This window comes from Ambystoma mexicanum, chromosome 6q (genome assembly GCF_040938575.1).
Source record: "Ambystoma mexicanum isolate Mex_15411 chromosome 6q, UKY_AmexF1_1, whole genome shotgun sequence".
Lineage (NCBI taxonomy): Eukaryota > Metazoa > Chordata > Amphibia > Caudata > Ambystomatidae > Ambystoma > Ambystoma mexicanum.
Genome location: NC_090937.1, coordinates 1,367,824,848 through 1,368,978,280, shown reverse-complemented (window position 1 = coordinate 1,368,978,280; position 1,153,433 = coordinate 1,367,824,848). Strand labels below are relative to the sequence as shown.

The 1,153,433-nt window shown below is 47.2% G+C and overlaps 1 protein-coding gene across 4 annotated transcripts; it reads right to left on the bottom strand.

Annotated features, from left to right (window-relative positions):
- Positions 1–263,370: 263,370 nt before the first annotated feature.
- Positions 263,371–1,076,960, bottom strand: KIAA0232 (KIAA0232 ortholog). Of its 4 annotated transcripts, XM_069631995.1 has the most exons (10): positions 1,076,804–1,076,960; positions 1,056,844–1,056,923; positions 976,053–976,544; positions 906,844–906,981; positions 806,932–806,998; positions 763,788–763,863; positions 643,239–646,503; positions 446,405–446,513; positions 393,184–393,266; positions 263,371–265,983 (listed from the first exon to the last, which is right to left on the bottom strand). In XM_069631995.1, the coding sequence occupies exons 3-10, from the start codon at positions 976,275–976,277 to the stop codon at positions 265,810–265,812; spliced, it is 4,137 nt and encodes a 1,378-aa protein (XP_069488096.1). In that variant the 5' UTR covers positions 976,278–976,544; positions 1,056,844–1,056,923; positions 1,076,804–1,076,960; the 3' UTR covers positions 263,371–265,809. The 4 variants fall into 4 exon arrangements, with proteins under 4 accessions (XP_069488096.1, XP_069488095.1, XP_069488098.1 ...); XM_069631994.1 differs by lacking the exon at positions 1,056,844–1,056,923; XM_069631997.1 differs by lacking the exons at positions 976,053–976,544; positions 1,056,844–1,056,923.
- Positions 1,076,961–1,153,433: the final 76,473 nt, after the last annotated feature.

The following is a 1,153,433-nucleotide window of genomic DNA, read 5'->3' as shown; positions in this document are numbered from 1 at the left end:
AGGTGGCCTTCTTGCTCTTCCTCCGTCGTGTCTTAGGCCGCGCCTTCGGCTCGGGTACCTGATTCACAGCCAGACCCGGTGTCACCTGTGACCTAGTGACTGCAGCAGCAGTCATGAGAAGACCATCCGTGATCAATCCCAACTCGACTAGATCGTTACCTAACCGAATGTTAGCAGGGACGTTGTCCTGAACCAGGACAGGAAGCTTTGCTGTCTTGTCTCCAATTATGAGTGTGACTCGGGCTACAGGCGATAATTTGGGAGGCCCACCAGCTAACCTGGTGGTTCTCAGAGGAGCATCTACATAGTCCTCTGACTTGAGCAGGGTCCTGTCCACCACTGTCATGCTTGCCCCAGTGTCTCTCAAACCAGTAGAAGGCTGGCCATTCAGGAGGACACTTCTCAAAAATCTACGGGTGTTCTGTGGGATAGTCGCCAGTACTTCCGCATACTGGTCCCAGGCCCCAAGGGACACTAAGGAAATCTGTACGGGAGCACCAAAAGTGATCCCTGTAGAGGAGGGTAGGGCCGTGTCCTCCACCTCAGACATGGGGTAAGGGTAGGTCAGGCTGACAGCCTGTACTCCGAGTGCCTTACCTTTACACTTGGAGTCACCCCTTTTGTGATCCAGAGCCCCACAGTCCCAACAAGTGCCGGGAGTGCGGGGTACGGTACTGGAACCACCGGGAGCCTGCTTCGCAGCAGGTGGACCACTACTCTTATTCCCACCCACAGATGACTTATCCCCACTAGATTTTTTGGTCTTAGGAGAGGAGGGTTTACGTTTATTCGACTGTGACTGCTTTTGGGACTCCTCAGCTTTCTGAGAGGCCCCCTTTTCTTTGTCCTTGTCCTTCCCACTGGAGTCCTTAGGGGACACCCGTGGGAGACCCACTTGTCAGCCAACCTAGCCAGCTTAAAGGGATCAAAAATGTTCTGGTCAGCAACATACTGACGCAGCTCCGGTGAACAGGCTTCAGAGAAATGCTCAAAAAACAACAGGTGGGACAATTCAACAAAAGTTTTCACCTTGTAACCGTCAATCCACCCCATTATATTCATGTGCGCAGCACTCACCCAGTCGACCCAAGACACATTCTCTCTTTTCTTAAAATCCCTGAACCTTTTAAGGTATTGGGTAGGTGTCTTGCCAAACTTGGCAATCAAAGCAGATTTCATACACTCATACTGACCCCTTTCTTCCACACTTAGCTTCAGAATACAGTCATATCCAGTTTGAGGCACTCTGCCTAGCAAACACTTAGCCCAATCTCTTTTGTCAACATCATGAATTGCACAAGCCATTTCAAACGCTTCAATCCATTGGAGGATATAAGAACCCTCCGAAAACACACCAACCAAATCCTTCATAAATTTAGTGGCTGGGGACCTGACACACTCATTGGGTTTCGCTGAAGTCTCCACTCGAGCTTTCTCTAGCTGAATTCTCTGACATTCAGTGTCCTTGTCTTTGAGTTCAAGATCCCTATTCTTGAGTTCCACTTGTTGCGCCAGCTCCTCTTTCTTAAGCTCAGCATCTATTTCCAACTTGCGATATTCAAAGGCCAATTTCATCCTTAATAACTCAAGTTCCAAGGTATTGCTGGGGTTCGGAACAGAGGCAGCAGGAATGGCGGCATTCCCAGAAACAGATTCAGTAGATACCCCAGGGGCAGAGTCCTCATTGGTTGCATTCCCCCCTCATCAAGAGTTTCACCATCGGTCTGGTAGTCCACCAGGGCAGCTATCAGCTCAGCCCTAGACTTATCCACAAAGTCTAACTCCCTGGCTTCACAAGCACTCTGGAGGGCCTCTAAATTCATCCGAGTCAATTTACCATTCGCAATAGACTCCATTGCTTGTAATGCAGTTATTTTGTACACACCCAAACCTTAATCGAATAAAGTGCAGATATTTTGTAAGTGGCACGGTTATACACTGATTCTTAAAACCATAAGCATCCCACCGCTGCCACCAGTGTAAAGACTGGTAGGGGGTGTCTGTACTTCCGCTCTCTATATGGTAGAGGAGAGGCACAGAGGACCCCAGCCAAGATTCTCTATCATTGGTAACGTAGTCGAGCAATCAAGGCCTAGCTTCTCAGGAGGTGATGCAGGCTGGTTCTTAAGTACAGTGTAGTCCCCGAACCCCCACAAAGGAATGTCCACACACTGTATTACTGAAAACACAGTCTTTATATAATTAATATTCAAAGGTATGTACACGATCACAATAACGCACTTTGTACTCGGAAGTCAATAATGATAAATATATACAATTCTAAAGTGGTACCACTAATGTTATCAAATCTCATTAAAGTGCATCAACTGTACGGTTAAAATGTCACACATATTAATAACGAGGAAACCAGCAATAGAGATAGGAATGAATGTAAGAAGGTTGAAACAATAGGCAGAATTCTGACCCCTACCCTTGGGCACAGTTCTGTGTGGAGATCCTCCCACCTGGGCAACCTGTAAATAAAGATAAATCGCACAAGCCCAGTCCATATGTTCAATAGTCTCACTTCTTCCCATTAAGGTTTTTACCCCCCCAATGTACCTGGTGGAGTAGAGTTCTCCGACGATGCGCCGACCGATCCTTCTTGAGTGCCTCCCTTTCAGGCGGGAGCCACAGATCGTCGTGAGGTGTCGGGGAACTTTGCGTTCGGTGTCAGGGAATCGACGGCCCTTCTTGAGTGCCCTCCCTTTAAGGCGGGAGTCACGGGTCGTCGAACGTCCGACAGTGAACAGGGTGAACTACGGCGGGGAAGTGGCAGCTTCGTTCCTAGTGGTGCTCATCGACGACGGAGCGTTGGCGTCCTGCAAGGAAGAGGCGTGCGGGGCACCTCTGTGACGATAGTTCTGGACCACAAAGAGATGATGAAGAACTGTGGCCCAGCAAGGGCGTCGAGTCATCAGCGTCTCTGCGGTCTGTAGGTGGCGGGAAACCCACCGGTGGCTGCTCCTCGGCGCGTCGACGGTCGGGCCTTCTCCAGCGGGAGACAAGCGGATGCCGATGCAGACGAGAGTGTCCGATGATCAATTGAGGTTCTTAGGCAAACAGGAGCACAGCGGCGTCGACAGTGGCGGACAACATCCGGGGGCTTCTCCTTGGTGTTCCGCAGCAGTCCCCGTATCGGGTCGGCAGCCTGTCGAAGGTCTGTCTACCAGGGAGGATTGTGAAGGAGAGCAACAGCAATTCTTCTTATCCAGCAGGGCTTCAAGGTCAAGCGTCAGTTAATCCAGTTACTCGTCGTAGTGGACTTCAGCTTCTTAACACGATTCCTAGCAGTGAGAGGACCCCAGATATACTGTTGATCTCCCATTCATTCCGCTGGGTCACACTCAAGCATCCAATCACGACTACGGGCATTCATGCAGGCAGGCAGCCAATCAGGCACACAAGGTATTCAGGCCATTCACTTCTCTCCAGACACTCACAACAAGTTATGTGTATTGGGACAAGTACCGAGCCATTCAACACTCCAAGCTGCATTCATACCGGTTTCAGGCAGGGTTGTCTCAGTCATTGTGTCAACCACCAGATACTAGACACCCACAACACAGAATGCATATTCGTCACACACTCTATTCACCCAGGTCCCACCCACAGGAGGTACCCACAACATACATCACCGGGAAGGCTCCAGCTAGTCTGACCGGGCCTTCACAACAACACCATATATGGCACTTCCACCCAACAGCCAGTCAGGGGGAAGGGACAGAGTCAGGGCTTCCCAGGACTTTGGGGAAACAAGGTAATGGGTAATAGAAAGCAAGAGGCCACCAGGGCCATCTTGTTTTCCATCAGGAATCAACTGATCCCAATGGCAGGACCGGGGTTTCCCAAAATGGAGGATACTCCGCGCACCTGTCAAATTCAGCATGGAGCTGCCACCAGCCCATACCCTGCTCTGTGGGCCACCCACAGGTGCCCAAAAACATACACTCGGGGCACAGGGTTGTACCCCCACCCATGGGTGCCATAAGGGTATCCCACAGGTCCGTTCACCAAACCAAAAGAAAGAGAGCTGCACCGCCAGGAGTCCCACATGAACTCCTGCGCGGAAAACACGACAGAACACACGATGAAAAGCAGTAAAGGACAAGGATTCGGAGGCCCTGTCCCGCCGATGCATTTCCAGCATCACAGCAGTGTCAGTGAGCACGAGTGCTGGAAGGACTCCATAACACTCCTACTCCTCTTGGCCCACACGGGTTACAAGGTTGATAAGGCTAAATTATGGTACTGCATCCAGGGGGTACTCTACTTGGGTCAATTGATCTCTGTGAATGGCAAAAGAATAATTCCTGATCGCACTGCGTCTGTGTGCGCCACCCTGCAGCCCAAGACAGTGAAGGAAATGCAAAAATTCTTGGGGCTATGCAATAACTGTAGGGCATGGGTCCTTGATTATGCAGCGTACACATGGCCACTTTTATAAGGCTTCAAGGAAGCACAGAAAAATGACAACAAAATAGTATGAATGGAGGACATGCTCACAACTTTCAATGACCTCAAGAAGGTCATATCCATAGCACCAGTGCTTGCAACCCCAAACTACACACAAGAGTTGTATTTATTCTCCCACTCCAACAGGCAACTGATATCTGCGGTGCTGACACAAAAGAGCACCATGGGCCAAAAGTCACTGGCCTATTACAGTGGTATGCTAGACTCAGTAATGCAGGGCCAATGTGCATGTGTACAGGCACTTGCTGCTGTGGAGTGTGCCATTGAAAAAGGTTCCACCATCGTTATGGGATGCTCCGTAACATTGTACTTTATGCATGCAGTTTTTGCCTTTTTAGAGTGTTCAAAATCTACACTGACCACGCAGCGAGCATCTGGGTACAAAGTTATGCGATGAAGCCCAAACATTGACATTGTGCGATGCAAAACCGTCACCCTGCTACCTTTTTGACAGCAACGTGTTCTGGCGAAGACTTGGCCAACCATGACTGTGACTTTTGAGGGAGAAGATAATATTCCAAAGGCCCATGATAAACGACTTAAGGGGTTAGGAGGGTTCTCTTCATTGACAGGTCAGCAACAATTGACCAGGACACTGGCCTGCAGCACACTGGTGCGGCAGTGGTTCGAATGGTGGATGGGGAGTATGAGGTGGTAAGAGATTACCGATTCATTTTTCACTCAAGCAGCTGAACTCATAGCGCTTATTGAAGCACTACAAATGTCCCATGGGTGCCACGTGACCATTTATTCTGACTCAGCATAAGTCACCACCACAGTGCATGCAGGCCTTGCACAGTGGAAAAGGAGAGGATTCAAAAGAGCTGACAGATCTCTAGTTCAACATGCTGCATTATTGGACAGGCTCATTCATGCACTAACAGCTGTAGTGGCAGACGTGAAATGCACCGCGCACACTAATGACACAGGCAAGGTCTCACTCGGTAAAATACCAATTTTAGAGGCTCAATGTCTGGTTCATCTAGCACTGTATAGGCTGCAAAACAGCTTCCAGGCATGAAGGGTGCGATTCGAAGTTATGGACCCTGCCCAGCTGCAATGTACTCAAAATCCTAAAAGCATCTAGTGTCTGTGGAGGCCATACCTGAAATTGTAAAGAGTATAATATGTGGTGAGCAAGTGGATAGAAACATCAATGAGCTGCACAGTAGGAGGACTACTGGGGTTCAGAGAAGTGTTGGCCCAAGTGAATAAAGCATGTGCACCATTCTGGAATGAGAATATCGCAAAGCTGATGCAAAACCAGTAAAAGTACAGCAAGAGACTTACAAATTATCTTTTTATAACGAAGGGACTGTTTTCATAGGGTCCATCCAAAGATGCAATAAAACATTGTTCATTCCAACCCCAAAAAGGCACCACTGCAGTAATGGACTACTGGATGTGCGGACAGCACACATTTTTGCACCTCCCACAAACATCATGGAGGAGCTTCTGCTCACTGGCCACGTTGCACTCAGCGCTTCTCGCGATCCCTGAAGATCACCTCACAGTGGGGGTGAAGAGCCTGCTTGCCTCAACCCCAGGTCCAACAGTAGGGGGGCCCACCAGAAGCCTGTTGCAGCCCTCCATCTTCCGTATCGTACCTGAAAAAGAAAAGAACAAGTTGCGCAGGAAGAATAGGTAGAATTATTGGTCTCAAGGTTCCTCTGAATTGCTCAAAGAAATACACAATGAATATAGACTATTGAGCAAAGAAAAAACCTGTTTTGCATCTGTACTACTGCCTGTGGTTCAGACAGCTGCAAACGCCAAGGGGCTCCAAATTGTGCGTTGGGAGGTCATACAGCTGGCGAATGACACAGAACAAGGCCTCAACGCAATCAAGCTTGAGATGCGTGCCATAAGATGGATGACCTTCCAGAACCGATATGTGCTCCACCTGCCAGTGAAGTGACTAGGCAGCAATGAGCCCGCATCAATCAACGCGCCCCTGCGCTGAAAGCAGGACAGAGAGCACACTTTCCAAGAAAATAAGGTGAGCTGTGGATCAAAGGGAAGGGTTGGACCCCGGGGAAGAAGGGGTTCAAGCACACAGAGACAATAGGGAGTTAAAATCTACCAATCCTGTGTTTCAGGCCCAGTCTCCAGACGAGTAGACTCCAGGGAAGGGCTGAGTGACGTCCCCGTGGAAACCAGGTGAGCGTTACAGAACTCAAAGAGTCACATCAAAATCCACCTGGGCATCATGGAAACGTCAGAAACCGACCAGTTAGCCCACATGTTGGGGCAGCTACGTTCCGAAGTACATGCAGCCAGGCAGGAGACCAACACCCTGAGGAGAGAGCTGATAGTAGCCAAAGAACGCACTGATGATTTAAACCGGCAACTTCTCCAGTCACAAGCAGGGCATGCACCATTGCCGGGAAGCGTGCCCTCGATGCCAGCACCATCAGCCAATCCCGTTCAGATAACCCTTCCTGGGGCAGTTCCCTTGGCCCCGCCAAACGATTTACGGGGGATCCCAAGAGGTTTGCAACATTCATGAACCAGTGCCGCCTGCACTTCCTTTGTAGACCACGGGCCTTTCCGGATGACCATTCACGGGTTGCTTTTGTGCTATCCTATCTGAGTGGTAGCGCCGCGGACTGGTCTCTGCATGACTTCAGGGGCTTTAAGCAGGAGATGGAAAAGCTGTTCACCCGTCGTACTCATGGGCAGGCATTGAACAACAAATTTCTGTCCCTACGCTAAGGGAATCAAGACCTATTAACATACATAGCCACGTTCAATAGACTTGTAGTTGAAGCAGAATGGCCAGTGGAGACGAGAACCACGTTATTTCATTGGGGGTTGCGGGGGGAGCTCAAGGATGTTCGCGCACAAGTAGTGAACCCCTCGAAAGACTTCTCAGAATTCATTGACCTTGTTGTTCAACTGGATCATAGGTTACAGGACCGAAGAGCAGATCGAACCAGACCGGACCCTCGCCCTATGTATGTGCGTTCAAAGGACAATATTGCCCGCACAACGGAAGGTTCAGGAGAACCAATGCAAATCGGGGGGGTCAGATCCCCCTTGACTAAAGCGGAAAGGGATAAAAGGAGACAGCAGCAGTTATGTCTGTACTGTGGAAGGTCAGGTCATTTCCTTAAAGAGTGCCCTGTGAAGCCACCGAGGCGGACGGTAGGTGCCACGGACAAGGAAAATACCATCAAGGAATCGGAAAAACTCCCCAGCCCGGCAAGTGTAGGGATCCACTTGTCGAGCGAAGAAAGTGAACTACAGACCTCCCATTTTGCACTATCTGTGTTCTTGATCAATCACCAAGAACCATCTCGGATGCACGCAGTAAGAACGTACATAGACAGTGCACCCGTTGGGAATTACATCGACCAGGATCTTGTGGCAAAGATGGGGCTTCCGTTACGCCCTAAATCAACCGCCGACACTGTTACTACTGTCGACGGCACGGAAATAGCTTCTGGTCCAGTATCCCAATGCACTGCAGCTTTAACCCTTCTGTGCCAGGATGGACACCAAGAATCTATTGTTTTAGACCTCATTAAGGCACCACAGTTCCGGTGTATTTTGGGAATGCCATGGTTGGTAGCTCACAATCCTCGAATCGATTGGCGAGCAAAAGAATTGGCCTTTTCCGAGACTTGCGCCCACACATGTTATCGCCAAGAGAAACAACAAATAGACACCAGAACCTCCGCGCTTGCGATTGTGGCAATCGGCACCCTACCAAGTGAATACCAGGACTTTCAAGATGTCTTTCAGAAAGAACAGGCTAATACCTGCCACCGCATAAACCATACGATTGCCAAATCGACCTGATACCCGACGCACAAATCCCTTGTGGGCGAATTTACACACTCACAGAACCAGAAAACCAGCACCTGAAGGCCTATCTTGACCAATACCTGGCCAACGGGTTCATCCGTCCCTTGAAGTCTCCAGCAGCCAGTCCTCTATTCTTCGTACCAAAAAAGGAGGGGGACTTGAGAACGTGCATTGACTATCGCGCACTGAACCAGATTACCGTAAAAAATTGCTACCCCTTGCCACTTATCCCTGAATTGCTTGATCAAGTCAAAGATGCCCAAATCTACACAAAACGAGACCTGAGGGGGGCATATCACCATGTTTGCGTAAAACAGGGGGACAAATGGAAAACCGCTTTTCGCACCAAATACGGCTTGTACGAATATCAACTAATGCCCTTTGGCCTTTGCAACGCGCCTGCTGCATTTCAATACTTCATGAACAATGTCCTACGGGAATTGATTGATGTCTGTGCTCTAGTGTACATCGATGATATCCTAATATATTCCGCATCAAAGCAGGACCACGTTAAACACGACCGATCCATATTGGAGAAACTCCGTCAACACCAGCTCTACGCCAAGCTCAAAAACTGCTCATTCCACGTCTCCGAGATGGAATTCCTGGGCTTTATTCTCAGCCCGAATGGAATCCGAATAGATGAACACAAGGTAGATGCTATCCTGAATTGGCCATCCCCAAATTCATTCAAGGGGGTTCAAAGTATGCTGGGTTTTGCAAACTTCTACCGCCGGTTCATCCCAGGATTTTCGCAAATCAAGCATCCCATCACGTCATTACTAAGGAAAAGCAACAAAAAGTTCCAGTGGACAACAGAAGCCGAGAAGGTTTTCCAGGAACTCAAAGCAAGATTCACATCTGCCCCAATATTACGCCACCCTCGCCCTGGCCATTAAGTAAGCCTTTAAGGCATGGCGGCACTACCTCTTGAGCGCCAGACACACAATCACCGTAATAACTGACCACCGGAATCTACAGCACCTAAAAACAGCAAAGGCCCAATCCTCACGACAACTACGTTGGGCTCTTTTTTTTGCTGAATATGACTACGTGATTACATTTTGATCAGGGGTGGAAAACGGGAAGGCTGATGCCCTTTCCCGTATGGGGGTGGAAGAGCAAGGGTATCAGACCCCTGACCCAGTAGCAATCATGCCGAGTGACAAGCTCCTAGGAATCACAGCAACCATAACTCAGAAAGAATTACATGAAGAAATCCAAAACCTGATGAGTCCTGAACAATTACAAGCGTGGAGTGCACAAGGAGAACATTATATGATAAAAGATCAGTTGCCTTACTTCAGGAATCGCTTATTCCTACCAAACCAAGAACTACGAGAACAAGTCATGTCCGGTTATCATGATTCCTTGATCGAGGGCCACCCCGGAATCGCTAAAACCCTAGCCACGGTAAAACAAAATTATTGTTGGCCCACGTGGCGTAAAGACATTATCCAATTCATCGTATCATGTGGCGTGTGTGCTCAAAACAAGTCATCCAAGCAGAAACCGTCTGGGCTATTACAACCATTGGAAATCCCACCAGCACCCTGGCTGTCCCTCCATTTTATTACCTACTTACCACCCAGTCAAGGGTTTAACACTATTCTTGTGGTCGTGGACCTATTTTCAAAAATGGCACATTTCATTCCTCTTAAGGGACTTCCAGATGCTTCCACTCTGGCAAAGGTATTTCTTGAAGGCATCGTACAGCTCCATGGGTTTCCTTCAGTTTTGGTCTCAAACCGAGGTACTCAATTCGTATCTAACTTCTGGAGAAAATGATGCTCTATGGCCCAGATCGACATTCGGCTATCCACCAGTCACCATCCCCAAACGGATGGTCAAACTGAGAGGACAAATCAGACGCTCAAGCAGTATCTGCGTTGCATGTTACACCAAGCTGAAGGAAGCTGGTTCAACCTATTATGGATAGCTGAATATGCTTATAATAATTCCCTACACACCAGCACTGGGCAGACACACTTTTATACCATGTATGGCAGGCACCCACGTACTTCTGAGTTGGACGTTCCTACAACCCTGGAAATGCCAGCAGTCAAAACCTTGCACACAACCATTTTTGAAACCTTTAAAAGGGCAGCTGAACACCTACTTCAAGCTAAGAATCGCCAAAAGAAGTTTGCTGATCAACACCGAGCAAAGGTCCCCAACTACCAAGTGGGAGACAAAGTCTGTCTGGCGTCTAAACACGTGTCCATTAAAGGAGCCTGAACTTTCCGTCCAAGACACCTGGGTCCATTCACCGTCACCTCCGTGATAAATCCTGTGGCGGTCAGACTAGCTTTGCCGTCAAACATGCAGATTCATCCTGTGTTCCACGTGTCTCTCCTTAAACCTGCTTAACCTGGGACCCGGGTGGCAATGCCACTGCAGCCAGTAGTAGTCGCTGGGGAGCCAGAATTCGAAGTCAAGAACATCTTAGATTCAAAGTATGTCAGATCCAAGTTATACTACTTAGTAGACTGGAAGGGGTATGGTCACAAGACAGGACATGGGAGCCTTGTGAGTACATCCATGCACCTCGCTTGCTTAGACGATTTCATCAAAACCATCCAACCAAACCAGGACCAGACAGAAGAGCCACCTTGAGAGGGGCCTTGGGGGGGAGTGCTGTCATGATTCCTGCCCCTCATGTACCAAGCCCTCCAAGATGTCAGGCTGGAGCCAGGCCACGATCACCTACATGGCCCTCAAGGGCCTCTCCATCCCTCCAAAGACCCACTTAGAGTCAGACTTGGCGCTTGTGGCACCAGACTCACTCACTCCAATAGGATAACATTGGGGATTGGACTTCTAGTGCATAGATGAGGACAAGATGGATGCCCCCACATATTTTGGTTCCCAGAACTGCATGTGCGGTCTTGTCTTTTGGGTGTGGTTCAGCCCAGAGGCACCTGGGATACTCAGAGACTATTTAAGCCACACCCAGGCTGAGAAACATGCTTTGCGTTTTCTGCATCTGCAGCGTGACACTCACCGTGTTCGGATCGGTCTCCAGTAGGCCTGTATCTTTCTTCTGCGCTCAGCTCCTGCAAGAACAAGAACACTGTTATGAACAGCCTTACCTTGCGGCTCTTCTGCCCATCAGTCATCGCTCCTTCTGTTCTGCGGGCATCTTCGGCGGTGTCATTCCCATCCCGGCACGCAGCTTCCTAAGGAAAAGGGAAAAGAACAGAAAAAAGGCATTAGTAAGCATTCTGCAAATCTTTGCTTAATTTTAAATACTGTACGAGCTTCAAACGCTTACCTGAATCCCAGCCGCTCTGGGGGATCTCTGTCTCTGGAACTTCTCATCCATCTGCAAGAGGGAAAAGACACTCCAGGTTAGCGTGGAAACATCCAGAGGCGCTGCATAACGCGCTTACCCACCGCATTTGTTCTTCATAACCGGCATCCACGCTGAAAACGTTGCGGCACCTAAAAGACACAGAAAAATAACTCAGTTCAATGCAAATACAAAAGGGGTGCATCGCGCATCGTGCTCTCACTCACCTTCAGCGCTACTCATCTCAGCAGCACGCTGCCATCCCCGGATGCAAGCCATCATCTAAGGAAGGAAAGAAGGAAATTAGAGAACTGTTCAAAAGACTCATTATACTTACCTGTCGGACTTTTGCCAGTGAAGTAACTAGGCAGCAACGAGCCCGCATCAATCAACACGCCTCTGCACTGAAGGCAGGACGGAGAGCACACTATCCAAGAAAACAAGGTGAACTGTGGATCAAAGGGAAAGGTTGGACCCGGGGAAGAAGGGGTTCAAGCACACAGAGACAATAGGGAGTTATACTCTACCAATCCTGTGTTTTAAGCCCAGTCTCCAGTCGAATAGCCTCCAGGCAAGGGGCAGGAGTACTGGAAACAACAAATCAATGTCACCCAAGGTGAACACTGAGGATTGCAAAACGGATTCCATCTCTTTATAGAACCCTGTCGGATTTTTCCTAATATCAGGAATAGACTGTCTAATGGTGTTCACTTGTCGTGAAAACGGGACGTGAACAAACTGTGATACATAATGTGCGGGAATGTCCACAGCGACTATACCTCGTGCAATATCGGCCGCAACCTCAACCTTTGGCACAAATGTCGGAGGAACCTCTCTCATAGGCAACTGAGATGTAGGCAACTCCGAACGCTTACTAAGAAACAGAGCCAAATCGAGCGCTAAAGCAGTTGAAGAAGTGTCATACGAAAAAGCTCTCTTATAAATATTCAATAACTCTGTGGGACAACTAATCTTCCTCTTTACACATTCATCTTGCAGGTATTCTATCATTACCTGTATCACTTTTCTCTGCATTTCCAACGTATATTGACTATATGTGTCATATACCTCAACTGGAGTTATCGATATGTCTGAAATCCATCTAATCGCATCTTTCTTACAAATTCGCATTTCCTCCAATATCGCTTTACGACACGGAAGGTACCGTTTCTGTACATACATACTTTCCTCTTCATCATCCTCATTCCGTATCCTTTCTAACTCCTTTCTATATTCAAATACCCTTTCGACATGCTCATTTACTTTCTCCACAGTATTTCTGGAAAGTGCTAAAGTATTTAGATCCCATAACCCTTGCGGAACATCCGTATTATTTAATCTTCCCCACATTATACATAACTGAATCCCCAAACCTTCAATAAAAACATTTTTTCAGTAAAATGATCCGTATTAGAAAGTGTGGAAAAAACACTAGCCTGATCGTCCTTCTCCATACAATATTTCGCCCATGTAATTAACTCACGTTTCTTCTTCGGTGGTACAGTACTTCGAGTGACAACCTTCGAGCCTGCACCATGATCGATTACAAGCGGCCCAAGACCACTTTGAAGAGAGGGGACAGGCAATTTCGATGGAGGAGCTATAACTGGTGCGACAGGAAGAGGCAGAGGCGCAGGCGGAGGAACAACAGTCAAAGGAATAGGAACAACAGGTTGAGCAGGAAGAGTAGGAATAACAACAGGAAAAGGTACCGCAGCAGGAAGAGGAACATACAGAGGTGGCGCAGAGGCACCAGGCCTTCGTTCATTTAATATGTTCTCCAAAAAATCATCAGAATCATGGAGATCTTTGGAAGGATAGATTTTCTGAATACCAAGTGAAAAAGCCCTTTCCATATTTTTAGCCGACTTAGCCTGTTTATCCTGATCATATAATAATGCTTTTTCGGCAACCGTTTTATGGCTGCGCGCATGTTTTTCTCTACTCTTGAGCTGTTGTAACGCCTCTTTTTTCCAATTCTGTAAAACATCAAATGCTGCAAGTCTAGCCTTTTTCTTTAACAATACTGACTCCAAATATTCAATGCGAGGGATCTCAAAACTACCATTGATTGGCCACTGAAGTTCAGAGGTATGTCTGGTTTGTCTGTGCCAAATATCATTAAATACTATACTTCCAATGCCATGCTTACAGTACATAGTACATGCCGGCGACCCCTCCTGTGGTGCCGGACGGCTAAATTCCAAAGATTGTCTATCACTGCGGAATAATGCCCTAAAGCAGGTAGACAATTTCCCAGGCATATCTCAAATTCTTGGTGTTACCTGGTCAATAATTGTGTCTGCAGATACAATGCACCAAAATTCAAATTGCCAGGGTTAAATTAAGAATCGGGTCACGACTCACCTGGCCAAACCTAAGGAGGACCGATCGGTACTTCTAAGAATCTTACCTAACTAATCTTACCTCGTGTATGGTGATTTCGGCAAATCTGCCCGCCTCGATAAGTGGACCCTCGTCAAGATGCCATCTCAGACCACAGGCTAGTCGTCCAGGGATTGGATCGTGCAGCGCTGCTGAAGTGGCGCGTCTCATCCAGGGGCCCCTTACTTTTGTCCACCGTCCGATCCCGGTCCGATAGCAAGTGCCAACCTTCAACAATCCGGCATCAATCTTGAAGGTCCCTATTCGGGTGCCAACTGTGAAAATAGAAACAAAATATCGAGTCTGAGTACCCCAAAAGGAAATACACCAAACACAGGTTTCAAAGGAACATACAAAGTACTTTATTCTCTATCGAATACAATTACAAAACAGTGCAAAGTCAGATAGCTATCGGCCCTCAGTACAACACAACGAACTCCAGCGTGTTCAGTGTGTTCAGTGAGAGACTGTACATTAGAATATATTTGCTTTTTATACATTTTGTGAATGCTATGGCCAACCCCTCTTCGGGTTAATATTCTACTTTATATGTTACCAATTCTAGGGTTTGTTGCCGAGTCTCAAATAACCGCATCAAACTGGTTCGTTCTTTATTACATGTAACAATAAGCGTATGCATTAACTGTGTATTCTAAGTTTCGTATTGCAGGTCTTCTTAAACATTGATACAATATAGTAAAACAGATGGACTTTGTCCAATACATTATCATAATACATACTCGTGGATTGGTTTACTTGCACGAGTAATCCTTTTACACATAGGTCAACGTAGGACGAGGTCTCAGTTCATGACCTCAACAAGTAGCCTGCAGGCAGATTACACATTAGCGATGTACAGAGGTCAAGACGGCCATGTTGTATTTTGCAATGACATCGTCCACCATTTTAGCTCACAGGGTGACTTTTCCACATAAATCGTAAAATGGCGGTTTGACCTAAAATGGCGGCCTACATAGATTAAAGGTCAGGACCTTGTAACACAGATCTCGCAAATGACTTTCGAGCAGCTTGGCGTAGGCCAATATTATTATATTTATTACAATAGGAGGCACGATATACTTTTTATTCCGACACTAGTTAACAACTTACCAGCTACTGTACCGCTGCAGCTTCATTCCTCATTCCCTCCGGCTGTCACCCCAAGCTCCGCAGCTTCTGCCGGGCCGGCAACATCACCTGCAAGGGAAGAAAGCAAAAGAGCGAACATCAAACGTGGAACGGACAGCAATACAAGACAACAAACTTTACAATACAACAAAAACAGACGGGGAAATACAAAGGTAAACAGGAACACTTACCTGAAGTATAGTGGCTTTGTCGCAGCAGGTCTGGAATACCATGTGCAAGGGACCAGTGAAGGAACTCGGTCCAGATCATACAAGTGCCCCTACCAGAAGCAGCAGGACGGAGTGCTCGCCAAAACTAATCAACAGGTGAGCTTTCCAGGGACAGCGCATCCCCAGGGTACCAAGGTTTGGGTGAGGGGTACTGGAAGGGGATCAGGTGCACAAGCTGGCATACTCACGCCGCCCTATTCTCCACACAGCAGCAGTCCCGAGCAGCATCACTTATTACCACCAGTCACCACATAAGTGCAGAGGGCGAAGTTGGACCAGAGCGACCTCACCCCCGGGAGGGCTGCAACCGTGCCCCAACGCCTCCGCAAAGACCAGGTGAGCATAACTACTAAGTTATACCACCCAAATGCCCCAGCCTTAGGACCCCAGAATTCCAAGGTACCAACCGGCCCCAGACCACCGATCATAAACCTGTTAGAACCCCGATCGATCAGAAAGATCAGAGAGCAGGGTTTTCCTGCCTTCACTTCTGGGCCACCTGATTTGTGTTGGGAGGGATGAAATTATAGTCCAGAATGAGGGTGGGAGACCTTGGAAAGATGCCGGCCTATGAAGTGAATGTAACGCTCACATGATATCCACTGGAATGCCACTCAGCCTGGTTGGACCACTCGTACTCTCGAACCACTCCCTGGGAATTGGTTCAGCTGAGGATTGGGCCTGCATTACAGGAATATCAGATTCAAGACTTAACTGTCTCTTGTTGATTGGCTCCCGCCTCCCTTGAGAACCAAACCTTCCCTTAGACATTCTCCTCACCTTGCTTTTTTGTACGATGCACTCTCCGTCCTACTTCTCAGTGCAGGGGCGCGTAGCTGGTGTGGGCGCGTTGCAACCTAGTTGCTTCACTGGGGCGGGCCCTGTTCGAGTCCAGACCTGCTGTGACTCCAGCTCGTTAAGGTAGGTTTTGCTGTTTTACAGTCTTGATATTCTGTCCCTTCTTTCTCTCTCTTGTCCCTTGTGTTTTTCAGTTTAATAATGTCTCTGCTTCTTCCTCTAGGTGTGGGAAGAGATTGTTGGTGTTGTCATGCTAATTGGAGTTGAGCACGAGGCGGTGAATAAATGCGCAATGCACTACACTATTTTGTCTTTTCTTGTGCTGACCTGTGTCTGCCCTCTTTCTTGTAGGTCGCTGTGATGTTCCAGAATGGATGCTGACCGAGAGAGCACGAAGCGGTGAGTGAATGCGCAGTACGGATGGTCAAACTGAGAGGAAAAATCAGACACTCAAGCAGTATCTGCGTTGCATGTTACACCAAGCTGAAGGAAGCTGGTTCAACCTATTATGGATAGCTGAATATACTTATAATAATTCCCTACACACCAGCACTGGGCAGACACACTTTTATACCATGTATGGCAGGCACCCACGTACTTCTGAGTTGGACGTTCCTACAACCCTGGAAATGCCAGCAGTCAAAACCTTGCACACAACCATTTTTGAAACCTTTAAAAGGGCAGCTGAACACCTACTTCAAGCTAAGAATCGCCAAAAGAAGTTTGCTGATCAACACCGAGCAAAGGTCCCCAACTACCAAGTGGGAGACAAAGTCTGTCTGGCGTCTAAACACGTGTCCATTAAAGGAGCCCGAACTTTCCGTCCAAGACACCTGGGTCCATTCACCGTCACCTCCGTGATAAATCCTGTGGCGGTCAGACTAGCTTTGCCGTCAAACATGCAGATTCATCCTGTGTTCCACGTGTCTCTCCTTAAACCTGTTTAACCTGGGACTCGGGTGGCAATGCCACTGCAGCCAGTAGTAGTCGCTGGGGAGCCAGAATTCGAAGTCAAGAACATCTTAGATTCAAAGTATGTCAGATCCAAGTTATACTACTTAGTAGACTGGAAGGGGTATGGTCACAAGACAGGACATGGGAGCCTTGTGAGTACATCCATGCACCTCGCTTGCTTAGACGATTTCATCAAAACCATCCAACCAAACCAGGACCAGACAGAAGAGCCACCTTGAGAGGGGCCTTGAGGGGGGAGTGCTGTCATGATTCCTGCCCCTCATGTACCAAGCCCTCCAAGATGTCAGGCTGGAGCCAGGCCACGATCACCTACATGGCCCTCAAGGGCCTCTCCATCCCTCCAAAGACCCACTTAGAGTCAGACTTGGCGCTTGTGGCACCAGACTCACTCACTCCAATAGGATAACATTGGGGATTGGACTTGTAGTGCATAGATGAGGACAAGATGGATACCCCCACATATTTTGGTTCCCAGAACTGCATGTGCGGTCTTGTCTTTTGGGTGTGGTTCAGCCCAGAGGCACATGGGATACTCAGAGACTATTTAAGCCACACCCAGGCTGAGAAACATGCTTTGCGTTTTCTGCATCTGCAGCGTGACACTCACCGTGTTCGGATCGGTCTCCAGTAGGCCTGTATCTTTCTTCTGCGCTCAGCTCCTGCAAGAACAAGAACACTGTTACGAACAGCCTTACCTTGCGGCTCTTCTGCCCATCAGTCATCGCTCCTTCTGTTCTGCGGGCATCTTCGGCGGTGTCATTCCCATCCCGGCACGCAGCTTCCTAAGGAAAAGGGAAAAGAACAGAAAAAAGGCATTAGTAAGCATTCTGCAAATCTTTGCTTAATTTTAAATACTGTACGAGCTTCAAACGCTTACCTGAATCCCAGCCGCTCTGGGGGAACTCTGTCTCTGGAACTTCTCATCCATCTGCAAGAGGGAAAAGACACTCCAGGTTAGCGTGGAAACATCCAGAGGTGCTGCATAACGCGCTTACCCACCGCATTTGTTCTTCATAACCGGCATCCACGCTGAAAAAGTTGCGGCACCTAAAAGACACAGAAAAATAACTCAGTTCAATGCAAATACAAAAGGGGTGCATCGCGCATCGTGCTCTCACTCACCTTCAGCGCTACACATCTCAGCAGCACGCTGCCATCCCCGGATGCAAGCCATCATCTAAGGAAGGAAAGGAAGGAAATTAGAGAACTGTTCAAAAGACTCATTATACTTACCTGTCGGACTTTTGCCAGTGAAGTAACTAGGCAGCAACGAGCCCGCATCAATCAACACGCCTCTGCACTGAAGGCAGGACGGAGAGCACACTATCCAAGAAAACAAGGTGAGCTGTGGATCAAAGGGAAAGGTTGGACCCCGGGGAAGAAGGGGTTCAAGCACACAGAGACAATAGGGAGTTATACTCTACCAATCCTGTGTTTTACGCCCAGTCGCCAGTCGAATAGCCTCCAGGGAAGGGGCAGGAGTACTGGAAACAACAAATCAATGTCACCCAAGGTGAACACTGAGGATTGCAAAACGGATTCCATCTCTTTATAAAACCCTGTCGGATTTTTCCTAATATCAGGAATAGACTGTCTAATGGTGTTCACTTGTCGTGAAAACGGGACGTGAACAAACTGTGATACATAATGTTCGGGAATGTCCACAGCGACTATACCTCGTGCAACATCGGCCGCAACCTCAACCTTTGGCACAAATGTCGGAGGAACCTCTCTCATAGGCAACTGAGATGTAGGCAACTCCGAACGCTTACTAAGCAACAGAGCCAAATCGAGCGCTAAAGCAGTTGAAGAAGTGTCAAACGAAAAAGCTCTCTTATAAATATTCAATAACTCTGTGGGACAACTAATCTTCCTCTTTACACATTCATCTTGCAGGTACTCTATCATTACCTGTATCACTTTTCTCTGCATTTCCAACGTATATTGACTATATGTGTCATATACCTCAACTGGAGTTATCGACATGTCTGAAATCCATCTAATCGCATCTTTCTTACAAATTCGCATTTCCTCCAATATCGGTTTACGACACGGAAGGTACCGTTTCTGTACATACATACTTTCCTCTTCATCATCCTCATTCCGTCTCCTTTCTAACTCCTTTCTATATTCAAATAGCCTTTCGACATGCTCATTTACTTTCTCCACAGTATTTCTGGAAAGTGCTAAAGTATTTAGATCCCATAACCCTTGCGGAACATCCGTATTATTTAATCTTCCCCACATTATACATAACTGAATCCCCAAACCTTCAATAAAAACATTTTTTCAGTAAAATGATCCGTATTAGAAAGTGTGGAAAAAACACTAGCCTGATCGTTCTTCTCCATACAATGTTTCGCCCATGCAATTAACTCACGTTTCTTCTTCGGTGGTACAGTACTTCGAGTGACAACATTCGAGCCTGCACCATGATCGATTACAAGCGGCCCAAGACCACTTTGAAGAGAGGGGACAGGCAATTTCGATGGAGGAGCTATAACTGGTGCGACAGGAAGAGGCAGAGGCGCAGGCGGAGGAACAACAGTCAAAGGAATAGGAACAACAGGTTGAGCAGGAAGCGTAGGAATAACAACAGGAAAAGGTACCGCAGCAGGAAGAGGAACATACAGAGGTGGCGCAGAGGCACCAGGCCTTCGTTCATTTAATATTTTCTCCAAAAAATCATCAGAATCATGGAGATCTTTGGAAGGATAGATTTTCTGAATACCAAGTGAAAAAGCCCTTTCCATATTTTTAGCCGACTTAGCCTGTTTATCCTGATCATATAATAATGCTTTTTCGGCAACCGTTTTATGACGGCGCGCATGTTTTTCTCTACTCTTGAGCTGTTGTAACGCCTCTTTTTTCCAATTCTGTAAAACATCAAATGCTGCAGGTCTAGCCTTTTTCTTTAACAATACTGACTCCAAATATTCAATGCGAGGGATCTCAAAACTACCATTGATTGGCCACTGAAGTTCAGAGGTATGTCTGGTTTGTCTGTGCCAAATATCATTAAATACTATACTTCCAATGCCATGCTTACAGTACATAGTACATGCCGGCGACCCCTCCTGTGGTGCCAGATGGCTAAATTCCAAAGATTGTCTATCACTGCGGAATAATGCCCTAAAGCAGGTAGACAATTTCCCAGGCATATCTCAAATTCTTGGTGTTACCTGGTCAATAATTGTGTCTGCAGATACAATGCACCAAAATTCAAATTGCCACGGTTAAATTAAGAATCAGGTCACGACTCACCTGGCCAAACCTAAGGAGGACCGATCGGTACTTCTAAGAATCTTACCTAACTAATCTTACCTCGTGTATGGTGATTTCGGCAAATCTGCCCGCCTCGATAAGTGGACCCTCGTCAAGATGCCATCTCAGACCACAGGCTAGTCGTCCAGGGATCGGATCGTGCAGCGCTGCTGAAGTGGCGCGTCTCATCCAGGGGCCCCTTACTTTTGTTCACCGTCCGATCCCGGTCCGATAGCAAGTGTCAACCTTCAACAATCCGGCATCAATCTTGAAGGTCCCTATTCGGACGCCAACTGTGAAAATAGAAACAAAATATCGAGGCTGAGTACCCCAAAAGGAAATACACCAAACACAGGTTTCAAAGGAACATACAAAGTACTTTATTCTCTATCGAATACAATTACAAAACAGTGCAAAGTCAGATAGCTATCGGCCCTCGGTACAACACAACGAACTCCAGCGTGGTTCAGTGTGTTCAGTGAGAGACTGTACATTAGAATATATTTGCTTTTTATACATTTTGTGAACGCTATGGCCAACCCCTTTTCGGGTTAATATTCTACTTTATATGTTACCAATCCTAGGGTTTGTTGCCGAGTCTCAAATAACCGCATCAAACTGGTTCGTTCTTTATTACATGTAACAATAAGCGTATGCATTAACTGTGTATTCTAAGTTTCGTATTGCAGGTCTTCTTAAACATTGATACAATATAGTAAAACAGATGTTCTTTGTCCAATACATTATCATAATACATACTCGTGGATTGTGACATGGTCTCTGCTTCCAAAAGGTCAGGGTTTTCCCAACTCCCTTGGAAGCAGATCCATAACCCAGGTTCCGAGTGCCAACCAGTCCCAATTGGGACCTTTTGGACCCAGTCCTGGCGCCAGTGGCACCAGGCTCATAAATATGCCCAGTCCCAGCGCTGGAAGCGCCGGGCTCATAATGCTTGGGTGGACTTACCTTCAGCAGACTATGCTGCTTACTTGCCTGCCAGTTGAGCCTCTGATCCTCTTCTGTTTGGAACTACTTTTCCTGTTGGGTGGGGCTGGAGCCACTCCCTAGATTCAGAACACTGGAACTCTTCTGGAAGGCAGGAACTCTTTTCTTACCAGGAACTCTTTTCTTACTTAGGCGTGGCTGTGGAAGGAGACACCTAAGCACTACAGGAGGCTATTTAAACCACACCCGGTGGATGAATCTTGCTTTGCGTTATTCTGCAACCTCTGCAGCAGAACGCTCATCGTGTCTTCTGCATCCGGTCCTGGGCCTAAGGAAAAAGGCTTACCATCCTGAATCCAGTCTTCAGCAACACCTATAAAGACAAGAAAGAACAGGTTAGCATTCCGGCATCTGAAAGGCAAAGGCTTACCATCCTGAATCCAGTCTTCAGCAACACCTATAAAGACAAGAAAGAACAGGTTAGCATTCCGGCATCTGAAAGGCAAAGGCTTACCTACTCTTGTGCGCTCCGGAGGTCTTCACACTGCATTCCGGAATCTGAAAGACAAAAGTTTACCAACTCTTCGCCCGCTCCGGAGGCCTTCGGCGCTGCATCCCGCATCTGAAAGACAAAACAAGGTGCGTTTAAAGACATTGGGGAACTTTAATACTCACGTGCCATTACTCCTTTCCACATCTAATCCAGTGGGTATTCCGGCACCCTGCAGCCGCTCCGAACTCGTACCTGCAAAATAAAAAGACAGTTAGAGCGCATAGTGAAGCAGGCAACAAGCGCTTACTTACGTGCTTCCAGGCGCTTCTATTCATCACACGGGCTCCATCTTCAACTCACTTCAGCCCGTCATCCGCCATCGCCGGAACCCTGCAAAACAAGAGACATCATTACTTAAGACTTTAAAGACATTTGAATGACTCGAAACTTACAGTTCGTGCAGTAAACAACGGACAGCAGTCCTCTGAAGTCAAGAGGCCTGCGCTACCTATCCAGTGAAGAAACTGGTTACAGCACCCTGCCCCGAGGCAGATGGAGAGCTCGGCATTCACTTACCTAAGGTGAGAGCGTTAACCTTTGGGGGTCTACAGGAGAGGAGAAGAGGAAAGAGCTAGGGACACCCCAATAACCCCAGTTCATTAACCCCATATTTTCTATCTGCAGACATCTTACTCTACACGTCAGGCATACAGTGCACAGAGGTCCAGCCCAAAGAGCCAACCGGGTGCTACACATCACCTTTGAAGATACGGTAGTCGCCCAGTCAAGACCGGCGCCTCTGCGAGAATCAGGTGAGCGTTACAGATTGGTTTACTTGCACGAGTAATACTTTTACACATAGGTCAACGTAGGACAAGGTCTCAGTTCATGACCTCAACAAGTAGCCTGCAGGCAGATTACACATTAGCGATGTACAGAGGTCAAGACGGCCATGTTGTATTTTGCAATGACATCGTCCACCATTGTAGCTCACAGGGTGACTTTTCCACATAAATCGTAAAATGGCGGTTTGACCTAAAATGGCGGCCTACATAGATTAAAGGTCAGGACCTTGTAACACAGATCTCGCAAATGACTTTTGAGCAGCTTGGCGTAGGCCAATATTATTATATTTATTACAATAGGAGGCACGATATACTTTTTATTCCGACACTAGTTAACAACTTACCAGCTACTGTACCGCTGCAGCTTCATTCCTCATTCCCTCCGGCTGTCACCCCAAGCTCCGCAGCTTCTGCCGGGCCGGCAACATCACCTGCAAGGGAAGAAAGCAAAAGAGCGAACATCAAACGTGGAACGGACAGCAATACAAGACAACAAACTTTACAATACAACAAAAACAGATGGGGAAATACAAAGGTAAACAGGAACACTTACCTGAAGTATAGTGGCTTTGTCGCAGCAGATCTGGACTACCATGTGCAAGGGACCAGTGAAGGAACTCGGTCCAGATCATACAAGTGCCCCTGCCAGAAGCAGCAGGACGGCGTGCTCGCCAAAACTAATCAACAGGTGAGCTTTCCAGGGACAGCGCATCCCAAGGGTACCAAGGTTTGGGTGAGGGGTTCTGGAAGGGGATCAGGTGCACAAGCTGGCATACTCACGCCGCCCTATTCTCCACACAGCAGCAGTCCCGAGCAGCATCACCTATTACCACCAGTCACCACATAAGTGCAGAGGGCGAAGTTTGACCAGAGCGACCTCACCCCCGGGAGGGCTGCAACCGTGCCCCAACGCCTCCGCAAAGACCAGGTGAGCATAACTACTAAGTTATACCACCCAAATGCCCCAGCCTTAGGACCCCAGAATTCCAAGGTACCAACCGGCCCCGGACCACCGATCATAAACCTGTTAGAACCCCGATCGATCAGAAAGATCAGAGAGCAGGGTTTTCCTGCCTTCACTTCTGGGCCACTTGATTTGTGTTGGGAGGGATGAAATTATAGTCCAGAATGAGGGTGGGAGACCTTGGAAAGATGCCGGCCTATGAAGTGAATGTAACGCTCACATGATATCCACTGGAATGCCACTCAGCCTGGTTGGACCACTCGCACTCTCGAACCACTCCCTGGGAATTGGTTCAGCTGACGATTGGGCCTGCATTACAGGAATATCAGATTCAAGACTTAACTGTCTCTTGTTGATTGGCTCCCGCCTCCCTTGAGAACCAAACCTTCCCTTAGACATTCTCCTCACCTTGCTTTTTTGTACGATGCACTCTCCGTCCTGCTTCTCAGTGCAGGGGCGCGTAGCTGGTGTGGGCGCGTTGCAACCTAGTTGCTTCACTGGGGCGGGCCCTGTTCGAGTCCAGACCTGCTGTGACTCCAGCTCGTTAAGGTAGGTTTTGCTGTTTTACAGTCTTGATATTCTGTCCCTTCTTTCTCTCTCTTGTCCCTTGTGTTTTTCTGTTTAATAATGTCTCTGCTTCTTCCTCTAGGTGTGGGAAGAGATTGTGGGTGTTGTCATGCTAATTGGAGTTGAGCACGAGGCGGTGAATAAATGCGCAATGCACTACACTATTTTGTCTTTTCTTGTGCTGACCTGTGTCTGCCCTCTTTCTTGTAGGTCGCTGTGATGTTCCAGAATGGATGCTGACCGAGAGAGCACGAAGCGGTGAGTGAATGCGCAGTACGCAGCACTTTCTTGTCTTTTCATGTGCTAACATGTGTCTCCGCTCTTTTGTAGGTCTCTGTGATGTTCCAGAATGGATGCTGACCGAAAGTGACTCGAATCAGGTAAGCGTCTTATGGTTTTTGCTGTTCTTGGATTGAAATATGTAAACGCTTACTAATGCTGTTTTCGCTTTCTTCTTTCCAAGTTGCGGTGTTCCGGAGACGGATGCGGCGCCAAGATGCTGGTGTTCTCTGGACCGGGTGAGCGATGGATCAAAGACTAGATACTACTCATAGGTAAGTGTAGTATTAATGATGTTCTTGTTCTTTCAGATACGCGGCTCCGGGATAAGGCAGGCAAGGAACTCAGGAGACCAAACTGAGCATGGTGAGCGCCACGCTGCTAACCGCAGACTAATGCGAAGCGTGCCCCTTTTGCCTGGGTGTGGCTTATATAGCCCCAGGTATTCCAAGGCCCGACCACACCCAAAACACTAGACCGCATAGCACAGTTCTTGGAACTGAGCTACGTGGGAGCCTCCATGTTGCACAAAAGCTCATTAAGAAGTCCAGGTCCCATGTTATCTTCATATTGCGTATGAGCCTGGCACCAAAGGTGCCAGGACTGACTCCAGGAGAGTCTTTGATGAGATGGCAAGGCCTTTAAGGCCCTAGTGGGGGATCGTAGCCTGGCTCCAGTGATTTGCCTATGTGGGCTAGGGGTAGGTTATCATGACAGCACTCCCCCCAAGGCCCCTCTCACGGTAGTTCTTCTGCCCGGCCCTGGTTTGGTTGGATGATTCTGATGGAACCATTTTATCAAGCATGGCGATGGATGTAATCACATGGTTCCCACGTTCTGTCCTGCAGGCCATACCCTTTCCAATCTACTAAATAGTATAGCTTAAATCTGGTGTACTTTGAATCCAGGATGTCTTTAACCTCAAACTCTGTTTTTCTGTTGGCCCCTACTGGTTTTGGTGTTGTTGTAACACGGGTTCCAGGTTGGACAGGTTTCAGAAGAGATATGTGTAACACAGGATGAATCTGCATATTTGATGGTAAGGCTAGGTTAACAGCTACTGGATTTATTACAGATTTGATGGTGAAAGGTCCTAGATATTGTGGGCAAAAGGTTTGGATTCCTTTTATGGGCACATGTTTTGATGCTAACCAGACTTTGTCCCCAACTTGGTAATCAGGGTGCCTTTCTACGATGCTGGTCGAAGAATTTCTTTTGTCTGTTCTTAGCTTGGAGTAAATGTTCAACTGCCTTTTTGAAGGTTTGAGAAATGATTGTGTGTAAGGTTTTAATTGCTGGCATTTCCAGGGTAGTTGGAACATCTAGTTCAGAAGTGCGTGGATGTCTATCATATATGGTATAGAAAGGAGTCTGCCCAGTACTGGTCTGTAAATAATTATTATAGGCATATTCTGCTATCCATAACTAGTCCTTCCAACTTCCTTCCACTTGATGTAGCATACAGCGTAGGTATTGCTCGTGTGTCTGGTTTGTTCTTTCTGTTTGGCCATCCGTTTGGGGATGGTGACTTGTGGATAATCGAATCTCGATTTGGGCCATAGAACAGCACTTCCTCCAGAATTAGACACAAATTGACTACCTCGGTCAGAGATCAGGACCAAAGGAAACCCATGTAGCCATACGATATGTTCAAGAAATACCTTTACCAGGCTAGATGCATTCGGGAGACCTTTAAAAGGAACGAAATGTGCCATTTTTGAAAATAAGTCCACAACCACTAGAATGGTGTTGAATCCTTGACTGAGAGGTAAATCAGTGATGAAGTCAAGAGACAACGTATGCCAGGGTGCCGGTGGAATTTCCAATGGTTGAAGGAGACCAGCTGGTTTTTGCTTTGGCAATTTATTTCATGCACACACACAGCAGGATAGGATAAATTGAATAATGTCTTTGCACCAAGTGGGCCACCAGTAGTTTCATTTTACTTTGGCTAGTGTTTTAGCAATCCCAGGATCACCCTCAATTAAGGAGTCTTGATAGCCAGAGATGACTTGTACTAGTAATTCTTTACTTGGCAGGTATAAACGGTTCCTGAAATGTGGTAGTTGATCTTTAATTGTATGATGTTCTCCTTGTATACTCCATTATTGTAATAGCTCGGGACTCATCAGGAGTTGAATCTCATCCTGGAGTTCACTCTGAGTCAATGTTGCTGTAAGGCCCAGGAGTTTGTCACTCAGAATAATGGCCACTGGGTCTGGGGTCGTGTATACCTTCTCATCAATACCCATGCGGGAAAGGGCATCAGTCTTTCCATTTCTGACTCCTGGTCGAAACATGATCACACAGTCGTAATCTGTGTAGAAGAGGGCCCAGCGTAGTTGACGAGAAGATTGAGCCTTTGCTGTTTTTAAATATTGTAGATTTCGATGGTCAGTTATTACGGTGATTGTATGTCTGGCACCTAGGAGATAATGTCGCCAGGCCTTAAAGGCTGATTTAATGGCTAGAAGTTCTTTGTCCGAGATAGCGTAGTTGAGTTCAGGAGGTGAGAACTTACGTGACCAGAAGGCTACAGAATGCAACGGACCAGTTTCGGGGTCCCTTTGCGAGAGAACAGCCCCCATTGCCATGCTTGAGGCATCAATTTCCACCACGTAAGGGAGATCTGGGCGATGATGTTGTAGAATCGGGTCGGAAGTGAGCCTCTTCTTGAGTTCCTGAAAGGCCTTTTCTGCCTCTTCTGTCCATTGGAATTTCTTATTGTTTTTTTCTTAATAATGATGTGATCGAGTGCCCTATCTGAGAAAAACCTGGGATGAATCGGCATTAAAAGTTTGCAAAACCCACACATGCACTGTCATGACCCCTGCCCCTGGCCTTGTCAGACAGGCCATCTGGGCTGCACCACGGTCTTCCATCATGGCCTCAAGGGCCCCATCATGTCCCCCAAGACTCTCTTGGAGTCAGTCCACGCACCTTGGCACCAGGCTCATATGGGAAGTCAGAGAACTGGGACTTACAATAGCCTTTACACAACATGGATGCCCCCGCATAGTTCAGTTCCAGAACTGAGCTACGCGGTTTAGCATTTTAGGTGTGGTCAGGCCTGGGGGCACCTGGGATACCTGTAAGCTATATAAGCCACGCCCAAGCTGGGGAACACGCTTCGCGTTCCTCTGCTGGTTGCAGCGTGACGCTCACCACGGTCTGTCGGAATCCTCATCTGCATTCCTGACCCGATTACCTGCAAGAACAAGAACACTGTTAGTATTCACTTACCTGCGAGTGAGCCCTGCTTCTGTCCTCTGCTCCTGAATCCCGAACATCCAGCATCTCGGCGTACGCTCTCTCTATCTTGAAATCCGCAACCTGGGAAGAAAGAGAACGGAAAAGCAGCATTAGTAAGTGTTTATTCTTCAACATTGAAAACAACCAAAAAGGCGCACGCTTACCTGGACTTGACTTGCCCTTGGTCCACGTCCATTCCGGACCATTTAACGACCTGCAAGAAGAAAGAAAAGGCCGATTAACACGCAGAAGTTCTAGAAGGCGGCACGTGCAATGCTTTACTCACCGCTCTCCATCTTCTCGGCAGCATACATTCCTGGACATCGTGGCAGCCTGCAAGAAAGGGAAAACAAACAGGTCAGCACAAGAAAAGCAAATAGCGCTGTGCTTCGCACTTTCGCTTACCATCTCGTGCACAGCCCCAGGCAGCACGGCATCACCAGAACTCCTTTCGCACCTAAGAAAGAGGAAAGACATTAACAGGGGCAATTGCAAAATAAAGGACAAACTGCCAAAACAGCAGACTTACCTGATGAACGGAGTTGCAGCAGGCCTGGACTCTGAGGAGCCCGCACCAGTGAAGCAACTAGGTTACGACGCGGCCATCCACAACGCGCCCCTGCACAGAACAGCAGGACGGAGAGCGCACCATACCAAAAAGCAAGGTGAGGAGAGCACTAAGGGGGTCGTTGGACCACAAGAGAGGTGGGCTCTGGGCTAGAAGAGACAATAAAGCTAAACCCAAACTCCTGTGTTTTCAGACTTGGTCCTCAGCTGAACAAGAGTCCAAGGGAGTGGGTCCAAGGTCGGAAGCAGTCCAGCCAGACCAGGTGACGTCCCCGTGGATATCAGGTGAGCGTTACAGCTCTGGATTCCTTTGAGAGAAGTTGGCGACGGCCAATTAGGAATGGCATCTACCTTGTGTAAATCCATTCGAATTCCTTTTGGCGTGAGAACGAAACCGAGGAACTCAACTTTGGTGACATGAAATGAACATTTTTCAAGTTTGGCATATAGTTGATGTTGGCGGAGTTTTGCAAAAAACAGAGCGAACATGCTTGACGTGGTCTTGTTTTGAAGCAGAATATACTTAGATATCATCAATGTAGACCAGAGCACAAATGTTGATTAATTCCCTTAAGACATCATTCATGAAGTATTGGAATGCAGCGGGAGCATTGCAAAGTCCAAAGGGCATTACCTGGTATTTGTACAGGCCATATTTGGTGCGAAAGGTGGTTTTCCATTCGTCCCCATTTTTTACTTGAACGAGATGGTACGCTCCTCTAAGGTCCAATTTAGTATAGATTTGGTCTTCTTTGACTTGATCTAACAGTTCCGGAATAAGAGGCAGTGGGTAGCGATTCTTTACGGTGATTTGGTTTAATGCGCGGTAGTCGATGCAAGTCCTCAAATATCCTTCCTTCTTTGGTACCAAGAATAGAGTAGAGGCTGCCAGTGATTTAGACAGGCGGATAAAACCATTTGCCAGGTATTGATATAAATAAGATTTTAAATGGTGGTTTTCTGGTTCAGTGAGTGCATATTTTCGACCACAAGGGATTTGTGCACCGGGTACAAGGTCGATCTGACAGTCATATGGCCTATGCGGGGGTAAGGTATTAGCTTGTTCTTTCTGAAACACATCTCGAAAGTCTTGGTATTCACTTGGCAGGGTACCCCTTCCACCCAGAATTATCGCTGCTGTTCCTTCAGCAGGTGTACTTGTATCTGTTTGCTGCTTTTCTCTGTGATAGCAAGTGAGAGCACAACTGTCGGAAAAGGTCAACTTCTTTGCACGCCAATCAATTTGAGGATTGTGAGCTACCAACCACGGCATCCCTAGGATTAACTGAAACTGAGGCGCCTTGATGAGGTCGAAAGCAATAGATTCCCAGTGTCCATCCTGGCACAGAAGGGTTAATACAGCTGTACATTGGGTTACTGGACCGGAAGCTATTTCCGTACCATCAACGGTGGTGACCTTTTCAGTAGTCGACTTTAGGCATAAGGGAAGCTCCATCTTTGCTGCGAGATCTTGGTCCATATAGTTCCCAACTGCTCTGCTGTCTATGTATGCTTCTTCGGCATGCATCTGAGACGGTTGTTGGTGATTGATCGAGATCACTGGCAACGCAAAGTGGGAGTTCTGTAGTTCACCTTCTTCGCTTGACAAACAGACCCCTACACTTGTCGGGCTTGGTAGTTTTCCGACTCCTTGTTATTATCTTCTTTCTCTGTGGCCCCAACGGTTCTCCTTGGTGATTTCACTGGACACTCTAAGCAAATGGCCTGATTTTCCGCAGTATAAACATAGCTGCTGTTGCCTTCTCTTGTCTCTTTCAGCCTTAGTTAAAGCGGTCCTTACACGTCCAATTTCCATTGGTTCCACCATATTTTCTGTTGAACGTGGGACATTGTCCTTTGATCGAACATACATAGCGAGGGTGTCTAGTCTAATCCGATCTGCTCTTCGGTCTTGCAACCTTTGATCTAGCTGAACAACAAGATTAATAAACTCTGCAGTCTTTTGGTGGATCAACCACTTGAGCAAGAATGTCCTTTAGCTCCCCCCCATAGACCCCGATGGAATAACGTGGCTCTTTTCTCTTCAGGCCACCCTGCTTCAACCACAAGCCTGTTGAAGGTTGCTATATATGTTAACAAGTCTTGATTTCCTTGACTAAGGGACAAAAGTTTGTTGTCCAATGTTTGCCCATGGGTACGGCGAGCAAAGAGTTTCTCCATCTCTTGTTGAAAACCCCTGAAGTCATGTAGCAGAGGATCATCCTCTGACAAATGGTACAGACCAGTCCGTAGCAATGCCACTCAAATAAGATAGAACAAACGCAACCCATGACTGGTCGTTAGGAAAGTCCCCAGGCCTACAAAGGAAATGAAGGTGACACTGGTTCATGAACGTTGCATACTTCTTTGGATCTCCCGTAAATCATTCAGGTGGGGCTAAAAGAACTGCCCCAGGAAGGGTTATCTGTACAGGACTGGCTGATGGTGTTGGCACTGATGAAACGCTACCAGGCAGCGGGGCCTGTCCCGCCTGTGAATGGAGTAGTTGTCTGCTCAATTTGTTGGTACGTTCTTTAGTAACTATCAATTCCCTCCTCAGGGCGTTGGTCTCCTGCCTGGCTGAATGTACTTCGGCACGTAAATGCACCAGCATCTGAGCTAATTGGTTGGTTTCTGATGTTTCCATGACGTCCAGGTGGATAGTGGTATGAAGGCTTTGCGTTCTGTAACGCTCACCTGATATCCATGGGGACCCCACTCAGCCTTGGTTGGACCATTCGCACTCTCGAACCACTCCCTGGGAATTGGTTCAGCTGAGGATTGGGTGTCATAAATCAACCACGTATCTTACCCAGTACAGGATACAGGTATGACTATAAATGATACAATTGGTAGGGTTCTTCCGGATCCTTGAGGAGGTAAACGGCTTGAAGATAGTGAAGTCAAATTAGACCTTCCAAATGATGCCACTCTCTGACTAATAAAACAGTCAGAGGGAGGAATCACTGGAAAGGGCATGGGAAAAAAAATTGAAAGTCAGCCTAGGATAAAATAAGGCATAATGAAGATGTGTCCCAACAAATAGGACAACACTAACCTGTAGATGCTGATAACGGGAGAAGGCTCTGACAATTCTCTGAAGCAATCCAATATAGAAACAATGAAAAATGAGGGAAGGTTTGTAAGGGAAGCTTATCTCGAATGGCACGAGGGTCATGCTAGATACCGGGTTGGTGCACCACAGGATATCGTCCAAAGTACAGTGCACAAACACCTTCTTAATTAGTAGTTGTTGGCAGTACTTCCTTTCCCATGTAGAACAGAAGATAATGAGTAACAAAGTATAAGTTAGAAATCTACCTGTTGTTTCATCACACGCGACAGTACTCAAATAGAGAATAACACAAAAACCGCGTGTGGAACATGTGCCAATATTACACGCAGCTAGGAAAGCCGCACGTTAGTCATTTTACACACGACTGCAAGAGTTTCAGGAAACCGCGTATGCACTTTACACGCGGCAAATGTACACGCAGCTGGGACTGCAAGAGTTTGCGGGTACAAGAAAAGCCGCACGTTGGTCTTCGTGGACGCTGCTACAGGAATTAGCGTGTGGAATCTACATGCAGCAAGAAAAGCCGCACGTGATCTTCTTGGACGCGGCTACAGGAGTTTGCGTGTAGAATAAATATACGCAGCAAGGAAAAGCTGCACGTTGGTATTCTTGGAACGTGGCTACAAGAGTTAGCATGTGTAAAATTACACGTAGCAAGGAAAGCTGCACGTTTCTTCTTGGACGCGGCTACAGGAGTTCACGTGTACAATAATACACGCAGCAAGGAAAAGCCGCACGTTGTTCTTCTGGGACGCGGCTACAGGCGTCAGTGTGTGGAATTTACACGCTGCAAGAAGTGCCAAAACATTGTTGAAGAGATGCGAGGACGCAGATCAAAGGTCCAGCTACAAGACTCCATGTTTGTTCAATCGAGCAACGTCCAAACGCTGCTAATATACATAGAATGGAACACACGTGACAATTTCAAATCACGTGATACTTACGACGTGTATAATGCAAACGCCGTTTTCCGGGCAAGGTATCAAACAGCCTCCATCTAGAATAGAAAGGCTTTGCAGTTCTATGGGCATAACAATGTCTGTGAGAATGAGTTACTTCCAGATGTAATCTGACTGCCATGCATGACATTGGGCCTGCAATACAGGAATATCAGATTCAAGAAGTAACTGTCTCTTGTTGATTGGCTCCCGCCTCCCTTGCAAACCAAACCTTCCCTTAGACCTTCTCCTCAACTTGCTTTTTTGTACGATGCGCTCTCCGTCCTGCTTCTCGGTAAAGGGGCGCCTAGCTTTTGTGGGCACATTGCGACCTAGTTGCTTCACTGGTGCAGGCCCTGTTCGAGTCCAGACCTGCTGTGACTCCAGCTTGTTAAGGTAGGTTTTGCTGTTTTACAGTCCTGATATTCTGTCCCTTCTTTCTCTCTCTTGTCCCTTTTTTTTCTGTTTAAAAATGTCTCTGCTTCTTCCCCTAGGTGTGGGAAGAGATTGTTGGTTTTGTCGTGCTATTTAAAGTTGAGCACGAGGCAGTGAGTGAATGCGCAATGCGCAGCGCTTTTTTGTCTTTTCTTGTGTGGACCTGTGTCCGCCCTCTTTCTTGTAGGTCGCTGTGATGTTCCAGAATGGATGCTGACCGAGAGAGCATGAAGCGGTGAGTGAATGCGCAGTATGCAGCGCTTTCTTGTCTTTTCATGTGCTAACCTGTGTCTCCCCTCTTTTGTAGGTCGCTGTGATGTTCCGGAATGGATGCTGACCGAGAGTGACTCGAATCAGGTAAGCCTCTTATGGTTTTTGCTGTTCTTGAATTGAAATATGTAACGCTTACTAATGCTGTTTTCTCACTCTTCTTTCCAGGTTGCGGTGTTCTGGAGAAGGATGCAGCGCCAAGATGCTGGTGTTCTCTGGACCGGGTGAGCGATGGATCGAAGACTGGATACTACTCATAGGTAAGTGTCGTATTAATGATGTTCTTGTTCTTTCAGGTACGCGGCTCCAGGGTAAAGCAGGCAAGGAACTCAGGAGACCGAACTGAGCACGGTGAGCGTCACGCTGCTAACCGCAGAGTAACGCAAAGCGTGTTCCTCTGCCTGGGCGTGGCGTATATAGCCCCAGGTATTCCAAGGCTCGACCACGTCCAAAACACTAGACCGCATAGCACAGTTCTTGGAACTGAGCGATGTGGGAGCCTTCATGTTGCACAAAAGCTCATTAAGAAGTCCAGGTCCCATGTTATCTTCACATTGAGTAGGAGCCTGGCGCCAAAGGCACTAGGACTGACTCCAGGAGAGTCTTTGATGAGATGGCAAGGCCTTTAAGGCCCTAGTGGGGATCATAGCCTGGCTCCAGTGATTTGCCTATGAGGGCTAGGGGTAGGGATCATGACATTGAAGTTGTGAGTTAGTGTGACCTTGTCTTTTCCTCAGGCCCCTGTCTGCTTGTACCAGGTGCACTGCTACATAGAGATGTATGGTTTATTTCTTTCACATAATTGCCAATTAGCTGCCACCTCATGACCGATGACTGCAGCATCACCCCGTGGAAGAAGATGGACAGAAGGGGCTGGGACCAATGACCTGGCATCTCCTATGGAGCAGGCAGCCTATGTATGGGGTCTCAACAACCAGCCGTGCAGGTTTTTACTGTATGTAATGATGTCACTGATGACGCAATGTACCTTCTTAAAGTGCTTGAAAGCATATTTTGCCAGAATATTCAGCAGCAGCAGAGTTCTTTGCTGATACACTCCTATTTTTTAGGAACAAAATACTTGTTATCCTTGCAAGAGGTGTCTTGGCCCTTTTTTCCCTAGTGGGTTGTATTTATTTCTGGTGCGAGCCTTGTGGGGCTTTCCTACACAACCCTATTAGTGAATCTACACATTGAGGTTTTATTTAAGTGTGTTGAGCATCAAATGGCAGTCTTGCATATTGTATCCAGTAGTATATTGCCGATGTCCCATTTCCTGGGGCCAAATGCAACCAAAAGGAGAGGGACAGACTACAAAACACAACTGTTTATTCTTTATTGTTAGTGGGTAACCAAATATTCCCATCCTGACTGCAGGGAATGTTCAAATCATGTGAATCCATGAAAGATCCAATGCTGGAGAAAGGGAAGGGTCGCCCTAGTAGAGTGCGCTCTTGGTTTGGTGGGTAGTTCGTTATGACCGAAAGCAACATAATTCTTGATTGCATTGTTCTATCCTTATTGTAATTCCCACCTTACTGATTGGGTAACCCTCATTATCTATGCCAAGGCCACAAAGAATTGGCTGGTTTTTACTAAAAACATGTTTTCTGTAGATACCAAATGATATCCCAGATATGTATGTTACTCTTCTCTGGAAAGTGAATCTTTATAAAAGCGGACAGCTCAATGGGAATGCTTTATGTGGCACTTTGAGATGAACTTAAGTGAAAACCTAGGATGATGTCAAAAAACCTTGTTCCTGTGTTCATTGCTACAATAAGGGTCTTAAACTGATTGGGCATGTTTTAAAGTAATGATGGTGCAAACATTCACTCCCTTTCTAGGCAGGTTTTTAATACTCATTCAGGTTTTCCTTTTCGCTGGCAACAAAGATGCACTGTTGTGCTTGCCCAACAGTTATTCATATATAGTGAAGGAGTTATGATCTTCGTTATTCATGCGTGAAGGATGACAATAGTGTTTCCTGTTATATTTGTGTATGTTTTTATTGTAAATCAGAACTTTGTCACATTCAATTTTGACATTCTTATGCAGTTATTGATTATTTCACCATTTACAATTGCAAAAGACTTGAAAGCTCCACACGTGTTTCACTACTTAGCATGTGGATCATCAGGAGGTTAGTGCTATTTAAATCAGAATTGGTGTTCTTAACAGTGTTTTTTTTGCTTAATATTTTGACGCTTGTTATCCTTAATTCAGATTTTTATTTTGGCTGGTTGTATTCCCATTTGCTTGAAGGTTGATTTTATGAAGAGCCAGGGAGAATCATTCCTTCTCTCGGAAGTTAATGCTACTAAGAAAGTGATCTTGTGATTTAAATGTCATAGGGCCTCATTATACGGATGGCGTTAAATTCCCTTGCCGATTATGACCCGGCCAACCCCTATTAGCGGCACCGCTAAGAACGGTGCCACTAATAGCGGCTAGTCCGCGGGCACGCGACCCCTCATCCCGTAAATAGCAGCATGGCGCTATTTGCATGCGGATGTGCTAATAGCGGCATGGATCAGCCCCCAAATAACCACCCGTTAAGAGAACAGAGCATTGTTCACACCTGCCACAGGTGGACACAATCAGCACAGGTGGAGGCAATGGAGACTGTGGCAGCACAAAAGGAGCACACAATACCCCTTCACACACCCCTTCCCACACCAAGATGGTTCCAATACTAGCAGCATTACATGGGCTGGAGAACATGATTGCATTGCAGCACCAACAACAACAGGCAGCACAGAGGAGACGCAGGAGGAGGAGGAGGAGGGCGAGACAGGTGCAGCAAGCACCACCAGGGCACCTAGTAATACCACAGAGGCAGCCACCAATCCCCAGGATCCGAGCCAGTCCATTCAACCTAACCCCTGAGCAGATACACACCCTGTACCGTCTGGACCTGGATACCATCACCAGCATCGTGGACATGATACACAACGACATTGTGAGCCTCATAGACATCCGAACTGCCATCCCCCCTCTACTGAAGGTGGTGACTGTGCTCCACTTCCTGGCCACAGGCACCTACCAGCATACAGTAGGGCAGATGCATGACATCTCACAACCAGTATTCTCACGCAGGCTGATCCAGGTGCTCGATGCCCTCCTGAAGCACGCAAGTGAACACATATCCATGCCACGGACTGCCCAGGAGATCGCAAACACCAAAGCTGGCTTCTATTCACTGGCAGGCATCCCAAGTTGCATTGGGGCCATCGACTGTACCCATGTGGAATTGGTGGTCCCACATCACAATGAAGTAGTCTACCGAAATAGAAAGCAATTCCGCTCGATGAACCCATGACTCAATGGTCCTGCGGAACCCAACCATACCACGCTAGATGGAGCGACAAGCCGGACAACGTTCGTGGCTACTTGGTGAGCAGGGCAAGCAAATGGCAGTGTGATGTGGGGTGTGATTTGGGGGGGAGAGATGCATACTCCAACTGGGTGTGATTGGGGGGGTGCATACTCCAACTGGGTGTGATTGGGGGGGAGAGATGCATACTCCAACTGGGTGTGATTGGGGGGGGGGAGAGATGCATAATCCAACTGAGTGTGATTGGGGGGAGAGATGCATACTCCAACTGGGTGTGCTTGGGGGGAGATGCATACTCCAACTGGGTGTGATGGGGGGGGGAGATGCATACTCCAACTGAGTGTGATTGGGGGGGAGAGATGCATACTCCAACTGGGTGTGATTGGGGGGGGGGATGCATACTCCAACTGGGTGTGATGGGGGGAGAGATGCATACTCCAACTGGGTGTGGACTGTCGTCTGTAGAACAAATGGACATACAGATGTACGCCAATGTCCATCGAGGAAGGCCACAATTTACTGGAAAAGAACCCACATGCAATTTGAAGCTGCACAACATTGAAAACAATCCAAGATGCCAAACATGACACATCCATCCACATGCACATTGCACATCATGCCACACCACATATGACACAAATCAGCAACATGGCGTCAATATAGTAATAGAAAATTAGCGCTGCACAACATCAATACAGCAATGCGCCCTTGAGTGCATGCAAAGGGATCACCTCTAGCCATGCACTGAACCACACCCCTACACCACCACTGAAGTGATGCTTCACAGCATGGCAACATCAATGTCAGAATGGCAGTACACTAGCAGTGTGGTACCAAATTTGCCTGGGCCCAGGGACACCTAAAACCAGTCCTCACTCAGGACATGTCATTGACTGTCGGAGGCATGCATGGGGCATGTCCACTTGCAGGGACAAGCTCACCTTCGCACATTGCAGTTACACAGGTCATCTGCATGCATGCTGGGATTCGTGGATGCCAATCACAATGCAAAGTCGTTTAGGGTGATATGAACAGGTTGCACTTGAGGTGAACAGTAACAAGTCCCCATTCTTCCACCCATGCAGGTGATGCAGGCTATCCCCTGAAGAGGTGGCTCCTTACCCCTGTACGGAACCCACAGAACAGGCACGAAGAGGACTACAATCGTGCACATACCCATACCCGCGTCGTGATTGAGCAGACATTTGGCCTTTTGAAGACACGGTTCCGGTGCCTAAGCAGGTCGGGTGGGGCTCTCCTGTACGGCCATGAGAAGGTGGCCAAGATCACCATGGCATGTGTCAAGCTGCACAATATGTGTATCAGACGGAATGTGCCACTGCCCCCTGATGTTGAAATGCAACCACCTGATGAGGATGATGATGAGGATGAGGACGGAGTGGACGGAACTGCAGGTCATGCAAGAGGCGATGCCCAGGAGGGACGCGATGTGCGTCAGCATCTGATCAACCAAATATTCTGAGACACATGGTTCAACTCTGTTGGCTGGATATGGGTATTAGTGCACTGGTGTTTGTGGTGAAGCGCACAATGGGCCTGTCCCCAATAAAGTCCACATACACAATGATGAAGTCCAAGCCTGTGTTTTAACTAGTCACCAGTGTATTGAACATATCATGAGATGAAAAAGTGCATGTCCCCAACTATGCCACCACCCTTTCCCCCCTGCCCCCACAATACTCCCAAAACACCCTTTCCACCCTCCCCCACAACACTTCCAAAACACCCTTTCGCCCCTCCCCCACAACACTCCCAAAACACCCTTTCACCCCTCCCCCCACAACACTCCCAAAACACCCTTTCCCCCCACCCCCCACAACACTCCCAAAACACCCTTTCCCCCCTCCCCCTACAACAACCCCATGTGTGGCTTGCACAACGTTGGTGTCCTGCTGCACATGTGCCAGCTAGACCCTGCTGTCCCTAATTCCCATTCCCACCACCCCCATTAGGAGGTTGGGTGGGTGTGCGCCTCATGGTGCGCAAGGAGCGGCGGCGGGGGCTTGTCTGCCTTGAACTTGCAGAGGAGGAGGTGCCTGTTTGTCCCTGTGGTGGTGGGTACTGTCGGTCCTGGGGGGCCGGGGGTGTGCATTTGCATGGGGAACTCACTAGGGTCCTCCATGTCAGACAGCGGCGCAGTGGCTGCTGCCTCACCAGTCGAACTGGTGGCAGCAGAGAGTGGGCCACTCCGTGGGTGTGTCCTGTGTTGGGGGGATCACAGCAGTGGGTGCGGCAATTGTTGCAGCCGTGGATTCAGGTCTTGGTGCAGTGGCACTCTTGCTATGTTTGCCCCTCTGCAGGTGCTCACTCCTCCCTGTGCCCCTTGATGTGGTGGCGGTGTTCCCTGTCTCCTGTGCCCTGGCTTGTTTTTTGGCAGGGGGAGCCTGAGTCGGTGTGTCCTGTTCTTCGCTGTCGGTCTGTGAGCCTGTGGGGGACAAAGAGGGGGATGGCATTGGTGATGGTTCAACGTGCTTCATGCAGATTCTGTTCATCACATTTGGGGGGTGCCTCACCATTCACAGTGCATTGTTTCATGTGTACACTCACCTCCATCTGATGTTGTGGCCGCACCACACTCCATGTCCCCGACTCCCTCGATGGATTCTATGCCAATCGTGCTGGCGCAGGTCTCCTCCCACTCCCTGAGTTTGATGGGAGAATCAGCGCCACCTCCTGTGGCCATGGCCATCTTACGGTTAGCAGACAGTATGCTGCGGACCCAGAGGCGGAGATCGTCCCACCGCTTCCTGCACTCTTTAACGGTGCGGGTGGTGGTGCCCACCGCACTGATTTACAGGGCCACCTCTGCCCAGATGGCCTTTTTTTTAATCAGGGTCTCCTGCCACATGTCAGTGGCAAAGACAACATCAGTGTTTGCTGCAAGGGTCTCGGTCAGCATTATCAGCTCCTCATTCGTAAATTTCTCTTTGCGCAGGCGGTCTGCGCTTTTCTTGATTGCCTTTGGCATTGTGAGGGGATCCTTGAGGCTTTGGGATGGCACTGGTGTGGAAACAGGTCCTGGGGGCAGAGGATGGCAATGGATTGTGTTTTTAAAGATGGCCGCCGTGCTCTTACCCGTTCCTGTGCGATGACGCTATAGCGGTAACCGCTATTAGCATGTTGCAGGAGGTCAGAAGTGCTATCAGCGCTTTCGTCGGTGCCGCGAAGGGTCTTTTTGGGGTCTTTAGCGGCATGGCGGTAGGATCATTACCGGCATGGCGCTGTGCTGTGTCCGCGTACTCGTAATGGCATGCAATTAACGGCCTCTTCCCAAGGCGGACACGTTATTAGCGCCATGCCGGTAAAGGCCAGAATTTAGCGCATAAAATGTAATGAGACCCATAGTAGGTTATTTAGTAAACCGCTCACTCACAGGAGGCCTCCTGCTGCCGAAAACAACCATTGAAAGACTAAAAGCACAGTCACAGTCTCCCTCCCTCCCTCTCTCTCTCTCTCTCTCTCTCTCTCTCTCTCTCTCTCTCTCTCTCTCTCTCTCTCTCCCTCTCTCTCTCTCTCTCTCTCTCTCTCTCTCTCTCTCTGTCTCTCTCTCTCTCTCTGTACCTCCTTCTCTCCCTCTCTCCCTCTCCCCCCCCTTCCTGGGGAACTCATAAATCCAAGATGTGCCTCAATCCTCCGTCCTTCTTTGGAATTAGAAAATAAGGGGAGTACCAACACTTGTTCCTCTCCACTACAGGTACTGGTTCTATAGCACCTTTCTCCAGCAGGGTTAATTTCTCCTGCACAAGGAGCGGATCCGGCACCTTCGAAGAGTTGCTTCCCGTTGGATGACTCTTAGGTTTTTGCAGGAAAGGTAGGAAGTAACCTTGGGCAACTGTTTACAATGCTAGAAACTAACTGGCCTATTTCGAATATGGTTGATGTCTTAAGGTAATTAGTGGGGTACAGGGGAGAATAACAACCGTGACACTGGGTTTTAAGAGACAATGTGAGAACAGCAATATAATTTTTGTTTATAGTAACACAAAAATGTTTTTGAAAAATTATGTTCAAATATGTTAAATCGTATGTTTTGAACTACCTTGTGTCATAACTTTTTTTGATGCTTAGGTCATCATTACATACATTTATATTTTAAACGCACAACAACAATAGGGTGTGCAGGGGATGGGAGTGATCCACAAAACTGTGGACATCTGCTGTTCTCACATCAACTGTTTACAATGCCCAAGCATCTGATGTAATAGCCTGCCATTCTGTCAGATGCTGTGACAAACTGTCTCCTACTACAGTTTTGGGATCAAAGACCTCAGAGAGGTTTTGGAGCGGCTGACGCAGTGGCTGAAGTTAAGGCAGCCCCTGCTTTTGTGGTCTTAGTACCTCTACCCCGTCCACTACGGGGGAATTGTCTTTGACCTCCTTGTGCTGGCTGTCCTCTGCCTTTTCCGAATGTGTAATAATAGCGAATGTACCTACCCCTCCAGGGCGCACCAGTGGGGCGGTTTGGAGTTTGCCTTATTGCAGTTCCAAGGGATTTGGCCGCCGCCTTAGAAGTTTGCAGGTTCTCCAAACTTTCATCAGCTTTATTCACAAATAGATGTGTGCCATCAAATGGCATGTTGAAAAGCCTGGACTGAACATATGGAGCAAATCCTGACTTCTGCAACCAAGCAAATCTGTGAATTACCGTACTAGCCACCATGGCTCTGCTGATGCTGTAAACAGAGTCGAGACCAGTCTGGAGGGATTCGCACATGGTGTCCTTCCCATCCTTGACAATGTTCAAGAAACCATCTTGTTCCTTCCCTTCGGGGATGTGGTCAGCCGCCATCGAAATACAGTCCCAAAGGGTGTGTGTAAATCTCGCCAACGTGCATGTGGAATTAGCAGATTTTAACACCATACTAACGGCCAAGAAAACCTTCTTGGCCATGAGGTCGACACTCGTGGCATCGATGGCTTCTCACTCGAGTAAGGCGCAGAGGGTGACAATGACGCACCTTTCGGGCTTGCCGTATGGGTTTCTTTCGGTATCAATGGCAACAATCTTTTGTGTTTCATGGACTCTTGACTCGACGGATTGGATCGCTCTCGAGGAGTTTCCACAGCCAGGTTCGAGGACTCCCAGCTTCTGTGCTTCCCAGGTGTTTTGTCTGGGGTATCGTCTCTAGGTGTTTGAGGGGGGCAAGGCTGCATGCACGAACACCTTCATCATGCTCACTTTGAATTCATCAAATTGAGTCAGGGTACTGTGTTTTGAAGGACAAACAACCCTTTCGGGTGAACTAGATGAGGAAGTGGACGGCGATCTATGGCCATGCCTTGAAGACTAGGAATGATGTGACCCACTTCGCGAACGGGACCGGAAGCGTTTAGTTTTTTTTAACGAGGAAACAAATGCCCCAACTCATCAGATGATTTACATTTGGACGGGGTAATAGATTTTTTTAGGTCTACCTCGCCCCAACTTCCCTCTGTGCTCCCTCAAGGCCTTGGCCGTCATCGACATGCATTCATCACACTCCGAGCACGGATGTTCTTCCCTAGACACCACAGGCAGATCCTGTGCAGGTCCGTCATGGACATTTTAGCACCGCAGTCGCAGCATTTTTTTTAAACATAACCAAGGAGTCGACGGAGCCGACGAGGAAGCCATCTCGTCGAAAATTTGAAGAATTTTCTCAGGAAACTCTAAGAAAATCGAAGGATCACACAGAACCAAGCGTTACGTTACCGAAGCTGTGAAGCGTGGAAAAACGGAACTGAGCAACGGGCACTGCGCAAGCTACTTATGCCTGTGATGACGTTGACGTCAAGACGGAGGCCTCGAGGGACATCGACTCGACCAGTCATCGATGCACACCGCCCTCTACTGAAAAAAAGAAATTCTGAAGCTGCAGGTTTTGATATTAGCAAATATCAAAGATAAGGAATACGTGGGAGGACACAATCCATTTGAAAATAGGAGATGGAAAGTCAGGAGATTATTTGGTTAGATTCAACCCTGGGGCAATAAGAAATGTTTGTGGTCAAAAAAGATGATGGGGAGAGGGTATGGACGGTCTTGGGACAAGAAGCCGAACCAGCAAGGGAAAATGAATGGGAAGATCAAGGTGGTAGAAATAATGAAGAGGCATGACAAGAAGGAGATCAAGGAGAGGAGGCAGCGACAAACCCATCTCTGCCAGAAGAGGTGGTGAGAAGGGATAGACCAAGAAATAGACCAGACTTAATGGTTGTCAGAAAAATAAAAAAAAGAGATTGAAAACAAAATAGACATGCAGATGCCTCTTATACATAAAGGAGTAGAGATAACGCAGCATGCGCTATGGCATCAAATGGACAAAAGTAATTTGATTAAAGCTCCCCCCAGCTTAATGCCGCAGCCAGTAAATGGTATGAATTTGAGGAAAAAACAGCAGGGGTAGCTTTAGCACTAGGAGACCTTAAGAGTTTACAGATCGTCATAGTTGCGGACCAGGCTTGGGACATATGGGCAAGGTCTGGGTACCCTGGGATAGGTCTTGCAAATAACAAACATGATGGAGCAGCCTTTAATGAAGTAAGGCCAAGGGTATGGGATGCCCTACGAAAGATGTACCCAGAAACCCCTGACTTACATTGTTTTTTTTTTTAAACAATTTTTATTTTATAACAACACACCAAACATTACAATACTTAGGACTTCCATATTCAAGTTTAACAGCATAATATTACAAAATGTGTTATTCAGTCCCGCTAAACTTGAGGCAGTATGTCCATGTCATCAGCCTGTGCTTCTTCAGGCGGGTTTATCGTTATCTTGTTGTCTGTATCAGCATCACTCTGATCGGACTGGGGGAGGGCCCCCATAGTAGCCACCAGCTGCCTCCATTCAATTAGGGGTCCTACCTCCTCCTCCCCTCCCCTACAAACCGCGTCAAACCAAGCAGCCGTTTCTGCCTCTGCCCATTTCAGGAGGTCCGTCCACCACAACTCTATCCTTGGCCTTTGGGCTGCCTTCCAGCACATTGCTATCCTTCGTTTGGCCAGGATGTATGCTAGGTCTTTCATTTTGCTAATGTGCCTTAAGTTGCGTGGCCTAGGGAAACCCCCTAACATGTATGCCCAGGCCCACTCCACCTCCAGCATAATACTGTTTCCTGCTAAGCGTGTCTTCAGTTCTGACCAAAATCTTCCCACCTCCGGGCAGGCCCAGAACATGTGTAGCATGTTGGAGCCTTGCGTTCCGGGACACTTTTTTTAGGATCTCTTTGGGCTATATCCCAGAGCCCATCCGACTTGGGCTCTCCCACCTCTTCTTCCCAAAGTTGTCTCAATTGGGACAATTCCCGCCCCACCTTAGATCCCAACACCTCATATATACGGGATATCTCATGCCCACCCTTTGAAATGTCATATATCCATGGTGGCATCCGGTTGCTCCGTGAGCACCGCTGCCGGCCACTTCTCTCGTACTCTTTTAACAATTCTGGTGTAGGTTATATACTGTCCCTTATGCACCCTGGTGTCTTCTATCAGTCTCTGGAACTCCAATGCCTCCCCTTCTTGCCATATGTCTCCCAGGGTGGCCAGGCCCATTGGTTCCCAGTACCTACGGACCCCTTTTATCAGTTGGGGATCTTCTCCACATAGTGCTGCTAGCGGCACCTGCATAGAGAACGGAGCCGGGTATCCCGCCATCTGCCACGCCCTATGCCACATCTCCCAGCCAAGTACCAACAGCCTCGCCATCGTTAGAACCTTTGGTTTGGACAGCCACACCACTTCTCTGAGGAAGAAGGGAGCCGGTTCCCTGCACAGCAGCCTGGTTTCTGCCGTCTCCTCCTTGGACAGCCATCTCGCCACATACTGCAGCTGTCCTGACAAATAATATAGCTCAAAATTCGACAGGTTTTTTCCTCCCGTTACACGAGTTCTGTAATTTTCAACGGGCCACCCTGTTCCTGGAGTTGTTCCAAATAAAGCCCCTGCACAAACTGTGGAGACTAGCGAAAAAGCGCCTCAGGATCACGTGCAGGATATTTACAAAGAAATGCAACAGTCTGGGCAAGACTACCATCTTAAGCAGAGCAGCTCTCCCCATCATAGCCAGGGGTAGCCTGGCCCAAAATCCCATGCTATTTTTAATTCCTTCTACTGCCGTTACCGTATTGTGTGTATGTTCTTCTCCTGCTGTATGGTATATGTCAATTCCGAGATATTGGAACGACTTGGTGCGTCAGAGTATTGGTAATATCGGCAAGCCCCTGGGTAGGACAAATCTGTATCTCCCCAGGGGGAACATGCTAGACTTCTTGGGGTTAACCGCTATGCCGGAAAGGGCAGCAAATTGCTCCATCACATCCAGAATGTATTGCATGTTCTCTTCTGGCTAGCGCAGATACAACAGTATGTCGTCAGCATATAAAGAAACAAGATGCAGACCACCCGCAGTACGGATACCTATCTCCTCGTATTGCTGTCTTAGACAGACGGCCAATGGTTCCAACGCTAGTATATATAACATGGGCGTCCACGGGCAGCCCTGTCTAGTGCCCCTGCTTAGTTGCCATTTATCTGATATGACAGCACCCGTTTTAACCCTAGCAATTGGAGAGCTGTATAACATTTTTACCCACCTGAGGTACCCCAGCCCCATTCCATAGCCTTCCAAAGTCGCAATCAGCCAGGGCCATCTTACTGAATTGAAGGCCTTCACCGCGTCTAGTGAAACTATTGCCAATTCACCTGGGTCCTCCTTTGTTTGATCAATAACATGATGCAATCTCCTGTGATTATCAGTTATATTCCTACCAGGGACGTAGCCTGTTTGATCGGTATGTATCAGTTTACCAATGACTGTCTTAAGCCTATTTGCCAGCACAGCAGTAAGGATTTTGCTGTCCTGGTTAAGCATCGATAGGGGTCTATATGACCCACAGTCCGTGCTAGGCTTACCCGGCTTCAAAAGCGGAATAATCACTGCCTCTCGTAGGGACTCTGGTAGCCTGCCATGCTCGTACTCCTCGTTTAGCATAGCCATCAGCGGGGGAAGCAGCTCCTGCTTATAAGTTTTGTAGAATTCACTCGGAAGCCCATCTGACCCAGGGGCCTTACAGCTGGGCAGGTGCTGAACCACTAGCTCAAGTTCTTCGATTTTAATAGGGGCATCCAGGTCTGCCCGTTCTAAATCATCTAGGGTGGGCAGGCCTATATCCTCCAGCGTTTCCTGGATTTCATGGTCCCTTGATCCGCCTGGGTCCTCATAGAGATGTTTATAGTATCTCAGGAACTCTTCTTTCACCCCCTCCTGGGTATTCAGGGTCCAACCTCCCTCCCCTTTAATTTCGCTGATCACTGGTCGTGGTGCCTCGCTCTTGTATAGCCAGGCATGCAACCTGCCTGGCTTATCTCCCCCTGCATGCTGTCTCTCCACATACTTCTTGTAGCTTATTTTACATAACCTGTCCCAGAGTTCACCACTAGCTTGTTTTAGCTGCCTCATCCTGACTCTATCTTCATTAGAGGTGCCTCCCCTCTCATCTCCTCCAACTCCTCCTCAATTCCCCTCAACTCCTGCTCTATGCCCCCCTGGAGCCCCTTAGATTTTGATATGGCAACCCCACGCAAACCCACTTTAAATGCCTCCCACACGGTTGACTTACATTCTTTAATGCGGTGCATGAAGGGTGATGATGAGAACCTAGTTAGGTTTTTTCTCAAGTTACAGGAAATGTGGAGAATTGAGACAGGAGGGCAATGGGACCACTCAGGACCATTTTTCAATTTTTATCGTAAAGAGGGGATTACCAAAAGAGGTCCAGAAGGCACTAGATAAAATTGTGGGAGTTGGAGCCAAAGGGTGGGCGGAGCTGCAAAGTATAATAGTGCACCATTGTAAGAGAATCAAGGAGCGGGACAGAGAGACTGCCCAGAAGCGGCAACAGAAGAGGCAAAACTAGTGGAAAAGAAACTAAATAAGGTTGTTGTCCAAGCACCGGTGACTGCACCGGCTCAGGGGGAAAGGACAGGAAATACTCAAATTGTAATAGCCACAATTGTGGCACTATAGGCCGAAGAAGGACAGGGGCCATGGAGTGGGGGGGGCAGTACACCGACCCACAGTGGCAGTATGAAGGAGCACCAAAGGGAAGAGGAGGAGTTTGAGGAGCAGGAGGCTTTGGGGGGATAGGGGAGGAGGATTGCGAACAGCAGAGTGCTGGTATTACTGAAGATGGGGGAATTTTGCAAGGGAATGCAGGAACAGGCCTGGGATGGGATTTAATTGTAGGGCATCACCTCCAGGGCAAGGATTCCAAGGACCACAAGTAATGTGACACCCGCACTTTGGGCAGGGGGGTCAAAATCAGTTCCCTTATTGGGCTGACAGGCAAGGGCAATGTGGGCAACAACCGCAGCAGAGTTCAACAGGTTGGCAGGGGGAAGGTGCACCATGTTCCAAGGCGTTACGATGGCAGGGGGTGGCACTTTTTCATTCCCCGGGACGAATACATATTCTAATTAGGACAGCACACACAGAGCACTCGTGAGTCCAATCCTACTGACAACCGCACACCCTGAAGAGGAGCCCTTGGTGGAGCCAGAAATGGAAAACAAGCAATTTATATTTATGGTAGATTCAGGTGCAACTAAACCATGAATTATGGAGAGGAACTTTCCACTATCGGGTAAACCTCTTGACATGCAGGGATTCTCTGGGACTATTTCTATGGTTCCATACACTGAGGAGCTGGATATAAAAGATGGAGGGAAGGTAGTACGAGCCCCCTTGTTATATTCAGAGAGTTCCCCTGTTAATTTGTTGGGTAGGAATCTGCTCAGTAAACTAAATGCAACTAGATCATTTACAGATCAAGGGGGTAGTGTGTTTCACTCCAGGGATGTGTGTAACTCGAGCAATGTTAATAATCAATGCAATTGCAAGGGAGTCAGTAGTCCGTGGAGTTCTAGTGGTCCTTGACATATCTGTCTATGGCATCAAGGTACTAGCAAAAGCAGTGCCTCAAATTGCGACAAAATATTGGCGAGTGCCCACACTAGTAGTATCAGACAAAAGAGTAGTCCTGATTGGAACAGACCAGGACGGGTGCGAGTGGCGCACGGTACTATGTGTTCACCCAACAGTACAATTGAAGAAAATAACTGATGAGGAGTTATTTGAGGACAGTGAGAAAAATGGGGAGATCATTTTGGAAATCTGCATCCTTGTGATATCATGGTGCAGTATAGAAAGGTACAGTGACACCTGATGACAGTGGTGACCCAGTCTTTATTTTTTGAGGACATGAGATAAGTGCCAGCACAATTATGGACTGTTAATCCACATGATGTTGGGTTACTGAGAGATGTGACCCCAGTACAGATTACATTGAAGTCAGGAGCAGTACTCCCGAGGGTGCAGCAATACCCATTTGTCAAGAGAAGCAGAGAAAGGGATAAAAGGCACCATTCAGGCTCTATTGGAGCAAGGTATTGTTGTGCCATCCACATCCCTGTGTAATACAGCCATATTCCCAGTCAAGAAAGCAAGAGCGTGCAGTTGGAGGATGGTCCAGGATCTGCGTCCTCTTAATGACGTGGTACAGAAGGAGTTTCCGTAGTCCCAAATCCAGCGACGATCCTATGCAGCATTCCCAAGACAGCGACATACTTCACAGTGGTGGATCTGCTCATATTCACCAAACCCCCCACTTGGCCTCATCAACTGCAGCCATTGGCTTCTCCTTTCTACTTGAAGACCCAATTGCACGGCGGCTGGCATGAGCCGGCCTCTCTCCAAAGCCGTCGATCTAAGGCTGCCTTCCTGTCACAGCCTGTCTTTGCCTGTATTCTTCCATCTGCCAGGAACCCTGCTCAAGGACTACCGCTCCAGAAACACCTTCAGGTACTGCAACTTCCTAGCAAAGTGCCAAAGACCATCTGCGTAATATTCTTTCAATGTCCCAATACCATGCGCTGCCCGCATGCTGCACACCCTCTACCTGCCTTTTTTCTGAAGCCTTAGCATTACGCATTCAGGCACCAGTGACTGGGTCACCTAACTTTACAACCCGCACAGTCAACCCGCATCTTTAGATCATATCCGCTGATCCTTATACTGCGAGGCGGTTTTGATCTGTACTCTGCATATGATTATCCATCAACCTATTGCCCAATTTGCACTTGACTGATTATTTACCATGGCAAATGACTATGCCCATGCCCACTGATTAATCGACCACCTATTGATTTTGCCTATGTGTGCAAACTATGTGTTCTTTTGCCAATGATCAATCCTGCTATTGCACTTGGTTGTGTGTGCTGACTGCACTATTGCCTTTGATTAATCCTCTGCCTATTGGACTTATTTATATGTGTTAACTACACTATTGACTATGATACCCGTCTGACCACTAGTCCTGGTGATTTATTACTGCCGGTTTGTTCCTTAACCTATTGCCTCTACTTCATTTTAAAGTGCTACATTGATTTTTGCCCACACCTACACATATATTGACGCCCAACAGGCTTAACTGTGAGCTATCTATCGTTGCCGCTAGGCATGCCCTATAGCCACTTGACCCTGTCTAGGTATGCTCACATGATTTTAGGAAATGTACCTTTTCAGCTACACTCATGTTTAGGAGGTCACCTGCCTTAGTACGTTACTCTCATATCACATATAGTAGATGTGCTATTTGAACTCATTTCTACTATGCCTACTTAGTACCAAGAGTACTGACCTATACCGTGCTAGTCATACCCTAACTTTGAACTAGAGCTGAACTAGCCTCTCCTTTACTAACTTCCCGCAGAGGAACTTAACACTTATAGCACATAATGCATGTCATTCCTCTTCAGTTAATTGCTCTCTAGACTACATTGACCTTTACTCTTAATCCACTCTACTATACTACAACAACACAAATTATGGCTGTTAACTCTAGGATCCCCATGCTAGGTGAGGACTACACTTCATGTGAGCGAACCAACTAACCACACCCTCAATCCACTAAGAACCAACATCCCCTGCAACTTTAAGCAGAGAAACATTAGACTTTGCTCGCGTTTATCCAAACTATCTGAACCATGTGCTAGCCTCAGCACCTTCACCAACCAGCAAAGACCTTCACTAACAAACAAGACACCTTACCCAAAAAAAAGAATCATATCAATCTAAGTGCCACCACCAAACCTAATCCAAATATACCTAAACAGATCAAATCTCCAGCATACACTGTTAATCGCAGCAACAAGGCCCCTGCTATACCACTGATAGTGACACCTGCCCTTGTCCTCAAAGGAGCGCTCTTTAAATGTAAGGTTCCTAGTTGCCCACACCATATAAATTACTGACTTAATACTAACAGAAAACTACGATTTCTTAGCCATTACTGAATCTTGGCTACATCAGGCAGCAGGCCTAGCCCTAATGTTGGCAGTGCCTCCAAACTATATGATTCTTAGAGTAGACAGAGCCGCTACCTGTGGACGAGGCTTAGCTATTATAACCAAAGCTAATCTAGCAATGAGAATAGTGACCCCTCTGCACGTCAACTCTTGTGAATCCCTCACGGCCAAGTTTCCCATTTCAAGTTCCCAAACGATCACATTCCACCAAGATATAGACCTCTAGGCCCTATTGGCTTTTTCGAGAAGGACCTATCCACGATCCTTTCGGATAATCTAAAAAATACATCACAGGCCCTCCTAATGGGAGACATGAATCTGGGTTTCAACGATCCCAAAGACTTGCAAGCAACATCTATCACCAATGTCCTCTCTTCTAAGCTTGGCTTCATACAGAAAGTGACACAGCCAACCCATGAAACGGGCAGAACACTGGACTGGGTAGCTGACTATAATTGTGACACCACTATCACAGCTATCAGTCCCCAGATATGGACGGACCACTCACTCATAGCTTGTACATTAGAAGCCAAATCTAATACCACCCTAAATAACCCCATAGCACCTCCCACCCTAACAAGAAACAAAAAAAAAACATAACTACTGACAAACTCCTACCTCTGATACTCCCTACCATAAACGCACTACCAGATACACTAGATCCATCAATCCTAGTTAATGAATTTAACAAAGTCATGACAGAAGCACTCGACACTATTGCCCCCTTGAAAATAGGAATAGCAAGCCGAGGGCACATTTAAATGCCTGGTTTACCCCATATCTGAAAACACTAAGGAAAGAAAAACATAAAAGCAAATCCACATGGAGGCTAGAACCATCCGAGTTAAATAAAGCCAATCTCATCACTATCTCTACTAAGTACAAAACTGAAATACGACACTCCAAAAAGGAAAGTTACGACAATAGAATCTTGCAAACAAATTCAAGTACCAAGGAATTGTTTGTCATCCTAAAAGAACTTGAGAGCCTAATCCCGGTACCAGATAACTGTGTTAAAGACAAGACATGGTGTTCCGGTATACAAAAGGCCCTAACGGACAAAATCGCTACTCTCCAAATCAAAATCTCCAATAAAAAACAAAGCATACCTTCCACAACATCTCAAATCAGCACACCAACCATTCTACCTAAACCTACTCATCGTTTCAACTTCTCTAAAGTGTCTATACTAGAGGTTGAAAAAAATAATTATCTCGCTCAAACCATCCAATTGTCGCGGAGACAAATGCCCTGCCCAAATCATAAAAGACACAGCTAGAGATTTTGCACCCTTCATTTCTAAGCTTATTAACGCCTCATTTACCTCTGGCACTATACCAAACAACCTTAAGGAATCTTGGGTCCTCCCACTTCTTAAGAAACAATCACTTGACCCTTCCATACCCACGAATTATAGGCCCATCACAACGGTACCATTCCTCCTAAAGATCTTAGATAGGGTGGCTTACCTACAATTTCAAACATTCATGGGGCAGAATCAACTGCTAGGCACCCGGCAATCAGGTTTCAGGCCACAGCATGGCACCAAAACCATGCTTATCGACCTCAAAGCACGAGTCGATGAGCTAAGAGATAAAGGCAAATCTGCACTACTACTACTTCTGGACCTCTCTGCAGCGTTTGAGTTGGTGGACCATAAGGTTCTCTGTAATCACCTAGAGTCAGCAGCGCATTTCTCTCAACAAGCCATAGCTCGGATCCAATCTTTCTTAAGTAGTAGGACTATGAGAGTCTTCTCTGCCACAGCAGCAGAAGACCCTATCCCCATCACCTGCGGTGTTCCACAGGGATCCTGCGTGACTCCCACCATGTATAATATATTTACCAAGCCCCTTTTTGATGATCTGGACTGTCTCAGTGTCACCTACACTAACTATGCAGATGACACCCAGATTCTCATTCCACTTACAGGGGATTACAACAAGGATTTGGCCTTGGTGAATAGAATATACCTCATCATCCAGGCATGGATGGCACTCCACGGTCTATGCCTGAATGATGACAAAACAGAACTCATCATTCTAGGGACTACGGTGAACATTAACAAGCTTGTCCACAAATACACCTCCTTTGATATAGATGGCAACACGATCAAGGTAGCCAAGGAGGTAAAAACCCTAGGTTTTTATCTAGATTCCAGCCTCACTGTGGCTAAACAAGTGAATGCTTTAGCATCGTCCACAGCCTAAACAAGTAAATTGATTAGGTCGGCCAAACCGTTCCTTTCAACAAGTAGCTGCACCACACTGGCAAGAGCACTTGTGCTGTCCAAACTGGACTACTGCAATGCCCTTTACATCGGCTCCAACAAATACATCACTAGGAAATTTCAAACACTCCAAAATAACACCTTAAGAGCAGCGTTAGGAATAACTAAAAGAGAACATATCTCAGCGGCCAGGAGACAGGCCCATTAGCTCTCCACTATTGACAAAATCAGACTAAAAATGAACTGCCTCACAAACATTCAACGGTCTCAACAACGCAGCATCCCGCTATCTGACAGATAGAAACAAAAGAAAACCTACAATCCGGCCCACCAGAGTAGCCTACACTCACTGCCTGACAGTCCTTTCCTTCAAAATGACAGAAATTGGCGGTAATAGCTTCCCTGTTAAAGCTGCCCAACTTTGGAACTCCCTCCCCCCACTCATAAGAGCGCTCCAAACATACTCAAATTTCAGTAAAACATTATTAATTAGTTCAATGAAAATTATCTCTAACCACAGCACTACATCCCTCCCCTTCACTGCCTGGTCTCCACCCTATTATTGCACTGTTTTGAACTACCACCATCTCCTACTTGTTATTGTATTGTTTTAGTCACTAATGTGCTTCACTTGATTAGAGCTGCATCTATATCTCTATTGTCTCTGTACACCCTTGAATTATCTCTTTCTCCTTACCACATGCTTGTAATCTATTTTGTGCTTCTACTGTATTTTGTAACATTGTAAGCTGAACATATACTTGTACTCGCGCCCCGATACCTTCGGGTCTGGTACGCACTATAAATAATAAAACAAACAAACATCCGTCAGGGGTTCCTAAGGTTTTAGTTCCACATCCAGTCCCAATTATAGAGGCACAATGCCTGGTACATCTTGCAATATGTAGGATAAAGGACACATTCCAGACACACAGCTTGAAGTTGAGGAGCATTGATCTACACCCAGCGCTATGAAATACAGCAAATGTCTTCAGATACCATATTTTGCCTTGGGAGGTCACTCGGCTGTCAATGACAAATGGCAGGGCACTACCGTGACGTGCTCGGCAGATGGACTGATCGAGTACAGGAAAGAAACAATGGCCCCAGTAGAGACTATGTGTGCGCAAATATGGTCCCAATACATCACAAGGCTGACATGGATTGCAACAATGGAGAAGCCAGTGCGACATGGACTATGAACTTTATTTTAGCAATGAAGGAACAGTTACTGTTGGCGCAAACACACAGTACAATCACACTCTTGCGATCCCTGATATGACAAAGGTACGGCAGCTTTGATGGATTACTACTGGGTTTGTGGTCAACAAGCCTTCTTGCACCTCCCACCATCCTGGAGGGGCAAGTGTTCACTGGCCACCCTGCACTCAGTTCTACTAGTAATCCTGGAAGACCATCTGAAGGGAAAAGAAATGCCTGTCAAGGTGCCAACTGCCACTCCAGCACCTAAAGAAGCAGAAAGAGACTTGCAGATCACACAAGATTTTCGTATGGTACCAGAAAAAGAATGATTTCAACAGCTGAGAAGAAAGAAGAGAACAAATGATATATCAAAAGACTCTTTCGCACTGCTCAGAGGAATACCTGACAAGTATCGACTTTTAAGCTCAGCAGAGACTTTTTCATCTTTTTTGGCTCCTGGGGTACAAACAGCTGCTAACACCAAGTAGGTTCAGATCATCCGATGGGAGCTAGACCAGCTGGCCAATGACACAGAGAATGGGTTAAAAGCCATCAAAGTAGAGCTCCGTGCATTAAGACTCATGGCGATGCAAAACCGCTGCATGCTGGATCTGTTAGCCATAGGAGGAGTGTGTAAAAAGTTGAGAAGCAGCTGCTGCACTTTTATACCCCCAGAGGATGCTGAGAATGGGTCACTATCCCACATCATGGAGGCGGTGCACAGTCTAAGTGTTCAAATGAAGGAAGACTGTGGAGTTCAGAACACGGATTGGCTATTGCTTGCCTTTGATTGGGTCCAGTCAGGGCCGGGGGCAGCAGAAAGAAATACTGGTGACTTATCGTATTCTTCTTGGTCCTCTTCTGCAAGTGTAAATTGGGTCTCCGATGTTGCGTCAATATAGTACCTAGTAGTGCAAAGAGGATGGTATCAATTGGGGGGTTCTAAAACACATTGCCATACAATAAAAAGCGAAACTCTGATATTTTTTGGGTTGTAGAGGTGTCAAGTGGGGATGAGTTTGTCACTGTAAAAGTAACAAATTGGGGGGATGTTGGGAAGGAACCAGGGCCCTCCCGAACCCCCAAGTGCTTTAGAGTTAGGCAAGACTTCTTTTAGGCACTATAATGGACTGGGGGGAGGAGGGGCATTGGAAAGGCTCTCTCATGCAAATATAATCACATACACAGACATGGGCAGGCACTGAAGAGGCAGTTATTGTTTAAATATAAAGCACAAATTAACTATTAGTTGGATAGATTTGTAATGTCAGATCCTAGTATAGAGGAGTCAAGCTCCTTCCCAGAAAGAATGCAGCCTGTTGGATTCTAAAAATGGAGCACAGAGAGTGTGAGGTGTTCGTCACTAAGGCTAGCACTGGCAGCACACAAACTGACTCAACAGCTGTCTACTGTCAGTCAAGGGTCTATGTAGGCTAAAAACGGGATTTACATGTTCTTTGCGACAAAATGCAGAATGGGAAAGATTATGAACATAAGGTGTGAATGAGACTACAGGGCCCAGATAACATTAGCAGGAGGAGTGAAATATGGATACGATGAATAAAAATTGTTTTCCCCTTGGGCTTGGTCTCAAGGTTTGTAAAAGTCTGCAGAGCTGCAGGTTTTTTTTATTGAGCTAGCAAAATGTAGAATAGCATGCTCTGACAAAACGGCTGACAACGAAGAAAAGAAGGCTTTGGAGCATCCCTATTATGGAAGGACGGATGGACTGTGATGAAGCCGTGGTCCATATCCAGTGACGCCACAACAGCAAGCCAGGCCTATATAAACCCCTGCCTGGCACCCCTTTGGCAGGAAGCAACAGAAGAGGGACAGGAGAATACTGTTCAGACAGCAGAGTCCTTTGCTACCATCCTCATTTTTGTAAGATTAAACTTGTTATCCTTACAGGATCAGCTCTTTGCCTTACTTCCCTAGAGGGGTGTATTTATTCTGGTGTGAGCGTTATTGGGGACACCCTTACATCAATAAGGGAAGATCGTACAAAGAAATATAAAATGAAAAAAGCAGATTGGATAGCCACATTTATATGTGGGATTAGAGTTAGAATCTTATGAACTATGAGCCCCAAGGTTTTAACAGATGTGGAAGTGCCCATTACCAACAGCCATGAAGTATCACTCTGGATGTTGGCTGAGCCTCCATTCACCAATACGTCTGTAATGTCCAAGTAGAGCTGCAACACATTTAGAGCCATCCTCTTAGCTGGACTGTGGGGTTGCCCTATCGGCACAGTCTTAGTTGTAACAGAATCTAGGTGTAGATATAGAATCTGAAGTTGTGCAAGTGGATGAGTATCATAGTTACTCACTGTAGTGACTAGGGTACTCCTAGTGCCCTTTCCTCCAACCTTGTGGTCATCCCCCAACATAGGGACAGTACCAGAAACTTTGGCAGTGAAAAATTGAGCTTGCTCTTTATATTTAGTATAGAGCATGTGGGGCACAGACTCAGGCATGGGATGCCCTGCCGAGGCCCCGCCCTCTGCACCTCACCTGAGTCCCCTATGAACACATCAGATGCTTATATACCTGGTTACACTTATAAATATCAGCCCTTGGCATACAGCGGGGGGAGGTGGATTGGATGTATTGAGGAAAGGGGAGTATGAGTACTCTAGTCACTATGGTGAGTAACTTTAATGACTCATACGTCCCATCCCCTTTCCTCCATCCTTGTGGGTGATTCCACCGAACAAGAAACGTAGGGTAGAGCTGTTATAACCTGTCTCGTATCTAGGACTGAGCAAAAAAAAAATCCTGACCAAACTCTGCATCGCATCTGGAGCTGGTGTCCAGTGAGTAGTGCTTACAGAAGGCCGATGGAGTGGCCCATGTAGCACCCTTGCTGATGACATCGTAAAAAGCATGTCTCTGAAACGTGACAGCTGTGGCCTTGGCTCTGACCGCCTGGGCATGAATCCCCCCAGGAACAGGTCTGCCCATGATCGTGTATGCCGCCGAAATAACCTGAACCATCCAGTGGGCGGTGGACGCATGAGAGCCTGGGGAGGAGCCCCCATAGGCCACGAAAAAGGCCTCAGACCTCCTGAAGGATTTCGTCCAAGAGAGATAAAACTTGAGGACCAAGCAATGCAGGGCCCTCGCTGCCTGATTGCGGGTTCGGGAAGAACACCGGCAGGCAGATCTCTTGATTAAGATGAAATGGAAATAAAAGGAGAAACCACCTTGGTAAAGAAGTTCGGGTGTGTGCGCAAGAAGACCTTGTTGTGAAACGTGGTGAAGGGCTCGCACAGAGATGTTAAGCGACTTCAATTCAACACTCCAACTGAGTCAATGCCTAGTCTGGGATGCCCAAGGGACGCCCTTATTTATATATTTTTATGACAAGTTCATAGATCTGGATGATAAACCCTTGTATAACGCCCTTCTCTTTGAATCCCCCTGACCTCACTGAGCCAAGAAGTAGGTTTGTTTTGCAAATTAAAAGATTTATTGAAAATTTAAACAAGATATATATCACACTTTTATAAATAAATTAATATATGATAGCACACTTATGACAGTGATCAACAATGGATAGTATTACACTGGCACACCTTTTTTAATTTTACTTAGGAGTTGGTATAGAAAGGATAAGGTAGCTGAGAATGCTTTTATGGTTTCAAGGAAAAACAATGATGGAAAGAATGCAGCACAGAAATAAACTGATATGGTTTCAACAAGAGAGAATATAATCACTTTTCTCCTTGTGGCAATTCACTCCCTCCCTATGCAGTATAAAGAGATGGACGGAGAGCACACAATTTTCAGGAATACCATCAAATGTAATATCAATTCAGTTCCCCCCTAGCCAGTTTAGAGCACTGGGATGATTTTAAAACACAGGCAATAAATACTTTAAATGTGATTTGCAAAGAAGTGAAAATATACCAAAAATGATTTTAATTCCCTATAGGAGATTCAGCGTAGGTGACAGCTACTTTCAATTGGTTCAGGTCAACACTATCAGTGATTCATGAGGGATTGTCAGGTTGAAAACGAATTTCAGCAATGGAAGCAAAAGCAGCTATTTTTTTACAAGTGGTGAAATGAGCTAGTTGCAATTCGCGGCACTTTTTTTCCGAATGCGTCGAGCGCGATTATAATGAGTAGAAAGTCTGAGAATCTTAGCTTTAAGAATAAAGTTAAATCTCGTTCCTAGAACACGTGGTTCAAAAGATACAGACGATTTTGTGGAGGTAGATTTCCAGAAATGAAATAATGATTCAGAATGACAAATGACACTTTCACAGCTTTAAAGTCACAGAATGAACACACGATTTCTAATGCAGTTCTAGGCAAGTGAATTGGATGGGATAAGCTTATTTTAAACTAATAGATGACTATGCACAGTTCTGGCTGGGTACTCGCACTATAAATTTGAAATAGGCCGTCAAGATCTGGTCAACAGGTTTAGCTGCGGTTCTCTCTGCTCTGCTGGTCTGGATCTCTGGTTCTGGCAAAAGTTCTTGCACTGCACAGCGGTCTGGTCTGGGTCTGGTCTTCTATCTGCACTGCACGGCGGTCTGGAGGATACAGCTCTGCCTTCTGGGTTCTGGCACAGGGTTCTAGCCAGAATCAAACAGCTCACCCGGCTGTTGAATAGTTTGGTTAGGTGGCTGGATTCTGAGGCCTGCTGAGAAGGATTCAGCTTTTGGACCAGGCCTCTCTGCTGCAAATTCTGAAGTCTGGATTCTAAGTTCTGGAGTCTTCTGGATACTGTATGGTCCGGCAAAATGCTTCGCAAGAAATCAGTTTGAAGTGGAAAGTGTATGTCCCTTCCTGGGTCTCAATGACTCCTTTTATGTCTTTTGAAAATGGGTATGTGCGTGGGCATAACTAAGCCTGCCCCTTACAACTTATCATTGGCCAAGTTCTCCTCTCTCCCTTGATTGGGGGAAGGAATGGAGTGTCATCAGGCATCAATTTTGTGGCATACAGAAAGAACACTCCTCTTGTCACTTTTCACACAAATCTATCTTTGATCCAAATTCAGATTTATCTATGTACAATTTTTCTAATATTATATGTCCAGTTAACATATTTTCTGTAGCACCAAACCATCCGATCCCTTTCTTTGTAAGATGTCGTGTCCACTTCTGACAGAATTCTGCCCTTTTCATCCAGAACACAACCTCTAAACGTTTCCAGAATGTACACAAGTGTGCGCAAGGAATATGGGAATCAAATGATGAAGTGTCATATTTTTAACATACAGACGTTTGGAGTAATACCTTATTTTCCGCTACTACCCCCCAGAACATACCACAGAGTCCTAACACCTCTTAAAATGTGCACAGAAAAATCACAGGAATAATTATATTATTGATATCATTTTGACAGTTATGTACTATGAATTATTCATCTTTTTAAAATTATGCTCTGGCCCAGATGGGTGTGGTTTAGGTTCCAAAGCACATGGGGGAATTTCTGTCTGTCCCGCCTCCAGCTCTGCTTCCCTTGTTCTGTTTCCCTTGCAGTCCCAGGTGCCCCTCCTCTGATTCAATCAGAGAGGTGTGATCTCCTTTTGGTGGTGCAGCAGAAGGGAGGCCAGGCCTGGGAATGCAGTTGCTGGGCAAGTTTCCACTCCTGTCGGGGGTAATTGTCTGGCAGAATTCAATCTCCTTAAGCCAGGCTTCAGCTAAATGTCACTTTTGTTCCCAGTTTTTCTTCATTCAAATCAAACTTACAATTTTTACACATGCAGCTAGAACGCTGATTCTGAGTTCAAAACCATGACATTTAAGCAGTTGCAACCTATGTGACACTCAAAGTAGGTCACTCATTTATTTTAAACATTTCAATTTTAGTGGCTTTAAATCCCATTTCACTTAAGCTGCTGACATCCACAGCCCAGCCCGTTTTGTTATGAACATTATTTTAGGCTCTTCATCTTTCCAGATTTGGTATGCACACAAGACTTCATTCTACCAGACGTCTGCTGGTGTTCAGTACGATTTTTGAATATCTTGCAATGTTTGAAATAGGCATTTTAAGCTTGCATTTCAGAGAAACAAAGGTGATTTCAAAGCGATTTTTGAGCTAACAGGCACTGTTGTTTTTCCTTTGGCACCACGTTTCACTCATGGCGCTTCTGGCACATTACGCTCGCACTGGTGGGTGGCAGGTCAAGTGACCATTTTCGTGTGCGCACAACTGCACGGTTTTCCTGGATTCTGGCGCAAATGTGGGCTTTTTGGCCATCTTGGATTTTCTAAGCCCACAGCAGCAAATGTTGTAGCATAATAGTTCAAACGTGGTTCAAGACACCTGACATGCCCCCCGCCCGACTGCACTTTGATTTCGAGTCGAGGGGGAGTCGGGTGCAAAGGATGTTTTGATCCATGCGCTGGGATGTCCGCATCATCTTCTTCTGATTTTGCAGATGGCACAGTTCAGCATCTTTTCCTCCATCAGGGTGGATCGGTCGGTTCTCCTCGCCGGTCCTGATGGTAGTTTCGGGCAGTACCCCGGGCCCCTCGGATCTTTGCTCTCGATCCCTGGGTCGTCCTCCTTGGTCAGTCTCAATGGTTTCATCTCTCCTAGGATGACAAAGCAAAGCGGCAGAAACATATTCGTAGACATTTCCCCACCACTATTAATGGTGGGGCGAACATATACATTTTATACATCAGGAAACATTTGCATTCAATTTTATAGGCTATATGTGGAATATTTTAGGGTTGGAACTGTATTACTCTGGAGCGGCCCCCTCTGGGATTGCAGTGGACTCCTCCAGTTGCTGTAGAGTGTGCCTAGGATGGCAACACTTTAGCTGATTTATATGGACCCACTTGTCTTCACCTTCTGCCAAACGACCTTTGGGGATGCAGATCTTGTAGGCGACTGGGGAGATCTTGTCTACAATTTCAAAAGGTCCCTTCCATGTAGGCAGACATTTTCACTGTTTGGCCTGGTTCCTTTGGAAATTGTATAGATAGACCCAGTCTCCCACATTGTATTCTTTCCTATTATTCTTCAAATCATAGTGAGTTTTCATACTCTCGGCTGATCTTTCTAGGTTTCGCTGAGCATAGGCAAAAGCATGTTGAAGGTGTTTCCTTAAATTCTCAATATATTCATGAGTAGTGGAAGCATTGATTGATGTCTGCTCTTGGGTCCTGTAGAGCAAATGCTGGGGAAGCACCATCTTGCGTCCAGTCATCAGCTCAAACTGTGACATTTTAGTTGCAGATGAAGGGGCAGATCTGATGGCCATTAGTACCAGAGGTAATCGGATATCCCAACTTGGCCCAGAATCTGCCACAAACTTTTTTAAGATGCTCACAATGATTCTGTTGTATCTCTCCACTGCACCAGAAGAGGCTGGCCGGTAAGCAATATGTAGCTTCCTTTTAACCCCCAGTGTCTCCAACATCTTTGTCATTACTCCGCTGGTAAAATGGCTACCTCTGTCTGACTCAATCCTTTGGGGTAGACCAAAAGGGCGAAAAGATGTGGATGATCATCAGGGCAGCTGCTGTTTCTGCCTTGCAGTTTGGGGCCGGGAGACATTCCACCCATTTAGAAAATAAGCATGTCACCGTCAACATGTACTTATTTCGCCTAGAGGAGTGAATCACGGGGCCTATGAAGTCGACTTGCAAATCTGACAATGGCAGTGTCATCCCCCTCTTTTGGAGAGGCGCACAGTGTGTGAGGGATATTGGCTGAAATTGTGCACACACAAGACACCCCTTCAAGTATTGGTCGAGGTCCTGGCCCATGTGTGGCCAGTATGCAACCTCTCTTAAGATCTCAAGTGTTATATGAAAACCCCTATGACCGGCGGTGGCCACATCATGGGCGTGACTTAACATCAGGCTTCGGAATGAGGTAGGGACCACTCACTGATCATGGCCAGCTTGGGATTTCCTTACCAACAAACCGTCTTGGATTCGAAACATTTTTGGACATTTCATCAACACTCTAAGGCACTCTTTCCCAATGCAATCGGTATCCGTCAGGGGAAAGTTCTCAGGGTCCTCAATGTGTTGGTAAAACGTACCAATTATTGGATCCCCTTTCTGAGCTGTAATCAAATCAGCATCTGGGGTCTCCTTACTCCATTGTGCAGTTGAAAGATCATTGTGAGCATTTGTCTGGGACCTAGTGATAGCAGTGACCTGGATTTCCCCCAACAGGGACTCAATCTCTATTAGATCCCCTTGGATGGCCCTGGTTTTGGACAGCTGATCAGCTAAGTCATTTCCAGTTTTGTCTGGTCCCTCTACTTTGGAATGACCCTTGATCTTCTTCCAGTAGATGGTCATCCCATTCACGGTGACCAGATCATCAATGTTTTGAATTAACTTCCCATGTTTCAAGGGTTTGTTATTAGCACATAACATGCCTCTGGTTTTCCAATTAACCAGGTGCTCCACGAACCAGTTCCGTACATAATCCGAATCTGTGATTATGACCAGTTCGTGGAGTTGATGTTGGACAGCAGTGAGGATGGCCTGATACACAGCCATCAACTCTGCCACCTGACTACTTCGGGGACCTGTATCCAGCGGAGGGTTCTGGGGACTCATTCACCCATTCATTCCATACGCCGGCCACAAGTTCTTTTTCCCCGTTGTTGTCAACATGGTAAGAGCATCCATCCACATAGACAGTGGGCATTCCCTCACACTTGTCTTCTTCAAAGACTTTGTGTGGGGAATTAAGGTATGCCTCCATGTTGTCCTTGATTTTTAGACTTTGGTCCTCGAGACAGTTTTCTCTGGCACAATCATGCAAGTCAGCCAGACCTTGCGCGAGGGGACTCTTCTTGTTTTGGCCATATCTGACCTCCACAGGAAAGCCTTACATTGACAGAATCCAGGAAATAATTCGGGAATTACTCCCATTTCCGGCCCTGATTCTGTCACTTTGGAGATATTGCAGAGGCTGGTGTGGAGTGTCCACTATGATGTGTTCCCCCTGGATAAACGGGCGGTAATTCTTCAATGCCCACACCGTTGCCAGGAGTGCCTTCTCACAGTCGTTGAATTTTTCCTCCACAGAGGATAAAGTTTTTCTCGCATAGGAGATTACTTTATTGACCTTGTCATGCTTTTGATATAATACTGCAGTCAAGCATGTATTAGAGAACCCTGTCTCCAAGAAAAACTCCTTGTTTCTGACAGAGTAAGCTAGGCAAGGCGCTTGTGAGAGGCTTCTTTTAAACTGTCCTACTGCCTCGGATTGTTCTGGACCCCATTCCCACTTGCCCCCCCCTTCAAGAGATGAATCAGGGGTCTGGTGATCTCTGCGTAGCCCTCAATGAACTTTCTGCTGTAATTAGTCAGTCCAAGGAGGCTCCTTAGTTCCCGCAGAGTTGTGGGGTCTTTCAGTTTCTGAAGTGCTTCCACTTTCTTTTCCTGGGGACAGAGACCCTGTGGAGTAATCTCATGCCCCAAGAAATTAACACGGGTCCTACACCACTGTGCTTTCTGAAAGGAAAGTTTCACTCCGGCGGCCCTCAACTGTGTCAGAACATAACGGATCTCTGCTATGTGTTCCTCCACAGATGAACTTTTGATGAGGACGTCATCTACATAAGCCAGGTTACCCCTTGCACCCAGGTCGGGCATGGCTTTATGTAGGAAAATGTTGAATTAATTGCCGGAGTTGAGGTATCTGAAGGGAGTCCGGGTCCATGTGTACTGCTGGCCCCCAAAGGTAAAAGCCAGCTTGTATTGGTCCTCCCTACTGACAGGCACAGTCCAGTATCCATTGGTCAGGTCTATTGCAGTGAATACCTGTGACCTCTGGATCTGGGCTAGCCCTTGGTCAATGTAGGGAAGAGGCCATCGGGAAGTATGGACCTGTTTGTTGAGCTCCCTAAGGTCGGCGCAGAGTCTCCACTGGCCGTTTGGCTTCAATATTCTCAGCACCGGATTATTGAAGGTGCTGTGGACTGGACGGATTATTCCCCGGGACTCAAGGTTCTTAATTATTTCAGTAAGGGACTCCATGGATGCGAGAGGCAAGCAATATTGCTTCACAAACACTGGAGTCATGCCAGGGTCCGTGGGAATTGTTGTTGTGTGGATGTCGGTGCGACCACAGTCATATGAGTCCACCGCGAAGAGATCTTGGAAATCCAAGAAAACTTGTTTCAACTTTTGCTTCTGTTCCAGAGTCACACAGGCATCAGCTAGGGTGACTCTCTGTTCCACCATCTGCCTGAAGCCTGGAAAGACTTCTGGTTTTGCTATCTCAGCGGCCTCCTCCAGCTGGTCAGAGTGCTGATTTGGACTGGAGGCTTCAGGTGGGAAAGGCAGCCATTATGGACCTGGAAAATCACCTCATCCCTTCTGAAGTCACAAGTCACATCTTCCTTACCATAAGGGCAGGAAGTGTACACCAGAAAGTTCCTCCATGCCGGGTAAAGATCCTGTCTGGTGTTGTATTGTCATCACTGTCACTGTCAAAACAGTCCTTGGGGATTGGTCCTAACAGTTCCTTTCCTAAATCAATGGAGAAATGTCGGTCATACACCGCCATTCCAATAATGGTGCCTGCGGCTAGAGTAATACTCTTTAAGTCGCTGTTATCCACCTCTATTGGAATGGTGTCATGTTCTATGTTGACTAATGGTATTGGGTTTACCCCCAAACCTTGCTGTTGGAGAGAAGCATTTAGATAAATATAAGCATCAGGGTTTTTCAATTTTTGTCCTCTTTTAACTTTCACTTCCAGGGAGAATTGTCGGGTCCTTTCTGGGATGGTGACTTCCTCTTTAATCTGAATTTCAACTGCATAAGGTAGCAATTGAGCTGACCTAAATGCTTTTTCTGGATCATCAAAGCCCATGGGATTATCCGCTAATCGGGACCAAGCTTTGAAGTTTATTAGGTCCAAACTAATGGCAAAGCGATTGAGAATGTCACTGCCTAAGTAAAAGGCGGCAGTGACGTCTCGCACAACCCAACAATTATGGACTATGCTCTTGTTGCCAATGAAGATTTTGAGCATACACCTGCTTGGCAGGAGATGTTTGGAATTGGGTGTTTCCAGATCCATTTCCCATTTGTCTATCAGTTTGAATGTGGGAATGGCTGGATCTTTTGGGAGTTGGCGGAACATGGCTTCGCTGATGAAGCTCTTACCGTTGTTCACACACACTCGGGCGAGAACAGAGTCCTTCCCATCATTTAACTGAACAGGGATGAACAACTGCTCTCCAATTTGCTGAATATCAGCCAGGCTCTGAGCTGATTTCACATCTTTCTGGACTATTGGAGTGGGAATGTCTGATTGTGGATTAGTAAAGAATTTCAGAGTGTTTCCTTCCAGTGTGGAATACCACCTTAAACTGGAAGGAAGGTTGATTTTCAGAAATAGAGAGGACCCCCCCATCACCAGTCTGTTGTCCTACTGCTATTACTGTCACGTCTGGAATTTGGTTGTTCTGGAAGTGAAATTCTACTTGGTCAGATTTTTGTTCAACCATGTGGCAGGTTACGTTTAAACTAACATGGTTGACGCTCTGTTTTAATTTTATTGGTCGGCTAGTCTGGGTCCAGAGGACCTTGTTTACGCAAGCTATTAGGGGTGACAACCTTCTTAGGAGGTCATTGCCTAGTAAACAAGGGGTGCCCTCTGGAGTCACTACTATGACCGGGTGTTTCACCTTGTGTCGCCCAATTTTGATGTCCAAATCTGCAGTCCCCTCGACGGGAGTTTACCTTCCCATCAAAGTTCTGAAGTTGTCCAGGAAGAGAGGTGAGAGGAATTTGGTATTTCTGCCCCCTACCTGAATTTAGTTCATCAAAGGCCTTTTTTTTGGATAAAAGAGTAGCTTGGGATCCAGTGTCCACCAGTGCCAAAATTGTGCCCTGCCCCTGTACTTGTACCGGGGCATTGTATCTTCCCTCCTTCTCCTCAAGGGGGCACAGATAATGCACATTTTTGTACAACTGGTTTTGGACATTGAGAGAGAAGAGATTTGGGCAGAGTTCGTCAGGGAGTTTGGGAATCTGAAAGAAAAAGTTGGCAATTGGATACTGATGCGGTTTTGGGTTCCCCTCATTCCAGGATGGGTTTGGAGGCAGTCACCAGGATGGGTTTGAACCAGGGGTTTTCGGTAATGTTGGTTCTGGGATAGAATGATGGGCGGCGACAGCTCAATCCCCACATCTACCCAGTCTGGGTTGGAATCCCTTGGGATCCATTTTTCCTTGGGGGTGTTCCCCCCCATCTCTGAAGGAGAAGATCCTGTTCCCAGGATCCTCTGAGGATCCCTCTCCCTCAAATTGGAAGGCCTGTACCTCCTCCACAAAATGGGTCTGTTTGGGTCCTTTGTTTCTCCTACATCCTCTGTGCTCCTTGGGTGGCAGACTTTCAGGGGTAGGAGATTTTGTTTCCGGTTCCTGGGTTTCCAGGGGCTGTTTACAAGTGGGGAAGAAAGCTTCCTCCAAGGCTTTACACTCCCCTGTGCCTCATCCCTGGGAACCAGTGGGTTATCGGGGTGCTGCCCCCGTCATTGTCCTAGAGCACCAGGCCCAGAGTTTGGGGCATTCTGCGGTGGCATGCTCATCTGAGGGTTCTGTTGAGCCCTCAGTATGTGACCCAGATCCCGTTACATATTTTGGACCTGGCGCTCTAACTGTGAAACCCGCTCAGGCTGATACAGGGTTCTATTTTCTCCCCTAGGCTGATCCCGGGAAGGGTAGCTATCCCTTCTCTGGTAGTACCCCGGGTTGGGAAGATTTGGGTATCCCTCCACCCTTGGCCTCCCCTCTCCTGGATTAGGTGGTCTGGGCTCAGGGAATTGGGGAAAGAAGGATGGATGATTTTGGGGCTGGAAATTGGGTGGATACCTGGGGAAAAAGTTCTGCCCAGTGTTTGGTGAATTTCTGCCCTCCTGTGGGAAGTTAGGAGGGAAGTTCCCTGGATTGGGTGCCTGGTTGGATCCGCCCCTTGAGCTGGAGGAGTCCACACATAGCCCAGGATGGGTCAGTTTGCCTTGTAGCAGGGACTTACATAGTCAGGGGAGCGAGGGACCCCATTTGTGGGACTACATCCTTGACTCCCTGTCTGTGACTGACCCGAGTGCCTTCTGGGCAGAGAATTATTCGGTGCAGGCAGGTTTTTAGGCCCCCCCCATCTCCAAATCTAAAATGGGGGCAACCTTTACTTCTGCCACCTTGGCGGCAGCAGGGGTGCTGGTCGGTTTGGGACTTTTCTGGGCGTTATTTTTATTTTCTATGGGCTTCTGCACCTCATAGATTCGGGTGGCCTGTTCAATGACCCAGTCTAGTGACCTTTTCTCATGAAAATCTCTCACTAGCTGGGTCATTATGTATTTGGGTAAGGCATGGAAAAACGTATTTACAAACTCTTTACTGTCTGTGCGCACCCTTTTGGTAGTCTGCGCAAAGGCACGCTTCAATTACTGCACAAATTCTTGTGGGGCCTGATCCTGCCCACATTGCAAATTGTAGGCTGCCTTGCGAGCTTCTTGGGGATTCCAGTGAACAGAAAAATGTTTCAAGATGGCCGCCCTATATGTGGACCATCTTGAATGGTTTTGGTCCTCCAGCTCCGCAAAGAAACTGGAGTATTCTGGGGAGAATGTCCATTTTACATACTGAATGCAGCTACTGCTGTCCTTCAAATGGAAAGTCTCCATCATTTGCTCGTAAAGCTCCAACTGTTCCCAAACGGAATACTTGGCGTTCTTGTGATAAGGGGTGATGACACTCCTTATTGCCTTAATCTGTTTTGAGGGGTCCTTAAGCAAGGCCCTTTTTGCCATATTGGACTTCTTGGTTCGGGTAACCCTAGTCCATTCATCCTCTGACTCAGAGGCACTGCACCCAGAGGTTCCCGTCTGATCTTCCAGGTTTTCCCGAATTCTGCGAGCCTGGGAATGGCCGGCAGAATGTGGGGACCTAGTCTCTTGTGTCCTGGGGCGCGCAGAGGAGTCTTCAGATTCCTCCTTGCTGCCCGGATTTGATGGGTACCCCCCCCACTGACCTAACTGGGCAGAGGTTTTCAGAATGCCCGTAGAGGGCCTACTCTCCCAGGGTTCCCCACTAAATTGTACAGTACTGAGGTGCCCATACCCGGATACCCGCCCATCCATTCCTGGGTGGTACTGGCCTATGAGCCCCATACTTTTGGCTGGATAGTAATCTGCCATCCCTGTGGCCCTGTGCTCATGTGCGCCAGGGGACATGGGGGTGGCAGAGTCCAGGGACTGGGAGAGGTGAAGACCTCTGGTACTAGGGCTCCTGAGGTTATGCTCAGGTGTTTCCCTCTCCCAGCGAACCTCATCTCTATCAGACCCTGCTCCCTGTTGCCATGCAAGAGCCTGTGCTTTCAGTTCCTCAGTCAAGGCTTTACTAGACTCTATCAGTCTCTCCTGCATGGCTACCTGTTGCTGGAGTCTATCATTGTGCTGACAGAGAGCCTCGTTTTCTCTCTGTGTCTCCTGGTTGGTCCTTGAATACTGGGCCAGTCTTTGCTGCAGGAGGGTTACCTCCTGAGTCCCATCCCTAGTGGCCTGTTCCTTTGTTGCCAGAGCATCTTCCACCCTCCTGGTGTGCTCTAACAAGTTCTGATGCTCTTTTTGGAGGTCACCCAGTCCCTGGAGGGCCAAGTGATTTTCTTCAATTTTTCCTTTTAATTGGCAGACTTCCTGGCCTAAGGTGTCCCTTTCCTGACTAAGAGCCTGAATCTGTGCCGCCAGGTCGTCGTCCCTCTGCCTTTTAAGGGCACCAGCTTTCTGGCGCTCTTCCTCAAATTCTGTCTGGGTATCCAGGTCTTTCAGAATCAGTTTGTTGCCCTCTGCGTTCTCCCTATCTAGGTGGCTTTTCAGGGTGACTACCTGCTCTGCGCATGCCCTATTGAAGTCCAGTTGTTGCTCCAGCTTTTTCTGGCTCTGCAGTAGGGCGTCCAAACCTTCTTGGTACTCCTTCTGCAAGGCCTGAAATCTGGTATCCTGGTCAGACTTTTCCTGTTGCAGGATACCCATATCCTCTTTTATTTTAATGATATACTGCCTGCAATCATTTTCTGACTCCTGGCTCCCCTGCAGCCTCTGCTCAGAAGAGACCAGGTAAAATTGGGCCTTCTCTAATGCCATCAGTTGATATATTTGCGAGATCTTGGCCTTCAGCACATTTGTCCTGTATGGCTCCCATATATAAATATAAATATGCTGCTACACTGGCAATCTTGTTGTGCTCATCCTTGGCCTTAGGGGCCATATATAGTTCACTCAGGGACACATGTAAGGGACCCTGATCTCTCCATCTATCCGACCCAGTTACAGTGACCTGTTGCGCGATTGCCTGCAACCACAAAGTCTGGTCTTCTTACGTCCATTCGCCTCTCACAAATAGCTTATGTAAGAGGTGCTCTCTGGCTATTTCGATATCTACCAAGGTCGTCATTCTGGAAATTGATTTCCTTCCTAACTTACAGAAGTTAGTATTTTGTTTTGCAAAACAGACCGTCTCCTTAGAGCGTCCTTCTTTTGAGGGGTGTTTTTACAGTGTAACACAGCGTGCTGATCCAACAGGACTTATGTATCCTGTCAGTTAGCACACTGTATTAAGCCGCACAAGTGTTAGATCTAATCCAGATGTCCCGGACGAGCCCCCACTCTGTTAAGCAACTTCAATTCAGCACTCCAACTGAGTCAATGCCTTGTCTGGGATGCCCAAGGGAAGCCCTTATTTATATATTTTTATGCCAAGTTCATAGATCTGGATGATAAACCCTTGTATAACGCCCCTCTCTTTGAATCCCCCTGACCTCACTGAGCCAAGAAGTAGGTTTGTTTTGCAAATTAAAAGATTTATTGAAAAATTAAACAAGATAAATATCACACTTTTATAAATAAATTAATATTTGATAGCACACTTATGACAGTGATCAACAATGGATAGTATTACACTGGCACACCTTTTTTAATTTTACTTAGGAGTTGGTATAGAAAGGATAAGGTAGCTGAGAATGCTTTTATGTTTGCAAGGAAAAACAATGATGGAAAGAATGCAGCACAGAAATAAACTGATATGGTTTCAGCAAGAGAGAATATAATCACGTTTCCCCTTGTGGCAATTCACTCCCCCCCTATGCAGTATAAAGAGATGGAAGGAGAGCACACAATTTTCAGGAATACCATCAAATGTAATACCAATTCAGCTCCCACCTAGCAAGCTTAGAGCACAGGGATGATTTTAAAACACAAAAATACTTTAAATGTGATTTGCAAAGAAGTGAAAATATGCTAAACATGATTTTAATTCCCTATATGAGATTCAGGGTAGGTGACAGCTACTTTGAATTGGTTCCGGTCAACACTATCAGTGATTCATGAGGGATTGTCAGGTTGAAAAACGAATTTCAGCAATGGAAGCAAAAGTAGCTATTTTTTTTTACAAGTGGTGAAATGAGCTAGTTGCAATTCGCGGCACTTTTTCCAAATGTGTCGAGCGCGATTACGGAAAAACTATAATGAGTAGAAAGTCGGTTTGAGGCTTGGATTAACATTGTCGACACATTAATTGGTGTTTCTGGTTCGGTAGGTTGATGGCAAAGGGCAGTGGCTGGATGAAATGGAGCAGCGCTGCAAAGTTTTACCGAACTGTCTTCAGGACATCAAGTCATGGTCAGACTTGGTTAAGTAAGATGGGCGTCATCCATGTGCAAGTAAGTTGACGCCATGGCGGTGGTCTTGTTTTCCCAGCTGTTGATATTTCCGGCTGGGGTGGGCAGTCTGCGCAAGTCAGATGCACGAATCTGTGCCGAACTGAGAAGGAGCTGTGTCACTGCAGGCTGTTGTGACACAGCTCCTTTTCAGTTCGGAACCAGAAACACCAATTAATGTGTCGACAATGTTAATGTATTGTGAATGTAAACAATACATGGAATAGTTTGTCACTATTTATTACTAAACCACCGATATACAGACTATAAATGTACTTCAGTATGCATATATTATGTGCCACAGCACATAAAGAATTCTGTAAATATGTCTTCTTGTTAAAATAAACCTTCCTGTTTTTTGTACCTTACGGTGATCTCTTTTTCGAGCTAGTACCCTCCTAGCTCTCCTGCAAGGAGTATTGTGACCCCCTGTCACGCCTTTGGCCTGGGTAGCCATTGGCTCTACTCCCCTTTATGACTACTGATAGGATCCAGGGTTTGCTAAAAAAAGACACTTCCAGGTGTCCTAGAAAAGAGCCAAATGGGCCCACGCAGCTGTGCTCCCCAACCTTGACATTACCGTTTCTTGGTGTCAGAGGCAGAGGAGGGGGAGCAGAAAAACCCATGTGAAGTCCTCTGCTGCTTCCTCCTGTTGTCGTTGGACGACCTGTCACGCCTCTGTGTACTGTGGTCCCGAAACCCCTTGAACCTGAAGAAAGTGCAGGGTTTGAACTCAGTGCTACCTTAGAACAGAGGGAAGTATTTCTGCACCGGTTTAGTCAGGATGGCCAAGGACTTGGCGGTTTGAGTGGAGGTTTTCTTATTTGTCAACTCATCATTGGTTGATCCAGGATCCGCTTCTGCACGTCAGGTGAAAACTTAGTGGAGTATATCCACGCCGTCCTTGTCATCTTGACCCCAAGGTACAACCCTCCTCTGGCAATGTCGATGGGGGAGGCCGAAGACTCCACAAGGTTCTGTGCAATGGCCCAGGCAACTGCCAGACCGGCCTTGAAGGAGGCTTGCTTGTCTGAAGGGAAGTCGGGGCAGAAATTCTGAGCTCCTGCCACAGCTTCTGGTTAGCCACAGCCTAGAGGGCGTCTGTGTTGGCTTGCAGCAGATGCAGTCCTGAGATGGAATGACAGCGCTTTCCCAAAGACTTGAGGACCGTATCCTCCATGGAGAAACAACTGGAGGTGGCTCCGGTGGCGGAAGACGATGGTTTAAAATATAATGAGGCCGCAGCCACCACTGAAGAATGCAGCTGCAGGTGGGAGGCCAGGAGGAGGGGCTCCCCGTCGGTCAGCTGGAACCTGCTGTCCAGCAACTTTGCGTTGACCCTGGGCTTTTCCCAGACCTTTTGGGCCACCTGCAGGACATCCTTCTGGAGAGGGCTACTAGACCAGATTGTGGTGTCCTTATCCACAACCTCTGCTAGCACTCCCGACTCCTGGAGGTAGGGGGGGCATTCCCGGGCAGAGGGACCCCCAAAAACTCTCCAAGACTCTGAAGGCAGCCATGAAAGGCCTTAACGGATGCTTAGGGTTCATCATCCGGGGCGTCATTGTCCTCATCGTCTACTTTTTTACAGACTGAGGGGAGTCCAGGCCCTAGGACACAGGTGCTGATGGGGTCATGCCTAAGTCGGCGCCAAAAACAGGTCCAATCACTGTTGAGGGGAAGGTGTTGGTTGTATACGAGAATGTGGAGGGGTCTGAACAACCGGTAGGGCCTGGACTAGGGGAGGAACTGGCAGCGCTGGAGGAACGGGAGTACCCCCCAGAAGAAGGGTGCAGGGAGGCGCTACCAGCAGGATATCCTCCTTCACAATTTTCTTTCAGGATGGCATGAAAAAGCGGACTTCGCTACCCGCCGGGTCCTTCGGGTTCCAACCCTCCAGGGCACGAGGCCTATACTGTGCAATCTGCTGCCGCTTCCAGAGGGAAGGGGACTGGGATCGTCTCGCAAAGCCCATTCAATGGGCGAAAGCACAGGAGGTCCCCGAGTTGGATCCAAGATGGCCATTGGTGGCGGCTCCGTCACGTGCCCCTCCACCATTTGGAAGCCTTGCGCCACTGCCTGGGCAGGAGGGCGTGACTACCCTGAGCCATGAGAGCCCTCAGACACAGGAGGATAGAGTTTGGGTCTTGTAGCCGAAGTGGAAGCGTTCACCTCAGTTCACTCTGGTAGGTGCTGAGCCATCGGTCGGTTGGCCGGTAGTTGTAACGCCCTGACTCACGAGCTAAGAGCGAGCTCCAGTAGGCTGGACGCTGTTAAGGATTTTAATCAGGCAACACACACCTTGGTATCGGCCTAGTATGTAGCACACAACTGAGATGCTTTTCTCCTTATCCTATGCAGATTCAATTTGAGATGGTACACAACTCGTATCACACCCCCTTTTCAAATATTCCAGGTCACAATGGACCATGAACCAGGCTGGTTGGTAAAATGCAATATTTATTTATTTATTTGTTTTAGAATTCAAAAGAAATCATACCTTTTTAATATGGGGCAGCAATCATCAAAGGGGTGATAATTACAATGAGGATGTAAGCAATACAATTGGTTTAACCCTCTAGTGGAACATATACAAAACACCCGGAAATAGCAGCACATTTTGATTTAGGAAAGATGGCACCCGAGTTAGGATTTCCCCCTGAAATGTTCCCTCAACCCACAAATATCCATTTTGAATAGATAGAAAGACACAGCAGGTAATCCTGAATAAGAGGCATAAAACGGAATCAAAATCTGACCTTCCCTCACCAAATAAGAGTGGGAAACAGATTTTAAACCCCTTGCAATGACCCTGTGCAACCCTTTCACTTTCTTTGTTTTCTGATCCATTTAGATTTCGGCTTACCCATCTTTTGGACCGACCTGCTGCACATTGAACCTTCTATATTTCCTTTCCATGTGTGGGCATATTATTTCCCTGATCTTGAAATTTACTCATATCAACCCTGTGCACCCACCTTATATTATTATTCTTTACTTGCTACTTTGCCCACCCACCTACTTGACCTCGCTTGGGCCTTCACAAGGGCTTACTCACCATTTTTTTCACGACCCACGGCAAACAACGTTGTTTGTTCACCATGACATCATTCGCTCCTGCATATGACGACATCACACCGCTTACGTCACTTCCGTAACGTACGCGGAATTGAATTTAACATACTAAACCGGTGCATTCTAACATTCCTTGTGTTCTCATTTTGCTTGATCTCTCTTCTGCCTTTGATACTGTCAACCATACCATCCTGCTCAACCGTCTCCGTGATAACCTGGGAATCACTGGTCAGGCTCTGGCATGGCTGACCTCTTTCCTCTCTAATCGACCCTACCAGGTCCAACTGGGGTCTTTCCTTTCTGACATCTTTTTCTCTACCTGTGGTGTCCCCCAGGGTTCTAACCTCTCCCCCTGGCTTTTTAACCAGTATCTGGCACTTCTCGCCCACCACATCGCCGCTGTCTGCCCCTACTTTCAGTGCTATGCGGATGATACCCAGCTCATTTTCAGGCTACCCTCGGCCTCCTCTTCTCCTTCCCTCATCTCTGACTGTCTTTCTGCTATCCAGGACTGGTGTGCCGCCAATGACCACTGCCTTAATGCCAGTAAGACTGAGATCCTACTCATCGGCACACCCACTCCCTCCTTCCCTGCAGCTCTCTGGTCGGCCTCTCTTGGCCCTCTTCCTGCTCCTACCTGCAAGGCAAAAAACCTCAGGGTCATCTTCGATTCCACACTCTCCTTCTCTCCTCACATATCTGACGTCTCTAAGAAGTCACACTACCAGCTACACCTCCTCAGAGGTATCCTTCCCTTCCTCTCCTTCCCCCAGAAGCTCACTGTCTCTAGAGCCCTGGTTCTCTCAAAGCTGGACTTCTGTAACAGCCTCTATCTAAATCTTCCTGCCTCTACTCTCCGCCCTTTGCAACACATCCAGAACAGAACTGCGAGACTTGTCCTTGGCCTCAAACCCATGGACCGTATCTCTCCAGGACTGAAATCACTACACTGGCTCCCAGTGGCTGCGAGGATCAAGTTAAAAACCCTCTGCATTGTCCACAAGGCCTTCTGGGGCCTTGGGCCAAAATACCTTCAACTCCCTCTTCCTAAATATCTTCCTTCTCGAGCTCTTCGCTCATCCGCCCTCAACTCCCTCATGGTCAGCCGCTTTTCCAAACAACGAGTTGGTGGCAGATCTCTCTCTGCTGCAGGGGCCTCCCTCTGGAACAGCCTTCCTGCCCCCCTGAAACTTGAGGAGATCCATCTCCGGTTCCGGAAGCACCTCAAAACCTTCCTCTTCGCCTCCGCTTTCTCTCCCCTTCTCCCCTGCTAAAGTTACTAAACTGCACCGAATCTGCAACTGGGCCACTCACCTTCTCGGTCCTTGGCCCAGCCACTCTCCCCTGCACTGCCTCCCTGGCACCCCCTGCACTACGGGACTGTGTCTGTATCCCTACAGCCCCTCCTTCCCAGCACTTATCTGCACTTACTCGCACTGCCACTAGCTGGCCCTTGTTACTTTCCTGTATGCTATTACCCTGTACTGCACTTTCCCCTCTCCCTTTCCCCTTGCACTTCTCCCTTTCCCCTCCTCCCTTGCACTTGCGCGATCTGAATGACACCTGGTCTAGTAGGATCGTTGTATGTCTCCCCTTGTTTTTCCCCCCCCTGCCTCATCGCGCCTTGAAACACTTGTGTATAGGCGCATTATAAATACCATATCATATCATATCATATCATTCGCCTGAAATATAGCAAGGGATTTGCCCTGTTTGATTTGGACTCTCGATTGACAGAGTAAGTGTTCATTTAGAGTTGCTCCTTATTATTATTACTGTTTAGATTTCGGACCCGCTTTCTTACCGTGCTAATATTGACGAGCCAGGCCGTATTTAATTTGATCTTTATTGTCACTCTTTGGATGTACTTTTTACCTTCTATTGCTAATTATAGACACTCGATTATTACATTCTATGATTAACAGCTTAATTTGCTCTCATATGACTAGTTCTGACTTTCATTCACGCCATTTGGCCGCACTTTGCCTAATTTTGTGGCTCAAGTGCTCTCCAAATAGTTATCTATTTAGTACAATATTCTAGTCAATACAACTTTTCAAATGCCTTGATCTCTCTTTTTCTCTCAAATCTTTGCAGGTATCATTTGGTTACTAGGCATTACGGCAAGATTTTGGGCCTCATTACGAGTCCGGCAGTAACCGCGGCGGTAAAACCGCCTGGTTACCGCCGGACTCGTATTGCCATTCCGCCTCCGTGATTCCCGGAATTACCGGGGCATTACAACCCCGGTTTACCGGGAATCACGGAGGCAGAATGGTGATAATCCCCATTCCCATTGAGTCCTATGGGACTCGATGGGAATGGGGATCATGGAAACACCGGCAGCATCTCGTAATGCTGCCGGTGTTTCCTCGGCCGCCTGCAGGTGGGCGGTGTTAAACCCGCCAGGTCAGGAACATCACCTCCCGCATGCAGGAGTCGGGATCAGGCGGTCCGGAAACAACTGTGGCGGCGGGTTTACCGCCACCGTTATTTCCGGACTGCCTGAGTTATAATGAGGCCCTTTGTCTATCTCTTGACCACATTATACATCCATCCTCTGAGGTGTCCCCAGTCCACACCTGACTAATTCTCAGGTATGTAGTACACCTCATATGGATTTACCATAGCCCTGCACATGGGTTCTTTCTCGATCTCATTTTCCCCGTTTTCTTCTCATTCCATTCATTAACATAAGATTACGAAGTAGGGGATTTCTAAAGCATCCAGTGGTAAACTCTGTTTTGTCTCCTTGCACGCTCCTTTCTTTGTCCTCCTTATAAACAGTACTTGGCTCTCAGTGCTGCATGCATACACATTTTTTGCAAGAGATTTCACAATTTACTGCATGCATGATCTCCTACTATATAGCCCTTTGGAGCAAGGCCTAGTCCACTCAGATCTTGACACAAGAACTCATTTGGGTTAGGATTCAGTACTGGTGGTATGTGATACTTTAGGGATTAACTGCCAAATTTCTGGTTTCACCCCACTATTTTGATTATTCACCATTGCTTATTGAGACTTTTTCTCACTAGGAATTACTTGGGGGTTACTATTCCCCCTTCTCAAATGTTGAATGAGACTAACCATTTTAGTTGATTGATCTCAATCTTATTTTCTTTGACATTGGTGATCATCATTGAACGCAATTCCTACCCTCATCCCTTACCTGAACTGTGGTATGATATTCACATATAATTAATTTCTGATTTGTTGACTTTCCTTTGTTTGACTACCTTGCATACATGAATATTGTATGTAACTTATCATGTGCTTGTACATGTGGTTTTGGCTAATGTCACTCACATTCTGTGATGTTATTTCTGTTCCACTAATGTTTTTTGATGTTTTATTTCATTTATGTTAAACATTTTTCATGATTTGTGTAACTTTTCAGCCTTGAAAACGGCCAGCGTGTCGCACCTCTGGATGCAGTTAGTGGGCAAGCAGTTAGTGGGCAGCAAGCCAGGCTGATTAAGGATGCTTCCCAAAAGAATACCACAGTTTTTCCCTTTGGTTATTTGGGATTTTAGTGGGATTTCAGTATTGAGGCCTTGCTGGGATAGGATCAGCAATGCTCAGGACTTGTAATTGGGATCTGGATTCTGCAGGATTAATGGAACAGGAATGCCGGCGCAGGATACTCAGGAAGAGTGTGTTGTTGTGGAATATTTTTACCCATTCCGATATGCCCTACTGCATCACTTTACAAATGGGGAAAGAAACAGCCAAAAATTGATGTGCTAACACCTGTGCGTGTAAGAATCTGCAAAACTGCGTGTGGGTCACAATCACAAAAGGCTGCACACCCCTGCCACACACAGTCAAAGTGGGAGTGAAAACAGAATTCTCACTGCAGGAGCATGCAAGTGGGTGCTGTTCCATTTAACATGAAGCAAGGCCGCAGAATTGGGCTAAAAACTGAAAAGGCCTTTTAAAATGCAGCTTTGCAACCTTCAAAGTGCTGTTTTGGCACTAGATCCATTTTATTTTCCAGTGAACCATTGACATTAAAAGGGTACTGAAATTACAGATCATACAGGTGGCTCAGTGGAGCCAGGCCTCAGTGACTGACAGCAGCTAAGAAATGTATCTCATGAAAAACCAGCCCAGCAACATTTGTTTTCAGTTCCACAGGAAACATGTGGCTAAAAATAGTAATATGTAACAATTTCAGCTGTGCAGAGAGAACTCCAAGCAAAGGCTAGATACATACAACTGCAACAAATCCCAGCACTCAAGGGAAGAACTGGTGCTGAATCAAATGTATGTGCTGCAGAGGAAAATCTGATGTAAAGGACTCCGTTGTATGTGCTTTTCCAGGAACGAAGTGAAAAATTGCCTGTTTAAAAGCATGTTTTTGTCGAAAGGCCTAAATCTTTAAATGTCAAAATCTACCTGTAAACTGTGTTCATTTATATGTTTCAATGAAAGATGTAGGAAAGATGTAGGTAACTTAAAGTCAAAACCCAGTCGAGTTAATTAAATATTTAATTCTGAGCTGACAGCCTCAGCCTGGGAATGGGTAACACCTCACTACTGGCAGGAAAGGACAAATTGCTGCTGGGAGGTTTTCGCATAATCATGACAAAGGACTCATCAGACTTTGGTCTGGGACTTAGCTAAAGACAATGGCAGGCTTGAACACTCATCCCTACAGGAGAGGGGCAGGAAACTTCCCTCTCAAGGAAGAGGACCCCCCCACCCTGATCAGAGGAATTTTACAGCTGTTGCCAGTTGAAAGAAAAGTACAAAAAAACGGATAAGGATTTTTGGTGGGTAAATGCCTATTTGTAATTAAGCTTTAAAAATCTGTAACTTTGCCACATGAAGGAGGACACATCTAAAAGTTGGTAGTTGTAAATCTAATGTTATGCTCTTTCTTTGAAGAAGTGATTGAACCCTGTACTACATAAGGAACAAAAATTATACCGTATCTAGTATTGTATACTCATGTTCTAGGGGTGATTGCACAGATATGTACCAAATTAGGAATTGTTAGGCCAAATCTTTATGATTATAATTGCCAAAATTCCACAGAAAGACAAAGCCAGCTCTCACTGATGTGGGCATTGGATGTAAAGGTAACCCACAAAATATGTACTGTATGGGTTGGATTTTATTAGAGGGCATAATTATAGAAATGTGTATTTGTGGGACGTTTAAATTGTGGTCCAAATCACTGTGGGAGTTCCCAAGTCACATCATAAAATATGGCAGCTCTTTCTGGCTTCCAACCAGAAAAAGGCAAGTGTCTTTGACCTATCACAGCCTTGTGGGTGTGGATTGTAATTCTGCCCCTACCATAAACTGAGTGATGTCACTTGGCAGGAAAAATAAGGGAACTTCACCACACACAGGCACATCCTGATTCCTGACTCCCATCTTGATTTCCGCGTGATGCTCTGTTCCAGAATTCTTCACCTTGTCGTGTTCCAGGCTACTTTGCAAAACTAAGGCATCAGCATCTGCTGAACTCTTTTCAGCTAGGCCCAAATCTTGAAACCATCCCAAAAAACTTCAAGGAAATAATTCTGATCCAGTTTGGCTTGCTACCATTCATGCTTGCCTGCTGAAACTCGCCATCCCACTAATCTACAGTGTCCAGTGACCAGAAGGGCCAATCCAATCCAATCTGAGGTGTAGTACAATTGACCAGAACCGCCTAGCTGACCATCCCCCCAGAAGTGCCCTGCTGCCTGTAGACCTGATTCATGATGACCAGAACCTGACAGTCCAATCTTAATTTACAGTGGACTGTAAGTATAAACAGGAATCGTAGTAACCCATAGTAGATTTGCCTTGTCCTATCCCCATCTCTCAACCCATCCTCTCCTTAACTTAATAACCTGTAATAGATAATTTCTTTAAAATCCTTTTGTCTTGTGAAATCCCAAACCCTTAAAATCATCCCACGGGTAATCCGACTGAGTCCTCCAAGGTGTACACGGAGGTGCTGGGGTTGGTTTCCGCAGACCACTCTGGAGCTTACTGTGTTTCAAACTGGTAACCAGCCTGAATACGCTAGTTTAGAGCATAATTGTCATTGTAAAAACTAATTTGTTTATATTTTCACGCATTTATTTTCAAAAACGCCTCTCATTCAAACGTGCATAACTTCTTAAATTTTATAGCTAGAGATTTAATTTCAACTCCGAGTTAAACCTAAGACCACAACCAAAAACCGCACCACGAAACAGTGTATTTGACCCGTTTTTATTAAAAAATTGTTTTGTCCTCGTTACAGTTGCCTAACCAGACCCAGTCTAAATTGCTGGGCATCGATCGGCCTCCTGTCTACTCTTATCCCCCTATCCCGTGTGCCGGCAGGCGGAAGCCGGCCCACGTCAGCCGTACATGCTGTCAGCCAGACCCCCTGTCCGGGCTGCCTTCACCGTCTCTATCCATGTAATGAAGGTAATTTCTCTAGCCTGATATAGCCTTTGCTCTGTTCCCCAACACTCTGCCTAAGTGGCTATCTGTTAACTTCCATTGTACATTGCCATTGGCTCACTGTCGAACTTACTCACCAACTTTAAGACTCTCTTTAAATACCACAAAGTCTCCCATTGCCACATGCACTTTATGACATCTCGCCACAGCATATTGCAATGACCGCATCTGCCGCTTCCTACCAATAGCTAAATGTATACTTTACAAATCAGAATGTACCATACTGCAAAGACACTTTGCAGCTGTATTTCTGCTTGCACGCTGTTTGTGCAACATTAAGCAATTTGCCTCCCCCCCACTGTATCTTACATAACTTCGCCATTCCATAACAAATGACGCCACTCCTGGCCGTTCAGCGCTAGTATACCTATGCGAGTCAGTACAATGATCAACACCTTTGTGTACCCGAACCTCTCTACAGCACCACCCTGCATATTATCCTGCATCCTGGGCCCAAGTGTCTCTCGCCGCTAACCATTTGTTTTCATTTGCCTCTCAATTTGTCCATACTGCTTGCCCTTCTTGATCTAATCATACTGCCCCCTGATTCGGTTCACTGTGCCGTCCTCCCACATGATTGTGCACATATTCCCTGTGCCATTTATATGGGTGCATTGTTCCTAGTCACAACCTGGTTGTATTTACATGGCCCGTACTATTTAAACTGGCACATTGCTCCTACCTGCTCCCCGTTTGTATTCACACTGCCCATGTCATTCGAGTTGCTGCATTGCTCTTATCTGCATCCTGATTGATCATGTTCACACTGCCCGTTTTATTTGAATTGGTGTATTGTTCTTACCTGCATCCCGACTGTGTTCACATTGCCCGTGTTATTTCAATTGGTGTATTGTTCTTACCTGCATCCCGACTGTGTTCACATTGCCCGTGTTATTTGAATTGGTATATTGTTCTCATCAGTATGCTGATTGTGTTCACACTTCCAATGTTATTTGAATTGGTGCATTACTCTTACCTGCATCCTGTTTGATTGAGTTCACACTGCCAGTGTTATGTGAATTGGTGTATTGTTCTTACCTGCATTCCGACTGTGCTTACAATGCCAGTGTCATATGAATTGGTGTATTAGTCAGAATTGACACCTAATTGAGTTACACTGCCGATGCCATTTGAGTTTGCTCATCGCGCTCAATTGCCATTCTGAATCTGCTCAGGGCTTTCATCCGCCACATAGGTTTAGACCTAGCCTACCATTTGCTAACATGCTGAACCTACACATAAATTACAGCATAGCCATTGCCACTATACGCCTCACAACTTACATCTCATAATACTGTGACTGGCTGCCCCCTCAATCTGAGGTTGCTCAAATCCCACGTATCTTGACTGAAATGGCAGTTAATAACTTTAGTACTGTCCTACCTAATTACCCTATGGTAATAGGCTCAGGATCCTATGCAATTCACCAATGCACGACTAACGACAGAAACCTCAAACTCTGTGCTAGACTTACCAAATTATACGAACCACTCACAAGATCACTTCCACCGATAAATAAGAAAACCAACTTACCCAGTGGTGAGAAGCCTAATAAGTCTAACCGGGCAACTTCCTCACCTCCTTCTCGTGCCAACACTAACCAATATCCTCATAGAACTAGGCCTGTCACAAAAAATCAACAAACTTACCCACAACAAAGGGAGAACCTTAGACTGGGTAGTTGACTATAATTGCAATGCCACTATCACCTCTATCATGTCACAACTGTGGACAGACCATTCCCTTGTTTCTTTCACATTATCAACCACCAGACCACTCCCGATGGCCATACATACGGCCCCACCATGCCCAACAAGGCACAAAAAAAATATTACAGCAGACAAAGTGATCCCGGCTATTCTCCCCACCTTAAATTCACTGGCTGATAATTTAGACCCTGGTACATTGGTCCATGAATATAACAAAATAATGCTCACCACACTCGACAAAATTGCCCCACTCAAACTTAGACCCAGCAAACCTAAAGCACATCTAAACAAGTGGTTTACCCTCCAGCTAAAGGGCCTACATCACCTAAAAAGGAAATGTGACACCACTTGGAGACTATGCCCTTTCGATGATAATAAAGCCATGCTAACCAAAATCTCTCTTCAATACAAAAAAATGAAATTTGCCTGGCAAAACAAAATTCCTGCAACAAACGCATTGCCAATGCCAATTCTAGTATGAAGGAATTATTCACCATACTAAAAGAACTAGAATCCCCGATCTCTACACCAGACATTTGCATCAAAAACAAGACTTGGTGTGCAGATATTCAATACGCACTATCCAATAAAATCACCTCTCTCCAAAATAAAATAAACAAAAAAAAGATACATTGCAGTTACCACCTCAATCTAACAACTCCCCACTTCCTAGTGAAATATCCATTAACCAGACTGCTAGATTCCACTTTACTAAAACCTCTATACTAGAGGTAGAGAAGGTCATCCTATCTCTCAAACCATCCAATTGTAATGGCGATCTTTGCCCAGCTCAGATTATAAAAGATGCAGCGAGAGATCTCGCACCAGATCTCGCACCTTTTATATCTAAACTGACTCATTTGAAACAACCGTGGGTACTCCCTCTCCTAAAAAAGCAAACTTTAGACCCTCTTATTCCCACTAACTACCGTCCCATCACAACGGTACCTTCCTTACTCAAAATACTTGATAAGGTCGCATACACCCAGATTAAAAAATATCTCGAATCACATAAGCTCCTGGGAGCAAGACAATCTGGCTTTCGTCCACTACATGGGACAGAAACTGCCCTCATCGACCTAACAACACAGGTCGATGAGTTAAGTGATAAAGGTAAAACAGCCCTCCTCCTACTGCTAGATCTCTCAGCCACATTCGACCTAGTGGACCACAAGGTACTATGTAGGCATCTGGACTCAGCAGCCCACTTTTCAGCAGAGGCCATCAAATGGATAGAATCATTCTTGAGTGATAGAACCATGAGGGTTTTCTCCCCATCGGCAGCAGCAGACCCTGCCCCTATCACATGTGGTGTACCCTAGGGCTCGGGTGTCTCCCCCACACTATACAGTATATTCACCAAGCCATTGTTCGATGATCTGGACCTTCAGGGTATCACCTACACTAACTATGCAGACGATACTCAGATTCTCCTCCCACTTTCTGGGGATCATGGCAATGATCTAGCCCTGGTGAATAGAGTGTATCTCATCATCCAGGCATGGATGGCCACACACGGTCATGCCTGAATAATGACAAGACAGAGCTGATCATCTTGGGTACCCACTTTAACCTCAAAAAACTAGGCCATGAATACTCATCATTCACTATACATGGAAACATCATCAGGGTAGCTAAGGAGGTAAAAACCCTTCGCTTCTACCTTGATTTGACTATGTTCTTTGACAAACAGGTGAAATCCCTAGCCTCCACCACAGCGTATACCTGTAAGCTCTTTAGGGCAGGCAAACCATTTATTTCAAATGATAGCTGTATGATCTTGGCCAGAGCACTAATACTCTCTAGGCTAGATTACTGTAACACTCTATATAGTGGTGCTAATAAAGCCACCATCCAGAGGCTACAAACACTCCAAAATAATGCCTTAAGAGCTGCACTAGGTATGAATAAATGAGAACATATCTCTTCCATCAGACGCCAATACAAATGGCTATCTACTCATAGCAAACTTCTTCTAAAAATGGTCTCCCTGACCCATAAAGCACTAAACAATGCTGCCCCTAGCTACCTCGTAGACAGACTAAATAGACGAACGTCCATCAGAGCCACGAGAGCTGGCAACGCAAACTGCCTTGTGGTTCAGAGATACCAATTTACCAAGATTGGCGGCAATAGCTTTCCTGTGAAGGCATACAAACTCTGGAACTCCCTACCACACTGGCTCAGAGTAGATCAACCGTACTTACGCTTTAGTAATAATTATAACAACTTGCTCAACTCTACCGACCATTAATTTGGCCTGCTGTATTATATTCACCTGGCTGCTTCAGCCCATCCCTCTATTTTACTTTAACATTTGCTCCAGTGTCTATTTTTCCTTCCCTTGCATTTCCTGCTACTACTTGTCCAATTGTATATATGTCTCTACTGTAACTATATCCTTCCCGATGTAACCATACTTGTAACTATGTAAGCTTTGCATCTTCTTACTGCTGCGCACTGTTACCTTTGGGTTACGTGCGCATTAGAAATAAATAAACAAATATAAAAATCGCATAATGAAATTTAGGCAGGAATTTGAAATTTTGCAAAGGTCTTAGTTACTTACCTGTAACTGTATTTCTCCAGCATCGGTATCTTTCATAGATTCACATGCTTCAATATTCCCCGTCTTCAGACTCGGAATCCTCAGTGATAAAAATTAATTATGAATTTTTTTTAATATACATCCCTTCTCCCCTAGAGAATGCATCTAGATACTCCATTTTGGCTTATGAGCCACTCAATTGTGTAGTCCCTCCACCTCACTTTGGTCCTTTATGGCCCCAACCAATGAGGTGGCAGGGCTTAAGCTCCGCCCCAGGCAGCCATCTTCAGATATTGAACCGTAGGAACTACAGTATGATGGGTGCTGAGCATAGGAGCAGCCTCTCAAGGGAGGCGGGTGGGCGCATGTGAATCTATGAAAGATACCAATGCTGGAGAAGAACAAGTTACTTAACAACAAGTTAACGTTCTTTCGATGGGATGTTCCTCTGACGTATTCCTTATCTTGGTAGATCATCTCCAGCTTGCTGGCCTCGGAATTTTTTTTTCAGTAGAGGGCGCTGCGCGTCACCTTCCCTCGAGCTGATGTTCCTCGACAGCCTCCGTATCGGCGCCAACGTCATCATGCGTATAAATAGACTTGCGCAGCGTCCGTTGCCCAGTTCTGTATTGACATTTAACAGTTGCTTTACATGAATTGGTTATTGACCCTGAAGGAGCGTAAGCTGTAACCACAAGGGAAGTTTTACTGAGTGGATGGATGGGAGGGTCGATAAGGAATACGTCGGAGGAACATCCCATCAAAAGAACGTTACCAGGTAAGAAGTAACTTGTTCTTCGAAGGGATTGTGTCCTCCGACCTATTCCTTATCTTGATAGACTCCCATAGCAGTGGTGTGTAACTGGAGGTGGGAGTAAAATTGCCATGTTTCCCTTCAAGAATGAACAGAATGCAGCACAGCTTTGCCAAATCTACTCTCTTGGCTAGAGGAGGAATCCAGGTTGTAAAATGTTGTGAAGGTATGTGCAGACGACCATGTGGCAGCCGCACATATGTCTCAAATCGGTACCCCTCTTTGAAGGACCGAAGAGGCTGCGATACCCCTGGTTGAATGAGCCCTAAGATTTTGAGGAGGCTCTTTCCCTGCCAGTATATAACATTCCAGAATGGCCAAAATAATCCATCTGGAAATGGTCTGTTTTGTTATCGGTAATCCCAATTTGTGCCCTGAGTAACCTACGAACAGTTGGTCTGCTTGCCTAATCCTAGCAAATCTGCTGATGTAAAAGCTCAAAGCCCGCCTTGGGTCCAGCCTATGAAGCCTTTCTTCCTCTTTCCCCGGATGGGGAGGGGGATAGAATGAAGGTAAGGTAATCTTCTGAGTGATGTGGAATTCAGAAACCACCTTTGGGTGGAAATTAGGCTTCACTTGTAGGACAACTTTGTCTTTATGAAAAATTTTATGAGGGGGTTTGCAAGATAAAGCTTGTAATTCGCCCTCCTAGCAGATGTCAATGCCACTAATAAGACAGTTTTAAGGGTGAGAAATCTTAGCGAACAAGAGTGGAGTGGTTCAAAAGGAGTACCCATCAGGAAATTTAAGACTACATTGAAGTCCCATAAGGGAACTTGGAATGGTCTTGGAGGATAGACATTGGTTAATCCCTTCAGAAATTGTATTACTAAGGGTAACTTGAAATACGATGGTTCCTCTGCAGTGCGCTTGAAGATCGATAGCGCTGCGAGATAGCCCTTGATAGTGCCAACCTGAAGGCCACAATTTGCCAAGTAGAGTAGAAAAGATAACACTGTTGGTGTACCACATGAAAAGGGATCGATATTCTTTTCTCTACACCAGCTGCAAAATTTGTTCCAACAGCAGCGGTATAAAGTCTTTGTTGCTGGCCTTCTGGCTGAAAGCAACACCTCCATGACGTCATCTGGGAGGTCCCAATCCTTGTATCTCAACCTTTCAGATACCAAGCGTGAAGGTTGAGGGTTCTGATGTCTGGATGGATAACCTGACCTCCCTTCTGCAAGAGAAGATTCTCCTTGAGTGCAAGACGAATTGGAGGGCAGATGGACATGTCCAGAGGGTCCGGGTACCATGTTCTCCTGGCCCAGTTCGGGGCAATTAGGATCATGGCTTTCCGGAACCTTCTCAACCACCTGATCATTTGAGGAATGACGGGGACTGGAGGAAACGCGTACAGAAGTGGAAACGCCCAGTCCACTACGAACGTGTCCCCTAGAGCTCCTCTCTGGGGAAATTCCCTTGAACAAAACTGATCGCACTTTCTGTTGATGCTGGTGGCGAACAGATCCACTTGAGGGGTTCCCCAAAGGGTGAAGATCTGTTGAAGGACTTCCTGAGCTAGTTCCCACTCGTGGGAGACTGTGTTCTGCCTGCTCAGAGCGTCCGCCGTCAAATTTTTCTCTCCGGCTAAGTGAACTGCCGATAGAGAGATTTCTTCTTGGATTGCCCAAAACCAAAGCTGCATCGCCTCTCTGCACAGAGGCAGTGATCCTACGCCTCCTCTTTTGTTGAGGTAGTGCATGGCCACTGTGTTGTCCGTCATTATCAGGACATTTTTCCCCTGTACAGATGGCAGAAAAGCCTTCAGCGCTAGTCTGATTGCTCTCAGCTCTAACAGGTTGATATGTAACTCTGGACTCCGATGGAGACCAACGACTGCTGATGGTCAAGTCGTTGGCATGGGCTCCCCACCCTGTGAGTGAGGCATCTGTGACTACTGTCTCCGGCGATGGTTGCCAAAACAGTTCTCCTTTCAAAATGTTCTCCTCACAGGCCCACCATTGAAGGTCTCGAGCCACCTTGTCCGGAACCTGAAGGAGATCTGTCATTCTCCCTGAGAATTGCGACCACTGAGTTCTTAGTGCCCACTGAAGAGATCTCATTCTCAGGCGAGCCTCTGGCACAAGGAAGATGCAGGATGCCTTGAGGCCTAGCAACCTCAAAAAGTCGAAGGCTGGGAGACGTTGGGCATTTTGAAACTTGGTGACCATCTGCAGAATATCTTGAGCCCTCACCTCTGGTGGCGAGGCTTTTCCCAGAGAAGTGTCCAGGACTGCTCCAATGAACTGGAGTCTCTGTGATGGTATCATCTGTGACTTCTTTAAATTGAGGGAGAAGCCCAGTTTGTGAAGGAAGTGGCAGACATAATCTAGCTGGATCTGAGCTTGTTCCGGAGATACAGCTCTGATCAGACAATCTTCCAGGTAGGGGTAGACGTGAATCCCTTCTCTTCTTAGACTTGCAGCCACTACCAACATTAGCTTGGTGAAGACCCTCGGGCGGAGGTCAGCCCAAATGGCAGAACTCGAAATTGATAATGAGAGCCGCCAATTGCGAACCTCAGGTATTTCCTGTGTTTGAGATGGATTGGCACATGGAAATAAGCATCCTGAAGGTCCAGAGATACCAGCCAGTCCTGGAGCTGGAGGGCCTGAAGGATCTGAGAGAGAGTTACCATCTTGAACTTGTCCTTCCTGAGGAACTTGTTCAATTCTCGTAAGTCCAAGCTAGGTCTCAGTCCTCCGTCCTTCTTCGGTATTAGGAAGTAGGGGGGAGTACCAGCCCTTGTTCCTCTCCGCTACAGGTACCGGTTCTATGGCACCTTTCTCCAGCAGGTCTACAATTTCCTGCTAGAGGAGCGGATCTGGAACTTTCAGAGAGCTGTTCCCCAGTGGATGATTCTGAGGAATGCGTAGAAAAGGCAGGCAGTCACCTCGGCAACTGTCTCCAGTGCCCAAGCATCTGACGTAATAGCCTGCCATTCCGTCAGATGTTGAGTTAGCCTGCCCCCTACTGGTGTCTTGTGAGGAGAGTCCTCAGAGTGATTTAGAGGCGGCTGATGCAGATGGCGAGGGTAAAGAAGCACCTGCTGCTGCGGCTTTTGTATTTTTACCCCGTCCACCACGGGTGAATCTTTTTTGACCTCTTTGAACCGACTGTCCTCTGCCTTAGTTCTCTGCAACCCGAAGGGTCTTTCTCCCCTTCTTCATAAATTGAAGACAAAGGTCTGAAATGATCAGACCTTGGAAATGGCTTAAATCCCATTTCCAGAGCAGAAGGGGCCAAATTTGTCATAATTGTTTGAGAAAACGTTGATGTCGTTGATGCAGACGTTAAAGGCTTCGAAAACACCGAACAAGGCGTCGAGAAGATGGGAAGAGGCCTCGAAGAGCTCGAGAGGATCGGAATCCTACTCGAGGTTGTCGATGACATTCTCGAAGTTGTGTTAGAGGCCCTGGGTATGACCACTGGCTGTGAGGTAGTGACGGCCGTGGGTTTGTTCTTTTTCGGCATCGAAGACGGCGTCGATTCAATCGACCTATGCGTCGATGAGCCCTTCGATAATGGTGTCGATGACACAGATTTATGCATCGAAGGGACTTTCGACGATGGCGTCGATGGCACAGTGCCTTTGCTCGAGGGTTTGTGACACTCTCTAGTAGTTTCTTTCGCCGGGTGCAACGACTTGCAGCGTTTTGATTTTTTGGGTCTTTCACTCAGGGTATCACCCTCAGCTGTCTTCGAGGGGGTCGAGGCCGCTTTCTCGAAGACGCTAAGCATCCTTTTACGGAATCCTTCCCACTCAGCCTGAGAGCTATGTTTTGTGGGGCAGGTGACTCTTTCCGGGGAAACAGAAGAAGACGACGAGGAAGGGGATCTTCGACGTCTCTTACTTGAATGCTTGGATCTCGAAGAGTGGTGGGAACTGCTTCGAGACCTAGAACGAGAATGTTCCCTGTGTTGGCGAGGAGACGGATGTCTCGACTCTGCCGAGGAAACTTTCGAAGGATTTTTAACTGTCTTACCTCTCTCAAGCTTCCCCTTACGCTCCTTCAAGGCTTTCGCCGTCATGGACATGCAGTCCTCGCACTCCGAACATTGGTGCTCCGATCCCAGGCACCACAAACAAATCCTGTGAGGATCTGTCAACGACATTTTCTTTCCACAGTCTCGACATTTTTTGAAGCCGGACCGTGGAGTTGTCGGTTCGGATGAGGAAGCCATCGAGTAAGAGTTGGTATTCTCGAGGAATAATGAAGAATATATCTGACTAACGAACTGAGCAACGTGATTCTGAGGCCCTCGAAGCGCGGAAAAACGGAACTGAGCAACGGACGCTGCGCAAGTCTATTCATTCGCATGATGACGTCGGCGCCGATACAGAGGCTGTCGAGGGACATCGGCTCGAGGGACGTCGACGCGCAGCGCCCTCTACTGAAAAAACATTTCCGAGGCCAGCAAGCTGGAGATGATCTATCAAGATAAGGAATACGTCGGTGCACACAATCCCTTCGAAATACAGTTACAGGTAAGTAACTAAGACTTCTCCAGCATTGGATCTTTCATAGATTCAGATGCTTGAATAGAATACCAAGCAGTTAAAGTATACCACCATAATATATATATATATATATATGTATATATATATATATATATATATATATATATATATATATATATATATATATATATAAGCATAGATGCAGAAAAAACAATATTTCTGACAAACCTTTACCATGCAGCAACACCAAGGTTACATACTCAGGGAAAGGTGGGAAAATAGGCTGGTCCTACCTTATGCAAAGAGGTGGCGGAGTACTGCCTGTCCAACTGCAGATTCTTTGTTGGCATCTTCAACTAGGCAGCAGTGCTTAGCGAACGTGTGCAGAGTGCTCCAGGTAGCAGCTCTGCAGATGTCCTTCAAGGGAACCCCTGTGTGACACACTACTGATGCTGCTCTTCCTCTGGTGGAGTGTGCTGAAGGCGGTATGGAGAGGGGGTTGCCCTTCAATTGATGACAATGGATAATGCATAACAAAACCCATCTTGCCAGACTTTGTTTGGAGATATGTTGTCCTTTTGTGCAGCCCGCAAAGGCAATGAACAGTCTGTTAGATAAGCAGAACTCCTTAGTTCTCTGCAAGTAGAATTGCAAAACCCTAGTCACATCTAGGGAATGTAAAGCCCTTTCCGCCTCCGAGGTATGGTTCCGGAAGAAAGATGGTAGAACAATGTGCTCTGTGAGTGTCATTTCCGATAAGACCATGGGCAGAAATTTGGGGTGTGTCCTCAAAATGAGGCAGTCTTGCCGAAACAAAGTAAATGGAGGTTGTGAGGACAAGGCTTGTAATTCACTAATCCTCCTGGCCGAGGTCATGGCTATGAGAAAAGGCATTTTCAAGATAAGAATTTTATTTCACATCTGTGAATGGGTCCGAAAGGGGGTTCCAGGAGAGCCGTTAGCACAGTATTCAGGCTCCAGGAAGGAACTAAAGAGGGCGTCGGAGGATAAGTACGCATCAACCCTTTGAGGAAGATCTTGATGGCCGGAAGAGAGAATAATGACTGCGCTTATGGAGTCGTCGTGTATGCTGATATGGCTATGGCCGACAGTTGAACCTTGATGGAGGATAGGGAGAGACCTGCCTTAACCAAATGTAATAAGTAAGGTAGTATTTGTTCTACCGAAGTTGTAAGTGGGTTCATCGTCGATGTTTCACACCACTTGGAGAAGTGGGTCCATTTCCGCACGTAGGTGATCCTTGTTGATGGGGCTCTAGATGCCCTGATTATGTCCCAGCAGTCCGCCGGAAGGTTAAAGTTCATGAGTTTGTGCTGTTCAGGAACCAGGCTTTGAGGGAGAGGCTTGCAGGGTCGTGGTGGAGGACTTTGTGGTTCTGCTGAGTCAAGAGGTATTGATGAGTCTGGACGTGAATTAGAGGCCACGGAATAGATGTTGCAGAGTCGGGAACCAGAACTGTCGCGCCCAGTCCGGCGCTATTAGGATCATGGAGCAATCCTGTTCCTTCATTCTGCGCAGAAATCTGGATATGAGTGGAATGGGGGGGAAAGGCATAAAGGAACTTCCCTGTCCAGTCCACCGAGAATGCATCTCCTGCTGATTGATGTTCCAGGTACCTTGTGGTGAATGCTTGACATTTTCTGTTGACCCTGGTGGCAAAAAGATCGATCTGTGGTTCACCCCATACAGAGAAAATCAGTTGAACTTCCTTTTCGTCTGGCTCCCATTCGTGGGATGATGTGTATTTCCTGCTCAGTTTGTCTGCTCAGACATTATCTACTCCCGGAAGATGTTCTGCCCTGAGCTGGACTTTCTGGTGCAAGGCCCATGACCATACTAGTTGAGTTTCCTGAGATAAGATCTCTGACTTTGTGCCTCCTTGCTTGTTTGTGTAGTGCATGGAGGTTGTATTGTCTGTCTGGATGTTTAAGACTTGACCCGCCAGTACTGGAAGGAAAGCTTTTAGAGCCCATCGTATCGCCCTGAGCTCTAGGACATTGACGTGGAGCTGTGATTCTTGGTCTGACCGAATCCCTTTTGTCTGAAGGTCCGCCAAATGTGCTCCCTATCCTGAAAGGGACGCGTCTGTCCTTAAAGGAAGAGTGGATGTTGGTGCCTGGAATGGCATCCCTTGGAGCAGGTTCCGTGGAGTGTTCCACCATCAAAGTGCCTTGTCCACTGCTGTCAGTATCTGTACCAAATCTACCCATGAACCCGTGGCTTTTTTCCATTGGTGGTCCAGGGCCTCCTGGATTGGTCTCATGCGAAGTCTGCAATTTGGTATGAGAAATATACATGAGGACATCATGCCCATGAGGGATTTGAAAGAGCGTACCGTGGTCGTCTCTTTTTCTAGGAACAATGATGTTGAGCGGAGGATGGCTGTTACTCTGTCTGCCGATGGTCTTACCCTGGGAATGGTGGTGTCAAACTCGGCCCCCAGAAAAAGAACCGTCTTGCTGGGTACTGGGCAGGATTTTATGTTGTTTATCGAAAAACCTAACCCTTTTAGGAGTTTTATTGTTTTCGACACTGCCAATTGAGCTTGACTGAGGGAGCTTGCCTTTAACAACCAGTTGTCCAAATATGGAAAGATCTCCATTCCCAACCTTCTGGGGTTCGCTGCTACAGGCGCCAGACATTTGGTAAATACCCTTGGTGCTGATTTTAGCTCGAACGGGAGTACCCGTAACTAGAAATGTAGGTCTCCTATAGCGAACCTGAGGAACTGTCTGTGGGCAGGATTAATTGGAATGTGGAAGTATGCGTCTTCTAAGTCCAGCGTGGCTAGGAAGTCTTGTCTCTTCAGCCACGGTAAGACGCCTTGCAGGGATATCATTTTGAATTTGATAAGTTTGATGTATTTGTTGAGTGCCCTTAGGTCCAATATCGGCCTCCATTGACCATTTTTCTTTTTGATTAAAAAGAAGCGGGAGTAGAAACTTTTTTTTACTTTCTGGGAATATGGAACTGGCTCTATAGCTGCTTTGTGCAGTAGCTTTTGAACTTCTGCCATGACGTTCCGCAGCATGTGAACTTTGCGAGGGGTGGGGGCAAGGGATGGAGGATGGTCTAGGAATTCTTTGGTGTGTCCCCTGTGGACCAGCTGTAATACCCACTTGTCCGATGTTATCGAATTCCAGCGTTGAAAAAATTAGTTTACCCTTCCCCCTACAGGTGTTCGGCATAGAGGGGGAAAAATCGAATGGTCAATTCTGTTTGTTCTGGTCTTCACCTTCTTCTCTGGGAATACTTGTTGGCGGATTGATATCTGTTGCCTTGGAATGTGTTACCTTGTGACTTTTGACCATAGGAGGAACGTGTATATCCTCTGTCTTTTGACGCTGCACCTCGAAAGGGCTGAAAGGACCTGCAGTCTTTATATTTATCCTTCAAGGAACTGATGGCTCAAACTGTATCCATGTCGGTTATAATTCCGTTAAGGTGATCATCTATCTTTTTGCCAAATAAGTCTTGACTGTCGAAGTGCATGTCCAAAATTTGTGCCTGTACCTCAGGCCTGAAATTCATGCCCTTCATCCATACCTGTCTTCTTAACACCGGGCCGTGGGCAATTTGTCTGAAACCTGATTCAGACACATCGACAGCCACGTCGATCATGTGGTCTGAAGTGGCTTCTCCGTCCGCAATGATGGACCTGGTTTCTTCCTGTAAATCTGCTGGTATATGTTTGGTCAGCTTGGACATGCAAAGCCAAAGCTTGCGGTCAAACCTGGTTGTCATGGCTAATGCGTTGCCCGCTCTGATCGTGAGAGAGTCTGAGGATGACACCTTTCTACCCATGGCTTCCAGTTTACGACCTTCCTTGTCTGGCGGTGCTGACAGTGGTGATGATGGGTTGGCGAATTTCTTTCTAGCCGCTACTGTGATGACTGAGTCTGGCTTTGCATGACCCCTTAAACAAAGTGGCGCAGTCAGGTGCCTTGTACTTCTTTGCAGGTCTTGAAACTAAAGCAGGTGTGGATAAGGCTCCCATATGGTGTCGAGAAGAGGAATGGTGGTGACCGTTCTTCTGCGTTTGTCCCTGTGCTCATAATGCAGGGACTTCTTCTCTTTCCGAAGAAACTTGTATTTTGAAAAAGTCTGCAGATTTACCAATTATAGTATGAAACGATACCAAATCGTCTGAGGGTGACAAACCACCTGGTGAGTCCTTCTTCCTGGGTTTCGCGACGATATAATCATCCCATTCTCTGGGAGCATCCGGTTCCTGTGTAGTCTCTTCTTCCCCAGATCCGAAAAAATCCCTGAACGGGTCCTCTTGCCAATCAGATACTGACACAGATGAAGGAACCGTAGTTGGATCTCGAACTGGTGATCGAGGTCTATGAGGTGATGCTGGAGAGGGGACTCTTGTCAGTGAAGCACTGAGTGTTCTGCTCCTGGAACTACGTGGAGGCTCAGGTGATTGTGCTCTTTTCTGCAGCCTACTCCTGGAAGGGGAGTGTATGGGTGTGCTGTGCCAAGGTGAAGTATCCCTCAGGGGGGTCTTTGGCTCCTTAGGTACAGAAGACCTATTCTGTAGCTCTTGGAGCCTGTTAAACTACTCAATGATTCTTTGCATCGATGCCAAGAACACCGGGTCAGAAGGATCAGCCATGTCCTCTGAATTAGGTTGCCATTGAGGGCTTTCTTTAGGAATGAGGAAAGGTTGCTCACCAGGCATTTCCATATCCGAGAACTCCCCCTGAAGAATGACGTCCGGGAGTTATGTCATCTCTTTTAAAGGGGACAGTTGTGCTCCAACTGGCTCAGGCGTGTCTGGAATTCGAGACGCTGGTCCCAAAGACTTGTGAAGACTGCTCACATTGGATGCATTATCTGTGATGTCAGCGAATGGTGTTGTGGGTTCTATTTCTTCAGAAGACACTGAATGTTTTGGAATCGTCAACTGAACTTTCGTCGACGGTGGTTTCGCTGACAATGGTTTCAGCGACGGTGGTTTTGTTGACGGTGGTTCCATGGATGAAGACTTTGAAGATGGTTGCTTCATGGACGAGAGCTTTGTGGATGAGAGCTTTGACGAGTGACGTGCTTCCTTCGACGATGACTGCTTCCAGGACGATGACTTCGACGACGAGGATTTTGTCATGGACGATGAGGTTTGGCGCGTTGTCGTCGTTGACGGTGGTTTCATCGACGGCTTGGTCGATGGTGCGTCCCTGAATTTTCTGCGGCTCATGGACGGTTTCTCCGTGGATGGCTGCCCCCTCCCGCTCCGGTTTTTTGAAAACGCCTGATTACCTCTGGAGGTGGTTACTTTCTTCAGAATTACATGTTTTGTGGTGTCCTGGGTCCAAGGAAGGCATAGAAGAAGTGGCTTCCATCTTTCTTTTAGCCTTATGAGAGGAACTCCTTTCCACTGAAGAGGCCCTTCTCTTAGATGTTTGTCTCCCAGATGGATAAGTAGATGATACAGGAGCTGTTTTGGCATACTCCTCGCCCGAGGACAGACCCTTGGCTTCTAGGTCTGATCTGCAGAGTTTTGGGTGAGAAAGTCCTGCAAATGTCACATTTGTTGATGTCATGTGGATGTAAGCAGTAAATACAGTGGTCATGCAGATCCTTCATGTAGACCAGTTTCTTTCTGCACCTCGTGCAGTCCCTGAACAGGGAAGGCTTCTTGGCAGGCTGAAGCTCAGCCATGCTGAGGAGAACTTTCACTCGACGAAAAAGTACCAACAAAAACATTTCTCAGAGTCCAAAGACTCAGAATACCAAGCCCCTAAGGAGGGGAAAACAGTAGAATATATTAGAAAAATATATACTACACACAAAAAGTGAAACGAATTTTGAAAGCTCAGAGAGCTGGAGGATTTCTTCAGTCTGATCGACTGCAGTGAAAAATTTTAAGATGGCTGCATGGGGCGGAGCTTTAGCCCTGCCACCTCATTGGTTGGAGCCATAAAGGACCAAAGTGAGGTGTAGGGACTACACAATGGAGTGTCTCATAAGCCACAATGGAGTATCTACATGCATTATCTAGGGGAGAAGGGATGTACATTAAAAAGTTTTAATAATTAATTTTTATCACCGAGGATTCCCAGTCTGACGACAGGGAATATTCAAGCATCTGAATCTATGAAAGATCCAATGCTGGAGAAGTTTTACATGTGGGTTTTCCCATTCAAAGTATTTTCAAACTCACATTCTGATTTAAAGTGTGTTCTGTTGCTCATATTGTAGCTTATGTTTGTTAGGACCTGTTCAGTATTGCTCCCATAGGAATTTACATCAATTTAAGGATTTTTGCACACTTTTCATTGTTTTGCACAACCATTTTCAACTGTCATTTTAAAAAGTGTAAAATTTCCCAAACGCTTTGCTCTCTTTTTGGGGAGGGAAGATTGCATTCCAACTCTATACACTTCTAAATTCCTGAATACCTGCTGTTTACTTACATCTGTGTAGAATTGCACATTTGTGAATTGAGAACTTTGCAGGGGAAATCTTAAATAGAAATCAATATGGCTAGGGAACGCCTAATGCACAAAATGTTTGTCAGGGCTGAGTGGCCAGAACAGAATGAGCAGATCTGGCTGCAGGAAATCAAAGAACAGGTCACTGCCATGGACCTGGATATATGGCAGGACAAGGGCTCATTACACCAAGCTCTTAGTGAACTGTATATGGCCCTAAAAGCTAAAGAGGAGCAGAGTAAAATTGCCAAAATAGCGGCCTACCTTTACCTCCACATAGGAGTAATGCAGGAAAAGCATGCGGAAAACATAGTTCTGGCAAAGAATCAAGTGGAAACACTAGAGAAAATCCAAACTGATCTAGACTCTGCAGAGCAAATGCTAATGAAGATCCAAGAATCAGAAACAGAAGCTAGGCAGTAGCTGACAAAATTAAAGGAAGATCTGGCTCTCCTACAGCAAGAGAAGGCAGAGCAAGATACCCAATTACAGGCCCTGAAAAAAGAGTGCCAGGAAAGGGTGGACTCTTTACAACAGAGTCAACAGAAACAGGTGCATCAATTACATTATAATAGAGTCTGTGCAGAACAGATAGTCACCTTACAAAACCACATAGAATCCTTGAAAGAGGAAAATAATACATTATTAAAGACATCCACTCCCAAGAGGAATTTGATGAGGATCACCAGAAATCTAGTGCATTTAAAAAACAAAGGGACGACCTGGCTGAACAGAGGGGCACTCTAAGTCAGGAGAGGGACGCCTTAGGCCAGGAAGTAAGCCAATTAAAAACCAAGCTAGAAGAAAGAAAGTTGTAGCTCCATGAAGCAAAAACAGAATATGAGAAGCGATTAGAGCACACCAGGCGGGTGGAGGATGCTATGGAAAAGAATACCCAGCCAAATAATGATAAAACTCAGGAGGTGAGTCTCCTGCAGAAGAAATTGGTCCAGTATTTCCAAACCAGGCAGGAAGCACAATGAGGTTCTCTGTGAAAAGAATGATGTGCTCCACAAACAGAAAGCAATGCAAGAGTGAATTATTGAGACCAGTAAGTCCCTGATAGAGGAGCAAAAGATTCAGATTTTGGCATATCACCAGGGAATAGGGGCTGAAAGAGGTAAGGAGGGACAGAGAAACCCCTGAGCATAACTTCAGGACCCCTCTAATCAGGGACTCTAACCCCTTCAGTACCATGGACTCTGCCAGCTTCATGTCCACTGGCTCATATGAACCAAGGGCCATGGGGATGGTAGACTTCAGCAGAATTGGTAACATGGGACCGACAGATCAGCGCCTTCCAGAAATTGATGGACGGGCGTCTTGGTACAGATCCCCAAATGTTAGGGCTAACCTCTCTGATCAGGAAGACTCCTGTGAGGGGAGAGTCAGGGAATTGGATCCTCAAAAATACTGCCTACCAAAGGATGGATCAGTTTGTAAAATTTGGTGGGGAACTCCAGGAAATCAAGCCCAAAAAGAGTATTCTAAAGACCTCTTCCCAGCTAGGGTGGGGGGGAGGTACTCTGCCAATCCTGGGAGTAGGGGAGAGTCAGAAGACTCTTCTGAGCACCACAGGCATCAAGAAACTAGGCCCCCACATTCTGCAAGCCATTCTCAAGCTCGCAGAGTCAGGGAGAGACTAGATGATCAGAGAGCGACCTCCAGCAGTAGTGCCTCTGAGTCAGAGGATAAGTGGACGCGGGTGACTAAGACCAAAAAGGACAACAAAATTAAGAGGGCTCTACTAAAAGATCCCCTGAAGCAGATCAGGGCCATTAGGAGTGTTATAACTCCCGATCACAAAAATGCCAAGTATTCAGTCTGGGAACACCTTGAGTTATACGAACAGATGATGGATACTTTTCATCTGAAAGATAGTCAGAGTTGCATCCAATATGTAAAATGGACATTTTCCTGAGTACTCCAGCTTCTTTGCGGGGCTGGAGGATCAGAACCAATCAAGATGGTCCACCTACAGGGTGGCCATCTTAAAACACTTCTCCGCGCATAGAAATTCCCGAAAGGCGGCCTACAACCTGCAGTGTGGGGGAGTTCAGGCCCCACAAGAATGTGTGCAAGAACTTAAACGTGCCTTTGCGCAGACCACTAGGAGGATACACACGGACAGTAGGGAGTTCATTAATACCTTTTTCCATGCACTCCCCAAATACATCATGACTCAGCTGGTGAGAGACTTTCACAAGAAGAGATCACTGGACTGGGTCATTGAACAGGCGACCCGTATTTATGAAGTGCAGAAACCTGTAGAGAACAAAAACGCCAATAAAAACCCCAAACCAGCCAACCCCCCTGCTGCTGCTAAGGTGGCAGAGGTGAAAGTTGCCCCATTTTAGATCTGGAGATGGGGGGGCCTAAAAATATTCCTGTACAGAATCCTTCCAGCCAAAGAACCAGAAGGCCCTCGGGCCAATCCCAATCAGGTAGTTAGGGCGGTAATCCCACAAATGGAACTCCTAACTCCCCTGATTATATTAGCCCCCGTTACAAGGGCAACAAACCCATCCTAGGGTATCTGTGGACTCCCCCAGCCCAAGGGGGGGATCCAATCAGGTAGGCACCGCCCCAGGAAACTTCCCTCCTAACTTTCCCCAGGAGGGCAGTAATCTCCCAAATGTCGGGTTGAGCTTCTTTCCCCGGTACCCGCAAAATTTGAACCCACAAAACAACCCTCCTTTCTTTACCCACTTTCCTGAGCCCAGACAGCCCAATCTGGGAGAGGGCAGGCCAAGGGTGGAGAGTTATCCAAACTATCCCAACCCAGGGTATTATGGGAGAAGGGACAGTACCCTTCCCGTGATCCACCTAGGATGTACCAGAGACCCCCGTACCAGCCAGAGCGGGTGTCCCAACTGGAGCGCCAGGTCCAGAACTTGTCCCAGGATCTGGGTTGCATGCTGAGGGCTCAGCAGAACCCTCAGATGAACACAGCGGCTCAGAACTCCACATACCAAGGGTATTACTCCAGAATAATGACAAGGAGAGAACCGCGACAAATCACTGGTTCCAAGGGAGGAGGCACGGGGCGAGGGTTGTAAATCCTTAGAGGAAGCTTCCTTCCCCACTTGTGAAAAGCCCCTGGAAACCCATAAACCGGAACCAAAATCTCCTGCCCCCGAAAGTCTGCAACCTAAGGCACTGAGGGCGGGTAGGAGATAAAAAGGACCTAAAAAGACTCATTTTGTGGAGGAGGTTAGTGTCCTCCAATTTGAAGGAGAGGGGTCCTCAGAGGACTCTGTGAAAAAAGATCTTCTCCTTCAGGGATGGGGGAACTCCTCCCAAAGAAAAATGGGTCCAGAGAGATCCTAATCAAGACTGGGTAAATGGGGGGACTGAATTAGAACCGCCCATCATTGAACCTCAGAATGATAAGCCCGAAATACACCTTGCCCAAATTTATTCTGGGGTCTGCCTCCAAAAAGGGGGGGGGGGCGGCCCAGAGTCAGAACCAGGAGAGCCCAAAACTCCCAATATCCAACTGCCATATTTTTCTTACAGATCCCCAAGCTCCTACACACAATCCTGCCCAAACTACCCCTGTGTCGGAATCAAGAATCAAGAAACTAACCCACCAACTGGCCCAAAATGCACATCTTTGCCCCCTTGAGGAGAAGGGGGGAAGATTTTATGCCCCGGTCCAAGTACATGGGCAATGTACATTTTTGGCACTGGTGGATACTGGATCCCAAGCCACTATTCTGTCAAAGAGAGCCTTTGATCAGCTGAATTCAGGAAGGAGGGAGAGATATCAGATCCCTCTCACACTTCTTCCTGGACAACTTCAGAACTTCGATGGGAACGAACTTCCTGTTGAGGGGACTGCGGATTTGGAAATTAAAATTGGGCGACACAAGGTGAAACACCTGGTCATAGTCGTGATTCCGGAGGGCACACCATCTTTACTTGGGAATGACATCCTCCGTAGGTTGTCCCCCACTAATAGACTGTGTAAACAAGGTCCTCTGGACCCAAACTAACCGGCCAATAAAATTAAAACATAGTGTCAACCATGTTAGTTTAAATGGCACATGCCAAATGGTTGCACAAAAACAGAACCTCATTAAGTACCATTTTCAAAACAACCAAATCCCTGACGTGACAGTAATTGCAGTAGGACAACAAACTGGTGATGGGAATTCCTCTCTATTTCTGAAAATCAACCTTCCTTCCAGTTTTAAGTGGCATTCCACACTGGAAGGAAATACCCTCAAATTCTATACTAATTCACAATCAGAAAACCCCACTTGCATAGTTCAAAATAATGAGGACCCAGCACAAAGCTTAGCTGACATTTAGTAAATTAGAGAACAGTTGTTTATCCCTTTTCAGTTAAATGAGGGGAAGGACTCTGTTCTCGCCCGAGCGTGTGTGAACAACGGTAAAAGCTTAATCGGCGAAGCCATGTTCCGAAAACTCACAAAAGATCCAGCCATTCCCACATTTAAATTGATAGACAAATGGGAAATGGATCTGGAAACCCCCAGTTCCAAACATCTCCTGCCTAGCAGGTGTATGCTCAAAATTTCAATGGGCAACAAAAGCATAGTACATAACTGTTGGGTAGTCCGAAATGTCACTGCTGCATTTTATTTAGGCAGTGACATTCTCTATCGCTTTGCTATTAGTTTGGACCTGAAGAACTTCAAAGCCTGGTCCCGATTAGGGGGTAATCCCATGGACTTTGATGATCCAGAGAAAGCATTTCGGTCAGCTAAATTGCTGCTGTATGCAGTTGAAGTTCAAATTGGGGAGGAAGTCACCATCCCAGGTCGGACACGACTAGCCCCACTTAAAGTAAAAATTAAAAGAGGGCAGAAACTGCAAAATCCTGATGCATATGTTCACCTCAACGCCCATCTACAAGAGCAAGCGTTGGGGTTAATCCCAACCCCACTAGTCAATACAGAACACAACACCATTTCAATATTGGTGGATAACAGCTACCTTAGGAGTATCACTCTGGGCGTAGGCACCATGATTGGAATGCCGGTTGATGAACGACATTTTTCCATAGATTTAGGTAATGAACTGATAGGACCAATCCCCAATGACTGTTTTGACAGTGATAGCGACAATTACAGCACCAGACCGGATCATCAACAAGGCATGGAGGGAATATCCTGCTGTACTCTTCCAGCCCTTATGGTAAGGAAGAGGTGACCTGTGACTTCAGGAGGGATGAGGTGATCTTCTAAGTCCACAAGGACTACCTTCGCTACCTGGAACCCTCAATCCAGGTGAATACTTTAACCAGGGACTTCTCCACTCAGCTGGAGGAGGCCCCTGGTTAGCCAAACCAGAGATCTTTCCGGGCTTCAGGCAGATGGTTGAAGAGAGAGTCAACCTAGCTGATGTCTGTGATACTTTGGAGCAAAAGCTGAAACAATTTTTCATAGATTTTCAGGATCTCTTTGCGGTGGACTCCTATGACTGTGGTCGCACCGAAATCCATACAACAATTTCCACAGACGCTGGCATGACTCCAGTGTTTGTGAAGCAATACCGCTTGCCTCTCGCATCCATAGAGTCCCTCACAGAAATAATTAAAAACCTTGAGTTCCGTGGGATAATTCGTCCAGTCCACAGCACCTTTAATAATCTGGTGCTGGGGATTTTAAAACCAAACAGCCAGTGGAGACTCTCTGCTGACCTAAGGGAGCTAAACAAACAGGTCCACAAGTCCTGATGGCCTCTTCCCTACATTGACCAAGGGCTGTCCCAGATCCAGGTTTCAAATGTATACACTGCCATTGACCTGACTAATGGGTAATAGACCGTACCTGTCAGTAGGGAAGACCAATACAAGCTGGCCTTTACCTTCGGGGGCAGCAGTACACTTTGACTCGGACTCCCTTCGTATACATCAACTCCGGCAATTAATTTAATCTTCTTGCACAAGGCCATGCCCGACTTGGGTCAAAGGGGTAACCTGGCCTATGTAGATGATGTTCTGATCAAAAGCTCAACTGTGGAGGAACACATAGCGGAGATCCATTATGTCCTGACATAGTTGAGGGCTGCCGGAGCAAAACTATCTTTCCAAAAGGCACAGTGGTGCAGGACCCGTTGGACTGACTAATTACAGTAGAAAGTTCATTGAGGATTATGCAGAGATCACAAGACCCCTGGTCCATCTGTTGAAGGGGGGTCAAGTGGGAGTGGGATCCAGAACAAGCCGAGGCAGTAAAGCAACTCAAAAGAAGCCTCTCACAAGCGCCTTATCTAGCTTAACCTGTCAAAAACAAGGAATTGAGTTCTTCTTGGAGACAGGGTTCTCAAATAAATGCTTGACCGCAGTATTATACCAAAAGCATGACAAGGTCAATAAAGTAATCTCCTATGCAAGTAAGACTTTATCCTCTGTGGAGGAAAAATTCAACGATTGTGAGAAGGCACTCCTGGCAACAGTGTGGGCTTTGAAAAATTACCGCCCGTTCATCCAGGGGGAAAACATCATAGTGGAGACTCCACACCAGCCTCTGTAATAGCTTCAAAGTGACAGAATCTGGGCCAGAAATGTGAGTAATTCCCAAATTACGTCCTGGATCCTGTCAATCCAAGGCTTTCCTGTGGAGGTCAGATATGGCCAAAACAGGAAGAGTCCCCTTGCACAAGGTCTAGCTGACTTGCAGGATTGTGCCAGAGAACACTGTCAAGGACGAAAGTCTTAAAACCCAGGACAACATGGAGGCATACCTCAATTACCCACACAAAGTCTATGAAGAAGACAAGTGTGAGGGAATGCCCACTGTCTATGTGGATGGGTGCTCCTACTATGTTGACAACAACGGGGAAAAGGCGTGGGGAATGCCTGGGGGAATGATGCCCCAGAACCCTCTGCTGGGTACAAAATCAGTCCCCATAGTAGTCAGGTGGCAGAGCTGATGGCAGTGCATCAGGCCACCCTCACGCTGTCCAACACCAACTTCACAAACTGGTCATAATCACTGATTCCGGTTATGTCCGGAACGGGTTCTTGGAGCATCTGGTTAATTGGAAAACCAGAGGCATGCTATGTGCTAACAACAAACCACTAAAACATGGAAAACTAATACAAAATATTGATGATCTGGTCTAGTGGGATGACCATCTACTGGAAAAAGATAAAGGGTCATTCCAAATTAGAGGGACCAGACAAAACTGGAAATGACTTAGCTGATCAGCTGGCCAAAACCGGAGCAATCCAAGGGGATCTCCTTGAGATCGAGTCTCTGTTGGGAAAAATCCAGGTCACCGCTATCACTAGGTCCCAGACAAATGCTCACAATGAACTCTCAACTGCCCAGTGGAGTAAGGAGACCCCAGATGCTGATTTAATCACGGCTCAAAAAGGGAATCTAATCATTGGTAAGTTTTATCAACACATTGAAGACGCTGAGAACTTTCCCCTGACGGATACCGATTGCATTGCGAAGGAGGACCTCAGAGTGTTAATGAAATGTCCAAAAATGTTCCGAATTCAAGACGGTTTACTGGTGAGGAGATCTGTTAGGCAGAAACCTGTGCAGTTACCTTAGGGACCACTGCAAAAGATTTAGGACTACAGGTGGTTGGCAGTAAACCCAATTGGTAGCAGTCTGTACCACCCAGATTTACCTGGTAGCTGTGGATGAGCAGTCAGACTTCTCTCAAGATGAGTTAGGCAGTATATAGAGTATACACAATAGGTACAGAGACACAGTAGCACAAGCAAACACTGACCAGAGCTTTGGTGTAAAAGTATATAATTATTTATTTAAAGACAGACTTGTAAATTACACTAGCACAAAGAGGTAAGTAAATTCAACACACAGTCACTATTATATATATACAACCCTAATTACTTATTAGACAAGTCTTACGGAGAAACACCACTTATTTTCAGACAGAGGTGAGCGCTTAACATAAGATGGTACTCTAATAAGTTATTAAAAAAGGAGGGAAAACATGCAGAGTTATGAAAGTACACAAATTTCAATACTTTTCAAAGAACCACAGTGAGGCAGGTTAGGCAAAGTCTACTAGAGAGCAAGGAAGTTCAAATGCCAGGCCCACTCTTAGAGAGAGGAAGCAAAATGTGTCCAGGATCACACAGTGGGGTTATGCCCAAAGAGTCTTTGTAGAAAGTTCACAAAAGATTGAGATCAAGTCAGGAAAAGTTAGTTAACAGGTCCCAGGCTAGCCCAGGTTAGAAAGTCGAGGATTTACTGTCACCCCGAACGATCTGTCGCAAGGGAAGCCAGGCAGGACAGAGTACCTGAAAGTGGGAAGAACGCTCCAGCGGGGGCAGTTGTTCCTGGCAGCGGGGTGCAAGTCGGTGTTTCCTCCAGAGGAAGAGGAGGTCTCGATGTGGAGGAAAGCTGAAGGTCGTTGCGCTGTCAGGGAAGAAACCAGCCGTGGAGTTTCCCGGTTATAAGGTACCACCCTTTTCTTCGCGGTAGTGGTAAACCGTGGTATTCCGGTTGCCGGGGTGCTTGGCACTGGCAAGGCGACCACGAGATGGTCCAGGAAGGCAAAAAAACGGGCAAACTGGTTATCCCCACCAGTCAAAGGAAGAAGACTCTCCGGACTGGAGATCTCCTCTGTCATCGGGAAAAGTGGTGAGACAGTTCCGCAAGGCTGCACCGGTGGTGTAGTCATTGCAGGTCGGCTCGGCTTCTCCCTCCTCGGATTCTTTAGGTCCTGTGGTGACTTCTGAAGTTGCAGTCCCCAAAGCCCTGCTTTTATGCAGAAAACCCCCATTCATTCAGCCTAGCTGTCAATCAAACATACTAAGTGGTGAGCCGGGCGGCTCACCACTCGGGCCAATCACACAACAGTGCGACTTGAGTTGCCGAGGCAACTCAGTCCAGGGTGTCTAAACCCCCTCCCACACCCACTGTGGTACCCAGACAGAGTGGCACCACTTTTGGAGGCTTCTGTGAAGAAGCCCGCCAAAAAGTGGAACAAAGGGCTCGACTTGGGTTGGAGTCACCCAAAGTGAACACAAACGCCATTTTGGAACCAAATTTCAGCAAAAAATACCAACCAGTGAATGAATATTAATTTAATAAACCGGTGGTATGTTCGAGGCTATTTTAAAAAGTGGTAGCCTCGAACAATGGGAAAATCCCATAGGAATATATTTGCGGTCGAATATGAAAAGTATCCATTGCCACCAGCCAAAACTCAGTCGGGGGGGACTGGACAGTGCCCCCTCGAACAACAGGCTCCGGGGCAATCGAATTGCCCCAACCAGTACGTCCACAATAGGATGGTTTGTACTGGTTCTGTTCACAATTTGAGACTAGTAAAGCCACTGGTGACTTTACATGCCTTGGGAGACAGTAGTCAGTCCCAGGATATGGAGTCTATGTTTGGGGGTCGCTACGACACCCCTGGGTTACTGCACGGAGGGTGCTGTGTAACCCACATATCAAAAACACATGAAACCCTATGGGGAAAAGGACCCCATAGCCCATAGAACACATAAAAAGTCAAAGGAATACCTCAAATCATGTCTAAGAGTGGGAGGAAAAGAGTCTCACTCTTAGCAGGAGAAAAAAATAAACCCCAAAAATCCAGCAAAGCTGCTGGGGGACTCACTAGGTTTGGGAAATTAGCCTTTACAGAGAATTCTCCCTAACAAGATCCATATCTGGCTGTGACCAGTGGGTGGTCCCTACCTCATTCTGAAGCCTGATGCTAAGTCACGCCCATGATGCAGTCACAGCCGGTCATCGGGGGTTTCATACTACATTAGCAATCTTGCATACTGGCCACACATGGGGCAGGACCACAACCAATTCTTGAAGGGGTGTCTTGTGTGTGCACAATTTCAGCCAACCTCACTCACACACCGTGCTCCCCTCCAAAAGAGGGGGATGATACTGCCTTGGTCAGATTTACAAGTAGATTTCATCAGGCCTGTGATTCGCTCCTCTAGGGGAACAAGCTGCCCTGATGATCAATCACATCTTCTCGCATTTTGGACTACCCCAAAGGATTGAGTTAGACCGAGGTAGTCACTTCACCAGTGAAGTGATGACAAAGATGTGGGAGATCCTTGGGGTAAAAAGGAAATTACACATTGCCTACCGCTTTCCTCTAGTGGTGGAGTTGAGAGGTACAATAAAACCACTGTGAGCATATGCAAAAAGTTTGTGGCAGACTCTGGGCCAAGTTGGGATATTCGATTACCCCTTGTCCTGATGGCCATCAGATCTACCCCTTCGTCTGCAACAAAAAAGTCTCCATTTGAACTGATGACTGGACAAAAGATGGTGCTCCAGCATCTGCTCTATAGAACCCAAGAGCAGACATTGATAAATGCCTCCACAACTCATGAGTATGTTGAGAATCTGAGAAAACCCCTTCAACATGCTTTTGCGTATGCTCAGTGGAATCTAGAAAGATCTGCAGACAGTATGAAGACCCACTCTGACCTTAAGACAACCAAAAAGGAATATCAAGTAGGAGACAGGGTCTACTTGTACAATTTCCAAAGCAACCATGCCAAGGAGCGCACATTTTTGCCCAGCTGGCGGGGACCTTTTGAAATTGTGGACAAAATCTCACCAGTCGTCTACAGAATCTGTATCCCCAATGGAAATTTGACAGAAGGGGAAGACAAGTGGGTCCACATAAACCAGCTAAAAAGTTGCCATCCCAGGCACACTTTGCGGCAAATAGAAGAGCCTACAGAAAACCCAGAAGGAGAGAACCCGGAAACCTAGGAAATTGTTAAATTGTCATTGAATACATGTGAGGAATATTTTCAATTGTTATTGAATACATGCAGGGAATATCGTAAATTGTCACTGAATGCATGCATCTATCCCACTGCGGAAAACCCCATTGAAGCAGTAGTGGGAACATTTTCATAGCTGGGTTATGTTCTGTTTTCTAGCATTTACCTAATCACCAAGGATGACCTCCTCGGGGACCCGGGAGGAAAAACCAAAGCGATCCGGAGTGTCGCTCCACACAGGAAAAGAAAGCATGAGAGAAGACGGGGGTATCGTTTATATGCCAATCAGAGCCGGCGAAGAGAGCGTGTCAGATCAATCGCTGACGGGAGAAGAACCTACACCTGAAGAAACCTATGTTCTTCACATGGACAGAAAGAAAAATCCCACGTGTCTGACTTCCCCATGACTGGAAGTCAATGTGAAGTCAGGGCGGGGGGGGGGGGGCTTTTGTGGGATATTTTTACCCATTCCCATATGACCCACTGCATCACTTTACAAATGGGGAAAGAAACAGCCAAAAATGGATGCGCTAACCCCTGTGAGCGCAGAAATCTGCAAAACTGTGTGTGGGTCACAATCACAAAAGGCTGCACACCCCTGCTACACACAGTCAAAGTGGGGGTGAAAACAGAATTATCACTGGAGGACCACACCAGGTGTTAGGGTGAATTCTCTGTTTAGGCTGAATTTCCTAACCTAGTGAGTCCCCCAGCAGCTTTGCTGGATTTTTGGGGTTTATTTTTTTTCTCCTGCCAAGAATGAGACTCTTTTACCCTCACTCTTGGACATGATTTGAGTGTGTTTCTTTGATTCTAGATGTGTTTAATGGGCTATGGGGTCTTTTACTCCATAGGGCTTCATGTGTTTTTGTGATGTGTGTTACACAGCACCCTCAGTGCAGTAACACAGGGGTGTCATAGTGACTCCCCAGTATAGACTCTATACCCTGGGACTGACTACTGTCTCCCAGGGTCTGTAAAGTCACCATTGACTTTAATAGTCTTAAATTCTGAACAGAACCAGTACAAACCATCATATTGTGGACGTACTGGCTGGGGCAATTCGATTTCCCCGGGGTCTGTTAGTCGAGGAGGCATGTCTCCGTCCCCCCTGATCGAGTTTTGGCTGGTGGCAGTGGATACTACTTTTTATATTCAACCGTGAATATTTCTCTATGGGATTTTCCCATTGTTCGAGGCTACTATCTTTATTTATTTAATTAAGATAGCCTCGAACATACCGCCGGTTTATTTAATTAATATTAATTCTCCGGTTGGTATTTATTGCCAAAACTCGGTTCTAAAATGGCATTTGTGTTCTCTTCTGTGACTCCAACCCAAGTCGAGCCCTTTGTTCCACTTTTTGGTGGGCTTCTCCACAGAAGCCCTCCAAAGTGGTGCCACTCTGTCTGGGGTACTTAGGAGGGGTGGAGGGGGATTTAGGCACCCTGTACTGAGTTGCCTAGGCAACTCAAGTCGCACTCCGTCCTGATTGGCCCAAGTGGTGAGCCGGCTGGCTCACCACTTAGCATGTTTGAGTGACAGCTAGGCTGAGTGAATGGGGGTTTTCTGCATAAAAGCAGGGCTTTGGGGACTGGAACTTCAGAAGTCGCCACAGGACCTAAGAATCCGATGAGGGAGAAGCTGAGCCGACCTGCCACGACGGCACCACCGGTGGAGCCCTGCTGGACCGTCTCACCACTTTTCCCAACGACAGAGGCAATCTCCCGCCGCAGAGTCTTCTTCCTTTGACTGATGGGGATAACCAGTTTCACCGTCTTTTTGCCTTCCCGATGTATCTCGTGGCCTCCTTGCCCATGCCAAGCCCCCCGGCAACCGGGATACCACGTTTTACCACGACCGCGAATTAAAGGGTAATACCTTTAACCGGAAAACTCTGCGGCTGGTTTCTTCCCTGGCAGTGCAACGACCTTCATCTTTCCTCCAAGTCGAGATCTTCTCTTCCCCTGGACGACGACGAAACTTGCACCCGCTGCCAGGAACAACTGCCACCGCTGGAGGATCCTTCCCACTTAAGGTACCATGTCCCGCCCGGCTTCCCTTGCCACCGACTGTACGGGGTAGATTTAGCCCCCGGCTTTCGAACCTGGGTTAGCCTGGGACACCCTGGCTAAACTTTTCTGAGCCTCTCTAAACTCTTTTCGAACTCTCTGCAAGACTTTCTAAGCCTAGTGTAACTGTGTGATCTTGGGCACATTTGTGCTCTGCTCTCTCTAAGAGTGGGCCAAGCCTATGGACTTTGGCTCACAAGTGACTTTTGTTCTTCTGCCTTGCTAATAGTGTTCCTAAAGCTTAGAGTGGTGTAGCTTCCCATATTCTGTCTTTTTCCCTCCCTTCTTCATGAACTTGTTGGAGTGCCATCTATAGTTAAGCACTCACCTCTGTATGAAAATAAGTGGTGTTAACTAAGATTTATCTGATAAGGAATAAGGGTTGTATATATTATAATAGTAACTGGCCCTCATTACGACCCTGGCGGAAAGTGACTGACCGGACCGCCACAGCGTAAATAGCGTTTCCGCCATTGCACGAAGGAGCAAAGTGCGGCCCATTCCGACCCATCGGGCACGAGCACCACGGCATGGCGGAAGTGCAAAGTCCGCGATGGCGGAAATGACCCCAAAACGGCCCACACCGCCGCCGTACGGCGCCCTAGGTGCAATACCGCCACCCATCACAGCGGACACCGCAGTGTGCGCCTACCGGAAAGTACGGTGACCGGAAATATACGGAAACGGAAGTTAAAACATGGGCCCGGAATGGGAAACATCCCGCCGTACACCTATAAAACCACTAAAACCACACAACCACTAAAATCACTACCCTGAGACACACCCCAACCCGTCATCCACCCTAGCGAAACCAAGAAAAATGGGAAAAGTAGCGAAGAAAGCGTGCGACCGCAAGCGGCAGGTCCACTTCTCCCGTGAGGAACTCACCGTGCTAACAGAGACCCTCCAGGAGAATGCTGCCGTCGTCTTCTGCACACAAATGACCAGGACGGCACTTGCAAACAAGAAGGCCATATGGGCTCTGGTGGCACAGCGGGTAAGTGCGGTGGGGACCGCACCCCGCACCCCACAGCAATGCCGTAAGCGATGGGACGACCTGCGGATACGCGTCCGCAGCATACTCTCTGCCAACCGCAACATTGCCACAGCCACCGGGGGAGGTCCTGAATCACCCATCAAGTTGACCCCCTGGGAAGAAATCTGTGCCTCCACCATCGGAATGGAGAGCATAGATGGAGTCGGAGGGATGGAGAAAGGAGTGCAGACATCCGAAGATTCAGGTAGGTGGCCCAAATAAAACAATGCCAAATCCACAAAGTCCATCCATGTGAAGTACCATGCGTCCACATAGTGCAACAGAAACACATGTCCAGGAGAACGGCCACACACATCGGCCTGATAGCGCACGTTAAAACCCACAATAAATACATAAATAATTAAAAACCCCTAAAACACGCACTACACGTGCAGCAGGCACACCCTAACTGCAGGCTGCCAAACAACTGCACCCTCACTCCACACACAAATGAAAGCACCTCCAAGGCCCCGACCCAAATCACCCTCAGGTACCACCCCAATGCATGTGATACAATGCCATTCCAATTCCCACAGACCCATCAATAACCCTCGCCCTCCTTTACTCCACCACAGGGTCCGATCCAAACGACGAGCTTCAGGACACCCCTACCAGCACACCTGCAAAGAGGGCCAAGACCAACGGCCAAAGACCCTCCACCTCAGCTGCACGCATCAAGACACGGCAGCAGCACAAATCAGGTGGCAGCACAGAGGAGGGAACATCAACAGGCACCCCAGCAGCCAGCATGCCCACAACACCACCACCACAGGTCCCCCCAACGGATGCCACAGAAGGCACTGCCTCCGGTGGCAGCAGCACCATAGGTGACACCCCATTGATGGCAGCATGCTCCGACACAGAAGACGGGGATGTCGAAGTCAGATCCATCCATGACCTGTCCCAATCCCCCTGTCTGTCCCATCCCATACAACATGAGGATACCACGCAGGGGCACCCACAAGACGACGACTGGCCATCCCCCACAAGCCCTGTGGCAGGGCAACATGAGGACAACAGCCCCTCTGTGACACCACCGCAAATGGCCATGGCCCAGCAGAGGCAACAGTCCCTCGACCAGTTAATCGTGCAACAGCAGCAACTGGCCACGCTCCTCAAGGACCATGCCGATGAATGTGGGGGCACAAAGGCAGACATAGAAACATCAACTGAGACACTTAGGTCAGAAATGGAGAGGAGTACAGAGACACTAAGGGCACAAATGGAGAGTAGCACCGAGAGCTTGAGAGTCCAAATGGAGAGAAGCACCGAGAGCCTGAGGGGGGAACTGCATGCGACGTCCAAGGACGTATGTGCCGAACTTGCCGCAGTGCGCCGTGTGCTCACTGAGCTCTCGCAAACCCTTAGGGACATGCATGGACGTGAGCAGGCAGAGACATCATCCGTTGCAAGTTCCGTCCAGAGCAGCCCCCAACGTAGATCTGGGAGGAACCTGCGCTCCACAGGCAGGGGTGCCCCTGATACCCGCAGAGGGGGCTTGCAATAGCGACTGCCCACTGACAATGAGCATCTTTGGACACTGGTGTTCGGGGGGGAGGTAGGAGGGTGGAGGGGGTGTGTTGGGCTCACTTGGGTGGCGGGTTGATAGGGTGTACAACATGATATCACATATGCCATAAAAAGTGCACGATCAACCAATGAGATGTGTGGACATTGATCTTTGTGTACTAGGCCAACATAGGCGTACAGTCCATATTGTGCATGTCCCAGACACACACAGTGCCACGAGTCCCGTGTCCATGTATCAGCCACCAGGCGTGAGTGCTAGAAGCATACATCAATGAGATGCTGACGAATGTCACGGCCCTCCGGTGCCTCGCAGACTCCTTGAGGTGCTGCCACATCCCCACCCTCATCATGACCATCATCAGGTGCTTGCAGTTCTGCGTCAGGGGGCATGGGCACATTTCTACGTACGCACATGTTGTGGAGCATGACACATGCCATCACCATCTTTGCAACCTTCTCATGGCGGTACAGGAGTGCCCCGCCAGACCTGCTGAGGCAGCGGAAACGGGTCTTCAGTAGGCCGAATGCCTGTTCAATGACTACACGGGTACGTGAGTGGGCATGGTTGTAGTCCTCCTCATGCTGGTCCCGTGGGTTCCGGACTGGTGTGAGGAGCCATCTCTTCAGTGGATATCCAGCATCACCTGTATGTGGACGAGAAACGTATGATGTGGAATGCCATTGCTACGTACGCACACCCCCCCCCCTTCCTGCCAGGTCATTGCCGAATCACATACCCCACATTATCATGCATGTAATGAGACTCACCGAGTAGCCAGGATCTGTTCCCTGCGTGTCGCTCCATGTAGCGTGGTATTGTAGAGTTCCTCAAGACCATTGAATCATGGGTTGATCCAGGGAATCGGGCACAACAATGTGTAATGATCCTGTTGGAGTCACACACCATTTGTACATTCAGAGAATGAAATTGTTTTCGGTTGCGGTACTGGGCCTCCATGGCATGTGGGACGACCAATTCCACATGGGTGCAGTCGATGGCACCAATGCAACCAGGTATGCCGGCAAGTGCATGGAATCCCACTTTTGTGTTGGTAATTTCCTGCTCCGAGCGTGGTAGGGAGATGTAGTCGTCTGCGTGCTGCAGGAGGGCATCGAGCACTTGCAATAGTGTCCGTGAGAACAGTGGCTGAGAAATGCCATGCAACTGTCCGACTGTGTGCTGGTAGGTGCCTGTGGCCAGGAAGTGGAGTACAGACACCACCTTCAGTAGGGGTGGGATGGCGGTTGGGCTGTCTATCATGCTGACAAGGTCAGCCTGTGTCATGTCCACAATGGCGGCTATGGTGTCCCGGTCCAGACGGTAGAGGGTGTGGATCTGCTCATCAGTGAGGTTGAACGGATGTGCTCGGAGGCGTGGGATTGCGGGCTGCCTGCGTGGTGGTAGTGGCTGTGCTGGCGGCCCTTGCTGGCCCTGCCTTGGCCTCCTCCTCCTCCTGCGTCTCCTCCGTGCGGCCGGTTGTAGTTGGTGTTCGTCTTCTTCTTGGAGTTGGAGTACTTGCAGTGCTATCAGGTCCCCCAGGGCCAACATCGCGAGTCCTGCCGGTAGCATTTCGGTGTGGTTGTGGGAGGAGACTGGCTGTGCAATTTATGTGTTTTCAGGCTGAATGGCCTCCACCTGTGGTGATTCATTCCACCTGTGCAAACTGCTCTCCCCTTTGGCCGACCACGTCCCGCGCACAACGCTGCAATTCGTGGAATGGCATCTTGCTATTGCAATCATGTATTTGTACCCGATGGCCGTGTAACATTGGTTGATATGTTCATTCTGCTGTGGTCCCATTGTTTCACATACTATCTGTGCAGTCGCGAACAGAGTTGTGAAGGGTCAGTGGAACGTAGTACTCGAGTAACGGTGGACCCTCATGCATCACTGTACCGAGGTTCACCGACGGGCGGGGCGTGCCATTTGTGAGTGAAGGCAGTTGCCATTTTCACACACAGCCGCACTAGATGGATTAATTAGTGATTTCAAGCGGCCACAGATGCCTTTTCGACGTGATGTTGCAAATGAGGAATTCGGAGGGCGGCGCTTTCGGTTTTCAGCTAGCGGCGAGGAAATGCCCACAGGTCTGACTGCAAATATAACGTACTATTGTACAATGTGCTTGAGACAGGGGCCATGGCGAGAATGCAATGATTGATATGAATGGTTTGGGATGCGCAATAGCGACGTGGGCGATGATGCCGGACGTTCCCAAATACATGTTACTTCACTACACTGGAATTACGGGCTGGGGCACTGTGGATTTTGCAGGCTGCATAACGCACAGACTCAATGGATATTTCTAATGTTATGTGAGTAAATATTCAGGCGTTTTTATACCGGGATGAGGGAATGATGAATGGATGCATGGGCAGGTGATTTGATACAGAGTTTGCCATGTACAGGGCTTCTTGGGATCTATCCGCCTCCCCTACGCTATGTGATGCAGGGCTGCCATAGTGGGGCCATCGTCTATCTGGCCTTGTTGAGCCCTCCCTGTCTCGACGCGCCCTCAGACACTTGTGTCCATGCACGTTACCAATCCCATCAGATGGATTCTGTTTTCACAGGCGCATGCACAGGTACACTCGTTTGTGATGGTGTTTACACCTCGATATAGATAGTTATGAGTCGCAAGTGGTTTTTGGGTGGTGATGGACCTTTGGAGTGGGCTAGCATGCATGTGGCTGTGGATTTAGTGTGATCATTGCAGTGAGTTGTTGGAATGTAGTACTGATGGCCATTCTGTTCTTTTTCTTTTCTTTTGGTTGACAGGTATCTCCTCCCCTTTTGCCACTGCCATCTGTATGCCACTCCTGCAGATGGGTTTTACTCCCGACACCTGCTGCTTCATGTTAATCAGTGGAGCAGCATTACGATCTTATGGGACGATCGCCAATGGGCCACATGCCCTTACGCAGTACTGGTGGCTCGGAGCAACATTTCGGCCTTTCAGCTGGACTAGTGCCTCCCCATTGGGACGGCCCTGCGGTTCTGTGCGCTTCCATGTTGCCTTTTCGTACGTGAATGTGGCTCTGTGTACCATGAGGGAACAGGGCGTCACACAAGTAGTGGCTGGTCATTTCTTGCGGATGCAGCCCACAATGGTGAAATGTGTTTTGGAGTTCATGGCCTGATGGCTGTATGGGCTTGGTGATTTTGATGTGCATTAAATTTCTATTCTGATTTGGCCCGTGTAGCGTTCTTCTTTGCAAGTGATGTGGCATATGCCTATTTGGGGGGCGATGTATTGTGAGGAGATCTGCACTGGGTTCCAGCTTCGGAGTTTAGTTGCGTGGTACTGTACTGGGCGCGTTTGCCTACGAAGCCCGTGAGGTCAGGGATGGGGGCTGCCAATATGACAGTTTGAATGTTGTCATGCTCAGGGGCGGGGGATTGGGTTTTGTGTAACAGATGCCGGTCAGCCAGGTGGACTGGTGGAATGATGTGATTTTCTGAATATTGCTGGTCACAGGTGCCTGTGTTTGCGAGCGTTTCTTGGTGGGGGACTGTGGTCATGTCCATTGGGATGGCTTCTGTATTCGTGCCATCTGTGCCCTGCAGCTCCCATTGGCCCCTGTTGTGTTTCTTTTGTTCGTTGGCATGCATGGGTGACTTGTACATTTCAATGGTTGCATTGTGACTTCATTGCACCTACGGGGAGTTGTACTTTGTGGGCAGGGAGCGGTGTACGGGCACTCAGTGGGGCCGTTTACGGTTGATTCGCGATGCCGTACTTCTCACCATGGCGGAATGGTGCATTCCGCCATGCTTGATGGCGTTAGGTACATGTCCGCTAGGGTCGGAATTGGCGTACCCTTGCGCCATGGTGGTGTTTACGGTTTGGCATGGCGCGCGCGCGCGTGCTTGGTGCAGTTGGCGTTGGCGTTCACTACGGTGTCGCTAATGGCATCGTACTTTGCGGTGACGGGTCATAGTCGCACCGAGCGCTATTCGATGGCGGTATTGCATTTCCGCCATCGTTTTCCGGATTCCGCCAGGGTCGTAATGAGGGCCACTGTGTTTAGAGTGTTTTACAATAAGAGTGCTGGAGTGTTTCAAATAGTGTATTTTTAAATAAATAATTATATACTTTGATACCAAAGCTCTGGTCAGTGTTTGCTTGTATTATTGTGTCCGAGTACCTATTGTGTATACTTTGCATACTGCCTAACTCTTCTTGAGGGAAGTCTGACTGCTCAGCCACAGCTACCAGGTAAATCTGGGTGGTACAGACTGCTACCAAGAGGGTTTACTGCTAACACCTGTAGTCCTAAATCTTTTGCAGTGGTCCCAAAGGGAACTGCACAGGTTTCTGCCTAACACCAGTGAGTGCTGTTCCATTCAACATGAAGCAAGTCCGCAGAATTGGGCTAAAAACCAAAAATGCCTTTTAAAATGCAGCTTTGCAACCTTCAAAGTGCTGTTTTGGCACTAGATCCATTTTATTTGCCAGTGATCCATTGAAATTAAAAGGGTTCTGAAATTACAGATCATCCAGGTGGCTCAGAGGAGCCGGGCCTCATTGACAGCAGCTAAGAAATGTATCTCATGAAAAACCAGCCCAGCAACATTTGTTTTCAGTTCCACAGGAAAAATGTGTCTAAAAATGGCAACATGTAACAATTTCAGCTGTACAGAGAGAACTCCAAGCAAAGGCTGGATACATAAATCCAGACTGCAAACGAATCCCAGAACTCAAGGGAAGAACCGGTGCTGAATAAAATGTATGTGCTGCAGAGGAAAATCTGATGTAAATGACTCCGTTTTATGTGCTTTTTCAGGAAGGAAGTACACAATCACCTGTTTAAAAGCATGTGTTTGTTGAAAGGCCTAATTCTTTAAATGTCAAAATCCACCTGTAAACTGTGTTTATTTATGTTTTAATGAAAGATGTAGGTAACAAAGTCAAAACCCAGTCTTGAATTAATTAAATATTTAATTCTGAGCTGGCAGCCTCAGCCTGGGAATGGGTAACACCTCACTACTGGCAGGAAAGGACTAATTGCTGCTGGGAGGTTTTCGCATAATCATGACAAAGGACTCATCAGACTTTGGTCTGGGACTCAGCTAAAGACAATGGCAGGCTCGAACACTCATCCCTACAGGGGAGGAGCAGGTAACCTCCCTCTCAAGGAAGAGGATCCCCCACCCTGATCAAAGGAATTTGACAGCTGTTGCCTCTCACTGATGTGGGAATTGGATGTAAAGGGAACCCACAAAATATGCAATGTATGTGTCTGATTTTATTAGAGGGAATAATTATAGAAATGTGTGTTTGTGTGAGATTTAAATTGTGGACCAAATCACTGTGGGAGTTCCCAAGTCACATCATAAAATATGACAGCTCTTTGTGGCTTCCAACCAGCAAAAAGGCAAGTGCCTTTGACCTATCACAGCCTTGTGGGTGTGGATTGTAATTCTGCCCCTACCATAACCTGAGTGATGTCACTTGGCAGGATAAATAAGGGAACTTCACCACACACACACACACACACACTGATTCCTGACTCCCATCTTGATTTCCGCGTGACGCTCTGTTCCAGAATTCTTCATCTTGTCCTGTTCCAGGCTACTTTGCAAAACCAAGGCCTCAGCATCTGCTGAACTCTTTTCAGCTAGGCCCAAATCCTGAAACCATCCCAAAAAACTTAAAGGGAAATATTTCTGGTCCAGTTTGGCTTGCTACCATTCATGCTTGCCTGCTGAAACTCGCCATCCCGCTAATCTACAGTGTCCAGAAGGGCCAATCCAATTGAGGTGTAGTCCAATTGACCAGAACCGCCCAGCTGACCATCCCGCCAGAAGTGCCCTGCTGCCTGTAGACCCGATTCGTGATGACCAGAACCTGACGGTCCAATCTTAAACTGTAAGTATAAACAGGAATCATACTAACCCATAGTAGATTTGCCTTGCCCTATCCCCATCTCTCAACCCATCCTCTTCTTAACTTAAGAACCTGTAATAGTGTCACACCAGTATTGGAACCGTGCTTTGATTTCTTGTGCTAGTGATCATTTCTTTAAAATCCTTTTGTCTTGTGAAATCCGTAGACCACTCTGGAGTTTACTGTGTTTCAAACTGGTAACCAGCCTGAATACCTTAGTTTAGAGCATAATTGTCATTGTAAAAACCTCGAAAGGGGCCTGACATGAAGACAGATAACCTTAATCATTCTTATAACCGGAACCTAGTGATCAGACGCCGCCATCTAAGAAAACTAAAAAAAGAGGCAACTATTACGAACTCCGCAAACATATGGGAATCCTACCGTCTGGAGCTTACTTCATACAAACAGTGGCTTAGAAACAATAGATCGGCGTTTTACCAAGCAGATGCAGAAAACATGATCAAAACTATAGGCAACAAAAAAACCTGAGAATTCTGGAAACTGATCAACGACATGAAGTCTCATCCAAAATCAGCAATGATAAATGCAGTTTCTGAAGAATGTTGGTTCAATCACTTTTCCAAACTATTTGATCACCCCACCACAGACAACGAGAGGGTAAACCTACCAACTAAATCCTCCTGGATTGATCTATCTGATACAGACGACATAAAGTCCATTATCATGAAACTGAAGCTCTCACGCGCACCTGGACCTGACGGCCTAGCAAATACTGACTTGAAGGAACATCCAGAGGCCTGGTCAGCAACCTTGAGCCTGATTTTCAAACATTGCAAGGAACGAATGATAATCCCGAGCTCCTGGAATCAAGCCATTATCGTCCCAATTTTTAAAAAAGGCATGAGAGAAGACCCCTCCAACTATTGCCCTACTGGACGTTATTGGCAAAGTTTTTGCTACTCTACTCCTGACCCATTTCCGGAACTGGTTTACTACTTCTCCAGCCAGGGATCCTCTCCAATCAGGTTTCCAAAAAAACACTGGCACTACTGCCAACATAATGATCCTAAACATCTTAAAAGAAAAGGCATTACTTGGGGCTCCCCGAATTTTCCTCGCCTTCGTGGATCTATCCCAAGCTTTTGATAAAGTGGACAGATTGAAACTGTGGACCAAGCTGAAAAACTGGAACTGTCCAAATCAGATTCTCGACCCAATCATTGCTCTCCATACGGACACACAGATATCAGTTAGACTAAACAACAATGGTCTACTCTCCAAACCTATTCCGTCTAACCGAGGAGTCAAACAAGCTACCCTTTGGCTCCAGCTCTTTTTATCTCTTTTCTCGGCGATTTCAAAACCTCCCAAGAACTGATAAGATTGTTCCCTCCCAAAATTGGAGCCACAACAGTTAAAAGACTCCTATACGCAGACGACCTTATTATTCTGGACCACACTCAAGTGGGTCTGCAACGCCAGCTGGACAATCTGCAGAATTACACAAAGGAGAATAATCTGGAGATCAACCACTCTAAAACGAAAATACTAATTCTCCAAAAGCAAGGGAAAAAAATAAAAAAAGAAATGCTGAAGTGGCATCTGGACCAATCAAAAATTGAAATCGTCTCATCATTCAAATACTTGGGAGTCGAAATTGATAGCACAAAAAAATCTTTAAGCATGCAGACATTTCTATGGTCCAAAACAAAAAACCTAACAGCTCAGCTACGTGCAGTAGATAGAAAATACGGCAAATTCAGCATTCTTCCTGCAATTCAGTTCTACAAGTCTAAAATAATTCCAGTACTGACATATGGCATGGATGCCAATCTTTCAATTCCAACGACCATATGGCTTAAACTAGAAGGCTTCATCTGGAGGTCAACATTAGGCTTGCCTAAATCGACAGCTGTGGCACCTATAAGACGCGAACTTGGGCTTCTCTCAATGGAGGCAGTGGTGGCGCAGAGCTCTATCCAGTTATACGGGAAAATATGCAATCAAGACAGCTTGGAAATATATAAAATGATCTCCGAAGAAATATCTAAGGGTAATAACAAGTCCCTAAACAACTGGGTGGGGAAACAAAAGCTTATGTTGCAAGAAATAGCCTGCTCAGAAGAGGAACTAATCCAGAACCCCACACGAATAAAAAGAAAAATGGAATGGCTTGACTGGATAAAAACAAACAATAACTCTGTCTCGAACAAGCCATTAACCCACCTTCCACCTGTTTACAACAAACTAAAGCAACCGATGGAATATTGCACGATATATCCAAACAAGTGCCTCATGAGAACTCTCCTGAAAGCCCGCCTAAACCTCCTACCCACCCAGGAAGTCTTGGCAATCCGGGGCGCTTCGAAAGAAAAATCTTGCAGACTTTGTGGAGACCCTCAAGCTACAGAAACCATTAGACATCTTCTGATGACATGCCCGCCAATCGATCATGAAAGAAAGGCCTTTCTCGGCCCTGTATATGAGTCTTCCTACGTAGTCGACAAAAACACCTGGTGGAATCGCCTGATCACGGGTGCCAAAACAAGATGGCTAATAGCGGCCACCAAATTAATAACCACGCTATGGAAAAAACTCTCCAAACCCAGCAAAATGATATCCCGCCAAGCACTTGTTTGTGAAAGTAACATGTACTTAGGAAATGACCCTTCTCTATTTCTCAAGATAGTAAAGAAAGATTCCTTCATTTGTAAAAATCTAAATTGATTAAACACAAAAAAAAACTAAAAAAAAAAACTGATTTCTGTTTTCATTTTCGCGCCTTTATTTTCAAAAACGCCTCTCATTCAAACGTGCATAACTTCTTCAATTTTATAGCTAGAGACATAGGGGCCGATTCATGGAACAAACGTGCGCCGAAAATCCATGCGCAAGCAGGCGCAAGGGAGCGCAAGCGTGAGAAACGCAGCGCATGCGCACACGTGCGATTCAAGGAAGACGCTGAGCGTGTTTCCCGCTGTCCGTGCGCCCAATCCAGCCATGGCGCACGCAGGCATACACGGCGTGCGCTACGCACACAGCAAAAGCGCACATAGCGCGGCGCACACAACCAAAGTGGGCGGAACAGTGGGCGTAACACGCGGAATGGGGAACAACGTGTGAAAAAGAAGGCGTAACTGGGGAAGTACTGCAGGGAACTACACGGAGCGCCCACACGCACGCGAACAACCCGTATTCATGGATCCGAATACGAGAAACCCGCGCACAGCAAAAGACACACACAGGCGTCAACGCGTCCACCACACGAAGGCAGGCGGAAGCGTCCCCGCGCACAGTACAAAAGTGCGCGCAAACAACAAACACGTATATACAGCTACGATGAATGCCCCATTTGTCGCAGCACTGATCCTGGGACACCGCAGGAGGAGGAGAATAGCTAGGGCACGCATTTTCGCACCACGGACAAGCCTTTTTGGGATGCCTGACGACCAGGTCTATGGCAGGTATAGGTTTCCACCCCACATCATCCTAGACCCTTTGGAGAAGGTGCTCAATGTCCTGCATTTTTTGGCCACTGGGTCATTCCAGCGGACTACTGCCATAGTGGGAGGGGTCTCATAGGCCACGCAGTCACGCTGCCTACACCAGGTACTGGCAATCATGACAGCGCGCCCCTCAGTCCGCAGGCACATATACATGCCCAGAACACCCGCAGAAAGGCAGGCCGTTGTCCTGGATTTTTTCAGGGTGGCACACTTCCCCAAAGTGCTCGGTGCCATAGATTGCACCCATGTGGCCCTACGTCCACCTAGGGCCACTGAGCACATCTACCGAAACCGCAAGCACTGGCATTCCATCAATGTACAGGTGGTATGGAATCATCACCTCTGTCTATGCAAACTACCCTGGCTCCATCCATGACAGTTTCATATACAGAATGTCCGCCCTGAGCCGGGCCCTGGAAGCTGGGCAGCATGGCGACACATGGCTCCTAGGTGAGTACAAATGCCCTTGCACATGCATGAAAGTCACACACAAATACCCAAACCCTAATAATCTCAACTATTATCACCTCCCCAGGGGACAGTGCCTACCCTCTGAGCAACCACATGATGATGCCAATCCGGAACCCCACCACACCACCCCAGGTAAGATACAACGCCGCCCATATTGCCACCAGGGCCATAGTGGAGCGCACATTCGGAGTGCTCAAGTCACGTTTCCGCTCCCTTGACCGCTCTGGCGGGCAACTACTCTATGCACCACCAGTAGTGTGCAGGATCATTGTGGCAGCATGTGTCCTGCACAATGTTGCAACACGCCAGGGCGTACCGGTGTACATGGTGGTGCCCCCACATCCCCAACCACAGGCACAGGCGCTGCCCATGGGAGGGGGCAGGGCACGTGGCGAGGAAGCCCGGACCCAGCTTGTGGCCACATTTTTAACCTAAACTCCCACCCCTGCGGAGTGCACACAGGCCTGGCACATACCAGGTGACAATCAATGATGACAAAGAGACAGTCAACTGTCATAACCCTACCACCCTGAGAATGTTGCCATGGAAGTGCCACATCGTCTGCATCCCTAGCTACTTAAACACAAGCTATCCTGTGTGACCAAAAGGCACACATATGACATATGACATGATATGGCCTATACACAAGTATTTCAAGGTGCGATGAGGCAGGGAGGGGGGAACAAGGGAAGACAGACAACGATACAACTAGGCCAGGTGTCATTCAGATTGTGCAAATGCAGGGGTAGGGGCAGGGAAAAGTGCAAGGGGAAGGGGAGGGGGGGGAGTGCAGTACAGGGGAAGTAGACCAAAAAACAAATACACAGGTCAGCTGGTGGCAACTGCAAAGGTAAGTGCAGACAAGTGCTGGGAAGGGGGGGCTGTAGGGATAGAGAGACAGTACCGCAGTGCAGGGGTTGCCAGGGAGCCAGTGCAAGTGGAGAGTGGCTGGGCCAGGGACCGAGGTCGGTGAGAGTGGCCCAGTTGCAGATCCATTGCAGTTCCAGTGAAGAATTCCGCAAGGGAGAGGCAGAGAGAAAGCAGAAGCAAAGAGGAAGGTCTTGAGGTGCTTCCCGAACCGGAGATGGTTCCCCTCAAGTTCAAGTGAGGCAGGAAGGCTGTTCCAGAGGGAGGGCCCTGCCGCGGAGAGAGATCTACCCCCAGCTAGTTGCTCTAAGAAGCGGATGACCATGACATGCAAGGTGTGCATCACACACACCTGCACAACAGGCCATGGCCATCACTGTTATGTCACTCAAACCCTCCCAAACCACAACATGACATGGCAAGCAATACCCATACACCAACACAGCAACAATAAGGTACACATTGCCATGTCCAAAATGTACAGTGGCATCAGACAATGATGCCTGACCAGGAATCAGATGAAATGACAGACCAACAACCTCCCACCCAAAATAAGTCATTTCCAAATGCATTACAAGAGTTGTACACGTAACATAACAATGAATGCCTGTCTACATGCACATTGTGCATTGCAAAATGAACACTGCAGCTTCTGTGTGCTGTGTCCTACTCCTGCAACACACTGCTCAGCGCACAGCACAGTGAACAGCCATTGTGTGTGATGCACACCCTGAGCATCACATCTAAGCGACAGACCACATCAAAAAGCAAATTAGGCATGTACAGGATCCATAATTGGTCACAGAACATGTGCTGCAGGGACACAGTGGCCACCAGAAGGCAAACAGTGTACACGTGGATATGCAAGGGTGGGAGTACATGTAGTGCATCAGAGTGCAAGTGTGTGGGTCTGCAAGGACATGCACTCAACATATGCATGTGCACTCAAGTGGCCATCATTGTTCTCTACACATCACATGTGAACATTCACCATGTGTACACCCCAGCATGTCAAACCACAACTATCCCCTCGCACCTGAAAGGTAAACACAACACATGAACAGGCATTGATCAGCAGAACACAACATGTACATAGGATACCACCATTACAATGTCAGTGTCCCCATCACACTGCAAGGCAAGGCAACTATCAACAACAACCCCCCCCTCCCTCACAAATGACCATGACCCACTGAACAACTGCACCTGGATCATGGAGCCTTCAACCCTCAATTCCACCTGGCCACAGCATCACCTTTACCCTTCGTCACCATCTGCCTGCACCCTCAGAATCCACACTCATTTCCAAAATCACAAAATCCAAGGCATAAAAACGAACCCGAACACCCTCCAGTAGATGACTTGACGTAGCAGTACCTCACAAAGGCCAAGTACTACCACAATGAAGCAACACCAAGGTAGCACAGTAAAACAATGTCACAACAGGATGTGAACCATGTGTGGTACATAACATAGGATGATGCATCATGAACGGATGTGTATTGTCACAGGTCCCGTGTACAGGTGCGGGAGTGTCACAAAACAACCACCCCCACCATGACCCGGGTGCCTGCAAGGTCAAACTCACACAGGCCCCTGAGACCCTGGTGGGGAAGGAGGTTCAGGGATATGCAGACGGGACAGGTGTTGGCACACTGGATAACTGGAATGAGTGGCAGGAGAGGGGAGTAGGAATGACACATGAAAGTAGGGAATGCACGAAAATGTACTACCTGCATGAACACATACACAATCCAAACAAACTTGGACATCATTGTCATGGCCTTCTGTAGTCCAGGCTTAGGAGTGGTACGAACCAACCACCCCCTCTAGGGTTTTGGCGCCTGCAAGTTCGGGGCTTACACAGGCATCCGCAACCCCAGCGGGGAAAGAGGGTTAGGGAACGTTGCTTGGATAGGTACGGGAAGCAGGAACACCGGGTAGAGGGTACAGGGTTCAAAATTGCAGAGGATTCCAGATGATTAGGGGGAAAAAAACATACCAAATTGAATCACACATACATCCATGCATTAGTGCACACCCCAGCAAGCCTATGCAGAGCAGTTTGAAAGAAAAACAACAAAACACTTAGCTCTGGTTTTGAGTGCTGGCCTCCTGCCTGCGCACTCTCAGGTTCGGTTACAGGAGCACTGCAATGCTGCAAAGAGAGCCACAGTCAACAACCTGTACGTGCCAATTACACAAAAACACACCACCAAACATGCCCCATAGCAACAAAGTACTCTACAAACAGACAATCTGGTGTAGATGCTTCGTACCCATATATAACAGTACCCCTGTGACGGGTCATACACAGTCAATGCAGTAAGTGAGCCGCCGGTGGGTGCGTGGCAAATGGAACACCAATGTGTCACAATTCACACAACATGCAATGTTCCCTGGGTAAGCAGACAGACCCATATAGCAAGCCATGACTTCAGAGCAAGTTGCGTACCACCATGACCGAAACAAAGTTGGCAGTGCATTTATCATAAAGTACATGGAAATGAAATGCACTGCACCCGAGTATGTCCCTTGCTGTATGTCCCTGTGAGCTGCCCCTTTCCATGTCTCGGAAGGCTACATGGTTGATACAAGTGCCTCAATGGACCTTGGTGTACCGGAGGGCATGTGCCACTGCCTCTGCAGGTGTCCCAGACAACCCTACAATCAACAGCCATCAGTCCACCAACACATCTGAGCTGCATTGTGTGCTTCAACACCAATATTCGTCAAAGCTCACCCTCAGTGCTGTGACTAAGCCTGCATGTGCAACTCGCCTGTTGCAAGCTTTGCTGTGTAGTGGCCCCCCTGTGCTGCTCACCTTGGCTGGAGTTCCTTGGAACACGTCAGCAGTTCTAGGATGTAGGTCTGCAATCCCTGTGCCTCTGCTTGTGCACACATGTGCATGTGGGCACCAACAAACGTGTCCAGAATTCCGTCGTCCAATGGGCCATGTCTGCTGGCTAAGGTGCTCTGGAGGCTCGTCCCCCTGCAGAAAGGGCATGAAACACATGATTAATGCTTCAAAGTCATCTTGGTGTGTCTCTTCAGGCATCTCATTACTTGACCATGTCAGAGAGTCACAGCATAAATCACACCATCAGTCCGTCTTTCACATCCAAAGTGTGTAACACTATCTACAGCATGAATTGCAACAAGCACATGTACAGTAAAGATAAGAAACATAATACACAATGCATAGCAATGAATGTACACATTAATCATGAAACACCCCATCTAGCAAAAGCTGAACAGTGGACAATAACACCAAAATCATCCCCACTAGGGGTGTAAACACAAGTCACACACCACCAGACATGCCACAGATAGGACAGTCCAAGGCCCTTGTGTAAAATTTTATAACACCGAACCATCCTTGCGAGCCCATGGATAAGGGAGGCAGGAGTGGCATATGTGAGTCAAGGACCCCAAGCAGCAAACACATACACAAGACAAGCCTGAAGGGCCCAGCTGGAACAGACAGTGGATGCCTTCAAAAGCCACAAAGCACCGCACCGTCACATGAAAGCACAATAGACGGGCAATTTTAAACTATAGTAACTATTAACTAATTACACTAACTATGGAAAACCTACATTACCTAATTAAACTAACTATCAAACAGAAACTTAACTAACTAAACTAAAAGAAAAATCAAAAATGGCCACATATGACCCGGGGGGGAGGGGAGGCACCCAGGAGGGGGGAAGTACATGGTGCTGCTCAACATCCACATGCGATGATGCTGAGCCAAAAAAAAACCCTCCATGGGCTCAACGCCTGCACAGCCCGACCTATGTGGGAGATAGATGGTCGTCCGAGTCTGGCTCATCCTGGAAAGGAGGACGTGGCACAGTAGCCTGGCCACGCCTAGCCGCAGCTTGCCCCTCATCGGCAGCAAGTCTGCCGGACGGGTGAGCCTGGTTCTGTGTGGCGATGTGACGTAGGTCTACATGCAGAACCTCACGTGATACACGTGCTTCCTCTTGCAAGGTAGCACATGTAACACGGAGTTCCTCCTGCAAGGCCTGGCTGGACAACCGCTGCACCTCCTGGCAAGCCTGTAGCTCAGCCGAGATGGTACGCTCAAGCTGTGCAAACCTCTCCTCTGCCTGCTACCTCTGAGACATCATAAGTACACCTCTGCGTGAGCAGCAATTGCTTGATGCAGAGACGACATTTCAGCCTGGCGTGCCCTGTCTGAGGCCGCCATGCCCAGCCTGAGCGAGCGGGCCGTGGACCGTGCCGCCTGCTGCTGGAGAAGCACCTGCCTAGCAGGGGGGAGCACAGATCGGGCCACACGCTCCATGCTCTCAGCGATGTTCTCCATTGCTGCCCCCTGCCGTTCTGAATTGGCAGTCATGTCTTGCTCCCACTCAGTATACTGCGTTTGCACGCGGCGACCGCGTTGCCGGGCTTGACCCCTGCGGGACCCAAGGACCGGGGGTCCTCGCTGTGTTGGCACCGCCCGCAGCTGCACGACTACATGCCCCCGTCGACGTGATGTCCCAGGCACATCAGTGACTGGAGGGTGACCCTGCGTCCCGATCTGCCACGGGCGGAGGAACCAAGACTGTCTGATCCCTCAGTGCAGGTGTCGCAGACAGAGGAGTGTCCACATCAGAATCACTCACCCCTGACACATGGACTTGATGCTCATCCAACTCAACATGAACATCAGAGTCGTCATCAAGGCTGGACTCATAGGCAGCCAGAGACAAGATGGACTGTAGCACTTGGGGGGTTTCGTGGCCTACCACCCCACGACCCCCACTAGTGCCGGGTTGATGTAACAGTACCAACACTGTGTCTGTCATGACAACACCATCCTCCGCCTCCATTGCGTCATCACCTGAAAAATAGAGAGAAAAAAGGTCACTACACATGTCAGAAGCACACAACACACACACACACCGACAGCAAACGCATCAGGCAGACATGTGACACACAACATATAACCTGCCATGCATGCTGGGTCAACTATGAATTGCTTCTGTGATCAGACCTGTTGAAAGGTGGCAGTTTCCATGGAAGTGGGTCTATGCAGTGCAGAAAATGTGTACGCCACTCACTACCTACATGTACAAGGACTCCATGGTGTGTGCCAGGAAATGTGAAGGCAGTGCAATGTCAAATTCAGACATCACGTGCATTGTGCATTCAATGTGTACCATATCTAGAAGCCAAGCACCCCTCCAGCCCAGTACCAAAGCAGGGATGCCTAGCATGGTATCAAAAGGCTGACCAAACACCTGTGTATTGACAGGCAGTGTTGACTGGCATCAACAGCTGAATGTGATTCAAGTGACAACACTGCAAATGATGCAGGGACAGTAAGCAGGACACATGATGAAAACTCTGGATTCCGCCCATGTGTGAAGAAGACACAACAACAGTTGGACAGAGTCATTGGCCATTGAACAGGCTGAGGCCTGTGAGCCACACAGATTGTCAGACCCTAAACATGTGTGCAACAGAGGACTGAGCCATAGTTGACATGGGAAGGCTGATGAGATGGCAGGCAATGTATGTAACCAAGGACTTGTATTACAGTGATCATCCAGTCAAGGACACATAGGGGCTTGCGTGCAATGCACATGGAGCATGAATGGGCACTCATGTCCCTGCGGGAGATCTGACCTATGCACAGTACAAGTGAGATACCCTGCATCAAGTACTAAGGCTGTACCACACGGCATATGTTTGGCAGATTCTACGCTGGAAGTTAGCATCTACACAGGACGCATGAAGAAGAAAGTACACATTGGCAAGATTGAAGGACACCAGTGCAAAGGTGGAACTGGGGTGCAGAGTGGCAGAGGAGGGGCAAGGGAGCATGCCTACATGGAGTCCCTGCATGCAGGCAGAAGAGACATGCATGACGGAAGCATTGCATTACTTACACATCAGAACCATGTACACGTCACATGTAGCGGCAATCATGCACAACACATCCCACAAGTGAAACACACACGTCCTCAACAAACACGCATCAACACTCACTGGACTGGGCATCAAAGTCCAGCATCTCTCCCACTCCTTCGACCAATTTAGGTGGTATGAACTCCGCAACGAGTGCCTCATGCGGAGTGAGCTCTTCCTCCTCTGGTGCAGGCCCACCGCCAGTCACCAGAGTCACGTTGTAATTAGAGGCACGCTTAGCCTTAGTGCTGCGTTTGATGTCATTCCAACGCTTTTTGCACTCTTGCGCCGTGCGCACCTCATGGCCGAATGAACTGACATGTTCCGCAACATGCTTCCAGTGGGTGTCGCGTTGGGCAGCCGTAGTCTGACTATTGGCACCCACTAGCATGTCACGGCTGTGGCCCCGCACGTAGTCCACGAGGAAGTCCAGTTCCTGCTTACAGAAAGGCTTCTTCCTCGACGTGCAGGAGGTCGTGGCTGTGTGTGGGGTCCCAGCCTGCGCTGCAGGTGCAACCTTCCTCCTCTTGGACTGTGACGCAGACCCTGGCTGGCTAATGCCGCCCTGACCAGTATGGCCAGTGGGTTCGGTGGATTGAGCCAAGGGAGTGGCAGGTGGAGGGATGACCAAAGGCCTGACTTGTGTCAGTGGCAGCTGGGTGCCCACTAATGGACCCTGCGCAGCAACATCAGCTGTGGCAGGGTCATTGACCGCAACGGTCCTGGTTGGCAGACTCACAACCGGGGTGCTGTTGGGTGCATCTGCCCCTGCACTTGCCAACACCCGGCTGTTCGGGGCAGCAGATGACATGACTGCCCCAGGGACACGTGTCTTGGTCTGAGCAGCCCGGCCTGCCCCTATGGTTTCCCCCCTGGCCTGTTGGAGATCTACCAAGGGCTCGTCAAGTGCCAACGCAGCCTGCGCTGGCAGACCCCGAGCCTGGGTGGCGGTGTCCACAGTTGCACCTGCAGCTACCACTACCCTTGGGCCCGTGGCAGTCGATGGAACGGACTGCCGGGTCACACGGGCGCCAGTGCTAGATGCAGAAGCTGCATCCCCCGGAACCACAGGGGGTGGTGGCATGACTGCACCGACACATGGCACAACATTGTGCTCAAGTGGCGCACCCCTGCCTCTTCCCCCTCTGTGGCCGCCCTGGACACCCTGGAGTCCCCCTACTCCCTGGTCACCACGGCCACGTCCCCGACCACGCCCGCCACGAGGAGGACGCCCAGCTGAGGCGCCCCTCACCTTTGGTGCCCTCCCAACCATGGCACAGATGTAGTAGTGCTGGCACAGATGGAGTGGTGCCAATGGGAGGTGTACACCACAATTGACCTGGGCAATTGGGGTGAAGGGGGTGGGAAGCAAGATATTAACAGCCCCCCTGCACCTGCAAGGCTGTATGTGACCCCGATGAAGTGGTGACGAGTCACGCAACGCTCAGGCACCCCAAAACTGCAGTAAAACCGTGCACGCAACCCTGCAGCCTACGTGCGTGGATTCAACCTCCCGCAGTACACGGTGGCACCCAGTAACACGAATAACGCGTACGCCTGGGACACGCAGGCTACTATGACATCGAAAATGGGTGCGATACACAGGGGCACCCGCAGTGGGAAAAAGAGCGTGTGCGACTCACCGTCTGACTAGCGCGATGCAGAAAAACACGCGTAGCCAATACCCCCGCCAAAAGAAGAGATACGTCCTTGATAGCTGTGAAGTTGTGATGGCACGCGAAACAACAGGAAGCAGCAACACACGTCGGTCTCCACGAAAGGCACGTACAGCGAACTGCTGGGCCCGCTCACCTTTAACCCGTACTGAGGGAAACACACGCGCGCGTCACGTCACTTACGCGCATGGGCCCTTTCCTCGCATTACACGCGGATGTGCAGTTTTTCACGCGCGCTGAAATGCCCATGCACGCCTGTGCGCGTCATGTCACAGGGACGCTTGCGCTTCAGGGGCCTTCTGTCCAATGAAATTGCGTATGCGTGCAGACGCGCTTACGTGCTAAGGGCCTTTCCTCGAATTACACGCTGACGTGCCGAATTTTCACGTGCCAAATCACTCCGTATCAAGCTGGCCACGCGTAAACACACGGAAGACCACGCTCCTGCCCATAAGGCCGAACTACTGCCCCCCAGAGCCCCGAGCACGCTCCCACCTGCCATCTGCTGCTGCCTGACTGCCTGCTGCCCACGTGCCCTGCCATTTGCTGCCTGCACATCAGCCAGGGGTGCTGTTGCTGTGACCACCCCTGCTGGAACCGAAGACTCCCGACTGGGATTCCATCGCTCCACAGCCCAGCCCCAGGACCCAGTTGCCCACCCACTCCTGCCTCTGGGGTTGTCATGTCGGGGCAAACACCATCTGAGACCACTGAAAAACTCCGGCCAGAGAGGCAGAGGGGCACCAGCTTCAGTGCCACCGAAGTTGGTGTCCTGGTGGAGCAAGTCCTGGGGCAGTATGATGCCCTCTTCGGAAGTTCCCGCGCCGACAAGGAAGGACGGACTCGGATCTGGACTGACATCGTGACTGCCATCAACGCGGAGGGGATGGCAGTCCGCGACTTCCAAAATGTCAAGAAGCGCTGGGAGGACTTCAGGTCCAGGATCCTGAACAAGGCCCGGCGCCTCTTGAAGGCAGCGGATGCCAAGGGGCGCCGGGGCCACTTGTCGGAAGATCAGATGAGGGTCCTGGAACGCATATCCCCAGCACTCCACGTCCAGGTCCTTGAGAGGCAGACCCGTCTGGAGTCGAGCGGTAAGTGTACATGCATCCTGATTGTGAGCTGTGCGTGTGGGGATGTTTCAGTAGTGTGCAGGTTGCACATCTGTTTGTATGGGGTCGAGTATGGGTGGGGGTGTACAGGGCCGTGGGGCTAACACATGCGAGGGCTGGAATGTGTGAGACATGGATGGTGCTTGTGTGTGTAGGCTTGCATGCCAAATGCAGTTGTGTGGGCACACATGTTTGGATGAATGTGTATGTAAGTAGACATGTCCGTGATGTCACGCATGTATGTTGTTTTCAGCTGCATGTATCAGCACTGTGTACATGTGCATTTGTGTGTATTTGACAAGGGTGCAACAGTGATGCAACATGGATGCATGTGACAGCCGGATGTGGAATCCTGATTGGCAGATGTGACATGGATGCCCATCTGAACACTGCGACACTTGGCAGAGGTGTACACATGCATGCAAGTGTGGTGGTGTGTGTACATGTGTGGTGCACTTCCTGTGTTGCATGTGATGTCTGGCTCAGCTTTGCCTGCTCATGCTGTTGTATGGGTATAGATGGTGCTGGCAGTTGCGATATGGCTGTGGTATGGCTCATGTGTGCGAGTTGAAATGACATGTGTGTTGGGGATTGTGATGGCATGTATGAGGTTTGCCAATGCCACTCATGTACAACTGTCATGTGTGTATGTGTCCATTGTACAGTGCCCTGATGCCTGTGTTTTATTTCTCCCTGTCTGCAGCGTCAACTGATGAAGAGGGCGGAGAAGGTTCTGTGGAGCACAGCGGCGGGGATCCCACCGCCAGCCGGAGACGCAAGGCCCGGCTCCCCTCCCATGTTGTCTTCTCGTCGGGGAGTGAGGAGTCCGGTGCCACATTACAGGCCGCAGCTGCCGGGGGGAGGTCCAAGAGGCGGAGGTTGGAGTTGGACTCCTCGGCAGCAGAAGGGGCAGCTGGGACCCCATAGGGCCCAACGGGGGAAGATGGCACGGAGTCTTCCAGGTTGGTGGGGGGTTTGGTGGAGGAGGAGGCCGTGCAAGCAACAGAGACGGGGTCTGGAGGTAGGGATCCCACTGGTGCTAGTGGTGCAGTGCAGGACCAGGGACAGGAGGCAGCACAGGCCGCCGCGGAGGTGCCTGTGTGCAATCCTGTCCCTGATCCTGTCCCTGCATCATCTTGCACCAGCAGGGATGCCTACGTCCAGACCCATTTTCAGGCAGGGGATGAGCAAACGACAACTGGCCTTCTTCTGCCTGCGGATGTGGCTATCCGGGTTGAGCCTGTCCTGACTGGTGTGGCGTTGCGTCAACGGGCCATGCGAGGTGACCTGCAGTCTTTTCATGAGGAGACTGCACGTCATCTCGAATGGCTCGTTGACACGTCAGCCTGCTGGGACAGGTCACCCAGGCCGGATTCCTCCGTTTGATGGGGCTTGCTACGACCCCGTCCTCAACTGAACCCCCTACACGCCAGTCGTCCTCCGTGCCATCTTCCCACCCATCAGTTACCTGGGTGCCCTGTGGAGCTGCCTCTGACGGTGCGGCCAGGCTGGTGGAGGAGGCATCCCTGCCACAGTCGGGAGTGGGACGTCCAGCAGGGGTGGCCACATCAACGACTGCACCCCAGCCGGCGGAGGATGTGCAGGCAGCAGGAGGCAGTGCACGGGCAGAGGCACAGCAGCAGCAGCAACGTGGTGGGAGCCATGAAGGCTCGGGGCCTTCAACATCGGAGGGGCAGGCATCGGCCGGAGGGCAGGAGGACCCAGGACAGAGAGTGTCTTCCGTGTGGCAGCGGTTGGGCCACGCCATAGATGCAGAGCGGCAGCGGGCGGAAGAGGCATGGCTCACAGTGGTCAGGGCGGAGAACTCCATGCGGAGGGCCCTGAGGCGGGCCGAGTGCCTCGAGGCAATCCGCAGGGGTTTGGAGGTGGACACGTCGACGGCCCTGCGGACTCTCGGGGCCATGGAGGAGGACCGCTTCCTGGACATTGAGCAGGAGTTCGATGATGCCCTGGCCCGGGACATCCAAAAGTGAGCCGTCAAACTAGCCCGCTGCCCTTGTACATAGTTATGTAGGTAGTGTTAGGTTTCCTTTTTTTTGGATTTATTTTGGACCTTTTGGACATTGGCCACATTTTTGTATATAGATTATTTCATTAGTTAGTGTAGTTAGATAGGTTTCATTTTTTTTGTTGGGATAATGGACCCTGGCTTGTTCGTATGTACATAGTTCAATGTTGGATTGTATTTTTCTTTCACAATTTGACCATGGAGCAATGGGTTTCAATTATTATTTCCCATTGGATTTTCTTTTGTGGACAGTGACTTTGGACACCATTACTTTGGATTATGATTTTTGGTTTTGCTTTTTTTCACGGACATGCTTCTTTTCATTTTTGTACATTCCCATTTCTGTTTCTTTATTTTTGATTCTATTTATGTTTCCTTTAATACATATTTTTGTATTGAACTTCAATATGTAGTATCTCATTGGTTTCATGCATATCATGATATGGGTTTTGAGATTCACTGACACCCATTGGGTGTATTTGAGGGAAATGTGTTTGTTTCGGAACTTGCAATTGGTGTTCTGTCATGTAATTGCCAATTATGAGTGGGTGGATGCAATAGTCGGGTGGGTGTTTTGCATTTGGAGGCTGACCATAGGGACCAGGGATCTAGATTGTGATGACATGTTGGCTGGGGAACATGAGTTGGACATGGGTGGGGGCCTGCTGGAAGGTGCCCCACAGTGCTGGCGGGTGGGGGTGGTGGGAGACATGGGTGGGGGCCTGGTGGAGGCTGCCCCTGCACTGCTGGGGGGTGGGGGTGGTGGGAGACATGGGTGGGGGCCTGGTGGAGGCTGCCCCTGCACTGCTGGGGGGTGGGGGTGGTGGGGAACATGAGTTGGACATGGGTGGGGGCCTGCTGGCAGGTGCCCCACAGTGCTGGGGGGTGGGGGTGGTGGGAGACATGGGTGGGGGCCTGGTGGAGGCTGCCCCTGCACTGCTGGGGGGTGGGGGTGGTGGGAGACATGGCTGGGGGCCTGGTGGAGGGTGCCGCTGCACTGCTGGGGGGTGGGGGTGGTGGGAGACATGGGTGGGGGCCTGGTGGAGGCTGCCCCTGCACTGCTGGGGGGTGGGGGTGGTGGGGAACATGAGTTGGACATGGGTGGGGGCCTGCTGGCAGGTGCCCCACAGTGCTGGGGGGTGGGGGTGGTGGGGAACATGAGTTGGACATGGGTGTGGGCCTGGTGGCAGGTGCCCCACAGTGCTGGGGGGTGGGGGTGGTGGGAGACATGGGTGGGGGCCTGGTGGAGGCTGCCCCTGCACTGCTGGGGGGTGGGGGTGGTGGGAGACATGGGTGGGGGCCTGGTGGAGGCTGCCCCTGCACTGCTGGGGGGTGGGGGTGGTGGGGGACATGGGTGGGGGCCTGGTGGAGGCTGCCCCTGCACTGCTGGGGGGTGGGGGTGGTGGGAGACATGGGTGGGGGCCTGGTGGAGGCTGCCCCTGCACTGCTGGGGGGTGGGGGTGGTGGGAGACATGGCTGGGGGCCTGGTGGAGACTGCCCCTGCACTGCTGGGGGTGGGGGTGGTGGGGAACATGAGTTGGACATGGGTGGGGGCCTGCTGGCAGGTGCCCCACAGTGCTGGGGGGTGGGGGTGGTGGGGAACATGAGTTGGACATGGGTGGGGGCCTGGTGGCAGGTGCCCCACAGTGCTGGGGGGTGGGGTGGTGGGAGACATGGGTGGGGGCCTGGTGGAGGGTGCCCCTGCACTGCTGGGGGCTGGGGGTGGTGGGAGACATGGGTGGGGGCCTGGTGGAGGGTGCCCCTGCACTGCTGGGGGGTGGGGGTGGTGGGAGACATGGGTGGGGGCCTGGAGGAGGCTGCCCCTGCACTGCTGGGGGGTGGGGGTGGTGGGGGAGACATGGGTGGGGGCCTGGTGGAGGCTGCCCCTGCACTGCTGGGGGGTGGGGGTGGTGGGAGACATGGGTGGGGGCCTGGTGGAGGCTGCCCCTGCACTGCTGGGGGGTGGGGGTGGTGGGGAACATGAGTTGGACATGGGTGGGGGCCTGGTGGCAGGTGTCCCACAGTGCTGGGGGGTGGGGGTGGTGAGAGACATGGGTGGGGGCCTGGTGGAGGCTGCCCCTGCACTGCTGGGGGGTGGGGGTGGTGGGAGACATGGGTGGGGGCCTGGTGGAGGCTGCCCCTGCACTGCTGGGGGGTGGGGGTGGTGGGAGACATGGGTGGGGGCCTGGTGGAGGCTGCCCCTGCACTGCTGGGTGGTGGGGGTGGTGGGGAACATGAGTTGGACATGGGTGGGGGCCTGCTGGCAGGTGCCCCACAGTGCTGGGGGGTGGGGGTGGTGGGGAACATGAGTTGGACATGGGTGGGGGCCTGGTGGCAGGTGCCCCACAGTGCTGGGGGGTGGGGGTGGTGGGAGACATGGGTGGGGGCCTGGTGGAGGGTGCCCCTGCACTGCTGGGGGGTAGGGGTGGTGGGAGACATGGGTGGGGGCCTGGTGGAGGCTGCCCCTGCACTGCTGGGGGGTGGGGGTGGTGGGAGACATGGGTGGGGGCCTGGTGGAGGGTGCCCCTGGTGGCTGGGGGTGCAGGGAGACATGCGTTGGTGGGCAGTAGTGCAAGTTGACATGTGGGTTGGCCGGGGGGCATGGCCATGGTGGATGGGGTGCCTGCAGGACATGTGCATGGTAGGCCCCTGTGGTGTGAGCCACCTGCATGGGCCGTGGAGGGTGTATAGGGAACACCTGGGAGGACCCACACGTGCAATTCACATGTGGTGCTCCCGCGCACCCCTGTAATACACGTACCCTGATTGAATCGTGTGTGGAACTTCAAGCGCACCCCTGTGATACACGTACCCTGCTGAAATCGCGTGTGGAACTTCCTGCGCACCCCTGGAATACACGTACCCTGCTGACTTCGCGTGTGTGACTTCCCACGCACCCCTGGAATACACGTACCCTGCTGATATCGCGTGTGAAACTTCCCCCGCACCCTGAAATACACGTGGCATGGACATTCGCGTGTGGAACTTCCCGCGCACCCCTGGAATACACGTACCCTGCTGATATCGCGTGTGAAACTTCCCGCGCACCCTTGGAATACACGTACCCTGCTGATATTGCGTGCGAAACTTCCCCCGCACCCTGAAATACACGTAGCCAGGACATTCGCGTGTGGAACTTCCCGGGCACCCCTGGAATACACGTACCCTGCTGATATCGCATGTGAAACTTCCCCCGCACCCCAAAATACACGTAGCCAGGACATTCGCGTGTGGAACTTCCCGCGCACCCCTGGAATACACCGTACCCTGCTGATATCACGTGTGAAACTTCCCGCGCACCCCTGGAATACACGTACCCTGCTGATATCGCGTGTGGAACTTCCCGCGCACCCCTGGAATACACGTACCCTGCTGATATCGCGTGTGAAACTTCCCCGGCACCCTGAAATACACATAGCCAGGAAATTCGCGTGTGGAACTTCCCGCACACCCCTGGAATACACGTACCCTGCTGATATCGTGTGTGAAACTTCCCGCGCACCCCTGGAATACACGTACCCTGCTGATATCGCGTGTGAAACTTCCCGCGCACCCCGAAATGCACGTAGCCAGGACATTCGCATGTGGAACTTCCCGCGCACCCCTGAAATGCACGTACCCAGCTGAAATGACGTGAGGTACTTCCTGCGCACCTCAGTGATACACGTAGCCCGCTTGCCGTGCTGGTACAGGGTTAGCGCAGCCCTTTGCGCTGGATTGGGGATTTTGATGGCTTTTCCCTGCGCGAGAGTCATTCTTGGGGGCGTAACTGGCGCTGCTGCAGGGTCGCTGTGCCACTGTGCGCCACGGCTGGTTTTGGTGGCTGGTATCCATGAATACGCTGTGCGCTGAAATGGGTTTTGGCGCACGCGGCTGGCGCAGGGATTCGCACGCGCACACTGTGCGCCAGCCGCTTGCGCCACTTGTGCGCTGAATTCTATGAATTACCCCCTTAATTTCAACTCTGGGTTAAACCTAAGATCTGTAGCTACCTCCACAACCAAACCGCATCACGCAACAGTGTATTTGACCCGTTTTTATTAAAAATCGCATAGTGAAATTTAGGCGGGAATTCACAATTCTGCAAACTCCCATTCTGATTTAAAATGTGTTCTGTTGCTCATATTGTAGCTTATGTTTGTTAGGACATGTTTAGTATTGCTCCCATAGGAATATACATCAATTTAAGGATTTTTGCACACTTTTCATTGTTTTGCCCAGCCATTTTGAACTGTCATTTTAAAAAGAGTAACATTTGCCAAACACTTTTCTCTCGTTTGGGGAGGGAAGATTGCATTCCAACTCTATACACTGTTCTACATTCCTGAATACCTGCTGTTTACTTACATCTGTGTAGAATTGCTCATTTGTGAATTGAGAACTTTGCAGGGGAAATCTTAACCTAAGCGCTATCTTTTCACAAGCCAAAACTGTTATTTTACCTGTGTTTTATCTTCTGTATTGCTATAAGTGAATTCAATCGCCTTACTTACTTTCTGAATTGTTTTGTCACCACATTGGTGATTGCTGCCCCATATATTAAAACATGGGTTTGATTTGAATTTTAAATAAATAAATATTACCTTTATCCACCAGCCTGATTCCTGGTCCAGTGTGACCTGGGGGGTATTTTGAGAAGGGTGTGTTATGAGTGGTATATCACTCAGAATATTGACCCTATAGACACAATAAATATTTCATTTGTGCACTACATACTAGGCTGAGACCAGGGTGTATTGCCTGATTGAAATCCTTAACATGTGTCCAGAGTCTTGTCAGGGACTCTTATTTATAATGCATCGTGCCATCAAAGTATATGGCTGGGCAGGCTTAGCTAAGCACACCTCTAACCCACGGGATTGGTCAGTGGTGCTAGTCTCCGCCTCACTTTCAACTGGTTGGATTTCAAAGCAGGAGGGCCTATTTTTCTTGCAAAAACTTGCAAAATCTAGCCAATATAGTTTAACAGTTTTACTTTCTTATATTTGGTCGTGAATAACAAGCCAGTTGAATGAAATAACCCATGTGTATTTCCCCCAGCAACAAGCCCCTTCACATTGCTAGATAATGGCAGGCTTTCATTCAACAGTTTACTTTTAAAACGGGCCTTTCTCTCCTTGAGTTTGCAAAGCCCATTTTACATGGGTGGTGAAAAGCTGGCATATCTTTTTAAATTCGGTTTTGCATCTCCCTCTGGATTCCCACACTGTCTTGCAGCTATAGTTATTTTCTTGTATGCAGGAGTTTTGTTTGAAGCACAGATGCATTGAAATTGACATGACACAGATAGCTGGAGTTTCTTTTGAACTACTGATCTTTGAAACTTTGTGAAGAAAATGAATGCGTTTTCCCGTTCGGGAAAAGTGAAGCTCCTTGTTGATTTTTCTCAGAGTTGATTTGACAACAAATAGGGAGGTAAAACACACCACGCCTGGCGCTCACTCACCCATCTCACATGTAATCTAATAAAACAGGAATGAAGGGGCTCAAACAGAGCACCCACATGAAATGTCAAACCCCCTGCCGGAACCACAAGCTGGCAGGGAGGAAACTGGTTACAAATGCCCCACAAAACTGCATAACAATGGGGATTGTGAAGAACAAGCTCTGTTCCAAGTCCAAACTAGCTTTACAGTGCTAATCTCCAGGCCCACCTGGGCCAAGGATTGCATAACATCCAACACAGGGTATAGTAGATAGGATAAAGGTTCTGGGTCCCTTTCCCAGCAACAAATCGAAAATGTACACCACCTGCAGGCATAAATTAATTTCGTAGCAGGCCTCCTAGCTGAAAGGAGCACATCCAGGACGTCATATGACAAGTTTAACTCCTTGTACCTCAGCCTCCCAGTAGCCAAGCATGAAAGTTCAAGATGGGGCAGAGGACCTTTTCCTTTGATTCGGAGAGCAAGTCGACTCTGTTCAGAAGGCGTCAGGGAGTGCAGATGTCCATGACCAGCAACTCCGGATCCAACCTTCCCCGAGCCAGTCCGGAGCAATCGGGATCAAAGGTGGTCAAATGCCCACTCAATCGTCAAGGCGTGCCCCAGGGCTCCCCGACAAGCAAATTCCCTGGAGAAAAACAACTCCAATCCTGTTGATACTGGAAGCAAAGAGGTCCACTTCGCCTCCAGAACTTCCTGGCAGAGCTCTTATTTGTGGAAGGCCAAAGCCGGTCTGCCCAAGGCATCCACCGTGACATTCTCTCTTCAGGCCACATGAGCAGCCTTCAGAGAAACTGTTCTCCACAGTCCAGAACCACTGTTGCATTTCTTCTCTGCACAGAAGCAAGGATACCACACCACATTGTTTGTCAAGGAGTGCATGGCCAGTATGTTGTCTGTCAGGATCAGTACAGTCTTGTGTTTCACAGAGGGGAGAAATGTGACCAGAGCCAGCCTGATCACGAGTTGGTGTTCCTGAGACTCTGCAGTAGGCCATAGTCAGGTCTGACAGGTGAGCATCCCGAACATTAAGAGATGTGTCCGTGACAAATCACCTGGGGCCAAGGGTGATGAAACAACGCGCTTCTCAGCAAGTTGTCCATGTATGGCTCACTACGCATGATCCTAAGCCACCTGGTCCGAGACATGCAAAAGATACAAAATGTGGCCCTGAAACTGAGACCATTGGAAGCAGAGAAGCCACTGAAGAGATCTCATGCACAGCCTTGCCTCCTGCACCACTAGGATGCAAGTGTTCCCAGAAGGTTTATGAAAGCAGAGACTAGGAGTAGTTCCTGTGATTGGAGGAAATGTACCATCCGAAAAATGTTTTTCACTCTATTCTTGGGCAGGAAGGCCCTGCTCAGGCGAGAGTCCAAGACCGCTCCAATAAATCAGAGGTCCTGGGACAACGAAACCTGAGACTTTTTGAAGTTCAGGGAAAAGCCAAGGCTATGCAATAATGTCTATGTGCAGAGTAGATGCTCTGGCACTAAATCTGGAGAGCGAGCACAGACGAGCCAGTCGTCCAGGCAAGGAAATACACAAAGTGGGCCTCCACCACTGCCAGAAGCTTGGTGAAAACTCGGTGAGCCAAAGAAAGACCGAATGGCAGGACCTTAAACTGGTAGTGATTTTGGCTTACTATAAACCTCTGGTACTTCCTGTGTTTTTGATGAATCGGCACGTGGAAGTAAGCATTCTGAAGGTTAAGTGATACCCACCAGTCCTGTTGAACAGCTGCAGATCTTGACTGGGATGCAAGCCTCTGTCCTTCTGCACTAGAAAATAGGTGTATCAGCCCCTGCCTCGTTCCAAGCAAGGTACCAGTTCGAGCATGCTCTTTGATAGAAGCCGACGGACCTCCTCCAGGAGGCAAGTTGGCCTGTGGGTCGTGATCTGGAGAATGCTGTAGAAAATGGAGGCAACACCCTTGTTGAATGACCTTCAAGGCCCAAGTGTCGGACAATGTCCTTGACCATTCTGGGCTAAACAGGGAAAGTCTTACCCCACCACTGGTGTTGAGTGGTACAACTCATCACCAAGGTTTTGCACCATGAGGTGCAGCGGGGACTGTGGCTGTGCCACACCACTGGGCACCTGTACCTCTAGGGAAGTGCCTACTATGCATTCTTCCGGGGCAGATTGACCACCGCCTCTTGGGACATAGGCAGGGAGGGGACAAAAACCCCTAACCCGAGATGACAGTACAAAGGGCAGGTGCACGGCAAAGCCCCAAGGACTTAACAGTCGACTTTGATGACTGGAGCTTCTGGAGGGAATCAGCCTGAGCCCTAGAAATATTATGGCCAATTAAAGGCATACCCAACAGCTCGGTCTGGACATCGGCTGAAAACCATAACGCCTCAGTCAAGAGTTGCGTCTGACCACTGTACTAGTGCCCACACAATCTGCAACGTCCAGTCCCGATTACAACATCTGGCAGTCAGCCTCCTTGTCATTAGAAACCAACTCCTTCAGGGGCATGTTCAGTCGCATTGGGAACAGCAGCCCAAAGGCCAAAGGATAACTTTGCCATGGTGCAAGAGGCATTCACTGCACGCAGGGCAAGACTGCCAGATGCAATCACTTTCTTACCCCAATAGTCACTTTATCGGTCAGATGGAAGGGAAGGTGGAGGTCTTTGGGCAAGTAGACATGGCCTGAACCACCAAACTGTCAGTTGAGGCTTGAGAGGAGAGAAACAGAGTCTGATGGCGCGGAATGGCGATTATGCGCCATCTCCCCATTTAATGCCAGATCAGAGGCAGCTTTCTCCCACACTTCCAGCACGGGGGACTCCACCGCCACATTGAAGAGCAGAAGGGTCTTCTTTTTTGGAACACTGTCTTCCCCGTAGAACTCCTTAGGGAAAGGTTTCACCTCCCAGGAAACTAGGGATTCAAAACAAAAGGGAACATGGTCACCTTTCACATCAGACGTGATACACCTTGGACATGAAGGTGTCCACAATGAGTGGAGCATACTCCAGCAGAGCCATGGTGTCCACAACAGCGATCAGAACTGACAACGAAGTCAACAATGTCCATAAAGGAAGGCCACAATTTACTGGAAAAGAACCCACATGCAATTTGAAGCTGCACAACATTGAAAACAATCCAAGATGCCAAACATGACACATCCATCCACATGCACATTGCACATCATGCCACACCACATATGACACAAATCAGCAACATGGCGTCAATATAGTAATAGAAAATTAGCGCTGCACAACATCAATACAGCAATGCGCCCTTGAGTGCATGTAAAGGGATCACCTCTAGCCATTGCACTGAACCACACCCCTACACCACCACTGAAGTGACGATTCACAGCATGGCAACATTGATTGCAGAATGGCAGTACACTAGCAGTGTGGTACCAAATTTGCCTGGGCCCAGGGACACCTAAAACCAGTCCTCACCCAGGACATGTCATTGACTGTCGGAGGCATGCATGGGGCATGTCCACTTGCAGGGACGAGCTCACCTTCGCACATTGCAGTTACACAGATCATCTGCATGCATGCTGGGATTCGTGGATGCCAATCACAATGCAACGTCGATTAGGGTGATATGTACAGGTTGCACTTGAGGTGAACAGTAACAAGTCCCCATTCTTCCACCCATGCAGGTGATGCTGGCTATCCCCTGAAGAGGTGGCTCCTTACCTCTGTACGGAACCCACAGAACAGGCACGAAGAGGACTACAATCGTGCACATACCCGTACCCGCGTCGTGATTGAGCAGACATTTGGCCTTTTGAAGACACGGTTCCGGTGCCTAAGCAGGCCATGAGAAGGTGGCCAAGATCACCATGGCATGTGTCATGCTACACAATATGTGTATCAGACGGAATGTGCCACTGCCCCCTGACGTTGAAATGCAACCACCTGATGAGGATGATGATGAGGATGAGGACGGAGGGGATGGGGCTGCAGATCATGCAAGAGGCGATGCCCAGGAGGGACGCGATGTGCGTCAGCATCTGATCAACCAAATATTCTGAGACACATGGTTCAACTCTGTTGGCTGGATATGGGTATTAGTGCACTGGTGTTTGTGGTGAAGCGCACAATGGGCCTGTCCCCAATAAAGTACACATACACAATGATGAAGTCCAAGCCTGTGTTTTAACTAGTCACCAGTGTATTGAACATATCATGAGATGAAAAAGTGCATGTCCCCAACTATGCCATCACCCTTTCCCCCTGCCCCCCAACACTCCCAAAACACCCTTTCCCCCTCCCCCCACAACACTTCCAAAACACCCTTTCCCCCTCCCCCACAACACTCCCAAAACACCCTTTCCCCCCTCCCTCCACAACACTCCCAAAACACCCTTTCCCTCCTCCCCCCACAACACTCCCAAAACACCCTTTTCCCCCTGCCCCCCACAACACTCCCAAAACACCCTTTCCCCCCTCCCCCTACAACAACCCCATGTGTGGCTTGCACATTGTTGGTGTCCTGCTGCACATGTGCCAGCTAAACCCAGCTGTCCCTAATTCCCATTCCCACCACCACCATTAGGAGGTTGGGAGGGTGTGCGCCTCATGGTGCGCTAGGAGCCGCAGCGGGGGCTTGTCTGCCTTGAACTTGCAGAGGAGGAGATGCCTGTTTGTCCCTGCGGTGGTGGTTGGTACTGTCGGTCCATCGCGTCCGCTATGCGCGTGAGGACCTGCCTCAGATGTGCCATCTCCTCGCACAGCCTGTTGGTACAGGCTTCCATGGCCTCCCTCGACTGCCTAGCATTCTCCGTGGCCTCCCCCCTCAGACGGGTAGCCTCATCTACATGATGGCCAACCAGCGCTGCAATATCCTCCTGGCGCTGCCTGATGGTGGCCAGGTCATGGCCACTGTGGCTGGCTCATGGTGTGGCTGCTGCACCTTCCTCTATGTCTCGGACATCAGGTGAGGCCACCTGTGGGCTCCAGCACCCTGCCGTGGTCTCCTCGCCAGACTGGCCATGTATACTGGATGGTGGTGTTGCCCGTGGGCTTGCTTCTCGGGATCCTGGGGGCCTGGGGGTGTGCATTTGCATGGGGAACTCACTGGGGTAATCCACATCAGACAGCGACGCAGTGGCTGCTGCCTCACCAGTCGAACTGGTGGCAGCGGAGAGTGGGCCCTCTGTGGGTGTGTCCTGTGTTGGGGGGATCAGCAGTGGGTGCGGCAATTGTTGCAGCAGTGGATTCAGGTCTTGGTGCAGTGCCACTCTTGCTATGTTTGCCCCTCTGCAGGTGCTCACTCCTCTCTGTGCCCCTTGATGTGGTGGCGGTGTTACCTGTCTCCCGTGCCCTGGCTTGTGTTTTGGCAGGGGGCGCCTGAGTCGCTGTGTCCTGTTCTTCGCTGTCGGTCTGTGAGCCTGTGGGGGACAAAGAGGGGGATGGCATTGGTGATGGTTCAACGTGCTTCATGCAGATTCTGTTCATCATGCTGTTCTGTGCATTGGGACTTCATTAGTGGCCATTCAGGTCATGGGGCTGTTGAGTGGGTCATCCATGCATGGGTCTGTGTGGCACATGTCTGTGGTGATGCGTGCATGTGTGTGTGTTGGGGTGTGACACTCACATGGGCAGGGTCATGTGCATGGATGTTTGTGGCCGCATCCATGAGGTGATTCTGGGCTCACATTTGGGGGGTGCCTCACCATTCACAGTGCATTGTTTCATGTGTACACTCACCTCCATCTGATGTTGTGGCCGCAACACACTCCATGTCCCCGACTCCCTCGATGGATTCTACGCCAATCATGCTGGCGCAGGTCTCCTCCCACTCCCTGAGTTTGATGGGAGAATCAGCGTCACCTCCTGCGGCCATGGCCAGTTTACGGTTAGCAGACAGTATGCTGCGGACCCAGAGGCGGAGATCGTCCCACCGCTTCCTGCACTCTTTAACGGTGCGGGTGGTGGTGCCCACCGCACTGACTTACAGGGCCACCTCTGCTCAGATTGCCTTTTTTTTTATCCGCATTTCAGTGGCAAAGACATCAGCGTTTGCTGCAAGGGTCTCGGTCAGCATTATCAGCTCCTCATTCGTAAATTTCTCTTTGCGCTGGCGGTCTGCACCTTTCTTGATTGCCTTTGGCATTGTGAGGGGATCCTTGAGACTTTGGGATGGCACCGGTGTGTAAACAGGTCCTTGGGGCAGAGGATGGCAATGAATTGTGTTTTTAAAGATGGCCACCATGCTCTTTCCCGTTCCTGTGCGATGACGCTATTTCCGGTTCCGCAATTTTACGGTGACCGCTATTAGCGGTCGCCGATAATAGCGGTGACCGCTATTAGCATGTTGCAGGAGGTCGGAAGTGTTATCAGCGCTTTCGTCGGTGCCGCTAAGGGTCTTTTTGGGGTCTTTAGCGGCATGGCGGTAGGATCATTACCGGCATGGCACTGTGCTCGTGTCCGCGTACTCGTAATGGCATGCAATTAAAGGCCTCTTCCCAAGGCGGACACGTTATTAGCGCCATGCCAGTAAAGGCCAGAATTTAGCACATAACGTGTAATGAGGCCCATAGTAGGTTATTTAGTAAACCGCTCACTCACAGGATGCCTCTTGCTGCCGAAAACAACCATTGAAAGACTAAAAGCACAGTCACAGTCACAGTCTCTCTCTCTCTCTCTCTCTCTCTCTCTCTCTCTCTCTCTCTCTCTCTCTCTCTCTCTCTCTCTCTCTCTCTCTCTCTCTCTCTCTCTCCATCCTTCTCTCCCTCTCTCCCTCTCTCCCCCCCTTCCTGGGGAACTCATAAGTCCAAGATGTGCCTCAATCCTCCGTCCTTCTTTGGAATTAGAAAATAAGGGGAGTACCAACACTTGATTCCTCTCCGTTACAGGTATTGGTTCTATACCACCTTTCTCCAGCAGGGTTAATTTCTCCTGCACAAGGAGCGGATCCGGCACCTTTGAAGAGTTGCTCCCCGGTGGATGACTCTTAGGTTTTTTGCAGGAAAGGTAGGAAGTAACCTTGGGCAACTGTTTACAATGCTAGAAACTAATTGGCCTATTTCGAATATGGGGAGAATAACAACCATGACACTGGGTTGTAACAGACAATGTGAGAACAGCAGATGTCCACACATTTTTGTGTTACTATAAACAATATACATTTTGTTTATAGTAACACAAAAATGTTTTTGAAAAATTATGTTCAAATATGTTAAATCGTATGTTTTGAACTACCTTGTGCCATAACTTTTTTTGATGCTTAGATCATCATTACATACATTTATATTTTTAACGCACAACAATACATGAGTGTTTGGTTGTTATTACAACAACAATAGGGTGTGCAGGGGACGGGAGTGATCCACAAAACTGTGGACACCTGCTGTTCTCACATCAACTGTTTACAATGCCCAGGCATCTGAAGTAATAGCCTGCCATTCTGTCAGATGCTGTGACAAACTGTCTCCTACTACAGTTTTGGGATCAAAGACCTCAGAGAGGTTTTGGAGCGGCTGACGCAGTGGCTGAAGTTAAGGCAGCCCCTGCTTTTGTGGTCTTAGTACCTCTACCCCGTCCACTACGGGGGAATTGTCTTTGACCTCCTTGTGCTGGCTGTCCTCTGCCTTTTCCGAATGTGGAATAATAGAGAATGTACCTACCACTCCAGGGCGCACCAGTGGGGCGGTTTGGAGTTTGCCTTATTGCAGTTCCAAGGAATTTGGCTGCCGCCTTGGAAGTTTGCAGGTTCTCCAAACTTTCATCAGCTTTATTCACAAATAGATGTGTGTCATCAAAGGGCATGTTGAAAAGCCTGGATTGAACATATGGAGCAAATCCTGACTTCTGCAACCAAGCAAATCTGCGAATTACCGTACTAGCCACCATTGCTCTGCTGATGCTGTCAACAGAGTCGAGACCAGTCTGGAGGGATTCGCACATAGTGTCCTTCCCATCCTTGACAATGTTCAAGAAACCATCTTGTTCCTTCGCTTCGGGGATGTGGTCAGCCGCCATCGAAATACAGTCCCAAAGGGTGTGGGTAAATCTCGCCAACGTGCACGTGGAATTAGCAGATTTTAACACCATACTAACGTAAAACCTTCTTGGTCATGAGGGCGACACTCGTGGCATCGATGGCTTCTCACTCAAGTAAGGCGCAGACGGCGTCGACGACGCACCTTTCGGGCTTGCTGTATGGGTTTCTTTCGGTATCAATGGCGACGATCTTTTGTGTTTCATGGACTGTCGACTCGAGGGATTGGATCGCTCTCGAGGAGTTTCCACAGCCAGGTTCGAGGACTCCCAGCTTCTGTGCTTCCCAGGTGTTTTGTCTGGGGTATCGTCTCTAGGTGTTTGAGGGGGGCAAGGCTGCATGCACGAACACCTTCATCATACTCACTTTGAATTCCTCAAATTGAGTCAGGGTACTGTGTTTTGAGGGACAAACAACCTTTTCGGGTGAACTAGATGAGGAAGTGGACGGCGATCTATGGCCATGCCTTGAAGACTAGGAATGATGTGACCCACTTTGTGAACGGGACCGGAAGCGGTTAGTTTTTTTAACGGGGAAACAAATGCCCCAACTCATCAGATGATTTACATTTGGACGGGGTAATAGATTTTTTTAGGTCTACCTCGCCCCAACTTCCCTCTGCGCTCCCTCAAGGCCTTGGCCGTCATCGACATGCATTCATCATACTCCGAGCACGGATGTTCTTCCCTAGACACCACAGGCAGATCCTGTGCAGGTCCGTCATGGACATTTTAGCACCGCAGTCGCAGCATTTTTTTTAAACATGACCGAGGAGTCGACGGAGCCGACAAGGAAGCCATCTCGTCGAAAATTTGAAGAATTTTCTCAGGAAACTCTAAGAAAATCGAAGGATCACACAGAACCAAGCGTTACGTTACCGAAGCTGTGAAGTGTGGAAAAACGGAACTGAGCAACGGGCACTGCGTGAGCTACTTATGTCTGTGATGACGTTGACGTCAAGACGGAGGCCTCGAGGGACATCGACTCGACCAGTCATCGATGCACAGTGCCCTCTACTGAAAAAGAGAAATTCTGAAGCTGCAGGTTGGATATTAGCAAATATCAAAGATAAGGAATACGTGGGAGGATACAATCCATTTGAAAATAGGGGATTGGAAGTCAGGAGATTATTTGGTTAGATTCAACCCTGGGGCAATAAGAAATGTTTGTGGTAAAAAAAGATGATGGGGAGAGGGTATGGACGGCCTTGGGACAAGAAGCCGAACCAGCAAGGGAAAATGAATGGGAAGATCAAGGTGGTAGAAATAATGAAGAGGCATAACAAGAAGGAGATCAAGGAGAGGAGGCGGTGACAAACCCATCTCCGCCAGAAGAGGTGGTGAAAAGGGATAGACCAAGAAATAGACCAGATTTAATGGTTGTCAAAAAAATAAAAAAAGAGATTGAAAACAAAATAGACATGCAGCTGCCTCTTATACATAAAGGAGTAGAGATAACGCAGCATGCGCCATGGCATCAAATGGACAAAAGTAATTTGATTAAAGCTCCCCCCAGTTTACAGCCTTAGCCAGTAAATGGTATGAATTTGAGGAACAAACAGCAGGGGTAGCTTTAGCACTAGGAGACCTTAAGAGTTTACAGATCGTCATAGTTGCGGACCAGGCTGGGGACATATGGGCAAGGTCTGGGTACCCTGGGATAGGTCTTGCAAATAACAAACATGATGGAGCAGCCTTTAATTAAGTAAGGCCAAGGGTATGGGATGCCCTACGAAAGATGTACCCAGAAACCCCTGACTTACATTCTTTTTTATTTTAAACAATTTTTATTTTATAACAACACACCAAACATTACAATACTTAGGACTTCCATATTCAAGTTTAACAGCATAACATTACAAAATGTGTTCTTCAGTCCCGCTAAACTTGAGCCAGTATGTCCATGTCATCAGCCTGTGCTTCTTCAGGCGGGTTTATCGTCATCTCGTTGTCCGTATCAGCATCACTCCGATCGGACTGGGGGAGGGCCCCCATAGTAGCCACCAGCTGCCTCCATTCAATTAGGGGTCCTACCTCCTCCTCCTCCTCCCCTCCCCTACAAACCGCGTCAAACCAAGCAGCCATTTCTGCCTCTGCCCATTTCAGGAGGTCAATCCACCACAACTCTATCCTTGGCCTTTGGGCTGCCTTCCAGCACATTGCTATCCTTCGTTTGGCCAGGATGTATGCTAGGTCTTTCATTTTGCTAATGTGCCTTAAGTTGCGTGGCCTAGGGATACCCCCTAACATGTATGCCCATGCCGACTCCACCTCCAGCATAATACTGTTTCCTGCTAAGCGTGTCTTCAGTTCTGACCAAAATCTTCCCACCTCCGGGCAGGCCCAGAACATGTGTAGCAACCCAGCCTCCTCCTCCCCACACCTAGGGCACCTCTGAGTCATCTGGCCACCAAACCTGGCGATCTTACTAGGGGTGTGCTATGCTCTATGTCTGACATACAGTTGGATCTGCTGGAGCATTGCGTTCCGGGACACTTTTTTAGGATCTCTTTGGGCTCTATCCCAGAGCCCATCCGACATGGGCTCTCCCACCTGTTCTTTCCAAAGTTGTCTCAATGGGGACAATTCCCGCCCCACCTTAGATCCCAACAGCTCATACATACGGGATATCTCATGCCCACCCTCTGAAATGTCATATATCGTCTCCATGGTGGCATCCGGTTGCTCCGTGAGCACCGCCGCCGGCCACTTCTCTCGTACTCTTTTAACAATTCTAGTGTAGGTTATATACTGCCCCTTATGCACCCTGGTGTCTTCTATCAGTCTCTGGAACTCCAATGCCTCCCCTTCTTGCCATATGTCTCCCAGGGTGGCCAGGCCCATTGGTTCCCAGTACCTACGGACCCCATGTATCAGTTGGGGATCTTCTCCATAGAGAACGGAGCCGGGTATCCTGCCATCTGCCACGCCCTATGCCACATCTCCCAGCCAAGTACCAACAGCCTCGCCATCTTTAGAACCTTTGGTTTGGACAGCCACACCACTTCTCTGAGGAAGAAGGGACAGCACAGCAGCCTGGTTTCTGTCGTCTCCTCCTTGGACAGCCATCTCGCCACATACTGCAGCTGTCCTGACAAATAATATAGTTCAAAATTCGGCAGGTTTTTTCCTCCCCTGTTACACGAGTTCTGTAATTTTCAAAGGGCCACCCTGTTCCTGGAGTTGTTCCAAATACAGGCCCTGCACAAACTGTGGAGACTAACGAAAAAGCGCCTCAGGATCACATGCGGGATATTTACAAAGAAATGCAACAGTCTGGGCAAGACTACCATCTTAAGCAGAGCAGCTCTCCCCATCATAGCCAGGGTAGCCTGGATCAAAATCCCATGCTATTTTTAATTCCTTCTACTGCCTTTACCGTATTGTGTGTATGTTCTTCTCCTGCCGTATGGTATATGTCAATTCCGAGGTATTGAAACGACTTGGTGCGCCAGAGTATTGGTAATATCGGCAAGCCCCTGGGTAGGACAAATCTGTATCTCCCCAGGGGGAACATGCTAGACTTCTTGGGGTTAACCGCTATGCCGGAAAGGGCAGCAAATTGCTCCATCACATCCAGAATGTATTGCATGTTCTCTTCTGGGTAGCGCAGATACAACAGTATGTCGTCAGCATATAAAGAAACAAGATGCAGACCACTCGCAGTACGGATACCTATCTCCTCGTATTGCTGTCTTAGACAGACGGCCAATGGTTCCAACGCTGGTATATATAACATGGGCGTCCACGGGCAGCCCTGTCTAGTGCCCCTGCTTAGTTGCCATTTATCTGATATGATAGCGCCCGTTTTAACCCTAGCAATTGGAGAGCTGTATAACATTTTTACCCACCTGAGGTACCCCGGCCCCATTCCATAGCCTTCCAAAGTCGCAATCAGCCAGGGCCATCTTACTGAATTGAAGGCCTTGACCGCGTCTAGTGAAACTATTGCCAATTCACCTGGGTCCTCCTTTGTTTGATCAATAACATGATGCAATCTCCTGTGATTATCAGTTATATTCCTACCAGGGACGTAGCCTGTTTGATCGGTAAGTATCAGTTTACCAATGACTGTCTTAAGCCTATTTGCCAGCACAGCAGTAAGGATTTTGCTGTCCTGGTTAAGCATTGATAGGGGTCTATATGACCCACAGTCCATGCTAGGCTTACTCGGCTTTAAAAGCGGAATAATCACCGCCTCTCGTAGGGACTCTGGTAGCCTGCCATGCTCGTACGCCTCGTTTAGCATAGCCATCAGCGGGGGAAGCAGCTCCTGCTTATAAGTTTTGTAGAATTCACTCGGAAGCCCATCTGACCCAGGGGCCTTACAGGTGGGCAGGTGCTGAACCACTAGCTCAAGTTCTTCCATTTTAATAGGGGCATCCAGGTCTGCCCGTTCTAAATCATCTAGGGTGGGCAGGCCTATATCCTCCAGCGTTTCCTGGATTTCGTGGTCCCTTGATCCGCCTGGGTCCTCATAGAGATGTTTATAGTATCTCAGGAACTCTTCTTTCACCCCCTCCTGGGTATTCAGGGTCCAACCTCCCTCCCCTTTAATTTCCCTGATCACCGGTCGTGGTGCCTCGCTCTTGTATAGCCAGGCCAGCAACCTGCCCGGCTTATCTCCCCCTGCATGCTGTCTCTCCACATACTTCTTGTAGCTTATTTTACATAACCTGTCCCAGAGTTCACCACTAGCTTGTTGTAGCTGCCTCATCCTGACTCTCTCTTCATTAGAGGTGCCTCCCCTCTCATCTCCTCCAACTCCTCCTAAATTCCCCTCAACTCCTGCTCTATGCCCCCCCTGGAGCCCCTTAGATTTTGATATGGCAACCCCCCGCAAAACCTCTTTAAATGCCTCCCACACGGTTGACTTACATTCTTTAATGCGGTGCACGATGGGTGATGATGAGAACCCAGTTAGGTTTTTTCTCAAGTGACAGGAAATGTGGAGAATTGAGACAGGAGGGCAATGGGACCACTCAGGACCATTTTTCAATTTTTATCGTAAAGAGGGGATCACCAAAAGAGGTCCAGAAGGCACTAGATAAAATTGTGGGAGTTGGAGCCAAAGGGTGGGCGGAGATGCAAAGTATAATAGTGCACCATTGTAAGAGAGTCAAGGAGCGGGACAGAGAGACTGCCCAGAAGCGGCAAACAGAAGAGGCAAAACTAGTGGAAAAGAAACTAAATAAGGTTGTTGTCCAAGCACCGGTGACTGCACCGGATCAGGGGGAAAGGACAGGAAATACTCAAATTGTAATAGCCACAATTGTGGCACTATAGGCTGAAGGAGGACAGGGGCCATGGAGTGGGGGGGCAGTACACCGACCCACAGTGGCAGTATGAAGGAGCACCAAAGGGAAGAGGAGGAGTTCGAGGAGCAGGAGGCTTTGGGGGGATAGGGCCCCGGGGAGGAGGACTGGGAACAGTAGAGTGCTGGTATTACTGAAGATAAGGGCATTTTGCAAGGGAATGCAGGAACAGGCCTGGGATGGGTTTTAATTATGGGCCATCACCTCCAGGGCAAGGATTCCAAGGACCTCAAGTAATGTGACACCCGCACTTTGGGCAAGGGGGTCAAAATCAGTTCCCTTATCGGGCTGACAGACAAGGGCAATGTGGGCAAAAACCGCAGCAGGGTGAGGGAACACAGTTCAACAGGATGGCAGGGGGAACGTGCACCACGTTCCAAGGCGTTACGATGGCAGGGGGCGGCACTTTTTTATTCCCTGGGACAAATACATATTCTAATTAGGACAGCACACACAGAGCACTCGTGTGTCCAATCCTATTGACAACCGCACACCCTGAAGAGGAGCCCTTGGTGGAGCCAGAAATGGAAAACAAGCAATTTATATTTATGGTAGATTCAGGTGCAACTAAACCATGCATTATGGAGAGGAACTTTCCACTATCGGGTAAACCTCTTGACATGCAGGGATTCTCTGGGACTATTTCTATGGTTCCATACACTGAGGAGCTGGATATAAAAGATGGAGGGAAGGTAGTACGAGCCCCCTTCTTATATTCAGAGAGTTCCCCTGTTAATTTGTTGGGTAGGAATCTGCTCAGTAAACTAAATGCAACTAGATCATTTACAGATCAAGGGGGTAGTGTGTTTCACTCCAGGGATGTGTGTAACTCGAGCAATGTTAATAATCAACGCAATTGCAAGGGAGTCAGTAGTCCGTGGAGTTCCAGTGGTCCTGGACATATTTGTCTATGGCATCAAGGTACTAGCAAAAGCAGTGCCTAAAATTGCGACAAAATATTGGCGAGTGCCCACATTAGTAGTATCAGACAAAAGAGTAGTCCTGATTGGAACAGACCAGGACGGGTGCGAGTGGCACACGGTACTATGTGTTGACCCGACAGTACAATTGAAGGAAATAACTGATGAGGAGTTATTTGAGGACAGTGAGAAAAATGGGGAGATCAATTTGGAAATCTGCATCCTTGTGATATCGTGGTGCAGTATAGAAAGGTACAGTGACACCTGATGACAGTGGTGACCCAGTCTTTATTTTTTGAGGACAGGAGATAAGTGCCAGCACAATTATGGACTGTTAATCCACATGATGTTGGGTTACTGAGAGATGTGACCCCAGTACAGATTACATTGAAGTCAGGAGCAGTACTCCCGAGGGTGCAGCAATACCCATTTGTCAAGAGAAGCAGATAAAGGGATAAAAGGCACCATTCAGGCTCTATTGGAGCAAGGGATTGTTGTGCCATCCACATCCCTGTGTAATACAGCCATATTCCCAGTCAAGAAAGCAGGAGCGTGTAGTTGGAGGATGATCCAGGATATGCGTCCTCTTAATGACGTGGTACAGAAGGAGTTTCCGTAGTCCCAAATCCAGCGACGATCCTATGCAGCATTCCCATGACAGCGACATACTTCACAGTGGTGGATCTGCTCATATTCACCAAACCCCCCACTTGGCCCCATCGATTGCAACCATTGGCTTTTCCTTTCTACTTGAAGACCCAATTGCACGGCGGCTCTCTCCAAGGCCGTCGATCTAAGGCTGCCTTCCTGCCACAGCCTGTCGTTGCCTGTATTCTGCCATCTACTAGGAACCCTGCTCGACGGACTACCGCTCCAGAAACACCTTCAGGTACTGCAACTTCCTAGCAAAGTGCCAAAGACCATCTGCGTAATATTCTTTCAATGTCCCAATACCATGCGCTGCCCGCATGCTGCACACCCTCTACCTGACTTTTTTCTGAAGCCTTAGCATTACGCATTCAGGCACCAGTGACTGGGTCACCTAACTTTACAACCCGCACAGTCAACCCGGATCTTTAGATCATACCCGCTGATTCTTATACTGCGAGGCGGTTTTGATCTGTACTCTGCATATGATTATCCATCAACCTATTGCCCAATTTGCACTTGACTGATTATTTACCATGGCAAATGACTATGCCCGTGCCCACTGATTAATCGACCACCTATTGATTTTGCCTATGTGTGCAAACTATGTGTTCTTTTGCCTATGATCAATCCTACTATTGCACTTGGTTGTGTGTGCTAACTGCACTATTGCCTTTGATTAATCCTCTGCCTATTGGACTTGTTTATATGTGTTAACTACACCATTGACTATGATACCCGTCTGACCACTAGTCCTGGTGATTTATTACTGCCGGTTTGTTGCTTAACCTATTGCCTCTACTTCATATTAAAGTGCTACATTAATTTTTGCCCACCCCTACACATATATTGACGCCCACCAGGCTTAACTGTGAGTTATCTATCCTTGCCGCTAGGCATGCCCTATAGCCACCTGACCCTGCCTAGGTATGCTCACATGATTTTAGGAAATGTACCTTTTCAGCTACACTCATGTTTAGGAGGTCACCTGCCTTAGTACGTTACTCTTATATCACATATAGTAGATGTGCTATTTGAACTAATTTCTACTATGCCTACTTAGTACCAAGAGTACTGACATATACGGTGCTGGTCATACCCTAACTTTGAAGTAGAGCTAAACTAGCCTACTGTACACAACAAGGCCTCCTAGCCTCTCCTTTACTAACTTCCCGCAGAGGAACTTAACACTTATAGCACATAATGCATGTCATTCCTCTTCAGTTGATTGCTCTCTAGACTACATTGACTGTTACTCTTAATCCACTCTACTATACTACAACAACACATATTATGGCTGTTAACTCTAGGATCCCTACGCTAGGTGAGGACTACACTTCATGTGAGCGAACCAACTAACCACACCTCAGTCCACTAAGAACCAACATCCCCTGCAACTTTACGCAGAGAAACATTAGACTTCGCTCACGTTTATCCAAACTATCTGAACCACGTGCCAGCCTCAGCACCTTAACCAACCAGCAAAGACCTTCACTAACAAACAAGACACCTTACCCAAAAAAAAAGAATCATATCAATCTAAGTGCCACCACCAAACCTAATCCTAATATACCTAAACAGAACAAATCTCCAGCATACACTGTTAATCTCAGCAACAAGGCCCTGCCATACCACTGATAGAGACACCTGCCCTTGTCCTCAAAGGAGCGCTCATTAATGTAAGGACCCTAGTTGCCCACACCATAGAAATTGCTGACCTAATACTAACAGAAAAGTACGATTTCTTAGCCATTACTGAATCTTGGCTACATCAGGCAGCAGGCCTAGCCCTAATGTTGGCAGTGCCTCCAAACTATACGATTCTTAGAGTAGACAGAGCCACTACCCGTGGACGAGGCTTAGCTATTATAGCCAAAGCTAATCTAGCAATGAGAATAGTGACCCCTCTGCACGTCAACTCTTGTGAATCCCTAACGGCCAAGTTGCCCATTTCAAGTTCCCAAACAATCACATTCCACCTAAGATATAGGCCTCCAGGCCCTATTGGCTCTTTCGAGGAGGACCTATCCACGATCCTTTCGGATAATCTAAAAAATGCATCACAGGCCCTCCTAATGGGAGACATGAATCTGGGTTTCAACGATCCCAAAGACTTGCAAGCAACATCTATCGCCAATGTCCTCTCTGAGCTTGGCTTCATATAGAAAGTGACACAGCCAACCCATGAAACGGGCAGAACACTGGACTGGGTAGCTGACTATAATTGTGACACCACTATCACAGCTATCAGTCCGCAGATATGGACGGACCACACACTCATAGCTTTTACATTAGAAGCCAAATCTAATACCACCCTAAATAACCCCGTAGCACCTCCCACCCTAACAAGAAACAAAAAAAAACATAACCACTGACAAACTCCTACCTCTGATACTCCCTACCATAAACGCACTACCAGATACACTAGATCCATCGATCCTAGTTAATGAATTTAACAAAGTCATGACAGAAGCACTCGACACTATTGCCCCCTTAAAAATGAGGAATAGCAAGCTGAGAGCACATTTAAATGCCTGGTTTACCCCATAGCTGAAAAGACTAAGGAAAGAAAAACGTAAAAGCAAATCCACATGGAGGCTAGAACCATCCGAGTTAAATAAAGCCAATCTCATCACTATCTCTACTAAGTACAAAACTGAAATACGACACTCCAAAAAGGAAAGTTACGACAATAGAATCTTGCAAGCAAATTCAAGTACCAAGGAATTGTTTGTCATCCTAAAAGAACTTGAGAGCCTGGTCCCGGTACCAGATAACTGTGTTAAAGACAAGACATGGTGTTCCGGTATACAAAAGGCTCTAACGGACAAAATCGCTACTCTTCAAATCAAAATCTCCAATAAAAAACAAAGCATACCTTCCACAACATCTCAAATCAGCACACCAACCATTCTACCTAAACCTACTCATCGTTTCAACTTCTCTAAAGTGTCTATACTAGAGGTTGAAAAAAATAATTATCTCGCTCAAACCATCCAATTGTCACGGAGACAAATGCCCTGCCCAAATCATAAAAGACACAGCTAGAGATTTTGCACCCTTCATTTCTAAGCTTATTAACGCGTCATTTACCTCTGGCACTATACCAAACAACCTTAAGGAATCTTGGGTCCTCCCACTTCTGAAGAAACAATCACTTGACCCTTCCATACCCACGAATTATAGACCCATCACAACGGTACCATTCCTCCTAAAGATCTTAGAAAGGGTGGCTTACCTAAAAATTCAAACATTCTTGGGGCAGAATCAACCGCTAGGCACCCGGCAATCAGGTTTCAGGCCACAGCATGGCACCAAAACCATGCTTATCAACCTCAAAGCACGGGTCGATGAGCTAAGAGATAAAGGCAAATCTGCACTACTACTACTTCTGGACCTCTCTGCAGCGTTTGAGTTGGTGGACCATAAGGTTCTCTGTAATCACCTAGAGTCAGCAGCGCATTTCTCTCAACAAGCCATAGCTTGGATCCAATCTTTCTTAAGTAGTAGGACTATGAGAGTCTTCTCTGCCACAGCAGCAGAAGACCCTATCCCCATCACCTGCGGTGTTCCACAGGGATCCTGCGTGACTGCCACCATGTATAATATATTTACCAAGCCCCTTTTTGATGATCTGGACTGTCTCAGTGTCACCTACACTAACTATGCAGATGACACCCAGATTCTCATTCCACTTACAGGGGATTACAACAAGGATTTGGCCTTGGTGAATAGAATATACCTCATCATCCAGGCATGGATGGCACTCCACGGTCTATGCCTGAATGATGACAAAACAGAACTCATCATTCTAGGGACTACGGTTAACATTAACAAGCTTGTCCACAAATACACCTCCTTTGATATAGATGGCAACACGATCAAGGTAGCCAAGGAGGTAAAAACCCTAGGTTTTTATCTGGATTCCAGCCTCTCTGTGGCTAAACAAGTGAATGCTTTAGCATCGTCCACAGCCTAAACAAGTAAATTGATTAGGTCGGCCAAACCGTTCCTTTCAACAAGTAGCTGCACCACACTGGCAAGAGCACTTGTGCTGTCCAAACTGGACTACTGCAATGCCCTTTACATCGGCTCCAACAAATACATCACTAGAAAAATTCAAACACTCCAAAATAACTCCTTAAGAGCAGCGTTAGGAATAACTAAAAGAGAACATATCTCAGCGGCCAGGAGACAGGCCCATTAGCTCTCCACTATTGACATAATCTTACTAAAAACTAACTGCCTCACAAACATTCAAGTGTCTCAACAACGCAGCATCCCGCTATCTGACAGATAGAAACAAAAGAAAACCTACAATCCGACCCACCAGAGTAGCCTACACTAACTGCCTGACAGTCCTTTCCTTCAAAATGACGGAAATTGGCGGTAATAGCTTCCCTGTCAAAGCTGCCCAACTTTGGAACTCCCTCCACCCACTCATAAGAGCGCTCCAAACATACTCAAATTTCAGTCTAAACATTATTAATTGGTTCAATGAAAAGTATCTCTAACCACAGCACTACATCCATCCTCTTCACTGCCTGGTCTCCACCCTATTATTGTACTGTTTTGAACTACCACCATCTCCTACTTGTTATTGTATTGTTTTAGTCACTAATGTGCTTCACTTGATTAAAGCTGCATCTATATCTCTATTGTCTCTGTACACCCTTGAATTATCTCCTCCTTACCACATGCTTGTAATCTATTTTGTACTTCTACTGTATTTTGTAACATTGTAAGCTGAACATATACTTGTACTCGCACCCCGATACCTTCGGGTCTGGTACGCACTATAAATAATAAAACAAACAAACATCCGTCAGGGGTTCCTAAGGTTTTAGTTCCACATCCAGTCCCAATTATAGAGGCACAATGCCTGGTACATCTTGCAATATGTAGGATAAAGGACACATTCCAGACACACAGCGTGAAGTTGAGGAGCATTGATCTACACCCAGCGGTATGAAATACAGCAAATGTCTACAAACACCATATTTTTCCTTGGGAGGTCACTCGGCTGTCAATGCCAAATGGCAGGGCACTACCATGACGTCTCCTGCAGATGGACTGATCGAGTACAGGAAAGAAGCAATGGCCCCAGTAGAGACTATGTGTGCGCAAATATGGTCCCAATAGATCACAAGGCTGACATGGATTGCAACAATGGAGAAGCCAGTGCGAATACATAGAGACATGGACTATGAACTTTATTTTAGCAATGAAGGCACAGTTACTGTTGGCGCAAACACACAGTACAATCACACTCTTGCGATCCCTGATATGACAAAGGTACGGCAGCGGTGATGGATTACTACTGGGATTGTGCTCAACAAGCCTTCTTGCGCCTCCCACCGTCCAGGAGGGGCAAGTGTTCACTGGCCACCCTGCACTCAGTTCTACTAGTAAACCTGGAAGAACATCTGAAGGGAAAAGAAAAGCCTGTCAAGGTGCCAAGTGCCACGCCAGCACCTAAAGAAGCAGAAAGAGACTTGCAGATCACACAAGAATTTCGTATGGTACCAGAAAAAGAATGATTTCAACAGCTGAGAAGAAAGAAGAGAACAAACTATATTTCAAAAGACTCTTTCGCACTGCTCAGAGGAATACCTGACAAGTATCGACTTTTAAGCTCAGCAGAGACTTTTTCATCTTTTTTGGCTCTTGGGGTACAAACAGCTGCTAACACCAAGTAGTTTCAGATCATCCGATGGGAGCTAGACCAGCTGGCCAATGAAACAGAGAATGGGTTCAAAGCCATAAAAGTAGAGCTCCGTGTTTTAAGACTCATGACGATGCAAAACTGCTACATGCTGGATCTGTTAGCCATAGGAGGAGTGTGTAAAAAGTTGAGAAGCAGCTGCTGCACTTTTATACCCAAAGAGGATGCTGAGAATGGGTCACTATCCCACATCATGGAGGCGGTGCACAGTCTAAGTGTTCAAATGAAGGAAGACTGTGGAGTTCAGAACACGGATTGGCTATTGCTTGCCTTTGATTGGGTCCAGTCAGGGCCGGGGGCAGCAAAAAGAAATACTGGTGACTTATCGTATTCTTCATGGTCCTCTTCTGCACGTGTAAATTGGGTCGCCGATGTTGAGTCAATATAGTACCTAGTAGTGTAAAGAGGATGGTATCAATTGGGGGGTTCTAAAACACATTGCCATACAATAAAAAGCAAAACTCAACCTGATATTTTTTGGCTTGTAGAGGTGTCAAGTGGGGATGAGTTTGTTACTTTAGAAGTAACAAAAGGGGGGATGTTGGGAAGGAACCAGGGTCTTCCCGAACCCCCAAGCACTTTAGAGTTAGGCAAGACTTCTTTTGGGCACTATAATGGACTGGGGGGAGGAGGGGCATTGGAAAGGCTCTGTGATGTAAATATAATCACATACACAGACATGGGCAGGCACTGAAGAAGGCAGTTATTGTTTAAATATAAAGCACAAATTAACTATTAGTTGGATTGATTTGTAATGTCAGATCCTAGGCATTGTAAAATCTTAGTTCTATAGAGGAGTCGAGCTCCTTCCCAGAAAGAATGCAGCCTGTTGGATTCAAAAAAGGGACCACAGAGAGTGTGCAGTGTTCGTCACTAAGGCTAGCACTGGCAGCACACAAACTGACTCACCAGCTGTCTACTGTCAGTCAAGGGTCCATGCAGGCTAAAAATGGGATTTACATGGTCTTTGCGACAAAATGCAGAATGGGAAAGATTATAAGCATAAGGTGTGAATGAGACTACAGGGCCCAGATAACATTAGCAGGAGGAGTGAAATATGGATAGAATGAAAGAGAATTGTTTTCCCTTAGGCTTGGTCTCAACGTTTGTAAAAGTCTGCAGAGCGGCAGTTTTTTTTTTTTTTTTATTGAGCTAGCAAAATGTAGAACAGCATGCTCTGACAAAACTGCTGACAACGAAGAAAAGAAGGCTTTGGAGCATCCCTATTATGGAAGGATGGACGGATTGGGATGAAGCCGTGGTCCATATCCAGTGACGCCACAACAGCAAGCCAGGCCTATATAAACCCCTGCCTAGCACCCCTTTGGCAGGAAGCAACAGAAGAGGGACAGGAGAATACCGTTCAGACAGCAGAGTCCTTTGCTACCATCCTCATTTTTGTAAGATTAAACTTGTTATCCTTACAGGATCAGCTCTTTGCCTTACTTCCCTAGAGGGGTGTATTTATTCTGGTGTGAGCGTAATTGGGGACACCCTTACATCAATAAGGGAAGATCGTACAAAGAAATATAAGATGAAAAAAGCAAATTGGATAGCAACATTGATATGTGGGATTAGAGTTAGAATCTTATCAACTATGAGCTTCAAGGTTTTAACAGATGTGGAACTGCCCATTACCAACAGCCATGAAGTATCACTCTGGATGTTGGCTGAGCCTCCATTCACCAATACGTCTGTAATGTCCAAGTAGAGCTGCAACACATTTAGAGCCATCCTCTTAGCTGGACTGTGGGGTTGCCCTATCGGCACAGTCTTAGTTGTAACAGAATCTAGGTGTAGATATAGAATCTGAAGTTGTGCAAGTGGATGAGTATCATAGTTACTCACTGTAGTGACTAGAGTACTCCTAGTGCCCTTTCCCCCAACCTTGTGGTCCTCCCCTAACATAGGGACAGTACCGGAAACTTTGGCAGTGAAAAATTGAGCTTGCTCTTTATATTTAGTATAGAGCATGTGGGACACAGACTCAGGCATGGGATGCCCTGCAGAGGCCCCGCCCTCCGCGCCTCACCTGAGTCCCCTATGAACACATCAGACACTTATATACCTGGTTACACTTATAAATATCAGCCCTTGGCATACAGTGGGGGGAGGTGGATTGGATGTATTGAGGAAAGGGGAGTATGAGTACTCTAGTCACTATGGTAAGTAACTTTAATGACTCATACGTCCCATCCCCTTGCCTCCATCCTTTTGGGTGATTCCACCGAACAAGAAACATAGGGTAGAGCTGTGATAAACTGCCTCGTATCTACACTGGCACACCTTTTTTAATTTTACTTAGGAGTTGGTATAGAAAGGATAAGGTAGCTGAGAATGCTTTTATGGTTTCAAGGAAAAACAATGATGGAAATAATGCAGCACAGAATGGTTTCAACAAGAGACAATATAATCACTTTTCCCCTTGTGGCAATTCACTCCCCCCTTATGCAGTATAAAGAGATGGAAGGAGAGCACACAATTTTCAGGAATACCATCAAATGCAATACCAATTCAGTTCCCCCCTAGCAAGCTTAGAGCACAGGGATGATTTTAAAACATGGGCAAAAATACTTTAAATGTGATTTGCAAAGAAGTGAAAATATACTAAAAATGATTTTAATTCCCTATAGGAGATTCAGGGTAGGTGACAGCTACTTTGAATTGGTTCAGGTCAACACTATCAGTGATTCATGAGGGATTGTCAGGTTGAAAACGAATTTCAGCAATGGAAGCAAAAGCAGCTATTTTTTTACAAGTGGTGAAATGAGCTAGTTGCAATTTGCGGCACTTTTTCCGAATGCGTCGAGCACGATTATAATGAGTAGAAAGTTTTAGGCTTGTTGGAAAGCTGAGAAATCTTAGCTTTAAGAAGAAAGTTAAATCTCGTTCCTAGAACACGCGGTTCAAAAGATACGGACGATTTTCTGGAGGTGGATTTCCAGAAATGAAATAATGATTCAGAATGGCAAATGACACTTTCACAGCTTTAAAGTCACAGAATGAACACACGATTTCTAATGTAGTTCTAGGCAGGTTGAATTGGATGGGATAAGCTTATTTTAAACTAATAGATGACTATGCACAGTTCTGGCTGGGTACTCACACTATAAATTTCAAAAAGGCCGTCAAGATCTGGTCAACAGGTTTAGCTGCGGTTCTCTCTGCTCTGCTGGTCTGGCAAAAATTCTTGCACTGCACGGCGGTCTGGTCTTCTATCGGCACTGCACGGCGGTCTGGATACAGCTCTGCTTTCTGGGTTCTGGCACAGGGTTCTAGCCAGAATCAAACAGCTCGCCCGGCTGAAAGAACACTCCCCTTGTCACTTTGCACACAAATCTATTTTTGATTCAAATGCAGATTTATCTATGTACAATTTTTCTATTATATTTTTCTATTATATGACAGAATTCTGCCCTTTTCATCCAGAACACAACCACTAAACTTTTCCAGAATTTGCACAAGTGTGTGCAAGGAATATGGGCATCAAATGATGAAGTGTCAGATTTTTAACATACATACCTTATTTTCCGCTACTACCCCCCAGAACATACCAGAGAGTCCTAACACCTCTTAAAATGTGCACAGAAAAATCACAGGAATAATGATATTATTGATATCATTTTGACAGTTATGTTCTATGAATTATCCATCTTTTTAAAATTATGCTCTGGCCCAGATGGGTGTGGTTTAGGTTCCAAAGCACATGGGGGAATTTCTGTCTGTCCCGCCTCCAGCTCTGCTGGCTCACAGAGGCACTGCTCCTCCCAGTTTCTTCCAAGAGGAAGCCATTTACGACCCCCCTAATTTAACATTTGCCTGAGCCAAGGAAAGTTCATTGTTCTGTTTCCCTTGCAGTCCCAGGTGCCCCTCCTCTGATTCAATCAGAGAGGTGTGATCTCCTTTTGGTGGTGCAGCAGAAGGGAGGCCAGGCCTGGGAATGCAGTTGCTGGGCAAGTTTCCACTCCTGTCGGGGGTAGTTATCAGGCAGAATTCAATCTCCTTAAACCAGGCTTCAGCTAAATGTCACTTTTGTTCCCAGTTTTTCTTCATTCAAATCAAACTTACAATTTTTACACATGCAGCTAGAACGCTCATTCTAAGTTCAAAACCATGACATTTAAGCAGTTGGAACCTATGTGACACTCAAAGTAGGTCACTCATTTATTTTAAACATTTCGATTTTAGTGGCTTTAAATCCCATTTCACTTTTTCCAGTTTTGTTATGAACATTATTTTAGGCTCTTCATCTTTCCAGATTTGGTATGCACACAAGACTTCATTCTACCAGACGTCTGCTGGTGTTCAGTAAGATTTTTGAATATCTTGCAATGTTTGAAATAGGCATTTTAAGCTTGCATTTCAGAGAAACAAAGGTGATTTCAAAGCGCTTTTGAGCTAACAGGCACTGCTGTTTTTCCTTTGGCACCACGTTTCACTCATGGTGCTTCTGGCCCATTACGCTCACACTGATGGGTGGCAGGTCAGGCGACTATTTTGGTGTGTGCAGTTTTCCTGGATTCTGGCGCAAATGTGGGCTTTTCGGCCATCTTGGATTTTCTAAGCCCACAGCACCAAATGTTGTAGCATAATAGTTCAAACGTGGTTCAAGACACCTGACAAGCCCCCCCGCCCGACTGCACTTTGATTTCGAGTCGAGGGGGAGTCGGGTGCAAAGGATGTTTTGATCCACACGCTGGGATGTCCGCATCATCTTCTTCTGATTCCGCAGATGGCACAGTTCAGCATCTTTTCCTCCATCAGGGTGGATCGATCGGTTCTCCTCGCCGGTCCTGATGGGAGTTTCGGGCGGTACCCCGGGCCCCTCGGATCTTTGCTCTCGGTCCCCGGGTCATCCTCCTTGGTCAGTCTCCATAGTTTCATCTCTCCTAGGATGACAAAGCAAAGCGGCAGAAACATATTCATAGACAATTCCCCACCACTATTAATGGTGGGGCAACATATACATTTTATACATCAGGAAACATTTGCATTCAATTTTATAGGCTATATGTGGAAAATTTTAGGGTTGGAACTGTATTACTCTGAAGCGGCCCCCTCTGGGATTGCAGTGGACTCCTCCAGTTGCTGCAGAGTGTGCCTGGGATGGCAACACTTTAGCTGATTTATATGGACCCACTTGTCTTACCCTTCCGCCAAACTACCTTTGGGGATGCGGATCGTGTAGGCGACTGGGGAGATCTTATCTACAATTTCAAAAGGTCCCTTCCATGTAGGCAGAAATTTTCGCTGTTTGGCCTGGTTCCTTTGGAAATTGTATAGATAGACCCGGTCTCCCACATTGTATTTTTTCCTAGTAGTCTTCAAATCATAGTGAGTTTTCATACTCTCGGCTGATCTTTCTAGGTTTCACTGAGCATAGGCAAAAGCATGTTGAAGGTGTTTCCTTAAATTCTCAATATATTCATGAGTAGTGGAAGCATTGATTGATGTCTGCTCTTGGGACCTGTAGAGCAAATGCTGGGGAAGCACCATCTTGCGTCCAGTCATCAGCTCAAACTGTGACATTTTAGTTGCAGATGAAGGGGTAGATCTGATGGCCATTAGGACCAGAGGTAATCGGATATCCCAACTTGGCCCAGAATCTGCCACACACTTTTTTAAGAAGCTCACAATGGTTCTGTTGTATCTCTCCACTGCACCAGAAGAGGCTGGGCGGTAAGCAATATGTAGCTTTCTCTTAACCCCCACTACCCTCCCACATCTTTGTCATTACTTCGCTGGTAAAATGGTTACCTCTGTCTGACTCAATCCTTTGGGGTAGACCAAAACGCGAAAAGATGTGGTTGATCATCAGGGCAGCTGCTGTTTCTGCCTTGCAGTTTGGGGCCGGGAGACATTCCACCCATTTAGTAAATAAGCATGTCACCGTCAACATGTACTTATTTCCCCTAGAGGAGCGAATCACGGGACCTATGAAGTCGACTTGCAAATCCGACCATGGTCATCCCCCTCTTTTGGAGAGGCGCACGGTGTGTGAGGGATGTTGGCTGAAATTGTGCACACACAAAACACCACTTCAAATATTGGTCGAGGTCCTGCCCCATGTGTGGCCAGTATGCAACCTCTCTTAAGATCTCAAGTGTTGTATGAAACCCCCTATGACCGGCGGTGGCCGCATCATGGGCGTGGCTTAACATCAGGCTTCGGAATGAGGTAGGGACCACCCACTGATCATGGCCAACTTGGGATTTCCTTACCAACAAACCGTCTTGGATTCGGAAGTTTTTTGGACATTTCATCAACACTCTAAGGTCCTCTTTCCCAATGTAATTGGTATCCGTCATGGGAAAGTTCTCAGGGTCCTCAATGTGTTGGTAAAACTTACCAATTATTGGATCCCCTTTCTGAGCCGAAATCAAATCAGCATCTGGGGTCTCCTTACTCCATTGTGCAGTTGAAAGATCATTGTGAGCATTTGTCTGGGACCTAGTGATAGCAGTGACCTAGATTTCCCCCAACAGGGACTCAATCTCTATTAGATCCCCTTGGATCGCCCTGGTTTTGGCCAGCTGATCAGCTAAGTCATTTCCAGTTTTGCCTGGTCCCTCTACTTTGGAATGACCCTTGATCTTCTTCCAGTAGATGGTCATCCCATTCACGGTGACCAGATCATCAATGTTTTGAATTAACTTCCCATGTTTCAAGGGTTTGTTATTAGCACATAACATGCCTCTGGTTTTCCAATTAACCAGGTGCTCCACGAACCCGTTCCGTACATAATCCATAATCTGTGATTATGACCAGTTCGTGGAGTTGATGTTGGACAGCAGTGAGGATGTCCTGATACACAGCCATCAACTCTGCCACCTGACTACTTCGGGGACCAATTTTGTATCCAGCAGAGGGTTCTGGGGAATCATTCACCCATGCATTCTCTACGCCGGCCACAAGTTCTTTTTCCCCGTTGTTGTCAACATGGTAAGAGCATCCATTCACATAGACAGTGGGCATTCCCTCACACTTGTCTTCTTCAAAGACTTTATGTGGGGAATTAAGGTATGCCTCCATGATGTCCTTGATTTTTAGACTTTCGTCCTCGAGACAGTTTTCTCTGGCACAATCATGCAAGTCAGTCAGACCTTGCGCGAGGGGACTCTTCTTGTTTTGGCCTTATCTGACCTCCACAGGAAAGCCTTGCATTGACAGAATCCAGGGAAGTAATTCGGGAATTACTCACATTCCGGCCCAGATTCTGTCACTTTGGAGATATTGCAGAGGCTGGTGTGGAGTCTCCACTATGATGTGTTCCCCCTGGATAAACGGGCGATAATTCTTCAATGCCCACACTGTTGCCAGGAGTGCCTTCTCAAAGTCGTTGAATTTTTCCTCCACAGAGGATAAAGTTTTGCTCGCATAGGAGATTACTTTATTGACCTTGTCATGCTTTTGATATAATACTGCAGTCAAGCATGTATTAGAGAACCCTGTCTCCAAGAAAAACTCCTTGTTTCTGACAGGGTAAGCTAGGCAAGACGCTTGTGAGAGGCTTCTTTTAAGCTGTCTTACTGCCTCCGATTGTTCTGGACCCCATTCCCACTTGACCCCCCCCTTCAAGAGATGAATCAGGGGTCTTGTGATCTCTGCGTAGCCCTCAATGAACGTTCTGCTGTAATTAGTCAGTCCAAGGAGGCTCCTTAGTTCCCGCAGAGTTGTGGGGTCTTTCAGTTTCTGAAGTGCTTCCACTTTCTTTTCCTGGGGACAGAGACCCTGAGGAGTAATCTCATGCCCCAAGAAATTAACACGGGTCCTACACCATTGTGCTTTCTGAAATGAAAGTTTAGCTCCGGCGGCCCTCAACTGTGTCAGAACATAACGGATCTCCGCTATGTGTTCCTCCACAGATGAACTTTTGATGAGGACGTCATCTACATAAGCCAGGTTACCCCTTGCACCCAGGTCGGGCATGGCCTTATGTAGGAAAATGTTGAATTAATTGCCGGAGTTGAGGTATCCGAAGGGAGTCTGTGTCCATGTGTACTGCTGGCCACCAAAGGTAAAAGCCAGCTTGTATTGGTCCTCCCTACTGACAGGCACAGTCCAGTATCCATTGGTCAGGTCTATTGTAGTGAATACCTGTGACCCCTGGATCAGGGCCAGCCCTTGGTCAATGTAGGGAAGAGGCCATCGGGAAGTATGGACCCATTTGTTGAGCTCTCTAAGGTCGGCGCAGAGTCTCCACTGGCCGTTTGGCTTCAATATTCCCAGCACCGGATTATTGAAGGTGCTGTGGACTGGACGGATTATTCCCCGGGACTCAAGGTTCTTAATTATTTCAGTAAGGGACTCCATGGATGCGAGAGGCAAGCGATATTGCTTCACAAACACTGGAGTCATGCCAGGGTCCGTGGGAATTGTTGTTGTGTGGATGTTGGTGCGACCACAGTCATATGAGGCCACCGCAAAGAGATCTTGGAAATCCAAGAAAACTTGTTTCAACTTTTGCTTCTGTTCCAGAGTCACACAGGCATCAGCTAGGTTGGCTCTCTCTTCCACCATCTGTCTGAAGCCTGGAATGACTTCTGGTTTTGCTATCTCAGCAGCCTCCTTCAGCTGGGTGGAGAAGACCCTGGACAGAGTGCTGATTTGGACTGGAGGCTTCAGGTGGGAAAGGCAGCCCTCATGGACCTGGAAAATCACCTCATCCCTTCTGAAGTCACAAGTCACATCTTCCTTACCATAAGGGCAGGAAGTGTACACCAGAAAGTTCCCCCCATGCCGGGTAAAGATCCTGTCTGGTGTTGTATTGTCATCACTGTCACTGTCAAAACAGTCCTTGTGGATTGGTCCTAACAGTTCATTTCCTAAATCAATGGAGAAATGTCGGTCATCAACCGCCATTCCAATAATGGTGCCTGCGGCTAGAGTAATACTCTTTACGTCGCTGTTATCCACCTCTATTGGAATGGTGTCATGTTCTATGTTGACTAATGGTGTTGGGTTTACCCCCAACCCTTGTTGTTGGAGAGAAGCATTTAGATGAATATAAGCATCAGGGTTTTTCAATTTTTGTCCTCTTTTAACTTTCACTTCCAGGGAGAATTGTCGGGTCATTTCTGGGATGGTGACTTCCTCTTCAATCTGAATTTCAACTGCATAAGGTAGCAATTGAGCTGACCTAAATGCTTTTTCTGGATCATCAAAGCCCATGGGATTATCCGCTAATTGGGACCAAGCTTTGAAGTTTATTAGGTCCAAACTAATGGCAAAGCGATTGAGAATGTCACTGCCTAAGTAAAAGGCGGCAGAGACGTCTCGCACGACCCAACAATTATGGACTATGCTCTTGTTGCCAATGGAGATTTTGAGCATACACCTGCTTGGCAGGAGATGTTTGGAATTGGGTGTTTCCAGATCCATTTCCCATTCGTCTATCAGTTTGAATGTGGGAATGGCTGGATCTTTTGGGAGTTGGCGGAACATGGCTTCGCTGATGAAGCTCTTACCGTTGTTCACACACACTCGGGCGAGAACAGAGTCCTTCCCATTATTTAACTGAACAGGGATGAACAACTGCTCTCCAATTTGCTGAATATCAGCCAGGCTCTGAGCTGATTTCACATCTTTCTGGACTATTGGAGTGGGAATGTTTGATTGTGGATTAGTAAAGAATTTCAGAGTGTTTCCTTCCAGTGTGGAATACCACCTTAAACTGGAAGGAAGGTTGATTTTCAGAAATAGAGAGGACCCCCCATCACCAGTCTGTTGTCCTACTGCTATTACTGTCACATCTGGAATTTGGTTGTTCTGGAAGAGAAATTCTACTTGGTCAGATTTTTGTTCAACCATGTGGCAGATGCCGTTTAAACTAACATGGTTGACGCTCTGTTTTAATTTTATTGGTCGGCTAGTCTGGGTCCAGAGGACCTTGTTTACGCAATCTATTAGGGGTGACAACCTTCTCAGGAGGTCATTCCCTAGTAAACAAGGGGTGCCCTCTGGAGTCACTACTATGACCGGGTGTTTCACCTTGTGTCGCCCAATTTTGATGTCCAAATCTACAGTCCCCTCGACGGGAATTTACCTTCCCGTCAAAGTCCTGAAGTTGTTAAGGAAAAGAAGTGATAGGAATTTGGTATTTCTCCCCCATACCTGAATTTAGTTAATCAAAGGCCTTTTTGGATAAAAGGGTAGCTTGGGATCCAGTGTCCACCAGTGCCAAAATTGTGCCCTGCCCCTGTACTTGTACCGGGGCATAGTATCTTCCCTCCTTCTCCTCAAGGGCTAATTTTCTGGTTTTGGACATTGAGAGAGAAGAGATTTGGGCAGAGTTCGGCAGGGAGTTTTGGGAATCTGAAAGAAAAAGTTGGCAATTGGATACTGATGCGGTTTTGGGTTCCCCTGGTTCCGGTTATGGGCCGCCCTCCCCTTTTTGGAGGCAGTCACCAGGATGGGTTTGAACCAGGGGTTTTCGGTAATGTTGGTTCTGGGATAGAATGATGGGCGGTGACAGCTCAATCCCCACATCTACCCAGTCTGGGTTGGAATCCCTTGGGACCCATTTTTCCTTGGGAGGAGTTCCCCCATCTCTGAGGGAGAAGATCCTTTTCCCAGGATCCTCTGAGGATCCCTCTCCCTCAAATTGGAAGACCTGTACCTCCTCCACAAAATGGGTCTGTTTGGGTCCTTTGTTTCTCCTACCTCCTCTCTGCTCCTTGGGTGGCAGACTTTCAGGGGTAGGAGATTTTGTTTCCGGTTCCTGGGTTTCCAGGGGCTGTTTACAAGTGGGGAAGGAAGCTTCCTCCAAGGCTTTACACCCCCCTCTCCACTGTGCCTCATCCCTGGGAACCGGTGGGTTATCGGGGTGCTGCCCCCGTCATTGTCCTGGAGCACCAGGCCCAGAGTTTGGGGCATTCTGCGGTGGCATGCTCATCTGAGGGTTCTGTTGAGCCGTCAGTATGTGACCCAGATCCCATGCCATATTTTGGACCTGGCGTTCTAACTGTGAAACCCGCTCAGGCTGATACGGGGTTCTATTTTCTCCCCTAGGCTGATCCCGGCAAGGGTAGCTATCCCTTCTCTGGTAGTACCCCGGGTTGGGAAGAATTGGGTACCCCTCCACCCTTGGCCTCCCCTCTCCCGGATTAGGTGGTCTGGGCTCAGGGAATTGGGGAAAGAAGGATGGATGATTTTGGGGCAGGAAATTGGGTGCATACCTGGGGAAAAAGTTCTGCCCAGTGTTTGGTGAATTTCTGCCCTCCTGTGGGAAGTTAGGAGGGAAGTTCCCTGGGTTGGGTGCCTGGTTGGATTGGCCCCCTTGGGCTGGAGGAGTCCACACATACCCCAGGATGGGTCGGTTTCCCTTGTAGCGGGGACTTACATAGACAGTGGAGCGAGGGACCCCATTTGTGGGACGACCTCCTTGACTCCCTGTCTGTGACTGCCCCAAGGGCCTTCTGGGCTGAGAATTATTCGGTGCAGGCAGGTTTTTAGGCCCTCCATCTCAAAATCTAAAATGGGGGCAACCTTTACCTCTGCCACCTTGGCGGCAGCAGGGGTGCTGGTCGGTTTGGGACTTTTCTGGGCGTTATTTTTATTTTCTATGGGCTTCTGCACCTCATAGATTCGGGTGGCCTGTTCAATGACCCAGTCTAGTGACCTTTTCTCATTAAAATCTCTCACTAGCTGGGTCATTATGTATTTGGGTAAGGCATGGAAAAACGTATTTACAAACTCTTTACTGTCCGTGCGCACCCTTTTGGTAGTCTGTGCAAAGGCACGCTTCAATTCCTGCACAAATTCTTGTGGGGCCTGATCCTCCCCACATTGCAAATTGTAGGCTGCCTTGCGAGCCTCTTGGGGATTCCGGTGAACAGAAAAATGTTTCAAGATGGCCGCCCTATATGTGGACCATCTTGAATGGTTTTGGTCCTCCAGCCCCGCAAAGAAACTGGAGAATTCTGGGGAGAATGTCCATTTTACATACTGAATGCAGCTACTGCTGTCCTTCAAATGGAAAGTCTCCATTATTTGCTTGTAAAGCTCCAAGTGTTCCCAAACAGAATACTTGGCGTTCTTGTGATAAGGGGTGATGACACTCCTTATTGCCTTAATCTGTTTTAAGGGGTCCTTAAGCAAGGCCCTTTTTGCCTTATTGGCCTTCTTGGTTCGGGTAACCCTAGTCCATTCATCCTCTGACTCAGAGGCACTGCTCCCAGAGGTTCCCGTCTGATCTTCCAGGTTTTCCCAAATTCTGCGAGCCTGGGAATGGCTGGCAGAATGTGGGGACCTAGTCTCTTGTGTCCTGGGGCGCGCGAAGGAGTCTTAATAATAATAATAATAATAATAATTTGGCACTTATATAGCGCTACGAACCCTCAGGTATCTGAGCGCTGCTTATTATTACCCACGGTGTGTGGTGCTCATTTATCAACCTCGGAAGGATGAAAGGCTGAGTTTGGCCCTGCCGGGATTCAAACCTGCGTTAGCAGGCTCTGCACGGATGTCAAAGCGAGCGCTCTACTCGCTGTGCCACTTGACCGGCAAGTGGCACTGATTCCTCCTTGCTGCCCGGATTTAATGGGTACCCCCCCACTGACCTAACTGGGCAGAGGTTTTCAGAATGCCCTTAGAGGGCCTACTCTCCCGGGGTTCCCCACTAAATTGTACTGTACTTAGGTGCCCATACCCGGATACCCGCCCATCTATTCCTGGGTGGTACTGGCCTATGAGCCCCATACTTTTGGCTGGATAATAATCTGCCATCCCTGTGGCCCTGGGCTCATGTGCGTCAGGGGACATGGGGGTGGCAGAGTCCAGGGACTGGGAGAGGTGAAGGCCTCTGGTACTAGGGCTCCTGAGGTTATGCTCAAGTGTTTCCCTTTCCCAGCGAACCTCATCTCTATCAGCCCCTGTCCCTGTTGCCATGCAAGAGCCTGTGCTTTCAGTTCCTCAGTCAAGGCCTTACTAGACTCTATCAGTCTCTCCTGCATGGCTACCTGTTGCTGGAGCCTATCATTGTGCTGACAGAGAGCCTCATTTTCTCTCTGTGCCTCCTGGTTGGTCCTGGTTGGTCCTGGAATACTGGGCCAGTCTTTGCTGCAGGAGGGATACCTCCTGAGTCCCATCCCTACTGGCCTGTTCCTTTCTTGCCAGAGCATCTTCCACCCTCCTGGTGTGCTCTAACAAGTTCTGATGCTCTTTTTGGAGGTCACCCAGTCCCTGGAGGGCCAAGTGATTTTCTTCAATTTTTCCTTTTAATTGGCAGACTTCCTGGCCTCAAGTGTCTCTTTCCTGACTAAGAGCCTGAATCTGTGCTGCCAGGTCGTCCCTTTGCCTTTTAAGGGCACCAGCTTTCTGGTGCTCTTCCTCAAATTCTGTCTGGGTATCCAGGTCTTTCAGAATCAGTTTGTTGCCCTCTGCCTTCTCCTTATCTAGGTAGCTTTGCAGGCTGACTACCTGCTCTGCGCATGCCCTATTGAAGTCCAGTTGTTGCTCCAGCTTTTTCTGGCTCTGCAGTAAGGCGTCCAAACCTTCTTGGTACTCCTTCTGCAAGGCCAGAAATCTGGTATCCTGGTCAGACTTTTCCTGTTGCAGGATACCCATATCCTCTTTTATTTTAATGATATACTGCCTACTATCATTTTCTGACTCCTGGCTCCTCTGCAGCCTCTGCTCGGAAGAGACCAGGTCAGATTGGGCCTTCTCTAATGCCATCAGTTGCCTATTTGCCAATTTTCGTGTGCTCATCCTTAGCCTTAGGGGCCATATATAGTTCACTCAGGGACACATGTAAGGGACCCTGCTCTCTCCATCTATCCGACCCAGTTACAGTGACCTGTTGCACAATTGCCTGCAACCACAAAGTCTGGTCTTCTTACGTCCATTCGCCTCTCACAAATAGCTTATGTAAGAGGTGCTCTCTGGCTATTTCGATATCTACCAAGGTCGTCATTCTGGAAATTGATTTGCTTCCTGACTTACAGAAGTTAGTATTTTGTTTTGCAAAACAGACTGTCTCCTTAGAGCGTCCTTCTTTTGAGGGGTGTTTTTACAGTGTAACACAGCGTGGTGATCCAACAGGGTTTATGTATCCTGTCAGTTAGCACACTGTATTAAACCGCACAAGTGGTAGATCTAATCCAGATGTCCCGGACGAGCCCCCACTCTGTTAAGCAACTTCAATTCAGCACTCCAACTGAGTCAATGCCTAGTCTGGGATGCCCAACGGAAGCCCTTATTTATATATTTTTATGACAAGTTCATAGATCTGGATGTTAAATCCTTGTGTAACGCCCCTCTCTTTGAATCCCCCTGACCTCACTGAGCCAAGAAGTAGGTTTGTTTTGCAAATTAAAAGATTTATTGACAAATTAAACAAGATATATATCACACTTTTATAAATAAATATTTGATAGCACACTTATGACAGTGATCAACAATGGATAGTATTACACTGGCACATCTTTTTTAATTTTACTTAGGAGTTGGTATAGAAAGGATAAGGTAGCTGAGAATGCTTTTATGGTTTCAAGGAAAAACAATGATGGAAAGAATGCAGCACAGAAATAAACTGATATGGTTTCAACAAGAGAGAATATAATCACTTTTCCCCTTGTGGCAATTCACTCCCCCCCTATGCAGTATAAAGATATGGAAGGAGAGCACACAATTTTCAGGAATACCATCAAATGTAATACCAATTCAGTTCCCCCCTAGCAAGCTTAGAGCACAGGGATGATTTTAAAACACAGGCAAAAATACTTTAAATGTGATTTGCAAAGAAGTGAAAATATGCTAAACATGATTTTAATTCCCTATAGGAGATTCAGAGTAGGTGACAGCTACTTTGAATTGGTTCAGGTCAACACTATCAGTGATCCATGAGGGATTGTCAGGTTGAAAACGAATTTCAGCAATGGAAGCAAAAGCAGCTATTTTTTTACAAGTGGTGAAATGAGCTAGTTGCAATTCGCGGCACTTTTTCCAAATGCTTTGAGCGCGATTATAATGAGTAGAAAGACGGTTTGTTGGAAAGCTGAGAATCTTAGCTTTAAGAAGAAAGTTAAATCCTGTTCCTAGAACACGCGGTTCAAAAGATACGGACGACTGTGTGGAGGTAGATTTCCAGAAATGAAATAATGATTCAGAATGGCAAATGACACTTTCACAGCTTTAAAGTCACAGAATGAACATGCAATTTCTAATGCAGTTCTAGGCAGGTTGAATTGGATGGGATAAGCTTATTTTAAACTAATAGATGACTATGCACAGTTCTGGCTGGGTACTCACACTATAAATTTGAAATAGGCCGTCAAGATCTGGTCAACAGGTTTAGCTGCGGTTCTCTCTGCTCTGCTGGTCTGGATCTCTGGTTCTGGCAAAAGTTCTTGCACTGCACAGCAGTTTGGTCTGGTCTTCTATCGGCACTGCACGGCGGTCTGGATACAGCTCTGCTTCCTGGGTTCTGGCACAGGGTTCTAGCCAGAATCAAACAACTCACCCGGCTGTTGAATAGTTTGGTTAGATGGCTGGATTCTGAGGCCTGCTGAGAAGGATTCCGCTTTTGGACTAGGCCTCTCTGCTGTAAGTTCTGAAGTCTGGATTCTAAGTTCTGGTTCTGGAGTCTTCTGGATATTGTATGGTCCGGCAAAATGCTTCGCAAGAAATAAGTTTGAAGTGGAAAGTGAATGTCCCTTCCTGGGTCTCAATGACTCCTTTTATGTCTTTTGAAAATGGGTGTGTGCGTGGGCATAACTAAGCCTGCCCCTCACAACTTATCATTGGCCAAGTTCTCCTCTCTCCCTTGATTGGGGGAAGGAATGGAGTGTCATCAGGCATCAATTCCATGGCATACAGAAAGAACACTCCCCTTGTCACTTTGCACACAAATCTATTTTTGATCCAAATGCAGATTTATCTATGTACAATTTTTCTAATATTATATGTCCAGTTAACATATTTTCTGTAGCACCAAACCATCCGATCCCTGTCTTTGTAAGATGTTGTGTCCACTTCTGACAGAATTCTGCCCTTTTCATCCAGAACACAACCTCTAAACATTTCCAGAATTTACACAAGTGTGTGCAAGGAATATGGGCATCAAATGATGAAGTGTCATATTTTTAACATACTGACGTTTGGAGTAATACCTTATTTTCCGCTACTACCCCCCAGAACATACTACAGAGTCCTAACACCTCTTAAAATGTGCACAGAAAAATCACAGGAATAATTATATTATTGATATCATTTTGACAGTTATGTACTATGAATTATCCATCTATTATCCATCTTTTTAAAATTATGCTCTGGCCCAGATGGGTGTGGTTTAGGTTCCAAAGCACACGGGGGAATTTCTGTCTGTCCCCGCCTCCAGCTCTGCTGGCTCACAGAGGCACTGCTCCTCCCAGTTTCTTCCAAGAGGAAGCCATTTACGACCCCCCTAATTTAACATTTGCCTGAGCCAAGGAAAGTTCATTGTTCTGTTTCCCTTGCATTCCCAGGTGCCCCTCCTCTGATTCAATCAGAGAGGTGTGATCTCCTTTTGGTGGTGCAGCAGAAGGGAGGCCAGGCCTGGGAATGTAGTTGCTGGGCAAGTTTCCACTCCTGTCAGGGGTAGTTGTCAGGCAGAATTCAATCTCCTTAAGCCAGGCTTCAGCTAAATGTCACTTTTGTTCCCAGTTTTTCTTCATTCAAATCAAACTTACAATTTTTACACATGCAGCTAGAACGCTGATTCTAAGTTCAAAACCATGACATTTAAGCAGTTGCAACCTATGTGACACTCAAAGTAGGTCACTCATTTATTTTAAACATTTCAATTTTAGTGGCTTTAAATCACATTTCACTTAAGCTGCTGACATCCACAGCCCAGCCAGTTTTGTTATGAACATTATTTTAGGCTCTTCATCTTTCCAGATTTGGTATGCACACAAGACTTCATTCTACCAGACGTCTGCTGGTGTTCAGTAAGATTTTTGAATATCTTGCAATGTTTTAAGCTTGCATTTCAGAGAAACAAAGGTGATTTCAAAGCACTTTTTGAGCCAACAGGCACTGCTGTTTTTCCTTTGGCACCACGTTTCACTCATGGCGCTTCTGGCCCATTACGCTCGCACTGGTGGGTGGCAGGTCAGGCGACCATTTTGGTGTGCGCACAATTGCGCGGTTTTCCTGGGTTCTGGCGCAAATGTGGGCTTTTCGGCCATCTTGGATTATCTAAGCCCACAGCACCAAATGTTGTAGCATAATAGTTCAAACGTGGTTCAAGACACCTGACAAAGACAACGCCTATAGCTCAGCTTGGCTCGAAAGGCTTGCACTGCACAGCTGCAAGAACCACACTGAGGTCCCAAACTGGGTGCGGCCTATGCACCGTCAGAAAGCATTAACCACTGGGGTGCTTCAGAAAACATATGCTCAGGGGAATTCTTATAAGCCCCAATGGCCGCTAAATAAGGCTGCAACCCACCAAAGCCAAAACCTGCAGAGGGGGCGTTGGAGCAGAGGGGTGGGCGGGAACGCATAACACCTGTGGCCATGCCAACAGATCTGTAAGGCTTCTCCCAGACACCCCCAACCCTGTTCTGCCCATGAAACCACCTGGGGGCACTTGGAATTCAAAGGAGATGCAAACAAATCCAGGTCCGCAAACCCCCAACGCTGGAACAGGGGCAACAAGGGGTCAGTGTGCAACTCCCACTCATAGGTGTTGAGCCCCAAGTGGCTCAACTGGTCTGCTTCTGCATTGCTGTCCCCCAGGAGGTGGACTGGTGAAATCCATATTCCCTTCGTCAACGCCCATTCCCAGATCGATACCACCTCCATACAGAGGGAAGAACTTGTGCGACCCTGTTTGTTCAGGTAAAACATTGTAGTAGAATTGTCTGTCTTGAATAGAACAGACCAGTCTGTGATGAGAGGCAAAACACCTTGAGTGCCAGGCTCACTGTCCTAAGCTCAAGCAGATTGACATGCAGGAGGGCTTCTGTCCTGGACCATGCACCATGAATCGCGTAGCACTGGAGCCCAAAAGAGAGGAGTCTGTCGTCACCACCAAGGTAAGCTCCAGTCAGCTGAAGGGGGCTCCCACTGAAACGTTGCAATCTATCATCCACCAGTGAAGATCGGACAGTAGGAGCGGTGGTACTGGGATCCTGCTTGACTGAGACCCCATCTCCTGATCCCAATTAGATGCCAGGTGGAACTGGAGGCGCCTCATCCTGAGGTGAGCATGCTGTACAGTGAGCACACAGGAGGCTATCAGGCCCAGAATATGCTGGAACCACCATGCCGAGGTGGTCGAGTTGGCGAGAAAGTGCCCCATCGCCTTGCGGAGGGACAAGAGCCTCTCGGTCGTGGGGAACACCCATTGAACCGTAGTGTCCCAACGTACCCCTAGGAAAACCAGATCCTGAGCTGGGTACAACTGTGACTTCCTCTGGTTGAGGGAGACCCCAAGCTGATGAAGCATATCCGCCAATCGCTGGCAGGAGTGCAACATCCCCTCGGGTGACACCGCTCTCACCAGTCAGTCATCCAAATACATGTACAGATGGCTCCCCAAGCAGAGAAGGCCCAACACTGTGTTCATCAACTTCGTGAGACACAAGGGGCCGAGTTCAGGCCAAAGGGCAGCACCTTGTACTGAAAGTGGTACAACATAATAGTGAACCACAGAAAAACATGTTGCGGTTTGTAGATGGGTACATGCAGGTACACATCCTTGAAGACCAGGGAACACATCCAGTCCCCTGCACACAGACTCAGCTATGTGCGCAGGAGTAATCATCTTGAAGCGTTCCAGCGGTAAAGACAGATTTAGAAATGACAGGTCCAGGGCAACCCTCAGGCCAGCTTGGTTGTTCTTGGGTACTGCAAATATCCTGGACAGTGCCCCTGTCTGAAAGAGGAACTGGCTCTATCGTCTGCATCTCCACGAGCGAAAGGATCTCCCATAAAAGAGCTGGGGACCCGATCTGACGAATAGGAGCAGAGCATGGTAAAGTAAGAGGAAGACTGAAGCCTGTGGAGACTACTGATAGGATCCAGGGGTTGCCGAAAAAAGACACTTCCAGGTGTCCTAGAAAAGAGCCAAACGGGCCCACGCACGCAAGCTGTGCTCCCCAACCTTGACATTACCACTTCTTGGTGTCAGAGGCAGAGGAGGGGGAGCAGAAAAACCCATGTGAAGTCCTCTGCTGCTTCCTCCTGTTGTCGTTGGACGACCTGTCAGGCCTCTGTGTACTGTGGTCCCGAAACCCCTTGAACCTGAAGAAAGCGCAGGGGTTTTTGTTTTTTTTAAAAAACTTTATTTTTGGCATTTAAAACACGTTACAACTTCACTCCCACATTATGGTGGACTTAAACTTTGCACCCTGGCCCAGCTCCCACTCATCGCCTCTCCCCTCCTCACATCCCATCTCTTGATATTATTGTCCTCTATGCTAGGTGTTGAAATACTCCTGTTTCACCGGCTGAGGAAGTGAATGTGCCGGGTCTATGCCCTCACTGCGGTGTACACTCCGTCTCTGAAGACTCTGCTGCCGGGTCTTCTGTTTCGCTCATCAGGAACAATATCACCGGGCCCCATATGTCTGGCGGACGAGCGTGTAGGGGTAGGAGTTTAATATAGTTTGTTTCTAGATCCTGGTAGTAAAGTATGTCCTTTTGCCAGGCGGCGACTGTTGGGGGGGGACCTCGGCCCCAGGCCATGGCAACCCTCCTACGAGCCAGTGTCAGCAGAACCCCTGCCAGCCTCCTTATTGGTGCGGAAAGTAGCCTTGTCATGCCCAGTAGGGCAGCTGTTTGGTTCGGTTGTATTGTTTCTCCGACGATCGCCGCCGTTGTCTCCAGGACTTGGTTCCAGATAGGAGTTTTTTCTGGTCACTCCCAGGCTAGGTGGACAAAGTTTGCTGAGGGAGTCCTGCATCTGCTGCATTTCGCTAAAGCGTCGGGGTGGTATTTGTTGGCTTTTTCTGGAGTGTGATAGGTCTGATGGAGGAAGTTGAAGTGGATAAGTTTCAGGCGTGAGTTGAGGGCGACTTTTTGAGTCTGTTTCAGGATATAGCTCCAGTCTTCTTCCGAAATGTCGGTATGCAGTGACTTCTCCCATCTGGCTTTAGCCGAAGTGATGGCAGGGGTCGTGCTGGAGAAAATGGATTTGTAGATTTGCGATACCAGCCTACCCTTGCCCTGTGCCTGAATCGCGCTATGCAATAGTTGCCAGGTTGGTGGCTGACATCGGAAGTCTGGCAGAAGGGACTGCAGGGTGTACCGGTTCCTGAAGTAAAGGAATACGTCCAGAGCAGTATTGCCGCCTTTCATTTTTGCTTGGTCTGGGGTTAAAAAGCCGTCCTCTGTGAAGAGGTCCCCAAGGGTTTGTATGTGCAGTTTATCGACCCACTGTTGGAACACTTTCTCTGAAGTCAGAGGAACTCCTGGAATAAACTTGACGGGTAAAAGAGGTGAATACTGTGTTTGTACCCCACATCTCAGGGCCAGTGTCTTCCAGACTTTGTATGTCGTGAGCATCACATTCATCGTGGAGCTGGGGACAGGAATCTGGCTAATGACGACAGCCGACAGTAGGTTAGGCGTTGCCAGTGCTCATTCCACTTGAACGTGAGGACGGACTACTTGGTTGGCATACCAATGGCTGAGGTACTGTGCTTGAGCTGCCAAAAAGTATTTCTCCAAATCCGGGAGGGCTAACCCCCCACTGGATACCGGGAGTGTCAGTGTTGCGTGCGCCACTCTGGCTGGTTTGCCCGCCCAAATTAGCTCAAGTACCTAGCTTTTCAGTTTTTTCAGAAAGGTTTGCGGTAGCAACATGGGGATATTGTTGAATAGGTATAGTAATTTTGGCAGGATCACCATCTTGACCAGTGAGGCCTTTCCCCAAAGAGTTAGTGGCAGTGTCTTCCATCTGGACACCTTTTCTTGAAGGGACTTGACCACCTCTTCCTAATTATCTCGAAACACCTCATGCCGATTCGATGACATTTGTATCCCTAGGTACCGGACCATGGAGGTTTTCCATGTGAGTTGGAAGTCGTCCGTAAACTGCTTGGTGTCTGGGGTAAGTGGGAACACAATGGATTTTGATTGGTTAATCTTCAATCCGGAGGCAGCACCAAATTTAATGACTTCCCTCATGACCGGATTCAGGTTGTCTTCAGGATCACGTATGAATAGTGCCACATCATCGGCGTAGAGAGAGATGATGAGTTTGTGTGGACCTATGATGCGACCCCTCTGCTGACGCTGTTCACAAAGGTTGGACGCCAATGGTTCCATAACCAGTGCGAAGATTAATGCCGATAGTGGACAGCCCTGTCTCGTGCCTCGCTGAAGTTCTATTGGGGCTGATTTGGCTGTGCCTACAATTATATTAGCTCGTGGCTTAGTGTATAAGAGAGAGACAAGCTTGATGAATCGAGCACCCAGTCCCATCCTGGTGAGAACCATGAACAGAAACGGCCATTCCACCGAGTCGAATGCTTTTTCGGCATCAAGGAGCACTGCGATTGCCTGCTTTGTAGGGTCCAGGGCCTCGATGACACCGAAAATTCTCCTGATTTCGAAGGACTTGTTGTGGCCTGGAATGAAGCCGGCTTGGTCTGCCAACTCAAGGGCAGGCGTCAATGGCATCAACCTTTTTGCCAGCACCTTAGCGAGAATTTTATTGTCGAGGTTGAGCAGGGAGATAGGGCGATAGGATGCGCAGTCTTCCGGTGGTTTGCCTGGCTTGTGTAACACGATGACATTGGCTTTGCAGGAGGAGTGTGGAAGGTTCCCTTTTTCCAGTGCTTCCTCGCATACTGCCGCCAGGAGGGGAGCTAAGGTGCATGCGAATGCTTTGTAGAATTCTCCCGTTAAGCCGTCCGGGCCCGGCGCTTTGGAGCTGGGGAGGGTCTTTATGGCCTCTATAATTTCCTCTTGTGAGATCATTTCGTTCAGAGGTTCACGCAGGGGTTGCTCGACCCAATAAAGCTTTGTGTCTTCCAGATATTCTAGCGGGGCGCTTGAGTCTTTGTTGAGTTCAGCGCTGTAGAGGTCTTGGTAGAAGCGACCGAATTCCTCTGCAACCTTTTCGTCGTGTCGATCATCTCGCCCTGCTTGGTTCGAATCCATTCGATTTAAGACTGCTTGCTGTCAGCCCTGATTAGGTTCGCCAGAAGGGCACCAGGCTTTTGGCCCTCCCCATACTGTTGGACTTGACTGTTGCGGCCTAGAAAATTGATCTCACGGTCTGCTAAGGAGTTGAATTTTTGCAGTTCCTTTTTCAATGCTACTGCTATTTTTGGGTCAGCCGCGTTTGCTATCTGGAGCTCAAAGTGTTTTAGTTTAGTTTAGTTTAGTTTATTATTTGTAAGGCGCACCTTGCCCTGGAGCATCATGGCGCACAAGACAAGAATATGCTCAACTTAGTTGCAGGTACATCTGCCTGGTCATAGTACAGTATGCAATAGAAAAAAAAAATATGTACAGGTACATGTGCATGGTCATAATACAGTATATAATACGCAAAATATATACAAGGCAGGAACTAGGTCCAGCAAGCAGGTGATACAGGTGAGGGTATACTTAAGAATATAAAGGAAATATACAGTGGAATAAATACAGTAATATACATTGGTGTAAATACCAACCGAGGTAATGGTGCTGGGGGCATGTAGGTGGATCGCCAGCTCAAGTGAGGACAGTCGGGTCCAGTAGGTCAGAGTAATTAGCTGTCATTGGCTCTCAGCCACTTGGTCAAATTCTGCCTGAATTTCAGGAAGGGCTGGGGTTCTCTAATGTTGTGTGGTAATGAGTTCCACAGCTGAGCTGCTTTGACTGCGAAGCTATGTCCTCCAATAGTGGTACGTTTAAAGCGAGGGACATGATGGCAGTTCACATTGGCCATTCTTGTAGGTCTAGATGAGGTTCTCAAGTGTATCCTGTCCATGAGGTAGGGTGGTGCCATGTTATTAAGACACTTGTGAGTAAGGGAGGCAATTTTGAGTTGGATTTTGTCCTGAGTGGATAGCCATTTATATTCTCTTCTTATAGAGGAGATATGCTCTTTTCTGTTTATCTTGAGAGCAGCTCTCAGGGCATTATTCTGGAGGACCTGGATTTTGTGGATGGTCTGTTTGTTAGCCCCAATGTAGAGACCATTACAATAGTCCAGTTTGGACAGTATGAGGGCTCTGGCAAGTGTGATGCAGCTGTCTGTGGAGAGGAATTGTTTGCTGGCTCTAATGAGTTTGCAAGTATATGCCGTCTTTGAGGCTAGGGAATTGACTTGCTTGACAAAGTTTAACTTGGTGTCAAGGTAGAAACCTAGGGTCTTGACTTCCTTTGCCACCTTGATATTATTACCGTCTATGATGAAGCTTGCATAGTCGGGGTTAAGTTTAGTTATGTGTGTCGGGGTGCCTAGGATTATGAGCTCGGTTTTGTCGTCGTTCAGGCATAAGCTATCCATGCCTGAACGATGCTGTAGATTTTATTCACTAAAGCCAGGTCCGTGATGTAATCGCCTGAAAGCGGAAGGAGGATCTGGGTATCGTCTGCATAGTTGGTGTAGGCGATACCCAAATGATCCATTTCGTCGAAGAGTGGCTTTGTGAATATGTTATAGAGGGTTGGTGAAACACAGGATCCCTGGGGCACGCCGCACGTTATGGGGATCGGGTTAGCTGAGGCTGATGGAGAGAAGACTCTCATGGTGCGGTTACTCAAGAAGGATTTGATCCATATTGTGGCATCTTTGGAGAAGTGAGCAGCCGAGTCTAGGTGGCTGCATAAGACTGTATGGTCGACCAAATCGAAGGCTGCTGAAAGGTCTAGCAGGAGGAGTAAGGCTGCTTGGCCATTGTCCCTACATTGATCTATTTGGGCCTTGAGATCGATAAGGGCAGTCTCGGTACCATGCTGTGGGCGGAATCCAGATTGGCGGGTATATTGGTTTATATTCTCTTTGTAGGTTGCAAGCTCGCGCCTGAGCAGTTTGAGGATGCCGTTTTCTTTGGCGTGACAGACTCCACTAATGAAGCATTTTAGAGACTCCTAGATTATACCTGCAGAGGGGACCGAAACCTATGTTGGCTTCTAGAAGCACGTTGATTTCCTCTCTTAGCTCAGAAGCAAACACTTCATCTTGCAGCAAGCCCGTCTTGAAGCGCCACCGCTGTAGTGGTGATATAGGGTTGGAAGGCTCGAGATTGAGGAATAGTGGGAGTGGTCGGAGAGAGTTCTTGGGTGGATACAACATCGGCCGCTTAACAAGGGGCCATTTGCAGAGGTGAAGAGATAGTCGATTCGGGAGCTTGAATTGTGAACCGCAGGGTGAAACGTGAAATCCCTCAACTCCCCATTGGAAACTCTCCATGTGTCTTGAAGATCGAAAGCTTTGCAGATTTCCTTTATTTGGAGGCAGGCTTTGGAAAGGGGCTGTGGAGTGGCCTTCGATCTGTCTCTTACAGGATCCAATACCGTGTTCATATCCCCACCCGAGATTACGGTTGCTGGCTCTTGATTGGAGGTATGGGTTAGCACCCATCCAAAGTTGTCCGGGCCGTCCACGTTTGGTGCATAGGAGTTGATGAATGTAATTTTCTGTCCTGCAATGATACCACTCACTAGAATCGCTCTTCCCTCGGTGTCTTTCACCGTGCGGATCAAACGGAAGCTAATCCTCCTGTGAATGAGGATGGCGACTCCTCTAGAGTATGTAGAGTAGGAGGAGAACTATCTGTGGCAGCCCCAGCTCTTGGCCCATTGATGATCCTTCCCCGGGAGTAGGTGAGTCTCTTGGATCATGGCCACATCCACTTCGTGGCGTCTGAGGTATTGGAGGATTTTCCTGGTTTTCGATGGAATATTGCCTCCTCTTATGTTCCAGGTCAAGACATTAAATGGGACGAAATAATCTTTATGTTGGACCACTTTTCATTTTCAGTGAAAGCCACTGATGCGGCTACATTTAGCCCAGTGATGGGGACAGAGCATAGCGGTTGGGTGCCTGCCTGATACGGCTGTTTAGACAGTGGGGTGAGAGATATGGGACAGGAGGACAGCTGGGAGCTGGCGGCGCTGAACTTTCCTGGAGTACTCTGAGGGTACAGTCTACGGGCGAACCCCAACTGGCCCGTAACGTTTCTCTCCATAGGGTTGGCAACCCCCAACTGGCCCACCGAGAGGTCCCTCGTCAACCAACAAGAATGAAAGGCAGACCATGGAGTCACCATGCCAACGGGTGAACTCCACTCCGAAAAACTCAACTTATGAACCCAACAGTTGCTGTGCTAGGGGCACCTGGGGCCTCCCAAGTGAATCAGCCCCGTCTTACATACGTTATATATGTTCCGCCGTGTTCAGTGACGTGTGTAAGCCTGTAATGAGTCGCCCGGCTCTTCCGTTTATGGTGGATTCCTGAGGTTTCTGTCCCTTTGAGGTCTCGGTCGGGCCTGGTTCCGTTCTGGGCATCCCTGTCGGTCTAAGAATAAGTTCGCCTCGTCGGGGGTTTCAAAGAAGTGAACTTTCCCCTCGTGCAGTATTCTAAGTCACGCAGGGAAGAGCATTGAGTAAGTTAATTGACTGTTTCTAAGTCTCTGCTTGACGTTGGCAAATGTTTTCCGTTGTGACTGCACCGCTGGGGAGACGTCGGGGTAGATATGTATTTGGTCCCCCTCATGAAGAAGTTCGCCTTTCTCTCTGGCCAGCCGTAGGATGGAATCTTGATCCCTATAGTTAAGTAGCCTCGCTATTATTGGCCTGGGTGGCGCGCCTGGAGCCGGTCTGGTCGATGGGACCCTATGTGCTCTCTCTATTATGAAAAGTTGGGATAGTGCATCGCGGCCGAATAGTGTTATGCAGAGGGACTCCACGTAGTCCTCCATTTTCCCCTGCATTTGGTGCTCTCTCACTCCAACTATCCGTAAATTATTCCTTCTCGAGCGGCCTTCTAAATCCTCACACTTAGCAATAGTAGATTTCATTTGCAATTCTAGTTGATAGACTTTATTGGCTAGGGTTGTTGAATTGTCATCAAGATTAGACACTCTCTGTTCCACCTCGTTCATGCGTTCAGCGTGCGAGTCCATACGGTGTTGCAAGAGGTCGACTTTAGAGGCCAGACCATCCATTTTGCTATTCAGGCTGCCAATGCCAACCTTCAAGTCTAGGAGGATTTCTTTGATTTCAGATGGGTTATCGGGTGTCTCTTCCTGGAATGGACCTGCCGATGAAGAGGCCAGGTCATCTTGATGGAGGGGTACTTTAGAGGTTGAGCCACTTTCAAAGTTCAGTTTCCTCTGGGATTTATCATTTTTCCCCATCGTGACTGAGGATTTGGGAAAGACTACTGAGGGTTGCGAATGGGCCGTCACGCCCAGGGCACTCCGGGAGGCGCTTCTCTGGACAGGACTGTTCGTAGCATGCTGTGAGCGTTGGGCTTGTGATCCTGATGGGGACGGGGGGCTGCCACAATTAGAAAGGAAGTGCGCTTATCAATGTTTGCTCCTTCTTTAGGGTGAGTGGTGGGGCAGGGTCTATTCGGGCGGGACTCCCACGGCCCCCGCTTCCTCCCGGGAGGATGAGAGTGGTGTAGCGGGTGGGTCAGGGGGCCAGTGCTTGCCGCAGAAAAGAGATTGCTTTCTGATATACCCGCTGAATGAGGTTAATGGGCCCCCGTTGATGCCAGTGTGTCGCGTTGGGTGACATCAGCTCTGCTTGTGATGTGCCTGGGCCGTCGGGGCTGAGAGGAGTCGGGCCACCTGTGGGCCGGTGAAACTCAGCCCTCACAGGGTGGCAACCAGGAGGGGGGTGTAACGCTCACCTGGCTCCCACGGAGGCGCTGGTCTGGGTTGCTGTACCCTCTTCAAGCGTGATGTGCAGAATTCGGACCACCGATTGAACAGGACCCCCAAATCTTGCTGGTCTGGCCCGTAATATCCTTCTGCAGATGAGAAAGGGGATTAACTGTCTGCTGAATAGTGTGCTAGCTCCCCCTTTTCCCCCCTTCGTTCTTCTCGGACTTCCTCCAAAACCCCCGGTTTAAGCTCACCTTATGGTTTGGAGGGATGAACTCTCCATCCTGCGTCTGGTGCAGGGGCGCGCGTTCGTCCAGTTACTTCACTGGTTTTCAGAAAGGCGCTGGCACATCCACTTGACTTTTCTGAGCGATACGCCGTAAGTATGAAGATGCAAAAGTTCAAGTGTGAGCCTCCTTTTATGTTGGTTTTTTCTGTCCTTTATTTCAGGTGCAGAACAAAGGCGATGCGTTGAGGGGTAAAATTGCCGGTGGTAAAATCAGGTGAGATAGTGATGAGGGTGACCCCTCTAAATGTCTTTATAATTCCCCAGTAATGTCTTTTGTCCTTTCCCCATAGGGGCCGGGGTGCGGTACCTGCCAAAGATGCGGCGCCGACCCGAGATGTGGAATGGTTCACCAAGAAAAGCCGGTAAGTAATATGGCTGAAAATTCGGCTTTCCTCTTGTGTTCCCTTGCTCACCTTTTGTCTCTTCTTCTCTCCCCTAGGTGCAGAGATGTGGCGACCGGTGCTGAGAGCCGCGATGGAGCCGGGCGGCGTCTCGGGAACAGGTGAGTGAAGCGCGGCGATGCAGCGAGCAATGCGGTGCTTTCAAATGGAAGTCTTCCTTCAGGAATGCTGGCGTGAAGATTCCGGATGCAGGTAAGAAGGTTGAATAAGTTCTTGGTTTTCACCTTTCTCTTCTCTTATTCCCTTACAGGTGTTCCAGGTTCGAGGCGGGCGTGGCTGGAGTCCAGGTGCAGGAGCAGACACGGTGAGCATTCAGCTGCTGGAATGCAGAACAACGCGAAGCACGTGTGGCAGTCCGGGCGTGGCTTAAATAGCTTTGGAAGAAGTTCCAGGTGAGTATTCTTCCACAGCCCCACCCAAGTAACAAAATAGTTCCTTCAGAAAAATAGTCCCTCCTAAGCCTCATTTGGATTGGTTCTTCATGCAGCATGGTCTGCATCAGGTGAGTGTGCAGCATGGTCTGCTTCAGGTAAGTGCACCAAACACTTCCCCTTATGAGCCTGGCGCCTATGGCGCCAGGACTGATGTCCAACATGAGCCTGGCGCCAATGGCGCCAGGACAGAGTCCAAAGAGCCCCTATAAAGGGCCGCTGGGCTTTTACCCGGGGGCGTGATGCCTGCTCCCCGGGGTGCTGGGCCTGGCCTGGTGCTCCGGGGGTAGGCATCATGACAGCACTCCCCCCAAGGCCCCTCCCAAGGTCGTTTCCCCAGGAGGTTTCGGTTTGTTCGGGAAATTCCGATGGAACCTTTTTACTAGCCGAGGTGCATGTACGTGGTAGCTGGGTTCCCAAGATCTTTCCTGAGGACCGTACCCCTTCCAATCAATTAGATAGAAAAGTTTTGATTTTGAGATCTTAGAGTCCAAAATGTTCTTCACCTCGAATTCAGGCTCCCCATCTATCTGGATTGGTTTTGGTGGCTTTATTAATCTGGTTCCTGGTTGCACTAGTTTCAAAAGCGACACATGAAAAACGGGGTGAATCCTCATGTTAGATGGTAGATCTAGCTTGACTGCCACTGGGTTAATTATAGCTTTGATCGAGTAAGGGCCTAAATACCTTGGATTAAAAGTCCGAGGTCCCTTGAGCGATAAGTGTTTGGTAGCCAACCATACTTGATCCCCTATTTGGTATGGAGGTGCCTCCTTTCGATGCAGATCCGCATTCTTTTTGTATTTCCCTTTCGCATGTTGTAAGTGTGCAGTAGCATCCTTGAAGGCTTGAGTAATCGTAGAATGCAAATGGTCCACTGCGGGCATTTCGAGACTCAAAGGTGAGTCCAAGTCTGAAGTACGAGGGTGATGTCCATATAGGGTATAAAAGGGGCTCTGACCAGTTCCAGAGTATATCGAGTTATTGTATGCATATTCAGCCACCCATAAAATATCCTTCCAATTACCCTCCGATTGGTGCAACATACATCGTAGATATTGTTCAAGGGTCTGGTTCGTTCTCTCCGTCTGACCATCGGTCTGTGGGTGGTGGCTGGTTGAGAGTCTTACGTCGATTTGTGCCAGTTGACAACACTTTTTCCAAAAATGAGAAATAAACTGGCTTCCCCGATCGGAGATTAGTATGGATATTTTCGAGGAATTCCTTGGCAAGAACAAAAGCTGAAGGTAATCCTTTCAACGGAATAAAATGGGCCATCTTGGAAAATAAATCCACCACAACCAGAATAGTATTGTATCCATTACAAGAGGGCAGGTCCGTGATAAAATCTAGTGACAAGGTGTGCCAAGGTGCTGGTGGAATGTCTAAGGGTTGAAGAAGACCGGCGGGTTTTGTTTTTTTGACCTTTGTTTTGGGCGCAAACTCCACAGGACATCACGAAAGATTTAATATCCTTTCGCCAGGACGGCCACCAGAATTGTCGTTTAATTTTTCCCTCTGTTTTGACAATGCCAGGATGTCCTTCCATCAGAGTATCGTGATGACGGGATATAACCAGTTCTTGCAATTCCTTTTCTGGCAAAAATAAACGTCCTTGGAAGTAAGGTAAGCCATCGTTGATTGAAAAGGCAGACCCCCTTTTGATCCAATCCTGCAAGGCTGAAGAGTCCAGGAATAGTTTTACCCGTGCTTGAATGTCTTCAAGGGTTTGTAAAGTGGTTATCCCCAAGATTCTTTGTTCGGGAATTATCGGCACAGGTTCAGAGTTTGTGTACATTTCTCCCATTCCAATTCGAGATAGCGCGTCCGCTTTGCCATTCTTACAGCCGGGAGGGTAGGTGATTACAAAATCGAACTCAGCAAAGAATAAAGCCCATCGGAGCTGTCGTGAAGACTGAGCCTTGGCAGTTTTTAAATATGGAAAATATCGGTGATCAGTGATCACGGTGATGGTATGCCTGGCGCCAAGAAGATGATGCCGCCAAGCCTTAAAGGCGGATTTAATGGCTAATAATTTCTTATCGGTGATTGCATAATTTATCTCCGGCGGCGAGAACTTTCTGGACCAAAATGCTATGGGGTGCAGTTGGTTGGTTTCGGGGTCTCTCTGAGACAGGACAGCTCCCATGGCTAAGCTGGATGCGTCGGTTTCGACTATATATGGGAGATCAGGACGCGGGTGTTTCAAAATAGGTGCGGACGTAAATTTAGCTTTTAATTCCTGAAAGGCCTGTTCAGCTTCCTCGGTCCATTCAAAACGTTTATTCTTCCGCAAGAGTGCAGTGATGGGTTGCACCATCCGTGAAAATTCCGGGATAAACCTGCGATAAAAATTGGCAAAACCAAGCATGTTTTGGACACCTTTCACCGAACTAGGTGATGGCCATTTGAGGATGGCATCCACTTTCCGTGAGTCCATTCGGATCCTTTTAGGTGTCAGGATGAATCCAATAAACTCAACCTCGGTGGTATGGAAAACGCATTTTTCCAGCTTTGCAAACAGTTTGTGCTGGCGCAATTTCTCAAGGACGGCCCTGACATTTTTTCTGTGATCAGATTCCGAAGAGGAGTACACCAGAATGTCATCGATATACACGACAACACAGACATCGATGAGTTCCCGAAGGACATCGTTCATGAAGAATTGGAAGGCAGCAGGCGCGTTGCACAACCCGAAAGGCATCACCTGGTATTCGAATAGTCCATATTTTGTACGGAAGGCCGTTTTCCATTCGTCGCCTTCTTTTACTCGTACCAGATGATAAGCCCCCCGGAGATCTAACTTGGTGTATATGCAAGCGTCCTTCACCTGGTCAAGGAGTTCAGGGATCAAAGGCAGAGGGTAACGATTTTTAACAGTTATCTGGTTCAATGCGCGGTAATCGATACAAGTTCTAAGGTCGCCTTCTTTTTTTGGCACGAAGAACAAAGCCGAGGATGCCGGAGACTTTGACGGGCAAATGAAACCATTGGCTAGGTATTGATCTAAATATTGTCTCAAATGCAGATTCTCCGGCTCAGTAAGGGCATAAATCCTGCTACAAGGGGGTTGTGCACCGGGCACCAGATCGATTTGGCAATCGTACGATGTGTGAGGAGGTAACGTGTTGGCCTGTTCCTTTTGGAAGACGTCCTGAAAGTCTTGGTATTCCGGAGGTAGTTGCATGGAGACAGAGGTTGCTGATGCTAGACTGATCTTCAGATTTTCTGGGTAGCAGGTTTGTGCACACTCCGGAAAGGTTATTCTCTTCGCTCGCCAATCAATTCGAGGATTATGTGTCTCTAACAAAGGGATTCCGAGAATAACCTGAAACTGTGGAGCCTTGATTACATCAAACACAACTGCCTCCCGATGGCCGTCCGGACCTACAAGTGATACCTCAGCTGTGGAATGTGTTACCGGTCCCGAGGCAATTTCGGTTCCATCAACTGTGGTGATGACATCTTTGCTGGTTTTAGGACGAAGGGAAAGGTTAATCCTGGAGACCAATTCACGATCCACGTAGTTTCCTATAGCCCCACTATCGATGTATGCCTTTATTGCATGCAACCGCTTAGGCTGTTCCGGATCTATGAGGACCATTGGCACAGTGAAATGCAAGGTCTGAGAGTTTGTTTTCAAGCTCAGCAAGCGGACCCCTACGCTTGTCGGGCGGGGTCATTTCCCGATACAGCGGTTTCATGGAATTTATCAGCGGCTCCTACCACCTTCCTGGGCGGCCTTGCCGGGCAATCTCGTAGAAAGTGTCCAGAGGATCCACAATAAAGACATAAGTGCATCTGCCGTCTTCTTTCACGTTCCTTTTGCGTTAAAGGTCCTTTAACTCCTCCGATTTGCATTGGCTCAGAGACTTCCGCCCCCTTGAGGTTAGCGTGGGTCTTGACTAACACCCGGGTCTCAAACTTGGACCGATCTGCTTTTCTGTTTTGCAGTCTGTGATCCAATTGGACCACTAAGTCTATATATTCTGAGCATTCTTGGGGCGGATTTACAACTTGGGCCAGGACATCTTTAAGTTCTCCGCGTAGACCTCGATAAAATAACGTGATTCTTTTATCCTCTGGCCACCCAGTTTCCACAATTAGTCTATTAAAGGTTGCAATGTAGGAAAGGAGGTCTTGATTGCCCTGTCGCAGAGATAGAAGTTCATCATCTAAAGCCTGCCCCTGGGAGTGACGAGCAAATAACCTTTCCATGCTTGCTTGAAATCTTTGAAAATCACGGAGAATCGGGTCATCTTGAGTTACCAGTGGAACTGACCAATCGGCAGCACTGCCGCTGAGATATGACAATAGAAAGGCTACCTTGGTCTGGTCATTAGGGAAGGCCCCAGGTCTGCACAGGAAATGCAAACTACACTGATTCATGAATACGGCAAATCGTTTGGGGTCCCCAGCAAAGCGTTCGGGTGGGGCCAGCGGCATGTTTCCAGGTAGATTAATCTGCACCGGGTTACTGGAAAGCACAGGAGCGGGGTTCCCTCCTGAACCGGGTAAAGGAGTTTGTCCAGCTTGACCTTGCAAAAGCTGTCAAGTCAGGTCATCAGCTCTTTCCTTTGTTACAATCACTTCCCTCCTGAGAGCATTAGTCTCTTGACGAGCGGCGTGTACTTCAGCCCGTAATTCCCCCAGTAGTTGGGCCAACTGGTCAGTCTCGGAAGTTTCCATAGCGCCTGGGTGGGAATTTGTAGGAAGGCTTCGCGTTCTGTAACGCTCACCTGGCTCCCACGGAGGCACTGGTCTGGTCTGGGTTGCTGTGGCCTCTTCAAGCGTGATGCGCAGAATTCCGACCACCGATTGAACAGGACCCCCAAATCTTGCTTGTCTGGCCCGTAGGAATATCCTTCTGCAGATGAGAAAGGGGATTAACTGTCTGCTGAATAGTGTGCTAGCTCCTCCCTTTCCCCCCTTCGTTCTTCTCGGACTTCGTCCAAAACCCCCGGTTTAAGCTCACCTTATGGTTTGGAGGGATGAACTCTCCATCCTGCGTCTGGTGCAGGGGCGCGCGTTCGTCCAGTTACTTCACTGGTTTTCAGAAAGGCGCTGGCACATCCACTTGACTTTTCTGAGCGATACGCCGCAAGTATGAAGATGCAAAAGTTCAAGTGTGAGCCTCCTTTTATGTTGGTTTTTTCTGTCCTTTATTTCAGGTGCAGAACAAAGGCGATGCGTTGAGGGGTTAAATTGCCGGTGGTAAAATCAGGTGAGTTAGAGATGAGGGCGACCCCTCTAAATGTCTTTATAATTCCCCAGTAATGTCTTTTGTCCTTTCCCCATAGGGGCCGGGGTGCGGTACCAGCCAAAGATGCGGCGCCGACCCGAGATGTGGAATGGTTCACCAAGAAAAGCTGGTAAGTAATATGGCTGAAAATTCGGCTTTCCTCTTGTGTTCCCTTGCTCACCTTTTGTCTCTTCTTCTCTCCCCTAGGTGCAGAGATGTGGCGACCGGTGCTGAGAGCCGCGATGGAGCCGGGCGGCGTCTCGGGAACAGGTGAGTGAAGCGCGGCGCTGCAGCGAGCAACGCGGTGCTTTCAAATGGAAGTTTTCCTTCAGGAATGCTGGCGTGAAGATTCCGGATGCAGGTAAGAAGGTTGAATAAGTTCTTGGTTTTCACCTTTCTCTTCTCTTATTCCCTTACAGGTGTTCCAGGTTCGAGGCAGGCGTGGCTGGAGTCCAGGTGCAGGAGCAGACACAGTGAGCGTTCAGCTGCTGGGATGCAGAACAACGCGAAGCACGTGTGGCTGTCCGGGTGTGGCTTAAATAGCTTTGGAAGAAGTTCCAGGTGAGTATTCTTCCACAGCCCCAACCAAGTAACAAAATAGTTCCTTCAGAAAAATAGTCCCTCCTAAGCCTCATTTGGCTTGGTTCTTCATGCAGCATGGTCTGCATCAGGTGAGTGTGCAGCATGGTCTGCTTCAGGTAAGTGCACCAAACACTTCCCCTTATGAGCCTGGCGCCTATGGCGCCAGGACTGATGTCCAACATGAGCCTGGCTCCAACGGCGCCAGGACAGAGTCCAAAGAGCCCCTATAAAGGGCCACTGGGCTTTTACCTGGGGGCGTGATGCCTGCTCCCGGGGGTGCTGGGCCTGGCCTGGTGCTCCGGGGGTAGGCATCATGACAGGTGGTCACACCATGGGGCGCATATGCCTGACTCCTTGTGTTTGCTTGCGCGCGGAGAGGGGGGGAGGAGGCCAACGCTCATGCCGGTCTTCGTTCTAGGAGCAATCCGACCTCCCTCCCGCTCCTTACCTCCGCACGTGGCTGTCCACTTGCTCTCAGAGTGGTCAGGTCCCCACCTGCGTCTCGGTACTCCCGGGTCTCACTAGGCGCCCCCGGTCTACGATCCCATTGATGATGTGCTGGGGTCCAGCGTAGTCTGTCTGGTCGCCGGAGGGAGGCGGATGTGGAGGGAGCAGCAGCCGGCCTCACGCGCAGTCGCCGCAGTCGCCGACGGGCACGTCTCCTCCACGGCCGTGTCCTCAGAGCCTCATGTCGACCCCGAGTCCCGGGGGAGAACTGGATCCTCCGCTGGTCTGCCAGTGGACGCCTCTGTCCCGCCGCACCAGTCGCGCTCGCTGGGTAGCTGCGCCGGAAGCCGCCGGGCCTCTGTAGGAGGCAGCGGCGGCCGTGAGTGAGCCCGCACCCGGCAGGCCTGCTGGACGAAACTCGCCCTCGAGACCGCACGGGCCGTTTGGTGTCGTAGAATGGCCGATTTTGCCCCAAATTTCGTGTGCTGGCAGCTGCAGCGAGTAGCTAGACAGGAGACGAGGGGGTATTTACGATATCACCGGGAACAGCAATGATTAGTCAGGATTGATGCGGGGCTGATCGGGAGCCTAAACCAAGGCGGCCATCTTGGTTGGCCCTCTAGCGCCTTCCAGAAAGCACAGGGTTTGAACTCCGTCCTACCTTAGAACTGAGGGAAGTATTTCTGCACCGGTTTAGTCAGGATGGCCAAGGACTTGGCAGTTTGAGTGGAGGTTTTCTTCTTTGTCAACTCGTCATTGGTTAAACCAGGATCCGCTTCTGCACGTCAGGTGAAAACTTAGTGGAGTATATCCACGCCGTCCTTGTCATCTTGACACCAAGGTACAACCCTCCTCTGGCAATGTCGATGTGGGAGGCCGAAGACTCCATGAGGTTCTGTGCAATGGCCCAGGCAACTGCCAGACCGGCCTTGAAGGAGGCTTGCTTGTCTGAAGGGAAGTCGGGGCAGAAATTCTGAGCTCCCGCCACAGCTTCTGGTTAGCCACAGCCTAGAGGGCGTCTGTGTTGGCTTGCAGCAGATGCAGTTCTGAGATGGAATAACAGCGCTTTCCCAAAGACTTGAGGACTTTATCCTCCATGGAGAAACAACTGGAGGTGGCTCCGGTGGTGGAAGACGATGGTTTAAAATATAATGAGGCCGCAGCCACCACTGAAGAATGCAGCTGCAGGTGTGAGGCCAGGAGGAGGGGCTCCTCGTCGGTCAGCTGGAACCTGCTGTCCACCAACTTTGCGTTGACCCTGGGCTTTTCCCAGACCTTTTGGGCCACCTGCAGGACATCCTTCTGGAGAGGGCTACTAGACCAGATTGTGGTGTCCTTATCCACAACCTCTGCTAGCACTCCAGACTCCTGGAGGTAAGGGGGGCATTCCCGGGCACAGGGACCCCCAAAAACTCTGCAAGACCCTGAAGGCGGCCATGAAAGGCCTTAACGGATGCTGAGGTTTCATCATCCTGGGCGTCATCGTCCACTTTTTTACAGACTGAGGGGAGTCCAGGCCCTAGGACACAGGTGCTGACGGGGTCATGCCCAAGTCCGGCGCCAAAAACAGGTCCAATCACTGTTGAGGGGAAGGTGTTGGTTGTATACGAGAATGTGGAGGGGTCTGAACAACCGGTAGGGCCTGGACTAGGGGAGGAACTGGCAGCGCTGGAGGAACGGGAGTAAACCCCAGAAGAAGGGTGCAGGGAGGCGCTAACAGCGGGATATCCTTTCAGGATGGCATGAAAAAGCGGACTTCGCTACCCGCCGGGTCCCTAGGGTTCCAACCCTCCAGGGCACGAGGCCTACGCTCCTGCCTATACTGTGCAATCTGCTGCCGCTTCCAGAGGGAAGGGGACTGGGATCGTCTCGCAAAGCCCATTCAATGGGCGAAAGCACAGGAGGTCCCCGAGTTGGATCCAAGATGGCCATTGGTGGCGGCTCCGTCACGTGCCCCTCCGCCATTTGGAAGCCTTTCGCCACTGCCTGGGCGTCAGGGCTTGAAGACCCTGAGCCACGAGAGCCCTCAGACACAGGAGAATACAGTTTGGATTTTGTACCCGAAGTGGAAGCGTTCACCTCAGTTCACTCTGGTAGGTGCTGAGCCATCGGTCGGTTGGCCGGTTGTTGTAACGCCCTGACTCACGACCTAAGAGCGAGCTCCACTAGGCTGGACGCTGTTAAGGATTTTAATCAGGCAACACACACCTTGGTCTCGGCCTAGTATGTAGCACACAACTGAGATGCTTTTCTCCTTATCTTATGCAGATTCAATTTGAGATGGTACACAACTCGTATCACACCCCCTTTTCAAATACCCCAGGTCACAATGGACCATGAACCAGGCTGGTTGGTAAAATGCAATATGTATTTATTTATTTATTTATTTTAGAATTCAAAAGAAATCGTACCTTTTTAATATGGGGAAGCAATCATCAAAGGGGCGATAATTACAATGAGGATGTAAGCAATACAATTGGTTTAACCCTCTAGTGGAACATATACAAAACACCCGGGAATAGGAGCACATTTTGATGTAGGAAAGATGACACCCGAGTTAGGATTTCCCCCTCAAATGTTCCCTCAACCCACAAATAATCCATTCTGAATGGATAGAAAGACACAGCAGGTAATCCTGAATAAAAGGGCATAAAACAGAATCAAAATCCGACCTTCCCTCACCAAATAAGAGTGGGAAACAGATTTTAAACCCCTTGCAATGACCCCGTGGGTCGCAAAAAAAAAATGGTGAGTAGCCCATTTTTAAGCCCAAAAGATGGGTAAGCCATTTCCTTTTAATTGTATGCAAAAATAAAATATATATTATTTTCTCTTTTCTAGGGTTTATACCAGGAACCCTTTCACTTTCTTTGTTTTCTGATCCATTTAGATTTCGGCTTACCCATCTTTTGGACCGACCTGCTGCACATTGAACCTTGTATATTTTCTTTCCATGTGTGGACATATTATTTCCTTGATCTTGATATTTACTCATATCAACCCTGTACACCCACCTTATATTATTATTCTTTACTTGCTACTATGCCCACCCACCTACTTGACCTCGCTTGGGCCTTCACAAAGGCTTACTCACTTACTCACCATTTCTTTTCGTGACCCACGGCAAACAGCGTTGTTTGTTTACCATGACATCATACGCTCCTGCGTATGACGTTGTCACTTCCGTGACGTACGCGGAATTTAATTTAACACACTAAACCGGTGCATTTGCCTGAAATATAGCAAGGGATTTGCCCTGTTTGATTTGCACTCTCAATTGACAGAGTAAGTGTTCATTTAGAGTTGCTCCTTATTATTATTACTGTTTAGATTTCGGACCCGCTTTCTTACCGTGCTAATATTGACGATCCAGGCCGTATTTAATTTGATCTTTATTGTCACTCTTTGGATGTACTTTTTACCTTCTATTAATAATTCTAGACACTCGATTATTACATTCTATGATTAACAGCTTAATTTGCTCTCATATGACTAGTTCTGACTTTCATTCACGCCATTTGGCCGCACTTTGCCTAATTTTGTGGCTCAAGTGCTCCCCAAATAGTTATCTATTTAGTACAATATTCTAGTCAATACAACTTTTCAATTGACAGGGCGCATGCCTTGATCTCTCTTTTTCTCTCAAATCTTTGCAGGTATCATTTGGTTACTAGCCATTACGGCAAGATTTTGTCTATCTCTTGACCACATTATACATCCATCCTCTGAGGTGTCCCCAGTCCACACCTGACTAATTCTCAGGTATGTAGTACACCTCATATGGATTTACCATAGCCCTGCACATGGGTTCTTTCCCAATCTAATTTTCCCCGTTTTCTTCTCATTCCATTCATTAACATAGGATTACGAAGTAGGGGATTTGTAAAGCATCCAGTGGTAAGCTCTGTTTTGTCTCCTTGCACGCTCCTTTCTTTGTCCTCCTTATAAACAGTACTTGGCTCTCAGTGCTGCATGCATACACATTTTTTGCAAGAGATTTCACAATTTACTGCATGCATGATCTCCTACTATATAGCCCTTTGGAGCAAGGCCTAGTCCACTAAGATCTTGACACAAGAACTCATTTGGGTTAGGATTCAGTACTGGTGGTATGTGATACTTTAGGGATTAACTGCCAAATTTCTGGTTTCACCCCACTATTTTGATTATTCACCATCGCTTATTGAGACTTTTTCTCACTCGAAATTACTTGGGGGTTACTATTCCCCCTTCTCAAATGTTGAATGAGACTATTTTAGTTGATTGATCTCAATTTTATTTGATCTTTTCTTTGACATTGGTGATCATCACTGAACGCAATTCCTGCCCTCATCCCTTACCTGAACTGTGGTATGATATTCATGTATAATTCATTTCTGATTTGTTGATTTTCCTTTGTTTGACTACCTTGCATGAATGAATATTGTATGTAACTTATCATGTGCTTGTACATGTGGTTTTGGCTAATGTCACTCACATTCTGTGATGTTATTTCTGTTCCATTAATGTTTTTTGATGTTTTATTTCATTTATGTTAAACATTTTTCATGATTTGTGTAACTTTTCAGCCTTGAAACGACCAGCGTGTCGTACCTCTGGATGCAGTTAGTGGGTAAGCAGTTAGTGGGCAGCAAGCCAGGCTGGTTAAGGATGCTTCCCAAAAAAATACCACAGCTTTCCCCTTTGGTTATTTGTGATTTTAGTGGGATTTCAGTATTGAGGCCTTGCTGGGATAGGATCAGCAATGCTCAGGACTTGTAGTTGGGATGTGGATTCAGCAGGATGAATGGAACAGGAACACCGGCGCAGGAAACTCAGGAAGAGTGTGTTGTTGTGAGATATTTTTACCCATTCCGATATGCCCCACTGCATCACTTTACAAATGGGGAAAGAAACAAGCCAAAAATGGATGCGCTAACCCCTGTGCGTGCAAGAATCTGCAAAACTCTGTGTGGGTCACAATCACAAAAGGCTGCACACCCCTGCCACACACAGTCAAAGTGGGGGGTGAAAACAGAATTCTCACTGCAGGAGCATGCCAGTGGGTGCTGTTCCATTTAACATGAAGCAAGGCCGCAGAATTGGGCTAACAACCGAAAATGCCTTTTAAAATGCAGCTTTGCAACCTTCAAAGTGCTGTTTTGGCACTAGATCCATTTTATTTCCCAGTGAACCATTGAAATTAAAAGGGTACTGCAATTACAGATCATCCAGGTGGCTCAGTGGAGCCGGGCCTCATTGACTGACAGCAGCTAAGAAATGTATCTCAGGAAAAACCAGCCCAGCAACATTTGTTTTCAGTTCCACAGGAAACATGCGGCTAAAAATCGCAATATGTAACAATTTCAGCTGTGCAGAGAGAACTCCAAGCAAAGGCTGGATACATACATCCAGACTGCAAACAAATCCCAGCACTCAAGGGAAGAACTGGTGCTGAATCAAATGTATGTGCTGCAGAGGAAAATCTGATGTAAAGGTCTCCGTTGTATGTGCCTTTCCAGGAAGAAAGTGCAAAATCGCCTGTTTAAAAGCATGTTTTTGTTGAAAGGCCTAATTCTTTAAATGTCAAAATCTACCTGTAAACTGTGTTCATTTATATGTTTCAATGAAAGATGTAGGTAACTTAAAGTCAAAACCCAGTCGAGTTAATTAAATATTTAATTCTGAGCTGACAGCCTCAGCCTGGGAATGGGTAACACCTCACTACTGGCAGGAAAGGACAAATTGCTGCTGGGAGGTTTTCGCATAATCATGACAAAGGACTCATCAGACTTTGGTCTGGGACTTAGCTAAAGACAATGGCAGGCTTGAACACTCATCCCTACAGGAGAGGGGCAGGAAACTTCCCTCTCAAGGAAGAGGACTCCTCCCACCCTGATCAAAGGAATTTTACAGCTGTTGCCAGTTGAAAGAAAAGTAAAAAAAAAAAAAAACTGCTAAGGATTTTTGGTGGGTAAATGCCTCTTTGTAATTAAGCTTTAAAAATCTGTAACTTTGCCACATGAAGGGGGACACATCTAAAAGTTGGTAGTTGTAAATCTAATGTTATGCTCTTTCTTTGAAGATGTGATTGAACCCTGTACTACATAAGGAACACAAGTTATACCGTATCTAGTATTGTATACCCATGTTCTAGGGGTTATTGCACAGATATGTACCAAATTAGGAATTGTTAGGCCAAATCTTTATGATTAAAATTACAAAAATTCCACAGAAAGACAAAGCCAGCTCACACTGATGTAGGAATTGGATGTAAAGGTAACCCACAAAATATGTACTGTATGGGTTGGATTTTATTAGAGGGCATAATTATAGAAGAACATGTTACTTCTTACCTTGTAACGTTCTTTCGATGGGATGTACCTCCGACATATTACTTATCTTAGATATCTCCTTCGAGCTCTGCTGGCCTCGGAAAAGTTTTTTCTCTAGAGGGCGCTGCGCGTCGACGTCCGCCGAGTCGATGTCCCTCGACAGCCGCCGTATCGACGTCGACGTCATCCTGCCTATGAAGGCCGCGCGCAGCGTCCGTTGCTCAGTTCCGTTTTGTAGCCCACAGTATTTCTGTCTGGACTAGACTAATCACCCTGAAGGAGCGTAAGCTGTAACAACAAGGGAAGTAGAACTGGGGGGATGGATGGGAGGGTCGATAAGGAATACGTCGGAGGAACATCCCATCAAAAGAACGTTACAAGGTAAGAGGTAACTTGTTCTTCGAAGGGATTGTGTCCTCCGACATATTCCTTATCATAGATAGGCTCCCATAGCAGTATTCTATTATTGGAGGTGGGAGTACTGACTTCATGCTGCCTTCTATTGATGAATAGAGTGCAATACTGCCCTTCCAAACCTAGTCTCTTGACTGGAGGAGGAATCCAAGTTGTAAAATCGTGTAAAGGTATGGACGGACGACCATGTGGCGCCGCACAAATGTCTTTAACCGGCACTCCTCTTTTGAGGGCCGATGAAGCTGCAATACCTCTGGTCGAATGAGCCCTAAGGTTTTGAGGGGGCTCTTTTCCTGCCAGTTTATAACATTCTAAAATGGCTAGAATGATCCATCTGGAAATGGTCTGCTTAGTTATCGGTAACCCCAGCTTGTGACCTGTGTAGCCTACAAACAGCTGGTCTGCTTGTCTTATCCTGGCCAGTCTACTGATGTAAAAACTTAAAGCCCTTCTAGGGTCCAGCCTGTGTAACCTCTCTTCCTCTTTCCCCGGATGAAGAGGAGGATAGAAAGATGGCAGGGTAATCTTCTGAGGGATATGGAATTCAGAAACCACCTTTGGGAGGAAATTAGGCTTCACTTGCAGGACAACTTTGTCTTTGTGAAAGATTGTATGAGGGGGTTTACAAGAAAAGAGCTTGTAACTCGCTCACCCTTCTAGCAGATGTAAGTGCTATTAATAAAACAGTTTTAAGGGTAAGAAATCTTAACGAACAAGAATGGAGTGGTTCAAAAGGTGTGCCCATCAGGAAAGTTAAGACTAAGTTTAAATCCCATAGGGGAACCTGGAATGGTCTTGGGGGATAAACGTTGGTTAACCCCTTTAGAAACTGTATTACCAAGGGTAACGGGAAATAGGATGGTTCTTCCGCAGTGCGCTTAAAGATGGATAGCGCTGCGAGATTGCCCTTAATGATGCCAACTTGAAGGCCTGAATTCACCAAATAGAGTAGGAAGGACAAAACCATTGGTGTACCACATGAAAAAGGGTCGATATTCTTTTCTCTACACCAGCTGCAAAATCTGTTCCAACGGCAGCGGTATAAAGACTTTGTTGCTGGCCTCCTTGCCGAAAGCAACACCTCCATAACATCATCAGGGAGGTCCCAATCCTTGTACCTCAGCCTTTCAGAAGCAAAGCGTGAAGGTTGAGGGTTTTGATGTCTGGATGGAGAACCTGACCTCCCTTCTGTGAGAGTAGGTTCTCTCTGAGTGGAAGTCGAATTGGAGGGCAGATGGACAGAGGGTCCGGGTACTACGTTCTCCTGGCCCAATCCGGGGCAATTAGGTTTTCCGGAATCTTCTCAACCTCCTGATCATTTGAGGAATGACAGGGACCGGTGGGAACGCGTACAGAAGTGGAAACTCCCAGTCCACTATGAACGCGTCTCCCAGAGCTCCTCTCGGGGGAAATTCCCTTGAGCAGAACAGGTCGCACTTCCTGTTGACACTGGTGGCGAACAGATCCACCTGAGGGGTTCCCCAAAGGGAGAAGATCTCTTGAAGGACTTCCTGAGCTAGTTCCCACTCGTGGGAGACTGTGTTCTGCCTGCTCAGAGCGTCCGCTGTCAAGTTCTTCTCTCCGGCTAGGTGAACTGCCGATAGAGAGATTCCTTCTTGGATTACCCAAAACCAGAGCTGCATCGCCTCTCTGCACAGAGGTAGTGATCCTACGCCTCCTTTTTTGTTGAGGTAATGCATGGCCACTGTGTTGTCCGTCATTATCAGGACATTCTTTCCTTGTACAGATGACAGAAAAGCCTTCAGCGCAAGTCTGATGGCCCTCAGCTCTAACAGGTTGATGTGTAGTCTGGACTCCGATGGAGACCAACGACCGCTGATGGTCAAGTCGTTGGCGTGGGCTCCCCACCCCGTGAGTGAGGCATCCGTGACTACTGTTATCTCCGGCCAAGGTTGCCAAAACTGCTCTCCTTTCAGAATGTTCTCCTGATAGGCCCACCACTGAAGGTCTCGAGCCACCCTGTCGGGAACCTGAAGAAGATCTGTCATTCTTCCTGAGAATTGTGACCATTCTCAGGCGAGCCTCTGGCACTAGGAAAATGCAGGATGCCATGAGGCCTAGCAACCTCAAAAAGTCGAAGGCTGGGAGACGTTGGGCATTTTGGAACTTGGTAACCATCTGTAGAATATCTTGAGCCCTCACCTCTGGTGGCGAGGCTTTTCCCAGGGAAGTGTCCAGGATCGCTCCAATGAACTGGAGTCTCTGTGATGGTATCATTTGTGACTTCTTTAAATTCAGGGAGAAGCCCAGTCTGTGAAGGGAGTGGCAAATGTGATTTAGCTGGATCTGAGCTTGTTCCGAAGATACAGCCCTGATCAACCAATCGTCCAGGTAGGGGTAGACGTGAATCCCTTCCCTCCTTAGACTTGCCGCCACTACCGACATTAACTTGGTGAAGACCCTCGGGGCGGAGGTCAGCCCAAATGGCAGTACCCGAAATTGATAATGAGAGTTGCCAATTGCGAACCTCAGGTATTTCCTGTGTTTGAGATGGATAGGCACATGGAAATAAGCGCCCTGGAGGTCCAGAGATACCAACCAGTCCTGGAACTGAAGGGCCTGAAGGATCTGAGAAAGAGTTACCATCTTGAATTTGTCTTTCCTGAGGAATTTGTTCAATTCTCGCAAGTCCAAGATGGGTCTCAGTCCTCCGTCTTTCTTTGGAATGAGAAAGTAAGGGGAGTACCAGCCCTTGTTCCTCTCCGCTACAGGTACCGGTTCTATGGCACCTTTCTCTAGCAGGTCTAAAATTTCCTGCAAGAGGAGCGGATCTGGAGCTTTCTGAGAGCTGATCCCCGGTGGATGACTCTGAGGTATGCGTAGGAGAGGCAGGCAGTAACCTTGGGCAACTGTTTCCAATGCCCAAGAATCTGACGTGATAGCCTGCCATTCCGCCAGATGTTGAGTTAACCTGCCTCCTACAGGTGTCCTGTGAGGGAAGTCCTCAGAGTGGTTTTGGGGCAGCTGATGCAGATGCCAATGGTAAAGAGGCACCTGCTGTTGCTGCGGCTTTTGAATATCTACCCCGTCCACCTCGGGTAGTTCTTCTTTGTCCCCTTTGAGCCGGTCGTCCTCTACCTCTTCCGAATGCGGAGTAGAAGCGAAAGGACTTGCCCCTCGCAGAGGTTCTTGTGGGACGAAAAGGTGTCTGACGGATTGCAGCGTCTAGGGATTTTGCTGCTGCTTTTGATGTCTGCAGTTTTTCTAAACTGTCATCTGCCTTTTTCCCAAACAAAGAAGAGCCATCGAATGGCATGTCCAAGAGCCTGGCTTGCACATCTGGGGCAAAACCAGACTTTCTCAACCAAGCGAATCTCCTGGTTGTTGTACTTGCCGCCATTGCTCTGCTGATACTGTCAGCCGAATCAATGCCCGTCTGGAGGGATTCGCACATAGCGTCTTTACCGTCCTGTATGATATTTAGGAACGCTTCCCTTTCTTCTCCCTCCGGGATGCAGTCAGCCGCTGTAGAAGCACACTCCCAAAGTGTATGGCTGAATCTAGCAAGGGTGCAAGTAGCATTAATAGATTTTAACGCCATGCTACATGCCGAAAAAACTTTCTTTGCCATAGCATCATATTTCTTATCGTCCCTGTCCTGTGGGACGGTAGGGTAAGCAGTCTTGACGTCAGTAGAAGATGCTGCCTGTACCACCAGACTTTCTGGGGATGGGTGTTTTGACAAAAACTCCGGGTCTGCAGATACCCTGTATTTTGTAGACAGCTTTTTATTTACTGCTGGGACGACATCTGGGGTTTCCCAGTTCGTCATAATCTTCCTCTGAAGAGCTTTATGAAAGGGCACTACAGGATCCTCCTGTGGACCTTTGTCAAGAATATCCGTGAGGTTATCTTGTTGGAAAGCCTGTGAAGGTGTTGACCACCCCATAAATTCTGTGATCCTGGCCATTAAGGCTCTATAGGGGGTTTCAGCATGCTCCCCCGGGTCTGGCCTAGCAAACTCCACCTCAGGGGAAGTGTCTAACCCACTTGCCTCATTTAAGGAATCATGAAGATCCTTTAACCTGCGTTCTTCTGAGGATAACTCCTCTCTAACTGGGGTTGCAGGTCCCTGCAACTCAAATGTGTCTTCCTGTTCAGAAAGTTCTCCCTCTTCCAAAATTGAGGACATAATTCTCAATTGTTCTGAACTCACAAAGGGTGTAAAACCCATCTCCAAGGCAGAGGGTGCCAAACTTGTCATAATCAGCCCTGAAAACGTCGATGTCGTCGACGCCGACGTCGAAGGCTTCGGGCGTGGCGTCGAAAACAAAGGTGGAGGCCTCGAGGTCCTCGATAGAATTGGGATTCTGCTCGAGGAAGTCGACAATCTCAACGCCATCGAGGACCTGGGGATAGTCACTGGGTGCGTCGTAACCATGACTTTCCTTGGCGTCGACGCTGGTGTCGAAGATGGCGTCGAGTCGACAGACCCGTGTGTCGAAGGTCCCTTCGACAATGGCGTCGAAGACACCGACCTCGGCGTCGACGGACCCTTCGTCGATGGCGTCGACGGAACCTTCGAAGAAGGTTTCGAGGTCATAGCTTTACTCGAGGGTTCGTGACGCGCTCGAGAAGCTTCCTTCGCCGGGTACTGCGACTCGCTGCGTTTATGACCTTCGGGTCTTTCGACCAGAGCATCACTCTCGGCAGTCTTCGAGGGGGTCGAGGCCGCTTTCTCGAAGACGCTCATCATATTTTTGCGTAATTCCTCCCATTCAGCCCGGGAACTATGTTTCGTGGGGCAAGGGATTCTCTTAGGAGAAACAGAGGAAGAGGAGGACGGAGAAGGGGATCTTCGACATCTCCTCTTCGAGTGCTTCGATCTCGAGGAGTGATGGGACCCACTCCGAGACCTGGAGCGCGAATGGTGACGAGGAGACGAATGTCTCAACTTCGTCGAGGAAGAAGAAGCTTTTGAAGTCTTACCTTTCTCCAGCTTCCCCCTACGCTCCTTCAGGGCCTTAGCTGTCATGGACATACAGTCCTCGCACTCCAAACAATGGTGTTCAGCTCCCAAACACCACAGACAAACTCTGTGAGGGTCAGTCAGCGACATCTTTTTCCCACAATATCGGCATTTTTTGAAGCCGGACCGAGGGGTCGTCGGTTCCGACGAGGAAGCCATCGAGTACGGATCGAATATCTCGAGGTAAATAGGATAAATTGTCTACGAAATTGAGCAACGGTATTCCGAGGCACTGAGTAAGCGCAGAAAAACGGAACTGAGCAACGGACGCTGCGCGCAGCCTTTATAGGCAGGATGAAGTCGACGGCGATACGGCAGCTGTCGAGGGACATCGACTCGGCAGACGTCGACACGCAGCGCCCTCTAGAGAAAAAATTTACCGAGGCCAGCAGAGCTGGAAGGAGATATCTAAGATAAGGAATACGTCGGAGGACACAATCCCTTCGAAATGTGTATTTGTGGGACGTTTAAATTGTGGTCCAAATCACTGTGGGAGTTCCCAAGTCACATCATAAAATATGACAGCTCTTTCTGGCTTCCAACCAGAAAAAGGCAAGTGCCTTTGACCTATCACAGCCTTGTGGGTATGGATTGTAATTCTGCCCCTACCATAAACTGAGTGATGTCACTTGGCAGAAAAAATAAGGGAACTTCACCACACACAGGCACATACTGATTCCTGACTCCCATCTTGATTTCTGCGTGATGCTCTGTTCCAGAATTCTTCACCTTGTCATGTTCCAGGCTACTTTGCAAAACTAAGGCATCAGCATCTGCTGAACTCTTTTCAACTAGACCCAAATCCTGAAACCATCCCAAAAAACTTCAGGGAAATAATTCTGATCCAGTTTGGCTTGCTACCATTCATGCTTGCCTGCTGAAACTCGCCATCCCACTAATCTACAGTGTCCAGTGACCAGAAGGGCCAATCCAATCTGAGGTGTAGTCCAATTGACCAGAACCGCCTAGCTGACCATCCCCCCAGAAGTACGCGGCTGCCAGTAGACCTGATTCATGATGACCAGAACCTGACGGTCCAATCTTAATTTACAGTGGACTGTAAGTATAAACAGGAATCAAAGTAACCCATAGTAGATTTGCCTTGTCCTATCCCCATCTCTCAACCCATCCTCTCCTTAACTCAAGAACCTGTAATAGTGTCACGCCAGTATTGAAACCTTGCTTTGATTTCTTGTGCTAGTGATCATTTCTTTAAAATCCTTTTGTCTTGTGAAATCCCAAACCCTTAAAATCATCCCACGGGTAATCCGACTGAGTCCTCCAAGGTGGACACGGAGGTGCTGGGGTTGGTTTCCACGGACCACTCTGGAGCTTACTGTGTTTCAAACTGGTAACCAGCCTGAATACCCTAGTTTAGAGCATAATTGTCATTGTAAAAACTAATTTGTTTATATTTTCGCACCTTTATTTTCAAAAACGCCTCTCATTCAAACGTGCAGAACTTCTTCAATTTTATAGCTAGAGATTTAATTTCAACTCTGAGTTAAACCTAAGACCACAACCAAAAACCGCACCACGAAACAGTGTATTTGACCCGTTTTTATTAAAAAATTGTTTTGTCCTGGTTACAGTTGCCTAACCAGACCCAGTCTAAATTGCTGGGCATCGATCGGCCTCCTGCCTACTCTTATCCCCCTATCCCGTGTGCCGGCAGGCGGAAGCAGGCCCACGTCAGCCGTACATGCTGTCAGCCAGACCCCCTGTCTGGGCTGCCTTCACCGTCTCTATCCATGTAATGAAGGTAATTTCTCTAGCCTGATATAGCCTTCGCTCTGTTCCCCAACACTCTGCCTAAGTGGCTATCTGTTAACTTCCATTGTACATTGCCATTGGCTCACTGTCGAACTTGCTCACCTACTTTAAGACTCTCTTTAAATACCACAAAGTCTCTCATTGTCACATGAACTTTATGACATCTCGCCACAGCATATTGCAATGACCGCCATCTGCAGCTTCCTACCAATAGCTAAATGTATACTTTACAAATCTGAATGTACCATACTGCGAAGACACTTTGCCGCTGTATTCCCTTTGCACGCTGTTTGTGCAACATTAAGAAATTTGCCTCCCCCCCACTGTATCTTACATAACTTTGCAATTCCATAACAAATGACGCCACTCCTGGCCGCTCAGCGCTAGTATACCTATGCAAGTCAGTACAATGATCAACACCTTTGTGTATCCGAACCTCTCTACAGCGCCACCCTGCATATAATCCTGCATCCTGGGCCCAAGTGTCTCTCGCCGCTAACCATTTGTTTTCATTTGCCTCTCAATTCATCCATACTGCTTGCCCTTCTTGATCTAATCATACTGCCCTCCGATTCGGTTCACTGTGCCATCCTCCCACATGATTGTGCACATATTCCCTGTGCCATTTATATGGGTGCATTGTTCCTAGTCACAACCTGGTTGTATTTACATGGCCCGTACTATTTAAACTGGCGCATTGCTCCTACCTGCTCCCCGTTTGTATTCACACTACCCATGTCATTCGATTTGCTGCATTGCTCTTACCTGCATCCTGATTGATCGTGTTCACACTGCCCGTTTTATTTGAATTGGTGTATTGTTCTTACCTGCATCCCGACTGTGTTCACATTGCCCGTGTTATTTGAATTGGTGTATTGTTCTCATCAGTATGCTGATTGTGTTCACACTTCCCATGTCATTTCAATTGGTGCATTACTCATACATACAACCTGTTTGATTGAGTTCACACTGCCCGTGTTATGTGAATTGGTGTATTGTTCTTACCTGCATCCCAACTGTGCTTACAATGCCAGTGTCATTTGAATCGGTGTATTAGTCCCAATTGAAACCTAATTGAGTTACACTGCCGATGCCATTTGAGTTTGCTCATAGCGCTCACTTGCCATTCTGAATCTGCTCAGGGCTTTCATCCGCCACATATGTTTAGACCTAGCCTACCATTTGCTAACATGCTAAACCTACACATAAATTACAGCATAGCCATTCCCACTATACGCCTCACAACTTACATCTCAGAATACTGCGACTGGCTGCCCCCTCCATCTGAGGTTGCTCAAATCCCACGTATCTTGACTGAAATGGCAGTTAATAACTTTAGTACTGTCCTACCTAATTACCCTATGGTAATAGGCTCAGGATCCTATGCAATTCACCCGTGCACGACTAACGATAGAAACATCAAACTCTGTGCTAGACTTACCAAATTATACGAACCACTCACAAGATCACTTCCACCGATAAATAAGAAAACCAACTTACCCAGTGGTGAGAAGCCTAATAAGTCTAACCGGGCGACTTCCTCACCTCCTTCTCGTGCCAACACTAACCAATATCCTAACATAACTAGGCCTGTCACAAAAAAATGAACAAACCTACCCACAACAAAGGGAGAACCTTAGACCGGGTAGTTGACTATAATTGCAATGCCACTATCACCTCTATCATGCCACAACTGTGGACAGACCATTCCCTTGTGTCTTTCACATTATCAACGACCAGACCACCCCCTGATGGCCATACATACGGCCCCACCATGCCCAACAAGGCACAAAAAAAATATTACAGCAGACAAATTGATCCCGGCTATTCTCCCCACTTAAATTCACTGGCTCATAATTTAGACCCTGGTACATTGGTCCACGAATATAACAAAATAATGCTCACCACACGTGACAAAATTGCCCCACTCAAACTTAGACCTAGCAAACCTAAAGCACATCTAAACAAGTGGTTTACCCCCCCAGCTAAAGGGCCTACATCACCTAAAAAGGAAATGTGACACTACTTGGAGACTATGCCCTTTCGATGATAATAAAGCCATGCTAACCAAAATCTCTCTTCAATACGAAAAAATGAAATTTGCCTGGCAAAATAAAATTCCTGCAACAAACGCATTGCCAATGCCAATTCTAGTATGAAGGAATTATTCACCATACTAAAAGAACTAGAATCCCCAATCTCTACACCAGACATTTGCATCAAAAACGAGACTTGGTGTTCAGATATTCAATACGCACTATCCAATAAAATCACTACTCTCCAAAATAAAATAAACAAAAAAAAGATACATTGCAGTTACCACCTCAATCTAACAACTCCCCACTTCCTAGTGAAATACCCATTAACCAGACTGCCAAATTCCACTTTACTAAAACCTCTATACTAGAGGTAGAGAAGGTCATCCTATCTCTCAAACCATCCAATTGTAATGGCGAGCTTTGCCCAGCTCAGATTATAAAAGATGCAGCGAGAGATCTCACACCTTTTATATCTAAACTGATTAATGCTTCCTTCTCATATGGTACCATCCCCACTAATTTGAAACAATCGTGGGTACTCCCTCTCCTAAAAAAGCAAACTTTAGACCCTCTTATTCCCACTAACTACCGTCCCATCACAACGGTACCTTTCTTACTCAAAATACTTGATAAGGTCACATACAACCAGATTAAAAAATATCTCGAATCACATAAGCTCCTGGGAGCAAGACAATCTGGCTTTCGTCCACTACATGGGACGGAAACTGCCCTCATCGACCTAACAACACAGGTCGATGAGTTAAGGGATAAAGGTAAAACAGCCCTCCTCCTACTGCTAGATCTCTCAGCCACATTCGACCCAGTGGACGACAAGGTACTATGTAGGCATCTGGACTCAGCAGCCCACTTTTCAGCAGAGGCCATCAAATGGACAGAATCATTCTTGAGTGATAGAACCATGAGGGTTTTCTCCCCATCGGCAGCAGCAGACCCTGCCCCTATCACATGTGGTGTACCCCAGGGCTTGGGTGTCTCCCCCACACTATACAGTATATTCATCAAGCCATTGTTTGATGATCTTGACCTTCAGGGTATCACCTATACTAACTATGCAGACGATACTCAGATTCTCCTCCCACTTTCCGGGGATTATGTCAATGATCTAGCACTGGTGAATAGAGTGTATCTCATCATCCAGGCATGGATGGCCACACACGGTCATGCCTGAATGATGACAAGACAGAGCTGATCATCTTGGGTACCCACCTTAACCTCAAAAAACTAGGCCATGAATACTCATCATTCACTATAGATGGAAACATCATCAGGGTAGCTAAGGAGGTAAAAACCCTTCGCTTCTACCTTGATTTGACTACGTTCTTTGACAAACAGGTGAAATCCCTAGCCTCCACCACGGCGTATACCTGTAAGCTCATTAGGGCAGGCAAACCATTTATTTCAAATGATAGCTGTATGATCTTGGCCAGAGCACTAATACTCTCTAGGCTAGATTACTGTAACACTCTATACAGTGGTGCTAATAAAGCCACCATCCAGAGGCTACAAACACTCCAAAATAATGCCTTAAGAGCTGCACTAGGTATGAATAAAAGAGAACATATATCTCTTCCATCAGACGCCAATACAAATGGCTATCTACTCATAGCAAAATTCTTCTAAAAATGGTCTCCCTGACCCATAAAGCACTAAACAATGCTGCTCCTAGCTACCTCGTAGACAGACTAAATAGAAGAACGTCCATCAGAGCCACGAGAGCTGGCAACGCAAACTGCCTTGTGGTTCAGAGATACCAACTTACCAAGATTGGCGGCAATAGCTTTCCTGTGAAGGCATACAAACTCTGGAACTCCCTACCACACTGGCTCAGAGTAGATCAACCGTACTTACACTTTAGTAATAATTATAACAACTTGCTCAACTCTACCGACCATTAATTTGGCCTGCTGTATTATATTCACCCGACTGCTTCAGCCCATTCATCTATTTTACTTTAACATTTGCTCCAGTGTCTATTTTTCCTTCCCTTGCATTTCCTGCTACTACTTGTTCAATTGTATATATGTCTCTACTGTAACTATATCCTTCCCGATGTAACCATACTTGTAACTATGTAAACTTTGCATCTTCTTACTGCTGCGCCCTGTTACCTTTGGGTTTGGTGCGCATTAGAAATAAATAAACAAATATAAAAATCGCATAATGAAATTTAGGCAGGAATTTGCAATTTTGCAAAAGTCTTAGTTACTTACCTGTAACTGTATTTCTCCAGCATTGGTATCTTTCATAGATTCACATGCTTCAATATTCCCCGTCGTCAGACTGGGAATCCTCAGTGATAAAAATTAATTATTAACTTTTTTTTAATATACATCCCTTCTCCATCTAGATACTCCATTGTGGCTTATGAGCGACTCCATTGTGTAGTCCCTCCACCTCACTTTGGTCCTTTATGGCCCCAACCAATGAGGTGGCAGGGCTTAAGCTCCGCCCCAAGCAGCCATCTTCAGATATTGAACCGTAGGAACTACAGTATGATGGGTGCTGAGCATAGGAGCAGCCTCTCAGGGGAGGCGGGTGGGCGCATGTGAATCTATGAAAGATAACAATGCTGGAGAAGAACAAGTTACTTCTTGCCTGGTAACGTTCTTTCGATGGGATGTTCCTCCGACATATTCCTTATCTTGATAGATCATCTCCAGCTTGCTGGCCTCAGAATTTTTTTTCAGTAGAGGGCGCTGCGCGTCACCGTCCCTCGAGCCGATGTCCCTCGACAGCCTCCGTATCGGCGCCAACGTCATCATGCGTATAAATAGACTTGCGCAGTGTCCGTTGCTCAGTTCCGTTTTGACATTTAACAGTTGCTTTACATGAATTGGTTATTGACCCTGAAGGAGCGTAAGCTGTAACCACAAGGGAAGTTTTACTGAGGGGATGGATGGGAGGGGCGATAAGGAATACGTCGGAGGAACATCCCATCAAAAGAACGTTACCAGGTAAGAAGTAACTTGTTCTTCGAAGGGATTGTGTCCTCCGACGTATTCCTTATCTTGATAGACTCCCATAGCAGTGGTGTGTAACTGGAGGTGGGAGTAAAATTGCCATGTTTCCCTTCAAGAATGAACAGAATGCAGCACAGCTTTGCCAAATCTACTCTCTGGGCTAGAGGAGGAATCCAGGTTGTAAAATTTTGTGAAGGTATGTGCAGACGACAATGTGGCAGCCGCACATATGTCTCGAATCGGTACCCCTCTTTCAAGGGCCGAAGAGGCTGCGATACCCCTGGTTGAATGAGCCCTAAGATTTTGAGGAGGCTCTTTCCCTGCCAGTTTATAACATTCCAGAATGGCCAAAATAATCCATCTGGAAATGGTCTGTTTTGTTATCAGTAATCCCAATTTGTGCCCTTAGTAACCTACGAACAGTTGGTCTGCTTGCCTAATTTTTGCAAGTCTGCTGATGTAAAAGCTCAAAGCCCGCCTTGGGTCCAGCCTATGTAGCCTTTCAACCTCTTTCCCCGGATGGGGAGTGGGATAGAATGAAGGTAAGGTAATCTTCTGAGTGATGTGGAATTCAGAAACCACCTTTGGGAGGAAATTAGGCTTCATTTGTAGGACAACTTTGTCTTTATGAAAAATTGTATGAGGGGGTTTACAAGATAGAGCTTGTAATTCGCTTACCCTCCTAGCAGATGTCAATGCCACTAATAAGACAGTTTTAAGGGTGAGAAATCTTAGCGAACAAGAGTGGAGTGGTTCAAAAGGAGTACCCTTCAGGAAATTTAAGACTAAATTGAATTCCCATAAGGGAACTTGGAATGGTCTTGGAGGATAGACATTGGTTAATCCCTTCAGAAATTGTATTACTAAGGGTAACTTGAAATACGATGGTTCCTCTGCAGTGCGCTTGAAGATCGATAGCGCTGCGAGATAGCCCTTGATAGTGCCAACCTGAAGGCCCGAATTTGCCAAATAGAGTAGAAAAGATAACACCGTTGGTGTACCACATGAAAAGGGATCGATATTCTTTTCTCTACACCGGCTGCAAAATTTGTTCCAACGGCAGCGGTATAAAGTCTTTGTTGCTGGCCTTCTGGCTGAAAGCAACACCTCCATGACGTCATCTGGGAGGTCCCAATCCTTGTATCTCAACCTTTCAGATACCAAGCGTGAAGGTTGAGGGTTCTGATGTCTGGATGGAGAACCTGACCTCCCTTCTGCGAGAGACGATTCTTCTTGAGTGCAAGACGAATTGGAGGGCAGATGGACATATCCAGAAGGTCCGGGTACCACGTTCTCCTGGCCCAGTCCGGGGCAATTAGGATCATGGCTCTCTGGAACCTTCTCAACCTCCTGATCATTTCAGGAATGACAGGGACTGGAGGAAACGCGTACAGAAGTGGAAACTCCCAGTCCACTACGAACGCGTCCCATAGAGCTCCTCTCAGGGGAAATTCCCTTGAACAAAACTGATCGCACTTTCTGTTGATGCTGGTGGCGAACAGATCCACTTGAGGGGTTCCCCAAAGGGTGAAGATCTGTTGAAGGACTTCCTGAGCTAGTTCTCACTTGTGGGAGACTGTGCTCTGCTTGCTCAGAGCGTCCGCCGTCAAATTTTTCTCTCTGGCTAAGTGAACTGCCGAAAGAGAGATTCCTTCTTGGTTTGCCCAAAACCAGAGCTGCATCGCCCCTCTGCAGAGAGGCAGTTATCCTACGCCTCCTCTTTTGTTGAGGTAGTGCATGGCCACTGTGTTGTCCGTCATTATCAGGACATTTTTCCCCTGTGTAGACGGCAGAAAAGATATCAGCGCTAGTCTGATTGCTCTCAGCTCTAACAGGTTGATATATAGTCTGGACCCCAATGGAGACCAACGACCGCTGATGGTCAAGTCGTTGGCATGGGCTCCCCACCCCGTGAGTGAGGCATCTGTGACTACTGTTATCTCCGGCCATGGTTGCCAAAACAGTTCTCCTTTCAAAATGTTCTCCTGACAGGCCCACCACTGAAGGTCTCGAGCCACCTTGTCCGGAACCTGAAGGAGATCTGCCATTCTCCCTGAGAATTGTGACCACTGAGTTCTTAGTGACCACTGAAGAGATCTCATTCTCAGGCGAGCCTCTGGCACAAGGAAGATGCAGGATGCCATGAGGCCTAGCAACCTCAAAAAGTTGAAGGCTGGGAGACGTTGGGCATTTTGAAACTTGGTGACAATCTGCAGAATATCTTGAGCCCTCACCTCTGGTGGTGAGGCTTTTCCCAGGGAAGTGTCCAGGACTGCTCCAATGAACTGGAGTCTCTGTGATGGTATCATCTGTGACTTCTTTAAATTGAGAGAGAAGCCCAGTTTGTGAAGGAAGTGGCAGACATAATCTAGCTGGATCTGAGCTTGTTCTCGAGATACAGCTCTGACCAGCCAATCATCCAGGTAGGGGTAGATGTGAATCCCTTCCCTCCTTAGACTTGCAGCCACTACCGACATTAGCTTGGTGAAGACCCTCGGGGCGAAGGTCAGCCCAAATGGCAGAACTCGAAATTGATAATGAGAGCCGCCAATTGCGAACATCAGGTATTTCCTGTGTTTGAGATGGATTGGCACATGGAAATAAGCATCCTGAAGGTCCAGAGATACCAGCCAGTCCTGGAGCTGGAGCGCCTGAAGGATCTGAGAGAGAGTTACCATCTTGAACTTGTCCTTCCTGAGGAACGTGTTCAATTCTCGTAAGTTCAAGATAGGTCTCAGTCCTCTGTCCTTCTTCAGTATTAGGAAGTAGGGGGGAGTACCAGCCCTTGTTCCTCTCTGCTACAGGTACCGGTTCTATGGCACCTTTCTCCAGCAGGTCTACAATTTCCTGCAAGAGGAGCGGATCTGGAACTTTCAGAGAGCTGTTCCCCGGTGGATGACTCTGAGTAATGCGTAGAAAAGGCAGGCAGTAACCCCAGGCAACTGTCTCCAATGCCCAAGCATCTGACGTAATAGCCTGCCATTCCGTCAGATGTTGAGTTAGCCTGCCCCCTACTGGTGTCTTGTGAGGAGTCCTCAGAGTGATTTAGAGGCGGCTGATGCAGATGCCGAGGGTAAAGAGGCACCTGCTGCTGCGGCTTTTGTATTTTTACCCCGTCCACCTTGGGTGAATCTTTTTTGACCTCTTTGAACCAACTGTCCTCTGCCTTTTCCGAATGCGGAATAAAAGCGAAAGGACATACCTCTCCAAGAGGATCCTGAGGGGCGATATGGCATTTTGCGGATTGTAGCTCCAAGAGATTTTTCTGCTGCTTTGGATGTCTAACTTTTCTAGACTTCTTACCAAACAAAGAAGAGCCGTCAAAGGGCATATTTAAAAGTCTGGCTTGCACATCTGAAGCAAACCCAGACTTTCGCAACTAGGCAAATCTGCGGGTTGTAGTACTTGCCGCCATGGCCCTACTGATACTGTCAGCAGAATCAATGCCAGTTTGAAGGAATTCGCACATTGCGTCTTTACCATCCTTAATGATGTTTAGATACGCTTCCCTTTCTTCTTCCTCTGGGAAGCAGTCAGCCGCTGATAAAGCACACTCCCAAAGTGTGTGGCTGAACCTTTGCGAGCGTACAAGTAGCGTTAATAGATTTCAACGCCATGCTACATGCAGAAAAGACTGTCTTAACCATAGAGTCGTATCTTTTGTCATCCCTGTCCTGTGGAACAGTAGGGTATGCCGATCTACTGCCTGATGCAGTTGCTGCTTGAACCACCAGACTCTCTGGAGTTGGATGTTTAGACAAAAATTCAGGGTCAGTAGCAGATACCCTATATTTGGCTGATAACTTCTTGTTAACCGCCGGGATAACCTCAGGAGTTTCTCAGTTAGCCAATATGTTTCTTTGTAATGCAGTGTGAAATGGAACCACAGGATCCTCCTGTGGGCCTTTAACTAAAATGTCTATAAAGTCATCCTGTTGGAATGCAGGTGAAGGTGTAGACCAACCCATGCATTCTATAATCCTTGTCATTAAAATTCTGTAAGGGGTTTCGGCATGTTCTCCTGGGTCTGGTTTGGCAAATTCTATTTCTGGGGAAGTATCTAACCCACTTGCCTCATGTAAAGATTCTCAAAGGTCCTTTAACCTATTTTCCTCAGAGGTAAATTCCTCTGGTTCAGGTGTTGTAGTTCTCTGCAACCCAAAGGATCTTTCTCCCCTTCTTCATAAATTGAAGACAAAGGTCTGAAATGATCAGACCTTGGAAATGGCTTAAATCCCATTTCCAGAGCAGAAGGAGCCAAATTTGTCATAATTGGTTGAGAAAACGTTGACGTCGTTGACTCAGACGTTAAAGGCTTCGAAAACACCGAAAAAGGCGTCGAGAAGATCGAAAGAGGCCTCAAAGAGCTCGAGAGGATCGGAATCCTACTCGAGGTTGTCGATGACATTCTCGAAGTCGTGTTAGAGGCCCTGGGTATGACCACTGGCTGTGAGGTAGTGACGGCCGTGGGTTTGTTCTTTTTCGGCGTCGAAGACGGCGTCAATTCAATCGACCTATGCGTCGATGAGCCCTTCGATAATGGCGTCGATGATGCAGATTTATGCGAAGGGACTTTCGACGATGGCGTCGATGGCACAGTGCCTTTGCTCAAGGGTTCGTGACACTCTCTAGTAGTTTCTTTCGTCGGGTGCAACGACTCGCGGCGTTTTGATTTTTCGGGTCTTTCACCCAGGGTATCACCCTCAGCTGTCTTCGAGGGGGTCGAGGCCGCTTTCACGAAGAGGCTAAGCATCCTTTTATGGAATTCCTCCCACTCAGCCTGAGAGCTATGTTTTTTAGGGCAGGTGACTCTTTCCGGGGAAACAGAAGAAGACGACAAGGAAGGGGATCTTCGACGTCTCTTACTCGAATGCTTGGATCTCGAAGAGTGGTGGGAACTGCTTCAGAACCTAGAACGAGAATGTTTCCTGTGTTGGCGAGGAGACGAATGTCTCGACTCTGCCGAGGAAACTTTTGAAGGATTTTTAACTGTCTTACCTCTCTCAAGCTTCCCCTTACGCTCCTTCAAGGCTTTCGCCGTCATGAACATGCAGTCCTCGCACTCTGAACATTGGTGCTCCGATCCCAGGCACCACAAACAAATCCTGTGAGGATCTGTCAACGACATTTTCTTTCCACAGTCTCGACATTTTTTGAAGCCGGACCGTGGAGTCGTCGGTTCGGATGAGGAAGCCATCCAGTAAGAGTTGGTATTCCCGAGGAATAATGAAGAAAATATCTGACTAACGTACTGAGCAACGCGATTCCGAGGCCCTCAAAGCGCGGAAAAACGGAACTGAGCAACAGACGCTGCGCGAGTCTATTTATACGCATGACGACGTCGGCGCCGATACAGAGGCTGTCGAGGGACATCGGCTCGAGGGACGTCGACGCGCAGCGCCCTCTACTGAAATTTTTTTTTCCGAGGCCAACAAGCTGGAGATGATCTATCAAGATAAGGAATACGTCGGAGGACACAATCCCTTCGAAATACAGTTACAGGTAAGTAACTAAGACTTTTCCAGCATTGGATATTTCATAGATTCAGATGCTTGAATAGAATACCAAGCAGTTAAATTATACCTATATACATAGATGCAGAAAAAACAATATTTCTGACAAACATTTACCATGCAGCAACACCAAGGTTACATACTCAGGGAAAGGCGGGAAAATAGGCTGGTCCTACCTTATGCAAAGAGGTGGCGGAGTACTGCCTGTCCAACTGCAGATTCTTTGTTGGCATCTTCTACTAGGCAGTAGTGCTCAGCGAACGTGTGCAGAGTGCTCCAGGTAGCAGCTCTGCAGATGTCCTTCAAGGGAACCCCTGTGTGAAACACTACTGATGCTGCTCTTCCTCTGGTGTAGTGTGCTGAAGGCGGTCTGGAGAGGGGGTTGCCCTTCAATTGATGATAATGCATAACAAAACCCATCTTGCCAGACTTTGTTTGGAGATATGTTGCCCTTTCGTGCAGCCCGCGAAGGCAATGAATAGTCTGTTAGATAAGCGGAACTGCTTAGTTCTCTGCAAGTAGAATTGCAAAACCCTAGTCACATCTAGGGAATGTAAAGCCCTTTCCGCCTCCGAGGTATGGTTCCGGAAGAAAGATGGTAGAACAATGTGCTATGTGAGTGTCATTTCCAATAAGACCATGGGCAGAAATTTGGGGTGTGTCCTCAAAATGAGGCAGTCTTGCTGCAACAAAGTAAAAGGAGGTTGTGAGGACAAGGCTTGTAATTCACTAATCCTCCTGGCTGAGGTCATGGCTATGAGAAAAGCCATTTTCAATATAAGAATTTTATTTCACATCTGTGAATGGGTCCGAAAGGGGGTTCCAGGAGAACCGTTAGCACAGTAGTCAGGCTCCAGGAAGGAACTAAAGAGGGCGTAGGAGGATAAGTACGCAAAAACCCTTTGAGGAAGATCTTGATGGCCGGAAGAGAGAGTAATGACTGCGCTTATGGAGTCATCGTGTATGCTGATATGGCTATGGCCGACAGTTGAACCTTGATGGAGGATAGGGAGAGACCTGCCTTAACCGAATGTAATAAGTAAGGTAGTATTTGTTCTGTAAGTGGGTTCATCGTCGATGTTTCACACCTCTCAGAGAAGCGGGTCCATTTCTGCACGTAGGTGATCCTTCTTGATGGGGCTCTAGAGGCCCTGATTATGTCCCAGCAGTCCGCCGGAAGGTTAAAGTTCATGAGTTTGTGCTGTTCAGGAACCAGGCTTTGAGGGAGAGGCTTGCAGGGTCGTGGTGGAGGACTTCGTGGTTCTGCTGAGTCAAGAGGTATTGATGAGCCTGGACGCGAATTGGAGGCCACGGAATAGATGTTGCAGAGTCGGGAACCAAAACTGTCACACCCAGTCCGGCGCTATTAGGATCATGGAGCAATCCTGTTCCTTCATTCTGCGCAGAAATCTGGCTATGAGTGGAATGGGGGGAAAGGCATAAAGGAACTTCCCTGCCCAGTCCCCCGAGAATGCATCTCCTGCTGATTGATGTTCCGGGTACCTTGTGGTGAATGCTTGACATTTTCTGTTGACCCTGGTGGCAAAAAGATCTGTGGCTCACCCCATACAGAGAAAATCAGTTGAACTTCCTTTTCGTCTGGCTCCCATTCGTGGGATGATGCCTACTCCCTGCTCAGTTTGTCTGCTAAGACATTGTCTACTCCTGGAAGATGTTCCGCCCTGAGCTGGACTTCGTGCTGCAAGGCCCATGACCATAGTAGTTGAGCTTCCCGAGATAAGATCTCTGACTTTGTGCCTCCTTGCTTGTTTGTGTAGTGCATGGAGGTTGTATTGTCTGTCAGGATGTTTAAGACTTGACCCGCCACTACTGGAAGGAAAGCTTTTAGAGCCCATCGTATCGCCCTGAGCTCTAGGACATTGACGTGGAGCTGTGATTCTCGGTCTGACCGAATCCCTTTTGTGTGCTCCCTATCCTGAAAGGGACGCGTCTGTCCTTAAGAGAAGAGTGGATGTTGGTGCCTGGAATGGCATCCCTTGGAGCAGGTTCCGTGGAGTGTTCCACCATCAAAGTGCCTTGTGCACTGCTGTCGGTATCTGTACCAAATCTTCCCATGAACCCGTGGCTTTTTTCCATTGGTGGTCCAGGGCATCCTGGATTGGTCTCATGCGAAGTCTGCAATTTGGTATGAGAAATATACATGAGGACATCATGCCCATGAGGGATTTGAAAGAGCGTACCGTGGTCGTCTCTTTTTCTAGGAACAATGATGTCGAGCGGAGGATGGCTGTTACTCTGTCCGCCGATGGTCTTACCCTGGGAATGGTGGTGTCGAACTCGGCCCCCAGAAAAAGAACCGTCTTGCTGGGTACTGGGCAGGATTTTATGTTGTTTATCGAAAAACCTAACCCTTTTAGGAGTTTTATTGTTTTCGACACTTCCAATTGAGCTTGACTGAGGGAGCTTGTCCTTATCAACCAGTCGTCCAAATATGGAAAGATCTCCATTCCCAACCTTCTGAGGTTCGCTGCTACGGGCGCCAGACATTTGGTAAATACCCTCGGTGCTGATTTTAGCCCGAACGGGAGTACCCGTAATTGGAAATGTAGGTCTCCTATAGCGAACCTGAGGAACTGTCTGTGGGCAGGATTAATTGGAATGTGGAAGTATGTGTCTTCTAAATCCAGAGTGGCTAGGAAGTCGTGTCTCTTCAGCCACGGTAAGACACCTTGCAGGGATATCATTTTGAATTTGATGCGTTTGATGTATTTGTTGAGTGCCCTTATGGGCCTCCATTGACCATTTTTCTTTTTGATTAGAAAGAAGCGGGAGTAGAAACTTTTTTTTTACTTTCTAGGAATATGGAACTGGCTCTATAGCTGCTTTGTGCAGTAGCTTTTGAACTTCTGCCATGACGTTCCGCAGCATGTGAACTTTGCGAGGGGTGGGGGCAAGGGATGGAGGATGGTCTAGGAATTCTATGGTGTGTCCCCTGTGGACGAGCTGTAATACCCACTTGTCCGATGTTATCGAATTCCAGCGTTGAAAAAATTGGCTTCCCATTCTCTTCACAGGTGTTCAGCATAGAGGGGGAAGAATCGAATGGTCAATTCTGTTTGTTCTGGGCTTTACCTTCCTCTCTGGGAATACTTGTTGGCAGATTGATATCTGTTGCCTTGGAATGTTTTACCTTGTGACTTTTGACCATAGGAGGAATGTGTATATCCTCTGTCTTTTGACGCTGCACCTCGAAAGGGCCGAAAGGACCTGCAGTCTTTATATTTATCCTTCAAGGAACTGATGGCTCGAACTGTATCCATGTCTGTTATATTTCCTTTAAGGTGATCATCTATCTTTTTGCCAAATAAGTCTTGTTTGTCGAAGTGCATGTCCAAAATGTGTGCCTGCACCTCAGGCCTGAAATTCACGCCCTTCATCCATGCCTGTCTCCTTAACACCGGGCCGTGGGCAATTTGTCTGAAACCTGATTCAGACACATCGACAACCACGTCGATCATGTGGTCCGGAGTGGCTTCTCCGTCCGCAATGATGCACCTGGTTTCTTCCTGTAAATCTGTTGGTATATGTTTGGTCAGCTTGGACATGCAAAGCCAAAGCTCACGGTCAAACCTGGTTGTCATGGCTAATGCGTTGCCCGCTCTGATCGTGAGAGAGTCTGAGGAAGACACCTTTCTACCCATGGCTTCCAGTTTACGTCCTTCCTTGCTGACAGTGGTGATGATGGGTTGGCGAATTTCTTTCTAGCCGCTACTGTGATGACTGAGTCTGGCTTCGCATGACCCCCTTAAACAAAATGGCGCCGAGTCAGGTGCCTTGTACTTCTTTTCAGGTCTTGAAACTAAAGCAGGTGTGGATAAGGCTCCCATATGGTGTCGAGAATAGGAATGGTGGTGACCGTTCTTCTGCGTTTGTCCCTGTGCTCATAAAGCAGCGACTTCTTCTCTTCCGAAGAAACTTGTATTTTGAAAAAGTCTGCAGCTTTACCAATTATAGTATGAAACAATACCAAATCGTCTGAGGGTGACAAATCACCTGGTGAGTCCTTCTTCCTGGGTTTCGCGACGATATAACCATCCCATTCACTGGGAGCATCCGGTTCCTGTGTAATCTCTTCTTCCTCCAGATCCGAAAAATCCCTGAACGGGTCCTCTTGCCAATCAGATACTGACACAGATGAAGGAACCATAGTTGGATCTCGAACTGGTGATCGAGGTCTATGAGGTGATGCTGGAGAGGGGACTCTTGTCAGTGAAGCAATGAGTGTTCTGCTCCTGGAACTACGTGGAGGCTCAGGTGATCATGCTCTTTTCTGCGGTCTACTCCTGGAAGGGGAGTGTCTGGGTGTGCTGTGCCGAGGTGAAGTATCCCTCAGGGGGGTCTTTGGCTCCTTAGGTACAGAAGACCTATTCTGTAGCTCTTGGAGCCTGTTAAGCTCCTCAATGATTCTTTGGATCGATACCATGAGCACCGGGTCATAAGGATCAGCCATGTCCTCTGAATCAGGTTGCCAAGGAGGGCTTTCCTTAGGAATGAGGAAAGGTTGCTCACCAGGCATTTCCATGTCCGAGAACTCGTCCTGAAGAATGATGTCTGGGAGTTATGTCATCTCTTTTAAAGGGGACAGTTGTGCTCCAACTGGCTCAGGCGTGTCTGGAATTCGAGACGCTGGTCCCAAAGACTTGTGAAGATTGCTCACATTGGATGCATTATCCGTGATGTCAGCGAATGGTGTTGTGGGTTCTATTTCTTCAGAAGACACTGAATGTTTCGGAATCGTCAACTGAACTTTCGTCGACGGTGGTTTCGCTGACGATGGTTTCAGCGACGGTGGTTTTGTTGACGGTGGTTCCATGGATGAAGACTTTGAAGATGGTTGCTTCGTGGATGAGACCTTTGACGAGTGACGTGCTTCCTTCGACGATGACTGCTTCCTGGACGATTATTTCGACGACGAGGATTTTGTCATGGACGATGAGGTTTGGCGTGTTGTTGTCATTGACGATGGCTTCATCGACGGCTTGGTCGACGCTGCACCCCTGAATTTGCTGCCGCTCATGGACGGTTTCTCCGTGGATGGCTGCCCCCCCCCCCGCTCCGGTTTTTTGAAAACGCCTGATTACCTTTGGAGGTGGTTATTTTCTTCAGAATTACATGTTTTGTGGTGTCCTGGGTCCAAGGAAGGCATAGAAGAAGTGGCTTCCATCTTTCTTTTAGCCTTATGAGAGGGAGAGGAATTCCTTTCCACTGAAGAGGCCCTTCTCTTAGAAGTTTGTCTCTCAGATGGATAAGTAGACGATACAGGAGCTGTTTTGGCATACTCCTCGCCCGAGGACAGACCCTTGGCTTCTAGGTGTAACGGAAGTCTCCTGTGTCTGATGTGCAGTTTTGGGGGAGAAAGTCCTGCAAATGTCACATTTGTTTATGTCATGTGGATATAAGCAGTAAATACAGAGGTCATGCAGATCCTTCATGTAGACCAGTTTCTTTCTGCAGCTCGTGCAGTCCCTGAACAGGGAAGGCTTCTTGGCAGGCTGAAGCTCAGCCATGCTGCGAAGTTTCACTCGACGAAAAAGTACCAACAAAAACATTTCTCAGAGTCCAAAGACTCAGAATACCAAGCCCCTCAGAAGGGGAAAACAGTAGAATATATTAGAAAAATATATACTACACACAAAAGGTGAAACGAATTTTGAAAGCTCAGAGAGCTGGAGGATTCCTTCTGTCTGATCGACTGTAGTGAAAAATATTAAGATTGCTGCCTGGGGCGGAGCTTTAGCCCTGCCACCTCATTGGTTGGAGCCATAAAGGACCAAAGTGAGGTGGAGGGACTACACAATAGAGTGTCTCATAAGCCACAATGGAGTATCTACATGCATTAGCTAGGGGACAAGGGATGTACATTAAAACGTTTTAATAATTTATTTTTATCACCGAGGATTCCCAGTCTGATGACGGGGAATATTCAAGCATCTGAATCTATGAAAGATCCACTGCTGGAGAAGTATTACATGTGGGTTTTCCCATTCAAAGTATTTTCAAACTCACATTCTGATTTAAAGTGTGTTCTGTTGCTCATATTGTAGCTTATGTTTGTTAGGACCTGTTTAATATTGCTCCCATAGAAATGTACATCAATTTAAGGATTTTTGCACACTTTTCATTGTTTTGCCCAGCCATTTTCAATTGACATTTTAAAAAGTGTAAAATTTCCCAAACACTTTGCTCTCTTTTTGGGGAGGGAAGATTGCATTCCAACTCTATACACTGTTCTACATTCCAGAATACCTGCTGTTTACTTACATCTGTATAGAATTGCTCATTTGTGAATAGAGAACTTTGCAGGGGAAATCTTAACCTAAGCGCTATCTTTTCACAAGCCAAAACTGTTCTTTTCCCTGTGTTTTATCTTCTGTATTGCTTTAAGTGAATTCAATTGCCTTACTTACTTTCTGAATTGTTTTGTTACCATACTGGTGATTGCTGCGCCATATATTAAAATGTGTGTTTTATTGAATTTTAAATAAATAAATATTACCTTTACCAACCAGCCTGATTCCTGGTCCACTGTGATCTGGGGGGTATTTTGAGAAGGGTGTGATATGAGTGGTATATCACTCAGAAAATTGAACCTATAGACACAATGAAGTATTTCATTTGCACACTAAATACTAGGCTGACACCAGGGTGTATTGCCTGATTGAAATCCTTAACAGATTTGAGGGCTCGTCCAGGATTTTGAGTTGCCAGCCGTGACAGTCTAGCAAAGCATAATAGGCTGCAGGGTACAGACACCGTGCTGGGTTGGGGTACTGTGCTACACTGTACAAGCACCTCTCAAAATAAATATTCCAAAATCAGGCCCATTTGTAAAAGTAAATTCACCCTAAAATAATTCAAAGGAAATTGATATTTCCGAAATGGCGATCCCAGTAGAAATCAATATGGCTAGGGAACACCTCATGCACAAACTGTTTGTCAGGGGTGAGTGGCCAGAACAGAATGAGCAGATCTGGCTGCAGGAAATCAAAGAACAGGTCACTGCCATGGACCTGGATATATGGCAGGACAAGGGCTCATTACACCAAGTTTTTAGTGAACTGTATATGGCCCTAAAAGCTAAAGAGGAGCAGAGTAAAATTGCCAAAATAGCGGCCTACCTTTACCTCCACATAGGAGTAATGCAGGAAAAGCATGCGGAAAACATAGTTCTGGCAAAGAATCAAGTGGAAACATTAGAGAAAATCCATACTGATCTAGACTCTGCAGAGCAAAGGCTACTGAAGAGCCAAGAATCAGAAACAGAAGCTAGGCAGTATCTGACAAAATTAAAGGCAGATCTGGCTCTCCTACAGCAAGAGAAGGCAGAGCAAGATACCCAATTACAGGCCCTGAAAAAAAGAGTGCCAGGAAAGGGTGGACTCTTTACAACAGAGTCAACAGAAACTGGTGCATCAATTAAATTATAATAGATTCTGTGCAGAACAGATCACCTTACAAAACCACATAGAATCCTTGAAAGAGGAAAATAATACATTATTAAAGACATCCTCTCCCAAGAGGAATTTGATGAGGAGCACCAGAAATCTAGTGCACTTAAAAAACAAAGGGACAACCTGGCTGAACAGAGGGGCACTCTAAGTCAGGAGAGGGACGTCTTAGGCCAGGAAGTAAGCCAATTAAAAACCAAGCTAGAAGAAAGAAACCTGTAGCTCCATGAAGAAAAACAGAATATGAGAAGCGACTATAGCACACCATGCAGGTGGAGGATGCTATGGAAAAGAATACCCAGACAAATAATGATAAAACTCAGGAGGTGAGTCTCCTGCAGAAGAAATTGGCCCAGTATTTTCAAACCAGGCAGGAAGCACAATGAGGGTCTCTGTGAAAAGAATGATGTGCTCCACAAACAGAAAGCAATTCAAGAGCGAATTATTGAGAGCAGTAAGTCCCTGATAGAGGAGCAAAAGATTCAGATTTTGGCATATCACCAGGGAATAGGGGGCTGAAAGAGGTAAGGAGGGACAGAGAAACCCCTGAGCATAACATCAGGACCCCTGTAATCAGGGACTCTAACCCCTTCAGTACCATGGACTCTGCCAGCTTCATGTCCACTGGCTCATATGAACCAAGGGCCATGGGGATGGTAGACTTCAGCAGAATTGGTAACATGGGACCGACAGATCAGCACCTCCCAGAAATTGATGGACGGGCGTCTCGGTATAGATCCCCAAATGTTAGGGCTAACCTCTCTAATCAGGAAGACTCCTGTGAGGGGAGAGTCAGGGAATTGGATCCTCAAAAATACCGCCTACCAAAGGATCAGTTTGTAAAATTTGGTGGGGAACTCCAGGAAATCAAGCCCAAAAAGAGTATCCTAAAGACCTCTTCCCAGCTAGGGCGGGGGGGGAGGTACTCTGCCAATCCTGGGAGTAGGGGAGAGTCAGAAGACTCTTCTGAGCACCACAGGCATCAAGAAACTAGGCCCCCACATTCTGCAAGCCATTCTCAAGCTCGCAGAGTCAAGGAGAGACTAGATGATCAGAGAGCGACCTCCAGCAGGTAGTGCCTCTGAGTCAGAGGATGAGTGGACTCGGGTGACTAAGACCAAAAAGGACAACAAAATTAAGAGGGCTCTACTAAAAGATCCCCTGAAGCAGATCAAGGCCATTAGGAGTGTTATAACTCCCTATCACAAAAATGCCAAGTATTCAGTCTGGGAAAACCTTGAGTTATACGAACAGATGATGGATACTTTTCATCTGAAAGATAGTCAGAGTTGCATCCAATATGTAAAATGGACTTTTTCCTGAGTACTCCAGCTTCTTTGCGGGGCTGGAGGATCAGAACCAATCAAGATGGTCCATCTACAGGGCGGCCATCTTAAAACACTTCTCAGCGCATAGAAATTCCCGAAAGGCGGCCTACAACCTGCAGTGTGGGGGAGATCAGGCCCCTCAAGAATGTGTGCAAGAACTTAAACGTGCCTTTGCGCAGACCACCAGGAGGGTACACACAGACAGTAGGGAGTTCATTAATACCTTTTTCCATGCACTCCCCAAATACATCATGACTCATCTGGTGAGAGACTTTCACAAGAAGAGATCACTGGACTGGGTCATTGAACAGGCGACCCGTATTTATGAAGTGCAGAAACCTGTAGAGAACAAAAAACGCCAATAAAAAACCCCAAACCAGCCAACACCCCTGCTGCTGCTAAGGTGGCAGAGGTGAAAGTTGCCCACATTTTAGATCTGGAGATGGGGGGCCTAAAAATATTCCTGTACAGAATCCTTCCAGCCAAAGAACCAGAAGGCCCTCGGGCCAATCCCAATCAGGTAGTCAGGGAGGTAATCCCACAAACGGAACCCCTAACTCCCCTGATTATATTAGCCCCCGTTACAAGGGCAACAAACCCATCCTAGGGTATGTGTGGACTCCCCCAGCCCAAGGGGGGATCCAATCAGGTAGGCACCGCGCCAGGAAACTTCCCTCCTAACTTTCCCCAGGAGGGCAGTAATCCCCCAAATGTCGGGTTGAGCTTCTTTCCCCGGTACCCGCAAAATTTGAACCGACAAAACAACCTTCCTTTCTTTCCCCACTTTCCTGAGTCCAGACAGCCCAATCTGGGAGAGGGCAGGCCAAGGGTGGAGAGTTACCCAAACTATCCCAACCCAGGGTATTATGGGAGAAGGGACAGTTACCATTCCCGTGATCCACCTAGGATGTAGCAGAGACCCCCGTACCGGCCAGAGCGGGTGTCCCAACTGGAGCGCCAGGTCCAGAACTTGTCCCAGGATCTGGGTAGCATGCTGAGGGCTCAGCAGAACCCTCAGATGAACACAGCGGCTCAGAACTCCACAAACCAAGGGTATTACTCCAGAATAATGACAAGGAGAGAACTCTGACAAATTACTGGTTCCAAGGGAGGAAGCACGGGGCGAGGGGTGTAAATCCTTAGAGGAAGCTTCCTTCCCCACTTGTGAAAAGCCCCTGGAAACCCAGGAACCGGAACCAAAATCTCCTGCCCCCGAAAGTCTGCAACCTAAGGCACAGAGGGCGGGTAGGAGAAATAAAGGACCTAAAAAGACTCATTTTGTGAAGGAGGTTAGTGTCCTCCAATTTGAAGGATAGGGGTCCTCAGAGGACTCTGGGAAAAAAGATCTTCTCCTTCAGGGATGGGGGAACTCCTCCCAAAGAAAAATGGGTCCAGAGAGATCCTAATCAAGACTGGGTAAATGGGGGGGGGGGACTAAATTAGAACCGCCCATCATTGAACCTTAGAATGATAAGCCCAAAATCCACCTTGCCCAAACTTATTCTGGGGTCTGCCTCCAAAAAGAGGGGGGCAGCCCAGAGTCAGAACCAGGAGAGCCCAAAACGTCCAATATACAACTGCCATATTCTTCTTACAGATCCCCAAGCTCCCACACAGAATCCTGCCCAAACTACCCCTGTGTCGGAATCAAGAAACTAACCCACCAACTGGCCCAAAATGCACATCTTTGCCCCCTTGAGGAGAAGGAGGGAAGATTTTATGCCCCGGTCCAAGTACATGGGCAATGTACATTTCTGGAACTGGTGGATACTGGATCCCAAGCCACTATTCTGTCAAAGATAGCCTTTGATCAGCTGAATTCAGGAAGGGGGGACAGATACCAGATCCCTCTCACACCTCTTCCTGTACAACTTTAGAACTTTGATGGGAATGAAATTCCTGTCGATAGGACTGCGGACTTGGAAATTAAAATTGGGCGACACAAGGTGAAACACCTGGTCATAGTCGTGATTCTGGAGGGCACACCATGTTTACTTGGGAATGACAATCTCCGTAGGTTGTCCCGCCCCTAATAGACTGCGTAAGCAAGGTCCTCTGGACCCAAACTAACCGGCCAAAAATTTTCAAACATAGTGTCAACCATGTTAGTTTAAATGGCACATGCCAAATGGTTGCACAAAAACAGAAGCTCATCGATTACCATTTTCAAAACAACCAAATCCCTGACGTGACAGTAATTGCAGTAGGACAACAAACTGGTGATGGGAATTCCTCTCTATTTCTGAAAATCAACCTTCCTTCCAGTTTTAAGTGGCATTCCACACGGGAAGGAAATGCCCTCAAATTCTATACTAATTCACAATCAGAAAACCCCACTTGCATAGTTCAAAATAATGAGGACCCAGCACAAAGCTTAGCTGACATTCAGTAAATTAGAGAACAGTTGTTTATCCCTATTCAGTTAAATGAGGGGAAGGACTCTGTTCTCGCCGGAGCGTGCGTGAACAACAGTAAAAGCTTAATCGGCGAAGCCATGTTCCGAAAACTCCCAAAAGATCCAGCCATTCCCACATTTAAATTGATAGACAAATGGGAAATGGATCTGGAAACACCCAATTCCAAACATCTCCTGCCTAGCAGGTGTAAGCTCAAAATTTCGATGGGCAACAAAAGCATAGTACATAACTGTTGGGTAGTGCGAAATGTCGCTGCTGCATTTTATTTAGGCAGTGACATTCTCAATCGCTTTGCTATTAGTTTGGACCTGCAGAACTTCAAAGCCTGGTCCCGATTAGGGGGTAATCCCATGGACTTTGATGATCCAGAGAAAGCATTTCGGTCAGCTCAATTGCTGCTGTATGCAGTTGAAGTTTAAATTGGGGAGGAAGTCACCATCCTAGGTCGGACACGACTAGCCCCACTTAAAGTAAAAATGAAGAGGACAGAAACTGCAAAATCCTGATGCATATGTTCACCTCAACGCCCATCTACAAGAGCAAGCGTTGGGGTTAATCCCAACCCCACTAGTCAATACAGAACACAACACCGTTCCAATATTGGTGGATAACAGCGACCTTGGGAGTAGGACTCTGGGCGCAGGCACCATGATTGGAATGGCGGTTGATGACCGACATGTTTCCATAGATTTAGGTAATGAACTGATAGGACCAATCCCCAATGACTGTTTTGACAGTGATAGCGACACCACCACCAGACCGGATCTTCACCCGGCATGGAGGGAATTTCCTGGTGTTCTCTTCCTGCCCTTATGGTAAGGAAGAGGTGACCTGTGACTTCAGGAGGGATGAGGTGATCTTCTAAGTCCACAAGGACTGCCTTACCTGCCTGGAACCCTCAGTCCGGGTCAATACTTTAACCAGGGACTTCTCCACCCAGCTGGAGGAGGCCCCTGGTTAGCCAAACCAGAGGTCTTTCCGGGCTTCAGGTAGATGGTTGAAGAGAGTCAACCTAGCTGATGTCTGAGAATTTGGAGCAAAAGCTGAAACAAGTTTTCATAGATTTTCAGGATCTCTTTGCGGTGGACTCTTATGACTGTGGTCACACCGAAATCCATACAACAATTTCCACAGACCCTGGCATGACTCCAGTGTTTGTGAAGCAATACCGCTTGCCTCTCGCATCCATAGAGTCCAGCACAGAAATAATTAAAAACCTTGAGTTCCGTGGGATAATTCGTCCAGTCCACAGCACCTTTAATAATCTGGTGCTGGGGATTTTAAAACCAAACAGCCAGTGGAGACTCTGTGCTGACCTAAGGGTACTAAACAAACAGGTCCACAAGTCCTGATGGCCTCTTCCCTACATTGACCAAGGGCTGGCCCAGATCCAGTGGTCAAAGTTATACACTGCCATTGACCTGACTAATGGGTACTAGACCGTACCCGTCAGTAGGGAAGACCAGTACTGCTGGCCTTTACCTTCGGGGGCAGCAGTACACTTCGACTTGGACGCTCTTCGTATACATCAACTCCGGCAATTAATTTAATATCTTCTTGCACAAGGCCATGCCTGACTTGGGTCAAAGGGGTAACTTGGCCTATATAGATGATGTTCTGATCAAAAGCTCAACTGTGGAGGAACACATAGCGGAGATCCATTATGTCCTCACACAGTTGAGGGCTGCCGGAGCAAAACTATCTTTCCAAAAGGCACAGTGGTGCAGGACCCGTGTCAATTTTTTGGGGCATGAGATAACTCCTGAGGGTCTCTGTACCCAGGAAAAGAAAGTAGAAGCACTACGAAACTAAAAGACCCCACAACTCTGCGTGAGCTAAGGAGCCTCGTTGGAGTAACTAATTACAATAGAAAGTTCATTGAGGATTATGTAGAGATCACAAGACCCCTGGTCCATCTGTTGAAGGGGGGGGGTCAAGTGGGAGTGGGGTCCAGAACAAGCCGAGGCAGTAAACCAACTCAAAAGAAGCCTCTCACAAGCGCCTTGTCTAGCTTAACCTGTCAAAAACAAGCAGCCGAGTTCTTCTTGGAGACAGGGTTCTGAAATACATGCTTGAACGCAGTATTATACCAAAAGCATGACAAGGTCAATAAAGTCATCTCCTATGCAAGTAAGACTTTATCCTCTGTGGAGGAAAAATTCAACGATTGTGAGAAGGCACTCCTGGCAACGGTGTGGGCTTTGAAAAATTACCGCCCGTTCATCCAGGGGGAAAACATCATAGTGGAGACTCCACACCAGCCTCTGCAATATCTTCAAAGTGACAGAATCTGGGCCAGAAATGTGAGTAATTCCCAAATTACTTCCTGGATTCTGTCAATGCAAGGCTTTCCTGTGGAGGTCAGATATGGCCAAAACAGGAAGAGTCCCCTTGCGCAAGGTCTAGCTGACTTGCAGGATTGTGCCAGAGAAAACTGTCGAGGACGAAAGTCTTAAAATCCAGGACAACGTGGAGGCGTACCTCAATTCCCCACACAAAGTCTATGAAGAAGACAAGTGTGAGGGAATGCCCACTGTCTATGTGGATGGATGCTCCTACTATGTTGACAACAACCGGGAATAGGAACTGGTGGCCGCCGTGGGGAATGCCTGGGTGAATGATGCCCCAGAACCCTCTGCTGGGTACAAAATCAGTCCCCATAGTAGTCAGGTGGCAGAGCTGATGGCAGTTCATCATGCCATCCTCACTGCTGTCCAACACCAACTTCACAAACTGGTCATAATCACTGATTCCGATTATGTCCGGAACAGGTTCGTGGAGCATCTGGTTAATTGGAAAACCAGAGGAATGCTATGTGCGAACAACAAACCACTAAAACATGAAAAACTAATACAAAATATTGATGATCTGGTCACCTCTAGTGGGAAGACCATCTACTGGAAAAAGATAAAGGGTCACTCCAAATTAGAGGGACCAGACAAAACTGGAAATGACTTAGCTGATCAGCTGGCCAAAACCGGAGCAATCCAAGGGGATCTCCTTGAGATCGAGTCTCTGTTGGGGGAAATCCAGGTCACCGCTATCACTAGGTCCCAGACAAATGCTCACAATGAACTCAACTGCCCAGTGGAGTAAGGAGACCCCAGATGCTGATTTAATCACGGCTCAAAAAGGGGATCCAATTATTGGTAAGTTTTATCAACACATTGAGGACGCTGAGAACTTGCCCCTGACGGATACCGATTGCATTGGGAAGGAGGACCTCAGAGCGTTGATGAAATGTCCAAAAATGTTCAGAATTCAAGACGGTTTACTGGTGAGGAGATCTGTTAGGCAGAAACCTGTGAAGTTCCCTTAGGGACCACTGCAAAAGATTTAGGACTACAGGTGGTTGGCAGTAAACCCAATTGGTAGCAGTCTGTACCACCCAGATTTACCTGGTAGCTGTGGCTGAGCAGTCAGACTTCTCTCAAGATGAGTTAGGCAGTATATAGAGTATACACAATAGGTACAGAGACACAGTAGCACAAGCAAACACTGACCAGAGCTTTGGTGTAAAAGTATATAATTATTTATTTAAAGACACACTTGTAAATTACACTAGCACAAAGAGGTAAGGTAATTCAACACACAGTCACTATTATATATATACAACCCCAATTACTTATTAGACAAGTCTTACGGAGAAACACCACTTATTTTCAGACAGAGGTGAGCGCTTAACATAAGATGGCACTCTAATAAGTTATTAAAAAGGGAGGGAAAAGGCAGAGTTATGAAACACAAATTTCAATACTTTTCAAAGAACCACAGTAAGGCAGGTTAGGCAAAGTCTACTGGAGAGCAAGGAAGTTCAAATGCCAGGCCCACTCTTATGGAGAGCAAGCGAAATGTGTCCAGGATCACACAGTGGGGTTATGCCCAAAGAGTCTTTGTAGAAAGTTCACAAAAGACTGAGATCAAGTCAGGAAAAGTTAGTTAACAGGTCCCAGGCTAGCCCAGGTTAGAAAGTCGAGGATTTACTGTCACCCCGAACGATCTGTCGCAAGGGAAGCCAGGCGGGACACAGTACCTGAAAGTGGGAAGAACGCTCCAGCGGGGGCAGTTGTTCCTGGCAGCGGGTGCAAGTCGGTGTTTCGTCCAGAGGAAGAGGAGCTCTCGACGTGGAGGAAAGCTGAAGGTTGTTGCGCTGCCAGGAAAGAAACCAGCCGTGGAGTTTCCCGGTTACAAGGTACCACCCTTTTCTTCGCGGTAGTGGTAAACTGTGGTATTCCGGTTGCCAGGGTGCTTGGCACGGGCAAGGCGGCCACGAGATGGTCCAGGAAGGTGAAAAGACAGGCAAACTGGTTATCCCCACCAGTCAAAGGATGAAGACTCTCCGGGCTGGAGATCTCCTCTGTCGTCGGGAAAAGTGGTGAGACAGTTCCGCAGGGCTCCACCGGTGGTGTCGTCGTTGCAGGTCGGCTCGGCTTCTCCCTCCTTGGATTCTTTAGGTCCTGTGGCGACTTCTGAAGTTCCAGTCCCCAAAGCCCTGCTTTTATGCAGAAAACCCCCATTCATTTAGCCTAGCTGTCAATCAAACATGCTAAATGGTGAGCCGGGCAGCTCACCACTTGGGCCATTCACACAAGAGTGCGACTTGAGTTGCCGAGGCAACTCAGTCCAGGGTGCCTAAAACCCTCCTACACCCCCTGTGGTAACCAGACAGAATGGCACCGCTTTTGGAGGCTTCTGTGGAGAAGCCCGCCAAAAAGTGGAACAAAGGGCTCGACTTGGGGTGGAGTCGAGAAGCGAACACAAATGCCATTTTGGAACCAAGTTTCGGCAAAAAATACCAATCGGTGAATTAATATTAATTTAATAAACCGGCGGTATGTTCGAGGCTATTTTAAAAAGTAGTAGCCTCGAACAATGGGAAAATCCCATAGGAATATATTTGCGGTCGAATATAAAAAGTAGTATCCACTGCCACCAGCCAAAACTCGGTCGGGGGACTGGACAGTGCCCCCTCGAACAACAGACCCAGGGGCAACCGAATTGCCACGACCAGTATGTCCACAATAGGATGGTTTGTACTGGTTCTGTTCACAATTTGAGACTAGTAAAGCCAATGGTGACTTTACATGCCCTGGGAGACAGTAGTCAGTCCCAGGGTATGGAGTCTATGTTTGGGGGTCGCTACGACAGCCCTGGGTTACTGCACGGAGGGTGCTGTGTAACCCACATATCAAAAACACATGAAACCCTATGGGGAAAAGGACCCCATAGCCCATAGAACACATACAAAGTCAAAGGAATACCTCAAATCATGTCTAAGAGTGGGAGGAAAAGAGTCTCACTCTTAGCAGGAGAAATAAATAAACCCCAAAAATCCAGCAAAGCTGCTGGGGGACTCACTAGGTTTGGGAAATTAGCCTTTACAGAGAATTCTCCCTAACAAGATCCATATCTGGCTGTGACCAGTCGGTGGTCCCTACCTCAGTCCGAAGCCTGATGCTAAGTCACGCCCATGATGCAGTCACAGCCGGTCATCGGGGGTTTCATACTACATTAGAAATCTTGCGAGAGGTTGCATACTGGCCACACATGGGGCAGGACCTCAACCAATTCTTGAAGGGGTGTCTTGTGTGTGCACAATTTCAGCCAACATCACTCGCACACCGTGCTCCCCTCCAAAATAGGGGGATGATACTGCCTTGGTCAGATTTACAAGTAGATTTCATCGGGCCTGTGATTCGCTCCTCTAGGGGAACAAGTACATTTTAACCGTAACATGCTTGTTTACTAAGTGGGTGGAATGTCTCCCGGCCCCAAATTCCAAGGCAGAAACAGCAGCTGCCCTGATGATCAATCACATCTTCTCGCATTTTGGACTACCCCAAAGGATTGAGTTAGACCGAGGTAGTCACTTCACCAGTGAAGTGATGACAAAATGCGGGAGATCCTTGGGGTAAAAAGGAAATTACACATTGCCTACCGCTTTCCTCTAGTGGTGGAGTTAAGAGGTACAATAAAACCACAGTGAGCATATTAAAAAAGTTTGTGGCAGACTCTGGGCCAAGTTGGGATATTCGATTACCCCTTGTCCTGATGGCCATCAGATCTATCCCTTCTTCTGCAACAAAAAAGTCTCCATTTGAACTGATGACTGGATGAAAGATGGTGCTCCAGCATCTGTTCTTTAGAACCCAAGAGCAGACATTGATAAATGCCTCCACAACCCATGAGTATGTTGAGAATCTGAGAAAACCCCTTCAACATGCTTTTGCGTATGCTCAGCGGAATCTAGAAAGATCTGCAGACAGTATGAAGACAACCAAAAAGGAATATCAAGTAGGAGACAGGGTCTACTTGTACAATTTCCAAAGGAACCAAGCCAAGGAGCGCACATTTTTGCCCAGCTGGCGGGGACCTTTTGAAATTGTGGACAAAATCTCACCAGTCGTCTACAGAATCTGTATCCCCAATGGAAATTTGACAGAAGGGGAAGACAAGTGGATCCACATAAACCAGCTAAAAAGTTGCCATCCCAGGCACACTAAGAGCCTACAGAAAACCCAGAAGGAGAGAACCCGGAAACCTAGGAAATTGTTAAATTGTCATTGAATACACGTGAGGAATATTTTCAATTGTTATTGAATACATGCGGGGACTATCGTAAATTGTCACTGAATGCATGCGTCTATCCCACTTCTGAAATCCCCATTGGAGCAGTAGTGGGAACATTTTCATAGCTGGGTTATGTTCTGTTTTCTAGCATTGGCACTAAGTATACCTAATCACCAAGGAGGACCTCCTCGGGGACCCGGGAGGAAAAACCAAAGCGATCCGGAGTGTCGCTCCACACAGGAAAAGAAAGCATGAGAGAAGACGGGGGTATCGTTTCTATGCCAACCAGAGCCGGCGAGGAGAGCCTGTCGCATCAATCGCTGACGGGAGAAGAACCTACACCTGAAGCAACCTATGTTCTTCACATGGACAGAAAGAAAAATCCCACGTGCCTGACTTCCCCATGACTGGAAGTCAAGGTGAAGTCGGGGCGGGGGTGGGGGGGGCTTTTGTGGGATATTTTTCCCCATTCCCATATGACCGACTGCATCACTTTACAAATGGGGAAAGAAACAGTGAAAAATGGATGCGCTAACCCCTGTGAGCGCAGAAATCTGCAAAACTGTGTGTGGGTCACAATCACAAAAGGCTGCACACCCCTGCCACACACAGTCAAAGTGGGGGTGAAAACAGAATTCTCACTGGAGGAGCACACCAGTGGGTGCTGTTCCATTCAACATGAAGCAAGGCCGCAGAATTGGGCTAAAAACCGAAAATGCCTTTTAAAATGCAGCTTTGCAACCTTCAAAGTGCTGTTTTGGCACTAGATCCATTTTATTTGCCAGTGATCCATTGAAATTAAAAGGGTTCTGAAATTACAGATCAGAGGAGCCGGGCCTCATTGACAGCAGCTAAGAAATGTATCTCATGAAAAACCAGCCCAGCAACATTTGTTTTCAGTTCCACAGGAAAAATGCATCTAAAAATGGCAACATGTAACAATTTCAGCTGTACAGAGAGAACTCCAAGCAAAGGCTGGATACATAAATCCAGACTGCAAACAAATCCCAGAACTCAAGGGAAGAACTGGTGCTGAATAAAATGTATGTGCGGCAGAGGAAAATCTGATGTAAATGACTCAGTTTTATGTGCTTTTTCAGGAAGGATGTGCAAAATCACCTGTTTAAAAGCATGTTTTTGTTGAAAGGCCTAATTCTTTAAATGTCAAAATCCACCTGTAAACTATGTTCATTTATGTTTTAATGAAAGATTTAGGTAACAAAGTCAAAACCCAGTCTTGAATTAATTAAATATTTAATTCTGAGCTGGCAGCCTCAGCCTGGGAATGGGTAACACCTCACTACTGGTAGGAAAGGACTCATTGCTGCTGGGAGGTTTTCGCATAATCATGACAAAGGGCTCATCAGACTTTGGTGTGGGACTCAGCTAAAGACAATGGCAGGCTCGAACACTCATCCCTACAGGGGAGGGGTGCAGGATACCTCCCTCTCAAGTAAGAGGACCCCCCACCCTGATCAAAGGAATTTGACAGCTGTTGCCTCTCACTGATGTGGAAATTGGATGTAAAGGGAACCCACAAAATATGTAATGTATCTGTCTGATTTTATTAGGGGGCATAATTATAGAAATGTGGGTTTGTGTGACATTTAAATTGTGGTCCAAATCACTGTGGGAGTACCCAAGTCACATCATAAAATATGACAGCTCTTTGTGGCTTCCAACCAGAAAAAGACAAGTGCCTTTGACCTATCACAGCCTTGTGGGTGTGGATTGTAATTCTGCCCCTACCATAAACTGAGTGATGTCACTTGGCAGGATAAATAAGGGAACTTCACCACACACAGACACATACTGATTCCGGACTCCATCTTGATTTCCACGTGACGCTCTGTTCCAGAATTCTTCATCTTGTCCTGTTCCAGGCTACTTTGCAAAACCAAGGCCTCAGCATCTGCTGAACTCTTTTCAGCTAGGCCCAAATCCTGAAACCATCCCACAAAAACTTCAAGGGAAATATTTCTGATCCAGTTTGGCTTGCTACCATTCATGCTTGCTTGCTGAAACTCGCCATCCCGCTAATCTACAGTGTCCAGAAGGGCCAATCCAATCTGAGGTGTAGTCCAATTGACCAGAACCGCCCAGCTGACCATCCCGCCAGAAGTGCCCTGCTGCCTGTAGACCCGATTCGTGATGACCAGAACCTGACGGTCCAGTCTTAAACTGTAAGTATAAACAGGAATCATACTAACCCATAGTAGATTTGCCTTGCCCTATCCCCATCTCTCAACCCATCCTCTTCTTAACTTAAGAACCTGTAATAGTGTCACACCAGTATTGGAACCTTGCTTTGATTTCTTCTGCTAGTGATCATTTCTTTAAAATCCTTTTGTGTTGTGAAACCCGCAGACCACTCTGGTGTTTACTGTGTTTCAAACTGGTAACCAGCCTGAATACCTTAGTTTAGAGCATAATTGTCATTGTAAAAACTGATTTCTGTTTTCATTTTCGCGCCTTTATTTTCAAAAACGCCTCTCATTCAAACGTGCATAACTTCTTCAATTTTATAGCTAGAGACTTAATTTCAACTCTGGGTTAAACCTAAGACCTGTAGCCACCTCCACAACCAAACCACATCACGCAACAGTGTATTTGACCTCACAATTCTGCAAACTCCCATTCTGATTTAAAGTGTGTTCTGTTGCTCATATTCTAGCTTATGTTTGTTAGGACATGTTTAGTATTGCTTCCATAGGAATATACATCAATTTAAGGATTTTTGCACACTTTTCATTGTTTTGCCCAGCCATTTTCAACTGTCATTTTAAAAAGAGTAAAATTTCCCAAACGCTTTTCTCTCGTTTGTGGAGGGAAGATTGCATTCCAACTCTATACACTGTTCTACATTCCTGAATACCTGCTGTTTACTTACATCTGTGTAGAATTGCTCATTTGTGAATTGAGAACTTTGCAGGGGAAATCTTAACCTAAGCGCCATCTTTTCACAAGCCAAAACTGTTCTTTTACCTGTGTTTTATCTTCTGTATTGCTATAAGTGAATTCAATTGCCTTACTTTCTGAATTGTTTTGTGACCACATTGGTGATTGCTGCCCCATATATTAAAACGTGGGTTTGATTTGAATTTTAAATAAATAAATATTACCTTTACCAACCAGCCTGATTGCTGGTCCAGTGTGACCGGGGGGGTATTTTGAGAAGGGTGTGATATGAGTGGCATATCACTCAGAATATTGACCCTATAGACACAATAAATATTTCATTTGTGCACTACATACTAGGCTGAGACCAGGGTGTATTGCCTGATTGAAATCCTTAACATGTGTCTAGAGTCTTGTCAGGGACTCTTATTTATAATGCATCGTGACATCAAAGTATATGGCTGGGCAGGCTTAGCTAAGCACACCTCTAACCCGCGGGATTGGTCAGTGGTGCTAGTCTCCGCCTCACTCTCAACTGGTTGGATTTCAAAGCAGGAGGGCCTATTTTTCTTTAGGAACTTGCAAAATCTAGCCAATATAGTTTAACAGTTTTACGTTCTTATATTTGGTCGTGAATAACAAGCCAGTTGAATGAAATAACCCATGTGTGTATTTCCCCCAGCAACAAACCCCTTCACATTGCTAGATAATGGCAGGCTTTCATTCAACAGTTTACTTTTAAAACGGGCCTTTCTCTCCTTGAGTTTGCAAAGCTCATTTTACATGTGTGGTGAAAAGCTGGCATTTCTTTTTAAATTCGGTTTTGCATCTCCCTCTGGATTCCCACACTGTCTTGCAGCTATAGTTATTTTCTTGTATGCAGGGGTTTTGTTTGAAGCACAGATGCATTGAAATTGACATGACACAGATCTGGAGTTTCTTTTGAACTACTGATCTTTGATACTTTGTGACGAAAATGAATGCGTTTTCCCGTGTGGGAAAAGTGAAGCTCCTTGTTGATTTTTCTCAGAGTTGATTTGACAGGGCCCGTCGTTCCGAAATCATGCCTGGTTTTCCTGAAGCACAATGAGATAAACTGGGCATGGCAGGGCCTTATTAATCACAGTGGTTTAGGGAGGAACAGATGCAAATAACGTCAGAGCAGCATTTTTTAAAGGTGAAAAAGTTTCCTTTTTAATGGGGATTTTGGGCTTGCAGCAAGGCAACCGTTCTTTTTCACATTATTCCATTTGTATATGTCATAACACACTGGCACGCTCCCTCAGTGTGTCCTCTTGCTCCATCCTGCCCAATGTATGCTTGGCAAAATGGTGCAGCCATCTTTACGTTGCTGCAAAACGCAGTTTTAAGGCCATGGTGCTCACAGGAGCCAACACAAACATTTTGCTGTTTCTGCACAAATGCAGCTTGGTTTTGGCGAAATTCTGTTCAGTGGGTAAATGTAGCCCACAACGCCCTCTGCACCTGTACCGGTAGCCATGCTGGATCGAGCTGAGGAGACACTCAACGATCCCTTACCCCTTAAGTTGCAGAAGAGTCCGAACTTGATCGCCTTTCCAAGGGCAGTCTGGTAGGGCCTATGAGCCCCTCAGGTTGGGAGCCGGTAGCCTGGACGGCCTCAGGTCTGCCAGAACCCAAATTTGAGGAACCACAGAGAAGGAGTTGCCACGCTGTGGAGCTGTGCTGAACAGAGGGCTCACCCTGTCTTGGTGAGAGGTCCGGGAAACAGAGTCCTTAAGGTGAGGCAGAGGAGAAGCATGGAAGATCGACTTCCACCGCGACAACCGATTCTTCAATGCCCTGTGACTGAGAGAGCTGCAAGCCGAACATGAGTCCCAGAGGTGCTTCTGGTAGAATGTGCCGGGAGACCCTCAGGGACATTTTTCCCAGCCAGATCATAGCATTCCTAGATGCAGAAAATGATCCACCACAGAGTCTGTTTTATCAGGGTTCTGCCAGCGCGAACCACAGGGTAACACATGAAAACATGGTCATCTTTCCTATCCTCTCTAGTACGACAGGCATACAACCTAAGGGCCCGAACCGGGTCCAGTCGATGGAAATGTTCCTCTACCTTAGAAGACTGAGGCAGGGGAGAAAACAAAAAAAAAAAAAGACAGGAAGATGTATCTTCTGAGAGAGATGGAAATCCGAGACCACTTTCGGCAGACAATTCTCAGTCACCTTCACTTTGGAAAAAAAACAAATAGGGAGGTAAAATACACCACGCCTGGTGCTCACTCACCCATCTCACATGTAATCTAATACATCAGGAATGAAGGGGCTCAAACAGAGCACCCACATGAAATGTCAAACCCCCTGCCGGAACCACAAGCTGGCAGGGAGGAAACTGGTTACAAATGCCCCACAAAACTGCATAACAATGGGGATTGTGAAGAACAAGCTCTGTTCCAGGGCCAAACTAGCTTTACAGTGCTAATCTCCAGGCCCACCTGGGCCAAGGATTGCAGAACATCCAACACAGGGTATAGCAGACAGGATAAAGGTTCTGGGTCCCTTTCCCAGCAACAAATTGAAAATGGACACCACCTGCAGGCATAAGTTAATTCCGTAGCAGGCCTCCTAGCTGAAAGGAGCACATCCAGGACGTCATCTGACAAGTCCAACCCCTTGTACCTCAGCCTCCCAGTAGCCAAGCATGAAGGTTCAAGCTGGGGCAGAGGACCTGTTCCTCTGATTCGGAGAGCAAGTCGACTCTGTTCAGAAGGCGCCAGGGAGTGCAGATGGCCATGACCAGCAACTCCGGATCCAACCTTCCCCGAGCCAGTCCGGAGCAATCGGGATCAAAGGTGGTCAAATGCCCACTCAATCGTCAAGGTGTGCCCCAGGGCTCCCTGAGAAGCAAATTCCCTGGAGAAAAACACTCCAATCCTGTTGATACTGGAAGCAAAGAGGTCCACTTCACCTCCAGAACTTCCTGGCAGAGCTCTTATTCGTGGAAGGCCAAAGCCGGTCTGCCCAAGGCATCCACTGTGACATTCTCTCTTCAGGCCACATGAGCAGCCTTCAGAGAAACTGTTCTCCACAGTCCAGAACCACTGTTGCATTGCTTCTCTGCACAGAAGCAAGGATACCACACCACATTGTTTGTCAAGGAGTGCATGGCCAGTATGTTGTCTGTCAGGATCAGTACAGTCTTGTGTTTCACAGAGGGGAGAAATGTGACCAGAGCCAGCCTGATCACGAGTTGGTGTTCCTGAGACTCTGCAGTAGGCCATAGTAAGGTCTGACAGGTGAGCATCCCGAACATTAATAGATGTGTCCGTGACAAATCACTTGGGGCCAAGGGTGATGAAACAGCGCGCCTCTCAGCAAGTTGTCCATGTATGGCTCACTACGCATGATCATAAGCCACCTGGTCCGAGACATGCAAAAGATACAACATGTGGACCTGAAACTGGGACCATTGGAAGCAGAGAAGCCACTGAAGAGATCTCATGCACAGCCTTGCAATGCAAGTGTTCCCAGAAGGTTTATGAAAGCAGAGACTAGGAGTAGTTCCTGTGATTGGAGGAAATGGACCATCTGAAAAATGTTTGTCACTCTATTCTTGGGCAGGAATGCCCTGCTCAGGCGAGAGTCCAAGACCGCTCCAATGAATCAGAGGGGCTGGGACAACGAAACCTGAGACTTTTTGAAGTTCAGGGAAAAGCCAAGGCTATGCAATAATGTCCATGTGCAGAGTAGATGCTCTGGCACTAAATCGGGAGAGCGAGCACAGACGAGCCAGTCGTCCAGGCAAGGAAATGCAAGAAGTGGGCCGCCACCACTGCCAGACGCTTGGTGAAAACTCGGTGAGCCAAAGAAAGACCGAATGGCAGGACCTTAAACTGGTAGCGATTTTGGCTTACTCTGAACCTCTGGTACTTCCTGTGTTTTTGATGAATCGGCACGTGGAAGTAAGCATTCTGAAGGTTCAGTGATACCCACAGTGATACCCACCAGTCCTGTTGAACAGCTGCAGATCTTGACTGGATGCAAGCCTCTGTCCTTCTGCAATAGAACATAGGTGTATCAGCCCCTGCCTCGTTCCAAGCAAGGTACCAGTTCGAGCATGCTCTTTGATAGAAGCCGACAGACCTCCTCCAGGAGACAAGTTGGCCTGTGGGTCGTGATCTGGAGAATGCTGTAGAAAATGGAGGCAACACCCTGTTGAATGAACTGCAAGGCCCAAGCGTCGGACAATGTCCTTGACCATTCTGGGCTAAACAGGGAAAGTCTTACCCCACCACTGGTGTTGAGTGGTATAACTCATCACCAAGGTTTTGCACCATGAGGTGCAGCGGGGACTGTGGCTGCACCACACCACTGGGCACCTGTACCTCTAGGGAAGTGCCTACTCTGCATTCTCCCGGGGCAGATTGACCACCTCCTCTTGGGACATAGGCAGGGAAGGGACAAAAAACCCTACCCCGAGATGACAGTACAAAGAACAGCTGCCCGGGGATAGGAATATCATAGATGTGTAATTCGCGGGAAGGAATCCATTCGATTTTAATTTTATCCATGGTGCAACAGGCCAAATGTTGAGGAGTTATAAAAAAAAGTTTAAAAAAAAACAGATTTGCCATTTCCACATCCAGAAAATGCAGCCTCCCGACATCCATCTTCCATGCATATGGGCTTGACTCTGGCACGCTTCCTATGTGCCTCTGGACAGAAATCAGGAACCAATGAGCCACTATGCTCGTGCTGACCCAGGTGCCATGCTGGAATGGGATTAGGATAGAAATGACAAAAGAAAATTGTCACTCAACGGACCAGAGTCATAAATATAAAGCCAGTTAACAGAAAGTAGGACCAGATAACCCCCAAGCTTACAAGGAAACAATAACATTAACAAAAAGGTAGGATAAGAAAAAGAACAAGGTGAACGAAATGACATGATTTACACACTGGCAGGAAAGGAGAGCACAATGAAGATTTTCCATAATAACTTTCAGAAAAGTCTTCATTCCATTAAAGACACGGAGGCGAGTATTATGCTTCCCTTTTTATTATGAAAACTCAAGCAGGTATATTTAAGCCAAGCATAACTTAGAATAAGGCTAGTCTCTTTCACAAAGACAGAGGTTAAATCCAGAATAAGCAGTGCAAGGGGGATAGCAGCAACAGTTGAGTGCAGTTGCAGAAATTGCCACCAGTGTTCAGAGGAGGACGAATTTGACCTCCCAGCGACGAAAGAAGGAAGGGAGCATCAGGCTCTTGAGGGCTGACAGATAGAACTGGAAGGTCAGAGTTACATACCTGGCATACCTCAAAGATATCATTGGCATCTACCGGCCAAAGAGAAATCTCAGGTCGGCAGACGCCAATCTTCTTACACAACATCGAGCGAAACGCGCCCGAGGTACGGGAAGAGCTTTCCATTTCCAAGGAGCTAAAGCATGGAATGCTCTGCCAACATCCCTGCGCAAAACCTCAGACCTCCTTACCTTTCGCAAACAACTAAAAACCTATCTCTTTTCTTCAGAGTAATCCCGTGGCAATCTCCTGCTACAGTATTCTTGCTCTCGGCGTCTGGATGCCCATGGGCTTTGACGCGGTATAAATCTATTAACATAACATAACATACATGAAAGTTGGCCTAGCTCTGACGCTGCAAATACCTTTGGGAGATGTAGTTTAGTTATGTTGTCTTTGTGGGTTGATTTCAGCAAGCAAGCATCTTAAAAAAGGTATACTTTTGCTGAGCTTAAATTTAGCTGCTTCACTTTTTGTGATAAAGAAAGAGGCACATGATGCTTGCCTCCGGCCTTGATATAGAACCTACTCCACTGCTGATGCAGATACTATAGAGCAGATTGCACCATAGCCTCTGGTCATACAGGAATACAGAAGGATATACAAGTACAGTTTGTCTGTTCATTATACCAAGTTTATTTTAATTACAAGACAGTTTGTAGCTTGTAGTACCCAGTGCCTTAAAGAACATCTACATATGGATGGAAAAGGAGGTAATCCGATTCTGTACTACACAGGTGTATCTCAGCTTTCAGCTGGGATGGAGCCTTGCAGGTGTTTTCTCTTTGCTCTCACCGCATCCCCACGAAAGCCTTCAATAATGCTCCTTTTCGCCATGTGATCTTCTGAAGTGGTATATGCAGCTAGTGCGGAGGTGTACAGAGTAATTGTACCAATTGTATCTAGGAGATGCAGCTGGTATTGGACTCTGTGCATAGGATGGTTTATGTGTTGTCTGTTAAAGTAGCAGTTTCCCGTGTTAGGTTTAAAAGCTTCTTTTGAAATGTGCAAGCATGCATGGGGTAGCTGTAAAATTCTTTTTCATTTGTGACCCAAGCCACCAAGTTTATCTCTGAGGGTTTTATGTAGCAGATCTGTTGATGCATTTGCGTAAGTAGGCCTGCATGTCGCAGAGGTTTTATGGGTGGTTCAGCAAACCTAGCTTGGACGCAACAAAGCGCCGTACAAAGACAGCGCATTTGGGGATTACTGATAGGATTTGGGGTAGCAGAGGAGCTGTAATGGGTAGAGGAAGCACAGGACAGGTTGGGGGTGAACTCCAGAGGGGGAAAAAATGGTTAAGTCGAGCGATCAGCGATTGGCAAAATGTTCTTCCTGAAGTTCAGGATGGAGATAGCCAGTCTTACCCACAAGTATTGAGCTGTATTCCTGCAATTTTTGAACTGTGTATTAGGGGTACCAGAGGGAAAGCATAGGCAAATATTCCTAGCCATGTCATCCCCTGAACAGTGACCAATGACTCTTTGTGAATCAGGATGTGAGGCCTAGGTCTTTTGCATTGGTAATTGATGCAAATGGGTTATTTGGAGTGTTCTCTATTTGCTGGACATGCTTTTGAGTATGCATGTCTAGTTCCTACTCACACAGCTTGTGGCAGTTCATTATCCACTAGACAATTATTGACCCCCTGCACATTTTGGGCTACTATACACACCCAAATGCCAAACCAACGGTGCCATTTGCGAAAGATTGTGGTAGTGTGAGACACCCCCACTAACATTGCTGTGCTGCTGTCAGTCCTTATAAATACTAGTGTTCTCCAGATCTGTGTTTAGAAGCTGCAAAATGGTTGGCATATTTCTAGCAATTCCAATACATATACGTGCAAGGCATTCTGTTGTGCTGTCCATACCCTTCAATGGTATAGACTGGAGTCGGTCCTCCTCCCCTTCCCCAACATGTCACTGAGGGGTTGGTTGCAATGGCTATCTGCAAGTAGGGATCATACAACCACTCTGATCAATGAGAACTCTTGGAATGGTCTTCTATAGGAGGGTGAAAGGTACCAAATGGATACAGGACACCCAATAGTTTCATTCATTACTGTTTACAACTCTTCATAAGAGTCCAGATAAACTCCTAGGAATTTCTTGGGCTTTCATGGGATTGCGCTTCACTCTAGGACACTGGAAACCCCCAGATGGTGCAGTAGGAATATGTAACTTACCTGTAACTCCTGTTCTCCAGCACTGGTATCTTTCATAGATTCACATGCTGTTTGAATATTCCACATCAGGTTAGGAATCCTCTGTAACATTAAAGCAGGTTGCCTTTACATTTAAAACTGCTTGTCACTTTAGTGCCCCATTCCAGTCAATTTTGGGTCATATTGCCCACAGCCAAGGAGACAGGTCCCCTTAGCTACACCCTTGGAGGCCATCTTCAGATTTGGCAGCACACGCAATGAGCCATAGGAAGGAGGGTCACATGTGAATATATGATAGAAACCAATGCTGGAAAACAGGAGTTACAGGCAAGTAACTTATTCCTTCTCCAGTATTGGATGTTTAAGACTAAACAGCAGTACCTACAAACAACAAAAACGTTTGGAGGCATAGCTCAACAAAGTAACCAAATCACCTCATGCAAACAGGTTGCGAAGCACTGCTTGGTCACCCCGGGATGCCTCCCTGAAATCCCTACCGATGCAGTAGAACCTTGTGAAGGTACGTAAAGACCTCCACATGGCTGCCCTGCAGATGTTAAGCAGGGGAACACCGAACAGGAACACCATAGTAGAAGCCACAACCCTTGTTGTGTGCGCTATTGGTCTTCATGGAAGGGGCCTGTGGGCCATAGGACAGTGTGAAATACATGCCAACACTGGAAGGGTGTTGACCTTGCCGGAAAATCCAAAAGCTACAAAGAATTGTGATGACTTACAGAATTCTTTAGTGCGAGCCACATACAACTTGAGTGCTCGGGCTACATCCAGGGAATGCAAGGATCGCTCTGCAGGGGATGATGGAGAGTCAAAGAACATCAGCAAAATCAAGGGTTCATTAAGGTGGAATGAAGACGGAACCTTCACCATGAAGGAAGGGTTTGTGCCAAGGATTACCTTAGTCTGATTAAAAGACAAGTAGGGAGGCTTGCAGGAGAGGTCCTGTAGTTTGCCTAACCGCCTGACAGAAGTAATGGCAACTAGGAATGCAGTTTTCCAAGAGCGAAACTACAAAGAGGCAGTGGGCAGAGGCTCGAAAGAAAGATACATAAGCTTTGAGAGGATCACGTTGATATATGATATTTATAGCGTGCCTATAACGTTGAGTTCCCAAGCAGGAGCATGGGCTCTGACATGGGGAACAGTGGGAAACAGTCCCTTGAGGAATTCAATCACCAACCTGTGGGACCAAAGAGAAGAACAAGTTACTTTCTTACCTGGTAACGTTCTTTCGATGGGATGGTCCGACGACATATTCCATATCTATGACAGGTAATGTCCACAGCTGTGCTGCTTCGGAAAATCTTTGGCGTCTGCGTCCTGCGTCGATGACGTTGATGCGCTGTCCCCGAGGACCTCCTCTGACAGCCGACGTCACCCGATGTGATAAGGACGCACAACGCCCATAGCCTCAGTTATAGTATTTTCCCATAACGTGTGCCACCAGTTTTCTGCCAGTCAGACACACAAGGCCTTGCGGAACGCAAGCTGCAATCGCAAAAGAAATTCTGCAGCGGGGAAGGCAGGGAGGGAGCAATATGGAATACATCGTCGGACCATCCCATCGAAAGAACGTTACCAGGTAAGAAAGTAACTTGTTCTTCGAGGGGATTGGGTCCTCCGACGTATTCCATATCTATGACAGACTCCCAAAGCAGTACCAAGCAAGGAGGTGGGAAAGAATTTAGAATACAAATTTAGCATGCCCAATCAAATGCGGAATAGAGAACTGCCTTGCCAAAGGCCAGATCTTGCCCCCTGATGGAATCGAGGGAATAGTGACGTACAAAAGTATGTACTGAAGCCCAGGTGGCTGCATCACAGATGTGACGAATAGGAACTCCCCTCTGCAGGGCAGTAGACACAGCCACTCCTCTGGTAGAATGGGCCCGCAAGCCAGCCGGAGGGTCCTTAACCGCCAAGCGGTAACACTCGGAGATAGCTAAAATAATCCAACGAGACAAAGTCTGTTTTGTCACAGCTTGTCCCAAATGCTTTCCAGCGTAACCAATGAAAAGTTGATCGTCCACTCTGACCCGGGACATGCGCGAGATATAAAAGCTCAATGCTCTCCTAGGATCAAGCCTATGGAGCCTCTCCTCTTCCTTACCAGGATGTGGAGGAGGACAGAACGCTGGAAGAACAACCTTCTGGCTCAAATGAAATTCTGAAACCACCTTCGGAAGAAAAGAAGGACGAACTCTAAGGACAACCCTGTCCTTGTGAAAGGTGGCTTAACTGAAAGTGCCTGTAACTCACTCACTCTGCGAGCGGAAGTAACCAACTAAAAAAACAGTTTTCAGAGTTAACAGCCTCAAAGGGCAAGAATGTAAAGGCTCAAACGGAGCACCCATAAGAAACTTAAGAACTTAAGAACAAGGTTCAAATCCCAACCTAGCACCAAAAAAGGTGACGGAGGGAACACATTAGTGAGCCCTTTCAAAAACTGCGAAATTAAAAGGAATCTTAAAATAGGAACACTCTTCAGACGAGCGCTTAAATATGGACAGTGCCGCCAGGTAACCTTTAATGGTCCCCACTTGCAAGCCCCTGTGGGCCAAAGAAAGCAAAAAAGACAAAACCAAGGGAATGTCGCATTCAAAAGGATCCACATTCTGAACTCTGCACCAGTCGCAGAACTTTCTCCAACGGCACAGAGACTTAGTTGCCGGCCGCCTGGCCGAGAGCAACACCTCCATCACCTCTTCAGGGAGGTCCCATTCCTTATACCTCAACCTTTCAGAAGCCAAGCGTGAAGATTGAGGGATCTGACCTCTGGATGGAGAACCTGACCCCTTCCCGTGAGAGCAGATCGTCTCGGTAGGGAAGACGACATGAAGGGCAGACGGACAAATCTAGAAGGTCCGGGTACCACGTCCTATGGGCCCACGCTGGAGCAATGAGGATCATCCGGGAACCGAACCTCCATAACCTCCGCAACACTTGCGGGATGACGGGGAATGGAGGAAACGCGTACAGCAGTGGGAATGACCACTCCACCACGAACGTGTCACCTAAGGCTCCTTTTGGAGGAAACTCCCGCGAGCAAAACCTTTCGCACTTCCGGTTTACACTGGAGGCGAAGAGATCCACTTGAGGGGTCCCCCAAAGGGCAAAGATCTCTAGGAGAATCTCCTGAGCCAGCTCCCACTCGTGAGAGATCGTGCTCTGCCTGCTCAGAGCGTCGGTCGCCTCATTGTAGTCTCCGGCCAGATGAACTGCCGAGATCGAAACTTCCTGCTGGATGGCCCAGAACTCGAGCTGCATCGCCTCCCTGCACAGCGGAAGTGACCCTGCCCCCCCCCTCCCCCTTTTTGTTGAGGTAGTGCATGGCCACCACGTTGTCTGTCAGAATCAGGACACTCTTCCTGCGCACAGTCGGCAGAAAAGCCTTCAGGGCTAGCCTGACGGCCCTCAGCTCCAACAGATTGATATGGAGTCTGGACTCCGACAGAGACCAATGACCGCTGACGGTCAGCTCGTTGGCATGAGCTCCCCGTCCCGTGAGGGATGCGTCCGTCACGATCGTCACCTCCGGCCAGGGCAGCCAAAATGGGGCACCCTTCATCAGATTGCCCTCGACGGCCCACCACAGAAGGTGGGCTACCAAGGGCGGCACCTGAACAGGGTCCGACAGCCTGCCAGAGGACTGAGACCACTGGAGCTTGAGTGCCCACTGCTAAGATCTCATCTGCAGATGAGCCTCTGGCACCAGAAGAATGCAGGATGCCATGAGGCCGAGCAGTCTCAAGAACTCGGACGCTGGGAGAGTCTGGGAAAACTGAAACTTGTGCACCATCTGCTGAATGTGAAGAGCCCTCACCTGAGGAGGAAAACACTGCCCCAGGGACGTGTCGAGCACTGCTCCGATGTACTGGAGCCGCAGCGTTGGTGTCAAATGGGACTTCTTTAAATTGAGGGAGAAGCCCAGCCTGTGAAGGGAGTGGCAGGTGACGGACAGATGATCCAGGACTTGCTCGGGAGAGCTCCCCCTGATCAACCAATCGTCCAGGTAGGGGTAGACGTGAATCCCCCCTTTCCTGAGATGCGCTGCCACCACCACCATGAGCTTGGTGAAAACCCTCGGGCGGAGGTTAATCCGAACGGCAGGACCCGAAACTGAAAGTGCGAGTCGCCAACCGCGAACCTCAGGTACTTCTTGTGCTTGGGATGGATCGGCATATGGAAGTAAGCATCCTTGAAGTCGAGAGACACCAACCAGTCCTGAAGTTGAAGGGCCTGGAGGACTTGAGAAAGAGTCACCATCTTGAACTTGTCCTTCCTGAGGAGTTTGTTCAAACCGCGCAAGTCCATGATGGGTCTCAAACCCCCGTCTTTCTTTGAGATCAAAAAAGAAGGGGAATACCATCCCTTGTTCCTCTCCGCTACAGGCACCAGTTCTATGGCGCCTTTCTCCAGCAGGGCTTGAATTTCCTGCGCAAGGAGCGGATCCGGACTCTTCAAAGAGAGGTTCCCTGGTGGATTGTCGTGAGACCTCTGCCGAAAAGGAAGACAGTAGCCGTGGGTTATGATCTCCAGAACCCACACATCCGAAGTAATGGCTTGCCACTCTACAAGATGCTGCGCCAGCCTTCCCCCAACCGGCTAACCATGGGACCTGGCCTCATGACTGAGTGGTAGCGGCTGCGGCGTTGCCTGAGGGCAAAGAGGCAACTGCCCGAGCGGCCTTGGCACCTCGAGTATCTTTGTTTCCACCTCTGGCACTCTTACGATGGCCTCTTTGACTGCTAGCTCCTCTCGCTTTACTGAAGGACGAGTAATAGCGAAAGGAACCTCCCCTCCATTGCTGTCCCCTAGGACGAAAAGGCCGAGGTTGGCGAACTGCAGCGCCCAACGACTTCGCTGCAGCTTTGGAGGTCTGCAACCTCTCAAGGCTCTCGTCAGCCTTGCTGCCAAAAAGGTGTTCACCGTCAAAGGGCATGTTGAGGAGCCGGGACTGCACATCAGGACCGAACCCAGACTTCCTCAACCACGCAAACCTGCGCATTACGGTGCTCGCCGCCATGGACCGGCTGACACGATCCGCCAAGCCCAAACCCGACTGAACGGCCTCACACATGGCATCCTTGCCATCTTGAACCATAGCAAGGAAACCATCCCGTTCGTCCCCTTCGGGAATATGATCAGCCGTTAATGCAACACAGTTCCACAGAGTGTGTGTGAAACGAGACAAGGCACATATGGAGTTGGCCGCCCGAAGCGCCATACCCCCAGAAGAAAACAGTTTCTTCGCCCAGCCGTTAAAACATTTGTCGTCCCTATCCGGATGGATGGTAGGATACGACGCCTGCTTTGCCGGGGCCATAGCCGCCTGCACCACCAAACTCTCCGGTGTGGGGTGCCTAGACAAGTAGCAAGGGTCGCGACTGGCTGGACGGTATTTTCGCGACAAAGACTTGCCCACTGCCAGGACACTCTCCGGAGCAGTCCAAGCCGCCGCCGCCACCCTTCTCTGCAAAGCCATATGAAAAGGCAAAACCGGGTCAGTGGGTGGACCGAGATGAAGGATGTCCGTGAGATCATCCTGAACGAACTCCCCTGGGGGAGCCGACCAACCCAAGTACTCGGTAACCCGAGACATAAGGCGCCGATATGACAAATCGGCATGAGTGCCAGGCTCCGGCCGACAAAACTCCACCTCCGGAGAGGTGTCCAATCCACTGGCATCATGCAGTGACTGCCTCAGGTCATCAAACGGACTATGGCCCGAGATAAGTTCATCCGTAACCGTAACCAGACCGCCATCAGAGCCTTCATCACCCTCTGAAATGTACTCCAGGCGGGGAGAGGAAGACCTCTGCGGACCAAAGCAGTGCCGGACCTCAGCCATAGCCTTTTTAGGGGCAAACCCCGTGCCACGGGGCCCCTCCGACACCACCGCCCCGAAAGGCGTCGAGGGCGCCGAGCGAGTCGGCGTCGACAGAAAAGGCATCAACGTCGAGCGAATCAGCGTTGACGTCAGCTGCAACGCCTCCAGCATCGGTGGCGTCGACATAGTCCTCGAAGCCAGAGCTCCGAGCGTGTCTCTCGACAGCCTGGGCGCCGACCACACCCTCGAAGACGGAACCTCGAGAGTAATTGTCGATGACCTCGGCGCCACAGGCGTCAACGTCTTCTTCGAAGATGGCACAGGATCACGCGGTCACGAGCGCGTCGAGGACCGGGACCTGGAACGGGCATGGCGAGAACGGCTACCCTTGTCTGAGCGGGACCTCTCCCGCGAGCCGTGCCGACCACCCGAGCCCGAAGGTGTACGGGTGGTGTCTCTCGACTGGTGCCGACCGACCCCACTCGGAGGCGCAGACGGACCGGTGCCCTGCGATTCCAGAATCACTAGCATCTGCTTCCCAAAGGAAGCCCATTCCTCCGGTGTTGCTTGCATGGAGGGATAAGCGGCCCGCCGACGGGCGGTGTCCTCGGAAGAGGACGGGGAAGGCGACCTATGCCGGCGCTTCCTGGAATGCCTAGAAGAGGCGGAGGAGTGGCGAGACCAACTCCTGGAAGGAGGCCCACCGGAGGACTTCCGACGACGACACGGAGGGTCACCCCTCGAGTCATCGGTCGAAAGCCCTGCAGACCTCGACTTCCGGGGCTTAGACACCCGACCTACCAACAGTTTCTTCTTGCGTTCTCGCAAGGCCTTCTCAGTGAGCGACTGGCAGTCGACACAGTCGTCCGTATCGTGGGCCTCCCCGAGGCACCAGAGGCAGGCGTTGTGCGAGTCCGTGACCGACATCTTGTCCCCGCAGTTCTTGAAGCCCGGACGTGGGGTCGAAGATGAGAAAGACATCGCCACAAACAAACCGAACAGGTTCAACGAACCGAGAAAGAAAACAGTAACTCCAACGAGTCGACGCGTACCGAGATTCACGAAGCGAACACGTTCGCGGAAAAAACGGAACTGAGGCTATGGGCGTTGTGCGTCCTACTTATCACATCGGTTGACGTCTTCCGTCGTAGGAGGTCCTCAGGGACGGCGCATCGACATCATCGACGCAGGACGCAGACGCCAAAGATTTTCCGAAGCAGCACAGCTGTGGACATTACCTGTCAGATATGGAATACGTCGGAGGACCCAATCCCCTCGAAGGAGTGCCAGAGGAACGCGTATATCTTGAGATGCAAAATGCACCTTGATGGAATAGTGCTAAACCAGCATTGGCCAATGACGGGATTTATGGCAAGACGTCTGCTGCCTGAACGTACAACAGGTCCAAACGTTGATGTGTACACCTGATCATGAAGTGCTTCCATTTGCTTTTGTAGCAGGACAATATAGATGGCACTCGTACCATGGCCAAGATGTCTTGGCAGTCTGAAGGTAGCGGTACGCTTCAGAACTCCAAGGATGCAGTAGCCCAGCCATCAAGTTGAGGGCAGGTGGATCATGGTGTCGGATGGACCTGCCATTCCTAGAGGGGAGGCAAGAAAGCAAGGGCAACCTGAAGCAGGGGGATACAGATAAGTGAAGCAGGTCTGAGAATCAAATTTGACACAGCCAAGCCAGGGCCTCTAGGATCATTGTGCAGTGTTGCTGCTTACAGAGGACACGAGGCTGAAACTGAATCAGGGTGGGAGGTGAGGGGTGGGCGGGGATTGTAGAGAAACATTCCTTCTCACAGGAACGAGACTGCATCTCCTAGGCTCCCCGACTGGGGAAACCTGCTTGCAAACTTCAGGCATTTATTGTTGGTAGCATTGCGAACAGATCGATCTCTGGATGACCCCACTTGGAGAAGAGACAGAAAATTTGGTCTTGCTGAAGCTACCATTGGCGGCAGGATCGTAGTTCCCTGCCGAGGAAGCCCACCATCGTAATGTGGATCCCTGGTACATGGAAGGGAAGAAGGAACATGATGTTCACTAGAGCCCACAACCATAAGGCTTGGGCTTCCGCCGACAGAATATCGGTCTCGATGGCCTGCGCAGTTTCATCCACCTTTTTGCTAAATAGATCAATGCAGATGAATGGCATGTCAACAACCTTGGTCTGAACCTCCGGCCGTAAGTTGGTGGGCGTTGAGCCACCCCTGACGGCATAACATAGCTCGGTTACGAATCTTGTGGAATCTGGTTTCTGATGTCGACAACAATGGCGTGGTCTGGCACCTTCGCTTCACGCAGAAGCGCAAGCACACCTTCATGCTTAACGTCAGGTGAAAAGTACATTATTGGCCCCAGCTTGAACCAGCACTCCCGGTAATAGTGGGAGAGAATCACCAAAGAGTTTGCCACTTTGATGGTTGTAGCAGCTTTAGAAATGGCATGCTTGCTAAAAGCATCCAGTTGCTTGCCTGCTGTGTCTGGGGGCACCATGAAAGGAGATGAAGGATTTGCAGGGTTGTTTCGGGCGGCTGCAGAGAAGACAGGTCATTGCTGGGCTGTGTGCAGTGGCATTTAGCTGCGTCATCCAGGACTACTTCTGGAAGCCATCTTTCTTGGGTGGCCCAGGGAATGGATTCCTAATCACCAGAAGGCCGTCCTCCCAAATATCGTCAAGCACAGGGATGGCTACTACTGGCTTTCTGGTAGACTCCCGCCTTTGGTAAAAGAGCCCCTCCTTTTCCTGTTTCTTTGGGAGAAGATCAAATAATTTCACTGCTCACGACAGGAGACCATGCAAAGAGCCAATCTCATCTGGAGGAGCGTCTCAGAGCTAGATCTGCCGACTCGCCATAACCTGGCATCAGATCCTCAAACTCGTCATTAGAATTAGGTCACGGAGAACCATCCGATGGATAATCTGTGTCTGTATCCGTGAGGGCAGCTGATGTCAGAAGTGGAGCCCATGGGGAGGGCCCGGCAGGTGGTGGAAAAAACACACATTTCATAGGAAAAGCACAGGACTGCAAGGAAGGAGGCAACGGTGGCACCGGGAGCCGTTGATGAAGCTCTGGAAACAGTTTGTAACGTTTACAAAATATCCATCGGCATGTCCCATTGAGCAAGAGGGAGTAGGGACCTGGCTAGGTCTGAAGTGTGACAGCCTTGACAGGCGTCTGCTTATCCAGGTTCCAGCTGAGCAGGCACCTGGCTTATGAGGAACTGCTGGTGGTGGCATACTAGAAGGTGGAAGCACACTGCCTTCATCTTCAGAAAAAAAACCTTCCTGTATGCCCATGTCAGTCTTGTCTCCCTGTTGTAGCATCTGTTCAAGAAGGCAGGAAACAGCAGACAGTGCATATGGGGCCAGTGAAAACCATTGGCCCGGGAAGATATGAACGTGCTGACGGGGCGTCTTGGTCCACTGCAACTCTCCTTGGAAAAGACTAAACCAAGTGTCTGTCAGTAGACACGGTCGTTGACAAGGATGTGCTGGTCGACAGGGTGGGTGTAGATGACACTTGAAAACCTCAAACTGATGGAAGCAGGAGAGCAACTCCGGAGTGGACCTACGAAAGGCTGCCGACCAGAGATGGGGACTGCTGCGGAATCCCAAAAAGAAGCGCCCAGACTGTTGTCCACCACCGTCGCCGACCACCGTCGCCGCCGTGCTCCTGTTGCCTAAGAACTTCATTTGATCCAAGGACGCTCTCGCCTGCACCGCTGCCTGCCTTATCCCACCAGAGAAGGCCAGGCCGTCAAGGCGCCGAGGAGCATCCGCCGATGGGTTTCCCGCCACCCAAAGACCACGGAGACGCCGACAACTCGACGCCCTTGCTGGGCCACAGTTCTTCAAACTCTTTCCGGTCCAGAATTATCGACATCGAGGTGTCCCACACGCCTATTCCTTGCAGGACGCTTATGCTTCCAAGTCGACAAGCACCGCTAGGAACAAAGCTGCCACTTCACCGTCGTAGCTCACCCTGTTGTCCGTTGGACGACCCGCGACTCCGATGAGGAACGCTACAAAGCCAGGTACATTGGGGTTGCAGAACTATTGGAAAGTCTCTTGTGAACAATATATGGACTGGGCTTGTGATACATCTTTATTCTACAGGTTTCCCAGGTGGGGGGGATCTTCACACAGAGCTGTGTCTAATGGTAGGGGGCCAGTATTCTGCCAATTGTTCTAACCAACTGCTTTCCTCTAATATCTACTGTTGGTTTCCTTTACAAACTGATTTGTGTGACATTTAACCGTACAGTTGATGCACTTTAATGAGATCTAATAGTAATAGTGGTACCATGTAGAATTGTATATATATTTGCCATTATAGATAACTGAGTACAAAGTGAGTTATCGGGATCGTGTATATAACCTTGAATATTAATTATATAAAGACTGTGTTTTAACTAATACAGTGGGTGGACATTCCTTTGTGGGTGCTTGGAAGACCAGCCTGCATCATCTCCTGAGAAGCTCGGCCTTGATTGCTCGACCATGTACCAATAAAAGAGAATCTTGTCTGGGGTCCTCTGTGCCTCTCCGCTACCATATAGAGAGCAGAAGTATAGACACCCCCCTCCGGTCTTTACAGGCTGCAGATGACAAGTGCCCAATCCTGGGTCATCTTAAAATTCTTAATGTCCTTAGCTAGTTTCTTATGCTTCTTCTTAACGGTATCAGCCATGAACTGACCCATTGTTGCATGGATTTCTTTCATTTCTTTAACGCGTTGTCAATGGCGACGTTGTGAATACATTTTTCTTCTTCATTGTCGAGTTCTTCTTTGATTCTCAAGTGGATGGATTGCGCTGTTGCTATGGTGAGGGCCATTAAGTCCATACTACATTTTGTGGCGATCTGGCTGTAGCCCAAGATGTACTTTATCTTCCAGAAAGAGTGCCGGTTCATGGCACTCGTTTGAAATGGTAGTGACAGGCACCAACCTTTAAGAGAAAGTTATTTGAGTCTGGGGAGCATCAAAGTTTTTAGGAAAGCATACATCTTTTATGTTCAGACATGTAGATTGTTCCCACTGAAGCACTGGTATGACATCCTGTAGTATTGTCATGGGGAACCTTGGTAGTTTAACCAATACATTGAGAGATAACGGGTTAACACTGGAAATAGTTTCTCATTCTCTGGCTGAAGGAGGTACATGGAATAAATACCCTTGCTCTGCTATTTTTCTGGGATCTCGTCTAACCGCCCTCCTCCACAAGTTCATTTTTTGTTTTTTTATTAGCATTTATCTTTTCAAAACAAACCACCCCTTCCCCCACTCTTCCCTCCCTGGTACCCCCCCTTTGTGGAGGAAGTCCACTACCAAGTCCCAGTCCTCACACCTTTGCTGGTCTCCCTGTACCAGTAAGTTACCCACTCCAACGAAACATAATGCCAGTTCTTCGCTAGCCATTCATGTTCCATGGGAGCTGACATCCATTTCCATTTCTGAGCAGTCAAGTAAACGGCTGACATACTGAGAATCATATACGCCTTCCTTTGAGGTTTCATTAACAAAGTGTCCAATGCATCACCCAAGCCCAGCATTGCCTCCCCATTTCTCTGCGTATCTGAGGACTAAATCTACCCTTTCATTGCAATATTAACACTCTTCCAAAATAGTTTCAAAACTGGGCAACCCCACCATATGCGCCCCCAAGTCCTGACAAATGTGCAACCCCGCTAACACTCCCCAGACATATTGGGGTAAAATGTGTGTAATTTTTCAGGTGTTCGAGGCCATTGCACCATTACCTTAACCCACATTTCTCGAATCTGAAGAAATCTCATGTTTTGGAATCCCACGCACACCTCCTGCCATCGCTTCTCCAATATTGGGATGTTCAAGACTCCCCCCCCCCCCCCCCACCCATTGATCCATATACCCCCAATGAACCCGGGTTGGAGATTCTATAAACAATGTATATAATGCTCCAACCATATGTCGGCCACCCGAGTTAGGAATCAAATACTTTTCAAATGGGGTAAGGTCCCTTGTTGCTGCACGTTTGTTTCCTAGCACCTGTAACCAATGTCTCAACTGGGAATAGATAAATCGTTCCCTTTCGGATATATCAAACACTGGTTTGCACTGTTGGAATGTTTTAAGGTCCTGGCCTTCGACCATATCTCCCATCTTCTGACAACCTGCCTCCTCCCATTGCCTAAAAGCTCCTTTCTCTGTACCTGAAACAAACTGGGGGTTACGAAATAGGGGGATGGGAATGTAGTTATACCCATCTGCCGCACCACTTCATTGCATATGTCACCACTCAAAGCCGTGAATTTACTCCTATACATGTTAGCATCGACCGTCTGACACCATAGAACTTCCTCTTGGGGCCTACCGACTACCACTCTATCCACCCGTAACCATAGTTTCCCTTGATTCCCCAAAACCATTTACTTATTATCCGCAACTGGGCTGCTTGATAGTACATTTTGAAATTTGGGTCCCTCATCCCTCCACACTTTATGAGTGCTGTGAACTACAAGCCACCCTTGGTTTTCTCCCTTGCCATATAAAAATCCCCTGCATCCTATTTAAATCCTTAAAGAACTTTAGAGGGACCACTACTGGGAGAGCTTGGAAATAATAGAATACCCTTGTGAGCCCTATCATATTAACAACATTGATCCTACCTATCCACGATCTTAACAGAGAATCACGCTCGTCCAGACAATTTTTAATTGATTCTAACAATGTCGGATAATTGGCAGTTAAAATAACCAACTTGTTGGAATCATTGCATTGGGCTAAGTATTTTAGCCCTTTCTCTGTCCTCAAATACTGACCCAAATCTATGGACAGTACTGTTGAAATGTTACCCCCTTTTAGGACGTTTACTTCAGATTTATGAGTATTAATCTTTAATTCTGCTACTTTGCCGTGATGCCATCACTTTATAGTCTACTCCTCCAAATTGAATTCCTCCAACATTCTTCACCTCCCGGGTCTTAGCTAATAATGGCTCCAGAAGTACAGCATATAACACTGGGGATAATGGACATCACGGTTTTGTACCCCGCGATACCCTAATCCTTGCGAAACATGACCGTTAATGGCTGGTCACAGGACCACCGTCTGATAATTTGCCTTCATCATGCTAAAAAAAAAAAAAACACGTCCATTGTGCGGAACAGAAAGGACCACTACACGGTCAAATGCCTTTTCTGCGTCTAACATTGATATCCCACGCAGCCAGCCCTGATTTGTTAATCTGCTCAATTAGTTGACTCACCATCCTTATGTTATGGAAGGTTTGCCACCCATTAAAAAAAAACGATTGATCCAGGTGGATTAGTTTGGGTACACATTTTTCCATTCTAACTGCTAGAATTTTAGTGAATATTTTCACATCTATGTTAATGAAAGCTATGTGTCGGTATGACCCACATTTTGTTCTATCTTTGGAAGAGTCAAAAGTAGCGCTATTCCCTCAGCTGAACATAATTTGGGTGATGCTTCCCAAGGTGATGAAAGAATTGTACAACAAGGTCATTACGAGAGTTAATGTGTCCACATATGTCATGTAAAACAGTGCTGGATAACCATCCGGCCCTGGAGCCTTTTTCACAGGTAGTAATCTAATTGCTGCACATACCTCCTCTGGCGTAATCTCACCTTCTAACCCCTCTCTTTCCCTAGGATCAAGTTTATTCAAGTAACACCGCTTCAGGTATTCCTTCTGTGCTTCTGCATCTGGGTGAATCGGTAGTATATAAAGCGGAGTAATACTCTGAATACCCGCACTATGTCTTCCAGCTTTGCACTAAAAGTACCGGGTCCCATTTTAAAGCGAAGGATAGTCCTTGTTTCCTGTTTTTTCCTCACTTGCTACGCTTTCTATCCACTTTGTTTCCCTTAATATAATACTGTTTTAAAAATAGTATGGACTTCTCTGCTTGCCTAGTTTGTAATAGCGATAAATGCCCCTCAATGTACCTATATTCGCTCCTTAAGTTTACTCGTTCATCCGCTTCAATTGTGATCATAACTGATTTTATATTGCAGTAATTTGCTTTTCTCCGAGAACGTTCCTCACAATTAACTCACCCCGCATAGTTGCTTTGAAAGCATCCCATATTGTTCATTCCTGCATTCCCAGAACCCATTTTTAAAAAAAATCTTCAATTTTACCCCGTATCTCGCCATTTATAACCGAGGCCGCTAATAAGTGATTTGGGAATTTCCAATTCCAAAGCCCTGACCAAGCATGATATGATCGGACAAGCCAATAAGCCCTAGGTCCATTTTACGTACTTGCCCCAATAACATAACTGATACCCATATATAATAGATCAGAGAGAACGACCAAGGAACATGCTAATAAAATGTATAACCTCTAGTTCCATTTTGTGTTTCCTTCCAGAAGGCTTACTCTGCTAGTTGGGTCATACATGCTCGAAGTTTTTGTGAGGGGTCATGCTTCTGTCCAACAACAGGTCCCATGTAACATTAAAATCCCCTGTTATTATAATTTGTCCTAATGTTAAGTTCTCAAGTTTGTTCAACACCTCTGCAAAAATCTATCTTGGCCCGCATTAGGCGCATTAAGAGTGGCTAACACATACCATGAATCCCCTCATCTGAATGTGAACAAAGTTATATCTACCATCCTTATCCACTGCTCAGTTATTTGCAGTCCCGCTAGTCCCTTGAATGCTATAAGGACCGCTCCGGGTTCCCCTTGCTGTTAGATTGCAGTATATGGGGGTACATCATAATCCTTACTTTATGACTATCTCGTTTGCAAATGTGGGTCTCTTGTAGTGCCACAATATCTGGATTTCCCCTCCCCAAGAATGTTTCTACCTACATCTCTTCCCCTGGGAGTTTAGGCCCCTTACATTCAGGAGTTGGAAGCTTCAGTTATCCCTCATGATGAATCTTTTGACACATTAATACTTTCCTTAGCGCCCCCCCCCTTTTAACAAACCGCAAAACCCCAACCCTCCCCCCGCCCCCAACAAGCTCCAGTTTGACTCAACCCTCCTACCTCACCCCACGCAACAAACCCTGGAGGCAGAGTTTCATTGCACACCAGGAGACCAAATGTGCAGGTCTACTAGCACCCATAACCTCCAGAATTCCAAGTGCCGCGATCACCTCACACTACCACGGCACCACCACTGCTCGATTCTACACCGCCCAGATATTTACCTTTTTTCCCCAAACGTTCCACAATATGCCCCCTCCCCTCGATGCCCCAAATATATTGTACCTATTCATCCTCCCAAAGGATTTGGGCTGCACATTATTTATCCAGACCACGTAGAACCTTCTTTGATGGTAGCTCGCTCACTTTCCTCCATTCCCATTGTTTAGTCTTTGTTGTTTCTCTTAACCTTGTATCCTGTTGTTCACCCCATCTTTGGTAATTTTCATAATCATAAATCCTTCACAAGAGGTGATGTAATGTTGACGTCACTCTCAGGAAAGAAATCCAAATGGGAATGTCCATCTGTAGCGTATTTGATCCTGCGTCAGAGCTTTAACCACCAAACTCATCAATCTCCACTTCGCCAAAGTGGACTGTGCCAAGTCCTTCTATAACTATTTCAACCCATTCACCTTGATGGGACTTGCCTTTCTTGCCGCTTGTAAAATCTCATACTTGTCTGTTGCGCTGGAATGTCGTTACTACATTGCGTGGTCTGGCACCTGGCTCTGCTCTACTGGGACCCACACAATGAATGCGGTCCAGGAGAACTTCCTCTCCAGTCTCCAGTTCCAGTAAGTCAGCAAAAACTCTTTGCATTGTGACTTTCAAATCTCGATCCTCTACTCCCTCTGAGAGTCCTTTAAACCTAATGTTGCTTCTCCTCGGAACGATTTTCAAGGTTTTCCAATTGGTTCTCTAAATTTTGTATGCCCGTTGCAAGGTGGTCAGTTAAAACATCTATTTTGCGTGTATCATCTGCCAGCTCCTGAATGGCATTTTCGGTAGTATCAAGTCGCACCCCCACTGCAGCTATATCCCCTTTCACCTCCTGCAAGGTTTGAGCCAGCTCTGCTCTGATCATACTGAGCTGCGATTGTATAGTCTCTCATCTGATCACTCAAAGCCTTAAAACATTGCTGGAACACTTCTCTAGTTATCTCTTGTCCAGTTGGCCATATTGGTGACCTCTTGAGATATCTTGTTCCTGAGGGATTTGTTCTTCTGACGACCCTGCCTTTGCCTTCTTTCTCCAGAGCTTTGATATTGCACCATCTTCTTGTTGCTTTGCCCCTTTAGGAGTAGGGCCCCTTCCTTTGATTCTTTGGGTCTGTTTCTTGACATTTTAAAAAATGTGAGGATGACTTTCTTATCCCCACTGTGGTCAGATCACCTAAAGAATTCAGTCATTTGTCCTTTTGTTGACCAATCCGAAGATTCACACATAATCCAGTCCAACTGCACTTTCACACTGTCTGGACTCACCAAAAAGCCTTCTCATGTATTCTGCCACGGCCAATCCAGCGTTCACCTGTCCTTTTTCTGCTGCCAGGAGCGGTTTCTTTTTTGACCCCCTCTGCCTTTATTCACATATTCCACCTTGGTCGATCACCTTGTACTGCGCCCTTCAAACTGCTCCAGGTGCCTCAGTAGGCGGCACGCCCATTTGCCTTGCAACAAAGCCAGCTATGTTACACCATGCAGTCCAAACCCCTCCTCTTCCAGCTATGGAGGAGAGGAGCCGTGGGGGGGGCGGGGGGCGTTTGTCAAGCCAATCCGCTGTGGCCCCTCAAACCAATTTTTCAAATACGTCAAAATGGTGCGATCGGACGGGGCACTTATGGTTTCAGATGCTAACCATTGCTAATTCACCAGAATCCGCTGCAATCTCGACTTCCTTGAGTTCCAAAGTAAACGTTGGGTCACTTCATGGCTTCATCTTCTCCCCAGCTGGGTTCCTAATGCTAGATGCTTGCTGTTATTTGCGGCGCCGAGCAGGAGCTCACGCCTCACGATGCGAGCGCCCCGACAGCCATCTTGGAATCTTGGCAATTTAACACCTGTAATTCCTCATTTAATTCCGTTGTTCATGTCTAAAAGGGCCACCTTTGTGTCCATGGCTTACATAGGTTTGCTTTTTCTATCTTTGGGTGCCTCCAACATGGTCGCTGATGTGTCGCCTCTCATCCCAACTGTAATAACTAGGGAGTCCACCATTGGCAGCGCTCCAAGAATTGGCCATGGGGGCATGGTTTGTATATTTTCGCAATTCTAGTATTCACACAACTAGCTGGCGCTTGCATGGTATGCATTGAGTGATTGTACATTGGAATGAAGCGAGCTATGGCTCATCTACCTTTTCTTTGATGAAATCCCGTTCTTCCTCCTCCTGTGTTCTAATGTTGAAATTTTAGGCAGCCCTGAGTAGGAGAAGCAGACAGCAGACAGTTTAACCTTGAATGAGGATAATCCTCCAATCACTACATCCTCATGGGTCATCTTTTTTGTGACTAGTTCTACCCCCATCTCCCTCTGTCTTCTGGCTGTGTGTCCTGGCAAGGAGAATTTGGGAGAGGTTGGCTCTGAACCCCCACATCCCTGTGTGGTTCACTATGGTCCATTCGCTTTACTCTTGAATGCCTCCCTATCTCATGAAAAGGTATAGGTTTGCTATTGCTTCGGCAAAGATAATTTGACTAGAACGTGGTCATCCACTTGCTAGGTCCAACATCTTTGACATGTTGTAGACATATAAAGAGGCCCAACTATCTTTGTACTGTATACCTTATCATACTCTTCACTGCCCTCATCCCCATATATAAAGAATGTGTACTCACTGTTATGTGTATTCGTACTAAGTGTCTGCTGATGATAGTATCATTAAGGGCTCTCTACTGCTAAGAGCAAGCACTGTGTATTCTCGTCTCCTGACCGCACTTGCCTCTATGGTGTTTGGGTGTTGAAAAATTCTGAACGCGATTTCAAGGAGGATGGCCTTCAGCGTCCATCTCTTGGTGCCATAGAGATTTTGGACTTAAAAATATGGACTTTTCAGCAGCTTGTTGAGGCTCTTGAACACTGGTTTTTCAGTGCCATTGCACATTCTGGGTCTTCAGCGCCTTCAGGTCTATAGATGAATGGCCACTCAGTCAATCTTTTGCGCCATTCTGTCTCTACTCCTGGGCCTTTTTGAGGGTCCTTTCAGAGATTAGGTACAACTTGTACATCGTGAGAGGAACAGGTGTGCTTCATCATGCATGGAGCAGGTAGGCCTGTCCCTATTTTCGGACTCCTCCGGGCCTTCTCCTCACTGCCCCAGTGACTTTTGCCATGTATATTTCTGCTCTATATGCTTCCATTGAATACAATGCCTATCTCTGCTACTCAGCATCTTGGGTTCAAATATGTTACAGGCCTGGAAAACCTCTTCGCTCTACAATGAGACCACATTGATAACACACTGCATCGATCCAGTGGAAACTCTGGGTTCTATATTAGAAATGTATCATTTATAATTTTCTTATACAACCTGCCTCAATGCATTGAAACTGGGCAGCTTGTCCACACCAACACCTCAACACCATTGTCGCAGTAATTGTTCCTTCCGTGTCTCAACTCAGTGACCAAACCAATGACGGGGAAAAAAAAAGTAGGAAGAGGATATTGACTGGGAGAAGCATTGTGGCTAGCCTATACACAATTAGTACAAGGTTAATATTGCAGGGCCCCTGTTGAGGCGTAATTTTCAGTTTCCGTAAACCAGTTGTAATGCTTTGTACCAACCACCAGAAGATGGACTATGAATAGCATACAAATCAAGCTGATGCACAAGCCCTACAAATCCTGTTCAACTGTATTCTTATGTCTGCATAGCCTTTTTTTTATTTTACATTTTAAAAAAACCTTAACAGAATGTCTACATAAAAAAAAATGTATGAATACAGGATGTGCTGTGACACACTTTCTTTACTTTTAGGTCAATAAAGTTTCGTTCAAAAGCACCCTCCTCAGAAGAGCCAATTGCATACGAATCCTTGCAGAGAACTTAAGAGAAATAAGACAAGACCATTCTAAAATGTTTTATTCTGTGTTAATTAACTTCACAAGAAAACAAAATCAGTTACTCTGGTGTACGTGAAATCAGAGCAATACAACCACTTGAAGTAAAAACTGAATTTCAGCCCAGGAATGGAAAACTGATAATCTCAGTGCTATGGATATGCAATGCGCTTCATACCACAGTGCGTTCAGCGTTTTGCCAACCTTTAATGCATGTGTCTTATTCATATAGAAAAAAATAAGTAAAACCACACCAATTTCCGGACATGTTCTAAACTGGAGTTTAGTTCTGAAGACAGTGAAGAAAATGTACTATTTCCTAGGACCATTTTAGATGTAAATCCAATGTGACATCTACCTCCACAACTAACAAGATCTTTGTTATTTGTAGCGCTGGTTTCCTAAAGAATTGACTTCACCCAAAATAAAATGAGCTGAATGCAGTGTTTGAAATGCATCCACTTCAGTCTACTAGTCTTCATTTCGGAGATTTCCAGAAAATTGACCTTTATATATTTCTACCTTTATTTCAAAAAGACAGTCCTCAGTGCAGGTGCTAACAACCTTTTAAGGAAGCTCCAGAAGATACCAAACAAAAAAAGCCTTAAATAAATAATTACAAAAATAAAGTATAGTGTCAAAAAGTATGCTGTATTAAAAGTAACACCTGGGAAAACTGACTAATTTTATGCTTGGAAATTCTTCCTCACTACTAAGTAAGGGTGCAAGTTAGTTTCTTGGTTTCAATAGCAAACACACTTTCAAACCGGCAAGATTTTACAACTCGATCACATTTCTTTAGATCAGTTCCATCAGAAAATGTAACAAAATTTCAATTCTCCGTTTTGCTCACCGCAGGGTAAACAGGAATCTTGATTCATACAAACAGTGTCTACCACATTATTTCTTATAGAACAGTTGTAGGTTTCAAACTGCATGCTTACAATCCGGAATGGCTTCTTTAGGTTTCATGGTTTGAAAGTATGCAACTTGAAAAACCCAAAGATGCCACATAACCAACCCAGAATCTATACAACATTTTAAAGCCAGATAACTCTAAAAGATCTCATCACAAGTTATTGCCCTAAAAGAATTAAGTGTTTTAGCTTTTTCCAAGTCATTATCAAATGTTCTGTACTTCTTTATGTTAGTAGAGGCATGCTGCTATTTTGTGTAGATTAACAGTTTACATCTTTGATACTTAATATTTGAAATATTGCTTCCCCCGACTTGTACATTGTGCATAATGTGTTCTAGGACTTTCCGATTTGAACAGTTATACCTCGATGATGTTATGTGACTTTTATACATTTTGAAGAAAAAAAACACATTTGAAACAAGCCGCAAAATGAACAATTACTAATTCAATCACACATGTTGAAATTGCTTCTCTGCATCTTCAGTTGCCAAACGCACCACACGCTCTCCATTTGCCTACAACATTCTCTCAAGCACAAAATTAACTACAGGATATACTAAAGTACAATCACAATAGAAGCGAACTGCAGGAGCCTCAGGATTTCAAGTCAATCACAGACTATTGCATATATATATTTAAAATAAGAGCACTCCAAGCATTGCAGATTGTTTGAGTTACAGCACACTGCACTGTATAGCATGTACCTTTGCCAATGTAAATGCAATCCTGTGCCACATTGCATGGTGCTCCCATACCTCTCACAGAATTAATTACAATCCACTTACTGCGCCAATAGTTTAATTTTTTCCAATCTAATTATATTGCAGTTGACATACAGGCAGAAAAATAAATCCCTCATATTGTGAAAACCTTAAGAACCCATGGCTCCTACAGTTGGCAAAATAAACCATATTGTCCTCCATAGACAGAACAAGGGGTGAAGGTAAGGAGGGGACATTTTAGGAGAGAAAACACAGTATTCTTGGAGTCTCTAAACCACAACCCTGTTGTTTCTACCTCAAAGTTACAGACTGATGAAGAAATAATGTTCCTCCTGCTTTCACAAAGACACTGTTATATTACAGTGTCAAGTATTTATCTCCAGTTTCTTTAGAGAATTATAAATATGTCAAGAGCTAAAATCTTTGAACAGCAGAAGTGGTTGGTTGATACCAGATCAATGAAATAGTGGGTGGCAAAGATTGAGTTACAAATTAAAGCAACTGAAGCAGAGATGCAAATTAGCAGTGATACTACAAAGACAAGCGCATGCACGCTCATTCTTAGGACTACATAGTCTAATCTATTTCAAATTGCCATGAATTCAACAGTTTCTCAAATAAAACAAATGTTAACAGGATTATCCTCAACTATGAAATAAGCAAGAAGTGAAAGATAAATACACATCTGAATCAGTTAACTGAAGAGGAAACAAAAGTAGTTGTTTTAGAGTAACAGGCTCTCAATAAATGTTCTGTCTCATTATACTTTTTAACCAATAGATACACTACTACTAGTATGCAGTTTTATAGATGAGTTCGAGAAAAAAGTTCTTCGCAAGCATCAGCCCATTCAATTCGACCTTCTGAAACAGTGTCATCAGAACCAGAATGCTCGCTGGAATAGATTTTCTTTTGAAAACAATTCTTTTCGCTTTCAATCTGCTCTCCTTTATACCGGGCTTTACCAATAGAAGATACCTAGAGATACAAAACAGTTATGCATTAAATTATACCAGCACAAGCTTATAGGCGTTTACACTTTTTATGCCAACATTTATTCAGCCAAAATCTCTCTAGTTTTATTTTAAGAGGGTCCTCAAAAACACAAATGAAAGTGTTTACTTAGCTGTAGTATTAGTCTTCTAGAGTTGCGATCTATCAAACAGTCATATTTAAGTGTACTGGCTACACCATTATGTACAAAAGCTCAACTTCCTGATGCCACATGCTGCACAAGTTTACGTCTTGGCCCGAGTCTCGCCCTTCACCCCCCCAAACCAGTGTTCGTTTTGTACGCTCATTACTTTGATGGACCCCTTTTTTGGTGACGGTTTGAAATTGTGATCATCCTTTTGGACACTACTATAGTGTTCTAGGTGATGGCCCTGAGGTATTGGTTTGTTTTGTAGGGAACACACCATCTAGGATGTTGGATTGCTCGGGTTCATGAGGGCCTTGCAGCAGCGGTCACATCCCAAACAGAGATCCACCCGACTGTCCAGATAGGCCACCACCATGATAAGAGACCCACACGGGTCTCTTTTACTGGTGTTTGCAGCATCCCAGCGCTATAGGGGGGGATGAGAAGTTGCCACACCGGGAAGAATCATACGATATGATATGGCATTTATAACGCACCTATACATAAGTGTTTCAAGGCGCGAAGAGGCAAGGGAGGGGAAACAGAGGGAAGACAGACGGCGATCCTACTAGGCCAGGTGACATTGAGATCGCGGAAGTGCAGTGGAGGTGGGGGAGGGGAAAAGTGCATGGGATGAACAGTGAATTAATGAGGTTAATAAATAGAATAAATAGGATAAGAAGTGCAGACATCCGGTGTCAAGTGCTTGTAGGGATACAGAAACAGTCCCAGAGTGCAAGAGTTGCCATGGGGGCAGTGCAGGTGTGCAAATGGCGGGGGGGGGGGGGGCAACCTGGGGCCGAGATTAGGGGTGTCACGGTATTAGTTTCATGACGGTACGATAACCTTCTTGCCAAATGACAGTATATCATGGTTATCGCGGTATAGCAGGTGGAACTAACTAATCTTAACAAATATTTTCTAAAAGGTGCACACGCACTCTTTACGTTATAGCCTTTAGTTTACTTGCGGGCCAAAAGGTGTTTCGTAATCACGGACATGTTACCCTTTGGTATGGCAGCAGGAAATACCCACAGAGATGAGTGAATTTGGCAGTGTGACTTATTATTTGTAAATTCGATGATAGAACCAGGGAAATCCCCCATTGTCATATGTTAATGTTAAACAACATTTGTACCGTGCACTATCACCACCGAAGTGGTCCCCTGGCGCTCTGGCGGCTCTGGAAAAGGGGAGGAGAGGGGGTGGGTTGGTGGGAATAAGCTGGAAAAGTGCAAGAGAGCAGTGATGTGCTGTTGGCAGCCTCAGCCCGGTGGATCCGTTTGCTGGGCTTGGGGTGTTTTATGGTTCGTAGTCGTCGTGTGCTGTTGTGCAAGTCTGTGTGTGGTTTGTTTTGTTGTTGCATTGTTGTGAAGTTTGTGCGGATTGCTGCGTTTAAGGCTTGTGGTTGTGTTTGGTTATAAGTTGAGAGGTGTATGCAGATGGATGGAATTGTTAGTTGGTTGGCATTGCTGTCCTTGCAATTGTGGGATTCCATCTAGGTCCGGTACATGCTAACAGTCACATTTCTATCTAGATGCCGCGCAAGCTAAAGTTCAGAATTCCATACTAGTGTGGCACATGCTAACAGTCACATTTCTGACAAGATGTGACGCAAGCTGGGTTCAGAATTCTAAGTGTAGTGCATGCTAAGAATCACATATGCTAGTGTGGTATATGCTAACAATCATATTTCTATCTAGATGCAATTTTTATATACATATTTGGTCATATGTTTACCAAACATTATCCATTATAAATATATAAACCCCAAAGCCGCCAACCCAAAGTAGACCCTTTTCCTTCTTGGCACTGTATTTATTTTTCCTATTGCTAACATATTGATTTTGTGTCAGGCACGTGTGGTTTATGGAATGGCATTAAAAACTGCTCCAACTGAAACTACTTGGCAGACGGCACATCCAACAGTGCAAGACCAAGACTGCGCAGCACTTGCTTACTGCAGCCTTTACAAATTAGATTGAAAAGCACACTTAACGGTATACCGGTATAAAAAATGTGATGGTTATTATTGTTCAATTAAGTGTTTCACGGTATACCGTTATACCTTTACATCCCTAGCCGAGATACGAGGCAGAACAGAGGTATCTCGTGGGTGGGGGGGCGGAACATGGCATCTTGTGAGAACCTGGAAGGAGCACAGAGGAGCAGGATGTGAAGCCATAAAACAAAGATAGAACCAGCTAGTGCTTATTAGTGCAGGAGTGTGGGGGTGGGCGAGTGGTTAGCCTGCTGTACAGCCTAAAACTAACCAAAATGGAGCACTCCAGTTTTAAAATATATAATCTTGAGTGCACTACGCAGAAGATAGGTTTGACATGGAAGAGTTCTACAATCCTGCAGCTCAAAAATGAGAGGGAATGTTATCCTCGAATCAAGGACAGGACGGTGTGACAAAATCCACTGCTTTGTTTTGGGAACAATCAGTGGCGGGAAGGGGAATCGCCAAGTGTACCAAGCCATTGTTACTAGCCCTTCAAGGGCAACATTCAAGCAGCAAGGCTCAGGGACACATCCACCCATATAATGTACTACAGCACCAGCCTAGGGCAACGTAAGACCATGCTTATAAATGCAATGCCCACTTAATGTGCAGTAAATGGACATTCACCCTCTAGAGCAGTGCAGACGCAGCTCCGCTTCCAGGGCAGGATACTTATTGCATGTGCTCAAACACTCAAGGCACAAATCCAAGAAGGAAGATCTAGCTCTTGAAGCTGCAGTCCTCCTACCAAAATAACACTGAAGTGGGAGCGCTCCAACCCTGTGGGAGGGATAGTGTGATACAAACAGACAAACTGAACATCACTACTTGCGTATGGAGCAAGTGAAGAGCGAGTTGAGGTTTGAGAGAGCTGGGAGAAGGAGATTGGAGGCAAAAGGAGAGGAGATAGGGGGAGGAAGAAGAATATCCTCAGTTGGCAGGAGGAAAGACTAATGTGGTGGGGGTAGAACAGGTGGTGGTCAGACAAACATCAGGTGGTAGAGTGAGAAAGAAAATATGGTGGCATGAAGGAAGGATTCCCCAGGGACCCTGGAGAACAAGGAAGAGGTGTCTTGGACTAAGGAGTCAAAAACAAGGGAGAATAGGGAGGAACGAGAGGGCATAAATAGATAAGACAGGGGTAAGGCGCTGGTCTGAAGGAGTCGGGCCCATGGTGGCAGAGAGTTAAGGGGGGTCCGGATCAGATTAAAGTAAGACAGGATCTTCTGTAGATGAAATTGGGTCGCTAGGGAAGCGATAAGACTCGAGAGCACTCAAAACTGGGGCCAGAAAGGCAGTGTGGCTCTTCAAAGTGAAGCTCCACCAACTGCTACAACTTGTGGCCGTGACAGAGTGACATCTGCAGACCCCACAGCCGGGACCAGAGGCTTCACCTCGGGCGATAATCCAAACAATTATAATTTAGGAGAAAACGCAGGAAAGAGTGTATGGGAGGTTCACTGCAAGAATCTTCAAACATTTTGAAGTAGACTTGAAATGATCCAATACATTGTAACATCTTAGTGTTGGCACTCTCGGGTGGCAAAGGTGCTCCTTTTCAACTATATCTCATGCACAGCAAGCATCCAAGAGGAGGATCCTATAGCTTAGTTGATTTGTGCAATGCAGGCCACCCCCCACCCAATCCTACCAAAAAGCCAAAAGAGAGACTAGTTGCTGAATTGAGAAAGGAAGGAAGCTGGCTTTGGGTCCTCATTTACTACAGTGGTCCAGCTAAGGCAGGGATAAGAATACACCCAAATAGCATGGATCCAAGCAACCAGAATCCGAGACGGAGGCACCCTTTGGAACCAAAGTTCACTTTTGCACATAGAAACTAACTCGTTATGTGCTCCTTTTGATATTGCTCTAGCCACTGAAGGACAGAAGTCTTACATGGCCACGTTTTGTGGCAATAAAGGGGCCTCCTACATAGGGTGAAGAATGTGAAGCAGGGGATCAGCAGACAAGATATTCAGCTCAGCTACTGGTACCTGCCCCGTTTTGGAAAATGTACTGATCTGCCCAATCACAATTTTCAGTAGGGAACCAAAAGGTGGCAAACCCAGGAGCATTCCCTTGGTGGGTTAGAGTGGCCTGGGACCCACCAACAAACTGAAGAATATTTTTTAGAGCATCTGGTTTGTCAGAAGACCTATAGGAATGATGTAGGCAAGGCATCCCTAGTTATAGATGTTCTAGTGTGACAGATTGGAGAGATCAAGGTAGGCACTGTCAGTCTATCCAAAGCCAGTAACTGCTATATCTTCATTTACTTGGATTACAACATACTACCCTAAGGCCTTCCCTACGAGGTCATACACCACACAAAGCATCCTGAAACATTTAATACCATACTCCACACAGGAGAGAGCCACTAAGGACATTCTTACTTAAAATGGTACATTTATGTCCAAACGTCTGGCTGATAGGACTAGCCTGTTGCAGATAAATAGTCTGCAAACCTCCATCCATCCATCACACAGATAGCCTTCTGAAGCGTTTAACTAAACCCTAAAGAACCTCCCTGGAAACTGGTTTAATAAGATGCAAGGAACTACAAAAAGCTAGTACCCAGAGCCCTTTTCACTGCGCAAAAGATTCCATGAGTTATTCCTACTCGAACAAGTCCTTTGGAGAGAACCCAGACACATCCTGGAAATTCTTAAGGAGGGGTGGGGATGTTGGGATGCACATACACCATCCCGATAGGGGAAAGAGGTTCAAGCTAAGCAAGTTGCATTATTCCACAGTGCGGCTTGGTTAAACGCAATAATGTTGCAATTAGCTTATGCTCTGTGTAGTTTGGAGATTTGTATCTAGTTTGAATACATTTTAGTTTGCATCATGTAGCAATATAAACAATGTAATCGAAATGTCATTGTGGTGGGGTACAACTTTGTAGCGCAAAGAACTGAGCTGTGAGGAGCTCCGCGTTTGCGAGGAAAGGGGTTTTCAGTAGAAAAAGCAGTATACTTGTTAAGTGGATACATGGGGACTTAGGATGCCTTAGGATAAATATGTAGTTAGAGAGCCATGACATTGAGAGTTCTGCTGTCTTTACATAAAGCCTTCTCGAAGATTGCAGTCTTTTCGTAGTTAGAGCCTTAGGCTGCAGAGTTTTTGGTTTTCAGTGGCCTAGTTTCTTTCCCACCACAAATGTTTTAGATGACCAAGGTCAGGAGAGGGGGATGAAGCAAAGCACATCAGGCAGATGGCGATAGCAGGCCAAACGGTTCCTGGAGTAGAGGACGGAACAAACCGTTATTAGATTGGTTTTCATGGCTAAATGGATGTGTAGATGTGAGGGACAAACTTTCCGGCAACACAAAGCCTTATTATTGAATGACCAGCGGGTCCGGTTAGGTTGCGAGGGACAGGTTGGGGTTAGCCAATAAATATATGAAATGGATGCTTGAGGGCAGACCTTGACCGGTGTCTTATGATTCCAATTGGGTTCCCAGGAAGTTGCCAAGCAATGTTGAAGGAGCAGTTCGGGATGCCAGCTTGCATAGGGAAATAAGGAGGCTATTGTGCGATCAAAGGAATGGCCGCTGTCTTCACTCCTCCCTCTCTTTTGATCGGATCTTATGGAGGTTACATCACACATCACGAACTTGGTTAAAACTTCTGACAAATGGGGAGAGTCAATTGTTGAACATTGTTTTGAGATAACAGAACAATTATATTTCAGGATGTCATGACCAACTACATAATAAAACCACATGAAAACATTGGTTGAATCCGGCGTGATGTCCAGGCCCTCAGATGCTGGGGGTTTCCTTGCCGCACACTCTGCTAAGGCGCCTATCTGAGTGACCAGTCCACACCAAGAGGGGTTCACAGGCACTGTTGCCTAAAGGCCTGCCTGTTCTCTGGAGCAGGGTGCTGCAGCCCAGCTGTGCAAGTCATTGGAAGGGGCACAGCTTTGGAGGACGCCCAGGCCCGCACTTTTGTCCTAGCGTTAAGCTATCCACCCATATATCTAATACATATGTTACAACTACCTAGCTTGTGTCTCATGAGCGCCAGCTTGGTCGCTAGCCTCCTGCTCCTTATAAATACCTTAGTACTGCGCAGCATGTCACCTCGATCACCTATCACTAGATACTCTAATACATTTAGAGCTAGATTAGCTAAAATTTACGAGCCCCTCGCCCGCTCTATGCCCACTATACAGAGATTAAGAACTCTGACTGCCCGGCCCAGCCTAACTATACTCAAACCTAACTTATCCTAGAACTCTAATCCGATACTTCCACATAGGTCCTCTAATCAGGGTATTCCTGAATTAACACAAGACCACCACCAAACCACAAATACCAAAATTAGCGAGAGCCCTCAAATCAAAGGAGCCCTAATTAACGCCAGATCACTAGTAGCTCATGCAATAGAAATTGCAGACTTGATCCTCAAAGAAGACCTCGACCTCCTATTACAGAGACTTGGCTTCATCCTTCAGCAGGCCCAATGCTCATGCTCGCAGTCCCAGATAATTATTCCATCCTGAGACAAGTCCGACCCAACTCTAGAGGAAGGGGTTTTGCAATTATACACAAATGCAGCCTTACCATGAGAAATGTAACCACTATCAAAGTCCCCTCTTGCAAACTACTCTCGGTTAAAGTCCCTCTTACCAATACCCAAACTCTCAATATCCATTTAATCTATTGCCCTCCAGGCCCAATAGGCACTTTTGATGAGGACATCAACACCATAATATCTAGCAACCTTAAAAGTTCCACTCAAGTACTCACCCTTGGTGACTACAATATGGGCTTCAATGACCCGGAAGACCTAACTGCCAGTACTACAATTAATACCCTCTCCAATTTAGGATTTTCCCAAAGATGTATGGAACCCACTCATGTTAAGGGCAGAATACTCGATTGGGTGGCTGACTATTATTGTCTAGCTAATATCACCGACATCTCACCATTAGCCTGGATTGACCACCATTTAGTATCGTTCATGCTCTCGACTATTCGACCCCCACCCATGCCGATCAGCAGGGCCCCACCTACACTCACAAGAAACAAGAAGAGTATCACTGTGGAGAGACTCATCCTGAACTTACGCCCTACACTTAACACACTCCCGACAACTTAAGTCCAGAGACTTTGGTTGAAGAATACAACAAAATCATGTCCACCTCGTTGGATTTAATCGCCCCTCTAAAACTCTGACCAAGTAGGCCCAAAACCCATCTGAACAAATGGTACACACCATTCCTTAAAAGTTTAAGACAGCAAAAAAGGAACTGAGATGCCACTTGGAAAAAACTCCCTTCAGCAGCCAATAAACTCAATCTTACCAAACTAGCTGCCCTCTACAAAAAGAAATCTACTTTGCTAAGCGATCCTACTTCGACTCCCGTATATCCCAAGCGAATTCAAACACAAAGGAATTATTTTCTATTCTCAAAGAATTAGAAACCCGCATAGCACCACCAGATACTTGCACCAAAGATAAAAATTGGTGTTCAGAAATCCAAAATGCCCTAGCAAACAAGATCACTACTTTTGAAAATAAGATTTCCTGCAAAAAAGCTTCCCTGAACGACCCTCTCCCTTCCAAACTGCCCGAAAAGCTCACGTTAAGGGAAACCACTCGCTTCAATTTCTCTAAAGTCACCACTCTTGAAGTAGAAAAAATGATCTTGTCACTAAAACTCTGCAACTGTCAGGGAGACCTGTGCCCAGCACAGCTCATTAAAGATGCTGCCCGCAACTTCTCCCCTTTCATCACATTTCAAAATTAATCAACGCCTCCTTTTCCACCGGTTCCATCCCCACTAACTTGAAACAATCCTGGGTACTTCCACTACTAAAAAAAAAAAACACACTCAACCCAGCCATACCTACTAACTATAGACCCATAACGACCGTACCATTCCTTCTAAAAATATTGGATAAGGTTGCATATATAGAAATACAGAAGTATTTGGAAGAACATTACCTACTAGGAGCTAGACAATCAGGCTTCCGTCCGCAACATGGGACTGAAACTGCTCTCATTGACCTGAAAGCACAGATCGACATGCTCAGAGACAAGGGTCAAGTCGCCTTACTCCTACTACTAGACCTCGGCAGCATTTGACCTGGTCGATCACTCTGTCCTATGTACGCACCTACACACATCAGCTCATTACTCGGCGGAGGCCATCACTTGGATTAGATCATTCCTCAACAGCAGAACCATGAGGGTCTTTTCACCTACAGATGCAGCAGACCCCATACTATCACCTGCGGCGTGCCACAAGGCTCTTGTGTCTCCCCTACACTGTACAATATATTTACCAAGCCCCTTTTCGGTGATTTGGATCATCTCGGTATCACCTACACGAACTGTGCAGATGCTACCCAGATCCTCCTTCCGCTTTCAGGAGATTATGGGAAGGACTTGGCCTTGGTGAATAGAGTGTACATCATCATCCAGGCATGGATGGCCACACATGGACTATGCCTGAATGATGATAAAACTGAACTCATTATCCTAGGTACTACCACCAGCCTAAAAGAATTAGGTCCTGCCTTTTGTTCCTTCATGATTGACAGCAACAGTATCAACGTAGGACAAGAAGTTAAAACACTAGGCTTCTACTTGGACGCCACCTTTTCCTTCAACAGACAGGTGAACTCCTTAGCATCTTCCACGGCGTACACGTGCAAACTGATCCGCACAGCTAAACCCTTTCTGTCCGACACCAGCTGCTTGACCCTCGCCAGAGCCCTTATACTGTCCCGCCTAGACTATTGTAACGCTCTCTATCTGGGGTCCTCTAAAGCCATCACCAGCAAACTTCAAACTCTCCAGAATAACGCTCTTAGAGCGGCACTGGGTATCTCCAGAAGAGAGCACATCTCAGTATACTGCCAACAGAATAACTGGCTCTCTATCAAAGACACAATTCTCCTAAAAACTGCCTCACTCACTCACAAATCCCTCAACAACGCGGCCCTTATTTATTTGATTGACTGATTTCATAGACAGACTTCCCCGAGACCCACAAGAATAGCCTATAAAGACTGCCTCTCTGTCCCCAACTTCAAACTTTCCACTATAGGGGGTATCGGCTTCCCAGTGAAAGCAGCTAAACTGTGGAACTCTCTACCATCAACTCTCAGAATGGACTTGCCCCATCAGAACTTCCGGTCTAAGGTCGTTTCATGGCTGAAAACGTAGGCCCCAAACACCTCCAGTTGCATAGACCTTTTTACTCCTGCCAGCTATACTTATTGTATTGCCTGTTGCCTGTACGTACTGCTGCCTACCTGTATACATGTTCATAATCTTGATATTACTTTCACTGTGTGTATCTATATATCTTTGTTGTTGTAACTAAGCTTCGCAGTTTCATGTAAATGCTGCGCACTGTTACCTGAGGGTATGATTGCGCATTACAACTAATAAAAACAGACAGACATTAGGCGAGTGCATTTTGTGAGAAATAAAGGAGGGGGGGAAGAGGAAAAGGTGATTATTTGGGGCTGTGGGTATGTGTGAGATTGAATAGAGTCAGTGAAGTTAAATTGAGTCAGAAAGATAGTGGAGATTGAAGAGCGAGAAAGGCAATCGTGAGTGTGAAGGAAATAAATAGTTATATGTTTTAAGTCCTTTTTTTCATCAATTCTTAGTTTATTATTTTTGTTTCTTATTGGTAGTCAATTAGTAAAGAGTGATCTCGTAGTCGAGGAAAGACAGCGTTTAGTCGAACATGCTGTAGTCTGTTATATGGAGGACACGCAGTACTTTCCTGTCCCTATATAAAGGGGTGTGTGCAGGGGTACACTACTTTGTAAAGGAAAGATGAGGAACCATGGTATAAGTTAGTGTTTTGTTTTATTAATGTTGTATTTTTCTTATATGTAGGAGTGCTTATTGTGGGCCAGTGATAGCCCAGAGGGAAGTGACCGAGGTTTGAGAGAAGACAAGGTGAGTGATTGAGGGGTAAAAAGGGGTGGGGGTAGGGATTGGTTTTTGTTTAATGGGCTATAGTATTAATTGGAAGCAAGACGACACAGACCAACACAGGTTCGATCCCCAGGTCTGCGCTTAGAAAACTCTGGGTATTAACCGCGTTATAAATAATCTATCATATCATATCAATTGGACTGAAGCAGGATCGGACTCTCCAACATTTTTATTTTTGTTTAAGATGGAAAGGAGAATGGAGACTCCATTGGGATGTGTGTGTTAGTCGCTCTCACGGTATAAGGAACAAATCCTGAAGTATCACTATGGGTTCAGTGAACTATAAGGCAGGAAGTTTAAATCTTGGCCTGAAGAGGGAATGTATCACAGGGGTATTTTGGAGCACATGTACACCTATTTGTCTGCGAAATACAAGGGGAAGAAATTGGAGAATAGGCAGAGCATCCTTGAGTTGTGGAAACTGTGGGAGGCTGCAGGAAATGGGTAGGATTGAGTCAGAAGGCAGATGCATGTGCTAGGCAAAGTTTGTATGCCGTACCCTGTGGGTGCACTACACAAAATCCGACTAGAGGTATAGGAAACCCAGCCTTTGGTATAAGCTTGCACTACACAGCTTGGTCGCGTGTTGAGCAGCCAGGCTTATCTCAAGAGGGGTCAATGTGAGCTATAGGGGAGTTATACAGATTCACAGTGACAAATATTCAAATAAACTCTTACACAAAAGATTTCTTGAATAAACTATTATTCATTTATTTATCAGTCAGTTAGAATGAACCTTCTTCAGAAGGGAGCAATATAACAGTAACACTCGAGAATATTTCAAAAACACACTCTTAGTTTCTAAATCAGTAAAGACCCTTTTGTGATGGCCCACAGACACAACCTACCACCTCAGGTGACTTCAATAGCTAAGGTGCTGGGGACATGAATATCTTACTGTTGGCATTTAGAATACTGTTAAAAGTTGGTAAAAGGAAAAGGATTATTAGAGCAACAAGAGACCAGAGATATTCTTAAGCAGGCAAACACCTTTGGATCCCCCTCAGCAGTGTCATTTAGGTATATCAGGTTAGGCCAGCATATCAGGTTAGGCCAGAGTCAATGGGCAAAAGTCTTATATAGGATGAAGCACTTCTGGTAGGTAAGTAGAAAAGTATTTGCACAATGTTTTAGAAGTCTTTGAAGAAAAGAAGAATCAAATGTAGGGCCACAAGCTAATTAGACTTGTGAGTAGTAGAAGATGCAAGCAACTCTACGATGATAGGTACATTCTCTCAGACTTTACAGTACTTTTGTATTGAAGAAAAGGTGCAGCACATGACTTCTGTTCCTGTGTAGCTCTGCAGATCTCACTGTTCCTGGGCCTCAGTCGTGGGGACTAGAGGGAGGACTTCTGGGGACTCCTGCACTGCAATGGGACGGTCACCGCTCGCAACCGGCAATCTTTCAAACAAGTGGCACTTCTGTGTTTCAGCTGCTCTGAACTACCGCAAATAGCAACACCGTGGTTCCTGGCTGTCGAGATGGACTTTCTTTGCTTCTGGGGTCCCGCACACTGTTGAGGGGACTCCGGCTCGGTCAGTCCTGCTTCCTTGGAGTCCAGAGGATCTTCCTGGAGCTCTTGGCCAACTTAAAAGCAAGGCACACAATCTGGTGTTCCTCTCCCTGGCTATTCGGTTTCCAGCAGCAACTCTGTGGAAATTCAACCAGCTCCAACACGGATGTCCAGATGGCTTACTTTGGAGTTGATTGGTCCCACCAAAGGGGAGAAGTCATCCTTGCAGGGGCTTCTCTGTCAATATGAATTTGGAGTTCCAGCACAGCAGCAGGGCTTCACCGGGCAAACCAACGGTCCAGGAGTTGCAGCAGGTGCCCTCTTCAAGTTCTTCTTCGGTTCCTTCAACCAGTGGTCGGACTCTGCCTTCCAAGCCAAAAGCCTAGCCTTAGTTCTCTTCCATTTATTCCAGCTCAGCTGTCAGTCACCCAGCAGGGTGGCTGTCCATGCTGGACAGTCAGCCGGCCAATCACTACAGTGCATTTGAGTCTCCTAGGAGACTACGTACAGGGAGTTTCGGGCACCTCCCTCACTTCCTGCCTCCCCCAGACACCCTGGAGCCAGAGGCGGGCTTTAGTCATTAATCCTGCCAAAGGCAAAGCGAACAATGGGACCAAACCTGGTTTGGGGCAGAGCAAATCTCAAGAAGGACCTTTCCACAAAGAAATGGCGAAAAAAGAAGACCGGGGCCATTTTGACAAAAATGGCACCCTTAGGCGCTTTTCTGCAGCAGCGAACGCAGTCCGCAGTAAATGCACACCGCGGTACTTAAAACTAAACCACTGCCACCAGCCAGTCAGTGAGAAAAGGGTAACATAAAAATGTTACATGAGAAGCTAGACAAAGGGGATACTAGGTAACCCCTCCTGCACCCTATTGTAAGATAGTGTGTGCTGGGTATAGAAAGTTACAAATGTAAGTAAAGTCAATTTCACTTTACTGCTCTTGGAAACAGTAGTTTATCCAAGAGAAGGTATTTAGATCGGGACATTCTTTTTTTAAGATAAATAGCTCGTGTATTAGAGATGTCAAGGTGGACAGAGACGCAGGTGATCATGGTCTAGATGGGATACCTGAAGATGCGGCACATAAAATGGCGTGCTGCGGTAGTGTAGGCTACAATTCAATGAATACTCTAAAGGAAGCAGAAGTAGCAGAAGGAGGACAATGGGTAACAGATGAGGAACAGTGGAAGCGCCTAGAGGTACAAGGGAGGTTACATAATGGGGGCCACAGCTTAGGACGCGCCATGGCGGCAGAGTGGCTGTTGTGAAATGCAAAAAGGGAACAGATATGCCTCAGACAAAAGTGAAGGGAATGCACTTCTGCCATTACAGAAGTAACTGGGAAGAGCACATTATGTACCATAGCCACACATGGATAGAAATAATTTTATGAAAACGCTACCATTGCTCACTACACGAGTAGGGAAGTGGATTTATGCTTTGGAAAAACAGACAGTAGGGATAATGTTGGCTGTGGGGGATATGAAAAGTTTGTTTGGCGCTCTATTGGGGGAGCAGGCAGATATTTGGGAAAAGTAGTGTATCCAGGGGTCCAGCTGGACACTAATGTTCATGACGGCGCTCCCTTTAATAATTGTAGGACGCGTGCATGGGTAGCTTTGAGAAATGCGTACCCAGACGAGCAACATTTTAACTCCATTATTGTTCGTACTGGAAGACGATCCTGCCTTGTATATTCAGCAAATTCAGGAAATGTGGCAAGCTGAGACAGGTTAGGCATGGGATAAAAAAATTCAATATTCTATCATATGTTAAAGAAGGGACTCGCCAAAGATGTACACAATGATCTAAATAAAGTAGTGGTGATCAAAGCAAAAGGTTAGGCTGAAATTCAGGTGCACATAGTCTATCATTGTAGAAGGAGGCAGAAAAAGAGAAAGCAGTGGAACAGGCGCAGAAAGCTGAAAAGAAGCAAGAACAGAAGAAGCAAAACAAGCTAAGTATGGAAGGGGCGATTACAAGCTACACTGAAGGACGCCAAGGGCAGTATGCACAGAATAAGCCACAGGAATGGGCAGATGAATATGCTACATAAAGAAGGGAGATGAGAAGTTTACAGAGGGGAAAGTGGTGGTTTTCAGAGTGTAGGAAAGGGTGGACTGGGAGGGAAGAGGCCTAGGCTTGGTGGACAATATGGAGGTCAGTTTGTGGGACCAAGCTCAGGATTGCAGGAGTATACTCCATATTGTTATGATTCCCAAACGGATCAGCAAGTAGGTTTGCCCATCATCCCCTCATCACAAATACAACCCCCCCCCCCCAAACCCCAACAATGCCATATGCCTTCGGATCTTCGGACATGTAACATCCAGCTGTACCAGCACAGGCACCTATACAATCATGGGATAAGAATCCATTAAACCAAAGTACGGTGACACTATACCGAAGAGTGTCTCCTAGGGGGACTCTGGCGCTCTACACATTTTGTTACATTACAGACGGAGTGCAATACTTACCCACTCCCAGGCGCAAGAACATCCTCACTAGGACAGCCAACAGAGAGCTCAGACATGTCCAGTCCTATCAGTCACTACTGATCTGGAAGAGGAGCCCCAGGTAGGTGTGACGATAGGAGGCCGTTCATTTACTTTTATGGTCAATACAGGGGCAACAGAATCTTGATTCAAGGAAGGTAAGTGTCCCCTGACAGGAAAGATGGACATGCAGGGATTCTCTGACAATTTTGTTGGATCCTACAAAGGCTCTACCTATTACGGTAGGTACACAGGCTGTATCAGCTTCTTTGTTGTATTGTGCAGATACCCCAGTGAATCTCTTGGGCAGAGATCTCCTGAGCAAAATGAATATGAGAAGCTCGGAGGAAGGTATAGTGTGCCCAACACCAGGCGTGTATACCAATGGGATAATAGTAGTTATGCAAGCATGTTACAGCGATAGCACAGTGCCTGTACATCCAGATCTGTTTCTCTACGGGGTGACGATAGTGCTACGATGGGTGCCTGGGATTAGAGATTGAGCGCTGCACGTGCCTGCAGAGTTCCTATTCTGTCCTGCAAGAAAAAGTGATAGGCACCGTTATTAATTTGCATCTAGAAGCAGTGATTACGAGAAAAGACAAGATTGTTCTTTTAGGTACAGATGAGGAAGGAGAGGAATGGCACAGAGTTCTGGGCATAAATCCAACGTTGTCATTAAATGGAGAGGAGAATCCGACAAACAGTTGTTCGAGAATGCCGAGGACACGAGAGAGATGATATTTGAGATATGCATACCTAGCCAGATTACGATAGAGCATAGAGATACCACAGATTAGGTCTATGGCTAAAGCTGCATCGCCACATTTGCAAGAGGATTTAGAGAAAGTACCTAGCCACTTGTGGACCCGTAAGCACCATGAGGTAGCATTATTGAAGAGCATAGGGGCAGTACAGATCAAGTTAAAACCAGGTGCAATATTGCCCTGAGTGAGTCAATACCCTATATGGCAAGGGAGGCTGATAAATGTATCTATGATACTATTGTGGCAGCAAGATATAATGCAACCATCAGTGTACCCATGCAACACAGCCATATATTCTGTAAAGATGGTGAAGGGGTCTAGTTGGAGGATGGTACAGGATTTGCATCCTTTGAATAATATTGTTGAGGCAGAGTTCCTAGTTGTTCCAAATCCTGCTACCATTCATATTCATATTCCCACTGGATTCACTCACTACACTGATTAATTTAAAAAAATGTATTTATCTTGGTTCCCTTTCACCCAGATTCTCAATATCTCACTGCGTTCAGGTATAATGGGCAGAGATTTCAGCACAAAAAGTTACTGCATGGTTATGGTAAATCCCCTAGTATCATTAACAGGGTGGTACAGATGGATTTGGGGAATTTATACATAACAGTATGTGGATTTGTTAGTGTGTAGCACCTCGGAGCAGCAGTGTGGAGGAGACTCAATAACGCTTCTCACTCTGCTCACCTACAAGGTGGACAAAGAAATTGCATGATCGACAGCCAGTGGTAATGTATTTAGGGCAAGTACCATCGCCAGCAGAAAGGAAAGAGATGCCAGAGAGCAGCTACAGTGTACAAAACCCCACAGCCAGTTACTGTCAAACAAATGGAAAAAACTTTTAGGGCTCCAACTATTGATCTATAACTATTGTAGGTCAAGGATCTTTGACTACTCTAGCTACACAAGACCATTATTGCAAGGACTAAAGGGAGCGCAAAAAGTGAAGGGTTTGATATGCTGGACAGAGGAAATAATTACATGTTTCCAGGAGCTTATGGCTGTGATCAGTAATGCTCCAGTTTAGCAACACCAATCTATACAAAACACTTTTTTCCTGTTTTCGCATTCGAATGGGCAAGTGATGATGGCTATCCTCACGCAGCAAACATCTATGGGTCACATGCCTTTACCCTATTATAGCAGACTTTTAGATCCAGGTATGCAGGGTAATTTTCCCTGTAGGCAAGCTTTAGCGACAGCAGCTGTTGCCATTCAGATGTTTTCGGCCATTACTATGGGCTGCCCGATAGCCTTATATGGGAGCATGCAGTTTTTGCAATCTAAGTTAATCCTTACCACAAACAGAGCAAGGTGATATTATCAAATGCTTCCATTCACCCAGTAAGGTGCACCACAGCCAATCCTGTGACATTCTTAGCCGAGCTAGTAAACTGGATGAGGTTGTGCATGATTGTGCGACATGAAATAGAAATGTAGAGTCCGAATGTCAGGTAGGTTGCACCAGGAAAGGAATAAGTACTCTTTATTGATGGCTCCTTGACGATAGATCAGGGCACTGTTAAAAGGCAGACTGTTGCCAGAATTGTGCGACTCGTGGATTGGGAGTATTAGGTCAGAGTAAAGAAGAGATTGCCTTCGCATTATTCCGCAAGACGGCAGAATTACTGGTCCTCAAGGCACTAGAAATTGGCAGTAAAAATGCACACCATTTATTTCCGATTCTGTATATGCTAAGTTTACTGTGCACTCAGGGTTGTTGTGATGGTATAGGAGAGGATTTAAGAGATCTGACAGTACATCTGTCCAAAATGCTGCGTTACTTTTCCCGACTATTTGAAGTGTTAACAATGCCAGCAACAGTAAAATGTGCCACGCATAGTAATAGTACTGATCCAATTGCTCTCAGTAACGAAGCAGTGCACGAAGGAAGCCGCTTATCTAGAAGTAGCAGATCCTCCAGTGCCCCGATTTAGTAATGCAACAGGTTCAGTTATCAATTCCATATAATTATGTACCTCTAAAGCAAATCACTGAAGACCTCACAGCAATAAAATGATTTGTAGAGTTAAAGTGGGTGTTCTTTATTATCCGCTGATTTTGAGACAGCATCTCACAGGTAAGGTAGTGATGCCCCAAGAGTAGCTTACAGTTGCACTTGAGTAGCCGCATTACCCATCTCATGTTTAAAACAACACAGCGCTGCAAGAGCATGGAGATAGTTTCATGGAGAATTGCAATACTTGTCAAGAGTACAACACAGGCCATTCTCTTAAAGACTTTGAAAGGAGCATTGCCCTACCCTCTGGGCCCTTCAAGGAGCTTCATATCAATTACATCAATGTAATTAACAGGTGCCGTCATTTTCATTATTTATTTGTTGCTGTCTGTCCATTTCCCGTTGGCTTGAAGCTGGACCCTGTACCCACCATGATGCTAAATCAGCAGCTATATTTGGGGTACGCAAAGTATTTCCTCACTCGGGAAGATGTGACGTCCTAAAATCTGACAACGGGACTCACTTCTTTAAAAAGCTTTTTAATGAGATCACTTTAATGGGGATAAAGCACAGGTTGTGTTCAGTGCATAATCCAATAGCCAACGGTGTCATTGAGTACCTTAATGGATTGTTAAAGCTCTCCAAAATCTGCCATACTTTGTCTAGGAACCGGTTACACTGTCCTCTATTGGCTTGGTTTAGTGTTGGGAATCAGCCTAGGAAAGAACATCGCCCGACCTCTCACGAAATTGTGACGGAGAGGAGGCTGCACACACCACTGTCACCTACAAGCACAGCCTCAGATGCACACAAGTCTCCGGATATCCTAGCGGAAAGAGTTTCAAGATTATCTTGGGTACCTAACCAACATTGTTAAAAGTTTTATCTTCACAGATTGCATTGCATCATCAACAGCCGGCTGCATCTGAAGGTGTCTATCCAGAGTCCCTATAGCAACCTCAACTCTTCCCAGGGGAGAGCGTCTATATTAGACCTTGTGTCTGCCATTGGAATCAACTGAGGTTTCAAGGACCAGATCGGATCATTTTCGCAACAGAGTGCAGTAAAGGTAGAAAGTGTTGCATCAATCTTTCAGATGTTATAACGGGACACAAGCACCAACCCACATCCACAAAAGCAAGACCTTAGTAGAAACCAACCCGAACACTAAAAAGATGGGTACTCTTATGAGATTGTGAAATTATTTAGATTAGGACTTCCTTGTGGACAAATGGACATTGATTTTTCTTCGGTCACTCAAGGAGCAGCACACAGGAACAAGAATGTTATGATGTATTTTTGTCTGTTTTTTCCCTTTTCTTTTGCTTTTGTCTATGCGTAACAGGGGTTAGAGAGGGTAGGTATGAAAATGTTGAAGTAGCAGTTATTGACATAAGGTCTCATGATGTGCCAGTGCCCAGGAGGAGAAGGGCCACTGAGCAACAAGTTCTCAAAAATTAAGGTGTTTCAGATAGTATCTCAGATGTGCATTACCCCAATTCAGATAACATGTGGTACAACCACATGAGAGGTGGAAAGGCAGAGGTCTACAGATGTCTGTTACATGTGGTCCCTCATCCCACACGCTACTGGCACTCCCAGACTATTCAATTTCAAGAGAAACACTGAATGTTAAGTGCATCTAGCCTTATGTAGAGTATGTCGGCTATTTCAAGGACAATCAGTACAGGCTACCGTCACACCGATTGATGAAAATGAGTGTTAAAAAGGACAGGAGCTGGAAAAAATGAGGTGCAGCCTATGTTCTCAGTTGAAATTGGAATGTTCCGTGGTTTCGCAGTCTATGGGAGTCAGGAGTTGTAAGACAGGAGGATTGTGGGGGCTTACAGAAGAAGCAGTGGCACATGTTAAAAACTGTCTTGAGATTTGGGATCTGTACATTAAAAAACAGACTTGGCTGAAGCAAAAGGAAAAATCAGTTGCTTACACACTTTTTCTTGTGTTTCAGGAGCAATTGCACTGTGCCAGTGGGCACCAGTCAAAACTAATCGCAGACCTTGCTGGTGGGACTTCAATATATAACCATGATCGCAGGACATGTGGAGGCACTGCCCCCTCTTCAGCTCCCACCAGTTTGGAAAGGAGGGAACAAGTTACTTACCTGTAACTGTTGTTCTCAAGCACGGGTCTGGCATGGATTCACATGCTCATGAATATTCCCCGTCCTCAGGCTGGGAATCCTCGGTAAAGAAAAAATCAGTTTCAGTTTCGTTTCTGAACTGTCTTTCTACTAGTAACCAATCATTGGTCTATGGGTCATACTGCCCCCAGCCAATGACTGCCCTCTACCTAAGCCCCTCTGGCAGCCATCTTCAGATTTGGTAGCACGTAAAGTGGCAGTAGGACGAAGAGAAGAGCCGCAGAGGGGTAGGAGGGAGGGTTCGCATGTGAATCCAAGCCAGACCCATGCTGGAGAAACACAGTTACAGTACAGTAAGTAACTTGTTCCTTCTCCAGCATGGGGTCTGGCATGGATTCACATGCTCATGAATAGAAAGCAGTACACACATGCACAACCATGGGAGGTTGTGCAAGGCTCAACATTAAACATTTCATCAACTCAACATTAATCAACTCTAACCTTCTCACCATGCACACCTTCAAGTGAACAGGTTGCACTGCCTGGCCGACCCTGGACTCCTCTCTGGAATCCCGGTCGACGCAGTAGAATCTCGTGAAGGTGTGCGCCGACCTCCACGTAGCAGCCCTGCAGATGTCCAGCAGGGGCACACCAGACAAGAACGCCGTGGTAGCAGCGATCGCTCTGGTCGAATGGGCTCTCGGACGGCCGGGCAACCGTTGGTTTGCCAACCAGTGACAGTGCATGATGCAGCCGGAGAGCCATCTGGAGATGCAAGCCTTTAAGTGGGCCTTTCCTTGGTTCACAGGTCCAAAGTTCATTAACAGTTGTGATGTCTTCCGAAGGCTCTTGGTGCAGTCCATGTAGAACTTCAGCGCCCTAGCTACATCCAGCAAGTGCAAAGTCCTCTCAGCCAGCGACGAAGGCGACGGGAAGAAAACAACACCAAGGGCTCGTTGAGATGGAAGTCAGACGGCACCTTAGGCATGAAGGAGGGGTGCCTCTCAGCACCACCCTCGTCTTGTGGAATGTCAGGTATGGAGGTTTATGGGAGAGGGCCTGGATCTCTCCCACTCGTCGGGCAGAGTTGATGGCCACAAGAAACGCCGTCTTCCACGACAGGAACGTCAACAGTGCTGAATGCAGTGGCTCGAATGGAGGCCCCATGAGCCTGGTCAGCACCACGTTAAGCTCCCACGCGGGGGCCGGGGCATTCTGCGGCAGGAATGATCGGAACAGCCCTTTCATGAACTCCTTCACCAGGCGATGGGACCTAGCGACGAGCGCCCCGGAGTTCTGGTGTAGCGGGAGATAGCCGCCAGATGGATCTTGATGGAGGCATGCGCCAGCCCAGTCTTGGCCAGCAATAGCAAGTATGGCAGCACTTGAGGGGACGTAATCCGCAGAAGGTTAATCTTCTGCGCACGGCACCAGACAGAGAACCTCTTCCATTTGTGTCCATAGCACTTGAGTCGAGGACGCCCTGGCCTTTGCAAGCACCTCCTTGCAGTCTGCCGGGATATCGTACCCTCCGAACTCTAGTGCTGCTGGAACCAGGCCTGCAGGTTCAGCGACCCCGGGTCATGGTGGAGGATGGCGCTTCCTTCTCTGGCGAGAAGATCCGCATCCGTCGGCAGTTTGACTGGGGTGGGGGGTGGAGACGCTGACATGTCCAGAAGGTCCGGGAACCAAATCTGCCTCGGCCACGCCCGTACGACGAGGATCATCCTGCACCGGGACCGTCTGAGTTGACTGATGAGTCGCAGCAGCAACGGCGGGAACGCGTACAGGAATAGGCTGTCACAGTGGTATGAGAAGGCCTCGCCCATGCTCGCTGGCTGGGGAAACCTGCTGGCGAACCTCTGGCACTTGGCGTTCGTCGCCGTCGCGAATAGGTCGATCTGGGGATTGCCCCATCGTCTGAATAGGAGATCCACTTGATCCTGCCGCAGATCCCACTCGTGGCACGGGCGCAGCTCCCTGCTGAGTGAGTCAGCAATGGTGTTCTTTATTCCTGCCAGATGGAAGGGTACCAGAAACATCCCTTGGGCGACGGCAGAGTGCCACAGATCCTGCGCTTCCTTGGATAGGGCTGGGGATCTGGTGCCCCCATGCTTCCGGATGTAGAACATCGTGGTGGTGTTGTCGGTGAAGATCCTTATCACCTTGCCCTTGAGGGACGGAAGGAACGACCGGAGGGCCCAGAACATGGCTCGGAGCTCCAAGACATTGATGTGAAGAGACCTCTCCTCCAGGAGCCAAAGGCCTCTTGCGTGGAGATCTCTGGTGTGTGCTCCCCATCCCTCCAGGGAGGCGTCCGTCGTCACTGTTTCCTGATGTGCCGGGGTCTGGAAGTCCATCCCCACCGCTAGATGCGCGCGGGTGCCCCACCACCGAATCGCTTGGCGGAAAGTCTCGTCGAGTGAGACCCTGTCCTCGAAGCTGCCTGCCGCTTGCATCCAACGGGCATCGAGGAACTCCTGCAGTGGTCGCATCCGCAGCTTGCATAGGCGCACGAGGAAGATGCACAATGACATCATGCCGAGTAGGGACTGGCCACCTCCATGATCAACAGCCGTTGTACCTTGCCCAGGATGGCCTTAGTTCTTTCCTCCGACGGAGAGGCCACTCGTGCCACTGTGTCGAGTCTGGCTCCCAGGAACAGGGCGACTTGCGACGGTACCTAGTGGGATTACGTGAAGTTGATCGAGAATCTCAGATCCGTGAGCAGTTGGACGGTCTTTGCTGTGTGATCGACGGTGAGTTCTCTTGACTTGCAGGTAGGGGTAGATGTGATTCCCCTGCAGGCGCAGCCATGCCGCCACTGGTGCCAGGCACTTCGTGACTACCCTGGGCGCCGACTTCAATGGAAGGGAAGGGAAGGGCTTTGAACTCTTAGTGCCGCCCTTGGACCACGAATTATAGGAATTTGCGAAGTCCCTTTAGAATGGGGATGTGGAAGTAGGCATCCTCCAAGTCCAGCGCCGATAGGAAATCGCCTCCCTCCAGCTGTCCCAGCACGTACTGGAGGTTGACCATCTGGAATTTCTGTGACTTCATGTACTTGTTCAGACGACGAAGGTCCAGGATGGGTCGCCAACGGCATCCAGATGTTGTCCAGTAACAGGATTGAGAGGACAGTCTTCCTCTTGGCCTCCCGCCGTTGGTAGAGGAAACCATCCTTCTCTAGCATGGGCTCTGGCATGGATTCACATGCTCATGAACTATACCAGAAACAAATCCGTGCATACAAGAATGAAATTCAAAAGGCAAAGAAAAGACATTACGATGACAGAATCAACAATGCCACCAACACACAAAAATAAATGTTTAGCATCATTGAAGAAATGAGAAACCCACCAGGCTGTGATAACACCCCAATCCCCTCAGGAAAACTATGTAACGACCTGGCAGATCACTTAAAAAAAAAAAAAAATCAACGACATCGATCAAACCATACAAAAGCGACCAACCAACCACAACATACAACCCAACGAACCCAACTCGGAACCACAACACAAACTCCGAAGCTTTCCTGAAATATCAGCAGAGGCATTCGCAATGCTGGTTAAACGAAGCAAGAAAGCAGGATCACCCATGGACCCATGTCCTCCAGACATCTACAAATCAATCCTCGCGCAAGGATCGCCAGCCGAACACTACAAAAACCTTCTAAATCTATCACTATCAACAGGGACTGTACCGAAGATCTTCAAATCAGCATACATCAAGCCACTCTTAAAAAACACAAGTGGCGACGTAGATGACCTTTCCAACTACAGGCCGATCTCTAACACCCCCTACCCAGCGAAACTTCTAGAAACCTACGTATATAAACTAACCCAAGAACACGTAGAAAAACACCACCTGCTGGACCAAGCTGAAATCGGTTTCAGACCAGCGAGAGGAACGGAAACAGCACTACTATCCATTTGGGACGACCTCAAAACTAACGCAGACTCAAACACTACTTTAGCCCTTATTCTGCGCGACCTCTCCGCAGCCTTTGACACGGTTAGCCACGACACCCTGACCAAAAGACTAGAAAACATAGGCATAACAGACACAGCACAACGCTGGACCAAATCATTCCTAACAGACAGAACAGAAACCGTATGGATAAAACCTTTCAAATCTACTCCACGAGTTAACGACTGTGGACTACCACAAGGATCCTCACCATCTCCACTATATTTCAACATCTACCAGACCCCGGTCATCAGAATCTTCAAAAAATACAACGTTACATGTTACAACTACGCAGATGACACTCAGATCATCTACAAAATCAAAGACACCGATGCCGACCATTCAACCCTTACCGACTGTCTAAAAGAAGTCTTCGACTGGATGGATGCCAACAACCTGAAAATCAACCCAGGAAAGACAGAAATCATGATCGTATCCAAAGACCAAGAGAACGAAACCACCATCCCATGGCCTACGGAAATGGGAAACGCACCAACACCATTGAAGGTAGTAAAAAATCTGGGAGGCCTAATGGTCAACAACCTAACCCTGGAGCCACAGATAAATGCAACAGTGAAGAAATGCTTTTTCCTCCTCCGGACGGCAAGAAGAATTCTAGCTTTCCTCTCCTTCGCGCACAAAACACTCACTATCGTCGCCCTAATCATGTCTAAAATAGACTATGCAAACAGCCTCTACCTCGGAATACCTGAATACCTCTTTGTCACGGCTCGCTCCCTTTGCTCCCGTTCCCGCCACTTGGGGGCATGTTTTGGGGTTTCTTCCCTACTGGACATTTCCTCCGAACCTTATGCTACAGTGTCCCGATGAATTGGGAGCGCTAAAACCTTATTTCCCAAATTACTTCCCTTCCGGATCCATTCCAGGTTTTTGGCAGCCAGCATGCTACTGCTACTTTAATCAAATGACTATGCTTCCCAGAATGCCTGGCTCACTGCCTCACCTCCTCCCTTGCAGGACAAGGCTGGGTGGAGGATAGGCAACACCTGTGGCTGCAGGTGCAGCAGGCGACACGCCTGAGGGGTGTGCTCGTTAAGCAGCTTTAAAAGCCTCAGTTTGCTTCAGTCCAGCGCTGGTCATTGTTGCAGCGTTCCTGTCCTGACTGGTCCCTTGTTCCTGGTTCCTAGTTTTTGTTCCCAGTTTCTAGTTAGTGTTTCTTGTTCCTTGTCCTGGAATTCGTATTCGTATGCCTAATTGATTTCTGCCTTTTGGAAATCCCTTTCTCCCTTTCTCTGTCTGCAGGCAGCCTTTCTCTGAGCTTTCCTTTTGCTGTAGCCCAATTGCCTGTGTTCACTGTTTCCTAGAAATTGTCCTTTGCTACTGAAAGACTTGTTGCATTAATCTTTCCTTTACAGGTTTAGTTTCCTGCCCTTTCACCATGGATGGGTGGGAAAGTTTCCCTTTTGATATCGTTTTCACTGCTCCTGATCCTTGCCTTCTATTGGGATCCATGCCATGTTTTCCTTTACACTTTTACATTTATTTCCTATTTTATTATTAGGTGTGGGAAGCCGTTGTAACTAGCTCCTGTGTGATTATCTTTTGTTTTCCACACTGTACTATTCCTTCTTGCCTTTTGACTTGGGTTTAGGTATTTAGTCATCCTCACTCTTTGCCTTTACTGCCTTCTGGGTTCTTGTTTGATTTACAGGGTTGTGGGTTAGTACTGACTTTTGAGTGGTCTTTCCGGTCCTCGTGAATACGGACATCCAAGTGGTCTTTCCGGTCTTCGTGAGTACTGACATTCAAGTGGTCTTTCCGGTCCTCGTGAGTACTGTTTATAATTGCCTTATTCAGTATTCTACAGATTGTCAGTTCACAGAATCTGTCCTTGCTTGCCCGCTACGTGGGTTTAGCGCTGTCAGTATCTGTAAGAGCATAGTGGGTAAAGAGTTTGCCGACTTCCCTTTCAGTCATAAGGAGGTCCTAAGTGTTTACCCCACATCCCTTTTCCTATATTGGTAATACTGTTTTACCTTATTGACGTTCCTGGGTTTTACATATATACACAAGACTTGGGTATTAGATACACGTTGTTAGATTCAGAGTTGTTCACAGTGCAACTGTGTGCACTTTCCCTTTTGCCATAGTATGCCTTCTTCCTTTCTTAACACTCTTGAAGAAACTGCAACGGATCCAAAATGCAGCAGCAAGACTACTCCTCAAACTATCCTACACAAACTTCACTACATTGCAACAACAAAACAAAAACACACATAGCCTTGCACAACAGTACACGACGACTACCGGCCGCAAACACCCCAGGCCCAGCCAACGGACCCACCGGGCTGAAGCCGCCAACAGCACATCACTGCTCTCTTGCACTTTTCCTGCTTCCTCCCACTAACTCAACCTCCCCTCCTCTTTCAGAGCCGCCAGAGCGCCAAGGGACCACTACGGTGGTGACAGTGCGCGGTACAAATGTCCTTTAACATTAACATTTAAGTTATTTGAAAGTTTAGAATTGATACTAGAATTACAAAACAGATAGATTAATTAAATAAATGGTAAACAAGGATAGATGCCTCCCATACAAATGAGGATTTAAATAAAGCCAATGAAATGAGAAAAAACAAACCTGAGAATGAGAAGAGAGCTTATGCAGCCGACAATATTATTGACGAGTTACTGCTTTGCCTTGTTTTCCTCAAATATCTCCAGAGACTGATGTTGTGCTTAAAGAAACGGATGACGTTGCTACATCCTTGACATAAATGTCCTCTACTCACGCAAGCCAGCTGATCCAGTTTGCAAGCAAAAACAAGCCTATACGATTTTCTCAAAGAAAAACAAGCATGTAACTGTGTAACTAACAAAAAAAAGAAATGTTTGGCTCAAAATAAAGTCCATTCTGTAGCCAGATCTTTTTTGAAAGCACTTTCTCTTCCGAAAAAAAATAAAATAAACAAATTACTTTGGCAGCTGAAGCCGCTCAAAAAAAATACACACAATTAGCTTCTAACAAAAAAGACAATCACCAATAAATAACTCTCCTAAACCCTATGCTCCTCTGGACGAACTGATTGAGGTTGCTGAAAAGGTCCAAAGTTTGTCAGTTGAACAACATGATGAGACTGCCAGATTAGCTATTAGACGGGTAGAAATTTGCAAAGAGGTTGACAGCTACATGCGATCTCAAAGAATTCAACCTCCTATGTCACAGATGGATGTTGTGGATGAATCAGCGCTTAAAGCAGACATTGCATTAAAAACAAAAGTGTGTAGTCAAAAAATAGTCGTCCCTCCCCAGGATATACAGATAGAGTTCTATAATGATAAAATTATGCCCAATAAGCAAGTATTAAAGAAAGCCAATCACAAATATATGCAACTCCTGATTGAGCATTGCATCAGAGAAGCAGTGGAGCAATACATGCATAACCAACATGTGATTTTGCAAATCTATAAAATGAGCCTAAGGTTCAACAAGAATCAGATCAAACAAGACTGATGTTTAAATCTTAGCCAATACAAATAAGAGACTTAAAACAGAATTGTCGTTTGATGCCACTTACACCAATATTTCAACACACTAATATCACTCCATTGACTGCAAAATTGCCTTCACAAAGGCATCACCTACATTCACTAATTATCAAATGTAGGGGTCATCCATATTGTCTATGATGACAATCTGTCCATTGCCAGAATTTGGCTATCTTCTAGAGTCATTCTAAACACCATTTGGATGGCACAGATGGAGTTATACAACCCAGGATTTGAACTACAAATTGATTATATAAGATCCAATAACTTGAATTCTATTAAAACATCTACAATCCATGATTTGGCAATGACCAAAATGCCCAATTCATCTTTAAAAAATACATTACAATTTCAAGCTCCTTGCAAATGCTCCTGCTCGCAGACATAACTATCTTCCAACTTAACCAGCCATTTATTGTCACTGGCTAGCTGGAATAGTAGAGGCTACAAAGATCTGCTGAAACAAACCTCTAATGATTTGGAAGGACAAGATATAATTTTAGTACAGGAGACATGGCTACTAGAAAGACCACCTTGGGGCAACTACATGATTTTATTAAACCCAGCAATACGTTCAACAAAAGGTCATCCTATGTCTTGAAAAATAGCACCAGGATAATTCTTGAATATCAGTCCTTTCTCAACTCATATATGCAATTTATCCAAATCAGTATAAATGAAATAAAATATACTATTATTAACATCTACTGGAAACTAGTGGTAATCTCCATTAATAGTTTATTTCAGGAATTGGAGGCGATTTGGCAGAAAACCACCAAAGCACGTATATATCCTAACATTATACTGGCTGGTGATTTAAAATCTTTATTGTATTGGTGAGTGCAGTACTCGTGATAATTTGCGCCTGACACGATGGAACAGTTTTGTAAAGGCTAAGACCTTGGTAATGTTGAATGGGTCTACTGTAGAGGACACCTCTCCCCATCATACATGGAAGAGGGGTACCTCGGGGTAAGTCATAGATTAGATCTATGTAAATTGGAAATTATTTTCACTAATAACCCATTTCAAGGTGAAGTCGACTGATCTGAGTGACCATGAGATATTGAATCTAAAGTGGAGTGGGCAGGGAAGCCATTATGCAAATGTCAATGCCAAATATAAGAGATGTGGCTGTCAGCAATGGCCAAAACAGATTACGCTGGACAGAAGATAACCTTGTAAAATTCTGAATTTTTCTAAAGGACACTATTAGTAAATGTCGGAACTCCAGCTACAAGGATCAATTTGAATACAGCAGTCTGTTACAACTCTTTACCACTGTTCACAAGAACAATAAAGGACAGCCCCCTACTCATGCATTCAATGCAGATGCGGTTACCTATAGAGTCTAGATGGACAAGTCTAAAACTTATCAAAGCCAGGCATAGGAATTGGCAAAGAGCACATCGGGCGGCTCTCTATCAGAATGATGGAGAGTCTATGTTAAAAGCGATGGGCACTAAAAATACCTCGCAAATATGGGCCTTGATTAATCAGACAAATCAACATTCCCAAAACTCAATGCAAATAAATGTTTCGGAAAGTCAATGGATAGCGCACTTTTCGAAATTGTATGCCAGTCCAAACACATGTACACAGACTTATTTTCAAACCTTTGATGCTCCCTTCTTTCTGGAATTCTCAGTTGAAGATTATATTACATAAATAAATCCAGTCAATCGCGAGCACCTGGGCCTGAAAGTCTTTCGAATTTAATCCTCAAGCAATTTCCAGAATTATGGGCCTCCATTCTATATCACCTATTTATGCACATCAATACTCAAAAACTTCCTACTTCATGGCGTCATTCCATTATTGTGGCAATATTCAAGAAGGGCGACAGACAGAACCCGTTTAATTATAGACCAATCGCCCTTCTTGATTCTCCAGGTAAAATCTTTGCAAGATTGATACTGAGAGATCTCCAAGACTGGATTAAATTGAACAACCTACAAGATAGATTTCAGACTGGTTTTGTGGTAGGTAAAGGCACTGCGATTAACCTCTCCTCGCTCAATGCAATTAAATCCTTATGTCATCAAAAACAGCCTCTATTTCTGGCATTTGTAGATTTTAGAGAGGCATTTGACTCCATTGATCTAGTATTATTATTGAATAAACTTATAAATCTGTCTGTACCTAAGAAATGTGCCCAGCTGCCTCAGGGCGCTATATAAATAAAATGCAATAAAACTACAGTGTCCTTTATCTTTAATTAAGTTGATTGTATTACTACATTCTGACACTTCCATACAGGTCAGACTATCCCTTGATGGCCTGATTACATCTGTTATTCAAACTCATTGCGGCCTCTAACAAGGTTGCATACTTGCAGCCACTATTTTTAATCTTTTTATCTTGGACATGGGCGATACATTTGTTAATATCAATTCTGATGCCCCTAAATTAGGGTTACAACAAATAGCTTGGTTACTCTATGCTGATAACCTTATTATGTTATCTAAAACTCAAGGAGGACTGCAAAGACTAACTGAAGGTCTCCCAGTAAACACATTAGAGTACCATTTGTCAATCTCGAGAAAAAAAAACGCAGATTATGGAATGCCACAACAAAAAGTGTTGTCTGCACAAAAATTGTGTGTGGACGTTTCAAAAGGAAAACATTCTAATAACTTCAGAATTGGGAATATTGATTTCTGACTGACTATAAGCGAGGCCGTTTATGACACCAATATTAATATGTATGCTTTGATTTCGCAAGCAAAAGTTATATTATATAAATACGGTAAATTTACCCTTTCATCTGTAATGATGTTTTATACCTTAAAAGTTATCCCTATTATTACTTATTCTTCTGAGACTAAATCACCAAGAGGTCGAATATTCTGGGATCGCTTGCAAGGGAAATATTGGCACTTTGTGCTCAATCTGTCAAATTCACTGCCAGTTGCTTTGATTAGTTTTGAGTTGGGTGCTCTTTCTTTATTTAGTATGTGTGCCTCGAAATTGTGTTCTTTTTTTAAGGAAATGTCTTTTCTCAGTTCAATATCAAGATATAACGCAAATTTTAGCATCATACTTGTTGCAAGCAATACATACGCTTCCATTAAAATGGAGAATTTTACATTAGACATTTTGGTCAATGCTGAGGTCTCGATTGAATTATTGATTAATGATCCCCGACGAGCACAACTGAAATTATATCAGCAGGCCTGGATTGACACTCTTAAATGCCACTCCTATAGAAGCACTTGTTTGACTTTTTTTGGTTATAAAAAATTCCGAACAATGGAGTCATATTTAATCAAATACCCTTCCACAAAATTTAGGAATCCATTTATTCGATTTAGATTAAATCTCTGGCAAACCATAGAAATTTTATGTAGTCGAGGTGTATTGCTAAAACATGAAAATGTGTGTAGTTTTTGTAAATGGTCTGAATATTCTGAAACTTTAAAAACATATCATTGCCAATTATCCAGCCCTGTCGGAAATTCGTATTAAATACTTTAGGCATCTATTTAACAATAGATCTTTGACTTTTGAAGAATTCTGGGATAGAATAATGTGGGCAACCCAACTGAACCTTAGAATTGCCATTATACAATATTTACAAGTAATAGGGTTGGACAATTGGGAAACTGAAAAAGTAAATTTTCCTGGTGCTGATTGGACTCCTTCTGTGCAATGTTTTTAAGTTTTTTTTTAATCCAAAAGCTTTCATTCTTTTAATATGATCAAATTCTATTTTTGTATTTGTATTTTCTGATTGTAATACATATTAATTGCTTATTGTATATATTGAAAGGTTGAATTCTCAGCCAGACAATAAAAAAAAGAAAGAAATTAAATCAGTTGCCTGAAGATGTTTGAGGGTCTAAGGGACCAACAATGCCGACTCCTACCCTCTCAAAACAGACTCCCACCACTGGGAGAGGCACCAAAAGGTGCCACATTCTTGGCTCCACTCTTCCCAGAAGTCTGACAAGTGTGACAGCTTCTACAGAATTTATCTAAATCAGACCCCATGTTAGGCCAGTAGAAATAAAGAGAAATCCTTTCCTTGGTCTTCTTAAAGCTTAAGTGACCAGCCAAAGGAATCTCATGGGCTAACTGTAGAAACTGAGGTCTCACCTCCTGAGGCACTACATGTCTTCTTCCCCCAGGGTAAAGTCAATAGGTTCACTGTAGAGGAGTCCATCCTCCCAGTACAACCTGTGCTTCCCAGGCTCTTGCCCTTCCAGCTGGGAGGCTGCCTGTTGGCAAAGTCCTTCAAAAGTTGGACACTCTTTGACCTCTGCTGAAGTCCGCCCTACAGGGGCCACCTTCTGCAAACAAGGTCTGCAGCTCTGGATGGTCTTCAGGATCCAGATCTATCTCCAACAGGGGGAAGGTCTTCTTCCAGCTCTGTGTCATCAGTAGGTGATTCACCATCTTCTGGTTGAACCTCACACTCAGCCTCAGCTGGTGGAGTAGTCACAGGTGTGGCTTTGGACGGTCTTCTCAGGGATGTCCTTGTTTGATGCACAAGAGTGCTATCTTTCTCGTTTCCTGAGACCTTGGGTTTCCCCTTTGTCTCTTTCTTCCTGGAAATATAAGTTGGCTCTTCCTGTGGACTGGGTGTTATAGGTTCTTCTGTAACAACCCATTGAGACTCATCCAAAGTGAGCTCTCTGGCCTTCCTATTCTGCTCCTGCTTCCTTTTACTGTGAGGCCTGGGGGTGCTTGATACAACGCCAAGAGTTTTTAATTCCCCAGCAGGACTCTCCCAGGCACCTCACTTTGTACACTGACAGGTATTCTTCCAATCATATTGTTGCACTGGATTAGAGCTGGTAGCATTGGAAGCATATGGATAGGGCCTCTAGCAAGTTTAGTGGGGTCTTTGAGTTCCTTAGCAACAGCCTCAGGTTTGAAAAAGGTTTCATCCACCACCGTAATGCTGGCCCCAGTGTCTCTAATGGCAGGGGTCTCCTGACCATTTACAAGTACACTGTCCTTGTAGTATTCCTTTGTTTTATCTGGGATAGAGCTATATACATCTACATTCTACTGTTCCCTCTGACCCAGGGACACTAAAGAGACACTGGCAGAGACTCCAAGGGGGTCTTCAGCCAATAGTTGAAAGTTTTCACTTGTACTTCTCCCTAAGGGATGAAGGCTAAGGAGGCAGTGTGGACCCCTGAAGGTTTACCCTTACATCTGGGATCCCCTTTCCAATGATCAGTTGACCCACAAGCATAACCTTTTCCACATTTTTTGACAAATGGGGGCTCTGCTGACCTCCCTCTGGTATGGCAGCAGAAGTTTCACTAGACTGACCTGGTTTCCCAAACTGCTTACCCTTCCTATGTTTGTGGCCCTCTTTTGGATGGGAAGTTTTAGAATTCTCTTTGCATTCTTTCTTGTGCTGTTTCCCCTCATCCTTTCTGCAAGTGGCCCCAGAATTCTTATGAGTAGCCCTGTTGGCAACCCACAAGTCAGCAGCTTTTGCTAGGTTCTTTGGATCAATCTCGTTTGCGTCAGCCACGTGCTGTCTCAGCTCAGGAGAGCAGGCATCAAAAATAGAGTACAACAAAAACAAATTTCTCATTCCTTCAAAAGTAGTTAGTTACTCTGTAACCCTTAACCCAACCATCTAAGTTTTTCAATCATTCACATACCGAGGTAGCCCAAGGGGTACCATCAGTCTTTTTGAGGGTCCTAAACCTCTTAAGGTACTGAGAAGGGGTTTTCCCAAATCTAGCTATTAAAGCTAGCTTCACATTTTCATACTCCCAATCTTTCAAGTTCCCCCACCTCCACTACATCATCAGTTGCAACCTAGGGGAGACTAGACAAAAGCCAAGGAATCAACTGATTCCCTGTGAAACCCAGAATCCCATAGTTATATTCAAAATCACCCAACCAATCCAAAATATCAAGTTTCACATCATACATACTCACTGCTTCTTTAGGCATGCAAGGTCTCTTTGGACTGGAAGACCTAGAAGACTCTGGGATAGAAACATTTCCAAGAGACAATTTTTTCATTTCCTTGCCCCCTTCCCACACACTTGCGCGATCTGAATGACACCTGGCCTAGTCGGATCGTTGTCCGTCCTCCCTTTGTTCCCCTCCCTTGCCTCGTCACGCCTTGAAACACTGTGTATAGGTGTGTTATAAATGCCATATCATATCAAGAGCATGTTGCATTTCCATTTCCCTTAGTTTGATGTCCTGATGTTTGGTTTCAGCTTGGATTTGTAATCTTTTGAATTCTGACTCAAGTCTCATTTTCTCAAGAGAGACACATTCTGGACTCGGTGATGGACCTTGTGGATACATGTTGAGGCAAAAGGGCCTGTTAAGGTAAAGAGGGGCTCTCTTCCTGAGACTCCTCCGACTCTTCTAACTTCAACAATATTAGAGTTAGACTCTGAATTATCATCCTCATTATCATTTTCCACATTTCCTGGGTTAGTAGGCCTACTACCCAGACTTTGATTATTCAACAATCTTACATGGAGATTCCTGATTTTGCTAAATAATTTCAGTTGCTCTACTGTTAAAAAGATCAGGGCTCCCTGCCTGAAGTTATCCATATCTGGCGTGTTACAATTGCTTTTCTAGTGCAGCTTAGCCTTGTGAAGGTTTTTAGTTGAAAAAAAGCAAACTAAATTCTTAGTGTAACAACTCTACAATATATCATCACCGCCTGCCACCAATGTTAGCCAAGATTGTATGCAGTACCCTTAGGGTGCACTACAATGACCTTAACCTCCTGGCAATAGGAACCCAACCTTTGGTACAAGTCTGTACTACACAGGTTGGTAGTGTGGCTGAGCAGCCAGGCTTATCTCAAGAGGGGTCAATGTGAGCTGTAGGGGAGTTACAAAGATTCACAGTGACAAGTATTCAAATAAACACTTACACACAAGTTTTCTTTAATAAACAATTATTAATGTATTTATCAGTCAGTTAGAAGAACAAGTTACTTTCTTACCTGGTAACGTTCTTTCGATGGGATGGTCCGACGACGTATTCCATATCTATGACAGGTAATGTCCACAGCTGTGCTGCTTCGGAAATCTTTGGCGTCTGCGTCCTGTGTCGATGACGTCGATGCGCCGTCCCCGAGGACCTCCTCCGACAGCTGACGTCACCCGATGTGATAAGTAGGACGCACAACGCCCATAGCCTCAGTTATAATTTTTTCCCAGAACGTGTGCCACCAGTTTTCTGCCAGTTAGAGACACAAGGACTTGCGGAACGCAAGCTGCAATCGCAAAAGAAATTCTGCAGCGGGGAAGGCAGGGAGGGAGCGATATGGAATACGTCGTCGGACCATCCCATCGAAAGAACGTTACCAGGTAAGAAAGTAACTTGTTCTTCGAGGGATTGGGTCCTCCGACGTATTCCATATCTATGACAGACTCCCAAAGCAGTACCAAGCAGGGAGGTGGGAAAGAATTTAGAATACAAATTTAGCATGCCCAATCAAATTGCGGAATAGAGAACTGCCTTGCCAAAGGCCAGATCTTGCCCTCTGATGGAATCAAGGGAATAGTGACGTACAAAAGTATGTACTGAAGCCCAGGTGGCTGCATCACAGATGTGACGAATAGGAACTCCCCTCTGCAGGGCAGTAGACGCAGCCACTCCTCTGGTAGAATGGGCCCGCAAGCCAGCCGGAGGGTCCTTACCCGCCAAGCGGTAACACTCGGAGATAGCTAAAATAATCCAACGAGACAAAGTCTGTTTCGTCACAGTTTGTCCTAAATGCTTCCCAGCGTAACCAATGAAAAGTTGATTGTCCACTCTGACCAGGGACATGCGCGAAATATAAAAGCTTAACGTTCTCCGAGGATAAAGCCTAGGGAGCCTCTCCTCTTCCTTACCAGGATGTGGAGGAGGATAGAATGCCGGAAGAACAACCTTCTGGCTCAAATGAAAATCCGAAACCACCTTCGGAAGAAAAGGAGGACGAACTCTAAGGACAACCCGGTCCTTGTGAAACACAGTGAAGGGTGACTTAACTGAAAGTGCCTGTAACTCACTCACTCTGCGAGCGAAAGTAACCGCAACCAAAAACACAGTTTTCAGAGTGAACAGCCTCAAAGGGCAAGAACGTAAAGGCTCAAACGGAGCACTCATAAAAAACTTAAGAACAAGGTTCAAATCCCAACCTGGCACCAAAAAAGGTGAAGGAGGGAACACATTAGTGAGCCCTTTCAAAAACTGTGAAATTAAAGGAATTTTAAAATAGGAACACTTCAGACGAGTGCTTAAATATGGATTGCGCCGCCAGGTAACCTTTAATGGTCCCCACTTGCAAGCCCCTGTGGGCCAAAGAAAGCAAAAAAGACAAAACCATGGGAATGTCGCATTCAAAAGGATCCACATTCTGAACTCTGCACCAGTAGCAGAACTTTCTCCAACGGCAACGGTACAGAGACTTTGTTGCCGGACGCCTGGCCGAGAGCAACACCTACATCACGTCTTCAGGGAGGTCCCAATCCTTATACCTCAACCTTTCAGAAGCCAAGCGTGAAGATTGAGGGATCTGACCTCTGGATGGAGAACCTGACCCCCCTCCCGTGAGAGCAGATTGTCTCGGTAGGGAAGACGACGTGGAGGGCAGATGAACAAGTCTAGAAGGTCCGGATACCACGTCCTCCGGGCCCACGCCGGAGCAATGAGGATCATCCGGGAACCGAACCTCCGTAACCTCCGCAACACTTGCGGGATGAAGGGGACTGGAGTAAACGCGCACAGCAGTGGGAATGACCACTCCACCACGAACGCGTCCCCTAAGGCTCCTTTTGGAGGAAATTCCCGCAAGCAAAACCTTTCACACTTCCGGTTGACAGTGGAGGCGAAGAGATCCACTTGAGGGGTCCCCCAAAGGGCGAAGATCTCCAGGAGAATCTCCTGAGCCAGCTCCCACTCGTGAGAGATCGTGCTCTGCCTGCTCAGAGCGTCCGCCGTCTCGTTGTCGTCTCCGGCCAGATGAACTGCCGAGATCGAAACTTCCTGCTGGATGGCCCAGAACTCGAGCTGCATCGCCTCCGTGCACAGCGGAAGTGACCCTGCCACCCCCTTTTTGTTGAGGTAGTGCATGGCCACCGTGTTGTCCGTCAGAATCAGGACACTCTTCCCGCGCACAGTCGGCAGAAAAGCCTTCAGGGCTAGCCTGATGGCCCTCAGCTCTAACAGATTGATATGGAGTCTGGACTCCGACGGAGACCAACGACCGCTGACTGTCAGCTCGTTGGCATGAGCTCCCCATACCGTGAGGGATGCGTCCGTCACGATCGTCACCTCCGGCCAGGGCAGCCAAAATGGGACACCCTTCATCAGATTGCCCTCGACGGCCCACCACAGAAGGTCCCGGGCTACCGAGGGCGGCACCTGAACAGGGTCCGACAGCCTGCCGCAGGACTGAGACCACTGGAGCTTGAGTGCCCACTGCAAAGATCTCATCCGCAGACAAGCCTCTGGCACCAGAAGAATGCAGGATGCCATGAGGCCGAGCAGTCTTAAGAACTCGGACGCTGGGAGATTCTGGGCACACTGAAACTTGTGCACCATCTGCTGAATGTGAAGAGCCCTCACCTGAGGAGGAAAACACTGCCCCAGGGACGTGTCGAGCACTGCTCCGATGTACTGGAGCCGCTGCGTTGGTGTCAAATGGGACTTCTTTAAATTGAGGGAGAAGCCCAGCCTGTGAAGGGAGTGGCAGGTGACGGACAGATGATCCAGGACTTGCTCGGGAGAGCTCCTCCTGATCAACCAATCGTCCAGGTAGGGGTAGACGTGAATCCCCCCCTTTCCTGAGATGCGCTGCCACCACCACGATCTTGGTGAAAACCCTCCGGGCGGAAGTCAATCCGAACGGCAGGACCCGAAACAAAGTGCGAGTCGCCAACCACGAACCTCAAGTACTTCTTGTGCTTGGGATGGATCGGCACATAGAAGTAAGCATCCTTGAGGTCGAGAGACACCAACCAGTCCTGAAGTTGAAGGGCCTGGAGGACTTGAGAAAGAGTCACCATCTTGAACTTGTCCTTCCTGAGGAGTTTGTTCAAACCGCGCAAGTCCATGATGGGTCTCAATCCCCCGTCTTTCTTTGAAATCAAAAAATAAGGGGAATACCATCCCTTGTTCCTCTCCGCTACAGGCACCAGTTCTATGGCGCCTTTCTCCAGCAGGGCTTGAATTTCCTGCGGAAGGAGCGGATCCGGACTCTTCAAAGAGAGGTTCCCTGGTGGATTGTCGTGAGGCCTCTGCCGAAAAGGAAGACAGTAGCCGTGGGTTGTGATCTCCAGAACCCACACATTCGAAGTAATGGCTTGCCACTCTACAAGATGCTGCGCCAGCCTTCCCCCCCAACCGGCGAACCATGGGACCTGGCCTCATGACTGAGTGGTAGCGGCTGCAGCGTTGCCTGAGGGCAAAGAGGCAACTGCCCGAGCGGCCTTGGTACCTCGAGTACCTTTGTTTCCACCTCTGGCACTCTTACGATGGCCTCTTTGACTGCTAGCTCCTCTCGCTTTACTGAAGGACGAGTAATAGTGAAAGGAACCTCCCCTCCATTGCTGTCCCCTAGGACGAAAAGGCAGAGGTTGGCGAACTGCAGCGCCCAACGACTTCGCTGCAGCTTTTGAGGTCTGCAACCTCTCAAGGCTCTCGTCAGCCTTGCTGCCAAAAAGGTGTTCACCGTCAAAGGGCATGTTGAGGAGTCGGGACTGCACATCAGTAGCGAACCCAGACTTCCGCAACCACGCAAACCTGCGCATTACGGTGCTCGCCGCCATGGACCGGCTGACACAATCTGCCAAGTCCAAACCCGACTGAACGGCCTCACACATGGCATCCTTGCCATCCTGAACCATAGCAAGGAAACCATCCCGTTCATCCCCTTCGGAAATATGATCAGCTGCTAATGCAACACAGTTCCACAGTGTGTGTGTGAAACGAGACAAGGCACACATGGAGTTGGCCGCCTGAAGCGCCATACCCCCAGAAGAAAACACTTTTTTCGCCCAGCCGTCAAAACGTTTGTCGTCCCTATCCGGAAGGATGGTAGGATACGACGCCTGCTTTGCCGGGGCCGTAGCCGCCTGCACCACCAAACTCTCCGGGGTGGGGTGCCTAGACAAGTAGCAGGGGTCGCTACTGGCTGGACGGTATTTTCGCGACAAAGACTTGCCCACTGCCAGGAGACTCTCCGGAGCAGTCCAAGCCGCCGCCACCCTTCTCTGCAGAGCCATATGAAAAGGCAAAACCGGGTCAGTGGGTGGACCGAGATCAAGGATGTCCGTGAGATGATCCTGAACGAACTCACCTGGGGGAGCTGACCAACCCAAGTACTCGGTAACCCGAGACATAAGGCACCGATATGACGAATCGGCATGAGTGCCAGGCTCCGGCCGACAAAACTCCACCTCCAGAGAGGTGTCCAGTCCACTGGCATCATGCAGTGACTGCCTCAGGTCATCAAACTGACTATGGCCCGAGATAAGGTCATCTGGAACCGTAACCGGAACCAGGCCGCCATCAGAGTCATCACCACCCTCTGAAATGTACTCCAGGCGGGGAGAGGAAGACCTCTGCGGACCAAATCAGTGCCGGACCTTAGCCATAGCCTTTTTAGGGGCAAACCCTGTGCCACGGGGCCCCTCCGACACCATCGCCTCGAAAGGCGTCGAGGGCGCCTAAAGAGTCGGCATCAACAGAAAAGGCGTCAAGGGCGCCGAACGAGTCGGCGCCGACGTCGACACAGTCTCTCGACAACCTGGGCGCTGACGGCCTCGACGACCCCCTTGAAGATGGAACCTCGAGAGAAATCGTCGACGACCTCGGCGCCACAGGTGTCGACGTCTTCGTCGAAGACGGCACAGAATCACGCGGTCTCGAGGGCGTTGAGGACCGGGACCTGGAACGGGCATGGCGAGAACGGCTACCCTTGTCCGAGCAGGACCTCTCCCGCGAGCCGTGCCGACCACCCGAGCCCGAAGGCGTACGGGCGGTGTCTCTCGACCTGTGCCGACCGACCCCACTCGGAGGCACAGACGGACCGGTGCCCTGCGATTCCAGAATCACTAGCATCTGCTTCCCGAAGGAAGCCCATTCCTCCGGTGTCGCTTGCATGAAGGGATAAGAGTCCTAGGAAAAGGCCGGGGAAGGCGACCTATGCCGGCGCTTCCTGGAATGCCTAGAAGAGGCAGAGGAGTGGCGAGACCGACTCCTGGAAGGAGACCCACTGGACTTCCGACGACGCGGAGTGTCACCCCTCGAGTCATCGGTCGAAAGCCCCGCAGACCTCAACTTCCGGGGCTTAGACACCCGATCTACCGACAGCTTCTTCTTGTGTTTCCGCAAGGCCTTCGCAGTGAGCGACTGGCAGTCGTCCGTATCGTGGGCCTCCCCGAGGCACCAGAGGCAGGCGTTGTGCGAGTCAGTGACCGACATCTTGGACCCACAGTCCCTGCAGTTCTTGAAGCCCGGACGCGGGGTCGAAAATTAGAAAGACATCGCCACGAACAGGTCTTCACAACCAACCGAACAGGTTCAACGAACCGAGAATAGAAAAAGCAACTCCAACGAGTCGAGGCGTACCGAGATTCACGAAGCGAACACGTTTGCGGAAAAATCGGAACTGAGGCTATGGGCGTCGTGCGTCCTACTTATCACATCGGATGACGTCAGCCGTCGGAGGAGGTCCTCGGGGACGGCACATTGACGTAGGATGCAGACGCCAAAGATTTCCAAAGCAGCACAGCTGTGGACATTACCTGTCATAGATATGGAATACGTCGGAGGACCCAATCCCCTCGAATAAGTCTACTTCCGAAGGGAGCAATATAAAAGCAACACACAAATACACTCCAAAACTACACCCTCTTAGTTTCTAAATCAGTAAAGACCCTTTTGGGATGGCCCACATTCACAACCTAAACCCTCGGGTGACTTCAATAGTTAGGGCGCTGGGGACTTTAATATCTTACTTTTGCATTTGGAATACTCGTAGGAATTGGTTAAAGGAAAAGGTTATTAGAACAAACAAGAGACCACAAATATTCTTAAGTAGGCAAATACTTTTGGATCCCCTAAGCAGAATCAATCAGTATAACAGGCTAAGCCAAAGTCAAAGGGCAAAAGTCTTAGAAGGGCTGAAACACTTCTGGTAGGTAAGCAGTAACGTCTTTGCACAATGCTTTAGAAGTCTTTGAAGAAAAGAATGAATCAATGTGGGGCCACAAGCTGTGAGTAGTAGAAGATGCAATCAACTCTGCAATGAGAGGCAAGTTCTCACAGACTTTACAGTACTTTTGTATTGAAGAAAATGTGCAGCAGATGACTCCTGTTCCTGTGCAGCTCTGCAGATCTCACTGTTCTGGGCCTCCGTCGTGGGGACAAGAGGGAGCACTTCTGGGGACTTCTTCACTGCAATGGGCTGGTCATCGCTCGCAACCGGCAATCTTTCCAACAAGTAGCACTTCAGTGTTTCAGCTCCTCGCGACTACCGTAAATTGCAACACCGCGGTTTCTGACTGTCGAGGTGGACTTTCCTTGCTTCTGGGGTCCTGCACTCCGTTCAGTCATGCTTCCTGGGAGTCCGGAGGGTCTTCCTGGAGCCCGTGGCCAACTTAAAAGCAACACACACAATCTGGTGTTCCTCTCCCTGGCGTTTCGGTTTCCAGCAGCAACTCTGTGGAAAGGCAACCAGCTCCGAGAGAATGTCCAGGTGGTTTACTTCGGAGTTGATTGGTCCTACCAACTCAGAAGAGACGTTGTCCTTGCAAGGGCTTCTCTGTCGATGCGAATTTGGAGTTTCAGCACAGCTGCAGGGTTTCACCGGGCAAACCAACGGTCCAGGAGTTGCAGCAGGCGTCCTCTTCAAGTTCTTCTTTGGTTCCTTCGTCCAGTGGTCGACTCTGCCTTCCAAGCCAAAAGTCTTGCCTTTTATTCAGTTCTCTCCCATTCATTCCAGCCTAGCAGTCAGTCATGCAGCAGGGTAGCTGTCCTTCCCGGACAGTCAGCCGGCCAATCACTACAGAGTGCATTTGGGTCTCATACGATATTAAGCACAGGGAGCTTCAGGCAGCTCCCTCACTTCCTGCCAACCCCAGACAACCTGGAGCCAGAGGCGGGCTTCATTTGTGAATCCGGCCAAAGGCAAAGCGAACAAAGGGACCAAACCTAGTTTGGCGCGTAGTGTAAATCTCAAGAATGACCTTTCCACAAAGAAATGGAGAAAAAAGAAGACTGGGCCATTTTGGCAAAATGCCACCCTTGGGTGCTTTACGGCAGCTGCGAAAGTAGCCTGCGGTAAATGCACAAAACGGTAGTTTAAAGTAAACCACTGCCACCAGCCATTAATCGAGGAAAGGGTAACAAAAATGTTACATCAGAAGCTAGACAAAGGGGATACTTAGTAACCCCTCCAGCACCCTATTGTAAGATGGTGTGGGCTGGATCTAAAAAGATACAAATGTAAGTAATGTCAATTTCAATTTACTGCTCTGGGAAAGAGTAGTTTATCCCAGAGAAGGTATTTAAACCTTTGGGGAATCTGAAAGACTTCCCTGTGTCACTGCACTGAAGGTGCCGTGTGACACAATGCAAAAGATGATGCCTATGGAGTTTGTCAGACTCCATAACCAAAAGAAACAGAGTTAAAAAAAAAATCACATTAAAATACATGAGGGTGGGAAAAAGGGTCTCATTCTCTCAGGTTAAAAAAAAATCAAGTCCTCAAAATCCAGCAAAGGTGCTGGGGGTCTCTAAGGTGGAGGGAGTTAGCACTTGAGAATTCTCCCCAACAGCATCCCATAGTATGCTGAATTTGACGAAGCCAGAACTACCTCTTCAAATCAAGGGTATCGATTGGGGGGATGGGGTCGAGGGTAAAACTTAATGTCCAATCACAGTCTCAGATACAACACACGTCTGAGAACCACAAAGGCAAAGAGATGAAGACTTTCACACAGAGAAAGGAAAGACGATGCTCGGCATCCAAAGGCGGGCAAAAACTGGTGAGAAAGCAAGACACGAAGGGGGAGAAAAAGCAGACCACAGTTGCACAAACAGAAAAGCTCCAGACCAACAGGATAATCTCAGTAATTAAAATGCTAGTAGGTGGAAAGAAGTGTTTTTAGATTCTGGTTTGGACATTGCCATATCTGGGGAGAACATAAACCATTTCATTAATACACCAACACAACAGCAAGTACAAATAACTACTCCCACAGTGTAGGACGTTTTCTCTTTTAGGCAAATTTTCCTCCCTATTCTATGGACCGCCTAACTTTTTGCTTCTGCTATACACCTTGTCCTGACCTTTTGCAGCAAAGTGAAGTCTTCAACTTTAACTTCACTGGCCCTTTCTCCATAACCGACTGTCAGCACTGGGAAACGTTACCTGTTTGTTTTTTTTTCATATTGCACACAGCATCTTGTAACGTAGAGCAATGGGGATATTTTTACATCACACTAGACTTACACCAAAGGGATTTTGATTACTTTTAAATGTGCCTAAAAACAAGCTGGTGGCAGCAATTGCATTTCTTTTTTTAAAATTTTTTTTAAAATTATTTGTTATAGCTGGTAAACCAACTTTTCAAATATTACATTCATTTTCATAAAACATAAGACATCTATACTTACAAATGGCTTAGACCTAATTGTACAGAATTAAGACAACAAATACACATACATAGTTTCTCGCAACTTACATTTCACATGTTGGTCACTCTTCACATTTATCAAGTTTTAGTTTCAGGAAATATTAAATTTAAAAATTGCACAATTGCGATCTGTACAGTTATTCTTGGATTAGAGAATAGGAGATTCCATATTTGTGTGTGATCTATGTTACTCTGAACACACAATTTTCCCCCCAAAACATTTCACTCTCATATCAGTCCACTCAATTATAAGATGTTGTAGCATTTCTCTTTGATCCTTAATTTGATGACAATGTTGACAGAAATTCTGTTCCTTTGATATAACTTTCCTTCTAAACAAGATCTCATTTGTTTCATACCGATTTAATCTAATATTTCTGTCAACATGCATGTGATGGGAATTTCAACAGATACTCAGATATAACTCCATATCTTTTGATACCAAATGCATCAGAATTGAAGTTTTTGAGTTTTGTACAAAGTTCCATGTTATTAATCCAGTCGGCTTGATAGATTTTATTTTTTGCACAATCAGGATTGGTCAGAAGAAGCTCAATCGATACCGAGGCATTGTATGCCACATTTAGAGTGTGATTTCTCCACTTCGTTGATATACCATTTTTTGCTGTTAATAGATTTTGGGCCAATACATTCAAGAAGGTAGGCTTCTCTAATCCATCCAGCATTTTTCGTAAAAGGGCATACTGCTTCCATAGCGCATGAGCATACAGAGACACCAATCCCAATTCGAATCGTAATATTGCCAATGGTGTTCCAGGCGGAAGTGATAGGACAGCTTTCCAATATCTAACTTCTAAACTGTCCCAAAACTTGCGATTTTGCAGCACCAAGGCCTCAACTCCATATAAAACAATTGGTATTACCTTGGACTTATAAAAAGACACAATATGTTTCAATGTGAACTTCCCAAATTTTCTTAGGAGAATTTTCGATTGCGATATCAAGGCACTCAGTTTAACCCCAATTTCAGTGGTCATAGTACTTAAGGTTTTCTTGTGTTCAATGTACACCCCAAGATACTTATATTTCACAACTTCGGTCAGTACACAGTTTTGAAGAGACCATTTTAGATGATATTTTTTAGAAATATTGTTATTGCAAATAAGTATTTGGGATTTGGCTGTATTGATCACTAGCTTATTTGCCATTGCGTATGAACCCAGTTGGTTTAGCATATTTTGTAAGCCAATAGGTGTACGAGACAGCAAAACCAAATCGTCTGCGTATAGTAAATAGGCCACCTTTTGGAACCTATGCGAGGCGCATCTACTACACAGTTCATTAAGACAGGACTTAAATCAAGGATGAAGAAGTTAAACAGGAACGATGCGAGAGCACAACCCTGTTTTACCCCTCTATGTGTAAAGATGGCTGGTGATAATTTTCCTTCCATATTTAGTTTCACTCGCATAGATGTAGTCGAATGTAATAATATCACTAGATTTACTAGCGATGTTGGACACTGGTGTTGTCTAAGTTTAGCTAAGAGCATGGATCTATATAATCAAAGGCGGATTTAAAATCAATGAACCCCAGATATAGTGGGAGTCCACCATCAACTTGCTCAGACTGTATCATTGTTAGGGCTAAGATGTTTGGTATCGTGGCCATGCCCTTTACAAAACCAGACTGGAAAGGGTCCCTTAGGCAATTTTTAACCACCCACTCATTAAGCTCTTTTAGTATGATTCTACAAAATATCTTAGCAGGAGCATCCAATAAAGAGATTGGATGGTAACTCATCGGAAGTTGACGGTCACCTTTTTTGTAAAACGGAACTGTAATTGCTTCAGTCCGCGATTTAGGCAATTTTTGATGTTTATTTATAGCAGAGAATATTTTACAGAGAATGGAACTCCAAACTTCGGGATGCTTTTTCATCACGGAATTTGAGATCTTGTCAGGGCCCACAGCGCGTGAATTGCTTGAGGTCATAGTTAGTGGTCTTATTTCATTCTGATCAAAGCAGAGCCAAAAACTCAACTCCTCTTGAGGGTTTAGTATGGGCATCGTGTTTGTGGGTAGTGCATACAGTTGGAAATGTTCTATCCACTGATGCACCTCAACTGCTGTTGTTTGCAAATCTAATTGGTGGACATTGTTCGCTTGATTTAATAAGGCCCACATTTTTGATATATTTTTCCCCGCCAAAGTTGACAACATAATAGCTCCATCTTTTTGGTAGAGTGAGGCTCGATGTCCTTTTAGCCAGTTATTATAGGTCAAGCGCACTTTTTTGATGAGAACCATTCTGACAGAGAGAGGATGCCTTGCTAGACTTCTCACTTCGGCATGATATGCTCTCTTCCTAAAAAATATAGATCGAAAGTATGAATATACCTTTCTCTTTGCAAATTAGAAGTCTTTTGTTGACTAAACGTTTGCATGACATTACTATATGTTAGACCTATGTCAGACGTTTGCCAATTATTTAAGTTATTTGAATCATATAGAATTTGATTAAGTGCATCAAGTCATTCTCCGTCCATCATAAACGGTTCTTCCCACCATTTACCACTAAACATCCGCCCTTCGATGTCTTTGGTTTGTTGTCAATGGCTTCTACCAACTGGCGCACAACATGTTATGGTCACTTGCCAAAGTTGGAGACACATAAAAAGAATGCATCGCTGTCCATAACGCAGGATTTACATACATGAAATCAATTGTTGAAGCGGAATTTCCTCTCTTCCAAGTCGGCGCTGGTGGAATATCTGACTTAAATGCTCCATTCAAAACTTGTAAATTTCTAAGGGGAACCACAGATTTCCATTGCAATAGTCTTTCACTCTTTTGCACACCATTTATTGCCAGACAGTTCATATTCAGGTCTCCCGCTAGGATGACGTACACAATGTTTTCGTCGGCAGACACTATATCAAAAAGCTTGTTGAGATCTCTAAAGAAACACTCAGATGAAATGGCTACCGGGTTCCAGTATATGTTCAAAATCGCATATACATCACCATGGATCACCGCCCTTACAAGTAACATATGTGCATTTGGCATTGCCCACAGTTTTGATGAGGATTCTGGTACATCTTTCAAGGCCACCACAAGACCCGCTGAAGGCCTACCTACTACAGATTTCCGGGTTGGGTTCAGATGCATCTGGTACCCTGACCAGACTATAGGGCTTATCAACCAGGTCTCTTGGAGTAAAATTACATCAAATTTACGTAAACCACTCTCATCATTATTCAGCAGGTGTTTGAATCCCCACGAGTTCCAACTGTCCAAAGCAAGAGGGATAGAGTTTGGCAGGATGAATAGCTAGTTCGAATTTACATTACAATTACAAGCACAAAAATTCCTCTCTTGCGATCGTTGCCGTGTTTCTTGATCATTCAGCGTTATGGGTTTAGCCTTTGCCATAGATTCCATGCTACTTGCCACAACTGGTTCTATTACACTATCCTCCTCTAAACTAAGCAGGAAGCCCAGATCGAACAGTGAACAATTACATTTCTACAATTTTTGCTATAAATTTTTTTAGTACATTTGCATTTTATGCGTTTGGCTACTAAGAGTTGCTAATGGCCCAAGATGGCTGTGCCACAAGATTTTTTGCTTGTTCTTTGACCACCTTCCTGCCTTCTCAGGTCAGGAATTCCCTTTCATGGTTATGCATTTGCCCAGGAAAGCTGTTTTCATGGGCTAGTGCATGCCATGGGTGCATGGGCCCAGGAAGTAGGCTTGGACTGTCTGGTCCCTGAGTGTCTAGTGTGCATTCATGAGTCAGCCCCACAGTGATCCCTGATTGGACAACTGCTGGTGTGCAGATTGTTGCTATTGGGGTTTGATCAGTCACCTGAATTTATAAGCCGAGGAGTCCTGCGGCAATTCTAGCAAATCAGAAGAGGAGCCAAGTATCTTGTGTAGCTATGCAGACCACGGAAGACCGAGGGTATGAATCCTGAAGAGGCCTGGCGACCATTCTTACTGCGGTCCCGGTGAAGCAATGGTGGACCTCCTCTCAGCAGACCCTTGATGGTGGTTCAACCATTTGGATTGGAGAGACCAACCAGTCTCACCGTCTTATGATTCTGTAGCCTCAATCCTTCGAAAGCATCTCTGAACCACCCGGTGGACTGACCAGCTCCATTTTGGGCTACCGTGGCAGAAGCTTTGCCGTTCTGCGTTTTTGCCCAGAACTTCGGTAGTCGCCAGCTTTTCCTACAAGTCACTTGTTATGACTGGACTGGAGTATGTGATGACTGGACCCAAGTGTGTACAGAGTGAATTTCAGTGACTGAGTGATGTCATGTGTGGAATGTTGGGCGAGTTGGAATGTCGTCTAGTGTGAGTGTTCCCCCTAAAGGCAGTTGGAAACCATGTAGCCTGGGTGGTGGGAGCCAGTGGGCTTCCTCCCTGCTCCTATACTTGTCCTGCCAACTTATGTACCTGTTACATGTAACTGAATAAAGTATCAACTACTGCCTGAAGAAGTGCCTAACATAACTGGCGACGATATGGTGCTGAAGTGAAGGAGAAGAAAGACGAAGCTGTGGGGAAGTAAAAGAAAATGTCTAGTAAGGTGCTGCGTGGGGGCGGGGGTGCACACAGAAGGAGCGTGTGTTTAGGAAGAAAGAAGGAGATGTCTCACTGTCCCCAGTGAAGTTGTCCCACCACCCAGGGCTAGTAAGGCTCCCAGGAGAGCAAGAGTTATCTTTCCCCGTCCCGGAAAGAATGACTACTTCCTATTGTTTCTGCTCCCTGAATCAGGGTGGCCTACAGTGACTGTACCCCAATGCGAGTCAAGAGTGAAATTGGGGAGCGAGAAGTAATTGGGAAGCTGTGCTGAGCCCCCCCCCATTTCCCCCTTCTGAGATGGGTCTGAGAGCTCGATACCTGCAAGGCTTGGGAGGGAACCCTGCGGTGAGGCCTGTGTTTTTGTAAAGGACACTCCTGCAGCGCAGGGGAGAGAAATACCATTTGTTACTGAGGCAGAGATCTGCTGTCCTCCATCTGGGAAGCGTCTGATAACGTCACTATGACTTGCCCAGGGGTTGGTGATGCAGTAGAAGGGCCAGTATTCCGTGTTCTGAGTCCTCACAGTTGAAGTTGTAAAGTGGTTAGAGGAAGGCACCGACATACGCCCCGGACGTGATGGCACACGGGCAACATGAGAGAAACGGATACCCGGAAGTATCTCTCTTTGCTATAAAGGGTTATTCAACGCAACTTTGAGTCCGAGCTGTGCGGTTATATTTTATGGACAGTGAGAAAGTGTCAGAGTTGCAGTTCTCCTTCCACTTGCTGAGGTACCGTTTATAACGCAGTGATTTGAATAGAAGGATGGAGGGATTGGGTTATTCTGTCGAAGTGTAGTCACAACGGGACAAGGCTTTGTCAGAGCATCGGAGCGTGACAGGGTAGCAGTGGCCATTTGAAACACTTTGGAAGCTGAGCGTGACAGAGTATCTCCTGTTCTCAGTGAAATAGAGGTACTGTTTTTAAAATGAGATGCTGTAGATAGTCAGAGGGATCTATTTACCAGAACGGAGACACAAATATTTAGCTTATTTTGTTCTTGGAGTCATGATGAACCGACTCGAGGCGGTTTTGGGAAACTGTTGTACTGTTCTTTTAAAACTGCCAATTTAAGAAACACAGAGGGAGTGACTACTTGAACCGCCACAGGGCTAATGCTTTAGAGCCCTTGCTACGGATTTAAGTTTCTGTAGGCGGCAGTAAACGCTCCACGTTGTCAAAGGCAGGCTGGGCTGCTGTTTTACAAGTAGAAGTTTTACTTGCAACTATGCTGATTTAAAGTGAATATAGCTCATGTATATTTTCATCCATGTTTGATTATTTCAAAAAGAAAGAGGAAATGTTTGGTGCAACCTGAAGTGACTCTTATGTCATTAGTTCCGTGAATTTTGCAGTGTTTATGCCGGCAGCGTTCCTGTGCGTGAAAAATTATGCAACTGTTGTGACATCTATGTGGGGAATGTCTGCAGTATGGTCCCAGAGTGCATCTGTGAATGAAAGTTTACAAGCAATACACTTGTGGTTCCGAGATAGAATACCTTTTAATGCTGTAATGACAGTATAACCCTATGAGGATTTTCAGGACTGGACTTTTATATTTTATGCTGCAGAATTGACTTTTAAAAGAGTAGACTTGGTGACTGGACTTCAAAAATGAGTTTTTTTTTTTTTTTAAATGTATTTTATTTTATAACGACCACACAGTGCAACAGAACATAAATAGAACACATCAAGCCACAACAAAGGCCAAACAACAGATATGAAAAAGAAAAGAAAGTAAAAACAGAACAGAATTAACTTAACAATCCCCTTCCCTCCCCCCTATGAGCCTGCAGGGTGTCCACCATCATTGTCCGTTCCGTGTGGTGGGGTTCCGTCGCTCTCAGATCCAGCCGAGGTCGACCCCGTACTAAACAGTTCAGCCAATAGCACCTTCCATGCCGTGAGGGAGCTCACCTCTTCCTCCCCTCCCGCCCTGCTGGCCTCCCACCATGCTGTCGTCTCGGCGGCAGCCCATTTCTGGAGGTCACGCCACCATACCTCCACCCGTGGCCTCTGACAATTCTTCCATCCCATGGCTATTATGCGTTTGGCAAGTGTATAAGCCAAATCTTTAAGCTTCTCCACGTGCCGAAGCTTGCGCGCCCTGGGGTACCCTCCAAGCAAACAGGCCCAGGCCGAATCTATCTTAAGTACAATGCCCCTCCCTGCCAGCTTCTGCGCCACTTCACTCCAGTAGGTTGCAATCACAGGGCAGGCCCAGAACATGTGAATCATATCAGCGTTCTCTGTGTTACACTTGGGACACGCCTGGCGCCCAGCGTCTCGAAATCTAGAAATTCTCAGGGGGGTCATGTATGCCCTATGCGTGATATATAGTTGTATCTGTTTAAACCTGGCATTCCTCGATACTTTTTTGTGGTACCCCAGGGCGCGCTCCCACTGCCCATCCGCCATCGGGGCCCCCATCTCTGTTTCCCATTCCAACCTCAGGTACCCCAAATCCTTCCCAACCTTTGCCATCAGCATCTCGTACAGCCTGGAGACCTCATGCCCGCCCTCGGATGCGTCATACATAATCTCCAGCGTCGCATCCGGCTCGTCAGCCAATACGGTCTCGGGCCAAGTGCTCCGGACCTCCCCGACCACTCTGTGGAACATCATGTATTGCCCCGCATGCAGCCCCGCCCCCGCCTCTAGATCTGCGAACTCCGCCAAGGCCCCATCCTGCCAAATGTCCCCCAAAGTGACCAGCCCCACTGACTCCCAGTATGTTCGCAGGATGGCCCTAAGCTGTCCGTCTTCCCCTGCCAAGGCCACTAGCGGCAGCTGCGGCATGCACGGCAGGGGATCCCCCATCATCCGGCAGGCTCTTCGCCACATGTTCCTGCCCAACGCTAGCATCTTAGGACGCCCCCTCATCCATGTGCTGGATACCCAAATAATCTCTCGCAGGTAGAAGGGGGAGCAGTCCTTTCCCAACAGTCTATGTTCCGGGGTTTCGTCGTCCGAAAGCCACTTGGCCACGTACTGCAGCTGCGCTGCCACGTAGTAGGCCTCAAAGTTCGGCAGCCTCACGCCGCCTTTCTCATAAGCCTTCTGCAATTTCCACAATGCGACCCTGTTACGCGTGCCCTGCCATAAGAAATCTCTACATACCCTATGTTGTCTAGCAAAAAACCCCTTGGGTATCATGTATGGAATGTTATTGAAATAGTGCAGCAGCCTAGGTAGCACGACCATCTTAAGCATAGCACCCCGGCCCATCATCGCTAAGGGTAGTTTCTCCCAAAACCTCATGCACTTCTCGATCCTCCCCACTGCCAATTCAGTATTGTGCCTGTGTTCCTCCCCGGTCGTGTGATATACGTCTATGCCAAGGTACCGAAAGGTGCTTGTCGCCCATGGGATTCGCAATACTGGCAACCTCTCAGCCGGTATCCCCACATAGCCGCCCAGCGGGAACAGGGTGGATTTCCGAGGGTTGACCGCTATACCAGAAAGCCAAGCAAACCTCTCCATCACCTCCAAGACATATTGCAAGTTCTCTTCAGGGTATTGGAGGTACAACAGCATATCGTCGGCATACAGGGATATCAGATGGCTCTCCCCCTCAATCTCTATGCCCACCGGGTCATACTGTTGCCGGAGGTAAATTGCCAAGGGCTCAAGGGCCAGGATGTACAACATTGGGGACCAAGGACATCCCTGCCTGGTGCCTCTACCTAACTGCCACCTATCCGACACTACTGCCCCCGTACGAACTCTGGCTAGAGGCGCGCTATATAATAATTCGGCCCACCTCCTGTACCCTGGCCCCATTCCGAAGTGATCCAGTGCCGCCATCAGCCACGGCCAACGAACAGAGTCGAACGCCTTGACCGCATCCAGCGCCACTATCGCCATTTCGCCGTCTTTGCTACATCCCCATTCGACCACTCTGTGTAGGCGTCTATGGTTGTGGGTAATGTTCCTGTCCGGGACATAGCCCGTCTGGTCAGGGTGAATCAGCTTGCCTATCACTCTCCTCATTCTAGCCGCCAAGACAGCTGTTAGGATCTTGCTGTCCTGGTTCAGCATTGACAAGGGTCGATAGGAGCCGCAACTGTGTCCCGGTGTATTGTGCTTGGGGAGTGGCACTATGACCGCTTCCCTGAGTGATTCTGGTAGCTGTCCCAGCTCAAACGCCTCATTAAACATGTCCAGCATGGGTGGGAGTACCTCCTCCCCATACGCCTTATAAAACTCGCTGGGGAACCCGTCCGCCCCCGGGGCCTTGCAGGTGGGCAGCTGTCGCACTATTTCTCTGAGCTCTTCCAGAGTGATCGGAGCATCCATCTCCTCTCGCTCTTCATCGCTGATTCTGGGCAGGCCTATATCCCCGAGTACTTCATCTATCTCCTCTCGGCTCCCCCCTTCCCGATCTTCATACAATGTTTGGTAGTATTCTGCGAACGCCCCATTTACCCCTTCTTGCGTATCGATCTCCGCACCCCCTTCGGTGATGACCGATCGGATCGGAGCCCTAGGGGTTTCGCTCTTATATAGCCAAGCAAGGAGCCTGCCTGTCTTGTCCCCACCCGCATGCAACCTCTCAATGTACTTCGTATAATTCAGATTACAAAGTCTGTCCCAATGCCCAGAGCACCGCTGCTGCAGCTCAGTAACTACTTCCATATCGGTCCCACCCTTCTCCAATTCTTTTTCCAGCTCAATCTCGGCCTCTCGGAGGTCGGTCAGGATTCCGCCCATTAATCCCTTGGACTTCGCGATAGCAACTCCCCTCATCACCACCTTAAAAGCCTCCCACAAAGTACCAGCCGATTTGACACTCCCTGTGTTCGACTCAAAATACGCGACTATCTCCTCCCTCATGTCCTCCTTGAATACCGGATCCCGTAGCGCTTCCGCCCGAAGGCGCCATGTTGGAATCCGTGCACGTGGGGGGCGCAGCCGCCAATGCATGATTAGGGGCGAGTGGTCCGAGAGGACCCTCGCCCTGTAGTCAATCTGTTCACACTCCGTAAGAATGTCTGGAGTGGCAAAAAAGTAGTCGAGCCTCGTGTGCAGTTGGTGCGGAGCCGAATAGTGCGAATACTGCCTCCCACCCGGGTGTCTCGCTCTCCATACGTCTACCAGGCCTAGATCCGCTAGCAGCGACTGCAACACCTTGGCCGCTGGGCTGGGCCTAACCATTTTGTCATCCGACCTGTCCTCCCTGGGGTTAAGCACACAATTAAAGTCTCCACCCCAGATTACTGTGCTCCCCATCCCTTCACCGAGTCTCGCGCACAGTGTCTTGAAGTAAGTCGCTGTGTCCTGGTTGGGCGCATAAGTGTTTATGATACAGACAACTCTACCTTCCACAATCCACCGAACCATGGCCAGCCGCCCGTCCGACTCCACAACCTCCCCCAAGAGCTTGAACGGGACATGTGGTGCAACCCAAACCAGCACGCCCCTGGCATACGCAGAGAATGTGGATCCAACCACTGTCCCCCTCCATTTTCTCCGCACCATTTCAAGTTTATCCCGTGTCAAATGCGTCTCCTGTAACAAGGCCACGTCTATCCTCTGCCTCCTCAAATACAACATGACCTTATTACGCTTCAGGTAGCTATTCAACCCTCTAACATTCCATGTCAATACCTTAAGGTCTCCCATGATTTATCCGTAGCTCCCACTTCCCCCTCTGGTCTGATCGCCTCCCCCCAGTCCCGACTACATCCCTTCTCAGTTTCTTCCCCAGGCTCACATAACAACTAACACCCCCCACCCCCCTAGCCCAACCAACTGCCCAGCTCCATCCCTGGATCTCAGGCATCCCCGTGTTCGGCTCTCTACGGAAGCCCCCGTAGAGAACCCGACAGGGTGTCACACCCCACACAGTGACTAACCTAACCACACACTGGGGTACGAATAAACGGCCCTCGGATGCCCCCTACACATTAATATCCGCGCTCGCGGACCATGTTCGAAACAGTTGAAAGATACATCCCCATCACAAAGTGGCAAAGACTATATTCCAGTCCAAATGTTCAAAGTCCGCCGGGCCCACTGTTTCACTTAACTCTCCCTGCTCCGTCCGCCATCTGCTCATCAGGCTCCTGAGGGCAGTTCTGCGCATCGAGCCATTCCATGGCCTCCTCAGGGGTGTCGAAAAACAGCGTCTTAGCCTTGAAGAAGACCTTAAGTTTGGCTGGGTAGAGTAACATATACTTGAAACCGGCCGTCCGCAGGCGCCTTTTGACCGCCCCAAAGTTCATCCGACTGCGCTGCACTTGTAGAGTGTAGTCGGGGTAAGCAGTGATGGTTGCCTCCCCTCGCCGTATGGTGCCCCCTTTACGAAAATGTTCCAGAATCTTCTCCCGGTCTTTGTAGTTGAGGATCTTGGCGATCACGGGCCTGGGCGGATTACCCGGCGGTGGCCTTCTGATCAGGGCCCTATGTGCCCTCTCCACTGCAAATCCCTGCGTTAGGGCACCTCCGGTGATCTCCTGCAGCAGCAAAGTCTCAATAAAATCTGTGGGATTCTGGCCCTCAGCTCCCTCCGGTAGGCCCACAATCCGGATGTTGTTTCTGCGGGCCCGACCTTCTGCCTCTTCAGCCCTGCTTTCCAGGTTGCCTACCCTCTGCACCAGGGCATGGATCTCTCGTTTGTGCGCGGTGCATTCCGCCACAGTCGGGCCCATCTCCTTCTCCAGGGTCTCTGTGCGCTCGGCCAGGGTTCGCACATCTTGCCTCAGGAGGTTCACGTCCTCCTGTACCGCCCCGACCTGAAGTTCCATCGCAGTTTTCAATTCGGCCACCGCAAGTTGGAGTTTGGTCTCCCATGTCGCCTTCAGATCTGCGATCGCTGCCAGGGCCTCCTGATTCGTTCCTCCTGCGGCCATCTCTTTGCTCCTGGTCCCCTCGGTGCCAGGCGATGTCTTGGCAAATTCGTCGAGCGTGGGCTGTTTATTCTTCGCCCTCAGGAGCTTGCTCGTCATATCTTCGATCAGGAGTGTCCCTTCGATCTCGCTTAGGCCCCAGGTCTGGGGGCACTATGTCCCCCCGTCGCCACACAGTTTCGGCTACCTCCAGTCAAGCTTGCTTTCGCTGGATCGCGCTGAACGTGAACTGAGGGAATCGCCTCCAGGATCCGGTCCCCGATCCTTTGTCCCAACATCAAGCGACGGCAGCCATTTTGTCTGCCGGCGAAGCTCCGGCACAAAAACTTCACGCGGCTCCTGAGTACACAAGCGCTGCACAATCCCGTATGAGAATGCATCCACATGTGCAGCCGAGCTTCACATTTACAGTCATAACCGTCTATGCCACATCGTAGCGGCCGTTGCGCGGATTCAGCCGGATAATGTTCGGATCAGCGGGAGCTCCCGTTCAGGCACGTCCTTTCACATGGCGTCCAAGCCACGCCCCACTTCAAAAATGAGTTATGTTGTTTACTGTGATGTTGTATTGTGTGCATGATGTGTACTAGATAGGTCTTGAGCTCATGTTGCTAGTTTAACCATTTGAGGATTTGCAGGTCTTTCTAAGGACTTGAAGGTGATTCCACATTTTAGGATGTGCTTAAACTGTTTAAGGGAAAGCGCGCCCAACGTGCTTTAGTATTATTGAAGTACGCTATTGTATAAGTAGCGCAGAACACCCGAGATAATGTGCATTTAGTGAGTGTGATGAAATATGCTGGTGTGTATGGGCACAGCGAGGTTAGTGTGCTGTTAGGACACACTGTTTTCCGGATGGGGAGTGCTCACTGTGTGGTGGAGATGTACGCCCGAGTGTGGTAGAGTACGGTGATGCTGGTGAGTTCTGAACGCTGGGACGTCACTGATGAGTGTCTACCTTGGTGAGTGGCATGGCTGCAGCTGTGTGTGAATATGCAGTCATGCCAGAGTGCATCTCAGATATTGTGCCTCTCGGGCAGGTTTGTGTATTGGGTCAAAGGCATTAGTGATTGTCCTTGGTAGGCAAGGTTATTTGTGTGGTCAAAGGGATGAGTTATTTGGCCCCCGTGGAAGGCAGTCCCACGCCTTCTGTGTGCTGTTTGAGGTTATGTCATGGCATAGTGTGTGCTCACTGTTCTTGTGAGGGACTTGTATTGAGCGGTAACATGCTGTAGGATTGAATCCTAGTTGCCATTTCACATTTTGACCAGCAGCACTTTGTGGCATCCCCATGCTATTGCTGTTGGCCCTTGGTGCATCCAAGTGTTGAGTTCTGGCACTCATGTTTTCCGCCATCTGAAAAGTTGTTTTGGTTCTTGCTGGTTTCATGTTGGTTTGGCCAACACACCTGCATCCTTGAGTGTGGCATATATTTACTGCCTTAGAGCAAATGGGTAGAAATGATCTGGAGCGGTTATTGCCAGCCTGTGTTGTGGTTTGTGTTGTAGTCTAGGTCCGATGTGTCTGTAGTTTTTATTGTGTTATGGTTGATGTTCTGCGATTTTAGTTAAAAGGCGATGGACATGCCTAGTGTTGGATTCCGGTGGCGTTTGAGTGGCTCACATGTTAGTCAGTGCCCCGCGTTGGGCAGTTGTGCTCAAGCGTGGGAGCCCTAAGACCACTCAGTGGCAGCGAGGGGTAAGAGGTGGTCTGTAATTTTAGAAGGCATGGTCTGGTTGGTTTGCCCTCCGAGGTTGCCCTTGGTGGGCAGGTTTGTGCTTGGGGGTGGCAGCCTCAAGATTCATGGGTAGCAGCCATGAATGGAGGGTGATTGGTAATTTGTTTTGGTGGTTGGCGAACAAGGTTTTGGTTGGCCCAGGTAAGTCACTGGATGGTTAGTTACGCCCTGCTGGTCGGTTTCTGCTCTGTGTTTTGCCCTATTGTGAGGCTGATTTAGTTGAAGATTGTGAGGTGTGTGTTGCTGTGTTCTTGGCGGTGTGCAGGTTAGGCTTTTGCGTTTGATCGAGAGGGGGTGTGTTATGTTGCTGTATTTTGGTTGTGAAGGGAAGGAAGTGTTAAGAATGGACTTGAATATGTGATGACTCAAACAGAGTGTGCGCAGAGGGAATGACGTCAGTGCCTGAGTGATGTCACATGTGGAATGTTGGGTGAAGTGGAATGTTGCCTAGTGTGAGTGTTCCACCCTAAGGCAGTTGGAAATCATGTAGCTTGAGTGGTGGGAGCCAGTGGGCCTCCTCCCTGCTCCTATACTTGTCATGTCAACTTACGTACCTGTTACATGTAACTGAATAAAGTATCAACTACTGCCTTACTTCAGCTGCCTGAAGAAGCCCCTAACATAACATCACCTTCCTGCCAGGTTTCAGCGTCCCAGGATCAACTGGTTCTGTTGTGGAAGTAACAAGTTACTTCCCTGTAACTGTTCTTCTCCAGCATGGGTCTGGCATGGATTCACATGCTCATGAAAGTTCCCCGTCGTCAGGCTGGGAAACCTCAGTAAAAGAGAAACAAAATCACTTATAAACTGTCTTTCTACTTTAAGCCAATCACTGAGCTCTGGGTCATACTGCCTCCAGCCAATAACTGCCCTGTCCCTAAGCGCTCCCCTCCTCTGGCAGCAATGTTCAGATTTGGTAGCACGAAAAGTCTTAATTACTTACCTTTAACTGCATTTCTCCAGCATTGGTATCTTTCATAGATTCACATGCTTGAATACTCCCCGTCGTCAGACTGGGAATCCTCAGTGATAAATAATTATTAATTTTTTTTTTTTTAATATACATACATTGCTACATAGAAATGCATGTACATATTCCATTATGGCCCATGAGCCATTTCATTGTGTAGTCCCTCCACCTCACTTTGGTCCTTTATGGCCCTAACCAATGAGGTGGCAGGGCATAAGCTCCGCCCCAGTCAGCCATCTTCAGATTTTGAACCGTAGGAACTACAGTATGATGGGTGCTGACGCTAGTAGCAGCCTCTGAGGGGCGGCGGGTGGGTGCATGTGAATCTATGAAAGATACCAATGCTGGAGAAGAACAAGTTACTTTCTTACCTGGTAACGTTCTTTCGATGGGATGTTCCGATGACTTATTCCACATCTATGACAGGTAATCACCGCAGCACAGCTGAGATGATTACCTGTCATAGATGTGGAATACGTCAGAGGAACAAATCCCCTCGAAATATAGTTACAGGTAAGTAACTAAGACTTCTCCGCATTGGATCTTTCATAGATTCAGATTCTTGAATGGAATACCAAGCAGTTAAAAACATGCCACCATCATATACATGTATGCATAAATACAGAAAACATATCTCTGATCAAACCTTTATCATGCAGCAACATAACGGTTACATAATCCGGGAAAGGTGGGAAAGGGAGGCTGGTCCTACCTTATGCAAAGAGGTGGCGGAGCACTGCCTGTCCAACTGCAGTTTCTTTGTTGGTATCTTCAGCCAGGCAGTAGTGTTTAGCGAGCGTGTGCAGAGCGCTCCATGTGGCGGCTCTGCATATATCCTTCAAGCCCACCCTTGCGTGGAACACTTTTGACGCCGCTCTCCCTCTGGTTGAGTGCGCTGAGGGTGGTTTGGGAAGGGGGTCGCCTTTCATTTGATGGCTGTGGGTGATGCAAGAAGAAACCCAGCGTGCCAGACCTTGTTTGGAAATATGCTGGCCCTTCGTGTGGCCCGAGAAAGTGATGAACAGTCTATTTGAAGAACAGAACTCTTTAGTTCTTTGCAAATAAAACTTTAATACTCTTGCTATGTCCAGAGAATGCAATGTTCGTTCTGCTTCCAAAGAATGATTCAGAAGAAAGTTGACAGGACAATGCGTTCTATGAGCGTCATTTCCGATACTACCTTCGGAAGAAACTTAGGGTGTGGTCTTAAAATGACAGTCCTTATGGAACAATGTGAAGGGAGGTTCAGAAGATGAGGCTTGTAACTCACTGATCCTCCTGGCCAAGGTAATGGCTATCAAGAAAGACGTTTTCCAAGACAAGAATTTTAAGTCGCACCTGTGGATGGGCTCGTAAGGAGGCTCCATGAGGGCTGTTAGCACAGTGGTCAAGCTCCAGGTTGAGACCTTGACAACCGGCAGGGAGAGTAAAGACCGTCTCCGGGGCCGTCATGTATGCCGTAATGGCTGATAGTTGGACCTTGATCGAAGACAATGAAAGTCCTGCTTTGGCTAAGTATCATAAGTAAAGAAGTACTTGCTCAACCAAAGCGGTGAGAGGTTCAATAGCATACGTTTCACACCACTTGGAAAAGCGAGTCCATTTCCTAGTGTAGGTGAAGCGTGTAGAAGGAGCCCTTGAGGCCGCGATTATATCCCAGCATTCCGAAGGCAGACAGGTTCATCAACTTACGCTGCTCAGGAACCATGCCTTGAGAGACAGGCTTGCTGGGTCGTGGTGGAGGACCTTGCGGTTCTGTTGTGTTAATAGATACTGATGCACTTTGAGGCAAATTGGGGGCCACCGGGATAGGTGCTGTAGGGTCGACTACCAGACCTGTCGTGCCCAGTCCGGTGCAATTAGGATCATAGAACACTTCTGCTCTTTCAGTCTGCGTAGTATCCTGGAAATGAGGGGAAAGAGGGGGGGAGGCATATATGTCTTTCCTCGTCCAAACATTTCTTGTTCGCCCTGTTGGCAAAAAGATCAAGATGTGGATAGCCCCATAAGGCGAAGATCCGTTTGTAGTCCCTGCTCAGTTTGTCCGCTAGGACATTGTCCACTCCCGGAAGGTGCTCTGCCTTGATTTGGACTCCGTGATGCAAGGCCCATGGCCCATAGTAGTTGAGCTTCTTGAGAGAAGATCTGACCTCGTGCCTCCTTGCTTGTTTGTGTAGTGCATGGAGGTCATGTCTGTCTGGACCGTGAGTACCTGCCCCGCTACTACAGGAAGGAACGCTTTCAGGGCCCACTGTATTGCCCTGAGTTCCAGCACATTGATGTGGAGTTGGGACTCCTCGGTTGACCAAGAGCCCTTGGTTTGTAGGTCCGCTAGATGAGCGCACCAGCCCAAAAGAGATGCGTCCGTCCTCAAGAGAAGGGTCGATGTTAGTGCCTGAAACAGCATTCCTTGTAAAAGGTTCTGCAGGGTGTTCCACCATTGAAGAGCCTTGTGCAGCATCGTTGGAATCTGGATGGTGTCCTCCCAAGAGCCGAGAGCTTGTTTCCATTGGTGGTCCAGTGCCTCCTGGACAGGCCTCATGCGAAGCCTGCAATTTGGTATGAGGAATATACATGAGGACATCATGCCCAGGGGGGATTTGTAAGAGTGCACCGATGTTGTCTCTCTCACTAAGAACCACGAGGTCAAGCGGAGAATTGCTGCTGCTCTTTCTGCCGACGGTCTCACCCTGGGAATGATGATATTGAGTTTGACTCCCAGGAAAAACTGTTTTGCTTGGAACTGGGAAGGACTTTGCGTTGTTTATGGAGAAACCTAACCCTTTTAGAAGATTTGTTGTCTTCGAAACTGCCAAGCGTGCGCTCGAGGCAGAACTTGCTCTTATCAACCAGTCGTCCAGATATGGAAAGACTTCTGTTCCTGTCCTCCTGAGTTTTCCCATTCCTAGTGCCAGGCATTTTATGAACACTCTCTGTGCTGATCTCAGACCGAACGGCAGCACTCGAAATTGAAAATGAAGATTGCCTACCGTGAACCTGAGGAATTTTCTGTGTGCTGGGTGGATCGGTACGTGGAAGTATGCGTCCTCCAAGTCTAGAGTGGCTAAAAAATTGTGCATGTTTAGCCAAGGGAGCACGCCTTGCAAAGTTATCATCTTGAATTTGATGCGTTTGATATACTTGTTCAGCGCTCTCAGGTCCAAGATGGTTCGCCATTGACCATTCTTCTTTTTGATGAGGGAGAAACGGGAGTAGAACCCTTTCCCCTAAGCGAGTAAGGTACTGGCTCTATTGCTGCTTTGTGCAGCAGCTTTTGGATTTCGAACATGACTTGTTTTAACATATGCACCCTCCGTGGAGTCGGGGGTAGGGAAGAGGGCTGGTCTAGAAATTCCAAGTTGTGTCCCTCACGGACCAACTGTAACACCCATTTGTCTGATGTTATTGACTGCCAGCTCACCCTTCCCCCCACTGGGGTGTGAAGTTGAGGGGGAGAAGCTCGACTGTCAGTTTTGTTTGTTCTGCAACTTCCCTTGAGCGGAGCCCCTCCTCCCTCTCTGGGCATACTTGTTGGAAGACTGGTACTTGGTGTCTTGGTATGAATTACCTTGCGACGTCTGATCATAGGTGGAATGGTTAAAGCCTCTGTACTTCGAGGCTGAACCTCGAAAAGGACGAAAAGACCGGCGATCCTTGTCTTTATCTTTCAAAGAGCTGATGGCACGTGCTGTGTCAGTGTCCGTCTTGGTTCCCTTGAGGTGGTCATCGATCTTTTTCCCGAAGGTTTCTTGACCATCAAAGGGCATGTCCAGTATCTGAGCTTGTACCTCCAGACTGAAATTGGTAGCCTTAATCCAGGCCTGTCTTCTCAGCACTGTGCCATGGCCATCTGCCTGAAACCTGACTCCGCCACATCGACTTCTGCGTCAATCATGTGATCCGAAGCTGCTTCCCCGTCGGCGATAATCGACCTGGCTTCCTCCTGGAGTTCTACAGGTAGTTGTTTGGTTAGCTTGGACATGTGGAGCCAAAGCTCACGGTCAAATCTCGCCGTCATGGCTAGTGCATTGCCCGCTCTAATGGTAATCGATGCTTATGCGGACACTTTCCTGCCCATAGCTTCTAGCTTGCAACCGTCCTTGTCCGGTGGGGTTGATAGAGGTGATGCTGGATTGGTCAACTTTTTCCTAGCTGTTACTGTGATGAACGAGTCCGGTTTTGTATGACCTCGTAGACAAAGAGGTGCAGACTCAGGAGCCTTGTATTTTTTCTCAGGCCTGAAAACTAGAGCCGGAGTGGATAAAGATGTGGCCAATATCTTGGATCCGGACTCCCAAATGGTGTCGAGATGAGGAATGGTAGTAACAGTTCTCCTACGTTTGTCCCTGTGCTTATAAAGCACCAACGACTTCTCCTCTGATGTGACCTGTAACGAACAATTCTGCGGCTTTGTCGATAATAGTATGAAATGATACTAGATCATCCGGTGGAGACTAGCTACCTGGAGAATCTTTCTTTCTGGGCTTCTCAACAATGTAATCGTTCCGTTTGCTAGTATCAGGCTCTTGCGTGATCTCGTCTTCTTCCGGTTCCGAAAATTCTCTGAAGGGATCTTCCTGCCCGTCTGAGACTGGAAACAGAGGATGGTACAATTGTTGGATCTCTAGCTGGAGATCTTGTTCTATGTGAAGAAACTGGAGAATGGACTCTTTTCTGTGGCCTACTCCTGGGAGGCGAGTGTCTTGGCGTGCTTGTTGGCGTGCCAATCACCATCTTTAGAGAATTGGAAAATCCTACCCCAGTTACCACTCCAACTAATTCTAGCAAAGATTGGTGCACCACCATCCAAAATGCATTAACCTCGAAAATTGAACTATAAAACAAAATCAATATGAAAAGAAAAATTCTGGCTGATAAAAATATACCTGAACCCATCACCAACACCACAAAGAAAAATATGGACCTCTTGTTCCACTTCTCTTCAGTCTTCCAAGACTCAAGTGTTAGAAACTATCTCCAAACTAAAAGCATCCAATTGCAAAGGAGATAACTTCCCAGCTCATCTTGTTAAACTTTGTGCCCCTACCCTTAGGCCTATTACACATTTTGTTAATGCCTCCTTTAACACAAATACAGTTCCAGCAAGCATAAAAAACATGGGTGACCCCCTTCTGAAAAAACCTACACTTGACCCTTCAATACACACAAATTACCGACCGATAACCATGGTTCCATTTCTGCTTATGATCATGGACAAAATAGCATACACCCAAATCCAAGCCCATCTACAACAAAATGAGCTCTTAGGTGCTCGACAATTGGGCTTCAGACCCAACCATAGTACCAAATCGGCACTCCTTGATCTGAAAATCCAGAAGGCTGCCATTAGGGATTCTGGTAAACTCTGTATACTACTGCTGTTAGATTTGTCTGCAGCATTCAATCTAGTGGATCATGACAAACTCTGCGCCACTCAGTGGCTGAAATCTTTTCTAGTGGAGCGTACCTCCAGAGTATCTATAGGCAAAGAGGCAGCAGATCCTATCCAAGTCCCCATTGGGGTACCGCAAGGTTCTTGTTTCTAGCCCACGCTATACAATGCGTACACAAAACTCATATTCGCTCGTTTGGATGCGATGGGTGTCATCTACATCAATTTTGCAGATGACACCCAGATCCTCACCCCACTCACAGGAAACTATGATTATTATACTATGAATATCAACCAAATATATGCCATAATACAAAACTGAATGGCTCTCAATAGTTTATGCCTCAACAATGAGAAAACCGAGATTCTCATTGTAGGCTCCCAAAGTAAAATACACTCCACTATGACTACACATCCATTAATATAGATGGTACCAAGATTCCCACCTCTAAACAAGTGAAAACCTTAGGAGTCTATTTAGACGCAAGCCTAACAATGACAAAGCATGTGAACACCCTATCTTCATCCACCTCGTATACAGCCAAGCTAATTGCATTAAGGTGTCAGTTTCTATCTCCTACTAACTGCATCACCATAGCCAAGGCGTTGATATTATCTAGGCTGGATTACCGTAACATACTCTTACTAGGTACATCTAATTCCAACCTTTGCAAATTACAACACATGCAAAATAAAGCTTTACGAGCAGCCTTGGGGCTAAAAGAAAACATAAGACTACATCTCCATTATCAGGAGAGAGGCCCCATTGGCTGCCCATTAAAGCTAGAATCATTTTCAAATCCTTGTGTATCACCCATAAAGGTCTTGCCAAGAAAGCACCAGTGTACATCAACAATGCCATACTCAAAAAATAAACCATCAGAACGCTTAGATCGAACAAAAACTCACTCTTGGCAATCCGCCGCTACAAAAGTGCCAGAGCGGGCGGCTGCAGTTTCCCAGGCCTGGCACCAAAACATTGGAACGCCCTACCCGATAGTATCAAAAATGAAGAATCATATTAGATAATCTCGTATTTCATTGTAAACTGTAGTATAACCATTTCGACTTTGTTGTAACTGTTTACTGTGAATACTGTAACTGTTTTAAACTTGTTTATATCCTTAAGATGCCTGTAACTAAGCCATGATACCCGAGGGTTTGTGTGTATAACAAATGCAAAAAATAAATAAATCACCAAACCGAAGTTTGTACTCCTTTATCAACCTCGAAATGATGAAAGTTTGAGTATGCCTTGCCGGGATTCTAACCTGCAATCTACAGATCACGCACAGATCGCAGCAACGAGGGTTCAACCGGCTGAGCTGTCTTATTGGCTAACATCCTTCAGAGATCGGTAAACTGAATATCGACTGAGACTGAGGTATAATAATCGCAGTTGGACGAACTATGTATTAAGTGCTACATAAAGTTAAATACTTATCTGGATTATCACAGGGGCGGGTTTTGCTGAGTTTCTTTTTCAATTACAAGTGTAACTCATTTGTTTGTTTTTGAACAGCGCTTGCACTTCCTGGAGAGTCAGGTTTTGGATGTTTCAACTGTAGTCTTAAAGATGTGAGAGGTTATGACACCTGGAGCGCAGCGCACACCTTTACACAACACTAATGTGTTGACACTCGGGCAAAGAATGATTCCCCTCTACATGGTTGAATGTACAACAAACCGTATGTTAAAACAAATTAATACTCAATGTAAAACAACATTTGTTTTTTCAGGAATGCATAAATATGGAGGGATACATTTTCCTTATTTGTAGTACACATTACAGCCCACATGGTCCACTCTACACTTCATGCACCCTCAGGCCAGAAAATAATCAAATCTGAGGACATCGACGTGTGAAGGATCATGGGTACTGTACATGTAACAGTAGGGATAGTATTACAGGAACGCCCCGTTAACACCATTTTTTCAGCTTGGAAAACAAATCCTGTTAATCTGCGGCAACTAATAGATGGCCTATGTTAAGCATGACAATATAAGCAGATACATACCACAGAAAAACTATTATTGGTAAGTTATATATTTTCTTTTGAAGGCAATTTCTTTGATTGAATTCACTTTTTCTAGATGGGGTTTCATCAGTATAATAGATTTATGTATACTGCCAACAATTAGGTATGCCTTACAGAAAGCTCTGTATTATGCCTGAGAATGTTCCTGGACTATTTTTGTAGACCCCAAGAAATTCTTTTGAAACAGTAATGCTTCACTTGGAAGGTAAAGGCAGTGTATACGAAACTCTGCCTCTGAATGTTGTGTGAAATCTAACACTGTTCTGTATTACCTCCAGCTGTCACTCAGTCTACAACTATGCATTGTGTAGTCTAGTGTAACACTAATTGCCAATTCCCTTCTGGTTTGGCCACTGGAAAAATGTGCGTAGTGTATGGTTTGGCCGGTTGTATTCTGACTCCTTAGCCTAACAGTTGGTCTAATATCACTTTTATATATGGAATAGCGTGTGCTTTATTGGGGCTTTGTTTCTGAGGGATAGGTGTTGAGTACACAGGTTTTGTTTTGTGTTTGGACAGTTAATGCATTGACCAACACAGTTGTCGAATAGTTGGGGTTAGAGCAGCCCAAGAATCTGTGTAAGTATTTATTAAGTGTTTCTCAACTTCTTTTGAAAAGGCTGGTTTAATGACATCTCCCCTTGGACGGTCTCTAATGTATAGTGACGGGAAAGTATCTAGCTGACAAAAAACATTTGTCTTCAATGTAGATTGGGCGAAAACAGTGTCTCAATATCTTTTGGTTGCTCCTCCTCTAAGTGAATTGTAACTCAATACATGTAATTGTTTGCTATTGCTTGTCGTGTGTTTTAAGATGGGTTTCTAAAATCCGGCATTGGTGGACAGATTTTAGGAAGCCATCCTAGTTATAGTGAACAGGGGAACTTTTGGAGTTTAGCCAAACCCAATCAAAGTAATTGTGGTCAAGGCTAAGTCTCAGGAGAGTGGAGTGTGGTCAGGGGTCCACGAGTCCACACAGTGAAATACACATTCATTCTACTTAGACGGAGAAGTACAAAAATACCCTATTATAGGCCCAAAACACACCATGCAAACGAATCAAGCAGGTGATATTATCACAGAACATTCTAAAAGTAAAACCTACATACAGTCAAAGTTGGTTAATACAATGCCTACAATTCACAACTACATCTGAAAGGTAAGTAGTAAGGAAATTGTATAACCAGTCCACAGGAATATCAGCCTTAACTTTGAGTCCAACCCAAAGTTGAATGGGGCCTTGTGCCCAAAACGTTCAGAAAGTACTGTGACAATTCGCCAGGTCTCGTCTCTTCTCCCTAGAGAGAGCCCTTTCCTAGGAGGCTAGGAAGGTGAGGCCGCTACCCGCTAGTCCCCCTCTCTAGGGGTTTCCATGTGTTAATATCCCCACAAAAGTATCGAGATACAAAAATATCGCCATATTTTTGCCGCGATATTGACCCATGGACCCTTCGGGGGACTCACCCGCATTATTTTAAAAGTGTTCTAGGATTGATACGGGTATTGGCTTTGTGCGTTATAATAGCTGCTTTCTAGATTTTGTTAGCCGTCATGAAGGCATAAGCTGATTCGGTTGTTGGAGATTTTTTATAGATGTGTTCCAGAGATCTTTTGGTGCATCTAAGCGCGACTAGTTCTTCATTAAACCAAAAGCTTGTGCTTTTATTACCCGCATTGAGTTTTTGTTGTAATGGGTGCTACTGCATCGATGGTGGTTGTGAGGCATTTATGGTACATGTTTGCAAGGTGGCAAGGATTATCATTTATGGCTGGATGGATGGAGAGAGCGTCTGAGTAGACTAGCAAGGTTCTCAGTTGTTAGATCCGGATGTTTTGTGTTTCGAACGTGTCCACGGTCTGAATTTTAGGGACACTAAACTCATTGCTAATGGTGAAATTAATACGGTGATCTGTCCAAGCGAAGGGGGTAATTGCCTCAATGGATACCGGAGCATTAAGTGTCAGTATCCAATTGAGTGTTCTTCCCTTGATATGGGTAGGTGCTTTCACCAATTGTGTAAAGTTCATGTCTTGGAGAGCGTTGTGGAAGGCCTCAGCTTTTTGATCCCGTTTATCATTAAATCCTACATTGATGTCGCCTAAGATGATACATCGAGTATTAGGCTTGATATGAGGTGCTACTAAAAGCGGGATATCTAAATCAGGGTGTGAGTGTTACGCTCATCTGGTATCCACGGGGACGCCACCCAGCCAGTTGGTCGTTGGTGCCCTTCCCAATGATTCCCTGGTGTGGTCTCGGTGTCAATGGGATTCTGCCTGGAAATGAAGACTATATTAGGACTGGGCGACCAAGGTAAGTTTTCCCCCACCTCCCTTGTGTTTCCAGCCCCTCCAGGATGATCTTCTCACCTGGTTGTCGGAATCGGTGGGCTCTCCGTCCTGCTCTCTGGGCAGGGGCGCGTTGTCTTTTGTGGGCGCGGGCGCTCCAGTTACTTCACTGACTGCTGCCCTTGTAGTGTCTTTCAGGTAGGTCTTATTGCGATTGATGGCGTCGTAATTCTTGCATGCCTTTTCTCTGTTCTAAATGTCTCTTTATCTCCCTAGCAGCGCGGAGTGTCCGCTTGGAGAACTGGATATGCTGGTTCTCACCGGGAGATGATGGCACGCTATAGCGCTATGAAGCGGTAAGTAGGCGCTTTGCGTAGCACAGCAATTTCTTGTCATCACTGACCTGTGTTTTTCTCTTTTCGTAGGTCGCGGTGAGTTCCCAGCGCAGATGGAGTTCCGGAGCTATGCCGGCCGAAAAGCAACCAACCAGGTAAGTCTTTAAGCGCTTTGTGGTTATAACGTCTCCACTACCTCCTTTAATGATGTCTTTCTCCTTTTCTCAGGTCCTTCGATCCGGGCGGTGAACTCCACCAACAGAGCTGCCCAGGAGCTGTGAGCAGTGAAGAATGATGAATGCAGGTAAGATTCTGCTGCTAACTATGTTCTTGGTTTTTCTGGCGGTCCTGAATTCACCAGGCTCGTGAGAAAGCTGGACACGGTGAGCGTCACATTGCTAGAAGCAAAGTAAAGCGAAGCGTGTTGTCTTGCTCGGGTGTGGTTTAAATAGCCACTGTAAAGTAGTCCAGGTAAAGTAGTCCCTAGGCCACCACACCCAAAACACTAGACAGCATAGCTTGGTTCTAGGAATCAAGCTATGTGGATGCCTCCATGTTGGCTGAAAGCCTAAATAAAGTAGTTCCTCAAGCAGATGTCTCTCCTTACTTATGAGCCTGGCGCCAAAGGTGCCAGGACTGGCCCCAAGAGGGCGTGAGAAGTGAATGCCAGGCCTTATTAGTGATCCGAGAGCTGATTCCACCTGGCCAATGTGCTTGCTGTGGGGATCAGGGCTGAGGGTCGTGACAGTGAGTTACTGTTTGGTGGTCTGTATATGACCAAAAGATTTTAACCAGGTTACTCACCGTAGTGACCACCTTACTCCTAGTCCATAGTCCCCTTTCCTCCATACTTATGGGACATTCCTCCGTCCTGTGGGACGGGACCGGAGCACTTTGTAAAAGCATCAACATTTTGCAAATATTTCAGTCCTTCCTCGCTTTCTACGCGGGGTACTGCAAGCGGTCGTAACCCTGCACATCTTAGCTCCGCCCCGCTCATCGCCCATCAGTCCTTTTCTATCGCCAGGTCAGAGACCTTTAAGCAGTAACAGAGGAACCTTATTAGAGGGGATGGCGGGCGTATGGAGGAAAGGGGACTATGGACTAAGAGTACGGTGGTCACTACGGTGAGTAACCTGGTTATACTCCTACGTCCCATCCCCTTTCCTCCATACTTATGGGAGATTCCGAAGCACTCCTTACAGGAACTACGGGTGGATGGAAAAACCCTTACTGAAACAGGTTCTTCAGCACAGCCTGGCCAAACTGAACATCAGATCTGGAGCTCAGGTCAAGGCTATAACTTTTACAAAAGCCGATGGGGAGGCCCATGTAGCCGCTTTTGCGATGGTCTCCCAGGGGACATACTTCTGAAAGGCAACTGCAGCTGCCTTGCCCTGCACCAGGTGTGCATGAATACCTTAAGAAGGCTGCAACCCTTGGACAGTGTAAGACTCCGTAATGCAAGCAGTGATCCATCTGGAGATAGTCGCCTTAGAGGCCTGTCTACCTTGTGGATTACCAAAGGTCACCAATAGTTGAGAAGAGCGCCTAAATTCCGATGTTCTATCTAAATAGAATTTAAGAGCCCTTCTAACATCCAAACAATGCAGAACCCTTTCCGCGTCTGAAGCAGGGTTCGGAAAGAAGACTGGCAGGGAGATTGACTGATTCAGATGGCAATCAGAGACCACCTTCGGCAAGAAGGAGCGATTTGTCCGTAGGACCACCTTATCATTGTGGAAAACCAAAAAGGGATGCTCCACTGACAAAGCTTGGAGCTCACTCAATTGCCTCGCTGAAGTAACTGCGACCAAAAAAAAAAAAAGACACCTTCCACGAAAGGTGCTTAAGGTCCACCGTGACCATTGGTTCGAAGGGCTTATGGCACAACGCCATAAGGACCACGTTCAGTTCCCACGTTGGGTGCGGTTTGCGAACCGGGGGGTAAAGGCGCGTCAAACCTGCGAAATGTCTCCTAATCACTGGATTAAACAGAGAATAAGAGCAATGGTCCGTGGATAGTTAGGCGGATACCGCCGAAAGATAAGTTCTGCATGACAGAACGTGAATGCCCGACTCTGCTAGGTGCGATACGAAGGACAGCACAGTGTCAATCGTAGCCGCCCAGCTGTTTGTCTAAGCACCAATGACAGAACCTAAGCCATTTGCTCCTATACTGAGACCTGGTCGAGAGTTTTCTGGCTGCTTGAATAATGCGCATGTTATCAGCAGACAGGTTGAGACGTTCTAAGGACCTGAGCTCGGGCACCATGCCGACCAAGCTGAACGATTGTGGGGAGGGGTGCCACAGTTGCTGATCGCTTTGGTGAAGCAGATCGGGACTCACTGGTAGCCTGATCGGTGCACACACTGACAGGTGTTGAAGTTCTGAGAACCAGAACCTGGCCGGCCACCACGGGGCTATGAGCAGAAGAGAACAGTTCACTGTGTTCTTTAGCTTGCAAATCGTCCGATGAATCAGAGGCAGAGGTGGGAAAGTATAGGCCCTCATGTTGTGCCAAGGAATCTCGAGAGCATCCCCCAGAGAGGAGGGTCCCAGATCATTCCTGGAGGCATACAGATGAAGTTTCTTTTTTGACGACGTCGCAAAGAGGTCCACCTCCGGAGTGCCCCAAAGCAGGAATATCCATGAGAGGATCTCCGCCTTCAGTTCCCATTCGTAGCTGACCATTGTCCGCCGACTGAGGGCATGTGCCGTAACGTTCAGGTGGCCCGGGATGTGCACTGCTACCAGCCAGACACCATGACGAACCGCCCACTCCCAAATCTGGATGGACAGGTCCACAAGAGGGGGAGACTTAGTGCCCCCTTGCTTGTTGATGTAATACATTGACACCACATTGTCCATGCAGATACAGACCACTCTGTTGGCAATGACCGGTCTGAACACCTTGAGCGCTAGGAAAATCGGCAGAAGCTTCAGATGATTTATATGAAGGAACTTGTCCTGAGGCGACAAAGGGTCCGAGACCTGAAGAAGATCCAACGTCGCACCCCACCCCAGAAGGGAGAAGTCCGTTGTGACCGTTACCATCGGGGTTGGGTCCTGAAAGCCCGCACCCACTGACAGGTTGGTGATAGACGACCACCACTCCAGGTCCGCTCTCATGGAAGCCGGAATCAATATCAACTTGGAGTGCGGATCCACAGCCTGACGCCAAGAACTCCGAAGAGCCATCTGAGTCCGCCTCATCTTGAGACGAGCGAGAGGTAAAGCCAAGACACAGGAAGCCATGAGTCCCAGAAGCCTCTGGAACCACCAGGCCGACATGCTCTCCGACTGCGCAAAAATCTGACACGTGGCCAACAGATCTGCCATTCTGTCCCCAGTCAGGTAAACTCTGCAGTCGATCGTGTTCCAGCGAGAACCCAGGAAAATCAAGTCCTGAGAGACCGTCATGGAAGATTTCCGCCAGTTCACCGTCAGCCCAAGATGGAACAGGAGCTGAAGGAGAGACTGCAGATTGCACGCAGCCTTCACCGGGCAAGGGCAGCGTAAGAGCCAATCGTCCAAATACGGATACACATGGATACCCTGCAGACGAAGATAATCTGCAATCACCGACATCATCTTTGTGAAGACACACAGCGCCGAGCTGAGGCCAAAAGGAAGCACTCGAAACTGGAAATGCTCCTCTTCCCACAGACAAACAGAGGTATCTCCTGTGTGGATTCCAGATCAGTATATGCATGTACGTATCCTGAAGGTCCATTACGCTGAGCCAATCGCCCATCTGCAAAGAGGACCATATCTGGCCGGGCGTGATCATCTTGAATTTCTCTTGGGGTAGGAAAAGATTGAACTGGGAAAGGTCTAGGGTGGTGCGCAGGCCAGCCTGGTTGCGTTTGAGCACCGTAAACAGTCGGGAGTAGAAGCCCTCCCCCCGCTCCCCTAGGGGAACGGGTTCCACTGCTCTGAGGTCCAGCAATTTCTGAATCTCGGCACTGAGGGAGGGCGACCCCGACTGCTGGAAAGGAGGGTTGAAGGGTGGGGTAGGGGGTAGAGGTAAGCGGAAGCCCGCCCGAACGACTGACGAGACTCACCGGTCCTCGGTGATGGTCTGCCACGACTCCCAATGAGATGCAATGCGTCCTCCCACCGGGGTCTTGTGCGAGCGCGGAGAACCCTCATTTGGCAGGTTTTTCAGTGGTGTTATCACCTGAACCTGAGGAAGAGGCTGAGGAACGGGAGAAAAACTGAGTCCGTTGCTGCCTCCGGCAGGAATTCCCTGAAGGGGTCTCCACTCTGCAGGATTTCCGATCTAGAAACCCCCCTGAAACCAGAAGAGGGCTGGCTTTGTGACAACAGTCTGAGTCCCAAAAGGGGGTTTTACCAGGACAGACAAGGACTTGGCGGTCTGGGTGCTGTCCTTCGTTTTGGTCAGCTACACATCCGTTGAGGAATGAAAAAGCTCCTTGCCGTCAAACGGCAGGTCCAACACTTTGTCCTGAACCTCCTTTGAGAACTTGGTGGCGTGCAACCAAGCCTACCGAGAGGTATCAACTCCAAGCATAAGGCCCCGGGTCGAAGTATCAGCGTGATGAGCTGCGTCCTCCAGCAGATCCTGGGCCAAGACCCTGGCATCCGACAAACCCGCCTTAAAGTCCTCCAGCTTCTCGACCGGAATGAACTCCTCGAACTCCGACAGACCTTTCCACATCTTCATATTCGCCCCTGCTAACACCAGTTCTGCATTGGCCTGCATTAGCTGCAGGGCCGAGTTAGCAAAAATCTTCCTCCCAAGGGAGTCAAGGAGCTTGTCCTCTTTCCCCAGGACCCGAGTAGCCGTCGTAGAAGAGGCTGCTGCAGCCCTGGACTGCAAAGTGGCCGCAGCCACCACCTTGGAGGAGGTGGGCAGACAAGACGCTAAGGCCACCTCTTCCGAAGAATGCAGCCTATAGCGCACGTCAATTTTCTTATTGACGAAAAGTCCAGAGTGTGGCTTCTCCCAGACTCTACAGACCTCGGCCAAAACGTCGATCTGCAATAATAGGCTGGTACGCTCCGAAGGAGACAAGGTGAACACCCCAGAAAGCACACCCTCCTGCGGAGCGGGTGCCTCGGGCACTGGGACATCCAATAGACACATCATGTCCAGTACCCGGTCGTGAAAGGCTCTGATAGAGCGGGGCTGGTCTTCGCTGTCCTGATCCCCCTGCACATCAACCGACATGTCAGGATCCTGCTGAACCACGTTGGGCACCACCTTGTCCACCGGGCGGGCATATCTCCCTAAAAAGACCCTAGAAATACTCTCTCATTGGGTCGGTACGCAAATAGCGTCCTCTGGACAAAACTTTGGAGCTGCCGGAGAAGGCCTCTCATGAGGGGGATAATTCCAGGGATGCAGAGGGGAGGGTTGACAAGTAGGCCCATCCCCAGAGGTGTCCACATAAATCAAGGGTGCCGAACCTGCAGGCAGCGAGATGTTGTGCAGAAGGGGCATCCGGGCGTTCCAGTCGTAAACCGGACGAAAAGGATGCGCACAAGGAACCTTATGTTCACCAACAGAACCAATCCCTACATCCGAGGCCGATGGCGTAGTTGTAGGGGAAGCACCCAAAATGGCCGACGTGGTCTTGGCGGTAACGGCTCCATTTTGTCGATACCTGAGGAGAACTGCGACACGTGTGGAAGTGAGGCAGGGGTCTCCACCGGTGGGTCAGGGGTCTTCATTTTAGCCTTTACACAAGGAACCTTGGCCGAGCCAGTACTGTGCGGCCTGGGATGTTTCTGCAACATACCAATAGCCAAACTATCCTTCACAGGAAGGACCTCGGCACTGCCGGTAAAGGAGGAATTACAGTTCGAAACCTCACTCCTTGCCCCCTCAACAGTTCTGACGTCGCCACAAGAGCGGGAATGGTGAGAAACACCTTTCACCGATAAGGCCTTCTCAGGCCTCTCAGAACTGTTGGTTACCTTAGCCTCTGTACGAGGGACCCCGGACCAGAGCCCGGTAGAAGCCTCTTCACGGCGGGCCTCAAATATACATTCGGTATCACCAAGCGTAGCCAAGGCCTCTAGGTGCCCACCAGTACTTTTGAGGGAAGCTCCAAATAAGGAGGCCTTGGAGCAAGATATGGTACCCCACGATTCAGTAGAACTAGGTCTACAAGCAGCCCCCACAGAAGGGGCCTCAGATTGCACTCCGGTGTCCACAGGCCCCTTACGGAGACCCTCAGAGAAAACTCCGGTACACCTTTTAGGCCCAGAAGGCACCTCAGGGCAAGCCCCGGTGACAGAGCGGTCGACGCTCCTCCCGGACCGGGAAGACCCCGGGAAGGAGTCCCCCGGCCGTGGTGCCCTAAAAAGTAAAGAACTCACCGGGCGTTTCTTCTTTTCCTCGAACGTCAGAAAATGCAATGGAGGAGTGCGTTGGAACACCTCCTCCCACCGCTCGAATCGACGTTGAAGCGCCTGGACCGAAAGGGAATCACAATAGAAACAGGAGTCCCAATGGTGACCGGGACCCAAACACTCTAAACAAAGAGGATGCGGATCCGCCCTTGCGAAGTGCCGCTGAGACGAAGAACAATTCAGGAAGTCTAGCTTAAACGGCATAGACGGACTACTACGCGATCACTAGCGAGAGCCAGAGAGGAGGAAAAAAGGAAGAAAAACTTCTGCAGATGCAAGTGCATCCAGTCTCGAACGAGTGTAGAAAAGGACTGATGGGTGATGCGTGGGGCGGAGCTAAGATGGGCGGGGTTACGGCCGCGTGCAGTACCCCGTGTAGAAAGAGAGCAAGGACTAACATTTTTGCAGAATTTTGATGCTTTTACAAAGTGCTCCGGTCCCGTCCCATAGGACGGAGGAATGTCCCATAAGTATGGGAGGAAAGGGGACGGGACCTAGGAGTAAGTGGTTTTAGGATTGGGTGAGCATTTGCCTAAGAGGAGCTCATAGCCAGTTATTTCTTCAAGAGGGCAGGCTCTGATTTGCATATTGGTTTTGGCTATAATAGCCACACCACCTCCTTGTGCATTAGCTCGGTCCATCCTAAATGTTATATTCCGGAGGTATCGCTAAGGCTAGTAGCGGGCCTGAGGCTTGGTGCAACCAGGTTTCTTTAACTACTAGCAAATCCAGTTGCTGTTCAGTGAGGCCATAAATCTCGACGGCATAGGCTCCAAGAGATCGGGCATTTATGAGAGCTCCTTTGACATTGGGTGATGGCTCTAAGGGGTATGGAGTAGTGGTGTTGGGGCATGGAGTAGTTGTGGTGAGTACCTGTGTTGCTATAGTGTTGATCTGTTGTTCAGCAATGATTATATGTGGTGTCTTAGGTAGTTTGTGGTTGGGAAGGGGGTTGTACTAGGTCAGCAATGACTTAGTAGATGGTACACTACTCTTTTGAGAAGGCATAGTGGTGCGAGATCTAAGGCACCATAATCTGGTGTTGCCCCTAACAGGGAGGGCAATAAGGGTGTTCGGAATATTGGATTCTAAAATAGTCCTTGGAAGGTTAGGAATGTGCTCTAGATGGTTAGCGATCACTATTTTGGTTTGATTAGTGTTATGCGGCTGAGTGTAAGGGAAAAGTGAAGTAGAGGGGAGGAATGGAGTGGGACAGGGGGATAGGATGGTTCCTAGGGCATCCCAGTCTAGATAGTCAGTTTCCGTGATGGACAAAATGATTTCCTGTGCAAGGCGTATGGACACCCACTAAGCAAAAAGGAAACATTATGGCAAATAGCAGGCTTAGCATTGTAATTCAATCAACCTCGACTAGGATTGTGAGGCGACCAGGGAATGTAGATTCTCCGGGCACCTGGTTACCGGTTAAAATTACCCTTTGGTACACTAATACCGTTTGTGATGGTTGGGCGCAACAAGCACAGAAGGTATTGGCTTGTCAATACAAAGTATTTTAGTACGACACTTCGGCTAGCTTTAATTGGCCACAAGAGAGCAATTACCAATGATACTATGGATAAACAGTGAGTAAAAATCATAAGATACAACATTGTAGCAAATCGGCACTTTTCGCGGCAATAAGCACAAGCAATTTGGCGCAACAATGCTTTCTTTCGGTTTGATTAAGCTAAATAGTGCAGATTATTTGGGCAACCAATTGAAGGATGCGTTGCACTTCTACTATAATATAGCATAATAAGTATGAGTAAAGTTTAAAACTAGTCTATCAGTGGAAACTACATATTTGTGGCCAGTTTTACAGAATAGCAAGACAAATATACACACATTAGTACAGTCAAAGAATCGATATTGGTAGAATCAGGCCGAGAAGAGTTCGGAGGCCCTGGAATTCAGCACTCACCCAAGATCGGGAGTTTACGATGGTGACAAATATTAAACACGTTGTGGATGAGTTAGTCTGTTGTCTTGTTCCATCGCGTACTGGCGTGTATGAACTAAGAACAAATGGAATAGTATTCCCGCCACTAGTAACAGTTTCTGGACATTAGGATATCACTCAGGAAGTACATGTGGGACTCACGGTTGTACGGAGATAGTGATGGCACGTACTGTCACAGACAGGCACAGACAGGCCAAGTGCCTTAAACGGGTGCCTTGATCTGGGGTGCCGGCTCACGCTTTCCGGCGAAACCGTGCTGGGAATAAACAGCTGTTCTGCCAATGGGCTTCAAGAAGCGTTGCTAGGCAACCGCTCACAATATTGCGGCAGCCATTTTAGGGTGCTCCATGCGCTTTCATTACGTGGACATGGCGTGTAACAGCCACAATAAAGCAAATAAAAAGGATTTACTGGACGTAGCTGTGGGTGCTTGGGTCTCTCAGAACAGCTACTTCCTCATCTAGCTGAAAGCGGTGAAGATGCCGCTTCGGATCACACTGCTGCTGCCTGTATCAACTCGTGGCTGCAGCTGAAGAAACAGAGGGATGGGCTCCTGCCCATCCGACAAACAGGAGGTGGAATGAGTCAATAATTGAGATAAATGTTCTTTGTACAGCGCTTTGCCAAAAGCGCTATATAATTAACCATATGACCATTAGATTAGGTATAGAATTTAGCATGGAACCCTTGCCTCTCTGCACAGTTGTATCATCACATTGGCATACCATTAGGCAGTAACAGCTCCAGGAAATGAGGACTTTCATTGAGCATCAAAAGACAAATTCTGCTATTGAACCTTAAAACACCCAATACAATTAATGTTTGGTTTTTGTGTTTTCAACATTTAAATATATACAGGCGAGATTAAATGGGCAGACCTTGGAGAAATAACGAAAGGTGTATTCTGTCACAATGCAGAAACCTTCCGCATGGTAATGATTTCCATAAATATTTTGCAGACATCAGCTGGATGTCACATACATTTTACTCTCTTGCAAAGGAGAAAAGTAATTTTTACCCCTTTGAAATCACATTTACTCGCAAAGTTTAAAAATGGGGAGGAAAATACTCCCACCTTAAAATCTTATCTGGAGCACTGCCTGTACTACACAAGTCGGTAGAGTGGCTGAGCAGCCAGGCTCATTTTAGGAAGGAGTTATGTGAGCTGTAGAGCAGTACAAAGAAATCAGTACATACAGAGATCCAAGAAAACACTAACTCACTTGGCACACAAGCAAATATAAAATGCAGCAACTACCAATAACATTCAATTATAAAAGGAATAATGCAGGTGAGTAACTTTTCATATCTAGCACACAAAGTGACTTCAGTCCAGTAAAAGCACTTATAAGTATCACCATTGCAAAATTCAGTTGAAGGGGAAGTAAAGGTTAAACACAACACACCTAGCAACTGGTACGTGTGAAAAACCTGAAGGTGTTTCACGACTCAGTTCCCGGGGATCCCTTATTCAGGTGGCATCGCTATTGGATCCGGACCCTGGGGCTGGACAAGCGAGGGAGGATAACCTGGGTAGGTGGTCCTCTGGCAGTAGGGAGGAGACACCGGAAGGTGAGACATGGTATGCCCCATTTCCCGACAGTTATTCACCCCACAGTCCCCTCTACCGTTACAGGATACTACAACTCCCATAACGCCCCTCCTTATCAGCTCAACTACTGGGCCGAGGAAGACAGACTATGAAGAATACCACTAGTAACATGTACTGGCCTTGTCCCACTAATGATGTCAGGCCTTCAGTCACAATCACACACCTGAAACTCATGAACCGTTTCCAAACTATAAAAGGTGGAGCAAAGCAAAAGACAAGAGCGAGGCAGGGGCCTAGAAAGATGTCAAACTGGATGGCAAGATGGAGGAGCAGCTGGGAGAGACCTGCCAAGAACCAGGCCAGGGAGAACGGGACGCAGAGACGCTGTGAGTTGAGACAGGAGACAACATGGCGAGGGACCCGTGTCTCCAAGAAGCCGGGTGCGTTCCGAGAAGTGAGCAGAGAGGTCAACTAGCCCCTTTCCTCCATGCACCAGCATACTGTCCTTTTCCTCCACTGGGCCGTGTGGCCGCTCGGGACTGTCTGAGGGGCAAGACCCTGACCTTGGCGAGCTGAAAGCACAACGACGCACAAAATAATCACAACCAGTGAGTTCAAAGAAAGGGAGATCTGGGTTGTGATATGCGCAATTGTGGAAGGCTACAGTGTTACATGCGAGGCTATGCATTCAACACATTGGACTGAAAGCTTGAATGTCGTTTTGTTAGGTAAGATTCTCATAGTAATGGATCCATCTTCCTGATCTGTGTCAACCCCAGAAATGTTTGTTTTTCTTAAACCTCTGAGTGGGAACCTTTTTCCACACTCTCAGAATCGTTTACTCATTTATGGGTGTTATTTTTAAGACTCCAAAGTGTTTTTTAATAATTATCTTCTTTGATAACGTTTTTGCAATAAGTACCTATGGTTGCTGGGTTGCCCTAGGGGCTGCCCTTCTAACTTTCTCTGGCTAACCATGTGAGAACTACAGTTTCCAAGGGCAGAAAGGTCTTTGTATCCCTTTTACATTTTATTAGGTGAGACCAGCACCCCCCACCTTATGAGGAGTGCTGGGGAGATACAGAGTATACCCTTTCTTATTTACGTTACAAGGACAAATTTACCTTTAATGGCCGGTGGCAGTGAACCTTTTTATTAATTCGGTGCACCATTCCGCCAGGCTATTTTCACCGCCCCGGTAAAGGCATCTGTTGGGAACAATTCTCAGAAATGTGCAAATTCCCTTCACCTTAGAGACCGCCAGCAACTTTGCTGAATTTTGAGGACTTTAATCTGGAGAGAGTGTGACCCTTTTTCCCACTCTCTCATGTATTTACATGCAAATTATACCTCTGTGTTTCTTTTGGTTGTGGAGTCTGACAAACTCCATAGGCATCATTGTTTACATTGTATCACAAAGCACCTTCAGTGCAGTGACACAGGGTAGTCTTCAAGATTTCCCAAAGAGTTAAATACCTTCTCTGGGATAAACTACTGTTTCCCAGAGCAGTAAAGTGAAATTGACTTAACTTACCATTGCAACTTGCTAGACCCAGCACACACTATCTTACAATATAGTGCTGGAGGGGTTACTTAGTATCCCCTTTGTCTAGCTTCTCTTGTAACATTTTTTATATTACCCATTTCTCATTGAATGGCTGGTGGCAGTGCTTTGGTTTGAACTACCATGACGTGCATTTACTGTGGGCTGCGTTCACAGCTGCTGTAAAGCGTCCACGGGTGCCATCTTTGTCAAAATGGCTCCCTGTCTTGTTTTTTCGCCATTTCTTTGAGGAAAGGTCATTCTTGAGATTTACTCTGCGCGCCAAAACCAGGTTCGGTCTCTTTGTTCATTTTGCCTTTGGCAGGCTTCATGAGTGAAACCCGCCTCTGGCTCCAGAGTGTCTGGGGTAGGCAGGAAGTGAGGGAGGTGCCCGAAACTCCCTGTTTTTAGTCTCCTAGGAGAACCACATGCACTCTGTGGTGATTGGCTGGCTGACTGTCTGGCAAGGACAGCCACCCTGCTGGGTGATTTACAGCTAGGCTGGAATGAATGGGAGAGAACTGAATAAAAGGTGATTCCTTTTGGTTGGAAGGCAGAGTCGACCACTGGAAGAAGGAACCGAAGAAGAGCTTGAAGAGGATGCCTGCTGCAACTCTTGGACCGTTGGCTTGCCTGGTGAAGCCCTGCTGCAGTGCCGAAACACCAAGTTTGCATCGTCAGAGAAGCCCCAGCAAGGTCGACTTCTCCCTTTCAGTTGGTGGGACCAATCAACTCTGCAATAAGCCACCTGGACATCTGTCTCAGAGTTGGCTGAATTTACAGAGTTGCTGCTGGAAACCGTATAGCCAGGGAGAGGAACACAAGATTGTGTGCGTTGCTTTTAAGCTGGCATAGAGCTTTTTGGAAGATCCTCCGGACGCCCAAGAAGCAGGACTGATCAAGCCTGAGCCCCCTCAACAGAGTGCGGGACGCCAGAAGCAAGGAAAGTCCATCTCGACAGCCAGGAACCGCAGTGTTGCAATTTGTGGTAGACACAAGGAGCTGAAACACTGAACAGCCACTGAAAGTGAAGTTTGCCGGTTGCAAGTTTTGACAGTCCCAATGCATTGCAGGAGTCCCCAGATGTCCTCCCTCTTGTCCCCACGACTGAGGCCCAGGAACAGTGAAATCAGCAAAGCGTCATCAGCTGCATCTTTTCTTCATTTCTAAGGTACTGTAAAACAAGTCTAAGATAACTTACCTCTTACTGTAGAGTTGCTTGAAACATCTACAAATCACAAGCCTAATCGGCTTGTGGCCCTACATTTGATTCTTCTTTTCATCAAAGACTCCCTAAGAACTAGTGCAAAGACTTTTCCATTTACTTATCAGAAGTGCTTCATACAATACTTTTGCCCATTGACTTTGGCTAAGCCTATTGAATTGTATGACTTCTTGTGGGATCCAAAACTATTTGCCTGTTTAAGAATAATTGTGGTCTCTTGTTCTGATAATCTTTGCCTTTTACCCACTTGTAAAAGTATTCTAAATGCCAACAGTAAGGATATTAATGTCCCCAGCACCCTAGTTATTGAAGTCACCTGTGGGTGTAGGTTGTGTCTGTGGGCCATTCCCAAAGGGTCTTTACTGATTTAAAAACTAAGAGTATACTGTATTGAAGTGTATTTGTGTGTTACTATTATAATGCTCACTTCTGAAGAAGGCTTTCAAAACTGACTGATATATAAATGAATAATTGTTTATGAAAGAAACCTCGAGTGTAAGAGTTTATTTGAATACCTGTAACTGTAAATCTGTGTACCTCCACTACAGCTCACATTTACCCCTCTTGAGATAAGCCTGGCTGCTCAACACGCTACCAAAACTGTGTAGTACAAGCTTATACCAAATGTTGGGGTGCCTATACCTGTAGTCAGAGTTGTGTGTAGTGATCCCAGAGGGTACTGCATACAAACTTTGCCTAACAGTATCCATTGGTGCTCATTTTACCGAAACGGTCTCTGTCTTTTTTCACCATTTTAGTGTTCCTTGTTCCTTCCCCTGACATCCAGGGTGGGAAATTCCTTTGTGTTAACTTTATCTTCGGCGGGAGTCCTGTGGTCTCCCTGCCCAGGCTCCAGAGTGTCTGTGAAGGCAGGAAGCGAGGGAGGAGTCCAAAACTCTGCAGTCCTTTGTCTTTCAGCCAGAGTGCGAGAATCCAGGTCAAACTGGGGGGTGGGGGGGTGGTTGGCTGTCCTGAAAGGATTGCAAACCCCCCGGCCCTCCCCCCTTCACCCCCAAGTTTGAATGTTGCAAGGATGTTTGATTGGCTGGGTCCTGCATAAAAGTACAATCCTGGAAGCTGAAGAGGTAGTCGACCACTGCAACCAAAACCAAAAAGGAAGATGAGGGGACTCTTCCGTTATGTTATAATAACTTTTAGAGCGCATGGTCACCCTAAAGTATCTTTGCACTTTGGGTGAGGAGATAAAGGTCACTACAGAAACAGGCCTAGAATAAATGGGTTTTAACAAGCTTTCTGAAGGCTAGGTAATTGGAGTTTTTCTTTATGAAAAGCGGGAGTTCAATCCATAAAGTTGCTGCTGCAATAGAAAAAGCCCAGCCACCAACCCGGGACCGATTGAATCTTGGCACAATAAATTGTTCGGCTGTGGCACAACGAAGACTACGAGTAAGGTAGTAGCAGGCAAATTTGGCTTGAAGATATTCCGCACCCTGATTATGAAGGGTGCGATGCACTATACATAGTGCCTTAAATTCGACCCGCTGGGCTACCAGGAACCAGCAAAGAGTCCGAAGCACGGGTAGATGTTTGCACCTAAGGGCGTGCCAGTTGCCACCCGGGCAGCTAGGTTCTGAAGCCGCTGTAGCCGTTGGGTCAAGCCATTAGGTTGGGCTAGATACAAGGAATTACAGTAGTCTAGCCGTGTCAAAACCATGCTGCTACTACCGGGGGACGTAGTGGAGCGGGTAGCACCTTGCTCAGAATTTTCATCTGGAGGTGACCAGCCTGGCATACCGACGTGACCCGTTTGTCCATAGATAGTAATGCAGATAGCACAATCCCCAGATTGTTCACTTTATTAACCGGAATAGGAAGAGGACCTAGAGATGAGGGCCAGAAAGAGGACACCCAAAGCGTGGGATCAGGGGGGCAGCCCACCACCTCAGTTTTATCTCCATGTAATTTGAGCCAATTGCAGTTCATTGCAATGAAATCGAGGACCCCGCCTAAGAGCCTGGCGAGACCTTGAGACCAGCATTTTGTGCCGTCCCACAATGTGCTGAGACCTTGCAGGGCTGCAATACCCCAACACCCTGGCACCTAGAGCCATCGGGTGGTGCTCCTGAAAAGGCACCAAATCCAGAGCCGCGACCAGCCACAAAAAACTCTTGCCTCAAGCCTTCTGTGTTGATCCTTGCCAAAAAAGCCCATCCAGGGTCCTGTCTTCTGTCCTCCTAAAGGAATGCAGTGCCTGGGATTTTAGCCACAGATCCTTAAGTCCCTCTTTTGGCATCCTCTTCTTCTGTGCTGAGCAGCCCATGTGGCGAACATCTTGTTTTGCAGCAGGAATCATGGGGAAGGCTCTAAAGTCCTTCCAGAGTCTTGTCTTCAATCTTCTTGGTAAATTTTTATTTTTTTATTTATTTTATTTAAACAGATTGTGTGGTTTCCTTATTTGAAACCTTTAACCTGAGCATGTCCGTTCTTTCATCATGATTCTTCGTTTGGTATACAGTATCTTAGTAGCAGTGCTTGGTAGCATCTTATTAGTCCTGGGTTATGTTGTTGATCTCCTCTGGTTTCTTAAGGATTAAAATCAATAATTTTATGAGTGCTAATGTCATTTTCATTTTTTCTCCTTCTACAAGAGTCCTCCACCACTAATCGACATTCCTTGTCGTGTAGCTTCTAAGGATGTCCCCCAAGCACTGCTCTCGCTCTTTCCTTAAACCGGTACACTGTAGTATGAGGTGTTTCAGAGATTCTATCTCCCCTTTTTTTTGCACATTCTGCAGCTTTCCCTGATGTCCAGCCTTTTTCTTCTTTGTAATATTTCTCCTGTTGGTAAAATGTTCAATCTGAATCTCAGGAAAAGGTCTCTGAAGTACCAATTGGGGAATAAAGTCAGATAGCTTGGGATCTGATTCAGTTTTCGTGGCTGGGCCCAGAAGTCTTCGTAACCTTTTTACTTTTACAGTTATCTTCTTGGGTTTTGATCTTGGTAAAGGAATTCAACCACTGGGCTTTTGGCTGCAGCTCCTGAAGTCTTCTTGCTGGAACTCTTATTCACTGATAAGGCACTGTGCTGGCTTGGGTATTTACTTACCTTAGGTCTGAGTGATTCTTTCGTATACTTGTGGTGCTGCTGTGCTGGGGAGGCCACCCATCCAGTTCACCCAGGCCCACTACTTGTCTCCTCCTATTGTGTCCTCTGTCAAAGCTCCTGGGACCTCAACTAACTTTTAAAGTGAACTACCTACTTGTTTCCCCAGTCTTCCCCTGGAACTCTGACTTTACCTAAACTGAGCCATCTCACCATGCGTAATGCTGGCCCCTAGACCACTAGGGTCCCTCTTCTGCCTCAGAGAACTCATGTACTAGAATTGGGAAGGGCTGGATAATTTCATGTGCCTGCCTTTTAAAGTAAAACAAGGGCTGAAAAGTGTACTTACTTGTAAATAGTTACACAATGTTATTACGTACCTTAGCTATGTTCTGCCATTCAGAAAAGTATATATAGGATTTACTTACCTTGAATAAGCTAATAAGATGTGTGCCTTCTAAAATAAGTAATCTCCAATGTCTCGCCATTCTAACTGAAAGTAGACTGAAGGTTAAGTTACTCACCTGTTAATTGGGTTCCCCTTTTCCAAAAAGTAATGCTCTTTTCACTTTATTATTCCTGTTAGGATAATTGTATGAGTGTCCCCAATTGGGTCTTGCTTCCCCTGACTTGCTGTTAGCCTGTACAGAATAAGACTGCTTATGTTATACTTAACTTTTAGGTTGCTGGTAGCCCCTTACAAAAGTATAGAGGTTTCACTTGGCTTGAGTTAGTTGTGTGCCAATATAAAATAAGTTACAAAGTTCTTGCTTGCCCAAGTCAGTGTGTCACTGAACTGAAAAGTAGCTGTAATGGTCTATTTTATTTATTGTGTTATAAACCAAATATGTTTTTTTCACAAGTACAAAGAAAACTTTCAAAACTTACATTTCATATTTAAAAAGAAAGACATTTCCCAATTTCTTATCTCCCACTTTCGCTGTTTGAAAGAGCGGGTGGAGATTTACCATTTAAAATAAAACCAGTCTGTTGCAACACTCTAACCACATTTATCGTCAATGCAGTTTCGTAACCTGATGTCAATCTCACCCAAAAGTCCTCGGATGACAACCAATCACTTGAGCTACCGAAATGCCCCAAATATTTATTTCGAGCATCCCATGTACCATAACAGAATCTTAATAGATGCTCAATTGTCTGGTCTTTTGGTTCTTGACATTTTGGGCATAGAGATCTATTTCTTTCTCCCCATCCCCAACGGGCTAGGACAGATCCTGTACGAGTCAGCCCCAGACGAACTCTGAGGAAATTTTGCCTCCCATTTGCATTCGGGAATTTCATCATATAATTTGGAAGATATCCAAGTCTCTTGTGCGTTGGAGAAAGAGAAGGCGCCACTCTAGAAGATTGTGTGTGTTCAATTGTCTTTATCCAATCTGATATTAGTAGCGCACTCTTTGTCTTCATGGGGTTTGCGGTTAGTGTGTCCATATCACTATTACAACTGAGCAGAATTTCTTGGGATACTCTTTTTAAATCACACAATGCCCCCACAGAAACAGACTTCAGGGGATCTTGTAAGTCTTCATGTAGGGTATTATGCCTGGGGTTTGTTTTGAGACTCAAGAGTGACAGGAGTTTCCAGTCAGCCTGCGACCCGAGTGAGGAGAGATCCAAATCAAATCTTAAACTGGCCATCGGCAAGCTGTTAGGCAGGCATAAAGCTTTTTTCCAGATCCTGCCCTCTATTATCTGCCAGTCGATGGTCCAGGCTAGTGGTTTTGCCTCTAGGCCGTATAAGAGTACTGGAATAATCTTAGCTGTATGAAACCGAATTGCAGGCAGGAGGTGAAACTTACAGTATTGTTTGGCCATTTTCTGCAGTTGTGACGTCAGTTGGGTACATTTTTGTAATATCTCTGCCCATACAGAGCTGGCTCTTGGTGTGGCATATATAGTGTAACCCAAGTAAATGACCTCCTCAACCACTGGGATACGTTTGCCCCCCATCGTCCAGCAAAACTTGCCTCCTCTACCACCTTTCTTCCCAAAGATCACCACTTTTGATTTTTCAGGATTTACCTTGAGATCATTGTCTTTCATATATTGGTCCAAAGCATTTAACAGCCTCTGGAGGCCCACTGGTGTTTTGTCCAGGACGACGATATCATTCGCGTACATGAGCCACTTGATTGCATTTGTGACTATCTTGGCACTGCCCAATGCCGCAATCTCGACCTCTTGTCCAAAATCAGCCAGATAAAAATTAAACAAGGGAGCGACCATGCACCCCTGCCTCACCCCCCTTTTCACCAAGATGTGTTTTGATAAGAACCCATCTAAGTTTAGTTTTATTTGCACCGTATTTCCTTCGTGCATGGAAGCTAAGATATCAATAAGTGAGGCCGGGCGCCCCTGCCTTTAAGTTTGGTCCATAATCTGTCTCGATTCACCAAGTCAAAAGCACTTGATAAATCAATAAAGGCGCCATATAATCGTGATTTTTCCCGCCTTCATTGATGTTACAGAGGGTGGAAAGTACTATACCATTGAGGGATGTTGAATGTCCTTTCCGAAATCCGGTCTGTTGTTTCGGAAGGATGTTATTTAACTCAGCCCAACGTTCCAAATCTCTCAACAATAGACTGGCAAACAACTTGCTTTCCACGTCAAGGAGTGTAATAGGTCTATAATTTAGAGGGTCCTTTCGGCCACCCTTTTTAAATATTGGAACGATGATACCCGATTTCCAGGACAGCAGGCTCTTTTTATACCTTATTATCCCCTCAAACAGTATATTCAAGAGACTAGCCCACCTCTTAGCGTTTCCCTTTAGGACTTGGTATGTAAGGCCACTAGGGCCTGCTGCCCTTGAAGCCAAAGATTTCATTATTAGATTGTAAGGAACAAGTTACTTATCTGTAACAGTTGTTCTCCAGCATGGGTCTGGCATGGATTCACATGCTCATGAATATTCCCCGTCGTCAGGCTGGGAATCCTCGGTAAAGAAAAAATCAGTATCAGTTTCGTTTCTGATCTGTCTTTCGTAGTAGTAACCAATCACTGATCTCTGCGTCATACTGACCACAGCCAATGACTGCCCTCTACCTAAGCCCCGCCTCTGGCAGCCATCCTCAGATTTGGTAGCACGTGAAGTGGCAGTATGACCAAGTGAAGAGCCGCAGAGGGGTAGGCGGGAGGGGTCGCATGTGAATCCATGCCAGACCCATGCTGGAGAACAACAGTTACAGGTAAGTAACTTGTTCCTTCTCCAGCATGGGGTCTGGCATGGATTCACATGCTCATGAATAAAGAATACATAGCAGTACACACATACAAAACCACGGGAGGTGGCAAAGGCTCAACATTAAGCATTACATCCAACTCAACATTAAGCAATTCTTACCTCCTCACCAGGCTCAACTTAGGCGAACAGGTTGCGCAGCACTGCTTGGCCGACCCTGGACTCCTCCCTGGAATCCCGATCGACGCAATAGAATTTCGTGAAGGTGTGCGTCGACCTCCACGTAGCAGCCCTGCAGATGTCCAGCAAGGGCACACCAGATAGGAACGCCGTGGTAGCTGCGATCGCTCTGGTGGAATGGGCTCTCGGACGGCCAGGCAGCGGTCGGTTTGCCAACCGATGACAGTACATGATACAGCCGGAGAGCCATCTGGAAATGGAGGCCTTCGAGAGAGCCTTCCCCTGATTGACAGGTCCAAAGTTCACAAAAAGTTGTGACGTCTTCCGAAAACACTTCGTGCGGTCCACGTAGAACTTCAGCGCTCTAGCCACATCCAGCGAGTGCAAAGTCCTTTCAGCCGGCGACAAAGGCGACGGGAAGAAAACAGGCAACACCAAGGGTTCGTTGAGGTGGAAGTCCGACGGTACCTTGGGCATGAAGGAGGGGTGCGTCCTGAGCACTACCCTTGTGTCGTGAAAAGTCAAGTACGGGGGCTTGCAGGAAAGGGCCTGGATCTCTCGCACCCGTCTTGCGGAGGTGATGGCCACAAGAAACGCTGTTTTCCACGACAATAACTTCAATGGAGCCGAGTGCAGAGGCTCGAACGGAGGTCCCATGAGCTTGGTCAGCACCACGTTGAGCTCCCACGCCTGGGCCGGAGCCTTCACCGGCGGGAACGATCTGAACAGTTCCTTCATGAATTCTTTCACCAGACGATGAGACCACAAAGACGTCCGCCCCGTGGTTCTGGTGTATCGGGAGATCGCAGCAAGATGAATCTTGATGGACGCGTGCGCCAGTCCAGCCTTGGCCAGCGTCAGAAGGTACGGCAGTACCTGGGGAGCCGTAATCCGTAGAGGGTTAATCTTCTGTGCGTGGCACCAGACAGAGAACCTCTTCCATTTGTGTCCATAGCATTTAAGAGTTGAGGACGCCCTGGCCTTTGCAAGAAGCTCTCTGCAGTCGGCCGGTATGTCGTAGCCTCCAAACTCTAACGCTGCAGGAGCCAGGCCTGCAAGTTCAGCGACTTCGGGTCGTGATGGAGGATGGCGCCTCCTTCCCTGAAGAGAAGATCCGCGTCCACTGGCAGCTTGGTTGACGGGGACGCTGACAAGTCCAGAAGGTCCGGGAACCATATCTGTCTCGGCCACGCAGGTGCGACGAGGATCATCCTGCACCGTGACCTCTTGAGCTGGTTGATGAGCCGGATCAGCAACGGCAATGGAGGGAACGCGTATAGAAACAGGCCCTCCCAGGGGAACGAGAAAGCATCGCCCATGCTCCTCGGCTGGGGAAACCTGCTGGCGAACCTCCGGCACTTGGAGTTCGTCGCCGTCGCGAACAGATCGATCTGGGGTGTGCCCCACCGTCGGAAGAGGCGGTCCACTAGATCCTGTCGTAGTTCCCACTCGTGGCACGAGCGCAGCTCTCTGCTGAGCGAGTCGGCGATGGTGTTTTTTATCCCTGCCAGATGAAACGGCACCAGAAACATCCCTTGCGACGGCCCAATGCCACAGATCCTGCGCCTCCTTGGACAGGGCTGGGGATCTGGTACCGCCCTGCTTCCTGATGTAGAACATGGCGGTGGTGTTGTCGGTGAAGATCCTCACCACCTTGCCCTTGAGGGACGGAAGAAAGGACCTGAGGGCCCAAAACACTGCACGGAGCTCCAGGACGTTGATATGGAGGGACTTCTCCGTCGGAAGCCAAAGGCCTCTCGCGTGCAGATTTTCGGTGTGCGCTCCCCACCCTTCCAGGGAGGCATCCGTGGTCACTGTCTCCGGGTGGCCGGGGGTCTGGAAGTCCATGCCCGCCGTCAGATGCGCGCGGGTGCCCCACCACCGGATCGCTCGTCGGAAACTCTCGTCGAGTGTGATCCTCTCCTCGAAGCTGCCCGTCGTCTGGATCCAGCGCGCATCCAGGAACTCCTGCAACGGGCGCATCCGGAGCCTGCACAGGCGGATGAGATAAATGCAAGAAGACATCATTCCGAGGAGGGACTTGATGGACCTCACCCTGGCCGCGTCCGCAACCAGCATCCGCTGCACCTTGCCCAAGATGGCCCTCGTCCTTTCCTCCGACGGAGAGGCCAGAAGCGACACTGTGTCGAGCTTCGCTCCCAGAAACAGTGCGTCTTGCGCGGGCACCAGGTGGGACTTGGCGTAGTTTATGGAGAATCGCAGGTCCGTGAGTAGTTGGACGGTCCTTGCCGTGTGCTCCACGGCGAGCTCCTTCGTCTTTGCTCGGATGAGCCAGTCGTCCAGGTAGGGGTAGACGTGGATCCCATCTCGGCGCAGCTGCGCCGCCACCGGTGCGAGGCACTTGGTGAACACCCTGGGTGCCGACCTCAATCCGAAGGGAAGGGCTCTGAACTGGTAGTGACGCCCTTGGACCACGAACCTGAGAAACTTTCGGTGTCCCTTTAGGATGGGAATATGGAAGTAGGCATCCTCCAAATCCAGCGACGACAGGAAATCGCCCTCCTCCAGTTGACCCAGGACGTGTTGGAGGGTGACCATCCGGCCTTGATGAATTTGTTCAGTCATCGTAGGTCCAGGATGGGACGCCATCCTCCCGTCTTCTTCTTCACGAGGAAGTATCTTGAGTAAACTCCGGAGCCCCGAAGCCTCTTTGGGACGAGCTCGATGGCGCCCTTCTTGAGCAGAAGTTGAGGGACGTGATGTTCTCTCCTGGCCACAGGGGGGACGTGCGGGCACCTCTTTAGAAACTCAAGCGCGTGACCCTGAGCCAAGGCGTCCAGCACCCAATGGTCGGTGGAGATGGACTCCCATGCGCTGACGAAGCTCGCCAGCCGGCCTCCCACCGGGGTGCTTCGGTGGGGGCCCGACCCCACGGCCGGTTTCCGTCCTGCTTCGACGAGGCTTTGCCGCCTTGTCCTCCTTGGCGACAACGGCGGGGTCTGCCTGACTTGCCTCGTCCCCTGTAAGCTTCCTGGGACGACGAACGGGCCGCTTGACGGTAGGTGGAAAATCCGCCACTGGAACCTTCGGAGGCACCCTGTTTGCCTCCGCCGCTCCGAAAGGGCGGCCGCCGTTGCTGGAGAACCCCAAGAGCCCGGGCCGTCTCCGTGTCCGCCTTGATGGCTTGAAGGGAATCGTCCACTGTTTTCCCAAACAGGTTGTTTCTGTCGAACGGCATGTCCAAGACTCTGGTCTGCACGTCCTGACGGAAGTCAGTAGCCTTGAGCCATCCACGCCGCCTAAGGCACACGCCGTTGCCCAACTGGCGAAATCCAGTGTCAGCGATGTCCGTCGCAATCGTAATGGCGTGGTCCGACGCCACCTCTCCTTCCTGCAAGATCTCTAGGGCTTCCGCCCTCTTGTCGTCTGGTAGGAAGTCCAGTAGGGGGCCGGTTTGTACCACAACTCCCTGTCGTAGCGGGCTACGATAGCCAAGGCGTTGGCCGCCTTAATCGACGTTGCTGCCGTCGAGATGACTCTGCGTCCAATCGTGTCTAATTTCTTTCCCTCGCCGTCCGGCGGGGAGGTTGACATAGAGGCCGCGACCCCCCCGCTTTCTTCCTGGCCGCCGCGGAGACGACCAAGTCCGGGGTCGGCTGTGCCCAAAGGCACAAGGGGGCCGCGTCCGGGACCCGGTACTTCTTCTCATACCGATCCCTTCTAGCCGGCGTCGTGGATGGGTTCTTGAGGAGGGCGAGGCCCTCATCCCAAATATCGTCTAGTAGAGGTACAGCGAGGACCGTCTTCCTCTTGGTCTCGCGCCGTTGATAAAGGAAACCTTCCTTCTTCTCTTCCAGGCAGAGCTGGAAAAGCTCGGATGCCCTGGCGATCATGGAGTGAAACGATCCAATCTCGTCGGGCAGGGAAGCCCGGGTGGGAGGTGACGACTGGAGATCCTCGTCGTAAACCTCGTCGTCTGTACCCGCCGGGGCCGTGTCAGTCCCCGTATCATCCCCACGTGTCGTGGACCGGGAGGAGGGCTGAGCAGGGCGCGATAGCTGAAAGGGAGGTGGAGGATAAATCCTTCTTCTCTTAGGGGGAGGGCTCCCAGAAGGGCCTGGCTCCGGGTCCCCCGTCGGGAGCGGTTCCTCCGTTGGTGGCAACGGCAGTCTCGTCCTTATCTCCGGACTGTATAGCCAACAAAATGACCGCCGAGTTGTCTTGCGGCACTGGTTGAGGGAGTTCCGATGGGCGATCAGGAGCCCCGTCGGCACCCTCGACGCCCTCGTCGTCTTCCACGTCGGGGTCCCTCCCGACAGGATGGCCTTCTTCCACGCCAGAGCCGTGGCCTAAGACTTCGATCAGCTCCTCCTCAGAGGTTGAGGCAGAGTCCACGACGACCTCCTGCCCCCCCTTTTTCTTCTCCATCGGAGGTTTCACGGGGGTCCTGTCGATGGGCATGAAAGAGGACTCCCTCCGCGGTGGCAGGGAGATTCTGGGCCCCGGGGTCGCCACCACTGGTGTAGCCTCCATAGGCTGAGCCAGGGCCGCCGCGACCGTCTCGATAGAGCCCTTGGCCGGATGGATCAAGGCTTTCACCACCTTAGGTGCGCTCACCGCCTTCTCCTTGGGGGGAGGGTCACCACCTCGCTCCCCCTCCGATGGGGTTTTAGGGCACGACCGGGGTCTCTACAGGAGTTTCGCCGGGTGCTCGGCCTTCCTCTTACCCGAGCCAGAGCGTTGGCTCGTGGTTGATGGCGCCGGGGAGGATGCGCCCTGCCTGGCGCCCGGAGAGCCCGACCGGCGCTCCCGGTGCCAGCGGACTCGCGGTGCTTGGCCTTCTGTTGGACCCCCGTCGCCGGGGCGCCCTCAAAGGTCTTAGAAGACCGCTCGGACGACTACTTCTTCTTCTCGCCTGACGGGCTCTTTCCTTCCAGCCAGTTGGCGAGACGTTGATGGCGATCCTTCATGGTCCGCTCCGACATATTGCCGCAAAACGCACAGTCCTTCTCCACGTGCGTCTTGTCCTCATGTAGGCAGTAAAGGCAAAGGGAGTGTTCGTCCTCAAAGACATTCTGAAGCTGGCATCCAGGGCAGACCCTGAACAGCTTTCCGGGCGTCGAACTTCCCTTCTCCTGGGCCATGCTCGAGAAGGGCCTGAGAAACTTCTGGAATCCTCCAAAAGCGTGCTCGACGAAATCTTCACCCTTGAGGGGCGTAGACGAATCCGACACGGGTCCCCGTTGATCGGATGAAGAAACGGTGGAGCTTGAGGCTCTTTTGACCGAAAAAAGAGAAATTTATCTGAGAAAAAACGCGAAAAAAAGCACTAACGCTCGAGAGCAATAGCACGAGGATCCCAACACTTGAACGTGCGGTAAAAATCTGAAGATGTCTGCCAGAGGCGGGGCTTAGGTAGAGGGCAGTCATTGGCTGTGGTCAGTATGACGCAGAGATCAGTGATTGGTTACTACTACGAAAGACAGATCAGAAACTAAACTGATTTTTTCTTTACCGAGGATTCCCAGCCTGACGACAGGGAATATTCATGAGCATGTGAATCCATGCCAGACCCCATGCTGGAGAAATATCTTCTTCTGTAGTGTCCAAAGTCCACCGACCATCAGAAATGCAAAGAATTGGCTCCCCTTTCGACTTGGCATATTTCTTTGCGAAAATATTTACCCACTCTAGTTCGGAAACCGTGTTTGACAAGGCAAGGACTTCATCAAATACTTGCTTATTGATCAAGGACCAAACATTTTGTGAATTCTTATTTAGAACAGCCTGAAGCATAGACTCTCCATCCTCCTGCACGTGAGACATTCGTTGTTGTTTCGACCATTGTTTATGCTTACTTTTGATGGTTTTAAGTTTCGCTTCTCTGATGTACTTAACAGTTACCTCGCTTTTTGTAGCTCTTATCAACCACCGCATTTCCTGTTTCTTCTCCCAGGTGCGTTAATCAAATGTCTTTATGTACTATACTCATTTGGCCTGCCCTAATTTGAGGTGCCTCAACTGACCACAGAAAGTCATGAAAAGTGTAATGGTTGCAGATGTTCATGAAGTCTATGTCACTTGACTCATAATTACATTTATCCAGAGCTTTATTTAATTTCGCTCCCTCCCTCTTGTACTTTACCAACCATTTTATTTTTATTATTTACAGCTATAAACTCCACCTGCCTCTTTATGTTCTTTTCATATTGCCATCTAAATGAAATATCTAGACGCTTGTGGTCGCTTGTACCTCCTTCTCTCACCCAAAAGTTTTCACATTTATCAAACATGCTCTATGACATGAACATATAATCCAAGATGGATTCTGGTGACCCCCGGGACCATGTGCTAGCGGGCGGAATATCCCCTTCAAAAGATCCATTCCCCATTTTCAGGTCCCATTCCTTGAAAAAAGGATACCCAAACATTCCCATTTGGGGAGATAGCTGTATGTTTAGGCACCTCTCCCCCTTGACCACCATCCACACATTGTGCATTTAAATCCCCTGCCACCAGAACATGGGCGTCGGGATAGTCCAATTTTATTTTAGTCAAAAAATAAATAAATAAAAATTAAAAAAAAAAAATCGGCAAGCTTTGAACATGCAGGGTTCCAGTATAGATTCACTACTGCCATGTGCTTCATCCCTTGGGATGTTAATACCACACATTTTGTTGCCAAAATCCCCTCTTGTTTGCTTGAGATTACTGCCACCTCTTTGAAGAGAGTGGCATTCCAGGCCAACAATAAACCTCCCTTTGGCCTTCCTTTCCCAGTCGTCATCGCTGGTTGTGTGGTCATTTTGAAGCCCTCTAGCTCCGGTGAGTTGACTAACTATGTCTCCTGTAGGAGAATCGGATAATTTTCGCCAAATACCTCCAATCTTACTTTGAGGTTCCTAAAAGAGCTGGAGCCCCGCGTGTTCCAACTTACCACCCTCATGCTCTCCCAACTAAAGCCTGGTCTCACCCACACCCAGTTTCTGGCAGAACTGTGTTCTAATCTCCGGCAATAGCAACCACATCACTGCCTTATCCCCGGTGATTTGGTCTTGCACAGTAGCGGATGTTTCCTTCACTTGATAATTTTTTTTGTTTACCCCCTTCCATTCCCTACCTCCACCCTTCTTTCCCCAACACTGGCATGTGAGAGCATAAATTCGTAGGTAGTCAGACCTTGTTTCCGCAGAAGGCCTGCCGCTGTCAGCACTGCCCTCGCCCCCATCTTTGATGTAAACCCAACTTCCGCCAGGTGGGTCAACTGCAGCTCGGGGAATTTAACATACTCAATATCTTCTGATGCAAATAAGTATAAGTCTGGTATCTTTTTAAAAAGTATCAAAAGTGACGCTCTATTCAGATATTTACAGTTCATTTAATCTTTGTGGCCCTGGAACCAAAGTCGTGGGGATGCAAAAGGGTTGGTCTTATCAAATGGTGCTTCTCTTGTCAATATCATTTTGATCCTCTTCTTTTTGGCTTCCAGTTTCTTTACGCTTTGGTTGCTCTACAAGAGTATTGTTTGGTACATCTTCAGATGGCAACAGTTTTTGCAGATCCCTTTGGGCCGAGATTGGTAGTGGGCTTTCACTTGCTTTCTCTTCTCTGTTTTCAGGGACTTCTGATACTTTTATGGTCTTTTTTTCCCTTGGAGAAATATCTGAGCTATTCTTTTTAAGGAGGCTCTTGGCTGAGGCAACATTGCTGAAGTCGATTTGACTCTCGAGAGAAAAATCGGTGCCCACTTTATCGATTTCCCAGCAATCGCTGGGGGTAGTATGCCCACAGACGGTACGACAGAATTCTCCAAATTTTTACTAACTACTTTGTCAGTTTGTATGCCTACTTTTTTTTTTTAGGCACATTTTTAATTTCAGACCTCTATTTATCCCTTCTCTTTTTTGTTCATCACCGAGGCATCTGGGGACTCCATCTGAATATCTATAGGAAGTTTGTCTCCTTTACCTGTCTTCTCTTTAGATTTTTTTGATGGATTAGCAAGGCAATTGATAAATTTGTTAGTGTTGCTTGTTTTTTGGTCTTCATATTTTATTAAATTTATTTTCTTGTCTAATAGGTTGTTGAGATTTTTGTCTTGCATTTTTCTGTTTTTTTTCCTCAGCCCCTCCTTCTTCGGGATGTTTGTTCTGTGCTTTCCTTCCATGGGCTCTCTCCCTCTTCGATATCAATTGAATTTAAGGGGAGCTCTTCTTCTATACAGATCACCTCATCTTGAGAGGCTGCATCAGCCAGTTGTGCTAAGTGACAGAACTCTTCCATCACCAATTGGGACAAAGGAGTGTCGTCCAAAGTGGGGGGTGGGGGGAATCGCTCTTGGAAGGGCTCAGTAAGTGAAAGCTGCTCCCGCCCCTCGACGTTTCCACGAGTCTGGATGAAATTTAATAACATTGTTTTAGTTTCCTTTCCTTCTGTGCTTATACTACAGAGCATGGTATTGATATCAGCTATCACCGTTTTCTATAAAGCTAAGGCCTCATTTCAATGTTGATAGTGATTGTAAAATGATGGCCTTGGTAAGGCCCACTATTGAAGACTCAAACAAATCAATGTCTTTGGATATTTCTAATAGAATTCCAGTGTGTACTTGAATGTCTCTTTGTTGCCTCGAAAACCCCCACCAAAGAATTTAGAACAAAGTTCAGGGCCGAGTAATCTCGCTAGCCATGTGTTCTTCTGTTGGAGGTCTAGCCAAGGGGGGGCCGTTTATGTATGTTTATTTGGGGTCTCGAAGCCAACTGATCCCCTGATTCTCTTCTGATGTTTTCTGTTGAGTTCAAAAGTGGACCCAGATCTGGTGCAGTGGGCAATGAAAGTGCAGACAAATTACTACCCTCTGAGAGGTCTAGACTTGCAATTTGAAGAGAGGCATTTCCCATCTCTCACGCAGTTTTTACTTTGCTGAACATGGGCATTTGTGCACCCTCGCCATACTCACCAAGGCTTCTATGGCCCCCCCTCCTCTTAAAATATTGGTCTATGGTCCCCTTAATATTAGAGGTTGTGAGGGTAAAGTCTTTACTCTTAAGCGTTGAGATCAATGAAGAAGCTGTATTACCCAAGTCCTCCCTTCCGTTCTGATGCAAGAGTAAAGGGTCATGTATTTGCACATTTGTGGTCACTATCTGACCTGCGGGAACACTCAGTTGCAATTTTTGGATGGAACTATCTTGTTGCATTGTGGCATTTTCATTTGGGGAACTCTCCCCTTCCAGGTCCATTTGGTCTTCTACCAATGGACCACTCCTTAGATTGTATCTCGTTGACATAATAATTTGTCAATGTCACACGATAAGTCCTCGGGCTAAACCAAAAGAGAAACGATAAGAAATGAGTTTTGCCTGTTGGGATCAAAGGAGACAGCGCCCCAACAGTCTCCTATCCTGTCTCAAATGTAATCTGGTTTAGCCACACGCATGAGTAGTTGTTTGTTTCTCTATCCCTTTCGAGGGATATTTCAATGTCTATGGCCAAAGACAATGGGGATCAAAGTCACACTATTATCTTCAAAAGTAATAAGGAGACCTCCAGACCCCTCAGCTGATCCAGAGGAATATGGTCAGCACGGCATGGCACGCGAAGGGAAAGCGGAAAGCACACTTCCTTTTATTTCCTTCTTTCTCCTTCTAAAGAAGAATGTTCTGACTCCGAACACAGCAAGTGGTAGATATCAAACACAGATAACCGCCCTTTACGAAATCAAACTTAGCCCACAGATAAAAAGTTGTGTCTTTGTCTCATACCGGCTAGCATACCATAAAAAGGTAGCTTGAGTAGTTCAAACAATTTAAGCAGGCAACCAGGTAAACTGACAAGCAAGCGGCCGGGTCACCCAGACTGAAGGAGAAACTAAAAGTTTGGGTGGTCGTTACCACCACGAGATAGAGCTCTATCTCTCTGTCTCCGTCTCCCCGCCGGATTTAAGCTAGGATCGCACCGTTCACAGGGTGCGGCTGGGTGTGATGCCTTCGGCAGGCAATGGAGTTTTTCACCCCACTACCGCCAGCTACACTCAGCAGGTGCCAACGCCCACTGCAGCACCTGTGGGCTCCTCTCCTCTGATCTCTGTAGTCTCCGCAGTCTCTTTCCCCAAAACCGCACCACGTCCTCACAGCATGACGACAGGCTAGAGGAAAGGACTTCTAGCGTGTCCACCATCACGTACAGACCGTCAAGCAGCACTGAGTCTCGAAGCAACAGCAGAGAGTCAGCCGCTTCCGACAATCAACTTTTCCGTGGGTACTGTCAGGGTCTGGTATATTACACAAAAGGGTTTACTTATCTATCTTGAGTATAATTGAGTTATCCCAAATGTTATAGGTTGATACTGTTCCTAGAATAAGAGTGCCACTATTCAGAAAAGTATATTGTCCACTTGACTTACTGTGTGATTTCTTGCTGAGCATCACAGTACAACTGTTAGGGTCTGCTACCCTTGAATTAGTGCAGGTCATCCAAAAGTAATAACTGGTGCGACTTCCCTAGAACGCCTATTAGGTGTTCCAAATACGGTTATATGCTTTAAGCAGTGTGCCTTCAAGCATAGTGGCGTGTGTTTTTATATAAGTGTTTATGACTGACTAGTATTACCCCAAGACCTAACATGGCCTAGATGTGCATTTATAATAAACCTTTATTTTTTCATAATACTCTTGGTTGTCTGTGTTTCTACTGTATCCTTGGTGTACAACAAGTTCAATGTACTTTCCTACAGCCCTCTCTCCCTCCTAAGATAAGCCTGGCTGCTCTGTCTAGGCTACCATGAGCTCAGGTGGTACAGCCTTGTACGTAGAGTGGCGTATTGTAGTGTCTAAGTTGAATGATTTAAGCCCTTAGTTGGACTTCAGAAAACCTGTCCTAACAACTAGGCCGGCAATGGAGCAGGTGTGAACCAGTAACGGAGCGGTGCATTATGAGAAGGCACGTTGGTAAACGCTTCTTGAAAAGATATCGGAACAGTGAATAATCAAAGCAGAATGTGTTCAAAGCCATTAAAGGGAAGGGCACAAGGGAAAAGTGCAGAGATCTCAAAAAGATAATGCGAATGTACATTATTGTGAATCAAGGAATAGAGTGGCCGTTGGTTCGTCCTAACAGACTACATGCTTTTGAGAAATATGGAACAGAGTGGCCGAGGGCTCGTTCTACGAAACCAAGTGCAAGAGGCACGGATATTAAGAAACCAAACCTATTGTCAGAGTGGTCATGGATAGGGGTGAGAATACTTTGCGGGTGGAAAGGTCTCTGGCAAAGTGATGATAATAACAAGGACCCTGCTGTCGGAGTGGTCAAGCATGGGGGTGATAACACTAATCAGTTGTGAAGGTCACCGAGAGTTGAACATTGTGAAAGAGAAGTACAAAGGTTGGGGAAAGGAGTTCTCCCAGAGCTCTAAGAAGTGGAGCTCTTTAGCTGGAAAGTGTTTCAGCAATGTTTAAGTGTTTGAAGACTTATTTAAACATATTGACATGAAGAAAATACCACCTGACGACAATAAGTGTTTGGAATCGGATATTGAAGTGAATGAGGTTCTATTAGCAATTGGGCAACTCAAATTGGGGAAATCCCTGCGGTTAGACAGTTTGTCAGTGCAATTCTATAGGAGATGTTATCGTTTTTTGGCTCCTATTTTATGTTAATTATTTAATTCCTTTTTAGAAGGTAATGACTGAGGCCTTGATCACGCTCATACCGAAAGAGGGGAGGAATAATAGGAAATGCCAAATTTATAGACCAATATCCCTGCCAAATGTTGATGTTAAAGCTTTTACAAAAATATTGGCAAACAGATTGAGTAGTTGTATAGGGAAAGTAATTCATGAGTCACAGGTGGGGTTTATGAGGGATAGACTCTGTTATGATAACATCAGGACACTTGTCGATATAATATGTCTCCATCGCAAAACACTTAGACACTGTCCTTGCTTTTATGGATGCTGAGAAAGCATTTGATAGGGTAAATTGGAGTTTCTTGAAATTCACGATGGGTAAAAATGGGATTTGGCAATACATTTGTGTGGATGATTCATTGTTTACAGGCTGCTGCGAAGGCGCGTATTTGGTTCAACAGTGAGATATCGGATATGTTTAGACTTACTAGAGCAACGAAACAAGGTTGTCCGTTATGAGCAAAGGATAAAAAGGCTGGAATTTTGGCTCAAAAAGGTTAAAGTGCTCTCATACGCAGATGCCATGGTAGTGGTCCTCTCGGATCCAGAAAGGGGCAGTATTATCCTTAAAGAAGTTTTTGAGAAGGTGGGTAAGCTTTCAGGTTATAAAATCAACTGGGATAAGACAGAGGTATTGCCACTTCCACGACTGTCAGAAGGGGTAATTTTGCAGAATGGAATAGCAAATGGTCGGAGACATATGTAAAATATTTAGGGGGTTTTCTTAGCAAAGATATAAGACAGATGGTGGAATTTAATGTGGATAAATGAAAAGGTCTCAGGGGAGATATTAGGAGATGGGTGCGGATAGAGATAGGGATATGGGCAAAGATTAATACAATCAAAATGTCCCTTTTACCAAAGGTCTTATATGTAATGCAATCCATACCCCTGGGTTTCTCGAAGAAGATACTTCAGAGTATTGATCAGGTTTTTCAGGACTTTCTTTGGGGTGAAAAAAGGCTCAGAAGATTCCAAGATTTATGTTGTTGCGCGGTACTAAAGAGGGTGGGTTTGGATATCCAAACTTAGAAAATTATTTTAGGGGATTCACCCTAAAAAAAAAAAAGCAGCCCTTATACGGTTACAGAGAAGGAGCAGGAACCAATTTGGTTGACAATTGAGAGGGTTCATCTTTCGCAGTTTAAATTGAGTAATATTTTTTCTTTAGAAAGACTCCATAAAGGAGCTGTTAAGCTACCAACTATCAATGTAACAGTATATGATGACATGGTGGCTAGTTCATTTCAGTTGAAATTTACTCCTAAATTACAAGGCATCAATTTGGCATAATCCTGCACTGCAAATGCAAACAAGACCGTCCGCTGGGTTTCGAAAGGGACCTTAAAGATTGGAGATTTAATATGTGATGGACACGTTTTGTCATTCAATGAACTTCGAGAATTGTTCCATTTGAATAAAAGGTCAAAGGAATAGATTAGAGTGTCTTAACTCAGACTTTGAATATGTTAACCGCACCAATGGAGAAAGAACCGGCAGGTTGGTCTATCTTCTGTCTATTACCATGTACAGTCTCCACATATTTAAACCTCATGTCTGAGATTAATGTTGTGGCTGATTCATGGAGGAATAATTTAATAAGGAAATGGGAAGAAGATATGAGATGTATTATTACTGATGGAAACTGGAGACGTATGTGGCAGGTTGGATACAGTAGTAAAATGGATCTCAAACTAAGACCTATACATCAGAAGATTTTGGGGCGATTATACTGGACACCTAAGCGTATGTATAAGGTAGGATTGGTAGATGTGTTGGGGATGTGGTAGAGAAGAAGGGTCGCTACTTCATATGCTGTGGTACTGTCCGCGAGCACATTCCTTCTGGTGTGAGGTGTTAAGACAGGCTAGATATGATCTGGTCTATAAGTTTACCAAGAAAGCCCTTGCAGGTGCTTTGGCTGTCGAATAATTGGCGCTGTGTAAAGACTCAGTTGAATGGGAGTTGGATTGATAAAATACTTGTGATAGCGACTAAACAGATTGAGAGTTTGGAAGACCAGGAAGAATCCGCAAATTGAAGGTTGGATTAATGATACGTTATTGTCAGATTTAGAACGGGTTATCTATCAAAGACTGGGTAAGGAAGAGGTTTATCAGGCCCTGTGGATGCCATTTAGTCTATTATATGGTAGTGATACTTCAGATTGAATAACTTGCAAGTCTAAACAGTTAGGCAATCAGGAAAAGATGTACTGTTTTTGTTGTTGCTAGTGTGTGTGTAGTGTTTATTTTATGCTTTATGTTTTTTGTCTAACTGTGGGTAATGGATTTTTAAAATGTTTTTTAGCAATTACTTCAGTAATATTTAGAAATGTTGATTGTTTCCCAATGAGATTGTAATTAGTTAATTTTTAAATACTTTGTGTTTGTGAGATGATAACCAGTTGAATATGTGAGGATGTCTAATATTCAATATATTCTGTAATGTCACTGCACATGTTTTTTCTGAAATTAATAAATATAAAGATGTTAAAAAAAAAGTGTTTGATGAACACTGGAAAGGAAAGGAAATTGGTGACTATCTGTTTGACAAGTGTGAAATCGGGTGAGGGAAGCGCTAAATAATCCATTGAGGAGAACTGTGATGCGTAGTGAATTGACATTAAAATAGGCGAGGGAAGCCTAACAGATTTAAGGGAAATCTTTGAACTGTGCATACCACCCACCTTGAAGTAACTTTCTAAGACCCCACTGAACTGAACTTGGGGAAGGGTGTGGTGAACCATTTTTATTGCCATTCTGACATTCTTTTGATACACTCTTATTTACAAACATTTTCCCACACTTAGTTATTGAAACGTGAGGGCAAGTATAGGTTTCTGGCAAACACTTTTTCCTTTGTTTGACTGACTGACTTGGACCATTTTTATTTACTTTGATGGTTGAGACTACTCCCATTACAGAATAAGGGCCAGCTTGGAAGTCTCCAACCCAGGTGTTGAAACAACTTGCATCTTTGTGTCAGTGTCCTAACTTGTGAGACCATGCCTGCCTCACATAAGTACCAATGTACACTGAGGGCTTACCGACAATATGGCCACCCCGACCCCACTCTCCCTTCTGTATAGGTCGGCCAGAGGGCCCGACCACGTGGAAAAACAGGCCGCCGGATATTAGGCGCCAAAATCCACTGCCGTAGACAAATCCCCCGTAGTCTTCGTCAAAGATGTTCTTGTGGCCGAAGTGACTTAACAGGAAATAACAGACAATTCGGTAAAGATAAACAATGTCTCTAGTAAGAGTTCCGCTATAGGGCGACCAGTTATCTGGGTGGAAAATAAACAATCTGAGGGACCTCAGTGCGTGAGGGATTTTGGGTACACTACATGTCACGATAGGGATAGTGTTACTAACACGCCTATGCAGATGTCCCCTTTCGGTCCCCAAAAGACAAGATGCAATACTCCGCGGTTACCACCGGATGTCGGACCATATGCACAGCATGTAATTCTAAACAGATTAACAAGCATCAGAAATATATCTATCCCCCAACATAAAAACCTCACTCCAAATCAGTGCATTTCACCCGTTTTTATTAAAAACCGTTTGGGTAATTTTAGGCGGGAATTGCAAAAGTGTACATTTTAAACGTGTTATTTGACTGCTATCTGTTTTAAACTTTCAACTCATTTCTGAGCTGTATGCTTTTGGTAATCCATTCTTCGTGATTGTTAGTATCTTTGCATTGTTGCCTTAGTTATGAATCGTATTGGCTTCAAGGGTTTTAACACACATTCATTATTGATTTATCTATTTCCGAATGTCATTTCACCACATTGCAAGGGGTTTAAAATCCGGTTTCTCTCTTATTTGGGGCGGGAAGGTACGATTTAGATTCCGTTTTCAGTTTCTTATTCCCGAGTACTTGTTGCCTCTTTGTATCCACTCAGAATTGATTATTGGTGGGTTGAGGGAACATTGCAGGGAGAAATTCTAACTTGGGTGATATCTGTCCTAAATCAAAAAGTGCTCCTATTCTGCTGTGCTGTGTATATGCTCCACTAAACGGCAAACCCAGAGCATTGCTCACATTCTCATTGTAACTATCACCCCATTGGTGATTGTTGCCCCATATTAAAAAGTGTGTGATTCTAAATAAATAAATATTAACATTTGACCAACCAGCCTGGTTCATGGTCCATTGTGACCCGGGGTATTTGAAAAGGTATGTGTGATCTGAGTGGTGTATCATCCTAAAATTGAATCCACATAAATAAGGAGAAAAGCACCTCAGTTAGGCACTACATACTAGGCCGAGACCAAGGTGTGCGTGTCGGCTGATTGAAATCCTTAACAAACCTCCCCCACTCCCACCCAGAGTCCACCAGTCTGGCCAAATCGCCCTGGACGGAGACCAGAACACACTCCGTGCCTCTGCCAGGTCTAAAGCCTGACTGCGCAGGGTCGAGAAGAGAAGAAGATTCCAAGAATGAAGAGAGTAGAGGGGACACTAAAGACTCCAGCAGTTTAGCAAGAAAAGGGAGAAAGAAGAGAGACAGGCCGAAAATTAGCCAGAACAGTAGGGTCAAGTGAAGGCTTCTTTAGGAGAGGGATCACTCTAGCAACTTTCAACTCAGGTGGAATTAGCCCGGATTGACAGGAGTTATTCATAGCTGCCGTAATTTCCCCTAGGAGATTAGGGGAGATTGTTTTCATAATGGCTATAGGAATGGCATCAGACAGGGAACATGATTTAATCTTATGGATAGCTGTTGGCACTGCTTCTTCCGAGAGAATTGGGAAAACCGACCATTTGGGTGATCCCGTGGAATCTGCCAGCTGTTTGAAACTATCAACATTGCAAGCAGAGGTAGAGGCAGACTTCGCAATGTTTTGACGGATATCACTTATTTTGGTGATGAAAAAATGGGATAGGTCGTCATATAATTTTTGTGTGGGTCTGACACTTTAGGTCAGTTTATCAGAGGATGAGAGGGATTTGACAGCCGCGAACAGCGCTTTGGGTTGGCAGAGAGCTTTTTCGATTTTCTCAGAAATATAGTGTGTCATAGCTGCCTACACAGCATCAGAATAAACTGCTAGCTGCTGCCGAAAATAAGATTTCGAGATGAGGGTCATAGGTTTTGCGCCAAATGCGCTCAACCTGTCTAGGTTTCTGACTTTCCGCTTTAAGAGATGCCGAATACCTGTGTGCATAGGGGAAGGGGCTGTGCGAGCGCTGATGCCACCGGGGATCGTCCCCGTAACAGGGCCACCGGCTTGTCTGCTGGGGTCGGGGGCTTGCACTTGGGAAACCAAAGTATCCCCGTCGCCTTCACTGTCCGAAAAACGCGGCGTTGCTGCCGTCGCTGAAGGTCCCCTCCATGTCCATGGTGGCCGTGGCCTTTGCATGGCGTGGTGGGCCCAGCGCTTAGTTAAATGGTCCTTTAACGTCTTAGGTTTAACAAGCTTACATGCTCGACAGGTACCTTCGACGTGATCCCGAGGGAGACAAAGGTTGCACACCAGGTGGCTTGTCGACCTATGGGAATTTTTTGTTGCACTTTGGGCAGAACATGAAAGGGGTTCTATCCATAATTAAATGAAATGGCAGCTAGGCGTAGATAATGTATGAACAGGGGTAAATACTTTCTCGAATGTTTTCTCCCTACTGTGTGGGCCAAGCCCGAAGCGGCCTTCCAAGGCCAGAAGGATCCATCGATGGGAGTCTGACGGTTGTTTTCTTCACCGCTGTCAGAGATGTTATCGATAGTCGGTGAAGGAAGATATGAAGTATAGGAAGAGTAACTAACTCTAATTAGATAAATAAATGGTTTTATGCCGAAATCAGAACGCTGCGATATAGCTTCCGTCTACGATGGCGCAAGAAAACAATATGAGGGACCTTGACGCTTGAAGGACCATGGGTACAGTGGATGTCACACTAGGGATAGTATTACATGCATGTAACAAGCAGGGCGGGAAATGACCACTCTTGACTCAGGTTAAGGTAAACTGGGTTTAACTTTATTAAGTTTTAAATTCTGTAACACTCGGACCTTCTCCGTGGTAGGACAGGATCTGCACTCCCTCTTTCATCTAGCAGTCCCTTGCTGGTTAATGGGCGCAGTTCAGCCACCGGGAGATTTAGTCACTTTGTTAGGTGGTCTTCCACACAAACTCCTCTCAGGGATTAATTTCTTCCTAAGGCCTGGAGTGTGGAACTACGATTGTCATCTCGGGGCTGTAATTGAAAACAACAATTCAGGCGGGAGCAATAGTCTATTGTCTTAGGCTAGAGCCTATTCATTAGGGCTTAGATGGGAACCTCGCACTCTTTTCTCTAATTCTCATCACAAGTTTAAGTTTGTTTCATTGTACGTATGTTGTAGCTCACTAATCTTCATCTGGCTTGTCGTGCACACACATGCTCTCTTCTACCCTCTTTTTACTTTCTACAGCGCTCCTCCCGGCACTCTCTCCCCTTTGTGGCCTCCGATCAGCTGGAAGAGAGAGCCGCGGCGGCCTCCGCAGCCACGATCCTTCCGACTTCCATCTAGAATTGAACAGCTGGCAGCTCAGCTGACGTTAGTCAGGCCGCGGCTCCTTCTCCCTCACAGCGGCAGTGCTGCGTCAGCTGTTAAGGAGAGCCTCTGCCTGTCTCACGCCTCAGACTCCTCCCCCACAACGGTGGGGGCCGAAGCGGAGCGATCTCCGTGCAGTTTCTCCGGGGATGAGGACTGGTCGCTTTGATCAGCAGGAGGCTCGTTAGCTCTTTACGAGCGTGAAGGCTTTTCACGCTCCGCCGTACTGACTTCGTAGGGCTGGGAAACGTCTCACCTTGAACGAAAGACTCTGAACCCTCGCAGTTCTTTTAACTTATAAAACTCTTTGAGCGTTGCTCAACAGGAGCGCTCTTGTTTATTTCGGATAGTTTCTATTACTAATAGGCCCACTCAAACACAGCCTCGTCTTCAGGGGAAACTCCTTCTTCCTCAGTCTCCAACAGCTGTTTTCAAAACTAAAAAACAATAATAAGAAAAGTTCCAGTATTAAAGAAAAGCACCTCTTAAGGCATTCCTTTTCTTTCTCATTGGGCCCAAGACCTGTCTTTCACACAGAGACCCACAGAGTCCCTCCACTCCCGACACATGCTGACATCAATTCTTTTCAGCCACCATGGCTTGCTGAACAGTTGTCTAATTGACTCTGAATAGGGCTCTGACCTGGCTCTGCTACTCTCACTTTGTCACATATCCTCTCCCTTAAGCCCTTACGCTCGGGAAGGGCATGTATTCTAGATATGAAATCGGCTTGAGCCATCTTACTTCCGGGTTGGTGGACAGTTTGGAACGAATAAGGCTGTAACGACAAGAACCACCTTAGGACCCTGGGGTTTGTCTCTTTGTTCCTGGACAACCACACCAGTGGCGCATGATCTGTTACTAACATAAATTCCCTGCCCAGTAGATAGTACCTCAAGGACTCCACTGCCCACTTCACCGTCAGACACTCTTTCTATCGTCGCGTACTTTAGCTCATGAGGCATCAACTTCCTGCTAATGAATAAAATGGGTCTCTCGTCATTCCCTTTATTCTGGAAGAGCACCGCCCCTAGACCCGTTCCTGAAGCGTAGGTGTGCAGATAAAAAGGCATCTTAAAGTTGGGGCAGTGAATAATAGCTTTGTCTGAAAGGGCAGTCTTTAGGGCTTTTAATGCCTCTTCCGTTTTAGGATTTCTCCACTCTCTTTTTGGCGGGGCATCAGATATTAGCAGATTGGTCAGGGGAGTTGCAATGGTTGAGAAATGTGGTATAAACCGACGAGAATATCCTACAAACCCAGGAATTATCTAATTTGCCTGGTATTTGCAGGGAACTGTAGTTTATGTATGGCTTCCACCTTCTCTTGCTGTGGCCGGATGGTTCCTTGGCCAACAAAATATACCAGGTACTTAGTATAGGGGTTTGCCAGGTTTGTCTTTTTCGGGTTTATGTGTAATCCTGCCCCCTTCAGGGTCTGGAAGATTGCTGCTAGATGACTCAGGTGATCAACCCAGTTCTGGCTATACACCACGATATCATCCAAGTATGCCCCCACGTAACCCTCATGACCCCTTACCAGGTAGTTCATTAATCTTTGAAAAGTGGCTGAGGCGCCATGAAGTCCGAATGGAAGGACAGCAAATTGAAATAAGCCGCTAGGGCAGAGGAAAGCAGTTTTCTCCTTGTCCCTGGGAAACAAAGGAATCTGCCAGTACCCTTCGGTCAAATCAATGGTTGATAGGTTCTTGGCCTCACCAAGCTTCTCCAACAGGTCGTCGATTCTGGGCATAGGATACGCATCGAGTTTGGATACCTCCTTTAATTTTTTCGAAATCCATGCAGAAGCGAATGCTCCAATCTGGCTTCAGTACCATCACAAGAGGAGAACACCAGTCGCTATGCGAGGGTTCAACCACCCCCAACCGAAGCATCTCCTGTACTTCTTTCTCCACGGCCTGTAGTCTGGCTTCCAGAATCTTATATGGACGCATTCTTACTTTTGCCCCTGGATTGGTCTGAATGTAATAGCAAGTTAGGGTTGTCCTCCCTGGTATTGACGAGAATAAATCTGCATACTGCTCCAGTAACTCGGACAGTTCCTCCTTCTGGATAGGACCCAGCTCGAGATTGATGTTCAGAGCTTCGCTCCCAAGCGGAGTCTCGGACGTTGGCAGATAGTCGGCTGTCCCCTCCTCCGGGTTAATCATTGCAATCGTCGCCTCGTGCTCTGTCCATTTTTTTAGTAGGTTGACATGATAAGTTTGAAGAGGTACTTTACTTTCAGGTTGGCGAACTCTATAGGTCACTGGCCCCAAGACTTCCTCGATGGTATATGGGCCCTTCCATGACACCAGCAATTTATTTTCTGTCGTGGGTAAAAGTACAAGGACTTGGTCTCCAACTTCGAAACTACTCATTCAAGTCTTCTGATTGTAATATTGTTCTTGCTTTTCTGCAGCTTTTTGCAGGTGTCTCTGTGCCAGTGACTGAAGCTTTTCCACTTTTGCGTTTAGCTCTGAAGCATATATCTGTCAACGTAACCTCAGCGCTGGGCTGCTCTTCCCAAGCTTCTTTCAGGATATCTAGCAAGTCCTCACTGGTCTCCCGAACAACAGCTCAAATGGGGCATATCCTGTCGAAGACATTCCTCAGTGTCATTAGAATCCAAGGTAGGACCATGTCCCAGTTTCGGTTGTATAGTCTTCTTCAGCATCTGTTTTATCGTCTGGTTGCATCTCTCGACCAGTCCGTCGGTTTGAGGATGATAAACTGCCGTTCGAAGTTGTTGAATGTGCAGGGTTTCACATACCTGTTTGAGTACCGCTGACATGAAGTTACTTCCTCTATCCGTAACTATCTCCTTAGGAATACCCACCTTTGATATGAACGGGACTAGGACATCACATATTTGTTGGGCAGTCGTGGTGAGCAAAGGAAAAGCCTCAGGATACCTGGTCGCGTAATCCACAATCACCAGCAGATACTTATGTCCTCTACTGGTGGGATCCAATGGTCCTACTATGTCCATCTCAATTCATTGGAAGGGTTCTAATATCAGAGACATTGATTGGAGAGGAACCTTGGGTACATTTGGTCGATTCTTTTTTTGACACTCAGGACACTGTTGGCAAAACTGTGCCACTTGTCCATAAACTCCCGGCAAATAGAATCTGGCCAGAATCCTCTGCGTGTTCTTCTCAACTCCCAGGTGACCCTCCCCTATTTGAAGGTGAGCAACTTCAAGTACTGGCTGATAATACTTGCTGGGTACTAACAACTGCCGGATAGTTTCTTTGTCAGAAGCATCGGTTACCCGATAATACAAGCCATTCTCCTTGACAAAATAGGGCATTTTCCCCTTTGTGTCGATTCCTGCTGAATCCCTGGCATTTTTCAAAAGGGGGTCGAGTTCTTGAGCCATGCGGAAGCTGTCTCCTTGCTCGTCTATTTTCCAGTCTACAGTTATGGGATACATGTTCTATTCTGTCAAGGCATGCTTCTCCCCCCTCTTCCGATTTTTACTCTTTCTTCTCTTACTCTGTTGTGACATGCCCTCGCAATTATAAAAGGGGGCCTCCTTTAACCACTGACCCTCCAGTTTTTGGATAAGGCAAGGAAGATCAGGCACATCACAGCCAATTAACAAAGGTTCAGGTAACATAGGCATTATTGCAGCTTTCAGTCATTCGTTCACCTGTTAGTTTTACCCGGATATCCTTGACTGGATAGCTCTTAACAACCCTGTGCACACATCTGATGGGAATTCTTTCTTCCACCTATTCCACACTACCAACCAGCTCTGGTTTCACAGCGGTTTGCAAACTTCCCGAATCCAGCATTGCCCTGGTAGGTTGGCCTTCCACCTCTGCTTCACAGACATAGGGATATTTGCTTTTCCGACTTGGGCCAAGACCACTTAGGTTTACATCTTTGGCCGGCTCCAGAACTCCGACATCCATAGGTTCTGCCTTGGTTTTCCTGGGACATAGCCGTGCCAGGTGGCCCCATTCGCCACACTCAAAACACTGGGGACCTCTTGCACTGAGGCTGGGTGGTCTGACCAGTTGTGTCATCCCATTGTTCTCGGTGACAGGCCTGAGTCTTCCTCCTTCCCATTCCGGCTTCTTGATCATCGAATTTGGCCAACGGGAGGTAGATAGGGGTCGGCTGCTCACGGCTGTGTGGCATCCTCCGCTCTTAGGTGTGGAAGGGTAGATCATCATCTTTGCTTGTCCAGTTTTCTGATATGCCGAGGCGATGTTGACTGCTTCAATCAGAGAGGGTCTGTGGTGTTGCCTAAACCATCTCTGCATTGGCAACGGTAAGGCCTCTACAAACTGTTCCAATATGACTTTCTCGGCCACCTCATGTGTCGTTGAGGTGGTTATTTGCATCCATTTTTCCCCTCACTCTTATTTCGGTAAAAAAGCTGCCGGGGAGTTTCTTCAGGCATGAGTTTAGTGTCTCTGAACTTGATCCTGTATGCCTCTTCGTAGTGGCCTAGGCGCTCGAGTACTACCCGCTTCATGTCCGCATAAGCGGTGTCTCCTGCCGGGTTCACTGCCTGGTAAGCACTTTGCATCTCCCCGGTCATTAATGGTGCGATGTAATGGCACCACCTCTCGGGGGGCCACTGAGCATTCCTGGCGACCCTTTCGAAATTCACAAAGAAATGTGCGGGGTCTTCCCCGCTGGAGAACTTTTGAAGGACCGAAGTTGGCACTGGTGTGTGGTTCCTCATATTTGTGGCTTCTAACAGCTGGGCCTGCTGTACGTGCAAGGCCTGTTGGAAAGCTGGTCTATTGGCCTGTGCCTGCTGGCTTTGGAGTTGTAGGGCCTGCTGTAACAACTGTTGTCCCTCGCTCAAAGTCTATCAATTCCTCCATCGTGTTTCGGTCAAATCCCACCGCTGCCACCAAATTGTAACAAGCAGGGCGTGAAATGACCACTCTTAGCTCAGGTTAAGGTAAACTGGGTTTAACTTTATTAAGTTTTAAATTCTGTACCTGGGCCTTCTCCGTGGTAGGACAGGATCTGCACTCCCTCTTTCATCCAGCAGTCCCTTGCTGGTTAATGGGCGCAGTTCAGCCACCGGGAGATTTAGTCACTCTTGTTAGGTGGTCTTCCACACAAACTCCTCTCATGGATTAATTTCTTCCTAAGGCCTGGAGTGTAGAACTACGATTGTCATCTCGGGGCTGTAATGGAGAATAACAATTCAGGCGGGAGCAATAGTCTGTTGTCTTAGGCTTGAGCCTATTCATTAGGGCTTAGATGGGAAACTCGCACTCTTTTCTCTAATTCTCATCACAAGTTTAAGTTTGTTTCATTGTACGTATGTTGTAGCTCACTAATCTTCATCTGGCTTGTCATGCACACACATGCTCTCTTCTCACCTCTTTACTTTCTACAGCGCTCCTCCCGGCACTCTCTCCCAGCTGATCGGAGGCCACAAAGAAGAGGAGAGAGAGCCGCGGCAGCCTCCGCAGCCACAATCCTTCCGCCTTCCTTCTAGGATTGAACAGCTGGCAGCTCAGCTGACATTAGTCAGGCCGCGGCTCCTTCTCCCTCACAGCAGCCGTGCTGCGTCAGCTGTAAGGAGAGCCTCTGCCTGTCTCATGCCTCGGACTCCTCCCCCACAACAGTGGGGGCCGAAGCGGAGCGATCTCCGTGCAGCTTCTACGGGGATGAGGACTGGTCGCTCGCAGGAGGCTCATTAGCTCTTTACGAGCGTGAAGGCTTTTCACGCTCGGCCGTACTGACTTCATAGGACTGGGAAACGTCTCACCTTGAACGAAAGTCTCTGAACCCTCGCAGTTCTTTTAACTTATAAAACTCTTCAAGCGTTGCTCAAAAGGAGCGCTCTTCTTTATTTCGGATAGTTTCTATTACTAATAGGCCCATTCAAACACAGCCTCGTCTTCAGGGGAAACTCTTTCCTCCTCAGGCTCCAACAGCTGTTTTCAAAACGAAAAAACAATAATAAGAAAAGTTCCAGTATTAAAGAAAAGCACCTCTTAAGGCATTCCTTTTCTCTCTCATTGGGCCCAAGACCTTTCTTTCACACAGAGACCCGCAGAGTCCCTCCCCTCCTGACACATGCTGACATCATAATTCTTTTCAGCCACCATGGCTTGCTGAACAGTTGTCTAATTGACTCTGAATAGGGCTCTGACCTGGCTCTGCTACTTCCACTTTGTCACAATGCACGCCCTGTCAACGTCCATTTTCGAACTTCGAAAACAACAACTGTAATAGTCCGCAGTTTCCACTGGATGTCAGCCTATGCACAGCATGTGATCTAAACAGATTCCACAAGCCTCAGAAATATATATATATATTTTTGTATTTATTTATTAATTTGTACTTATACATGAGATAAAACATTCCACTGCACTGCCATGTACAGTGTCTGCCACAATAATAATATAACAACGTAGATGATTCACACAACAAACCCCCCTCCCTCTCAACTCCTACCGCGCAACATTGCCTACAACACCAGTGTACTATCAGCGCACTACATCTTATTCAATTTGGATTACCCCTAACCCTTGTTGGGATATATCCGTCTTCTCCACATCCTCAGCCACATTAGTAAACAAGGTTAGTAACCAGACCTCCTATTTCATGATTCCCGCACCGTGGTCTCCACTTGACTACGTCTTGAAGCCCCCCCACCCTCCTTCCATGCTGCCATTGCCCATTTCTTCAGGTCCCACCACCATTCCTCTACGTGTGGGCCTTTTGGGGGGGGGGGAAGAGGGGAGGGAAATTTCCTTCCATGCCATCGTTATTCTACGGTTGGCCAGTATATAGCCAAATCCTTCATTTTAGCGATATGACAATGCATTACTTACCGTAAAAGCATTTCTGATGGTTGTATCTGCTTAGATTCACATGCTGTGCATAGGTCCGACATCCAGTGGTCACTGCGGAGTATTGCATTTTGTTTTTCGTAGTCGAAAAGGGGACGTCGACAAGGCGTGTCTGTAACACTATCCCTATAGTGACGTGCGTTGTACCCACAATCCCTCACGCGTCGAGGTCCCTGTTTGTATTTTTCTGCCCTGAGGGAGCCTTTTAGCCGTGAGTGAGTACAGAAAAGAGAGAAATATATATAAAAGGATGTCTATGTTCCTTCCATCCGAGTGGGGAGGAAGGGTGGGTGCATGTGAATCTAAGCAGATACAACCATCAGAAATGCTTTTACGGCAAGTAATGCATTGTCTTCTGATGTTTGTTAATCTGCTTAGAATCACATGCTGTGCATAGACTAGCGAGCAGTACCCGGAGTTGGCGGTGGGTTATGAGAAGGAACAGTAGAGAAAAGATGTCTTAATACTGCCTGCCCAACCTGGGAATCAGATCTAGAGTGTGCATCTAGACAGTAGTGTTTTGTAAATGTGTGCACAGAACTCCATGTTGCCGCTTTGCAGATGGACTCAAGGGGAACATTTGCAATGAATGCTATGGAAGCCCCTGTGCCTCGAGTGGAATGTGCTCTTGGCTTGAAGGGTAGTTCTCTCTTAGCAAGAGTGTAACAGAGAGTGATGCATTGAACAATCCATCTAGATATAGTGGATTTTGAGACCGCATCTCCTTCTCTTCCTGCTGCCACCGAGACAAAGAACTGATTAGTCTTTCTCAGTGGTCTGGTTCTTTCCATGTAGAACATGACAGCTCTGCGTACATCTAGTGTATGCAGACTTTTTTCTCCTGAGCTGGAAGGGTTTTGAAAGAACGTTGGTAGTTCTATAGTTTGGTTTACATGAAATTTTGAGATGAATTTAGGTGCAAACCTTGGGTGTGTGCGTAGAACCACCTTATCTTTGTGAACTGTTACGAAGGGGTCTAGTACAGAAAGAGCCTGTAGTTCACTTACTCTCCTAATGGAGGTGATAGCTATTAGGAAAGCAGTCTTAAGGGTGATATCTTTAAGAGTTGCCTTGTGCATTGGTTCGAAGGGAGGGCCCATGAGTCTGGAAAGTACCACATTTAAGTCCCATCCGGGAGCTGGGTTAGCTATCGGAGGGTGTATCCTCTTTACCCCCTCCATGAAGGCTTTGATAACTGGTATCTTCCACCACGACACTAAGTTGGGAAGTGGTGTATGCAGAAAGTGCCGCTAGGTGGACTTTAATGGAATTGAACACTAAACCTGAATCCAGTAAATGGGTCAAGTATAGAATAATGTCAGTAGGAGAGCAGTCAACTGGGTTGATGCTAGTACCTCTACACCAGATAACGAATCTTTTCCATTTGCTAGAATAGCAGTGTCGAGTATTAGGTTTTCTGGCTTCCCTGAGGATGTCCATACATCTCTGTGGGAGTTGTAAATGTCCAAATTCTATGATCTCAGGAGCCAGGCTGCTAAGTTCATGGTCTGAGGGCATGGATGCAGTGTTCTGCCCTTGTCTTGTGACAGCATGTTGTACGGGCAGGGAAGTTTCACTGGGGGAGATAGGGACATCTCCATCAAGTGAGCGAACCATGGCTGCCGGGCCCACATTGGGGCCACTAGTATCATTGTAACCTGCTCTTGATGCATCTTGTGCACCACTTTGTTGAGAAGGGGAGTCGGGGGAAAGGCGTAAACAAATTTCCCTGACCATAGAATCGACAGACCGTTCCCCTTGGACTGGTTCTGGGGGTACCTGGAGGCGTAACTTTGGCATTGTGAGTTTTCCAGAGTTGCGAACAGGTCTATTTCCGGGAAACCCCATTGAGTGAAGAAGTCTAAGACGATGTCTTTGTGTAATTGCCATTCGTACTCTCCGGGCAGGGGGAAGTCTCTGCTGAGTTTGTCTGCTAGAAGATTGAGTTCCCCTGGTACATGTTGTGACAGTAGGAACATGTTGTGTCTGAGAGCCCACTTCCATATATTCTGGGACAGTTTGGACAGTCCTGAAGAGTGAGTGCCTCCTTGCTTGTTGAGGTAGTACATGGCTGTGGTGCTGTCTGTGAGGACCATCACTGTCTTTTCTTGTAGCTGTTTCTGAAAGGCTTTCAGTGCTTTGAACACCGCTAGTAGTTCCAGCAGGTTTATATGCTTGGATGCTAAGCTCGGAGTCCAAACTCCGTGGGCCGTCTGATGGGATAGGTGAGCCCCCCATCCTGTAAGGGATGCGTCTGTGGTTAGAGTGGCTTCCACTGCGGGTGTGGCAAAAGTTTTCCCTAATAACAGGTTTTCTTTTGTCCACCACCGTAGCGAGAGAACCAAGGCCTGCGAGACCACCACTAGATCGTCCCATTGTCCGCTGGCCTGACACCACTGGCTGTAGAGCCACTCTTGCATTGGGCGCATGCGCAGGCGCGCGTGAGGTACCAAATAATACATGACACCATCATCCCTAGCAAGCGCATTGCTTTGCGTACCGTCACCTCTCGGCCTGCTACATAATGGGGAATTTGAAACAGCATGTTTTGGACCCTCTCGTTGGAGGGGAATACGAGGCCGTCCTTTGTTCGAATTAGAGCCCCTAGGAATTGTTTGGTTTGGCTGGGGTCTAAGCTGGACTTCTTTTCGTTGATGGAGAAGCCCAGTTGGGACAAAAGGTCTACGGTCTTTTGGGTATTGGAGAAGCATGTTTCGTAAGAATCCCCTGTTATGAGCCAGTCGTCGAGGTAAGGGTATACCGGGATGGATAATCTGCACAGGTGGGCCGCTGCCACTGCCAGTACTTTCGTGAATACCCTTGGTGCAGATGCTATCCCGAAGGGTAGTACTCTGAACTGATAGTGTTTGTTCTCTATCTTGAACCTGAGGTATTTTCTGTGCGATGTCAACATTAAAATATGAAAGTATGCATCTTTCATGTCCAGTGTTGTCATGTAATCCCCTTGTGATAACAGTGGGATTACCTCCTGTAAGGTCACCATACAAAACTTTTGGGGTTTGACAAATATGTTCGCTGGGCGCAGATCTAATACAGGGCGCATGGTTAAGTCCTTTTTGGGTACAAGGAAGTACACTGAATAAATACATTCTGTTACCTGTGATAGGGGGACGGGCTCTATAGCTTCTTTCTTCAGTAGTTCTTCCACCTCTTGAAGAAGAATGGAGAGGTGTTGCGGTGTCATGCGTCGGTTCCGTGGGGGTTTGTACTTCGGGGAACCGTTGAACTCGATGCAGTATCCGTGGGCTATGGTGGATAATACCCAACGGTCTGACGTGATTCCCTCCCATGCTGAAAGGAACGATGTTAGCCGGCCCCCGACCGGTGATGCATGGGAGGGGACCCGAATTTTCGGGTCATTTGCTGGTATTGGGCGTGGAACCTCTGGGGCTGGAGCCACGACCTCTTCCTTTGCCACGGCGTTGGCCTCTTTGACTGAACTGGGTGTTACCCTGGTTAGTGGGCCAGTTGGAGCCAGAGTAATATTGTTGTTGTTGGTTCTGCTGCTGTCTTTGGCCACGAAAGGAGCGTTTATTACCATAGCCTCGCCTGTTAGGGGGCCTAGAAATTTGATCAAGAGTCTTGATGGTATCAAACTCTTTTTTAGCATGTTCTAGGGCCTCATCTACTGCTTTCCCAAACAGATGCGTCTGTTCAATGGGTTTATTTATGAGGGAGGCTTGGGTTTCGGGCTTAAAACCTGAATTGCGTAGCCAAACGTGGCGCTTGAGAAGTATTCCCTGCACTAGGGAGCGGCCAGCCGTCTCAGCGGCATCTAGGGAGTTTTTAACGATGCCCTGGTTTACCAGTGTGCCCTCTGATATTATAGCTAGCAGGCGAGAACGCAGAGGTTCAGGTGCTTCCTCTGCTTCGCTGCGCAGCTTGTTCCACTGTGCATCTGCGTAGCTAGCTAAAAGTGAGTTGTTATTAGCAATTCTAGTAGAGAAGGCGGCGGAGGTCGTGATTCTCTTCCCCAGTGCGTAGAGTTTTTTGCCTTCTTTGTCTGGAGGTGCTTCACTAGTGGATAGTGGCACCCCTGCTCTTTTTCTTGTGTTGGTAACCACAAGGGAGTCCGGAATAGAGTGTCCTCTGATGTATAAAGGGTCAGAGGATGAAGGGCTGAAGAGCTTTTCTATTCTAGGGTTGACCCCTCTTACTAAAGCTGGGTTAGTAAGGGAAGGAGAAATTCTTCTTTTAATAGAAGCCAGAAGTGGAATAGATTGGCTAACAGGGGCTTTTTCTTTGATGACTTTTTCTACAAAGTCAATGTCTGGAAGAGTTTCCCCTGTATCAATCTCAAAATGCGCTGCTGCCTTGCGCAATAGTGCATTGAGGGAAGGTTGGTCATCTATGGGAGAGGAGTTCCCATGTGAATCCTTGAGAGGAGAAGGGAGAAAGGCATCAGGGTCTGAATGTACTGATAGGGATTGCCAAGGCTGCACTGACGGTGAATGCCAGGGCTGCGAGGTAGCTGTATCCTCTTCAAACCCTGTAGCAGTGGTGTAAGGATCTTCTTCGACCCCCTCTTCCTCAAGTTCTACCTCTTCTTCTCCACCCAAACACTCCTCATCTTCTTGGAGGTATTGCTCCTCCTCAGTGAGGTCAACCAGCCTAGGAATCTTGACTCTAGGGTCATCCTGTGGCCATTCTCTTTGTCTTTTGTGAGTGGGTGGGTCTTGGTTTCCTAAAAACCTTTCCATTTTCTCCATGCAAGAATGGAGTCTTTCAAGGGTCTCATGGGGTACCCCTGAATAGTCTAGAGGGGGGAAATTAGTGTTTTCGCCTTCGAATCGTTTCGAACGCTCCCACAACGTCGACGAGAGGTTCCCGTCTCCTTCTGAAAAGCCTTCAGGTAGTTCGGAAGCGTCCTTTGGAGAAAGGGGGAGTTCCTGGCTACTTTTATGTTTTTTCGACACGGTATTCGACGTTTGTTTCGTCGTCCGTGTACGTTTGTCTTCGGCGACAATTCTCGCTAGGCTCTCGACCACGATTTTGTCCGTCGAGGGCTCTGGTGTCGACGTTGTGTGCGTTGCGCGTTCTACCTCGACGGTCGCTCTATGGAGCGTTGCGTCGGATGTTTTTGGGGTAGCGCCCGTGTTAGATGGAAGCCCAATCGCTGGTCGCGGCTGCGTTTATGGGTGGGGCTTGTGACCTTTACGGTCTGCGGTAGACGCCGGAGAGCCCTGCGTCCCCTTCGGCACTGATGGATCCTTCGTTCTCGACGAAGAAGAGCCGTGGGTAGTGTGTTTAGCCTTATGGGGTTTGTGTGCGTCCTTGTCGCCGGGGTGTTCATCCCCATAAGCAGGGCGTGAGCCGAGCCCGTCGGGGCCGGACGAGGAGCGGGAGCGCTCCTTCTGGGGGTTCATGACTTCCGTAACGGACGTCGAGTTATCGCACTCCTCGTCACTTTCAGTAACAGCGGCAGCGGGTGAGGAAACTGACTTCGACATCGCGTAGTCCGCCCACCTCTTAACCCTACGTTCTTTAAGAGTCCTGGGTTTTAAGAGCTTGCAGGCTGCGCAGCTTTTCTCTATGTGATCGAGGGGTAAGCAACGATTACAGAGCTTGTGCTCATCTTACCAAGTATATTTGCCCCTGCAGCGTGGGCAAAACTTAAATGGTGTCCTCTCCATAGCTGAGGCCATAATAGCTGGCGATAACAACCCCAAGGGAAAGAAAGGGGAGAAAGAAAGACATTCTCAAAGAGAAGAGACAAAGTTCTAACCCCCACTCTCCCTACTGTAAGTTGGCCGTCGAGGCCAGGCCACGTGTTCGGCAGCGCCGAAGGATCTCCTCCGCTCTTCCTCTCCGTCGAAAATCAGTTCGGCGGAGAAACAGCTTCACAGCTAACGTCGAGGGGGAGGGATCGTTATCAGTATATTAAGTTATGACAAAAGGACCGAGGTCCGTGGCAAGTATAGCAATGTCTCTCTAGGAGCTCTGCGAAAGGCGACCAGAAACTGGGCGGAAAAAAACAATCTGAGGGACCTCGACGCGTGAGGGATTGTGGGTACAACGCACGTCACTATAGGGATAGTGTTACAGACACGCCTTGTCGACGTCCCCTTTTCGACTACGAAAAACAAAATGCAATACTCCGCAGTGACCACTGGATGTTGGACCTATGCACAGCATGTGATTCTAAGCAGATTAACAAACATCAGAAATATCACTTCTGTGACCTGGAAAGCAGTTCAATAAGCATGCTCCAGGGGAAACTATGTCCAATTCCAGTCCCCCCCTGCTCATTCTATCCCTGCGCCTGTCCCTTTCACCTAGGACATACCTGTGCTGCAGCACCCGGAAACATTGATATCCTCCGAGATGTCATGTATGCCCTGTGTGTTACCAAACAGTTCTATCAGTTGCAGTCTTGTGTTCTGCGACACCCTCTTATGATATCCCAGTATCTCCCCCCCAGCGTGCATCTGTGAAAGGGGTGTCTAAATCATCTTCCGATTTGCTCTTTATCGCCAGGGGGGTAGGACGCCCATTAGCCAGTAGGAAATCGTATAGCCGAGATCTGGTGTGCCCCCCTCTAATATGTCATACAGGGTGTCTACAATAGTGTTTTTCCTTCAATTCGCTGTACGCAGGCCATCTACGTATGAACTTTCTCCTGATGGTGCTGTATATTAAATATTGGCCTTTATGTAAGCCTGTGTGTTCGGCCAACTCTAAAAAAAGGTATAAACCAGGTGTCTTGCAGTAAATCCCATATTGCAGCAACCACGCGTGATTCCCAGTTCATACGTATCCCTAGCCTCACTTGTGCTGTGGATGATACTACTGAGACCAAGGGGATCTGTGTCGAAAAAGGTTCCGCAAGCCTCCTCACTGCGAGTGTCCTGTCCCACATTCTCCCCCATAGGGACACCAGGTTTGATCTTTGGCCACCCCTGGGCTTCCAGTTCCACACCAGTTCTTTCAGGTAATAGTGTGACCCAGTGGGTTGCAACATTAGTGTATCTGGAGTTGGATCATCCGCAAGCCAGTCCACCACAAATTGTAATTGTCCTGATATGTAGTATAGCTCGAAGTGTGGGGCCCTAATACCTCCTTCATATGGCCTATATAATGTGGATAGCGCTATGCTGTTTCTACCATGTTGCCACAAAAACATTTTGCTATCTAGTGCCTTGAACACCCAGCTCTTTTTGCTGGACTGTAGGACTTGTAATTTCTAACCTGGAGAGAGTGAGACCCCTCTCCCCCCCCCACACTCATGTATTTTTCTGTGATTTGGACTCTGTTTCTTTTGACTTTGGAGTCTGACAAACTCCATAGGCTTCATCTTTACATTGCGACACACAGCACCTTCAGTGCAGTGGCACAGGGAAGTCTCTTTGATTTCCCAAAGGTTTAAATACCTTCTCTTGGCTAAACTACTGTTTCCAAGAGCAGCAAAGTGAAAATGACTTTTCTTACATTTTCTAACTTTCTAGACCCAGCTCGCACTATGTTACCATAGGGTGCTAAAGGGGTTACTTAGTATCCCCTTTGTCTAGTTGCTCATGTACCATTTTTATGTTACCCTTTCTACAATTAATGGCTGGTGGCAGTGGTTTACTTTCTACTACCATTATGCGTTTTTACCGCAGGCTGCAGCTGCAGTAAGGCACCCATGAGTGCCCATTTTGTCAAAATGGCCATGGTCGTCTTTTCTTGTTGGAAAGGTCCTTCTTGAGATTTACTCTGCGCACCAAACCAGGTTTGGTCCCTTTGTTCGTTTTGTCTTTGGCAGGTGTTAGGCAAGATTGTATGCAGTATCCTTTGAGGGCACTACAACAACCCTGACCTCCTGGCAACAGGAGCCCAACATTTGGTCCAAGCGTGTACTACACAGGTTTGTAGCGTGGAGAGAAGCCAGGCTTATCTCACGAGGGGTCAATGTGAGCTGTAGGGGAGTTACAGAGAGGGTCACAGTGACAAGTATTCAAATAACAAAGTTACTCACCGTAGTGACTACCTTACTCCCAAGTTCATAGTCCCCTTTCCTCCATACTTGTGGGACATTCCATCCTTCAGGACGGGACCAGAGCACTTTTGTTAAAAAGCATCAAAAATGATGTTTGTCCTTCTCTTTTTACGCAGGGTACCGCACGCAGCCGTACCCCCGCCCTCCTGAGCTTCAACCTGTGAATCGCCCTTCAGTCCTTTTCTATCGTCAGGTCTGCGACCATTTAAGCAATAATAGAGGACACTTATTAGAGGGGAAGGCGGTCGGGTGTATGGAGGAAAGGGGACTATGGAACAGGAGTAAGGTAGTCACTACAGTGAGTAACTTAGTTATACTCCTGCGTCCCGTCCCCTTTCTTCCATACTTGTGGGAGATTCCAAAGCACTCCTCACAGGTAATGCGGGTGGATGGAACCTCCTTACTGAAAAAGGTTTTTATGAACAGCCTGGCCGAACTGAGCCTCGGCCCTGGAGCCCAGGTCCAAGCAGTAATGTTTACAAAAAGCTGATGGGGAAGCCCACGTAGTTACCTTGACAATGGTCTCCCAGGGGACATATTTGTGGAAGGCAACAGCAGCTGCTTTGCCACGTACAAGATGGGCATGAATGCCCTTCGGAGGATGATGGACATGAATGGTATACGCTTCTGAAATACAGGAGGCAAGCCATCAGGAGATAGTAGCCTTTGAAGCAGGTTTCCCTTTCGGGTCTCTGAACGTAAGAGTTAAGAGCCCCTGAGTTCAGTTCTGTCCAGATAGAACTTCAGAGCTCGTCTGATATCTAAATTGTGTAATAATCTCTCAGCATCTGAGGCCGGGAAAAAAAAAAGACAGGTAAGGAGATAGATTGATTCAAATGAAAATCAGTCACTACTTTAGGAAGGAAAGAAGGAGGCGTGCTGAGCACAACCTTATCCTTACAGAAGGTAAGGAATGGATGTTCCACGGACAAAGCTTGAAGCTTGCTTACTCGCCTTGTTGAAGTCACTGCAATAAAAAAAGCAATCTTCCATGAAACGTACTTTAGATCTGCCGTAGCCATGGCTTCAAACGGTTTATGGCATAAGGCGGTCAGGACCACATTTAAATCCCACTTTGAATGAGGATTGCGTGCAGGTGGAAAAAGATGTAATAAACCTACGAAATGCCTTTTAATGACTGGGTTCGTCAAAGAAAAGGAGCAGCTGTCAGTGGACAGATAGGCAGCAACAGCCGACAAGTAAGTCCTACAAGACAAGACATGAATGCCCGAAGCTGCCAGATGAGAAATTAACAAAAGGACAGTGTGAATCGTAGCATGTCTGGGGTGCAGCTGCTTAGCTAAACACCAGTGACAAAAACGGAGACACTTTCCCCTATACTGAGACCTTGTAGAGGACTCCCTGTCCGCTCGGATAATGTGCATATTGTCCTCAGACAGGTTAAACTGAGCTAAGGATTCGAATTCAGGCACCAGGCCACCAAGCTGAATGATTCTGGTGAGGGGTGCCACATCTAATCGCACTGGTGAAGCAGGTTGGGAATAAATGGCAGTCTGATTGGAGGACACATCGACAGATGCTGAAGTTCCAAAATCCAGAATCTGGCTGGCCACCAAGGAGCTATGAACAGGAGAATGCAATTTGATGCATTCCTGAGCTTGCAGAGTGACCGATGAATCAGAGGAAGAGGCGGGAAGGCATATGCCTTCATGTTGTGCCACGGAATCTCGAGAGCATCCCCTAGAGAGGAGGCTCAGAGACCGTTCCTGGATGCATAGAGAGGAAGTTTCCTGTTTGTAGCAGTCACAAAGAGGTCCACTTCTGGAGTGCCCCATTGGCGAAAGATGGTGGAGAGGACCTCCATGTTCAGTTCCCACTCGTAGCTGGCCGCTGTCCGTCGGCTAAGTGAGTCTGCAGTTACAATGAATTGCCCCGGAATGTGTACCGCCAGTAGCCAATGCCGTGCTGGATGGCCCATTCCCAAACCGGTCCAGAAGAGGTGGTGACTTGGTACCACCCTGCTTGTTGATATAAAACACCGAGTTGTCCATGCGGACGCAGACCACCCAGTTCGTGATGGATGGATGGAAAGCTTTCAGCGCCAGAACTACAGCCAGGAGTTCCAAATGTATACGAAACTGCCTGTCCTGCGGCGTCCATACATCAAAAACCTGGAGATGATCCAGTGTCGCACCCCACCCCAGAAGGGAGGGTCACCCCAGAATCGACAGTTGTGGCCAGGGCTCCTGAAAGGAGTCCCCCACTGCAAGATTGTTGGTCGAAGACCACCACCGAAGGTCTGTCATCATGCCGGATGGAACAGGGATCATCTTGGAATCTGTGTCTGAAGCCTGAAACTAAGAGCTCCGAAGAGCCAGCTGCATGCGCCTCATTTTGTGACGCGCAAGAGGAAGAGCAAGAACACAGAAGGCCATGAGGCCCAGAAGTCTCTGGAAACACAAGGCCGTCATGTGCTCCGACTGGATGAAGAGCTGACACATGGCAAATAGATACGCAATCCTGTGCGCTGTCAAATACACCCTGGAATGGATTGTGTTCCAACGGAAACTTAGGAAGATGAGGTCTTGGGAGACTGTCATGGAAGATTTCCGTCAGTACACCGACAGCCCAAGATTGAACAGGAGCTGGAGGAGAGACTGGCGAATGCTCAAAGCGGTCAGTGGACAAGGGTTGCATAGGAGCCAGTCGTCCAAATACGGATATACATGAACATCCTGTAGCTGAAGGAAAGCTGCGAAGACCGACGACATCTTCGTAAAGACACACAGCGCCTAGCTGAGACCAAAAGGGAGCATGCGGAACTGGAAGTGCTCCCCCCCCCTCCCAGGGAGAGCTGCAGATATTTTCGATGCAGCCTCCATATCAGGATGTGCACATACGTGTCCTGAAGGTCCACTACACTGAGCCAGTCACCATTCCGAAGAGAGGACTTTATTTTGCAAGGTGTGATCATCTTGAATTTCTCTTGGGCAAGAGAAAGGTTGAACTGGGAAAGGTTGAGGCTGATGGCAGAGAGAAAATCCGACCATGTTATTTTCGACGCCCGCCGCCAACTGGAAGTTCAGTTCTGCGCGCTCGGCGGTCCTGAAACCCCCTGAAGCCAGAGAAGAATTGAGACAGAGACCCTGACCTCTGTCTATAAGGGGCCTTAGCTGGGACCTTTGCCAGGACCAACAAAGATTTGGCGGTTTGAGTGCTCGCCTTGCTCTTTGTAAGTTCGTCATCTGTAGAAGAATGAAACAATTCCTTGCCATCGAAGGAAAGGTCCAGAACTTTATCTTGCACCTCCTTTGAAAACTTCATCGCAAGGAGCCACGCCTGGCGGGAGTTGTCAATTCCCACCACCAGGCCTTGAGCTGAGGTATCCACATGGTGTGCTGCAGCTTCCAGGAGAACTTGTGCAAACACCCTGGCATCCGACAAACTGGCTTTGAAGTAGTCTAGCCTATCCGGAGGAATACACTCCTGGAAATCAGCCAACTCCTTCCACAGCTTCATATTAGCTGCAGCCAGGATCAGCTTGGTGCGAAGTTGCAGTGCTGAGTTGGCAGTCTTTCTTGCCCAAGGAGTCCAGAATCCTGTCTTCCTTGGAGAGAATCTGAGCCGCAGCCATAGAGGTTGCAGAGGCCGGCTTGGATTGAAGCGTGGCCGCAGCTACCACCGTCGAGGAGGGGAGCGGACAAGACGCCAAGGCTATCTCCTCAGAGGTATGGAGCCTGTAACGAGCGTCAATTCTCTTATTGATATGTAGCCCGGTGTGGGGCTTATCCCAAACCTTTCGGCCTCAGCCAAAACGTCCTTCTGGAGAAACAGGCTGGTGCGCTCTTCTGGTGACAAGGTGAATGCTCCCGAAAGCACCTCCTCCTGTGGGGCGCGGGCCTCAGGTACTGGAATGTCGAGGAGGGCCATCATATCCAGGATCCGGTCATGGAACTCTGACAGAGCGGGGCTGCTCATCGCAATCCTGATCTGCTTCAGGGTCATCCAGCAAATCGGGAGCAGACGGCTGTACCGCAGCAGGTTTTAAAGTGCTATCCCGTTTTACCGGTGTCTTCTCTATGGGAGACAACGGGGGTAGGGAAGGAAGAGCTGGAGGCGGACCAAGAGGAGGAGGCGGTACAACCGCAGGAGCTGCTGGAGCCGCCAAAGTGGAAGGAGGAGCCAGAAGCCCAGGGTAGATTTCCTTGGAAAGACCCTTAAAATACTCCTTCATAGGGTCAGAGTGCATCAGCCTCTGATATTTCACGAAAAATACATCCTCTGACGAAGATTTAGGTGCTGGGGTAGGCAGAGGCCTCTCATATGGGGCATACCCCTACTAACGCAATGAGGATGGTTGCCAGGAAGGCCAACCACCATTCGGGTCCGCATAGACCAGTGGAGCAGAAGTAGATGGAAGCGAGACAGTATGAGGCAGCAGCATCCTAGCACGCCAGTCATAAGAAGGGCGGAACAGATTTTTACCTTCCACCTGAGGTGAAAAAGGCAGCTCAGCCCCAAGATTAAGATTCCCAGCACCCGCCGTCGAGAACATAGGTGTAAGGGAAGAATCCAAAATGGCTGCCGTGGACCAGGAGGGTTGGGCCGCCATTTTGTCGATGCCTGAAGGGAACTGTGTCACATGTGCAGATGAGGCAACCGTCTCCTCAGGCTAGTCAGGGGACTTAAGTAATACATTAGCCTTGACACAAGGATCTTGGGCAGAGCCGGTACTGTGGGGTGGTCTCGGATGTCTCGGATGTTTACTGGACATCTTGGAGGTGGCCCCAAAATTAGCCTCCAGAGGAGGAACCTCGGCAGAGCCAGTAATGGAGGAGTTACAGTCTATGACCACCCTCTTTGCCCCCTCAACAAAACCGGTATCTGCGCGCTGAGCGTGGGCATGCTGAGGTATCACACTTACAGACAAGACCTTCTGAGTAGGTCTCTCGGTTTTGTCGGTACAGACCTTAGCCTCAAAAAGCAGAACCTTGGGTTTCGTCCCGGTATGTGTAGCTCCCTCGTGAGGGGCCTCAAGCCCTGGCTTGGTAAGGAAAGCTTCAGAAAAGGAGGCCTCAGGGCGTGCCCCGGTGTCCAAAGCCACAGTTGAATTGGGCTGAAGTTTAGAAGCTGACAGGTGAACCTCGGAACGTGGTCCAGTCTTGGCAGGTCTGATGTGGGAACCCTCGGAGAAAACTCTGGTACGCCCATTAGGCTTGCGAGACACCTCAGGTGGTGGTAAAGCTGCTCAAGCCCCTCCTGGACCGAGAAGACGCAGCTAAGGAGTCCCCAAGCCAGGTCACCCTAAAAAATAAGGAATTTACAGGGCGTCTCTTCGTTTAGTCGATGAAAAGTTGAAGATGAGGTGGAGGAACACGCTAAAAGACGTGCTCCCACCGAAGAAGACATCGATGGAGTGACCGGACGGAAAGGGAATCGCAGTAGAAGCACGAATCCCCGCGGTGGTCTGGTCCGAGACACTCCAAGCAGAGAGAATGGGAGTCCACCCTAGCGAAGCGAAAGTTCACATGAAGAACAGGACAAATCCCAGACGCTCCGGCATAGAATTAAGTGACCACAGAACCGTAGAAGTATTTGAAGAAAAGAAGGATCAATGTAGGGCCACAAGCTGTTTAGGCTTGTGAGTAGTAGAAGATACAAGCAACTCTACAAGAGGCAAGTTCTCTTGGACTTTTACAGTACCTTTGAATGGAAGAAAACATGCAGCAGATGACTCCTGTTCCTGTGCAGCTCTGCAGATCTCACTGTTCCAGGGATTCAGTCGTGGGGACAAGAGGGAGGACTTCTGGGGACTCCTGCACTGCAATGGGACGGTCACCGCTTGCAACCGGCAATCTTCAAACAAGTGGCACTGCAGTGTTTCAGCTCTTCACGACTACCGTAAATAGCAACACCGCGGTTTCTGGCTGTCGAGAGGAACTTTCCTTGCTTCTGGGGTCCCGCACTCTGTTGAGGGGGCTCAGGCTCGGACAGTCCTGCTTCCTGGGAGTCTGAACGATCTTCCTGGAGCTCTTGGCCAACTTAAAAGCAAAGCACACAATCTGGCGTTCCACTCCCTGGCGTTTCGGTTTCCAGCAGCAACTCTGTGGAAATGCAACCAGCTCCGAGAGAATGTCCATGTGGTTTACTTTGGAGTTGATTGGTCCCACCAACTCAAGGGGAGAAGTCGTCATTGCAGCGGCTTCTCTGTCGATTACAAATTTGGAGTTTCAGCACAGCAGCAGGGCTTCACCTGGCAAACCAACGGTCCAGGAGTTGCAGCAGGCGTCCTCTTCAAGTTCTTCTTCAGTTCATTCATCCTCTTCAAGTTCTTCTTCGGTTCATTCGTCCAGTGGTCGACTCTGCCTTCCAAACCAAAAGCTTTGCCTTTTATTCAGTTCTCTCCCATTCATTCCAGACAAGCTGTCAGTCACCCAGCAGGATGGTTGTCCTTGTCGGAAGGTCAGCCGGCCAATCACTACAGAGTGCATAAGGGTCTCCAGGAAGACTAATCACAGGGAGTTTCGGACACCAAGCTCACTTCCTGCCCACACCAGACACCCTGGATCCAGAGGCAGGCTTCACTCGTGAATCCCGCCAAAGGCAAAGCGAACAAAGGGACCATATCTGGTTTGGCGTGCAGAGTAAATCTGTAGAAGGACCTTTCCACAAAGAAATGGTGAAAAAAGAACCATGGGGCCATTTTGACACAGCCTTGGCTGCTTTACTGCAGCTGCGAAAGCAGCCCGCGGTAGACGCACACCACAGTAGTTAAAAGTAAACCACTGCCGTCAGCCATTCATCGAGGAAAGGGTAACATAAAAATGTTACATGAGAAGCTAGATAAAGGGGACACTAAGTAAGCCTGGCTGCTCAACAAGCTACCAACCTGTGTAGTACAGGCTTCTACCAAAGGTAAGGTTCCTATTGCCAGGAGGTCAGGGTTGTTTTAATGCACCCAAAGGGTACTGCATACAATCTTGCCTAACGCTCCCAGAAGCAGGACTGACCAAGCCTGAGCCACCTCAGCAGAGTGCTGGACCCCAGTTGCGAGGGAAGTCCGTAGTGGTATCCGAGAACCGCAATGGTGCTGTATGCGAGAGACATGAGGATTTGAAACCGCAAAGTGGCGTTGATCTGAAGTTTGCCTATTGCTGCCAACCTTCAATTCGTAGTGCAGGAGTCCCCAGATGTATACCCTCTTGTCCCCACGACTGTGGCCCAGGAACAACTGCACCTGCAGACCTACACAGGAACAGAAGCTAGCTGGAACCAATTTCTTCTAACCAAAGGTACTGTAAAACTAAGAGGACTTACCACTTGTCATATAGCCTTGCTGGTTCTCAGTTGAGACTTGTCTTGGTTGCTTTTGCAGAGTTGCTTGCAGCTTTGCCCTTCCCAAGCCTATCAGTTTATGGCACTACAGTGATTTCATTTTTACAAAAATGTCTGACTTTTGATCAACTAACACTGGCTGTCCTGGCTCCCTGAAAGACTCTTCTTACCTCTGACTTTGTGCTTTATTTTTCCCCCCAAGAAAGGGTTAATTTACTTTTCATTGGAGGGTTCGAAAAAATACTTACCTGCTTAAGAACATTAACCATTGTTTTATTCCCTCATCCTTCTCTTTTGACACTAACCTCAGTATTGCTCTAAATGTGCCATTGATATATCGATGTCCACAGTGCCCTAGTTATTTAAGTAACCTCAGGGTGCAGGAAGTGTGTGTGCCATCCCAAGTGGATATCTACTGATTTAAAGAAACTGAGAATTTGTATTTTGAAGTATATATTTTTTTTTACATATAATTGCTCCGGTCTAAAGAAGGCTCATTCAACTGACTGTTAAATTAATACATCATTATTAATCGAGAAACCTTGACTGTAAGTAGTTATTTGGATACTTGTCAATGTGAATCTCTGTGTTTTGCTTTGTTTCAGCGACTGAATGACTCACTGGAATAAAACTGTGCTTTGTTGTGTCCTGTTCGGGCTGTTATGTGGAATGAAGGTTATGGTCTTCCATATACCCTTCTCTGAGAGGGAGAGGAGCAGACGTGGCGGGTGCTAGAAAGAATGTTGGGGTTTTGCAGCCAAGTGGTCGTCAAGGATGGGTCACCTCAGAGTTAGGACTGTGATCAGAAAGGGAAAGACTCAGTAATGGGATTGGGTGCAAGTAATCATGTCATTACATGAGACTACTATATTCCATTTTTTTTACGGGGCACCTGCTTTCATAAATCTAAATTGTACATTTTGTTAAAACTAGACAACCTGTTTCAACATGAAGTGGCACACAGAGAAACCATTAAAACGTTCATGCATTTTAAAATGCGAAAACACAGTTAGTAGTTCTGCATGTCTGGAGAGGTAGGGGCTGGGCTAAAATACATAACCCAATTAGGGCTGCGCTGGAAGATGATAAATACGTTTCTCTAGAAGGCACTTAGCAGGGGCCATGAACTATAGAGGTCTCAAACATCCCAAGAAAAATCAGCCCAAGTGCAGCTTCCAGATTTTAACCAAATCAGGGGCTGGGTATTCAGTAGCCCGGTGGGCCATTCCTAGATCAACATAGGCAGAGTTCACAAACAAGTTAGGAATCTAATAGAATGGGTACAACTTTGAAGTTGTAAGCTACTAGCCAGGCACAAAAAGTCACTTGGCCCCTCACACACATCACACAATGTATTACTTGCCCAAGAGTCAATTATCACTAGACAATGGCTTGTGCAAATTTAATTTAAGGACTACTAATAGTATTCGAAAATCTACTTCAAATAAGGGATTTAAAGAAATGTAACTTTACTCACTTTATTCTGTTCAACGCTGCTGTCAATTTCTTTTGCACCAGGATGAAATGCCACACAATTTTCACCTGTAGTATATGTGTAGCCTTCTCAAGACAAAAGGTAGGGGAAAAGAAAATACATTTTTGCTTCAAAATTGGGAAACTAAGTAAAGATGCATGATTACAGGTTTATAGAGTACACTATAAATGTAAAATTACTAGGGTTAAAACAAAGGTTACGAAACAAAGTCAGAATGACATCACCAGATTTATTTTCAGCATTTTTCCAGAACACAAAGTACTGCATGGGCATTGATCAAGCATTTGAGGTCATGATAATTTTGTCCTAGAAGAAATGGTTAGTGACAAATTACCAGAAAAACACCAAACCGCTATTAATTTTAAAACAATGGTACCTTGTTAGTTAAAAACCAATCAGCAAGAAATGGACAAGGCACTTGACCCTGGTCACGGTTAGGAAAGTATTTCATATTTCTGATAAATCTTCCTGACTTGTGTTAACTTGGGTGATTTTTTTTTTCCCCTCGTTCCTGGGTGAATGGAAATCCTTTCCCCCCCCCTCACCTTGTATTTTACTCTTTTTATGGGTGACCTTTTAATGTCTCTGCATAGTGTATGTGCGGATTTATAGTTCACTTTAACGTTTGGGCTGTACTTATTTTATAACGGAAGCACAAAGCATCTTATGTGCAATGTTGCTGGGTTGTCATTGGGCTTCCCTTTTTAATTACTCTTAATATTTTGGGTGAACTACTGTTCCCCTGAGTAAGGTGGGATTCCGATCCCCCTCTTGTTAGGGAGAATTCTCAGAAATGTGGCAATTCTTCTCTACCCTAGAGACCCCCAGCTCTTTTTCTGGACTTTAGGACTTTCTATCTCTCATGTATATTTTTGCGACTTATACTCCATAGGAATCATCTTTGCAATGTGACACACAGCACCTTCAGGGAAGTCTCTTAGATTTCCCAAAGGTTTAAATACCTTCTCTTGGTGAAACTACCGATTCCAGAAGCAGTGAAGTGAAATTGACTTTACTTACATTCCATAAAGTTCTAGACCCAGCACACACTATCTTACAATAGGGTGCTGGAGGGGTTACTTAGTATCCCCTTTGTCTAGTTTCTCATTTAACAATGTTATGTTACCCTTTCTAAAAAGAATTGCTGGTGGCAGTGGTTTATTTTTCACTACCATTGTGTGTTTTTACTGCGGGCTGCGTTTGCAGCTGCAGTAAGGAGCCAATAGGTGCCCATTTTGTCAAAATGGCCCCATTCTTCTTTCGCCATTTCTTGCTTGAAAGGTTCCTTGTGGAGATTTACTCTGCGTGCCAAACCAGGTTTAGTCCCTTTGCTCGTTTTGTCTTTGGAGGGATTCACGACTGAAGCCCGCCTCTGGCTCCAGTATGTCTGGCAGGGATAGGAAGTGAGGGAGGTGCCCGAAACTCCCTGTGCGTAATCCCCTTGGTTACAGGAATGCACCCAAAGGTGATTGGCCGGCTGGCTGTCCGGCAAGGACAGCCACCCTGCTGTGTGATTGGCAGCTAGACTGGAATGAATGGGAGAAACTTGCATAAAAGGCGAGGCTTTTGGCTTGGAAGGCAGAGTCGACCACTGGAAGAAGGAATCTGAAGAACTTGGAGACGCCTGGCTGCAACTCCTGGACCGTTGGTTTGCCTGGTGAAGCCCTGCTGCTGTGCTGAAGGTTCGAATTCGTTTCGACTAGAGAAGCCCTGCAAGGATGACTTCTCCCCTTGGGTTGGTGGGACCAATCAACCGCAAAGTGAACTTGTTTGGACATCCTCTCAGAGCTGGCTGTGCTTCCACTACTGCTGGAACCGAAGTGGCAGGGACAGGAACACCAAATTGAGTGGATCGCTTTTAAGTCGGACCCGAGCACCAGGAAGATCCTCTGGACTTCCCTGAAGCAGGACTGACCAAGCCTGAGCAACGTCAATAGAGTGCTGGACCCCAGATGCGAGGAAAGTCTGAAGTGGTATCTGAGAAACGCAGTGTTGCTATTTGCTGTCAGACGTGAGGAGCTGAAACCGCAAATTGACGCTGAATTGAAGTTGGCCCTCGCTGCCGCTGACCTTCCCATTGCAGTGCAGGAGTCCCCAGACGTCCTCCCTCTTGTACCAACTGAGGCCAAGGAACACCAGGATCTGCAGAGCTGTACAGGAACAGAAGCCAGCTGGAACCATTTCTTCTAACTAAAGGTACTGTAAAGCAGGTTTCTCCCATTCAGGAACAGCCTAGCTGTCACTCAAACAGCAGGGTGGCTGTCCTGAAAGGACAGCCAGCCATCCAATCAATCAGGCCTGGGTGCATTCAGTTCCTTCCAGCAGCAACTGCAGTAGAATTTCATCCAGCTCAGAGAGGATGTGCTTACTTAGGAGTTGATTGGTCCCACCAACTCAAGGGGAGAAGTCGTCCTTGCAGGGGCTTCTCTGTCGATCCGAATTTGGAGTTTAAGCACAGCAGCAGGGCTTCACCAGGCAAACCAACGGTCCAGGAGTTGCAGCAGGAGTCCTCCTCAAGTTCTTCTTCGGTTCCTTCGTCCAGTGGTCGACTCTGCCTTCCAAGTCAAAAAGCCTCACCCTTTGTGCAGGTTTCTCCCATTCATTCCAGCCTAGCTGTCAGTCACCCAGCAGGGTGACCGTCCTTGCCAGACAGCCAGCCAGCCAATGACCTAAGAGTGCATTCCTGTCTCCTAGGAGACCAAGCACATGGCGTTTCGGGCACCTCCCTCGCTTCCTGCCCCCCGCCAGACACCCTGGAGCCAGAGACTGGCTTCACTCGTGAAACCCGCCAAAGACAAAACGAACAAAGGGACCAAACCTGGTTTGGTGCGCAGAGTAAATCTCAAGAAGGACCTTTCCACAAAGAAATGGTGAAAAAAGAAGACCGGCATTTTGACAAAAAACGCACCCTTGGGTGTTTTACTGCAGCTGTGAACGCAGCCCGCGGTAAATGCACACCACGGTAGTTAAAAGTAAACCACTGTCATCAGCCATTCATCGAGGGAAGGGTAATATAAAAATCTTACATGAGAAGCTAGAAAAAGGGGATACTAAGTAACCCCTCCACCACCCTATTGTAAGATAGTGTGTGCTGGGTCTAGAAAGTTAGGAGTGTAAGCAAAGTCAATTTCACTTCACTGCTCTTGGAAACAGTAGTTTATACAAAAGAAGGTATCTAAACCTTTGGGACATCTGAAAGACTTAACAGTCACTGCACTGAACGTTCTGCGTGACAATGTAAAATATGATGCCTATGGAGTTTGTCAGACTCCATAACCAAAAGAAACAGTGTTCAAAATCACATTAAAATACATAAGTGGGGAAAAAGGGGGTCTCACTCTCTCCAGGCAATAAATGAAAGTCCTAGAGTCCAGCAAAAGAGATGGGGGTTTCTAAGGTAGAGATGAATTAGCACATTTCTGAGAACTCTCCCCAACACTGAGCGGTTTGAAATAACATGTTTTGTACCCTCTTGGAAGGGAAGATCCAACAGTCGTTTGTTCGGATTAGTGCGCCCAGAAATTGTTTTACTTGGCTGGGTACTAGACTTGACTTTTTCCCGTTTATGGAGAAACCTAATTGGAACAGTAGGTAGACTGTTTGCTGGGGCTGACACATTTGAGGTGTGTCTCCTGTTATTAGCCAGTCTAAGTACGAGTACACTGGGATGGATTGCCATCGTAAGTTAGCGGCCACTACCGCTAGGACCTTTGTAAAAACGCCCTGGGGGCTGAGGCTATGCCGAATTGTAGCACTTTGAATTGGTAGTGCTTTTCCCCTACTTTGATTCGTAGGTATTTTTGTGTGCGCTTGCTACACTGAAATATTAAATTATGCATCTTTCATGTCCAATGTTGCCATGTAATCTCCGTTTTAGAAGAGGCATTACCTCCTGTAACGTAGTGATCCTGCAATTTTGAGGCTTGACATGTGTGTTTGCAGGGCGCATGTCCAGAACTGGGCACATTGTTATATCTTTCTTTGGAACAAGTACGTACACTGAATAAATACATTGATCTTCCTCTAGAGGTGGTACTAGTTCCATTGCTCTTTTTTTCAGCAGAAGTTGAATCTCCTCCAGTAGGATAAGAAAATGTTCCAAAGACATTCTTCTTGTCCAAGGAGGGTGGTGGATGTTTTGATGAACTCTGTGGAGTACCCTTTTTGCCACTGTTGCGAGCACCGAGCAATCTGATGTTATTCCCTCCCATTGCTTGGTGAATAGTGTTATGCGACCCCTGACGGGGGATGCATTGGAGAAAACATGAATTGGATTGTAATGTTCCTTTTTTGCTGTTCCAAGTTGGTCATCAACCGCCTTCCCGAACAGGAATGCATCTGCAATTCGAATGTGGATAAGTGCTGCTTGAGTTTCGGGTTTCAACCCGGAATCACGGAGCCACAAGTGTCATTAGTAGCGTTCCATCAGCAATGAATCTCCCTGAAGTGTTAGCTGAGTCGAAGACATTTTAAGTATATTTTGTGCATTTGCTTCCCTTCAGTAGACAGCTTGATGAGATATGACCTAGCATTTTCAAGCACTGAGTCAAGGTGTTTTAACACCTCTACCCATTGAGTTTTGTTGTAACTTGCAAGCAATGTGGTATTGTTTGCAATTCTGGTTATGTTCACCCCAGGAGGTAGTGATGCGTTTTCCCAACATTTGTACACCTTTGCACTCTTTATTAGGGGGTGGAACACCAGCTCTCTTTCTGGTAGTGTTGACTACCAGGGAGTCAGGTTTTACATGTCCCCAATGTGTAATCGGTCTGAAGGGGAGGATTTCAAAATGTATTCTTCTCTCGGGATAACTGCCATAATAGGTGAAGGTGTAGAAAGAGACAGGCTAATTCTCTTATTAATAGATTGTAGGAAGAGAAAGGTCTGGCTGACTGGCTTCTTTTCGTTAAGAATGTCTTCCACAAAGTCAGTACCATCACCTACTGTTCCTTTATTGTGGATGAGGAAATGCTGAGCAGCCCTTTAATTAAGTCTTTAAGTAAGTCATTGTGCAACAACTGACTATCAATGGGAGATGCATGTCCACTATCCGGTGCTGCTATGTCTGGGGTCTCAATGATTAGGACATCTGGATCATCCTGGCAAAACTTGCTAGGGTCGTCTTGGTCTACATACCAAATGTCCCAATCTGGCTGATTATCCCCTTGTAGGGAGTCGTGGCGAAGGAAGGCGTAGTGGTTGAACTGTCTCCATGGGTTGAGACAATTCCAGGTCTAAAGTTTTCTGAGGAATGGGAAATGTGTTCATAAAAACAACAAAAGAAGAAATGTTGTCCAAAGTTTGCTTCACGTGTTCTCTTGTCCTCCGTCTTAGATGTTTCTGCTAAGGGCAATACAATAGCCTCTGGGTCTTCCCTTGGTGTTTCGTCTTGTCAAGGGATTGGGATAGAGGGGAATGGGCCTCTTCATACTGGTGTACATCTGGAGAGGCAGCAGGAGTGTGGCATTTAAGGTCATTTGACTGTTTTGGTGTGCATGCACGCGCATCCTTATCGCCAGAGGCTCTGCCCATAGCAGCGCGCTGCAACTGCCTTTCGGGGCTAAGGCCTGACACGCGGGAGCCTGATGTTTTGATTGTGATGCCTTCGGGATCCAAACCGGAGCCTTCGCTGCCCTGGCTTTCCGGATCAGACTCGGGAGACCAGCGGCAGTTTCTGACTTGGCCATCATAGCCTGTGCCGCCCACCATTCATGCGATGCTCTTTTAGGGTTTTAAGCCTACAGTTTTTACAGGAAGCGCAACAGGTTTTTGGGCGATCTGAAAGGCGGCAGTGATTACACACTCTGTGTCCTTCCACAGATATTTCCCGTTGCAGCTAGGGCAGAATTTAAATTGAGTTTGCTCCATAGTGTAAGCAAATATTAAGGGCAGCAAGACCAAAGCAGTAAATATAATAAATTGAGGTATACATTAGTTGTAGAAAGGAATCATTCCCCCACTCTCCCTACTGGTAGGGCTGAAGTCAGATGTAGGCTGAAGCCTGTCGCAGGAACTATCGTCTGTTTCGGCAGTTGAGTTGGTCTTCCGTTGAGATGTTAGTTGAGCGGTAACCATCGAAATATTGATTAAAGTTATAACGACTCAAAAAGTAGTGTAGCTACAGGACTCTGACAACACGTTTTAAATATGATGGTGGAAAGAAATAATCTTAGGGACTTCGATGCTTGAGGCATCCTGGGTACAGTCGACGTCACACTAGGGCTAAGATTACAAACACACCCAGTCGATGTTTCTTTTTGAAGGGACCTCAGACTCTCACCAAGTTTGGACCCTCGGGACGTCTTTGTTAGCTGCTGGTGGTGGGAAACCCAACAAGAGACCTTCCTCTGCACTCAGCGACTCTGGAAACTCTCCGGTGGTAGAAAGTGGTCAGTGATGATGGCAAGGATGTCCTTTGAAATGCTCTTAGGCAGTTTGGAACATTTGCAGCTACGGGTGTCCAGCAGCACTATGCCAGGGTACCCCCTCTTCTGGGCGGTAGACAGCAACAAATTCCAGCGGTCATGATCCGCACCTGCGACCCTGTGTGACATCAATAGACTTTCCTGACGTGAGATGTTCAGGTACCACTCTTTAGGACATCGCAGTCCCCTTCTCCGGACAGCAGGCACACAGGCCAGGCTTCAGGGATACTTTGATGAAGCACAGCAGTTTGCACGATGGTCCCTCGTAGTTCAGGGAGGGGTCTCCTTTGCTGGTCCTCTCTGGAACAGCAGCTTTTGTATTACACAAAAAAATACAGCAGCAGACGTCTCCCCAAGCTGGGTTTCAAGGAACAGCTTCTTCTGGCTAAGCTTTGACTTCAGCTTCGGAACAAATTGGTAAGTGAGAGGTCCCCTGATATACACATCTGTTCCCATTCACTCTGGCTGAGCCAGGCTCAGTTAGCCAATCACGCAGAAGGACATTCATGCAGGCAGGCAGCCAATCAGGCTCACAGGCATTAAGGCCATTCACTCTACCTAGAAACCCATAACAAAGAATATGGATTGGGGTAAGTATCAGTACACAGGCTTTCAGCACTCATTGCATTTATGTCAGTTTCAGTCAAGGCTGTCTCATTTATTGTGTGGCACACACAGAAACCAGACACCCATAACACAGAATGTGAGTTTACTTTAGACTGCATTCATACAGGTCCCACCCATGGGGTGCAACTGCAACACACAGCCCCTGGAAGGCTCCAGTCATTCTATCAGTGTTAGGCAAAGTTTGAATGCAGTATCCTCTGGGAACACTACAAACAACTATGACTAAAGCTATAGGCAACCCAACCTTTGGTATAAGCTTGTACTACACAGTTTTGGTAGCGTGTTGAGCAGCCAGGCTTATCTCAAGAGAGGAAATGTGAGCTGTAGGGGAGTTACACAAAGATTCACAGTTACAGGTATTCAAATAAACTCTTACACTCAAGGTTTCTTGCATAAACAATTAATAATTTGTCCTTCAGTTAAAAAGCCTTCTTTAGAAGGGAGCAATAGAATAGTAACACAAATATACTTCAATACTGTACACTCTGAGTTTCTGGATCAGACCAGGCACTTTTGGAATCGCCCACAGACACAACCTACACCCATAGGTGACTTCAGTAACAAGGGTGCTGGGGACATTAATACCTTACTGTTGGGATACAGAATACTCTCAATAGATTGTAAAAGGCAAAGGTTATTAGAACACAAGAAATTACAAATATTCTTAGGCAGGGCAAATACTTTCAGATAAGAGAATAGTCATTCAATTCAATAGGCTAAGCCAAAGTCAATGGTCAAAAGTCTTTGTATAGGATGCAACACTTAAGCAAGTAAATGGAAAAATCTTTGCACAAGTTCGTAGGAGTCTTTGCTAAAAAGAAGAACCAAATTTAGGGACACAAGCTGATTAGACTTGTGAAAAGTTACAAGCACTTCCACAGTAAGAGGTAAGTTCTCTTCGGCTAGTTTTACAGTACCTTAGTAAAGAAGAAAAAGATGCAGCTGAAGACTTCTGTTCCTGTGCAGCTCTGCAGATCTCACTGTTCCTGTGCCTCAGTCGTGGGGACTCCTGCACTGTGTTGGCAACATCAAAGCTGGCAACCGGCAAACTTTACTTTCAGTAGCTGTTTTGCGTTTCAGCTCCTTGCGGTACAGCCATCTTACAAGCAAAGCACACAATCTGGTGTCCCACTCCCTGGCTCTACGGTTTCCTGCAGCAGTCTGAGGAAATGGAACCAGCTCCGAGATGGGTGTCCAGGTGGCTTACTTGGGAGTTGATTGGTCCCACCAACTCAAAAGAAGTCGTCCTTGCAGGGCCTCTCCGTCGATGCGAACTTGGCGATTCGGTACTGCAGCAGGGCTTCACCGCGCAAACCAATGGTCCAGGAATTGCAGCAGCTGTCCTCTTCAAGCTCTCCTTCGGTTTCTTCGTCCAGTGGTTGACGCTGCCTTCCAAGCCAAGAGACTCGCCTTTTATTCAGTTCTCTCCCATTCATTCCAGTCTAGCTGCCACTCACCCAGCAGGGTGGCTGTCCTTGCCGAACAGTCAGCCAGTCAATCGTCACAGAGTTCATTTGGGTCTCCTAGGAGACTAAGCACAGAGTGTTTCGGGCACTTTCCTCACTTCCTGCCCCCACCAGACACCCTAGAGTCAGAGGTGGGCTTCACTTATGAATCCCGCCAAAGGCAAAGCGAACAAAGGGACCAAACCTTATTTGGCGCACAGAGTAAATCTCAAAAAGGACCTTTCCAATAAGAAATGGTGAAACATTTTGATAAAAAATAGGCACCCTCGGGTGCATTACTGCTGCTGCAAACGCAACCCTGGTAAATGCACACCATGTTAGTTAAAAGAAAACCACTGCCACCAGCCATTCATCGAGGAAAGGGTAACATAAAAATGTTACATGAGAAGCTAGACAAAGGGGATACTAAGTAACCCTTCCAGCACCCTATTGTAAGATAGTGTGTGCTGGGTCTAGAAAGTTATAAATGTAAGTAAAGTCAATTTCGCTTTACTGCTCTTGGAAACAGTAGTTTATCCAAGAGAAGGTATTTAAACCTTGGGAAATCTGAAAGACTTCCCTGTGCCACTGCACTGAAGGTGCTGAATGACAATGTAAAAGATGATGCCCATCGAGTTTGTCAGACTCCACAGCCGAAAGAAACAGTGTTTAAAATCACACGAGAGTGGGAAAAAGGGTCTCACTCTCTCCAGGTTAAAATAAAAATCAAGTCCTCAAAATCCAGCAAAGTTGCTGGGGGTCTCAGGTAGAGGGAATTAGCACATTTCTGAGAATACTCCCTAACAATTAGCACTGGAGCCTCTAGCGGTTTATCTGAGGAAGAAATATGGGGAGGTGGGTATAAGCACTACAGAGGGATGACATTGGATTTCATTGTATGCCAATGATATACTCCTGTACCTGCAGCACCCGGAAGAGAACTGATTGTTGGCACAATACTCTGTGCTGTCGGGCATAACGGTTAACCCACAGAAGTCGGGCTTGTACCCCTTGGAAGTGTACGTTGGGAGGCCCATACAGAAGCTGCTGGTACTGCCAATAAAATGGAAAATAAATACGTTCAGATACTTGGGGATAGATGTCTACCAGGGACAATATATTACGTACTCCCGACTCCTGAAGATCATAAAAGACAGGTGGCCGGGGGACGAACAATCCCCACAACTAGTAGAGGTAGTGGAAACATTTCATGACGTTTCAGAAGGAGGACACGAGGTCTCCCGCATATACGAGCTGTAAATTTCTAAGGTGGTAGGGAGGTAACCCATACAAGATGGGCGAGCCTCTGTCAAACGGGTTGTAGGGCAGAGTACAGAGATACCACAAAACAGTGTCACGAAATGTGTGATTCCAGCAGATACAGTTATAGGTGACCCATAGGGCTTAGCCTGACCACATACAAAATAGCTAAATTCATTGGGGAAGCAATGCAGGTATGCCCGAAATGCGGGATGGTAAATGCAGAGATGGTGCATATGTTTTGGTCATGTGTAGAGAAAGGCAAATTCTGGGGAGAGGTGGCTCAAATCATGGTCAGAGTGGATATTACATTGGATGTGGGATCCCTTTGGGCATGTCTTTTGGGATGTTTTCCTAGGCCCAGAAGAGCCAAGCATATTAGCAAACTAAAGGACCTAGCATACATTCTGGCTAAACGTAGAATTGCAATGATTTGGAAAGTACAGAAGAGACCGTCCGCTCAAGAAGGGTGGAGAGACCTAGTGAAATGTGCTAATGCGGAAACTGTGGTGTGGTAGGACACAAGAGGGAGGAATGAGGATCTGGAGGGTACTGGGGTGGAGGCTTGGATGCAATTGATAGCTGCCTTGTCAGTCTTGGAGCAAGGTGTTCAGGTAGGTAGTGAATCCAGAAGAGATGAGGATATTATTAGTCTAAATATGGTATAAGCGAAATAATTGTGGTAGAGTGCGAGGTAGGCCCGGATTGGTGGGAGGAGTTGGGGGTGGGGAGAAAAAGCATATTATTTTATGTATAAGTTTCTTCTTGTTAAGGAATGTTGTATAAATGTGAACGGTTATATGCAAAAAAACTGCTTTCGAAAAAAGGTCTTCTTGGAAAGAAGAAGAGTCTAAGCAGTAATGCTCAACGAAAGTATGAATTGACGCCCAAGTTGCGGCTGAGCAGATGTCCATTATGGGGACTCCCCTCTGAAGAGCCGCAGAAGTTGTCATGCCCCTCGTGGAATGAGCCTGAAGTCTTTCCGGTGGATCCTTTCCAGCCAGCCTGTAACACTCCGAATAGCTAGAGTAATCCAGCGGGATATAGTCTGTTGTGTCACAGCTAAACCAATTCAGGACCGGTATAACCCACACAGAGTTGGTCACCCTGGCGTTATTTTGCCATGCTCGCTATATTAAAACTCATAGCCCTATTTGGGTCTGGTCTATTCAACCTCTCCTCTTCTTTGCCCAAATGAGAAGGAGGGTAGAAAGTTGGGAGTGTTATTTTTTGCGACAAGTGAAAGTCAGAAACTACTTTCAGCAAGAAAGATGGTTTAACTCTTTGTCCTAATAAAAGGTAGTATACAGAGGTTTGAATGAAAGAGCCTGCAACTCACTAACCCTGCAGGCTGATGTTAGTGCCACAAGAAGGGCAGTTTTTAGTGTTAAAAGCCTTAACGGGCAGGAATGTAAAGGCTCAAAGTGTATTCATGTTAAAAACTTCAACAAAAGATTCACATTCCAAGCAGGGACATGAAATGGTACTGGAGGGTACACGTTAGTAAGCCCCTTCAAAAATAGGACAATCAATGGAATCTTGAAATCGGAAACCTCTTCAGAGGAGCGCTTAAAGATGGATAGCGCGGCTAGGTATCCTTTTATAGTTCTAATCTGGAGCCCCAGATTGGCCAGATGCAACAGGAAAGAAAGCACCATAGGATTGCCACATCGAAAAGGGTCAACATTCTTGTCTTTGCACCAGTTACTGAACTTATTCCAACGACACTGGTACAAAGGCTTGGTTGCTGGCCTTCTGGCCAAAAGCAAGATCGTTATTACGTCGTCTGGGAGGTCCCAATCCTTATATCACAGCCTTTCAGAAACCATGCGAGAAGGCTGATTGACTTGACCTCTGGATGGAGAACCCAACCTACCCCTTGAGAGAGAAGATCCTCTCTTTGTGGAAGATGTATTGGTGGGCAGATGGAGTTGTCCAGAAGGTCCAGATGCCACGTCCTCCTGGCCCAATCCAGAGCAATTAGGATCATGGTTTTTCTGAACTTTCTCAACCTCCTGATTACATGAGGAATCACAGGGACTGGAGGAAACTCACACAGGAGTGGAAATTCCCAGTCCACTACTAACGCGTCTCCCACAGCTCCTCTCGGCAGAAATTCCCTTGATCAGTAACGATCACACTTACGATTGGTCTCGGTGGCAAACAGATCTACTTGAGGGGTTCCCCAAAGGGTGAAGATCTCTTGAAGGACTTCCTGAGCTAGTTCCCACTCGTGGGAGACTGTGCTCTGCCTGCTCAGAGCATCCACAGAGCATCTAAACTTCTGATAGAGAGATTCCTTCTTGTATTGACCAGAACCAGAGCTGCATTGCCTCTCTGCACAGTGGTAGTGACCCGATGCCTCCTCTCTTGTTGAGGTAGTACATGTCATGATGCCTACCTCTAAGGAGCCAGGCCGGGCCCAGCAACCCCAGAGGCAGACATCATTTTCCCCATGGAAGTCTCAGCGGGCCCAAGTCGGGGCCCTTTGGACTCAGTCCTGGCGCCTTAGGCGCCAGGCTCATAGCGGACCCCAGTCCTGGCGCCTTAGGCGCCAGGCTCATAGAAGAGGATATGTGTTTAAGTGCTTGGGTGCACACTTACCTGATGCAGACCTTGCTGCTTCATCCAGGCCCTCTTGAGGCCTGAATGGGACTACTTAACCTGTAGGACTACTTCACCACCCGGGTGTGGTCGGGGAAGGATACATACCTGATTGGTGGAAGGATACATACCAGGAACTTCTTCCAAGGCTATTTAAACCCCACCCGAACAGCCACACATGCTTCGCGTTGTTCTGCACCTAGCAGCTGGACGCTCACCGTGTCAGCTCCTGCATCCTGACTTCAGCCACGCCTGCCAGCACCCTGGAACACCTGCAAGGGGAGAAAGGAAGAGAATAGGAGAAGAAAAGCCCTTACCTGCTAAATCTGCATCCCGGAGTCATTTCTCCAACGGCCCTGAAAAGGAAGACATCATTTTAAAGGCATTTCGTTTCGATCGCTGCAGCGCTGCATTTTACTCACCTTTGCAAGGCGCTTCCATCTTCAGCAGCGATCTTCCGGATTCAGCTACGCCCCGGCGCCTAGAGGAAAAAAGACAAGAACAAAGGTGAGAGGGAGAAAAGGAATAAGGAAAGCTCAGTTTACTTTTAAGTCGTACCTGTTGGATTATTCCCACTGCATTTCGGGTCCTGCCGCTTCCTGGCATCTCCGGACCCCGGCCCCTATGGGGAAAAAAGACAAAGACATTGAATGAGCGAATGCAAAGACATTACCTGAGCGCTCATCCAGAACTGTTTCACTTCGGGTCGGCGCCATATCTCCGGCACTCCGAACCCCGGCCCCTAAGGGGAAAAAGACATAAGCATTAGCGCTTGCTGCAATTAGACAACGAACATTATTAAGCTTGAACTTTTGAACAGAACTTTTACAGCGCCTTACCTGAACAGTCAACCTTACCTGAACACCCATCAATCCTCAATCCAGTGACGTAACTGGGTTTCAACGCGCCCCTGCATCAGAAGCAGGATGGAGAGCTCATCCTTCCAAACCCTAAGGTGAGGCTTCACAGGGAATCGTGGAGGATGTATCGTGGAGGGTTGGAAGGGAGTGGGAGGCTTGAGCATTGTTCCACAGTTGGTAATACTCCCTTTTCACGCACAGGAGGGTATCCAACGAGCCAGGGAAGCCAGAATAGAGGGGCCCTTCCTGTCCATCTTCAGAGTTCTGCGCCTTCGACGCCGCGCCTCCGTGGGAACCAGGTGAGCGTTACAGAACGCGAAGCCTTACCACAATTTCCCACCTGGGCGCTATGGAGACTTCCGAGACAGATCAGCTGGCCCATCTTTTAGGGGAATTACGGGCAGAAGTGCACTCAGCCCGCCAGGAGACTAATGCTCTCAGAAGGGAACTAATCCTATCCAAGGAAAGAACTGATGATCTGGCCAAAAGGTTATTGCAGGGCCAGGCAGAGCACACTCCTTTACCTGTTTCCGGGGATATTTCTACAACAATGGGTTCGAATAACCCGGTACAAATCAATCTACCTGGACACATGCCTTTGGCCCCGCCGGAACGTTTTGCGGGGGATCCCAGGAAATATGCCGTTTTTATGAACCAATGCCGTTTACACTTTTTATGCAGGCCCGGGGCCTTCCCCAACGACCAGACCAAAGTAGCCTTTGTACTATCTTACCTCAGTGGCTGTGCTGCCGATTGGTCTATTCCATTGGTAAATCAGGATGATCCCATTCTCCGGGATTTCCAGGGCTTCCAGGCCAGCATGGAAAGATTGTTCGCTCGACACTCGCAGGGACAGGCCCTTGACAACGAACTGCTATCCTTACGACAAGGTAATCAGGATCTTTTGTCCTATATCGCCACCTTTAATAGACTAGTTGTGGAAACCGGATGGCCTGAAAATAAAAGGATCACATTGTTTCATCGAGGCCTGCGCGGAGAGCTTAAAGATGTTATAGCTCAGATAGTAGATCCACCCCAGGCCTGCGCAGACTACATAGACTTAGTGGTTCAACTTGATCACAGAGTTCAAAATAGAAAAGCAGATCGGCTCAAGTATGAAACCAGAGTACCTATCAAGACCCACGTTAACTCCAAGAGTACTGACGTTTCCGAACCTATGCAAATTGGCAGTGTTGAAGGACCATTAACGCAGAAGGAACGAGAGAGAAGGCGACAAATGCAACTTTGTCTGTATTGCGGAACTTCCGGTCACTTTCTTCAAAGTTGTCCAGTTAAACCACCGATAACGAGTTATTGACACCTGGTTCGGGAAACGACCTAGCCCTACAAGCGTAGGGGTCCGCTTGCCGAGCTTGAAAACAAACTCTTTGACCTCGCATTTTGTCATGCCAATGGTGCTTGTGAACCCAAAACAGCCTCAGCAGTTGCATGCTATAAAAGCATACATAGACAGTGGAGCTATTGGAAATTACATAGACCGTGAATTGGCTTCCAGGATTAAGCTTCCTCTCCGCCCGAAAGTAACCCAAGATGTAATTACTACAGTTGATGGAACCGAAATAGCCTCAGGGCCTGTAACGCATTCCACAGTTGAAATCACTCTGGTGGGTCAGGACGGACATCGGGAAGCAATCGTGTTTGATGTGATCAAGGCCCCACAATTTCAAGTACTTCTTGGAATCCCTTGGTTAGAAACACATAATCCGAGAATAGACTGGCGAGCAAAGAAGATAACTTTTCCTGATTGTGAACCAACCTGTTACCAAAGGAATCCAGCTATGGGTCTCTGTAACTTCCACCCCTGTACAGCTACCATCTGAATACCAAGAATTCCAAGACGTTTTTCAGAAAGAGCAGGCTAACACCTTACCTCCCCATCGATCTTACGATTGCCAAATCGACTTGGTACCCAATGCACAACTACCTTGTAGTAGGATTTATGCTCTTACTGAACCTGAGAACCTGCATTTGCGCCAGTATTTGGATCAATACCTGGCCAATGGTTTCATTCGCCCATCAAAGTCACCAGTCTCTTCCGCTTTGTTCTTCGTACCTAAAAAGGAAGGAGACCTTAGGGCCTGTATTGACTACCGCGCCCTAAATCAGATAACGATTAAGAATCGTTACCCTTTGCCCCTGATACCTGAGCTTATCGACCAAGTAAAAGATGCTTGTGTGTACACCAAGCTAGATCTCCGAGGAGCTTACCACCTGGTACGTATAAAAGAGGGCGACGAGTGGAAGACTGCATTCCGCACCAAATTTGGGCTCTTCGAATATCAAGTAATGCCCTTCGGTTTGTGCAACGCAGCTGCCGCCTTTCAGTACTTCATGAATGATGTTCTTCGGGAACTTATCGATGTTTGTGTCATCGTTTATATTGACGACATCCTGGTGTATTCCTCCTCAGAATCTGATCACAGAAACCATGTTAGGGCAGTTCTTGAGAAATTGCGCCAGCACAAATTATTTGCCAAGCTCGAAAAATGCGTTTTTCATACCATAGAAGTGGAGTTTCTCGGATTCATCCTGACACCTCAAGGAATCCGAATGGACTCGCGGAAAGTGGACGCCATTCTCAAATGGCCATCTCCTAGCTCTGTGAAGGGAGTGCAAAGCATGCTTGGCTTTGCCAATTTCTATCGAAGGTTCATCCCGGAATTTTCTCGAACTGTTCAACCCATCACAGCTCTCCTAAAGAAAAATAAACGCTTTGAATGGACTCTTGAGGCTGAACAAGCCTTTCAGGACCTGAAAACCAAATTCACCTCTGCACCTGTATTGAAGCACCCGCGCCCAGATCTCCGTTACATCGTGGAAACCGATGCATCCAGTTCGGCCATGGGAGCTGTCCTGTCGCAAAGAGACCCAGAAACTAACCAACTACACCCTGTAGCCTTTTGGTCCAGAAAATTCTCTCCACCTGAACTGAATTACGCAATTACTGACAAAGAACTACTGGCTATTAAATCAGCTTTCAAGGCTTGGCGTCACTATCTTCTCGGTGCAAGACACACCATCACCGTAATTACGGACCACAGAAATTTGCAGTATTTAAAGACGGCCAAAGCTCAATCTTCGCAACAACTCCGATGGGCTTTATTCTTTGCGGAATTTGATTTTGTAATTACCTATCGCCCTGGCTGCAAGAATGGTAAGGCAGATGCCTTATCCTGGATAGGCATGGAAGAACCCAATTTGAGTTTAGAACCTGTGCCAATCATACCGGAACAAATTATTCTGGGCTTGACTTCATTGCAAACCATTGAGGACATCCAAGCTCAAGTAAAACAGCTTTTTGACTCTTCTGCCTTACTGGAATGGAGTCAAAAGGGTCCTCACTACACCGTTAAGGATGATTTACCCTACTTCCAAGAGCGGTTATTTCTGCCAAGTAAAGAATTGCAGGAACTTGTCATTACCCGTCATCATGAATCATTAATGGAAGGACACCCCGGTATCGCGAAAACAGAAGAAAAGATCAAACGCCACTTCTGGTGGCCTTCTTGGAGAAAAGACAAAGTCATTTGTGTTGTCTTGCGGAATCTGTGCCCAAAATAAGAGTCAAAAGAAAAGGCCAGCCGGCCTACTTCAACCTTTGGACATTCCACCAGCACCTTGGCACACCTTGTCAATGGACTTTATAACTGACCTGCCTCCTTGTGGTGGTTACAACACGATTCTCGTAATAGTGGATCTATTCTCCAAAATGGCCCATTTTATCCCTTTAAAAGGATTGCCGTCAGCTCCCACCTTGGCCAAGGAATTTATGGAAAATATAGTGCGGTTACTTGGTTTCCCTTCCATATTAGTCTCAGACCGTGGAAGTCAATTTATCTCCCACTTTTGGAAAAAATGTTGCCAACTAGCACAAATAGACGTGCGGTTATCCACCAGCCACCACCCCCAGACCGACGGACAAACCGAGAGAACCAATCAGACTCTCGAGCAATATCTGCGGTGCATGTTACACCAATCCGAGTTGAATTGGAAGGACATCCTTTGGATTGCAGAATATGCATACAACAATTCAGTGCATTCTGGAACCGGACAGACTCCTTTTTATACCCTGTATGGTCACCATCCTCGGACCTCTGACCTAGATCCACCTCTGACCCTGGAGATGCCTGCAGTAAATCACCTACATTCCACAATAACCCAAGCCTTCAAAGAAGCTACAACCCACTTACAGCAAGCCAAGAAAAAGTATAAAGAAAACGCTGATTTGCACCGAAGTAAAACTCCTCCTTACCAAGTAGGAGATCAGGTATGTCTAGCAACTAAACATCTACCCCTCAAGGGTCAGCAAACTTTTAATCCCAGATTCATTGGGCCTTACCCCATCAAAGCTATTATGAACCCAGTGGCCTTTAAACTCGATTTACCATCCAACATGCGGATTCATCCCGTTTTTCACGCATCTCTTCTAAAACCAGTACAACCTGGAACCAGACTGTCTGAGCCCCCAGGCCCTGTCCAAATTGATGGAGAATTAGATTTCGAAGTGAAAGACATTTTAGATTCCAAGATAGTTAAGTCGAAACTCTTCTATCTTGTTGATTGGAAAGGATATGGACCTCAGGAAAGATCTTGGGAACCCAGTAACTATGTTCACGCACCACGATTAATTCAAAGATTCCATCGAAGATTCCCGCACAAACCAAAACCCCCGGAGGAAAAGACCTTGGGAGGGGCCTTGAGGGGGGGTACTGTCATGATGCCTACCTCTAAGGAGCCAGGCCGGGCCCAGCAACCCCAGAGGCAGACATCATTTTCCCCAGGGAAGTCTCAGCGGGCCCAAGTCGGGGCCCTTTGGACTCAGTCGTGGCGCCTTAGGCGCCAGGCTCATAGCGGACCCCAGTCCTGGCACCTTAGGCGCCAGGCTCATAGAAGAGGATATGTGTTTAAGTGCTTGGGTGCACACTTACCTGATGCAGACCTTGCTGCTTCATCCAGGCCCTCTTGAGGCCTGAATGGGACTACTTAACCTGTAGGACTACTTCACCACCCGGGTGTGGTCGGGGAAGGATACATACCTGATTGGTGGAAGGATACATACCAGGAACTTCTTCCAAGGCTATTTAAACCCCACCCGAACAGCCACACATGCTTCGCGTTGTTCTGCACCTAGCAGCTGGACGCTCACCGTGTCAGCTCCTGCATCCTGACTTCAGCCACGCCTGCCAGCACCCTGGAACACCTGCAAGGGGAGAAAGGAAGAGAATAGGAGAAGAAAAGCCCTTACCTGCTAAATCTGCATCCCGGAGTCATTTCTCCAACGGCCCTGAAAAGGAAGACATCATTTTAAAGGCATTTCGTTTCGATCGCTGCAGCGCTGCATTTTACTCACCTTTGCAAGGCGCTTCCATCTTCAGCAGCGATCTTCCGGATTCAGCTACGCCTCGGCGCCTAGAGGAAAAAAGACAAGAACAAAGGTGAGAGGGAGAAAAGGAATAAGGAAAGCTCAGTTTCCTTTTAAGTCGTACCTGTTGGATTATTCCCACTGCATTTCGGGTCCTGCCGCTTCCTGGCATCTCCGGACCCCGGCCCCTATGGGGAAAAAAGACAAAGACATTGAATGAGCGAATGCAAAGACATTACCCGAGCGCTCATCCAGAACTGTTTTTCGGGTCGGCGCCATATCTCCGGCACTCCGAACCCCGGCCCCTAAGGGGAAAAAGACATAAGCATTAGCGCTTGCTGCAATTAGACAACGAACATTATTATTAAGCTTGAACTTTTGAACAGAACTTTTACAGCGCCTTACCTGAACAGTCAAGCTTACCTGAACTCCCATCAATCCTCAATCCAGTGAAGTAACTGGGTTTCAACGCGCCCCTGCATCAGAAGCAGGATGGAGAGCTCATCCTTCCTGACCCTAAGGTGAGGCTTCATGGGGAATCGTGGAGGAGGTATCGTGGAGGGTTGGAAGGGAGTGGGAGGCTTGAGCATTGTTCCACAGTTGGTAATACTCCCTTTTCACGCACAGGAGGGTATCCAACGAGCCAGGGAAGCCAGAATAGAGGGGCCCTTCCTGTCCATCTTCAGAGTTCTGCGCCTTCGACGCCGCGCCTCTGTGGGAACCAGGTGAGCGTTACAGTACATAGCCACTGTGTTGTCCGTTATTATCAGGACATTCTTTCACCATACAGAAGGCAGAAAGGCCATCAGCGCTAGTTTGGGTATAAGAAGACAACATTTTTTCTTGAGGAAAAAACGAAGCACGCCGTTATCTCGAAGCGAAGCTATCGGAAAATCAGAGCTGAAGCCATCAGGCGCGGCACAAGCTATTTATACTACTGGTGACCTTGACACTCCACGGGAGCCCACAAGGGACATCAACACCATGACATCGTGCACAGCGTCCTGTGCTGAGAAAATGTTTTGCGGAGCTGGCGAGATACGAATATCAAAGATGAGGAATACATGGGAGGACACAATCCATTCGGAAGTGAGATACGGATACCCAAAAGAGTCAGATCATTGCGATGGTCCACTATCAATTTTAGGATGATAAACAAATGCACTAGGAATAACATCCTATGATTGTTGGTTAGAGCCAAGGTAATCCAATCAATGTCGTCTGAATTAAGAATTCTCAAAGTGGGAATTTGATTGAATAATTTCAGGATAAAAGATCGATACAGACGAGAGGACCGGTTGATCGCAGGGTCACTGGACCATCCCATAATTGTCAAGGTTTTAGAGGTGAGCTCAGGGTGAAGAGGATTATTAGTTGTCCGCTTTGGCCGATTCCGCTGACTCCCGTTCCTCCCCACTCTCCTCACCTGATTCAAAGTCCTCCGGTTGCAGTTGCCTGTGAGAGAGATAGTCCTTCTCCTTTTTATGTTGAAAGTATCTGTCTCGAGAGGAAGCCACAGTGAGTGCTAAAGTATAGCAAACCTGGGGCCCCCTTCCCGAGGCGAGACAGTACGAAGGGAAAAAGCCTGTTCAGGCAGAAAAAACCCTCCGAGGAGTGCAGCGGTTCGAGAGGATCTGGAGCAAGCAGTTGTAGTGGAGTTCTTGAGGCAGTTAGCTGATGGGAGCAGGCAAAGCCGGACATCCGAAGCAAAGAAGGTTCCGGAGAGAAAGATAGCCGCCGGAAAGGGTACCAGCAGAGAAAACAACTCCGGAGCAACAGGAACCAGGGCGGCTGAATGACAGCGCAGCCGAAAGGTAAGGCAGAGGAGGCGGGCGTGGAGAACAGCGCACCGTAGAGCTGAGGGAAGGAAGAGAGAGAGAGATAGTCCGGAGAGGGCGGACCGAAAGTACAGAAAGTGACCGAGGAGGTCAAGGCTGGAAAACTAGCGTGTAAACCCAAAGCAGCGAGCTAGCGCAGTGAAGGGGGTTGCAACGCCGCGATCGCTGGGAGAGGAGGAAAGAAATACTACCAGCGACGCCATGTTGGAAAACCACTAGACCGTGGGGTGAGTAACAGAGAAATCACGTAGTGGAACCTCCGCACGCCCTTCCAGCGCGTAACCGCCAACGCGGATACAAACGCCAAACAGGACGGCGAATGACATTAGTGCCCAAAGTAGTCTCATTATGAACAGCGTCTGAAGTTCGGGCTGTTGGACTAGGACTGACATCAACAGGAGTCACTTCAAGGTCAGACTGGAGTGGAGAGGCAGAAACGGAAAAAACAGCAGATGTGCCGGGATTAATAATGGCTGGTGTGGTGTAATTAGGTGTCGATGCAAATTGGCATTTTTTTTGGGCTATCACTGGATAAAAGCTAGAAAGATGTGTTTGATTCCGCAATTATCATTCAAGAGATGAACAGGGACTGCAAATGAATCAATCGATCTAGGATTAGCAGTCTTCGGGGAGAGGGGTGTGTTACTGGCTTTTTTTGTTCTTTTTCTTTGGCGCAACATTTGAATTAGGTATCATGGGGAATGAATCCCCCTGCATCTGTAAAGAGCGATTTGCTTTCTTCATGCAATTGATGAAGGTCAAGGACCTAATCGCCAGTTGGTAGATTGGAAAAAGCTTTTTAAGATTGGAACAATGACCAGTTATCTTGTTATTAGGTTGATTTCTAGTTTTCTGGCAAAGGAAACTGTAGTATAAGTTCTATTGTGTCGTCTTTTTATAGCTCGAAGCGCCATTCTTTTTAATTTGAGAAATACATTTAGAGGGAGAACTGATATATGTGGTGAAATACATAGTATCCGCTACTGGTTGCACATCAGAGTTGTTAAGAGTCTCTGAAGCATTTATCAGATCGATAAGAGGAGACGGACTGTTAGGGTGTGCGCTGCTTACATCAGCTTATACTGAATCCCTTTGCGGACTAGTGTTTTCATTGCTCGTCATAGAAGGAATGTGCGCGGGCAGATAGCCTCAGACAGAGGACCTGCGTTGCAAACAATGGAGGCATATGAATGCTTAAGCGGAGGAGCAATTGCATTATGGATTTCAGTTTGAGTTTTCACCTTATGTACATGTGTAAATTCAGTTTGAGATGCCCAGGAAACGGTGGAAGTGTGAGTGTTCTCCTCCACTAACATGATTTTGGGAGTCAAGAATGTTTCGTAGGCACACATAAAACCCTTGTGTCGACTCAGTTTTACTAAAACAGAGAGACTGGATTTTATGTTGCAGATCTCGAGGTGAGTCCTAGCATGACCTTTGTCCCGCAAGTTCAGTATTCGTGTTAAAACTGGAAAGGAGTAGGATGCAGAGGTTTCCGAGTCTTTAAGTTATTAGGAACTTGAGAGGCATGGGCTGGTGTCGTCTCTGGATTTAAATGAGTCGTCGCATGATTGTTTTGAGGAGAAATCAAGTCTTGATCCTGCAAGCTGGCCTTCATTGCACAAAATGAATCGTTATTAGAAGTAGTGTAGGAATTTACCATAGGAGCTTTCATGCTCACTAATAGACATAGATGGTCTCTTAATTGGGCACTTCAAGGTACTTGGAGGGGTGGTGGCGGTAGAAAAAAAGATGCACTTCAATATGATCAGAGGGGAAAAGATTAGAGATACATGGACCAAAGGAAAGTCTAATTCCCTTGCTGAGTTCTCCATGATTGCAGGTGCTAACAGAGACATCCGGCAAGGAGTGGTTGAACCTTTGCTGCATGAGTGATTCCTGTGAAGGAGAAGTAGAGAGAAACAGACTGTTCATTGGATTAACCAATGCTGAGAAATCAATGTCGTATACCTCATGGAGGGAAAAAGTGGAGAAGTCACACTTGATGTACCTGAGCACGTGCAAGGCTTGCCATTCAAGTAGCCTCTCTCGCATGCGAGAGGGACTGTGTGGTATGAGCTGTCGGAGCACAACTCGGAATGACAGGTAAATTAGGAGATAATTCTCGAGAAGGATGAATCGCACCCTGGGAGATGCTATCTGATTGTGCGGGGGAATGCTGTGCCATCAGTGCAGGGTTGGAGTATGGAGCGAGATGTCGGCCATTTATTAGCTCTCGGACCATGGTTATGTTACTGTACAATAAGTTTGTGCGTGATTGAGTTTGATCAGTAGCTCCTCCCCCTTGTTTAATGAGTGGAGGGAGTGGGAATTATAGAAATCGGGTTGTAATCAGTGGCTTGATCAGAATGGTGAAGGGTGTAGAAGTGAGAAAAAAAAAAGTGACTAACTCGTGGAACCAGACAGAACACACACTTCACATATGACAGAAAGCACATAAAACTTCGAATCCGCACATTACCATGAGCATTCAAATTTCGTGTCCCGTGAAGAGAATAAATAACTAATGTGCGATGCGGCTAGCAAATATTATGGTCAAGTCATCCACAAATGAATAATTCCAAACTGTACGAGATCGATTTAGTTCGTACTCACTAGTACGCCATGAACTAACCAACACACAATCATGGGCTGAAATGCAACGCTGCCGAAAAACAAATTAGACCGTCTTAGACATTGGCAGATGTCTATGTTGAAAAATAGAAAGAGAAAAAAGGATAATATTCTCACCCGCATTGAACAAGAGACAAAAGCCTATGTGATTGTACAAGAGCAACAAAGCAATAACGTTTTTTTTATTTTTATTTAACTAAAACAGTCACAGCCTAGATGAAGGAACAAGGCTCAATATAGAAATTCAGCGTGACAGACACGAAAATCAGTAGGCAAATAATTCAAAGCATCGGAACACGCACATATGGCTACCAAGCATTAATGCGAAGAAGCGAGAAAAAGTACAATGAGCCTCACCAATTTCTCCTGCAAGAAAAAAAACATTGTGCTCCCGCCACCAACCCCCGGCCCAACAGGCCTAACAGCGCCTGTGCCTGATATAGGACTGCTGGGAGGAGCTTGCAGTAACTACAGTTTTAAAGAGAAGAACAAGTTAGTTACCAAACTGGTAACGTTCTTTCGATGGGCTGTTCCGACGTATTCCTTATCTTTGATGTTATCCATTCCAGCTTGCTGGCCTCGGAAATATTTTTCAGTAGAGGGCGCTGCGCATCGACATCCCTCGAGTCAGTGTCCCTCGAGAGCCTCCGTAGCGGCGCTGACGTCATCATGAGTATAGACTCGCGCAGCATCCGTTGCTCAGTTCCGTTTTGAAGTTCAGATTTGCTTTGCATGAATTGGTTAGTTACCTTGAAGAAGCATAAGCTGCAACTAAAAGTTTTACTGCAGGGATGGATGGGAGGGGCATTAAGGAATACGTCGGAGGAACATCCCATTGAAATAACGTTACCAGTTTGGTAAGTAACATGTTCTTCAAAGGGATTGTGTCCTCCAACGTATTCCTTATCTTTGATAGACTCCCATAGCAGTAGTATGAAGAGGAGATCGGAGTAAAGATGAAATATTTCCCTTTAAAGATGTACAGAATGCAACACAGCTTTCCCAAATCTGGTCTCCTGGCTAGAGGAGGAATCCAGGCTGTACAATTTGGTAAAAGTATGTGCCGATGACCATGTGGCAGCCGCACATATATCTTTAATTGGGACCCCTCTTTGGAGAGCCGAAGAGGCTGCGATACCCCTGGTTGAACGAGCCCCAAGATGTTGAGGGGGTTCTTTTCCTGCCAATTTTTAGCATTCTAAAATGGTTAAAATGATCCATCTTGAAATGGTCTGTTTTGTGATTGGCAATCCTAATTTGTGCCCTGCATATCCTACAAACAATTAGTCTGCTTGCCTTATCCTAGCAGGTCTGCTAATGTAAAAACTCAAGGCACACCTTGGACACAGCCTGTGTAATCTCTCTTCCTCTTTCCCTTGATGGGGAGGAGGATAGAACAAAGGTAAGGTTATTTTCTGACTAATGTGGAATTCAGAGACCACCTTTGGGAGACAATTGGGCTTCACTTGTAAGACAACCTTGTCTTTATGAAAGATTGTATGAGGAGGTTAAGATAGAGCTTGTAATTCGCTCACTCTTCTAGCAGAAGTTACGGCCACTAGAAAGACCGTTTTAAGAGTGAGAAACTTTAGTGAACAAGAATTAAGTGGTTCAAAGAGTACCCATCAGAAACTTTAAGACTAGATTTAGGTCCCACAAAGGAACATGAAAAGGTTTTGGTGGATAGACATTTGTTAATCCTTTAAGAAATTGGATTAATACGGGTAGTTTGAAATATGAAGGCTTCTCAGCAGTACGCTTAAAGATTGAGAGCGCTGCAAGGTAGCCCTTGATCGCACCAATTTGGAGACCTGAATTTGCTAAGTAAAGCAAGAAAGATAACACCATCATTGTATTACATGAAAAGGGTTCAATATTCTTTTCTCTACACCAGCTGCAAAATTTGTTCCAACGGCAGCAGTATACAGTCTTTGTTGCTGGCCTTCTAGCTGAAAGCAACCCCTCCATTACATCATCCGGGAGATCCCAATCCTTGTATCTCAACCTTTCAGAAACCAAGCGTGAAGGTTGAGGGTTCTGATGTCTGGATAGAGAACCTGACCCCCCTTCTGCGAGAGAAGATCCTCTCTTTGCGGAAGATGAATCGGAGGACAGAGGGACATGTCTAGAAGGTCCGGGTACCATGTTCTCCTGGCCAATCCGGGGCAATTAGGATCATGGCTTTCCAGAATCTTCTCAACCTCCTGATCATTTGAGGACTGACAGGGACTGCAGGAAACACGTACAGAAGTGGAAACTCCCAGTCCACTACGAATGCGTCGCGTCCCCTAGAGCTCTTCTCGGGGGAAATTCCCTTGAACAAAACTGATCGCACTTTCTGTTGATGCTGGTGGAGAACAGATCCACTTGAAGGGTTCCCCAAAGGGTGAAGATCTCTTGAAGGACTTCCTGAGCTAGCTCCTACTCGTGGGAGACTGCTCTGCCTGCTCAGAGCGTCCGCCGTCAAGTTCTTCTCTCCGGCTAGATGAACTGCCGATAGAGAGATTCTTTCTTGAATTGCCCAAAACCAGAGCTGCATTGCCTCTCTGCACAGTGGCAGTGACCCTACGCCTCCTCTTTTGTTGAGATAGTGCATGGACACTGTGTTGTCCGTCATTATCAGGACATTCTTTCCCTGCACCGATGGCAGAAAAGCTTTTAGCGCTAGTCTGATCGCTCCCAGCTCCAACAGGTTGTAGTGTAGTCTGGACTCCGATGGAGACCAACGACCACCGATGGTTAAGTCGTTGGCATGGGCTCGCCACCCCGTATGTGAGCCATCTGTGACTACTGTTATCTCCGGCCATGGTTGCCAAAACAGTTCTCCTTTCAAAATGTTCTCCTGACAGGCTCACCACTGAAGGTCTCGACCTACTCTGTCCGGGACTTGTAGGAGATCTGACATTCTTCCTGAGAATTGTGACCACTGGGTTCTTAGTGCCCACTGGAGGGATCTCATTCTCAGGCGAGCCTCTGGCACTCGGTAGATGCAAGATGGAAGGCCTAGCAACCTCAAAAAGTCGAAGGCTGGTAGAGCAAGGGCATTTTGAAACTTGGTGACCTTCTGTAGAATATCTTGAGCCCTCACCTCTGGTGGCGAGGCTTTTCCCAGGGAAGTTCCAGGACTGCTCCAATGAACTGGAGTCTCTGTGATGGTATCATCTGTGGATCTGAGCTTACTCCGGAGATATTGCTCTGATCAACCAGTCGTCCAGGTTGGGGTAGACGTGGATCCCTTCCCGCCTTAGACTTGCAGCCACCACCGACATTAGCTTGGTAAAGACCCTCGGGGCGGAAGTCAGCCCAAATGGCAGAACTCGAAATTGATCGGGAGAGTTGCCAATTGCGAACCTCCGGAGGCTTTACCGGTTCACTCCGTCGAAAGCTCTCGAGAGGTCTATCCAGGCTCCATAGAGAGGTGCCCCCCCCCATACCCTTTTTTTTCCTCACAGAGGATTCCCAGCACCACGCCATTCAGTGCTGTAGAAGGACCCTTACGGAATCCTGTCTGGAATTTTGGCAGGATGTTATTTTGTGTGACCCAATGTTCCAACTCCTTCAACAATAATCTCAAATATCTTGCTTTCTATGTTAAGGAGGGCAATCGGGCGGTAGTTGGCTGGATCTGCTTGATCACCCCCCCTTGAAGATGGGATAACAGTGGTAGTCTTCCAGGATGGTGGGAACACTGCTCTCAAGATCTCCCCAAATAGCATAATTAGCACCATAGACCAAAGGCCCACATTATTCTTCAGTACTTGATAGGTTAAGCCATTTGGACCTGCTGCCCTGGATGTAGATGTATTACGTATCAATTCTATTATATCGTTTTCTGAGAAGTTCAATTCCCAGGTTGTATCGGGGCAATCAAAACAGGTGTTCATCGATGGCTGCTTGTATTGGCGGGGCAGATATTTAATCCACTCTATTTCTGGCACTAGATTACTTTGCATGGCATTCTGGGGAGTTTTCAATTGGTTCATCATTGCCCAGAAAGTTCTGGAGTTGTTTTTACATACATTTCCGAGTCTCTTTGTAGATGGAGCATTTGACGACTAGGTGACCATTTTTTATATTCTCTTTTTAGGTTGTTGGTTTTCTCCTCATAGTTTTTTGGATGAGAGATTTGGAGCCTCAAATTTCTCAGGTTTCTTTATTTAACCAGGTCTCTTCATCAAACATGTGATCGTGCGACTTCTGCTTACATATATGTGTCTCTGTGAGGTTCTCAATGGACCATAACAAGTCCTGGAAGACTAATGGAGTACATCGATCCTTAAAGGCACGATCCGGCAACCTTTGCAACTTATCGTTCATATGTTTTTCCGTGCTCTTGTATTTTACCAATCTGTTTTTCCCATTGTTAACAGAAACTGGTTGGTATTGGTGTTCCATCTTTATGATGGAATCCCAGGGGAAGGCTGGCTCTAAGCGACCATGGTCACTTGTCTCTCCGTCTTTAAAACAAAGTCTTACAGGTATTCGGGAAGAGAAACACAATCAATGGTTGAAGTAGCTTTACCTCGTTTCCATGTTGCTGCCGGGGGAATTTCTCCCTCTATTGTGCCATTTGTAATTTTTAGGTCCCATTCAGAAAGGAATTCCACCCATCTCCTTCCCTTAGTGGTAATTCTTTTTGGGTTGGGTCTACCCTCTCTGGCCTGCGTTGAAATACATGGTGTGTAAAATCTCCTACCATTATTATTTGTGTTTCAGGATACTCCAGATTTACTCTGGTCAGAAGGCCTGCCAGGGTTTCTAGGAAGGCCGTACTTTTGATACAGGCGGGATTCCAATATAGATTATAGTTTAGTAGTTGTTCACTAGATCGCAACTTCAATTTTGTTGCGATAATTCCTCCAAGATTACTGGATATCAGTTCTGATTCGGCTATTCTAGTGTTTCCGGTGGCTATAGCTGTTAGGGAGAATTCTCATAAATGTGCTAATTACCTTCACCTTAACAGACCCCCAGCAACTTTGCTGGATTTTGAGGACTTGATTTTTTTCCCACTCATGTATTTTACTCTTATTTTCTTTAATTATGGAGTTTTAGATAACTCCATAGGCATCATCTTTTCATCTGTGTTACACAGCACCCTCAGTGCAGTGACACAGGGATGTCTTTTTAGACTTCTCAGAGGTTTAAATACCTTCTCTGGGATAAACTACTGTTTACCAGCGAATGTAAGGTTAAATTGACTTTACTAGTCTTTTTAAATTCCTAGACCCAGCACACACTATCTTTCTATAGAGTGCTGGAGAGGTTACCTAGTATCCCCTGTATCTTGAAACTCATGTAGCAGTGAAATGCTACCCTTTTCTATCGAAATGGCTGGTGGCAGTGGTTTGGCAACGAACTACCATGATTTTTCCCCGACCGCGAACGCTGGTAGCTAAAAATCGCGGGTGCCATGTTTTTCAAGATGTCGTCTTAAGCCCCTTTGTTTAAATGGGTCCCGGGCTTCTATTTTCGGCTTTTCTTTTTGGAAAGTTCCTTCTAGAGTTTGTCTTTGCGCGCCAAACTAGGTTTGGTCCCTTTGTTTCTATGCCTTTGGCGGGCTTCAGGACTGAAGACCGCCTCTGGCGTCTAAGTGTCTGGAGTGGGCAGGAAGTGAGGAAGGTGCCCGAAACTCCCTGTGCTTAGTCTCCTAGGAGACCCAAATGAACTTTGGCATGGTTGGCTGGCTCACTGTCCAGCAAGGACAGGCACCCTGCTGGGTGAGTGACAGCTAGGCTGGAATGAAAGGGAGAAAACTGTTTAAAAGGAGCGTCTCTTGGACTGGAAAGCAGACTGGACCACTGGAACGAAAGAACCGAAGATGAGCTGGAAGAGGACGGCTGCTGCAATTTATGGACCGTTCATTTGCCCGGTGAAGCCCTGCTGCAGGTCTGAATTGCCAAGTTCATCTCAACAGAGAAGCCCCTTCAAGGACGACTTCTTCCTTTGAGTTGGTGGGACCAATCAACTCGTAAGCCACCTGGATTCCATTATCGGAGCTGGTTAGGATTAACCGGTATTGTACGAAATTACTGAATGCAAAAAGTCTGACCCCCATTTTTCTGCAGATATATATGTGGGGGGTGGTGGGGTAAAGTTAATAAAAATGTAAAGGGGTAAGGTGAGGGGCTGTGGGGGGGCCTCCCCCACATACATATATTTGCGTTAAAAAAAAGTCAGACTTTTGCATTTGGTCATTTCACGCAGAGTCGGATTAACCAGGGTGAAGGACACCAGCTTGTGTGCTTGACGACAGCTTCTCGAACCAAAGATCTTCCATTTTGCCAGCTTGTTTGACCCGTCCCCTTGCAGTGCAGGGGACCCCCCCCCCCCCCCCGACGTCCTCCCTACTTGTCCCCCACGACTGAGGCTCAGGAACAGTGAGATCTGCAGGAACTGCCAGGAACCAACAAGGATTCGGCGGCAATTATGCGTCGTACCGCCAGGCAGGCCGCTCCTCATCGCAGGAAGACTACAGAGGCTGCAACAAGACAGGAAGACATAGTCGTCGTTGCCAAGGAGGCCAAGGTGGCAAGGCCTAGGTGAAACAGGGCTGAACCGGCCGTGACGTCGGGGCCCCCACTCGAGCACCCTGGTGGGAGGCCGGCTGGCAAAATTCATCAGCGTGTGGGAGTCCATCTCCCCCGACTGTTGGGTGTTGGCCAATGGGCACTCCCTGGAGTTCCAAAGAAAGTGTCCCCGTTTTCCACCTGAGGCCAGGAAAGAAAACCACGTGCCACAGCTGCTTCTGGAGGTACGAGCAATGCAGAAAAAGGGCAAGATAGAACTCGTCCCAAAGAGGTTCCGGAGTATATTTGCGGTACTTCCTCGTCCGAAAGAAGACCAGCGGCTGGCGGCCCATCCTAGACCTTCGCCGCCTCAACAAATACATAAAGTCTCAGAAGTTCAGGATGGTCACCCTTCAGCACGTGCTGCGACAATTGGAGGAAGGCGACTTCCTATTGTCGCTGGACTTGGAGGACGCGTACTTCCACATCCCCATACGAAAAGGACATCGAAAGTTCCTACGGTCAGTGGTCCAAGGACGCCACTACCAGTTCAGGGCCCTGCCCTTCGGATTGAAGTCAGCACCAAGGGTCTTCACCAAGTGCCTGGCACCGGTGGCGGCACGCTGCGTCTGCAGGGGATCAGAGTATACCGCTATCTGGACGATTGGCTCATCCGAGCAAAGTCAAGAGATCTTGCCGTCGATCACACAGCGAAGACCGTCCACCTACTCACGGAACTGGGATTCTCGATCAACTTCGCAAAGTCCCACTTGGTACCGTCGCAGGACGCCCTGTTCCTGGGGGCCAGACTTGACACAGTGGCACGGTTGGCTTCACCGTCGGAGGAGAGGCCGAAAGCCATCCTGGGCAAGGTACAATGGCTGTTGACCATGGAAGTGGCCAGGGTGAGGTCCATCAAGTCCCTGTTCGGCATGTCGTCGTCGTGCATCTACCTCATGCGTCTGTGCAGATTGCGGATGCAGCCACTGCAGGAGCTCCGACGCCCGTTGGAGGCAAGCAGCGGGCAGCTTCGAAGACGAGATCTCCCTCAACAAGACTTTCCACCAAGCAATCCGGTGGTGGAGCAACCGCGCACATCTAGTGGCAGGTATGGACTTCCAGACCCCGGTACATCAGGAAACGGTGACGACTGACGCCTCCCTGGAAGGATGGGAAGCGCACACCTTGAAGGTGAGCCTGGTGAGGAGGTAAGAGATGCTTAATGTTGAGCCTTGCCACCTCCCGTGGGTGTGCATGTGTGTACTGCTATGTATTCTTGTATTCATGAGCATGTGAATCCATGCCAGACCCCATGCTGGAGAAGGAACAAGTTACTTACCTGTAACTGTTGTTCTCCAGCATGGGTCTGGCATGGATTAACACGTGAACCCTCCCTACAACCTCTCTGCGGCTCTTCTCTTGGTCCTACTGCCACTTTACGTGCTACCAAAGCTTAAGATGGCTGCCAGAGGAGAGGCATAGGTAGAGGGCAGTCATTGGCTGGGGGCAGAATGACCCAGAGACCAGTGATTGGTTATTAGTAGAACGATAGTTTAGAAACAAAACTGAAACTGATTTTTTCTTTACTGAGGATTTCCAGCCTGACGACGGGGAATATTCATGAGCATGTGAATCCATGCCAGATCCCATACTGGAGAATAAGTTGCCTCCTTCTAATGAATGTTTTCTGAATGATTGTGTAATAAATTAATAAGTGTTTTACCAGGAAACCTTGAGTGTAACTGTCTACTTGAACACCACTGATTATAAAACCTCTGTGTAACCTCTTTTACTGCTCACATTCCCTCTTGAGATGAGCCTGGCTGCTCAGCTCGCTACCACAAACTGTAGTACACACTTATACCAAAGGTTGGTTTTGCTTACACCTGTAGTCCTAATTATATGTGGTGGTCCCAGAGGGTACTGCATGCAATTCTGCCTAAAACTGGTGGCAAGCGGTGAGGATAAAGTATAGTTGTTACATTGAGAGTGCTGCTCTTACTTTTGTTCAAATAACCTTCACAAGGCTAAGCACCACCAGAAAAGCAATAGTTTTTAAAAATGCCAAATATGGATAACTTCAAACAGGAAGACATGATCATTCGAACAGTAGATCAACTGAAAGATGTGTAAGGTCAGGTCCCTCTCTGTTAAAGGCAAGAAAAATGAATTGAGAAATTGTTGAATCATCAAAGACTGGGGGGTAGAGCTATAAACCCTACCCCCTCAGCAAATGTGGATAGTGTTGATGAGGATGATAATGATTCAGAGTCTAACTCTAATGTTGGTGATGAGCTAGAAGAGTCAGAGGAGTCTCAGGATGTGAGCCCCACTGCACCTTAGGCCCGCTATAGCCACAGGGACCCTACCAGGTCCAGTACGGAGTCCAGAAATTGTCCCTCTTGAGAAGATGAGACTGGAGTTATAATTCAAAGGCTCCAAATGCAAACTGAAAGTAAACATCCAAGAAATCAAACTCTGAGAAATGGAAATGCATCATGCCCTTGAAATGAAGAAATTGTCTCTTGAAAATTGTTCAATCCCAGAGTCTTCTAGGTCTTCCAGTCCTAAGAGGCCTTGCATGCCTAAAGAAGCTGTGATTATGTATGAGGTGAGACTTGGTATTTTGTATTGGTTGGCTGCCTTTGAGTATAACTATAGGATTCAGAATTTTACAGGAAATCGGTTTATTCCTTGGCTTTTGTCTAGGCTCCCCCAGGTTGCAACTGACGCTGTAATGGAGGTAGGGGAACTTGAAAGATTGGAGTATGAGAATGTGAAGCTAGCTTTGATAGCTAGATTTGGGAAAACTCCTTCCCACTACCTTAAGAGGTTTAGGAGCCTTAAAAAGCATGATGGTACCCCTTGGGCTACCTGGGTATGTGAATGTTTGAAGAACTTAGAGGGTTGGGTAAAGGGTTACAGAGTTAACACTTTTGAAGGAATGAGAACTCTATTTTTGTTAGAATCTATTTTTGATGCCTGCTCTCCTTAGCTGAAACAGCAATTGGCTGACTCTGAGGAAATTGATCCAAAGAAATTAGCAAAGGGTGCTGACTTGTGGGTTGCCAACAGGGCTACTACTCACAAGGATTCTGGGGCAACTCAGAAGGATGATGGGAAGCAGCAAAATCAAGATGGCAAAGAGAATTCTAATACTGCCAATCCAAAAAAGGGCCCCAAACAGAAAAAGCGAAAGCCAGAGGGAAACTGAACCAGGCCAGTGAAACTTCTGGTGCTAAACCAGAGGGAGGTCAGCAGAAACCCCCATTTGTCAAAACATTTGGAAAATGTTATGCTTGTAGGTCTACTGACCATGTGAAAGGGGATCACAGATGCAAGGGTACACCTTCAGGGATCCACACGGCCTCCTTAGCCTTTTCCCCAGAGGGAGAAGTACAAGGCAAGTGGAAACTTTCAATTACTGGCTGAAGACCCAATTGGAGTCTCTGCCAGTGTTTCTTTGGCGTCCCTGGGTCTGTGGGAACAGCAGAATTGTGATGTCTATAATTCAATTCCAGATAACACAAAAGAATATTACAAGGACAGTGTACTTGTAAATGGTCAGGAGACCCATGCCATTAGAGACACTGGGGCCATTATTACAGTGGTGGATGGATCTTTTTTCAAACCCGAGGATGTTGCTAAGGCACCCAAAGGCCTCACTACGCTTGCTGGAGAACCTGTCCAAATGCTTCCTAGACTACCAGCTCTCATCCAGTGCAACATGACTGTCAAGATACCGATTAGTATACAAAGTGAGGTGCCTGGGAGAGTCCTTTTGGGGAATTACTTAAAAACTCTTGGAGTTGTATCAAGGACCCCCAGGCCTCACCAGTAAAAGGAAATAGGAGCAAACAAGGAAGGCCAGAGAGAGTACCTTAACTGACTCTCCAGTGGATGTTACAGAGGAAACACCCAGTCCACAGGAATTATTGACTGCTATTTCCAAGAAGAACAAGACAAAGGGGAAACCCAAGGTCTCAAAGAAAAAGAACGAAATCACTCCTGTGCTACCAACAAGGACATCCCAGCGAGGACTGTCCAAAGTTACACCTGTGACTACTCCACCAGCTGAGGCTGAGTGTGAGGAACAACCAGGAAAGGTTGAATCAGCTGCTATGGATTCAGATTTGGAAGAAGACCTTACCCCTGTTGGAGATCTGGATCCTAAAGACCATCCTGAGCTGACGTCTTTACTGGCAGAAGGTGGCCCCTGTAGGGCAGACTTCGCCAACAGGCAGCTTCTCAGCTGGACGGGAAAGAGCCAGGGAAGCATAGGTTGTACTGGGAAGATGGCCTCTTCTACAGTGAACCAACTGAGTCTATCCTAGGGGACTACAGAAGACTTGTACTGCCTCTAGAGACAAGGCACCAGTTACTACAGTTAGCTCACGAGATTCCTTTGACTGGTCACTTGAGCTTCAAGAAAACCAATGAAAGGCTTTCTCTGTACTTCTACTGGCCCAAGTTGGGGTCTGATGTAGATACATTCTGTAGGAGCTGTCACACTTGTCAGACATCTGGCAAGAGTGGAGCCAAGAATCTGGCACCTTTAATGCCTCTCCCAGTGGTGGGAGTCCCTTTTGAGAGGGTAGGAAGAAACATTGTTGGTCCCTCAGACCCTCCAACCTCTTTAGGCAATCTATTTATATTGGTTGTAGTAGACCATGCTACTAGGTATCCTGAAGCTATACCTACGAGGACTGTTGCAGCTCAGGCCCTACTTGGTATTTTTCCCAGGGTAGGTTTTCCTAAGTTATCTCTGACAAGGGATCACATTTTATATCCCACTACATGCAGGCCATGTTGAAAAACTGTGGAGTGACTTACAAGTTCTCAACTGCCTACCATCCCCAGACAAATGGTTTGATAGAGAGGTTTAACCGTACAATGAAGAGCATGATAGGTGCTTTATAGGAACCCCTTAGAAGAAAGTGGGACCTTCTACTGCCATGCCTTCTATTCGCTTATAGAGAGGTCCCTCAGGAGGGAGTTGGATTTAGTCCCTTTGAGCTTCTCTATGGTAATCCAGTTAGAGGTCCATTGGCCCTAATTAAAGACGGGTTGGAGTGTGCTCCTTCTCCGAAGCCGGTGAGTCTCAATAACTATGTGTTCGGTCTCTGGAGGAGAATGACACACATAATGACAGAAGCATCTAATAACTTAAAAGCAGGTCAGACTCTGGTGAAGCATTGGCACGACCAGAAGGCCAACATGGTTGAGTTTACTCAAGACCAGCAAGTTTAGTTATGGTACCTACAAGGCAGAGGGCCTTACAGGACAAATAATTTGGACCCTTCAAGGCTGGGGGAAAACTCGGAGAGGTCAATTACCTGGTGGATTTAGGAAATCCTAAGGAGGCCCCCAGGGTCTTTCACAGCAACCGTCTAAAAGCCTATGGGCCTCATCACGAGTTGGCGGTAACCCTTAAATTCGGCAGTAGCGCTATAACCGCCGGATTTAAGGGACAGCCAAATCAGGGCTTCGGCGGATTTCTCCCCAGCTCTGAGCTGGGGGGAAATCCGCCAAAAATTCACGCTCATACCGAGGGTGGGAAATCCGCCGGCGGTATGAGCGCGAAAATTCCCCATTGAGCCCAATGGGGAATGGGGAATTCCTGAATGGGCTCAGTGGGGAATGGAGACTTCCATTACCGCCAAACCCGTGATCCGGCGCTAGTAGCGCCGGGGGGTTTGGCGGTAGGGCAGATGGCGCCAGCGCTATTAGCGCCGGTGTTACCGCCCAACTCGTGATGAGGCCCTATGTCTCAAGACCAGAAGTGGGAGCTTTGCTTCTAGCTCAGCTCAAGAAGAGGAAGATCGTGAACCTCTACCTGATCTCCTCAGGGGACAACCTTAAGATGAGAACATAGGAGTTAATCTCTCTTCTGACACTGTAAAAACAGGAGGAGTGCAAGTTTCTGTTAAATCAGTTTGCCTACCTGTTTTCACCATCACCAGGCTTGAACCCTTGGGGCCAGCATGATATTCTCACTGATGACTGTTTACCTGTTAAAAGCAGAGGTTGCAGGATGTCAGATCATGCAAGAACCCACATAAGCGAAGATGCTTGATCTCGGGGTAATAGAACCCTCTACCAGTCCATGGTCTAGTCCAGTTGTACTAGTGCCAAAAGGCAGGTCCAAGGAGTTGAGAAACTGTGTGGACTATAGAGCTCTAAATAGAGTCACTAAGACTGATGCCCATCTTTTACCTAGGACAGGTGAGCTGGAGGACAAACCTGGTTCAGCCAAGTACATCAGTACATTTGACCTAACGTCAGGCTATTGGCAAATAGCCCTGACAGACCATGCCAAGGAGAAAACTGCATTTTGAACCCCAGCAGTCCTCTACCAGTTTAAGGTAATGCCTTTTGGATTAAAGAATTCACCTGCAACATTCCAAAGGATGGTTAATCAAGTTCTGAATGGATGGTGGACTTATGCATGGCATACTTGGATGACATTGCAGTGTTCATCCCTACTTGGAAAGAACATGTTGACCACTTCGGATATATTTTGCAGGCTCTTGAGCACGTGCATCTGACCATAAAGGCAAGTAAATGTCAAATTGGTCAGAGCAAAGTGGTCTACCTTGGACATGAGGTAGGATGAGGTGAAATAAGGCCATTGCCTAGCAGAGTTCAAGCTGTACAAGAATGGACCACCCCTACTACTCAAACCCAAGTGAGAGCCTTCTTAAGTGTCACTGGGTATTATAGGAACTTCATAGAGAACTATGGGTCCATAGCTTCTCCCTTGAATGGAGTCTCCTCACCCAAATTTCCTAAAAAGGTCAGGTGGAATGAGGAGTGCAACAAGGCATTTGAAGGACTTAAGAAAGCCCTTAGTCAAGCTCCAGTCTAAAGAGCTCCTGACCACAGCCAAACCTTCATTGTACAACCAGATTCTTGCAATACATGTATAGGTGCAGTTTTGAGTCAGCTGGATGAGAAAGGCAGGGAGCACCCCATCTGCTTCATCAGCAGGAAGCTGAAGGAACCAGAAACAAGGTGGGATACCATTGAACGAGAATGTTTTGCTATTGTGTGGTCAGTGAAGAAGTTTAGACCATACTTGTTTGGATCTACTTTTGTGATTCAGACCGACCTCCAACCCTTGAGATGGTTAATGCAGATGAAGGGAGAAAATCCTAAATTGTTAAGATGGTCAATCAGCCTACAGGGTTTGATTTTACCATTGAACACAGGTCCGGGTGTAATCACCAAAATGCTGATGGTCTCTCCAGAATGTTTGACCGACTGGAATAAGGAGATTCATCCAGGGGTGGATACAATCCTCCTGTCCCTTAGTCTGGGGGGGACGAGTGTTAGGGAGAATTCTCATAAATGTGCTAATTCCCTTCACCTTAGAGACCCACCCCCAGCAATGTTGCTGGATTTTGAGCACTTGATTTTTTTTACCTGGAAAGAGTGCAAGCCTTTTTTTCCACTCATGTATTTTGATGTGTGTTTTACTCTTGTGTTCTTCGATTATGGAGTTTTAAGATAACTCCATGGGCATATTTTCATGCGTGTTACCCAGCACCCTCAGTGCAAAGACACAGGGATGTCTTTAGACTTCCCAGAGGTTTAAATACCTTCTCTGGGATAAACAACTGTTTCCCAGAGAATGTAAGGTATAATTGGCTTTACTAGTCTTTAAATCCCTAGACCCAGCACACACTATCTTCCTATAGCGTGCTGGAGAGGTTACCTAGTATCCCCCATGTCTAGAAACACAAGCAGCAGTCAAATGCTACCCTTTTCTATCGAAATGGCTGGTGGCAATGGTTTTACAACGAACTACCATGATTTTTCCCAACCGCGAACACCAGGTTTGGTCACTTTGTTTCTATGCCTTTGCCGGGCATCAGGACCGAAGACTGCCTCTTGCGTCTGAGTTTCTGGGGTGGGCAGGAAGTGAGGGAGGTGCCGTAACTCCCTGTGCTTAGTCTCCTAGGAGACCCAAATGCACTCTGGCGTGATTGGCTGGCTGAATGTCGAGCAAGGACAGCCATCCTGTTGGGTGAGTGACAGCTAGGCTGGAATGAAAGGGAGAAAACTGTTTAAAAGGTGAGTCTCTTGGACTGGAAAGCAGAGTCGACCACTGGAACGAAAGAACCAAAGACGAGCTGGAAGAGGACAGCTGCTGCAACTCCTGGACCATTGATTTGCCCGGTGAAGCCCTGCTGCAGGTCCGAAATTCCAAGTTCATCTCGACAGAGAAGCCCCTTCAAGGACGACTTCTTCCTTTGAGTTGGTGACACCAATCAACTCATAAACCACCTGGATACCATTCTCGGAGCAGGTTAGGATTAACCAGGGGGAAGGACACCAGCTTGTGTGCTTGACGACAGCTACTCGAACCAAAGATCTTCCATTTTGCCAGCTTGTTTGACCCGTTCCTGTGCAGGAGTCCTCCAATGTCCTCACTCTTGTCCCCACGACTGAGGCTCAGGAACAGTGAGATCTGCAGGACTGGCCAGGAACCAACATCTTCAGATGCATCTTTTTCTTCATATTAAGGTACTGTGCCAACCCGATTGAGAGAATTTACCTCTTGCAGTGAAAGTTTGTGGAACTTTCCCAACTTGCAGGTCTAATCAGTTTGTGACCCAATATATGATTCTTCTTCGTCCAAACTACTGCTTTGAACTTTGGCAAAGACTTTACCGTTTACTACAAGAATTGCTCTTTCCTTTCCAAGACACTAGCGCATTGAATTTGGTAAAGGCCTATTGAACTGAATCGAGTCCTTTAGTGAATTGAAACTATTTGACCTGCCTAAGAAAGTATTTGTGATCTATTCTTTTAACTTGTGTCTTTTTACTCCCATTTAAAGTGATTGAAATGACACTCCTATTTCAGGGGAGCCTAATTTACTCAAACGTATTGGTTTGGTATTGAAGTATATTTGTGTACGATATTAAGTTGCCCTCTAGTGAATGTTTTCTAAACGACTGTGTAATAAATTAATAAGTGTTTTACCTAGAAACCTTGAGTGTAAGTGTCTACTTGAACCACTGTGATTGTAAAACCTCTGTGTAACCTATTTTACTGCTCACATTCCCTCTTGAGATAAGCCTGGGTGCTCAGCTCGCTACCACACACTGTGTAGTACAGACTTATACCAAAGGTTGGTTTTGCTTACACCTGTAGTCCTAATTGTATGTGGTGGTCCCAGAGGGTACTGCATGCAATTCTGCCAATCCACATGAGGGTCTCACCTTCCCCCAGTATGACGCTGGTTGATGTGAAGTTGTGGATCCCTCTATTTGGAATGAATTTAAAACCAGGTTTCTTGGAAACATTCGGTCGTTGTATCCAAATATATTCTCCTTTATAGTTCTCATTTGGAAGAAGTTGGAACCCTGTGTGTTTCAACTTACCAGACGCCATTCCGTTCGACTAAAGAGGTTCTGTCCGTACCCCCAGCTTCTGAAATAACCGATTCAGGATATCTGGGCGCAGAGACCAACTCCTCCACTGTTGGCCACCCTGCTGTTCAGGGTTTCTATCCGCATTACATTTCTCAGCTACTCCCTGCTCTATATTTCTCTTTCCTGAATTACCTCTCCCCCCTTGTGTTGGCTGCTCTTCATTTATCTGTGTTTCCTTCTGGTAAGGCTGTAAAGACCTCCAAAGCATTTTTTCTGGAGGTCCTTGGCCACTGCTAAGATCGCTCTTGCACACTTTAGATTTTAGTTCCACCTGCGCCACAAATACATTATGTTCCAGTGGAAAGCAAACAAACTCAATGTCTGCAGTAGAAAAAAAATATAGGTCTGGAGTTTGCTTGTGAATGGACAAAATAGCACCATGATTCAAGGATTTGTAGTTTATTGGCTTTATTGAGCTTTTGGACCAGAGTCTTGGAATGGTGAAAGGAGCCGTCTTCTATTTTAGAACTTCTCTCCTGTTCTTATCCTTTACTCCTTCTTGCATTTCTGCTGATGGTACCTCAATCTCGTTACCATGCTTAGAGTCCTCTGTTACGTCTCTTACTGGCCCCATTGAGGATCCCGATTTCCGTCTTTCTAGCACTGTCACTTTGGGGAGGTATTATAATAATCTCTCGATTATCTCGATGGATACGTTTTTTTCCTTGTAGAAATATTGGGGCCAGTTTCAGATTTTTAGCTTTGGGTGAAGTCCATGTGGTATTCTGATTATTTGATTGCTTTAATCTCGGACTTTTCCCTTGCAGGAAAATAGGCGCCCATTTTAGTGACTTTTGTACCATCTTTGCTTGCGTAGGTTCGACATTAGCAGGTGGCTGTGGATTTTGTGCATTTTTCAATTCGTCATTTACACTCTGAAGACAATCTATAGATACCTTTCCTGCCTTGTCATTTGTTACCTCTGTTTGAATACCAATGCTTGCTCTTAACACCTCAACTCCTGAGGATTTCTCAACCTTGTTTCTCATGGTTCGCTTTACCTTTCGGGTGGTGTGAGTTTGTTCCTCTGGACCCAAGGGTGAATTCTCTTGAGTTTTTAAATCCTCCTGAGTGGATAGTCTCTGCAAGCCTCCTGAGATGTTTGAATTATCTGTGTTTGGCACAGTTAGGGCCTTAATGAAACTTGTTTAAATTGTCAACTTTTTAAGTTTTTGTTTTTTTGATTTTTTAAACTTTTTTCTTGCTCATCAGCAATGATGATTTTAACCTTTTTTTTAAGCTCCTTTCTGTTGGTTTTCCTTCTTTGGTAATTTTGATGTATGCCTTCAGTCCAGTCTCTTTCCTTTAAATCCTCTATTTCAATTGATTTGGATTCCTCGTCTAGTTGTTTCTCTGCCGGCTCTACTTCCTCTCCCTCGGCTATTTGAGCCATTCGTCGAAATTCTTCAAGAGTCGATTCAGAGAGTGGGGCGTCATCGAATGTGTAGCCTAGCATCACTTCGAAGTATACCTTCCTTTTTATTTACTGGTTCATTTGATATATTGAGCCAGTTCACTGCTTCACTCACCATTTCCAAAGGTCCTTTCCTTCATTCTTTATATCCCGCAGAGCTTCCAACATTGCAGTTATATCCAGATCCCGTTTGGTGACTTCTATCCGTACATTATTCAGTGCTGGTGTTGTTGTATTAATTGCGCTGCTTAGGCCCACTACTGCTCGTTAGAGAGAATTCTCAGAAATGTGCTAATTCCCTCCACCTTGGAGACCCCCAGCAACTTTGCTGGATTTTGAGGGTTTGATTTTTAACGTGGAAGAGTGAGACCCTTTTTCTCACTCGTGTATTCTTTTTTTTAATTCTGATTTTATTCTAATAAAGAAAACTTTGATATACATATACATTTGGAACATGTCAGTATATTGATATCAAGTATTCCGTTTATGCATTTCAAACAACTTAGAACCTTAGGCATAGATTATACATTTCAGATTTCGTTTTCTCCCCTCCGCCCTCCCACCACCCGCTCCCTATGGAAAGGATATACTTCTGCTTTTTCTTCATGGTTCCATCAATTCTCTTCAGTTTTATATGTCACTCCCTTCGTTTCAGGATTGTCCGTGACCCAGTTCAAAACGGCTTCAAGGCAGGCAGTGTTTTTATTGGTGGGTTTTACCTCAGGACTCAGTAACTATTAGTGTGGGGCAAGTTCCTTTAACTAGGATAGTTTCGATCTTGAAGATTTCTAGTGGGAAATGGTCATATATTCATTCACAAAGTCACACCACATTAGTTCATTTCGGCCTGCTTTTCCATGTAGCGCAGCTTTAATCCGCTCCAATGTGTATATATTGGTTGCAACCCCTGACCACTCTTTCTGACTCAGGGTCATGTGTGATTTCCATTTTATCGCTAAACAAGCTCTTGCAGCCAAGAGGAGAGGGGTCGCAATTCTGTACTCTCTATTGACTCCATCCTCACATTCTTCGAAGTTGAACAGTAGTAATAGGGGTGAGGGTTCCCTCTGAATTACGTCTAGCCGTTTGATCCATCCTAGTACCTCATTCCAGTATATCTGAACTCTGGGGCATCCACATCACATGTGCCAGTAATCTGCTTTCATCCCACATTGTCACCAGCATATCGGGTCTTTTGTTTGGAACATTTTAGATAGTCTATAGGGGTCGTACTGCCATCTATGTAATAATTTGACAGCATGAAGTTTGTATTGTGCTGCAATGGATATCTGTGAGGCCCCTTTACATATCTTGGCCCATGTTTCAGGATCTATTTCTTCCCAAGATCTCCCTCCCAAGGCATAAATTAATTTTCAAAAATTGATTAGCAGAGTTTGCTAATTAGATCTTTTGATTAGCAAACAGACCCATGTGATTAGCAATTTTGTACTAATATGTTTAATGTCACCAGAAGTTATTTGTACCCAAGACATGAAATGAGAAAAAATACATCAGTTTTGCGTACCGCTGAAATAAGACATTAGTGAGAGGAGTCAGGCCTTGCAAATTCTTCAGCTAGACCTGCAGATCGGGTAACTTAGTTTACCTATTCAACCTAAGAGATATGCACTCTACCCAAAGCAACGGAGGACAACAAATTTAAAATGTGAAATCTGTAAAACGGTGCATGTCAGTACAAACCCACTTTATGTTCGGAACACTGCTACCACCCAGAGGCCGCCATGCACAGTGAAACCTTTGACATTTTATTTGACATTTACTGCAAACAAAGTAAATGTTAAATAAAGGTTTCAAACATCTCTTACAAATGCTATTCGCCCTTCATAAAATCTGCTTTGACTATGCAAGTGGGCAAAAAGACTTTGTGAGCCTTAGATGAGGGTCTGTAAAATGTAGAAGGTTAGCTGCATGAATGGACATAAATACATAAGATAAAAAGGCTCTGGAAACAGTTGTCTCCTGCAGGTTGCAATATATAATACAATCATAATCATAAAGCAAAGCAAGCGCAGGAGGCCAACTACAGTGTTTGGTATTGCAGTAGATCTGTAGATGTACAGATTGGATGGAACTATTGATCACTACTTTGCATATGCATCTAGTTTGCATAGTGTATTCGGTATATAACAGGCAAGAAAGACTTAGCAGAGTGGATTGCATAGCAGGCAGAGAAATGAGCAAACTAGGTAAAATATTGTAGTTTGTGGTCATCCCACTTTCAGGGTACCTGGTATAAAGCAACAGGGTGATTCGATAGAATGTCAAGGAGTATGGGTTCACTCATGGGAGCAGCAGTTGCAAGATGTATTCAACCTGCAGTTTACAGAACTAGGTTTGCCATCAAAAGCATTTGATCATGTACATTTTCAAAAGTGTTCACTTGTCAATATGATGCATCTTCCCCAACAAAATCAATTGTAGTTGACACTATGAAATGTAGAACACTAACCTAAACTTTACTGGAGATGATGCAGTGGTTTACAGTATCACTACTGTAATTGTGCATTATGTAACAACTTACATTTCAGGAATTTCAAGATTGTCTTTTTTAAAAATATAATGTTGACACATAGTGGTCTTTGCCAGACAGGATATTGAAAGCTTAGTAAAAGTATCATCCCGATTATTTCTGGTTTGCAATTATTTGAAAAAGAAAGAAATTCTTGCCTAGCACTCCCACACATGCCTTGGCACTTAAGTGGAGGAGATTATTACTGCTGCACTTTCTCACCATTAGCACTTGTGAACAGAGAAAAAGAGATTAAAGGTAGCACCGAAGACAAGAGAGGAATTCAGGGCGAGCTGTGATTTAATTGAAGAGGGCAACTTAAATAGCTAACTTTGCTACACAAGTGCACATTTGATTAGCAAGTCTACAGAATTAAATAGCAAATTGCTATGCGACACTGCTTATTTTATGCCTTGCCCTCCTACCTTTTCCTCAGGTTGTCAGTTGAGTCCCTACCTGCGTCTAATAGTGTTTTGTACATATTGGAGATCAACCCTTTCGTCGCCGTGTCTAATAATGTTTCAAAGGGGGCGAGGGCTCTCTGGATTTTATCGCGTCATTCTCTTCTCATGAGCGTGCCTTTCAGCTGCAGGAAGGGGAAGACTGGGAGCGGATGTATTCCCAACGCCTCCTCAAGTACTGTGATCGTAACAAAGACACCCCCCCTCCATAGTTGTCCACGCCCTCGAGGCCTGCATCGTACCATGTCTGAAATTTCGCATGGACTACTATTTCCTCACGTATTCCTGGTGAACATATATGGCTTAGAGGCGAGGGCCATGTTGTGATACCTTTCATCGCCGCTCCTTCTTTCCAGATGTCCCATATTGTGCCCAGTATAGGGGGATCTCTGAGCCTACGCACTAGCTTCTTTCTTGGGATCCACAACCATTCCACTACTGTAACTGGAGTTAGGTTGTGGTTATCCAGTTGGACCCATTGTTGGTCTTTTCTCCCTCTAATATGAGGGATCAAAACCCTCAGCTGAACAGCTTTATGATAAAGGAGCAGATCTGGGAGGCCCACCCGACCCTTCTCTTTGGGTAGAGAGAGTATTGTATGGTATTCCTGGTCTCTTCCCCTGCCACAAGAAATGTAAGGTAATTCTCTTTGCTTCTTTAAAAAATGCATATGGGATTTTTATGGGGAGCATTTGGAATGGATATCGGAATCTTGGTACGCACACCATTTTGACTGCGTTCAGTCTTCCCATCCAAGATATCGTTCGTTTTTGCCATTTCGTTAAGTCTTCACGGAATCTGATTAGAAGTTGGGGGAAATTGGTCTTGTATACCTCGTCCAGTTTTCTGGTCAGGTTTATTCCCAGATAACTGAGGGTGTCATTTCCCATCACTAGTCCTAGGGATGTCAGTGCTGTAGTGGAGTCTGGATTTGGGTCTTGTAGTGGAACCAGAATGGATTTAGATCTATTAATTTTAAAACCAGATAATGACCCCTACTCCTCAATCAACTGGAGTGCCCTTGGTATGGATGTCATAGGGTTTGTGATATTGAGCAGTATGTCATTGGCGTATAAGGTAACCTTGTTATCTGTATCCGCAACCCGCATCCCTTCCACATGGTGGTCTGCCTCGAGTACCTGGGCGAGGGGTTCTACGGACAGCGGGAAGAGGGTGGCTGATAAAGGGCACCCCTGTCTCGTGCCTCTAGATAGGTCAAAACACATGGACTATTCTGCGTTGACCATCACTGAGGCCTTTGGGGACGTGTACTCATGTATTTTAATGTGATTTTGAACACTGTTTCTTTTGGTTGTGGAATCTGACAAACTCCATAGGCTTCTTCTTTTACGTTGTGTGACACAGCACTGTTAGTGCAGTGGCACGGGGAAGTCTTTCACATTTCCCAAACATTTAAATACCTTCTCTTGGCTAAACTACCGTTTCCAAGAGCATTAAAGTGAAATTGACTTTACTTACATTTGTAACATTCTATACCCAGCCCACACTATCTTACAATAGGGTGCTGGAGGGGTGCAGTGGTTTCGTTTTAACTACTGTGGTGTGCATTAACCGCAGGTTGCGTTCGCAGCTGCAGTAAACCACCCAAGCGTGCCATTTATGTCAAAAATTGACCCAGTCTTCTTTGTGGAAAGGTCCTTCTTGAGATTTACTCGGTGTGCCAAACCAAGTTTGGTCCCATTGTTCGCTTTTCCTTTGGCGGGATTCACGAGTGAAACCCGCATCTGGCTCCAGGGTGTCTGGGGTGGGCAGGAAGTGAGGGAGGTGCCCGAAACTCCATGTGCTTAGTCTCCTAGTAGACCAAAATGCACTCTGTAGTGATTTTCTGGCAAGGACATCCTCCCTGCTGGGTGACTGACAGCTAGGCTGGAATGAATGGGAGAGAACTGAATAAAAGGCAAGGCTTTTGGCTTGAAAGGCAGAGTAGACCACTGGACGAAGGAAACTAAGAAGAACAACTTGAAGAGGACACCTGCTGTAACTCCTGGACCGTTGGTTTGACCGGTGAAGCCCTGCTGCTGTGCTGAAACTCCAAATTCGTATCGACAGACTAGCCCCTGCAAGGACAACTTCTACCTTTGAGTTGGTGGGACCAATCAACTCCAAAGTAAGCCACCCGGACATTCCCTCTGAGCTGGTTTCATTTCCACAGAGTTACTGCAGGAAACCGAAACGCCAGGGAGAGGAACACCAGATTGTGTGCGTTGCTTTTAAGTTGGCCAAGAACTCCAGGAAGATCCTCTTGACTCCCAGGAAGCAGGACTGACCGAGCATAAGCCCCCTTAACAGAGTGCGGGACCCCAGAAGCAAGGAAGGTATATTTTGACAGTCAGAAGCCGCAGTGTTGCTATTTGCGGTAGTCCCGAAAGTGTCAGTTGTTGGAAAGATTGCTGGTTCCGAATGGTGACCGTCCCATTGCAGAGCAGGAGTCCCCAGAAGTCCTCTGTCTTGTCCCCACGACTGAGGCCCAGGAACAGAGAGATCTGCAGAGCTGCACAGGAACAAAAGTCACCTGCTGCACTTGTTCTTCAATACAAAGGTACTGTGAAGTCTGAGAGAACTCCCCTCTCGTTGAAGAGTTGCTTGCATCTTCTACTACTCACAAGTCTAATCAGCTAGTGGCCCTACATTTGATTCTTCTTATCTTCAAAGACTTCCAAAACATTGTGCAAAGACTTCTCTACTTACCTACCAGAAGTGATTCAGCCCATACAAGACTTTTGCCCATTGACCTAGTCAGTTATACTGAATGACTCTTAGGGGGATCCAAAAGTATTTGCCTGCTTAAGAACATTTGTGGTCTCTTGTTTGTTCTAATAATCTTTTCCTTTAACCAATTTCAAAGAGGATTCTAAATGCAAACATTAAGATATTAATGTTCCCAGCATCCTAGCTATTGAAGTCACCTGAGGGTGTAGGTTGTGACTGTGGGCCATCCCAAAAGGGTCTTCACTGATTTAGAACCTAAGAGTGTACAGTTTTGAAGTGTATTTGTGTGTTGCTTTTATATTGCTTCCTTCTGAAGTCCTATTCTAACTTTGATAAATAATGTAATAATTGTTTATTCAAGAAACCTCGTATGTTTATTTGAATACTTGTCACTGTGAATCTCTGTGCAACTCCCCTACAGCTCACATTGACCCCTCTTGAGATAAGTCGGGCTTCTCAGCCACACTACCAACCTGTGTAGCACAGACTTATACCAAAGGCTGGGTCCCTATTACCTGTAGGTCAGGGTTGTGATAGTGCACCCAAAGGGTACTGCATACAATCTTGCCTAACACTGCTGAATCACAGTTACCCACTTCTCTGGTGAGCTCCAGCAGAAATCCTGCATGGATCTGGACCTCACCTTTAAGTCGAAAACAGTCACTAGAGAGTTTAATACAAGGTTCAGTGCCGAGAGAGTGATGTTGCTTGTTTGATGGTCTTTCTGGTACACTTCTTGTCTTTTAGATTCTCTCCTTTCCTGAGTGTCTTCACTTGGACTGGTCTCAAAAACTATATGATGCTCCGGTCCAAGATAACCCTGCTGGGTCTGTGTGGACTATTTTTTGTGAGAGGGTCTTCTTTTTTGGAAGCTTCCCCCACCCCTCCAAGGTGGAGTCTCCTTCAGATTCGATGTCCAAGCATCGAGGAGATACTATCTCCACGATCGATATTCCCTGATCAATGTCTCCCAAGCTCCAATGTCTTCTTTTTGGGAAGCAGTCCTTTATTTTCTTTTTCATTTTGCATGATGTTATTCTAGACCTCATTCTAAGAGATGTTTAGTACCCAGGATAGCCCCTCCACCCCATAGATCACCCTCATTCACTTGTGTGTTGCCTTTGGTGTGGATTTCAGCATTCACCATAACTTGCTGTCCTATGAGTTGGGGATAGCTGGTCTGTGTTGCCTCGAGAGAGCCTCTGGTGTTAATTAGTTCTGTGTAAGTTCCATCCCATTCCGGAGCCCTGGGATTAATCACCTTGGTTCCACTGCGTAGGTAGTATTTCGTAATTTCCGTCGATCCTTGCTTGACTTTAAGGGATCAACGATTGTATACAATTGTACGTGTTGCTGTGCTTTTCTTTTTTGGTGTCCTGGATCTATTTTTTCCTTTTACGCCACTGCACTTGAACAAATCCACCAAGTGCTGTTTATGTTAAGATCTTGTGACCTTAAACCCTATATATAGCTTACTATCTTGCTTTTCACAGAGACCGCACAATAAAGCAGTAAGGGTTTTTTGGAAGAGTTGTGGCTTAAATGTCAGTTACATTTGAATTGTTTATGGGCGTTTGAGAAGATAAAACTTTTTGCATTGACATTAGCTTTCCAGTCCAAGTGGTTCCCCAATAACCTGTTGAGGTTGCAGTTGTAGTTGCTGTTTCAGTTTCCAATGCCTTGGGCTTGCCTAGGACTTCAGCTGAGCGTCCGGTTGGCCGTTAGTTATGGTATAAGCCCACAGCCCAACAGCCAGGTCGACCAACAAACGCAAAGACACAGCTCGCACACTGCGCACGCTCCAGGCTGTCCGCGGGTTTATGTGCTTGAGCTTGTGTTCAGGGCTCATCCTCCGAAATGATCGCCAGGGAATGCAGACTGCAATCAGTCCAGCGCTCTGCTCCAGTACCCAGTCACATGACAACACAGATCGCACACCGCTAAGTGCTAGGGCCTGTATGCCAAGGTATAGTTTTATAGAGTCTCACTTTTTGGTAGACTTTAGGAAACCTCCCCTAAAAAAGACCTTTGATGGTGATGCACTTGACTCTCAGCAACAGAGTATTCAGACATACTTCGAGCTTGCCTACTTGTGATACTTGTGGTAAAGGGCAGCCAATGATGTTACTAACACCTAAATGAAAAATATGTATCTAGGTTCCCTTAACCAATCCCTCCGCCCGAAATGATTTTACTTTTTGACATGTAGGGTGAAGTCATAGCTGACTTACATCGAGGTATAAAGCTTTTTGTGTAATAGAAATGCGATGAGTGGGTGAGCTGCAATTTGTTACGTTCACCAAGTTTCCATACTTTAGTGACCTGATAATAAAGTAGTATTTTGCCATATTCTTTGAGTCGGTCTGGTTATTTGGGCCTGAGATTAGTTGTGATAATCCCATCCATCACTTGGAATGCTCTAGGTGTTACTGCATAGGTCTTAGTTGTCTCATCCATATTAGGTGCTACATTTAAGCTTCAGAGGCATTTCCTAGAGCCATTAGATTTTTTTCCCCTTGACCAAAGTATTTAGATTTCCTTCGTAGCACCTTTGGAAGAGGTATCCTTTTCTTCGAGAACATACAGTAATCCTGCTTGGGCACCAGATCATCCTCCCCAGTATTAGTGTGCAGAAGTACTTATTGAGAAGCCTGATCCCGATTGACTAGTGGAAGTTTGTCTTCAATCACCTCGATAATCACATCTAATTCAAGGGGCGCTTTTAAAGTATGGGCAAGGTGGCGATTTATCCCCTTGCTGAGATTGGAGTCTCATTCTCAATGAAGAAATGTACCTGATTAATCAGCTCTTTTGATATCTGTGGAGCCATAGTAGTGTCTGTTAAACTCGTAGTCCCAAAAGGGCTAGCTTCGTTGACATCATTTGAGCAGTCTCGATTATTCTTTCTCCCATTTGTTGGTGGACTCGGGTCAGGTCTGGCCACGCAAATTCTCCCTTCAATCCTTTCCAGTTTTTCCATCAATTATTTCGTCATCAGATCCATAGTGTTCTGTGTTAGGGCAGTTTTTCTGATGTCCAACTAAGGGCTTAGTAAAACCATACAACTGAGACAGTACAACATTATTTTAGTATAAGGGCGCACCACCTGAGTATTTTGGTAGCGTAGACACACATTAAATATAAACACAATTATAAAAAAACAATGTAATACTTTAAGGGATACAACAAAGTATACCCTTATTAAGAATAGCAATCAGCAGTTCAAGGTGAGCCAAACCTGTAACACATTCAGAATGCAACCAGCTATTCTTGGGGAGTAAATATAGGTTATGTATACTTTTTGAATACAGACAGTAATTCTAGTTTAGTAGACCCTGCCAGTTATGCAAGTAGACCCTGGCAGTTATGGAAGCAGACCCAGGCAGTTATGCAAGCAGACCCAGGCAGTTATGCAAGCAGACCCAGGCAGTTATGCAAGCAGACCCAGGCAGTTATGCAAGCAGACCCAGGCAGTTATGCAAGCAGACCCAGGCAGTTATGCAAGCAGACCCAGGCAGTTATGCAAGTAGACCCAGGCAGTTATGCAGCGACACTTCGCTAAGGAATCACCCAGTAAACCAACTCTGCTGCCAGGTTACCTTTCTGAATAGTGGAACACAAATTCATTGAACAGTATAAACATATGACAACTACATTTACGATAATACTCAGTTACATATAGGTGTGTAAAACCTAATGTTGTAATAAACTATTACAGTTGCTTTTCAGATCATTGGAACACAGATTGAGATAAGCAATAACTCTCCGACTTATTTTAGGATGGCACAAGCAGACCAAGTTTAGTAAAACCCACAGTACACTTGTTCAGAATGGCACACAGCTATTCCAAGTAGGTAAAATCGAAGGTAGGTATATTCTAAGCAGGCTTTACAGCAAGTTAGGAGAAGCAAGACCCAGCTGGTAAACGTATAGACTTATATTCTATTCTGAATGAAATAGGTGAAGCAAACCATTACTTTTTGGAAAAGGGGGACCCAATTCACTAGTGAGTAAAATAATATATACTTTTCAGAATGGCAAAACACATTCAAACGATAGTAAGAACCTTCGTAACTGCTCCTATTTCAGGGGCACAGTTACCAAACCAACTCTTTCACATTAAGTAACGTTTAAAGACGTGTTATACTTTTCACGGAAGAATCCTTTTCTTATCCAGTCCTTCCCTAGTCTTTTGCATGAGTTCCCTCAGAGGCAGAAGAGGGACACTAGTGGTCTAGGTGGCAGCTGCTGTAGGCAGGGTGAGAGAAGTTTGTTGCAGGAAAAGTCAGAGTTCCTGAGGAGGAAGTCTCTTCAAACAAGAACATGAGTTACATTTAGAGTTTGTTAAAGTCCAGGAACTTGAGAGGAGACACCCTAGAGGGATCCCAGCATTGGGCCTGGGTGAAATGGATGAGAGGACTCCCAATCACATGAATCACCCCCAAAGCTTCATAGTAATCACACAAGGCTTAAGGGAAGTAATACCCCAGCCAACACAGTACCTCAGCACAGAAGAGGAGTTTGCAGCAGGACGCCTTCTGAATCTGCAGCCAAAAACCTGGTCGATCAATTCCCTGTTGTGAAGACTGAAGACAGGTCACTGGAACTGAATTTGCAGCAGGGATCAACGGGGAAGACTCCAGGCAAGAGTTTATTTGCGGCTGGATGCAGTTCTGTGGTGTTGGCGCCCTTTTCAGGAGTCAGGAAAAGACTGAATATCACTGGTCAGATTATCGTCGCTAATCTGGTCCAGCACTCTGGTGAGGGGACTTCAAGGACTCAAGTCGTGTCTCTGGAGAGCCAGAAGGATGCCACCAAAGTTTCAGCGCGATTCGGAATTCAGAAGACTGTGCACCGCACAATGTCTTGAGTTCCCAGGGTATTGCAGCCCTGTAATGTCGCAGCACAACGTGGTATGACTCAAAATACAGGTCTTCTTGAGACTGGTGGATCAGTACCCAGCTTTAAGTAAAGCAGGCCGGTTTAAGATTGCCAGTTGGAAGCTCACACAACCATGGGCACTAGCTCTATAGACTGTACAACCAGAGGTTTTCTTTAAGATCACCTGCTCACACTCCCCATTAGCATGTGTTACAAACGCACATTACTACTCCCTCATCTAACATTGGCCACTTCCTTTGCTGGGCTATGCATCGTACATTGTGCTGCTTTAAAGTGCTGGGATGAAGGAAACAGACTGGCAAGGTAGATGCTGAGCATGGCAGGATATGGACTAGGATGGCAGAAGATTGTTTTATTTGATGGCTCAGTCGGAGAATGTAGAGCCACCGGCAGCTAATGAGTTCAGGAGCAAGACGTTGCCAACTTTCACATGGCCACACACATCGTACAGGATTAGGCGGAAGAACTCACAAGCTGCACTGCCAGGCGTGACAGTCACTTCAGTGAGCCTGCAAAATTATGGAGTGTTTTTTGCCCTAGCAGAGCCATACCACATGCAGGAATGACACTTGGCTGGATTTAATCGCTTATGTGGTACTCTGCTACTCCCAGTATAGAATTCTGAAAAAAAAAGGTGAACCAACTGAAATGCAGGTCCCTGGATGGCTACCACAGAAAGTCCTGCCTTGCAGGGACAGTGATGGTTATAACGGGGAGCCTTCAAGGTACCGAATGTACATTTCCTTTTATGTTTAAATGGCTGCGGAGAAGCGGAAGAGGGCAGAAGCAATGCAGGAGATGCAGTTTTGCCTTTGAGGTTAAATGAATCTTGCTTTCACATGGAACCCGGATCAGCGAGAAGCCCACGGCAGCCATGAAAGCACTTGTTTACTTTTTTAAATGTAAATAATTGTGGAGTCACTGATATATTCCATAGATCAAAGTTGGCTCACAAAAGTAAAAAAACGCACAAGACAGTTCAATAGAAACATTATCACAAAGCTGAAACACAAGTAAACTAACTTTCAGGTAGCCCTACCATTCAGGACATCGTGCACATGAAAATTGCATTTTGTTAAAATGCATTGGGCCAATAGAGGGCACTCCGCATCAGATGTATTGGGAGCCTAGTCATTCTTTAATCACAATAACAGTGGCAGATAGACAAAAGGCTACATTAAATAACTGCTATAAAAGACTAAATTCAACAGAAATCCCATCAATACACAAAGCAACATGCAAACAGAAAACTTGCAAAAGTGTTAGGACTGCTTTTCTATACTCTTGCCTGGTGGACAGATTTGTAGTAGGCCAACCTAGTTGATTGACCAGGATAACTCTGGGACCTGTAGCCAAACTACTTCAAAGAAGCAAGGCAAGTGGTCAATGCTAAGTCTCAGGAGGGGTGAGCATGGTACGGGGTCCTCAATGAGCACATACAATGAATAGTCAAGAAACAAACTTAGACAATCAGTTATAAAAATACTAATTTATTTATGGCCATATAACACTATGAAAAATGACCACTAGCATGTAATATTATGACACAATCTATATTTAAAAAAGAACATTTTTGGGTTTGTCTGTGGCATGACTAAGTGTTTTTCCTTCTAAAATTCCACACTGTTACCAATCTGCACCAAATTCTGCATAGTCACCTGTTAGGACCCTCCTGACATTACTAACTACATGACATTTGGACATTGGGATGTCCAAATGTCGGCTCACATTTCTGACCCCTCACATTTGGAAGAGCTAAAGCTCAAGACAGACCTAAAAGTCACCCCTTTAATTGGGTGGCTTCACGAAGCTGATGATGCAATGGTGAAGTCAGGGTAAGGCAATGCCAGGAGCAAATACACCCCAGTGTTAGCAGGCCTCAAATGTAGGAAGGCAGGGCCTTTGAATTAGGCATTGCCTGTTGGTTTGTACTGTAGTATGCATGTGTTATGTAGTCATTTCTGTTGTGGCACTAATTTGGTGCAATTCGTCGGGAGATGCACCTGGAGAAAGAAGGAAGTGGAAATGAAAGCAAAAGTACCCTAACAACCCTATTTGAATAGGTGGATTGAAGGTCACCACCCAACGTCAGCATTGCATACAAATATTTATGGCTTACGAACAAAATTAAGGTTTACCTTCACAATCTGATCCAGGAAAGAGGGGAGAATATAGTGCCTTTTCCCACCAGCACTGCTTTTGTTGGCTTGCACTTACTCCTTCTACAGCAACATTTACTGTAGGAAACTTGAATTAAAAAAATGTAAAAAGAGATTAATGCACAAATTAAAAATATTCTAAAAAAATACAAAGCTCTACAGGTATACGTAAAATGAAATATTTCTAACAATATACAACTACGCCCAATTTGCAATATTTGTTAGCAAAATCAAACGACATATTGGCAATATAGTAGCAGGGTTAAATAGCTGTCTGTCCAGTTTTTATCTAGAAGGATTAACGGCAGCTATAATATTGAAATAAAGGGGTAGTTTCTGGTACCTGTAATAAGGAAACAGTTACAAGTGACAACTGTATTTTTAGTTTGGGGTATTAGGTGGGGCTTTAGTGCCACCTATAAGCCAAAACTACTGCATTAGAGTCCAGATAGGGAGAAATGGCATATGAGGGACATAAAGCTTTTAGGTGTTGCTTGGTTATTTGCTCACACACTTTGCCATGCTAATCCCTGTGGCTATTCTGTGAGACTAGCAAAGGGTATTCTCCCAGAAAGACCTTGGGAAACCGTTATTCAGGTGGCCAAGGGGGGGGGCTGGTGCTCTTAGATGCCAACCCTGGGGGTGGACAAGTGAGGGAGAATCACCTGGGTAAGGGAACCCAGAGTTACGCTCAGGGGAATGCCCCAGGTGAGATGCGGTACTATGCCGAGGAAGAAGGGGAGGCGAATTCTATCTCCGAGGCCGTTATAGGCTACAATACATCTGCCTCACCTCCTCCCATTAAATTTCCCCTACCTAGATCCAATGACCCCGCCGTACAGAACCAATCCCCTAAGATTTCAAACATGCTTGCACCTGAAGATTATCTATACCAGAATCCTGGTTTTCCTGTTCGCTATGTGAATACTCTCAATCATTCTTCTTCCCGTCCCTCTGATTATTTTCCGCACTCTCAACCTGCTCAGATTAAATACTACCGTTCCCACAATCCTCTTGTTTATTTCACGATCCATCTATTCCCGCTTGCCCCACGAACCATACCAATCCTGTCCTTCCGATTGCCAATTTTCGAACTCCCAGTCGAAAGTGACCAACAATTACAGATCCAACAAACCCTCCTACTCATTTTGAAAACCCTCCAAAACTTACCCTTCCGAAATCGCCTATCTCCCATCCCGTTTCGTAGGGTTCTCCGACACTCCAACACCTTTCCTTTCCAACACGAACACACTCATTCCACACAAAAGACTAATAAAACTGTTTTTCTGACCCGTCCCGCCACAAGGATCATGCAGAGTTAGGCAATTGATGTAAAACACACACACACCTGACAGCCCTTTCCTTTCCCCACAGTGATAAAAGGTGGAGCAAGAGAGCACAGTACAAGGAAGGCAGACCGCACAACAAGACAGCTATCCAGGCCCGACAGTTCAAGAAGAGGAGAAAGGCAGCGAATATTGAGAGGCTGACAAGGAGAGACACTCCCTTGCCCTTTTTCGACACAGACCCACGAAGCCTCCAAAGAGGGAATCTTAGGCCGAGGACAATAGCCCAAGTGTGCTGCAACAGATGGCAATGGTACACAGAGCATGTCGATGCTGATAAGCGAGGGAAACTCCTGCTACTGTGGCACTGGCCTTGACTCCAGTTACGAGGAAAGCAAAGCGGTTCTTCACAGTCAGTGAGTCGAGGGAGAGCCGATAAGAGCCGGGCTGTGGTGAATGAAAGTCACAAAGTACCAAGTTCAAAGAACTGTAAAGGTGTTAAGGGGAGACCAGCTGCAGAAGGAACCAATACCACGTGGGTCCTAACTTGAGGCACTCTTCGATCCCAGTCTGAGTAAAACTACAAATACCAGAGGGCCGTAGAAGAGCCAACAAGTTAGGTCAAAGTGGTCATACAGGTCAAGAAAAATCCCTGTACGGTCGAAAGCCTTTGAGCTAAGAACTGTAAAGAAAGCAAGGGAAGTGAGTCTCGTAAACATTGAAAGTAAATGTGAAGTTGACAAGAGTGAACCCGGAAGAGGGATGCTGACTAGTAAGGGGCAAAGTCTAAAGTCCCAAGAAACAGTGTGCTCCCAATCGTGAACCACTGTTTAAAAAGACATTAAGATTTGTGAGTGAAAGGATAAGCCATAGTGAACTCTGAGGAGGGAGGCTGAAAGTAAAAGACGGGTCAACGGCCGGAAGAGGGCGACCCTGATCAACTGAAGCTGAGAAAAGGAGGTTCACAGCGAATTGTTGAAGACTTTGTATGAGAGCAATAGAGGAAGATTAGTTGAAGGCCAACAGTCGAGAGGGATCTGAGCCGGAATGAGGGAGATCCAGGGGTGATGTCATCACCCAAAGTCCAGCAAAAGAAAGTACTGTTATTGATTTATGGAATACCATTTGTGAAGGGTCAGAGGTAAGCGATTCTGAAAGTGGAAGAAACTTGGTCAGCGAGGCTCCTGATAGACTGGAACAGAACTGTCGACTCGTGCTGGGAAAGCTAGAGTGTGTGCTGTGCTCCAAGATCCCTTCTTACCCAGTGTTCAAAACGTGGGAAGGGAGACCTAAGTTACCCCCTCCTGATATATCCTTTGAAAGCACTTCTTTCTTTTCTTGAAAACTACCCCAAACCTTTTTGTATTAGTTGTAAGGTTTGGTAACATGTTTTGGAGTATAGGCCCTTTTTTATTTGACAGGACAACACCACTAGGACCGCCTTATTTTCATTCGATGGTCAACGCTTGCTCCCATTTTATATTTAGGTTTAGATTAAGCGTTTTTCCAACCTGCATACAGTTTAATAAACACCCTTGAACTGTGATCACTTTTGTGTCTTTACTGTTGCCACTATGAGTTCTTTACAATTCCCACCACCTGCTGCCGCTTCTCGCCACAAACACTTCCTCATGTGAACTCCTTGAGCTTGCTTTAATCAAGCCATACTATCAAACGTTGCACTCAAAGTGCCGGCCAGTGTTTTTCAAAGGAGTCTTCTGAGAGTTTAATGACTTCATTGGCGTTGTAAACGCATTACTGGTGGGTGTAAGAAAAATGTCTACACCAGTACTGCCTTCAGCTACTCGATTTATAAGCACTATACGTGTCCTTCACTGAAATAAAGCCAATAACGAGCATTGTGTATAAGTATTAGGCATTTGCCAGGCGTTGGTATTCGATGACCAGGTACTCACTATGTTGCACCTGTTACCAACAATAGCCAGTTAATACCACCAAGTCAGTGCCTGGCAAGTGCCTTTCCCATGCCTACACAAAAGCCCCAAACAGGGTTCACTGGCAATGCTTGTCAAAGCTTGTATCAGTTTTTACTTCACATGCTATGCATACAAAAAGGTGTCATGGCGCACCTCTACAAGAAAGAAAACAGCTTGCTAACATGTTCTGTTGGAATGTACGCACTCAAGAGTCCGCAGCCACATGTTTTAGCTCACTGTACCTTTGACAGTGTTGACAGTGGAGAAGTGCTATAGTATTTCGGTGCTGGACTGCGGGCCAAAGAACGATATGCAAATGTTAATTTCTCCTCTGAGAAAGGTACAGCGAACTAAGTGGGTACCTTCCCAAAGAACCGGTCAATTGGCCTTGTTGGTTCTCGTATAGGGACGCCTATGACTAAATGTTGACATGCTATACATAGGTCAGCTTGCAAGTGGTTGGTCTGGAATGTTTCACTTTGCTTGCTTGAAGGTTTGTATTTGGCATCAGCATGTTTGGGATTAGTTACACATTTTTTATACAAAGCCTATGTGCTTTCCACAATGCCCCTGAACGAGGACTCAGATTTATTTTTGACACAATTTTAGATGGGTATAATGAACTGTTTTAGATATAAAAAGAAATTCCATATAAACAGAGCTTCTGTGGGGGAAGAACAGTTACAGTAAATATCTGCTTAAGATTCACATGCAACGCATAGATCAGTAAGCAGTAGAACAATCTAGGAAGGTATGATATTGGCACTATATCGATATATGATATTGGCATATGACATTAAAAAGGCTTGCCCATCAATTGTCCCATGTTTGATGGCATGCAGTAATGCTTCGTAAATGTATTCACAAAACTCCAAATTGCTAACTGAATTATGTATCAGCACGTAAACCCAGTCTGATTAGAAATTCCTTTGACTTTTGATTTGTGCAGTAGTTCTCTGCTTGCCTATTTGTAGAATTATTGTATGCGCTGCACAGTCCATCTGGATATTTCAACCTTACTGATGGGATCTTAGGTGCTTTAAGTCGAGAGCCACAAAAAAAACCCTATGATCCTGCATAGTTAATAACTACCTATATGCAACAACAGCATGTGTACGTTTGGGTAAAAAACTTGGCAAATAAATTGATATAATGAAACTTAGGCTAGTTTTGGTGAAACACATAGATGTGTTCTGATTAGGTTATCCATATGAACGAAAAGGCAAGGTTCTTCAACTAATAGGTCGTATAATTTTGGTCACTCTGCTAATTGAAGTAAAAGCCTCTGACAAAGCCTTCGATATTTTAAACAACACTTATGACCAGGTTTAAAAGGACGACAGACAAGTATGCAGTATTATTTCAATTCCAAAGTGGGGCTAGTTTAGTCGCTGGTGGATGCACATTTTTAACCACCTCCATTAAGGTATTTGTCATTGGCTATTTCCACGACAAAGGAGTGTACTGTGAAATGGTGTCGTTTGCCAATGAAGATAAATGAGATTTGAGCAAGTTCTGCAATAGCAGAGGTTGGGGCAAATAATTCCTGGGTAGGTCTGAGACGGGTGGTCTGGCTTGGTTTAATGTTGCAAACAAACAGAGTCGGCAAAATAATGGCTATGTAGATCCTGGAACACACAACACCCATACCTGGCATCCTGGCCAGCTACCCACGCCCCCAGTTTTACAACCTCTCACTACTCTAGATGTGCCTTTGCACACTCAGAGCTCTATTCTGCTATAGAGGCCTTAGACTAGTAGAGGCAGACATATGCACATTGGCACATTGTCCTACGATTAACGGAACCTTCTAACAGTAAGAGACAAAGATGTGCCTAACCCGACATCCTCCAATATAGCAGAGATCCTGTTTTCAAAGGCTCAGGACACTGACAGCAGGCACAAATCTGGCCCCGTAAAACAGTGCACACTGTATAACTGGCCGATCGGCGTATGCTTGCCGTAGCTTCTGGTGTTCACTGGTCACCATGGCAACCAAGGTACACTACATAGCCAAGTGAATGCCACCAGGTGCGCGCTCTACAGTCTTAATACAGTTTATAACACGGTCCAGCGTTCACAAACAAAGGAGATCGGCGGTTCCCATTTTACAAAATGCCTCGGACAATGCAGACACTCACATTTGTGGGAAATCTGAAGATGTCACCCTGGGTAGCCCCCGGGGATCTGTCATCGGTATTAGATCCAGTTCCAGGGGGAGTAGCAGTGAGGGAGGATCACCTGGATGGGGGGCCCCTTGAGGAGTGGGAGACCGATGGCTGAGACACGGTATCCACCTTCTTTCGACAACTTTTCGCCACCCTGCCACGTAAGACATTCAAAACCACTGACACCCCTCTTTCCGACACTAACCCGCACGACACACCAGAGAACGGATTAACACCAGAGCCATTTACCTGACATGTCCCAATACAAGGGTAAGGGAGAGTCAGGCAATTGATCAGAATCACACACACACCGGACATCCATTTGCCTTCCCAACAGGGATAAAAGGTGGAGCAAAAGAGCACAGTATGAGCAAGGCAGACCACTCGACGAGACAGCTATAGAGACCCAGCAGATCAAGAGGAGGCAAAAGGCATCAAACATCGAGAGGCTGACGAGGAGAGACACGACCTTGCCATCTTCGACAAAACCCTGCGCTGAAACAATCGTAAGGCAGAGGACAAAAGCCCAAGTGTGCTGCAGCAGATGTCAACGGTACACAGAGTATCGACGCTGATAAGCCAGAGCGAGGGAGACTCCTGATTTGATGGTACCGGCTTTGACTCCAGTTAAAGAGGAACGCCCAAGAAGTTCATAACAGCCAGGTAGTTAAGGGGAGAGCCGATAAGAACCAAGCTGTGGTGAATGAAAGTCGCAAAGTGGCAAAATTAGAAAAGCTTAAGAAACAGTAACATTGTAAAAGGGAGACCAGCTGCAAAAGAGCCGGCACCACGTGGGTGGTGCTACGAGAAACCCTGGTCAATCCCTGTCTGAATTAAATTACAGTTACAGAAGGCTGTAGGAAAGCCGTCACGATAGGTCAAAGTGGTCATACAGGAGGTCAAGCAAAATCCCTGTACAGTCGAAAGCCTTTGACCTAAGAACTGTGAGAAAGCAAGGGAAGTGAATCCCGCAGACATTGAAAGCAAATGTAAAGTTGGCAAGAGTGAACCTGGAAGAGGGATGTCCACTGGAACAGTTGAGATTTGTGAAGGAAAAAAAAGCCATAGTGAATCCGTTGGAGGGAGGCAGAAAGTAAAGAGGGGTCAGCACCCAGAAGAGGGGGACCCAGGGATGAAGAATCATCACCCTAAGTAAAATCAAGAAACAAACTTTCATTTGATTGAAGGAACTTGTATTTTGTTATTTGACTACATCAGGCCCTCGTGTCACGATTCCTGCCCCACATGTCCCCAGACCTCCAAGATGTCAGGCTGGAGCCACGCCACGATAACCTACATGGCCCTCAAGGGCCTCTCAAGGGCCCTCCAAAGAACCACTTGGAGTCAGACTTGGAGCTTGTGGCACCAGACTCACTCCCATAGGATAACATTGGGGATTGGACATGTAGTGCATTGATGGGGACAAGATGGATGCCCCCACATATTTCGTTTCCCAGAACTGCATGTGCAGTCTAGCCTTTTGGGTGTGGTTCAGCCCAGAGACACCTGGGATACCCAGAGACTATTTAAGCCATGCTCAGGCTGAGAAACACGCTTTGCATTTTCTGCACCTGCAGCGTGACACTCATCGTGTTCGGATCGGTCTCCAGTAGGCGTGCATTTTTCTTCTGCGCTCAGCTCCTGCAAGAACAAGAACACTGTTAGGAACAGCCTTACCTTGCGGAGCTTCTGCCCATCATCCATCGCTCCTTCTGTTCTGCGGGCATCTTCGGCGGTGTCAATCCCATCCCGGCACGCCATTTCCTAAAGAAAAGGGAAAAGAACAGAAAAAGGCATTAGTAAGCATTCAGCAAATCTTCGCTTACTTTAAAGACTGTACGAGATTCAAACGCTTACCTGAATCCCAGCCGCCCTAGGGGAACTTTGTCTCCGGAACTTCTCATCCATCTGCAAGAGGGAAAAGACACACCAGGTTAGCGTGGAAACATCTAGAGGCGCCGCATATCGCGCTTACTCACTGCATTTCTTTCTCATAACCGGCATCCACGCTGAAAAAGTCGCGGCACCTAAAAGACACAGAAAAAGAACTCTTAAGTGCAATAAAAGGGTCGCATCTCGCATCGCGCTCTCACTCACCTTCAGCGTTCCTCATCTCAGCAGCACGCCGCCATCCCCGGACGCCGGCCATCATCTAAGGAAGGAAAGAAAACGAAGGTTAGAGAACTGTTCAAAAGACTCATACTTACCGGTCAGACTCTTGCCAGTGAAGTAACTAGGCAGCAACGAGCCTGCATCAATCAACGCGCCCCTGCGCTGAAAGCAGGACGGTGAGCCCACTTTCCAAGAAAACAAGGTGAGCTGTGGACCAAAGGGAAGGGTTGGACCCCAGGGAAGGGGTTCAAGCATGCAGAGACAATAGGGAGTTAAATTCTACCAATCCTGTGTTTCAGGCCCAGTCTCCAGTCGAGTAGACTCCAGGGAAGGGTCTGATGTCGTAGGAGGTCAGAACAGGCCGAGTGACGTCCCTGTGGATACCAGGTGAGCGTTACACCTCGAAGGCAAGAGACCCTCAGGAGAAACGAGACTTGGCCATCGACGGTCCTGCTAGCTGCAAGCTAAACTGTCTTCTCGTGCTGGGGAAGTTCGAGACTGTACTGTGCTCCAAGATCGCACCTTGCCCTGCGCTCAAAATGTGGGGAATCGAGATGCAAGCTAACGCATCTTAACATATTATTTGTGAACACTTTTCTTCTCTTGAGACTATCCCACACCCCGTTTTGTATTAGTTGTAAGGTTTGGTAATAGCTTTCTTAGTATAGACCCTTTTCATTTGACAAAAAACCACTAGGGACAGCCTTATTTTTATTTGATGGTCGACGCTTGATTCCATCTTAGATTTACGTTTAGATTAGGTGGTTTTCCAACCTGCATACAGTTTAATAAACACCCTTGAACCGTGATCACTTCTGTCTGTCTTTACTGTTGCCACCATGAGTTCCTTACAGTAGCCATTAAGTAATTATGGCAAGCCCCCTAACACACGGACAATCGAGCAAGCAGGAAGCTGTGACCGCACAGTTAAGAACCAGATATGCTAGGTTCCATTCCTGCACATGGCACCTCAGTTATAACTCATTCCCCCTTCTCTCACCACCCCTGTATCATCCCATGAAGAGCGATCCTACTTAGGCGCAGGCTCAGAAGCTACTCCAGCCAGTGCTGCATATAGTGCAGATATCCAACAGCCGTAGTCTGCACGCAGGACATAAATGTCAGGTAACCGCCACCATGGAGCACTGCTGCTCAAGTAATTTTCTACCCATATCAAGACCATACACTAATTGACATGGCTTATGCCCTCCCCTCTTCGCTTCCTATTTCTCACTTACAGCCGCCACATCTGGGGTATCCATTTCCTTTAAGCCCGACAGCCACACTATCTCAGAGTGGCAGTATAGAAGTTCCTCAACAGCTTTACTTTACTTTATTTGTATAGCGCAGCTATGTACCCATCGGCAGAAGGGCGCTGATGAACGTGAAAGAAAATGTACACCAAAACAAGTACATGGAACGCAAGGAGGAATTCAGTAGGATAAGCCAGGAGGTAAAGTTAAGCAAACAGCCAGGCCTTCAATTTTTGGTTTTGGTTATTAGATCTAAGCGCTCTGCTGGCGACCTTCTTCACGACAAGTTTAAGGTAACATGGTATGATGCCCAGTGTACACTTAAATGTGATCATGAGGAGGCAGAAACGTATTTGTGCCTCCACAGGCAGCCAGTGCAAGGCTCTTCTGGCCTCGGTGACATGATCGCGTTTAGAAAGGCCCTCAACAACCGTCATGGCTCTGTTTTGCATGACCTGAAGTCTTTTGATTTCTGCTTTGCTGAGGCCTGTCAAAAGACAGGAACAGTAATATAATTTGGAGCCCACAATGGCTCTTGCAAGGGTCTCGGCATTAGCCTGCGTTATGAGGGGGCGTAGGTGGGCAAATCATTTAATGTAATACGCAGCAGCCGAGACTAAGCTCCCTACATGGGCCTTCATAGAAAGATGCTGGTCGAAAATGACCCCTAATGACTACTTTCTTCAGTGGAATAATCTTCACATCGCCAAGTTGGAAGGCCTCATAGTCCGGGCCCAAATTAGGTAAAGTGGACTGTGCCGCCAACAATGAGGAGTTCGGTCTTGGACCTGTTAAGAGCCAGGCCATTCAAGACCATCAATTATCAATACTAGCATAGGCTTGTTACATGTTTTCTTCATCGTGTTTGTGAGAGCCAGCCAGGGGGATGACGCACTGCGAGTTGTCGGCAAAGTTGGCAAACCTAACCCCTTCCTGTTCAAGCATTGCAAAAAAAGGGGCCATAAAAATATTATATAAACAGGGGGAAATGCTTGCCCCCGTGGAATGCCAAATTCAATCGTAGCGGCCTGCAGCTGGGGAAAAATTGGCAAACTTCCTCAAGGCTGGAGACCATTAAAGAATTGTCTACCAGGTCAAAAGCGGCGGCGAGATCCAATAGCATGATCATGGAGGAGAGACCCTTGTCCATTCGCTCATCAAGCCTAGATTTTAGCCGTCTGTGCTATGACCTGTTCTGAATCCAGATTGGCGGCAATTAAGGACAGAGAAGGTATTAAGATGATGGACCATTTGCCTATATGCTACACGATCAAAGATCTTTAAAATGAATGCTGTGTTTGTGATGGGTCTATAATTTAAGGGATCTCCTGTGGGAAAACCTGTTTTTTTTCAAAAGGGAGGGTGACCCACGATTATTTGAGATCTTCCGTCACAAAACCCTCCATAAGCGAGGTGTTCACAAATTTGATGATGGTTACGGGCAAGGTCGGGGGACAGGTTTTTATAATGAAGGCTGTGCAAGGGTCTCCTTTGCAAATAAGGGTTTTGAGGTGAGCCACTATCTCTGCCAATTCCTCCAAGGAGATAGGGGAAAAGTTAAATTGGGGAATAGAGGGACATCTTTTAAAACACTCCGAGATCCGCTTGCTCACGTCCAATAGTGCTGCATCTTTCTTAATTGATATGTTGGCCTTGAGGCCTGCAGTTTCTTAACCATGGCGTCTTGGGTGCTCTGACACCATGCAGAGTCTTTCACTACTAATCCGGAGTCAGGGGAGGTGGTAAACTTCTGCTCTTAACATTTTGAAGAGTTCTTTTGTTTCAGATTTTGCATTCATGATCCTGTCATTAAAGTTATCTTTTGCATCCAGAAGAACAAGTTACTTACCCCCTGGTAACGTTCTTTCGACTGGATGTTCCTCCAACGTATTCCTCATCTTTGACATGTAATGTCCAGCTTCAGAAAACTTTTTTGGGAGAGGGCGTTGTATGTCGATGGCGTCGAGACGATATCCCTCGAAGGCCTCCGAAGGTGACGTCATCGGAAATCACATATAGCACGCGCGGCGCCCGTTGGCCTCAGTTCTGTTTTCCCTCCTCCTCATGCAGCAGAGATGCCCAAAAATAAGGGCATAACAGTACTCAACCTTGGTGGAGCGGTAGCTGTAATAGCATGGGAAATTCTACAGAGGGGTAGGATGGGAGGGCGATGAGATATACATTGGAGGAACATCCAGTCGAAAGAACGTTACCAGGGGTAACTTGTTGTTCGAATGGATTCTGTCCTCCAACGTATTCCTCATCTTTGACAGACTCCCAAAGCAGTGTTTATAATTAGAGGAGGGAGTAGAATTCTACATATTCTACCTTTTCCAGAGCAAAGTACTGCCTTGCCCAAAGCAAAATCTTGAAAATGGGTAGCATCCCGGGCATCATGTTTTGTGAACGTGTATTGTTGACCACGTTACAGCGTCACAAATATTCCTAATAGGAACACCCCTTTGCAGGGCTACAGATGTGGACTTGCCGTAGTAGAATGAGCTTGCAAGCCTTCAGAAGGGTCTTTCCCAGCAAGCCTATAGCACTCAGAAATTGTCAAAATTATCCACCTAGATAAGGTTTGTTTGCTAACAGCCTGACCTAGTTTGTGTCCCGTATATCCCATGAACAACTGATCGTCAAACCGAATTTTGGATGTTCTTGAAATATAAAAGTTTAATGCTCTTCTAGGATATAACCTATGAAGTCTTTCTTCCTCCTTACCAGGGTGAGGTGGGGGGTAGAAGGAAGGCAGGACAATTTTCTGGTTCAAATGAAAATCCGAAATGATTTTCAGTAAGAATGAAGGTTTGCCCTTCAAGACAACCTTGTCCTTGAAGAAGACTGTGAAGGGTGGCTTTACCGACAGTGCCTGCAACTCGCTCACTCTGCGTGCTGATTTGAGAGCAACCAATAAAATAGTTTTAAAGGTTAACAACCTTAGAAAGCACATGTGCAAGTGTTCAAAGGGTGCACACATTAAGAATTTTAAAAACAATTTTAGGGCCCAAACAGGAATCTGAAAGGGTGATAGAGGATACACATTAGTGAGTCCTTTTAGAAACTGAGTCACTATAGGGATTTTGAAATAAGAACATTCCTCTGACGAGCGCTTAAAAATGGATAGCGCCGCCAGATAGCCTTTAATGGTACCAATCTGGAGCCCCAAATTGGATAGAAGAAAGGGCAGCACATCTGGTGTTTTACACAGGAAAGGATCCACATTCTTTTCTTGCACCAGTTGCAAAACTTGTTCCAACGGCACAAAGATTGTGTTGCTGGTCTTCTAGCCAAAAGAAATACCTCCATAACATCATCTGCGAGGTCCCAATCCTTATATCTCAACCTCTCTGAAACCAAGCGTGAAGGTTGAGAATATTGACCTCTGGATAGAGAACCCGACCCTGTTGTGAGAGAAGATTCTCTCTCTGGGGAAGACGTATCGGAGGACAGATGGATATGACTGGAAAGTCCGGGTACCACGTCCTCCTGGCCCAATCCGGGGCAATTAGGATCATGCGTTTCCTGAAGTTTCTCAACCTCCTGATCACATGAGCTCCTCTTGGAGGAAATTCCTTGGAGCAATACAGTTTGTACTTCCGGTTGACACTGGTTGGGAACAGATCCACCGGAGAGGTTCCCCAAAGGGTGAAGATCTCTTGAAGGACTTCCTGAGATAGTTCCCACATGTGAGAGACTGATCTGCCTGCTCAGAGCGTCCGCTGCGGTGGTCTCCTCTCTGGCTAGGTGAACAGGCGGTAGAGATATTCCTTCTTGAGATTTACTCTGTGCGCCAAACCATGTTTGGTCCCTTTGTTCGTTTTGTCTTTGCCGGGAATCACGAGTGAAGCCCGACTCTGGCTCCAGTATGTCTAGCAGGGGCAGGAAGAGAGGAGCCGCCCTAAACTCCCTGTGCTTAATCCCCTTGGTTACAGGAATGCACCCAAAGGTGATTAGCCGGCTGGCTGTTCGGCAAGGACAGACACTCTTCTGTGGGATTGATAGCTAGGCTGGAATGAATGGGAGAAACCTGCAAAAAAGGCGAGGCTTTTTGGCTTGGAAGGCAGAGTTGACCACTGGACGAAGGAATCCGAAGAAGATCTTGAAAGAGAGGCCTGCTGCAACTCCTGGACTATTGGTTTGCCCGGTGAAAACCTGCTGCTGTTCTGAAACTCTGAATTCGCCTTGACTAGAGAAGCCCTGCAAGGACGACTTCTCCCTTTGAGTTGGTGGCAACAATCAACTCCAAAGTAAGCCCGCCTGGACATCCTGTCGGAGCTGGCTGTACTTGTGCTGCTGGAAACGAAGTGCCAGGGAGAGGAACACAAGATTGTGTGCGTTGCTTTTAAGTCAGACACGAGTGCCAGCAAGATCCTCTGCACTTACCCGAAGCAGGACTGACCAAGCCTGAGCCACCACAGAGTGCTGGACCCCAGATGCAAGGAAAGTCCAGAGTGGCATCCGAGAACCGTGGTGTTGCTATTTGCTGTCAGATGTGAGGAGCTGAAACACTGAAGAACCACTGAATCTAAGTTTTCCCATTGCTGCCACTGACCTTCCCATTGCAGAGCAGGAGTCCCCAGACGTCCTCCCTCTTGTCCCCACGAATGAGGCTCAGGAGAAACCGGATCTGCAGAGTTGCACAGGAACAGAAGCCAGCTGGAACCATTTATTCTAACCAGAGGTACTGTAAAGTCTAAGACAACTTACCTCTTGTTGTGTAGCCTTGCTTGCTCTCAGTTGAGACCCGTCTTGGTTACCTTGCATCGTTGCTAAAGCTTTAACCCTCACAATCCTCCCATCTTGCGGCCCTTCAAGTGTTCTATTTTCTACAAACATTTCTAAAAACATTGTGCAAGACTTTTTACCTACCTGCAAAGAAGATCTACAGCTCCCCTAGACATTGTGCAATTAACATTTGTTGTCCTGGCTCCCTGAGAGACTCCTCTTTACCTTTGACTCTGTGCTTCATCTTTTCCTTAGGAAAGGGTTAAACTGATTTGACATTGGAAGGTTTTTAAAAGTACTTACCTGTTTGTGAATTATTTGTTAACCTTTGTTTTATTCCTCTATTCTATCTTTTACACCAAACTCAGTATTGCTCTAAATGTACCAGTGATAAATCAATGTCCACAGTGTCCTAGCTATTTAAGTCACCTGGGGGTGTAGGAAGTGTCTGCGTGCCATCCCCAAAGGGTATCATCTGATTTAGAGAAACTAAGAGGATGTTTTGAAGTGTACTATAAGTGTTACATATATTGCTCCCTTCTGAAGAAGGCTTATACAACTGACTGTGAAATAAGTTAAAAGCATTTCTGATGGTTGTATCTGCTTAGATTCACATGCTGTGCATAGTCCGACATCCAGTGGTCACTGCAGAGTTTTGCATTTTGTTTTTCGTAGTTGAAAAGGGGACGTCGACAAGGCGGGTCTGTAACACTATCTCTATAGTGACGTGCGGTGTACCCACAATCCCTCACGCGTCGAGGTCCCTCGGTTTGTATTTTTTCTGCCCTGAGGGAGCCTTCTAGACGTGAGCGAGTACAGAAAAGAGATATAAAAAGATGTCTATGTTCCTTCCATCCGAGCGGGGAGGAAGGGTGGGCGCATGTGAATCTAAGCAGATACAACCATCAGAAATGCTTTTACGGTAAGTAATGCATTGTCTTCTGAAGTTTGTTAATCTGCTTAGAATCACATGCTGTGCATAGACTAGCGAGCAGTACCCGGAGTTGGAGGTGGGTTGTGAGAAGGAACATTAGAGACAAGAGGTCTTGATACTGCTTGTCCCACCTGGGAATCAGATCTAGAGTGAGCATCTAGACAGAAGTGTTTTGTAAAGGTGTGTACAGAACTCCAGGTTGCCGGTTTGCAAATGGACTCGAGGGGAACATTTGCAATTAATGCTATGGATGCCCCAGTGCCTCGAGTAGTGTGCTCTTGGCTTGACGGGTAGTTTTCTCTTAGCAAGAGTGTAACAGAGTGATGCATTGAACAATCCATCTAGATATAGTGGACTTTGAGACTGCATCCCCTTCTCTTCCTGCTGCCACCAAGACAAAGAACTGATTAGTCTTTCTTAGTGGTCTAGTTCTTTCCATATAAAACATGACAGCTCTGCGCACATCAAGTGTATGCAGGCTTTTTTCTCCCAAATTAGAAGGGTTTTGAAATAACGTTGGTAGTTCCATTGACTGGTTGACATGGAATTTCGAGATGAATTTCGGTGCAAACCTCGGGTGTGTACGTAGAACCACTTTATCTTTGTGAACTGTTACAAAGGGGTCTAGAACAGAAAGAGCCTGTAGTTCACTTACTCTCCTAACGGAGGGGATAGCTATTAGGAAAGCAGTTTTAAGAGTGAGTTCCTTAAGAGTTGCCTTGTGCATGGGTTCAAAGGGTGAGCCCATGAGCCTAGTAAGTACCACATTTAGGTCCCAGCCGGGAGCTGGGTTTGCTATCGGAGGGTGTATTCTCTTTACCCCCTCCATGAAGGCTTTGATAACTGGGACTTTCCACCATGACACTAAGTTGGGAAGTGGTGTATGCAGAAAGTGCTGTTAGGTGGACTTTAATAGAATTGAACACTAGACCCGAGTCCAGTAAATGGGTCAGGTACAGAACAATGTGCGTGGGAGAGCAGTCAACCGGGTTGATGCTTCTTCCTCTACACCAGATGACAAATCTCTTCCATTTGCTAGAATTACATTGACAAGTGTTAGGCTTTCTAGCCTCCCTGAGAATGTCCATGCATCTCTGCGGGAGCTGTAAATGTCCAAATTCTATGATCTCATGAGCCAGGCTGTTAAGTTCATGGTCTGAGGGCATGGATGCAGTGTCCTGCCCTTGTCCTGTGACAGCATTTTGTACGGGCAGGGAAGTTTCACTGGAGGAGATAGAGACATCTCCATCAAGTGAGCGAACCATGGCTACCGGGCCCACATAGGGGCCACTAGTATCATGGTAACTTGTTCCTGGTGCTTCTTGTGCACAATCTTGTTGAGAAGGGGAGTCGGGGGCAAAGCGTAACAAATTTCCCTGACCATGGAATCGATAGACCGTTCCCCTTGGACTGGTTCTGGGGGTACCTGGAGGCGTAATCTTGGCATTGTGAGTTCTCCAGAGTTGCAAACAGGTCTATTTCTGGGAATCCCCATTGTGTGAAAACGTTCAAGACGATGTCTTCGTGTAACTGCCATTCGTACTCTGAGGGCAGAGGGAAGTCTCTGCCGAGTTCGTCTGCTAGCAGATCGAGTTCCCCTAGTACATGCTGTGACAATAGGAACATGTGTCTGAGAGCCCACTTCCAGATGTTCTGGGACAGCTTGGACAGTCCTGGAGAGTGAGAGCGCCCTTGCTTGTTGAGGTAGTACATGGCTGTGAAGACCATCACTGTCTTCCCTTGTAGGTGTGCCTGGAAGGCTTTTAGTGCCTTGAACACAGCCAGTAGCTCCAGTAAGTTTATGTGCTTGGATGCTACGCTTGGAGTCCACACTCCGTGAGCAGTCTGATGGTATAGGTGAGCCCCCTATCCTGTGAGGGATGCGTCTGTGGTTAGAGTGGCTTCCACTGCGGGGGTGGCGAATGTTTTCCCTATTACCAGGTTTTCCTTCAACCACCACCGTAGCGAGAGAAACAAGGCCTGCGAGACCACCACTAGATCGTCCCATTGTCCGCTGGCCTGACACCACTGGCTGTTGAGCCACTCTTGCATTGGGCGCATGCGCAGGCGCGCGAGGTACTAAAATACAGGATGCCATGATTCCTAGCAAGCGCATTGCTCTGCGTACCGTCACCTCTCGACCTGCCACATATTGAGGGATCTGAAACAGCATGTTTTGGACCCTCTCGTTGGAGGGGAAGACGAGGCCGTCCTTTGTTCGAATTAGAGCCCCTAGGAATTGTTTGATCTGGCTGGGGTCTAAGCTGGACTTCTTCTCGTTGATGGAGAAGCCCAGTTGGAACTAAAGGTCTACAGTCTTTTGGGTATTTGAGAAGCATGTTTCGTAAGAATCCCCTGTTATGAGCCAATCGTCGAGGTAAGGGTATACTGGGATGGACAACCTGCGCAGGTGGGCCACTGCCAGTACTTTCGTGAATACCCTTGGTGCTGATGCTATGCCGAAGAGTAGCACTCTGAACTGGTAGTGTTTGCCTTCTATCATGAACTTGAGGTATTTTCTTTGCACTGGCAACATTAACATATGAAAGTATGCATCTTTCATGTCCAGTGTTGTCATGTAATCTCCCTACGAAAGTAGGGGGATTACTTCCTGTAGGTTCACCATGCAAAATTTTTTGAGGTTTGACAAATTTGTTCGCAGGGCGCAGATCTAGTACAGGGCGCATGGTTAAGTCCTTTTTGGGTACAAGGAAGTACCCTGAATTACCTTCCATTACCTGTGATAGAGGCACGACCTCGATTGCTCCTTTTAGTAGCAGTAGTTCCACTTCTTGAAGAAGAATGGCGAGGTGTTCCGATGACCTTGGGGGTCTGTACTTGGGGGACCGACTGAATTCTATACAGTACCCGTGGGCTATAGTTGACAATACCCATCGGTCTAATGTTATTCCCTCTCATGTTGGTAGGAAAGATGTTAACCGGCCCCCGACCAGCGATGCATGGGAGGGGACCCGGATCTTCAAGTCATTTGGTGTTGGTGGCTTGGGAACCTCTAGGGCTGGAACCCCGACCTCTCCCTTTGCCACGGCGTTGTCCTCTCTGGTTGTATTGTCCACTGGTACCTTGGTTAGAGGACCAGTTGTTTGCAGAGTATTGCTGCTGCTGATTTTGCTGCTGGCGTTGGCCTCGAAAAAAGCGCCTATTGCCATAGCCACGTCTGTTAGGAGGCCTAGAAATCTGGTCTAGGGTTTTGATGGTGTCAAACTCTGTCTTTGCCATTTCTAGTGCCTCATCAACCGCCTTCCCAAAGAGGTTGGCATCTTCTATAGGCTTGTTGATTAGAGATGCTTGTGTTTCAGGTTTAAACCTTGAATTACGCAGCCAGACATGGCGTTTGAGGAGTATTCCTTGGACTAGGGAACGGCCAGCCGTTTCTGCAGCATCCAGAGTGTTTTTCACGATGCTTTGGTTGACTAGGGTCCCTTCAGTAATCGTGGCCAGAAGCCGTGTACGTAGGGGTTCTGGCACCTCCTCGATGTCCTTATGTAGCTTGCTCCATTGTGCATCTGCGTAACTTGCTAGCAAGGAGTTGTTGTTTGCAATCCTTGCGGAAAAAGCAGCAGAGGCTGTGATCCTCTTCCCTAGGGCATACCATTTTTTACCCTCTTTATCTGGTGGTGCCTCGCTGGCTGACAGCGGGTCCCCTGCTCTTTTCCTTGTATTTGTCACCACTAGGGTGTCTGGTACAGAGTGGCCCCTGACGTACAACGGGTCTGAAGGAGAGGGACTGAAAAGTTTTTCTATCCTCGGGTTGACCCCTCTGACCAACGCAGGTGTAGATAGTGAAGGGTTAATTCGTCTCCTTACTGAGGCGAGGAGGGGAATGGTTTGGCTGACATGGGGTTTCTCCTTGATTACCTTCTCCACAAAGTCAATGTCAGGAGAAATCTCCCCAGTGTCTATTTCGAAATGCGCAGCTGCCTTGCGTAGTAGTGCATTAAATGTAGGTTGATCGTCTATAGATGACTTGTTCCTATTAGGTGAGTCCTTGGGAGGGGACAGGTTTAGGGCATCAGGGTCCGAAAACGCTGATTGGGACTGCCAGGCTGTGAAGCACCTTCCTCTGGGACTTCTCCGAAGCCCCCCCCCCCACCTATATCTGGATTATCTTCAAAACCCTCCTCCACTAGGTTTTGTTCCTCTTCGTTGCCTAAAAATTCGTCCTCCTCCCGAAAGTGGGGGTCCTCTCTAGTGAGGTCATATAAATCTATATCCTCTTGGGAGGGATTAAACAGCCTAGGGAATTTAGCCCTGGGGTCCTCCTGAGGTGCCTCTCTTGCCCTTTTGGGTGTTGGTAGGTTTTGAATCTCCATAAACCTCTCCATCTTCTCCTTACAGAACTGGAGTCTCTCCAGGGACTCATGAGGTACCTCTGGGCTGTCAGGGGGGGGGGGGGGGGGGGGGGGCGATAGGGTATTCGGCCTGAAAACACTTTGACCTATCCCATAACGTTTAAGAAAGGTTTCCATCGCCGTCTGAAAAGCCTTCTGGCAGGCTAGGAGTCCCTCTAATTCATGGGTGCACAACATGCGGCCCGGCAGGGTTGAAGACTTTCCTAAGGTCGCCCTCCATTAAGAAAGTCTTTGTTTTCCTTGCCGGGCCGTGAGTCACGTAGTGTGTGTGTGTGTGTATGCTGCCGAGGGAAGCTGGGGCTCGGTGACCTAATCTGCCCTGGCAGGGGTGCAGAGTACGGGGGGCTGCGGGGCCCTCCCCCCCCACGCCCCGGCAGAGTGAAGTCGGGCTGAGACCCCCCCGCACCCACCCACGGGCCGCACAGAAGAGAGGCAGTATGGATGGCCCTTTGTTCCATCCATACGGTCTCTCTCTGGCGGCCCGGATAAAAGCCGGGGGAAAAACGATGTTTAAAAATGGAGGGACGGATGCAAAGCAAGAGGCTCTTGTTTTGCATCTGTCCCTCCATTTCTAAACATCGTTTTGGGTTGGGTATACTTCTACATCTGTGCACCGGGGTGCACAGATGTAGAGGTACACCCAACCCAAAACGATTTGGGCAGTGCCAGAAGCCTCGCCAGCGTTCCAGCACGTCTGGGTAAGTACATGGTGGGGGGGCTGTATGTTTGTGTGTGTGTCTGTCTCGGCTCCGTCCTGACTGTGTTTTTTGTTTTTGTATGTATGTTGAGATGCGGAGGTGGGGGTGTGTGTCGGGTGTGTATGGGTGTGTTTGTATTTGTATGTCTGCAGTGTATGTTGAGATGCGGAGGTGGGGGTGTGTGTCGGGTGCGTTTGTATTTGTATGTCTGCATTGTATGTTGAGATGCGGAGGTGGGGGGGGGTGTGTCGGGTGTGTTTGTATTTGTATGTCTGCAGTGTATGTTGAGATGCGGGGGTGGGGTGTATGTCGGGTCTGCCTGGATGTGTTTGTGTGCAAGTTCAGTGTATGTTGAGATGCGGGGTTGGGGTGTGTGTCGGGTCTGCCTGAATGTGTTTGTGTGCAAGTGGATTGTGTGTCGAGATGCGGATGGGGGGTGTGTGTCGGGTCTGCCTTAATGTTTGTTGTTGTGTGAAAGTGCATGTTGAGATGCGGGTGTGGGGTGTGTGTCGTGTCTGCCTGAATGGTTGTGTTTGTGTGCTAGTTCAGTTTATGTTGAGATGCGGGGGTGGGGTGAGTGTCGGGTCTGCCTGTTTGCATGAGGGGTGGGTGTCTTGGGGCATAGTGTTTGCATGAGAGGTGGGGGCCATGGGGCATAGTGTTTGCTTGAGGGGTGGGTGTCTTGGGGCATAGTGTTTGCTTGAGGGGTGGGTGTCGGTTGCATGAGGGGTGGGTGTCTTGGGGAATAGTGTTTGCATGAGGGGTGGGTGTCTTGGGGCATAGTGTTTGCATGAGGGGTGGGGGCCATGGGGCATAGTGTTTGCTTGAGGGGTGGGGGCCATGGGGCATAGTGTTTGCATGAGGGGTGGGTGTCATTGGGCATAGTGTTTGCTTGAGGGTTGGGAGCCATGGGGCATAGTGTTTGCTTGAGGGGTGGGTGTCATGGGGCATAGTGTTTGGTTGAGGGTTGAGAGCCATGGGGCATAGTGTTTGCTTGAGGGGTGGGTGTCATGGGGCATAGTGTTTGGTTGAGGGTTGGGAGCCATGGGGCATAGTGTTTGCTTGAGGGGTGGGTGCCATGGGGCATAGTGTTTGCATGAGGGGTGGGAGCCATGGGGCATAGTGTTTGCTTGAGTGGTGGATGTCATGGGGCATAGTGTTTGGTTGAGGGTTGGGAGCCATGGGGCATAGTGTTTGCTTGAGGGGTGGGTGCCATGGGGCATAGTGTTTGCATGAGGGATGGGGGCCATGGGGCATAGTGTTTGCTTGAGGGGTGGGTGCCTTGGGGCATAGTGTTTGCATGAGGGGTGAGTGTCATGGGGCATAGTGTTTGGGGGTGGGAGCCATGGGGCATAGTGTTTGCTTGAGGGGTGGGGGCTATGGGGCATAGTGTTTAATAAAATAAAAATTGGGGGTTGAAAAAGCCTCCTGCCACACCACGCCTCACCCATATTTACTTTTTGGCCCACTATAGCCATCATGTAAGGTACTTTCGGCCCTCTGTCAAAATCAGTTGTGCACCCCTGCTCTAGATGAAGGGGGCAGTTCCTGCCTTCCTTCCGGCCTTTTCGGCGTTTCTGTGGCCTTCTGAGCGGTATTCGACGTATCTTTCGCCGTCCGCCTCTGGCTATCGGTGGAAACGATCCTATCCAGGCTCTCGACGATTAATCTGTCTGTGGAGGGCTCTGGTCTTGACGTTACGGGCGTCGCGTGTTCTACGGCGACGGGCGCTCTCTGACGGAGTGCTTCGTCTGGTGGTTTGGGGGTAGTGCCCTTATCTGGGGGAAGCCCAGTCGCTGGTCGCGTTTGCGGTTGCGAGGGGGGCTTAAGACTCTTACGGTCTGAGGACGACGCCGGTGGAACCTGCATCTCAGTTGGCGCTGATGGTTTCTTCGTCTTCGATGAAGAAGAGCCGTGGGTTATGTGTTTATGGGAGTGTTTTTTGTGTGCGTCAGTGTCGCCGGGGTGTTCATCCCCTTAAGCAGGGCGTGAGCCGAGCTCGTCGGGGCCGGGGACAGACGACGAGGAGCGTGAGCGCTCCTTAGAGAGGTCTACGACTTCCGAAACGGATGCCGAGTTATCACATTACTCGCCACTTTCTGCAGCGGCGGGCGAGGAATCGGACCTCGACATGGCGTAGGCCGCCCACCTCTTGACCCTGCGGTCCTTTAAAGTCTTAGGCTTATGAAGCTGACAAGCCGCGCAGCCGTCTTCCTTGTGATCGAGGGGCAAGCAACGGTTACACCGTTTATGCTCGTCTTTCCAGGTGAACTTGCCCTTGCAACGCTGGCAAAACCTAAAGGGTGCCCTCTCCATAGCTGAGGAAATATTTAGCTGTGATAACAACCCCGAGAGAAAGGGAAAGGCATTCTCAGAGAGAAACAAGAAATGTCCCACGACCCTACTCTTACTGTCTTTTGGCCGGCGAGGCCAGGCCACTTGTTCGGCAGCGCCCAAGGATCTCCTCCGTCTCGTCCCCGCCGTCGAAGTTCTTACTCGGCGGAGAAACCGCTTCGCAGCTAAATCGAGGGAGGGATCTATGTAATGGATATTAATAAGGAACGATCAAAGGTCGAGTAAATGAATTTGCAATGTCTCTCGAGGAGCTCCGTGTAAAGGCGACCAATATCTGGGCAGAAAAAAACAATCTGAGGGACCGCGACGAGCGAGGGATTGTGGGTACACCGCACGTCACTATAGGGATAGTGTTACAGACCCGCCTTGTCGATGTCCCCTTTTCGACTACGAAAAACAAAATGCAATACTCCGCAGTGACCACTGGATGTCGGACTATGCACAGCATGTGATTCTAAGCAGATTAACAAACATCAGAAAATTGTTTTATCGAGAAACCTTGAGGATAAGTGTTTATTTGAATACTTGTCACTGTGAATCCTTTTGTAACTCCCCTACAGCTCACATTGACCCCTCTTGAGATATGCCTGGCTGCTCAGCCACACTACCAACCTGTGTAGTTCAGACTTCTACCAAAGCTTGGGTCCCTACTGCCAGGAGGTCAAGGTTATTGTAGTGCACTCAAAGAGCACTGCACACTACATACAATCTTGCCTAACAGTGACAGTACTATTATTCTTGGGTAAACCTTAAATATATATTCTTACTATAAAACGGCCTGGTTCGTAGCTCATTGGTGGTAAAGAGGGTATTTGCTGAAGGGTATGATATAGGTTGGATGCCTCACTAAAGTTGAATCGGCAAAGTGCTTTGTTGTGCGCCACCTGGCTTTGAAAGGGGGGTAGGGGGGAGAACCTCTCTGAGTTGAGCGTTACTGCCCAGTAAATTGTGACAGAGCACCCCCCCCAATCCGCAACCGGGGGGAGGAGGTGTTAGTTGTACAGGAGGAGGGGGGCTCGGAAATACTGACAGGGCCTGGACTGGAGGAGGAATGGGCTACGGCACTGCCGAGGGAAACTGGAATAAGGCCCAGTGGAGTGTGGGATCAACTCCTTGACTATAACCTTGAGGAGTCCCGTCATCTGGGGTGAGCGCATGAGTAGGAGGAAGCGCTCAAAGAAGCGATCCTCGCATGCTGCTGGATCGCGAGGGGCACGGCCATCCGCCATGAAGGTCTCCTTTCCTGATAGAAGCATCCAAGGCCTCGGGTGTGTAACCATAAGGCTGAGAGGGGTAGATCCAACCCTACAGAGTCCCTGCGCCTGTACCATAGGGCCTGCCGTCACTTCCCAAGTGAAGGGGACTGGCATCTTCTTGCAGGGCCAACTTGTAGAGTCTGATTCGAAGACGGTTGCTTGCCTCGCAGGGTTTGTCGCGTGCTTGTCCGTCATCTTTCGGCCTGGTGCCATGCCCTGGGGGGGAGGGTGCGTAGGCCCTGCGTCACGTTGGGCTCATGACATGGAGGGGCACACCTTGGCCCTAGACCCCAAAGCAGGAGCGACAACCTCGGGGTGGCTCCAGTAGGCTCAGAGTCCTCTGACCAGTAGTAGAATCGCCTTCAGCAACGATCTCAGAGGCAGCTCTGGTAGGCTGGAAGTCCTTAGCTATGGAGATGGTAGGTGTTTGATCGGGGTTCAGACTGAATCCTGGATCTTTTGCACTCTGGGGGACGCCCACAAGGTTGGAGGAAAGGGGACGGGGCGTATGAGTAAGTAGAGATGCAGGGAAAGGATAGGATAGAAACAGTGTGTGAAAACATCAGCCTAATATTTTTAATACAAGCACTGTTGAAACATGAGTCGGGAAGCCTAATGTTTAGTTTTTCATTGCAAAATCTTGCCGGTGAGAAGGGTCGCCTTGGCTAGAGTTGGGGGAGATCATGGAAAGGAAAAACGACGATACTAGGGAACACTTCCGTCACCCCCACCAATACCAGATTGGCCTTCCTAAGTCATCCAGCCTAACACTTGAAGTTGTTTGTACAAACACCACTACACACCTTGGTCATGTATTTGAAGAGATGTCGGTGGGTTCCCGGTGCAGTATAAAAAAACAATGAAAATAAATAAGTGAAGACAATTAAATCTGTTATTAGTCCATGGGTAAAATGTGCATGTATCCATACTGCAAACATAGAAAACAAAACAAGTAAACATTGCCGGCATTGGATTTAACACAGCCCGAGAGTTTGTTAAAGCTCCAGGGGTGAAGAAAAGTCCTGCCCAGGGGCAATGGGGGTAGGGGCAGAAAGAAAAGTATCAGCCACCTCTCTGCAATATTCCATTCTGAGGAATGCAAGACATGAACATTGAATTTGTTACATAACGGCATATATTTCCATTTGTAGACTGTTAGGCTCTCGATTCTCAAGATCTTCATATAGCATTGCACAAATAGAAATCGGGCATACTCTGACCTCAGTAGCCAAACTACTAAGTTCATACTGTTTGGATTGGGGTATGTTACTATTCCCAGTGTCTTCAATTGAAGTGTTGGGAGTACCCATATTTCAATATTGGTTGTTTGATATTTCCATTAGATATGTACACTATACTTTCCTTAACCAGGTAGGTGCTCCAAGTATTTACATCACTTTTTCCATTTTGTGTACAACCTTCTAAAATCACTCGTTTGGGGGTGCAACAATCAAAGTCACATGAAAGAAATTGCATTTCCCAGTCACCTTGGTTGTAAGCACCTGGAGGCTACGTTTTAGCTTTTTGTATTCTTGCTTGTGGAGCACAGACCGATGCCCAAAGGAACTTATTTGCAATTTGTGCATGTTCAAGCATAATTCAATTTTTGAGTGTTTTAATGTCCTATTTTATGAAACTCCTATATTTTTCATCCATTTTCTTTTCTTGGCTTTTGTACCTTATTTCTGTGGTGTGATGAATCAACGAAACCCCTCCCCAGCTACCCGATTCTGACCCTGGGGATGGATATTTGAGGGAGGTTCACATGGGGGGAGGTAATCCATGAGGAGGTAATGAGGTATTATTGGGAGAAACATGGTTTTGCCCTACTTCCCTATAACCATCCCTTTCCCCTTCTGAAGTTATGAACATCATGGAATATTGCCAAACCTCTACAGTAATGGTGACTCGGAAAGACTCATCCATTGATTCTGAAAACCACCCAGTCGCTAAAGAATTTTCTCTTTATATTGGGACGAGGAAGATTGGAGTAAGGAAGATCCTGAAGACGGGCAAAGCAAATCAGGAGTTTAGTCATTGGCTCCATCAAGCCAGGAACTTTAAATGGACAACAGCTCACAGCTTGGAGAGACGGCGTGCAGAGAGCACTCTACCCCAGCTTGAACAAGAAGTCGGAGACGCAGAGTGAACGCTGTAGCAACATTATTAGAAGCAGTTACCCAATGAACGTGCCCACATAGACCAAAGAAACAGAATATGAGACTCCAGGGACGTGGTGAGAGGCAAGCCGACAGAGAATCAGGAGGGGAACCCAATGCTGGTGAAGAGAATGGGAAGGTGAAGCTGCGCCGCAGAGATGCCGAGCCACCGCAGGCTCCAAAACCGGTGAGAACCAACTCGGGGAAACTGGAAGTGTGGCGCTGCAGGCATGTGGTCGTAGAGACGCTACTCCACGGGGGATCCTGAACTCTCCGAAGGGGAACAGGAAAGCCCAAAGTGTGTCATATGCCCAGTAAGCCAAACAAATCTTTGGGTGCCGAAAGGAACCCAGAGAAGCAAGATAACAAATACCCAATGAGAAAATCAGTGAGAAAATGGTTGAGACTCCAGAAAAGGTGTATGAGGATTTGAAAAGAATTGTAAAGGGGAAGACTCGAAACCCGTTTACAAGATACTCTTGGGATTTTAAAGCGAAGTATGTGAAGAAGCTAAAAGACCCATAGGCTTACTCCCTTAAGTGCCAAGGGCGAGCTATCTCCTGTTTGACATTACCTGCGTGTTGCCAAGGACGATAGCGCTCATCCTTTTTGGCACCTTGTTTTGAGCGATCCCTGCAAAGCTGTAATCCAACCTCCAGGATATGTGAGGGGGAGGTCCCCCCCACTGGCAGGGGGCTGGATTACCTTCAATTTCACGTCGCCGTGCGTAATGCACGCCGGCGTGAAAGTAATTTCAACACGGAAGCCATTTCGGGCTGCCGTGGTGAAGAGAGAAGGTAAGCGCCCATCTCCCTCTGCCTCAATCTCCGGCTGTATTTCAAGCTGCATATCGAGGCAGGTGTCGTTGGAAAGGGGAGATTCTCAACACCTTGTGAGACAGCATTGCTGGTCACGGATTGGGCACAGAGGGCTCGATCCGTGGCTAGCAATGCCACTAGACACCAGGGATGTCTTGACAGCGGGGGGACTAGGTAAGCGCCCCTCCCCCCTCCCCCGAGATTCCAAAGCATGGGGCCACATGGAGAGCCCTGGGGGCAGAAGAAGAAAAATAAAAAAAAAAAAAATAGAAATCAATGGGAAGGGGGGGAGGGGGTTGGGGACCACTAGCCACCACAGATTTCTCTTAGGATATGAAAGGGTGGTGGTCCTCTCCCTCCCACCCCAGGTGGAAAGGGGGGATCCTTTGTCACCCTCCCTGGGGGCAGATGGGCAGATTTCTCACCCCAGGGAGGAGTACATGAGGTGGCCCCCCATCCAGCTGTGGTGGGGGGAGGTCCACCCAGAAAGTGTGGGCTGGCCCCTCAAACGGTAGGGCCTGCAGGGTAGAGCCCATCTGCCCCTAGGGAATGGGGCAAAGAAAATAAAAAAAAAATGTCATGGCTGGTGTGTGGGGGGGGGGGGGAGGGGGGCTGGAGTGCCCCCACCAATTACGCCCCCTCTGCCGCGCCGGACCACCAGGGATTTTTTTTATGGAAAGGGGTTGTCAGTTGTCCCCCTCCCCCAAATGGACTGGAGGTCATGTCATGCAGCCCTCTCTGGGGGCAGTTATCTGCTCTTAGGAAGGGGCATGTAACACGAGGGAGGGCTGCATGAGAATCCCCCTCTTATCTTCCCCCAGGAAGGGCTGAATGAGATGCCCCCCCTGCATTTGGGGTGGGGGGGGGAGAGGGTCACCACAAAATGGCGGACAGGCCCCCCAATGGGTAGGGCAGTAGGGGTTGGGCGCCCGGAGGGCAGAATGGCACACTATTGGGCCTATCTGCGACAAGGGGAGTTGGGTAACCAAAGGAAAAAAAATGCAAATTGTAGACGGTACTTTAGGTGGGGCTGTGGGGCACCCCAAACCGACAGGGAATTTTCTAATGGGAAGGGGTGGTGGCCTCCTCCCCCCACCCACAATGGAGTGGGTTCCATGTCATGCAGCCCTCCCTGGGGGCAGATATCTGCTCCTAGGAAGGGATACCCGACCCCAGGGAGGAGTGCATGACAGCCCCCCCCTTATCTGCCCCCAGGGAGGGCTACATGAGATGCGCCGCCCCTCCAATTTGAGTGGGGGTGGAGAGGTGCACCCCCCCTTCACGTTACAAAATTCCCTGGCGGTTTAGGGTGCCCCTCAGCCCCCCCTAAAGTGCAGCCTGATATTTCCATGTTTTTCTTTGTTTACCAAACTTGCCTTGGCGCAGAGGGGCACACTGGTGTGCCAATGTGGCCCCAGGGTGCCCGAATCTTACTGCCCCACCCACTGGGGGGCCTGTCCCATGCTTTTTGGTAGCCCTCTCCCCCCCCACCCCAAATGGATTGGGGACACCTCATGCAGCCGTTCGTAGGAGCCCCAGGGAGGCCTGCATGAGGATACCCCATCCATTTAGGAAGGGGGGGGAGGGGGAAGAGTGCCACCAAAAAACGTGGGACATGTACCCCTGTGGTGGGTCAGTAAGGTTTGGATGCCCTGGGGGCAGAATGGAACACTATTGAGTCCATCTGCACCAAGTTGAGTTGGGTAAACAAAGCAAAAAAGTGAAAATGGTAGATAGCATTTTAGGGGGTGCTGTGGGGCACCCCAAAGCGCTGGGAAATGTTGTAATGGGAAGAGGTGGTGGCCTCCTTCCCCCCACCCACAATGAAGTGGGGGCCATGTCATGCAGCCCACCTTAGGGGCAGATATTTGCTCCTAGGAAGGGACACCTCACGCCAGGGAGGAGTGCATGACAGCCCCCCCTTATCTGCCCCTAGGGAGTGCTACATGAGATGCGCTGCCCCTCGATTTGGGGGAGGGGTGGTAGAGGTGCACCCCCTTCACATTACAAAATTCCCTGTCGGTTTAGGGAGCCCCTCGGCCCCCCCCTAAAGTGCAGTCTGCCATTTTCAATTCTTTTCTTTGTTTACCAAATTTGCCTTGGCGCAGATGAGCACATTGTTGTGCCAATCTGCCCCCAGGGTACCCAAACCCTACTGCCCCATCCATTGGGGGGGCGTGTCTGAAGGTTTGGGGTGCGCCTCTCCCCCCATCCCAAATTGGAGTGTGGGGGGCACCTCATGCAGCCCTTCCCGGTTGCAGATTTCTGCCCCTAGGAAGAGGCAAATGTGTTTTCATTGGGGGTGGGGGGTGAGGTTCAGTACACCACCAGGGATGGCTTGCAAGAGGGGAGGCATGTTTGGAAAGTATGATTGTAGATTTGTTTTTGCTGGAGTGACCATAGGTAACAAATGTTTTTTGTTTTGTTTACAGCTTTTTCTACGTGAGCAGCTGCAACGTTATGCGAGTACTGTTTGTTTATTATTCTATGGGTAGAGCCCACTGTCGGTGGGGTGGGTGAGACTGGGGCTGGATTGTTGGTGGTGTGGGTGGGAATGGGCCGTCTGGGCAGATATTTTGGTGGGCTCGGACACAATTGCAGGGGCAGGCCACAAATTGCCCCCCCCCCCCATGCCAACAGAACATTGGCTTTTCCCTGGGAGCGGGTGTCTCCCATGTTGGTTGTCCGTGTACATGCCCAGGCTGCACCCCTGGCTGTGCTAAGTTGCAGATGTCACCTCCGGGAGGAATGGGGATCCTGCCGGGGCTCCCTGGAGCTGCCGCTGTGCTTATGGGACGGTACACCCACATGGTACATGAATGTCCAAGGCCGGGGACATCACCTGCACACGTCCTGCATTACAGCTTTTCCCCTTCGGGGAGGTATTGGCACACTGCCAGGACTTCCTGGAGGGGAGAAGCTGTAACGCAGGCCAGCCAGATCTCCAGCAAAGTCTACGGTAATGTCCCTGGGGCACCCTTCTCCTATGTGGGTCTTTTGGCGAGGCTTGTGGATAATACATTCTGGGGAGATTTGCGCATGTCAGATCTCGGTGGATTCCCATGGGTGTCGCATTTTGGGAAATGCATGGGGTTCCCTGTATTCTGGGGCCAAATCTGTAGGTTGCCCACATGAACAAAATGTGCTGTGCCGAAAGAAAGGCTTAGGGTTACCAGTGGGAAAGCCTTTTCCTTTTGCCCCCCCCCCAGTAGGTGCACCCACACATATGAGGTACCGTTGTGGGAACGCGGGAAGGTATGACATCTGTTGGCGACGTGTTTCGGTGAGTGGACAGAGGGAAATGTCTCTGAAATTGGCTGGAAATAAAGACAATTCTCAGACATTTCGCGCTGGCCACCCACCGAAACATGCCGCCAACACATGGCCTACCTTCCCACGTCCCCACACGTGTCCCGATGAAAACGGTACCTCACATGTGTGGGTGCACCTACCTAGGCGCAAAGGTGAAAGCCTAAAACACGGCTAACCCCAAGTCTTTTCCGACAGCTGAATTTCAGGATTTTTTCTGAAGCGCCACCATACAGATATGCGCCTAGGGTGTCCAAGCCACCAAGGAAAACGGAACCCCATGCATTTCCGAAAAGAGCACACCCGCGGGAATCCATAGAGGTCTGACTTGCGCAAATCGGCCCAGAGTTTATTAGCCACAATCCCCAACAAAGTGTGATATTTGGTGGGGAAAAAACACAATGTTCACTTTGTCAGGGGTTCTGCGTAATAAATTCTGGGCCGCTTCGTGCAAGTTAGGTCTCTGTGCATACCTACGGGTGTCCTCTTTTCAGAAAATGCATGGGGTTCCTTGTTTTCCTTGGTGGCTTGGACACCCCAGGCCCAAATGTGTATGGTGTACACATGAATCAAAATCCTGCTGTGCAAAAAGAGTTGGTTATCCGTGTTTTCCGCTTCGTCCCTTTGCGCCCCGGTAGGTACCGTTTTCATCGGGACACGTGTGGAAACGTGGGAAGGTAGGCCATGTATTGTTGGCGGCGTGTTTCGGCGGGTGAGCCGAGTGAAATGTGCGGAAATTGGTTTTTTTCCTCCACATTTCAGACTTTGCCTGGGTTTCTGGGTAATACATTATGGGCCGATTTGCGCAAGTCAGACCTCTGTGTATTTCCACGGGTATCCTCTTTTCGGAAATGCATGGGGTTCCCCGTTTTCCTTGGTGGCTTGGACACCATAGGCTGCTATCTGTATGGAGTGCCCTTCTGAAAAAATCGTGAAATTCAGCTGTCTCAAAAGACTTGGGGTTAGCTGCGTTTTAGGCTTTCCCCTTGGCGCCCAGGTAGGTGCACCCACGCATGTGAGGTACTGTTTTCATCGGGACACGTGTGGGAATGCGGGAAGGTATGACATTTGTTGCTTGTGTGGTTTTCATAATGTTTCGACTAATTTGCTGGTGCCCTTTGTCACATAACCCTTTAATTTCCCAAATGTGCCCTACATTTAGTCACTGCTTTAGGCACCATAAACATCTGCACAAGTCACCTACCCTTGAAAAGGTCTGCCTGTGCTCTTTCAGAAAATGTATGCTTGCTGTTCCTCACCGCATTGGTTTTCCTGATTTACACATGCTAAGCACGTCTGTTCAGGCCGTAAGCATAAAACTCCTGTGTACCATGGCTTGTGGTATTGCTTGTTTTGTGAAACACTACATAAAATGTGTTATTTCCGAACTGCAAGAGTCGGGGGAATGTAGCGGAGCATTGTTTTTCTCAAAATTCATAGAAGCCATTGCCGTACCAAGCGGACCATGTCAACCACATACCTTTTTTTCTGTCATTTTCCTGCTTTTTCCCCAAACTATGGCATTTTCCCCTACCTAGTTGTTGCCTGACCTGCGCAAATCACCCCTTCCTAAACTTGGAATTTTGTCCACTTTTCAGAAATGTATGTCTTTCTGTCCTCCAATTCGGCTTTCCTACCCTTTTCTTCCATTCCTTCCAAGCATGTACAAAATGGCCAAAATCGCCTCCCTCTCACAAAACGGTTTATAACCACATCAAAATATTTTTTTCTCGTTTCCACTCAACCTCTTCTTGAAAGCTAGGAAATTGGAGAACTCAGCACAGCAAACGAGTTGTCCCTAGCTCTTACAAGAAGAAAAAAAAAACACATTTTCACCCTTTTTGCTGATTTTCTCTCACCCCCCCTACAGCAACCTCCGATTCCTAGGTGGTTTTACGACAGTCTACACGTGGGGGAAAAAAAGAGGCCAAATTTGGCAGAGATATCTCATGTAACAAAAAAGTTACAAGGCATTGAATGGCGACATACCAAAATCACCAAAAAAGGCCTTGGCACTGGGGGGGGGAAAACCCATGGCACTTAAAGGGTTAAAGGGACAGAGAGAAAACAGAGTAAAGGTGAACGAACTTGAGAGAGGGGCAGAAGCCCAATTTATGAAAGGGAACCACTGAAGAAATGATATGCCAACATTGTGCTGGTATAGTCTCATGGGTAAAAGACAACTGTAATAACATTATATGAAAATCCTGGCTGGAGAGTACACCAGAAGAAGATAAATGTGTAAAAGACCGTAAAGAAGTTCTGACAGAAGCATATACTAGGCCAAATCAAGTGTGTTAACTTATAGGAGAATCCTTAGGAAGTCACATGCTCTGGGAACTTGATCCATTTGAAACTTGATTCTTGGTTTTGAACGTTCCCTGCAAAAAGGAACCTGGGGAAGGGAACAATTTGTGCGTGCGCCAAGAGAGAGAGTACTTTCTTACATGGTAACGTTCTTTCGATGGGATGTTCCGATGACGTATTCCACATCTATGACAGTAATCACCACAGCTGTGCTGCTTCGGAAAATGTTCAGCCTCTGCGTCGATGACGTCGATACGCCCCTTCGAGGACCTCCTCCGACGGCTGACGTCACCCGATGTTAAATGTAGGATGCACAACGCCTGTAGCCTCGGTTGTAGTTTTTTCCCCAGAACGTGTGGCACCAATCGTCTGCCAGAATGACTACAGAAAGCCTTGTGGAAAAGTAAGCTGCAATCGCATAAGAAATTCTGTAGAGGGGCAGGCTGGGAGGGTTCGATGTGGAATACGTCGTCTGAACATCCCACTGAAAGAACGTTACCAGGTAAGAAAGTAACTTGGTCTTCGAGGGGATTGGTTCCTCCGACGTATTCCACATCTATGACAGACTTCCAAAGCAGTACCAAAGTATGGAGGTGGGAAAATAATTTAGAAGTAGAATGCCCAATCAAATTGCAGAATAGAGGACTGCCTTACCAAAGGCCAAATCTTGCCCATGGATAGAATGCAGGGAGTAGTGTTTGACTAAAGTATGGACAGAGGCCCATGTGGCTGCTTCACAAATGTTATGAATGGGAACACCCCTATGCAGAGCAGTAGAGGCAGCCATACCCCTAGTAGAATGGACCCGTAAGCCTACTGGAGGGTCCTTATACGCCAAACGGTAACATTCAGAGATTGTCAAGATAATCCATCTAGACAAAGTCTGCTTAGTAACAGCTTGTCCCAAACGCCTTCCAGCATATCCTATAAAGAGCTGATCGTCCACTGTAACCCGGGACATGCGCGAGATGTCCTACGATCCATCCTATGGAGCCTCTCCTCTTCCTTACCAGGATGAGTAGGAGGATAGAATGCCGGAAGAATGACATTCTGGCTCAAATGAAATTCCGACACAACTTTCGGAAGAAAAGAAGGACGAACACTAAGGACAACCCTGTCCTTATGGAACACTGTGAAAGGTGGATTAGCGGATAGTGCCTGCAACTGACTCACTCTGCGTGCGGAAGTAACCACAACTAAAAAAACAGTTTTAAAGGTCAACTGTCTCAAAGGACAAGAATGCAAAGGCTCAAACGGAGCTCCCAGTAGGATTTTTAGAACCAGGTTCAAATCCCAACCGGGCACCTGGAAAGGTGACGGTGGGAACACATTAGTGAGCCCTTTCAGAAACTGAGAAATCAAAAGGAATCCTAAAATAAGAACACTCCTCAGACAAGCGCTTAAATATGCACTGCGCCGCCAGGTAACCTTTAATGGTAGCCACTTGAAGGCCCTTGTGGGCTAACGAAAGCAAAAAAGACAGTACCACAGAATTGGCACATGAAAAAGGATCCACATTCTTAACCCTGCACCAGTCGCAGAACTTTCTCCAACGGCACAGGGACTTTGTTGCGGGCCTTCTGGCCGACAGCAACACCTCCATCATGTCTTCAGAGAGGTCCCAATCCTTATACCTCAACCTTTCAGAAGCCAAGCATGAAGGTTGAGAGACTTGACCTCTGGATGAAGAACCTGACCAGCCTCCCATGAGAGCAGATCGTCTCGGTAGGGAAGACGGCGTGGAGGGCAGATGGACTTGTCGAGAAGGTCCGGGTACCAGGTTCTCCTGGCCCATGCCAGAGCAATGAGGACCATTCGGGAACCGAACCTCCGCAGCACTTGCGGAATGACGGGGACTGGAGGAAACTTGTACAGTAGTGGAAAGGACCACTCCACTACGAACGCGTCCCCCAAGGCTCCTCTTGGAGGAAATTCCCGCGAGCAGAATCTTTCGCACTTCCGGTTAACATTGGTGGTGAAGAGATCCACTTGTGGGGTCCCCCAAAGGGCGAAGATCTCCAGTAGAATCTCCTGAGCCAGCTCCCACTCGTGAGAGACACTGCTCTGCCTGCTCAGAGCGTCCGCCGCCTCGTTTTTGTCTCCGGCCAGATGAACTGCCGTGATCGAAATTTCCTGCTGGATGGCCCAGAACCAGGGTTGCATCGCCTCTCTGCACAGAGGGAGAGACCCTGCCCCCCTGCCCTTTTTGTTGAGGTAGTGCATGGCCACTGTATTGTCCATCAGAATCGGGACATTCTTCCCCCGCACAGACAGCAGAGAAGCCCTCAGGGCTAGCCTGACGGCCCTCAGCTCCAAAAGATTGATATGGAGTCTGGACTCCGACGGAGACCAACGACAGCTGACTCAACTCGTTGGCATGAGCTCCCCATCCCGTGAGGGATGCGTCCGTCACGATAGTCACCTCTGGCCAAGGTAGCCAAAATGAAGCCCCCTTCATCAGATTACCTTCGACGGCCCACCACAGAAGATCCTGGGCGACCGAGGGCGGCACCTGAACGGGATCCGACATCCTGCCGGAGGCTTGCGACCACTGCATCTTGAGAGCCCACTGCAGAGATCTCATCTGCTGCCTGGCCTCTGGCACCAGGAGAATACAGGATGCTATGAGGCCGAGCAACCTCAAGAACTCGAACGCCGGGAGACTCTGGGGACGTTGAAACTTGTCCATCTGCAGAATGTGATGAGCCCTCACCTGGGGAGGCGAATACTGCCCCAGAGATGTGTTGAGCACTGCTCCGATGTATTGGAGCCGCTGGGTAGGTGTCAAGTGGGACTTCAAGTTGAGGGAGAAGCCCAGCCTGTGAAGGTCGTGGCAGGTGACTGACAGATGATCCAGGACTTGCTCGGGAGAGCGCGCCCTGATGAACCAATCGTCCAGGTAGGGGTAGATGAGAATCCCCCCTTTCCTGAGATACGCTGCCACCACCACCATGAGCTTGGTGAAGACCATCGGGGCGGAGGTCAATCCGAACGGCAGGACCCGAAACTGAAAATGCGAGTCACCAACCGCGAACCTCAGGTACTACCTGTGCTTGGGATGAATCGGCACATGAAAGTAAGCATCCTTGAGGTCGAGACACCAACCAGTCCTGAACTTGAAGGGCCTGGAGGACTTGAGAAAGAGTAACCATCTTGAACTTGTCCTTCCTGAGGAGCTTGTTCAAACCACGCAAGTCCATAATGGGTCTCAATCCCCCCGTCTTTTTTCGGGATCAAAAAATATGGGGAATACCATCCCTTGTTCCTCTCCGCTACAGGCACCAGTTCTATGGCGCTTTTCTCCAGGAGGGATTTGATTTCCTGCGCAAGGAGCAGATCCGGACTCTTCAAAGAGATTCCCTGGTGGATTGTCGTGGGGCCTCTGCCGGAAAGGAAGACAGTAGCCGTGGGCTATGATCTCCAGAACCCACACATCTGAAGTAATGGCACACCATTCTACAAGATGCTGCGCCAGCCTTCCCCCAACCAGCGAACCATGGGGCATGGCCTCATGACTGAGCAGAAGCCGCAGTGCCTGAGGGCAAAGAGGCAACTACCCGGGCAGCTTTGGCACCTCGAGTACCTGGTTTTCCACCTCTGGTACTCCAACGTTGGCCCCTTTGACTTGCAGCTCCCCTCGATCTACCAAAGGACGAGTAGTATCGAAAGGAACCTCCTCTTCATTGCTGTCCCCTAGGCTCTCGTCAGCCTTGCTGCCAAAAAGATGGTCACCATCAAAGGGCATGTTGAGAAGCCGGGCTTGTACATCAGGAGCAAACCCCGACTTCCGCAACCACGCAAATCTGCACATCACAGTGCTCGCCGCCATGGACCGGCTGACAGTCTGCCACGTCCAGACCCGATTGAACGTATTCACACATGGCATCCTTGCCATCTTGTACAAGGGCAAGAAAGCCATCCCGTTCCTCCCCTTCGGGAATATGTTCATCCGCCAAAGATACACAATTCCGCAGAGTGTGAGTGAAACGTGCTAAGGCACACAGAGTTGGCTGCCTTCAAAGCTATACCTCCTGAAGAAAATACTTTCTTCGCCCAACCGTCAAAACGTTTCTCGTCCCCCATCAGGAGGGATGGTAGGGTACGACGCCTGCTTTGCTGGGGCCGTAGCCACCTGCACCACCAAAGTCACAGGAGTGGGGTGCAAAGTCAAGTAGCCGGGGTCGCCACAGGCTGGACGGTATTTTTTCAGCAACGACTTATTCACCGCCGGGAGACTCTCCGGAGCAGTCCAAGCCGCCGCCACCCTTCTTTGAAAGGCCATATGAAATGGCAGTACTGGGTCAGTTGGTGGACCTTGGTCCAAGATATCTGTCAGGTCATCCTGCAGAAAATCCACTGTATGCGCAGACCACCCCAAGTACTCAGTCACCCTGGACATGAGACGCCGGTATGAAGTCTCGGCGTGTGCGTGCCAGGCTCAGGCCTACCAAACTCAACCTCCGGAGTGGTGTCAAGACCACTGGCGTCGTGCAAAGACTCACGCAGGTCTTCCATCTGGCTATGACCAGACAACAGTCAGTCAGGAACCTCATCCGGAACCAAATCATCATCAGACCCTTCATCCACCTCAGAGATGTAATCCAGAGGCTGGAATAAATCCTTGGATGAGGGCACAGAAAGGTTCAAATACAGGCCTCACCGACTTCTTGAGGGCCTTCCTCGGAGTTTCCACCGATGCACAGGGTACCAACGGTAAAGCCTCCTCAAAAGGCGATGAGGGCGTCAACGGCGAGCGTGGCGCCGACGGCTTCGACACAGGCCCCGAGGCCGGAGCCCCAAGCGTGTCCTTCGACGGCCTCGGCGCCGATGACTTCCTCAGAGGCAGAGCCTCGAGGGAGTCCCTCGACGGACATGGCGCTGATGGCGTCGACGTCTTCTTAGAAGACTTCACAGGCTCCGATAGTCTCGATGGCATTGAGGACCAGGACCTGAACAGGCATGTCCAGAGTGATCGTCCTTGTCTGATCGGGACCTCAACGACTCCCGAAGATCGCGCCGACCACCCAAGCCCGAAGGCGTGCGAGCGGCGGCCCTAGCGCGTTCCGTGCCAGCTTCTTTCGAAGGCGCGGAAGGAACGGAGCCCTGCGATAAAAAAAAAAATAAATCGCCATCTCCTTGTGAAATGCGTCCCATTCCGCCAGAGATGAATGCTTGTTGGGACAAGCTACCCTCAGACTGGCGGAGTCCTCGGATGAGGACGGCGCTTCCGCGAGTGCCTAGAAGAGGCAGAGGAATGACGGGAACCACTCCGGGACCGAGACGCCCTGGACTTTGTCGGTCGAAAGCCAAGCGAATTTCGACTTTCGGGGTTTGGAAACACTACCTAGAGATAGCTTCTTCTTCCGCACCCGCAAGGCCTTCGACGTCAAAGACAGTCATCGGTAGCGTGGTCCTCGCCGAGGCACCAGAGGCAGACGTTGTGCGGGTCCGTAAGCGACATCTTGGAACCGCAGTCCCAACACTTCTTGAAACCCGACCTCGGGGTAGAAGAAGATGAAGACATGGTATCTTCACAAAAACCAAGTTCGAGGAACCGATAGAAACAAAAGAACCGAGGCGCGCTGAGATCTCCGAAGCGAACACGTTCGCGGAAAAAACAGAACTGAGGCTACGGGCATCGTGCGTCCTACATATAACACCGGGTGACGTCAGCCGTGGGAGGAGGGCCTCGAAGGGGCATATCGACGCAGAACATTTTCCGAAGCAGCACAGCTGTGGTGATTACTGTCATAGATGTGGAAATACGACAGAGGAACCAATCTCCTCGAAGCCATGCTTTTGGGCTACAAGAAACTTGCATATTGGTGACAGGAGCCTGGGGAAAGGAGCCATTCCCGGACACTGTGAACATTGTCCATTTGGAACATTTGGAAATTCTAGTGAGGGGTAGGATTGGAGGTCAATGAGGAATACCTGGGAGGAACATCCAGTTGAAAGAACGATACCAGGGCTAAGTAACATGTTCTTTGTATGGAGTGTGTCCTCCCACATATTCCTCATCTTTGACCGACTCCCACAGCAGTGTTATGTTTTGGTGGAGGGAGTAGAGTAGAATTGAAGGACTGGCCTTGCCAAAAGAACCATTCTGGTAAAGGGAGTAACCCAGGGAATGTTTAGTGAACGTTGCCGCTTCACAAATTCTATTGGTACGCCCCTCTAAAGGGCCACAGATTTAGCCGTTCCCCTGGTGGAATGAGCTCTTAAACCTTCAGGAAGGTCTTTTCCTGCACGCCTGTAACATTCCGATAGTGTGCAAATCATCCATCTAGACAAGGTCTGTTTGGAAACAGCCTGACCTAGCTTGTGTCCAGTATATCCGATAAAAAGTTTGTCATCAACATGCAACTTACACATTCTGGAGTAGTAAAAGCTTAACGCTCTCCGAGGGTCCAACCTATGGAGTCTTTCCTCTTCCTTACTAGGAGCAAGGAGATAGAAGGAAGGTAGAACAATTTTCTGACTCAAATTAAAGTCCGAAATTATTTTGGGCAAAAAGGAGGGGTTGACCCTTAAAACAACCCTGTCCTGGTGGAAGATGGTTAAGGGTGGCTTAGATGAAAGTGCCTGCAACTCGCTCACTTTACGGGCTGATGTCAGAGCTCCCAATAGGATTGTCTTAAAGGTTAATAACCTTAACGGACATGTGTGCATAGGTTCAAATGGAGCACACATCAGGACTTTTAAAACCAGATTAAGGTCCCAAACCGGAACCTGGAAATGAGCTGGAGGAACACACTAGTGAGCCCCTTTAGGAATTGAGTCACCAGTGGAATTTTTAAATAGGAAGATTTCTCTGACAAGCGCTTAAAGATGGACAGCGCTGCCAAGTAGCCTTTAATGGTACCAATCTGAAGGACCAGATTAGCTAAGGATAGAATAAAGGATAAAACATCTGGAGTCTTACATAGAAAAGGATCAACATTGTTTTCTCTGCACCAGTTGCAAATGTATTCCAACGGCAACGGTACAAAGACTTTGTTGCTGGCCTTCTGTCTGAAAGCAACACCTCCATTACGTGTTCCGGCAGGTCCCAATCCTTATATCTAAGCCGTTCAGATACCAAGCGTGAAGGTTGGGAGTCTCGACTTCAAGAAGGAGAACCCGACCCGCCTCTCGCAAGGTCCTCTTTGTGAAAGATGTACTGGACATGTCCATCCGTCCTCTGATGCGACGTCTTCCTGGCCAAAATTGGAGAAATTAGGATCATGTTTTTACCGAACCTTCTTAACCTCCGGATTACACGAGTAACGACAGTGACTGGTGGAAAAGCATATAAGAGTGGAAACTCCCGGTCCACTACAAATGCGTCTCCTAGAGCTCCTCTTGGGAGAAATATCCTGGAGCAATATCTTTTGCACTTCCGGTTGACCACCGTCGCAAACAGATCTACCTGAGGGGTTTCCCAAAGGGTGAAGATCTCTTGAAGGACTTCCTTAGCTAGTTTCCACTCGTGGGAGACTGCTCTGCCTGCTCAGAGCATCCGCCGCCATGTTCTCTTCTCCGGGTAGGTGAACTTCTTGATTTGCCCAGTACCAGAGCTGCATTGCCTCTCTGCACAGTGGTAGTGACCCCACACCACCTTTTTTTTGTAGGTAGTACATGGCCACTGTGTTGTCCGTCATTATCAGGACATTCTTTTCCCATCCAGAGGGAATAAAAGTCTTCAGCGCAAGTCCAATTGCTCTCAGCTCCAAAAGATTGATGTGTAGTTTGGACTCCGATGGACACCAACGACCGCTGATTGTCAGATCATTGACATGGGCTACCCACCCCGTGAGTGAAGCGACAGTCGCTACTGTAATCTCCGGCCATGTTGCCAAAAAAGAATCTCCCTTCAGAATATTTTCCTTGCAGGCCACCCACAGAAGATCCTGTGAGACTCTGGTTGGAATCTGAAGTCGGTCTGACATCTTTCCTGAGAATTGGGACCATTGTGTTCTTAGAGCCTATTGGATGGATCTCATTCTCAGGCGGGCCTTTGGCACCAGAAAAATGCAGGATGCCATGAGGCTGAGCAACCTCAAAAAGTCGAAGGCACTCTGAAATTTGGTAACATTCCAAAGAATGTCTTTAGCCCTCACGTTGGGTGGTGAGCTCTTTCCAAGGATGTATCTAGCACAGCTCTGATGATGTACTTGAGCTTTTGGGAAGTTGCCATATGGGACTATTTCTAATTGAGGGAGAAGCCCAGTCTGTGAAGAGAGTGGCAGGTGACTGAGATGATCTAGGACTTGTGTGGGAGAATGCGCCTTGATCAGCCAATCGTCCAGGTAGGGGTAGATGTGAATCCCTCCTCTCCTGATATTCGCTGATACTACCAGCATCAGTTTGGTGAAAACCCTCTGGGCGGAGGTCAGCCCGAATTGCAGAACTTGAAATTGATAATGAGAACTGGCAACTGCTACCCTCAAGTATTTTCTGTGCTTCCAGATGCTGAGACAGATGCTGAGCTGTGACTCAAGACCTCAGAGTAGTTTTGTGGCGGCTGCTCCAGAGGCCGATGGTAAGGAGGCTGCTGCTTGAGCTGGCTTTGTACCTCTACCACGTCCACCATGAGGAAATCTTCTCTGGCTCTTTGTGACTGGCTATTCCTCCCACTCTCCCAACTGAAGAGTAGTAGCGAAAAGGTCTACCCCTCCAAGGTTGCCCACTAGGACGAAAAGGCTGGGGTTGCCTAATAGCGGCATCTAAAGATTTGGCTGCCGCCTTTGAGGTCTGCAACTTCTGAAGGCTCTCGTCAGCCTTGTTGCCAAAAAGATGAGACCTGTCAAAAGGCATGTTGAGAAGCCTAGATTGCACATCAGTTCAAAACCCGACTTTCTCAACCACGCAAATCTGCGCATTAACAGTGCTGGTAGCCCTGGATCTGCTGATGCGATCTGCAGAATCCAATCCTGATCGAAGGGACTCCCACATGGCCTCTTTGCCGTCTTTAACAATAGATAAGAAGCCGTCCATTTCATCCCCTTCGGGAATATGCTCTGCAGCCATGAAGATACAGTCCCATAAAGTATATGAAAACTTTGTGAGGGTACAAGTGGAGTTGGCAGATTTCAGTGCCATGCTGTCTGCAGAAAATGCCTTTCTCGACCATCCATCTATGCTGCCTGTTTAGAAGTAGCTATAGCTGCCTGCACTACCAGACTCTCCAGAGTGGGGTGTTTCGGGTTAGCTACTGCAGGGGAATTATTTTTTTGTCAAGTTCTTGTCGACTGCTGGATTACATTCCGGAGTCACCCAGTCCTGAGCGGTTATGACCATAGGTTGGGTACTTATAAAGGATACTCTGGTAGCCAACTGTGATCTTCAGGTTACTTTAATCGGGTTGCATCACAAGGAGATTGAGTACAGTACTAAGGAAGCCCACTGGCTCCCACCACCCAGGCTATATCATTACCAACTGCCCTGGGTGGAATCTCATACACTCAGCATTCCAGTCAGTCACACTCCGGGCATTCCATTCATGACCTCACACCTAGAGAGGCACAGCATGCATTCAGGGAGCAGGATAAAGCAGGGGAAAAAACATATAATAGGAATACCATTCCTAACACTAGCCACCCTTTTTTGCAGTGCCACATGAAAAGGTAAAACAGGATCAGTTTGTGGACCCTTGTCCAGAATGTCTGTGAGGTAGTCTTGCTCATAGGGTAATGGGGGCTTACTCCAACCCAAGTATTCAACCACTTTCAACATGAGCTTTCTATAAGAAGTCTGCATGTTCCCCTGGTTCTGGCTTTCCGAACTCAAGTTCTGGCGAGGTATCGACCCCACTTGCTGTTTGCAACTTCTCATATAGGTCTTGCATTCTGCTTTCTTTAGAGATAAAGCTCTCTGGTACATTGGGTGTACCGTACTGCAAGCCAAATGGGGCTTCATCATTGTCAGAATGCTCTTCCTCTTCAAAAATAGAAGACAGACACTTGAACTCTTTCTTCTGGAGTGGTGCATATATTTTGCCAGGTTTTGTAACAATAGGCTTCGACATCGTCAAGTCGTCGATATTTTCTTTATCGGCGCCGATTTTGGAGGGGCACATGGCACTGGCGGTGTGGCTGGCAAGTGTGGTGCAGCTGGAGTCAAAGGCTTTGGCGTCAATGTCGAGGGCTTTGCGGGTGTCTAGGGCCTGGCGAGTGTCGAGGGCACTGCCGGCGTCGACAATCTTGATTTCTATGATTCTTTGATTTTTCAGATCGATGCCTCGAGGGCTCCCGATGTGGATCAGGCCTTTTACTCAAGCTTGAGTGTTTTCAGGCTTTCCCAAACTTTCCTTTCCTGCTTCTTTCGAAGGCTCAGTAGGAGCATGGCTTTGGTTTTCGAATATTTTTAACATTTCCGCCCTGAACGCTTCCCATTCAGCCGGTGTTGCTTTTCTTTTTAGGGCATGCAACCCTTTCAGGGGAAACAATGACAAAGTTGATAAAGGCGACCTTCAGTGCCTTCTCTTCGACTTCTTCGAAGATGAAGAAGAGTGCTGGGAACCACTCCTCAAACTAGATCACTTGGCACCTTCCTCCGAGGAGAGTCGCATCTCGACTCGTCAGTCAAAGGCCCAGCATGTCTGGTAGGTGAATTTCGGGGGATTTTAGCTACCTTAAGTTTCCCCTTCCGTTCCCTCAAGGCTGCCACCAGCCATTAAAGGTAAGTTTTTCCTTGTAACATAAATGTTACATTTAAAAAGAAAACGGGAATACTCTATCTCCCCAGCACTCTTCATAAGGTGGGGGTGCTGGTCTCACTTAATAAAATGTAAAAGATCCTTTCTACCCTTGGGAACTATAGTTCTCGCAAGGTTAGCCAGAAAAAAAGTTAAAAGGGGAGCCCCCAGGGCAACCCAGCAGCAATAGGCACTTAGAGCCAAAAAGTTGTCAAAGAGGATAACTTTTAAAAGAGACTATGGAAAGCAGTGGTCAGAGTTTATGTAAAGAAGTAGTGGAACTGTTTCCTGCTGGCCTCCCCCTGCTCTCCATAAACCCCACTGCCACGGCCCACCCCGCCCCAAACAAACCCCCCCAAACAAACACCTGCTATTTAAGGGAATGTTCAGTGCAGTGAAGTGCAAGCTTCAACTTCTTCCTACACTTTTATTTTAAAACGATCACATTCCATAACTGTTTCTTTTTAAAAATAAAATTAATAATTTTATAATTTTATAGGAACAGTGAAACGTAAAAATTAAAAGTATAGGAGCACCGCTCCCGACCACTTCGACCTCTGATGGAGTCTTAAAAATGACACCCATAAAAGGAGTAAAAGATTCTGTGAGTGTGGAAAAAGGTTCCCACTCACTGAGGTTTAAGGACAAATAATGCACCAGTAAAATCAAAAAGCTTCTGGGGTTGACACAGGTCAGGAAGATTTATCATTATTATGAATATCTTAACCAACACCTCCACTTTGGATGGCTGGATCTCCTGTGCTCGGACTGTCTGGGCCATTTTGCCAGTGCCTTCACCTTTCTTGTAGCCCCTCAAGGTAGGAAGCGGCCATCCAGAGGAGTGGTAGGCCACCAATACCCCACCTTTGCTCTTCTTTTGTGCCATTTCTGTTAACCAGCTTCATTGCTCATGCCATGGGACAGTTTTCTTATTGGTGGCTGGTTTGTTTTGTCCTCTGAGCCACCCAGAATTGCTTGGTAGTTACTCAGCCTTCACAGTGCCTTTTCCACCTTTGATTTCAAGCCTGGCTGGTGGGGTAACCCTTCTGGGAAGATGTATCATTATTTTTTTGGATAGTCTGGGATGCTGTAGGTCTGGGGTTCAAGTCCCTGTGTGACCAGATCCTGTAACTAGCCCTGCAAACAAAGATTTGTACTTATGTTGTTTCTCTGTTCCTGGTTCAAGTCCATTGAAACTGGTGCCATCAGTACTTTCCCCTTGGCTGGTGGGTGCTAGGGGAGTTTTGCTTAAGTTCCACTGGTAGTAAAACTTTAGTAGGCTATCCCAGTGTATTTGTTTTATTTATAACGCACAGACCATCAGGCCCGGAGGCAACAGGGCGCAATTTGTACAAAGTTACAATAATACATATATACAGACATAAAAATTACATTAACAGAATACTAACAGTGTTTCTATCTTCATACATTACAGTGAGTACAGTGCCGCTAGGCTCAACCGTGGATATACCCATAGGGTGTACAGAAAATAGTAGCGGAGTCAGCAGGCCAGCGTATGTAAGACAGGGACGCAGAGCATGTCTTAGTGTCCTGGTCAAAAAGCCAAGATTTGGTTTTGGCCTGGAATGTGTTGAATGAGTCTTCAGCTCTGATTGTAGCGGGGAGGGAGTTCCATATCTTAGATGCTAGGACAGGGAAGCTAGTGCCCCCCGCTTTTTGCAGTTTAAACCTAGGCATCGAAAGACAGTGAGTCTGGGCTGTTCTTAGAGGTCAAGTGACGAGACAGCCGACTGCAGAGGTAGAAAGGGGCCTCGTTAGCCAAGCATTTGTGTGTGAGGGCAAGTGTTTTTTGCTTGACAGGTAGCCACTTTAGGTTGGTTCAGGATTCTGAAATGTGGTTGTTGCGGGGGATGTTTAGGGCAGCTCGAATGGCATTATTATGGGTTGTTTGGAGTTTATTCAAGTTCTCTTGGCTAGTACTTAAGTAAAGGGCACTACAATACTTACCTGTAATTGTTGTTCTCCAGCATGGGTCTGGCATGGATTCACATGCTCATGAATATTCCCCGTCGTCAGGCCAGGAATCCTCGGTATAGAAAAAAATCAGTATCAGTTTCGTTTCTGATCTGTCTTTCTTAGTAGTAACCAATCACTGGTCTCTGGGTCATACTGCCCCCAGCCAATGACTGCCCTCTCCCTAAGCCCCGCCTCTGGCAGCCATCCTCAGATTTGGTAGCACATAAAGTGGCAGTATGACCAAGTGAAGAGCCGCAGAGGGGTAGGCGGGAGGGTTCACATGTGAATCCATGCCAGACCCATGCTGGAGAACAACAGTTACAGGTAAGTAACTTGTTCCTTCTCCAGCATGAGGTCTGGCATGGATTCACATGCTCATGAATAAGAGAATACATAGCAGTACACACATGCACAACCACGGGAGGTGGCAACAGGCTCAACATTACGCATCTCTTACCTCCTCACCAGGTTCACCTTAGGCTAACAGGTTGCGCAGCACTGCTTGGCCGACCCTGGACTCCTCCCTGGAGTCCCGATCGACGCAGTAGAATCTTGTGAAGGTGTGCGTCGACCTCCACGTCGCAGCCCTGCAGATGTCCAGCAGGGGCACACCAGAAAGGAACGCCGTGGTAGCAGCGATCGCTCTGGTCGAATGGGCTTTCGGACGGCCGGGCAGCGGTCGGTTTGCCAACCGGTGACAGTGCATGATGCAGCCAGAGAGCCATCTGGAAATGGAAGTCTTCGAGAGAGCCTTCCCTTGATTCAGAGTCCCAAGGTTCGCAAACACCTGTGACGTCTTCCGAAAACTGTTTGTGCGGTCCACGTAGAACTTCAGCGCTCTAGCTACATCCAGCGAGTGCAAAGTCCTCTCGGCCGGCGACAAAGGCTACGGGAAGAAAACTGGCAACACCAAGGGCTCGTTGAGGGGGAAGTCCGACGGCACCTTGGGCATAAAGGAGGGGTGCGTCCTCAGCACCACACTCGTGTCATGAAAAGTCAAGTATGGAGGCTTGCAAGATAGGGCCTGGATCTCTCCCACTCGTCGTGCGGAGGTGATGGCCACGAGGAAAGCTGTCTTCCATGACAGGAACTTCAAAGGCACCGAATGCATAGGCTGGAATGGGGCCCCCATGAGCCTGGTCAGTACCACATTAAGCTCCCACGCCGCGGTAGGAGCCTTCACCGGCGGGAATGATCGGAATAGTCCCTTCATGAATTCTTTCACCAGGCGATGAGACCACAAGGACGCCCGTCCCGTAGTCCTGGTATATCGGGAGATTGCAGCCAGATGTATTTTGATGGAGGCGTGAGCCAGTCCAGCTTTGGCCAGTGACTGTAGGTACGGCATTACTTGAGGGGTCATAATCCGCAGAGGGTTAATCTTCTGTGCACGGCACCAGACAGAGAACCTCTTCCATTTATGTCCGTAGCACTTGAGAGTTGAGGATGCCCTGGCCTTTGCAAGAACCTCTCTGCAGTCGGCAGGGATGTCGTACCCTCCAAACTCTAGCGCTGCAGGATCCAGGCCTGCAAGTTCAGCGACTCCGGGTTGTGGTGAAGAATGGAGCCTCCTTCTCTGGAGAGAAGGTCTGCGTCCGTCGGCAGCTTGACTGGTGTGGACGTTAACAAGTCCAGAAGGTCCAGGAACCAGATCTGTCTCGGCCACGCCGGTGCGACGAGGATCATCCTGCACCGGGACCTCTTGAGCTGGTTGATGAGCCGGAGCAGCAACGGCAGCGGATGGAACGCATAAAGAAATAGGTCGTCCCAGGGGAACGAGAAAGCATCACCCATGCTCCTCGGCTGGGGGAACCTGCTGGCGAACCTCTGGCACTTGGAATTCGTCGCCAAGAGATCGATTTGGGGTTCGCCTCATCGTCGGAAGAGTCGATCCACTTGATCCTGGCGTAGTTCCCACTCGTGGCACGAGCGCAGCTCCCTGCTGTGTGAGTCGGCGATTGTGTTTTTTATTCCTGCCAGATGAAGAGGCACCAGAAACATCCGTTGGGCGACGGCCCAATGCCACAGATCCTGGGCTTCCTTGGACCTGGTTCCGTCCTGCTTCCGGATGTAGAACATTGTGGTGCTGTTGTCGGTGAAGATCCTCACCACCTTGCCCTTGAGGGACGGAAGAAAGGACCTGAGGGCTCAGAACACTGCGCAGAGCTCCAAGATGTTGATGTGGAGTGACTTCTCCTCCGGGAGCCAGAGGCCTCTCGTGTGAAGATCTCCAGAGCGCGCTCCCCAACCTTCCAGGGAGGCGTCCGTCGTCACCGTCACCTGGTGAGCTGGGGTCTGAAAGTCTGTGCCTGCCGACAGATGGGAGCGGGTACCCCACCACCGGAACGCCTGACGGAACGTATCGTTGAGGGATCCTGTCCTCGAAGCTGCCCGTCGACTGGACCCAGCGGGCGTCGAGGAATTCTTGTAAGGGGCGCATCCGAAGTCTGCAAAGGCGCACCAGATAAATGCAGGAGGACATCATCCCGAGGAGGGACTTGATAGATCTTACCCTGGCCATGTCCGTGGCCAGCAGACGCTGCACCTTGCCAGAATGGTCCTGGTCCTTTCCTTCGACGGCGAGGCCAGCCACGCCACTGTGTCGAGCTTGGCTCCCAGAAACAGGGCGCTTTGCGACGGAACCAGGTGGGATTTTGGAAAGTTGATGGAGAATCCCAGGTCCATGAGCAGCTGGTGGGTCTTCGCAGTGTGCTCCACGGCAAGCTCCCTTGTCCTTACCCGGATGAGCCAGTCGTCCAGGTAGGGGTAGACGTGGATCCCCTGTAGGCGCAGCCGCTCTGCCACCGGTGCGAGGCACTTGGTGAACACCCTGGGTGCCGACTTCAATCCGAACGGGAGGGCCTTGAACTGGTAGTGCCGCCCTTGGACCACGAACTTGAGGAACTTTCGGTGTCTTTTTAGAATGGGGCTATGGAAGTACGCATCCTCCAAGTCCGACAACGACAGGAAATCGCCCTCCTCCAGCTGTCCCAGCACGTGCTGGAGGGTGACCATACAGAACTTCTGTGCCTTGATGTACTTGTTCAGTCGTCGCAGGTCCAGGACGGGGCGCCATCCTCCTGTCTTCTTTTTTACGAGGAAGTACCTTGAGTAAACTCCGGAGCCCGAAGCCTCTTTGGGACGAGCTCGATGGCACCCTTCTTGAGCATCGCCCTTACTTCCAACAGTAGTTGAGGGACGTGATTTTCCTTCCTGGCCACGGGTGGAACGCAAGGGCACTTCTTCTGAAACTCGAGGGCGTGCCCTTGGGCCAGGGCGTCCAGCACCCAACGGTCGGTGGAGATGGACTCCCAAACGCTGACGAACCTCGCCAGCCGGCCTCCCACTGGGGTGCTTCGGCGGGGGCCCGACCCCACGGTCGGTTCAATCTTGTTTGGAGGCCGCCTTGCCTCCTTGACCTCCCTGTCGACGGGCACCACCTGACTTGCCGCGTCCCCTGTAGGCTTCCTGGGGCGAAGATCTTGCCGCTTGGCGGTACGTGGAGGAGCCACTGCCGGATCCCTTGGAGGCACCTTGTCTGCCTCCAGAGCTCTGAAAGGACGGCCGTCGTTGTTGGCACACTCCCAGTGCCTGGGCAGTCTCTGTCTGTCTTGATGGCCGGAAGGGACTCATCAACCGCCTTCCCAAACAGGTTGTTCCCGTCGAAGGGCATGTCTAAAACCTTGGTTTGTACGTCCTGGCGGAAGTCTGTGGCCTTGAGCCATCCTCGTCGTCTCAAGCAAACGCTGTTGCCCAACTGACGGAAACCGGTGTCGGCGATGTCCGTTGCCACCGTGATGGCGTGGTCCGAAGCAATCTCACCTTCCTGTAGGATATCAAGGGCCTCGGCCCTTTTGGCGTCCGGAAGGAAGTCCAACAGAGGGGCCATTTCGAACCACAACTCCGTCGTAGCGGGCTACGAAAGCCAGGGCGTTGGCCGCCTTGATAGTTGTCGCTGCGGATGAGATGATCCGTCGTCCCATCGTGTCCAGCTTCCTGCCCTCGCCGTCCGGCGGGGAAGTTGATGTCGAGGCCGATGCCCCCCCAGCTTTCTTCTTTGCCGCCGCCGAGACGACCGAATCCGGGGTAGGTTGCGCCAGAAGGCCCAATGGGGCAGCGTTGGGGACCCGGTACTACTTCTCGTACCGGTCCCTCTTTGCCGGCACCGTGGCAGGGTTCTTGAGGAGGGCGACCCCCTTATCCCAGATGTCATCAAGAAGCGGTACGGCGAGGACCGTCTTCCTTTTAGCCTTGCGCCGTTGGTAAAGGAACCCTTCCTTCTTCTCTTCTGGGCAGAGCTGGAAGAGCTCGGATGCCCTGGAAATCATGGCATGAAAGGATCCAATCTCGTCGGGCGGGGACGCCCGAGCAGGGGGCGACGGGGGACACGTCCCATCGTCTCCTCCGTCGTCATCTGTACCTGTCGTAGCCGTAGCCGTGTCCGTGCCTGTATCATCCCCGTGGGTAGTAGACCGTGGGGAAGGCAGAGCAGGCCGCAGAGGTGGGAGAGGTGGCGTAGGATGCGTCGTCCTCCTCTTATGCGGTGGACTTTCCGAAGGTCCTGGCTCCGGTTCCCCCGTCGGGTCTGGCTCAGGTACCTCCGTCGGGGGGAGGGGCAACCTTGTCCTTATCTCCGAGCATAAGGACTGAATCGCTGACAAAATGGCCGCCGAAGTGTCCTGCGGCGCGGGAAACGACGGGTGCGAGGGCTCTTGAGGAGCCTCGTCGGCGACACAGTCGCTCTCGTCGTGATACCTCCCGATGGGCTGGGCCTCTTCCACGACTTCGATGAGCTCTTCTTCAGAGGTCGTATCCGTATCCACGATGGCCACTAGCCACTCCCCCACCTTTTCCAACGAGGACTTCGTGGGGGTCTTCTCAATGGGCCTGAAAGACTCCCCCCTCCGCGGTGGCAGGGAGACTCTGGGTCCTGAGGTCGCCTCCACTGGTGTAGCCTCCACAGGCTGAGCCAGGGCCACGCCGACATCCTCAATCGAGGTCTTAGCAGGGTGAATTAAGGCCATCATCACCTTCTGTACGCCTGGGGCCTTCACCTTGGGGGGAGGGTCCGAGCCTCGCTCCCCCTCTGCCGGAATCTTTGAGATCGACCGGGGCCTCTCCAGAAGCTTCGTCGGGTTCTCGGACTTCCTCTTCCCCGAGCCAGAGCGTTGGCTCGTGGTTGATGGCGCCGGGAAGGATGCGCCCTGCCTGGCAGCCAAGGAGCCCGACCGTTCGGTGCCCACGGACTCGCGGTGTTTAGCCTTTTGTTGGGCCCCCGTCGCCGGGGCGCCCTCACAGGACTTAGAAGACCGCTCTGACTACTTTTTCTTTTTCTCGCCCGACGGGCTCTTCCCTTCCAGCCAGTTGGCTAGACGGAGGTTGCGATCGTTCATGGTCCGCTCGGACATGTTCCCACAAAATGCACAGTCCTTCTCTGTGTGCGTCTTGTCCTCTCGGAGACAGTAGAGGCATAACGAATGCTCGTCCTCCTTGAAAACATTCTGAAGCTGGCATCCAGGGCAGGTCCTGAACAGCTTCCCGGGCGTCGAGCTTCTTTTCTCCTGGGCCATGTCCGGGGGCTTCCTTTCTCCTGGGCCATGTCCGGAGTAGGCCTCGGAACTTCTGGAATCCTCCAATAGCGTAACTCGACGAAATCTTCACCCTTGAGGGGCGTAGAAAACTCCAAAACGGGTCCCGGTTGATCGGATGTAGAAACGGTGGAGCTTGAGGCTCTATCTAACCGAAAAATGAGAAAAAAGCTCCTGAAAAAGCACGAAAACGCAGCAAAAGCTCGAGAGCTACAGCACGAGGACTCTCCCAACACTTGAACGTGCGGTAAAAATCTGAGGGTGGCTGCCAGAGGCGGGGCTTAGGGAGAGGGCAGTCATTGGCTGGGGGCCGTATGACCGAGAGACCAGTGATTGGTTACTACTAAGAAAGACAGATCAGAAACGAAACTGATTTTTTTCTATACCGGCCTGACGGGGAATATTCATGAGCATGTGAATCCATGCCAGACCCCATGCTGGAGAATGAAAGTTCTAGCTAGTGTGAGACTGTTAGGGGTGGTAAGAAACGGTCTGCAAACTCAATAAGTTTGCACGTGTATGCAGAGGCAGATCTGACTGCATTTATTTGTCGAGATAAGGATAGGGTGGCATTAAGGTAAAAACCTAGCGTTTTGGTGTCTTTCGAGACTCGTATGGTATTACCGTCTATGGTGAATGACTGATCGGACGGCACTAGTTTGCTCAGGCGTTGTGAGGTGCCCATGATAAGGAGCTCCGTTTTGTCGTCGTTTAGGCATAACTTGTGTTGGGCCTCCCAAGCTTGGATGACCAGGTAGACGTCATTAAGGGCCCTGGTGTCAGCTAGATAATCACCTGTGATAGGAATGAGTATCTGGGTGTCCTCCGCATAGTTAGTGTAGGAGACACCCAGATAGTCAAGCACAAAGAGTGGTTTCGTGAAAATGTTATAAAGTGTAGGTGACACGCAAGATCCCTGAGGTACGCCGAAGTGAATTGGGGAAGGGTCAGCGGCTGCGGATGGGGCAAAGACCCTCATGGATCTATTGCTCAAAAAGGATTTGATCCAGGCCGCAGCAGAGGACGAGAAGTTGGCAGCAGAGTGGAGGTGCCTGCATAAGATCTGGTGGTTGACCAAATCAAATGCGGGAGAGAGGTCGAGGAGTAGTAGCATTGCTAGTTTGCCCTTATCCTTCAATACCTCAATTTGGGTTTTTAGGTCTATTAACGCAGTTTCCGTCCTGTGTCTGGGACGAAATCCGGATTGTCGTAGACCTAGCAGATTGTTAGATTCAAACTAATCTTGGATCTGAAGGTATGCGCGGTCTAAAGTCTTAAGCAAAAACGGTACTGTGGTGATAGCTCGGAGGTTGGTGGGTATGCTTGGGTCTAGGGATGGTTATTTGAGCAGTGGGATCACCCAAGCGTCCTTAAGGTTGTCCCGGACCATACCCGTTTTAAAGGAGGAGTTGATGAAGGCCATAATGAATGGGGCCAGATCTTGTGCAGAGTCCTTAATGATGGGAGCTGGTCAAGGGTCACCTTGGCAGTTGGATGGTTTAATTCTCAGGATGATATTTTCTACCTCGGTAACGGCGAGCGGTGAGAAGGCAAATGGTTTGGTGTTGGCAGTGTCTAGAGGTAGGGCCCTAGCAGGGGAGAGTGAGCGGTTGTCGAGCTTCAGACTGTCCTGCTTGTCTTTGATTTTAGATTGTAGCGTAGAGATTTTATTCAGTAAGGCTGCTTGAATGTTAGCACACCATTTATTATCTTTCGTGCAAGTATCTGTGGGGGGAGACTGGAGTTTCTAGCTCTTGTAGGATTTTGAAGAGTTGCTTTGTATTCAAATCAGCTTGCAGAATACAAATGTTGAGAGTCTCTTTTTGCAGTGACGATAGCATCTTTGTAGGCGAGTGAGGCAAGAAGGAAGCCATCTTTATGCTCATCAGAAGGGAGGTTTTTCCAGCGATTTTCAGCACAGCGTTTAGCTTTGCAGAGCATTCTTAACTGTGGGGTGAACCAAGAATTAAGATGTGCTCATGGTTTGGCCTTTCTAAGTTTGATGGGTACTATAGAGTCTATGGCTGTGAGCATAGTTTGGTTATAGGTGTCTGCTAGGGAGGTGGGATCAGAGCAGGTGTTGGTGGCCGCATTGAGGGAAGGGAGTAACAGTGGGAAGTGTTTCTCCTTGGTTATGTCCTTTTTACTTCTAGTAGGGAGTGCTGGGGCTATCGGGGCTCGCGGGGTTGCTTCAATATTAAAAGTTATGATGTGATGGTCTGACCATAAGCAGGGGGTATTGTTGAGAACCTTGATATTACAGTTAGAGCCGGCTAACCAGTCATGGGTCCTGCTTTTGATATGGGTGGGTTCTTGAATGAACAAGGTGAGGCCGAGGTCAGTTAGAACATTCTCCAGATCTATTGCCACGGGATCATTTGGGTCATCAGGACCTAAGTTAAGGTCGCCTAGGATGATTGTGAATTATTTTTAGTTTTGTGAAGGAGGAGTGGATATTTCACCGACAAAGGTCGATGCCGGACCTAGGGGTCTATAGATAAGGTGGAGAGTGGCCGTTTGGTTAGGCGTTAGTGATAGTTTGACTGACAGCGACTCGGCTGATTCGAGTTTGGAGTCGAATACCACTCTTAGGTCAAGAGAGTTTTTATGGATGAAGGCCACGCCACCACCTCTAGATTGGGCAGTGCTACGGTCACATCTCGTGTTGCTGTAGTCAGGCGGTAAAGCCAAGGATAGTGAGGGGCCAGATGCGGCATGTAGCCAAGTTTCGGATATAGCAATGAAGTCAAGGTCAGAGGTGGTGATGAGGTCTGCAATGTCTAATGCGTGTGCTGGGAGAGATCTACCGTTGATAAGGGCGCCCTTGACTACAGGCAGTTTAACCCCTGTGGTAGTGGGGTTGCATGTAGCGGTAGATGGGGGAGGGGGGCTATGTGGTGTATGTGAGGTTTGCTTGGTGGCGTTGTTGCGGGAATGTCGTAGGCGGAATCTAGTGCCTAGTTTCTTGTTTCTAAGAACAAGGGGGCAGGGTTGGTTGGGTGTGGGTTTCCTGGCGAAGTGTTCCAGCCACAGAGCTGGGTCATTAAGGTATTGGTTGATATGATTACTGGAGTAGTGTAGACCTGCGGGGGTTAATGCTGGGCTCATTATAGTAGTCACAGTCGGCAGTGCCTGGTGGTGTAGGTTCGGGCAGGCCAGACTATTAGGTGGCTGATCGGGTTTAGCCCAAAGGAGGAAGGTTGTTGCAGTGGGTAACTGAGTGACTGGGGCAGCCCGTGGGGCTAGAGTGTAGTATAGTATAAGGAGCACACTAACGTGCATGATGGTAGTACTAGCTACCTGAGTAGGATACCTACGAGATTGTTCACACAGGTCAAGATTGGGTCTCATTAGATGGGACTGTGGTATCAGTGACCAGAGCGGCACAATGAATACAAGTGCCTAGATTTGACTAGATGTCAGCAAACGTAGGTGACCTGGGTGTACAATGTGTGCAATGCCTAGCATTGACTAAATAACATCAATCAAATAGTGACCAGGGCGGCACAATGAAAAGTCAGCATTTGTCAGGCGCAGCAGGTTAAGGCAGTGCAAAATACAGCGCAGCTAGAATCAAATGTCAGGCACATAAGGGAATGCAGTGCAGAATGCACCAGGCAGAAGTCAGGATGTTAGGACAAAGGCTAGGCAGTGCAGAGTGCAGCCAGGTAGATGTCAGGGTGGATGTATCACAGTGAGCAGCAGAGGCATGGCATGACAAACAAGGACATCTAGATTCAATTTTAGCAGTGAGAGCCAGAAAGGCACCGATTCAAATTCATAGAATGCATGTGCAAACTTCATCTAGATTCAAGATTAGCATTAGGAATGAAGGTGCATGTGTATACAGGTACAGTTGAGTGGAGGGTTCGCCTATGTTTGGTGTTCACGCTAAGATAGGAGCTATTAGTGGCATGTGCAATCAAATATAGTTAAGCAAAGGGAGTCAACTGGATCCTTAAGAACGCCGTAGATGCAAAAAGATATAGGCGCAGATTGAGATATGCTAGGTACATGGGTGCACGATCGTGAGCGGCTGAAGGGTGTTATACGACAAAACAGAGGCGAAAGTCTCTAGCTGCGAAGTTCCCAAATGGGTGAGTAGGTGCAGGTATGTGAAGGCATCAGTTGTTTGTAGGTAGTTTCAAATCTTATGAGTTAGTTATTGATAGTCATATGGGATAGGGTCTCCTGCGGATGGCGGTTAGCAGGCGTTAGGTGACACGGGTATTAGCTCTAGGCTAAGTTGCGAACAAGGAGCTGCTCAGCAAATGCATATTTTTCAGCAGTCAGAAAGTCGGGAAATGCGACGCTTCGGGACTTGAGGCATATGTAGAGCATAGGAGGGGCTAAATAGCGCTGGTTGGGAGAAAGCGTATGTCGCTTACCATAATTTAGCAGCGAGTGGTTTCACAGCTCCCCGGGCACGAATGCAGAGGGGTGGAGATGCAGGGGTTCTGGCCTTCGCCACTGGCCATTCTCGGACAGGCTCTGGACAGGGCAGCCTTAGTAGGCGGGCCGGCGTTCGCCTGCCGGCGTAGGTGGTGGCCACAAGTAGAAGCAGTTGGCCAATCACGATGCGGGCAGCTGGAGTAGGAGGCTCTCGTTCACTAGCAATTTTCCCGGGCAGCCATCTTGGAATAGGCTCCACCTCATGGGGGTTAATGGCGGCGTGGGTGTACAAATGCAGATAGAGCAGTTAAATCTCACTGCTGGCGTTAGCGTTACCTCCGATCGACTTCAGACGAATTCTTGCTTCAGCCCAGATATTTAAATCTACTCGAGGTAGATAGGCTCAGATATTGCTGCGGTCGTCGGGGCATGCAGTTGAATCATCCCTAGCCCTGCTCCAGCAGTGGCAAGGGATGCAGACATCTGCACGGGGCGAGATCAGTGGTTTGTAGACCTCCAGCTCTTAGTATCAGTCTGTACTAACTCAGAACCTTGATAGAGTGGCAGAACAGTCATGTTTATTTTAAGAGGAAGATGTGAGCTGTCGCCAAGTACGCTGAACCTTAGTCATGCACACCAAAGAAACGCTTACACTTATCATTTATTTAAAATTATATGCACACACACCAGAATCATGTTAAATACTTTATAGACGTTTACACTAGAACACTTGGTAATACTTGACAATACACTTCAAATTGCTTTTTCACTTTTGTACGCGTTTACATTTGTAGCAGCGTTAGAAAGAGAAAAGACAATGTTATTGTGTTATCAGTTATTACGTGCACCTGTAGATTCATACAGTAATACATTTACTCTGAAACCATATCAAAATCACTTAAAATTAGGAAAATGGTCAGTGTAACCTTAGCCTGGGTCAAGGTTCTAGAGGTTTTTTTTGCCAAGTAAGTCTTTTAAGTCCCAAAACACAACTTTAGCTAAAAGGCAGTTTGGAGAGGGTCTCAAAGTCTTTACAAGCAGCAGAATAGGAAGAGTTCCTGTGGATGTCTTCCAGTGTCTATTGTTATAGAAGCAGCAAGTTAACTAACAAGGTAGACCTTGTAAAGGACTATGAAGGGGCACAAGCCGAGGCTTGAGTCAGAGGTAAGAGTGGGTGACCCTGGACACCTCGAGGGGCACTCCAATGCTCTGGAGCGACTTCGTGGAATCAGGTAAGCAATACCTTTTTCCCCACCGTACCTTAAGTTAGGAGAAAATGTTCCTGCTGGATGCTCTGCGATGTTGCAGCTCTAAACCCGAACTCTGGATTTCCTTGGACTGAAGACAAGACAATGAACGAGATCTCTCAGCAGCAGTCTTGCAGGAGGACCAGGGGCACGACTTTCAGCAACTTCTTGGTTCACATTGCGGTTTTTGCACCTTTTCTTCAGCACCAACAAAGGACATGGATTGCCCGGTCAATCATCTTTGCTTCCTGCAGTCCCACGCTCTGGTGAGGGGATCTGGGCGAGTTGGATTGAGTGTCCTTACAGGCTCAGCAAAGATTTGGACAGATTCGGCCTTTCCATGAAGATGCACTTGAAATGGGCAGCGGGTCTCCTGGTATTGGGGTTCTGCAGCTCTGGAAACTCCTAGGACCTCGAGCGATGTCTCAATTCAAAGTTGGTCTTGGGACTAGTTGTTCCCACCAGCCAAAGGGAAGGAGTCCTCTTCGGCGCTCCTCTGTCGCACAGAGAAAAGGGTCAGGACAGCAGTGGTCACTTCACAGTGTTGGAAAGAGTCTATAGGTGTCTCTGGTGGCCGTCTTCTTCGGTTACTTCAGCTTCCAGTGGTCGATTTGATTTTCACTCCAGAAGCCTCAACTTTTATACAGTTCTAGCACACACCACAATCATAACAGCCAGGCCCCCTGTGGAATCTGGTCCTTTTCAGGCACACTGGCAGACAAAAGACAGGGGGGCGGAGCCTAGGCGGGTGTTAGGACAGATTTTCTGAAATCCAACTAAGGTCTTAGTAAAACCATACAACCGAGACAGTGCAAGACTCCACTCTTAGAATAAGGCTGTACCAATTGAGTTCAAGTTAGCGTAGATTGAGCAGCCAGGTTGGGAGGGAGAGAGGACTGTATAATCCGTACAAAGAGTTTGCAATATACCTATGGTCCACTGAAATATCATGTATTGTATAAAAAAATATAGGGTTTATTTAAATACAATTAGACCAAGGTAAATATTGGGTAAATAAGTACTTGGATTATACAAAACACACAAAAACACAACACTATGCTTTAAAGTTCCCAGACCAAAGCATAGACCTTATTTAGAAATCTAACAATATTTCTAGGTAAGTCAGACCTTTGTATACACATTCGGTATAGGGGACACCTATTCTTGGGGAGTAAAACCATAAGTTAAATTTCAGATTACTTTATAGTAATACAAAGGTAGTAGACCCTGTCAGTTATACCCGAACGCTCACCAAGAAATCACTTCGTAAAGCAGCTGGATAATATACTTTTCTGAATAGTGGAACACATTCTAGGAACAGTAAAAACCTATAACTCTGATTCAGGAGAACAGTTATTCTAAGGGAGATGGACCTTGGGGTATAAATTATAAGCTACTCACCGTACTGACTAACGTACTCTTAGTCCATAGCTCCCTTTCCTCAATATCGTATGGGTGTCTGTTCCAAGGGACGGGAGACGGAACCTTTTTCACCAGAAAACCTTCTCCTCCTTTAAATTTAGAGGCACGACGCCCAGGGAGCATGCGCTGCCCTGTCTCCGCCCTCCGGCACCACACCTCAGTGCCCACTGACACGTCGACGATAGATTTAACATTGCCTAATGACACCGGTATTAATAGCGGAGAGGTTGGTAGGACGTATGTAGGAAAGGGGGCTATGGACTAAGAGTACATTAGTCACTAGGTTGAGTAACTTATAATTACTCTTACGTCCCGTCCCCTTTCCTACATACAGTATGGGCGATTACAACTGATTGTAGCCCCAGGGTGGAGAGGAGAGCCTCCTTAAGCAAAGGACCACCTGTCCGAAAGCAGCATCAGATCTAGAGCAGGCATCCAAACAGTAATGCTTGCAGAAAGCCGAGGGAGAGGCCCAAGTGGCCACCCTGCTTATGACTTGCCAAGGGACATGGCGCTGGAATGCGATGGCCGTTGCCTTGGCCTTGCTGCGTGGGCATGCATGTTGGCCCGGAGCTGCTTGTGCTGGCCCTCGTATGTTTCCTTGATGGCAGAGACCATCCAGCGGGATATGGAGGCCTTAGAGCCTGGCCTCGAGCCTCCGGAAGTGACAGAGCGTCTGACTTGCGGAAGTCCTTGGTCCTGTCCAAGTAGAATTTTAGGGCACGCCTGACATTCAGGCAGTGCAGCACTGTGCTGCATCCTTGGGATCGAGAAAGAACGTAGGAAGGACTATTTCTTGTTTCAAGTGAAACCTTGGGCAGAAAGGCCGGGTGCGTCCGCATGACTACCTTGTCCTTGTGAAAGGTGGTATATGGTTCAGAGGCGACCAACACCTGGATCTCGCTGACTCTGCGAGCCAAGGTAAGACAGACTTCTTAGGCCGTCTTGATGGTGACCAGCCCGATGTCCACAGACGCCATTGGCTCGAAGGGTTTGTGAGCCAGGGCGCCCAAGACTATGTTAAGGTCCCACACCGGGTGCGGTCTCTTGACGGGCGGGTAGAGCCTAGCGAGACCAGTCAGATGTTTCTTGACTACAGGGTTGGAGGAGATGATGCGCTACTACACGTTCCTATAAGCACCAATGGCTGCACGGTATGGGCGGCAGTTGTCCACCTGTACGCCCGAATGAGCGAGGTTGTCCAAATTGCAGGCCAAGGGGTTGATTCCCCTGGAGTCTGCCTAGTGGCAGAATCTGGTCCATTTGCGTTTGTACTGGGCCCTGGTGGCCTTGCTCCTGGCGCCCTGTATGATCTCCAGATTGGCCTGTGAAAGGCTAAGGTGCCGCAGCGTTACCTGCTCAGGTACCATGCTGTGAGGGCTAGTTTCGCTGGCGCTGTGTGGATGACCCTGCCCCCCTGCTGTGCCAGAAGATATGCTGGGCCTGTCGGAAGTTGTATCGGGGGCACCTCCGAGAGGATGAATAGTTCCGAAAACCATGGCCTGCCGGCCACCAACGAGCTATTAGAATGATGCGTAGTCGGTGAGACTCCTTGATCTTGCAAATTACCCTGTGGATCAGGGGGGTAGGCGGAAAGGCGTAGGCTTTCATGCCGGTCCACTGGAGGTGACATGCGTCGCCCAGAGAACCGGGCCCTGACCCTGCCAGGATGCGAACTGGGGGCACCTCTTGTGCCAGGTAGCAAAGAGATCCACTTGGGGATGGTCCCACCTGTTGAAGATCTGAATAACGAGGTTGTCTAGCTGCCACTCTTAATTGTCCCCGGGAGGTGGACTGCCGAGAGGTAAATACCGTTTTCCAGTGCCCATTCCCACATGCTGATCACCAGCCTGCACAGAGGAGGGGATCTGGTGCCTCCCTGCTTGTTGACGTAGTACATGCTGGTCGAGTTGTCTGTCTGGATGAGGACAACCTTTCCCTTGAGAAGTGGTAGGAATGCTCTGAGCACTAGCCAGATGGTGTTCATCTCCAGCCAATTGATGTGGTGTTCCTGCTCATGTTGAGTCCAGGTGCTGTGGACCGAGAGTACGTCCAGGGTGGCTCCCCAGCCCCTCGAGCGAGGAGTCTGTGGCGATGGTGGCCTGCATAGAGGGCAGCCGAAAGGGCTTGCCCGTCAGTAGGTTGGAGTCCATGGACCACCAAGTTGGGTCCTGGTGGAGCAATGGAGGAATGTTGATCATCTCGGATTGTGAGCCCCACTCCTGATTCCATGAGGCCGCAAAGTGCAGCTAAATCATTCGCAGCCCTAGTCTCGTGTGCGGCACGGCCAACAGGACCGCCGCCAGTAGAACCAGGAGATGTTGGTACCATCATGCCGAGGTCCGCTCTCTGCTGAGAAGTGGGCAGTGGCCCTCTTGATGGCCGAGATTTTGTCTTCCGACGGGAAAACCCTCTCGGAGCACGTGTCCCAAATGAGTCCCAGGAATGTCAGTCTGTGTAGGGAACAGCTGTGACTTCTTCAGATTGAGCGAGAAGCCCAGGTCGTTCAGTGTATTCATAAGGGCATGAGTTGTGAACCGCTTCCGGAGATGTAGCCCTGACGAGCCAGTCATCGAGTTATGGGTAGATGTGGAGGCCCTGCACTCTGAGGAGGGCCGCTACAGCGTTCATGAGTCTGGTAAAGACCCTGGAGGCTGAGTTGAGGCCAAATGAAAGGACTTTGTATTGGAAATGGTAGCCCATGATCTTGTACCGTAGGAAAGAACGATGGGGCTGCCAAATCGAGTCGTGTAGGTACGCATCCTTCAGGTCCAGGGAGCTCATCCAGTCTCCCTTGTCCAATGTCTCCACTATAAAAGCTGGCGTAACCATCTGGAATTTTTGCAGGTGTAAGGAGTGGTTGAGGGTGGAAAGGTCCAGCACAACTCTCAGGCCCGCCTGGTTCTTCTCGTGAATGGTGAAAATCCTGGAGTAGAAGCAAAAACCTCGCTGGGAGGCTGGGACTTCCTCCACTGCCTGGCTCTCTACGAGCGACTGGATCTCTGCCAAAAGAGTTGCTGTCCCAACCTGTGGGAGTGGAGGGGAGGAGAGGCTGGGATAGGAAGGCGGTACCCCGTGGATACTACAGAGAGGATCCAGGGGGTCCGCGAAATTCTGGTGCCAGAATTGTGCATGGAGAGCAAGCCTGCCCCACCACGGGAGACATGTGGACCCGAAGGGGCGTGTCATGCCTTCTTTCCCTCGGAGGCTGCGTAGGGGGCGCTGGTTCTGAGACGGCGAGCAGTCCGGCTGCCTGGATCTGTGTTCCTGAAGCCGCAGAACCCTCCATATTTACAGCCCTTTTCCGAGCGCTGCTGTCATGGACATGAAGTCAGGGGCACATGCATGCAGGGGTCGCATGCACAGGAGACCTGGGTGGACACTGTCCTGGCGCCTTTGGCGCCAGGCTCATGAACAAAAGTAAACAAGAACATCCATATAACACCAAAAAGCTTTTATTATGGACATAGCACTTAAGATGAATTAACCTTGAACATTCCATCCATTAAGCAGGATGCATTAACCTTGAACATTCCATCCATTAAGCAGCCCCAAGTGCATTCTTGGGTGTGGCTGCTAATGGACTGCCTTCGCACGTGCTCTCTCTCTAGGAGTGGCAGGGTGTGGCTGGTAAGCCGGTCCTAATGGGCGTGCCCACGATCGAAGCTATATAAGCTGCCCCGATCCTCAAGACAGACGCTTCGTGTTATTCTGCACTTGCAAGCAGCGTAACACTCACCGTCGCCTGAGGTCAGACTTACCTTTGAAGATCCTGCTTCCTGGACATCCTGCCTCTGCCAATATACTTACCAACTGGGGGAAGCTGTTCTTAACTGTACATCTCTTCGGCGAACCAAGTATTCATCTTTACACTTTCCGGAATGCCGAAATCTTCATCTTGGCACCGCAGCACGACATGCTCCATCGTCGACAGCAGCGCCTGCAAGGAAAAACAGAAGACAAGGTTAGACATCGAAAAAACAGTCAGTTTAAGGTTGTGCTTCGCCATACTTAGCGCTTTTCCTTAAACCATCACTTACCTGCTGTTGAACATTGCGGTAGCATCCATCTTCCATCCGGCCGCGTTTCGCATCTCACAGCTGCTATGAGGCCACATTTCCATCTAAGGGAAGAAAACAGAAGAGACATTATTGCGTGCATAAATAGGAGCAACATATAAAGACATTAAACAGAATGAACAGCATCACAAGAGCTCAAGAAAGACTTACCAATCATAAGGAGAAGCATAGTCACAGCTGGACTGGACTAATCCTTATCAGGGATCAGTGAAGGAACTACGCTCCCCTGCCAGAAGTAGCAGGACCGAGAGCTTATCATCTTCCATAATTCACAAGTGAGCTTATGGGCCGGCATACGCTCACAGAAAACGTACTTTGGGGTGAAGGGTTCGAGAGTTACAACAATCACACATTGGCGCACTCACACACTCTTATCTCCACGCAGGAGCAGTATCACCACGTACCACGAGACACCGTGGATTCCATGAGGTCATGCGCCACGAGCTTGGCTTCCGCTAGCCCCACCTTAAAGCGTGATTGGCATTGGCTGGGGAGTTCCAGGTGGAAATCCGCAATTTCCCGCCATAACCGGTGGTTGACGGCAGCCAGCATGGCATCTGCGTTGGAGTAGATCTTCTTGCCATACGCCTTCAAGATCTCCTCCTTGCCTAGCAGCGCCACAGAGGCGGCTGAGGACGACTGAGGCTTGGAGTATAGTGATGCTGCAGCGATCACCGAGGAGTGTGGCTGAGGATGGGTCGAGAGCAAGAGTGTATCCCCCTCCATCTGCCTGTACTTGGCGTCTAGGCGTCGGTTGACCGGCTGGACTGAGTGGGGCTTGGGCCAACCCTTCTTGGCCAGGGAGACTACATCGGTTTGCAGTGGTATCCTGTGGATCTGGAGGATCTTGTGGAGGAGGAGAGGTAGATGGCACCGGAGGCTGGGGTACAGGTACCGCAGGCGGAGGCTGAGGAGGCGGCGAAGGTAGCAGAGTTGGCTGTGGAGCCGGAGGAGGCGTTTGCACCGGGGCCTGGGGGCCCGATGAAGGCGTCTGTGGTGCCTCTAGCATGGCAGGGAGGACTTCCCCGATTGAGTCTATGATGATAACCCCCCCCCATCTGAGGAGACCTCATGTGGTCGAGAAACTTCTCGAAGAGCACCTCCTCACTGGCCAAAGAGGTGGCAGGGGGTAGCGGGGGGCTGCTGGAACTGCTATGTACCCGGTTCATATGGACGCAAAGGAAAGTTGCCATGCGCAAATGAAGGTTGGACTGTAGGCCACGTACCTTGTTGAGGCCAGTCCCATCTTGACACTCGTTCTTCGCCCAATTCGGGGAATGACATCAGATGGGTGCCCCTTTCTGGTGCTGCTGCTTTTTTGTTGAGCTGCCTGCCACGTGCCTGCGATGTGTTGCTCAGACCACTGGGCCCGACCTCGTCCAAGACTCTTGAGTGTGGATCACAAGGCCTACCCTGCTCGTCGGGCCTCGGCCTGATAGGCGCAAGAACCTCGACCCAGGGGTCGGTAGGGCTGCGTTTAGGCACCCCCTCGGACGTATTGCCGGTATTAGGGTGTAGCCCCTTGGCCACTGTGCTGGTAAAAGAGCGTAGCCCCTCGGGTGTAGACCTGGTACAAGAACCTTCCGATCCCTCGACACTGCACCCGGGAGGATCCAAAGACCCCTCGACCCGAAGAACGATAGCTGTAGCAGCCTCGGTGCACGTACCGGTAGAAGGACCTGGCCGGTGCCTCCCACGCGGGAGAATCCCTGGGAAGGAGTCTCCCTTGCGGGGTGCACTGCAAAATATTGGCCCTACCCTGGGCCTGGTTCGATGCTTCACGAAGTTCTTGAGATCCTCTGGAGGCGACATCTGGAAGAGCTCCCTCCACCTGGCTAGTCTGTTCTTCAGCGCCTTAGAGGAAAGCGAGTCACACGCCGAACATGATTGCCAACCGTGGTCTGGGCCAAGGCAACGTAGGCAGAGGACGTGGGGGTCTGAAGTTGCCTCGAAATGTAAAGGGGAAGAAGGTTTTTTTTCTGGTGAAAAAGGTTCCGTCTCCCGTCCCTTGGAAGGGACGCCCATACATTATGGAGGAAAGGGGACGGGATGTAAGAGGATATTCAATTACAGTTACTTTTCAGTTCACAGACTAAGGGAATCAATAACGTGTTCGCTTATTTTTGGATAGCACACAGCTGTACAAGGTAAGTAAAACCTATATACCTTTGTAAGGAGCTACCAGCAACCTAAAAAGGTAAATCTGACCTATGCAGACTTATTCTGGACAGGCTAACAACAAGTCAGGGAAAGTAAGACCCAATTGGGCACACTCATACAATTATCCTAACAGGAATAATTAAGTGAAACCAACAGCATTACTTTTGAGAAGAGGGGAACCCAATTCACAGGTTACTAAGTTAACCTTCTATATACTTTTCTCTTAGAATGGAGAGATAGTTTCTAAGGAAAGTAAGACTGAGAATGGGTATTTAAGAAGGCACACCGTTTATTCAAGATAAGTAAATCCTATATATACACTTTTCAGAATGGCAGAACATATCCAAGGTAAGGTAAGTAATAACTTTTTTGTTACTATTCACTAGGATTAAAGTTACCAACTAACTCTAACAAGTAAGTACACTTTTGAACATTTGTTCTACCTTTCAATGCAGACTGTAAAGTATCTAGCCCTTCCCAATTCTAGTACACAAGTTCTTTCAGGGGCAGAAGAGGGGCCCTAGTGGTCTAAGAGCCAGACATAGGCAGTGTGAGACATGGCTGAGTTGCAGGCAAAGTCAGAATTCCTGAGGAAGGCTGGGCAAACAAGTAGTTAACTATGAAAGTTAGTTAGGGTCCAGGGACTACAGAGAAGACACCCTATTCCAGCAGTGGGCCTAGGTGTACTGGACGAGAGACCTTCCAATCACAGTCACACCTCAAGGATACACAGGAATCACAAGAGACTGAAGGTAAGTAAATACGCCAGCCAGCAAACAGTACCTCAACACAGAAAGTGTTGCAGTAGGAAGACTTCAGGATATGCAGCCAAAAACTCGGTCAATGGATTGCTTTGTCTAGAAGACCGACGACAGGACTTTGGAAGGACTTTTGCAGCAGGGATCACGGAAGCAGGCTCCAGGCAAGATTTTCCTCATGGCTGGATGCAGCTCTGGATTTGGCACTTTTTCAGGAGCACAGAAGAAGATTGAATATTGTTGGTTGGATTCTCACCGTTTGCAAGGTCCAGCACTCTGATGAGGGGACATTTTGGACTCTATTCACATCTCCGGAGGTCAAGTAGAATGCCCACAAAGTTTCAGCAAGATTCAGAAGACCGTGCACCGCACAATGGCTCCAGGGTCCCAGGGTATTGGGGAATTGCAACCGCGCAAAATCGCAGCAAAATGTGGGATGGCTCAAAATGTAGATCTGCTTGAGTCTAGTGGGTCTCACCAGGCTCTGGCCCGGGGCCATCGTTTTGGGATCCCCAGGTCAATTGGAAGGAAGGGTAACAGAAGGCTCTGGTTAAACAGCAGGCTCTCTGGTCATTAGAAGTCGCTACGGCCTTCGTTTCTTCATCCTCTTTGGTTTCAGCTCCAGTGGTCGACTTGGCAGCAGCTTCCAGGTTCAGAGTTTTTATCAGGAACTACAACACAAACTCTGCATTCTCTCCCCAAATTATATAGATGGGGTGGCCTGGCTGTCTAAACAGGATAGCCAGCCCCTTAGTGGGGGTTGTTCCCTTTCAGGCAAGGTGGAAGACAAAGGGCTGCAGAGTTTTGGACTCTTCCCTCGCTTCCTGCCTTTCCAGACACCCTTGAGCCTTGGCAGGGAATCCACAGGATTCCCGCCAAAGACAAAACAGCCACTGAAGTTGTTCCCGCCTAGAATGGCAGGGTAAGATCTCAGAAACAGAAAGCACAAGAAATGGCGAAAAAAGAAGGAGCCCACCATTTTATGAAAATGGTGCCCCGTCTGTGCATTACCGAGCTGAACTGCCTGCGAGTAACAAAAAAATAGAAGTCATAAAGGTAAACCCACTGCCACCAGCCATTCATGTGAGACTCGCAATTGTAACACTATATTACCAGGCAAGTAAGAAAGGGGATACATTGTATCCCCCATGAACTCCACATAAGGTGGGGTGGGCTAGTTCACTATATAAAAGGGGGATGAAAATCCCTCTTTACTACTTGGGAACTCTAGTTCACCCAAGTACATGAACAGGGGAGCCATAGGGGCAACCCCGCCTAAGCCCAAAAGTTGTAGGAAACTAACATCAACCACACACTATAGAGAGACTGTGGGATGTTTTACCCATGCAACCGAGCCCTACCACAAAAACTGTGCATTACTGGCATTGAAAACATGTTGGCCAGAACTCCCCAGAAAATGCACAGGGAAAACATGAAGAATAGGCTGCCACCCATTTTTGCCTATGTTGTGAGCACAGGAGGGCACTGCCTAAAACCACCATTGGGCTACACACAAAGTAGCCTGAAACCATTGGGAATGGAAAGGCTGATTGCCAAAAGCAACCCAGAGCTGTTGGGAATTCATTTTCTTGATGTCAAAAAGTTGCTAAAATCATGGGCACAAGACCACTCTAAAGATTCAACCTTCCTGTGGGGGGGTTCCACATCACCACTCTACTGTAAGGACTCCCATCAAAATAATGTTAAGCAAGGATTATATACTATCAAGTAAAATCCCCTTTTTGAAATGCATTAATTCAAGACAGATCCCAAAAATGGGTGCAGTACCAGCTTTGTCCACAAACCGGCGCTAGCGGTCTAAACTCGGACAGGAGAGCTGTCTTGCAGAACTGTGCATTGATCAGAAAGAGTCTTATTAAATTAAAAGTTCAAAGGGGTTGACTGGTCTGAGAACTCTTAACACCCCAGAGACCAACACCAGCACAGGATATCACATGGCCCTGTTGATTGAATCAGGGGAGGGGCACCTGTGGACTGCAGGGAACTGAACAATGAGCCTTCCTTGGCTCAGGCAATTGTTAAATTAGGGGGGTCGTAAATGGCTTCCTCTTGGAAGGAAATGGGAGGGGCAGTGCCTCTGAAAGCAAGCTGAACTTGGGGGAAGTGGACAAACCAGAAACTCCGCCATGTGCTTTGGGGAAACCACACCCCTTTGGGCCAGGACATAATTGTAAAAAGATGGATAATTCATAGTGCGGAATTGTGAAAATTATATAAATAATATCATTATTCTTGTGATTTTTCTGTGCACATTTTAAGAGGTGTTAGGACCCTGTGGTATGTTCTGGGGAGTAGTGGCAGAAAATAAGGGTATTACTCCAAACGTCTGTAAGTGAAAATTCTGACACTTCATCATCTAATGCCCATACACCTTGCGCACATTTGTGTAAATGTGGGTAAAGATCCAATATTGGTAAACCAACTAAAAACGAAAATAAGTTGTCATTTTTTAATGTAAGCCCCCAGGAAGATCAGAGTTGGGCCAGAATGTACCTTAAGTAATCTGTAATATGTACATGTAATGTCAAACAACTGTGTATCTGGGAAATGTGGAGTTATGAAAAATGATTTCTAAGGTAAAAGCAAAGGGGCGTTTCTTCAATAGATCGTAAATGGCTGACATCACTCTGACACACTATCCTTTCTCAAATCAGGGACCAAAGAATCCTTTGACCTATCAAATCTTGAGAGGGTTGGGCATGCAGAATTAGCCGACCCACCCATTTCAAAACACATAAAAAGAGCCACTGGAAGCCAGATAGGACTTTCTTTTTCACTTTCTGCGGAGCATTTTGACAGACAACTCCACATCCAGACTTCAGACTTCACATCCAGAGACTCCTGACTCCAGAACAAAACTCCAAGAACTCTAGAACACACCAGCTGAACTCCTATCAGCAGGCCTTCAAAACATAGCAACCAAACCAAACTATTCAGACAGCCGGGCCGAGCTGTCTGATTCTGGCTAGTACCCTGTGCCAGTACCCAGAAAGCAGTGCTGAATCCAGAACCACAGACTAGACCAGAAAGCAGAGCTGTACCCAGACCAGACCGCTGTGAGCAGAACCGGTGCCTGACAGACCCAGAAGGCAGAATTATCCAGAGAGCAGAGCTGACCCAGATCGCTGTGCGTGGAACCAGTACCAGAGAACCGCAGCCAATCCTGACCCGATCCGTGACGAAGTCGCATTCCTGTCCAACATATAGTGTGAGTACTCAGCCAGGACTGTGCAAAACCCAATCTCTTAGTTTAAATGAGCTTTACTTTTATTTTGAGAATCTACCTTCACAAAATCGCTGTATCTCGAGAACCGTTTGTCCTAGGAACTTTCATCTTAAAGCTTAGATTCTAAGCTTTCCAACGAGCCCTAAACCAACTTGCTATTCCTTATAGTGCCTCCGTAATTGCGCTCGACGCACGCGACTAAATTGCAGCGATTTGACATTTTGCTTCATTTTAGCCGCGTGTAAAAATATTTGTCTTTTGTTTCCTTTTCTGAAATTCGTTTGCCACCTGACAATCATAGAGCATTGCTAAAGTGATCCTGAACTAATACAAAGTAGCTGTCACCCACCCTGAACCTCTAGAGGGAATTAAAATCATTTTAGCATATTTTTCACTTCTTTGCATACCACCTTTAAACTACTTTGCCTGTGTTTAAAATCATCCCTGTTGATCTAAGGAGGGGGAACTGAATTGGGATTGCACTGTGTTTGTATTCCTGAAGAACTGTGTGTGTCACTTCCACCTCCCTACATTGCATAGGGGGGGGGGGGGTGAATTGTCAAAGAAAAAGTGATCACATTATCTTTTGCTGAAATCATATCAAGTTTATTTCTGTACTGCCTTTTTATTCATCTTTACATCTTCTTGAAACCATAAAGCATTCTCTGATACCTTATTCCCCTGTTCCTAGTCATAAATCACTAGAACTGTGCTATTGTAGGATTACCTATTGCTGATTACTGCTCATATTCACAAGTGTGATATCAATTATTAATTTATCATAAAAGTGTGATATACATATATATGGTTTAATTCTCAAATAAACCTTTTAAATTTGCAAAACAAACTTACTTCTTGGCTCAGTGGGGTCAGGGGGATTCTAAGAGAGGGGTGTTATATAAGGGTTGTCATCCAGAGTACACGAACTGGACATAAGAATATATAATTAAGGGCTTCCCTTGAGCAATCCCAGACAAGGCACTGACTTAGTGGGAATGCTTGATTGGAGTCTTTAACAAGACATAACAAGGTCACCCATAAACAAAAGAGTGAATGACTAGGTGAGAGGGGGGAAAGATCCCCCTTCATGTAGGGACAGGTAAAATAGTCAAAGCAAAAAATTCTGGGGTTGACACAGGTCAGGAAGATTTATAATTGATATGAAAATCTTATTTTTACAGTGTGAGAGAAAACACACACACACACACACACACACACACACACACACACACACACACACACACACACACACACACACACACGTATTGGCAAAAAGAAGAAGGTAGTATAAAAAACTACACAATAGTTGGTAGAACACATGAACACATCCACTGCCACCAGCCATCACTAGGAGATTGTCTTTGTAACTGGCGCAGAGGACTGGGATACTAGGTATCCCTTTGGAACTCGACTGAAGGTGGTGTGTGCCAATCTCTCATACTAGAGTTTTGGGAGAGGTACTTAAGAACTGTAGTTACTCAAGGATATAAAAAAGGAATCTTAAAGGAGGACCTGAAGGGTGCCCAGCAACACTGCCCATAAGGGGCTGTGTGCTGCAGTAGTAAAAATACAGAAGCCTTTAAGAGCTATGGACCAGACAGACTACATAGTTCAGGTGCAATACAAAGAATGGAGTTCCAAAATACAGACTCTACAAAAATGAATGAGTGGGAAAAGGCTCCCATCTTTCATTCACAATTGAAAGAAAAGGGTCCAGTAAAATGTGCTGCGGTTTTCCCTGGGAGAGGGGAATGAAACTTAAAAATGATAAATCTGCTGTGGGTTATTGGGGCTTTGGCCTCTCTAACCTGAAACTGGAACGAAGAATGTCTCCCCCTCTGGCGACCAGTGGGGTACGCTTAAGGTTTGCGATTGGTTTCTTTTCTTACCCGATTATTTTGCATAACCACAGCTGTGCCTATTGGATTCATCCAGTTAAATCCTACGGGCATCTTAAACCGACTGAAAACTCATTAAAAGTGCCTGATGTAACACTGCCAATACCCAAAGAGGGTCCATCAAAAATCAATTTCAATTTTCAGGCATTTCAAAGTAATGGACTTTCAGTTTGTAACCTGGATACACTGTACATTTCCAAGTCTCCACATTACAATCCTGCCTCTGAGTAAATCACTTTGCAGGACTGCAAGTTATTTGAATATGTTTTCTAGGAGTGTAATGAGACCTTATGGATACTGTACTATAAGACTGTCTCCTAACGTTTGGTGTCTCCCTGTTCATTGGCAGTCTTTCCACCCTCTAGATGTGAGGTATTTTGGGTACCGATGAGCACTCTAAATGTGCTTTTTTGAGCAGTGTGTTGAAGTGGCTAGTGTGCGCTGTAGGACATCCAATACTGAATGTGAAGATACTTTCCTTAAGCCCTGCGGCTGCTGACGAGTAGGGGAGCCATGTTTCTGCGAGTTTGGGGACCCTTTGGGGATTCGGGGAGGATAGGAGCAGGGTCCCGGGGGGCTACTGGAGGATGACCAGCAGGCTGCTTGAGGGATGGCTTTGGTAAGCTCCTGCCCCCATCCAGGACACTGCTGGCTTTGCCGTCCTCCAGGCCCCTCGCTGACCCACACCCCTCGTCTGACGGTAATGGGTGCATCGAGTTGGCGAGGCGGCGGCAGGTTGTATGTAGTGCTGGCTATGGGTAGAACATGGCATGATATTGCCCTTATCCAGCCCATTTCTTGTTCTTATTCTGATATTGCCTATCGGGTCCTTAAATTAAAACCCTCTAAACCGGCACTGCCATAATATTTGGTACGCTGGTACGTGAGGGCCCTGCGGATTACTGTATACCACTGTTTCCTTATGTTTTTGACACAAAACCTGCCGCATTGGCGTACATTAAAATACTGCTGCATTGAGTGGGTGCTTGCGATCCCTAGTGATTACATACATTGGATTCTGTGAAAGAGCCCCCAGTGCAAAGGCTGCAGTAAGTCGTTCTCCTCAAAAGATTACTTTGTGGCCCTCTTTGCAGAACGTTTATTATAACCCTCCTTTATGCGGTATGCTGTAGAAAGTCTCTAGAAAGAGTACAGTTACTGTATTCAGTACTAGAGTATTTCTTCATTGGCTAGGAAAGCGCCTCTTGAGTGTTAGGTGCATCAGATCTAGGAGTGGCACGGTCCGTGTTTAAGCCAGCTGGCCCCATACCCTTTCTGAAGGAAATGTCATATTCCGACTCACTAAGCTACAATCTGAGAAGTGCCCCACAGTTTACTAGCACAGGAAATCCACTGTCCCTCTGGCAGTGCAAAAACCTAGGAGACAAATCAATCCCTGTAGTCGCTGCAAAAGGGGGGACAATTATGAAGAATCTGCAGTGCCTTTGGTGGTGCCTGTTGCTGCTACTAACCTACACAAATAACCTGAGGTCCTCCACTAGCTTTATTTAGTGATATGGGGACATGTGGAGATCCAAATGTAAAACAACCACCTCCCACAGCAGATTACATTTAGCGTATTTAAATGTCACTTATCAGTTCATATATAATTTAGATCACGCCATGTGAGTCAATTACATTTTTCTTTCTGAAAAATAGACTGAATGTGACAACCAACAATTTCAGATTAAAATTCATACATAATTCAATTTGACAGACCTTATTCATACATCTTAATTTCAACTCTAAAAGTGCAAACATATTCTCAGTCATACATAAAGGCCTAGCAAATTCACCACATACACAATATCACAACATAAAGTGTGCTCAAGGGGTTAATGTGCAAAACAATGCAATGTAGTGCTAACAAACGATATGAACAAGTGACTGCGCTTATTAATGTTGTCAGACTGGATTGTATACAATGTGCCCAGAAATTATTTCTGTTGATGTCCCAGATTCAAGGTGAGCAGCTATAGCTCAATTAATCGTACAATCTTGTTTTGGCTGAATTCAACTTGTTGGCCTACGGTAGTTTCGGCGATAGGGTTCAAATGGATATAGTAAACCCAGCCTTCATCAGGGAGACAACCAACTACAAAACATGTGGTGAAAACAACCTCTTCGAATTAGGACCAAGACAACTTTGAAGTGACATCCAAAGTAGCACAGTCGTTCAAAACAATTAGGCGTACAGCATCCAGGGGAGGCATAAAATGCAACTCTTGCACTTTCAATTCACAGATACATTTGGTCATGTAGTTGCAGCAACTCCAATGCCATACTTCCAGCCAACTCTCAAACTTTTGTATTCCTTAAAGATGCAAATTTCACTTCTCCCCATACGTGCAATAAAAGCCAATGGGCCTCATTACGACCCAGGCGGTCCGGAAATAACGGTGGCGGTAAACCCGCCGCCACCGTTGTTTCCGGACCGCCTGAGTCCGACCCCTGCAGGCGGGAGGTGATGTTCCCACCAGGTCTGACCTGGCGGGTTTAACACCTCCCACATGCAGGCGGACGAGGAAACACCGGCAGCATTACGAGATGCTGCCGGTGTTTCCATGATCCCCATTTCCATCGAGTCCCATAGGACTCAATGGGAATGGGGATTTACACCATTCCGCCTCCGTGATTCCCGGAAAACCGGGGTTGTAATGCCCCGGTAATTCCGGGAATCACGGAGGCGGAATGGTAATACGAGTCCGGCGTTAACCAGGCGGTTTTACCGCCTCGGTTAACGCCGGACTCGTAATGAGGCCCAATGTCTTGCATCAAGCCAGAAACAAAGGAAGGCATCTTGTTATATCATAATCTCACACAGCAAGCGGTGTCTCAAGCGGCGAGGCAGCCAAGTGCAAACTTCACCTTCCCCTTTTCTTCTGAACTAGCCCAGGCACATATATTGCGGGACACCTCAATGCAAAAGTCCACCATGCAACCTCTTGTACAAAAGAGTTATGACAGGTTGCAGGAAATTGAAGATTCCCTTTTACTTCTCTCCGATAGCCTTGAAAATGAGTGCAACAACAGATCCAAGGTTCCTCTCGAACACACCAGTTATGTTTGATATCTCTTCCCCCAACCCCATGTTTTTGAGACAGCGCATAAGAATACATTGACAATGCATGATTTGTCAGAACACTATGTTGACTTCCTGCATGGGGATACAATGAGAAAAGGGAGGGAGAAAGCTGCAGAAAATCTTTCAGTAGTGAATAACCAATTAATTATCTTGCATGGCACTCTGCAGCCATTCAGACTCTACGATGCGACACAGGAAGAAAAATCTCATACTGCCATCATGAGGGATATTTTACTTCATCTCCAGCAAGCAAATACCCCAAGAAATGAAACACCTCCTAAAGAATTTTAATTTTTTTTATAGGGAGAGAGACGGAGTGTGGCCTGTAGACCCATTTGAAGAACACTGCCATAGAAATGCCCATCCGTGACCCCACAACTACGACTGTCACCAGTGAGGTAGGTACAAACAGATCGTGAATATGGTATCCTTGAGAGACGAGTCACAGGGTAAGCATAAATATGATACGCCTTGCAAGGCTAACGATAGAGGTTTGAGGAGGTTCCTATGATGCTTAAATATAGTGGTCATACCTTGGGTGTCCGATGATGCTTTGACCTCCATTCACGCCTCTAAAGAGCGCAAATCCAAAAAGAACTTGAGTACGAAAAAAATGTAAAGTCAAAAGGGTGGTCAATCACTCACCAATAAAAATCCCTTTTTACGCTTTCGTCAAAGGAAATTTGTGAATTCAAGGGAAAACTATCCAAACTAGGCATAGAGAGGCCACTTGGACTGGGATGAAGGATAACTGGCATATTTCCAAATTCAATGGCAACATACCTGGAGATATTCCAGGAAGGCCAACCTTGAAAAAAAAAAGGGGGCTCTAGTTCTTCCACAATAGATCATATTTACAGGACGAAAGCCATCTTGGACTGCACCATTTACCTGATGATCCTAAACTCTAAGCGGCCATGTATATTTGTCACTAACCCTCAATTTTTGATTTAGGGCCTTGTGCACCTTAAAATTGTCGATTTAGAGGTAAGCGTACAAGACTCAGATGGTCGGCCGTCAAAGGAGAACAATTTCTTATTAAGTTGGCTGAAATGGTGGAAATGGAAATGCCTCTGATTAATGCAGGAATTCTCACAAAAGATAACACTATTTTTTATTTTATTTTTATTTGGTTTACAATGTAGACCTAGCTCTCAAGTAATTTCAGTTTTAGTCCGGATTATGGCATGATGATTGACCAATATCCCAAGACGTGTTGCCTTTAGCCAAGTCCATAGTGAAATGCATTGAAATATATTCAGGCAGTGAACATAATTATGAACAGTTTCCCACATTCAGCCTAAATGTCTGGGCTGAGAGCCAGATTAATCTATTGTTTAGGAACATACAAGTACATTGCAATACTACTTCTGGGCTATACTAAATGGTCTGCAATGATAGTACTGAATGTTCCCGTACACAATAACAATATCCTAAAGACTACAAACCTTACAATGGACCGCGAAGTCTGATGGGGTTTAACGAAATTTTAGCAACTTGCTACAGAGCGATAATTTAGTTACTTACTAATGGCGGATTATTCTGCAACTTGCGAAGACCTTGAGTAAGAGATAATTTGGCAACTTGCTACGGAGGACACGGCTTAAGTAAACACTCCACTGTTCTAAAAAGCGGTCTTCTGAAGGGGACAGACAGACCGGAATAGCCAGCTGTTCTGAGCTGGAGGAGGCAGACGGAAGCTGGAGGACCACCCAGGAGCAGATAGGAACCACTGACATAATGCAACCTAATTGATACGAAAGGGGCCATATACCTCCTTTTTTCTGACTAGATTTTGAATCCTCTGAAATTGCATTTTTGGGCTTCTGAGTCGCAGAAAGATCTTGCTTTTTGAGCAGACCTATTTTTGAGCAGAATTATAATATTTTGGACTGAGCTGCATAGAGAAGAAATCCTACTTATGGCAATCAGCTCACCACCTATGGACATACTTTAGTCGCACTTGGATATTGTTTGCACCACGGTCAATCCCATTTGAGAATCGTTTTAAGGTATTACCTATTTTGGATGCTTTTTGCAAGAGGGCATGGTGATTATGATGGGTGGTTTTTCCAACTGGATTTGATATTTTGGAATTATTTTTGGATTGTCCAGAACACAAGCATCCAGCCTCCAGCTCATCTCCTACCCTCTGAGGACAATAGAGAGTATGAGGGCTTGTTTTACCCATTCTTAATATCACATTGGTAAAGAGTAGAGGTATTGGAAGAGAAGTTCATTTCATGAGGTTGCCTAGTGAGATTTAATGAGTGACAGTTACTTTTGAAATGGCTATTATGCTTCTGAAATGGTTGGTCTAGTAGCAATGTTTCTTTATTGCTTATTTCTTATAAAAATAATTACACTATACATGCGAGTGTAAGAGAATTGAGAGTTAATTACTGAGAATCAAGTCAGAAGCATTTGAGCATATGCATTATGAGTGGGACATCTATTTGAAATACTGTATATTGAAAGGTTTCATATGGTGCAAGTTTTAATGCAAAAAGGTTAGTAGAAAAGTTTCAGCGGCAGAGCATCAATAGAATATATTCACGACATTAGTAAATCTGTCCTGTATGGATGAGGAGGGGTAGCCGCCCACTGCAGGGGGTTGTTGCCTATCCTCTCTTCTGATGCAGTGACGGGTATATGCTTTTATCTTCCTCTACTCTTACCAGAGCATCTATTGGGGAGAGGGGAGTTTCTAGGACTCTCCCTTTGGGGTGGAGGAAAGTCTCTGTGTGGTGGGGGGTGATACAAATCACATCAGCTTGAGAGCAGCGGAGCGCTGTACAGAGTGTGGGTAGCCAGCTTTTGAGCTGGCATCTTTTAACAGAAGCGCAGTACTGCGGGTTGAGGTCTGAGCATCGGAATGTGTGTCCATTGGAATAAGTCCTTGGTCAGGTGTTGTAAGAGCCATGTTTTTCAGAGATTTGTAAAATTGGAGAATTGTGGGGGCATTCCAAGCAGACAACGGGATTGAGTTCCAGAGTGGCGGGGGAGGAGGGGCAAGAGAAGGCTTGTTTGCGGTTCGTCTCTTTGCGGATGAGTTATGATTCAAGACAGTTGGTCAAATTGCTGCGTGAGGAGCGCGTGCCACCAGATATGTGGAGCGTAGCCGCCAGGTACGCTGGCGTGCTACTTGTGACTGATTTGTAGACTATGCATGCAGTCTTAAGCAGTATCTTAGCCTGGAGAGGAAGCAAATGTAGTTTGAGTAGAATGGGGGTGATTCAGACAGATTTCTGTGATCCCGACGTGCTGCAGCATGGTGGACTTCTTTTAAGGGAGCCAAGTAAGCATCTGGGAGCCCTCACAGGAGAGAATTTCCCCCATCTATGTGCGAGACCCAAGGGCCTGCACTATGGTTGGTCGAGATGTCCTGCAGCAGGACAAAGGGTTTGATTTTTGAAAGGGTAGATATTCTGAGCCAGGCTGTTTTACTCTACCTTGCTGGCAAGTATGGGGATATTTGAAACATTTATTGTGCATGGCTGGCCTTTTGGGTGGCAGCATTGCATCAAATCTGATGTGCGATTATGGGGACATGCTAAATTTTACAGAAAACACTGGTAAATACTTTGTCACCCGTCAGCAATGGGCAAGTACATTTCTCTTGGGTAGAGTATGTAAAATAAGGAATGTGCCCTGCAGAGTGTTAGGGAGAATATTCATTTTAGTGCTTAATTCGTCCCACCATAGAGACCCCCAGCTCTTTTGCTGGACTTTAGGACTTTTTAATTTTAACCCTGGATTGAGTGAGACCCTTTTCACCCTCTCTCGTGTGTTTTGACCCAATTTGGATTATGTGTTTCCACTGTTTCTGGAGTCTGACAAACTCCATAGGCATCTACTTTTTGTTCAGCGACACACAGCACCTTCAGTGCAGTGTCAGAAAAATCCTTTCGATTTCCCATAAGGTTTAAATACCTTTTCTTGTGTGAACTACAGTTCCCAAGAATAGTAAAGTGGAACTGACTTTACTTACCCTTTCCTCTTTGTGGGTCCAGCACACACCATCTTATGTGGAGTGCTGGGGCGTTACCTAGTAGCCCCTTATCCTACATTCTCATGTAGCATGTGTTATGTTACCCTCACTACTTTAAATGGCTGATGGCAGTGGTTTAACTTTACTACCATTCTACTTTCTACCGCAGGATAAATCCTCAGCTGCAGTATAGCATCCATGGGTGACCATTTTGTCAAAATGGCCCCGGTTTTCTTTTTTCCACCATTTTCTGTTTGTGAGGTCTTTCTTGGGTTTTATTCTGCACACCAAGCTAGGTTTGATCCCTTTGTTCTTTTTGCCTTTGGTGGGCTTCAGCCCGGAAGCCTGCCTCTGGCTCTAGTGAATCTGGAAAGGCAGGATGTGAGGGAGGTTCCCGAAACTCCCCAGTCCTTTGTCTATAGGAGTGTGTAAAGACTGGAGGGGCGGGGGTCTGTACTTCTGCTCTCTATATGGTAGAGGAGAAGCACAGATGACCCCAGCCAAGATTCTCTATTACGGTAGCAATGGACGAGCAATCAAGGGATAGCTTCTCAGGAGGTGATGCAGGCTGGTTCTTAAGTACAGTGTAGTCCCCAAGCCCCCACAAATGAATGTCCACACACTGTATTAGTTAAAACACAGTCTTTATATAATTAATATTCAAGGTTATGTACACTATCACAATAACTCACTTGGTGCTCAGAAAATCAACAATGGTAATTATATCAGTTCTAAAGTGGTATCACAATTATTATCAGATCTCATTTAAGTGCATCAACTATACTCTGGTCAAATGTCACATAGATCACTTAATAAAGGCAACCAACAATAGACATAGGAGGAAAGCAGTTGGTTAGAACTATTGGTAGAATACTGGCCCCTACCACTAGACAGTTCTGTGTGGAGATCCCCCCCACCTGGGCAACCTGTAAAATAAAGATATAACACAAGCGCAGTCCATATATTGTTCTATAAGTCTTATTTCCTTCTATAATGTTTCTACCCCGCCCCAATGTACCTGGTAGAGCAGAGTTCTTCGAAGAGGGACGCCTCTTCTTCACTCACTCTTCGTCGATGGATCCTTCTTGAGTGACTCCCTTTAAAGCAGGAGCCACGGATCGTCGAGAGACATTGAAGGTGAATTGGCGGTGAAAAGTTTGAGGGTGATGAGACCACGGCATCGATCCAGGCGGTGCCCGTCGGCAACGTCCTGCGAGGATGAGGTGTGCGGGGGCACCTCAGCGATTGATAGTTCAGGACCGCAAAGAGTTTCTGAAGACCTGTGGCCCGACAAGGGCGTCGAGTCATCAAAGTCTTTGTGGTCTCTGGGTGGCGGGAAACCCACCGGTGGATTCTCCTCGGCACGTCTGTGTCCTCGACTTTCTCCGGCAGGACAAATCGGTCGATGGTGCGGACAAGGGAGTCCTTCGATACAACAGTTTTAGGCAAATGAGCGGGCGGTTCTGGTCGTCGGTGGCACGGCGTCAAGCGGTCCCCTCTTCCGGGCAACACGGCTTCGACGGGCCTCCAGCGGTTACGGTGATACTCCGAACTCTGGTTGACGGCAATGGACTTCCGACGGCGTCGATGTCCGGGTGCTTCACTTCGTTCTCCTCGGCGGTCCCTGTCTCCGGTCGGCAGCCTTTCGAGGGTCTGACTTCCAGGGAGCTTCGGCAAAGGTTGGCGGTGCTCGATGGTCCCTCGGAGCACGGGAAGAGGGCACCTAACCAAGTCCTCCCTCGGATCAGTCCTCAACGAACTCGACAGCTTTCGGATCGGGTCGAAGCATATGCAGCAGCAGCAGTTGTTCTTCCAGCTGGGCGTCGAGGATAAGCAGTTCCAGTTACTCTTCAAGTGTCAACTCAGCTTCTGAACAATTTCCAGTGGTGAGAGGTCCCCGGATAAAATATTCTGTCTCTCATCCACACTGCTGGGTCACACTCAGTAGCCAATCATACAGAAGGGCATTCATGCAGTGAGTCAGCCATTCAGGCATACAGTGCATTCAGTACAGCAGGAGACTGGTTACAAAACCTAGTCACACAGCGCTCTCTGTCACACCCAATCTGGGTAGCATAATTCAAACAAAGAATTCTTCCAATATGTAGATATTTTGTAGTAAGTTACTTGTATCCAATTTCATAATTATCCTCAAAGAAAAACTGAGTCTTGATAAGTTGGATAATTGTTTATCAAGACTCAGTTTTGTAACCCAGTCTCCTGCTGTACATGTTTTTGAGTCAGGGTGTCTCCAGACTCATCACAGCCAGCTCCTGGAAAATGTTTTTGACCTTGGTTAATTCCATTCAGATTTTTCACTTTTCAATACTGTGCTCAGAGTGAATTGACTTTGTGGTGCCCACTTATATATTTTTCGATACAGTGCATTCAGGCCATACTCCTCCCTCTCAGACACTCGCAACAAGGAATGTGTATTGGGACAAGTACCCAACCATTCAACACTACACACTGCATTCATACCAGTTTCGGGCAGGGCTGTCTCAGTCATTGTGTCCAACACCACAAACCAGATATCCACAACAAGAAGTGCATATTGGTCACACACTCCATTCACCCGGGTCCCATCCAAAGGGCGTACCCACAGCATAGTCACTGGGAAGGCTCCAGCTGATCTGGCCCGGACTTCACAACAACACCATATATGGAACTTCCACCCAACAGCCAGTCAGGGGGAAGGGACAGAGTAAGGGCTTCCCAGGACTTTGGGAAAACAAGGTAACAGGCAATAGAAAGCAAGAAGCCACAGATGCCATCTTGTTTCCTATCAGGAATCAACTGATTCCAATGGCAGGGCCTGGGTATCCCAAAATGGAGGATACTCGGAGCACCTGTCAAATTCAGCATGGAGCTGCCACCAGCCCATACCCTGCTGTGTGGGCCACACACAGGTGCCCAAAAACATACACTTGGGGCACAGGGTTGCACCCCCACCCCTGGGTGCCATAAGGGTATCCCATGGGTCTGTACACCAAACTTAAAACAGGAAGAGCTGCACTGCCAGGAGTCCCACATGGACTCCTGGGCCGAAAACAATACATAACACAAATGAAAAAGGACTACAGGACAATGACAGGGAGGCCCTGTCCCTCCAATGCATTTCCAGCATCACAGAGTGCATGAATGCAAACAGGCCTAGTGGTATTTTTACAAATTTGCAAGGGATGCTTATGCGTTGTGTTTCTGGAAAGCCAGGCTGCGGTCAATGGTTAATAAGGATTTTGCTGAGCAGGGGAGTTGCTAGGTCTGGAAAAGACCCAGGTCTAAGCTGATGTCGGAACTCTTGGGGCTAGCTAGTCTTTTGGCTGTAGCTCCTGAGATTCTATCCGGGGCTACAACCAAAAGATCAGGGGCTATAGCCCCCTTACCCCCCCTAGCAACGCCCCTGTTGCTGAGTCTGAGAGTGTGGATCAAATCCTTCTAGGTGTTTATCATCGAACAATTATGGGACAGGTTGTTTATTAGCAGGCTAATGAGGATGAATTCAGCCATGGATGGGTTTAGTTTGAGGGAGACAGCCAACATCCAGGACTGTATGATGGCTCGGTCATCGCGGAGACGAATGATGTCCTGCGCACTATTTACTCATGTACAACTGAGTATTTTCAGCGTATTGGTGGATGGCTATATTGGGATCTCTGATGAGAGCGCCCAGATGCTCCATGTAAAGGTTCAAAAGAATTGGTGAGAGGTTAGAGCCTTGCAAGACTCCGTAGGAGACCTGGAGTCGGTTAGAATGCAGCAAGTTTATCTGGACGGCCTGGTGTCTGCCTGGAAGATGAGGGGTAAACCATTTCAGGACTGTGCCAGAGAAACCCATCCAGTCAGCAAGGAGGTAGAGAAGGATGCAGTGGTCAACGGAATCGAATGCAGCCGAGAGGTCAAGGAGTGCGAGGAGGCACGAGTCGCCCTTATACATGATTTGGAGGACATCTTCCACAACCTGGATGGTAGCTGGCTCAATGCTACACTTGTGGCGAAACCCTAAGCGATAGTCATTTAGTAGTTGGAGTTGTTCGGTTCTAGCGAGTAGTTGTGTAGCAAATACATTTTAAGATTTTGCCAAGAAACAGGAGGTTCGTAATGGGCCGGTAGTTGGCCAGGTCATCTCGATCTAGGTTTTATTTTTCAAAAGAGGTTGTAGGATACTAGTCTTGAGAGTGTTCTCTGAATGACCCATTTTAGGGAGGTATTGGTGAAGCGGAGGAGCGCGTTGAGCGCCTGGCCCGTCAATTGGTTAAAGATGGAGGCCGGGATTATGTTGTCATAAAAAGAAGTAGGTTTAAGGGAGGCAATCATTTTTAGGAGATCTGAGGTGGTGTGTGAAGACTAGAGAATTCAGTCCAGAGGGGCACTGTGTGTGCCAGGATGCAGGGTGCGCTAGAGCCGTCGGAGGTCGATTTGGTGGCCTCGGATTTTGTAAATTTTTTTTTTAGATCAATTGTTTTTCATGAGTTGCTGGTACCTCGGGGGTCAAGTGAGTGTTTGGTACAATGCTTTACTACTTCAAAGAGGGCCTCGCTCCTGTTAAAACTGCTGCAACGGTGGTGGAGTAGTAAGCCGTTTTGGCATCCATAATTCGAAACCTCTGCTTTGCGCAGAGAGATCCGAGGTTGGTGAGACCTCTTGAATTATGATTTTTGTGCCACCGATTGAGCATTTGTTGGAGGCTAGCTCGGGGGTGTACCAAGGGGCGGATGTTTTTGTCTTAGCCTTTTTTTAAAAATTTTTTAAGGGAGGCATAAGTGCCCACCAATTTCATAGAGTTGTTGAATAATTCTAGGAGGCCCAAGGCATTCATTCTCTGTAGTGGGGAAGTCTGCAAAGTTCGCTTCTAGCTCATTGACCAGGAAGGCTTTGAATGAGCAGCGTGAGGAGGCGTTTAGCATGACCTTTGTGGGCCGTAGTTGTGTCGCTGACAGTGGGATGGCGGGGTGGTCAGACCAGTCAAGTGGGATAGTTTCTTGCTCTTATTGTGCATGGAGAGAGCACAATTTGCTTATTGTCCATGGAACCTGTCAGTACAAAAAGTGTGCTTCAATTGTGGCGGTCATTCTGTGACTCTGGGACATGAAAATCTCCAAGAAAGACATTAGAATGTGCTAATTTGCCAGAGGAGAGTAAGTTGGCGATGTCGGCAATAAAAGTCACTCCTGTCAGGTGGTCTGTAGATGAGGTGGAAGGTGATGGGTTCCTTGTGCCATAAAGAGAGCCACCAGGCGAGTGATTCAAACAAGCTTGTTCTGGGGGAGAGGATGGAGCATGGCTAATCACTCCTGTGGATGACTGCCACTCCGGCTTCAAACCTTACTGGTCGGTCGACATGTTGGATGCAGTAGCCTTGGTGGTTAGGACAACGTTGAAAACATATTGGGAGGATGGGGTGAATAATGTTTCAGTGATGATCAGGGCATCAATGTTGTACGAGAAGAAGTCAGTGATCTGTGCAGCGCGAGCGACTCCTGAGAGAGCACTGATCAACATGAGAGGGTGTGTTCTGTGGGTGTTGGCTGGGGGCAAGGGCAATATTGATGAGGTTCACTAGTGTAGCTTGCCGGGGCTGACCAGGGCACTTGGCCATTCAAACCCTTGTGAAAGTGGGGATGGGATGTGGAAAGAGGAGATGCAGGCTGTTGTCGTTTGATGAGTAGTAGCGATTACTTTATTTTTGGTGAAATGCAGGATAGAGGGTCTGGCCCTTGGCACTATCAGGTACAAACAGTTGGGGTCCCTGTCTTCGTCTGTCCTTTGATGACGCGGTCTGCAATGTGGACGCTTAATGAGAACTGGTGAAATAGGTGGTGGGCGGAGCAACTGAGTGGGCAGGGCCTGGTCACGTGACCAGCAGCTTACTCAATGGCATCTGCCTGGAGCTGGTCTGTTAAGTACTATGGATTTCCTTCACGGCTCATTACAATGTGAATCTGCAAGCTCTAAAAAAAGACTGATCCTTCACAACCATACATTTGACAACTCTTTCAGTTAATGACAAAGCTGCAATAGCTACAAACTGCAAACGCAATTATACAGGCTGGAAACTCCAGCATAGACGGATTATGGATCTAAATGACTGCACTAAGATGCTAGAAATGTCTGGGATTGTATAAATAAAATGTGTCAGCCCCAGGTGGCGCAGCAAGTGTTAAGGAGAATTTTCAGTGTCTGTGCTAATTCCTTTTAACCTTAGACTCCCAGACCTTTTGCTAGAATCTGGGATCTTTTAGATGTTTAGCCTCCTGAGTGAGTGGAGCTTTTTGCCACTCACATGTGTTATTCTCTGACTGGGTTTTATTTTTTTTACTGTTTAATAGAGTCTGGTAAATGTCATAGGCATCTGATTCTTGCAAAGTGACACCCAGCACCCATTGTGAAGTGCCACTGACAAGTCCCTTGGACGTCTCTTGATGTTTAAATACATTTTCTTGTGTGAAGTACAGTTCCCAAGAATAGTGAGATAGCTTTTATCTTACTTACCTTTTCTTTTGTGGGTTCAGCACACACTACCCTATGTGGAGTGTTAGTTAAGAATTAGTGCAGTCCAACTAGTGTGGGCCTACACAAGACTGATCTCTTGGTATTGGGTAACCCACCTTTTAATATAGGCCTGTACTACACAAGTTGTTAGTGGGACTGCCACTCAGTCACTGAAACACTTGTGTATAGGCGCGCTATAAATAAAAATAAAAAATCATATATCATATCACTACCAACTTGTGCAGTACAAGCCTATATTAAAAGGTGGGCTACTTAATACCAAGAGATCAGTTTTGTGTAGTTCAACACCAGTTGGACTGCACTAATTCTTACCCAACATGGAGAGTTTGAGGTTACATAGTAACTCCTTATCCCACTTCTCATGTAACATTTTGTTACTCTGACGAACTTGAATGGCTGGTACCAGTGGTTTCTTTTCACTACCTTTTGTACAGGGTACTAGCAGGCTGTTTTCTCGGCTGCAGTACAGCACCCACAGGTGACCAAAATGGCCCAATCTTTTTTTCACCATTTCTTGGATGTCCGTTGCTTCAGGGCTTTTACTCTGTTTAAACTAGGTTTGAGTCCTTTGTGTGTCCTTTGTGTGTCCTTTGTGTGTTTTGCCTTTGGCAGGCTTCAGCCCTGAAGCCCGCCCAGTCTGCAGTATGTCTGGAAAGGCAGGAAGTGAGGGCGGGTCACGAAACTTTGCTGTCCTGACTGAAACCAGTTCCGACTGGACAGCGGGCTGTCCTGAAGGACAGCCACTCCCCAGGTGATTAACAGCCCTATGGCTGTGAATGAAGGGGATTTCACATACAAAGAGGCTTTTGGGACTACAGGAAGAGTCGACCACTGGAACAAAACATGCAACGAAGAGGACGAACTGAGATGCCAGCAGCACCTTCCAGGACTGCAGAAGCATCAGTGAAGCCTTGCAGCTATGAGAACCCTTTTTTCGGTTTGACAGGGAATATTGTGCAGGACTCTCTGGGCTGGTGAGATCAACTAGCCTCGAAACCTGCTTCATTTTGGCTCATCCCCCGACTTGCGACTTAACCAGGCTGCAGAATCCCAATGCCCGGGGACCCCTGACCATCAGAGCACGTCGTCTTTCAGAGAACAAATCCAGGCAAAACTTCGTGAGCATCCTTGTGGACCTACAGAAGTAGGAAATCTTGTTCCAGAGTCCCCTCACCAGGGTGCAGGGCCGAGGAAGCCCACCAGACGTCATCCCTTTAGTCACCACGACCCCTGGTTATGTTATTTCTACTGGATATCCCTCCCACGGATTCCTCAACTTTGATTTATACATATCCTGCTTTCCTCAACGGTTATTATTCCGTAGATGAGAGTATAAATGGCACGCACTGCGCCTGTTGCCTCAGTTCTAGTTCTTGCTTTCTGCACAGCCTACTTGAGGATTAATAACCTGCATGGGTGTTGAGAAGTGTATTAAAAATGCCCCCACAGTCAGAGGGGTAGGCTGGGAGGGCAATGAGGAATCCGTGGGAGGACATCAACATTAACCAGGGGTAAGTAATTTGTTATTCTAATGCATTGTGTCCTCCCACGGATTCCTGATCTTTGATAGACACTAATAGCACTTTTGTTGGTCATAAGAGGAATTTTCTATAATGTTCAGATTATAGATTGAGATTGTTTTTTTTAAGTGATTTAGTTTGTATACAAACTTTTTCGTTATCTTCTCGTTTCCTCAAATTAAATCACATAAAAGTAAATAGGAAGAAAAGGTGCCAAAAGAAGAGAACATATTTATACTCCCAAGCATATATACGTCTCTTTTACAGTTTGATACAGTAAGTTTATTTGCTTCTAGGAACCCAAGTAACTTGGTAGTTAGTCAATTTATTGGTATATATCAGATATGCTTTGCCGAGTTTAGATCTTTCCTATCAATTTTCTGAAAAGTTGAGTCACTCTAAATACCCATGACTACCCAACATCAGAGTTGCCCAGCGCTCTTCACTACAAAGCGAGGAAGCTTCGGGGGGGAAGCATAGCAGAGTAAATTCTTCTTTCACCGTCAAGGGCTGGGCACTCCAGGATGATGTGGTATAGAGATTCAGATTGGGAGTCGCCTTCACAGAAGCAAAAGATATTCGAGCTAGCCAGCTTTGCCAGAACCTCTCCTCGGCAGCAAATTGAGACACATATGTAGGAATAAATCCAGAGTCTGTTGGCAGGGAAAAAGCTTCAAATAAGATGTTAATTGGTTAAGGGCTCTGCTTTCATACAAACAGTTTATCGTCAGTTGATATTGAGATTTCTTGGCCATTGTCACAATCCAGTCATTGCGCTGTATTTGTTTTTTCACTTCAAGGGGTCGTCGCAACAACATTTCCTCAGCGAATTCCATTTTATCCATCATCTGTGTGCAGGGTTCTTTCGATATGTTGAGTATTGCATCATGTAATGAGTTTGATCTTGAGCGTAATAAATTGATCGGTGTGAGGTCGTCGTCTGTTAAAGGTTTCCTGAATAGACCTAGTGATTTCCATGTTAGGATTGAGTGCATGGATTGTAAGGCTAATTCGAAGCGTACTCGTTGAACCGGGAATGACTTGGGGAGGGATAAGATTTTTCTCCAAAAGATACCTTCCAGAGTATCCCAACTCTGCCACAGCAGATAAAGTATTGTTTCGCTTCCATAGATTAACCTTTTGCTGATAAAAGGCCATCAGTGGTCTTAGTGAGAACTTCACATTTTTTGTGCATCATCATGCCTTGTCGGGCCAATGACTGTTATGGCTCTCAGGTGGACCATCCATTCTTTTTCGCAAATGCACGGGTTTAGCCAAACTCCCAGATATTTAGTAGTTTTGACATGCTCTAATTTGGTCGCTTTTAGATAGACTGTGGACTCGCTCTTCTTTTTCCCGTGGTTGACATGCAAGGGACATAAATTGTGATTTAGACTTGTTGATGGTTAAATCATTTGCATCTGCATATTTTGTTAGAGCATTAAGTCACCTTTGCAAGCCCACTTGTGTTCTATCAAGCAGTATGAGATTCCGCATACATTATCCAAGGCACAGGGTCCGGTTTAGAACTGCTGGATTTGCATTTATGGAGTTTTGTGAAACTGCTAGATCCGAGGTGTAAAGATTAAAGAGGATGGCTGCGAGCGGGCACCCCTGTTTTAGCCCATTCCACTTATTTCTTTTGAGACTGCCCCCTTCTGCGATACCCTTTACTCTTTTGGTGGCAGTCGAGTATAATGCTTTAAAATCGCTTCCAGTAAGTCAGTCGGTCAGTTGCAAGAACGCGATTTCTGACGGTTCACGCTGTCAAAAGCTAGTTGGAAGTGTGTGAACACTGCAAGGGTCTGTGTTTTTGTTCTTATTGATTTCAGTTTGAGGAAGTTTAGGATCATCAGGCTGATATTGGTGCCCGCACCTTTTATAAACCCTGTTTGTCTGGGGTCTCGACTGTTATTCAAAATAGCCCATTCTGACAATCGCCATAGAAGGATAGAGGCAAATATTTTGCCTAATGGGTCCAGCAGAGCTATTGGTCGATAGTTGGATGCCATCTTTCTGTCACCTTTTTTGAAAATCGGGATCAGGATTGCCGTTTTCCAGGTTGTCAGGATTTGGTTGAACTCCATTATGAGTTTAAAAATCTGCTCGCAGAGATCTGTCCAGGCTTTGGGATTTTGTTTTACGATTACATTGCTGAGCCTGTCCGGCCATGGCGCACAAGATGAATTAAGATCATTAATGTGCGTTAGTATCTCGTCGTTTTCCCATTCTATCTCCCATTTCTTTGTACTTTGGGGGTCTTGATGTTCAGGCAGTTCTTCAACTTTATCGAATAGCTGGGTGAAGTAAGTCACCCATGATGCTTCCGGGACATCTGAGATTAAGAGGTCTGTGTACTGCTCCTGTCCATTTAGGAGTTTCTGGAGGTCACGGGTATTATGTTGGCTAACAGCCCCTAACATGCATTCGGCATCATTTTGTGAGCCTAATGCTCTTGTGTTACGTTGCCAGTTTCTATAATTTTGCTTATAGAATTTCATACGCCTCCTTCGGTCCCTGATATTGAAGTGCTGCACAGATTTTAGTTGTGAATGTAGTTGTCGTTGTCTCATTGGTTTACAGTTTCTAGTTGTGAATGGTCGAAGTAGCCATTCATATTCAAGCTTTTCATCGGCTTTCATTTGAGTTTTAAGAAGTTTCTTTCAGCCCCTGTATGTGCTCTTCTGTGATGCGAAGTCTGTTTTTCTCATAGTTCAATTCCAGCCTTAGAAGACTGAGTAGATGTTCTTTCTCGTTTGGCCTTCCATGTGAGTGTTAGCTTATGGTGGTAGCTGGTTGAGAATGGGACGATCTTCAACTGATCGATGTTAGAACAAAGGGGTGTGTTTGGCAAAGTCAATTTTGGGTGTGTTTTTGGAAAGTCAATGTTGGGTGTGTTTGGGAAAGTCAATTTTGGGTGTATTTTGGGAAAGTCAAATTTGGGTTTGTTTTTGTTCACCTATATTGCTACCTACTGGCCCAGTGACTGCTCAATACCTCGGATCTTGTACATATCTCCTACTGCCTCCACACTCTACCTGCCCATGGCATTATCGGTTTCTCCCATCTATCCCAACTGTTTATCAACCTTCTTTCCCTTCTCACCAAGTCTGGTAAGAAGAAATTCAAAAAGGATATCTTGGTTTCCAACCTTGGTCTCCCCATCGCTGACACCAATTCCAGCGCCTCTGCCAGACAAAACCCTCACTGACATCTTTTTCATTCCTTCACAAGATCTCTGGACCCCTCATTTGATCTCTGTGCTCTGTCCTGTCTCCTCCTCTCCCATTAATAGTAGCACTCGCTGGGAAGTAAGTATGGATCTCTTTGACTCCTCTAGAGTCTTTATCAACATCTATCTAAATGGTACTGTCATGGTTCAAGGCCCTCAGGCTAACCTCCTCCTATTTGATAGGCAGTTCCCTTGCCTCATCAACTTCCTCTCATCTCCAGCTGTCCCCTACTCTCTTCCTCTGGCTACCTTGCCCTCCCCCGCCTCCTCCTTTGCCCCATCTCAATCTCCTTCCACACCTCCGCAGGGCGTACCTACGATCTGTACCCCTCCCCGGAAGGTCTTTAAGTCTGGCAACCGTCTCCATCTTGCCACACTAAATTCTCGCTCAGCCGTTAAACACTCGTCTAACATCTGTCACCTCCTAGAAGAACACGACCTTGAAGTCCTCGGTCTCACTGAGACATGGTTCACAGCCAGCTCTATCACGAGTTTTGACATTCTCCTCCCCGACGGCTACAAGATCCTCTCAGCTCCCAGATCCAATCGGCCTGGAGGGGTGTAGCTCTGAGTGGGCTGACCTTTCCTCTTCCCTCTTGGCCTCCACCACTCCCTTGGTGACCTCAACATTCATCTTGATTCTACCTGTCCCTCATCTTCACTCTTTCGCGACCTCTGCGATTCACTCTCCCTCTCCATCCTTCCCTCCGGCCCGACTCACTTGGCTGGCCACACACTTAATGTCTTGAGATTTCATCCGGCCTCCCCCTCTCCACCCCTCTTACCACTCCTCTCTCCTGGAGTGATCACTGCCTCCTCATCTCATCTCTCCATCTCCTCCCCCCAAGCCAAGTCCACTCCTAGATTGCCACCCACCTTCTCAGATATCTGGCGCATGAAGCGTGTCAGTCCAGGCCTTTGCTGCAAGCTTCTCCCCCCGCCTCCTGCACCCCAGGCTGACTCGCACCCTGACACAGCCCTCTCTCTTCTTTACTCCTCTATTTCTACTACTCTTGATACTCTTGCCCCCGTCATGAGGATCCGTTTGAAGTCCAAAGCCAAGTGCAATTCTTGGTATGAGTCTGACCTAGCTACACTTAAACGGAAGTGAAGGGCGGCGGAAAGGAAATGGAGGGCTTCTTGCTCATCCTCTGACAAACTGGCCTGCCGCCTGCTCCAAAGGCAATACCGACTGGCTGTCCACACCAAGAAGAGAGCCCACATACAAGCCTGCGTCTCTGCAGCATCTAACAACTCGGCCGAACTTCTCAGAATCTGCAAGGAGCTGGCCAACCCTGGTGCAGTCTCCACCCCTCCTCTCTCCTCCCAGGATCTTTGCAATGCCCTCGCCTCTCACTTTATCTCTGAAACCCAGGACATCCTGTCCACCCTCTCCTCCGCTCCCCCCCTCCTCCCTCTCCTTCTCAGCCTGCTGACCCTCCCTCAGCTACCCCTCATCCCCCTTTCTCTCCTCCTGTTTTCTCCCCTGATGAGATATCTAGACAAGTCCGATCTATGAAAACCTCATCGAAACAGGTCCATCCCTGTTCCTCTAAAACCGTTAAGGACCATATTGACACCCTTGCGCCGCCCATTGCTGATTTCTGCAACCTCTCCTTTGCTCTGGCTCTTTCCCCGCCCCTCTTATACACTCCCTTGTGCATCCTCATCTCAAAAAATCCACTGCTGATCCGTCATGTCCGGCAAACTACCGCCCAATTTCCATTACTCCCTTTTTGGGCAAGCTCCTGGAAAAGCTGGACATCGCTCAGCTTAATCTCCATTCTGACTCTGTTGGCTCCCTCCATGACCACCAATCGGGCTTCAGAGCTACCAGAAGTATGAAAACTGCTCTCCTGAAAATCCGTGAAAACCTGCTCTCCAACCTCGATTCTAACATTCCCTCTGTCCTCATCCTACTTGACCTCTCCTCTGCGTTCGACATGTTCAACCATACCACCCTGCTCCATCGTCTTCGTGACAACCTCGATATCATTGATCAGGCTCTGGCCTGGCTGACCGCTGTTCTCTCTGATGGACCCTCCTAGGTACAACTTGGGTCCTTCCTATCTTTTATCTCCCTCTCCACATGTGGCATCACCCAGGGGTCTATCCTCTCGCCCTGGCTTTTCAACCAATACCTAGCAACTCTTGCTTAGTGCATCTCAATGTTCTGCTCAACTTTCCAGTGCTATGCTGACGACACCAAACTCATTTTCAGGCTTCCTTCAGCCTCCTCCTCGCCTTCCCTCATCTCCAATTGTCTAATCGCCATTCAAAATTGGTGTGCCGCCAATGATCTATGTCTAAATGCCAGCAAGACTAAGATCCTCGTTTTTGGTACACCATCTCCATCCTTTCCTCTCACTCTCTGGCCGGCCTCCCTTGGCCCTCCTCCCACCCCCACTTGCGCGGCTAAGAACCTTGTGGTTAACTTTCCTTCTCCGCACACATCTCTGATGTCTCCAAAAAAATCTAACTTTTTACTTCACCTCCTTAGAGGTACTCTACCTTTCCTCTCCTTCCCTCAAAAGCTCACTGTCTCCCAAGCTCTGGTTCTTTCCAGACTGGATTACTGCAACAGCCTCTTCCTAAATCTACCTCCCTCCACTCTCTGCCCTCTACAACTAATCCAGAAAAGGACTGCAAGACTTGTCCTTGGCCTCAAGGCCTGGGATTGTATCCCTTCATTGGCTCCTAGTAGATGCAAGGATTAAATTTAAAAGCCTCTGCATTGTCCACAAGGCTTTCTGGGGCCTGGGTCCAAAATACCTTCAACTATCCCTTCCGTAAATACCTCCCATCTCGAGCCCTTTGCTCCTCTACTTCTAACTCCCTCAGGGTTTGTCGAGCTGGGGGTAGATCCTTGTCTTCGGCTGGTGCCTCCCTTTGGAACAGCCTCCCAGCCACCTTCAAACTTGAGCAAAAACATCTTTGGTTCTGGAAACTTCTCAATACCTTCCTCTCTGCCTCTGCCTTGGCCCCCCTTCTCCCCTGTTGATCTGTTTCTTCTCATGGCATTGTGTACCTGGCCACCCTCTGTTCTTTCGGGCCCAGGTACTTGCTCACCCTGCCACCCTCCTGCAATGCCTCCAGGCCACAATCTGCACTAGGGTTCTGTATCTGTACCCATACAGTCCCCCTCCCACATTTCTTCTGCACTTATCAGATATACCTTTCTGACTAACTTTCACCTGCCACTTGCTGGTTGCACTACCATGGTTTAAAGCCCTTATTTATTATTTATTCCATTTAATATTTATTTATGTTTTCTCTCCTCTGCTTGGCACTTTCCACTCCCCCCTTGCTTGCACTTTTCCCCCATTTTCCTTTCCCTTGCACTTTCTTAAATGTCACTGGGCATAGTAAGATCGCAGTTTTTTCTTTGTTTTTTCTCTCCCTTGTTCCCCTCCCTTTTTGCCTGGTCGTGCTCTGAAACACGTGTGTACGAGTGCGATATAAATAAAATATCATTTCATTGAGATATGAAGATGTAATCCAAGTACGTCTGAGACTGTCCTTTTTTCCACGTAGTTACAGGCGGGATATCTTCGCTCCGATGTCTGTTCGTTAGCATGATGTCTCTTTCATCCATATTTGAGCTTTCAGCAGCAGTTTACTGTGCGGGATCAGAGTCCCGCTATTAGTAAAGAGGTGGATATTCAAGTCTCCGCAAAGGATGACTTCAGATGTTTTGTAGCGCCTCCGTATTTCATCAGTACTTGATAGAACAGAGTCAATGAAAATATTGTCATTTATAGGTGCTGGGTTCCAGTATAAATTGAAAATCCCAAGTATCTGTCCACCGAGTTGTTTATTGCTCATGTCTGCGCTGTTTGAGACACTGAGGGATGGATGATTCAATTACGGTGACTTGGTTTAAAGGGTTACAGTTAAATATCTCAACGACACACAAGTTAGCTGCAGATTTTATCAGCATTGATATTCCAGAGGATGGGCGTCCTTTGGCTCTTGTTATAGCTGGATTCATATATGTTGTACAGCCATCGCAGATGGGCTGTTTGATGATCCAGGTCTCTTGGAGACAAATTCTGTAAAAAGTTTGAAGATCTTGATTTTCTTCCTCAAACAGGTGCGCTGAACCCCGCCTAGTCCATGAGCATAATTTCCACGGTGCAATCACAGTTAACACTGGTAGTTATGGATGCTAGTTTCTGCCGGTCTGGGCGTTTATTACTGAGTGAGGGTGTTGTTTCCTTTCTGCTAACTTATTTGGCGTCTCGTTTTCTCTCGGTCATGTACCATCCAGGGAAGCAAACTTTATTTTCATGTAGGCGCTATCAATGTCCCTCTCCTAAGGTTTACTCGTCTTACAGGCTTTCTTCTCCGTCATCATTATGGACACTAAATCTTTCATATTTTCATGTCATATCTTATTTGAATTCTCTGTAATCATCATGTTTCTCAATATAGTAGTGGTAACATCAAATCCCACTGGTAGAAAAGTAGTCTTGTGATCAAATATGGTCACAGAGATTCTTTGTGACTTTAGATGCACTGCCACCCAATCTGTTCTTGCTTCTTGCAGAAATTCAACTATTTTAATGTCATCAGTGTTGATGAACTGTAGTTTGGGTAGCACATGTAAGAGTCGCAGTACATTAGTTCTATTCAGAATCAATCCGTCCTCCCCAATCGTCAGTCTCTCAATGACAAGAACATTAGTGATAGATTTTGGTTGTGCGTCTTCAAAGATGGGATTGTATTTGCAATGTTTGATCCCACTCTAGTTGCAGTTTGGGCTGTTGATTCTGTTTTTGAGCCCTGGTCACTGAAAGGTGTTTTTGTGCTATTGTCTGAAAGAGCGGGCCCCGCGAGGCTGCAAGTATATCATGCTGTTCAATAATATCTTTAGTTACCGTGGACTCTCCAACAGAGGTTTCCAACTCTGTCCGAGATCTCTTCACATGTTAAATCAGTGTCGGCTCTGTGGGAATGTTCTTCGACAAGCCTAATTTTGATTCCTCCAGTCTTCTATCGGGATCAGCTGAAATGGTTTGTTCTTTTTTTTGTTCAACATTTTTTGAGTGTTTTTGTAGTGGGACCGGCACATTTAGATTTCTTAGGGAAGCACGAGATGCCTGCATGCCCGATTTCTGTTTCAGTGGTCGTTTTGTTTTCATTTTGGGCTGGGTTTTTCTTGTTCATATTGGAGTTTGGTTTCGTCTGTTTTTGAGGGGCTTCGAAAATAGAGAATGTGGCTTGGTTCTCATTAGTTTGTTGCTCTTCTTGTTGACGAATAATATTGTTTTGTTGTTTATTTCCCAGATCTGCTGTTATCACTGGACTTTTAGTCTCTTTAGTTTGTGGTCTAGTTTTGTCGCGCAACCTTTGTTCTGTTTCTTCGAGTTCGTCATTCATTGTTTTCTTGTTCGGCAAGTCTCTCTCTTGTACTAAGCAATGAGAGAGTGCAATAGTAGAAGCTGCCATCAAAGACCTTTGGAGATCCATCATTGTAGTGGGAATTGATGGGTAAAGATTCATGTGGCTTTTGTTGACACTGTCATTGAGTAGGTGGCACTTCATTCGGTTCGTTGCCATCTGTTAAATCTGTTGAGGAATCGGCTCCATCTCTTCTCTCACTCTCTAAGAGTTTGTTGCAGTTCGATCCACTCTGTTCGGTATCCCTCTTTGTTTGTGGTGGGATTCAGCAATTGTTTTTCTGGGAAATGTTACTTTTGTCACTCGTGTCGTTATTTCAAATGTTGTATAAGACCCATGCTGGAACGACCTCAACGTCATATCCACATTATTGGGTCTTGGCAATATTGGGAGGTGAGACCGAAAACTGCATTCCTCTCTCACAAATAGACATGAAGGATTCAATTTCTGTTATATCTAGGGACAGTGGCGCTGCGCATCGGATCTCTGGAAGTGGGATGGTGTCCAAGTTCTTCTTCCCACCGTTTAGTGAGGTGAACTTTTGTTGACATAAGTTTTGCTCTTGCGGCTCTGTTCCTTAAGGAGGTTAGCAGAGTATTTGCGTTCTCAATCTGTTTCATTTGCATTTCGTTAGTTATGGGTTTTGAGAAGCAGTTGCCTTCCATTCCCAACTCACCTGGGTCCATTGCTTCGTGCCCATATGCAATATGTAGTGAGTAAAGCTGCCATGGAGATGTATTACTTCGCCAATAGGGGGGGGAGTCTCAGGACAATGTTTAGCATTGTCATGAATGCTCGCGTTCGCGGGAGTGTTGTTCAGCACTAAAGGATGGAGTACTGTGTCATATTTTGTCGACATTGCCGTCCTGGGCATGTGGTCGAAAGGGCATGTCATTAGAGCCTTGTATGAGCGGTTCGCCGTTGCATTGTTTCTACGAGCTCCCAGCTATCTCTATTGGTTCCAAGTAAGGAGAGTTAGAAGAGTTGCGTCGCTACAGCGCCCTCACCTGGTTTTGTTCGTCTTGATCAATTTCATTCTTCATCGCTAGTCCGTCTAACCCACAGTATGCCGTGGGCTGGATTATACAGCTCGCTGTCGGTGCATCGAATAATGCTTCATTTACCGGGGTCGTCTTTGCTTGGTGGCGCATCCATGGCACCGTTGAGGACACCATTTCGCACACTTCCGCCAATCTCCACAGACTACTGCGCCGAACCTTCGCGCCAGGAAGTGATCATGTATATTCTGTAGTAGGTGTGTCTAGGCTTCTTAAGGTGATAGTAACCAGCAGGATATTATTCAGACCGTCCCTCTCAAAAAGCAAAGTACAAGCCGCCACACAGCCACTCCACAAACTCCGGTGCCGAACTCTCGCTTGATATTGTGCAGATCGGCTCTTCTAAATTGAGCACCCTGGCCGAAAAAATGTCCAAGCAGTAATGCTTACAAAAAGTGTGCAGTGAGGACCAAGTTGCAGCATTACAAAGTGTCCCGCACTGTTACATCTCTAAAGAGCCGAAGTGGTGGACGACACTCTAGTGGAACGGGCTCATTCCCAGCAATGGATTAGCACTCCGAAATGCAAAGGATGGTGCGACACAATGTTTGTTTGGTCATGGCCTAGCCTGTGGCTGGCATGACCAATAATCTTGCCTGACATTTGTCATCCTAGAAATGTAGAAACGAAAATCGATATTCGGGTCTAGCCTGTGCAATCTCTCATCCTTAGACGGGTGAGGAGGTGGATAAAAGGCTGATATGGCTATATTCTGTGTCAGATGGAATTGACACTACCTTGGGAAGGAAGGAGGGATGGACCCTCAAAACTACTTTCTCCTTGAAGAATATTGTAAAAGGAAGTTTACATGACAAAGCTTATAGCTTACTCACTGAGCGAGCGGACGTGATGGCCACCAAAAACATGACATGCATTACTTACCGTAAAAGCATTTCTGTTGATTTTATCTGCTCAGATTCACATGCTCTGCATATAATCCGACATCTAGTGGCAATTGCGGAGTATTGCATCTTTATTTCGAAGATCGAAAGGGGACGTCGACATGGGTGTGACTAACACTATCCCTAATGTGACGTGCAGTATACCCAAAATCCCTCAAGCGTCAAGGTCCCTCTGGTCGTGTTTTTTCTGCCGTGAGAGCCTTATAGTAGCACGAGCAAGCGAGTACAGAAGAGAGAAGGTGTAAGAGGTCTATGTTACCTCTACTCCACGAAGGGGGGGGGGCTGGGCGCATGTGAATCTAAGCAGAAAATCATCAGAAATGCCATTACGGTGAGTAATGCATGTCTTCTGATGCTTGTGAATCTGCTTAGCATCACATCCTGTGCATAGACTGGTGAGCAGTACCCAGAGTTGGAGGTGGGATGTGCGAAGGAACAGTAGTGAAAATATGTCTTCGTACTGTTTGTCCCACCTAAGAATCAGACCTAGAATGAGTGTCTAGGCAATAGTGTTTTGTAAAGATTTATACAGAACTCCAGGTTGCCTCTTTGCAAATGGACTCTGGGGGAACATTTGCAAGGAATGCTATGGAAGCCCCAGTGCCTCGAGTAGAATGCGCTCTAGGCTAAGGGCAGAGAAACGGAGTGTGATGCATTTGACAATCCACCTAGAGATAGTAGATTTGGAGACCCGGGTCTCCTTCTCTACCTGCTGCCACTGAAACAAAAAACAGATTTGTCTTTCTTAGTGGTCAGGTTCTTTCCATGTTGAACATGACTGCTAAAGTGTGTGCAGGCTTCTTTCTCCCATGTTTCAGGGGTTCTGAAAGAACGTTGGTAGTTCTATGGATTGGTTCACATGGAACTTTGAAATGAATTTAGGCACAAACCTAGGGTGAGTGCGCAGAACCACCTTAACTCTGAACTGTTACAAAGTGGTCTGGAACTGAGAGCACTTGTAGTTCACTTACTCTCCTAATGGAAGTAATAGCTATTAAAAAGGCAGTCTTGTAAGTGAGATCTTTGAGACTTGCTTTATGCATGGGCTCGAAAGGAGACCCCATAAGTCTAGTCAACACCACGTTCAGGTCCCATCTGGGAGCTGGGTTAGAAATGGAAGGGTGAATTCTTTTTACTCCTGCCATGAAAGCCTCAATAACTGGTATCTTCCACCACAACACCTTCTGTCGTGATGTAGTGTAGGCTGAAAGAGCAGCTAAGTGAACCTTTAGAAAGTTAAAGACCAGGCCTGAGTCAAGTAAATGAGTCCGGTACAAAACAATGTGTGTAGGAGAGCAGTCAATGGGGTTGATGCTCTTAGAGTTGTACCAGATGACAAAACGCTTCTCCTTACTGGAATAGCAATATCGAGTGTTAGGTTTTCTTGCCTTCATGAGTATGTCCATACATCTCTGAGGGAATTGCAGGTGCCCAAACTCGATGACTTCAGGAGCCAGGCCGCTAAGTTTAATGCCTGCGGGCATGGGTGAAGTGCCTCCCCTTTGTCTTGCGACATGTTATGCGGGCAAGGTAATTTCATCGGAGGAGATAGAGACATCTGTATCAGATGAGCGAACCAGGGTTGGCGGGCCCACATGGGGGTCACCAATATCATGGTGACTGGTTCCTGGTGCATCTTGTGCACTATCTTGTGTATGGGACTCGGGGGGGAAGGGGATGAGGGGGAGTGGGAGAAACGTAAACAAATGTCCCTGACCATGTCATCCAGAGCCCGTTCCCCTTGGAATGGTTCTGTGGTACCTGGAGGCATAATCTTGGCATTGAGCGTTCTCCAGAGTTGTGAACAAGTCGATCTCTGGAAAACCCCATTCCGCGAAAACGTTGGAGACAATGTCTTTGTGTAATCGCCATGTGTACTCTATTGGTAGTGGAAAATCTCTGCTGAGTATGTCTGCCAGAAGATTGAGTTTCCCCTGAAACATGTTGCGACAGCAGAAACATGCGTTTGATAGCCCACTCCCAGATGTTCTGGGACAGTTTGGACAGCCCTGGAGAGTGAGTGCCCAGTTGTTTGTTCAGATAGTACATGGCCATGGTGCTGTCTGAGGATCAGGAACGTCTTTTTATTATTTTTAAACCAATTTTTATTATTATTTATTTCAACCAACACCACACATCAAACTTGCAGTGCATATAACATCTTTGAGTTTACATCATGTCATATTCACTGCTTCTTCCCGTCCCACCCCCCACCCGAGCCTATTCCTTATGTTCTATATCTTCAACTTGCAGTGGGGTTTCCTCTTCTGTGGTCTCTGTGGATTCCCCATCGCTTGGCCGTTCCTGCGTGGGCCCAAATATCGTAGCTATTAGATATTTCCAGGCTATCAGGGTTTCTGCTTCCTCCACCCTCTTGAATTATTAGCTTTCTGCCATACTGCCGTCTCAACCTCTGCCCATTTCTGCAGGTCTTTCCACCATATCTCTATTCTCAGTCCATGGCATGCCTTCCATCCCATAGCAATTCTCCGCTTTGCAAGTATGTATGCCAGGTCTTTTAGTTTACTGACATGCTTAAGTTTATTCGGTCTGGGAAACCCCCCTCTCAAGCATGCCCACACTGTTTCCACCATCTTGATTCCCTTTTCCGCCAGCCTGCGTGCTACTTTTCCCCAGAACCTCTCAATCACTGGGCATGCCCAAAACATGTGCACCATTCCGGCCTTCTCTACGTCACATTTGGGGCATGATTGTCGTCCTGTATTTTTAAAATTGGCTATCTTCTGGGGTGTCATAAGCCCTGTGGGTAATATATAGCTGTATCTGCTGTAACCTTGCATTTCTTGACACTTTCTTGTGATACCCCTGGGCCCGCTCCCACATCCCATCACTCATTGGGGCCCCCACTTCCTCCTCCCAACTCTGTCTCAATTTTATCACTTCCTTCCCTACTTTGGACATCAACATCTCATATCCTAGATATTTCATGCCCTCCTTATGCTATGTCAAATAATATATCTATGGTGGCGTCCAGCTGATCTTCTAGTACAACTTCAAACCTTGTTTCTTTAATTCGCCGCACCACTCTCTGGTATGTTATGTATTGTCCCTTATGTAACCCTGTTTTCTTCTTCCAAAGCCTCAAAGTCTTTTATCCTTCCATCCTACCATACGTCTCCCATCGTTGCTATTCCTACCAGCTCCCAATGATTCCTAATCATCATCCTCAGTTGCTCTTCTTTTCCAGACAATGCAACTAATGGCATCTGCGGGGAACACGGGAAAGGGTTCTCCATCGCCTGGCAGGCTCAACGCCATATCTCCCACCCCAGTTTCATCATCTTCGAGCACCCCTCCATATTGGATCTAGGCAACCACATCATTTCTTTTAAGAAGAATGGGGCACACTCCCGTTGAAACAGCCTGGACTCTGAGGTTGGTTCTTCTGAGAGCCATTTTGCTACGTATTGCAGCTGGCTTGCTATATAGTAGATCTTGTAGTTTGGCAATTTTATGCCCCCCTCCTTCGTATGAGTTTTGCAGTTTCCAGAGGGCAACTCCGTTTCTCGTCCCATGCCACAGAAATCCCCTGCATATCCTATGATCCTGGCAAAGAATCGTTTAGTTATCAGGTACGGGATATTACTAAAATAATGCAGCAGTCTGGGCAGGACCACCATCTTCAGCACAGCCCCTTGTCCCATCATCGCCAGGGGGAGTTTTACCCAGAACTTCACACTGTGTTCAATAACCCTAATTGCTTTCTCAGTATTATGTTGGTGCTCTGATTCCACCGTGTGATAGATATCTATCCCAAGATACCGAAACGTGTTGACCTCCCACAGTATCTGTAAGACAGGCAACTGATCCAGCGGAATCCCTTTGTATCTGCCCAATGGGAATAGGCAAGTTTTTTTTGCGTTCACTGCTATGCCTGACAGCCCTGCAAATCGCTCCATCACTTCCAGGATATATTGAAGATTTTCTTCCGGGTAACGCAGATACAATAACATATCATTGGCATATAAAGAGATCAGATGAGACTCCCCTTCTATAGCAATGCCTATAATAGCATATTGCTGCCTCAGATATATTGCCAGAGGCTCCAGGGCCAAAATATACAGCATAGTGGACCACGGGCAACCCTGCCTAGTGCCTTTGCTGAGTTGCCACTTCTCTGATATTACCGCTCCCGTTTTGAACCTGGCCAGCGTCGCGCTATACAATAGTTTAACCCATTTGAGGTATCCAGGTCCTATTCCATAGTTGGTCAGGGCTGCTATTAGCCAAGGCCATTTGACCGAGTCAAAGTTTATTGCGTCCAGCGATACAATTGCCATTTCGCCTACGTCCCCGCTTACGTGTTCCATGACTCGGTGGAGTCGTCTTAGGTTATTGGATATATCCCTATTCAGGACATAACCCATCTGGTCGGGATGTATTAATTTAGTAATAACCCTCCTCATTCTGTTTGCTAGGACTGCTTTTAGCATCTTGCTACCCTGATTCAGCATTGATAGTGGTCTGTATGAGCCGCAATCACTGCCAGGCTTGTTGGGTTTAGGGAGCGGGATGATCTTCCTATTTAATTTGCCTCATTTAACATTGCCAAGAGCAGGGGGAGCACCTCATTCTTATACATTTTATAAAATTCACTAGGGAGTCCATCGGCCCCCGAGTCTTGCTAGTTGGTAGGTGCACCACTACTACTTCTAGCTCCTCTACAGTTATCGGGGCATCCAGCTCCTCTCGCTCTTCTATGCCAATTTGCGGTAACCCAATGTCTTCAAGTGTATCTCTTATTTCCCTGCAGTCGCTTCCCTCTGTATCTCCATAGAGGAGTTGGTAATAATCTACAAAATCCTGATTAATTCCTTCTTGGGTGTCTACTATGTGCCCATCTTCTTTAGTTATTTTTCTAATTACCGGTCTAGGAGTCTCGCTTTTATATAACCAGGCCAGGGCCCTTCCTGGTTTATCCCCTCCTGCATGCTGGCTCTCTATATATTTTTTATAGTTGAGGTTACACAATCTATCCCAGTGCCCAACACATGTCTGTTGCAGACGGAGCATTGCTTCAATATCTTCCTTGGTATCCCTCCTCTTTTCGTTATCGCTTCTAGTTCCTTTTCTGCATTCTGCAAGTCAGCCAGTATCTCTCCTTGTAGTCCCCTTGGACTTTGCTATGGCTATTCCTCTCACTACTACCTTAAAGGCTTCCCAGAGCGTACCCGCTGCCTCAACCCTGCCTGTATTGATCTCTAAAAAGTTTATCATTTCCTCTCTCAAATCATCCCTGAAAATTGTATCTTTCAACGCTTCTGCTCTGAGGCGCCAAGTTGGTATTCTTGCTCTCGGGGGGCAATATTGCCATACCAGAATCAATGGTGAGTGGTCTGATAGGACCCTCGCTTTATATTCTGCCTGCGCTATTTCTGTTAACTCCTGCGTGACGAACATATAGTCCAGCCTGGTGTGTAAGTTCTGTGGGGCCGAATAATGCAAATATTGCCAGTCTCGCAGGTGATTCGCTCTCCATACATCCTCAAATCCAAAATCTGTTAACAGTGACTGCAACGCCCTTGCGGCGGGAGTGGGCCTCTCTACTTTACTATCTGATCTATCGATTTTCGGGTTTAGTGTGCAGTTGAAGTCTCCTCCCCAAATCACTGCCCCGCCCATGCATGTGCTGAGTTTGCTATATAGGGTTCTGAAATATGCCACTGTATCTTGATTCGGGGCATATGTGTTTACTATGCTTATTAACTTGTTTTCCACCTGTCCCCTTATTATAACCATCCTCCCATCTGCTTCAACTGTAGATTGTAACAGCTGAAATGGGACATGCAGAGCCACCCAGGTAATCACCCCTCTGGCGTAGGCCGAATATGGTGTGCCTATCACGGTCCCCCTCCATTTCTTCTGGATCATCTCGGATCAGGATAGTCTTTCCCTGCAGTTGAGTTTGAAAAGCTTTCAGCGATTTGAATACCGCTAACAGTTCCAACAGGTTTACGTGGTTGGATGCTATGTCTGACGACCAAACTATGTGCACTGTTAGTTGACACAGGTGAGCTCCCCACCCTGTGAGAGATGCGTCTGTAGTTAGAGTGGCCTCCACTGTGGGGGTGGTGAAGGATTTCCCTTTCAAGAGGTTCTCCCTCGACCACCACCGTAGCGAGAGAACGAGGGCTGGCGATACAACCACTAGATCGTCCCATTGTCCGCTAGCCTGACACCACTGGCTGTTGAGTGACTCCTGCATTGGACGGATGCTCAGGCAGGCGTGAGGAACCAAATAAATACATGACATCATTCCCAACATTCGCATAGCTTTGCGTACCGTCACCTCTCGACTGGCTACATATGGAGGGATTTGAAACAGCATATTTTGGACCCTCTCGTTGGACGGGAAGACGAGGCCGTCCTTTGTTCGAATTAGAGCCCCTAGGAACTGCTTGGCCTGACTGGGTTCTAGGCTGGATTTCCCCCCTTTCAACCCCCCCCCCACCCCGTTTCTTTTGAGGGGGTGGGGGGGGGGTTGAGGCCACTTTCTCAAAAATCTCCATCATTTCCACTCTAAAGGCATCCCATTTACTTGGGGAATCCAACATTATCGGGCACCGCATTACCTCGGTAGAGGATTCCGATGAAGAAGAGGGAGATCTATGGCGTCTCTTCTTCGATGAAGACGAAGACTGCCTCGATCGACTCCTCGACCGGGAGCTCTATGATCTTTTATGCAGAGTGGAGTCTCTAGACTCGACAGACGACTTTTCTTTCTTCGGTAGTGGCCTTCGAAGCCGCCTTCCCCAAAACTAGCTTACCTCTGCGTTCCCAGAGAGGTTTTTCTGTCATGGACTGACAGGATCCGCAGTCAACGGTACGGTGCCCGGAGCCCAAACACCATAGACCGACTCATTGAGGATCGGTTATTGACATTTTCGCCCAACAGTCGAAATGTATTTTAAATCCCGAATTAGGGGTTGAAGGAGTAGAAGATGAAGACATTTTTCAATAGAAAAACAAAGCGCGCCGTTAGTGCTCAAAGCGAAAGCGGTCGGAAAAACAGAACTGAAGCCAACGGGCGCAGCACAAGCTATTTATACTCCTGGTGAAGTCGACACTCTACGGCAGCCCTCGAGGGACAGACGCCACGACATCGTGTACAGCGCCCTCTCCCGAGAATTCTTTTTTCCGAAGCAGCAAGCTGGCAACATACGAATTTCAAAGATGAGGAATACGTGGGAGGACAATCCATTTGAAAAGGACCCTCCTCAGAGCTAAACAAAATAACTATGTAAAAGGGAATAGAGCAGGGAGGCTGTTAGCACGACAACTGAGACAGGGGGGGTAAGGGAGACAGCTTAAACGATCCTCCGAATAAGAGAAGGCAGTGACCGACACAGAGGGAATCACAGGGTGCTTTGAATGCTTCTATGGCGCTTTATACTCAGATGGGCCAGGGAATGGCCCGCTGAATACTTACTTGGCTAATGTAACCCTACCAGTATTGCCAAGAGCAGGTAGGGAAGAGCTGAAGAAGCATATCACACTGAGGAGGAGGTTAGTGCAACCATTGGGAAACTTCCCCTAAATAAGGCTCTGGGCCAGAAAGCCTCACAGCTGCATTCTATAATAGATATAAGAAAACCCTGTTTCCCTATTTAAGGCGATTGTATACATCTTTTGAAAGTACCGGGCATATCACAGCCTCCATTTATCTGGCTAAATTGATATTTCCGAAACCAGGCAGAGATCCGACACAGTGCGGGTCCTACCGCCCAATAGCACCAATTAACACTGATGCTAAAATATACACCAAGATTTTAGCTTTGCAGTTGGAGGATAGAGTTCACATCCTAATAGGACCAGATCAATCAGTTTCTATTAAACAACGCCAAACCTTTGACACTATAAGAAGGGTTTGCCATCTAATCGAGAAAGTGGAAAGACGTGGGATCCCAGCGGTTCTCCTTGCGTTAGATGACGAAAAAGCATTTGACCGGGTAGAGTGGATATTTTATACCAAACTATGAAGAACATGGGGTTTGGGGAACACCATCTCCTGAAGACAAGCAAATTATCAAACCTCTACGCCTGCGTTTATCTCTCAATGGACAGCTTTCGGGTCAAATACGATTGTAGAGGGGGACCAAGCAGGGGTGTCTGTTGTCTGCATTGCTGTATGAGATTTATTTGGAACCTCTTCTGCAGCATATACAGCAAACACTGGGTGTGAAAGGTAATCATTCCGGGGGGTGAACATAAAACAATGGCATTTGCCAATGACATGCTATTGGTTCTTTTGGATCCCTCAGAATCCCTACAGGCGATATCTTTGGAGCTCGCATGGTTTGGTGAAGTGTCGGGACTAAAAAATCAATCCACATAAATCCAAGATACTAAATCTTACACTTCGACGGGGAAATAAGGGGGACCACTCAATTTCAATGGGCGGAATAAAACATTGAATGCTTCATGGATTTATAGCACAAAGTCTTTGTCAACGTTGTACGAGGCGAATTATATCTATTACTTAAAATAGACCCGAGACGGTGGAATTCCTTATGTACATCGTGGCTGGGGCGTAGGGAAGCAATATAAATGGTGACTCTCCCACACTTCCTTTACTATTTTGAAGCTTTGCCAGTCTCTATTCTTCTGAAGTTTTTTCAGTCACTCAACCGCCTCAAATCTATATTTATATGGGGCAATAAAAGACAGCGGGTAGCTTTAAAGATTTTAATGACCCCCAGAAACAGGGGAGGGATGGCCGTTCTTGATTTTAGATACTACTACTGGGCGGCCCATTTGAGGGTGTTGAAAAAATGGCCATCAGGGGATGTGAGTAAGCATTGGGTACTAAAGGACAGAGCCGTGGTAGGAGGGCCATTAGATGCTGTTTTGTGGTTAGCTAAAGCGGACCGCCCTCCTAGTATGAAGGTGTCGCAGATTACTGCATTAGTGGGCGAGGTGCGGGCTAGAGAAGTAAAACAGAGGCATATTTCAACAACCCCAGGTCCCTTTACACCACTATTTGGCAACCCGAAATAGTGGCCCCGAGTTTTACGGCCAGGGATGACAGCGAAAGCCTTTAGAAAATGGAGGGAGGCGAACTGCTACTTACGGCTTAAAGATCTGATGTGTGGTCAGGAAGTGTTCGGGAGAATTTTCAGAAATGTGCCAATTCCCTCTACCTTAGAGACCCCCAGTAATGTTTCTGGATTTTGAGGACTTGAATTTTTTACCTGGAGAGAGCAAGACCCTTTCCCCCCCCCACTCGCTCATGTATTTTAATGTGATTTTGAACACAGTGTTTCTTTTGGTTATGGAGTCTGCTGGAGCGATGAAGGAAAGGAGCCCGGGGAGGAGCTGTCCATCGCTGCGGGAGGAGGAGTGACACGAGCGCTGGAGAAAGGGAGCCTGTGGGGAGGCTGCGGAGGGCTGCTGGAGCGGTGCGTTTGGCATTCCGGCTGCCTGAGGAGGAGCTGTCTGTCGCTGTGGGAAGTTGAGTGCCCTGGCCTGTCCCCGCTGCCTTGCTGCTCCTATCCCAGCGGTGGGGCTGCGGTGGCGAGGCAGTGACTGGAATCCGGGCACCCCCCCCCATGCGACTGCAGGCCCTCCTCGGCTCTTCCCGTGGTGGGAGACCTGAGCACGTTGCAGCCCGGCTCTGCTGAGGCACCGTGAGTACTTGGGAAACCTGGTTCGCGAATTTATTATAAGTGAAGCTTAGGCCCCTCAGCGCGATCGGGCACTGGCCTACACCTGCCATATACGTGCCTCTCCAGCTTTTGCCCACTTAGGGAGATTCATCTGGTTCCTGATTGGGCGCATTGTTGGAAGTCACAGACCCTCCTGATTTTTTAGGGACGCCCGCTTGGCCTCTGGTCTCTCCTGCCCTCCTGCTAGATGTTACATGGTCCTGGTCCAATTCTAGGGTTTCTGCAGCCTTTTGCTTTATACTTCTGGCGATGCCCAAAGTTGGGTCTAGGAAAAAATAAAGGCGCAAGATATAAATGCCTTCCTGACACCTCAGGGGTCCCCCCGCTCCCCGTACCCATACTGTATCAGTGGACATTCATCCGCCTCCAGCCATTGACCCCATTTCAGATATGGCTTTTTCTAGGTCCGACCTGGAGGACTTGTTTAAGGCTTTAAAGCAGGAAATCACCAGTGACATCAAGGTAGAAATTAAGACCTCTGGCCAAGTCGCTGGCTGATCTAACCACCCACTTAGGGAGTCTTAAGGCGAGGGTAGATGATCTGCAGAATGTTACATGCGAACAAACGCATGACACTGAAGTGCTCATGGAGCGGGTGCAGACAACTGAAAAGCACTTGGAAGATATTTGGGCCAAGCAGGCGGACATTGAAAATAGGGCTAGATGCAATAATGTGCGCATACGAGGCATTCCTCGGCAGGTTTTAGATCAGGTTTTGGCCGCCTATGTGGGTGACCTGTTTCGAGATTTGTTGAGCATTCTGCCTTCTACAGCCATGGTCCTGGATAGAACACATCAAGTATATTCATCCATTCAGCAGAAGAGAAATGTACTCCCAGATGTCCTCACTAGAGTTAATTTCTTCCACCAGAAGGAGGAAATTATGACAGCTGCCAAAAGGACAGAAGCAATACAGTTTCGTGGAGCCTCCATTCGGTTATTCCAAGATCTCTCTTCATACACTCTAACCTGCCGACGCCGACTGCGGAGGGTGACTGCATGGCTTCAAACCCAGAAGGTCCGCTATTGGTGGGGGTTCCCCTGAAAATTGATTTTTGACTTTCGCAACCAGCACTATGTAATATCCTCAGAAGCAGAAGTATGTGATCTGTTGGGTGAGGGATCTGCTGGCATCACGCTTGACCAAGACCCCCGCTTGGAGGCGGACCTCAGTTCCCGGCCCACTCTGAAGGATAAAAGGAGACCCCAGGGTTGGCGACGGATAGGTGGCCCCGAACATCGAGAGGAGGGAACTCCTGATAGTGGACATACACGTCTCTCGACAAAGGTCCCGGATGGCCATCAGTCGCTGGCTGACACCTGATAATACGCAGGGACTGAACTCCATCTTACATGTTTGTGTCTTCCTCCATGGAGGAAACCACACTGAATGATATACATACTGCAGGAGACAAGATCATCTTCCTAATCAAGTTTCTTGATAAACAAGCTGTTCCCCCAATGGGTAGTTTTAAGTTGCCGATCATAGGTGTTAGGCATATCTGTTGGGCCATTCTGGGGCATTGTCTTGTTGTGAAGCACACTTCCCGCGCATGGCCAGTATGGATCGCTAGGATTAATTCAGCATCTCATCTGGGGCGCCCAAGTCGGATTGCGCCTATTGTTATTGAAGGTCTGTTGCTGTTGAACCTACTGCTGAGGCTTATGTTAGCCTCGTGTGTTTTGCTTGTTATTAGTTTACAAGCTTTCATACTATACTCCTTGAAAGTGTTTATCCTTGTTTCTTTATTTTAGATTGCTCTCTTTATTTTGTCTCGTCTCCGGTATTCCAATTTTGGGTCTGCCTGGAAAGAACAAACTGCCTGTTGTCAAGAGATCTACGTCTGTAACATCTCTATTGTCATTGAAATGGTAGCATTCTATCGCATATGCTGGGTTGTCCGAAATGGGTTCAATGCTTTGCTGGATGTCAGGTGTCGTCCTTTTGCAGCCTGGGTTAGGATGATGGGGATCCTGGGAGGGAGCATAACGCCCCATGGGAATTGCCAGCCGGGTCACGCTGGTATAAAACTGGAGCGAATATTGGAATGTCTCCTCCGAATGTGATCTGTCTAACCCTTAATGTCCAAGGTCTCAACTCCACATTTAAGCGGAAGGCCTTATTCCAGTGGTTGGCGACATATAATCCCACAATTCTGTTTTTGCAAGAAACTCATTTATTGTCATCAGATGAATTCCGTTTGTAAGATAAGCTCTACCCAACCAAATTTTGTGCCTCTTTGGGAGTGAAAAGATGTGGGGTGGCCATTTTAATTCAGAAGGGGACACCACTGAAAGTCCATAGGACACTCCGGGACAGGGAGGGGAGGTATGTTCTTGTAGTGGCCATGTTATATGGGAAGAAGGTGTCCCTTCTATCGGTATATGCACCTAATGTCGGCCAAGATCTATTTTTTGCCTCTATTTCTAAAATCTTAGGCGAACAAGCTGAGGGAGATCTTATAACCGGTGGAGATTTTACCGCTGTAATTAATCCACTGGAAAATAAATCTCTCCCTCCGACCCCGACTGATAAGCATTTCATGGCGCTCACTTCCCTCCTCCGGGAGAATTCCTTGATAGAGGCCTGGCGTTTTTTCCACCAAGGGGAACGGTGGTACACTTTTTATTCCGCTCTGCATAGGGGATTTTCTAGACTGCACATGTTCTTCCTCTCAGACACTCTTATTTCCCATACCATCGAAATTGAGATTCTCCCGAAAGCCTTGTCCAATCATGCCCCAGTACTAAGTTTCGTCTGCATTTACTGAATCCCCGGTCTCTCCCCAGCCATGGCACTTAATTGAATTTATTTTGATGGATCCCCAAGCCCGCTCCAATATTTCTAACTGTATAAATCAGTATTTTATGGATGACACTGGGGAATTAGAGTTTGGAGTGGTGTGGGATGCAGAGAAAGCTGTTATTAGGGGTCAGATTATTGCACAGGCAATAGAACGCAGGAAGGCCCAGGGACAGGTCCAGGCCCACTTAGAAGCGCAGCTCTGGATTGAGGAAGAGGCGCATAGAAAGAGAGCTTCTCGGAGAGCCATTAGAGAAGTGCGTACTGCGCAAAAAGCGCTTGAAGCCCACCACATGGGCCGGGCAGCTTATGCCATTATGCGCGCTAAACAGTATTATTATTCTAAAGGGAATAAGGCGAATCGGCTCCTGGCAGCTAAGCTTAAAAAACAGGCTAAACGCAATCATATCATTTCCTTACGGGGGGCGTATGGGAGGCAAGTTTTCACTGAATCGGGGAAACTCCAGATCATAGAGCGGTACTTTAAACTCCATTCGGCACCGCATATGACAGATCCGCAGCTGGCTGGAGACTTTATTCGGGAAGCAAATCTCCCACAAATAACTGTAGAGCTTCGTGAAAGTCTAGAAGCCCCGATAACGGTGGAGGAAACAGAAGCGGCAATTTGTTTCCTCCCGGTGGTAAGGCTCTGGGGCCAGATGGCTTTACTAACAAATTTTACAAAACTTTCCAAGCAGAGCTTTCCCCTCATTTAACGAAACTTTTTAATGCTGTGTGGAAAACCGGGGTAGTGACTGGGTCAATGGTAGAGTCAGCCACGACATTGGTGTTGAAACCTGGAAAGGACCCTACAGATTGTGCCTCTTATAGGCCAAATGCGCTATTAAATACGGATGCTAAATTGCTCGGGAAAATAATTGCAGGTCGCTTGAAAGCAATTATCCCGTCCCTAATAGTTAATGACCAACAGGATTTATACATAATCGGTCTACATATGATAATGTGCGACGTGCCATTGACTTGATCGCTCTTGCCCCGAAGATCCCAGGGAGGCTATCATTACTGTCCTTCGACGCCCAGAGGGCGTTTGACAGCATGTCGTGGGGATATTTAGAAATGGTTCTGAGGGGTTTTGGTTTTGGCCCAGGGTTTATCAAATGAATACTCTCCAACTACCAGATACCTTCCACCAAGGTGAAAATGAATAAAGATTGGACCTCGCTAATTAGAATAGCCAAAGGCACCAGGCAGGGCTGTCCCCGGTCGCCCTTAATTTTTGCCCTCGCAATGGAACCCCTGGCGCAACAGATTAGATTGCACCCGAAGATCCTAGGCTTTGACTGGCTGGGCCAGTGCCATAAAATGGCATTGTAAGCTGATGACCTGCTTTGCTTTTTGTAAAATGCCCCACGATCGCTCCCACCCCTCCTAGATCTCCTGGATAGGTTTGGCTCGATTTCTGGATTCAAGATTAATCCGGCCAAATCGATGGTAATGACGCCAACTGAGAGCCCCAGTAGACTCGAAGTAATACGAGGAATATCACAAATCCCCTGGTCGACAACGGAGATTCCTTATTTGGGAATAAAATGGACTCCCACATACGCGGGTCTCTATGGGCGAATGTTCCCCCCCTTGTTCAAAGAGGCAAAGGAATGGCTGCAACGTTGGGACTCTCAGGAGATCTCCTGGTTAGGTCGTATTGCTGCGATCAAGATGACGCTGCTTCCGAAACTGTTGTATGCATTCCATTCCTTGCCGATCTTTATCCCAGAGTTCAAACTTCTAAATATTCAAAAAGAGATATGACAATGCATTACTTACCGTAAAAGCATTTCTGATGGTTGTATCTGCTTAGATTCACATGTTGTGCATAGTCTGACATTCAGTGGTCACTGCAGAGTATTGCATTTTGTTTTTCATAGTCGAAAAGGGGACGTCGACAAGGCGTGTCTAACACTATTCCTATAGTGACGTGCAGTGTACCCACAATCCCTCACGCGTCGAGGTCCCTCTGTTTGTATTTTTTCTGCCCTGAGGGAGCCTTCTATACGTGAGTGAGTACAGAAAAGAGAGAGAGATGTAGAAAGATGTCTATGTTCCTTCCATCCGAGCGGGGAGGAAGGGTGGGCGCATGTGAATCTAAGCAGATACAACCATCAGAAATGCTTTTACGGTAAGTAATGCATTGTCTTCTGAAGTTTGTTAATCTGCTTAGAATCACATGCTGTGCATAGACTAGCGAGCAGTACCCGGAGTTGGAGGTGGGTTGTGAGAAGGAACAGTAGAGAAAAGATGTCTTAATACTGCTTGTCCCACCTGGGAATCAGATCTAGAGTGAGCATCTAGACAATATTGTTTTGTAAAGGTGTGTACAGAACTCCAGGTTGCCGCTTTGCAAATGGACTCAAGGGGAACATTTGCAATGAATGCTATGGATGCCCCAGTGCCTCGAGTAGAGTGTGCTCTTGGCTTGAAGGGTAGTTCTCTCTTAGCAAGAGTGTAACAGAGAGTGATGCATTGAACAATCCATTTAGATATAGTGGACTTTGAGACTGCATCTCCTTCTCTTCCTGCTGCCACCGAGACAAAGAACTGATTAGTCTTTCTCAGTGGCCTAGTTCTTTCCATATAAAACATGACAGCTCTGCGCACATCGAGTGTATGCAGGCTCTTTTCTCCCAAATTGGAAGGGTTTTGAAAGAACGTTGGTATTTCTATTGACTGGTTGACATGGAATTTCGATATGAATTTCGGTGCAAACCTTGGGTGTGTGCGTAGAACCACCTTATCTTTGTGAACTGTTACAAAGGGGTCTAGAATAGAAAGAACCTGTAGTTCACTTACTCTCCTAATGGAGGTGATGGCTATTAGGAAAGCAGTCTTAAGAGTGAGGTCCTTAAGAGTTGCCTTGTGCATGGGTTCAAAGGGTGAGCCCATGAGCCTGGTAAGTACCACATTAAGGTCCCAGCCGGGAGCTGGGTTTGCTATCCGAGGGTGTATTCTCTTTACCCCCTCCATGAAGGATTTGATAACTGGGACTTTCCACCATGACACCTTAAGTTGAGAGGTGGTGTATGCAGAAAGTGCCGCTAGATGGATTTTAATAGAATTGAACACTAGACCTGAGTCCAGTAAATGGGTCAGGTAAAGGACAATTTGTGTGGGAGAGCAGTGGACTGGGTTGATGCTCTTACCTCTACACCAGATGACAAATCTCTTCCACTTGCTAGAATAGCAGTGGCGAGTGTTGGGTTTTCTTGCTTCTCTGAGAATGTCCATGCATCTCTGTGGGAGTTGTAAATGGCCAAATTCTATGACCTCAGGAGCCAGGCTGCTAAGTTCATGTTCTGTGGGCATGGGTGTAGTGTCTTGCCCTTGTCCTGTGACAGCATGGTGTATGGGCAGGGCAGTTTCACCGGTGGGGACTGGGACATCTCCATCAGGTGCGCAAACCATGGTTGGCGGGCCCACATCGAGGCTATCAGTATCATGGTGACTGGTTCCTGGTGCATCTTGTGCACTATCTTGTTTAACAGAGGAGTCGGGGAAAAAGCGTAAACAAATTTCACTGACCATGGTATCCAGAGACCGTTCCCTTTGGAGTGGTTCTGTGGGTATCTGGAGGCGTAATCTAGGCATTGTGAGTTCTCCAGAGTTGCGAACAGGTCTATTTCTGGGAAGCCCCATTGTGTGAAGATGTCGAAGACTATGTCTTCGTGAAACCGCCATTTGTACTCTGAGGGCAGAGGGAAGTCTCTGCTGAGTTTGTCTGCTAGCAGATTGAGTTCCCCTGGTACATGTTGTGACAATAGGAACATGTGTCTGAGAGCCCACTTCCAGATGTTCTGGGACAGCTTGGACAGTGCTGGAGAGTGAGTGCCCCCTTGTTTGTTGAGGTAGTACATGGCTGTGGTGTTGTCCGTGAGGACCATCACTGTCTTCCCTTGTAGGTGTGCCTGGTAGGCTTTTAGTGCCTTGAACACCGCAAGTAGCTCCAGTAAGTTTATGTGCTTGGAAGCTACGCTCGGCGTCCAAACTCCATGAGCAGTCTGATGGGATAGGTGAGGCCCCCCCCATCCTGTGAGGGATGCGTCTGTGGTTAGAGTGGCTTCCACTGCGGGGGTGGCGAATGGTTTCCCTATTACCAGGTTTTCCTTCGACCACCACCGTAGCGAGAGAACCAAGGCCTGCGAGACCACCACTAGATCGTCCCATTGTCCGCTGGCCTGACACCAGTGGCTGTTGAGCCACTCTTGCATTGGGCGCATGCGCAGGTGAGGTACCAAATAAATACATGACGCCATCATTCCTAGCAAGCGCATTGCTTTGCGTACCGTCACCTCTCGACCGGCCACATAATGAGGGATCTGAAACAGCATATTTTGGACCCTCTCGGAGGGGAAGACGAGGGCGACCTTTGTTCGAATAAGAGCCCCTAGGAATTGTTTAATTTTGCTGGGGTCTAAGCTGGACTTCTTCTCGTTGATGGAGAAGCCCAGTTGGAACAAAAGGTCTACTATCTTTTGGGTGTTTGAGAAGCATGTCTCGTAAGACTCCCCTGTTATGAGCCAATCGTCGAGGTAAGGGTATACCGGTATGGACAACCTGCGCAAGTGGGCCGCTGCAACTGCCAGTACCTTCGTGAATACCCTTGGTGTAGACGCTATGCCGAAGGGTAACACTCTGAACTGGTAGTGTTTGCTCTCGATCATGAACCTGATGTATTTTCTGTGCGCTGGCAACATTAAAATATGAAAGTATGCATCTTTCATGTCCAGTGTTGTCATGTAGCCCCCCTGAGATAGCAGGGGAATTACCTCCTGTAAAGTTACCATACGAAATTTTTGTGGTTTTACAAATTTGTTCGCTGGGCGCAGATCTAGTACAGGGCGCATGGTTAGGTCCTTTTTGGGTACAAGGAAGTACACTGAATAAATACCTTCCATTACCTGAGATAGGGGCACAACCTCTATTGCTCCTTGCTGTAGCAGCTGTTCTACTTCTTGCAGGAGGATGACGAGGTGTTCTGGTGACAGGCGTCGTCCCCTTGGAGGTCTGTAGGTGGGGGACCGATTGAACTCTATACAGTACCCGTGGGCTATGGTTGACAATACCCACCGGTCTGATGTTATTCCCTCCCATGCTGATAGGAACGATGTTATCCGGCCCCCAACCGGAGACGCATGGGAGGGGACCCGAACCTTCGGGTCATTTGGTGTTATTTGCCGGGGTGCCTCTGGGGCTGGAGCCCCGGCCTCTGCCCTTGCCACGGCGTTGTCCTCTTTGGTTATACTGGTTACTGGTACCCTGATTAGAGGGCCAGTTGCCCGCAGTGTAATGCTGTTGCTGCTGCTGCTGTTGGCCACTAAAAAAGCGCTTGTTGCCAAATCCCCGCCTGTTTGGAGGCTTTGAGATTTGGTCTAAGGTCTTTATGGTGTTGAATTCTTTCTTCGCATTTTACAGTGCCTCGTCGACTGCCCTTCCAAAGAGATTTGACTCTTCTATTGGCTTATTAATGAGTGACGCCTGCGTTTCTGCCTTGAAACCGGAATTGCGAAGCCAGACGTGACGCTTTAGCAGAATTCCCTGCACCAAAGAGCGGCCAGCAGTTTCTGCCGCATCAAGAGTGTTCTTAATGATGCTCTGGTTGACCAGAGTTCCTTCTGTAACTGTAGCCAATAAGCAAGTTCTTAGAGGTTCAGGGGCTTCTTCGATGTCCTGCTTAAGCTTTCCCCATTGAGCATCAGCATAGCTTGCCAGCAATGTGTTATTATTGGCAATCCTAACTGAAAACGCTGCAGAGGAGGTAATTCTTTTGCCCAAGGCATAAAGCTTTTTCTCTTCTTTATCTGGGGGTGCCTTGCTGGTTGACAGTGGAACCCCACCCTCTTCCTTGTGTTAGTCACCACTAAGGAGTCCGGGACTGAGTGACCCCTGATATATAATGGGTCTGACTGAGAGGGTGAGAACAATTTCTCGATTCTTGGATTGACCCCTCTTACCAGCGCGGGGGTGGACAGCGATGGGTTGAGTCGTCTCTTAACTGAGGCGAGGATAGGAATAGTTTGACTAGTGGGAGGTTTTTCTTTAATAATCCTTTCCACGAAATCAGTATCTGGGGTGACCTCCCCAGTTTCAACTTCAAAATGTGCTGCTGGCTTCCTCAGTAGCGCATTGAAGGTGGGCTGATCGTCTACTGGGGATGGGTTCCTGACCGGTGTGGTCTGAGGAGAAGAAATGTCTATAATGTCGGGGTCTGTAGACCCTGATGGCGACTGCCAGGGCTGTGAGCCACCTTCACCTGGGTCCTCCTCGTGGCCCTCCTCACCTATGTTAGTGTCATCATGAAAACCTTCTTCCTCTTGTTGGTCTTCATTATTCACAAACTCATCTTCTTCCTGGAAGTGAGAGTCCTCTTCAGTGAGGTCGTAAGAGTTCATGTCTTCCTGTAGGGGGGTTAAAGAGCTTCGGGTATTTAGCCCTTGGCCCCTCCTGGAGTACCTCCCTTGGCCTCTTGGGTGTCCTATTTTCTGGGATGGCCATGAACCTGTGTAGCTTGTCCATACATGACTGGAACCTCTCTACAGTCCAGTAAGGTAGGCCAGAGCGGTCTGGGAGTGAAAGGGAGTTTCCTCTCTCTGTAGTTGCTTAGTTCTGTCCCATAGCGTTGAAGATAGGGTTCCTTCACCTTCTGAGAAACCTTCTCGCTGGCTAGGGTCTTCTGTCGACGGTGGGAGATGTCCCAGCCTACCCTCCGGCGTCCTCGGCGTTTCTTTGGCCTTGTGAGTGGTTTTCGACGTGTCACCCGCCGTCCGTCTCTGGCCGTCTTTAGAAATTATATACGCGCGAGGCTTTCGGCGATCAGCTTCTCCGTCGAGGGATCGCTCGCCGTCACGCTAGGCAGTGCCGAGTCTTTACTGGCAACATACGCACTCTTGCGAGGCGCGTCGCCTGAGGATTTGGGGTTAGCACCCTTATTTACAGAAAGCCCAGTCGCCGGTCGCGGAAAGGTGGCGGGGAGGGCTTGAGACCCTTGCGGTCGGCGCCGGTGGACCCAACGCCTCCGTTGACGCTATGGCTGCCTTCGTCTTCGACGAATGCGTGCCGTGGGGTATGTGCTTATGTTTTTTTCTGTGTTCGTCCTTGTCGCCGGGGTGTTCATCCCCATAAGCAGGGCGTGAGCCGGGCTGGTCGGGGACGGATGAGGAGCGGGAACGCTCCTTCGAGAGGTCTACAACCTCCGTTGCAGAGGCCGTGTAACCACTGTCCTCATCACATTCGGCGACAGCTGGCGAGGAGTCAGACCTAGACATCGTATAGGGTGCCCACCTTTTGACCCTGCGGTCCTTTAAAGTTTTGGGTTTAAGTAATTTACAGGCCGCACAGCCGTTCTCTGTGATCGAGGGGCAAGCAACGGTTACACCGTTTATGCTTGTCCTTCCAGGTAAACTTGCCCTTGCAACGTGGGCAAAACCTAAAGGGCGTCCTCTCCATAGCTGAGGGCATGAAATGTGATTACGACCTTGAAAGAGAGGGAGGGGAAAGAGAAAGGCATTCTCAGAGTGAAACAAAGAAATGACCACACAACCCCACTCTCCCCACTTTGTTAGGCCGGCGAGGCCAGGCCACATGTTCGGCAGCACCGAAGGATCTCCTCCGCTCGTCCCTCCGTCGAAGATCTTGCTCGGCGGAGAACAGCTTGGCAGCTACGTCGAGGGAGGGATCTATGTGATAGTTATAAATAATATTAAACGACCAAGGGTCGAGGAAATGATTTTGCAATGTCTCTCGAGGAGCTGCACATAAAGGCGACCAATAACTGGGCGGAAAAAAACAATCTGAGGGACCTCGACGCGTGAGGGTTTGTGGGTACATTGCACGTCACTATAGGGATAGTGTTACAGACACGCCTTGTTGACGTCCCCTTTTCGACTACGAAAAACAAAATGCAATACTCCGCAGTGACCACTGGATGTCGGACTATGCACAGCATGTGATTCTAAGCAGATTAACAAACATCAGAAATAGATTTATCTGGCAGAGGAAAAGGCCCCAGTTTCTGGAAGGATTTTGACAAGGGGTAGAATGATGCGAGGTCTGGGCCTGCCCTCGATCCCACGATATTATCGGGCAGCTCAGGTTGCTGTAATGCTCTCCTAGGGAAACTCCCCGGACCCCACTGGGTGGATGAAGATTGAGCAAGTCGTAGCCCCACTCCCTCTGGCTCATTTTCCATTTCTTTCTAAGGAGGCTCGTAATCATGGAGCGGGGTTGTTGCCAACCACTTTATGCACACTCAAATGTTGGGATAAAGCACGTTCACAGAGAAGGATCCCTTTGGACTGGGCCCGTTGTCTCCCGTTACCCACAATTCAGCTTCCACCCCTGGTCTTGCACCCGCGGCATACCGCGCTTGGAGCCAGGATGCACCGCTGCGGTTGAGAGACCTCTATGTTAACCAAGAGCCCCTGACCTTTCAGGAATGTAAAGAAAAATTTGGTCTGCCAGAGACTGAACGTTTCCGATACATACAATTGCAACACTGGCTCACTAATAGGGGCATCCGTCAGGCGAGCGGGAGGACCCCACTGGGCATTGAACTTAAAATACTTGAGGGTCAACAATCACATAGAATATCTGTGTGTTACCAACTACTGGAGAAAGCCTCAGCAGAAGAGAAACTCCCGTATATGAAAGCTTGGGAAAGGGAGCTGGGGCTGGAAATTTCAGATGACGCCTGGCAGCAGATTTGGCATAGAGCTCAGACTAGTTCCCACTGCACGCTGGTGAAAGAAAGCGCCATTAAAACTTGTTTTAGATGGTACTTGCCCCCTAGTAGATTCCACTCAATTAACCCGGAATACCCGGACACGTGTTGGCATGGGGGTGGAGAACGTGGGGATTTGGCTCATATGTGGTGGCATTGCCCGGTTATACAAACATTTTGACTGGAGATTAGATCAAAAATTAAGGACATCACAGGCGCTCTGCTCCCTATGGACCCGAGAGTGGACGTATTGGGAGATGTATCAGAGAATGGGACCTTCCCTATGACGGGGCATAGGGCAATTCTGATCTCGCATCTACTTACTGCTGCTCGCATCACTAGAGCCTGATTCTGGAAGTCGATTGAGGGCCCACAGACTACCTATTGGTGGATCAAAGTATGGGAGCTTTTGGGTGTTCAAAAACTCACAGCTATATTGGAAGGTAAGCTCCCGAGATTCCAGAAAACCTGGTACCCTTTCCTAGAATATGTTTCGGACAGAGAACAGATGTTCTTTCAACCGCAAATGCAGAAGCATTTTATGAACCCTTGGTAGGACTGCAGATGTTACACTTAAGAACCCTTACTGTGTGATGCTGACCCGATGAAGTTATGCTTATGAACTTTTGATCTACGAGGTTGCTCCAAGGACTTTATGTTTATGTGTTCTTAATGTGGATGACGGACCCAATGAATTTAACACTTTTTTTTTTTCTTTTTCTCCCCTTTCACCTTTTTCTTGCAATTTTCCTTTCCGGCTTCTCGCTACTTTCCCCTACAACCGTCTGATAATTAATTGAAACTGTATAATGAATTTGGCTGTTTTAATGGTTTGACTTAAATGCTGTCATTATAAGCTAATGTGTGTACAATACTGATGAATTGTTGGGGGGTTTGAGGGGGGATTTGTATATTAGAAAATTCAGCCGTTTGTACTTTTGTTAATACTGCATCCATCAGTTGAAATCTAATAAAAATATTCTGAACAACAAAAAGGTGAGGCTTTTTGGCTTGGAAGGCAGAGCCGACCACTGGACGAAGGAACCAAAGTAGAACTTGAAGAGGACACCTGCTGCCATTCCTGGACCGTTGGTTTGCCCGGTAAAACCCTGCTGCTGTGCTGAAACTCCAAATTCGTATCGACAGAGAAGCCCCTGCAAGGACGACGTCCCCCTTTGAGTTGGTGGGGTCAATCAACTCCAAAGTAAGCCACCTGGACATTCTCTCGGAGCTGGTTTATTTCCACAGAGTTGCTGCTGGAAACCAAAACGCCAGGGAGAGGAACACCAGATTGTGTGCGTTGCTTTTAAGTTGGTCAAGAGCTCCAGGAAGTTCATCCGAACTCCCAGGAAGCAGGACTGACCGAGCCTGAGCCACCTCATAGTGCTGGACCCCAGATGCAAGGACAGTTCATCTTGACAGCCAGAAACCACAGTGTTGCTATTTGCGGTAGACGCGAGGCTCTGAAAAACCGAAGTGCCACTAGTTTGAAGATTGCCGGTTGCGGTCGGTGACCGTCCCATTGCAGTGCAGGAGTCCCCAGACGTCCTCCCTCTTGTCCCCACGACTGAGGCCCAGGAACACCAGGATCTGCAGAGCTGCACAGGAACAGAAGTCATCTGCTGCACTTTTCTTCAACCTAAAAGTACTGTACAGTCTAAGAGAACTTACCTCTTGTCATGTAACTGCACTTGTTCTCTGTTGGTGAGACTTGTTGTGGTTTCTCTGTAGAGTTGCTGATAGCTTCTTTACTTCACAAGCCTCAACAGCTTGTGGCCCTACTTTGAATTCTTCTATTCCACAAAGACTTTAAAACCTTGTGCAAGATGTTTACCTACCTCTGAGAAGTGCTTCAGTTTCACCTAGACTTTTGCTCAATTGACTTTGGCTTAGCCTGGCTCCCTGAATGACTCTTCTCCGCTCTGTGAATGTGTTTGGTCTTCCTTCCAGGAAAGGGTTAACTAACTTTGCATTGTGGGATTCTGGACCAGACAGAGAGGGGCCTATCCCTAGGACCCCATAAACTAATCATTTCTCTGTATGCAGACGATGTAGCCCTATTCGTTGGCGAACTGGCAACAAATCTAAAACCAGTCATGCGTGAAGTAATTAAATTCAGCACTTTTTTCCGGGGTTGAGAATTAACCATACGAAATCGGTCATATTCCCTTTAATCTTTGAGACTAAAGAATTCAGAGACAACTACGAGTTTAGATGGGACAACTACCGGAAAGTGGTAAAAAAGCTGCGCGAAAAAATTTCCAGATGTAAACATCTGCCACTTGCACTGTGGGTCCGGGTATCTATAGTAGAAATGGTGATATTGACCAAATTCTTGTACCTATTCGGGAATATCCCCCTATTGTTACCTAGAAAGCTCCTTCAACGCCTGCGCAGCTTTGTTCTTGAGTTAATCTGGGCAGGCAAACCAGCAAGGTTAGCCACCGCAACACTCACTCACCCTATAGCAAAAGGAGGATTGGCACTACCTGACATGGAACGATATTACTGGGGCGCACAAGCACAATTTCTGGGTCAATTGTACACTTCCCCACACATCCGACCTCATGCCCAATTTGAACGGGCCCTGATAACTCCCAATATACTGCATGCGACCATTACAGGCGAAATTCAAATATCACTGACCACCCTCAATATAGTGCACTCCACGTATGAGATATGGAAGAGAATAGCTCGAGGTAGCAACGTCAGAGTCAGGTTCTCCCCCTCCCACACTCCCTTATTACACCAAGATTTATTCCAGGGATACCACTCACTGCAGAAAAGGTGTACCTCCAATGGGCCAGCGAACTAAAAGTTGACACACTAAATGACTTGTTTAATAAAGGGAAATTCATGACACCCCAACAAATGCGAGACCGCGGCGCAAACTCGGCCTTGGATCTATTCATATACTTCCGACGCAGACACACACTACAGTCACTACTCCACACATTTCCAGCCCAGCCACCCACATGGCAACTCCTACATGGAGTGATCCAATCAGAAGAAGGTAGGCTAGTATCCACTATCTACAAAAGCCTTTTAGCTGACACAGCAGGCCAGCCAACAACTCCAAAGATAAGATGGGAAAAATCACTGGGGGTTGGGATACCAGACGAGGACTGGGTTTACATCCCTAGCCAAACGCAAACCGTATCCCTGAACTCTCGATACAAGCTGATCCACTTTAACTTCAAACACCAGGTATACCATACACTGGCGAGACTGCACAAAAACACTCAACCGTAACAACAGCATGTGAACGATGCGGCACAACACCAGCGGATTGCCTTCACTTAGCATGGGACTGCCCAACAATTAATCACTTTTGGAAAGAAGTAATGGAACGGACCGCCTCAATAATCAAATGAGCACCTTGATCGAAACCCAAAAGTGGCAATGCTAGGATACACTAAGAATGTAAATATATCATTGGAGATTGACCGGTCTGCTGATGGTACGAGCACAACGGAGTGTGGCCATGACCCAGGGGAAGAGGCTGCACTCCCACGCTGCAAACCTGGCTGCAAGACGTGGCATACTACCAGGACATGGAATCGAACTTCACCAGGACCCAGACCTTGCACACAGGACCCCCAGACATATGGGGCCCATATATCAATTACCTATTAACCACATCAGATTGAACTCCACCATACAACCACGTTGCCTGCCAAAACGTCGCCTAAACTTACTGCTCTAGTAACTGCCTTGCCCAATCCTGGTATACCACCACCTGAATGTTGCAAACCCTTGCATTTGACCGGGGGGAGAAGGTTGGACACCGCATGTCGCATTGTTGAAGCATGTAATGTTTTCTTTAAAACCAAAAATAAAGTTAAAAAAAAAAGAAAACTGCATTAAGTGGTTTAACAAAAAGTACTTACCTGCTTGGAGAATATTTGTGAGATCTCTTGTTGCGTCATAATAACCTCTCTCTTTTACAACCTAAGTGTGATTCTAAATGCCAACAGTAGTATATTAATGTCCACAGGGTCGTGGTTACTAAAGTCACCTGAGGGTGTAAAAGTGTGTGTGCCATCCCAAAAGGGTACTTACTGATTTAGAAATACTAAGAGTGTGTATTTTGAAGTGTATTTTAGTGTTACTGTTAGATTGCCCCCTTCTGAAGAAGGCTTACCCTGACTGATAAATACATGAATAATTGTTTATTCAAGTAACCTTATTTGTAAGAGTTTATTTGAATACTTGTCACTGTGAATCTCTGTGCAACTCACTTACAGCTCACATTGACCCCTCTTGAGATAAGTCTGGCTGCTCAACACGCTACCAACCTGCGCAGTACAGACTTATACCAAAGATTGGGTTCCTATTGCCAGGTCAGGGTTGTTGTAGTGCACCCAAAGGGTACTGCATACAATCTTCTTTAACGGGAAGTAAAAATCTTTGAGCAATGCAAACAATATTTTGGCCTTACGGAAGAGGATCAGCTGAACTATTATAAGTTACGGCATTGGGTAACATCCCGCTAATAAGCTAACATCCGGCAGGCAATTCGCACCATTTGAAAAATATATTTAATCCCACACAGGGGATGCACACCTCATTTCTGCATTTTATGCATTCATATCTGAAGCGGTTTCTTGGGGAAAATGTCCTTACATGGACAAATGGGAACATACCTTAGCCCAGCATATTCTGGAAGAGGAATGGGAGCTATTATTGGAGAATATTCTGAAGCTAACTCGGTCCATTCAACAGAGATGTGGTATAAGACACTCACTCAGTGGCACTATACACCGGAAAGGCAAGATCTATGTGCCCAGAGCTATCGCTGGAATGCTGGCAGAGATCTAAAGGTCTGGGGGATTGGCTTCACATTTGGTGGTCCTGTCCGGCTTTGAAATCATACTGGGCCCAAGTGCGTCTGACAATACAGGTGGTGGTAGGGAAAGACAGCTATAGGGATAGGGGAATGTCTGTTGGATCTATGGAATAAAGGGAAGGCTCCTCTATAACCAATCATTGTCCTTTGGGTCAGTGCCCCCAGACAATGACACTCCTCCCAAATGCCACCCCTGGTGGGCATCATCAGATTTGGTAGAGGACGCAAAGTGGCAGTATGAACCAAGAAGAGCCACAGAGGGGAAGGAGAGAGGGTTCACATTTGAATCCATGAAGACCAATGCTGGAGAACAGGAGTTACAGTTACGTAACTTTTTCCTTCTACAGCATGGGGTCTTTCATGGATGCACATGCTAATGAATACGATTACACTGCAGTACATAAACAACCAAGGGAGGTGGCACGCCTCAAAAGAAGCAATACACTTATCCTGGAACAGACTTGCCTCAAACAAACAGGTTGCATAGCACTGCTTGGCCGTCCTGGGACTCCTCCCTGGAATCCCTGTTGATGCAGTAGAAACTTGTGATGGTGTGGTTGGACCTCCACCTAGCAGCCCTGCAGATGTTGAGCAGGGGAACACCAGAAATAAACAATTATCGCTGCAATGGCTCTGGTGGAGTGGGTTCTCTGCCTGGAAGAGGCCTGTTGGCCAGATGATGACAGTGCACGATACAGCCAGAGAGCCACCTGGATATGGAAGCCTTAGACATGGGCTTCCCTGTCCCACTGGTCCAAAATTGATGAACAGCCAAGATGTCTTCCGAAAATCCTTTGTGTGCGCCACAAAACTTGGAAGGCACAAGCAACGTCCAGCTAATGCAACTCCCTTTCAACAGGTGCCGAAGGGTTCAGAAAGAAAACTGGCAGAGGCAAAGACTTGTTGAGATGAAACTCTGAAGGAACCTCGGCATGAAGGGAAGGTCAAGTATGGCTGCTTGCAGTAGAGGGCCTGGATTTTCCTGAATCGCCTGGCTGAGGTGATGGCTGCCAGGAAAGCAGCCTTTCCACAAGAGAAACTTCAGAGGAGCCCAATGCATGGGGGCCCCATGAACTTATTCAAAACTAAGTTAGCTCCTAAGCGGGGACAGGAGCCTACACCGGTGGAAAAGTCCTGAAGAAGCCGTAGAGGAACTCCTCGACGAGACTGTGCGACCACAGGGAGAGTGCTTATCTGGCGTATCGGGATATGGCAGCCAGATCTTTGATGGAGGCGTAAGATAGCCCAGCCAGGATCTTCTTGCACTTGAGCGGCAGGGAATAGTGTCCAAGCTCTAGGGCTACAGGAGCCAGGCTGCAATGCACAGTGACGCTGGGTCGTGATGCAGAATTGCTCCGCCTTCTCCTCTAACAGATGGAGCAGGTCCAGGTACCAGAACTGTTGTGGCCACGCCAGCGTGTTGAGGATCACTCTGCAATGGCAATGTGTTGAGTGCGTTGGTCACACATAGCAGGAGCGGAATTGGAGGGAAGGCGTACATGGAGGGCCCGTCCCATGGGAACGAGAAGGCATCCCCAGGCTCATCGGCTTAGGATACCTGCTGGCATACCTCCAGAACTTGGCTGTCGCAAAGAGGTTGATCTGGGGATGGCCCCACTTGTGGCAGGACCGCGGCTCTTGGTGCCTGCCAGGTGAAAGGGGACAAGGAACATGTCCTGAAGAATGGCCCAACGCCACAGGCATTGGGCTTCCAGGTAGAGAGCGGGGGTGCATGCCCCGCCCTGTTTCCAGATGTAGAACAAGGTTTTGGTGTTGTCAGTGAAGATCTGCACCACCTACTACCGCAGAAAAGTTTGGCATGACTTGATGGCCCAGAAGACTGCTCAGAGCCCCAGGAGGTTTATGTGCCGGTCCTTTTCCTCCGGGAGCCAGTGGCCTCTGGAGTGAGACTATCCTGTTCCTGTGTGGACTCCTCAACCTTGCAGGGAGTCATCCGTGGTGACCGTGACCTGGTACCGGGTGTGCAGAAAGGGATCTCTGAGTGAGATGCAGGCGCAGACCCCACCATTGTAGAGCTTGCCGGAACGCCCGAGTTAAGGCAATCTTGTCCATCCAAGTGCCTGTGGCCAGCTGCCACCTGGCGTCTAGGAAATCCTAGAGGCCTCATCTGGAGCCTGCAAAAGGGGACAAGATGGATGCAGGAGGACATCCTGCCCAACAGCAATTTGATGGAGCGGACCACCGCGATGGACGCTGCCAACAGCCACTGAATTTTCCCCAGGATTGCCATCACCTTCTCCTCCAAGGGAGTCATCAGGCATGCAACAGTGTTGAGGCAGGCGCCAAAGAACAGAGTTCTGAGATGGTACCACGCAGGATTTCAGATACTTGATGGCGAATCCGAGCACCATCAGAAGGCTTAAGGTCTCCACTGTGCGCTAGGTCGCCAGCATGTGAGAGAGGAAGCGAATAAACCAGTCTTCCAGATAAGGGAAGATGTGTATATCATTGTGAGAAATGCAACTCCACCAGGGCCAAGCACTAAGTGAACATTCTCGGAGCCGATTTCAGGCCGAAGGGAAGGGCCTTGAACTGGTAGTGCCGTACCTGGACCACAAAACGCAGGAACTTCTGATACTTTTGATGAATAGGGATGTGAAAGTATGTATCCTCCAGGTATAGTCACCAGAAAATCCCCTTCCTCCAGCTGATCGATCACGTATGGCAACGTGACAATACTGAACTTTCCCTTGTTCAGGCATCTTAATGATAAATGATATGGCATTTATAACACTCCTATACACAAGTGTTTAGTCCAAAATCGGCTGCCACCATTCTGACTTCTTCTGTACCAGTAAGTATCTGCAGTACACTCCGGAGCCCCGGAGGGGCTGACGGACCGGCTCTATTGCCCCATTCTTTAACATGTCTTGAACCTCCTGTAGCAGTTGGGTCATGTGAAGTTCTTGACGCGCGGTACAAGAGGAATGAGAGGGCACTGGTGTTGAAATTCCAAGGCAAGCCCTTGCTGCAGAGGGTCCATCACCAAATTTCCGTGATGATCTTTCTTGACTGTATGACAAAGATCGATAGCCGCGCTCCCACTGGGGTGCGAAGGTGGGGTCTAGGATTCAAGGCAAGTCCAGGCCTGCTTGGGAGTGTGTGTCCTGTACTGCAGACAACTCTGGCCCCTACTGCCTCAGAGCTGGGCCCGGCCCCTGTAGGCTTCCAGAGTGGCAGAGCAGGAGGGCCGACTATAGGGGGTAGTGAAGCCCTTGGTGTACCTAGAGACCCTTCCTCTTGGGGAACAAAACATCGTCCTCCTTTGCTGCCGGGTCCCTAGAAAGCATGCCGTCTCTGACAGTCTTGATAGCCTGGAGCATTTCATCCACTGCTTTCCCAACAGGTCGTCTCCATCAAAAGGCATGTCCACAACCTTGTACTGCACATCCACCCGAAGGTTCGTGGCCTTTAGCCATCCCTGGCGCCGAAGGGCCACACCATTTCCCATCTGGTGGAACCTTGAGACCGCTATGTCCAGTGCCACTGTGATCCGAAGCCACCTCACCGTCCTTGAACCGGGTCAGGGCCACAGCCTTCTTGTCTGGCAGGAAAACCAATATCAGCCTGCGATTGTCAAAGCTCCCCGTCGCAAAGTGACAGGATGGCGAGGGCATTGGCAACTGAAAGTGGAAGTGGCGGTGTAGGTGATGCAATTGCCCACTGACGCCAACTTCTTGCCCTCCTGTTCTGGGGACACCATGTAAGATAACAAGAGATTGGAGTGCTTCCTAGCAGCTGCAGACACCACTGAGTCCGGATAAGGATGCGACTTGAGACATCTGGGAATCGAGTCTGGGACCCTGTATTCCTTCTCCAGCCTGTCTCTTGATGGGTGTGGTACTCAGCATCTTCATCAGGGCCAATCCTTCCTCCCAAACATCGTCCGACAACCGAACAGACACGATGGCCTTCCTCAAGCACTCGGCGTTGCTGAAAAGAGGAACCCATCCTTTTCCTTGGGCACTAGACTGAAGCGTTTAGACGCCTTTCAGATAATGGCGTAGAAAGGGGGCAATTTGTCCAGTGGCAAAGCTCTGGCGGGCTAGTCCGTACCCAGAGGCTCCCAGTCAGCGGGGAAATAATCTTCATACTCGTCCGTATGAGTAGTAGTGGTATCCATGTCAGTGCAAGTGTCCATATGCAATGGCTCTCTCTCCACTGGGGTCAATGCCCTATGGGGCGGCGGCAGCTGACACTTTGGCCTGGGAGGATTTGGCGTGGGTGACGACTGCTCTGGCGGTCGCTGGAAGTGGCTGCGGACACCCTTTTGACCTTCAGTTCCAGTGGTCCACTCCGTTTCTGCTCCAGGACCCTCGTCTTTTATGCAAGAAAACTGGTAGAGCCCACCATTCACCAGACATGCATGCATGCATTCATTCATTCATGAACGGGTGGCAGTCCAAACAGTGACACCAGTCTCCCAGCACAAACTGGTTCCAGGTAGGCATACTGCAGTGCAAAGAGCTGGGAAGTTTCGGTCACCTCCCCCACTTCCTGTCCTTTCAGGCACCCAGAGAGCCATGGCCAGCTTTCCTAGGGAAGCCTGTAAAAGAAAAAAGACCCAAGAAAACCTCTGCAACCCAGGCAAGTAGAAGAAGGCTCAAGTAAGAGCAAGTCATCTTGAACAGGACTGAAGTACAGCAACCATTTTGGACAAAACCGACCCTTGGGTCCCTTACTGCAGCTGTGAAGACAGCCTGCAACAAAAGTCCACAAAAAGTAATGAAAAAAGGTTTAATGTCACCCACCCATCAGATGAACTTGCAATAGTAGAACAAGTTACTTAACAACTAACGTTCTTTCGACTGGATGTTCCTCCCACGTATTCATCATCAGAGGGCACTGTGCTCGAGGTCGTGGTGTGGATTGTCAGTCGACGGGCGCCGTTCCGTGTCAACGTCACTGCTGGTATAAATAGCTCGAGCCGCGCCCGTTGGCTTCAGTTCTGTTTTTTCGAGGAAATACTCGTGGAACACCCAGGCGTGTCCTGTGACCGTTAGGCCCATCGTGAGAGGAAAGTGTAAGAAAACGTAAACTGTACTCCGCGGTAGGCTCGGAGGGTCGGTGAGGAATACGGGGGAGGAACATCCAGTCGAAAGAATGTTACAGTTGGTAAGTAACTTGTTCTTCGAATGGATCGTGTACTCCCACGTATTCCTCATCTTGTGATAGACTCCCATAGCAGTGATCAATTTGGAGGTGGGAGTGCTAGTTATTGTTTTCATGGACGGAATGAAGTACCGCCACGGCAAATAAACCCTCATTGGAGGAGGAGGCATCTAAGCAGCAATGCTTGATGAAAGTATGCATTGATGCCCATGTTGCAGCTGAGCAAATGTCTTTTGCAGGGACTCCCCTCTTCAAAGCCGCAGAAGTAGCCATTCGCCTAGTGGAATGAGCCCTTAGCCCATCTGGTCGGTCTTTTCCCGTTAATCTGTAGCATTCCAATATAGCCAGAATGATCCAGCGGGATATAGTTTGTTTTGTCACTGCTAACCCCAATTTACGACCTGTATAACCCACAAAGAGTTGGTCAACTTGATGTAATTTTGACATTCTTGAAATGTAAAAACTGAGGGCCCTTTTGGGGTCCAATCTATGCAATCTCTCCTCTTCTTTACCCAAATTATGTTGGTAAAATAATCTTTTCTGACAAATGGAAGTCAGAAACTACTTTCGGTAAGAAAGATGGTTTAACCTTAAGAACTATCTTGTCCTTGTAAAAGATGGTATATGCAGGTTTACATGAGAGCCTGTAGGTCACTAACCCTGCGGGCTGATGTTAATGCCACAAGGACAGTTTTTAGTGTTAGAAGCCTCAATGGACCGAAATGCAGAGGCTCAAATGGAATACAAGTTAGAAATTTAAGAACTAAGTTTAAATCCCAAGTTGGGACATGAAACGGTACTGGTGTATATACATTGTTAAGTCCTTTCAGGAACTGAATGATTAATGGAATTTTGAAGTAAGAAACCTCTTCCGAGGAGCGCTTGAAAATGGACAGCGCAGCAAGATATCCTTTAACTGTTCCGATCTGGAGCCCCAGATTGACTAGATGCAATAGGAAAGAAAGCACCATTGGGGTTACTCATTGAAAAGGGTCCACATCCTTATCTTTGCACCAGTTACTGAACTTGTTCCAACGACATTGGTACAAAGATTTCATTGCTGGCCTTCTAGCTGAAAGCAAAATCTCCATAACGTCATCCGGAAGATCCCAATCCTGGTATCTCAACCTCTCAGAAATCATAAGTGAAGGTTGAGTGTCTTGACCTCTGGATGGAGAACCCGACCTTCCTCTTGCGAGAGAAGATCCTCCCCTTTGAGGAAGACGTATTGGAGGGCAGATGGATATGTCCAGAAGGTTCGGGTACCACGTCCTCCTGGCCCAATCCGGAGCAATTAGGATTATGGTTTTACTGAACTTTCTCAACCTCGTGATTACTTGAGGAATCACGGGGACTGGAGGAAACGTGTACAGTAGGGGAAAATCCCAGTCCACCACGAACGCGTCTCCTAGAGCTCCTCTCGGGGGAAATTCCCTGGAGCAATACTGTTCGCACTTCCGGTTTACCTCGGTCGCAAACAGATCCACTTGAGGGGTTCCCCAAAGGGTGAAGATCTACAGAAGGACTTCCTGAGCTAACTCCCACTCGTGGGAGACTGTGCTCTGCCTGCTCAGAGCGTCTGCCGTCGTGTTCTGCTCTCCGGCTAGGTGAACTGCCGATAGAAAGATTCCTTCCCGTATTGCCCAGAACCAGAGCTCCATTGCTTCTCTGCACAGTGATAGTGATCCTACCCCTCCTCTTTTGTTGAGGTAGTACATGGCCACTGTGTTGTCCATCATTATCAGGACATTCTTTCCATGTAGAGAGGGCAGGAAGGCATTCAGCTCTATTCTGATTGCCCTCAGCTCCAACAGGTTGATGTGTAGTTTGGACTCTGATGGAGACCAACGACCTTTGATTGTCCGATCGTTGGTATGAGATCCCCACCCCCTGAGTGAGGAGTCCGTTACTACCGTTATCTCTGACCATGGTTGCCAAAAAGATTCCCCTTTGAGAATGTTGTTGTTGCAAGCCCACCATAGTAGATCCTGAGCAACTGCGCTCGGGACTTGCAGAAGATCCGATATACTCCGAGAACTGGGACCACTGAGTCCTGAGGGCCCATTGAAGGGATCTCAGTCTCAATCTGGCCTCTGGTACCAGAATAATGCAGGATGCCATGAGGCCGAGCAACCTCAGAAAATCGAAGGCCGGTAGATGCTGGGCTTTCTGGAACTTTGTTGCCATCTTCAGAATGTGGAGAGCTCTTATCTCGGGAGGCGAGGCTTTGCCCGAGGAGGTGTCCAAGACTGCTCCGATAAGGAACAAGTTACTTACCTGTAACTGTTGTTCTCCAGCATGGGTCTGGCATGGATTCACATGCTCATGAATATTCCCCGTCGTCAGGCTGGGAATCCTCGGTAAAGAAAAAAATCAGTATCAGTTTCGTTTCTGATCTGTCTTTCTTAGTAGTAACCAATCACTGATCTCTGGGTCATACTTCCCCCAACCAATGACTGCCCTCTCCCTAAGCCCGTCCCTGGCAGCCATCCTCAGATTTGGTAGCATGCCAAGTGGCAGTATGACCAAGTGAAGAGCCGCAGAAGGGTAGGTGGGTGGGTTCGCAAGTGAATCCATGCCAGACCCATGCTGGAGAACAATAGTTACAGGTAAGTAACTTGTTCCTTCTCCAGCATGGGGTCTGGCATGGATTCACATGCTCATGAATAAAAGAATACATAGCAGTATACACATGCACAACCACGGGAGGTGGCAACAGGCTGAACATTAAGCAATAAAACAACTCAACATTAAGCATCTCTTCCCTCCTCACCAGGCTCACCTTAAGCGAACAGGTTGCGCAGCACTGCTTGGCCGACCCTGGACTCCTCCCTGGAGTCCCGATCGACGCAGTAGAATCTTGTGAAGGTGTGCGTCGACCTCCACGTAGCAGCCCTGCAGATATCCAGCAGGGGCACACCAGACAGGAACGCCGTGGTAGCAGGGATCGCTCTGGTCGAATGGGCTCTCGGACGGCCGGGCAGCGGTCGGTTTGCCAACCGGTGACAATGCATAATGCAGCCGGAGAGCCATCTGGAAATGGAAGTCTTCGAGGGAGCCTTCCCTTGATTCACAGACCCAAAGTTCACAAACAGTTGTGACGTCTTCCGAAAACACTTTGTGCGGTCCACGTAGAACTTCAGCGCTTTAGCAACATCCAACAAGTGCAAAGTCCTCTCGGCCGGCGCCGAAGGCGATGGAAAGAAAACTGGTAACACCAAGGGCTCGTTGAGGTGGAAGTCCGGCGGCACCTTGGGCATGAAGGAGGGGTGCGTCCTCAGCACCACCCTCGTGTCATGAAATGTCAAGTATGGAGGCTTGCAAGATAGGGCCTGAATCTCTCCCACTCGTCGTGCAGAGCTGATGGCCACGAGGAACGCTGTCTTCCATGACATGCACTTCAAAGGCGCCGGATGCATAGGCTCGAATGGGGCCCCCCATGAGCCTGGTCAACACCATATTAAGCTCCCACACTGGGGCAGGAGCCTTCACCGGAGGGAATGATCGGAATAGTCCCTTCATAAACTCCTTCACCAGGCGATGAGACCACAAGGACGCCCGTCCCGTCGTCCTGGTATATCGGGAGATGGCAGCCAGATGTATTTTGATGGAGGCTTGAGCCAGTCCAGCCTTGGCTGGAGTCAGCAGGTACGGCAGCACTTGAGGGGCCGTATTTCGCAGAAGGTTAATCTTCTGTGCACGGCACCAGACAGAGAACCTCTTCCATTTATGACCGTAACACTTGAGAGTTGAGGACGCCCTGGCATTTGCAAGAACCTCTCTGCAATCAGCCGGGATATCGTACCCTCCAAACTCTAGTGCTGCAGTAGCCAGGCCTGCAAGTTCAGCGACTGTGGGTCGTGGTGGAGAATGGCGCCTCCTTCTCTGGAGAGAAGATCCGCATCTGCCGGCAGCCTGACTGGCGGGACGTTGACAAGTCCAGAAGGTCCGGTAACCAGATCAGCCTCGGCCACGCCGGTGCGACGAGGATCATCCTCCACCTAGACTTCTTGAGCTGGTTGATGAGGCGGAGCAGCAACGGCAATGGAGGGAACACATATAGAAACAGGCCGTCCCAAGGGAACGAGAAAGCATCGCCCATGCTCCTCGGATGTGGGAACCTGCTGGCGAACCTCTGGCACTTGGAGTACGTCGCCGTCGCGAACAGGTCGATCTGGGTTTGCCCCATCGTTGGAAGAGTCGATCCACTTGATTCTGGCGCAGTTCCCACTCGTGGCACGAGCGCAGCTCACCTGCTGAGTGAGTCAGCAATGGTGTTTTTTATTCCTGCCAGGTGGAGGGGAACCAGAAACATCCCCCTGGGCGACGGCCCAGTGCCACAGATCCTGGGCCTCCTTGGATAGGGCTGGGGACCTGGTGCCCCCCTGCTTCCGTATGTAGAACATCGTGGTGGTGTTGTCGGTGAAGATCCTCACCACTTTGTCCTTGAGGGACGGGAGGAACGACTTGAGCGCCCAGAACACTGCTCAGAGCTCCAAGATGTTGATGTGAAGAGACCTCTCCTCCGGGAGCCAAAGGCCTCTTGCGTTGAGATCTCCGGTGTGGGCCCCCCAACCCTCCAGAGAGGCGTCCGTAGTCACAGTCTCCTGAAACGCCGGGGTTTGAAAGTCTGTGCCTGTAGTAATCCGTACCATAGGATCGCCCGACGGAACTCCTCATCGAGAGGTATCCTGTCCTCGAAGCAGCCCCTCGCCTGAAACCAGCAGGTGTTGAGGAACTCCTGTAGCAGACGCATCCGAAGTCTGCAAAGGGGCACAAGGTAGATGCATGAGGACATCATTCCGAGAAGGGACTTGATGGACCTCACCCTGGCCACGTCCGTGGCTAGCAGGCGCCGCACCTTGCCCAGGATGGTCTTGGTCCTCTCCTCTGAAGGGGAGGCCAATTGCTCCACTGTATCGAGCTTTGCTCACAAAAACAGTGCTACTTGCGATGGAACCAGGTGGGATTTGGGGTAGTTGATGGCGAACCCCAGCTCTGTGAGCAACCGGACAGTCCTCGCCGTATGATCGACGTCGAGTTCCCTTGACTTTTCCCGGATTAGCCAGTAGTCCAGGTAGGGGTAGACGTGGATCCCCTGCAGGCGCAGCCGCGCCGCCACTGGTGCCAGGCACTTGGTGAAAATGAAAACCCTGGGTGCCGACTTTAATCCGAACGGTAGGGCTCTGAATTGGTAGTGGCGTCCCTGAACCACGAACCTCAGGAACTTCCTGTGTCTTTTTAGAATGGGGATGTGGAAGTAAGCATCCTCCAGGTCCGACGACGATAGGAAGTCGTCTTCCTCCAGCTGTCCAAGCACGTGCTGGAGAGTGACCATCCTGAATTTCTTCGCCTTGATGCATTTGTTTAACCGACGCCGGTCCAGTATGGGGCGCCAACCGCCTGTCTTCTTTCTGACGAGGAAGTACCTTGAGTACACTTCGGAGCCCCGGAGCCTCCTGGGGACGAGCTCGATGGCACCTTTCTTGAGCATCGCCTTTACTTCCAACAGCAGTTGAGGGACGCGATTCTCCTTCCTGGCCACGGGAGGAATACGAGGGCTCTTCTTTAGGAACTCCAGCGAGTGCCCGTTGGCCAGGGTGTCCAACACCCAACGATCGGTGGAGATGGACTCCCACACTCTGACGAACTTCATCAGCCGGCCTCCCACCAGGGTGCTTCGGTGGGGGCCCGACAACCCGGCCGGGACAGTTTTGCTTGGAAGCGGCCTTGCCTCCTTGGCGACGACGGCGGGAACCCCCTTGCTTGCCGCGACCTCTGTAGGCCTCCTGGGAAGAGGAGCAGGCCGCCTGGCGGTAAGTGGAGGAGCCACCGCTGGATCCTTTGGAGGCACCCTGTCTGCCTCCGGTGCTCCGAAAGGGCCGTCGCTGCTGAAGCACCCCAAGGGCCCGGGCCGTCTCTGAGTCGGTCTTGATGGGCTGTAGAGACTCATCCACCGCCTTACCAAAGATGTTGTTGCCGTCGAACGGCATGTCCAACACTCTGGTCTGGACGTCCTGGCGAAAGTCTGTCGCCTTGAGCCATCCTCGTCGTCGGAGGCAAACTCCGTTGCCCAGTTGGCGAAATCCTGTATCTGCAATGTCCGTTGCCACCGTTGTGGCATCGGATCACGCCATCTCGCCCTCCTGCAGAATTTCTAGGGCCTCCGCCCTTTTGTCATCAGGCAGGAAATCTAGCAGGGGAGCCATCTTGAACCAGAGCTCCCTGTCGTAGCGGGCCACGATCGCTAAGGCATTGGCCGCCTTAATCGTCGTCACCGACGACGAGGTGACTCGTCGTCCCATAGAGTCCAACTTCTTGCCCTCGCTGTCCGGCGGGGAAGTGGAAGTTGAAGCCGCCGCGCCCGCTGCCTTCTTCTTAGCCGCTGCCGAGATGACCGAGTCCGGCGTGGGCTGGGCCCTGAGGCACAAGGGGGCGGCATCGGGGACTCGGTACTTCTTCTCGTACCTGTCCCTCTTGGCGGATGTCGTGGCAGGGTCCTTGAGGACAGCAAGGCCCTCGTCCCAGATGTCGAGTAAAGGCACCGCGAGGACCGTCTTCCTCTTAGCCTCTCGTCGTTGGTACAGAAACCCCCCTTTTTCTGTTCTTCAGGGCAGAGCTGGAAGAGCTTGGATGCCCCCGGGTTATCATGGCGTGGAAAGAGTCAACCTTGTCGGCTGGGGACGCCCGCGGGGGGTGGGTGGCGGGGGGGTTGCGGGGATTTGGGTGACGACGGGATGGCCACTGTGTCATCGGCGCCGTCATGTCGCCGTATCCTCTCTAGGGTCCGGCAAGGGGGATGAGGGGTCACCTGTCTGGCAGGCACGAAGTGCAGGGCGGGGTGGACTCTCCTCCGCTTGTGCAGAGGGCTTCCCGACGGGCCTGGTTCTGGCTCCTCCGCCGGGGTGCTTGGTAATCTCGTCCTTATCTCGGTACATAAAGAGATTGAATTGCCAACAAAATGGCCGCCGAGCTATCCTGGGGCTCGGGCAATGGCTGCGACGGACGGGATGGCTGCTCCACTGGGCCCTGTTCGTCGTCGTCGTTGCTATCTTCGCTCACGTGAGCAGGGACCGCCCCCTGGGATCGAACCTTCTCGAACCTCTCGGTGAGGTTTATGAACCTCTCGTTGAGGCCTATGGACCTTTCGTCGAGGCCCTTCTCGGTCTCCATCAGTTCCTTGTCAGAGGCTGATTCCGAGTCTGTAATTGCCACCGGCCCCCCCCCCCTCTTTTTCAGCCGGGGGCTTCACGGGGGTCTTAGCGATGGGCTGGAAAAAGGATTCCCTCCGCAGCGGTAGGGATACTCTGGGCCCAGAGACCGTTTCCATTGGCGTAGTCTCAGCCGGCTCCGCCAGGGTCGCAGCGACCACTTCGGTAGAGGCCTTAGCCGGGTGGATCAAAGCCCTCACCACCTTAGGTGCGTCCTGGGCCTTCGCCTTGGGGGGAGGGTCAGCGCCTCGCTCCCCCTTCGAGATCGACCGGGTCCGCTCCAGCGGCATACCCGGGTTCTCGGACTTCCTCTTCCCCGAACCAGAGCGCTGGCTCGTGGTCGAAAGTGCCGGGGAAGTAGTGCCCTGCTTGGCAACCAAAAACCCGACCTTTCGGCGCTCCCGCAGACTCGCGTTGCTTGGCCTTCTGTTGGGCCCCCGTCGCCAGGCCGCCCTCAAAGGACTTAGAAGCCCGCTCAGACTTCTTCGCCTTCTCACTTGCTGTGCCCTTCTCCAGCCAGGTGGCGAGGCGGGAACGACGATCTTGTTTGGTCCGTTCCGAAAGGTTCTTGCAGAACGCACAGTCCTTCTCCACGTGCGTCTTGTCCCCATGGAGGCAATAGAGACATTGCGAATGCTCGTGCTCCTTGAAAACGTTATATAATCTGCATCCAGGGCAGCTCCTGAACAGCTTGGATCCGGGTGTCGAGCTCACCTTGTCCTTGGCCATGTCCGTTGAGGTAGGCCGCAGATCTTGGAGGATTCCGGAAGAAGTGTAAACTCGACGAAAACTTCACCCTTGAGGGGCGTAGAAGAATTCCGAAACGGGTCCCCCTTATCGGAAGTAGAAACGGTGGAGCTTGAGGCTCGATTAAACCGAAAAAAGTGAGAAATTCTCCTGAAAAGCATGAAAACGCAGTAAAAAACTCGAGAGCTAAACACGAGGACTCCCAACACTTGAGCGTGCGCTAAAAATCTGAGGATGGCTGCCAGGAGCGGGGCTTAGGGAGAGGGCAGCCATTGGCTGGGGGCAGTATGACCCAGAGATCAGTTATTGGTTACTACTAAGATACAGATCAGAAACAAAACTGATACTGATTTTTTTCTTCACCGAGGATTCCCAGCCCAACGACGGGGAATATTCATGAGCATGTGAATCCATGCCAGAACCCATGCTGGAGAAACTGGAGTTTTTGGGATGGTACATGTGGGACTTCTTGAAATTGAGGGAGAAGCCCAGATTGTGAAGGAAGTGACAGGTGATCGACATATGTTCTTGAGCTTGTTCGGGAGAACGTGCTCTGGTCAACCAGTCGTCCAGGTAGGGGTAGACGTGAATCCCCCCCTCTCCTGAGACTTGCTGCCACTATCGCCATCAGCTTGGTGAAAACCCCCGGGGCGGAGGTCAGCCCGAATGGCAGAACTCAAAACTGATAGTGAGAACCGCCAACTGCAAACCTCCGATATTTTCTGTGCTTGGGATGGATTGGCACATGAAAATAAGCATCCTGAAGGTCCAATGATACCAACCAGTCTTGGAGTTGGAGAGCCTGAAGGATCTGAGAAAGGGTTACCATCTTGAACTTGTCCTTCCTGTGGTACTTGTTCAAGTTTCTTAAGTCCAAGATGGTTCTCAATCCTCCGTCCTTCTTTGGGATGAGAAAATAAGGGCAGTACCAACCCCTGTTCCTCTCCGCCACAGGTACATGTTCTATTGCACCTCTCTCTAGTAGGGTTAAAATTTCCTGCAAAAGGAGCGGGTCTGGAATTTTGGTCGAGTTGGCTGCCGGTGGATGATCGTGAGGCCTTTTTAAGAAGGGAAGGCAGTAACCTTGAGCTACTGTTTCCAGTGCCCAAGCATCTGAAGTAATGCCCCGCCATTCTTTCAGATGCTGAGAGATTCTGCCTCCCACTGGTGTTTTGTATGATAAGGCCTCAGAGTGATTTGGAGGCGGCTCCAGGAGCGGCTCAGGGTAAAGATGCCATTCCTGAAGATGGCTTTGTAGTCTTTCCTCATCCACCACGAGTGACATTTCTTTTGGCCTTTTGAAAAGCCTGTCCTCTTCCTCTACCAAAAGAATAGTACCGAAAAAGACGACCCCTCCAGGAAGATGAGCCGAATAGGGTTTCTGAGTTTGTCACATGGAGGCACTAAGGGATTTAGCTGCCGCTTTTGAGGTCTGTAGTTTTTCTAGGCTCTCATCAGCCTTACTACCAAACCGCCTCGAGCCATCAAAAGGCATGTTGAGAAGCCTGGCCTGCACATCTGGTGCAAAACCTGACTTTCTCAAACACGCAAATCTGCGTAGCACTGTGCTTGATGCCATGGATCTGCTAATATTTTCAGTAGTATCCAGTCCAGACTGGATACATTCCCCCCATTGCCTCCTTCCCGTCTTTGACAATATTCAGGAAGCGTTCCCTTTCCTCGCCTTCCGGAATATGTTCAGCCACCGCCGAAATGCATTCCCACAGGGAGTGTGTGAACCTGGCCAGGGTACAGGTGACATTGGTTGACTTTAAGGCCATACTACCCGAAGTAAAAGCCTTACGGGCCCAAGCGTCAACCTTCTTATCCTCCCTATCCGGAGGTATGGTTGGATATGCAGTTTGTTTCGAAATAGTAGTTGCAGCCTGAATAACCAGACTTTCTGGAGTGCGATGTCTATTCAGATACTCGGGATCAGAAGTAGAAGTTCTATACTTCTTCAGAAAATTGCTGTTTACCACAGCAATGTTGTCAGGGGTTTCCCAGTTCTTTTCCACTGTTCTCTGAAGCGCCCTATGGAAGGGAAGAACTGGATCTTTCTGGGGGCCCCGAACTATCATGGCCGTCATATCGTCGTGTTTAAAAGTGGGTGAGGCTCTACCCCAACCCATATATTCTACCACTCAATTCATCAAACTCCTTTACCCTGAATCTGCATGTTCTGCAGGGTCATGTCTAGCAAACTCCAATTCAGGTGACGTGTCAATGCCACTAGCAGAATGCAGTGTCTCGCACAGGTCTCTCATCTTAGATTCAGGGTCTATAAATTCCTCTGGAACCTGTATGTGCCATATTGCACTCCAAAAGGAGAGATTTCCTCATCCTCCGAGCCAGTTTCTTCAAAAAATTGAAGACAGACTTAGTCTGATTTTGGTAAGGGCATAAACCTCCTCTCTTCCACCCGATTCTTTGTCGGAGGAATGGTGGGGTTCCTTCGAAGGTGTCGAAGGAATCTTCGACGAACCCGATGAAGCCTTCGGACAAAGGCGAAGACATTTTAGGCTTCGATGGCGAAGCTGTCGGTGCCGATGGCGTCGACGAAGTTGCGGATGTTTTCGATAGCTTCTGTTTTTTATGAGGTGTCAGTGAAACACTCGACTCTCGAGGATTCCTCGACTATTTGTCGACTCGAGTTTTACACGTTTCACCCATACTACTGGGTCTTACCGCAGTAGTTCCCGACTTCCCTGTGTCATCCAATGGAGCGACCGGGGTATGGCTTTTTTGGTGTTTTTTGAGGGGGTTGAGGCCGCATTCTCAAAGACCTCCATCATTTTTCTTCTAAAATCCTCACATTTTCTTGGGGAATCCAATTTTGTAGGACATTGAACCAATTCAGTTGATGTATCGGATGATGATGGAGATCTATGTCTCCTTTTAACTTTTTTAGAAGATGACTAAGAAGATCGCCTCGATCTACTACGAGATCGGGATCTCCGAGTGTTTTTTGTGATGCTCCGATTCTTTTGAAATCGGATGATATTTTAGGTCTTTTCGACAAGGCCTCGAAGTGGCCTTTGACGCCTCGAGCCCCACTGCTAGTTTACCTTTCCTCTCACAGAGGGATCTGAACCCAGGCACCAAAGACAGATGCGGTGAGGATCGGTGCTAGACATCTTCGAACCACAGTCGATACACTTCTTAAACCCAGTCTTGGGTGTAGAAGCAGTAGACGACATTTTCTGACAGAAAATCTCGAAGCGCGCCGTTCACGAGAGCGAAGCAATCGGAAAAACAAAACTGAAGCCAACGGGCATGGCTCGAGCTATTTATACCAGCAGTAACGTCGACACGGTACGGAGCCCGTCGAGGGACAATCGACGCCACGACCTCGAGCACAGCACCTTCCGCCAAAAAAAAAAATTCCAAAGCAGCGAAGCTGGCGATAACGAATATCACAAGATGAGGAATACGTGGGAGGACACAATCCATTTGAAACAAAGTTACTATAAAAGTGAGAAAAGGGAGACAATGGGCCTCATTACGACCTTGCGGGTACGGAAACAAGGATGCCGGTAAGCTTACTGGCACTGTTTCTGGACCGGCATACTACAGGTCTGCCGGCCGAAGCAGCCGTGCCCGACAGGTCTGACACAGCAGCCACGGTGGGCAGACGGGTCACGGAAGCACCAGCACTGTTAGCAAAAGTGCTGGTGCTTCAGTGTCCCCACTCCCATATAGTCCTCTATTGGAATGGGGACTTACATTTTATCGGCGCCTGACTTTCTGGGCCGCCGTGGTTGTAATCTCCCAGGAAGTCAGGTGCCAGTAAATATTTACAGGTCCAACGGCAACCCGCCAGTAGCACCGGCATGGTTACCGCCAGACCCGTAATGAGGCCCAATGTTTCCACTCAGCACTCCACTTCCGGTGGTGGGTGTTGATCTAGCTAAGTAAAATACAGGTGAGACAAAAGTGTCCCCGCACCCCTGTTAACGTGTGTTAACTCTGGTAAAATAAAAAGGAAAGCTCAAGGAGCTACGAAGAATACTACATAAAAGTGCTGTGTGTTGCAATAATAAAATGCAGATGACAGAAAATACGGATAAAAGCATAACTCCATACCAAAAAAGGGTTCCCAAGGTTAAAGTAAAAGAATGAGTGAGTGAAAAGTTTCCCACTCAGGAATATCAGTCCAAAAATCCAATAGTCCAGCCAAAAATGCTGGGGGACTGAAAGTGGGGAAAATTTCACTCAAGAAGAAAAATCTACTTAACAATGAGCTGTATATTTGGCTGTGCAACTACAGTATACGCTGAGATGCGATTACTTGGAGGGCGAATTGATTAGGTTTGGAGATCTCCCTACTCACAGTCAGGGTATTTAGCCATTATTGTAAACACAGTTTACAGACGGGGAGGACTTGCATGGTTCAGGTGGTACAGCTGGCGTGAAAGAGACTAGTGTTGAAGCTTCAGCTGCATGAGGTGTACAGTCCGGAACTACCACTGAGCTTTTAATGCAGGTCTTCTATGGATATTTAGGGATATGGGTGTCCCTGCCTTATATAGGTTGGGTTGCAGATCTATGGGGGATTTCTTGGTGGAAGTCATTTTACTTCCGTTTTCACAATGGGATGAGATGTATTGTAAGCCCAGAGGGCAGTTTCTTAATTAGGTTAGGGTGGTCCAGAGAACGTCTGAATTATGATCAGATTTTCCAAGAAACCAGAACCAACCCCTATGGTAGGTTCCCCCAGTCTTTCCATTGGGGAAGGAAAGTGGTAGATTTCGACATCTACACATTGTTGGTGATTACACAGCAAACTGTGGCTCCTGCATTCCAGGCCAAATGCGAAAAGGATTTAGGTTATTCTATGCCGGACCAAGAATGGCTCAAGCTGTGGGAGCAGTTATCTAAACTATCTCGGCATGCAGGATTCAAATTAACTCTGTGTAGTTTCCTTCGTAGGGTGTTTAAGGCATCAGCAAAAATGCATATGGTCAACCCATGACCTGCCTCAGTTGGCCACGGTGTTCCCGGGGATCTGCCGGGATCTGGCATATGCTTTGAGAGTGGCAAGGTATTGGAGGAAGTGATATATATGATATGGAATAACACGCCTGTATACAAGTGTTTCTAGGCACACCAAGACAAGGAGGGGGGAAACAAAGGGAGGACAAAACAATGATCTTACTAGGCCTTGCGTGATTCAGATTGTGCATGTGCGTTAGACCCGATCAATGAGTTAATAGGTGGTGCCTACTGTTAGAGATTCATCATTTGTATGCTTCATCCCCTCTCCAAGTGAGACTCCCCAGCACTTTTTGCTGGACTTCTGGACCTTGTTGTCTATATCCTGAATGAGTGTAGCCTTTTTCCACTCACTGATTCTTATGGGATCTGTCTTTTGGAACTATGTTCTCTGAGTTTTACTGTCCAATGGAGTCTACTTTCCTCCATATCTCTTTTAAGGCATGGGCAGTGTTGCTGGGAACAATTTGGAATCTCCTTTGAGATTCTTTCTATATCCGAGAGTAACTATAGTTACTAAGAATAGGGAGATAACTAGTAGCTCTCCTAAAACGTTATAGTCAGAGATAGTTATGTGAAGTACCAAGGGTATAGTTAGTATCCCCTTCTCTCTGTTCCCGTGACTTATTAGCCACAGACAACCTTCTAGTTATGGCTACTGGCAGTGGACGTGTTCTACCAACTAATGTGTACATTTTCTATCACAGGCTATGTCCATTGCCGCGATAGAGCACAATAGTGTTACCCAAATACTAACTTGGTGGATCCTTTTGTCAGCACTTCTTCTACCGTCCTGGGAGGGGGAGGCCTGTGTGAGTCTCTTGCATTTGGCGGAAACCCTTGGGTGTTCCCGCTTATGCTCCAGTGTGCCCTGGCAGGCAGGAAAGGGGGCAGGAGGGTGGGGGGGGCAGTTTTTCACTCGCCTGCCCTTTGTCTGCTAGAGTGCTTGAATGGAACCAGCTCCCACTGAGGGCCTGGTTGTTCTGATTGGACAGGCATCCACCCCTTTCTGTGAATTGCTGAGGGAGATTGCAGAGGAGTGTGTGCTGAAACTGTATAAAAAGGTGACGTTCCTCAGAACAAAGGCAGCTCCGCCACTGGAAACTGAAGTAACCGAAGACGACCAGACGGCTGCAGACCATTTGCAATACTGTGTAGAGACCACTGCTGTCCCTTTTCTGTGTGACAGAGAAACTACGCAAAGGACGACTCCTTCCCTTTGACTGTTGGGAACAACCAGTCCCAAGACAAACTTTAATCAGAGTCATATCCTGAGGTGCTGTGCCTCTCCAGCGCTGCGGAACTAATAACAGGAGACCTGTGGCCCGATTGAAGTGCATCGTCGTGGAAAGGCTGAATCCGTTCAAGTCTTCGCTGAGCTCCAGGTGAACCTCAAAAGACGCAATCCAACCCATCCAAGTCCCCTCACCAGAGTGCAGGACTTCAGGAACCGAAGAAGATTGTCCGGGCAAATTGCTTCGTTTGTTGGTGCTGCAAATGAGACGCCAAAATCGCAGTGCTACCAGAGAAGTTGCTGAAATCTGTGCAAGAGGTTCTCCCTCGAGACTGCTGCTGAGAGATCCCGTCCATTGTCCTGCTTTTCGTCACCAGACCAAGGAATCTGGAGGTCGGGTCCAGCGATGCCACAGGAGAAGAATCGAGCCATGAACATTTCTCCAAATCAAATGTACAGCTGGAAAAAAGGTATTGCTTACGTTAATTCAAAAAAGTCGCTCCAGAGTGTTGGAGTACATGTAGGTGTCCAGGGCAAACCCCTCTTACCTCCAACCCAAGCTTCTGCTAGTATCACTTTAGCGAGTCCTTTAACAGGGTTTCCAATGCTGGTTGTATCTCCTTGCATCTTAGAGACTACAAAATATCCACAGTAGTTTTGCGTTGTTCTGCTGCTTGCCAAGACCTTTGAGTCCTTGCCGAACTACCTTTAGCTAGGGTTGCGTTTTAAACTTGAAAAGCATTGCTGTGCGAAGAAACTGCCTCTAGAACCTTGTTAGGTAAGATTTTCACAGAACTGGTAAATCTTCCTGACCTGGGTCAAGCCCAGAACTTTTTGTTTTAGTAGTGGGATATTTTTTCCTTAACACCTCTGTGAGTGGGAACTTTTTTCCACAGTCACAAAATCTTTAACTCTTTATATGGGTGTCATTTCTTTTGACTCTCCATAGTGTATTTTCAAAGTTACCCTCTTTAACAACTTATTGGCAATACGTGCCTGTTGTTTCTGGGTTGCCCTAGGGGCTCCCCTTTTAATTTTCTCTTGCTAACCTGGAGTGAACTACAGTTCCCAAGAGAAGAGAGGCTCTTTGGATCCCCTTCACATTTTATTCTGTGAAGCCAGCACACCCCCACACCTTATGTGGAGTGCTGGGGTGATGCAATGCATCCCCTTCTGTTACAAGGACAAGCTTACCTTCAATGGCTGGTGGCAGCGATACCTTGTATTAAATTTGGTGCACCTTTACCGCGGGTTGTGTTCACAGCTGCAGAATGGCCCTTCTTGTTTTGCCGTTTTAGTGTTTCTTGTCCTCTCTTGTTCCTTCCCCCAACATCCAGGGAGGGAAATTCCTTTGTGTGATTTTGATCTTCGGCAGGAGTCCCCCGCACCCCCCGCCCAGGTTCCAGTCAGTCTGTGAGGGCAGGAAGCGAGGGAGGAGTCCAAAGCTCCACGGCCCTTTGTCTTCCCTCTTTGCCTGAATGGGGACAAATCCCAGTGGGGGGCTGGCTGTCCTGATTGGACAACCAGACCACCCCTTCTTGTAAAATGCAGAAGTTGTGCTGTAGTTCCTGTTAAATACTGCGAACCTGGAAGCTGAAGACAAGTTGACCACTGGCATCGAAGCCAAATAGGATGAAGGAAAAGCAGTTGAAACAATTTCCAGCGACCGGAGTGCCTTCTGTGTAACCGGAGCCTGCTGTAGCCCTTCATTCCAATCGACCTGGGGACTCCGAAAAAGACGACCCTAACCCAGAGCCTGGGAACCTTGCCTAGAGTGTTCATCAATCCCTGCTGCAATGTTCCTGAATAATAAGTGTTTAAAAGTTACTTGTAAAAGGGTTGGTTGGTAACTGTAACTCTAAGAGTGAACAGTTACAAAAGTTCTTACCTTGGATGTGTGATGCACTATTCTTAAAAGTATGGTTAACATCTTTTCTTCCTTCGACACTCTTTTGCCATTCTAATAGAAAGTAGATGTGAAGGTATATTACACTCCTGTGATTAGGTTGTGCCTCTTTCCTAAAGTAAGGTGTTGGTTTCACCAGATTATTCCTGCAGGATAATTGTATGAGTGTCCCCCAACTGGGTCTTGCTTCCCCTGACTTGCTGTTAGCCTATCCAGAATAAGTTTGTATTTGGTTGTTGCCTACCTAGAATAACTGAGTCACTCGGTAAAGTGTTACATTAGGGTTTACTTTCCCTGTGCTACCTAACCCAGGGTCTGTGGTTCCAACTGTCCCTTATAAATCCTACATCAGTCACTTAAATAGTTGGGAAAGATCTAACCTGGACTCCTTGTGAGATATAAAAAGTATATGGATTTTACTTTACCTTGAGGTAGCTATGTGCCACCCCAAAATAGGTTTCAAGAATTACTGCTTATCTCAATCTGTGCTTCACTGATCTCAAAACAACCTGTAATTGAATATTACATCCTTAGGTTTTACTCACCTAGTATAACTGTGTGTTATCACAAAAGTAGTTCTAGGCATTTACTGTACCTGGAATAAATGTTCCACTATTCCCAAAAGGTATATTGTCCGGTTGACTGATTATGTGATTTGTACTGAGAGTCACTGTACAACGGGTAGGGTCTACTGTCCTTGAATTAATGAATGTAATTGTGAAAGTAACCATTGGTTTTTACTCCCCAAGAATAGGTGCGACCTATACTGAATGTGTATGAAAAGGTTTTGACTTCCCTAGAACTACTGTTAGGTGTTCCAAATAAGTTTTATACTTTGGTCTGTGTACCTTCAAGTATAGTGTTGTGTTTTTATAATTGTGATTTCATATAATGTGTTAGTACTTATTTATCCCTAGACTTATCTGGGCCTACCTGTACTTAAATCATTTATTTTCACATATAGTGTTTATTTGGACCATTTTTATTACAATTTAATTTGTACCGATTCTACAGCCTTCTCTGCCTCCTAAGATGAGCATGGCTGCTCTGTCTACGCTATCATGTACTCAGGTGGTACAGCCTTATACTAAGAGTGGAGTCTTGTACTGCCTCAGTTGAAAGGTTTTGATGAAGTTGGGTAGCACTTCAGAAAAACTGTCCTAACAAACCTTAAGCCTGGCTAGTGTTACAATAACCAACTATTTCTCTTCCTAAAAGTCATTATCTTATGTGGTATTGCAGAGAAAATGTACTTACTGAATTTCGTCTAAGTTTCGCGAGTGTGCGTTATTACCGATAATACGATAGAACTGTCATTAATGTCAAAAGCTGTAACAATTGTAACCGCAAGAAACTACAAACTAAGCAGAGGAATTTAAAAAGCATTCTAAAGTTATGTTATGTGTTTTGGTTAATTGTATTAAGTATTTAAAAGTGATTCTTGTGTAAATATAATACATCCATATTTTAATATACTTTTATTGTGTTTCTTTGATGTGCATTACTAACTAGGTTCAGTGTACTTACCTACAGCTCACATCTTCCTCTCATGATCAGCCTGACTGCTCCGCCACTCCACCAAGGTACCATGAGTATTACAGACTGATACTAAGTTGGGGATCTACAAACCATTGGGATAGTGTTAAGTCCTACCTTCAAGATGACTTTGGGAAAACTCCCAGAACGCCTACTTTTAGGGTGATTTATCATTTGTATGCTTCATTCCCTTTCCTAGTAAACCCCCCACGACATATGCTGGACTTGTAGACCTTTTGCTTTCTATCCTGAATGAGTGAAGCCTTCTTCCACTCATCAATTCTTATTTGCTCTGACTTTTGGAACTCTGTTCTCTGTTTAGTTTAGTTTGTTTATTTATAGAGCGCGTCCTAACCCTCGGGTAGCTGGGCACATAATCATGTGGACAACATAGTTACATATGGTTGCGTGCAGCAAAAAGAAAGAGTACATACATTCAATGGTACAAAAAGATGGGTACAGAATGTGGCACGAGATAAATACAATAGATAATAGAGGACCTGGTTACATGGTGGTCCGTTTCAAGGTAAAGTTAAGACATATGGTAGTAATTGGTAGAGTGAAGCGACCTGGAGGTGAGTAAGTAGCAGAGTGTTAGGCAGAGAGCCAGGATTTCACCATGGCTCTGAATGGCCAGAAGGAAGCTTCCGATCTGATTGCAAGAGGGAGTGTGTTCCAGCATTGAGCTGCAAGAACTGGGAAGCTGGAACCTCCTGCTGTTTTTAGAATGAAATTTGGGACCTTGAGTTGGTGCAAGTAGGAGGTTCTGGTGGGTCTGGTAGTGCTGTGTCTAGAGAATTTGTCAGATAGGTAGCACGGGGCAGTCAGTGACAGGCACTTGTGTGTAATGACAAGAGTTCTTAGCTTGATTCTGTCTCGGATTGGGAGCCAGTGGACATCTTTGCTGGCCGTGGAGATGTGAGCCTTGCGTGTGAGGTTAAGAGCGCATCTTAAGGCATTATTTTGAAGAATCTGGAGTCTGTTCAGATTTTTTGTGGTGGTGCCTAAGAAGAGTGTGTTACAATAGTCTAATTTAGACAATATCAGCGCTCTGGATAAGGTGAGGCATCTGGAGGAGGATAGAAAAGGTCTACAGGCATTGAAAAGTTTGTTCGTGTAGGTGGTTGATGAGATGGTGGCATTTATTCGTTTTTTCAGCAATAGGGTGGAGTCGAGGTTCACACCTAAAGTTTTGACCTCTTTGGAGACTTTTATGATGTTGCCATCAATGGTGAAAGATTGGTACCTAGAGTCCAATTTATTGAGGCGGGCCTGAGAGCCTACAGTAAGCAGTTCCGTCTTATCGTCATTGAGGCAGAGACTGCGTGTAGCCATCCAGGCTTCGATTTCTAGGTAGATTTCGTTAAGCTTTGCAACATCTTCTTCATAGCAACCATTGAGTGTGATGAGGACCTGGGTGTCGTCTGCGTAATGAGTGTAGCTGACACCCAGATCGACAAGATGGTCGAAGAGAAGCTTAGTGAAGATGTTGTAAAGTGTGGGAGAGATGCAGGAACCTTGGGGGACTCCACATTGGATTGGGATAGGGTCGGCAGCCGCTGAGGGGGCGAAGACCCTAGTCGACCTGTTAGACAAAAATGACTGAATCCAATTGGTTGTATTCTGTGAGAATGCGGCAGCCGATGAGAGGTGTTGTGTAAGGATCTGGTGGTCAACCAGGTCGAAGGCCACGGAGAGATCCAACAGGAGCAAGATGGCCAAATTGCCCTCGTCTTTGACTTCATCCATTTGGATTTTTAGATCCAGTAGGGCTGTTGCGGTCCCATGCCTGGGTCTAAAGCCGGATTGATTGTCGCAGGCCTAAGAGGTAATTGTCTTCCAAATGTTGTTGTATTTGGAGGTAGGCTACTCGGTCTAATGTTTTGAGGAGGAAAGGGACCGTGGTGATGGGTCTATAATTCGTGGGGATGTTAGGGTCTAGTTTGGGGTTTTTGAGAAGGGGGAGGACCCACGCTTCTTTGAGGTTGTTAGGGACTACTGAATTCTTGATAGAAGAATTGATCAGTGAGGTGATGAGGAGCTAGATCATTGGCTCCATCTTTGATGACGGAGGCGGGGCATAAGTCACCTTTACAGTTGGATGGTTTAAGGCTAGCGATTATCTTAACTACTTCCTCTTCAGTGACTGGGGAAAGGTGGGCAGTTGGGAATGGTGGGGTCTTTTTTGCTGTTGAGAATATCTTTAGTGGCAAGGTTGGCTTTTTTGGCTTATATCTTTGCTTGTAGAAGGGCAATTTTGTTGGAGGGCTAGTTGGATATTATTGCACCATGCCTTATCCTTTGTGCAGTCCTCTGCGGGTGGCAGTGGAGATTCAAGTTCTCTTAGTATAGAGAATAGTTCTTTCGTACTAGATTTGGCATTGTGTATTCTTGTGTTATAAATCTCTTTTTTGACGTTTAAGATAGCGGATTTGTAGGTGGAGGCAGCTGTAGCAAATGTGTCTTTAGTGGAGAGAGATAGGGCTTTTCTCCAGCTAGTTTCCGCAGCTCTTTTGATGTTGCGGAGAGCCTTCAGTTCTGCTGAGAACCATTTGTCGGTATGGGCAATGGGTTCGGCTTTACGTTGTTTGAGTGGAGCTATCTGGTTGAGGGCTAGTTCCAACGTGTTGTTGTAGAGATCTACCAGGGTGGACGGGTTGTCATTCTGCGTGGGAAGGTTGGCTTTAGTAATGGGCATGAGAAGTGGTCTAAAGTTTTCCATGGTTTTGTTGCAATTGTTTCTAAAGATTATTTGTGGTGTCCTGGGAGGCATTGTCGTTTTGGGTGCAGTTCTGGGTAGAGAGAAGGTGATGGGCGGTCCAAGCACAATGTGTGATGTCTGTCAGCGAGAGGTTGCAGTTGGCATCTGCCAGCCAGTCTAAGGATCTGCCTTTTATATGTGTAGGCTTATTAATGTGTTCAGTGAGGCCTAAGTGAATAATGGTGTCATTGAGAGAAGTGGTGTGATTGTCGTTAGGGTCATCGAGTCCTAGGTTAAAGTCACCCATGATGATGATTTGTGATTTGGGGTTAGTGTTTGTGGTGAGTAGGAGAGGGATATCCTCTTCAAAAGGTGGATAGGGCGCCTGGGGGTCTATATATAATGTGTAGGAGGATGGTTTGGGTGTCCGATAATGGAAGTTTGATGGAAAAGGAGTTCGGCTGAAGGTAAGGTTGTGTTAGTTGCTTCTCTGATGTTTAGGTTAGTTTTAGCAATAATAGCCACACCTCCTCCTATTCAGTTTTTTCTGTCAGCACAGAAGATGTTGTAGTTATCAGGGATGGCTAAAGCTAAAGTAGGACCAGCTGCTAAGTGGAGCCACGTCTCAGTGATAGCGATGAAGTCGAGGTGGTTAGCAGAGATAATGTCTGCAACATCGGTGGCGTGGGCTACCAAGGAGCGGGCATTAATGAGAGCACCCTTAATGGGAATGGAAGTAGGGTTAACTTTCGAGGGTAATGGAATGTGGGGTGTTGTGATGTTTTGGCTCGCTGTGGAGACGATATGTAGAGTCTGCTGAGTATGTCAGGTTGGTCATCGTTGTAATGGATTTGTGGCTAAAGCTAGTGCGGAGGCTAAGTCTAGCGTTTCTATACGCGATGGACGGAACTGCATTCAGGATGGTGGTAGGGAGAGGCGAGAGCCTAGTCGTGTGTCTCTAAGAAGTGTAGGGCATGGTGTGAAGGGTGGGCGAGCAAATCTGTTTATCCATTGCATAGGGGATAGTGGTTCTGGGTAAAGTGGAGTGGTCGTGCTGGTACAGTTCTGAGGTGCGATATTGTGGAGTAAGGAGGAGCGTTGCCATGGTCAAGGTGGCACCTCTTAGGGTGGCCATCATGGGAGGTTAGGCTCCCGATAGTAGTGGCAGAGGATGGAGTCAACGGTTTTGCGGGTTGGCAGTTTGCAGGGTGGCAAGTGAATTTGGGCAGTAATACAGGCAGTAGATATAGTCATAGGTCTACATTGGAGCAGCATTAGTCAATGGGTAGTATGTGCAATCATAAGGTCAGCACTGGGGAGCGTTAGATAAGGCATGGCAGTCTCAACAGGGCAATGTAGGCAGTTTAAGCAGTCAATATATGCACACAAAGTATTTTATCATAGGCAACACTGGGGCCGCGATGGGCCGAGACACAAAGCAGTTTGCGCATTCAATATATATTATCACAGTTAATGGGCAGAGCCAGGGCAGAGGTAACCCCAGAGTGGCATGTGTCAGTAGATGGGCACAGCACAGCGTAAGCACGTGAGCACAGAATGGCTAGTGGTACGCAGTCAACACATCACAGCACAAATCACAGGTAAAAGTAGAACATGCAGATAGCAAGTGAAAACCTAGAAGTATTGAAGTGCAATATAGGCAGCGCGAAATCATGCAAAGGGTCAGAGTGTACATCAACTTAGCACAATCAGGCAGAGTGGGGATGCGGAGCAGCATGTCGCGACCTGAGCAGCACGCAATCTGGTGGAGTAACAGGGAACACAGCGAGTTTAACACAGTCAGGCAGACATAAGTATAAATGCAGCGTGCTGATTGCAGGCGTTACCATAAGAGTGAAAGAGGCGGAACATATTGCAGTGGGGTAAAGGCAACACACAGTACGGCCAGATATCCGGGTACACAACAACTATGACAGTCAGGCAGAGTGGATGTTGCGTAGTTCAGCGTAGTGCAAGATGGTAGAAAAATAAGGTGCCTCAAATGTCACGGGTTAGAAGCGCCTGAAAGTGAGAGGTCGGCTGTGAGGAGAGGGTAAGGCCTCGAGTGGAACAGAGGGTACATGAAAATGTACCGTACAAGCGGTCGCCAAGTGGTACAGCCGCACGTATAATGCAAGCACTTATGAGGGGACAGGTGCGGCAGTATATGCTTTTGGGGATACAAATGAATAGAAAAGTCTTACACAGTGAACGACTGGGCATCAGGTCAGAGGAGCCGCATGTGGAGCTGCTAATTTGCAATGTGTACGAAGCGTCCGGCTGAGCAGGGAATTCAGGCAATAGGCAGCGGAAGCTGCGGACAGGCTGAAGACAGGAGTCAGCCTTTGTGTTCTGGCCTTGGTGCTTCTGGGCCGGCTGATCGCCTAGCGGCTGTGGATTGGCCCACAAGAGGAGGGCACCAGCAAATTGGGGAGGTGGAATGGTGGTGTTCAGGCAAGCCCAAACACAACGGAGACGAAGTCGGCCATCGTGGGGTGTGCAATATGCCTCACGGTAGGCAATGGAGTAGGCACAGGCTGAGGTTAGCATCCAGAGTATATGGACGTCAATACTGATTCTCAGAGGCATCAATAGGTATGCCAGCAATAATAGTGCATTAAGTCGCAATGCCGTCGTCAAGTAGAAAAAAACGGCCAAGGGGGCGTGGCCGAGCGACACGCCATGCAGACGTGTCTGCGATGAGCTCTGTATGCAGGCACCCGGAATCTTAATTTTAGCATGCCTTCTCAACGAAATTTCTGACGTGCCGGAGCCCCATGAGGAATCTATACGGCGTGGCACTTCTGGAGACCAGGGCGAGCCTCTAACTCCTCTGTACGCTGAGATTCGCGCTTAAACTCACTCGACAGGGAAGCGGGGGAAGATGGCGCCTGCCGACAACATCGATCGGCCCCTAATGGAAGTTTCCCGCCAGCGGCTGAACTTTTGAACAACCGACTGCATTACACGCATTGCCTCGTTATATTGCGTGGTTTGCACAGAATATAGTGATCGGTGGTCTGGAGACTCCCTGCTGGATCACCGGGGTCCGCTGGAGATCGGAGAAACATACGGAAGAAGAGCCGGGACTGGCCGAGTTCCGGGAGCTCGTAGCGGCGGAGTCCTGCGGCGCTGGATCATGGCTACGGGGGCGGTCGGTCCTCCTCAGCTGGACATGCAGAGTCTTGAAACTGCTGGATGTGGACACGGGGGAGTCTGCAAGGTCTCCCGACTACCTACATCGCGGCGGAGGAGGAGACTCTGCCGTGACTCCGAAAGCCGAATAGCACTGGGTACTGGAGAGGACTGATCCGCGTCCTCTTCCCGGAGAGGGATAGTGGCTACTCTTGCGGTTCCTGTGTCCTGACGGACCATCGCATGGGAAAAGGCGGGTCTTTGGGACGGTGCGGGGGGCCGGGGACTTCACAACGGTGGGGGCTGAAGCACTACGCAGTCGCGTATTATGAATTGGATGCCGTTGAGACGCGGGTGAGCTGGGGGACTCCTGTGAACTGATGGTTTCCTTCCATGGATGTAGCGGGAGAACCGGTTCTTAACCTTGAATTGTGACTGCACCCTATGCCACTTTGAAAGAATATCTGCCTTGGATTAACAAGGGGAACGGCAGAGTGAAGTAAATCCCTGAAGGAGCTGGGAGAGACGAGACCTGGGCTTTAACTGCAGTTCTAGCTGTGAGAGGTCTCGGACTGGGGGAGAGGTTCCTAGGCCTGGTCTCCGTGGGGGACCGCCGATTCCCCGACCCCTTATCCTTGCTGCAGGAAGCTCGCACCCAGATCTGAGAGCACACTTAACAGTTGGGCACCCTGGAAATAACGAAAAGAGTGTCTAAACGGAGGACACAAGGAATTAAGGCTTTTCTTTCGCCACAGACGCCATCCTCGCCCTCTATGCGCACCGTGGTAGCCGAAATACATTCACCTCCACCCTCTGGCCAAAACTCGAACATGGCCTTCTCTAGGGAGGATTTTGAGGCTCTACTCAGATCCTTTAAGCAGGAAATTGCGGTTGAAATTAAGTCTGAAATCAAAACCTCCAAAGACTCTCTTGCTCGCTCGATAGCAGACCTAACACCACACCTTTCAGGCCTAGAAACCAGGATCAATGATCTGGAGAATGTGGCATGCGAACAGGCGCATGAAGTCGAGGTGCAAACTTAAAGAATGAAGTCCATCGAAGACCATTTGGAGGAGGTCTGGGCTAAAAAAGCAGATCTCAAAAATAGATCGACAAGAAATAACATCCGCCTCCGAGGTGTCCCCCGGCAGATAACGGATCAGGAGTTACCTGAATATGTGGAAGCGCTCTTCAGATCCCTCTTAAAGATCCCCCCATCGGAGGAACTGCTCCTAGACAGAACTCATCGAGTGTATTCTGCCACACAACTTAAAAGAAACCTACTCCCGGATGCCCTTACTCGGGTGCATTTTTTCCAGCAGAAAGAAAAGCTAATGGCAGCTAGTAGAAGCGCTTCCACAGTGTAATTCCGAGATGCGACACTTCAGCTTTTTCAAGATCTCTCTCCATACACCATTGCTAACAGGAGGCGACTTCGTGGTGTGACGGCATGGCTCCGATCTAAGCAGATTCGTTATCGTTGGGGCTACCTCTGCAAGTTGCTTTTCGAGCTTCAAAATCAACACTACGCGGTCTCCTCTGAAGAGGAGGTTAGTACTCTGATGGCCGAAACAGCCGGGTCCGACTGCGTGCTCTGGCGCTCGGGATCCGCACGAGCGGATCTTTGCTTTTTCACCAAAAGATAGGCGGAGGAAACCTTGTGGTTGGCTCTGCCCTGAATCACCTTCTCGCCGGGAAGAGGGAATCGCGGAGACCCCAGAAGTCCAAAGCCCTGGAAAGACACCGACTGATCTAGAGAGCGATGACAGACCGAACGAACGGTTGAATTGCGAATATCAGTGTTACCAGCTTCTGGATCTGATGAACAGAGAAGCTTTACCCCACACCTCTTCTGGGGGAGCCAAGCCCGGGCCTCCTTATAGGGGGGACCCTGTTTGGGATGTTGCTGCTTAGAGGCTTATTGGGGCGGTTTTTCCCTTATGGTTGGTTCTGTTTTCAAGTTCTTACCTGAAACTCTGACACGCTTGATGTTTAAGTTAGTTGGTTGAGGCGATTAAAATTCAGATGTATTGGGGATTCTGGGCGCCCAGACGGATTGCGCCCAAAATGGTCAATTGGGAAATACCAAATAGAGTTTTGAGTAATTCTAATTTTTTGACTTGGCTACAAATGATAATTTGTTCTTTTTATTTCTTTTTGTATTTTTACCTCTTTCTCCTGGCCCTTTACTTTGCTCCATTCACCCAGCTGGGCTTGTTAATCCAACTGCATGGCCCTGTTCATCATGAGCTATACGCGCCTCGCCCTGTGTTATTTGGGATATTTACAGAGGGTTTGACCCACCTAAACTGGATTAAAGATCACAGGGAAAGATGAGAGAAGGGGCGGACTACCCTGATGTAGGACAAGAGGGCCGGACCGAACCAGAGATGGCGCCACCATTTCTTACATGTGTTACAATGAATGTGCAGGGCCTAAATTCTCACTTAAAATGGAAGGCGCTCTTTCATAGATTGGCTACATTACAAGCTTCGGTGCCATTTCTGCAGAAGACCCATTTATGCCCGGCAGATGAACCGCGCCTTAACAATAAATTTTATCCCACAAAACGTTTTGCCTCTAGTGGACTTAAAAAACATGGCGTTGCCATACTGGTTCGCAAAGGTACTCGGTTTAGGACTCTGGAGGTGGTCCGGGATGAGGAAGGTAGGTTTCTGCTGGTGGTGGCACTGCTGGACGGACGCAAAATCACATTAGTTTCGATTTATGGTCCAAACGTTAGACAAGATATATTTTTCGCCAAAATATCCAAAGCCCTGTTTGATCATGCGGATGGGGAAATCCTTATTGGGAGGGGGGGTGGGGGGGGTAGGGGTGCGGGATGGGGATTTTAACGCTGTCATAAATCCTCTTCTAGACAAAACCCTTCCTCCATCCTCAGCAGATAGGAACAACTTTAGAGCACTCACCTTTCTATTGCGAGACCACTCTTATTGAGATTTGGCGCTATAGTCATCAAAACGAACGGGACTATACCTATTTTTCTAGAACACACAGGGGTTTCTCTAGGTTAGACATGTGCCTGATCTCCGATTCCCTAGCTCCACTGGTGAGGGCAAGGGAGATCTTACCTGAAGCTGTCTCCGACCACGCTCCGGTGAAACTTGTACTCTCGTCCTTTCATGAGACCCCCCCTCAAAGACCTCCTTGGAGGTTGAATGATTTCTTGCTTGAAGACCCAACTGTCCGTACACAGATAACAGAAGCCATAAACTCCTATTTCTGTGAGAACAAAAGAGAGGGGATGAGCCTGGGGATAGTATGGGACGCAGGCAAGGCGGTAATCAGGGGTCACTTGATTGATCAGGCAATACAGAGAGGGAAGGCGAGAAAAGATTTGCAAACATAACTGGAAGAGGAAGCTTGTAGGCTTGAAGAGATACATAAAGCAACTGGTTCACGGCGTTACTTAAGAGACATGCAAATGGCGGAGAGCCCTAGAGGCTCATCACATGGGCAAAGCGGCATACTCGATGCTTCTCACTAAACAGTATTATTCTTCAAAAGGAAATAAAGCAAATAAACTCCTTGTGGCAAAATTAAAAAATCAAAGCCGACAAAATAGAATAGAGGCCCTGAAAGATGGAACTGGGAAATGCATTTGCTCAGAGGAAGGCAAACTTCAGATTGTTGAGGAATTCTTTGCTGAACAATCTGCTCCTCACCTAGGGGACTCACAGGTCACTAGAAACTTTCTGGATAAAGCGAACCTCCCACAAATTTCCCAAGCCATACGAGAGTCATTAGAGACCCCAATAACCACGCAGGAAGTAGAATCGGCCATTAAGACACTTTCATTGGGCAAAGCCCCAGGCCCAGATGGCTTCACCAATACATTTTAGAAAGTCTTTTCCCCCGAGCTTACGCCTAATCTCATAGAACTTTTTAACCATTTGTGGGAAACGGGCTCAGTCACCAGGTCCATGGCAGCTTCTTCTACTACTCTAATCTTAAAACCCGGAAAAGATCCGACTGAATGTACCTCTTACCGTCACATAGCCCTACTTAATACAGATGCAAAGTTATTCAGTAAAATTATAGCTCAACGCTTAGGGGAGGTACTCCCAACTATTATAGATAAAGATCATTCCGGTTTCATCATGGGACGATCGGCACATGATAATATTCGTAGAGCAGTCAATCTGGTGGCTTTAGCTCCCACTATCCCAGGTCCACAATCCCTTTTATCCTTAGACGCCCACAGGGCATTTGATAGCATGGCCTGGGATTATCTGGGCTTTGTGTTGGAATACTTTGGATTCGGCCAGAGATTTTCTAAATTGATCCTTTCAAATTTTCAGATCCCCTACACCCACATTAGAGTGAACTCATTATGATCAAATCAAATTCCACTGGGTAAAGTGACTAGACAGGGCTGTCCCCTGTCCCCGTTAGTTTTTGTCCTAGCTATTGAACCTTTAGCTCAACATATTCGTTTACATCCGGGAATTAAGGGCTTTGCAATCGGGAACTAATGCCACAAAGTTACGTTATACGCAGATGACACCCTTTGCTTTTTAAAAGACACCCAAACTTCACTCCCCCCCCCTCATGGATCTCCTTATTCAGTTCGGGAGGACATCAGGATTCACAATAAACATGGCTAAATCAATGGGGCTCAACCTATCCGAAACCCCCGAAACCCTGGAGGTCTTGCGGAACCTCTCCTCCATTCAATGGACGAACACCTCCATTAAATACCTCGGAATCCATCTAACACCAACCTTTGCAGGTCTGCATAAGGCCAATATCCCTACGCTATTAAAAGAAGCCAGAGAATCCCTAGGGAGATGGTCACTCCAAGAAATATCTTGGCTAGGAAGAATTAGCGCTATCAAAATGACTACTCCCCAAACTCCTTTATACATTCCAGGTCCTACCCATAAGGATCCCAGACCGGGATCTTCTGGGACTGCAGAGAGAAATATTCGGCTTTGTTTGGAAGCGTAAAACCCCCCGAATCCAAACCGAAGCAGCTGGACAAGTGGGCTGGGTCTCACCACAATTGTTAGATATTATCGTGCCTCCCAACTAGCCGCCATGTTGAGATGGTCTCACCCGAGTGAACCCCCTAGATGGCAGGACATCGAATATCACTGCGCCAAGGTTCCACTGAGTTACCTGCCCTTTCTCCCTCGAGAGACACAGGGTTTTGAAGGAACCCTCCTACTCTCTACAAAAACCACACTTCGTGCATGGGATAGATTCTGTACACAAAGGGGTATCGGGTCAGGTCTGAGCCCGATGTCCCCTATACAGCGAAACCCAGCCTTCACTCCGGGATTGCAATCGAAATCGTTCTGTTTGTGGTCGAAAGATAAACCTCGAACATTAAGGGATCTCTATGAGAACAATTCCCCTCTACCCTTTGATCGTTGCAAAGAAAAGTTCAACCTCCCCGAGACTGAAAGGTTTAGGTATATCCAGCTCCGTCGTTGGATAACCAATCCAGAGGTTAAAAAAGCAGCGACCAGAGCTCCCACGGGGATGGAACTTGTGCATATGGAAAGCCAACTCACTAAAAGGGTGGCCACATGCTACCGTCTGTTAGAAGAGGAAATGCTGGAAGAGAAAATTCCCTACATGTTAGCTTGGGAAAGGGAGCTAGATCGAGAAAAATTGATCAAGAAACCTGGCACAAGATCTGGAGAAGGGCCCACAAGGTCTCTAGATGTACCACGGTGAGCAAATGTGCCCTTAAAATCTGCTTTCGTTGGTATTTTTCACCTAGAAACTTCATGCAATTCAGCCCGAATATCCGGTTACCTGTTGGTATGGTTGTGGGGCGAAGGGAGACCTAAGTCACCTATGGTGGTATAATCCCGTCATCCAATCGTTTTGGCTAGAGGTCAGGTCCAGGATCAGAGACATCTGTGGAACGCTCCTTCCCATGGACCCGCTGATATTGGTTCTAGGAGCTACCCCAGATGATGGCTCATACCCACAATTTGGCCATAAGGCGGAACTGATCACTCATCTACTTATGACAGCCTGGCTGACTAGAGCCAGATTTTGGAAAGACGTCAAAGGACCCCATCTCGCATATTGGTGGGTTAAGATATGGGACCCGTTTGGCTTGGAAAAGTTAACGGCCACGCTTGAAAGAAAACTGTCTAAGTTCTCAAGAATCTGGGGACCTTTTCTAGCACACATGGCCGAAAGGGAACATATGTTTTTCCAACCTTGCATGATCAAATATCTAATGAATCCTTAGAGTCCTGATGATGTGAACATTGGGGAATTTTGAGGAGATTGGAATATCTGAAGGAGCTCACCTGATTCTGTAGCTTAAGGGGAAAGGAAGGACAATATGGACCAGGATTTCTTTTTTTTTTTTTCCTCCTCACTTTCTCCTATCGGTATTTTGGTTTAGAACTGCGAAGCTTGAGGTAAATCTGTTGTAACTGAGACCAGTTATTAATGAATTTGTCGATTCACTGATTTATATTGATGAAAATGACATATCGATGAGTGGAGCGTTGAAATGTTTGTCATTAAGCCTCTACATGAATGTACTTGATGATCTTATGTTTATGTGATATTTCAATAAAAATATTTTGTCAAAAAAAAAAAGAAAAAAGCGGCCGACTTTCACCAGCAGTATGAAATAAGCCAACAGGCTTACCTCTTAGGCAACAAAAGCTCCAGATGAGCAGATTAGATGGGGCCCTGCGCCTGCAGTGCTAAGGGGCGCTCCAGCTCCTCCTAGTCGGCTGCACAGGCTGGTGGTAATGTGGTGCTGCACAGACTCCATGGTAAAGGCTGTGTTTTACCTTTACTATGGAGTCTATTTTCCTCCATCTCTCTTTTAAGGTATCTGTGTTTTTGCAGCACAGAGTTGCTGGGAGCCCTTTGGGTTCTCCTTTGAGATTCTTTCTTTATCCTTACCAACTACAGTTCTTAGGGCTAACAACATACTTTGTATCCCTCCTAAAACGTTATACTAGGAGAGATTAGCACACCACCTTATGTGGAGTGCTAAGGGGATACCTAGTACTCCCCTTCTCTCTGCTCCTGTGCCATTCTAGTCACATAGACAACCCTATAGTTATGGCTGGTGGCAGTGGACCTGTTCTACCAAAAATTGTGCTATTTTTTACTGCAGACTGTATTAACAGTCCCGGTGTGCACAATAGGGACAACCTATGTTCTCATACAGTGGTTCCTTCCTTTTTTCGGCATTTATATCGTCGAGAACTCTTGGGTGTCCCCATCTAGGCTCCAGTGTGTCTATGCAGGCAGGAAGTGGGGGAGTAGTTTTTCACTCCCCTGCCCCTTGTCTGCTTGAGTGCCTGAATGGAACAAGTGCTCACTGAGGGGCTGGCTGTCGTGATTGGACAGCCACCAACCTTATCCTGTAAACCGCCGAGAGAGATTGCAGAGGAGTATGTAACTGAATAAAAGGGGAGGTTAATGAGGTGAAAGGCAAATCGCCACTAGAAACTGAATTAATCGAAGACGACGACGACCAGAGACCCCTGCATACCCTTTGCGTCACCGTGAAGCGAACACAGTTGTCCCGACTGATTCCTACTCGACAGCGGAGCTCTGAAGAGGACAACCTCCTCCCTTGGGCTGGTGGGACCAACCAGCCCCGAGACGAACTACAATTTGATCTGTCTCCTGAGGTGCTGTGCCTCTCCAGAGCTGCAGACCACTAATATCAGGAGACCCTCCAACCCAATTGCAGTGCATCGTCTTTGAGAGGCCGAATCCGGCCAAGTCTTCACCGATTTCCAGGTTAACCTCCAGAGACACTGACTTGTTTAAGTCCCTTCAGCAGAGTGCAGGACGCCAGGAATCGAAGAAGATTAGATTAACCGGGCGATTACTGTCCTTTGCTGGTGCTGAGAAAAAGGCGGCAAAACCGCCGAAGTCTGACCGAAGAAGCTGAAGAAATCACTGCCATGGGTAATCTCTAGAGATACTGCTGCTGAGACATCCCCATCAGAGACTGTCCCCTCATCACCACGACGAGTAATCTGGAGACCGGGTCCATCACTGCTGGACAGAGGAGAATCCGGCCACGAAAATGTCTTCTAACCTAAGGTACACTGTGGGGTGAAAAGGCATTGCTTACCTTAAGCCAAGAAGTCGCTCCAGCGTGTTGGAGTGCACAAAGAGGTGTCCAGGGTGTCACACTTACCTCCGATCAAAGCCGTCGGCTAGTGTCCTTTTTGAAAGTCCTTTAACAGGGTCTCAATCATTGTGTTAACTCTTCTAGCATCTTATCCTAGGGACTGAAAGTATCCTCAGGAACCTTTGTTGTTCTGGACTGAGCCCTCTCCGAACTGACATTTGCACAGAGTTAGGGATCGGACTTTAAAAGCTTTAGTTTGCTACGAAAACGCCTCTAGAACCTAAGCTCTGCTACTGTATGACTAACCTTTATCCTTCCACAAATACTATTTTATGTGGTTTTTGTAACTAAATACAATTACTGTATATCTATGTCTTAACACGAGTGCGCAGTCGTACCGATAATACAGTACAACGTGTCAAACTCTTAACAATTGTACTGCAAGCAACTATCAACTAAGCAGTAGCCTTTGAAAAGTATTTATAAGTATTCATATGTGTGTTAAGTGGCCTAAATATTTTAAGACATTCCTTGTGTAAATATATAATTAAATGGAACATTATCTGTGCAAGTGTTTCTTTGAACTACTGTACTAACTGGGTTCACTGTACTTATCTACAGCTCACATCATACTTCGATAAGCCTGACTGCTCTGCCACTCTACAAAGGTTCCTTGAGTAGTGTTCGGCATGATTGTAAGTAGTAACCCTGTGGAAGACTACACCAACATTGTCCCCTTGGCAATAGGTAACCCAAACTTTGCTATAGGCCTGCATTACACATGTTGGTAGTGTGACTGAGCAGCCAGGCTTATCTCAAGAGGGGTAGGGTTGTAACAGAGGTTCACAGTGACAAGCATTCAAATAACACTTATACTCAGTTTCTTGATTAAAATAATTATTAATTTAACAGTCAGTTTTAAAATAAGCCTTCTTAAGGGAGCAATTGGCAACATTAAAAATAAACTTAAAAATTCACTCCCTCGGTTAAGTAAAGTATATATCCTATTGGGATGGCACACATGTATTCCTACACCCGGAGGTGATTTCAATAGTTAGGACACTGTGGACATAAATATCTCACTTTTCACACTTAAATGGTAATACTGAAGTTGTGGCAAAAAGGAAAAGGTTAGGGAAGGAAACTGTTAGGCAAGATTGTATGCAGTACGCTTTGGGTGCACTACAACAACCCTGACCTCCTGGCAATAGGAACCCAACCTTTGGTATAAGCTTGTACTATACAGGTTGGTAGTGTGTTGAGCAGCCAGGCTTATCTCAAGAGGGGTCAATGTGAGCTGTAGGGGAGTTACACAGAGATTCCCATGACAAGTATTCAAATAAACACTTACACACAAGGTTTCTGGAATAAACAATTATTAATGTATTTATCAGTCAGTTAGAATAAGCATTCTTCAGAATGGAGCAATATAAAAGCAACACACAAATACACTCCAAAACGACACACTTAGTTTCTAAATCAGTAAAGACCCTTTTGGTATGGCCCACAGTCACAACCTACACCCTTAGGTGACTTCAACAGCCCGGGTGCTGGGGATATTAATATCTTACTATTTCCATTCAGAATACTCTTAGAACTTGGTCAAAGGAAAAGGTTATTAGAACAAACAAGAGACCACAAATATTCTTAAGCAGGCAAATACATTTGGATTCCCTTAGCAGAGTCATTCAGTATTAACAGGTTAAGCCAATGTCAATGGGCAAAAGTCTTATATGAGCTGAAGCACTTCTGGTAGTTAAGTAAAAAAAACTCTTTGCACAATGTTCTAGAAGTCTTTGACGAAAAGAGAAATCAATGTAGCGCCACAAGCTGTTAAGGGTTGAGAGTAGTAGAAGATAAAAGCAACTCTACAATGAGCGGTAAGTTCTCTCAGACTTTACAGTACCTTTGGATTGAAGAAAGTGCAGCAGATGACTCCTGTTCCTGTGCAGCTCTGCAGATCTCACTGTTCCAGGGCCTCAGTTGTGGGGACAAGAGGGAGGATTTCTGGGGACACCTGCACTGCAATGGGACGGTCACTGCTCACAACCGGCAGCTCCTCGCGACTACCGCAAATAGCAACACTGTGGCTTCTCGTTGTCGAGATGGACTTTCCTTGCGCTTCTGGGGTCCTGTACTCTGTTGAGGGGGCTCGGGCTCAGTCAGTCCTGCTTCCTGGAGCTCTTAGCCAACTTAAAAGCAGCGCACACAATCGAGTGTTCCTCTACCTGCCATTTCGGTTTCCAGCAGCAACTCTGTGGAAATACAACTAGCTCTGAGAGAAAGTCCAGGTGGCTTACTTTGGAGTGGATTGGTTCCACCAACTCAAAGGGAGAAGTCGTCCTTGCAGGGGCTTCTCTGTCGATACGAATTTGGAGTTTCAGCACAGCAGCAGGGCGTCACCAGGAATTGCAGCAGGCGTTCTCTTCAAGTTCTTCTTTGGTTCCTTCGTCCAGTGGTCGACTCTACCTTCCAAGCCAAAACCCTCGCCTTTTATTCAGTTCTCTCCCATTCATTCCAGCCAAGCTGTCAGTCACCGAGAAGGGTGGCTGTCCCTGCCGGACATTCAGCCGGCCAATCACTACAGAGTGTTTTTGGGTCCCCTAGGAGACTAACCACAGGGAGTTTCAGGCACCTCCCTCACTTCCTGCCCCCACCAGACACCCTGGAGCCAGAGACGGGCTTCACTCGTGAATCCTGCCAAAGACAAAGCAAACAAAGAGACCAAGCCTGGTTTGGCGCGCAGAGTAAATCTCAAGAAGAACCTTTCCACAAAGAAATGGGGAAAAAAGACGACCGGGGCCATTTTGACAAACATGGCAACATTGGGTGCTTTACTGCAGCAGCAAACACAGCCTGCGGTAAATGCACACCACGGTAGTTATAAGTATACCACTTCCACCAGCCATTCAGTGAGGAAAGGGTAACATAAAATGTTACATGAGAAACTAGACAAAGGGGATACTAAGTAAACCCTCCAGCACCCTATATGATATGATATGGCATTTATAACGCGCCTATACACAAGTGTTTCAAGGCGCGACGAGGCGAGGGGGGGGGGGGTGGGCAAAGGGAGGACAGACAACGATCCTACTAGGCCAGGTGTGATTCAGATCGCACAAGTGCAAGGGAAGGGGGAGAAAGGAAAAGTGCATGGGAAGGGGGAAGGGAAAGTGCAGTACATGGGAAGTGGAATAATAAGACACATAAAACAGCCAGCTAGTAGCCAGTGCAAGGAAGTGCAGACCCAAGTGCTGGTAGGTGGACTGAGGGGATACAGAAAACAGTCCCTAAGAGCAGGGGCTGCCAGGGAGGCAGTGCAGGTGGGTAATTGACAGGGCCTGGGCCAGAGATCAAAAGGGTGGCCAGGTAAACCAGTGCAATTTCAGTCAGGAATTCAGCAGGGGGGCAGGGAGAGAAAGCAGAAGCAAAGAGGAACGTTTTGTGGTGTTTCCGGAACCGGAGATGGTTCCCCTTGAGTTTCAGGGAGGCAGGAAGGCTGTTCCAGAGAGGCCCCTGCCGAAGAGAGTGATCTGCCACCAACTTGTTGCTTTGAGAAGGGACTGACCCTAAGGGAGTTGGAGGCAGATGAGCGAAGAGTTCAAGAGGGAAGATATTTAGGAAGAGAGAGTTGAAGGTAGTGCAGCCCCAGACCCCAGAACGCCTTGTGTACAATGCAGAGGGTTTTGAACTTAATCCTCGCAACCACTGGGAGCCAGTGCAGAGATTTCAATCCTGGAGAGATACGATCCCTGGGCTTGAGGCCAAGGACACATCTCGCAGTCCTGTTCTGGATAAGTTGCAGAGGGCAGAGAGTGGAGGCAGGCAGATTTAGATAGAGGCTGTTACAGTAGTCCAGCTTGGAAAGGACCAGGGCTCTGGAGACGGTGAGCTTCTGGGGGAAGGAGAGGAAAGGAAGAATACCTCTAAGGAGGTGCAGATGGTAGTGTGACTTCTTAGAGACGTCAGAGATGTGAAGGGAGAAGGAGAGTGCAGAGTCAAAGATGACCCCGAAGTTTTTAGCCTTGCAGATGGGAGTGGGAAGAGGGCCAAGAGAGGCCGGCCAGAGAGCTGCAGGGAAGGAGGGAGTGGGTGTGCCGATGAGTAGAATCTCAGACTTACTGGCATTAAGGCAGAGGTCGTTGGCGGCACACCATTCCGGGATGGCAGACAGACATTCAGAGATGAGGGAAGGAGAGGAGGCCGCCGAGGGTAGCCTGAAAATGAGCTGGGTATCATCCGAATAGCACTGAAAGTTGGGACAGAGAGCGGCGATGCGAAGGGCAAGGAGTGCCAGGTATTGGTTGAACAGCCAGGGAGAGAGGTTAGACCCTTGGTGGACACCACAGGTAGAGAAAAAGATGTCGGAGAGGAAGGACCCTAGTTGGACCTGGGAGGGTCGGTCAGAGAGGAAAGAAGTCAGCCACGCCAGAGCCTCACCAGTGATACCCAGGTTAACACGGAGACGGTTGAGCAGGATGGCATGGTTGACAGTGTCAAAGGCAGAAGAGAGATCGAGCAAGATAAGAACGCAAGGGGTGTTAGAGTCGAGGTTGGTGAGAAGGTTTTCACAGATGTTCAGGAGAGCAGTTTCCGTACTTCTGGCAGCTCTGAAGCCAGACTGATGGTCATGAAGACAACCAACAGATTCACTGTGGAGATTGAGCTGGGAGATGGCCAGTTTCTCCAGGAGCTTTCCCAGGAAGGGAGTGATGGAAATTGGGCGATAGTTAGCTGGGCAGGAGGGATCAGCGGAGGGTTTCTTAAGAAGAGGGTGCACAAGGGAGTGCTTCAGGGGGGGGAAGGGAAGACTCCAGTGGCGAAGGAGTGATTGCAGAAATCCGCCAGGGCAGGAGCCAGGGAGTCAATGTGATCCTTGATAGTTTTGGAGGAATGGGGTGAACCTGTTTCGACGAGACTTTCATAGATTGGACTTGTCTAGAAACCTCGTCTGGAGAGAAAAGGGGAAAGGGCGAGATGGAGGGAGGAGGGGTGGCTGTAGAAGGGCCAGAGGAAGAACAGGGACTAGAGGGAGGGGGGGGGAGGAGAGTGAGGACAGGATGTCCTGAGTTTTAGAAATGAAGTGAGAAGCCAGTGCCGTGCAGAGGGCCTGGGAAGGGACAGGAGAGGTAGTGACTGCGGCAGGATTGGCCAGTTCCTTGCCGATTTTAAAGAGTTCAGCCGAGTTTTTAGATACTGCAGAGACGTAGGATTGGATATGAGCTCTCTTCTTGTTGAGGACAGAGAGCCGGTATTGCCTTTGCAGCAGACGGCAGGCCAGTTTGTCAGAGGATGAACTTGAAGCACGCCATTTCCTCTCGGCAACCCTACACTTGCATTTTAGGGTGACAAGGTCAGAGTCATACCAGGAGTTGCACTTGGCTTTGGGCTTCAGGCGGATCTCATGACAGGGACAAGGATATCGAGAGTATCAGATATAGAAGAGTGGAGCATGGAGAGGGCTGTGTCAGGGTGAGAGTCAGCCAGAGGGGGCAGGAGGGGGTCAGTAGGTGACGGCAAAAGCCTCAGCTGACACACGCTTCATGGGTCGGGTGACCGAGAAGGTGGGTGGCAGTGAGGGAGGTGGTTTGGCCTGCGGGGTAGGGAGGGCGAGGTGGGAGGATAGGAGAAAGTGATCACTCCAGGAGAGAGGAGTGGAGAGAGGGACCGAGAGGGAAAGGTCTGAGGAGATCAGAACATCGAGAGTGTAACCTGCAGAATGAATCAGGCCAGAGGGTAGAATGTTGAGTGAGAGAGAGTCACAGAGGTTGCGAAAGAGTTCAGAGGGGGGACAGGAGGCATCCAGGTGGATGTTGAAGTCTCCAAGCAGGAGGAGTTGAGTGGTTGAGGCCAGGAGTGAGGAGGAGAGGTCCGCCCACTTCGAGAGGAAGGAGGATATCTGACCAGGTGGCCGATAGATAGTAGCCACAGTAAGGGAATGGCTAGGTGTGAGAGAGAGAGAGAGCCTGCAGACGAGGCATTCAAAAGAGGAGTAGGCCTGCGTAGGAATGACAGAGGCAGGAATCCACTCAGGGAAGATAAGGGCTACGCCACCACCAGAGCGGTTGGGCCTGGGCTCAGAGAGGATATTGTAGCCATCAGGTAGGAGTATGTCAAAGCTGGTGACAGAGCTGGCCGTGAACTATGTCTCAGTGAGACCGAGGACATTGAGGTCAAGTTCTTCTCCTATTGTAAGATAGTGTGTGCTGTGTCTAGAAAGTTACAAATGTAAGTAAAGTCAATTTCCCTTTACTGCTCTGGGAAACCGTAGTTTATCCCAGAGAAGGTATTTAAAACTTGGGGAAATCTGAAAAGACTTCCCTGTGCCAATGCACTGAAGGTGCTGTGTGTCACAATGTAAACGATGCCTATGGAGTTTGTCAGACTCCACAACCAAAAGAAACAGAGTTCAAAATCGCATTGAAATACATGAGAGGGTGGGAAAAAGGGGTCTCACTCTCTCCAGGTAAACAAAATCAAGCCCTCAAAATCCATCAAAGTTGCTGGGGGTCTCTAAGGTGGAGGGAATTAGCACATTTCTGAGAATTCTACCTAAAAGAAACAATGGTTAGAAAGTTCCTCAAACCGGTAAGCACTTTTGAACCCCCCCCAATGCAATGTAGATTAACCCTTTCCCTGCTATAAAAGTAAGGTATGTATGACTTTTTGGAGGGAGAGTTAAACTCAAGTCAGAGGGTAAGAAGAGTCTTCAGGGAGCCAGCACAGCCAATATCAATTGAGCAAAATCTAGGGGCGCTGAGACACTTCTTGAAGGTAGGTAAAAAAAGTCTTTCATAATGTAAAGAGGGTTTTGTTTAAAAAGAATTCACTGTTGGGCCATAAACTGGGAGGATTGTGAAGGGCAAAGCTGCAAGCAACTCTGCAAATGCAAGTCTCAACTGAGAGCAAGACAGACAGACAGACAGACAGACAGACAGACAGACAGACACGGCAAGTATCCCTTAGTTCACAGTACATTGGGTTGGAAGAAATGGTTCCAGCTGGCTTCTGTTCCCTGTTGTAGTTCCTGCAGATCCTGTTGTTCCTGGGCCTCAGTCATGGGGACAAGAGGGAGGACGTCTGGGAATTCCTGCACTACGATTCGAAGGTCAGCGGCAGCAATGGGCCCAATCTAGATGAGCAGCACTTTGCGGTTTCAGCTATTCGCAAATGGCACCACCGCGGTTCTTGGACACCTTGTGGACTTTCCTTGCTTCTGGGGTCCAGAACTCTGTTGAGGTGGCTCAGGCTTGGTCAGCCCTTCTTCGAAGGAGTCCAGAGGATCTTCCTGGAACTTGGGTCCGGTTTAAAAACGATGCACTCAATTCTGGTGTTCCTGTCCCCTGGCGCTCGGTTTCTGCAGCAGCAATGGAAGTACAGCCAGCAGAGAAAGGGGGTTCATTAGAATTAGTCTTTGGGTCGATTGGTCCCACCAACCCAAGGAGAGAATTGGTCCCTTTTGGGCTTCTCTAGTCGATGTCGAAATAGGAGCTTCAGCACTGCAGCAGGGCATCACTGGGCAAACCAACAGTCCACGAGGTGCAGCAAGCTTCTCTTCCAGTTTCTTTCTTCGGTTCCTTCGTCCAGTGGTGCACTCTGCCTTCCTTGCAAAAGAACTCACCTTTTATGCAAGTTGTTCCCATTAATTCGCAACCTGGTTGTCACTCACACAGCAGGGTGGCTGTCCTCCAAGGACAGCCAGCTGGCCAATCACCTTTGGGTGCATTCCTGTAACCAAGGAGACGAAGCACAGGGAGTTTCGGGAACCTCCCTCGCTTACTGCCCTGCCAGACACGCTGGAGCCAGAGGTGGGCTTCACCAGTGAACCCTGCCAAAGACAAAACAAACAAAGGGACCAAACCTGGTTTGACGTGCAGAGTAAATCTCAAGAAGGACCTTTCCAACAAGAAATGGAGAAAAAAGAAGACCAGGCCATTTTGACAAAATGGGCACCCATGGGTGCAATACTGCAGCTGCGAATGCAGCCCGCGGCATTAACAAACAATGGTAGGAAAAAGCAAACCGCTGCCACCAGCCATTAATTGTAGAAAGGGCAACAAAAATGTTACACAAGAAGTTAGACAGAGGGGATACTAACTAACCGCCCTCAGCACCATATTGTAAGAGTGTGTGTGGGTATATTAAGAGGAGAATGTAAGTAAAGTCAATTTCACTTTGCTACTCTTGGAAACAGTAGTTAACAAAGAGAAAGTATTTAAACTTTAGCAGAAATCCAAAGGATTTCTTTGACACTGCACTGAGGGTGCTGTGTGTCACAATGTAAAAACATTATGCCTATGGAGTTTGGCAGACTCCAAAACCAAAAGAAACAGTGTTCAAATCAAATAAAAGTGCATGAGAGTGGGAAAAAGGTCTCACTCTCTCCAGAATAAAAATGAAAAGTCCTAAAGTCCAGCAAAAGAGCTGGGGGTCTCTAAGGTACAAGGGAATTAGCAAAGAAATGAGAAACAAGTAGTACAAACTTATACTAAGAGTTGGGGACCTGCATGGCATAGGGAGAGTTTTTATGAAGTCTTACCGCAAGTGGACTTTAGGAAAACTCCCCCAACACCTACCAATGCACAACTTCAACATGTATACTGGGGAAACTGCCAAGAGGCAAAAAAGATAGTCATATGAAAAAAATGAACAAGGCTCCTCTTGTTATTGTGGAAACGCTGGATGGCGACTTTGTAAAGCATCCTTTGGGTCCACTTTTTGCACAATGGATCCTGGATATTAAGATTTAGGGCTTGGCGGAAATGAAGATTCTACACAAAACTAAAGTGGTTGAACAGGACGACGGAATTGTCACCGATTTTGGCCAATAAAAAGCCTCCATGAGGGGGCCGAGACACTGCAGTCTCGGGAGGATAGCTTGTCTCAGGAAAATAGCTCAGAGGCAACGTGCTCGCCTTGGAAGCAAGACATCACGGAGCACCACAGGTTCGATCCCCGGGTCCACGCTTCGAAACCTCTGGGCATTAAGCACGTTATAAAGAACCTATTGTATCATAACATATGTGATTAGAATTGGATAAGAGGGATTGAGTGGTGGGTCAGGAAGTAGGAGAAGGAGTGGGGATTATATTGTAGAGTCTCATTGAAACTGTTGTCTGCATAAAGATGATGGAAGGAAAGAATTAAGCTCAGTCATGCGGTTAGCAGCTAGATTACCATTAGCCCATAGACAGATGAGCTCTCATTCTCATTATATTAAAGAGTGGTGGTCTTGTATTCGAACATATATGGCAATGGATAAGATTTCAGTGTCCTACCATGACCAGTTACAGAAAATAAAGGTTTGATCTCTCTTTTTAAAATTGTGTAGATTCTAATTTCCACCCCCATACATATTATAGGTCAAAGATTATGTAGTCATTTTCATTCCATTGATAAGTTACGCCTTCACACTGGCCATCATATTCAAGATTCAAAAGGCATTTTTTGAGAGGAATGTGGACATGGCCAGGTCTAAATGCCTTGAAATTTCAATGTGCGATTTAATTCAATACAATGCCATTATGATAATATACTGCAAACTCATTGGAATTCTGATTTCTGGTCAACTCGAGATGCTCGATTTGAGACCTACACGTTCATCGAACATTATCTACGATACATTGTTAAAAAAGTACCACTTGATACTGTATTGTCTTTGCCATGTAACCTAAATTGTTGGAAGCCGATATTAACCAGCCATACTTGTATGTATTCTCAATCTTTGTGTTAGGTAAGATTTTCATATTTGTGATAAATCTTCCTGACCTGTGTGAACCCCAAAACCTTTTGCTTAATTATTTGTCCTGGTCTTTTACTCTTTTTATGGGTGACCTTTTTGTGTCTCCCTAGTGTGTATATTAATTAATAATTCTCTAACTTTTGGACCGTATGTATTTTTCTAGGCCAGTACACAGTATCTTGCTGGGTTGCCTTTGGGATTCCCTTTTTAATTTCTCTTGATATCTTGGGTGAACTACTGTTCTCAAGAGTTAAGTGGGATTTCCATTCCCTTTACATTTATTATGTGAGACCAGCACACCCAACCTGATGTGGAGTGCTGGGGAGGTAGCCCCTTTCTCACTGACCTGGTAACATTTTTGTTACAATAGCAAGCTAACTTGAATGGCTGGTGGCAGTGGTTATATCGTATTGACATTGTAGTCATATTACACGCAGGCTGTCAAATCAGAACGATGGACTCCTTTTTGCCATTTTAAGTATACTTTTTTTCTTGGGTCTTCCTCTGCCATCCTATGTAGGGCGTGGCCCTAGTTAAAGTTGTTAGTAGGGAACTGTGGAGAGTAACTTGTTAGGATGGGCTAGCCTGCCTTGCTAAACAAATGGTAAAGTGCAGCAGCAGCATAAAAGGTCCCCCTAGGACTCCTAATATGAGCATAAGAAAGAGTGTAGGTTGATAAACAGCGCAGCGATGCTTAAAATTATAATCATGAAGAGTTCCAATTCAGTATAGAGTCCAAATATGTTCCAAGCAAAAGATTTAATTTATTGATATTATCCAAATCAACAGCCGACAAGTGTTTCGACCAATCAGTCACACTCAAGGCGATTTGGTCACTGAGTTTCTAATGTTGCATAGGCTGATCACGTCACCAAGAAATAATACGAAAGAACTAAGATTGTTGCAATTCCAAATTCAGTACTGGATCAAACGATTCAAATCCAATAGTACATCAAGAAGTAACTAAATGATAACGAGATTCTTCTTACTCCAAACTAGATCCTAAAAGTCACTTTCTTCTAGCTTTCACATAAAATTTGTGTGAAGATTCTTGTGCTCAAGGATTAAGCGAGCTACAGAAAGAACACAGGACTAGCCTGTTTCAATCGGACTTTCTAGTATTGATACCTGATATTATGGACAGTGGAACCGCCATTACAATTAGTGCCTTAATCCTGGAGCAGAAGAATCTTCACGTTAAAAAACGAAATCCCTCCCGTACCCTGGGACCGGATTGGCTGAGCAACGAACAACTAAGACAACATCGCGAAGCATGGACGGACCTTTGTATAGAAATCTTCCGACCTATTGACATTTCTAATACTATCCCAAACACATAGAAAACAGCCATCCTTACACCGATCTTTAAACAAGGAGGTAGGGGAAATCCTAGGAATTTGCCACATAGCGTTACTATACCCCTTGGGCAAGGTATTTGCCTCTCTATTACAAAAACTGGTAACATCGGAAAATACAACTGGAAGATTCGACCCGAGACAAACAGGATTCATCAAAAATGTTGGGACAAACATCAATCTGTTCCTTCTAAAGCTCTTAAAAAGAGATCCATGACTTGAGGCTCTCATAGACCGCGACCTTGCGTTCGACGCCATTAACAGAATGAAGCTATGGGATAAACTAGAAAAGTCAAATTACCCCAAGGACATATTACAACCTATTAAAGCCCTCTACACCAATACGTCAGTCAAAATAAGGCTATCATAAGCTGGATATCTGTCATCAGAAATACAAACATCGAATGGATTGAAGCAGGGTTGCCCCTTGGCAGCACTCTTTTCAACCTCTTCATATCAGACATCGCAGACAACCAAAACAACATTAATGCCAACCCTCCAAAGTGGAACAACACTCACATAACACATATATTATATGCTGACGACTTGGTAATCCTTGACAAAATGCAAGTGGGACTCCAAAAAAGAATATATTAATACAAACTGGCGCCTAACCCGATCTCGAAAAAAAAAACTCTAGTGATCTTCCTTGAAGGAAAAAACTTGACAGTAACATCAATAAAATATTTAGGGGCAACGCTAAACCAGTCAGAAATTGAAAAACAATGGGTCGAGAAATTGAAAGAAAAGGCTTTATCTCTAGCTCGGCAAGGAAGGATCCTACATTATAAATACAGAGCATACTCATTAAAAAAATTGATTGCATTCTTCAGGCAGAAAATAATGGCTATCCTAACATAAGGCTTAGAAATACAGTTACAGGTAAGTAACTAAGACTTCTCCAGCATTGGATCTTTCATAGATTCAGATGCTTCAATAGAATACCAAGCAGTTAAAACATGCCCACATCACATATACATAGATATAGATATGCAGAAAAAAAACAACTTCTGCGAGCCTTAGCCATACAGCAACACAAAGGTTATATACCCAGGGAAATGCCAGGCTGATCCTACCTTATGCAAAGAGGTGGCGGAGCACTGCCTGGCCAACTGCAGATTCTTTGTTGGCATCTTCTGTCAGGCAGTAATGCCTGGCTAACGTGTGTAGAGTGCTCCAGGTAGCGGCCCTGCAAATGTCCTTCAATGCTATCCCTGAGTGAAACGCCACTGAAGCTGCTCTCCCTCTGGTGGAGGGAATCGACGGAGGCCTGGTGAGAGGGTTGCCTTTAGACTGGTGACAGTGGGGGATCCACTGAGAAACCCAATGTGCCAAACTGTTTTGAAATATGTTGACCTTTAGTGCGGCCAGAAAAAGCAATGGAGCGCACCTCCTTAGTTCTCTGCAAGTAAAACTTTAGAACCCTCGCCACATCTAGTGAATGCAAAGTTCTCTCTGCATCAGAGGTGTGATTCTAGAAGAAAGTTGAGAGGACAATGCAGTCCGAGAGAGTCATCTCCGACAAAACCTTAGGAAGGAATTTTGGATGAGTTCTCAGAATGACGCGGTTTTTAATGGAACAATGTAAAAGGAGGTTCTGATAAAGCTTGTAACTCACTGATCCTCCTGGCAGATGTGATGGCTATCAAGAAAACTGTTGTCCAAGATAAGAATTTGATGTCACATCTATGAATAGGCTCGTAAGGTGGTTCCATTAGAGCTGTCAGTACAGTGTTTAGGCTCCAGGATGGGACCGATGTTGGCTTAGGTGGGTAAGTACGCATCAGCCATTTCAGGAAGATCTTAACAGCTGGTTGAGTGAGCAATGACTGTTTATCCGGATTTGTCGTATATGCCACTATGGCCGATAGATGAACCTTGATAGAGCATATAGATAAACCTGCTTTGGCCAAGTACAGTAAGTAAGGTAGCACTTGTTCGACCGATGCAATGAGTGGGTTCACTGATGATGTTTTGCACCACTTGGAGAAACAAGTCAATTTCCAGATATAGGTGATCCTAGTAGAAGGAGCCCTAGACGCCTTGATAACATCCCAGCAATCTGCAGGGAGATCCACATTCATTAGCTTTTGCTGCTCAGGAACAAGGCCTTGAGAGATAGGATTGCTGGGTCGTGGTGGAGGACTTTGCTGTTCTGTTGTGTCAAAAGCTCCTGATGAGCTTTAAGATTAATCGGGAGCCAATGTGAGAGGCATTGTAGGGTTGAGTACCAGATCTGCTGGGCCCAATCCGGCACTATTAGAATCATTGAACAATTCTGTTCCTTCAGTCTGCGTAGCACTCTCCGCTATGAGAGGGATTGGGGGGAAAAGCATAAAGGAATTTCCCTGTCCAATCCACTGAGAACGCATCTCCTCTTGACCGGTGCTCTGGGTACCTGGAAGAGAATTAGTGGCATTTCTTGTTGGCTTTTGTGGCGAAGAGGTCGATCTGAAGATGACCCCCTTTGGAAAATATTTGCTGGACTTTTTTGTCTAGTTCCCACTCGTGAGATGTGATTCATGTGTTAATATCCACGCAAAAATAGTTTTGCATCGATATTAAGGCATGGAAACTGCAGGGGCACCCCGACGACCATATATACAGCAATATTTTTGGTGGGGATAATATGACATGCATTACTCACCGTAAAATCATTTCTGATGGTTGTATCTGCTTAGATTCACAAGCTGTGCATAGTCTGACATCCAGTGATAACCGTGGAGTATTGCATCTTGTCTTTCGAGAATCGAAAGGGGACGTCGACATGGGTGTGCCTGTAACACTATCCCTACGTGACGTGTAGTGTACCCAAGATTCCTCACGCGTCGAGGTCCCTCAGATTGTATTTTATCCTTCAAGAGGGAGTCTCATGACTATCGTGAGTGCAGAAAAGAGAGAAAGTAGTACAATGTCGATTTTCCTTCCATCCGAACGGGGAGGAAGGGTGGGCGCATATGAATCTAAGCAGATACACCCATCAGAAATGCTTTTATGGTAAGTAATGCATGTCTTCTGATGCTTGTCAATCTGCTTAGAATCACATGCGGTGCATAGACTAGCGAGCAGTACCCAGAGTTGGAGGTGGGTTGTGAGAAGGAACAGCAGTGAAAAGATGTCTTAATACTGCCTGTCCCATCTGAGAATCAGAGTGTCTATGTAATAGAGTATTGTAAAGGTGTGTACAGAACTCCAGGTTGCCGCTTTGCAAATGGACTCATGGGGAACATTTGCAATGAATGCTATGGGTGCCCCAGTGCCTGAAGTGGAATGTGCTCTAGGCTTGAAGGACAGTTTTCTCTTAGCAAGATAGTAGCAGAGTGTAATGCAATTGACAATCCTATCTAGAAATAGTGGATTTGGAGACTGCGTCTCCTTTTCCTGTGGCCACTGACACAAAAAACTGACACGAAAAACTGATTAGTCTTCCTTAGTGGATGAGTTCTTTCCACATTTCGTACATCCAGTGTGTGCCGGGTTCTTTCCTCCCAGGCTTGAAGGATTTTGAAAGAACGTTGGTAGTTCTATTGACTGGTTCACATAGAACATGGAAATTAATTTAGGCGCAAATCTAGAGAGTGCACAAAACCACCTTATCTTTGTTAACTGTTACAAAGGGATCTAGAATAAAGGGGGAATAAGTTACTTACCTGTATCTGTTGTTCTCCAGCATGGGTCTGGCATGGATTCACATGCTCATGAATATTCCCCGTCAGGCTGGGAATCCTCGGTAAAGAAAAAATCAGTATCAGTTTTGTTTCTGCTCCGTCTTTCTTAGCCATCCTCAGATTTGGTAGCACGTAAAGTGGCAGTATGACCAAGTGAAGAGCCACAGAGGGGAAGGAGGGAGGGTTCGCATGTGAATCCATGCCAGACCCACGCTGGAGAACAACAGTTACAGTTAAGTAACTTGTTCCTTCTCCAGCATGGGGTCTGGCATGGATTCAAATGCTCATGAATATAAGAATACATAGCAGTACACACATGCACAACCACGGGAGGTGGCAAAAGGCTCAACATTAAGCATTACATAAACTCAACATTAAGCAACTCTTACCTCCTCACCAGGCCCACCTTCAGGCGAACAGGTTGAGCTGCACTGCTTGGCCGACTCAGGACTCCTCCCTGGAATCCCAGTCCACACAGTAGAATCTCATGAAGGTGTGCGTCGACCTCCACGTAGCAGTCCTGCAGATGTCCAGCAGGGGCACACCAGACAAGAACACTGTAGTAGCAGCAATCGCTCTGGTCGAATGCGCTCTCGGACGGCCGGGCAACGGTCGGTTGGCGAACCTATGACAGTGCATGATGCAGCCGGAGAGCCATCTGGAAATGGAAGCCTACGAGAGAGCCTTCCCTTGGTTCACAGGTCCAAAGTTCACAAACAGCTGTGATGTCTTCCGAAAACTCTTCGTTCTGTCCACGTAGAACTTAAGCGCTCTAGCTACATCCAGCGAGTGCAAAGTCCTCTCTGCCGGCGACTAAGGCGCCGGAAAGAAAACTGGCAACACCAAGGGCTCGTTAAGATGGAAGTCCGACGGCACCTTGGGCATGAAAGAGGGTTGCGTCCTCAGCACCACCCTCGTATCGTGAAAAGTCAAGTATGGAGGCTTGCAGGATAGGGCCTGAATCACTCCCACGCGTCGTGCGGAGGCGATGGCCACAAGGAACGCTGTCCTCCACGACAGGAACTTCAACGGAGCAGAATGCAAAGGCTCGAATGGTGGCCCCATGAGCCTGGTCAGCACCACGTTGAGCTCCCCCGCCGGGGCTGGAGCCTTCACCGGCGGGAATGATCGGAACAGTCCCTTCATAAATTCCTTCACCAGTCGATGAGACCACAAGGACGGCCGTCCTGCAGTTCTGGTGTATCAGGAGATCACTGCCAGATGTATCTTGATGGAAGCGTGAACAAGTCCAGCTTTGGCCAGCGACAGTAGGTATGGTAGCACTTGAGGTGCTGTAATCCGTAGAGGGTTGATCTTCTGTGCACGGGACCAGACAGAGAACTTCTTCCACTTATGTCCGTAGCACTTAAGAGCGGAGGACGCCCTGGCCTTTGCAAGAATCTCTCTGCAGTCAGCCGGGATATCGTACCCTCCAAACTCTAGTGCTATAGGAGCCAGGCCAGCAAGTTCAGCGACTCCGGGGCGTGATGACGAATGGCACCTCCCTCTCTGGAGAGAAAATCTGCATCTGTCGACAGCTTGACTGGTGGGGACGTTGAGAGGTCCAGAAGGTCTGGGAACCAGATCTGTCTCGGCCACGCCGGTGCGACGAGGATCATCCTGCACTGGGACCTCTTGAGCTGGCTGATGAGTCGAAGCAGCAGCAGCAACGGAGGAAACGCATACAGGAGCAGGCCGTCCCAGGGGAACGAGAAAGTATCGCCCATGCTCCTCGGCTGGGGAAACCTGCTGGCGAACCTCTGGCATTTGGAGTTCGTCGCCACCGCAAACATGTCGATCTGGGGTTTGCCCCATCGTTGGAAGAGCCGATCCACTTGATCCTGGCGTAGTTCCCACTCGTGGCACGAGCGCAGCTCCCTGCTGAGTGAGTCGGCGATGGTGTTTTTTATTCCTGCCAGATGGAAGGGAACCAGAAACATCTCCTGGGTGACGGCCCAGATCCTGGGCCTCCTTGGATAGGGCTGGGGATCTGGTGCCTCCCTGCTTCCGAATGTAGAACATCGTGGTGGTGTTGTCGGTGAAGATCCTCACGACCTTGCCCTTGAGTGATGGGAGGGACGACTTGAGCGCCCAGAACACGGCGCGGAGCTCCAAGATGTTGATGTGGAGAGACTTCACCTTCGGGAGCCAAAGGCCTCTTGCATGGAGATCTCCGGTGTGCGCACCCCATCCCTCCAGGGAGGCGTCCGTCATCACCGTCTCCTGATGTGCCGGGGTCTGGAAGTCTGTGCCCGCCGGGAGGTGTGCACGGGTGACCCACCACTGAATCGCCCGACGGAAAACCTTGTTGAGCGGGATCTTGTCTTCGAAGCTGCCCGCCGTTTGCATCCAGCGGGCGTCGAGGAACTCCTGCAGAGGACGCATCCGTAGCCTGCACAGGTGCACTAGATAGAGGCATGAGGACATCATTCCGAGGAGGGACTTGATGGATCTCACCCTGGCCACGTCCGTGGCTAGCAGGTGCTGCACCTTGCCTAAAATGGCCTTCATCCTTTCCTCCAACGGGGACGCCACTCGTTCCACTGTATCGAGCTTCGCTCCCAGAAACAGTGCCACCTGCGACGGAAACAAATGGGATTTCGGGTAGTTGATGGAGAAACCCAGCTCTGTGAGTAAGCGGACAGTCTTCGCTGTGTGCTCAACGGCGAGTTCTCTTGTCCTTGCACGGATGAGCCAGTCTTCCAGGTGGGGGTAGACGTGGATCCCCTGCAGGCGCAGCCGCGCCGCCACCGGTGCTAGGCACTTGGTCAACACCCTGGGTACCGACTTCAATCCGAATGGCAGAGCTCTGAATTGGTAGTGGCGTCCTTGCACTACGAATCTGAAGAACTTTCGGTGTCCTTTTAGGGTGGGGACGTGGAAGTAAGCATCCTTCAAGTCCAACGACGATCGGAAGTTGCCCTCCTCCAGCTGTCCCAGCACGTGCTGGAGAGTGACCATCCTGAACTTCTGTGCCTTGATGCATTTGTTCAACCGACGTAGGTCCAGGATGGGGCACCAACCGCCTGTCTTCTTTCGGACGACAAAGTACCTTGAGTATACTCCGGAGCATCTTGGGGACGAGCTCGATGGCCCCTTTCTTGAGCTTCCTGGCCACGGGAGGAATGAGGGGACACTTCTTTTGGAATTCGAGAGTGTGCCCGTGGGCCAGGGCATCCAGCACCCAGCGGTCGGTGGAGATGGACTCCCACACGCTGATGAACTTCGCCAGCTGGCCTCCCACCGGGGTGCTTCGGTGGGGGCCCGACGCTACGGCCGATTCAATCTTGCTTGGAAGCGGCTTTGACGCCTTGGCGACGATGCCGAGATCCTCCTTGCTTGCCGCGACCTCTGTAAGCCTCCTGGGACGTAGAGGAGCCACCGCCTGATCCCTTGGAGGGCCCCTGTCTGCCTCTGGTGCTCCGAAAGGGCCTTCGTTGCTGAAGGACTCCCAGGGCTCGGGCAGTCTTGATGGCCTGCAGCGACTCATCCAACGTTTCCCCAAACAGGTTGTTGCCGTCAAACGGCATGTCCAAAACCCTGGTCTGCACGTCCCGACGGAAGTCTGTCGCCTTGAGCCAGCATCGTCGAAGGTAAACACTGTTACCTAACTGGCGAAACCCAGTGTCGGCAATGTCCGTTGCCACCGTTATGGCGTGGTCCGACGCCACCTCACCTTCCTGCAGAATCTCCAGGGCCTGCGCGCTCTTGTCTGGTAGGAAGTCCAGAAGGGGAGCCATCTTGTACCATAGCTCCCTTTCGTAACGGGCCACAATCGCTAAGGGGTTGGCCGCCTTAATTGTTGTTGGCGCCGACAAGATGACCCGTCGCCCCATGGCGTCCAATTTCTTACCCTTGCCGTCATGTGGGGAAGTAGAGGTTGAGGCTGTCGCCCCCGCCGCCTTCTTCTTGGCCGCCGCTGAGACGACCAAATCCGGTGTAGATTGAGCTCTGAGGCACAAGGGGGCGGCGTCGGGGACCCGGTACTACTTCTCGTACCTGTCCCTCTTGCAGGCGTCATGGACGGGTTCTTCAGGATCGCAAGTCCCTCGTCCCAGATATCGTCGAGTAACGGTACCGCGACGACCGTCTTTCTCTTGGCCTCTCGCTGTTGATAGAGGAAACCCTCCTTCTGTTCCTCGGGGCAGAGCTGGAAGAGCTCGGATGCCCTGGCGATCATGGCGAGAAAGGAGCCAATTTCGTCGGGCGGAGAGGCCCGAGGGAGTGGTGATGGAAGGTCCGTCCCGTCACCACCGCCATCTATCCCCGTCATCGTATCCGTCACCGTTTCATCCCTGGGGTCCGGTGAGGGAGATGAGGGCTCCATGGGTCATGAGGGCATGAAGGGCGGGGTGGATGAACTCTCCTCCGCTTGTTCGGAGTGCTTCCCGACGGGCCCAGTTCTGGATCGTCTGCCGGGGTTTGTGGTAATCTCATCCTTATCTCCGTGCATAAGGTTTGGATTGCCATCAAAATGGCCACCGAGTTGCCCTGAGGCTCGGCCAATGGCTGCGACGGGAGGGATGGCTGCTCCTCCACTGGGGCCTCGTCGGCGCCACCGTCGTTTTCTTCGACCACCTCTTTGGGATCCCTCCTGTGGGGTCGTACCTTCTCGAACCTCTCGTTGAGGTTCTTCACGGTTTCCACCAGCTCCTCCTCAGAGGCTGAATCCGTGTCTGTAATGCCCACCGCCCCCCCTTTTTTTCCACCGGGGTCTTCACGGGGGTCTTGTCGATGGGCTGGAAAGAGGATTCCCTCCGCGGTGGCAGGGAAACTCTGGGCCCCGAGATCGCCTCCACTGGTGCAGCCTCCCCAGGCTTCGCCAGGGCCACCGCGACTCCCTCGATAGAGACCTTAGGCGGGTGAATCAAGGCCTTCACCAACTTGCGCCACCGTCGCCTTCTCCACGTGCGTCTTGTCCTCATGAAGGCAGTAGAGACATCTCGAATGCTCATCCTCCTTGAAAACATTCTGTAACCCGCATCCAGGGCAGTTCCTGAACAGCTTGGATCCGGGCGTCGAGCTTCCCTTGTCCTGGGCCAAGTCCATGGTAGGCCTCAGATCTTCTGGAATCCTCCAAGAAGCATAACTCGACGAAAACTTAACCCTTGAGGGGCGTTGAAAATTCTGAAACGGGTCCCCGTTGATCGGAAGTAAAACAGTGGAGCTTGAGGCTCAATTTAACCGAAAAATGAGAAAATCTTTGAAAAAAGCCCGAAAACGCAGTAAAAGCTCAAGAGCTATAGCACGAGGACTCCCAACACTTGAACGTGCGGGAAAAATCTGAGGATGGCTGCCAGGCTTAGGGAGAGGGCAGTCATTGGCTGGGGGCAGTATGACCCAGAGACCAGTGATTGGTTACTACTAAGAAAGACAGATCAGAAACAAAACTGATACTGATTTTTTCTTTACCAAGGATTCCCAGCCCGACGACGGCGAATATTCATGAGCATGTGAATCCATGCCAGACCCCATGCTGGAGAATGCCTGTAGTTCACTTACCCTCCTAATGGAGGTAATTGCTATTAAAAAAGCAATCTTGAGGGTGAGCTTTTAAGACTTGCTTTGTGCATGGGCTCGAAAGGAGCTCCCATTAGCCTAGTTAACACCACGTTTAGGTCCCATCCGGGAGCCGGGTTAGAAATGGGAGGGTGAATTCTTTTTTGCTCCTTCCATGAAAGCCTTTATCACTGGTATCTTCCACCATGACACCTTTTGTTGTGATGTTGTGTATGCTGAAAGTGCAGCTAGGAGCACCTTTATTGAGTTGAAGACTAGGCCCGAATCAAGCTAAGTGAGTTGGGTATAAGACAATGTGAGTGGGAGAGCAGTCAATTGGGTTGATGCTCGTTGAATTACACCAGATGACAAACCAATTCCATTTACTAGAATAGCAATATCTAGTTTCGTTCCTTGCCTCCCCGAGGATGTCAATACATCTTTGAAGGAGTTACAGGTGTCCGAACTCTATGACCTCAGGAGCCAGGCCGCTAAGTTCAATGTCTGCGGGCATGGGTGAAGAGTCTCCCCTTTGTCTTGCAACATGTTGTAAGGGCAAGGTAGTTTGACTGGAGGAGATAGGGACATCGCCATGAGATAAGCGAACCAGGCTTGGCGGGCCCACATGGGGACTGGTTCCTGATGCATCTTGTGCACGATCTTGTTGAGAAGGGGAGTCAGGGGCAAAGTGTAGACAAATTTCCCTGACCATGTTATCCAGAGTCCGTTCGCCTTGGAGCAGTTCTGGGGGTACCTGGAGGCATAATCTTGGCATTGGGCGTTTTCCAGGGATGCGAACAGACTGATCTCTGGAAAACCCCATTGTGCGAAATCGTTGGTGACAACGTCTCGGTGTAATCGCCATTCGTAGTCCCTGGGCAACGGAAAGTCTCTGCTGAGTAGGTCTGCCAGAAGATTGAGTTCTCCTGGAACATGTTGCGTTTGAGAGCCCACTTCCAAATGTTCTGAGACAGTTTGGACAGCCCTGGAGAATGAGTGCCCCCTTGTTTGTTCAGATAGTACATGGCTGTGGTGCTGTCTGTGAGAATTAAGATCGTCTTTCCCTGCAGCTGTGTTTCGAAAGCTTTCAGTGCTTTGAACACTGCCAGCAGTTTCAGCAGATTTATGTGGTTGGACGCCATGTCTGACGACCAAACGCTGCTTGCTGTTTGCTGAAGCAGGTCAGCTCCCATCCTGTAAGGGAGGCGTCTGTAGTTAGAGGGCATCAACTGCGGGGGTGGTGAAGGATTTCCCTTTCAAGAGGTTTTCCCTCAATCACCACCGCAGCGAGAGAACTAGGGCCGGCGAGACCACTACTAAATCCTTCCACTGTCCGTTGGCCGGACACCACTGGCTGTTTAGAAATTCTTGCATTGGGCGCATGCGCAGGCGTGCGTGAGGAACTAAGTAGATACATGACGCCATCATTCCTAGCAGACGCATAGCTTTGCGTACTGTTACCTCTCGACTGGCTTCATAGTGAGAGATTTGAAATATGTTTTGAACCCTCTCGTTGGAGGGGAAGACAAGGCCATCCTTTGTTCGAATTAGAGCCCCTAGGAATTGTTTGACTTGACTGGGGTCGAAGCTGCATTTTTTCTCGTTGATAGAGAATCCCAGACTGAATAAAAGACCTATCGACTTCTGGGTATTTGACAGACGCGTCTCGTAAGAATCCCCTGTTATGAGCCAGTCGTAGAGGTAAGGATATACTGGAATGGATTGACTGCGCAGCTGTGCTGCCGCTACTGCTAGTACCTTTGTAAATACCCTTGGTGCAGATGCTATGCCGAAGGGTAGTACCTTGAACTGATAGTGCTTGTTCTGTTTCATAAATCTGAGGTATTTTCTGTGCGCCGGCAACATCGAAATATGAAAGTATACATCTTCATTTTCAGAGTTGCCATGTAATCCTCCCTGTGTGAGCAGGGGAATTACTTCCTGCAGGGTGACCATGCAGAACTTTTGTGGTTTTACAAATTTGTTTGCTGGACACAGATCTAGAACAGGGCGCATGGTTAGATCCTTTTTGGGGACAAGGAAGTACACTGAATAAATACCTTCTTTTACCTGCGATAGAGGTACGATTTCTATGGCTCCTTTTTGTTCCAGTATCTCGACTTCTTGAAGGCGTATGCGTAGATGTTCTGGTGTTAATCTTCGTTGTCGTGGAGGTCTGAATTTTGGGGACCGGTGTAGCTCTACACAGTACCCGTGGGCTATGGTTTTTAGCACCCACTGGTCCGTGGTTATTCCCTCCCATGCCTGAAGGAACCATACCATGTAAGCCGGCCCCCGACCGGGAAGGCATGGGAGGGCACCCAAATCTTCGAGTCATTTGGAACCTGAGGCAGGAGACCCTCTGGGGGCAGGGTTCCTGCCCCTTTCTTTACCACGGCGCAGTCCCCTTTGGTGGTACGGGGTGGTATACGTGTTGGTCCCTTGTGGAGAGTTCCAGTTGTTTCCTGAAGGGTATCGCTGATGAGTGGCGTGCTGGCCATGAAAAAACCTGTTTCCAAATCCTCGCCTTGTGGAGGGTCTTTGAGTAATTTGGTCCAGACTTTTTAGGGTTTCATGTTCTTTTTTCGCGGTCTCTAGGGCCTCATCAACCGCCTTCCCAAACAAGTTGGATTCCTTCACAGGCTTGTTTATAAGCAACGCTTGCGTTTCTCGTTTAAACCCTGAATTTCAAAGCCAGGCTTGTCTTTTGAGGAGAATGCCCTGAGCGAGGGCTTGACTGCCCGTTTCGGCAGAATCCAAAGTGTTTTTAAAAATGCTTTGGTTAACTTGCCTACCTTCAGAGACTGTGGTAAGGATTCGGGTTCGTAGAGGTTCGAGTCTCTTGTAGGCCTTCTTGTATTAAAGCCCATTGCGCATCTGCGTAGCTGCCAATAGAGTGGTGTTATTGGCAATACCGTAGAGTACGCTGCTGCTGGGGTGACCCTCTTACCCAGGGCATAAAGTCTTTTCCCTTCTTTGTCAGGGGGTGCCTCTCCGGTTGACAACGGTACCTCTGTTCTTTTCCTTGTGGTAATGACTACCAAAGAATCTGGGGTGGAATGACCTCTAATATATAGAGGATCTGAGGGAGAAGGGCGAAACGAGTTTTTCAATTCTTGGGTTTACCCTTGTGAGAGCTGGTGTAGTCAAGGATGTAGCCAGGCGTTTTTTAATCAAATTGAGGAGAGGGATGGCTTGGCTGGTTGGTGGCTCCTCCAAGTATATTTTCCACGAAGTCGGCTTCAGGTGCTGCTTCTTCAGTAGCAATTTTAAAGTGTTCAGCTGCTTTTCGTAACATTATGTTAAACGTCAGCTGATCATCAATAGTAGAGGGATTCCTTGTAGAGGTATTTTGAGGAGAGTCCAAAGCCAGAATGTCTAGGTCATATTCGGGTCCTCTCCCCACCCCTCAATGGGCTCATCTTCAATGGGCTTATGTTCCTCCTCGTTGGAGAAAGGATTCGACTACATTAACTGGTGGAATGTCCTCTTTAGTAAGGTCATAATTATATATGTCCCTTTCTAAAGAGGGGTCAAAAAGCCATGGGAATTTAGCTCTAGGGTTAACAGGGCTTTCCTCCCTTGGCCTTCTACGTCTAGGTTGTTTTTCACATGAAACAAACCTATCCAGCCATTCCATGCAGTCTTCAAACTTTTCCCTAGTCCAGACTGACGACCTAGAACGGTCTAGGGGTGGAAAGGTGTCCATCTCAGTCTTCTGTCGAAAAAGTGTCTCTAGCACTTTCTTCCGTCGAAAGATGTACAGATTTTTGCCTTAACGTCGAAGAAAGTCCTTCCTCTCCTTCAGAGAAGTCCTCTTGCTGGACCGATGAAGGTGGGATATCCCTGTGTCCTTCTCTCAACTTTTGAGCACCCTTAGATCTCAGCGGATCTTTAGGCCTTTCGGAAACTTTCGGAGAGTCCCTAGATTGCTGTCTTTGAGAGTCGGCAGCCACAATTCTTGCTAGGCTGTCCTCGAGGTCCTCACCAGTCGGGAGGCGCGAAGATACATCCGCCGAATGTAAGGGAGTCTTTTTCGGCAGAACCGGGGCCTTGCCCCTTTCGGCCACCTTTTCCAGTAGTGCAGTAATCTTCGGCGGTGGTAAGGCCTTACTCGGTTTATCATCGCTGTACACCTTTTTGTGATGTGTATCGACGGAACTAAGTGTTTTTGGGGTAGCGCCCTTTGTCTTGGGTTGCCCAGTCGCTAGGTGCGCATGCGGCTGCAGGGAGGGCTGCCGATCTCTGTGATTGGCGGATATCACTGGAGTTATCGGGACACCCGTTAGCGCCAAAGTCTTCTTTGACGTAGTCGAAGTAAGGCTAAGGGTTGTGTGCTTAGTGTGCACGTCTTTGTCGCCGGGGTGTGACTTCCCCATGGCAGAGCTTACGCCGTGCTTATCGGGGCCAGGGACAGACGATGCGGAACGTGAGCGTTAGGTCGAAAGGACAACAACCTCCGGTTCGGAGGTCTGATTGTCACTCTTGCCGTCGTCACATTCGGTGGTAGCGGCAGTGGGAGAAGTCCCGGCCTTGGACATACCGTGGGCCGCACACAATATACCCTACGCTCCTTTAAGGTCTTGGGGCGGAGGAACTTACAGGCCGCACACCCTTCCTCTACACCGTCTATGCTTATCCTTACATGGGAATTTGCTCCTACAAATAGGGAAAAATCTAAATCCAATCCTCTCCATAGCCGAGGTTACACAGAGTGACTTAGACCAAATGGGAAAGAGGGGGGAAAGGCATTTTCAGTTTGAAAAGAAATGTCCATCCTGACCCCACTCTCCCTACTGTATAGGCCGGCGGAAGGCCCGGCCACGTGGTCGGCAACGCCGACAGGATCACTGTCAGTCGAATTTCTCGCAGGTCTTCGGCAGAAACTGGAACAGCCGTCGAGACAAGGGACGGGAGGGGTGATGTTAACTCTTTTTAGAATTATTCGACCAAAGGTCGGTTGGACAATAGAAATGGTCTTTACGAACTCTGCGTAAGGGCGACCAGTTATCTGGGTGGAAAAAAACAATCTGAGGGACCTCGACGCGTGAGGGATCTTGGGTAAACTACACGTCACGTAGGGATGTGTTACAGGCACACCCATGTCGACGTCCCCTTTCGGTTCTCGAAAGACAAGATGCAATACTCTACGGTTACCACTGGATGTCGGACTATGCACAGCATGTGATTCTAAGCAGATTGACAAACATCGGAATACCTGATACCGTGAGATGTCGTGAACTCTCTGCTTAGTTTGTCCACTAGGACGTTGTCCACTCCCAGAAGATGTTGAGCTTCTTGTGACAAGATCTGACTTGGTGCCTCCTTGTTTGTTTGTGTAATGCATGGAAGTCGTATTGTCTGTCTCAATGGTCACCACCTGCCTGGTTAATACCAGGAGGAAGGCTTTCAGCGCCCACCGTATTGCCCTGTGCTCTAGGACATTGAAGTGCAGTTGAGATTCCTGAGCGGACCATTTGCCCTTGGTTTGGATGTCCTCTAGGTGAGCCCCACAGCCCAACAGATGTCCTGAGGAGAAGGGTAGATGTTGGTGCCTGAAAAGGCATTCCCTGTAACAGGTTTTGAGGTGTACTCCACCATCGAAGTGCCTTGTGTAAGGTCTCCTGTAGTTGGACGGTATACTCCCATGAACCGAGTGCTTGTTTCCATAGGTGGTCCAAGGCCTCTTGGATTGGTCTCATGCGAAGCCTGCAATTTGGTATGAAAATGTCATGTCCAGGAGAGATATGAAAGAGCGTACCGTGGTTGCCACTCTGTCTAGGAACCATGAGGTCAAGTGGAGAATAGCTGCTACTCTGTCTGCCGATGGTCTTACCCTGGGAATGCTGATGTCGAAGTCTGCATCCAGGAAGAGAAGAGAACTGTCTTGCTGGGCACTGGCCAGGATTTTGTTTCGTTTATTGAAAAACCTAACCCTTTAAAGAGGTTTATTGTTCTCGAAACTGCCAAGCGTGTGAGTTTGTATGAGCTTGCCCTTATCAACCAGCTGTCCAAATATGGGAAGACTTCTGTTCCTGTCCTTCTCAGTTTTGCTGCTACCGGTGCTAAACACTTGGTAAAAACTCTTGGTGCTGACTCTAGGCTGAAAAGGAGAACACAGAATTGGAAGTGTAACGCCTCTATTGCGAACCTGAAGAACTGTGTGTGGGCAGGGTGAATGGGAAAGTAGGTGTCTTCCAAATCTAGAGTGGCCAGGAAGTCGTGCCGGTTTAGCCAAGGTAAGCTGCTTTGCAGGGATATCATCTTGAATTTGATGCGCTTGATGAACTTGTTGAGCGCTCTTAGGTCCAGTATAGGTCTCCACTGACCGTTTTTCTTTTTGATCAGAAAGAAACGGGAGTAAAAGCCTCTTCCCTTCTGTTTGTCTTGGACTGGTCTGATAGCTGCTTTTTTGAAGCAGTTTGTGAATTTCGGCCATGACATGTCTAAAAAGATGTACCTTGCGAGGGGTGGGAGCAAAGGATGGAGGTTGATCCAGAAATTCTATGGTGTGACCCTTGCGGATCACCTGTAACGCCCACTTGTCCGATGTTATGGACTGCCAATGTTGGAGAAATCAGCTTACTTTTCCCCCCCACTGAGGTGACACGTTGAGGAGAAAGACATGATCTGTCAATTTTGCTTATTCTGGGTTTTGCCCTGGGTAGAGCCACGACTTCCCATCTGGGAGTACTTGCTAGAGGATTGATGGTATCTGTTGTCCTGGAAAGGGTTTCCCTGTGTTTTTTGGCCATAGGAGGGACGATTAGAGCCTCTGAATTTGGAGGATGAGCCTTGAAAAAGGACGAAAAGATCTACGGTCTTTGTCCTCGTCTTTAAGGGAACTGATGGCTCGAGCTGTGTCGGTGTCCGTCTTTATTCCTTTATTCGTCCACTGCTGCGTCAATCATATGATCTGAGGTAGCTTCCCCATCTGCCATGATTGTTCTGGCTACTTCCTGGAGATCCGCTGGTAAATGTTTGGTTAGTTTAGACATACGTAGCCATAGCTCGTGGTCAAAACACACTGTCATGGCTAGTGCATTGCCCGATCTGATGGTGAGAGGCAGACGAGGATATCTTCCTGCCCATTGCCCCTAACTTACAACCTTCTTTGTCGGGAAGTGCTGATAAGAGCGAGGAAGGATTGGCCAACGTTTTTCTGACTGCCACAGTGATGACAGAATCTGGCTTAGTATGCCACCTTAGACAAACCGGTGCTGTATCAGGAGCTTTGTATTTCTTTTCAGGTCTTGAAACCAGAGCAGGAGTGGATAATGGTGTGGCCAGTATCTTAGACCCAGATTCCCATATGGTATCTAGAAGAGGAATGGTAGTGACCGTTCTTCTACGTTTGTCCCTGTGCTCATAAAGCACCGACTTTCACTTCCGATGCGACTTGTAATTTGAATAAGTCTGCGGCTTTGCCGATAATGGTAGGAAATGAAACTAAATCAACTGGTGGTGAAGAGAGTCTTTCTTTCTAGGTTTCTCAACAATGTAATCGTCCCATTCGCTAGGAGTGTAGGCTCGTGCTTGATTTTACCTTCCTCCGGGCCCGAGAAATCCCCGAAAGGGTCCTCTAGCCAATCTGAGACTGATGCAGTCGATGGCACCATTGTCGGATCTCGAAACAGTGATCTTGGTCTATGCTATGCGATGCGATGATGTCGGTGATCCCTTGTCAGTGAGGCACTGAGCGTCCTGCTCCTGGATCTGCGAGGAGGCTCAGGTGAATGTGTTCTTTTACCTGGTCTACTCCTGGTAGGAGAATGTCTTGGTGTGCTTTGCTGAGGTGAGATGTCCATCCGAGGGGATCTTAATTCCTTTGCTATAGATGACCTATTCTTTTCTTTTTGAAGTCTGCCAAATTCTTCAATAATCCTTTGCATCGACTCCATGACCGATGGATCGTAAGTATCGGTGGGTTCTTCTGTAGTCGGATGCCAGGGAGGACTGTGTTCCTTGGGGTTGAGAAAAGGTTGCTCACCAACAAATTCTGTGTCCGAAAACTCCTCTTGAATGATGTCAGGGAGTTCGGTCATCTCTCTTAAAAGGGATAATTGTATTCCTATTGGTTCAGGAGTTTCTGAAATAGGAGGCACTGATCCCATTGGCTTGGGAAGACTGCTTTCATTGGATGGCATAACAGTGGCCTCAGCGAGGGGCGTTTTGGACTTTTTTTTCATAGACAAAGAAGTTTGTGGTGTTGTCGACAGAGTCTTCGTCGACGGCGGCTTCGTGGACAATGACTTTGAAGACGGTTGACAATCTTTATTCGTCGACGAGAGCTTCATGGACGAGTGATGGGATTCCTTCGTCGACGACAGTTTCGTGGATGCTGATTGACGATGAGGATTTGGTCGTCGATGATGAGGTTTGAAGTGTCATTGTTGTGGACGATAAGGGTCTCGTCAACAACTTGGTCGTCAATGGGCCTCTATCCTTTTTTAAAAAAAAATGTCTTCGTTTTCTTTTAACAACAACAAAACACTTAACATACAAACAACTTTAACATAAATGGCGTATTGGCACTTCGTACGGATCTTGCCCTTCCATTGTAGTTTCATAGTTTCCCCAGCGACCTTATCAGTTCAGTCCGGACTGCCCATGGGGTCGAGCACCAGGTCTGGTACGCATAATGTTCTATTCTTGGGCTTCGTGCTTGGCCTTACTATTTCACCTATGGATCCTCCGTTTCCGAGGGATCTTCGGAGTTTCCTTCCTCCGGGTGGCCAAAGAGGTCTTGTATTAGTGTGTTCCATGCAGTCAACTTGTGCGCAGTTTCACCTTGCCCTCTTATCACTGCTCTTGTCCACACCAGTCTCGGCCTGCGTCCACTTCTGAAGGTCTGACCACCATGCCTCCACGCGCGGGCCCTCCTTTGACTTCCATGTCATTGCTATCCTTTTCTTGGCAAATATACCTATCAAATCTTTCATCTTCGCCAGATGCGATTCATGCTTACCCCCTCTCGAGAAGAGGCCCAGTAGGTACTTTTCGGGATGTTCCGCCTGGATTTGAAGTCCGCTTCCCGCTATCTTGAGTCTGATCCCGTCCCAGAACTCTATCACTGGGAGGACCAGAACATGTGTACCATGTCCGCTTCTTCCGACGAGCAGCGGGGGCACCCGCTCTGGTCTCCTGTCTGGACTTTATTCATCTTCTTGGGTGTGAGATACGCTCTGTGCGTTACATATAGCTGCGCCTGCCTAAATCTTGCATTTCTGGATACCTTTTTTGGGTATCGTAGGGCCCTAGTCCATTCTTGATCGCTGAGGGGCCTCCCCAACTCCTCCTCCCAACGCTGCCTCGTGTTTTGTTCCTGTGGGTTTTTGGCCTTCAGTAGCTGTTCATACAACCTGGAGGTTGTGTGCGTTCCCTCTGCAATGTCATACCATACGTCTAATGCCGTTTCCACATCCTGGTCTTCCCAATCTGGCCATCTTCTCGTGATGTTTCTCAGCATGCCGGTATATAGGATGAATTGACCCATATGTATTTCATATTCATCTACCATTTCGTGGAAGTCCGCCTACCTTCCCTCCATTCTCAGGTCTCCGATTTGTGCTACCCCTTTAGCCTCCCAGTGTGCTCGATATGTTGCTAGTGTATTTGTGTTCCCTCCCAGGAGACCCGCTAGAGGGATTTGCGTTGACTGCAGATCCTTTACCCCTTTGAGTTTCCACACTCTTTTCCATAAGTCCACTGCAATGTTGAGCATGTTCGGCAGGGTTCTGAGCCGGGGTCTGTCGAGCCATAGTATTTCCCTTAGGTAATACTGTTTCAGTGCAGGTTGGAAAATGCGAGTGTCTATTGTTTCGTCTTCCCCCAGCCATTTTACTGCAAGTTGCAGCTGCCCTGAAGTCCGGTAGTCTGATACCCGCTTCTTTGTAGTCCTTCTGCAGGGTCCTTATTGCGATCCTATTTCTCCCTCCCCCCCATAGGAATGAACACGTTATTGTATTTAGTTTAGTGAAAAAGGCCCTGGGTATGCTGTATGGTATGTTCGTGACGAAGTATAATAGGCGGGGCAGCACCACCAATTTCAGGAGGGCTGCTCTTCCTATCATTCCCAGTGGGAGTGTCCCCCAGAAAGTCATTGACTGCTGTGTTCTTTCTAGAGCGACAAGTGTGTTGGATGCATGGGTATCAGCGGTATCATGATGTATCCCTATACCCAAATATTTGAAGGTGCGGGGCGCCCATGTCAGACCCAGGTCCGGAAGACAATGTGGGGGGACGTGTTTCAGACCTGCCAAGGGGAAGAGGAGGGACTTCTCTTTATTAATCGCTATGCCCGAAAGCCTAGTGTATGCCCCGATCGCTTCTAGGAGGCAGGGTAAGTTAGTGGTTGGCTTGCTTACGAATAGGAGCATATCATCCGCGTATAGCGAGATTTGGTTGAGTACTCCATCTATGTCCAGTCCGGTGTCTCTATATTCTGTTCTAAGGAATACCGCAAATGGCTCTAGAGCCAGAATATATAACATTGGCGATAGCGGGAACCCCTGCTTGGTTCCCCTATGCATCTTCCACTCCTTGGAAATGAATCGCCCAGTTTTCACCCTTGCTCTGGGTTCCTTGTATAGTAACCTGATCCATCGGAGGTACCCCTCCCCGATACCAAACCTCCCCGATACCAAAGTGGGCGAGTACACCCATCAGCCATTCTCAACGCACAGAGTCGAAAGCTTTGACAGCGTCCAAAGACACTGTTACGCTCTCGTCTGGCAGTCGATTTGTCTCATCTATCACGTGGTGAAGTCTGCGGAGGTTCCAGGACGTGTTCCTTCCCGGAACGTAGCTGGTTCGGGTGCATCAGCGTGGGTATTACCTGTTTTAAGCGGTTGGCTAGGACTGCCGTTAGTATTTTAGTGTCCTGATTAATAAGGGATATTGGCCTACAGGAGGCGCATATCCTAGGGGGCTTCCCTGGTTTGAGAATCGGGACAATTATTGATTCAGACAGGCTTGTCGGGAGACGCATGGTCTTATATGCGTCTTGGAATGTCTCTAGCAGTCAGGCCAATGGCGCTATTGTACGTCTTGTAGAACTCCCCCGGAAGCCCATCCGGGCCCAGGGTTTAGCCGATGGGAAGTTCTGCGATCACCATCTCTATTTCCTCTACCGCGAGGGGTGCATCCAGTAGCTGAGCCTGTTCTTCCTCTAGCCTTGGCAACCCTATTTCTACCAGTGCATCTGTTATGTCTTCCGGGTCTATTTTCGGATTCGGGGCGTACAGTTGCTCATAGAAACGCGCAAACATTGCATTAATGTGCCCATGGTCACTGATCTCTGTCCCGGTGTGGTCTTCTAGCACTGTTATGGGATCTTTTTTCTCCTGTCTGGTAAGCCAGGCCAGGAGCCTGCTAGGTTTATCCCCTTCCGCGTGTAACAGCTGTAGGTACCTCCCATAGTTTAGCCTCCCTAGTTTTTCCCAGAGCAACATACATTTAGTCTGCAGCTCTATCAGCTCTCCAGGTTCCTCCCCCTCTAGCCCCGCTCGTTCTTTCAATTCGATCACCCTCTCGAGTTCATTCAACTCCCTCATGGCCGCTCCCGTCAATCCTCCTGTTTTGCCTATTGCCGCTCCCCTTATTACCACCTTGAATGCGTCCCATAATACGGCACTACTCTCAACACTGCCCTCGTTTTGCTCAAAATAATCATCGATCACCTCCTGGAGGTGTTCCTCAAACTCACCCTCTATCAGGGCCTCTGCTCGAAGTCGCCACGTTGGGACAGGGGCTTTCCTATTGGTGTGTGCCCATGTCGCCACTATTGGGGCATGATCAGAGAGTGTGCGTGCTTTAATGGAGATTCTCGTGATATCTTGTAGTGATTCCCTGCCCGCGAATATATAGTCTATACGTGTGAATGTTCCATGTGGTGCGCTGTAGTGCGTGTATAACCCCTCCCCTGCCCATGTACCTGCCTCCATACGTCTGCTAGCTGTAGCTGCTCCAGGATCCTATGCAGTTCTTTGGCTGGGGGCGCCGGCTTCTTGTATTTATTTTCAGATCTGTCGAGGAGGAGTAGATTCAAGGTGCAGTTGAAGTCGCCGGCCCAGATGAACGTAGCCTCCCCATATGGCGCTAACTTGGGCGCTAGCTTTTTGAAGAAGTCTGTTGCATCAGTATTCGGTGCGTAGGTGTTGACCAGGCATACCTCCTTGTTTTCTAGCATGCCATGCACCAATACCAGCCGTCCCTCTGTGTCGATCTCCTGCTCGAGTAGCTGGAACGGGACCCCCGGGGCAATCCATATTAGTACACATTGTGCGTAATTTGAATATGTGGCGCTGTATATCTGTCCTCCCCATTTCTTGTCCACCTTGGCCTGCCTGTCTCTTGTGAGGTGTGTTTCCTGTAACATCGCTATCTTGATTTTCATCCGGTTTAGCCAGGCATAAACCCTAAGTCTCTTGACATACGCATTGAGTCCTCTCACATTCCAGGTGGCTATCGTCAGTTCATCTGGTCCCATGATGATCTTTGTTTGCCTGGCTTCATTATCCCACTGCCATGTCCTTGCACCCTGCGCTTTAGTCTCCTCGTGCCCATCTCCCTCGGTGTCCTGGTCCTGGATCTATGCCTCTTGATGCAGCCACTGCTGCTGTCACATGGTTCCTGTCCCATGTTACTCCGGTCGCTTATTGTCTGTATTATTTCAGTGTCCTTTACAATAGCCCTTCCGTAGTTTGTGCCTTGTACTGCCCATTCACTCCATTCAACATCCTTAACTTCAACAAAAACTGGAAAACTAACGCCCAGCCACCCTCCCCCTGCTCGGGCTCCGCCGCTTCACTCGTCATGCTCCTGTGAGGGGGCAGACTCGCCGCAGCGTGATGCCTTAAAACTGACATCCAAACTAGTAGTTCATTCTTCCCGGGGGCGCCGCTTCTCTCAGCCAATACAGCTAAAGCGGGGCTGATTGCTCCTCCATGCTTACTACTAGCTTCTTTTAACTTACGTAATGCTTATTTTCTTTGTTACTCCTCATCGGGGTCTATTTCTAGGATTGCTAGCGTTTCTCTGCCTCAGCTGAGGGATGCCTTGTGAGTCCATCCAACTGTGGGCCTCTTCGGTGGAGTCGAAAAAACATGTTTTGCCTTGGTGTATCACCTTGAGTTTGGCGGGGAACAGGAGCATGTATCTCACCCCCGCAGTCCTGAGGCGTTCTTTTGTTGGGCCGACTGTGCCCGTTGCCTCTGTACCATGGCCCTATAGTCCGGATACATTGTGATCTTGGAAGAGTTCTTGATGAACCCCCCCCCTCCTTGAGAACGCTAGTATTTTCTCCCTGTCTTTGTAGTTCATGATCCTAGCAATCATCGCTCTTGGGGGGAGAGGAGGCACCCGGCTGGGGTCTTCCGGTCAGGGCTCTGTGTGCCCTTTCTACCACAAAGCCCTGGGATAGTACACCTACTCCGACCTCCTGGAGGAGCATGTTTTCGACGTACTCAGTGGGGTCTTTGCCCTCCTCACCTTCCGTAATTCCAATTATGCGGATGTGGTTCCTCCGCGCTCTCCCCTCTGCGTCTTCCGCTCTCCTTTCCAGAACCTTAATTCTCTGTAGTACCTCCGACATCTGTGTCTGCGTTACAGCAACCTCTGTTGTATTTGGCTGCACCTGCTGTTTAGTCGCCGTCACTCTGTTAGGTTCCTCGCGTCCTGGCAGAGAAGGCCCACATCTACCATTACTGTATCCAGTTTATTTTCTAGAGATGCTTTCAGGGCCTCAATTGCTGTGTCCATTTTGTTTTCGAGCAATGCTTTCATGGAGGCGATTGCCTCTAGTATCGTGCCTTCGTTAGCGGCTTCAGCTGGGCATGAGGTGTCATCAGCGGCTGCTGCCTTGTCCGCTGACGGCGACAGTTTGTGTCCGGACGCCTTTGTAAAAGTCTCCATGCTCACTTGCTTGGTTTTCCCTTCTGCTTTCTTGTTTCAGCATCGCGGGGGAATCGTCCTCTGCCTGTGTCGCCGGTACCAGTCTTGGCTGTGCTCCACGTGCCGTAGCCCCTGCTTCTTCTGCCACCCTGCTCCTCGGTGTTTACGGGTCTCTCCTTGTAATAGGATTACTACACTCTTCAGGCAGGTATATACGTTAGGCCCTCGTTGCTCCCGGTGCTTTTTGCCGTCAGATGTCTCCTGTCGGGCATCGCTTCGAGCTCAGGACTTTCCCGTGCCTGCTGCGTATGTCGCTTCACCGTGTCAGGGGCCTCCCCGCTTCCGCGTCCCACTTCCACTGGTCGCGCCGATCTCCACGTCGTGGGGTTGACTCAGGCTCGGGTCTGCCCCACACTGGTTTCTGTGTTATGCGTGGGATGTGTCCTTCTCGCCGATCGTGTAGATTCACCGGCTCATTCAGTATTACGCGGCCGGGGTTCTCCCACAGCGCGCGCGTCCGCCATTTTGATTTCGCGGGACGATTCCCCTCCGGCGGTCTATCTTCTTTTCCACCGCATGGTTTCCTCCGGGGGGGGGGGGGGGCTTCGTCGGGTGGGCAGCAGGTGTTCCGGTCTCTGTGGAGAGACTTTGGCGGTCTTCTGGAACCAATTTATGCTAGTTTTTTTTCAGATTTCGTCAGGATCGCTCCGGAGCTCCTTCGGGCCTCTATCCTTATTGCCGCTCATAGACGGATTCTCCGTGGATGACTGCCCCCCCACCCCCCCCCAACAACCCATCCTGTTTTTTTGCAAACACCTCCTTACCTTTGGAGGTGATTTTTTTCCTCAGGATGCCGTATCTTGTGGTCTCCAGAGTCCAAAAGAGGTGTGGAAGAACTTAAATCCAGCTTCTTCTTACTTTTAGGAGTGGTGCTGTTTACCACTGAAGAGGCCCTTCTCTTAGAAGTTTGCCGCTCAGATGGTTTGCTGGAATGTATAGGAGCTGTTTTGGCACATTCCTCGTCAGAAGACAGACCTTTGGCTTCTATATGCAAAAGAGGTCTTCTTTGTCTGTCTTGCAGGGTTTTGTTTGAGAAAATCCTGCATGTTAATGTGGATCCTTCATGTAGACAAGTTTCTTCATGCACATCGTGCAGTCCCTGAATAGGGAAGGCTTCTTGGCAGTTTGAAGTTCAGCCATGCTTGAGGTGAATTTCACACGACAAATTTAGGGTGAGAAAAACAAATTCTGAGCCCAAAAAGAGTAGATATCCCCTGAAAAGGGGAATAGCAGAATACTTTTAAAGAATATAACCTACCTATTCAAAAGCTCAGAGAGCTATAGGATTCCCTCCGTCAGACTGCAGTGAAAAATCTGAAGATGGCTGACTGGAGCGGAGCTTAATCCCTGCCACCTCATTGGTTAGGGCCATAAAGGACCAAAGTGAGGTGGAGTGACTACACAAGTGAATGGCTCAGACCATAATGGGCAATCTACATTCATATTTCTATGGAAATAATGTATATATTTAAAATGTGTAATAATTATTTAAATCACAGAGGATTCCCAGTCTGACGACGGGGAATATTCAAGCATCTGAATCTATGAAAGATCCAATGCTGGAGAAACCATGCTGAATGCACCTCAAGATATGTAGACGAGTCTAGAAGGGATAATGGGAGAAAAATCTCGTTGCTTTCTCCAATATACCCAGCACCACGCATACGTCATGAACTGGCATTACAATCTCTAGAGGCAGAGAAGACTTTAGCCTCATACAGAAAGACTCTCCTAAAAGATCATATACCAGCGATCGATATCTTACATGAAAAACAAACAATAAAAGCAACGGTGCTGAATTTATGGAAAGATACTTGCATTAAAATATTGGATCGTGAGGACATCTCTCTGGATATGCTAATAAACCGGCCACAGAAAGCCAAAATAAAATTGCTAAGAAATTACTGGATAAGAATAATCCAACAAAATTCACAATACAAACCTTCAATAAAATGAAAAGGATGTCCGAGCTCTGAATCAACTTCCACAGTATTTACAACAGCTCCCGGAACAAGCAACGAGAGACACTTTTCTGAGACTATGTCTTAACATACTCCCGACCAGGGAAATTTTGACAACTACTAAACGAATACCAGAAGCACTTGTCCATTGCAGATTCTGCCAAGTCCAAAATCAGGTGGAGACTTTGTACCACATTATCATGCAATGTCCAGCTTTGGGTGATAAGACATTTGTTTATCGAGATGCTCCCCGAAACTAGATGCCTACTTGAACCAAAATAACGTTGGGCCTCAATTTTGAGTGGAAATGACAATCTGAGTTATTCAATTCTGGAACTCGATAATGGACTTAAGCAAATTGGAACCAGAAAGAATATCATTATAAAGAACAGAATCGGAAATTGTTAACATTTTAAAATGAATTAACCAATCTCTTGTTTTCCTTTTCTTTTATTCATAAAATGTGAGTGAACAAGTTTGTAACAAACTATAACATTACAAAAAAAAAAGGTTTTGACTCGCCTTGACTGCTTAATGCTCCACTAAATAAGATCATACTTTGGTTTGAATACCATAAGTATTAAGTTGTTTTTTATTATAATAAACCATTTTTCGTACCAATACATAAGTGTATCAATGTTTCTTTGGACCGTATATATGCTACAATTTCTTTGTACTGACCTGCAGCCCTCTATACGCCTACAATAAGCATGGCTGCTCCGCCTACACTACCAAATGTTCTCAGGCGGTACAGCCTTATACTAAGAGCAGAGTTTTTGTACTGCCTCAGATATAATTTTATGAAGCACTTAGTTGGACTTTCGAAAAACTGTCCTAACACTATGCAATTTGAAACTAATAAGGACAAATGAAAAAAGGAATATGACGTGTCACCATATTGGGGCAGCATTTATTTATTTGCATTGCGCTGGTAGCTCTTGAGCTTTGGGGCGCAGAGACAAGAACACAAAGACAAAAAGTAAGACAACAAAACATGTAACACGAGACATTAGGGCTGCATAGGTAGGTGGGCAGTTTGTAGTATATGTATTACTTGAAGATGTGGGTTTTCAGTTGTTTGCGAAAGCGTTGGTAATTGGCTTCCATCTTTAACTGGCCGGGTAGGTTATTCCAAAGGCCTGCTGCGGTTATAGGGAAGGATTTACCTGCCCCGTTTTTAAGTCTGAAAGGAGCTACCACTATCAGACCTTGTTCGGCTGATCTTAGCTCTCTCGTAGGTTTGTATGGAATGATTTTAGTTTTCAGGTATGCAGGGGCTTTGCCAAAAATACATCTATGCGTGATCGGGAGGGATTTAAATTGGACTCTCTTCAATTTATAGCCAGTGAAGTTCCTTCCTGGCTTCGCTGATGTGCTGATTCCTGTTTTTTTGCTTAATGATTCTCACTGCATTGTTTTGCAGAACTTGGTAGCTGTGGTAGCAGTTTTTATTAGCTCCTAGAATTAGGGCATTGCCATAGTCTAGGCGAGATAAGATGGTAGCTCTTGCGACAGTGGCAATATTTTCCTCAGATAAGTAGGGTCTTCTGGCTTTTAGTAGGCGCAGGTGGTATGAGCACGTTTTTTTAACGTGAAGGGTTTCGGCATCTGATCCCAGGAATGCTTTTAGCATCATCCCCAAGGTTTTAACCTTGTTTAGGACCTTAATTTGGGTGTTTTTGATGGCGAATGTGTTGTATGCAGGATGGAGCTTAGATCAGACAAGATTGGAGCCAAAGACCATAAGCTCTGTTTTGTTGCCGTTTAGGCACATCCAATTTTGGTCCATCCATTGCTCTACCGCGTTGTAAACTAGGCTTAGCTTTTTGTTGTCCTTTTGATGGTCTCCACTTAGTTCAATTACCAGCTGAGTGTCGTCAGCGTAATTGGTAAAGAACGTGTTGATGTTGTCGAGGGCTATGCATAGAAACCTAAGGTAGAGGTTAAACAGGAGTGGGGACATGCTGGCACCTTGTGGGACTCCACAGGTGATTTCTTTTTCTATTGAGAATAGATTTCCCCAATGAACTCTAGATGTTCTGTTTTGTAGGAAAGACATGATCCAGCTTAATGCTTCATCTGAGCAGTTTGCTGTTTTTTTTAGCGCTGTCTTGAGTAGGTTGTGATCTAATAGGTCGAAAGCAGCGCTCAGGTCCAAGAGAACGAGCAAGCCAGCTTTCCCCTGATCAAGGATGTTGAGCATCTTGGTCTGTAGATACAGCATAGCTGTTTGTACTATGCGCTGGTCGAAAGCCAGACTGATGGTGATGGAGGAGGTCTGAGCTTTCTACGTGTTCTTGGAGCTGTGTGGTGGCAATCTTGTCCATTATTTTAAGTATAAAGTTGCAATTGGTTATGGGCCTTAGGTTGTTTGGGTCCCTTTGGTCTAGATTCGGTTTTTTAACAAGGGGGGTGACTGTTACCCTTTTTATACTTTTAGGCACAATTTGATTGCGGAAAGATGAGTTTATCACTTTGGTTAAGGCTGGTGCAAAGATGTCAGGGTGGTCTAAGATGATGCTGGCCGGGAGTATGTTTTCGGCGCAAGTGGTAGGTTTCATGGATGCCAGGGCTTTTATCATGTCTAAAAAGACTAAAAAGCATAATACTGTGCATGCAGAGTATTACTTGTGGACCGGAGAAACAATATGCAAAGCAGCGTGGGAGATGGGTATGCTGCTTTAATGCAACCAGATGCATTACGTTTTCAAAATTGCACTCCCATTTTGTAACTTGCGCAAGAAGTGCATTATTGTTAAAGCAGAATTGCATAAAGAGATAAGCTACTACTACCCATCAAGCCCTTTGGAAAATGAAAGCACCTAATGGATGGCATTCAATGTCTATGATGCTAAATACTAAATATCTGTACACATTCTGGAATATTCAAAGCTATGTGGAAACAGCAGCACAAATCAAACCTATGGCAGTTATGTGCTAAGCAAATACCAAAACCAATAAACATGCTTCTATGAACATTGTAATAAGTGTAGCAAGAACACTATACACTCCAAATGAATTTACCTTTTCCAGAGCTCCTGCTGGAACAGTGGTATTTGTATAGGTGCAATAATGACAACCTGCTTCATATCCAAGATCATTAATTTCCTCACAAGGTTCCAACATTTTACAAACTGGTGGCAAGTTTTCAGAACCTTTCCTTTCTAGTGATCGGTTTATATTACGTTCAAGACACATGTCTTGCTTTTTAATTGGAAAAGTTCCAGACTCTTCTTGGGAATCCAACGAAGTCTGTGCACTCTTTTCCATACCAGATTTCTTTAATCTGGGAACAAATTTGCCAGATTCAAGCTCCAACTTTCCATAGAAGTGGCTTTCATTTTCTGCATCTTCTTCCAGTGGTTTAAGATCTGCTTGTGGATCTTCAAACACATCGCCCTGTGAAAGGGCAGGAATATTTGACTCATCTTTTTCAGATTCAAATTCCGATTCACTACCTCCACCTGGAGACAAGTCAGATGTAGAAATCGGGCGAAAGTGAGTCCGAGGGGAAATTCTAATAGCCCTGTACTGTGTTCGGTCAACACCGCATATCCTGGGATGAAGAACATCAGTGTCTGAATCAGAACACAGTATAGACTTCGGTTTGAAGCTAGGGCTGAAGGAAGCAATTCCTTCTGGCTCAAATGAGCACTCTACATGAAGAACTTGTGAAAATGGATTGTTCATCTCAAAGGAAGAAAATGAATATTCAAGACCTGGCTCTTCGACTTGAAAGTTTCCATGGGCCCCTATGAAGTCTTCATGGAAGATAAAAGAGAACCCTTTATTTAATCCATTTTCTACATTCTTAGACTGCTCATTCTGCTCAAAGGAAACAAAGGGTCTCCATAACTGTCGGTGCCCTGGTGCAATGCTGTTTCCTGGAGTCATGAAGACATCTGTGCCAGCTATTGTCACTACATCAGGAGCTGCACACTGCAAAAGGCATCCTTTCGTATTGCTGGGAGGAACCACAGCCCACTCACCGTCACTGTTAAATGTTTTTAGTTCTCCATACACACCACCTAAAATAAAGGAGTTTTCATTATCCTGGTTTATATCCCAAGGTTTTGAGGGCATAGTGTAATCGCCACAGTCAACCTTTGATAACTCACTGGAAACCAATGTTCTTTTCTCTACAGTTTCTTTCTGACCCTCCCAAAGATGGTATTCTGATCGTTGTACAGCCTTACTAGGTTCTAAGAATGTTTCAACGTTTGCTTCAGTATCCAAACAGCAGCAGCAATTATTCAAATCAGAAGAATACAATGGATCTTCAAGCTGTGCTACCTCCAGCATTGCTACAGGACTGCCTGGCATATTTGTCCAAATATCATTAAACACCCCTGAGCTGTAGTCCTCTTTCTGTTGAATGGTCTCACTACAAACGTCTGCAGATTCAAAACCTTCACTTTCAGCATTCTCTTCTAGCTGAATGCCACAGACAGACTCCAGTTTAGACTTTTTTTTATACGTTAGCGCAGGAATCACACCAATTGCACCTTTATTTTGCTTGCAGTTCTCTTCATGCAAAAACTCTAGAATTTCTTCTTCTAAATAGCCCGAAGAAACTATAGGAGCAATATAGCTCATATCATCAGCACTAAGCTGTGTGGAGTCATCTAGCTGAATATTTAAAGTCTCATTGTCTGAACGGGTTTCTTCAGAATGAGACCAAGGGCTACAGGTTCTCGTTGATAAATTGGAACAATGTTCGTTTTCTTCAAAGGCACTATTTTTGGTCCATATTAGCAATCTAGATTGTGTTTTCCCAAGGATGTTGGTGCTGCAACATGAATCTGTATTTTCATTACTCAAACTGAGGGAATCAAATGAAAATGGTAAGACAGTATTGCTACACTGCACTTCAAATACTGAAAAACAGGAGTTGAAATTAGATAGTTCATTAACGTCTGAAAAGAACTCTTGATCACCAGGAAACATGTGTGTATCTAGGATTGTGCTGTCTGAAATTGGGGAGGCCCTTAATGGGGACTCCCCTCCAAAGCTTTCTCCATCAGCATCACCAGAGCTTGAAGAAGAACAGCACTCCCAAAACTGAGCTAAATTGCTAAGGTCATGCAAAAACATCCCCTCTCCGCCAATTGAACTTGTTGAATCAGTCCATATTGCACTTTCCCCATGCAACTCCACTCCATCTAATAATAGGCAACAGTCTGTCTCAAATTCTGCTTTGTCATTGCTTTTCTGCCGAATCATATTTAAGATCCGACTTTCTCCTTGCATCTTATCTGAGGCACCAAGATCCAATATGGATTGATCAATATCCACTTCATAGAAGTGTGTTAGTTCTGAAGGATGAATGTCATCCAGATATGCATCCTCAGAATGAGGACATTTTGAGGTCCCAGTGAGGTCATTAGCCTCATCTATAACTGCAGGCATTTCTACATAGTGACCATCAATGAAAGTACCTGCTGCGAGGTATGTTTTATGGATATTATGGTGACCAATGCAAAGACTGTGCACAGATTCAGACAATTCTTCCACAGCTTCTGAGGTTATATCCCAAATATTCTGTCTGTTCCTGTATGATGTCTCCAGTTTGCTTTTTCTACTTGGTGGAACAAAGTATTCGGTTATTGGTTCAGTATACCACAGTGGTTCCTCTTGGTATTCTTTTTCGTTTCGGTTTTCTAAATGATTTCCTTCATTGCCAGCATCCTTTCTTCCCAATTCTTTTAATGGCCGTTTCCCCCATTTCCCCAGCTGCTTAACACACCCACCACTACTGCTACTGCTTCCAGTATTGATTTTGGATTCTATTTTTTCTTCAATCTTTGTTGAAAATCTGTTTTGCCCATTCCGCCCCTTCTTGTTCCTAACTTCCCGCATTTTGTGTCTAACTTTATTACATTTGGAAGATTTTAACTTCGATTGATTCCCACTGGAACTTGAGCCAGCCTCACTGGAACCAGACGACCATGAACGAGGGCGTGGCTTTCCCTCAAGCTTATAACCAGCTTGTTTCTTGCAGAAAGCAGATTTATCTTCCACTGTGCCATTAGTGAACTGGTTTTCTTTTTCACTTTTATTTTTTCTCTGCTGAATTCCTTCATGTACAGTGGTGGCCAATTCATTACTTGCGACTTTTGTTGTTTCACTTTCACAGTCCTTTGGAGAAGGTGTATCGGTGCTGGTTTGCGGAGCAGTGGATGAAGAGGAGGAGCTGGAGTAAGAACAAACTTTGGACTTGTTCCAGACAGTCATAATCTCTTGCAAGCAAATAGGCTTCTCAGATAGTGGTGGAAATGCTTCATAGTACCTGAAAGAAATAGAAAAGGCAACATTTAAGCCAATGAACCATTAAACTCAAAACAATTTCAAAGTTAAGCAAGGCACAAGCATTATTTTAAAAAAAAAAAAAAGCAACAAAACATTTAAATAATCATACTTCGGAGGACTTGTAGCACTGTACTTTATTAAGGACAACACTTTTCTGTAGAAGTTTTAGGTTCAAACTTGTTTAATATTCATATGCTATGCATTAATACTCAATCTTGAAATCTACCTAAAATACAAAAAGGTTAATTGTTCGTCTGGCCTGGGCATACCTTTGAGAGACTCCTGTACATGGTCTACCTGAATCTCAAAATGCACTATATATCTTCAAGTTGCTTTTACACCAATCTTCCTAAATTGATGCATAAAACTACAAATCTAATGCATGTACCTTGTTGACTTTACAGCACACGCGTTCTTTATTTGGGCTTCTAACTCTAAACAAGGTTGATTCAGGCACTATTCAACAATGAGGGTTCATCTGACTAGAACAATTTTAAAACATACAAGGCACATAAAAGATTCATAATTTCATATATATGCCAATCTTTCACCAGGAACATTCCATTCAAGGGGGTAGGGCATAGGCAAGAAATAAAAGGGCCTTCATCGTGGCAAAGAAATATTGCCTTCCACAGTATTCCCTAAAATAATTAAGATATTCAGAATAGAGGAAATACAAGGGCCTTAAGTGAGCAGTTTTAAAAGTGCATGGCCATCCAGCATCTTTACTCTGTGGCCATTAACTTGCAATCTGCTGTTTCTACGGTCTGCCGGACAGTCGGAGGCTCTGCCCCCTTGCCTTCCACCAGTCACGTGACCACTGGTGACTTGGGCAAGCCACGTGACTACTTATCTGCCCAGGGGGCAACTTAACAACTAAAGTGACTCTTGGGCTAGGTGGGTCTGACGTCTTTATTGTGCAGCTGGTACCTTGCCAAACGCTGTTTCTCCGGTCCCTGGGCGGGTCTGAGACTCTGTGCCCCACCCTCGACCAGTCACGTTGTACCCTCCATAATAGTGTCAGGGCTGGGGGTCTCGCACCTGGCATCCGTGTCCAAGGGCGGGTGTTGAAAGGGTGCTGCAAATTAGCTGTTTGCCCCTGTAAGTATCAGCTCGCGCCCAGTCACCTCTCCTGTTACAGTAATTTGGTTAGGCTTACCATTGGTCATTGCCCACTATTAAGTTCTTTGTTCAACTCTCAATTTGTTGCTTTGCTACTTGGGTCTGTTGTATGAATATTCCTGTTTGTACTTACTTTTCTAGATCTAGACACTCTTACCGCCTAGTGTCTCATTCCAACTGAATCTATAGTACCATTCAAGATCATCTCCCTACTCCAATTAATCTAGAGCTTTGGAATGTTTGTTCCATTTTCTCACAAACCTAACTTGTTTTGAACCTTTTCTTCTCCTTTAAACTGGACTTCATCTGTATTACATGGCTCTGCCACTTTGACAGCTACTCCTGCAGCGCTAACCTCTTCTTGCTTCTCTTTCTCACTCACCCAGACTGACGCGGCCTGGCGGTGAGACTGGCGTGCTTTTCCATTCACATATGAGTCCTTTCTCCTCTTATTTCGCCTTCCGTTTGAATTTCAAACCCTTTTTCTGCCCATGTTCCTGCCACTGCACTGGTAATAGCCCCCAGGTTTCTTCAGATCTCTTCACAACGACAGACTCCCTATTATCTATATTTTCCTCCCTTTATTCTTGGAGATTTTAATATTCACCTTCTCCTATCCAAGCCTTCCTCTTTCCCATTGATCTCGATTCGTTCTTACAACCTTAAATTAGTTCCTTCACTCAGTAGTCGCATTAAAGGTGGGGTCTTAGATTTGGTCTTCATTTCTGCCATCTGCTGTCCTTGATCCTATTCAGCCCCCTGTTCTCACTTCTGCTGACCACTTTATGATTTCTCCATCTTTTCTCCCCCATCCCCTTCCACCCGACATTGGCTCTTCATCTGTCATTTCTTTACGTCGTGATACACACACTATAGATAACTCTACCCCAACTGCATCTATTTCTTCCTATTTAACAGATCTCACTGATTCCTCCACCACTGATCTGGATTCTGCAGTCAATAGGCTTAACTGTACCATTTCCTCATCTTTGGACTCCTTGCGCCTGCATCCTCATTCATATCAAGGGACAAACCTCCTTGGCCCTGCGTTTCCGATTGACTTAAACAGAGTAGTCCGCTTCGCGGAGCTGAACGTAAATCGCATACAACTGCCTGCCAACTATTCTCTGCTCTTCAATTTAAACAAGCTAAAGCCAACTACTTCCAGAATCTAATTGAGTCCCAGGGAGCTTCTCCCAAACTTCTTCATTCTACCTTGAATACATCTTTAGTTCCTCCCTCCCCTGATCCTTCTGCTAGTTCCTCTTTCACACCCAACACATGTGGCAACTTCTCCCTTTCTATAATAAAGAAAATGAGACATTCTCCAACCCTGCAGGATGCTACCATTGCTCTTGTCAAATCTCATTGCTCCAGATACTGATCATTTTCCCTTACAGTGGCTTGCTCTCATTTCTCAGTGTCATCCTACTTCTGCTCCCTTTGATCCCCTATCAGTTTCACTTATCAAACTTATTCTTCCAGCCCTAGTTTGTTTTGTCTATTCTTTTTAATTCTTCTTTAGGCTGTAGTTACCTTGCGTCCGCAACTAAAGCTGCCACCATTATTCTGCTCCTCAAAACAATCTTTACATCCTACTGAAGCTTAAAAATTTCCACCCCATCTCTCTCCTTATTACTAGAGTGACTGGTCTTTTAGGAAAGACTGTTTTTTGCAACTTTCCCAATATAGTCTTCTATTCCCAATTCTTTTTATCTTGTCCTGACTTTTTTAGGGAAGTAAAGCCTACGGCCTCACTTCCCTTTTGCTCATTAAGGGGAAACAGACTAGTCTTTTAGCCTGTCAGCACTGAGAAACTTTGTTTCTCTTTTGAATTCTTGTATTTTTACATTGGACACAGCACCATACAGTTCCAGTACTTTTGTAACTCCAAAACCTTTTATATTTGGCATGTTTGGCTATTAGATGGGCCAAAAGACAAGCTGGTTAAGCATCTTCATTACCGTTTTTGCTTTTTTCTTGTGCACATTCGCGTCAAACGCATATGGTTACTACACATGGCTAGAACCTCTAAAATGGCCATGCCACAAGACCTTCGATTCTTCTTTGGCCATACTGTAGTTTGGCACTCTTCCCGTCTTCTCAGGTCAGGAAATACCATATAGGGTTATGCACTTGCCCGGGAAGGTTGTCAATTTCGCAGGCTAGGAAGCCTTTGTTTGTTTGTGCCACAGAAAGTGGGTGGGACGTCTAGTCCCAGTCCACATCCATGGCGCCAACATGTCTACTGCTGGGGCCAACGTGAAAGCAATATTTGTCCCGAATTGGACAACCACTGGCTATTTGCATGGTGCAGCTCTTTTCCATTGGTGGGTTTGGCTTCCTTTCAGCTCCAGGTTTAGATAGATCTGAGAAATGGCTGCAGAAGTCGTCCTAAGAGTGTAGAATCCTTTGACGAGTAGCCAGTTGACAACAGCTTCTGCAGTGGGTCAAGATCCTCTCCAGTGATTGGCCAGGTGAAACCCTGCTCCTCTGCCTGATCTCAGAAGACCCTTGTTGGTGCTTCGATCCAAGGACTAGTGGGACCAACTAGTCTCAACGCCTTGGGGGTTGCATGCCCCTTTGGTAGTGTCCCTAGATAGCCCGGTGGACGGACCAGCTCTCTCGTGGGCTACCTCTCCAGAATCATCACCATTCCACATTCAAGCCAAGAGCTTTGGTTGTTACCAGCATGTGACTTAAGTCGCCTTTTCCCAAAATGTAAACTTTCTAGCATTAAGGGAATCGGTCCTGGAGCTTCTTTTTTGACTGCGACTGGATGGACACCTGTCATCACCTGCATCGCTGAAATTTGCCATCCTCTGAAGTTGTCCTGCATTGCAAAAGTCTACATTTCTTCATCAACTGGGCTTGAATCTTGCAGTTACACCTGACCAGAAGAAACATTTGGACCTGCAACCCTCGCACCCGGACAAAGGACAGAAGGCTGCGCACTCCGCGATTCCCAGACGATCCAGTGTGAGACCTGGGAAAATCAAAGTCAGATGTGCCTATCCGCAATAGGATAACACTGAGTGCAAAGCCCTGTGTCCCCTAGGTCCCTCTGTTGTCGTCGAACCTGAGTCAAGTATCCTTTACCTGAGTTAGCCTTGAGTATGGAAGAGCGGATGTTAGGGAGAATTCTCAGAAATGTGCCAATCCCCTTCTACCTTAGAGACCCCCAGCTCTTTTGCTGGACTTTAAAATTTCATGAGAGTCAAAAAGTCCTAATGTGATTTACTTTCTATGTTCTTTTTAACTTTGGAGTCTGACAAACTACATAGGCATCATCTTTACATTGTGCCACTTAGCACCTTCAGTGCAGTGGCCCAGGGAAGTTTCTCATATTTCCCAAAGGTTTAAATACCTTCTCTTGGTGAAACTACTGTTTCCAAGAGCAGTGAAGTGAAATTGACTTTACTTACAATTTGTAACCTTCTAGACCCAGCACACACTATCTTACCATAGGGTGCTGGAGGGGTTACTAAATATCCCCTTTGCCCTATATTTTTATGTTACCCTTCCTAAAATTAATGGCTGGTGGAAGTGGTTTACTTTTTACTACCATTGTGCGTTTTAACGCGGGCTGCGTTCGCAGCCACGTTAAGGCACCCATTGGTGCCCATTTCGTCACAATGGCCCCGGTATTCTTTTTCCGCCATTTCTGGTCAGGAAGGTCCTTCTTGAGATTTAATCTGCGCGCCAAACTAGGTTTGGTATCTTTGTTTCTTTTGTCTTTGGCGGGATTCATGAATGAAGCCTGCCTCTGGCTCCAGTAAGTCTGGCAGGGGCAGGAAGTGAGGGAGGTGCCTGAAACTCCCTGTGCTTAACCCCTTGGTTACAGGAATGCACACAAAGGTGATTGGCCGGCTGGCTGTCCGGCAAGGACAGCCACCCTGCTGTGTGATTGGCATCTAGGCTGAAATGAATGGGAGAAACCTGCATAAAAGGCAAGAACTTGGAAGAGACGCCTGCTACAAGTACTGGACTGTTGGTTTGCCCGGTGAAGCCCTGCTGCTGTGCTGAAACTCCAAATTTGTATCGACAGATAAGCCCCTGCAAGGATGACTTCTCCCCTTGAGTTGGTGGGACCAATCAACTCAAAAGTAAGCCACTTAGACATCCTCTCGGAGCTGGTTGAAATTCCACTGCGGTTGCTGCTGGAACCGAATAGCCAGGGAGAGGAACACCAGATTGTGTGCTTTTAAGCTGGTCAAGAGCTCCAGGAAGATTCTCTGGACTACCAGGAAGCAGGGCTGACCGAGCCTGAGCCACCTCAGAGTGCTGGACCCTAGATGCAAGGAAAGCCCATCTCGACAGCCAGGAACCACAGTGTTGCCATTTGCGGTAGACGCAAGGAGCTGAAACACTGAAGTGCCACTTGTTTGAAGATTGCCGGTTGCGGTTGGTGAACGTCCCATTGCTGTGCAGGAATCCCCAGACGTCCTCCCTCTTGTCCCCATGACTGAGGCCCAGGAACACCAGGATCTGCAGAGCAGCACAGGAACTGAAGTAATCTGCGGCCCTTTTTCTTCAACCTAAAGGTACTGTACAGTCCAAGAGAACTCACCTCTTGTGTAACTGCACTTTTTCTCTGTTGGTGAGACCTGTTGTGGTTGCTCTGTAGAGTTGCCGATAGCTTCTTTACTTCACAAGCCTAAACAGCTTGTGGCCCTGCTTTGAATTCTTCTATTCTACAAAGACTTCTAAAACTGCAAGACTTTTACTTACCTGCAAGAAGTGCTTCAGCTCACCTACTTTGCCCAATTGACTTTGGCCTAGCCTGGCTCCCTGAATGATTCTTCTGCCCTCTGACATAGTGTTTATCCTCCTTCCAGAAAGGGGTTAACTAACTTTGCATTGGGGGCTACCAAAAGTACTTCGCTGCTTCAGAATATTTGTGTGATCTCTTGTTCCGTTCTAAAAACTAAATGCAAACAGTGGTATATTAATGTCCACAGTGTCCTAGCTACTAAAGTCACGTGAGGGTGTAGGAAGTGTTTATGTGCCATCCCAAAAGGGTACTTACTCATTTAGAAATATTAAGAGTGATTTTGGATTGTTTTTGCTTGTTACTATTATATTGCCCCCTTCTGAAGAAGACTTTCCTTAACTGAATGTTAAATACATGTATAATTGTTTAATCAGGAAACTGTGTGTAAGAGTTTATTTGAATACTTGTCACTGTGAATCTCCGTGTAACTTCCCCTACAGCTCACATTGACCCCTCTTGAGATAAGCCTGGCTGCTCAACACGCTACCAACCTGTGTAGTACAGACGTATACCAAAGGTTGGGTTCCTATTGCCAGGATGTCAGGGTTGTTGTAGTGCACCCAAAGGGTACTGCATACACTCTTGCCTCACACTGGTGGCAGGCGATGAGGATCTATTGTAGAGTTCTTACCCTAAGAATTTACTTTGCTTTTGTTCAACTAAAAACCTTCACAAGGCTAAGCTCTACTAGAAAAGCAATTGTAACATGCCAACTATGGATAACTTCAGTCAGGAAGCCCTGATCATTTTAAGAGTAGAGCAACTGACAGAAATGTGTAAAGTCAAGAATCTCCATGTTAAATGAAAGAAAAATGAACTAATTGCAAGATTGTTGAATCATCAAAGTCTGGGTAGTAGGCCTGTCACACCTACTAACCTAGGAAATGTGGAAAATGATATTGGGGATGACAATGCAGAGTCTAACTCCAATGTCTGAGAAGAGCCAGGAGAGGTAGAGGAGGTCCAGGATGGGAGCCCCTATTTCCCTTAACAGGTCATTTTGCCTCAACCTTTAGCCACTGGGACCCCACAAGGTCCATCACCGAGTCCAGAATTTGTGTCTCTTGAGGAAATTAGACTTGAATTAGAATTCAAAAGATTACAAATCCAAACTGAAACCAAACATCAGGACATCAAACTAAGGGGAATGGAAATGCAACATGCTCTTGAAATGAAGAAATGGTCTCTTGAAAACGTTTCTATTCCAGAATCTTCTAGGTCTTCCAGTCCAGAGAGACCTTGCATGCCTAAAGAAGCAGTGCGTATGTATGATGTGAAACCTGATATTTTGGATTGGTTGGGTGCTTTTGAATATAACTATGGGATTCATGGTTTCACAGGTAATCGGTTGATTCATTGGCTTTTGTTTAGGCTCCCTCGGGTTGCAACAGATGCTGTAATGGAGGTGGGGGAAAGATTGGAGTATGAAAATGTGAGGCTAGCTTTGATAGCTAGATTTGGGAAAACTCCTTCCCAGTACGTTAGGTGTAGGACCCTCAAAAAGACAGATGGTACCCATTGGGCTACCTGGGTGTGTGAATATTTGAAAAACTTAGATGGTTGGGTTAAGGGTTACAGAGTGAACTCCGTTGAAGGAGCGAGAAATCTATTTCGAAGGGATTGTGTCCTCCGACATATTCCTTATCTTGATAGATCATCTCCAGCTTGCTGGCCTCAGAATTTTTTTTTCAGTAGAGGGCGCTGCGCGTCGATGTCCCTCGAGCCGATTTCCCTCGGCAGCCTCCGTATCGGCGCCGACGTCATCATGCATCCCTTGCTCAGTTCCGTTTTTCCGCGCTTCGTGGGCCTCGGAATCGCGTTGCTCAGTTCGTTAGTCAGAGAATATATTCTTCATTATTCCTCTAGAATAAACTAACTCTTACTCGATGGCTTCCTCATCCGAACGGACGACTCCACGGTCCGGCTTCAAAAAATGTCGAGACGGTGGAAAGAAAATGTCGTTGGCAGGTCCTCACAGGATCTGTTTGTGGTGCATGGGATCGGAGCACCAATGTTCGGACTGCATGTCCATGACGGCGAAAGCCTTGAAGGAGCGTAAGCGGAAGCTTGAGAGAGGTAAGACAGTTAAAACTCCTTCGAAAGTTTCCTCGGCAGAGTCGAGACATTCGGCTCCTCGCTGACACAGGAAACATTCTCGGTCTAGGTCTCGAAGCAGTTCCCACCACTCTTCGAGATCCAAGCATTCAAATAAGACGTCGAAGATCCCCTTCCTCGTCGTCTTCTGTTTCTCCGGAAAGAGTCACTTGCCACACAAAACATAGCTCTCAGGCTGAGTGGGAGGAATTCCGTAAAAAGGATGCTTAGCGTCTTCGAGAAAGCAGCCTCGAACCCCTCGAAGAAAGCTGAGGGTGATACCATGGGTGAAAGACCCGAAAAATCTAAACGCTGCGAGTCGTTGCACCAGGCGAAAGAAACTACTCGAGAGCGTCACGAACCCTTGAGAAAAGGCACTGTGCCATCGACGCCAGCGTCGAAGGTCCCTTCAATGCATAAATCTGCGTCATCTACGCCATTATCGAAGGGCTCATCGACGCCGACGCTGAAAAAGAGCAAACCCACGGCCGTCACTACCTCACAGCCAGTGGTCATACCCAGATTCTCTAACATGACTTCGAGGTCGTCGACAACCTCGGGTAGGATCCCGATCCTTCGAGGCCACTTCCAATCTTCGACGCCTTTTTCAGTGTTTTCGAAGCCTTCAACGTCCGCGTCGATGTTTTCCCAACCGATTATGACAAATTTAGCCCCTTCTGCTCTGGAAATGGGATTTAAGCCATTTCCAAGGTCTGATCATTTTAGACCTTTGTCTTCAATCTATGAAGAAGGGCAGGATTCAGATCAAGAAAGACCCTTTGGGTTGCAGAGATCTGCAACACCAGAACCAGAGGAATTTACCTCTGAGGAAAAAAGGTTGAAGGACCTTAGAGAATCCTTACATGAGGCAAGTGGGTTAGATACTTCCCCAGAAATAGAGCTTGCCAAACCAGACCCAGGGGAACATGCTGAGACCCCTTACCGAATTTTAATGGCAAGAATTATAGAATTCATGGGTTGGTCTACACCTTCACCTGCATTCCAACAGGATGACCTTACAGACATCTTAGTCAAAGGCCACAGGAGGATCCTGTGGTTCCATTTCACGCTGCATTACAAAGAAAAATATTGGCTAACTGGGAAACTCCTAAGGTTATCCCGGTGGTTAACAAGAAGTTATCAGCCAAATATAGGGTATCTACTACTGACCCTGAATTTTTGTCTAAACATCCAACATCCAACTCCAGAGAGTCTGGTTGTCCAAGCAGCAACTGCAGCAGGCAGTAGATCAGCATACCCTACTGTTCCACAGGACAGGGATGACAAAAGATACGACTCTATGGCCAAGAAAGTTTTTTCTGCATGTAACATGGCGTTGAAATCTATTAACGCTACTTGTACGCTCGCAAGGTTCAGCCATACACTTTGGGAGTGTGCTTCATCAGCGGCTGACTGCCTCCCAGAGGGAGAAGAAAGGGAAGCGTTTCTAAACATCATTAAGGATGGTAAAGACGCAATATGCGAATCCTTTCAAACTGGCATTGATTCTGCTGACCGCATCAGTAGGGCCATGGCGGCAAGTACTACAACCCGCAGATTTGCGTGGTTGCGAAAGTCTGGGTTTGCTCCAGATGTACAAGCCAGACTTTTAAATATGCCATTTGACGGCTCTTCTTTGTTTGGTAAGAAGGCGGATGACAGCCTAGAAAAGTTACAGACATCCAAAGCAGCAGCAAAATCCCTGGGTGCTGCAATCCGCCAAACGCCATATCGCCCCCTCAGGAACCTCATCGAGAGGTAAAGTCCTTTCGCTTTTATTCCGCATTTGGAAAAGGCAGAGGACAGTCGGTTCAAAGAGGTCAAAAAAGATGCACCTGCATCAGCCGCCTCTAAATCACACTGAGGACTCTCCTCACAAGACACCAGTAGGGGGCAGGCTAACTCAACATCTGACGGAATGGCAGGCTATTACGTCAGATGCTTGGGCATTGGAGACAGTTGCCCAAGGTTACTGCCTGCCTTTTCTATGCATTCCTCAGAGTCATCCACCGGAGAACAGCTCTCGGAAAGTTCCAGATCCGCTCCTCTTGAAGGAAATTGTAGACCTGCTGGAGGAAGGTGCCATAGAACCGATACCTATAGCGCAGAGGAACAAGGGCTGCTACTCCCCCTACTTCCTAATACCGAAGAAGGACGGAGGACTGAGACCTATCTTGGACTTACGAGAATTGGACACGTTCAAGATGGTAACTCTTTCTCAGATCCTTCAGGCCCTCCAGCTCCAGGACTGGCTGGTATCTCTGGACCTTCAGGATGCTTATTTCCATTAGCCAATCCATCTCAAACACAGGAAATACGTGAGGTTCGCAATTGGCGGTTCTCATTATCAATTTCGAGTTCTGCCATTTGGGCTGACCTCCGCCCTGAGAGTCTTCACCAAGCTAATGTCGGTAGTGGCTGCAAGTCTAAGGAGGGAAGGGATTCACGTCTACCCCTACCTGGACGATTGGCTGATCAGAGCAGTATCTCCGGAACAAGCTTAGATCCAGCAAGATTATGTCTGCCACTTCCTTCACAAACTGGAGTTCTCCCTCAATTTAAAGAAGTCACAGATGATACCATCACAAAGACTCCAGTTCATTGGAGCGGTCCTGGACACTTCCCTGGGAAAAGCCTCGACACCAGAGGTGAAGGCTCAAGATATTCTGCAGATGGTCACCAAGTTTCAAAAGGCCCAACGTCTCCCAGCCTTCGACTTTTTGAGGTTGCTAGACCTCATGGCATCCTGCATCTCCCTTGTGCCAGAGGCTCACCTGAGAATGAGATCTCTTCAGTGGGCACTGAACTCAGTGGTCGCAATTCTCAGGGAGAATGACAGACCTTCAGGTTCCGGACAAGGTGGCTCGAGACCTTCAGTGGTGGGCCTGCCAGGAGAACGTCTTGAAAGGAGAACTGTTTTGGCAACCATAGCCGGAGATAACAGTAGTCACAGATGCCTCACTCACGGGGTGGGGAGCCCATACCAACGACTTGACCATCAGCGGTCGTTGGTCTCCATCGGAGTCCAGACTACATATCAACCTGTTGGAGCTGAGAGAAATCAGACTAGCGTTGAAGGCTTTTCTGCCATCTGTACAGGGGAAAAATGTCCTGAAAATGACGGACAACACAGTGGCCATGCACTACCTCATCAAAAGAGGAGGCGTAGGATCACTGCCTCTGTGCAGAGAGGCGATGCAGCTCTGGTTTTGGGCAATTCCAGAAGGAATCTCTCTATCAGCAGTTCACTTAGCCGGAGAGAAAAACTTGACAGCGGACGCTCTGAGCAGGCAGAGTACAGTCTCCCACGAGTAGGAACTAGCTCAGGAAGTCCTTCAACCAATCTTCACCCTTTGGGGAACCCCTCAAGTGGATCTGTTCGCCACCAGCATCAACAGGAAGTGCGATCAGTTTTGTTCACGGGAATTTCCCCCGAGAGGAGCTCTAGGGGACACGTTCGTAGTGGACTGGGAGTTTCCACTTCCATACGCGTTTCCTCCAGTCCATGTCATTCCTCAAATGATCAGAAGGTTGAGAAGGTTCCGGAAAACCATGATCTTAATTGCCCCGGACTGGGCCAGGAGAACGTGGTACCCGGACCTTCTGGACATGTCCATCTGCCCACCAATTAGTCTTCCACTCAAGGAGAATCTTCTCTCGCAGAAGGGAGGTCAGGTTCTCCATCCAGACATCAGAACCCTCAACCTTCACGCTTGGTATCTGAAAGGTTGAGATACAAGGATTGGGACCTCCCAGATGACGTCATGGAAGTGTTGCTTTCGGCAAGAAGGCCAGCAACAAAGACTTTATACTGCTGCCGTTGGAACTAATTTTGCAGCTGGTGTAGAGAAAAGAATTTCGACCCCTTTTCATGTGGTACACCAACAGTGTTTTCTTTTCTACTCTATTTGGCAAATTCGGGCCTTCAGGTTGGCACTATCAAGGGCTATCTCGCAGTGCTATCGATCTTCAAGCGCACTGCAGAGGAACCATTGTATTTCAAGTTACCCTTAGTAATACAATTTCTGAAGGGATTAACCAATGTCTATCCTCCAAGACCATTCCAAGATCCCTTATGGGACTTAAATTTAGTCTTAAATTTCCTGATGGGTACTCCTTTTGAACCACTCCACTCTTGTTCGCTAAGATTTCTCACCCTTAAAACTGTCTTATTAGTGGCATTGACATCTGCTAGGAGGGTGAGCGCATTACAGGCTCTATCTTGTAAACCCCCTCATACAATTTTTCATAAAGATAAAGTTGTCCTACAAGTGAAGCCTAATTTTCTCCCAAAGGTGGTTTCTGAATTCCACATCACTCAGAAGATTACCTTGCCTTCATTTGATCCCCCTCCCCATCCGGGGAAAGAGGAAGAAAGGCTGCATAGGCTGGACCCAAGGCGGGCTTTGAGCTTTTACATCAGCAGACTTGCTAGGATTAGGCAAGCAGACCAACTGTTCGTAGGTTACTCGGGGCACAAATTGGGATTACCGATAACAAAACAGAGCATTTCCAGATGGATTATTTTGGCCATTCTGGAATGTTATAAACTGGCAGGGAAAGAGCCTCCTCAAAATCTTAGGACTCATTCAACCAGGGATATCGCAGCCTCTTCGGCCCTCCAAAGAGGGGTACCGATTCGAGACATATGTGCAGCTGCCACATGGTCGTCTGCACAAATCTTCACAAGATTTTACAACCTGGATTCCTCCTCTAGCCAAGAGACTAGATTTGGCAAAGCTGTGTTGCACTCTGTTCACTCTTGAAGGGAAACATGGCAAATTTACTCCCACCTCCAGTTACACACCACTGCTATGGGAGTCTATCAAGATCAGGAATACGTCGGAGGACACAATCCCTTCGAAGAACAAGTTAATTCTTACCTGGTAACGTTCTTTCGATGGGATGTTCCTCCGACGTATTCCTTATCGCCCCTCCCATCCATCCCCTCAGTAAAACTTCCCTTGTGGTTACAGCTTACGCTTCTTCTGGGTCACTAACCAATTCATGTAAAACAACTGTTAACGTCAAAACAGAACTGAGCAATGGACGCTGCACGAGTCTATTTATACGCATGACGACGTCGGCGCCGATACAGAGGCTGTCGAGGGACATCGACGCGCAGCGCCCCTACTGAAATTTATTTTCCGAGGCCAGTAAGCTCGAGATCTATCAAGATAAGGAATACATCGGAGGAACATCCCATAGAAAGAACGTTAACAGGTAAAAAGTAACTTGTTCTTTTGTTGGAATCTATTTTTGATGGCTGCTCTCCTGAGCTGAGACAGCACTTGGATGACTCAAGAGATTGATCGCAAGAAGCTAGCATAAGCTGCTGACTTGTGGGTTGCCAACAGGGCCACTCACAAGGATTTTGGGGCCACTCATAAAACGGATGAGGGGGAAGCACCATAAGAAAGATGATGAAGAGAATTCTAAAACCTCCCATCCAAAAAAGGGCCACACACATAAGAAGGGTAAGCCATTTGGGAAACCAGGTCAGTCTAGTGAAACCTTGTGTGCTTGACCAGAGGGAGGTCAGCAGAAGCCCCCATTTTTCAAAACATTTGGTAAATGTTTAGCTTGGGTGTCAACTGACCATGTGAAAGGGGATCCCAGATGTAAGAGTAAACATTAAGGGTTCCACACTGCCTCCTTAGCCTTAATCCCTGAGGGACAAGTTTATATGCCAAGTGGAAACTCATCTATTGGCTGAAGACCCCATTGGAGTATCTTTAGTGTCCCTGGGTCTGTGGGAACAGCAGAATGTAGATGTGTATAATTCTATACCAGATAACATAAAAGAATACTACAAGGACAGTTTACATGTGAATGGTCAGGAGGCCCCAGCAATTAGAGACACTGAGGCCAGCATTACAGTGGTGGATTGTACCTTTTTCAAACCAGAGGATGATGTTAAGGCACCCAAAGGCCCCACTAAGCTTGCTGGAGGCCCTATCCAGATGGTTCCAATACTATCAGCTCTCATCCAGTGCAACAATATGACTGTAAGAATACCAGTCAATGTACAAAGTGAGGTGCCTGGGAGAGTCCGGTTGGGGAATGACTTAAAAACTCTTGTATCAGTACCCCCAGGCCTCCCAGTAAAAGGAGGCAGGAGCAGACTAGGAAGGCCAGAGAGCTCACATTAAATGACTCTCAGTGGGGTGTTACAGAAGAAGCCTTAACATCCAGTCCACAGGAAGGCAAACCTCTACTTCCAGGCAAAAGGAGACAAAGGGGGAAACTGGAGGTCTCAGAAAGCAAGAAAAGTAGCATTCCTGTGCACCAAACCAGGACATCCCTGAGAGGACAGCCGACAGTCCCACCTGTGACTCCTCCATCCACTGAGGCCGAGTGTGAGGTTCAACCAGAGGATAGTGAATCAGCTATTAATGACAGAGCTGGAAGAAAACCTTCACCCCCTGTTGGAGATCTGGATCCTAAAGACCATCCTGAGCTGCAGACTGTTTGCAGAAGGTGGCCCCTGAATGGCAGACTTCAGCAGAGGTCAAAGAGTGTCCTACTCTTGAACGACCTCGGCAACAGGCAGCCTGCCCGCTGGAAGGGCAAGAGTCAGGGAAGCACAGGTTGTACTGGGAGGATGGACACCTCTACAGTGAACCTATTGAGTCTACTCCGGGGGACTACAGAAGACTTGTAGTGCCTCAGGCGGTGAGACCACCGTTCCTACAGTTAGCCCATGAGAGTCCTTTAGCTGTCACTTACGTTTTAAGAAGACCAAGGAAATGATTTCTCTGTATTTCTACTGGCCTAAGATTGGAGCCAAGAACGTGGCACCTTTGGTGCCCCTCCCACCAAAGGTGCCACCCTTTTGAGAGGGTAGAAATCGACATTGTCGGTCCCTTAGACCCTCCCATATTTTTAGGCAACCAATTTATATTAGTTGTGGTAGATCATGCTACTACTATAGCTTCTTGCCTTGAAATGTATATTCTTTTAAGAATGAGTCTTTGGTGGGTAAGTAAGCAGGTGAAGATACTGTAATCTTGAAGGGCTTAAATTGATTCCTATGTTGGAGAGATCTCTTTTTCCAATTAGTCTTGTTTTTTCTCTTTTCCGCAGGTTCTAGGAATTTGGGAAAAGAATTACAGCTGCAGAGTTACTCAGGATGAAAAAACATTTTAACCGTAAGTTTGCCAATACAGAGTAACTGTGGCCTTCAAGGTGGAGCGCGGTAACAACCATGAGGCAACAAACTGAGGAACCTTCAGGTACGTAAATGCTTATTAAACGTCTTCACTGTTAAACTGTTAAGTTTGTTTTTTAATTAAATACCTTGTGTGTTGTCTGCAGGTTTTGGGAAAGCTGAGGAAAAGCACTTCGGAAGATGAGGTGGCTGCGGATAAAACGTCTGACTGAAGATGCTGCAACTGCGAGCGAATAAATGTTCTTAACTGAATAGAACAGCGTCAGAGATAACTTCTGTCAGGTTAGTCTCTTCTGTGAACATTGGTACTCTGTAGCATTTCGTAAAACTAAGGTTTCCGTTATCTTCTTTTTCGCAGGTTCTGTGAGGAGAAACGCCGGTAGCGTTACCCGCGGTCAGCGGAGCTGGCACGAAGCACGCGTTCCAGCTGAGGCAGGGCTTAAGTAGCTCCCTCTGCAAATATGAATAGAACCGTGCTGCAACTTGTAAGTGGGTGTTGCGGGCAGCCATCTTAAGTGTATGAAATTCCTATTGAACGTCACAGGAGTCTATGGAAGTAGAGATTCTGTGAATGGTGTAAATGCCATATATGTCGGGCTAATACCCACTTTTGACCTGCTGACTGACATAATGCGCTCTGCCTAGCCTGAATGAGGACTATGCTCATCGACTGGGATCATGACAGGTGGGCTTAGGCCATCCTAAGGAGGCACCCAGGGTCTTTCACACCAACCGCCTAAAGGCCTATGTCTCTAGACCAGAACTGGGAGCTCTACTTCTAGCCTCTGCTCAAGAGGAGAGTGAACCTCTACCCGACTTCCTCAGGGGATAACCTTTAGATGGCAGGATAGGAGGAGTAAATCTCTCTTCTGACACTGGAACAGGAGGAGTGCAAAATTCTGTTAAATCAGTTTGCCCCTCTATTTTAACCATCACCAAGCTTGACCCCTTGGGGCCAGCATGAGATTCTCACTAGTGACTGTTTACCTGTCAAAAGCAGGGGTCACAGAATGTCAGACCATGTAAGAACCCAAGGAAGAGGTCAAGAAGATGCTTGATCTCGGGGTAATAGAGCCCTCTACTAGTCCATGGTCTAGTCCAGTTGTGCTAGTACCAAAGGCAGGATCCAGTGAGTTGGATTCTGTGTGGACTACAGAGCTCTTAATGCAGTCACCACAACTGATGCCCATCCTTTACCTAGGACAGATGAGCTGGTGGACAAACTTGGTTCAGCCAAGTTCCTTAGTACATTTGACCCAACCTCAGGATATTGGAAAATAGTTCAAACAGTCCATGCCAAGGAGAAAACTGCATTTTCGACCCCAGGAGGCCTCTACAAGTCTAAGGTTATGCCTTTTGGACTAAAGAATGCACCTGCTACATTCAAAAGGATGGTAAATCATGTTCTGAATGGGATGGGGGACCTCTGCATGGCATACTTGGATGACATTGCAGTGTTCAGCCCTACTTGCAAGGAACATATTGACCACTTAGTATATGTATTGCAGGCTCTTGAGCAGGCCAATCAGACCATAAAGGCAAGAAAATGTCAAATTGGTCAGAGTAAAGTGGTCTACCTTGTCTTGAGGTAGGAGGAGGTGAAATAAGGCCATTGCCTAGCAAGGTACACGCTGTACAAGATTGGGCCACCCCTACTACTCAAACCCAGGTGAGAGCCTTTCTAGGTCTCACAGGTTACTATAGGAAATTCATTGGATACTATGGGACCATATCCTCTCCCTTGAATGTTATCTCTTAAGAAAGCCCTTTGTCAAGCTCCAGTCTTAAAAGCTCCTGACTACAACCAATCCTTTATTGTACAAACAGATGCTTCAAATACAGGTATAGGTGCAGTTCTGAATCAGCTGATCTGCTTCATCAGTAGAAAACTGAAGGATCCTGAAACAAGGTGGGCAACCGTATAACTTGAATGTGTTGCCATTGTGTGGTTTTTGAAGACGTTTAGGCCATACTTGTATGGATCTACTTTTGTGATTCAAACAGACCACCAACCCTTGAGATGGTTAATGCAGATGAAGGGGGAGAATCCTAAATTGTTAAGATGGTCAATTAGCCTACAGGGGTTTGATTTTACCATAGAACACAGGTCAGGGTGTAATCACCAAAATGCTGATGGTCTCTCCAGAAAGTATAACCAAAACTATAACGGACTGGAGTAAGGAGATTCATCCAGGGGTGGACTAAATCCTCCTGTCCCTTAGTCTCAGGGTGACGAGCGTTAGGGAGAATTCTCACAAATGTGGCAATTCCTCTCTACCTTAGAGACCCCCAGCTCTTTTGCTGCACTCTAGGACCTTAATATTTTGCCTGGAGATAGCAAGACTCTTTTTCCCCCACTCTCTCATGTATTTGAATGTGATTTTGAACACGGTTTCTTTTGGTCGTGGACTGTGACAAACTCCATAATCATCATCGTTTACATTGTGTCACACAGCACCTCCAGTGCAGTGACACAGGGAAGTCTTTCAGATTTCCCAAAGGTTTAAATACCTCCTCTTGGATAAACTACTGTTTCCAAGAGCAGTGAAATGAAATTGACTTTACTTACATTTGTAACTTTCTAGACCAAGCATGCACTATCTTACAACTGGGTGCTGGAGGGGTTACTTAGTATGAATGGCTGGTTTTAACTACCATGGTGTGCATTTACGGCGGGCTGCGTTCGCAGCTGCAGTAAAGCATCCATGGGTTACATTTTTGTCAAAATGGCCCTGGTCTTCTTTTTTCGCCATTTCTTTGTGGAAAGGTCCTTCTTGAGATTTACTCTGCTCGCCAAACCAGGTCTGGTCCCTTTGTTCATTTTGTCTTTGGCAGGATTCGCAAGTGAAGCCCGCCTTGGCTCCAGGGTATCTAGCGGGGGCAGGAAGCGAGGTAGGTGCCTGAAACTCTGTGTGCTTAGTCTCCTAGCAGACAGGAATGCACTCGGCCAGCTAGCTGTCCAGCCAGGACAGCCACCCTGCTGGGTGACGGACAACTAGGCTGGAATGAATGAGAGAAACATGCATAAAAGGCAAGGCTTCTTGGCTTGGAAGGCAGAGTCGACCACTGGACGAAGGAATCCGAAGAAGAACTTGAAGAGGACGCCTGCTGCAACTCCTGGACCGTTGGTTTGCTCAGTGAAGGCCTGCTGCTGTGCTGAAACTCCAAATTCGTATTGACAGAGAAGTCCCTGCAAGGACGACTTCTCCCTTTCAGTTGGCGGGACCAATCAACTCCAAAGTAAGCCACCTGGACATCCTCTCAGAGCTTGTTGAAATTCTACTTCTGTTGCTGCTGGAACAGAATATCCAGGGAGAGGAACACCAGATTGTGTGCGTTGCTTTTAAGCTGGTCAATAGCTCCAGGAAGATCCTCCAGACTCCCAGGAAGCAGGGCTGACCGAGCATGAGCCACCTCAACAGAGTGCTGGACCCCAGATGCAAGGAAAGCAGCATCTCAACAGCCAAGAGTCTGCGGTAGTGCTATTTGCTGAGACGCGAAATGCTAAAGCCGCGAAGTGCCACGGACTAGAAGTTGCTCCTTTTCTGTCGCTGACCGTCCCGTTGCAGTGCAGGGGTCCTCCAGACAGCCTCCCCCGCTTGTCCCCACGACTGAGGTCCAGGAAAACAAGATTTGCAGAGCTGCACAGGAACAGAAGCCAGCTGAAGTCAGTTTTCTTCTAACCAAAGGTACTGTAAAGTCTAAGAACTTACCTCGTCTTGTGTTACCAAACTTGTTCTCAGTTGAGACTTGTCCTAGTTGCTTCTGTGGAGTTGCTAACAGCTTCTTTACCTCACAAGCCTAATCAGCTTGTGGCCTTGCTTTGATTTCTTCATTTCTACAAAGACTTGTAAAACACTGTGCAAGACTTTTATCTACCTGCAAGAATTGCTTCAGCTCACCGAGACTTTTGTCCAATTAACATTGGTCTGGCCCGTCTCCCTGAATGACTCTTCTTCCCTCGGACTGTGTGTTTTGTCTTCCTTCCAGGAAGGGGTTAACTTAATTTGCATTGGGGGTTGCCAAAAGTACTTCAGAATATTTGTGAGAGCTCTTGTTTTGTTCCAATAACCTTTTTTCTTTGACATACTCCTAAGTATTGCTCTAAATGCAATAGTGATGTATTAATGTCCACAGTGTCCTAGCTATTTAAGTCACCTGAGGGTGTAGGAAGTGTCTCTGTGCCATCCCAAATGGGTGATTGCTAATTAAGAGAAACTAAGAGTTTGTATTTTGGAATGTATTTGTGTGTTGCTATTATATTGCCCCTTCTGAAAAAGACTTATTCAAACCGACTTAAATTAATAATTGTTTAATCAGGAAACCTTATGTTTAAGAGTTTATTTGAATACTTGTCACTGTGAATCTCTGTTCAAGTCCTCTACTGCTCACATTGACCCCTCTTGAGATAAGGCTGGCTGCTCAACACGCTACCAAGCGGTGTAGTACAGACTTAAACCAAAGATTGGGTTCCTATTGTCAGAGTTGTTGTAGTGCACCCAAAGGCTACTGCATACAATCTTGCCTAACAAAGTCCTAAATAAATAACTGTCTTTTTATAACTGACTGTCTAAGCTAAATTATTGTGTACTCACTGGTGACCCTGACCAGGCTCACACTCTCCCTGAACTAAGCCATGACTGCTCTCCACAGTTACTTGATTGGATTTTGGCTAAATTCGAAGAGTCTACCCGTTCACCATAAATAGGGTGGTGTCCTAAAATCTTAACATTGTCCACTCTCAACTCCGCTCTTAATTTCTTTTAATCTACTCCCTTCTCATCAGTCTTGTTTCCATCTCAGCTTCTCCACTGACACAAATGCTTACTCTTCTTTTGGTTCTAAAATTTATTTTTCAAGCCCACCACCTTTAGCAGTCACCTATTTGGTCTTACTTTATCTCACCACCGCTTTTGATACAGTGGACCAGCCTACCATTTTCCTTACACTTAACGTTTTCTGAAAGATACCAATGCTGGAGAAATGGAGTTACAGGTAAGAAACTATTCCCTTCTCCAGCATTGGATCTTTCATGGATTCACATGCTTAGAATCGATTGTACAGCAGTAACTCTGATATGGCGGTGTGAATGCAAACCAACAGTATTATGAGCATATATATATATATATATATATATATATATATATATATATATATATATATATATATATATATATATATATATATACACACACACACACATACATATATACACATATACATGGTACCGGCCAGTTCAAAGAACGACCACAGCAGAAATCATCATAATCACCATATGCACTTAGGTATAAGTATATATCTACATACCTTTACACATACATACATACATACACATACATGTACACATATATGTATATATACATATATACACATGTACACATATATGTATATATACATATATACACATATACACATATATGTATGTATATATACATATACACATACATATACATATACACACATATATACACAAAAATACACGTGTGAAGGAAAGTTGCAGCACTACAAAAAAAAAAAAACCACCACCATGTGGAAAATAAACCCTGCACACACGACCAAACCGCTTGCTCAAAAAAACGTCTTTTATTGCATTTCTGAAAATCTCGTGCAACCAACACTACCTAATGGCTTAAAAAGGTCAGACATCATTACCATGCCTCCCTTGCTGACAATCAGGTTTAAAAAGAACACTCACCCCACCAGGGTGGAAACCGCCACGCGTTCCGCTTGATTAACAAGCCTCCTCAGACTTTTTTCTTCCCAAGTACGTGAAAACACATTTCTTTTATAAAACAGGAAACGGGTCAGCATCAGTGTTAAGCTCCTCCCATTTGTTTTTAAGTACCCGATCATGTGATCGCGAAAGGCTGTAGTAGTCAACTCAAATTTGCGGCCATCTTTGAAGGTGCTCAAAGCGACTAAATTTCGATTAGCGCTAATCCTATATTAGCAAATGCTATGATGGGAAATTAATATAAAGCCCGGGAGAAGGCACACACCAGATGCCATTCCCTATTTCCTGACCAAACATTAAAAACAATAATGATGTGTTTATGAGCGCAAATGCACTAAAATATCATTAAATGGTTTGGTTTCATCCTACATGATGAAAACCACAAACCATTGCACTCCATGATACGGAGTGTCCTTGACTGAAGCCAGAGAAGAGTGCAGCGCATTCCTATGTTCACTCACGTTATGTCACATGACCTTTCTATACACATAACGTTGATTGAAAAAAACTACACTCTAATAGTACACAAGCAACGCAAACTGTAATAGTTTAAAAGGATCTCAACTGATTTAAACTCGCATGTGCAAAATACATTCCCAAGTAAACAGCAAACCGGAAAGTGCATGGTGCATAAATAGCAGCAATGACTACCCCCTTAAAAGGTGAATACTCTTAATAAAGTGCTAGTGCATCATAATAGAGTCACGACAAGTCACATAAGTATGCATAGTAGCCCAGGTCGGCAAAAATAGAAAAGTGCATGGTGCATAAACAACAGCGATAACTCCCAACTTAGAGAGCAAATATTGCTCATTAAAGTGCCAGTGCATATTCATAGATTTAAATATATCACATTAGTATATACATACATATATATATATATATATTAAGTGAAAAAAACTTTGTTAAAGGGACGTTATGGTTCCAAGTAAAACCGAAAAACCCTTGAAATTCGGCAGTTATGGTAAGCTAAGCAACCATAACTCGCGCCACCACCGTGCACTGCCAAGACTAACACCCAGGACATCAAAGATGACATCACAAATGTCATTGATGACATCACTGATGACATCACATGTCTGGCTCACTATTTTTTCTTTTGCTGACATATCTAGGCCACATGGTTTTCTTCAGTAACAGGCAGAAAGTAAGAATTATATTTTATTTGTAGACATATCCTTCTAGTAGGTTCTTACAGTAATTCCTGTAGAGTACAGTCACATCATATGAAACATATACATATGGGAAAACACAAGCTTGAAAGAAAGCAATCCTTTTTGTGCATAAAGATAATCACTAGACTTATGAGCACTTTCTGATAGTTCTGTTTTTTTTTTATGGCTGTACTTTCCCTGTGGGTCCAATCACATCAAGTGATACATATACATAGGGTAAATAGCAGCTTTGAAACAGAACAATCATTTATTTGCATGAAACTAATCAGTTAAGTTATGAGTTGTTTCTGCTACTACTTGTGCTTTTTTGCTAACTTCACTTTCCCTGTATATACCCATATTGGTATATGTTCTTGTGTCTTTGTATTTTGTCTATAGTAATGTAATTATGTAATACATGGGTTTTATTAGCTACTTATTACATATTTCACAGTACACAAAAATCTATTAAGAAAACAATTATCATTTCATTATTCAACATATTAACATTACCAATATCATACCTTCATCTTGTACGCTGCACACAATGTTATGTTTCTGTATGAGTAGCTTAGTATACTAGATAGAACCCCATAATAGGATGCTATTTATATCAATGCATCGTTCAATGCACTTATTCGGGTATATTTCTTGCAATGATTCTTGACACTTTTTTCGCAACATAATAAGAATCCCTTCTACACATATTTCATGAGAAGTACATACACATGTGATGTCATCAGTGATGTCATCAATGACATTTGTGATGTCATCTTTGATGTCCTGGGTGTTAGTCTTCGCAGTGCACGGTGGCGGCGCGAGTTATGGTTGCTTAGCTTACCATAACTGCCGAATTTCAAGGGTTTTTCGGTTTTACTTGAAACCATAACGTCCCTTTAACAAAGTTTTTTCACAGAATTTCATAGGTTTTTAGTAGCGCAACTTAACCATAACGTCCCTTTAACAGAGTTTTTTCACTGAATTTCATAGTTTTTTTAGTAGCACAACTTAACAATAATGACTTTGACTTTATATACATGTCATATGGAACTGACTAGATCTCTTCTTATGAACTTGATGTCCGCGAACTTATTTAATGTTCGCGGACAATGTTCGGAGAACAGTACCACCACCTAAAAACTCTGGGGAGGTATGTGTAATAGTTATATCATAACATAGGAACATTTAACAAATTCACAAAGCAGCACACATACAAAGTATATGTAGTAATACTTAAAAATGTTACCCATATATGTAACACACTAACCATTCATGTAAATACAATGTTTTAAAATGGAATATACCAAAAGAAGATAAAGTGGCTTCCACCATAATTACCTCACAGACGCTCCACAACCAACAGCAAGACCAGACGTATACACTACTGATTACATATCTCACCAGACATAGTAAGTGCACTTCTTTTTACTCATATATTTATAAACTTTCTATATTAGAAAAAAAAAAACATATTACTTCTTTGTTTTCTCACAGAAATGTGTAGTACTCTGGACTGGCTAGAGGACCATTTCCCACGAGACGAAATGTCAGAAGATAGTCCACCTAATGGTACACACTTTACTGTATAAACCAATTGATAAATATTATTTTGTATACATTCAACATATACATTCTTTTTTTACAGACCCTACAAAAATTGCGACTTCCGAAGAAAAAGAAGAGGTGGATAACACTCTTGAACACATTACCCACAAAATGGACCAACTTATGGCAAATTTTATGGATTTAAAACACTTTGTGGAAGATCACCTAAAACCACCAACAACATACTATTGTCCCACCTGTACTTGTCCCCCCTCACCATATCCCATTCATTTATCCCCAAACTCTCTCCATGGACCACAACGTTTTGATGAGATTTCCATCCCTTCTTCACCTGATCCCACTAATATTGAAAACCCTAATTCTCCTGTTTTTGTTTCCGTTTCTGCCCCACCTTCTCAGTCATAAATTGTTTATATATGTTAAATAAAGTTACTTTTTTATATTGTGTTGTAATTACTTTCAGTTCCTTGTAATAAAACCAATTTAGGTGTCCACGGTTGTTCGGAAATGTTCGTAAAGAAACGAAAATGTAACTGTCCTGATGACACTACATCTGTCCGTAATGTTCTCATGCAAGTTCAAAATGTTCTAAGAACACTCGTAGTGTCCTGAAATGTTCGTAAAGAAACAAAAATTAAAGTGTTCTAGAGAACACTATATCTGTCCGTAATGTTCGCTATCAACTTAAAACTGTCCTAAGAAAACAATTGGTGTCCTGAAATGTTCGTACATAAACAAAATGATGTGTCCTGAAGCACACTATATCTGTCCTTACTGTTCGCTACCAAGTTTAAACTGTTCTAAGAACACACGCGGTGTCCTGAAATATTCGTTTCACGTGTGACGCACTTTTAATTACTTCAGAACCCGAACAGAGTCCGTAGGACATCAATGCGCATGCGCTAACCAATCTCCGTGCACTTGGTGTCCTGCGGACAGGCGCTTCCTTCGCAGACTAGTTCGCAAACAGATCATATGACCGCGCCCACGCTCATCGTGTGTCCTGAAATGCGGACACTGTTCGTGTCCCCGAACAATTTAAAAGTCCATTTTCAGTTAATCCATAATACTTTTCAATAAAATCTCATACTGCCACAAGTTCCACATAGCAATCTTGAGTTTCTATATACCTTTTGAAACTTTCCGATCCTTTTTTTGTGTTCGATCTGTCCGCGCACTGTGCGCATGTCCGCGGACCGCGCACAAGCACCCCTATAAAAGACCACGCCCAAGAGCTTATTCCCATTGTGTTTCTGGCTATTCTTCAGAACACAGTGATTTTTGCTGCCACCTGCAGACTACACCATCATCGACATGGCATCCTTGGCTGCTGAACTTCCACTTGGTGCTGCACCTGCTTCAGCACCACCACCACCACCCCCTCCACCACCACCACCTTCCCAAGGGCCTGAAGAGGGGAACAGGACTGAGGATGCGGAGGAGGATGATGAGAATGAGGTAGAGGAAATCCCTGCTACCCGCACTAGACGTGAGTCTTGGGTGTGGCGGTTATTTACCATTCATGGGAATGGTCCTAAGGCTCGTGCGAACCATGTTACCTGCAATGAGTGCAAAATGATACTCAGTCGCGGGAAGCACGGTAACTACAGCTTTGGGACCACTACTATGAAGCGACACCTGAGGTCATTTCACTCTGGGGCTATTCGCAGGGTTGTACCTTGCGAAGAACGCAGCAGGTTGAATTCCTCTACTTCATCCTCTGTTTCTGATCCTGTCACCACAAGGACCACCTCTGTGGGACAGCGTCTTTCTCAACCTGCCTCACAGGCCATACAGAATGCTGATGACCCTTACCTTTCGAGGGTCACAGTTGTATGTATGTACTGTGACACAGTACTCTGCAGGGGGGAGCGACTTCGGAGTGCTTTTGAGACTATCGTCTCAGAGCACGAGAAGACCTGCTCACTACCCAAATAAAACCCACTCTACATCTTCCTCTCTCAGCTCGCCCTTTCTTATCCCTGTGGTTGGTGCCCCCCCTTTACCCTCTTTTACCCTCCTCTCCTAGTGTGTCGTGTCTGAAGAACCAAAAAAAATACAAAATTACAAAAATCAAAAAAAAAATAAGGCTCTTTTCAGAGCCGCCTTTCCCAGTTAAAAAATAGAAGTGTAAATAAATGAAGCAGGGCTCTTTGTATTTTTTAAAAGTTCGCGGACAGTTCGCGAACATTAAAAAAATTGGGTTACTACTCCATCACAAACATTGTAATTTTCTCTGGAAAGAAGTGGTGGCTCTGAAAAGAGCCTTTGGGTGGTGTTTGTAAGTCAAAAATTGTAAATGCTTAACATCTACTTCAAAATCGTTGTTGTAATTCCAAAAAAGGTCGCAATGCATTTTGTACATTTCTCAGAAAAATCTGATTGCCAGCATAAGTAAGATGGACTCCATCTCTGCGAAAAATGTATGTACTACAAAACATAATATTTTCATTGTGAAAAGAAAGACATGCCAAAATCTCTTAGAAAGCCACAAACAGCCTTATTAACATTGCGCCTTGCTTTTTTCATTTGTGGACCAAATGAAGAAGAACAAAGCCACATTTGTCTCTGCGCAATCCGTGAAAATATCACTTGAGAATTAGGAAACATGTCCATAACCTTCCTCAGTCCTCCTTTCATAGCAAATTGCAAAACAATTCCAGTCACATGCCCTAAACTGTTCCCTCCACAATGAATTACAATTATGTCTGGATGTTGCTCTGTCTCCAAAGTAGCACAGAGAGGTAGCAAGTCCAACCACTTCATTCCACGTACTCCATGCCAGTGTACTTCCACATGTGGGAATCCAAGATCTACAGCTACTCCACAGCTTTCTGCATGCCCCTTCAACCAATGTATCCACGAATCTCCTAAAATCCAAACAATCTGTTTTCTGAAACACACAGCCATAGCTATCTTTTGTTCTCTCAGCAAAAAGAGTAACTCAGAAAATCTCTCCTGGCACAACACACCCACCAAACTTTCCTGACCAATCCCTTTCAGTGCTTATTCTCATTTGCATGACTTCTGAACCCAAAAATCCCCGGATTAAACTCCCGATGTCCGGGAACTACCGCCATGTCCGCGGACATATCGTAACATGAACAGCCCTTCTACCATTTCCACTACTCTCTCTGCCATTCCCTCATTGGATGTACCTCAAAAATCACATGACCATGTACCAATCACATTCAGGACCTCTACATCTAACTGCATCATCATAGATCAGCACTGCAAATGTACTCGGACTCTCTCTGAGTACAAGTGTCATATCATTGGCAAGCAGCATCTACCACAAATACTGTACAAGTCTTCAAGATTTCTACTTGCAGCTCCATGCATATCCATATGCATGAACACAAACTTCAGGTATGCATATTTTCTGTATAGTAGATGACATAGCTCTCAACCATTTTTGTTTTACATGCGGGTGAAATCAGCCGATTTTGTTTTTGGCGGGTGAGACGCCCATTGGAATGAATGGGCGTGCAGGAGGCTTGGCGGGTGAGTCTGCCCTTTACAAGGCGTGTGACACCCGCCAAAAGCGTGTGAGTTGAGAGCTATGGATGAACACATTTTCAAACAGACTTTTACCTTGTAAAATCTGTAAAATGAATTTACTGTACATTTCCTAAAATCAACTATAACTTATACACCTTTATACTTTCTTTATACACACACACTCAAATCATGTTAAACATTTTTTAAATGAAATATATAGACTACATATATTCAAACAAAATTGCATGCAAACACAATCTATGTTTAAACCTTTATAAAAATACTTATACAATTTCATATTTTTTGTTTTTATTTATTTATTTACTTAATTACTTTATATTAGACATGACATTAAGGCGCTATTACCTAGAACAGTTTACTTACAGAAATAGTAGTATTCAATAATATATTATAAATTTCACAAGACATAGTAAAGATATTTTATTTTTACTACAGTTAGTCATTCAATACAATTTGTTCATTAAGAACATATCACATGTACTGAACTGATGCAATGTATCTTATGTAAATAAATTAGTTTAATTGTTTTACAGCAGGCACTGAGGATTTCAATTAAAAAAATCAATATCTAAATTAAAAACAGTGCTATATACAAACAAAGTTACTAATTTGAAGCTTTTACAGTTGCAGTGAAGACCAGTTTCCTGAAAAGAAGCAGCCGAATTCGAAGAAGAAAGAAAAACTAAGAAGTTACCTGTTAATTTAAAAAAAAAAAAGTAAGTAAAATATCACCATAATATTTATATTATTAATCAAATATACTATAACATTAATACCAGCTATTTTGGTTTCTTAAAATAGAGATTTTGTACCATTTTGTCCAAAAATTTCCATGTCGTAAACATCGATTTACAACCAGAATGGCCCACAAATTTCTATTTTTGGACACACAAATTAGCCAACTGAACCATTACAATTTTCATATTATAGAACAAACAACTGTTTTAATTGTATACATTAGATTTACTATTTGTACTTTTCCACACCACTAGCTTACTTTTTTTTGTCATCTGAACCCCAGTTTAGTGACACATACATTCAAGAATACCTATCCCTACTAGTTTTAGTTCCCAATGCACAATCACACACCATTACATACATCTTTATCATCTTACTCAAACACTCATGCACACAGCACACATACATTCCAGAACACCCCAACCCATACCTTCTTTATTTTTTTGAACAGACCCTAAAGAATGCCTACCAAAAGACAACTCCGTAGAAAGCAACGCAAAATTAGAGCAAATGAAAATAAAGTAGTCCAACATAAGCATCCATCTCTAGCAGAATTTGTAAAAAAAGTTGAAACAAAACAGCTAATACAATCATTTAGTGAAACACAAGAAGTTTCAAGTACAACTTCGCTTCCTCTATCAAAATGTAAAACAAACCAAAAAACAATTAACAGAAAATCAGCTATCAGTACAGATAAAACTACTTCTTCAAATTTTAATATAGTGCAAAGTAAGCATACCAAGAAAAGTATTTTAGCCAAAATATACCGTCACAATGTCCTTCAAAATCTTATAAAAATAGGAGAGAAATCAGGTTCAAAGCTTAAAACCTATCGAAGAAATTAATCTTAGAAGCATTTATGGACAGTGCAATTCTTCTCAAAAGAAAATTTATTTTACTGTTAAACAAAATGAAACCACTAACAAAACTAATAACAATTACAAAAAAGACTTCTCAATAAGCGAAATGTCAACAGAAAGAACTTCTTAAGTATCTGCAGAGGTGAATGGAATCACACTACGAGCACAGAACCATATTTTAATGAAGAAGCGTACAAACAAAAGCAAACTAATACAATTGCCATAAATAGCAGTGGTCGAGGTTATGAAAAAGTTAATAATACCATAATGGAACAAGAAGTACTCCTTACAAAAATATGCCCTGAAAACTTAGAATTACCGCTCCATTTAACTGAATCAGAACGTCTGGTGTACAAATGGCCATGCACGTCAATGTGTAACATTCCCAAACAATGTTTCAAATCTTTACACCAATTCCTCAATAAATATGTAAAAAGCAAAGACAAAATCAAAATTAAATTACTGCAAAATATAGATACCTGTCCAGTGCGCAAGTACACAGGACTACAAGGACATTCATTGGCCTGCATTACAGGACCTACTTGTAAAACCACTTTCCATGATATCAAAAGGATATCAACACATCATTCAACTATAAGAAATCTAGTCTATAAACTGTACTATGCTAAAAGTCCTGCTTTAGCACTAGCAAAGTTAAATAACATCCTTCTACATGGTACAGCAAAAGACCTACTTGAAGAAATTCACTATATCCAGAAAAAATATTTTGGAATTGAAAGCCATTTACAGAATGAAATAGCTTTAAACCAATTAAGCAACAATTCTACACATGGCAACCTTTTGCTAAACACATACAAAAAAGAAATACTAAAATTTAAAAGTACATCAGCTGAAGTACCAAACCATGTATGTGTATGTTGCCGTAGAATTTTTTATAAAAGTAACACAAAAACTGTGGACCTATCATACAAAATAGAAGACAATGAAGATTCTAAATGGTTTGAATTAGCTCTCTACCTTCTAGCAGAAAACAAATATGTAATAACTGAGCCCTTAATACTTTGCAGTTATTGCACTACAAAACTTAACAACCAAACTCCTTCACGTTCTATCACAAATAATTTGGAATTATACCCAGTACCAAAACCTCTACAACAATTTAATTTATATGAGAGCATCATAATTCAAACAGTACACCCATTTCAAGCAATAATACGCCTTCAACCAAAAACAGCAAAATTACCTCTGAATTGGTAGAAGGCATTTGTGGAAAAGTAGTTTATTTACCATTAAATCTAAAAGAAAATGTGCATACTCTAGGAGTGCAACGTCCAATGCAGCAATCTTTAATTATATTAGTAAATGGAGTACCTACAAAAGACAAAAAAATATGGCAACAGCTGGTAGATTTATATAAAGTTAGACAAGCCTTCCAATATCTTAAAGAGAATAATGAATATTACAAAGAAATTAATATTGAAGAAAACTTGAAAGATACAACTGAAATAATTCAAGAAACACAAGAAGCTGGTCAATTTGAGCTACTAGATCCTGCTACAATATCAAATACTTTAGACCATTATACAATTCATCCTTTGCACTGTAATGACACCGTACAAGATGTACTAGAAACTTACCAAATGCGTCAAACAAAAGGATCGCCAATCAGTATATGGGAAAAAAGTATAGAAGCACGTGCTTTTCCTCTACTCTTTCCTACTGGCAAAGGAGGAAGGTATGATGATAGACCTATTCAAATATCAGCTTCAGAATACCGCTCATTACGGATGTATTCTGAAGATCCACATTTTGTCTAAATCTGGGAATACATATTCCACCTACTCTTTGAAAGTGATCTAGCAACTTTATGTTACGGAGTTGCACACATATTAAAATCAGGATCACACTCAAAATATGACAGCTACACAATTATTAGAGTAAGTGCAACAAAAGGATGAGGTTTTACAATCAAATATTACTAATCTATTAGCAAATATGCATGGTACTAAAGAGTACTGGTTTCGACGTCATGGAGATGTACGTTGTATAATCAGAAACCTTGGCCCACCCACTTGGTTTGTTACATTAAGTTGTGCAGAATATGCATGGAAAGATTTACATGATTTCCTACGCATATTGTAGGGGAGGACTGGTCCAAGACGACCCCCCTCGCCTACGCTTTCTCCCCAGGTGAGGACTATGGCTCCTTTGGGCGTCCCCTCATGCCACCCGGGCCCAGGTGGTGGAGGGTTCACCCACTGGAGACATTGCCCGCACGTATTAATTGCCCACACGTATTAAAACGTAGCTAGGCCTAGAAACCATTTTTGTCTGGTAAAGATGGTGTGAGCTCAGCGCACTGTAGCGCGGCCCCCACCCTTGGAGGGCTACAATCATCCTTGTTGCCGCAGCACCCTGGCAGATCCGCTGCGAGCACGTTCCCACGAACAAGACGGACATGAGCTAGTGTAATACACTAACATTGTAACAGTTCACCTCCCGCAGTGTATCATCGCTCCCAGCATGACCCGGCCAGCAGGCCTAGGCAAATGAAAAGAACAGTAAAATGGTCATTATATGCCAGACAATCTTTGTATATTAATGTTGAGACTACTTGCAAAGGATGCTTTTCTCTCATAAAATCCCTTATATTACAAAAGCCTGTAAGATGTATACTTACAAGAGATCATGCCCCCATGATATAAGCGATGGTGAGCATATACCATTGCAGTTGGGTACTAATAATAACGGCACGCACCAGGAATCTGGCTGTTACGTGCATGACTGGAAAACTTACACCCCATGGGCTCATACCATAACTGAACTAATGCTGCTAGAGGACACAAGAAAACGAATGTAACCATACAAAGAGCCTGTGTGAAGAATGCATGGGAAGGCGCATGTCATGTGTGCATGTCCAGGCCGCACATGTGCCACCACCGTCACGAACAGTGGCGGGTTACTTTCTATGTTCTCCTCCAATCCTAATTCTACCTCACTTACTGCAAATATATATGCATATAACTAAATACTGTACTTGTTAAAACATAACGTATGAATAAGGTGTTCAGACTGGGTATAATCGAGACACATCCAGCAAAGCTTAAATGCATGTTTTGTATTGCACTGAATAAGTATTATAGAGTGTTCAAATGTTTGTGATGTTTTTACCTAAATCGGCAACACACGAGGGAGATACCTTTGTGAAATACGTACAAGGCCATTCCCCCTCCCACCCTGCGAAGGCTGCCAAGGCATGAGAACAGAGGCCGCACCGCACTGCTCTACCTCCCCCAACCAGACTGGAGCCGCTTCAAAGATTTGTAACCCCCTCTGTAGCACCCAAGGCCGCCACCCGCCACCTGCATTATTTACAACACAGCAGTAAACCTCTGCCTGAACACACGCGCCCCCTCGTAAACCTCACAACCCACCGGACCATCGCCGACTTATGGCCCTGTGCAATCAAGACACCCAACACTTTGACAACACACAGCGGAACATCCATAACAACTTCTAACAAGGCAGAAAGACATGTACCGCCCGTCCCAGGCCCTGAAGCTTAGCCCCTCGACCTATGGCCCCGGTCAACAGGACACTGGTAACCATGCCCTGACGTATTGCCTCCAGTCCCCTCACAAGGTGCATTCCTCCTGTGTTGCATTAACCTGTTGTATAACCTATCGAAAGATTTACTAAAGAAGATAATACCAGAATGTTTGAATGACTGCGGTGTGCACGGCTTAGGGCTAACAAGTCAGGAAAAGACATTCATCTCTGCCACTGGCCGCGATGGCCCCACAACACCGCCTGGATGAACTCTGCCACCCTGCCAGGCCCAGCCCAACCCACGAGGCAGCCCAGTGACGTCTTCCAGCCAAAGCCAACCACATCACAGCAGCACCTATAGTTAGTCATCGCCACCCAATCCCCATGAACTTGTGCCCCCTATAGTGTGTAGGTTCTTATGACGTTTTTTGTAAATATATACGCCTGTCTTTGCTATTGTCAGACAGAGCGCTCTCGGAGTTTGCAGAGTTCTTTGCATGCCCTATTCTGATTGATAAACTCCCATTTACGCTCACCCGCACTCTGTCTTGGCCTTATTCCCATTTTGGGAGAGTCCTTCATTGTCTCTCATTGCGGGGAGGATCGTGCTGTTTGGGGACGCTTGCCTTCAGTGGTGACCCCGATAGCGTGATTTTATTTCTTCCTAAACCCATTATAACCGTCCCCTTTTGGCACGAGAATCTCCGGTCGAAAAGGGATACGCACAGTGAGCCGGCTCCGGGAAGCGGCCCGCCAACGGCGACCGGTACACTAAGAAGTGCGCACTCAATAGAGAGGGGGTACGGGATCCCGGTTGAAAAATCCCCTTTGAGTACCGCTCGCCGGAGCCGGGGCTGACTGTTCAGCTGACGGCGACACTGCCTGGACGGACCCAGTTTCGGAGACTATCGGTTCAAGACGGGCACGTGAGTACTGAGTGTGAGCGATTGTAAAGGGAGCGGGGAAAGAAACGTAGGACAGGGAACGAGCAGGGGGTACGAAGATATACTAAAGACCATTCTAAAATTTCCTTTCTTTTTCTTTGCATATGGCCATTAGGATTACGAGGTGAATAAAGAGATAGAAGTGACGGGAACCTAGCTCCGAAAGGGGGTGGAAGGCGGCGCCGCATAGTGCTATATTGACTAGTGCTGGGAATATATGACGAAGTGAAATATAAGATAAAAGTGTTCAGCAAAAGGGGGCACTGAGAATATATTAGTGATCGCTACTACTTCTTTTCTTTTTCTTTAAGGGCAGGGGGAGAATAAAAACGGAATTAGCACGAACTTGGGAGAAAAGTAAGAGAACAAAGGTCCTACTAGAGGGGGGAGAGCAGGTTAAAACCTATAAATATATGCATATGCCCTAAGTAAGATAGACAGGAACAGCCGGCTAGGGAGGAAAGGGAGGACAGTGTGAATGGTGTACTGAGTGTTACCAAGAGGTGTGTGCACCTCGTATGTGTCAAGGGACGACTGTGATGTTGAGAATGTGTAAAACAGCTATAAATATATAATTGTTAAATGGTCATGGTAAGTGTGACCGGATAAAACGTTTTGAAGGCAACATTGAGACAGCGACGTGAGTGGGTGCCTTTTGATTTCCGGGTTGATGTTGTCAAAATAAAGGATGGGTTGCTGTTGTATGCGTCTCCCAAAGAGAACAAGTTAAAAACTGTGTACCGTCTGTTCCGTGTTGTGCAGTCAAGGGAGGGAGAGCCCAACCGAGCATAACATTGAATGTGAAGTAGAATACTAAAAAATAATATCGATACTACATTCACATTGTGGCTGTAGACACACACACACACACAGCGACACATAAGCACTAGGAGGACACAGAGATGGGGGCTGAAACACCCTTATCACATATTTGTAAAAGTCTTCCAGGGCACGCGGAGCGGATTAAGAAATATCACGACCAATGGGTAACCGAGTTGAAAGGAGAGGGGCTTCCCCAGATATGGCCAGAGGGAGGATCATTTGACAAAAGCGTTCTAGATACGGTGATGACATGCATTTTCTTGAAGTACCGAGGGAAACAGCTGCAGAATAGGAGGGAAATATTAGATCTCTGGCGGTTATTTGAAGAGGTACCACCGCCTAAAGCGCCAGCACCAAATCCCGATCTCCCATCTACTACAGACAATCCACTGGTGTTACAGAAAGATATCAAAGAATTGCCAGGTGTAGCGCCGCCAGTAGAGGTAATAAGTTTATATCCGATATTAAAGAAACCTGTACCCGCGGAAGGATACAGTGATCCAATGTACGTACCTCCCCCGACAACCGCTACACCCCACCGGCCCACTGCACCCCCACCATATGAAAGTACAAGGGAGCGAGGTCAGGCTTGTACACAGAGGGTGGACATAGAGAAACTCACAGATGATCTAGAATCAAGACTGTCGATAGCAAAAGATGAGCTCTCGAGGATAAAAAACATATGCGAACGAACAGCACTAGATGCAACTAGAGCTGGACGTACGTCTAGAGCATCGGATGAAAGCAGAAGGCCCGAAGAGGGGTGGAAAAAGGGCGAGATCCTGTTTAGGATTGAGGAAGAACCAACGCGAATAATAGAAGTAGGGACCCGAGAGGAAGATGGTGGTAACGAAGAAAGGCTTGGGGGATTAAGAGAGGAGTTACTATGTGATATTAGAGAGGAGCTAGACGAAAGCGACAGATTGAGTATGGCAATAGGAGGGGGAAGCGAGGGGGAGGAAGGTGCATGTTCTATGCGAACCCTAGATGATGAGTGGGCGGGGCGACTGAGGAACAGAGTGGGGAAGATGGCATCACTGGGAACATCAGCAGCCAAAACGGGTCCGGATACAACAACGAAAGGAAAGCTACAGCATAGGGGAGGAGGGAGGCCTAACTATATCCCATGGGCACAGATGGATAAAGCTAATTTATTAAAGCTATTGCCCCCGTTATCAGGAGGGGCAAGTAAGTGGATATACGCCTTCGAAAAACATACAGCTGGGGTACCCCTAAGCTGTAGGAGATGTGAAAAGTCTGCTCGTATCAGCGGTGGGCGACCAGGCTGAAAGAGTATGGGTTAAAGCCGGTTTCCCGGGAGTAACCTTAGACTGTGACCGCCATGATGGGGCCTCCTTTAACACAGTGCGGGCTAGGGTGTGGGACGCCTTACGCGAAACATTTCCAGACACACCTGACTTACAGTCCGTGATGCAGTGTGCAATGAATGACGGGGAGGAGGCTATGGATTACATATTTCGGGTCCAAGAGATGTGGAGAGCGGAAACGGGCACGCCCTGGTATCAATCGACATCGTTATTTTACTTCATTATAAAAAGGGGGCTCCCAAAGGAAGTGCAGAAGGCGCTTGACAAAATAGCAGGTATAGAAGCAAAGGGATGGCCGGAAATTCAGAGCATAATAGTACACCATTGCAAACGAATCAAGGAAAGGGAGAAGGAGGTGGCGCAGAAAAGATTGGCAGACGAGGCGAAGTTGGTGCAGACAAAGTTAGTGAAGGTTGCAGCAGCAGTAGCCGCGCTCCCACACAGCAGGGAGGGAGAAGATGAGGAGGAGGGGCTGATAGCAATACAAGGAAGGGTGGCAACTAATTGGGCGGGAACAGGACAGCGGCAGTGGAACGAGCAGGAGCAGGGTGGAGATCCGCAGTGGCAAGAGTGGACCCCTCGAGGGGGACGAGGTGGGTACAGGAGCCGAAGAGGAGGTGGACCACAGGGTTACGGGGGAATGGGAGGAAGTGGATGGCAGGGTCCCAGGGGCCCTCAGGGGAGTTGCTGGAACTGTGGACGATGGGGGCATTACTCCAGGGAGTGCAGAAGTAGACAAAACAACGGGTTCCAGGAGGTGGAACAATATGGCCACCCCCACCCGGGAAGCCCATATGGCCTTCCGATGGGACAACAGCAACTGAGAGACCCAAGCCAGGGTAACACGGGTCAGCAACAGGGACCCCATTATAGAACACAGAACCACCCACAAAACATGCCTAACAACGACAGCATGCAATATACACCAGGCAACCCTTTCGCGACAGCAGCTAACGGGGCCCCCGCACCAGCACCCTACAACGGCATGTCAGTGGTCTCAGGTAACGTATTCAATGAAGGGGGGGCGATGAGACACCCCGCATAGGACAGCCCACAGAGAACACTTGCGTGTCCAGTTCTATCTACCACCCACAGTGCAGCAGAGGAACCATTGGTAGGGGCGCAGATAGGAGACAGGCAATTTATATTCATGGTTGATTCGGGAGCGGAGAAATCATGTGTCAGGGAGGGCCGGTTCCCGTTATCTAACAGGAAGTTAGAGACGCAGGGGTTCTCTGGGGCTGTAATTGAAGTTCCTTACACAGAAGTTTTGGATGTAACCATAGGGGGCAAGACTGTAAAAGCACCCTTACTGTATTATGAACAGTCCCCGATAAATTTGCTGGGGAGGGACCTTATGAGTAAACTTAACATGACCATATCATTTACGGAAGGAGGGATAGTGTGTTCTACACCCGGGATATGCCCCTTGCGTGCAATGTTGGTAGTGCAAGCCTACACAACCACACAGGAAATACGAGGGCTGCCACAAAAGGAAGAGATGATCATTGCAGGGCTAAAGACTTTGGCCCTTATAGTCCCAGAGTTAAAAAACATGGATTGGAGGATTCCAGCAGAATTCCTCTTCCGCCCCATAGTGTGTCCAGATGCAGCACCAGGATCAGTGGTGTCGTTGGATTTGCACGCTGTGCAGGTATCAACGAAACGGATCGCTGTGATTGGAATGGACAGAGAAGGATGTGAGTGGCGCACAGTACTGTGTACAAACGCAAACCTCGCCCTACGCGAAGTAACAGATGAGGATCTCTTTTTAGAGACAGAAGCAGATGGTGAGATAGTAATGGAAATAGCGATGCCCTGTGACATTTTGATCCAAGCCAGAGAGATCCCCGTCCAATTGATGGCAGTGGTAGGAAAACCACCGTCATTTTTTGATGACGACATGAGGTTAGTACCAGACAATTTATGGACGACAGGCCCCCATGATGTAGGGCTGTTGCATGGAGTACAACCTGTGATAATAAAACTGAAACAAGGAGCTATCTTACCCCGAGTCAAACAGTATCCATTGTCCCGTGAGGCTGAAGAAGGGATAAAAGAAAAGATAAATGCACTACTAGTACAAGGGATAATAGTGCCTTCAAACTCACCATGTAACACATGTATTTATCCAATTAAAAAAGCGAAAGGGGGGTCTTGGAGGATGATACAGGACTTACGCCCCCTCAATGATGTAATACAGAAAGAGTTCCCTCTAGTCCCGAACCCTGCGTCAATACTATGCAGCATCCCAAAAGCAGCATCACATTTTACAGTAGTGGACTTGAAAAACGCCTTTTTCTCAATACCCCTGGCTGAAGAGAGTAGATATCTTACAGCGTTCACACTGGGGGGAAAAAGATATGAACATTGCAGATTGCCACAGGGATACTGTGAGAGCCCAAGCATATTCAACCGCATATTGCATGAAGACTTGGGAAACCTATCAGTAGAGAGTACAATTATTCAGTACGTGGATGATTTATTGGTGTGTGCACAAGACGAAGCAACATGTAGAAAAGATTCAACAATGCTTCTGACTTTACTAGCCAACAAGGGTTACAAGGTAGACAGGGAGAAGCTACAGTATTGCCTGACTGAGGTCCTATACCTGGGTCAGCTCATATCAAAAGATGGAAAAAGAATAATTCCCGACAGGGTGGAGGCAATAAGGTCAGTAGGAGAGCCCACGACGGTGAAAGACATGCAAAAATTTTTGGGGATGTGCAATTATTGCCGAGCATGGATACTAGACTATGCAGCATACACCAGGCCCCTCCTGCAAGCACTCAAAGAAGCACAACAGGAGAATGTAAAAATAAAATGGTCAGAAGAAATGAGCATATCGTTCAAATTACTGAAAGAGCTAATTTCAAGCGCTCCAGTACTAGCAAACCCCGATTATGGACACGAATTTTACCTATTTTCCCATTGCAAAGGAACACTTATGACAGCAGTACTGACACAAAAAACCTCCTTAGGACACAAGCCCCTGGCGTACTATAGTGGTACTTTGGATGCCGTGATGCAGGGTCATTTCGCGTGCGAACAATCGCTCGCAGCAGCCGCATTCGCGATTGAGAAGAGTGCCACAATAGTAATGGGATGCTCTGTAACATTGTTTGTGGAACACTCATTATTTGCAATACTCGAAAGATCAAAAAGCACGCTGACCACACAGCGGGCAACAGCATATGAGATCATATTGTCCAGCGCCAACATCCACATAGTGAGATGTAAAACAGTGAACCCCGCCACGTTTATCACAGAAGCGTGCACATTGGAGGATATGCAAAATCACGATTGCGCAACCCACACAGGAGAAGGAGGGGAGGGCGCAGTTGTGTGTGAAAACGCTCTAAGCGAGGGGGAAGTGTACTTTGTGGATGGATCCGCATCAATTGATATGGATACGGGAGAAAAGCATGTTGGCATGGCGGTAGTGAGATTAGAGGAAGGTGAATTTGAAACACTAGTACAGTACCGCCTCCCGTCACATTACTCTGCACAAGCAGCAGAACTGGTTGCGCTCATAGAAGCACTACACGCAGCAAAGGGCTGTGCAGTTACAATATACACAGACTCAGCTTACATGACGACGACAGTACATGGAGGTCTAGCAAGATGGGGCCGTAGGGGATTCAGGAGGGCAGACGGAACGCCAGTGCAGCATGCAGAATTGTTAAAAGAATTAATAGAGGCCCTACAAAACCCTACTGCTGTAGCAATAGTGAAGTGCCAGGCCCATACCTCCAATACAGACGTTGTGTCTTTAGGGAACGCGGCAGCGGACGCTGCCGCCAAAGAGGCTTCCTATTTTCAGAAATACGACACAGGTGAGTTCATGATGAAGAACACAACAACCGAAGAACTGTCAGAAGGGTACAACATGATGTCCTTATCACAAATTCTAGAATTGCAGGAAGGAGCTAGTGCAGAAGAAAAACTAACGTGGACGAAACGGGGATGCAGCCAATCAGGAACAGACCTATTATGGCGGCAAAATAACTCAGGGAAAGTGGTAATGCCACTACAGTTACTAGAAGTAGCATTTCAACAGCTACACTTCCCCGCACACAACACTAAACAGCACATCGCAGCAGAAATACAGGAAGAATGGTTTGTGCCCTGTCTCCAGGAGCATGTGTCTAGATTGGCAATGGAATGTACAACATGCCAAATATACAACTCAGGAATGACATTACGCACACTTCGGGGAACAATTCCCAAACCCATTGGCCCCTTCAGAGAACTGCATATAGACTATGCAGACATGGGAGAAAGGTGTAATGGCGCACGGTACATGATCGTGGTTGTGTGCCCGTTTTCAAGGTGGGTGGAAGCAGGACCCTGTGCGCGACCTGATGCCAAAAGCGCCGCCAAGTTCCTAGTAAGGGAAGTGTTCCCGCGCTGGGGAATTTGTGACGTGATTCGCTCAGATAACGGCTCTCACTTTGTGAATGAACTCTTCAAGGAAGTTACCACGTTATTGGGTATAAAACATAAATTGTGTTCGATTTATCATCCTCAAAGTAATGGCGTAGTGGAAAAGATGAACGGCCTGTTAAAGGGCAGGTTATCAAAACTATGCTTCTCATTAAAGAAAAATTGGATTTACTGTCTACCCCTGGCACTATTTGAGTTGAGAAATCAACCAAGCAAAGACCACCATTTGTCCCCACATGAGATCGTGACTGGGAGACGAATGAACACAGCACACTCTCCACTGCGTGAACACTCAGATGCTCACAGGAGCGCCGCAATATTGGGAGATGAGTTCACAGACTACCTAAGAAAATTAACAAGGGCAGCGCGCGCAATATCAAAGCAACTCTCCCCACCCTTCACTAGAGAAGAGGGAAATGTAACAGGATCTGTCATGGAACCAGAGCAACAGCTACAGCTGATGCCAGGTGACTCAATTTATGTTAGAAGCTTTGTGCGTCGGTGGAACGCACCACGATTCCATGGCCCCTACGAAGTAATTTTTTGCACACCCACGGCAGTGAAGGTGAAAGGATTGAGGTACTGGGTGCATTTGACCGACGTACGAAAAACATACAGCAATGTACAAGAGGAGATAGATGGGGAGGCACAGACAACAGCAAACGATGCAAATGAGTAGGATGGCTAAATAACGACTTGTGTGTGTGTGTGTGTGTGTGTGTGTGTGTCAGCACTGGACTTCAATGGAATAATGACTGACAAGGATATTACAAAAAACAAAAAAAAAAAGGTTGCGTGTGTGTGTGTGTGCTTTCTTTTTTTTATCTTGTTGAGTGGTATGTAATTAATGAAATAATAATATTATAACATGTATATACCCTTGTCTGTGAATACCCCTCCCCCACATCCCCACCCGCTTCCATTCCCCGTCAAATGTATTGGCACAGATGGTGCCAGCAAAACGTTTACATGCATGCACTTAATGCACTTTTATATCTCAAACAGGAGCGTCCATGGCATCTAACGGGCAGCCTGCAACGGATAGAATTAGTAGAATGAGAGAATTAGTATATGAGAGATGTAGATATTCGTATGAGTGTGGATTATCAATATGCATTACATTGTTTTTTATGATAATGTTCGGCTTGGTTACATATTGGTTTATAGCGTTCATCTCTATCGAGATGTACGAGGGGGGAGGGAGTAACAACACCACTGGACCAATTAACAGTACCACCGGGCCCAATGCAACTGCAGGGGTCAATACCAAGGAAGGTGATTTTTTGATATGGGACGGAACTAAACTTGTGTGGGGGTATCATACCACACCATCCAGTGTTGTGACCTCACAAAGAGAAAAGCCACAGGGTGGAATGCAGCGCAACACAGTGTCTCCACCAGGGGTATCCACTTACAATGCCCACAGTCTCAATGACCGAAACCCGTCTGCCATATCATGGTTATATAACACCCCCACCAGCCAGCTTGCCCCCACCCCAAAGAACAATCTGCCAGATAACGTCAGGAAAGAAAACGATAAGCTACTAGAAATGCACGAAATATTATACGATGAATGGGTCAAGGGGGGCGGGAAAGAGAAAAGGGGGTCTAGTTGGTCCACTGCCCAGGGGGGTGGGAAGTACATGAGCAACAAGAACAACAGACGAAAGAGAGAAGCAGGGAGGAGAAAGTACGATGAGTACTATGGGCTAGGTCTAGATGAGATGGAAGACCCACGACACCCCCATCAAACAAATAAATGGTATGCAGACATGAGTGCCACAGCTAAACAGACAACAAACGAGAGCTGTTATGTCTGTTCCCTCATCCCCCATGCATCAGGTACACCAAGGTACCAACTGGTGCCCATATACCACGATAAAGATATTGTAGATAAGTTGTGGCACACCACCATCAAAGAGCCCCGTATACTAGAATGGTATGAGGAAGTTTGGGTAGATCTAGAAGCAGATGGTGGGTGCATATATCTAACGTGTACCCCAGATGAATATGCCCGGAGAGGTGAGAGCGTAAGAGCGGTATGTAGAGCATGGATGCCCATCAAAGGAACTCCGGCATGGGATGAGGCGGTGATGGACGAGGCAGAATGTAGGAGGATAGAAGAATTAAAGAATTCGTTACTTTAGTAACGAAAGGGGGGAAATGTAGGGGAGGACTGGTCCAAGACGACCCCCCTCGCCTACGCTTTCTCCCCAGGTGAGGACTATGGCTCCTTTGGGCGTCCCCTCATGCCACCCGGGCCCAGGTGGTGGAGGGTTCACCCACTGGAGACATTGCCCGCACGTATTAATTGCCCACACGTATTAAAACGTAGCTAGGCCTAGAAACCATTTTTGTCTGGTAAAGATGGTGTGAGCTCAGCGCACTGTAGCGCGGCCCCCACCCTTGGAGGGCTTCAGTCATCCTTGTTGCCGCAGCACCCTGGCAGATCCGCTGCGAGCACGTTCCCACGAACAAGACGGACATGAGCTAGTGTAATACACTAACATTGTAACAGTTCACCTCCCGCAGTGTATCATCGCTCCCAGCATGACCCGGCCAGCAGGCCTAGGCAAATGAAAAGAACAGTAAAATGGTCATTATATGCCAGACAATCTTTGTATATTAATGTTGAGACTACTTGCAAAGGATGCTTTTCTCTCATAAAATCCCTTATATTACAAAAGCCTGTAAGATGTATACTTACAAGAGATCATGCCCCCATGATATAAGCGATGGTGAGCATATACCATTGCAGTTGGGTACTAATAATAACGGCACGCACCAGTAATCTGGCTGTTACGTGCATGACTGGAAAACTTACACCCCATGGGCTCATACCATAACTGAACTAATGCTGCTAGAGGACACAAGAAAACGAATGTAACCATACAAAGAGCCTGTGTGAAGAATGCATGGGAAGGCGCATGTCATGTGTGCATGTCCAGGCCGCACATGTGCCACCACCGTCACGAACAGTGGCGGGTTACTTTCTATGTTCTCCTCCAATCCTAATTCTACCTCACTTACTGCAAATATATATGCATATAACTAAATACTGTACTTGTTAAAACATAACGTATGAATAAGGTGTTCAGACTGGGTATAATCGAGACACATCCAGCAAAGCTTAAATGCATGTTTTGTATTGCACTGAATAAGTATTATAGAGTGTTCAAATGTTTGTGATGTTTTTACCTAAATCGGCAACACACGAGGGAGATACCTTTGTGAAATACGTACAAGGCCATTCCCCCTCCCACCCTGCGAAGGCTGCCAAGGCATGAGAACAGAGGCCGCACCGCACTGCTCTACCTCCCCCAACCAGACTGGAGCCGCTTCAAAGATTTGTAACCCCCTCTGTAGCACCCAAGGCCGCCACCCGCCACCTGCATTATTTACAACACAGCAGTAAACCTCTGCCTGAACACACGCGCCCCCTCGTAAACCTCACAACCCACCGGACCATCACAGACTTATGGCCCTGTGCAATCAAGACACCCAACACTTTGACAACACACAGCGGAACATCCATAACAACTTCTAACAAGGCAGAAAGACATGTACCGCCCGTCCCAGGCCCTGAAGCTTAGCCCCTCGACCTATGGCCCCGGTCAACAGGACACTGGTAACCATGCCCTGACGTATTGCCTCCAGTCCCCTCACAAGGTGCATTCCTCCTGTGTTGCATTAACCTGTTGTATAACCTATCGAAAGATTTACTAAAGAAGATAATACCAGAATGTTTGAATGACTGCGGTGTGCACGGCTTAGGGCTAACAAGTCAGGAAAAGACATTCATCTCTGCCACTGGCCGCGATGGCCCCACAACACCGCCTGGATGAACTCTGCCACCCTGCCAGGCCCAGCCCAACCCACGAGGCTGCCCAGTGACGTCTTCCAGCCAAAGCCAACCACATCACAGCAGCACCTATAGTTAGTCATCGCCACCCAATCCCCATGAACTTGTGCCCCCTATAGTGTGTAGGTTCTTATGACGTTTTTTGTAAATATATACGCCTGTCTTTGCTATTGTCAGACAGAGCGCTCTCGGAGTTTGCAGAGTTCTTTGCATGCCCTATTCTGATTGATAAACTCCCATTTACGCTCACCCGCACTCTGTCTTGGCCTTATTCCCATTTTGGGAGAGTCCTTCATTGTCTCTCATTGCGGGGAGGATCGTGCTGTTTGGGGACGCTTGCCTTCAATATCAAATAAAAACAAAACAAACATAGATATTCTAACACCTGGAGAACTTTGTTCTTTGGATCCTGTTAATGTTTCAAGATATTTTCACCATCACTTCATTGCTATGCTACATTGTATTTGTAATAAAACTGTTCCTCCCCTTGGAGAAGTGCAACACTTCTTTTGGAGAAAAGAATACCAAGCCAGAGGAGCACCACATATCCACATGCTTTTATGGATTAAAGATGCTCCTAAATTTGGTCAAGAGAGTGATACCACCGTTTTACAGTTTATTGAAAAATATGTCACTTGTGAAATTCCATCAGAAGCCACAAATAGTGATCTTCGTGCACAAATTTTACAATTTCAAAGACACAAATGTGGAAAATATTGTCGTCGCAAATACAAAAACAAAGGCAAATACTACACCAAATGCCGATTTGGTTTCCCTAGACCAGTTACAAATACAGGTCAAGTAAACAACCTCATGTCTTCAGTTAGACATACTGTTAAAGGAAAGTCACCTAAAAATACATATTACATAAAAAGAAAAGAAGAAGAAAAATATATCAATGATTATAATGCAATCATTGCCCACTTATGGAATGCAAACATAGCTGTGCAGTACATTGCAGACAATTCTACTGCAGTTGCACGATATGGCACAGCATACTTAACTAAAGCAGAAAAAACAGAGCTCCAAGACCTCTGGAATGACCTGTCATCAGATAAAACAGTATCTCAGAAATTATACAGCTTGGGCATAAAAATGCTCACCCATAGAGAATGTGGATCTTATGAAGCAGCTGATCATTTAACTGGTACTTCATTGTATGGTAAATCTGAAAATATAGTATGGCTAAGTCTTGGTCCAGCTAAATCTAGAAAAAGAGTTCTAAAATCATATGAAGATATAGAAACAATAGCCAAACATGATCCCAACAGCCAAGACATTTTAAAAAACAATTTATTGGACACATAATACCCAAACAGAAGTAATACTTTGGAAAACATGTGTCTATACCAAATAGCCCAAAACTACACATACAAAAATAATATGAAACCCGATGGAAAAAAAAAGGTAAATATAGAGTGACAGACTGTGAAGGCAGCTTAGTTAAACTCACTAAACCAAATTTAATTAATCATATCGAATTGTCATTGAAGACTCCTCAACATAAAGAAGTATATTACATGTCCCTGCTACAACTCTTCAAACCATGGAGAAAAGAAGAACAATTACTAGATAACTATGACTCATATGAGGATGCTTTCAAAGCAAATGAAAGCACTATAACTGAAGTAAACTTTACACAGTACAAAACAATGTTGCACAATGAACAGCAACATGAAGAAGAACTCCAAGCCCAACTAGATAAGGATACTCCTGACAGTAGTCAACCTTCTGTAACAGGAAGCCAAGAACCACTGGGAGAACCACTAATAACAAATGAGGCAGAATTAGCTATGATAGAAGTAGAAAACACCATGTGTCAGTATGAAGATAAGGAAGACTTAACTATACTACAATCAAAACTAAACAATGAGCAAGTAACAAAACAAATTGCACATGGTGTAAAACATGAAAATAAAGAATGTTCCTGCCATAATTATAAACCTATACTACTGTACGTCAGTGGTGAAGCTGGTTCTGGCAAAACATTCCTAATCAGAATCATTAGTAAGTTCCTTCAACAATTGACAAACAACAAACTGTCAGCTGTTGTCACTGCCCCCACAGGTTTAGCTGCCTACAACATAGGTGGTGTTACATTACACCGATTACTACTATTACCAGTAGAACACCAGAACAAATTAGACTATTACAAACTTTCTGCAGAAGCTGCAATGGAATTACGCAGAGTATTGAAACAAATGAAAATGCTACTAATAGATGAAGTGAGCATGGTCTCCAACCTGATGTTAGCTTTGATTCACCTCAGATTACAAGAAGTACTCAAAACAGACTATGAAGAGCTCTTTGCAGGAAAACACATTATTGTTTTTGGAGATCTGCTTCAATTAACACCAGTAAAAGGTGAACCTATTTTTAAAACATTAGGGCACAAACTCTGCCGTAAAACTGTTGGCAGCATTGGAAATGTCAACCTTTGGCAACATTTCCAATACAGAGAATTAACAGAAAACATGCGCCAATCTGCAGATCTAACTTATGGCAACATTTTAAAAAGTTTGAGAGTTGGTATACTTTCTAAAGAAGCAGAAGCAACATTGAAAACCCGGCACATTAATGCACTTTATGGCGATAATGCATGTGCTACAGATGTTATGGAACAATTAGCCCACAAAAATGTCAATTGTATGGCCTTAATGCCAACTCTTGCAAGCTGTTTCAAATTCAATGAAATCATGCTAAGTAAAGAAATGCAACCAATAATGGAAATTAGCGGCACAGACAAACTAAATGTACATGGTATGACACTACCCATGCGTGACCAAGCCACAACAAGACTAAATAATTTAGAAAAATCAATCTCAAACACAGCAGGCTTAGAAAAGATATTAAAATTATCCTTAAATTGCAGAGTAATGCTTAAACGTAACCTTGGCGTGGTCCAAGGACTAGTTAATGGAGCACTGGGTACAGTTGTTGGCTTTCAAACATACCCACGTGACAACAAAATTCAGTTTGTCAATATACTATTTGACAAACTTTCAGAATTAAAACGGATAGGACGCTCAACAGCTAGATTCCTTCTCTTCAAAGATATGTATGTACGCAGAGAACAATTTTCTCTAACTCTTGCATACGCAGTCACAATTCATAAATCACAAGGTCTTACCCTAGACAAAGCAATGATAGATATTGGTAACACAGTCTTTAAAGAAGGCATGAGCTACGTAGCACTATCACGCTTACGTACACTTGACGGTCTAGTTCTAATCAACTTTGATGCAAGTAAAGTAAACGCTGATATTCCTTGCATTTAAGAATATAATAGGCTTCGCTCACTATACACTCCCCATCTAAACACATTTTCTGTTCCACAAAAACTAAAACGTTGTAAAAGAAAACTAAATCAAACAGAAATGCAACAGGACGTCACTGCAAATCCTCCGAAGAGAGTAAAAGAAACTAATACTTCATCAAGTACCACAAACAAAAAAGAATCAATTAGAGAAAGTAAACCAGGTACTTCTTTAAAGAAGGAAGACAAACTCCAAAAAAAGCAGTTAGATACAGAACTACCTGGACCATTTAAATTCTCAAATATAGTTGGTGTAAATTGCTATGCAAATGTAGCAATGAATATTCTATTTCAATTACCACCAATTGTTAACATTTACTCACACAGTACAGACCCATTGTGTTTGCAAATGTTAGTACTTCACAGAAATGCAGCAAACAATCCTGACAACACATATAGTGTTTTTGGAATAAGACGACAATTGGACTACTGTGCTGGAATGATGAAATTCACTATAAACTCACAGGAAGATCCACAAGAATTTCTAATGTACTTACTACAAGTACTGGAAAACAAAAACATACCTATAAATGAAATCCTTCAGATTTCATACATGTGGAAACATACATGCACTCTCTGCAACAATGTGACACAAGAAGAAATCCCCAATGAACGCTTCATATATATATCAATACCAAATTGTGAATCCATTCCATTTCAGCGACTTGTACAAAATGCAAACCATGGTAGATTATGCTCTACCTGCAATTCAGATAATCGCTCCACGTTAGTAATACAAACAACATAGTAAATAGGTAATACTAATGCTTCTACGTTACAATGCAGATGGTACCAAAAACAACTGCAAGCTGACTGGATTCACACATGGTCAAATATCACTTGGTAAGAAAACCTTCACAACAATAGGTATAATCTACCACGCAGGAGCCACAACCAATTCAGGGCACTACACTGCATACATAAAAAAGAAATGTGGATGGTTTGAATGGAATGATAGAACCATTACTCTAAAGCAGAGATTACCAGCAAATCTTACAAACGCTTATTTGATGTTCTTAAAACCAAAATTTGATAAATAAACTATTTAAACCTTTAAGTAAATTTGTGTTACAAAAATATAAACTGTTAGAATACTCCAAAAGCTATCTAACTGCTCAAAGATTCTACAACAACTAATCAGATAAATGAATACCACTAAATTAGACCAAAAAATACACAGTTATAATACGCCAATTGGTATCTAACTGTCCCAAACTTTAACAATATCCAAATAGGTAAATCAAAACCACTAAAATATATTAAAAAAATAGACAGTTAGAATACGCCAATTGGTATCTAAGTGCTCCAAAATTTTATATCAAAACAAATGAAGAATCCGGATCTGCTCCAAAAAAAATACAATAAAGCAAAGTATAAAGCATTAGCCAGAAACAACAAGTGAACACTGAAAACAAACAAACAAATAAACTGTAGCATAACAGAAAGTTTTTTTTTTAAATCCAACATGGATTTTTTTTTCTCCCAAAGACCCAATGATTTTAGCAACAAATACAGAAACTGAGCAAATTGCACAGTACTCTGATTTGTACTCTACTAAATATGAGGGTCGAAAAAAAATAAAAGTATATTGCTTATACAATGTAATAAGTCATTACAAAATACTAATACTAACATGCTATTTTCTTTTATCACAGAAATGAAGAAGAAAAACATGGACTCCCATTACGAGACCAAACAGTAAGTATACAATAATAAGGACAACCATAGCAGCATATCACATCCATAGTATCTAATACCTTTGTTCCTTATACATTTGTTTTTCACCCAAAGTTATAAGCAAATATGAATGTGATATGCTGCGGTGGTTGTTGCCAGGGCATAGAGTCTTGGGTGCATGGCCAAATGGCCATGCACCCAAGACTCTATGCCCTGGCAACAACCACCGCAGCATAGCACATCCATAGAGTCAAACATTTCAACTATGATCTATGGGAAACTTTTAATGTCTGCGAACAATGTGAGTGTTCTTAGAACACTTTGAACTTACCAGCGAACAATACGGACACCGTTTTCAGGACACCCCCTACGAACATTTCAGAACAACGCGATAGTTCTTACAACACTTTCAACTTAACAACGAACAATACAGACAGCGTCCTAAGGACACCCCCTACGAACATTCCAGGACACCGGGAGTGTTCTTAGGACACATTCAACTTGACAGAGAACAATAAGGACAGCGTCCTCAGGACACCCCCTACGAACACTCCCCGGACACAGCGAGTGTTCTTAGAACAGTTTCACTTTGCTTGCGAACAAAACGGACACATATTGACTCCTTAGAACACCCCCTAGTCAGTTTATTTAGAACATTTCAGAACACCCGTGATGGCCGCAAACAAATCAAACACAAAAAGAACGTCTAACACATGAAAAACACAACTTTCATCCTATCTCGTACGTTCCCACCCTCCCCAAACACTCCTAAACACCAACACACTCTACAAAATACACATTTTGATCAAAGTTTCACCGCGCTGTCCGGGGACGTCCGCGAATCCAATATGGCGGGCGCTACCGAAAAATCTGACGCGCTTCACGCTCCACGCCGTCCAATCAGCGAACACGTCGCATGTCCGCGAACATGACGCAAGCCCATGGGCCAATCGGGGTGCTGTCCGCGGAGCGAACGCAGATATCACTAATTTTTTTGCCTTACATTTTGGTCATTTTTAAAAAAAATACTGGACAGATTTACACCAAATTTACAAAAGCACGCTTTTGGGACCAGGCCGCCGCTCCTGCCGCAAATTTGGTGTAAATCCGTCCAGCGGTTCGGGCTGTAGCCGTGCGCAAAGTTTTTTCCCATTCAGTCTATGGGAAAAAAAAAAAAAGTTTTGGGACCCCCCCTATAACTTTCCCCCCCCCCGGACGAATCCTCACCAAACTTTGCAAAAAATTCAGAGTGACCCAACTACTTTTTTTGCAAAGTTTGGTGAGGATCCGTCCAGGAAGAGCGAAGTTATAAGCCGCCCAAAAAGTGCTCTTCCTATGGAAACAGCAACTTAACCATAACTACATGGCCACTACCGTGCATTTCTGATGGTTGTATCTGCTTAGATTCACATGCTATGCTGTGCATAGGTCCGACATCCAGTGGTCACTGCGGAGTATTGCATTTTGTTTTTCGTAGTCGAAAAGGGGACGTCGACAAGGCGTGTCTGTAACACTATCCCTATAGTGACGTGCGTTGTACCCACAATCCCTCACGCGTCGAGGTCCCTCTGTTTGTATTTTTCTGCCCTGAGGGAGCCTTCTAGACGTGAGTGAGTACAGAAAAGAGAGAAATATAGGAAAGGATGTCTATGTTCCTTCCAATCCGAGCGGGGAGGAAGGGCGGGCGCATGTGAATCTAAGCAGATACAACCATCAGAAATGCTTTTACGGTAAGTAATGCATTGTCTTCTGATGTTTGTTAATCTGCTTAGATTCACATGCTGTGCATAGACTAGCGAGCAGTACCCGGAGTTGGCGGTGGGTTATGAGAAGGAACAGTAGAGAAAAGATGTCTTAATACTGCCTGTCCCACCTGGGAGTCAGATCTAGAGTGTGCATCTAGACAGTAGTGTTTTGTAAAGGTGTGCACAGAACTCCAGGTAGCCGCTTTGCAGATGGACTCAAGGGGAACATTTGCAATGAATGCTATGGAAGCCCCAGTGCCTCGAGTGGAATGTGCTCTTGGCTTGAAGGGTAGTTCTCTCTTAGCAAGAGTGTAACAGAGAGTGATGCATTGTACAATCCATATAGATATATTGGATTTAGAAACTGCATCTCCTTCTCTTCCTGCTGCCACCGAGACAAAGAACTGATTAGTCTTTCTCAGTGTTCTGGTTCTTTCCATGTAGAACATGACAGCTCTGCGTACATCTAGTGTATGCAGACTTTTTTCTCCCAAGCTGGAAGGGTTTTGAAAGAACGTTGGTAGTTCTATAGACTGGTTTACATGAAATTTCGAGATTAATTTTGGTGCAAACCTTGGGTGTGTGCGTACAACCACCTTATCCTTGTGAACTGTTACGAAGGGGTCTAGTACAGAAAGAGCCTGTAGTTCACTTACTCTCCTAATGGAGGTGATAGCTATTAGGAAAGCAGTCTTAAGAGTGAGGTATTTAAGAGTTGCCTTGTGCATGGGTTCGAAAGGAGTGCCCATGAATCTAGAAAGTACCACGTTTAAGTCCCATCCGGGAGCTGGGTTAGCTATCGGAGGGTGTATTCACTTTACCCCCTCCATGAAGGCCTTGATAACTGGTATCTTCCACCACGACACTTTAAGTTGGGAAGTGGTGTATGCAGAAAGTGCCGCTAGGTGGACTTTAATGGAATTAAACACTAGACCTGAATCCAGTAAATGGGTCAAGTACAGAATAATGTTAGTGGCAGAGCAGTCAACCGGGTTGATGTTCTTTCCTCTACACCAGATGACAAATCTTTTCCACTTGCTAGAATAGCAGTGGCGAGTATTAGGTTTTCTGGCTTCCCTGAGGATGTACATACATCTCTGAGGGAGATGTAAATGTCCAAATTCTATGATCTCAGGAGCCAGGCTGCTAAGTTCATGGTCTGAGGGCATGGATGCAGTGTCCTGCCCTTGTCTTGTGACAGCATGTTGTACGGGCAGGGAAGTTTCATTGGGGGAGATAGGGACATCTCCATCAAGTGAGCGAACCATGGCTGCCGGGCCCACATTGGGGCCACTAGTATCATGGTAACCTGCTCCTGGTGCATCTTGTGCACCACTTTGTTGAGGAGGGGAGTCGGGGGAAAGGCGTAAACAAATTTCCCTGACCATTGAATCGACAGACCGTTCCCCTTGGACTGGTTCTGGGGGTACCTGGAGGCGTAACTTTGGCATTGTGAGTTCTCCAGGGTTGCGAACAGGTCTATTTCCGGGAATCCCCATTGCGTGAAGACGTCTAAGACGATGTCTTCGTGCAATTGCCATTCGTACTCTTTGGGCAGGGGGAAGTCTCTGCTGAGTTTGTCTGCTAGCAGATTGAGTTCCCCTGGTACATGTTGTGATAGTAGGAACATGTTGTGTTTGAGAGCCCACTTCCATATATTCTGGGACAGCTTGGACAGTCCTGGAGAGTGAGTGCCCCCTTGCTTGTTGAGGTAGTACATGGCTGTGGTGCTGTCTGTGAGGACCATCACTGTCTTTCCTTGTAAGTGTTCCTGAAAGGCTTTCAGTGCTTTGAACACCGCTAGTAGTTCCAGCAGGTTTATATGCTTGGATGCTAAGCTCGGAGTCCACACTCCGTGAGCAGTCTGATGGGATAGGTGAGCCCCCCCATCCTGTAAGGGATGCGTCTGTGGTTAGAGTGGCTTCCACTGCGGGTGTGGCAAAAGTTTTCCCTAATAACAGGTTTTCCTTTGTCCACCACCGTAGCGAGAGAACCAAGGCCTGCGAGACCACCACTAGATCGTCCCATTGTCCGCTGGCCTGACACCACTGGCTGTAAAGCCACTCTTGCATTGGGCACATGCGCAAGCGCGCGTGAGGTACCAAATAAATACATGATGCCATCATCCCTAGCAAGCGCATTGCTTTGCGTACCATCACCTCTCGACCTGCCACATAATAGGGGATCTGAAACAGCATGTTTTGGACCCTCTCGTTGGAGGGGACGACGAGGCCGTCCTTTGTTCGAATTAGAGCCCCTAGGAATTGTTTGATTTGGCTGGGGTCTAAGCTGGACTTCTTTTCGTTGATGGAGAAGCCCAGTTGGGACAAAAGGTCTACGGTCTTTTGGGTATTGGAGACGCATGTTTCGTAAGAATCCCCTGTTATGAGCCAGTCGTCGAGGTAAGGGTATACCGGGATGGATAACCTGCGCAGGTGGGCCGCTGCCACTGCCAGTACTTTCGTGAATACCCTTGGTGCAGATGCTATCCCGAAGGGTAGTACTCTGAACTGATAGTGTTTGTTCTCTATCCTGAACCTGAGGTATTTTCTGTGCGCTGGCAACATTAAAATATGAAAGTATGCATCTTTCATGTCTAGTGTTGTCATGTAATCCCCCTGTGATAACAGTGGGATTACTTCCTGCAAGGTCACCATACGAAACTTTTGGGGTTTGACAAACTTGTTCGCTGGGCGCAGATCTAATACAGGGCGCATGGTTAAATCCTTTTTGGGTACAAGGAAGTACACTGAATAAATACCTTCTGTTACCTGAGATAGGGGGACAGCCTCTATAGCTTCTTTTTTCAGTAGCTCTTCTACTTCTTGAAGAATAGTGAGGTGTTCCGGTGTCATGCGTCGGTTCCGTTGGGGTCTGTATTTCGGGGAACCGTTGAATTCGATGCAGTATCCGTGGGCTATGGTGGATAATACCCAGCGGTCTGACGTTATTCCCTCCCATGCTGAAAGGAACGATGTTAGCCGGCCCCCGCATGGGAGGGGACCCGAATCTTCGGGTCATTTGTTGGTATTGGGCGTGGGACCTTTGGGGCTGGAGCCGCGACCTCTTCCTTTGCCACGACGTTGGCCTCTTTGACTGAACTGGGTGCTTTGGTTAGAGGGCCAGTTGGTAGCAGAGTAAAATTGCTGTTGGCCTTGCTGCTGGCGTTGGCCACGAAAGGAGCGTCTATTGCCATAGCTGCGTCTGTTAGGTGGCCTAGAAATTTGGTCAAGAGTCTTGATGGTATCAAACTCTTTCTTCGCATGTTCTAGGGCCTCATCAACTGCTTTCCCAAACAGATGTGTTTGTTCTATGGGCTTATTTATCAGGGAAGCCTGGGTTTCCGGCTTAAATCCCGAATTGCGCAGCCAGACATGGCGTTTGAGAAGTATTCCCTGAACCAGGGAACGGCCAGCCGTCTCTGCGGCATCTAAGGAGTTCTTTACGATGCCCTGGTTTACAAGAGTTCCCTCTGAGATTATAGCTAGCAGGCGTGAACGCAGGGGTTCTGGTGCGTCCTCTGCTTCGCTGCGCAGCTTGCTCCACTGTGCATCTGCGTAGCTAGCTAGTAGGGAATTGTTATTTGCAATCCTAGTTGAGAAGGCGGCAGAGGTCGTGATTCTCTTCCCAAGTGCATAGAGCTTCTTGCCCTCTTTGTCAGGTGGTGCCTCACTAGTGGATAGTGGTACCCCCGCTCTTTTTCTTGTATTAGTAACTACAAGGGAGTCCGGAATAGAATGTCCCCTGATGTACAAAGGGTCAGAGGACGAAGGGCTGAAGAGCTTTTCTATCCGAGGGTTGACCCCTCTGACTAAGGCCGGATTGGAAAGGGAAGGAGTTATTCTTCTCCTTATAGAAGCCAGGAGCGGAATAGACCGACTAACCAGGGCTTTTTCTTTAATAACTTTTTCTACAAAGTCTATGTCCGGAAGAGTCTCCCCTGTGTCTATTTCAAAATGCGCTGCTGCCTTGCGCAATAGTGCATTGAGTGAAGGTTGGTCATCTATGGGGGAGGTGTTTCCAATAGGTGAGCTCTTGGGAGGAGAAGGGTGAAAGACATCAGGGTCTGAGTGCATTGATGGGGATTGCCAAGGCTGCACTGATGGGGATTGCCAGGGCTGTGAGGTAGCTGTATCTTCTTCGAAAGCTCCTGCACTAGTGTAAGGGTCTTCTTCAAACCCCTCTTCCTCATGTTCTTCCTCTCCACCCAAACACTCCTCATCTTCCTGGAGGTAGTGCTCCTCTTCAGTGAGGTCATATGCTTCTGTAGAAGGGGGAAACAGCCTAGGAATCTTGACCGTAGGGTCATTTTGGGTCCATTCTCTTGGTCTTTTGGGTGTGGATGGGTTTTGGCTACCCAAAAACCTTTCCATTTTCTCCATACAAGAATGGAGTCTTTCAAGGGTCTCATGGGGAACCCCTGAATAGTCTAGAGGGGGGGAAATCAGTGTTTTCACCTTCCAAACGCTTAGAACGCTCCCACAACGTCGACGAAAGGTTTCAGTCGCCCTCAGAAAAGCCCTCCGGTAGTTCAGAAGTGCCCTTAGATGAAGGGGGCAGTTCCTGGCTACTCTTGTGCTTTTTCGGCGTTTCTATCTCTCTTGGTGCGGTATTCGACGTCTGTTTCGGCGTCCGCTTACGTTTGTCTTCGGAAACAATTCTCGCCAGGCTCTCGACGACGAGTTCGTCAGTAGAGGGTTCTGGAGTCGACGTTGCCTGCGTTACGCATTGTTTCTCGACGGCCGCTCTATGGAGCGTTACGTCGGATGTTTTTGAGGTAGCGCCCGTGTTAGATGAAAGCCCAATCGCTGGTCGCGGCTGCGTTTGCGAGTGGGGCTTGAGACCCTTACGGTCTGAGGTAGACGCCGGAGTGCCCTGCATCCCCTTCGGCGCTGATGGATCCTTCGTCCTCGACGAAGAAGAGCCGTGGGTTGTGTGCTTAGGCCTATGGGGTCTATGTGCGTCCTTGTCGCCGGGGTGTTCATCCCCATAAGCAGGGTGTGAGCCGAGCCCGTCGGGGCTGGGGACAGACGTCGAGGAGCGCAAGCGCTCCTTTTGGGGGTTAATGACTTCCGTAACGGACGTCGAGTTATCACCCTCCTCGTCACTTTCTGTAACAGCGGCGGCGGCGGGTGAGGAAACTGACTTCGACATAGCGTAGTCCGCCCACCTCTTAACTTTCCGTTCTTTAAGAGTATTTGGTTTCAAGAGCTTACAGGCCGCGCAGCTGTCTTCCTTATGATCGAGGGGCAAGCAACGATTACAGAGCTTGTGTTTGTCCTTCCAAGTGTATTTGCCCCTACAGCGTGGGCAAAACTTAAAAGGTGTCCTCTCCATAGCTGAGGCAATAAAAACTGGTGATAACAACCCCAAGGGAAAGATAGGGGAGAAAGAAAGACATTCTCGACGAGAAGGTAAAAGTTCGAACCCCCACTCTCCCTACTGTATGTTGGCCGGCGAGGCCTGGCCACGTGTTCGGCAGCGCCGAAGGATCTCCTCCGTCTCCCTCTGTCGAAAACCTGCTTGGCGGAGAAACAGCTTCACAGCCAACGTCGAGGGGAGGGATCTTTAACAATAAGTATAAATTAAGGACCGAGGTCAGTCGTAAGTGTTTGCAATGTCTCTCTAGGAGCTCCGCGTAAGGCGACCATAAACTGGGTGGAAAAAAACAATCTGAGGGACCTCGACGCGTGAGGGATTGTGGGTACAACGCACGTCACTATAGGGATAGTGTTACAGACACGCCTTGTCGACGTCCCCTTTTCGACTACGAAAAACAAAATGCAATACTCCGCAGTGACCACTGGATGTCGGACCTATGCACAGCATAGCATGTGATTCTAAGCAGATTAACAAACATCAGAAATATATATATAATACATTACTCACCGCAATGGTATTTCTGATGCTTGTATCTGCTTAGATTTGCATGCTGTGCATAGGCCGACATCTAGTGGAAGCTGCGGAGTATTACAGTTTGTTTTTCGAAACTCAAAAAATTGGGGGTCGGCACAGGGCGTGCCAGTAATACTATCCCTAGTGTGACATCCAATGTACCCATGATCCCTCACGCGTCTATGACCCTCAGATTGTATTTTTTCTGAATGAGGAGTAGCCTGAGTACAGATAATCCAAGCAGATAGATAGATAAGACTACAAGCATCCATGCGCCTTCTCTCAGAGGGGAGGAAGGGTGGGTCGCATGTGAATCTAAGCAGATAGAAGCAGCAGAAATACGATTACGGTGAGTAATGTATCTCTTCTGAGGCTTGTTGAATCTGCTTAGATCACATGCTGTGCATAGATTAGCGAGCAGTGTTAGAAGAAGGAGGTGGGATGTGAGAAGGGTCATGAGCAAATAAATGTCTTAAAACCGCTTGTCCCACTTGAGTATCTGTCTTGGAATGGGTGTCAATGCAGTAGTGCTGAGTAAAAGTGTGAATAGAGCTCCAAGTAGCTGCTTTGCAAATGGTGTCAAGGGGTACAATTGCAGTGAAAGCCAGAGTGGCCCCAATGCCTCTAGTAGAGTGGGCTCTTGGCGTGAAAGGCAGAGTCTTTCCAGAAAGAGTAACATCTGGATACAGTTAACAATCCACTTAGAGATGGCACCTTTAGAGACGCGATCTCCCTCTCTGCCTGTAGCTACGGAGACAAACAGCTCATCTTTTTTCCTTAGCGGTTTGGTCTTGTTTACATAGTAGAGGACCGCCCTACGCACATCTAGGGTGTGTAGTTTCACCTCAGCCGAGCTTTGTGGTGTTTGAGACTGCTTTTATGCATGGGTTCGAATGGGGGGCCCATGAGTTTAGATAGAACCACGTTAAGGTCCCATCCTGGTGGTGGGTTAGAAATAGGAGGGTGAAGTCTCTTTACTCCTTCCATGAAAGTTTTAACCACTGGTATCTTCCACCACGACACCTTGTTATGGGATGTGGTGTATGCTGACAGCGCTGCCAGGTGTACCTTCAGTGAGTTTAATACCAGTCCTGCATCCAGCAGGTGGAGCATGTACGCGACAACTGTGGAAAGAGTGCAATCAACTGGGTTGATTTGCTTGTTCTGGCACCAGATAACAAATCATTTCCATTTGTCAAAGTAGCAGTGCCTCGTGTTTGGCTTCCTAGATTCCTTTAGGATGTCCATACATCTCTGTGGTAATTTGAGATGTCCGAAATCTATGACCTCGGGAGCCATGCTGCTAGGTTAATTGAGTTGGGTTGAGGATGCACTGTTTGACCTTGGTGCTGGGACAGTAGGTTGTACCAGCCCGGGAGTTTGATGGGTTCGCCCACCGCTAGCCTACGTAGGTGTGGAAACCACGGTTGTCTCGCCCACATGGGAGCAACTAGGACGAGCGTCATTGACTCCCTGTTCATCTTGTTGACCACCTTCCTGATGAGGTGTTGGTGGAAAAGCGTACGCAAACATCCCTGACCAGTTCATCCACAGGGCATTCCCTTGGGAGCCTGGCTGGGGGAACCTGGATGCAAATCCTGGGCACCGTCTATTTTTGCTTGTGGCGAATAGGTCTATAGTGGGGAAACCCCACTGAGAGAAGATATCTTCCACGATTTCTCTGTGTAGACACCATTCGTGTTCCTCTGGGAGGGGATCTCTGCTCAAAGCATCCGCCAGAGAATTGAGATCCCCTGGAACATGTTGAGATGACAGGAAGATCTTCCGTCTGAGTGCCCATATCCAAATTTTCTGTGCAAGCTTGGACAGATTTGGCGAACGAGTCCCTCCCTGCTTGTTTTTGTAAAACATGGCTGTAGTGCTGGCCGTCCGGATCTGCACTGACAGATTCAGCAGGTAGGGCTCGAACGCTTAAAGCGCTCTGAATACTGCCAGAAACTCTAGCAGGTTGATGTGATTCTTGGCCACTGAGTGAGACCAGAGACCCTGAGCTGTGTGGTGGAGGAGGTCAGGCATGCATCGGTTGTGACTACCGCCTGTATAGATTTTCTCTTGTGTACCAGTGTTGGCGAAACGACCACTAGATCATCCCACTGACCACTTGCCTGAGACCACTGTTTCGCCAATCATTCCTGCATGGGACGCAGGCGCGCATGGGGGACCAGGTAAATACATGACGGCATCATGCCTAGCAAACGCACTGCTTTGCGTACCGTTATCTGGCGACCGGCCTGATATTGCGGAATTTGCATTAGTATATTCCGAATTCTTTCCTCTGATGGAAAGGTCAACCCCTCTTGCGTGTCTAGGATAGCTCCTAGGAACTGTTTGGAGGTGCTTGGCACCAGACTTGACTTCTTCTCGTTTATTGAGAAGCCTAATTCGAAGAGGGGGTCGATCATCCTTTGAATGTTTGTTCTGCAAATTAATGGGGTCTCCCCCGTGATGAGCCAGTCATCCAGGTAAGGGTACACCGGGATTGCCTCCCTGCATAGGTGTGCTGCCACCACCGCCAGTACCTTGGTGAATACCCTTGGAGCCGAGGCTATCCCGAAGGGCAGTACCTTGAACTGGCAGTGCCGACTGTCCACCTTGAAGCGCAAGTACTTTCTGTGCGCTGGGAACATGGAAATATGAAAATAGGCATCTTTCATGCCCAATGTTGCCATGTAATCCCTGTTCTTTGGGAGGGGGATTACCTCCTGGAGAGTATTCATGTGAAACTTTTGGGGCTTGACATACTTGTTTGCAGGCCATAGGTCCAATACTGGGCGCATTGTCAAATCTTTTTTTGGCACAAGGAAGTACGTTGAATAAATACCCTTGTTTACCTGGTGTCCCAGGACGAGTTCTATCGCGTCCTTTGCTAGAAGATTGACAATCTCTTCGTGGAGGATCTTCTGGTGGTCCAAAGAATGTATTCTTTGTCGTGGAGGGTGGTTTTGGGGACACTAAGTTCTATGCAGTATCCTGCAGACACTGTGGACAGCACCCATCGGTCTGAAGTGATCCCTTCCCAAGCTTGGGTGAAGTTGGAAATGTGTCCAGCTACTGGGGATGTGTGATAAGGGACCTTTGAATGGAACGTCACCGTTTTGGTGGAGGCGTGCCGTCGCCTCTACTGGGGCTGCCTCTACCCTTACCACGCCCTCTCTTATTACCCCTGCCATAACCCTGGGTAGACTGCTGGCTGTTGTTCGATTGTGTACCCTGCACCTGGGAATAGTTAGACCCTCTCTGGGAATTTTGTCTGCGTGGGTGACAAAAATTGCCATTCCCTCTCTGGTTAGGGGGTTTATTGGTTAGTTGGCCTAGGGATTTGAGTGCCTCATACTCGTCCTTGGCATTTTTTCAGCACGTCCTCGATCGCCTTTCCAAACAATAGATCCGGCTCCACCCGTTTGTCTATCAATGAAGCCTGGGTTTCGGTCTTGAACCCAGACTGTCGCAACCAAGCATGCCTTTTGATAAAAGTACCTTCTGCCATCAATCTGCCGGCGTTATCCGCGGCATCAAAGGTTGCTTTTAATATGCAACCGGACACGGCTCTTCCTTCCACCGAAACTTGTGCCAATTGGCTTTTTAAGGGTTCTTGGGTGGAATCTATTAGTGCCGTGACTTCTTCCCACTGGTGGCAGTTGTTACTCGCCAGTAGGGTGGTGGAGTTGGCAATCCTTGCCTGTCAGGCGGAAGTGGAGGCAACTTTCCTGCCCAAGCCATAAATCTTCTTGCTCTCCTTGTCGGGAGGAGCTTCCGACGATGACAAGGGTGTTCCCGCCCTCTTACGGGTGTTAGTAACTACGAGGGAGTCCGGTTTCAGGTGCCCTCTTATGTACAGTGGTTCTGTTTGGGCTGCCCTGAAAAGCTTCTCAACTCTGGGGTTTACCGCCCTAGTGAGATAGGGATTAACAAGGGAAGGGTCTATCCTCTTTTGTATAGACTTAAGGATAGGGATGGCCTGGGCAACAGGTCTCCTTTCTCCCACTAACTCCTCAGCAATATCCCTCTCTTCCTGTGCACCCTGGGTGTCAATGTGGAAGTGTTCTGCCGCTCTGGACAGCACTTCATTCAAAAGAGGCAGGTTATCGACAGGGGAGTCGGTAACCGGGGTTTCTTTATCTACTGGGGAATCTAGCCTGTAGGTTTCTGGTTTGTCCTCCTCCTCCTCCTCCTCCTTCTCCTCCTCCTCTTGGTCCTCGTCATCCCCATAGTAGCCTGTCCCAGTTTGTTCTTCCAACATGCCCAAATCTGGATCCTCATAAAGGGATGGATCTCCCTGATAATGAGAATAGGGCTGTATACTGAAGAGGTCTGAAGTAGGAGCTTCGATGCAGGACTTCTTACTTGGGGGAAATCGTATCCCTAGAGCCTGAGGAAGTTGAACCATCTGGGGTAAAAGAGAAAGTGTTCAGGGTTTTTGGCGTAGAAATCTGCCAATGATGACATCCTTGACATTACTCTGTCTATGTCATCAGTAGACCACTCTCTTGAACTGGGAATGATTCTTTCTTGAAGGCCTTTCCCCGTCTTATCTAGACTAGACCTACTGGTTTGAACAGGGGTCTTAGGGGTAACAGAAGACCGAGAATTGTCCATCTGTTTAAGTGGGGTAGAAAGTCTGAGGTGTGGAAGTAGGCTGAAACTGCTTCCTCTGTTTTTCACCTTCCCCGTGTGTGGAATAGTGTTTACCCTGTTTTTCCGCCCCTCCGGAGTCCTTCGACGCCTGGCGCCCAGGTTTGGGGGTAGTGTCCCTATCTCTGTGTAGTGGAGGTTGGGACTCGGGAGCAGCCGTTGCGTGGCCTGTTGACGCCGACTCCTGGCGTGCGAACTAGGGATAGAGGTCGGCTTAGTCTTCTGACGATCGAACCTCTGTTACCTTGGGGAGCGAGGCACTTCTGGCAACAGTGGATGGTTGCCTGGAGTCATGCGGCGATCTAGATCGAGAACGCCCAGAGGACACCGAATCGGACCGTTCTGTATGTGCCTCTTTACAAGTACTCGGCGTGCGCGTCGAGTCTCGGTTGGACTTTGTGTCTTTTGTGTAAGTGCTGTGGGTAGCGCGTGTGTCGCCGGGGGTCTTCCCCATAGCCACCCTAGCGGACGACCTTCCGAGGTCGGGGACATGCGCTTGGCTGTCAATTGACGCCACGTTGCCCTCGCAGTCCGAAAGCACGGCGTCGCTGCCATCGCTGAAGGCGCCCTCCGCTGCCATGGCCTCTTGACGCCTGGCGTGGTGGGCCCAACGCTTGATCGAACGGTCCTTGACTGTTTTCGGTTTGAACCTACTACACGCACTGCAGTTAGCCTCGGGGTGGTCCCTCGGTAAGCAGAGATTGCACGTGGTGTGCCTGTCAACCCAAGGGCACTTGCGGTTGCACTTGGGGCAAAATTGGAAAGGGGTACCCTCCATACGCACCTTGTGGCAGCGGGCTAATAAGTGTAGGAATATATAAGAATGTACCTATATACCAAAAGAGTGTAGAGTATGTCCACCCCCCGCTCTCCCTACTTGCAGGGCCGAGGCCAGAGGCCTTCCGAGGCCCAAATCCGTCGTGCAGCTCTCAACGCGATTGTCTTTCAGTGCCGGCGTCGAGTGTAGATGTTCGGTGAATCGACGTTGGGGTGGAGAAATGGGGAAAATATATAATACATTAATCACCGTAATCGTATTTCTGATGCTTGTATCTGCTTAGATTCACATGCTGTGCATAGGCCGACATCTAGTGGAAGCTGCGGAGTATTACAGTTTGTTTTTCGAAACTCGAAAATGGGCGTCGACACAGGGCGTGCCAGTAATACTACCCCTAGTGTGACGTCCACTGTACCCATGATCCTTCACGCGTGTAGGACCCTCAGACTATTTTTTCTGACATGAGGTAGCATGAGGAGAAGCGCGAGTACAGATCATCCAAGCAGATAGATAGAAAGGTAAGACTACAAGCATCCATGCGCCTACTCTCAGAGGGGAGGAAGGGTGGGTCGCATGTGAATCTAAGCAGATACAAGCATCAGAAATACGATTACGGTGAGTAATGTATCCCTTCTGAGGCTTGTGGAATCTGCTTAGATCACATGCTGTGCATAGATTAGCGAGCAGTACCTGAAGAAGGAGGTGGGATGTGAGAAGGGTCATGAGCAAATAAATGTCTTAGAACCGCTTGTCCCACTTGTGTATCTGTCTTGGAATGAGTGTCAATGCAGTAGTGCTGAGTAAAAGTGTGAATAGAGCTCCAAGTAGCTGCTTTGCAAATGGTGTCAAGGGGTACCTTTGCAATGAAAGCCAGAGTGGCCCCAATGCCTCTTGTAGAGTGGGCCCTAGGCGTGAAAGGCAGAGTTTTTTCAGAAAGTGAGTAACACAGCTGGATACTGTTAATAATCCACTTAGAGATGGCACCTTTAGAGACGCGATGCCCCCTCTCTGCTTGTAGCTACGGAGACAAACAGCTGATCTGTTTTCCTAAGCGGTCTGGTCTTGTTTACATAGTAGAGGACCGCCCTACGCACATCTAGTGTGTGTAGTTTCACCTCAGCCGAGCTTTGTGGGTCTTGGAAGAAAGCCGGAAGCTTGATGGACTGGTTTACGTGGAATTTTGAAAAACTTAGGTGAGAACGTAGGTTGTGTGCGTAAAACCAGTTTATCTTTATGGACAGTAAGAAAGGGATCTTGCACTGAGAGCCTGAATTTCACCGACTCTTCTTATAGATGTAATTGCTACTAAGAAGGCCGTTTTGGAAGTCAGGTGTTTGAGACTGCTTTTGTGCATGGGCTCGAAAGGGGGGCCCATGAGCTTAGATAGCACCACATTAAGGTCCCATCCCGGTGGTGGGTTTGAAATAGGAGGGTGAAGTCTCTTTACTCCTTCCATGAAGGTTTTAAATACTGGTACTTTCCACCACGACACCTTGTTAAGGGGAAGTGGTGTATGCTGACAGGGCTGCCAGGTGTACCTTCAGTGAGTTAAAAACCAGTCCTGCATCCAGCAGGTGGAGCATGTATGTAACAATAGTGGAAGGAGTGCAATCAACTGGGTTGATTTGTTTATTCTGGCACCAGATAACAAATCTCTTCCATTTGTCAAAGTAGCAGTGCCTCGTGTTTGGCTTCCTAGATTCCTTTAGGATGTCCATACACCTCTGTGGTAAATTGAGATGTCCGAACCCTATGACCCCAGGAGCCATGCTGCCACGTTCATTGAGTTGGGTTGAGGATGCACTGTTTGACTTTGGTGCTGGGACAGTAGGTTGTACCAGGCCGGGAGTTTGATTGGTTCGCACACGGTTAATCTGCGTAAGTGTGGGAACCACGGTTGTCTTGCCCACATGGGATCAACCAGGATGAGTGTCATCGACTCTGTTCATCTTGTTGACCACCTTCCTGATGAAGAGTTGGTGGAAAAGCATACGCAAACATTCCTGACCAGTTAATCCACAGGGCGTTCCCTTGGGAGTCTGGTTGTGGGAACCTGGATGCAAATCCTGGGCATTGTCTGTTTTCGCTTGTGGCAAATAGGTCTACAGTGGGGAAGCCCCACTGAGAGAAGATATCTTTTACGACTCCTCTGTGTAGACACCATTCGTGTTCTTCTGGGAGGGGGTCTATGCTTAGAGCATCCGCTAGAGAATTGGGATCCCCTGGAACATGTTGCGATGACAGGAAGATGTACCGTCTGAGTACCCATTTCCACATTTTCTGGGCAAGCTTGGACAGATTTGGCGAACGAGTCCCTCCTTGCTTGTTCAGGTAAAACATGGCTGTAGTGCTGTCCGTCCGGATTTTCACCGACAGATTTAGCAGGTAGGGCTCGAACGCTTGAAGCGCTCTGAATACTGCCAGAAGCTCTAGCAGGTTGATGTGATTCTTGGCCACTGAGTGAGACCAGAGACCCTGAGCTGTGTGGTGGAGATGGTGAGCTCCCCACCCTGTTAGGCATGCATCGGTTGTGACTGCCGCCTGTATCTTAGGATCGTAAAAGGGTTTCCCCTTGGACAGATTTTCTCTTGTCCACCAGTTTAGGCTTTGTACAAGTGTTGGCGAAACGACCACTAGATCGTCCCACTGACCACTTGCCTGAGACCACTGTTTCGCCATCCATTCCTGCATGGGACGCATGCGCAGGCGCGCTTGGGGGACCAGGTAAATACATGACGCCCTCTGTTAACTGGAGACCGGACTGATATTGCGGAATTTGCAGCAGTATATTCCGAATTCTTTCTTCGGAAGGAAAGGTCAACCCGTCTTGAGTGTCTAGGATAGCTCGTAGGAACTGTTTGGAAGTGCTTGGCACCAGACTTGACTTTTTCTCGTTTATTGAGAAGCCCAATTCGAACAGGAGGTTGATCGTCCTTTGAATGTTTGTTCTGCAAATTACTGGGGTCTCCCCCGTGATGTGCCAGTCATCCAGGTAAGGATACACCAGGATTGCCTCCCTGCGTAGGTATGCTGCCGCCACCGCCAATACCTTGGTGAATACCCTTGGAGCCGAAGCTATCCCGAAGGGCAGTACCTTGAACTGGTAGTGCCGACTGTCCACCTTGAAGCGCAAGTACTTTCTGTGCGCTGGGAACATGGAAATATGAAAATAGGCATCTTTCATGTCCAATGTTGCCATGTAATCCCCCTTTTTTAGGAGGGGGATTACCTCTTGGAGAGTAGTCATGCAAAATTTTTGGGGCTTGACATACTTGTTTGCAGGCCTCAAGTCCAATACTGGGCGCATTGTCAAATCTTTTTTTGGCACAAGGAAGTACGTTGAATAAATACCCTTGTTTATCTGGTGTCCCAGGACGAGTTCTATCGCGTCCTTTGCTAGCAGATTAACGATCTCCTCGAGGAGGATCTTTTGGTGTTCCAAAGAGTGTATTCTTTGTCGTGGAGGATGGTTCCGGGGACGCTCTAACAGTTCTATGCAGTACCCAGCGGATACTGTGGACAGCACCCATCTGTCTGATGTGATCCCTTCCCAAACTTGGGTGAAGTTGGAAATGCGTCCCCCCTACTGGGGTTGCGTGAGAAGGGACCCTGAACGGAGCGTCACTGTTTGGGTGGAGGAGTGCCGCCTCCTTTAATGGGGCTGCCTCTACCCCTACCACGTCCTCTTTTATTACCCCTGCCGTAACCCTGGGTAGACTGTTGGTTATTATTGTTCCACTCTGTACCCTGCCTCTGGGAATAGTTAGATCCTCTCTGGGAATTTTGGCCGCGTGGGTGACAAAAATTGCCATTCCCTCTCTGATTAGGGGGTTTGTTGGTTAGTTGGCCTAGGGATTTGAGGGTCTCATTTTCGTCTTTGGCATTTTTCAGCGTGTCCTCGACCGCCTTACCAAACAACAGATCCAGCTCCACCGGTTTATCTAACAAAGATGCTTGGGTTTCAGCTTTGAATCCAGACTGCCTTAACCAAGCGTGTCTCTTGATAACAGTTCCTTCTGCTATCAATCTGCCGGCGTTATCCGCGGCATCAAAGGTTGCTTTTAAAATGCAACCGGAAATGGCTCTTCCCTCCGCCGCAACTCGTGCCAACTGGCTCTAAGGGTTCTGGGGCGGAGTCTATGAGTGCTGCGACTTCTTCCCCACTGATGGCAGTTGTAGATGGCCAACAGGGTGGTGGAGTTGGCAATCTTTGCCTGGTAGGCAGAAGTGGAGGCTACTTTCCTGCCCAACCCATACAGTTTCGTGCTCTCCTTGTCGGGAGGAGGTTCGGATGATGACAAGGGTGTTCCAGCCCTCTTACGGGTGTTAGTAACAATCAGGGAGTCCGGTTTCAGATGCCCCCTTATATACAGCGGGTCTGATTGGGCTGCCCTGAAAAGTTTCTCAATCCTGGGGTTTACTGCCCTGGTGAGGATAGGATTTAAAAGTGAAGGGTCTATCCTTCTCTGAATAGACTTAAGGATAGGGATGGCCTGAGCAACAGGCCTCCTTTCTCCCACTAATACCTTCTTCGAAGTCCCTCTCCTCTTGAGCACCCTGGGTGTCGATGTGGAAATGTTCTGCCCTCGGGACAGAACTTCATTCAGGAGAGGTTGATTGTCGACAGGGGAGTCGGTAATCGGGGGTTCTTTCTCTACCGGGGAATCTACTCTGTAGGTCTCCGGGTCTTCCTCTCCCTCTTCTTGGTCCTCATCCCCATAGTAGCCCATACCAGTTCGCTCTTCCAACATGCCCAAATCTGGATCCTCACAAAAGGAGACTTCTTACTTGGAGGTATTGGATCCTTAGAGCCTGAGGGTGCTGACCCGTCGGGAGTATAGGAGAGAAAGTGTTCAGGGTTCTTTGTGTTAAAGTCTGCCAATGAAGACATCCTTGACACAACCCTTTCTATGTCATCACTAGACCATTCTCTAGAACTGGGAATGATCTTTTCTGGGGCTTTCTCCGCCTTATCCAGACTAGACTTACTGGTTTTAGCAGGTGTCCTTGGGATAACACAGGACTGGGACTTGTCTGTCTGTTTAAGAGGAGTGGGAAGTTTTTGAGGTGTGTGAGGAGGCCGAGACTGCTTCCTCCGTTTTCCCCCCTCCCCGTGGGCGGAAGAGTGTTTTCCCTGTTTTTTCGCCCCTCCGGAGCCTTCCGACGCCTGGCGGCGAGGTTCAGGTGTGGTATCCCTATCTTTAGCACGTGGAGGTAGGGACTCGGGAGCCGCCGTTACGCGGTCTGCGGGCGCCGGCTCCTGGAGTGCGGTCTGGGGATGGAAGTCGGCTTCGTCTTCAGACGATCGAACTTCCGTTACACTGGGGAGCGAGGCACTCTTGGCAACAGTGGATGATTGCCTGGAGTCATGCGGCGATCTAGATCGAGAACGACGAGAGGACATCGAATCGGACCATTCTCTATATGCCTCTTTCCGAGAACTCAACGTGCGCGTCGAATCTCGGTTGGACTTCATGTGCTTTGTGGAAGTGCTGTGGGTAGCGCTTGTGTCGCCGAGGGTCTTCCCCATAGCCGCCCTGCCCGACGACCTTCCGAGGTCGGGGACTTGCGCTCGGCTGTCTCTTGACGCCGCGTTGCCCTCGCTGTCTGAAAGTACGTTGTAGCTGCCATCGCTGAAGGCGCCCTCCGCTGTCATGGCCTCCTGACGTCTGGCGTGGTGGGCCCAACGCTTGATCGAACGGTCCTTAAGTGTTTTCGGTTTAAACCTACTACACACTCTGCAGTTCGCCTCGGGGTGGTCCCTCGGCAAGCAGAGATTGCACGTGGCGTGCCTGTCGACCCAAGGGTACTTGCGGTTGCACTTGGGGCAGAATTGGAAAGGGGTACCCTCCATACGCACCTTGTGGCAGCGGGCTAGTAAGTGTAGGAATATATAAGAATCTACCTATATACCAAAAGAGTGTAGAGTATGTCCACCTGCCACTCTCCCTACGTGCTGGGCCGAGGCCAGAGGCCTTCCGAGGCCCAGGCCGAGGCCGGAGGCCTTCCGAGGCCCGGGCCGAGGCCGGAGGCCTTCCGAGGCCCGGGCCGAGGCCGGAGGCCTTCCGAGGCCCGGACCGAGGCCGGAGGCCTTCCGAGGCCCGGACCGAGGCCAGAGGCCTTCCGAGGCCCAAATCCGTCATGCAGCTGTCGACGGTCTAATTCTTCTCCGGGCCGACGTCGAGTGTGGAAGTACGGTGACTCAACGTTGGGGTGGAGAAATGGGTAAATATAACAATATTTAGCAAAAGTATGGCTAAGGCCAGGGAACTCCGCGAAATACTTCCGACCAGTATGGCGGAAAAAAACAATCTGAGGGTCCTACACGCGTGAGGGATTATGGGTACAGTGGACGTCACACTAGGGATAGTATTACTGGCACGCCGTTTGTCGACGCCCATTTTCGAGTTTCGAAAAACAAACTAATACTCTGCAGCTTCCACTAGATGTCGGCCTATGCACAGCATGTGATCTAAGCAGATTCCACAAGCCTTAGAAATATATATTTTGTCATTCCCCTTGACAGGGCTTACCTCACTGAAACAGATGGCGCAAGACTGTTCTTCCCATCTGCACATCGTCCGCATGTTGCCGTTCAAGGCAGTAATGCCGGGTAAACGTGTGTGGCACCGACCAGGACGCCCCTTGGCAAATGTCCTGCCCACAGCGCCGCCGAGGACGAAGTTGATCTTGTGGAATGAGCTCTCGGACGACCTTTTAGCGGTTTTCCGCCTTGGAGTGACAAAAAGCAATTGTTGACTAGACCCATCTAGCTAGTCCTTGTTTTAAGATTGCCTTTCCTCTAGTCAACGGACCATGAGCCACAAACAGTTGCTGCGTAGCTCTGATTTGCTGAGACCGATGAAGGTAAAATTTCAGAGCTCTCTTCACGTCCAAAGTATGGAGGGCCTTTTCCGCAGCCGATGAGGGTGTTGTGAAAAAGGTAGGTAGGACAACTGACGAATGTTTATGACAAACAGTAGGAACTTTTGGAATTAAATGAGGATTAGTCGACAGCACCACTTTGTCCTTAAAGAACCTCAAGTACCATGGATCTATGACCAATGCTTGTATCTCCGAGTGCCGTCGAGCTGAGGTTGGCTTTTCTAATAGCTATTACTTCCACGATAAGAACTTCATAGACGAGGAAGCCATCGGTTCAAAGGGAGCTTTCATTAGCCCCGCTAACACCAAGTTAAGACTCCATGTCGGTGGAAAGCGTTTAATCGGCGGGAATGTACGAAATAGACCCCTCATGAAGTGCTTTATCAGCCTATCACTAAACAAGGGAGACGACTGCCTTTTCCTCGTGAACCTTGAAATGGCTGCTAGGTATACCTTTATCGACGAAAAGGACAATCTGCTCTTCGCCAAATGCAGCAGATATGGGAGAAGCTGTTTGGAGTTATATTCAGCGGTTGCAATCCCGACTGGCTTTGACACCACCCACAGAATTTCCTCCACTTGCATGCATACGACGTGTTCGTGGAAGGAGCCTGTGCGGCCTGCAGGATTCTCCGGCAATCCGACGAAATACTCGGGGTACCAAACTCCAAAAAGTCAGGAGCCAAGCTGTGAGGTTGAGACTGTCCCGGTCGTGATGCCACACTGTCCCTTTATCCCGGGACAGGAGGTTCGGGGCTTTCCGAAATGTTATCGGCTGCTCTATTGACAGTTGAAGCATGTCGGAAAACCACGCCTGTCTCAGCCAATACGGAGCCACTAGGATGACCCGACACCTGTATCTGCGAATCCATTGCAGGGTTCGCCGTATGAGAGGAAACGGGGGAAAGGCGTAGAGAAACGTGTCCGTCCACGGGAAGGAGAACACCTCCCCCAGCGAGCCCCTCTGTGGCTACCTGCTGGCGTACAGTTCGCACTTCTTGTTCTCCTTTGTTGCAAAGAGATCCAGAGGAGGTTGCCCCCACTTCTTGAAGATCTTCGATAACTGAAGACTGTCTATCTCTCATTCGTGTATTTGGTCCATTTTCCTGCTGAGAGAGTCCGCTTGTTCGTTCCTTACTCCAGGGAGATGGTGAGCTACGATGGTTATATCGTGCTTCAGAGCCCATTGCCATACTTTCTGAGCCTCGGTGGAAAGGGTTCTGGACCGAGTGCCTCCTTGTTTTCTCAAGTAAAACATTACTGTCGTGTTGTCCGTCAATATTCTCACTACTGAGCCTTTTATGTGTGGTAGAAAAGATTTTAGGGCCCAGCGCACTGCCCTCAACTCCAGTACGTTGATGTGCAGGAGCAATTCCCTTGGCGACCATTGACCTTGCGTTTGGAGAGTGCCCATATGTGCTCCCCAACCAGTCAGCGACGGGTCCGTCACTATGGTCACACGTAATTCCGGTTCCTGCAGGGGTATCCCCCTGGATAGGTTCTGAAAGCTCTGCAACCATCGAAGAGCACGTAGGAGTTCGTCGACGACCAGTTTGGCCGACCAGAGTCCTTGGGTCGGGGTCCACCGGTCCGCCAGGAACTCTTGAATTGGTCTCATGAAAAGGCGGCAGTTCACCAGAGGAATGCACGACGCCATAGCACCCAGTATCGATATATATCTCCTCACCGATACTTTGGTATTGATCCTCCACTGACTTGCTAGCTGATTGAGTCTGTGGATTCTGTCGACGGATGGCCTCACCAACCCTGACTGGGTTTCGAACTGCACACCTAAGAACAGTAAGCTTCTCAACGGAGTCAACAAAGACTTCTCGAAGTTTACTGCAAATCCCAGCTGTCGTAAAAGTTGCATGGTGGCTTGTAAACTTGTTTGAGTTGCCATAGGGGAGGATCCCCTCACCAACCAGTCGTCTAGATACGGGTACACGTGATGGCCTTGCTTTCTCAACCATGCTGCAACTGGAGCCAAACATTTCGTGAACGTCCAGGGGGAGGATTTTAGTCCAAAAAGAAGCACTGAACTGGTAGTGAGTCCGTCCGACCACAAATCTTAGGAACTTTGTGTCGTCGACGCATTGGTATGTGGAAGTACGCGTCTTGAAGGTCCAGCGACGCCAGAAAATCCCCTTCTTGGACAGACCGGATCACTTCCTGGAGTGTGAGCATCTTGAATTTTAGGCTTTTCAACGCTTTGTTGAGGTCGCGAAGGTCGAGAATGGGATGCCATTTTCCGTTTGGCTTTTTCACTACGAAGTATCGGGAATAAACACCTTGACCCCTCTGCGATGCAGGAACCAATTCTATAGCCCCTTTTTGTAGCATAAGCACCACCTCCTGTTGCAACACGCTCAGGTGGGGTTGAGCCAAAAACGCTGGTGGAACATGCGGAGGGGGGAGGGGGTTGCTTTTGAATTGCAGGGAATGTCCAAACCTTAGTGTCCAGCACCCACTGATCCGTGGTTATTTGCCCCATTCGTCGACACAATGCGATAACCTGACGCCCGTCATTGTTGCTCTTTGGCCTTCTTATCTTTCGACGAGTAGCCCGTCCTCTTCCTGGAGGCCTGGTAGTCTCAGCGTCGTTTCGCGGCCTGAGAAGTCTGTCTGTAGCCCTGCGAGGAGGGTAAATTAACCCTTTCCTGGGGGAAAGGCCAAAGCTCAAAGTCAGAGGTAAAGAGGAGTCTCAGGGAGCCAGGACAGCCAATGTTAATTGCACAAAGTCAAGGGGAGCCGAAGTTGTTCTTTGCAGGTAGGTAAAAAGTCCTGCACAATGTTTTTAAAAATGTTTGTAGAAAAACAGAACACTTGAAGGGCCACAAGCTTGAGGGCTTGTGAGGGGCAAAGCTTTAGCAACTTTGCAAGGTAACCAAGACAGGTCACAACTGAGATCAAGTAACGCTACACAACAAGAGGTAAGTCTCTTAGACTTTACAGTACCTGTGGTTAGAAGAAATGGTTCCAGATGGCTTCTGCTCCTCTGCAGCTCTGCAGATTCTAGTGTTCTGGAGCCTCAGGTCGGGGGGACAAGCGGGAGGATACGTCCGGGGACTCCTGCTCTGCAAAGGGACGGTCAGCGGCAGCAATGAGCTAACTTCAATTCAGCAGTTCTTCGGTGCTTCAGCTCCTCGTGTCAATAGCAACACTGTGGTTCTCGGATACCACTTCAGACTTTCCTCGCATTTAGGGGTCCAGCACTCTGTTGAGGTGGCTCAGGCTTGGTCAGTCCTGCATCACAGAAGTCCAGAGGATCTTACTAGCGCTTGGATCCGACTTGAAAGCAAAGCACACAATCTGGTGTTACTTTTCCTGGCTCTTCGGTTCCAGCAGCAGCAGCGGAAATACAACCAGCTTTGAGAGGATGTCCAGACAGGCTTACTTTGGAGTTGATTTCCAACCAACTCAAAAGGCAGAAGTCGTCTTTGCAGCGCTTTGCTAGTCAAGGCGAATTTGGAGCTTCAGCACAGCAGCAGGGCTTCACCGTGCAAACCAATGTTCCAGGAATTGCAGCAGGCGCTCTTCCAAGTTGTACTTAGGATTCCTTCGTCCAGTGGTCAACTCTGCCTTCCAAGCCGAAACAACTCTCCTTTTAGGCAGATTTCTCCTATTCATTCCATTCTAGCTGTCAATCACACAGCAGGGTGGCTGTACTTGCCGGACAGCCAGCCGGCCAATCACCTTTGGGTGCATTCCTGTAACAAAGAAAGTAAGCACACAGAGTTTCGGGAGCTAAAGGCGGGCTTCACTTGTGAATCCTGCCAAAGACAAAATGAACAAAGGGACCAAACCTGGTTTGGTGCGCAGAGTAAATCTCAAGAAGGACCTTCCCGATAAGAAATGGGGGAAAAAAAGAAGACTGAGGCTATTTTGACGAAATGGGCACCCATGGGTGCCTGACCGTGGCTGCGAACGCAGCCCGCAGTAAAAACACACAATGGTAGTAAAAAGTAAACCACTGCCACCAGCCATTAATTGTAGGAAGGGTAACAAAAATGTTACATGAGAAACTAGACAAAGGGGATACCATGTAACCCCTCCAGCACCCTACGGTAAAATGGTGGGTGCTTGGTCTAGAAAGTAACAAACTGTAAGTAAAGTCAATTTCACTTCACTGCTCTTGGAAACAGTACTTTATCCAAAAAGAAGGTACCTAAACCTTTGGGAAATCTAAGACTTCCCTGTGACACTGCACTGAAGGTGCTGTGTGACACAATGTAAAGATGATGCCTATGTAGTTTGTCAGACACCAAAGTTAAAAGAACCACAGCAAATAAATCACATTAAAATTACACGAGAGACAAAACAGTCCTAAAATCCAGCAAAAGAGCTGGGGGTCTCGAAGGTAGAAGGGAATTAACACATTTCTGAGAATTCTCCCCAAAAGGTGGTCCGGGACCCTCCTTCACATCCTGTCCTTCCAGACAACACTGAAGCCAGAGGTGGGCTTCAGGGCTGCACCCCGCCAAAGGCAAGACAAACAAACAGCTCAAACCTGTCTCAACACACAGTGTAAAACCCAAGAAAGACCTCACAAACAGAAAATGGTGAAAAAAGAAGACGGGGGCCATTTCGACAAAATGGTCACCCTTGGGTGCTGTACTGCAGCTGAGGGTTCAGCCTGCAGTAGAAAAGCACAATGGTTGGAAACATTAAACCACTGCCACCAGCCATTTAAAGTAGTTAGGGTAACATAACAATATTACATGAGAGAATAGGATAAAGGGCTACATGAGAGAATAGGATAAAGGGCTACATGAGAGAATAGGATAAAGGGCTACTAGGTAGCCCCCCAGCACTCCACATAAGATGATAGTGCTGGTCCTACAAAGAGAAAAAATAAAGTCAATTTCACTTTTCCTGTGTGAACTAGTGTTCCCAAGAATAGTAAAGGTATTTAAACATTAAGAGATATCTAAAGGATTTCTCAGTGACACTGTCCTGAAGGTGCTGTGCGTCACCATACAAAAATTAGATGCCTATGGACTTTGCCAGACTACAAAAACATTGAAAACACAAAATCCAAATCAGGCAAAAACACAAAAGTGAGCAAAACGTCTTACTCACTCCAGGGTTAAAATTTTATGAGATATGAGAATTCTCCCGAACACAATGTAACTGTTACACTCACCTGGTATCCACGGGGACGCCCTTATGCCCTGGTTGCCGGATTCACCCTGGACCTTCCCGATTCTGGACGAGGCCTTCTATGGCGGTCGGGCCTGAAAACACAGAAGGACTGGACTTCGGAACAGATTTTGTTTCCTCCCACCAGCCCCCTGGACTCGACCTGATGGCCCACTCCTCACGTTATGATGTCTGGCTTGCTCTCCGTCCTGCCTTCTGTGCAGGGGCGCGTAGTTTTCTGCAGGTTGAAGCGACCGAGTTAACTTCACTGGTGCTAACCCATTCAAGTGTCTTTAAGGAGGTAAGTCTGGTTATAGCAGTCTTAAAATGTTCTTGCTTTCCTTTCTTGCTACTAATGTCTTTTCTTTCTTTGTTTCCCCTTAGGTGCACAGAGGTTCGGTGGGTGTGCTACTTGGATCAAGCTCCTGCCAGGATGATGGATGCAGGAGCGTATGATGGATGGTAGGTTAAGCGCGAAGTGCGGCGCGGTAATGTCTTTTCTTGCTAACCTGTATTCTTTATTCCTTTTAAGATCGCGATGGTCTTTCTGGTCGTGTGAAGATTTCCGGAGCGGAACGGGTCAAGAAATGCCCAGCCAGGTGAGGATTTTGTGATTACTGCTGTGAGTAACCTGTTTTACCGTTGTCCTTTCTTTCTCTCTCAAGGTGCTTCGTTCCGGTGCGTGCATGGCATCCTGATTATGCTGCCGACTGGATGGAAGACCGCAAGCAGAAGGAATCGACGGATGGAAAGTTGCAGGTAAGCAGAGACTGCTAATGATCTTTTGTCTCCTCTGCAGGTCCGCTATTCAAGGATCGCCGGGTGCTGGTCTCTGAACACGATGAGCGTCACGCTGCTGGCTGCAGAATAATGCAAAGCACGTTCTGTAGCTTGGGTGTTTATATAGCCCTCTGTAAAGTAGTCCAGGTAAACTTGTCCGGACTACCACACCCTGAAACACTGCACCGCTCAGTCCGGTTCTTAGGAACTAGACTGTGTGGGTGCCTCCATGTTGGCTGCATGCCTTCACAGAAAAAGTACTCCCTTCAAGACAATGACCCAATTTGAACATTAGCCTGGCGCCAAAGGTGCCAGGACTGACTCCAGGAGAGTCTATGATGATAATGCAAGGCCCTAGGGGCCCCAAGTGAACCCTGAGTCCTAACCCTACCTGGCATTTGACCAAGCCAGTGGGTGTTTGGGTCACGGGTCGTGACAGCACTCCCCCCCAACTCCTCCCCCCCATCCCCAAGATCTGTCTTGAGGGCCGTAACCCTTCCAATCGACTAGATAGTATAGTTTGGATCTGGTATATTTGGAATCCAGGATTTCTTTCACTTCGAAGTTGGGTTCTCCATCGATCATTATGGGTTCAAGTGGTGGTTTAACTTGTGTACCGGGTTGTACTGGTTTTAGCAGTGAGACGTGGAATACTGGGTGAATTTGCATGTTGGCTGGTAATCCTAGTTTAACTGCTGCTGGGTTGATGATGGCTTGAACAAGATAAGGTCCCAAATAGCGAGGGCGAAAAGTCTGGGTTCCTTTTAGCGTTATGTATTTTGCGGCTAGCCAAACTGTCTCCTACCTGATAGTCAGGGGCCTTTTTCCGATGTTGGTCAGCAAACCTTTTTTGCTTGTTCTTGGCTTGGATTAATTGTTCTGTTGCCTTTTTAAAGGCCTGAGTGATGTTTTCATGAAGAGTCTTTACAGCCGGCATTTCTAGACTGGGAGGGCTGTCTAGTTCGGAAGTATGTCTCGGGAAGAGCAACGTGCTCACCTTGGAAGCAAGACAACACGGAGCAACACAGTTTTGATCCCCGGGTCCGCGCTTAGAAACCTCTGGGTATTAAGCGCATTATAAATAGCCTATCATAACATATCATATACCATATCATACGTGGATGTCTGCTGTAGAGGGTGTAGAAAGGTGTTTGACCAGTACTGGAATGCAATGAATTGTTGTAAGCATATTCGGCTATCCATAATAGATCTCTCCAGGTTCCTTCGACTTGGTGCAGCATGGACCGTAGGTATTGTTCGAGAGTCTGGTTGGTCCTCTGTTTGACCCTCCGTTTGGGGGTGATGGCTGGTGGATAGCCGAATGTCGGAATGAGCCATAGCACAGCACTTTTTCCAGAATTTAGATACGAATTGGCTGCCTCTATCAGAGACCAGGACTGAAGGTAATCCATGCAGTTTGATAATGTTTTCCAAAAACACCTTTGCTAGATGGGATGCATCTGGAAGGCCTTTGAAAGGGATACAGTGTGCCATTTTAGAAAATAAGTCTACTACTACTAAAATGGTATTGAACCCTTGGCTGGAAGGTAAATCGGTAATGAAGTCGAGAGAAAGTGTGTGCCATGGTGCCGGAGGTATTTCTAATGGTTGCAGAAGGCCAGCTGGTTTTTGCTTCAATTACTTGTTTTTTGCACACACTCCACATGACTGAACATATTGGATGACGTCTCGACGCCAAGTGGGCCACCAATAATTGCATTTCACTTTGGCTAGAGTTTTGGCAATTCCGGGGTGACCCTCCATCAAAGAATCGCGATAGTCCGAAATGATTTGTTGTTGTAGCTCGGTTTTAGGCATGTACAGCCGTTCATCAAAATATGGCAGTTGATTTTTAACGGTGTATTGTTTTCCTTTGGTATGCCATTCCAGTAACTCGCTCAGGGTTATTTCACGTTAGATCACGTTTCTAAGCTCAGTTTGTGTTAAGGCTGTGAAGAGGCCTAAAAGCTTGTCCTCAGGTATAATGGCCACTGGATCTGGGGTTGCAAATTCTTTTTCATCGATGCCCATGCAAGATAGTGCGTCAGCTTTCCCGTTTCTTACACCTGGTCGATAAGTGATTACGTATTCATACTCGGCGAAGAAAAGGGCCCATCGTAATTGGCGCGAGGATTGTGCTTTTGCTGATTTTAAATATTGTAAGTTCTGATGATCTGTGATTACAGTGACTGTATGCATGGCCCCCCAAGAGGTAATGTCGCCATGCCTTGAAGGCGGATTTTATAGCAAGCAGTACCTTATCAGTGATGGCATAATTGAGTTCAGGGTGTGTGAATTTTCACGACCAGAAGGCCACGGGGTGCAATTGGCCAGTTTCAGGGTCTTTCTGAGAAAGAACCGCCCACATAGCCATGCTGGAAGCATATGTAAGGAAAATCCGGACGAGGGTGTCGTAAAATCGGGGCTGAGGTGAACCTTTCCTTAAGTTCTTGGAAGGCCTTTTCAGCGTCTTCTGTCCACATGAATTATTTATTGTTTCTTCATAGAAGTAACGTGATCGGATGCACAATCTGAGAGACGTCTGGGATGAACCGACGGTAGAAGTTTGCAAAGCCCAGCATGCTCTGGACCCCTTTAAACGAGGTCAGAGAGGGACATTTAAGAATGGCATCCACCTCATGTGCATTGATTTGAATGCCTTTCAGAGTAAGAACAAAAAAGAAATTCTACTTCGGTTATGTGGAAAAAGCATTTTTCAAGTTTTGCGCATAGTCTATGTTTGCCCAGTTTGGCAAGGACAGCGCGGACATGCTTGACATGGTCTTGTTTTGAGGTTGAATACACTAGGATGTTGTCTATGTAGACCAGGGCGCAAACATCAATCAATTCCCTTAGGACGTCGTTCATAAAGTATTGGAACGCCGCTGGGGCATTGCAAAGCCCGAAAGGCATTACCTGGTACTCAAACAACCCATATTTGGTATGGAAGGCCGTTTTCCATTCATCTCCTTGTTTAACTCGGACCAGGTGGTACTCTCCTCTGAGGTCTACCTTAGTATAAATCTGGGCATCTTTGACTTGATCCAGCATCTCGGGAATAAGGGGCAGGTGTTAAAGGTTTTTCACTGTGATCTGGTTCAGGGCGCTATAGACAATACAGGTTCTCAAGTCCCCTTCCTTCTTTGGTACGAAGAATAGGGGACTGGCTGACGGTGATTTGGATGGGCGAATGAACCCATTTGCCAAGTACTGGTCCAGATAGGACTTTAGATGCTGGTTTTCTGGTCCTGTGAGCGCATAGATTCTGCCACAAGGGATCTGTGCACCAGGTATGAGGTCAATCTGACAGTCATAGGACCTATGCGGTGGTAGCGTATTAGCTTGTTCCTTCTGGAAAACATCCTGGAAATATTGATATTCTTCAGGGAGAGTACTAGTTGCGTCAAGTGTAGATATGCCGATTCTAGGACTCGTACGAACCTTGAAACTGGATTTGTTTTCTTGGAAATAACAGGTGGAAGCTCACTCATGAGGAAAAGTCAATTTTCTTGCACGCCAATCTATCCAAGGGTTATGAGCAACTAACCATGGCTTCCCTAATATTAGCTGAAACTGAGGCGCCTTGATGAGATCAATGGAAATTGATTCCCGGTGTCCATCCTGGCACAGCAGGGATGTTCCTGCTGTACATTGGGTTACTGGTCTCGAAGCAATTTCAGTCCCATCCACCGTGGTTACCTTTTCTTTGTTCGGCTTAAAATTTAAGGGAAACCCCATCTGTGCGGAAAGATCTCGATCAATATAATTCCCAACTTCTCCGCTGTCTATGTAAGCTTCAACGGAATGCATTCCTGAAGGTTGTTGGTGATTGATTAGGATCACTGGTATTGCAAAATGTGAGGTCGGTGGCTCATTCTTCTCACTCCACAAAATGACCTCTACTTTTGTCGAGCTAGGCAGTTTTCCGACTCCTTGCTCTCATCCTTTTCTGTAGCTCCCACAATTCGATTGGGGGGGTTTGTATCGGACAGTATTTTAGGAATTTCCCCAATTGTCTGCAGTACAAACATAACTGCTGTTGACTTCTCTTCTCTCTTTCAGCTTTTGTTAACTGTGGTCGTATCCCTCCGATTTGCATTGGCTCTGTGGTATTCTCCGACGTGCGCGGAGTAGCCTCCTTGGTTCGTAGATACACGTCCCGTGTATCTGATCTGGACCGATCTGTTTTCCGATCTTGTAGTCTATGATCTAGTTGCACCACCAGGTTGATAAATTCACTACAGTCTCTAGGTGGATCAACTACCTAAGCCAAGACGTCCTTTAATTCCCCTCGAAGGCCTCTGTGAAACAATGTGGTTCTCTTCTCTTCAGGCCACCTGGTTTTGGCCACTAACCTATTGAAGGTTGCTATGTAAGTAAGTCCTGATTCCCCTGGCGGAGTGATAAGAGTTTGTTGTCTACAGCTTGTTCATGGGTGTGTCGAGCAAAGAGCTTTTCCATTTCTCTTTGGAAGCCCACAAATAAACGTAGTAACGGATCATCATAGCTCGTGTCTGCTGCACTACCGCTCAGATGACAAAATAAATGCTTCTCGTGCCCGATCGTCAGGGAATGCGCTCGGTCGGCAGAGGAAGTGAAGGCGACATTGATTCATAAATGCAGCATACTTCCTTGGGTCACCTGAAAACCTTTCTGGCGGTACGAACGGTATTGTTCCTGGTAAGGTGATATATGTACTGGAGCGGCAGACGACGTGGTTGCCTGTGCCGGTGGATTTGTCCCGGGTAATGGAGCCTGTAAGGCCTGTGATTGCAGTAATTGCCTGCTGATTTCTTCGGTGCGATCCTTGGTGACAAGATCCCTTTGCAGGGTATTAGTCTCTTGCCTAGCTGAATGCACTTCAACGCGTAACTGCCCAAATAACTGAACGAGTTGGTCCGTTTCTGAAGTCTCCATGGCGCCCAGGTGGATAATGTTGAGGCTTCGCGTTCTGTTACGCTCACCTGGTATCCACGGGGACGCCCTTATGCCCTGGTTGCCAGATTCACCATGGACCTTCCCGATGCCTTCTATGGCGGTCGGGCCTGAAAACACAGGAGGACTGGACTTAGGAACAGATTTTGTTTCCTCCCACCAGTCCCCTAGACTCGACCTGATGGCCCACTCCTCACCTTGTTATGATGTCTGGCGTGCTCTCCATCCTGCCTTCTGTGCAGGGGCGCGTAGTTTTCTGCGGGTTGAAGCGACCGAGTTAACTTCACTGGTGCTAACCCATTCAAGTGTCTTTAAGTAGGTAAGTCTGGTTATACCACTCTTAAAATGTCCTTCCTTTCCTTTCTTGCTACTAATGTCTTTTCTTTCTTTGCTTCTCCTTAGGTGCACAGAGGTTTGGTGGGTGCGCTGCTTGGATCAGGCTCCTGCCAGGATGATGGACGCAGGAGCGTATGATGGATGGTAGGTTAAGCGCGAAGTGCGGCGCGGTAATGTCTTTTCTTGCTAACCTGTATTCTTTATTCCTTTTCAGATCGCGATGGTCTTTCTGGTCGTGTGAAGATTTCCGGAGCGGAACGTGTCAAGAAATGCCCAGCCATTGAGGATTTTGTGATTACTGCCTTGAATGCCGTGAGTAACCTGTTTTAACATTGTCCTTCTTTCTCTCTCCCTCCAGGTGCTTCGTTCCAGTGTGTGCGCCCTGATGATGCTGCCGACTAGATGGAAGACCGCGAGCAGCCGGAATCGACGGATGGAAATAACCAGGTTACTCACCGTAGTGACCACCTTACTCCTAGTCCATTGTCCCCTTTCCTCCATTCTTCTGGGACATCTCTCCGTCCTGTGGGACGGGACCGGAGCACTTTGTAAAAAGCATCCGAAAAAATGTTTTCAAAAATTTGTCCTTCCTCTCTTTGTGCGCGGGGCCCGGCACGCGGCCGTAACCCCGCCCACCTTGGCTCCGCCCCACGCATCGCCCACGAGTCCTTTTCTATCGCCAGGTCGGAGACCTATTAGCAATAACAGAGGAACCTTATTGGAGGGGACACCGGGCGGGCGTATGGAGGAAAGGGGACTATGGACTAGGAGTAAGGTGGTCACTACGGTGAGTAACCTGGTTATAGTCATACATCCCGTCCCCTTTCCTCCATACTTAAGGGAGATTCCCAAGCACTCCTAACTGGAACTACGGGTGGATGGAAATACCCCTTAATTAAAAAATTCTTCAGCACGTCCTGACCAAACTGAGCATCAGCTCTCGAGCTCATGTCAAGACAATAATGCTTACAAAAAGCAGATAGGGAGGCCCAAGTAGCTGCCCTAGCGATGGACTCCCAGGGGACATACTTCTGAAAAGCAATCGCAGCTGCCTTGCCCCGCACCAGGTGTGCATGAATACCTCTAGGAGGTTTCAGCCTTTGGACGGTGACAGACTCCGTAATGCAGGTGGCGATCCACCGAGAAATAGTCGCCTTAGACGCCTGCTTACCCTGAGGGTTACCGAAAGTCACAAAAAGTTGAGAAGAACTCCTAAGCTCGGCAGTCCTGTCAAGGTAGAACTTAAGAGCCCTTCTGAAATCAACACAGTGCAGAACCCTTTCTGCCTCTGAGGTAGGGTTCGGAAAAAAGACCGGCAGGGAGATCGACTGATTCAGATGGAATTCAGTTACCACCTTAGGTAAAAAGGCCGGGTTTTTCCGTAGGACTACCTTGTCCTTGTGGAAGGCCAAGAAGGGATGCTCTACTGACAAGGCCTGGAGCTCACTCACCCGCCTTGCTGACGTAACGGCGACCAGAAAGGACACTTTACAGGATAGGTACTTAAGGTCCACCGTGGCCATTGGTTCAAAGGGCTTATTGCACAGCGCCGTCAGGACTACATTTAGGTCCCACGGCGGGTGCGGACTACGAACTGGAAGGTAGAGGCGTGTCAAGCCTGCAAAATGCCTCTTAACCACTGGGTTACTCAGAGAGTAGGAACATTGGTCTGTAGAAAGATAAGCGGAGACCGCTGAAAGATAGGTTCTACATGACAGAACGTGAACATCCGACTCTGCTAGGGAGGACACAGAGGACAGCACAGTGCCAATCGTAGCCACCCTTAGGTCCAACTGCTTTTCCAAACACCAATGACAGAACCTGAGCCATTTACTCCTGTATTGGGATCTGGTCGAGGGTTTCCTAGCTGCCTGGATAATACGCATGTTATCCGTAGACAAATTAAGATGCTCTAAAGACCTGAACTCAGGCACCATGCCACCAAGCTGAACGATTGTGGGGAGGGGTGCCACATCTGCTGTTCCCCTTGATGAAGAAGATCGGGGGTCACTGGTAACCTGATCGGCGGATACACCGACAGGTGTTGAAGTTCTGAGAACCAAAACCTGGCCGGTCACCAGGGGGCTATGAGTAGAAGGGAGCAGTTCACTGAGTTCTTCAGCGTCCAAATTGCTCGATGGACTAGAGGCAGAAGCGGGAAGGTATAAGCTCTCATGTTGTGCCATGGAATCTCGAGAGCATCCCCCAGAGAGGAGGCTCCCAGCCCCCCTCTGGAGGCATACCGAGGAAGCTTCTTGAGCACCACCGTAGCAAAGAGATCCACCTCCGGTGTGCCCCAACGCAAGAAGATCCATGAGAGGACCTCCGCCTTCAACTCCCACTCGTAGCTGACTACTGTCCGCCGGCTAAGGGCATCCGCTGTGACATTCAGCTGGCCCGGGATGTGCACTGCAAGCAGCCAGACGCCATGAAGCACGGCCCACTTCCAAATCTGGATGGACAGGTCCACAGGTGGGGGGGGGCTGAGACTTCGTTCCCCCTTGCTTGTTGATGTAATACATCGACAGCACATTTTTCGTGCGTATGCGGACCACCTTGTTGGCAATGATCGGTCTGAACGCTCTGAGCGCTAGGAAGATCGCCAGAAGCTCCAGATGATTTATGTGAAGGAGCTTGTCCTGAGGTGACCAGAGGTCCGAGACCTGTAGAAGATCTAACGTCACACCCCACCCCAGGAGGGAGGAGTACGTTGTGATCGTTACCATCGGAGCTGGGTCCTGAAACCCTGCACCCATCGACAGGTTGTTGAGAGATGACCACCATTCCAGGTCCACTCTCATGGAAGCCGGAATCATTACCAGCCTGGAATCCGGGTCCACAGCCTGATGCCAAGAACTCCGAAGAGCCATCTGGGTCTGTCTCATCTTGAGACGAGCAAGAGGAAGAGCCAGCACACACGAGGCCATGAGGCCCAGAAGCCTCTGGAACCACCAGGCTGACATGCTCTCCGACTGGGCAAACATCTGACATGTGGCTAACAGATCAGCCATTCTGTCCCCGGTCAGGTACACTCTGCAGTCGATCGTGTTCCAGTGAAAACCCAGGAAAATCAGGTCCTGCGAGACCGTCATGGAAGATTTTCGCCAGTTCACCGACAGCCCAAGATGGAACAGGAGCTGAAGGAGAGACTGGAGATTGCCCGCTGCTGCCAGCGGACAAGGGCTGCATAAGAGCCAGTCGTCCAAATATGGATACACATGGATACCCTGGAGACGAAGATAGGCCGCAATCACCGACATCATCTTCGTGAAGACACGTGGCGCCGAGCTGAGGCCCAAAGAGAAGCATAGATATCTTCTGTGTGGGTTCCAAATCAGGATATGCATGTACGCATCCTGAAGTACCACGACGCTGAGCCAATCACCCATCTGCAAGGAGGACCGTATCTGGCTGGGCGTGATCATCTTGAATTTCTCTTTGGGTAGGAAAAGATTGTACTGGGAAAGGTCTAGCTTGGTGCGCAGGCCAGCCTGGTTGGGTTTGGGCACCGTAAACAGCCAGGGGTAGAAGCCCTCCCCTCACTCCCCAAGGGGAACGGGTTCCACAGCTCTGAGGTCCAGAAGTTTCTGAACTTCGGCTTTGAGGAAGGGCGAGCCTGACAGCTGAAAAGGAGGATTGAGGGGTGGGGTAGGGGGTAGGGGTAAGCAGAAGCCCACTCCAGCGACTGACAAGACCCATCTGTCTTCTGTGATGGTCTGCCACGCCGCCCAATGAGACGCAATGCATCCTCCCACAGGGTCTCGTGCGAGCGCGGAAAACCCTCATTTTGTAGGTTTATCGGTGGCGCTGCCACCTGAATCTGAGAAGCGGGAGAAAAACTGTGCCCGCTGTTGCCTACGGCGGTTGTTACCTGCAGGGGTATCCACTCTGCAAGATTTGCGGTCGAGGAAGCCCATAAAGCTAGAGGAAGGTCGACTTTGCGACAACGGTCTCTGGGTTTTGAAAGGAGCCTGAACCAGGACAGACAAGGACTTAGCTGCCTGAGTGCTATCCTTCGTCTTGGTGAGATCTACATCTGTTATAGAATGAAAGAGCACCTTCCCATCGAATGGAAGGTCCAACACCTTGTCCTGCACTTCTTTTGAGAATTTAGTTGCATGCAGCCACGCCTGCCGTGAGGTATTAACCCCCAGCATAAGGCCCCGAGCCGAGGTGTCTACTTGATAAGCAGCAGCCTCCAGGAGATTCTGGGCCAAGACCATGGCGTCGGATAGGCCTCCTTTAAAGTCTTCCAGCGTCTCGACTGGGATAAACTCCTCAAATTCCGACAGACCTTTCCACATCCGCATGTTAGCTCCCACTAATATCAATTCAGCGTTGGCCTGCTTGAGCTGCAAGGCCGAGTTGGCAAAGATTTTCCTCCCGAGGGAGTCGAGGAGCTTGTCCTCCTTTCCCAGAACCTGAGAAACCGTCGTGGAAGAGGATGCTGCAGGCCTGGACTGCAAAGTGGCCGTAGCCACTACTGTGGAGGAGGGGGGCGGACAAGACAGGGCCACCTCTTCCGAAGAATGCAGCCTGTGGCTTTTCCCAGACTCTGCGGACAGAACGTCCTTCTGCAAGAACAGGCCGGTACGCTCCAAGGGAGACAGGGTGAACGCCCCCAGAAAGCATGCCCTCCTGCGGAGCGGGTGCCTCGGGCACTGGAACATCTAAGAAATTCATCATGTTCAGTACCCGGTCATGAAAAGCTCTGATAGAGCGGGGAAGGTCCTCGCTGTCCTGATCGCCTTGCGCATCATCCGACAGATCAGGATCCTGCTGAACCGTGTCAGGCACTGCCTTGTCCACAGGGGACAATGGGGGCCAAGGCGGAAGAGTCTAGGAAGGCACCGTAGACAAGGGAGGCGCCGGCGGAACCACCGGAGGAACAGGTGGAGCCGGAGGCGCGGGAGGACATATCTCCCTAAAGAGCCCTTTGAAATACTCCCTCATGGGGTCGGTACACATAAGCGGTTGAAATTTACCGAAAAAAACATCTTCCAGAGACTGTTTCGGAACCTGAGGAGGCCTCTCATGAGGTGGACAAATCAAGGGACGTAATGGGGAAGGGTGCCACATTGGCCCATCCACCGATGTATCACATAAATCAACGGTGCCGACCCTGCAGGCAACTAAACATTGTGCGGAAGAGACATCCAAGCTTTCCAGTCATAAACTGGCCAATAAGGATGCGCAAAAGGGACTCTGTTCACCCAAAGGACCAAGCCCTACACCTGAGGCCGATGGCATAGTTGTAGGGGTAGCACCCAAAATGGCTGCCGCGGTCGTGGCGGGAACGGGCGCATTTTGTCCTCCTCTGAGGGGAACTGCGGCACGTGAGGAAGTGAAGCAGGGGCCCTCGTCGATGGGTCAGGGGTCCTAACTTTAGCCTTAACATAAGGGACCTCGGCTGTGAGGCCTGGAATGTTTTTGTGACATACAAACCGCCAAATTAGCCTTTGAAGGAAGGACCTCGGCACTGCCGCTAAAAGAAGAACTTTGCCCCCTCAACAGGTCTGGTGTCGCCGCAAGAGCGGGAACGGTGAGAAACAGCTTTCACCGACCTCTCAGAACTGTTGGTAGCTTTAGCCTCTGGACGAGGGACCTCGGACCCAGGCCCGGTAACAGCCTCATCTGAGCAGGCCTCGAACATCCGTTCAGTAACAGCAAGCCCACCGAAGGGTTCGGGGCGCACCCCGGTCTTATTTTTGAGTGAAGCCGACAGAGGCCTCAGAGCGAGCTCCGCTACCCCACGACTCAGTAGAACTGGGTCCACAAACAGCCCCCACAGGAGGGGCCTCGGAGCGTGCTCCGGTATCCACAGGCCCCTTACGGAGACTCTCGGAGAAAACTCTGGTACAATGATTAGGCCCAACGGGCACCTCAGGGCGAACCCCGGTGGCAAAGCGATCAACACCCCTCCCGGCCCGGGAGGAACCCGGAAAGGTATGCCCCGGCCACAGTGCTCTGAAAAGTAAAGAATTTACAGGGCGTTTTTTCTTCTCGTAGATGAACGCCTGAAAATGTGAAGGAGTTTGTCGGAACACCTCCTCCCACCGCTCCAACCGACGTTGAAGTGCCCGGACCGAAAGGGAGTCGCAGTGAAAACAGGAGTCCCAACGGTGATCTGGACCCAAGCACTCTAAGCAAAGAGGATGGGGATCCGCACTCGCGAAACGACAGCGACATGATGAACAATCTGGAAAGTCTAGTTTGAACGACAGACGGACTAGTACACGATCGCTAGCGAGAGCAAGAGAGGAAAGAAGGGAAGAAAATCTTCCAAGGATGCAAGTGCGTCCAGTCCCGAACGGTGGGCGGGGTTACGGCCACGTGCCGGGCCCCGCGCAGAAAGAGGAAGGAAACATTTTGGATGCTTTTTACAAAGTGCTCTGGTCCCGTGCCACAGGACGGAGAGATGTCCCATAAGTATGGAGGAAAGGGGACAGGACGTAGGAGTAGTGCAGGTAAGCAGAGACTGCTAATGATGTTCTTTTGTCTCCTCTGCAGATCCGCTATTCAAGGATCGCCGGGTGCTGGTCTCTGAACACGATGAGCGTCACGCTGCTGGCTGGCGAATAACGCGAAACACGTTCTGTAGCTTGGGTGTGGTGTATATAGCCCTCTGTAAAGTAGTGCAGGTAAAGTAGTCCGGGCTACCACACCCTAAAACACTGCACCGCACAGTCTGGTTCTTACGAACTAAACTGTGTGGATGCCTCCATGTTGGCTGCAGGCCTTCACAGAAAAAGTAGTCCCTTCAAGCCAATGTTCAAATCTGAACATGAGCCTGGCGCCAAAGGCGCCAGGACTGACTCCAGGAGAGTCTATGATGATAATGCAAGGCCCTAGGGGCCCCAAGTGAACCCAGAGTCCTAACCCTACCTGGCATGTGACCATGCCAGTGGGGTTTTGTGTCACGGGTCAGGACAGTAACTGGCTACGTACTTACTACTTACTCTGTAACCAGGGCCCTGATGCCCCTTGGCTAAGCGCGCTTTATAAATACAAAAATAAAAAACGAAACCCAATAATCGTTCATTAAATGCTAGCGCTGCTATTAGAAAAAATATATCAATCCTTCTAGATCAAATGGTACGAGAAAATCCAAACATCCGTCCACCAAGATTCCATTTACCTCTCATGAACAATTGGACAGCCTATTGTACGTGATCGAAATAGAACACTCACAAATTCGAAGCACAATTCAATATAGAAACTTGGATTCTTTGATTCTTGATTCAATACCTCTTCCAATGAGCAATCCGACCCAGGAAAAATTGATCCAGACGCTGGAACCGAGGAGACTTGAAATTGCCAAATCTGTTGCACAATATCTATACAATCCGCAGCAAATTAAGAGGACTGTTAACTTTCGTCGACATGCAAATAATTCTGCAGTAGGAACTAATTAATTAATTTCACCTCAACGTTGGGTCAAACAACATCCAAGCAGTCGCCCAAAATATAACAACCGTCTCAATCTAAACAAGCAAACCGGCTGAAAACACCATCTTTGCATCATAATCTAATGACGATCAGAGTTGTCCCCTTGGGATTTGACCTAAATCGAACATCGATATTACATTTTTTTTTAGCAAAATTCCGAGTCTTGATGACTTAGATTTAGTCGAATTTCTTCATACACATGACCTCACAGTGGCCAGAATACGAATAAGATCTGCTGTCATCCTGAATCTAATTTGGTAGGCAAAACAACAACTGTATGATCTTGGATTTGAGCTTACTTACCAACCTAACACACAAGCTCTAGTTCGCCCTGACCCACCATCTGAGCGGTCTTTGCATCCCTCAGACAAACCAAACACTCGGGTCCCATGCAGGGAAAACCTACATATGAGCTTCTCCAGATACAATCTTCATTGAAAACGACTTCACAATTTCAAAATTGATATTGAATCGATCCACAGCAACTAATAAGTTTGAAAACCCGACACTTCCAACTTATGAGTTGGAACACTCAAGGCTTTAAACATTTAATGAACACTAATGGCTTGCAGAAATTTGACATCATAATACTCCAGGAGACTTGGCTATCGGAACCACCTACATGGGATGACTACATAATCCAACTTTCACCGGCCATAACTCAATCCAAGGGTAGACGTATGGCTGGTGGTAGCCTCCAAAAGATCTTCGGGCTGCAAACTCTTGAACTGGAAGAACCCCAACCATTATCTTCAACTTGTCAAAGTCACCATAGGTGCTAGAGTCATAGCATTCTTAAATATCTACTGGAATCATCTAGGCATATCTTCAGAAGTCGTCTTCATGGGCATTGAACAATTACTATATCGGATCACCCTGGATTTATTACATCAACAATTGTAGCAGGAGATTTGAATATTCATTGCCTACCAAACAAAAACTAAAGAGTCTGCTCCAACTCGTCGATGGACTTCACTCAAGGCCAGATGATAATGCTGAATGGTGTCATTGAGCCAAATCTTCCACCAGCCAGCACACGGAGGAGACTCTCGCAACAAGCCACCATAGATTACATATACACAGATTGCTAGGGAGAATTTTGCAGAAATGTGCCAATTCCCTGCGCCTTAGAGACCCCCTGCAACTTTTCTGGATTTTGAGAACTTGATTTTTTTTTTTAACCTGGAGAGAGTGAGATCCCTTTCCCCCACTCTCTCATGTATTTTAATGTGATTTTGAACTCCGTTTCTTTTGGTTGTGGAGTCTGACAAACTCCATAGGCATCATCTTTTACATTGTGTCACACAGCACCTTCAGTGCAGTGGCACAGGGAAGTCTTTCAGATTTCCCAAAGGTAAATACCTTGTCCGGGATAAACTACTGTTTCCCAGAACAGTAAAGTGAAATTGACTTTACTTACATTTGTAACTTTCTAGACCCAGCACACAATATCTTACAATGGGGTGCTGGAGGGATTACCTAGTATCTCCTTTGTCTAGCTTCTCATGTAAAAATTGTTTATGTTACCCTTTCCTCACTGAATGGCTGGTGGCAGTGGTTTTGTTTTAACTACTGTGGCGTGCATTTACCGCGGGCTGCGTTAGCAGCTGCAGTAAAGCACCCAAGTGTACCATTTTTGTCAATATGGTCTGGTCTTTTTTCGCCATTTCTTTGTGGAAAGGTCCTTCTTGAGATTTACTGTGCGCGCCAAACCTGGTTCTGTCCCATTGTTTGCTTTGCCTTTGGTTGGGATTCACGAGTGAAGCCCAACTCTGGCTCCAGAGTGTCTGCGGTAGGCAGGAAGTGAGGGAGGTGCCCGAAATTCTCTGCTTAGTCTCCTAGGAGACCCGAATGCACTCTGTGGTGATTGGCCGGCTGACTGTCCGGCAAGGACAGACAGCCTGCTGAGTGACTGACAGCTAGGTTGGAATGAATGGGAGAGAACTGAATAAAAGGCAAGGCTTTTGGTTTGGAAGGCAGAGTCGACCACTGGATGAAGGAATCCGAAGAAGAACTTGAAGAGGACACCTGCTGCAACAGCTGGACTGTTGGTTTGCCCGGTGAAGCCCTGATGCTGTGCTTTGACTCCAAATTCTTATCGACGGAGAAGCCCCTGCAAGGATTACTTCTCCCCTTGAGTTGGTGGGACCAATCAACTCCAAAGTAAGCCACCTGGACATCTGTCTCGGAGCTCGTTGAATTGCCACAGAGTTGCTGCTGGAAAACTGTACAGCCAGGGAGAAGAACACCAGATTGTGTGCGTTGCTTTTAAGCTGGCCTAGAGCTCCAGGAAGATCCTCTGGACTCCCAGGAAGCAGGACTGACTGAGCCCCCTCTACAGAGTGCGGGACCCCAGAAGCAAGGTAAGTCCATCTCGGCAGCCAGGAACTGTGGTTTTGCTATTTGTGGTAGACGCAAGGAGCTGAAATACTGAACAGCCAAGGATTTGAAGATTGCCGGTTGCGAGCAGTGACCTCTCGATTGCAGCGCAGGAGTCCCAAGAAGTCCTCCTTCTTGGCCCCACGACTGAGGCCCAGAAACAGTGAGATCTGCAGAGCTGCACAGGAACAGAAGTCATCTGCTGCACTTTTTCTTCAATACAAAAGGTACTTAATAGTCAGAGAACTTACCTCTTACTGTAGAGTTGCTTGCATCTTCTACTACTCACAGGTCTAATCAGCTTGTGGCCCTACATTTGATTCTTCTTCTCTTCAAAGACTTCTAAAACACTGTGCAAAGACTTTCTCCTTACCTGCAAAGAAGTGCTTCAGCTCATATAGACTTTTGCCTACTGACTTTGGCTTAACCTCTTTCACTGAATGACTCTTATTGGGGGATCTGAAAGTACTTGCCTAATTAAGAATATGTGTGGTCTCTTGTATGTTCTAAATAACCTTTTCCTTTGACTTATTACTATATGATTCTAAATGCAACAGTGATGAATTAATGTCCCCTGCACCATAGCAATTGTAGTCACCTGAGGGTGTAGGTGGTATCTGTGGGCCATCCCAAAACGGTATCTACTGATTTAGAGATATTAAGAGTGTGTATTTCATGAAGTGCATTTGAGTGTTACCATTATATTGCTCCCTTCTGAAGAAGGCTTATTCTAACTGACTGATAAATAATTTTTTATTCACGAAACCTTGTGTGTAAGAGTTTATTAGAATACTTGTCACTGTGAATCTCTGTGTAACTCCCCTACAGCTCACATTGGCCCCCTCTTGAGATAAGTCTGGCTGCTCAACACGCTACCAAAACTGTGTAGTACAGGCTCATACCAAAGTTTGGGTTTCCTATACCTGTAGTCCTAGTTGTTTGTAGTGTTCCCAGAGGGTACTGCATACAAACTTTGCCTATCACCCAGTCTGAAAGGGGCCCCTAGGGGACCCTGACGTCTATGGAAACAAGGCGGGTCACCACACACGATAGAGAAACCAGACACAAGGTTGTATTCCCAAAGCTAGGGTTTTGCAAAGCAAAAGTCTCAGTTGGCCAACTCGGTCTCACGCCCCGCGACGTGCATCTCTAGACTTCGAGGGACGCAAGAGAGTGAATTACGTACATCAGTTACATATATACAAAATGCATATCAAACAATCAGCTTTGACATGTTTAACACACCCCCTTTATTGGGTTTCTTTGAACTTGGTGTGATGGACATCTCCGACCACTATGACACCTTCAAACATCTATTCTAGTAACAATTTGTAATTTGTGAGTGCGAAGGCATCTCTCGGTTATTGAATAGAACACGGCGCTTCTGTTCTTGGAAGCGAACTACATAGGGGGGGGGTGCATTCTGGACCTTGCTATCTATCAGATGCTATTCGCGTCCTGGGAGCCGACATTGCTCTAGCGGGCTCAGCAAAGGGGGGCCGTTAGAACAGCATAATTCAAGCCTTTAGCGGTATTATTCTAACATATTCTGCCATATAACGAGACTGGCTGGCAGCTGTGAAATGATTAAATGCCCTGCAGCTCTGCTTCAAGGCTACATTCGGGAGGGAGCCGAGCATTCTTCCTGGCGCTGCCTACGTTTGTGTTTCAGCAAACTCTTGTCACCCTCACGGCCCGGCGGCCTTGTCCTTTTCACATACAGACAAGACAACAATGTTCCACAGTCGAGCAGTGTAAGCGGAAAATATACTGCGAAGCAATAGGAAAAGAAAGCAATGAGCAATGGTTAGAAAACAAAATGGCGATTCTTGTTACATCAAAATGGCCGTTCATTGGCAAACTCGAAAACCTATATTCTGTCGTATCGTGCATGAGACGGTTGGTCCACGGCCACCAAAATGCGTTTGCGGTCTCAAAGTAGAGGTATCCGTATTTCTAGACTGACAAACCCTCCTTTGGCCGTATGCCAAACGTCTCATCTATTTATTGAAACCTCCTCTAGTGATGATGAATCTGAAGCACTTATATCTGAGTCTTGCATGCTATCGTGGACATCATTGTCTTCATCAATATCTATTGCCATCAACTCTTCCACTGCTCTCATCTCATTTGGGTCTGGGCTAGTTCGATCATGAGGTTGTTTTTTCTTTGTTATCATATGCATGCATCCTTCCGTACATCCCTCAGTTACCTCTGCGCAAACTATGGGTAAACAATGTATACAACAACAGCACGTTAGGAATATTCCGAACACCACTACTAATATTGAGATCAACGTCCATCCCCAAGATCGTAGTATTCCCCAAAACCAAGATCCTATTCCCCAGCTCCCTTCTCCCGTGGGGAGTTCAGAGCTTAGAATGTGCATATTCTTTATCGCTTCAAAGATCATGGGGGAATAGTCCGACATAAACGCAACATACTGATCTCACTATTTTGCAAATTCCCCCACGATCAACCAGGATTACATCGAGAGCCATTCTATTTTGCAGCGTCATTAACCTTATTCCTCTTTCTTCCAACATCATGTTAAATAATATATCTGTTGTTGTGTTTATTGTATTCTTTAGGATTCTGGACAGTTGCCTTATATTATAGGAGTTCACCATCTGTCCTAAGAATGGAATGAATGATTTTGCTACATCAGTTGCTATTAACACACCTTCGTCAGTCCTCTTGACTCTAGTTCTGGATAATCTGGCCATGGATGCTGTTTCTAAGAGGAATACTCCTGGGAACAGTAGCCCAAGGTAACATGTACCTCCCCAGTTTCTGGGCAACCAAGGGTATGCTTTCTCTCTACATATAAAATAAACTGGATCACCTACGTATACTGGTTCTATTTCCCATTTTAGTACCACTGTATTCATACAACCAGTATATGTTCCGACTGAAAAAGAGCCTTTCTTTTTTAGACAAAAAGGGACAGTTCTTGGGCTATAATTCATCGTGTAAGATGGGGGAAATTGCATCTTTGTCGCCTTCTGTTCTTACACGAAACGTCATTACAGATGTTTTTTCTGGCGGGGACAATCTATCTCGTCTATTTTGTCGTGTTATCTTCCGTGTACTTTTCCTCGTGGCCTCTGGGGCTATAACTTGTGCTTTATGGAAAATGGAACAACCCACGGGCTTCATTATTATCTCCTCAAACTCATTCATGTTGGTTTTGTCTAATTGACCCGTATTACTCTCATTCCACTTCCCATAGAACATTGCACCTAAAGATGCACTACATGCAGAACTTAATGGTAATGGCTTCACATACCACCCTATTCCTTTCCCGGCATGCTGTGGTAAATGGGCACATACCCAACAGTTTGTTTTCTTTAGGTTTGCATGTGTCATGTTCATTATCAGAAGTAAGGTGTTATTTCCAAAACCTTCCCTGTGTTTTTCTTCCATTGGGGGTAGGGTATAAGTGTTCACCTGAACCGGGCTTTCAGTAGTGGATATATTAATTATTGGTAAAAACATTTCTAATGGGTCTATTGTTTCTACCCACCATAATATTAGGGCTGTCGATATTGGTGCTACCACGCTCATAAAGCACATTATTATTGTTAGTGTCAGCATACAATTTGTTTTACCATGCGTTTTTCTTAAACTTAGTCTTTATAACTGACTCATTCTCAGCGGTTGTGGTGCAGGAGGAGGCTGTAACCGGTCCCGGCATGTTTCTCGTCGTCATCCTTCTTCCTTATCACAGTTCGTTGTGGATATCTCTCTTCGTCGCGCTTGCTCTGATGTCTATAAATTCAGTGGAATTCTCAGAGTTCAGTTTTGTCTGTCCTTTTTAGCCTGGATTCGATTATTCGTTTTTAGGCGAGATCACTTGTCCCTTCTTATACTGCTCAGAGGACCTTTTGTCAGTTCTTGCCTCAGTATCATATGCGCCCAGCTTGTCCGCTCTGGTTCCGGACACATGTACTTTTTATGATCGCACCGAGGAGCCGCGAGTCTTGAATTGTCCGATTTGCACAATTCTCACGCTTCTCTCCTCTACACCCCTGGTTCCGTCTCCATCCATGAGCTGAACCAGAGGTTGACATAAACGCCAAAAGAAAAAGAATGCAGATCACCTTGTCTTCCGAGGCCGCAGGTTGTATCGCCTTGCTCCTGGTATCGTATGATCCGTGAACAGTGCCGGTGCACTTTCAGATTCAGGCTTGAAGTCAGCCTGTGGCGCTACTGCAGGTGCTGGTGTGCGCCGCGCCAATGATGCAGATCCGTTTTTTGACATGCTGGTGGGCGCCAAAGGGGTACACGATTTGGTTTTGCTGGTATCTGCAAGGCAGATTTCACGTCGGTCAGCAGTGATGTCGATTCTGCTGGGCAACGTTGGGGTACTCTTTGCCCTTCCCCCTTTTTGGCAATCGTCTCAGGCTTTGTTTCGAATTTCACTTCTCGTTTTGGCAGATTAGGTGGCTGCTCACTGGCAACAGTTTCTTTCGTTTCTGGGACTGCTGTCTCTTTCCGGTCATCAGTGTCAGGCAAGACTTTCAGTGCAGTTGGAATCTTTTTGGCATGGGTGGCATAGATCCACGACTTCCTTCCATCCACCGTATTTCCGTCTGCGTCGCTAAAAGTACTTGATGGGGCCCGCGCCACCTGGATGCTAATGATGACTTTCTTTCAAAGTTTTTTTAGCAGCACCCAGTCTCCTGGCTTCAGCGCGTGCCCCGGACCGGTATACCGTACTGGTAATGCCTCCTGCACCTGCTGATGAATCAAACGCAATTTCTGCATTAAAAGGCCACAATAAGTACTAAGCACAGGATGTTCTATCTCACTGAGTCGTTTTGGCTGAGGTGCACACCAAACATTTGCCGGCCTTCCTATTACGATTTCGTACGGGGAGAGCCCAGTTTTAGCCTGTACAGACGTACGCATGCATAATAGTGCTATTGGTAATGCATCCACCCAACTCAACTTGCTTCCCGCACAAATCTTGCTAATCTTTGATTTAAGAATCCCATTGTGCCTCTCCACAAGACCGGCAGAACTCTGATGCCTTGAACTATGGAATCTCTTATCAATCTGGAGACCAGCACATATCTGTAATACCACTGCAGCCACAAAATGCGGTTCATTATCAGACCATAGGACCCGGGGCAAGCCAAATCTGGAAAAATACTCCTTCAACATTACTTTTGCCGTAGTCATTGCTGTACAATCTTTTAAAGGATATGCCTCCACCCACTTACTGAATGCACAGATTACCACCAAGACGTATTTTAAGTTTTGGCACCTCTCCATCTCTATGAAATCAAAATGAACTACCTCAAACGGCATGGAGGGCGGCCCAAAACTGCCTGTTGGAGTCACTGTTCCCTTTCCTACATTGTCTTGTAAACACGTGATACAGTTCTGCACCAACCTCTCTGCATTCTTTTTTATGTTTACATTCTGCCATACTGTAGAAAGGTGCTGTATCATTTTCTTGGCACAGATGTGCGTAGGGCTGTGGGCCATTGTGACCATTGCAGTCACATACGAATTTGGCAACATCCAGTTTCTAGTTCCCTTGTCCACCCAACAACCCTCCAAATCCAACTCAGCAGATCCCTCTGCCCATCCCTGTATTTCATCGGCCGTAGCCTCGGCCTGCATTTCTTTGACAGTCGCAAATCCATCTTCTATCATACAGGGTACTTCCTCTGTCTGAACCATCATCATCTTGGTATTCAAATCAGTGGCAGTTTGTTTCGCAATTCTGTCTGCAAACACGTTTCCCTCTCCTATTTTGCATGTTACTTTTTTATGTGCCTCGCATTTCACTATTGCTAGGCGCTTTGGAAACGTGAGTGCAGACAGCAATCGTACAATCATTTGGCCATGTTGAATTCTGGCACCATGTGCTGTCAGAAACACTCTCAGCCCAGAGTCGACCAAAGTTATGAACCACTCCAAACGCGTACTGACTATCAGTGTATATATTCATATACAAATTTTCAGAAATCTCACAGGCTCTGGTTACTGCTATTATTTCTGCGGCTTGTGCTGAATTATAGGGGATTCTTTTACTTTCTAAAACACTCTCTAGGTAGTGATAGCATATGCAGCAGTTTGCGTGCCATCTGGTAATTTAAAAAATGAGCCGTCACAAAATAACTCTCCATCCGGCTCTTTCTGTGGAATATCACTTAAATCAACTCTTCCCTTGGTTTCTTCTTCAGCGACCATTAAGCAATTGTTTTGGGGGGTTGAAGGGGAGGGGGTGATTCATTCTTCCCAATTTCTTTTATGGTTAGTGTTCGGCAGAAACCTGTGCAGTTCCCTTGGGGACCACTGCAAAAGATTTAAGACTACAGGTGTTGGCAGTAAACCCACTTGGTAGCAGTCTGTACCACCCAGATTTACCTGGTAGCTGTGGCTGAGCAGTCAGACTTCCCCCAAGAAGAGTTAGGCAGTATGTAAAGTATACACAATAGGCACTCAGATACAAAAGCACAAGCAAACACTGACCAGAGCTTTGGTATCAAGGTAGATAATTATTTATTTAAAAACACACTTATTGAAACACTCCAGCACTAATATTGTAAATCACTCTAAAACACAGTTACTATTATTATATATACATCCCTTATTCCTTATCAGACAAGTCTTAGTTAACACCACTTATTTCCAGACAGAGGTGAGCGCTTAACTATAGACGGCACTCCAATAAGTTAACGAAAAAGGGAGGGAAATAGGCAGAATGTAGGAAAATACACCACACTAATACTTAGGAAATCTTAAGCAAGGCAGGGAAGTCAAAAGTGACTTATGAGCCAAAGTCCATAGGCCGGGCCCACTCTTGGAGAGAACAGGGCACAAATGTACCCAAGGTCACACAACGACCACAGGCTTAAAAAGTCTTGCAGGGAGTTGAGAGGTTTTAGTTAGGCTCCGAAAAGTTTAGCCAGGGTGTCCCAGGCTAACCCAGGTTTGAAAGCCGGGGGCTAAATCTACCCCGTAGAGTCGATTGCAAGGGAAGCCAGGCGGAACACGGTACCTTAGGTGGAAAGGATTCTCCAGCGGGGGCAGTTGTTCCTGGCAGTGGGTGCAAGTCGCGGCGTCATCCAGAGGAAGAGAAGATCTCGACGTGGAGGAAAGATGAAGGTCGTTGCACTGCCGCAGAGTTATCCAGTTAAAGGTACTACCCTTTGATTCGCGGTAGTGGTAAAACGTGGTATCCCGGTTGCCGGGGTGCTTGGCACAGGCAAGGCGGCCACGAGTTGTTCCAGGAAGCGAAAAAGGAAGCAGACTGGTTATCCCCACCAGTCGAAGGAAGAAGACTCTCCGGGCTGGAGATCTCCTCTGTCGTTGGGAAAAGTGGTGAGACGGTTCAGCAGGGCTCCAAGGGTGGTGTCGTCGTAGCAGGTCGGCTCAGCTTCTACCTCGTCGGATTCTTAGGTCCTGTGGCGACTTCTGAAGTTCCAGTCCCCAAAGCCCCGCTTTTATGCAGAAAACCCCCATTCACTCAGCCTAGCTGTCACTCAAATATTCTAAGTGGTGAGCCGGCCGGCTCACCACTTGGGCCAATCAGGACGGAGTGCGACTTGAGTTGCCTAGGCAACTCAGTCCAGGGTGCCTAAATCCCCCTCCACCCCTCCTAAGTACCCCAGACAGAGTGGCAACACTTTGGAGGGCTTCTGTGGAGAAGCCCGCCAAAAAGTGGAACAAAGGGCTCAACTTGGGTTGGAGTCACAGAAGCGAACAAACGCCATTTTCGAGTTCTGGCGAAAAATACCAACTGGAGAATTAATATTAAATAAATAAACCAGCGGTATGTTCGAGGCTATAGGAATTAAATAATTAAAGTTGGTAGCCTCGAACAATGGGAAATCCAATAGGAATATATTTGCGGTCGAATATAAAAAGTAGTTTCCACTGCCACCAGCCAAAACTCGATCAGGGGGGACGGAGACGTGCCCCCTCGACTAACAGACCCCGGGGCACTCTAATTGCCCCGGCCAGTACGTCCACAATATGATGGTTTGTACTGGTTCTGTTCAGAATTTGAGACTAGTAAAGTCAATGGTGACTTTACATGCCCTGGGCGACAGTAGTCAGTCCCAGGGTGTGGAGTCTATACTGGGGGGTCACTATGACACCCCTGTGTTACGGCACTGAGGGTGCTGTGTAACACACATCACAAAAACACATGAAGCCCTATGGAATAAGAGACCCCATAGCCCATTTAACACATCTAGAATCAAAGAGATACACTCAAATCATGTCCAAGAGTGAGGGTAAAAGAGTCTCACTCTTGGCAGGAGAAAAAAATAAACCCCAAAAATCCAGCAAAGCTGCTGGGGGACTCACTAGGTTAGGAAATTCAGCCTAAACAGAGAATTCTCCCTAACAGTTAGTGGAATTAATTCTGCAGGATTCAAAGCGCTACACCTCATAATTTGGATATGGGGCGCGAACAAGATAATCTCTATCTTGTCAATCTAGCAGAGGTGAGGTGTTGCGTCTGTGTCCTATTTAATAGAACGTCTATGGCATGTGGCACCATCAGAATTAAAGTGTGCCCCAATACCATCCCTTCTGTTTGTTTCACTGACGCAGCAGCCGTCGCGACAGATCGCAAACATTGTGGTAGTGCGCGCGCTACAGGGTCCAGCGCAGAAGATAAATAGCCGTACGGCCTATTTCTTCCACCTTGTTCCTGTGTCAAAACCGCCAATGCACATCCTTCACTTTCACACACAAATAGTCTAAAAATGTTATTATAGTTCGGCGTATCTAAAACTGGAGCCGAGCATAATGCAGTTTTCAATCCATCAAATGCTCTCTGACATTCCTCAACCCACTGCAAAGGCATAACCGCATCTTTTCTAGTCAAATTCACTAATGGTTTCACAATTAACGCAAAATTACCAATCCATTGTCGGCAATATGAAGCCATGCCTATTATGGCTCCGACTCCTTTTGGTCTCTTTGGAATAGGCATACAAGAAATACTTTCTATGCGTTCTGGCGTTAGTCTTCTCCCTCCTTTCAAAATTAGGTAGCCCAAATAAGCCACCTCCTTTTGATTATACTGAAATTTCTTCAAACTAGCTTTATGGCCATGTGCCGCTAGGTGTGACAGTAGTAATACAGTGCTTTCTTTACAAATCTCCTCTGTGTCTGCAGCTAGCAATAAATCGTCTATGTATTGCAAAAGTACACAACCCACGGGTAATTCCAGCATGTCTAGCTGTTCTTTTAATGCTCTACTGTAAATACTTGTACTTTCCGTATAACCTTGCGGAATCCGCGCAAATGTAAATGATCGTCCTCCTAATGTGAACGCGAACAAATATCTACTGTCCTTGTCCACTGGAATACTAAAGAATGCGTTTTTCAAATCTATTACACTAAAATATTCTGCTGAAACAGGTATCATTGTCAATATTGTAGTGACGTCTGGCACTAGAGGAAATTGCGGATGTACTACTTTATTCAATGCGCGTAGATCAATTATGAAACGGTATGGTACCTCATTACCTCCTTTTTTATAAACCGGAAGAATCGGGCTGTCGCATGTACTGCCTGTGATTTCCTCTATTACCCCTAATTTCACCAAATCGATAACAATACTCTTCAATCCTTTCTCACCTTCAACCGAAATTTTGTATTGGGGTATTCGCGGTAGGGTAACACCTTCTTTCAAAATAATCTTTACTGGCTATCTTTAAACATCCCACATCGTTGTCATGCATTGCCCATATACAGGTTGGTACTTTACTTAGTTCCCCTGGTAACGCTTCTGACATGAATTCTGACACAGGGGCATCGTGTGGCCATATCGTTAGAAACACTTCGTCTGCCGTGCAATGTATAACAGAACCTAGTTTTTTTCAACAACTTTAATCCCAATAAATGTTCTCCACAATTTTCTGTTAGAAGGAAAGGACAATGTTCGGTAAATGGTCGTATGGTAACTGGGACTGGTTTGGACACTGGGTTTATGACTGGTGTACCTGCGAACCCTACGGAAATATTCTTTTGCCCTGACAGTGGTATATTGGGAACCAAGTGATGGTCTATTGAACACTTCTGTGCTCCTCTATCTACAAGAAAGCGGTGCTCCTCATTCCGGACTCTCATTTCTACGTAGGGTCCTCTCTGATTCACGGGAATAGACACTGGTTCCGACCCCTGTCCTGGGCTGTCCTATTGGGGAAATAACACATCGTCCGATGTGTAATCATTACTATTACTGTAATAAGTGTTTGGCTGTGTATCGAAAACATTTCCACTCTTCCCTCTATTTCGCCCACTCTGATTTCCATATTGTTGATTTTGCTGTCCCCGACTCTGGTTTGGGGCGTTTTGGCCTTGGTTTTGATTACCTCCGTTATTATGATGCTGCTGCATACTATTCCTATTTGGTCCATTCGCTCCTGGGTGTCCTTTATGCTGTCTCCTCTGACCAGACCCATTTCTATTCCGTAGATGCGGGCATTGCGCTCGCCAATGTCCTTCCTCTTTACAATATGCACACTGATGCGGCCCCACTGTTCCCCCATGCATATTCAAACTACTCCTTCCTTGTGCGTTCCTTCGCCCTCTATTATGTCCTACTACTTGCTGCATTAGTACCTGTGTTCTAATAAGACATTCCTTCAAGTCTGCCCCCACCTATTTTAGCAACGATAATTCGTTCACCATCTCCTTCTGCCCCGGCGATGGTAACTGCTGCCGTTTATTATGCGACCCCTTTTCCCCCTTCCCAGGTCTCCCGACTTCCCTACTCCTGTACCCAGGTGCAGTAAACATTTCGGCATAGTCATTATCTAATTCATCTTTAAGCTCAAAAAGTCTATACACATGTTCTCTCACTTCTTCATCCCTCTCCCTACAGCGTGCTAATGCATTCAAATCTAACAATCGCTGCGGTGGTAATTTCCCAATTAGCTGTTTCCATTTCTCCACCAAATATTCACCCATGCATTCCAACACTACCTGTCTTTCGTTGCTTCTACGAAAGTCATATATCGAAGCCAATGTTGCCGTCCCATCATTCCCGTCTATATACATCTCTGCCTGTTGCTGCAATTCCACCTTACTTTCTTTGCTAATTGCGCTGCGGGTTAACCTTGTGCACTCCCGTTGGTCAGTCCCGCCTCTTGCCCCGGCGGTTTCAACTTCAACCCCGGGAGGAACGGACGGTACTGAGTCTGTGTCTAAGGCGGAAGGTGCGGATGGGACAATGGGAACAGCGAGTGTCTGTTGTGGGCCTGGTTGGCTAGTAGGAAGTGTTACGTGCGCGGTCTGTGGCTGTGGGAGGGCTTGAGCTACCGGAGGGGGAGCTTGGGCTACGGGCGGGGTCTGGGCAATAGCTACTGATGTGTCTGGTCTTCCTTCTGATCTTGGGCTTTGTTTTGTATGGGTCAATATAGTTTCTATCAATTCATCTGCCATGTGTAATTCTCGCTGTGGGTATATCTTTTCTATATTCAACTGGTCATGCCTGCCTGCCCTTCTTAGACCCTCAGTCCATTCCTCCTCTTCTTTTTCTTCCGCTTCCTTACCTTTTGATTTATGCCTGCGTGCATGCTTTGCTTTTGAATCGGAGCATTACTTCCTTTCTCCAGTCTTTAATAGTCTCAAATGCTGCAGGACGCGCTTTCTTTCTTATCAACACCCTTTCCAAGTTAGCTATCCTCGCCATCTCAAAACTACCATCAATTGGCCACTGATGGTCTTGTTGCTTTCTGGTTTGCCTATGCTAAGTCTCACAGAATATTATTGCACCCACTCCTTACATCTCATACGCCGGCGTTCCCCCAGGTGGTACAATTTGGCCATTTTCCAAAGATTGTCTACCACAGCGGAAAAACCCTGTTAGGGTGGTTAATACCCCAGGCATGTTTCAACCTTCCTTCTGGTTAATCAACCTTACCTAGGGCGTTTGATTTTGCAAAGTCAACTCTCAACCAATATCAGGATACTTTGAATCGGGGAATGACTCACCTGATAAATCAAGTTGTCTTTATACTGATGCACCAAAGGACGTCGTGCCTGCGTTTCTTGGCTTCTGCTTCGTTTCGGGTCCCTCGCCTCCTTGTTCTCTAGCCAGGCACGTCGATCAGGGATCAGATGTGTGCAGATCTGCAAAGGAGTCTTACAGGGCGCCCCGAACACCTCTCGATACCGGGTCGATCGTCCCGTCCTCGCCGTTCTGCCTTTCTCAATTACAACGTTAAGCGAAGGAACAAGTGGGGGAGGGTCCCTATTCGGGCGCCATCTTGAAAGGGGCCCCTAGGGGACCCTGACGTCTATGGAAACAAGGCGGGTCACCACACACGATAGACGCCAGACACGAGGTTGTATTCCCAAAGCTAGGGTTTTATTGCAAAGCAAAAGTCTCAGTTGGCCAACCCGGTCTCACGCCCCGCGACGTGCATCTCTAGCCCTCAAGGGACGCAAGAGAGTGAATTACGTACATCAGTTACATATATACAATCAGCTATGACATGTTTAACACCCCTCCCTTTATTGGGTTTCTTTGAACTTGGTGCGATGATGGACATCTCCGACCACTATGACACCTTCAAACATCTATTCTAGTAACAATTTGTAATTTGTGAGTACGAAGGCATCTTTCGGTTATTAAATAGAACACGGCGCTTCTGTTCTTGGAAGCGAACTACATACGGGGGGGAGTTGCATTGCGGACCTTGCCATCTATCAGGTGCTATTCGCGTCCTGGGAGCCGACATGCTCTAGCGGGCTCAGCAAAGGGGGGCCGTGAGAACAGCTTAATTCAAGCCTTTAGCTGTGTTATTCTAACATATTCTGCCATATAACGAGACTGTCTGGCGGCTGTGAAATGATTAAATGCCCTGCAGCTCTGCTTCAAGGCTATAATCGGGAGGGAGCCGGGCATTCTTCCTGGCGCTGCCTACGTTTGTGTTTCAGCGAACTCTTGTTATCCTCACAGCCCTGCGGCCTGTCCTTTTCACATACAGACAACAATGTTCCACAGTTGAGCAGTGTAAGCGGAAAATATACTGCGAAGCAATAGGAACAGAAAGCAATGATCAATGGTTAGAAAACAAAATGGCGATTCTGGTTGCATCAAAATGGCCGTTCATTGGCAAACTCGAAAACCTATATTCTGTCGTATCGTGCATGAGACGGTTGGTCCACGGCCACCAAAATGCGTTTGCGGTCTCAAAGTAGAGGTATCCGTATTTCTAGACTGACAAGTCCACCACAAATGAGTCTCCTAGAGCTCCTCTTGGGGGAAATTCCCTGGAGCAGAACAGTTTGCACTTCCGGTTGGCACCAGTCACGAACAGATCGACTTGAGGGGTTCACCAAAGGGTGAAGATCTCTTGAAGGACTTTCTAAGCTAGTTCCGACTTGTGGGAGACTGCGCTCTGCCTGCTGAGAGCGTCCGCCGTTGTGTTCTCTCCGGCTAGGTGTTTTACGGATTTCAATCGGGCGAGAGACACCGGACCAGGGACCTTGCCCCTAGACTTGGAGGTAGCGCAATTGAGAAGCCTTTCTCTTTATTTTCTGCAAATTCAATTTGAGATGGTACACAAACCGTCTCGCACCCCCTTTTTCAAATACCCCAGGTCACAATGGACCATGAACCAGGCCGGTTGGTGAAAATGCAATATTTATTTTAATATCGGGCAGCAATCACCAATGGGGTGATAATTACAATGGAAACTGAAGCAATACACTTGGTTAACCTTCTACAAGTGCATATCCAAAGCACAAATGAATAGGAGCACTTTTTTCTATTTGGGTAGATAGCACCCGAGTTAAGATTTCCCCCTGCAATGCTCTCGCAAACCCCTATGAATTGAATTAGGAATAGACAGAAAGAAGCAGCAGGGAGTCAGGCAAAAAACAGATTTTAAAGCCCTTTGCAATGGCATAAAATGACACTCGAAATTGACAATTAATGTGCAGTTAAATCCATGAAGCAAATAGGATTTCTCACAACAGCAGGAATGTATTAACACTAGCATTAACAACGTAAGGTATTAACCCAAGGCATGCAATTCAAAAGAAAGTTGAAAATAAGAACACGATGCAGAAATAATCACAAGTTGGAAAGTTGCATTTTACACAGAAGCAGTTTTAAATGTTACAAACATTTTTTTATGAAAAACAGGCAAAATACTCAGATTTGGAATGCGGTTTTTGGGATGGGGAATAGATTCACGTTACAGGGACAATGTAGAAGTGAAAGGATGGCTATAGCTGTAGAATTGGATGAGATTTGCAAGATAATATGAGGTTCGGTTTTGGAAAAATGAAGCCGTTAAAGAGAGAAATCGGTTTGGAAAGGAAAAGACAGATTTTGCTTCAACTAGTTGTAATGGCTGAGAAAAGAGGAACGCCACTGTGAATATAAAGGTTACGCTGCAGTTGTAATCCTTCAGGCAGTGTACCTCTATTCTTTAGGGAAAATTAATTAATTTAATCAAAATATGGCTAAGGAGTTACAAGATGGGGTGAATGAAAGAACGGCGCTAACACTAGGAATCACGGACAAGATGCACAGAGAATTCTGACAGTAGGACACATTACCAAGGCATGGTTAGGGTTGATTAGAGAGTGGAACAAAGATGGGGAACGCGATGTGTTTCTATGGGAAGGGGAAATACTCACAGTCCACGCTTGAGTTTGGGATATTGGGACAGTCAACCGGGTCCTGGTCACTGCATAGATCGGGTCACCAGGTAGCGGCGGACTCTCCTAGCAGAACAACAGCTGGGCTTGTCTGGTCGCTGGATAGCAGTACAGCTGGATGGCAGAGGTACAGCGGGCAAACAGCTGGTCTGGTCACAGGATGCTCCCCAAAAGGGTACCACAGCGTTTCCCCTGGTTAGTGAGATTTTTAGTGGAGTTTTCTGGATCAAGGCCTATGCTTTGGCCTTGTAGTGGAATCTGGATTCTGGCAAGATGAATATAGAATATCAGGAAACGCAGGCGCAATGGAAATTCAGGAGAGAGTCTGTAGAGTTCTGTCAGCCACCCTTATTTATAAGGCACGGTGACCTAATAGAATTATTGGTGGGCAGAACTGAGCTAGGCCTATCCCCAAGACCCGGATAGAACAACCAATGTTGGTTGCCTCCTCTAGGAAGTGACTCAGTTTATGGAGTTGGACTTTAGGACTTGCAAAGCCTTCCCACAGACCTTTTTGCCAAAAAGTCAGTCTTAACATAAATGACACATTTGTACAGTTGTGGCACTTTAACAAATCACATGAGCAGATTACATATTTTACACAGAGCGTGCCAGTCCAACTCTCCAGTCTGTAAGACTGTTTCGTCCGCTTAACAATTTTTCATCGTTTTCAGTAAGAAATATTCAGCCTAAAATTCTATAACTTTATACATGTGTATAGATTATTATTAGGCATATCAGTATTGACTTTCAAAGTGGCATCATGTAAACTTTCCTTAGAATATGCAATTATCTGCCATTTCTGTTCCTAATATGGCAGGGAAGGCTACAACATCTTAAATTAAAAAACACAAAATTACATTTACACTGTTAACTTTTTACGTTCCTGCGAAGTCCTGTTGCAAAGATAAGAGTCTTAAAAGTTTATGAATAAAATAGTCTTTTGAAACAAAGGGGGCTGGCCTTTGTCCTTCACTTGGCCAATTTTTTTCTCAGCTACCACCAACTGTCATTTCAGCCTAGGGTGGCCTTTGAGGGGTTGCCCAGTCAGATTGGATGTTTATTGCCACTTCCTCACTTCACAGGTTGGTGTCCCAGAATCTCTATTGTTAGAGGCCTCTGCCCAGAAAAAAGTCTGACGAGCCTGTGATATGCGGCCTTCTGGTCTTATTCAAAGTTGTCAAAGCTAGCAATTATCACTTGTGTCCCAGAAGTTTATGGTGGCTCCTTTTGGGGGAAGGCCTCAGTTTAGCCAGCTGAAAGACCTGTTCTGGAGCTTGCAAAATCCAGACTATGCATTTTAAATTCTTTTATTTTGTTCTGTATCAAAACAAGCCGGTTGAATAAAATATTCCATATATGTTGCCCAGTAAAACCCCCTTTACATTGCTAGGCAAGGACAAGTTTTTATGCAACATTGTACTTTTAAAACAAGCATTTTCCTTTGGTTTGCAAAAGCCCATTTTGACACATGGTGAAAGCTGCTAGGATTTCGCTTTCAAATTTGTTTGTTCCCTCTTCCACCTAGCTTCCCAATATTGTTCTGCAGCCATAGTTAGTTGCTTTTATACAGCCATTTGTTTAAAATACAGATCCACTGAAATTGACATAGGCCCAGAGAGCCAGGGCCTCTTTGAAGCATTGATTTTTGAAATTTTTTAGGCCAAAAGTGAAGCGTTTTCCTGTGTAGCTGAAAGTAAAGCTTCTTTTGATTTCTCAGATTTGGCTGACACAGCCTGTCATTCAGGAATAATGCTCTCTTCTGCTGAAGCACAATGTGAATATGGATGGGCATGGCAGGGCCTTATTGATAAAAAGCAATGTGATATGGAATAGATGAAAATAGCATCAGGGCAGCATCCTTATTAGTGTAAAATATTCCCTTTTCAATGGGAACTTTTTGCAAGCAGCTGTGCAGCGCTGTCTTTTAATTCGCTTCTTTTGGTGCACACAAGAACATACGCTGGCACTTTTCTCGGTGTGCTCCCTATTCCAACTCACCCAATAGGTGTTTGGCAAGATGGTGCAGCCATCCTTTTGTCACTGCCAAACGCAGTTTTGATGCAATGGTGCAAGCCATTTTGCTGTAGACTACAGAAGCGCAGCTTGGTTATGGATGGGAATTCTGCTGAGTAGATCAATGTAGCCCACAGTTTAACTGACGATAGAGAGATTCCTTCTGGTCTTGCCCAGGACCAGAGCTGCACTGCCTATGCACAGTGGTAGTGACCCTACATGTCCTTTTTGTTGAGGTAGTACATGGCTACTGTGTTGTCCGTCATTATCAGGACATTCTTTCCCAGTACAGAGGGCAGAAAGGCCGTCAGCGCTAGTCTGATTGCCTTCAGCACTAAAAGGTTGATATGTAGTTTGGACTCCGATGGAGAGCAACGACCACTGATGGTTAAATCGTTGGTATGGGCTCCCCACCCCATGCATGAGGCGTCCGTCACTACCGTTATCTCCGGCCGTGGTTGCCAAAACAGTTCTCCTTTCAACAGGTTTTCCCAACATGCCCACCACTGAAGAGCCGGTGAGACTGTTTGGGATTTGTAGGCGATCTGACATCCTTCCTGAGAATTGTGATCACTGGGTCCTCACTGGAGAGATCTCATTCTCAGGCAAGCCTCTGGCATTCTGGAATTTCGTCACCATCTGCAGAATATCATGAACCCTCACCTCTAGTGGCGAGGCCTTTCCCCGGGATGCATCCAGGACTGCTCAGATGAATTGGAGTCTTTGGGATGGTATCATGTGGGACTTCTTGAAGTTGAGGGAGAAGCGCAGCCTGTGGAGGGAGTGGCATGAATCCCCCCTCTCCTGAGACTCGAAGCCACAACCACCATTAGCTTGGTGAAAACCCTCACTGCAGAGGTTAGCCCAAATGGCAGAACCTAAAACTGATAGTGAGAGTTGCCAATGGCGATCCTCAGGTACGGTCTGCGCTTGTGATGGATCGGCACATGAAAGTAAGCATCCTGGAGGTCCAATGATACCATCCAATCCTGAAGCTAGAGGGCCTGAAGGATCTGAGAAAGGGTTACCATCTTGAACTTGTCCTTCCTGAGCAACTTGTTCAAGTCTCTTAAGTCCAAGATGGGTCTCAATCCTCTGTGCTTCTTTGGAATTAGAAAATAATGGTAGTACCAACCCTTGTTCCTCTGCGCTACAGGTACTGGTTCTATAGCACCTTTCTCCAGCAGGGTTAAAATCTCCTGCATAAGGAGCGGATCCGGAACCTTCAAAGAGTTGTTCCCCCGTGGATGACTGAGGTTTTTGCAGGAAAAGTAGGCAGTAACCATGGACAACTGTTTCCAATGCCCAAGCATATGAAATAATAGCCTGCCATTCCATCAGATGCTGTGACAGCCTGCCTCCTACTGCAGTCTTGTGAACTAAGACCACAGAGGGGATTTGGAACGGCTGACGCAGTGGCTGAAGATAAGGCAGCCACTGCTGTTGCGGTCTTAGTACCTCGACCCAGTCCACTACGGGGGAATCGACTTGGACCTCTCTGAGATGGCTGTCCTCTGCCTTTTCCAAATGCGGAATAATAGCGAAAGTACCTACCCCTCCAGGGCACACCTGTGGAGCAGGGTTTGGAGTTTGCCTTTTTGCAGCTACAAGGGATTTGGCGCCGCCTTGGAAGTTTGCAGCTTCTCCACACTTTCCTCAGCTTTGTTCCCAAATAGATGTGTGCCATCAAAGGGCATATTGAGAAGTCTGGATTGAACGTCTGGGGCAAATCCTGACTAGATCACTGTACTAGCCGCCATGCCTCTGCTGATGCCATCAACAGAGTAGAGACCAGTCTGGAAAGGTTTGCACATAGCGTCCTTCCCATCCTTGCCAATGTTCAAGAAACAGACTTGTTCCTCCCCTTCAGAGATGGGGTTAGCCGCCATAGAAATACAGTCCCAATAGGTGTGGTTAAATATTCACCAGCGTGCACATAGCATTAGCAGATTTCAACGCCATACTACCGGCTGAGAAAGCCTTCTTGGCCATGGCATCATATCTTTTATCATCCCTATCTTGTGGAATCGTGGGATAGGCATTTTGTCTACCAGAAGAAGTAGCTGCATGTACTACCAGGTTTTCTGGTGTTGGATGTTTTGAAAGGTATAGAGGATCAGAAGTTGAAGCTCTGTATTTGGCTGACAGCCTCATATTCACTGCCGGGACAACCTCGGGTGTTTCACAGTTGGAAGTTACCCTTGTCTGTAGAGCCCTATGAAATGGGACAATTGGTTCTTCCTGTGGTCCTTTATCCAATAGGTCCGTCAAATCGTCCTGTTCGAAAACAGGTGTGGGTCTCGACCATCCCATGTATTTCATGACTTGTCATGAATTGTCTATACGTTCCTTCGGTGTGATCTCCTGGATCTGTCTGCCTTGCCAAAATAAATTTCAGGGGAAGTGTCGATACCTCTTGCCTCATGAAGGCAGTCCTGTCGGTTTTTCAAACGAGACTCTTCCGATATCAGTTCCTCTGGTACAGGTTTCTAATATTCGAGACCAAATGGTCTTTCTTCCTCAGATTACTCTTCGGCATCTTCATAAATTGAAGAAAGCGTTTTAAAATATTCTGAGCGAGGTTGTGGTGTACAAATCTGCTCAAAAGAAGAAGGCACTATAGATGTCATAATGGGAACTGACACTGCCGAAATCGTCGATGTTGATTGCTTCGACAAAACTGTTGACGGCTTGGAAGTCGTTGGTGGCTTCGACATGAATGTCGAGGCCTTCGACGATAGTGTCGAATGAATTGGGATATACAGCGTCGAGGGGGTCGGCACTCGTGGTGTCGATGGCTTCTACGATTTTGGCACAGAGGGCAAAGACGCACTTTTTTTCGGGCTTGCTGTATGTGTTTCTTTCAGCGTCGATGGCAACAGTTTTTTGTGTTTCATGGAGGCTCTTGACTCGAGGGATGAGATCGCTCTCAACGAGTTTTCACGACCGGGTTTGAGGACTCGCAGCTCCTGGGCTTCCCAGGTGTTTTGTCTGGGGTATCACCTCTTTCTCTAACACCGTCATCATACTAACTCTAGATTCCTTCCATTGAGCGGGGGTACTATGTTTTGAGGACCAAACGACCCGTTCGGTGAACTCGACGACAAAGTGGACGGTGGCCTATGGCCCCTCATTTTGCCACGAGACAAAGACGAGGAATGATGCGACCCACTTCGCGAACGGGAGCGTTTATGTTTTTTATGATGAGGAGACAAAGGCCTCGACTCGTCAGATGATTTACATTTGGAGGGGGTAATAGATTTTTGAGGCTTACCTCCCTCCAACTTCCCTCTGCGCTCTCCTGGCCGTCATCAACATGCATCCGTCACACTCCGAACATGGATGTGCTGACCCTAGACACCACAGGCAGATCCTGTGCAGGTCCCTCACAGACATTTTAGCACTGCAGTCCCAGCACTTTTTAAATCCGGACCAAGGAGTAGACTGAGCCGATGAGGAAGCCATCTCGTCGAAAGCTCGATGAATTTTCTCAGAAAATCACACCAAACCAATCGTTACGTTACTGAAGCTGTGAAGCGAAGAAAACAGAGCTGAGCAACGGGCACTGCGCAAGCTACTTATACCCGTTATGACGTTGATGTCAAGACGGAGGCCTCTGAGGGAAATCGACACGACCAGGCATCGGCGCACAGCGCCCTCTACTGAAAAAAAAGCACAGTATCTCAGCACAGAAGAAGATTTTGCAGCAGGAGGACTTCAGGATCAGCAGCCAAAAACCTGGTCGTTGAATTCCTTCATTAAGGAGACAGAAGACTGGGCACTGGAAGGACTTTTGCAGGAAGGATCACAGGGAAGGCTCTAGGCAAGTTTTTCCTCGCAGCTGGATGCGGCTCTGTGGATTTGGCGCCTTTTTCAGGAGGACAGAAGACAGAATATCGTTGTTTGCAACATCCAGCACTCTGGTGACTGGAATAATGCCTCTAGATATCCAGCAGGATGCCCCTGAAGTTCCAGCAAGATTCGTAAGACTGTGCACTGCACAATGGCTCGTTGTCCAAGGGTATTGCAGCCCTGCAAGGTCTCAGCACGGGGTGGGAGGGCTCAAAATGCAGGTCTTCTTGAGTCTAGTGGGTCGGCCAAGGGTCTGGTTCAGGGTCATCATTTTCGGAGTCGCCAGGTCGATTAGAAGTAAGGGCTACAGCAGGCTCCGGTTAAACAGCAGGCTCTCTGGTCGCTGGAGATCATTTTATATGCAAATTCTTCATCTTCCTCTTTGGTTCCAGTGGTCGACTACCTCTTCAGCTTTCAGGTTCGGACTCTTATGCATGAACCCAGCCAATCAAACAGCCTTGCAACATTCAAACTTGGGGGTTGGCAATCCTTTCAGGACAGCCAGGCTTCCAGTTTGAACTGGAATCTCACACTCGGACTGAAAGACAAAGGGCTGCAGAGTTTTGGACACCTCCCTCGCTTCCTGCCTTCACAGACACTCTGGAGCCTGGGCAGGGATCCCACAGGACTTCCGCTGAAGATAAAAATCACGCAAAGGAATTTCCCACCCTGGATGTCAGGGGAAGGAACAGGAAAGGACAAGGAACACTAAAATGGCGAAAAAACAAGACTGGGGCACTTTTGGTAAAACGAGCACCCATCAGTGCCTTTATCGGGGCTGTGCAAACAGCCCGCGATAAAGGTGCACCAAATTAATAAAAAGGTTCACTGCCACCAGCCATTAAAGGTAAATTTGTCCTTTTAACATAGATGTTACATTTAAAATGAAACAGGGGATACTCAGCCTCTTGCCAGCACTCCGCATAAGGCGGGGAGTGCTGGTCTCACTTGACATGTAAAAGGGATCCAAAAATCCTTTCTACCTTTGGGAACTATAGTTCTCACAAGGTTAGCCAGAGAAAGCGAAAAAGGGGAGCCCCTAGGGCAACCAGGCCGCAATAGGCACTGTTGGGCAAAGCTTGCATGCAGCACCCTCTGGGGACACTACACACAACTATGACTACTTTATTTGCTGCAAAGCCACATTCCACACATGAAAAGCTGCTGCTGGCATAACAATGCTTTTAGCACTAGATAAGGCATTCCAAAATTGGTTGCCCTTAATTGGCGCAATGTTATTTACTAAATCCTTGTAGCTAGCATAGTAATATACTCCGAGGATCGGACATGGTGTTAGCAAATGGCGTGCAGTCTCAATACGAGCATTACAGAGTCAGCAGTCAGCATCGAGCCAATTTGTTCCATCTCCCACTATGTTTTTGTGTCGGGAGTCAATTAAGTCATAGGTACAGTATGAATCGCAATATATTAGTAGATATGTTTGTTAGATAAGTACGAGGCACCCGATACATAGGCTTCTTGCTTAAATAATGGATATTAGTCACAAAATCAGCATTAATATTCTTCCTATTTAAAACGATGGGACAATTGGGCAATTCCAATAGATCAATATCAAGATTGAACAAGCGTTCGAAAGAAGTTGCTTTGAGCTGTTCAAGGAATACATTTAGAGGTAGTCCCCCTATATAATCTGATAATTAACTATAAAGGACTGCCATGGTCTGCAAAGATTCTGGAGAAAGTTGTGACGTCCCAGCTACAGGAACATGTGGAACAAGAGAATCTCCTGGACCCGCTACAATCCGGTTTCCGGACGGGATTTGGGACAGAGACAGCATTGCTGACGATCTGGGATGATCTATTGGACACGGCTGACCATGGGGACATGTCCTTGTTGATCATGTTAGACCTGTCCACCGCCTTCGATACAGTAGACCACGGGATCTTGTTAAAACGCTTGAGGGAGGTAGGAGGTGTTACGCAACAAGCGCTTCAATGGTTTGAATCTTTTCTCGCCATAAGAGAACAAAGAGTTCGGCTTGGAGACTTCCTATCAGACTCTCTGGTATTAAAATGTGTAGTCCCACAGGGGTCCTCACTATCCCCTCTGCTTTTTAATTTGTATATCAAACTGCTCATGGATATACTAAGGAAGCACTGCATACAGTTTCACTCATATGCGGACGATACTCGGGTGTTCGTGAGGATACAGAATTCAGGGGATACGTTCAAGTTGGTGGAAAAATGTCTACAAGAGGTACAGGCCTGGATGTGCGATAATCAGCTTTTGCTGAATGCTGGTAAAACCAAGGTGGACCCATTTGCTTCCAAATACCATTTGCAACATAGGAAGGACCGACAGTCACTGTGCTTTCTAGGGACACCGCTGGATTTAGCGAAAAAATTCAAGGACTTGGGCTGCGTCTGGGCGAATAATTTAAGTTGTGGAGCACAGGTGGACGTAAAGGTGAAGTCTGCATTCCATTCACTGCTCCTTTTGAGACATATCCTGGCATTTATTGCAAATGGAGATAGAGCAGTGGTAGTAGGTACATTGATCAACTCAAGATTAGATAAGATTATGACAATGCATCGTTATCAGGTATTCCAGACTGCCAGTTACGAAGATTACAAGTGGCCCAAAATGCAGCGGTTAGGCTGGTGTACAAGGTAAAAAAAAAATCAGTCCCCACCTCGGACCTTAGAAGATCCCTCCACTGGTTAGCAGTGAAAGATCGAATTGTTTTCAAAATTGTGTGTCTGGTATTTAAATGAGTTAACAAAATAGCGCTGAGATACTTATCAGATAAAATCATAAATTACTTATCACCACGGCAATTGCGCTCAATCGACAAGAACCTGCTCTAAATACCATGTACTAGGTGCTACAATGAAGTACAAAAGGGTGCGATCGATATCCCAACTAGTCAATTTAGCTGAAAGCCGGTTACGTGAAACAATCAAAAGCATTAGAAAAATCGACAAAGCACATGTAAATGTTCCCATAGTTTTCTTCCTTGCAATGGCTAATGATCGTTTGTAATATAGAGAGATTGTGCAATGTGCCATATGATTTACGAAATCCCGTTTGAAATGGGGACATTAGATCCCTAGAAAAAGCCCCTTTAAATAATTTTCCCAGCAATATGCTGGCAAATATTTTAGAGCTTATCTCTAGCCTGGCCAACTCGTGGGAAACTCTGTGCTCTGCCTGCTCAGAGCGTCAGCCGCCGTGTTCTGCTCTCCGGCTAGGTGAACTGCAGATAGAGAGATTCCTTCTCGTATTGCCCAGAACCAAAACTGCATTGCCTCTCTGCACAGTGGTAGTGACCCTACGCCTCCTCTCTTGTTGAGGTATTACATGGCCACCGTGTTGTCCGTCATTATCAGGACATTCTTTCCCTGTACAGAGGGTAGCAAGGCTTTCAGCGCTAGTCTGATTGCCCTCAGCTCCAATAGGTTGATGTGTAGTTTGGACTCCGATGAAGACCAACAACGGCTGATTGTTAGATCGTTTGTATGGGCTCCCCACCCCGTGAGAGAGTTGTCAGTTACTACTGTTATCCCCGGATATGTTTGCCAAAAAGATTTTCCCTTGAGGATGTTGTCGTTGCAAACCCACCATAGCAGATCATGAGCAACTTCGCTCAGGACTTGAAGAGGATCCGACATATTCCCCGAGAACTGGGACCATTGAGTTCTGAGGGCCCATTGAAGGGATTTCATTCTCAACCTGGCCTCTGGCACCAGAAAAATGCAGGATGCCATGAGGCCGAGCAACCTCAGAAAACCGAAGGCCGGCAGATGCTGGGCATTCTGGAACTTTGTTACCATCTGCAGAATGTGGAGAGCTCTCACTTCGGGAGACGAGGCTTTGCCCAAGGAAGTATCCAAAATTGCTCTGACAAATTGGAGCTTTTGGGATGGCATCATGTGAGATTTCTTGAAATTGAGGGAGAAGCCCAGTTTGTGAAGGAAGTGACAGGTGATCGACAGATGTTCCTGAGCTTGTTCGGGAGAACGTGCTCTGATCAACCAATCGTCCAGGTAGGGGTAGACGTGAATCCCCCCCCTCTTCTGAGACTCGCTGCCACAACCGCCATCAATTTGGTGAAAACCCTTGGGGCGCAGATCAGCCCGAATTGCAGTACTCTAAACTGAAAGTGAGAACCGCGAACCTCAATTACTTTCTGTGCTTCTGATGGATTGGCACATGAAATTAAGCATCCTGAAGGTCCAATGATACCAACCAGTCTTGGAGTTGGAGAGCCTGAAGAATTTGAGAAAGGGTTAGCATCTTGAACTTGTCCTTCATGAGGAACTTGTTCAATTTTCTTAAGTCCAAGATGGGTCTCAATCCTCAGTCCTTCTTTGGAATGAGAAAGTACCAACCCTTGTTCCTCTCCGCTTCAGGTACCTGTTCTATAGCACATTTTTCTAGCAGGGTTAAAATTTCCTGCAACAGGAGCGGATCTGGAATTTTGACAGAGTTGGTTCCCGGTGGATGGTCCTGAGGCCTTTTTAGGAAGGGAAGGCAGTAACCTTGAGCTATTGTTTCCAGTGCCCAAGCATATGAAGTAATGCCCCGCCATTCTTTCAGATGCTGAGGGATTCTGCCTCCCACTGGGGTTTTGCGTGATAAGGCTTCAGAGTGATTTGGAGGCGGCTGCAGGAGTGGCTGAGGGTAAAGATGCCATTCCTGAGGCTGGCTTTGCACTTTTTCCTCGTCCTGTCCTCTTCCTCTACCAAAAGAGGCGTAGTAATTAGGTTTCTGAGTCTGTCGCATGGAGGCGCTAAGAGATTTGCCTGCCGCTTTTGATGTCTGTAGTTTTTCTAGACTTTCAGATTTACTACCAAACAGCCTCAAGCCATCAAAAGGTATGTTGAATAGTCTGGCCTGCACATCTGGTGCAAACCCCGACTTCAACCACGCAAATCTGCGTAGCACTGTACTTGCAGCCATGGATCTGCTGATACTATCAGCAGTATTCAGTCCAGACAGGACACGTTCCCCCATTCCCTCCTTTCCGTCTTTGAAGATATTCAGGAAGCCTTCCCTTTCCTCACCTTCCGGAATATGTTCAGCCGCCTCCAAAATGCAGTCCCACATGGTATGGGTGAACCTGGCCAGAGTACAGGTGACATTAGTTGACTTGAGAGCCATGCTACCCGAAGTAAAAACCTTACGGGCCCAAGCATCCACCTTCTTAACCTCTCTATCCGCGGGGTTAGATGGATATGCTGTCTGTCTTGAGGAAGTTGCAGCTTGAATAACCAGACTTTCTGGAGTGGGATGCCTGCTTACATAATCAGGATCAGAACTAGAAGTTCTATACTTTTTAGGAAAATTACTTGACTGCAGCAATAGTATCAGGAACTTCCCAGTTTTTCTCTACCGTTATTTTAAGTGCCCTATGGAAGGGGAGAACTGGATCCTTCTGGGGGCCCTGATCAAGTATATCAGTTATATCATCCTGATCAAAAGTGGGTGAGGCTCTACCCCAGCCCATGTATTCCACCACTCTATTCATTAAACTCCTGTACCCTGAATCTGCATGTTATGCAGGGTCAGCTTTTGCAAACTCCAGCTCAGGTCACGTATCAATGCCACTAGCAGAGTGAAGGGTGTCACAGGTCTCATTTTCGATTCTAGATCGATTAATTCTTCTGGGACCTCTCAAGTACCACATTGTACTCCAAAAGGAGAAACCACCTCTTCTTCAGAGCCACTTTCTTCAAAAATAGTAGACAGACTTAAAGAAGTCTTCAAAAATAGTAGACCGACTTAAAGAAGTCTGATTTAGGTAAAGGAGTAAATCTCCTTTCCTGTTCGCGATTTTGGGTCGAAGGAATCGAAGGAACCTTCAATGGTATTGAAGGAGTCTTCAAGGACACCGATGAGGTCTTCAACAAAGGTGTCGAAGACACTTTTGGCTTCAATGTCGAAGCCGTCGGTGTCAACATGTTTTTTTATACGGTGTCAGGGAAACGCTTGATTCTCGAGGAATCTTCAACGACTTGACGTCGACTCGAGTTTTACGAGTTTCAACCATACTACTGGGTTTTACCACAGTAGTTCCTGACTTCCCTGCGTCGTCCGACGGAGCAACTGGGGTCTGGCTCTTTTGAGGCTTCTTTGAAGGGGTCGAGGCCGCATTCACAAAGGCCTCCATCATCTTCCTTCTAAAATCTTCCTATTTTCTTGGGGAATCCCCCTTTGACGAGGTGTTTGAGGAGGCCTTACAAGTTTCCCGCCCCACCGCCAGTTTACCTTTCCTCTCACAAAGGGCCTTCTCCGTCATCGACTGACAAAAGCCACAGTGGCCAGTTCGATGGTCTGAACCTAGGCACCAAAGACAAACGCGGTGAGGATCTGTAATCGACATCTTCGATCCGCAGTTGATACACTTTTTAAACCCCGCCTTGGGAGTAGAAGGGGTGGAAGAAGATGACATTTTAAGAAGAACATTTTGAAGCGCGCCGATCTTGAGAGCGAAACAATTGGAAAAAACGGAACTGAAGCCAACGGGCATGGCACAAACTATTTATACTGATGGTGACGTCGACATGGTACAGAGCCTGTTGAGGGACATCGAAACCACAACCTCATGCATATCTCCCTCTGCCGCAAATTTTTTTTCCGAAGCAGCGATGCTGGCAGGGTACAAATATCATAAGATGAGGAATACGTGGGAGGACACAATCCATTAAAAAAATATGCATCAATCTCTACCTCTTACACTAAACCAATTCAGAGGTAAGGTAAACAATAACACAAAAGATGTACAGCTACTACATGAGGTAGCAAATAAAGGTGACACATGAGTAATGGCATCAAATTATCACTGCAGTTAAAACGGGCAACAAACCAAGTGTTAAAATTAAACGAAGGCAAAAGCATTTTCTGGTAGAAATCCATGGTATAGGAGGGCCTACACTATCTATACGTGATGTTCAATAGTAAGTAAGAAAACTAAAGACCATTTGTTACTCTTTCAGCTGCAAGTGACACGATGTTATTATAGTACAAACAGTACCCAAATCCAATAAGAATTCTTGAAGAGAATACCACAAAGACTATTTGTAGTCAAGCGCACCAAACTAATCTGCATGCCTTAATTCAGAACTAAAACAGATATGCTAACCACAAAATCACTTACATTTCAACCTGATTTTTCATGGGAGGAGAGGTTTCAGGAGACATAGATCCATCAAACCTTTTGCCCATCTTCTCGTCTGTGGAGATAAATATTTATTAAAATTTAAAAGGATATTAAAGAACAATAATTAACCTGTAAGTGAATACGTAACTTTTGCCTTTTTGAGAAATAAGTTAGATCATTAAAAAAGTAACATTGAATGGATAAGGTATTACTTGTTGATGCATTGCAGTCACTTTTTTCCCTGCTTTTTCTGAAACTACAAGTGTGTTACTCTTGCGCCACCCTGTGTTTTCAGTCATTTTGCAGCCCCTGTTTTTTCTTAATTATTGTTTAAAAGATATTCAACATTGAATACAGTACATATTATAAAATTACTTCATTTAGAATCAGATCCTAACAATAGTAAAAATGTCATCTCGCAATACAGCTAAAAGAAACATATAAAATCAATCAATATTATTTGTTAAAAATTATTTCTTGGAATTTACCATATCACAAATCAGTGCAAGAATTCATCACAGGTTATATCCATCAACAATAAGGCCACTAGACAGTTAGGTAGGGATTTCCTGCAAGGTCCAAAAATAACTTCTCCCCGCTAGACACGTGTTCCAAAGGTGTTCATTAACAGTAAATTGATTTGATGGTAAAAATCAAGCAGTGTCTAAGGGTTTTTCAAGGGCCTTCTTCACAATAGAATCTACACATTTTCTTTTGAGATCTGACCATACCTTTCTAGGATCAGTCTTGTTAGTATTAAATTCCAATTAAATCGTAGGACTATAGCTCTTGTGACTCGGTCAGGAAATATACTTAAAAACGGGGTACCCTGCTTTTTGTAGTCAGTGTATAAATTGCTCATGGAAGGATAGGAGTGCAAGGCATCAATTGTTTTTATTCAATCATAGTTAAACAATTATATAGTTTCACCCGCACAGGAGTGTGCACCAGATCTTCAATTGTGCATTAAATTATGCTAAGGTAACCATACATCTTTCTGCAATCGAGATCTTCCAAGTGCAATTATAATTCTACAAGATTTAGTTTAAATCAACAAAAAAGGATCCCATGGTGGGTCACAGGAACTTGAAAAATAAAGAATTTGCCAATTAGTTCTTGCTTTTATGGATATAATTACCAAATCATATCTTATAAGAACTACTGGCAACCTCAACTTTCTTCTCCAGAATATTGCTACTAAAGATGGAAGATAGTTTTGCAAAGGTAGCGGGCGCCCCTCTCTCGACAGAACAAGGCCTGATAACCTGTTCAGTGGTTATTAACCACTTGAGAGTTTGCAGCCACTGCTTTTACTCACTGTGCCTTTCACAGATGGGAAATATCCATTTGCATATCAGTCTTTGTCCTGCCCAGGGGCAGTCCAGCACCGAAATGCAATGGCAATTCCAACCTGAACGAGAGTACCACCAGCAACCCCATACACGTGTTTCACCCTTGTTGGGGATCATCAGTGAGGTGAAGCTGGGGGCAACCAGACGTGGTCTCCCTCTCACTGTGCTTAGAGAGGCATCAGCTTCACCTCACTGATGATCAGACCATAGGCCACGAACAATTGCCTCGTTTCCCTGAAAGGTTGCGTGCGATGAAGATAAAACTTGAGAGCCCTCTTCACGTCTAATGTGTGTAACGTGCGCTCCGCTCCCGAGCATGGCTCTGGAAAAAACGTAGGTAAGACAATAGAGGAATGTTTATGGAACACTGAAGGCGCCTTCGGTATGAACTGTGGGTTAGTGGCAAGGACCACCTTGTTCTTAAAAAATCTTAAGTATGGTGGGTCTACCATTAGAGCTTGGATTTCCGAAATACGTCGGGCTGAAGTGATGGCCACCAGGAAGGCCAATTTCCAGGACAAAAACTTTAGAGACGACGATGACATTGGTTCAAAAGGAGGTTTCATAAGAGACGCTAACACCAGATTGAGGCTCCATACCGGAGGAAATCTCTTCTCGGGAGGGAAACTCCTGAACAACCCTTTAAGGAAGTGCTTAATCAGGCGGTCGCTGAATAATGGTGCGGAATGTCGTTGACGTGTAAACCTGGAGATGGCGGCCAGGTGTACTTTTATCGACGACACCGATAAGCCCTTTTGAGCTAAGAACAGCAAGTATGGAAGGAGCTGTTCCGGCATAATCGACTGCGGATCCAAACCTGGTTGATCCCCACACCACTGACAGAAACTCCTCCATTTGTACGAGTATGAAGTGTTTGTGGAAGGTGCTCTTGCCGCTTGCAGAATACGACACTCCTCCGGAATCGTTAGCTGGCCAAATTCGGCGAAGTCAGGAGCCAGGCCGTCAACTTGAGGCTGTCCGGGTCGTGATGCCAGACGATACCCTCCTGTCGAGACAGAAGGTTGGGGATCTTCCTGAACCTCATTGGCTCCGCCGCAGCCAAGTGCAGCAGGTCTGAGAACCACACTTGTCTGGCCCAATGGGGGCTACCAAAATCACCCGACATGGGTACTTGAGGATCCATTGCAACGTCCTCCGGATAAGAGGAAAAGGAGGGAATGCGTATAGGAATTTGTTCGTCCATGGGAAGGAGAACGCATCTCCCAGTGAGCCCTGCTGAGGCCATCTGCTTGCATACTGCGGGCATTTTCTGTTGTCCTTCGTCGCGAACAGATCGATGGAAGGATGTCCCCACTTCTTGAATGCATGTTGTAGTTGCTGGTCGTTCAGCACCCATTCGTGAACGTCGTTCATTTCCCTGCTGAGGGCATCCGCCTCCACATTTCTCACGCCTGGTAGGTGGAACGCCAAGATTAGCATGTTGTGTTGCAGGGCCCAATGCCAGATTTTCTGTGCCTCCGTCGACAGGGACCTGGAACGTGTTCCTCCTTGTTTCCTTAAGTAAAACATTGTAGTCGTGTTGTCCGTCATGACACGCACCACAGAGTCTCTCAGTTGAGGAAGAAAAGATTTTAGAGCCCACCGCACTGCTCTCAGTTCTAGCAGGTTGATATGCAGGGAGGACTCTTGTAACGACCACCGGCCTTGTACTTGTAACGTCGCCAGATGAGCTCCCCATCCGCTCAGCGATGCATCCGTCACCGCCACCGTCTTCTGGAACTCCGGTTCCACCAGAGGCATTCCTTTCGTTAGATGAGTCGAAACTCTCCACCAGCGGAGTGCTTGTACCAGTTGTTCGTCGATGACCAGTCTGTCGGACCAGTGACCTCGGCTCTGCATCCAACGGTCCGCTAGAAATTCCTGGCAAGGTCTCAAACAGGTGGCAGTTGTTTATCAACGGAATGCAGGACGACATGGTCCCTAGCAGGGACATGTATTTGCGCACCGACACCCTGGTACCGCATTTCCATTCCGACGCCTTGCTTTGTAGCTTCTGTGTTCTTTCGCTGGATGGTCTTACAAGGCCTGTGTGCGTATGAAACTCCGCTCCTAGAAAGACCAAGGTCCTCGAGGGCTCTACAGAGGACTTGCTGAAGTTTATCGCGAAGCCCAGTTCCTGTAAAAGGGACATCGTGGCCCCCAGACTGTTTCGTGTTTGTTCCATGGACGAGCCTCTGACCAGCCAGTCGTCTAAATATGGATAGACATGGTGACCGTCCTTCCTTAAATGGGCCGCTGTGGGGGCCAAGCACTTGGTGAACGTCTTGGGGGAGGACTTGAGACCGGACGGGAGGACCTTGAACTGAAAATGCTTTTGCCCGACGACGAACCTTAAATATCTCCTGTGTCGTGGACGTATTGGGATATGAAAATATGCGTCCTGAAGATCTAGCGACGACAGATAATCCATGGGTTGCACTGACCTGATAACCTCCTGGAGCTTTAGCATTTTGAATTTTGAGCTCTTTAGCCCTTTGTTGAGTACCCTCAGGTCGAGAATGGGCCTCCATTTTCCATTTGGCTTCTTGACGACGAAGAACCGGGAATAAACCCCTCGTCCTTCCTGTGCCACAGGAACCCGTTCTACCGCTCCTTTTTGTAGCATAAGCGCCACCTCTTGTCTTAGAACTCGAAGGTGGGGCTGGGCCGAAAACACTGGCAGAAGACTTGGAGGCTTGTTTTTGAATTGCAGCGCATGGCCCATGCGAACCGTGTCCAGAACCCATCGATCTGTGGTGATGCATTCCCATTGGTCGATATGATGAGACTCGACCCCCCCAGGACGTTCCGAAGGCTGTCATTGGTTGCTGGTTTGCTTGTCCTTAGTCGACGAGGGACCCGAGCCTCGTCTGGAGGCTTGATAATCTCTGCCTCTACGTGCCGACTGGGATGCCCGTCTGTAGCCTTGTGAAGAGTATGAGGGCCTGTTAAATCCACGGTCCCTAGAGGCTCCAAAGCGGGAGTTTCCGGAGGCGCCCCTGGAGGGGCGAAAGGAGCGAAAACTTCTACCTGTCTGGAGGGCGCCAAGAGACCTAGCGGTATCCGTGTCTTCCTTCATCCCCTTCAAGGCTTCATCAACCTTGTCTCCAAACAGATGTTCTCCTTCACATGGCATGTCTAGAACTTTGTACTGGACTTCAGGTCCAAACGTAGTACATTTGAGCCACGCTTGTCGACGAAGTACTACACCATGATTGATTTGTTTGAACCCCGACTCTGCTAGGTCCACCGCAATATTAATTGCATGGTTCGAGGCCTCCTCACCATCCCGTACTAGTAACATGGCTGCTTTGCGATGTTCTTCCGGCAGGTGTTCTAGGATAGGGGCTATTTTATGCCACATCTCCCTATCGTAACGCGATACAATCGCCAAGGAGTTGGCTGCTCTTACCGTCGTGGCGCCGACTGAGAGCACCTTTTTCCCGAAGGCGTCCTGTCTCCTTGCCTCACTTTCTGGAGGGGTTGAACATTTTTGCTGTACTCTGGCCTTCCTAGCCGCTGCCGCCGATACCACCGAGTCTGACAGTGGCTGTGATGTTAGACATTTTGGAGTGGACTCCGGAGCTTTAAACTTTTTCTCAACTCGCCCCTTAATAGCCGGTTCCGAGAACGGATGACGCATCGTCTTGAGGCCTTCTTGCCATACGTGGTCCAGGATTGGGATGGCAAATACCGATTTCCTCCTTTGACCCATGTGATCAAAAAGAAAACAATCTTTCTTTTGCTCCTCAGGAATTAAGCCGAATTCGGAACACGCTTTCCCCATCATTGCATGGAAGGCTCCCACATCATCCGGCGGAGATGGTTGTGCCTGGCTCCTCGTAGACTCTACCTCTACATCCGAATTCCATGTTGGGTCTCTCGACGGTGACCCTGAGTCACCTCGTATAGAATCGGACTCCGATAGCTCACCCTCCTCCTGCGCTCGAGGACGGTCCTTCACCACCTGGGAGGCCGAAGGGCTTTTGGTCGTCGTGCGAGCTGCTTGAGCTTGTTCGTCGACGGAAGGTGCAGAAAATATCGACGATGAAGTGCCAGGCTGAGGGATCTGCGTATCCAGACGCTGCAGGAGTTTCTGAAGTGTATTAAGCACATCCAGAGACAAAACCGTCTGGGGGGGGTCAGCAACATCGAGGATAGAGGGACCACACCCCCACTCGCACTCGTCGTCGACGTATTGGAAGGCTGTAGGCCCAAGTCCGACGGCTGCATAACCATTTCACCTTCCCTTTCCACCGACGACCCCGGCAAGGCCGTGTCTTGCAGCAGGACCTCAGGGGGGGCCGGTTCACAAACCTCTGGCTGCCAGGCCATAAATTGAGTCCCCGTCGACGAAGGAATCCCCACCGCTGCTGCCTGAATAGTAATCGGCATCGTCAGCGATCCCGGGGTCGACGAGCCAGTCGCCGGCACCGAGCCTTTAGACTTCGTAGCCGATTTCGTTGCCGACTTCCCTGCTGAAGCGTCTCGACTCACGGAAGACCTAGGACGGTCCCCTGAGGAGGATTTTGATGCCGCTTGCCTCTCCGTCTTAGAGGATGAAGAGGAGGAGGACTTTTTGAGTGATGAGGAAGACCCAGCATGCTTCCCCGCATGCTTGTCCGCAGGGCATTTTTCGACAGGCCTCACCTTCTTCGAGGGAGGTTCCGACTTGCTCCTGGAGGCCGTGGAGTCAACTTCTGATGCCGGATAGGCACCCGCTCTGTCGTTAAGCCAGTCGACCAACCTCCTTTTTCGGTCTTTAAGGGTTTTTTGGGAGAAACCCTGGCATATCTCGCATGTATCCGCCGTGTGGTGCGGGTGGAGACAGTAGATACAATCCATGTGGGCATCACCTTCATAGACTTTTTTGAGTCCACATCGTCGCACAAGGACGGAATAAAGCTTTTCCGGACATATTTTCTTCAGAAGGTAACTTCGCCGAAGCGAAAACACAACCTAACTTCAATTAGCAGTAACCGCGAGGATCCCACTACTTTGAAAGACGGTTGAAATCTGAGGGAGCGCAGGGGCGGGTCCTGTATTTATATCATGGCGTCCTGACGGCACGGGCACGCATGATACAAAACGAGGTGGATAGGACGCATAAGCGTCGAAAAAGTTTTCCTACGGGAAAGGGTCTATATAATGTACCGGGGATTCCCAGCCTGACGACGGGGAATATTCTAAGCATGTGAATCCATGAAAGATCCAATGCTGGAGAAAGAGGCTGTTGCAATAGTCCAGCTTAGAGAGAACCAGAGCTTGGGAGACAATGAGCTTCTGGGGAATGAGAGGAAAGAAAGAATACCTCTGAGGAGGTGTAGTAGGAGGTTTGACTTTTTTGATACATCAGCGATGTTGGCAGAGAAGGAGAGTGTGGAATCAAAGGTGATACCAAGGTTCTTGGCCTCGCAGGTGGGGACAGGAGGAGGGCCAAGGGAGGCTGGCCAGAGAGTGAGGGGAAAGGAAGGTGATGGTGTGCCAATGAGGAGGATCTCTGTCTTGCGGGCATTAAAACAAAGATCGTTGGCGGCACACCAATCTTGGATGGCAGTTAGGCAATCAGTGATGAGAGAGGTGAAGGAGGTGGCCGAGGGCAGCCTGAAAATGAGTTGTGTCGTCTGCGTAGCACTGGAAGTTTGAGTAGAAAATGGCAATACAGCGGGCGAGAGTAGCCAGGTATTGGTTGAAAAGCCAGGGCGAGAGGTTAGACCCCTGGGGAACACCACATGTGGAGAGGAAGACAGATGATAGGAAGGACCCAAGTTGGACCTGGGAGGGTCGATCAGAGAGGAAAGAGGTCAGCCAGGCCAGAGCCTGATCGGTGATGACCAAGTTATCCCGGAGACGGTTGAGCAGGATGGTATGGTTGACCGAGTCGAAGGCAGAGGAGAGATCAAGTAGGATGAGAAAAGAGGGAATGCTAGAGTCAAGGTTGGAAAGCAGATCTTCACGGATGTTCAGAAGAGCAGTTTTTGTGCTTCTGGCAGATCTGAAGCCAGACTGATGGTCACAGAGACAGCCAACAGAATCAGAATGAAGGTTTAGCTGAGAGATGGCCAGCTTTTCAAGGAGTTTGCCTAAGAAGGGGGTAATGGAAATTGGGCGATAGGTGGCCGGACAAGAGGGATCCGCTGTGGGTTTCTTGAGGAGAGGATGCACAAGGGAGCGCTGATGATAAACCCCCTTGAATATCTACTGGAAGTATATCCGACCATTGCAGAAAATAGCGCCAGCTCCTAGAGGTCCATCGTGAGATATAATGACCCCTGGGCTGGTTCTTCTCCCCCCCCCTTCCCACGATATGGGTATCCGCCTTATCGGTCACCTGTGGAACTAGACACGGATTGACTCCGGAGACAGTTACTGTTAATTGTTCTTTGAAGTTACTGTTTGTCATGTTGCTGCAAAAGTATGAAAACCTGTTTATTAATACTACAGTTAGCACCCGGAGGAGGTGCTGTGTTTGCAGTTATAACAAAATGCCAATAAACTAATTTTAAAAATAAAACACAAGGGAGCGCTTAAGTGGGGGAGGGGAAGGATCCTGAGGCAAAGGAGTGGTTGCAGAAGTCGGCAAGGGCCGGAGTGAGGGTATCAACGTGGTCCTTGAGAGTTTTAGAGGAACAGGGATGAACCTGTTTTGACGAGGCTTTCATAGATCGGACTTGTCTAGCGACCTCATCAGGGGAGAAGAGAGGAAAGGAAGAGAAGGAGGGTGGGGGGGGGTGGCTGGAGGAGAGTCAGTGAGTACCGACAGAGGGGGTGGAGGAGAGTGTGGACAGGATGTCCTGGGTTTTTGAGATAAAGTGTGAGGCCAGGGCATTGCAAAGAGCTTGTGAGGCAAGGGGAGGGGTAGAGACTGCAGCAGGGTTGGCCAGCTCCTTACAAATTTTAAAGAGTTAGGCCGAGCTGTTAGATGCCGCAGAGACACGGGCTTGAATGTGGACTCTCTTCTTGGTACGGACAAAGAGACGGTATTGCCTTTGGAGAAGGCGACAGGCCAGTTTGTCAGAAGATTAGCAGGAATCCCTCCATTTTCTCTCAGCCGCCCTACACCTACTTTTAAGTGTAGCTAGGTCGGAGTTGATTACCTCTGGTGGGTACGTTTCAATCTCATACAGAAATGTGGGTATAAATTTGGCTTCATAGTACCAGATGGCCGGTTTAATGGAAAATGTGCAGAATTTGTTATCAATGTTCGTCAACTGGGAAGAGAGAGTAAAGACTCGGTACTTGACGCACAATTTTTGATTCCCAAAACTAGGGCGAACATTTATCAGAAATCCCAAATAAGTCAGAGAACTGCACTGCCTTCAGCGTTGACTCTCAGGGAATGATCCTCGATGTAATTCACACACAAGTTAATCAAATCGCTGAAGGCAACCCACAGTGCAGTCAAAAAGCAAGAAATCATCAGCATAAACCAGAGATCTTATCCTTAAATTGCCCAATTTAGGTGACACAAAATCTGAAGACTGCAGGGAATCGTCTGTATCTGAAAGGTATAGTTCAAACAGACAGACTGCCAAAATACATCCCTGATGGTTTAGGCGAACCTGTATCTTTGTATTACTATACAATCCGACAATCAATCACAGCAATCCTGACGGTGCACCCCACGCTTGTAGTTTTGACCATAATTTATTACGGTCAACCGCATTGAAAGCCAATGCCAGATCGAGTGGCACAACAAAAATGGACTCAGAAATTGGACCCGGCCCACGACAATTGCTGTAGGCAGTTTAATCACTAGTGCATTTAACGAAGTCCCTACGTTGCGCCTAAAAACCTGTTTGCCATTTGCTCAAGATTTGGCAATATGCTATACATGATTCAAGGTGTGTTAACAGGATTGATGCAAAAACCTTGCTTTCGGCATCTTGGATCGCAATCGGGCGTTAATTTAGGGGGCAAGAACGATTTCCCCTTTTATAGATTGGAATTAAATATGCTATGGACCAAGAGCCAGGCATTTTACCCAAACTTACAACATTCTGAAATAAAGGAGTATAGAACTTCCGACCATTGTTCGGGATCACTTCTGAATAAGGAATTGGTGAGTTTGCTGGGTCCAGGGGGCAGAAAAGGAGCTTCGGTGCAGAATAGATCAAAGCACTGTTTCTGGTACAAAATCTCCGGAATGTAAAGCAGTACCATTTAAATAAGCTGACATCAAGGTACAAGGCTTGTGGTTCTTAATTGAGAAGAAATTACGAAAGTGAGTTACCCCTGCCATTTCAATTCCTGCGTTGTTTGCATACTTGGTTGCGAAGTGTCAATTCTATTAACTTGCTCTTCCAGTAATCTTTGGCATAGGAATTCTTTCCGAATCCAATTTTTATAGGACTGCAGAGCTTTCCTAATAAAAGCAAGCGCCTCTTCCCAAGGTAAATTTGATGAACAAGTTGCTTACCATATCTGGTAACGTTCTTTCGATGGGATGTTCCTCCGACGTATTCCACATCTATGACATATAATGTCAGATGTGGAATACGTCGGAGGAAACAATCCCCTCGAAAGAGTTTTATAACACTTTACTGTGCTCCTCACAAATCCCCTTCGAATAACCAATTCTGCATTATATAAATGAAGGTGTCCCTCACGTTTAACCTTCTCCCATTTTGAACCATTCACAAAAATACCTGCATTGTCTATCAGAGTTTTAACAAACGCCACAAATGTTTCGGCAGCAAGGATTTTTTCCTTCAAGATCTCGAGAGCGGATTGGACACATTTCTAAGATTTACATTAGCAGCGTTCCACGTAATCCTGTTACCTGCCTTATTCAAAGCAAGATCTCTAGGACCCTTAGAAGTATCCCTTCCGAAGTCTAATTCGATCTTAAAGTTAGCTTCTAGCATTGTATAATCACTACAATCAGATGTCACCGTGAATGCAGTACAGTGCGAGTAAGCAACTGCTAAAAAATATAATCAATGGTTGACGATTTAAGGCCCTCTGACCATGTTGGTTCGACTTTAGCTGAAGCATAATAATCATTCAACATCTCCAACCCTAGACCGTTCAAACACTTAAGCCAGCGGCTTCCATTTTCCTGTTTATTAGAACTCCACGTCCCCTTTTTCCCCCCAAGTCACCAAGCAGTTCGGGACTAGTACAATTGGAATTCAGGTCGCCAGCTAGTATTATATGGCAACCCAAAAAAGTCATTCTCCAAGCCTCCAAATAATTTGTCAGCATTTTCAACATAGTTTCCAAGTTCCCATTTTGTTGTGCCAGTATACATTTATAATCAAATAATCTGAGGAAGGTGCTCTCAACAAACACACATGGGTAGTTGGGATACCATGGCATATCTCACTTGACCCAATTACATCTAGCGACGGGCTGAAACGAACACCCATCAAAAGGCCACCAGAATGTCGTCCAGCAGTGCCTCGCTTTGCCAATTGACATATTACATGATATCCATCCATAGCTGAAATCTCCTGCAACCATGTCTCTTGTAGGTTAACTATGATGAATGATTGCAGCTTACTACCCAATTCAACATTGGAGAAGAGATGCATACGGCCCCTGGTATTCTAGGAACTAAATGTGAGACTTGAACACGTGTGCACTTCCAGGTTGATGCCTTCAGTTACAAAGACCAATTATTAATTTTCTCTAAGGTTTGAATCATACCTTTCAAGAGCTGTATTTCTTCCCTAGGATTAGGAACTGTCTCTACTACACACAGAACAAGCCCTTGATCACATGGACATTGGCATTCAGAAATATCAAAACCAAGAATTCTAAAGTTCTCTTGTTCATTCATAATACTATCACAAATAATCTTTGATTGTATGAAGACTATAGATAGATCATCTCTAGAGTGGTCAATGAAAATCAACCCTTTACAAGTCGAGGAGATTTTAGCCAATGTCGTTAAAGCTGAGAACAACTGCAAGATTGAAGCTTTTTTCAGGGTCACAAAACAATTTTCCGGTAATATCCCCATAAATATAATTCCATTAATGGCTTCTTTTGTTTTGTCTCTCTTGTTAGTATACTGACTAGGTTGTAACATTTCAGAGTGTTTCGCTCGTGATTTCACGTTATTTGGACCAACCGACTACCCAATCCTGCGGTCATCATTAGCACATTGATTTGCACTTTGGGCTCCACTGGACAAAATCTTAGGTAAGGCCTTGTTTGAACACAACATATCAGATATAACGGGTGTTAACCAAAATGGCTGTGCTACTACACATAGGATTTGTTTATCTCATCTCAATCCACTCTCTTGCACTAAACCATGAGTAACCGCTATATTGGCATGTAAAGGGGAATCATCGATCGCCATGGAGTTTGTTAGGAAATATCGATCAGCTCCGCATTAATAACCTAACATCCGAGTCCCATTAACAGATTGACCATTAGATGTAATCAAACTAGGAAAAATTATTTGATGATGCTCTCACATTTATAAGGCACACCCACATATTAGGGAGAGTTCTCAGAAATGTGCTAATTCCCTCCACCTTAGAGACCCACAGCAACTTTGCTGGAGTTTGAGGACGTGATTTTTTTCATTTTACCTGGAAAGAGTGAGATCCTTTTTCCTCACTCTCTCATGTATTTTAATGTGATTTTGAACTCTGTTTCTTTTGGTTGTGGAGTGCGACACATGCCCATAGGCATCATCTTTTACATTGTGTCACACAGCACCTTCAGATTTCCCATAGGTTTAAATACCTTCTCTGGGATAAACTACTGTTTCCCAGAGCAGTAAAGTGAAATAGACTTTACTTACATTTGTAACTTTCTAGACCCAGCACACGCTAGCTTACAATAGGGTGCTGGAGTGGTTACTTAGTATCCCCTTTGTCTAGCATTTTTATGTTATCCTTTGCTCGATGAATGGCTGGTGGCAGTGGTTTACTTTAAACTACCGTGGTGTGCATTTACCACGGGCTGCGTTAGCAGCTGCAGTAAAGCACCCAAGGGTGCAATTTTTGTCAAAATGGTCCGGTCTTTTTTCTCCATTTCTTTCTGGAAAGGTCCTTCTTGAGATTTACTCTGCGCCCCAAACTAGGTTTGGTCCCTTTGTTCGCTTTGCCTTTGGCGGGATTCACGAGTGAAGCCCGCCTCTGGCTCCAAGGTGTCTGGGGTGGGCAGAAATGAGGGAAGTACCCGAAACTCCCTGTGCTTAATCTCCTAGGAGACCCAAATGCACTCTGATGATTGGCCGGCTGACTGTCCGGCAAGGACAGCCACCCTGCTTGGTGACTGACAGCTAGGCTGGAATAAATGGGAGAGAAGTGAATAAAAAGCAAAGGCTTTTGGCTTGGAAGGCAGAGTCGACTACTGGACAAAGGAACTGAAGAAGAAGTTGAAGAGGACACCTGCCCCAACTCCTGGACCGTTGGTTTGCCCGGTGAAGCCCTGCTGATGTGCTGAAACTCCAAGTTCGTATTGACAGAAGCCACTGCAAGGACTTCTCCCTTTGAGTTGGTGGGACCAATCAACTCCAAAGTAAGGCAGCTGGACATCCATCTTGGAGCTGGTTGAATTTCCACAGAGTTGCTACTGGAAACCGTATAGCCAGGGAGAGGAACACCAGATTGTGTGTGTTGCTTTAAAGCTGGCTTAGAGCTCCAGGAAGATCCTCTGGACTCCCAGGAATCAGTACTGACCGAGCCTGAGCACCCTTAAAAGAGTGCAGGACCCCAGAAGCAAGGAAAGCCCATCTCGTCAGCCAGGAACCGTAGTGTTTCTATTTGCGGTAGACGCGAGGAGCTGAAACACTGAACAGCCACTGAATTGAAGTTTGCCGGTTGTGAGCGGTGACCGTTCCACTGCAGTGCAGGAGTCCACAGAAGTCCTCCCTCTTGTCCCCACATTTGAGGCCAAGGAACAGTGAGATCTGCAGAGCTGCACAAGAACAGAAGTCATCTGCTGCACTTTTTCTTCAATACAAAGTTACTGTACAAGTCTGGGAGAACTTACCTCTTACTGTAGAGTTGATTGCATCTTCTACTAAAGTGTAATCAGCTTGTGGCCCTACATTTGATTCTTCTTTTCTTCAAAGACTTCTAAACAATGTGCAAAGACTTTCTACTTACCTGCAAAGAAGTGCTCAGCTCATATAGACTAATGACTTTGGTTTAGCCTCTTTCACTGAATGACTCTTATTTGGGGGGGGGATCTGGAAGTATTTGCCTGCTAAAGAATATTTGTGGTCTCTGGTTTGTTCTAAATCTTTTCCTTTGACTTATTACTACATGATTCTAAATGCAACAGCGATATATTAATGCCCCCAGCACCCTAGCAATTGAAGTCACCTGAGGGTGTGGGTAGTGTCTGTGGGCCATCCCAAAAGGGTATCTACTGATTTAGAGATCGTAAAGAGTGTGTATTTCATTAAGTGTATTTGAGTGTTACTGCATTATTGCTCCCTTCTGAAGGAGGCTTATTCTAACTGATAAATAAATGAATAGTTGTTTATTCAGGAAATCTTGAGTAAGAGTTTATATGAATACTTGTAACTGTAAATCTCTGTCTAACTCCACTACAGCCACACTGACGCCTCTAGAGATAAGCCTGGCTGCTCAACACGCTACCAAAACTGTAGTACAAGCTTATACCAAAGGTTGGGTTTCCTATACCTGTAGTCAGAGTTGTTTGTACTATTCCCAGAGGGTACTACATACAAACTTTGCCTAACAGGGTCGCAATCGAGTCGTACAAAGAGGCGGTGACTACAATCCCTCTTTTCTGCACCAAACTTGTGAGCAGATATTTTCTCTCTCACAGACATGGGTTTGGAGAGTTAAAGAAAAGACAGTTCTGTCTTTCGTATTGGTTGCTTTACAATATACGATAGTTTTTCAGTTTAAGTATTTTCTGCCTCGTAGAAAAGGCCAGCCCGTTTGTGGATCTCATTATCCCCCTCCCCTATCGCCTTCTATTGCAAAAATCTCATGTATTCATCTTTCCCACTGCACCCATCTCTTTCCATTCACCACTCTTGCTTTATCCTATTATCTCCACACATGCTTCACTATTCTGCATTTCTCTTTTGATGTGCACATCTGTAGCACAATGTCTCTATCCCCACTGAAGTACACTCAAATTCTCTCCATCTGCCCCGTTCTCACTTCGCTACCTCCCTATGCCACATTCCTGCTACAATCCCTCTTCTCCCTTCACGCCACTATCATTTGATCACTCACACTACTCTTCATCTACACCACCATGCTCCTCATCCATCTGCCCACGCACCTCATTTCCACTACGACTCAACCTACAGCCCTCTTTCTGCAGCTCACTTGCACCATTGTCTTCCCATGTACTTTGACTCATACCCCCCTCTCTCCACATTTCCCACTCTCCATGTATGCAGCTCAAACTATAGAACTCTCTATTCACCTCTCTCTCCAACTGGACTACATCTATGCCTCCGAAAAAATTACTCACAGGGATGGCACACTGTACCACTCTCTCTCAATCCACCTCTCCTCCAACGCACCACTTGCTCATCCACTAACAATCTCTCCCATAACTCTGCCTTTGCATGAAAAGTACCCCACATCCACCTTTCGCGTGTGACCTCAGTGTCCCCTGCATCTCTTTACCCTCACTACTCTTACCTAGCCCACTCTGCCCATTCACCTTTTTCACTCACTCCCTTCTGCAATCCACTCAAATCTACCATGCACAAGTCTTTACCCATGTACCTCAACTCCTGCGTCCCCGGCACTAGACCACCCCTCTACCTTTCTCTATACCTCAATCTGCACATTTCTCCATAGGCAACATCAGTCTCGCCCAGCAATTCACGGACATGCAGTTTACCACTCTCACCAAACTCCTCTCCCTCACTTACTACTCCCTCTCTCTGAACCCCCTACACTCCGTTTCCCCTGCATAGTGCAGGAAGTAGCACCTCACAAGCATGCTCTACATGCTCCAGCCATTTAATTCAGGAGATGCTCTTCAATGCAGTATTTCCCTAATAACAGTCACCAGTGTGTCTCTTTGCCTGATCCTTCCCCATATGCAAACATTGAGTCAGCGGTGGTCCAGTGTCCCAATGTGTGTGCATCTGAGCTACTATGGGCTGTAGCGGAAGACAGACTTCACTATCGTTGTCCTCTCCTCCTCATCAGTGTACACAGTTCATGCCAGAATATCCGATTATGTGGTGATGATGATGATGGATGGGTGAATGATTGAAGCTGCTGCCAGTCAATGAGTGGCCAGTATCCTCCCCTGACCCTGTTTTTTTTTATCATGGCTCCTTCGCCCTAGATCATCTATTTAGGCTATGTATTGCATCCAACTCACCTTTTTGCACAAACTACCCCACCCTTTCTCATTCCTCAACATTGGGAAATGTGAGGACACTCTTTCTGTGCACATAAGGTCAAAAGAGCTTGAAATCAAAGAAACTGATGTAAATAAATTGATTGGCGAAGTGGGACACTAAGTGGCAGTCTGCATGAAGTACCTGCCGGTCTTTCCTTGCTGCCTTCTGTTTACTGGGCTCCGCCTACAACGCTCACCATAACTGCTACAATGCCCACGAAGCAGAGCGCTAAGTGGGACACTAAGTGGCAGTCTGCAGTCCGCTGTCAGCGGGCCCCGGGGGGAAGGACTTCCTCGGCCGGTACTCAACACTGTACTTGTGAGTGTTGCTAACTTGTTCTCGGGAATGCCCTAGAGACTGCGGGGAGCATCTCCCTTTGATCTAGGGCCTCCTTGTTATATTCATCTTTTTCATACTCACCAGGAGCCTTACAAGCTGTGCTCAGGTCACTCATCTCACAACTAGCGACTAACTTCTACTGCTAACATGAGGTCGGGTCTAAGGAGTCAGCCAGTTGAGAATGATTTTCAGGAACTAAAAACTCCAAACTGCATTGCAAGTTGCAGTAATATGACGCTTTTTAATCCTGTGTAGTATATTAAATCCACTACTCTTTCAGCTATTCTCAGCTAAGAATGCAATCCCTGCTTGCCAGCCCTTGACCAGAGAGGCATTCAAAGTTTTTCTTCGATTTCCACTGACCCGCAGATTGCAGCCGATGTAGACGCTGGATCTGCTGTTAAAAACAAGAAATGGGCTAAAAGTTCAGGGGCTTTGCAAACTGATAAGAAAAAAATATGCTGATTAGAAAACTCTGCATTCACACTCAGCTTTTCTCCCAATTGCTGGTCTGCGACTTATGGATCACTATTGTGTTAAATCTTTGGGTTCTAGCAAAGAAGTGTAATCAGTGGTTCCTGTAAAAGGCATTGCTATGTTGGACCACTCAGCAATGATTGCACAAAACGCTGCTCCTGGCCCAAAGGAACTCATGGATCTCAGTATTATAGAATTTGCTGATTTAGCCCTAGAAAATGACCATCATTCAGACATTACGCACAATGGATCTGTTGGCCCATTTGGCAGAGTTATCCAACAAACATGCGCATCTAACTTGGACTCGCCATCAGAGTTATCTAACACCATTGACAAATATTCTATCACCAACGATCCAGACGGTCATGTCCGAGTTAGATCAGAGTCTTCAGTCGATGCATCACACTCTCCGGGATGTGGATGAAAGAATTCAATTGATTAAGCTGACCGTTTCAGCTTTAAATGTGGTCCAGAGTTCCTTCATTGCCTTGTACGACAACATATGGAATGAACTTAAGTCCACAAGTGAATGGCAAACTTGACCAGTTCGGCCTTAAGCATCGCTTTGAGCCGTGTTTGGCCCATACCAAAGGAGGTCCTTTATTTCCACTAGCGAGGTTATTGAGATTACGGACCACTCCGTTGAAATTATTGCGGCCTACACCCCAGCTGCCGCCCCCACACACAGTAACAATCTGAGGGATGCTGCTGAGTTGAACCCAACGGAGACTCCTGGAGCTACCAATATTGATTTGACTAAGGAAACTATACCTGCTCCAACCTTGGTTAAACTGATTAGGGACCTGAGTGATCTAGACAGGTGTTGCAATATGCCTATCACTAACAGGTTATCCAAAACAAAAATGGCTAAAAATCTAAGAGAAAGGTTTACTCCTACGTCCCGTCCCCTTTCCTTCATACTTATGGGACATCTCTCTGTCCTGTGGGACGGGACCGGAACACTTTGTAAAAAGCATCCAATTTTTCAAAAATGTGTCCCTCCTCTCTTTCCTGCGCGGGGCCCGGCACTCTGCCGTAACCCCACCCACCTTGGCTCCGCCCTGCGCATCACCCATCAATTCTTTTCTCCGCACGATCGGGGCCGGACACACTTGCATCCTCGGAAGATTTTCTTCCTTGTTTTCCATCTCTGGCTCTCGCTCGTGTTTGTTTACTAGTCTGTCTATGTCTTTTAAACTAGATTTTCCAGACTGTTCGTGTCACCGTCGCTTCGCGAGGTCGGATCCCCATCCTCTTTGTTTAGAGTGTTTGGGTCCGGAACACCGTTGGGCCTCCTGTTTTTACTGTGACTCCCTTTCGGTCCGGGCACTTCAACGTCAGTTAGAGCGGTGGGAGGTGGTGTTCGGACGGACTCCTCCTTTGCATTTTCAGGCGTTCAACGACGAGAAGAAAAAACGCCCAGTAAGTTCTTTACTTTTCAGAGCACCCCGGCCGGGGGATACCTTTCCGGGTTCTCTCGAGCCGGGAGGGGCGTTGATCGCTCTGTTCCCGGAGTTCGCCCTGAGGTGCCTGTTGGGCCTAATAATTCTACCAGAGTTTTCTCTGAGGGTCTCCGTAAGGGGCCTGTGAACACCGGAGTACGCTCCGAGGCCCCTCCTGTGGGGGCTGTTTGTTGACCCAGTTCTACTGAGTTGTGGGGTACTGGAGCTTGCTCTGAGGCAGCTCTTTCGGCTTCCCTCAAAAACAAAACCGGGGTGCGCCCCCGAGGTCCTGGCTGGGCTTGAGGTTACTGAACGGAGGTTCGAGGCCCGTGCCGATAAGGCTTCTACCGGGCCTAGGTCCAACGTCCCTCGTACAGAGGCTAAGGATACCAACAGTTCTGAGGGGCCGGGCAAGGCCCTGTCGGTGACAGCGCACCGTTCCCGCTCTTGTGGTGACACCAGATCTGTTGAGGGGGCAAAGAAGAAAGTTTCTTCTTTTACCGGCAGTGCCAAGGCCCTTCCTTCGAAGGCTCAGTTGGCGGTTGGTATGTCGCAGAAACATTCCAGGCCTCATAGTACCGGCTCTGCCGAGGTTCCTTACGTTAAGGCTAAAATTAAGACACCCTGTCCCATCGACGGGGACCCCGGGCTCACTTCCTCACGTGCCGCAGTTACCCGCTCTATCAGAGCTTTCCATGACCGGGTGCTGGACAGGACGAGTTTCTTAGATGTTCCGGTGCCCGAGGCACCCGAGGGCGTGCTTTCTGGGGCGTTCACCTTGTCTACTTTGGAGCGTACCGGCCTGTTCTTGCAGAAGGACGTTTTGGCCGAGGTCCGTAGAGTTTGGGAAAAGCCACACACTGGACTTTTTGTCAATAAAAAGACTGACGCGAGGTACAGGCTGCATTCTTCGGAAGAAGTGGCCTTGTCGTCTTGGCCGCCTCCCTCCTCCACAGTGGTGGCTGCGGCTACGTTGCAATCCAGGCCTGCAGCATCCTCCTCCGCGACAGCTACTCAGATCTTGGGAAAGGAGGACAAGCTCCTGGACTCCCTAGGGAGGAATATCTTTGCCAATTCGGCCTTACAGCTCAGGCAGGCCAATGAAGAATTGATTTTGGCGGGAGCCAACATGCGGATGTGGAGAGGTCTGTCGGAGTTTGAGGAGCACATTCCGGTCGAGAAGTTGGGAGGATTTCAGAGGAGGCCTTTCCGATGCCAGGGTATTGGCCCAAGAGCTACGGCTCATCACGTAGACACCTCGGCTCGGGGTCTGATGCTTGGGGTCGATACCTCGCGGCAAGCGTGGCTGCATGCCACTAAGTTCTCCAAGGAGGTGCAAGACAAGGTTCTGGACCTTCCATTTGATGGTAAGGAGCTTTTTCACTCTTCTACTGAGGTAGAGCTCACCAAAACCAAAGCCAGCACTCAAACGGCTAAATCATTGTCTCTTCTGGTTTAAGCTCCCTTCAAGGCTCAAAGGCCGTTGTCGCAAGGTCGACCTTCCTCTGGTTTTAGGGGCTTCCTCAACCGCAAATCTCGCAGAGTGGATACTCCTGCGGGGCATAACCGCCGTAGACAACAGCGTACGCGGTATTTCTCCCGCTCATCAGGTTCAGGTGGCACCGCCACCGATAAACCTGCCAAATGAGGATTTTCCGCGCTCGCACGAGACCCCGGTGGGAGGAGCATTGCGTCTCATTGGGAGGCGTGGCAGACCATCACAGAAGACAGATGGGTCTTGTCAGTCGCTCGAGCGGGCTTCCGCTTACCTTTACCCTCTACCCCACCCCTCAACCCTCCTTCAAGGCCGAGGTTCAGAAACTTCTGCTTCTCAGAGCTGTGGAACCCGTTCCCCTTGGGGAGCGAGGGGAGGGCTTCTACTCCCGGCTGTTTACGGTGCCCAAACCCAACCAGGCTGGCCTGCGCACCATCCTAGACCTTTCCCAGTTCAATCTTTTCCTACCCAAAGAGAAATTCAAGATGATCACGCCCGGCCAGATTCGCTCCTCTTTGCAGACGAGCGATTGGCTCAGCGTGGTGGATCTTCAGGATGCGTACATGCATATCCTGATTTGGAATCCACACAGGAGATACCTCCGTTTCTCTCTGGGAGAGGAGCACTTCCAGTTTCGGGTGCTTCCTTTTGGCCTCACTTCGGCGCCGCGTGTCTTCACGAAGATGATGTTGGTGATTGCAGCTTATGTCTCCAGGGTATCCATGTGTATCCCTATTTGGACGACTGGCTCCTACGCAGCCCTTATCCGTTGGCAGCAGCGGGCAACCTCCAGTCTCTCTTTCAGCTCCTGTTCCATCTTGGGCGGTCGGTGAACTGGCGGAAATCCTCCATGACGGACTCACAGGACCTGACTTTCCTGGGTTTTCGTTGGAACACGATAGACTGCCGAGAGTATCTGACCGGGGACAGAATGGCAGATCTGTTGGCCACATGTCAGATGTTCGCGCAGTCAGAGAGCATGTCGGCCTGGTGGTTCCAGAGGCTTCTGGGCCTCATGGCCTCGTGTGTACTGGCTCTTCTTCTTGCTCGTCTCAAAATGAAACGGACCCAGATGGCTCTTCAGAGTTCCTGGCATCAGGCAGTGGACCCGGATTTCAAGCGGATAATGATACCGGATTCCATGAGACTGGACCTGGACTGGTGGTCATCTCTCAGCAACCTGTCAGTGGGCGCGGGGTTCCAGGACCCAGCCCCCATGGTGACGATCACGACGGACTCCTCCCTTTTCGGGTGGGGTGCAACGTTAGATCTTCAGGTCTCGGACCTCTGGTCACCTCAGGACAAGCTCCTGCACATAAATCATTTGGAGCTTCTGGCGATTTTTCTGGCGCTCAAGGCGTTCAGACCTCTTATTGTCAACAAGGTGGTCCGCATAAGAATGGACAATGCGGTGTCAATGTATTACATAAACAAGCAAGGGGGAACAAAGTCTCCCCCTCTCGTGGACCTGTCCATCCAGATTTGGGAGTGGGCCGTGCTTCATGGAATCTGGCTGCTTGCAGTGCACATCCCGGGCCGGCTGAATGTCACCGCGGATGCCCTCAGCCGGCGGACAGTGGTCAGCTACGAGTGGGAGTTGAAGGCGGAGATCCTCTCATGGATTTTCTTGCATTGGGGCACACCGGAGGTGGACCTCTTTGCCACGGCGGTAAACAAGAAGCTTCCTCAGTACGCCTCCAGAGGGGGGCTGGGAGCCTCCTCTCTGGGGGATGCACTCGAGATTCCATGGCACAACATGAGAGCTTACACCTTCCCCGCCTCTTCCCCTAGTTCATCAAGCAATTTGGAAGTTGAAGAGCTCTGTCAACTGTTCTCTTCTACTGATAGCTCCGTGGTGGCCGGCCAGGTTTTGGTTCTCAGAACTTCAACACCTGTCGGTGTGTCCGCTGATCAGGTTACCAGTAACTCCTGATCTTCACCAGGGGGAACAGCAGATGTGGCACCCCTCCCCACAATCGCTCAACTTGGCGGCATGGTGCCCGAGTTCACGTCTCTAGAGCATTTGGGTTTGTCTGCAGATAACATGCGTATTATCCAGGCAGCCAGGAAACCCTCAACCAGATCCCAATACAAGAGTAAATGGCTCAGGTTCTGTTATTGGTGTTTGGAGAAAGAATTGGACCCGAGGGTGGCGACGATTGACACGGCGCTGTCCTTCGTATCCTCCCTAGCAGAGTCAGGGGTTCATGGTCTGTCTTGCAGGACTTATCTCTCTGCGATTTCCGCTTACCTCTCTACAGACCGGTGTTCTTATTATTTAACTAACCCTGTGGTGAAGAGACATTTTGCTGGCTTGACACGCATCTACCCTCCGGTTCGTAGTCTGCACCCGCCTTGGGACCTAAATGTAGTCCCGACAGCGCTGTGCCATAAACCTTTTGAGCCAATGGCTATGGTTGACCTCAAGTACGTTTCCTGGAAAGTGTCCTTTCTGGTGGCCGTTACGTCAGCGAGGAGAGTGAGTGAGCTCCAGGCATTGTCGGTGGAGCATCCTTTCTTGGTCTTTCACAAGGACAAGGTAGTCCTTCGGACGAACCCAGCTTTCCTACCAAAGGTAGTGACCGAATTCCATGTGAATCAGTCGTTTTCCCTTCCAGTCTTTTTTCCGAACCCTGCCTCGGAGGCGGAAAGGGTTCTACACTGCCTGGATGTCCGAAGAGCTGTTAAGTTCTACCTGGACAGGACTTCCGAGCTCTTCCCCAACTGTTTGTGACCTTCGGTAAACCTCAGGGCAGGCCGGCGTCTAAGGCATCCATTTCCAGATGGATTGCCGCCTGTATCACGGAATCTTTCACCGTCCAAAAGCTGAAACCTCCTAAAGGTGTCCATGCACACCAGGTACGAGGCAAGGCAGCCGCGGTTGCTTTTCAGAAGTATGTTCCCTGGGAGTCCATCGCTAAAGCGGCTACTTGGGCCTCCCCATCTGCTTTCTGCAAGCATTTCTGCCTCGATATGAGCTCTGGAGCGGACGCTCAGTTCGGCCAGGCTGTGCTGAAGAACCTGTTTCAGTAAGGGGTATTTCCATCCACCCATAGTTCCTGTAAGGAGTGCTTGGGAATCTCCCATAAGTATGGAGGAAAGGGGACGGGACGTAGGAGTATTACCAGGTTACTCACCGTAGTGACCACCTTACTCCTAGTCCATAGTCCCCTTTCCTCCATACGCCCGTCCGCCGTCCCCTCTAATAAGGTTCCTCTGTTATTGCTAATGGGTCTTGACCCTGCGATAGAAAAGGACTGATGGGCGATGTGCGGGGCGGAGCCAAAGTGGCCGGGGTTACGGCCGCGTGCCGGGCCCCGCACAGGAAAGAGAGGAGGGACAAATGTTTGAAAAAAATGTGGATGCTTTTTACAAAGTGCTCCGGTCCCATCCCACAGGGCAGAGAGATGTCCCATAAGTATGGAGGAAAGGGGACTAGGAGTAAGGTGGTCACTACGGTGTGTAACCTGGTAAATGTTGGCTAAGAAAATTGCATTAAGTGTACACTGCTCTAACACCAAACTATTTCTTCCAAGCAGCATGTCCCCGTTACTAGAGGAGGGGGACTCCCTGATCAACATACTATGAAAACAGTAACTGTAGAGCCCTCCCAAACTGGCTCAGGCATGGGTGATAACATTAGGAATACACTACCACTTCCCTTTAGCCACTCTTCTTTGGCCACACATTTGTTGGCAACGATGACACTGCCCACTGTGCCTTTATTTAACAAAGCTGAGTGCAGACCCAATGTACCAGAGCAGGCAGGCTTTTTACTTGAAGTGGTGAACCCTGTTCTACCAAGCGGGTTGTTCACTGACCATCAGAGTGTAGATAGATTCATGATTAACTACGACTTGAGAAAAGTTGGTCCTCTTACTACTTCCCAGGCTTTGGATGCTAGAATATTTCCCCCTATAAGCTAACAGGAACACTTGCTGCATACTCTTTATTGTCCCGATTCCCTAAAGTAAGTCCCCACTAATACTAGCTGCTTGTCAATGCCACAGGGTACGATGGCAGATTGATTTCCACAGGCGACTTTGCAGTACAAACCCAATTGACCGGACTCCATGAACCTGGCTTACTGAAACCTACTGTTCAGGTATAGGCACTGGGGGAATTCCTGCCTTCCAATACGTATCCAACAATAGCTTTAGGGGTGTGAAAACTTCTAGGGCGACTTCAAATGCCCAACTCTTTTCAGGGAAACAGGGCACATTTGTGTGGTTCCGAGCATATTAAACACAAACCATACAGCATACTGCAACAGTCCAGGGGCAGTGATAATAAGTGGGGCCGGACAGCTATGAATCAGACCGCTTTGCAGAGAGTAACGGCTCCAGTAAAACCAGAGTACCTATTAAAGTTATCAAGTCTAATGGGTTCGGATATCCAGATTTGCTCAAATAGAAGTAATATACTGCTGATCTTTGGACAGATTCCAGCACTGGCCCTTCTTACCTCTATTGACATAGATCGGGTTGCTTTTCCGGATAGGAATCACCCTAAAACTACCATCATCCACTTTAATTCTAACTTCGTGAAAGAACTAGTTCATTTTAGAAGGAAATGTCTACAAGCCCTTGGCTTCGACATCTCTGATGTGAATGCTCTAGATGGCAGAGATGTAGGCCCTCACAGGCCACAGGGGGCTTCACATTATGGTTCATCCATCACGGCAGGTGGTACGGACAGTTGTGAATGCTGAAATTCAAGCAGATGGCAATAATATTGACTTGCCATAAATCACGTCAACACTCTGAAGAAAAGCGACCCCATAGCCACCCTTTGCGCGACTCCCCTGTTAAAAACAAAAAAGATGCATCCCTTTATTAAATCATGGAACACTAGGGGGAGTCATCACCTATTTACTAACTCTGTAACAGTGGGCGCCTTAGGAGAGGCTACCTGCATCCTCTTACAGGAGACTTGGCTGACTGAGACCCCGGTATTAGATGGCTTTCAGATCTTTTCTCATGCAGCCCGGGAAGGTAAGGCATCTGGTGGGCTTATCACTGCTGTTGATTCCTCTCTGGGTCTGAATACTAGTTTTAGACAATCTCCCATTTGGGGCTATGTCGGTGTTCCCGTTTCCTACTGATCGGTGTTAAGATCATTCTGGTTAACATCACAGGGGGATTGCAGACCGTGAGCATTTTCTACAGGCGATTTCGGGATGCATCACACTGTGGTTAACATCTAACCCTGATGGTAGGGTCATTCTTGCTGGGGATCTAAATGCAAACTATGTCCTTCAGGATCTGGACAACGAGTTAGCAGAAATGACCTCCGATATGTTCCCCATGAACGAGAAATCACAAATGGGTAGATGTTGGTGCATGGCCCTAGAGGCTCTGGGGCTCCCCTCCCTTGAGTAGGCCTGATTTTTTAAAGATATGTAATTTGCAAACCTGGTTTAGAGGCAATGTGCTCCCACCCTGGATTGTGTGTTCGTGGACAATATACTGTCAAATTGTTGTACCTCCCTTTCTTTGTTTCGAAATGACTGGAGTGACCACGGTATTTTAAAAGCGGCGGTCAATATGATACTGAATACCAGGGAACGCTGCTGGTTGTCTAATCTAAAAACAAATGCTTCATGTTCTGCGATCCGATGGTCCGATCCAAACATTGCAATACTGAATTGAGTACTGCAATGTTCACGACAACGCTGGAGTGGAAAATGGAAGAGTTCAAAGTGAATAACTTTGATGGTTTTATGTGCGAAATGGTGAATCGTGTGAAAAGTAATACTAGGTACAGACCAGCAAAGCCAAATAGGAAACAACATTTTTTTATGAGGCGTTAGGCCAAAGCAAAGGCTCTTATGAGGAAAGTGGTTTGGCAGATGAAGGCATTATACCTGGACTTGGTAATACAATTGTAGGCCACTAAAAATAAAAAACAAACAAAAATATAAAATCCTCTAAGTCAAAACAAGCCTCCACAGCCCAAGTTAATGCAGTCTAGGAACAACAGTGGAGTAAGTGTTTTAAGGATATGTACGACATCCCTCCTGGTAACATCAGTAATTTAACACTGTCCGTTCCGACATTTGATTGTACTTGGCCAGTGGAATTGGATATTGAAGGCATCCATAATTTACTAACCAAATGTAAGAAGTCTAGCGCTCCTGGGCCGAATGGCCTTACTAATAACACCTTTAGGGCTGATCCCCGAAATTGGGCAAATGTTTTATTGCTGTATTTTGGGAGTATCCTTAACACTGGATTGCTGCCAGATTCTTGGAGCACGGATCACGTTATCCTTATTGTTAAAAGGGGGTGTAGGTCTGAACCCAAAAATGATCAACCTATTGCGCTAATTGATGCCGACTAAGATCTTCTGTTCTCTCCTATTGTCTCATCTGGAGAAATGGGCTACAAGTACGTACGCATGGCCTGAACAAATTCCAGACCGGTTTTCGAAAAGACCCTTCAACAAATATTAATGGCCATATGCTGAAATCCCTTCAAGAATCAGCATGGTCGCAGCCTGGCGGGTGTACCTACGGGGTGGCTTCAATAGATTTGTCTGCAGCCTTTGACCGGGTGGACCGAAATAGACTGGTTTAAACAAGCTGTGTGCTGCCTATTGGCCTTCTTCGATTACTCATGGGCATGTATGAGAACTCTGGGGTCCAGATGTGACTGAACAGGGAGGGAGATCTATGTCAGAGTATTAGCTCCTACGTGGGGCTGAGACAGGGCTGTGTTTTAGCCCCTTGGCTGTTTAATCAGTATATGTCAGACGCGCATGAATGGCTTAAGAAAGCTTGCCCAATTGCTCCAAAAGTAGGCCAGTGTAAAATATCCTGTATGGCCTATGCTGATGATTTCTTACTCTAATAAATCCAAGGTTGGCCTCCTGATATTATTGAACATTTCCTCCCATTATGCTAAAGAGAATCGACTATCAATAAATCCCCGCAAAACGTAGATCTTGGCTTTCACTGAAGGTAGAAAAAATAAATGCTGCCCTACATGGTCTGTTGAAAAAACACTGATTAAGACATGCACTAGCCTCACATATTTGGTTTTCCATTTCATCGCCCAACCGGGTTTAAAAAACATTCAGGAGATATTGTCCTAAAAAGCCAACTTGTTGTAGACCCAAGCTATCCAGCTTGATCGTAAATACGGACGATTCTCCCTAAAACCTGTACTTGCATTTTACGAGGGTAACATTTTCCCAAAGTTTACATATGGCTTGGAACTTTATGAGAATTCCATATTTAAAGTACTGGATCTTATTGAGGCTAGACTTTGGCGTAAAGCACCAGTTAGGTAAGAATTGGTGCAGTCACACTGTGAGACTACACAACACTTACCTGCTTGGTATTAGGTAACCCAACCTTTTGGTATAGGTCTGTACTACACAAGTTGCAGGCCTATCTCAAGAGGGGTAAATGTGAGCTGTACAAATCAAATCCGTAAATACAAGTAGGCAAGTATCACTTTCACTCAAGTTTTCTGTTATAAATAGTTATTTAATTAACATATATTTTTACATAAGCGTTCTTAAAGGCAATTCATGTAACAATGTAAATATACTTTAAAAATAATTTTCAGAATCAAAACAAGTTGGTGGATAATCTTTGGATATGCTTCTTACAGAATTCCTACACCCCAAGGTGACTTCAATCACAAGGACAGTAAAGGCATTTATATATCACACTAGTTATACTTTGCAGATTCTGGGGTTGCAGAAAGGAAAGGTTTAGGGAAGGAAAAGGGTTAAACAGGTTCTCAGTATTTGTGAGGACACTTAAATCTTCCAATGAAATCTAGACAAGCCTTTCCCAGCAATAACAGTTAAACAAGTTATCACCTATGAGGGACATACAATATCAAAGTCAATGGGCTAGAAGAGTCTTCAGGGAGCCAGGAAAGCCAAAGTCAATTTGAAAGAGTCTATGGCGCTGAGGCAATTTTTAGAATCAAAGTCTTGCACAAAGTTAGAGAGTTTGTTAGAAAATCACTTGTAGGGTCACTGTTAAGCCTCTGAATAGAGTTGGAATCGACTCCAAAAGTAAGCCACTGCAATTCCCAATTGAGAAAAGCACAGCTAAAAGATAATGAGGTAAGTACCCCAAGCCTAAACAGTATCTCTGGTTTGAATAAGAGTGGTCCAGACGGATTCTTGTCCTGCTACAGTGGTGCAGACCCTGTGTTCCTGAGCCTCAGTCGTGGGAACACAAGGGAGGACTTCAGGGGTGCTCCTGTGGCAGTACTTGGGAGGTCGCCGGCAGCTACGGCTCTTTCAGTACAGCGGCACTTTGCGGTTTCACGCTTAGTAAACAGCTCTGTCGCGGATCTGATACCTTTTGGGCTTCCTTCACTCCTTGGATGCTGCACTCTGGTAAGGGGATTCGAGCTCGGGTCGTCCTGCTTCTAGAGGGACCTTAGGAGACTCCTGAAGCTTCTAGCCGGATTTCAGATGTTGCACTAGATTACGGATTTCTCGACCCCTGGCACTCAGCTCTTGCAGAAGCGAAGAAGCACAGCCAGTCAGGGAAGATGGTCCAGTAGAGCTAGTCTTGGGGTTAGTTGGTCCCACTAACCCAAGGGAAGCAGTCGTCCCTTCCGGAGCTTCTCTGTCGAATTGAAAAAGGAGTTTCAGCACAGCAGTAGGGCTTCGCAGGGCAATTCAAAGGTCCAGGAGGATGCAGCAAGCTTCGTTCATGGTTTCTTCATTAGGTATTTTTCCCAGTGGTAGACTGCCTCTAGTCCCAAAACTCTCCCCTTTTAAGCAGGTTTCTCCCATTCATGCACAGCCTAGGCTGTCAATCACACAGCAGGGTGGCTGTCCTGAAAGGACAGTCAGCCAATCAGGAATGGTTGCATTCAAGCACTACTAGAGACAAAGGACTGGGGTGTTTCGGTAACCTCTTGCTCATCCTGCCTTTCCAGACACATGGCAGACAGAGGCAGGCTTCAGGGTCGAAGCTCGCCAAAGGCAAAACGAACAAAGGGCTCAAACCTGGCTCAACGCACAGAGTAAAACCCAAGAAAGACCTCCCAAACAGAAAATGGCAAACAAAGACCGGGCCCGTTTTGACAAAATGGTCACCCCATGGGTGCTGCACTGCAGCTCAGGATTCAGCCTGTGGTAGAAAAGCACAATGGTAAGTTAAACCACTGCCACAAGTCATTTAAAGTAGTAAGGGCAACAAAATGCTAGACGTGAATGTAGGATAAGGGGCTACTAGGTAACCCCCCCCCCCAGCACTCCACATAAGATGGTGTGTGCTGGACCTACAAATAGAAAAGGTAAGTAAAGTCAATTTCACTTTACTATTCTTGGGAACTGTACTTCACACAAGAAAAGGCAGTTAAACCTTATGAGAAATCTAAAGGATTTCTCGGACGGTGCTGTATGTTTGTTGATTTGTAGGGCGCACCAAACCCGTAGGTAACTGGGCGCAGCAGGGTACAAGAATACTTAAAGCTTAGGTAACACAATGAAGTCGATACAGTCAGGCGTCAGCAACTATACAAGGTGCAGGCACACAAGAGTACTAAAGACACAGGTTACAATGAAGTAGATTTATTAGGGTGTCAGGAAATATACAAGGAAATACAGCATAATGGTACAGTAGGTTGCATAAAACAGATCCATAAAATATATACATCGCAGTAGGGATCATGTGTCGTTGGAGCGCAGCCAGTTCAAGGCATTGCGCCTAAAGCAGAGCTAAGATTGGTCAGCTCTGAGAGCTGGGGGTAGTGCATTCCAAGTCTGGGCAGCTTCCACAGGGAAGCTATTTCCTCCATATTATTTTTGCTCGTATCTGGGTATCTCCAGGCAAAAGGAGTTAGCCGATCTGGAAGGGGCAAGTAGATGTTTTCCTAACCATTCCCTCTGTTAGGTATGGGGGTGCTGCGTTGTTAACGCATTTGAATGTCAGCGAGACTGTTTAGAGTAGAATCCTGTCATTTATCTTTAGCCAGTGGTGTTCTCTTCTAATTTTTGAGACATGTTCTCTGTTGGGTATATTCAGGGCCGTTCTAAGTGCGTTGTTTTGTAAGATTGGATTTGGTCTAAGATGTATTTGTTGGCTCCTAGGTATAGTGCGTTACAGTGATCCAATTTTGACAGTATTAAAGCGTTAGCGAGGATAATGCAGCTCGCTTTGCATTAGAATGGTCTGCAGGCCCTGATGAGCTTGCAAGTGCAGGCAGTAGCCAACGCCATGGAGTTTACCTGTTTTCTAAGGGTTAAGGTGGAAGCGAGGTAAAAACCTAGGGGTTTTACTTCTTTGACTATCTTAATTGTATTTCCGTCTATGTTAAAGGTGGAATAGCATTCAAGAAGAGGCCATGGGATGCCATCCATGCCTGAAAGAGGAGGTACATTTTATTTACCAAGGCCGTATCATCGTCGAAATTGCCCGACAGGGGGATGAGGATCTGGGTGTCATCTGCCTAATTTGTGTAGGTGACACCCAGTTTGTCCAATTTGCCGAATAGAGGCTTGGAAAATATATTGTACATGGTTGGCGATACACAAGAACCTTGTGGAACGCCACATGTAGTCTGGATAGGATCTGCCGATGCCGAAGGGGAAAAAACTCATTGTCTGTTGTCTAATAAGGACTGGACCCATGCTACTGCACCCCTCAAGAAGTGGCCTGCTGAGGCTAAGTGTTTGCACAAAACTTCATGGTCCACCAAGTCGAAGGCCACCGACAAGTCGAGGAGGAGCAGCATGGCAGTTTTGCCTTTGTCCTTGAGCTCATAAATTTGTGTTTTTAGGTTGATTAATACAGTTTCCGGCCATGTTGTGGTGGTTGGCTTCAAGGTAGTTCTGTATTTGCAGGTAAGCTACTCTGTTGATTATTTTGAGGAGAAAGGTACAGTGGTAATGGGCCTGTAATTTGTTGGGATGGAGGGGTCCAGGGTCGTCTTTTTATTTATTTATTTATTTTTTAACAGGGGTAAAACCCAGGATTCATTTAGGTTGCTTGGGACAGTATTAGTCGTGAATGAGGCATTGATTAATTTCAAGATGAATGGTGCTAGGTCTCTAGCTGCATCTATTATTTGGGTGGGGCAGTTGTCACTCTGGCAGTTGGATGGTTTCAGGGACAGAATAATTTTGTCAGTTTCCTGGATACTTGAGTGAAACTGAATGGTTCTGAGGGGTGGAGGATTCAATGGGGCTGGTCGATTGCGGCTCGGTCGGAGGCAAGGAAGCTTTTTTATTGTCGATCTTGTTTTGGATTGAGGTTATTTTGTTGGTTAGGGCATTCTGAATGCTAGTGCACCATAGTTTGTCCTTAGGTGCGTTATCTAGGGGAGGAATGGGGGATTCCAGTTCCCAGAGGATCACGAAAAGTTCCTTAGTGTTGGAACTGGCATTGGCTATTCTTTCATTATAGCAGTCTTTTTTTGTGCGAATTATTTCCTTTTTTGTAATTATTTGCAAAGTGAGTCATTTGCAACTTGTTTTCGTCCAAAGGGGTGTGGCGCCATTGGGATTCTAGTTTTCTTTTTTGTAGTCTGAGGTCTTAGAGGTAGGGTGTAAACCAGTCATTGAGGTGTGCACGCCATTTGGTTTGATGTAGTTTGACTGGTGCAAGAATGTCTAAAGCCTTAGACAAGGTATTGTTGAATACCTCCACAAGGAGGTTGGGGTTGGAGTCGCTTGGGAGAGTTGGGGGATGGAAGGATATGTGGTAGTAACTGTTCTGATGTGATTTTCTTTTGCTCCTAGTTGGAAGGGGTGGTGCCATGACTATCTTTGGCTATTTGTTTGTTTATTGCTAGAGAAAAATCAATCAGGTGGTCACAATTGCGGAGTTACTTTAGTAGAAGTTTCGCAGTTTAAGTCGCCCACCCAGTTTAGGGTCCTTCCATTGACGTGACGTGGGTTGGTGCATAAACTTTTTGGGTCAGTCCATGTTCTGAGAGGATCGTAGCTAGTGCCCGAGCATGTTTGTCCTCTGGATCATTAAATCCAAGGTTGAAGTCACCCAATATTAATATTTGCGAGGAGTGTTTAGTGTTATTGGCAAGCAAGCTGGATTATGTCCTGCTCAAAGGTACCAATGGGCCCTGGGGGTCTGTAAAGTAGGTAGATGGTTAAGGTGCAGCAATTAGAGATGGGCAGTTTGGCAAAAAGCATTTTGCAAGATTTGAGTGGAGGTAGAACCAGGAATCTTATAGCAATTTTAGCTTTCGCTATAATGGCTAGGCCGCCTCCTCTGGCGTTGGATCGATCCGCTCTGAGCATTTGGTAATTGTCGGGTATTGCTAGCGTAAGGGCTGGTCCTGCAGCATCATGCAGCCACGATTCAGTGACAGCTAGAATGTCAAGGCCATCTGTGGATAACAGATCTGCTATTTCAGTGGCATGTGCCACTAGTGATCTGGCATTGATTAATGCTCCGGTGATGGTGGTCATGATTTTGGGCTCCTGAGGTCTAGTGGGAGCAGGTTTGGGTCGTTTAGTTGTAGTATTGAGTTTAAGGGGAAAGTGGGGGGCAGGTTAAAGGTTCTGGGCAGGGCCTCATGGTCTGGTCTAGGAGCCGATTCGCGCACGGGCATTTTTGATGTAACCAAGGCAGGGATTCATATTAATACTGATCCTGGGGTCGTAGAGACATGGTAGTCTGGCTCGGAGTCTGTTTCTGTCAGGTAGTGGACAGGGTAAGTGCCTGGCATGGGCCATTGTTGTAACAGTGATCTGCTTGTAGATTAATGGTAGAATAAACAAAAGTGTCATCTGGGGGATCATAACTCTGAACTGGTAAGTATAATTCAGCAGCGTTGGCTAGTCAGGCATAGGCTAGTGCAAATCAGCAGGTAGGCTAGCAGTGGGATTATTTCATCAGGTAAGCAGTGGGCCAGTGCAGATAGGATGCAATAGACTATAGTCACTCATTAGTCAGTAGACCAGAAACAGTGCAACGCTAAAAAATGCAGTAGGCTGGTACATCAGATAAACAGTAGGCCGGTGCAGATCGGATGCAATGGACGATGGTCACTCATTAACTGGAGGACCAGTCCGGGTCGGCAGCCGTGGACTAAGTACATAACAATACAGTGGGCTAGTTGGCCCAATAACCACTCGATAGGCAGTAGGCCCGTATAGGTAGCAAAAACAGTGGGCTAAATATTGTTTGCTCATTGATCAGTTATTAGAACAGTGGGCCGGCATCATGAGTGGAAATAAAAATGCCTGGTACGTTAGGCAGGTTCACTTAGTTACTCGGCTGGTGCAGGTTAGATGCAGTGGGCCAGGGCACATGGGAGGGGGAGCTAGATCAAGTATGGACCGAGGTGTGCAATAGTGCACGGATGAGAGCGGATTAGATGCTGAGGGCTAGGCATCTTAATTGCTAATACCAGACATGGCAGAGGGTAAGGCTATAGGTTTCGTAAGGCAATACATATCACAACAGTGACCTAACATAAGTTTGCACAAGGATGCTATCATTAACGGACATATGAGGACGCCGAGTAGTAGCAGTGTTCTGGAGGGGCCGAGATCAGGCGTGTTAAGTAAAATAATAATAATAAAAGCATTGAGCAGTAATCATGAGGTGCGTCACCATACAAAAAGTAAATGCCTATGTGTCAGACCAGTGAACGCACATAATCCAAATCGGGTCAAAACACATGGAGTGAGAAAAGGGTCTCACTGCAGGGTTAAAATTAAAAAGTCCTAAAGTCCAGCAAAAGAAATGGGGGTCCCTAAGAGTGAAGGGAATTAGCACAGGGGAATTCGCACAGAAATAAGCAATCAGTTTCGATTTGGGAACATCCTCCTTAAAAGCTCAAGTTAAATGGCATATGCTTGAATAATTTGCAAAGTTGAGTTCTCCGACCCCTGGTACGGCATACAAAGTTATGGGTCAGGTTCTTAGGAGCCCAACTAATTCTTTTCATTCCACTTCAGGGCTGATTTCGGCAGAAAATGTGAAACACGATTATCTGAATTATCTTTGAATGTTGACATACTTATGGCAAATCCAACTAAAGTTAAGAGGACCCTGATGGATAACGATTTGATTACCACAACCGAAATGTTCCCTTCTTATCCATCGATGACCCACTGAGCACATGAGCACAAAATACGGGGGTTACTCAATAACATGTTCACTTTGTTTACGTCCCGAATCTATAGGCCTATACTGATAAGATTTAGTTGGAATTTGCTTCGAACAAGGGAAATTCATCTTAGGAGAATGCTCATCTGTTAGTAATAGTGGTTGTAGATTCTGTAATGCACCGGGTGAAACTATTAAGCACTTGCTTCTATATTGCAAAGGCCTAACTGATCGTAGGATGAAATTCATGGGAAGATTTTGGGTTTCTAACCCTATTCTGAATAATGAAAACTTATGGTGGAGATGTGTAAACTCAGAATATTTGGGAAGGCCTTGCGATGTCAGCATTTATTAAGAGTATGAATTTGAATTAGTTTATGTGTTTGAGAGATTATTGCTGTAATTACTTTTCTTAATGCTTTATTTATACTGTTAGATGACATTTTACATTATCAGTATTATAAAGTGCAATGTCTTATTTCTTTTTGTCTGATGAAATTTCCTATCTGATCTATTCGTAAATGTTATCAAACCGTATAAAATAAAAAAGAAATTGATAAATATTTATTTCTAAATATTATAATGTAAGGTATAAACACAATTCGGCAAGAGTGAAACAAACCACTCTTCTTGATTTCTAACCCAACTCGTCGTCGCTTGGATTTATTTGGTCACTCTACAATGAAAACCTGACAAAAGAAATAATGTTTCCACTAGGAACAACCCTTGTATTTGATATATTTCCCGAGTTCCTATGCGAGTAGGTGTAACCTCCCCTACACACACATACCCAGTAATAATCTGTCAGATTCATTTCAAATTTCTTGTGTTGTAAGGTAGCACTTGCAGGTACCTTGCTTGCCGTCTGCACTGCTTGCATCTCTGGTTCTGAGCACGCCCAGCCTTGAGAAGTCTGCTGGGCCCAGGCACAAGTGAGGGCTCTGGGCCAGGACAGACTGCCTGCGCAATGAGTTGTGAATGTGCACAGACATGCAGAGAAAGAGTTCCCTGGTCTTGTGGAAAAAAAGCAACATCACAACCGAATTAAACGCTGTGCAATGCATGGTATCTAGAAGGCACAGCATTTTAAAACACGCATTGCAATAAAGGTTACGAAAATATATTTTAACATCCAGCCTGGTTGTTAAAGAACAAGTTATTTTCTTACCTGGTAACGTTCTTTCAACGGGATGTTCCTCCTACGTATTCCTTATCTTTGATATACGTTTCCAGCTTGCTGGCCTCGGAATTTGTTTTCTCTGTAGAGGGCGATGCGCGTCGACGTCCGCCGAGTCGATGTCCCTCGACAGCCACCGTGTCGGTGCCGACGTCACCATGCCCATAAATAGACACGCGCTGTGTCCGTTGCTCAGTTTCGTTTTGTAGTATTTGAAAGACATGCCTGAATTGGTTAATAACCTTGAAGGAGCGAAAGCTGCAACCACAAGGGAAGTTATCACTGCGGGGATGGATGGGAGGGGCGATAAGGAATACGTCGGAGGAACATCACGTCTAAAGAACGTTACCAGGTAAGAAAGTAACTTGCTCTTCGAAGGGATTGTGTCCTCCGACGTATTCCTCATCTTTGATAGACTCCCATAGCAGTGGTATGTAATTGGAGGAGGGAGTGATAGTGTTATATTTCCCTTTAGGGATGGACCGAGTGTAATACGGCTTTGCCAAATCTGGTCTCTTGAGCAGTCGAGGAATCCAGGTTGTAAAATTTTGTGAATGTATGTGCGGACGACCATGTGGCAGCCGCACATATGTCCCGGACCGGTACCCCTCTCTGGAGAGCCGAAGAAGCTGCGATACCCCTGGTTGAATGAGCCCTGAGGTTTTGTGGTGGCTCTTTCCCTGCTAGTCTATAACATTCCAGGATGGCCCAGATAATCCACCTGGAGATGGTTTGTTTTGTTATGTGTAGTCCCAACTTGTGACCCGAGTATCCTACAAACAGCTGGTCTGCTTGCCTGATTCTAGCCATTCTGCTGATGTAAAAGCTCAGAGCTCGCCTAGGGTCCAGCCTGTGTAGCCTTTCCTCCTCTTTCCCCGGATGGGGAGGAGGGTAGAATGAAGGCAAGGTAATTTTCTGAGTAATATGGAATTCAGAAACTACCTTTGGGAGAACATTAGGCTTCACCTGGAGGACAACCTTGTCCTTGTGGAAGATTGTATGTGGGGGTTTACAGGAGAGAGCTTGAAGCTCACTCACCCTTCTAGCCGATGTTAGTGCTACAAGTAGGACAGTTTTAAGTGTGAGAAATCTCAATGCGCAAGAGTGAAGTGGCTCGAATGGAGTGCCCATTAAGAAGTTTAAGACTAAATTTAAGTCCCATAATGGAACCTGGAATGGTTTTGGAGGGTAAACATTAGTCAGACCCTTGAGAAATTGTATCACTAGAGGAATTTTGAAAAACGATGGTTCCTCCGCAGTGCGCTTGAAGATCGAAAGCGCTGCGAGATAGCCTTTTACAGTGCCAACTTGAAGGCCTGAGTTTGCCAAGTAGAGTAGAAACGATAGCACCGTTGGTGTACCGCATGAAAAAAGGGTCGATATTCTCTTCCCTACACCAGCTGCAAAACTTGTTCCAACGGCAGCGGTATAAAGACTTTGTTGCTGGTCTTCTGGCCAAAAGCAACACCTCCATGACGTCATCAGGGAGATCTCAATCCTTGTACCTCAACCTTTCAGAAGCCAAGCGTGAAGGTTGAGGGTTCTGATGTCTGGATGGAGAACCTGACCTCCCTTCTGCGAGAGAAGATTCTCTTTGAGTGGAAGACGGATTGGAGGACAGATGGACATATCTAGAAGGTCCGGGTACCACGTTCTCCTGGCCCAGTCCGGGGCAATTAGGATCATGGTTTTCTGGAATCTTCTCAACCTCCTGAACATTTGAGGAATAACAGGGACTGGTGGAAACGCGTAGAGGAGTGGAAACTCCCAGTCCACTACGACCGCGTCTCCCAGAGCTCCTCTCGGGGGAAATTCCCTTGAACAGAACAGATCGCACTTCCTGTTGGTGCTTGTGGCGAACAGATCCACCTGAGGGGTTCCCCAAAGGGCGAAGATCTCTTGAAGGACTTCTTGAGCTAGCTCCCATTCGTGGGAGACTGTGCTCTGCCTGCTCAGAGCGTCCGCTGTCAAATTCTTCTCTCCGGCTAGATGGACTGCCGATAGAGATTCCTTCCCGAATTGCCCAAAACCAGAGCTGCATTGCCTCTCTGCACAGTGGTAGTGAACCTACGCCTCCTCTTTTGTTGAGGTAGTGCATGGCCACCGTGTTGTCCTTCATTATCAGGACATTTCTCCCCAGTACTGATGGCAGGAAAGCTTTCAGCGCTAGTCTGATCGCTCTCAGCTCTAATAGGTTGATATGTAGTCTTGACTCCGATGGAGTCCAACGACCGCTGATGGTCAAGTCGTTGGCATGGGCTCCCCACCCTGTGAGCAAGGCGTCTGACTACTGTTATCTCCTGCCATGGTTGCCAAAACAGTTCTCCTTTCAAGATGTTCTCTGAATAGGCCCACCACGGAAGGTCGTGGGCTACCTTGTCCGGAATCCGGAGGAGGTCTGACATTCTCCCTGAGAATTGTGACCACTGACTTCTCAGTGCTCACTGAAGAGATCTCAGGCGAGCCTCTGGCACAAGGAAGATGCAGGATGCCATGAGGCCTAGCAACCTCAAAAAGTCGAAGGCTGGGAGACATTGGGCATTTTGAAACTTGGTGACCATCTGTAGAATATCTTGAGCCCTCACCTCTGGTGGCGGGGCTTTTCCCAGGGAAGTGTCCAGGACCGCTCCAATGAACTGGAGTCTCTGAGATGGTATCATCTGTGACTTCTTTAAATTGAGGGAGAAGCCCAGTCTGTGAAAGAAGAGGCAGACATAATCTAGCTGTGTCCGGGCCTGTTCCGAAGATACGGCCCTGATCAGCCAATCGTCCAGTTAGGGATAGACGTGGATCTCTTCCCTCCTTAGACTCGTCGCCACTACCGACATCAGCTTGGTGAAGACCCTCGGGGCGGAGGTCAGCCCAAATGGCAGAACTCGAAATTGATAATGAGAGTTGCCAATTGCAAACCTCAGGTATTTCCTGTGCTTGAGATGGATTGGCACATGAAAATAAGCATCCTGAAGGTCCAGAGATACCAGCCAGTCCTGGAGCTGGAGGGCCTGAAGGATCTGAGAGAGAGTTACCATCTTGAACTTGTCCTTCCTGAGGAACTTGTTCAATTCTCGTAAGTCCAGGATGGGTCTCAGTCCTCCGTCCTTCTTTGGTATGAGAAAGTAGGGGGGAGTACCAGCCCTTGTTCCTGTCTGCTACAGGTACCGGTTCTATGGCACCTTTCTCTAGCAGGTCCATAATTTCCTGCAAGAGGAGCGGATCTGGAACTTTCCGGGAGCTGTTCCCTGGTGGATGACTCTGAGGGATGTGTAGAAAGGGTAGGCAGTAACCTTGGGCAACTGTCTCCAACGCCCAAGCATCTGACGTTATAGCCTGCCATTCCGTCAGATGGTGAGTTAACCTGCCCCCTTCAGGTGTCTTGTGTGCAAAGGCCTCAGAGTGGTTTGGGGGCGGCTGATGCAGATGCCGAGGGTAAAGAGGCACCTGCTGCGGTCTTAGTACCTTTGACCCGTCCACCTCGGGTGGATCTTCTTTGGCCCCTTTGAGCCGGCTGTCCTCTGCCTTTTCCGAATGCGGAATAATAGCGAAAGGACTTTCCGCTCCCAGAGGTTCCTGAGGGGCGAAAAGGAGTTTGGCGGATAGCAGCTCCTAAGGATTTTGCTGCTGCTTTAGAAGTCTAACTTTTCCAGACTGTCATCAGCCTTTTTTCCGAATAACAAAGAGCCGTCAAAGGGCATATTCAAAAGTCTGGAACGTACATCTGGTGCAAAGCCAGACTTTCGCAACCACGCATGCCTGCGGATTGTTGTACTAGCCGCCATAGCCCTGCTGATACTGTCAGCGGAATCGATGCCAGTTTGAAGAGACTCGCACATGGCATCTTTGCCATCTTGAATGATGTTAAGGAAGGCTTCCTTCTCCTCTCCATCGGGTATGCAGTCAGCCGCTGATGAAGCACACTCCCATAATGTGTGACTGAACCTGGCGAGCGTACAGGTGGCGTTGATGGACTTCAAGGCCATACTACAGGCAGAGAAGACTTTCTTTGCCATAGAGTCGTACCTCTGGTCATCCCTGTCCTGTGAGACAGTAGGGTAAGCAGTCCTACTGCTGGATTAAGTTGCCGCTTGAACCACCAGGCTCTCTGGGGTCGGGTGTTTTGACAGGTATTCAGGGTTAGCAGCCGCTACCCTATACTTTGTCGACAGTCTTTTATTGACTGCTGGGATGACTTCGGGAGTCTCCCAATTGGAAGCAATTTTTCTTTGTAGGGCTGCATGGAAGGGGACCACCTTTGTCCAATATATCCGTTAGATCATCTTGTTGGAAAACAGGTGAAGGCGCAGACCAACCCATAAACTCAATTATTCTTGCCATCAGGGTTCTATATGGTGTTTCTGCATGTTCCCCTGGGTCTGGCTTTACAAATTCCACTTCTGGGGAAGTGTCAAGTCCACAGGCCTCATGAAGTGAGTCCTGTAGTTCCTTCAGCCTCCTTTCTCCAGAGGTGAAATCCTCTGCAGCAGGCAGTGAGGATTTCTGTAAACCAAAATTTTCTTGGTCAGAGTATTCTCTTTCTTCATAAATTTAAGAAAGAGAAGGTTATTCTCTCTGAAATGGAGTAAAGCCCATCTCTAGGGCTGAAGGAGCCAAACTCGTCGTTATCAGACGAGAAAATGTCGACGCCGATGTAACCGGCCTCGAAGGCGCCGAAAATGGCGTCGAAAAAACTGGAAGGGGCCTCGAAGATTGAGAGGATCGGGATCCTACTCAAGGGCATCGACGCCGGTCTCGGCGTCGTGCCGGAGGCCCTTGAAAACACCGTTGGCTGTGGAGCCTTGGTCCTCTCTTTCGTCGGCGTCGACGATGGCGTCAAGTCGATCGACCGACCGATGCGTCGAGGAACCCTTCGACAACGGCGTCGATGGCGCCGACCCGTGCGTCGAGGGAATCTTCGACGAGGAAGGAACCCTCGGCGGCGGCAAAGACGGTGCCTTCTTACCCGATGGCTCATGGCGCTCTCGGGTGGAATGTTTCGCCGGGTGCTGCGACTCGCAGAGTTTTGATTTTTTGGGTTTTTCACCCGGGGTATCACCCTCAGCTGTCTTCGAGGGGGTCGAGGCCGCGTTCTCGAAGACGCTTAACATTTTCTTTCTGAATTCCTCCCACTCGGTTTGAGAACTGTGTTTGGTGGGACACCAAGACGACGAGGAATGGGACCTTCGACGTCTCTTTTTTGAGTGTCTAGATCTCGACGAATGGTGGGAGCTGCTTCGAGATCTAGAATGGGAGTGTTTTCGACGGCGAGGAGACGAATGCCTCGGCCGATGAAACCTTCGAGGAGGTTTTGGCTGACTTACCTCTCTCGAGCTTCCCCTTTCGCTCCTTCAGGGCTTTCGCCGTCATGGACATACAGTCCTCACACTCCGAACAATGGTGCTCGGACCCCAAGCACCAAAAACAGACCCTGTGTGGATCCGTTATTGACATTTTTTTACCGCAGTCTCGACATTTCTTGAAGCCGGATCGCGGCGTCGTCGGTTCTGATGAAGAAGCCATCGAGAACGATAAGGAATATTCGTCAAATTGGATATAGATAAACTGACTGAACTGAGCAACGACGTTCCGAGGCCCCACGAAGCGCGGAAAAATGGAACTGAGCAATGGACGCAGCGCGTGTCTATTTATGGGCATGGTGACGTCGGCGCCGACACGGTGGCCGTCGAGGGACATCGACTCGGCGGACGTCGACGTGCAGGGCCCTCTACAGAGAAAAAAAATTCCGAGGCCAGCAAGCTGGAAACGTATATCAAAGATAAGGAATACGTCGGAGGACACAATCCCTTCGAAATGTATGTTTGCAGTGCACTAGACAGATAACAGAAACGCATTGAAATGTACAAGTGAAAGGTTCTCAGAGCACTGGTCACAAACACAATGACAGTGGTCCCAAGAGCTTTGCCAGGGTTCACAACTGCAACCTCTGGTGACCCCAAATTGATGCCCCTATAGCCCCTTATCAAAAGTCCCCGGCCTACCAGATCACTCAATCTGAGTGTAGTGTTTCTGTGTTTGCAGAGAAGGATTGGAGTTTCTTGAAAAGCTGTAGAGCCACAGCGCCATCGACTGGACGAAAGAGTGAACTTCACTTTTCACTGGTTTATGCCGCCTCCGTAAATGACACGCAAGAAAAGATTGAATGTGCAGTATGTACGGGATTTACTTGTGAAAAAACGACAAGTATGCCCCTTATCGAGAGGGCTAGGTGTGACTACATTCAAAACACTTACCTAAATGAGTACAATTCTAGTGTGGCTAAACTCAAAAGCAGTATTAAACAACTCACGCAGCAGCAGAATTCTTATGTGGCGCCACCGGTGCGGCAGGATCAACCAGCTGTGATTCAACGCGAGCTGTGGCAAAAATAAAATGTGGTGGACTACATTTGGGTAACTTGGAGGATAAATGAAAGTATGGGAAATATAGACAGTGACGAGTTTTAAAGCAGCAATCTAAAATAGGACCTAGTCCCGCAAATTGCAAGTGTGACAAAATGCACCAAGTGAGGAGATTTAATTTAACAAACCCCCAGTTGGAACTCCTTGGGAACCACTATACAGGTGTAGCAAAATACAGTAGTTGAAAGATTCAGCAAAGATGTCCCTTACCTGGAAGTAGCTGTGGAAAGGGAGTGTGGTGCCCTGCGAGGCTGAGGCGCCAGGCGAAGAGGCAAACAGGGATGGTTGGCACCTTAAGGAGGCGCCCTTAGCCTGTGCCCTTCGCCGGCTGCCCGAGGCAAGTCTACCCTGTGAGCTGTGCTTAAGAAATCTAAAGTGGGAGCAGAGAGGAAAAAAAGTACTAGACCACAAAGGCAGTGACTTCTAGGATCAATCCAGAACAAAGACAGATTGGGAATCACCAAACAGGCTGTAAACTCCGTACCAGGTGCTTGCTGTACAGGTTGGCTATGGATTACTATCAGGAAGGCAGGGTAAAGCAGTAAGAAAGAACTCCACAAACAAAGGACATGGACACCAGACTGCCCCACCCAATTGCTGTCAAGATGGCCGAAGAGTAAAAATAAAGGTAAACAAAAGAGATCCTGTTTCTTTCACAAGAAGCAATCAGGATTAACACATTCTCCACAGACTAATTTAGAGAAGGTGTGCGAGGCAAAAGGGCCCTTAAGTCAGTCAGGATCCGGATAAAAAGTAAATATGCTGGGGACACCATTGAAGTTAATGGAATACAAAGTTGCTAAAAGATTAGGACCAAGCCATAAATAACTTGTACATATTTTTTTACAGTCCGCTTATGCTCCAAGGTGGGGAACATTTTGATGCTGTGATTTTAGGTGTCAAATGTTTGCCACCAATGAACCAATATTTTCGAAAACGGTAGTACCACGTTATCTTTTGGCGCTGACATCACATATTGGTTTTGAAACCAAGACTTTCTTTTGCCTTGATTTATCCTACACATGGTTTTCTTTTGAGAGTAAGTTTCCAAAGCCACAGGTTTCTAGTGGAGTCTCCGGACAAACCATTTTCTTCAGATGAGGTTTCTTTATTCATAAGTTGAGATTTAGTTGATCCAATGCACATTCCACCTACTCAACATTGGCAGAATCATTTAACAGAAAGGGTTCTGGCCAGGAGCCTACTGCTTTTCCTTCCAAGTTGTATGGCTCCTTGACCTGAACACCAGACCAGATGTGCATTTTATGCATTTGTAATCCTAAATGAGACATCTATTACTAGGTTAGCAGTGGTCTGACCACAGAAGCATGTGGCTACACTGAAGGCACAGTTGGTTATCTGCCCCAAACTCCACAAGTGATTTTTTAGAATTCAGACATTTGTTTACAGTATTATACAACCTTCCTGGTATGTCTTGACATAAAGAACGACTCCACAATTCCATTCAATGTCAGACTTGATTCCCCGTTAAGAGGAAGTAACTCACTTTTTATTAGTTATCCTCCAAGTTCACCTTCCACTATTTTTTATTAGTGCAACAAGGGTGGTGGAAAATAAGCAAAATTTAGAAGGCTTCAACTCCAAGGAAGAAGTGAGAGATCCATGTGTTGAAATATTTGGTTGCTGGTACATCCAGATCGAAGCCTAAAAATGTGGAATATTCTGGACCAATCACTAGATGGTGACCTATGAATCTGAAACAGATCCATGCCACAAAAATATACGAGCAAGAGAAAAACACCAACTAAAATATTTAGAACAATTATTCAGATTAGGCACTCATGTTATCTCATTAAATGCATCTTTGAACTTTTGAGCTTTCATTTTGCTTTCTGTACAGCGGATGATTAAAATTGAGAATGTGAAAATAATTGATGAAACACTTCTTATAAATGGTATGGGGAATTAACTGCCACTTTGTTTTCTTGGATACTAAAGCAGCACATTTACAGCACATTTATAAATAGAACTACAATACAGCAACAAAACTGCACTTCATATATCCGATTGCTGTGAACATACATGTTTAAAGTTGCTGTGTCTTACCCTGTTTGCTCTGAAGGGCCTTAAGCTTGGTGCAAAGTTCTTCTACTAATGACTCAAATCCAGAGTTCTGTTGGAACAAACAAAATAATGGTTAGTGTTTATAACCTAAATATTCAGGTCGCACAAAATTAAAATAATTTATAATACTCAGCATGCTCAGTAAAGCAAATAATTCGAAAAAATTGAAGTGAATAAAGGTAAATCATTGAAAGTTCTCCAACCCAGGGAGCTTACGTATTTAATTAATGCAAACGCCAAGACACAGTTGTACAAGAGCAGCTTTCCTGTATGAACGAAGCAACCACACAGGTCAGATGAACAAGTTACTTACCAACTGGTGATGTTCTTTCTACTGGCTGTTCCGCCAACGTATTCCTCATCTTTGATAAACACGTCCAGCTTCGGCAAAAATTCTCGGCAGAGGGTGTTGATGGCGTCGAGTCGAGGTCCCTCGAAGGCCTCCGTCGAGATTGATGTCATCGGGTGTATAAGTAGCACGCGCAGCGCCCGTTTGCCTCAGTTCTGTTTTTTTTACACCCGTTTGTGTTGGCTGTTAGCATAGGCAAGCAGTAATCAGCCCTGCGAGGACGAAAGCTGCAACAGCTTAGGACATTCTACAGAAGGGTAGGCTGGGAGGGCGATGAGTAATACGTCGGAGGAACATCCAGTCGAAAGAACGGTACCATTTGGCAAGTAAGTGTTCTTCAAATGGATTGTGTCCTCCAACATATTCATCATCTTTGATAGACTCCCAAAGCAGTATGCAGAATTGGAGGTGGGAGGAGAATTTGAAATTGTCAGCATTTTATAAGGCCAAATACAGTGCCGCCTTACAATATCCCGAGAGTGGGAAGCATCTAGACAGTAAAGCTTTGTGAATGTATGCAACGATGACCATGTTGCAGCATCACAAATAGATTTAATAGGTACACCCCTTTGAAGGGCTGCAGAAGAGGCTATACCTTTGGTAGAATGAGCTCTCAAACCCTCTGGTGGGTCCTTGCCTGCCAATTTGTAACAATCTGAGATTCCAAGTATAATCTACCTTGATAAAGTGTTTTGAAACAGCTTGACCCAATTGTCTTCCGGTGTAGCCAATAAAGAGTTGGTCATCCACTTTAAGTTTGGAGAACCTAGAAATATAGAATCTTAAAGCTCTTCTAGGGTCCAATCTATGGAGCCTTTCTTCTTCTTTACTGATGCGGCCGGCAGTGCAATGTTTTGATTTAAATGAAAATCAGATACAACCTTAGGTAGGAAGGAGGGTTTTACCATCAACACAACCCTGTCCTTGGGGAATACGGTATAAGGTAGCCTGGAAGAAAGTACCTGCAACTCGCTCACTCTACGTGTAGATGTCGATGCAACCAACAATATGGTTTTGAAGGTCAATAACCTCAATGGACAAGTGTGCAAGGGTTCAAACGCAGCACACATTAAAAACAGGTTAAGGACCCAAACTGGAACCTGAAAAGAAGAAGGTGAGAACATGTTTGTGAGCCCTTTTAGAAATTGAATCACCAAGGGAATTTTAAAGTAGGACCATTCTTCCGAAGAGCGCTTGAAAATAGAAATTCCCTTGAGCAATACCTTTCGCACTTCTGGTTGATTCCGGTCACAAACAGGTCTACTTGAGGGGTTCCGTAAAGGGCGAAGATCTCTTGAATGACTTCGCCTGCTCAGAGCATCCGCTGCCGTGTTCCCCTCTCCGGCCATGTGAACTGCAGATAAGGAGAGTCCTCAGATTGCCCAGTACCAAAGCTGCATTGCCTCCCTGCACAGTGGTAGTGACCCTACACCTCCTCTATTGTTGAGGAGATGCATGGCCACAGTGTTGTCCGTCATGATCAGGACATTCTTTCCCCTGAACGAGGGCAGGAAGGCCCTCAGCTACAAAAGGTTACTGTGTAGTTTGGACTCCGATGGAGACCAACGACCGCTGACTGTTAGATCGCTGGCATGGGCTCCCCACCCCGTGAGTGAGGCGTCCGTCACTAGTGTAATCTCCGGCCATGGTTGCCAAAAATGTTCTCCCTTCAGAATATTGTCCTCGAAGGCCCACCACAGAAGATCTTGTGCGACCCTGCTTGGAGCCTGAAGTAGGTCTGTCATTTTTCCCAAGAACTGGGACCATCGAGTTCTTAGAGCACATTGAAGGATCTCGTTCTCAGGTGGGCTTTTGGCATCAGAAAAATGCAGGATGCCATGAGGCCGAGCAACCTCAAGAAATCTAAAGCTGGAAGATTCTGCGCAGTTTGAAATTTGGTAACCATCTGAAGAATGTCTTGAACCCTCGCCTTGGATGGCGAGCTCTTTCCCCAAGTATGTGTCTAGTACAGCGCCGATATATTGGAGCTGCTGGGAAGGTGTCATCTGTGACTTCTTGAAATTGAGGTAGAAGCCCAGTCTGAAGTGAGTGGCATGTTCATGGCCTGTTCAGGAGAGCGCGCCCTGGTCAGCCAATCATCCAGGTAGGGGTAAACATGAACTCCTTCTCTCCTGAGATGCGCTGCCACCACCACCACCACCAGTTTGAAGACCCTCAGGGCGGAGGTCAACCCGAATGGCAGGACTCGAAACTGATAGTGCGAGCCATCAACAGCGAACCTCAGGTATTTTCTGTGCTTGAGATGGATTGGCACATGAAAATAAGCATCCTGAAGGTCCAATGACACCAACCAATCCTGCAATTGGAGGGCCTGAAGGATCCGAGAAAGTGTGGCCATCTTCAATGTGTCCTTCCCGAGGAAGTTGTTCAAGTATCTAAAGTCCAAGATGGGTCTCAGTCCTCCTTGGGGATCAAATAATATGGGGAATACCAACCCTTGTTCCTCTCCACTACAGGTACTGGTTCTATAGCACCTTTCTCTAGCAGGGATAATATTTCCTGCATAAGGAGCGGATCTGTAATCTTCAAAGAATGTTTCCCCGGTGGATTGTTGTGAGGCTGCATTATGAATGGAAGACAGTAACCTTAAGCTATTGTTTCCAGAGCCAAAGAATATGAAGTAATGGCTGGCCATTCTTCGAGATGCTGAGACAGTCTGCCCCTCACCGGTGATTCGTGATGCAAGCTCTCAAAGTGGTTTTGCAGCGGTTGATGCAGCTGCTGATGGTAAGGAAGCTGCAGCTGGAGCTAGCTTTGCACTTTTACATCGTCCACCAAGAGGGCTTTTCCTTTGGCCTCTTTGACTGGCTATTCCTCTCTCCTTTCCAAATTAGTAGTAGTAACAATAGTATCGTCCCCTAAATGATTGTGCTGACGAACGAAAAGGCTGAGGTTGCCTAACAGCGGCCCCTAAAGTTTGGCAGCCGCCTTTGAGGTCTGTAACCTCTCAAGGCTCTAGTCAGCCTTATTGCCAAAAAGGTGAGACCCGTTAAATGGCATTTTTAGAAGACGGGCCTGCACATCTGGTGTGAACCCGACTTTCGCTACCACGCAAATCTGCGTATAACCGGGCTCACAGCCATGGACCTGCTGTCTGCAGTGTCCAGTCCAGATTGGAGGGATTCATGCATGGTTTCCTTGCCATTCTTAACGATAGTTAGGAAACCCTCCCTTTCCACCCCTTCTGGAATGTGCTCCGCCGCCATGGATATGCACTCCCACAGAGTGTACGAAAACTTGGCTAAGGCACATGTGGAGTTAGCCGACTTCAGAGACATACTCCCAGCTGAAAATACCTTGCACGCCCATTCATCCACATGCTTGTCGTCCCTATCCGGAGGGATGGTAGGGTACGCTGCCTTATTTGATGTAGCCGTGACTGCCTGGACCAGCAGACTCTCGGGAGTGGGGTGCTTGGACAGATAGCCGGGGTCGCTACTGGAAGGGGGGTATTTTCTTGTGAGGGATTTATCCACGGCAGTGATAGAATTCGGGACGCCCAATTTTTGGCCACTATATTTTGTAAGGCCACATGAAAAGGTAAGATTGAGTCTGTATGTGACCCATGGTCCAGAAGATCTGCAAGGTCATCTTGGACAAATTGAACAGGAGGTCTAGCCCAGTCTAGATATTCAACCACTTTGGACATCCGGTGACGATACGAGGAGTCAGCGTGTTCTCCCGTCTCTGGTCTACCAAACTCTGTTTCATGCGATGTATCAACATCACTGCCATTATATAGTGTGTCAACAAGGTCCCTCGTTCTGCTCTCCTCTGAGATTAGACATTCCTGGACATTTGGAGTTCCAAATTCCAGGCCAAAGATCTTTCTCCTTCTTCAAAAATGGAAGAAAGGGATTTAAAATACTCCTTTCTTGGCAAAGGGGTCTACGTCATTTCAGGAACAACCAAAGCTGCATTAGGTTTTTGGGAAATCTTTGGTTTGGCACCTTTATCAGTTTTATGATGCTCAGAAGGCTGTGCTGTAACCACCGGAATCTTCGGGGTCGATGGTTTTGGTGTCAACAATGGCGTCGATAGGGGGGCATGGCCTGTGGCCGAGCGATGTAGACGTGCTCTCCTGTCGCTCCCGGGCCGCCAACTGAATCCTGCTCAAAATCCTGAAAAACATCAGCATATTTGATAAAAACATAGCTACGGGTAGCGGAACCTCCACTGCATAGAACGCTGCAAAATCTGCTGGATTCAGACGCTGACGCACTTGGAAAGCGCTGTTGAAGTCAGCGCCCGCAGAAGCCGCGTGCAAAACTAAGATGGCCGCCGGAGGAAGAAACTGAGAAGCGGGCACGCTGTACTACGCAGCGCAGGTGTCCCCGGAAAGAACGTCCCGCGCCACCTGCACCCAACCCATCGCTGCTAAAGACACGACTGGAAGCTGGAGGACTGGGGAGGACGACGACTTTCGCCAACCTTGCCGCCAACCCCTTCTACGGAAGGTCCCCGAGGCGCGGAACGCGGAGCCGGGATTGGGTGCCCCTCAGAGGCGCGGACAGATGGTGCAAGCTGGTCGCTGCGGTGCCTGAGCGGACCAGCACGGGATCATAGACCCGTAATGCTGACCCATGAGGTACCGCTGCTGTGCCCCCTCCCCTGCTCCTGCACAGCCATACTGTAACCGCCATCATAGCTGTGAGCACGTGGGGCGGCAAGCTACACTGCTGGCGTGAGACGGATGCCTCCGAGCCGAGAAGACACATCGCCCTCCTCTGCCACGCTGTCCTAAAAGTAGTGGGCCTACGGAAACAGGTGCGGAATACGTTGAAGTCGCGGGCGCTCCGGCACCCCACCTGCTGCTTGTCCGGAGATCTTCGCAGTGGTAAGGAGAGGGGGAGGTGAGAGACAACTGGCATAACCACGGCGAACCATAGAGGGTGGGGGCCCCTGTGGTGGACGGAACTTTTGCAGACCAGGCCCTGTTAATCTGAGACCCCCTCTGCAGGGCACAGCATACATCCATCCCCGGCTCTCTCGGAGCCGCGGTGCGCCCTGTAAACCACAACGCACGGGCACTGCGTCGGGCACGGTGCCTCCGACAAGCTGAGATAACACGGAAAAGACGGAGGGTGAACATAGTGTGAAATCAGCTTCCCACGAACCAAACACGGGCCGATCCCAATGAACTAATAGGAGGTTAATATTGCAGTTACGCCATATTGGTCAGCGAAGATAGGCAATCCTTGCCTCAGGGCCACCGTATGATTGAAGCTACACAGCACAGCACAGATATTCTGATATAGGTGGCACTGAGCCCGCAAGATATAGACATTAAAACGAGGGCAATACAGGAAGGGGGGAAAGATCAACTCCAAGATGGGCAAGGAGAAAACAAAGAAGCTAGGGAGCAAGAGCACCATGGAGCAATACACAACTCCGGCCCCACCGCCCACAGCTGATCAAATCGGACCAGATAATACGCAAGAATCCTCAGAAAACATATCACTCAAGGATGTAATGAATGCTATCTCTAGCTCACGAACATCCATGGAAGTAAAAATGGACATCGTTAGTACCGATGTGTCCCTGCTGCGTCATGATCTCCAGAAACTGGCGGCCCGGACGGGTGAAACCGAGACTCGCATTTCAGTGGCAGAAGACGGCCAACGAGGCATGAGTCAACAAATGAGCAATGCAATAGCGCGCATCAAAGCACTAGAGGAGAGAGTGGGAGAGGGCAGCTCGAGGAGAAACAACATCCGGATCCTCGGCCTGCCGGAAAAAGCAGAAGGGGCGAGCATGGAGCTCTTCCTGGAACAGCTGCTTGTTGACCTGTTTGCCCCAAAATCCCTGTCCAAATTCTTTTCTATTGAGCACGCCCACAGAGTACCAACAGGCAGACCAATCCCTGGGGCACCACCAAGAACTGTGATCGCTAGGCTTCTTAATTATAGAGATCGGGATGCGGTGCTCCAGATGGCCAGGGCAAATGGCGCAATCACATAACGGTTCCAAACTGGCATTCTTCCCTGATTTCACGAAGGAAGTTCAGAAAGCAAGACAAACGTTTGACCCACTGAAAAAACGCCTCCAAGCACTGAATGTGAAGTACGGCCTGTTATTCCCAGCTCAACTAAAGATATATCACAACGGCACGACAGTGCATTTCACAGACCCAATGGAGGCATGGAACTGGGCAGAACGTAATTTAGGAGGGGACTGGAACCAACGTAGGAGAAAATAGAAGAAATAGACCTCGACCAGACAGAGCACCAGACAACCCACCACAGCAGCAACCTGAAGAAGAAATGCCCCCAAACAACGACGATTAACAGCGGAGATAGATCATACAGACATCAGGATCCGTACCCCATCCGCTTAACTAGCAAGTAAGCTGAATAAGGAAGCTGGCAGTCCCGCGATGTGTCACTCCGAGCACCCCCCCAAATACGACCCCCGGTCGGCATATCCCGCACTGGTCATAGACTTGGAGAGTGCCGCACACGTGTATCACTGCATGAGTATCACAAGGGTATATCTTTTGTTTGTTTAGTGTTTAAGTGACAATGGGGCGACAGATGCTTCAGCTGGGGGCGAAGTATGGGGAGGGGGGAGTTGGTTATATGTTCAGAAGATGGAATAGCTCAAGGAAATACCAAACTCTACATAAACCAGGTGTTAGTCGAACACTGCACGTTGTTCTCTGCAACAAGACTTGTGTAAGCACTGCCCCCGGGGCAGGTGGCTCTAACATAACCCATAATCATGAACGCTAATGCATCTATGTGGGATGATAAGACCCGAGCCTTAAAACTTCTCACATGGAACGTCAATGGCTTAGGAAACAGCCTGAAAAGGAGATTGGTGAGACAGTTCCTGAATAGACATCGCCCGAACATAGTTTTTCTAACAGAAACTCACTTAGCAGGCACAACCAACGCGTTGTTCAATCGCTCCAATTATTGCACAATATCACAGGCAGGCTTTATAATGGGAGCCAGAGGAGTGATGATATTAGTACACAAAAGACTACCATTTATCCTCTCCAATACAACATTAGATACTGGAGGCAGATTCACGTACGCTACAGGAACACTCTGGAACAAATCAATAATCTCTATTGGCGATTTATGCCCCGCCCGCACTACAAACCACGTTGTTAGAGGATATAACGTCTCTACTAACCAATAATACATCTGATATCCTAGTCCTAGGAGGGGACTTCAATGACGTCATGAGTAACGTACAGGACCGCACGCACCTACGTAATAGAGACCCCAACCGAAGGACCAACTTGGCTACATTTGTGGAAGCGTTTGGTATCAAAGATGCTTGCCGAGACCTACATCCTGAAGAAAAAGAATACTCTCATCACTCCGGAGTACATGCATCACTGTCACGATTAGACTACTTCTTTGTCCCGGCCGCAATAATACACACAGTAACTCAAGCACAATACCTCCCAAGAGGCATTTCGGATCACTCCCCCCTGCTTATGACAATCACAACATGCAAACCGGCCCCCCCACCAGTGTGGAGATTGAATAACTACCACTTGGGCTCCCTCGAGCTGATCGACGCCTACAAAATGCCAGCAAGACATATTTTGAATTAAATGAGGGTTCGGTGAACTGCCCTATTATTCTGTGGGAGGCCTACAAACCAGTGATACGTGGTGAAATTATCTCCTGGACTACAGCACAAAAGAATGCGCACCTAATAGAACTGGAGGAGGCCGAAGCAAACGTGAGACGAGCAGAAGAGGCGCACTTAACCCAGGACTGCCCTGACACGAACAGAGCTCTAGTGCTGACCCAGAAAAAGTTACAAAACATTGCATTAGATAATGCTAAACAAGCTCATACAGCAATGAAAGCCAGGGTCTATGAAACGGGTGACAAAGCAGGGAAGCTGTTGGCCTGGCTCGAGCGGAGAGATGAGGGGCATAATCACGTGAGAGCAATTATGCCTCAGAACGCAGAACCGAGACTGGCGGATGCAGACATAGCTGAACAATTTGCAAGATACTACGAGGATCTCTACAGAGCACCGGCGACCCCCCCTGAGACCTCCATACTGGAAGGCATCAACCTCCCCTTGCTAAGCTCTAAACAAATGGCCTACCTGGAAGAAGAAATCATGGAAGATGAAATCACGGCAGCTATGATGCAGCTCCAGTCCGGAAAGACTCCTGGACCAAACGGCTTTCCCATAGAAACCTGGAAAAAGATAGGAGGTAACGAAATTGGCCCCCCACTTACTTAAAATGTACCAACAGGCTCGAAACATACGGAAAGCCACAATTATTGTCATACCCAAAGCAGACAAACCCCCCCCCACCCCCCCCCAATATCTGCAGCTCATACAGGCCGATCTCCCTCATCACTCCGAGACGAAAATATTGGCTAAACTGCTGGCGATGTGCATACAGCGTGTTATAACGTCCCCGATTCACCCAGACCAATGTGGATTTATGCCTGGCAGATCCACGAGAATGAACATACAGAGATTACATCTAATCATTGAACGAGCCCAGTCCTTGAGTGTTCCACTAGGGGTGCTCGCAGTGGACTTCGAAAAGGCGTTCGATTCCATCTACTGGGAAGCACTCTGGGGGATTATGCGGAAAATGGGTTTTCAAGAGCAGTTCATGTCCTGGGTCCAAGTACTGTACAACGCACCAATGGCCGAAGTCAGAGTGAATGGCTGGACATCACGGTCCTTTGCTCTGGGAAAAGGAACGCGCCAAGGCTGCCCCCTGTCAGCCCTCCTCTTTGCACTGGCTATGGAGCCATTGGCTCAACTTTTGAGAGACACAACCACATGGAGAGGCTTCCCGGGAGGGCCGGAATGGGAGGACAAAGTCTCACTGTATGCGGATGACTTACTGATATATTTACGAGATCCCAAGAAGACGTGTCCAGTGGTGACGCAGCTGCTGCAAACATACGGAACCTTTAGTGGCTTAAACGTGAATTGGTCCAAATCCACATTATTTGCATTGAACCATTTGGGAATGGAGACCCCTGAACCCTGCCCTTATAAGATAGCGCCTGACCACTTTCAATACCTGGGCATTAAGATCACGAGAAACCTCAACGACTATGCTTCCAATAATCTACAGCCCATCACAGAGCGATTTGCAGGGGATGTGCAGCACTGGATGTCTCTACCCTTGACCCTCCTAGGTCGAGCTGCACTGTTTGAAATGCTAACGCTTCCCCGCTACTTATACATACTTCAGAATGCCCCATTACATATACATGCAAAGACATTCCAAAAGATAGATGGCATACTTAGAAAACTCCTGTGGGCTGGCGGACGCCCGAGAATGGCACTCCAAACGCTACAGAGGTCAATATGGGAATGTGGCATTGGCCTGCCGAGGCTACAGACATACTATTGGGCAAGCCAAATGTCAGTGATAAATGACTCAGTACACAAAGACGCCACGATACCACATGTACGAGCATCGCCCCCACTGGAGATATACGCTGCAACACCCAGAACAACCCCCAGAAATATGGCAGCACAGACGTCTCGCATCTGGACGGAGTCACATGTTTTCATAGGATGGGGGGACAAGGTCACACCGATACAACCACTGTGGACCAACAGAAATCTCCCCGAGGTAGCTAAATTGCCAACGTGGCCAACATGGACGAGATGCGGGATAGAAACGGTGGGGGACATCATAGTAGACGGCGCCATCAGATCCTATCTTGAGCTGGTCATGGCCTTCGACCTCCCAGAAGTAGAGAGGTACCATTACACGCAGCTGAGACATGCCTTACAAAAACATCTTCTTGCTCTCTCCGATATGTCGGAAAGCACCCCACTGGAGCGAAACGTAATTACAGATCACATCCAAGCAAAGGTCATCACAGTGATGTACAGTGTTATTACCTCCTTTGCCACGCCAGAACTGGAACGACTGAAAACAAAATGGGAAACTGAGGTTGGGGAGATCATGCCAGAAGATTGGGTTCAGATACTAATGTCCCCACGTGAGGTCGCCATATCAACCAGACTACGTTTAGTCCAACTAAAGATATTGCACAGAATCCACTATCCAAGGATAGCCCTATATAGATGGGGCAAAATAACGGAACCGAATTGCCTACGCTGCCGTGGAGAGGAAGGGACTTTCTTCCACATACTATGGACGTGTCCGAACATCAGCTATTACTGGCAACAGTGCTGCGATGTCCTTACAAGAGTCCTGCATCAGTCGATCCCCAGAGACCCCAAACTACTCCTATTAGGAGCAGACAGTTAAATAGACCTATCAAGGTATGAAAAGCTCTGCTTCAGGACGGCAACAGCAATAATCAAAAGAAACATAGCGCAGCTATGGGGGGCTGCGGAAACGCCGCAAGTAGACCAATGGATCACTGACGTCCAAATCTGCATTGCCATAGAAAGAAGGGTGTATAAGGCCAGGGGATGTCCCGAGAAAGCAGACAAAATCTGGAAAAGATGGGAAGACGTGATGTGAACCCTCAAACATTCAATGACTACACGCCATAGAAAGTAAAGATATGTACTTTAGAGTAAAGAATCTTGTCATAAGACACGTTTTGTATGTGACCCATATGAACAATTATTCCATCGAAAGTTGTTGATGTTACGATCTGGCCCGATAAGGACCAGTGGTTGTATGTTATAAAACCAATAAAATATGATATTAAAAAAAAAACAACAATGGTGTCGATAGTAATGGCGCCAATGGCGTCGAGGATTAGACGGCCCCCTTGGGAGATTTTGACTTAGAGGGTTGTGGAGTCTTCGACTCGGGTGACTTTCCCCCACCTCAAGGGTTCTCGATGGGCCTTCCGTCGACCACCCGTGCTAGAGGGCGCACGAGTCTCGGAACGGGAAGGTTCTCAGCTGGCGTCCGAAGAATGTGCAGACAGAGGCTTGTTCTTTTCAAATATTGCCAACATTTTCAAGTGAAATGACTCCCACTCTTCAGATGATGGTTTGGTGGGGCACTTACATTTTCTGGGGGATTCGTCCAACGATGATGAAGAGGATGGGGACCGATGGTGCCATCGCTTAGATCGTTTCGTCGAGGACGAGTGGCAGGAGCCACTCCGGGATCTCGATCTCTTTTTGTCACTTACGTCGAGGAGAACGATCTCCGGAATCGACGGTAGAGGAACGATTGGCTTTAGTTTTACAGGACAATTTCCCTACCTGCAACATCCCCGTCCGTTCTCGCAGGGCTTTTCCTGTCATTGCCTGACACTTGGAGCAGGAATCAGTGTTGTTCTTTATACTTTTTGAAACCTGTGCGAGGTGTAGTCGGGGTATATGACGAAGACATCTCGATTTCTTTCGATATTTTTAGGAACTATCTAGTAAATAAATATTAGCGTGGCACGCAGAGTCTCCGAAGCGAACACGTTTGTGGAAAAACTTTACTGAGGCCAACGGGTGCCGCGCGTGCCACTTATACACCCGATGACGTCAACCTCGACGGAGACCTTCGAGGGACATCAACTCGACCAACGCACAACGCCCTCTGCCGAGAATATTTTTTCCAAAGCTGCCCGCATTTATCAAAGATGAGCAATACGTTGGAGGACACAATACATTCGAAAATGCTTTCTCGGTTGGCCCAGATAAACAGTTATTAATCAATCACAATAACATCTATATTTATAACCGTAGACTTTTTGCTCCTGTTAGGTAAGCATTTGTAGAGTCCAACTTGTGTGGGACTTTACATGACTTATCTCTTGGTATTAGGTAACCCACCTTTTAATATAGGACTGTACTACACAAGTTGTTAGTGTGACTGAGCAGCGAGGCTCATCTTAAGAGGGGTGATGCGAGCTGTACAATGAAATCAGGAAATACAGGTATCCAAGTAAACACTTAAAATTATAATATATATTTATATATACAGAAGGATAATTAGACAATCTTTAAAAAGCAGCAACTAATAGTAACATTAATCCCAAAGTTAGGATTCAATTTTAAAAAAAGCAATACAGCAGGTGAGTAACTTTTCATGTTATACATATTCCAGCACAATGAATGACATTATTGTAGGTCAGCAATAACACCTATTCGTGATCACCATTGCAATATTGAATTATGAGGAGGGAAAAGTTATAGTTGGCTCAGAACATACTTTGAAAAACAGTTAAGATTCTCCCAGAGGGATGTAGGCAGTCTTATCCCAGCAATAATAGCTTTCAACAATTAAAACCTATAAGGGGAAAAAGCACTGCCAAAGCCAATAAGTTCAGAAGGGGGCCTTTAGGGGTCCAGGATAGCCAAAATCAATTGTCTAGTTCAAAGTTGTGATGCTCTCTTCTTAGAAAATGTTTTAGTAGTTCAAATACAAAATAACTATCTCAAGAGGAGCCACATTGGAGAAGCATAAGCTGAAAGGTCCGTGCAAGTGTGTATAGGTCCACTCGAAAGAGTGTAAAATAGTACTTCCCAAGCTAGGAAGCACCACAATGGGCATAAGGGTAGATGTATCCCAAACCCCAGATCCTGTGAACTGAAGAATTTGTTCCAGCTGGGTGCCTTCCTGTCGCAGTGCAGCAGACCTTTGTTGCTGGTCCTTAGTCGTGGTGACAAAACAGTGGACGTCTGGTAGGCTTCCGCAGCAGCACTCGAGAAAGGGGATTTGCAGAATTGATTCTCCTTGACTGAGCGGCCTTTTGAGGTTTGGTGCCTTTTTCTCAGCGCCAAATAAGAACAAACCGCTACAGTTAGAAATGACGTGAACCCTCGGTCCTGGACTCTGGTAAGGGGACTCTGGATGGAGATTTTCTGCTTCTATAGAGTCCTCTAAATGCCCACAAAGTTTTGGCGGGATTCACACTTCCAAAGACAATGCACTCGATGATTGTCAGGGGTCCCTGCGCATTGAGATTCTGCAGCCTTGGAAAGTCAAAGCAAGTAGGGTGCTGCGCCAAAATGAAGCTTGTCTCAAGGACAGTTGGTGGCATCAGCCCAAGGGAGGTAGTCGTCCTGTATGGATGTTCCCAGTCGAAACGAAAACTGGGTCCGCACATCTGCAGGGCTTCATCGGGCACTTTGTGGTTCATGAGGGTGCTGCTGGCGTCTCTTCAAGTCTTCGTCAGATGTTGTCCTTCAGTAGTCGACTGCCTCTAGTCATAAAAACCTTGCCTTTTAAGCAAGTTCCCAATCATTCACAGCCCTAGGCTGTCAATCGCCAAAGTAGTGTGGCTGTCCTCCCGGACAGCCAGCCGGCCAATCCAACTGGTTTCACTGAGGCACACCTAGAGACAAAGGACAGGGAAGTTTCGGGACTCTCCCTCACTTCCTGCCTTTACACACTGGAGCCAGGGCTGAAGCCCCGCCAAAGGCAAAATGCACAAAGGACTCAAACCCGATTCAAAAAGCTCAGAAGGAACTACCTGAAAACAAATGGCAAAAAAAGAATACTGGAGAAATTTTGCGAAAATGGTCACCCTTGGGTGCTGTACTGCAGCTGAGGAATCCTCCTGAAGATACATGGCACAAGGTAGTAAAAAAGAAACCGCCACCAGCCATTCATGTTAGGTTAACAGAATGTTACATGATAAGTGCAAAGTACAATAAAGGCGTTAATAAAGCGCTCCCGACCTCTGGGGACTGCATGAGCAGCTCTCACCCGAGCTAAATCCTCCAAGGTAAACCCCTGGGCTCTTTGTGCAGCACGCGCACACGAACTGTGGCGTGCTACGATCAACAAACCTTTTTGTTACTTATATTGCAGCCATATTCCTAAAAATTCGAATATGATGGGGAACGAGTTTGTTTACCCATGATTTGCTGATGTATTGTGTAGCACCGCCATAGCAAATCACAAGGTGTGCATCCAGAAAGATGACCGTCGCCGGGTTCAGTTGGCTGCATCAGAGCAGTACCTATTAGCTGCCACTTGATTGGCTACCCGATTTCACTAAACCAATCGTGGTGCACCGGCAGGCTTCAGCCAGCCCCAAACAAAGGCACCAAAATAAGGCACCTGTTCCTATGCCTGTCAAGTGCTCTCTAGTCGCCATCTCCAGAAATCTCTGCCCAAAATACCATCACAGTACCTATCTACACTCTGACTCATTCACGAACTACCCCGCTGCAGCAACAGTACGGCGAACTACTATGGTCAAACACATAGCGTGGTAAGACTCACCCTGCTAACTCCAATGGACTATACCCGACACACCCACTATCTACTATTCGGTTGCTTCCTTCTGTGCAGCACGCAACGTAAGCTATGTTATCTGCTGACTGTCTAGAGACCTAAGCTGGCCCAGAAGTGGCGAAGTCGCAATAAATATGTGCTATTCAGTGTCCACATAGTCACAACACTACTGCAGTCACCACCAGATAGCCTTATCACTAAGTACCTGCATATTTTCATAGTATGAAATCCATTGGCTTTTGTATAGTGAATATCCCTTGGTACATGCATATTGGTCTTTTCACCAGGTTCATTGCTAATGCCTAGCAAAAGGTTGCTAATGCAGAGTTGTGATTCTTACAGTGCATACTCCTTGTCTTATGCCCATTACCGCACAATCTCTAGCCCAGTCTTCTTACTAAATTAGCTGCCTGCAATTGTTAAAGTGTCGTTAAAAGCAGACTTGCTGTTTTCATATTACAAAGCTATCGATTTATGACTTACTGCATGCATACTAGCCCAGCCTATTATAGTAATCAACCGCAATTGTTAGCAAAGTGTTTCAAAAACTGATTTGTTATCCTATATTGTAAAGCCATTGATCTATAACCAATACGGTTTGCATAACGGCATCTCTTACTACCACACAAGCCACCCCTTATTACCAGCGTAAAGTGCTCAAAAATACAGATCTCTCTGATATCTATTTAGCGTTCTAAGAACTGATCTCTATCTCACAAAGACTCTGATTTAAGCCTTAGCGAATGCCTCTGGGTATACCTCCCCACACATATTACAAGTACTTCACAGCCCCTGACCCCTCGATAACCTGCCACATGACTGCCCCAGTCACCCTACAATCACTGACACCCAAGCATCCTACCGATGCCCCAGCACCCAATCGCTACATCAAGCAGTGCCCACCACAAACCAGACCACTTTTGGCGTCCCTGCACCACCTTCCAATTTAACTAGCAAACACAGACCCTGGCAAATGCATACAAGAGGCCCCAAATCACCCTGGCTAGCAATATCTAATCTGATAGTCGTAGTCTCATTCACGCATCTCCCGCAACACCCACTCCCGCACACCAGGACCTGATACAAAGTCAATTGCCTCCCAACGCCAACGATGCTCCACCAACAGAATACCAGCTCCATAGATACCTCAACATGCTCCAATGGCGCCTTCATTCATTTAGGTGCAGGCCTAGCTCGCATTCACTGCCCCAGACACCACCCCACACCATGCCCCACTCATTTCTTCCTAACACAGCAGCTTTGCATCCCACTCCACCTAGAAACTACAGCTCACAAACCATCATACCCAAACCAGGTACTTCGCAATATTCACGGCCTTTCCCTGCAGACACAACCTGGCCACACTCACAAGACCCATACAAGGTCCCACAAGGAGGCAAGACTCTCCTCCCACATAGTTACCCCCCCCAACACACACGCAGCTCCCCAAGGACACATACCCTGACCACACTCACAAAACCCATGCAAGGCATAGTAGGAGAGCAAGACTCTTCTCCCGCACTCACCAACTTCCCTCAGAATCCAAACTTCACAACACCCCCTCACCCATCATCCACCTTGCACCATCAAGGCCCCCTCCACCACTGCCACCACCCAATCACTGCTACAACAAACTTCACTCAACCCACACCCTACAACACAACTTAACACCTTAGCCTGCCCCTTGGCTACTCCCGCCCAAATTCCATCTCCATTACCACAAAAAGATCCACTAAAAGGTGCCCTACTGAACGTCAGATCCCTAGGTGCACATGCCATAGATGTGCACAACCTTATCTTAGAATATCAACTAGACTTTCTAGTACTGACAGACTTGGCTCCACTCGGCTTCAGGTCCTGTACTCACGCTAGCCATCCCACCTAACTACACCATCCTCGAACTGACTGACACGATGCCACCGGAGGAGGCGTCGCCATAATCGCTAAAACATCACTACAGTTTAGAGAATGTAAAACAGAGTCCTTAATAGGATACAAACTGCTATCCCTCAAACTAGCTAGTGACCCAAAAACCACCATTAACTTCTTGGTAATGTACAGAGCCCCAAGGGTACAAAATAGTCCAGATAGTGATCTACCGCTGCTCATCAGTCCTAAACTCAAATCAAAAACCATTCTTCTAGGAGATATCAACCTGGTTTTTAACGATGCATCCGATCACAAAGCCACTGCCCTTCATAATGCATTTTCAGAAATGCAATTTACTCAAATTGTCAATGCCTCAACCCATTCAAAAGGCAAAATCCTAGACTGGGTCCTAACACTGAACACTTTAGTTACACTAGAAGATATACTAAACATATCTTGGACTGATCATCTATTAATTCGATTCAACATAACCACGCCCACTGGTCCAGCATCCACCACCATCACTCCTCCTCCTCCTCCTATCCCCGTCCTAATGAGAAACACGTTGCCAGACCTTGCCAACCCAGATAGCATATCATTGCACTATCACACATGTCTGAAAACAACTGTAGATGAAGTAGCACCGCTCATAAGTAAACTTCCAAAACCCAAACACAGCAATAACCGGCTTAACGACGACCTTATTGAACTTAGAAGGAAAAAAGAGACTTAGAACACCTTTCCAGAAAAGAAACCCACCAGTAAAGCCAAAAAAGAACTTCTTGCTATTTCCAAAACTTACAAACTTAGTGATCACCCATAAAGCCAACTCCCTCAACCAACGTATTACAAATGCTGCCTCTGATAGCAAAGAACTATTCTCAACCATCAGAGTACTAGAAACACCCATCGCACCTCCCAGCCCCGCCATAGCAAGCAAAGCTTGGCGCACGACTAACCAGGATGCATTAGCATCTAAAGTTAACATGCTTCAAAACAAAATTGCCCTACAAAGAAAACTAACACGCACAGTGGAGCTCACCACTGCGAAATTGGAAGACACCTTAACAAGTACCGCGCAATTTTATTTCACGACAGTGACCACTACCCAGGTGCTTAAAACCATCCTCCCTCAAACCTTCAAACTGTAAAGAAGATGGCTTCCCTGCTAAACTAGTCCAGGACTGTGCCCCTGCACAAGCACTCACCTTCACCAACTTCATCAATGCCTCATTTAGCGCCAGTCACATACCCGGCAACATCAAAGAAGCCTGGGTAACAACCCTTCTTAAGAAACACCTTAGACCCCACCATCCCCACCAAATACCGACCAATCACCGCAGCTCCCGTTCTACTTAAAGTTATTGATAAAATAGCATATTCCCAAATTCAATCCCAACTCGAAAATAACCACCTGCTAGGAGATAGACAATCAGGATTCCGCCCTAGACATAGTACGGAGACAGCCCTTTTGGATTTAAAAAACCAAATGGACGCCATCAGAGACACAGGTAACTTATGCATCCTGCTATTATTGGGCCTATCAGCGGCATTTAATTTAGTTGACCATAGCAAACTATGCCTAACCCTAGCCAATAACTTCCACTTTTCCAAGGAAGCAACCACCTGGATTAAATCCTACTCGTCATGCCGCACAACCAGAGTAAATTCAAACAAGAGATAGAAAGCTTGTATCAACAGTTACAAACATTAAACTACAACTGTTAATATTGACATATAAAAATATTACTTTATTCAGACATAAAGAACACTGTATATAAAATTACCAATCAAAAAAACTGTGACAAGCAGTACCTACTAAAATAGGCTAGGATCTAAATCTACCTTAATGAGTTTGTCTATAGAGAAACTAAACTATCTCTCTAAATTGAATGGATCAGACATATACCATTGTTATACACTCAAAATGTTTCAGTTCTTTTAACTTGATCTAGGAACTTTCTTTAGGAGTAATTGTCACATGCTATTCATAAAAACATAAAACTTCTGCTCTTATTGTACCGTGCTGGAGTTTTTTTCTCTCCTGCGTCTTGTGAACGATGTTTCCTTTTTATTATGAAACGCGTTGTAACTGTTGATAAAAACAATACAGGAGAACGGGTGAGCTTAAAATGCTTAATTTAATCTCCCTGTTTTAAGTATAAAACTGGAAAAGACCTAGAGGTAACATTACCTGGTCTGATGTGTGGAGTTCGTCGAGAAGACAAACTTGAGTAAAGCAAGAGATGTCCTTGAGAGTAGTGTGGTCCCCTATTCAATATTGGGGTAGTCCACCTGAAACTATATTTACATAATCTAATTTAGAAGGATTTCTGAGAAGTAACTAAATTAGGGTTTCGGTAAAGAAAAAAATCAGTTTCAGTTTCATTTCTGAACTGTCTTTCTACTAATAACCAATCGCTGGTCTCTGGGTCATACTGCCCCCGGCCAACGACTGCCCTCTACATAAGCCCCTCCTCTGGCAGCCATCTTCAGATTTGGTAACACGTAAAGTGGCTGTATGACCAAGTGAAGAGCCGCAGAGGGGAAGGAGGGCGGGTTTGCATGTGAATCCATGCCAGAGCCATGCTGGAGAACAGTTACAGGGAAGTAACTTGTTCCTTCTCCAGCATGGGGTCTGGCATGGATTCACATGCTCATGAATATAAGAATACATAGCAGTACACACATGCACAACCACGGGAGGTGGCAAAAGGCTCAACATTAAGCAACTCTTACCTCCTCACCAGGCCCACCTTCAGGCGAACAGGTTGCGCAGCACTGCTTGGCCGACTCTGGACTCCTCCCTGGAATCCCGGTCGACGCAGTATAATCTCGTGAAGGTGTGCGTCAACCTCCACGTAGCAGCCCTGCAGATGTCCAGCAGGGGCACACCAGACAAGAACGCTGTAGTAGCAGCGACCGCTCTGGTCCAATGGGCTCTCGGACGGCCGGGCAACGGTCGGTTGGCCGACCGATGACAGTGCATGATGCAGCCGGAGAGCCATCTGGAAATGGAAGCCTTCGAGAGAGCCTTCCCTTGGTTCACAGGTCCAAAGGTCACAAACAGCTGTGATGTCTTCCGAAAACTCTTTGTTCGGTCCACGTAGAACTTAAGCGCTCTAGCTACATCCAGCGAGTGCAAAGTCCTCTCGGCCAGCGACGAAGGCGATGGAAAGAAAACTGGCAACACCAAGGGCTCGTTAAGATGGAACTCCGACGGCACCTTGGGCATGAAAGAGGGATGCATCCTCAGCACCACCCTTGTATCGTGAAAAGTCAAGTATGGAGGCTTGCAGGATAGGGCCTGAATCTCTCCCACACGTCTTGCGGAGGTGATGGCCACAATGAACGCTGTCTTGCACGACAGGAACTTCAACGGAGCCGAATGCAAGGGCTCGAATGGCGGCCCCATGAGCCTGGTCAGCACCACGTTGAGCGCCCACGTCGGGGCTGGAGCCTTCACCGGCGGGAACGATCGGAACAGTCCCTTCATAAATTCCTTCACCAGTCGATGAGACCACAAGGACGGCCGTCCTGTAGTTCTGGTGTATCGGGAGATCGCTGCCAGATGTATCTTGATGGAAGCGTGAGCTAGTCCAGCTTTGGCCAGCAACAGTAGGTATGGTAGCACTTGAGGTGCCGTAATCCGTAGAGGGTTGATCTTCTGTGCACGGCACCAGACAGAGAACCTCTTCCACTTATGTCCGTAGCACTGAGAGTTGAGGACGCCCTGGCCTTTGCAAGAACCTCTCTGCAGTCAGCCGGGTCATCATACCCTCCAAACTCTAGTGCTGCAGGAGCCAGGCCTGCAAGTTCAGCGACTCCGGGTCGTGATGAAGAATGGCACCTCCCTCTCTGGAGAGAAGATCTCTGTCTGTCGACAGCTTGACTGGTGGGGACGCTGAGAGGTCCAGAAGGTCTGGGAACCAAATCTGTCTCGGCCACGCCGGTGCGATGAGGATCCTCCTGCACTGGGACCTCTTGAGCTGGCTGATGAGTCGAAGCAGCAGCGGCAACAGAGGAAATGCATACAGGAACAGGCCGTCCCAGGGGAACGAGAAAGCGGCGCCCATGCTACTCGGCTAGGGAAACTTGCTGGCGAACCTCTGGCACTTTGAGTTTGTCGCCATCGCGAACAGGTCGATCTGGGGTTTGCCCCATCGTTGGAAGAGCCGATCCACTTGATCCTGGCGTAGTTCCCACTCGTGGCCCGAGTGCAGCTCCCTGCTGAGTGAGTAGGTGATGGTGTTTTTTATTCCTGCCAGATGGAAGGGAACCAGAAACATCCACTGGGCGATGGCCCAGTGCCACAGATCCTGGGCCTCTTTGGATAGGGCTGGGGATCTGGTGCCTCCCTGCTTCCGGATGTAGAACATTGTGGTGGTGTTGTCGGTGAAGATCCTCACGACCTTGCCCTTGAGGGACGGGAGGAACGACTTGAGCGCCCAGAACACGGCGCGGAGCTCCAAGATGTTGATGTGGAGAGACCTCCCTTCCGGGAGCCAAAGAGCTCTTGCGTGGAGATCTCCAGTGTGCGCACCCCATCCCTCCAGGGATGCGTCCGTCGTCACCGTCCCCTGATGTGCCGGGGTCTGGAAGTCCGTGCCCGCCGTGAGGTGTGCACGGGTGCCCCACCACTGAATCGCCTGACGGAAAACCTTGTTGAGCGAGATCTTGTCTTCGAAGCTGCCCGCCGCTTGCATCCAGCGGGCGTCGAGGAACTCCTGTAGAGGACGCATCCGTAGCCTGCACAGGCGCACTAGATGCATGAGGACATCATTCCGAGGAGGGACTTGATGGATCTCACCTTGGCTACGTCCGTGGCTAGCAGGCACTGCACTTTGCCTAAGATGGCCTTCGTCCTTTCCTCCGACGGAGATGCCAATTGTTCCACTGTATCGAGCTTCGCTCCCAGAAACAGTGGCGCCTGCGACAAAACCAAATGGGATTTCGGGTAGTTGATGGAGAAACCCAGTTCCGTGAGTAAGCGGACGGTCTTCGCCGTGTGCTCGACGGAGAGTTCTCTTGTCCTTGGACGGATGAGCCAGTCGTCCAGGTAGGGGTAGACGTGGATCCCCTGCAGCCGCGCCGCCACTGGTGCTAGGCACTTGGTGAACACCCTGGGTGCCGACTTCAATCCGAATGGCATTCTGAATTGGTAGTGGTGTCCTTGAACTACGAATCTGAGGAACTTTCGGTGCCCTTTTAGGATGGGGATGTAGAAGTAAGCATCCTCCAAGTCCGACGATAGGAAGTCGCCCTCCTCCAGCTGTCCCAGCACGTGCTGGAGAGTGACCATGCTGAACTTTTGTGCATTGATGTATTTGTTCAACCGACGTAGGTCCAGGATGGGGCGCCAACCGCCTGTCTTCTTTCTGACGAGGAAGTATCTTGAGTATACTCCGGAGCCCCGAGCCTCTTGGGAAAGAGCTCGATGGCACCTTTCTTGAGCATCGCCTTTACCTCCAACAGCAGTTAAGGGACGCGATTTTCCTTCCTGGCCATGGGAGGAATTCAGGGACACTTTTGGAATTTGAGAGTGTGCCGTGGGCCAGGGTATCCAGCACCCAACGGTCGGTGGAGATTGACTTCCACATGCTGACGAACTTCGCCAGCCGGCCTCCCAACGGGGTGCTTCAGTGGGGGCCTGACACTACGACCGGTTCAATCTTGCTTGGAGGCAGCCTTGGCCTCCTTGGTGACCACGACGAGATCCTTCTTGTTTGCTGCAACCTCTGTAGGCCTCCTGGGATGAGGAGCGGGCCGCCTGGCGGTATGTAGAGGAAGCACCGCCTGATCCCTTGGAGGCCCCCCTGTCTGCCTCCGGCGCTCCTAAAGGGCCGTCATTGCTGAAGGACTCATCCACCGTTTTCCCAAACAGGTTGTTGCCGTCGAACGGCATGTCCAACACCCTGGTCTGTACGTCCTGACGGAAGTCTGTCGCCTTGAGCCAGCCTCGTCGTCGAAGGAAAACCCCGTTGCCTAACTGGCGAAACCCGGTGTCGGCAATTTCCGTTGCCACTGTTATGGCGTGGTCCGACGCCACCTCACCTTCCTGCAGAATCTCTAGGGCCTTCACCCTCTTGTCGTCTGGTAGGAAGTCCACTAGGGGAGCTATCTTGTACCATAGCTCCCTGTCGTAACGGGCCACAATCGCTAAGGCGTTGGCCGCTTCAATTGTTGTCGCCGCCGAGATGAACGCTCGCCCCATGGCGTCCAATTTCTTTCCCTCGCCGTCAGGTGGAGAAGTGGAGGGCGAAGCTGTCGCCCCCGCTGCCTTCTTCTTGGCCGCCGCTGAGACAACCGAATCCGGCGTCGGCTGAGCCCTGAGGCCCAAGGGGACCCGATACTTCTTCTCGTACCGGTCCCTCTTGTCAGGCGTCGTGGACGGGTTCTTCAGGACCGCAAGTCCCTCGTCCCCGATATCGTTGAGTAACGGTACCGTGAGGACCGTCTTTCTCTTGGCCTCTCGCTGTTGATAGAGGAAACCTTCCTTCTTCTGTTCCTCGGGGCAGAGCTGGAAGAGCTCGGACGCCCTGGCGATCATGGCGTGAAAGGAGCCAATTTCATCGGGTGGGGAAGCCCGAGGGGTGGTGATGGAAGGTCCATCCCGTCATCACCACCGTTGTCATCCGTCCCCGTCGTCGTGTCCATCGCCGTGTCATCCCTGGGATCCAGAGAGGGGGATGAAGGCTCCACGGGCCGCAAGGGCATGAAGGGCAAGGGGGGGGCGAACTCTCCTCCGCTTGTTCGGAGGGCTTCCCGACGGGCCTGGTTCTGGATCGTCTGCCGGGGTTCGTGGTAATCTCGTCCTTATCTCCGTGCATAAGGTTTGGATAGCCATCAAAATGGCTGCCAAGTTGTCCTGAGGCTCGGGCAATGGCTGCGACAGGAGGGCTGGCCACTCCTCCACAGGGGCCTCGTCGGCGCCACCGTCGCCATCTTCGACCACCTCCTCGAGATCTCTCCCGTGGGATAGTACCTTCTTGAACCTCTCGTTGAGGCTCTTCACGGCCGCCACCAGCTCCTCCTCAGAGGCTGAATCCGTGTCCGTAATGGCCATCGCCCCCCCTCTCTTTCCACCGGCTTCTTTACAGGGGTCTTGTCGATGGGCTGGAAAGAGGATTCCCTCCGCGGTGGCAGGGAAACTCTGGGCCCTGAGGTCGCCTCCACTGGTGTAGCCTCCACAGGCTTCGCCAGGGTCGCCGCGACTCCCTCGATAGAGGTCTTAGCCGGGTGAATCAAGGCCTTCACCCCCTTAGGCGCGCTTGAAGCCTTCACCTTGGGGAGGGTCACCGCCTCGCTCCCCCTCTGCTGAATCCTTCGAGATCGACCGGGCCTCTCCAGAAGCTTACCCGGGTTCTCTTCCCCGAACCAGAGTGTTGGCTCGTGGTTGATGGTGCTGGGGAAGGTGCGCCCTGCCTGGCAGCCGAAGAGCCCGACCGTTCGGCGCTCCCGGTGCCCGCAGACTCGCGGTGCTTAACCTTCTGTTGGGCCCCCGTCGCCAGGGCGCCCTCACAGGACTTAGAAGACCGCTCAGACCTTTTCTTCTTCTCACCTGCTGGGCCCTTCTCCAGCCAGCTGGCGAGGCGGGAACGACGATCACTCATGGTCCGTTCCGATAGGTTCTTGCAGAATGCACAGTCCTTCTCCACGTGCGTCTTGTCCTCATGAAGGCAGTAGAGACATCGCAAATGCTCGTCCTCCTTGAAAACATTCTGTAAACCGCATCCAGGGCAGTTCCTGAACAGCTTAGATCCGGGAGTCGAGCTACCCTTGTCCTGGGCAGTGTCCATGGTAGGCCTCAGATCTTCTGGAATCCTCCAAGAAGCGTCACTCGACGAAAACTTCACCCTTGAGGGGCGTTGGAAATTCCGAAACGGGTCCCCGCTGATCAGAAGAAGAAACGGTGGAGCTTGAGGCTCGATTTAACCGGAAAATGAGAAAATCTCCTTGAAAAAGCGCGAAAACGCAGCAAAAGCTCGAGAGCTATAGCACAAGGACTCCCAACACTTGAACGTGCGGTAAAAATATGAAGATGGCTGCCAGAGGAGGGGCTTAGGTAGAGGGCAGTCATTGGCTGGGGGCAGTATGACCCAGAGACCAGTGATTGGTTATTAGTAGAAAGACAGTACAGAAAAGAAACTGAACCGAGGATTCCCAGCCTGACGACAGGGAATATTCATGAGCATGTGAATCCATGCCAGACCCCATGCTGGAGAATGGACCCCATCGTTGGAGGGAAAGAATGACTGCTCCTAGGAATGCTTTCTGCTGGCTGGGAAATATATTTGACTTCTTTTCGTTGATGCATCAACTGGGTTTTTCAAAGATTGATTGTTGCATATTTTCTTGACATATATGAGGGGTTTCTCCTCTTACTATCCAGTTGTCCAGATAAAGGTATGAGTGCCATACTCTGCGTATATGCGCCGCTACCACTGCTCGCACCTTTGTAAATACACAAGGGGCTGATGCAATTCCAAAGGAAGCACCTTGAATTGGTAATGTGCAGGACCTATTTTGAACCTTAGATATGTTCTCCTGGCAGCACAGAAATAGGAAAGTATGCATCTTTCTTATCCAGTGTGGCCATGAAGTCTCCCCTTTTGAGTAAATGGATGACTTATTGCAACACTGAATTTTAGTGGTGTTATATAGGTGTTCTCTGGTCTTGTGTCAAGCACTGGGCATTGCTTTGTCTTTCTTTGGAACAAGGAATTGTACAGAAAAAATACCCTTGTTTACCGCTGATACTGTGACTAGCTGTATGGCTCCCTTTTCCAGTAGTGTCTCTACCGCGGCTTGTATAATCCATTGGTGTTCCAACACTATTCTCCTGTGTCTTGGTGGACAATCACACGGTTCTAGAAATTCCACGCAATAGCGGTCTTCTACTGTTGACATCACTCACTTGTCTGACGTGATTCCCCCTCCCATATGCGACCCCCTACCAGGGTGATACAGGAGGGGACTTGAAACAGGGAATCATTGTTTTGCGTGTGTGGACAAACATCGAGTGGCTTGGCCTCTGCCCTTGCTATGCCGTCCCTTTTGAATTGTTTGGGAAATTAGCACCGATGTGGACTGTAGATATTGGTTGGTAAACTACTACTGGAACATGCACCCGAAGACTGCCCCGATCTCGAGTAGCTTCGCCCACAAAAACTAAGGCGGTGGGAAAAGGTACCACTTTGATAAGGTTTACTTGTAATGTGTCACAATTTTTGAGTGTTTCATGTTCCTATTTTGCATTCTCTAGAGCAGGCTTGTCCAACCTTTTTGAAGGTGGGGCCGAAGCATTAACTTTTTGTCACCCGGTGGGCCGGCGAGCCAAAAGTGAACACCAAAGCAGTATATCCAAAAGCGATGGTGTGTGACCTTTGACACAATAGCATCACAGGCATAGCCATGCAGTCCCAAAGATAGCTTTTGGTGTCGGGGCAGTGATCAAAGGTTAGTTTCTTGTGATTTCTTCCAGTGTGTATGTGTTTATATTTCTCCGAAATAGTGGGGGCGACCGAGCGTAGTGAGGGGGATACGAGACCCAAACCCCCCATAACGCCCCCCCCCCCAAAGATTTTTTTTTTACAAATATGGGCCTGAAATTCTGCATTTTACAGCAGGAAAAGTTACCAAAAAGCCATAAGTTTACAATCAGTTCTAAAGGTGAAAATGTACATCCATGTCACCAACAGCAGACAAGAACATTGTAGAACACAACACATTTTAATGATCAATGTGTCCACAGTGTAAGACAGCACTGTCACTGATGTAACACATTGACACGCTGGTTGTACCCAAAATATGCCTCTGTAGCAACATGTCTATGCTGGCTGTTCCCAATTTAGGCCAGCATTGTCCTCTACAAAGCATGATTGATGCTGCCTGAGCATGTGCAATGTGCCCAATACATATGACAGCTTATCTCTGTAATACACATTCATTACTTCTGTGGTAATGAAAGAAGCATAATCCAATTCCAGGGGGCACCTGAGGCAGTAAAAGTCCTCCGCCACGGCCCGGTTTATTGGCCGGACCCAACATTGCAGAAATAAATCAATCGTGTCCACGGACCCGACAAACATTAAATAAATCGGGCAGGGGAGCCGACTTATGAATTTCCCGGGGGGTGCCCAAATATATGAACTGACATCACCAGCAGTTATATGACCGCATTTGCACGTAGTCGCCGACTTGGTGCGAGGAGGAGGGGGATGCACAACAGTGGAAACATTGGCTAGCATGTACTGCATATACTAAAGTCAAGTAAGAAGGAGGTTTAAGCCATCCAGTACGCCAATACTGCCGTTATTCCACCCCTCTATAATCATCCAGGTTGTAGTAGCCCTCAAAAGGCAGAGCAACACAACTAGGATGGGAGAATGAAATGCCAACCCATCCTGTGAGTGTGTCAAACCTCAGAGCAATGACTGTGCGTGTGCCTCCTACCTTGGAGCACAATCTCACTAATTTGGTGCAAATCTCACAAGTGGGTGCTTGGGAATCCCATGCATGTGTGTGGGCTGCATACCCCGGATCACTTCTTCAGTGAGCAACTATGGCCAAGGCAGTACTGTCCCAATGGTGAGAAGTGTCGTATTTTCACATTAACTATGCTTAAGCACTTTGGGTTATTGAATAGTGCTGCTACATTCTGAGTAATTCCATCCCTTTAAATATATTAGCTCTTGTATAACCACAACAGTGTTGATTTATTCTGATGATGATGATGATGTTAGACTTGCTCAATAGTTCTGGTTCTGTATCATTAAATGTACTTCAGATCTTCAGAGTCTCTGAGGATAGCTCAGGGGCAACGTGCTCGCCTTGGAAGCAAGACGACATGGAGCAACACGGGTTCGATCCCTCTGGGTATATTATGCGCATTATAAATAACCAATACAAATAAATTAATCTGCTGAGAAGTGCTAGGGCCTTTTCAATAAGAGTGTAGCAGCTCAACTGAGGAGTGCTGATGTTGTCCCATCAAAAGTATAGCAGCCCCACTAAGATGAACTACCATTGCCTCAACAAAAGCATAGTATTACAATTATAGAAGCCCTGTTTAGCAAGCTAACTGAGTACCACCAGCATTGCCCCATTTCAAATATGGCAGCTCTAGTAGAAAATAGATTACAAAGCCCTGTTGAGAAGTGCTGTTCCCGTCTCTTTAAAAATACAGAAGCCCATTAGCTCTGCACCATTAGGCCCTGCAAGTACTGTCCAATTGAATGCTATTACACTGAACAAGGTCAACAGATAGGCAAGGTCCATACTGGATCTATGTGATAATTCTCCATTTTGAAGAACAAATACAAAACAGATGGGTTTATTTGTGTGGTCAAAAGGCAGAATTATCACATTCTACTGCCCACCCACCCTGCTAAACCCCCCCCCCCAAGAATATGATCCCACCTCACTCCAAACTCCCACCCTCTCCCACGCTGTTACCTTCCTTAGAATTCAGGGGAGTTAGCTCCCTCAACGCCTCTGTTCCCCGCCCATAGCATAGCCCATAGCACCCTCACCACGTACACACTCAAACATGAAAAAGAGTCTAATTTGCCCTCTCCTTGCCACCTCCCCCTGCAGATGCAATGCAAGATGGGCGCACAGATGTAGAGGTACACCCAACCCAAAAAGATTTTTGGAAATTGAGGGACAGACTTGCTTTGCATCTGTGCCTCAACTTCTAAAAATCGTTTTGGGTTGGATGTACCTCTACATCTGTGCACCCCTCTTGAAAAGAGGGGTGCACAGATGTAGAAATACATCCAACCCAAAAAGATTTTTGGAAATTTAGGGACAGACTTGCTTTGCATCTGTGCCTCAACTTCTAAAAATCGTTTTGTGTTGGGTGTACCTATACATCTGTGCACCCCTCTTGCTTCGAGAAGAGAGTGCTCTGGGCGTGAAGGGTAGATCACTCTTGGCAAGAGTAGAACAGTGGGATGCATTTCACGATCCACTTGGAAATAGCTGATTTAGAGACAGGGCCCCCTTCTCTACCAGCGGCCATGGATACGAAGTACTGGTTTGTCTTTAGTAGTGGCATTGTCTTTTCCAAATAGTACATTACTGCTCTCCGCACATCTAGTGTGTGGAGGCTTCTTTCCACCACATTAGTGGGATTTTGGAAAAAGTCGGGTAGTTCTATGGACTGGTTCACATGGAACTTTGAGATAAATGTAGGCGCAACACGAGGGTGTGTGCATAAACCCACCTTGTCTGTGAATCTTGACATATGCGTACTGAACTGAAAGGGCCTGCAGGTCACAAACTCTCCTTATCGAGGTGATCGCACTAGGACGGCGGTCTTGTAAGTGCTTTAAGGCTAGCTTTGTGCATTGGTTCAAAGGGGGGTCCCATCAGTTTGGTAAAAACATTCAGGTCCCATCCGGGAGCTGGGTTGGAGATAGGGGGGTTCAAATCTCTTAACCCGTTCCATAAAGGGTTTAATTACCAGAATTTCCCACCACAAAACATTGCTCTGGGACGTGGTGTATGCCGAAAGCGCAGCTAAGTGGACCTTTAGAGAATTGAAAACCAGACCAGAATCCAACAGGTGGGTAAGGTACAAGACAATATGTTTAGGTGAGCATTCAATAGGATTGATGCCCTTGCCATTAAACAAGATGACAATGCGCTTCCATTTGCTGGAGTAGCAAAACCAGGTGTTCGGCTTCCGTTCTTCTCAGAGTATGTCCATACATCTTTGAGGGAGTTGGAGGTGCATGAACTCTATGACCTCAGGAGCCAAGCTGCTAAATTGAGAGCTTGAGGGTATGGATGCAGCATTTCCCCCTGGTCTTGAGACAGCATGTTCATGGGCACAGCAGCTTCCTGGGAAGGGAGACTGACATTGCCATGAGATGGGAGAACCAAGGCTGGCGGTTCTACATGGGGGCCACCAGAATCATCCCGATTGGCTCTTGGTACATATTGTGCACTATTCTGTTGAGCAGGGGAATTGGAGGGGGGTGGGGGGAGTAGACATTTCCCAGACCATGTTATCCAAAGACTCTTCCCCTTGTAGCGGTTCTGAGGGTACCTGCAGGAGTAATCTGGGCATTGGGTTTTCTCTAGAGTGGCGAACAAGTCGACATCTAGGAAGCCCCATTCTGCGAGGACGTGGACATTCTGCGAGGACGTGGAGTACAATGTCCTCCTGTAGTCGCCACTCGTATCTACGAGTAGAGGGATGTTAGGGAGAATTCTCAGAAATGTGCTCATTCCCTCCAACTTTAATGGATTTCGAGGACTTGATTTTTTTTAACCTGAAAATAGTGAGACTTTTTTCCCCCACTCTCTTATGTATTTTAATGTGATTTTTTAACACTGTTTCTTTTGGTTGTGTAGTCTGACAAACTTCATAGGAATCATCTTTTCCATTGTTTCACACAGCATCTTCAGTGCAGTGACACAGGGAAGTCTATCAGATTTCCCAAAGGTGTAAATACCTTCTCCGGGATAAACTGTTTTCCAGAGTAGTAAAGTGAAATTGACTTTACTTAAATGTGTAACTTTCTAGACCCAGCACAAACTATCTTACAATAGGGTGCTGGAGGGGTTACTTAGTATCCCCTTTGTCTAGCTTCTCATGTAACATTTTTTATGTTACCCTTTCCTCGATGAATGGCTGGTGGCAGTGGTTTTCTTTAACTACCATGGTGTGCATTTACTGCGTGCTGCGTTTGCAAAATGGCCCCAGTCTTCTTTTTTATTTCTTTGTGGAAAGGTCCTTCTTGAGATTTGCTCTGCACACCAAACTAGGTTTGGTCCCTTTGTTCGCTTTGTCTTTGGAGGGTTTGACGAGTGAAGCCCGCCTCTGGCTCCAGGGTGTCTTGGGTGTGCAGGAAGGGAGGGAAGTGCCGAAAACTCCATGTGCTTAGTCTCCTAGGAGACCCAAATGCACTCTGTGATGATTGGCCGGCTGACTGTCCGGCAAGGACAGCCACCCTGCTGGGTGACTGACAGCTGGGCTGGAATTAAAGAGAGAACTGAATAAAAGGCAAGGCTTTTTGGCTTGGAAGGAAGAGTCGACCACTGGATGAAGGAACCGAAGAAGAACTTGGAGAGAGTGAGACCCTTTTCCCACTCTCTCGTGTATTTTAATGTGATTTTGAACACTGTTTTTTTGTTTTTGGAGTCTGAAACTCCACAGGCATCTTTTACATTGTGTCACACAGCACCTTCAGTGCAGTGGCACAGGGAGGTCTTTCAGATTTCCCAAAGGGTTAAATACCTTCTCTTGGATAAACTACTGTTTCCAAGTGCAGTAAAGTGAAATTGACTTTACTAACATTTGTAACTTTATACACCCAGCACACACTATCTTACAATAGGGTGCTGCAGCGGTTACTTAGTATCCCCTTTGTCCATATTCTCATGTAACAATTGTATGTTAACGTTTCCCGATGAATGGCTGCTGGCAGTGGTTTACTTTTAACTACTGTGGTGTGCATTTACCACGGGCTGCGTTCGCAGCTGCAGTAAAGCACCGGAGGGTGCCATTTTTATGAAAAAGCCCCCAGTCTTTTTTTGCCATTTCTTCTTGGAAAGGTCCTTTTTGAGATTTACACTGCGTGCGAAACCAGGTTTGGTCCGGGATTCACAAGTGTAGCCCGCCTCTGGCTCCAGGGTGTCTGGTGGGGGCAGGAAGTGAGGGAGGTGCCAGAAACTCCCTGTGCTTAGTCTCCTAGGACAACCAAATGCACTCTGTGGTGATTGGCCGGCTGACTGTTCGGTAAGGACAGCTACCCTGCTGGGTGACTGACAGCTAGGCTGAAATGAATGGGAGAAACCTGCATAAAAGACAAGGCTTTTTGGTTTGGAAGGCAGAGTCGACCGCTGGACGAAGGAACCGAAGAAGAACTTGAAAAGGACGCCTGCTGCAACTCCTGGACCATTGGTTTGCCCGGTGAAGCCCTGCTGCTGTGCTGAAACTCCAAATTTGTATCGACAGAGAAGCCCCTGCAAGAATGACTTCTCTCCTTGAGTTGGTGAGACCAATCAACTCCAAAGTAGGCCACCTGGACATTCTCTCTCAGCTGTTTGCATTTCCACAGAGTTGCTGCTGGAAACCGAATCGCCAGCGAGAGGAACACCAGGTTGTGTGTGTTGCTTTAAGTTGGCTATAAGCTCGAGGAAGATCCTCCGGACTCCCAGGAAGCAGGGAAAGGCCATCTCAACAGCCAGAAACCGTGCTGTTGCTATTTGCGGTAGTCACAAGGAGCTGAAACACTGAAGTGCCACTTGTTGGAAAGACTGCTGGTTGCGAGCGGTGACCGTCCCATTGCAGTGCAGGAATCCCCAGAAGTCCTCCCTCTTGTCCCCATGACTGAGGCCCAAGAACAGTGAGATCTGCACAGCTTCACAGGAAATGGAGTCATCTGCTGCACTTTTTCTTCAATGCAAAAGGTACTGTAAAGTCCGAGAGAACTTACCTCTCATTGTAGAGTTGATTGCATCTTCTACTACTTTCATTCTTTTCTTCAAAGACTTCTAAAACATTGTGCAAAGACTTTTCTACTTACCTATTGACTTTGGCTTAGCCGGTTATACTGATTGACTCGGCTTGGGGGATCCAAAAGTATTTGCCTGCTTAAGAATATTTGTTGTCTCTTGTTTGTTCTAACAACCTTTTCCTTTAACCAATTTCTAACAGTATTCTAAATGCAACAGTAAGATATTAATGTCCCCAGCACCCTAGCTATTGAAGTCACAGGAGGGTGTACGTTGTGACTGTGGCTAAAGAAAAAATGGGGGCAAGGAAAGCCTAACCAGTCAGACTGGTTAGGAGACAGTTTTATGATAATTCAATGTATTCATAAATTCAGTATATAAGTATATAGTGTGAATTCAAATACTACTTTTAGACTGGTAGTATGTTACTCTTGACAACAATAACATACTACCAGTCTAAAAGTAGTATTTGAATTCACACTATATACTTATGTTACTAACCCTCACTCACTCAACTGTGGTGTACAAAACAGTCTGCAACTCTTCTTGTAAGCCCAATAGGGCTCAAATGTGATTTTTAAGGTTCATTTGTGTCTTTCTACCTACAGATTTTAGATGTGTCTGAATTTATGAATACATTGAATTATCCTAAAACTCTCTCCTAACCAGTCTGTGACCTTCAATAGCCAGTATTATTACAAACTAGCTATCTGCTTTCTATAGGCTTACTTTCTTCACACGGTTGACAAGGGGTAGCTATTGACTCTTCTGTTCCCTCTCCGGTTGTGACTGTAGGCCATCTTTACTGATTTAGAAACTGATGATGTGTAGTTTATGAGTGTATTTGTGTGTTGCTTTTATATTGCTCTCTTCTGAAGAAGGTTTATTCTAACTGACTGATAAATTAATAATTGTTTATTCAAAGAAACCTTGTGTGCAATTGTTTATTTGAATACTTGTCACTGTGAATCTCTGTGTAACTCCCCTACAGCTCACATTGACCCCTCTTGAGATAAGCCTGGCTACTCGGCCACACTACCAACCTGTGTAGTACAGACTTATACCAAAGGTTGGGTTACTATTGCCAGGAGGTCATGGTTATATGTAGTGCACCCTAAGGGTACCGCAGACAATCTTGCCAAACAGGGAAGTCTCTGCTTAGTATGTCTGCCAGAAGATGGAGTTCCCATGGAACATGCGACAGGAGGAACATCTTGTGTTTGAGAGCCCACTCCCATATGTTCTGGGATAGTCTGGACAGCTCTAGAGAGTGAGTGCCCCTTGTTTGTTTAAGTAATACATGGTCGAAGTACTGTTTGTGAGGACTAGAACTGTCTTCCCCTGCATGTGTGTTTGGAAGGCCTTCAGGGCCTTAAACATTTCTAGCAGTTCCAACAGGTTTATGTGTTTGGATGCTACTGCTGGGGACCACACACCGTGCACTGCCTGTTGAAGGAGGTGAGACCCCCACTACCCCCCAACCCGTCAGATGAGTCTGTTGTGAGAGTGGCTTCTACTGCGGAGGTGGTGAAGATTTTACCCTGCAGAAAGTTTTCCCTTGACCACCACTGCAGAAACTGAATGAGGGCTACCGAGATAACCACTAGATCGTCCCACTGGCTGCTGGCCTGACACCATTGGCTCGAGAGCCACTCTTGCATGGGGCGCATGCACAGGCGAGCGTGAGGAACTAGGTACACGCAGGAGGCCATCATCCGTAACAGTCGCATGGCCTTGCGTACGGTCACCTTGTGACTGGCTACATAGTGAGGGACCTGGAAGCATGGTTTGAATCCGCTCAGAGAGAAAGACGAGGCTGTCTTTGGTCCGAATTAGAGGCCCCAGAAACAGTTTGCCTTGGCTGTGGTATAGACTTGACTTTCTCTTTGATTGAAAAACCTAGGTTGAAGAGGAGAACTACCGTCTTCTGGGTATTTGTTTGGCATGTTCCGTACGAATCCCCAATTATGAGCCAGTCGTCAAGTTAAGGATGGACTGAGATGGACTGCCTGCGCAGGTGAGCAGCTACTACCACTAGTACCTTTGTGAACACCCGTGGAGCTGAGGCAATGCCAAAGGGCAGAACCTTGAACTGATAGTGGGTGTCCTCTATCATTTATTTATGTATTTCCATTCTTGGTAACGCGCCAAATCGCCCGGAGGCCTCACAGCGCACATGAAACAAACAAAACAGTGACATGGAACGAGAAAAGTGTGAAGCGGAAATCTGAAAAGAGACAGTTTGGCGAGGACTAAGGAGAGTTGAAGAGATGGGTCTTAAGATTTTTTTTGAAGTTGATCAGTGAGGAGGAACTCTTAAGGTGAAGAGGTAGAGAGTTCCAAAGGGCAGGAGCAGCGACACTGAGTTGGTTTTGCCAAATTTGACTGAGCGGAAGCAAGGCTGACTAAGCCTAGCCTGCTCAGTGGACCTGAGTGATCGACCAGGGACATAGCAGTGAATGGACTGGGTCAGGTAGATGGGTGCAGAGTCAATCAAGCATTTAAATGTGTGTGTGAGTATCTTGAAGGATACCCTATGCTTGATGGGCAACCAGTGCAGTCATTACCTGGCTTCAGTGATAGAAGAATGCCTGGGTACACCAAGCACTGCTCGGACTGCACCATTTTGGGTCGTCTGCAAAGCGGCGATATTAACTGCCGATGTGCATGCAAGGAGACTATTGCAGTAGTCAAACCTGGAATTAACAAGGGCATGAACCGGGGGTACTTTCTGTGCGCTGGCAACATTGAAATATGAAAGTATGCATCTTTCAAATCCAATGTGGCCAACCTCCTGCAGTGTTGTCATTCTGAATTTCTGATGTTTGACATACTTGTTCGCTGTGCGACGGTCGAACACACAGCGCATGGTGAGATCCTTTTTGGGTACAAGGAAGTAGAATGAATACATTGTACCCTTGTTTACCTGATGAATGGGGAAGACTTTGACTGTGCCCTTGTCCAGAAGGACTTGAACCTCTTCCAGTAGGATGAGCAGGTGGTACTTCATGTTAGGGAGAATTCTCAGAAATGTGCTAATTCCCTTCTACCTGACAGACCTCAAGCGCTTTTGCTGGACTTTAGGGCTTTTAATTTCTAACCTGGAGAGAGAGAGCTTTTTCCCACTCTCTCATGTATTTTTCTGTGATTTAGACTCCGTTTCTTTTGACTTTGAAGCCTGACAAACTCCATTAGGCATCATCTTTACATTGTGATACACAGCACCTTCAGTGCAGTGGCACAGGGAAGTCTTAGATTTCCCAAAGGTTTAAATACCTTCTCTTGGTAAAACTAATGTTTCCAAGAGCAGTGAAGTGAAAATGAATTTCCCTACATTTTGTAACTTTCTAGACCCAACACACACTACATTACAATAGGGTGCTGGAGGGGTTACGGATTATCCCCTTTGTCTAGTTTCTCATGTAACATTTTTTATGTTACTCTTTCAACAATGGCTGGTGGCAGTGGTTTACTTTTAACTACCATTGTGTGTTTTTACCGCGGGCTGCAATGCAGCAAGACACCCATGGGTACCCATTTTGTCAAAATGGCCCTGGTCTTTATTTGCCATTTCTTGTTGGAAAGGTCATTTATTTTATTTATTTATTTAATTTGTTATATGCCCAGACCCTCGGTTATCAGGGCGTACTTAGACATATTAAGCATACAGACAAAATAAGACTGTTACAGTATTCAAAGTGTAAACTACAGTTACAACAGTCTAAATAGTTGTACTGCAGATTACAGGCATGCAAGATGTTCTAATATTAATTTAACAGCCAGGTTTTTAGGAGATTTGTTAAAGCAATGGAATGATTCTTCATTTTTGATACTATCGGATAGGGTGTTCCAATGTTTGGGTCCCAAAGCTTGGAAACTACCTCTGCCCGCTCTGGCACTTTTGTAACAGGGGATTGCCAGGAGTACGTTTTTATTCGATCTAAGCGTTCTGGTGATTTCTTTTTTTGAGTATGGAATTATTGATGTACACTGGTGCTTTCTTGGCAAGACCTTTATGGGTGAGGCACAAGGATTTGAAAATGAGTCTAGCTTTAATGGGAAGCCAATGGTTCTCTATCCTAATGTTTGAGATGTTGTCTGATTTCTTTTAGCTCTAGGGCTGCTCGTAAGGCTTTATTTTGCACGAGTTGTAATTTACAAAATGTTGGAGTTAAAAGTATCTAGTAGGAGTACATTAGATAATATCAACGCCCTGGCTAAAGTGATGCAGTTGGTAGGGGTTAAAAACTGACGACTCAAAGCAATTAGCTTGGCTGTATAGGAGGTGGAGGAAGATAAGGTGTTCACATGCTTTGTCATTCTAAGACTAGCATCTAAGTAAACTCCTATGGTTTTTACTTGTTTGGAAATGGGAATCTGAGTACCATCTATATTAATGGATGTGTAGTCATTGTGGAGGGTATTAATTTTACTGTGGGAGCCCACGATGAGAATCTCGGTTTTCTCATCGTTGAGGCATAGACTGTTGTGAACCATCCAGTTTTGAATTATGGCATATATCTTGTTTATGTTAATGATATCATAATCATAGTTTCTTGTGAGTGGGATGAGGATTTGGGTGTCATCGGCAAAATTAGTGTAGATTACACCCATCGCATCCAAAGCAGTGAATAAGAGTTTTGTGTACGCATTGTATAGCGTAGGCGAGAGATAAGACCCTTGCGTTACCCCAATGGGGACTGGGACAGGATCTGCAGCCTCTTTGCCTATAGATACTCTGGATGTACGTTCAGCTAGAAGGATTTCACCCACTGTGTGGCATTTTTGGAGAAATTAAAGTAATTTGCAAGTGTGATGCAGAGTTTGTCATGATCCACTAGATCAAATGCTGCAGATAAATCTAACAGCAGTAGTATACAGAGTTTACCAGAATCCCTAATGGTGTCCATCTGAATTTTCATATCGAGAAGTGCCGTTTCGGTACTATGATTAGGCCTGAAGCCCGATTGTCTAGCACCCAAGAGCTGATTTCTACATGAGCTTGGATTTGGGCATATGCCATTTTATCTATGATCTTAAGCGGAAAAGGGGCTGTGGTGATTGGTCGGTAATTAGTGGGTACAGTAGAGTCAAGCGTGGGCTTTTTCAGCAGTGGGGTCAACCCATGCTTCTTTTTTGCTCGCTGGAACTGTATTCGTGTTGAAAGAGGCATTTACAAAGTTTGTAATGATAGGCGTGAGGGTAGGGGCGTAGAGGTTGATAAAGATAACTTCCCAGCTCATCTCCTTTGCAATTGGATGCTGTTAGTTTTGAGATTTACTCTGCGCGCCAAACCAAGTTTGGTCCCTTTGTTCGTTTTGTCTTTGGCGGGATTCACGAGTGAAGCCCGCCTCTGGCTACAGCATGCCTGGCAGGGGCAGGAAGTGAGGGAGGTGCCCAAAACTCCCTGTGCTTAGTCTCCTTGGTTACAGAAATGCACTGAAGGGTGATTGGCTGGAGGGCTGTCCTTGGAGGACAGCCGTCCTGCTGTGCGATTGACAGTTAAGCTGCGAATGAATGGGAGAAACCTGCATAAAAAGCAAGCTTGGAAGGCAGAGTCGACCACTAGATTAAGGAATCCGAAGAAGAACTTGGAAGAGATGCCTGCTGCAACTCCTGGACCGTTAGTTTGCCCAGTGAAGCCCTGCTGCTGTGCTGAAGCTCCGAATTAGTTTTGACTAGAGAAGCCCTACAAGGATGACTTCTCCCCTTGGGTTGGTGGGACCAATTGACCCCAAGACAAGCTCATTTGGAAATCCTCTCAGAGCTGGCTGCACTTCCATTGCTGCTGCAGGAACCGAAGTGCCATGGAGAGGAACACCAGAATCGAATGAGTGTGTAAGTCGGACCCAAGCTCCAGAAAGATCCTTCGGACTCCCAGGAAGCGGGACTGACCAAACCTGAGCTACAACAGAGTTCTGGACCCCAGAAGCGAGGAAAGTCTGAAGTGGTATCCGAGAACCGCAGTGTTTCTATTTGCTATAGACGCGAGGAGCTGAAACCGCGAAGTGCAGCTGAATTGACGTCCTCCCTCTTGTCCCCACGACTGAGGCCCAGGAACAACAGAACCTGCAGAGCTGTACAGGAAGAGAAGCGTGTTGGAACCATGTCTTCTAACCAAAGGTACGGTAACACTTAGGGGACTTCACTCTTGTTGTGTAGCCTTACTTGTTCTCAGTTGAGACCTGTCTTGGTTGCTTTTGCAGAGTTGCTTGCAGCTTTGCCTTTCACAAGCCTCACAGCTTGTGGCCCTTCTGTGATTATTTCGACAACGACTTCTAAAACATTGTGCAAGACTTTTACTTGCATACAAGAAGAGCTTCAGTTCACCTAGACCTTTGCTCAATTGACATTGGCTGGCCTGAACTCCCTGAAAGACTCTTATTTTCTCAGACTTTGTGTTTTTACCTTTCCTCCAGGAAAGGGCTAATTTACTTTGCAGGGGAGGGTAAAAAAGTACTTACCTGCTTCAGAATATGTGTTTAACCTTTGTTTTCTTCACAAACCCTTTTCTTTGACACCAACTCAGTACTGCCCTAAATGTACCAGTGATATTAATGTCCACAGTGTCCTAGTTAAGTCACTTAAGGGTGTAGGAACCATATGTGTGCCATCCCAAATGGGTACTTGCTGATTTAGAGAAACTAAGAGTGTGTATTTTGAAGTATGTGTTGCTTTTATATTGCTTATTCAACTGACTGTTAAATACATTAATAATTGTTTAATCAAGAAACCTTGTGTGTAAAGAGTTTATTTGAATACTTGTCACTGTGAATCTCTAAAAAGCCTACTGCTCACATTGACCCCTCTTGAGAGAAGCCTGGCTGCTCAGCCACCCTACAAACCTGTGTAGTACAGACTTATACCAAAGGTTGGGTTCCTATTGCCAGGAGGTCAAGGTTGCTGTCTCCCAAAGAGTACTGCACACAATCTTGCCTAAAAACTTGCGACGGGCGTCTGCTCTTCGGTGGGTGGTATCAAGGTGGTCAGTGAAACTCTATGCAGTAGCAGTGGGTAACAGTCTTTAACACCCACTGGTCTGATGTGATCCCCCTCCCGGGCGTGAATGACGACAAGCGACCCCCGACCGGGGAGGTGTGGCAGGGGACTCGATTCAGCGAGTCACTTTGAGGTAGAAGCCGGGGAGCCTCTAGGAGTAGAGCTCCCGCCTCTACAAGGAACTCTGTTCATATTGGCCATTACCAGAAGAGCTTTGGCCGGAGGACCAGGAGGAACATCCTGAGCCATATTGTCCATGGGGAGAGCGGGAAAAACATTGTGCACAAAAGTAACGGCAGGAGTTAGAGCCTTCACGTTGGTGGAAGGGCTTGGCTGTGATCTGGCCGTGTGATTTCAGCAGGTCATGCTCCTTTTTAGCAGTCTCAAGGCGGGGGGTTCATCAACCGCTTTCTCAAAAAGGTTGGAGTCCCCCACTGGTTTATTGATGAGAGGCCTGAGTTTCGGTTTTAAAGCCGGAGTTCATTAACCAGGCATGCCTCTTAAGTAAAGTTCCCTGGGCTAGAGTGTGTCCAGCAGTCTCAGCAGAGTCCAGAGTTTTTTTTGATATGTTGTGGGTAACCGTTCTGCCCTCAGCCACAACCGCCAGCAGGCATGATCAGGTGGGCTCCGAGTCCTCCTGAAAGCCATCCTGGACTAGGCCCCATTGGACATCGCAGAAGGTTTCTAGGAGTATTGATTGCGATCCTAGTAGAATAGGCCGCAGAGGCAGTGATTCATTTACCAAGGACATAACGTTTCTTACAATCTTTATCCGGAGGGCCTTCTGCCGGGGACAGTGGAACCCCTGCCCTTTTCAGTTGTAACCACCAGGGAGTCGTTGTGGTATGACCCTGTACGTATAGTGGGTCGGAAGGTGATGGGCGGTTGACCGCCCGTGTGAGGGACGGTGACAACAAGGAATGAGCTATGCGCCTTTTTATAGAATTGAGTAAGGGGATGGCTTGACTAGTCGGAGGCTTCTCCTTGAGGATATCCATAACAGAGTCTAGAGTCTAGAGTCTTGGGCTGCCACAAGTTTTGAGATCTGAAAATGATCATCCGCTCTTTTTAAAATAGCGTTGAACAACATTTGGTCATCTACAGGTTATGATTCTGTGGAGGCAAAGAAGAGGGATCTAGACAAACGATGTCTGGGTCAGGGGTATGTGTTGGTGATAGCCAAGGGCCCTGATCCCCTGACTGGTCTTGATCAGCTGTGTCCTGAGTAAATAGATTAATGTCATCATAGGTATCATGCTGCTCTGAGATTTGCAAGATATCCTCCTGGTGGCCTTGTGCAGACCTTTCTGCAATTCATGAGGAATGGGGTAGTAGCCCTCTTCCCTGGGTCTTTTGGGAGTGAGCATTTGTCAGAAAAGTCAATAAATTGGGCCATTTTGTCCATATAATTTTCAAATCTTTCCCTAGTCCATAGGGTAGATGTAGAAGGGTCTCGAGGGAGAAAAGATTCCCCAGAAGCGGGCCATTTTCCTAATACGGCCTTTGAGGGAGGCTGGGGCTTCAGAATGCTGCTCTCAACAAGAGGGAGGTGCTCTTGTGTTCTGTAGCTGCCGAAATAATAGCTGTAAGGCTTTCACAGACTTTCGGTGGCTGAATGGAAGGTCTCGATGCGCCTGATGGTGCCGTTGTGGTTGACTACTCCACCGAGGCCTTAGGTACTTGTTCGCCCTTCAACGGTGTGTCAGCGACCGTATGTTTTTTTGGGTGAACGCCCTTTCCAGAGGAATGCCCAGACTCATGCCGCGAAGACGGTTGCATGGAGGGTGTCAGGAGACATCGAAGGTTTCAGCAGCCCTGTTGGCGTTGCATGCTTCTTCGACGACTCCGTCAAGGAGGCCTTAGGGGTTGTGTATTTAAGTATTTGTGGTGCATCTGGGCCCTTGTCGCCGGGGTGTGAATTCCCCGTATCAGAGCCAGTTGCCTGTGTCTGGGACCGGCATTTGGGAGCCTGAAGATTCAGCCGAACCGTCGATTGCTTCCAATTCGGAGCCATGGCTGCCGATGGATTCCTCGTCATCCGAAGCGACGCCGCCAACGGGGGGAATGGCTTTTGGCCTGTATAGGGAAGGCCGCCCACCGTTAGTTTAGTCCGCCTATCCTTCAACGTTTTCGGTCAAAAGAGCTTGCACGACTTGCATGAGCGCTAGGCGTGGTCTCGAGGAAGACCACGATTGCTACAGCAATGGGTGTCCTTCAAAGGACAGGCAAAATTTAAAGGGTGTCCTCTTCATAGCAGAGGGTGACGGCAGCCAGACCAAATGGAGGAAGAGAAGGGAAAATGAAATACATTCTTGAAGAAGAATAAACCCAGGGCCCAATCTTGCTAATGTAAGGGCCTGTTCAGAGGGCTGAGGCAAAAGCGGTCGACAGTGTCGAGCTGTTCAACGGTCGTGGATGTCTACGGCGGCAGGAATCCCACAAGGCAGTCGTCGAGAAAGTTAGTCAGGAGAGTAGACGACCATAGGGACAAAGTAGACAATATAACTCTTGCAAGCCCTACATTAAGCGAGCAACAAGATTGTTGGAAAAAAACAATCTGATGGACCTCGTTGCGTGAGGGATTTTGGGTACACTACACGTCAAGTTAGGGATAGTGTTACAGTCACAGCCATGTCGACGTCCCCTTTCGATCTTCGTAAGAAAGATGTAATACTCTGCGATTACCACTAGATGTCAGACTATATGCACAGGATGTGATTCTAAGCAGATTCTGAAGCATCAGAAAATCTGGATTAATACGAGCGATCTTATGTGTTCACGAACAACCATCCACATAAACAACCAAATATTAAACTATGGAGAAGGTCCACAGAGGAAGTCCATGATTTGGGAAGACACATCCAATGAACTACTCACATTTTTAAAATGGTTGAATGGATGTCCTCCACATCTTAATCTGACTGTGTTGACTGTGCATGATACGCAGAACATCTCATTTTTAGATTTGAACATTTGGAATGACGGTAAAAACAAGCTTTTTTTCCCAAAGCCAAAAGACAGATACACATGACTACATTGGGCCAGTTTTCACCCAGAGAATTTATGTAAATCCTTACCGTATGGCCAATTTGTACAGCATAAACTGAATTGTACAATTAGTGACTATTTCCTACAAGAAGCTCACATTTTGCAAAAGATACCAAAAAATTAATACGTGATGTCTACAAAAGATACTCCGAGATCTGATCAACTTTTACAAAGTAACGACAAAAAAGACCAGTCTAAGATCACGTTCGTTACCACGTATAATCCTCACAGCAATGTAATCACGACACATAATCAAGAAAAATTGGGGGTGAAGGGGTCATCAAGTAGAGTGCATAGATTCAGAAAACACCCCTTTTTTACTAGAGGAGGGCATTAGCCTGCAACAGAGGCTTGTAAAGACAAATTTGGAACCACACAACTGACAGCATTACAGGAGGGGTGTGGGGGGAGGACTTACCAAAAATTTGGGGCCATTACCCCCAGTCGGAGCTGCACATCTTGCAAATCCGTAGGAAGTACCTCGTTTTTGGGGTACAAGACCATGACATGGGAATTAAGGTTCAATTCAAATAGCAACTTTATAAACATAATTTACGCCCTTTTTTGCCCATGTAACTTAGTTTAGTTTATTTACTTATATAGCGCACCTCACCCTGGAGTATCGGGATGCTTATGCTTAAGTACAAGGTGGGTTACAGATCACCTTGCAAACAAAAAGTTTAGCCAAGTATCTTGGCTACATGGTGGGTTACAGATCACCTTGAAGACAGCAACAACAATTTTAAATAAAGTATCAGAATTCAATCGACATTTATATTTACAGATCGCATTACCAACAAAGACACCAGGTATTTTACCGAGATACATGATCATGGAGACAATAAGATAATATAGAATCATAATTCCAGTTGAGTATGCATTTGTTACAGTAACTGATGGTACAACGCAGCACAGATTGAACAGTGAGTATCTTCAGGTATATACCTTAAGTTTTGTGACAAGAGAGTTACTTAGATGAGATGGGCGTTTTGAATTTAGTCTTGGCTCTGAATGACCAGAAAGATGGTTCTGCTCCGATGTCTGGGGTGTATAGTGACATTTTCGAATGCCTTTTTATCGACAAAATTTTGCTGAGAACATTTTTTTCGAATGGTTTTTTAAAAATGTTATTTCCCCTCAAAACCCTGTTTTTTTTATTGACACTTTTTTTTTTAGTAACGAAACCAAAAAAAAACAAATAAAAAGAAACCATTCAAAAACAAATTGGGCATTTTGTTTTCGACAAAATGGCATTTCGAACATATGTTTGAGAATTTAACCGGATACCGATGTCTGGGGGAGGGAGTTCCAGCATTTGGCCGGTAGCACTGGGAGACTAGAACCTCCTGCCATTTTTAGGTTGAATTTTGGGATAGTGAGTTGGTTGAGGTAGTTCGATCTGGTGTGTCTGTTTGACTGATGTCTAGAGAATTTACCTATAAAGTATTTCAGGGCTGTATTTGAGAGACAATTGTGAGTGATGACAAGCAACCGCAGTGCGATTCTGACGCGTATGGGTAGCCAGAGTGCTTTTCTGCTCTCAAACCTCGACTCGAACACCCCGTGTCCTCATCTTGCTTGATCTCTCTTCTGCCTTTGACACTGTCAACCATGCCATCCTGCTAAAGTGTCTCTGTGATAACCTAGGTATCACCGGTCAGGCCCTGGCGTGGCTGACTTCCTTCCTCTCTGACCCACCCTCCCAAGTCCAACTTGGGTCCTTCCTCTCTGCTATCTTTTTCTGTACCTGTGGTGTACCCCAGGGGTCTAACCTCTCTCCCTGGCTGTTCAACCAATACCTGGCACTCCTTACCAACTGCATTGCCACTCTCTGCCCAACTTTCAGTGCTATGCGGATGATACTCGGCTCATTTTCAGGCCACCTTCGGATACCTCTTCTCCGTCCCTCGTCTCGGTCTGTCTGCAATCCAGGAGTGGTGTGCTGCCAATGAACTCTGCCTTAATGCCAGTAAGACTGAGATTCTCCTCATCGGCACACCCACTCCCTCCTTTCCTGTAGCTTTCTAACCAGTGTCTCTTGGCCCTCTTCTTGGCCCTCTTCCTGCTCCCACCTGCAAGGCTAAAAACCTGGGGGTCATCTTCGACTCCATACTCTCTTTCTCACCTCAAATCTGACGTCTCTAAAAAGTCACACTACCTGCTGCACCTCCTCAGAGGTTTTCTTCCTTTCCTCTCCTTCCCCCAGAAGCTCACCGTCTCCTGGTGCTCTCCAGGCTGGACTATTGCAACAGCCTCTTTCTAAATCTGCCTGATTCTACGTCGATTGGTGGTATATCTGTTCACATCAATTGGTGGCATATCTCCAACTCATCCAGAACAGGACTGCGAGACTTGTCCTTGGGCTCAAGCCCAGGGATCATCTCTCTCCAGGACTGAAATCTCTGCACTGGCTCCCAGTGGCTGCGAGGATTAAGTTCAAAACCTTCTGCATCGTCTACAAGACCTTCAGGGGACTGGGGCCTCAATACCTTCAACTCTCTCTTCCTAAATATCTTCCCTCTCGAGCCCTTCGCTCATCCGCCTCCAACTCCCTCAGGGTCAGTCACTTCTCCAAGCAACGAGTTGGTGGTAGATCTCTCTTCAGCAGGGGCCTCCCTCTGGAAAAGCCTCCCCGCCTCCCTGAAACTTGAGGAGAACCACCTTCGGTTCCGGAAGCTCCTAAAAACCTCCCCCTTTGCTTCTGCTTTCTCTCCCCGTCACCCCTGCTGAAGTCCTGGCTGATGAGACTGCACGGGTTACCTGGCCACCCATCTGATCTCAGGCCCAAGCCCTGCCAGTTGCACGATTGCGCTGCCTCCCTGGCAACCCCTGCACCTGGGGACTGTTTTCTGAATCCCTACAGTCCCCTAACCAGCATGTATGTCTGCACTCAGCCTGCACTTGCCACCAGGCTGGCCGTTCTTATTTATTTTATGTTATTCGATTATCCCATGTACTGCACTTTCTCCCATATGCACTTCTCATTCTCCCTTCCACAGCACTTGAGCGATCTGCATGACACCTGGCCTAGTAAGATTGTTGTCGGTCTTCCCTCTGTTCCCCCTCCCTTGCCTCGTGGCGCCTTGATACACCTGGGTATAGGCATAAATATCATATCTTCTGAAGGATGAGATGTGACTGGATCGAGGGATATTTAAGGCTGATCTTAAGGCATTGCTCTGAAGAACTTGAAGTTTGTTTAGGTTCCGTGCGGAAGACCCAAGGAATAGGGTATTACAGCAATACAGCTTTGGGAGGATCAGTGCTCTAGCTAGAGCAATGCAGCTGTTGGTAGATAAGCAAGGTTTGCAGGCATTTATGAGTTTATTAGTGTAGGCCGTGGAAGAGGCTGTGGTGTTAACTTGTTTCTTTAGCGACAGAGTAGAGTCTAGGTAAATCCCCAGCGTTTTGACTTCCTTAGAGACTTTTATGGCGTTCCCGTCAATGATAAATGCAGAGTAACCTTTGTCTAAATTGTTTAGGCGAACTTGGGAACCAATGATCAGAAGTTCAGTCTTATCATTGTTTAAACAGACGAGTGGCCATCCAGGCTTGGATCTCTAGAAAGATGTCGTTAATCATTTTAGTGTCAAAATCTGCCTGCTTCTACGCTATGCCCGTATAGCAGCCAGTTAGTGTGATGGGAATCTGGATGTCACCCGCATAATTAGTCTAAGTGACACCCAGATTGTCAAGACGGTCAAAGAGGAGCTTCATGAATATATTGTATAGCGTACTTAATATATATGGGGTACACCACAAGAAAGATATCGAACCAGGTAAATCAACACCACTCTCGCATTAGAGTAGGCAAAGTGTCCAGTAAAATAGGGGAACCATTTCAGGGAATTCACACACTTCGATGAGGAATTACAGTGGACTCTTAGAGGAATGAATAGATTCACATACAAAGGAGAATCCAACTAGCAAACTCAGGAACAGGGAGAGAAATTAGATGGCTTAATGAGAGGGATGAGCTTACCCATTCCTGAATATGGCCGTAGGTTCAGGGCCGAATATAATGGGAATTGAATCACAGGGCATAAGGATGATTGTTTGCCTCCAAAACAATACATAAACCTCAGTTCACATCAATTGGTGGCATATTTATGCAATCTTTTTATGTTAACTGAAAGAGAAGTCTTTTTCATAAGCACTCCATCACCTCAGATTCCCCCTTAAAAACATTAATTGCATTCGATCTAGAAAAGAAATTTAAAAAGTGGCCACCTTTATTGCTGATACAAAGTTAAATAGGGATATGTCAAACAAGCGTTCTTTTGCTTAAACATACATTTCTTATAACATTACATTTGGAGAATTTGACTCGGTACACCTAATCGCGGACACATAAAAGGGTGTGGAGGGTCTGTAACACTTCAGTAATTGGATTAGTTTCCTTCTATCTGAATGTTCTGCCTGGGTATTTAGTGATTTAGCAGCAGCTGCTTCTGTTACACCTGGTTGCAGAATATCGCAAAGAATTCTGCTCGTCTCCCATGCTCTACAATATATTGACTAAGCTCCTCTTTGAAATCATGGATGATTTAGATGTTTTCTATACCATTATGCAGACAACACTCGGGTACTATTTCAGTTATCTGGGGTCTACAGACATGACCTGGATTACATCAAACAGATCTACAACATTATCCAGAACTGGATGGCCCACAACAAATTGGCCCTCAATGACTCGAAAACCGAACTGATTGTCGATGCACAGCAGAGGTTAAATAAGCTACCGCCCGAGTACAAGGAGTGTACAATTGCTGGCTGCACTATTCCAGTGGCAGACAAAGGTAAGACCGTGGGCGTCTTGATGCCTTACTGAACATGAAAGCACAAGCCAATCACACTGTCTTAACCTCTTATTACTTGAAGCTTCTATCGCGCATTCGTCCCTACTTATCTTAGGAGAAGTGTACCCATTTGGTACGCACTATTATTGGGGAGAGAGACTACTGTGGTAGCCTATTTGGTCATACTACCCTGGAATGAGCCAAACTGCAGATGTTGCAAAATAGTGCTGTGTGGATTATTAATCAACTCAAGCACAGGGACCATATCAGTGAGACCCACTATGCACTACATTGGGTCCCTGTAACAGAGCGCATTGTTTGCAGGGTCATTAACATCACACACGTGTTCATACAGGAAGGTTCCCGTCTACTTGCAAAGTAGATTAGTCTTTAAACCAAATTCCTGTATGCTGTGTAAGGAAGGCATGGTATCAAACAGTGAAGACAGACATAAATGATTACAGTTGAAGGGTGTTTATTGTACTTCAATTGGTTAAACTTCTATATGAACCTAAATCCAAAGATGGGAGCAAGCTACGACCATCAAAGAATTATAACGCAGTCCTAGTGGAGTCTGTCAAAATAAAAAGGTCCTATACTAATAAACCTATTGCCAATCCTTACTTCTAAATACAAAATGGTGTGGGATTACAACGTACACAAAAGAAAAGTGTTCAAGAAATGTTATGTCAGGATAGTTCAGCAGTAAGCTTCCCTTCCCAACATTTTCAGGACGGGGCAAGGCGGCACATGCGGGCTTCGCACACACTCTAGCTTCTTGGCCATGAGTTAACAGTTCAACACATAGGCATCAGGGCCTTCAGCCAAAGTCTCTCTTTCAATGACAGTATCTTAATGCAGAGGGCCTGATGCAGCAAACAAAACAAGTTCCTTTCCTTTGTCAAGGTTTAACTTTCACAAGTTCAAGACTGGTCTCCCTCGTTAGGGTTCGGACCATGCATCCCCCTCGTCCGGTCTGAGATCCCCGTTTGATACCAGAATCGAAGACCATTCAAATGTGCAATGCGTTTTGCTCAAACCGTCGCAGGACCACTTAGATTCTTTTCACATAGTTTACACTTTACATGTATGCATCTTCTGCTTTTGTTTCCTTTCGCCAAAATACCGTACAGAGACCTTCGATTGAGCACATTCATAATGCCAGACCACTGTCAACGGTATCGTATAATTTCTTCTAATGTTCATATATTCACCAGCAATTTAGCTTCACTTCAGCGTCTTTCATCATACGCGTTTATCAATGTTCCTTCCAGCGCTCCGTTTACAATGTTGCCGGTTGCAACCTTGACTTCAAAACAGACCGGTCTCCCCAACTCACCGGCTGTGTTGTTCTCTGTCGCTTCTGTGTTGGAGTCAAGGGTGCTAACTCCTCCTCCCCACCTTGGTTGGTTACGCAGGAGGACCATCAATATCTCTGACAAACCATGCAGGATTCTTTAGCCTTGTTTACTGGTCTTACGTTTTCTACCGTGAAGGTTTCTTGAAAGTAATGGCTTCCTGTCAACGAGGTCAAAGGTGTTGCCCCTCTCACGAACCTCTCGTGCCTGGCCGTCTTTCTCCCCTCATTCACTGCCAACTCAAAACTGCTGTACCTTTGTGTGTTTTGCCTCGTTCAGAGTGTGCTCTTGTGCGCTGCCTTTCATCCTTCTGTGGGGACGTGTAATGGAAGTCAGGTGTGTGTGATAATTGCCCGGCCTCGCATGACGATCGTATTGGGACTGTAACGCTCACCTGATTCCCGTAGAGGCGCCGGTCTTGACTGGGCGTATACCGTATCTGCAAAGGTGATGTGTAACACACGGCTGGCTCTTTGGGCTGGACCTCTGCACTGTATGTCTGACTTGAAGGGTAAGATGTCTGTAGATAGAAAATATGGGATTAAGGAACTGGGTTATTGAATGTCTCTCTCTTCTTCCCTTTCTCTTCTCCTGTAGAACCCCAAAGGTTAACGCTCTCACCTTAGGCAAGTGAACGCTGTGCTCTCCATCTGCCTCGGGGCAGGGTGCTGTAACCAGTTTCTTCACTGGATAAGGGGAGCAGGCCTCTTGACTTCAGAGGACTGCTGTCCGTCGTTTACTGCACGAACGCTAAGTTTCGAGTAATTCTAATGTCTTTAAAGTCTTTAGTAATGATGTTTCTTGTTTTGCAGGGTTCCGGCGATGGCGGATGACGGGCTGAAGTGAGTTGAAGATGGAGCCCGTGTGATGAATAGAAGCGCCTGGAAGCACGTAAGTAAGCGCTTGTTGCCTGCTTCACGATGCGCTCTAACTGTCTTTTTATTTTGCAGGTACAAGTTCGGAGCGGCTGCAGGGTGCCGGAATACCCACTGGGTTAGATGTGGAAAGGAGTAATGGCACGTGAGTATTAAAGTTCCCCAATGTCTTTAAACGCACCTTGTTTTGTCTTTCAGATACCGGATGCAGCGCCGAAGGCCTCCGGAGCGTGCGAAGAGTTGGTAAGCTTTTGTCTTTCAGATGCCGGAATGCAGTGTGAAGACCTCCGGAGCGCACGAAGAGTAGGTAAGCCTTTGTCTTTCAGATGCCGGAATGCAGCGCGAGGCGTTGGTGACAGCCGATCGACCAGGTAAGTGAAGAGCTGTCACTGAAGACCGTAATGCTAACCTGTTCTTTCTTGTCTTTATAGGTGTTGCTGAAGACTGGATTCAGGATGGTAAGCCTTTTTCCTTAGGCCCAGGATCAGATGCAGAAGACACAATGAGCGTTCTGCTGCAGAGGATGCAGAATAACGCAAAGCAAGGTTCATCCATCGGGTGTGGTTTAAATAGCCTCCTGTAGTGCTTAGGTGTCTCCTTCCACAGCCACGCCTAGGTAAGAAAAGAGTTCCTGCTTTCCAGAAGAGTTCCAGTGTTCTGAATCTAGGGAGTGGCTCCTGCCCCACCCAACAGGAAAAGTAGTTCCAAACAGAAGAGGATCAGAGGCTCAACTGGCAGGCAAGTAAGCAGCATGGTCTGCTGCAGGTAAGTCCACCCAAGCATTATGAGCCCGGCGCTTCCAGCGCTGGGACTGGGCATATTTATGAGCCTGGTGCCACTGGCGCCAGGACTGGGTCCAAAAGGTCCCAATTGGGACTGGTTGGCACTCGGAACCTGGGTTATGGATCTGCTTCCAAGGGAGTTGGGAAAACCCTGACCTTTTGGAAGCAGAGATCATGACAGTACCCCCCCTCAAGGCCCCTCCCAAACCGGGCTTCTCCGGGGGTTTTGGCTTGTCAGGAAATGTTCGGTGAAATCTTTTGATTAGGCGAGGAGCGTGGACATATTCAGCAGGTTCCCAGGATCTCTCTTGGGGGCCGTAGCCTTTCCAGTCAATTAGGTAAAATAGTTTAGATTTGGAGATCTTGGAGTCCAGAATGCTTTTGACTTCAAACTCGAGTTCTCCATCAACTAGGATAGGTTTTGGAGATTTAGTTAGTCGGGTTTGAGGTTGCACGGGTTTTAATAGAGAGACATGGAAGACCGGATGTATCTTCATGTGCGGGGGCAAGTCCAACTTGACCGCTACTGGGTTTACTATGGTAGTGATGGAATAGGGACCAAGGTATCTTGGGTTGAATGTGCGTGGCCCTTTTAGAGGTAGATATTTGGTGGATAACCAGACTTGATCCCCTACTTGATATTGAGGGGCTTCCTTCCGATGTTGATCTGCTCCTTTCTTGTATTGTTCTTTAGCCCTTTGAAGGTGAGAAACAGCTTCCTTAAAGGCTTGGGTGATTGTAGAATGCAGGTAGTCTACTGCTGGTGTTTCAAGATCTTGGAGGGGATCCAACTCCGAGGTTCGAGGGTGACTGCCGTACAAAAGAAAAAACGGGGTTTTCCCAGTTCCCGAATGGACAGAGTTATTGTAGGCATATTCGGCTATCCAAAGGATGTCTTTCCAAGTTTTTTCAGTTTGTTGCAGCATGCAGCGTAAATACTGTTCCAGAGTTTGATTGGTCCTCTCGGTTTGTCCGTCGGTCTGAGGGTGGTGACTGGTCGATAGTCTCACATCAATTTGAGCCGACCGACAGCAACTTCGCCAAAAATGAGAAATAAATTGACTACCTCGATCCGAAATTAGAACCGAAGGAAAACCGTGCAGTCGGACGATGTTTTCGAGAAATTCTCGGGCCAGAGTTGCTGCTGTTGGCAAGCCTTTGAGCGGAATGAAATGCGCCATCTTGGAGAATAAGTCCACGATTACTAGAATCGTATTGTATCCGGAGCATGGAGGTAGATCGGTGATGAAGTCCATAGAAAGCATATGCCAAGGGCGAGGTGGGATGTCAATAGGGCGTAAGAGGCCTGCTGGTCTTTCCTTTTGACTCTTGTTTTGGGCGCATACTCCACAGGACATTATAAAGTCTCTGATATCTTTTTTCCAAGACGGCCACCAGAAGTAGCGCTTGATCTTTTCTGAGGTCTTGGCCATACCGGGATGTCCTTCCATTAATGAATCGTGATAACAAGAGATTACTTTTTTCTGTAAATCTGTGCTGGGTAGGTATAATCGTTCTTGGAAATACAATAAGTTGTCCTTTACTGCAAAGTCCTTTCCCTGCAGATGCCAATTCTGTATGTCTGCTGGAGTTACAATTTGCCTGGCCTTATCCTTAACTTCCTCTATGGATTCTGTGGCGATTACACCCAGAATTCTTTGTTCGGGAATGATTGGTACAGGTTTAGGGTTGATCAAGTGTTCTTCCACTCCCATCCGAGAAAGGGCATCAGCTTTACCGTTCTTTGTACCAGGTCGATAGGTAATTATGAAGTCAAACTCGGCAAAGAATAATGCCCAACGGAGTTGTCTAGAGGATTGGGCTTTTGTGGTTTTCAAATATTGCAGGTTTCGGTGATCCGTAATCACAGTAACGGTGTGTCGGGCCCCCAGCAGATAATGCCGCCAAGCCTTAAAGGCAGACTTGATAGCCAGAAGTTCCTTGTCAGTAATCGTGTAATTGATTTCAGGAGGCGAGAATTTGCGGGACCAAAATGCCACGGGATGCAACCGATTGGTTACCGGGTCCTTTTGTGATAGAACTGCCCCCATGGCAAGGCTTGAAGCATCAGTTTCCACGATGTAGGGGAGTTCGGGGCGAGGGTGTTTTAAGATTGGTGCAGAGATAAATTTAGTCTTCAAATCCTGGAAAGCTTGTTCCGCCTCGGTAGACCATTCAAAACGTTTGTTTTACTTTAACAAGGCAGTGATGGGCTGGACTATTCGAGAGAATTCGGGGATAAACCTGCGGTAAAAGTTAGCGAAGCCTAACATGCTTTGCACACCTTTTACGGAGGATGGTGATGGCCATTTGAGAACTGCATCGACCTTCTTTGAATCCATACGCACTCCGCCAGGTGATAATATGAATCCCAAGAATTCAACTTCAGTCACGTTGAAAACACATTTTTCCAACTTAGCGAAAAGTTTGTGTTGACGCAATCTTTCGAGGACCATTTTCACGTGTTTCCGATGTTCAGATTCCGATAAAGAATAAACGAGGATGTCGTCAATGTAAACAACAACACACACATCTATGAGCTCTCTGAGGACATCGTTCATAAAATATTGAAAGGCGGCCGGGGCATTGCAAAGTCCGAAGGGCATGACCTGATATTCAAATAGCCCATACTTGGTGCGGAAGGCCGTCTTCCATTCATCGCCCTCTTTTACTCGTACCAAGTGGTAAGCTCCTCTAAGATCCAGCTTTGTATATATGCATGCTTTTCTGACTTGGTCCAGGAGTTCAGGGATCAAAGGTAACGGATATCTATTCTTAACGGTGATCTGGTTCAGGGAGCGATAATCTATACAAGTTCTAAGGTCTCCTTCCTTTTTTGGAACGAAGAACAAAGCTGAAGAAGCAGGGGACTTGGAAGGACGAATAAACCCATTTGCCAGGTATTGATACAGGTATTGTCGAAGGTGAAGGTTCTCAGGCTCGGTGAGGGCATAAATTCTACTACAAGGAGGAGTAGATCCAGGTATCAGGTCTATCTGGCAGTCATAAGACCTATGAGGAGGTAGAGAGTTAGCCTGATCCTTCCGGAAAACATCTTGGTATTCTAGGTATTCGGGAGGTAACTGGGGAGTCTCTGAAGAAATTGCTGCAAGTGCAACACCAGGTGGAGGGTGACAAGTAGAGACACATTCTGGAAACTGGACCGTTCTTGCTCGCCAATCGATCAGAGGATTGTGTTTCTCTAACCAAGGTATTCCTAGAATAATCTGAAACTGAGGGGCCTTGATCACATCGAACACGATCTTCTCATGGTGTCAATCTTGTCTTACTAGCGTCACCTCTTGAGTGGTATGCGTTACTGGCCCGGAGGCTATCTCCGTACCATCCACCGTAGTAATGACGTCCTTTACAGCCTTGGGACAAAGAGTTAGATTCATCCTCAAAACCATTTCATGATCCACATAATTGCCGATGGCACCACTGTCGACGTAAGCTTCAATTGCATGTAATCGATCCGGATTATCAGGGCTAATGAGGACCATAGGTATCACGAAATGCGAGGTCACGGAACTGGTTTTCACGCTCGGCAAGGGGACCTCTATTCTTGTCGGGCGAGGTCGTTTTCCTGCTCAGAGTTTGTAACTTTGGTAACTGCAGCTCCTACTGCCTTCTTGGCAGGTTTCACCGGACAGTCTCGAAGAAAGTGCCCTGAGTTTCCGCAATAGAGGCATAATTGCAACTGTTTTCTCCTTTCCCGCTCCTTTTGTGTTAGAGGACCTTTCAGACCCCCTATTTGCATGGGTTCCCCGGGGTCTACTCTTTTGGAAGGAGTTGGTGGTTTGGAAAATACTCGAGCATCAAACTTGGAACGATCGGCCTTCCTGTTCTGCAGTCTGTGATCTATTTGAACGACTAAGTCTATATAGTCCGAACAATCTTGTGGGGGATTCACTACTTGGGCTAACACATCTTTGAGCTCTCCACGTAGACCTCTATAAAACAGCGTAATCCTTTTGTCCTCAGGCCATTGAGTTTCCACTATCAGTCTGTTGAAAGACGCAATATAAGCCAAAAGGTCTTGATTACCTTGTCGCAAGGAAAGAAGCTCATTGTCCAAGGCCTGCCCCTGTGAATGTCTTGCGAACAGTTTTTCCATACTGAGCTGAAAAGCTTGAAAATCATGGAGGACCGGATCATCTTGATTTACTAGAGGGATCGACCAGTCTGCCGCATTGCCACTAAGGTACGAAAGCACGAAAGCTACTTTAGCTTGATCAGTTGGAAAGGCTGCTGGCCGGCATAAGAAATGCAACCGGCACTGATTGATAAATACTGCAAACCTCTTTGGGTCACCAGAAATTCGTTCGGGCGGAGCCAGAGGTACATTCCCAGGTAGGTTGATCTGCACTGGATTCATAGAGGATGTAGAAGGAAGATTTCCCCCAGATGCGGGTAACGGGGTCTGTCCGGCTTGTGACTGTAGCAATTGTCTAGCGAGATCATCTGTTCGCTCCTTGGAAATAATCAGTTCCCTTCTTAGAGCGTTCATTTCCTGACGGGCTGCATGCACTTCTGCCCTTAGTTCCCCAAGTAACTGGGCTAGCTGGTCGGTATCCGAGGTTTCCATAGCGCCTGGACGGGAGTTTTGTGGTAGGCTTTGCGTTCTGTAACGCTCACCTGATTCCCGTAGAGGCGCCGGTCTTGACTGGGCGTATACCGTATCTGCAAAGGTGATGTGTAACACACGGCTGGCTCTTTGGGCTGGACCTCTGTGCACTGTATGTCTGACTTGAAGGGTAAGATGTCTGTAGATAGAAAATATGGGATTAAGGAACTGGGTTATTGAATGTCTCTCTCTTCTTCCCTTTCTCTTCTCCTGTAGAACCCCAAAGGTTAACGCTCTCCCCTTAGGCAAGTGAACGCCGTGCTCTCCATCTGCCTCGGGGCAGGGTGCTGTAACCAGTTTCTTCTCTGGATAAGGGGAGCAGGCCTCTTGACTTCAGAGGACTGCTGTCCGTCGTTTACTGCACGAACGGTAAGTTTCGAGTAATTCTAATGTCTTTAAAGTCTTTAGTAATGATGTTTCTTGTTTTGCAGGGTTCCGGCGATGGCAGATGACGGGCTGAAGTGAGTTGAAGATGGAGCCCGTGTGATGAATAGAAGCGCCTGGAAGCACGTAAGTAAGCGCTTGTTGCCTGCTTCACGATGCGCTCTGTCTTTTTATTTTGCAGGTACAAGTTCGGAGCGGCTGCAGGGTGCCGGAATACCCACTGGGTTAGATGTGGAAAGGAGTAATGGCACGTGAGTATTAAAGTTTCCCAATGTCTTTAAACGCACCTTGTTTTGTCTTTCAGATACCGGATGCAGCGCCGAAGGCCTCCGGAGCGTGCGAAGAGTTGGTAAGCTTTTGTCTTTCAGATGCCGGAATGCAGTGTGAAGACCTCCGGAGCGCACGAAGAGTAGGTAAGCCTTTGTCTTTCAGATGCCGGAATGCAGCGCGAGGCGTTGGTGACAGCCGATGGACCAGGTAAGTGAAGAGCTGTCACTGAAGACCGTAATGCTAACCTGTTCTTTCTTGTCTTTATAGGTGTTGCTGAAGACTGGATTCAGGATGGTAAGCCTTTTTCCTTAGGCCCAGGATCAGATGCAGAAGACACGATGAGCGTTCTGCTGCAGAGGATGCAGAATAACGCAAAGCAAGATTCATCCATCGGGTGTGGTTTAAATAGCCTCCTGTAGTGCTTAGGTGTCTCCTTCCACAGCCACGCCTAGGTAAGAAAAGAGTTCCTGCTTTCCAGAAGAGTTCCAGTGTTCTGAATCTAGGGAGTGGCTCCTGCCCCACCCAACAGGAAAAGTAGTTCCAAACAGAAGAGGATCAGAGGCTCAACTGGCAGGCAAGTAAGCAGCATGGTCTGCTGCAGGTAAGTCCACCCAAGCATTATGAGCCCGGCGCTTCCAGCGCTGGGACTGGGCATATTTATGAGCCTGGTGCCACTGGCGCCAGGACTGGGTCCAAAAGGTCCCAATTGGGACTGGTTGGCACTCGGAACCTGGGTTATGGATCTGCTTCCAAGGGAGTTGGGAAAACCCTGACCTTTTGGAAGCAGAGATCATGACGGGGACATGTCATAAACACAGCTCGGGTGGGAGTCTGTTTTCTCCCCGAACAAGCGGTCCATGAGAAAGTGTTCATGCAGGAAAAGGAGCGGGGGTTGAGTTTCTAAATATCCCATCGGGTAGGATGGGATAAAAGTGTTAGAGAAGAGGGATAATGCGCCTCACCATCCGGTCTCCCACTCCCAGAGGACCCCTCAACCAGCTGATCCTCCTGCTCTGGTCCACCCCCAGGAAGTGTATCAAAAAGCGATGGCCGCGTCCTGGCCACCTGGATGACAAGTTCCCGGGGACTAGCTGGTGAGACATCTTCTGGTTTCTCACATTTGCGATCTGTAGGGGATTTCAATCAGGCACACACCCAAATCTCGCCTAGCATGTAGTGCGCAAATGAAACCCTTGTTATATTTGTGTCTGTAAGTTCAATATTCTGAATGATATACCACTCATATCACACCCTTCTCAAAATACCCCGCAGATCACACTGAACCAGGATTCAGGCTAGTTTGTAAAGGTAAAGATGTATTATTTATTTAATATTCAATCACACCTAAGATAGATATATATATATATATAGCAGCAATCACCCAAAGGGTGACAATACAATTCAGAAAATAAGCAAAGCAATTGAATTCACTTATAAGGAGGCAAAATATAAACCCAGGATAAAGAACAGTTTTGTGCACAGATAGCGTTTAGGTTAATGTTCCCCCAACAAAGTTGTGTTTAAATACAAATTAGCAATCCTACCCAAATGTGAGTAATCCGGTATTCAGGAATGAAAGACAAGTTATGAAGTTTATAGGCAATCTTCCCTGCCCAAACAATAGAGAAAACCTGTTTTGGGCAAATGACACTTAAATTGACAGATGAAATTTGCTTTGTAAAATATAAAATGGTAAAAAAAAATCTTAAATGGAGAAAAATTCTAAGGAAAGCAACTCTAAACAAGTCCTAACACACATGGCTATCATATAAACACCAATACGCCCTTGAGATCAGAATGGGATGGAAGAAGCACTTTGAAATGGGCAAAAGACACGTGTACTTAGGCTAAAATTGCAAATTCGCAGCAAACTTTTACTATGCGATATTGAAGAAAAACGGGTCAAATACACTGTTCCGCAATGCGGTTTTTAGTTGTGGAGATAACTAAGGGTCTTAGGTATGAGTGAGAGTTGAAATTTAGTTTCCATCTTTAAAACTGGATGCTTTAGTGAGAGGCATTTTTGCAAAATAGGCGCAAAAATGGAAACAAATGCGCTTCTGAAAATGACAGATGGGTTTAAATACACTATGACTATGAAAGAGAATGCCACATACGGATCTTACAGTCACGTGATCAGCGTAACCCATCCCTTTGTGGATACTCTACTTCTTCCTGGGATTTACTTTCGTTATTCAAAATCACTAGGGAGTTATGGTTTTGGAACACAGGTGAGACAATCAGCGCACGAAGGATTCTAACAATACTAGAGTTCTGAATTACAGATGGGACGAGATGAGATTGGGATGATACAATGCAGATATATTATGGGTCACTGTTCTTCCTATTAATACTTACAGAAGAAGTGATTAAATTGGACCGCCAGCTCTGGTCTACCGGCAGCAGGGCACCTCTAGCGGGATTGGATCAGCAAGGCGGTTCTGGTCAATTTTGGACTGCACCTCAGACTGGATTTGGAAGGGCACCTTCTGGTTACTGGACACGGTAGATAGCAGGATGCAAGTTTAGCAGGCAAGCCTTAATGGTAGCAAGCCAAGCAATTCAGAATTAAATCCCTTTAAGTTTGGAATGTTGGAAATTGGGTCAGGCTAGCAATAATTTTGCAATACTAGAGTCTGAACCCTGCAAAGAAATATGGATCTTTCAAAGAATTCTGGAGTCAGCTACAAGATGAAGATTTCTGCAATAAGGTGCTAAGGGGGCATCTGGCTGGGTTCTGGAAGCAGTGTGTTCTGGAAGCAGTGTGTCTATGTATAGTCTATATTTATCCATTACCAAGTTCATGGCATGGGCAGAACTTCAAAACACACCCCCATGGTTGTGAGTGGCTACAGGCATGTGCTTTGTTTTGGTTGGCAGTCTGAACAGAGCTGTCATCTTATGACGAGATTTAGGAACTCCCACCTGGATTTTTAACCAAAACATACTTTTGGACAAATGTACATTTCTAACATTATGTACCCTCATAAAATTGGACACATTTGATATTCGATTGTCTACATTTATATTCACTTTGTGAGAGCTGTATTGATCATTCTAAGGATTTTTATCAATTTTACCCATAACACTTCGTATTAATCATTTCTAATTTGATACATCTCTGGGCGCTTATCAGTGGATCATGTACATACAATTGTAAGTTTGCAACATTAATAGTTTTGCCACAATCAGACATTTTTCATAACTTTGGTTCCTTAAATGGTATGAGTTTCCTCAATGTCTTCAAATCACAAGGCTGAAATTAGTTTAATGTCAACCAAGTTTCAGATTTATGCCTCTTGAAGTTGCTCAGTTAAAGAGTTTTAAACTTTAATCACAAATAAGGATTTCACATCACAGTCCTCCTTTGTAACCTCCCCTTTCTAGGCAACAGCTGTCCAGTCCTTTGAAGTTCACTGAGAAACCTCCTCCACATCTTGCCCCTCCTTGCAGAGGTTAATGCTCCGCCTGTCCTTTGTTCTTTGGTCAGCCAGCAGACGAATGTCTAATGCAGCTCCATTGTGTTGCTTGTGGGCACTATGCGGGAACCATTAACCGCCATTAGCCTTCCTGTTCTCAAGGGAGTGTCAAGCAGAGATGTCAGTTTTCCCAGGCCAGGCTGTCAGATCAGAATTACATAGTGGATTGGCCCCGGACTGGCCTCTTTGACATTAAAGTATTTTCATTTCCCATATAAAATATAAGCAGAAATAGAAACACCTTTAAATGGGTTTGACAGATAAATTTCTGCTGCAGCTGTCAGTGAGGCCTGGATTCCTCTGACCGTCTGGAGAATCCATGATTTCAACACACTTTCCTTTCAATAATTCACTGGGTAAGATGGCTGAATGCAGTCCCAAAAAAGTACTTTGAAGATTGCCATTGATTAGGAAGCTGTATTTCAGGGCAATTTCGGATTTGTGGCATCGATTCATGTGACAGATGACAGGTGACAGCTGCGATTCCTGTTTTTACACCAACTTTGTCTGTGTGTGTGGCAGGGTGTGCAGCTCTTTTGGTGGGTTATGCAACCTGTGCAATTTTGCAGATTTGGCATGCACAGGGTTATCGCCTCCATTTTTAGAAGTTTTCTTTCCCCATTGGCAAAGGAGTGCAGTGTGGTGCATTGGTATGGATACAAATATTCCACAGATCCCAACAACTCCAACCTTCTAGTCAAACCATACTTCAAACTTGTTAGAGCCATGAATCTAGCATTTGATTGCATAGCAACTTGTCTATGGAACATCCTCCCATCCAATCTCAGATTGGCGGAAGTGGCCTGTTACGCCCGTCCTCTCTCGCCCCTGCAACACCGTGATCGTGGACTTCAGTGCTTGTTGCATCTGTTCTGGACTTTGAATACCATAGGATCTAGTGAGCGGGACTCTGCTATTAATATGTTGCATTTATAACCATCATCCACGCTGTTTAGTGATATTCTTCTAATTTCTTCTACTCTTTACTAGTGGCCACGCCCCCAAAACTACAAAAAGACATACCAGCGCACTCCAGTGGAAGTGGGCTGGGAAGTGGCATGTTACGCCTGTTGTGACAGCTTGCAAGAGGAAGGCGGTTCAAGACCCTAATTTCGTGACCTCCTAGTTTCTAGTTTCTTTTCTTCTTTCTTTGAACTCTGCTGTTACCTAAGGGGCACTGCGTAAGTAGGCTTCTCTTTCACTTCTATTATTGTCAGTAAGTCGCGATTGAGCTGTGGCCCTGAACTGCTAGAACGTGTGCTGGCTTAATAGGGTTGGTTGGTAATTGGTAACATGCATTCCAGACCTCGAACTAGAACCGTGAAGATGCAGGGGGCGCGGATGTATGAAGGTATATTATCAGTGCCCCTTGTCTTCACGCCCATAAAAGGAACAATGAGAATGGCATTAATATAAGTGACTCCCTGATGCTAGAACAAGAGGTGAGGGAGGGTTCACCTATCCTTATTGAGTCAGGAGTCAGTAGGAGTCTGTTCTTTGAAGATAAGGCGGTAGAAAGCCTAAATGGGGTAGGAAAAAGCAATTCAGGTGCAACTGGACAATCCTTCATGGATACATCTCTGGCGTTTCAGTCGGAGGAGGATTTGCTTCTTGCACTCACAGTACCCTCTGGCACTGGAAGAGGGGGCAGAGGACACGCTTCCTTTGACTCAACATAAGCTAAATCATCTCGGGGACAAGGCAGGAGGGTTGAACTCTGTGGTCCTTGTTGCAATACCAGCACAACTCAGACTTCATACCGTCTGCTTAAAAGACATAACTGCGCTCTTGTCTTGGGAAAACTCAAGATAAGTAAGCAGAAGAGAGAAGAACGGGGATAAGCAGGATGCACTGCTGGTTTCAAAGGGGCATAAGAAGGGGGCCTTGAGTGCTGTCTCCGTAATTGTAGAGAGGGAGTCTAGGCCCCATCAAAATATGTAGCAGTTGGGGTAGAGATTAAGGGGAGCAGAACTGCGATATACCTAGCTCTACTTTTCAAACACACCTGAACAAAAAGAAAACAAAGAAACACCACTTATCTAACCAAAATCCACCACTGAATAAGGCGGGGGTCGGGGGGGAAACCCTCTCAGAAATTGGAGGGCGCTAAGCGAGGAACAAGGTGAAAATGAGCCGTTGGGGGACGGTCAGGACAGAGTCGGAACCTGAATCAGTGATTGAGATGGGAGGGGGTAGAGGGTGGGGAGCAGGCGATAAAAACCTTATCGGAAGAAGAACAAGTTACTTCTTACCTGGTAACGTTCTTTCGATGGGATGTTCCTCTGACGTATTCCTCATCTTGATAGATCATCTTCAGCTTGCTGGCTTCAGAATTTTTTTTTCAGTAGAGGCCGCTGCGCGCCGGTGTCCCTCGACAGCCTCCGTATCGGTGCCAACGTCATGCGTATAAATAGACTCACGCAGCGTCCATTGCTCAGTTCAGTTTTGACGTTAACAGTTTTACATGAATTGGTTATCGACCCAGAAGGAGCGTAAGCAGTAACCACAAGGGAAGTTTTACTGAGGGGGTGGATGGGAAGGGCGATAAGGAATACGTCGGTGGAACATCCCATCGAATGAACGTTACCAGGTAAGAAGTAACTTGTTCTTCGAAGGGATTGTGTCCTCCGACGTATTCCTTATCTTGATAGACTCCCATAGCAGTGGTGTGTAATTGGAGGTGGGAGTAAAATCGCCATGTTTCCCTTCAAGAATGAACAGAGTGCAACACAGCTTTGCCAAATCTAGTCTCTTGGCTAGAGGAGGAATTCAGGTTGTAAAATCTTGTGAAGGTATGTGCAGACCATGTGGCAGCCGCACATGTGTCTCGAATAGGTACCACTCTTTGGAGGGCCGAAGAAGCTGCGATACCCCTGGTTGAATGAGCCCTAAGATTTTGAGGAGGCTCTTTCCCTGCCAGTTTGTAACATTCCAGAATGGCTAAAATAATCCATCTGGAAATGGTCTGTTTTGTTATCGGTAAACCCAATTTATGCCCTGAGTAACCTACGAACAGTTGGTCTGCTTGCCTAATCCTAGCAAGTCTGCTGATGTAAAAGCTCAAAGCCCGCCTTGGGTCCAGCCTATGCAGCCTTTCTTCCTCCTTCCCCGGATGGGGAGGGGGATAAAATGAAGGTAAGGTAATCTTCTGAGTGATGTGGAATTCAGAAACCACCTTTGGGAGAAAATTAGGCTTCACTTGTAGGACAACTTTGTCTTTATGAAAAATTCTATGAGGGGGGGTTTACAAGATAGCGCTTGTAATTCGCTCACCCTCCTAGAAGATGTCAAAGCCACTAATAAGACAGTTTTAAGGGTGAGAAACATTAGTGAACAAGAGTGGAGTGGTTCAAAAGGAGTACCCATCAGGAAATGTAAGACTACATTTAAGTCCCATAAGGGAACTTGGAATGGTCTTGGAGGATAGACATTGGTTAATCCCTTAAGAAATTGTATTACTAAGGGTAACTTGAAATACGATGGTTCCTCTGCAGTGCGTTTGAAGATCGATAGCGCTGCGAGATAGCCCTTGATAGTGTCAACCTGAAAGCCTGAATTTGCCAAATAGAGTAGAAAAGATAACACTGTTGGTGTACCACATGAAAAGGGGTCGATATTCTTTTCTCTACACCAGCTGCAAAATTTGTTCCAATGGCAGCGGTATAAAGTCTTTGTTGCCGGTCTTCTTGCCGAAAGCAACTCCATGACGTCATCTGGGTGGTCCCAATCCTTGTATCTCAATGTCATGATCTCTGCTTCCAAAAGGTCAGGGTTTTCCCCAACTCCCTTGGAAGCAGATCCATAACCCAGGTTCCGAGTGCCAACCAGTCCCAATTGGGACCTTTTGGACCCAGCCTTGGCGCCAGTGGCACCAGGCTCATAAATATGCCCAGTCCCAGCGCTGGAAGCGCCGGGCTCATAATGCTTGGGTGGACTTACCTGCAGCAGACCATGCTGCTTACTTGCCTGCCAGTTGAGCCTATGATCCTCTTCTGTTTGGAACTACTTTTCCTGTTGGGTGGGGCTGGAGCCACTCCCTAGATTCAGAACACTGGAACTCTTCTGGAAGGCAGGAACTCTTTTCTTACCAGGAACTCTTTTCTTACTTAGGCGTGGCTGTGGAAGGAGACACCTAAGCACTACAGGAGGCTATTTAAACCACACCCGGTGGATGAATCTTGCTTTGTGTGTTATTCTGCACCCTCTGCAGCAGAACGCTCATCGTGTCTTCTACATCCGGTCCTGGGCCTAAGGAAAAAGGCTTACCATCCTGAATCCAGTCTTCAGCAACACCTATAAAGACAAGAAAGAACAGGTTAGCATTCCGGCATCTGAAAGGCAAAGGCTTACCTACTCTTCGTGCGCTCCGGAGGTCTTCACACTGCATTCCGGCATCTGAAAGACAAAAGCTTACCAACTCTTCGCACGCTCCGGAGGCCGTCGGCGCTGCATCCCGCATCTGAAAGACAAAACAAGGTGCGTTTAAAGACATTGGGGAACTTTAATACTCGCGTGCCATTACTCCTTTCCACATCTAACCCAGTGGGTATCCCGGCACCCTGCAGCCGCTCCGAACTTGTACCTGCAAAATAAAAAGACAGTTAGAGCGCATCGTGAAGCTGGCAACAAGCGCTTACTTACGTGCTTCCAGGCGCTTCTATTCATCACACGGGCTCCATCTTCAACTCACTTCAGCCCGTCATCCGCCATCGCCGGAACCCTGCAAAACAGGAGACATCATTATTAAAGACTTTAAAGACATTTGAGTTACTCGAAACTTACCGTTCGTGCAGTAAACGACGGACAGCAGTCCTCTGAAGTCAAGAGGCCTGCGCTACCTATCCAGTGAAGAAACTGGTTACAGCACCCTGCCCCGAGGCAGATGGAGAGCTCGGCATTCACTTACCTAAGGTGAGAGCGTTAACCTGTGGGGGTCTACAGGAGAGGAGAAGAGGAAAGAGATAGGGACACCCCAATAACCCCAGTTCATTAACCCCGTATTTTCTATCTGCAGACATCTTACTCTGCACGTCAGGCATACAGGGCACAGAGGTCCAGCCCAAAGAGCCAACCAGGTGCTGCACATCACCTTTGAAGATACGGTAGTCGCCCAGTCAAGACCGGCGCCTCTGCGAGAATCAGGTGAGCGTTACACTCAACCTTTCAGATACCAAGCATGAAGGTTGAGGGTTCTGATGTCTGGATGGAGAACCTGACCTCCGTTCTGCGAGAGAAGATTCTCCTCGAGTGCAAGACGAATTGGAGGGCAGATGGACATGTCCAGAAGGTCCGGGTACCACGTTCTCCTGGCCCAGTCCGGGACAATTATGATCATGGCTTTCCGGAACCTTCTCAACCTCCTGATAATTTGAGGAATGACAGGGACTGGAGGAAACGCGCATAGAAGTGGAAACTCCCAGTCCACTACGAACGCGTACCCTAGAGCTCCTCTCGGGGGAAATTCCCTTGAACAAAACTAAATCGCACTTCCTGTTGATGCTGGTGGCGAACAGATCCACTTGAGGGGTTCCCCAAAGGGTGAAGATCTGCTGAAGGACTTCTTGAGCTAGCCTCCCACTCGTGGGAGACTGTGCTCTGCCTGCTCAGAGCGTCCGCCGTCAAATTTTTCTCTCCGGCTAAGTGAACTGCCGATAGAGAGATTCCTTCTTGGATTGCCCAAAACCAGAGCTGCATCGCCTCTCTGCACAGCGGCAGTGATCCTACGCCTCCTCTTTTGTTGAGGTAGTGCATGGCCACCGTTTTGTCCGTCATTATCAGGACATTTTTCCCCTGTACAGATGGCAGAAAAGCCTTCAGCGCTAGTCTGATTGCTCTCAGCTCTAACAGGTTGATATGTAGTCTGGACTCTGATGGAGACCAACGACCGTTGATGGTCAAGTCGTTGGCATGGGCTCCCCACCCCGTGAGTGAGGCATCTATGACTACTGTTATCTCCAGCCATGGTTGCCAAAACAGTTCTCCTTTCAAGATGTTCTCCTGGCAGGCCCACCACTGAAGGTCTCGAGCAACCTTGTCCGGAACCTGAAGGAGATCTGTCATTCTCCCTGAGAATTGCGACCACTGAGTTCTTAGTGCCCATTGAAGAGATCTCATTCTCAGGCGAGCCTCTGGCACAAGGAAGAAGCAGGATGCCATGAGGCCTAGCAACCTCAAAAAGTTGAAGGCTGCGAGGCGTAGGGCATTTTGATACTTGGTGACCAACTGCAGAATATCTTGAGCCCTCACCTCTGGTGGCGAGGCTTTTCCCAGGGAAGTGTCCAGGACCGCTCCAATGAACCGGAGTCTCTGTGATGGTATCTGTGACTTCTTTAAATTGAGGGAGAAGCCCAGTTTGTGAAGGAAGTGGCAGACATGATCTAGCTGGATCTGAGCTTGTTCCGGAGACACAGCTCTGATCAGCCAATCGTCCAGGTAGGGGTAGACGTGAATCCCTTCCCTCAGACTTGCAGCCACTACCGACATTAGCTTGGTGAAGACTCTCGGGGCGGAAGTCAGCCCAAATGGCAGAACTCAAAATTGATAATGAGAGCTGGCAATTGCGAACCTCAGGTATTTCCTGTGTTTGAGATGGATTGGCACATGGAAATAAGCATCCTGAAGGTCCAGAGATACCGGCCAGTCCTGGAGCTGGAGGGCCTGAAGGATCTGAGAAAGAGTTACCATCTTGAACTTGTCCTTCCTGAGGAACTTGTTCAATTCTCATAAGTCCAAGATAGTGTCATGATGCCTACCCCCGGGCATCCAGACCAAGTCCAGAAACCCCGGAAGCAGGCATCATGTTACCCAGAGAAAGCCCAGCAACCCTTGTTAGGGGCTATATGGATACAGTCCTGGCGTCTAAAGCGCCAGGCTCATATGGGGGAACAGTCCTGGCGCCATAGGCGCCAGGCTCCTATGTTAAAACTTACCTGATGCAGACCATGCTGCAAGAGATCCAAGCCAATGTGAGGCTTGGAATGGACTACTTTACCTAGGGACTATTTTGTTACTCGGGTGTGGTTGTGGAGGAATACTTACCTGGGACTACTTTGGAGGCTATTTAAACCACGCCCGAAGGGCAGCACACGCTTCGCGTTATTCTGCATCCAGCAGCGTAACGATCACCGTGCCTGCAGTCAGCATCCAGCCTCATGCCACACCCGCCTCGAGTCCAGAGCGCCTAGAAAGAAGGGAAAGAAGAAGAAAGGTTAGAACAAGAACATTATTGGGTTTCTTACCCGATTCTGGATTCATCGCATCTTTGAACGAGGAAAAGACTATTTTAAACACGGCGCATCGCCAGCAGCAGCGCTGCACCATAATCACCGTTCCTCGCAGCATCTCTACGATCTGGCGCCGTCTCCCATCATTAAGTTGCCGCATTCCAGCACCTAAGGGGGATAAGAAAACAACAAGGTGAGCCGAGGGGAAACAAATAAGGACAATCTCTTGCCACCATATACTTACCCGATTTTACCGCCGGAGGTATTATTTACCAGCACGCCAAATCTTCTTACGCCGCACCTGTAAGAAAAGAGACAGCAGCGAGTTAAACTTTGGCATCATTTAACCGATAGTGTGGGATAGCACAGACTCTTACCAGAACGTTTTCAGCTGCCACAGAACTATCTTCATTTGGGTCTAAGCTGCAAGATAAACAAAGGAATTGGACAAGAGTGATTATTCAGACATTTTTGAACTCTTTAGAACTATATACTTACGGCCCTTCGTCAGGAGTTTTGGAGCCAAGATTTGTCTAGAACTCTTCCAATATCCTCAAGCCAGTGAAGTAACTGGCCATCAACGCGCCCCTGCGTTCCTCGCAGGATGGAGAGCTCATCATTCAAAACTATAAGGTGAGCTTTGTGAAAGGGAATATCAGAGGTGATGAATGGGGACACAGTGAGGGGCTATTACTCAACTCCACGGGTGGCTAATTCCCTTTCTCCGCCTTTAGCAGACTACTTCTACGGGTCAAGCAGACGAAGCTACGTGGGCCAGTCCAGTCAGTCATCTCTGCACTACGCATCACGTTGGTGGAGACCGCGGCTGTCCAGTTCCGCCCGACACCCCTGTGGGAACCAGGTGAGCGTAACAGATAGGTCTCAGTCCTCCGTCCTTATTCGGTATTAGGAAGTAGGGGGACTACCAGTCCTTGGTCCTCTCCGCTACAGGTACCAGTTCTATGGCACCTTTCTCCAGCAGGTCTACAATTTCCTGCAAGAGGAGCGGATCTGGAACTTTCCGAGAGCTGTTCCCCGGTGGATGGCTCTGAGGAATGCGTAGAAAAAGGCAGGCAGTAACCTTGGGCAACTGTCTCCAATGCCCAAGTATCTGACGTAATAGCCTGCCATTCCGTCACATGTTGAGTTAGCCTGCTCCCTACTGGTGTCTTGTGAGGAGAGTCCTCAGAATGATTTAGAGGCGGCTGATGCAGGTGCCGAGGGTAAAGAGGCACCTGCTGCTGCGGCTTTTGTATTTTTACCCCGTCCACCTCGGGTGAATCTTTTTTGACCTCTTTGAACTGACTGTCCTCTGCCTTTTCCGAATGTGGAATAAAAGCGAAAGGACTTACCTCTCCAAGAGGTTCCTGAGGGGCAATATGGCGTTTGACAGATTGCAGCACCCAGGGATTTTGCTGCTGCTTTGGATGTCTAACTTTTCTAGGCTGTCATCCGCCTTCTTACCAAACAAAGAAGAGCCGTCAAAGGTCATATTTAAAAATCTGGCTTGTACATCTGGAGCAAGCCTAGACTTTCGCAACCACGCAAATCTGCGGGTTGTAGTACTTGCCGCCATGGCCCTACTGAAGCTGTCAGCAGAATCAATGCCAGTTTGAAGGGATTCACACATTGCGTCTTTACCATCATTAATGATATTTAGAAACTCTTCCCTTTCTTCTCCCTCTGGGAGGCAGTCAGCCGCTGATGAAGCACACTCCCAAAGTGTATGGCTGAACCTTGCGAGCGTACAAGTAGCGTTAATAGATTTCAACGCCATGCTACATGCAGAAACAACCTTCTTAGCCATAGAGTCGTATCTTTTGTCATCCCTGTCCTGTGGAACAGTAGGGTATGCCGATCTACTGCCTGATGCAGTTGCTGCTTGAACAACCAGACTCTATGGAGTTGGATGCTTAGACAAGAATTCAGGGTCAGTAGTAGATACCCTATATTTGGCTGATAACTGTTAGCCAATATTTTTCTTTGTAATGCAGCGTGAAATGGAACCACAGGATCCTCCTGTGGGCTTTTAACTAAAATGTCTATAAAGTCATCCTGTTGGAATTCAGGTGAAGGTGTAGACCAACCCATGAATTCTATAATTCTTGCCATTAAAATTCTGTAAGGGGTCTCAGCATGTTCCCCTGGGTCTGGTTTGGCAAATTCTATTTCTGGGGAAGTATCTAACCCACTTGCCTCATGTAAGGATTCTCGAAGGTCCTTCCACCTATTTTCCTCAGAGGTAAATTCCTCTGGTTCTGGAGTTGCAGATCTCTGCAACCCAAAGGGTCTTTCTTGATCCGAATCCTCCTCTTCCTCATAAATTGAAGACAAAGGTCTGAAATGATCATCCCATTTCCAGAGCAGAAGGGGCTAAATTTGTCATAATTGGTTGGGAAAACGTTGACGTTGTCGACACGGACGTTAAAGGCTTCGAAAACACTGAAAAAGGTGTTGAGAAGATTGGAAGCGGCCTCGAAGAACTCGAGAGGATCGGGATCCTACTTGAGGTTGTCGATGACCTCGAAGTCATGTTAGAGGCTCTGGGTATGAACAGTGGCTGTGAGGTAGTGACAGCCGTGGGTTTGCTCTTTTTCGGCATCGAAGACGGCGTCGATTCGATTGACCTATGCGCCGATGAGCCCTTTGATGAATGAGATTGATGATGCAGATATATGCATTGAAGGGACCTTTGACGATGGCACAGTGCCTTTGCTCGAGGGTTTGTGACACTCTCGAGTAGTTTCTTTCGTCGGGTGCAACAACTCGCGGCGTTTAGATTTTTCGGGTCTTTCACCCAGGGTATTACCCCTCAGCTGTCTTCGAGGGGTCGAGGCCGCTTTCTCGAAGACGCTAACCATCCTTTTACGGAATTCCTCCCACTCAGCCTGAGAGCTATGTTTTGTGGGGCAGGTCACTGTTTCCGGAGAAACAGAAGAAGACGGGGAAGGGGATCTTCGACGTCTCTTACTTGAATGCTTGGATCTCGAAGAGTGGTGGGAACTGCCTCGAGACCTAGAACGAGAATGTTTCCTGTGTCGGCGAGGGGACGAATGTCTCGACTCTGCCGAGGAAACTTTCGAAGGAGTTTTAACTGTCTTACCTCTCTCAAGCTTCCCCTTACGCTCCTTCAAGGCTTTCGCCGTCATGGACATGCAGTCCTCGCACTCCGAACATTGGTGCTCCGATCCCAGGCACCACAAACAGATCCTGTGAGGATCGGTCAACGACATTTTCTTTCCACAGTCTCGACATTTTTTGAAGCCGGACCGTGGAGTTGTCGGTTCGGATGAGGAAGCCATAGAGTAAGAGTTGGTATTCTCGAGGAATAATGAAGAATATATTTTCTGACCAATTAACTGAGCAATGCGATTCCGAGTCCCACGAAGCGCGGAAAAACGGAACTGAGCAACGGACGCTGCGCAAGTCTATTTATACGCATGATGACGTTGGCGCCGATACCGAGGCTGTCGAGGGACATTAGTTCGAGGGACATCGACGCGCAGCGCCCTCTACTGAAAAAAAAATTCAGAGGCCAGCAAGCTGGAGATCTATCAAGATAAGGAATACGTCGGAGGACACAATCCCTTCGAAATGAACCATAAAGGTTTGAAAAAAATACTAACAAAAAAAAAAAAAAGGAAAAACAGTCCTGTAGGTAAGGTGGAAAAATATAATCCCCCCCCCCAGATCTTCGACCAGAAAGGAAAGCAAACATTTGACAAAGCAGTATACCAATTATTCACTAAGAAAACTGTCAATTCAGGCAATACACAACAGCCAGCACTGTCTATAGAGAAGATGAATTTAGCAAAGCCTGACATGCAGATTGGTCCGACCACCTTTCAGCAGGTGGTTAATGAACAGATGGGAGTCAAACATCTTTCAAATGAGCCACAAGGAGTTAAGTCAATGGTAATAGACACTTTGCATAGGAAGGCAAATGGCATAAAGCAGGTGCCAGAGAAGATCGATATGGGAACTGTAAATGATTTGGAAAAGAATCCTTCATTAGAGGCCTTTATAAGATCAACTATTGTTCAAATCATGCCTCTGCACTTAATGCGGAGAGAGTATATTCTCCCTCATGGAGGGGATATGGCTAAATCATTTTCTGAAGTGGAGGAAAGGAGTGGGGGAACAGAGGAACAGTCCAGAGGCACCTTCTAGTAAAGTGATTTCCCCCTGCAGAGGATTTGAAGGAGCAGGAAATCAATGAAGTATCAGAGCAAAGTTCTCTGGGGAAAGGGCCCAAGGTGAAAACGCAAGAGCAAGCAATTATAGAGGCATCATTGGGGAGTGCTCCTATCTCGCTAGATCAGAGCGACTTAAAACACATTCAGTGGCGGGCTTCCGCTTTCCCAGATAATCTGAGCATCTTTCTAGATTACCTGTTTGAATATGGGGGGCCTGCATCATTGATTAGACCACAAGTCCTAGCTTTACTAAATGAGATTCCACCGCTCAGACTTATATCCTCAGCTGATCTTAGGCTGATTGACTTCATACACCCAGAGCTCTAGGACTACTTTTTTTCATTCAAGCACCATTTATGAAGCAGTACTGAAGGGACTGGCATTTTAATCGACAGGCTATGACAGGGTCATCTTTAGTCAGGGTGTGTTATTACCAAATCAGTTGGATAAAGAGCAGGAACTCCGTAGGGTAAACCAGGAATGGAGAGGGGATATCAAAGGCAGCTCCCCAATTTTGAAGATCCACATAACTGGAGGTGGTTAGCACTCACTCTAAGAGACTCTATCTCAGCTAAAATCCCTGAAAAAAGATCTTTAACAAAGAGAACACCACAAGTGACATTACTTTGCTGTCATGGAACTCTCCTCCTCCAGCGAGCTGTGCTCATATTTAAAAGAAAGTAATATAGTGTGCATCCAGGAATCCTGGATGACAACAGAAATGAATTTGGATGGATTTGATTGCCGCTTTCTATTGGCAAAAAAGTGCAAATTGGGTTGCCCGTCTGGGGACCTTCTAATAGCCATCAAGATACAGGAGGGGTGGGAAATGTTGGAAGGAATACATTTAGGAGAATGTTGGCAGTGGTGGTGGTCTTGAAAAGGGTAAAGGGGGCAACACACTTTCTTATTGTGAACATATATTAGAATCCAATGCAGGACCTTTGCGTCTTTATAGAGGAGCTAATTTGTAACACATATGATACTGAAATATAGTGGTCTACATATAGTGGTAGCGGGCGATTTGAATGCAGAGATCCCAAACAGTACAATCTCTAATCATGATATGGAAACTGAAGTGGGTATATTAACAATGCAGAAGGGAGCGGGACAATGCTCGATAGTAGGGGCCCAGTGGGTGCAACATGGAAGATCCTACAGGGGTACCTTTGTATAGTCCGTTTACGAATTGGAGACAACACTATGTACATTTTATGCTAAGTGAGGATTTGGACCCACATGCCTGGACGAATGGGTTTAGGGTCTCTACTATAGATCATACATTTATGTTCCAATGCCTATTTGATGCTTGTCAGAGGTTGAAAATCATAGACACTTTTTAAAGTGATCTCCAACTATTGGAGGTGAAAATCAAGGTAGAGCAGGATAAAACGGAAGCAAAGCGCTTTCCTGACAATCTGGTAATGAATAATCCTAAAAAATAGAGTCAAATGGCATACAGGGAATGGAGGAAAACTAAATATGGTATTCGTGTCAGACTTTCAGAACAACTTATTTGAAAGAAGACTCCACTTTTACGCATTTCAAATGTCCTGCTTATATAGATAATCTTATTGCAAAATCAAACAAATCATGGCGCAGCATGGCACCCAGTCCCTCACGCCCACATGTGTATGATCCAATAGTTAACTCCCGGAAAAACCAGTGCAAACAGGAAATGCATCGCTTGATGAATTCCACTGTAGGGGGGGAATTGAAGACTGCTGGTAGTCGTCGCCAAAAACAGCAATTGAGAAATTAGTCATAGGGCCCAAATGCTGCAGGCGGATAATGAAGCCATGTTATCTGCATCGAAAGATGGCACTGCAAAACCATTTTGGTGTCCACTAAATACTCTTGAATCTTCCCAAGTATCCGTACAAACAAATTGTATATCCCAAGAGATACGGGCTGGTCATTTTGCTACTCTTTATGCCGCAAAATTCCCTTTGCCAGCTAATATAGTGGCATTAAGGAATCATACATGGGAATGCAATTTCGCGATATCCGCTCTAGAAAGGCAAATTCAAAATTCGAGCTCGTCCAGAACCTTGGGGCCAAATGGTTTAGCAAATGTTATCTTTAAGGCTAATCCTGATATTTGGGCAAAAGCACTGATGATGCTGTTCTCATATCATTATAAACAGGCAGATACCAGTGTCATGGCACCTATCTTGCATTATTCCCATATATTAGTAGGGAGACAGGAGTTTCCCAACAAACTATCGCCGAATTGGACGCTGATGCCAAGATATTTTCAGGCCTGGTATTAAAGCAAGTCGTAGAGTGGTCAGAACACAATTAGATCTTGTCCAATAGACAGTTTGGCTTCGGAAAGGCGATGGGCACTGAAATAGGGGGTCCATTAGTAACTTTACTACAAGAAAAGGCCTGGAAAAAGGACGCAGGGCCTATGTATGTAGCATCAATGGATCTCTCTCGCTAGCTTTCGATCTTGTTGATCGAGCATTATTATGGTCAAAATGACTATCGCTATGGATGCCGTGGGGAGTCCTGGCCCTTCGAATACACTTAGATGAGGACTCTCTCGTGCAGATCCGGTTAAACAATTAGGGCAAATTGTCTCATCCCACAAAGAAAGGAAATGGGTTGCAACAAGGTTGTCTATTTGCTCCTACTATTTTTAATATGTATGTTTCAGATGGAAATCTTGGATGCCGCCTCTCTGATCACACCGAAAATCGAGGGCCTAAATATAAATTGGTGTGTGTATGCTGATGACTCTTAATAGATAGCATACCAATTGGTTTACAATGCAAAATTAAAGCCTTTGCCCTCTATTTGACTAGGAATGGTCTGATTGCAAATGAAAAGAAATCTGTCATCATGGGGCTGACTAACCGGAAACAAACGTTTTCAGATGGCTCCTAAATAATCATAAATTGGTAATTCAGAGGTCATTGCGGTATCTGTGTTTCCCGGTATTCGAATGTTCAAGTAAAAGATTGTATTGGCATTCCGTTTTGGAACCTACTGACCATATCATACTGCAAATGAAAAAAGTAAAACTAAAATTCGGTAAGTTCTCGCCTCTAACATTGCTACGCTTTTATAAATTGAATATCATATCGAAGTTATGTTATGGGCTAGAGTTCACCCTGATAAGGTCACATACTGTTCTTTCTAAGATTGAGGCAAAAATATGGCGAGCATTACTATCTTGCCTACCTAAATGTATACCATTAGCTGCCTCAAGATATGAATTGAAGTTTCAATCTATAGCCAGCGTGGTGGAATGTAGGACACTAACCCTCTATAGAAAATTGCTGATGGAAACGGGTCAAAGTCTGTATGTTGAACTGGAGAACAAATTAAGAAAGGACAAGTCAAGCTCTCAGTGGCTGTCATTTATGCAGAAAGGCTGCTCCATCACCTTGGTTAAATTAGTTTCATTAGATGTTTTGATGGGAAATCCAGTACTTGTCGAACATCTGCTACAAAATCTAGACTGGGCATGTACAATGGAACAAGTAAAATATTCGGCGAGGGCATGGGCTGGAGCTCATGGTGGACAGAGGATGAGGCGCCGAGCTCCGGCCGAGACGCCGCATCTTGATCCTTTTTCACCGAAAGCAGGCATACCTCCGCGACCACATCGGACCACGGCGGTGCGGAAACCGAACCTCATCAAGAGACAGTGCCTCCGATAAGAAATCGGGACGCAGAACGTCCACAAACCCCGCCCGTTCTATCCTACCCCCTCGTCCCCGCCGACACCTAAGATGGCGGCCGTTCCATGATGCCGCATCAACTCGAGACCAGGCAGTCAGATATTCCCGCCGCAGCGCCCGCAGAAGGAGAGAGGCGCCACGACCGCGGTCGAGGCACGCACGAACCCCGCTGAGGCACTGAAGACCGCTGTGCTTTACCGCCCCCTGCAGCCCGTCCCAGTGAGGGGGTGAGACGCCACACGAAACGCACCGGGCATCGGACGGCCGGACACAGCTCCCATCCCCACCCCCGAGTCCGACCACGGGAGCCCGAAAAACGAGAGGTGAGGGGGAACCGCGAGGAGACAGCATCGGCTCCCTGCCATCTACGAGACCATTACTTTGCCGAGTCCCGTGGAGAGTGAAGCCAAAGTCACTGAGGTGAGGAGACCTGGGGGGGGGGGTCACGCTACCAGACTAAGGGGGCTATTTGAACCACCGCACTGTCTCGTGCCCCGTGGCACCCGGACCACAAGCCCACGGCGAACCACTTGAGAAAAGAGGACAATAATCCCAACCTGCTGTGCGAGACCGCAGGCCCCCAACATTGGGTACTCCCCAAAATTCTCATTAGCAACAAAGACGCCAAAATCATTTGGAGCACTCCCGCTACTGCGCCACAAGCGCCGCAATTTGAGTGGAGCACGCGCCCCAGGCAACTGCAACAGCACAACCCCCAGCACCTACCAGACCCTGAGACTCAGCATAAGGGCCATAAGCGAGAACTGAGGCACGAATCTCACTAGACAGGCCCAGCGCTAAAGCGCCAAGACTTTAACATGTCCTCCAGGAGCAAACCGAAACCCTCCACAATGGACACGTACGTCACCACCAAGTCAAAAAACTCAGCCACCCCACACCTCCACACTCCAGAACCCGCACAAACAAAGGGTGCCGATTCCGCCGAAAATCAAACCCAAGTACTAGAAGCAATAGTATCACTGCGCACATTTATCGATTCCAGAATAGACGAATTCAGATCAGACATCCAACTGATGCGCCAGGATGCTAGAAACTTAACAGAAAGGGTGACGAACTCCGAAACAGCCATAAAAGAGACGACAGAAGAAACAGTCAAATTGAAAACCAAGTTCGCAGACCTCGAAAGGCAGGTCGCCACCCTCGAGGCCAGAGCCGAGGGACGTGCCAGACGGGGCAACATCAGGATACTGGGAGTGCCAGAAGGCGACAAAGGCCCGAACCCAACAGCATACATAGAGGCCTTCCTACAACAAGAAGTAGGCGCAGGAAAACTTACATAAGGCTTTGCAGTTGAAAGGGCACACCGGTCCCTCCAGAAGAAACCCCTCCCCCCCCCCCCCCCAGGGATCCCACCCTCACCCGATAATCGCCAAAATACTAATTTCCAGGACTGAGAAACCATCTTGAGGCACTCCAGGGAAGAGGGCTCCATAGAACGTGGCAACGCTAAAATCTCTGTCTACCCAGACTATACTCCAAAGGTGCAAAGGGAGAGAAACTCATTCGTACCTATCAAGGCCAGACTCCGGCAGCTGAACCTAAAATATATATTACTCTATCCATCGAGACTAAAGGTCATCTACAAGGGCCGTGCGATCTTCCTAGAGTCCGCAGCAGCTGCCAATATGTGGATGGAAGACAACAACCTAGCAGAAGACGCGGACACCTATCCCAAGGGTAAATGAGGAAATCCACTTATCCACATAAGCGCATACCGCATCACAACCCTACGACAACCAAGGAGGTAACCTACACCACTATTTATCAAACAGATGCGGCCCTCGCTTGGCCTCACACCAGGCACAGGACCTAGCCCCCACGAACAGACCAGGACAGGCCAGTTGCCTGCCCGACCCCGCTCGAGCCTGATACCCGGATGGGACCTGACGGCGCAAGAGCGCCTGAGCACCGCGAGAAAAACGCAGTCGCTGGGCGCACCAGTTCCAGTTTTGTTAAATATTACTCTAGTTACACAGTCTTCACACTAGCGCAACCAACAAGGCAGAGGGCAAGACCACCGCAGACCATAAGCAAAGCCAGAACTAAGAACCGAGATCTGGGAATCACCAAGGATAATCAACAACCGCTGAGAAACACACAAAAGGGCAGACGCACGGAATCCAACACTCCATCCCAATGGTGACACAATTGAAAGTGATAACGTGGAATGTACGTGGTATGGGATCATACTTGAGAAGGAATCGGATCCAATCCTATCTCCGCAGAAAGAAGGTATCCATTGCACTACTCCAAGAGACCCACCTGTCGAAGGAGTCTTCGTCCAAGTTAGCGGAGCGGTGGGGAGGCACCGCGAAAGGAGCACCCTACTCTAGCTATGCTCGAGGAGTTTTCACGTGGGTGAACCCGAACGTGCCATTCTGCCTACTGGGCTCGGAGGCAGACCCTGAAGGCAGGTATCTAATAATATGGGGAACCATTGAACATACGGCGGTCTGTATAGTGAACTCCTATTTTCCACAACACGGAATTCCCTCACACCTCAAAACGCTCTGTGCCAAAATGACGCATCACAGGGAAGGGACCTTCATATGGGCTGGCGACTTCAACTGCTACAGAAACGGAAGCATGGATAGATCCGCAACCCTCCAGCAACCGAGAAACGCTGCCACTCAACGATGCGCTGGATCACCTCAACTTGGTTGACATTTCGAGGGAACAACACCCCACTGAAAGAAGCTACTCATATTACTCGGCTCCTCACAAGATTCACACAAGGATCGATTATCTGTTTATCAACAGAGCAAACCTCAATGGTAGACGCAACAGCATACCTAGGCAGATCGATCTCTGATCATTCACCATTAATTATGGAATGGAAATTAAGGGGACCCAGACCACCGATCCCGACATGGAAAATACCCATTGCAGCCTTTACGGATACAGAATTCAGGGAAGCCCTCGGCAACAAACTTGAGGACTACATAGACAATAAGGGGGCGTGGCCTGGTGCTCATGTAGTAAGGACGTTGATTCCCTGAGCTCCGGCCGGGCCGCCGCAGTCTGATCCTGATTTGTGAGCGAGGAGACTAATTGCATCATCCATATAGCGTTCTAGCTGCGACCAAGACATAGACCCGTGCCCATCACCTTACTCCGCGGAAAATCGAAGCGTGGGAGCCCGGTGAGGCGCTTCGGCCTGACTCCCCCTCTACCCGGAACGACGCATGCAAAATGGCGGCCGTGACACATCAGCGGGCCTGAGGCTCGTAAGGACTCCGGGAGTCAGAAACATCAGCAACCAGTCGGGCGAACACCTCTGCCGCTGGCTGACATTACCGGGGCGCGCAGGGCGACCACTTGAGCTGGCCTACGGAGCTCGTCAGCGCACCAAGAAGGATCCGGGGAGCATCCCTGGGGAGACTACCGTCACGCGAGCCGAGCGTCCGTGGCACCCGCTGCGGGATACTGCTGCTGTGTAGGTTAATCTTGGTGCGCGATCGGCGCACAGCAGTGGCAATCGGCCCATCAACCCATGAGGACTGCCCACCCTTGTCCCGTTCCAGGGCTTCCCCGAGCAGGCTTCCACCAAGCGGAGGGCGGAGGTGCCCATTCCCCGAGACGGAGCTTCTATCGGCGTTGTGGCTGGGACCTGCAGCTGCAGTGTAGACTGAAGCGACCCTGCGAGCCGGGCATCGAGACACAGATCGCGGCGGTGCCCCACCGCACGTTCAGCGACACGATAAGGTAAAGGGTGTTTCGCGCTCCCTAGATAAAGCACTTGCCAGAATCAGCAACGAGGGGATGGGGAGACCCTGCTTTGAGGCGCATATGGGGCTGCTGCAGATGCTCCCTGCCGACTGTAGATCCCAGCTCTTCTCATGAACTGACGCCATACCACACGGGAGGGAGCGATCTGGCACGCTGCTCTCTTGACCACAGGGGTGACCAGCCTGCGCTAGACAACAATAAAGTGCCGCACTGTCTTATCCCCAGCGGCATACCAACCCCACAACACCTTGAATTGATCCTGGCCCCCGCACTCCAACAAGGGGGCTGGCCCACATTGCCAACTTCGATAGTGGACAAGAGAACATTGGCTTTGACACCACGCGTGGCATTAATGTGGGGAGGGCTCACCCCTTGCGCACCTTGAGCTGAACCAGCACAGCACGCGGCGTTGTCACACCCTTGTGAAGTAGATTGGGACAAGCTGGAAAGGGTTACGCAACCACTTAGCCCAAGGAAGCGTACTAGACGCCTGCCCCAACCAACGGGGCCAGGAGATCCCACAATGGCCGCCGCAAGGAACAAGACTAAAAACACCACGATGGATCCTTTCATCACATCGAAGTCCCACCCCATTGCCCAATCTACACCGAAAAGCACACCGCCACAGGCCAGCCCAGAGGAAAGCACCAGACACAACCAGGTGCTGGAGGCGATTGCAGCCCTGAGAACATTCATAGATACGAAGATAGGCGAGGTCAAGGCCGACATCCAGCTCATACGACAGGATGCCCGCAATCTGACGGAACGGGTTACCACTATTGAAACTTCCCAGAAGGATATGTCAGAAGATACAACAGCCCTTAAGGCCGAGGTAACAGACCTTAGGAGCAAAGTGCGTTTCCTGGAGGCGAGGTCGGAGGAGGCGGAAGGACGCGCGAGGCGAAGCAACATCAGAATACTGGGCATTCCAGAGGGGGCAGAGACCACGGACCCGACAGCCTACATAGAATCCTTAATACAGCAAGAAATTGGGGCGGAGAATCTCTCACAGGGCTTCGCCATAGAGAGGGCCCACAGATCGCTTCAGAAACCCCCCTCCCACAGGCTCCGATCCTCGTCCCATCATAGCGAAGGTCCTCAATTTCCGGGACCGGGAAATCATCCTAAACTTCTCGAGAGAGAGAGGGCGGAGAAATAGACCGAGGCAACTCAAAAATCACCATCTACCCTGATTACACACAGTCGGTACAGAAAGCAAGGAACTCTTTTGTCCCAGTCAAGGCCAGACTGAGGAAACTAAGCCTAAAGTATATGCTGTTGTACCCTTCTAGACTGAAGGTGATATATAAAGGACGAGCTGTATTTCTGGAGTCACCGGCCGCGGCCAACATGTGGATGGAACATAATAACTTGGCCGAGGTCCCCATCGAATCCACCCATAAGAGCTGCAATGAGGGGAGTAATGAGCGATAGACTGAAGCTTCACCATAGACACCCTCGACCTCCGTCCTACACGCGAGAACGTGAAGACGCACCACTACCATAGAAGCAAAACTACAACGTGAGAAAGCTAAAAGACTGCGGAGCCCGCCCGGCCTCCCACACATGGGCACACACCACGAACCCACGAAAGACCAATGCAGGCCAGTTGCCAGCTCACACCCACTCGCGCCAGAAACCCGGATGGGGACAGGCAGCGCGAGAGCGCCCGAGCACTGCACCCCTATGGCAGAAGATGGGTGCATTAGTTATAGTTATTGTTTCCAAGTTACTGTTGTGACTGCCCTACTTCCGATGATCGTCAGCAAAATTGAAGTGGACCGAGGACCGGACGAGGAACTTCATCAATCCATACGAGCAGAGCAGGAATGGACACCCAACACTGCATGTCCAAGTCGCAGGAAAGAAGCGGAGTCCCCCATGACAATGAATAAGAATGTACAATGGCATCACGCCTCAAGGTGATCACATGGAACGTCAGACGGTTGGGATCCTAAACCGTATACATTCCTACTTGAAGAGGAAGAAGGTGTCGTTCACCCTCCTGCAAGAAACGCACCTCTCAGTGGACGCCACGGACAAGCTGGCAAATTACTGGGGCGTCCAAGGCAATGGCGCACCGTACTCGAGGTATGCACGAGGAGTATACACATGGGTGAGCCCAGATACACCATTCCACCTGATGGGGGTGGAGGCTGACAACGAAGGCAGGTATGTGATAGTGTGGGGCATGTTAGAGAAAATCCGTCTTTGCATAGTGAACGCATATTTCCCCCAACACGGCATACCCTCCCACCTCAGCTCATTTTCAGGCTACCCTCGGCCTCCTCCTTTCCTTCCCTCATCTCTGACTGTCTGTCTGCCATCCAGGAATGGTGTGCCGCCAATGACCTCTGCCTTAATGCTAGTAAGGCTGAGATTCTACTCATCGGCACACCCACTCCCTCCTTCCCTGTAGCTCTCTGGCCAGCCTTGCTTGGCCCTCCTCCTGCCCCTACCTGCAAGGCAAAAAACTTTGGGGTCATCTTTGACTCCACACTCTCCTTCTCTCCTCATATATCTGACGTCTCTAAGAAGTCACACTACCAGCTGCACCTCCTCAGAGGTATTCTTCCCTTCTTCTCCTTCCCCCAGAAGCTCACTGTCTCCCGAGCCCTGGTTCTCTCGAAGCTGGACTACTGTAACAGCCTCTATCTTAATCTGCCTGCCTCCACTCTCCGCCCCCTGCAACTCATCCAGAACAGAACTGCGAGACTTGTCCTTGGCCTCAAGCCCAGGGACCGTATCTCTCCAGGACTGAAATCTCTACACTGGCTCCCAGTGGCTGCGAGGATGAAGTTCAAAACCCTCTGCATTGTCCACAAGGCCTTCTGGGGACTGGGGCCTAAATACCTTCAACTCTCTCTTCCTAAATATCTTCCTTCCCGAGCCCTCCGCTCATCCATCTCCAACTCCCTCAGGGTCAGCCGTTTCTCGAAGCAATGAGTTGGGGGTCGATCTCTCGCCGTGGCAGGGGCCTCCCTCTGGAACAGCCTTCCTGCCTCCCTGAAACTTGAGGAGAACCATCTCCGGTTCCGGAAGCACCTCAAAACCTTCCTCTTTGCTTCTGCTTTCTCTCTCCCTCTCCCCTGCTAAAGTCTCGACTGAATCTGCACCGAATCTGCAACTGGGCCACTCTCACCGACCTCGGTCCTGGTCCTAGCCACTCTCCTCTTGCACTGCCTCCCTGGCAACCCCTGCACTGAGGGACTGTCTCTGTATCCCTACAGCCCCCCCTTTCCCAGCACTTGTCTGCACTTAACTTGCACTTGCCACCAGCTGGCCCTATTTATTTACTTATTCTACTTACTTGTACTGCACTTCCCCCCCCCCTTCCCCTTGCACTTTTCCCTTCCCCCTACCCCTGCACTTGCGCGGTCTGAATGACACCTGGCCTAGTAGGATCGTTGTCTGTCTTCCCCTTGTTCCCCCCTCCCTGCCTCGTCGCGCCTTGAAACACTTGTGTATAGGCGCATTACAAATGCCATATCGTATCATGTAATCATGAACCACAGGGAGTACATTCTTCTATGGGAGGGGAGGGGGGGGGGGGGGGACTTCAACTGCGTAATGAATGAAGAAGTGGACAGATCCATCACACCACGTACCTCTAACAACCCCGCCTCCCGGGCCCTCCGAAGCGCGGCTGAGAACTTGCACTTAGTCGATATCTGCTGTGACTTGCATCCCGCCGACAGGTCCTACTCATTCTACTCGGCACCCCACAGCCTACACACCAGGATAGATTACCTTTTCATCAACAGCGAGCTAACTCCGCATGTCGAAGCTGCGAACTATCTTGGCAGGTCAATTTCTGATCACTCCCCACTGTTAATACAGCTCTGTCTGAAGGGCCCCCGTCCCCCTATCCCGATGTGGCGCATGCCAGTAGAGACCTTAACAGACCCTGCATTCAAGGAAGACCTAGGGGGAAAAACTGGAATAATACATAAGGATTAACACAGGATCAGTCGAACAGCGGAGTACGCTCTGGGAAGCCATGAAGGTGGTAACAAGGGGTGAGAATTGCAGAAGCCGGTGGGATAAGGAAGCAACTGAGAAAGGAGTTGGAGGCCGAGGAGGAAGAGATCAGGCACCTCGAAAATAATCTCCCCCCCGACTAATGAAAAGGAGACCAGGCTGAAGAAGATCAGAGAAGACTGTAGAATTGCATGGGAGAGGCTATCCAAGTTCGACTTCGCTGCTCGAACTCTGAAGGCACACAAAGAAGCAGATAAACCGGCCAGGATCCTCGCCTGGCTGTGCAGGAAGGAGCACCCGAGGCCGACCCTTAGAGAGATCAAGGACAGAGATGGCATGACTCACAGGACGCAACAAGCAATTAATGATGTCTTTTCGGATTTCTATGCCGAGTTATATGCCCATAAGACCCAAATACCTGAAGTGGACATCAGAGACACCCTGGCCGAAATTGAATTACCTAAACTAAGCCAAGAACAACGAAATATGCTGGGAGAGGCCATCACGACTGAAGACATCTCAGAGGCGATTAAGTCCCTCTCCACAAGCAAGACTCCCGGAACAGACGGTCTTACTCCAGAATTTTACAAAGCATATGAGGAGATCCTAACCCCCCATGCTACACAGAGTATATAAGGAGGCATACGAGACCGGGACCCTACCGAGCAGTATGAGAGAAACCCTCATAGTACCAATGCTCAAACCCAGCAAACCTGCCGGCGAATGTGACTCATATCGCCCACTAGCGCTATTAAACTATGACAGCAAAATACTAACAACTATATTGGCTAAAAGGCTCTCGAGGGTGATAGGATCCCTGGCACACGAGGATCAGAACGGCTTTGTCCCAGGACACAAGACCATGGCCAATTTAAGAAGGCTCCAACACATAATGGCACAGACTGCTGAGTGCAAAGAAGACGTGGCAGTACTCTCGCTGGATGCCATAAAGGCTTTCGATTCGATTTTTTGGGAATGGCTGATCACGACCCTGAGGGAGTTCGGACTTGGTGAGCACTTTGTCCGGTGGGTCAAGGTACTCTACAACAACCCAGTGGCGAGAGTAAAGACAGGTGGCATGGTATCCGGTTCTTGGCCTATTCAAAGGGGAACCAGGCAAGGGTGCCCACTATCCCCGATGCTGTATATCCTCGGCCTGGAACCAGTGGCGATCTACTTCAGGAAGCAGCTCTTCGACGCCGGTATTAACATTGCTGGGAAAGACAACATCTCCCTATATGCGGACGATGTCCTTTTATACCTGCAAGACCCTCAAATGAACGCACCAACAGCACTAGACATCCTTGATAATTTTGCAAAATACTCTGGGATAAAATTCAGCAGACAGAAATCATGCTCCTTCCCTCTGGCCGGACTTGGGGGGAAGGGTACAAAGGAACTACCTGAGATCAGGATTCAGTGGCAGGTGGAAGCCTACCGTTATCTTGGTCTTACCATCATGCACACGCCAGTCTCCACCCATGAATGCAACACGGAAACAGCAATGTGCGGGGTGCGCAGATCTATCAGGTTTTGGTCAAAACTCACGCTCTCTATGATGGGCAGAGCGGCGATATCCAAAATGATATTACCAAGATTCCTCTATTACTTCATCAACATAACATATTACATTCCCCCGTCCTTTTTCAGAAAACTGGAATCCTTGGTCAGAGACTTCCTTTGGGGCCAGGCCAGGCACAAACTCACACTGAACACCCTCAACGCTTCCCTATGCTAAGGGTGGCATCCAGCTGCCCGACTTCCAGAGATTATTTAGCGGCACAATTGTCACATGTCACAAAGTGGCTTTCCGACGAACCCACGGCTGAGACAGAACTCCTTTGTCAGCTAACCACACCTTTACATCCTAAAGAGGCAATATGGAGCACACGAGTGGGACCTCCTAACCCACCCATGTTGGTAACGCTGGGGAGACAAGTCTGGAACAAGGTCAGATCTCTGCTTGCACTGCAACACTCATACGCACCTGATATTCCCATGCTAGCAGATGCATGCAAAACCCCTGCTGACTTGCCAACAATGAGGAGCTGGGAGACCTATGGCCTCTACACATGGGGAGACATGTTCAACGAGGGGCTATTCAGGGACTTCAACTCACTGCGGGAGGGGGACGGGCTTGCCCCAGGCCAATTCCTTTGGTACCAAAGAGTGAAGCATGTAGCCAAAGGAAAATGGACCATGTGGCCCGAGGAGCCAGAATCGCACTCCCTTGTGCAGGAAATGTACAGCCTTAGCGACGGCTAGAAACAGACGTTGAGGCTATATACCCAAATAAATGCCAGACCCAACCCAAGAGCTGCACGCCTGAAAGAGAAATGGGAGACCGACCTGGGGACGGAAATCACGTAGAGTGAATGGACAAGAGCCCTGCTATAGCCAAAGGAGGTGTCATGGAACGCGAGGCTCAGACTGATCCAGCTTAATGTCCTCTATACGACCTACATAACCCCGCACAGGATATCCGCATTCAACGACAAAGTCCCCCCGACATGTCCATGGTGTCCCTCCGAACATGCCGACATGATCCACATGTTCTGGGCCTGCCCCAAATCACAGAAACTCTGGCACGCTGCTGAACAGGCCTGCAGGAAGGCCGGACTGGAGATATACGCATGGACACCCAAGGAGTGCCTGCTGGGCACTCACCAGAGACTGAGCAAAGTCAGGCATTTAGTGAAGCTCATGGACATGGCGTGTGTACTAACGAAGAGAACGATCGTCATGGCCTGGAAATCGCCAACAGGCCCCAGGTATGAACCCTGGATTAAGGAGATGGAGAGATGGACTGCCACTGAAACTAAAGTCTGGAAAGAGGGGAACAACCGGGGAGGAGGAGAAGTGAGCACCACATTGGAGTCCTGGAAGCCCATCCCGAGAGACATGATCTTTTCGACAAGCTACAAACCACCCTGAGTTGACCCCTCTGACACTAACTGTAATCGTGTGAAATAGAAGCGAACGTCAAACCTCTGCATACCTCCGCATCACACCCCACGAAGAGCCGATGGAGAGCAACGACGCCGGACCTGGGGCCCGAATAAGTGGGAATGAGATTGTCGATTTAGAAGGAAGAGGGACAGTCTGAATTGTTATTGTTTGTTTATTGTTATCTGTTGTTTATACGCACATAAGAAACGCAGTAGATGATGTGATGCACACCAAGTGCGTAAAGGTGCTTTGTATTTCCATAAATACCAATAAAAACACTCAAAAATAAATACATAGACAATAATAAAGGTTCTGTATCAACCTGGAGCACGCTCTGGGAGGCGATGAAGGTAGTGATAAGAGGAGAGGTGATAGCGGGGGCTGAAGGCATCCGGAAACACCTGACGGCAGCGCTAGAAGAACGAGAAGCTGAAATAACACGCCTCGAGGCATGTACTGTCACCACCACCCCGGAAATGGAAGAGACTTTACATGAAGTTTGCAAAGAATGTCACACAACCTGGGACAGGCGAGCCAAATTTGACTTCACAACAAACACTGCCAAGACCCACAAAGAAGCCGATAAATCAGGCAGGACACTAGCCTGGTTATGCAAACGCGAACAACCAAGACACACTCCTACAGAGATCATAACCGAGAACGGGACAACATGCAGGACCCAACAGGATATTAACAACGCCTTTGAGGAGTTCTACTGTAAACTATACTCCCACAACAGGCAAATATCCAGAGAAGAAATCAAGAACACCCTGGAAGAGATTGGGTTACCGAGACTATCCGAGGAACAGAGAGAAGCTTTGGAAATGGAGATCACTACAGAAGATGTTAAAGAAGCTATCAAGTCGCCGGCCACCTGTAAGACTCCTGGCAGTGACGGCCTCCCGCCTGAATTTTACAAAGCTTACGAAGATATCATCACTCCGATACTGCATGAGGTCTACACGGAGGCATACGAAGTAGGGATACTCCCCAACACTATGAAAGAAACAATCATAATCTCGATGCTTAAGCCCAACAAACCACCCACGGACTGCAATTCATACCGCCCATTAGCAATGCTAAACTACAACAGTAAGATCCTAACAACTAGACCAACAGACTTGCAAAGGTGGTGGGAACCCTGATTCACGACGACCAAAATGGCTTTGTCCCGGGACGCAACACCACGGCCAACCTAAGAAGACTCCAACACACTATGGCGGAAACCACCACGAGAGACGAGGATCTTGCGGTACTCTCACTCGACCCCGTCCAGGCCTTCGACTCCATATTCTGGGAATGGTTGGTCGAGGTGCTGAGGGAGTTTGGATTTGGAGAGGGTTTTGTGAGATGGAGCAAGGTTCTCTACAACTCACCAATGGCAAGAGTGAAAACCGGAGGGATGATCTCAAAGCCCTGGGAGATTCAGAGAGGCACTAGGTAAGGATGCCCGCTATCACTGATGCTATACATCTTAGGCTTGGAACCAATTACCATCTATTTTAGACAACAGTTCTTCGACGCAGGCATTAAACTGGGCAACCAACACTCCATAATATCCCTATACGCCGACGATGTACTCTTGTATGTGAAAGACCCACAAATAAATGCACAAGTCATACTAGAAGTTTAGCAGATCGAAATCCTGTGCATTCCCGCTGGCAAGACTCAGAGGCCTAGCAAAAACTGATTTACTAGTAGTGGGGATAAAATGGCAACCCAAAGCATTCCGATAACTGGGAATAAACATCCATCACATCCCAGAACTCTCACACGACCACAACACCGAAATGGCGCTGAAAGGACTGCGCAACTATGAAATTCTGGTCAAAACTGCCACTTGCAATTATGGGTCGGGCGGCCATTACAAAAATGATAATTCTCCCCCGCTTCCTATACTTCTTCACGAACATTTGTTACTATATCCGCCCCACCTTCATCAAGACACTTGAAATATTAATCCGGGACTACCTATTGGGCCCTTCCAGACACAAACTACCCCTCTCAATCCTCACGCTACGACACAAAGAAGGCGGAATACAACTCCCCGACTTTCAGATGTACTACTTAGCTGCACAGCTCAGCCACGTGACAAGGTGGCTTCAAGACGAACAAAACAACGAATCTGCGCTACTAAGGCAAATACCCTCCAATCTCTTCCACAAGGAAGTACTCTGGAACCCACTCAAGCAGACACAGAATGTCCCCATGATTGCGAAATTAGGCAGACAGATCTGGACCAGAACTCGCTCCATCCTACAATCGAGCCATCCATATTCACCCAACTCTCCCATCCTAGCGAATGCATGCAAAACCACGATGGATCTGAAGGTAGCAAGAAGCTGGGAGAGTGCCGGGATCTATGTATGGGGACAGATTCAGAGACTTTGAATCGATGCAGGAGGTTGAAGGACTCTCCAGCGGCCAATTTCTATAGTATCACCGACTCAAACAGATCGCCAGAAGCAAATGGGACAGCTGGCCCGAGGAACCCACCCCGGATCCGTTATTACAGGCGATGTACGAGCTAGCAGATGGATGGAAACCGGTAACCCGGCTCTACAGCCGAATGATGGACAAACCTAACCCCAAAGGCATAGCACTCAAGGAGAGATGGGAAGTGGACCTGGGCATCACACTAACAGACAAAGAATGGGAAAGAATTTTATTGTACCCAAAAGAGGTGTCCCGCAACGCCAGATTCAGGCAGATACAACTGAATACACTATACAGGACATACATGACCCCACAGTGAGTGGCTAAATTCAACAAGAAAGTCTCACCGAATTGCCCCTGGTGCAGCAACGACACAGCCGACATGGTCCACATGTTTTGGACCTGCAATAAGGCAAAGACACTCTGGTCCAGAGTTAGGCAGACTTGCACAACTGCTGGCATAACCAGATATGAGTGGGACCCGAAAGTCTGCTTATTAGGAGCTCACCCCAAAATAAGCAAATACAGACATGTAGTCAAACTGATGGACCTATGGTTCTTTTTGCATCCTTGCGAAAAGAACCATAGCTATGGCCTGGAAGTCCCCAGGGGGCCCGAGGTATGAAAGCTGGATTAAGGAACTAGAAAGGTGGTCCGAGGCAGAGACCAGAGCATGGCAGGAAGGGGCCAACTATGGAACAGACGAAGCAAACACCACCCTCGAATCGTGGAAGGCCCTCCTAAGAGATGTGCCCTTTACTGCAGACGACAAACCCCCCTGAAGGGAACGCCAGAAACAACATAATGCCAGGAAGAGGTTCACCTAAACTTCCAAAGACGCCCGACTTGACCCAACCTCGGCACCCAAACTCACAAATTCACCTACCTCTGCCCCTGTATAGACACTGAAGATACCACAACATCTAATGAAGACTGTTCTGTTTGTTTAATACCTTATTTTTTGTTAAATGTTACCTATATTTAAATGCTAATAAAATACGTTTAAAAAAAAAAACAAGTAAAATATTCGGCACTTTATTATAAACTGGCGTCGAATTGGAAGAGCCTGGGAACTCTAGAGTCATATTTACTGAGATTCCCAGATCCAGATTCGAGAAATGCATACATGAGATTTCAATTTAATGTATTGCTAACTGGGGAAATAATCTAGGTCAGAAATCCAGGTGGGATGGGCCATGTCCCACGTCATTTCTGCCATAGCTCTAATGAAAAGGAAACTCTAAAACATTTGTTACTGTATTGTGGTGCCATCAGAACGGAAATATTGTGCAGTTTTGCCTAATTTGTATGAAACACTGAAAGAGTTTTTCTGGATACAATTTGGTGGAACATGCTTCATGGTAATTCAATGGCACTAAAATTGGCACCGATTGGATATTTATCGGAAGTGTGCGGCTTAATCATGATAAAAACTAAAATTGTACAGCCAGAATTGGTTTAAGAATTTCTGAAACACAGCCTCATTTGTTCAAAACTTTACATAAGAACTTTCTTTAAAAATATGTTTTACACATTTTTGATTATTGCCCATCTTTTGGGACAATACAATTTGAGAGTGAACTATCCCTTTAATATTCCCTCTCCACCCTTGATAGTACAATCTAGATGGCCGTGTACACTCTGAAATCAGTCATGCCTGAGAATATGGTAAGCATAAGGATAAGCTTACAGGAGCAGACCTCGCCATCAACAAGCCATGACCATGGAAAAGTCCCGGCAATTACCTCTCAACGATAAAACAACCAGGAACAACCGATCCAAATCCATCTCGATGGGCATAATAGCCATGTGGATTAATACATACCAAGGTGATGTTATGGTCGCCTTCCCCATGAGCTCAAATATGACAGGAAGTCAGCCTGCCCAAATCGAGCCAAAATGCTATGGAGATCCCAGACAACACATTAGCTCTTCCAGCGTTAAACACGGTCGTCATGACACAAGATATCCCCCCTCAAGCCAGATGGTTCGAAGACGGCCGATGAGCCCACTGCAATGCTAATCACAAAAGTGATGATACGGCAGACAATTATCTGCCAATACTGTATTCTCAAGTGGTCACGACCATGGCAGAAAAGCTCACTTCACAAACTTCAAAAGAGCAACACAAACTACGCTAACCCCAACAAATGTTATACCGGGGCACAATTATGACAGAATCAACAACTGCTGATAATATAACCGAGATACAAACACGAGGCGGACAAACTTCTTGCCTGTAAAACAAAGAGGCCCTCATTAAAACATCTCCCGATACTTTACCGCAAATTAGTAAATTCCTCACCTAATTCAACAGCCTCTTCTCAAATTCTTTTGTTAAACCCACTGCGAGACCTTCCTTTGGTTTCCAACCGCACCCTCCGCTAGCCATGGAAATAGCCTTGAGCGCTATGAATATAGGAATCCATAGCTTAATAAAATTATTTTAATTAATGGATCAAAAGACGGATGCACAAATGAACATGTTTGACTTTAGTTTCCTCTAAAGTTGATTGGATAGCAGGAAATCTGCAAAACTCAAAACTTAAATAACATTCCCAAAGCAGATGCGTTATGCCATCCGCCAAATTCCCCTATCCTGACACTAACATCGGTGCGGAGAAGCCAGAGTCAGAAATTGCGGTGGGTATTGTAACCCAGAACTAATTTGTTCAAGTATAGAGACGGGATGACAAAATGAGTGGTCAAACAATTACGAATTAAAGTGAAGTAATATCAAATGAGAAGGAAGAGGGCACTTTTGACTCAGTATATGAGGTTTCTCAAACAGAGTAAAGATCAATTTAACAAGGACGCAATATGATCAATCAGGATTAGAAAAGAGTATCCACTTAACCATTGACCACCCTCCTATCATCGAGAAAGTTATAACCCTCTCATTAGAACCTGAATGATCTGGTGCTTTCCGACAGACCTGTATCTGGTGATTTATCTGACCTTAGAGAGATCATTAACAGTGAGCATAACAATAATCATGACCATAATTTTAGAGCTCTGGAACAAAAAAGATGTTGTCCTAGTACTCAAAACAGGAACAACGGAAAGGAACATAAAAATATTCTTAGAGAAGAACCTTGTAACGTTCTTTCGAAGGGGTTTCCTCCGACGTATTCCTTATCTTTGATAATACGTTTGCAGCTTGCTGGCCTCGGAAATTTTTTCTGTAGACGGCGCTGCGCGTCGACGTCCGCCGAGTCGATGTCCCTCGACGGCCACCGTATCGGCGCCGACGTCATCATGCCCATAGCCACGCGCTGCGTCCGTTGCTCAGTTCCGTTTTTTAGCATAAGAAAAGTCATGCCTGAATTGGTTATTGACCTTAAAGGAGCGTAAGCTGCAACCACAAGGGAAGTATCACTGCGGGGATGGTTGGGAGGGGCGATAAGAAATACGTTGGAGGAACATCCCATCGAAAGAACGTTACAAGGTAAGAAGTAACTTGTTCTTCGAAGGGATTGTGTCCTCCGACGTATTCCTTATCTTTGATAGACTCCCATAACAGTGGCATGTAATTGGAGGTGGGAGTGAGAATGTTATGTATCCCTTTAGGGATGGGCCAAATGTAATACGGCCTTGCCAAATCTGGTCTCTTGAGTAGTGGAGGAATCCAGATTGTAAAATTTTGTGAATGTATGTGCGGACGACCATGTGGCAGCCGCACATGTGTCTCGGACCAGTACCCCTCTTTGGAGAGTCGAAGAGGCTGCGATACCCCTGGTTGAATGAGCCCTGAGATTTTGGGGTGGCTCTTTCCCTGCCAGTTTGTAACATTCCATAATGGCCAAAATAATCCACCTGGAGATGGTTTGTTTTGTTATGGGTAGTCCCAACTTGTGACCCGAGTATCCTACAAACAGTTGGTCTGCTTGCCTGATCCTAGCCATTCTGCTGATGTAAAAGCTGAGAGCTCGCTTTGGGTCCAGCCTATGTAGCCTTTCCTCCTCTTTCCCCGGATGGGGAGGAGGGTAGAACGAAGGTAAGGTAATTTTCTGAGTAATATGAAATTCAGAAACCACCTTTGGGAGGAAATTAGGCTTCACCTGTAGGACAACTTTGTCCTTGTGGAAGATTGTATGTGGGGGTTTACAGGAGAGAGCTTGTAGCTCGCTCACCCTCCTAGCAGATGTTAGTGCTACCAATAGGACAGTTTTAAGCGTGAGAAATCTCAGCGCACAAGAGTGAAGTGGTTCGAATGGAGTGCCCATTAGGAAGTTTAAGACTTAATTTAAGTCCCATAAGGGAACCTGGAATGGTTTTGGAGGATAAACATTAGTTAATCCCTTGAGAAATTGTACCACTAGAGGAAGTTTGAAATACGATGGTTCCTCCGCAGTGCGCTTGAAGATAGAAAGCGCTGCGAGATAGCCTTTTACAGTGCCAACTTGAAGGCCTGAGTTTGCCAAGTAGAGTAGAAACGATAACACCGTTGGTGTACCACATGAAAAAGGGTCGATATTCTCTTCCCTACACCAGCTGCAAAATTTGTTCCAACGGCAGCGGTATAAAGACTTTGTTGCTGGCCTTCTGGCCGAAAGCAACACATCCATGACGTCATCAGGGAGATCCCAATCCTTGTACCTCACCCTTTCAGAAGCCAAGCTTGAAGGTTGAGGGTTCTGGTGTCTGGATGGAGAACCTGACCTCCCTTCTGCGAGAGAAGATTCTCTTTGAGTGGAAGAAGGATTGGAGGGCAGATGGACATATCTAGAAGGTCTGGGTACCACGTTCTCCTGGCCCAGTCCGGGGCAATTAGGATCATGGTTTTCCGGAATCTTCTCAACCTCGTGATCATTTGAGGAATAACAGGGACTGGTGGAAACGCGTAAAGGAGTGGAAACTCCCAGTTCACTACGACCGCGTCTCCCAGAGCTCCTCTCGGGGGAAATTCCCTTGAACAGAACAGATCGCACTTCCTGTTGGTGCTTGTGGCGAACAGATCCACCTGAGGGGTTCCCCAAAGGGCAAAGATCTCTTGAAGGACTTCCTGAGCTAGCTCCCACTCGTGGGAGACTGCTCTGCCTGCTCAGAGCGTCCGCTGTCAAGTTCTTCTCTCCGGCTAGGTGGGCTGCCGATAGAGAGATTCCTTCTTGGATTGCACAAAACCAGAGCTGCATCGCCTCTCTGCACAGTGGCAGTGATCCTACGCCTCCTCTTTTGTTGAGGTAGTGCATGGCCACCGTGTTGTCCTTCATTATCAGGACATTTCTCCCCTGTACTGATGGCAGGAAAGCTTTCAGCGCTAGTCTGATCGCTCTCAGCTCCAATAGGTTGATGTGTAGTCTGGACTCAGATGGAGACCAACGACCGCTGATGGTCAAATCGTTGGCATGGGCTCCCCACCCCGTGAGTGAGGAGTCTGTGACTACTGTTATCTCCGGCCATGGTTGCCAAAACAGTTCTCCTTTCAAGATGTTCTCTGGATAGGCCCACCATTGAAGGTCGTGGGCTACCTTGTCCGGAATCCGGAGATCATCTGTCATTCTCCCCGAGAATTGCGACCACTGACTTCTCAGTGCCCACTGAAGAGATCTCATTCTCAGGCGAGCCTCTGGCACAAGGAAGATGCAGGATGCCATGAGGCCTAGCAACCTCAAAAAGTCGAAGGCTGGGAGACGTTGGGCATTTTGAAACTTGGTGACCATCTGTAGAATATCTTGAGCCCTCACCTCTGGTGGCGAGGCTTTTCCCAGGGAAGTGTCCAGGACCGCTCCAATGAACTGGAGTCTCTGTGATGGTATCATCTGTGACTTCTTTAAATTGAAGCCCAGTTTGTGAAGGAAGTGGCAGACATAATCTAGCTGGGCCTGGGCCTGTTCCAAAGTACAGCCCTGATCAGCCAATCGTGCAGGTAGGGGTAGACGTGGATCCCTTTCCTCCTTAGACTCGCCGCCACTACCGACAACAGCTTGGTGAAGACCCTCGGGGCGGAGGTCAGCACAAATGGCAGAACTCGAAATTGATAACGAGAGTCGCCAATTGGGAACCTCAGGTATTTCCTGTGTTTGAGATGGATTGGCACATGGAAATAAGCATCCTGAAGGTCCAGAGATACCAGCCAGTCTTGGAGCTGGAGGGCCTGAAGGATCTGAGAGAGAGTTACCATCTTGAACTTGTCCTTCCTGAGGAACTTGTTCAATTCTCGTAAGTCCAGGATGGGTCTCAGTCCTCCGTCCTTCTTTGGTATGAGAAAGTAGGGGGGGGGGGGGGGGGGAGTACCAGCCCTTGTTCCAGTCTGCTACAGGTACCGGTTCTATGGCACTTTTCTCTAGCAGGTCTATAATTTCCTGCAAGAGGAGCGGATCTGGAACTTTTAGAGAGCTGTTCCCCGGTGGATGACTCAGAGGAATGTGTAGAAAGGGTAGGCAGTAACCCTGGGCATCTGTCTCCAATACCCAAGCATCCGACGTTATAGCCTGCCATTCCGTCAGATGGTGAGTTAACCTGCCCCCTACAGGTGTATTGTGTGGGAAGGCCTCAGTGGTTTGGGGGCGGCTGATGCAGATGCCGAGGGTAAAGAGGCACCTGCTGCTGCTGCCGCCTTAGTACTTTTGACCCGTCCACCTCGGGTGGATCTCCTTTGGCCTCTTTGAGCCGGCTGTCCTCAGCCTTTCCCGAATGCGGAATAATAGCGAAAGGACTTTCAACTCCCAGAGGTTCCTGAGGGGCAAAAAGGAGTTTGGCGGATAGCAGCTCCTAAAGATTTTGCTGCTGCTTTAGAAGTCTGAAACTTTTCCAGACTGTCATCAGCATTTTTCCCAAATAGTGAAGAGCCGTCAAAGGGCATATTCAAAAGTCTGGCCTGTACATCTGGAGCTAAGCCAGACTTTCGCAACCATGCATGCCTGCGGATTGTTGTACTTGCCACCATGGCCCTGCTGATACTGTCAGCGGAATCGATGCCAGTTTGAAGTGATTCGCACATGGCATCTTTGCCATCTTTAATAATGTTAAGGAAGGCTTCCTTTTCCTCTCCTTCGGGTATGCAGTAAGCCGCTGATGAAGCACACTCCCATAGTGTGCGACTGAACCTGGCAAGTGTACAGGTGGCGTTGATGGACTTCAACGCCATACTACAAGCAGAGAAGACTTTCTTCGCCATAGAATCGTACCTCTTGTCATCTCTATCCTGTGGGACAGTAGGGTAAGCGGTCGTACTGCTAGATGAAGTTGCCGCTTGAACCACCAGGCTCTCTGGAGTCGGGTGTTTTGATAAGTATTCAGGGTCAGCAGCCGCTACCCTGTACTTGGCTGACAATCTTTTATTGACCGCAGGGATAACTTCAGGAGTTTCCCAATTAAATGTAATTTTCCTGTGTAAGGCTGCATGGAAGGGGACCACAGGGTCCTCCTGTGGACCTTTGTCTAATATGTCTGTTAGGTCATCCTGTTGAAAAACAGGTGAAGGCGCAGACCAACCCATAAATTCAATAATTCTTGCCATAAGGGTTCTATAGGGTGTTTCGGCATGTTCCCCTGGGTCTGGTTTAACAAATTCCAGTTCTGGGGAAGTGTCCAGCCCACTTGCCTCATGTAGTGACTCCTGTAGGTCCTTCAGCCTTCTTTCCTCAGAGGTGAAATCCTCTGAAATAGGCAGTGTGGTCCTCTGTAACCCAAATGTTTCCTGGTCAGAATCTTCCCCCTCTTCATAAATTGAAGATAGTCCAGGGTACTCTGACCGCTGAAATGGTGTAAAACCCATGTCTAAGGCAGAAGGAGCCAAACTCGTCATTATTGGGCGAGAAAACGTCGATGTCGTTGACGCCGATGTGACAGGCTTCGAAGGCGCCGAAAAAACTGGAAGGGGTCTCGAAGAACTCGAGAGGATCGGGATCCTACTCGAGGACATCGACGACGGTCTCGGCGTCGTGCCGAAGGCCCTTGGAATCACCGTTGGCCGTGGAGTGGCCTTGGTCTTCTCTTTCATCGGCGTCGAGTCGATCGACCGATGTGTCGAGAAACCCTGCGACAACCGTGTCGATGGCGCCGATCCGTGCGCCGAAGGAATCTTCGACGACGGCGAAGATGGTGCCTTCTTACCCGATGGCTCGTGGCGCTCTCGGGTGGAATGTTTCGCCGGGTGCTGCGACTTGCGGCGTTTTGATTTTTTGGGTTTTTTACCCGGGGTATCACCCTCAGCTGTCTTCGAGGGGGTCGAGGCCGCGTTCTCGAAGACGCTTAACATTTTCTTTCTGAATTCCTCCCACTCAGCTTGAGAGCTGTGTTTAGTGGGACAGGAGACCCTTTCTGAAGACGACGAGGAAGGGGATCTTCGACGTCTCTCTTTTGAGTGTCTTGATCTCGACGAATGGTGGGAGCTACTTCGAGATCTAGAATGGGAATGTTTTCGACGGCGAGGAGACGAATGCCTTCGACTCAGCCGAAGAAACCTTCGAGGAGGTTTTGACTGACTTACCTCCCTCGAGCTTCCCCTTGCGCTCCTTCAAGGCTTTCGCCGTCATGGACATGCAGTCCTCACACTCCGAACAATGGTGCTCGGATCCCAAGCACCACAAGCAGATCCTATGTGGATCCATTATCAACATTTTTTTACTGCAGTCTCGAAATGTCTTGAAGCCGGATCGCGGCGTCGTCCGTTCCGATGAAAATGCCATCGAGAACGAGAAGGTATTATTCGAGTAGATATAGCAGTTATCCTGACTGAACTGAGCAACGACATTCCGAGGCCCCACAAAGCACGGAAAAACGGAACTGAGCAACGGACGCAGCGCGTGGCTATTTATGGGCATGATGACGTCAGCGCCGATACGGTGGCCGTCGAGGGACATCGACTCGGCGGACGTCGACGCGCAGCGCCCTCTACAGAAAAAATTTCTGAGGCCAGCAAGCTGGAAACATATTATCAAAGATAAGGAATACGTCGGAGGACACAATCCCTTCGAAAGTTGGTTACATAAAAGCTCACAAGAGAAGAGTGACATTTATGAAACGCAATTTATAGAAACATCCAACTCGTATCATGATAATAAAACCAATTTACATGTAAGCAAAGCTGAGATCCTCATGATAAGGATGGTAGACAAAGACACGATCCATAACCAAATAGATCAACTCTGCTTGCAGTCTTTAAATTAATACAAAGTCTGGAGCTAATACAATCCCAGGATATAAAATGCATTAAAAACACAAATGGACACTGTGGAAATAATGATCCCATCCCTAATCAAAGAAATCATTTCGAACTCCAAAGGAATATGGACTTAAAGTTGACAAAAAGTTCACTTTCAGCTAAGAAAGCAAAAGAAATAGGAAACAATCAGAAATTGAACCAAATCCGAGAATAGTAACAAGTTTCAACCTTTAACAATTAATTCCCTAGGGAGATCAGGCCATTTAAACAGAGGTTTTCCCAAAGCCAGCGTACCCAAAATTAAGTACGTCAAAATAGGATTGGTTGACTAAGCGTTTAAGTGTACCAAGGCATCGAGAATAATATTAATGCCAGATTGAAAGAGTCCGTAAACATGAGGATGGCTGTATGGAACACCAGGGCCTTCAAATATAGGATGCCAAAAAACTCGGAAAATCCAATAAATTATTATATCTGGTCTTTCAAGAAACATGGATTACAAATGAACAGATATGGACAGGATATGAGGTATGTTGGATTCCGGCAGTCAAACGGCCCAAAGGAAGACCATCTGCAGGTATGTTAACCGCTATTAAAAGTGCTTGGGGAAAATAATCTCCTTGGGCTTCACATCATCCAGGCATTCAATTGACAAAATTAAGCTTGCCAAAGGCTCCCTGGGAACAAGTATAGCCATCCTCAATCTTTACTGGAATCCCAATGTCATAACGGATGATTTGGATATGGGACTGATCATTGATATGTTAGATCTTATAACCGATGATATCACGGTTATGACACTAATTTCTGGCGACTTGAATTTGAAATGTTTAACTACAAATGAGTGATGTCGTTGCGAGCTAAGCGATGGATGCATATTATGCAAGGCAGGCATTTTTCTATGTTGAATGGCACATTTAAAGGGGATGTACCGCCAGCCACTACCTGGTCACCGAGATAAATCAGCATCTATTTTGGACTATGTATTTATTTTATACGATAACGTGGATTAAAATTGAACATTTTATAATTATATGAACAATGCATAATGACCATAGGATTCTGGAGGTGATTTGGAAGCCAGCCAGTCACAGGAAGTTAGTTGGTGATTATTACAAATTGTCCATTGAGTTATCAGAAGGTTGCAATCTAATAAAATCATCACCACAATACCTACACAAGATAACCAAGTACTTTCACAATGCTGATCAGATTAAAAACAGAGAATATAATGAGATATTACTGTTTAATGAGTCGCAAGGTCATGCTATGAGAACAAGAATAAGTCAAATATTCAATTGATGTAAAAATTAAAAACAACATTAGAACAGCAATACAAAGAGATAAAAGAAACTTGAACGAGTAACACCGAGGAGTGAGTTTCATTAGAAAAATATAAACAAAATATTAAAAACGACTAAAACCATACACATTCCAAAAAACCCAAACAGATGCTGAGTGTATGCTAAAAACAATTATTTCCAAATTGAGTGAAGAAACTTGGAAAGGACTATAAATCACCAATATTAATTTGACAGCAGCTCACCTCTTAAATGTAATAAGTGAAACAACTTTGATAATACACTTCTCTATGCTATTTGCAAAATCTGGAACTCATTCGATACCGTCCCACAAAAGGCTACAAGCAGTCATTTGTTGTTTGATCATTTAGATATTATATTAATCAAAAAACAAACGTAACATGTCTGGATGGGCTAACACCACCTTGAAGGCTCACCCAACCACCTGGGCCAGTATTCCAAATACAAAAAAAAAAAAAATTACAAAAAAAAACAAAATCCATAATTATACCTATATTCAAGAAGGGAAAAAGAAAAGATCCACTGAATTATAGACATATAGCCCTATTGGACATACTGGGAAAGGTTTTTGTACGACTCATCCTCCGAGATCTTCAGATTTGGCTCAAAGTCAATACAGATCGACAAAAACCAATCAGGGTTTGTTGCAGGACTCAGTACCACAGTCAACTTACTGATCTTGAAGGCTATAAAAAAAAAAATAAGTCAGCTACCAATCAACCAGCATATTTTGCGTTTAACCGATTTTAAGCAAGTTTTTGATTAAATCTCTAGAGAGGAATTATGGTGCAAATTTTCAGAAGCAGGTTGCCCACCATACATTCTTAAACTAATTCAACAATTTTACACAGATACAGTAATTCACAAAAAAATGAAACCGGGCACACTATCCAAACCCATACAAACATACAGAGGCCTAAAAGAAGGGTGCATCCTTGCATCCACCCTCTTTAACCTTTACATAAGAGACATCAATACAGCATTTGAAACTATTAGAGCCTTTCCACCCAAAGTAGGAGGTCAACCTCTACCTTGGTTACTGTATGCAGATGACCTAGTAATTATCGATCTAACTCAGATAGGGCTACAAAGAAAACAGTGCTCTACAAGCATATGCAGAAAATAATCTATTAACGGTCAATCTAAAGAAATCAAACATCCTAATAATGTCACAAAACCAAAATTAAGAAACTTATTTACCTGGAGCATAGGTAATGAGAAGTTGGAGAGAGTGCAAGACTTTAAATATCTCGGACAAAACATTCAATAATCCAAAAGAATTGGCATATAAAAATGAATTTAGACATAAAATGCAGAGTCTAACTTCCCAAGCAGAAATAATAGACAGGAAGTACGGTAAATTTTCATACAAGCAAAAAGTTATCCAATATTGACGTAGGGTGCCCATTTGAAATCGCAAGAAAAACAACCAAATTGGAATTTGATTGAGGGCATATACTGGAAATCACTAGCATTGCCCAAAAGATTCCCTATCCAAATAATCAGATTTGAACAAGGTCTTCTGTCCATTCAAGCAATAGTCACATGGCAGACTCTGGCAAGAGTCGGTAACATAGATGGTTCTTGCATGTCAGCAAATGAACATTTTCTGTGGAGTGCCAAAGTAATAATCGATAAGCAAGACAAATCCCTACAAGCCTGGAGAGAACAGAACAGTGCATAAATATCATGAAATAAATAAATAAAAGCATTATTGGATAGCACTATGAGACACTTGTGCCAAATACATAGCTTTCAAGATGGGAAACTTTAGAATGAAATTAATGCATCAGACAAAGCCATATATCAGTTTCCTAATCAGAAATCCAGAGCATGCAATATGCGACTGTGCTTTAATCTTTGGCCTACTAGAGAGGTAATGGACTTTAGACGTAACCAACTCAATGGCGTTACTTTCTGCAGGTTCTGTAATCTAACCTCCGACAATGAAAAACATCTGCTAATCAAATGAAGTCTCAAAGCTTGGTGGAAATATCTCGGCAAATTTAGATTAAATTGGAACCAAATGTGGGATATGGTATTTAATGCCAATCAAATCTGCCCAAATATTGCGACAGTTACATTCATATTGAAGTTAAATTTGGAACATGACCATTAAGGCGGGGAGATAACAGAACTAACTGCATGAGACATGTGAATAAAGAACATACTGATATCGACCATGATTTGATTTGCTGTATTTTAAAACCCGAAAACAGAAAGACTGAATTTTTAAACATTTTACTATTTTTAAATTGTCAAATTACTTGAATACAACTATGGCACTGACCTTTAAGAATATCAATAGAAATGCATGCATATATATATGCAATTATTTCCTTTTTTTTTGTATCTGTAACTTGTGTAAGGATGCATCGAAACTAAAAACACAAATAAAAAATGATAAAAAAGCATTCAAGCAAAGAGCTCTTTAACAGTAGGGCATCTAATACCTTCCTTGGCATTTAGCCTGTCAAAGGATTAGGCAGGTTGTTCTACATATGGATCAGATGCTCAGGCACCTGTACTCACACTGGTACTAAGTGACTTGCCCTATAACAAACCTACAGCAACAAAAAAAACAAAAACAAATAAAAAAATATTTAGGGTGAAGAGCCTTCTAATAAAGACACTTCGGAAAACATCAACAAGCTTTGCTAGAGGATAATCTTAAAGTGATGCAACCCAAGAGAAACCTAAACATTGTCACTTATGAATATTGCCAAATTAAGAAAATGCTAAAACGATTCCATTATTATAAACAGATTATTTACCTCATCAGATGCAGAACGAAGACATTGGACTGCTGCCTGTTTCTTCATTTCCTCCAACGTAAGATCGGAAGACTTTTTCTTACTCTTTGCCCACTTCTTGCATGCTCCTTTTTCAAACCCCAGGAAGATGTCATTCTCCTAAAAGGTGTTTGCAAGGAAACCAACTGTCATCCGCCTCGCATAAACATTGCTCACCCCCCTAATATGAATGCCAGTTCTCCACAGGGACAAAATATAACTTTTTGCTAGGAGTGAATTCATCACATGCCATTGGAACACGGATTCATTGTTCGATATTACCACCACAAATACAAACATTGTTCATAACCAACAAAAATAGGAGCAAAGGATCAGTGTGTGTTGTGCAAGTCAAACTCACGTTTCCAACACAGTACATGCATATATCTTGCAGATAGTGATTGCATGGAAAATACCGAGGAGAAACACTATATGAATTTTGTTTAAGTATCTTCAAGTTGGGAGGTGGTCCAGAGAAAAATGTTAAACATTAGTTACATCAGCAATTTTAAACCAGCCCATTGAGACTTCTCGAATATGTGCTTTGCTAAATGCCAGACAAAATCTCAGAGTAAAAAGTCTGCACACACTTCAATCAATAACCACAATTATAGGTGATTGACAGTTGCAATCTTCAATTACGATAAAGTAAAGAGGCAGTAGTTGCCTTACTTTTGAAGCGAGATTGGGCCAATTGGGAAATACAGAATATCACACAAGGATCAGTACCAATGTTACTAATTTGTCTCCTCCCCCCCCTTCACCTTGGGCGGTTACAGACCCGGAAAGGTGAGCTTTACCTCATGGTACTGCAGCATTCAGAGCTCCCAGAATAGGCTGCCAACTTCCCTTGCCGGTGCTCCAGCCCCGTCCTCCCATTTCTCCTCTTCCACACTAACATTATGCCCCACATGCCACAACCACCCACTCCACGCACAAACTTACTGTTAGGGAGAATTCTCAGAAATGTCAATTCCCTACACCTTAGAGACCCCCAGCAACTTTGCTGGATTTTGAGGACTTGATTTTTTTTTTTTTTTTTTTTTTAACCTGGAGAGAGAGACCCTTTCCCAAATTTTGAACACTGCGTTTCCCTTGGTTGTGGAGTCTGACAAACTCCATAGGCATCATCTTCTACATTGTGTCACACAGCACCTTCAGTGCAGTGACACAGGGAAGTCTTTCAGATTTGCCAAAGGTTTAAATACCTTCTCTTGGATAAAATACTGTTTCCAAGAGCAGTAAAGTGAAATTGACTTTACATGTGTAACTTTCTAGACACAGCACACACCGTCTTACAATAGGGTGCTGGAGGGGCTACCTAGTATCCCCTTTGTCTAGTTTCTCATTTAACATTTTTAATGTTACCCTTTTCTCACTGAAGAGCTGGTGGCAGTGGTTTCGTTTTAACTACCCTGGTGTGCATTTACCACTGGCTGCGTTCGCAGCTACAGTAAAGCACCCAAGGGTGCCATTTTTGTCAAAATGGCCCTGGTCTTTTTTCGCCATTTCTTTGTGGAAAGGTCCTTTTCGAGATTTACTCTGCGCGCCAAACCAGGTTTGGTCCCATTGTTCGTTTTGCCTTTGGCAGGATTCACGAGTGAAGCCTGCCTCTGGCTCCAGGGTTTCTATGGTAGGCAGAAAGTGAGGGAAGTGCCCGAAACTCCCTGTGCTTAGTCTCCTAGGAGACCCAAATGCACTCTGTGGTGATTGGCCGGCTGACTGTCCCTCAAGGACAGCCACCCTGCTGGGTGACTGACAGCTAGGCTAGAATGAATGGGAGAACGGAATAAAAGGCAAGGCTTTTGGCTTGGAAGCCAGAGTCGACCACTGGACGAAGGAACCGAAGAAGAACTTGAAGAGGACGCCCGTGCAACTCCTGGACCGTTGGTTTGCAAAGTGAAGCCCTGCTGCTGTGCTCAAACTCCAAATTCGTATCGACAGAGAAGCCCCGGCAAGGACAACTTCTCCCCTTGAATTGGTGGGACCAATCAACTCCATAGTAAGCCATCTGGACATTCATCTCAGAGCTGGTTGAATTTCCACAGAGTTGCTGCTTGAAACCGTATAGCCAGGGAGAGGAACACCAGATTGTGTGCGTTGCTTTTAAACTGGCAAAGAGCTCCAGGAAGAGCCTCTGGATTCGCAGGAAGCAGGACCGACTGAGCCTTAGCCCCCTCAACAGAGTGCGGGACCACAGAAGCGAGGAAAGTCCATCTCGACAGCCAGGAACCGCGCTGTTGCTATTTGCGGCAAACGCGAGGAGCTAAAACACTGAACACCCAGAAGTCCTCCCTCTTGTCCCCACGACTGAGGCCCAGGAACAGTGAGATCTGCAGCGCTGCACAGGAACAGAAGTCATCTGCTGCACTTTTCTCTTCAATACCAAGATACTGAAAAGTCTGAGAGAACTTACCTCTCACTGTAGAGTTGCCTGCACCTTCTACTCACAAGCATAATCAGCTTATGGCCCTACATTTGATTCTTCTTTTCTTCAAAGACTTCAAAAACATTGTGCAAAGACTTTCTACTTAACTACCAGAAGTGGTTCATCCTATATAAGACTTTTGCCCATTGACTTTGGCTTAGCCTATTGTACTGAATGCCTCTTCTTGGGGGATCCAAAACTATTTGCCTGCTTAAGAATATTTGTGGTCTATAATGTTCTGAATAATATTATCCTTTGACTTCTTACAATCTGATTCTAAATATAACAGTGATATATTAATGTCACCAGCACCCTAGTAATTGAAGCCACCTTAGGGTGTACGAAGTGTCTCTGGGCCATCCCAAAAGGGTATCTACCAATTAAGAGTATTTCCTGAAGTGTATTTGAGTGTTACTATTATATTTGCTTCCTTCTGAAGAAGGCTTATTCTAACTGACCGATAAATTAATAATTGTTTATTCAGAAACCTTGAGTGTAAGAGTTTATTTTAATACTTGTCGCTATGAATCTCTGTGCAACTCCCCTACAGCTTATATTGACCCCTCTTGAGATGAGCCTGGCTGCTCAACACTCTACCAAAACTGTGTAGTACAGGCTTATACCAAAGGTTGGGTTTCCTATACCTGTAGTCAGAGTTGTGTGTAGTGTTCCCAGGGTGTAATGCATACAAACTTTGCCTAACACTTACTGTGCCTCCTACCAGCTTCCCACGCAGTCCGCTCACCTCTTCTTTACCCTGCAAATTACTGCCATCAAAAAGGGGAAGGGACTAGCTGTAGTTCCCTTTGTCCATGACTGCCATTTTGAATTTTTAACTTTCCATTGAGAAACAGCCATCGCGCCATTTCACAATTTAAATAAACACGCCATTATTACACTGAAAATCGTACTATGAACCAGTCTGTGGGCCGGTATTACCAATGAGAGAATGAGATAATGCCACTCTGGCCCACAGGCTTTATTGGAGGCCCTGCTGTCATTAACATCTGGTAATGCCCACCAAAAGAGGTTTATTGCCCGATTAGGACCTTTGGAATGATGACCGCATTGAACAATCTGCAGACTATAAAAAACGGTATATCCTGTAGACTGTTTTGTTTTCCTTCCTATGCTAACAGCAACGCAGATGGAACTGGCTGCAAGTTCCCTGCGCCCAACCAGGTGGATATTTGTACTGACAACTTCTATATATGGCATACAATTTTAGGAGCGCCACAGGTTATAAAAGCGTTGTAGACCTCGTCCCTGCATCATAAGTCTTTAAGCCCAGTTAAAATGCCTTCTCTATGCTCAGGCCTGTAACTTGGGTTATCAGGGCGTATAGCTCCAGGTACGGCCTTCGGGCTGGGTCTAGAAGTTTAATTGCAATGTCATTATTCTACTTAAGTCATAACCAAGAGTCATGGAGCTTTGTTACCGATACATGAGGGACTTAAACATGGTCCCGCGTGCAGATAACAGAAGAATAAAGCCCCTCCATTTTTGCCTCCTCCCCTACCTCAAGGGTCATATGTTGTCTGAGGTGGCAATAGCTCTCTTGAATTGTGAAACAGCGTGGCAGCTTTTTCACAAATGTAAAAACTTTTTTTTTTAAATGGCCTGAATGAACTGGCAAAGGGAACTCCCCATAATGAAGCCTCCATTTCCATGGCGGCCAAACGCAAAAGGAGACAGGTTCCAGGCAATAGGGCCAAACCTGGTCCTAAGAAACAGCAGCCCATATGCATGGCGATCCTCGAACACACGAGGTAAAAATGTGAATGCATAGGGTCCCCACTAGGTAAAACACATTGACAAAGTTACTCACTGTAGTGACTATCTTAACTCCTAATCCATAGTCCCCTTTCCTCCATACTTGTGAGACATTCCTTCCTTCGGGACGAGACCAGAGCAAATTTTAATGCGGGGCCACCGCACGTGACCCCGCCTTCCTGAGCTACGCCCTGCGGATCACCCTTCAGTCCTTTTCTATCTCCAGGTCTGACCATTTATGCAATAATAGAGGATACTTAGAGGGGACGGCAGGCAGGCGTATGGAGGAAAGGGGACTATGGCCTAAGAGTAAGGTAGTCACCACAGTGAGTAACTTTGTCATACTCCTACGGCCCGTTCCCTTTCCCCCATACTTGTGGGAGATTCCCAAGCACTGACCGTAGGTATTACGGATGGATGGAAATTTCCCTTATTGGAATACATTCTTGAGAACTGCCAGGCCAAATTCGGCATCAGCCCGGGAGCTCAGGTTGAGACAGTAATGTTTGCAAAAAGCCGATGGCAAGCTCCACATAGCCGCTCGTTCTGTCGCGGTAGAACTTCAGAGCCAGTCTGACGTCTAGGTTGTGCAGGACACTTCAACATCAGAGACCGGGTGTGGGAAGAAGACCGGTAAAAAATTCTGAAACCACTTCAGGAAGGAGGGTGGGTGGATGCGAACCACCACCTATCCTTATGAAAAGTTAGGAACGGATGTTCCACAGAAAGCGCCTGAAGCTCACTTATCAGTCTTGCAGATGTTACCACAATCAAAAAAGTCACCTTCCAAGACAGGTACTTCAGTTCGGTAGTAGCCATGGGTTCAAAAGGCTTACGACATACCGAGGACACATTCAGATTCCATCTCGGATGATGGGCCTGAACCGGTGGGAAAAGATTCAGAGCTGCAAAGTGTCTTTTGATGACTGGATTGGCCAGCGAGAAGAAGCAGCTGTCTGTAGACAGGTAAGACGCAATGGCGAACAAATATGTCCTGCATGATGAGACATGTATACCAGAGGCTGCAAGGTCAGACACAAAGGACAAAACAGTGTCAATAGAAGCATGCCTGGGATCAATCTCTTTGGCTAGACACCAATGGCAAAAACAGAGCCACTTGCTCCTGTATTAAGCTTGCATAGAGTGTTTTCTTGCCGCTTGAATTATACGCATGTTGTCCTCAGAAAGGTTGAACTGCACTAGTGATCGGAACTCAGGCACCAGGCTGCCAAGCGGAACAATTGTGGGGAGGGGTGCCACAACTCGTGGTTGCACTGGTGAAGGTCGTCGGGAATCTGCGGCAACCTGATCGGAGAGTACACCGACGGGTGCTGCAGTTCCGAAAACCAGAACCTGGCTGGCCACCAAGAAGCTATGAAAAGGAGAGTGCACTTCGATGCACTTCTGAGTTTCCAAAGTGACTGATGAATCAGTGGCAAAGGAGGAAAAGGCGTAAACTCATGTCCCACGGGATCTCGAGGGCATCCCTCAAAGAAGACGCTCCAAACCCGTCCCTGGAAGCATAAAGAGGAAGATTCCTGTTCAATGACGACGCAAAGAGGTCCACCTCTACGGTACCCCATTGCTGAAAAATCTTGGTGAGAACATCAGTGTTCATCTCCCAAACGTGACTCACCGCAGATTAGCGGCAAAGGGAGTCTGCAGCCACATTGATGTGACCCGGGATGTGCACAGCTTGGAGCCAAACATTGTGTTGGATAGCCCAATTCCAAATTTGGATGGCAAGGTCCACTAGGAGGGGAGACTTGGTGCCCCCTTGTTTGTTGATGTAAATCCTTGTTACTGAATTGCCCGTGCACACTCTAACCACACTGTTGCTGATAGAGGGTTAAAAAGCCTAGGCGCCAGAAAAACTGCCAGGAGCTCCAGATAATTGATATGGAAGAGCCGGTCTAGAGGTTTCCACAGATCGTACACCTCTAGGTGGCGCAGTGTCGTTCTCCACCCCAGAAGGGCTTAAGGTATTGGGATGTCCAACATTGCCATCCTATCCAGCACCCGGTCCTGAATGGCTATTAGAGAGGGGCGATTCATCCCCACCCTGGTCTGCCTGTTCCTCATCCAGTGAGGCGGGAGCAGAAGACTGATCCGTCGCACGTGGCGCCTCAGGCCCCGAAGGGGTGGTGGGCAGAGCAACCAGAGTCTTTTCCACTGGGGAAAGTGGAGGCAGTGGGGGAGGAGGCCCCACAGGAGAGGTGGAGGAGGTGGCACTACCAGAACCTGTATGGGGAGTGTTGGAGCAGGGGCCGTATCAGGCGGCTTAGGAAAACATTTCTTTAAACAAATCCTTAACTTTACGCCTTCATGGGATCAGAATGCATAAGCGTCTAAAATGTACAAAAAAAACACATCCTCAGACGAAGGTCTAGACGCTGGAGTGGGCAGAGGCTGCTCGGAGGGGCCATTACCCCAGGATCGCTAAGAGGATGGTTGCCAGGATGGTACCCCACCACTTGGATCCACGTAGATCAAAGGTGTGGACGCAGGAGGCAGCGAAACTGTATACGGCAGCAAATTCCGAGCACACCAATCCAATGGAGGACGGAATGGGTTTTTACTTTCCACAAAACGTGGCTGCTCTTCCCCAAAAACAGGCCGCTCAGCACCAGCCGTACATCGGTGTAAGAGGTAGTTAAAATGGCTGCTGTGGACCGTGGGTTTGGGCCGCCATTTTGAGCCGAACTGCGTCACAGGAGTGAGGCCGTGGTCACCAGAGGGGTCAGGGCAGAGCCAGTACTAGCAGATCTAGAGTGTTTATTAGACACCTTAGGGCCTGCTGAAGAATTAGCCACGAGTAGGGGACCATCGGCAGAGCCAGTTCTGGAAGTCTTATGGTGCTTGACTGGCTTCTTTGCCCCCTCAGCAGGCTTTGTTTCACAACAGTCATGTGCGTGGGAAGGCTTAAATTCACCCCCGGAAGCCAGGACCCTCAAAGGGGGCCCCTCAATCTTTCCGGTGTTAGATATAGCCTGAAGGGGAATCTCGTCAGTACCCTGGTACGTTTAGTCACCTCGAGAGACCTTGAGCCGAGACTCAGTGCAGTTAGTTCCAGATGTGGAAACCTCAGGGTTGACCCCATAACAGCTCCAGTACTGGGCCTAACTTTAGCTCCTGAAAAGGGAACCTCGGAAGAAGACCCGGTTCGGCAGACCCCTTGCGGGGGTCCTCAGAGAATACTCTGGTACACCTGTTAGATACCTTACGGCCCCTCTTCAGGGAGATCACTGGTAATAGAGCCACATGAGCACCTCCCGGAAGCAGAAGACCCCGGGAAGGAGTCCCCTGGCCGGGGTGCCCTGAAAAGGAACAAACTTAGCAGCGGTTTCTCTTTTTCCACAATGAAGAGCTTTAAGTGTGGCAGGGGAACACATTGAAACACCTCTTCCAACCAGACAAGCTGACGCTGGAGTGCCCGGACAGAGAGGGAGTTGCAGTAGAAGCACGAGTCCCAATGGTGTCCCGGGCCTAAAACTCCAGGCAAATAGAGTGGGGATCCGCCCTATCGAAACAGCGTACACGATGAACAGGACACGAATCCCAGACGCTCCGTCATAAAGAGTTAAGATGACCGTGGAACCGGAGCAAGAATGAAGGACAAGTGAACAAAAAAAAATATTCTCAGTGATGCAAGTGCGTCTGACCGCGCAGAGAAAAGGAATGAAAAGTAATGCGTGGGGCAGAGGTCAGGAAGGCGGGGTTACGGTCACGTGCAGTGGCCCTGCGTAAAAATAAAAGGACAAACATTTTTTTTTTTTTTTTTTTTAAAGTGCTGCAGTCCCGTCACAGAGGATGGAATGTCCCACAAGAATGGAGGAAAGGAAACAGGACGTAGGAGTATCTGTCAGTGGCTAGCCTAAGTCAGCCAGCCTTCCAATCAGCCACCAGGAAGAGACAGGTTGTGGTGGTCAGCCAATAAGGTTGGGGTAAAAACCCACCAAACACTCAGGACCATCCACAGAGGGTATGTATTGATTTAGGATATGGCATTTATAACGTGCCTGTACACCAGCGTTTCTAGGCGCGACAAGTGTACTGGGCACATCTGGGGTAGAAAACCAGATTAGGCCAGTTAAAACCACTCTAGAGAGTGCAGGGCTTCAATTACGACAAGCTCATGTTAGCACAATGGTCATTATAGGCCGATTGCATAGTTCCCATAGACAAAGGATGGGCCAAAACAAAATGGACAGGGACAAAGCTAAACAAATAGTTTTGTAACCAAACGACCACCATACTGGCACATGGGAGACGGATGAATTGAAATACGCAGCAACTCTGATGAAACCAAGTCTACATTTCGGCTGCCACCCACATACTCCACAATACAACTGGAGAGTTACAATTACCCTAGGACCAAAATTCACAAGCGCCCCTGTCCCTAGATGTCTCATCGGCTAATATCGGATGAGTAAATCAAGAATGGATACAGTGGCAGGGGAACTTCTAATGAAGTCCCTCGTGCCACAAAAATTAAAATCAAAGAACCAGAAAAACCAGCAGGAAAAAGCAAAACGTTTAGGGGCCCTAAATAGGACACAAACCAAGCCACAATGCCCATACCCTAAAATGGAATTCTTTAAAAAAAAATGTTAAAAAAGGTGCACTCCTATACACCATTAATTTAACAGATTACAGCTTTTGTGTGGCCATATACTGAAAATGGTTTAAACCGTGTGCATTGAAATTAAAGCTTTCTTCGGTTTTCCTCCCTTCTCAGAAAGAAATGACCTACGGTCATACACCATCTTTCAAGAAGCCAGCTAAATGTTCAATGTGTGAGCTAGCTGGAACTGGGTAGAGAGGTTGCCTGGCCCCCAGTACAAATTCTAGACACAGTGAGGTCCCGGTTGGGAAGCTGCTGGAGAAAATGGCAGTTCAACATAGGACAAGCGCACGTTGGAATGCTGCAGGTCCTTTACTGGTGGGTGTTTGAGACCGTTTTTCTAAAGTCCAACTAAGGGCTTCATAAAACCATATCGGAGGCAATACAAACCTCCACTCTTAGTAGAAGGCTGTACCACCCAAGAACATTTGGTAGCGTAGACAGAGCAACCAGGCAGATCTTAGGAGGGAAAGAGGGCTGTCGCTTGGTACAAAGAAGGGAGTCGTTCCTTACCTGTAACTCCATTCCTTCAGCATTGGTATCTTTCATCGATTCACATGCTGTGAATATTCCCAGTCAGGCTGGGAAACCCCAGTAACTTTGACTTAGTACGTTTACTATGGAAAAAATTGACACCTTGAGTGTCCCAGCTATGTTGTTGTGGGAGCTTTGGTACCCGCCAATGGGCACGGTCGAGTGTATACCACCGCCCCAGCAGCTTCCCCTCAGATTTTATCCACTCCTGCTGGCGGATACCTCTCAATAGGATGTTTGCCTGAAGAGGGAAGGGCACATGTGAATCCATGAAAGATACCAACGCTGTAGAAATGGACTTACAGGTAAGAAACTACTCCCTTCTCCAGCATTGGATCTTACCCAGCTTTTAGAGAACAACCCAAGCCATGCGTAGTTCAGTGTTTAAAAGCCTATGAAGAAGTAACAGCTCCCCTCAGGTCCACGCCTGGCGGTCAGCTTCTCATAGCTATTCGCAGACCCCCATAAGACAGTCTCAGCCCCTACTTTTGCACGCTGGACGCTAGCTCAAGCGGGGATAGATACACTCCATCTTGGAGCCCACTCGGTTAGGGGAGCCATGGCCGCTAAAGCATTCCACGTTGGAGTCCGTTTGGAGGACATCATGAGGATGGCTGATTGGGCAGGCGAGTCGATATTAAAAGAATTCTACTTAAAACCAGTGGAAGAGCCTGCTTCAGTGGTGGTAAGTAAGCTTTGAACGAGCATAATGTGAGCCTCCGGTCTTGTCATAGAATAAAGATTTTCCATAATAACTTACTAGAAATTCTTGATTCTATTAAAGATACGGAAGCGAGCATTATCCCACCCAGCAATGAAAAGCATGACGCGTACCGCTTGAGAATGATTCTAAGCATTACAACAACCTGTTGATCTAAATGCATGCATAGTTTACAATAATACAATGCGTTTCTCTCCCACCCCGTTAAGGGAACTAGGGTTGTCATACGCATGAAGTAATATATTCTATTTCTTTCCTTGACAGCCTCTACAGACAAGTCTGTGTGATCTGTGGTTCAACGACCCTTCTTCCTGTTAACCGAAGTTTAGAATCCTTACACCGAAGGACAGCAAAGTTTGCAGTATCGAAAGAGAAAGTTATTTCTTGTTCAGGACTGTTTATGGGAGCACCTGTATGCCCATTGGAGGACTAGTATCACATGCATGTGGACACTAGATGACCTTTAGGAGCATCATGGGATATGAAGTTTTGTCTCTGGAAATGTTACGGACTGTAGATGTTCATTAAACTGTTCTGTTTTATGTATTTTTTAGTGCACCTTTGGAATGAGTTTGTTTAATATGAAAGTGCACAAAATACCTTGCTGCTGAGCTTTCTTAATGTGGTTAATTAAAGAAAGAGAAGCATAATGCTCGCCTCAGTCTCTTTAATAGAATGAATAATTTCTAGTAAGTTATTATGGAAAATCTTTATTGACCTATTAAACCAAGATTAGAATTCTTATTATGGACAAGTGTCAATTTGAAGTGGTTATTTCCGAAAAGCAGCCTTTATTTGGCATATTTGCATGATACACAAATAATGAATATTAGTTTAGGGAGAAGAGATAGAAATTGTTGAACAAAAGACTCGAGTAAATGTGAAGAAAAAAAATATTGGATGCAATATTTGCAATAGACAAGTAGCTTGCGATATAGGCTTTAACTGTTCACTTTCTTTTTCATGTATTTCTATCTTAGAAACGAAACCAACCAAGATTTTATTTTCTCCTAATGCGCCCGTTACCCAGTGTCTCTTGAAACCCAGTCTATAGTTTGATGTCTTAATTGGGCTGCTTAATGGGGAAAAATGAACTGCCATAACCAATTAGCGTGTTTAGTGGTATACTGGGAACATTCTAAATGAAAACTAATAGGGCGGTATGGACTTCGTGCATCACTGCAAAGAGTATGGATTTTGAAAGTGGTCACCACGACAAATGTATCGACTCCACCAACTTATGAGTGCTGAACTGAGAGGCGCTGTGGGAGGGCGGCACAGACTTTCCGCAATAATAGTCATCCCTCGTTTTCCGCCGTGAGAATGGGTAGAGGCATGTCTAGAAACACAGAAAGAAACGCAGAAAATAATTTGAGAAAAAACCCTTCAACCAAAAACAATTAACCTCCATAACCTGCGACTACAAAAAAGCTACCCATCAAGCCAAAAGTAATGCATACAACCTGCGCATTGAAAATGCCAGTTCCAGCTCTAAAGAGCTCTTCTCAGTCCTAAGAGAACTAGAAACCCCCTCGCAAATGCCGGATCTTTGTATCAAAGATCAAGCTCGGTGCGAGGACATACAAAAGGCCTTAATGGACAAAATCACAACTCTCCAGCACAAAATTAACAACAAAAAATTGAAACTTAACTCACCCCAACAACTTCCACCTAAACGTACAACACCCAAACCCTTTCCAAAGTTTGAGTTTTCCACCATTATCATAGAGGAAACTACTAAAATCATCAAAGGTCTCAAACCTACACGCTGCCAAGGTGACATCTGCCCATCGACCCTATTCAAAGACTGCGCAGATAACCTGGCACCGTTCATCACCTCTCTTATAAAAAAACTTGTGTCTCTAATAAAGTACCAGACAACCTCAAGGAAGCCTGGGCAATGCCTCTTGAAAAAAACCTTCCTTGGACCCAAATGTACCTACTAATTACCGTCTCATCACAACGGTATCATTCGTTTAAAATTTTTTGGAGAGAGTAGATTATGTCCAGATCCAAAATTACCTAGAAAAACACCATCTACTGGGCATTCGACAGTCAGGTTTCCGCCCAGGTCAAGGCACGGAAACAGCCCTTGTTGACCTCAAAGTACAAATAGATCTGATCAGAGATAAAGGCGATCTAGCCATCCTCCTGCTTCTAGACCTCTCTGCGGCATTTGACCTGGTAAATCATAACATCCTACAGTGTTTTTACTATCACCAGGCTTGACCCCCTTGGGGCCAGCATGAGATTCTTAGCCAGCGATGCCCACTTCTCCAACAATGCCATAGCATGGATTAAATCATTCCTCACTAACAGAACGATGAGTCTTCTCCTCTACAGCAGCTGCTAGCCCCGCAGCAGTCACTTGTGGAGTCCCCCAAGGATCATGTTTTTCTCCCACCATGTGCAACACTTTTACGGAGCCTCTCCAACAAACTGGACTATTTGGGCGTCACATACACAAACTATGCGGACGATACCCAAATACTTATTCCAATCACAGGAGAATACGTCAGACACAAATGCCCTCAATGCAATCTACCACAAAATCCAAGCATGGATGGCCCAGAATGAGCTATGTCTTAATGACGACAAAACAGAGATCCTCATTCTGGGCAGCTAAGCGAAACTCAAAAATCTCTCACCACTGAACCAATCCTTTAACACAGATGGAAACATTATCCCCACCGCCAAAGAAGTTAAGACCCTAGGAGTCTATCTCGATTCCTCACTCACTCTCACACGGCAAGTCAATGTTATCACATCAGCATCTGCCTACACAGCCAAACTTATAACGGCCTGTAGACCCTACCTCACAGTAGAAAACCGAATCACCCTTGCAAGAGCACTGATCCTTTCCAGAGTTGACTACTGCAACACCATCTTTGCAGGCGCCTCATCTAAAAACATCCAGAAACTCTGAACAGTGCAGAATAATGCCATAAGAGCAGCATTAAACATTCCCAAATCAGAACATATCTCCTCCACCAGAAGAAACATTCACTGGCTACCAGTGAAGGACCGGATTAAATTTACAATACTCACGCTGACACACAAATGCCTCTCCAATACTGCCCCACGCTACCTATCCAGCATGATAACTAGGAACCAATCCTCCAGACCCACCCGCACTGCCTACCTCGGGCAAATAACCATGCCCATATACAAAAGACAAAGAACCGGAGGCTCAAGTTTCCCTCTAATGGAACCCTGCCACTGGAGATGAAACTGGGCCCAGCCCTACTCTTCATTCACAAAAAACTAAAAACCTGGTTCTTTACTCAAGACATCAAATTACACCCTCCCTCCTGTAAGTAACCCATTATGACCGGTACCCAACTACCTGCACCAGGACCTACACTGCACGTAAGTCTCCACAAGACATGCAACCATACGCTTAAAGTGACACAATGTGGCAACACTAAGCCCAAACCCACTTCTGCCACGCTATCCTGTAACCATATACTTAAGCATGCCTCTCTATGATCTGCATTAGTTGTAACCATATTCTTAAGCCTGCCAAAATCCATAACTAATCTCTCAAGTATACGGATTCTTCAACCATTTCCTTAAGTCGGTTTACCTAGCCAACTAAGGGCTACTAGGTCTACCCTGTAACCATATTCTTTAAGCAAGCCTATTTATGATCTGCATTTCATGTAACCACTTCCTTAAGTCAAACCTGTAACCAATCTCTTAAGTTGTTATCTCAGTAACCATGTTCTTAAGATTGTTGCGCCCAGATGCCCAGGGGTTCGCCTCACAAATGGAATAATAAATAAATAAATAGAGGAGTGCCAATCCTTCCTAATGAGCATCTAGCTTACTTCAGGTTTATACCTTCTACAAAAACATGCACCTTTCTAGACAAAAGGGCACCATTTTACTTGCGATGATGCAGTGAAACAGTTCCCTGAAATAGGTGTTGGGGAGAATTCTCAGAAATGTGCCAATTCCCTCTACCTTAGAGACCCCCAGCAACTTTGCTGGATTTTGAGGACTTGATTTTTATTTTTATTGTTAACTTGGAGAGAGTGAGACCCTTTTCCCACTCTCTCGTGTATTTTAATGTGATTTTGAACACTGTTTTTTTGTTTTTGGAGTCTGAAACTCCACAGGCATCTTTTACATTGTGTCACACAGCACCTTCAGTGCAGTGGCACAGGGAGGTCTTTCAGATTTCCCAAAGGGTTAAATACCTTCTCTTGGATAAACTACTGTTTCCAAGTGCAGTAAAGTGAAATTGACTTTACTAACATTTGTAACTTTATACACCCAGCACACACTATCTTACAATAGGGTGCTGCAGCGGTTACTTAGTATCCCCTTTGTCCATATTCTCATGTAACAATTGTATGTTAACGTTTCCCGATGAATGGCTGCTGGCAGTGGTTTACTTTTAACTACTGTGGTGTGCATTTACCACGGGCTGCGTTCGCAGCTGCAGTAAAGCACCTGAGGGTGCCATTTTTATGAAAAAGCCCCCAGTCTTTTTTTGCCATTTCTTCTTGGAAAGGTCCTTTTTGAGATTTACACTGCGTGCGAAACCAGGTTTGGTCCGGGATTCACAAGTGTAGCCCGCCTCTAGCTCCAGGGTGTCTGGTGGGGGCAGGAAGTGAGGGAGGTGCCCGAGACTCCCTGTGCTTAGTCTCCTAGGACAACCAAATGCACTCTGTGGTGATTGGCCGGCTGACTGTTCGGTAAGGACAGCTACCCTGCTGGGTGACTGACAGCTAGGCGGAAATGAATGGGAGAAACCTGCATAAAAGACAAGGCTTTTTGGTTTGGAAGGCAGAGTCGACCGCTGGACGAAGGAACCGAAGAAGAACTTGAAAAGGACGCCTGCTGCAACTCCTGGACTGTTAGTTTGCCCAGTGAAGCCCTGCTGCTGTGCTGAAACTCCAAATTCATAACAACAGAGAAGCCCCTGCAAGGATGACTTCTCCCTTTGAGGTGGTGGGACCAATCGACTCCAAAGTAAGCCACCTGGACATCTTCTCAGAACTGGTTGAATTTCCACAAAGTTGCTGCTGGAAACCGAAAATCCAGGAAGAGGAACACCAGATTGTGTGCGTTGCTTTTAAGTTGGCCAAGAGCTCCAAGAAGATCCTTCTGACTCCCAAGAAGCAGGACTGACTGAGCCTGAGCCACCTCAACAGAGTGCTTGACCCCAGAAGCAAGACAGCCAGAAACCGCAGTGTTGCTATTTGCGGTAGTCGCTAGAAGCTGAAAAACCAAAGTGCCACTTCCTTAAAGATTGCCGGTTGCGAGCGGTGACCGTCCCATTGCAGTGCAGGAGTCCCCAGAAGTCCTCCCACTTGTCCCCACGACTGAGGCCCAGGAACAGTGAGATCTGAAGAGCTGCACAGAAACAGTACCGTAAAGTCTGACAGAACTTAAACAGCTTGTGGCCCTACTTTGAATTCTTCTTTCTACAAATACTTTTCAATAATTGTGCAAGACTTTTACCTACCTCTGAGAAATGCTTCAGTTTCACCTAGACTTTTGCTCAATTGACTTTGGCTTAGCCTGGCTCCCTGAATGACTCTTCTTCCCTCTGTGAATGTGTTTGGTCTTCCTTCCAGGAAAGGGTTAACTAACTTTACAGTAGGCATTTTTACTAAAAGTACTTACCTGCTTTGAGAATTTCTGGTAGCTCTTGTTGTGTCATACCAACCTTTCTCTTTGACAACCTCTACAGTGTGTGTTGAAGTGTATTTGAGTGTTACTGTTATACTGCCCCCTTCTGAAGGCTTATTCTAACTGATAAATTAATAATTGTTTATTCAAGAAACCTTGTGTGTAAGAGTTTATTTGAATACTTGACACTGTGAATCTCTGTGCAACTCCCCTACAGCTCACATTGACCCCTTTTGAGATAAGCCTGGCTGCTCAACACGGTACCAACCTGTGTAGTACAGACATACTAAAGGTTGGGTTCCTATTGCCAGGAGGTCAGGGTTGTTGTAGTGCACCCAAAGGGAACTGCATACAATCTTCCTGAAAACTGGTGGCAGGCGGTGAGGCTATATTGTACAGTTGTTACACTAAGAATTTACTTTGCTTTTGTTCAACTAAAAACCTTCACAAGGCTAAGCTCCACTAGAAAAGCAATTGTAACATGCCTGATATGGGCAGCTATGGATAACTTCAGTCAGGAAGCCCTGATCATTTTAACAGTAGATCAACTGAAGGAAATGTGTAAAATCAGGAGTCTGTGTTAAAGGAAAGAAAAATGAACTAATTGCAAGATTGTTGAATAATCAAAGTCTGGGTAGAAGGCCTGTCACACCTACTAACCTAAGAAATGTGGAAAATGATAATGAGGATGATAATTCAGAGTTTGACTCCAATATTATTGAAGAGTCAGAGGAGTCACAGTAAGAGGCCACCTCTTTACCTCAACAGGCCCTTTTGCCTCAACCTGTATCCGCAGGGACCCCACCAGGTCCATCAATGAGTCCAGAATGCATGTCTCTTGAGAAAATGAGACTTGAGTTAGAATTCAAAAGATTACAAATCCAAGCTGAAACCAAACATCAGGACATCAAACTAAGGGAAATGGAAACGCAACATGCTCTTGAAATAAAGAAATTGTCTCTTGAAAATGTTTCTATCCCAGAGACTTCTAGGTCTTCCAGTCCAAAGAGACCTTGCATGCCTAAAAAAGTAGTCAGTATGTATGATGTGAAACTTGATATTTTGGATTGGTTGAGTGCTTTTGAATATAACTATGGGATTCAGGGTTTCACAGGGAATCTGTTGATTACTTGGCTTTTGTCTAGGCTCCCCCAGGTTGCAACCGATGCTATAATGTAGGTGGGAAAACTTGAAAGATTGGAGTATGAAAATGTGAAGCTAGCATTGATAGCTAGATTTGGGAAAACTCATTCCTAGTACCTTAAGAGGTTTAGGACCCTCAAAAAGACTGGATATTTGAAAAGCCTAGATGGTTGGGATAAGGGTTACAGAGTGAACTCCTTTGATGGAATGAGAAGAACAAGTTACTTCTTACCTGGTAACGTTCTTTCGATGGGATGTTCCTCCGATGTATTCCTTATCTTGATAGATCATCTCCAGCTTGCTGGCCTCGGAAACATTTTTTCAGTAGAGGGCGCTTCGCGTCGACGTCCCTCGAGCCGATGTCCCTCGACAGCCTCCGTATCGGCGCCAACATCATCATGCTTATAAATAGACTCGCGCAGCGTCCATTGCTCAGTTCCGTTTTGACGTTAAACAGTTGCTTTACATTAATTGGTTATTGACCCTGAAGGAGTGTAAGCAGTAACCACAAGGGAAGTTTTACTGAGGGGATGGATGGGAGGGGCGATAAGGAATACGTCGGAGGAACATCCCATCGAAAGAACGTTACCAGGTAAGAAGTAACTTGTTCTTCGAAGGGATTGTGTCCTCCGACGTATTCCTTAGCTTGATAGACTCCCATAGCAGTGGTGTGTAACTGGAGGTGGGAGTAAAATTGCCATGTTTCCCTTCAAGAATGAACAGAGTGTAACACAGCTTTGCCAAATCTAGTCTCTTGGCTAGAGGAGGAATCCAGGTTGTAAAATTTTGTGAAGGTATGTACAGACGACCATGTGGCAGCCGCACATATGTCTCGAATCTGTACCCCTCTTTGGAGGGCCGAAGAGGCTGCGATACCCCTGGTTGAATGAGCCCTAAGAATTTGAGGAGGCTCATTCCCTGCCAGTTTATAACATTCCAGAATGGCCAAAATAATCCATCTGGAAATGGTCTGTTTTGTTATCGGTAATCCCAATTTGTGCCCTGAGTAACCTACGAACAGTTGGTCTGCTTGCCTAATCCTAGCAAGTCTGCTGATGTAAAAGCTCAAAGCCCGCCTTGGGTCCAGCCTATGCAGCCTTTCTTCCTCTTTCCCCGGATGGGGAGGAGGATAGAATGAAGGTAAGGTAATCTTCTGAGTGATGTGGAATTCAGAAACCACCTTTGGGAGGAAATTAGGCTTCACTTGTAGGACAACTGTCTTTATGAAAAATTGTATGAGGGGGTTTACAAGATAGAGCTTGTAATTCGCTCACCCTACTAGCAGATGTCAATGCCACTAATAAGACAGTTTTAAGGGTGAGAAATCTTAGCAAACAAGAGTGGTGGTTCAAAAGGAGTACCCATCAGGAAATTTAAGACTAAATTTAAGTCCCATAAGAGAACTTGAAATGGTCTTGGAGGACAGACATTGGTTAATCCCTTCAGAAATTGTATTACTAAGGGTAACTTGAAATACGATGGTTCCTCTGCAGTGCGCTTGAAGATCGATAGCGCTGCGAGATAGCTCTTGATAGTGCCAACCTGAAAGCCCGAATTTGCCAAATAGAGTAGAAAAGATAACACGGTGGTGTACCACATGAAAAGGGATCAATATTCTTTTCTCTACACCAGCTGCAAAATTTGTTCCAACGGCAGCGGTGTAAAGTCTTTGTTGCTGGCCTTCTGGCCGAAAGCAACACCTGCATGACGTCATCTAGGCGGTCCCAATCCTTGTATCTCAACCTTTCAGATACCAAGCGTGAAGGTTGAGGGTTCTGATGTCTGGATGGAGAACCCTGACCTCGCTTCTGCGAGAGAAGATTCTCCTTGAGTGGAAGACGAATTGGAGGGCAGATCGACATGTCCAGAAGGTCCGGGTACCAGGTTCTGCTGGCCCAGTCCGGGGCAATTTGGATCATGGCTTTCCGGAAACCTTCTCAACCTCGTGATCATTTGAGGAATGACAGGGACTGGAGGAAACGCGTACAGAAGTGGAAACTCCCAGTTCACTATGAACACGTTCCCTAGAGCTCCTCTCGGGGGAAATTCCCTTGAACAAAACTAATCGCACTTCCTGTTGATGCTGGTGGAGAACAGATCCACTTGAGGGGTTCCCCCCAAAGGGTGAAGATCTGTTGAAGGACTTCCTGAGCTAGTTCCCACTCGTGGGAGACTGTGCTCTGTCTGCTCAGAGCGTCCGCCGTCAAGTTTTTCTCTCCGGCTAAGTAGAGAGATTCCTTCTTGGATTGCCCAAAACCAGAGCTGCATCGCCTCTCTGCACAGAGGCAGTGATCCTACGCCTCCTTTGTTGAGGTAGTGCATGGCCACTGTGTTGTCCGTCATTATCAGGACATTTTTCCCCCTGTACAGATGGCAGAAAAGCCTTCAGCGCTAGTCTGATTGCTCTCAGCTCTAACAGGTTGATATGTAGTCTGGACTCCGATGGAGACCAACGACCGCTGATGGTCAAGTCGTCGGCATGGGCTCCCCAACCCGTGAGTGAGGCATCTGTGACTACTGCTATCTCCGGCCATGGTTGCCAAAACAGTTCTCCTTTCAAAATGTTCTCCTGACAGGCCCACCACTGATGGTCTCGAGCCACCTTGTCCGGAACCTGAAGATGATCTGTCGTTCTCCCTGAGAATTGCGACCACTGAGTTCTTAGTGCCCACTGAAGAGATCTCATTCTCAGGCGAGCCTCTGGCACAAGGAAGATGCAGGATGCCATGAGGCCTAGCAACCTCAAAAAGTCGAAGGCTGGGAGACGTTGGGCATTTTGAAACTTGTTGGCCATCTGCAGAATATCTTGAGCCCTCACCTCTGGTGGCGAGGCTTTTCCCAGGGAAGTGTCCAGGACCGCTCCAATGAACTGGAGTCTCTGTGATGATATCATCTGTGACTTTTTTAAATTGAGGGAGAAGCCCAGTTTGTGAAGGAAGTGGCAGACATATTAGCTAGATCTGAGCTTGTTCCGGAGATACAGCTCTGATCAGCCAATCGTCCAGGTAGGGGTAGGCGCAAATCCCTTCCCTCCTTAGACTTGCAGCCACTACCGACATTAGCTTGGTGAAGACCCTCGGGGCGGAGGTCAGCCCAAATGGCAGAACTCGAAATTGATAATGAGAGCCGCCAATTACGAACCTCGGGTATTTCCTGTGTTTGAGATGGATTGGCACATGGAAATAAGCATCCTGAAGGTCCAGAGATACCAGCCAGTCCTGGAGCTGGAGGGCCTGAAGGATCTGAGAGAGTTACCATCTTGAACTTGTCCTTCCTGAGGAACTTGTTCAATTCTCTTAAGTCCAAAATAGGTCTCAGTCCTCCGTCCTTCTATGGTATTAGGAAGTAGGGGGAGTACCAGCCCTTGTTCCTCTCGGCTACAGGTACCGGTTCTATGGCACCTTTCTTCAGCAGGTCTACAATTTCCTGCAAGAGCTGTTCCCCGGTGGAGGACTCTGAGGAATGCATAGAAAAGGCAGGCAGTAACCTTGGGCAACTGTTTCCAATGCCCAAGCATCTGACGTAATAGCCTGCCATTCCGTCAGATGTTGAGTTAGCCTGCCCCCTACTGGTGTCTTGTGAGGAGAGTCCTCAGAGTGATTTAGAGGCGGCTGATGCAGATGCCGAGGGTAAAGAGGCACCTGCTGCTGCGGCTTTTGTATTTTTACCCCGTCCACCTTGGGTGAATCTTTGACCTCTTTGAACCGACTGTCCTCTGCCTTTTCCGAATGCGGAATTAAAGCGAAAGGCCTTACCTCTCCAAGAGGGGCGATACAGCGTTTGACGGATTGCAGCTCCCAGGGATTTTGCTGCTGCTTTGGATGTCTAACTTTTCTAGGCTGTCATCCGCCTTCTTACCAAACAAAGAAGAGCCGTCAAAGGGCATATTTAAAAATCTGGCTTGTACATCTGAAGCAAACCCAGACTTTCGCTACCACGCAAATCTGTGGGTTGTAGTGCTTGCCGCCTCGGCCCTACTGATACTGTCAGCAGAATCCATGCCAGTTTGAAGGGATTCGCACATTGCATCTTTACCATCCTTAATGATGTTTAGAAACGCTTCCCTTTCTTCTTCCTCTGGGAGGCAGTCAGCCGCTGATGAAGCACACTCCCAAAGTGTATGGCTGAACCTTGCAAGCGTACAAGTAGCAATAATAGATTTCAATGCCATGCTACATGCAGAAACAACTTTCTTAGCGACAGAGTCCTATCTTTTGTCATCCCTGTCCTGTAGAACAGTAGGGTATGCCGATCTACTGCCTGATGCAGTTGCTGCTTGAACAACCAGACTCTCTGGAGTTAGATGTTTAGACAAAAATTCAGGGTCAGTAGCAGATACCCTATATTTGGCTGACAATTTCTTGTTAACCGCCGGGATAACCTCAGGAGTTTCCCAGTTAGCCAATATTTTTCTTTGTAATGCAACATGGAATGGAACCACAGGATCCTCCTGTGGGCCTTTAACTAAAATGTCTGTAAGGTCATCGTGTTGGAATGCAGGTGAAGGTGTAGAACAACCCATGAACTCTAGAATCCTTGCCATTAAAATTCTATAAGGGGTCTCGGCATGTTCCCCTGGGTCTGGTTTGGCAAATTCTATTTCTGGGGAAGTATCTAACCCACTTGCGTTATGTAAGGATTCTCGAAGGTCCTTTAACATATTTTCCTCAGAGGTAAATTCCTCTGGTTCAGGCGTTGTAGTTATCTGCAACCCAAAGGGTCTTTCTTTATCCGAATCCTTCCCTTCTTCATAAATTGAAGACAAAGGTCTGAAATAATCCGACCTTGGAAATGGCTTAAATCCCATTTCCAGAGCAGAAGGTGCCAAATTTGTCGTAATTGGTTGAGAAAACGTCGACGCTAAAGGCTTCAAAGACAACGAAAAGGCGTCGAGAAGATCGGAAGAGGCCTCGAAGAGCTTGAGAGGATTGGAATTCTACTCGAGGTTGTCAATGACATTCTCGAAGTCGTGTTAGAGGCCCTGGGTATGGCCACTGGCTGTGAGGTAGTGACGGTAGTGGGTTTATTCTTTTTCGGCGTGGAAGATGGCGTCAATTCGATCGACCTATGAGGGGGTTGAGGCCACTTTCTCGAAGACGCTAAGCATCCTTTTACGGAATTCCTCACACTCCGCCTGAGAGCTATGTTTTGTGGGGCAGGTGACTCTTTCCGGGGAAACGGAAGACAAGGAAGGTGATCTTCGACGTCTCTTACTCGAATGCTTGGATCTCGAAGAGTGGTGGGAACTGCTTCGAGACCTAGAACGAGAAAGTTTCCTGTGTCGGCGAGGAGACGAATGTCTCGACTCTGCCGAGGAAACTTTCGAAGGCGTTTTAACTGTCTTACCTCTCTCAAGCTTCCCCTTACGCTCCTTCAAGGCTTTCGCCGTCATGGACATGCAGTCCTCGCACTCCGAACATTGGTGCTACGATCCCAGGCACCACAAACAGATCCTGCGACATTTTCTTTCCACAGACTCGACATGTTTTGAAGCCGGACCGTGTAGTCGTCGGTTCGAATGAGGAAGCCATCGAGTAAGAGTTGGTATTCGAGGAATAATGAAGAATATATCTGACTAACAAACTGAGCAACGCGATTCCGAGGCTCACGAAGCGCGGAAAAACGGAACTGAGCAACGGACGCTGCGTGAGTCTATTTATACGCATGATGACATCAGCGCCGATACGCAGGCTGTCGAGGGACATCAGCTCGAGGGAAGACGACGCGCAGCGCCCTTTACTGAAAAAAAAATTCCGAGGCCAGCAAGTTGGAGATGATCCATCAAGATGAGGAATACGTCGGAGGACACAATCCCTTCCAAATCTATTTTTGTTGGAGTCTATTTTTGATGCCTGTTCTCCTGAGCTGAGACAGCACTTGGCTGACTCAAAAGAGATTAATCCCAAGAAGCTATTAAAAGCTGCTGACTTGTATGTTGCCAACATGGCTACTCACAAGGATTATGGGGCCACTTAAAAAGGATGAGGGGAAGCAGCACAAGAAAGATTAAGAGAATTCTAAATCCTCCCATCCAAAAGAGGGCCACAAACATAAGAAGGGTAAGCCATTTGTGAAACCAGGTCAGTCTAGTGAAACCTCTGATGCTAAACCAGAGGGAGGTCATCTGAAGCCCCCATTTGTCAAAACATTTGGTACGTGTTATTTATTTTTTATTGTAAAAGCTACAGTTCAATACAAAAATCAAACTTGTTACATTACAGTATCACAAAGTTCAGCTTTCCAATAAAAGTTGCATCTTTGAACCACACCCAGTCACATGTCATTAATATGCGTTCAGGTGTTCCAGCAATCCTTCAGCTTTAGTTTGATCATGTGGTTGGATTTTTTTTTTTTTTTGGTCAGTGACCATAAATCATGTCTAGAAAATTGATTGTGCTACATGTGAGCATGATGTTTCTCCCCACTGAGACAAGTTCCCACCAGACATCTGCGTCGTAAAGAATAGGTTTGAACGAACCAAGATGTAGTTCTCGAGGAATATTGAGCTCTGTACATGCAGTTATAAGATGTTTTAATGACTCAATTTCTCCGGTCGTACAGAACCTGCATTTGTCGGAATCAATGGTTTTGTCTCCTTGTTGCCAGAGTGTTTCTCTTGTGGCTAAAGCATTCAATCTGAATTTCAAGAATTGATTCCGATGATAACGAGAGGGACAAGATGATAAATATTTCGGAAGAGAGTGTAATTTCAACATGCTCCTGCAACCAGAAAGGGAGGATTTGAGAGAGGCACGATGTTCGTAGGTCAATTCCAATCCCATAGTTTTTTTTTTTTTTTTTCATGCAGCGTTTCGATCGATCAATTCCTCAATGCTAATATTAGCAGCTTCCATGATGTTTGTCAAGGCAGATTGCCAAGATTGTAGTAAGATCGATTGTGTACCTACGTTATCATTAATGAAAATTTCATATGCTGGAATTGGTGTTCCAAGCTTCATTTTCCTCAGGGACGATAAAGATTTCCAAATTATTGTCATGTGAAGCGAATTCGAAGCCAGTTCATATCTCAGGGCCACCATCGGAATGTCCTTTGTGAGCCCTAGTGCACGTTTCCAGAACCTGCCTTCAAGCTTCTGCCATAGTCGGTAATCAAGGTTCCATCCTGACTCTCCACCAAAGGTTCTAGTGGGGATAAACTTCTGCAGGTAGAATGTTATTAATGGATCGATTGAAAATTTTCCGTAGTCTTTACTGACTTTCGCACCTTGTAGGCCAAGTGCGTTAGCTCTTCCCAATAGGTCATTGGTCCAGGCCGATTCACAGAGTTATTAACCATTATTCCTAGATATCGAATAGATGTCATGATAGGAAGCGGAGCTTTCTCAATTGCCCATCGTAAGTTTTTATCCTTCCTTGATACACTTTTGCCAATACACGTGATCTTTGTTTTTGCTTTATTTAGATGCAGATCATTTGCTTGTAGATATTCATTCAGCTTCAACAGCAGGTTTTTCAAACCTATCTGAGTGCGATCGATCAATACAATACCGTCTGCATAGATTGACCTTCCGTTTATATTTGGAGGAAAACGGTGAGCTGCTGCCAACCACTTTAGTAAATCAGAAATGAATATTTTGAACAAATTGGCAGCTAATGGACACCCTTGCTTAACACCTTTGTGTGTTGGAATTGGTTCTGTTAGGTCGCCCTGAGAATTCAATCTTACTTGTACTGAGGTATTGGAGTGTAGTGCTGTGAGGGGATCAAGAATCTGAGATGGACAGTTCCACTCGCGTAGTTTGGCCCACAGTTTTCCGCAGTGGACTGCATCGAATGCTTGTCTCAAGTCAACAAATGCGAAAAAGATTTTCTTTTTGGCTCTTAGGGCTTCAAGTTTTAGGATGGTTAGTATCGTCAGATTTGCGTCGACGCCTACTTCTTTCGTGAAGCCCGTTTGACGACAATCCATTTGTTTCACCTTAAATGCCCAAGCAGACAACTTCGTTCGAAGAAACAAACTGAATATTTTCCCCATAGTATCAAGCAAGGCAATTGGACGATAGTTCGACGGATCGTCTCGGTTACCCTGCTTATATATTGTTACCAATATTGCCTTAGCCCAGGACTCAGGTGTTTTCCTCGAGATTGAAATTTGACGGAACAGAGATTCCATAAATTTGGCCCAGTGATGCTTATGTTTTTTTAGCATGATGTTAGGTATTTGATCAGGGCCTGCGGCCCTCAAATTTATTAGCTTTCGAATTGCTAATACTAAGTCATCGTATGATGGAGTAATATCCCAGGCTTTGGTGGAGGGCAGACAATGAACTTGTAAGACTTGATGAGGTTGTTCATAAGCCTTTGTGAAATAGTTCACCCATAGAGAGCTTGAGATTTCGTTTGACATACTTGAACTAGTTTTAGTGTTTCCTTTATTTAGAATAGCCCAGATTTCACAGAGGTTCTTGGCAATAATTAGCTTTAGCATAATTTCAGCTCTGTTTTGATCGATTGTTACAGAGTGAGATTTGAGCAAATTTCTGTATGCCTGACGTCGGGCCTTTATGAGTCTTTGTATGTCGTTTTGATTACAATGAGACTTTCTTAGCGTGCGTAGGTCTTTCCTCAGTATCTTTTTGGCCGCTGCTATATCAGAGGTGAAGAGATTTTTCAAAATGAAGCTGTATGGTCTTGAATTAGCATATTGTGGTGAACACGCGGCCAACAAAGGGACATATTCCACATCATTTGAGTCTTCGAGATGCGAGGCTAATTTCTGAATTAGAATGCCGGTGGTTTTTAGCCGATTTCCAGCTGCATTTATTGCAAGTGACATTTTGTAAGGCTCCGATTGTGCGAAAATTTCGAAATCCAGTGATAGACGAAGCATATCATGATCACTTTCGTCCTTCTGAATTACTTCGAGTGACATGACAATTTCAAATAGATTACGAGAGACCCAAATATAGTCGAGGGTGTTTCTACATAGAAGTCGCTTCCAAGTTGTTTTACAGGGTTGGTCGCCTTTTGTATTGCCATTAACCATCTGACAGTTGCGGGAGATAAAGCTTGTGACCAAAAGTTTACCTCATTCTGATACTTCGTCTTCAGGTATAGCGCAGATTTCCATCGTTTGGTGATTAAATCGATACCAGCTACAATTCAGATCACAGCATATGATCACTGATGAATCGATGTAATTAAGGAAAGCATTGTCAATAAGAGTTATCGATTCTATGAATTCCGTGGTTGTGATCATCGCCGAGTTCCAATAGCTATTAATTATGAGTAGATGGCTATATTTACCAGCGTTCGTTTTCCCAATTCGTGTTATCGTCCCCTGTACAAACGGGTTTGGATTGATAGCTTCAAGGGGAGTCATCCAGTTGTATTTTTAGTAAAGTAATTAAACCTGAGTAAGGACGACCCTTGATGGTTTTTTTTGCAGGGTTCAGGTGAATAGTGAAGCCATCTCTATTAGGAACATCACAAAGCCTTGTTTCTTGAAGACAGATTGCAAAAACCTCGTCAAGCGATTCTGTAAAGTTGTTAAATGCATAAATCCACGGGTGTTCCAGGAAAGCAGCTTTAGCTTCGTCCATGTCACTCATTGTTATTGGATATTGTTATTTGTTAGCCGAGTGTTCTGTCTGATTCCTCCGTTTCTGGATTGGCAATCCGAATCGTTTTCTGTTCTATGTGAGAATGATAATGATTTCCTTAGGGTCGTCCATCAAACTGTACTTTGAGATTTTTCTGAGACGGGATGACTGATTGGAGCTCCTTTTTGACTTATCAGGTCAGGTTCAAGGATAATATCGAAGCCAAATACTAGCAGTTCTTCAACTGCTTGTAGTAAGATGTTTTTCACTGCAGACGATGTTATGTGTAATAAAACTTGGTCTGTTTTTTCTGTTGCATACTCAACGATCTTTATATCATCTGTTGTTATTGTTCTTAATTGAGGAACACAGGCGAATAGTTTTAAGACATTAGCTCTGTTCAGGTTTACTTCGTTTTCGTCAGAGTAAATATTCTGAAGACGAAGTTTCCATGAATTTATAGCAGATTTAGAACTTGACCTACCGTGTACTCTTGAGCGGAAGTATGAGTCATTTTGCCTCCGATTTGTTGTTAGCTTTGGGTTTAGTTTAGAGCTAAAAGGAGAGAGTGGGACCTTTGAGCTGTTAGGACGTTCCATCGTTGAGGCTTCACTGATGTGGCATCTGGTCACATTTCTTTTCAAGAGAGTTTTCCTCCCTGCCAGGTTTTCTTTGACATTTGGTACCAGAACTTCAGAAGAGGCATCATGGTTAGTTTCATTTCTAACTGAGTAAGTAGAGAAGTTGCATAAGTCTATGGAGCTATCTACGTCTGTGCAATCTGAGCATTCGGAGGCCGTATTCAAACGATGGCGTTTGGTTGGTAATTTGGGCAAGACTTTATTTTGTTCAATTGCTTGGACTGGCCTTTGAGCTTGTGATAATTTAACTTGTGCTTTGCCGTTTTTCCGATCAAACAGGTTGTTTTTTTTGGAGTTGTCAAAGTTCTTATGAATTTTTTGACGTTTTGACGTTTATTTTTTTGCTTTGTCTTTTTGTCCAGATTTAGTTGGAATTAATCCATCAAGCTTTGGACCATTCTTGTGGGTTTTGGTTAAGACTAGAGTTTTGGCTGGGCCCCTAAAGATGTTGAATGAAGTTGGTTGGAAACTCACAGAGCCAGTGGTTTCCTCTTGGATCTCAATGTCGTCAGTCGTGAGAGGGACTTCATTTCTAGGACGATCAGCACTTCCGCCGTTGCTTTCAACTACGCTATGAAGCTCAGATACAGATTGAGACAATTGGGGATGTGTTAAGGCCGGGTGAACATTAGGCGAAGTGGACGCAGCACGATTTGGATCAGAAACTGTCACATTTGGTAGTCTTGCTTCCATGTTTTGAGTATCTGGATTGCTTATTGCCGTAGCTGGAGAATCATGGATCTGTGTGTGCTGAGTGGCATTTTTTCTCATCCATTTCACGGCATCTAGAAGGCCTTCTGATAATGTATCATTTTGACAGTGATGTCTAGCGGCCAGATCACCTAGCTGCTCTTGCCATCTTGTTGAAAGGTCGGCATTTTTTTCCATTTGTAAACGAAGAAAATCTGTAAAGGGATCGATTATTTTTTCAACCAAGTTTTGGATAATTATGCCTTGGTCACTTAATTGACCGTGTAGAGCTTCATATAATTTAGTAAACGGTGCGAGTACCACCGCTGATGCCGCAAGAACATTGTTATGAATTTGAGTTAAAGCTTCCATTGAAATATTGACAGACGCGGGTTTGACGACCGAGGCTTGTTCCTCAATTGAGGACACATTTGAGCAGTCCGAATGAAACTTTGAATTGATGGGAGAAATAATTCTTGTTAGATTGGACATTTGGGGGTCCTCATAAACAAACTCGTTCAGTGGGTGGGGAGTGCTTGCCTGACTGACTTGCTGGTCATCTGGTTTTTGAGGATAATGCATATTAGATTTTAATTCTGCAATTCGTTGTAGGCGGCGCCCCCTTGCAAGGGAGCTTGAGTCCAAGTCAGAAGAGGGCGTAGATGCGGAGGACCGAGAGGAGCGCCAGAAGCCTCTGGCGCCTGACATGCATATCCACTGTGATAGCCACGGCGAGAGAGTCAGGAGTATTATACATTAACGGCTGGCTCTCCTTTGTCTTTGCAGTGAGTTTGACCAAAGGTGGAGGATTCTCATAATTTTGTTCAAGGGAGGATTTCTTTAGCACCAGCGACCGGTCATGGCGATTCAGAGATTCTACGCCTGTTGGTAAGAAGTGGAACAAAGGCAAATGCGGCTGGCCGCTGGATACTAGAATTGTAGCACAAGAGCCTCGATTTTTCAATGGTACCACAGCGGGTAACTTCGCCTGTAAAGGTGGAGGTGTTTGGTATGGAGGGTTGTCAATCACTGGAAAAGGATGAGAAGGCAAATCATTTGGCATGTTTAATAGTTCGTCGTCGCTCACCATGAAAGGCGGCGCCACATATTTGATGGCATCCATAGTTGTTGCCATAGTTGCCTCATGGCCTGTGTTATGTCCTACCAAGTGGGACTGCTGTTGACCTTCGAGGGTCTCGTCCGAACTCGATTGCATTGTGGTGCCCAAGTTAGTAGTTAAATAAGAAGCAATCATGGCAGTTGGAGACTTAGCAGTCTGAGGAGCCGAGCCTTCGTTAGGGGCGTTTGCCGAGAGGGGTGGCAACAAATTAGCAAGAACAACATGAGAGGGTATCGCAGACACTGGGTTTGTGCGACCGTCTATATGGCCATCACGTTGAATTACATCTAGGGGCTCATGAGTAGGCAGTGAAGAAGGATTCGTGTATTTTCCTTGATGTATTTGATGCACGAGATCCCGAACCGCCGTATCAGTAGCAATATCAGTACCAATAGTTCCATTGGACTGGCAGTCATTAAAACAAAGTGATAGTTCTTCGCTAATACATTGGCTGTTTTGCATTTCTTAGCTAGGGTTTAGTGTTTGAGAAGCAGAGGGACGGATCGGTGTGGCTTGCGAAAGCGCTACCGGTAAAGTAAGTGAAGCGAGTAAGGCTCGACTTACAGTTTTGCTTACCTTTTTGGAGGCAGAGGCTTTCATCGTCATCCAAGGATTAAGCATGCGCCGATGCTGGAGAGTTTTCTTACGTGTCTGGGGGCCTGCAGATTCGGCTGTCAGTGTCATTATGCTGAGTTGCTGGAGCGGAGCGGCGGCGCAGGGGCGCCCGGGGGCGCCCTGGACTCTGCTGCCGGTCTCCGTGCTGTGCTCCGCGTGCCAAAAGGGTTTATGAGGGAAAGCTCCACAGAGATAGAAAGCGGACTGTGTCACGTCGTGCAGCTCCTCACACAGTAGCAAACGTAGAGAGACTGGGGCAGACTGGACTCTGCTGCCGGACTCTGTGTTATGCTTGTGGGTCAACTGACCATGGGAAAAGGGATCCCAGAGATAAGGGTAAACCTTCAGGGGTCCACACTGCCTCCTTAGGCTTCATCCCTGAGGGAGAAGTTCCTATGGCAAGTGGAAACTTTCAAATATTGGCTGAAGACCCCACTGGAGTCCCTCCCAGTGTTTCTTTAGTGTCCCTGAGTCTGTGCTAACAGCAGAATGCAGATGTGTATAATTCCATACCAGATAACACAAAAGAATATTACAGGAACTTGGGAACTTGTCAGGAGACCTCTGCCATTAGACACACTGGGGCCAGCATCACAATGGTGGATGAAACCTTTTTCAAACCGGAGGATTTTGCTAAGGCACCCAAAGGCCCCACTAAGCTTGCTGGAGGCCCTATCTAGATGGTTCCACTATTACCAGCTCTCATCCAGTGGAGAAAATATGACTAAGAATACCTGTCAGTGTACAAAGTGAGGTGCCTAAGAGAGTCCTGCTGGGGAAGGACTTCAAAGCTCTTGGAGTTGTATCAAGTACTCCCAGGCCTCCAAGAAAAAGGAAGTAGGAGCAGACTATGAAGGCCAGAGAGCTCACTTTAAATGACTCTCAGTGGGTTGTTACACAAGAACCTATAACACCCAGTCCACAGGAAGAACACAGTTCTATTTCAAGGAAGAAAGACAAAGGGGAAACCCAAGGTCTTAGGAAACAAGATAGCACTCCTGTGCATCAAACCAGGACATCCCTGAGAGGACAGTACATCATCAAACTTGTGACTGCGCCACCAGCTGAGGCGGAGTGTGAGGTTCAACCAGAAGATGGTATTTCAGCTACTGATGACACAGAGCTGGAAGAAGACCTTCCCCCCTGTTGGAGCTCTGGATCCTAAAGACCATCCTGAGTTGCAGACTCTGCTTACAGAAGGTGGCCCCAGAGGGGAGATTTGAGCAGAGGTCAAAGAGAGTGTCCTACTCTTGAAGGACTTCGCCAACAGGCAGCTTCCCAGCTGGAAGGGCAAGAGCCAGGGACACACAGGTTGTACTGGGAGGATGGCCTCCCCTACAGTTAACCTGTTGAGTCTACCCAGGAGACTACAGAAAACTTGTAGAGCACCAAGAGGGGAGACCTCAATTTCTACAGTTAGCCCATGGGATTCCTTTGGCTGGTCACCTAAGCTTTAAGAAGATCAAGGAAAGGATTTATCTTTATTTCTACTGTCCTAAAATGGGGTCGGATGTAGATAAATTCTGTATAAGCTGTCACACTTGTGGAGCCAAGAATGTGGCACCTTTGGTGCCTCTCCCAGTGGTGGGAGTCCCTTTTGAGATGGTGGAATAGACATTGTTGGTCCCTTAAGCCCTCAAACATCTTCAGCAACCAATTTAAATTGGTTATGGTAGACCATGCTACTAAGTATCCTGAAGCCATACCTATGTGGACTGTTACTGCTCACGGAGTGGCTAAGGCCCTACTTGGTATTTTTTACCAGAGTAGGTTTTCCTAAGGAAGTCATCTCTGACAGGGGATCCAAATTTAAGTCCCACTACATGCAGGCCATGTGGAAAAACTGGAGTGACCTGCAAGTTCTCAACAGCCTATCAACCCCAAACCAATGGGTTGGTGGAGAGGTTAAAAAGAAATATGAAGAGCAGGATAGGTGCTTTAAAAGAAACCCTTTGAAGAAAGTGGGACCTTCTATTGGCATGCCTTATCATTGCTTATAGAGAAGTCCCTCAAGAACGGGTTGGCTTCTTAAGGGACTCCCACTCCCCCCCTTTGAGCTTCTCTAGGATCATCCGGTTAGAGGTCCATTGGCCCTATTCAAGGATGGGTTGGAGAGTGCTTCTCACAAGCCAGTGAGTCTCCCTGACTGTGTGGTAGGTCTCCGTAGGAGAATGTCTCACATGACAGAAGCATCTGATAACTTAAAAGCAGGTCAGACTCTGGTGAAGCACTGGCACGACCAGAAGGCCAACATAGTTGACTTTACTCAAGACCAGCAAGTTTTAGTTATGGGACCTACAAGGCAGAGGGCCTTACAGGACAAATGGATTGGGCTCTTCAAGGTTGTGGAAAAAACCTGGAGGGGTCAATTATCTGGTGGATTTAGGCAATCCTAAGGAGGCCCCCAGGGTCTTTCACACCAACCGTCTGAAAGCCTATGTCTCAAGACCAGAAGTGGGAGCTTTGCTTCTAGCTTCAGCTCAAGAGGAGGAGAGTGATACTCTACCTGACCTCCTCAGGGGACAAACTTTAGATGGGAAGATAGAAGGATTGTCTTCTGATCTGACACTGGAAAAGGAGGAGTGCAAAATTCTGTTAAATCTGTTTGCCCCTCTGTTTTCACCATCACCAGGCTTGACCCCTTGGGGACAGCACGAGATTCTCACTGGTGACTGTTTACCTGTCAAAAGCAGGGGTTCCAGAATGTCAGACCATGTAAGAACCCACATAAAGGAAGAGGTCAACAAGATGCTTGATCTCTGGGTAAGAGATACCTCTACAAGTCCATGGTCTAGTCCAGTTGCGCTAGTACCAAAGGCAGAATCCAAGGAGTTGAGAATGTGTGTGAACTATAGAGCTCTTAATGCAGTCACCACGACTGATGCCAATCCTTTACCTAGGACAGTGAGCTGGTGGACAAACTTGGTTCAGCCAAGTACCTCAGTACATTTTATCTAACCTCAGGCCATTGGCAAATACCTCTGACAGACCATGCCAAGGTGAAAACTGCATTTTCGACCCCAGGCGGCCAAATGTCAAATTGGTAAGAGTAAGGTTGTCTACCTTGTACATGAGGTAGGAGGAGGTGAGATAAGGCCATTTCCTTGCAAAGTACAAGCTGTACAAGACTGGGCCCTACTACTCAAACCCAAGCGAGATCCTATTTAGGTCTCACACGTTACTATAGGAACTTCATTGAGAATTATGGGACCATAGCTTCTCGGTTGAATGTGAGCTCCTCACCCAAATTCCCCAAGAAGGTCAGGTGGAATAGGGAGTGCATTAAGGACTTAAGAAAGCCCTTTATCAAGCTCCAGTCTCAAGAGCTTCCAAATACAACCAATCCTTTATTGTACATACAGATGCTTCCAATACAGGTATAGATGCAGGTCTGAGTCAGCTGGATGAGAAAGGCAGGGAACACCCAATCTGCTTCATCAGTAGAAAACTGAAGGAACCTGAAACAAGGTTGGCAACAATAGAACGTGAACGTTTTGCCATTGAGTGGTCTTTGAAGAAGTTTAGGCCATACTTGTATGGATCTACTTTTGTGATTCAAACAGACCACTAACCCTTGAGATGGTTAATGCAGATGAAGGGGGTGAAATCATAAATTGTTAAGATGGTCAATCAGCCAACGGGGGTTTGATTTTACCATTGAACACAGGTCAGGGTGTTATCACCAAAATGCTGCTGATCTCTCCAGAAAAGTATGACCGACTGGAGTAAGGAGATTCATCCAGGGGTGGATTAAATCCTCCTGTCCCTTAGTCTGGGGGGGACGAGTGTTCGGGAGAATCCTCAGAAATGTGCTAATTCCCTCTACCTTAGAGACCCCCAGAAACTTTGCTGGATTTTGAGGACTGGATATTTTTTTTATTTGGCGAGAGTGAGACCCTTTTCCCACTCTCTCAGGTATTTTATTGTGATTTTGAACTCTGTTTCTTTTGGTTATGGAGTCTGACAAACTCCATAGGCATCTTTTGCATTGTGTCACACAACACCTTCAGTGCAGTGGCACAGGGAAGTCTTTCAGATTTTCCAAAGGTTTAAATACCTTCTCTTGGATACACTACTGTTTCCAAGATTAGTAAAGTGAAGTGAAATTGACTTTACTTAATGTGTAACTTTATAGACCCAGCACACACTATCTTACAATAGGGTGCTAGAGGGGTTACTTAGTATCCCCTTTATCCATCTTCTCATGTAACAATTTTATGTTACACTTTCCTCAATGAATGGCTGGTGGCAACGGTTTACTTTTAACTACTGTGGCGTGCATTTACCACGGGCTGCTTTCGCAGCTGCAGTAAAGCACCCAAGGGTGCCATTTTTGTCAAAATGGCCCCGGTCTTCATTTTTCGCCATTTCCTCAAGGTCCTTTCTGAGATTTACTCTGCGCGCCAAACCAGGTTTGGTCCCTTTGCTCGCTTTGCCTTTGGCGGGATTCACAAGTGAAGGCTGCCTCTGGCTCCAGGGTGTCTGGTGGGGGCAGGAAGTGAGGGAGGTGTCCGAATCTCCCTATGCTAAGTCTCCAAGGAGACCCAAATGCAATCTGGTGATTGGCCGACTGATGGTTCGGCAAGGTCAGCCACCCTGCTGGGTAATTGACAGCTAGGCTAGAATGAATGAGAAAAACCTGCATAAAAGGCAAGGCTTTTTGGCTTGGAAGACAGAGTCGACCACTGGACGAAGGAACCCAATAAGAACTTGAAGAGGACGCCTGCTGCAACTCCTGGACCGTTGGTTTGCCCGGTGAAGCCCTGCTGCTGTGCTGAAACTCAAAATTGTATCGACAGAGAAGCCCCTGGAAGGACAATTTCTCCCTTTGAGTTGCTGGGACCAATCAACTCCAAAGTAGGCCACCTGGACATCCTCTCGGAGCTGGTTGAATTTCCACAGAGTTGCTGCTAGAAACCGAAATGCCAGGGAGAGGAACATCAGATTGTGTGAATTGCTTTTAAGTTGGCCAAGAGCTACAGGAAGACCCTTCGGACTCCCAGGAAGCAGGACTGACCGAGCCTGAACCACTGCAACAGAGTGCTGAACCCCAGAAGCAAGGAAAGTCCATGCGACAGCCAGAAACTGTGGTGCTGCTATTTGCGGTAGTCACGAGGAGCTGAAACACCGAAGTGCCACTTGTTTGAAGATTGACGGTTGTGAGCGGTGACCATCCCATTGCAGTGGAGGAGTCCCCAGAAGTCCTCCCTCTTGTCCCCACGACTGAGGCCCAGAAATAGTGAGATCTGCAGAGCTGCACAGAAACAGAAGTCATCTGCTGCATATTTCTTCAATCTAAATGTCCTGTAAAGTCTGAGAGAACTTACCTCTTATTGTGTACCTACACTTGTTCTGTTGGTGAGACTTGTGGTGGTTGCTCTGTAGAGTTGTTGATAGCTCCTTTAGCTTACAAGCCTAAAAAGCTTATGGCCCTAGTTTGAATTGTTCTTTCTACAAAGACTTAAAACATTGTGCAAGACTTTTATCTACCTCTGACAAGTGCTTCAGTTTCAACTAGACTTATGCTCAATTGACTTTGGCTTAGCCTGGCTCCCTGAATGACTCTTCTTCCCTCTGTGAATGTATTTGGTCTTCCTTCCAGGAAAAGGTTAACTAACTTTACAGTGGTTTTTTTTAACTAAGATTTCTAAGATAATCTTAAGGAACAGCTAAAAGAAATGAAGACATGCATTACTTACCGTAAAAGCATTTCTGATGATTGTATCTGCTTAGATTCACATGCTTTGCATATAATCTGACATCCAGTGGTAACTGCAGAGTATTGCATATTGTCTTTCGAGAATCGAAAGGGGCCGACATGGGCGTGCTTGTAACACTATCCCTAATGTGATGTATAGTGTACCCAAAATCCCTCACGGGTCGAGGTCCCTCCGATTGTAATTTTTCTTTCTGCCGTGAGGTAGCCTTAGGACTATTGTGACGGAGTACAGAAAATAGAGAAAAGCAGTAGACATCCATTTCCTTCCATCCGAGCGGGGAGGAAGGGTGAGCGCATGTGAATCTAAGCAGATACAATCATCAGAAATGCTTTCATGGTAAGTAATGCATGTCTTCTGATGCTTGTTAATCTGCTTAGAATCACATGCTGTGCATAGACTAGCGAGCAGTACCCGGAGTTGGAGGTGGGTTGTGAGAAGGAACAGTAGTGAAAAGATGTCTTGGTACTGCTGGTCCCACCTGAGAATCAGACCTAGAGTGAGTGTCTAGGCAATAGTGTTTTGTAAAGGTGTGTACAGAACTTGAGGTTGCCGCTTTGCAAATGGATTCTAGGGGAACATTGGCAATGAATGCTATGGAAGCCCCCATACCTCGAGTAGAGTGTGCTCTAGGCTTGAAGGGCAGTTCTCTCTTAGCAAGAGTGTAGCAGAGTGTGATGCATTTGACAATCCACCTTGAGATAGTAGATTTGGAGACAGGTTCCCCTTCTCTACCCGCTGCCACTGAAACGAAAAAATAGGTTTGTCTTTCTTAGTGGTCGAGTTATTTCCAGGTAAAACATGACTGCCCTGCGTACATCTAGTGTGTGCAGGCTTCTTTCTGCCATGTTGGAGGTATTCTGGAAGCAGGTTGGCAGTTCTATGGGCTTTCACATGGAATTTTGAAATAAACGTAGGCGCAAACCTAAGGTGAGTGCGCAGAACCACCTTATCTCTGAACTTTAACAAAGGGATCTAGAACGGAGAGGGCATGTAGTTCACGGACTCTTCACATGGAAGCGATAGCTATTAAGAAGGCGGTCTTGTAGGTAAGATCCTTAAGACTTGCTTTATGCATGTGCTCGAAAGGAGACCCCATTATTCTAGTCAATACTACATGTAGGTCCCATCCGGGAGCCAGGTGAGAAATGTGGGGGGGGAGGGAATTCGTTTTACTCCTTCCATGAAAGCCTTAATAACTGGTATCTTCCACCACGTCACCTTCTGTTGTGACGTAGTGTAGGCTGAGAGAGCAGCTAAGTGAACTTTTAGTGTTTTTAAAACCAGGCCGGAGTCCAGTAAGTGAGTCAGGTACAATACAATGTGTGTAGGAGAGCAGTCAATGGGATTGATGCTCTTGGAATGGAATTACACCAGATGACAAAGCGCTTCCACTTACTGGAGTAGCAATATCGGGCGTTAGGTTTCCTTGCCTCTCTAAGTATGTCCATGCATCTCTGAGGGAGTTGGAGGTGCCCGAACTCTATGATTCAGGAGCCAGGCTGCTAAGTTCAGAGTTTGAGGGCACGGGTGAAGTGTTTCTCCCCTGTCCTGAGAGAACATGTTGTAGGGACAAGGTAGTTTCACTGGGGGGGAAGAGACATGTCCATCAGGTAAGCCAACCAGGGCTGGCGAGTCCACATTGGGTACACCAATATCATAGTGACTAGCTCCTGGTGCATCTTGTGCACAATCTTGTTGAGTAGGGGAGTTCGAGCGTAAACAAATTTCCCTGACCATGGGATCCAGAGATCATTCCCCCTTGTAACGGTTCTGAGGGTACCTGGAGGCGTAATCTTGGCATTGAGCGTTGTCCAGCGTTGCCAACAGGTCGATCGCTGGGAAGCCCCATTCTGCGAACGTTGGAGACGATGTCTTTGTGTAATCGCCATTCGCCGAGTACGTCTGCCAAAAGATTGAGTTCCCCATGAATATGTTGCGACAGCAGGAACAGGTTGTGTTTGAGAGTCCATTTCCAAATGTTCTGGGACAGTTTGGACAGCCCTGGAAAGTGAGTGTCCCCTTGCTTGTTCAGATAGTACATGGCCGTGGTGCTGTCTGAGAGGATCAGGACCATCTTTCCCCGCAGCTGTGTATGAAAGGCTTTCAGCGCTTTGAACGCTGCCAATAGCTCCCACAGATTTATGTGGTTGGATGATACTCCTGGGGACCAAATGCTGTGTGCCGTCTGCTGAAGCAGGTAAGCCCCCCAACGATGTGAAAGAGGAGTCTGTCGTGAGAGTGGCTTCTAATGCGGGGGTGGTGTAGGACTTTCCCTTCAAGAGGTTTTCCCTCAACCACCACTGCAGAGAGAGAACTAGGGCTGGCGAGACAACCACTAGATCGCCCTATTGTCCACTGGCCTGACACCACTCTTGCATTGGACGATTGCGCAACCGCACGTGAGGAACCAAGTAAATGCATGACGCCATCATAACGAACAGTCGTATAGCGTTCATTACGTACCGTCACCTCCCGACTGGCTACAAATTGAGGGATTTGAAACATGTTTTGGACCCTCTCAGTGGGTAACACAAGGCCGTCCTTTGTTCGAATTAGAGCCCCTAGGAACTGCTTGACTTGACTGGGGTCTAGGCTGGATTTCATCTTGTGGATGGAGAATCCCAGGCTGAATAAGAGGTCTATCATCCTGAGTGTTTAACAGGCATGATCCATAGGAATCCCCTGTTAGGAGTCAGTCGTCGAGGTAAGGAAAAACTGGGATGGACAGCCTGCGCAGGTGTGCTGCTGCCACTGCCAGTACCTTTGGAAATACCCTTGGAGCTGAGGTAATGCCGAAGGGTAGAACTTTGAACTGATCGTGTTTGTTCTCCATCATGAATCTGAGGTATTTTCTGTGCGCTGGCAACATTGAAATATGAAAGCATGCATCTTTCATGTCCATGAGAAACTAGACAAATGGGATACTTAGTAACCCCTCCAGCACCCTTATTGTAACATAGTGTGTGCTGGGTCTAGAAAGTTACAAAGTAGAAGTAAAGTCAGTTTCACTTCACTGCTCTAGGAAACAGTTTTTTTTTTTTAATACATGTATTTATTCATCGAAGGCTTACACATTTAAGTTATACAAAAGTCATTACTGTGTCATACAGATATATAGCATGTTTAACTAAAGACGTTTTCCTCTTACCCCCCTGGTTCAACTGCCCCCGATGTTTTGTCGAATTCTTAATTGGCATCCCTCCCCCACCCCCCACACACTGCTCCTCCCGTCCCTATTCCCCAACTTGTGTGGTCCTAGAAACTTGCTTTCCCCTCTTTGTTTGGTTTCTTTCTGGGTTGTGCGTGGGGGCACTCGTTCTCTTTCGGTCTGTCAGTGGGCCTGAATGTTTTTAAGAATTTGCAGCTTGAAGAAATGGGCTTCTCTGTCCTTCACGAAGTCTTGCAAGGGATCCCAGATTGCCAGGTACTTCAGGTATTTTTCTGCCTTCAGGGCACACATTTTTTCCATTGCCATCACTCTCCAGACCTTGGCCAACAACCAGGCCATTGTTGGGCCCAAAGATGGAAAGACAAAGTGGGCCTGTGTCATTCTCGCTGCCATCAATAGGTGCGTGATTAAGGTAGCTTTAGGCCCTGATGCTGCGTATTTGCCTTCTGCTACCGCTCCTAGTAAGACTATTTTGGGTGTCATCAGCAACTCTGTTCCCGTCATTTCCTTTATGTGCCCTAGGATTTCTTTCCAGTATGTACTCGCCCTCGGACACAACCACCACATATGGTACAGATCTCCCCTCCCCCCACATTGTCTCCAACATTCGGAAGGGTATTTGGCATTGATTTTGTGTAATCGATGGTGGGGCGGGGGGACATATACCATCTGTAACATAGTTTGTACTCCAATTCCTTGATCGCCATACATTTAGACAATCTGTGTGCTCTCGACCATATCTGGCCCCATTCTTAGCCGTAATCGTTTCCCCTGTAACCTTTTCCCAATTCCCCTTATACGCGAGTTTGTCTTGTAATTGCGCATTATTTAGGAATCTGTATAATCTGGCTATCCATCCTGTGGTTCATCCCTCCTGCATAGACAACTCCAGCCCGGTCGGGGTCCCAACTCCTGCCCTTTTCACAGAGGGGGGAAGAGATCCAATGTCTGATTTGTGTGTATCTATATCTTTCCTCTTTCTCTATTCCAAGTTTCGGTTTACACTTTGTAAAGGTCAGCGGGGCTCCCTCTCGGTACCTGTCTTTTAGGGTCAGTGCGTCACCCTCCCCCTAGCTCCCCTCTCCAGCCCTCTTAGAGATTCTGGTGTTTGTTTATTATTTACAATGTGCACCAGACCCCGGAGGTATCAGGGTACAGCGAGTACAGAAGGGTACATTAATACTTTCAACTTCGGGTTACACATGTTACAATAACAATGACTGACAGGTACAACAGTTCACCGGTGATATACAAATAGGAACTGAATACTAGATATATACATGCAATGTAGAACAAGCTGTAGTTAATTACATAATATACAATTTACAGAATTAATGTACAACACATTTTGAGGTTTGGCAGATGCTATGTACAGTTAGATCTAGGGATAAGTTATGATACTAGTCAAGAACGGACCAGGCACTACAGTAAGTTAGTGGTCATTTTCTCTGAGCCATTTCATAGTGTTGTGTCTGAAGTTGAGGAAGGTTTGATCCGCCTTCAGGTCGGTGGGGGAGGGAGTTCCATAAGTGCGCAAGTTTTGACCGGGAAGCTGCTCCCTCCAGCTTTAGTTAGTTTAAATCTGGGTACCATTAGGCAATCAGAGTTGGCAGTCTTAGTACGTCGGTTAGAGGATTTTCTGTTGATTCTCTCCACGAGGTAGCGAGGCGCAGCATTGTTAAGGCATTTGTGTGTTAACCAGACAGTTTTAAGTAAGATTGTGCCACTGATGGACAGCAATTTGTTCTGTCTCCTTACCTCTGAGATATGCTACCTTCTGCAATGCCCTGTGCCGTTCTAATAGGGTTACTCACCATAGTGACCACCTTACTCCTAGTCCATAGTCCACTTTCCTCCATACTTATGGGACGGGACTGGAGCACTTTGTAAAAAGCATCACATTTTTACGTAGGGTACCGCACGTGGCCGTAACCCCACCCTCCTTCGCTCTGCCCAGCGCATCACCCATCAGTCCTTTTCTATCGCGAGGTCAGAGACCTTTATGCAATGACAGAGTAGCCTTATTAGAGGGAACGGCGGGCGGGCGTATGGAGGAAAGGAGACTATGGACTAGGAGTAAGGCAGTCACTACGGCGAGTAACCCTATTATACTCCTACGTCCCGTCCCCTTTCCTCCATACTTATGGGAGATTCCCAAGCACTCCTCACATGAATTACAGGTGTATGGAAAACTCCTTACTGGAAAAGGTTTCTAAGCACAGGCTGGCCAAACTGAGCATCAGACCTGGAGCTCAGATCCAAAAAGTAGCGTTTACAAAAAGCTGATGGGGAGGCCCAGGTAGCCGCTTACGCGATGGTCTCCCAGGAGCCAAACCTTTGAAAAGCAACAGCAGCTGCCTTGCCCCGTACCAGGTGTGCGTGAACCCCCTTTTGAGGTTGAAGATCTTGAACAGTGTAAGACTCCATAATACAGGCAGCGATCCATCTGGAGATAGTCGCTTTAGAGGCCGGTTTACCATGCAGATTACTGAAGGTCACCAGGACCTGAGAAGAACTCCTAAATTCAGATGTTCTGTCCAGATATAACTTAAGAGCTCTAAGGTCCAGGCAATGCAAAACCCTCTCAGCCTCTGAGGTTGGATTTGGAAAAAAGACAGGCAAAGAGATTGACTGATTTAGATGAAAATCAGAGACCAATTTTGGAAGGAAAGAAGGATTCGTCCTCAGGACAACCTTATCCTTAAGAAAAACCAGGAAGGGATGCTCCACCGACAAGGCTTGGCGCTCACACGTCTTGCCAAAGTCACAGAGACCAAGGAGGACACTTTCCACGAAAGGTGCTTAAGGTCTACAGTAGCCATTGGCTCAAAGGGCTTATGGCACAAGGCAGTAAGGACTATGTTCAGATCCCACGTCGGATGCGGTTTGAGAACAGGAGGGTAAAGACGCATGAGACCCGCAAAGTGCCTTTTAACCACTGGATTTGGAAGCGAAAGAGAGCACTGGTCCTTGGATAGGAATGCGGCAACGGCCGAAAGGCAAGTCCTGCATGACAAGACATGAATGCCCGATTCTGCCTGGTGAGAGACGAAGGACAGCACCGCATCGATCGTGGCCCCCCCTGGGGTCCAGCTGTCTGGCTAAGCACCACTGGCAGAACCAAAGCCATTTGCTCCTGTATTGAGATCTCGACGAGGGCTTCCTGGCCGCCTGAATAATGCGCATGTTATGAGCAGACAAGTTGAGGTGTTCTAGCGATCTGAACTCAGGCACCATGCCGCCAAACTGAAAGATTGTGGGGAGTGGTGCCACAGCTGCCGATCTCTCTGGTGAAGCACGTCGGGAACCAACGGAAGCCTGATCAGTGCACACACCAACAGATGCTGAAGCTCTGAAAACCAAAAAAGTTGTCCGGCCACCACTGTGCTATGAGCAGAAGAGAACAGCTTACTGTGCCCCTCAGCTTGTAAAGCGTCCGATGAATCAGAGGCAGAGGTGGGAAAGCATATGCCCTCATGTTGTGCCAGGAAATTTCGAGGGCATCCCCCAGAGAGGAGGCTCCCAGCCTGTTCCTGGAGGCATACAGGGGACGTTCCCTGTTTGGCGCTGACATGAAGAGGTCCACTTCTGGAGTGCCCCAACATTGGAAGATTTGCAAGAGGACCTACGAGTTCAGCTCCCACTCGTAGTTGACCATTGTACGCCGGCTGAGGGCATCAGCAGTAACATTCAGCTGACCCGGGATGTGCACTGCCACCAGCCAGATGCCATGCTGAACCGCCCATTCCCACATCTGAATGGCGAGATCCACAAGAGGAGGGGACTTGGTACCCCCTTGCTTGTTGAAATAGAACATGGACACCACATTGTCGGTGCGGATCCGGACCACTTTATTGACAATGACAGGCTGGAACGCTTTGAGCGCCAGGAAGATAGCTAGGAGCTCCTGGTGATTTATATGAAGGAGTCCTGCGGTGACCAGAGATCGGAAACCTGAAGAAGGTCCAACGTCGCACCTCACTCCAGAAGGGAAGAGTCCGTCGTGATTGTCACTAGCGGGCCGGGGTCCTGAAAGGCCGTGCCCACCGACAGATTGCTGAGAGACTACCACCACACAAGTTCCTTTCTCATGAAAGATGGAACAGGAATCATTTTGGAGTCTCGGTACACTGCCTGGCGCCAAGAACTCCAAAGGGCCATCTGTGTTCGCTTCATCTTGAGACGAGCAAGAGGAAGAGCCAACACACGAGGCCATGAGGCCTAGAAGCCTCTGGAACCACCAGGACGACATGCTCTCTGACTGCGCAAACACCGGACACGTGGCCAACAGATCTGCCATTCTGTCCCAGGTCAGATATACTCTGCAGTCGATCGTATTCCAACAAAAACCCAGGAAAATCAGGTCTTGAGAGACCGTCATGGAGGATTTCCGCCAGTTCACCGACAGTCCAAGATGGAACAGGAGCTGGAGGAGAGACTGAAGGTTGCTCAAAGCTGATTGAGGACAAGGACTGCGAAGCAGCCAATCGTCCAACTAAGGATACCTTGAAGCCGAGGATAAGCTGCGATAACCGACGCCGGAGTGCTCTAAAAAGTAAAGAACTCACCAGGAGTTTCTTCTTATAGTCAATGAAAGCTTGAAAGTGCGTAGGGAGAGTACGCTGAAACACCTCCTCCCACCGCTCTAAACGACGTTGAAGCGCCCGGACCGAGAGGGAATCACAGTAAAAGCATGAGTCCCACCGGTGGTCCGGACCCAAACACTCTAAACAAAGAGGATGGGGATCCGCCCAAGCGAAGCATCGGTTACAAGATGAACAATTAGGAAAATGTAACAAACGGCATAGACGGACTACCGCACCACCGCTAAGCCGGAGCAGAAGAGAAGGACACTGGAAGGAAAAAAATCTTCTAAAGATGCAGGTGCGTCCAGTCCCAGAGAAAAGGACTGATGGGCGATGCGCTGGGTGGAGCTAAGGAGGGCGGGGTTACGGCCGCGTGCAGTACCCCGCGCAAAAAGGACACATTTTTGAAAAATGTTATGCTTTTTACAAAGTGCTCTGGTCCCGTCCAACAGGACGGAGGAATGTCCCATAAGTATGGAGGAAAGGGGACGGGACGTAGGAGTATTAGAGCATTATTCTGGAGGATTTGAATTCTATTAACAATCGGTTTACTGGCGCCCAAGTCTGCTTTGACAAAATTAGGGGTCGGGCCAGAGTAGTACACAGCTATCTTTGGATAGAAAGGGTTTACCTGCTCTAATGAGCTTGCAGGTGTATGGGAGTCCGAGGTCATAGCATTAACCTGTTTAGCAAAGGTGAAGGTGGATTCTAGGTAAAAACCTAGAGTTTTTACCTCTTTTGCAACTTGAATAAGGTTGCCATCAATGTTAAAAGGATAGGTAATTGGGGCCGAGTTTGTTGATGTTAAATGCCGTCCGAGGATGAGGAGCTCAGTTTTGTCATCATTCAGGCATAGACGGTGGGCAGCCATCCATGCATGGATGGATGACAAGATGCATTTTATTTACTAAGGCCATATCCTTGCCATAATCTCCAGTAAGTGGTATGAGGATCTGGGTGTCATCTGCATAGCTAGTGTAGGCGACACCCAGACAGTCCAGATCATCAAATAAGGGCTTAGTAAATATGTTGTACAATGTCGTTGAAACGCAGGAGCCATATGGCACACCACATGTGAAAGGAATGGGGTCTGCCGCTGCAAATGGCATTAAGAATCCTGGTCCTATTATTCAGAAAGGATTGTATCCAAGACATAGCATCCTTTGAAAAACGAGTGGCTGAGTTCAGGTGGTTGCATAGTACTTTGGGGTCCACCAGATCGAAGGCGGCCGACAGATCAAGGAGAAGTAGCAAAGCTGCGTTTCCCCCCTGTCCCTCAGTTCGTCGATCTGCGATTTGAGATCAATCAATGCCGTCTCAGTACCGTGTTGGGGTCTCAAGCCGGATTGGCAGATTCCCAAGAGCTGATTGGACCAAGTACTCATGGATCTGGAGATAGGGCACGCGGTTGAGAATTATAATTAAAAATTGCACTGTAGTTGGTGGGTAAGGATGGATCTAGTGATTGTTTTTTGAGGAGGGGAAGGGCCCATGACTCCTTTAAATTGCTTGGGATTGTGCCAGATGTGAAAGAGGCATTCATTAAGTTATGTTAGTTATAAAAGGTGCCAGGTCTGGGCACTTATCTCCCTGACAATTGGAAGGTTTTAGGTATAGGATGATTTTCTCAACTTCAGTGATGGAAACTCTAGAGAAGATGGAGCGGTATGATGGTTTATTAGTATGCAAGGGGGTGTTAGCTGGTGTGTCCGAGTTAGATTTAGGTTTGCTTTTTTCTCAGCAATTTTATTCTGAAGCAGGTCGATTGTTAGATAAGGCATTCTGTATATTGGAGCACCAAAGTTTGTCCTTTAGGCAGTTTTCTGTCGAGAGAATGGGGACTTCTGGCTTTTTTAGGATTACAAAGAGTTCCTTTCTACCTCAGTTTGCTTGAAGAATCCTGTTATTATAAGTTTCCTGCTTGGTAAGTATAATTTCTTTCGTATAGAGGGCTGAGAAGTTGGTGAGGTTGGATTTATTTTCGTCATTAGGCAAGTGTCTCCAGGTGACTTCACATTTTCTTTTTTCTGCTCTCAAGGATTTGAGATGCGGAGTGAACCAGGAATTCAAATGAGCTCTTGGTTTACCTTTTCTCATTTTTAGAGGAGTGATTATGTCTAGGGCTTTGGACATGGTCTTGTTATATAGGTCTACTAGAGAAGCGGGGTCGGTGGTGTCTGATAAGGAATTGACGATGGGAATTAAAAGAGGTGTGAGCTTTTCCGCCGTGATGTTCTTTTTAACCCTGGTGAGGATGGGAGGGGCCACTGGGTTGTTTTTGGTAGTGAGAATTTTTGCTGAGTGTGAAAGATGATAGGTAATGGTCAGTCCATAGTTGGAGGTGATAGCAGCATTACAATTGAGATCTGCCACCAAATCTAGTATTCTTCCTTTGTTGTGTGTGGGCAGTCACTCTTTGGATGAAGCCGAATTCAGATAACCTTCTCTATAGCTTTGGCTTGTTCAACGCAAGGGTTGTTAAAGCCCAGATTGAGATCCCCCAGTAGGAGAATTTGAGAGGTCATTTTAGCGTTGTCCGGTAGGACTAGAGAGATACCACCTCAAATGTTCCAATAGGGCCTGGTGGTCTATAGAGGAGGTGAATAGTAAGCTTTTGGGAGTCAGAGATTGGAAGTTTAGCATTAAGAGATTCACATGATTTGATATCTAGTGAAGGGACTAGTCTCATAGCTACGTGGGATTTTCCTATGAGAGCTATACCTCCTCCTCGAGAGTCGGCCCCATCTGAGTTTGGTATAATTATCTGGGACTGCAAGCAGAAGAGCAGGGCCTGCTGCTGCGTGTAGCCATGACTCTGTTATGGCTAGAAAGTCCTTTATCTTCAGCCAGGATTAGATCGGCTATTTTGATAGCATGTGTTACCAGGGATTCTGGCATTAATTAAAGCGCCTTTAATGGCTGGTGCATTGTTCCTAGGCAAAGTGTTCAAAGGTATGACATGCATTACTTACCGTAATAGCATTTCTGATGATTGTATCTGCTTAGATTCACATGCTGTGCATATGGTCCGACATCCACTGATAACTGCAGAGTATTGCATCTGGTCTTTCGGAAACCGAAAGGGGACGTCGGCATAGGCGTGTCTGTAACCTATCCCTATCGTGACGTGTAGTGTAGTGTACCCAAAATCCTTCACGCGCTGAGGTCCCCCCGATTGTATTTTTTTCTGCCATGAGGGAGCCCGAGGCTATAGTGAGTGAGTACATAAAGAGAGAAAGTAGTAAGACGTCTATGTTCCTTCCACCCCGAGCAGGGAGGTAGGGAGGGCGCATGTGGATCTAAGCAGATACAATCATCAGAAATGCTATTACGGTAAGTAATGCAGGTCTTCTGATGCTTGTTAATCTGCTTAGAATCATATGCTGTGCATAGACTAGCAAGCAGTACCCGGAGTTGAGGGTGGGTTGTGAGAAGTAACATTAGAGAAAAGATATCTTGGTACTGCTTGTCCCACCTGAGACGCGGACCTAGAATGAGTGTCTAGGCAATAGTGTTTTGTAAAGGTGTGTACAGAACTCCAGGTTGCCGCTTTGTAAAATGGACCCAAGGGGAACATTTGTAATGAATGCTATGGATGCCCCAGTGCCTTGAGTAGAATGTGCTCTAGGCTTGAAGGGCGGTTCTCTCTTAGAAAGAGAGAAACATAGTGTGATGCATTTGACAATCCACCTTGAGATAGCTGATTTAGAGACAGGATCCCCTTCTCTACCAGCTGCCACTGAAACAGAGCATTGTTTTGTTTTCCTCAGTGGTTTAGTTCTTTCCAGGTAGAACAAGACTGCCCTGCGCACATCTAGTGCGTGCAGGCTTCTTTCGGCCATGCTAGTAGGGTTCTGGAAGAAAGTGGGTAGTTCGATTGATTGGTTAACATGGAATTTTGATATGAATTCAGGCGCAAATCTGGGATGTGTGCGCAGAACTACCTTATCTTTGAGGACTGTAACAAAGGGGTCTATAACGGAAAGTGGTTGTAGTTCGCTAACCCTTCTGATAGAAGTGATAGCCACTAGGAAGGCTGTTTTATAAGTCAGGTCTTTCAGACTTGCTTTATGCATAGGCTCAAAGGGAGCTCTCATGAGCCTGGTTAAAACCACATTTAGATGCCATCCACGGGCCGGGTGAGAAATGGGAGGATAAATCCTCTTAACCCCTTCCATAAAGGCTTTAATCAATGGTATTTTCCACCACAACACTTAGTAGGCTGACAGAGCAGCCAGATGAACCTTTAGGGAATTGAAGACTAACCCAGTGTCCAACAGATGGATTAGGTATAGCACAATGTGTGTGGGTGAGCAATCAATGACATTGACGCCCTTGGAATTGCAGCAGATAACAAAAAGTTTCCATTTGCTGGCATAGCAATAACGTGTATTTGGTTTTCTAGCTTCCCCGAGTATGTCCATGCACCTCTGAGGGAGTTGTAGGTGTCCAAACTCTATGACCTCAGGAGCCATGCTGCTAAGTTCAGAGTTTGTGGGCATGGGTGTACGGTCTCCCACCCTGTCCTGAGACAACATGTTGTACGTGCAGGGTAGTTTCACTGGTGGGGTGAGGGACATTTCCATTAGGTGAGCGAACCAGGGTTGGCGGGCCCACATGGAGGCCACCAGTATCATGGTAACTGGTTCCTGGTGCATCTTGTGCACTATCTTGTTGAGAAGGGGAGTCAGGGGGGGGGGGCGTAGACAAACTTCCCTGACCATGTTAGCCAGAGACCGTCCCCCCCCCCCCCCCCCCGGATCGGTTCTGGAAGTACCTGAAGGCGCAGTCTTGGCATTGGGCGTTCTCCTGAGTTGCGAACAGGTCGATCTCTGGGAAGCCCCATTCTGTGGAGACGTTGGACACAATGTCTTTGTGTAGCCGCCATTTGTATTCTTCGGGCAGAGGAAAATCCCTGCTGAGTTCGTCTGCCAGAAGAATGAGTTCCCCTGGAACATGTTGGAACAACAAAGACATCTTGTGTTTAAGAGCCCATATCCAAATGTTTTGGGACAGCAGGGATAGCCCTGGAGAGTAAGTGCCCCCCTGTTTGTTCAGTTAATACATAGCTGTAGTGCTGTCTGTTAGAATCAGCACTGTCTTCCCTTGCAGTTGAACTTGAAAGGCTTTCAAAGCCTTGAATACCGCTAATAGCTCCAGTAGGTTTATATGGTTGTCCGCTACTTGAGGGGACCAAACTCTGTGGGCTGTCTGCTGAAGCCGATGAGCCCCCCCCGTGAGTGATGCGTTTGTAGTGAGAGTGGCTACCACTGCAGGGGTGGTGAAGGTCATCCCCTTCCAAGAGGTTTTCTCTTGGCCACCACTGCAGAGAGAGAATGAGGGCTGGCTAGACAACTACTAGATCTTCCCATTGTCCGCTGGCCTGACACCACTGGCTGTTGAGCCACTCTTGCATGGGACGCATGCGCAGCCGCGCGAGGAGAACCAAGTATATGCATGACGTCATCATTCCTAGCAAACGCATGGCCTTGCGCACTGTCATCTCCCAACTGGCTACATATTGAGGGATTTGAAACCGCATTTTCTGAACCCTCTCGTGACGAGATCGTCCTTCGTCCCAATTAGAGCTCCCAGAAATTGTTCTTTTTGACTGAGGACTAAACTGGATTTCTTTTCGTTGATTGAGAAACCCAGACCGAAGAGAAGATCTACTGTTTTTTTGGTGTTCAAAAAACATGCATCGAACGAGTCTCCCGTGATGAGCCAGTCATCGAAATAAGGGTAAACTGGGACTGAGTCTGCGCAGGTGTGCTGCCGCCACTGCCAGGACTTTGGTAAACACCCTTGGCGCCAAGGCGATGCCGAAGGGGAGTACCTTGAATTGTTAATGTCTATCCTGGATCATGAACCTTAGATATTTCCTGTGCGCTGGCAACATTGAAGTATGAAAGTATGCATCTTTCATGTCCAATGTTGCCATATAGTCCCCTTGTTTCAGCAATGGGATCACCTCTTGCAGTGTTACCATGCAAAACTTTTGGGGGTTTATAAACTTGTTTGCTGGGTGCAGGTCTAGAACAGGGAGCATGGTGAGATCCTTTTTGGGTACAAGGAAGTAGACTGAATAAATACCCTTGTTTACCTGAAGAATAGGGACGGCTTCTATGGCGTCCTCTCCCAGCAGTGCTTCCACCTCTTGGTGAAAGGCGCCGTGAGCGCAGCCGTCTGAATTGTGGAGGATTGGGCGAATTCCACTCAGTAACCGTGGGCGACAGTCTTTATGACGCACTGGTCTGAAGTTATCCCCTCCCATGCCATGAGGAAAGATGTTAATCGCCCCCCCCGACCGGGGGTGACATGGGAGGGGACCTGGATTTGGTGGTTATTTCTGACCAGAGGCTGTGGCTCCTCTGGGATTGGGGCCTCTACCTCTGCCTTTGCTGCGTTTCTGACCCCTTGACGGGTAGTATGCAGTGTTTCCAGAAGTTTGTCCTGAGTTGAAGTTCCCTGTGCCGTAGTTGTTTTGACCAGCACAAGCTTGCCCTCGAAAGGACCACCGAGAGTTATTAGCCCTCCGGGTGGAGGGTTTCTGTGTGATCTGTTGCAGAGACTTCAGAGTCTCATGCTCCTTATTGGCTGTTTCCAAAGCCTCATTCACCGCTTTCCCGAAGGCTTATTGATGAGTGAGGCTTGAGTTTCCGGTTTAAAACCTGTGGTACGCAGCCACGCGGGCCTTTTCAGTAGGGTCCCTTGGGCCAGAGACCTGCCTGCAGTTTCCGCAGTGTCCAGGGTGTTTTTGATCACATGCTGGTTAACTTGTCTTCCCTCCATGACAATAGAGAGAAGCTTTGATTTGGCAGGTTCAGGAACCTCTTGGAGGCCTTCCTGGAACAAGTTCCATTGGGCGTCAGCATAGCTTGCCAATAGTGTTGTATTATTAGTGTTGTATTATTAGCAATCCGCGTAGTGTGTGCGGCCGCTGACGTGACACGTTTGCCAAGGGCATACAGTCGCTTGGATTCCTTGTCCGGCAGTGATTCCCCCGTGGCAAGTTTTACCCCTGCCCTTTTCCGAGTGGTAGTCACTACCAATGAATCTGGGACGGCGTGCCCTCTAATGTATAGACGGTCGGAAGGGGAAGGGCGAAATAACTTTTTGACTCTTGGGTTCACTGCCCGAGTTTGAGCTGGTGATACCAATGAGGGGGCCACCCTTCTCTTAATCGAATTAAGGAGGGGGATGGTCTGGCTAGATGGAGGTTTCTCCTTAAGGATATCCTGTACAAAATCCTGCTCAGGCACAGCCTCTTGAGTGGAAATTTTAAAGTATTCAGATGCTTTTTTCAACATGGAGTTGAATGCCATTCGGTCATCTACAGGAGAGGCCTGGCGAGCCGGGGTGGACGGAGGAGAAACCAGGCACAACACAGCAGTGTCTTGATCTTGCTATGTCCATGGGTCCTGACCTTCCTGCTGGTTTTCTTCCCAGTTGTCCTTAGTATCCTGTTCTTCCTCATAACTTTGTAGAAATGAAGCTTCTTCCTATTCATAAGAAATGTGGACATGTGGACAATGTCTTCCTGCTGAAAGGCAGAAGACTGATCTTCCTGAATTTGGAGGCTAGGGTCTACCTGAGCCCTTTTCGGGGGAGGATGATCAGAAAAACGGATAATCTTCTCCAGCCGATCCATACACCCTTCGAACTTCTCTGTAGTCCATTTAGTGGACCCCAGCAGCCCTACAGGTGGAAGAATGGCGTTCTCCGCCCTACGGCGTCGAAAAGAGTCTCTTAGGGTGTCGGAAAGAGGCTCTTGACTATCTTCCTAAGCATCGTAAGAATCAGGATCCCAGGGAGTGTGGCTTGGAGTGCCACTGATGTGGCTGCTCCCTTGAGGCCACCCGTGCAAGGCCTGCCGTGTTTCTTATAAATATGCAGCCATCCGACACCCTGGGCGAGCGTAACATCTGGGACACCCATGGCCCGAATCTGAGGGCTTAACGCCCCCGCTGGACCCGACAATCCACCCCGAAATGGCGAGACACTGCCCAGCCCTGGCGTCCAAGACGGCGGACGCACCTTCAGCGGGGGAGCAGAATCCCCGGAGGCGGCTCGGGGGTCCCTGCTAGCCCCCTGTGGGCCCCGTGTGGACTGCTGTGTGCTGCATGTTCTGGGTGGTAAGGGCGGGGGCGCCCTTAAAAGATCGACCAGGCGGGGGCTCAGAGTTGTGGGGGAGGAGTCCCAACCCCAGCCCCGTGTGGAGCGACCTCCCGTAGGCGGCCGTCTGTTCACCTTGCGGCGGAGCCCTTGGGACTGGGGATAATCCCGCTGCCACGGACTCAGGAATCCTCTCATGGGGAGAGGCAGCTGCGGCGAAGACATGGCGCTCCCCGCGCTCACAGGTGAGGCCGGCTGGGGGGATCCTAGGGGGGGTGGCTGAGACTCCTGGCCCAGGGAGATAGTGGCGCTCACCTCGGCCGCCCCCCCCAGGCGGCCCTTGAGTCTTCCCTGCTCCTCTCCTCTGACTTTCCTCCTCTCCTAGCCCCGGACCCAAATTGGGGAGCTCCGGCAGCCCTCGCTCCCCCCTCCCCCCCACTTTCTGGGGCGCTCAGGCCCTCTGCATCCCCCAGACGGCTCAGCGCCACCAACCAGCTCCTGGCCCTCAGGCTAATATTGCGGGGGCCCTGTCTCTCCCCTGCTGCAGATGAGAAGTGGGGGCCATCTTGGGGGCCTCCACCATCACACATAGGACCCCTGTCACCACCTGTCATTGCCTGCTTCCTGGACTTCCAGACACCATCGGACCCGGACTAGAGGGTGCTGGCTGAACCACCCGGCTTGCCCCCCGCTTCCTGGGGCACCCAGGCCCTCGGCTCCACCCGCCCAGCTTGGCGCTGCCAACTAGTTCCACGCTCCTCAAACAGGGGAGCGGGGGCCCTGCCTCTCCCTTGGTGCAGTTCTAAAACGGAGGCCCTGCCCTGACCCCCACCAGCAACGTAGTGGGCCCTGGTCACCTCATATTTGTTGCACTCTGACCCACCGGATCCCCGTGGAGACCTGCGGTCAAGCGGGGGAGCCTGCATTCCACGCCCAGGCTCACCCCCTAATCTGGGGTTATCGCGTCCCCCAACTCCCTCACTCCTGGAGCGCCCCGGCCCACCTCATCGGCCAAGGCTTGCCCTTCTCCCCGGAAGCAGTCCTCGGACCCTACTCTTGCGGAAGCGCACATTGAGGCCTCCCCATCTCATCTACAGCCTCAAGCCTGACCACCATGTCCAAGCAAACAAAAGCCAGCAAACACGGGGACATAGCCACCATGCTCACTACCCCAGACAAAGGGAAAAAATCTGACCTCCCCGGCCCACCAGCACAGATCCACCAAGAGGGGGCGATCCCCCGGCCACCAGGAAGGACCTGCTAGCTTTCATGGCGGATAATAAAGCTGAATTTAGATCTTGCATGACTGAACTCTCCTCCAAACCGGATCAAACCGACCACAGATTAACAGAGGTGGAGCAGAGGCTGGGGGAGGTCGAGGACCGTTCCCAGGATCAGGCATCCACGCTGGGGGAGATCCAACAAGCAGTGAGAGCCCTGCAGGATAAGTGTGAAATCCTGGAGTATAAACAATAAGACTTGGAAAATAGGGCCTGCCGCAACAACCTTCGAATCCGAGGGATCCCATCCTCAGTCCCGGACAATAAACTAGCAGAATAAGTGGGGGACTTCTTCCAAGCCCTTCTTCCAGACCTGGACAAATCCCTACTACTCCTTGACCGCACCCACAGGCAGCGCCCACGTCGGAGTGTTGCCTCAGACCTCCCTCCAGATGTTATCACCAGGGTCCACTTCTTCTCCACGAAAGAGGCCCTCTCAGCCGTCAGTCGCTCCCAAGACGTGATCTCCTTCCAGGGCGAGCCGCTCCAGATCTATCAAGACCTCTTGCTGTTAACCCTCCAGAGGAGAAAAGCACTCCGACCCCTGGCCACCTTCCTCCAAGAGCGACGGGTCCGATATAGGTGGCTCTTCCCGACTGCCTTGCAATTCTCATATAACGGCACCCTGTGAAGGATTAGCCACCTGGAAGACGCCAGCAGGATCATGCACCCGGCCAGCCCCGAGAAGGCCGCCCCAGCGAGCTCAGACGCGTCCGGGACCCCGGAGGCCCCCGCGGCCTAGACAAGCTTCATGGTCAAGAGCCTCGCGCAGCAACAAGAGGCGATGAATACCCCCAGGGCCCCACCTCGGGTCCCTGGGACGCACCCATGGACTAAGTGCCCAACTACCTGATGCACCAACCGATCATGCCCGATGTATCCGGCATCCTCGCTTCTTAACACGGCAGGCCTCACCCACGGTTCATGCCCATTCCAAGGTTCGTACCATCTCCATGTCCTTGGAAACCCAAGTTACCCGATTGACTCAAGTGGCCCTGTTGGCCAGGGGCTCGGCCGCATACATAATGCTGCCTACCCCGCCAGTTAAAAAATGGGCCCCCCGTTGGGGGCCCATGTTAAAACCCCAAGAGCAGGACAACCCACTCTTTGCCATCACCTATGGCGACGGATGACAGCCTAACCCCCACCCCCCTCCCACCGGCGCAAGCCACAGAAGGGACACAGGCTCTTGAGCATTAGACATTACAATGCCATTCCCTAAATGTCAACGGGCTGAATTCCCCCCCGAAACGCAAATCGATACTACAAAAGCTAAAAGACGATGGGGCCGGAGTGGCCTTGCGTCAGGAAACCCACCTTCTCCCAATAGACTTTGGGCGCCTTCGCTCACGCCTATTTCCTCAACAATTCTTTGCTTCAGGAGGAACCAAGGGGGGTGTGGGGGGGGGGGGGGGGGTACTGCGATTCTCTTCAGTAAAAACTTAAACCCCCAGATCTTGGACTCAATCTCATGCCCTGATGGCCGCTTCGTGGCGGTTAAATGCATTTTAATGGGGGACCTCTTCACCTTTGTCTCGGTCGACGCCCCCCAACTCGGGCCAAGCAGACTTCTATGACACTCTGGGCGCCTCCCTCATGGGATTCACGGAGGGCCAAACAGTGGTGGGGGGGGCTTCAACGGGGTGCCAGATCCCACCAAAGAAATCCCACCCCCCCACCACGGGAGATTTCACACTGGCCCTCAGCCTCTTACGTCTGTTCAGAACCCTGGATGTGATATACGCATGGCGGTTGCTCCATCCTACCGAAAGGGATTTTTCCTTCTCCCATGTCCACCATACGTTTGAGGATCGACCTCTTAACCTCGCCCCAGACTCTCGCATATACAAATGAGGTCTCCATCGGCTTATGAATTCTGTCATACCATGCACCAATAATCATGGAACTTCAAACTCATAACCCCAGAGGCAACCCCGCTCGCAGATGGTCACTCTAAGACCTGATTCTTAACGACATGCTGGTCAGGGACAGAATCACAACCACTATCAAAAGCTTCCTTGAGGAAAACCCGGTCACTGACACCTCCTCCGCCTACAATTGGGATGCCATGAAGGCTGTGATCAGGGGTGCCCAGATAGCACAAGTTGCAGACTTCCACCGCAATCACCGACAAGCCCGGCTTGCCCTCGAGGAGGAACTGCAAGAAGCAGAGGAGGAGCAGAAGAGGATGGGGTGGTCCCCCAAATCGCAGCGGGCAATCCGCACAGCCAGAAAGAAACTTGAAGCCCACTACGTGGAATACACCGCACAACTAATGGCCAAGACCCGACAACTTTATTACGCCAAGAACAATAAAGCTAACAAATTCCTCGTAACCAAACTGGCCAAAGCAAGGGGCTCCAATACGATCACGGGGCTACGCGACCCACAAGGGAGGATGCACTACTCTGAGCAGAGAAACAGCGGCTGGCCACAGATCACATCACCCAAGTGATGTCTGCACCCTCATGAGACCAGGCTGCACAGCGGGAATACCTGCAGGGAGCGGCCCTGCCTCAGCTGCCCGCCGCAATGAGAGAGAGCCTAGAGGCCCCAATCACTGCTGAGGAGGTTGACGAAGCAATCAAGTCTCTTAAAGCTCGGGCCCCGGGCCCAGACGGCTTCTCCACAAAAGTTTACAAGATATTCAAACTTCACTTAATCCCCACCATGGTGACGCTCTTCAATTCATTCAAAGAGACAGGCACAGTGACCCCCTCCATGCAGGAATCTACGACAATCCTCCTCCCCAAGCCAGGGAAAGAGCAGAGAGATCCAGCTTCATACAGACCAATCGCTCTGATGAATATAGACGCCAACCTCTACTCGAAGATCCTGGCCAATCGCCTATCACACATTCTCCCAACTAGAATTCACCCTGACCAAACGGGCTTCATTCGGAACAGAGCGGCGGGGGACAACATCAGGCGTACCCTGAACCTGGTCGAAATAGCCCACCGGCGCTCCCAGGGCCTTGCGCTGATGGCCCTAGATGCTACTAAAGCATTCGACAGTTGACTGGTCATTCATGGAGCTTACCTTGGTAGCCTTTGGCTTCGGCCCAACCATCCGAGCTATGATAATGGCCAACTATAAAATCACCCAAAACCCTCCTGAGGATCAATGGTGCCTTATCTACCCCAATTCCTATGACCTGTGGGACGAGGCAGGGCTGCCACCTGTCACCCCTTCTCTTTGCGCCAACTATGGAACCCTTTGCCCAGAGAGTCAGACGGAACAAGCTCATTAGAGGCCCTCAAGTGGGGCCATCCCAACACAAAATTGTATTATACACCAGCTTTGTAGTTAACTTCGCTAAATCGGTGCCCCTGGGTGTCGGCCTCCAGCGGGAGGAGCGAGAAGTCCGGTCCAAGCTGTGCCCAATTGCTTGGAAGAAACGATCTATCCCCTACTTGGAAGTCCACGTCACAGCGGTCCCGCGAGACACGTACCAGGGCAACTTCCCCAGATTGTTCTGGGAACTGGAGGGGGGACCTAAAACGCTGGGCCACTCAGGAAATCTCGCTAATGGGCCGGATCACGCCTGCCAAAATAAACCTACTCCCAAGACTCCTCTACGCGTGTTCCTCCCCTGCAGTGGCGATCCCGAACTCGGCGCTCCAGGACCTGCAGAGGAAAATGCTGAAGTTCATATGGAAAGGCAAAAAAGCCAGAATCCCCCATAAAACGCTTACTGGCAGCTCCAGACTAGGGGAATGGGGGTCCCCGACCTGCAGGCTTACAGGGCGGCAGCACAGCTGGCTTACGTTAGGGCTTGGCAGATCATCTCAGACCGCCCTAGATGGGTAGAACTGGAGCAAACGCAGCTTCCGCTCCCACTCAGATTCCTCCCACTCGTTCAGCCTGCCCGGAGAGAGCACTGGGGCGACCTCCTACGGACCACCACGCACACCCTAACCTCCTGGGACTGGGCCCTGAAACAAAAGGGAATCCCGAGAGGCCAAAGTCCCCTCTCCCCAGTCTTCCTCAACCCAAACTTCACACCAGGGATGTACCCAAGTCATTTCCGGAACTGGGTAGAGGGCGGCCTCAAAACCGTGGAGCAACTATACATGGGGAACACTCCCTGCACCTTTGAACAATGCAAGGCCGAGTGGCTCCTGGAAAAGGACAGGTTCACATATTGCCAGCTCCGCCACTGGTGCTCACAGCCCCAGACCCTCCAGGCTGCCACGCGGCCGCTCACCGCCCTAGAAATTACGCTTAAGGATCTTCCAGCCTGGGGCAGGATCTCCTCCCTATATAGACGCTTCCTGGGGGACTTCCTAATCTCCAGAACCCAATGCATGGCCCAATGGGAGGCCGATCTGGGCCACCTGATTGACGAGCAGACCTGGGTGGACATCTGGACACGCACCCACTCCTCATCGACCTGCATCACCAATAAAGAATGCGAATACAAGCTCATGCTGCGCTGGTACTTTAACCCCCTCAGACTACACCACATGAACCCGCGACTGAACGCCGCCTGCTGGAGGGGATGCTCTCAGCCTGACTCCTATTCCACATGTGGTGGTCGTGTCCAAAGATCTGGCAATTCTGGGAGCGATGATCGAGCAAATCACCGGGTGGACATTCCACCTGGAGCCCGGAACAATTCTCATGGGGGTCCCCAACGCCCGGGTCCTACCCCCACTCAGGGAACAGAGTAAAACTGATAACGCAATGCCTTCTGGCAGGTAAAACTGTCCTAGCCAGCTTCTGGAAGTCCCCGGACGGCCGTTGCATCGCCCACTGGTGGGGCAAACTATGGGACATCCTGATAGCGGAAAAAGTGACCGCGGCGAGAGCGGGGGTGCTACACCGCTTCCAGAATGTCTGGGCCCCGGAGTTGGACTACGATCAATGCTTCTCCGCTTTGACATTCAAACCGTTAAACGCACGATGGACCCTGAAGGATGGGGAACCTGCCTGAGCGGCAGGGGCCCCAGCGGTATCCAAGGAAGGTGGGAACTGGGGGGGGGGGGGAGACTGCTGGAGCTTGGGGGGGGACTGCAGGGGGGGAAGGGGCGATGGGGTATGGTTTGAAAGTGAAATGTTACGGGTGTGTTCTTTATGCAATGTCATTGATAATTTGTCCTGCCTTGGTTTAAAATAAACATGTTTTAAAAAAAATAATAATAATAAATTAAAAAAAAAAAAAAAAAAAAAAAAAAAAAAAAAATCGGGATCCCAATCCGCATTTGAAACTTTTTCCGCGGCTTGTTTCATAACTTTAGGCGGAACCGGGTAAGACCTACCGCCGCCGTAATTCTTTCGATGCTGCTTTCGATAGTCGCCGAATTGGCGTGAGACAGTGGCTCCGATGGTTTATCGGTAGGTGTACTACCTTCTGCGGCGCTAGAGGGCCTAGCGGTTGGTTTTCCAGGTAGAGGCCTAGCGATAATTTTCGGGCCTACCGCGGCCTTAGGGACCGTCGAATTTCCGCACTTCGACGTGTGCAGTTTTTGGAGTAGCGCCGTTACTTGATTTTGATTGCCCAATCGCAAGCCGCTGCTGTGGATGCGGGGAAGGCTTTGGATCTGAACGATCCGTGGAAACCGGCAAAGATTTCAGCGGCCATGTTGGCGCCTTCACCTTTTTCGACGACGTTGAAAACGGTGTAGGGGTTGTTTGCTTAGTGTGATGTGCTTTTACGCCCCTGTCGGGTGTTGTCCCTGTAGCGAGACCAGAGTCAGGCCTTAAGGGGTCAGGGACGGGCGTGGCGGACCTAGAAGTGTCCGCCTCAAGTTCTAGAACATCCGCAATGGATGTTTGGTCATCCGAAGTATCCCGTCACTCTCAGCGGGTGTGGCAGTGGGGGAAGGGGGCTCCACCCACAACATACCGTACGCGGCCCACCGCTTTACACAGCGCTCCTTAAGAGTCTTAGGCCGAAGGATTTTGCAGGTCGCACACCGCTTCTCGTCGTGCTCTAGGGGGAGACAAGCGTTACACGTCCTGTGTTCGTCCTTCTAAGGATACCTAACCCTACAATTAGGGCAGAATGTAAAAGGAGTCCTTTCCATAGCAAAAGGGAAGGATGACCAGACCAAAGGGGAAAAGGAGGAAAGACATACCGACAATATGGCCACCCCGACCCCACTCTCCCTACTGTATAGGTCGGACAGAGGGCACGACCACATGGAAAATACAGCCACCGGATTTTAGGCACGGAAATCCACAGCCGCAGACGAATCGCCCGTAGTCTTCTTCGAAGATGTTCTTGTGACCGAAGTGACTTAACAGGGAATAACCGACAATTCAGTAAAGATAAACAATGTCTCTAGTAAGAGCTCCGCCATAGGGCGACCAGTTATCTGGGTGGAAAAAACCAATCTGCGGGACCTCGGCGCATGAGGGATTTTGGGTACACTACACCTCACGATAGGGATAGTGTTACAGACACGCCTATGCCGACGTCCCCTTTCCGCCCCCGAAAGACCAGATGCAATACTCTGCGGTTACCACTGGATGTCGGACCATATGCACAGCATGTGATTCTAAGCAGATTAACAAGCATCGGAAACTTTTCTTTACTTTTTTGTCAGGTAGCGAGGTGGGGAGTTCACTCAATGGTTGTTTATTCTGGGTGTGACTGACAATCTTGGAGGTATTTAGGTTACTGTATAATTTCTTAGCATTATGTTTGCCATATGGGCATTTGTTTTTGGCATGTGTATTGGATATAGTACTAGCGGGTGGCTCGTGGAGTCTAGTTAGTCTTGAGCGAAGTCTAGTGTTTCTTATAAGGGTGTGGCATGGTGTGTTAGTTTTAATTGAAACATAGTTTAAGTTAGGATAGGTGGACGGTGGTTGGTCATGGTGAGCAGAATAGGCGTGATCGGGTTGTAGTTTGGTATCTGCAGTGTTCCACATAGGGGGGGGCCTAGGGTGAAGTCTGTTATGCGCTGGGGAGAGCATGGACCTAACTCCCACCACATTTTCTTCATACCCAGTGCTTTGTCCCAGCTGTGTAATGATACTCTGGTGGCTTCTAACAGGTTACCCCCTCTCTCGCGGGCTCCGGTATTAAGGGACTAATGCCTTCAGTGGTATTGTGGTAGCTGCTTGTTCTATCCCACACCATCCCTTCAGGTTGTCTCGTCCAATTGAGCATCAGCGCTAACTGGGCCGCCAATATGCATCTCCCAATGTCTAGGACCCAGAGACCGCCCCAAGTAGTGGTGGGCGCATCAAGATTCGTCTTTGGAACCTAGGTTTCTTATTTTGCCACATAAATGTGAATATTGCTTTTTGTAGTTCCTTGATCAGTTTGGGCGGTATGTCTGCAGGTACAGAGCCCACCATGTACAGTAAGCGGGGGAGGAGGGTCATCTTTACAGCTGCAATTCTTGCGAACAAGGACATTTCTTGGAATTCCCACTTGTGTAAGTCATCCTGTATTTTCCAGAGGGGTTTTATGTTTGTTCTAAACAGATTCCCCGTGTCCCTTGTTAATTTTGTTCCCAAGTATTTCAATGCGTCTTTCTCCCAGATTAGGTGGTATGTGTTCGCCAGGTCCGTAACGACCCCGTTGTCTTCTGTTATTTTTATTGCTTTGGACGGAGAGTAATTTATAGCAAAGCCTGATACCTTAGCAAACTCTTGCAGTTTCCTTATGATCTTGGGCAGTGAGTGCTTGGTGTCTTTCATGAAGAGCATTAAGTTGTCCGCATATAGTGCAATTTTATGCGTGGTCTCCCCACAGGACACCCCTATAATCTCTGGATCTCTTCTGATCTGCGCTGCGAAGGGCTCCATCGCAAAGATCAGAGGGGAAAGGGGACACCCCTGTCGTGTGCCTCTCTTTATGTTGATCTGTTCCGATCTTTGCCCATTGACTATAAAGTGCGTGGACGGGAGTTGGTAGTTAGCCAATACCCTCTTTATAAATGTTGCAGTGCACCCAAACCCCTCTAGAACTAGCCTCAGGTATTCCCAATCCAGGCTGTCGAAAGCCCGCCTGGCATCTAAGGCTGCTACCGAGAATCGTTGTTTCGTCCTCGTCCCCATGTCGATGGCTCGCCTAATATGATCTTGTGTGTGCCTTCCCCTAATGAATCCAGCCTGGTCAACGTGTACGATTCCTGGGAGTATTTTCCTCAGTTTGTTGGCCAATATCTTAGCATATTTTTTTGCGTTGTGTTAAGTAGTGCGATGGGGCGGTAGTTGGCGCTTTCTGAGGAGTCTTTGTCTGGCTTTAGAGATAATATAGTCGTATAATATAGTCGTAGATTCCCCCATATCTGCTGTGACCAATCCCTTTTCCCTGATGACATTGAAAAGGCGTCTGAGTGGCGCCAGCAGCTGTGTGCAGAATGTTTTATAGTGCCGCTTCCCAGACCGTCCGGACCCAGAGTTTTGTTCGCCGTTAGTGATGATATTGCATCACTGATTTCCTGGGCCGTTATCCGTCTCCCTAGTATGTTCCTATCGTGTTCTGTGATTTGAGGTAGGGTTGTTGCCATCATGCAAGATTTCTGGGTTACGAGATCAAGGTTTTCACCCTGTAGTAATACCTCATGGAACCGTGTCATTACGTCTAATTTCTCCCTCTCTGCAGTGCGCAAATCCCCTTGTCTGTTTTTGAGGCGTGCAATGTAGTTGCGTGATTTTTGTTTCTGCAGTTTGGCTGCAAGGAATTTGTCCCCCCCCTCCCCATGTACATAATATGACTGTTTAGTGCTCAATAGTGACTATGCGATTCGGTCGGTCGTGTGGTTTTCTAACTGGGCCCGGACCCTTCTCAATTCACGTAGTGACTTTTGTGTTTGTTGGGTCCTATGATGTTTCTCAGCTTTTAGTAATTCCCCTTCCAGTTTTTGCATTAGGAGGTCCCTCTCCCAGTTATATGCCTGTGAAATAAATTCCCCCCGTACTAATGCTTTTCCTGCATCCCAGACCACCCTCCAGTCGGTCTCCTCATTATCGTTTTCTCTGAAGTAGTTATTTATGGTACCCTCCATATGTACCCTGAGTGCTATGTCCCTTAGGATCATCTCTTTTAGTCACCAGTGTGGTCGATGTTTGTTCCCTACTCCCCCTAGTTCGATATCTACCACCACTCGCGCATGGTCCGAGAGGTATTTATCGAGTGTTGGATCCATAACAAAATCCTTGCCTATGATTATCTGACCTTCTCACCATCCCCCAAATATATGTGTCTTGTTTTTCATTGGGGACGTATAGTGCTAGTATTGTGTAGATTTAGCCTCTAATTGTGCCCTTGATCCCCTTCAGTAGCTCCGATTAGATGTGATTTCTTAAACTCCAGATCGCGATTAATCAGTATGGCCACTCCTTTTGACTTTTTGCCAATGGAGGCAAAGTATTGAAGGGGGAATGCTTTGTAAACCATTCTTTTTTTCATCCTTCGGGAAGAGATGGGTCTCCTGCGGGATCCCCATCGCTGTATGCATTGCCACCAGTCTACCCAAGATTGTTGGGCGCTTGATGGGGGAGTTCAGCCCTTACACATTAAGGGAAAGTATGGATGCCTCGGCCATTGCTCTGTGGGCCAGTACTGTTGTGTACACCTTTTGTGCTGTCTTTTCCCTTGGTTTCCCTCCTCCCTTGCTCCTTTTCTCCCCTTGTTCTATGGATCACTTTGTTTGGCCGGGGTCTTGGTTCTCGCTGGGGCGTTTGTCTGGCCCCAGGTATCGGATTTCCTACGGGCAGAGTCGGAGGAGAGGTTGCAACAGAGGCTCCTACGTGGTCCAGTGGCTTGCAGATTGTTATGTTAGCTGAGCGCTAGCAGCAGTTCTTCCTATCCTGGGAACTCTTTACCTTTCCCTAATATTTGCTTACTTATTTATTTCTACCCGCTTCTTTACAAGCTTTTGTTGGTCCTGGTGCGCCTCCGCTTTATGGCATAAGGTTGTGGAGGACTCTCCTCTGTAATGTGAGGGTGTGAGACTGTTGTGGTGGGTCTGCCGTGAACCTGCTTCTCCTTTATCCTCGGGGCGTTGACTGTTGTGGTTGGATCCCTGCGATCCGGGCCGCCTCCACGGGGCTTCAAATTCACTCACTGTATGTTGGGGTTGCCTTGAGGAGATATTTCTGGAGGGGTCCACGTAGGGGTGCTCTAGGTGTTAAGTTGGATCCACAGGGGACCGCTGCAAGATTGTGGGCCGGGCTACTTTTACATTTCGCGGGGGCAACTTTTGTGTTACCGCTACCTCTGCAGCTGCGGCTAACGTGACAAGTCGTCCCGGGGGCAGGCCAGGGACTCCGTTCTGTCTGGGTGCCTGGGGCAATGGGTTATGCCGTGCCTGGCTGCTCTTTCAGCTTCCTCCCACTTCTAAGTTCGGTGCAGCAGGCCTGGACTGGCGCACTGGGTTCTACTGCACACGGTCTTAGCTTTCCAGGTAAATTGTTCCCCCCCTTACCGTATCTGTCTGTTGGTTTTGGCACGTCGCGCTCTTGGGGGGGGGGGGGGGGGGTCTCGCACGTTCTTTGTGCCAGTATAGGGATATTGGCCCTAGGGTTCGGATAGCGGTTCGAGCCCCCTCTGTAATCTACTTCGGGACAATGCGTTTTCAAGGGGCAATGATTATGTTCTTGAGATTTGCCACCTGTGGATGTGCCTTTAATTTTTATGATCTTTATAGTTCTTGCCCAGGTACGTTTTATTGCTCAGACTTATATCCTATCTGGAGCGAGATACGCCCCTCCGTGTCTCGCCTTTCCTATCTTGTTGCAGGTCGGTATTTCTAGACAGACCCGGCGTATTTACTGTGCTCTAGTTCGGGCCTGGTCCTCAGCGGTCCCCTTGTCCGGGGCCGTTTCATGCCTGGAGACCTTTTGGGCCTGTGTGACTCTCTCCAAGTCTGTGCCGGTCTACCCGGGCCCGCTTCTGTGCTTTCCTGATCTGGCACTGTTGTAGAGTTATTGCGTGCCCCCCTTCTTCCCTCCTGGGTCGGGGCACGGTGTGCACCTTTCCCGAGGCCAGCGTGTGGTGTCTTTGGGTACCGTGGGGGCTCCAAAAAAGTGTCCAAGCCGATGGGGGCTATGTCGGCTATTCCGCTTGCATGAGTTGTCCGGGTGCTAAAGTGGTCCGACTCACCAGTCCTCCAGAGCTGGACAATATCCCTCTGGGGGTGAGGTGATCCCTGCGCCACTAGCACAACATGATCCCTGTTGCTTGTCGCTGCGTTCTCACAGAGTTCTCCTGCTGGTACACGGCTCCGGAAGTAAACTTGTTTCTCTGCGGTATTCTGCCTTTCTCACTATGGTGTACAGGTTTATGGGGGCACCGGACCCGTTTGCTTCCTCTGTCTCGCTGGTGTTACGCGCTCAGTTTCCCAGCAGTTTTGGCGCTTAGCTTATTCAGGCCTCTTCTTGTGCGCCAGAAAGTTCCGTTGTCATGGATTTTCGATCAATTCTTGTCCCTATTCTGGAGGCACCTCAGGAATGCCAATTTGTATGTCGTTTTCAACTGCTTTTCACTCCTTTTGCTTCCCGCCCGCACGGAGGATCAGCGGTGTACGTCCTTGCGGTCCGGCGGCCATCTTGGAATCCTCGGAAACAGTCGTTTTACCAAAAGAAGGTATTTAAACCTTTGGGAAATCTAACGGAGTTCCCTGAAGGTGCTGTGTGTCACAATGTAAAGATGATGCCTATGGAGTTTGTCAGACTCCAAAGTCAAAAGAAACAGAGTCCAAATAACAGTAAAATACATGAGTGGGGAAAAAGGTCTCACTCTCTCCAGGTTAGAAATTAAAAGTCCTAAAGTCCAGCAAAAAGAGCTGGGGGTCTCTAAGGTAGAAGGAAATTAGCACATTTCTGAGAATTCTCCCTAACATTGCCACTGGCAGCTGTCGAATCTTTTTGGTTCCCTGTTCACTGGCGCCTCCGACTTTCGAAGTTTTAATGAACACACTGCCACAGAACGGCATAGCAGTGTTTCCCACCAAACAGTTAACACGAGTAGGAAATGCATTAGTTACTGTACACAGACCATGAAGCTCAACCGACTTGTTTACTATTGTTCAAGATTACCCAGCATTCGGGAGGCCCCTGCTAAATTCCAAAAGGAACTAATTGTTATAAAAACTACTTGTACTAGCCCTTAGGCAGTTGTTGAAAGCAGCTCCCCCTCCCGATACATTTGTGAAGTAACCAGCCAGCCCAAGAACCCACACCACAAGATTTAAAGAGGTTTACTGACAGGATGGTAAAAATCGATCCAAGGTATTGGTCTGGAAAAGATGTATTGGCCTGAAATAAATGCATGTAAACATCGAAAGGTGAACATCCTGCCGACTATCTTGAGGAATTGAAGAGATCAATAATCAGGGACCCCGAACGCCATGGGTCCACGAACCGTAGTGTTACTATTTGTCATGGGACTACAGCCTAAAGTGTAGGAACGTATTAAATCAATCCTCATTGGTTGGGAAGGAAAGAATGTAACTGAAGTACTGTAGGCTGCACAACATTTTCATGACAAAGCGGAGACAAAGAGAAAACGCTAAAGCAAAATTAATGCTGCTGCAAATACAGCAGCCATTTCCGAGGGCAGGGGAAGGGGAAGAGGCGCTTTGGCTCACTAGGAACAAGGACGTTTTCAAAAAAGACACACTGGGATATTTACAATGATCAATGTAATCGTCCAGCGTAGCATTCTGCATGACAACCAGTCCATTTTGCCTTTCTCTCAGACCTTTCCGCCTCAGTCTTCAAATATGTCAAAATCACAATAGGAAAGTGAAGAGGCCTGCAAGATGGTTGCCCCATTGATCCAGCGTACATGACTTAGTATCTGTCCCAAGACTACGTTAAGGTGATCCTCCAGGTACCCAGACCAAGAAACATTCGAGGATTCCTTGGAATATGTAGTTACTGCAGGCAGTGGGTCCTGGGCTATGCCTTAATTGTTAAACTCCACCAAAAAGTAATCCTTGCTTCAGTTATTGAATCCTTACCCATGGCCACGTTAGAGGGGATAAATCTTAACCAGGCCACTGGCTCTGAATGATGTCCTGATCTAGGTTACAGTTCAGCAGTTCTCGATTGCAGCAGTTTCCAGTCTGGCTGTGCTGCGGGAAGACACTGAGAATGAGCTGTGATCGAGGAAATCTTGATATGTAGATTTTCTTTGGTGCCCCTCTGATGGCTGCCTCTTAGCGTCTGAAGTGGACTTACCTGGCCAAACTACATCAAATTTAGTTAAGGGGCTATGATTGAGAACCGAGAATGGTTTGTCCCTTATTTCCCTATTGCCCAGACATAATGTAAAAACTGTTCTGTTTTTTTTAGCTCATAACATGGGAAGAGCGGTGAAAACAGAGCCATTTGCATATCCATTCCCGGAAGGTCAATTTCTGAATGCACATATCGATCTTATACAGCTCACCAAGTGTTTTCACCACGAGTACGGTTTGATAGCCGGAGAGATTTTCATTGGATGTGTTTAAGCCTATCCCAGCCACAAGGCTCATGCCATCACAGTGGCCAAGAAATTCTCAATTGATTTTACTCCCTAAAAAATCTGGGGTTGGTGGCCGGCTTCCTCTGCAGAGGGAAAAAATATATTTGCATATTCAGTTCACCAGTGACATCACGTGTTTCGCCAACCCTAGTGCTCGTTTTTCCTTTTCTCTAGCAGACCTTGACACTAACGATCCATTCCTCCATTGCTACTGGCCAATACTTGCCCATCATGAACTGAGATTACAAATGGGTGTCAAAACCGCTTTGTGTCTGTCTGAGGGCGTATTGTAGGGAAATTGGAATGACTGCGTTACATAGTTTTAGGCAGCAGGAAGGCATTGTGTGAAATGTTAAGAAGGTTCAATGGTCATGTGGCCGTTATAAAAAGGTGCTGTGTCTGAGGGACAGTGTTAGTCAAGCCGGAAAGTGTTAAGTGCTATGATGAGGTCTGTCAAATAAATTAGTTTTTGCTTAATCATCAGCAGAAATGTAAGACGAGTGATTGACGTTTGCAATGTCAATATGTATCTTGGATGCTTTGTGTAACTCAGGAGATAGGTCTTCAGTACACAGACAGGGTCTTATTAATGTAGAGCAAATGTAGCGGACTCTAGGAATACTTATTGTTACCTTTTCATGAAAGAGAGGGTCGTCTCCCCTAAAACTTCAATAATATTTAGGGTTCCATTTCCAATATGCGGTTGTCCACGTTTCATCATTTCCAATTGATTTTAAAATGTACAGGTTCAACCTACTTATTAATACATGACCAGATAGGAATGCCAGTTTATAAATCCACCCAATTCCGACAGTGGTCAGGTATTGACAGCATGGATGAATCTTATTCATTAGGACCTTTGGAGGGGGTGCTGGCCAATCGGGATGCTCAGAACGCAGGCTGTATTGTATGGTACAAGTCTGCATACCGAGTATCCTGGGTGTTGCTGGCCAGCAACTGCCTTCCTTTCCCGCTCCTCCCCTTCTCCTATCACCCATATAGTTACCTATGTGGTGCGAAGAGTCTTATTAGTTAAAAAATGAATAAACTTAAAATGTCTGTGCGCCGCGTTTCCCGGAGTCAGTCATCAACATTGACAACCACGAATGCGGTGGTGGGCCACGAAGGAAAGGCTTGTGTGTGTGTTTTATTTTTTTTTTTTCTTCTTTTTTTTTTAAGGCCTCTATTGCACCTGTGGGGAAACTACACTGGTACCAATGGTTCATGCGCCTTGGCGGCGAGCAGACCCAGTCTATAAACGGCACCCCCTCCTTCGTTAAGGAACGTGTGCTAATTATGACCTACGGTGAAACTTCTGAAGCTATACATTTCTGGGAGACTGTCTTATTTAAATACAAGTCTATAGTAAGCATGTCAAGTTGCTGCAAGACAAAAGGGTTATTAATTGCAAAGCCGAGGAGAATATACAGCTATCAGGGTACAAAATATGCACTTGCCACTGGCTAGAGATATTTGACTCTTGGCATGCTGTCTGTATGCTGAGACGAATCCTATGTCGTCGTCCCTTCGCCCCTCACCAGGGAGGTGAGGCCGCTACCAATAGTCCCCATGGTGGTGGCACTCCGCAGGAGGATCTCATCAGGAGGGGGTTCCCCCTCTGAGTTACAGGAAGGACATGGTCAGATGCAGAATCCCCCCCCCATTCACATACCCCTACTCCTAACAAATTCCCCATCTACTTATTCCAAGCCTTTAAGGCCTGTGGAACTGGGACGAGGGAGAACAGAGTAGACTATATTGAGTTTGCAAATCAACATACTATAACAAAGAAGTGCAGATCCCTGTATAATTGGATAATTGGATTGAGCGTTCTTGTCCTCAAACCTCAAGCAGCTTAAAGATGAAGGAACGACTAACAGAATTGTCAGTACCTTCCTAGAGGCAACATGAGCAAAGTTAGATTGCTGCAGATGGCAAAGCTGTGAAAGAAGCTACTGACCGCGACGTGGACAGAGCTAGTCCGACATCTCTACCAGGACCAACATACCTAGGTGAGTAGGAGAAGGAAGTCCAGGTGTGGAAGAACGCAGTGCGACACTGAGGATCTGAAACACACAGGCTGATGCCAGAGAAGTACAGCAGAGCCGCTGGACTCAGCGCAAGAACAGAAGGAAGCAGAGAAAAGCACTCAGGAGTCTTGGAGTAACTAGAGACCAACACCAAGGACCAGATGCCTGATAAAAACATAGTGCGTGGGTCCGTGAAGGGGTCTGCGACCCATGTGAAAGAAACCGAACTGAAGGGCTGGGGACCTAAACGCGCGAGAGCTTATCTACAGGTCGGGTACCCAAACATGAAAAAACGTAATTACGGGGTCTGGCACCCAAGCAAAAGAAACCATATTGACAGGGTCTGGGACACAAATAAGAGAAACCAAGTCAAAGGGGTCTGGGACCCAAGGCAGTACCTGGCAGGGGAGTATACCATGTCTGGCCAACTGAGCCAATGGAGAGGCCCAACAGAAGCCTGAGAAAGGCCAGGGGGAGGGAGACATTCCCTTTTTATATAGAACAGCGAGTGTCCGGAAGAAGGGAGTCATTCTTCTGGACCACGAGGATAGTAAACACCTTTAGTTTATTTTCAAATGTAAGGGATAGAAGTAGGATTTTGACACTGGACGGTGGAGTCAATTTTCGACCATTCTAAAATGTTTCTTAGTGTTTAGTGGAGGCAGGGAACCCCTCTTTGAGTAAAGGAAAAATAGGGTTGTCTATTGATTTCGTTACGAATAAAAAAAATTGCCCAAAACCATGTCACCTGTGCGTCAGTCTCCTCCTTCCACATCCTTACAATGCATAGAATTGAGGTGGCAAGTTAGTTTCATTTGGCTGTCTAGTAGCTTGCAACCTGATTTTTTGCACCATGCAGCTATAACGGACCATGGCATGTTGAGGCAGTTAGTCTAGAATAGGAAGAGCAGCTCTGGCAAGGGGGAGGAGGGCTAACCTTTGGTTGTGCATGTACCCAGAGAACCCATTTCCTTTTATAAAGTTCATAGCTTCCTGCAGTGACCTCACAGCAGACTATTTTTGATTTCCTTATGAACTGCTAGAGATCTAACCTTTTCTCTTATCCCTTGGGCCTCTTAAGACTCGTGGGAAGCAGAGCATCGCAGCAACAAACCCCTTGGGTTCCCCCTCATGCCTCCCCTCACCACCATCTGCAATGCTGGTCCACAAGGACAGCACAAAGGATGGAACAGTGATTACAGTGGAGTGCATAAACAAAGTTATACATGGGTAGCTTTGCAAGCATGGGCGGGCAGAACACTGAAATTGAATTGGTTACTTCCTATCATATGCTAAACAATCTGATTTTTCAAGCAACACAGAGCAGACAAAACACTTCACTGTACAAAAAATCTAAATACCTGTTCCTGCAGATCGTAGTCATAATTATCATGCAGCAGAAGACTGAGGATATATCTAGTGTATATCATGGCATCGATCCCACACTTCTCCAGCTCTTGTCCTAGCCAGGACTGCACTGGGTCCAACGCTCGAAGCACAGACATTTCAGAAACAGATACAGGGCTTGGATAAGAGCTCAAGGAGCCTTCTGATGGCAAACATTCAACTGTACAGATGGAGCGCATGAATCTAGGTGGTTGACATCCTTAAAAGGTGCAGCATTTTCCACTGGCTATCCCGTCAATCTTTGGAGGAGAATTTCCCTCCAGTATGTTGGAGCACCTGCATTCCCAGGATAATCATTTATATTTTCAGGTAGTTTGTCGTCTTGAGACGAACCTCACTGTTCAGGCATGGCAATAAGTAAACTTATCCTAATAGAGAACACATGAGTAGATGAGTTTTTCTATCTTAAGTTCACATTGAGGCCAGAACTATCCCTCCGGCAGTACCTGCAAAGTTAGAAAGAGAAAAGGTGAAGTTTGCATTGAGATGTATTGAAACATTAACAATTATGTGCTTTCTGGCCAATCATGCCAATAACTTGATAATTATTTATGTTTTCATTCATGGAGGTACACACCTGTATTAACATGTATATCTTGACTATGCCCATATTTTAAAATAAGCCCTTTTTTACAAAATCTGTTACCAGCTAGGGACAGCACCAAAGGCTGTCCCCCTTACAGCAGCATACCGAAAGGACATGACGCTAATCTAATGGGAGTTTTAGTGAGGCAGGGGCTGCACTGTTTTATTCTGGATCTTTCATACAGTGCCACATCACCACTATAATAGCTTTAGAGCATTGAGGCTTCTCTGGAAGTTCCCCTGGGGTAACCAGGCTGTAGTCAACAATATGAAAGGGGATGGTATGTACAGTTGGAGGAAAGAGATAACGAACAGGGACTGGAGGATAAGCAGGTACTGGGGGAGCCATCTTGTTTGTGATTGCTTTTGTGCATGGAGTCACGTCACGAGTACGCCACGGATCAAAAGTACAGAATATTAGACGGTTGGTTTCATGTTGTCCTTAGGAGAAGGTAATTACATGGCAGTTTCATAACAATAAATAGGTATTACCAAATGTAGTTTGTGGTTGTGTGACGGGCTCAGGATGTGCTTAAGCAGACATTAAATGTTTTTTTATGTTGTCAGGGAATTAGTTTAGTTCATTGAAACAAATTCACATAATTATGGCAATGCCAAGCCTAGGGACGAGGAACGGTCCAGGACAGGACAGACAAAGCAGAATTAGAACTGAGTGAAAGAGAAAAATAATGGATGGGTCAGGTATCAGTCCTTTCATAAGGAGTGAGCGCATGGGTCATTATTGAATCGGATGTGCCATTCGGTAAAAGGGGTTGGCGCTGCGGTACATCACAATCGGGAGACTGACACATTGATGTGTTATCTCATCAGTTTCTTTAATGAGAAAGGTCCAACTGTGCCCAAGACTAAGATTCTGTGCCTTACCTTTTTCATATAAGTGTATTAGTTTATTACAAACTTTAACACTATCACATAATTAAAATATACATTATCCATAAGGAACAAATATATACAATTCAGTGGTAAATGTGTCCAAATAGTTATATGTATATAATCAATGAAGTAGTTAATTTAAACACATACATTTTACATAAATCACGTTATATTAAACATGTTAAAACTGCCTTAACATTTTAAGAAAATCTCACATTTCCATTCCTTTCAACATCAGTATCGGTTTCCATAGTTCATGTACTGCTTTTAGCAACACCACAGTTTGCAGCAAATATGGACGACCAAAACTGGTCGCAAGCATTATTTTCAAAAGAGCACACACAATCATCATAAAATACAGTATTTAGCGACCATCGTGTAAAGAGATGCCATGTTGCTTCTTCGCATATCCGTTCTCTCAGGATACGAAGTCTAGGGCCCAAAACCATAAGGGATGGCAACAGATTTAGTCTCAATAACATTATAAATCTACGTAACCCTGAGTCAACAGGGTGTATAACATCGCTGAATGGCTGTACAAACGGAAACCCCGTTGACTATTTTCTAATAGTACTTTCTTTTGAGCAACATATCTAATGTTGCGAATACGATCCCAGTGTACAGCCTTGGAGTTCAGTTCCTTCTGGACAATGGAGGGGTTCAATGTTATATGCAGGGTCCAGTCTATAATTTTATTTTAAAAAGACATACATTCTGATCATTAACTAAATAGAAACCTATCCTGCAGAAGAACAAATGACTTGCCCCTGGTAATGTTTGTTCTGATGGACTTCATTTTTGATATATCTGATATCTTGCTTGCAGCTTCGGAAGCTTTTCAAAAGCAGAGGGCGCAGTGCGTCATCGACCAGAGGTCCCTCAGCAGCTTCTATCCTGCTCTCGGCCATGATGTCAACGCTAGTATAAGTAGCATGCACCCCCCCGCCAGTTGCCTCGGTTCATGTTTTTCCCCTCTTTATGCACAGTCGTCTCGAAGGTCAAAGAAATCCAGACGTTGAGAGGAAGATGTAATGGACATTCCCCCTACAACAGAAGGGTAGGCTGGGAGGGTGACGAGGAATGCATGGGAGGAACATCCTTCAGAAAGAACATTACCAGAGGCAAGTAATTTGTTCTACTAATGTATTGTGTCCTCCCACAGATTCCTCATATTTAATAGACTCCCATAGCAGTTAGTAGATGGAAATGGACTGAAGAATGTACTATTGATTTATGATGTGGAAGACAGTTTGACAAAATTAGCCTCCTAACCCAACACAGAATCAAGGCAGTAATGCTTAGTTAAAAAAGACCAGGTTGCAGCACTGCAAATGTCCTGCATTGGCACCTCTCTTTGAAGAGCTGAAGTAGTAGTCACTCCTCTAGTGGAATGCACTCTCAATCCATCAGGGACATCCTTGCTGGCTAAAGTGTAGCATTCAGTGATGGATAAAATAATCCATCGAAGGTTTGGCAACAGCCTGCCCCACCCTATGACCAGTATTGCCTACAAAGAGCTGGTCATCCTTTCTGACGTTAGCCAACCTGCTAATGTAAAAGCTTAACGCTCTTAGGATCTAAAAGATGCAGTCTCTCTTCATCCTTGGAAGAATGAGGAGGTGGATAAAAGGTTAGCAAGACAAATGTTGTTCCAGGTGAATGACACTACCTTAGGCAGAAACGAAGGGTAAACCCTCAAAACAATCAGTGGTTTGTAAGACAAAGCTTAAAGTTTGCTCACTCTGCAAGTTGAAGTGATCGCAGTCAGAAAGGCAATCTTCAGAGTCAACAACCTAACTGTACAAGAAAGAAGAGGCTCAAATGGAGCGCTCATTATAAAAGCGGAACAATAAAAAGGAACTGGTGGAAAAATGTTAGTCAGTCCCTTCACAAACTGAACAACAATGGGGAGTTTAAAATAGGAACCTTGTTCAGGTGAGCACTTGAAAATAGATAGCGCCACTGGATAACTTTTCGCAGTGGACACCTGTAGCCCTTGATGTGCCAGATGTAACAAGATGGATAACACCGATGGTGTGTCACAAGTAAACAGGTCTATAGTTTTAGCTCTGAACCAGCTGAAAAATGTATTCCAACGGCAGCAGTATAGAGTCTTTGTTGCTCGTCTTCTAGCTGAAAGCAACTCCTACATTACATATTCCGGGAGGACCCGATCTCTGCATTGCAACCTCTCAGAAAGAAGGCGTGACGATTCAGAGTTCCGATTTCTGGGTGGAAAAGGCTATGCCCTTCTTGGGTGAGAAGGTCTGCTCTCTAGGGAAGACTAATTCGAGGGCAGCAGGACACGTCCAAAAGGTCCGGGTACCACATTCTACCGGAGCAATCAGAATCATAGATTTCCCGAACTTCCGCAATCTCCTGATGACATGAGGGAGGACTAGAACTGGTGGAAACGCATACAGGAGTGGAAACGAACCCGTCCCATAGAGCTCCTCTCTGAAGAAATTCCCTGGAGCAGAACAGGTCGCATTTCCTGTTGACACTGGGCGCAAACAGATCTACTTGAGGGTTCCCCCAAAGGGCAAAAAGCTCTAGAAGGACGGCCTGAGCGATCTCCCACTCGTGGGAGACTGCACTGTGCCTGCTCACAGCATCCGCTGTCATTCTCTTCTCCGGCTAGGGGAACTGCCAATAGAGATTTCTTCTTGGAAGGCCCAAAACGATAGCAGCATTGCTTCTGTGCACAATGGTAGTGACCCTAAACATACTCTCTTGTTGAGGTAATGCATGGCCACTGTGTTGTGCATCATTATTCAGAGGTTCTTAGCCCGTACAGAGGGCAGAAAGGCCATCAGCGCTAGTCTGATTGGCCTCAGCTCCAACAGGTTTATATGTAGTTTGGACTCTGAGAACAACGTCCGTTGAACGTCAGATCATCCGCGTGAGCTCCCCATCCCGTGAGGGAAGCATCTGTGACTACAGTTCTCTCCGGCCAGGGTTGCCAAAAAGGTTTCCCTTTCATCCATCACATTCTCCTGGCAGGCCCACCACAGGAGATCCTGTGCGACCTTCTTCTGGACCTGAAGATGGTTAGTCATCTTACCGGTGAACTGAGATCATTGGGATCTGAGGGCCCATTGTAGGGATCTCATCCTCAGATAGAGCAGATCTAGAACCCGGAGGGATTGGTTGCTTGATGGACCATCCACAGCCCTCTTTAAGAAAGGGAGACAGTAACCATGGGCTACTATTGCAGTGTCCAAGTGTAGGAAGTTACGCTTCACCATTCTTCCAAATACTGGGTTAGCCTGCCTTCCACCACCGTCCTGTGAACAGAGGTTTTGGTGTTGTAGATGATGCAGAGGGCAAAGGAACAAGCCTGCCAATTCTGTGAGGCTGTATTTTTTTATGGTTGGCGCATGGGGAAGCCTGCAGATTTTGAAAGCACTCCTCGGCCTTAGAGATGAATAGCTGTGAGACATCAAAAGGTATATCCAGCAGCTTCGCCTGAACATCTGGGGCAAACCCTGACCAGCACAGCCACACAAATCTTCTGGCAACTGTTCAAGATGGCAAGGACAGAGTGTGCCAGTCTCAATGATGAGGAAGCCTTCCCCCTCGTCACCCTCCCATAGAGTAAAGACCTATTTAGCTAGGGCACACATATCATTAATGGCCTTAAGAGCCATGCTACTCGCTGAAAACGGATTGTCTGGTAAGCAGCGGCCCAAAAAGGTACACATTACCGCCTGAACAACCAGACTATCCGGAGCGGGATGCCTAGACAAAAAGTCTGGTCTATAGACTAAGGCCTGTACTTTTTTTCAAAGTCCTTATTTACTGTCAGTGCAATGTCTGGGTTCTTCTAATTCTTAACGACCCCGTTTCTCAAAGCCGTAAACAATGGTAGTACAGGATCCTTTGGATCTCCTTTTTCTAGGATGACAGTAAGATCATCCTTCTCATATTCTGTGACAGGTCTACAACAGCCCAACTAGTCTTTGCTTATGACAAATCTATATGAGGCATTGACATGCCTGGCTGAATCTGGTGTGGCACACTCACATTTCTGGCAAAGTATCCAGGACACTGACATCCATGAAAGAGTCAATTAGCTTCTGCAACCTTGACTCTTCAGAAATTAATTCTTCTGGAACGTTTCGAGTACCAAACTCCAGACCAAAATGAGGACTCGCCTCTTCATCACCACCTCCTCGAAAATAGAGCCCATAGACCTGAAAAAGTCTTTTGGGTAAAGGCTTGGAAAACCACAATTCTGTCAACGGCTAAGGCGCAGACTCCCACCACCGAGAAGAGAAGGCTGTAGCTTTGAAAGCTTCATGGACGCCGGGGCATTTTGACGCGTGAGTAGCTGTTTTTAACGATGCCTTGTCAGCCTAACAAGGCGCGGGGGGGGGGTCAGAAGCCTTCTTCAGTTCTTTCGAAGGGGCCGGTGGAGCAGACTTCGTGAAAACCTCTAGCATTTGGAGGAGACATTCCTCCCAATCGCCTTGAGATCCTGATTTGCTAGGAAAACGTACCATGTTCCTGTCGGTGAGGAGTCGGATGAAGTTGCACAGTAGAGATGGCGCTGCTTCCTAGACTTCTTAGGAGAGTTTTCGTTTGACAACCTCTTGTTTTACAGGGTAATCGAAGGAGACTTCAACGAAGGCCTACCCCCTCCACAAACCAGTCATCAACCAGACACCCACCCCTAGACACAAGAGGAATAGTTTGTGACAGCCATTTTCGATCCACAATCTCTATACCTCTTCAATTCGGTCTTCGGAGTAAACATCTCAGAGATTTCCCAAAAAACACTGTAGACAATCACTGAGATCTAACAGTTGGAATTGGGCTCCACATGCGAAAAAACGGAACTGAGGCAACAGGTGTAGTGCGTGCTACTTATACCGGAGTCAACGTCACAGCCGAGAGTGGGATGGAAGCCAGCGAGGAACCTAAAGCCCACAACTAGCTCTGAGGAATCCGTGGAATACACAATCCATTAGAAATGGAGATTTAAATAATAAAACAAAAATATAAAATGCTGTCCGCAGATACACTTACTTTTATAACTGCACTCTTTGCCCGATCTCTTTGCCCGATTTGTACAAGTGTCTCAAGAGAGACAAGGTCCAGCTCCAGGCGCAGTGCTTCAATGGGCAAAGAGGGAAAATCCAGTATTTTCTATAGTTTACCTTCCAATGTTTGGAGCCATAGTGTGCGATGGAAAAGTAATGTTTCTAAGCCCTACAGTATAGCTGGAATTATAGTTATTTTGTATAATATGTTTATCAACGTTTGATGGAGTAACCACCGTGGGCAATTATGAAGTTTCTTAATAAATCTAAATGTACTGTATACTTTAGGAGTTGTATAATTATGCATAGGGGAGCCTATGTATCCAACAAAGTGGCAAGATAAACGTATTAACTATAAGTTTGGTTCCACTCACGTGCCAAAAAAATGTAGGTGCATTTCTTTTACTAATCCCCATGGTTTTATTTTACTGATCTTGTTCTTTAATGAATTCAGCTCAGAGTAATGTGCCAATGCGTTAATCTAATAGGGATCCAGCAAGTTTTTGCTTTGTTCCAGGTCAAGAGGCATGTCAGACAAATATAGATTATATAGCGTGGGGACCAGAACACAACCGTGTTTTAGCCCCACGTTAGATTTTTAAAAATTCTGTACGGTTTCCATTATTTACCAGTCCAACAGCAACCGGTGTAGCCGTATAAAATTGCTGCACCAGATGTAACATGGCTGGGTCTAGGTTCCAGCAATTTAATTTGCACCACAATCTTTCTATTAACTGTCTGAAATGCATGTGAATAATCAATCAAATGCCAGAAAGAGATGCAAGCCAGGAGCACACAAGACTAGCAATATGATCTTGGAGGGACCAGATATCAAATTACGTCCCCATAGCCTTCCGGAAACGCTGATCGCAATGCAATAGACTTTGTTAACCCATCTGTTTATATTACCTAAAAGTCTGGAGCAAAAGTACGCTGCTAAATATTTTCCCTGCAACAACTGGGAGAGCTAGCAGACGCTTAATTGGCAGGTTGATCGAGAGGCCCCTTATTGTGAATGGGAACCACGATTGATTTTATCTAAAAGGCAGGAATTACCACTTTAATTAAACGGCTCATTTAGCCATTCAGCCCAATTCTTGGCGCTGTGAGGTATTTAGACGCATGATACCGAAGGGCGGGCCCGACAAAATAATGTTCGGCTACTGGGAATTCCTGAGGGCTAGAGGGCCCGAACCCTACAGGATTTGTGGAAGACGCATACTTCTGATGCTTGTTAATCTGCTTAGAATCACATGCTGTGCATAGACTAGCGAGCAGTACCCGGACTTGGAGGTGGGTTGTGAGAAGGAACAGTAGAAAAAAGATGTCTTCGTACTGCTTGTCCCACCTGATAATCAGACCTAGAATGAGTGTCTAGGCAATAGTGTTTTGTAAAGGTGTGTTCAGAACTCCAGGTTGCCGCTTTGCAAATGGACTCTAGGGGAACATTTGCAATGAATGCTATGGATGCCCCAGTGCCTCAAGTAGAATGTGCTCTAGGCTTGAAGGGCAGTTCTCTCTTTGCAAGAGTGTAACATAGTGTGATGCATTTGACAATCCACCTTGATATTGCCGATATAGAGACAGGATCCCCTTCTCTACCAGCTGCCACTGAAACAAAGAATTGTTTAGTTTTCCTCAGTGGTTTAGTTCTATCCATGTAGAACATGACTGCACTGCGCACATCTAGTGTGTGAAGGCTTCTTTCGGCCATATTAGTAGGTCTCTGGAAGAACGTGGGTAGTTCGATTGACTGGTTCACATGGAACTTCGAAATAAATTTCGGCGCAAATCTGAGATGAGAGCGCAGAACTACCTTATCTTTGTGGACTGTAACAAAGGGATCCAAAACCGAGAGGGCCTGTAGTTCGCTAACTCTTCTGATAGAAGTGGTAGCTGCTAGAAAGGCTGTCTTGTAAGTCAGGTCTTTCAGACTAGCTTTATGCATAGACTCAAAAGGGGGTCCCATGAGCCTAGTTAAAACCACATTTAAATCCCACCCAGGGGCTGGGTGAGTGATGGGGGGGGGGGGATACATTCTTTTAACATCTTCAATAAAGGCTTTTATCACAGGTTTTTTCCACCACCACACCTTCTGCTGTGACATGGTGTAGGCTGACAACGCCGCTAGGTGAACCTTTAAGGAATTGAAGACTAACCCAGAGTCCAACAGATGGGTTAGATATAACACAATGTGTGAAGGCGAGCAATCGGTGGGATTGACGCCTTTGGAACGGCACCAGATGACAAAACGTTTCCATTTGCTGGCATAACAATAACGTGTGTTAGGCTTTCTTGCCTCCCTCAGTATGTCCATGCACCTTTGAGGGAGTTGCAGATGTCCAGACTCTATGACCTCAGGAGCCAGGCTGCTAAGTTCAGAGTTTGTGGGTATGGGTGCAGCGTCTCCCCCCTGTCCTGAGACAACATGTTGTACGGGCAGGGCAGCTTGACGGGTGGAGAGAGGGACATTTCCATCAGGTGCGCAAACCAAGGTTGGCGGGCCCACATGGGAGCCACCAGGATCATGGTGACTGGTTCCTGGTGCATCTTGTGTACTATCTAGTTCAGCAGGGGAGTCGGGGTGGGGGGGGGGGTTTGAGGGGGGGTGAGCATAGACAAATTTCCCCGACCAAGTTATCCAGAGACCGTTCCCCTTGGATCGGTTCTGGGGGTACCTGAAGGCGTGATCTTGGCATTGGGCGTTCTCCTGAGTCGCGAACAGGTCGATCTCTGGAAACCCCCATTCTGCGAAGACGCTGGATATAATGTCTTCGTGCAGTCGCCATTCGTACTCTTATGTCAGAGGAAAATCTCTGCTGAGTACGTCTGCAAGAAGATCGAGTTCCCCTGGAACATGTTGGGATATCAGGAACATCTTGTGTTTAAGAGCCCATATCCAAATGTTTTGGGACAGCTTGGATAGCCCTGGAGAGTGAGTGCCCCCCTGTTTGTTCAGGTAATACATTGCTGTTGTGCTGTCGGTTAGGACCAGCACCGTCTTCCCTTGCAGTTGCTCCTGAAAGGCTTTCAATGCTTTGAACACTGCTAGTAGCTCCAGTAGGTTTATATGGTTGGACGCTACCTGAGGGGACCAAACTCCGTGCGCTGTCTGTTGAAGCAGGTGAGCCCCCCCCCCACCCTGTGAGAGATGCATCTGTCGTGAGAGTGGCTTCCACTGCAAGGGTGGTGGAGGTCTTCCCCTTCAAGAGGTTCTCCCTCGACCACCAGTGCAGAGAGGGAACGAGGGCTGGCGAGACAACTAACAGATCTTCCCATTGTCCGCTGGCCTGATACCACTGGCTGTTGAGCCACTCTTGCATGGGACGCATGCGCAGCCGCGCGTGGGGAACCAAGTATATGCATGACGCCATCATCCCTAGCAAACGCATAGCTTTGCGTACCGTCCCCTCTCGACTGGCTACATACTGAGGAACCTGAGAGAGCATGTGCTGAACCCTCTCGCTGGAAGGGAAGACTAGACCGTCTTCCGTACGAATTAGAGTCCCAGGAACTGTTTTACTTGGCTGGGGACTAAGCTGGATTTCTTTTCGTTGATAGAAAATCCCAGGCTGAACAGTAGGTCTACTGTCTTTTGGGTGTTCGAAAAACAAACGTCGAACGAGTCCCCCGTGATGAGCCAATCGTCGAGGTAAGGGTAAACTGGAACAAAGTCTACCAAGGTCCTGGCAGTGGCACACCTGCGTAAACACCCTTGGCGCCCAGGCTATGCCAAAGGGGAGTACTTTGAACTGGTAGTGTTTTTCCTGAATCAAAAACTTTAGGAATTTTCTGTGCGCTGGCAGCATTGAAATATGAAAGTATGCATCTTTCATATCCAATGTTGTCATGAAGTCCCCCTGTTTTAGCAATGGGATCACCTCTTGCAGTGTTACCATGCGACACTTCTGGGGCTTTATGAACTTGTTCGCTGGGCGCAGGTCTAGAACAGGACGCATGGTGAGATCCTTTTTGGGTACAAGGAGGTACACTGAATAGATACCCTCGTTTACTTGAAGAATCGGGACGGCTTCTATGGCGTCCTTTACCAGCAGCGCTTCCACCTCTTGGATCAGAATCTGCAGAAGTTCCGGTGAAAGGCGTCGTTGTTTCAGCGGTCTGAACTGTGGAGGTCGGGCGAATTCCACGCAGTAACCGTGGGCGACCGTCTTTAAGACCCACTGGTCTGAAGTTATCCCCTCCCACGCCTTTTTGGAAAAATGTTAATCGCCCCCTGACCGGGGAGACATGGGAGGGGACCCGAACTTGGTGGTCATTTCTGACCCGAAGTTGATGCTCCTCTGGAAATGGAGCCTCTGCCTCCATTCTTTCCGCGCTCCTGATCTCTCTGGGGGTAGTAAGTGGGGCTTGCAGTAGGTTGAGTTGAAGTTGCCCGTGCCGAAATTATTTTGAGCGGCACGGGCTTGTCCTCGAAAGGACCGCCGAGAATTACTACCCCTCTGTGAAGAGGGTTTTTGGGAAATCTGGTGCAGCGACTTAATAGTCTCGTGCTCCTTCTAGGCTGTCTCCAACGTATAGTCTACCGCCTTCCCGAAGAGGTTGGCCTCTTCGATGGGTTTGTTGATGATGGATGCCTGGGTCTCAGGCCTGAAGCCCGACATGCGCAGCCACGCGTGTCTCTTTAGGAGAGCACCCTGTGCGAGAGACCTGCCTGCTGTCTCCGCGGAGTCCAGGGTATTCTTTACAACATTCTGATTGGCAAGTTTGCCCTCTGAGACAATGGCGGGAAGCTTGGTTGGTTCCGGAACCTCCTGAAGGCCTTCCTGGAGTAGGTTCAATTGGCCGTCGACGTAGCTTGCCAGTAACGTCGTGTTATTGGCAATCCGGACGGTATAAGCCGCCGCCGACGTGACCCGTTTGCCTAAGGCATACAACCTTTTGGATTCCTTGTCCGGGGGTGACTCTCCCGTGGCAAGGGGAACCCCTGCTCTCTTGCGAGTGTTGGTCACCATCAGCGAGTCTGGGATTGCGTGCCCTTTGATATAAAGCGGGTCGGTGGGGGAGGGCCGGAAAAGTTTTTCGACCCTTGGGTTCACAGCCCTAGTCTGAGCGGGTGTAAGGAAGGGGCCAGCCGTCTCTTTACAGAGCTCAAGAGAGGGATAGACTGGCTTGCCGGAGGCTTGTCAATAATGTCCTCCGTGAAATCTTGTTCGGGCAAGGCTTCAAGCGTGGCAATTTTAAAGAATTCCGCTGCTTTTTTCAACATGTAGTTGAAAACCATTTGATCATCCACCGGGGGAGCTTGTCGAACCAGGGTGAATGGGGGAGAGTCGAGGCAAACGATATCAGAATTGTGATCATCCTGCTGGGTGTCCTACCAGTTGTCCGTTGCGCCTTGATCTTCCCCATAATTGTCCAGAAAAGAAGCCTCCTCTTCTTCTGTATAGATGTCTCTATACGTGTCTTTCTGGACATCTTCTTGATAGTCAACATAGTGTTGGACATCTAGGAGTTGGGCAACTTGTGTTTGAGGGTTAGGGTCTACCCGAGCTTTTTTCGGCGGAGGTTGATCAGAAACCCTGAAAAACTGCTTCAGCTGATCCATACACCCCTCGAATTGCTCCGTGGTCCACTTGGATGACCCAAAGGGACCCAGCTGAGTAGGAACCGGGTCCTCCGCCCTAAGGCGTTGAGAGGATCTCCTCAGGGTGATTGAGAGGGGTACCTGGCTTTCTTTGTAAGAGTCTTCGGGGTCGTCTTCCAAATCTGTGGAAAACCTTTAGGCGGATTGACCCATAACTCTGGCCAGAACCGGTACTAGGCCCACCGCCGTAGCAATCCTATCGATGCTCTTACTGATAGTCACCGAATCTTCGGGAGACAACGCCTCCGATGATGGCTTCTAGGGTACAGGCCTACTCGTAGTTTTCGGGCCTGCACGGGCCTTGGAAACCTTGGAACCCGTCGAAGTTTCTTGATCAGAAACTTTGGCGTGTGTAGTTTGGGGAGTAGCACCCTTGTTATGTTTGTTAAGCCCAGTCGTCATGCGTTGCTGCGGATGCGGGGAAGGCTTCAGATCACATCGATCCGATGGCGCTTTCGCCTTCTTCGACAAAGTCGTTGAGGAGGGCGCTTGGGTTGTGTGCTTTGTGCGGTGCGATTGTACGCCCGTCACCGGGTGTGGTCCCTGTAGCAGGACCGGAGTCGAGCCTGGAAGGGTCGGGGACGGGTGTGGCGGCTCTAGAATAGTCCGCCTCAAGGTCTATAACGTCCGCGTTGGACGTTTGGTCATCCGATGTACCCCTGTCACTTTCAGCTGGTGTCGCTGCAGGGGAGGGAGGGTTCACGCGTGACATTCCGTACGCGGCCCACCGCTTCATCCGTCGCTCCTTAAGGGTTTTAGGTGTAGGAGTTTACACGCCGAACACCGCTTTAGTGCTCTAGGGGGAGACGAGCATTACACGACGTGTGCTCGTCTTTCCACTGATATCTGACCCTACACACAGGGCAGAATCTAAATGGAGTCCTTTCCACAGCAGAAGGAAAGGGTGACCAGACCAAAAAGGAAAGAAGTGGAAAAGAGGAAAGACATCATAGCAATATGGCAAACCCCGAGCCCACTCTCCCTACTGTGTAGGCCGGCCAGAAGGCCCGACCACGTGGAGGTCCGAACGCCGGATCTTAGGCACCGGAACCCACAGCCGTAGACGATTCCCCCATAGTCTTTGTCGAAGATGATCTTGATAGGCAAAGTGACTTAACGAGGATTAAACCGACAATTCGGTAAGATAAACAATGTCTCATGAAGAGCTCCGCTATAGGGCGACCAGTTATCTGGGCGGAAAAAAAAAATCTGAGGGACCTTGGCGCGTGAGGGATTTTGGGTACTACACACGTCACGATAGGGATAGTGATAGTGATTCAGACACGCCTATGCTGACGTCCCGTTTCGGTCCCCCGAAAGACAAGATGCAATACTCCGCGGTTACCACTGGATGTCGGACTATATGCACAGCATGTGATTCTAAGCAGATTAACAAGCATCAGAAACTGTTACTACAAGAAATCGGTGCTGGCAAGCTCACGCAAGGATTTGCAGTGGAGACGACCCACAGGTCTCTGCAGAAATGGCCCCCGCCGGGATTGCTTCCTCGCCCAATGATTACAAAGATCCTAAACATTCATGACAGGGAAGTCATACTGAAGTACTCACGAGAAGGAGGGGACATACGGCGTGACAACTCTGCAATAGCTATATATCCAGACTACACACCAGCAGTCCAAAGGGCCAGAAACTCGTTTGTCCCAATCATTGCCAGGCTTAGACAATTAAAACAACTATATGCTTATGCACCAGTTTCGGCTTAAAGTGATCTACAAAGGCCGTCCTGTCTTCCTTGAGACTCCAGCAGCCACCACTATGGCTGGAGCACAACACCCTGGATAAGGGACAAGAAGCGGTCACGTGAGCGATAACTCCAGTGGAGAGGGTGGTGGAGATGGGGAGGCTGAGACGTTTACTGCACTGGTTATCGGGATATGCTAAAACAGAAAGGACACTGAAGGTAACCCCTCCAGCGTAATGCAATTTAGAAGGGGGCGGTGTCTGGCCGCCTATCTTGGGCTCATAGGTCTGACCCACACAAGTCTAGAGTCGGCCGGTTGCAGACACAGCTCAACCCGCACACAATGACCTGGATGGGTCATGGCGGTGCGGGGGCGCTAAAGCGCTGCGCACACGAGCAGCAGCTGGGCGCAAATGTTTGGTTTTGGTTGTTTGGACAGTTCTATATTCTTTACGTAGTAAGGTAACGGATCGGGAATGGTCATTCTGGATAGTAGATGAACGGGGGTGGTCGGATGTGCACTTGCAGGCAAAAAGGGCAGATGCAGAGAGGCTATCTGGATGGGGACAGCGAGGGAATGAAGGAAAACAATTGCATTTGACCATGGCGGCCAACATCAAGGTACTAACATGGAATGTATGGGAGATGTGTACGTATTTGCGCAGAAACCGAGTTAAAGCCTATCTTAGCAGGAAAAAAGTGTCCATTGCATTGTTGCAGGAGACCCACTTTTTGGAGGGAGAAATAGCAAAGGTGAAAGAGTGTTGGGGAGGCAGGAGTATGGAGTGGCATACTCCCAATATGCTTGTGGGGTTTTCACGTAGATAAATCCTGCTATCCCCTTCCGGTTGCTGGGGATGGAGGCTGGCGCAGACGGGAGGTCATATAGAACAAATAGAAGTATGCATAATCAACTCCTACTTCCCCAATCATGGTATCCCATCACATCTTAATACACTATGTGCAAAGATAACCCCATACCGGGCCTGTTTCTTTATCGGGAGAAGGGGGGCATATAAATTGTGTTAAGGATCCTGACTTCGATAGATCTCTCCCGCCGGTAAGCAGTTCTGGTTCAGCCTCCGTGGCGCTGAACACATTGCTACGGAACTAAGATCTAGTAGATGTGTGGAGGGAGTTACATCCTGATGATAGGTGCTATTCCTATTTTTCTTCACCCCATTCACTATACGCTAGGATAGACTACCTATTTGTGGGTAGGACCAGTCTGGTGGAAATAGAAACAGCACAATACTTGGGCAGATCAATTTCGGACCAGACACCGCTCCTGATGGAACGGAAGATGAGGCCCGAGGCCCCCCATACCATTGCATTGTGGCGTATGCCCACGGACGCTTTGACAGACCAGATCTTTAGGGACAGGCTCAATGTAAAGCTAGAAGAATACTAGGAGTGAAATGTGGGTAGTGTTCAAAACTGGAGCATGGTGTGGGAGACAATGAATGTAGTGGTGCAAGGGGAGGTTATTGCTAGTGCAGGAGGTATCCGGAAGACACTGAGGGTGGACCTGGAAAGGTGGGACGAAGATATTGGAAGGATGGAAGCTAGTGCTCTGGGTAACCGGGAGAAGGAGTGAAACCTGCCTGAAGCTAGAAGAAACTGGCAGGAGGCCTGGGAGAGGCTCTCAAAATGTCATTATGCGGTTAAAACTGCTAGAGCGCATGCAGAGGGGGACAAGCCGAGTAGGATGCCATCGTGGCTGTGCAAGAGGGAACACCCAAGACACTTAACCACGTAACTTACTGACGATGGGCGCAAGGTACACAGCACACAACAGGGAATCGACAACACTTTCACTGAATTTTACTCCCAGCTGTATAAACACGACGAATTGGTACCCCAGGAAGATATACTAGGCACTGTGGAAGAGATAGGATTGCCTAGACTAGGAGAGCTGCAGCGCAATGCCCTGGAAGAAGCCCTATCGGCTGAAGAGATGGGCGAGGCAATCAAATTGCTAGTTACTAGCAAGACTCCCGGGAATGACGGCCTCTTCCCAGAGTTCTATAAGGTGTATGAATCGGTCCTGACCCTAGTACTACATGAAGTGTTTAAAGAAGCCTATAATAAAGAGGTACTACCGGCAAGCATGAGGGAAACCCTAGTGATCCCGATCCCCAAACCAGGGAAGGCCACTGATTAGTGCGATTCATACCGGCCGTTAGCAATGTTAAATTACGACATTAAGATATTAACGACTATCTTGGCTAAACGGCTTTCCAGAGTGATTGGGGAATTAATACATGGGGTTCAGAAAGGTTTTATACCGGGCCGAAGCAGAGCTTCGAACCTGCGCCGATTACAACACGTTGTGGCATAAACAGTTGACTCACAGGCACAATACGCGATAATTTCGCTAGATGCAATAAAAGCGTTTGATTCCTTATACTGGGAATGGCTTCTTGCGGTATTGAGAGAGTTTGGGTTGACAGAACAGTTTATCAAATGGTTAAAGATACTGTACAAAGCCCCAGTGGCGAGGGTTAAATCTGGGAGGTTCGGGTAATCGGCCTGGGACATACAAAGGGGCACTAGGCAGGAATGTCCTCTGTCCCCCCCCCCATGTAATATGTGCTAGGGGTGGAGCCAATAGCAATTTATCTGAGGAAACAATTTCCGGAGGCCAGCAAATGGGTGGGGGGAGTTAGCCATTTGGTGTTGCTTTATGCGGACGATGTACTGTTATACCAGAGGGATCCGCACTGCAATATACCATCGATACTAGAGGTGCTGGATAATTACGCAAAGGTATCTGGAATTTGCTTCAGCAGAGCAAAGTCCTGCATATTTCGGCTGGCTGGTCTGAAAGGGAAGAGCGTATATGAACTACCAAGAATGGGACTCCAGTGGCAACTGGAATCGTTCAGATACTTAGGGGTGAACATCGGGCACACACCAGAGCAAATGCACGAAAGTAACATGGTGGCTGTGGTGAAAGGTTTAAGAAAATCGATTGCATTTTGGGCCAAACTACCGCTGTCTGTTGGGGAGGTTGCCATTACAAAAATTATAATCTTGCCAAGATTCTTGTACTATTTCACTAAGGTACATTACTATTTTAAGGCCTCCTTCTGCTTATTAGAAGTCCTTGTGCGGGAATTCCTATGGGATACGACCCGCCATAAGCTATCACTTACAACACTGTGCTTACCATATAGGGAAGGGTGAGCGGGGGGAGGCCGCAATTACCAGATTTTGAAAAATATTAATTGCAGCTCAACTTAGTTTTGTAACTAGATGGCTGGCTATCAGACGAGAACACTTCGGAAACAGTGCTGCTACGACAGTGGCGCCGGTACACCTAAAGGAAGCACTATGGCTGCCACTGAAACGCATGGGTGACACGCCTATGATTGCATCACTGGGGCGGAAAGTGGGACACAGGGCCTTGACACTGCTGAGGCTTAAACGTCCCAACTCACCTGAAACGCCAATTGCAAAAGATGTTTGCAGGAACAAACTAGACCTGACAGTAGTGAGACACTGGGAAAGATGGGGTATCTACACTTGGGGCAATCTGTACGGGGATGGTGTCTTCAGGGGACTTTTGTACACTACCTCAGAAAGAAGGGCTGCATAAGGGGCTATTCTTGTGGTACCAGAGGATTAGGAAGGCGGCGAGAGAGAGGTGGACAGAGTGGCCTGAGGAACCGGTGACCGACCCCTTCCTGACCCTAATGTATAGCCTGAGTGATAAATTGGAAACCGGTGTCCAGGCCATATGGCCTACTAACAGACAGGCCTAACTCCAGGAGTGCAGCACTGAATGAAATCTGGGAGGCAGACTTGGGAGTAACCATAATGGAAAGAGTGTGGGAGAGTGTGCTGATGTACCCACGAGAGGTGTCTAGGAACTCTCGCTTTAGACTAATTCATCTCAATGTACTATACTGCACCTACATGACGCCTCTTGAGATAGCAACATTCAGCGCCAACGCAAAATCACTGTGCCCCTTGTGTGGTGTAGGGGGGGCAGGGCTGATAGACATGTTCTGGTGGTGCAGTGCGTGGATGTGCAAAGGTTTTGGTCACGAATAGAGCAGGCCTGTAAAAGGGCTGGGATTAAACGAGATCATTGGACCCCGAAAGAATGCTTGTTGCGTACACACTCGAGAGATAGTAAGTCCAAACATGTGGTAAAGCTTATGGACATGGCATGCATACTGGCCAAAAGGACCATAGGGATGGCTTGGGAATCGGCCAGGGACCCGCAATATACACAATGGCTTGAGGAATTTGAACTCTGGGCAAAGGCAGAAACCAGGGTGTGGGTCGGGGTGGTCACCAGATATGAGGTGAATACAAATGACACAAGGCTTGGAAATCGCTGGTTTGGGACATGTTCCACCCCTCGGATGATAAACCCCCATGAGAGTCAGATTAAGCATTTTTTCCATTGAAGCCATTTCTGCATCATAATACCCCTGCCTCTTGCTGGGCTTCGTAATTACCGTTACTAAACAGATTACCATAATAATGGGCTTTTGCAGAGATTTTTAAATGATCTTCACCCCTATGATGGTTTCCGTATTGTTAAAAAAAAATAATGGTTCAAATGTTTCTGGATGTCCATATGGTACGATTCCCCTGTGCGTTGACGGAAACATTTACAATAATTTGTGCAGGGAAATTGGATTGGCAGGTTAACTGTGCTGCCAAGATCGCATGATCACTGTGAGACTGCAGGAACGTTTCAACCGTTTTCCATTTGCATTTTACTTAAAATATATAATCTATTATACAACTACTTGCACCAGCAGGCCAAGTGGGTCTTCCAGACATTTTGCAGGTGCTTGTGTCATTTAAATATCTCGGGTCGAAACCGGCTGGAAAATGTAGCAATTTCTCTCCCCGACGTATTTGACTAAGACCTGTAGTGCCCATCAGTATGCATAGACCCATTTAGAATGTTTACCACCGTTTCACAGTGTGCGTTAAATCACAGCATAATATTACATTCTTCTTCTTGCACGATTCCCACCACACCTCAATAACTCTTGTAATGCCATTCATTATTTTTTCAGTTTCTACCCCACCTGGTGGATCGTACACATCAATGACCAGGGGGCTGGGAGAACTCTAGTTTCCAACGCATCTTGCATTTGTATCGAGGCACTCAAGAAACCGGGATGTGTAATCCTGGGATAAAACTATTGTCTTATGACGGAATCTGGTGCCAATGAGCAGACCACCCCTAGGAAGTTCCTTAAACATCTTAGTGGCCCCTTGATATATTACGGCGTACCCATCAAATTCCAATTTATCCTCTAACCCGGTTTCTTGCAGTCCAAATATGTCAAATTCTGATAATGCAGCACAGCTGGAACAAATATTAACTAAATGGCTATATCCGAGTATTCCAAGTGGCTATGGAAACTGGTTTGCGAATAAACTGGCACAGTTAGTCAGTATGAGGCAGATAAAAGTGCATAAGGTAGCCATGACCAATCCTGGACCGGGGCAGAACCCATTTGAATTTTTTTCTCAGTTTTATCACACACAACATTCCTTGCATTCCCCTTTTTCGTCATCAATATAGTGGTCACTGTCCGGACCATAGATGAAGTTCTATTTACAGGGGCATATGTGACCGCTAACCCTAATGTTTACAGGTTTGATGAAAAGGGCATACTTCAAGCCATAATTTGCGAGGACGAGATGAGAATACATGCCCAATTACAGCTATAACTTCAGTTCAGAAGCAACACCAGATCCAGATCTTTAGAGTGTATATCTCGCAATTGAGGAATACAATGGGGAAGTCTTAATAAAAATGTGCGATGAATAAAATGGGCTTTCCACCACAGCAAATCGGTCATAGACCATCAGCATGTGTTGCTCTTTGTTGCCTTTTCTCGAAGTTGAATGTATTCCCCTCCGTCTGGTGCTTGCTACGAGTTATAGACCATTCTTGTCCCCAAACACGTTCAGAGTATATGTGGTTGTGTGGGAGCAGTTTAATTTACCATTGGGGTCTGAGGTTGCGTGGAAACAGCTTTGTTTAGCATGGAACTAAGGACGATAGTTCAATGTCCGTGAACATACCCGCCATCTCGTCTTTTTCAAGGCAGTATTACTGGGGGTTAGCCATTTTTAAGGAACAGTCGAGATTGCTGCTTCTGTTCAGCACGTGCTTTCTTCTTTCGCTTAGACGGGCACGTAGGCTTAGTTATTTCCTATTGACCCGCTTAGGTTTTTCTCATTTCATATAGATCAGCCGCCAAAGAAAGGGACTTTTGTTCCTCAGCCTTTTTCGGGAGGGATTTGCATCCTTGGTTATTTTTTGGCATAATTTCTTTCCTTATTTTCGTGCCTTCATTTTGGCATGTTTATGTCCCCTATTATCACCGAACGCAGCATCATAAGAACTATGTATGCTCTCAACGCACCCGTCCGCAAGTTCTGTCGAATTACCCACCACCACACCCTTGAGTTCTCTCTGTGGAACTATAATTTTTTTTGCTCATTCAGTATATTTTGGGTCATGTCATAGGGGTTGGCTTGAAGTGCATTCCTCAGTGAAGCCTGGCAAGACGCGTCATTTGTGACTTCAAAGATGCTGTTATTATGGGAGTGTGGATACGCGATTGGGGACAGTTCCTTCTATGTTTAACAATATAATATATCTCCATGTGTTGCTTCTGTAGCTTGCAGCATATTGTGACTCCCCTTTCATCATTAATATCAAAGCTCATCATTAATATCACCGCACTGTAGTCTGCGTGGGGAATCCCTGAGGCGGCACCAGTAGGGAACTCCAAGATGCTATCGTTGCTACTTTATTTTATCCTGCGATGGCCTCAAGGTCCGTTGTAGAAGAAATTCGCACCAATGATGTTCTAAATAAACATCGAATTGATCGGTTCCTCATTCGACTGAAAAACATTTGCGTCTCTACGCAAACTATAGAACAATTTGAGCAAAGAATTTGGATTCATTGGTGGTAATGAAGCCATGGAGTTATGCCGAATGTCAAGTGTAGCTACAATCTCACATGCTGCAGAAGAGTGATAAATGGCGGTAATGGGAGAGGCTATACTTCGAGGTTCGCTAGCGCCAGTTTTGTTAGTCATTTTTACCCCCAGTCTTTGCTTCACCCTCTTTTGTGGAGGCAGAGGTTTAATTACTAGCGAGTTGTAATTGTCCCTCAATGTTTTTTCCAAGGTTGACTTCTGAAAAAATGTAAATGGTCTGTGCTTGGCAGATTACATGCCATTAGTCGCCATCTTTGCCTATGGCCTGTGCAAGAGAGACTTTCAATTGAGCGACTAGCGTAGAGTATATGACTTAAGTTGCTTACCGCCCAGTGTGTGTTCAGCCAGTCTCCCCACTATGAGACTCCTTACTGCTTCTCGGCTGTAACTGCAGAGCACTCAGTCACTCCGCACTCCCAGCTCTGTGTGCGGACTCCTGGGGCACATGTATGTCTTTATTTTCCGCTGATAATGTCTCTGTATGCTGTCTATTTGCTATCTAATACAAGAAGCTTGATTTATCACCAGTCTGTGTCTGATCGTCTTGATTGCTGCAACCTGAGTCGGATGCCAAGAAGGGGCCTTTTCTTAGCCACCACAGTGCTTATAAATCGAGTGGAGGAAGGTAGACTAAAAGATCATTTTATTACACCAGTAGTGCGTCTACAGCTACAATTAAGTCTCAGACTGCTTTGAAAAACACTGGCAGGCACTTTGAGCACCGTTTGATGTAGGCTTGAAAATGCGAGCCCAAAGAGATCCCAGGAGAATGTATTTTGGGCATGGTGCTAAGGGGTGGTTGGGATTGGCCATAGGATTTAGCACAGAAATGGGCAGTCAATGGGTGGGTGAATAACCAACAACCCCCTCATACGCAGCAATTTCTCATTTGCCATGTCTCCCTAGCTGTACTCTAATGCAATATGTTTTGCTAATTGGAGGCACTTTAGCGCCACCTAATAGCCAAAACAAAAAAACGTAAAAGGGTGCTCATTAGGGTCTCTTGCATAAATGAAGTCCTCTGTCCAGAATCCTATTCCAAACCAGAGTCCTGTACCTACAAAGGAAAAACACAAATCCAACAAAGACATACTTTGGGCTCAGAGGGCGCTAGAGCGCGGCCAAGATGGCCGCACTGGTGTGAGCTCCGGCAGCGCACCCTCATAAATCCTTTCAAAACAACGAATCCGGGGTCCATCCAACCCCCCCAGCGGTGGGACTGCCGTCCCTGAGCGAGACGCATTAGCCGCTGCCATCCGGTGACAGGAGGAACACCGGTAGCAACCCGCCTGGCTCGGGACCTGGGAGAGGGGAAGCCCGCTCTGGACACGTCCTGCAGCGGCATCCACGACAGCGCCGCGGGAGAGCGCGCCGGCACCTCCCTGTGGCCTGGGAAGCAACACTCAGGATCGAGGCCATGGGATCCACGGCCCGCTGGGAACCCCCCGCGGGAGCCCTCAACAATCGTGTAGCTGCCCGGTGAGACCGCGTGGAGAGAGCGGGCCCAGAGAGCAGCCCTAGCGGCTCTCAATCATACATCGCCCCGGGGCATCCAAGCAGCGGACCCGCCCCTGTAATCAACGAATCCAGGGGCCATCCAACTCCCCCAGTGGCGGGACAGACATCCCTGAGTGAGACGCACTGGCCGTTGCCCTCCGGCAGCCGGGGAACACCTGTGGCCGCCTGTCTGGCTCGAGGCCAGGAGTGGTGGGGCCCGCTCCGGTCACGACCCGCGGCTGCTCCCGATACACAGCACCGTGGGAGGGTGCACAGACGCCACCCCATGGCCTGGGGGGCAACACACGAGAGCAAGGCTACAAAGACCCGCAGCCTCCTGGAACACCCCGAGGGAGCTTACAACGGCCGCCCAGAACTAGACCACGCTAACCCAGCGGCCATCAACTCACACATCATACCGGGCAGAGTGGCACCTCCAACGGGGACTGCAATGCCACAAGCTGAACAGCAGGCCCTGGGGCACCCAGGCAGTGGGCCCGCCCCTGCAGGCGTCCGCCGGCCATGAGCCCACTGCCTCGCCGCCTGGCGACACAGACAAGCGGCGGCAGCATCTAAACATCCCAGGTGAGCCCCCACCCATCCCTCCAGCAGTTTATGTGGCAGGCAGCACTACGCTCCAGTCAAGGCGCAGAGAACAACAACAGGGCTGAAGTCAGCCACCAGGGGACCGGACCACCCCACCCCCAATCATACAACCCCCACGGCGGGTGGCAGGCAATAAAGCCAACTTAAGGCCTAGCTGAACAATGGCAAACACACCAGCCAGGAGGCCCAAAACGACGTACAGAACGAGAGGGAGCCCCCGAGTCCCTCAGTAACCCTCACAGGAGCATAACAACAAAAATCCCAGAACCGTAGGCGATACCCCCACTCAGGGCGGCTCCGCACAACACAGGAACCCTTGCAATAGCCATAGTCCGCAAGCACGGCCAACCACCCCCCAGGAGGGAAACATACAAAAGGGAAAAACCCACGGTCAGCCCAACACACCTGGCCCAGGTACAGTGAAACCACCATGATGGGAAAATCGGACAAATCTCAGCGGAAGCGGACATTCGAAGCTGGAACCATAGTTAAAACCCCAAAATCAAACGAGAGGCAAGAGAGCGCAGAAGGGGCCACGCCCCAGGACGACGACACCGCTCAAACCACAGACATCAGAGAAATCCTTCTCGAACTAAAAGCGGGGATCGGCAACATAGACAGCAAGCTTGACTCCCTGTCCACAAAAGGAGACCAGCTACAACATCGCTTAGACAAACATGGGGACAGGCTAGACACTGCTGAACAACGAATCTCCAATATCGAAGACAACGTGTCCTCCACCAAGATTTCAACACTGGAAACACAAATAAAAGCTGTCATGGCCAAAAATGAGGACCTCGAAGGGCGATCACGCTGGAACATCATCAGGATCCTAGGGGTAACACAGCAGCAAACCACGAGGAAAATGGAAGACTTTGTGGAAAACCTATGTAAGGAGTTATTTGGAAGCCCCGCGCTGTCCAACATATTTGTGGTAGAAAGAGCCCACAGGGGCCGGGCTAGCTGGTCCATTTCCGGGACAGCCCCTCGCCCAATAATAGCTAAACTGCTAAACTTCAAAGACCGGGACGCAATCCTCCGCCTTGCAAGGGAGAAAGGAAACCTACAACACGACGGGGACAACATCCAGTTCTTTCCCGACTTCTCCCCCTCAGTCCAGTCGTTACGCAAAACATTCACCAGAGTAAAACGCTGGTTACAGGACAACAAATTACTATATTCCATGCTCTACCCAGCCAAATTGCAGATCCAGCACAATGGCAAATCACAGTTTAACACTCCCGAAGAGGCACATTTGTTCCTCGACAAGCTGGGATGCAAACAAAACATCGGCAATCCGAGACCACAAAGGAGAGACCGAGCGGACAGAGACCCGCCATGATGCCCACTCACGTCCATCACCTGGCCGCTCTGCGCCATTCAAATTGATCCCCTGGATTCTACAACCACGCTAGACCTTAGGGTGCGTAGGACCTTGGAAGGTCCCTAGTGCCCCAAGCGCAGCTTTGTTAGGTTTAGGGACTTTGGGTGGGGAAATCCGATGGGCAAGTTGGGGGTTGCCCACGATTGGGAGGGAAACTGTTTATTGTTATGGAAGCTTGCTTATCGGGGGTCCGAACCCCCTCACCCCCGTCACCGCCCGGGATCGCCCAACGGATGCATCAATGCGGGCTCTCACCTAATAAAGCAAGAACTCTGGTTCAGCATAGCCGGGACATGGACCGACACGATAGAACGCCATCTCGTCCTAAATCCGTCCAAACAGCCAATTACCCACAACATTCAAGCTAGCTACTTGGAACATTAAAGGGGGCAATAACCCGGCCAAAACAAGGAAGATGACGCAATACCTCCAGAGACACAATGTGGACATTGTCCTGATTCAAGAAACCCACCTCCTCCCTGGAACAGAGAATCGATGGGCCCGAGATTGGGGTTGCCATAGATACTTTGCGTCATACTCTACATACGCAAGGGGCGTGGCAATCCTAATAAATTGATCCCTAAAATTCAAATTACTTGCAGTCAAAAATGACAAGGAGGGGAGGACACTTGTGGTACATGGGACTCTGGAAAATACTGAATTTATAATAAACTCCTACGGACTGAACAAGGACGGACACAACAACTTCGACTGGGTAATGACACAACTGGGAGAAACAAGATCGCAACAATCATATGGACAGGCAACATGAACACCACACTCGACCCACAGAAGGATAGATCTCACTCGACATCTACAACCACCTCCAAAGCTGCCCTCCAGGTCCTCGAGATCTGCAAAGCATACAACCTGGTGGACATCTGGAGACCACAACACAGTGAGTCCCGAGACTATTCATTCCACTCCTCGGTTCGCCAAACTAGTTCTCGCCTGGATTACATATTGGTCTCCGCACACAGCCAGGCTCAATGGACGAACAGCCAAATACTGCCCATATCGCTGTCCGACCACTCGGCAGTCACAGTCGAGTATACCCCACCAGACCCATCAGAAGGGAGGAGGCACTGGAGATTCAAGCACGGATCCCTGCAGGACCAGGTATTCACTGACGAACTCCGTTCAGAGATCATAGCATTCCTTGAAATCAACCAGGGCTCGATGTCATCTGCCGGAACCCTGTGGGAGTCAATGAAATGTTACGTCAGAGGGATCTGTTTAACTAAAGAACATGGAATTTTGAAACTCAGACGGGAAATGTCCTTAAGCGAGACCCGCCTAAAAGAACTCTTAACAACTACAGTCCACTTCACCAGAGCCATAGGGGCTAGCATTCTTGAAGACAGAGCTAGACAAGTTCAGAGCAGCAGCAGACCGTGAACTAAAATTCCTATCGCATGGCCACCGCGTCCGCCAATACAGAGAGGGGCAGAAACCGGGCGCCCTTCTCCCGAGGCCGATAGCGGCTAACCGAAAACCCACACAGATTAAGCAGATCCGAAACCTCCAGGGCACCCTAGTACATACCAACAAGGAAATAGCGGAAACATTCCGCACCTATTATCAAAGCCTATACGGGGCCAACTTCACAGCCACACAGGAGGAACTGACCCACTAACTTAGCTGACATAGAACTATAGTGGGTGGACGCTATGCTAAGGGAACCCCTAAATGCACCCATGCGGATCATACAGACCAATATCACTGATCAAGTTGGACAACAAAATATTAGCCAAGATATTGGCCTCCAGACTCATTCCCCTGATGCCCGCACTGGTGCTCGCAGACCAAGCCGGATTTGTACCAGGCCGCAAAACACAACATTCGGCATCAGACACATGTTCGGAGTCATGGAGGCACTAGACCCCTCACACCAAGCGGTGGCGGTCCTCTTAAGATGCCGAGAAAGCTTTCGATTGCATTGAATGGCCCTTTCTCTTTCAGATCCTTCAAGGAAGGGACCTCGGCAAGAGATTCCTCCAGTTAACAGCCCTTCTATACAATCAACCCCGCTCACACATCATCCTAGGGAAAACCAGATCGACCGCAATCGATCTCCAGCGGGGAACAAGGCAAGGGTGCCCACTATCCGCCTTGCTCTTTGCTCTGGTGATGGAGCCCCTCGCCTCAGATCTTCGAGCCAGACACATAGACAGAGGCCTGGCCTTTGGTCCCCACAAATGAATAATCTCCCTGTATGCAGATGACATCGCCCTTATATACGTGACCAGACAACAAACCTAAATCCAGTAATACGCGATATAATCAAATTTGGCAATTTCTCTGGATTAAAGATCAACCACAGTAAGTCAATTATATTCCCATTCACCCCAGAGACCCAAGAATTCCAAGATGACTGTTTTCAAATGGGAACACACAAATGTTCGCTATTTAGGCATCCAAATGGCCAGAGACCATCAAACCCTCCTCCAAGACAACTACGGTAAAGTAATCCAAACACTACAGGGGAAAATAGATGGAAATCACTACCACTCACCCTACGGGGCCGGGAGTCGTTAGTAAACATGGTGATACTCCCCAAACTTCTCTATTCGTAAATCTCCCCCTACTGATACCCCAAAAACATCTCCAACACCTGAGAAGCATAATTCTGAAACTCCTCTGTTGGGGGGTGGGGGGCAAACCAGCCAGAATTGCCTACAAATTAATCCAGCCAGTAAAAAAAGGCGGAATGGCACTCCCTGACGTAGAACGCTATTACTGGGCAGCACAAGCCCAATTCTTGGGTTACTGGTAAGCCACGCAATTCGTCCGCCCCCACGTCCAGCTAGAGCAAGCTCTTGCATCCCCTAACCTGCTCAGAGCAGCCATCTTTGGCCTGACACATACCCAACAACACCCTAAATACGGTCCTTTCCACCATAGAAATATGGAAAACAATTGCGCTGAAATGTAATATTCAGTCCAGGTACACCCCCCCTACTTCCGGTAAAATTAATTCCCGGAATCCCCCTGACCGCAGAGAAATTCTACTTGAATTGGGTTGACAAGTTAAAATTAAAAACCATGGGAGACCTTTTCATCGAAGGGCACTTCCTCACGCCCCAACAGGCCAAAACCTGCAGAGCCTCCTCCGCCCTTGACACGTTTATTTACTTCCGCCTCAGAGGCACCCTGCAAGCCATATTACCCTTGTTTCCGCAACAACCCGCAACATGGCAACTGCTGCACGGGGTCATCCAGTCGCAAGGAGAGGGTAAGCTAGTTTCGATACGATACAAATCCCTACTATCAGAAACAGGCCCGAACCCAATAACACCTAAAGTGAGATGGGAAAGGGCCCTTCAGACCTCAATTCCAGATGAACATTGGGAATACATTCTAGCACAAACCCAGAAGGTATCCCTAACACACGATACAAACTAATACATCTAAAATTCATTCACCAAGCATACCACACCCCCGCTAGAATCCACCACTACCACCCCCTCGACTCCCTCGCAGTGCGGTCGCTGTTGTGCACCATCGGCAGACTTCCTCCATCTCGCATGGTCCTGCCCAGTAATACATCAATTCTGGGAAACGATACTGGAAAAGACAGCCGCGATAGTAAGCATACCCATAGAACCCGACCCCAAGACCACCCTAATGGGACTCACCAAACACATTCCCCCCCTCAACACGCAAACTAGGAGGGCTACTGCTATTGTTGGCACGCAGGAGAATCGCAATGTCATGGGGAAAGGGACCCATACCGACCGCACAGCAGTGGCTGAAGGATATATCATTATCAGGACACGGAATCGAAATTTATCAAGTTATTACCCCTGCATGCTCGGCCGCCCGACATATGGGGCCCATATATCGCTTACTTATTTTCCACCGGGCACAGTGACTCCTCTTGAGACACATCCCCAGAACCCCAACGGAACCACACAGGCACGCGTCCCCTACCGAATAGAGCAATCAACTGTTGATCACTACTACCTCATGCACGGGTGCATCCTAAGGGGGGCCAGGGAGGGGGAGGTGGAGGATGAAGCACATGTTACTTCCATGTTTGTCGTTATGTTATAACTTCTTTTTTTTATAGTACATATACCAAAAATAAAGTAAAAAAAAAAAGAAAAAGAAATAAATAAAATAAACATACTTTGGGCCTTGCCTGAATAAAAACGACAGTGGCTGGTTTCTGACCACCACCTGTACCATAGGTACTTTGCCTAGATGAACAGTTGCAAACATGCAGTGTCTTTTCAATTGCTTTCCTTCCCACCTTTTCTCCCCTCTAGTCCGCAAAGGTATTTCTCCCTTCTGGTCAGATTTACAGTCACTCTTGCCCAGTTCTTTTCCCACTCTGGGGTTTTTAGTTTTTCAGCACGCTCTGTGGCGTTTCCTTGCATTGCACACCTTGGTCCTCACCCTGCCTTGGGGCCTCTTGGTCCTCACCACACCTTGGGGGCCTCTTCTGTGGGCTCTTGGCTTTGCTGCTACACTCCACCCCTTCTCGGGTCACCTGTATACCTTTTTTGGGCAGTGATCTCCAGGAGGGTCTGTGAATCCTTCTGATGCAGTGCCACTTATGAGAATAGTCAACTGGGTTTTAAGTCGGTGGCAGCATCCCTGCATGCCAGTTCCTTGCCCATCTGCTCCAATCTAGGCCAGGCCCTTCGGCTCCTCTCTCGGCAGGAACTGCAACCTTTCTGCGTCACCGAGCACTTCGCCTGACATACACTCACTCTGCCTTGCCACACTCCCAAGAGGTTCTCAGCACACTGGAGCTCGTCAGGCTTCTATATCTTGGCACTTCGGAGTGGACCTTTATTAGACGCTCCTCCAGGGGGCTGGGCCATCCACTGTTCTGCCATTTCAGGCGAGCACTGTGGATAGATAAAAGTCAGAAACCAAACCAGCCATTTTAACAGGAAGTTTTAAATGATCATACATTTCAGCTTCCAGATTGCTAACAAAGGTATTTCGGGTTTGGGAGCGAAGGGAGGATAACCTTAAACCCCGGGGACGTCCTGCCCCTTAGAGGGGGAGTCCCGGTACACACACACACACACACACCCCCCCCCAGGGGGATCCCACTGGCTCTGTCCTCTAGCGTGTGTTAAGTGTAGCGGGCACAGGCACATCTTCCTAATTCCAAAGGGGTCATAAAAACAATACATAATCCATATTCAATGAATTACAAAAATGTCTATAAAAACATATCGCCAATAAGAAAAAGCCATCCATCAAACCGCCTTTCAGAACACGTTCTCAGGAAATAAAAACAAAAACGTATTGTTAGTACCCACAAAATCCTGAACCAAAAAGTGCAAAAGAAAAAAAAAATGATGTTCTGAGGTTCCCCAAGGGTGCTGAGCCACATAGCTGCAAGCTCTCTTCTCCTCTCGATTTTTAAACAAGGAGCTACCACCTCCAGAGGGAGATCTAAAATTAAGGCATATCCTCAAATTGCTTCCTCCAAAACAGATGCAGGAATTTTAGCAAGTACGGTAGAAAACAACCAATTTCTTTAATGTAAATGGAGTTGCATGAACATTTTATATTTAGTGATAGTCGATTTCATGCCAATCCAGTCATCAAGCCACCATCTTATTTATGTATAGCTGCGAGAGGCTCCATAAGGACAAGATCCAAAAGATAAGTCGGGTTTAGTGTGTAAATAAATGACATCTGTCCAACCAGAGGTTTAATACAATAAATGAGTGATCCACTACAAGTTTTTTCAAATCTTCAAACAATGAAAAAGCAAGAGGATTTAGAACCTTCCTATATAAAGAAAGATGATTGCTTGCATTGACAGCAAGACCAATTCATACCCAATTACTACGATAGGGACACAACCCGGCAGACCCAAAGCTTTCTTCCAGATGCTCCCTTCAATCCCATCACAGATATCCAATTGATTCGGATGAATGGTTTCTGCACCATACAAAAAGGAAGGCAATACCTAGATAACCACCCATACTACTTATTTAACCTTAACAAATGGGAACAAAAAACCTGAACTATATCAAACCTAGCTTTGCTTAATGGAATTAATGCTAATCTATTCATAATGAATCAACCCAGGTAAATTAAATGTTTAACTTCTAGTCTAGAATTGTTCAAATACTAACTCCAAAGCTCAATTCAGAGATTTGAAAACGCCATCATTTTTCTCTTACTATTGTTCATTGATCCTCAGATCATTTGCCTCCACATATCGATTTAACACACAGACTCCTCTGAAGATTAATCCAGTTATAATAAAGAATTAGATCATCAGCATGTAAACACCATTGTATATTCGTCAACCAAATCTCAGCCCTTCCTCTAAATCTAAGATGTGTAACTTAAACAATGCCATGGCCAGGACGACAGCCCTGACATAGAACCCTGAAAGTATGAATTTCATCCGACATCAGCCCTGCGTTCAGGCAAATTTGAAAAGCATTTTCTAGTAGGATTTATTCCATGGACTTGCTTTGATCGCCATAAGGAATGTAACTGTAAAAATATAAAAGTGGCATAGATAGGCCTATGCTTTTTCCAGGCTTCTCCCTGTAGAAAGTTGTGCCATCCCCAAACTGCCTAAAACCAGATTCCAAGTTATCAAGTCTCCAGTGTCATACGACCCACTTATCCAAATACAGGATAATCAATGAGAATATTTTCCCTGCTATTTCTAGGAGTGCAAATGGCTTCTATAGTTTGCACGATTTCATATATTCCCTTATTGAATATTGGATTGAAGAATTTTATCCAGAAGGAAGGCACTACACCTATAGTGGTGATGTTCAAGAGCATATTTGTCCACGGGAGTTTTGGTCACCCGGTAACAACACTCAAGGCCATCAATCGTGAGATCAGGAAGAATACTGAATCACAATCAAACTCTAGATTCCAGTTGTTTTTATTAGTAGCTAATAAAGTAAAACTGTCCTCATGTCCACATCTAGTGTACAGGAGCTTATCAGCTCAGCACAAATAGGGTTTAATTGAAGGGCGATTTGAACCCTTGTAGTCTCATTTATGAGACTTCAAAAATCTGCAGTACAATGTTATGCTAAAACCGATCACATTCACCGCTGTTCCTTGTACAATAAATGAGATTTGCAACTCTTCATCCAATTATTATGCTTTAGCAGTTTATAAATCAGATCAAAGAACATTTATCCTTCAGTACCCTTAGACATCACGTCAAATAAAATTTAGATTGGATTTAGATTGAATTATTGGGTCACACTTCGACACAAGAGGCCGTTTAACACATTTTCACTTTTACCAAGATTCATCTTATAAATATATGCCTTCAAGCTAGCTGTAAACTTATGTGGACTAAAAAACTGAGGGTCAAAAAAATGAAAAGCATCCAGCTGGTTGTTTAATTTCTTTACTGTTTGCGGAAACCATTTTAATCTATTTCCTGCTTCACGGAGAACTAAAAAGAGTGAGGCCCCTTGTGAGGGCCTTTAAGTTGGTAGATAAAGTTTAATGTTACAGGGAAGCATGGAGTGATCACTAGCTGGTGTAGGAAGTATTTGAAAGTCAGTGAATAATTAAATATTGTACACAAAAAACACTCCATAACTTAGTAAGAATAACCCAGACACCAAGTTTGTCTTGGAAGAAAATTGCCCTCAAAATTGCCATTCAATATGTGGAATGCCCACAGGGACATGTCAATCCACACAATGCCTGCATTAAAGACCCATTCCAGCGTTCTTTTCACTTGTCGATAGAAGAGTCCTTCCTATTAGGATTAAAACACCAGCAATTCAGATCACCTGCAAGAATAAGCTCATGTGATGTAGAGGACCCCAACCAGCCCACTACAACAGACGACAAAAGAATTTTAGTTGGGGGCTGCAGTATTCCAATTGACATTTAAGCAAAATGGCTTACAGTTTGCGCACCTGAGGAAAGAAGACCTGAAAGGCAGAAACCCTTCACCACCCAACACTGCTACCTGCATACCAGATACATTTTTGATGGTAGTAATGCGACCACCATAGGGGCAACCACAAATATCCTTTTTTGCTGGTTAAACAAAAATTGCATACCCATCCATAACAGGCTGCTCTTTAATCCACACCTCCTGCAGCATAATAATACATTGGAGATGTCCCTATGGCCCGACTCTTTGCTTAAAACAAGTGACTTAAACCCTGGGAGTGCCAACTTACTAAATCCAATTCACTAGGCCTAAAGACTATGCATCACCATGGGCTTCTTCTGAGGAATAGAATTCAAAGGAGTCGCAAGCCATGACCAATCCACTAGATCAGGGAGTAAAATTGTAAGTGACAAGCTACTAGCCAGGGCTAAGAGTCACTTGCCACCATAGTTCTACACATACACACAGAACCCAATAAAGATGTACCCTCCACAGAGTTCCTTTGAGGAATTGCTTCCAATGCTAGTGGCCTTCCTAATACACCAATCAAACCCAGCATCACTTCCCAGTCAATTGATTACGAGGCTGGGAGTTGCGTGAAGGCAGGCTTATCTTGTAGAGGTAAATTAATGTGCGAGTCGGTTCCCCGGAGTGGATCTCTGGTTTTTATAGGAAAGAAAGTTGTAATGTTCTCCTCTCCTCTGTAGAGCAAGTTTTCCTAGAACACGAAAGGGAGTGGTCTCCAAATCGGATATGGTAACTGCAAGAGAATGCTCAGCTGGCGCAAGACCCGTTTCAAGTGCAGTTGTATTTCTTAGTTCATACATAATTTATGGCGACAACAGAAACCAAGGCGTGGATGGTAAAAGGTGTTTAAACTGTTTATTTACATATGAATGACGTGCTCTGGACGTAAGCAAGAACGTCAGACAACAAACCAAATGGGCAAAACCTGCATTCCCCACTTGCTGCTCAACTGCTCCTTACTGCACTTAAGCTTGCACTTTCGGTTATTAGACAAACGTGATAAAGTAGCAACAAATAGGAAAGTTATCTTGCTCCTGGCCTATAGTCCCCTTTCCTTCATACTTTTGCGACATTCCGTCCTTCGGGACGGGGCCAGAGCACTTTGTGAAGCAAAATATTCTTGCCCTTTTATTTTTACACAGAGCCACTGCGCGTGTCTGTAGCCCTGCCTTCCTGAGCCCCGCCCAGCGCAACACCCTTCAGTCCTTTTCTATCGCCAAAGTCAAAGGACAATTTAGCAAAGAGGAAACTTTTTAGAAGGGGGGGCGGGCGTATGGAAGAAAGGGGACCTAGGACTAGGAGTAAGGTAAGTCACTACGGTGAGTAACATTGTTATACTCCTACGCTGCATCCCCTTTCTTCCATAGTTTTGGGAGATTCCCAAGCACTTATCAAAACGGGTGGATGAAAAAATCCTTTACAGAAAAGAGGTTTTTAAGCACTGCATGTCCAAATTGGGCATCAGCCCAGGAACTGCGATCAACACAATAGTGCTTACAAAAATGGTCTCCCATGGAACATTTTTGGAACACAACAGTTGCAGCTTTACCTCTCACCAAATGTGTGTGGATGCCCTTTCGAGCTTGAAGGCAGTGTACCGATTAAGCTTCCGAAATACACAAAGCAATCCAACGCGAAATGGAAGCTTTGGAGGCTGGGGTTCCTTCAGGATTCCCAAAGGTAACGAAAAGTTAAGAGACTCTGAAGTCGTTTGTTCTTTGAAGGTAAATCTTCAGTGACCCTCCTGACAACCAAATTAAGGAGGATTCTTTCTGCATCTTAAGCCAGGTCCCGAAAAGAAAACCAGCAAGGAAATGTACTGGTTTATGTGAAAATTTGAAACATTCTTTGTAAGGAAAGAGGGATGTGTGCAGAGCACCACCTTATCCTTATGAAAAGTCAAGCAAGGATGCTCAATAGAAAGGGCTTGTAATTCAGTTATTCTTCTGGCCAATGTAACAGCCATTAAGAAAGCCCCATTCCAGGTAAGAAACTTGAGCTCTGTAGTCGCCAGTGGCTTGAAAGGTTTGGGACAGAGCAGTGAGGACAACGTTGAGATCCCATTTAGGGTGCAGTGCCTTGACCGAAGGGAAAGGGTGAAGAAGCCCAGCGAAATGTCTCCTTATGACTGATTTGTCAGAGTGAAAGAGCAATCATCTGTGCCAAGGTAAGCCCCAATGGCAGACCAATCATTTGCTCGTGGCCACTAGATTGATATGAATGACTGGCCAGTCAATAGAAGCTTGACAAGGCTCAAGCTATTTGGCAAGGCACCAGTGACAGAATCAAAGCCATTTGCTTATGTATTGAGCTTGTGTTGAAGGCTTGCGCGCTGCCAGAATTATACGTATATGGTCTTCTGCGAGACTACACTGCGCTAGGGATTTAAACTCAGGAACCATGCCGCTAAGCTGAAGGATTGTGGGGAGGGATGCCACATCTGTTGACTGTTCCGGTGCAGAAGATTGGAATGGTACGGAAGCTTCTTGTTGGCCGATGTTGCAAACAGATCCACTGTCGGAGTGCACCACTGCAAAAAAAGGTAGAGAAGAACCCTCTTGTTCATCTCCCACTCATGGTTTGCCACCGACAGCTGAGAGAATCCACTGCAATATTGTCTCACCCCGGAACATGTACTGCATGCAGCAAGACATCGTTCTGCACCACCCATTCCCGAATTTGGATGGCTAGGTGCACAAGTGGCAGAGCCCTGGTGACTCCCCGTTTGTTCACATAGAACATAACCAAACTGTCTGTGCAAATTCACACTACCTTGCCGAACATGGAAGGCTGAAAGCTTTCAACGCCAGAAAAATTGCCAAGAGCTAAGGGTAATTGATATGAGACATCCTGTCCTGAAATGATCACAGATCGAAAACCTCTAGGTGATCCAACGTAGCATCCCAGCACAGAAGGGAGGTGTCTGTCGTTATTGCGAGTTGGTAAGAGTTCCCAAAAGAAGGATCCAACGACCACTGGAGATCTGTAGCCATAATCTACGGGATTAGAATCATTCACGAGTCTGGGTCTGAAGCTTGGAACCAGTTTGTCCTTTGCACCAGTTGGGTGCGTCTCATTTTCAACCTCGCCCGAGGAAGAGCCAGAACACAAGCGGCCATCAGGCCCAGAAGTCTTTGAACCCACCAAGCTGACCTGTGGGATGTATTGAGAAACAGACGGCAAATGACTGGCAGTACTATACGTGAACTCAGATATAGAATACGTGAATATGTTTATGCTGAGTAAAGTTGACTCCACATTACCGCTTGCCCTGGGTGAGAGAGGTGGAGACCGGGAAACCCTCCTTCGCCAGTGTGAAGCCTGCATCATATGTAAATTCAGAGCGACGGAGTTTGGTCTGAACCGAGACCACGAGATGGTGCATTTTCTTTAAAGTTCTTATTTTCTGTTTATCCTGTTTACAAATATAAGATATTCAGCATAATAGTATGACAGGGAGTTTATGTTAACTAAGCGCCCTGTCAACACTCCTTTCACACCTTACTCCGATATTTTGCACAAACCAGATATGTGTAGCTCATTAGGAAATAACATATAATGACAGACTAATAACGGAGAACACGTAGTATAGGTTTTGTGTACAGTTCTCTACCTATATGTATTTTATACTAAAATAGTTTGGAAATATATTGTAACCAATCAGCCCTTGAGAAACCACCTAAATATCACTTCACGGGTGTCTTTGTTAACATTTGCATTGGTTATGAGCCCAAAACATGGCGCTCGTTTATTCCTTGCCTGACTTCCTAGATGAGGCTCAATGTAAATAGCAGGACGTTGGGTTGCCATGACAACCTATGTAAACTGTCAGTGCAGCGTTCTGCACAATCCAGACGGCAGCAGACTTCAGCGGACTAGGAGGTAGAAATCTTTCGATCAGATATAATCATATCATGTCACAAGCGCTACCGCGCTTGGACGCAATACGACCCAGATTTTCTGCCGCCACACGGCGCGCCCGCTGATCCTTTACTATTCCCTACTGTTCAGTAAAATGATTTAATTAGTGCTCGGTAACTTATAGATTTAAATTCATGGATATTACGGTGATATAAACCGGTGATGTCGGACACACTCCAATTTTCTTGGCGCATATTTTGGTTTGAGTAAATCACATTACATCAACACGAATTCTTACTATTTACAAGCTATGGCTTTTCAAACCACACATACGGACTGTGTGTTATTTTTGATGCTATTTTTGATATGATTTCTCATAGGGGGATTTAACCCATGACTGTGTGTTACACCCAATTGAAACCTTTTGACTTGAGATTTAGGTAGGGCCGACAAGGGCAAAAATCCCTATAAGTATCAATCATTTAAGCAATTGTCCTTTTTTCACTTGATCATTCACTTGCTAATAACATTTTATTTGTGTTTTTTGTCATTTGTTTTTGTTTATTATATTTTTTCTCAATATGACTTACCCTTGACTCCCCTACCCTTCACCCCTCCCTTTTTCTCTGTGACTATACCACATCATGATTTGTGTTTTCTCGCTATGGTTTTTGTGCAATTTAATTTATCATGCCATATGATTGTAATGCATATCTGTCAAATTTTGCTTTATGTTCATTTTCTCTGTGCTATTTATCAGCTTTGCCACTAGCCCGGATTTAAAAAAGCCACTGGTGTGTCGAAACGCGTGTCATCTGTAAAGGGCATTTTTCGATTTAATACAATAAATCAACCTACCCAAGTACTCAGTGTGGCGCTCATTTGAGGTGTGGAGAAGCCTTTTTAAACTTTTGCTCTAAGGGGTCAGGGTCACTATTGTCCCCTTTCATGCTCCACACAACCTGCGACACCTGCTTGAATTGAAATAATCAGGCGCATGGTAACCAAGTTGGCACCGAACAAAAAAAACCCGGAGTTGTGGCACAAATCTGTAATCCTGTCCACAGTCAGAAAAGCCTTGGCTTTGATGGTATCCCAGAAAAAAACCTAAGAAAATCAGGTCCTGAGAAATCGCCAGTCCACCGAGAGTCCAAGTTGGAACAACAGCTGGCGAAGGAATGAAATATGCAATATGGATAAACGTGGACTCCTTGGAGCCCAAAGAACACTGCAATCACCACCATAACTTTTGTAAAGACTCGTGGGACTGATCTGAGACTAAAGGGGAGGACTTGATACTGAAAATGTTTCAATTCCTACTGAGAAACAAAGGAATTTGTGGCGATCCACCACAGAGAGCCAATCGTACTCCAGGAGCGGGGATTTGATCTTGTTGGGCGTGATCATCTTGAATTTCTCTTGAGGAAGGTAAAGGTTGAAATTGGACAAGCCTAGAAAAGTGTGCAGGTCAGCCTCGTTGAGTTTGGGCACTATAAACAGACAGGAATAAAACCCCTCCCCTTGCTCCTATGGGGGGACACGCTCCACAAGCTTCTGCACCTCCGCCCGAAGAGGGAGAACCTGTCTGTTGTAAAGGACGATAAGGTGGGATATCTAGAAGGGGTAGTGAAAGACTGAGAATGTGATGGACAAAACCCACCAGTCGGTAAAGGTCCTCCACGCCTCCAGATGAGAAGAAATCCATCCTCCCACTGGAGACTCGTGGGGCCAATGAAAAAAAGACATTTTGCAGACCTCAGTGGCAAGGGCACCGGCAACAGAAGAGGATGAGGACCGGGAGGAAAACCGTCAGCCTCGTCTGTTGCTTACGTCGAGGCCCACTGGAGGAACAATGTGGTTCGGTCCTGAAACCCCTGTGCAGCTCGAAAAAGATCTTGATCGGATTTCTAGGAATAGGACAGTTTGGAAGGAGCAGGTTTTGCTAAATGGACAAAGACTTTGCTGTTCGCGCACTAGCTTTTGTTTTATTTAGCTCCTCATCTGTGGAAGAATGGAAAGGTCATTTGCCCTCAAGCACCTTTTCTTGGACCTCCCTTGAAAATTTGGCAGCATCGAGCCACGCCTGGCAGGAAACATCAACCCCAATCATGACGCCCCGAGGTGAAGTATCAACATGATGGGCCACTGCCTCCAACAGGTCCTGAGCCAACACCCTGGCATTAGAAAGACCTGCTTGTCCTGAGGAATACAGTCCTGAAAGTCAGAAAATTCGCTCCATAATTTGAGGTTAGCTGCCACAAGTATCACCTCGGTTTGCCTGACGTAGCTGAAGCCTTGCATTGGCAAAAACGTTCTTTCCAATACGATCGAGGATTTTGTCTGCTTTAGACAACACCTGCAACACAGGGGTGGAAGGAGGAAGAAGGCTTAGACTGAAGTGCAGCTGCTGCCAGTACTGTAGGCGAAGGAAGCGGACATGAAACCAAAGGAATGTCTAGGAGTTTGTAACAAGCATCAATGTTCCGATTAACGTGATGCCCCATATGGGGGTTTCTCCCAAATATTTCGGATTTCTGCCAGAACATCCTTTTGGAGAAAAAAACCTGAGCGATCCTGTGATTTTAACATCAGGGCCCCTGCTAAAGCTCCCTCCTGTAAAGCCAGGGGTTTCGGAGTTGGAATGTCTAACGCCATCAAATCCAGTCATGGAACACACTGACAGAAAAGGGCGGGTCCTTATTGTCTTCACTCATTTCCGCCTCTTCCTTTTTGGCAGCAACTGAAGGCTGGCATGGCAGATGGAACACTCTTGGTTCTCGAGGCTGCACAACAAGAGCTGGATGCACCGGAGGTACTGGAGGAGAAGGTCCCGCTGGAAGCAGAGGCGGCAACTGCGGTGCATTCTGAGGCAGTGGAGGAGCGGGTTGAAGCACAAGAGGCTTAGGGCACAAATCCTTGAAGAAATCCCTAAAATACACCTTCATTGGGTCCGAGTGCATAAGGGCTTGAAATGTGCAAAAGAAAGCATCCTCCAGAGATGCCCTAAACTGGGGGCGTGGCCAGTGGCTGATCAAACGGGTCATATCTCGACTACTTCGAAAAATATGCTGCCAAGAGGGCCCACCCCTGACAGGATTAACATAATTCAGGGGGGCTGATATTTGAGGAAGCAACATTGTTGAAGGAAGAGGGAATCTTATACTCCAGTCTATTGCTGGATGAAAAGAAATTCTGTTATCCAGCTAGGGCAAGGAGAATTGAGGGTCAGTCACTATCCAGACTCCTCCGGACGACTCCTTATGCTGGCAGATTTTGACAGGTCTGGCAAAATGGGCACCTCTGGAAGTACCGGCTGAGACGCCATATTTTCACACACTGAAGAAACCTGTGTCACAGGCCTATCTGAAGCCATTGTTATAACCAGATTTTTAGGAGCCTTGGAATCGACTTTTGCACTCTGTGAGGGAACCTTGGCAGAGCTGGTATTCGAAGACCAGGCGATGACTGTTCTCATCGATTAACTGCTCAAGGTGAACCAAGGGCAACCGATGCAACACGTCCTCTCACCCGACGAACCTACGTTGGAGTGCCCGAAAGGATAGAGAGTCGCAGTAAAGACAGGAGTCCCACCGATGTTCTGGGCTTAAGCACTCTATGCAAAGAGAATGAGGACCGACCCTCGCGAAGGGATGCTCGCAATAAGAACAGGACACAAAGCTCTACACTCCGGCATAAACTGAGATGAAGATGACTGCAGAACTGGAGCAGGAAGTTTGAAGGACAAGATGGGAAAACAAAAACTTCCAACAATGCAAGTGCGTCCGACCACGCCGAGAAAAGGACTGCAGGGTGATGCGATGGGGGAGGGGAAAGGGTGGCCAGGAGGGGCGCTACAGCCACATGTGGTGGCCCTGTGTAAATAAAGAACAATAATTTTATGATGCAAGTGCGCTGGTCCCGTAGCGAAGGACTGAATGTCTCAAACGTATGAAGGAAAGGGGATGGGATATCGGAGTACTAAGCATACCTATTTGGTGGAGGGTAAGATTATATTCTGTAATCTCTAAACACAGAATAAAGCCTCCCCTTTCACAAAACAGTGGAACAGATTGTCCACAATAAGTTTAGTGTAGACGTCCTTAGAAATTATGATTGGATGACCAGCAGCTAAACATCGCTCGTGGGTGGAAGGCACCAACTGGTGGCAGGAGCTGGCACTAGGAAATGAGGGTTTGGATAATTTAAATATGCCTTGTTCACCACACAGATGGAATATGGTAGTCTGACGGATGAATTCTATAATAATCAGTATGCACAACTTTCAGACATTTTTCATTGCCATGTTTGACATGAATGTATTTCTCTATCTAGTCTGGGGTGAAACATTGCAAGTTACTAACCAGACAAAGTGCTGAACGTACAACAATTCTCTACATGTGCATTTTGTACTCTGCAACTGTGACTTTTCACTTGCCAGTGGCCATTTTTGTGTAGGATTGGAAAAATGTATGTGCCAAACGAAGCGACGCAAGACTTAAATCTGAATTGCACAGCAGCCTGCAGTATTGTAAGCCCCATCCTGCCAATCTGATGCATTACCCAAATTACGAAGAAACTCCCTGCCTCATCTAAATCCTGGTTCAAATCAAGGAAAACTGTTGAAAACAAACTTTGAAGTTTGGCTCTTCAATTTCTCCAAGTTTTAAATTGAGTGTTTATGCATGAAAATACAAATACCTTGCATTATTTCAACAACATTTCTTATTATTTGTTTTTTGGATGAAGCTTCATCTAAATTCAGAATTCCTAAGCTCCATTACGGTTGGTAGGACATATGGCAAAATGAAATTAAAGGACAAAACGCGGATATGCCTTAAAGTGTACGTTTGGATACCAATAACCAACTATTAAATGCTTTCCAGTAAACATCAGCCTTTTGTGTTTTTTTTTCTTTTAAAGGAGATTGCTATATGCTCCTATATCCACTCCTTGCCACTGCAAAAAATTGGACCAGTAGATGAAAGATGACAATGTCCTCTGAATTCTTTTTTACTTAATTCGTAGGAAAATTATTTTATTAAATCACATGCAATTACATAGCAAAATCAATGTCCATATCTAAAAAAGCTCATAGCCTTTGCCCCCTCATTCATACATTTGTATTTTATTGAATTTATATAGCGTTTTAATGCAAAACGCTTTACAAGAGGCTCAAGCAAGATACAAACATTTGATAACAAATTGAATCAAACCAGAAAACAGTGCAAGAAAGAATTTACATTATAGACGAGGATTGGTGCGAGAGGAGAGGGATCAAGGTGTGAGAGGGAATAAGAGGTATGAGTAGTGGTAAAAGCAGAAGTAAAAGAGGAAGCAAAGTGAAAGGGAGAAGAATGGAGGAGATAAGAATTAGAGATGCTGGAAGTAGGGTAGGAGGGAGTAGAGTGGAAGGGTTAGGAAGGTGAGTGGAAGAGAAGATTTTAGAGAGGTGCGGAAGGTGGGGTAGGAGGGAATGGAGCGGATAGAGAAGGGGAGGCAGTTCCAGTGGAAAGGAGCGAACAGATAGAAAGAGCAGAAGCGGGAAGGGGCGCAGGGGGGAGGAGGATAGAGTAGTAGAGTAGGAAGAGATCAGCAGATCAGAGAACGAGAAGGAGTATAGAAAGTGAGGAAGGAGGATCGGAAGGGGGGCAAGATCATAGAGGGATTTGAAGACTAGATAGAGGAAGTTGAACTTGAGCAGGGAGAGCAGGGAGGGGAATGGGAGCCAACCTAGAGAGGTGAGAGAAGAAGAGATGGAGTCATGAGGTGAGAGAAGGCAGAGGGAGCAAATAGCAGAGTTGTAGACATATTTGAGTGGGGAGATATTAGGGGAGTCCAAAGAAAAGAGTAGAGCAATAGAAGAGTCTGGAGAAGATGAGGGAGGAGATTAAGATTTAGTTGTCTGAAATGTTAGGAAGGGTCGAATTTTATGTTGTAAAGGTGAAGGCAGCAAAATCTGGCAGTACGAGAAATGTGGCGATATAGAGAGAGGTGGGGGTCCATGTAAAGACCAAGGTTACGGGCATGGGGAGAGGAGAGTTGGGAGGGGGGAAAAAGAATGAAAGGGGGAGAGGAGGAGTGAGAGTGTTGGCAGGGAAGAATAGCACTTCAGTTTGGTCAGCATTGAGTTTAAGGAAGTGAGAGGACACTCAGGACATTCATGCCTACAATCGCTCTATTTTGTTCCAAAAAATGGTGTCATTAATAATATCAGCATATCATACATATTTTGTTAATATAATGCGATTGCACCCTTCCCTATTCCTAACAGGGCATAACATCTCTCGCCCTTCAGTTGTTCCAACATTTGTCAGGACTGAGGCAAATTACCCACTGTGTATTGCCTCGCAGATGTATAGGGTGAGCAACGCAATCTAAAAACAATAATACCACTTATTACTATCTTCATTATCATCTTTACTTATTTAGTGTTACAGTTAATGTTAAGCAATAACTCCCTTCGTTGTAACCAATATCATACTTACCTCCACTATACAACTGTTGGAGGGGAGTACAGATATTCTGGGCAATGTCCCGCATATACTCTGATGCAGCAGTTTATCTTGTTTTTCCTAGAGAGCAAAGAAAAGGACCAAGCTTATAAATACCCTGGAACCCCTTCAAGTGGCTTAACCTTGATCGCACACACCAGGTCTACTCACTTTTTCTTATATCAGATAATTCTCATTATCATGTTCCAATGGTCATCTCATGGGTTTAGAGTAGAGGATCGTCATCTTGCAAATAGATCTCCTATAACAGGGCAACATACAAACCAGTTTTTAATGCACTGCATATTTTAAATGTGCTCTTAGTTATATTGAAAATCATCCACATATTACTGCTAATACGTCAATCTTCTTGTTGCCAAACAGTCCAGAGTGTGGCTTCTCCCAACCTTTACGGACCTCGGCCAAAATGTCCTTCTGCAAGAACAAGCCAGTACGCTCCGAAGGAGATAAGGTGAACGCCCCCGAAAGCACGCCCTCCTGCGGAGCAGGTGCCTCAGGCACTAGAACATCCAACAAACATGTCCAGCGCCCGGTCATGAAAACTCTGACAGAGCGGGGCTGGTCTTCGCTGTCCTGATCGCCCTGTACATCATCCGATAGGTCCGGTTCAGGTTCAGTCACATCCGGCACCACAATAACCTTATTCACTGGGGACAATGGAGGCAGAGGTGGAAGAGTTGGGGGAGGCGAAGCCGTTAAAGGCGGCACAGGCGGAGGCACAGGCACTGCAGCCGGGACCGTTGGCGCAGGTGGGCAAATCTCCCCAAACAAGCCTCGAAAGTACTCCTTCATGGGATTGGAACGCATCAGTTTTTGAAACTTGCCGAAAAAGACGTCCTCCGCCGATGATTTAGGTGCGACAGGAGGAGGCCTCTCATGAGCAGAGTAATTCAGGGGCGTAAGGGAGAGTGTTGCCAAGAGGGCCCTTCCCCACTGTTGTCTACATAGATCAAGGGCGTCGATGCCACAGGAAGCAAGACATTGTGCGGTAGACGCATCCGAGCGTTCCAGTCATAAACTGGACGAAACGGATGTGCACAAGGAAACAGATGTTCAACTGAAAAAGCGCCCCCTACATCTAGGGCCGATGGCGTTGTTGTAAGGGATGTATCCAAAAAAGCCACCGTGGTCTTGGCGGGATCTGCCGCCATTTTGTCGGCACCTCAGGAGAACTGAAACAGGTGTGGAAGTGAAGCAGTGGTCCCCACAGGTGGGTCAGGGGTCTTCATTTTAGCCTTAACACAAGGAACCTCGGCAGAGCCGGTACTGTGTGGCCTAGAATGTTTGTGACATCGTAACAGACAAACTAGCCTTCGAAGGAAGGACCTCGGCACTGCCGGTCGGGGGCATTATGGTCCAAAACCTCACTCCGTGCCCCCTCAACAGAACTGGGGTCTCCGCAAGAGCGGGAACGATGAGGAACACACCTCACCGGCAAGACCTTAACAGGCCTCTCAGAACTGTTGGTCACCTTAGCCTCTAAATGACAGGCCTCGGACCCTAGTCCGGTAAAAGCACCCACACAAGGGGCCTCGAACTTTCGTTCGGTGTCAACAACCTCAACTGAGGTGTCATGGCGTACCCCGGTGATGTTACGGGAAGGTCCAACCAAGGAGACCTCGAAGCAAGCTCCGGTACTCGATGCCTCAGTAGAACTGGGCCCACAAACAGCCCCCACAGGAGGGGCCTCGGAATGCAACCCGGTGTCAATAGGCCCCTTACAGATGCCCTCGGAGAAAACTCGGCTAGAATTTCTAGGCCTGGAAGGCACCTCAGGGCAAGGCCCGGTAATAGAGCTTTTGACGCTCCTCCCTGACCAGGAAGACCCCGGAAAAGAGTCCCCCGGCCAGGGTGCCCTAAAAAGTAAGAACTCACTGGGAGTTTCTTTTTTTCGTCAATGACAGTTTGAAAATGTGCATGAGGAGTACATTGAAACACCTCCTCCCACCGTTCCAAACAACACTGAAGTGCCCGGACCGAAAGAGAATTGCAATAAAAGCACGAGTCCCACAGGTGGTCCGAACCCAAACACTAAGTGCAGCGGATGGGGGACACGCCCTAGCGAAGCGTCGCTGACAAGAACAACAATTTGGAAAGTCTAGCTGAAACGGCATAGACGTGCTACCACGCGACCGCTAAGCCAGAGCAAGAGAGGAGGAACTGGAAGGAAAACATCTTTCGAAGATGCAGGTGCGTCCAGTCCCAAGCGAGCAGAGAAAAGGACTGATGGGCGATGCGCTGGGCGGAGCTAAGAAGGGCGGGGTTACGACCACGTGCGGTACCCCGCGTAAAAAGAGAGTAAGGACACATTTTTGAAAAATTAGATGCTTTTTTACAAAGTGCGCCGGTCCCGTCCCACAGGACGGAGGAATGTCCCATAAGTATGGAGGAAAGGGGACGGGATGTAGGAGTAAATGGTCCACCAAGGGCTTAAAAACACCTCTGAATGATGCAAGGTCTGTTAATGATTTGACCCGAAAATATTTATGATTACCTGATGAAATGATGTACACTATTGGGCTGGAGAGTATGCAAACATGACAAGAACCTTAAGAGAACTACTTGTCCCAGCAGTACTCACGATGACAATAAGGGACGTATACTGTATAATGTATTTTGACTAGAGAGAAATTATGTGGGTAAAAGATTACACAATATATCACAGAGGTACACCAGGAGAAATATGCACCCAAAATAAAAATAAAAATATCTGGTGTTCTCTTTCTACGAGTATAGTTTTTGAAGTACACCAGGTGCCGTGATTACGAGCGGAATTCCTAACGCTCAGCAGTTACGTCTGCAGGAGTCTACACTGCCGGTGTCTGAGGAATCACGGAAATGATAACAGCAAGGTAAGTAATTAGAACACGCACGGGGTGGTGAGGTTAACAAACCATAAAGTGTAATTATTTAACATTACTGACAAATGTATAAGCCAAATACTAAGAAAGCGCGTAAAACATGTGCTACATTTGGTGAGGTGTAATGAAAACCTGGCAAATAGTAGAACTTTGTGTCCATTACCAGCGTTGGGGAAAACTATGAAAAGAGGCGAGACAATAAATAACGTACGCCACATTAGGTATACTGCTACGGCAATAGGAGGATGCCACATGTTGTTTTCAATCATATGAATGACTGAACAAGCAAGGTGAAATGGCTTTACCGTTTCGGTTTCAGTCATTGCAGCAGAACATTGTATTTATTACTAGCATTGGGCAAAATATGAAAAGCAGCAACATAATAAGTAACATACGCCACATTAGGTATATTGCTATGGCAATAGGAGGATGTTGCGTGTTTTTTCAACAATATGAATGACTGAACAGTGAGGTGAAACTGTCTTATAGTTTCGATTCCACTAATTACTAAACTGATGAACTTATGCTGTGAGCATATCCACTCGGTTTGTGACCAATTAAGAAGCCCTTTAAAAGAACATTATATTGAACTTGCGACTATTAAAATCTGTGCTAGGCAAGGCCAAAATGCAGTAATAAAAAAACGTTAAAAAACTCTAAAATGTAAAATTCACAAAGAAAGAACGTATTAGCAGTAATATGTGGATGTTTTTCAATATAACTAAGAATACATTAAAATACGCAGTGCATTAAAAATGGGTTTGTATGTTACCCCGGTATAGGAGATCAATTAACAAGATGACGATCCTCTACCCTAAAACCATGAGATGACCATTGGAACGTGATAATGAGAATTATCTGATATAAGAAAAAGTGAGTACTTAAACCTTTTGTAGACATGGGTATGTGCGATCAAGGTTAAGCCACTTGAAGGGGTTCCACGATATGTATAAGCCTGCTCCTTTTCTTTGCTCTGTAGGAAAAAGAAAAAAACTGCTGCATCTTTGACCGAGTATATGCGGGGCATTGCCCAGAATATCTGTACTCCCCTCCAACAGTTGTATAGTGGAGGAGAGTATGATATTGTTAACGAAGGAAGTTACTGCTTAACATTAACTGTAACAAATAAGTAAAAATGGCAATGAAGATAGTAATAAGTGGTATTATTGTTTTTAGATTACGTTGCTCACCCCCATCCATCTCCGAGGCAATACACAGTGGGTAATTAGCCTCAGTCCTGACAAAGGTTGGAAGAACTGAAGGGCCAGAGATGTTATGCCGTTTAAAACCAACCGAAACATGTGTCGACTGCTATATCTACTGTAATAAATATAGAGGGACACATCTGTAAATAGGAAAGGGTGCAGGCGCATTATATTAACAAAACTGTATAATATTATGAGAGTTCATGACAATTCTTTTAACAAAATAGAGATTGTAGTTATGAATGTATGAAAGTGTATGAATGATGGGGCAAAGGCTATAAGCTTTTTTAGATATGGACATTAATTTTGCTATGTAACAGTATGTGATGAAATATCATTTTTCTGCGAATTAAGTAAAAAGAACTCAGAGTACATTGTCATCTTTCATCTATTGGTCCAATTTGTTGCTGTTATTGTTGTATACTCACCTGGAGGACCATAGATTTTTGCCAGGTACCCTTTATTTTTTAAATAGGTTGGGAGAGTCCTTGCAGGGGCAAGGAGTGGATATGGGAGCATATAGCAATCTCCTTTCAAAAATACAAACACAAAAGGCTGATGCTTACTGGAAAGCATTTGACAGTTGGTTATTGGTATCCCCAATGTAGACATATGGCAAAACGAAATTACAGGACAAAACGCTGATATGTCCTACCAACCGTAATGGAGCTTAGGAATTCTGAGTTTAGATGAAGCTTCATCCAAAGAATAAAACTATTTTGAGTATAAGATTTGAAAAAATACAATGCATTTGCATTTTCATGCAAAAATACTTAATTTAAAACTTGGCGAAATTGAAGAGCCAAAGTAACAGTTTTCTTTGATTAAACCAGAATTTAGAGCAGGGAGTTTCTTCGTAATTTGGGAAATGCATCAGATTGGCAGGATGGGGCTTACAATACTGCAGGCTGCTGACAATTCAAATTAAGTTTTGCGTTGCTTTGTTTGGCACATACCTTTTTCCAATCCTACACAAAAATGGCCACTGGCAAGTAAAGTCACAGTTGCAGAGTACAAAAGGGTGTCCTATGCACATGTAGAGAATTTTCAAACGTTCCAGTGTTTAAAAATTAAGTGTTTATCTGGTTAGTAGATTACAACTTGCAATGTTTCGCCCCAGACTAGACTAGAGAAATACATTAATTTCAAACATGGCAATGAAAAATGTCTCAAAGTTGTGCATACTGATTATTATAGAATGCATCCGTCAGACTACCATATTCCATCCATCTGTGTGGTGAACAAGGCATATTTAAATTATCCAAACCCTCATTTCCTAGTGCTAGTGCCTGCCTACAATGTGCGATGTGTGGCTGCTGGTCATCCAATCATAATTTCTAACCACGTCTACACTAAACCTATTGTGGACAATCTGTTCCACTGTTTTGTGAAAGTGGAGGCTTTATTCTTTGTTTAGAGAGATTACTGAATATAATGTTACCCTCCACCAAATAGGTATGCTTAGTACTCCTATATCCCATCCCCTTTCCTTCATACAGGGACACATCTAAATAGGAAAGGGTGCAAGCGTATTATTTTAACAAAATTATATGATATGCTGATATTGTTATTTTTTTTAACAAAATAGAGAGATTGTAGGTATGAAAGTGTATGAATGATGGGGCAAAGGCTATGGGCTTTTTTTAGATATGGACATTGGTTTTGCTATGTAATTATATGTGATGAAATAAAATTATTTTTCTACGAAGTAAAAAGAATTCAGAGTACATTTTCATCTTTTGGTCCAATTCTGTTATTGTATAGTCTCCCAACCTATGCAATGCTCACTAGCATTTTTCTAATCACCAATACTACCCAACCATGCTTTTAAAATCACCTGTAACTCAAACCTTACACGCATGTCGATAGTACAACACAAGTACTGTTCGGTATTCAAAAACGTTGAATACATTTTTGTGTAGCGCTGATGGGGTCACTTTTTGCCCAAAAAGCTGGCTTGATTTCCAGAAACATTTTTGGCAGTTTGTATCCAGTTAAAGTTGATAACTGGATGCTGACAAAAAGAACAAGTTACTCACTCATGGTAACGTTCTTTCGACTGGATGTTCCTCATCTTTGAGATTTCCTAATATCGAGCTTGCTGCCTCAGACTTTTTTTTATAGTAGAGGGTGCTGTGCGTCGATGCCTGGTCGAGTCCATGTCCCTCGGAGGCCTACGTCTCGACGTAAACGTCATCACAGGTATAAATAGCTTACGCAGCACCCGTTGCTCAGTTCTGTTTTGAAGGGCAAAGCACTGTCTTGAGTTAAACGGTTACTCCCCTTGGTGGAGCGCAGGCTGTAACCACAAGGCAGGTTTTACGGCAGGGAAGAATGGGAGGGGTGATAAGGAATACGTGGGAGGAACATCCAGTCGAAAGCGTTACCATGGGTAACTAACTTGTTCTTCGCATATTCCTTATTTTTGATACACTCCCAAAGCAGTTACATAATTTGGAGGAGGGGGTAAAATTGAAGTGATCAAGTATGCACAGAGTGCAGTACTGCTTTTCGAAAAACAGGATCTTGGCTAGTGGAGGAATCCAGACTGTAGTATTTCGTAAAGGTGTGTGCAGACGACCATGTGGCAGCTGCACAAATATCCTTTAATGGAACTGCCCTCTGCAAAGTGAGCCCTTAGATGTTCTGGGGGGGGGGGTCTTTACTGGCCAGTTTGTAACATTCTGAAATTGTTAAAATAATCCATATAGAGATGATTTGTTTGGTGATGGCTAGACCCAATTTATGACCTCTATAGCCCACAAACAACTGGTATTCTGTCTCAGTTTTGCCAATCTGGTAATGTAAAAACTCAGTGCACGCCTAGAGTCGAGTCTGTGAAGTCTTTCTTCCTCTTTCCCCGGGTTTGGCGGAGGATAAAAGGATGGTAAAGTTATTTTCCGAGTGATGTGAAATTCAGAAACAACCTTGGGGAGAAAGTTAGGCTTCACCTTTAATACCACTTTGTCTTTATAAAAAACAGTATGGGGCGGCTTGCAGGATAAAGCCTGTAGCTCACTCACCTTTCGGGCAGATGTTATAGCCACTAAGAAAACTGTTTAAGGTAAGAAGTCTTAATGGACAAGAATGAAGAGGCTCAAAAGGACCACCCATTAGAATGATTAAAACCAAATTGAGATCCCACAGTGGGACTTAAAAGGGAGTCGGAGGATAGACATTAGTTAATCCCTTTAAGATTTGAATTACCAGAGGAATCTTAAATAGACTTCCACTGCAGTGTGCTTGAAGATGGAAAGCGCTGCTAGATAACCTTTGATGGTACCAATCTGGAGCCCCAGACTTGCCAAGTGCAAGAAAAGAACACCATTGGTGTATTGCATGAGAAAGGGTCAACAATCCAACGGCAGCGGTAGAACGATTTGGTTGCTGGCCTTTTAGCCGAAAGCAAAACCTCCATTACATCGTCCGGGAGGTCCCAATCCTTGTATCTCAGCCTCTCAGAAACCATTCATGGCGGCTGAGAGTCCTGATATCCGGATGGAAAACCCGATGACAGAGAGTGAGAGAGAGAGAGAGAGAGAGAGATATCTCTTGGTGGACGAATCGGAGGGCAGATGGACATGTCCAGAAGGTCCAGGTACCACGTCCTCCTGCCTCAATACGGGTCCTCCTGGCCCAATACGGGGCAATTAGGATCATGGATTTCCTGAACCTTCTCAACCTCCTTATTAAGTTAGGAATGACAGGGACAGGAGGAAACGTGTAAAGAAGTGGAAATTCCCAGTCCACCACAAACGAGTATCCTAAATCTCCTCTTGGGGGAAATTCCCTTGAGCAGAACAGTTTGCACTTGGCACCAGTCCCGAACAGATCCACTTGAGGGGTTCCCCAAAGGGTGAAGATCTCTAGAAGGACTTCCTGAGCTAGTTCCCACTCATGGGAGACTGCGCTCTGCCTGCTCAGAGTGTCCACCATTGTGTTCTTCTCTCCGGCTACGTGAACTGCTGATGGAGAGATTCCTTCTTGTATTGCCCAGAACCAGAGCTGCATTGCCTCTCTGCACAGTGGTAGTGACCCTACACCTTTTTTTGAGGTAGTATATTGGCTACTGTGTGGTCTGTCATTATCAGGGCATTCTTTCCCTGTACAAAGGGCAGAAGGTCTCCCAACGCTAGTCTGATTGCCATCAGCTCTAAAAGGTTGATGTGTAGTTTGGACTCCGATGAGACCAAAGACCGCAGATGGTCAAATTGTTGGTATGGGCTCCCCACCCCGCGAGTGAGGCGTCCGTCACTCCTGTTATCTCCGTCCATGGTTGCCAAAACGGTTCTCCATTCAAGATGTTTTCCCAACAGGCCCACCACTGAAGATCCATAGCGAGTGTTTCGGATTTGTAGATCTGACATCCTTCCTGAGAACTGCGATCACTGGGTCCTGAGAGCCCATTGGAGAGATCTCATTCTCAGGTGAGCTTCTGGCACCAGAAAAATGCAGAATGCCATGAGACTGAGCAACCAAAGTCGAAGGCCGTTTGATGTTGGCCATTCTGGAATTTTGTCACCATCTGCAGAATGTCTTGTGCCCTCACCTCTGGTGGCGAGTCTTTTCCCAGGGATGCATCCAGGACTGCTCCGATTTGTAGTCTTTGTGAAGGTATCATTTGGGACTTCTTGACCTTTAGGGAGAAGCCCAGCCTGTGGAAGGAGTGGCAAGTGTAGCGGAGAGGATCTAGGGCTTGTTCTGGGGAACTGGCCCTGATCAGCCAATCGTCCAGGTAGGGGTAGACGTGAATCACCCCCTCTCCTGAGACTCAGTGCAAAAACCGCCATTAGCTTGGTGAAAACCCTCGGGCGGAGGTTAGCCCAAATGGCAGAACCCAAAACTGATAGTGAGTTGCCAACAGCAAACCTCAGGTACTGTTTGTGCTTGTGATGGATCGGCACATGAAATTAAGCAGCCTGGAGGTACAATCATACCATCCAATCCTGAAGCTGGAGGGCCTGAAGGATCCGAGAAAGGGTTACCATCTTGAATTTGTCCTTCCCGAGGAACCTGTTCAAGTCTCTTAAGTCCAAGATGGGTCTCAATCCTACATCCTTCTTTGGAATTAGAAAATAAGGGGAGTACCAACCCCTGATCCTCTCTGCTACAGGTACTGGTTCTATAGCACCTGTCTCCAGCGGGGTTAAAATCTCCTGCATAAGGAGAAGATCCAGAACCTTCAAAGAGTCGTTCCCCGGTGGATGACTGAGGCTTTAGCAGGAAAGGTAGGCAGTAACCTTGGGCAACTGTTCCCAATGCCCAAGCATCTGAAGTAATAGCCTGCTGCAGTCTTGTGAACAAAGACCTCAGAGGTTTTGGAGCAGCGGACGCAGTGGCTGAAGGTAAGGTAGCCCCTGCTGGTGCGGTCTTAGTACCTCTACCGCGTCCAACACGGGGGAATCATCTTTGACCTCTTTAAGCTGGCTGTCCTCTGCCTTTTCCAAATGCGGAATAAAAGCAAAAGGACCTACCCCTACAGTGCGCACCTGTGGGGCAGTTTGGCGTTTGCCTTATTACAGCTCGAAGGGATTAGGCGCCGCCTTGGAAGCTTGCAGTTTCTCCAAACTTTAATCAACTTTTTTTCCCGAAATAGATGTGTGCCATCAAAGGGCATATAAAGAAGTCTGGATTGAATTTCTGGGGCAAATCCCTGACTTCCTCAACCACACACATCTGTGGTACATTTTGTCTACTAGAAGAAGTAGCTGCATGTGCTACCAGGCTTTCTAGGTGTTGGAAGTTTTGAAAAATATAGAGGATCAAAAGTTGAAGCTCGGTATTTGGCAGGCAGCCTCTTATTCACTGCCGGGACAACCTCGGGTGTTTCTCAGTTGGAAGTTACCCTCATCTGCAGAGCCCTATGAAATTGGACATTTGGCTCTTCCTGTGGTACTTTAACCCATATGTCTTAATTCGTCCTGTTCGAAAACAGGTGTGGGTTTGGACCATCCCATGTATTCCATGACTTGTCATGAGTTGTCTACACGTGCGCTCGGCATGATCTCCTGGATCTGCCTTACCAAAATCAATTTCAGGGGAAAGCGTCAGTACCACTTGCCTCATGAAGGCAGTCCTGCATGTTTTTCATACGAGGCTCTTCCGAAACGAGTTCCTCTGGTGCAGAAGGTGTCCCATATTCAAGACCAAATGATCTTTCCTCCTCAGATGACTCTTCTGCATCTTCATAGATTGAAGAAAGTTTTAAAATATTTTGAGCGAGGTGGTGCTGTACATATCTTCTCAAAAGAAGGTGGTGCTAGAGATGTCATAATGGGAGCAGACAGCGTCGAAATCGTCGATGTTGATGTCGACCGCTTCGACAAAACGGTCGACGGCTTGGAAGGTTTCCATGAAGTCGTCAAGGTCTTCGATGATAGAGTCGAAGGAATTGGGATATACAGCGTCGAGGAGATCGACACTCGTGGCGTTGATGGCTTCTCCTTCGATATTGGCGCTAAGGGCTTCCAAGACACACTTTTCAGGCTTGCCGTATGGGTTTTTTCCGGCATCGTTGACAATGATTTTTTGTGTTTCATGGAGGAATGAGATCGCTCTCGAGGAGTTTCCACATCCGAGTTCGAAGACTCGCGACTCCTGTGCTTCCCAGGAGTTTTGTCAGGGGACAAGGCCGCGTTCTCAAACACCATCATACTAACTCTGAATTCCTCCCATTGAGCCGTGGCACTTTGCTTTGAGTGACAAACAACCCGTTCAGGTAAAATGGATCAGGAAGTGGACGGCGACCTATGGAACCTTTTTTTGCCATGCTTAGAAGAAGAGGAATGATGCGACCCACATTGCGAACAGGAACAGGAGCATTTAGGTTTTTAATGACGAGGAGACTATGCCCTCGACTCGTCAGACGATTCACGCTTGGAGGGGGGTCATAGATTTTTGAGGCTTACCCCTCTCCAACTTCCCTCTGCACTCTCTTAAGGCCTTGCGATCAACATGCATCTGTTACACTCTGAACACAGATGTTCGGACCGTAGACACACAGGCAGATCCTGTACAGAGGAATGGACAGAGCCTATAAAGAAGTCATCTCGTCGAATTCTAAGAAAACTCAAAGAAAATAGAGTATCACATGGAACCAAGCGTTACGTTACCGAAGCTGTGAAGCGCGGATAAACGGAACTGTGCAACGGGCGCTGCAGAAGCTATTCATACCTGTGATGACGTCAAGACGGAGGCCTCTGAGGGAAATCAACTCGAGCAAGCATCAGCGCACAGCGCCCTCTAATGAAAAATAAATTCTGAGGCAGCAAGCTGGATATTAGGAAATATCAAAGCTAAGGAATACGTGGGAGGGCACTATCCATTCGAATGTGTGTTTCGAATACTTCCCCAATGTTCCCTCTAAGCTGTGCGCATGCCTAGCTTCCTTCTGGGTGCCGCTCGGAAGAATTGTAGCAGCGCACACAGACAAATCGCACCAATTCAAAAAGATTTAATAAGCCACAAGCCACAGCAGGTACCCAATATTTGCTTCCTTGCAAAATGAAGCTAACTTGTAATAACTAGTCTTGATATTCTGATTATTACCCTAAAATGCAAGCTTGACCTACATTCACTTGTTTTCTGTTTGTTATAATATGAATGACGTTCAAGCTCAAGACTTTGTTACTCATGGTGCCTTAGTAAAAGCATGATTCAGACTATGAAACCCAAGTGTCAGCTCAAATATTGAATACCGACTGTAATTAAACAGGCAGATTGGATGTATAACCTCATCCCATGCTTCCTATTCTTTGTACATGTCACACAAGCACTTTGTAGTGCCCCCTTGCTAGGTAATGCATTATATAACTCAAATATTAATTTGTTCTCTAAAGATTGAGTATGCAAATGTCATGTTCAACGTCTCCTACTTTAGCACTGGTAACATTACCCTATAAGTGGAGAGCAGCATTGCAATATCATTTACTTGGCCTGCAAGGATGCCGAGCATTTGTATATAGTATTAGCGCAATGGATATTCAGATAACTAAAACCTTTAACAAAATTTGCATCCTTTCCAAGTTTTCAGAGTTCCCCAGGAGGCCCAGACCTTAACATATTATATGGTAATCTGCTTCTATACAATAACACTGAGCACTTGTATAATCCTACCCAACAATTTAAAGGTGGGGCATGTTGCATGTAATCATGTATTCACTTCATAGTAATTGTGCACATGCAGATGTATGACATTTTCTTAAACTGCACATAATGTCATGAGGCTTTAAATATGTTTTGCTTGCAAAGTATTGTGGGTATGCAAATATCCCAGTTAGTGTTTTACTACTACAATACCTCAATTTATACAGAGCCCCGTCAGATAGTATTCGAGGTTAGCACAGGAGCCATGGAGGGGTATGAGTGGAAGGGCACAGGAGAACACTCCTTCAGGATGAAGAACAAATCCGCAACTTTCAAAAAACCAAATCAGATGTTTTTGTTTGTTTTTCTACTTCATTGTTTTTGTAATATGTATATATCAATTATGTAGATTCATCCATTGCTTTTTTCCCTTTTTTTCTGTAACAATTATCTTGTAATATAATATTGAAAGGTTGATATGTGAAATCAGCCAAATCAATAAAAAAATTAAAAATGAAAAATAATCTGATGTTTTGGCAGTACAGTACAGTGAAGGAAATGTGTTGTCTGTTCGCTTAAGGAGAGGAAACTCTAGTAACAGTCTAGGAAACTGCACCTTCTGTTTCTCTTCTCAGCTGCTGGGGTCTTTTCAATATAATCATGTGTATGCCTTTATTGCCCCTAGTATCGCCATGCATCTTGTTAAAATGATACAACTGAATTTCAGAAGAGGGGTCCCTGGTTAAAGAAGAAGACACTCAATCTGGGACTCACTGTACCTGTGAGCATTTCTGCTATTGACTTCAATAGATGGGATCTTCTTCGCTGTTGAAATGTATCTAGGCTGTGGTGAGGGAGAGTGGACAAAACTATAAGCTGCATTACGTGCCCCGTCATTTCACCTCCTATGTCAGGGTTACAAGCCGGGTTCCGATACGATTAAACTCCCCATTTGGAATCAAATGATTTTTCTGAGTATAAAAATAATTTGCTTTGCCAGTAAGGATATTTAATACATATTAAAATGTTCTTTTCTCTAGAAAGTCTTTTTGACATCAACCAGTATATTATTAGAGCTCCTACCTATGCTACTGTTCTGCTGGTCATGGATTTGAAAACATATCAGTGGGCCCGTTGTGGGTAGGAGCAGGGGAAAGCTTCTTCATATATGTAAATGGTTTCCCGTTTTTGTAGGGCACATTTTCCTTATTTTAGAGAGTAGAAATTGATGGTTACATGCCATTTTGCCATAAGGCTTGCTTGGTGTAAATCTTGTCACAACTCACAGGACAACGTAATGTGGACAGTAAGCGGAGACCCAGGTATTCTGATAATCATATTCTGTGGTACAGTTATTCTGATGCAATTGTCTGTAAACAAAGAGGCAGGTTCTCTTGCATAACTTCATTAAAGTGGCATATGAACTCCTATTGGCAGGTTTTCTTCCACATTTTTTATTGCAAAAATTGTATTCCATACACATTTTTGGACAACCACATCATTGATAAGCGATATTTGTTTTTAGTAATAAACATGAGTATTTTATTTCAATTGCATTAAAAACGTGCATTGTATCCGAGCAGTGTCGACAAACTAATAGCCATAACTAAAGCTTTTTTTGTGCATAGACATTTTGTCACTGCACTGGAGTACTTTTCGTTGGTACTATGGCATAGCTTGAAGTCTTGGACTGGTTGATGAGCTCTTCTTATAATCACATACATTGTTAACCTATATAGGTTTGGAATAATTGTTGTAAAATGTACATTTTACACTGAATTCTAAAGAATTGCAGTGGTTGGGAAGGGGAAATACCCTTCCGAACTCTTCGGATATGGTACCTCACTAAGTATGCATTCTCACAAAGTGCCTTACCTCTTTATTCAGTTGCGCACATGATGATAATGTGTGCACGAAAGCGAACCAATCCCACACTCAGGGAAAAATAATTAGCGGGAACACTGCAAAACAGCCCCCCACCGTCAGGCCAGGAATCCCCAGTTGGCATTTCCCTGAGCAATATCCAGAACATCCTTTCTACTGGCTGTTCCTGCCACATATTCCTCATCTATAATATCTTCATTTCCAGCTTCAGCTGCTTCGGAAAATATTTCTCGGCAGAGGGTGCTGTGCATGGAGATGGTCGACTCAATGTCTGAGGGCTTCCATCTCGGCTGAAGTCGTCAAGTACATGTACCACGCGCAGCACCCATTTGTTTCAGTTCTGTTTTATTGCCACCATATGCAGAATGAAGTACCTTTAAATTCTCAGACCTTAAAAGAGCGCAAGGTCCAAAAGCTCGGAAATTCTACAGTAGGGCAGGTTGGGAGGGCAATGAGGAATGCGTAGGAGGAACATCCAGTCAAAAGAATGTTACTAGTGCTAAGGAACTTGTTCTTCGAATGGATTGTGTTATCCCACGTATTCCTCATCTATGATAGACTCCCAAAGCAGTATTATGTTCTTTTGGAGGAGGGAGTAAGAATTTAGAGTTGTTTGTCTAGAAACGTGCATAGGTCTGCAATCCCAAATCTTCCTACATTGTTGGAAGTGTACAAACAGTAACGTGTTGTAAACGTGTGGAAGGTGGACCAGGTAGCTCCCTCACAGATGTCCTTTATCGGAACTCTCCTCTGAAGAGTAGAGAAAGTTGCCATACCCCTAGCGTAAATGAGATCATAATCCTTCTGGGGAGGACTCGTTTGGTGACTGCCAGACCTAGTTTGTGTCCTGTATAGCCAATGAAAAGTTGATTGTGCTGTCGCAACTTTGCCATCCTCGAAATATAAAAGCTTGAAGCTTTCCTCGGATCGAATCTATGGAATCTTTGCTCTTCCTTGCCAGGATGAGGTGGAGGATAGAAAGTTGAAGCACCATTTTTTCTGCTGAATGGTCATCTGACACAATCTTCGGTAGAAATGAGGGTTTGACCTTAAGGACATCCTTGTAAAAAGTGGCAAACAGAGGTTTATAGGATAATGCCTGCAATTCACTCACCCTGCAGGCTGATGTTACCGCTAACAAAATGTTTTAAGTTAGCAGTCTTAAAGGGCAGGAATGGAGTGGCTCGAAAGGAGCGCACATCAAGACCTTTATAACCAAGTTAAGGTCCCAAGCTGTTACATGTAATGGTGCAGGACTAAACACATTAGTGCGTCCTTTGAGAAACTGAAATAATGGTATTTTGAAATAGGATGTCTCTTCCAAGGTGCTCTTGAATAAGGAAAGCGCTGCTAGATAACCCTTGATTGTTCCAATCAAGAGCCCCAGGTTTGCCAACACCGTAGGTGTAGCACATTGAAAAGGGTCCACATCTTTTTAGGGTCCAAATCCTTTTCACTACAACAGCTGCAGAAATGATTCCAGCGGCAGCGGTATGGGGATTTTGTTGCAGGCCTCCAGGCCAAAAGCAAAAATGTCATTGGGAGGTCCCAATCCTTGTACCTAAACCTCTCAGAAACCATGCATGAAGGCCGAGTGTCTTGACCTCTGGATGGAGAACCCGACCCTCCTCTCGCAAGTGAAGACGTACTGGAGGGCAGATGGACATGTTCAGAAGGTCCGGTACCATGTCCTCCTGGCCCAATGCGTGGCAATTAGGATCAAGGATTTCCCAAACTTTCTTAACCTACCGATGACGCGAAGAATGACGGGGAGAGGAGGAAACTCATGCAGGAGTGGAAACTCCCAGTCCACTACGTACGTGTCTCCTAGAGCTCCTCTTGGAGGAAATTCCCTGGAGAAAAACAGTCCACAATTCCGGTTAACAAGGTCGCAAACAGATCCACTTAAGGGGTTCCCCAAAGGGTGAAGATCTCTTGAAGGACTTCCTGAGCTAGTTCGCACTCGTGGGAGACTGCTCTGCATGCTTAGAGCGTGCGCCGCCTTGTTCTCCGTCAGAATCTCCTTCAGGTAGTTGAACTCAGTGTAGAGTAAGAGTTCTTATTACTAATGTACCCCTCTGGATGTACAAGGACACATACAGAGGAGTCAATTAATCGAAAGATTGGACAACACGAAACTCCAATGGCTGCAAGGAAACACAAGAAACAAGGTCACTTGAATAACAGGCAATACTTAGAAACCAATACAGGAAACCAATAAGAATGGTGCTGACCTGTGTCAATAACGAAAGGAGGAGATGACTGCAAGGTTAGCGTTTTCAGAAGGCACAGTGTAACAGTGCAACAGGGAGTAGGCTGTAACAATACACCACAAGAACGTATTAGCAAATGGATATAACACGTGACAGAAAAAAAGATCAAAGGATGGGATGCTTACCTGGTTGAATCCTTGATTATTCAAGGAGCGTTGGATCTTGGCTTCTTAGTGCACGAGAAAAGTTCTGTAGGCTGAAGCCCTGGTTGCACTAGGAAGCGTTGATTTAAACCAGGTTACTCACCGTAGTGACCACCTTACTCCTAGTCCATAGTCCCCTTTCCTCCATACTTATGGGACATCTCTCCGTCCTGTGGGACGGAACCAGAGCACTTTGTAAAAAGCATCCAAAAAAATGTTTTCTAAAAATTGTCCTTCCTCTCTTTCTGTGCGGTGCCCAGCACGCAGCCGTAATCCCACCCACCTTGGCTCCGCCCCGCTCTTCGCCCATCAGTCCTTTTCTATCGCCAGGTCAGAGATCTATTCGCAATAACAGAGGAACCTTATTAGAGGGGACAATGGGCGGCCGTATGGAGGAAAGGGGACTATGGACTAGGAGTAAGTGGTCACTACGGTGAGTAACCTGGTTATACTCCTACGTCCCGTCCCCTTTCCTCCATACTTATGGGAGATTCCAAAGCACTCCTAACGGACTACGGGTGGATGGAAATACCCCTTATTGAAAAAGGTTCTTCAGCACAGCCTGAAGAAACTGAGCATCAGCTCTCGAGCTCATGTCAAGACAATAATGCTTACAAAAAGCGGATGGGGAGGCCCAAGTAGCTGCCCTAGCGATGGACTCCCAGGGGACATACTTCTGAAAAGCAATCGCAGCTGCCTTGCCCCGCATCAGGTGTGCATGAATACCCTTAGGAGGTTTCAGCCCTTGGACGGTGAAAGACTCCGTAATGCAGGCGGCGATCCACCGAGAAATGGTCGCCTTGGACGCCTGCTTATCCTGAGGGTTACTGAAAGTCACAAAAAGTTAAGAACTCCTAAGCTCGAAGTCCTCTCAAGGTAGAACCTAAGAGCCCTTCTGACATCAAGACAGTGCAGATCCCTTTCTGCCTCTGAGGTAGGGTTCGGAAAAAAGACAGGCAGGGAGATCGACTGATTCAGATGGAATTCAGTCACCACCTTCAGTAGAAAGGCAGGGTTTGTCCGTAGGACCACCTTGTCCTTGTGAAAGACCAAGAAGGGATGCTCCACTGACAAGGCCTGGAGCTCATTCACCCGCCTTGCTGAGGTAACGGCGACCAGAAAGGACACTTTCCATGATAGGTACTTGAGGTCCACTGTGGCCATGGTTTCAAAAGGCTTATGGCACAGCCCCGTCAGGACTACATTTAGGTCCCACGGCGGGTGCGGACTACGAACTGGAGGGTAGAGGCATGTCAAGCCTGCAAAATGCCTCTTGACAACTGAGTTACTCAGAGAGTAGGAACATTGGTCTGTAGAAAGATACTGCTGAAAGAAGACCGCTGAAAGGTAAATTCTGCAGGACAGAACGTGAACACCTGACTCTGCTAGGGAGGACACGAAGGACAGCACAGTGGCAATCGTAGCCACCCTTGGGTCCAACTGCCAATGACAGAACCTGAGCCATTTACTCCCGTATTGGGATCTGGTTGAGGGTTTCCTGGCTGCCTGGATAATATGCATGTTATCCGTAGACAAGTTAAGATGCTCTAAAGACCTGAACTCCGGCACCATGCCGCCAAGCTGAGCGACTGTGGGGAGGGGTGCCATATCTTCTGTTCCCCTTGATGAAGAAGATCGGGGGTCACTGGGAACATGATCGGTGGATACACCGACAGGTGTTGAAGCTCTGAGAACCAAAACCTGGCCGGCCACCAGGGGGCTATGAGTAGAAAAGAGCAGTTCACCGAGTTCTTCAGCTTCCAAATTGCTCGATCGACTAGAGGCAGAGGCGGGAAGGCTAAGCTCTCATGTTGTGCCATGGAATCCCGAGAGCATCCCCCAGAGAGGAGGCTCCCAGCCCCCTCTCGAAGCATACCGAGGAAGCTTCCCGTTCACCGCCGTAGTGAAGAGATCCACCTCCGGTGTGCCCCAATGCAAGAAGATCCATGAGAGGACCTCCGCCTTCAGCTCCCACTCGTAGCCGGCTGAGGGCACCCACTGTGACATTCAGCTGGCCCGGGATGTGCACTGCAAGCAGCCAGACACCATGAAGCACTGCCCACTCCCAAATCTGGATGGACAGGTCCACGAGGTGTAGGGGGGGGAAGGGGAGACTTTGTTCCCCTTGCTTGTTGATGGAATACATTGACACCACATTGTCCGTGCGTATGCGGACCACCTTGTTGGCAATGACCGGTCTGAGCGCCCTGAGCGCTAGAAAGATCGCCAGAAGCTCCGAATGATTTTATGTGCAGGAGCTTGTCCTGAGGCGACCAGAGGTCAGAGACTTGTAGAAGATCTAACGTCGCACCCCACCCCAGGAGGGAGGAGTCCGTCGTGATCGTCACCCACTCATCGTAGAATTTAAGGAATGCAAGAAAAGCTCACTGTACTCCATTCAGAAGAACCGCAGTGTGAGCAGGCGGGGCTTAAGTATACAAGGTCACGTGATAACGTCCACCGGCTTCAACACGGGAAACGGCAAGGTACGCAAGTGTAATGGACGCCAACATTTCCATGGCAACCTCCAGCCAGCATGAAACGGAAATCTACGTCCAAACACTTTTTGTACTAATGTGGAAACGTGAGCCTCGGAATTGTGAATAGGAAGAAGAGCGTGATGAAACCCTGCCAGGTAGAGCAGAGTGTATCATGACTGTTTTCGCCCTGCCCTTAGATCTCTTCATTGCATCAGAACCGTTGCTGAATGGAATCCTGACAGCATCCTCCCGTAAAGGGACCACCACCTGCTGAGAGGACCAGAATTTGGAAACCAGTATAGGAGCATGGGCGTTACTTGCAGGCTCCCACGTCCGTTCCTCCAGACCATACCCCTTCCAATCCACGAAGTACATACACACCCCTCTACAGACCTTAGCATCAAGGATGCTGTTAACATCCCTGAACATAAACAGGATGACGAGATGGAACCCTCGTAGAGGGATGGAAAGGTTTCACAAGCGACACGTGGAAAACAGGGTGTACTTTCCAGAAGGCAGGAAGATCAAGTCGTACTGCAACAGGATTTATGACATCCTTGATCGCATAGAGCCCAATAAAGCGAGGGAGCAGGGATTTGCGGGAATGCGAAAATTCTTTGTGGATAACCACACTTGCATACCCACCGTATAATCAGGGCCAGGAGAATGATGAGCGTCAGCAAATATTTTAGCGCGCTCCTGTACGTCCAACAGGCGTCGCCTTGTATCCTTATGTAGTTTGGACATGTTGGTGATACAGACATGGGCAGCAGGGTTGCGTGAAGGTAGTGTAGAGGGCAAAGGCAGTGTACGGGATGTTGGCCATAAAGAGCAAAAAACAGAAGAGGGAGTAAAGGTGTGCAAAGATTTTTTATTGTCAAATTCTGCCATGACCAAAACTGAAAGCCAAGAATCCTGATGATGTAGAGTCCGACAACGCAAGTATTGTTCAAGAGTTGCATTCAAACGCTCCATTAGGCCGTCTGTTTGGGGATGATATGCACTTCAGTATCTCTCATCGATGCTGAAAGAAGCGGCGAGAGCTCTCCAAAAATGTGACGAACTGGGATCCCGGATCCGTGATTCTGATAGTGGGAATCCTCAAGAACCTGAACATGTTTTTTAGAAACAGGTCTGCAAGAACGGGAGCAGTCGGTAGTCCTTGAAATGGGACAAAGTGCAATTTTTGTGAGATAGTCAATAACCAACCATATGGTGTCGTAACACCTGACGGGGGGCAGTTCCACGACAAAATCCATTGAGATCATTGCCAGGGGGTGGTCGGGAACAGGCAGAGGCTGTAAAAGGTCAACCGGTTTCATAGGGACACTCACTGGGCACATATAGCGCTGGAGACAAGATACTCGGCAAGGTCTTTGTTCATCGTTGGCCAGCAGCACCACCTTCGCAAAAGGTCCAGGCTATTCCTTCTGCCAGGATGAGCGGCTATCAGATTTGTGACACCATTGCATTGCTTTACGACGGGTAGCAGAGTCTGGTAGATGCAACCTACCCCTGTACATAAGGCAGAGACTGCACTATGTCAATATTATACTCCGCTATCTTTGGGGGTGTTGACTTCACCCTTTCCTGGATGGAAGATTTCAAAGAAGGCTGCATGGAGCAGCTGCACACTATTTGGTGGGGAAGTAGAAGAGAACCATCCGAACTGCACTGTGAGGAGGCGCCATGGATATGCGAAAGTGTGTCTGCTTTGGAATGCAAAGACTTGGGGCGGTACGTAATGATGAAGTGAAACATTGAGAAAATCTTGTGCCATCGGGCATGACAAGCCGTGGTACACTTGACTGAAGTGCCAACAAGTTTTGATTATCGTTTTGATTATCCGTGTATACTTGCATGGGAAGGGCCGTACCCAAAAGATGTCTCCAGACCAAAAAGGCACCCCGGACCACACGAAGTTCACGTTCCGTTACCGTGTAATTCCGCTCATATGGAGTGAGTTTCCTAGAATGGTATGCAACCAGGTGTAGGTCACTAGCATCAGGGCACTCCTGGGACAATATAGCACCTATGGCAATGTCAGAAGCGTCTGCTTCCACAACGTATGGTGAAGCAGGATCCGGTTGTTGGAATACAGGTGCTGATGTGAACACAGCCTTGAGGGCCTCAAATGCCAGCTGAGCTTCATTGTTCCACTTGAACTCTTCTTACAACTGGTAAGGGCCGTTAAAGGGGCCACAATAGCCGAAAAGTCCCTGATGAGCCGCCTATAAAAATTGGCAAAACCAAGGCACGACTGTAATGCCTTTAGGGTACCAGGAACAGGCCATTCCAGTACTGTGTTAACCTTGGTTTTGCTCATCTGCACCCCTTTGCTGGTAATGTCATAACCAAACTCCACCTCGGTAACATGGAACATACATTTCTCCAACTTGGCAAACAACCTTTGCAAAACTTGCGAGACATGTAGTACATGGGAATCGTAGGAGGGAGAATATATCAAGATCTCGTCTAAATACACGACAAGGAACTTATCAAGCATGTGTCGAAACACGTCATTGATGAAGTATTGAAATGTTGCCAGTGCATTACATAAGTCTAATGGCATCACAATACTCATCAAGACCGTATGTGGTCTTGAAAGCGGTCTTCCACTCATTGCCCTCGCAGATTCTGACCAGTTTGTAAGCCCCCGCAAGTCCAATTTAGTGAACACTGAAGATGAACCCAGTTGGTCTAGGAGTACCGAAATCAATGGAATCGGGTACTGGTTTTGTATGTTGATCGCATTCAGAGCGCGGTAGTTAATACATGGGCAAAGGTCCCCTCCTTCTTAGGAACAACAAACAGGGGAAAAGCCGCCGGAGAACGAGAAGGACTGATAAAACCTGTGTCCAAAGCCTTCTCAATATATTCTTTGAGGACAGCGTCTACTTTCTGGGTCAATGAAAACACCCGCCTGGAGGGTATTTTTGCCGCAGGTACCAAATCTATGGGACAAACGTATGGTCTATGGGGGGCAAGACATCAGCACCTCCAATATCGAATACGTCGCGAAAGCCTTTGTATTCTTTTGGTAGTGCCCTGGAGGTGATCGCTCCAATGGTAGGGTGCGATATCCAAAAGCGGACGAGGGTTCCTTTGCTCTGGACCAGGAACCAAGCAGTGCCAAGCAGTGCTTTGCACAGTAATCGGAGAGGAAGTCAAAGCCTCCCGTTTGCCAATCGACTGCTGGTTTATGTAGTTTTAGCCAAGGCAAACCGTGTATCATCTTGAATTGTGGTGCCGCAATCAAGTCAAACGTGATGGTTTCTGTATGCCCACAGTCGGTAGTCAGTCATTTCCATCGTATGTTTGTCACAAAAAGCTCAGAACAAGCCTTCTAAACAGTAGCCATCCCCATTTCATGGGCATACTGGCTATCGACATAATTACTGGTAGCCCCAGAATCAAGCACCACTGTGGCCGTCCAAGGTTTTTCAAGGGTAGACTCAAATACAACAGACACTGACATGTACTGCAACAGAGTCTAGGGGTAAACCACCCGGCAACTGGACTCCCTCTATTTCCCTGCTTCTTGGTTGGTTTCTTGGTATAGGCCCACAACAGGTGTAAGAAGGAAAAACAACTTGTGTTTCCATTGTGGCTCCTCCGGTGTTCCCTTTCCTCCGTAAACAAAGGACCCCGCACTACCCCCCATCTGCATTGGTTCTGCAGACCCCGAAGCAGGAGCTGGTGACAAGAGGGCAGCTGGAGGAATAGACCCCTTTTCCCCTTTTCTCCCAGCTTTTCTTGCGTCTATTTGTAACACTAGATCCAAAGGTTCCAGAAACGCTGTGGGAACCACCAGAACTGTGGCCAAGGTGTCCTTTAGGGAATCCAACAGCCCTTCATAAAACAAAGAGGCCTTTTTGTCCTCTTGCAAGCAGGTCTCCACCACCAAATGGTTAAACTTGACAAGGTATGCTAAGAGTGAAGAGTTCCCCTGATGTAGGCCCAGCAACTCCAAGTCGGTGGCCTGTGTCTTATAGCGTGTATCGAAAACATGACTAATAGTGTCAAACAGGGCATCGCAGTTCTATTATAGCTGGCTACTCTCCTCCAGGAGCAGGTTACCCCAAGTGGTCGCCGTACCCCCTAAATGAGACAACACAAAGGCTGCCTTGGTCGTGGAGTCTGGGAACGAGTTCGCCGATACAAGAAACGCAGACGGCATTGATTCAAAAACGTCCAAAAGGATTTGGGATCCCTGTTGAACCGTTCCGGAGGGGCCAACGGAAACTGGGAGGTCATGTAAACAGGACCGGAATCCTGCCGGGGCTGTGCAGAGCCAAAAGCAAGAGCTTGAGGTGGAACCTCAATACCAGGAGGTCGAATACCTGCCTGCAGCTCATCAATACGGCGCTGCGTAGCAGAATGTGCTGATGCCATATCAGTACGTAGTTCAGCCACCACTGGAACAATGCTAGCCAGTCTCGTTTGTGTACATTTGAAGGCTTCTGAATATGTCAGAACTCTTTCAGGTAGTTGAACTCTTAGTGTAGGGGAAGAGTTCTTCCTACTAATGTACCTCTCTGGATGTACAAGGGCACATACAGAGGAGTAAATTAATCGAAAGATTAGATACAGCACGAAACTCCAATGGCTGCAAGGAAACACAAGAAACAAGGTCACCTGAATAACAGGCAATACTTGGAACCAATACAAGAACCCAATAAGAATGGTGCTGGCCTGTGCCAATAACACAAGATTAGATGACTGCAAGGTCAGTGTTTTTAGAAGGTGCAGTTTAACAGTGCAAAAACCAGAAGGAGAGGTGGAGCTATTTATTGACGTTTTTAGATCATGCTCCATTGAACAAATTATGGACAATCACTAAACAAAAGATCAAAAACATCCACTTGATTCTCCCTTTGTTTCCCAGGTCTCAACATCTTAGTACGTTGACCAAATAAGTACTAAGTCCATCCAAAATAACTATGACAAATAAATATTCACAATTTTATTTCATATAAATCACAACACAATCATTCATACACCAATTTCATACATTTGGATAAAAAATATGTAAAATTTCATATATTTCTAAAACCTTTACAAAAATATTCCTAAACTTGTACCCAATAGTAGAAAAAATTGAAAATTATTATAGTTAAATATAACTAAACCCTGTAACACCCTGCCTATACAAAACTATATGATGTAAGACACCTTTATGGACACCACATTAGTTATACATAAAGGAACACAATGGTCAGTAGCTCATGGGTTCCTTTCTATTTAGGATACCCCATATATATCTTACCATGATCAGAGTAATATTCATCCCCATTTCTTGCTACCCTGGGGTTTATTCCAACTAAATATGTTAATCTAACGTATTGTTAACAACTCACAATACTATATCTTAACAACCCAACATGTTTCGTTCAAAACAATATTGTTTTACACAATTCTTCTGTACTTCATCAGGGGGACCATATGTACCCTTCTTCCATTTATCTTATTGCAAGGATGACTAAACACTGTTTGCAACACAAATCAAAGTGTTAGTAAAGTCAGACTTTACTGAACTACGCACAACTCTCGACCGTGTATCACAATTCAACACAATCTCTTGACCATGGTTCTAGGGGTGAGTCACAACACCTATGTCAGACAACTCAATTTCTCTGCCTTTCAGGCGTTTTGCCACACGTGTATATCAACTGGTATCTGCACTGTGGCAATAAACGAGTCATTCATCCTCTTTCGGTAGACCTGCTCACTAGCGGTGGCTGTACCATTCAAGTACCAAAGCGAGTTCCGAATTCGCACCGCTCGCCTTCTGAGTATCGCCACTGTTTTCCGTAGCAGTCCCAGCTCCTTTCGCAGTGTAACAGTGCAACAGGGAGAATCCTGTAACAATACACCACAAGATGTATTGGCAAATGGATATAACGCGCGATAGAAAAAAGGCTCAAAGGACTGGGATGCTTACCGGTTTGAATCCTTGATTATATAAGAGCGCTGGATCTTGGCTTCTTAGTGTACGAGAAAAGTTCAGTAGGCTGAAGTCCTGGTGGCACTAGACGTGTTGATTTTGGATAGTTCCTCAATCCGCTGGAAAAACACCTAGCCCAAGGTACACTCAAGGCAGTCTCTAGTTTGTGTACTGTTGTAGTATGTAAGTGTATCCACGAAAATAACTGAATGCATGCAGCTGACAGGTCGTGATACGAAGGGCCCCGAACTCCGTATGACAGTTAGCATCCGCATGGAACCAGGCGGCAGGATACAAGATGCAGAGACCTGAGGAAGTCCATGAGGCAGTCCGAGTTAGCAGGGAGTCTGGCGGCAAGGTACAAAATGCATAGACGAGAGGAAGTCCGTAAGGCGGTCCGAGTTAGCAGGGCACCTGGCGGCGGGGTACAAAGTCGTGATAACAAGCCAATCCGTGTAACAATGCAGGGTCGAGAGGCAATCGGTCAAACAGATCAGGGAATAAGGCAAGGCAGGTCAGGAAACAAACAAGTTTGGCAACAGATTATCGTAGAATTTTCAAGGAACGCAAGAAAAGCTCACTGTATATAATTCAGAAGCACTGAAGTGTGAGCAGACAGGGCTTAAGGTCCACACGGGAAACGGCAAGGTACGTAAGTGTAATGGACGCCAACGTTTCCATGGCAACCTCCAGCCAGCATGAAATGGAAATCTACATCCAAACACTGTCTTTGTACTAATGTGGGAACGTGAGCCTCGGAATTGTGGATATGAAGAAGAGCGTGATGAAACCCTGCCAGGTAGAGCTGAATGGATCGTGACCGTTTTCGCCTTCCCCTTAGAACTTTTAATTGCACCAGAACCTTTCCTGAATGGAATCCAGACATTCTCCTCTCTGGCTAGGTGAGCTGCTGATGGAGAGATTCCTTCTTGAATTGCCCAGAACCAGAGCTGCATTGCCTCTCTGCACAGTGGTAGTGACCAGTCTCCTCTCTTGTTGAGGTAGTACATGGCCACTGTGTTGTCCATTATCAGGACATTCTTTCCCCATACAGAGGGTAGAAAGGCCTTCAGCGCTAGCCCGTTTGCCCTCCGCTCTGAAAGGTTGCTGTGCATTTTGGACTCCAATGGAGACCAACGACCAGGGATTGTCAGATCATTTGCGTGAGGCGCCCATCACTACTATTCTCTCCAGCCATGGTTGCCTAAAAGGTTCTCCTTTCAGAAGGTTGTCCTCGCAGGCCCCCCACAGAAGGTCCTGTGAGACACTGCTTGGAATCTGAAGGAGGTCTGACATCCTGCCCGAGAATTGGGACCATTGTGTTCTGAGAGCCCAATGAAGGGAGCCGATTCTCAGGCGAGCCTCTGGCACCAGAAAAATGCAGGATGCCATGAGTCAAAGGCCGGAAGATGCTAAGCACTCTGAAATTTGATGACCATCTGTAAAATGTCTTGAGCCCTCACCTTGGGTGGCAAGACTTTTTCCAAGCATGTATCCCGGACTGCTCCAATAAACTAGACTCTCTGAGATGGTATCATGTGACACTTCTTATAATTGAGGGAGACCTCAAAACTGATAATGAGAACCACCAATGGGGAACTTCAGGTCCTGGGTTTTTGATGGATAGGCACATGAAAGTAAGCATCCTGAAGGTCCAACGATACCATTGAATCCTGGAGCTGGAGGGCCGGAAGGATCTTAAGTGTGACCATCTTGAATCCTTCACGAGGAACTTGTTCAAGTATCTGAAGTCCAAGATAGGTCTCAGTCCTCCGTCCTTCTTGGGAATAAGGAAATGGGGAGAATGCCATCCTCTGTAACTAGCACCTTTCTCTAGAAGGGTAAGCATTTCCTGCAACAGGGATGGATTTGGAACACTTAGCAAATGGTTTCCCGGTGGATGAACCCAAGGTCTCTGTATAAAGGGGAGGCAGTAACCCTGTGCTACTGTTTCCAGTGCCCATGCATCCGAAGTAATACCTTGCCATTCTTTCAGATGCTGTTAGTTTGCCTCTCACCAGGGTGTCGCGAGTCAAGAACTCAAGAGTGGTTTTGAGGCAGCTCAAGCAGCGGCTGATGGTAAAAAAACTGCTGCTTTGAAGGGGCTTTACACCGCTACCTCGTCTTCTGTGTCCTCTTTGACCAGCCTGTCCTCTCGCTCTTCCTAACTGAGGAGTAGTAGCGAAAAGACCTACGCCCTACAAGATAATCCGCTGGGGCGAAAAGGATGTGGCTGCTTGACCGTGGCACTTAAGTACTTGGCTGCTGCCTTTGAGGTCTACAGTTTTCCCAAGGCTTGCCAAATAAACGAGAGCTGTCAAAGGGCATGTTAGGGAGCCTGGATTGTACATGAGGTGCAAATCCTGACTTCTTCAACCACGCACATCTGCATATGAGCGCACTTGACCCCCTGGCCCTGCGGATGCCGTTAGTGTCCAAACCGGATTGCAGAGACTCACACAAGGCCTCTTTGCCATCCCATATCAGGTTCATGAAGCCGTCTCTTTCCTCACCCTAAGGGATGTGATCAGCCGCCATCGCTATGTAGTCCCACAGGGTGAATGTAAACTTTGCCAGGGCACATGTGGAATTAGCAGACTTTAAAGCCATGCAGCTAGCTGGAACAAAAATCTTTCTTTGCCAAAGAGTCAATGCGTTTGTCATCTCCATCATGGGTATGGTTGGGTACGCAGCTTGCTTGGAGGCAGTTGGAGCTGCCTGCACTACATAGTTTCTGGAGATGGATGGATTGACAGGTAGCCAGGATTGCTATTGGATGGCCTGTATTTTTGGTCAGATTATTTACTGCCAGGCTGGACTCTGGAGCCTTCCAGCTCACCACAACTGTTTTTTGCTGCGCAACATGGACTGGTAAAATGGAATCAGGACCCTTATTCAATATGTCAGTCAGGTCATCCTGTTCAAATGCAGGAGCTGTTCTACTAAATCTCAAAAATGCCACCACTCTGGACATTAGGCATCTGTAGGATGCATCTGCATGATCAGCAAGGCCCAGGTCCCAAAATCTTGTTCTGGGGCGGTGTCTACCCCACTAGCTGTCTGTAGGGTGTCATGTAGTTCCATAACCCTGGTCTCTTCTGAAATAAAGCATTCAGGTATATTAGAATTCTTCTTAATACTAGGGGTATCCAATTGGAGACCACATGGAGGGGTGTCAGAGGGTTCATAGCCCTCATACAATGAAGTCAAGAACATGAAGAAAAAAATGTTTAGGTAAAGGTTTAAAAACCCTTTCCTGGCTTTTTTGATGTAATGGCGTCGAAGAATGTACAATCGGCGTCAATGTTTTTTGCATCTACTTCGAAGGGGTTGATGGTGTGGATGTCAGTGGCGTTGATGGTTTGACTCTGCCCTCGACACCTCAGACTTGAGTAGATTTAGGCTTATGACCCGGGCCCGAGGGCACTGATTTTCGCCTTGGCGTCATGCTCGACTTTGCCCGTAGAAATGCCACTTATCGTATGCTTCAAGGAGCACGGGCCTGATCCTCAAAGATTTTGCACATTTTGCTCCTGAAGAGTTCCCACTCCTCTTTGGAGGAAAATTTTGTTGGACTAACTACGCTCCTTTCTGATGAAGATGACGAGGAAGAAGGTGATCTGATCCTTCTGTTCAAGGGAAGTGTCTGCTCTTTGAGTGGGATTGTTTCTTCAATCTTTTTTGTAAGGAGAGAAATCTCTCGACCAGTTGGATGACCCAAATTTAGAAAGAGTAGATGGGGATTTGGGGACTATTCTACCCACTGCAAGTTTAGATCTGCGCTCTTCTAAGGCCTTACCTATCATCAACTGACAGGATCGACAGTCAGTTATATGCTTAACGCCCAGGTACCAGAGGTATACCTTATGCAGGTCAGTGAACAACATCTTGCAGCTGCATTTTATACACTTTTTGAAGCCTGTCTTCAGAGTATTCGGAGCTGAAGACAAGGCCATTTTCGATACGTTTTAGAAGAAAACTGAAGCATGCTGTTAATCTCTAAGCAATCGCATTCGCTGCCCGCGCCCTAGTCCACACCTGACCACCACCATCCTCCACACCTCTCACTCCACTCTGGAACAAAATCGTTATCACCCCAGAACTAGCCAACTCCTCCTCACCTCACTCCCAAAACTCCAGAAAGGCCCACTCTCCCCTCACCCCAATCAAACTCTTCAACATCTGGTTCTCGAGCAGCCTTGCACTCTTCACCCCAACAAAACATCCTCTCAGATTAGGCCCCACACCCAGGTTTGTACACAGTCAACCTCAAATTGCTAAAAACCCTCAAGCACCATCTGGAACAGAACCTGACCAACTCGACCGCCCAGAACAAAACCACCCCAGCAAGACTAACAAGAGCAAATAGATTGGAAATAATAAAAAGAAAAGAAAGCATTCTATGGAAACAGAATCTTAAACTCTGGCAACCCGAGCAAGGAACTGCATAGAATAATTTCTGAATTCGATTCTCTGGGCTGCTCTACCCTCCCCTTCACCAAACTCCCAATCCCAATGCAACACCTTATCAGAACACTTCCGCAATCAGCAGACATTGCGCCGAGCATCACAAAATTAGAAAGAATTACCCCGCCCATTACCCATCCACAGCCCAACCCCCAGTCCAAACCCCCTGCCGATACAAACCTTCACCTCTTTCTCTCCAATCTCACACCAGGAGTCCCTCTAGTTCCTAGCACAAAGCAGGCCATCAGGTTCCCCAGAGGACCCTGCCCGTACGCCCTCTTCACAAACATTCTAGCCTCAACCTGTGCAGGCAGCATCGCACACTCAGTCCACAAACACTTCCCAACTTTGGGAACCTTTCCAGAAGCATTAAAAACCTCCTACATCAAACCCCTCCTCAATGCACTCCTCTCAAACAGAACTACCGGCCCATCTCCAACACCCGCTTCATGGCCAAACTAAGGACTGCACAACATACAAGCAGCTTGGCCATTTCACTGAAGCCAACAACCTCCTGGACCCTGCCCAATCTGGCTTCAGACCACTTAGAGGAACCGAGTCCTCCTAGTGTCGGTCTAGGACGACCTAAAAAGAATAGCGGATGCAGAAGGTTGCGCTGTACTTCACCTCTCTGCTGCCTTCGATACCATCGACCACACCATTCTCCTAGACAGGATACACTCTTTAGGAATCAAAAACACAGCACTATCTTGGATCTCCCCTTTCATCGCCCTCCTTCCCTCTGGCCGCCGTCCTCAACTTCACCCCCCCCCCCATATCACCCTCTTGTGAGGCAAAAAACCTTGGTGTTATCTTCGTCTCCTCACATTTCGGGCTGTGCCAAGAAAGCCCACTATCAGCTGCACCTCCTCAGAGGCATTCTCCCTTTCCTCACCTTCCCCCAGAAGAACAAGTTACTTAACAACTGTAACGTTCTTTCGATTGGATGTTCCTCCGACATATTCCTCATCTTAGATATATATTCTTACCTTCAGTTTCGCTCGGAAACTTTTCCTCTCTCCAGCAGAGGGCGCTCCACTCGAGGCCACGACGTCGATGTCCCTCGGCGGCCTCCGTCAAGCACAGACGTCATCAGCTGTATAAAGGCCTCGAGCGCGCCCGTTGGCTTTAGTTCAGTTTTTCGTGTATCAGAGCCCATGACTATGGTTAAAGGCGTGCCTCTTTTGACCCCAGCCCGAATCAGAGTGTAAACCACGTAAACTGTACTGTGGGGTAGGTTGGGAGGGTCGAAGAATATGTGGGAAGAACTTCCAATCGAAAGAACGTTACAGTTGGTAAGCAATTTGTTCTTCGAATGGATTGTGTCCTCCCACGTATTCATCTTAGATAGACTCCCAAAGCAGTTTTCTATTGGAGGCGGGAGTACAGATATCTTTTTAGTCATGTACTGAATGTAGCTCAGATTTGGCAAATAGACCTCCTTGTGAGGTAGTTGAGTCCAAAGCATAATATTTTATGAAAGTATGCATGGATGACCATGTGGCTGCTGCACAAATTGAATGAGCTCGTAAAACCTCAGGGGGATCTTTTCCAGCTAGCCTATAACCTCTCTGTTATGGCTAAGATTATCCATCTTGATAATGTTTTTTAGTTATAGGTAGTCCTAACTTACGACCAGTGTATCCCACAAACAGTTGGTCACACTGATGTATTTTTGACAATCTTGATATATAAAAGCTAAGAGCCCTTCTAGGATCTAGCCTATGTAGTCTTTCCTCTTCCTTACTTGTGTGAGGAGGAGGGTAGAAAGTAGGTAGAATTATTTTCTGCGACAGGTGAAAGTCAAAACTATTTTTGGCAAAAAAAGAAGGCTTGACTCCAAGGACAACTTTATCTTTATAGAAAGATGGTGTGAGGAGGACCACTAGAAAGTGCCTGCAACTCACTTACTCTGCGGGCTGATGTCAATGCAATTAGAAGTATAGTGTTCAGAGTTAGAAACCTTAATGTAAAGGCTCAAAGGGTGCACATATCATAAATTTCAGTACCAAATTTAAATCCCACACAGGAACTTGAAAAGGTATTGGTGGAAAAACATTGTTTAAAACTTTTAGAAATTGTATTATTAAAAGGTATCGTAAAATAAGATTTTTCTTCTGACGAGCGCTTGAAGATAGATAGCGCTGCTACGTATCCTTTTATCGTACTAACCTGGAGCCCCAGATTAGCCAAATGTAACAGAAAAGATAATACCATTGAAATATCACATTGAAAAGGGTCTACATTCTCATCCCTGCACCAGTTACTGAACTTGTTCCAACGACACCAGTACAGAGATTTCGTTGCTGGCCTTCTGGCCGAAAGCAAAATCTCCATATCATCCGGAAGGTCCCAATCCTTGTATCTCAACCTCTCAGAGGCCATGCGTGAAGGTTGAGTATGTTGGCCTCTGGATGGAGAAAGTGACCTCCCTCTTGCGAAAGAAGATACTCTCTTTTTGGAAGACGTATTGGAGGGCAGATGGACATGTCGAGAAGGTCCGGGTACCACGTTCTCCTGGCCCAAACCTGGGGCAATTAGGATTATGGTTTTCCCGAACTTCCTCAACCCCCCGATTACTTGAGGGATCACAGGGACTGGAGAAAACGCGTATAGCAGTGGAAACTCCCAGTCCACTATGAAGGCGTCTCCTAGAGCTCCTCTCGGGGGAAATTCCCTTGAGCAATACAGTTCGCATTTCCTTTCGACACTGATCGCGAACAGATCCACTTGAGGGTTCCCCAAGGGGTGAAGATCTCCAGAAGGACTTACTGAGCTAACTCCCACTCGTGGAGCGTCCGCCGCTATGTTTTGCTCTCCTGCTAGGTGAATGGCAGGTAGAGAGATCCCTTCTTGTGTTGCCCAGAACCAGAGCTGCATTGCCTCTCTGCACAGTGGTAATGACCCTACACCTCCTCTCTTGTTGAGGTAGTACATGGCCACAGTGTTGTCCGTCATTATCAGGACATTCTTTACCTGTACAGCTGGCAGGAAGGCCTTCAGTGCTAGTCTGATTGCCCTCAGCTCCAATAGATTGATATGTAGTTTGGACTCCAATGGAGACCAACGACTGCTGATCATCAACTCGGTGTGAGCCCCCATCCCGTAAGGGAGGCGTCCGTCACTGCTGTTCTCTCCGGCCATGGTTGCCAAAAAGATTCCCCTCTGAGGATGTGCCATCTGCAAGTTGACCATTGTAGATCCTGTGCCACCCTGGTTGGAACTTGTAAAAGATCTGACATTTCCCCTGAGAATTGGGACCATTGAGTCCTGAGAGCCCATTGAAGAGATCTCATTCTCAGTCTGGCCTCTGGCACCAGTAAAATGCAGGATGCCATGAGACCGAGCAACCTGAGAAAGTCGGTAGATGCTGGGCATTCTGGAATTTTGTTACCATCTGCAGAATGTGGTGAGCTCTCTCTTCGGGAGGCGAGGCTTTGCCCGAACAAATTTCTGTGATGGTTTCATGTTTGACTTTTTTAAATTCAGAGAAAACCCTAGTTTGTGAAAGAAGTGGCAAGTCTTGGATAGATGGTCCCAGGCTTGTTCTGGGGAACGTGCCCTGATCATCCAGTCGTCCAAATAGGGGTAGACATGAATCCCCCCCTCTTCTGAGACTCGCTGCCACTACCGCCATCAACTTGGTGAAAACTCTTGGGGCAGACGGTAACCCGAATGGCAGAACTCGAAACTGATAGTGAGATTTGCCAATCGCAAACCTCAGGTACTTTCTGTGCTTGAGATGGATTCGCACATGAAAGTAAGCATCCTGAAGGTCCACTGATACCAACCATTCTTGAATTTGGAGAGCCTGAAGGATCTGAGAAAGAGTGACCATCTTGAACTTGTCCTTCCTGAGGAACTTGTTCAAGTTTCTCAAGTCCAAGATGGGTCTCAGTCCTCCGTCCTTCTTTGGAATGAGGAAATATGGGGGAATACCAACCCTTGTTCCTCTCCGCTACAGGTACATGTTCTATTGCACCGTTCTGTAGCAGGGTTAAAACTTCCTGCAACAGTAGCGGGTCTGGATTTTTGGTAGAGTTGTATTCCGGTGGGTGAGTGAGGGAAGGTAGTAACCTTGGGATACTGTTTCCAGCACCCAAGCATCTGAAGTAATGCCCTGCCATTCTTTCAGATGCTGTAAGCTCCTGCCTCCCACTGGGTTCTTGGGAGTCAAAACTTCAGAGTGGTTTTGTGGCAGCTCCAGCAGCGGCTGAAGGGACCGATGCCGCTGCTGGGGCAGATCTAGCACCTCTTCCTCGCCCCCGAGGAAATTTCCTTTGCCCTCTTTTACTGGCCTGTCCCCTTCCTCTCCCAAATGAGGAGTAAAAACGAAAGGGACAACCCCTCCAGGAAGATGAGCCTGTGTAGGGGTGTTGCTGAGGTTGTCTTATAACGGCACTGAGCGACTTTGCCGCTGCCTTGGAGGTCTGCAGCTTCTCCAAACTTTCATCTGCCTTGCTGCCAAACAACCTCGAGCCATCAAATGGCATATTAAGAAGTCTAGATTGAACATCTGGTGCGAAACCGGACTTCCTTAGCCACGCAAATCTGCTTAGCACTGCGCTAGACGCCATGGAACTGCCGATACGGTCAGCTGTGTCCAAACCTGCTTGAAGGCATTCCCCCGAAGCCTACTTGCCATCCTTTATCATGGACAGGAAACCATCACGTTCCTCTCCTTCCGGGATGGGTTGAGCTGCCGCTGACATGCAGTCCCACAGAGTATAAGTGAATCTCGCCAGAGTGCAAGATACATTCATGGATTTTAGAGCCATACTCCCTGATGTAAAAACCTTTTTCGACCATGCATCAATCTTTTTGTCATAACCATCAGGGGGAATTGTAAGGTATGCAGCATTTTTTGTTGATGTGGCTGCCTGAACTACCAGGCTCTCAGGGGATGGATGCTTACTCAAGTACTCTGGATCAGAGTTACAAGGTCTGTATTTTGCCACATATTTTATTCACTGCTGGAACGGATTCAGGTTTTTCTCAAGCAGCATTTACTCTCCTTTGCAAGGCAACATGAAAGGGAAGTATGGGATCTGGTTGATGACCTCCTGACAAAATATCTGTCATATCATCATCCTGGTATACAGGAGAGTTCCTACCCCATCCCATAAATTCTGTTACTTTGTTCATAAGTTTTCTATAATCCAAATCAGCATGTTCTGCTGGATCTGGTTTTTCAAACTTGTATTCAGGGGATGTAACTAGTCCACTTGCAGATTGTAAACATACAGGTCTTGCATTTTTGAGTGAGGATCAATTAATTCCCTCAGGGACCTCCCTTGCCCCATATTTTACCCCTGCTGATGAAACTTCAGGTTCATCATCATCATCATCATCTTCATCCTCCTCATTTCCTGAAGACATTTCTCAATATATGGATGATATAGTTTGGAAAAAGTCATGCCTGCTTTCTGGGTGAAATACTTTCTCAGGAATAGGTTTCACTCCTGTAATTGGTGTTGACGTCGACAGAAGCGTCGATGGCGTCGAAGTCGTGGCCGTTACCTTCGATGTTGTCGAGGCATTCTTCGATGTTTTCGAAGGCGCTACGAATGTCGTCGAAGGTTTCTTCGAGACAATCAACGCTGTCAAAGGAGCGAAACAATCGACGCCGTCGAAGGAGTCTTTGAGGTCGTCGATAGTGTACTCGATGGAACTTTTTTCGGCTGGGTCGTCGACCCCTTATATTCAACAGCCTTCGATGGAGGCTTCAAAGATGTTTTCGTCGAGGTTCTTAATGACGTACCAACGTCTAAAGTCTTTTTCTTAAGGTCTGTCTCCTGTTTATGCACTGGAAGGCTTTGGGAAGAATCCCTTGAAGACACCCTTGACAATTTCTCGAATTTCCTAGTTTTAGACCTTCCCCCGTCACTTTTTTGTGCATAGAGGCATGATCTTCAACAGACATTTTTGAGGGGGGTCTGGGCCGCATTCTCAAACATGTTCATCATCGATGCTCTAAATGCTTCCCACCTTTTAGGGGAGTCATGCTTTGTTGGACATTTAATAACTTCCTCCGATGTAGTCGAGGAAGAGGAAGATTGGTGCTGTCTTTTCTTCGCTTTTTTGGACGAAGAAGAGGACTTCCTCGATCTGGATTTTTTATGGCGTTTCACTGAAGACTCAGCCGAGTCTTTCTTCCCTCTCGAAGAAAACTTCGAGGATTCCTCCCCCACCGCCACTTTACCCCGTCTTTCTTTCAACACCTTATGGGTCATTGACTGACAAGAACCGCAGTCGTCGATTCGATGTTCAGAACCGAGGCACCAGAGGCAGTTCCGGTGAAGGTCGGTCAGCAACATTTTACTTCCACACCTTTGGCATTTCTTAAAACCCATTTTCAGTGTGTACGGGTTCAAAGAAGACGACGTAATTCGCTCTAACTGAAGTGCCGTTTATCTCGATCCGAAGCAAAGCTAACAGAAAAACGGAACTGAAGGCAACGGGCGTGCTTGAGGCTTTTATACAACTGATGACGTTGGAGCTCGACGGAGGCCGCCAAAGGACATCGACGTCGTCGCCTCGAGTAGAGCGCCCTCTGCTGGAGAGAGGAAAAATGTTCCGAGGCGAAACTGAAGGTAAGGATATATATCTAAGATGAGGAATACGTGGGAGGACACAATCTATTTGAAACTCAATGTTTGAAGAGCTCTCGTCCTCTCTAGGCTAGACTATTGCAACAGCCTCTTCCTCAATCTTCCTTGATCTTCCCTTCACCTAATCCAGAATAGGACTTCAAGAATTATCCTTGGCCTCAAGCCCAGGGACAACATCTCTCCAGCTCTACAATCTCTCCACTAGCTACTGGTTGCTGCTAGGATCCAATTCAAGACCCTCTATATCATCCACAAGGCTTTATGGTGCCTTGGATCCCTCTAGATCCAGCTCTCTCTCCCTAAATACCTACATGCTAGAGACCTTCGGCCTTCTAGATCTCTCTGCAGAGTAGGGGGGTAGATCTCCTCCACAGGAGCCTCCCTCTGGAATGGTCTTGCTACCCCCTCAGGCTTGAGCCAGATCTCCAAGTTCCAGAAGCTAGTCAAGACCATCATTTTCTCCTCTTCCTTCCCACTCCCCCTCACCTGCTAACACCCACGTCTGTCACAGTGACAGGAAGCCTGGTTTCATCTGAGTTCTACAGGGCACCAGCCCCATCCCATCCTCGCACTTCGCATGTGATCCCCCACACCACCTGCACCCCATGCAATTCCGCGCACTTGCCGTCCTGGCCACCCCTTAGCACTCCCCGCCCTCTTCACTTTCCTTCCCACCCTAGCACTTCACGATCGCACTGTCTGGCACTTCGCCCACACCCCCTCTCCCTTCTTGTTCCTGCACTTGCAAAAGACTGTCACAAGGCCTAGTAGGACTGTTACTGTCCTCTCTCCCCCGCACCTTCGCCTGCACCCACATCTCTTGGGCCACCCCCCCAAACACTTCTCCTCTCCTCCCTCTCATACCTGAGGAAGTCTCTAGAGAAGGCTGGTCCATGAAAGCCTCCGCCAAACAGGTTGACCCATGCCCTCCTAAAACCATCAAGGACAATATAGATTCTCTTGCTCCAGCCTTGGCTGACCTCTGCAACCTCTCTCGCCACTGGAGTTGTCCCTACTTCTCTCAGGCATCCTCTTGTGCACCCTCTGCCCAAAAGAAACCTCAGCTGACCCTTCTATCCCGGCAACCTATCGCCTGATCTATATCACTCCTTTCCAGGGCAAACTCTTGGAGAAATTAGCGGTCTCTCAGCTTACCCTCCACACTGAATCGGTTGGTTGTCTCCATGACCATCAGTTTGGCTTTAGAGCATCCAGAGGCACTGAAAGTGCTTTTCTGAACACCTTTGAAGACCTGCTCTAAAATCTTGACTCTAACTCTCCTGTGCTCATTCTGCTCGATCTCTCTTCTGCCTTCGACACGGTAAACCACAACATCCTGATCTCCTGTCTCTGTGATTCCCTGAGTATCACAGATCTGGCCTGGCGTGGCTTGGCTCCAACCGTCCTTCCTAGGTGGAACTTCTCCTCTATCACTCTACTTGTGGTGTCCCCCAGGGATCTAACCTATCCCCTTAGTTCTTCAATGTCTACATGGCCCCTCTAGCCCACAGGATCTCTACCTTCACCTCTAACTTTAAAGGTTATGAGGATGACACGCAGCTCTCTTTCAGGCTACCAACTGTCTCTTCCTACTCGGAGCCCGAGAAACTTGGAAAGAAAAACCGCAGCGTTTTCAAACACAATAACGTTGCATTTATGTTTGCGGTCGCTTCAAAAGCGACCGCAAACATAAATACAATGTTTTTAAAGCTGCGGTTTTATTTCAAAGTTTTCCGGGCAAACGCAGCTAGTGTTTATTTTTATTTAAAAAAATAGCACTTACCAAGATGCAGCTGCAGCTTTTCTGCCTGTAGTCTCCGGTCCCCGTCCTCCGCGTACAGCACCAATGAAGGAAAAGCCACCCAGTGGTAGCTTTTGTTTACTACAGCTGGCTGGCTTTTCCTTCATTAGTGCCACAAAAGCAAAAGCCAGCACAGGCGGGCATCTATTTCCCAAAATGGATGCGCCCATGTGCTTGCTTTTGCAAATTTTGAGCTTGAATAGCTCCAAATTTTACATAGGAATTAAAAAAAAAAAAGTGCGAGTATATTTTTTTAAATATTGCCCATCTATTTTTTAAATAAACATTTTAGGCTAACCATTCCTTTAAGCAACAGGCAATGACACACAATGAAAACATATTGGATCAATTCATTAACCATGGAGTTATTGTAAAGCAAGCAAGGATTTCCAAGCCAGATGGTACCTATAGATTAGTTCAGATTAAATACGCATTCCAAGGCACAGGCATCTCAAGATCAGCACAGCTCTGGTCTTTTATCCAATCTGCAAATATAAAAAAGTGAGAAAAGCCGATAACACTTCACATTTAAAGGGAGTCATATTTTATTCTTTCAGGTGGTACAGGAATTTTCCTCGCACTTTTTCAAGCAGAATACAGAGCCTTGCAGATATGCCAAATTGTTAGTAGTACATTCATATCTGTGCGACTCATGAGAACTTACCTGATCGACTTGCAGCCATTGGATCTATTCATACCCATCTTGGGTTATTTGCTTAGCGAGGTTACCTTTCTAGGTTTCACTTTTTTGTGGATGAGGCCATAGGTTTGTCCTCAAACTGAGGAATTCACGGCATGCTGCCACCTCAAACAGACAACTGCAAGGTGTATTAGGATTACTCAATTACAGAAGCTCTGCAAAATTAGTGAAACCACTGTAGGTTTTGATAAAAACCAAATTTCAAGGCATCTAATCTGGTTGACAGAGCACACCAATGTTTTGCAACAAGTCTACCAATTTATGACACAAGCTAGTCCATTGCAAGACAAACACAAAAAGATTTTGAGATTGGCATGCTGCCAGGAAACAATGCATTCACGTATACGGTGTGCAAATTGAGAGAAAAAGTCAACTGCAAATAAACTAAATGTTTATTCTATCCCTGAATTAAGATTTACACCAGAGGAAAAGATATTGATAGCAATGCAATTTGGCTGCAAACAAAACCATACATATAAACAAGCACCTAGTTATTGAGGCTGCCACATGATCTAGGGCAGTTAATGCATGCAAAAGCATTACACAACAGATGGATCCAACGGGCTGCAACAAGGAATGAACCTGATGTATAATATCTTTATAAAGCAGAATTGATCAGAAAGATTGACTTGGTTTGGACCATGGTGACAGAGCCTGACACCACATAACCTGAAATTCCATCGTTCGAGTTAAATCAAGTAGCAGACTGATCGGTCTGCAGTGCCAGCTGTGGGTATACGATCAAAGTACTTGACTGCTTGCACAGCCATTACAAGATACTTTAAAAATGATTATCTTTATACATTGAAACATTGCAACTTAACGTTTGGTAGTTACCACAGCTCAGACTGCTGAACTGCATGGGTTACTGCTGGCTCTGCGCCAGGCAGATTGAATTAAGACAATTTTGGTAGTCTCAGAATTTGTCAGATTACAAACCGATTTACACTGGTGGATTCAGAGTGATTTCAGAGACAATATACACAAAACTGTCTCTGTAAAATAGGCATGGGAACAAGTATGGTGATGGCCATGACATGGCTTTGTGATATCAAGCAGGATTATTGTTCTCTGATCACTGTTTTGACTAGACCTCGTGACATGTGGGCCCCTCTTCTAACCTTCCTTAATACCCAGGCTGCCAAGAAAGCTCCGAACATAGATGCACTCATACTCACCGCTGCCGAGTGGGGTGGATAGACACTTTAGCGGTTGAGACATTCAACATATGGTTTCCTTGGGAATCAATCTATACAACTACAATTGTATGTTCATTCTTATATGCTTTGTGTTTCTGTTTGCACCTTAACCTCCAACACCCAATTACGGCCAACGTGATTTAAGTACAGTTGCATATATGACAGTACTTGACATAGATGTTAACCTTAATAAATAAAATAAAAAGAAACAAATATGGGACTTTAAACAGACACGCCCTTTGCTATGGATGATGCACACAAAAGCAAGTTCACATTTAAAAAACATAAGCAGCCATGACTAACACAGCTACTGCAGGGACAAAGTGATTAAAGAATCAGGTTTGTGTGTCCTACCTAGTCCAAAATGTGTCCATGCTGCTACATTTAAAACTGAGAACAAAGCAGTAGTAACAATTCCTATAAAAAAATGTTTTAAAAGGGCGAGAACTCATTCAACGAGTAATCCCCAATGAAGCAGATTAAGGACAGACTATTGCTACTACTGACGCAGGACTTTTTTACCCATTTTGGTATTGCTGGAACCACACAGCTATCTACTGGTGGCCAGGTTTGAGAGGTTATATACATAGTAAATTGTGATATGCCTGAGCACAAATGCAGATGGCAGTAAAACGCCAAAAGGGGTTCCTTTAGGACTTTGAGAATCAGTATAAAGACGACATAGGCCCATTACCAGCAGTGAATACGTACTAAATATCTTTCAGCATTGGCAGATCTGCGCACAAGTTTCACCTGGATGATCCCCCGCCCCCCGCGAAGAAAGCAGATTGCAAATCGGACACACTAGAGAGCAGTGGTGCAGCAACACTGAGCTGACTGGTCTTCAGCACCCTCATACCCCTGAAATGTCCAGCCATGTTGACTCAACCTGGCGGACCTACAGAGCTGTGGCCGCACAGAACAGGACACAGACGCAGCCTGAGCTTCGCTGTTAACAAAGGCTCTGCAATTCTATGTCAGACCGGATAAATAGGACTATGCTTTCTCTCTTTACTGTAAACTCGTGCAGCATTAAACAAACAATATATTACAAATTTCACACAATAAAGAACTACATTTCCCCAAGTCCTTTTTGTAGTCCATTTTTTGATATGTTTAACTTTAATCATGTGACATGTCCAGCCAATCCGCTCATTGACAGACCCATAACAATCTCTTCCCTTCCTTGTCCTCTTCCTTTGCTGCTCGGGCAGCAGTTCTCATTCCATTCTATTTTATTAGAAAGTGTGTGTGTGTGTGAGAGAGTAATTGTTAATTGATTTAATTGTAACTGGGGAAAAACTTGTAAGTAAGCGTGCGCGCAAACAATAGCAGTGTCTTCTACGATGGAACGTATCCGTGTAGAAAGGAAATATAGGATGGCGCAACGGGCCAGGAGGTCTGGAACTTCAGACGTCACCGCAGGACCTAAAGAATCCAAAGAGGGGAGAAGCTGAGCCATCTACAATGACGACACCACCGCTGGAGCCCTGCTGTACGAAACTCACCACTTTCCCCGACGACAGAGAAGATCTTCTTCCAGGAGAGTCTTCTTCCCTTTGAACTGGTGGGACCAACCAGTTTGCCTTTTTCGCCTTCCTGGATCGTCTCGTGGTCGAATTGCCTGTGCCAAGCACCCCGGCGGCCGGAAAGCAACGCTTCACCACTAACCCAAATAAAAGGGTAGTACCTTTTAACCGGGAAACTCCGCGGCTGGTTTCTTCCCTGGCAGTGCAACGATCTCCAGCTTTCCTCCACGTCGAGATCTTCTCTTCCCCTGAACGAAGCACCGACTTGCACCCGCTGCCAGGAGCAACTGCCCCCGCTGGAGCTTTCTCACCAATTCAGGTACTGTGTCCCGCCTGGTCTCCCTTGCAACAGACTGTCCAAGGTGTCCCGTAAATCCTTGACTCTCTATGCTGGGGTGACCTCGGACCTGTTAACATTACCTTTCTAACTTGATCCAACCTCTTTTTGACTCTCCTGCAAAGACTTTTAGTGCATTTCCACTCTGATTTTGGGCATATTCCGCCTTGCTCTCTTCAAGAGTGGGCCTGGATCTGAACTTTTTGCTCTACAGTAGACCCTGCCTTTCTCGACTTGCTGTGGTTCTTTAAAAGTGTTGGTATTGTGCGTTTTCCTATTTTTGCCTTTTCTCTCCCTTTTTAAATGATTATTGGAGTGCCATCTATGGTTACGCGCTCACCTCTGTTTTGCTAAATAAGTGGTGTATTAACCTAGACTTGTCAAATAATTAAATTAGGGAGGTGTATATATTTCTAGTGACGGTTTGAACTTGCTTGACATTAGTGCCAGTGTATTTTTACAAGTGTGTTTTTAAATAAATAATTATATACTTTTATACCAAAGCTCTGGTCAGTGTTTGCTTGTGCTACTGTATTTTGAGCCCTATTGTGTATACTCTATATACTGCCTAACTCTTCTTGAGAGACGTCTGACTGCTCAGCCACAGCTACCAGGTAAATCTGGGTGGTACAGACTGCTACCAATTGTGTTTACTGCTAACACCTGTAGTCTTAAACTTTTTGCAGTGGTCCCTAAGGGAACTGCACAGGTTTCTGCTAACACTTAAGTGTGTGTGTGTGAGAGAGAGTAATTGTTAATTGATTTAATTGTAACTGGGGAAAAACTATGTAAGCGTGCGCGCAAACAATAGCAGTGTCTTCTACGATGGAACGTATCCGTGTAGAAAGGAAATATAGGACGGCGCAACGGGCCAGGAGAAGATCCGACGCCAGAGAAGAGGACTGTAGGAGGGCACTCTCACACAGAATAGGGTGCAGCGCTACAAGCTTCAATTCCGGCACCAGCCCATGGAGACTTCCGTGAAGAGAGCGTCCCACGATAAGGACACAGTACGTCGAAGTCAGTCAGCCATAAAAGGAGCAATTAACTCCATAGCTTCGGGACACTCGATCAGAGTGCCGGAAGCACGGCTCAACAGACATTAGCCCTCGAAGGGGAGAAAGAACATTGGGAGATTTAAACAGTGGCAGATAAAGATAACAGTACTTTTCTTTACAAATAGCCACTTGTACAACACAGACTGGCAGCATAAAGCAGAAGCACAGCACAATAAAGACGGGCACAGACCCAAGCAAAACTGGAAACAAGGTAAACCCCTGACCCACATTAAGTTGCATATTAATGGAAACAGGGCCACAACCCCAGTGTAAAACCACAAGAGTGTCAAAATGCCCAGCTCCAGTGAGGAATGACATACCAGTAGCAAATGGGCCGAGACAGGCAGGGGACAAGCAGTACAGAGGGTACTAAGCCCACTTGGGCTCTATGCTTCAAAGCAGGAGTTTGGTGGATGATTTATTAACATTCTCCCAAGGGATGCCAACCTTAAGGGGAGAAGCCCCGGACAGATTCCACGAGGGGCCAGGTGGGGAAAATAATCCAGACGCGCGCAGCAGCCAGCCTCCTCCCCCCGGGCACACCAAGTAGAAAAAAAAGTGGTGGAAGAAAAGTAAGGTTATGGGGCAGTAGGGACAGAGCTTACATGGATGAGGAGTGCAATTCCGAGGAAATGGATGAGGAAGAGTGGGACAAAACGTCAGAAAGGAGCTCTGAGGAGCATGAATCCTCATCACTAGACCCTCCAGCCCCTAAGAAAGGGAAAGGTACCAAGAAAAGAAAAAGGCAAAGTGAGGAGGAGATGGGTGAGGTGTTTGACCCAGATTCTCTGATCCATCCAAGGTCTGTGAAGTGGGAGCCCCCTGCAAAAATTGACAACTACATTAAGAAGATAAGCAAACCTCTCCCAAGGGAAGCCATGAGTAAACTGAGCGGAATGCCGTAGACCACAGGTACCAAACTGTGTGGCAGGAAAAATGCTATCCTTCGTGGGAAGGTATGGCAGAGACATCAAGAAGGGCATTGACAGGTCATGGCCCGGGAGGATAGCTCAGCGGCAACGTGCTCGCCTTGGAAACAAGACGACATGAAGCAACACAGGTTGATCACCGGGTCAGCGCTTAGAAACTTCTGGGCATTAAGCGGGTTATAAATATCCAACTAAGACATATTCCTGTAACAGAGCCTCAATGCCCCCGGGCTGTGCGAGCACTTTAAAAATGCAAAGAAATAAATGGCAGTCATGCCAAGAAAAGGTCTTGGGCATTCTAGGCCCCATTACAAAGATATGGCAAATGGCCGAAGAGGCAAAAGAGCCAGAGTAAAAAATGGACCCAGATATTCTAGCCAGCTGGGCACAACTGGCAATATGCCCATTAGGCAATGCCTACAATGCATTAACTACAGAACGCTGCAGGTCGATATTGGTCAAAATGTACCCAAAGATGAGCGAACATGCCACCTCAGAATCGTCAATGGACAGTAAGGGCAAACTAAAGAGATCCATTCTTTAAAGACTTGGCGAAATTCGCCAATACATAATTCCGCCATAGACAAGGCCCAAGCATCGCTGAAACAAGTAAATGGGCATGTTTTCGGTAGAGCTGGCAGTGGAAAGGGCCCCTCGGCCAGCCGCTACACTACATACAGGTCCAACTACAGCAGCAGACGAAACTGGAGAGACCAGGAAGAGTGCAGACCCAACCTCTTCTTTCAGTCGAGAGGAAAGGGTAGAGGCAGAGGCTGGCGTGGAAGCCGCAGAGGCCAGGAACCTAACGCAGGTGAGACTAAAGGAAGGGGTGCTCAAAAGCCAAATGAAACCAGAAATCCCAGTAATAGCAGGGGGGAGACAGCACTGTTCATAAAACAGTGGAAACAATCATCAGGGGATGCTTGGACAGAACAGGCGGTACAAGGATTCCAGCTAGAATTCTTTCAGAATCCTTTACAAAAGACATACACGAGACCTATAAATTTCAGCGAAGAAGAAAAAAACGTACTAAACAGACATTTTATATCTAGAAAAGAAAGAAGCCCTCACTCAGGTGACAGAACCAACACTAGGCTTCATAAGCAATATGTTCTTAGTAAAGAGAAAGAGGAAGCAGAGACCTGTGATAAACCTCAAACTTAATTGCATTAATTATTTACAGACATTTCCAGATGGAAGGAATCTGTTGAGACATCTTGCAAACGGAGGACTGGCTAGTGAGGATAGACCTCAAAGAGGCCTACTTGACGATACCCAATCACAAAAGAACAGTCTCCTACGTTTCTGGTGGGGAGGTCAGACGTAGGAATTTACTTGCCTCCCATTCAGGCTAGCGTCAGAGCCCTGGGCCTTTACGAAACTGATGAGCACAGTAGTGATCCACTTGAGAGAGTAGGGCAGCCGGTTGACAGTGTACCTAGACAATTTCTGTTTGATGGGTCAGGGCAAGGAAAGACTGCAACAGGCAGAAGTTTCCCCCTATCTACTACAGAACCTAGGGTTTTTAATAAACTGTGAGAAATCCCAACTGATACCACCACAAATCGATAGTGTTTCTGGGATTTATGATCGACACGAGAAAGGCCACACTCAGCTTGCCTATAGCGAAAAGTGAACCTGATCAAGAAAGAGATCAGGAATATCTTAGCGAGGGAAGAGTTATCGCTGAGAGAGCTTACCAGACTGTTAGGGAGTCTAGCGTCATGTCATCCATTCAGGCAATCTTCCCAGGGCCACTACATTACAGGGCTCTACAGAGCCTAAAAATCCAACACCTACGGAGAGGTCTGTCATACGAACAGAGGATGCCGATCGCAGCAGAAGCGAGAACTGAACTACGATGGTGCTGCAGTCATATGGAACCTTGGAATGGTAGAGCGATATTTGGCTCATCCACGGACCATCATGAGAGTCAGATGCCAGCCGTTGGGGCTGGGAAGCCTGTTGCAGAGAAATGCCAACGGGAGGCAGGTGGTCAGAGAAGGCGTTAGAATTACACATCAACTGCCTAGAGCTGATGGTGGGCTCATTCGCATTGAGGTGTTGGACCCAGGACAGCCTAAACTGTTGTGTACTTCTGAGGATGGACAATGTGTTGGCAGTTCAATAAACAGATTAGGAGGGACAAGGTCCAGAATGCTAGCAGAACTGGCAAAAGACTTCGGACCCATGTGTCTAGAGAACACAATCAGCGTAACAGCAGAACATATCCCAGGACTGCAGATCTGGAAGTGGCAGACTGGAATTCGAGACACTTGAGGGATGCAAGTGACCAGCAACTAGACAGGAGGCATTTCAGACCTTGATGGTAATGAGGGGCTCATGCAGGACAGATCTGTTTGCATCCAGGTTGAACACTCAGTTGGATCTGTTCGGAGAGAGAGTATGCGTTCCCTCCATTCGCTATTATTGCGAGGACGGTAGCACAGGTCAGGAGACAACGGGCAACCATAATTCTGGTGACACCAGACTGGAGAGCCATGTGTGGTACCCGGACCTTCGAGAATTGTTCATAGAGGACCATTACTACTCCTTCAGTACTCAGAGCTACTTCAGGACCCAGCAGGGGAAATTCATCCTCTGACTCAGGAGGGCAACCTGAGGTTAATCACTTGGGCGATTTCTGGGGAAACTGGCAGAAGCCAGGACTTTCAGGAGACGCTGAGTGAATCATCAGGGATGCCTGGGCACCAAGAAGGCTTACAGGTCGGCTTGGGAACTTTGAAGCAGCTGGTGTGTGGAACGGCACATGCATCCCACTAGGGCGGATATAGTACGATATAGTACACATAGTTAACTTCCTAGCAGGACAAGGCAAAGCCTACAGGACAGTGTACACGTGTAAATCAGCCATGCCAGCGGGTCACCCCAAGATTAAGAATGCATCAGTAGGCGAACACCCTTTAGTGTGCAAACTTCTCAGAGGAGTAAGGCTATTTTCTTTATTAAAAGGCTTTGGTTTATATCTTAAACCTTTCATTTGTACATGTATATATATTGTTCATATAGTCTTTAAAACTCCCAACATTTTTGCTTGTTTCCTGAGTTCCTGGCTCTATTGTTGTAGACTCTCCATTTTCGTCTTATTTGGGTCCATGGCTTTACTTCTGTTGCGTCATTAATTCAGGGCGTTCATTTTCCATTTCTTTAATGATGCTGGCCCAGAATTGAATGATGGTCACTGCTAGTTTCATATTGTTACCCAGTAAGATTTGTGCCGATCGTTCTCTGTCATCTAACTGTACATTTGGTTTAAGATACAGGTCGCTGAATAAAAGTAATTTCAGTGTCAAAGCTGGGCACTTCATTATTATATGGTGAATGCTTTCGATTGTTCCGCTTTCTTTACAGAAGCAACAGTATTGGTCGTTCTTTATCAGGTTCCTTTTTGCCATGATTTCCTGTGTTGGTAGGATATTTAGACGTAACCTCAAAAACGTGTCGCAAATCAGCCCCTTCTGGAAACAGCTTGAGATAGTTGTGGTAACTGATTTAATGCTCTTATCTCAACTTCACATGGAAGATCAACTTGGTATTGAGTTTTGAGGAGTTGCGTGGTAAACCAATCCTTGCATGCCAGCTTTATTTTTGCTTTTTGAGTTTAGTAAATGAGCATGTCCGTTGATATCTCCGCTTCTATTCTTTTGTTTTCTACGTGGTTTTTCCATGCTACTAGTACAGTATTGTTGGTCGTGTTCGTTTTGGAGCGAAATATCTCTAGCACTGGTATGTGATCTTCACTGTTCATTTTCCTATACAGGTATAGTTGCTTCCATGTAATGATGGAAGCTAGAGACGTTAAGGCAAGCTCAAATCTGATTCGAGGCGCCGGAAATGAGATCGGGAGAGAAGACTTTCCTCCAGAATATCCCTTCCAATTGTTGCCAAATTTGGGGGTCTATGTTAATCATAGTTTCACCACCATAGGTCAGGATTGCCGCTACCGTCTGCCTGTAGAATGTTATTAGTGGCTTGACGGAAAATATTCCAAATCTGTTATGAAGAACAAGTCCTTGGAACGCTAGGGAACAGGCTTTAGATTTAAGGGGTTCGGCCCAGTCCTTCTCCACGTGGGATTGGTTGATCCAAACTCCCAAGTTATTTGATGGTTTTTACTTGGGCAAGTTTTTGCTTTTGCCAGAAGGAGGAGGATGAGTTCTTTGTATTAGTGTACTCCTGGGTCATTGTCATGATTTTACTTTTATGGGCATTTATTTCCAGCTGGTTTAATCCTATATATTTTTGTAAACTATTCAAAGCGATTTGAAGGCCTCTGGGTGTTTTTGCCAGCATCACAATATCTCCTGCATGATGTACGCAGATTAGTACGGTCGTGTTCAGTTTTGGAGGGTTCATGGATGGTGTATATATATATTTATTTTCTCCAAAGTCTGATGTAAATAGGGATGCCGCTAATGGGAAGCCCTGTTTTACACCATGCCAGGTGTGTTTGTTACCAGTCCCGCTTGACATTCTGATTTTGATATTGGTATTTGAATATAACAGCTTTATTGGCTCTAAGATCTCCTGGGGGCAGCTCCACTCAGATAGTTTGTCCCATAAGATGTCTCCGTTTACCATGTCGAACGTGAGATGGAGGTCTATAAAGGCTGCATAGACCTGGGTTTTGGATTTTGTTGCCTCCTGTTTTACAAGGTTTAGAAGGAATCGATTGATTTTTGTGCCCACTTGTTTGACAAAGCTGTTCTGTCTGATTGCTTGTCTTTTTTTCTTTTACAGCCCATGTGTACGTTTGTCTAGCAGCAGTGTGGCAAAAATCTTCCCTAGTGGGTCGAGGGGGCTATTGGCCGGTAGTTTCCAGGTTCTTTCAATAATCGTTGTTTAAATATGGGTATAAGAATTGCTAGTTGCTAAGATCTTGGGATTTGGTTTGTGCGGTCAATTAGTTCGAAAGTTTTAGAACATAGATCTGCCCAGATTTCGGGATTACGTTTGATGATAGAGTTAAAGAGCCCATGGGGACCAGGAGCCTGAGATACATTCAGTTTGTGAATTGCTCTCAAGATGTCGTCAGGATCCCATGCAAGTGCCCATTTCTCTTTTTTGACATTTTTCTCCCTTTTCCCTCAGTTGGGGGTCTCTCTTTGTATAGTTCCTTAAAATAGGTGATCCAATGTGCCTCTTGCACGTCTGATATCATCTTATCTTGGTGTAGAGGTTGGGGGTTAAGCAGGTTCCATGGGTTCCTAGTGTTATGCATTTTGAGTGCTTTCAACATATTTTCTGCATCATGTTGGTAAAGGGTCATCCTTGCTGTTTTCATACAGTTTTTATGCTTTTGTTTTTCTAATTTCATCATCAAGTATTTTTCCGGGGATGGATGTCTCCTTATCTGTCTCAGTTTTCTCGTTAATTCCTTCTTTATTTCTGCGATCTTGATGTTGAAAGTATGTGTGGGGTTTGGTCCACCACGCCCTTGTGGGTTGAAGGTTGTCTGAATGGGCAGAGAATCCATTAATAGTTCATTTTCTCACAATCTTCAAGCGTTGATCCCTCAAAGGTCTCAGGAAGTTTCTCCAGTTGTTGTTGGGTTCCATGTGTGGTAAATTAATTCTGGCAGTTGGAACACTCCAATTTGTCCATGACCTTATGTAGCGGTCGCTGTATGGCGAATATTTTCATTTTTTTTAATGTTATTATTTAAATCGCTTAGTAATGTATATGTAGTAATCGATTATTGCAGTTGTTTTACCACGGGCTCATGTAGGAGGAGTAGGGGTTCCAGTCTTTAAATGCATGGTGTCTAATTGTTGCAAATTTCGATTTGCTGTTTCTGTATTCCATCCCTGTATAGGGGGGTTTAACATTTGGTCTTCGAGTACAGTACGAGTCCTGCATGATCAAATGGATGAAAGTTGAGGTCTCCACATATGAAGTCTATCAGAGGGTATTTCTGAAGCGCCTGACCCATGTCTGAAAATGCAGAATCTATGAATCTTTCGTCAGGGATCTTTGCTGGGTTCCAGTAAGCTTACAATATTCCAAGATTTGCTGTTGACTGTGATGTTTTCTTCTTGTTGGTGCCTCGTTCAGTTAATCTCAGTTTTTGGAGTGTCATTATTTGAACCCAGGGGTTTATGTTGATGGATTCAACTGTCTCTAGGTTAGCACCCAACTTTATGAGGGTAACTGAGCCTGAGGATGGGCGCCCTTTATTCCTTTGTATTGCTGGATTCATATATGTGGTGAAGCCATCACAGAGCGGTTGTTGATAGATCCATGTCTCTTGAAGGCATATTATTTGGTAGTTAGCAAGGTCAGATCTTTTTCTGTTGAATAGATTGAATGATCACCTGTCTTCCATGAGCAGATCGTGGTAGTTTGGTTCTCAGCGGTCGTTAGTTGTTACTGTTGATGAAGGCCTCACGTTCTCGTTGTTGATGCGGTGTCTCCCATGTCTCTCCAAAAAAGATGCTTTGTGATCGCAGAGCATTGTCTGTTTTGGCTATGTGCACCGAAAGGGCTATCTTGATAGTGGATTTGTCTTTTGGTAGAGTAAGTCTCTGAGTAGTCACTTTCGCAGCTACTTATTATTGAAAGAAATGACATCCCCTGTATAGAGGCGTTGGTCTCTGTTCTCCTCTGGCACAAAACCATCTCCCCTTCTCCTCCAATGAAATTTCAAATCCAAGTTGGTGGAGTAGTTTAGTATGAGCTGCTACGAGATTCAAAATATTCAAAGATGTACAGTTTATCCATACTCTATCAAGTCTTTGGTCTTCGATGAATTCCGCTAGCTGTATATCTTTGGATTTAAGTTATTTGAGGTTAGGGATGACATGGAGAAAATGTAAGATGTTCGTTCTATTTAGGACAAGCCCGTCTTTATGATGTTCAATTCTTTCCAGGTTTATCCTGTTTTCGGTTGGCTTACCTCTGTGGATCGATGAAGTGTGGGAGTCTTAGAGTGCCCAAGGAGGTATTCGGTAAAGCCGAGTCAGTCAGGCTTTCTTGTCGTCTCGGAGTTTGAGACTTTGGTGCTTCGTTCTCATTCGTTTTTTGTGTCAGACTGGTGTTATTGAAGACCAGATTTGAGTATGAAATATCTTCGCAAGTCAAGTTAATCGAATGGCCCTCTTCGTTTAAATCTATGACGATTAGTGAGCGTTCATTCAGGTCGTGTTGTTGTTGATCCAGGATTCCTTCGTCTTCATCCATATGTGTTGACAGATTCAAGAAAGTCTCTGGTTCCTGTTGTCTCTTACTGGGTATTGTAGTTATTGAGTTAGAGTCTGGTTGCTTTTTTGCTCAATTTGAATTTCATTTTGCTTTAAAGATTTCTGCTTGGTGATTGACATGGCAGTGAGATTTCCAAGGAAAGCTCTTGGGCCTTTTTGTTGTTTTTTGTTATTTTCTTTGGGATTTCTTTATGTAATTTCACTTGTGAGGTATTGCGGGTATGATCAAATATTTCATAAGTCTCTTGGTTTTTATTCTGCTCTATGAACTGGTCTTGCATAGCAGTATTGATCAGGGGTGTCATTGTCGATATACGATGCTTGACTGGTGATTCGGTATTGAAATCAATCAGTTGTCCCACCAACACAGCAGCGTTCGGATGAACCCGAGGACTCTCCTTAAGTTGTTCCTTTCTTGAGGTAGATATTGTTTGGCTGGTTTTGTACAGATCCAGCAGACTGTTGCTTTTTTCCTTTGTTATGTTCTTCAACTGGCGAAGTTGTGCGTGCATTGAAAATGTTCATCATGGCAATAAGAGCGGCAGTTAATTGGGTTTCGTCCGCTCTGTCGTTCCTTGCGATATCTAGTAGCCATGCTTGCCATGTCGCGCTGGCTTCTGCCTCGAGGTTGAGGCACTCTTGGATTTTATTCATGAAGGCCTCATTGTTCATTTGTTTCGAGTGGATGAGTGCCAGCAGTGTTGCATGGTCTTTAAGCGTCTCAATGTTCACTTTGTGCATTTTCATAAATGGTATCATTGTCTGTGTAGTGACGGCAATAAGCATGTTTTGTAGATCCATCATGGTTGTTGGAATAGTTTCCAGTTGACAATGTTTGTTGGTTCACAGGAGCACTTGTTATTTTCAAGGGCAGCATCCTTTTCATATATTTTTGGGGGTTTTTCCATGTGTGCCCTGGTATTGGAATGGGAGTGCTACTTTTCGTTTCCCTTGAATGTTGTAATGGGATTGGCTGCCTCTTGGTGCTGGAGATTGTTGCATGTGCTGTGTGGGTTGCTCCGTTATGTTCATCTCAAGCCTTTGACCAAAGACTCGTCTTCCATCAGCATTTCTATTTCGGTGAGGTCTAGCGAAAGTCTCGCAAGCCGCGATTTATAGGCTGGTTAATCAGGTGGTTATGTGATTCTGTTTTCATCTGTCGTTCATACGTTGTTTTCCATCTTTGTTTTGCAACTTTCGGTTTGTTTTTTTTATGAGTGTGTTGTTTGTCCTGGCTCAATTGAGGTTTCATGTTCACTTAAATAGGTCTCTGTCGCTTCTTTGTTCTGTGTCTGACGGTTGAGCACATGGTTCATAATGATGTGATATGTTTGTCATTGACGTTAGGGAATGTAGAGTCCTTATTTCGCAATTCACCATAGATAGAACATGTCAGCATTGCATTTGATATTCTGTCCGGTTCAGCCTTCTTTCGTACGGGGTAGGATGTTAGAGCGGGCTCTACCAAATTAGCATGTGCTTCTTTACCCAATATTTCAGAGGTCAGTATTGAGTTCAATGCATTTACATGATTGTCGCAGGCTGGGGATGGATTTTTCATTCTCTCATGGTTTTCAATGCAGGGTTCTTCGGATTCGGCATCTATAGGGGTAGCCAAGCTTTCTTTCTGCATTGGGTTGTCTCTTAGGGGCTCTTAGGGGTGCATTAATGTCAGATGGAGAGAAAACACTTTTGTAAAAATGTTGTTTATTCGTTGCTTGAGACAGTTTGTTTTTGACATTCTCCATTGTTGGCAGCATATTCTGTTTGAGGGATAGACAGTTGTGTTTTTGATCATTGTCGTGTGAGTGGACCAGCCGGGCTCTCCGTATGACTGCTGTCTCGCAGTGCGGCCATGTTAGTCTAAGATCTATTGTCGTCTCACACTCCGCTACAGTATTTGGATATGGCCAGTCGTGTGTACACCTTGCTTCACAGTTTGATGACGTCTGCAACAGGTAGGCGTCAGTGTAACCTAGTAGTTCTATCGCCTTGCGTTGTTGGAGGCGCATTATTAGATTTGGTCCGCCAGAGCGAGCCTCAGGCTAGAATTTGTCCGTTATTTCTAAGGTTCTGTTAGTTTACACTTCCAAGTGCTTTAACTGATCGAAGGTTGGGGTTCTATTCATCTGGTGGCGAGATTTCTTTCACATCAGGATTCCGTATATGGGTCAACGGCAAGGTGCCCGCAGTCCCTATAATGTGCGATCCGTCGAGTCAGCTTTTATATCTCCTTCGTTATAGTGAAAGGATAATAGGAGCCGCTACAAGTTGATCTGGCATTGATGAGAGCAATGCAACGTGCAGTTATTTCTTTCCAGGTAAGCTTCCACGCACAGGTCAAAGGCTGAATGCACGCAGTCCCTGGCGTGTGTATAGCGGCATTGGGGGCGTCGTAGATCTCTCGTCGGTAAAGAAGAGAAAATACTGTCGTTGGGCAGCCGCGTCAGCAAAGCCTCAAGCTGGAAGGTAAGGTCCTGTATCGGTGGACTGCTGGGCGTTTGTTATCAGAACTCCTTGCTTTATAGGTGCAAAGGATGATTCCGACAGGGTTCCAATGTGGGGCCAGACTGAGCGGGTGCGCAGGCACAAGCTGCCAATTGAGTCCGGCTGGCCGCTTGCCTCTCAGGATGCAGCAATGCGGTTATCAGGATCAATAAATCGGTCAGGCAAGTGTTAGAAATGAGGGCTGGGGTGACTTACTTGGTCTGTGAGCCGTTGGGCAAATGTTTGAAAGTTGTTTTTTCCTGGTCTGGCGTATAGGATATTAATTGTGCATTGGGTGGACCCCGGGAGTCCGGACGTGCACGGACGCCAAAGACTGCACACTCGAGACCACACTACGGTGTGGTTAGGATTTTGTAGAATGCTGCTCCGCCTCCAGTAACAATGAAAACAGGAAAAAGACTGGGTGCCTGCAAAGACTGCACACTCGAGACCACACTCTGCAGCTATTGAGACCACAGAGTCCCAGATATTCCCAAACGTGGATGTTTACAAGGTATTGAATGTATTAAATGACTGGCCAGATAACTAAGCTGTCGAGGAAAGCCTCATTAGCAAAGCTCGCTACACTACTTTGTCTGATATCATGTAAGAGAGTATCAGATGTGCAGGCACTAGAAATAGACCGGAAGTCATTTGGCCTTTCAGGGGTCACATTTTACATTAACAGAAAGACAAACGGACATCAAATCAGTCATGCATGGGACTTAACCGGATCAGCCTAGATAATGTCCGATCTGATGTCTGAAGGAGTATGACAGAACGACATATGAGCCCAGACCGACAGGGGTGAAAATTGTTCATTGCAATCAGAAACACGTTAAATGCAGTGACAGCAGCATCTCTAGCTACATGGGTCAAATGGTGCATGACCCAAGCAGGGATCGACATTGGGGATTATGGGGACCATTCATTCAGGGGAGCAATAGCATCAAAATCCTTTAATGCAGGAGCTAAATTAGAGGACATCCTTAAAAAGAGCAGAATGGTCTAAGCATCAACGTTTAAAGAATTTTACTTTAAACCAATAGATCATATGTCAGTATTGGTGGTAAGTAAGCTTTGAACTAGCATAATCCAAGCCTCCAGTCTGGTCATAGAATACTGATTTTTCATACTAACGTTACAAAAAGTCAAGATTCTATAAAAGACACGGAGGCGAATGATTATACCACCCGAATATTGGATGCAAATGTTGATATACATGTCTACTATAAAGAGAATAAGAATGTGCTGAGAATTACATTTGACGATGACCCACCCGATCATAGCTAGCTTCAGCTTTGTTGTTTAATTATTCGACAGGATCGGTGCCTAAAGCAGCTAGATCATGAGGACCAAGAAGAAACCAAGTTGTGTTGAGACGTCTACCAGTTGAGTCGCATGAGTTAATGATTGAGACAGACAAAGAAAAAGGAAGGCAAGAGATTGTTATTGGACTGTCAATGAGAGGACTGGCTGGACATATCACTGGTAACTCTAACCCTCACTGGTAACTATGACACTGACTCCATGACCCTCAACAACCTCTACAACACCATCCAAGCCTGGATGGCAGACAATGGACTATGCCTCAACTCTGACAAGACTGAACTCCTTTTGGTAGGCTCACCTGACACACTGAAAAATCTAGACTCCCAATTCAGCCACTTCACCATAGACTATCAAAATACCTGTCTCAGAATCAGTCAAAACCCTTGGAGTCTACTTGGACTCCAACCTATCCATGGATAAACAAGTCAACGCTATAGCCTCTGCAGCTGCATACCATGCCAAACTTATCAACGCAGTCAGGCCCTTTCTCTCCAAAGAGAACTGCACTAACATAGCCAGAGCCATCACTGGATCCAGGCTTGACTATTGCAATGTACTCTTTCTAGGCACCTCCAACAGAAACCTAGAGAGGTTGCAAATCATTCAGAATAGTGCTCTCCGGGCAGCCCAAGGCATTGCCAAAAGGGAACACATCTCGGAGGCCAGAAAGCTAGCACACTGGCTCCCAATAAAAGAACGAATCATCTTCAAGACACTGACACTGACCCACAAGTGCATTCACCTCACTGCCCCTGACTACCTCTCCCAGAGGATCCACCCCGTCTCTTCTACAAGGCCAACCAGATCACCATATACTAACATGCTCTCTGTGCCATTAGTAAAAAAAGTCAGAGCGGGCGGATCCAGCTTCCCATATCTCGCACCCACGCACTGGAACGCCCTACCTCCCACAATCAGAGGCGAGTCCTCCCTCAGCACCTTCCGCAAAACCTTGAAAACAATCTTATTCACATAAGATGCGTTGCACTAGTCGAATACATCCCATATATTCCTAATGCATAAACTGTACTGTAATGACATACTGTACCAACCAAAATGTCAGCTCTATGCTTTGTCGAACTCATACTGTACCTATGAATGACTATATGCCTGTAACTAAGATTTTTGCAAGTAACAGCGCCTCAATGCCTGTGGGTTACTTGCGCGCTATATAAATATAAATAAATAAATATCATGAATAAAGTTAAACATCAAAAATGGACTACAAAAATGACAATTTCTTGAAAATGTAGTTCTTTATTGTGTGAAATGTTTAATATATTGTTTGATGCTTATTGCTGCTCGAGTTTCTTTACAGTAAAGGGAAAAAGCATAATCCTTCGCTTCCATGTCTTTAATAGAATCTTGACCTTCTATAACGTTAGTATGGAAAATCAGTATTACTAACAAAGCTAGCATCTGCATTCATATGCATACATTTTTAGGCAATTGAAATTGTGATGTGGTAGTACTTGCATGCCAGGGGAGTGATTGGAAAGGTAGAGAGGGGACAAGAGACCGCTCATTCTCACATCAGTCCTTAAGTGGGTGTTTTCAGACTTAAAAGGAGAGTGTTAACTAACATAGAAGCTGCGCTAAGTTAGATGCCCTCCCCCACACAAATGTTTGCCTCTCCTCCACCGTCCCTGAAGTTAGCGCCTCTCACAACATTTGAAGGGGTAGCCCCCATCCCAAAATGTAGGTTTTGTTGCGCCCCTGCTACAGAGTGCAGTAGCTATGACCGCAATTGAGATATTTCATGCGGACAATGGTCCAGCTTTTTCAGGGCGGCCCCGAAGAAACACCTTCGAAACTTGCAGTTCGAGGAAGAGGGAGCCAAGTAAACCATCCTCTACTACTTCAAAAGTGCTGTAATCGCTACACGTATCACATCTACTGAAATCTTTAATTAAGGTAACACTAATCAATTATAGATTTGGTATCCCCCCCACCCCACTAAAGTCTTCTGATACAAAGGGTTTGTTATACGCAGGCAATACCATACATTCAGATCACGTTATAGAATACGGATTTACATTTCTAACAGACAAGCAGCTGTGGAATGCGAAAAACTTCAGGGGATGGGCAAAAAGTTCTGAAATACAACATGGTGGAAATCTTTTTTTGAGTAACTGTTTCTTGGTGAATTTCATCTCGCACGTACAATGTCTTGCTTAAACCCTTATTGTCACTGCCATGTGGAATAACCGATAATCAGTGGTCTGCCTCTTTCCAAAAACAAAACTGAGTAAGATCGCTTAGTAGTTCTTTCAACAGAGTTGTTATACTACAATGAGTAACATTTTAAAAAACGGAAAAGGAAGCGAAAACACCACAAACAAATGTAAAGATATCTAGAAGAAAGTAATGACATAGTGGGCTCATCATACCGTGGGAAATGGAATGAAAGATTCACGGAGAGATTTTATGGTGCATTTAAAACATCCACTGTATACATTACCTTCCTATGTTAGTGTTTTTAGCTTTTTTCTGGTTGAAAACATTCATCACAATCATCTTTGCACAAAAAAAAGTTACAAATCAGCACATGGGAGAAATGCGCTATGGGGGGGTGTTTGCACATGGGGGAAATGCGCTATGGGGACGGGTGTTTTGAGTACGTAATGACTAGTTCGCTTTTCCAATCATTTCACACTGGCCGTGCAAAATACAACTTCGCATAAAATGTCCAGTTACCCACATAAAAAAGGTATCAAACTTGTATTTTTTTGCGATTCGGAATTCTTCATTATCTGGTTAAATTTCCCATCTACATGGCGTACACGGTTTCTCCTCAACTGATCTTTCTCTACGTCTAAATCTCAGTGCATCTGCTACCGAGGCTTTCACTCTACCACTAAGGCTCAATGCACACGTTGTTGCCTCAAACACCTCCCTATCGCGCCCCAGTAACAAGGTGTAAACTTCAATCCCGCAGTCAAAGCAAAGCAACCCCTGTCACTCAAGCGGGCGGTCAGCATTTGCTGTAATGACCCCGGGCACTGACAGGCGCGAGCTGCAGCCGCCAAGGAGAAACAGAGAGCACGTCACGTGCCCACTGGCCCCTCCCGAAACTGGAACCAGATCCTCCTCCCGCAGGGACCCAAACACGGGGACAAGCAGCAGAAGACCTGGTACTAGCACAGAGACGAGGAAGCAAGGGAAGTGGTTGGGGGGAAATAGGCATATTCCTGGTCAGAGAAGCTTTGGAGGGCATGGGCGGGTTGGGGGTATATAATAATTGGGCAGGGAGGTATAGCACTCAGACAGTCTAGGTAAGAGGAACACAAATAAATGGGATATATGTTAAATAATTAGCCGGGGAGAGAGACTCAATGGGATAGTAGAGCGAGTAAAGGGTCATGTGTAATGAGGGGCACACATCTCTTTTAAATAGTAGACTTCCACATGCCAACCCAATAACAGGTCTCCAGCAGTCGGCTCACGCGCTTCACTCTGCTGTCGCACGACATAGACAATGGAGCTAGGGTCGCCAACCGTCACCTAGCGGACTCAACGTTTTCCCTGGACCGGCCGGATTTCCACCACTCCCCTCCCCCAATCAGGGCCTCACCTGCCGCTCTCCGGAGGGGGAGGAGGTAGGGGGGGGGGGCCTCTCGGGTCACTTTCCCCTCCTCCGGTCCTGTCCCCGCCGCCCGTCCCTTGAGTGACGCCGCCGCGGCGCTCCTGGACCTGCCCTATGCGCGGGAGGGAGGGCGCCCTGACGTCAGGCTGCCAGCCAGCCTCCTACAACGGGGGCCCAGCTTGTGGTTAGACATAGAGGAAGGACGAGCCGAGCCTCCTGTTATCACTTCAATCTACTACAAAGGGGCAGTCACTTTGAGGGTAGCGGGTCTCACACTCGCTTATCTATTGAGTTTGAGAAATTAGTGACTGATGCGATTATTTCCCGAGATGTTTATGACATGCGATATCTTTTAAGTAGAAACATTCTAAAAGCTTTTTATTGTGATTCACAACATGGCATCACGCAATGCTAGATGCATATTTCAATATGTTTGCGTTAAGTTCAAATATGTTATGTTATATAGCAATACCTAAGAGTACGGGTTTTTAGTGGTACGAGATCCCGTAACATTTACTTCTGACAAGTATATCGTTGATTGCTGCACTAAAATGGCCGCTGCATTTACATAAGAATTAGCAAGGGTCTTCTGTAAGATACCACCTTACTAGTTTCCTAATGCTGAATGCTGTCTGGCTGAGCAGCACAGCTCTGCAGCTGATGGGTTCGTGCCGAAGGGGGATGGGGCGAATCAAAGACGGTTGTTAAGGCAACAGGACGCAGCGCGGCCAAGCAGGTGATCTTCTCAATATCCGTCCGCCAGACTGGAGGATTTCATCAGCACCTCCGAGGGTCATGTAGTCCCATCGTGTGCCATAGAAAAGATATGCGCAATTGCTCTAAGAAACCTACGTTTTTATTCGAAGCCGAATCGTTTAACAGGAAGAATTTGTTCATTACTGCGAGCTTTTTGTATAGGTTAGTGAGCTGTTAAAAGATAGATGAAGCACTACTCTGAGCTTCTGTTCCCGGTTTGTAGCGGCTACAAAAGTGAGATTGTCGTCGCTCTTGCAAATTAAGAATGGGCCTTTGTTCAGAGTGAGTACCTACTGTCATGCACCCTGTCACCAATGGAAAATACAGATTATTTTTTTTGTAACCGGTTAAAAACTTTCATTTTCTAAATCTAAACATTGAAATTCTATGCCAAGACCGTGTTAGAGGGGGGGCTGCTACCGGCATTCACCAGGCCCCCATGGGTGTCATGTCAGATCAGATCAGCACCTTGGAGGGTTGCCGGTGAACACCCTGTGAACACCCTGTCTTAAGTGGGGGCAGGGCGGGCCATACCCATTACCATGCAGGCCCTTGCCACCTTGCTGGGTCTAAGGTCCCACGGCATCATGGCCTGTAGGCCTAAATGAGAGATGGACCATTCTTTCCTCGTTGGGAGTCTGCAGCTGTTCTAGTGCACGGGCCAGCAGGGGCTCCTCAATACACACGGGAGAGACACATTCCCTTAAAGGGGCAACACACTTGGCAGGGTCAAACGCCACAGAAAGGAAGTCGTATTATACTCTCACTTCCATTTCTTCTCTTGAGCAGCAAACCTGAAATAAAGATAAACAGGAAAAAACGAAATTTCCCAAACCAGAAGAGAAACTAGTCCAACTTCTTTGAGCTGAGATTCAATAACATGTTGGCCTGCCTCAAAACCTCCTTTCTTCCTCTGCTCACTTCTTCTTTCTTTGGCTGTGACATTTAACTTGAAAACTGTAACAACCTGTCAGGAATGGGGTTCCTGACACTAGACTGACCCCTAGATTGGCTTCTACTAGCAGCAGGTTTCTTCCATGTCGTTTATGGCAACCACGCTGGACCAGAAGATATGGTCCTGGCTAGAGAATTCATGCTTTATTCTTAATTGAGACCATTCCAAGATGACTGCACCCATACACGATTTGTCCTTCCCATAATGGTTGCTGTAACCAGTTGCTGTCTGCCCTACTCCCCCAGAAGGCTGTGCGACTGTTCGTGAGCCAGAAACCTATTTTCCTATGCTATGCTACAGCAAAGGCTGCGTGTCTTGCAAACCCACCAGATCATGAACACACACGCTGTGTCTACCACTCCATGAAGGAACGGTTTAGGAAATTCTTAGGTGATTAGTTAGATGTTTCATTGTTCACTGGTTATTTGTTAAGTAATACCTGAAACTGCAATGCGGGAACACTGCATGCCGGTTAATGACTTTCAGAGGAACTCATTCTTTCCACGCACTCCGGCACGTATTGTGTGGAGTCTGATAAAGATATTTTGCATTAAGATTGCGGGAATTGAAAATCCGCTTACTGAACTATCCCAAGTTACCGACAGATCGACGGTCACTACCCCCAGCCTGACCCCTTCTGCAACTCCTCTTCTATGTACCCCTAGGCATGGAAGTTGCCGCCTCCACGTCCTGAAAATTCCTAATGGCCAATCATGCAGTGATACGCACCATTTCTCAAACACCTGATGAAATACCTTCCTTGGGATTGTGAATACAACAAACCCTCGGAGTTGTCCTTAATCACAACAGACTGACCATCCACATATGGTATTTTCTTATCACAGGGGATTCTGTTTTGAAAGGGAGGACAGACATCCACCGTTAACCTTTCCCTCTTGTTCCCCCATGTTCAGATCTTTTGACGTAAGAAGACCGGATTCCATCCTGAGAGGTCCCGGGAAGTTCCTATACATACGGGTGGGGTCTGGGGAGAAAGAGTTCTGTGCAATACTTTTAAGGGCTCTCTGCTCCATAGATCCTGCGTGTGTGTGCAAGCTGCATGGTTCCCGAGAGTGAGACACAGCTTGACAGATTGCAAGACCCTAAAACTCGGCTGAACCATGGAAGCTATGATTAAGGAGGTGGCAAGCTTACTGCAGAAACTGCAGGTTGAGGTTACCACAAACCTGTCAAGAAAATGCAGTGTTGTTTCAATCATTACCTGCACTACAGAACAAGGTCGACACTATGTCTTGGGATTCTGGGGTTGGGGGTACTGCATTCGCCTCTGGGTCTACCTGGCAAGTTCTAAAACCTGCCACTCTACCTTCTCCTGGGGTGGGTCCCAACATTCCTGCCCCTCCAAATACGGGGGTGACCCCATAGAATTTTAATCGTTTATTACTCGTCGACACTATGTCTTGGGATTCTGGGGTTGGGGGTACTGCATTCGCCTCTGGGTCTACCTGGCAAGTTCTAAAATCTGCCACTCTACCTTCTCCTGGGGTGGGTCCCAACATTCCTGCCCCTCCAAATACGGGGGTGACCCCATAGAATTTTAATCGTTTATTACTCAGTGTTGCATACATTTCTTAAATCTCCTGTAATAGTATGCTTCTGATCAAGCCAAGGTGTCATTTATCTTATTTAATTTCAAGACTGCAATCTTGGTGGTACGACTCGATCAGAAATGGCAAGAGAGAAGAGGGGAACATAGAAAAACAGAATGTAAGAGAACTCCATATGTCCAGGAAAGGGAAATTGAGGCGTTCCCTCCTATGGTGAATCCATGCAATTAGGAAGTACCCGAGGCCCAGTAACACCGGATGAATGGGAAAGAAGAAGGAAGGACAACATGTGTTACTATTGTGGAGATCCCAGTCATTCAGTCAAGTTATGTCCCAAGAGACCCTCATTTATGGCAGAAAACATCACTTGCCAAGCGGAAGGGAGAAACTGATGAGTGAACAAGCTCTCTCCCCGACTATTCCCAAACCAAACCTGGGTAAGAAAACACAACATTTAGTCAGTCTAGTGACCCTCACTACAGGATCCGGTGTGTGTAGTGACGTACTGGCTTTGTTGGACAGTGGTGCCACAGGCAATTTATGGATGAGTCCTTCGTACAAAGGAGACGGATTCCATTGTGCATCAAAGAACAGGGCGAAAACATCATTTCGATTGACGGCTCCAACTTGACTTCATGACCTATTACGAAACAAACCGTTCCACTCAGCATGGTATGTTCCTTCAGACACCAGTAGACCATCCGCTTTGATGTCAGCGCAGCTCCTCATTTTCAGATGATATTGGGGATTGCATGGCTTAGCTATCATAATCCTCTCATAGACTGGAAGCATAGAAGATTGGTGTTCTTGGGAGATAATTGTCCTATGGCCTGTAGAGTATTGACATCCTGTCTCCATCAACAAATCAAGGGTAACCCATTCATTGCGGCTGCAGACTTATTGAAGCTCCCTCCAGAATACAGCAACTATGCCGATGTGTTTGATCCTGTGGAAGCCAACAAGCATCCCCCTCATTGACCCTATGATTGCCAGATTAAACTGGTAGCAGGAACACAGATTCCATATGGAAGAACTTATGCCCTAACAGAGAAAGAGATTATCCTGAAGAACTACATAAGAGAAAATCTGGCTAAGGGCTTCATAAGACATTCATCCTCACCTGTAGGGGCAGCGATATTCTTCATACTCAAGAAGGACGCAGCTGAATTGAGGCAGTGCATTGACTATAGACAGCTCAATGACATCACAATAAAGAGCAGATACCCCTTGCCACTTATACAGGTGCTCCTAGACCAAACCCGCCACAGCACGTTTATGTCAAACTCGATCTGAAAGGGGCATATACCCTAATGAGAATTGCCTCTGGGAACGAGTGGAAAACAGAATTCCACACACGTTTTAGACATTGGTATTTAGCAATGCTCTTCGGTCTATGCAATGCCCTGGCGGGTTTCCAGTTCTTCCTCAATGATGTATTTAGGGACATCCTGGGCGTGTTTGTCGTGATATATCTAGACAACATCCTTGTTTTCTCTTCTACCTTACCAGAACATATTACCCATGTGAGAGAAGTGTTGTCCCGTCTACGCCAGAACCACTTATATGCTAAAATCTCCAAGAGTCGGGGGCACTGATGCGCAGCTGCAAGATGGCTGGCAATCTCTGAATTGCCGATAGTTGGGAATCAATAAAACTCGCTTACATAGAAAGGTTTAGTGCACGGCTGGGGAAACTTTCACTGAGCTGCGTGCCTGTGATTCCACATTGCCGATGTCTTCGCTGCTGTGGCTTCCAGTGCCACGGATCTCAGGGCCTGAGTGTCTGCCATCTATTTCGGGGCATCACAAGGCTTGGCTCATGATCAGCGCCTGTGGGGGGAGAGAAGCTGAGGGTGCCTGCCGATGTACGCGGCCCAGCGACTCCGACAAAGAAATAGTATTTAGCACGGTGCAAGTATTGCCTTGTTTGCCCTCGGCACCTTGGGATTCCGAGACCGGCGGAGAATAATCCAGCATGGTGAGTGTTTCGCACCGCCTAGCAGCAGTCGCTAGGGAAGCCTGAAGCCCCACGGTGGAGTCGGGTGGAAATGGTGCACATATTGTTGAATGCAGACGTATCCCCCTGCCCCCCCTTCCTCCACACTCCTGTGCCTCACAGTGTAAATAGACATGCCAGGAACGGCATGAGAGGCACTGCTTGCACATATAATAACCCCAATTATAAAGAACGAACGTGTCACTCTACAGCTTGTGAAGAGAAGCAAAGCAACAGGATTTCTGGGTATAATCCCTTGATGAAAACGTACTGTGAAGACAAACCGAAGCGCTGGCCCCAGGTAGACTGCCTAATTTATAATACTAAAGGGAACACTGAACATACCACACCTCGCACCCCTCAACATCTCGATATGCCGGTGCGCAAGTTACTGCAGCCAATCCCTAAATGGGGGAATAGGGGTCAGAGGAAACAGCATACAATTGATTAATATGTGCAGCAAGTTAATAAAACTCAGGCAGAGGCATCCTCTGAGGCCCATGGAACTGAAGGCACTGTGGGGACGACCCTGAGGCTCCAAGCCTTAAACAACTGATGGACAACATGCAAGCTGCCTTCACTTCCCTTACAGGTAAACTGGATGACATTACAGCCAATATAACCACCCTTACGGGCAAGATGGAGCGTGTGTGTACAAGACTCACGGAAGCAAAAAGCCGGATTGGAACAGTCGAAGATGATGTTCACACCTAAAAAGGCCCTCTCCAAATGTGATGAACTGGAATCCAGCTCCAGGAGGAGCAGCATACATATTGTGGGTATCCCAGAGAACTTCGTCCGAGGCACAATGGAAACGGCCAACGAGAACCTGTTGAAAAAACTACTAGGCGATCAACAACTCTCCTCCATGTTTGTGGTAGAACGGGCTCATAGAACACCAACTGTACAACCCAGGGCCCCTCCCATAGTAGTGATAATGGAACTCCTCAATTATCGTGACAGGGACATCATAATTCGCCTCGCTAGTGAAATGGGCCCATTGAAATAAAACAACACGTCCCTACACATTTATCCGGATTTCTCCGCAGCTGTTCAACAGGAACGAAAGTCCTTAATGGGAGTCAAACAAATGCTTTGTGAGAGAGCTATGCCCTACGCTATGCTTTTCCCAGCGAGACTTCGTATACAACACCAAGGAAAAACATATTTCTTTACAATCCCGGAGGAGGCGGCCTCCTATATTGAGACTAACATACTCCCAACTGGCAGTGGATGAGGGGGCAGGAGAGTCATCCTTATCTGCCTGACTTGATCTGAAACAATAGAGCGGTTGGCTTTGCTTTTTTCGGAAATTATTTGCTGGAGTTTAATATACCTGTATTGTTTATTATGATCTAGCATCAGGACACAGAACTAATGCTTATGGACCTCACTTGAAGTGGGCTCGCTATTCCTTCGATATGTCATTACGCTGTAGAAGGCGAGTCGTCCTCGGGAGGTGTATATTCAGAGACAGTAGTCCCCATCCAAGGTTGGAGTTGATTGTTGCTGTATTTATGCACAGGTTGGGGTTGGGTGCAACAGTTGGGAAGGAAGAGAGGGGGCGAGTATAGTCTACATGGCTCCGATTGGGAGGGCAATGAGGTTGGAGGGAGGGGACGTGGGTAGGGGGTTAGAAAGTTAGGGGAAAACATGTTCATACAATCACGAAACCTAGACATGAATGTTTATATTTACATAAACAAATGCATGGGTCTATTCACATTGGCGGCATATGTGACTATTACTTGAAACATCCTGGGGACACTTCATATTTTAAGTTGGAATGTGTGTGGGTTTGGGAACTTCACCAAGGCAAGGAGGGTAATATCCTATGTTAACCGACATGATATTAAGATTTTACTCTTACAAGAAACCCATACTAGGGGAGGAGCGAATATAGCATCTACCAACAGATGGGGCCTAAATAGGTTCTTCACTGACTACACATCCCAATCCAGAGGTGTATTAACCCTAGTCCACAAATGGGTGACTTTTGTCCTTTTACATTCATCCATAGACCCCGAGGGCCGATATGTAACTGTCCATTGTAAACTGCGTAATAGAGAGGTTCTTCTGGTGAATTCATACGGTCCAAATCTAGAGGACCCACATTTTTGCCCGAAATTGCCAGATGTCATCATGGGGTAACCATCGACCCCCGGTAATCTGGGGGGGTGGTTCTGAACACCTTTCTGAACTTGGATCTGGACCGCACTGTCGAAGGCGACTGGCTGCATCCTTGATCTGTTAAATACACTTGGTCTATACGATATATGGTGCACACAACATCCGACCGAAAAGGGTTTCACGTATTACTCCACTGTGCACAATATGTTGTCTAGAATAGATATTTTCCTCATCTCCGACTGTTTGATGGAACAGGCAACGGAGGCTTACATACTTCCCCGCACCTATTCTGACCATTCCCCAATTAGGCTCTCCCTGAACTTGTCGACACTACTCAAACTCGGAGCCCATGGAGGTTTAAATTGCTAGCCCTACAGGACTTAGTCTTTTGAAGCGACTTAGAAAACGATATCCGCATGTTTTTTCTGCTGAATGAGACTGGGGCCCCGACCGCAAGTATTTAAAATTCATATCGGGGGGATGGCCATGTCGTGTGAATTTGGGGTGCTGTGAGCTATACGCTGGGACATAGCTAATAGCGAGGAGGAGCTCCACAAACTAGAGGCTGACTATGCGGCTGCACCTGATCGCACCAAATTGGCTGCTATCAAAACACAATTGTAATCCTTTAGACAACTGGCAGATAGGAAAGTGAGCTATTTTGCTAAGCCAGCCATGGCCAGATGCTATGGAGAAGGCGAGAGAACTGGAAGAGCGTTATCCACCCTGGTTAAACTGGATAAGGGACGCAATCACACAGTAGTGGTTAAAGTTGAACATCAGGTATTGCGGTACTTGGAAAAGGAAATTAATGAAGAATTCACACAATTCTATACAGAACTATATCAGGCACAGGACCTAGGAGATGTGCGGGGACTTGAGAGGCTGTGGTACTCCATTCCATTATCTGTTTTATCAACAGATGCCAGAACCCAACTGAATACTCCACTGACGACAGATGAGATATTCCATTTGATAAAAGAATTGCCAAAAAATAAAGCTCCAGGCCCAGATGACCTCACAGCAGAATTTTACGTGGAGTACGGTGTTCAGCTGGCACCCCACTTATTGAAACTATGGGAGGAAGCTGTGGAAGTGGGACAATTTCCACAGTCTCTTCGAGACGCTGTCGTAACTGTCTTGCTAAAACCGGGTAAACCAAGTGATGCGTACAGCTCCTACAGACCATTATCATTAATGAATGTAGATACCAAAATATATGCAAAAGCATTAGCTAACCAGTTATTACCATTAATGCTACCCTTAATGCATCAAGACCAGGATGGTTTCATACCAGGTAGAGCGACTTCCCTCATTCTTAGACGCCGGTTTAATATTCTGGCCTGCATATCACCTAAGGCCCACGCAGTGGCCATTGCCCTAGATGCCCAAAAGGCATTTGATATGGTATCTTGGCCATTCCTATTCACTGTTCTTTGGATATGTGGGCTTGGTGATGTCTTTATGAGCTATATTAAAATACTCTGCACAAAACCTATGGCCACTATTCTAACCAATGCAACACAATCAATTCCTTTTGAAATTGGCAGAGGGACAAGACAGGGATGCCCACTGTCCCTGCTACTGTTTCCTATCGCAATAGAACCCATGGCAGACTGAATCTGTGCCTGACATAAAGGTAAAGGCATTTGAATAACAGGAGCTCCAGAGATGATATCATTATATGCAGACAATGTCCTGCTGTATGTCAGAGACCAGCAGCAGAATCTAGACCCCATAATGAAAGATATTGCCCAGATCGGGACATACTCTGGATTTACAGTAAATTACGGGAAAACCGAAATGTTCCCTCGCGCATGACATGCCTCGTCCCCAAGTACGAGTCCCATTGAAATGGATGGCAGACAAACTAAGATACCTGGGAGTAACGATCGCTGGGTCTCAGAATATGTTGCTAATGGGCAATGACGCCACTGTGACGAATTACACGAACACTAGAACATCTGGGTGGTCGCGTATCCCCCTATCATTGGCGGGCAGGCTTGCATTAATATTAGTACCTAAAATTCTCTATACGTTCGTAAATGTACATATATGGCCAGGCAATTGCTTTTTTGTAGAGTTACATAAAATCTTAGCTAGGTTCTTATGGCATGCTGGAGCCGTGCGGGAGAAAATGGGAACTGATGCCATTACCATACTCCATGAGTAGGTTCAATGGACCTAGTTTAGAGATTTATTGGATGGGGGACAAAGCACAATTTTCCTCTGATTGGTATGGCATGGGGGAGACAATTGACCATACAACCTTGTGTCTATCATACTGAGAGTCTGAAAGTGTATTTTTCTTAAAACGGACAGAAAAACTCCATATTATCATTGGTTACCATTATGGGACTTCCCACATCTCTCCCGCACACAAGACACTGTGATCCGTAAGCGATGGGAAGCTTTGGGATATAACTGTGTAGGTGATCTGTTCCCTGATGGGAAGTTTTTAACGGCTGAGGATTAGAAAGCAAAACATAGGGACGCATTAGTGGGATCATTATAGTATTATAGATTACAGGCAGAGATACGGGCTAGATGGGAATCCTACCCCCCGAAAACAAACTGCTGGCCTACATCTCAAATTCCGTTGGGTGTAGACATGTACTCGCCACCTTGTATAGGGAAATGCTAGCAGGGATGTTGACACGTAAAATGTTACACTTGCTACATTACACACCACATAAACCTAAGAGGGCATTCCCGGAACAAAATGGCCTCTGTCCGAGATGTGGAGCGATGGAGGCTGGATGCCTGCATATGTTCTGGTCACGCCCGAGCCTATCGCATTACTGGAAACAGATATATACTGTAGTGTCAGAAATTATTGGAAGACATCTGGACGTAACCCCGATGTCTGTGCTATTTGGATTAATGCAAGACATGCCGCAAAGAAGGATTGGCGCACTTGTACACATGGAACGCATAGCAGCTAAAAGGTGTATACTTAGAAAATGGCAAGCTTGTCGCCCCCCATTAGTGCAGGAGTGGTTGAAAGATTTAACTTGGGTGAATGAATGCGAAGATCTATATATATCAATGACACCACGCACGTCCCGCCCCAAAGACATATGGGGTGAGTTTAGAACTTACCTTGCCAAGGATTGAACTAGATGTATGATAAGTGAACACTATGGTAAGAACTAACAATGAATAACTGTGTATTCATTGCCATGTGAGTTGAGATAACATTTTTCTGACCGATGCACTAGTCCTGTTTCTGTGATTGCTGACTTTAAAAATCACCAGGAGCGAGTAGCCTATCTGGGTTACATCCTTTCTCTTAACAAGATCGAAATGGACCCTCGAAAGATTGACGCTATTTTGGAATGGCCTGCTACGACTAATATCAAGGTGCTACAAAGTTTTATAGGCTTCACCAATTTCTATCAGCGCTTCATCACGCATTATTCTCATGTTTTGTTGCCCCTGACATCACTGTTGAGAAAAGGACATCCCTACGAATGGACCACCACGGCCCAAGATGTTTTCGACCAACTCAAGAATTAGTTCACAACCGCTCCATTTTGGAAACTACCGGACCCGGGTTGACCGTATGCCATTGGAGTGGTTTTATGACAAACGGATCCGGAATCGAAACCAAATCATCCAGTAGCATATAATTCAAGGAAACACAATACCACAGAACGAAATTACAACAAGGAACTATTGGCCATAAAAGAAGCATTTGCCGAGACATCTGGAAGGAGCCCAACAATCAGTGTTGGTCGTTACAGATCATAGAAATCTTGAATGTTTATGTACTGCCAGGGCCATCAACCAGAGACCGAATCAGTGGATACACTTTTTATCGCGTTTCAATTTCCGCGTAACATACACTCCAGGATTCCAAAATACCACGGCTGACGCACTCTTCCAAAGGGATCCTATGCCGTGAGAGGTAGAAGGAGGAGTACCGTTTGTGGCTCCACACCAGATCTTATCTCTTCTGTGTTCTGAACTATAAGAATATGAGGATCGGCTATGACTCAGCTATATTGATGTAGGAAGACACGCCTTCCTCAAACAAGACGCATCCCATCAAGAAAAACAAGGATTGCTCTTTCACAGAAACCGGTTGTGTCTGCCTATCAAAGAATTCTAAGCCTTCCTGTTACGATGCTGTCATGACGACTTAGGGTCAGGACACTTCGGTATACTGAAGACCCAGAAAAAGCTGGAAAGATAGGGTTGGTGGGATTCCTGGCAGGAGGAAGTCGATGACTATGTTCAAGGGTGCAGTGTATATTCTTGAGCCAAAGTGATCCAAGAGAAGACCATGGCATTTTTACAACCTGTCCCTTTAGCCAATGGACCCTGGAAAAACATCTCCATGGATTTCATCACGGAAGACGTGCTGTGTCCTTCCCATAATGGCCGCTGTAACTAGCTGCTCCCTGCCCTACCCCCCCAGAAGACTGTGCGACTGTTCATGAGCCAGGAACCTATAAAGCTACATGACGGCAAATGCTGCACATCTTGCAAACCTTCCAGCATCCTGAACACACACAGAGTGTGTACAACTTCATGAAGAGATGATCCAGGAAATTCTTAGGTAATTAGTTAGACCTTTCATTGGTTATTTAAGTAATACCTGAAACTGCAATGCAGGGAACACTGCATGCCGGTTAATGACTTTTCAGAGGAACTCATTCTTGCCACGCCCTCCAGCACGTATTGTGCAGAGTCAGATAAAGATACTTTGCATTAAGATAGCGAGAATTGAAAATCCGCTTACTGAACTATCCGCTTGATAGGTTTGAAGTAAAAACAATTGAATACTGACTCGTTTCACCAGACGGCCGATTGGAGGCTATCCTCCAAGCAAGCTCTGACTCTGAAGGGCTTCGTAGACATGGCCTCTCTCAATGAATGGGCCCAAAATGTTATTGACACTTGCTGCATGCACCATCTCGCCAGTGTTACTCAAGAAACTACTCTAAAGGGTTTCCTTAGTGCAATGAAAATCTGAGACTCATGGATGCCTGAGATCTTCGTTGAGGCATCTAACCAGGCATAGTTTAGGCTGTCCTGGAAAAGCTCAGTGGATGACCGTCCCGATCCTGGTCGAAGTCCTCCTGGTAATGTGGAAGCTCATACCTGTCAGAGAAGAACCTTTTCTACTGACCTCATGGGCTGTAACTTCAGAAACACTCTCGGATGAAATGAGTTTGGAAAGTAGAGTCAACATGTCTGTCAATGCCTTTCTGGTGCGATCTTCTTGCGCTCTTTTTTTTGTCAGTAGTCTCATTCATTTGCGTTACTTTTTGTTTAACTGGAGTTTCCAGATTAAATTTACAATTTAGTAAGGGAATCTCTAACTTCTGCAAGGAACTGCCACTAAACATAAGTTTACTGTTAACGATTTGAGTGCCCTTAGGTCAAACCCCCAATAAGGTATTCTTGTTTTGATGTATGGTTTAATATGTATTAACTGTTTATACATCATCAACTGCATTACATAATTACTACCTGGTTCCCCAAGAAGAGAGGGCGGAGGCAGAGCAAGACAAATGAGGTATACAATCATTATATCTTTGATCATTATACCATTTGATCTTTGATCATAAATAATGTTTAGACACGGGTCGCTGTTGCGCGGCCAGCGGATGAGGACGTAAGCCTCTGCAGCTCCGCTGGGGGCTGCCGACATTGTTAAATATCCTGTTTTTCCGTAATACATTTTGGATGCTTTTGCCAACAGAAGATAGGTGAGTATCTTAGCTACAGCCCTCTGCATTCCCTGTTGAAATCGGGCCGGAAAGCATGGTAAATTTCGAACTGAAGGCGGCAGACCTGCTTTGGTGCCATTTCATGAGGGGCGCAATGAGCCTTTGGGCCGTGGAGAAGCTGCTGTCGGAGACCCCGTTGGGGAGACCAATAGCAGTGTGCTGTGGAGCAGGCAAGGCCGGGGACTAGTGTGACTGAAGGCGAAGGCTTGGAAGCTGCCATGAAGGAACCTGGTTCGGAACACTGAGGGTGCTCGCAAGCACAGGCCCCTCGACTCAGGGAGAGCCGTGGGGGCTGACAGCGAACCCCAGCAGAGATGGGCCTAAGCGGAGGCAGTGAACGCTGGGGGAGTGCGCCGCAACGAGACTCAGGTACGGGCAGGGAGCGAGCACAGGAGCCACGCCCTGCATGAGCGGCTGCGGAAACAGAGGGAGTGTGGATGCTGGTCGAGGCACCATGAGGGACTGCAGGTAGTGAGACAACAGGCAACCGGAAGGGACTGGGCCAGCGGCAGTGACACCCTGGGCAGAAATTGTTGCAAGAGCACGCGACCTGGCCCTGGAGACCCTGGAAGGGCCGGGCGTGCTGGAACAGCTGGAGTTCCCCCCGGTCCCACTGGCGGGAGAAACAGTGAGTGGGCACATCAGCCGGGATGGTGGTAAACACCGGCACAGGGATGAGTAGCCCGGAAAGCCACTGTCTCAGCAGTGGGAAGTGCTGAGGCACTGTAGTGACATAATTAAGTAGAATAGACAATGGGTGCCGGAGCTCACCCACCAGCCCACAGAGAGATGGGGCCTAGGCACCCAAACAGACAGGAGGGCCCTGCATATAAGTGCACTTGGACAGTGATGCTCGTGTCATGGACTCTTCCAGGGGGTCTGGCATACCTCAAAAGTGCACAATGCCAGGAATGGGCACCGGGGCACGAGAGGCAAATTATTTGGTAATACTGGGCTGGATCCCCCCAAAAGGGGTGAACTTTAAGCTCTATTAGATTGAATGCTTTTTTTTAATAAGGAACAGGATAGCTTTTCAACTGATTTCTCCAAAGAATTGTTTTGGTCTAGATTGATGTGGGCAGTGAACATCTCACAAATTATTGCACTTGTTCGTTTTTTAAATGGTATTGATTTTAACTGCGATTTCTGTGTATGTATTGTGAAACTATGTATTTGTTGTATGAATTTGTGAGAGGTTTCATGTAAAGCACATCACAATAAAGAAAAGAAAAGAAAATGGGGATGAGCAAAACAGCAACCACTGTAGGACAGGCCAAGGTATGCATGAGATAGGTGGGCCAGTGACACACCTGGAAAGCAGCAGCAACACAGACCAAGCCTGCGTTCCCCGAAGGAGAGGGAGACAACAAAGCGCACAAACCCGGAGAAGAGGGAGGAACTGCACATGACAGTGTGGCCTGAACTGTGGTGCTGCTGGGGGTGCAGCAAAGTCCTGTTAAAATACTGACTGGCAATTCTAATTTGGACCCCCCTCTACACGTATCCTCTGGCCCTGCCACCTCTGGCCATCCCAAGACCCCTGGTGCTTATCTGCTGGGCGATTTGTTGCTCAAACCCCATGTATGCTCCAGGCCACACATCTAGGGAAGCACCTCCTCCATTAGTGTTGCATCATTGGTGGCATATCCTGGAGATGATACCCTCGCTCCCGGACACAGCGCTGGTCGCACAGGTGGAGCTTCAACGCGAGGAGGCAATGTACAAACAGGGCTTCGGTACCGTAAATCCAGGGGGCCACATTAGCTGGCGGATCTAAGTGGCCACAGTGCCACCTGGTTGGTGCGGGGGTAGTCGGAGGTGAGTGTACTATCCAACTTCCTGTGGGCACTTTCTGGCAGAGTAAGGGCCGGGACTGGCTGTGGCATCTCATAAGGAGAGTGAAAGATTCAAAGGGGGCTCAACAGCAGTCAAACTCTATTGGGGCACAAACGACGCAGGTGGTGATGGCAAAGGACAAGCCCCTGAAGGCGACCGTGCCGTAAATGATGGACCGCTAAACGGTGAGCGCCCCGTCATCCTCTGTTATGCAACAGGGTACAGCGGTTTTATGTGTGGAAGCCACCGGGGAAGAGCAGAGAATATTACTCACAAACATTATGAATGCCATAGGAGACTCCAGGTCATCAGTAGAGATTGACGGATTGGCCTCAGAGGTGTCATTTTTACATCAGGATCTTTGCAACCTGTCCTCAAGGGTGGGCAAATCGGAACAATGTATATCGGAAAATGAAGATCCGTTCAAGAAGATGGAAAGACAGTTGGTTGTGGTGTCCCAGAAACATACTATCCGTAAAAAACCGTGCAGAGGACAGTGAGGGCGGGCCCCAAAGTAACAACCTACGGATACTTGGGCTGCCGGAGAAAGAGGAAGGGCCCAGTATGGAGTTATTCTTACAACGCTGGCTCGCAGATCTCATAGCGCCAGAAAACATACCCAGGTGGGTCATTGGGTGCGATTTAACAATGTCATGGACCCATCGCAAGATCGCATGCCCACTAGGGGTAGACTGGTTGGCACTCCCACTAAGCTGAACACATTCGCCCTCGCGACAGGGTTGGTAGATGCCTGGAGTGGTGCACCCCTTGGATAAAGGTTTCTCCTTCTTGTCAGGTGTGCATGGTTCATAACCAGGTTGGACTATTTCTTTATCTAGATGGGGGACACGCATAAAATAGGGTTGGCCACTTTCCTGGGCAGGGGCATCTCTGACCACTCTCCTTTGGTCTTGGTGCTTGACATGGGCGGAAAGAGATGGGGAAGCCTCCCTGGCACCTGAATAGCTACTACTTGGGGTTTCGAAACTTCTTGGAAGGAGTGGTTTCCATGACAAATGAAAACCTACGGGGTGAGATCTCCCTCGTTACAGCTCGCAGAGCTGCTCCTAGGCAGGCGGTGAGGGAGGCGGAGGAACAGGAGAGGTCGGCAGAGGTGGCAAACCTGGAGCATGGTGCCCCAGGCGGGAGGGAGGAGCACCGCAAAGCACAGCAGCAACTCTGCAATATTGCCCTGGATAACGTCAAGCAAGTGCAATTAGCTCAAAAGAAGTCAGATCTCTGAATCAGGGACCATACCGGCAAAATGATGGCCTGACTGGAAAAGAAGGAGGAAGGGTACAGGTATGTCAGGGAAGTGATGGGCCACGGAGGGGACAAGATGCCGGGATTGCAGAAGTGTTTGCCACTATGAGGAGCTTTATCGCTCCCGACAGACTGGGGAGCAGCCGGGGGGGATTCTCCTTCCTCGCGGATGTCCCTCTCCTGCGCCTGACCACTGCTCAGAGAGAGGACCTGGTGGCAGATATTACAGGGGATGAGGTGATATGATATGATAGTTTATTTATATAGCGCCTATACGCAATGCGTTTCAAAGCGCTTCAAGGCAAGGGAGGGAACAAGGGAAAATACAATGACATTCTTACAGGCCATGAACAGTAAGGATGTGAAATTAACTATCGTACTCGGCCTGATGACATTTCAGATAGTGCAAGAGCTATGACATAGATAAGGAAGGGAGGGGGAGAGTGGGAAGGAAGTTGAAACAGACAGGCGACTACCGTACTAGGCCTGAACATTTCTGGTAGAGCCGTAGAAAACATAAGGTGAGGGAGAGGGGTGCAGAAAGGGAGGGGAGGAACAAAACAAGCGACTATCGTAGTAGGCCTGACGACATTTCAGATAGTGCTGGAGGGGGCGGTGGGAGGAAAAAAACAAGTAAGGGGTGGGGGAGGAGACAGATGAGGTTGCTATCATACTAGGGCCAGGGACAATTCTGATGGAGTAAGTGCATAGAAGAAAGTAAGGGGAGGAGATAGGAAAAGGAAGAAAGGGAGAGGAGGAGAGAACAGAGAGTAAGCAGTGAAAAAGAGTGGAGAAGCAAGAGGGGAGAGCGAATACAATTGCAGAAGTCACTAGTAACACATAATGTTGCAACCATTGGCCAAAGGTGGCAGCGGCTATCTCGCACCTTCAGTCAGGGAAGGCCCTTGGACCCAATGGGTTCATGGTCGAGGTTTGGAAAAAGCTTTGTTTAATTATTCGAAGACTACTGGCATGCTTCCCCTGAACCTCAGGAGGGCCCGTATAGTTGTCATTCCCAAATCAGGTAGGCCCTGGAGTCTTCTGCCTCTTATAGGCCCATCTCCCTCATCAACGGGGCGGTCCAGATTCTCGCTAGGGTGCTTGCGGATCGCCTCAGTAAGGTAATCACTTCCCTGGTCCATCCAGATCAATGTGGCTTTATGCCTGATAAGTCTACCAGGAGGAATATCTGTAGATTGTTTATGGCGTCATCTGAGGCACGCACGCTGGAGGAGTCGCTTCTCTTGGTGGACCGAGGAAAGGCCTTCGACTCGGTGGAGTGGAGGTTCTTGTTTAGTTTAGTTTAGTTTAGTTTATTGATTTGTATTGCGCACCAGACCCGAGGGTATGAGGGCGCATGAGCAGCATGGTTATTCAAAGCTTGGTTACAGGTTGCTTATACATTGCATTACATAATTATAGTGAGACAATGAGGACATGAATACAGTTTGGCAGGAAGGAGATAATGCAGTACATATATTTAAAGAATTACATATATTACATATATTTTACAAATTTACATATGAACATACAAAGCGGAAAGCAGCCGTGTGGTGTTAGAGGTGTTAATGGTTCGTGTTCTTTATCCAATGGATGTAGTTGCGTCTAAAATGTGAGTAAGGTTGGGGTGTTCTGAGAGATGGTGGTAAGGAGTTCCAGTGTTGAGGTGCTTTCACCTGGAAGCTGTTGCCGCCCATTTTGGTGCGTTTAAACCTGGGGACAGTGAGCAGGTTAGCGTTGGAGGTTCTGGTGGGTCTGTTGGGGGTGTGTTTGCGTATTCTGTCTGCCAGGTAGCGTGGGGCAGCGTTGTTCAGGCATTTGTGGGTGAGCGATGCTACTTTAAGCAGGATTTTGTCTGTTGTGCTGTGCCAGTTATGGGATTTCCTGATATTGGAAATGTGTTCCCTCCAGGGAATGTTGAGCGCTGCCCTAAGAGCGTTGTTTTGTAGTGTCTGAATTTTGTTGGTGATTTGCTTGCTGGCTCCTATGTAGAGGGCATTACAGTAGTCCAGGTTGGATAATACCAGGGCTCTGGCAAGTGTAATGCAACTCTGGGTGGAAAGGAAGGGTTTGGCTGCTCTTATAAGCTTACATGTGTAGGCCGTGGAGGATGCCATCGAGCTAACCTGTTTGTGGAAGGTTATGGAGGAGTTGAGGTATATTCCTAGAGTTTTCACTTCTTTGGAAACCTTGATTAGGTTCCCGTCTATGATGAAGTTAGCGTAGTTGTGGTCGAGTTTGGTTAGGTTGGAGGTGGAACCAAGGATGATGAGTTCAGTTTTGTCATCATTCAGGCATAGACTGTGCGAAGCCATCCACGCCTGGATGATGAGATACACCTTGTTCACCAAGGCCAAATCCTGGTTGTAATCTCCCGTCAATGGGATGAGTATCTGTGTATCATCGGTGTAGTTGTGGGAGGTGCTGTCTCGAATGGGGTTTGGGGAAGTTTCCTGGGGTGGGTTTGCTAACTGTATACTTCTCCGAGTGTGGAGGTCTGGGTCAATGGGGTGACCTCCCAGGTATTCCCCCTGGAGCAAGGGACAGGGCAGGGTTGCCCGCTCTCCCCTCTCTCATATACACTGGCTATAGAGCCGTTTGCCATCCGCTTGAGAACGGAATGAACATGGCCTGGCTTCTGTTGGAGACAAGGGGGTGAGAACAAAGTCTCGCTTTACATGAACAATCTTTTGATTTTATCTTAGTAAGCCGCAGGACGCCTGCGCCCGGGACACACGTATCCTGCAAGAGTTCTTGGACTGGCTACGCAGTGCTTGGTTTGGGAAGGGGGTATTGGGCTCCCCAATTTGCGCAGCTATTACTGGGCCGCTATGATGCTTGAGCTAAAACATGGAGCTGACGCACAGTGCATTCTTGGGGCACTCAGAGCCATAATGGATATTTATTCCATTGCCTCAGTGAAAAGCTGCACTTGCTTTGCTAAAAAACACGTCTTCAACGTTATTCGTTGCTGAGCCTGGTATGCAGGCCTCAGCCAAGGACACAATGCTGGGAAAGCGAGAATCCACAGTTGCCGGCTGGTACCAGATATATTAAAAAAAGGTTTTGTTATGTCTTGCTATACTTGCACCAAGGTCTCAGGATGAGTTATGGAATTGTTTTCCGTGGTGCTTTAGAAGAGGAAAGCTTTGCTCCTTGGGATTACTGTCGGTTGGCCCGGCCGGCAACCAACGGTCACTCATCAATGCACTAGCGCTGATGCCAGAAGGGTCGAGAAATTGCCACCCCTTTTTGAGGAGGGCGCATATATGCGGAGCTCTAGAAAGGTCAGGTGGAAAAAACACAAAGACCTTGGTCGGAGGGGGGACGCCTTGTTCCGACCTTCCTGTGGGCTGATGTGCTCTCGGACTGGCTGTTACCGGGGTCTTCCAGACGCTTCAGGCGAGATGAGGGATTCAGTTATGCCCATGGTGATGTATTCTCCTTAATTCACTCTTTTCTGTGATTTATTTCTGTGTTATCACTTGTTGCTTATGTATGCTTAACTATGAATAAATAGCCATATAAGTGCTCATTATTTCGCTAACTGCGTGTCTTGTTATGAGTTATTGTTCCGTCTACCTGCGTTCAAAGTATTTACTCTGCTCTGCAAATGTACTGGTGATAAATAACTGTCCGTGCACTCTTGGAGAGCAATACAGCCGCCCAATTAGCAGTTGTAAACGATTGGCTGCATGCGGATGGGTCACTGCTGCATGTTAATGGTGGAGCAGGTATGGGTGATGGGGCTCCGTCCCCCCGGTTCCTTTACAGTGGATTGAAGAGGCAGCCGCTGCCGCCCATGATGCATCATACTAGGCAGGTATGGTGGGACTCCCATTGCCATGTGGTCTGGGGTGGCAAGGCTACCCTTGTTCAGCCCCTATGTGATAATGCCCATATTTTAGAAGTGAGTAAGATTGGTAGAGTTGGGGTTTGGGAGAGCAGTCCGGTGTGTAACGTGGGAGATGTGGTGAGAGATGTGGTGCTGGTCTTGTGGTCCCGTTTCCTGAGCTATGTGACAAATTCGGCTTGCTGGAAACTGAAAGGTACCATTATTTACAGCTGCCACATGCCCTATTAGCTCAGTTTCAGGCCCTTCGAGATCTACGACCTGTTCCCTGATAGAGGCAAGCCTTCTCCTGGAACGGATAGGTTCAAAGGTTATCTCTACCCTTTACCAGATTCTCACCACCTTTGCCACAAAGGATTCGGTTTGCCTCAAGACAGGACGGCCTGCTGGTCCCGGAGGAACTGGGTGGAGGCCCTATTGTTCCCTGGTGAAATTGCTCTCTCGGTTCGAATAAGGTTGATACAATGGAAGATATAACATAGGATTTATTACTCTTGCACAGCCTTATTCAAATGGGGACAGGCAGCTCACGCTGGGTGTCTCAGATGTGAGGGGCAGAGGACACAATTTTAATATTCTCTGGGAGTGCCCGCGGGTTCGCTGCTTTTGGCAGAAGTGTTTGGATAAGGTCACTCTGTTTCGGGATTGGTAATACCTGGGGGTCCGAAACTATTACTCTTGGGGATGTAGGGAGAAACAGGCTTCACCAGATTTAAGAAACGGTGTCTACGGCTGTGGGACTGATGAAACGAGCTGTTGCAGCACAGTGGGAGGCAGCAGACAACCCAAGGTTGGCTAAATGGGTTGCTGATATAGACTGTTGTATGGCCAGGGAGAAGAGACTATGCAATGCAAGGGGCTGCTCTGGGAAATGGGTGAAGATTTGGGGAAAATGGGACAGAGGAGGTTACGGAGGGGAGAGCTGGCCCTTTTTCGATTTTGAACTCTTTGTGTTGTTCCTGAATGATGATTCTTTTGACAGTGCTTCCCTTGGTCTAGTGTTTTTTCGAATTTCCCAGTGTTATCCAATCGTGTTGCATTATTATGTTTCTCCTATTTGTGGAGTTGTTTTTTTATTTCTGTTTCTATGCAAAATGATGTGTTTTTAAAATAAATGATGTCTAGAAACAGCCTCAAGGTTTAAGATAAATCAGTCCTTGCTTGCAATTAATTACATAGAGGAATGTTTTCATAGCCTTGCTTGTCGGGGCACACATGACATTGGCTTGTAAACAAACCCCCCTCCCTCCCTTCTCTCTTCTTTGACAAACAGACCTCAGCCACAGCTCACAGGCAACCTCACATGCTTCCTTCCCCCCATGTTTGTTATGAGCAATGTGAAACTGGATAACCTGCACAAACACTTTCCTAACATGAGCGTATTCCTTAAGCTTTGGCAGAAACCGAAAATGGCTGAACTCTTGCTCTAACCTTGAAGACAAAATGGCACCTCACAAAAGAGTTTTTCAGATGGAAAGTAAAAAAGTTGTGTTGTTTTACTTTTTTGCCTGAATTTTACAAAGCTTTTTTTATGCTGTATGTCAGTTGGAAGGGATTTCCACAGGCAGCCTCTTCCGCACTGAAAGGGCGTTGTACCAGGCATTTAGCATTCAAAGATTTTAAAGTTTGAGTGGCAGTATCTTTTAATTCAAGCTTAGAAGTTGGGGCCTTTCCCTGCAATATTCTACAGAAAAGGCACATGAATTTGAAATCGATTCTTTTTTCGAATGGGAGCCAGTACAGAGGCTTCAAATCTGGTTTGATATGGTCATGCACTTAAAGCTTTAGGATGAGCCTGGTTTCTTTATTCTGGACGAGTTGAAGGATGTGAGTAAGGTGTTTGGGGAGTCTCTGTTGCAATAGTCTAGACTGGCTGAGACCATCACCCTGGTAACTTGTGTTGTGGTGCATATTCACAAAAGGAGGGATCTATTTGAACACATGACAGTGAAAATGACACAATTTAGAGAGTCGTCTATCAGATGTCTCCAGCATGTCAGCTAGTGCCTTAAATGTAGCAGTTGAAGAGGAGCGAACCAAAGACAGAGCCCTCGGATACACCCAAGATAATAGAGAAGGGTTTGAAGCAGAAGGGGCCTATTCATGCAGGTAGGAGTATATCCACTGGATGCCCAGAGGACGCCAATGGATTGATTCATTGGATATCTTTAGGAATCAGTTAAAGTTATCTCTTTATGTAAAAGTGTATCTATAACTCTGTAAGCCAATGAGATAGCCCTGTGCAGTTCATTCAAATTGGTATTTTTACATCAGTGCCTAGATGCAGTCTGTTTGGTCCCTACGTGGTATGCGCGTTACAAATACATACAGCAAATCAACGCTGGAGCCTTTCAAGCAAGGTAGTTTGATTGACAGTGTTGAATACAGGTGACGAACCGAATAAAGAGAGGATCACCAGCAAATGTATATCTGCCATAGAGAGAAGTGCCTCTTTCATGTGCAGCAGTGCATATTTTGTGTGCTGGGCAGAACCCATATTGGGAGATGGGTAAGAGAATTTCTTTTTCACAGGATCCATATGCTGTTTCGTGGCCATTTGTCTAAGTTCTTACCCATGAGCGGATTGTGGTTGGGCGATGGTTTGCCAGTGTTGTGGAGTCCACTGATGTTTTTCTTCAGGAGGAGCATAATGGTGCTTTCCTAAGGCCTAGCGCAGGGGTCTACAAACTTTGGCAGTTGAAAGTGATCAGGGGAATTGTAGTCCAAAACATTTTCAGAGCCGCAGGTTTCAGACCTCTTGTCTAGACGTACTTCCCCATCAGAGCAAGAGCAATTAATGGGGGTGGTTAAGGAAGCAGCCATGGTGTTTATTTTTTTGATAGTGGTAGCTGTCCACTGGTGTCTTTTAGTGTAGAGGCATCTATTTTGGAAACCGGTTGATCAAATCTTCAGGGGCGATGGTTTGGAATGAGGAAAAGGTGGTGATGCACAGGGTGGACAGGTGCGACAGCAAGTTACATCTGGTCTCAGTACTGATGTTATGCAAAGATTCATTGACTTTGAAAGAAAGTTGTTGGTTCCACCACTTTTTTTTTGAGCGGAAGTAGTTTTACTGTGTACTTCTGGGGTCTCAGCAGATTTAGAAGACTTCTGACCCTTTATTGTGGTTGCCCATAAAAAGTTGATTGAGAAAAGCCTTCTTTTTCCCAGATTGTCCCATAGTGGTAACCTCTTTGGTGTCTAGTACAAATAGCACTGTCAACTTTGTCTTTAGTTTTGTGCCATTTGCGTTCGAGGTGGCTGTTTCTTTTCATTTTTCTAGTTATGCAAACCCTTTTTGTTTTGAACTTGTGATTTGATTTTCTTTTATGCTGCAGTGTGGCCAGTATATCCATAGTTCTTGTGACATTGTCTTCAAGAGTTTTGAACACAGAGTGGGGGGTGATGGTATCCAGGGGGCGGGCAGTGAAACCTTAAAAGTTTTTAGTTGTAACCTGTTTTCATAGGTCAGAGAGAGAGAAATTTGTTAGGAAATTTAGATTATAGTAGGATTTTGGCATTATTATAGCAGAAAACGGAAAGTAATAGGTGGTGGTCAGACCAGCGAAGGAACATGATACTGGGGCCTGTGAGTTGGGATATGATTGCATTTAGTGTGTGGCCTCTCTCATGAGCCCCCAATGAGGGCAGAAGGAGGAGGTTCAGGTTGGCTAGGTAGTCAAGGATTGGTTGCAGTGACCTTACTCAGTGGGATGTCAGCCATGGTTAGGATCTTTTCAGACCTGGGTTGAAGTTTACTGATGTAATCTGACCATTCTTTCAAGAAGGTTGCAGTGTCATTTGTGGGCCTGCTTTAGCCAAGGGAGAATTGGCATGCAAGTCATTCAAAGGAGCAGTGGGATAGTCGCAAAATGGAATTCGGCATAGATGAAAGCTATGTCTCTACCAGCACCTTTGGGTATGTTTTTGTAATTATTTCTTAGCCATCCGGAGGAGAATGTCCAAAAAAGAATGTAAGACGTCAGTGAATCATGTTTCATTTATAGCCAGAAGGCCCATGTCAAGATCTTGTAGAAGGTCACGAATGTTGGAGACATGCCTAATAATAGACTTGGTTTTTAATATTCCACTATTTAGGAATTATTTGGTATGATCATTTATTGGAGGGGATACAGGAGACAGCAGAGTCTGGTGTTCCACTGTGACAGGGTCGTGATATGACTCGGTCAGTGACCCATAGGGAACCCTCTCATCCTAAGGTAGGCGTGGCCTATGTGGGTACAGCGAGAGCAGGTCATACCCCAGAGGTGGTGTGGTGCAGTTGGAAGGGACCCCGGACCTTGGCTCTCCAGATTGCTTGAAGCTGTGCAGGACTATTTGTTCCTGCCACAGTACCATCACCCTCTATTCTGGCCAAATCTCTTATCCTTCTTTTCCAAAACACCTGAGGACCTATGAACACCTAACCACTGCAAAGCTTGACACCTGGAACCAAGGAAACAAGAGCAAGTAGCGTGAGACCGTATCCTTAACTCCCAGAATACACATGGGAAGTCTGGAACCAGAATTGTAATAGAATGGAATTGTCCCTTCCGTAAAGAAATTAGAAACCTACCACCAAACCCCACTAACTCCAAACAGAGAGCAGAAAATGGAGTGAGACTAGAAAGAGACTACTGGGGAACAAAGGAGGCACAGAAATCCTCTCGAACCCTAGTTGGAAACAAAACTCACCAACATTTGGAGAGAATCTCTTTGAAAACGAGCAGCTGCTTGCACAAGAACGGACACTGAAAGGGGCGTGGGGCCAGAAGCCACCTTTAAAAACTTCAAAAGGCAGACCCAGCACACAGAAGAGCACAGCTAGTGATTGTCCAAGGGGAAGAGCTGATGTAAAGGGCCAGTAGGAGCCAGGATGAACTCCACAAAAGGGAAGGCTTAGTTAAAAAAGCCAACGGGTGTAGAGGAGGGTGAAAGGTGCTTGGTTGAGGTCGGGAGCAGAGGAGGTGCACCAAGAGACCAAGGAGAAGTTTGTGGCCAGTGGAGAACAATTGCGAGGAGACTTTGGAGTGCTGTGAAAAAGTGAAGTTAAGGTATTGAGTCTGAGAGGCTGGCACCAATTCAGTTGTGTAGGGAAGGCATGGGGTCACACGTATAACACTGACACAACGGGTACAATTTGTAAAACCTTTATTGAAAACGTTGGGGCTGGAGAAACTCCTACTTTGCCCTATAACTAAGATGTGAGTAGTCTCGACCATCAAATAATAAATAACGCAGTCCTAGTGGAGTCTGTAAAATCAAAATGGCCTATGCTAACAAAACCTAATGCCCGCCCTATCTCTTGTACAAAAAAGTGTAAAAAGGAGAAATGTATGCAAAAGGAAAAATCAACATTCAAATGATAATGTGGTGGAACTAGCTCTCCTCCCCACCTTAGGCCTCATTGAGTAAGGCAGTCCCTGTAGGCAGGATGACACACTCTGGCTCGGTTTCCAACACAATACACAATTCAAAAATGTGGATTGAGGGCCACTTAGCCTTGCACGTTAAAGTCTTTTTCTCTGACTTCTAAAATAAGGTTTCAACCAGAACGTTCACAAAGATCCCCCTCTGTCGGGCTCAGACCTGTCACCACACGATTCTCGTAGGTCCCCCTCTGTCGGGCTCAGACCTCTCATGATACAGTTCAACACAAACTTGCAAGGGGGCTGCCTTCCATAAGCTCATTATACTTCGGGTCTCCTTCTGTCAGACTCGGACCACTTTCGGATGTCAAAGACTTTCGAATGTGCGTGGTTTTTTTTGCAGACCACCGCAGGACCATTTTGACTCAAAGTTCATGGTTTAACTTTCACTTTTCCCTTCCCTAGGAATCAGTCTTCGTTATTTCGCTTTTGCGGTTTATACGCTTTCTCGCTTTAAATAAAGTACCTTTCACAGAGACTTTCGAATGGCCTGCCTCCTTTTACTAGACCATTCAGTGTCGCTTTACATCAAAGTTCACTCACAGGTCTGCTTTTCTTCATGTCTCAACCACACGCGTGCAGCCTTCACTTGCAATATAATGTTTCTATTTCAAACTTTAACACACCGGTCTCTCACGATTCAAGGTTAGTACCACAGGCATGGCCTCACCTCCCCAACTCTGCTGTTCACTCGGTAGAGTTGCTGGCATTCTTGAAACACAATGCAGTCTTCACTTGTGAGATCTGGCCTTCTCTACGTGTCCTTACTGTTGCACTGTACTTGTGGTAAACTAGGGCTTTTTCTCCCCTCGCAGGACTCTCAAACTTAGGTGGCCTCTACACTGGGTACCTACTCGTATTTACTGTTACTGTTGCTCTGTAATTGTGGTAAACTAGGGCTTGCCGCTTCATCCCTGTCTGCTTGCTCTCGTCTGTCTTTCCCCCTCTCCCTCCCTATTCCATGGTGCTCTCTATCTCTCCTATCTTCTCTAACTGCTTCTCCATTGACTATCCTGCTCTCCTCACTAAATCTGGTAGGAAAAAGTTTAAAAAGGATATCCTGGTCTCCAACCCAGGCCTCCCTATCGCTGACACCTACACCAGTGCCCCTTCCAAGGAAACTCTTACTGACATCCTCTTTTTCGTGCCTTCCCCTGACCAATGGACCCTTCATATGGTGTCTGTGCTCTCTCCCTTCTCCTCTTCTCCCATTAATGGTGGCACCCGCTGGGATGTCCTCTTGGGCCCCCTTCCTCTCCTCTAAGGCCATCATTAATGTCTACGCTAACGGGACCGTCTTGGTCCAAGGCCCTCAGGCCAACCTCCACCTCTTTGATAGACGCTACCCGCGCCTCATCAACTTCCTTTCCTCTCCTGCTGTCCCCTCTTCCCTGTCCTCGGCTACCTTGCCTCCACCCTCTCACCCTGCCCTCTCTCTGGCTCTGGCTCCTTCTTCACCTCCACAGGGCGTACCTCTGATCTGTACCCCTCCCCGGAAGTCCTTCAAAGATGGCAACCTTCTCCACATTGCCACTCTCAACTCTCGCTCTGCCGTCAAACATTCCTTTGATATCTGTCACCTTCTTGAGGAAGTGGACCTTGACATCCTCGGTCTCACTGAGACATGGTTCACGGCCAGCTCTGTCATCAGCTTTGACACACTCCTACCTGACGGTTACAAGATCCTCTCCTTGCCCAGGCCCAACCGTGCTGGGGGGAGGCCCTTATCTTCACTGAGTGGATTCCTGCCACTGTCACTCCTACGCAGACCTACTCCTCCTTTGAATGCATTGTCTGCCGACTCTCTCTCTCTCCTAGCCATTCCCTTACCGTGGCTACTATCTATCGGCCACCTGGTCAAATTTCCGCCTTCCTCTCAGAGTGGGCTGACCTCTCCTCCTCACTCCTGTCTTCAACCACTCAACTCCTCTTTCTTGGAGACTTCAATATCCATCTCGATGCCTCCTGTCCTCCCTCCGGACTCTTTAGCGACCTCTGCGACTCTCTCTCAATCTCTATTCTCCAATCTGGGCCGACCCATTCTGCAGGGCGCACACTCGATGCTCTGATCTCTTCTGACCTTCCCCTCTCTGTCCCTCTCTCCACTCCTCTCTCCTGGAGTGATCACTTTCACCTATCCTCCCACCTGCCCTTCCCTACCCCACAGGCAAAGCCACCCTCATCACTGCCACCCACCTTCACGGTTATCCGACCCATGAAGCACGTGTCAGTTGACGCTTTCGTTACCACCTTCTCGCCCCCTCCTCCCCCTTCGGCTGACTCCCACCCTGACACAGCCCTCTCTACTCTCCACTCAGCTATATCTGATACCCTTGATATCCTTGCCCCTGTCATGAGGATCCGCCTGAAGCCCAAAGCCAAATGTAACTCCTGGTATGACTTGGATCTCGTCACCCTTAAACGCAAGTGCAGGGTGGCAGAGAGGAAATGGCGTGCTTCATGTTCATCCTCAGACAAACTGGCCTGCCGCCTGCTCCAAAGGCAATACCGGCTCTCCGTTCTCACTAAGAAGAGAGCCCTTATCCAAGCTTGCATCTCTGCGGCATCTAACAATTCGGCCGAACTCTTTAAAATCTGCAAGGAGCTGGCCAACCATGCTGCAGTCTCCACCTCTTCTGTCCCCTCCCAGGCCCTCTGCACAGCACTGGCCGCCCACTTCATTTCAAAAACTCAGGACTTCCTGTCCTCACTCTCCTCCTATCACCTCCCCCCCTCTATTCCCTGCTCTCCCTCTGGCCCTTCTGCAGCCACCCCTCCTCCCTCCTTCTCTGCCTTTCCCCTTTTTTCTGCTGACGAGGTTTCCTCCAAAACTATCAAGGACCACATAGACTCCCTGGCCCCTGCCCTGGCTGACTTCTGCAATCACTCCTTCGCCTCTGGAGTCTTCCCTTCCCCCCTCAAGCACTCCCTTGTGCACCCCCTTCTTAAGAAACCCTCTTCCGACCCCTCCTGCCCAGCTAACTATCGCCCAATCTCTATCACCCCCTTCCTGGGCAAGCTCCTGGAGAAACTGGCCATCTCCCAGCTTAATCTTCATGCTGAATATGTTGGTAGTCTTCATGACCATCAGTCTGGCTTCAGAGCTGCCAGAAGCACGGAAACTGCTCTCCTGAACATCCGTGAGGACCTGCTCTCTAACGTTGACTCTAATACCCCTTGTGTTCTCATTCTGCTCAACCTCTCTTCTGCCTTTGACACTGTCAACCACACCATCCTGATTAACCGTCTCTGTGATAACCTGGGTATCACTGGTCAGGCTCTGGCATGGCTGACCTCCTTCCTCTCCAATCGACCGTCCCAGGTCCAACTGGGTTCCTTCCTCTCTGACATCTTTTTATCTACCTGTGGTGTCCACCAGGGATCTAACCTCTCCCCCTGGCTGTTCAACCAGTATCTGGCACTTCTTGCTCACCGCATCGCTGCTCTCTGTCCAAACTTTCAGTGCTACGCGGATGATACCCAGCTCATTTTCAGGCTACCCTCAGCCTCCTCTTCCCCTTCCCTCATCTCTGACTGTCTCTCTGCTATCCTAGAATGGTGTGCCGCCAATGACCTCTGCCTTAATGCCAGTAAGACTGAGATTCTACTTATCGGCACACCCACTCCCTCCGTCCCTGCAGCTCTCTGGCCGGCCTCCCTTGGCCCTCTTCCTGCGCCTACCTGCAAAGCAAAAAACCTTGGCCTCATCTTCGACTCCACACTCTCTTTCTCTCCTCACATATCTGACGTCTCTAAGAAGTCACACTACCAGCTACACCTCCTCAGAGGTATCCTTCCCTTCCTCTCCTTCCCCCAGAAGCTCACTGTCTCCAGAGCCCCGGTTCTCTCGCGGCTGGACTACTGTAACAGCCTCTATCTAAATATTCCTGCCTCTACTCTCTGCCCTTTGCAACTTATCCAGAACAGGACTGCGAGACTTGTCCTTGGCCTCAAGCCCAAGGACCGTATCTCTCCAGGACTGAAATCACTACACTGGCTCCCAGTGGCTGCGAGGATTAAGTTCAAAACCCTCTGCATTGTCCACAAGGCCTTCTGGGGCCTTGGGCCAAAATACCTTCAACTCTCTCTTCCGAAATATCTTCCTTCTCGAGCTCTTCGCTCATCCACCTCCAACTACCTCAGGGTCAGCCGCTTCTCCAAGCAACGAGCTGGGGGTAGATCTCTCTCCGCAGCTGGGGCCTCCCTCTGGAACAGCCTTCCTGCCTCCCTGAAACTTGAGGAGAACCATCTCTGGTTCAGGAAGCACTTTAATACCTTCCTCTTTGCCTCCGCTTTCTCTCCCTCTCGCCCCTGCTAAAAACACTGAACCTGGACTGAATCTGCTACCGGGCCACTCTCCGATCTCTGTCCTTGGCCCAGCCACTCTTCCCTCAACTGCCTACCTGCATTACGGGACTGTCTCTGTATCCTACAGCCCCCTCTCCCGGCACTTACCTTGCACTTGCCACCAGCTGCCCTATTATTTATCTTGTATTCTACTAACCATGTCCTGCACTTTTCCTTGCACTTGCCACCAGCTGGCCCTATTATTTATCTTGTATTCTACTAACCATGTACAGCACTTTCCCCCTCTCCCTTCCCCTTTTTCCCAGTCCCCTCTACCCTTGCGCGATCTGAATGACACCTGGCCTAGTAGGATCGTTGTCTGTCTCCCCTTGTTCCCCCCCGCCTCGTCGCGCCTTGAAACACTTGTGTATAGGCACGTTACAAATGCCATATCATATCAGTGTCGGAGGCAACGACCTGAAGTATGGAACTCTTGGGGTTTTCTATCCGCAGCTCTCGTCCCTTGGTCCGTCACACTGCTCCAGCAGGTCTGCCTTTGTCACAGAAGTTCTGCTCATACTCGTGTTCCGACTTGCTCAGAGTGTGTCTTTAGTTGTTGCCTTGTATCCGTGCAAGGAGAGCTAATTGGTATCAGGTGTATGCACTTGAAGTCAAATGCCTGACTTCACCTGACCTATTAACAGGACATGTCCAGTACAATTTATGAGAGTTAGTCTTGCTACTCTGTCACCCTCTTCCTCGGCCCAGTGTTTGTGTAAAAAATGGGGTGGGGGGAAGTGGGTTGGGACCTCGGCATATCCTAAAAAATAGGACAAGCTAGATCAACAAAAAAAGGGGGAATACCACTTCTCGCCATCAGCTGACTCACCATTACTCCCCAAAGATCCCTCATCCAGTCGATCCTCCCGCACTGGTCAACCCCCAGGGTCTGGATCCAAAGGCGATGGCCGTGCCCTGGCCACCTGAGGGAGAGCATGAAATAGATTGTACAGAATTTAAAATGCTAATAAGTACATCTGAAAGTGCTAGTGCATCAAGACACCTGTGAAAGGATACCCAAAGCCATAGAAGGGCGAGAGAGAACAAAAACTGTGTGCCAAAGGTACACACTTTTTCACAGCTGTAAAGAAGAAAGGTCTATGGTGTCCCGTCTAGATATCTGAACAGCCATCTTTACACTATCTGCCAGGGTTAAGCAGGCAAATGGCATCCCTGGTGGGTTTATCATGTGTCTTTGATGACATTCAGCTGCACGCTCAGTACTACCAGCAAAACTGCAAAGTATGCCACACAATGCCTAACCATAACTTTTATAAGTAACCTTTGCATGAATTACATTTTAAATACAAGGCAGAATTTTTACTGTGAAACAGTACCTCAAATCAAAGCAGGAAATCTATATCTATAACCCACAGATCTCAAAATGGCACTACAGTCTAACAAACTCTAGGGAGTTAAACATTTTAAATTACCATAAACACAAGCTGGCAAGGCCTATAATCTAAACCACACCCACAAGGGTATTGTTGTGCTGGAACGCCAACCATTACTCATTTTACTCTTAGAGTGTTGGGTATTTTGGACAATAGCACACACAGCAATGATGTAAACAGTATGTACCACTTAATTTGTTATAAAAGTTGCCTTCACTGCGCATATACGAGGAATGCTGTTGAATGTTCAGGGTCGCCCTGAACCATTACTCCACTGTGAGAATGCACAATCAAATGTTCCAAGAACTTCTCCAAATGTCTGTACTCTTCGGAGATGTTTATGCCCAGGCAGAGTTTACAAATGTCACTTGTGATTTTGCCATCTTTTTTTTGCCATCTTTTAATGGCGTTCCAGCCCAAGGGATTGGAGGTACATTGGCAGCAGCAGGTAGTAACTTGCTGTATTTCAATTTACCCCCCTACTTACACCAGCGCTGTAACAATGTGAAGGAGGTTGAGTTATTTGTATGAAACCTTTTTGTAAAGTGTGCCTGTACCACATGCATATATTGCATATGTAAACTTTCCCATTTGACAAGACCGCATATAGAAATGCGATAAACCAAATATTAGCATTTAAACAAAAATTCCTCCCTCCAGTCTTCCCTCACTTTTGTCCAGTTGTTCTGATTGCTGCCTCTAAAAGATTTTCTGACATAACTAAAAGGAGACAATTCGCCTCAAGGGCATTCAACTGTAGAACACACTGCCTTCTCCAAATCTTGGGCAGCAGAGATCTGAAAACACCCTTTCAACTAACATAGCATAAAAGATAAACATGCTTGAATTAATGCAGTGGAAGCAATAACTTTTTGTTCCCTACAGCCTTAAAATGTCATTAAATTGCTGTGGAGCCACAATAGGGGTGAAGGTGCGTAGTTTGGCTAAGGCGTACGGAGCCTGTTAAAGGGGCAGAATCTGGTGAAGGTGCAGAGTCTGGCAGAAGTGGAGTAAAGTTGTGGCGGGGGTGCATGCAATTAGTTGGGCCTACGACAGCAGAAAGCCCAAATAGGCCACTGGAGGAAAGGGGTGCCATCGTTGGGGAAGGAATGATTACATCAAACAGAAGATGTGTGTGGCTTTCCTGAAGCATAATTGTTGCCTTGTTATAAATGCTTATTGTCAAGTCAAAAAAACTGTTGGGGATTCCTAGGGTAATGGAGAAAGCAAAACATCCCCAGAATTGGCAACTACAAAAAAAGTTATCTTAATACTAACACCATTTAGGTGAAGCAGTTTGATCATGTTATTTTATTATCATCCATATAAAAATGAAAGCAATTATTAACTATTCTCATTTCATTTCAACCCATAAAAAATGTGGAAAAAGCTAAATCAGATTATTTCCATTCTTCTATTCAATCCCAGACAGCCTCTCCTAGATTCTTCTTCTCTACCCTCAATGAAACTCGGGCTCCTCCTAAACCTAATCCCTCATTAAATTCTAGTCATGATTCTAACGACTTTGCAGATTTTATCTTAACAAAGATTTGTAATATTTGTTTTTTCCTTGATCGTTCAGGTTTCCCACCATTATTCTGTTCTTCTAGGGTAGTTAACCCAACCATTTCACTTTCTTCCTTTACTCCTGTCCTAGATAGTGACATGTTGGCCATCATTTCTCACTCTCATCCTACCTCTGCTTCCTCCAATTGTCTCCCAACTTCATTCCTTAAGGTTATTCTTCCTTTCGTTCCCTTTATTACCTTTTTCTTTAATTTGTCCTTATCTGGCACCATCCCAGTTTAATTTAAAATAGCTATTGTTATTCCTTTAATGAAAAAAACCCTCACTGAATCTTTCAAATCTTGGTAACTTTCACCCTTTTTCACTCTTGCCTTAGCTGTCTAAAATTTGAGAGTGCATCGTTTAACTCCAACCTCTTATTTGAGTTACCATCATCTTCCCTTCAGTTATCTGGTTTCCATCCGGGTCACTCCACGGAAACTGCCCTTTTGTCTGTTTCTAATTCTATTCCTCATGCACAACACTTTAGGCTTTATTCCATTCTAGTTTTATCAGAGCTCAGTGCAGCATTCGAGACATTAGACCATTCCAGGCTGCTTTAAACTTTGTTTTCGTTGGGTATTTCGAGTCGGTCTGTTCAGTGGTTTTCTTCATATCTTTCCTGTCTTTCCTTCATGGTGACCTGGAAAAAAAATTCTTCTTAATCTTACCCTCTCTCTATTGGTGTTTCGCAAGGATTTATCCTTTGGCCCCTTCTTTTTACTCTTTACTCCTCACCTTTGGCTTTTTTGATTTCTTCTCATGGGTTTCAAGTTCAATTTTATGCCGATGACACCCAAATCATGCTTTCCTTTGATGATATCATCCATCATCACCTTTCTGACTGCCTTCTGGCGATGAAAAACTTGATGGCCTCTCAATTCTTATGTCTGAACCCAAAAAGAGGAAATTGTTTTCTTTTCTGCTTCTTGTTCACTTGATTCACATTTCCCCCCTCACGATCTTTTTATTTCTGTTCATGCCCATAATTTGGGATTTATTTTTGATTCTGCATTTTCCCTTCAAAATCATATCTGTACTATTTCTCAATCTTGCGGCTTTTATCTTAATAATATCAGGAAAACCTGTCATCTCTTAACCTTTTCTTCTACTCGACTTCTCTTACAAACCTGTGTTCTCTCTCGTCTTTACTACTGTTCCTTGTATATTGGATTACCAGCATATGCTCTTTTCCCACTTCGTTCTAATCTTCCTTCAACAGTCAGACTCTTGTTTGTATGCAGTATTCTTCTTATATATCCCCTTTTCTAATTCAGCTTGGATGGCTCCGTATTAGTTCTAGATTTGAATTACATTTTGTTTACTTTGTCTTTAAATGTGTTCACGCTCTGGCTCCTGATTATCTGGCATTTCCCTCTATCACCCACCTTAGGGTTCTTTGCTCTTCATCCCAATTTCAGCTCTGGACAGTAACACAAAAGACATCCAGGTCTCCTATGCATGCAGTAACCAGGACAGACCCTGCCCAGCTTTAAAGGGAGGAAGGGACCTGCCTCTGCAGGCCATTTTGCCTAATAAATGAGCCTAAGTTACAAGACCACATGGCTTGAAGGAGCTGGCCCTTTCGCCACTTTGAAGCTAAGCTGGGTCAGTCCCGGTTACTGCATGGATTGGCGACTGAATGGTCATCCTCATTATTTTTTTTTTTAAAACGTGCTACTGTCAGTCCTTGAAAGCTTTGAACTCGGAGACAATATTTTATGCCTTTTGCTGAATTGCAATCTGGTATTTGTAGTCTCCCAGTCAAGCTGGGAGGAATAATGCCACAATTATACATGTTTTGCCTAACATAGTTCTATAAGGATTTATATATATATGATTGAGACTATGGTATGTTTACTTTTTCAGTTACCTTTATCAAGCAGAGTATTGTTGAAAGCCAGCCATGGGGGCGAGGAGGGTAAATGATGAGAGGGAAAGCAAGTCATGAGTATTTGCCCAGGATGTGGCAAGAGAGCTTGCAATCCTGGACACTGGTGCAGTTATTTTCCCCTGATTGTGGCTGCTTTTCAGGGCACAAGTAAAGGACACATGTGGGCGGACAGAATAACCTTTTTTCAGAGGGCAGACACAATCCATTGGTTTTTTTATTAGTTTGGCAAGCTTGCTCAAGTATTTGGGCTACCAGGATTTTATTCAAGTTGTCATGTTCCCAGTGCAGATGCTTACACACAAGACCACAAGCACTTGTTTCGTATTGGGATTTTGTTTTCCTGGGAATATTTCACGACAGATTGTTTAAAAGGCGAGCGCCTTTTATACTTTGCCAGCATATTTATTGGCACGTTAAGGTGAGAACTTTATGCAACAAAACCCCTGAATTTCTATAAAGCCACCTTAACTTCGCGTCCCCTTTTGCGCAGCCTATGACCACAATGATGACATCACAGATAGCATCACTGATGGCCTTATCTATGACAAACAAAAGTCAATGTAATAAAACATTGGATACTATTTAAAGATAACTTTTACTTTGTACAGCATGTGTTTTCTTTTTATTTTAACATGTTAATCACTTACAAAAGACATACAGAAAGAAATATACATATATGTACATGGTTTCAAGCAAATGATGAATTTAAAACTTAATTTCTTTTCTATACATATATACATTTAGCGTAAAAATCACCATGTATGGAAATCTTAAAAAATATATCATAATACATAGTTGTTTGTTTTAAAGCACTTCTCGTCATTTAGAAAATGATACGTGTACATATTTTTCTTACAATGAAACAATTGAGTATTTACATATGTTAATCTTAAAACATAGCAAATAATTAGGGCTTAACATCTGTCTCTTTCAGTGTATTTCTACTAATTATTTTGTAAATGTATATATACAGATATTATAGTGAACATGTCTTAGATATATTTGGCAAATATAAAGCAGTGTACTATTTATAATTCAGATATTGTCTTTTACCAAAGTACTACAAAGCAAAGCTTCACAAGTAGTGATATGATGCATGTGTAGCTGTTTGCTATTTTAAACAATGAACTTTAGTGCTATGAACTATTCTAAAATGTTAATATCACATATGAAGAAACTTAAGGGTGGTCTAAATATGAGCAAATATCTAGAGTGATCTTAAAGCTGATGGCATTAGTTAAATAATAATTGAAGTCATATATGATGCTATTGGCGATGTCACCAATAATCTAATCAGTGATGTCCTCATTGTGGCCACAGGTTGTGCAAGAGGGGGCACATAGTTAAGGTGGCTTTAGCTGAATTTAAAGGGTTTCGTTGCATTAAGTTCTCACCTTAACGTCCCAGCAACTGAAGTTTTTTCCTTGAAAATATATCCATATTGTGAGACAGACATGGTATCAAGAGATGACACAGACAACAGATCTAACAGTTTTTGAAAACATTTTTAAAATATTAGGATGGGTGTAATGCCTCACTTGCCCTATAGCTATGGTGGGAATTGCCTTATCTAAAGAAACAAAGGAACACCTATGTCCAGAAGTCCAAAACAAATGTCGGTCTGTGTCAAAACCTATGCTTGCCCTCACGTCTCATACCTAAATGTAGTGCAGGGATATTCTAACTCAAAATGAGTGTCCAACAAAAAGAACAAATTCTCAAAGAGGCGAGAAACTCGACACCAATAACATACAACAGGTTGGAAATTCAACTTTATCAGGATCTCTCGCAAACAACCCTCCAAAAACGCAGACACATGCAAGTGGTGGTAAAAACCCTACAGGTACGAGGAATAAAATATATATGGACTTGAATGGCCACCAGGGGGCGCAGAGGCAACCATGTCCTTTGCGTGAGCTCTGTTCCCAATGCCCCGAGAAACGGACTGAGCCCCCACTTTCCGCGACCCCCCCCCCCGCGAAAATAGTGCAAGAATATATCATCGGAACACTCCCCCTCTGGGTGAGAAAAATCCCGAAGAAAATCGGAGCTCTGAAGCCCCCAAAACAGACGAGAGAAGCAGAGACTCCTGGGACCCGGCGAAATCAAAAGTGAGATCCCGCTTGCGGAACCTCTAGCCCCGCGGACGGACTCTACTCCATAGCGTCTGATCGCCTGGAAATATTGTGATACCCCAGCGTGGAATAGACTAACAGAAGAGGATCCAGACTCTCTGTCCCAAAATTGAGGATTTCTAGTGGAGGGATATAAGAAGCGCCCTGACCGGAGATCTTCCCCACGTGTGGCGCACACGGCGGAGCTGCGGCCTGTTCAGCGCCCACATCCCAGCAAAGCCGTCCTCCCGGCAGAACACAGCTTCATAGCAAGTAAGGAGTTTCACCAGCGGATAGTCTGCGCTTCATAATCTACGAACTACCTTCCCGCTGCTGCACCCCCGTCCCTAGTGGACTTGATACCAGTACTCCGGGGGTGCTCCCGATGCCGCAGCTGAGCAGGCCCCACTGCCCTAGACGCCGCGGCACCAGCAGACAGCAGGGCACACCAGGGACTGCAGGGACAACGCCTGATTTCCACCAGACACCCTCCTAAAGGTGCATGATTGCGAGGACCCGAGTAGCTCCGATACTGCCTCGCAGTGTGCAACGAAGGGAGGCACACAACTTCCACCGCCTTCATACGCGGCCCTGCCGCTAGAAAGCACTGAGGCCCGGTAAAGTGAAAGTAATCCGTCCCGCGACACAGAATACGCATACCGCACAGTGCTGGGGGAGAAAAATTGGGTCCCACGTGCCATGACATGGCACTATATGGAACGCATATAGCCAAGAATCACGAACCACAAGGACCCGTCAGGAGTCTCTGAGGGAACCTATCACTACCACCAGGAAACCCCTGCAGTGATACCGCAAGTGATCCCCAAGACTTCTTTCCCCAGCATGAAGTAACCCCCTCCCCATTATCCCAGAAGGTAAAGAAGAAGGGCAACACTCCACGCAAGATTCCTGGAGGGAACTATTGCTGACCCCGTCTGTAACAAAAGCCTGGTGGGAACCTCATATCGCCCAAAGCGCACCCCTTGGTCAGGGTCCTGGGCACCCTCGCCACCACGTATGCACTTGTTCCACAGCCTGCAGTCCCCACCTATGGAACCAATGTGAGGGGAGAAGTCTCCTGGAACGGTGACAACAGAGCCCTACTGTCGAAGCTGGTCCCTGAAACCATCGCCTACGACCTCTCAATCCAAAGCTGCGTTGGTGCCCGTAGAGCATATAGGGCACAACTGATCCTACCGCCAGTGAACTCAACTCCTGTCCAACTTCTCTCTCTTTGGCCATCCTCCTACAGTCCATTCCTTCACTTTAGTCAGTGTCACATCCTCACCATCCGCTATTGTCCACTCCTCCTTATCCACAACACTTCCTGGGAGATCCCCTCACCCAACCTTCACTGCTCATCAACTGTACAAGGGGTTTGTGATCTGTCTTGACCAAGAACACCTGGCCCCACAAAAAAAAAAATTGAAGTGAACAACTGCCCAAAATACTGCTAAGGGTTCACTTTCAATGACAGAGTAATTCCTCTCTGCACCTCTTAATGGTCTTGAAGTGAATGCAATGATATGCTCTTCTTTCCCTGATCGATTTGCAACAGTGAGGCTCCCAATCCCAGCAAACTCGCATCCACTGATAATATCGTCCTCCTACCACACATAAAACCTCCCAACGATGGTGCATTTACAATTCCCTCTTTAATTCTCATGAATGCTTGCTGACATTACTCGGACCAATTCAAATTGATACCTTTTTTCAATTACTTCCTCAATGGACTGGAAATGGTGGCAAAATTATTTACAAACCTATGGTAGAATTCGGCCATACCCATAAAAGATCTCAGTTGTTCTTTATCCATAGGCGCCGAAGCCTTGCATATGCTATCTACCAATCTGAACTTGGGCAAAACCCCTTGGCCTGACGTTTTGTGCCCAAGTACTCTACTTCCCTTGCACCAATCCTACACTTGTTTCTTTGCACAGTGAGACCAGCATTCCTCAATCTCTCAGCACAGACCTCAGCACAGAGTCATGTTGTCCTTCACTCTCAGCAAACACAAGTATGTCATCCTGAAAGACCACAACATTCGCCATTCCTCTTAACACTTCCTCCATCACTCTCTGAAACACGGAGGCAGCTGACGCCAAACCAAAAGGCATTTGCAAGTACTTAAATGTTCCTTTGGGAGTTATAAATGCAGTGACATCTTGATTCTTCTTCGACAGTGGCACTTGATGCACAGATGCTGCAGAGAGATAGATAACAGAAAACCAACTGGATTCTCCCAATGGTGCTAGAGTCTCCGAAATGACCGGCAAGGGACGTCTTTCCACAAGGATATTTTTGTGAAGTTCCCTGAGAACAAAGCACAGTCTAAACTTCCCATTACTCTTGGCTACCAGGACCACTGGGGACAGCCATTCCGTCCCTAGATGTGTTGAATTACACCACTCCGGAGAAGGTTGGCCAACTCTTCATGAAGTTGCTGCCTCATCTTTAGTGGCACTGGCCTCACCTTGTGAACTACTAGTTGTGCTTTGGCTTTTAGTTTAATGTCATGCTCAAAATCTCTTAGTTTCCCTAAACCTTCCGTGAACACCTCTGGAAACTCCCTGGACCACTTGTCACTTTCTTCGGCTATGGTGACAGGAGTCTCTGCACTGGGATGGATTCTCACACCCAATTTCCTTTGTTCTTCCCATCCTAGAAGCGAGGTACCTTTCTTTGCAACCAAAATGTCAGCTCTGCACCCCCTTCCTTTGTACCACACTTGGAGTTCACCTAACAGGTAATGGCTGTCTCTCCATATCCGCACAGCTGCACTTTTGCTGGTAATAAGTCCTGTATGCTCTTGCTTAACTTATTCTTGAATATGTCTTCTGACACAATGGTCCAAGGAGATGCCGAGTCAACTTTCATCTTTAAACTGCACCCATCCACCTTGAAGTCGTCCACAGGACCACTCGCCTCCCCCGAGACTGCAATAATTTCGAACACATGGCGTGGTGTGCTCTCTTGACTGGGTGTGTCAGCCACTCTTGAAGACAGGGAACACGGCTGATCACCATTGTAATCTCTCTGCTCCACCATGTTTATACTTCCCTCCCTGCACATGTGTGCGAAGTGACATTTACGTCTGCACTTGAAACACTCTGTGGCTTTGGCCGGACTGAATGCACTATTCGCAATGTGTCTTGAGCTTCCACACTTACTACACTTCTGTCCCCACCACTCCTTCCTTAAGCCTTGGCTAGGTAACTTCTTCTTTGGAGCAACTGCACAAACTTCCTGCTTGACTTGTTTTCCCACCTTCATTTCCTTCATATATTGCAAAGTTTGTTCTATACTGCGTGAGAGTTCCACAGCCTGCTCCAATGACATATCCTTGGCCAGCAGCTTTTCCTGCACCCTCTGGTTGTTGGTGCATCTGGCCAGCTGGTCCCTAATCAAAGAGTCAGTTAGTTCCCCGAACTCACAAGTGTGACTCAATGCCCTTAATGAAACTACATAGGTCTCCACCGATTCAGCATTATCTTGGCTCCGTTTAAAAAACCTGTGCCTCTTGAAAGTAACATTCTTTTTAGGCTCGAAGTGTTCCTCAATCTTTTTCACTGCTACTGTTTATTCATCGAGGTCCCCTGCTCCCTCTTCCGATCGACCTACAAGGCCATCAAATACACAGCAGCCTTCAGGGCCCAGGTTGTGAAGCAGTAGAGCCTTCCTTTTGGCTGTGCCAAATTTGTCACCTCCTATGGCCATAAGGTAATTTTCAAACATCCTCTTCCATCTTTCCCACCCGAAAGGAGGATTTCCAGGTTCTCCAAGGAAAGGAGAGGGTGGTGGAATAGCAGCAGCAATTTCCTCTATAAATAGGTCCACAGCTGACAGTCTATAAACACAATGTGCTTTTCTAGTAGGGCCGGTTTTAGGGACTGCCTTTGTCTTTAACACAACACGTATGGCTCCCTACTAACACGTGTTTTCTGTTCCTTCCAGGTCTCTTTTAATTGCCAATTTACTAGTTATCTACAGATTGAGCCTCTTGGTGCTGCTCAGTACTGTATTAAATTGTCCATGCACCCATGAGCATCCTTTGTGTGAGCTTACAGTGAGGACGTAACGTGGCCCTCCTCCACAGGGTTCTGAAGCCTCTTGCTGCAGCTGAAAGCTCCTTTCTATACTGCGCTGCGTTGCTAGGCAACGTGTCCACAATGAAGTAGGTGGCCGAGGCACCGAGTTCGTTCGCCTCAGCTGGGAGTTATCATTGGCAACGCGCGTCGCCAAGCAGCACGAAACAATGAGGTGGGCGGGGCTTATACATCCTCTCAGCCGTCTGTCCTTGCGCTGCACAGCACTGGCGCTCACCTTCCTCTTCGCAAGGGCTGCACACGCCCCGGGAAGGCCTTCCTCCATCGCATGTAGGCGGACTACGACCGGGGCCCGAATCCTCTCTCCTCCTTCATTCTGTCACAGAGGGGAGTTGCCTCGTCACCAGTATTGGGATTAACAGCCCAACACAAGTGAAGCTAAGAAACAGTACTTTATTAAATTAAGAGCAGAGCGAGCAACAGGCACACAGCCATCAATTGAAATGGTTCCAGAACCTGAGACAGGTTCTGAAACACAGGCAAATGAAAGCACATCATCATCATAGCATTGGGGCATTATAGTCATCAAATGAAAGATTGCCATTTGGGGTAATCACCGGAAGTAAAACATTCGGGAAGGCCTTTAGGGTTTGTGATGGACAAATATATCCTATAAAGACAGTGGGTTGAAGCTTTTTGGCAACAGTTCTTCCTTCATACTCCGTGACTTTGTGAAAGGAGAAGTAGGGAAAATTACTGTCTCTTAGGTTTGGCCGGGATATTTCCAACATCATGGTGTCAAGTGGATGTTTCTTGTAAGTAATTGCCTGTTGGTGCTTTGTAAATTTATTCAGGAATTCATTCTTTATGTTTTGGCACCATTCATTAGAAACAGCCAAAGGTGTCTTAGGAGTGCTCTTACCCTCAATTTCTTTAAGGATTGCGAATAATTCTCTGGAAATAGGCTTTGTATTTAATATTCATATCAGGGGGCAAAAATTCAAGTTGCAAGCTAATAGCCAGCCATGAACAAATCACTTGCCACCTATATTCTATGCATGCATGCAGCACACAATTTCTTCCTCTCTAAGAGTGAAATATCACTAGCCAATGGCTAGTGGCAAGTGCACATTTTGCAACCTGTTCTTATATTATAGGCTGTTTGTTTAGCATCAAGAATAGCCTGTTTATAACCTTTGGCTGATTCGTTTTTTTATAGGCTAGCACTAGTGTTTTTGCGCCATAGTATTTCGTTGCGTCTTTTGTCTTTCCTGATTTTGCTGACATCATCATCAAACCATCTATTTTTAGTGGTTTTTAGTTTTTAGTGTTTTAACCCGGATAGGGACAAGAGTGTCAATAGCCCCAAGGAGGATTAGTTGACAATAGTGTACACAGTCATTGACATCTTTTAAGGTGTGTCAATTTGCCAGTTTCAGAGCGACTAAGGGTTCAATGGTTGTAGGGGAAAGCTTTTTCAAATTCCTCGCCTTCTTTAATATTCTCTAATTGTCTACACGCTACACTGGGAAAGGTCCACTGACACCCATCAACACGTACAAATATTTGTTTGTCGTGGTAGATTTGTGCACAATATTTACATTGCTAATTCCCCAGAAGAAAGCTGATTGTAAGGAGGTCATAAAAGGTTTGATATCCTTAGTAACAATGACAGCACCAAAATTACTCCAAGCTGACAATAGGACATCTTTTTCAGGCGATGCCTTAAGAGAGGCCCTGTCAAGCTGGGGTTGTACTCTTGACTTTCTAATCCGTTTTGCCCACAATTAAATGCTATGGGATAGTAAAGCAAGCCTCGACTAAATGCACCCTCGCTTCTGGAGATAATTGGGCGAATCATGTTACTCTAGTACAGCGTAGCATAAATAACTTACCTCATCTTTCTCAATGTGAGCGTAAAGCGCCTTATGAGTTGCTATTTGGCGCTCAGATGTACATGTAACACTTATACAATCCGTGTAGTTCTCTCACCAGGCCAGAGCAGCTGTTTTTCATAAATCTCCTGAGAGGCTCCATCCATGGTGATGAAGCACCACAGCACCAAGACAAGTCCCAGAGAACCTTGAGTATGGGAACTGCGTCCCGGAGAAGATCTATGACAAAGAAGCTCTTGGAACGTGCTACAGAGGAGACCCTCTATCTTGAACAATCGGACGAACATACAAGAATAGCATGTGACGTTAATAATAACTCCAGAAACCGCTACATCTTATGAGACTATGGGCCTCATTATGAGTCAGCTGCTCCAGAAACAAAGGTGGCGGTAAATCCGCTGCCACCATTGTTTCGGGTCCGGCTGATTCCGAGTCCTGCAGGCGGACATGGAAACACCGGCTCTGTCATAGACGGAACCAGTGTTTCCATGGGAATGGGATTTACAGAATACCGCCTCCGGAATTACTGTGTCACCGGGGTTGTAATGCCCCAGTGATTCCGGCAATCACGGAGGCGGAATGGTATTACCGGTCCGGCGGCAGCCTGCCAGATTTGCCTGCACGGCTACCGCCGGACTAGTAATGAGGCCCTATGTCTATTTTTCAGGGACCAGAAGAGCCAGAAATAAGGCTAGAAGTAGAGTCAAGCACAAAGTGTATCCGAAGGATTGACCGTCCGAAAGTGCACCATGAACTGTCAAATATTTGTCAGAGCAGTGATTCGGTCTACATTTTGCTATGGATAAGCCTTCTCACTTTTTTGGTCTTATTGAACATAAGAATTTTTTTTTGTTCAAATATATTTTTATTTAAAGCTTCAAAAAGATGGTACAGTACGTCATCATTACATTATACACAGTCGAACTTAGAGTGGAGCCATTTCACTTAGCTGGAGGCATATCACCAGATCTTAGGTCAATCAGCCAGCCGGACCAGAGGCACAAAACAAGGCATTTAAATGAAACATCTGTAACCAATTTGCAACACAACAACATTGTTACCAAAAATGTCACAACTGTTCCCGAACAATAATGTCTGAATTCCCGCCCCGAGCCACGGGCCCCCCTGAAATGGTGTAAGAGTAGGGGCTAGTACACAGTGACTTCAGAACATATCCGGTACACCATTTTCTATAATGTGGACAAAGACCTGATTATTACAATGTCCTATGGAAAAAAACGGGAGAGTAGACAAGGTATATTCTCTAGTCATCTGTCGACACATGTTTTGGCCTTTCTGGCATTCTCAAAATGTTTTTTTAGGCCTTCATCAGGATGATAAACTTGCTCAAAACTGTACTCAATCTTGGATACCCCAACTATTCACTGCCACTCTAAAAACAATAGAGATACACCATTGCATTGCTTATTTAGAAAAGAATGAATGTATTTTAATATTTAACTCTATGGTGTTCAGACTGCAAACTATATTTAGTCTTTAACAGTTTAGAGGGCGCACTAATCTTGATGTTCGTGCCAACTGTGTCTATGGATTTCATTGAAATCTTCTGTCCGTTACTCAGGAGATTTAGATTTTTTTTTCTACAAAAAAATAATGAACCTCATTCTTTATTGAATTACCTCAGCTATGGCTTTTATCACAATTTCAAAAGTGGTAGTGTTGCTCAACCCCAAGTATCACTTGTCGGTTGTTTAGACTTGTGACAAGTGGAAAATGTGTTTTGCTCCATCAAATAAATGCATGCAGCGTGAACAGGACCCCTTTTCTGCTTTATACAGACATGCAAGGCAGTACGGAAAACATTATGCCACTGACCTGAAAGATGCAGTACGATTCTTACAGTGCTGTTACCAATACTTAGCAAGAGGGTGACAGAGGATAGGTTACTATTCTCAGAAAAGTGTGCCGCAGCTTGCTTGCTGGTCACACTGCTGGAGAAAAAGGAGAGCGCAGGTAAGTAAAAATACATCAACAAATGCGTCACAAATATTAATAAATGGGCACCAAAACTAAATGAGCGCAATGCACATAAATGGTCGTTGTGTATCAAGGTAGGGAGAACCCGATTCAGCCTACCTGCCAGGACACTAGCATAAATTTGCATCTGTGTTGACGAATTATATGGGTCTGTATGACCTGCACTCCAATGCATGCTTACCCTCCTTGAGAATGACCACAATCCGGACTTGTGTAAATGACAGCAGGCCTGTCCCTCCCTCTAATATTCTATTTAAAAGTTTTGTCAGGAAATGAATCAGGAGGAGGCTCTGTCTCTTATAAAATGCTGGAGTGTAGCCGTCCTGTCCCGGGGCCGACCCTGCCCTCAATCTAGAGTTTGCCACATGGACCGCCTCCCCTGAGATAGGGGCATCTAGGATCTCCTGCTCTCCAGTGTGCAGTTTCTGCAGGGGGAGGGAGTCGAAGTATGCCCAAGCCTCCCCTTCGCCCTACGGTCCTACGTAGTATATAACTGGGAATAGAAGTCTCTGATTCTGGCTGCTATTACTACAGGATCAGTTAGGACTTCAGCCTTTGAGCCTCTGATTTGGAAGACTGCTGTTTCCAACCTCTGGCGTCTCAGACGAGATGCTAATAGTGTGTGGGCTTTGTCCCCCTTCCTGAATGAGGTCCCCATCTTTAGCCCTTGATAATCTCGCCCTGTAACTTTGTGTCCTGTGTCTCTCCAATCCATCCCCCGTCCCTCCTAAAGTCTTTGATGATTCCCCCTCCACCGTTTCTCCATTACCACATGCAGTCCGCCTACTCCCGCACCCATGCTCACAAGGGAGAGAAAGACGTTGTTCGAACCTGGAGAAGCCCCAAAGGAAGGTAGAGCAATGGGGCCACCAAAGGAGAGAAACACTCCCTCCCCAAGTGCCAGGAAGCTTCTCTACCACTCGCGATTTCAACCTCCACCCATCATTAACTTCAAAACTACAACATGTCAACATAAACGCTTGACCCCCGCCATACCCGAGGGGTCGCCTAGCCCTCTCGATAGAATTTCCCAGAGGGGAGCCACTGAGCACCTCACAAACAACCAGATTCAAGTAAAGAACCATCAGTTTGTCGGCTGTCGATGTAACGGTGTGTTTAATCGCCAGTATTTTCTTGTGCCTGCTGCCCTGCCTCTCCTGGTATGAGCTGGTAAGGCCTCTTTACGCGGGCCGTTGTTAACACATTGTTGCCTACTGGACCACAATCATCCACTTTCAGGTGATGTAGGACCCCCTGCGCCTCGTCCAGCAAGGTAACCCTATAGGTCCTCTGCACAATATTCGAAGGAGAGGGCAAAGGGGAACAGCTCCCCATCTGTAAAGTATATTCTGTTCTCGCAGCTACTGGGTCAAAAAGCACTGTGCTTATTCAGCGTTGTTGCCGAGAGGTCCTGGAAAATCTGCATTTCCCAGTCCTCAAACATAATCCGTTCGCTGCGGTGTGCTTGAAGTAGTGGTACTTCACCAGAATCGATCTGGGACCCTTTGAGGGTTCTCCCGTCCTTGGGATCCTATCGAATACAATTTCAGGGGAGGACACCTTCTCGAAGAGGCCATTGATATTTCATCATTGATCGCACAGAGTGCTCTAGCATGAGGGCAGACTCCCCCTGAGTTTACTTCATACCCAGGATTTGAATGTTCGTGCGCTTCTCCCTGTTTTCCATATCATCCACCTTTACTTCGAGATCTCTAATTTTCTGTTCATAATCCTGCATCCGTCCATCCATTTTCATTTCTGTGCGGTCCCGCTATCTGATTATTCTCTAGGGATTCCAGTTTCTCCTCTGCCTTATCCACCTTACCCTTGAGTTCTGTTATGGCACCGGAGAGTCCACTATTTATTGATCTGATTTCCTCCTGTAAAATGGCGTCCGAGATGGGGTTTGGGGCTCTTCCATGTTGGTCACTTCCGCTGCCCCCGGACTCCTCTGAAAACTATGCAAGAGCTCTGCGGTGCCCGGGTCCAGCCTTCCACTTCCACTAGGGCCTCTGACCAGTCCTCTTCGTGGGCGCACGCCCCATACAGGTGCCCACACCTCATGTAGTGCGTAGACACTATGTCACCAGGGGATCCCCTGGACGTTACTCTCCTAACAAGAAATAGCACCTACCACAGTCAGGCGCTGTAATCCGCTTTACCCCTCGCCGGTCTGGAGCGTCCTCTCATTCAGTGTGCACCATGTAGAGCCTCATCTCTAGCTCCAGGGATCCTCCTGAGGAAATTGTGTGCTCCCTTCTGCGTCGTGGCTGCTCCCCCGCCCAGAGGAGCTGCGGCCACATTCCTTGCCACCTTCCTCACTGTGGCTGGTTCACTGGCCCAGGGTTACGACACCGTCACTTCCTTTATACCGGCATACTCTAAACCGGGGTGGGACCACCAGTGCCCATGGCTCCCCCTGCGGCACAGAACATTAGTCGGGTCGCACCTACTCCCTGTGCTGTGCGCATCACCAGGGTGGGGCCTGGGGCTGGTCCTCGGGGCTGCCAGCTCTCAGTATTGCAGCACGCAGCTGCTCAACGTTGTTTCCGCACTCCTCTCTGACCGGGTTTCCTTCTCTCAGCGGTCAGGACTCTGCACTGTCGCCTTCGACGCGATCCTCCAACGCCGGGCTGTGGCTTTTGCAAAGATTATCTCAGTCGATCTGCTATTTCCTAGTACCAAATTCAGGCAGGGGACTCCGGGGGTCTATAGGAGTCTGCTCCCCCAATTTCAGGGCTGGATGTCAAGTTTTCAAGCATTTATATGGTCTTTTTAGCCAATTCTGGAAATGCCAGTATAAAACCTACAGTGGGCCAGGTTGCACCTTCAGCTACATACACTATCACTGATAGATGAATCTAGGAGTGTCCCTTTAGATGCATGTCAAAGACACCTATAGGAACATGTGAAGGGCCAAGATAGAAGCCTTTGCTCAAGGAGCACTGTTCGATTCTAAAACAATCTAGACAAGTTAGATGACTTGGCAGACCATGTATGTTTTGTGAAATATTTTGGCACCTTTCTTTTTTGCAAGCAAAGACCAGTGTGGTGGTTAGACATAACCTACTAGGAGCATTGCCCTGTTATTTTTCTGAACTCGCCACTAGAGTTTAAGGCACAATTTCCTCACGTGCCAAAACTCCCAGTGGAGGGAGAGCGTAAGCGCTGAAAGGATATACATTTCCCCCACCTCCTGCAAATGGCCAGTATGTGTGGTCCACACTTCCCGTAGTGTATGATAAAACTTTATTTGCCACTATGATACAGGAAACATGGCAAAGGTCGGTTCCTCTTAACATGACATGGGTTGGTGAACGTTGGCAAGCACATGGAACAAACATGGAACAAACACTCTAGATCTAGCAAGTAGAATTTCACAGAAATGTATTTCCTCAATCTGACTCATTTTGTGGTAATGTGTAGTTCAAGCCATTTACCCAACTATCCAGATTGGGTGGCCAAAGATGGTAGCTTTTGGTGGACAAGTAAGCAACTTAACAAAGCAATACAGCAAAACAAATATGACCACACTGCAAATGCCTCATACATTTCAGTACTCTGGAACCTTGGCGCCAATGAATGTCGTAAAAGGCACAGGTGTAGGGCCATACACAGCTTGGGCTTCACAAAACATTTCACAAACCTATGCCAAAGTATGTCAATTAATGGCAAAACAAACTCCAAACTCCATTGACCCCTTAACTGCCAATGTTCCCCCCCGAGCGCCCCCTCAGTGCCAACCCTTTTTTGGTGATTTTGGTATGTCGCCATTCAATCCCCTGTAACTTTTTTGTTACATGTGATATCTCAGACAAATTTGGCCCCTTTTCTTCCCACATGTAGGCAGTCCTAAATTCCTAGTTTTCTGTAAGGGGGTGAGAGAAAATAGCCAAAAAGGGAGCAAATGTTGTGTTTTGCTCCCTTTTTGGCTATGTGCTGAATTCACCATTTTCCAGGCTTTCAGGAACACGTTCAGTGGAAACCAAAAAAACATATTTTTATAAGGTTATCATCAGTTTTGGTGGAGGTATGCAATGTTACTCTTTTTCTTCCAAGAGGACATGCGTGGGCGGAATGGAAGAGCAGGGTGGAATGCTGATTGGGAAGACAGAAAGGCATACATTTCTGAAAAGTAGACAAAATTCCACGTTTAGGAAGGGGGGATTTGCACAGGTCAGGCAACAACCATGTAGGGAAAATTCCCATAGTTTGGGGAAAAACTGGAAAAATGACAGATAAAATGGGTATGTGCTGGACATTGAGAAAAGCAATTCCCTGCTACATTCCCCTGACTCTTCGAGTTAGGAAATCACACATGTTTTGTAATGTTTCACAAAACAAGCATTACCACAAGCAAAAAACAGAGCCATGGTACATAGGGTTTTTATGCTGACGGCCTAAACAGGCATATTTAGCATGTGTAAATAAGGAAAGAAAATGTGGTGAGGAATGGCAAGCATACATCTTTTGAAAGAGCACAGGAAGAACCTTTGAATGGTAGGGACTTGTGCAGGTTACAAAAGCATACAGTGCCTAAAGCAGCGACTAAATGTAGGTCACATTTGGGAAATGAAAGGGTTGTGTAACAAAGTCCAGTAGCAAATGTATGAAAACGTTATGAAAATCAAGAGAAAACAACAAATGTCCTACCTTCCCACATTCTCACAGGTGTCCCAACGAAAACGGTACCTCACATGTGGGGGTGCACTTACATGGGCCCAAACAGAGAAGGCAAACCACTGGTACATCTAATGCCCTGGGGAAGACTGAATCTGGCTTTGTGGACAACCCACAGATTTGAACTTGGTGTGTTGCAGCCACCAAGGAAAACAGGGAACCCATGCATTTCTTTTTTTTTTAACAACTTTATTTATATTTGCACACAGGTTATGCACATACATTAGCAACTTTCTTTAATTATACAGACATACTACATATGCATTTCAATAGCCTTCTGTGTTCAGGTTTCCGGTTCACTGAGGTCAGCCAGGTATTGCTTGTATCGCGACCATATGTTTCTGGGTCTACTTTGTGGTGTGACCAAGTTAATATACAGTTCTTCAGTGTCATTAATCCACACCATATCTCTGTTCCAGTCCTCTATTGTAGGGGGTTGTACGTTCTTCCATCTCATCAATATGACCCTTTTAGCTATGAGCAGACTCAGATTCAATAATTTCCGCCACGTTGGATTTAGTTTCCCTTCTGCCCCCAACAATGCAAATCCGTGGTGTCCATGTCACCGGCTGGTCTGCCATCTTGTCTAGAGCCCCGCATACCTCTGACCAATAGTGTCTCAATTTGGTGCAATCCCACAGCATATGAAATATATTAGCATTTCCAGCATTACATCTTGGGCACGCACCATTCGATGTGGGATATATCTGCTTAAGTCTTAATGGGGTGTAATGTATCCTGTGTACTATTTTATAGTGTATCAATTTAAACCTTGAGTTACATGATACCCCTTTAGTCAGTGTGCAAATCCGGGACCACTCTTGATCGTCTATCTGTTGCCCCAAATCTTTTTCCCATCTCCCTTTAGCTGTGTGGGTTACCGCAGGGCGTGTTTGTATTATAGTTTTGTATAGCGTAGAGGCTGTGACCTTTTGGTTACCTCCTCTAAATATATAGCCTAATGCCATATTTATTTCTGGTTCTTCTGGGAATGTTGGGTGGATTCGTTGTGCCATGGTTGCAACCTTATGGTATTGCTGTTTATGCGTGTGTGTGTGTGCTCCCCAGTGTATCCTTAATATCCTCCCAAGTTATAAAGTGTTGGTCCAAGAATAACTGGCCCCACTGTGTGATACCTTTAGCGCTCCAGTGCCTTGCTATTTCACTATCAACACTGAGTGGTGTGTGTGGATCTCCCAATATTGACATACTTGGATGATATAGTTTACTGGCACCATATATGTCAGTAATTCTGGACCATGCCGTGGTTGTGACTTTGGAGGGGTTGGTTGTATTGTACTGCTTCGGGGTGGGTCTGGACATCCTTTGCAGCGCCCCTATCGCCTCTCTCTCTTGTGGGGACAAGGAAACGTCAGTGGGGTTAAGAAAGGATGTGGCCCATCTTGCCGCTTGTTGTGCCTGTGCCGCCAAGTAATAAAGTTCCATGTCCGGTGCCATCAGTCCACCCCTTGGATATGTGTCTGTCAGGACTCTCCAGCTTAGTCTGGGGTGTCCGCCCCAAGCAAAATTTGCGCAGGCGCTATTGATTTTGGTGAACAGAGCGCGGCCGGGCCACACCGGAACCGTACTGAAGAGGTAAAAAAGTTTCGGTAGTATCACCATTTTGATTAAGGCTAACCGTCCTGCCATTGATATTGGGAGTACATTCCATCGTTTCATTTTAGCGCACAAGGTTTCCGCTAGTGTCGTGTAATTCAATGCTCGGGATAGTTGGACCGTTCTGGCTATGTGGGCCCCTAGATACACTATGTGTATCGGACTCCATATAAGTCTGTGAAGGTTCCGGGGTTGTGGTATGGCGAACCCATGCATTTCTGAAAAGACACCCGTGGGAATTCACAGAGGTCTGACATGCGCAAATCGCCTCCGAATTTAATACCCAAAAACCCTGGCAAAGTCCAAATTTTAGGGAAAAAAACATCATTTTCAGACATTTCCCACCTCCAAACCACCAAAACACCACCAACAAGGCATGTCCTACCTTCCCGCGTTCCCAGAGGTGTCCCAACAAAAACGATACCTCACACGTGTGGGTGCACCTACCTGGGCGCAAAGGGAAAAGGCTAAACCACTGGTTACCCAAGTTTTCGGCAGAGCAGATTTTGCAGGAATTTGCTCTTGTGGACAACCTACAGATGTGGGCCTGCGGTGTTGCAGCCACCAAGAAAAATAGGGATCCCCATGCATTTCTGAAAAAAAGACACCTCTGGGAATCCACAGAGGTCTGACTTGTGGGAAATGCCCCAGAATGTATTACCCACAAGCCCCGGCAATGTCTGAAATTTAGGAATAAACCCACAATTTTCATACATTTTCCACATCCAAACCACCGAAACGCAGCCAACAGAACATGTCCTACCTTCCCGCATTCCCACAGGTGTCCTGACGAAAACAGTACCTCACATGTGTGGGTGCACATACCAGGGCTCAAAGGGAAAAGGCTAAACCACTGGTAACCCCAAGTGTTTCGGCAGAGCATATTTTGAAGGAATTTGCTCTTTTGGACAACCTACAAATTTGGGCCTGGGGTGTCACAGACACCAGGGGAAACAGGGAACCCCACACATTTCTGAAAAGAAGACACCCGTGGGGATTCACAGAGGTCTGACTTGCGTGAATCGCCCCATAATGTATTGGCCACAAGACCCGTTAAAGTCTGGAATTTAGGCCCACAATTATCAGATATTTCTCACCTGCAAACCACCGAAACATGCCGCCAACAACACATGTCCTACCTTCCCGCGTTCCCACAGGTGTCCCGACAAAAACGGTACCTCGTGTGTGTGGGTGCACCTACCTGGGCGCAAAGGGAAAATGCTAAACCGGGGGGCGCTGGTGAGCAGCCTAGAAAATGGCTGCCTAGCTTTCGAGCTCTGTTCCACAGCAGAAGACGTGCTTGTAAGGTGGCGTTTCCGTTCCATCCTCACCCCTCAAGAAACTCCATGGGGTCGCTGAAGCCCCGCTGCATAGCTGGCCGGATTTCCATTTCCCGGGCATCCCCATCGGGCGGGTGCTGCTGGCTGCGTGTATGGAGTATGCTGGCTGGCTGTGTGTTGGAGCTGCGGTGTAGCTGCTATACCCCCCCCCCGGTGCACTCAGTTCCTGTCCTTTCCACCTAGGGTGCTGGGGCCTCCCGGAGTGCAGGCCCCGGGGGAGACCACCCAGATCTACCAGCCTTGGCTGACACCACCGAGACCGGCAAACTACCATTAAGCTCTCCCGCCCATGAGGCTGCCTCCTCTGGAGTGTCAGAGGAGTGCTGTGGGAGCTGGAGAGAATTGGAACATCATCATTTGCCTACCCTGCAGCATTCTGAGAATCTATCTGGCTGTGGCTGTGACCACCAAGACCTGCGATCTACCAGTGCTCTCCCCAGCACGCATGGCATCCTCCTCCGGAACCTCAGAGATGTGCCGGGGGAGCGAAGGAAACTGAGAACATCTAGCCTGCTTACCCCGCGGCGATCCGACCATCTGACCATCTGATTGGCCCCCACGGCGGAGTGGGCTGGCTGGGGTCGGCACCTCCTAATACATATCACCAGCAGACGCCACGATGCGCTGGGGCGAGTGTGTCTGATAAACCTAAACACCCCACCACCTCTGCCCTTCATCGCCTGGGTCTCCACTGACCAAACGCCTAACGCCGCTCTGGCTGTCACTTGTGTACCCCGTGGCTGGGGTGCGATGGGTGTGCTCCTTGACGTGTCGGATCGAGGCCCCCCGGGGTCCCACATGCAGAAATTGCACCTGTCTCCATGCTGATGAAGGGGGATGAGCTTCCGCACCACCCACGAGCTCCATCTGACCCTTGATGTGCGGACAAACTGTAGGGATATGAGCAGCTTGCAGGCCCCCTACACCCAGGACCCTCCGACAGGGCCCGCTCTTCTCCACTCCGCTCTATCCATTGGGTAAATTGACGCAGCAACGACAATGTGCTGCCACTATCTGAGACTTTGAAGTCACTGCACATCGTCAACCCACAAGGTGAGAGCTCCCCCCCCAATCCCATACCCACCATTATTCCTATATTCCCTGGTGGACCACAGATAATACAAGGGCCAAGGAGGACTGCCTATGCCTCAGTGGGGGTAGCACACAGTCCCCCTCGCCAGAACCTCTCATCCGTCATATCGATCTCACAGTGCTATACACAAGTCCCCAGTTCTCCCACTCCAGCGGCCGGGCGGACACATTGCGGTCTGCACCCCACATTGGGGGCACATAACGCAGAATAAACATCTGACAGCCGTCCAAAAATACCATTGAAGACCCAACACACCGCAGAGACCCCTGCTCACCCGGAAGGGCCCTTTATTAGTCAAGGCCTCAACCCATCCACAGTGGGTCCATCTGAATGCTCGCCTCTCATTGTGGACATGCACTGATATCATCCCTGCAGGGGAAAACCAACTGCTCTGTCCAGGCCACAATCCTGTATATTGCACCGTGTAGTTGCACTTGGTAGTGGAATCCCAACCAGGAGTACATGGAGGCGACCGTTTTTCTTACCAAAGTCCGTCTGGGGCAGGGGATTCCCCAGCCTGTGCTCCAACCTAGCACACTGCTCAAGCAAGTATTTGACTCATTCCCCTCGGAAAGACCCGGCCGACGGGGTGACCCGTTGACGCATTGGAAACTCTGCATACAAGCTGCCGCACTGGGTCTGGGAGACAGAATACAACTTATACCAGTTGTTGCCTAGAGCCCCCACAATGCAACTCTCTCTCTCGCCCCCTACCCTGAAGGGAACCCACACCTGGCACCTTGGTCTGATGCTTACTGCCTGCTAGATCTCGGGAACTGCAGATACCCACCAGCTGGCCCCAACTCACTGCTCCCATGCCCTAGGGGCTTTACTGTTCACCTTACCACAACTAGACATGACCAAGGGGTCGGGCGGAGGAAAGAAGGCCGACGCAATGGAGAAGTTTACTAAGGCAACGCCACTGGATGACTCAAACCAACCTCGACAACCACCATCAGACCCATTCACCTCGTCCCGCCGCCCCCGAGCACCCCGGACCTTGTGGGCATGATGGAAGCCATGGCGAAGGGCTTCGCTACAGTGCACGAAAAACTCGATGACATCAATGCCAGTGTCGACTAGACACGGTCCCAACTTGCACAAGAGAGCCCGGATAACCAAAGTGGAGGATAAAATGGGCACCAATGAAGACAATACCTGCACATTACAAGACACAGTGGCCAACCTCTCCAGGGACATGAAGCATGTCAAGGGCAAGTGTGATGACCTTGAATCGCGATCCCAAAGGAACTGTCATGATCTCTGCTTCCAAAAGGTCAGGGTTTTCCCAACTCCCTTGGAAGCAGATCCATAACCCAGGTTCCGAGTGCCAACCAGTCCCAATTGGGACCTTTTGGACCCAGTCCTGGCGCCAGTGGCACCAGGCTCATAAATATGCCCAGTCCCAGCGCCGGGCTCATAATGCTTGGGTGGACTTACCTGCAGCAGACCATGCTGCTTACTTGCCTGCCAGTTGAGCCTCTGATCCTCTTCTGTTTGGAACTACTTTTCCTGTTGGGTGGGGCAGGAGCCACTCCCTAGATTCAGAACACTGGAACTCTTCTGGAAAGCAGGAACTCTTTTCTTACCTAGGCGTGGCTGTGGAAGGAGACACCTAAGCACTACAGGAGGCTATTTAAACCACACCCGATGGATGAATCTTGCTTTGCGTTATTCTGCATCCTCTGCAGCAGAACGCTCATCGTGTCTTCTGCATCTGATCCTGGGCCTAAGGAAAAAGGCTTACCATCCTGAATCCAGTCTTCAGCAACACCTATAAAGACAAGAAAGAACAGGTTAGCATTACGGTCTTCAGTGACAACTCTTCACTTACCTGGTCCATCGGCTGTCACCAACGCCTCGCGCTGCATTCCGGCATCTGAAAGACAAAGGCTTACCTACTCTTCGTGCTCTCCGGAGGTCTTCACACTGCATTCCGGCATCTGAAAGACAAAAGCTTACCAACTCTTCGCACGCTCCGGAGGCCTTCGGCGCTGCATCCCGCATCGGAAAGACAAAACAAGGTGCGTTTAAAGACATTGGGGATCTTTAATACTCACGTGCCATTACTCCTTTCCACATCTAACCCAGTGGGTATTCCGGCACCCTGCAGCCGCTCCGAACTTGTACCTGCAAAATAAAAAGACAGTTAGAGCGCATCGTGAAGCAGGCAACAAGCGCTTACTTACGTGCTTCCAGGCGCTTCTATTCATCACACGGGATCCATCTTCAACTCACTTCAGCCCGTCATCCGCCATCGCCGGAACCCTGCAAAACAAGAAAGATCATTACTAAAGACTTTAAAGACATTAGAATTACTCGAAACTTACCGTTCGTGCAGTAAACGACGGACAGCAGTCCTCTGAAGTCAAGAGGCCTGCTCCCCTTATCCAGTGAAGAAACTGGTTACAGCACCCTGCCCCGAGGCAGATGGAGAGCACGGCGTTCACTTACCTAAGGTGAGAGCGTTAACCTTTGGGGTTCTACAGGAGAAGAGAAAGGGAAGAAGAGAGAGACATTCAATAACCCAGTTCCTTAATCCCATATTTTCTATCTGCAGACATCTTACCCTTCGCGTCAGACATACAGTGCACAGAGGTCCAGCCCAAAGAGCCAGCCGTGTGTTACACATCACCTTTGAAGATACGGTATACGCCCAGTCAAGACCGGCGCCTCTACGGGAATCAGGTGAGTGTTACAGGAACAATGTTAGGATAGTAGGGGTCCCGGAAAACGCTTTGACCGGCTACATGGAGACGGCTGTTGAAAACCTCCTTAAGAATCTGCTGTATCAACCCACCTTGTCTCTGTTCTTCACTGTTGAACGGCACACAATGCCCTATAGCCCAAACCAAAGCCAGGAGACTTCCCGAGGCCTATTATAGCTCACATTTTCAGCTACGATTCGGATTCCAAATCGTCCGAATATTCCCGGATTTCTCTATTCCTGCACAACTGGAGCAACGCCAATTCATTGGCGTCAGAAAGTTGCTCCGGGAACGGAACATACAATATGCAATGCTATACCCGGACCGTCAAACTGCAATTCCGTGGCAAAGTGTACTTCTTTACAGTACCCAGCAAAGCAGTGAAGTTTATCGAAGCGCAAATCCCGATGCCCAGCCCTTTGGAGGGGCAGGCAGAGTGAGACAGCTCAGCCTGCTCGCTTGCTTTGTCTTGTGATCAATGCCTATTCCTCATCCAATCTTATGTGCGGATTGTAATATCTCTTAAGCTCGCCACCTGAACACTTGCTATGGTTAGGACGCTAGGCCCTCCTAGTCGATTGATACCGTGCGGCAATGGCGCTCCCATTTGTCGTTGCTAGTTCGAAGTATATTGTTCTCATTCCCGAAGCCCTGTTGGCATGATGGGATATTTGCGGAGATGGGAGGGATTTACACTGCTGGGTGGGCGGGGGCAGTGAGGGAGAGGGGTGGGGAATGCACAGAGTGTTCAAGGCCCGACCCCATGACTATTCAACACACTTGTTGCGTTAGTTGTTACCAAAGCACTAGTTGCGCCTTCCTAAAGGTACAAGTGGTGGAATTTATAAAAAAATTGGCGACTAGGCTCAGAGAAACACGGGACGCCCACACCCGGGATACGTTAATTGCGGTTTATAGTGACGATTTCGAATGCCAAAATGTCGAAAAAATGATACCTAAAAAATAAATTTTGAAAGTCATTTTTTTACATTTTTTTGTTTGAAATGGGGGGGGGGTTCCCCCCAAACCTCCCCTTTTTTTTAACCCTTTTTTTACTCGCGAAACAAAAAAAACATATAAATGAAAAAAAAGACATACACATTTTATTTTTAATTTTTTTTAGGTATAATTTTTTCAACATTTTTGTCATTCTAAATAATTTTTTTGACATATTAACTGGATGCCGTTAATCACATCTACAGGCGGGAATAACCATGATCCATTGAGGGGGCAATGGCACAACAGGTAAGGATACTTAGGTGGAACATCCGAGCCCCGGGTAATTTCACCAAGTCCCACAAAATAATATCCTACGCACATAGGCATAAAGCCAATATATTATTCTTACAAGAAACCATGCCAAAGAGAACACTTGCCGCAACATAGCTACCTCATGGGAGGGGGAATAGATACTTCACCTCATTCTCTTCTCAATCCAGAGGCCTTATGGTGCTGGTCCACAAATCCCTGAAATTCGTAGCGAAACTTTCGCATGTAGATCTAGAAGGTAGATTCCTTGTAATCCATAGGGTCCTGGAAGGCCTAGAACTCATACTTATAAACACTTACTGCCCCAACACAGACGCCCCAGAATTCTTTACACAGCTCAACAATATCCTGGCCGTATATATTGGTATACCCTTAATATGGGGAGGTGATATGAATCTTATCCTTGATTGTACACTCGACAGGACTGATCAAGCCCCCCGCCCCCAAACACGATCGGGTCGCCAATTGTTATCCATTATGCAGGCACTTTAATTTTAGAGACGTTTGGCGAACCAGACATCCGTTGGCAAGAGAATACACTTTCTATTCGGTGCACGATATGCCATCCCGCATAGATCTCTTCCTCATCTCGAGCTCACTAATGGGGAGAGTGTCCGACGTAACCATTGGACCACGAAACTTGACCGATCACTCTCCGAAATTTAGGGCGGGCCCATTGGGCTGCTCCTGGAGGTTTAAATCTGCAGCATTGCTCGATGTTGTGTTCAAGGCAGAAATTAAGTCCGATATTGACACCTTCTTTTTTATGTATATGTGTATTGGGTTTATATAGCGCTTTAATCCAAAACGCTTTACAGTATAACAACAAGGTACAATAAAGAAAGAAGCATATATACAATCATGAAGCAAACCAGTGAGACAGTATGTAGAACAATTTACTTAGGTGGAGGGAGAGTGGGGAGGGAGATGGAAGAGGGAGAGGAGGTGGGTAGGAGGTTACAAATAACTGAATTGAGACCAATGGGTGCGAGGAGAGGGGGAAGGGAGGACAAGGAGATGAGAAGGGAACAGGGGAGTTGGAGAGGGGAGAAGGTAGGGAAGGAAAGTCAGGTGGAGGGAGTAGAGAAGCAGGGCTTTCAAAGAGGTGCGGAAGGACGAGTAGGTGGGAATGGAATACATCAGCTGACACTTCTCAGAGCACCAGCAAACCTTTATGATATACATCAGAGGCATGGCAATGTCGAGAGAAGCAGGGGTACTTAAATGCATCAAGAGGGAGCTCGAGATTTCTGAAAGATCACTCGGGGACTTCGAGCACAAACACTCTAGAACCACTGAACCCACACTTCTGGTGCAAATCTGCTCAGAAATGGAGAGGTTTGAGGGCCTCGCCTTAAAAGAAACGCAATACTTCATGCGCCCGACTGCGGGCAAGAAGTATGGTGAAGACGATAGAGCGGGGAGAACATTGGCAAGGGTGGTCTGGTCGGAACGAGGCAGGGACCAGGTGGACTGCTTCCTGGATGTGCATGGTAATAATAAATGGGCGGATGCAGAGGTATTTAAAGTCTTCTGAACATTCTACCATACTCTATATACACCTCACCTAAACCGAGCGATGAACAAGCTATTCAAACCTTCCTCCAAAATACCCAATTGGCCTCCCTTAATGCCCAAAGCAGGGATGAACTGCGACTCCCTATAACCCTGGAAGATTTTGTGGCGGTAATTTCTGCCCTCCCCAAAGGCAAGGCCCCTGGCCCTGACGGCCTCACGGACGAATTTTATCAAGAATATGCTGCAACATTGTTTCCGATCCTGCTAGCGGTCTGGGAAGAATCCCTCCGCCTCCATGCTCTTCCAGAATCCTTGAGGGAAGGCCTAATCACTGTAATGCTGAAACCTAGCAAGCCTAGCAATGACTGCGCCTCCTACAGACCCCTATCCCTCATCAATTGTGATACTAAAATATACGCAAAAGTTCTGGCCAACTGCCTATTCCCACAAATGTCACACTTGGTACATCCCGACCAGGCTGGTTTTATTCCAGGATGGTCCAGCACCATCAATATTAGGTTATTCAATATAATGGCCAGAATCGATCCCAGCGCGCAAGCAGTGTTGATAACGATAGACGCCCAAAAGGCGTTCAACATGGTTGCCTGGGATTATCTTTTCGCAACACTGCAGGCAATGGGATTCGGCCCCAATATGTTAAGTTATTTTAAACTCTTAGACACACAACCATTGGCCAGGGTCCTTGTTAATGCCTGCACATCCGCAACATTTCAGCTAAAGAGGGGAACCCGACAAGGCTGCCCATTCTCTCCAATCGTCTTTGCCCTGGCCATCGAGCCCATGGCGGAACATATCAGGACACATCACAGACACTGTGGAATCGGTTATGTGGCTCCCCCGAGATTGTCTCCCTCTATGCGGAAGACGTGATATTGTACATCCGAGACCCCACAACCAACTTGACTCCAATACTCACAGGCTTAGGGAGACTCTCTGGCTTCATAATCAATTTCTCGAAATCCGAGATATTCCGTCTCACTGACGTCACCAGTGAGTGCTACGGGACTTCTACTCTAAGTTGGTCCCCAGACCACATCAAATACTTGGGAGTGGTAGTGTTACGCTCTCGTCCGTCTATGCTACAGAATAACTACACCTCACTCCACTCATATACATAATCTAAAATGCATAAATGAAAAGCCCTCCCCACCTCACCTGCCGCTAAACTCTCATTAAGATGATAATACTTCCCAAATTGTTATACACTTTCACCAACCTCCCAATATGGTCGGGAAAGCCATACTTTACCAAAATACATGGCCTATTCGCGCACTCCGGGGCCGTCCGCAAGAAATGGATAGAGATGACATATCCTTAACAAAGGTGGATTCACCGCCCCCAATCTAGAATTGTACTGGATAGCGGCCCAGGCACAGTTCGCCACATTCTGGTACCCCATGGTCTCCCCCCACCCCAACGTGTAAAATTGGAGTCACTGGCTGCAACGGATTCAGATCTAAAAACATTGCTACTGGATAAGCGCTACAAAGATGACTGCCCTTTCGACCCGGTGGCCTCCACACTCCGAGCATGGCGCTTAATATTTGCCTGGACGGGCGCAGAGAAACCCTATTACCGCTGGCTCCCCCTGTGGAAATTCCCCAAACTAAAACCCACGTGGGACAAAGTGGTCCAATCGGTGTGGGAATGCCTGGGCTGCAGGGCCCTAGCTGATATCTTTCCGGATGGCCTGTTCATCACACCCTCCACCTGGAAACCGGGTCATGGGAATACGGGGGTGGAACATCTCTAATACCACAGGTTGCCGGCGGCTATATCTGCTAGGTGGTCCACTTATCTGATAGAACCCCCGGAGACGCCTCCTGGCCTATATTGCAAATTCTGGGGACTGCAGACATATTCTTTCTACATTATATAGAATGCTAATAGATACTATTCCTCCCCCATAATCCCTCGGCCCGTGAGGGTTGGCCCCGAGAGCTAGGCTCTGAACTTACAGATGACCAATGGACTTGTATGTGCATGCATTCCCGAAAGGTCTCATTACATTTTTGATTCAAATTCATGCAGTTTAAACTTTTGAACAGACTGTACTACCCACCGCCCAAGCTGTCCGAAATGGCTCATTCACAACCTCAGGCCTGCCCAAGATGCAAACACTCTCCGGCAGACCACCTACACATGTTCTGGGCATGCCCTCGGATAGGTGAATACTGGGACCGAATCATAGTCATAATCTCAGTGGTACTGGCCATCCCACTTGCCCGAGACCCAGTAGGCACCCTCTTTGGCATATGGCTGACCATTACTAGTAAAACTCACCACACATTTGTATATATAGCATGCATGATCGCAAAGTGAGCCATTTTATTGAAATGGAAAGACAAGAATCCTCCCAGCGTAAAAGAATGGTTGGTCGCACTGACATGGGCCCAAGAATGTGAGGACCTATTTGTTTCCACCCTCCCCCCTACACTCCAGACCCCGCAATGCTTTGGCAGCCTTCCGCTCCTACCTATGTGATCTAGATGTCCCCAAACCGAGCTGAAATGTGTCCTTTCCTACATATGTAATTCAGAAATGTATTTATATCTCACGTGCTGGTTTGCATACATAAATGTCTGAACCTGTTTCCTAATTTTGTAATGCTGGATGAATCCCCGTTGGCCTGTACCTTTTCTGCCAGTAATAAATAAAGTTTAATAAAAAAAGGAAAAGGCTAAACCACAGGTAACCCCAAGTGTTTAGGCAGAGCAGATTTTGCAGGAATTTGCTCTTGTGGACAACCTACAGAGTTGGGCTTGTGGTGTCGCAGCCACCAAGGAACACAGGGTACCCCATGCATTTCTGAAAAGAGGACACCCGCGGGATTCCACAGCGGTCTGATTTGAGCAAATCGCCCCAGAATTACCCACAAGCCCCGGCAAATTCCAAAATTTAGGAAAAACCCCACAATTTTCATATATTTCCCACCTCCAAACCACCGAAACACCCCGCCAACACCACATGTCCTACCTTCCCGCGTTCCCAGAAGTGTCCCGACGAAGACGGTACCTCACATTTGTGGGTGCACCTACTTGGGCGCAAAAGGCTAAACCAAAAGTGTTTAGGGAGAGCAGATTTTGCATGAATTTGCTCTTGTGAACAACCTACTGATTGGGGCTGTCGCAGCCATCAGGGACAACAGGAAACCCCATACTTTTCTGAAAAGAAGACACCCGTGGGAATCCACAGAGGTCTGACTTGCCCGAACTGCCCCAGAATTTATTACCCACAAGCCCCAGCAAAGTCCGAAATTTAGGAAACAAAACACAATTTTCAGGCATTTCCCACCTTCCAAACCACCGAAACACACCGCCAACAACACATGTCCGATCTTCCCGCGTTCCCACAGGTATCCCAATGAAAACGGTACCTTGCATGTGTGGGTGCACCTACCTGGACGCAAAAGCAAAAGGCTAAACCACTGCTATCCCCCAAAAGGTTTGGGGAGAGAACCTACAGATTTGGGCCAGTGGTGTCACAGCCACAACGGAAAACAGGGAACCCCCATGCAGTTCTGAAAAGAAGACCTATGTGTGAATTCACAAAGGTCTGACGTGCGCGAATCGCTCAAAATGTATTACCAACAAGCCCAGGCAAACTCTGAAATTCAGGGGAAAAAAAACAATTTCCAGACATTTCCCACCTCGAAATGGCCAAAATACGCAGCAAACTACCTTCTCGCGTTCCCAGATGTGTCCCAACGAAAACGGTACCTCACGTGTGTGGGTGCTCCTACCTGGGCGCAAAGGGAAAAAGCTAAACCACTGGTATCCCCAAGTGTTTCAGGAGAGCAGATTCTGAAAATCCCTGGCCTTGGATGGCTGTCTCCCATGTGGGTTGACCGTCCCCAAGCCCAGCAGTGGTTCCAAGAAGCCCGGCAGGGTCCCGGTCCTTTTCCCAGAGGGAAAAGCTGTAATGCAGGCCAGCCATAATTCCACCGTCGTCAGAGGTGATGTCTCTGGCCTTGTGCACCTGTCTCCCATGTGGGTCGACCATCCGCAAGCCCAGGCTGCACCTTTGACTGGGCTGTGTTATGGATGTTCTCCCTGGGAAAGGACTGGGACCCTGCCGCAGCCGCTGGCCTTGGGGACGGTCAACCACATAGGAGACAGCCACCCAAGGCCAGGGACATCACCCCCCACCATCCTGGAGCTCTGGCTGGCCTGCGTTATAGCTGCTCCCTCCAGGAACGGATGCGGACCCTGGCGGGGTACCCTATGACTGCCGCTGTGCTTGGGGACGTTAGACCCACATGGGAAACGAATGCCCAAGGCCGTGGACATGACCACTAACCGTCCTGGTGTTCTGGCTTGGCTGCGTTACAGCGTTTCTCCACCAGGTAGGTCCGGCAGTGTGCCAATCACTCCCTGGAGAGAAAATCTGTAACGCAGCCCAGCTAGAGCTCCAGGACGATTAAGGGCGATGTCTCTGGCCTTAGCCATTCGTTTCCCCTGTGTGTCTACCATCCCCAAGCCCAGCGGCAGTCCCAAGGAGCCCCGGCCTGGTCCCTATCCCTTCCCAGAGGGAAATTCTATAACGCAGTCCAGCCAGAGCTGCAGGATGGTCGGCGGTGCTATCCCTGGCCTTGGGTGGCTGTCTCCCATGTGGTTGACCGTCCCCAACCCCAGCTCCCAACCCCAACTCCAGGAAGCTCCGGCAGGGTCCCAGTCCTTTCTCGGAGGGAAAAGCTATAACGCAGCCCAGCCAAAGGTGCAGCCTGGGCTTGCGGATGGTCAACCCACATGGGAGACAGCCACCCAAGGCAAGGGACATTACTCCTGGCTATCCTGGAGCTCTGGCTGGCCTGCGTTACAGCTTCTCCCTCCGGGAAAAGTCAGAGATCCTGCCGGGGCTCCCTGGGAGTGTTGCTGTGCTTGGGGATGGTCAACCCACATGGGAGACGGGTGCCCAAGGCCGGGGACATCACCTCCAACCATCCTGGAGCTCTGGCTGGACTGCATTACAGAATTTCCCTTGGGGAACAGATGGAGATCCTGCCTGGGCTCCCTGGGAGTGTTGCTGTGCTTGAGGATGGTCAACCCACATGGGAGACGGGTGCCCAAGGCCGGGGACATCACCCCCAACCATCCTGGAGCTCTGGCTGGACTGTGTTACAGAATTTCCCTCGGGGAACGGATGGGGACCTTGCCGGGACTCCTTGGAACTGCAGCTGTGCTTGAGGACGGTACACCCACTTGGGAGATGGATGTCCAAGGCCGGGGACATCGACCTTTAACCGTCCTGGAGTTAGTGTGCCCATCTGCCCTGAGGGGCTTGGGGGCAGGGCCATCCCCTTTCCATATCAAAGTTCCCTGGTAGCCCTCCCCCCGCCCCAAAGGGATGGGGGGCATCTCATGTAACCCTTCCTAGGGGCAGATTTCACTAGCAATCTGCTCTCAGGGCTACATGAGATGCCCCCCATCCATTTGGGGTGGGGGAGAGGTCCACCCCCCTTTCCACTACAAACATCCATGGTGGTTTAGTGTTCTGCCACCCCCACCAAAAACATGCTTATTTTTGTTTCTTTTTGTTTTTTGCCACTTCCCTAGGAGCAGATGGGCACATTACTGTGCCAGTCTGCCCCCCAGACATTCAGGGGGGAGGGTCACTCCCTTTCCATATCAAAGTTCGCTGGTGGCCCTCTCTCCCCAACCCCAAATGGATGGGGGGGCATCTCAAGTAGCCCTCCATGGGGCAGATTGCAATCTTCCCCCAGGGAGGGCTACATGAGATGCCCCCCGTTCATTAAACATCCATGGTGGTTTAGTGTCCCCCTTCCCCACCAAACACCTGTTTTATTTTTTTTATTTTTTTGGTATTGCCCCTTCCCTAGGGGCAGATGGGCACATTAGTGTGCCCATCTGCCCCCAGGGTGGGCAAAACATACTGCCCCATGCTTTTGGGGTTGGGGGAGAGGGCCTCTTACATACTAAGTGGCCCCCTCACCCGCGCACTTGATAAACAGATCCCTGCTGGTCTCCCTTTTCCAACGACACCTCCCTCAATCTAAACGGCAAAATAATGCTGGATATCGAGGGAGAGAAAGGTAGAAACCTACCTTCTCTTTCACTGCTGCAGCCGAAATGCCTGCAGCGGTGATATTTACTTTTAGTTTCACGTCGTCGCGCATTATACATGCTGATGGGAAACTGAAGGAAATCCAACTCCCGGGCCGTCATGAGGAACCTCCTCCTCACAAAGCCTGTGGTTTTGATTTTACATATGTGTGATCGCCGTTTTGCAGCGATCGCACAAAGTGAAGTGCCAAAAAGGACAAGCTATCTTGTCCTTGGCACTGCAAACGTAGTGCTGAGCACGAGATAGCTCGTCCTTGGCCCTAAAGGGATTAAAGGAGGTCATTAACAAAATAAACATGGGGAAGGTCAGGTAATTGGTCAGCAAGCCTAGCTATAGTAGGTCAACTAGGAAAGGCCATGGACCTCATCAGGGGTTGGGCGGAGCAGTAAAAATGCGGGGGTTACGCTATTACTGATGCATTACCGCTTCGCCCAATTCATAGTTTGAGCGGCAAGTGGGAGGTTTACTTCCAACTCTTTGCTGCAGGTAAAAGCCTCCCTGGTCCACCCATTTTCGGCACCAATAGAACCATTACTGCCCCATTGAGTCCTATGACTCTACAAAAAATGAGGACTAACGGCTTAGTGCAACTCAGAGTCTGACGCGAACGCTATTTGTGTTGGTGGTGTCCCGGCGTAATTACCGGCAGGGTACCCGCCAAGGCCATGATGAGGCCCAATGTTAGGTCCCAGTTCTCACTTATAGGTAGCACACACTCCTGCCTCCCCCAGGGGTATTTTGGTGTCTGCGCTAGTAATAACAAAGATTGGCCGCAACCCCCATGGGGAAACAGGGTTAGGGTCATCGGATTGGATGGGTAAGCCTGTTTTAAGGTAACCAGGTAGAGGGTAAGGAAGAGGTTATGCATAGATGTGGGGAAGTTAGGGAAGGTATGCTCCTTGGCTCTTGCTTTGCATGTTGTGCTTCAGACATGCATTCATACATCCAGCATGCACATTCACACGTGTGAGCCTAACCAATGGCTCTGTATTTTCTGTAGTATGTTGCACAGATATGCTTTGGTAATGCACCCCCTGATGCGCACACACACTGATATCTTAGTTGCTTCACTGGGTGCTTTGACCACTAACATCCCAGTTGATTCACTAGGTAACCGTTAACCTCCCAGTTGCGTCACTGGGTACCTTTTGATAGCCTTTAACATACGACTTCTAAATATGCAGGTAAATAACAGCAGAACAAATATGCATGACATAATATGACATTAGAATGTGTTAAGTGACTTCAATTCAGCAATCCCACTAAGTCAGTGCCTCGTCTGGGATGCCCAAGGGAAGCCCTTATTTATATATTTTTATGACAAGTTATAATCTGGATGATAAACCCTTATATAACGCCCCCCTCTTTGAATCCCCCTGACCTCACTGAGCCAAGAAGTAGGTTCGTTTTGCAATTTAAAAGGTTTATTGAGAAAGTAAACAATATATATATCACACTTTTATGAATAAATTAATATTTGGTAGCACACTTAGGCATATGACAGTGATCAACAATGGATGATGTTACACTAGCACACTGATTTAATTACTTAGGAGTTAGTATAGGGAGGATAAGGTACCTGAGAATACTTTTATGATTTCAAGGAAATGCAATGATGAATAAAAATGCAGTACAGAAATAAACTGATAGGGTTTCACAAGAGATAATATGTTCACTTTTCCCCTTGTGGCAATTCACTCCCCCCCCCCCCTATGCAATATAAGGAGATGGAAGTAAAGCACACAGTTTTCAGGAATACAATCACAATACAATACGAATTTCAGTTCCCCCCCTAGCAAGCTCAGAGAAACAGGGATGGTTTTAAACACAGGCAAAAGTACTTTTAAATGTGGTATGCAAAGAAGGGAAAAATATGCCAAAATATTCCAAAAATGATTTTAATTCCCTGTAGGAGGTTCAGGGTAGGTGATAGTTATTAAGATTAGTTCAAGTCACACTGGCATTGATTCAGGAATGATTATCAGAGGGAAAACGGATTTCAGCAGTTGCGAGCAAAAGACGGCTATTTTTGACAGAAAACGAAATTGAGCGAAATGACAATTCGCAGCAATTTAGTCGCGTGCGTCGAGCGCGATTTCAGAAAAACTATAAGGAGTAGAACGTTATGGCTTGTTGGAAAGCTTAAATTCTTAGCTTTAAAATGAAAGTTAAATTGTGTTCCTAGCACACGCGGTTCAAAAGATACGGACAATTTTGTGGAGATAGATTTTCAGAAGTAAAATTAAAGTTTCAGAATGACAGATGCGCTGTGGAAGGTTTTGGATCAACAGGATGGACACACAATTCTATGATGCAGTTCTAGATAGGTGGAAATGGTTTGAATTAGATTATTTTAAACTAAGAGATTGGTTTGCACAGTTCTGGCTGAGTACTCGCACTATAAATTTGAAATAGGCCGTCGGGGTCTGGTCAGGTTTGGACTGGACTCCTGGCGGGTGGTTCTGGAGTCACAGCTCTCTGGGTCAGCTCTGCTCTGCTGGTCTGGTCTGGCACTCGGCACTGCACGGCGGTCTGGATGTCTGGTTCTGCTGGTCTGGATCAAGTGGATTCTGGATACAGCACTGCTTTCTGGGTCCTGGCACAGGGTTCTAGCCAGAATCAAACAGCTCAGCCCGGCTGTTTGAATAATTTGCAAAAGATTTTGAGGCCTGCTGAAAAGGTTCTGAAGTCTGGATTCTAAGTTCTGGAGATGGTCCTTCTGGATATTGTCTGGTCCAGCAAACCGCTTCGCAAGAAAGGGGAAAGTGAGTGTTGCCTGTCCAAAGCAGTCTCTTTTTATGTGTTTTGAAAATGGGTGTGTGCGTGGGCATAACTAAGCCTGCCCCTCACAACTTATCATTGGCCAAGTCCTCCTCTCTCCCTTGATTGGGGGAGCTGAGTTGTGAGTCACCGTGATGAGGTATGTTCATGGGTCAGAGGATCCTCCCCTTTGGTTTCACTTAGAAAAATCAATTTTACCCAAAACACATATTTCCCAGATACAGTTTGTTGAAATTACGTGTACACATCATATATTACTTAAGGTAGGTCTCTGTTCCAACTCTGATGTTTCAGCTTGGGTTAAGAAATGACAACATTTTGCGCTTTTGGTTGGTTTTCCAATATTGGACTTTTACCCAAATTTACACAGAGGTACACCCCCCTTCTGGGCATATTACAGTAATTTACTAGGTCTCTAGCATAAGCACGGTGTCTGCAATATTCAGAATTCCCAGGGTTTTGCCTCAGAACATCACAGAGCGACCAGCTGGGTCTTGAACCGTGACTAACATTGTCATTTTAAGAATCTCAAAGCTGTACATTTCTGTCATCTGGTTACAATTAGTTATCAGTATTTTTATAAAACATATATTTGCCTTCAATTCAATTCACAAAAGTGTCTGTGTCCGCCCCCAGAAGCTTGGTGAGTCAGATGGTCACATGGCCTGTTCCTGCCAGAGCACGGTTTACAGTTAACACCCAAAATCAGCATATTCTATTCAGCAGAAAGAGTCCATTGTGTTGACTGAGGTCAGCAGACCAGGGGGCCACTCTGCATTTGGTTAACAGAAACCTGTGATTTCCTGCCTTCTTGTGTGGAGTTCTGAGGTGTGAAGGCTTCCCTGCCTCTTGGACTGTTACTTGAATCAGACTGTCTTCTGGGAACAGCAGGTGTTAAGAATTTTCATTAATCAGCAAGCCTTTGAAGTCCCAGCTCAGGATCCTTTTGCAACTCCTGAAATACAGTTCTTCTATCAGAGTTTAGATTGCTAGCGCCGGTTAGTGTCCAATGCCGGTACTGCACTTATTTTTGGAAGCTGTCTTGAATTAATACATTTCAAAAAGAAAGGATTTTACTTGATAGTATATGATCCTTGCTTGACATGGCATTGATGTGGATATGCAGTAGAGCAAAGTAGAACACTCAACCAGAGTTGGATTTTTGTTTGGTGGTTTCGGGCCCATGATCTTAGCAATTTTTGACATTAATAAAAACAGATTTTGAACAGAACGATCTTTCTTTGCACTGCTGGGTGGCAGGTCAGGCGACCTTTTTGGTGTGCGCCAAACTGCGCGGTTCTCCTGGATTCTGGCACAAATGTGGGCTTTTCCGCCATCTTGGATTTTCTAAGCCCACAGCACCAAATGTTTTAGCATAATTCAAACGTGGGTCAAGACACCCGACAAATGATTGCACTTAACACCTCGAAATTATTCATCCAGTCTTGAAGTTCAAGGTGGTCCAGTATATCAATGATAGTAAAGGCTTAAATGGCTCCTTCTTATCCCCTTGAAAGTTAAAACTTCAGCTCTCATCTCAGTCTCACCCTTCTCTTACGGGGTCATGCCATCCCGCCCCTTTGCTACAGTTACACACCATCCTCCGTTCTCTGTACTCCTTGATGCTTCAGCATGGCCACCTGCTTTTCCCAGTTTGCTTCCTCCTTCTGATCCGTACATTTTCACAGCTCCTGTCCAACCATCTCTTTTCTAGCACCACATTGCATTTTCAAAGGGTTTTGTTTCATAGATCAAAATGGTGCCTCATTTTCATTAAAAAAAGTGATTTGATGTGATGCTTAAAAAACATAGGATCTCTGACGAAATTGAAAGTAGGGCTAGTGTTAAAGCAAAAGAGGACTCGCTATGAAATTTTCAGAGATCTGCTCTTCATTCTGTTCCACAGTGGTGCTTCCAGGGCTCTTGTGTTTTAATTAGACCCCTGCTCCTTTCAGCAGACACTTTCTGCATTTGGACACATATCTATATGAGAAGACAGTACAAAACATTAATGCTGGACCGGGAGGTATTAATTAATATTCACTAGGTAATAAGCACAAATAATATGGTGACACAGAAAAGTAAATGGTTGTATGTGTGGGTGGAACCCGTAGGTACTAAAAAAAGGAGTGTATTTGGTAAAAGAGTGCAATGCATTGTTATATGCTAACTCAGCCAGCCAGATGGCTTCCACCAGATGGCTTCCACCCGATGGCTTCCACCCAAGTTCTCCCGGCCCTCCAACCGAGATACTCTTCTATTGTCTGATTCAATCTCTCGGTTTTCCCGTCCAACTCCTGGTGGTAACTTGTTTATAATCTTATGGTAATCTCTGTATGCTTACAGAAGGCATGCCAAAATTGTGACATGAATTGGGATCCACTGTCAGAGAATGTGCTGGGGTACACCATGTAGACTAATGACCTGTTGCATGAAAAGGTCCACTTAAATACTTGATGTGGAAAAGCCTTTACATGGACTAAAGTGGGCCAGTTTGGTAATGGAGTCTATGACAACTAGGATAGCTTTGTTCCCTTGGTCGGTTGCTAGCTCGACTAAAAAGTCCAATGCAATGGTACCGTAGGTGTTGGTAAGGGACGTAGTAGGTCTGCTGGCATTTGATGATCTGATTTATTTTGGATGCATGTTTCACAGTTCTGAACATATGACTGAACGTCTTTGGAGAGCATTGGTCACCAGTAATGTCTTTTAACCAGATCTTTGGTTTTTGCTATCCCTCGATGTCCGGGCATTGGGGAGTTGTGACGCCACTGCATGACTTGGTTCCTCAAAGCCATGGTGGGCAAGTACAGTGCTGAACCATGATACAGCAACCCATCTTTTATTGATTGTTGTTTCTGTGGATCGTACCGCTGGCTTAGTTCTTGTGCTGACGTGGCCTCACTGATGTGTGCAAAAAGGTAATCGCTGATGCTTCCTATTATGCGGGTTGGTAGCACTATAGGTCTTGGTTGCACTTATTATTCCGCTCAGCTAATTTAATAACCGCTTGGTTATACCATTATCTCATTTAGGTATCCATACCCATTAAGGCTTCACCAAAGTCTTCTTTCCATGAGATGCACTACATAGTGTCCGCTTGACACCTGGATCAGCTCTGCTAATCTTGGACCACTCCATGAGACTAATATATGTTCCTGGGTAAGATGGTTGCCCATTTTTTTACATTCCGAATGCTACTATTTGACCCACCTCTCCTAGCCTGTTTCTCTCATCACTTCCTCCGTATACTCACAGTTGCTTCAAATATTATACCACGTTCTCCAATTCTGTGTACCACAACTATAGATACATAAGGCACATTACCCCACATTCGAAATTTAATAAGAAACTATATGTCCATACTAGACATAGGTCATTTGCATATCAACCTTAATTGTTGATTTTTGACGAAATCCTATAACTTGTAGCCCTGTGGGAGATGGATTTAAAATGAGTACTGAAAAATGGGAAGTTGCCCTATAGACTAGGCTGACTGCCTTGTAAACAATTTATCTGTTAAAATTGATCTCAAAGTTTGATACAATGTTTTTCAAAATTGTGTAAAAACGGCTTTAAGTTCAAACAAATTGAAGTATATATGTATTTTTCTTTTGTAGACTTTAATTTGTTGAAAAAAGCCGCCCCTGATGAAGAGTTTTTTATACTCGAAACGCGTTGGGCTCACCAAAAGACAAATAAAAAGCAAAAATTGTTTTTTATAAAACAGAAAGTTTCAACTGAATCATTTATGGACATTTTCTACAGAATTGATTGAAAGTTATCAATATTGTATTTCAAAAAAATTACAAAAAATGTTCAAAAGGCCTATCTTGGCCGTCTAGAAAGTGTGCAGGGAACGTGGCTATCCATATTGGATTTTTTCTTTGTTTTTTGTATATAACCAGCCTAGGTAGCAAGGCTGTGTCTTTCTCCCCCGCACCTGGAATTATTTACTAAAGATTACCATTCTGTTTAAACCTAACTAAATTACATTCAAATTGGTGTGCAAGTGTACTTACCTGTGTTAATGCCACTTTGCTTGCCAGGAGTTCCCTATTGGCTATTATATAATTTTGCTCTGCAGGATTCGGTTTCCTCAAGTAACATGCCATCCGGTGTAAATGACTGCCCTGATCCCGTTGAGAAAGTATGGATCTGATGGCGTAGCTGGAGGCATCTTTCTCCACGATAAACGGTTGTGTCGGATACGGATTTGAAAGGAACAGGGCTGTCCTGAAGGCCTTCTTCAGATGCTAGAAACTTTCCTCTGCCGCTGTGTCCACTGAAATGGCAACCCTTTTCGAAAGAGCTGGGTGATTGGTAAGTGTTTCTCTGCGAAGTTGTTAAGAAACTGGTGATATAATTTCGCGAAACCCAACTCTGCCTGCACATCCTTCACCATCTTTGGAGATGGCCAATCTATTATAGCTTGTATTTTCTTGGCGTCCATCCTGATTCTGACTGGTGATAGGATGAACCCCAAAAACTCCCCTGTGGTGCAGTGGAATTCGCACTTCTCTAAGTTTGAATAAAGGTGGTGCTCCCGGAGCCGTTGTAGTATAGCCTTGACATGCTGGACGTGCTGTACTTTGGACGGTGGATAGATCATTATATTCTTGATGTATACAACAGCAGCCACATCGAGATACCCACGTAGGACTTCATCCAGGAAGTGCTGAAAGGCAGCAGGTGCGTTGCAGAGACCGAATGGCATGACTTGGAATTCATACAGTCCAGATTTCGTGGCTCCTCACACCTAGTCTAACAGTACCAGAATCAACGGCAAGGGATACCTGTTCTTGATAGTTATGTGATTTACTGCATGGTAGTCCATGCAGGTACAAAGGTCCCTGTATTCTTCGGTACAAAAAACAAGGGTGAAGAAACAGGCAATGTCGAATGGCGTATAAAATCGTTTTTCAGGTGGACGTCAATGTATTCTTTCAGGTACTTATTTTACGCCTCCGTCAGTGCGACTGCATGACAGTGCTGCCCCGGGCTCCAAGTCGATGCAGCAATTAAAGAAACGATGAAGTGGTAAGGACTCAGCAGCCGCCTTACTGAAGACATCTCTTTACTCCTCATACTTGGAGGGCAGCGCTATTGTGTTGCCACTGGCAACCTGTGCGAGTTCCATGTGTGTCGTTGTTATGGTCTCTTTTTTGTTGCCAAGCCATGCGTGGCATTGTGTGAGGCCGAGAAGCGTACTGTTCCTTGAACCCAGTCATTTACCGAGTTATGAAGATGCAGCCAGGGTCGGCCGAGTATTAATTAGAACTGTGGAGCGGCTATGACATCAAAACTGATGGGGTGCGTGTCCCTGGGCATCCAGAACAAGTTCCTCGGTTTGTTGCATAATTGGCCCTGATGTGAGGGGAGATCTGTTTATGGATCATACCGCTTTGTGGTGCTCTTTTTGGCACAACGACAGCCCCAATTCCTGTGCATACTGTCTGTCTATGAAATTGCTGGTGGCCCCTGAATTGAGCATAGATGTTACTGGGATTTTCCAATGGAGGTGATGTAACCACCCGGACAAGGTGACATGAGGAGTTACGGATTGTGTCGTACTTGCGGAATTATGTACTAGTGAAGCAACTGGGATATCAGTCCAGCCATGCAGGGTTTGGCCTGGGTTCCCAACGTCTCCTGTCTTGCTTTTGTTCGCTCTGGCGATGGTCTAAACCTAGAGCCAGATCAATCATGGCTGGACAGTTGCTCGGTTGTGGATCTACCTGTGCTATGAGGTCCTTTAGCTCCTCATTAAGGCCTTGGTAAAACAGAGCAAGTCTCTTTTCTTGGGGCCAATCTGATTCCAACACCAAATGGTTGAACATGGTTACATAGGTGACTAGGTCTTTATTTCCCCGGCGTAACTTGAGTAGCTCACGGTCTCTCATAATTAAAGCTTGCTTGCGTTTAAAGATCTTCCCGAATTCTTCCAGGAATCCTCCCCAATCATGCATAATGGCATTGTCCTTTTGGACTAAGGATCGCCCACGCTGCAGCGTCCCCACCAAGGTTTGATATCACAAAGGCCGTCCTAGCCTGCTTGGCCTGAAAAGTGACTACTTTAGTAAAAAAGTGTAATTGACACTGCATTGTGAAATTTTTCTGTGGGTCCCTGTGATACTGTTCAGGAGGGGCTAATGGCAATGGGGGTTCAGACGTCGCCTGTACATTCACAGGAGTTGGGGTACTTGGTCTCACTGGTTGCAGCGTATCCTGGGCTGTCAGATCTTGTACACATGAGGCCAGATGGGCATAATCCTGCTGAGTAGTGGTTAGTTCTGATTTTAAGTCCTGCAATATGTCCTCCATGATGGGAGTCCGTGCTACCCGAGCGTGGAAAGATACTTGGGTTTGTGCTTCTGTCAGGTCCCAGTTCTCACGCAGAGGTAACGTGCACTCCTGCCTCCCCCCAGGGGTATTTTTGCATCTTCGCTAATAGTTACACAGATTGCCTGCAACCACCATGGGGAAATAGGGTTAGGGTCCACGGATTGGATGGGTAAGAGGGTTTTAGGGTAACCGGGTAAAGTATAAGGAAGAGGTTATGGATAGGTATAGGGACATTAGGGAAGGCGAGCTCCTTTGCTCTTGCTTTGCATGTTGTGCTTCAGACTTGCTTTCATACATCTAGCATGCACATGCACACGTGTGAGCCTAACCACTGGCTCTGTAATCACTGTAGTTTGTTGCACAGATATGCTTTGGTAATGCACCCCCTGACGCACATGCACTGATATCCCAGTTGCTTCACTGGGTGCTGTGACCACTAACATTCCAGTTGCTTCACTGGGCAATCACTAAAATCCCAGTTGCTTCAATGGGTGCCTTTTGATAGCCTTTAACATACGACTTCTAAATATGCAGGTAAATAACAGCTCTGTCCTTGCCTCCCGCTCCATTATTCGAGATCTGCGTTGATTTTGCGAGCAGTTTGGCAAGCGCCAAGCCCGCATTTATCAGTCTGTAGGAAATGGCACAATTGGGCACTGTGGGTTGTTCATGTGCAATTGAACGATCACTAACTATGCTGTGGTTTATGCAGCCAGAACCTGATGTACGGGTAATCGGTTACAATTGCGTGTTAATGACAAAGTTCCCAAATTAGCATGAGTGGTTTCCCCATACATTCCAAGTTAGTGCCCCCATGCAGTTAGTAGGGTTCCCATAGAGCCACTAAATGGCTGAGCCGCAGTTCTTTGCTTTTTGTCTTGTGGGGCCTGGGAAGAGGATTCAGCAGGGCGCGGCCCCACAGCAGGTTTTACCTTGTTCTGATCGGAGCCTCTCTGGAGTGCGTCTGCTCACTCGGAGGCCTTAAGCACGAATAGGTTTCCCTGTGTGCGGGTGTGGCCCAAAGAGTTTCCTGATAGCACGCTTGCCTCATAGAGGCTCCTGAGGAATGTAGTTCTTCCCCCAAGTTCCTGGCATACACGTGTTTTGTGTGTCTGTCTTTTGCTCCCGTTGGGTGCTGGTTTATTTTGTTTCCTGCTGCCTCCTGCACAGACTTAATAAAGAACACCTGCATAAAGGGCAAATGCGTCACCTGCTGGGATGAATGTCCTTTTCTGGGCTGTAGATAGATAGCCCTAATGCATAGATAGCCCTAATGATCACACCCCTCGTTGTGCCCCCCCACCATTCTCTGTTGTCTTGCCCCTTGCCTGGCCCCACCCCTCCCGACAGGCTAGGACCAAAAGAGAGGTGAAAAAAGCAGACATCTCCTACAGAATGGCAGGACGGTCCATTGGGAAGAGCCTTATCACCGCTGGTGACTACTTCAATGCATTTCAGCAGGGAATCTACAAGCTGAGAGATGTGGGAGTGGATATGGTGCAGATCATCCAAGAAGACTTGGAAACTTTACAAGATGAATAACAAGCAGTTGTTGAACTTCCTAGACCCACTGTCTACAGGTATTCCAGATTGGACTACCATCACATAGCCAGAGCAACTGACCAGCTCAGAGATAGGCCTGGCTGGTGAAATTAGTTTCTTCATTCAACCCACCGACCAGCTTATTGGACTTCTTTGGGAAGATAGGCTTGTGGATCACACCTCTTTTCTACATCCTCGCAGCTGGGTTCATCCTGATCATCTTTTTTATTTCAATATGACAAATATGACAAATAACAGCATATGTTCATAAATGCACCAAAGCTGTAACCTGACTGATAGATGAGAGCTGTTTGGAACATTTCATGTGACTAATATCTACCCATCTCGGATTCATCTGCAGACATACATCATTCGATGGGAACATTGGGGTAATGGTAAGCATAGAGATGAGGTTACATGAAGGACTGGTCCCGTGGTATACATTCCGGTAATGTGGCACGACATGAGTCACGTGGTAATATCGGCCCCTTGTGATTGGTTAGATACTAGGCGCCTAAAACGCATTTAAACATGGTTCCTCCCAAAGACTCTAAAGATACAAACACGGATCGGGACAACAGACGCCAGAGGAATTGTACAGGTGGCAGCCTATGGAGTGAGCAAACACGCGCTGTGATTGATCGGCCATTAAGACGCCAGAAGAGGCGGTGCACCGTCCTGACCAGCTGATTTTCAGGACTTGGCGGAACACACATACAGAGGTAGTTAATTAACTAGCTGGTGACAACATTTTCAAATGTGTTTAGATGGGTGCCTAGGAGACTTGCCATTATCCCCCAACACTATCCATATCTATTGAAGGAGTTGGGTTCAGTAGAT

Excerpts from the sequence above, each read along its gene's own strand:
- KIAA0232 (XM_069631995.1), bottom strand. The coding sequence starts at position 976,277 with ATGCGCTCCATCTGTACAGTTGAATGTTTGCCATCAGAAGGCTCCTTG. Across the intron at positions 446,514-643,238 it reads CAGCAGGAGCTCTGGAAAAG|TTTCCTACAGTAAATGTTGC; the intron begins GTAAATTCATTT and ends TTTTAATTCAAG. Across the intron at positions 393,267-446,404 it reads TCCTGGATCAGATTGTGAAG|GCTACACATATACTACAGGT; the intron begins GTAAACCTTAAT and ends TGTCTTGAGAAG.